The sequence below is a fragment of the Cetorhinus maximus genome, chromosome 14 (genome assembly GCF_964194155.1).
Source record: "Cetorhinus maximus chromosome 14, sCetMax3.hap1.1, whole genome shotgun sequence".
NCBI lineage: Eukaryota > Metazoa > Chordata > Chondrichthyes > Lamniformes > Cetorhinidae > Cetorhinus > Cetorhinus maximus.
The window spans coordinates 48,404,970-49,292,734 of record NC_135892.1 but is presented as its reverse complement, the minus strand read 5'-3'; the positions used below and the strand labels follow the sequence as shown (position 1 = coordinate 49,292,734).

The following is an 887,765-nucleotide window of genomic DNA, read 5'->3' as shown; positions in this document are numbered from 1 at the left end:
TGAGAGGTGGATGGGGGAGCCGGAAGGGGCGGATGCAGGGGGCAAGGGGGTGGGGGTGGTGGGTGAAATGGGGTGGAGGGGGCGTAAGAGGGAGTTTGTGGGGGAAGAGGGAGTTGGGGGTATGGGGGAAGAGGGTGTGGGTGAGTGGGTGGAGGGGAGAGGATGAGGGGGGCAAGAGTGGGAGTGGGGTGGGCAGGAAGGAGTGAGGGAGAAGGAAGGAATGAAAGGAGAATAGGGTGGAACGGGGTATGCGGGAAGGTGTGAGGGGGATGGGGAATAAGGACTGAGTGGAGGAAGAAGGCGTGAGGGGAGCAAGGAGTGAGGGGAGGAGGGGGAGGAGAAAGGAGCGAGGGGGAGGAGAAAGGAGCGAGGGGGAGGAGGGGGAATGGGGGAGGATGAGGGATACGGGGGAAGGAGTGAGGGGAGAACGGAGAAGGAGTGAGGAGGAGGGGAGGTTGGAGTGAGTGGAGGAAGGTCTGAGGGGAGGAGTGGGGAGAAGGAGTTGGGGAGTGGGGAAGGAGTGGGGGAGTGAGGATGAATGTGGGGAGGAGTGGGGTGGGGGACGGGGAGAGGGGGGTTGGGAAACGGGGAGAGGTGGCAGGGCAGAGGGAGGAATGGGGTAAGGGGAGAAGGGGGAAGGGAGAGAGGGAGGAATGGGGGAAGGGGAGATGGGGAAGGGAGAGAGAGGTGGGAGGGGAGAGGGGGAACGGGAGGAATGGGGAGGGGGAATGTGGGAATAGGGAGAGGGAGGAATGGGGTAAGGGGGAGGGGGAGAGGGAGAGAGGAAGAATGGGGAAGAAGGAGATGGGGGAGATAGGGCAAGGGGGGAGGCGGGGAAGGGTAGGTCAGGCAGGCAAGGTTGGGGGGGGGTGCTAGCGTGGGCAGGTTTCGATTTGGGGGAGCGGCGCAATACTACCAGCAACCCCATCCCTCCAGCCTCCAGTCTCGCCAGCACCTTCCCACCACTGGTCACCAGCACTCCTTCCCCTTCCCTGAATTGTCCTATAGAGTTAAAGTTGGTCACCCTAGTCTCCTGTAATAATACATAATGAAGGGAGTGCGTCTCTTGCTCTAAATTTGCTCAATTGTATTTTGACTTGCAGTAATCATGACACCCCACTGTCAAAGCCAATTATTGAATCATCAAACCGTGACCAACCATCCCATATCTTAAAAGATCGTCTCATAATTTAGCTAATAGTCCTGCACTACTTTCTCCTGAGACACTATTTGTCCCATATTTCTAGGGCAATAGCTGGGAGACTGCTGGGGTGTTTCTTCTTGTCGCTGTCCATGCATGTGCTGCCCACAGCCACAACTCAGGAGGAAGTCTACCTGGAGTTGGACTGGAGCCAAGGGGCCTGGGTGGAGGAACGGAGGACTTATTAAAAGTTAACCTGGGGGTTGACGGGGCGGGTGCGCGAGGGTCTGGGTCCAGCAACCTCAAGCTGTGGGTGGTGGTGGCGGGGGTGGGAGGGGGGAGCGGGGTTGGGTGGGTGTGCTTAGAAGTTGTGGTAGGGGGAAATCGCTGGATTAACAGAGCAACCTGAGACCGGAGGGTGTCAGGCTCGAGTCTCGGGCAGGGGCTGGTTGTTGAACAAAAGGAGGCTATTTAGCCCATCGTATGTCATGCAACTCAGCTGGTCTCACTCTTCTGTTTTTTCACAAGTGTGTATTACAGTAAGACCAGCACTTGCCATTATTTAACAAACTTTAATTACATTTCTCCAACAGAGCAGGCAGCAGAGAGAACATAAAATGCTCAGATCTTGCGATATATACAGATAGCCCCGCAATATTTTTCTCTTCAGATAATTATCCAACTCCCTTCTGAATAATTCAGTTGAATCAGTCTCCATCACACTCTCAGGCAGCCAGATCCTAACTACCTGCTGAGTAAAAAAAAGTATTTCCTTGTGTCGCCATCGTTTCTTTTGCATTCACATTAAATCTGTGTCCTCCAGTTCTTCAGCATGCCACCAACAAACAGTTTCTCCCCATCTACTCTGACCAGCCCCTCGTGATTTTGAACACCTCTATCAAATCTCTTCTCAACCTTCTCTTCTCCAACAAAACCAGTGCCAACTTATCCAATCTATCCACGTAATTGAAGTTTCTCACCCTGGAACCATTGTCGTAAATCTTTTCTGTACCCTCTCTAACGCTTTCATATCCTTCCTAAAAATGGCCCTGTTTTTGTAATCTACGTCTCTATAATCCCATATGCCTTTTAACCAACCTGCCCTGCTACCATGAAATGATTTTTGCACATATGCCCCCAGGTTCCTATGTTCCTGCAACCACTTTAGAATTGCACCATTTATTTTGTTTTGTCTCTCCTTGTTCTTCCAACCTAAATGTATCGCTTCACACCACAGCATCAAATTTCATCTCATGTTACATGATGTACATGCACCTTCAAGCGAGCGTCAATCTGCTGTCAATCACAACCACCTCAACAGGATTCGATGGATCAGTCCAAAGACTTGTATCAGTTTGCAGCAGCAGATGGGAGAAGTAAGATGTATATATTTAGCCACCTAGTTAAAACTATAATTGAAGATCACATTATTTGTATAAAGAACCCAGAAGATTGGTTTACCAATCCTTGTCATATGATTGTTACATTCTATTCGATGTAAATGTACCATCGTGGCAGTGGTGTTTTTGAAGATCTGACTAGGTATATAAGCCTCAACCCTTTCACATGCAGCAAGAACTGGTGTGGAAGTGAAACAACCATCAAGTATCAACTCATCATGTGTAAGTAATTCTGCATGGAATCCTACACACTGCCTTCGTTCTGGGATTACACCTTGCTCCAGGCACTTGTTTCTCAGTAAGACTGTTTGAATTTAGTAGTATCATAGGAATTCATTTGGGAGTATATATTAAATGATATTAAGTATACCTGCTGTGTAGGAACAGAGATTTAGCTTACTCCCAAGGGTCTAACTTTAAGCAGAATTTCACAGAGGAATCCATTACTAGTTCTGTTGAAGGGTCGTGAGGACTCGAAACGTCGACTCTTTTCTTCTCCACCGATGCTGCCAGACCTGCTGAGTTTTTCCAGGTAATTCTGTTTTTGTTATCCATTACTAGAAGCTCAACAGCACCACCATTGCTGTAAGCAACAACCCATGACAAGGCAAGGCAGTGGCCACTAAAGGAAATGCAACTCAGGGAGCCCAAAAGCCTGAATAGTTGTAAGTTCCAGATAGCATTAAAAATTCTGCAAAAAGCTAAAAGATGACCACCGCGATTCCAACACTCAATTGGAAGGCAGCACACCAGCATCTGCAGTAGTTTTTTGTTTTCACCTCCTATCTGAGTTTACTTTGCTCTGACAACGCATAGAGCTATGTTTTCTGGACCTTAATATTTCTGACCCAGATAAACAAGCCATTAAAATTAAAATTGCTGTAAGCAATGACTGCCGCCACATACTGGACACGTCAGCTCTGTCTGACAACCATCTTAAAAATCCAGAGAAAATATAGTCAACCCTCAGAGATCAATTGAGTGAAGCTCAACTTCCCAATACACTGTCTCCAATTCATGTCTTTTAGACAACAATCAACAGAGACCACTAACTAATTCATCAGTAGATGAAGAGACAAGGGGTATGATTGCAACTTCATGGCAGCAGAGCTAGCTGGCAGAATAATTAAGTCTATGATAGCATCTACCCCAGTAGAAGTGTTCCAAAAAGACCTCTTGGACCAACCCAAAGATTAGAGTTTGGAAGCACTACTGCAAAACAGACTGAAGTACACAGCCATACTAGTGGGTAGACAGAGTCTACAGGCCATGTGCAATTCAGCCACCCTTGGCACGATAACTAGGCAAGCCTAGTAAGCAATGCAGGTGATGTAGCCTCATGCATTCACCCAGAAATTATCCAGCTTTCAACAATATATGCAAGGCATGAGGCACCAGAGGACATTGCTTTCTGCATTGGCACTTCCAAAGGCCAGAACAACTGGCTTGACATTATGAGAAGACACAACCAAAAGTCACATAGTTACAGCATTCCAACCAAAAGCGTATACCAAACAGTGTCAAGACAAAATTCACAAAATATCCAGCCAAGCTATATGGCCATTGATGATGACTAGAACATTGACACTCAAAATGAGCAGACATTCAGTGCGGTTAAGAAAGAATTTATTGGCACAGTGGTACCAACAGAAGCCTTTGTCACCATCCAGATCATATGCCCACAAATGCAAGGGTCAGCATAACCTATATGCAAAACTGGATACTGGTTCAAGTGCAAACATCCTTCCACTTTGCACACTGAAATGTATATACCTACAAAAGTGGCAAGTGATGACTCAACCAGCCACTACCAAACTCACCGTATACAATGGCTCAGAGATTCCGTCCCCAGGATCCATTACACTCGAGTGCTGCCACAACAACTCACCCTGGTCACCCCAGATAATTGATGTTGTGGACACCATGAGTCCAGTGATCGTAGGCCTACTGGTGTGCAAGGACCTATCCTCGGTCACCATTCATGGTATCACCAAGACAATGGCACAGACCACAAGGAGTGCCATTGGAACCTCCATGCTTACACTGGGAGAACAAAACCTAACTCTGCAACACAGATTATCAGCCAACGGGCTGAGGGGCACAATTTGAACCAAATACGTACACCCATTCCAAATGTGCACACTTCATCGTATTGCGGAACCACTATTTGGCAGACAAATGCAGGCAACAATCCTTCATCATCACTGTACATAATGCATTAATTGAAGAACAGGGGAAGATGAAAGATGCCATGACTGGCATGTGGATAACAAATTACCCAACCTGAACATTGGACAGAAAGTTTGAGTACAACACCCAATTGATGATTTCTGCTGGATTCCATGTACCATCATGATATGCCCAGAACTAAGATCCTATCAAGTATGAACACCAAATGGCATGACAGCACCAGATCACAACAATATCACAACCAGAAACACTGAGTAATCCTATTGCGATTGGAACATGGTCTAAGATGCAACACAAACACACCACCCCTAACTAGTATTCTGAAAACATACAGCACCCTCCAGCCAAGATCACTGTAATTCTGGATGGATTAGCGAACTGCCGATACATTTTAGAGACATATGGGCCTGAATTTTTCCCAAGTTGGGCGAGCTCCGACCGCCACCAATGATTGACTCTGCACCGCCATTTACGTGGGCTGGCCAATTAAGGCCCACTCAGCATAATATGCGAGCAGTAGCGCTCAGCGCTGCCTGTGCAGGCGGGGGGGAAGGAGGGAGAGCCGAGGCCAGTGCTTCAATTTCCCTGAGGCAGCTCCGTGCCTCAGGGAGATCGAAGCAGTTTTTAAAATTTTTTTTTACAAGCATTAAAAATTTAATGAAACACGTCCCCTCATGTGACTGTGTGACATGAGATGAGACGTTTTTATTTTTTGTATAAACTTTTTATTTAAATAGTAAAAGCTTTAGGAAACCTTATCCCGCTCATGGATGAGCTTTCCTAAAAAACGTAAAGGCCGCTTAGCCTTTTCGCCTCCCTGCCAACTGTAAGGTTGGACAGGCAGCGTAAACTTTACATTAATTACTTTGTTAATGGCCTTAATAGGCCTATCAATTATCAACGTGTGCCCGCCGAACGAAACACTGCGAGACAGCGCATTGATGTTGGGATGCATGCCAGACGTCATCGCGCGTCATTTTACACACTGGCTTGTCAGGCCCACCCCCACACACCGACTGAAAAATCCTGCCCATATAAATTTATTATTTTGTATAATGGTTTATTCAGATAGTTATTTTCTTTTTCTGACATATAAATAGTTTCATTTGCTAAGGGTAAACCTCTGGATGTTATATGAGGTACATGTATCTTTAAGGGACGTATCTCAAACTGCTGTCAATCACTATCAACTCAACAGGATGTGATGTATTAGTCCCATTTGTATTCAGTCTAAGCAGCAGATGGAAGTGAGGCATGTATACTCAACTTCCTAGTTAATATTATTTGTATATAGTCTTATCTTCAAATAAAGAACCCAGATTAAGGCTTTACCAATCCTTGTTGTATGTTTGGTGTTTATATCAAATAGAAGAACATAGCATCTCCCACATACATGCCTAGTCCACCAGCCCATATCCTCTTGAAGTCTATCACTAAGCTCCAATTCACAATACTTCCAAGTTTTGTGTCATCTGAAAATTTTGAAAATGTGCCCTCTAACCCAAGTAAAGGTCATTAATATACATCAAGAAAAACAGTGTTATATGTCATACCCTGTTAAGATATCATATTCCTAACGCAAGAAACACACTCCATCCAATGTGGACTTTTTGAAAGTGACTTTAAAAAAAAGTTAGCATTGTGCCCTCTCAAAATGGTTGCCAGTCAGGTGACCTTCTCTGATTTCTGCACAAAGATTAACTCATGTCTGAACATGCTTCCAGAAAGTTCTTAAAATGTAAATTACCATGGATGGTTTGCCCTCCCTTGAATAGGCATGCTGGAGATGGGAATTTACAGCCCCATTGTCTGTGTATTTACTAAAACTCAAAATCAATGCACCCCCACCCCCTAGATGCAGTGTCTGCAAGCTTAACCCTTAAAGATAGGTTCAGAGAAACCAGTTTATCAGAGACAGGTATGAACAGCCACCATAAAACCTCCATTGTGTAGCAATTGCTTCTAACTTCAAATCATTTATGTGGACAATAGAAGTTTTGATCATGTGGTCACATGATAGAAACTGACTTCAGATAACAAGACTTCATACTCCAAGAAACAGGTCAGTTAGAAACCATCAGGACAAGGGGAACCCTTCCTCCAGCCAAACAGAACCCTGCCTAACAACTAGTCAACCCAAGCAGTGCAAGGGGGGCCAATTCATTTTCGCTTCTACAGAATCTCACCATAACCTTGTGCAAAAATCCAAAAACTTCCATTCATCTCCAGGGAACCATGACAGAGATCCAGGCCTGCAACGTGTGAAACTTAAAAGGACAATTCAATCAGATGATTTACTTCTTATTATTCTGTTAACAATCTAGCTGCATGCTTCATTCTCTAGAATCACTCTCTACTTGCATGTGTGTATCTGTGTGCATGAGGGAGTGAGTGTTTCTCGTAAACGTCATATTTTCTTCTGACTTAAACTTACCTGAAAGCCCCCTTAGTGTCTAGTACTCAATGTCACAACACTCAAAATATTTAAAACACTCCCTCTGGAACACATCTTGTGAACCGAGAGGTGAAGAGAAAGGGTAAAAGTTCTCTCACCATCCCTACCCCATCCATAACAGATAGTATCGATCTCTGAGGAACCCCAATTGAAAGCATTTTAACAGGTGGCTACAGAGATGGTTGTCCAAATCAGTAACTTAAGGAACAACAAGGGATGAGCCTGGATAATTACATTTACCTGTGGAAAGGAGGAGTGCCCTACTATTCCGTAATTTATGCAAGGTGAAGACACCTAGTAAAATCTCTGGATTTCATCGCTTGATGTATTTTTTTTCTTTTAAAATATCATTATTTTGCCATAATTGGTCACGTGTAATTTTACATTCAAGTCACATTCTACACTTACGCAAACAAGGTTCGGAAACTGCAAAACAATTGTGCAGGTCAGTAACCATTTTCATCAACATTTGAATTACTTCATAGTCTTACACTCTCCTCTTAGGCTTTAAAAACATTTCCACATGTTGCCAGTTTCAAAACCATGTGCTTATTTTCAGACTTTCATATCTGCAAAGTTGACTCTTCTATAGGTGAGTTCACTTGATTCTAAGGAAACCACAACTGCTGTCTCTGAAGAGCAGGGGAAGAACAACACTGCAACTATGAGCTGCCACCATCATCTGATGAGCTTAACAGAGCTGAAATACGCGTCATTCAATGAATACCTTGTAAAAGAGGTTGTTCCTTGGTTCACTCATAAAATAGAGGTGCATACCAACCAAAAAGGGTCAGAAGTTCGTCTCCAAAAAATTAATGCACCTTCAAAATAATTTGCTGCATGTAAAGTGCTTTAAAATGTTTTAATCTGATTAAGTGCTAAATAAATTCAAATGTTATTTAAGTCATCACCACCACATTTCATTACTTTAGCTACTAAAAGTAGTATAATTGGCAATCAAGCATTGTTTCCATCTACTCTGGAAACAATTTTAGACAATACCAAATTGGCCCCAGTATACTGCAAAACTGAAAGAATGAGTGAACACAACTGAATAGCAAGTCCAAAGTGTGCTATGTCCAGTTATGCCCCAAGTTCTATAAACACGATATCACAGCAGAATTTTAAAAAATTATTATTCATTTAGGGGATGTGGGCGTCACTGGCTTGGCCTGCATTTATTGCCCATCCCTCATTGCCCTTGAGAAGGTGGTGGTGAGCCAATGGTTTGTCACAGTTAGCAATTTGCTCTGAGATGGACAGCACATTTTGGGGTTTTGAAGGAACTATATTATAACCTTAACTTTTTACTTGGGAATCAAAACCACTGGCTTTCAGGGGAGATCAGGGAGTTGAGAAAAGTTTAGCCATAGGCAGCCACATCCAAATTTGAATTGAAATAGTTGTACCTATAACTTTAAGTTAGAAACACTACACAGGATTCCAAGATTATCTACAATAATTCAATGAAGCATATATGGGGTTGTTCTTTATTGCCTTTTGTTATAGGTGGCAAAACAAAACTTCCTCCACTCCACCCTCACAATAAATGAAGTAATTTTTCTCTCTATGTGCTGGAGTGCTGCCTCAAGTAATTTTAATTGTCCTTTTTCATTTACTTCTCCAATTCCCATCAGTTTTGGATACTCTCCGTGGCTTTTTCTTTCCCCTCAAATCCTATTGTTGTGCACCTTATTCCGCACCTACAGCTCCCAAGGCCCTGAGCTCCAGAATTCTCTCACTAAACCTATTTTCCCCCTCCTCTTTTAAGACATCCCTTAAAACCTACCACTTTGACCAAGCTTCTGATTATCTGTCCTAATAGCATCTTAAATAAAAAAGAGAAACAAAATTAAGAGGTCAGTGACCCGAAAAGTTATGTGGCTCAGTGTCAAATTTGTTGATAATGCTGAGTGCCTTGGGATTTTTTTTTTAACTACTTTAAAGCTGTTGTTGTATTTCTCATTTCCCTCATCCCCACCCCTTCCTAGGCCACTGGGACTCCTGGATATTTTTATTGTAGCCAACTAATGCAACCGTTGATTTTGACTAGTCTGTAGAAAAAGTTCAAGGCCAGATCTGTGACCAACACTGGGAAAAAGCTACAATTAAGAAAATTAGCAAGATTTTAGCAGCCATTTCAGTTATATATTTCTTCATTTCAGCTATCAAATTTCCTTCCCTTTTGTTAATCCTGCCTCAGAACTGAAAGGAATAGTTGTTTATTTAATTCAGGTTCAAGAAGTCAGAATCAAAACCATTTACACAGAAAGGTCAAAGTAAAAGCTTAATAAAAGGTCTACACAGGTAGGCTAAAGGAAAAATCAAATACAGTTTAAGTTAAAGATAATTATAATTATTACATTAATTATAATGTATAATTATACTCACAAATTATCTTCTCAAATATTGGAGACTTTACAGTGAATAATTTTGCAACAAGATAGTTTTCTAGTTTAATATTCCTTCTGTATAGGTTTCCGGTTACTTTTCACAAATAGGTACTCTAAAATAACATTATAATTTCAAAGCAGGCTAAAAAAAATACCCGTGTAAATAATTTTAAAGTAATTTAGACAGATAAGCAGTCAATGTATTTAACGTCTTTATTACTAGCCCTTGCATTTATATAAAAGACATTTGATGGAATGATAAATTAAAGAGGAACATAATGTTAATAGAAAACAGAAAGTTTCTCTAAGAATGCAGTGATTTTGGGAATGAGTCAGATCAAATAATTAAACACAATCAAGTACCAAGCAAACCAAACATAAGCAAGATGAGACATAAATGTAACTAGGCTGTTATAAACCAGAATAAAGAATCTATGTAACATTCAATATTTTCCAGCAATTTTTTTGTGGTCTTCCATTGTTAGATGGATTCATGATGCACTCGACACCGCTAGCTTTTTTAGATGGTCCATGAAAACTTGAAGACTGACATCATCAGTCAAGATAGGTGCTCCAGATTCCTAAAGAATATAAAAAGCATCACATGAGAAGCTGGCCAAATAACAATGTAATCATGACTTATTAAAATGGAATTAGTTCTGTAAATCAAAATAATATCAAACCATTTTACATAATTTGCTGTTCTTTGGCAGAAACTGTTTCTGCCTACAAAATTATATTACCAAATCGATTTTCACACAGATGATTTTACCTAATTATGACAGTACTTAACATTTGATTCAGTTTAAAAAAAAAGCATTTTCTGCTTTCACCTCCTCTTATTATAGATTTAAGTACACTTCTCTAAAACAATGCAATCAAAATGTAAAATATTAAGGGACAAAGATTACCATGTCATCCCCAGAATTAATAGGGTTTTTGATGACGATCTCTGTCAGTGTTCACCATCATTACCCCTCTGAATCTGACCCCAATTTCAGGATTAAGGACAAGTGGAGATTAATGTGGAAATCCTAAAGTTGCAGTCTGTCATTCACTACTCCGCCACAGGCTGCACGTGGACCTTCTTCCAGAGCCAACAATCAGTGAAATCAATTGGTCTGGAGGGAACATCCCCTTTTCCATTCTCAAATCGCTGTTAAAAATCCCATGAAAAGCTAAGCCTTGTTCAGTGAGGTGAAGCTGGATTTTTTAATGATGATCTGAGTAATAACTATTGCTGAACAACTGACCTGGCCCTGAAAAAAATAATTTTATAATTGTGATTTTTTGTTAAATATTTCCATGATGATTAATTACTAGATAGCTTAAATCATAATTTAAAAAAAAATTAAGTTGGTTCATGATATTCTTATTCTACCAGATCGTTGATTTAGAGATAATTTCGGCCAGGACACCATGAATAACTTCCCGACTCTTGTTCTAAATGGTATCATGGGATGTTTTACCATGACTTGAGAAGGCAGACAGGTTTAACATTTCATCCAAATGACGGCACCTCCAACAATACAGCACTCAGTACTACACTGGAGTCTCAGCCTTGATTTTTGTGCTCAAATTCAAGAGTAGGACTTGAATCCATAACTCAGAGGTGAGAGTGCTACCAACTGAGCCACAGTTGACACTTTTGGTTGGTTATCTGTGAGAATTCCTTAATGTGATTGGCTGGTTGGGTAGTGTGACGACATCATTGCAGTTTGACTCTGAATCACTGTTAAACTCTACTACAATTAATTGCACTTCAAGAGAGTTAACATTCTTGCCACAGAGATCGCTAGGTCTCCCAGTGCAGCTTTCTTCACCGTCTGTGTCGAGCGCCTTTGCTTCACTGCTGATTGCAAAGTCTGGGCTAATATCTACAAATTGTTAGATAACACTGCTTTACATTTATTCTAATACTGTGTTTGGTAAATTGGGCTTTATGTTCCCTAAATGGGTGAAATACCAATTATAAAATTTTAGCACGTAATTCAATGTGCCTCTTGCTAAGGAGACATCTTAGTGGCTCCAATATTTGTAATATCAACAATATCAAATATTGGGTTTTAGGTTTCTTTTTAATTTAGCACAAGTTAGCATCTTGAAGCAAGTGTACAAATTCACAGTTTCCCAGTAATTCACTCAAATGGTCATTCTTCATATGCAAATCCGGGACAGCAAAGACTGGCAGGATATTCACCCATGGGTAGCATACAAATGAGCCCAACCCTCTCTTCACGAGATACCTACACATATGCACTTTTCAGCAGAACTCAGTAGATTCAAGAGGAATTCTGCCTTTTTTCCTTCTCTCTAGAACAGGGTCAGAGGCCTGCTGCAGAAAATCTACTGCAATCCCAACTGAGATCAGACCAAGGTACCAACCTATATCCTTCCTTTCTGTACTGCTCAGTACCAAAGGGGCAGTATATTACCCAATGATGCCAACATGAAAGAGGTGGGGCCTGTGCAAAGACGGAGGCAGGACTTCTGGGTAAAAACCGTTTCTAGGTAGATATTTATCATTAAAACCCGACATATTTAACAAGACCATCCGAGAGGATACCAACCTGTCCCCATGCATACAAGTTATTATAAGTTTGTGATGGGTTCACTTTTGATAGAAGGAATCGAGCCTAAAAGAAAGAAAAGAGCCAATATGGGTTAACTTCAAAAAACATTTTAAAAATATTTTCTCTTTTTCACTCGATAATTCTTGGATTGAGCCAGGGACATCTCCAAAGCCTCTGCCATAATATCCAGTGGTTAGTCAAGGGTGATATTTTTTGTAAACACAGATGGAAGGTGAAAACAAAAGTATTTACAATCTTGGCTACTCTAATAAACTCACCGTCAGCTTGCCACGTCTTAGCACCAGGTTTGACCAAATGGGCAAAATCAGCACACATCAGTTTGAGACACTGCTAATAATTTTTTTTAACTGCCTGAAGTATAGTTACATGAATAATCTACAGTGGGGGAAAAACTCTTCTTAATAGGTTACAATACTAGAATAGTGGAAACAAGAGCTTTACTGTTAGAAGTTACACTTGGAAACATTAAAAGCAGCTTTTACACATTTGATCTTTTTAAATGAGCATGACTAGACCTCATTTTATCAGCTAGAAGAGAACGGAGGACAATCAAATTGTTTCTCCTTTCCCAAAGTTTTGTTTCAGCATTTCTTCAAAGATGTGTCCCTTAGATGGGTAATTAAATACAATTCATGTACCTGACTTCGACCATGTTCTGTGTCAACATAACGAGGCATTGGAAAACGAGTCTGAAGGATTTCCTGTGCGTCATCCAGGGGAGCTTGCAGAAGCTGTTTGAAGTTCTCATATTCCTGCATATCTTGATATCCAGCCTGCCGCCACTGAGCTATAGTCTAAAGAAAAAGCAAAGGTTTTATACAACATACACAGTGAATTTCTCTTTTGAGCACACTTGGCTATTTTTTCCTAATAATTATTTCAAAAAAATGGAAAAATAATTGATTTGTGCAAGTTTGGCATTTATAAACAAACTAAAAAATAGTACAACCAAATACTAATAGCGGTTCAATAATTACACGTTATTAGAGATACTATGGGTAGATGCATTAACAAAACATTTTACTGGGTTTTCAAACTGTATTTCATTACAACTCATTACTACACAAATGTTCAGTCTGCATCAGTTTGAGAGAACAATGTAAATTAACATTACTTTTGATCAATCTTTATTACTTTGCACACACTGAAAATTTTTGTGCTAAGTATAGATCAATCATTAGAGACGGTTACTCTCCTCTGGACCAGAGGCAGTATTCTTATCCAGCCAGTTTGGAATTGCATGAACAAGATGCAGATATGAATCAAGTCTGAAAGATTTCCTGTGTACCATCCAGGGGAACTTGAAAAAGTGCCAATTTATGTTGTCTCAGGTGTCATTAAAATCCCAAAGAACTTCAGCAAATTATCAATACCTATCCTAAATGCTGGATCTTGTTGAACATATTACTACCCAAGATACTCCATTAATAAAAATAAAACTCCTGAGAGATAACATTTGCTAAACTGATTAGTTATTATACAGAGAATAAGGATTACAAGGCAATACTCTAATACTTGAGCTCAGCTGAAATCATACAAAGTGTTTTCCCATATAACCATTATCTTAAACTTTCAGTAAGATCATTGCCCTTCAAATACGTAAAGTGTCCTTTCTTCCAAATATAATTCATTAAGTGATGAGCAGTTTTATTCTATTTACGCCCTTCAGTTTTTGTTATATAATTTCTTGACCAAATACAGCTTGTGTAAATCTCCAGTCCTGCATTCCCAGTTTTCTCTGTTGCAGATTCAGCTCCAATTTTATTTGAGGATTGTAGAGGAAAATTGTTGGCTGAACATTTAAGAAGCCTAGGTCAAATTCTGGGACTATTTACTGGCCACTCACGTGGATTGAATGACCTACAGAATGGCATATGAACCTACTGAACCACTTGTCGCTGGGGACATGCAGTTGAGGCACAGTTGAGTCAGGTTGCTAATCCTTTGTCTTGGTACTTAGTTGGCGAAGGTGCATGGCATCAGACTTGTAATACTGGCTATGTCTGATCTACAATCAAAATTTAAATGACTAACTCATGAAAACAATGTTGACTTTCCAAGTTCAGGGGGAAAAAAAAAGTAGTTAAATACTGCACTAGAGGAATATTAAAAAATGTGCAGGTGAGATTAAAAAATTAGGAAAGCAAAGAGAGGGCATGAAAGAATATTGGCAGACAAAGGAAACCCCAAAGTTTTTTTAAAAATAAGTTCATAAGGAGCAGGGGGATAACTTAAAAAAAGAGTATGGCTGTATGGCTTATTAGGGACTATAAAGGTAACCTGGATGAGTGCAGATCCAACAACACTCAAGAAGCTTGACACCATCCAGGACCAAGTAGCCCACTTGATTGGCACCCCATCTACAAACATTCACCCATTCCACCACCAACGCACAGTGGCAGCAGTGTGTACCATCTACAAGGTGCACTGCCCGGAATTCACCAAGTCTCCTTAGATAGCACCTTCCAAACTCACGATCGCTACCATCTAGAAGGACAAAGGCAACAGGCACATGGGAACATCACCACTTGGAAGTTCCCCTCCAAGCCACTCATCATTCGGAATTGGAAATATATCGCCGTTCCTTCACTGTCTCTGGGTCAAAACGCTGGAACTCCCTAAGAGCACTGTGGGTATACTTACACCACATGGACTGCAGCAGTTCAAGAAGGCAGCTCACCACCTTCTCAAGGGCAATTAGGGATGGGCAATAAATGCTGGCCTAGCCAGTGATGCTCAAATCCCATGAATGAATAAATAAAAACCTGTGTGGAGGTGAAGGATGTCTATATGGCCCTTAAAAAGAATACCTTGCATATATGTTCGTAAAAAGATATTGCAATCAGAAAGGAGGAGTGTGGAACGTTACATGAAATTAACATAGTAAAAATTATTATTAAGGGGTTTAACATCTTTGAAAGTGGATAAATCCCCAGGCCCAAACTAAATTTGAGGGAGGCAATGGCATAGTGGTATTGTCGCTTGACTAGTAACCCAGGGTAATGCTCTGGGGACCCGGGTTCAAATCCCACCATGGCAGATAGTGCAATTTGAATTCAATAAAAATCTGGATTTAAAAGTCTCATGGAACCATTGTCAATTGTTGTAAAAACTCATCTGGTTTACTAATGCCCTTAAGGAAATCTGCTGTGCTTACTTCAGATGAGCAAGGCCAATTAGGGATGGGTAATAAATGCTGGCCCACATTTCATGAATGAATAAAAAATTAAATAAATGTATCCTAGATTGCTTAAAAAGATTACTGGAAGAAAATTCTGAGGTAAAGGTTATTTATTTACAAAGATATGAATTAAAAGGTCTTGGCTGACTAAAATTACTGATTTTTTTGAGGAGGTAACAAGGAGGGACAATGAAGTGCATTTGATGTAGTTTATATGGATTTTAGCAAGGCTTTTGATGAGGTCCCAGATGGCAGGCTGGTCACAACAGTAAAAGTTCAAAGGTTCCAAGGTAAAGTGGCAAATTGAATCCAAATTTGGCTCAGACAAGAAGCAAGGAGTAAAGGTAGAGAGGTGTTTATGTGACTGGAAGCCTGTTTCCAGTGGGCTTCCTCAGGGCATGGTACTGAACGCTTGCTTTTTGTGGTATATAATCAATGATTTGGATCTGAATACAAGGAATGTGATTAAGAAATTTGCAGGCATTACAAAAATTGGCCATGTGGCTGATAATGAAGAAAGCTGTAGAGTGCAGCAAGTTATCAATGGACTAGTCCGGTGGGTGGAACATTGGCAAATGGAATTCAATCTGGAGAAGTATGAGGTAATGCATTTGGAAAAGGCTAACAAAGCAAAGGAATACACAATAAATGGTAGGATACTGAGAAGTGTAGAGGAACAGAAGGAGCTTGGAGTGTATGTCCCTGAATGAAGGTGGCTGGACAGGTAGATAAGGTGGTTGGGAAAACATTTAGGATACTTGCCATAAGACGTAGGAGCAGAAGTAGGCCATTTGGCCCATCGAGTCTGCTCCTCCATTCAATATGATCATGGCTGATCTGATAATGCTCAATTCCACTTTCCTGCTTTTTCCCCATAACCCTTGATTCCCTTACTGATTAAAAATTTGTCTATCTCAGCCTTGAATATAATTAATGACACAGCCTCTACAGCCCTCTGTGGTAAAGAATTCCACAGATTCACTAGCCTCAGAAGAAATTCCTCATCTCGGTCTTAAATGGGTGACCCCTTACTCTGAGATTATGCCCTCTGGCCCTAGACTCTCCCACAAGGGAAAACAACCTCTCAGCATCTACCCTGTCAAGCCCCCTAAGAACCTTATACGTTTCAATAAGGTCGCCTCTCATTCTTCTAAACTCCAATGAGTACAGGCTCAACCTACTCAACATCTCCTCATAAGAAAATCCCTCCATACCCAGGATCAACCTAGTGAACCTTCTCTGGACTGCCTCCAATGCCAGTATATCTTACCTTAGATAAGGGGACCAAAACTATTCACAGTATTCTAGATGTGGTCTAAATAGTGCCTTGTATAGTCTTAGCAAGATCTCTCTATTTTTATACTCCATTCCCGTTGAAATTAAAGGCCAACATTCCATTTGCCTTCCCGATTACCTTCTGAACTTGTATGCTAGCCTTTTGTGATTCATGCACAAAGGCCCCTAAATCCCTCTGCGCTGCAGCTTTCTGCAGTCTTTCTCCATTTAAGTAATATTCAGCTCCTCTATTCTTCCTGTCAAAGTGCACAAGCCCACATTTTCCCACATTATATTCCATCTGCCAAGTTTTTTGCCCACTCACTTAACTGTCTATATCCCTCTGTAGACTCCTTGTGTCATCCTCACCACTTGCCTTTCCACCTATTTTTGTGTCATCTGCAAACTTGGCTTCCCTCATCTAAGTCATTAATAGATATTATAAATAATTGTGGCCCCAGCACTGATCCCTATGGCACTCCACTAGTTCCAGGTTGCCATCCTGAAAATGCCCCCCTAATCCCAACTCTGTCTTCTATTAGTTAGCCAATCCTCTATCCATGCTAATATACTACCCCCAACACCATGGGCTCTTATCTTATTAAGTGGCCTAATGTCTAACGTGCGGTACCTTATCCAATGCCTTTTGGAAATCCAAATATATTACATCCGCTGGTTCCCCTTTATCTATCCTACTTCTTACCTCCTCAAAGAATTCTAATAAATTTGGCAGGCATGATTTCCCCTTCATGAAGCCATGCTGACTCTGCTTGATTATATTATGTCTTTCTAAATGCTCTGCTATTACATTTTTTATAATAGACTTTAACATTTTCCCAATTACAGATGTTAAGCCAACTGGTTTTTTCTCTCTCCCTTTTTGAATAAGGGTATTACATTGGCAGTTTTCCAATCCTCTGGGACTTTTCCAGAATTTAAGGATTCTTGGAAGATTACCAGTGCATCCACTATCTTTGTAGCTACTCCCTTTAATATCCTAGGATGCAACCCTTCAGGTCCAGGGGACTTATCGGCCTTTAGCCCCATTAATTTCCCTAGTACTTTTTCCCTAGCGATAGTTGTGTATTTATTTCCACCCCCTCTTATGCCCCTTGAATATTTAGTATTTTTGGAATGTTATTTGTGTCTTCTACCATGAAGACTGATACAAAGTATTTATTCAACTCCTCTGCCATTTCCTGGTTCCCCATTATTATTCCCACATCCTCATTCTCTAAGGGGCCTATGTTCACTTTGGCCTCTCTCTTCCTTTTTATATAGTTAAAAGAAGCTCTTACTGTCCGTTTTTATATTACTTGCTAGTTTATCCTCAAAGGTTTAGTTTCTCCCTGTTTATTTTTTTGGTCATCTTTTGTTAGTTTTTATAACTTTTCCCAATCCTGTGGCTTACCACTAATCTTTGCCACATTGTATGTTTTTTCTTTCAACTTGATACTGTCCTTAACTTAGTCGAGGCATATAAGAGCTGAAAGGTTATCCTAGAACTGTATAAAACACCAGTTAAGGCATAGCTACATACTACATGCAGTTCTGGTCACTGCACTATAGGAAAGCTGTGACAGCACTTGAGGGGGTAAAGAGGAGATTTACAAAGATGTTGCCTGGACTGGAGAATTTTAGCTATGAGGAAAGGTTGGATAGGTTGTTTTCTTTGAAACAGAGGAGGCTGAGGGAAGATGTAATTGAGATGCATAAGATTATGAGGGATCTAGATAGAGTGGATAAGCTGGCCTTATTCTCCTTGATTGAGGGGTCCATAGCCAGGGGCATAGATTTAGAGTTAGGATCTAGGAGGTTTAGAGCAAAAGTTTTACCCTCATTAAGAAGGTGTTGGGGATCTGGAACCCATAGCCTGAAAAAGATGGTAGAGGCAAAAAAACCCTCAACATTTAAGTTTTTCTTATATATTGTTTCATGGAATGTGAGCATGGCTGGCAAGGCCAGCATTTGTTGCCTATCCCTAATTGCTCTCGAAGTGGTGGTGATAAACCATCTTCTTGAACGACAGCAGCTCATCTGGTGTGGATACGACTACAGTGCCGTTAGGGAGTTCCAGGATTTTGACCCAGTGACAGTAATGGCAATATAGTTGCAATTCAGGATGCTTGGAGCTTGGAGAGGAAACTTGTAGGTGGTGCTGTTCCAATGCGTTTGCTGCCCTTGCCCTTCTAGATGGTAGAGGTTGCGTGATTGTTGCAGTGCATCTTGTAGATGCTGCCACTGTGTGTCAATGGCGGTGGGAGTGAATGTTTAAGATAGTGGATGGGGTGCCAATCAAGCAGGCTGCTTTGTCCTGGATGGTGTTGAACTTCGAGTGTTGTTGGAGCTGTACTAATTCAGAAAGAGTGTATTTCATCACACTCCTGACTTGTGCCTTGTAGATGGTGGACAGGCTTTGAGGAGTCAGGAGATGGGTTACTTGCCACAGAATTCCCAATCTCTGACCTGCTCTTGTAGCCACAGTATCAATATGGCTGGTCAATGGCAACCCCCAGGATGTTAATGGTCAGGGATTCGGTGATGGTAATGCCACTGAGTGTCATGGGGAGATGGTTTGATTTTTTTTCTTGTTGGAGATGATCATTGCCTGGAACTTGTGTGAAATGAATGTTAGTTGCTGCTTATCAGCCCAAGGCTGAATGTTGTGCAGGTCTTACTGCATACAGACATGGACCGTTTCATTAATACTTGGTTGCACCAAGAGTGCTGTTCCAAAAGTACTTGGATATGCATTTGAAGCGCCATAACCTAGAAGGTCACGGACCAAGATTTGCAAGGTAGGATTAGGCTGTATGGCTCCTTGCCAGCTGGCGAGGACACAATGGATTGAATAGGTTCCTTCCATGCTGCAAATTTCAATGATTACATAAATATATTTAGTTTCCTGCATCCAATGATAAATAAAAAGATTTGTTCATGATTTGATGCTTTTGTATTTCTATCATTTTATGTATAAAGCAATTCCATATACTTTATTTTAATTATATTTCCAACAACACATAGCACTGTTTAAAAATAAATACCTGGAGCTTTCTTAAGGTAGATCTGTGAAATTAGTCCTCCAGCTGATTACTGTTTGGAAATAAGACCCTTACCAAAAATTAGTGAAACTTGGCCTATCAAGCTGGATGCAGACTTTAGAGGGATTGACTGAGTTTTCAGAAAAACAAACACCAGAAACCCAGTGTAGACATTTTCTAAAATTATTTCATTGAATACTAACCTCTCCATGATAGATAACAATCTGGAAGAAAGTGTCCATGAGGAGTATTCGGTCTGGTAAGATGCTGCTACTGTCTAAAAGCACTGGCTGAAGACAAGAATGAATGAATGATTACCATCATTACTTAAGATAAACAAGACCTCTGTTACGCAAATACTTATATATATATTTTGTTCTGCAGAAAAAGTAAGCTCTCAAGCATGCTCCAACAGAGATGGAGGATGCAAGGATTAGGGTGGGTACCTCAATTATTTCCTTTGGAACACCGCTGGCAGGATGGTGTGCACCCTTGCCATCAACTAATTTACTTAATTCTTCAAGCAGACACCTGGGACACTAGGATCTTAAACCTAAACAAAGGAAACTACAGTATGAGGGTCAAATTGGCTGTGGTAGATTGGGAAACTACATTAAGAGGTATCATGATAGACAGGCAATGGCTTGCATTTAAAGAATTCATAAATGGTTTACAACAAATTGATATTCCTTCAAGGCACAAAAATCCAACAGGAAAGATGATCCAACCATGGTTATCAAGAGAAGTTAAAATTCGTATTAGATCAAAGGAAGAAGCTTATAAAGTTGTCAAAAAAAGTAGTATGCTTGAGGATTAGGTACATTTTAGAATTCAGCAAAGGAGAACTGATAAAGAAAACAGAATATGAAAATAAACTATCCAGAAATGTAAAACAGACTGTAAAAGCTTCTGTAGATACGTAAAAAGGAAAAGATTACCAAAGACAATATGGGCCCACTACAGGTAGAGATAGAATTTTTAATGGGGAATAAGGAAATGACAGAGAAACTAAACAAATGCTGTGTGTCTGTCTTCATGGAGGAAAAGACAAAAAATTCCCAGGAACATTAGAGAATCAAGGGACTAGTGACAATGAGGAACTGAAAGAAATTAGTATTAAAAGTAATATTTGGAGAAGTAAAAGGGACTGAAAGTCGATGAATCTCATGGATCGGATGATCTACATCCTAAATTATTGAACGAGGTTGTTGTAGAGAAAGCAGATGCATTGGAGGTCATCTTCCAAAATTCTATAGATTCTGGAACAGTTCCTGCAGATTGGGAGGTAGCAAATGTAACCCTACTATTTAAGAAAGGAGGGACAGAGAAAATGGGGAACTACAGACCTGTTAGCCTGGCATCAGTAGTAGGGAAAATGCTAGAATCTATTATAAGGGATGTGATAACGGGACATTTAGAAAATAATGGTAAGATTGGACAGAGTCAACATGGGTTTATGAAAGGGAAATTATGTTTGACAAAACCATTAAAAAAGTTTTTTGAGGATGTAACTAGCAGGATAAGGGGGAAACCAGTGGATTTGATGTATATGGATTTTCGGAAGTTTATCAGGTCCCACACAGAAGCTGAGTAAGCAAAATTAGAGCACATGATGTTGGGGGATAATATACTGGCATAGATTGAGTATTGGTTAATGGACAGAAAACAGAATAGGAATAAATGGGTCATTCTCAGGTTGACAGGCTGTGACTAGTGGGGTTCTGTAAGGATCAGTGCTTGGGCCTCAGCTATTCACAATCTATATCAATGATTTTGATGTGGGGACCAAATGTAATATTTTCAAGTTTGCTGATGACACAAAACTAGGCGGAAATGCGAGTTGTGAGGAGGATGCAAAGAGGCTTCAAGGGGATTTAGACAGGCTAAGTGAGTGGGCAAGAACATGGCAAATGGGATATAATGTGGAAAAATGTGAAGTTATCCACTTTGGTAGGAAATGCAGAGTATTTCTGAAACGGTGCGAAATTGGGAAGTGTTGATGCACAAAGGGACCTGGGTGTCCTTGTTCATAAGTCACTAAAAGCTAAATTGCAGGTGCAGTAAGCAATTAGGAAGGCCAGTGGTATACTGGCCTTTATTGCAACAGGATTTGTGTAAAGAAATCTTGCTGCAATTATATAGCCAAAAACAAAAAGTGTAAAATCTTCTGTAGGTATGTAAAATGGAAAAGATTAGTGAAGACAAATGTGAGCCCGTTACAGGTAGAGACAGCAGAATTTACAATGGGGAATAATGAAATTCCAGAGAAACTAAACAAATACCGTGTGTCTGTCTTCACGGAGGAAGGCACAAAAACCTCCCAGGAACACTAGAGAACCAAGGAACTGGTGAGAATGAGAGACTGAAAGAAATTGGTATTAGTAAAAATGTGGTACTGGAGAAATTAATGGGACTGAAAGTTGATAAATCCCATGGAACTGATGAGGCCATACCTGGCATATTGGGTACAGTTTTGATCGCCTTAGGATATACTTGCCATAAGAGGGAGTGCAATGAAGGCTCACCAGACTGATCTCTGGGATGCTGGTATTGTCTAATGAGGAGAGATTGAGGGGACGGGGCCTTATTATCGAGAGCTGAGAAGAATGAGAGATGATCTCACTGAAGCATACAGAATTCTTACAGGTTACAATGGGGTGGATGCAGGAAGGACATTTACCTGGCTAGCGGGGGGGCATCTAGAACCAGGGGAAAATGTCTCAGAATAAGAGGTAGACCATTCAGGACAGAGATGAGGAGTATATTCACTGAGTATATTCAAGACAGATATCAATAGATTTCTAGATAGTAAAGATATCAAGGGACGTGAGGATAGTATGGGAAAATGGCATTGTGGTAGAAAATCAGCCATAATCTAGATGAATGGCAGAGCCGGCTCAAAGGGCCGAATGGCCTATTCCTGCTCTTATTTTCTATGTTTCTGTCTACAAGACACAAATCAGGAGTTGGATGGAATACTCTCCACTTGCCTGGATGAGTGCATCCAGGACAAAGCAGCCCACTTGATTGGCACCCCATCCACCACCTTAAAATATTCACCCCTCTACCACTGATGCACAGTGGCAACAGTGTGTACTATCTACAGGAAATACTGCAACAACTCACCAAGGCTCCTACAACAGCACCTTCTAAACTCATGATCTCTACCACCTAGGACAAGGGCAGCGGATGCATCGGAACACCGCCACCCGCAACTTTCCCTCCAAGCCACAAACCATTCTGATTTAGAATTATATCACCGTTCCTTCACTGTCGCGGGGTCAAAATCCTGGAACTCCCTCCCTAACAGCACTGTGGGTGTACCTACACCACATGGCCTGCAGCGGTTCAAAGCAGCAACTCACTGCCACCTTCTCAAGGACAATTAGGGATGGGCAATAAATGCTGACCTAGCCAGTGATGCCCATATCCTGTGAATGAATAAAGAAGGGGCACAAATATAAACTGATGGAAAAAAAACAATAAGCTACTCAGAACATTTCCCTAGAATACAGTATGCAATATGCAACATGATATGTAACAACTTACATACATTCCAATTTTCCTTTCCGCAACGGTTTTTTTTCTGGACTACAGCTTTAAAGGCTCTAGTCCCCTCAGTTATCTTGTCTAAGTGGCCATTGTCATGTGTTCGCCTCAAAATGAATGACTACAGGGACAGGTATCACAATTAAGCTGCAACCCATCAATGCATATGCAGTTCTACCATGAGCTGATGATAACAATCAGGATCAACAACCCCAACTCTTTCCCTTTTAATAACCCTGGTGCAGAGGCCTACGATATGTCGTACTGTCATTCTGGCTGAGATCAGGTAAAACCGACAAACCAAGGATCTTCCAGGCTTCCAAGAGCAAAATACTGCGGATGGTGGAAATCTGAAATAGGTTTCAAAGTCTCCTATCTTCCGTCCTATTACAGACCTTCCCTTTTGTTATTTTTCCCCACCCTCCTCTTCTTTGATTGACTTAACATGTTACATTTCTAACTTTTCCCAGTTCGGATGAAAGGTCATGAACCTGAAACATTAACTCTATTTCTCTTACCACAAACACTGCCAGACCTAATTAGAGTGTTCCCTGCATTTTCTGTTTTTATCTTACAGGCTTCAATTGTTTTAAACTGTGCCACATAAAAGTTGTTCATGTAAGACATATGTAGGATAAGCCTTTTAAGCATAAAGCTTCAGGACTCAGTTATATAAAATCTTTCACTTATGGAATAAACTTGGTATTAACAACTTTTTATGCATTACTTATGCACTAAATCTCACCTCGGGCGGTCCATAGAAAGAGTAAGAATAGAGAATAGGCTGAATCATGATGAGAGACTGTGTTAGATCTTGTCGCATGAAATGATGGCGGTAGTAGGACGACTCATCAGGGCTATTATTGAAAACTTGAAGAAAAGGGGACCTTCTCAGGTGGAACATAAACTAAAGTGACAAACAAAAAAAAAGTTAGTTAAGGCATCACAGGATAAGTCATAATACATTTGTACCCCTATGAAATACCTCACAAGAAAGGGGTCTAGGATGAGCTTTAGTTTGACAGAATTAGAGTCTAAAAGAAGGAAAGATCCCTATCCCAGCTGTTTGGCTGAGCAGATCTTTCTGTTGAGGAGCCATGGTGTGATGGGTATCCTCAAGGCAGAGAGTCTGAACTGAAATAAAAGAAACCTCGCAAGAGTGATTTCTAGTTATCAAGTGTCTTCCTGGGTGGAGCTTATTTTCTAAAGGACCATCCCTCATTCAAAGAGACTCTCCTATTCAGAATACCTTTCTTGAGATCTATTTGTCATTGAGTGTTTCTGAATTAAGGAGGAAGTAGAGGGTTGGATAAGCACCTCACATTGACATTCAAAGTTTTTAATAAGTTCTATAGGCGACTGCTGAGCTATTCCTTCAATACTAGAATTGACCCTGTTACATAGACACAGTAGACAGAGCTTGCTATTTATCCCCCATTTTTCCTGACCCATATGGTGTTACAGTCCCTTTCCCAAATAGTTATTCATGGAAGAATATTTTGATAGACCATTCACCCACATTGAAAGGGGATGAAATCACACCACAACCATTCTTTTACCCACCAGATGTTCAAGTTCAAGTTCTTAAGCTTTGCGGGAGAGCCACTAGTTAAATAAAAGTTGGATCTCTGATTTAGCCCCTTCCTTAGGATAACTAACATTCCACTGCAGCTATGACTGAGATCAGCTAACTCAGCACAGCCCAGTGACTGAGTCTGGGATAGCTCGAGTCTGTAGTGCTCAGTATTACATCATAGAATGGTTACAGCGCAGGAGGCCATTTAGTCCATGAAGTCCATGCTGGCTCTCTGCAAAAACAACTTCCCCTGCCACTTCCCCGCAAGCCTTCCAATTTATTTTCTTTCCAGAAAGAGGTCCAGTTCCCTTTTGAATGCCAGGATTGAATTTACCTCCAACACACTCTCAGGCAGTGTATTCCAGATCCTAGCCATCAGCTGTGTAAAAAGATTTTCCTCATGTCACCATTGCTTCTTTTGCCAATTTCCTTAAATCTGTGCCCTCTGGTTCTCGGATCTTCCACCAATGGGAACGGTTTCTCGCTATCTACTCTGTCCAGTCTCCTCATGAGTTTGCATACCTCTATCAAATCTCCTCTCAATCTTACCTTCTCCAGTCCCAGCTTCTCCCATAGAATACAATTACCACCTGATTCAACAGAGAGCTTTCATGTTTAAAAAGCATTATTAGAAGTAATTAATTGTGCTCTCAAAAAAGTTCTCTTCACCTATCTGAAGGTGGCCACAACTGAATCTTTAAGAATTGGCTTTGTGAAAGAACTACAGTGTTTCACAAATATCTCCTCGTTTAAGGACATTTTCTCAGATTATCCCATCAGTCTGAAGAACGCTTCTCTTTGCATTTTAGGATTATCGTTTTATATAACTGCCAAACTAATCATTTTAATATCGTATTTACCTGTGGATAAAGGGAGAATGTTTCTGAAAGTCTGAAGGAGTTAGGATCATCTTTGTGGAACTGGCCAAACTTTTGACACTGATGGAAAAAGAGACAGAAAATAATTAACAGGGTTAAAGTTGGTGCAGTCTTGATTTAAAATGAGTCAACTGCCTTTTTAGATTCAATACAGGTACTTGATGTCCTTACCAGTCGGATTAGTTGCCTGTCCAACCAACGAAGTACGTCAGGGCCTTCCTCGGACTCAGCCCTAAAAACTCCCAGTCTTGCCATCAGCACAGCTGATGCTTCCTGGTCAAATGCAGCTTCTATCTGCTGAAGTTGACTTTGTGCATCTGCCCAGCTAAAAATCAAAGCAAATATTAACAGCAGGCTAAATTTCACTCTGACCCCTCTGTTTCCAATCATTGGACTGAACTTCTACAAGGGGCATTGGGGCCCCAGCGTTAGAGTAAAAAGTGGGTCCCGAGCCGCACTTGCCGGCAGCAGGAGCTTCTGGGCAATTTTACCACAGGCAGCCTCCTAATTGGCCACCTGTGGGTCCCACTTCCAATTAAGGAGTAGGCAGGCTCCTGATGCTGCCAAGAGAGGCTCCCTGGGATTTTACCAGCCTCCCAGGAGCTGATAAATCCTGGCCATTGTTTTAGTCGTGAAGTTAGTTCATAACGTAATTACTATGAATCCAGCCCTTTATTTTCCAATTTAAAAGCGGAGTCAAGTAGCTTAAAAATGACCATTCTTTCTCCATTCTCCCTTGCGATGCCAGAACCAACCCTGTTGCATAGATACAGTTGAATAGCCAGATGGATTATATTAATGTAAGTTTACGGCAATGACAGGGAGGGAACTTTTTGGTGAGTTCTCGAAGTCTAGTTTTGATCTCTCTTCTATCAACACTAATCACAAATTATATGGAGGAGGGCACTGGTTTTCCTTTTGGGCACCCACGTGGGAACGAAGTTGGATTACTTAGCTAAGGCAATCCCATCGGTCTAGGGGTCCAGTCTTCTGTTTTATGGCAGGCCTGTTTAGACTGCGAGTATTATGAGGGCAGACCCACATAGGAACAGAACAAGGGGAACAAGGAGGTCAACACTCACATGCATGGGAAGCAAACCCGTGCTACTGGCATTATTCTGAACCACAACCCAGCCATCTAACTAGCTGAGCTAACTGGCCCGACCCCCACAAAAATATAGATTTGTGGGTTCCTTGGCATTAATCCTATGTTTTTCTTCTACCAAGCTCTTGCTGAATCTAATGATGCTATGCTTCTCTACCTGCTTAACGCCCAGCTCATTAAATTATTCACATTCGCATTGTCTCGCAGATGTCTTATTTATTTGATTTTGCTTATTATGCATATTATCTCACATTAAGATCATCTCTACCATTTAAACATCTCCTTTTCTCCATTTAAGTGATATTAAAAAAGAAAAAGACTTGCATTTAAATAGCACTTATCACAGCCACCAGATGTCACAAAGTGCTTTACAGTCAATGAGGTACTTATTTTGAAATATAGTCACTGTTGTAATGTAGGAGACACAGCAGCCAATTTTGCACAAAACAAGCTCTCACAAACAGCAATATAATAATGACCAAATAATCTGTTTTTGTAATGTTGAGTGAGGGATAATTATTGGCCTTGACACTGGGGATAACTCCCCTGAGCTTCTCGAAGAAACAGTGTCATGGGATCTACCAAAGCAAGCAGGTGGGGCCTTGGTTTAGTCTTTCATCTGAAAGATGGCACCTCTGGCAGTGCAGCACTCCATCAATACCGCACTGGAGTGTCAGCCTCAATTTTAGTGCTCAATTCCTGAAATAAGACTTGAACCTAGAACCTTGTGACTCAGAGTGCTATCAACTGAGCCACAACTGACATTACTGAATTCTATTTGTATATCTAAGTGTGCATGTGTATGTGAGTGCTTTCCCCTCCCTGTTCTGTTTGTTATGTTCCTTTTAAAATGATTTAATCTGTAAAATGCTGCAGTTCTGATTAGAGTCCTGCTTTATGGGCACTCTCTGGCCCACCCATGGGCTCCCCAGGAGTAATAGCAGCCCTCATCGTAATGGCACTGCCTCCTGCTTTCAGTGGGTGACGGGACTTCTGCCCCTTCCTCAACATTCAGCCAAAATTTAAATTATATTAATTTGCTATTATCGATCCAGGTGACAAACATAAGGGGGACTAACACAATACAGAACTGTATAAGCTATTTAAGTACTGGTACATATTTTTAGTGTAGAATTATTTGTACTAATACTAGAAACAGCCGCCATGTCTACAACAGAGATAGTTTAGGATTAACGTATCAAATCTGTGTAAAAAGTTAGAAAAGCAAAATATTGGACTAGATCTCAAGAAATTTAATTACAAGTTGAAACTGGTCACACTCAGAAAATGGCCCATAATTTTGGCTAGAATGTGTTACAGCCTATCCAAACAAAGCAGGTGGGATGATTTTGAGATTTAATGCTACAATTTAGAAAGACTGATTCACAGAACGGAACAGACTTTCGCTGCAAAACTTATACAGAGAGAACTTTAAAATGTCAAGAAACAGATACGCTGTAACCCCTCAAATCTGGAACTCTGAAATCAGGAAATAACACTTGTCTGGGATTTTCTTTTGAGCGTGCATGCAATTCCAAGGCTGGCTACTTGTACCATTGCAACAATGTTAACATAATGGCCAGAATAGCTGTAAATAGTACCTCCGGAGCTTTTCCGTGCACTACTCTAATGGCCTTTGTCAAGGACAAGTGCCTCTAACATATCCAAGCAGTGGAGTAGTGGAGACAGAAGAGGATGCAGTCAAAGAATTATGTTTCAAGGACGTTTTTGAGATGGGCAGGGATATATTTCAAGCACGGTAATCAGTTCATGTTGTCTTTCACTGACCCCCCCCCGCCAGTTGCCAGTCCTTGGCCCATTTACATATTTCTGTGGTTCAGAGTTGCTAACATCACACATCTTCCTGGCTCAGTGGCCTGCCCTCCCGGTTTTTCACGCAGTCAGTCTGCCAGTGTCAAGTTGTGCCACAAATATCCAGGGCCTGCTCAGCACTCACCGATAAATGTGTTTTCTAATGTTAAAGAGCCAGTACTTTGGAAACATGGAAAGCACAGTATTTGGATAAATAAAACAATTTTTATTACTGCTTTATAATATTTTGTCAGTTTTATATCTCAGGACATATTTATATCCAGTTCACATACTTATGGTTAGGTACTCTAACATCATTTCAAAATCCAGAAATACTTGGTTCAAAGCATTCCAATTAGAGAGGTTACAGCGTAATGATGTTTGGAGATTATTGGAGTGTCAGACACCTACAAAATTAACACATCTGAGTGCAACTTAAGTTAAAGAATTACTATTGAGAAGTAAAGTAAATTTTAAAGCATAATCCAAGCATTATAAGACAGAAATTAAAGATGCTACATTATATACTTATGCATTAGAGGACCTGCAGCAAACTTACTTTCTGGCTACTGTAGTAACTCGGATGCGTCTCTGACCGCTGGAATGCTGGTAATGGGTGACAAACTGAATAGCACCACGTCCACCCTGAGGAATTGGTGCATTATGCTGCAAAATAACATAAGCAGAACAGAAAGTTATATCACGGTAAATCAAACAGCACTTTTAAATTTAAGTGTGTCTGTTAGAATCGACAGAACTCATTAGTTTTCTGGGCTTAGTTAGCATACTGATGCACACAATCAATGGAGCCATTACATAACATGGTACATTTGAATGTTGAATAATATTCTTAATTCTTCACTTCTTAAGCACTACTGACAACCATGAAACCACCAGCATTCCAACCTGCACCATAGCTAAACCTGTTTTCTTTAGACACATCCACATCTGAAAGGGCAAATTCTTGGGAATGTAATCGAAAGTTAGTAAATTTATATCAGCTGAAAGCTACCCATGGAAATTTGAGAACTTTGCGGCTGTCATTACTAACCTTAAACACTGAAGTGGGGTAATGAAATAATTAGATATTAAAACTGTTATTAAGATGTTCATTAACAACTTTAAAAGTAGACAAATGTAGTTATTAGCATTAATAGCTTTAAGTGTAGTTGTGAGAGCTCTTACTAAGCATGATGGTAAATATAGCCAACATATAGGCATGAAGACCATAAGACATAGGAGCAGAAATCAGGCCATTCGGCCCATCAAGTCTGCTCCGCCATTCAATCATGGCTGATAAGTTTCTCAACCCCATTCTCCTGCCTTCTCCCCGTAACCTTTGATTCCCTTACCAATCAAGAACCTATCTATCTCGGTCTTAAATACACTCAATGACCTGGCCTCCACAGCCGTCTGTGGCAATGAATTCCATAGATTCACCACTCTCTGGCTAAAGAAGTTTCTCCTCATCTCTGTTCTAAAAGGTCTTCCCTTTACTCTGAGGCTGTGCCCTCGGGTCCTAGTCTCTCCTACTAATGGAAACATCTTCCCCACGTCCACTCTATCCAGGCCCCTCAGTATTATGTAAGTTTCAATCAGATCCCCCCCTCAGCCTTCTAAACTCCATTGAGTATAGACCCAGAGTCCTCAAACGTTCCTCATATGTTAAGATTTTCATTCCTGGGATCAATCTCGTGAACCTCCTCTTGACCCTCTCCAGGGCCAGCACATCCTTCCTGAGATTCGGGGCCCAAAATTGCTCACAATATTCTACATGTGATCTGACCAGAGCCTTATAAAGCCTCAGCAGCACATCCCTGATTTTATATTCTAGTCCTCTTAAAATAAATGCCAACATTGCATTTGTCTTCCTAACTACCAACTCAACCTGCAAGTTAACCTTAAGAGAATCCTGGACTAGGACTCCCAGGTCCCTTTGCGCTCCAGATTTCTGAATTCTCTCCCCATTTAGAAAATAGTCTATGCCTCTATTCTTCCTACCAAAGTGCATGACTCCACACTTCCCCACGTTGTATTCCATCTGCCACTTCTTTGCCCATTCTCCTAACCTGTCCAAATCCTTCTGCAGCCTCCCCGCCTCCTCAATACTACCTGTCCCTCCACCTATCTTTGTATCATCCGCAAACTTAGCCAGGATGCCCTCAGTTCCTTCATCTAGATCATCAATGTATAAACTGAAAAGTTGTGGTCCCAACACTGACCCCTGCGGAACTCCACTAGTCACCAGCCGCCATCCTGAGAAGGACCCCCTTATCCCCACTCTCTGCCTCCTGCCAGACAGCCAATCTTCTATCCATGCTAGTAACTTGCCTCTAACACCATGGGCTCTTATCTTACTGAGCAGCCTCCTGTGCGACACCTTGTCAAAGGCCTTCTGGAAGTCCAAGTAGATAACATCCATTGGCTCTCCTTTATCTAATATACTCGTTACCTCCTCAAAGAATTCTAACAGATTTGTCAGGCATGACCTACCTTGATGAAACCATGCTGACTTTGCCCGATTTTACCATGCACTTCCAAGTATTCTGAAATCTCATCCTTAATAATGGACTCTAAAATCTTACCGACGACCGAGGTCAGGCTAATCGGCCTGTAATTTCCCGTCTTTTGCCTCACTCCCTTCTTAAACATGGGGGTTACATTAGCGATTTTCCAGTCCTCTGGGACTCTCCCTGACTCCAGTGATTTCTGAAAGATCACCACTAACGCCTCCACTATCTCTTCAGCTATCTCCTTCAGAGCTCTGAGGTGTAATCCATCTGGTCCAGGTGATTTATCCACCTACAGACCTTTCAGTTTTCCTAGCACCTTCTCCTTGGTAATGGCCACCATACTTACCTCTGCCCCCCCAACTCTCTCGAACTTTGGGGATGTTACTCGTGTCTTCCACTGTGAAGACTGATGCAAAGTACCTATTCAGTTCCTCCACCATTTCTTTGTTCCCCACTACTACTTCTCCAGCGTCATTTTCCAGCGGCCCAATGTCCACTTTTGCCTTTCTCTTACTCTTTATATATCTAAAAAAACTCTTGCAATCTTCTTTTGTATTACTGTCTAGTTTACCCTCATATTTAATCTTCTCCCTCCTCATGTCTTTTTAAGTTGTCCTCTGTTGGTCTTTGTAGGCTTCCCAATCCCCTGGTTTCCCACTGCTCTTCGCCGCATGAAGGGTACTGTGGGAACCCAACTAACAACCACAAGTCATATAACTTAATGACCTTCACAGGGTGGGTAAACAAACGTTAGAGTGATAAGAGCACAGACTGGGTGGCATTAGAACCGAGGCATTTCTCAGCCTCCCAGTGAGATAATGAGACATCTCCTGCTCATTACGTATGTAACTGGAGATTGTACTAGGCAGTATAGTGAAATGTGATAACCGAAATATTTAAATATGCTACGCAGCCTTTGAATCGAGGAGTCAAACTGTAGAACCAGGCTGTCCTCCCAGCAATTGCTTGAATAAAACCTTTGCTTGCTAGAAGCTCAGAGACTCAAGTGGTCTCATTTTTATGCCACAACACACACAGTGAAATCAATCAAACTGGAACAAAGGTCTGTGATCTGGTGGAAGGCAGAAAACTAAATAACAAAAGGAATGATGGTGCAAGGCAAAAGGAGACAGTAATGGGTCAAGAAACAAAAGATGGGTTTAGAGGCTCTGTAAATAGGAATAGCAGAATCATCAACAGCCGCTGTCAAAAAAAAAGGTGGAAGAGATTATGATCTGAAATTGTTGAACTCAATGTTGAGTACTCAAGGCATAGGTGCTGTTCTTCAAGCATACCTTGAGCTTCAATGGGACAGTAGAGAAGGTCAAGGACAGAGAGGTCAGAGTGGGAGTGGGGTGGAAAATTAAAACAACAGGCAACCAGAAGTTCAGGGTCACCGAAGCAAACAGAACGGAGGCGTTCCATAAAGCAGTCACTTGCTCTGAGCAGCAAATACAGGGAATGATCAGTCTTCAGCAAAGGGTTCAGATTCATGCCCTTACACCCCCATTTCAATGACCTCAACATGACGCTGAGGTCTTCTTCCATCATCTTTGCACCCACTTCTTTGGCCAAGAGTCTTCCCCTTGCACAGCAGCCCCTTTTGTCCATCTTCAGAATTCTCATCCCACCTGGACCCCTCCCACTGGCCTCTTACCCCCTCTTGATCTTTTCATTGAGAACTGTCAGCTGCTTCAATTTCTCTGATCCCCACACTCACTCTAACCTATCTTCCACTGAACTTTTGGAACTTTGTTCTTTCAGGTCCACCCCTTACATTGCCATTAAAGGTGCTGACAAATGTGATGCTGTTGTTTGGCAAACCAACCTCTACCTAGCAGAGGTTTAACAGCAACTCTGAACTTTCTCCTACCTCCCCCAGACCATGATTCACCATCAAACATCAAGCCATCACTTTCAAGATTGTCACTGACCTCATCTCTGGAAACTTTCCCTCCATGGCCTCCAATCTAATAGTTCCTCAACGCCATTCAGCATGTCTCAATCTCCTTCCCACGATCCACTGGACTGTCCATTATTTCAGCCTGCTCTTGTCCAAATAACTTACTTCTTTCTACCTCGACTATATTTTCTCCCCTGGAACAGTCTCTTCCTACCTTCATCCAGGAGTCTTCCAACGGCTTCCGTCACTTCAACAGTTTCCAGGCCCTGTCTCCTTTTCATCATGGACCAATTTCTCTACACCTCCATCCCTCACCAGGACAGCCTGAGGGCACTCCCTTCGTTGAACAGAGGCCAAAACAGGATTCATCCACCACCACCACTCTCCTCCACCCAGCTGAACTCGTTCTCACATTGAAAAACTTCTCCTTCAACTCCACTCACTTCACTAAATAAAAGGTATGGCTATGGGAACTTGTCTAGACATGTGGAATATTCTTTGTTCCACTCATACTTGGGTTCAATATTTCCTATGTTTTCTCCCCCCTCGGAGTGCACAGGCTTTGTTTAAGTGAGTGGCCCTTTTGAATACTTTTGTGCGGTCACTCACGCATGGTAACTGATAGGAGCTGACTTGCGGGTTACTGCATGGCCATGCAGCTTTGAGGGAACATTGCTCTCATCCAGTATTGGAAAATTTTGCTTCCAGTTTCCACCCTTCCCTTGCCTTCACATGGTCCAGCTCTTCCTTTCCTCAACATCTGTCTCCATTTCTGGGGATAGACTATCGACCAAGATTCACTATTAGCTCAGTGAATTCCACAGCTACTTTGACTACACTTCCTCCCAGGACTCTGCTCCAGTGTCTCAGTTTCTCCACCTGCTTCGCATCTGTTCTGACGATGCCACCTCCCATGCCAGTGCTTTCATTCTGTCTTCCTTTTTATTCGTCCAAGCATTCCCACACACCATGGTTGTGTCCGGTCCATTTCCTCCACTTCTGCCCTCATTTCGCCCCTTCCTCCCAGAACCACAACAAGGTTCCCCTTGTTCTCTACTTCCATTCCATCAGCCTACATGTTCAACAGATTTACACCATGTTAGTCACATCCAGTGTGATGGCACCATCACCTTTCAGATTCCAAAGGGGTCATTTCTTTTGTAACACCCTAGTCCATTCCCCAATCACCCCTAACACCTACTCCCTTTACCATCGGACCTTCCTATGCAATCGCAAAATGTGCAATGCCTGCCCTTTTACTTCCTACCTTCCCATCATCCAAGGTCCCACAAACTCCTTCCAGGTGAAACAGTGACTTAACTTGCACCTCTTTCAACTTAGTATACTGTATTTGCTGCTCACATTGCAGCCTCCTCTTTATTGGGGAGGCCAAACTGTTTGGGCAAATTTTTTGCACAATACCTCCGTTTAGTCCAGAAGAGTGATCCCAAGCTTTCAGCTGCCAGTCATTTTGATTCTCCGTCCTACTCCCAGTCTGACCTCAGCCTCCTATGCTTTTGCAACAAAGCTCAACATTAGCTTCAGATGAGGAGAAAAACCTCATCTTTCAATTAGAAACTCTATGGCCTTCTGGACTCAACATTGTGTTCAACAGTTTCAGATCGCAACCTCTATTCTCACTTTTCAGATGGCAGCCATTGGTGATAAGACTGTCATTCCCATTTACAGCTCCTCTAGATCCATCTTTTGTTTCTTTACTTGTCCTGTTATCATCTCCCTTTGACTTGCACCATCATCCCTTTTGTCATTTAATCTATTCTGTCTTCCACCCTATCACAGACCTTCTCTTTTGTTCTCCCCAACTACCCCACGCTGCACCACCACCCCCACCCCGCCTCCCATCAAAAAACCCTTTACCCTGCCTTTGTACTCATTTAAAACTATACATCTATCCTTTTTCAGTCAGGACAAAAGGTCATTGATCTGAAATGTCAATTGTTTCTCTTTGCAGATGTTGCCTGACCTGCTGAGCATTTCCAGCATTTGTTTTCATTTCAAATTTCCAGCATCTGAAATATTTTGCTTTTGTCACAAGTTGGTGCAGTTTTTGAGACAGCTCAAACCAAATCAATACCTTGCATCCATCGTACTATAATAAGAGAACTTGCATTTATTGTGCATCTTTCATGACATCCCAAACTGCTTCACAATGCTTTTTTTGACAATGTTGTCACTGTTGTTGTTCTTCTTATGTAGGTATATGCAGCAACCATCTGAACACCCCAAAGGTCCCACAAACTGCATTGAGATAAAAGCAAAATACTGCGGATGCTGGAAATTTGAAATGAAAACAAATGCTGGAAATGCTCAGCATTTACCACCATCAACACCCCTTTGTCCTGTTGTCTGTGACATCTTTGGAAATCTCTTCTTTGCCTCCACCTATCACTGGCCCTCTATCCAGCTCTACCTGTCCCACCCCACTCTATCAGCTGATATTTCACCTCATTTATCTATTTCCTTTGTCCTGATGAAGAGTCATATGGACTCGAAACGTCAACTGTGTTCCTCTCTGCAGATGCTGTCAGACCTGCTGAGTTTTTCCAGTTATTTTTGTTTTTGCATTGAGATAAACTTGTTTTTGGGAATGTTGGCCAGGCACAGAAGTGCCAAATATTATTATAGGCCTTTTACATCCACCAATCAAAGGACCTCAATTTAAAGTCTCAGCCAAAAGATAGCACCTCCAACAGTGCAGCCCTCCTTCAGTACTACACTGATGTCAGCCCAGAATTGTCTTCCATGTCCAAGCATTGAGCATGCAACCCTCTTACTCAGCCCAGAGTGCTACCATTAAACGAAGCAGACAATGATCCAAAACAACATCATGCAGTAATAAAGCACCTTTTATTCAGTAAAATGTCCCACCCCAAGGCACTTTATAGAAGTTTAATCTAATACCAAAGCAAAGAAGAAAACATTAGGTCAGGTGACCAAACCCTTGTCTAAAGAGGTAGGTTTTAAGCAGACTCAAAAGGAGGAGGGAGAGGTGGAGTGACTTAGGGTGGAAATCACAGAACATCAAGCATGGACAGCTGAAGGCACAACTGCCAATGGTGGGACGAAGCATGCGGTTGGAGTTGAAGAAACATTAACTTCTGCAGACCTACAAACCCGAGATAGGGAGGGGCAAAACAATGGAGGGATTTGAAGATAAGAGCAAAAATTTTAAAAATTGGGGTAAGGCAAGGAGGAAGCACTCCATGAACTATCACAGCCAGTACATGGACTGAACCCATGCAATTGGCATCATTCTGCACCACAGACTGGCCAGCTAGCCAACTGAGCTAACTGACCCCACAATCGCAGAGAATGGTTTCGATCCATTGACCTCTAGGTTATGGGCCCAGCACGCATCCGCTGTGCCACTCTGTTCTGTGATTGAAAGTTGCCATAGTCCCAGAGGACCATTAGAGAGAGACGGCTAGTGGTGAGTTTAACCTGAGGGTCACCACACCTCAGGCGAGGGGTGAGGTTGAGAAGGCGGGGCCTTCATGGATGACTTCAGCTGGTACAGGAATTAAACCCACGCCATTGATGTCACTCTGCGTCACAAACCAGCCGTCCAGCCAACTGAGCTAACCAATCCCCTTTAATGTGTTTTTTTTTTAATTTGAGGGGTTAAACAGAATGGCTCCAGTCCAGGAGGGGCAAGCTTGGGAACCAAATCCGGGCAGGGTGGATGTGGGCTGAAACCTGGTTCCAGCCCCTGGCTTGGTCACGACCCGGGCTGTAATTTCTATTAGTATCACACTGGAGTACCAGCCTGGGTTTTGTGCTTAAATCTCAATTCAGGTCAAAAAGCACACAGGTGATGGGAGAACCAAACTTGGTGCGAGTTAGGATATGGGCACAACTTTTGGATGAGCTTAAGTTTATGGAAGGCGAAAGATAGGAGGCCAGCCAGGAGAGCACTGAAATACAGCACAACACTTATTCGCATAGTTCAAACATACTACTTTAAAACTCTACAATCCTAAGCTAGTGCCATCTTACATGGGTTAGAACTCAGTTTGAGAGCAAAGTTTCCCAGTGTATTCGACCTGAATGTGGCACATTGGTATCACAGAATAGCTGATATCACAGGATAACAAAGTGTACATTCGTATCCAAGACTCCCTTCCGAAAAGTTCCCATTTCCGATACTTCCATAGCTGAAACTGGGTACTTTTCCCACAGGAAGCAAGGAAATGTACTCTTGTTCACCACTTCCTTTTGACGAGTTAATTGGCAGAAGCTCACAAACTTGTCACCTTCACTTATTCTTTACCAGAAAACAGTATATGGAAAGCTAATAGTGGGAAGGCAGAAAATGCAATGCAACATACTAGATTTTTTCTGTTTATAATTTTGCACTTGAATCTTAGCCAAAATATTTGAAACATAAATAACCTACCACTGTTTTTGCAAATCATGGGAACAAAAAGGAAGGTTGCAAATAGTAGCAAAACAACACAGTCCATTGAAGCAGTAATGCATGGCTCCATACCAGTGGTTACATGCTTCCCTCAACATCTTAATTGCAAATGCTTTCCTTTGGAAAGGAGCTCACCCTACGCCGAATGTATTCGCCTCCCAAAACTGAACTTGGCAGAAAACATTAGCCTAGCTGGTGCATCACCAGAGAAAAAAGCTAATAGTTAATGGGAAACACATGCAGTTAGCAAATGCTGTTACCGAGTACCAAGAAAATTATTTCAAATGATCAGAATACTTTAAAATAACCAATAAATTGATTCACAGCAATTAGAACTTGTGAAAATCTGATCAATAGCCAGCTATAATAACCAATACTAAACACAACTTAACCTCTTGTGATCACAAGAAATATATCTATGAGAATGGTGAGGGGGATGAATTTCGCCCATTGTAGATTTATTTTTTATTTATTTGTAATGTGAGCTTCACTGACAAGGCCAGTACTTATTGCTTTTGAGAAGGTGGTGGCAAGCCACCTTCTCCAATCGCTGTAGACCTTCTGCTGTAGGTAAACCCAAAGTGCTTTTAAGTAAAGAGATCCAGAGTTTTGACTCAGCAACCGTGAAGGAACAGCGATATATTTCCAAATCAGAATGGTGCAAGACCCAGAGGGATATTACCTTGTGCCTGCTGTTCTTGTTCTTCTAGGTTATAGAGGTCATAGGCTTGGAAGCTGCTCTTGAAGGAGCCTCAGCAAGTTTCTGCAATGCATCTTGTAAATGGTACACACTGTAACTACAGTTCCAGTCATGGAGGAATTGAATATTTAAGGTGGCGAATGGGGTGCCAATCAAGCGGGCTGTTTTGTCCTGGATGGTGTCTAGCTTCTCAAATGTTGTTGGAGCTGCACTCACCCAGGCAAGCAGAGAGTATTCCATCACACTCCGGACTTGTGCCTTGTAAATGGTGGACAGGTTTTGGGGGGCCAGGACAGGAGTTACCTGCTGCAGAATTCCCAGTGTCTGACCTGCACTTTTGTTCAGAGTATTTATGTTGCTGGTCCAGTTTAGTTTTTGGTCAATGGTGACCCCAGTTGTTGGTCAGGATTTCAGTGATGGTAATACCATTGAATGTCAAGGGGAGATGGTTAGATTCTCTTATAACACTTAAGTGATAAGTAAGAGTCATACAACACATCAGCCCAAGCCTCAATGTTGTCCAGATCTTGCTGTTAACGGGAATGGACTGCTTCAGTAACTGAGTAGCTGCAAATGGAACTGAATACGGTGCAATCATCAGTGAATATCCCCACTTCTGACATCGCGATGGAGGGAAGGTCATTGATGAAGCAGCCGAAGATGGTTGAGCATGGCCACTATCCTGAGGAACTCCAGCAGCAATGTTTCGGGGCTGAGGCGATTGTGGTTGTTGGAGGCCAATCATCTTCCTTTGTGCTAGGTATGACATCAGCCAGTGGAGAGTTTTCCCCAAATCCCACTAACTTCAATTTTACAAGGGCTCCATGATATTGACTTGGTCAAACGCTACCTCCTCAATGTCGAGGGAAATTACTCATCTCACCATGGGAATTCAGCTCTTTTGCTCACATTTGGATTAAACTTATAATGAGATTTGGAACCAATTGGTCCTGGAGGAACTTGAACTGAGCATCAGTGAGTAAGTTATTGATGAATAAGTGCCACTTGATAGCCTGGTCAATGACAACTTCTATCACTTTTCTGATGATTGAGAGTAGATTGATGGGATGGTAATTGGCCGGATTGGATTTGTCCTGCTTTTTGTGGAAAGGGCATACTCGGGCCGTTTTTCCACGTTGCTGGGTAGATGCTGGTATTGTATCCATACTGGAACAGCTTAGCTAGGGGCGCAGCTAGTTATGTAGCACTAGTCTTCAGCACTACAGCTGGGCCCACAGACCATCCAAGAAAACCTTGATTCTCTGCATTACAACATCCAAAACAAGACAATTTGATTCTACTGGGAGATTTTAATGCCACAGTTGGATGCAACTACACTGTCTGGAAGGGCACCATTGGGAAAAAAAGCCTGGGGAAATCAAAAACCAACAGTCTCCTTCTCCTCACCAAGTGCATTGAATATGGGTTCACCATCACCACCACACTCTTCCACCAGAAAGATAAATATAAAACAATGTGGAAACATCTCTGATCCAAGCAGCTGCATCTTCTGAATTATATCATTCTCCAAGCCTGGGATAGGAAGGATGCGTACATCATCCGAGCCATTCAGAGTGCAAACGACTGCTGGACAGGCCATAGACCTGTACGTTCCACCAGGAGCATACACCTAGCACCCAAACACAGAAGATATCCAGGAGAAGATTTAACATTCACATTATCCAGGATATAAAAACAACAGAACGATTCCAGGTATAAAACTTTCTTCCCATCTTGCTCTCTCAGGCTCCAGTGATGTCAATACGGAAGGGCTTTGGGGCAAGATCAAATCTGTGATCTAAGACACATGCACCCAGATCGTGGGCTTGAATCTTGTGGGCACCAAGACTGGTTCAACAAGAATGCGAAATAAATATGCAAATATATGATCAGAAATGCCAAGCCTTTATCATGTCAAAATTACCCTACAACACATCAGAAACAAGAATACTTATTACTCATATCTGAAGCATAGAGAATGGAGAAGCAACGAAAGTGGAAGGAGAGCAAAACCCTGGCTCAAGAACTTCCCCTTCCTCAGGGTAACTCTTGTTTTAGGCTCAAGGTTTCTACCGAGTAGTGCCATCCCACTGATACTGATCCTTACATCCCAAGGAAACGGACAGGTTGTAGCTCTGCTCGCAGCTTGTCATTCCACCAAGATCGTTCCGGTTAAAACCTGCACAAAAGTGAGCCTGCTACACTGATCTGGGCAGATCTGGAGGGGCGAAGCTCTATTAAAATACACGCTTCAAGTCCTCAAAAGCCGGATGAATCAAGCACATATACACATCAATAGCTGTGAAGGTGGATGAAAGCTGTAGTGGAATTTATGCTCTCCAGTAGTCATAACTTGCCATGCCTTTAGATAAAGATTGCCAACCCAACAAGTTTGTGCGGTTGTCGACTGCCTCATTGATTTCTTCATGTTAAAAGATGACCCTGCAAAGGACACCAAAAAGCCCTACAGCGATGGACAAGTGGCGTCGGAGGCAGGACTGTGTATGTGGAGATCTCTAGTCACAAGTCTACATGTAGGTGGATGCCTGATGGTCGCTGAACTCTTGGATTTAGGGCAGAAATAGCTACCCAGCAGCAGCATCCACAACTGAGCAGTCCTTTTTAGGGTCCCCTCTGCTCACCTCACTTGAGGAAGGGGCTAGAAAAGGTGCCCCAAACATTGGCAGTCCCAAACTGTCCCGACAGGGGACAAACAAACCATGAAGCCTGGTAGATATCATCCTGATTTCCAGGGTCTGACAACGACAATGGTTCAGTTAAGATATAATTAGGTGATGTCAATGGATTTACCACCACTGCCATACTTTGAAGACCTCTCCAAAAGTTGATCACTTTTTGCATTCATCTTAATTTGCTACTTGACCGATTGCACACACTCCCTTAATCTAATCTCTTGGTTTACCTCAAAGCAGTGCTCCAGGTTTACCTCATTTATACTGTTTCCGTATTTTGTACACTTCTACAAGATCAGTCGCCTCCTTTCAAGACCCAAAAATCAGATTATTGCTAGTCTTTCCTGCTAACTCAACCCTTGGACACATGTGATCACCATGGACACAAGGGAACCTCTTCGCTGCACTGCCTTCCAGGCTTAAATGTTTTATGTTGTGAGTAAAACTGAGCATAATACTCAAGCTATAGTTTAACTAGTTACTTATTTGATGTTTGTGGACTCTTGCTACATGCAAACTGATTACCACATTTATCTCAGAACAACAGGGACAATGAATAGATCTCATTTTTAAAAAAAAATGAACAACAGGCTTTAAACTAAAAGGGAATCCATTCATAGTGAAGTGCTTTAGAATCCCCTGAGGATGAAAAAGATGCAAGCCCTTTTCTTTCACATGCCGCCACTCTGGTGATATTATCCAACTCCTTCTATAGCTCCCTGGCTCCTTCCTCCAACTCAGCGGATACTAATTTAGGATCGACAAATTCAACCAGTTGGCATTGGTTTTCTGAATCAAAATTTTATGTATAGAAACATAAGAACAGGAGGCCATTCAGCCCTTGAGCTATTCCACCATTCAATGAGATCATGGCTGATCTACAACCTGGCTTTGCCCCATGCCCTTTAATACCTTTAATTATCAAAAGTATCCATCAATCTGTTTTAAAATTAACAATTAATTTAGCATTAATTGCCATTTGAGGGAGAGTTACAAATTCCACCCCTTTGTTTTATTTTCCTAATTTCACTCCTGAAAGGCCGAGCTCTAATTTTTTAAAACTATGCCCCTTAGTCCTAGACTCCCCAACCAGAGAAAGTAGTTTCTAACTACCCTTATCTATTCCCCATAATATCTTGAATATATTAGAATCAGACACGTGAGATATTTCACACATTATTTCTTAGATTCTCTTATTACAGAAGTGAAATTGTGTTCTTTTCTTTAGCCAATTTCTTACCACATCAGGCTTTTGCCTTGGATTCTCAGTCCTTTCAGTTTAGTAGTAGACTTTCATGAGAAACTTCAGCAAGGCTTGTAAATGGAAGAAATTTCCATCCTGAGATTTTTGCATGAAAGAGAGAAAGAGAGAGGGAGAGAGCTCACCAAGGCTCACCTGATTTACTACTTCAAGGTAGATTCCCAGTGTAGTGCAGGGATCCAAACTGCAAACTTTCCACTGGCATGTACCACCTATACCCAGCTCCTAAAAGAACAAAAGACTGTGAAACTTATTCAAATACATGTCTGTTCCAATCATCCATATACTCTTCAAACTCAGTAAAAAGAAATCCTGGGCACACAAACCTGCTGCAAAAAAAAAGATTAGTTACTTCAAATAATCTTCAAGTACAGCAACATTTGCATTGATTAGAAAATTTAGAAAAAATGTAAAGTACTCTTAAATGGTTTATAATTTTAACCTGCTTTCACACTCTATGTAGAGAATCTAAACATTTATTTCCCCTTTCTACTCAGTGATCAGCTGGTCATTTAAAAACAAAATATTAGCTCCATTTTAACTAATGATGCCAGATAGTTATGTATTCCATGTACCTATATAAAATAAGCTCAAAACTTACATTTTCAGACACAGAAGGGCCTTTGGAGTTCAGAGACACACAGGTCCCAATTGCACCAGCAATCTTCAGTTCTCTAGTTGTCTAAAGGAAATAAATTATTTTAGAGGCGGAAGTCAGTGTCAGTGAATCTACATAATCCTCCCCCACAGATATGTTCCTGAAAGAACATTAATAAAATGTAAAGATTTGGAATATAAATAGTGTCATTATGCCCAAATGTATTAGGTCAGGCAATTCTTTAATTGATTGACAGATAAAACTTCAGGAGTACCAACCTAGTTGTCACCCAAGCCAAACGTCTTTATAAGTCCTTTAAGGAGTAGCACTGTCCGTTATCAATATATAGAATAACCTTGTATCTAGAATAGGAGACAACATTGGCACTGTATTTATACTTCACTCTGGGATGGAACAATCTACCAATAAATAGAATCCCCATCACGATGGATCCAAATTCATCTGTGGGCTTGCTGATTCAAATCAGCAATGACTAAATTACTGGTTACTGTATTACTAAAAAAAAATCTTCAGCAGAAACAAAATGAAGTAAATAAGACACCTGACAAAATTATTCACCAACTTTAAAACTCATAAGACAGAAAAGCAGTAGAACCGCACTGCAATTCTGAAGAGCCTGTATATGTAGTTTTTCTTCCAGCTTCCTCAGTGGTCTGGTGTCCTAAAGGTAATACTCCCTACTGGGTTCCACAGTGGTGTAAATCATCCATGATTTCAGCCAATTATTAAGTGTAAGCAAACTATGTTTCACGGGTGCAAATCAAGCCGGGCCCTGGCATCAGATATCCAGAAAGCTTGTTGCTTATATCACTGGACAGCAATGAGGAGGAGGAGGAACTCTGCTCGAATTTCCCTCCCCTCTAACCCAGAGATAATGAGGTCAGTTGTCATTCTCCCACCACTACTGTGCTGGTGTACAGCTTTTAAATCAAATCATGAATTATTTTGCATTGAACAAAAAGCACCAACCTCATTGACAGGATCTCACAACATCACAAACTGTAAGATTATTTGCAAATATTTATAGCTGCATTCTGAACCAGAACAAGATTACAGCCTTACGATCACTCCTGGCACACTGCATTTTACAGAGACTGTTTTTAAATTTTGTTTTGAGCATTTTAATGCTAGGAAAGGATTGTCATATGCACGTCACATCGAAGAACAAGCAGACTTGTATTAAAGGATTAATGTCTCTGACTTAAGAATTTGAGATTTTGATTGCTTTCTACTAAAAAGCATAATTTGACCACATTGATTTTCAGGTACATTTTAATTGTTCTCATCTGCAGAATAAAGCTACTTTATACCACAATTAACACCTTAAAAAAAAATTCATTCATGGGATGTGGGCTTTGCTGGCTAAGCCAGCATTCAGTGCCCAACCCTAATCACCCTTGAGAAGGTGATGGTCAACAGCCTTCTTGAATAGCTGCAGTCCATGTGGCGTAGATACACCCAGAGTGCTGTTAGGAGGGAGTTCCAGAATTTTGACCCAGCAACTGGAAAGGAATGGCGATATATTTCCAAGTCGGGATGGTGAGTGGCTTGGAGGGGAACTTCCAGGTGGTGGTGTTCCCACGAGTCTGTTGCCTTTGTCCTTTTAGATGGTAGTGGTCGTGGGTTTGGAAGGTGCGGTTTGGTGAGTTCCTGCAGTGTATCTTGTAGATGGTACACACTGCTGCTACTGTGCATCAGCAGTGGAGAGAGTGAATGTGTGTGGATGGGGTGTCAACAGAGTGGGCTTCTTTGTCCTATATGGTGTCAAGCTTCTTGAGTGTTGTTGGAACTGCACTCATCCAGGCAAGTGGAGAGTATTCCATCACACTCCTGACTTGTGCCTTGTAGATGGTGGGCAGATCTTGGAGAGTCAGGGGGTGAGTTGCTTGCCGCAGGATTCCTAGCCTCTGACCTGCTCTTGTATCCACAGTATTTATATGGCTAGTCCAGTTTAGTTTCTGATCACTGGTAATCCCAGGATGTTGATAGTGGAGGATTCAATGATGGTAATGTCATTGAATGTCATGGGGTAATGGTCATTGTTGAAGATGGTCATTGCCTGCTACTTGAGTGGCACAAATGTTACTTGCCACTTGTAAGCCCGAGCCTGAATATTATCCAGGTCTTGCTGCATTTGGACATGGACTGCTTCAGTATCTGAAGAGTTGGTAATGTGCAAATATCAGCACTAATCATCAGCAAAAATCCCCACTTCTGACCTTATGATGGAAGGAAGATTGTTGATGAAACAGCTGAAAATGGTTGCACCGAAGACACTACCCTGAGGAATTCCTGCAGTGATGTCCTGGAACTGAGATGACTGACCTCCAACAACCACAACCATCTTCCTTTGTTCTAGGTAAAACCCAAACCAGCAGAGAGTTTTCCCTGATTCCCATTGATTCCAGTTTTGGCTTCTTGGTGCCACACTAGGTCAAATACTGCCTTGATGTCAAAGGCAGTCACTTTTACCTCACCTCTGGAGTTCAGCTCTTTTGTCCATGTTTGATCCAAGGCTGTAATGAGGTCAGGAGCTGAGTGGCCCTGGATGGACGCAAATTGAGCATCAGTGAGCAGGTTATTACTAAGTGCCGCTTGATAGCACTGTTGATAACCCATTCCATCGCTTTAAAGATGATCGAGAGTGGGCTGATAGGGTGGTAATTGACTGGCTTGGATTTGACCTTTGTGTGTACAGGACATACTTGGGCAATTTTCCACATTGCTGGGTAGATGCCAGTGTTGTAGCTGTGCTGGAACAGCTTGACTAAGGGTGCGGCAAGTTCTGGAGCACAAGTCTTCAGTACTTTTGCTGGAATATTGTCAGGGCCCATAGCCTTTGCAGTATCCAGTACCTTCAGCTGCTTCTTGATATCACGTGGAGTAAATCAAATCGGCTGAAGACTGGACCTGTGATGATGGGGACCTCCGGAGGACGCCGAGATGGACCATCCACTCAGCACTTCTGGCTGAAGACTTGCAAATGCTTCAGCGTTACCATTTGCACTGATGTGCTGGGGTCCCCCATCATTGAAGATGGGTATAGTTGTGGAGCCTCCTCCTCCGGTGAGTTGTTTAATTGTTCACCACCATTCACAACTGAATGTGGCAGGACCGCAGAGCTTAGATCAGATCTGTTGGTTGTGGAATCGCTTAGCTCTATCACTTACTGCTTATGCTGTTTGGCATGCAAGTAGTCCTGTGTTGCAGCTTCACCAGATTGAAACCTCACTTTTAGGTATGCCTGGTGCTGCTCCTGGCATGCCCTCCTGCACGCTTCATTGAACCAGGCTTGATCCCCTGGCTTGGTGGTAATGGTAGGGTGGAGTATATGCCAGGCCATGAGGTTATATATTGTGGTTGAGTACAATTCTACTGCTGCTGATGGCCCACAGCACCTCATGGATGTCCAGTCTTTAGTTGCTGGATCTGTTCAAAATGTATCCCATTTAGCACGGTGGTGGTGCCACACAACACAATGGTGGGTATCCTCAATGTGAAGATGGGGCTTCATCTCCACAAGGGCTATGTGGTGATCACTCCTTTCAATACTGTCATGGACAGATGTATCTGCAACAGACAGGTTGGTGAGGAAGAGGTCCAGTTTGTTTTTCCCTCTTGTTGGTTCCTTCACCACCTTCCACAGACAGAGTCCAGCAGATATGTCCTTTAGGGCTCAACCAATACGGTCGGTACTGTTGCTACTGAGCCACCGTCGGTGATGGACGTTGAAGTCCCCCACCCAGAGTATATTCTGAGCCCCTGCCACCCTCGGTTCTTCCTCCATGTGGTGTTCAACATGGAGGAGTACTGATTCATTAGCTGGGCAGGGGGAAGAGGAATGGTGGCAGTACGTGGTAATCAGCAGGAGGTTTCTTGCCCATGTTTAGCCTGGTGCCATGGGACTGCTGACCAAAATAAAATTTTGCAAAGGCGACACATAACCACAATCATAGTGAAGGCCGGCAAGATATAGGGTTTATTAAAGATAACCACAGTCAGCATAAAAATATAACCTAGTTGTCACGAGGCTCCAAAGGATGTCAGATTCAACAAGGTACATTCAACACCAGATATAGCCCAATAGTGATGCAGGATGTTAGTTGTTGCTTTCTTGCCATCAGTTGAAAGAGTCAATTTCACATTAATAGAGTCAGAACAAGATTGCACTATGATAATAGGGTAGTTCTATTTTCACGAAGGAAGATGGATGAGCTCTGTCTCCATTGAAGGAGATAGAAGAGGCAGATAATGATTGTAATTAAGAGGAAGAAAATCAAAGCAACTATTTCACATGCCAGAGAGTGATACCAAAATCTTAATGATAACCTAGTCAACCATTTGAGAAAAAGTTAACTCTGCAAGTTTAAACATTATATTTAAATTAAAGGTATCTGCTTACCTTAATCTCTAAAGTGGCACCAAATGCCATTCTGAAATCCCCCTGCAAGCCTTTACTGAAAACCCTTTGGAATGTTTGCTTGAAGAGGGAAGTGTTGAAGGAGTCCCCCATCACAATGTAACCTCTAGATTTATAAAGGTGGACATTTAGTGATGCACTACATGACATTCATCAGTACAATGCTTAAAATATTCAGTCAAGAAGCACATCTGTTAGTCCCTTTACAAGGCTGATAATCAGCTGCAGGTGGAAGGGAGCAATTAAATCTGCCTATTAAGCATCTCAACCAGGCATCCTATTTTAGTGAGTCAGGAGGTGAATTATTCGCTGTGGAATTGCCAGTCTCTGATCTACTCTTGTCATCACAGTATTTATGTGGCAGACCCAGTTAGGTTCCTGGTCAATGGTAACCCCCAGGATGTCGATGGGCAATTCAGCAATGTTAATGCCATTGACTGACAAGGGGAGACAATTAGATTTCTCTTGTTGGAGATGGTCCCTGCCCAGCACTTGTGTGGCACAACTGTGACTTGCCACTTATCAGGCCAAGCCAAGCCTGAATATGTCCAGGTCCAGGTCATGGATATGGGTGACTTCAGCAGGGAACAGTGGCGTAATGTCATTGGACTACTAATCCCAGCTAACATTCTGGGGACACGAGATCAAATCCCAGCATGGCAGCTGGTGGAATTCAAATTCAATTAATAAATCTGGAATTAAAAGCTAGTCTCAGTAATGGTGACCACGGGGTTGTCATAAAAAGCCACCTAGTTCACTAATGCCCTTTAGGGAAGGAAATCTGTCATCCTTCCCCTGTCTGGCCTACATGTGACTCCAGACCCACAACAAGGTGGCAGAGTCAAAACTGCCCTCTGAAATGGCTGAGCAAGCCACTCAGTTGTACCAAACCACTACTATTTCCACCTGTTTCACACGCACTGTGGCCATCCAAGGAGGCCATGAAAATTGAGCTTATTTTCTAAGGCACATAGGTACAAACAGGCATGCTTTAAAATATTTACATATTTAAACAATTAATTTGCTCAGAAACTGACTTGGGCATACCAATGAAAGTAATAAGTGTGTGTCATTTTTAGTGATTTAAAATCAGACAACCACAGATGCAAGGCTGGATGCTCTTAATAAAAAGGCTTCTTTTGTGATAAGCCCATATTTAGCTGTTGTAATAAAACAGCACTAGGTTACCACTTTAAAATACATTAAAAATATTTCACAATGCAAAGAAAAACATAAACAATTGCATTCTAACATTCTGGCAGATTGCCATCGCTCATGGAAAATTTTGCATTTTTAATTATACAGATATCTTTCAGTAGAAACTTGGGGCAAAAGATTTTCCAGCCAGATGGAGGCAAATCTGGAGAGCGTGGGGTGGGAAAGTCCCGTAAATTGACATCATATTAAGATCTTGGCATGATCCCACATCTTCCAGGTTTCTCTAGTATAAGTTGAGAGTTAAGTGGGGGGCCCTATGGGTCTGGCAGGAAAGCAATTGAGGGAATTAAAATAGGTAATTAAGAGCCTTTTTTAAACCATGGAACCCTTCTTTCCCCATGCTGAGTCTGCACCTCATCTGGATTTCTGAGGTGAGTGCATAGCAGAACAGCTTCTGCAGTGGAACTGACAAACTGGGAAGCTGAAGAGCTCCAGTCATGCTTTGTTGTTCAAAGCACTCCATCACCAGAGTGCAATCACTGCTTAACAGTGAACGTCAACTTCCTGGAGGCACTTCACCAGTCTAGCACTTTGTTCACCTTCAGCTAAACTTCCCTACTGGCAACCCTCACCACAGTACAGGAGCAGCTTATGCAATTCCATCTTCTACTCTGCTGAGGAAGGGGAACAGAGATCATACCATCGCTGCCTGCTCCAACAGTAGGAACACCACCACAGCAGCACCAGTTACCTCTATGCAGCCACATGCACCTCCACAGGGCAGAGAGGGCAGTAACCAAGATCCAGCTGGAAGGAGGTGAAACCCCCATCATATGGGTTACATGTAGAGGATCAGATCTCTCTCAACGTGTCTAAGAATCAGTGGGTCACTGCTGACATCTGCAGCTTCCTGAAACAAGACCTCCCTCTCTGTGGGACAGGTGGTCATGCATTACAAGTGGCTGTAAAGGTGCCCGTCACTGGAGGCCCACCATTGCACACACGCGCGCGCGCACGCACGCACGCACGCACAGACACACACACACACACACACCCCCGCCCCCCCAGCTCTCTGGCTCCCACCAACTTGTGTGCTCACTTCTCCTTTAAGGAGACAGCCAAAAGGTGCAAGTGCTCATAATAATGTGTAGAAAGGAGAGAAGGAGATGCTTTGCTGAGGGTCACTTAAAGGCATGGGTTTAAGGAGCAATAGGCTGAGGCTGCTTGAGAACGCTGGTTGTGTAGATTGGGATATAAAGGTGCCCTCAGAGGGAGGTATGAGTGCATCTGCAAGGTGTGTTGTCCTGAGTGCTGTGCAGGAGAATGCCTGGGCAAGACACTTGAAAATGTTATGCCACACACGTCATGCCCTCCTGAGGTTGTGGATCCTTTTGGGGCACTGACTCCAGGTTTGAGGAACCATACTACTTCTGCTGGCTTCCTCAGCCATTTGTAGCCCTTCAGATCTTACATCAGGACCTCCAGGTGTGAGAGATAAAGACCCAAGAAGCAGCCTTCCCAGGTTTTCTCTCCATTCCTGTAGTTGCTGCAGCCTCAAAAATCCAAGCGCTGCTGCTGACCCATTCTAACCCATGTCATGGTTCTTTTATTTAGAAATCCTTCCTTAGACAGAATGGATGTGTCACAAGAACATAAGAAATAGGAGCACAAGTAGAGCATACAGCCCTTCAAATCAGCTCCACCATTCAATTATTGCTGATCTTCAGCTTCAATTCCACTTTCCCACCCACTCCCCAAAACCCTTGATTCCTCAGGAGACAAAAAAATCTATGTCTTGGCCTTCAATTTATTCAATGACCGAGCATCCACGACCTCTGGGGGTAGAGAATTCCAAAGATTCACAATTCTCAGTGAAGAAGTTTCTCCTAACCTCAATTCTAAATGATCAGTCCCTTATCCTGAGGCTGTGCCCCCTGTTTTCTAGATTCCCCAGCCACAGGAAACAACCTTTCAGTGTCTACCCTGTCAAACCCCTTCAGAATGTTGAATATTTCAAAGAGATCACCTCTTATTCTTCTAAACTCCAGGGAATATAGACCCAATTTACTTAGCTTATCATAGGACAACTCTCACATTGTAGGAACCAATCTAGTGAACCTTTGATATACTGCCTCCAATGCAAATATATCTATCCTTCCTTAAATATGGAGACCAAAACTGCACACAGTATTCCAGGTGTGGTCTCGTCAAAGCTCAGTACAATTGTAGCAAGACTTCTTCATTCTTATACTCCGATCTCCTTGCAATGAAGGCCAACATGCTATTTGCGTTCCTAAATGCTTGCTGTACCTCCATGCTAACTTTCTGTTCCTTGTGCAAGTACACCCAAGTTCCTTTGGACATCAACATTTACAAGTTAGGCAACTTTAAAAAAAATCCTGCTTTTCCATTCTTACAACCAAAGTAAATAACCTCACACAAAAACAAAAAATGCTGGAAAAACTCAGCGGGTCTGACAGCATCTTTGGAGAGAGAGATAGAGATAACATTTCGAGTCTGTATGACTCTTCTTCAGATCTAAAGGGAGGTAGAGATATGATGAAATATATACTGATAAGGGGCGTGGAACCGGTGAAGCTGGATAGAAGGCCATCGATAGGTGGAGGCAAAGGAGAGATGGCAAAAGATGTCATAAACAAAAGGTCAAAGAGTTTAATGGTGGTGGTGCTGGCTAAATGAGGTGCTAATGGTGACATTAAGAAAGCAAAACGTGACAATGGCCAGAAGAGGGTAAGCACTCTGGAAAGTGACAGATGGCCCTAGTGGGGAGAGGGGAAGGTATCAGTAAGTTGTTGGAGCTTGTGTTCCTTAGCACCTGAAAGAAAGACCTTCCTGTCACTTGCCATTTCAACACCCCACCCTGTTCTCATGCCCGCATATCTGTCCTTGGCCTACTGCAATGTTCCAGTGAAGCCCAATGCGAACTGGAGGAACAACATCTTATCTTCCGATTGGGCACTTTACAGCCTTCTGGACTTAATATAGAGTTCAACAACTTCAGACCATGAACTCTCTCCTCCCTCTTAACCCCTTTTTAATTCAATTTTTTCCCCCTAATACCATCCCCCCCTGACCCCCATAGGGCCATCTGTCACTTGTTCTTATGTTTTTCTTTCAAAGCGCTGACCCTTGTTCTGCTATTAACACATTCTGCTATCTTATCTTAATGCCACCATCAGCACATCCTTTAGTCTTTTACACTACCATTAACACTCCCTTTGTCTTGTCTCCATGACATCTTTGTCAAATCTCTCCTGAGCTCCCACCTATCCCTGACCTATTTAGCTCCACCTGCTCCACTCCCCTCTTAAACAGTATAAAATCCATCACATTTCTACCTCTCTTTAGCTTTGAAGGAGTCATACGAACTCAAAATGTTAACTGTTTCTCTCTCCACAGATCCTGCCAGACCTGTGTTTTTCCAGCATTTTCTGTTTTTATTTGCTACTTCTACTGGTTCCCCTTCATCTACCCTACTAGCTACATCCTCAAAAGAGACAATTAATTTGTCAAACACGATTTCCCTTTGTAAAACCATGTTAACTTTGTCTGATCATACTATGATTTTCTAACTGTATTGTGAAGACTTCCTTAATAATAGATTCCAGCACTTTCCTGACAGCTGATGTCTGTAGTTCCCAGTTTTCTCCATCCCTCCTTTCTTGAATAGCGGTGTTACATTTGCTAACTTCCAATCTGTTGGGAACATTCCAGAATCTAGAGAATTTTAAAAAATCATAGCCAGCATATCAACTACCTCTGCAGCTATCTCTTTTAGAACCCTACATAAGGCCTTGTGGATTTGTTAGATTTTTGCCCCTCAAGCTCCTCCAATACTTTTTCTCCGCTGATATTAACTATCTTCATTTCCAGATTTGTTTTAGCCCCTAGGTTACTCTCTATTTCTGGGATGCAACTTGTGTTTTCTACTGACAAAATATTTGTTCAATGTCTCTTCCATTTCCTCATCCCCCATGATAATTTCTCCTGTCTCTCCTTCTAAGGGACCAACATTTACTTCAGCTACTCTTCCTTTTTACATACTTGCCAAAAGATCTATTTACTCTCATATTCCAATTTTTTTCCCTTTTTTAATCAACTTTCTGGTGGACCTTTGCTGGTTTCTAAAACACTCCCAATCTTCGGATTTGCTACTATTCTTTGCAAGATCATAAGCCTCTTCTTTTAACCTAACACTATCTTTAACCATCTTAGTAAACCACGGATGGATCTTTCTTGCTGAGTTTTTGTATTTCAATGGAATAAATTTTCATTGCATCATCCTGCTCACCCTCCCTAAATGGTTGGGAAGTCAGGAGGCAGCTTGTTAATGCCATGGTTATAGGAAAAGAGCCTTGGCAGAGTCTGCCCATTAGAAAATGGAGTTTGTAACCTCAAAATGGTTCCGCCATTGCGGCAGGGACCAAGTGGACAAGATTCCACCCTTGAACTGTAACCAAACCAAAGCATTTTGCACCCAAATGCCCAATTGTGCCAAAGCAGAAACTCTATCCCCCTGGGTGCTTTACTGAGCTTGTAATTATTGCATTTCTTCCTGCTACAGATTGCTGAGTTGTATGCTTGTTGAGACTACCTGCTGTTTACAATCAGGGAGTGTATCATTTTTCAGTGCAATATCTGTCACCTTGATGAGAACATCATTTTAAACAAACTTCAGAGGTCTTAGAATCTAAAATTTAAGGAGATTAAAATAGGTAAAAATTGCTTGTATTTCATCCCATCACTTTCTGAATGTTCGTCAAGCGAGTGCCTGAATATTTAGATGAAGACTCACTGAATTTTGCTTCATCAGGAACCCTGATTGGCTTCTCTTAATAGGAAAAAAGATACACATCTCATTAGGTTAGGGGAATTATAAATCAGTTGCTTTTTTTTTTAAGTTATACAACTACAACCTTTGCTGGATAAAACATGTTTCATTTAAAAAGAGATATCCTTCGAGTTAGTTAGACCTTATACTATTTGATTTCTTTAATAATCACTTGCCCAGTCAGGTTGCAGCAACACTTCAATTCCAAAAGACCAGTCTGATCCAGGGCGCAAGCATAGATGTCAATGCAATGTCCATTTACTGCTGCACGGTTCGCCAGAGCCTCGTAGTGCTACAGGAAAAAAATAGTTGAAAATTACAAAAACATATATGACCAGGCATTATCCTAACCTATCTGAAAAAGCCATCAACAAGGCCAGCAATGGAGTGGTCACGTTTGGAGGTGAAAAAGGTCATGCATAAGGGTTTTGATGGAGAGATTGTGGCAGTGAAAGCAAGTGATCTTCCAAAGAAGGAAGAAATTAAATAATGAAGAAGAGAGCATTTACGTAACCAATCACACCTCAGGGTATCAGCGAATGGTTGTTTTTAAAGGTGCAGTCACTGTTATGCAGTTTAACATGACAGCCAATTTGTGTACTGCAAGGTCCCAAATACAGCAAATTAATGAACAAATGATCAAATAATCTGTTTTTAGTGGTGTTGATTTAAGAAAGAACATTTGGCCAAGACGTTAGAGATTCCTGCTGCTCAATTTGCACCATGAGATCTTGTATGTCCATTTCCGAGCAGCCAGGTGTGGTCTTGGTTTAATGTCCCATCTGAAAGATGGCATCACTCACAATGTAGCAATCACTCAGCACCGTGCTGATGTCAATTCAGATTATATGCTCAAATACTGGAGTTTGATATGAGAACAGAACCTTTTGAGTCAGTAGCATTGTACCAGCTGAGCTACTCGAATCAATGATTTAGGACTGCAATGATAATTCACTATCACAATTTCATTACATCTATTTTATTTAAATCACAAAACTTCCCAACTACTGAATTTCCTATCTCAATCACATGTCTGAAATGAATTATCAAACAGTAATTAGACACTGCTGGAGAGAAGAAAATCAGCAAGTAACTTCATTGGGATGCTACTGGACTTGTCTCAATACCCATCCAAGAAAGGAACTGGCTGAGGGCGTGGAACAAGTTGGCCCCTTACAGCCAGTTTGCAACATGCACTAAGTGAAGAAGCTGGTGAGGGAGTTGAGAATTTAACATACAGTAGTAACCAAATCATCAAAGGGGGTTTTGACAAGAGTAAGTAGGGAGAAACCATTTCTAAGGGCAGGAGGGTCGGTAACCAAGAGACAAAGATTTAATATAATCGGCAAAAAAGAATGCCGGAAGAGACAAGGAAACCATTCTTTTAATTCAGCAAGCTTTAATCTGGAATGCACAGCATTAAAATAACGGCAGAAGGAGATTCAAAGTAACTCCTTTATAAACAGGTTCACAATTTTGTTTCATATAATGGACAAAGATAATCTTCATTCACAATGTGTTTTTTTGCAGCTTAACAGAGCAAAATAGAAATATTTATAATCCAAAATGACTGGACTGCCATTCAAAATAAAAGACATTTGGCAAATACGAATAGATTATTTACTCCTCTAAATCTCATACCTTACATGTCAGAAGCTATTCAAATAATTAAATTTTATTCCATGCAATGATGGAAAACTAAAATAAAAAACATGGACTGACCTTGGTTGCTTTCTTCAGGAATCGGGCATTGTCCTTTTCTATATCATGCCAGGAGCGAATGGGCGTTTTAAGCTCATCCCCCACCACCATGCCAGGCCCCTGGGTAGGTGGTCCTCCAGTGAACAACATTATTCTAGCTCCAGTGTTAGGAAAACTACCCTGAAGGAAGGCATTCAAACATTAGTAACTCACTTCATCCAACAAGAGATCAAGATAAACCAATGCACGGTCTGAACTAAAGCCAATACATCTTCAACACCATCACTAAATTCACACGACAAATTTTAGCAACAGAATTGCATCAGCAATAAGCATAGCAAACAAAAAGATTCTTGTACATAAATAGTTTCAATGTTCTCCGCTCACCCACCCCCCAAATTCTGTTATACTGAAAAATATCAGCTACAACTCTAGCCGGAATCTTCTTTTCTCAAGATGAATAGCTCCACTGGATATCCCATCGATTAGCACCTAGCCAGAATTGAACATTGCTAACAAGCACACCTGTTTATTCCTAACCTAGATGTTGATCAGCAAGATTTCCATTAGCTGACAGAGAAGAAAAATCCAGGGTGGCAAAGGTTTAGGAACAAGTTGCCACCTTTCCCTCTATCATAGAGTGAGAGGTGAAAAATAGAGCACAAGGTATCCATAAAAAATACTGTATTAGATACAACGAATGCTTTCTTTTCTAATTGCTGCCTGCACTCAAGGACTTCTACATGTGAACCAGTGTGATGACCTGCTTCCAAGCCTCTCTCAATCTGCTTCCATCAACAATCACCAGTTATTGAATGAGAGCAGCACAGAAAAAGTGTGTTCAGTTTTCCCTTCATGTGGAAGAAGATCTAGAGAGATTGTCTGACGGTCTTATGCAACAACCACACCTCCCGAACAGTATATTTTACAGTTTCAGAAAGTTTTACATAACACATATACAACTTCTTATTTAGGTACCAACAGAAAGCTGTCCAACATGAGTGCTGTCTTAAGGAAATTAATTCACAAAATCCTCAAAAAAATGACCCACTAGGGAAAGGGAGGAGCTTCTGTTTGTTCAGTTTGTTTTGATAGTTTAATATCCCAAAAATAATCACAGAACCATGCAGCTGCAGCTTATTACCTCCAGCAAGCCAACAGCTATGGATAGGGCCACACCACTAGAACGCAAAGGTCTTTTTCCCTGAGATACAGGCCATGGGTCCCTCTGAAGTTCTCCAAGCAGGTCTGTCAAATTCATGTCAATCTTGTGAACAGGCTGTAAGAATCTTAAAAAAAGCAGCACATCAGCTGTGTTAACTGGAGTATTCGAAGATAAGTAAAAGGTTAACATAACACTGCCAGGCAGCCAGCTATTCTATTTTGTAAACAGTGTGAGGAATTGATAGCTAAAGGATTCAACTGGGATATGTTTTATCTTAAATCTTACCATCTGAAATGAACTGAATTTGGAAAAAGAGCCTGGGGACTTGATTTCTTAGTTGTTTTTTTAAAAATCAGGGATCTATTCAAGAAGAGCGTCTGAGACGATTGAAAAACCCTTACTACCAAGACTGAATAAACTGATACTGAAAATGAAGGAAGGGATCAGAAGAAACTCAATGATGTGCTATGTTTAATTAATAAAAGACACAAGTGGCAGAGAATGACTGTTACTACTGCGTTTTGGAATAAACATGCTGTATTTTCCACTAAAATCTAGTCAGGAACAAAAGGAGTGAATCTTTGAGAAGAAGCTCTGAGAATTATGTGTGCTACTGTGATGCTATTTTAAATGGGATGTAATAGCCAATCTCTTTGGAATACTAATTCCAAATGTCAGATTGATAAAAGACTGCTCATGGAGGAACAAACATTAAATAATTGAGATTATCATGAGCTGTAACAAACAACTATTTAATTTTTGAACCTGCATTTAACATGGAACAGAAGCTTTATCACAGAATCTTTACAGTGCAGGAGGCAATTCAGCCCATCAAATCTCCACTGGCTCTCTGAAAGAGCATTCTACCTAGTCCCACTTCCCCACCTTATCCCTGTAACATTGCACATTCCATCTTTTCAGATAGCAATCCAATTCCCTTTTGAATACCTCGATCGAACCTGCCTCCACCACACTCTCAGGAAGTTTGTTCCAGACTCCAACTACCCTCTGGGTGAAAAAAAAATTCCTCACATCACCTTTACTCCTTTTGCCTATTATTTTGCATCTGTGCCCTCTAGTTCTTTATGCTTTCGAGTGGGAACAGTTTCTCACTATTTACCCTGCCCATATTCCTCAGAATCTTGAATCTTCTGTCAAGTCTCCTCTCAGCCTTCTTTTCCCGAAGGAGAATAGTCCCAACTTCTCTAATCTATCCCCATAGCTACAGTTCTTTATCCCTGGAATCACTTATGAATCTCCTCTGTACTCGCTCCAATGCCTTCACATCCTTCCTCAAGTATGGTGCCCAGAACTGGACACGCTACTCCAGATGAGGCCTAACTAGTGTCTTATACAAATTCAACATGACCTCCTTACTCTTGTACTCGATGCCCCTCTTAACAAAGCCTAAGATGATATCTGTTTTCTTAACTGTTCTCTCAACATGCCCTGCCATCATCATTGACTTATGGACATATACACTGAGGTCCCTCTGTTCCTGAACCTCCTTTGGAGGCTGTCCCTTTATTTTATACTGTCTCTCCATCTTATTCCCGCCAAAGTGAATCACTTCACACTTCTCTGCATTGAGCCTCATTTACCATTTGTCTGCCCAATCCACTAACATGTCTATGTCCTTTTTGAAGTTCAAGACTATCCTCATTACAGCTGACAACATTTCCAATCTTCGTTTCATCTGCAAATTTTGAAATCATGCCCTGAACATGACAGTCTAGGTCATTAATATATATAAGAGCAAGGGTCCCGACACTGATCCCTGGGGAACTCCATTACAAACCTTCCTCCAATCTGAAAAACACCCATAAACCACTACTCTACACCCCTTCCACTAGTTGGTGGTCTACATACTACACCAATCAATATTATTGCACCTTTTTCATTCCTTACCTCTAGCCAGAGATTCTGTCCTTGAGCCCTCTGGGGCATCCTTTCTCTCCAGTACTGTAATGCGATCTTTAAATCAATACTGCCACTCCCCCCACCCCTTTTCTTCTTTTCCTCCCCTTCTAAACACCTTGTACCCAGGAATATTCAATGCCCAGACCTGCCCTTCTTGTTATAACAATATCATTTTAAAAAAATTTATTCATGGAATGTAGGTGTCACTGGCTCGGCCAGCATTAATTGCCCATCCCTAACTGACCTTCAGAAGGTGGTGGTGAGCTGCCTTCTTGAACTGCTACAGTCCATGTGGTATAGGTACACCCACAGTGCTGTTAGGGAGCAAATTCCTGGATTTTGCCCAGTGACAGTGAAGGAACGGCAATATATTTCCAATTCAGGATGGTGACTGGCTTGGAGGGGAACTTCCAGGTGGTGATGTTCCCATCTGTCTATTGCCCTTGTCCTTCTAGATGATAGTGGTTGTGGGTTTGGAAGGTGCTGTCGAAGGAGGCTTGGTGAGTTCCTGCAGTGCATCTTGTAAATGGTACACACTGCTTCCACTGTATGTCGGTGGTGGAGGAAGTGAATGTTTGTGGATGGGGTGCCAATCAAGCAGGCTGCTTTGTCGTGGATTTTGTCATAATTCTTGATCATAATTCTATTTGTCAACCTGTGCCTGTAGCTCACCAATCTTATTAATCACACTTCGTGCATTTACATACATGCACATTAACCCTGATTTAGGCTTTTTTACTTTCCCCCTCACTCACTGAAATTACTTAATTTTGACAAACATTTAGAAACTGAGGGAGGTATATGAGAAAAAAAATTATCCAAAATTTATCTAGAAATATATTTTCCTTTAAATTCTAAATATATTGCTAAAAGTTGCTTTAAAAAAGTAATAACTGGTTACAGTCATTATACCTGCTGGATATGCCAGGATGCTCCTGTGGTTGAGGGTTCCTTCCTTGAACTGTTGCAGATGGCTTTGTGAGCCCCAACATATCCTGTTTGAAGTGGGAAAAATTAAAAACTAAACACTAAGATAAAAGCAAAAAAACTGCAGATGCTGGAAATCCAAAACAAAAACAAAAATACCTGGAAAAACTAAGCAGGTCTGACAGCATCTGTGGAGAGGAATGTTCTGATGAAGAGTCATTCGGACTCGAAACGTTAACTGTATTCCTCTCCGCAGATGCTGTCAGACCTGCTGAGTTTTTCCAGGTATTTTTGATTTTGTTTTAAAAACTAAACACTTCTATTTCAAAACAAGAAATTAATCTAGCCACTTTTAAAGTTGTTTGGCAGCGTGGAGATAGTGGAGATTCAACAATTCTCTCCCAAAGCTTGTGTATCATAACAAAAGTTACATTAGTTGGAAAACTGTGAACACTGTATTAGCAGTAACTTATTCCTCATCATCAAGGAAAAACCTCACTAGGGACAACTTTATAAAATTTGAATGATTAAAAGTAGTAATTTTTTTCAATCTTATATGAAAATAATTTAAGATGAAAGCTGATCACAACTCAAGTTTCTGGACCCAAAGTGTGAGGAAGCTTAATTAACGTTTTTAGACAAAGTATTAACACAGTGCTCCAGATTACTTTACTAAATTATATATAAACACTACATTTTCACATAGCTGAACTCAATAAACAAGTTGTTTAAAGAAAAATACGAAGCTAAAATTTGTTGCAATCTTAAAAACTGCATTGCCCCATCTTATATTGCTTAGTTTACATTTTAAGATGCAAACACCTACCGTATCAAAATATTTGTGTTTAGGAGAATCTATGGAAGCACAAGATGATAATAAGTGCTGATTCTGCAAATGATAGCTATAGCTAAAGAATTGTGCATCATTATAGAATCTACGTAGCATAATTACATTAACTATGCACTTTGATGGGGAGTAGGGGAGAATGACAAAAATATAACTGGCAAGAAATTTGATTTTTGATTCAGAAGCTTTGTAAAATAAGAAAAAAGCCTGAAAGCTGAAATGTCCACATCACTTGGTGAAGAGATTTATTTCAAATAATATGAATGGCATCTTTGAACTTTCAAACAACCACCCACGCACACCTGAATTTGATTTGCCGTCAGATCCTTTGTGCCTCTGAAGACGTAGCTTTTGGAAATCCCCTCACAGTTCAGTTCATGGACCTGCACCATTCGACCAAATGTAATCAAACCAACTAGCGCATTAGGTGGGAGCAGACTCAGGGACATCTGTAGGGATTCCTTGAGCGCCTGAAGATCATCTTCCTCCAGACAAGTGTCCACCACATACAGGAAGATGAGTGGGACAGGCGTACCTCGCTGTTCAACACACAATTAGAAGATCATTAATTTCACTAATGCACTTAGACATAAATATTAGCAGTTATCAATAAGACTCAAACCACCCAGTAAATTCAACTTATACAAAATAAGTTATAACTTAATGTAATATAGAGAATAATTTTGCAAATGTAATACTAAGACAATGAGAAGATACATTCCTGACATTACCTGGACAACATATTCAATAGTTGAAAACTGCGGCAATAGTTCAGCTGGCTGATTTACTTCAGAAATGCCCGAGTAAGATGGTGAAAACTGCAGAACAGATAATTTGTAAAATTAACACAATAACTTTGTCAGTAGGCATGCAGGAAACTCTCACTTAATTTAATATATCCTAAGGTTGTGCTAGTACACTTGTACAATAGTCAACAGTACAAAATTCCTTCACCACACAATGTTTGGAAGGACAAAATCTACTATTTCACCGATGGGTATTTTCCATAATTCATAGGGGCATAGCAAGAAAATTCCATTGTTGCACTTTACTTAAGTCTTTTTGGGAAAAAAAACAAAAAAAAAGTTGTGTTGATATTTCACATAACAGACATATACCTTTTGTAAATTCTCGTCTTAATGGCTGCTGACTGTACTGATAATAGGATCACATGCAACTTGTTACACATAATTGTTGAATATTAGTTTCAATTACAGAGATGAACAAAATTGGTAAAGAACTATTTCTGTTCAAATCAATATTCAAAAAAAACTCCCATTCACTTGTTATATTTTTGAAATAATCCAATCACAAGCTTCAGAAGATTAAAGAAACACACAGCTTAATAATTGGGAGATTATCCACTGTAACTTGCACACACTTGGTACAAGGGTACTTTAATTGAGAGTTGTTCCATCCAGAGTCTGCTGGAATACTGGAGATTTTCCATGGTTTGCTTCTTAAACATTACTTCATCTCAGAGATCCAATACAAAATGGATGCACTTCCAGTCTTTAGAACTATGGTTTCTTGAGTATATCAGTGCACTTCCAGCTTCCTGAGTGAAATGCTGGAAGTCAAAAGAGCATAGTGACAGATATGTGCACCAACCTGCACGCCAGCCAGGATATCAACTATACGTCATGTAAGTAAGTTGATTTAAAGTGATGAGGCATTATGTCCTTGGAAAATGTGAATTTGGCATGGCTCTCGTTTCTACACTGCACCTTGAAGATGCATCCAAAGGTACATTTATTCATGAAATGCACTGAAAGAATTGGATGTTTGCATTAGAGCTTAACATAGACGAGGGGTAAATGTGGGATAGATTAGAAGGCAATGCTTTGTGGCATATAATCTTGGCCATTTGTCCAACCTGTATTGTACTTCTGGGTTGTCTTATCATTACAAATCTTCTCCATGGGTTGCCACCTCGATTTGGTGGAGAAGCTTGTGTGCTCTGATGATCCCTTCAGTAATGCAGTCAGAAGCTCATTGCTTGTGGTAGGGCCACCCATGGTGACAAGATTAGGGGGAGGTGACAGACAAAGCAAGGTCAAAAAAGTCCTCAATGGCAGAAGAGACAAAGGGAGACTGTGCATCTCACCGGTTGCAAAGGCGGAAGAAGGCTGCAGCAGCAACAGCTAGGTGGTCCCCGGTCATCATGGTTTGATACACCAAAATCCGAACACCAACTCGTCATGATCATGTGGGCAATGACAGTACCCCAGGATCCCACGTTAAACAAAGTCATACACAGACTTCTACTATTTGCCAAGTTTTGTGGCAATGGAGAATCGGTGACTAGGACAGAGTTGTGATTCTGGGAGCCCCTAGTTAAGAATCTGCACACAAGCGACAGATGGCACAAAGGTTGTTGGACATTTATAATGGGACAGAGATGCCTTTGGGCAGCAGCATCTATGACTAAGCAGCCCTCATCAATATACCCCTCTGCTCACCCCAAACAAGGAGGGGGCTAGAAAAGGTGCCCTGAAAATAAGCTGTCGCACTTTCTCCTGGCCGGGGAACCACACCCTGCAAAATCACCACCTTTTTGGTCAAATAAAGAAAACTTTAAACTTTGTAACTTGGAATTTTAGAACACTCATGGATAATCTCAAGAGTGGCAGTCTAGAAAGAAGAATTGCAATTATAATACAAGCTAAAAAGACTCCAAATTGACATTGCCACCCTCAGTAAGGCACACCTTCCTGGGGAGAGGCAGCTGAAGGAACAAACAGGGAGGTACACCTCCTACTGGAAAGGCTGACAACAATTCTCATCTCCATGGAGTTGATTTTTCCATCAAGAATAGAATCTTGGATGAACTGCCAGAACTCTCCAATTGCATTAAGTGAAAGACTCATGACACTTCATGTACAACATAGCCGTAACCAACATCCCTCCATCAGTGCTTATGCCCTGATCCTTGACTCCAATAAAGAGTCATAGAGGTCTACAGCACCGAAAAAGGCCCATCGAGTCTGCTCTGGTCAAACAAGTACCTAACTATTCTAATCCCATTTTCCAGCACCAGGCCCATAGCCTTGTATGCCATGGCATCGCAAGTGCACATCCAAATACTTTTTAAATGTAATGAGGGTTTCTACCTCTACCATCCTTTCAGGCAATGAGGTCTAGATTCCCACCACCCTCTGGGTGAAAAAATTCTTCCTCACATCCCCTTTAAACCTCCTGCCCCTTACCTTAAATCTATGCCCCCGGTTATTGATTCCTCCACCAAGGGGGAAAGTTCCTTCCTGTCTACCCTATCTATCCCCCTCATCATTTTATACACCTCAATCATGTCCCCCCTCAATCATCTCTGCTCCAGGGAAAATAACCCCAGTCTATCCAATCTCTCCTCATAACTAAAACTCTCCAGCCCAGGCATCATCCTGGTAAATCTCCTCTGCACTCTCTCTAGTGCAATCACATCTTTCCTATAATGCGGATTCCAGAAGTGCACGCAATACTCTTGCTGTGGCCTAACCAACGTTTTATACAGTTCCAGCATAACCTCCCTGCTCTTATATTCCATGCCTCAGCTAATAAAGGCAAATATTCCATAGGCCTTCTTAACCACCTTATCTACCTGTCCCGCTACCTTAAGGGACCAGTGGACATGCACACCAAGGTTCCTCTGATCCTCGGTACTTCCCAGGGTCCTACCATTCATCGTGTATTCCCATGCCTTGTTTGTCCTGCCCAAGTGCATCACCTCACACTTATCCGGATTAAATTCCATTTGCCACTGATCAGCCCATCTATATCCTTCTGTAATCCAAGGCTATCCTCCTCACTATTTACCACCCCACCAATTTTCATGTTAAGGACATTAAGGAAAAGTTCTATTCTGACCTGATGAAGTCATCACGGCCATCCCAAAGAAAGAAATGATCATTCTTCTGGGGAACTTCAATGCCATGTTGGCTGTGACCCCCAATGTCTGGAACAATTGGGATAAAAGAAGTGGGAAAAGCCAATGTAATGGCGTCCTCCTGCTGACAAAAGTGTGCTCAGCATGGCTTCATTATAATAATCACCTTCTTCTGCCAGAAGGTCAAATACAAAATCACATGGAGGCATCCTCAGTCAAAGCATTGGCACCTCCTGGATTATGTCATTATTTGGATCAAAGATCTAAGTGATGTCCATATCACTTGATCCACGAGGGGAACTGATGCCTGCTGGACAGATCATAGAATTGTTCGATCGGTGATGAACATCCACCTAGCAACAAGTCACTGCAAGACCCAAAAGTCAAGAGAAGAAGATCATGTCTCAGCCCTAAAGCAGCCTGGCTGAAGAAAGGAGTTCCAAATGCAGCTCACAACTAATCTGGAAAATCTTTACACATCCAACTCAATTCCAGAACAGTGGGATCAAATAAAGTCAGCTGTACTAGGTTCCTGTGCTAGACTACTGGGTTTAAGGATTGCTGTCACCAGGACTCAGTCTTCTACAAACCATGGCAGCGAATATTTGACAACAAAGACCTCCGCAAGTCAATTCAAGTTCCATGATTTCCTGTTGCCTGGCATTTCTTTATCTTACTCTACACCCAGCAAAGGCTGACATAATCTTGGCCAAATATGCAGCCAATAAGTGTGCACATCCCTTTAAATTTAGGCTACTGATTAGAATTTCCATCTTTCCCATTAGGTAGCTCCTTGTATAAGGCCAAAGCTGCACAGGACAAATAAATAAATCAAACATATTTTTCACCACAGCTCCACAACCAATTAACATAGTATTTCTTGTATAGACGCAAGTCTCAAGGGAGTTGAGTGATATGAAACAATAAGTAAAGGACATTTGGGGAGGCATGCAAAGACTGTAGGTACATCAGAATAGGTGCATTTTGAAAATGAGGTGATGCACAGCAAAACAAAACTATGTAGGAAGGGAATTACAAAGGGCAAGAGCATACTGATTGAAAGAGAAAGCTTTGATAGGAGAAGTAGAGGGAATGAGGACCAAGCAGAGGTCCAGAATCAAAGAAAAGGGAAGAAATGGGCTGTGACGTACAACTAGAAACTGAAGATTTTGTTCAGAATTTGAAGCATCTGAAGACTTCAGGTTTTAAACCAATGCACAAGGACATAGTAGCAGATGGATAATGGGTGTGCAGGAAAGGATTTGGATTATAGAGTTCTAGATTAGCTAAAGTTTATGAATGATGGATGTAAATTATGCTAGCAAGGAGAGCACTTGAGAATTTGATTGCTGAGTTAACAAGCGATTCAGCAGCAGAAGGGCTAAGGTATAAGTGAAGAATGTTCCATTGGTAGAAGACAGTAGCGATTAACTGTATTTATAGTTAATAGCTCAGTTCTGGATGAAAGAGGTGCATTGTCAGATGTAGCCTAAATGGGACACCAGGAAGATTAATGACAGAACTAGATGCATGTTACATGCCTATCCTACATAATATCTGATTGTTCAACACTAAGTCCTTAAGTATAATTCAACAATGTTAGCAGTAAGTGATAAACTGACCCCGTAAACTTGCAGAAGGCAAAGGTGAGTAAGGGGTGACCAGAAGAGAGTCCTGGGCACACTGTAGTACAAAGTACTAAAGGGAGGTGTCATAATTTGGAACAGGCAGTTGTAGAACCACGAGATTGCAGTAGCAGGGATATTGCTGATTACAAATGAAGAACCATCCTGAGTAAAACAGTATGTAGAAGCTTTTAAACACAGAGAATGCATTTGACCTTATCCATGGTGTGTTTTTTAAAAAAATAATTCCATAACTGGTTTCAAAGAGTCATTTATGGCAAAGAAAGAGGCCATACAGCCCATCAAGTCCATGCTTTCTCCCCGCAGAGCAATTGAGTCAGTATCACTTCCCTGCTCTGGTCCCCGTAGCCCTGCAAATTTATTTCCTTCAAGAGTCCAAACAAATTCCTTTTGAAATCATTGACCATTGGTTTACTGCCACAGTTAGCAAACAAGTGGGATACGCAGGAATTCTCATTCAAAAAGACAGCCAACAAAGCAGCAATATAAGCTTTCATTAGGTAAAATCCTTGAAATTTGCAACAGAATTATTCTAATATTTTTCCACTGAATTAAAAATTCTTCTGTAAAACTCTGCTATAATGCTCCAACCTTGAAATATCCACTGCATTCTGTAGATTATAAGTGTGGAACATTTCAATGAGGAGCACAACAATGGAAAGAGAGAACAAGAGTTCAACTTTTATGCTTTCTTTCTAGTCAGCTCTTACTTTTCCTTTTATTAGTTCACATATTACAAGATGCATTATACAATGTTAAAATTCCTCAAGCCTTACCTGGTTCCTCTGGAAACAAAAATTGCACGCCCATAGTTTTGCTCTGTAGTCCACTTGACTGTTTTAAAATGAGACAAAAATCAATAATTCATTTTTATTACTTCTGGAAAACAACTTTATTTTTTTCATTATGTTCATTTTGTTCTAACTATTCCTAAAATAGGTACATTATCTTTTGTCATGCAGTTGTCCTATCTACACACAAAACTCACCGGACAGGTGAAACTTGCAAATCATCATCATGCCTTCTACTAATCTGGTAAAGTACTCCAGACTATGCCACTTGGAAATTGTTTTGTGCTTAATGATATGATTTAAAATAAACAGAATATTTAACATGTTTTGTCTTTCCCTTGTCAACCGAGTCTAGTTTGAACAGTCACCGAATACCTATAAGGGATAACTCTCAATTTTCACTCGTGCTTCAAGGACAGTGCTGGTCTAACTCAGCATCTCAGCCGAAATTTGGGATTCACTGGAGTGACACACTGAACTTGTGCATCATTCCTGTCATCATGCGCTATATTGGTGCACTAATGAGATATACCAGTACATTATTTTTAATGGTAAGACTCACTTATCCTTATTATGAATGAGGTTTATGGAGGGTTTTTAATTTCTATTCTGCATTCTTTCTACCTGATGCTTTTACAGCAAGCACAAGATCAAACAGCTGATGATATAATACTCCAAAAGTCATCTTCAGAATTGTATAGCAGCAGGCATCACAGTAAGCCTACTATATTGGCGCTAAGTAGAAATATAGTGGGTCAATATCTCTACAGTTATGTAGAGACTGTAGTAACAGGAGTAAAAGAGCAATTAAATCTTTATTAAAATCTCCATAAAAAGTATTCTATATTCATTGCATTTCAAAAAACTTTCCATGGATTATTAATTTTTCAAGACAGTTAAAATATTTTCACCTATTCTTACTCAATGTATATAATGTTAAATCAGTACCACACGGTCCTCCAATCAGAACACATGTAAAGATATCCTTTATCTCTCCATTAAAGTTTACCTGACTAAATCATCAGGGAAATTGACAGAGGAGTTACTGCATTTGACAGTGCAAGTAAGCTGAATATAATCAACTCACATTGCTTCAAGGACCCTGACATTGCAAGCTGCATGTTTTCATTCAGTTTCCAATAAGACAGCACCACAATCATATCAACACTCATGCTTTAAGTGTAGAATAAATGATAGGCTATCAACAGCCTCTATTTTAAAATGAAAGCCTGTGATGTAAATTGAGATTCCCCTCAATTAGTCTGAAGATCATATCAAGATGGGATTTATGCACTAGCGATCACATTAAACTCTTGTACAAAAGAGAAATTGCCCCATATTCCTGTGCTATTAACCAAAATGGAACCCATATTGGATAATGCTACAATATGCACTTTTATGTGAATTTTCTGCCAACAGGTCAATCAAACAAACCAGCCTAAGATAACACTGTAGGCACAAGCACCTTGCAATAAGTAAAATTGCAAATCCAGGATAAAAAAAATGTCAATATATGATCAGATGAAATGGAAAAACTGGCCGAAGGACTGTAATCTAATCAAAGGAGTTCAGATGTCTATTACTATACATTGAAAATATAGCGCTTTCATAGTGGGAGTTGGGTTGTCAGTGTGTGTGTGTGGTGGGGGGGTGGGGGTCAGGTCAGTGGATCGGATGGGGGCAGTTTGGGAGAATGAATCAGTGCTATAGTTACCTGGGAGTTAGAAGTAGTTTTAATTCTTTTAACTTTTCCTGGATAACCTATTCTGGTTACACAGTTGGAACCATCCAAAGTTAGAAATTTAAATTGTACTTTCAGATGGTTCCAATTGCAGGGCTATTGCCCAATGGAAGCATGAACTTCCCAGGTAATTGCTGTGCAATCCTTACCTTGGGACTTCTGGTGGGGGCGGGGTGGGGGTGGGGTTCCCCAGCGCACCTTTGGGTTAACCCCCAGTTACAACGCCCTGGAGCCCAGAAGTTACAGGCCATAATGTACAAAGAACTAAAAGGGTTTTATAATTAATCAGTTCTTATCTTATGAAACAAAATATCAACAGTGAAATTCCAGATACAGTACCATAACGGATTAAGGACAGCCCTGCAGGTAGCTCTGCTGCACAGCACAGGTTCATACTGTATTGGTGGCAGATCTGGACGTTCTTTTAAAGGAGTAAAGAGACAAGCCAAAGGAACCACCATGCGCGTAGCTTCGAGTCGACTGGATGGCCACACATTCCAGCTGAACCGAACACCATCACGCTCTTCATTCTGTTGAATGAATTCCTGGTACGTTGTCATGACCACGGAGGTGTTCTATAAGAAAAAAAAAGAATCTCAGAATTGTTACAGCACAGAAGGAGGCCATTCAACGTGTTGTGTGTCTGTGCCAGTTCTCCGAATGAGCAAATCACTTAGTGCCACTTCCCCGCCTTTTTCCCGTAACCCTGCATATTCTTCCTTTTCAAATAACATTTAAGGACAGTGAGTTGCTGTGAATGAATCACATATACATTGAAAATATTATGTTAGCACAGTTTAAGTCTCATAGTTACATTTTTATATTTAAAAATATTATCACCCTCTTATGTAAGTCCCTGGAGGGGGAGATTTTTATAAAAATAACATATACAAGGTCACATCCTCCTACCTTATTTCTGGGGCCAGAATTTAGTGCCCTCATCTGTGGCAAGTTTGGCGGTTTTGGGGGGGAGGGTGCATTTAAATCGGGCAGGTGACTGACCCAATGAAGTTCATAGCAGGAAGGCCCATGGATGGCCTTCCTGCCCAACCGCCATTTGAGGATCTTAAGTAGGCATAACAAGCAAATCCGTATGGGATTGCTAATGGGCTTTCACGGGGTTTTGCCCGCTCAAGGCACGCAGAGTGCCTGATTGAAGGACTGGGCACCTAAACTAGGGGTCAGGGTATGTGTGTGAGACCTAAATTGGGGAGGGTCAGGGCCTTGGGTGGGTGTCGTACCAGCAGCAGCCACTGCCTCCCTGGTGGCGCCTCTGTTCAATAGAGTTGCCAGCCTCTGATTGGCCAGCAGCTCTCGGTGGGCAGAAATTCCACCCCCGGGGTCCGTGATCCCATGAAAGACCTGCTGTCCAGTTATGTGCCTGTGTGGCACTTAATATGTCAGGTCTTCCCTAAAAAGGACAACACAGGGTTTTGCCAGTTCTCCAGCTGGCAGGCCAGACACCTGTCACCCTCATTAAATTTGACCCATGCCTTCCAGGTTTTTTTTAAACGATATTACAACAGCCTTATATATTTCTTTATGTACACATACAATATTAGGCTAGAGTAGGATACAAGGCAATTTTAAAAAGTCTCTAGGAATTACTTCAATTTCTGACATGCTTGTCACACAAACATTGCAGTTCCTTATATCAAACAAAGGATATCTTGAAACACTTAAATTCCACAATACATACTAAGTTAAGTTATTCAAAGCGCTGGGTCAGACAGCACAACATTCACTGCATTTGTAGAAGTAAGGTCTTGCTGCCTCAATAGAAAAATGAAAACAATCTAAATAATTCAAACTGTGTGGCACTGGATCTGCTCAATCCCAACATTGCACAATTCACAAATCAAAAGTTCAACATCTGGACAGCAAATTGTACTGTATTATTTGATTGAGTATTATACTGTGAATGTCAAAAGTTACCTTAATCAGTGCAAATTCTCAAGTTTAGAGAGCATTAAACATAGTTCTAATAACACAGGGATATCATAAGTATATATACTTATGGCTGTTTGAGGGAAATTTTCTTCAGAAGAAAATAAAAATTGCAGTCATGTTACACACTTTTTGACCTAGCATCAGATATTTAGAACCACCTACCAGACTGAAAATTTCCCTCAAACAGCCATTAAACCTCAAGCCGAATTTACTTCTTGCAACATTAAACATAACTCCATCTTTCATTATAAAACATCATACCACTGAACTTTTGTAAACAACACTACAAATATCATCCAATGTGCTTGAAACAGAACTAAATAACTGATTCAATTTTATAACGGAAACTTTCTGGGGCGGTCCCGGCACCTTCCCCGGAGTGGACCAGTTCCAAGAACAGCTCCCAGGTCAAACACTGAAATTGTGTTATACCAGCACCAAGTACACCTCAAAGCAACCAGCTTCCTTGCATAAAAATTACAAATCAGGAATCAAATGTACTCATAAAGGCTTTGCCATTACATGAATGGATATGGAGAAACAGCTTCAACTTGTGCATGAGTCACAGTGTAAGGAGGCAGATAACTACTAATAGATCAAGTAAAGAATTTAGAAAGAATTTCTTTACACAGAGACTAGCGAGAATGTCATATGGAGTGGCTAAAGCAGGTAACATTGGTGCATTGAAGGACAGGATTGATGCCTACTTGAGGGAGAAGGGAATAGAGGGCTCTGGGCACAGGGGGAAAAGAGGTAATTAGAGGGGGAGGTGATTGAATGTAAACATTTTTGAGCTGAAAGGCCTATTTCTGTGTAGCAGATTATATGTAATACTTATTTGGGTGTCGTTGATTGACCTCCAAGTTATCATGGCCCATTTCTCAGACCATAGAATGATTATAGCACAGGAGGCCATCGGCCCATCATGCCTGTGCTGGCTCTTGGAAAGAGCTACCATTTAGTCCACACTTCGGCTCTTTCCCCACTGCCCTGTAAAGATTTTCCCTTAAAATATTTATTCAATTCTCTTTTGAATGTTGCTAATGAATCTGCATCCGCCACCCTTTCGGCTTTCCAGGTCACAATAACTGGCTGTGCAAAAAAACGTTTCTTCAGGTTGTCTCTAGTTTTTTTTATTGTCAATCCATGTTCTCTGGTTACTAGCCCTTCTGCCAACTCTATTTACTGTATCAAAACCATTCATGTTTTGAACATCTTTATCAAATCTCCTCTTAATAATTTCTGTTCCAAGGAGAAAAACCCCAGTGTCTCCAGTCTCTCCCCATAACTGAAGTCCCTCAACCCTACAACCATTCTAGCAAATCTATTCTGCACCTTCTCTAAGGCCTTAATATCCTTCCCAAGGTGTAGCTCCAAGAATTGTACACAATACTGCAGGTGAAGCCTAACCAGTATTCTCTAAAGGTTTAGCATAACTTATGCTCTATTATTCTATCAAAATAATCCATATGATCTTTGAAATAGCCTTCTCAACTTGACCAGCCACCTTCAAAGATTTCTGCTCGTCTGTTCCTGCAGCGCCTTTAAAATGGTACCATTTAATTTATATTGCTTTTCATCAATTCTTTCAACCAAAATGTATCACTTTCACTTCATACTTCTCTGCATTAAATTTTATCTACCATGGTCTATTTCACCAGTCTGTCTATATCATCGTGAAGTCTGTTTTTATCCACTTCATTGTTTGTGTGTTTAAGTTTCATATCATCTGCAAACTTAGAAGTTAGGCCCCTACCCAAGTTAGATCATTTATATCAAAAAGGGCATTGGTCCTAATGTCAACTCCTGGATAACACCACTGTAGGTTCCCTCTAGCCTGAAAAACCACAATCACCACTACTCTTGGCTTTCTGCTCCTTCATCAATTTTGTACCACGCTGCAACTGTCCTTTATTTCCATGGGCTTTACATTTTGCTAACAAGCCTATTACATGGTACTTTGTCAAATACCTTTTGAAAGTCCAAATACACAACACCATACAAACACATGAATTAAGAGTAGGCCATTCAGCCCCTTGAGCCTGCTCCGCCATTCAATAAGATAAAGGCTGATCTCATTGTGGCCTCAACTCCACATTTCACTTATCCCTGACAGATTTTTGACTAACAAGGCACTCAAAGGTTATCTACCCCTGCCTTAAAAATATTTAATGACCCTGCCTCCACCACTCTCTGAGGAAGAGAGTTCCAAAGATTCACAACTCTTAGAGAAGACATTTCTTCTTATCTCCATCCCTTATTTTAAATTGTGTCCCCTAGTTCTAGTCTCTCCCACAAGGGGAAATATCTTTTCAGCATCCATCCTGTCAAGTCCCAACAGGATCTTATTTGTTTCAAATCACCTCTCATTCTTCTAAACTCCAATGGATACAAGCCTAGCCTGTTCAACCTTTCCTCATAAGATAACCCAGCCCATCCCAGGTATCAGTCGAGTGAACCTTCTCTGAACTGCTTCTAACACATTTATATCCTTTTTAAATAAGGAGATGAAAACTGTACAGAGTACTCTAGATGTGGTCTCACCAACACCCTGTACATTGTAGCAAAACATTCCTACTTTTATATTCCATTCCCCTTACAATAAATGACAAAATTCCATTCGCCTTCCTAATCACTTGTTGTACCTGCATACTAATTTTTCCTGACTCATGTACCAAGACACCTAGACCCCACTGTGCCTCAGTTCTGCGATCTCTCTCCATTTAAATAAATAATGTGCTGCTTTTCTATTCTTCCTGCCCAAGTGGACAAGTTCACATTCACCAACAATTCTTACCTCATCAATTCAAAGATGCTTGTAAGAATTGAGCCAGATTTGTATACTGCCCTGCACCTGGACACCAAGGATGCCATCCAATATCGCCAAAGGGCACACCTTGCTTGCAGTATATAAGTTCACCTGACTAAGGAGTATCATGAGATATGCTGAGCTCCTAAATGCTGAGATGAACTGAATTGTTTAAAATCCATAACACTTCTGGAAGGTTCCATGAGAGATTATGGGATAACAGGGGCATTAAACTGGCAACAAAACTTAAGGTCTACAAACATTAGTTTTACATCCTTACTATAGGTGTGTGATAGCTGCAACACTTAGGAGTTACCATATCGGAAACATCAACTAACTCCATCAAGGTTGCCTCAGAAAGACTCATGAAAATTCTGTGGCAGCACAAGTCAGAGACTGTTGTGAGAAAAGCAAAAATGCGAAGCATAGAGGCAATGATAATACAGACACAATTAAATTGGGTTGGCCACTTAATCTGTTACTGGACTACTTAAGAAGGTATTCCATGTTGAGCAAAAGCTTGGTGCGCTTGTGGTGGTTTGTTCAAAAGATACACAAGAGTCTAAGAAATAGAAGCAGGATTGGGTTACTTGGCTCCTTGAGCCTGCTCCGCTGTTCGATAATATTACAGCTGATCTGATTGTGGCTTTAAGTCCACTTTCCTGCCCCCCCTCCCCTCCCCTTATAATTCTAAACTCCCTCGTAGATCAAAAATCTAACTCAGTTTTGAATATAATCAATTATCAAGCCTGCACTGTTATCTGGGGTAGAGAATTCTAAAGACTAACCACCCTCAGAAAATAAATTCCTCCTCATCTCCATCTTAAATGGGAGACCCCTTGTTTTTAAACTGTGCCCCCCCAAGTTCTAGATTCCCCCATAAGAGGAAACATCCTCCCACCATCCATCCTGTCAAGCCCCCTCAGAATCTCATATGTTTGAGCAAGATCACCCCTCATTCTTCTAAATTCCACTGAGTGTAGCCCAACCTGCTGAACTTTACCTCATAAGACAACTCTTTCCTCCTAGGAATCAACCTAGCGAACCTTCTCTGAACAACCTCCAATGCAAGTATATCCCTCCTTAAATAAGGAGAACAAATACCCCCTGTGACTCACCTTTGAGTTGTTTTACTATGTTTAAGGCAGTATATAAATTGTTGTTGTTAATTGGAGATGACTCTTAACAATGAGTCCACAACTTTGGAGAAAGTATAGTCATCGCTGGTGTGAGGAACAAGAAATGAAAAGGTAATTATTCTTTGAGCGGAGAGCGATTTGAGTGTTTGAGGTCCATCACCCGGTTTATTACTTTCAAAAGAATGTTCAAATAGAAAATGATCAACAAACGAGAAGCCCAATCTTCTGCCAGAGAACAATCCCAGTCCTACCCGGTTCCTCAATCTAACACTCAACTCGGCCTCTGAATCGGTTTGCAGCTCCTTATGGATCCAAACCAATGTTACCCAGCAGCTCCATCCTTCACATTTCAGACTATTACACCTCAGAGACCGACTGGCCAGTGTTAACCAGCAGAGCACTGAGACTGCTGAGGGTCACGGTCATCAACCACCTCACACCCATCCGGGGGAGGCCGAGGCTCAACTGGACCGCGGCGAGTTGAGGGACTTGGAGTGAGCGGCTCACGTACCTGAGGGAATCCCAGTTCCGATCCTGATCTTGGTCCCGATGCCGACCCACGGTTCTCGCTCCAGCAGGATCCGGCTCCCGAGCCCACAAGTCACTTCCTCTCTTAACGTCACTGACAGGAAGTACAGCTCAGCACGGGCCAGGCAGCGCCACGTCACTGAAGGCCCAGGGAGCGTCTGCAAATAGAAACTGCGGGGTTGCCATAAAGTGAAGAAACAACAGGGGAGCGTCTGTAAGTAATTTTCATCCTTCGAGGCGAAGATGGCCACGTTCATCATCTGGGGTGTTTGGTAGAGTTCCGGTGGCTACGTAAATGGTTAAAGACGATCTGCGCCCAGAAGGTTCTGCTGCAAATAGAAGATACTGCAGATGATTGAGTTTTAGATGAATCACAGAACCACAGAATTTTTTACAGCGCAAAAGAAGGCCATTCTGCCTATCGTGTCTGTACTGGCTCTCGGAACGAGCAATTCACTTAATGACGTTCTCCCGCTCTCTCCCCACAACTCTGCACATTGTTCCTTTTCAAAGAACAGTCTAATTCCCCTTTGAATGCCTCAATTAAACCTGCCTCCACCACATTCTCCGGTATTGCATTCCAGACCTTAACCAGTCACTGCATGAAAAAGTTATTTCTCATATCGCTTATGCTTCTTTTGCAAATTACTTTAAATCTGTGCCTCCTCGTTCTTTACCATTTTTCAAGTGGGAACAGTTTCTCCCTATGTACTCTGTCCAGACCCCTCATGATTTTGAATACCTCTATCAAATCTCCTCTCAACCTTCTCTTCTCCAAGGAAAACAGTCCCAACTTCTTCAATCTATCTTCATAACTGAAGTTCTTCATCCCTGGAACCATTTTCCTGAATCTTTTCTGTACTGTCTCCGATGCCTTCACATCCTTCCTGAAGTGCAGCACCCAGAACTGGACATAATACTCCAGCTGAGGTCGAACTATACAAGTTCAATAAAACCTCCTTGCACTTGTACTCTATGCTGCTATTAATAAAGCCTAGTGTACTGTATACTTTATTAACCACTCTTGCCACCTGTCCTGCCACCTTCAATGCCTTATGCACATATACAGCCAGGTTCCTCTGCTCCTGCACCCACTTTAGAGTTGTACCCTTTATTTTACATTGTCTCTCCATGTTCTTCCTACCAAAATGAATCACTTCACATTTCTTCGCATTGAACTTCATCTGCCACCTGTCTGCCCATTCCATCAACTTGTCTATGTCCTTTCGAAGTTCTGTGCTATTCTCCTCACAGTTCACAATGCTTCCAAGTTTCGTATCATCCACAAATTTTGAAATTCTACCCTGTACACTAAGGTCTGGGTCATTAACATATACCAGGAGAAGCAAGGGTCCCAATACTGACCCTTGGGAACTCCACTACAAACCTTCCTCCAGCCCAAAGAACGCCCATTAACTACTAATCTCTGTTTACTATCACTCAGCCAATTTTGTATCCATGTTGCTACTTTCCCTTTCACTCCACAAGTCTGTTTGCCGGCACTGTCTCAAATACCTTTTGGAAGTCCGTGTACTGCACATCAACAGAACTGTCCTCATCAACCCTTTTTATTACCTCTTAAAAAAACTCCAGCAAGTTAGTTAAAATTGATTTTCCCTTAAGAAATCCATGCTGACTTTCCTTAATTAACCCCCATTTATCCATGTAACTATTAATTTTGTCCTGAATTATTGTTTCTCAAAGTTTCCTACCACCAAGGTTAAACTGACTGGCCTGCAGTTGCTGGGTTTATCTTTACACCCTTTTTTGAACAAGGGTGTAATGTTTGCAATTCTACAGACCTCTGGCACCACCCAAAGTCTAAGGAAGACTGAAAAATTACAACCAATGCCTGTGCAATTTCCATCTTACTTCCCTCAGTATCCTTGGATGCATCTCATTTGGTCCTGGTGTCTTGTCAACTTTAAGTGCAGATAGCTTATCCTATACATCCTCCTTATCAATTTTAAACTTTTCTTGTGCCCGAATTACCTTCTTCTTCACCATGGCCTGGGTAGTATCTTCTTCCTTGGTAAAGACAGGTGCAAAACATTTGTCTAATACCTCGGCCATGCCCTCTGCCTCCATGCGTAAATCACCTTTTTGGTCCATAATTGGCCGCACTCCTCCTTTTACCATCCTTTTACTATTTATTTGCCAATAGTGGGATTCCGAGCTGCTGGTCTGGGATTTCCTCTCCTTCTGTTTTCTCTCTGCCTCTGAAATGCATTTGTATTCAAAGGAGGCCACACCCCTTTTTTTATTTGGTTGTGGCAGGAGCAATGATCCTGGGTGAGCTTCTCCCAGAACTTTGGGTCGATATCAAAACCCCTAAAGGCCTATGTGAAGCCTTCTGAGTATCCTTGTAGCGATTGCTTTGACAGCCACGAGAGAGCACCCCAGGCTTAAGCTCTCCATAGAAGATTTACTTTGGTAAGCGAGTGTCAGGCTTTCCAGCTACATGACCAGCTCAACTCAGTTATGACTGTCTCATTATGGTTTGGATGCTTGGCATACCAGCTTAGGTGAGCACCTCAGTGTCTGGTATTTTGTCCTGCCCCCTGATCTTCAGAAGCATCTGAAGGCAGCTCAAGTGGAAGTGTAAGTGTAGAAACAGCAGGGAGCATCTCTAACAGGAGTAAGCTTCAATGACCTAACCATCACTCTGTTCCCCATCATCGATACCCTGGGAACCATTGACTTGTAGAAACTCAACTGGAATAGTAACATAAAGGGGCAGGTCAGAAGCTGGGAGGATGATGGAATATTCTCTACTTGCCTGGGTGGTGCAACTGTAACAGCACTTAAGCAGCTCTACATCACCCAGGATAAAGCAACCTGGATGATCATCAATCCATCCACTAGTTTAAACCTCGACTGGCTCCACCAGCAGTGTACTGTGACTGGTGTATGTAATATCCACAGGATGCACTGCAGCAAGTGACCACAGCCTCTTTGCCAGCACCTTCCAAACCTACAGCTTCCAAAACTGAGAAGGACAAGGGCACATGGGAACACCATCATTTCCAGGTTTCCTTGGATCAAGATACAAAAGCCTGAATTGGACGTATATTGGTGTTCCTTCATTGTTATTGTCAAATTCCTTGAAATCCCTTCCTAATTCTATTTTAGGGCCTGACTTTTACCTTTGGCGGGCGCGCGTGATTAGCAGGCCCAGGAGCGGTTGGGAAACAGACTGCCAACCGCGATCGTCCCCATACCACGATTTCAAGCTGTCTGGCTAATTAATGGCCAGCCAGCGTGAAATGCGCACTGAAAAGCTCAGCATTGCCAGGGTGGGGGCGGGAAGAGGGCAGGCAATGACGTCACTGCAGGCACCGTGCTGCGAGAGAGCTCCCTGAAGACAGACAGCTGCCTCAGGGAGCTGCAGACATTCAAATGATGAAATAAAGGTTTGAAAAGCTGCAAAAAAAATCCATGCAATTAAGCACCTGAAAATATACCTCATAAAAATGCTGTACACAGATATTAATTTTTATTTTATTTCATAATGGAGACTTCATTCTGCCTTTGGATGAGGTTTGATGAAAAATGTAAAGGCCACCTGGCCGATTCACCTGTCCGCTAACTGTAAGGTTGGACGGGCCACAAGAAATAGGAGACAATTGCTCCGTTAATGGGCTTAATTGCCCTCTTAATTGTCAGCAGGTGCGCTTCCGACTTTTGCGCACACCTGCCGTGCGAAATATCGCACGAGTGCGCGACGACATCGGGACGCTCACCTGAGAGCTGGGAAGAAGGTTGGCAACAGTGCTGCTGAGGAGCTGAAACTGTGCTTTAGTGTAGACTCTGTAGTGCAGCCTGGCAAATACTGCGGGACACAGCCTCGGACAAAGTGATTGAGCAGCCAGGAGGTGAACAGTTGTTGCGGCAGTCTGATAGGAGTTTGGTTGCCTGATTGCAGGCAGAAGAAGCAAGAGGGCTTCCAGATTGATTTGAAGCTGCTGTTGAGGGAAATCAGAGGCTATATCCTTGAAGGAGAAGAGCTGAAATCCCCTGTGAGGACGACAGAGATTAAAAGATTTTATGATTCACAGTGATCACTGATGCCTGGGTGGGTTGCTGATAATTTTGTGGCATCTATCTTGGTTGTGTCTGCCATTTAATGTGCAGTTTGTTGACTCTTGTATAGTTAAAATTCTTCTGCTTGTTTAAAACCGTGGAATCTCCTGGCTTTATTCTATTAGGCCAGGATCTTCGGGTCGCGAGTGGGAGTGGGCCCCCTCGCCGACATGTAAAATGACGCGCTGTGATGTTGGGCGAGTGTCCCGACGTCACCGTGCATCATTCTGATCCTCAGCTCGGCGGGCACGCAGCGGAGTTGGCTGTGCACCCGCCGAACTGTCAAAGGCCTATTAAGGCCATTTAAAAACTATTTAAAGTTATTAACTGAGCTGCCCGTCCAACCTTAAGGTTGGTGGGCAGGCACAGAGCCCAGGCGGCCTTCGCATTTATCATGAAACCTCATCCACGGGCGGGATGAGGTTTCATGAAGGGTTTATACATTAAATAAATTTTTAAATTAAAATTCATTGACATGTCCCAACTCATGTGACACAGTCTTAAAAAATTTTTTTCTTTATTAAAATTTTAAAAATTCAAACTAATCTCCCTGAGGCACGGAGCTGCCTCAAGGAGATTTCTGTGCTCTTTTGTGCACATGTGTGGAAGAGCGCAGGCCCCGACTCAGCCTACTCCCCACACCCGCACAGGGAGTGCTCAGCGTTTCCAGGTGCGCGTCACGCTGGGTGGGCCTTTATTGGCCCACCCACGCAAAATGGTACTGCCCAGCTGATCGCGGGTGGCAATCGGTTGCACGCCCGCTCCCTCCCAACTCCCATGATGGGGACAAAATTCTCCCCTTAGTAAATACCTGAGATTTCAAATTTTGTCAGCTTTACAACAAATGTCACTGTTCCCTAACTGAATCATAACACCCTTCATATGCCCCAATCCCCCTTGATATCCTGCATGCCCCCTCCAGATCCTCCTATGCCCAGTCATCCAGTATCCACTATGGACAGAATTCATCAGCCCTATGATAACATTGGGAAGTTTTTTAGATGCTCATGAAACTGTCAAAATAAACAAACAGCCATTCAAACTCTACTTGAAAAAAACCTTAATTCTATTAAGTTGCTCTAAAACTGTCAAAATAAATATACAACTCAAAGAACACTTCAAAAACATAATTCTCTTAGCAGTTCATAAGATTGTCAATCTAAACAAAGCTCAGTCTCCTTGATAGCTGTATCAATAACCCCTCCTGAACTGACTCCATTAGCACAGTTGGAGCTCAGCCAAGCATTCATAATGAGATTCCATTACACAACTGTGTCAACAAAGCCTCCAGAGTTGAACGCATTAAAACCTTTGAAGTATGAAACAGAAGGCCATCTGTTGTACTGCTTCAAAGACTGAACAGGTGGATGACCTGTTAATCAATTAAAAGATTAAAGCATAGGGTGCAATTGGCAGTATAAAATCTAAATCTCAATACTTTTCAATACAGAGGAGCACTTTATCCACTGGATAAATTAATCTAATGCATCTGAAGGCTTTTCCACTTTCACAATGCTGGACGATTTAATGTTCACCTACCTTTTAAGAACAAACCCGTATCAACAATCACTGCATTAAAAACATACTTAACTTACCATACAACATTATATTATGACATGTAAAGTTATCTGTTGAAATGTTCCTGAATCCAGAACAGGCTTTCCCTTTGTTTCATAACACCCCTGACCTGGCATGAACCATGGGTGGAATTTTGCAGTCCTGCCGAAGTCAATGGACTTTCGAACAGCTTGCCACATTTTATGGGTCCGGCCCAATGTGATGGAGCCGTAAAATTCCACCGCATGTTTTCTCCAGAAGCTGGCCCGATTCCACGAAAATTGCGGGCATTCTGAAATCACTATCTCTGCAAAGGAGCCACCAGAGTTGGGGTTGCTGCATTCAGGCTCGCGATGCTGTACCCTTATCCTGTGCCCTTATGAATATCACATGATGGGAATGGAGGTGGGAATCTCAAAATCAGATCCCACCCAACCTCCTCTTCCCCTGCACGACGAAAGTATGCCCTACCTCGGGATAGCAAAATCTGGCCACATGATCTGCTTATAGAATGCTCATTGGGAATAATTAGTTATTCTCCCTCCAATCTCCCTCTAATTTTCTGCCCTTGCTCCTCTTTCAAAAGTGATTGCTCCATGAGACTTTGCTTTACTGTGGCAACAGCTGTCTGGTAACAAACCTGAGCCTCCATTCTTCTTGTGTGAGTCCAGCAGGAAGCGCTCACCATACTCACAGGACTACCTGGAAATTTTACAGCAAATTATATATTTTTGACCTGAAAGTGACAATTAATAGGCCTTAGAATTATTATGAATGAATTAAGGTGATTTACTCCATATATTTTTTCTTCATCTATTTAAAATTCTGAAGGGAACAAAAGAGCATCCCTACAAATGCTCATTTTTTACAAAGGGCCCAAATAGCATGTGGCCATTGTTCATGGAGACAGATATGGTTGAATGGAAGCACATTTTGAATGTATAGTTTTATTAATGTTTAATATGTCCATAAATATCTTTTAGTACATTTTTTAGATGCACAGCATTTGTAATTTACAGCTGTTAGCTAACAAAGCATTAGTTGATATAAAATATTTAAGGGGGCAACTGGAATGAAAATACCTTGTATCTTTATTAATGTTTTGAACTTATTTTGTAAATTTTGCTTTAATAGTACTTTACCTGAACTACAGAAAAATTAAATCAAAACTCAAAGTCGTCATCACTGGGTGGCATAGCAGATTGTCAAGCTGGCCACTCTTCTCTGGGGCCTGATTTTGATGCTAGGCCAGCGAGAATGTCTCCCTTCTCTGCTGGTTGTAATGATCCTACGTGAAATGAGTTTTGTCAGTCTCAGTGCAGATTTTAGTGGATGTTTTACAAGAACAGGACATGCTTGAAAACCTGTCACTGTGATTAATATAGGTTCCTGCAAAAAGGGAGCTGATTGGACACATACGTTAAATTCCCTGGGGCAGAATTTTTCGCTCGGTGTGCGGGTATACCCTCCGACAATTAAGCAGTCTATTAAGCCCCTTAATCAATTAATTGAGTAGAATGTTTCACTGCCCGCCATCCGTTCAGTTGGTGGGCGGGTGAAAAAGGCAAGCAGCCTTTGCATTTTTGGTGAAACCTTATCCACGGGCGGGATGAGATTTCAATCAAAGATTTTTAAAAATAATAACTTTTTACACTCCTATTTAACATGTCCCTGCTCATGTGACAGAGTCACATGAGGGGACATGTTTCCATGATTTTAAATATCTTTATTTTTATGGTTAAAAATCGTCGGCACCCAGGCAGCTGTGTGCACCCGCGTGCATGTGTGAACTTCTGCGCTCGTGCTCCTCCCGCCCCCACCCCAGCAGCGCTGAGTGCTGCAGCACGCAATACACACTGGCTGGCCGTTAATTGGCCAGCCAGCATGAAATAGCAGTCGGGGCCTGATTGCGGGCGGCGTTCGACTTCGCGACTGCTCCTGGGCTCGCCAACCACACCTGCCCGACAAGGGCAAAATTCTGTCCCTGGAGTCAGTAGATCCAGCTGGCAATTTAAAGGCAGCCTTCGCCTCTTAAAGGGAAGGCATCCATATTGAATTGTGGATGACAGAACTGCTGCTGTAAGCAACATGTCTGCTGCTGTGTCCAGTTTCTTGGACAGTACCGTGGAGGTGCTGGTGGAAGAAGTGTCCAGAAGGAAGCTGGTGTCATTCTCCATGGAAGGTTATTGATGCAGAGATAGCAGAGCACACAAATGTCTGGGCTGGACCATGAACCGGCAGCAATGTAGGATGAAATTCAATAATCTGACCAGAGCTAAGGTAAGCATCCCATTCACAGCTTTCTGACAGTCTGTAGAGCCAGGCACTAGTCTAGCATAGCCTCACCGCTTGCTACCCCTGTTTTCCTTCTCTCTTCAACCATGGCAACATTTTTAACATATCTCCTTCTGCTTCCACTTCCACATTCTGCATCTGCTAGCAAGCCGGTTAGAGCGGGGAGGGGGTACATGCACTGCCCTAATTCTGGTGCTGTTGACCCCTGGACAACTGGAGAACTTCTCCGAACACAATCTGCGAACCTGTCATGCCCTACACGTGCAAAAAAAAAGGGTAACCAAGACCCAGAAATCTAACACTGATCACGTCCGGGAAGGACATGGGATGAAAGGCCAAATTATGGGATGGTCCCAAAAAATCCTGAACAATTGGACAAAAGGTGTCCTGGGAAGATGCAGGGAAAGCAGTAAAAATACGGTACAATCCCGTAAAATACGGGATAGTTGGTCACCCTGGCAAAATTGCCATACACATTTTCAACAGGTCACGCACACTAACATTCTCCCACTTTTCTTGCAGCTAGGACTTGGTGTGCAAAGAGAGAACAGACCAAATCTAAATGAAAGCCATCATCTATCCAGGAACTTATGGCATTGAGGAGCTAGCAATCAAGGTGAAAAAGCCTCAAAGTGTGGCAGATGGTGAGACTGGGAGAAGCATCCTGAAGGGTGTTTGGCCATTGTCCTCTTTTCTTTTGAGAGTGAAATCTCACCTTCACATACTTTAAGTGATAACCTGGTGATCCATAGAGCAGCCGCTAATTTTCTGCCTTCGATTGTCATTAAGCTCTAACTCTTGTCTATCCTCCCTCTTTCAAGGTCCTTCGTGAGGCCCAGGACCATCTACAACAGAAAAAGCTCTTCTGAAGAAGCACTATTACTCACCCTAAGTCTAACAAGCACAAACTCAGAAATTGGCATTCTGCATACTTTAGGCAGTTAGTTTCAGGGATCAGGTGATTCCTACTGCACAGGTGGGTTTGTCTTGGGATTCATTGGCTTCTTACTCTAGATGAGATCTTGCTGGAGGCAATGGTCTTTTGTTCAAATCTTTATTCACATCTCTAACTATTTACAAGGTTGTAGAATATCAAGGCATAGCTAGAGCTAATCTCCAAGGTGTTTCTCACTCATCTTCTCTCAGTGAGTGACAATCCCTGACTTGGCTCCTTATGCACATGCTCAGTAGCTATCATTAGAGTTAACCCTTTTCTTTACATCTCCCCCTGAGTCCTTATGTCCTTATTATTATACACATATCCTTCTAAACCTCTCCACAAAGTCTCTGCTTTTGAAAGGATAGTCCCTTTGGCGGTTTCAGCAGTCTTCTTAACCGAGTGTGGAAAGCGTTCTCAGGTAGTTGGGAATCCGTTTGCACTGAGGTCAGTTCCTGAGGGTTGTCACGCCTGGTTTATCTGATTTGTGGTGCTGTAGATGTGACGTGCTCTTGAGATTCAGGATACTCTACCCATGCTGTTATTAGTGTTCTGTCCATTGAAATTAGGGCATGTTACTTTAAATGATGCCTGATTGTGTATTGTCCAAACATTATCTTGGTTGCTGCAACTTCTCTATTACAGTACTTTCTCTCTGCTGGTCTCTGATCCATACCCTCTCTCCCTTTCTGAGAGCTGGAAGGTCATGAGACCTGGGTCTCTGGTTAAAAGTACGGGCTTGACTTGCTCAGTAGGTTTCTTCCTTTTTTCTAGCTTGATCATGGTCTTCCACTGTGACATTTAGTAGCAATGGGTGGGGAAGGAAAGGAAGTTGGGTACTTAACCTGTGGCCCATCAAAAACTTGCATGGGGCAAACCCATTGTGCAATGGTGTGGAGCAATAAGTAACCAGAACAGGCTCAAAACCATCATTCTTCTTCAGTAGGTCTTTTGTAGTGAGTACTCCTTGCTCAGCTTCTCCGTTAGACTGAGGGTGCTTCAGCTAACTTGTGATGTGCACAAATCCATACAATGCTGCGAAGGATTGGAAACATTTGTTGGTGAATTGTGGCCCATTATCAGAGATGACGATGTCTGGAATGCATGTGTAGAGAACATTTTCTTCAAGGAGGTAATAATGGCTTCAGAGGTGAGGCCATGTAGCTTTTGCAACTCTATCCAGTGGAAATAATAGCATACTACTATAAGAAACATTTTCTCTTCATAGTCAAATCAATCCATGCCAGAGGATTCCCAAGGCCTTGATGGGAAGGAGGAGGGCAGAAGTGGCTCTTTCTGGTCCTGTCTGTGAATGGCACATTGTTATGACACAGCAGTTGGTTTATTTAATAAATAACAAGGGTGTTATTTAAAATCCCAGAGGGAAACTTTAAACAACTGTCATAACCTATATTTTCAACTGGTATGTTTGAGATGCAACTCTAAATTCAGGAATAAGACCAACAGTTCTGGAGAGGTTTTTATATCAAACTAAATGAGACATTTATTAATTTACAACAAATTAAACATATACACATGGCTACAAATTACTACTATGATAATTTTTAACAAATGCCCAAATTAATCTCTACTAAGGAAACAATAACCCATAGACTTTAAGCAGACACCAGACAAAGCATTTTCACCTTACAAATTCAAAATGAGGTTCCTTTCAATTTGGTTCCTTTGCAGACAGTTGTAGGCTTACAGCTGCTTTGATGTTACATGTCTCTGCCCTGCACACACAAATTCCTCTCAGTTTATACCCAGTTTGCTCTTTGAATACAAATTCTCATTGTATCACCAGGCCCTTTGAACTCCACCTCTTCTAACAATAAAACCCCTTTCATAGTACCAATTGTATTAGTAATATAAACATTGCTTGGTGTCTCCTATCTAGGTGCAAGATTTCATTCCCCTTCTTGAATGCTCTAATCAACAAAATGCAAATGTACTCTTTACTCTCTGTTTACATTGCAAAACTACTATACATCAAAGCACTCAGACTAGCTGGCTTTAATCCAATTAAGACACACACAGACTAAACTTCTATTTAAAAAAAAATTCTAATAATATATATATTAATAGCTTCATGACACACAGGTGACACAGCTAGAAACCATGTCTTCAATGGAGTGTGAAATACCTGGCCACCATACGAATTCCTGCGCCCTGGCTTGACACTTGGTAATACCAAAATGTCCTGGGCGAATTTCTGGAGGACTTGCAAGCGGAGATTGTTGTACCACCAATCTTTCATCGTATAGCAGGAGGTCATCTATGATGTTAATATGGTGACATTGTTCAAAACATTGCATCAAAACGGGGTTTCTTGGAATGCACTGTGGCCATCCAACCAGGCAGTATGTGTAAATCTGGATGCACTCTTCATCTTGCCTTTGAGCCGAACAAAATTCGTACAACTTCTGGCCTGTTGCCAGCAAGTATTGGGTAGTTAAGGCTGTGAAGGCTTCAACTTCTTCAATGAAGGATTTATCTTTCTGTACTGGATAATTAGCAGGTATCCTTTGCAGAGTGTCAGCCGTAGTCTGATAGTTACTGTGTAGGTACTCTGTAGTAGCATCATATCACATGAATCTAAGTCCAAATTGCTGAATCCTAGGTGACATCTTCGTGATATCTTTTGTGTTCAACAAGGTTACTGGTGGCTTATGGTTGATCTCAATCTTAAACGGCATGCCCAGGACATAATCAGAGAGTTTCTCATACGCCCAAATTCCTGCAAGGGTTTCCTTTTCTATGACAGCATAGCACTGTTCAGTCTCAATGAATGACCTGGATGCATATTAGACAGGTCTTCTTTTGCCTTCACTTTGGACCTGGAAGAGCACTGCTCCCAGTCCTGTTGCAGACACATCAGCTGCTACAATTATGGGAAGTTCAGGGTCATAGTGGGTTAGGACCTTGGAGGTTGTTACCATTGCTTTAATTTGTTCAAATGACTGCTCCTGATGCTCAGTCCAGCACCATGCCTAGTCCTGTTATAAAAGGTGCCTGAAGGGTTTATTTATCTGGGCTAAATGAGGTAGGAATTTACCTAGTTGGTTGACCATGGTCATAAACATTTGTAGCTCTGTTATATTCTTAGGTGGCAGGAATTCCTTTATTGCCTTTGTTTTCAGTGGGTCTGCAGTAATCCCAGCTGCTTGTGTAATACACCCTAGGAACTTTATCGCGGGCCGAGAAAATTCACATTTGTCATTGAGTGTTAAACCAGCCTCTTGCAGTGTTAGTAAGACTTCTCTGAGCCATTTGTTGTGTTCCTCTTCATTGAGCTGTGGATCAAATTGTCGTCCATGTGCCACATGATGCTTTCCATACCCTAGAGTATATTGGATATTGCCCTTTGGAATAATTCTGGGGCAGATATGATACCAAATGGCAGACGGTTAAAACAATACCATCCAATGGGCGTAATGAAAGTTGGTAGGAGTTTTGACTCCTTATCCAATGGCAACTGCCAGAATCTGCTATTGGCATTAAGTTTGGTGAAGATTGTAATTTTTCCTAGTTTGACCAAGTTCTCATCTAGCGATGCCATTGGATGTATTTCTCTTTCCACCGCTTGTTGAGGTGTGTCAGATCAACACAGATTCAATTGGAGTCATACTAGAGCACCACCTGGTTGGTTTTGTGAATGCTGGAATGACCCCTTGTTGAAGCATTGCCTATATCTCACTCCTGACTCTTTTCAGAAGTGGGTGTAGGACCTTCCTTGGCGTGAATGGACAAATAGGTTCACATCTGTCTTGAGTGTAATGTGATACATGGTCTTCAGTTTACCTAAACCTTTGAAGAGTGGGAATTCATGATCTTGTGTTTGTGCGTTGACTTCCCCACTTTTATGAGCAGGTTCAGAGCTATGCAGGCTTTTCTGCTCAACAAAGAGTGTTCTTGATTCTGGATAACGTATAATGTTTCAGAAATTTCTGTGTCTTTGTATTTTAGTGTTGTATAAATTGTCCTTTAACATTTAGCTTGATTCCTCTTGGACCTTGGAGTTGAATAGAGGATGGTTCCAGAGTTGATTTTAAACCATTAAACTCTGTCAGATAAAATTGAGACACCAGCTCCTGTGTCCAGCTTGAATTCAATCAGATGCCCATTCACTTCAATGTCAGCATTCCAATATTGGCTTTTATTTTCCTTTATTTCTCCTAGGAAGGTGATTTCCCATTTTGTCAAGGTCTTGGATTTCTTGAATAGATGTTATTTTAACAGATTTCTCCTGTCTGGTAAACACTGATTTCCCGGGATGGCAGACCTTTGAAATGGCCTAACTTTCCACACCCATGGCACTGTACAGTTCAGGCGGGACATTCTTCCCATCTGTGGACCTTCTTTCTGTCACAGTGGGGACATTGGAAAATGGTGGTTGGTGCCTTTTCAGGGTTGCTGCCTTGCTATACTTTGGGTTTTACAACCCACAAATTGAAAGACTTCATTGGACTGTTCTTGGGGGATTTCCGTCACATCTCTACAGGCCTAAACTTCTGCGGAGTGGCAATTAGAGTTGGATTGCTACCCGCTCCTACTTCCATACCTTGAAAGTTTTTTGATCCTGTCTTGCCTGACCTTCCAACTCAGGCCAGGCAAGAACTGTGCAGGGCAGTGTGCTCCTGAGGCTTTCAGTCGAGCGCTGCAGAATCAGAACAAAGGAGAGCGCGCTCCTTTTTTTAATGACATTGGCTGCTGTAAATCAGGTGAAGATAAAGGTCCAGCACTTTCAAGCCAGGGAGAAGGTAGGGTTGTCAGGTAACTGATTAGAATTTGGGGTGGGGGTTCGGCCAGTTGTTGGGGGTGGGGGTGGGTTGGGGGTGTCGGAAAGTCAGGGGTGGTGTTGGTCAGTTGGAGGGTGGGTTGGGTGTCAGCCAGTAGGGAGGTGGGGGGAGGTTGTCGGTCAGTTGGGGGGCTGGGGGGGTGGGGTGGGGGGTGGAGTGGTGGCCTGTTGTAGGGTGGGGGCAGTGTCAGTCAGTCGGGGGAGTGGGGTGGGAGCGGCATTGGCCAGCTGGTGGTGTGGGGGAGCACAGCGTCAGCAGGGCCGGGTCGGGTAGTTGTCGGGGGCAGGCGGGCAGGTTCAGGTCAGGTTGGGCCGAGCCTGGGGGTGTTGTCGGGGGTTGGGGGAGTCCCCTGGGGATTTGGGATGGTGGTGGGGGTGGGGGTGGGTGCTGTTGTTGTCCCTTGGGAATTTGGTCTGGGTCTGTACAATTGTTATTCAGAAGCTAGAAGTGGCCTTACTACTTATAACTTTTTCTGGGTAACTATTGGTGTAACACAGTTGGAACCATCCGAAGTTTGAGATTTAAATCACAATTTTCGGATGATTCTCAGTGCAGGGCAATTTCCTAAAGGAAATTTTAACTCCCTGGGCAATTGCCATGCAATCTTTACCTGGGAACTTCCGGAGAGCTTCCCCAGCGCATCTTTCCCCAGATACAACACCCCGGAGCTCGGGAGTTACAGCTCTACATATCTGCCCGATTCTTTATCTCCATATTGTTATATACACATCCTCCTCACAGCAGGAGCGAGAGCATGACAAAATGATGGCACAGGATATACTTCTCCAGAGGGTGAGCTTGTGCCCTAGCTCTGTTATAGAGGGTGCAGGTGAGAACCTCCAGGGCCCAAGTTTAAATTAAGACTGGCAGATTGCAATTAATCAGCACACCATGTCAGGCAATGTGGAAGAACTCACTTCCAACTTGTGTGAGTTCATTGCACATAGCATCAAGACAATGCCGTTATCAATGGAGTGTGTGGTTATTTCTATGAATGCTGTGATGGAACCCTCAGTAACAGATGGAAGCTCAGACAGCGGCCATTCAAGTTCAGGGTTCCATCATCTACACAGGCTTATAGAGTTTGAAAGAAAGCATCGATAGGTTCTTTGGTTCTGTCACAGCTCTTCACCCATCTGCTCTCCCACAGATCAGTACAAGTGCTGAAACAATGGTTCACATGATTTGAAGTGGGAGAGGCTCTTGTTGCCCTCTTTCAAAATTACAGCTCAACATGTTCCCCCACCAACTCCTCCACAAGGCCCAACCTGGGGCCAGAAAGTCAGCTAGACCAGATAGCCTTGGCAGTAGCCAAGTTGCTGCAGTCTGGAAAAAGCCCTCTCAGGTCTGAAATTCTTGGCAAAAACAGAAATACCTGGAAAAACTCAGCAGGTCTGGCAGCATCAGCGGAGAATAACAAAGTTGACGTTTCGAGTCGTCATGACCCTTCAACAGAACTAAGTAAAAATAGGAGAGAAATGGAAAGCAATGAAGGTGAACAAGGCAAGAGAGAGATTCTAAAATCCTGACGGAGAGTAGAACAAAACTTCTTCAAGGTAGGCATTTCTTGAAGAGAAGTGGCAGTCAATTAAACACAGAGATAAAAACAAAAAACTGCGGATGCTGGAAATCCAAAACAAAAAGAGAAATACCTGGAAAAACTCAGCAGGTCTGGCAGCATCAGCGGAGAAGAACAAAGTTGACGTTTCGAGTCCTCATGACCCTTCAACAGAACTAGTAAAAACCCTATTTTTACTTAGTTCTGTTGAAGGGTCATGAGGACTCGAAATGTCAACTTTATTCTTCTCCGCCGATGCTGCCAGACCTGCTGAGTTTTTCTAGGTATTTCTGTTTTTGTTTTGGATTTCCAGCATCCGCAGTTTTTTGTTTTTATCTCTGAGATTCTTGGGGTTGCTGACAATGGATATCTCAAGTGCCCTCATCAGACATTCCGCCATATTTAACCTCCTATGTTGAACCAACTAAGGTAGCATTTCAAAGGAACATCGGAATAGGTAGGACAGCACTAACACCAAGCACAGGAGACTTGCAGCTGGGTGATTATTAGCCTATGGAAATGTTATTGGTTATTATAAATTACAGGCTTTACAGACTTCTTCATGTACAGTTTGCTTGGTGAATATTTGTTGAACAGGCACTCTGATTTGACTGAAAGTCCTATGTTGGTTTTTGGGTTTAGCGCAATCCTATTCATGATTGAAGGACTAGTTCTGATGTTGGAAGGGATTGTAGATGCAGAGGAATCTGAATATTAATGAAAGCTTTCCTCAATGAACTTCAGTCAAAGGTCTCATGCAGATGGCAGGATTGAGAGGACTTTCTCTTCCTTATCATACGCTGCTTCACCCTGGACTATATGATCCCCTTATGTGGAACATTCCTTGTTCCAGTCCTACTCAGGCCCCCTCCCACAACTCTTTCTCCAGTACATCGATGATTGCTTCGGTGCCGCTTCATGCTCTCATCTGGACCTGGAAAAAATTATTAATTTTGTTTCCAATTTCCACCCCTCCATCATTTTCACATGGTCCATCACTGACACTTCCCTTCCCTTCCTTGACCTTTCTGGTGATAGACTATCCACCAATATTCATTACAAGCCCACCGACTCCCACAGCTACCTCGACTACAGCTCCTCACACCCTGCTTCCTGTAAGGACTCCATCCCATTCTCTCCGTCGAATCCGTTCTGATGATGCCACTTTCCAAAACAGTTCTTCTGACATGTCTTCCTTCTTCCTTAACCAACGTTTTCCACCCACGGTGGTTGACAGGGCCCTCAACCATGTCCAGCCCATCTCCCACGCATCCACCTTCACACCTTCCTCTCCCTCCCAGAACCATGATAGGGTCCCCCTTGTCCTCACTTATCACCCCACCAGCCTCCGCATTCAAAGGATCATCCTCCGCCATTTCCGCCAACTCCAGCACAATGCCACCACCAAACACATCTTCCCTTCACACCCCCTGTCGGCATTCCGTAGGGACTGTTCCCTCGGGGACACCCTGGTCCACTCCTCCATCACCCCCTACACCTCAGCCCCCTCCCAAGGCACCTTCTCATGCAACCGCAGAAGGTGCAATACCTGCCCCATTACTTCCCCTCTCTTCACCGCCCAAGGCAGCACTTCACTCGCACTTCCCTCAATTTAGTCTACTGCATTCGCTGCTCCCAATGTGGACTCCTCTACATTGGAGAGACCAAACGCAGACTGGGTAACTGCTTTGTGGAACACCTTCAGTCTGTCCACAAGCATGACCCAGACTTCCTGTCGCTTGCCATTTCAACACACCACCCTGCTCTCATGCCCACATATCAGTCCTTGGCCTGCTGCAATGTTCCAGTGAAGCTCAACTCAAACTGGAGGAACAGCATCTCATCTTCCGATTAGGCACTTTACAGCTTCCGGACTTAACATTGAGTTCAACAACTTCAGATCATGAACCCTCTCTTCCATCCTCACCCCCTGATTGATCCCCTTTTTCCTAATAATTATTATATATTTTTTATTTATATATTTTTCTTTTCCCACCTATTTCTATTATTATTTTTAAAATTTATTTCCATCCATTGTTTTATCTCCACCTTTTAGCCTATTTCGATCCCCTCCCTCCACCCACCTCACTCCACTCCCACTAGGGCCATCTGTCACTTGCTCATCCTGCTTTCTACCCTTAATGTCACCATTAGCACATCCCTTAACTAATATCACCACTGTCAACACCCCTTTGTCCTTTTGTCTATGACATCTTTGGCAATCTCTCCTTTGCCTCCACCTATCACTGGCCCTCTATCCAGCTCCACCTGTCCCACCCCTTTAAACAGCTTATATATCACCACATTTCTATTTTTTAGTTCTGATGAAGAGTCACACGGGCTCGAAACGTTAACTCTGTCTTCCACTCCACAGATGATGTCAGACCTGCTGAGTTTTTCCAGCAATTTTTGTTTTTGCTTCAGATTTCCAGCATCTACAGTATTTTGCTTTTATTTTTGATCCCCTTCCTCCATGGTTTCATTGCATGTGGCTCAGTGGGTTGGCCCCTTTGCTTGGAAAGCTGTGGAACATGCAGAATGTGAGGAACAGGACAAGTGGACTAAATGGCCTCCTTCAGTGCCATAATGACTCTGACAGGGACACTGGCGATTTTCTGGGTCTGCTCTGCAGGATGCCTCCAAACCTATCTCAATAATAGAGCTTTGCATGAGGATGCCAATGGTTTGCTCTATCAGGGCTTTGGAGCATTGGTTTTGATTGTATCTCATCTCTGCATCTGTACATGGATTCCTAACAGGTATCATAAACACATATGCAAGAGATAGCATTTCCTCACAGGTAGCAAGCCTCTGACTTTATGCATTGCGTGAAAGAGGGTGAATTGAGAACTGGTGAAGGATGAAGGCATCATGGCAGTTGCCAGCATATATGCTACAGAGCTGCATGATGCACTACTTGTTGTCACACGACCAGTTGTTCATTCAGCAAGTGGAAGCCCTTCTTGTTCATATGTACTGCAGGGCCTTCTGTTAGAGCACACATAGCATTTTGTGCGTAGTCAATGATCTCTGCACCTGGGGGAGGCCTGCAATCCTGGCGAAACTTAAGGCTCTATCTTTCTGCTTTGTGGCCCTTATAGGAAAGGAGATATAATCATCGGGTCTGGCAAACAGCAACAACTGATATTTATATAACGTTTTTAACATAAAAATACCAAGGCAATTCATGGCAGCATTATCAAATAAAATTTGACACCAAACCACATATTAGGACAGGTGACCAAAAGTTGGATCAAAGAGGTAGGTATTAAGCAAAGTCCTAAAGGAGGAGGGAAAAGTGAAGAGGCAGAGATGTTTAGGGGGGAATTCCAAAGCGTAACACAACTGAAGGCATGGCTGTCAATGGTGGATCAAGTTCTTGGGACATAAGGGAACAGAGATGAGGGCCATACCAGGGAGAACAATCAAGTCAAGAGAGAATTGGGGTCAAGGGCATCAAAGGGGAGGTGATTCACCTAAGATGGTAATGATGCATCCATCACTTGCTTGAGGCAGGCATGGATAGCTGTATGTTATCTGCTACAGCCAGGAGTTACTTCAAGGCACACAAATTTAGGGTCACAGTGACTTTCAGAGCCATGGGCAAGGATTATTGTGGGCTGCAGAAGGTGATGTATCTCGGAGACATGTCTTTGGTGAAGCAGAGCTATCTCAGACATTGCTCCTCACTAAACTACAGGTATGAAGTTCTAGGCCTATGCACTCTAATGGGATAAGCTTCCTTCCTTCTGTCTGCTCTAGCTGCAGGATCTTGCCTTCCCCTCCTCCAGCTAATTTGGCACCTCAGTCACCAAAACCATAAAGCTGAAGTCTGCCAGAAGCTACTAGTTGAATGTAGACTCAGCCAGATAACTTGTGGGAAAGGTTGAGGTCAGCTACAGCAGCTGAAAAAGCAACAATTGCACAGTAACACTCATATTGAACAAATTGAGTTTACCAAGATCAGCTGAGGGTTTCTTTAATAATGTTGGAATTGTCCCACCCATGAGTTATGGGTCTAATTGTAGAACTGATGAATATCATGAAGTTGCTGAAAATTACATTTAGGTTTTTATTCTCATACGCCGAATAGGTGCCTGCTGATTTCAGGCAGGCATGGAAGACACTTAAACAGAGGCCTGATTCAAAGTATGCAGGTGACTTCTGGCATAGAATAAATGGATGAGACGTTGGCTGGGATTTTTTGGCCCCACCCACGGTCAGAATTTTCCAGTGCAGCCGAAAGTCAATGGAATTTTGGATGGCTCTCTAAATTTTCCGTTCCCACCTGCCACAGGTTCCACTATGGGCAGGGCTGGAAAATTCCATCCCATGACTTGATTTTCAGAGTCCCAGTGCTGTTAAGACCATCGTTAAATGAGCAAACACCATTTAAAATTTCCTCCATAACTTCCAATTTAACCACAGCAGGTTCCCAAAATCAGCAAATTGACCAGTTGACCTGCTTTTGGTGATATAATTCTGAGAAAAATGTTGGTCAGGACATGAGTATAACTCTGCTCTTCTTTGAATAGTTGCATGGGATTTTTAAAGTCTACTTGAAAAAGCAACTCAGGCCTCACTTTAATAAATGACCCAATATCTGGGCCTTCCAGCAATAAAGGACTCCCTTATTTACATTTAGAAAACAGAGTGGGCATAAACAGGACTTTTTCAAGTTGGCAGGCAGTGAATAGTGGAGTGCTGCAAGGATCAGTGCTGGGGCCTCAGATATTTAAAATCTATGTTAATGACTTCGATGGAGAGCCAGAGGGTAATGTTCCTAATGCTGATGATACCAAACTAGATGGAAGCTGTGGGGAGGACAGAGAGGCTGCAAAGTTTAGACAGGTTAGTTGAGTGGGCAACGAGATGGCAATGGAATATAATATACAGAAGTGTGAAGTTATTCACTTTGTCCATAAGAATAAAAAAGCAGAATTTTTTTTAAAGGTGAGGAACTTGTAAGAGTTGATGTGTAAAGAGACTTGGGTGTGCTGTACAAGGAATGCAGAAAGTTAGCATTCAGGTGCAGGAGGGAATTAGGAAGGCAAATGGCGTGCTGGCCTTTATTGCATGGGTACTGAAAAACAGGAATAAAGAAGTCCTGCTACAGCTGTACAGGGTTTTGATGAAACCGCCGGAGTACTGTGTGCAGTTTTGATCTCCACATTTAAGAAAGGATATACTTGCACTAGAGGTGGTACAGCGGAGATTCAGTAAATTGGCCCCTAGGATGAGGGGGTTGTCTTAGGATGAAAGCCTGAGTAAAGTGGGATTATATTCTCCGGAATTTAGAAGAATGAAAGGTGATCTCATTGAAACCTACAGAACTCTGAAGCGGCTCGATAAGTTGGACACTAAGAGATTGTTTCCACTGGTCGGGGATTCTAAAACACAGGGGCATAGTCTCAGGATAAGGGGCCAATTATTTAGGACTGTCATGGACACGAGGGCGAGGCGGATTGCCTTATTACTGTTCCCCTCTTCTGCCCGTGACAGCGATAGTTTTAATTTCGAATCTAATTTGTTTCCCTCAGTATCCTTTCCCTTGTTGAAATGGGCTGTGGTGTGTTTCCCAAACCTCAGTTTCTGAGGTCCAATGTAAAAAATAACCCCACAGCAAATTCTTTAAGGTGAAACAAAACTAGGATTTATTAACACATTCAAACCTGAGGGATGGATCAGGACACACATTCACACTCAAGAATAAAAGGAAAAGAAGTTACAAATTGCGAGTTACTTAAAAAACAACCAGAAAGGTATTGGCATTAGTTCACATGAATAGAGTCAGTGTCCAATGAAGGTTTGTTCAGGTGGCTTTGTCTGGCAGAATTCCTGGTCTTTGTCCTAGGAACTCGGCTGAGGTAGTTGAAGATGCAGCAAAGTATTCTTATACTCTGGGAATTAGTTTACTCTGTAGGTGAAATACAGGATTCTTTCTGGAGATCCAACTTTGAGAGAGATGGTGGTCAGAAGCAGGCTTCTAGCCTGGAGTCCGGTTTTCTCTTCTGAGGTTAAACCTCAACTGAAGGCAGGATCCAAAAGCTGTATTATTAAAGCAATTCAAACACCTCAAGCCTCAGTCATGTGACAGGGTGGTTTCAGTTCAAGCCATTCAGCTAACTATGTACTTTAAGGACCCTCGTTAAAACCCATTGTATTTTGAGCAGATAACTTGTGAAACCATTAGCACGTTGGGGATGAGGAGTCACAAATAGCTCTGTCTTTGTCCAGAGCTGGCTGTTTCGGATGTCTACGATGAGAGAGGGTAAGTAAATTGGCCTTTTATTCTCAAGAGTTTAGAAGAATGAGAGGTGATCTCATCGTAACCTACAAAATCCTGAAGGGGCTTGATACAGTGGATGCTGAGAGATTGTTTCTGCTGATCAGGGAATCTAAAACATGGGGGCATGGTCTCAGGATAAGGGGACAATCATTTAGGACTGAGATGAGGAGAAGTTTCTTCACTCAAAGAGTTGTGAATCTTTGGAATTCTCTACTCCAGAGGATTGTGGATGCTCCACAATTGAATACATTTAAGGTTTGGATGGACAGATCTTTGGTCTCTCAGGGAATGTGGGGAGCAGAGCAGGCTCGAAGCTCCATGTGGTCTAGCCCTGTTCCTATTTCTTTTATTCTAATGTACAGTGTTCTGTGGTTACCTTTTGTATTGGCTTGTGAGTTGAGATCAAATCTGCATCTTCAAGACATAACCTTTTACAGTATTTGTCTACAAATGTTAATACTGTGTCCTCTATATCCAAATGCACTATTTTTTATTCTTTCATGTGGGCATCACTGACAAGGCCAGCATTTGTTACCCATCCCTAGTTGCCTTTGTTAGGCCATTTCAAAGGCCAGAGTGCAGAGTCAATCACATTGCTGTGGGTCTGGAGTCACATGTAAGCCAGACGTTTGTGAATCAGATAGGTTTTTACAACAATTGATCATAGTTTCATGGTCACCAATACTAATACTAGCTTTCAATTCCAAATTTTATTAATTGAATTTAAATTCCATCAGCTGCCGTGGTGGGATTTGAACCCGCACCCCCAAGCATTGGCCCGGGCTTCTGGACTATTAGTCCAGTGACATTACCACTACACCACCATTTTGTCATTAGAAATTTATTATCTTGTGTAGAATTTTAAACAATGGTGGGGTGGGGGGGGGTAATTTTATGGAGCCCACAAGAATGGGAAATGTGGCATGTAGGATGACTTAATTGGGCAGGTGTGAAATTTTTATTTCCTACGGCAGGTTGAGATGCAGAGATAAAGTCAACAGCTTGATTGCAATGTGTCAAAAATTACTGTGGCAGTTTCGTACTTGTAATATATTTGCATGCCATGAATACTCATTAACAGGAAACAGTTTTCAATAAAGTCCTATTTTCAAGATGAAGTCAGTGGCGCATGAGAATCTCATGGCACCCATTTCACGATCATTTGAAGGTAGCATGCACCAATCGGCTTTGTGCAGTTGTGTGTAATGTCAGCAGTTTTCCTTGTTTAACTCAACAGCACAAGGGCGGGGAGCAGGAGAATGGATGCTTGCATGGAGGCTTGGGATTGGCAAGGGTGAATCAGTGGTGAGGGGGGTTGTGGAGTGAGGTCAGGGACATGAAGGAGAAATGCAGAAAGGGCCTAGTGTCCTGGATGTGGTGGGGACACTCAGTCAAGGTAAGAAAATGAGGGGTCTAAAGGTTGGTATCAGTACTGTCCATGTGTGGATCCACCTTGGGGTGCTGGTTGGCAGAGTTCTTACAGGGCTTTGAGTTCACCTACAACATTTCAATTATCCCCCACTGAGATTGCTCTCAGACAATGTCCTTTCCATGGCATAGAAGGGAGGGCCAACTGAGCCTGCAAGTCCAGCCATGCCCCACAGAGTGGTGAGTACAACACTAGACACTAGCATGAACATCCAATAAAAAGAGTGAATGGAAAAACACAACATAATTTCTTCAACAGTAAAGGAAATGTCCCTAACACCCATTTTAACTATCAATGCGTGCCAACCATGAGGCATGCCAGTACATTTACCTCTTCTGACTAAGCTAGCCTCAACAAATAATGATTATGCACACATGAACAAAGTGAAACCAATGTAATGTGAAATATTTACAAGTGAAATTTTGAAAAACACCCATGCCATCTTTGTGCTCAAGCCTTATGTTAATGGTAATGTAATTGGGCAGGAAAGTTGTGGCTATCATGCAGAGCCTCCTTGTTTCACCAGGAGGTTTTTTAATAGGCCACCTGTAGATGGAGCATGGTCAGCTGATGGCAGGTTTCACCAATGAAAAACTTCCCCAGCCGCTAAATCGAATGTGCTTTGCATACATACCGCTGGCACTTGGAATTTTAATTATAATCACGTGCAAAGGGGCAAAAAGAGAGAAAGCAGAAGTATCACACAGTTCCGATTATGACGTCAGGAATGATACGCTGTTGACAAAATCCCAGCCAATGTCCCTGGGATTAAGAGTCTGACTATCATGCAACTGAACTAGCTGGGTTCTATATTGGGAAAATCAATTATATCAAAGCTGACCCATGGAGGACATCAATTTTACAGTCCAAAATTCACTCTGTTTTCTGTTCTTTAGCCAACTCCCTAACCAACAACGGGTTGAGTTTTTATGGTATCTTCCATGTAGAAAAACATCCCAAAGATATAACAACATAGAAATGGATGCTGAGACAAGAAATGAGAAATTAGATAGTGGTGGGGGTCAAGGAGGTGAATTGTAGGAGAGCCTTACAGGAGAAAGGAAAGATGGAAAAGCTTAGGGAGGGAATTCCAGATTATGGGACTCTCACTGTTGAAGGTTAAACTGCCAATGGTTGAATGAAGGATTAGGAAATGTACAAGGGAACTGAGACAAATGAATGGATAGTTTGAGCAGGAAATTGTAAGGCTGGCACATTCTGTTTAACATTGCATGTATTAATTTGTTCATTAGACTCTCATGTAACCTCTCATTAAATGCCCCTTGAAAATCAATATAAGCATCAACTGCAATTCCTTTATCAATACGCTTCATTATTTCCCCCAAAGATTTGTCGGACACGGCTTAGGTTTTACAAGTCCATGTTGGCAGTCCTTAATTAGCCTTCATCTTTCTCGAAGAGTATTAATTTTATCCTTTGTCATGGTATTTAGAAGCAGACACAAGACCAATTGTTTTAAAGTTACCTGGCTTATTCTGTAACGGAGGTGTTTGATTAGCAACCCTTAAATTTTCTGGCACAACTCCCAATTTTATGGGTGTTTGAAAGATTGTTTCCTCTCTGACCTCCCTCATTATTTTAGGAAGCATTCCATCATGGTCAAGTGCGTTAACAGTTTTGAGTTTCACCAATTTTCCTCACCAGTTGTTAGCTCAACTAATTGTTCCACCTCATCCTCTCTCACCCTTTAATTCTCACTATCACACGCTTCTGTGAAAAGAAAAGCAAACTCAATAACGCCACCGGCTTCATCGGCCCTACCCTTTCTTCAACTAATATTTTATTTTGTTTTAATAAAACCTTTTTTTATTTTCTTTTATATTACTGGCCATACTTCCTCAGACATCTATTATTCTAACCATTTTTGCAACCTCCTCTATATTTTCTATATTCAGCTTATATTTCCCCATTTCATTTTATATTCCCCATTATTGGCCCTGGATTTGTCATGCGTCTCTTTTTGAGTTTCATTTTATTTTGTTCATTCATCCAGTGAACTTCAGCTTTTGCCTCAGCATCTTTACTTCTTTTGAGAATATGTTTAGTCTATACCTTTATTGTCTCCTATTTGAACAAATTGTTTATGCACTGATTTATTTGCCAATTTTTCTTTATAGTTAATCTGGGCTAGTTTCCTTTTTAACTTACTGGAATTTACTTTTTTCAAGTCAATTACTTTTACCTTTGATTGTTTCCACCCCTGTTCAATTTCATATCAGATCTAATATGCCCTGTTTGTTGTTTCCTAGTTGTTTCCTTACCCTTACAATTCTTTTCCCACTTCATTTCTTAGAACGAGATCCTACACTGCAGATTTTCTTTTTAAACTAAAACATACTAATCTAGATAACAGTTTTTATTACAACTCCTTTTCCTTCTTTGCAACTTACATTACTCTTAAATCTGTATGTCTCTGGCTAGCTCAAATATTGATGTTAGCTCAGTGGCAGCATTCTTGCCTTTGAGTCAGAAAGTCATGAGTTCAAACAGCACTACAAAACTCATGGTGCTGTAACTTCTAAACTCCTGAGTGTCAGATTGGGGCTAGGGGTGTACCCCAAAGATGAACTGAGGAATCCCCGTTGGAAGTTCCCATGTAAGGGTTTGCACGGCGATTGCCTAGAAGCGAAGAACCATTGGAAAAAGCGATTTAAATTGCAAACTTCAGACAGTTCCCACTGGGTTACACCAATAGTTACCCAGAAAGAGGTAAAGAATTAAAACCTCTTCTAACTTCTGGGTAACTACTATAAAGATGCAGACTGACCCCCCACCCCCCACACCAACGGGACTTTCCCTACACCTACGACCTCCCCAGGGGACTCCCCCCAACCCCCGACTAACCACCCCCACAGTATTCCCCACACCCCAGAACCTCCATGGGATTCCCACCCCCCACAGGCCTGCCCCCCCCCCCCCCCCCCGCCCCACCAACCTGTCCCGATACCACTCCACTGCAGGTCTGATCCCCCACAAAACCAAACCCAACCCCTACACTCGGCCCGACCAACCCCCCAGTGACCCAACATGACCCGACCCCCTCCACTGCAGGCCCTACCTGGCCCGCCACCGACCTGACCCAAGCCCCCCATGCAGGACCGGCCCAACCTGACACTCCTCACGCAGGCCAGACCAACTCCCAATGTCCCCCCCTGCCCGAGGCTCAACCCACACACTCCACAAGGTCAGACTTCCCACCTTTAAATTTCATGGGACCTTTAAACCTACCTGGTTTATGGCAGCTAGTGCCGTAAAAAAGGGGTGCGTCCTCCTTCAATTTGACGGAGCTGGAATTCGACACTTGGCTTCGGGGACGAGCTGCACTGCCTGGATCTTGCCTGGCCTGAGTCAGAAGGTTGGGTGAGACAGGCTCGGAAAAAAATCCACGTAGGTAATTGGGCACGGAGTGGCAACCTGATGCTGATTACCACTCCTAGGAAGTTACAGCCCATTATCTATGTGAACATTTATGTACGGTACTGAGGAAAATGTCATCTTTTGGATAAGATATTTAACTGAGGCCCTGTCTTGCTTTGGCGGATGTAAAAGATCCCATAGCACTATTTGAAAAGTAGAAGTATTCTCCCAATGTTCTGGTGAACATTTATCCCTCAGCTAACGTCACCAAAGCAGGTTATGTTGCCATTTATATGTTTTTATCCACATTACAACAATGACCACACTTCTATGCCAAATTAATGCCAGCTCATGACCCCACCCATCCCCATGGCCCCTTATAGTCCCAATGCCAACTCAGGCCAACCCATGACCTGCCAAGCATCACCTTTTGCCCTTATACCCTTCATGCCAACCTAGTTCCAACTCATGATGCCCACCATCCCATAGCCCCTTAGAGCTCCTATGCCAGCTCAGGCCAACCCTTGCCCCCCACACCACCCTTTGCCCTTACACCATGCCAATTCACCCAGGGTCCACCAGGAGCAGGCCTCATGAGCAGAGCTATGCTGAGGTGAAATAAAATAAAGTTCTAAATATCTATTACAGACTTCACTAAATGAAAACACTCTCATTCATGAAAGCCCAATCAATACATTTAAATCCCGTCAAGTACTTAATCTCTTATAAAAGACAAACATTTGCATACATAACCCCACATCAAAGGCAGCTAATCCTTTAATAACTTCTTTAAGCTGTCAATCAAACTGTGAACTTGCAGCCCTCAAAGTAAGATAATGATAGATTATGGAAAGCAGTCAAGCATTAATAATGCTATAAGGACAGCACAGTTTGTCAACAAACAGCTATTGTAATTGCTGTAACGCATTTTTTCAACTCTCAGACATAAGCAGGCAGTTTTTCTTCAATTTGTAAAGGGCTGTTCATTTAAATAACTTGACAGTTCTACAGACTTTATCCGCCCATCATGGGAACTTCCAACTTTCTAAAGATTCGTAACTCCCACACGTTAGTATAAGGCCCTTGTGCAGTGAAAATGGAGTCTGTTTGAAATCAGCATTGAGTTCAAATGGCCCTGCTGAGGTTGAGTTTCCCTTATGTGGGAGTTACTTCTGGCCCCCGTTCACCCACACCCACCTAACAAAAAGGTTTCTTCCAGATATGGAGGCGGGACTTCTGGATATGTGGTTTGTCCACCGTTTTAGGTATGCCGCAAATCCAGGCCGTACTGTTTAAATTTACTGTAGATACGCAACAAATTAAATAAATGCACAATGTGCACTTTTAGATTTAGTTGCTACTGTACTCTAATTTTTCCAGATCTCCAATTCTTTTAAATTGAGTTAACACTGCAATGAGGCACTAGAATCACTTATAGTAATCACAATCACACCAATGGCAAGTAAAAATAAACGGTATTGCAAAATATATTTTAAAAATTAAACAAATTATAACACAAGGGATGTAGTTAAACATTTACTGGATCAATCAATACCCAACAAGTTACCTCTCCCCCATCACTAATGCACAAGCGAAGAAACATTCAAACTGCAATTTATATTCACCTCTGCCATGGATGTACAAATAATTATCATTATCAGTGACTAATTCCTAATTGAAAATTCCTTTTCATGTATTTCACAGACACTTCTGGGTGGAAAACTGACACTATACATTCAATCTTAACTATGTGGAATGAACGTGGAAGTTCAGCGGACTCCTGATTTACTGGATCAGTTGCACTTCCTGCACTAGGTATTCCCTTCATACTGGTATATCTCAAAACTCTATGCTTGTAGCCAATGACGATATATCAAATGAGGAAAAACATTTTCCCAATTTGCTCTCAATTATTAGGAGTTATCTTAACTTTGGGCAATAGTGGAAAATGAAGGTGTCTTATAGCTCACTTAGGGAGTCCAAGTTGCTGTGACAACATGCATTCTTACTTGCATGTTGTATTCCAGAGGTATGGATAGTGATCGTAGAAACTCCAACAATCTTTCTATCAAATGGCCAACTAATAATTTCTCCGCTCTTACCACCTGCCATTGGTATGTGTTGGAAGGACTTGCATGTAGATACTCAACCTGTTTGGCTGTGTTATAAACGCACCTTCTTTGACCATCAAGTCCTGGGGTGAGACTTAAACCTGGAACTTCTTGGCTTGGAGGTAGAGACCCTACCAACTGCACCACAAGACCTCCCAGTGTAAAATGAGCCATTTCCAATTGGCTGCTCAATGTCTGATGTTCCCTTCTACTGACTTTAGTGGAAAGGAAAATCGGACTTGAGGCATGATAGATGAACAAAACAATATCAATCCTTTTACACCATAGCCAAAAGTTAATATTACCCTAATTAGGTTTACCACAGAGGCCCAGATCTTCCAAAGCAACAGAGGTGAATGTTGAGATGTAAATATTTACCCAGGACGTTTAAATTTCTGATGGGTAGAATTACCTTACCCGGCCCCTCCAAGAACGACTCTGACATTGACTTAAGAGTCGGAGACTTGGTTTTGATGCTCAATACTTACCCAAATATTTACCCCACCCTTCTCCTGCTGTTAATCTCAGGTGTAGTAATTTACAGAAGGAGCTGTATAGGAAAGACCTAAAAAACATCCCCCCTCCAGACCCCTGACAATGCTCACTTCCCCCCCGCCCCGACAATGCTCACCCCTCTGCACCCTGATAATGCTCAGTACCCTCACACCCCGACAATGTTCAACACCCCCCTGCACTTCTGACAATGTCACCACCCTTTACCTACCCTCCTGAGAAAGGCTCAATTCCTGTCCTGACAGTGCTCACACTCCCCTCCACCCTACACCCCCAACAATGATCTCCCCCACCGTGCGCCCCGACAATGTTCACCCTCCCAACTCCCTCTTGGTAATGTTCACCCCATCTGCCTCTCTGACAGTGTTAACACCCGTCCTGACAATGCTCACCCACCCCATACCCCTATTCCCCCAAACAAACTCAAAACAATTAAATATCTTAAACATAGAAATAGTTTTTAAAAAAAACTTAAGAACCTTAAAAACTTACAATAACACTGTGTGGGGGAATGGGTTAAAGTCCTCTCAGCATCTAGTCGATAAGACTTCATTCAGGGTAATCATTTTAACCTTGGGAAATTGTATAAAATGGGTCATATCAAATTAGCCACACATGATACGCTGCACCTGATTATCATTTCCACTAAAGTCAATGAAGGGAAAACCCATGTTTGACATATAAGAGGAAAACAATTGGATATCACTTAATCCACTTTACATCATTAATCAAAGATAACAGCATTTTAATTTGTGTACATTCTGAAACTTGTAGAACCTGTACATAATATATATGTGAGCAATAATCATCTGTTCAAGGTTAGGAATACAGCAGCTATAGTCAGCACTCCTGCACCACTTGCCCTTTTCAACATAGAAAAGGAGCCTGTTGCTCCAAGACACAAGGAAATTTGATTGCTAACCCTTTATTTACTAAGATGTTAAATGTACAACTCTCTAGAATGTATAACATATTGATTTGCGTTCTTATTAAAGGCAATGGAAAGGCAAATTGGGAGAGATCAAATGGGCTGCTGGTGAGTTATCCATTTTACACTCGTGCAAAGTCAAAATGCTCACCTAGGACTTGAGTACAAAATCTAGTCTAAAATGCCAATACAGTAGAGAAAGTGCTGCATTGTCAGAGGTGACATCTTACAAGTGAAACATTGAGGTAATTTTAACCTGGTCTGTTGGGCAGAAAAAACCATGGGATTAAGGTGGATAACCAGTTTTACACCCTGTGCAACATTTGATGGAGAGTAAAATTGCCAAACGAGCCTGGTATCCAAACAGAGAGGTTGGATTAAAATCAGTTCCATTGCCTCTGTTTTGTCTCTCCTCCCTTTCTTCAAAGTCCTCACTTATCCATCTCAACAACACAAGGGGATTCACTGCACATAACGAAACACCATTATTCCACATTAGTGAGTCATCTTACTTGGCATACACAAATACCTTTTTAACAATTCTTCTGGCAGATCTGAATTTCTGGGCTTCTCTAAAGTTTTATCAGCTCTCTTGAAGTTATGGAGCATGCAGCAGACAATGACTGGATCAGTGAGATAAATATTGTGGCTATAAGAGGAGGTCAGACACTGGCCAAGTAACTCATCCCCTGATTTCTCAAAGCCTGTCCACCATCTACAAGGCACAAGTCAGGAGTGTGATGGAATACTCCCCACTTGCCTAGATGAGTGCAGCTCCAACAACACACAAGAAACTTGACACCATCCAGGACAAAGCAATGCACTAGATCGGCACTGTGGCTGCACCTACACCACATGCACTGCAATGGCTCAAGAACAAGGCTCATGAACATTACCTTCCCAAAAGTAATTCTCTATCTCCATGTACTATCCTCATTGTCCAATGGTTCAAAATCATGGCTTATGCTATGGTATCACTAAGGGTCAAGACAAGAAGGCAGGCCCCAAGAACAACCTCAACTGGTATAGGGATTGAACCTGTGCTGTTGCCATTATTTTGCACCACACTCTAGTTATTTGAGCTAACAAACACCCTTCATCAAGGATAATTAGGGATGGGTGATAAATGCTGGCCTTGCTAGCAACACTCACATTCCATAAACCAATAAAAATGGTAGTCTGGATACCTGCTCAGGTATGTTATGCAAAGCTCCTCCGGAACTGTCCAGGTAGCAAACACTTTGCTTGTTTGCTGATTGTTTGCTTGACGATATTGTTTGTGGCATCATGGTTCTCATAGTAGGCCAATAGAGTAATCATGGCATAGAAAGAGGTCCTTCAGCCCATCGAGTCTCTGCTGGCTCTCCGTAGAGCAATCTAGATCCCCACACCCAAAAATCGGGCACACCAATTTCTAGCCCTTTGTCTTTTAATTATTAGTGGTGGGGTGATTGGGATGTCTGCAGTTGACACCTGCCCCTTATCCACTGTTAGGAATCCCAAGGCCTCCCTCTCATTTACTGTTAAATTTGAGCTGCGGTGCTGAAAATGATGCTGCCAGACCTGCTGAGTTTTTCCAGGTAATTCTGTTTTTGTTTTGGATTTCCAGCATCCGCAGTAGTTTTTTGTTTTTATCTCTGCGATTTTTGAAGATTGATTGGACCACCCACCCTCTGCCTTTTGCAGAAGCCTCACCAATGGCTCGATTTGTGTTTGTTAAATTTTTAACTGTTGGATTGGATTTGTGTTGCTCAATCTCGATATTTTTAAGCCCTTGCACCACCCACCCACCCGACAATTCTCTCACCCATTTAAAATTAAACAAATACGAACCAACCCTTTGAGGTTTCCTGTTTACGACATTAACCTAGGACATCAAATTGATGTCAGAAATAACATTTCTAATCAGAAAGTGTCAGATAGTTTGCAAACTCACTTAAGTAAACAGGTCGGTGTTTATTTTTTGAATGAGGTGCGCTGATTTGACTTGTTAAGAAGTGTCAATATCCCAGAGAACGAAACTTGCCAAGTTTGATTCAAGTATCTGGAGTTTCTTTAAAAAAAATCAAAACATGATATTTTTAATACACGGGTATTTATACTCCCTAAAGAGTGCGATTTCCCTTCAGGTGTGTGGTACAACACGCACTGAAGCAAAGTTTTGTGTGATAAGAACAAAAAGCGCTGGGATTTTAGCGCTGGGATAAGGTTTAGTGTGGCTGATCGCAGCCAGTCAGCAGTGTCTGGCTGGGAGGTGGGTCCCGCCTCTGTAATGGCTCCGAGCGATGGCCAACACCTCTGCAGAGCAGTGATCGTACCCGGCAATGGGGTGGGGGACGTGGTGGACAGTAACTGGTACAAATGGGTGAAGGATCAACTGAAGCAGGTCGGTAATAGCAATAGTTTATTGCAGGTGAGAAGTGCCGGCTCCTGGCTGCAAGTATTGCGGGAGGGAGGGAGAGAGAGAGAGGGAGCTCCTGGAGCCTGCAGGCGGACTCGGCCCTCTCCTGAAATAACAGACAACTTGCTTCCGCTTCCCCTGCCGGTGTGTTTTTTTTACATAAATGTGTTCCTTTAGTCATAGGCTGAGGTTCTGTTCTGATTTATTCATTCTCTCGCTCTTTAACCTGGACTCACAGAGGTCAAACTTGCCTCTGATGTGACTGGTAGATACTACACATCAGAGTGATCCATAGTAACCGAAAGCGATTTTAGTGCAGACCACGGCCAAATTTCCTTAAGGGCCTATTTCCATGGCTGAACCACTGTAAGAAGCCTTCTTACAATTATGCACAAGGATGCCATTGTTTTGGAATTCATCTCGCTTATAATTTTTTTCATTAAAAATTAATAAATTGGTTTTATTGCATGCTAGTGTTGTCACCTCTTCCTGTAAAGGTGTCATGTAGCAGATGGCAACTCCAGGGTGAAAGGGTGTGATAAAGGTCAGCACCTGGAAATATCGTTTAATTTCCAGTCTTCCCAGTGGTTGTCTGACATTAAGTGGTTGGTAGGATGCAACTTGTGTATTTCCCCTTGAAGTGAATCCTACATCTAAGTGTGACAGAGGTACTAATCAGGGAAGGGATCTGATGTTAAATGGAACAGGAAGCAAAAAAACTGAACACAGGAACTGGCATATAGTGTTTCCTGCTCTGTCTTGTGTGTGATGACAGGTTTCTTGAATCTTGGTAGATGCAATCATATTGCAGGGGAATATACTGTTTCAGTAACATTACAGAAATCACAATGAGGAGTTTTGATGTAGTAAATAAGGAGAGATTGTTTCCATTGGCAAGAGGGATTAAGAGCCCTCTTAAGAACCAGAAGGGAATTGAGAATTGTTTAATGCAGTGAGTTATTATGAACTGGAATGCAGAGCCTGAAAAGGTAGGTGGAAGCAAATTCAATAGTTAACTTTCAAAAGGGAATTAGAGATATACTTGGGAAATATGGGAAATGGATATATACTTTATATAGAAAAGAATTGCATGGCTATGGGGAAATAGAAGGGGGTGATTCTAATTGGATAGCTCATTCAAAGAGCTAGTACAAACAGGGTGGGTCAAATGGCCTCCTATGACTCTGCGCCTTCAAAGTCCAATTCATTACTCATCAGGACAAACTATTAGGGGCACACTGTTGCATGGACTATTTGATGCAGTACTAGCACCGTTACACTTACTGAAAATATCCTGTCCTAACAATCACCCATGAAAGTAACGCATTTGAAAAACCTGCTCGAGGTACAAAGAAGAAAGTACATTTCTCCTGCATTAATCATAGCTTAAATCACCTTAAAATTTTAATCTTTCACAAGTATCTTTACAATTTTTAAATGCCCTTTCATTATTCAATTATGATTTTTTTTAATCTATATGCTCTGTACTAGTCAGTACAATGGATTTCTATGCCTTAATGCACATGAAAGAGACATTATTGTTTAATCGGATTGTATTCCATATCTCCTTAATTTTTAAAAATATCTTGCAGATCCCAGATTTTCAGTGTTTGCTTCAAAACATGCCTGACCCATGTAAGTGATTTTTGAAAACTGACATTCCAGTTACCGATAAAACTATTTTTTTATTGAAAGATATAGTCTGTTTTATTTAATCTATGTCTGTTGTCCAGTGACAGCTAGAAAAACAATATGGCTTCCTTTTATGGAGAAAACACTGCAGTGCGATGAACAGACCGTTATCATTGGACACAGTTCTGGGGCTGTTGCAGCTATGAGGTATGAGTTTCTGAAAGGATGATAAATAGGATTTGAGTTCACAAAACAGTGATGTGTTTAGCACAAGTTATTTTTACACCCAAAAGATATATCAATTTTTCATAGGAAAACAGGGAGTAACAACCAGCAGCAATACTCTATAGTGTCTTGTTGTTAGAAGCCACATGGAAAACATATTAGTTTTGTTATACACAGGCTTTTTAGTTTAGAGATGGCTGAACAATATAGTTGAATTCAATATGTATATATTCTTTATTAATTAGAGTTGTGATGTTCACATCCTGAACCCTAAGTTATTGTACCGAATGAGGCTGGGGCAAATTAGGTGGAGTGAAAAGCTTTTAACCTTTTAAGCTTTTGTTTGTCTGACCTAATATCTCTTCATGAGGCTCGGTGTTTCATAATTGTTCCTGTGAAGTGCCTTGGATGTTTCAATATGTGAAAGGCACGATATAAATATAAGTTGTTATATTAGAGAACAAGTAATGCTGACAAGTATAACATGCTCCTGACATATTGGGATATTTGAATTAAAAACCAGAGAACTACGTGGATTACTTGTGCATTCTAAGAATGCCTCCCTTTTTAAACATAACCCAAAATAGAAAACCCCAATACCTTTAAGCTGCTGAGCTAAGGGAATGTAGTAGGAAACTTGTAATGTAATTTCCCACAAAGTATTGAGTATGGTTTACTAATTACGTATGTTTGTTTTAGATATGCTGAAACGCACAGGGTATATGGTATTATATTGGTATCTGCATATACATCTGACCTTGGGAATGCCACTGAACGAAAAAGTGGTAAGGTATTTCCCCTGCTTTCAATCTTCCTTTCATTCACTCCTCTTCATAACAATATCAGTCTATCAATCGTAACCTTGAAAATTTCAATTGACCTAGCATCCACATGAGAGTTTAATTGTTTGTTGTTGTTCTGAATCTTTTGGGGGATGAGAGTTCCACGTGAAGTGATACAAATAAATGGTAAACGATATGTTACTGTCTCAATGATCACAAGTGGTTAAGCTAGTGAGTGGCTGAGACATACAGACCAGGAAGCTCCCAGGTTAGGTCTCAGGTCTGTGTTGTGCTAAGTTAACTGAACTCAGCTGGCACTAGGAGCCTACAATTTGACAACCCTATAGGCAGTATGGATATTGGATGAGAAAAGGATTGTAATTGGTTGTGATACTTGATGGCCTAAAGGCCTGCTGAAACTCGCTGTCATGGCCACTGCACAAAACGAAGAAGAATAAATAATTGGCAAATATGAACACTGAATCTATACAATGGAAAGACTGCACCTCACCCATGTCTGTTACACCATGCTTTTGATAGCTACTACACCTGAAACTCATATTCATTGTAATCGGCGGTCCCTCGGAATTGAGGATGATGTCCGTCAGTCTTAGTGAGACTTCAGATAACTGAGGAGTCCAATTCTGGATCCACAAGTTCTGCCGCAGTGGGCGTACATTGTTGCGGAGAGGGGTGGAAATCACAGCCCCGGGTTGGCTTCCTTCTCTTTCCTCTGGCACCGCCATTCCACCTTGTTGTCAAGTCGCTGAGCCTCGAAGCCGCTTGCATCTTGATGGACCAGGTGGTGCCATGCTGAGCGCTCAGTGGCATTCTCCTCCCAGTCAGTGGTGTTATGCCTCTGTGCTTTAGGGTGATCTTGAGCGTATCCTTATAGCTTTTCCTTTGGCTGCCCTTTGAGTGTTGGCCAACAGAGAAGTGTGAGAAGAGAACCTGCCGAGGGAGGCAGTTTTTGGGCACCAAATGCAATGGCCTGTCCATTGGAGTTGGTTCCACAGGAGCAGAGCTTCAATGCTGGGTAGATGCAGCTTCATAGAGGACACTCACATTAGTCCAGCGGTTCTCCCATTTGATCCCCAGGATTCGATGCAAGCGCCACTGTTGGAAACTGTCAAGGATCTTAATGTGGCGTCGGTAGACAGTCCATGTTTCACTGCAGTAGAGGAGGGTTGTCAACACAACGGCCTTATAAACCAGAACCTTTGTTAGTGCAGCTTGAAGAAGGCAGCACTGGCACAGTTGTCTCGGTGCTGGATTTCCTCATCGATGGTCCCTTGAGAGAGGTGGCTGCTGAGATAAGGGAAGTGCTAAAACTACATTCTGCCCATCAAACATCCATAAGGTAAACAATAGTGATTGGTGATTTAAGAAGAATGAGAGGAGATCTCATTGAAACTTATAAAATTCTGACCGGGATGGACAGACTGAATGCAGGAATGATGTTTCCCTGGCTAGGTGGTCTAGAACATGGGGTCAGAGTCTCAGGGTACGGGGTAGACCATTTAGGACTGAGATGAGGAGAAACTTCTTCACTCAGAGGGTGGTGAACTCATTGAGCCAATCAAATGATTAAATATGTAAATGCAAACAATTCAAAAGTGGTTCAGTTCAGTTGCTACATATTTATAATGAGCAAAGAAATGAACAGCAGAAAACTGATCAATCAAATTGCTCAATCTTTTTGAAAGCTATCAATGCCAAGTTGTCAAATAGTAGGAAGTGACCAAATTAGAATTTTCACAAAATCTTTGTAAAATTGGTTTGAATTGCCACTGTGAATTTTTCCCTCCGTTGCTAAAGTAATACTTGTTACATAAGAAACAGAATCCAGTGCTGCTACTTACCCAGAATTATCTGTGTGGTGAATCTGGTCCCAGGAAAATGTTTTCTTGGAAAAGGCTACTCCTGGGTCAGGAGCTTGGAGTATAGAAACATAGAAAATAAGAGCAGGAGTAGGTCACTCGGCCCTTCGAGCCTGCTCCACTATTCAATATGATCATCTATTCCAACGCCATACTCCCGCTCTCCCCCCGTAACCCTTGATGCTGACTCCAGAAATCTATCTATTTCCTTAAATATATTCAGTGACTTGGCCTCCACAGCCTCTTGTGGTAGAGAATTCAATGAGTTCACCACCCTCTGAGTGAAGAAGTTTCTCCTCATCTCAGTCCTAAATGGTCTACCCCGTACCCTGAGACTGTGACCCCATGTTCTAGACCACCTAGCCAGGGAAACATCATTCCTGCATTCAGTCTGTCCATCCCGGTCAGAATTTTATAAGTTTCAATGAGATCTCCTCTCATTCTTCTAACCTCCAGTGAATACAGGCCTAATCGGCCCAATCTCTTCTCATACAACAATCCTGCCATCCCGAGAATCAGTCTGGTGAACCTTTGCTGTACTCCCTCTATGGCAAGTATATCCTTTCTTAGGTAAGACGACCAAAGCTGCACACAATACTCCAGGTGTGGTCTCAACATGGCCCTGTATAGTTGTAGTAAGATATCCTTGCTTCTGTATTCAAGTCCTCTCGCAATGAAGGCCAGCATACCATTTGCCTTAACTGCTTGCTGCACCTGCATGCTTGCTTTCAGTGATTGGTGTACAAGGACACCCAGGTCCCTTTGTACTTCAACATTTCCCAATCTATCACCATTTAAATAGTACTCTGCCATTCTGTTTTTCCCATTAACTTCACACTTATCCACGTTATACTGCATCTGCCATGTATTTGCCCACTCTCGGCCTGTCTAAATCACCTTGAAACCTCAGAACGCCCTCCTCATCGCTCACATTCCCACCTAGTTTTGTGTTGTCAGCAAACTTGGAAATATTACATTTGGTTCCCTCATCCAAATCATTGATAAATATTGTGAATAGCTGGGGCTCAAGTGCTGATCCCTGTGGCAATCCAATAGTCACCACCTGCCACTCTGAAAAATACCCATTTATTCCTACTTTCTGTTTCCTGTCTGCTAACCGATTCTCAATCCATGCCAATATATTACCCCCAATCCCATGTGCTTTAATTTTACACACTAACCTCTTATGTGGGGCTTTATCAAAAGCTTTCCAAAAATCCAAATACACCACATTCACTGGTTCTCCCTTATCTATTCTGCTGGTTACGTCCTCAAAGAACTCCAGTAGGTTTGTCAAACATGATTTCCCTTTCATAAATCCATGTTGACTTTGTCTAATCCCATTGATATTTTCTAAGTGTCCTGTTATCACATCCTTTATAATGGACTCTAGCATTTTCCCTATTACCTAGGTTAGGCTAAATGGTCCGTAATTCGCCGTTTTCTCCATCCCTCCTTTTTTAAATAGTGGGGTTACATTTGCCACCCTCCAATCTGCTGGGAATGTTCCAGAATCTTCAGAACTTTGGAAAATGACAACCATTGCATCCACTATTTCCATGCACGCAATCTTTAGTACCCTGGGACATAGATTATCGGGCCTGGGGATTTATCGGCTTTCAGTCCCATTAATTTCTCCAGCACTATTGCTTTAGTAATGCTAATTTCCTTCAATTCCCCCTTCTCACTAGACCCTTGGTTTCCTAGTATTTCTGGGAAGTTATTTGTGTCTTCTCCCGTGAAGGCAGAACTAAAGCAGTTGTTCAATTGCTCTGCCATTTCCTTGTTTTCTATTATGAATTCTCCCATTTCAGACTGTAAGGGACCTACATTTGTCTCCACTAATCTTTTTCTTTTTACATACTTATAGAAGCTTTTACAGTCCACTTTTATGTTCCGTGCAAGTTTACTCTCATACTCTATTTTTCCCCTCTTAATCAATCTCTTGGTTCTCCTTTGTTGAATTCTAAACTGCTCCCAATCCTCCAGCATGCTAATTTTTCTAGCAACTTTATATGACTGCTCTTTGGATCTAATACTATCCTTAATTTATTGTGTTATCTATGGCTGGGCTGCTTTTCCTGTTGTGTTTTTGTGCCAGAAAAGAATATATAATTGTTGCAATGCACTCATTCATTCCTTAAATATTAGCCATTGTCTATCCACCGTCATGCCTTTGAATGAAGTTCCCCAATTTATCTTAGCCAACTCATGCCTCATACCTTCATAGTTTCCTTTGTTAAGATTTAGTGTTTAAGTTGAAGTACTTTGCTAGAGCCTCAGTTATTGAGTAGGAAATTTTGGAATATTTTTTCTTTACATAAACTTGGTTCTTCCCAGTTGACTGTAGTCCACACTAAGCATGGCAAGCCCCTCCTCTCTAAATTATGTGTCCACTCACTGCTGGGTTTCCTGAGGCTCAATTTTCTGCTGTGGACACCTGACCGACTGTGAGTTGTTCCTAGGAGCCAACCCAACTGATCTGGGCTGACTTCTCCTGATCTGCCGGAAGCCAATTCCCAGTCTATTATTGGATTCTTTTGCAGTTTGGACCGTCTAGATGCAGTCATGGTGCTTATTTCCTGGGCCTGATTTCCGCATATCCTTTTGCCCATCTTACTGCAGTGCTTTGCTTTTCAACCCAGGGACTCCTATAGAAATAATGTTAGAATGTTGTCTGCAGTACACCTTCACATGTCACTCATTGGAAGCCCTGATTTTGGCTTTCTGCTTGAGTGTATCTTTGTGTGAGTGAGTGATTAAGGAGAGAATAAAAATGGTATTAGCCTATGATTAAGGGAGCTTCCAGCTTCACCAGTCCCACACCTTGGGCTGGATTTTAAGGCCTTCAGAGGTAGGAAGGAAGGGAAATTCATTCAGGGGTGCCCAGTGCATGTCAGGGGCAGCCCCCCTCTCAAAAATATCACCCCCCACCACCCCCCAATTTCCTCCTGCATTGCCTGCCCTACAAAACCCAACCCCTGCCTCCTTCTTCCCCATCCCTGGGTTCTAGGATCTCCCCCGCTGCACTAAAATCCTAGGACTTGCCTTTTTTGGGGCAGCCATGATCATCTTCACCCTCCTTCCTGCAGTCCCAGCAGCACCCACTACTGAGCTCTGGTGCTGCCAGGACTGTGGGGCTGCCAGCCAGTCCGGTCCTGAGGGCGGGTCACACTCCCGCTGAGGGGTGGAATTCCCACTGTTAACCAATTTAGCCTGCCCGCCATGTGTTATAGCTGCAGGGCGGGCTTTCTCAGAGCGTGATGTCTCACAGCCGACTTTTCTTTCAGGGGAGTGAGGGGGGGGTAGGGATGGGCGGCGAGCAGTCCGCCACCAAGTAAAATGCAGCCCCTTATGCTTTCTTCAACCACTGCAATTCCAGAGTGACATCCTCAGACATACTAAATGCAGAAAGTTCCAGGAACCTTGTCTTGGCAGCAATTGCTCCCCCTTATTGTATACTGCTTTGAACTTTAAGGAAAATGGTAGTTTTCTGAAAATGCGAAGCTTGGAGCACATTCAGAATGACACCCAAACGAGGCTCCCCCTCATTTCCCTTCGCTGCGTATCCTCGACCCCAGATGGACAGAAATTTGATGGCCTCATGGCCTCCTGCTTGAAAAGCTATGCATCTGTCTGTTCCCCATCACCCTTCTGACCTGAACACTGCTCTCTAGTGACAGAATTTGAGAGTTCTGTCAAGCAATGTTCAGTTTATCTGGAAGTCTCTACAAGGTAATCCCTGAATTTCTTCTGCAGTGAAAGATTTTCTAGCTTCCATAGTCTCTCTTCATAGCCCAGTTGCCTAACAGAAGCTTCTCCAAAGCCAGGATGTCTTCAGGGTAGTATGATGACCAGATCTGAATACATTGCAGTTGGCTGAGCCAGAGCTGGACACAGGTGTCAGCCGTGGCTCAGTGATAGCATTCATTGCCTCCTGCCAAAAGGTTGTAGATTCAGGCCCCAGGGACATAAGAGCACAGAATCAAGGCTGACATGCCCGTGCTGTATTGAGGGAGTGCTGCACCATTGGAAGTGCTGTATTACATATGGTCATTATAATGTTGCTCTTTTTGTGAGATTTTGCTGTGCAATGTGCAAATTGCTGCCACACTTCCTACATTACAACAGTGATTACACTTTAAAGAGTCTGTAAAGCGCTTTGGAACATCCTGAGATTGTGAAAGGTGCTATAAAATTCAAGTCTTTCTTTTCATAAACTCATGATTGCCCTGAGACTTAAGACAGTCAATCTTCCTGGGCCCAGCCTGCAAATAGCACATGAGGAATGAGCATAATGCCAAATTACAGGAAAGCATCTGACTTTCATTTACAGCTATTTACATGATTGTGATCCATTCAGATGGTCAGGTGCAGCCAGCTGAAAAGTCATACAGGCAGCTTATGAATGGCTCAGGTAAAGAACAGAGCATGGTTGAAGTTGAGCATGTCAAATTAACATGTTCCCATCAGAAAATCAAAAGGCTCTTTTATTCATTAATTATAAAGTGCAAACAATTCGAAAGATTAAATCACACAATCTGCTTTTCAGCAAAATGCATGGAGGTTTTCAGCTTTAATTGAATAATTATTACAAGCATTGACATGTACAGAAATCAGACTTTGATTTTGATGTGACATTGTCCTTGTTTTTTTTTTAAAGGATATTTCAACAGTCCATGGCAATGGGAGAAGATCAAATGCAATTGTACCCATATCGTTCAGTTTGGTTCAACTGATGACCCTTTTCTCCCGTGGTCTGAACAGCAGGAAGTAGCAGATGGTCTTCAGGCAGAACTCCACAAATTCACAAACCGAGGGCATTTTCAGGATGAAAAATTTCCTGAATTAGTAACTGTTGTTTTCAAGATGAGGAAAGCACCTTGATAATCAGTAACCTTTTCATTCATGGGTTGATTAGATTCTTTTCTTTGATTTAGATTTCTTTTTCATAAACTTTTATTCTTAAACTGATGTGTTAAACTTAAAATTATGAGGAAGCTATTGGCTTTGTTACATGAAGTATATAAACAGGATTTCAGAATGACAGTTTACACTGCTGATAGTGACTGGAAGAGTTGAACAGATTTACTACATCTTCTGCAGCTTAATGGTAATAAGTGATGATTGCCATTTTGTCACATCAGAGCAAATAAACAAACCTTAACTTGTACAAGAGAAAGTACTGTGGATGCTGGAAATCTGAAATAAAAAACAGAAAATGTTGGAAATACGCAGGTCTGGCAGCATCTGTGGAGAGAGAAACCGTGTGTTTCAGGTCAATGACTCTTCGCAGAGCTGGGAGTGATTAGAGATGTAACAGTTTTTAAACCAGACAGGAAAAGCAGGGAGGGAAGAAGGTGGAAGGCAGAAGAGATTAAATGATAGAAGGGGTGATGGTGAAAATGAAAAGGGACATTAAAGGGATAAGTAAAAGATGTGTCTAGAGGAACTGTAAGTGGGAATAGCTGAATCACAAGCAGCTGCAACCAAAAATAAACACAGGTTATGATCTAAAATTGCTGAATGCTGAGTACAGAAGGCTGTAAAGTTTTCTGTTTAAAGATGAAGGGCTGTTCCTTGAGCTTGCATTGAGTTTCATTGGAACAGTATAGGAGGCCTTAGCTTGTGTCCTACCCAACAGGATATCCAATAAACTCTACTTTATAAACTTTTTCACTAACATACTAATTTAAATTTAGTTTTCTTACCTCAGGAAAATTGCTGGGCAGTTACTTTGGTTATTTAAAAAAAAAGAATTATATCCATTTTATGAACTTACTCCAGTTTTGTCACATGATTCAGAAGGTACAGTAGTACATTCATGATGAGAATACTGTTGGCCATATCGTTGAGTCATCTGCTGTTGTGAAGGTGAGGGATTTCAAGATAATTTAGCAGTGGTCTCTGGGGTATATCATGGGTTGTGCTACATTGAAAGCGGTCTTCCAAGGTTAGACTGCTACAGTTTTTCAGGCTTTAGGGGGAATTTGTTATCTTATGGACCCATTCCATTCTACTCTGGATGATCTATATTAGGTATGTGTCTCAGCCTTCCTGGTGGTCTGGCACCACCCAAAATGCAGGAGGAATCTTGAAGTTAACTGGTAGTCATATGCCACATGCATTTGTTATAGTTAGATTTGAACTTTGCCTGGATGCAGGACGCATATATTTGTGATAAGCAGTCACTGCTGTGCTATTCTGTATCTTAGTGACTGGAAAGGGGGAAAGAGCCTCCAGCTCTCAGCATGATCTGTTTCGTAGTGCTCTTGCTTTTGACAGAGGTTGCAGATCCAGGGTCTGCTCTATGATCGAGTACATAATCTAGTTTGATAACTCAGCAGTTTTTTAAGCCTGCCCGCCTGTCAGAAACTGGGTGAGCTTAACTTAACTGTGAAATGTTCTTGCTCGTCCCACCTATTCTGAGCCATGGGCAAGGACCTGTGATGGAGACCAACCGGGTTCTTCTTTACACATGACACTCAGCTGCAATGACATAATCATCATGATGGTTTTCCTGATTGGCCAAACCAAGTGGGAAGAGGAGTTGGGGCCAGAAGTGGCCCAAAGCATTTTACTGTTTTGAGTTCTAGTTGAGCCCAGAGCAGCAGGAACATGCCATCCTGCCCCTCCCACTGCCTTACACTCCCACCCCACCCGCAACCAACTGATGCGACCCACCCAAATCTTCTTCCTGTGATTTAAGTGAAGGCCAAACTCCTATCCTTTCTGTGCGCTCGGTTTCTGGCGGGAGACTGACTGCAACAAGTTTCTTGGGCCTGATGCTATGGAGGTTGATTTGGTTTGTTACCCTGATTCTCATCCCAATCGGGGCTTTCAGTGCAGTGCTGAAGAGTGCTGCATTATCAGAGGTGCCGTCGTTCAGGCCCTTTTCAGCCTGGTCAGATGTATGTGAAAGATCCCACAGTGTTTTTTCAAAGAACAGTCCTGTCCAATATTTATCTCTCAGCCAACACCACCTAAAACCTTAGTTGGTCATTTAGATCAGCTGCTGGTTTTGGGACCTTACTTTGTGCCGCCTATGTGACTGCTGTGTTTGGCTACATAATAGTGACTACACATTAATTTATTGGATGTGAAGTACTTTGGAACATATAGCAGATGTAAAACCTGGCTGTATGAATGCAAATTCTTGCATTCTTCCAGTTGACTGGCAGTTCCTATTGTTAATATTAGCCATATCAGCAACTGAAGGAGCTTACCTTGGATATAAAATGTGTAGATCAAAATTGAAATATTTGAATTTCTGCTAATGTCACACTCCTTATTAATGAAGTTTTAGCACCCCATTTACAAAGAGCCTTCTAAGCAGGAGACACGCACCATTTCCTTGAGTTTTTAAATTCTTGTATTTGGTGAGCATAAACTAAAATTCTACTGTATAGATGGTAACTAATTTCTAATGATGATTTTTGCTCAATGTGCTGTCAAATGAACTGAGGAACAACAATTTCCTGACATAAATGAAACTCCAAAATTATCATGGAAAGGATTCCTAAATATAAGCTTACACCAAATCAAATACAGTTGAGTGGCAACCAAAGCTTGCAGAATTCTATGGGCTGCAACTAACTAGTGTGTTTTTTTTAGCATATAGGAAGTGGTTCAAGCAATTAATCCCTGAAGATCCAATTTGGATTCTGGTGTAATTTCCAGGTAGCGTTATGCCCACAGCCGATATTAATAGCTGCACAAACCAAATCCAAGGGGGAAACTTGGCTTACGGGCTATAGCCTTTTTTTTGTATTCTGAAAATGAGAAGATGATGTACTAATCTCATCAGCAAGAAGTTCAGTATCACTTTTGGGATTTTAAAAATTAAAAGTAAAAGTTTAATTAACAAAACTAAAAGAAAACTTAAGCACACAATATTACAGTTACACAGTTAAACTTAGTCTTAGAAAATATTCCCTCTAAAAAACACCCCACTTGGTCAGACTCACAAGTAAACACCTTCCAGGCAACAATCCCTTATAGATGCTTAACTATCAAAATCTAGTAATATAACTCAAGGCAAACTGCTGTAGCTTTGATAAAGGCGTATCACATGATCTCTAACTCTCTTCCATTCTGCTGTGGAAATCCAAGACTTCGGAACAAAACTGCTTGTTACAGCCCAAGACTTCTATGGCTTGCCTGGATAGCTGGTCTAAATTGCATCATCTTCCAGCCTAGAGCTGTTTCCAGGAGATCTTCCTCATGCAGCCAATAGCCCACAGCTACAGCTAACACCTCCAGCTCCCAACAACTACAGTAACTCTAAAATACTTGTTTTTTCCATTCTATCTCATGTTCCATTGTTCTCACACCTCTTTGAAACTCAAGTCCTTCCAAATATAAAGTCTTTCATGTTTCTATTTTTTCCTCTGCTTTTGGGTCAATACAATGTAATATACTCACTTCTGTTTACCTATGGAACTCCTGCAAGATGCAAACATGTTTCTTGATACCTGACTTCCCACTGATATTCAACCAAACTCAACTTATCTAAAAATGCAAATGTTAGATCCAATCTATTGTCGCTCAAATCTTTCATGTTTGAAATCCCCTAGACCGCCTGTCTTCTAGTAATCACTATCCAGCTTAATTACATTATTTATACACATGTGCGTGCACACAGCCTCCTTTACAGAATAACACAATATTCCCCAAAAATATTATAAAGAATAACCTCCTTTCCTCACAGGCTGAGAAATGGTAAATATGTTGCTTAATTTATTTATGAAGATATTCTGATTAGTATGTTGTTTGTATTATTTATGGAGAAGTTCTGAATTGTAATTGTTTTTGATTGCACTGTTTGCAGCTATGAAGAAGCTAAAGAGTTAATAATTTTTTTTAAAAAGCATGCTTACCACAAAAAGCTGCTGCTTGTTGTTTTGGGGCCAAACACAGACCTTGGTGTCATATGGATGGCAAACAGTGCAAAAAGGTCACCAGTGAGTCTGGGGTTGGATGGCCAGGACTCTCATAATCAAGGGGTTAGGTAGCCAGGTCACATGTAGACAGGGAGCGATGTGCAAAACTGCATGTAGGCAGACCTGGGGAAGGTATAAAAGTTGGGAAGACATTGGAGAGAACTAAAGACAACATCATCTGTGCCCAAGTAGTTTTGAGGAGCAAGGATCAAAAGCAGCTTTCTTGTATCGCCTATTAAGTATTTTTGTTTATTTGTTTACTTAACAAATTCTGCTAACTTGTTGCACCAAAATCATGGTCTGCTGCTTTTTTGCCTTGTTCCAAGAACTTATTTAAGGTCAGGGGACCTTCCAGCTGCAAACCAGGCCAGTTCTCTACGGATCCTGACGTTACTGGATAGTGAAAATTCACAAAACCAACATGCAGACAGCTGGATCTGGGCAATTTAGCCTAGTCTGAAGAATATTTTCTAAAATGTACTGTGTCTAACTAACCAACACCATTGACAAAACTATTCCATTTGGTATTGTAAAGCCTGTGGGACCAGTGTTCTGACTAATCGTGTAGGGCAGGTTTTTGAGTTTGGTGTACGGGCGTGGTCAGCAGGTCCAGGAGTGGCCAGGAAATGGGCCACCGCCTGCAATCAGCCCCTGACCGCAATTTCATGCTGGTGGGTCAATTAAGACCCACCGAGTGTGAACGGAGGCTCCCCAATGGTCAGGAAGGCAGGGGCAGGGGCCTGTCGGGCGCTGGGACCAATGGTGACCCGGCAGCTGTTTAAAACCGGCACAGTCAGGCCCAGGAAGGCTGCTGGCAACGAAGACGTCTTCGGTCTTGTCAGCAGGAGATGAAAAATTATGGATTCGAATGCGGCTGTAGATGCCAGGCAGGAGGGCAGGTCGGAGGCACTTGGCCCCCCAGGATTTCTGAGTGCCTCATGGTGGTCCTCCTGGAGGAGGTGACTGCCAGGAGGGACACCCTTGCCCCCAGGAATGGAAGGAGGAGGCCACCGCGCCTTACAAAAAGAGCTTGGGAGGAGGTGGCAGTGCTGGTCAGCAGCCATGATGTTGTGCGGCGCGCCTGAGTCCAGTGCCGCAAGAGGTTTAACGACCTACTGCGCTCAGGAAGGGTGAGTACCGCGTTGTCATGGATCAACACTGTTGAAGTGTTAAGCTCTGGCCATCCCCCGTGGAGCTGAGCGTGTTAGAGTCTGAGTGCCAACTGTCAATGACACCGGAGCTGGCCAAGGGGCTGAGCCCTGGTTGCTTAGACTGAGTGAGTGCCTTGTGGCTTGAGGGCCACGACTTGGATGTGCCCTGCCAGGTGCTCGTCAGGTGGGGTTGGCCAGGCTGCAATGGTGCTGCAGGTAGAGAGTGAACTAATCAAGCTCCTCTGTCCTTTCGGTAAAAAACGGCCCATAACAACAATGAAAGGTCGTGAACTGGCGGAGGCCCCACTAACCTGATCCTAACCAGATACGAGCAGGACGACTTGGAGCTGGAGAGGTCCCATGCACCTCAGTCAACCGGCAGCAGAGATGTTGGGGTGAAGGTATGAGTGCAGTGCACAGAGGTGAGAGTTTTGGATGGTGCAAACATTCTTGTGTAGTCTCATCACTGATGGGAGCCTCAAAACTGTATTCCCCACTGATCATTGAAAGATGATGGCACCATGATGCAGATCTCCATGGTCTCACCAGGGAACCTGGCATGCACAGTGACAGTGTGATGACTTAAACTAATGACATCATGTTGTTCTCCCTTAGGTTTGCCACCACACACCCAGTCGCTAGACCCCGAAGACCCACCCCTGATGCCAGAGGACCGCCAGGCTCCTCATGCACTTGCGTCCCACCTGCTTTCTGAACCAGGCACCAGCGCAGATACCAGTATCTCGGTGGGCATTAGATCTTCGGCTAGAATGTCAGTGCACAGCGGAGAGGGCACTTCACACTCACTTGAGGTGCAGGCGGAGGCACAGGGCGCCGGCACTGCTGCAGACCAGCACGATGCTCAGTCGAAGGCTGATGATGAGCCTCTGGAGTTGTCCATTGGGCGGCAGATGCTGGACGTCCAGCGAGATGTGCGGTAGGACCTGGCAGAGATCCATGAGGGTATATGTGCCATGGTCTCCGTTATGAAGGAGTGAATGCAGAGCATCAGCACTCTGTTGACCCTCATGGCCGAGCGCACTGAGGTGACTCTCATGGAGAGGCAGCTCCAGGAACAGAATCGGGGGTTCCTGGGGTTGTGCTCGGACCTGCAAGCCTCACACAGGCAATGACCTCAGGTGGTCAGTGTCCGTGTGGGAGATAGATGAGGCACCCAGTATCCCAGCTAAGTGCCTGTCCATCAATGGTGAACAGAGAGGTCCAGAGTGACCTCATGTTGGTGCACGAGCTGCCTGTCGTCTCTGCGGGCTCCTCAGGGCGCTCTGGAAAGCAGCAGCAGCTTCTCCACCCCTCTGCCAGTGACCGTGGCATCTGATGAGGCTGAGGCAACTGGGGAGATGCCAGCCGTGGCACTGGCTGCTCCCTCCCAGGCGGGGCCAGCACAGGCCCCACTGGCCAGAGGACGACCGCCAAGGTCATCAAGACCAACAAAACAGCAGTCAGCAGGCTGTCTCCAATGCTGGTGCCAGTGAGGGGGAAAACCAAGATGTAGCACCCGCAAACGTAAATTTAAGGCACCATGAACACAAGAGGGACAGTTCACAGGTGATCTTCTGTTGTGCAATGTTTTGTTTATTTTAGCTGGTCTGGAGTTGAAGACCAGAGAAGGCTCTGTTAATTTGACTGTCAACATGAGATAAATTTTCTTTTGTCGTAATGGCCTGAGTATGCTTCACCGTTTTTATTTAATGTGGTGCAGGGTATGTCAATATCTAATGCTGGGTGTTGGTGGCTCGAAATGTTATTGCACAGACACTGAGTGGACTTTGGGGTCAAGGGAAAGGGTCATTTCAGACATCCGGGATAGAGCGGCAGCCCTGGAATGAGGTAGTAGTGCTTATTTAGCAGACTAGCTGAAGCAACGTTGGATCAAGGTGTTCCTGGTGTCCCTGCCTCCCTGGAGGTTACAGAGGTCTGCCTCCACACCCTCAGCGTTCTCCTCACCATGCTCCTCTTCTGACTCACTACTGGGCTCATCATCTGTGGCCTGTGGAGCTGCGTCAACATCCTCTTCCTCCAGTGGGTCCCCCTTGCCAGTGTCAGATTGTGGAGAACGCAGGATACAACCATGATCAGTGACACCCTCTCTGGGGGGTATTGTAATTCCCCCCCACTGAACGGCCCAGGCATCGGAAGCGAATCTTCAGAATCTTCAATCTATTGTCCTTTCTATCACTTCACTTGTGGAGACATGGCTCCTGTTATACTGCTGCTCTGCCTCTGTTCTTGGGTGGTGGAGAGGCGTCATAAGCTACCTTGTCACCCAGCAGCCATCCATCCAGTCAGCTGAAGCACTGAAGAGCACTTGGGAGTGTCTCAGGATGTAGGCATTATGGAAGCTGCCTGGATACCTTGCTGTTGATGAAGACCTTCCTGTTGATGAAGGCACTGGGCTCACCTGCTGACACCTTGATGGCTACATGTGTACAGTCTATTGCACCCTGGATGCAGGGGAACCCAGCAACGGCTGCGAAGCCTCTGGCTCGCTCAGCCTGGCTGCCTCATCCGTTTGGAAATGAATGAAAGTCAATACCCGCCTGAACGGAGCTTCTGTCACCAGCTTGACATAACTGTGCACAGCTGATTGGGAGACTCCACACAGATCCCCCACTGACCCCTGGAAAGAGCCGTATACCCTGGCATAGAAGTTGAGGGCCACTGTGACCTTCAGAGCCATGGGCATGGGGTATCCACCCACACAGTTGGAGGTAATCTCAGGGCCAATCATATGACACCTTGAGAGGTGGAGCCTCCTTCGGCATTGCACCTCGGACATATTGAGGTAGCTGCATCGCCACCTGTAAACTCTGACAGCAGGATAGTGCCATCTTCTGTGGCCCCTAATGCCTTGGACTGTCAGCCGGCCCTGTGCCCCCTGTGTCTGCCTCCTCCCACAGGTCCCTCCCCTGGAAGCTGCATTGGGACACCTGGCCTCCTCTCCCTTCTGCCCCTCTCTTCCTCCTCAGAGGAGATGCCACCAGTGGAAACCACAATCCCCATTACCAGGGTGAGGAAGGCTGTCTGATACCTGGAAAGGTCCACATGGTCTGAATTCTATGGGGTCCTTGGACACACCAAGGAGTCCTGAAATGACGCCTGGAATGCTAGCAATGAAGCCCCGAATAGAGATGAAGTTGCCATATACCAATAAGTCACCAGCAGCAAACTATCTACCAAACTCCTCACTACTCACACTGGCAATGCTGCTGACCTTTTTTACCCCGCCCATGGATGAGGTTTTTGAAATTGTCGGCTGGCCGCCTGCCCATTTTGCACATGCGACGAGCACGAAATCGCACGGGCAACAAAAAATCAGCGTCAATTGACTTTTTAATGGCCTTAACTGGCTTTTTAATTAATGGCAGGTGTGGCTCCGGCACCCGCCTGTGCCCGCCGACTGAAATATTGCATTGATGATGTCGGGACGCTTGCCCGATGTCATTGCGCGCTATTTTATGCTTGGGTGTGTCGGGCACGCGCCCGCATGCAGAGCGAAAATTTCTGCCCATAATTAGGGGTGTGGACAGGGCTTTAAACTAAGAGTTGGGGTGGGGGGAGAGTTCGGGTGAAGGGAGACTTAGAAATTCAAAGGGAAAGGTTGAGGTATTGGAACAGTATAGCGATGTGGATAAAGACAACCAGGGTGCGACAGAGAGTTGAACAAAAAAATGTACATCAGTGAATAAGATCATTGCAGTGAATAAAAGTAAAAAAATTAAATTAAAGCGTCATTATCTGAATGCATGAAACATCTTCAATAATATAGATGGACCGGTGGCAAAAATAGAGGTAAATGATTCAGATGTAATCGTTATTACATAAACATGGTTACAAGGTGATTAATGTTAGCAAATAAATATTCCAAGGTACACAATATTTCAAAATGACAGATAGAATAGCAAAGGTGATAGAGTAGCCCTGATAGTAGAGGATGTCATAAGGACATTAGTGAGAAAGGATCTGGCCTCTGAAGATCATGAAGTAGAATCAGAATGGGTGGAAATTAGGAATAGCAAGAGTCAGAAAACACAGGTGGGAGTAGTTTATAGGCACCCTAACAGTAGTTATACTGTTGGGCAGAGCATTAAACAAGAAATTATTGGAGCCTGTAACAAAGGAAATGTAATAATTGTGGGGAAGTTTAACTTCATATAGATTGGGATAATCAAATTGGCAAGAATGGTCTAGAAGATGAGTTTGTAGAATATTTGTGGACAGTTTCTTGAAGCAGTATGTGGTGAAACTGACTAGGGATAAAGCTATCTTAGGTGTAGTATTGTGTAATGAAGCAGAGTTGATTAGTAATGTCAAAGTAAAAGATCCACTGGGAAATACTGATCATAATACCATTCAATTGTATGTTAAATTTGAAAGTGATGTATTCCAATCGCAATCAAAAATCTTAAAGCCAATTACATAGATATGAGGAGAGAACTGACTAAGGCTAATTGGGTAAATAGACTGAAAGGTATGGAGGTAAGTGAACAATGGGAAACATTTAAAGAAACAATTCAAAATGTTCAACAAAAATACATTTCACTGAAGAACAAAACTCAGCAAGAAGGACTTGTCTGTGGCTTACTCAGGAAGTGAAGGATAGTATTCGATTAAAAGAGGAGGCTTAAAATTTTGCAAAAAACAGTAGCAAGTTTGAGGATTGGGAGTGTTTTAGAAACCAGCAAAGGGCTGCCAAAGAGTTGATTAAAAAGGGAAAAAAATAGAATATGAGCATAAACTAGCCAGGAATATAAAAACAGATTGTAAGAGCTTTTATAAGTATATTAAAAGGAAGAGAGTAGCTAAAGTAAACATTGGTCCCTCAGAAGAAGAGACAGGAGAAATTATCATGGGGAATGAAGAAATGGGAAAGGCATTGAATAAATATTGTGTCTGTCTTCACAGTAAAAGACACAAGTTTCGTACCAGAAATAGCTGATAACCTAGGGGCTAAAAAGAGCAAGGAAATTAATATCAGCAGAGATAAAGTATTGGAGAAACTTAAGGGGCTAAAATCTGACAAATCCCTGGATGGCCTGCACCCCAGAGTTCTAAAAGAGATAGCTACAGAGATAGTGGACACGCTAGCTATGTTTTTCCAAAATTCCTTAGATTTGGGAATGATCCCGTGAGATTGGAACTTGGCAAATGTTACACCGCTTTTCAAGAAAGGAGGGAGAGAGAAAACATTGAACTGCATTTAGCCTAGCATCAGTTGTTGGGAAAATGTTGGAATCTATTACTAAGGAAGTCTTAACAAATGCACTTAGAAAAGCATAGTATGCGTAGAACAAGTCAATATGGTTTTACTAAAGAGAAATCCTGATTGGCAAATTTATTAGAATTTTTTGAGGATGTAACTAGTAAGGTAGATAAAGGGGAACTAGTAGATGTAGTATATCTGGATTTCCAAAAGACATTCAACAGGGTGCTGCACAAAACTTTAATAGGCAAGTTGAGGGTAATATATTAGCATGGATAGAGGATTAGCAAACGGATAGAAAACAGAGTGGGCATAATTGGGGCTGTTTCAAGTTGGCAGGCAGTGACTAGTGGGAATGCCGCAAGGATCAGTGCTAGGGCCTCAGCTATTTACAATCTATACTAAGGGCTTGGATGAAGAGACAGAGAGTAATGTATTTAAGTTTGCTGTTGATACCATATGGATAAGTAAGCTGTGGGGAGGGCACAGACTGCAGAGAGGTACAGGGTGGAATTGCACTAAGTGCAGTAGCAGGCGTGAAAAAGACATTTTATACGCTGGCCATAATGGCGGGTTTTCGTGCCATGCCATCTGCTTCCGACCTCTTTAATTATGCAGCCACAGGAAACATGCCATCTGGCTGGCAGGCAGCCTCTGAATCACTGTCACTGCTTCTTGCTCCAGGTGCCATGTCTAAACTGCAGCCGCGCACACAGTTCTCAGCCCAGGACTGCTGCAGTGAAGACATGGCCCTGAAAGTCAAGAAGAGTTCAGTGACCTGTCACAGGAATGCCTTTTAGAGGCCCTCCGTGATGTCCTCCACACCCACTCTGGCCACAGGAGATCCAGCAATCTCAGCACTCTGGCTTGGGATGCAGTGGCAGTTGGTCAGTGCCAGTGCCGCACAGAAGTGGTTGGCCATCCGGAGCAGAAACAGGATGATCTCATCTGTGCCGCCAGGGTAAGGCAACCATCTCATCACTCTAAACTCTCAACTCACGAGCCCATCACACATTCACTGGCATCTCACTCACTGCCAGTTCAAGGGGCATCACTACTCACTCTCTCTCACACACCCTCACATCTCCATCTGGCTTCATCTCTTTGGAGACTGCCTCCTCATCCCTCACCCTCTTGAGGCCACTTGCACAGATCAACATGTGCCCCCCCACACACACACCCTGGGATACCCCCCTTTCCCAGTACGACCCTCACCCTGCAGCCTCCTCCCTTGCCGGAGGCTATTTCTCCCCCTCTCCCAAGCAGGCCCTAGTCCTGCAGCTATTGAAAAGCCACCCCGCCTTACGGCTGGTCTGGTGGGTAGAGACCTGCCCCTGAGCCCCCCTAATAGTGATGTGGTGCTGTCTGTGAAGCCTGGTGCTGATGACGGTGAGTGCTGCCTGAAGAAAGGTAGGCAAACAAACCTCAAAGTCCCGAGCGAATTGCTGCTCACCAGGCGCACGTCATTTATGTACAGCTGTGAATTCCATGCCTATGTGCCTGGATGATCCAGCGTGGGGGGATGATTCTGATCAGCAGGGCTTATAGTGCAATGCTAAAGTGTTGAAATGAGGTTCCCGACGTGTGGTGGTGAGAAACGTGGACCACTGTTGATGTTGGTGGAGCAGGTGATCGCAAACTGGTTTCACGATGGTGTAAAACCGATTTTTGGCCTTCTTGCCACGTTGTCCATTCACGCCTGCCGCCAACTGAAAATTCCGGCCATAGACATGTTAGGAGAGTGGGCAACAAGTTGGCAGATGGAGTAAGGAAGTGAGAGATTATTCATTTTGGTTAGAAGATTAAAAATGCAGAATATTTTTTAAAAGGTGAGAAATTGTAAGTGTTGATGTTAAAAGACACTTGGGTGCACTTGTACAAAGAATGCAGAAAGTTAGCATGCAGGTGCAGCAAGCAATTAGGAAGGTAAGTGGTGTGTTGGCCTTTATTGCAAGGGGTTTGGAGTACAGGAATAAAGAAGTCTTGCTACAGTTGTACAGGGTTTTGGTGAGACCACATCTGGAGTACTGTGTGCAGTTTTGGTCTCCACATTTAATAAAGGATATACTTGCATTGGAGGCGGTACAGCAAAGGTTCACTAAATTGGTTCCTGGATGAGGTGCTTGTCCTATGATGAGAGAGTGAATAAATTGGGCTAATATTCTCAAGAGCTCAGAAGAATGAGAGGTGATCTCATTGTAACCGACAAAATTCTGAAGGGGCTTGATAGGGTGGACGCTGAGAGAGTGTTCCCGCTGATCAGGGAATCTAAAACATGGGGGCACGGTCTCAGGATAAGGGAGCAATCATTTAAGACTGAGATGAGAAGTTTCTTCACTCCAAAGAGTTGTGAATCTTTGGAATTCTCTACTCCAGAGGATTGTGGATGCTCCATAATTGAATACAATGAAGGCTGGGATAGACAGATTTTTGGGGTCTCAGGGAATTAAAGGTGGGAAGCAGATGGGAAAATGGAGTTGAAGCCCAAGGTCAGCCATGATGTTATTGAATGGCAGAGCAGGCCCGTTGGGCCATGTGATCTACTCCTCTTATTTCTTGTGTTCTTGTGGATATTTTGTGATAATAACTAAGAGAATTGTTGTTGTTATTAGTCATTATTATTCAACAACTATAGACATCCAATAGAAAGTACTCAAATTCTAAATGGAGTATCTGGTCCTGCAGCTGCAAGACCAAATTAATTCTTGCTTTGTCTTTAACCACTCTTCTCAGACAGTTCCTCAGGATCGAGGCTGACGTGCTTCCACTCTGGTTCGATGGGTTCCGAGCTGGCTGATAAGTCCAGTGTCCGATCTGCAGACTCTGCCACGTGCAGGGCAGTTGATGCTTGAAGGGTTGGGCAGATAAGATGTTTTGAGCCTTGTGCGCTCTCAGCTTCACCTCCTGGATGTTCCCGAAGTCTCTTGATGTGTTCGGTGCCTTCTTGAATGAACCTTCTCTATTTTGGTCAGTCACAGACCAGAGACTCCCATAAGTCGATGGGGATGTTTGACATCTGCAAGGATGTTTTGAGGACATTGTTAAAGCATTTCCGCTGTCTTCCTAGGAATCTCCTAGGCACAACTGAGTTCTGAGTAGAACACTTGCCTCAGGAGTCTGGTATCAGGCATACAAACAACATGTCCCGCCCAGTGGAGCTGGGTTTTTGAGTGATTAGCTAATTAGTGATGCTTGGCAAGCTGGCTTAGGAGAGGACTGTGCTGTTGGATGGCCTTTTTTGTCACCGGATTTGGAGGATCTTGCAAAGGCATCACTGTTGGTACTTTGCCAGTCCTCCAAATAATGGAGGTTGTGAAGGCTAAAATTACCTTTAGTGGCTTTGAGAATTCCTAACATGAGAGAGATGGAGTAATGTATAGGACATGATCGAACACAAAGAAATTGTGCAGTGTGCTGTGGAGTTAATATCAGTAGAGTTCATATCAAACCTTCCACAGCCTACAAATATTGCAAAAGAGTTCCATAAAAAAGCCTAGGTTGGACACTTCAGGTGTAACAAAACAGTTAGGGAAAAAAAGTTTATAAGAACAGTAAAAGTTAAAATTGCTGTGGAAAGAAATAGGATAAATGTTTTGAGCATGTTCTGTTTTTATTTTGAAAAGGATGAAGTGGCTGGATTTTGTTTTCAGTTTTTGTGTGTGCTTGTGAATGTGTGAAAGTTTCCTGACCTGTGAATGAAGAACTATCTTAAAAGAAAGTGTCAATTGTGTTTGCTTTTGGTGTCTGCACTACCCACTGTTCTGTTCACAGAAGTTCAAAACAGTGTAGTTCTTTATAGTCTTCCCTTTCACGCTGTTAGTATTCAACGTTTTAACCAATATCTTTTCTACAATCGTGTGTTTTAAGTTTGTTAATTATCCTTTCTAAGGTCCTTCATACATTTATTATTTTTGAGATTTTTAAGCCATGCACCAGGGTTTTCTGGGCCATTTAAGGACAGGGTCAAAGGCAACAAGGGGGTGCTGGGAGCAGGATCCATATTCTCCAAGGGGTGGACAGCCTGGTAAGAAGGCAGTGTACTTCACCGCTTCAAACAGGTAATGGAGGTTAATAATTTACCAACTGACAGCGTTATAAGTGTTTCTTTTTTAAAATTTTGCCTAAAGTGCATGGGATCCATGAGCTGCACCAGGTATATGAAGATGGCAGACAAGCAGGAGGTGAGGGCTGGCTTCACTCAGCAGCCATTGAGCCAGTGTAACTTGGGAGCGGGTACAGCAGTGTGGGCATCATGTATCGCTGCCAGGAGTGGGGGCATGCTGCCAGGAGTGCTATCTGAGAATTGGCACTTGTGTTGATTAAATGGGGGGAGGGGTGGGTGGAAGATGTGCCTGGGTAATAGGCCCTGTCAACTGAGGATGCCCACCTGCTGTGGGCATCATGCACTCTGAAGGTGGGTCCTCCACTGAGGAAGATCAGCAGAGAGGGAGAGAGCTGCAGCCACAGGCAGCAAACTCAGGGCCAACTGGAGCAACAGCCTTGGCAAGGGGAGGAAAGAGAAGGATGCAAAGGGGATTGGGTGCAGCCTCCTGTATTCAGAAGAAGGTAATCAGCAGGAAGATGAGCTACCTTCAGGTAGATATCTCAGTAGCATAGTCACCGAAGATTGTGCCTCTCCAGGGAGGCCATCAGAGATCTATGTGCCATGATGGAGGAGGAACAAAACCCCAATGGTGGTGGTAGCCACCTAATGCCATTCTATGCATCTGGTTCAAATTTATGGCTAGAAAAGGGGCCGACTGGAGGCATGTATGGGATCTCTCAGTCTGCAGCACATTGATCCATCAAGGTGGTGACTAATGCCCTCTTCAAGGATGGCCAATACTGCCATTTTCACACCATTCCGGACAGTCAGGCTTAGAGAGCCTTTGGGTTTGGGGCCATCACTGGATGCTCCAGGTGCAGAGTTTGATCAACTGCATGCATGTGGCCATCCAGGCTCCCATGGGCCAGCCAGCAATCTTAAACAACAGAAAAGGATTCCACTCACGATATAAAACTAGTCCACAACCACCGAAGATGGATCCTTCAGTAGTGTGCATGGTACTGTGGAAGTAGCCAGAACACCTACATATTTTGGCAGTCCCAGGTACCAGAGTTTTTCACTCACCCAACGCAACTTTAAGGATTGATTCTGGGAGACAAAGGCTATCCAGTAAAGAGAGAGCTGCTTACTCCTGTCAGAATCCAAGTGCAGATCCAGAGGAGAGGTGCACACGTGCCATGGTGCAATCCGAGTGACCATTGACCAAGCCATTGGTCGACTGAACTTGTGATTCAGGTGCCTGCTTTGATTGGATGGAGCCCTTCAGTACACCCCTGCTTGGGTCCCGTATATTGTGGAAGGCTGCTGTGCATTGCACAACCTGGCACTGAAGGGGGGAGATGTTGAACAGTGAGGAGTTAGTGGAGCGCAATTCCTTCTTAGACAATGAGGATGTGGAGGAGACTGCTGAACATATGATGCTTCATGAAGGAACCCAGAGACCACCGGAAAGGCGCCATGAGATGGGCACAAGGGAGGCTCAGCTGTACTAATACAGGAAGGTTTCAAATGACCCTTGTTACCTGACCCTTCCATTCCAATAAAGCTTTATCTTTCTGCTGCACTGTTGCTGTTCCCTTCATTTAACACCCCATTGCACCGTGCCCAGTGACACTGCAATCCCTAGCATGGGGAAGTCAACCATGCGGTCTGGTCCATCCTAACCACTTGGGATGAGTCAGGGTACTGCTGAAGTCCCAGAGGGTAGCAAGTAATGGAAAGGATATATAGGCAGAATGTAGTACACAATTATTGCACATAAAAACAGACAAAAGCAGTGAACCTTTAACTGTACTCTCACCAGAGAATTCCAAGTGCAGCTAATGGCTTTTTAAAATTCTTTTAATCATGCTGCTAGGTGGCCCTTCCCCACCACCCCCATTTCATGCTGTCAGCCAAGGTGAAGGTTGCCTGCTGACCTTGCTGTCTTGTGGCTTGGGTGACCCTGGCTGCAGTGCCCTTGCTGCCTGAGACCTGGAAGTCTCTGGGATGTTGAGGGCCCCCTGCACAGGTGCAGGAGTGTTCTCTTGTTGTTGTGGCTTCTTGAGGTGCTGGAGTCATTGGCAGAGGAACTGAGGAGCCTCTGTCCACAGCTGAGGGTCCTGAGAGGAGACCTCGATATGAAAAGCAGCCGCTCCTCTTCCCTTACTTGCTGACCTGCTAACCTGCGCAGCCTGAGGACCTTTGGGGTGAGTCCAGATGTCTCATATTCTTGTCCAGCCATTGATATATAAGACTCATGGCAATGTTGTGCAGGTCTGTGCACCTCACCAGTATCCACTGAATGCTGTGCTGCATCTGACTCTCAATGAAGGTCACCAATCTCCAGATGGAGGAGGCCATGAGCGTAGACAAGAAAAAAACTGCAGGATTCAGGATGGGCTCCTGTACTGTCCAAAACAGGGTCCACATAACCCCTGGAATCTCAGCCTGGTCTTCATGGCAGAGTTCAGTCCAGATGAGTTTTTGTTTGGAGACAACAACATGAAATCCTCGAAACAAATGATGCTGCAGCACGATGGGCTTTCTGTGCTTAGACCCCTTGTCAGGTGATGATCAGACCTTTAAAATAAAACAGGCTTTGAGGAGTTGAGAGGTGGGGGCCGGCTGCTTGGTCAGCCAGGAGATCTGCTGGAGTTCTTTCCGGTTGGTGTTAAATCAGCAGATGAGGGTTTCTCAGTTTCAGTTCTCAAAGAAATATAGAGATTTCAAAATGGCCACTCGTGTCATGTGACATTCTTTCTCCACAATGATGTCAAAAGGAATGTTTACCTATTGTTTGGAACTGGCTTTTGTTTTCAGGACTGATGACGTCCCAGCCATTAGCTTTTGAAAGAGTTACCATCCATATTGAGGTTTTTGTGTCGGGAAGCCATTGTCTAGGCAGACCCTCTGACTCCACTAGAGGGGTAAGCTTATTAAGATGCAAATGATGTCCATTATCCCTCAGTGGTCCCCTTTTGAAATGGACCTGGATAGTCCTAGGTGTGAGATGGATCTGTTAACAACTGTGCAGGGATAACAAATTTTAATCTGCGAGTCCCTTGGTTTAGTGATTATAATGACCTTACAATTGGATGTGAGATTCTATGATGATGAGAGAAGAATTCTTTTGTTTTTGTAACTCCTGTTGGTAACTTCCAGAACAAAGGGCCATTCCTGTGATCATGTGACTTGTAGCAACCATCTTTTTGGTTCAGTACAAAGTCTATTTTAAAAATAGCAAAAAATGATAAAGTTCTGATACATACAGATTTGGATTTCTTTTCATGTCAGTCCTTTCACCCTCTGGGAAAAAATGAATTCTATTTTTTTTTCATGTGGTCTTGCAAAAGGAAACAAGTAAAGAGGTATGTATTCATTTTCTTTCTCATATTGGTAAGTCAAATACACTGCTAGCAGTTGCATTGTCAGTTCCCTGCTGCATTTCTGAGGTTAAAACTTGGGATAGGACGTTAGCAATGACATTATCCTTTCCTGCGATGTGGGAAACATTCAAAACTTGTCTTTGTTGGGGAAAGACCATTTGGGTATTAGACTTCTGATTTTTTTTTCTCTTTTGGGGTCAGGTGTGAGCAAAGATATTGAGTTCAGAAGTCAGGGCCTCTTCAAATCCTGATTAATTATTTCCTAACGGGTCTTTAGGTTTTTACATGACAGTTAGCAGCCAGGTTGTTAGTCCCAGTCAAGCTGCTCTCGGTTATTTGTAGGGGCATTCTGTGCTTCTCACTATGTACCTTCAAATTCTTTTGACTGTAGGGCTGAGCTGCTCTTGTCAAGCTTAACTCTTCCCTTCTACCTTTTATAACCTGTGAGTTTATCTGCTGGAATCCAGGCACTTTTACCAACCTGATTGCCAGGAGATTGGTGGGCTGTAATTTGATTTTTGCCTCCAGTAGGGATCCTGGTTTAGCATCCAGCTTGGATACAAGCACAACAGGGGTAGGGGGGTTCCAGTCCCAAGGCTTTATTAGTTGGTGCTGCAACGTCTAGTTAATCTCCTCCCAAAACTAGGCAAGCTTTTCTGGACCTAGATGATGGGGATGCTGCCTTATGAAAGGGGTCTCTCCCACATCCACATCATATAGAGCTACAATGTGCAGCCTGACTGGTCTCTACGAGTGCTTTTAAATGTAGTGAGCAGCCCTGTCAGGTGTCCTTATTGTTCTGCATTTAGGTGGGGGAATATGTTTGTTAGCTGAATAGTAGAGGGTTCAATGTGGGTTTCACCTACATCTCCTCCGTGCAATTCATTCTCACTGCTCCTCTTGTCCTCTTTTGTTTTGGGAATGGGTTTTCCCTAAGCTGCTCCATATCCTTTGGAACGCTACTGCCCTCAGGTGGATGTTTAAGCTCCTGCTGCACTCCTCTGTTGCTCTTCAGCTAAATGGGGCATCACTTTCACTCTTTCTTGGTCTATTTGGGAACTTCCCTGGTCCCCATTTAAATCTGCCATGAAGCTATTGGCTAAACGATTATTATCTCATAACTCGTGCCTTTGGCTTGGGAATGGGCATTCCCCTAACTTGTTCCATCTCTCCTGGAACACCTCTGCCCCCAAATGGACATTCAGCTCCGGCTGTACTCCCTTTTGGCCCTTCAACTGGGTGGGGCATCTCACTCGCTATGTACTTATCTGTTTAGGAACTCCCCTTTTCCCTATTTAAATCTGGAAAGAAGGTTTCTACAAGCCATACTTCATGCATCTTCAACCTTTACCTTTCCTGTTTTACCAATGTGCCTTCCCTCAGGTTCTTCAGCTCCGTTCACTGTCTCTTTTCCTGACCTGGGACTTCTCTGGTCCCTGTTTAATTCTGGGAAGAATGTATCTGCCAACTCGATTTCTGGGTCATTCTTTGGTCTGTTTACATTTTACTGGTCCTACTTGGACGTCTTTTAATTCCACTGCATAACTTCAGCCTGGTTAAATTCAAGCAGCTCTTGCTTAGCTACTTCAGCTGTTACAGATTCTATTTCAACATTTAGGGCCTCCTGAACAGCTCCCTGTACTCCTGCAAAATTTGGCTGGTCGGTTTGGCCTTTTTAAATGCAGGTAGCTTTTTAGCTACTCCCACCGCTACAGATTCTATCGCCCCCTATAGGACTCCTGAACTTCTGGTTTCCTGCTGTTCGACTGATTCCTGCTGGCTTTCTCCAGCTTTCTCAGCTTCTTTTCCTTCGCTAGCTAACACTTTACTGCCACCCAAATTGTTTCTGAGTAGGAAGTCTATTCCTGCTACTGGCAACTCAGGGACAATTCCTACCATCACTGGGCCTGAGACTAGGTCACACTGCAGGTAGACCCTATGGAGGAGGACAGGCATCTATCTCGCTCCTACTCCACTGTCAGCGCATTGCCTTTCGGGGTGGACTCATCTAGAGGTGTCGTCTTATGTCTCCCTCCAACGTTAAGGACTGAGTGTCCCATGTCCCGGAGCAGCACAATGGACTTGCTCACATCCTGGGACAGGCGCAGGGACACTATTCCTGAAAGAACAAAACTCAAAAGCTCTCTGGGAGTTTGTCCGCTTGGCCACACATAGGGCCATGCCCTCAGAGGGACAAGTTTCTGCAGCAAGGGTCTCTGCCTGCTCTGTTGCACTACCCATTGGCACGTCCTTCTAGGGACTAATCTTATGGAACCCTATCAGACCCACAGGCTTCCCTTTCAACCTCCAGCATTCAGGTCTAGAGTGTCCTATTTTATTAGAATGGGAACATACCAATCGCCGGGTGTTCTCTTTTCAGGCTTGAGGAAGACTCCTCGCACCCTCATTTGTACTTTCCTTTCTGGGTGGAGGGCAGTTACTTTCTTTGTCACCCTTATCTTTCCAATGGTCGTGGGAATGAGTTGGAAAGGGTCTGCCTGAGTTTTCAAACCTATGGATAAGGTCGTAACTGTCTGCTGTGACAACTGCATCCCTAACTGAGAGGATTCTCTGCTCCTCCAAGTGCATCCATAGGTTGGATAAGCAGTTTTTAAATTCCTCCAAGACTATTAAGTCGCGCAATGCCTCGTAGGTGCGCTAGATTTTTAAAGAGCGGGCCTACCGGTCGAACACGATTTGCTTCAGCCATTCAAATTCTAAGTAGGCCTGCTTGGGTTTCTTACGAGTATTCCGGAATTGCTGGCGACATGACTCCGGGACCAACTCAGTAAGGATGGTAGCCTTGGTCTGTTCATAATTAGTGGACACATCAGGAATCAGCACGGAGTAGCCCCCTTGGGCTCTCCCTGACAGCTGCCCTTGAATTAAAAAGGTCCTGATATCTGTTGGCCATTTTAGTTGCCCTGCTACTCTCTCAAAAGTGGCGAGAAAGGATTGCATGTCACTCTCTTCAAATTTGGGATTAAATCTAATGTACTGAAGGGCTTCAGAGATTGGTTCTGGGTAGAGAGGTTTGGACTGTTATCAGATAGAGAGAGGTTTTCCCCAGCAGCTTCCACCTGTCTAATCTCTCTTTCCCTTTGCGCTGCTTTTTAATTTTTAAAAGATTCATTCATGGGCTGTGGGTTTCGCTGGCTAAGCCAGCATTTATTGCCCATCCCTATTTGCCCTTGAGAAAGTGGTGGTGAGCTGCCTTCTTGAACCATTGCAGTCCATGTGGTGTAGGTACATCCACAGTGCTGTTAGGGAGGGAGCTCCAGAATTTTACTCAGCGACAGTGAAGGAACGGCAATGTATTTCCAAGTCAGGATGGTATGTGGCTTGGAGGGGAATTTCCAGGTGATGGTGTTCCCATGTATCTGCTGCCCTTGTCCTTCCAGATGGTAGTGGTCGTGGGTTTGGAAGGTGCTGCTGAAGGAGGCTTGGTGAGTTCCTGCAGTGCATCTTGTAGATGGTACACACTGTTGCTACTGTGCGTCAGTGGTGGAGGGAGTGAATGTTTGTGGATGGGGTGCCAATCAAGGAGGTTGCTTTGTCCTGGATGGTGTCAAGCTTCTTGAGTGTTGTTGGAGCTGCACTCAGCCAGGCAAGTGGAGAGTATTCCATCACACTCCTGACTTGTGCCTTGTAGATGGTGGACAGGCTTTGAGGAGCCGGGAGGTGAGTTACTCACTGCAGGATTTCTAGCCTCTGACCTGCGCTTGTAGCCACAGTATTGACATGGCTAGTCCAGTTTAGTTTCTGGTCAATGGAAACTCCTAGGATATTGATAGTAGAGGATTCAGTGATTGTAATGCCATTGAATGTCAAGGGGCAATGGTTAGATTCTATCTTGTTGGAGATGGCCATTGCCTGGCACTTGTGTGATGCGAATGTTACTCGCCACGTCAGCTGAAGCCTTGATATTGTTCAGGTCTTGCTGCATTTGGCCATGGACTGCTTCAGTATCTGAGGAGTCGCGAATGGTGCTGAACATTGTGCAATCATCAGCGAAAATCCCCACTTCTGACCTTACGATGGAAGGAAGGTCATTGATGAAGCAGTTGAAGATGGTTAGGCCGAGGACACTACCCTGAAGAACTCCTGTAGTGATGTTCTGGGACTAAGATGATTGACCTCCAACAACCACAACCATCTTCCTTTGTGCTAGATATGACTCCAACCAGTGGAGAGTTTCCCCCCTGGTTCTCATTGACTTCAGTTTTGCCAGGACTCCTTGATGCCACACTTGGTCAAATGAGGCCTTAATGTCAAGGGCAGTCATTCTCGCCTCACCTCGGGAGTTCAGCTCTTTTGTCCATGTTTGCTAACTCCATTTCCAATTTCTCGCTCTCATGCTCTCTTGTACCCTCCCTCTTCTTAGCTTCTCTTTCTCTCTGCTGCAACTCTACCTCAATTCTGAGCTTTTCCAGCTTGAATTTGGCTAGTGGAAGGGGTTCTGGGTTAGGGTTGAACTCCTCCTTGTTCTGGTTGATAAGTGGGGTCCAAATGCTCAGCCAGCAACTGGAGCATATCGCTTTTAATCTTATTGGGTAGTTTTACTTGCATTTTACTAGCTACAGCTATCAATTATTCTGTGTTTAGGGATGGAAATCTCCTTGTTTTAGCAACATCTGGGCATCGAAATTTGCCATTTTTCTAGTGTTGAGGAAAGGAATTTGCTGTGGAAATGATCTTGATTTTTAAGGCCCTTTCAGCCACTCAATTTTACCTCATGGCTTCCAGTTGGTTTCTTTTATATCAGATTTGGCTCGTACTTTAAATTTGGACTCAAGTCCATTTTAAAAATGGCAAAAAAACTATAACGTTTTGATACATACAGTTTTGGATTTTTTTTCTTTTCTTCCTGACATAACACCACTTTCTGTTTCCTGTACATTAGCCAATCCTTCATTCATACCCTCAACTCCATGAGCCCTTATCTTGTGTCTTAAACCTGTTATGTGGCATCTTATCAAATATCTTTTGGAAATCTAAGTATATTACACCTACTGGCTTCCCTTTATCTACCCTACCAGTTACATCCTCAAAGTATCATCTACTGGAGAGAGACATGAAAAGTAACAAATTGTAACCTCTGCTATGTTTTGCAAGTTCTCTGGAGTTTAATCTGCAGTGTCCTTTAATGGCCCAAAATTGTCTTTTATTGCATCTTAAGTCTAAACAAAGTTATATTTTTTTAAAAATTGGTGTTGCTGCTTTCTTTCCACTGATGGTTTGACTGTTCTAGTGTAGTATTGTCCAATCGGATTGTGATGCTTGTGGCAATCCGATCACGATATTCACCATCTGATACAAAATATATGCAAAGGATTGGGTAAATCTTGTAACCATCTTCCAGAGATGATGTATCAAAGTAATGCCAATGTACAGAAACATACGAGCATACATACGAACCTATGAATTAGAAGCAGGAGTAGACCATTCGGCCTCTCGAGCCTGCTCCACCATTCATTGAGATCATGGCTGATCTGATTGTGGCCTCAACTCCACATCTCAGCCTACCCCGGTAACCTTTGACTCCCTTGTTAGTCATGAATCTGTCTACCTCTGTCTGAAAAATATTCAATGACCCCGCCTCCACTGCTCTCTGGGTAAGAGGGTTCCAAAGACTCGTGACCCTCAGAAAAAAATTCTCCTCATCTCCGTTTTAAACTTTGTCCCCAAGTTCTAGTCCCTCCCAAAAGGGGAAACATCCTTTCAGAATCTACCCTGTTAAGTCCTCTCAGAATCCTATACGTTTCAATAAGATCACCTCTCAATCTTCTAAACTCCAATTGATATAGATCCAGCTTGTCCAAACTTTCCTTATAAAATAACCAACCCCATCCCAGGTATCAGTTGAGTTAACCTTCTCTGAACTGCTTCTAACACATTTATACCCTTTCTTAAATGAGACCAAAACTGTACCCAGTGCTCCAGATGTGGTCTCACCAACACTCTGTACAACTGTTGCAAAACATCCCTACTTTTATATTCCATTCCCCAACATTCCACTTGTCTTCCTAATCACTTGCTGTACCTGGATACTAATTTCTTGTGATGCATGTACCAGGACACCTAGATCCCTCTGTATCTCAAGAGTTCTGCAATCTCTCTCCATTTAAATAATATGCTGCTTTTCTATTCTTCCTGCCAAAGTGGACAAGTTCACAATAAAGATTTGGAAATGAAGAAAGGATCAAGAGAAAGATAAAAGATAGGCAGAAAAAGGAGATTTTAAAAATATCTCCAACACAAATGAAATTCTTAAGGGTTGAGACTCCCAGTTTGTAAAATTAAATGTTCAAGGACAGAGAGGTTGTTGGATGGTAATTATCACACCATTAAAAATTCACTTACTCCTGAATGCAGCAATCTTAAGTTTTTCTGGTGTATTTAATGTCATTACTTTGGTTTCATTGCTGAGCCTAAAAGTACATCTTGTGGAGGCAAGTGAACTCTGAAAGCAACTCCTGGTTTCCTATGTTTAAATGAACACCTGGAGGGGCTGCAAGTTATTGTCCAATTTACTCCATAATACTCCACGATGCTGTTAGTGTCACTGTTATTCTTATAGTGAAATCTAGCGCAACAGTTTATTGGAAGAAATTTCTGCTCACCCACCACTGGATGCCTAACCAGTAGCAAAGAGGTAACGGGGACAAGAGAAGAGGTGGCAAGGTAGAGTTGGGTACTGTCGGTACACATGAGAAATTAACTGGGATTCAGGGACAGGACTAAAGGTGAGCAATTGTACACTGCACTGTGATAGAAACTCTGTCAAAGAATAGTTTTAATAACAGCAGTATTCACTACACAGCATCCAGTTTTGGTGTAGCAACTGAAATAATTCAACATGTTTTCATCCCCTTTAATGGGGGTCTCTTTTTAATGCTTTAATTGAACTAGGCTACAGTTTTCTTGTTAAGGATTGTGTTTCCTGCAGGATTTTCTGCTTACTTTTGACATGGCCATGGATTGTGTCAGACAGTGTTTGGAATCATGTCCTCAGTCGAATGGGCTGACACAGGGTCCTAATGTCCTCCTGATTAAAATCTTTCAGCTGATGAAGAGCTTCATTTTGCCATGTGTGTGGTGAGCATATTGGACAAGACTATTCTAGCATTAGCTTTTGTTACCTTAAAGTGAGCCCAGTTGTTATGGACAAGGGAGAGAGGCAAACTGAACTCCTTTATTTTTCTCACCATCTGTTTTAATTTTTGAAATGGGTTGTGGCATGTTTCCCAAACCCTCTGTTTGTGAAATCAATTTTAAAGTGACTTGCAGCAAACTCTCTTTAGGATTAAATTAGAAATATTGTTTATTCATAAATTCAAACGATGGTTGTCACAACTACATACGCACAATCAACTACGAAATGGGAAAGAAAAGAGTTTTACAACTAGGAATAATTTTTTTAAAAAGAACCAAACATATGGATATTAATTCATGTGAATGTCAGAGTCCAGTGGGAGTTCCTTCATGTAGGAGTTAAAGTTCAGGCGGGTTCAGCAAGCTGAAAGCAGGAGCTGCAGAATTCCTTTAAAGTTGGTGATGATGCAGCAAGATGAGGTAGGTATACAGAGACTGTGTCCGCTCTGCAGGCAATGGCAGGAATCTTCCAGAGAACCAGGCTTCGAGGAGGTTTACACTTGAGGCAGGTTTTATTGTCAGCCTGGAGTCTTGCTTTGGTGTTGACAGGCTGGATGTTAACAGCAGACTGCCCCGGGAGTCCCGGAATGTAATATTAAAGCTTTCCGAGAGCCAAAAGGGCTTAGTTCATGTGGAGTTGCCCATTGATAAGTCAGTATCAGGGTAACAATCAGCTTTTATGCCTCTGGTCAAAATGCATTTTTCACCTTAGGAGATAGATGGTGGTTATTAGCACCTCTGCAGGTATAACGAGTTTTGATGGCTCTCTGTTATAGGTCCAGGCTGAGGAGACAGACAGTCTGCTGCTCCCTTGTTTTGTTGATTGTAATGGGTCCAAACAATGATTGGTGTGAGATTCCACAAGGATGAGGGTTGAGCTTTGCCCTGTAATTACTGTTGGAAGTTTCCAGAACTGTAGCCAACTTGAAAATCCATGTGACCTGTAGCAGCTATGTTTTTGGTCCAGCAAAGTCCATTTTTAAATGAGCAGAAAGTAAGGTTGGATTTAAACACTTTGATCTCTTTCATGTCTTATGGACATGACACCAGTATATATCACTGATACCCTGGGAGTTATTTTCTTTAAACTTGCAGAAGTATTTTTGCTTGTCTAATTATTGTTTGCAAATAACCAGTTTTGTTTAACCAAGCACTTCAGAAATAGGTGAAGTATTTGTACAGCATAAGTTAAGTAAGAAATTTCCAGCCTGGATTTATAAGGGAAAGATTGTTTAAGAACATAAGAAATAGGAGTAGGCCAGTTGGTCTCTTGAGCCTGTTCATTTAATAGATCATTGTTGATCTTCGACCTCAACCCCACTTGGCCACCCAATTCCTATATCCTTCGGATTCCACAGAGTTCAAAAATCTATGGATCTCAGCCTTGAATATACTCAATAACTGACCACCTACAGCTCTCCGGGGTGAATTCCAAAGATTCACAACCCTCTGAGTGAAGAGATTTCTCATCTCAGTTCAAAATGGCCATCTATAGTGAGCCTATGACCCCTTGTTCTATTCCCTCCAGCCAGGAGAAATAGCCTCTCAATATTTGGCTCTATCAAGTCCTCTCAGAGTCTGAGACGTTTCAATGAGATCACCTCTCATTCTTCTAAACTCTAGAGTATAAGTTAATTTTACTCAATTTCTCCTCATAAGGCAACTCTCTCATCCCAAGAATCAATCTAGTGAACCGTCATTGCACTGCCTCTAAGGTAAATATACCCTTCTTTAGGCACAGTGACCAAAACTGTACACAGTTGGTTTCATTAAAACCCTGTATAATTGCAACAAGACCTCCTCACTCTTGTATTCCAATCCCCTTGCACTGAAAGCCAACATACTATTTGCCTTCCCAATTGCATGATATACCTGCAAGTTAACATTGTGTTTCTTGTATCAAACTCCTTTGAACATCAACATTTAATAAACTCTCATCATTTAAAAAAAGTTTTTTTCTAATCCATTCTACCAAAGTAAATAACCTCACATTTTACCACATTGCACACCACTGGTCATCTTATTGCCCACTCATTTAACCTATCAGTATCGCTTTGCAGACTCTTATGGGATGAATTTGCACTTTAGGAGTGAGAAACAGGATCCAAACTATTCCAGGTCCCAAACCCACCCTGGAGGAAACCGGCATTTGGGATTTGGACCCGAGTGCCCTTTAATTGCTATGGAAACAGGTTCTCTATCCAATTAAGGACAGCAGGTGGGCTCTTGAAGCTGGAGGGCCAATCAGAGGCCTTCCAGATTGAGAGGAGCAGCAGGCTGCATAAAGTGTAAGTAAATAAGAGAGCACTTCAACATGGAGACACAAACAATTTAAAAAATTCAAATAAAAGATAGAAAAAGCAGCCAAGCTACCACTATGGCGGGGCGAGGGTGGAATCCCTCTACAGGGTATCCTTTGGCTGTACCTGCACCCAGGCAGATGGGGAGGACCTGCAGAGAGCACCCCAGCCCTTCCACTGGGTGCCCACCTCCAGGCAATTGATTTGTTCCTTTTTGCGTCCACAAACTGGAGGCTGACTGGAAAATCCCAGTCAGAGGCCAATTCTAAAAGGGTGTAAAATCTTTAGATGACATTTAAAAAGGAGCTCAGAAGAAGCATACTTTACAGTGAATGACTTTTCAGTGAATGACAACAGAAAGATTTTGCATATTGAGTACAAAATAGCTGATCAATGGAGAGAATAGAATTAACAGACAATATATAAAAAAAAGTCAGACCTTAGGCTATCCCAAAGTGCTTTACAGCAAGTTAAGTACTTTTGAAGTGTACTCACTGTTGTAATGTAGGAAACACGGCAGCCAATTTGCACATAGCAAGCTCTCACAAACAGCAATGTGATAATGACCACGTAATCTACCTTTTTTAGTAATGTTGGTTAAGGCAAGGACACCAGGGATAACACCTCAACTCTTGTTCAAATTAGGGCAATAGGATCTTTTACATCCACATTAGATACAGCCAGGGCCTTGGTAAAACATCTCATCCGAAAGATAGCACCTCCAACACTATAGCATTCCCTCAGTTCAGTCTAGATTTTTATGCCCAAGGGAGAAATTTTTAGGTCGGTGAGTGGGGGTGGGGCCCACTCGACAATGCGCAAAATGACGCGGGGTGAAATCAGGCGTGCGTCCAGACGTCACCCCGTGTCATTTAGATTTTCCGGTCAGCGGGCATGCAGCAGAGTCAGCTGCGCATCTGCCGACCTGTCAACAGCCACTTAAGGCCATTAATAGAAACATAGAAACTAGGAACAGGAGTAGGCCATTCGGCCCTTTGAGCCTGCTCCGCTATTCATTATGATCATGGCTGTTCATCCAACACTATAGCCTGCTCCCGCTTTCCCCCCATATCCTTTGATCCCTTTCGCCCCAAGAGCTATATCTTACTCCTTCTTGAAAGCACACAATGTTTTGGTCTCAACTACTTTCTGTGGTAATGGATTCCACAGGCTCACCACTCTCTGGGTGAAGAAATTTCTCCTCATCTCATTCCTAAAAGGCTTACCCCATATCCTCAGACTGTGACCCCTGGTTCTGGACTCCCCCACCAATGGGAACATCACTTCTGCATCTATCCTGTCTAGTCCTGTTAGAATTTTATAGGTTTCTATGAGATCCCCCCTTCATTCTTCTGAACTCCAGTGAATATAATCCTAATTGACTCAATCTCTCTTCATATGTCAGTCCTGCCATCCCAGGAATCAGTCTGGTAAACCTTCGCTGCACTCCCTCTATAGCAAGAACATCCTTCCTCCGATAAGGAGACCAAAACTGCACACAATATTCCAGGTGTGGTCTAACCAAGGCTCTGTACAATTGCAGCAAGACATCCCTATTCCTGTACTTGAATCCTCTGGCTATGAAGGCTAACATACCATTTGCCTTCTTTACCGCCTGCTACACCTGCATGCTTACCTTCAGTGACTGGTGTACAAAGACGCCCAGGTCTCGTTGCACATTTAATTAAAACCCTTAATGGACCTGCCCGTCCAACCTTAAGGTTGGCGGGCAGGCCGGGAACCCAGGCGGCTTTCCGAAAAAACATGAAACCCCATTCACGGGCAGGATGAGGTTTCATGAGGGATTTAAAATGTTCCAGAAATTTTTAAATAAAAATAATGGACATGTCCCAGCTCATGTGACAATGTCACATGAGTGGACATGTCAATAATTTTTTTTCTCATCTTTATTCAATGTTTGAAACCTGAGCTGATCTCCCTGAGGCAGCACTTTGCCTCAGGGAGACCTGTGCACTCTTTCACACACATGCGCGAAAGCACATACTCCCGGCTCAGGGAATTTCCCCCCGCCCGCACAGGGAGCACATAGAGCTTCTTAGGTGCACGTCACGCTGGGTGGGCCTTATTTGGCCTGCCCACGTAAAATAGCGGCTCCCGCGCAGCCCCCCCCCGACGGGGGAAGATCCTGCCCCAAGCCTTTGGAGTAGGACATGAACCCACAACCTCTGACTCAGAGATGACAGTGCTCTAATTGAGCCATAGTTGACACTAACTTGGGAGTAATTGTAGATGTATCACATTCAATGTTGAAATACTACAGGAAAGCAATTCAAAAAATGAGGAATGTTGGGATACATTGCCAGAGCATTGGTGTATAAATCTGGAGGGTTATGGTATGATTTTAAAACGCACTGTTCTGACCCTGGAGCACTGGGCTGAATTGTATTTGGATGCCATGGGTCACAGAGGTGGCCTGGAAACCGGTGCTGCTTCCATATGAGCAATGTGTGGCTGAACAAATGCAATCGCAGGACAGCTGGCCAGCCAATTAACTGCCTGGAGACGTGGGGGCCGTCCAATTGACAAGTGGGATTCAAGTCTCCTGCATCCTGTTGCTGACCCGAAGACCCCCGCATCTCTGTAACTGACCAAAAGACCCATGCATCTCTGTAACTGACCCAGAGACTCTCGCATCTCTGTAACTGATCTGAAGACCCCGGCATCCTTTGTCAGATCTGAAGGCCCAAGGATCGAGCTTGGAGCCTGTTGCGATATGGTAGAGGGCAGACACCAATTGGTCCCTTGGCTGAGTGATTCCTCCCTGCAGGTTCTCCTCCAGGCTGCAAGGGAAAGGCGGGAGGTTCTCTTCCCAAGGGACACCTAGAGACCGAGCCGCCTGACCACACAAGCCTGGACCGAGATTGCGGAGGAGGTCAGCAGCTGTGGGGTCACTCCCTGATCTTGGATGCAGTGCTGCAAATTGGTCAATGACCTCCTTTGTCCTGCCAAGGTGAGTTCTCTTCATTGTTGTTTGCATGTGGTAATGTGAGACAGTGCACCACATGGGGAGATGATTGAGCATCCAAGTGGTGACAAGGGGGTGTAGCAGCATATACATTCTGAGGAATGGCAGCAACTTGGCAAGAAGCCAGCCGTCTGTTTTTGCTGAGCCCCACCAAGTCCCTTGAGAGCAGACAGATGGAGGAGACATTCATGAGCCCCATCATGGACCAAAGGGCTACCACCTGCATAAGTACTAATACTAATCTTTGTGGGAAAACTAACAGCGTTCCTCCTTCTGCCTGCAGGAGAAATAGATCTAAAATAACAAAGAGGGGGCCAAGATTGGTGGAGGCATCCCACGCATTCGTGCTTTGATCCTAGCATAGGAGGATGCTCTGAAATTGGCTGGGTCCCTGTCTGATTCTGATGGTGAAACAGGATTGTCAATGCAAGAGAGTGGGTGCATAGGTTCAATGGCACAAGGGTTCATCTGGGTTACATATGAAGCATAGTGTTCATATGTCCACCACTGAACATGTGGATCTCTACATCAGACAAGGTTAGCTCGAGGCAATGTGAAGCCCTTAACCCCTAAAAGTTTGCGCTCTCTCATGCAGGTTTCAGTGTTCCTGAAGGACATTCAGCTGCAGAGGAGGAGGAGGGATCCTCAGGGGGTGCACTGTCTCATCATTTCACCAAACTTTCCACCAGTGCATACTGTCACGTCGGTGGGTACACTCTCGCGAGTAGATTCAGGGTCACAAGCCGGTGAGCTCATGACCAATGCACTCGAGCAGCTGACAGGGACTGAGGCCACTGACAGTGGGTGGCCATGCCCATGCTGAGCCTCAGGCTGATGACATGCTCTGAAGCCATTGGCAACACAACACATGCCATAGGTACAGCGTGAGATGAGGGAACATTTGGCCAGAGGTTATTTGCACCCATGTGCGGATGATGCAGGAGTCCATCCAGGCCATGAGTTCTGCAATGTCTCATGTGTACGTACACTTCTTCCATCGAGAGGTTGATCTAGCAGACCAACTGATCCAGTTTCTACAAGTATATAAATAGGGAGAGAGTGACTAAAACTACTGTCGGTCCTCTAGAGAGTGAGTCTGGAGATTTGATAATGGAAAACAAGGAAATGGCACAGGTGTTGAATACGGACACAAAATACCATTTCACTGTAGAAGACTTAGAAAACTTTCCAAATATACTCAAAAATCAAAGGATGAACATGAGAGAGGAACTTAAAACAATCATCATCACTAGGGAAAAGGTGCTGAGAAAACTTCCCTAACTCCTCTATTCAAAAAAGGAGGGGGACAGAAAGCAGGTAACTACAGGCCAGTTAGCCTAACACCTGTCATAGGGAAATTGCTAGAATCCATTATTAAGTAAGTTATAGCATGATACTTAGAAAATCATAATTTGATCAGGCAGAGTGCGCATGACTTTGTGAAAGGGAAATCATGTTTAACTAATTTATTAGAATTTTTTGAAGAAGTAACAAGAAGGTGGATAAAGGGGAACCTGTAGATGTGGTGTACCTGGATTTCCAGAAGGCATTTGATAATCAAAGGTTACTACACAAGATAAGAGAACATGGTGTAGTGGAGAAACATATCAGCATGGATAAAGGATTGGTTAGCTAACAGGAAGCAGAGATTAGGGATAAATGAATCTTTTTGGGTTGGCAGGCTGTAACAAGTAGAGACAGGAATGAGTGCTGGGGCCTCAACTATTTACAATCTATATCAATGATTTGGATGAAGGGACTGAATGTATGGTAGCTAAATTTGCCGATGACACAAAGATAGGTAGGAATGTAAGTTGTCAAGAGGAGATGGAGAGACTGCAAAGAGATATAAACAGGTTAAGTTAGTGGGCAAAAATTTGGCAGGCAGAGTATAATGTGGCAAAATGTGAACTTGTCAGCTTTGGCAGGAAGGATGGAAAAACAGTATATTATTTAAATGGAAAGAGATTGCAGAACTTGGTGGGACAGAGGAACCTGGGTGTCCTGGTACATGAATCACAAACAGTTAGTATGCAGATACAACAAGTGATTAGGAAGGTGAATGGGATGTTGGTGTTTATTGCAATGGGAATGGAACATAAAAGTAGGGAAATTTTACTGCAGCTGCAAAGGGCGAGACCACATCTGGGATACTTTGCAGAGATTTGGTCTCCTCATTAGGGAAAAGATACAGGGCGGAATCGTCCGAGATTTGCACTAAGTGCAAATGTTTTATCTGCTGGCCACAATGACAGATTTTTGTGTCATATTGTCCCAAACCCACCACACTAATTATGCATCCCTGGGAAACCCGCCGTTTCCACGGTGGGCGGGCTCTCATTCACCCACCATGCCATCATCATGCTGCTTCATCACACCGGGCACCATATTTAAAGTCCAGCTGCGTGTGCACATCTCAGTGCTTCCAGCTCACGACTGTTGCAAAGAAGACATGGCCCTGAAAGGCAAAAAGACTGCAGCCCCCAGGTTCAAAGACATGTCCCTTGAGTGCCTTTTGGATGCGGTGGAGGCCCGCCTTGATGTCTTCTACCCCCACTCTGGCACTAGGATGGGCAGCAACATCACTAATCCAGTTTGGGAGGCGGTGGCAGCGGTGGTCAGTGACAATGCCCTGCAAAAGAGGACAGCCACTCAGTGCCGCAAGAGGATGAACGATATCCTCTGTTCCACCAGGGTAACTCACTCTTCTCACTCTCAACTCACACACTCACAAACCCATCACACATCTACAGGGATCTCACACCTCAAGGGACAACACCACTAACTCTCACATACAACCTCACATCTCCAACAGGCTGATATCCTCTGGAGCTCATGTCCTCATCCTGTCCATGTCTCCGCTCACCACACAAACATCCCATGCAGTGCCATGTGTCCTGCTCACACTCTCTCCATCTGTTCCCATGCAGGAGAAGCCTGCTCACATCAGCAGGAAGAGGTCCCAGACCGGAGGCGGAGTGCCCCACATTAGGCCCCTCACTCACTTTGAGGAGTGTGCCATTGCACTGACAGGTGAGGACATGGACCCTTCCTGCGATTACAGTGAGGTCGGTGGCGAACACCCTCGTAAAGAGGAAAAAAAACAGAGTTAATGTTTCAAATCCTTATGACTCTTCTTCAGAGCTGAAGAGTCATAAGGACTCGAAATGTTAACTCTTTTTTTTCACCACAGATGCTGTTAGACCTGCTGAGTTTTTCAGGCATTTTCTGTTTTTGTTTCAGATTTCCAGCATCTGCAGTATTTTGCTTTTACCCTCGTAAGGATCCTGCACCACACCATCCCTTTCTCAACACAACTGTGAGTGCTCTTTCTCCTGCTTTTGACTCTGCTGCCAAGCACTAATTATCTCTACTTTGGTTCACAGGGAGCTCTGCCAAGCGACCGATACCCTCAGCCAGCCAGTCCCTCAGCTCCATCCAGGTCCTCACCTTCAGCCAAGAGGACACCTCCTCCATTGAAGAGCTGAAAATAAGCAGCCTGGAAGACCCATCACAGCGCTTACCCGCACCCTCTACCAGTGCAGACTCACACACCTCAATGGGACCTAGAAATAGGGTAGGCTCAGGTTCACAATCTGGTGGTCATCACACGGACACATGTCCACAGCAGGAGTCAGGTTCATGCGAGCTCCCCAGCACGTGGAGGACTGCTGGGGATCAGGCATCTGTGAGGTCTGAGCCAGATAATGAGCCTCTGGGTTCGGCCTTCCAATTCATCCTGGAGAGCTAGCAGAAGGTGGGGGAACATCACACAGAGCTGTTGGAAGCCCTCAACAGAGTGGCACATGAGTCAGATGAGTGCGTTCGCCTGCTCTCTGATGAAGTGGTGTCCACATGTATGAGTATGGATGACAGATGCCATGGAGACCCTGGTCCAGCAGGATGTGGAGATGTGTGCAGACTTGAACTCCATTACGGGAGCCATGAGTGACTTCCTGCAGTGGCAATGTGAGGGGGAACTGGGGCACCTGGATGTCCCTCCAGGTGCTCCTTCTCCTCAAGGAGTCAGGCTGGGCCCCTGGGCACCTGAAGGGAGGAGGAACAGCAGCTGGGCACCCCGGGCAACCCACTCAGGAATTTCAGACGCTGTCCTCTCCCTCCGAGTCCCGGTTGCCCGTGAGCCCCTCAACCTTGTCCTGTGTCACCGGAGAGGGAGCAGCTGGCCCATGAGTGATTCTGGAGGGAGAGGGACAGCATGCAAGTATTCTCCCACGCATGTGGATCCTTCACGTTTTACTCTCGCTTCACTGTCCTGAGCATTTTCAATGCTGCCTGCTGGGGTTCTCTTTCAGTTGTCCATCTGAGCTGACCTGCATCTCCACCCACCCACTGACCACACTCCCATGCAGCACCTGTTCTCGCCCACCACGACTGTCATTTCACTTTCGATTCGGACGGCATGGTCTGGATTTGCTCCTTCATGTGCTCCCCCGTCTTTTCCCCTCCCAAGTCACCCATTTCCTTTCCCCCATCATGTTGACCCCCCCCCGCCTAGGCATCACCTTCCACCTCCCCTCCGTGACCTACCAACCACAACCCTTTTCTTTTGGGGATGTCCAGGTGAACATGCACGTTCCTATTCCTTCCCAAAAATCCCACCCCCATCCACATTCACATTCCTGACCTCCTCCTTCCCACCCCCAGGATCCATGTTTGCGTCCGAGCCCCCACCAACGACCCTCGCCATTCCTTCTACCGCTACCATCACACCCTTACCCTCCCACCCTACTGTCTCACTCTGCCCTTGGTCATTCTCACCATTCCCTCATACTTTGTCCGCCCTCAGTTTGCTCTCCATCAGACCCCTCCCTTGTTCGTTCACCTGGACATCCTCCCTCCGGACCCCTTCCCCCCCTAATCTTAGTCCTCCCACATCCCTGGACTCCCCCTCGCTTAGTCCCACCCGCTTCCTAACTCCCTCAGACATCCTTACTTCGTCCGCCACCTTTAGTCCATCCCCCCTCCTGATTCCTTCCTCTAGCCTTACCTCTTCTTCCAGTCTTACTCCTGCCCCCTTCCTGACTCCATCAGATACCCTCACTTCTTCCTCCAGCTTTATTCTTTTCCCTTCCCCACTCTTCCTCCACCCTTACTCCCTCCCCTTTCCACACTCCTTCCACCCCTGGACCACCTCCCTTCTCCGCACTCCTTCTCCCCTCCGAACTCCTTCCCTTACACCTTCCACCCCCCCTTACAACTTCCTCCCAGGTGCTATCTCACCGTTACCCCCTCCTCCCCCACACTCCCCCCACCTAACCTCACCCCCTTGACACCTTCCTTTCCCAGTCGATCCCAGACCTTCCTCTCCCACCCCCTTGACCATCATCCATTGTGAGCATCAACAGTGACTTTCCAACTTCCGTGAGCTGCTTCGCTGCAGAGCCATGTCCATGAGAATCCACCCAGCAAGCCATGGACATTCTTTCAACTGCAGTGTGAGGATTTCTCATAGGCCTAAGTGGCACATCTTCAATGGGCAGCCCTTGTCCCTGAGAATCCATCCATGAAGGCATGCAGTGAGCTGGAAAAGCTGTGGCAACTGGGACTGCCAAAGTATGTCTGTGCCATGGCTGCTTCCCAGAAATGGGGCTTACACCTGAAGTATCCACTTTTGGTGATTGCAGACCAGTTTGTCATTGATGGAATGGAAGCCCTTCCTGTTGATGAAGGCTGATGGCTGGAACATGGGAGCCAGGTATTCAACTGATAAGACCTTGCACCAAGTAGAATCCAGCAATGGCCCTGAAGGTGATGGACCTTTCCTCCTGTCTGTTCAGTACCTCACATAGTCACCAGCCCTCTTGAACATGGTATTAGTTACCTTCTCAAAGCACCAATGGACCATAGCCTGGTCGATCCTGCAAATGTGCTCAGTGGACTCCTGGAAAGAATTAGAGGTTTAGAAGTTGAGGGCCACGGTGATCTTCAGGGCGATTGGCATTGGGTGTCCACCAAGCCTCCATGGATCTCAACTCCTGCAGCAGCATGGCCCCTAAATCGGTGACCACTTCCCTGGAGAGCCCCAATCTGCGTTGATGCTGATGCTTTGACCTCTGCAGATATTTGAGACTTGTATGGTAGACTCTTTCCTGAGGATAAGCCCTTCTTTGTGTGGAAGGCTGTTATTGCTCCCCTCTGTGTCCTTCTCTGGGAAGAGTGTCCTGCAGTCAGCATTGCTGTGAAGCAGTCTGGGAAGAGCGTCCTGCAGTCAGCATCGCTGTGAAGCAGTCTGGGAAGAGTGTCCTGCAGTCAGCATCACTGTGAAGCAGTCTGGAAAGAGTGTCCTGCAGTCAGCATCACAGTCTGCACTGGAGTGCTGCTTTGGGAGTTCGGTGAGGAGGGAACAAAGTGATCCTTTGAGCACTGTGAGTACAGTCAGGTAAGTATTTACTACTTTTATCGCTTATAGTTTTTAAGGTCTAATTTTGTGGTTCATCGTTTGTAAGGGCTATATTCTGTAACAATGAGGAGCAGGGAAGAAGAGCCCTAGAGTAGTTGATATTATTTGATATTAAGTATCTTCTAAAAGGTTTAATTTAATTTAAAGGGGTAGGTCATGGCAGGAAAGCTCAAAGCTGTGCTCCTCCTGCTCTACGTGGGAAGCCGGGAACATTTCCAGTGCCCGGGGCCAGCATGTCTCCAGCTGAAGCTCCTGGAAGCCCGGGTTTTGGATCTGGAGCAGCGGCTGGGGACACTGTGGAGCAGCTGCGAGGCAGAGAGTTATCGTGGATAGCACATATAGACAGGTGGTCACATCGCAGGCTAAGAGTCCACAGGCAGAAAAGGAATGGGTGACCACCAGGCAGAGCAAGAGGACTAGGCAGGCAGTGCAGGAATTTCCTGTGGCTATTCCCCTGCAGATATACCACTTTGGATACTGTTGAGGGGATTGGCCTCTCAGGGGAAAGCAGCAACAACCAAATTTGTTGCACCATGGTTGGTTCTGCTGCACAGGGGAGGAGTAAAAAGTGTGGGAATGCAATAGTTATAGGGGATTCAATTGTAAGGGGAATAGATAGGCGTTTCTGTAGCCGCAAATGAGACTCCAGGATGGTATAAAACAAAAACAGAAATACCTGGAAAAACTCAGCAGGTCTGGCAGCATCGGTGGAGAAGAACAAAGTTGACGTTTCGAGTCCTCATGACCCTTCAACAGAACTAAGTAAAAATAGGAGAGGGGTGAAATATAAGCTGGTTTAAGGTGGTGGGGGTGGGGGGAGAAGTGGGGGGCTGGTGTGGTTGTAGGGACAAGCAAGCAGTGATAGGAGCAGATAACCAAAAGATGTCACATACAAAAGAACAAAGAGGTGTTGAAGCTGGTGATATTATCTAAAAGAATGTGCTAATTAAGAATGGATGGCAGGACACGCAAGGTACAGATAGCTCTAGTGGGGGTGGGGTGAAATAAGACTAAAAGGGCATAAAAGGTATGGATTTAAAATAATGGAAATAGGTGGGAAAAGAAAAATCTATATAAATTATTGGAAAAAAACAAAAGGGAGGGGGAAGAAACGGAAAAGGGGTGGGGGTGGAGGAGGGAGTTCAAGATCTAAAGTTGTTGAACTCAATATTCAGTCCGTAAGGCTGTAAAGTGCCTAGTCGGAAGACTGAGGATTGGGAGCAGTTTAGGATTCAGCAAAGGAGGACCAAGGGATTGATTAAGAAGGGGAAAATAGAGTACGAGAGTAAGCTTTTGGGGAACATAAAAACTGACTGTACAAGTTTCTATAGGTATGTGAAGAGATAAAGATTGGTGAAGACAAATGTAGGTCCCTTACGATCAGAAACAGGGGAATTTATAATGGGGAACAAAGAAGTGGCTGACCAACTAAATACATACTTTGGTTCTGTCTTCACAAAGGAGGACACTAATAACATACCAGAAATGTTGGGGAACACAGGGTTTAGTGAGAGGAAGGAACTGAAAGAAATCAGTATTAGTAGGGAAATGGTGTTGGGGAAATTGATGGGATTGAAGGCCGATAAATCCCCAGGGCCTGATAATCTACATCCCATAGTATTTAAGGAAGTGGCCCGAGAAATAGTGGATGCATCGGTGGTCACCTTCGGAGATTCTATAGACTCTGGAACAGTTCCTACAGACTGGAGGGTAGCTAATGTAACCCCACTATTTAAAAAGGGAGGTAGAGAGAAAACAGGGAATTATAGACCAGTCAGCCTGACGTCAGTAGTGGGGAAAATTCTAGAGTCCATTATAAAAGATTTAATAGCTGAGCACTTGGAAAACAGTGGCAGAATCGGACAGAATCAGCATGGATTTACGAAAGGGAAATCATCCTTGACAAATCTACTGGAATTTTTCGAAAATGTAACTGGTAGAATTGATGAGGGGGAGCCAGTGGATGTGGTTTATTTGGATTTTCAGAAGGCTTTCGACAAAGTCCCACATAAGAGATTAGCGTGTAAAATTAAAGCGCATGGGATTGGGGGCAATGTATTGAGATGGATAGAAAACTGGTTGGCAGACAGGAAACAAAGAGTAGGAATAAATGGGTCTTTTTCCGAATGACAGGCAGTGACTAGTGGGGTATCGCAGGGATTGGTGCTGGGACCCCAGCTATTCACAATATATATTAATGATTTAGATGAGGGAACTAAATGTAATATCTCCAAATTTGCAGATGACACAAAGCTGGGTGGGAGGGTGAGCTGTGAGGAGGATGCAGAGATGCTTCAGTGTGATTTGAACAAGTTGAGTGAGTGGGCAAATGCATGGCAGTTGCAGTATAATGTGGATAGATGTGAGGTCATCCACTTTGGTAGCAAATACAGGTAGGCAGATTATTATCTGAATGGCTATAAATTGAGAGAGGGGGATGTGCAATGAGACCTGAGTGTCTTTGTACACCAGTCGCTGAAGGTAAGCATGCAGGTGCAGCAGGCAGTAAAGAAGGCAAATGGTGGCCTTCATAGCGAGAGGATTCGAGTACACGAGCAGGGATGTCTTGCTGCAATTATACAGGGCCTTGGTGAGACCACACCTGGAATATTGTGTGCAGTTTTGGTCTCCTTATCTGAGGAAGGATGTTCTTGATATAGAGGGTGTGCAGCAAAGGTTTACCAGACTGATTCCTGGGATGACATATGAGGAGAGATTGAGTTGGTTAAGATTATATTCACTGGAGTTCAGAAGAATGAGGGGGGGGAATCTCATAGAAACCTATAAAATTCTAAAGATGCAGGAAGGATGTTCCCGATGGTGGGGAAGTCCAGAACCAGGGGTCACAGTCTGAGGATATGAGGTAGCCCATTTAGGACTGAGATGAGAAGAAATTTCTTCACTTAGAGAGTGGTGAACCTGTGGAATTCATTACCACAGAAAGTAGTTGAGACCAAAACATTGTATGCTTTCAAGAAGGAGTTAGATATAGCTCTTGAGGCGAAAGGGATCAAAGGATACGGGGAGAAAGCAGGAGCAGGCTATTGAGATGGATGATCAGCCATGATCATGATGAATGTCGGAGCAGGCTTGAAGGGCCGAATGGCCTCCTCCTGCTCCTATTTTCTATGTTTCTACATCTAACCAGAGGCTGCACCCTTTGTTGCTACTAATATTGATGGAGTAGAGCTGCCAGTGCCTGGTCCCAAATCTCTCTGCATCACTCCTCCTCCTCCTCACAGGAAGCCACAAAGACTGGGTGGATCAGTCCCATGTCTGGTGGTCCCTTTGCAGTCCCAATCCCCAAAACATTCCTCTTGGGAGGAAGTGCTACTGCCCCTCTGTGTCCCTTGGAGAAAGCACCCCCAAACATTGGTGCTGGGACCCTCAGAATCCCCCACCCAATAGTGCTGGCACCCTTAGAGACCCTTTGCAACCAGCCTCTAACCGCTTCCATTCTCCACATTTCCCCTTTGAGCAAAGGCAGCACTGAAGCTTTGTCTTGTTGCCACCAAATTTAACTGATGGGGACTCTGAAGGCCCGTGAATCCTGTGCACCATTCAGAAAATAGAAAATGCAGTGTAAAATTCCAGTCCATCATCTTTACGTTCCAGTTAATTGCCTTCTATAGAAGAAAAGGGTGCTGATTGGTTAGCAAGTATAATTGAAGATAATCAGTCAAGCTTGTAACGTGGCTCATTTACGCTTGCTAGGAGTGACATATGTTCTCTGCAAATACAAGGAATATGTTCAAGCCTTTTTTGAAAAAACTGGGAGTTTGGGGAGCCTATAGTTTCCTCCATGGCAACGACTCCTCCAATCAGTATGAATTGTTGTGATCGTTTGAAATTTGGTATTCTTGTGTTTGTCCTGATGAGTGCAATATTGAAAGCTTTGGCAACATGTCTCTCTTTTCATCAATATTCAAACTCTGTACTACCAACCTTCTAACTTCATACACTTGAAGCAATGATGCCACAGTGAAGCACCAAAGCATTTTGGAGCCAGAATACATGATTCTGCTGGGTGGAAAAGAAACAGACATTTTATCCCCCCATTGTGGAAGGAACTTGACTTGAACAAAATGCAAACTTCCTCTCAGTAGTTGTCACAGAGACTATTTAGAATGTGCAATGTGTTACTACAAGGAGTAGTTGAGGCATTTCAGGGGAAACTAGATAAACACTGCTTAAAACTGGAGGGATATGTTGGTGGGGTTAGATGAAGAGGGATGGGAGGAGGCTTGTGTGGAGCATAAACTCCAGCAGAGTATAGTTGGCCTGTTTCTGTGCTCTGTATTCTATATAATACACACACACATTATATATTTATTTATATATATATATATAATATAGTGTGTGTATATATTATTTATATATATATATATATATAAAGGCACAACATACAGAATCGCTGGATGATGCCAGGTAACAGAACACATTAGCAGCATCTCAAATCACATAGCCTGCTCTAAAGTCAAACCAGTAAAACTACAATTAAAGCCTCAGAGGTATCCCTTCCTTACTGATGTAAATAACTTGACAATAACTGTGAGGATAAAAGCAAAATACTGCGGATGCTAGAAATCTGAAACAAAAACAGAAAATGCTGGAAAAACTCAGCAGGTCTAACAGCATCTGTGGAGAGAGAAAAAAAGTTAAAAAGAGTTTTGAGTCCTTATACTTATTAAACCTATTATACTTATTTATACTGAAACAGTATAAATTTCATTACATTTTTATTTTCTTTAGCTCTGAAGAGTCATAAGGACTCGAAATGTTAACTTTTTTCTCTCTCCACAGATGCTGTTAGAATAACTGAGAGGATTTTTTTTAAAGAGGATTGTTTCTGAAGATCAGCTGGTTTCCTCATGGTAATGAGGACCCTGGGGTTGGAATACTTCCGGAAAGTACAAACAACTCCTGTTAGGGAGAGCAAATTGCTGACAGGTTCACTTAGAGGAACAAGAGCACAGGACAATGAACGTCATGAGTAGTGTATTTGGATTTCCAAAAGGTATTTGATAAGGTTCCACACAAGATAAGAGCACATAGTGTAGGGGGTGATAGATTAGCATGGATAGAGGACTGGCTAACTAACAGGAAACAGAGAGTCGAGATAAATGGGCCATTTTCAGGTTGGCAAACTGTAACTAGTGCACAGGGATCAGTGCTGGGCCTGAACTATTTACGATCTATATTAATGACTTGGATGAAGGGACCAAGCATATAGCAGTCCTGGGATGAAGGGGTTGTCTTATGAGGAAAAGTTGAGCAGGTTGGGTCTATCCTCATTGGAGTTTACAAAAATGAGAGGTAACCTTATTGAGTCATATAGGCTTCTGAAGGCACTTGACAGGGTAGATGCTGAGAGGATACTCCCCTTGTGGGTGAATCTAGAACTCAGGGACACAGTTCCAAAATAAGGTGACCCCCATTTAAGAGGGAGATGAGGAATTACTTCTCTCAGAGGGTCGTTAGTGTTTGGAATTCTCTCCCCCACAAGCAGTGGAGACTGGGTCATTGAATATTCAAGACTGAGTTAAGACAGATTTTTTGATAATTAAGTCAAGGGTTAGGGGGGACAGGCAAGAAAGTGGAGTTAAGGCCACATCCGATCAGCCATGATCTTATTTACTGGCGGAACAGGCTCGAGAGTCTGAATGGCCAACTCCTATTTCTTATGTTCTTAAGTAATTTGAGTACTAAAGTACCTCAACTGATATCCTGCCTTGTATTAGTGGGAAGTCCACCCTCCCTCTTTCCCACTGGTCGTAAAATTTGGAAGCAATGTTACAACATCGGGTTTCTGTATGTGTGCATCCCGACTGCATTTCTAGGCTCCCCGCCACCTATTTTGCTCTTAAAGGCCCAGTAATATTGTAGCCACTGTGTATAAATTTGGTTACTACGCTTCATTGGAGATATTGCATCAAAATGCAATGAGAATGAACCCAAGTTTAATGGGAATGAGTTAATCGAAAAAGATAGATTATTAAAAGGTTATGTGGATTTCACTGAGTTGTGTATTGTGTTAAATGGTATAAGTTGAATGAATCCAGTTTACAATTAAGGCAAATCAAGCAGTAGGACCAGATGATGTAAATTTAAATTAAATATAGATTTACAGCAGATGCCAGATTTGGAATAATCTGTCATATAAAGTAGTAGATGTAAAGGTCTTAGTCTTCAAAATGCACCTGGGTGTTAGGCTGGTTGGAGTGCTAGAGAGCTCTGGTTTTATGAGCTGCATGGCGTTTTCACACCTTTGACTTTTCTTTATGGGAATGTTAGAATACTACTAGCTTTGATAGCATCCATGGCATTTATAAGGTTACATGAAACTCTGATATTGGTGTATTCTGGTTGGTTGGTTTGAGCATTTATTTATAAATAATAATGTAATAAATGGTTTTAAATGCTCTATAGTACAAACAGAAAGGACATAGTATTTTTAATACAAAGACTGCAAATGAATAGATGAAAAAAACTTATGGAACATATACAATATTTATAATTTATAAACCGGAAGTTAAGACAGCTCAAAATTATTGCACTTGCATTCTTTTTCATTTTTTTCCTTACAATGTCTCATTACTACTTGACATGTATCTACTCTGGAATTACTTCTCTTGTAACAGAAAAGCCCATCCAAAACTTAGGACTTTTTTTAAAACAGATGCACTATATATACTCATTGTAAAAATTAATTTACAGTAATATCTTGTTACATTTGTGAATGTACACAACCAAGATCACTTGCAGTACAGTTGTTTAAATATTAACATTTGTTACATTGAAACATTGCATTTTATAATAAAACTGAAGTAGACAGTCAGCATTTTTTGTATTTACAGGTGAGGTTGAAGCTGCTTAGGCAGCAGGCGTGATTGGTAATATGCTACAAGGTTCCAGTTTGTTTGTACATATTACATGCACACAAAGCATTCCATTATAATAAGCACACTGAAAGGGTGCAAAAAATCCTCTACAACTTCCAGAAGTAACTAAAGCTAATAATATTGATCGAATCTTGAATAGACTAGTGTAACATACTGCAAAATTTGCAGTACTTTCAAAGGTCCATCACATATTTTACAGTTCTGTGGTATGATTTTCCACAATGGATATTAGGGATGCAAATAAAGTTCAAATAATTCAATGCATTGGCAACTTGAAGGATTTCCTTATTTTGCAATATTAAACATTCATGATGGAATGATCAATGTGTAGATACAAATAATCATAAGCTGCTTATGCAAGGGATTTCCTTGTTGTCTGTGTGGTGTGTGATTTAGTTTCCATTTTTTTCTCTTCTCTAGCTATTATCTTTTCCTTGTCTAGCTAAGATGAGGACCCTAGATCATATTGCCAATACTCCTTTTGCAACCCTTGAGAGTTTGCTGGGAATCATGTATTCAGGAGGACTAGACGACATATGACTGGAACCTCTATATGACCCAAGTCGTGCCTACCATGTTTCTATCGCCACTTATTTCTTACTCCAACAGGTTCACTTAGCCAACTAGTTGTCTGTAATTTAGCTTATACCAAATGTATTTAGTATCTCTAACTTAACAAAATTAATTTTTAATTGCAGTGGTGGTTGGTGAGAAGCTGTTGGCTTGTTATTTATAAGCAGCCCATGGCAATGAATGATATGCAGGTAAATGAATCATGAAGACACAAAAGTTAGACACTCCTGGAATAAGTCTTCTGCACAGGCACTGTCACAATGATTCTAACCTTAACCTAATAGCAGGGAAGTTCACTTCCAGTATAACCAGTCAGGCGGTTTCACGTTTGCCTTTCCTAAAGGCAATGCCTTTCACTTCAGTATGTTACCATGGTCTAGCATTGGCTGAAACATACTCAGATATTGGACTTTCTGGCTGAGATTCAATAATTCAACTACTTTAGCTACCAATAACATTGTGGTGGATCAGTTAACTGGTGTGGTGTTTATTGAAGAGCAGTCCTGTGAGACACCCCATGTACTGCAGTATGGTGCATCAACAATCTGAAAACTCAAGTATGGCACTTAGTGAGTGAATGGGTAAATTCTAATCTTCCATCTCTCAATTGCTTCACCCATTTAAAAGAGGGAAGAAAAAACATTCATGAATTTGCATTCCAAGTGTCACTAATGCAGACAGTAGATCTTGAAAAACTCTTTACTGCATTGCTATTGTTCTGTTTTTTCTGCTCAGTATCACATTCTTGGAGACAGGTAAATAAATAAATTACTGTCTAAATGTATGGAAGATGATTACTTCTGTATTTTTGTAAATTATTTACCAAACTGAAACTATTTTTAATGCAGGCTAGAGAAGCCTCACCCTACTGCTGTTCATCACAACCACTGCTCAAATTCATGATGGAAAAAGAAGTGCCTTAATCAGCATATTGAAGGACTGGAGAAGCACATTGCTTCCCCTTGCCTTTCAAAGGAGTTTTGCATCCCATAACTTTCCTTCATTTACATACCCAATAAAGACCTAACTATGAATTTCTTCAGCCACTTTGCGATTCCCATTGAAATAGCAAATGCCCGAGGACGGCTGAAAAGTTTTAGTCATTTTTTGCAATTTGCATCGATGATGGATGCTGTCTTCAGTTAAGTAATATTTCAACAACTAATATTTGTCACTCTCAGACTATAACTACTACAATGCAGTCTCATTCTATCTTCTAGTGATATTCATACTAATATGTAAACCATCTGCTCAAAATAATGATTTCAAATCCAGACAGAATATTTGAGTGTAAAATTGCATGGAAAGTACCTGCCTGTCTCAGAGTAAATATTAAGGCCACACCAATACAGCATACAGGAAAGGGCCAATGTTTTCTTTTAAAAAAAGTCATTTTTAAACACAACAGATTCACTAAGGCAGTTAGATCTGATGTTTTAACAAATATTAAACCTCCAAATGACTTGTGTTATTAGCTAGTGTGGGAGCCATGTTGTCATGGACTCATTAGGTAATGTTATTGTATTATCTACAGTAACAGGTCTCACTTCCCAATTCAAAGTCAAACACTTAACAGTGGAGCATTCAGTATAGAGCACCAGTTCCATCAATTCTCAACTGTTACAGGAACGTTCTTTGAGGGAGCTGCCTGATCTGAGGTTTCATTTGTTCGTGATATCTTCTCCCACTGAGCGAGATTTTCCCTAAAAAGCAGAAATGGGCACAAATTTTAAAACATATCTTTCGTCAGCATTTTAAAGCTATTTATGTTCATTAGTAGAAATGGCAGTGCTCAAGAACGAGCTCTCCCTGCTTCCCTTGCAACCAGTAGTGGGATAAAAAATATGTCCTTGGGATGAGATGAGGTACAGAACTACATTACAAGAATATTCGCAAATCCTAACATCACAAAACTGAAGCTTTCTGCACCAATGTATTTTGCTATATCCTTAACTGTGACTTATCCAAGTTGCTGTGGCCTTATGTCCATTAGAACTGAACTGAGGTTATTAAAATTAATTCCACAAAGTAATTTGGATGCAAACTATCTCTAGTTCCTGGTTTTGGATTCAGATACTCTTCCTTTTGCATTTGGTGAAAGCTTCTCTTTCACCAGTATTTTACGTAATCAAAATACTCAAGTACTTAGTATCACAGAACAATACATCACAGAAAGTCATTAGGCCCATCATGCCAGCTTTTTCAAAGAGATATCCATTAGTCCCACTTGTTTGCCACTTCCCTATAGTCCTACAATTTACTTTCGTTAAAGTATTTTCCAAAAATTATTATTGAATCCGGTCACACCACCCTTCAGGTAATGCATTCCAAAACAGCTCACTGTGTAAATATTTTCCCTTTATGTCACCTCTGATTCTTTCGCCAATTTCTTTAAATTGGTGTCCTCTGATTACTGACTCTTCTGCCACGAGAAATAACTTCTCCTTATTTTCTCTATGAGAATCTTTTGTGATTTTGAATACCTCTATTAAAGCAAAGCTCCAGTTTCTCCATGTAACTGCAGTTTTTCATCCCTTGTAGCATTCTAACAAATCTCTTCTGGACCATATCCAAGGCTCAACATCCTTCCTAAAGTGTGGTGCCCAGAATTGGCTGCAATACTACGGCTGAGGCTTTATCGATGTTTTATAAAGGTTTAACATGACTCTTTTGTTTTTGTACTCTATGCCTTTATTTATAAAACCAAAGATCTTGTATGCTTTTTAACACCATTCTCAAGTTGTTCTGCCACCTTCAAAGACTTGTGTATGCACACCCGTAGGTCCTTCTCACTCATACTTCTAAAATGGCGTTAAATTTCATGGGCAGAATTTTGTCCTTGGTGGGCATGCGGGCCCCACCAGCTCGGTGGCGGGTGGACAGCCAACCCCTGCCGCTGAAATGGGGCCCGCCGCCATTTTGAGTGGGCAGGCCAATTAAGGCCCGCCCAGCGGTCTGCCCAACAGGAAACGCTATACGCTTCCTGTGCAGGGTGGTGGGGGGAGGGAATCCCCAGCTGTCAAAGTGCGCTCTTTCGCGCATGTGCGCGAAAGAGCGCACTGCTCTCTGAGACTAAGTGCTGTCTCAGGGAGATTAGTGACAATGCACAAAAGTTAAAAAATAGAAAAATAAAAATATTATTAACGTGTCCCCCTCATATGACAATGTCACATGAGATGGGACATGTTAATAAAAACGGCATAAACTTTATTAAACTTTTTAAAAACAGACATGAGACCTCATCCCGCCAGTGGATGAGGTTTCATGTATTATCAAGAGCCCGCTGGAGCTCCTGGCTGCCCGCCTTCCTAAAAATTTAAAGGGACCAGGATGACGTCAGGGGTTCCTCCTGACGTCATTCTGTGTCATTTTCCTGTCGGCAAGCGGGCACCGCCCCCAAATCGCTGACAGAAAAATTCTGGCACATGTCACATGTCTGCCCACTTCATAAGTCTATGTTCTCCTGAAATCTGTTGTTACCATCCTCACTCTTACCTACGCTTGTCCAGTTTTGTCTAATCTGCAAACTTTGAAATAATGCCCTGGAGACCCATGTCCAGGTCATTAATACATAACAATTTATGTCCACACTGTTGCTACCCCTTCAATCCCATGGGCTTCAATTTTGCTAATAAGTCTATTATGTGGTACATAATCAAATAATCTGTTGAAAGTCCATATACACAACATAAACCACACTATCTTTGCCAAACCTCTCTGTTGCTTCACTGACGAACTTCATCAATTTATCGAATACAATTTGCTGTTAACAAATCTTCGTTGGCTTTCATTTATTAACCTAAAATTTTCCAAGAGCCAATTAATATTGTTCCAGATTATTGTGTCTAAAACCTTCATTAGCAACAATGTTAAGTTGACTCACTAGTATTTGCTAGGTTTATCCCTCACGCTTTTTTTTTAAACAGTGGTGTAACACTTCCAATCCGCCAGCCCTCTGGCACTACTGCCATATCTAAGGATTGGAAGATTTTAGATGGAGCCTCTGCAAATTCCACCCTTACTTCATTCAGCAAACTAGGATGGATCCCATAATAAAAACAGAAAATGCTGGAAAAACTCGGAAACAGAGTTAACGTTTTGAGTCCGTATGACTTGAAACATTAACTCTGTTTCTCTCTCCACAGATGATGTCAGACCTGCTGAATTTTTCCAGCATTTTCTGTTTTTATTTTAGATTTCCAGCATCCGCAGTATTTTGCCTTTACCTTAGGATGAATCCCAATTGGATCAGGTGACTCTTTATTTTGAGAGCTTCCAATCTTTACATACCTCCTTTTTATCTACTTTTATCCTATTCAATTCCTCTACTACATCCTCCTTTACTGTGACATTGGGAGCATCCTCTTCTATAGTGAAAACAAATGCAAAGTAATAATTTAGTACTTCAGCCATGCCCTCTGCTGCCGCAAGATGTCCTCCTTTTTGGTCTCTAATCAGCCTCATCATTCCTTTCACTACTGTTTTACTATGTATATGTTTCTACAAATTACTTTTGGGTTCCCTTATATGTTACCTGCTAACCCATTCTCATATCATGCTTTGCCTCTCCTATTTCCTTTTTTAATTCTTAGTACTTTTCGTATACAGCTTGGTTGTCCACTGAATTATGATCCTGATTTTTATCATAAGCCTCCTTTTTCTGTTTCAGTTTAATCTCTATATATTTAGTCATTCATAGAGCTCTAGCTTTGGATACCCTTCCTTTATGCCTAGTGGGAATAGGTACAGTCTGTACTGTTACGGACAGGAGAGGGGAAAACTGAACTTCTCTATCCGCTCCCCGTCTGACCATAAGCAGAGGTGGTTTTGAGATTTTTTTAAGCAGGCTGTGGCATGTTTCCCCAATCCCTCAATTTGTATGATCCAATATAATAATCGTTCGCAGCAAATTTACGTTATGATTAACTTTAGAAAGTTAGCTTATTCACATTCAAACCCGGTCCAGGGGTGGAGGGGTGGGAGGAAGTCATCGCAACCCCTCACACGCATGTATTTATACAGTAAGGGAGGGTAGAAGAGAGGATCATTTACAACTATGGGCAACAATAATAAAAGAACCACAGAAATGAATATTCGTTCACGTGATTTCCAAAGGCTGAAAAGTCCAGATGAGTTTCTGGTTGGAGACAACAACACGAGGGCCCTTGAAACGAATGATGATGTGCCACAATGGAGTTTCGCTGCTTAGACCGCTTGGCAGGCGATGATTAGAGACTTTTAAAATCAAACATGCTTGGAGGAGTTGAGAGATAGTAATCAGCTGCTTGCTCAGCCGGTCTGCTGGGGTCCTTTCCAGTTGATGTTAAAACAGCAGACTGAGGATTTCTCAGTTCTCAAAGGAATATAGAGATTTCAAAATGGTCACTTGAGTCATGTGACCTTCTTTCTCCACAGAGAGGTCAAAAGAGATGTTAATGTATTGTCTGGTACTGATTTTTGGTTTCAGGACCGATAATGTCCCAGCCATTAGCTTCTGAGAGAGTTACCATCCATATTGAGGTTCTTGTGTCAGGAGTCCATTGCCAAGGCTGACCCTCTGACTCCACTAGAGGGGTAAGCTTGATCAAGATTCAAATGGCATCCATTGTACCCTCAATGGTCCCCTTTTGAAATGGACCTGGATAGTCCCAGTTGTGAGATGTATCTGTTAACAACTCTGCAGGTATAACAAATTTTGATCTGTTTTCATGATTATAATATCCTTATAACTGGGTGTGAGTTGCTACAATGATGAAAGGAGGATTCTTATAACTTTCAGAACAAAGGGCCAATCCTCTGGTCATGTGACCTGTAGCAGCCATCTTTTTGGTTCAACAGAAAGTCCATTTTAAAAATAGCAAAAAATAATAAAGTTCTGATACATACAGTTTGGATTTCTTTCATGTCTTATTGACATTGTACCAAACAAACTTCTCTTTGAAGGGTTTCAGCTAGAGCAAGGGAAAAGAAGACCCAGAGGCAGTAACCACCGCCTGGAAGAATGGGTAAACAGAGGACCTGGAGGTAGTAATCACCACTTAGACCCAGAGGTAGTAAGCAGCACCTAGAGAAATGGGCAGAAGGAGGACCTGGAGGCAGTAACCATCACCTAGAAGAGTTATCCAATCCAGATCAGTCTGTGACTCCTGAGAAAAATCAAAGTGTGGCACCACAGGAAAACAGATAAATGAGTGGTTGGTGAATATTTTGCTCATTTATCTTCAAACCCATGTAATTTATTGGTAATTGTCAGGTTTTATTAGTTGTAATAAGGTTTACTAGCAGTACTAAAGGTTATTGAGAGTAGCAGTGTTTATTATAAATTAATTAAGAATAAATTAATTAGCACATAATAAAGATGGCAGGGTAGGTGATGTGTTGCAACTGCATGAGGGTGATCCAGGGCAAACACTTGGCTTGAGAAGCTTTGGCTCGGAGTCATTGAGCTGGAGGCCGAGCTGCAGAAACTGAGATGCATCAGGGAAGGTGAAAGTTACCTGGACACTTTGTACCAGGAGGCAGTCACAACCCTCAGGATACGGTTTTTAAAAACTCATTTTTATGGGACCTTGCGAAGGTGGTGAGCTGCCTTCTTAAACTGCTACAGTCCCTGTGGTGAAGATACATTCACAATGCTGTTAGGGAGGGAGTTCCAGGATTTTGATCCAGCGACAATGAAGGAATGGCCATATATTTCCAAGTCAGAATGGTGAGCGGGTTGGAGGGAAACTTCCAGGTGGTGGTGTTCCCATCTATCTGCTACCCTTGTCTTTCTAGATGGTAGTGGTTGTGGGTTTGGAAGGTGCTGCCTAAGGAGCCTTGGCGAGTTTCTTCAGTGCATCTTGTAGATGGTACACACTGCTGCCACTGTTCATTGGTGGTGAAAGGAGTGAATGTTTGTGGAAGGGGTGCCAGTCAAGCTGTGTGCTTTGTCCTGGATGGTGTCAAGCTTCTTGAATGTTGTTGGAGCTGCATTCATCCAGGTAAGTGGAGAATATTCCATCACAATCCTGACTTGTGCCTTGTAGATGGTGGACAGGCTTTGGGGAGTCAGATGAGTTACTCATCGCAGGATTCCTAGCCTCTGACCTGCTCTTGCAGCCACAGTATTTATTTGGCTAGTCCAGTTCAGTTTCTGGTCAAGGGTAACCCGCAGGCTGTTAATAGTTGGGGGATTTAGCGATGGTAATGCCATTGTATGTCAAGGAGTGATGGTTAGATTCTCTCTTGTTGGAGGTAGTCATTCCCTGGCACTTGTGTGGTGCAAATGTTACTTGCCACTTATCAGCCCAAGCCTAGATATTGTCCAGGTCTTGCTGCATTTGGACATAGACTGTTTCAGTATCTGAGGAGTCGTGAATAGTGAACATTGTGCAATCATCAGCGAACATCCCCACTTCTGACCTTACGATGGAAGAAAGGTCATTGATGAAGCAGCTGAAGATGGTTGGGCCAAGGACACTACCCTGAGGAACTCCTGCAGTGATGTCCAGGAACTGAGATGATTGACCACCAACAACCACAACCATCTTCCTTTGTGCTTGGTATGACTCCAGCCAGCGGGGTGCTTTACCCCTAATTTCCATTGACTCCAGTTTTGTTAGGGCTCCTTGATGCCACACTCGGTCAAATGCTGCCTTGATACCAAGGGCAGTCACTCTCATCCCACCTCTGGAGTTCAGCTCTTTTGTCCACATTTGAACCCTGGCGGAACCCAAAATGAGCATCAGTGAGCAGGTTATTGCTAAGCAAGTGCTGCTTGATAGCACTGTTGATGACCCCTTCGATCACTTTACTGATGATCAAGAGTAGACTGATGGGGTGGTAATTGGGCAGGTTGGATTTGTCCTGCTTTTTGTGTACAGGACATACCTGGGCAATTGCTGGATAAATGCATGTGTTGTAGCTGTACTGGAAAAACTTGGCTAGGGGTGCGGCAAGTTTTGGAGCACAAGTCTTCAGTACTATTCCCGGAATATTGTCAGGGCCCATAGCCTTTGCAGTATCAAGTGCCTTCAGCTGTTTCTTGATATCGCGTGGAGTGAATCAAATTGGTTGAAGACTGGCATCTGTGATGCTGGGGACTATTGGAGGAGGCCGAGATGGATCATCCACTCAGCACTTCTGGCTGAAGATCGTTGTGAATGCTTCAGCCTCATCTTTTGCACTGGTGTGCTGGGCTCCTCCATCATAGAGGATGGGAATTTTTGTGGAGCCTCCTCCTCCAATGAGTTGTTTAATTGTCCATCACCATTCACGACTGGTTGTGGCAGGACTGCAGAGCTTAGATCTGATCCATTGGTTGTGGAATTGCTTAGCTCTGTCTATCACTTGCTGCTTATGCTGTTTGGTACACAAGTAATCCTGTGTTGTAGCTTCACCAGGTTGACATCTCATTTTTAGGTCTGCCTGGTGCTGCTCCTGACATGCCCTCCTGCAATCTCATTGAACCAGGGTCGATCCCCTAGCTTGGTGGTAATGTTAGAGTGGGGGATGTGCCGGGTAATGAAGTTACACATTATGGTTGAGTACAATTCTGCTGCTGTTGATGGCCCACAGTGCCTCATGGATGTCCAGTCTTGAGTTGCTGGATCTGTTCGAAATCTATCCCATTAGTAAGGAGGACTTTACAGGTTTGACAGGGCTGGGTTTGCCGTTGTCATTTTCGGTACCTAGGTTGATGCCAGGTGGTCCGCCTGGTTTCATTCCTTTTTATTGGCTTTTTAGCAGTTTGACACAACTGAGTGGCTTGCTAGGCCATTTCAGAGGGTATTTAAGACAGGAAGGTGTGACTACGAGTGAGGCAGGTATGGGGACCCAGGAGACAGAACTCAAGGAGCCTCAGCCTTTGCAATTGATTCACAGGTTTGAGGTTCTTGCAGTCTACATGAATGAAAGTGGTTGCTGCAGGCTCAATGAGCAAACTGGCCATGGCACCATTGTACAGGAAGTCATCCAAGCGGGGAGAGTTAATAGGAATGTAGTGATCATTGGGGACAGCATAGTCAGGGGGATAGACACAGTTCTCTGTAGCTGAGAGCGTGACTCCAGATGGCTGTATTGTTTGCCCAGTGCCTAGGTTCAGGACATCTGCTCTGGCTGGAGAGGAACTTGCAGTGGGAAGGGGAGGATCCAGTGGTCATGGTCCAAGTAGGTACCAATGACATAGCTAGAACTAGGAAAGAGATTCTGCTGAAGGAGTATGAGCTGCTAGGGGCTAAATTTAAAAAACAGAGCCTCAAAAGGTAATAATCTCTCGATTACTGCCTGAGCCATGAGCAAATTGGTGTAGGGCAAATGAGATTAGAGAGTTAAACACATGGCTCAAAGAATGGTGCATAAGAAATGGGTTTCAATTCATGAGGCTTTGGCACAAGTACTGGGGAAAGTGGGAGCTGTACCATTGGGATGATCTTCACCTGAACCGTGCTGGCACAAGTGTTCAGGCTAGTTGTATAACTAGGGTGGTAGAGGGGCCTTTAAATTAAATAGTGGGGGGCAAGGGATCAAGTTTGCGAAAATGTGATAAATTAAATAAAGAAGGCAAGGCAAAACAGCAAGGTTGGAATGAAAGAAATGATGATCAGAATGAGGCGGGAAGGGACAGAGTGTACAAACCTAAGAGTGCACCAGCAGATAAGCCTAGAGGTTACAAAAATAGTAAAAAGACAGAACTAAAAGCTCTTTATCTGAATGCACGTAGCATGCATAACAAAACAGATGAACTGACAGCACAAATAGGAATAAATAGGTATGTTCTGATAACCATTACAGAGACATGGCTGCAGGATGACAAAGACCGGGACATGAATATTCTAGGGTACATGACATTTAGGAAAGTCAAGCAGCTAGGAAAAGGTGGAGGGGTAGCTCTGTTCATTAAGGGTGACATTGGTACATTAGAGAAAGATGACCTTAATTCTGAAGATCAAAATGTAGAATCAGTTTGGGTAAAGATGAAAAATAGTAAAGGTAAGAAGTCACTTGGGGGAGCGGTTAACAGGTCCCCTAATAGTAACCACGCTGTATGATCATGTATACAGAAAGAAATAATGGGGGCTTGTAAGAAAGGTACAGAGTAGTCTACATTTTAATTTTAATCTACATATAGATTGGACAAATCAGATTGGCAAAGGTAGCCTGGCTGATGAGGGACAGTTGGGACAGTTCCTTTGCACAGCACATTTTAGCACCAACCATATGAGATCTGGTAATGTGCAATGAGGCAGGTTTAATTAATGACCTCATGGTGAAGGCACCCTTAGGTAGCAGTGATCATAATATGATTGAATTACACATTCAATTTGAGGGAGAGAAGAGGGCATCTAAGACTAGGATTTTAAACTTAAATAAGGGCAATTATGAGGGCATGAAGACAGAGCTGGATAAAGTGAACTTGGAAATTAGGTTCAGGGATAGGAGAAGCAGTGGCAGAAATTTAAGGAGGTATTTCAGAATACTCAGCAAAGGTACATTCCAGTGAGAAAGAAAGACTCTAAGGGAAGGACACACCATCCGTGGCTAACTGAAGTTAAAGATACTATCAGATTGAAAGAAAAAGCATATAATTCCACAAGGATGAATGGCTGGTCAAAAGATTGGACAACATATAAAGAACAGCAAAGAATGACTAAAAGATTAATAAGGAGGGAGAAATTAGGGTATGAGAGAAAGCCAGCTAGAAATATAAAAACAGATAGAGTTTCTAGAGAAATTTAAAAAGAAAAAAGGCCCGGTAAAGTGAGCATTGGTCCTTTAGAGAGTGAGAATGGGGAATTAATAATGGAAAATAAGGAAATGGTGGGTGAATTGAACAGATATTTTGCGTCCATCTAGAGGATACAAATAACATTCCAGAAGTAATTGTGAATCAGTTGGTGAAAAGGAGAGGAACTTAAAATAATTACAATCACCAGGAAAAGGGTACTGAGAAAATTATTAGAAATAAAAGCTGACAAGTCCCCAGGTCCTGATGAACTTCATCCTCGGGTCTTAAAAGAAGTGGCTGCTGAGATATTTATGTTTTCATTTTCAAAAATTCCCTAGATTCTTAAAAGGTCCAATCAGATTGGAAAATAGCGAATGTGACTCTATTCAAGAAAGGAAGGAGACAGAAAGCAAGAAACTATAGGCCAGTTAGCTTAACATCTGTGGTGAGGAAATTGCTGGAATCTAATCATTAAGGAGGTTATAGCAGGGAACCTAGAAAATCACAATGCAATCAAGCAAAGTCAACATGGTTTTGTGAAAGGGAAATCATGTTTGACTAATGTCTTGGAGTTGTTTGAGGAAATAACGAGCAACGTAGATAAAGGGTAACCTGTGGATGTGCTGTACTTAGATTTCCAGAAGCCATCTGACAAGGTGCCGCATCAAAGATTACTATGCAAAATAAGAGCTCACGGTGTAATATGTTACCCTTTAACATATTAGCATGGATACAGGATTGGTTAGCTGACAGGAAGCAGAGAATAGGGATAAATGGGTCATTTTCGAGTTGGCAAGATGTGACTTGTGGAGGGCCACAGGGATCAGTGCTGGGGCCTCAAATATTTACAATTTATATCCATGATTTGGATGAAGGGACTGAATGTATAGTTGCTAAATTTGCTGATGACACAAAGATAGGTAGGAAAGTAAGTTGTGAAGATGACATAAGGAGTCTGCAAAAGGACATAGATAGGTTCAGTGAGTGGGAAGAAAATTGTCAGATGGAGTATAATGTGGGAAAATGTGAATTTATCCACTTTGTCAAGAAGAATAGAAAATAATTTATGCACGTATCCATTCAGGTCCCTCTGCTCCTGCACCCCTTTGGAATTGTAGCCTTTATTTTATATTGTCTCTCTGCATTCTTCCTACCAAAATGAATCACTTCACAATTCTCTGCATTAAATTTCATGTCAGCTGTCCATCAATCCACCAACCTGTCTATGTCCTTTTGAAGATCTACACTATCCTCCTCATAATTCACAATACTTCCAAGTTTTATATAATCCACAGATTTTGAAATTGTATCCTGTACACCAAGATCAAGGTCATTAATACAAAATAAGAGCAAGGGTCCCAACATCGATCCCTGGGGAACTCCACTATAAACCTTCCACCAGTCTGAAACCGTTCACCACTTACTCTTTGTTTCCGTCACTCAGCCAATTTTGTATCCATTTTGCTACTGTCCATTTTATTCCATGAGCTCTAAGTTTGTTCACAAGTCTGTTGTGTGGCACTTTATTAAATGCCGTTTAGAAGTCCGGGTACACCACATCAAAAGTATTACCTCATCAACCCTCTCGGTTACCTCTTCAAAAAGCTCAAGCAAGTTAATTAAACACGATTTGCACTTAACAAATCCATGCTAACTTTCCTTAATTAACCCATATTTGTCCAAGTGACTTTTTGTCTCAAATTATTGTTTCTAAAAGCTTCCCACCATCGAGGTAAACTGGCTGGCCCATAGTTGCTGGGCTTATCTTTTGCTTTTTTGAACAAGGGTATAACATTTACAATTCTCCAATCCTCTAGCACCACTAAAGGAAACAATTCAAAGTGTTCAATAAAAATACATTCCATTGAAAAAATAAAACTGAGAAAGAAAGATCCATCCATGACTTACTAAAGACCTTAAATACAGTATTAAATTAAAAGAAGAGGCTTATAATAGTGCAATGAATAGTAGTAAGTTTGAGGATTGGTAGTGTTTTAGAAATCAGCAAAGGATCACCAAAAATTTGATAAAAAGGGGAAAAAATAGAATATGACAGCAAAATGTAAAAACCAGTTGTAAGAGCTTTTACATGTATATAAAAAGGAAGGGTGTAGCTAAAGTGAACATTGGTGCCTTAGAAACAGAGACAGAAGAAATTATCAACGGAAATGAGGAAACGGCAGAGACATTGAACACGTATTTTGTGTCTGTCTTCATAGTACAAGATGCAAGTTACGTACCAGAAATAAAGAGTAACCTACTGGTCAGTAAGAGTGAGGAAATTAAGGTATTTCATGGAAAAAATTTTCCTCCCGTTGGGGAGGAAGTGCAGGAGCGGGTCCAGGCAGGTGCGGGTCCAGGCAGGTGCACCTCCAATCGGCGCCCCCAATCAGGGGCATGCCCCTATTTTACATGGGTAAGCCAATTAAGGCCCGCCCCGTGTGACATCCGGAGGGAAGCGCCGTGTGCTCCCTGTGTGGGCGGGGGGATTCCCTCAGCTGGGAGTGTGCTCTTTCGTGCATGTGCGCGAAAGAGCGCACTGATCTCCCTGAGGCTGTGTTGCCTCAGGGGGATCGCCTCGGAATTAAAACTTTTAAGACAAATGTTTGAAAAATTTCCCTGACATGTCTCCTCATGTGACACTGTCGCATGAGTTGGGACATGTCCATCACTTTTACTGAAATGTTTATTAAATATTTAAAAACCCTCATGAAACCTCATCCCGCCCGTGGATGAGGTTTCATGCTTTTTCTTAAGCTCACTAGGGCTCCCGGCCTACACCACCAACCCTAAGGTTGGACGGGCAACCCTGCCAATTACCTAACTTGGTTTATTAATGGCCTCAATAGGCCGTTGACAGGTCGGTGGGCACACAGCTGACTCGGCTGCGCCCCTGCCGACCTGAAAATGGAAATGACGTGGGGTGACATCGGGAGTTCTGCCTGACGTCATCCTGCTTCATTTTACACGTTGGCGAGTGGGCCCCGCCCCTGCTTGTCAACCAGAAGATATCAGCAGAGAAAATATGCTGGAGAAATTCAAAGAACTAAAATTCAGCAAATCCTCAGCACCTGATGGCCTATGTCCTAGGGTTCTAAAAGAGATAGCTGCAGAGAGAGTTGATATGCTGACTATGATTTTCCAAGATTCCCTACATTCTGAAATGTTCTCAGCAGATTGGAAGTTAGCAAATACAACACTGCTATTCAAGAGAGGGAGAGAGAAAACAGGGAACTACTTGCCAGTTAGCTTGACATCACTCATCAGGGGAGTATTTATATCTATTACTAAGGAAACCTTAACAATGCACTTAGAAAAGCATAGCATGATTAGAACAAGTCAACATGGTTTCTCGAAAGGGAAATCCTATTTGACAAATATATAAGAGATTTTTGAGGATATAGGGTACATAAAGGGGAACCAGTAGGTGTAATACATTTGGATTTCCACAAGGTATTCGATAAGGTGCCACGCAAAAGGTTAATATACAAGATAAGGGTTCATGGAGCTAGGGTGATATATTAAAGTGGATAGAGGACTCGTTTACAGACAGGAAGCAGAAAGTAGGGATAAATGGGGCATGTTCAAGTTGGCAAGCTGTGATCAGTGGAGTGGTACAACGATCAGTGCTGGGGCTTGGGCTATTTACAATCCATATTAATGACTAAGATGGAGAGACATAGACCAGAATTTTACATGCTGCAACTGGATGCATGGCCAACCTGACCTAGCGCGAAATTGCACGAGAAAATGTCAGGCAGGCGTCCCGACGTCATAGCGATGTTGCGCCACATCATAGTCGGGGGACATGCGTAGCATTCGGAAGCATGCCAGCTGATAATCAACGTTCCACTTAAGCCAATTAAAGCCCCAGTTGACTGGGATTTTTAGTGGCCAGTGTGCCTTCCTGGCTTAAGTGGAGCTTTCATTATCAGTAGTCGCACTTCTGACTCCCATACGTGCCTGCCGACTGTGATATGACATGATGTTGCTATGACATCAGGACATCCGCCCGATGTTTTCTTGCGCAGTTTCATACTGGGTCAGGTTGGCCGCTCATCCGATTGCAGCAGGTAAAATTCCGGCCTATGTCTCTCCATCTAAGACATTAATATGGATTGTGGCCAGGTGGCCTTCACGTTTTTGCATCATTCTTGTTCTAGGGCGGGATGAAATGCCCAGAAGATGTTTGAAGGTTGGGGAGTTTGGAGTTTGCTGTCAGTTATTTGTATTTGCATTAGAGATAGTTGGTGGCATTTTTTGTGTGCAAATATCCTTTGAACAATACTGCAGCTCCCTGAGGCAGCTCCCCAGCAGTTGTCAGCCTTCAGGGAGCTCATTGTAAACCCCCCACCTGCACCCTCAGTTGTCTCAGTGCCCGCCCTCTTCCTGCACCCCCTGCTGAGCCTCTCTGTGCGCGTTTCACACTGCACCAGTTAATTGGCAAGTCAGCGTGAAATCGTGAATCAGTTGCAACTGCGGCCGAAGGCACATATCACATCCGCTTCCAGGCCTGCCGATCGTGCATGCACGACAAGCGTGAAATTCAGGCCATAGAGTAATGCATCTCAGCTTGGTGATGATACAAAGTTAGATGGGAATGCAAGCTGTAAGGAGGACAGAAAGAAGCTGCAAAGAAATACAGATTCTTTGGGCGGAATTTTCCTGTCATGCCTGTGGGAGCAGAAAATTCGGAGAGAGGCCAAAAGTTTGAATCACGCCCACGGGAATTCAATTCAGAACTTTCCCCTCACCACTTTCATGGCAGGCTGATGGAGGGTCGGGTTTCCTGCTGATTTATGTCGGGAATGCCATTTGCATGCATTGCCATGTCATGAATACTCGTTAAAAACGCTACTTGCTGGAATCATGTTCTGCCTCTCAAATATGTGCCACGCCAGTGGGAAATTAGACCGGTCTAAATCACAACCAGATATAAGTGGCATGCAGCTGTCCGCCTTCACTTCGCTCATGAGTTTGAGGTGAGTGCAACATTCAAAACCGACCTGCAAAAGTGCTGCTCTGATTTTTCAGCAGTGCCAGTGAGTCGCTACAATGGTGAGGGTGTAGGGCTGGTATGCTCATGGTGGATACCTCCATACTCTGGAAGGACAGCATTCAGTGTGTGCTGTGGGTCTCAGGCAAGGCTGCACTCTGAAACAGAGACCAGCATCGTGTGTGGGGAAGGATGACAGAGACATGGGGGCCAATAGGGTATGGTGAGGTGAGGCGGGGGGAGCGATGACAAAGGGGAGACTGAGGATGGGAAGCTGGAGTCTGACTAGAACTAAGACACAGAAGGGGTTGGGTGGGAATCAAACTGTATGAATGGGAGAGGATGCACGCAGACTACTGAATAGGAGCGGATGTTGTGTTAGTGTGGCACATGAGGGACGGGTTACACAGAGACTCTTGGAGGTGGGAGAGGGGAAAGGCTTGCACATAAGGAACGGGTTGCAAAGAGATTCATGGTGGGGGTGCAGAAGAGAGGCTGTGTTGTGTTCAGACTTGAAGGAACGGGAGAGCTCATTGAAAGACAGTCATAACCCCTGGTCTGATGCCAAGAGGTCGGAGTGAGAGATTAAAGGCAGTCCTGGGGTTTTGCAGGCCATTCTACAGGGCTACTCATGGCACACACGTCGTAGACCCACTCAAGGGAGTAGCAAGGCCTGCATGCTCAACTGGGATAAGGCACAGCTTGGTGTGCAGGGTATGTTCATTGTCTTACAGTCGGTGGTGATGGGGTTGTCTGGCTTTGTATTGGGCTGCAGATGGGATAGTCATGTTAGGGGAGGCATCTGCAGCCTGTAAATGGGGAAAAGGTAATAAAGTTGGGAGGGTACTTGAAGCTCTCCTGGTGGAGTGGGGGGTTCTCCTCTGCCCCTCGAGATGCGGAGGGCTGAGGTTTACATGGGGCATGGGGACGTCAGTAATCGGTTCAGGGGGAGGGCTGAAATGTCCACCACAATGACAATGGGATCCAGGGTTACTGGGGGAGGCTGGAGAATAACCAGAGGGAGGTCTACCTGCACATTGTGAGGTTCCAGGAAGATTGGAGGGATCTGAACACTGACAGAGGGAGGGTCGAAGCTGGTCTCGAAATAGAAATACAGCGCCACCATCTTGAAACCCTGAACCATCTGGCGCAGCTTAAAATTGAAACTGGAAAAGAATCTGCATGGAAGGGATCTGAGGCAGTGTGGGCGGAGCCCTTGGCTGGACTAAGCGCCCTTTCAGGCGGCACCCTCAAACTGCTTAGAGCCACAACACTGAATTAGAATCAGAGCTGAGAGAAAAGAGGAAGGCTTCCTTGAGAAAGTACAATTGGAGCCAGTGCCTTTTGGTGCACTTTTATGAGAGACTGCAGGAGTCATTGGCTTCACAATACAGTTGCTCCATTTGAGATTTAACAGAGAGGTATGTGAGAATGGAAAATGTAAGCAACTGTTAAGGAAGCACAGCTGCTGCATATCTGTCAGATCATCAATGAAAGCCTCTAATGTACTTTCTCCAATTGGCATGGATAATAGGCCAAAGGGCATCCAGTCATTGCTGAAGTGCAAGTTGAGCTTGATCAGCACACCAGATCACAGATTGCAGGAGTGCCTTTGGTAAGGTGGCACATTTAATGAATGCATCCAGACCTCTTCCAGTCTCTGTAGTATTGAGATGTCAAGGATCAGGGTTGGCATTTTGGTCACCTAGATCTGTGAGTTTGTGCCTCAGCTACAAGACTGTATCAGCGAAAAGCTTGTAGCACGGACGCAGCTCTAGGGGACGACAGTGGCTTTCTGTTTGCAAGTGGGAGGTCTACTATATTTGCCCAGTGTTCATTAATCTGTTGCATCTATCAGTCCACAGGGAGGAGGAGGATTGAATAATGGAATGATGTGCTCAATGCTGCCTTTTTGATGACAGTGATCCGATTGAGGAGGAGAAGGTCCTGGTGCCGCCTAGCGCAGCTTCGAGAGGAACCCTGGCCTGAGGTTCATGGTCCAGGCGAGCCCCAGCAAGACTCAGAGGATGAGGAGGTTAGACCCATCCCACAGAGGCGACTCGCAGGACCAAGGGTCCACTGAAAAGAGTTTCCTATCTGAGATGAGCGAAAGACAATGCCGCGCACGTTTGCGCTTGTCAAGAGATGTGGTGGATCATATCTGCCACATTCTGCAGAAGGATCTAATACCCCATGGACTGGGAGAACATCCCTCTGAAGGTCATCATCACGCTCAATTTTTTTGAATGTGGATTGTTGCAGGGATCCACAAGGGACCTATGTGACATCTCAGAGTTCTCAGCAAATAAAGGAGGTGATAGATGCCCTCTAAAGTAAGGCTCATCATTATATGAAGTTCACACTTGATGAAGCTAGCCAGGCTGCTAGATTTATGGGTTTGCAGCTATCTTAGGCTTCCCTAGAGTACAGGGTGCAACCGATGGCACACATGTCACTTTGAAGGCTCCGTGGCAGCAGCTCCTGATGTACAATAATAGGAAAGGGCCTCCCTGAACGTTCAACTGGTGTGCGATCATCAGAAGCACATCATGCATGTCTGCCAAGTGCCCTGGGAGTTCCATGACTGATACATCCTGAGTCACTCCCAGGTGCCTCACATATTTGAAGGGCCTCAGCAATTACAGGGCTGACTGCTTGGGGATAAGGGGTACCCACTCAAACGATGGCTCATGACACCAAAGCGTTGTCCTCGGAGTCGCTTGAAGGAGAGATACAATGAGGTGCAAAAGGCAAAATGATCCATCATCGAGCAAGCCATTGGCATCCTGAAAATGTGCTTCTGATGTTTGGACCATTCAAGTGGGGCGCTTCAGTACTCTCCACAGAGGGTGTATGACGTAATCGTGGTCTCCACAACCTGGTGCTTCAAAGGGGGAATCCCTTGCCAGAAGGAGACATGGAGGAGGCTGAGAGCTCCTTGGATGTTGAAGAGCAGGAGCCTGAAGAGAGAGATGAGGGTCAGCTTCCACGTGAGGTTGCCATCGAAGAAGCGCAACGTGCAAGACGTGCTTGTGCCACACTGATAGCCACAAGATTCCAAGAAGAGTAAGGTGCAAGCAACGGGACACGGCCACATTCCTTCTGTCCCTTATTGCCTTGCCCATGCACTGAAAGGCCTTTACAACCAGTAACACCGAGACCTGGAGGGCCCTAGCCTGCTTTTGGTCTCCTGCTGTGGGGCAGGTGCACCCTCCTCAGCCTGTACAGCTGGAGATGAGGTGATGGTGATGGGGTCACAGGCAGAGGGTATTGAGATTGGCCAGACACTCTCAGAGTCTCCTAGGCGGATGGTCCTGGAGTCTCCAGCTGCTGGTCCTCCTCCGTATAGTGCCTAAAGGCCCCTGTCTGACTCCCTGAGGAGAAGGGGCTCCTGAAGAGGGGTCAAGGTGCCCCGTCTCCCTCTTGCCTATCCACTGATGGATCCCACCAATGCCTATGGCAATGGAGTGCAGGTCGGAGTGCGTCCATCAGGATCTGCTGGACGGAGGTCTCTAAGGTGGACGCCACCCTTCCCATGGAGACCTCGAGGCACTCGCATGTCGGGGCCACGACAATAGCCAGGTGGACAGACTCCACCGTCCTTTGCTCTAGTCTGTTGACTGCTTCTCGCAACTCTTCCAGATTTTCCGCTGCCTGTCATGCCATCTCCAGCATGTTAGAGATGGCCACTTGCAGAGGCTCATCACCTGATCTCCACCAGTCCTCCGAGTGCCAGAGACCTGGGCTGTCACTGCCTCCGACTGCTGTGGAGATGTGTCAGTGAGGTGTTCTCCAGAATGTGACCCCGAGCTAGATACATGACCCACTGAGGTGTGTGTCTCTGGTATGGCACTGGTGGATGCAATGACGGTTCTTCATCTGATGCATCCTCAGCATCCTCCTGAAGTGCCCTGGGGGCTGGGGCTTATGGTTGGTCTGGAGCTCTGTCTGGGCCTGCTGGTGGCTATGAGAGAGAAGATAGAATTAGTTCATAAGCAGCAGGAATACAACATTGCATGTCACTTATTGTGGCTATCAGGATGTGATCAACTCATGGAGGGCTCATCCGTACTGGTTTGCTGGGAGAGGCCGATTTCGCCTTCCCTACTGGAGCGATCTTTGTCTTCACCAGCCAGTTCGGCAGCATCCTCCTCAAACTGAGACAGCTCCGGGACATCTGCCGTTCCTCCTCCTGTCTGTGATATCACCCTCTGGATATGGGCGAGTTTGGCTTGCATGAAGATGAATGAAATGGAACATCATGAGAAGAGATGGAGGAGAGGTTGGGAAGCATGCATGCCGGTTGTGTGTGCTGAGCCCTCCCCAGTAAGGGCTGAGGATGGACCTTGTGCAGCATGATAGATGAAATGCTGGTGATGTTAAAGTGTCCATGAGGCAATCAGTGCTGATGTGCCCCCGCTAATATTGCGTGAGATCCCTGAGCAGTGACCTTGAGTGCATGATGCCATGTTGAGGGTGTGAGATTGGAGTGAGCTGATAGTTGACTTACCCCAGTGGAGTGGATGAGATCATTCATCCTCTTCCTGCACTGGATAGCGTTACGGGGGCGGGTGCCCAAAGAGCTGACCTCCCTTGCAACCATCTCCCAGGCTGACGAGGTGAGGCTGTTGGCCCTCCTGGGATCATCTCTTGGACAGAAGACATCCTGATGCTCGCAGACTCCATGGATGAGGACATCAAAGCTGACACCGCTGAACCTGGGAGCAGTTCTTTTCGTTGGTGGAGCCACATGAGGAAGTTTCCTGTACACAGCTGGCCTTGGAGTAATGTGTGTGTTTGGGTGGTGTTTAAATATGGCGCCTGGACCTTCAACCCTATTAAGTAATGGTGGGGCGGACGAATCAGTGCCTGCCCCACCATGTGAATTGGAGAGTTACTTGCTGATGCATAACTAATGAGCTTCCGAGCATGACATCAGGTGCGATTTCCCACCCCACCGCCAGCAGGAAACATGCCACGGAACCTGCCTGCCGCTGCACTTAGTCTCCGGAACAGAAAATTTCACCCTTTAATTGAGTGGGCAAGAAGATGGCAGATGAAGTATAATGTGAGGAAGTGTAAGGTTGTTCATTCTGGTCGTAAGAATAGTAAAACAGAATATTTTTTAAAAGGTGTGAAATTTGTGAATGTTGATGTTCAGAGAGCACTTGGCATACTTTGTACAAGGGACACAAAAATTTGAATGCAGGTACGGCAAGCAATTAGGAAGGCAAATGACATGTTGGCCTTTATTGCAAGGGTTTTGGAGTACAAGAATAAGTAAATCTTGCTACAATTATATGGGGCATTGGTGAGACCACATCTGGGATACTATGTGTGCAGTTTTGGTCTCCATTTTTAAGGAAGGATATACTTGCATTGGAGGCAGTACAGTGAAGGTTCACTAGATTGGCCCCTGGGAAGACAGGGTTGTCCTATGATGAGACGCTGAGTAAATTAGGTCATATTCTTTGGAGTTTAGAAGAATGGGAGGTGATCTCATTCAACATTCTGAAGTCAGTCGACAGGGTAGATATTAAGAGGTTTATCCCCCTTGGCTGTGGCGCACAGTTTCAGGATCAGGGGCTGATCATTTAGGACTGAGATGAGGATAAATTTAATCACTCAAAGGGTTGTGAATCTTTGGAATTCGCTATCTCAGAGGGCTGTGGATGCACCATCATTGACTTTTTGGACTCTCACAAAATCAAAGGATATAGGGAGTGGATGAAAAAGTGGAGAAGCCGAAGATCAGCCATGATCATATTGAATGGCAGAACAGGCTCGATGGGCCATCTGGTCTTCTGGTCATATTTTTTATGTTCCTTTAATTGCAATTGAACAGTTTCATACCAGTGTGAGAGCTCCACTGAGTTTTCCACAGTTAATACTGATCGGCATGTTGGACAAAGGATAAAGATTGGTGGTCCCAAGACTATTTTGTATGTTTCTTAATATCCAATGTCTATTCAACAATTGGATAAATTCTTATTAAAGTCGATTTAAGTGAGCCACTCTCTACTGGGACCATTAAGCTGAAAGACAAAAGCTTTACAAAACATTTTTACAGTTTTAATTTTCTTCTGTATTTAGATATGCTCGTTTCAAATACACGATAGGGTGAAATGCAATATCTAATGTAATGACGCATTCTAAGGTGGGCAATGTTGGAAACGCCTACCTGCAAGATTTTAGCAGTTGACTGGTTATTGGGAGGATTTCTGTAAGTGTACGATAACAAGGCAAGGCTACGCTGTTGAAGAAAACAATCTGTGTAAAATAAAAACAGAGTTAGTTCTTTAAACTACCATAAAAAGGCAACTATAATAAGAGTAGGCCTTTCAGCCCCACAACACTGTCTGGCCATTCAATTAATTCCATCTATCCACCTTGATTCAAAAACCTTGAAAAATCTTGCCAAACAAAAAATGGTCAACCTCAATTTTGAAATGTGCTGTTAACCTAGCCTCAACAGCCATTATTAAGGGGTTGGAAAAGAGTTCCAGATTTCCACTGCCCCTGGTCAGAAGAAGTGCTTTCTGATATTGCCCTTGAACAGTCTAGCTCAGATTTTGAGGTTACACCCCTTGTTCTGGACCCTTCCACCAGAAGAACTAGTTTTTCTTTACCAAATCTATCAATTTCTTTGATCGTTTTAAAATATTTCAATTAGAGTACCCATTGATCTTCTTTATTCAAGGAGATAGTTTAGTCCACAGAATCTGTCTATTTAACCCTTTTAGCCCTAATCCGGGCCACTAATCCAGAGATATGGATTCAAATTGAATTCAGTTAATTAAATAAATCTGGGATTAAAAATTTAGTATCAGAAATGGTGACCATGAAACTACTGAATTGTTGTAAAAACCCATGTGGTACACTAATGTGCTTTAGGGAAGCAACCTGCCATCCTTAACTGGTCTGGTCTTCATGTGATTCCAGATACACAGCAATGTAGTTGGCTCTTAACTGCCTTCTGAACTAATCTAGCAAGGCACTGAGTTCTATTAAACCACTACAAAAATTATTAATAAGAATAAAACCAAACAGACAACCCAGCATGGACCTAGGCATTGGACATAACAAAGGCACATCCAGCTCAGCTGGCCCTGCAAATTCCTCCTCACCCTAACATATGATGTCCTGTGCTAAAATAGGAGAGTTGTCCCACAGATTGGTCAAACAACAGCCTGACATAGTCATGCTCACAAAATTATACCTTTCACCCAATGTCCCAGATTCCTCCATCACCATCCTAGATTATGTCTTGTCCCACCAGCTGAACAGAGCCCCCAGAGGTGACTGCACATTGGTATACAGTCAGAAAGGAGTAGCTCTGAGAATCCTCACCATTGACTCTTGACCCCATGGGAAGGGCAAACATCCTTCTGATTACCACCTACTACCCTGCATCAGCTGATGAATCAGAACTCCTTGATGTTGAACGCCACTTGGAAGATGCAATGAGGATAGCAACAACACAGAATAAACACTAGGTAGGGGTCCTAAATTCCTTAATTGTTCATCACCAAGAGTGGCTCTGTAGCACAACTATGTACCGAGCGGGCTGAGTCCTGAAGGACATAGCTGCCAGACCTGGCCTGCAGAAGGTGCTGAGAGAACGAACATGAGTGAGAAAAATACCTATTTGACCTCATCCTCAGCAACCTACCTGTCACAGATGCATCTGTCCATGACGGTATTGGTAGGAGTCATCACTGCACAGACCTCGTGGAGGAAACTGAAGTCCCATGTTGTGTGGCACCACCACCATGCCAAATGGGATAGTTTCAGAACATATCTAATAGCTCAAATCCCCCTCCAAATCACAAAACTTGACTTTGAAATGTATTGTCATTCCTTCATTATCCTTGGGTCAAATACCTGGAACACCCTACCTAACAGCACTGTAGGTGCACCTACACCACACGGCCTGCTGTTGGCTCACCACCAACCTTTCAGGGTAAATAAGAATGGGAAATAAATGCTGCCCTTGCCAATAACACCCACATCCCATGAACTAACAAAAAAAAATTCTACTGCATCCGCACAGCACCCACTCCAAAGTCAAAACATCCTTCCCGAGATACAGGATGAATTGAACTGAATGCAGTACTCCAGATGAAGTCTAATAACGGCTCTGTACTATAATTTCCACTCCTTTGTATTTCAGAAGCAGTGCTAATTAGCATCAATTTTAGAGCTAGTATTAGTTGTTTTCAAATTTCAAGGGTAGTACTGGCTGACTTCACAATTTCAAGAAGCGGCACTGTATAGTGGTCCAAATGATCAGGGGTATGACCAAACCACATCACACTGGGAATAGCAAAAAGTTAGTATCATACTTAGTTCCCTGCATTATTCTGTGTCTACCATCCAGAGGATGTTTTATAATGCAGATTCTTCCTTTTCCTGGTTTACCAACTCTTTTTAAGTAAAATGTTTGGCTTCAAAGGGAAGAAATGCTCAGGTGGGAAATAGTATTTTGCATTCCTCACTGTTACAAATACAAAGTTTATAAGTTTGTTATATTTTGAGACTGTCTGTTTAATTTATGGTAAAATGGAGTCATGAAGGTGACGTGCTCTGAATCCTGCTCGACAACAAGCCTGGGTGGCTTGGTTGTTATGGGGACATTAAGGCCTGGATTGATTTGCTGGGAAGAAGGTGCAAGATGTTCACAACTGTGGATAATGGCAAAGGAATCTGTGATGACTCTGGGGAGACTGTTAGTCTCTAAGTCTCACATGGGGATATTAGGAATGTCAGATTTTGTAATGACCATACTTTAAGCTGTATTTAATTTCAAGATAGAATGGAGTTGGGGCTCTAAAGGATAACTAATTAGCATTTGTACCTGGATACAAGACCCATATGCTTCAAGGTGCCATAGAAATGGGCTTTGGGAGGGCAAGAGCCTGTAGCAAGTCATTGTACAATCAGGTTACGGAATTTTTCTTCAGCTATTCCTCACAGACAACTTAGTATGTAAGAATCTGGGTGAGAGAGCAGACATAGAGGCAGCCAGTCTCCATTGTTCACCACCCAGAATGCAGGTGGGAGCTTGTGCTTAGATTGAAGGGACCAAGTTTGTGAGGATTTAAGTGAAGTTAAAAAATTAACCTAGCTCTGGCTAGAGGGAGCAATCTCCCTCACCGTGAAAGTCAATTTGGTGACTAGAAGTTACCCAGATGGAAAAGGAAAAAGGAAGCAAGCTATTGGGAGGTGAGAATAGCTTTGGACTGGTCCCTGGAGAAGGAAATGTCCACTTAAGGGACAGAGTAAAGTATAACCACAGGATAGGATTTTTGGTCATTTTTAAAAGTTAAATGGGGTATCTTTCCTGTCATATAAGTTGCTTACTAAATGTGTTTTGATACTGTTGCTTTTAGTTTGTTTACTACAGTAAAAGTCTTGAAATTTGAAATCTTATCATGTGATCCTTCCAGTCAGTTGCTGGGAAGTAAAATTTCTAAAAAAATATTGGGCTCTACAGGACTCATAATGAAACTTGCTCTTGCAGGAGCAGTGAATAAAGTTTTCTTAGGTGCATTGGCAAATCGGTGAAATAGTAAAGTTTCAAGATTTCACACAAGCCAGAAAGTGCATGAGTGAACAACAAAAAGGTTTGGATGACAGCAGAACTTTTCAGAGTGGACCTAAGAATTGGACTGGACCACAGCAAGACTGAACAGAAAGGCTATCCTAACTGTAGATAATTTCACCACTCACTAGAATTTGAAGACTGAAAATATGAGCCACATTCAGCTATTAAGTCAAGTCATAATTAAAAGCTTCAAGACTAATAAACAAAATGATTGAATGAAGAGAAAAAAAGGCAAATGGGCAACACAGACATTGTGCAGGCCATGCAGATTACTCACTGTGCATAGAATAAGGTGACTGATTTGACCATCGTAAACTTGTTATCACACTTAGGTATCGTAAGTAAAGCAACTATAAAAGAGCTTTTAGAAGATTAGATGAAAATGAGGACAGTTTTAAATATAGACATGGATTTTTAAATCTATGTACAATGGATAGTGAAATTGAAATCTGCACGGAGTTCGCACAGGCAGGAATAACACCTGCTGTCGCTAAAAATGTCAATTGAAGAGTAAGGCGTCAACAGTTACGGTATGTATCAATTAGTCAACCATTCAAATGAAGTGCTTGCCATAGTGAACAAGACAAGAAGGTGAGAAGCTGTCGAATTTGTCCGATAACGTTCCTATATAGCATCTTGGGATACTTATATAATTTAAAGGCACCATATCTATAAAGGCTAGAGTTGTTATTGTTGAGTTCATAGATTTCTTTGTTACAAAGATTAGATCGTGCATTAATCTGCTCCTACAAACCAAATTACTCTCAACATGTAAAATTAGAATGCTGCGCAGTTCCCATTGCTGAGAGCTTGAAAGGAGATCAGAGAATAGTGACAGTTATGATTCCTAGGGTGGAATTTAATTCCCTCCCCTGAAGAGAGTTTAGTAGCGGGAGGGCACTCAATTGGGCAGGAGTGTGGTGCTTGGGGACTTCACCCCACCACCGGTGGTATTCACCCAGCAGCGGGAGGGACTCGTCATGCAGAATGCCTGCAAAGCAAATCCTGTCGGGGTTGCAAGTGGGCTTCTGGGAAGCAATACACAGCTGCCGGCCTCTGATTGGCCAGCAGCTTTCGGGGGCGGGGCGGGATTTCCGTCCCCAGGTCTCCAGCCGGTGGGGGAGATCCCCCGTTGCCTACATTAAACTCTGCGCCTAGATTTTATGGAAATTATGAATAAAGACACTCTGCACTTCTTTTCTCTAAAGAGACTAAAACACAATCTATTTCTGAACATGCTGAAGGCATGCACATACAAGCAATTCACTTGGATCATGAGTATTAGCATAAAATTAAACCTTAAGCAAGGATGATCAGATTCTGTGCCAATGTGCGTTAATGAAGTGCTGGTTCCTTAGAATTCCCACATCAAGGAGAATCCACAACACACTTACTACTGATCAGTCATGATTTTCTGAAGGTCAGTTGCAATCTCAAATTCAAGCCATTTACCTGGCCACTGGGGATTTCCTCATTTTTCTCCCTGTCCATCATAGGAATGGGTTGCATTCCCATTTTTTTCATGTCGTCACCCTGCATAAGAACATGATTCGATTAAATTAACAGAAATTGAATTTTACAGCTTATTATAACGGTCCTACTTTTCAATCAGTGCAAGAATACATGTTGGCATAAAAACTGAAATTCTGAAAAGAATTCCTGACAGAACTGCCATATCAAACTTACGCCAGCAAAACATTATTCCAGCTGTCTCTTTCCACCCAACAAAAATGCTGATGCTTGCTAGGGTTTGGTTCCAACTCTCTATTGAATTGCTGTAGTTGGCCATTCCTCCTGTGTGACCACATATAGAAAGGGTTGAACTGGGTTGGGTAGGCAGGAGGGGTTGAAATTTGTCTGGAAACTGGATTTCCCTGCATGCTGTGGCATTTTAACTCATATTTACCTTTGGCTTGGCCAAATGTCAGACTGAAAGATAGGCTTGGCTTCCATGCAAGTGGGGAGCACACTCTGGAGCAGACTAAGCTAAGTGGCACGTTGCTGCTAATTGAAGCATGGGGGTCTGACCCCTGACGCCAGGAAAAGGTGGTGGTGGAGAGGTATGGATCCAATCTCCAATTCTGTAGGAGGAGTGGGAGTAGACCTAATGAAGCATGTGGAGAGAGCTTGGGGGCAGGGGGGGGTGGGTTGGGGAGGGAGCTGGAAACAATTAACTTCCTGAAGCTGTCCTCACCCCCCTTCAAGTACCAGGTTTTTTGACACCTGGGAAACAAGGCTGTCCATGGCTAAAATTGCAAGGTGGGTTAGGTATGAGGCACATAGTCTCATTAAGATAATTAATTAACCAACCCACCTCTTGGGAGTGGATTGGTTGCCTACCCATCATACGAACAACGAATTAAGAGCAGGAGTAGGCCACTTGGCCCTTCGAGCCTGCTCCGCCATTCAACAAGATCATGGCTGATCAAATTCCTGCCTATCCCAATAACCTTTCACCCACTTACTTATCAAGAATCCATCTACCTCCGCCTTAAAGATATTCAAAGATTCTGCCTCAAACATCTTTTGAGGAAGAGAATTCCAAAGTCTTACAACCCTCTAAGATCATTTTTTTCCCTCATCTCTGTCTTAAATGTGCAACCCCTTATTTTTAAACAGTGATCCCTATTCGAGAGGAAACATTCTTTCCACATCCACCCTGTCAAGTCCCCACAAGATCTTATGCTTCAATCAAGTCACCACTTATTCTTCTAAACTCCAGCAGATACAAGCCTAGCCTGTCCAGCCTTTCCTCATAAGACAACCCACCCATTCCAGGTATTAATCTAGTAAACCTCCGAACTGCTTCCAACACATTTACATCTTTCCTTAAGTAAGGAGACCAATATTGTACACAACACTCCAGATGTGGCCTCACCAATGCCCTGTATAACTGAAGCATAACCTCCCTACTCTTGTATTCTCTTCCTCTTGCAATAAATGATAACATTCTATTAGCTTTGCTAATTACTTGCTGCACCTGCATACTCACCTTTTGCAATTCATGCACTAGGACACCCATATGCATCTCAGGGCTCTGCAATCTCTCACCATTTAGATGATATGCTTCTTTTTTATGTCCTCCCAAAATGGACAACCTCACATTTTCCCACATTATACTCCATTTGCCAGATCTTTGCCCACTCACCTAACCTATCTATATCCTTATGTCCTCTTCACATACTTTCCTATCTATCTTTGTGTCATCAGCAAATTTAACAACTCTACCATCAGCCCCTAAATCTATGTAGATTGCAAAGAGTTGAGGCCCCAGCACTGATCCCTGTGGCACACCACAAAGTCACATCCTGCCAACCTGAAAATAACCCATTTTGCCTACTCTGTTTCCTGTTAGCTAGCCAATCTTCTATCCATGCCAATATATTACCCCCTAAACCATGAGCTTTTATTTTCCACAATAACCTTTGATGTGGCACCTTATCAAATGCTTCCTGAAAATCTAAGTACAGTACATCTGCCGGTTCCCCTTTATCCACAGCACATGTTACTTCTTCAAAGAACTCCGATAGGAACATAAAAACATAGAAAGTAGGAGCAGGAGTTAGTCATTCAGCCCCGCAAGCCTGCTCCGCCATTCAGTATGATCATGGCTAATCTTCTATCTCAACGCTATACTCCCACTATCTCCCCATACCCCTTGACGCCTTTAGATTCCAGAAATCTATTTCCTTCTTAAATATATTCAGAGAGTTGGCCTCCACAGCCTTCTGATGTAGATAATTCCATAGGTTCACCACCCTCTGAGTGAAGAAGATTTTCCTCATCTCAGTCCTAAATGGTCTACCCCGTATTCTGAGACTGTGAATCCTTGTTCTAGACACCCCAGCCTAAGGAAATATCATTCCTGCATCCAGCCTGTCCATCCCGGTCAGAATTTTATATGTTTCAATGAGATCTCCTCTCATTCTTCTAAATTCCAGTGAATATAGGCCTAGTCAGCTCAATATCTTCTCATGTGACAATCCTGCTATCCCAGGAATCAGTCTGGTGAACCTTCGCTGCACTCCCTTTATGGCAATATATATATTTTCTTAGGTAAGGAGACTAAAACTGCACACAACACTCTAGGTGTGGTCTCACCAAGGCCCTGTACAGCTGCAGTAAGACATCCTTGCTCCTGTACTCAAGTCCTCTCGCAATGAAGGCCAACATAATATTTGTCTTCTTAACTGCTTGCTGCACCTGCATGCTTGCTTTCAGCGATCCAGGTCCCTTTGTACATCAACATTTCCCAATCTATCACCATTTAAATAATATTCTGCCATTCTGTTTTTCCTACTGAAGTGGATAACTTCACACTTATCCACGTTATACAGCACCTGCCATGTATTTTCCCATCCACTCAACCTGTCTAAATCATCTTGAAGCCTCAGAACACTCTCTTCATCGCTCACATTCCCACCAAGTTTCATGTTGTCAGCAAACTTGGAAATATTACATTTGGTTCCCTCAGCCAAATAATTGATATATATTGTGAATAGCTGGGGCCCAAGCGCTGATCCCTGTGGTACCCCACTAGTCACTGCCTGCTACTCTGAAAAAGACCCATTTATTCCTACTCTGTTTCCTGTCTGCTAATCAATTCTCAATCCATGCCAACATATTACCCCCAATCCCATGTGCTTTAATTTTACACACTAACCTCTTAGGTGGGACTTTATCAAAAGCTTTCTGAAAATCCAAATACACCACGCTTCCTTGTTCTCCCTTATCTATTCTGCTAGTTACGTCCTCAAAACACTTCATTAGGTTTGTCAAACATGATTTCCCTTTCATAAATCCATGTTGACTTTGTCTAATCCTGTCGATATTTTCTGTGTCCTGTTATCACATCCTTTATAATAGACTCTAGCATTTTCCCTTCTACTGATGTTAGGCTAACTGGTTTGCAATTCACTGTTTACCCTCCCCTTCTTTTTTTAAATAGTGGGGTTATATTTGCCACCCTCCAATCTGCTAGGATTGTTCCAAAATCTACAGAATTTTGGAAGATGACAACCAATGCATCCACTATTTCCATAGCCACCTCCTTTAGTACCCTGGGATGTAGATTATCGGGCTCTGGGGATTTATCAGCTTTCAGTCCCATTAATTGCTCCAGCACTATTGTTTTAGTAATACTAATTTCATTCAATTCCTCCTTCTCACTAGAGCCTTGGTTCCATAGTATTTCTGGGAGGTTATTTCTGTCTTCCTCCATGAAGACAGAACTAAAGTAGTTGTTCAATTGCTCTGCCATGTCCTTGTTCTCTATTATAAATTTTCTGGTTTCAGACTGTAAGGGACCTACATTTGTCTTCACTAATCTTTTTCTTTTTACATACTTATAGAAGCTTTAATGCTCCACTTTTATGTTCCTTGCAAGTTTATTGTCATATTTTTCCCCTCTCAATCATTCTCTTGATCCTCCTTTGCTGAATTCTAAACTGCTCCCAATCCTCTGGCTTGCTACTTTTTCTAGCAACTTTATATGACTCCTCTTTGGATCTAATACTATCCTTAATTTCTTTTGTTAGCCATGGTTGGGCTGCTTTTCCTGTTGTGTTTTTGTGCCAGAAAGGAATGTATAACTGTTGCAAAGCATATATACATTGCTTAAATATTAGCCATTGTCTATCCACAGTCACTCCTTTTAATAAAGCTCCCCAATCCAATTTAGCCAACTACCACCACGTGTTTCTTCTTAGCTCCACCCAAAATGAGGTTACATCTAGATTTTCTGAGCCAATATCCTCTCTCCCTATTGCACTGATTTCATCCTTAACTAATAACTCCACGCCAACTCCTTTTCCTTTTTGCCTGTCCGTCCTAAGGATCGAATACCCTTGGATATTCAGTTCCCAGTCTTGGTCACCCTGCAGCCATGTCTCCCTAATCGCAATCATACCTGCATAGTTTCCCTTGTTAAGATTTAGGACCCTGGTTTCAGATCGGACTACTTCACTTTCCATCCTAATGAAGAATTCTATCATGCTATGGCCACTGTTCCCCAAAGGGCTCCGTACAACAAGATTATTAATTAACCCCTTTCATTGCGCAATATCAAATCCAAGATAGCCTATTCCCCAGTTGGTTTCTCGACGTATTGGTTTAAAAGACCATCTTATACACACTCCAGGAATTCATCCGCCACGGTATTATTGCTAATTTGGTTTGCTCAGTCTATATGTCAATTAAAGTCACCCATGATCACTGTAGCACCCTTGTTACATTCATCTCTAATTGCCTGTTTACTGCCTTCCCCTACCTTATCGCTACTGTTTGGAGGCATATAGACAACTCCCACTGATGTTTTCCACCATGTGTTGCTTCTTGACTCCACCCAAACTGATGCTACACCTAGATTTTCTGAGCCAATATCCTCTCTCCCTATTGCACTGATTTCATCCTTAACTAATAACTCTATGCCAACTCCTTTTCCTTTTTGCCTGTCCGTCCTAAGGATCGAATACCCTTGGATATTCAGTTCCCAGTCTTGGTCACCCTGCAGCCATGTCTCCCTAATCGCAATCATACCTGCATAGTTTCCCTTGTTAAGATTTAGGACCCTGGTTTCAGATCGGACTACTTCACTTTCCATCCTAATGAAGAATTCTATCATGCTATGGCCACTGTTCCCCAAAGGGCTCCGTACAACAAGATTATTAATTAACCCCTTTCATTGCGCAATATCAAATCCAAGATAGCCTATTCCCCAGTTGGTTTCTCGACGTATTGGTTTAAAAGACCATCTTATACACACTCCAGGAATTCATCCGCCACGGTATTATTGCTAATTTGGTTTGCTCAGTCTATATGTCAATTAAAGTCACCCATGATCACTGTAGCACCCTTGTTACATTCATCTCTAATTGCCTGTTTACTGCCTTCCCCTACCTTATCGCTACTGTTTGGAGGCATATAGACAACTCCCACTGATGTTTTCCACCATGTGTTGCTTCTTGACTCCACCCAAACTGATGCTACACCTAGATTTTCTGAGCCAATATCCTCTCTCCCTATTGCACTGATTTCATCCTTAACTAATAACTCTATGCCAACTCCTTTTCCTTTTTGCCTGTCCGTCCTAAGTATCGAATACCCTTGGATGTTCAGTTCCCAGTCTTGGTCACCCTGCAGCCATGTCTCCATAATCGCAATCATATCATACCCGTTTACATCTATTTGTGCTGTTAATTTGTCTACCTTATTCCGAATGATCCATGCATTCAGATACAGTGCCTTTAGACTTGTATTTTTACACATCTTTTTTTGTAGTATGGCCCTATTTGCTGCTAGCCCTCGTTTCCCCTGCCTTCCACTTTTGATTTCTACTTTTCTGTCTTTTATTCCTATCTTTACTTCCCTCTCCTGTGTCTCCCTGATCAGGTTCCCATCCTCCTGCCAATCTAGTTTAAACCCTCCCCCACAGTACTAGCAAATACCCCTGCGAGGGTATTGGTCCCAGTCCTGTGGGGCGCAACCCGTCGAGCTTGTACAGGTCCCAGCTTCCACAGAATCGGTTCCAATGCCTCAGGAATCTAAATCTTTCCCTCCTACACCATCTCTCCAGCCACGCATTCATCTGGTCTATTCTCCTATTCCTGATCCCGCTAGCACATGACACTGAGAATAATCCTGAGATTACTACCTTAGAGGTCCTACTATTTAATTTATTTCTTATCTCCCTATATTCTGCTTTCAGGACCTCATCCCTCTTTTTACCTGTGTTGTTGGTACCAATATGGACCACAACCTTTGGTTGTTCACCCTCCCCTTTAGAATGTCCTGTAGCCGCTCAGTGACATCCTTGACCCTTGCACCAAGGAGGCAACATATCATCCTGGTGTCACATCTGCAGCTGCAGAAACGTCTATCTGTTCCCCTTATAATAGAATCCATTATCACTATTGCTCTACCACTGCCAGCCACCGCCACCCCCCCTCCGCCCCACCCAGCAGCTGAGCCACTCATGGTCCACAGACTTGGCTCTTTCTGCATTCCCCTGAGAAATCATCTCCCTCACTGGCAGTATCCAAAATGCAAAATCTATTGGAGAGGGAGATGGACCAAGGAGACTCCTGCACAACCTGCCTTGTGCTTTTACTCTGTCAGGCGGTCACCCGTTCCCTTTCTGCCTTATACTCTTTACCTGCGGTGTGACCACCCCATTGTACGTGCTATCCACGAAGATCTCATCTTTGCGGATGCTCCACAGCGACTCCAAGTGCAGCTCCAGCTACGAAACACAAATTTCGAGTAGCTGCAGCTGGGGACACTTCTTCCACACATGGTTGCCCTGGACACTGGAAGTGTCCCTGACTTCCCACATTGCACAGGAAGAGCATTCAACTTGGTCGAGCTGCCCTGCCATGACTTACCCTTAAAGTACTCCCTTTACCTTTACTTCCTCTAGTTTAGAGAATATTAAGCACAAAAGAAATATTTACCAGCTCCTACTTACCAAGGTTACGACTCTTCTTACTGAGAAAAGGTAGAAAATGAAAGGATCACCTCCTTCCCTCTTCAGTGAACTCTCTCTCTCACCAAACACCAACTGAAGCACTCTAATGCAGCCCAAAGCAGCACTCCACTGCAGACAAAAGCAGCACTGTAGATGGCTTGCTTTTGTGCTGTCTGAATCCTACTTTTGAAAACCGGTTTAAACCAGTTAACTAATTTACTAGCTGCAGCTACAAGCAGAGCCTGTATAACCCTTGTTTTAAAGCTGGACTAAAACTCTCCTTCTCCCAACCCAAACAGCAGCTTTTAGTTCTGTTGAAGGGTTGTGAGGACTCGAAACGTCGACTCTTTTCTTCTCCACCGATGCTGCCTGCTGAGTTTTTCCAGGTAATTCTGTTTTTGTTTTGCAACTTTTAGTTAGTTACTAAATTAAAGAAAGATTAGATTTTAGATAGAAATTAATCCTTAAAAGACCGTCTCCACCAAGCTCCAACTGAAGCACTCTAATGCAGCTCAAAGCAGCCTTTCACAAAACCATGTTCACTCTGCCTAATTGCCTTCAATTTATCTAAGTGCCCTGCTATAATATCTTTAATAATAATTTCTAACATTTTCCCTATGACAGATGCAAACTAACTGGCCTATAGTTTCCTGCTTTCTGTCTCCCTCCCTTTTTGAACAAAGGAGTTACATTAGCTATTTTCCAATCTAATGGAACCTTCCCCAAATCTAGTGAATTTTGGAAAATTAAAACCAATGCATCAGCAATCTCACTAGCCACTTCTTTTAAGACCCTAGGGTGAAATCCATCAGGACCTAGGGACATGTCAACTTGCAGTTCCAACAATTTACTAAGTACCATTTCCCAGGTGATTGTAATTTTCTCAAGTTCCTTCCTCCCTTCCAATTCCCGAGTTACAGGTATTTCTGGAATATTACTTGTATCCTCTATAGTAGAGGCTGATGCACAATACCGGTTCAATTTATCTGCCATCTTCTTACTTATCGTTATCAATTCCCCAGACTAACTTTCTAAGGACCAATGCTCACCTTGTTGACTCTTATCTCTTTTAAATAGCTACAGAAACTCATACTATCTGTCTTTATATTTCTAGTTAGCTTTCTCTTGTCCTCTAATTTTTCCCTCCTTATTAATCTTTTAGTCATTCTTTGCTGTTTTTTATATTCTGCCCAATCTTTTGACCTGCCACCCATCTTTGCGCAATTATATGCTTTTTCTTTAAGTTTGATACTATCTTTAACTTTTTTAGTTAACCACGGATGGTGGGTTCTCCCTTGGAATTTTTCTTTCCCATTGAAATGTATCTATTCTGTGTATTCTGAAATATTTCCTTCAATGTCTGCCACTGCCGCTCTACTGACCTATCCCTTAACCTAAATTGCTGGTTCACTTTCGCTAGCTCATGCCCTCATAATTGCCCTTATTTAACTTTAAAATACTAGTCTTAGACCCACTCTTCTCTCCCTCAAACTGAATGTAAAACTCAATCATATTATGATCACTGCTATCTAGGGGCGCCTTCACTATGCGGTCATGAATTAATGCTATCTCATTGCACAATACATCCGTCTTCACCCAAGAGAATGAAGATAAAGGTATGGAACTCGGGGAGAGAGACTGCGAGGTTCTTGAGCAAATAGGGAGTGCCAAGGTGTTGGAAGGCTTAAAAGTGGACAAATATCCAGGTCCGGATGATTTGTGTCCCAGACTACTGAGGGAGGCAAGGAAGGAGATCGCAGGGGCTCTGACCCAAATTTTTAATTCCTCTCTGGCCACGGGGGACGTGCCAGAGGACTTGAGAACAGCTAATGTGGTTCCGCTATTTAAGAAGGGTTGTAGAGATAAGCCAGGGAACTATAGGCCAGTGAGTCTCATGTCAGTGGTAGGGAAACTATTGGAGAAAACTCTGAAGGAGGGAATCTATCTCCACTTGGAGAAGCAAGGTTTAATCAGGGATAGTCAGCATGGCTTTGTCAGAGGGAGGTCATGCCTAACAAATTTGACTCAATTTTTTGAAGAAGTGACCAGGTGTGTAGATAAGGGTAGTGCACTTGATGTAGTTTATATGGATTTCAGCAAAGCCTTTGACAAGGTCCCACATGGGAGACTTATAAAGAAGGCAAATGCACATGGGATACAGGGTAATTTAATAAGGTGGATTCAAAATTGGCTTAGTTGTAGCAGGCAGAGGGTGATGACAGAAGGATGCTTTAGTGACTGGAAGCCAGTGTCCAGTGGCGTACCACAGGGATCTGTGCTGGGTCCTCTATTATTCGTCATTTATATAAATGACATAGATGACTATGTGGGGGGTAGGATTAGTAAGTTTGCAAATGACACAAAGATTGGCCGGGTGGTTAACAGTGAGGTTGAGTGTCTTGGGCTACAGGAAGATATAGCGGGCATGGTCAAATGGGCAGATAAGTGGCAGATGGAATTTAACCCTGAAAAGTGTGAGGTGATACACTTTGGAAGGAGTAATTTGACAAGGAAGTATTTAATGAATGGCATGACACTAGGAAATTCTGAGGAACAAAGGGACCTTGGCATGTGTGTCCATAGATCTCTGAAGGTGGAGGGGCATGTTAGTGGGGTGGTGAAAAAGGCATATGGGACACTTGCCTTTATCAATTGAGGCATAGGTTACAAAAGTAGGGAGGTCATGTTGGAGTTGTATAGAACCTTGGTGAGGCCACAGCTGGAGTACTGTGTGCAGTTCTGGTCACCACATTATAGGAAGGATGTGATTGCACTGGAGGGGGTGCAGAGGATATTCACCAGGATGTTGCCTGGGATGAAACATTTAAGTTATGAAGAGAGATTGGATAGACTTGGGTTGTTTTTGTTGGAGCAGAGAAGACTGAGGAGTGACCTGATCGAGGTGTACAAGATTATGAGGGGCATGGACAGGGTGGATAGGGAGCAGCTGTTATCCTTAGCTGAAGGGTCAGTCACGAGAGTACACAAGTTCAAGCTGAGGGGCAGGCGGTTTAGGGGGGATGTGAGGAAAATCTTTTTTACCCAGAGGGTGGTGACGGTCTGGAATGCGCTGCCTGGGAGGGTGGTGGAGGCGGGTTGCCTCACATCCTTTAAAAAGTACCTGGATGAGCACTTGGCACGTCATAACATGCAAGGCTATGGGCCAAGTGCTGGTAAATGGGATTAGCTAGGTAGGTCAGGTGTTTCTCAAGTGTCGGTGCAGACTTGATGGGCCGAAGGGCCTCTTCTGCACTGTGTGATTCTGTGAATACCAGGACTAGTATAGCCTGTCCCCTGGTTGGCTCCAGAACACGCTGATCCAAGAAATTATCTTAAAAACATTCTATGAATTCGTCATCTGTGCTACCTTTGCCAATCTGATTTTTCTAGTCTATGGCGAAAAATTTCCCCATATCGGGCAGGGAGTGTGGGTGCAGGCGATTGGGACTGTGCCGCTATTTTGTGCGGGCAGGCCAATTAAGGCCTGCCCAGCGTGTTTGGCGACTCCCGGGGACGGCGGGAGTGGGCGGCCGCAGGATGAACGGCAACCACCACTGGGTCTAATGGCGACCCGGCGGCCTGTTTAAAGGCCAAACTGCAGCCGCACCAAGGTTGCCGTACATGGCCAGAGGTTGGGGGCAAGGCAAATCAGAAAGAGCCATGCAGGAGGGTAGGCCAGGTGGCCAGTGTGTGTCCAGGTTCTCCGATGAATGCCTTGCTGCCCTCCTTGAGGAGGTGGCAGCATGGCGGGATGTGCTTGTCCCCGAGGACAGGAGGAGGCGGCCAACCCACTTGACAAAGTGTGTGTTGGAGGAGGTTGCGGAGATTGTGAGCTCCCATGACGTGGTGCGGCACTCATGGACCCAGTGCCACAAGCACTTCAATGACCTGCTGCGCACCGGAAGGGTGAGTAGCATGTTGGCATCATTCACTGCACCCATCATGTAACCTTCTCCCCCGCTGGCGGACGACTCATGTCAAAGTGGCCTGAGTGCAATGAGTTAGTGACGGCATGTGTCCTTAGCTGGGCGGCCCACCAGAGATTGCCTATGCGTTCATGAGAGGGTTGAGATAAGATGGGTTCTGCACCCACAGCATGTGGTGCAGTGACACCCACATGACTGGTGGGTTCAACCTGGGGGAGCTACACCCAGGTGCACTGGTCAAACTCCAAGAAATGTGGGAGTCAGGGTGATGACATGGTGTGAGGGGATCTTCAAGGTCCTGTGGCATATATGGATTTGCTGCCCTCTGCGCTCCACGTCATTGTGCCTCCTTGCGAAAGGACCAGGCATAGTAGTGTGAGTGCCAGTCACCAGTGGGGGAAGGATGCACTGCAGACCTGCAGTGGCCAACTGGGCGTGGGGTGGGCTGGCTGCGCGAAGATTGACGGTACAAGTATCACTTATCAATGCAATTTTTTCATTTGCAGTAGAAGAATTCTCATAACAGCGCCAAGCAGGTGAGAACTGGCGGTGGGCACAGCCCAGATATTGATGCTCAGCTGCTATGAGCAGGAGGCACTGGACCTGGAGAGGCGGCATGCACCCAGGTCCACTGGAGCCGGAGAGGTTGGGGTTCCACAGGCAGATATGTATGGCCAGCACTCACGTCACCAGTAGTCTCCCAACATCCATGCCATTGCTGAAGTGTCGTTACCAACAAGGTTTGCCCAGTGCGTGTGGAATGATGAGTGTTTGATGAGCCGGGGGACAGGCATGTACATTGACATTGCCCGCAGGCTAACTGATCCAATGTCCTTACTCTTCCTTTCAGCATCATCAACGCATGGCCGGGAGCAGGAGCAGCAGGGGCCCCCTCTGACACCTGAGGGCCATGAAGTTTCACCATTAGAAGCATCACACCATCTCTGCCAGGCAGGCACCAGCGCAGATACTGGCACCTCAGTGGGCATCATATCTTCGGCTAGTGTTCCGGGTCACAGCGGTGGGGGCACTTCACAGTCGCTGGAGCAGCTGGCAGAGACAGAGAATGTCGATGGCGCCTGCAGCCAGAGGTTGAAGGGGCCCAGGCACATGCTCAGTCCGTGGCAGATGATGAGCTTCTGAAGTCATGGGCGATGCAGCCAAGTGCTGACATGCGGCCGAGTGTTGGGGAACCTCTGGCGGAGATACATGAGGCTCTGCTTGGCTTGGTGTCAGTAGTGGAGGAGTCTACGCAGACCGTGGCCGATGCATTGAGCATCATGGCTGAGTGCCAAGCTTCCTCCATGGAGAGAGTGGTGACTCTCATGGAGAGGCAGCTCCAGGGACAGGGTCAGGAGTTCCTGGGGTTGTGCTCGGGCCTGCGCGCCCTCACAGGGGCATTGGTCTCGTCTGGTCAGTGCCCGTGTGGGCAGTGGTTTGGCCACCAGGTATCCCACCTCGGTGCTCATCCATCTATGGTGAGCAGGGAGGGCCAAATGGACCTCACATCGGTGGAGCAGCTGCCTCTCGTCTCAGCTGGTGCCTCTCAGGGAGCTGCGGATGAGGGCAACAGCTCCTCCGCCCCTCTGCCAGTGACCAAGGCACCCAATGAGGCTGCGACGAGTGGGGAGATGCCAGCGGCGGTGCTGGCAGCTCCCTCCCAGGTGGGTCCATCACAGGCTCGACGGGCCAGAGGATGTCCGCCAAGGTCATCGAGGCCAACAGGACATCAGAGAGAGCAGGCTGTCTCAGATGCCACTGCCAGCGACGGGGCACCACAAAGACGTAGCACTCGCAAACAAAGGATGAAGGTACCTTAGGCACACCCCAGGTTCATCACTGGTGGTTTTCTGTTGCCCCCCCATCCCCCAAGAGTCGATTAGAACTTTGTGTGAAGTCTAATGCATTTTGATTTCTGAAATTTGATGAGACTTTGGTAACAATATTAAATTAATGTTGTCTCAAATGGCTGCGGGCTCCTCTTTATTCGGAATGGTGCATGGATTCCTGAGATTGGATGAATGATTTGTGTGTCTTTCAGATTTATTGATGGCGACAGACAGATGAGGTCTCCAGGATGGAGGATGCATGCCAGGCTTGTGTTGCACATCCATATGTGCTGTGCTAGCTAAAGGTTCCTTGGATTAGAGCGTCCCGGGTATCCTTGCCTCCCTGGAGCATGCCCGGGTCAGCCTGTTGTCCCCTCATCATTTCACTGTGTGTGCTCATCCTCGGACTCACTGCTGGACTCATCGTGCTCAGCCCCAGCCACTCCGACTACATCTTCTTTGTCCATAGCGTACCCCTTTGCAGAGCTAGATTGTGGAGAGCGCTGCATGCAACCATTATAAGCGACACTTGATCTGGGGGGTACTGGAGTAAGTCCCCGGAACGGTCCAGGCATCTGAAGCGCATTTTGAGAGGATCGATGGCTCTCTCCACCTCAGCCCTTATGGAAGCGTGACTTCTATTATACCACGGCTCAGCTTCTGTTCTTGGATGGTGGGAGAGGCCTCATGAGCCACCTTCTGAGGAGATAGCCCTTGTCACCCAGCAGCCATCCATCCAGCCGGGCTGGAGCACTGAAGAGCCCCGGCACCTGGGAGTGTCTGAAGATGTAGGTGTCGTGGGAGCTGCCTGGGTACCTTGCGCATACATGCAGGATCTGCATCCTGTGATCACACACTATCTGCATGTTCATGGAGTGGAAGCCCTTCCTGTTGACGAAGGCACCGGGCTCAACTGCCGGCGCCTTGATGGCCACATGTGTGCAGTCTGTAGCACCCTGGACACGGGGGAAGCCAGCAGTCGCTGCGAAACCTCTGGCTCACTCTGTCTGGCTGGCCCTGTCCCAGCAGTAGTGGATGAAGGTCAGAGCACCCCTGAACAGAGCGTTTGTCACCTGCTTGACACAAGTGTGGACAGCCAATTGGGAGACACCGCAGAGATCACCCACTGAGCCCTGGAAAGAGCCAGAGGCATAGAAGTTGAGGGCAGTTGTGACCTTTAGACAGACGGTCATGGGGTGTCCACCCACACAGTTAGCTGATATCTCTGGACCAATCATCTGACAGATAGTGTTGACTCTCTCCCTTGACAGATGGAGCCTCCTTCGGCACTGCACCTCAGACGTATTGAGATAGCTGCTTCACTGCCTGTAAACCCTGGCAGCAGGATAGTGGCGTCTTCTATGGCCTCTTGTGCCTTGGATTACCTTTTGGCCTTGTGGCCCTTGTGCCTGTGCCTGTCCTCCCAAAGGCAGCTCCCCTGGAGGCTGAATGTTCACTCCTGGACTCCTCCCTCTTCTAGCCCTCCCTTACTCCTCAGATGAGGTGCCTCCAGTGGAGAGATCACCTCCCATTCCCAGGCTCAGGGAGGCTTGCTGAAACCTACAGGCCCCAAAACAAATCTTCACTGAAGAGTGCTGACCTGAAGGTAATGAGTGCAGTCCAAGCAGCTGCTATGCGTTTGAGACTTCTCCACCTCACACAGGCAACTTTCAATAACTTCAGAGCACTAACTGTTAAATGTCTGGATTCGCAAAAACAATGATCCCTCTTTCCCGCCCGTGGATGAGGATCATTAAAGTTTCGGATAGCCGCAAGCCCATTGCGCCCATGCGACGAGCCGAATATCGCACGGGCGCCTTAAAATCCAGGACATTTGGAGCCATAACTACCTTAATTGGCCAAGTAATGACTGGCAGCCGTGCAATGGACATTGTCATGCGCCCGCCCAGCGAAACATCGCAATGGCGCATGGTGACGTCGGGACGTGCGCCCGATGTCACCGTGCGTCATTTTATGTGTCAGTGTGCGGGTCCCGCCCCCTGCACGCCAACGGAATAATTCTGCCCTATATGTAGATTAAAATCCCCCATGATAATCGCCGTACCTTTCTGTCAAGCTCCCACTATTTTTTCTTTGATACCCCATCCTACCATGTGATTACCTATACACGACACCGACAAGAGACTTTCCTTTATCATTCCTCATCTCTACCAAAACTGTTTCTATACCCTGGTTTTCTGAACTTAGGTCATCCCTCATATTGTGCTAACGTCGTCTTTAATTAACAGAGCCATCCGTCCACCTTTTTGCTAATTTCCTATCCTTCCTAAATATCACATACCCTTCAATATTCAGGTCCCAATCTATGCCATCCTGCAGCCATGTCTCTGTATTGGCTATTCGACTGTACTTATGTATCTCTATTTGCTTTCTATCTGCACTATCAGTTCATCTGTTTTGTTTCGAATGCTACGTATATTCAGAGTCTTAAGTTTTGTCCTTTTATTATTTTTGTAACCTCTAGCCTTATCTGTTGATTTACTGTTAGATTTGTACTCTCTGTACCTTCCTGTCATGGTGTTTATCATTTCCCATATTAATACCTTTCTCTCTTACCTTGTCTCTACTCTTTGATATACCACATCTTCCCACATTTGATCTCTTGCTCCACTATTTAGTTTAAAACCCTCTCTACTTCCCTAGTTATGCAATTTGCATGGTCCCAGCATGGTTCAGGTGCAGACTGTCCCAGGGGTACAGCTCCCACTTACCCCAGTACTGATGCCAGTGCCCCACAAACCGGAACCCACTTCTCCCATACCAGTCTTTGAGACACGCATTCAACTCGCTAGTCTTATTTGTCTTATTCCAATTTGTACACAGCTCAGGTAATAATCCAGGCATTATTACCCTTGAGGTTCTGCTCCTTAATTTGGTGCCCAGCTCCTCATTCTGACTATGCAGAACTTCTTTCCTTGTCCTGCTTATGTCATTAGTACCTATATGGACCATGACTGCTGGATCCTCTCCCTCCCATTGTAAGTTCCTCTCCAGTCCTGAACAGATATCCCAAACCCTGGCACCGTGCAGGCAACACAGCCTTCTAGACTCACACTCTTTGCTGCAAAGAACAGATCAATCCCACTCACTATACGGTCCCCTACTACCACTACATTCCTTTTTACTCCCTCCACTTGAATAGCTTCCTATACCATGGTGCCATGCCACTCTGCTCATCCCCCCTGCAGACTTCACTTTCATCCACAAAGGTTGCAAGCACCTGTTTGACAACTGCAAATTCTGGGTCTCCTCCACATCTGTCTGCTTGGTCCCTTTACGTGTCTCACTCATGGTCACATCCTCCTGTCCCTCACTGCTGGCCAAAACAGACCACCCTACTCTAAAAAGTGTGATTGTCTCCTGGAACAAAGTGTGCAGGTATTTCTCCCCCTCCCTTATGTTGCACAGTGTCTGCAGTTCAGCTTCCAGATCAATAATCCCTTTCCGGAATTCCTCTAACTGCTTACACTTTCTGCAGACGTGTTTGTCCTGGATCACCTTGGCGTCCAAAAGCTGCCACATTCCACAACTGCAACATAACACCTGTCCTGCCATTAGTAATTATGTTATTTAGTTAATTAAATTACTTTCTTAATTAAATTAGAATAATTCCTAAGTATATTACAATTTACTGTGCTTATTAGTGGGGCATTCTAGAACGAGAGGCCATAGTTTTAGGCTAAGGGGTGGTAGATTTAAATCAGAGATGAGGAGGAATTACTTTTCTCAAAGGGTCGTGAATCTGTGGAATTCACTACCTCAGTGGATGCCGGGACGCTGAATAAATTTAAGGAGGAGATACCCAGATTTTTAATTAGTAACGGGTTGAATGGTTATGGGGAGAGGGCGGGAAATTGGAGTTGAGGCTGATATGAGATCAGCCATGATTGTATTGAATGGCGAGGCAGACTGGATTGCCTACTCCTGCTCCTAGTTCTTAAGTTCTTATTAAGTGCCTGTACCACTTACTACTAAAGGTTATACGTTTCTTAATTACATAGGTATTTATTTTAATCATTTTATTTTTATTTATTTTGTTTTAAAGTTTTAGTTCTTTTTATTTATAGATATACCTTAACTCTGGTGTCTTAAGCTAGCTATTAATACACTGTCCCTTACACCAAGCACTTACCAGCCAATCATCTTATTAGTTTCCTGTTTCTGTTATGCCTGCAAGTGGGTGGGTTTGAGATAGGTTTGGGATTTTTAAGGGTTTAACATTTCACCCAACCACAGCCCACCCTTTTTTGGGAGTTAAAATTCAGCCATAAGTGTCAGCAGGATATCAACAGTGGAAGGCATCAGAAATTACCTCAATTCTGTTTTAACCAAATGGTTGCACATTTTCTTTGTAGCAAGGGTCACTGGATAGAAATCAGAAAAGAAACTCTAGTTGAGTTTTTTTTAGATAAAACTGGTAAACGCTTTGAAGCTTTTTATCAGCCTGAGGATAGGGAGGCCAAACATGGCACCTCAAAAATCTTACAAGACAACTCATAACGTTTCCTTTCAGCACCACAGTAGATTTTAAATATGATTCTTCAGACTCAATAATCTGCTAATCATAATTGTTCAGTGGTTCATTCTGGTTTCTAAAAACGAACACGACTGAACATGCCCAGCTATTTTATTTGAAAAAAACAATTGCAAGAATAGTTATAGATATCGTAATTCTGTACAACAATGGTTTATCTTATTTGATTTATCTTTTACTACTTGGTTCATTACTCTCTGCTGCTATATACCTGAGCAAACTTAAGATTTAATGGAATATATCGAATAAATGAAATATAAATATTATGAAATATAAAAATAAATATATAAATATTATAAACTTTTGTTGCAGTATTTAATTAAGGTAAATATTAAATAGAAAAAAGTGTCACCCATTAGATTTTCAGATTTGTTCATGATCTGTAATTTTTCAGATTTATTTTACAATCAGAATTATTGTACCAATAAATTTAAGAATCAGCCAATGTTGTAGTCTGAACTGAGAGACTAAAGTCTGGGTTACTTCAGCGTTATTAGATAAAAGCTGATGCAAAAGGTTGCACTGCCAGATGGCACTGCTCAAGCATATCTGTGTATATGTGCATGTGAAAAATCCATTTGCCAATCTAGTTTGTGTAGCTCCATACACAATGAAAGACAATACAGTTTGGATCAAGTATTTTCCCCATTCCAATCCAACACTTCCCTAACATTGCCACCTCCTTTCCTCAAGCCCTGATTCATGCCCAGTGCATAATTCTGCTAAAAAGCCTTGACCAAAGGTTACTCCTTTTTCAATTCTTATGTGTATTTTAGTGTCAGATTTAGTAGCATTTTCTTCCTCTAATCCCCCCTCCCAGTCTCTCTCACTACCTGAACCCACATATTCTAGTCTCCACATCACTCCAAGCCCTAGACCCCTGTGTCTATCTCTCCCCATGACTTTCCCCTTTCCCCAGTGTTCGAACCAGTGCCCTTGGTTAGCTGGGGCTAAAGGATCCAGGTTGCATGCATGTTTCGGGGTGACTGAATTGGTACAGAGACAGAGAACATCAGTAGGTCGCTGTTAGAATAAACACTTGCTGTTTATTTACAAACAAAACTCAGCAGCTACACTTGTGTACTTATAACTCAAAAGTCTGTCTTCACTTTTCAGTGTCTAACTCAAGACTCCCCCACAGAGGTAGCCTACAGTACTCTGCTATTGGGGAATAAGTTCATGTGATCTAACATTACAACACTTGTCTTAAAGGTATATTACACATTAGATTACTACACCCAGCCTCTATCTTTCCCCACACCTCCTTCCCCAGTTTCCCTCTCTTCTCATACGATTCTCGAGATCCCTTGCCCTCCCCTGCCTGCTGATTACAGATCCAATCGCTACCACACACCCTGCCTCCTGGCTGCATTCCAGCTGGTCGTGGCTGTTTGTGGGTGACGGCACTGAGAATCAGCCAGTGACAAGCTTCATGGTAAAGACTGGGAAATTATTCCAGGCTAACAGTTTGCAATATTTATAATGGACTGCAGTGGGAAATTTATATTGCTGACCTCATGGGGGTACTGGAGGCAGTGCTTGGGGCAAGAACCCCAGTATTAAGAAATCCCTGGTCTTTCCAGGGTTGTTGGGAACCCTAGTTTAGACAGCAAGTGGCTGATATCAAAATGTTATTTCTTTCATGTGTCTCCATACTGAATTAAATGTAAAAGTGATTGTATCAGCTCCTCTCAGAAGGCACTATTCAATGGGAGACAAAGCCAGATAGATCAAAAATATCCCAGCTTCATCTTGCAGTCTGTGCTGATCAGTTATCTCTGCCTTTCGCTCCACAGATGCTGTCAGACCTGCTGAGTTTTTCCGGCAATTTTTGTTTTTGTTTACTGGTTTCATATTTGCCGTTGGAAACCTCATCTCGCCCGTGGATGAGGTTTTGTTAAAATTGCAAAGGCCGCCTGACCTATTCGTCTGCCCGCCAACCGAACAGTTGAGTGGGCAGCGAAAAATACAAATTAATTACTTGCTTAAGGGCTTTAATAGGCTTCTTAATTGTCGGCGGGCGCACTGACTCTCGAGCATGCCTGCTGGCTGAAAGATTGCGAGATCGTGCGATGCCTGACGTCATCGCGCATAATTTTAGGCCCAATCGGGTCGGACGCACGCCCGCCTGACGAACATAAAATCCTGCCCCTAGACATTGATCTTTTGGGTTTGGCACTAGAGAACTGGTAGCATGTGTGGGGAATTATATTTCTGAGAATAAAAAAGTCTCAAAATCTGAAATTAAAATTCACATTGGCATTGAAAAAGGAATAACATTTGGTACAGATTTTTAAAAAATCAGATTTATGCTCTTGCATGAATCAGGCCTTCAGGAATGGAGGGGGATTATGGTGGAGCTTGAAGGAGTTGTTAAATTAGAAGGGGGATAAACTAAACTGGATCCAAACTGCTTAAGCAGTACTATCTTGCAGTGCAGCCTTTCACATCAGTTTTTATCTTATAGCATCTCTCTTATAACACCCACAATGTCTTGCCCCTGTCTGTGTCAAAATGGAGGGCAGCCAGTATAAAATGTGCCAGACAAGGCCACATTACATGAATCCCGTCCCCATTCCTCTCGCTGCCAATTTTTAGTGACTTAGAATGAGGGCGCAAGTAGCGAGCCTCTACGCAGAACACCCAACCTTGCTGGCACCGTTGGGGTGGCCATTTCTGAACCCCCATAATTTGATGGAGTTATGCAGGCTTCTGAAGGTGACGTGGTTCACAACAGCTCAGCAGTATCATGAACCATGGGGAAACCCTAGTCTGGAGTCAGGAACCATTTCGACAGGTACATTCAAAAGCTGTTGACAAATTCACATGTCATAATAAAATATTATATGTTAAGTACGTTTTCAATGCAGTGAGTGATTATAGGGCTTTGTTCTTAAAAGACAGGTGACAATTAAAATTGAACAGCATTATGAAAATGTAGAAGTCTTCAAATGCATTAGAGTACATTACCCACTGGATAAAGTGTTCTTATGCATTGAACAATATTGATATTTAGATTTGACTGTGTCAGTTATCCCCTGTTATTTACTCTTTTCATTCAATGACAGTGAAGATATCTATTTCCCTGCTCCAAAGCCTGAAGAGATGTCTGAACGCTTTCAATGACTTCAAATGCTTTAATGTATTCATCTCTGGAGATTTTGTTAACTCAGTTGCACAATGGAACTTTCTTCTGAATGCTTGGCTGAGTTCCAACTGCCACAAATGGATTCAACTCAGCAGGGGTTATTGATACAGCTATCAAGAGGTATGTTTATCTTAACAGTTTTATCACCTCTTAAGAGGACAATCTTTTTGAAGTGGTTTTGAATAATTGTTTGCTTATCTTGATATTTTAAGACCACTTAATAGGATAATGGCTGTTTGAAGTGGGTTTTGAATGACTGTTTGTTTGTCTTGACAGTTTTATTAGCATCTCAAAGACTTCCCAGTGTTATTATAGGGCTCAGGAGTTCTATACATAGTGGATAAAGGGTGAGGGGCCATTGGGTGGTGAGGGGGGGATATGGGGACATGGGGAATGAAGGGGGTGAGGGAGGCTATGGGGGCATGGGGAATGAAAGAGATATTGGAGCATGGGGGTATGAGGAGGCATGGGAGGTGAAGGGGGCATGGGAGGGTGGGGATGAGGAGGTTGAGGATTAGGGGACCTCATACTCATATCTAGAACTGGGCTGCCATCCCAGCGAATGGAGTAACCTGCCCCCCTTGGCAAGTGTCCAGCTTTGCTTTTCACTTGGGCCTGCTTCCAGAGTCGGTGGCTCTGACTTCAGCTCTGTCTGCCCCTGCCACCCCACTATGAAAATGACATGTGTGGGCACTGCCGGGCAGGTGGTGGAATTGTGACGTCACTAAAATGACCTGACTCCAGATTCCCACCCGCAAATGAAAATCCAGCCCTATTAGTCCATGAGGTACTTCACCACATATGGCTACTGAGATAGACGCTAAAAGCTAATTTAAAAGGGAGAGACACAAATATTGAAAAATGAATATGAGAGGATCTGCAGGGAATGGGGTGACAGGAGAGATAGCACCAGCACTAGGATCTGAATAGCCTCCTCTTGAGCAGTAGTTTCTACAACTTGATGTAAACTTTCCTTTACTGAGACTGATCTCAGGCAGTGGTTTGGAAATGTTGGTCTTGAGCTGAGTTTAAGGGTGGAATCTTCTGCCCTCCCCCACAGTGAGTTATCTGGTGGGATGGCATTGAATCAGGCGGGAGGGGACCCCCCACCTTCCCGCCTCTACCTGGATTAATTCCATGGCAGAAAGACTCATGGGTGGCCTTCCTGCCCTGCCATTTTAGGCCTTTAAGTGGGCAATTAATACCAATTAGGGCCTTATCCCGCTGCTGCTGGTATTAATCCAGTGGCGGCAGGGGGCTTGCCATGCAGGGAGCACAACAAGCAAAGTCTGGCATGTTTGCTTGTGGGGTCCCAGGGTGGAGTTGGGTGGGTGGGAGGTTTCTTCTTCAAAGGCATTCAGTGGCTGAGTGAGGGATCTGGCATTGAGAAGGGGATGCTGCTGAAAGCCGCTCCCTGCCGTTGCCTATTAAAACTGTCATCAACTGGGTAGCCTGATCACAGCTTGTGTAGTGCAGGGGACTTCTGGTTATAGTTTTATGGTAAATATTTGTGGTTATAGGATTAGTATTAGCTACTGGTGGGATACCGGGACATTATGCCTCTGTCTGTTTCAGGAGATCTCTGCAATGACTTAGTTTGGATGTCTTCATCCTACTACCAAGTTTGTTGTTAAGTAAATTAGAACAGGGATATACCTCTCCCCAGAATTCAGAATAAATATCATTGGTTGTTGCCTTGCAAACTGGCCAAAACTTGGTGACGGAGCAGAGATCACAAGCTGTCATCATTAGACCAATCATCCTGTCTCTGTTGGAGGAAAGACAAAATAAAGCTGAAAGATAAATGACCTTGAAGATTCTGTTCAGTTCATTACTTGTTTGATACCACTAATTCAATGTATTTTGTCCATTAAGAACAATATTTGTTTTTTGCACATTCCTATTTACTCAGCAGAAAAAAACTTCCCACACTGCATACATTCTGGTACTTTTTAAATTCCCTCTCATGGGAAATGGAAGAAAGACAACACAGGTTCATTGGCCACATGTGCTTAAGTTTCTCTGAATCCTTGAACAGGGGCTCGCTCCAGGTGAATTAATGAGAACATAACCAGGTTTTCCTTATGAGGAAAGAGTAGAAAAATTAGAACAAAGAAGATTAGAAGATCTGATACAACTTTTGAAATTTATGATAGGTTTTTATAAAGTAAATTGGCAAAAAAGTGTCCAAAGTAGAGAGCATAAATTTGAGAACACCAGAAGAATGAAGAGTGGGATTAGAAACCTTTTTCTTTACGCAGACGGTTGTTAGGATATGACAAACTGTGCCAGAAACAGTGGTGGAAACATAATCCATAATAGAATAACAGATTTTTAAAAGGGAAATGGATTAAAAAGGGGGAGAAAAGGAACTACTTGATAGATCTTTGAGAGGCGAGACCAGGATAATGGGATGAAGACTTTTGTACTGTAAAATTCTGATCCAAGATGTTCCCTGGTCCTTGGAGATCGATTGCACAGTATCCTAGCCAGACACTGGCAATACTTAGATCCACTGCTTCAAGCACACCTGAGTGATGGGCAATTTTGCAACTTGAATGCCCAAGCGGCGTAGTTGTATTGGACTAGTATTCCGGAAACCCAGGATAATGCCCTGGGGACCCAGGTTCAAATCCCACCATGGCAGATGGTGAAATTTGAATTCAATAAAAAAAAACTCTGGAATTAATAGTCTGATGATGACCATGAAACCGTTGTTTCATTGATAACCCATTTGGTTCACTAATGTCCTTTAGGGAAGGAAAGCTGCCATCCTTACCTAGTCTGGCCTGCATGTGACTCCAGACCCACGGAAATGTGGTTGACTCTTAAATCCTTCTGAACAAGGGTAATTAGGGATGGGCAATAAATGCTGGCCCAGCCAAAGACGCCGTGGGAATTAAGCTCTTTATTGCTAGGTTACAAGGGGGAGTACAAATAGAAACTGGAAATGATCAGCAGGTCAGGTAGCACTTGTGAAGAGAGAAACAGAGTTAACATTTCAGAGCTGTAACCTTTCATCAGAACTTAGAAAAGTTAGAAATGTAATAGGTTTGTTTTTTTTTCCTCTCATTTTTACCTCTTATTTCATTGGACGGCAGCTATTCAATTCAGGATCTACCATTCATACCTCCCATTGACATACCCTGTGATCCCTTACTTGTCCCATTACTTTGGCCTTTTACATTGGACCTCTAGCATTTAAATTCTGACGTGCTCCACCCTATTGATTTCCTTCCTACCCTCCCGCCCTTTCACTCAAAATCTATTACATTTCTAACTTATCCCAGTTCTGATGAAAGGTCACAGACTGAAATGTTAATTCTGCTTCTCTCTCTACAAATATTGCCAGATTTGTTGAGTTTTTCAGAATTTTCTGTTTATATTTCAGATTTCCAGAAGCTGCAGTATTTTGCTTTTGTAAGGGAGAGTTCAAACTGTTTCATAAATCTTTTACAATTTCTACAATGGTTTCCTTAGCGTGTAGCTATCATAATAATTCAATAATTTATAACTTCAGTTTAAATACATAAGACATTTACCTGTGTGTTTGATTGTTGATGTCCAACGCTCCTGCCTCTAGCAGGTCAGCTAATTGTTTCCTGTTTCCAAAATATAGTGCCAGATCAGTGGCAATGATGGCTTTCCGAATGATCTCTAACAACTGTTCATAATCATCAGAGCTCAGGTTGGAGAAAATATTATGCCCTTCCAACTGGTGGAAAGAAAAATTTAATAAACAGTACAGAAGCTAGTTTTAACCTTCACCATTTTACTGAAAACTACTTACATTTACCTTGTGATTCATGTCTCACCTCTGATAGGTTGCTTTGGCTCAAATGTACCTGGAAGGAACAATTGATTTAAATGCAGGAGGAATGTATAGATACAAATAAAAAAATAAGGGCAAGAATTATTCTTCGACTTTTTGCACTCAGCATCAAACTCTCCTATGTCATGTATAAAAATGTTAAATTCAGATTTCCATTAGATCTGGTTCTACCATTCTTCCGTCAATCACATTTGTTACACAAACTTACATATGGACATATGGGAGAGAACTTTCCCCCCATCGGGGGGGGTTGTGTGGTGACGGGTGCGGACCCGATTAGTGTCCCCGATTGGGTCCGCGCTGCCGTTTTACATGAGCAGGCTAATTAAGGCCCGCCCAGCGTGACGTGCACCCGGAAGCGCTGTGCGCTCCCTGTGTGGGCAGGAGAGGTTTCCCTGAGTTGGGAGTGTGCTCTTTCGCGTATGCGCTGAAATCTCCCTGAGGCACATCAGGGAGATAAGTAAGTTTTAAAAATATTAATAAAGAAAAAAAAAATTTAAGACATGTCCCCTCATGTGACAGTGTCACATGAGCTGGGACATGTCAATGAACTTTAATAGAAAAATTTATTTAATTTATAAACCTTTCATGAGACCTCATCTCGCCCGTGGATGAGGTTCCATGGAAAATATGAAGGCTGCCTGGGCTCTTCGCCTGCCCGCCCACCTTAAGATTGGACGGGCAGCTTTCTCAATCGGGTTAATTAGTTAATTAATGGCCTAACAGGCCTTTGATAGTTGGGCAGGCGCGCAGCCGAGTTGGCTGCACGCCCGGCAAACTGAAAATCTAAATGACGCGCAGTGACATCGGGACGCATGCTCGACGTCACCCCGTGTCATTTTACGCCTTGGCGAGCAGGCTCCGCCCTCACTTGCGGAGCTGAAAATTCTCCCCATGAATTAAGAGCAGGATTAGGCCATTAGGCCATTCGCTCCTCGAACCTGCTCCGCCATCTGAACCACAATGTCTAAGAGAGGACGTGGTGGTTCGTCCAGAGTGAAATTTTGCATCTCCCTTGGTCTCCCCGTGGGGGCTGTGATCGACTGTGCCAATAACACAGGTGCCAAGAACCTGTACATTGTCTCTGTCAAAGGGATCAAGGGACGTTTGAACAGATTACCAGCTGCTGGTGTTGATGACATGGTCATGGCAATTGTAAAGAAAGGCAAACCAGAGCACAGGGGAAAGACACGCCCAGCAGTAGTGATACAGCAGCGGAAAGCATACTGGAGAAAAGACGGAGTCTTCCTCTACTTTGAAGACAATGCAGGGGTGATAGTAAATAACAAAGAAGAAATGAAAGGCTCTGCAATCACAGGCCCTGTTGCCAAGGAATGTGCAGATCTGTGGCCCAGGATTGCTTCTAATGCTGGGAGCATTGCATAACAATTGTAAAGGTTTCCTGCAAAGATATCCGTGCAATTCAATAAATATTTTTACTCCAAAAAAAAAATCATGCCTGATCTGATTGTGGCCTCAACTCCACATTCTGCCTACCCCTGATAACCTTTGACTCCCTTGTTAGTCAACTGCCTTAAAAATAATCATTGACCCTCCTCCACCGCTCCCTGGGGAAGAGAGTTCCAAAGATTCACATCCCTCAGAGAAAACATTTCTTCTCATCTCCGTCTTAAATGGGAGACTCCTTATTTTTAAGCTTGTCCCCGATTTCTAGTCTCTCTCACATGGGGAAACATCCTTTCAGCATCCACCCTCTCATGTCCTCTTCGGATCTTATACTATTCAATAAGATTACCTCTCAATCTTTTAAACTCTAACAGATATGGCCCTAGCCTGCCTAACCTTTCCTTGCAAGATAAGCCCCCTCATCTCAAGTAGCAGTTGAGTGAACCTTCTCTGAGCTGCTTCTAATGCATTTATATCCTTTCTTAAATAAGGAGACTAAAACTGTACACCGTTCCCTAGATGTGGTCTCACCAATGCCATGTACAACTGTATCAAAACAGTCCTGCTTTTATATTCCATTCCCCTTGCAATAAATGACATTATTCCATTTACCTTCCTAATCTCTTGCTGTAACTGCATACTAACTTTTCCTGATTCATTTACCAGGGCACCCAGATCGCTCTGTACTTCAGAGTTCTGCAATATCTCTCTGTTTAAGTAATATGCTGTTTTTCTATTCTTCCTGCCAAAGTAGACAAGTTCATATCTTCTCACTTTATACTCCATATGCCAAATTTTATCCCATTTACTCAAGCTATGTTCCTTTGTGGACTCCTTATGTCCTCTTCACAACTTACTTTCCTACCTATCTTTGTGTTATCAGCAAATTTAGCAACCATACATTCACTCCCTTCACCCAAGTCATTGATATAAATTGTAAATAGTTGAGGCCCGAGACCTGATCCCTGTGGCACTTCACTGCTCACATTCTGTCAACCTGAAAGAGACCCATTTATCCTTACTCTCTACTCCGTTAGGTAACCAATCATCTCATAACCTCTGAATTTTGCTTTTCACCTATCTTATGCCCTGATAGTATAGTAGTTACTGCTACTAAAGAGAAAGCAATCTATTTGATTCACTTTTCTTTTTCAACTCTAAATTCAAGAAACAAAAAAGTCACTGTAGTCCCAGAGGACTGTTCTCTCATTAGAGAGAGATGACTGGTGGTGAGTCTAACCTGAGGGTCACCACACCTCAGGCAAGGTTGAGAAGGCCTTCATGGATGACCTCAGCAGGTATGGGAATGGAACCTGTGCTATTAGTATCACTCACCAGCCATCCAGCCAACTGAGCTAACCAAGCTCCTAAATTCACTAATCTTATTAAAGAGCTTCCCTTCATTGTATTTCTGTTTTATTATTATGATTAATGCTTTATCTCACCAAGTCTGTTGGATCCTTTGCTCCTGGATCTCAATAAGAACTATGGTTGCAAAGGACATTAAAATGTGTGCCTCTGAATTGCCTCCAACCTATGTCATCTTTTGAATTTATCTCATTTTCATGCAGTCTACTTTTCCTTTTCTTCGGAAATCTGCTCATTTTCACACTATCCTTGCAAAAGGTGATCAAACTCAATCTTCAAGCCTCCAGGCCTTCTGAACTTCCAGTTGTTCTCTCTGAAGTTATAAATTTGCTGTTAAACCAAACAATCCATCACTTTGAGAAGTTTGGGTTAATTCATTTCTGCCAGTATAGCAGAACTGTTCAGCTTTGGAATCTTGGTCTTGAACACCTTTGATGAATTTAGGTCATTGCCTAGGATAATTTCAAAATTAACAGGATCCAACACTGTGCACTTCTATATAAGGTTCCTTCAAAACATGACGTGAAGTTCAAGCTATATTCATTGGTATCCAGTTTTTTCTCAAATCACTCTGATGGAGTTGAAACTTATTCTCTGTCTCTACTTTCATTAATTCTGGATGCTGTTTCTCCTCCAATCTATTCTTTCTTCATAACAATGACCTCCTTGATCCATCCACTAACCCTATTCCATTATAAATTCAGCTTCTGTGAGATAACAGGCTCTCAGTGCAGACAATCTCCATGCCCCAATGCACACAAAAATTGCTCAACTGAGTTGACTGACATCAGTGATGCTACACTTAATGCACTCATAGCCATTACTTATCAGCTATACACAGCTAAATAATATAAAAGGGAATTGAATTTAAACAAAAGAATTATGAAAGGCATCTTCTAAGCAAATTTAAATTTCAAAATGATTTTCTGTTCAAGAATGCTTTATTCTTTATTTTTACTGCAATTGGCAATCCATCAGTTATAAATGCTTTAATTCCAAGACATATTGTCTACCAACTTTAGCACTCAAGAAGTGCAGGGATGCAGAATATTTAATGGCTGGAATTCTCCCATCTCGACTGCGGTGGGTTCCATGGCGGGCGGGAACGGAGAATCCAGCGGGAGGCAAAAAATCGGAAACCCACTGTTGTAAAATCAGGTTGCAATTCTCCTGATGGTGTTTTCATGGCAGCTCGGTTATCCCGCCGACCAGTGGCACGAACCGCCATTTGCATCCATTAGCATGTCATGAATGCTCATTAAAACAGTTACACGCTGGAATCACGCCACACCTTCCAATCTTCTGTCACACCAGTGAGAAATTACGTCAGCATCAAACCCTCTGAAAAGGGGTGGCGTGCACATGTCGGACTTCGGTTCGCTGGTAACTTCGAGGTGAGTAGAACATATCTGCCATAGCGCTGCCCACTGGTCTTGTAACGATGAACGCCACTCTGCTGGGGTTGTAGGGTTGGACTGTTCCTTCTCTTTGCTTTCATTGTTCTGAGGAACACCACTGTGCTGTGGTACTCATGCAGGCCTCCACTTTCAGAGATTAGCATTTGAACCGGGGGTGGGCTGTGAGGTGAGGGTCAGGCTGACAAACATGAGGGGGGCAATGGGAAGGGAAGGCTGTGGAATGGCAGTCAGGGGGAAGGGCAAACACAAGAGGGGCCTTTCTGGGGTGGCTCTCTAACCTCTCTTTGCCATTGGAATGAGCAGGAGTCTGCTTAGAAAGGAAGAAGGCCTCCTTGCGATGAAAGCCACTTAAAGCCAATGGCTTCATTAGCACTGTTAAAAGGCTACTCAGAACTCAGTGGCCACACATCACAGTTGCTGCATCTCAATTGTAACACATAGGAATGTAGAATTTGGGAATGCAGGCAATAGTGAAGGAGGCGCAGCTGTATCATATATGCCATTCCATCAATGAAGGCCCGTTGCATGTTCACGAGATGTGACACTCCTAATGGGACAAAGGGCATCCATGAGCAACTGACTGGTCATTAATATGCCACATCAGAGATTGGAGCACAGAGCTAGGTTGGGTCAATCATCTCACTTAAACTTTAGCATCCCACGCAGGGCTCAAGATGTTACATATCTGCGATGCCGTCTTGGTCACCTCGATGTGTGCTGGTGTCTCAGGGATAAGGCGGCATCAGCCACCATGCAAATAGGGCAGGAAAAACTATGGACATTTACAGTCTCCAGACGTGTCATCCTCTGAGCTTCGCTTTCTTGCCCCTTGAATCATTAATGTCTTTAATTTTTCCTTTCAGAGAAAAGGCAAAAGCAGATCTGGATCGAGGACTCAATGCTGCCTTTGTCAGTGTCGTAATGCAATGGAGGAGGTGAAGGAGAGAGAGGCGACTCTGCGTACAGCTCCAGCAGGAGGGACATAGTCAAGGGAGCTGCAGCATGAACAGGAGGGTCAGGAGGAGAGACCCAGACAATGGGGGCAACTTGCCAGATGTAGGGTTTAATTGTCCAAGAGTCTCTTAATTAAAAGTGAGCAAGAGGCAATGCTGTGCACGTCTGCGTTTGTCCCGAGATCTGGTACATTACATATGTCACATTCTTTGTGAAGACCTGATGTTACGTGGAGTTGGGGGGGTATCCCTTGCCAGTGGCTTTGAAGGTGACTGCTGCCCTCGATGTCTTGGCCTCTGGTTCTTTCCAAGGATCAACAGGCGATCTGTGTGGCATCTCTCAGTCTGCAACTACATCGATGCATAAAGGACACAGATGCCCTTTACAGGAAGGCCCATCATTATGTCAGGTTTGCTTTTGACAAAGATAGCCAGGCTGCAAGATTCACCAGCTTCGCCGCCATCTCAGGCCTCCCTAGAGTGCAGGGTGCAATAGACTGCACTCGTGTGGCTATACGGGCTCCATGGCAGCAGGCCCCATTGTTTATAAACTGCAATGGCTATTATTCCATCAACGTGCAACTGGTGTGTGATCACCGGAAGTACATACTGCACGTTTGTGCACAGTACCATGGGAATTGCCATTATGCCTACATCCTGAGTCACTCTAGGCGCCTGAGATTTTCGAGGGGCCATTACATCTGCAGGGTTGGCTGCTTGGGGATAAGGGGTACCCACTGAAGCGCTGGATGATGATAGTGGTGTGTCACCCTTAGAGTTGTTCCAAGGAGAGGTACAGTGCTGCTCAAAGGTCCAATCCCTCCCTTATAGAGCAGACCATAGGGCTTCTGAAGATGTTTCAGATGCTTGGACTGCTCAGATGGCTCACTCCAATACACTCCCGACAGGATTTTCCACATTATCGCAGTGTGTTGCGCCCTTCACAATCTGGCAGTGCAAAGAGAAGAGCCCCTGCCAGAGGATGACCTGGAGGGGGATGAGAGCCCATCAGAGGACGAAGATCCGGAAGCCCAGGAACTTCAGGAGGCTGCTGAGGGTCAATATGGGCGTGATCACGCCATGGAGGTAGGAAGATGTGGGAGCTGTGCTCCATGTTACGTTAATCGCTGACAGGTTCCAGGAACAGTAAAGCCAAGTGAAGGAATATGGCCACATCTCTCCTAGCCCTCAATACCATCTTCTTTCAACTCAGGGGATGTCTACCCACTTGCAGTGGGAACGAGTACCGCATTCGCACTTGCCTCATGAATTGCCAGGCCATGCTCTTTGCTTTGGTCCACGGGGCCCTGTGAGGAATGAGAGCCCACTTAGGAACAAGATTGATGCAAGAGAAGACTTGAAGCCTTCGTCACCATCTAATAATGCAAACACTGCTGCGACTGAGATGTGGACATGCCTAGGGATTTCCTCCTCCTGTGCATGTCTTTTCTTCTGCTACAACCACTGAGGAGACATACATGCTGTGAGAATATCAATGCTGATGAGCTGCCCTCGCTCAATGATGTTCTTTGAGGAAGAAGGGTGAGAAACACTTACATCACACACTTCCAATAAAGATTTAAACACATCTCCCTGACATCACACAAGGGGTGTAGATACTAGTTCAACTGAGGTTGACATCACAGGAATGTTAATCTCACAGTGGGACACTATCACTGAGTGGGAGGAAGGTTAAACCTTGAAATAAGAGGACTCCAAAGTACAAAATCACAATGCCTTCAGTTGACAGGAACATTCACATATCCATCACATGTATTAACAAAAGTGCAATAGTTACAAGTCTAACACACCCGTGACCCAAAAGTGACATCAATTTTTCTTAACTTGCCTAACTCTAGCCTGATTGAAGCCGCGACATCTGCAGCAGAGGTGGAGGCAGCCTGTTGACTGCTATATCCTGATGCCTGTGAAGACTTTGACGGACGTCCTTTGGTAGCCCGAGGCCCGGGCCTGATAAGATCATCTGCTCAGGGGCAAAAGCACCCTTAGCGACCTGAGAAGCTGGAGTGGATGGGGTCGCAGGCTGAGGGGCTGTGAATGGCTGCATAGCCTTGGAGTATCCTGAGAAGAGGCCTGCGGGGTGTCCGGTTGATGCCCATTCTCCCTGTGAGTGCTTGAGGACCCCGTCCTCCTGGAATCCTGCCAGAGATGGTGCACCCAGAGGGATGTCAAGGTGCCTCGTCGTCATGTCACCTACATCCTGATGGTGCCCACCAAGGTGTGTGGCCATGGAGTGCAGGCCGAGTACAAATCCAGGAAGATCCACTGGACCAAGGTCTCCATGGTGGTCACCAGCCTTCCCATGGTGACCTCAAGGCGTTCACATGTCAGAGCCACAACATCAGACAGAACGCAGACAGACTCCTCCATCGTTCGCTCTAGTCTGCTGAGTGACTGCCGAGTCTCTGCCAGATGTTCCGCAGCCTGTCATTGCACCTCCAGCATAGATTTGGCATCTGCTTTCAGAGGCTCCTCATCTGACTTGGACTGAGTGGGTGGCTGGTCTCCAGCAGCCCTCCGAGTGCCAGAGACCTGGGCTGTCCCTGCCTCTGACTGCTGCGGTGATGTGTCAGTGAGGTGTTCCCCAGCAAGTGAGCCCGAGTCTAACCAACATCTGTGCCCCACTGACGTGTGTCTCTGAGCTGGTGAAGGGTGTGTTAGAGTGCTGTGACGTTTCTTCTGGAGCTTTGTCCTCGGATGAGGTCCAGGGGCTCGCATTGGTGTTACTGGATTAGCTTGAGGTCCTCGATGTGCTTGTGCCTAGAAAATAGAAAAGAGAGTTTCAGTTAATGAGCATGAGCTAGATAAGACTGTAGGTGACTCACTGTAAATGTCAGGATTTGGTGAGGTGATGCAGCTATGATCTGAACTAGGTTGGTTGGAGATGCCGATCACCCCTTCCCCACAGAAGTGATCCCTGTTGTCTGCAATCAGCTCGGCTGTAGCCTCCTCGAATTCACTGAGGTTGAGGATGCCAGGCACGAGAGGTGAGGCTGCTGTGCTCCCTGCAGCCATCCATGGGGTAGAGCACGTGCCGTTGTTCCTGCACCCGTCTGATCAAGGCCTGGAAGGCCTGGTGGGTGAAGTGGGGTGCAGACTTCACCCTGAAGCTCTTGACCTTTCTCTTATGAGTTGCAGACATCTCTGGCTGCAGAGATTGAGATTGTGTGTTGGACTGGCACCTAAACATGGCACCTGGACCTTCCAACCCGCCAGCTGACAGCTGCAGACGATTCAGCTCCCAACCTGCCAGGTAATTTGGAGTGAAATGCGTCACTGCATAATTAATAAGGCTCCAAGTGCAGAATCAGGTGCTAGTTGCTGCCATTATGGACGGTGGGCTGGGCGCTACCAAAATCGCCCGCCACCACACTTAGTTTCCTTTTGGGAGAATTCCACTTAATATCTTCATTCCATATCCGATGCCCATCAGCATTCCATAGTTATTTGATTAAAACTGCTTTAAAAATGATCTGCCAGACTTTTTGTCTGAATATATTCCTCATATTCCAGTCTTTAAAATATGTGTAAATACTGAAAATTGCTTGACTTCTTAATTGTTTATGCACAACATGTTACTAGATCCCCATGTTTTTTTTAAAGTTGTTACGATCCCCATAGAGTGATACCTTTTAAAAAACAGAAATTCAATCTTCCAGTGAATGAATGAAAAGGTCACAATACAAGATTTCAAGTTTTAAGACTTTCACTGTTTTACTGCAGTAAGCAATTTATACTCTAAACTATAAAAAAGATCCCCCTTTTAACTTATACAATGACCAAACTTCCCTGTCACATTTATACTTCATTCTGTCCCCTAAGTGGACACTTCATTCTCTAGGAGCCAGCCCAAAACTATTCTCAGCTCCTTTTTCCTTTTCCAGCCTGTTAACTTCTACTCCCCAAACTGACTTTCATGGTGAGAGATGAATTAGAGTTCCCTCCCTCTAGATAAGCTAGGTGAATCTTCCAGCTTTGCTCAAACCCTGACAAACTTGGTCTCTTGAATCCAAGCATGAACTCCCACTCGTATCCTATCCGGTGAACAACAGAGACTTGCTGACTCTTTCCCTCTGTTCTCTCTTTCTCAGATTCTTGCAGATTGACATTGTCTATGATATTCAGTGATATTTAGGTAAACCTCTGATCCTACAATAGCTTCCTATGGACTTTTCCCCTCTCAAAGCCCATCTCCATGTCAACACGAATCACACAGGCCTTATATCTAGGTAGAAATGCTAATTATCTATCCTCTAGACTCCCAACTTCATTTTATCTGGCAATTAACTAGACTTAGAGAAGAACAGTCTATCCATCCTAAGCACAACTTCTCTGGTCATTGATTACAGGTGTGACTATCTTGTACCTTCTACCCAGTAAGACAACCTAGGCCCCTCTTTAACGACCAAGTTACCTATGCTTGTTGTCAGCAAAATTTAGAGTTTACAAGACCCCCTTCATCTTACCCTAAATTAAAGAGACAGTCCTGAAACACAACAGTCTTATACGCTACGTTTTTGGCACAAAGTTATAACTTTTCCATAAGAATGCTATCAATTGTTTAATCCAAAGGAAGTCTAGCATACTTGGGGACTGAATGATATACATAATTATGCTTTTTTATCCCATAACAGGAATTGCGACTCTGCAGGGCTTAATTGTTTGTTCAAGTTTCAGTACAATCTGATTATCAATTAAAAGATTGTTTACTTAGAATTAGTTTATTTACTTTTGATGGTTACAAATGCTGAAAATTATTCATTTCCAAAGAGAGTGCACTATTTTAGAGGTGTCAGCTGTGGCTCAGTTCATAGCACCCTCGCCTTTGAATCAGAGGGTTGAGGGTTCATGTCCCACTCCTGGAAACCAAGAACTGTGATTGTACTCAAAAGAGTTGCAATCTGTGACTGTTGATAACTCGAAAGAGTATCCTCTAATTTACTTAGCACCTGCTCCTTTTTACGGCACTAGCTGCTGTATTGTGGTAAGTAAAGAAAAGCTATGGAGAGAAGGTAAGTGGGTAAGGGGGTAGGATGGGTGAGGGGGTAGGGTCGATAAGTTGTGGGTAAGAGCATAAATGGCTAAGGGGATAGGGTGAAGTAAGGGAGTAAGGGGCCGGAGGGGGGATAAGGTAAGTGGCTAAAGGTGTAAGGTGGGTGAGCTAAGTGGGTAAAGAGGTACAGTGGGTAAGGTGGTAGCTGGGTAGGGTGGTGAGGTCGGGTCATGTTGGGTCAGGGGGAGTCAGGGCATCAAGGGGTGGGTTGTCAGGAATTCGGGGCGAATTGGGTGGTGAGGTCTTGTCAGGCCGGGTTGGGGGGAGTTGGGGGGCTTCGCTTGGGGGTGGAGTTTGTGGGAGGAAGTTGGGGATGGAATTGTCCCAGATTTGCACTAAGTGCAGTAGCGGGCAGGAAAAAGGACGCTTTACCCGCAATGGCTGCTTTTCATTCCGTATCGTCCCAATCCCGCCTCATTAATCGTGCATTCCTGGGAAACACGCCTGGAGATTTGATAGACGTTTACAAAATTATGAGGGGTATAGACAGAGTAAATGCGAGTAGGCTCTTTCCACTTAGATTAGGAGAGATAAACACGAGAGGACATGGCTTTAGGGTGAAAGGGGAAAGGTTTAGGGGGAACAATAGGGGGAACTTCTTCACTCAGAGAGTGGTGGGAGTGTGGAACGAGCTGCCATCTGACATGGTAAATGCGAGCTCACTCTTAAGTTTTAAGAATAAATTGGATAGATACATGGAAGGGAGAGGTCTGGAGGGTTATGGACTGGGTGCAGGTCAATGGGACTAGCGGAATAATATTTCGGCACAGACTAGAAGGGCCGAATGGCCTGTTTTTTTGTGCTGTAGTGTTCTGTGGTTCTATGGTTGCCGGCGAGGCTTCCTCTCACTCACCCACACCACTGTCACATCAGGCCCTCAGTAAACCGGGCACCATATTTAAAGGTTGCCCCTGCAAAGGGCGAGCACTCTTCAGGGATAGGAAGCTGCTGCAAACTAATGGCTGCCAAAGGGAGGAAACATGCTGCCCCCAGATTTAGCGACACTTCCCTCAAGCGCCTACTGGACACAGTGGAGGCCCACCACTATGTTCTCTAGCCCCGCTCTGGGGGATGACCAGCAAGCAAGGTCACCAATCCTGCATGGGATGAGGTGGCAGCAGTGGTCGGTGCCAATGCCCTGCGAAAGAGGACAGCCACCCACTCAGTCTCCTCAATCTCAACTCACACACTCATAAACCCATCATACATCCATAGGGATCTCAAGGGATAACAGCACGAGTTGTCACACACACACTCACATTTCCATCAGGTTCATATCCTCTGGAGCTCGCGTCCTGTCCTCATCCTGCCATGGCTCCGCTCACCACACAAACATTCCACGCAGCGCCATATGTCCTGCTCACACGATCTCCATCTGTTTTCATGCAGGAGAAGCTGGCTCACAGCAGCAGGGAGAGGTCCCAGACTTGGGTGGAGTGGCTCACATTAGGCCCCTCACTTTGAGAAGGGTGCCATCACGCTGACTCATGAGGATGTAGTCTGCGGCGATAGTGAGGTCGACGGTGAACACCCACATGAGGATCCTGCACCAAATCATCCCACTCTCAATGCAACTGTGAGTGCCCTAGCATTTGACTCTGGCACCATGCACTAATCACCAAGTGACCGACACCCTCAGCCAGTCAGTCCCTCAGTTCCATCCACGTCCTCCCTCCATTGAAGAGCTGGAAATAAGTAGCCTGGAAGACCTGTCACAGCACTTACCCACACCCTCCACCAGCGCAAAGACACACACCTCAGTGGAACCTAGATCTAGAGGAGGCTTGGGTTCAAAATCTGGTGGTGGCCGTATGGACACATGTCCGCAGCAGGAGGAGGCTGAGCTCCCCGGAACTCGGAGGGCTGCTGGGAAAGAGGCATCTGTGAGGTCCGAATCAGATGATGAGCCTCTGGATTCGGCCTTCTAACTCATCGTGGAGAGTCAGCAGAAGACGGGGTAACATCACACAGAGCTGTTGGAAGCCCTCAACACAGTGTGACGCGAGATGGAGGAGTGAGTCTGTCTGCTCTCTGATGAAGTGGTGCCCACATGTGCGCTTATGGAGGCCTCCATGGGAAGGATATCAGATGCCATGAAGAGCCCTGGTCCAGCAGAACGTGAAGGTATGTGCAGACCTGCACGCCATCGTGGTAGCCATGGTTGAGTTCCTGCATTGGCAATGTGAAAGGGAAACAGGGCACTTCAACATTCCTCTAGGTGCTTCTTCCTCTCAAGGGGTCAGGCAGGAGCCCTCAGGCAACCGAAGGGAGGAGGAGCAGCAGCTGGACACCCCTGGGTCATCCACTCAGGAATCTCAGAGACTGTCCTCTTCCTCTGAGTCCCCTTTGCCTGTGACTCCCTCAACCTTGGCTTCTGTCATCGCAGAGGGAGCAGCTAGCTCATAGGAGGACAGCCAAAGCAAACTGGAGCTCCCAAGGCCTTGGCTCTCCAGAGGACCCATGCCAAAGTCATCAGAGGCAACAGGGCCAACAACTGCACAGGCTGTCTCCACCCCAGCTGCAGATGTCAGGGCAGCACCTAGAAGTTTTAGGCCCAGAAAATTTAAGAAATTCTGATCACAATTGGTTGCATTTGTGAATACATTTTGTCACTTTTTAATCTGAAAATATATTATCTTTCACTGAATAATGTGTAATGGTGTCTTTTAGCTTCATTGACAGGCTTTGCGAGTCCTTCCATTGCATCCCCCCCACTAGCAGTTCAGCTGCACACAGCCAGCCCACAAATGATTCTGGAGGGAGAAATGTGTGTGTGGCAGGGCATTTTGGAGCCTTGTGCAAGCACTCTCCCACGCACACAGATCCTTCCTCCATCACACCCATCTCAATGTCCCAAGCATTTTCAATGCTGCCTGGTGGGGTTCTCTTTCAGTTGACCAGCTGAGCTGACCTACATCTCCACCCACCCAGTGATCGCACCCCCCTGCAACACCTGTTCCCGCCCAACATATGGCTCATTTCACTTTTGATTTTGCAAGATGGTACTGTTGAAGTATGTCTTTAGCTCCCCCGTCCTTTCCCCTCCCCCAGTTACCCATGTCCTTTCCCCCATCACTGTTGACCCCCCGGCATCATCTTCCACCTCCCCATCATCAGCTACCAGCCAGAACCCTCCTCTTTCTGGGATGTCCAGGTGAACGTGCACATTCCCTACCTTCCTGAGAATCTCGCCCCCATCCATATTGACATCCCTGACCCCCTCCTTTCCACCGCCAGGGTCCATATCTGACCCCGTGACCCCACCAAGCACCTTCGCCATCCCTTCTACTGCTACCGTCGCACCCTCACCCTCTCACCCTACCGGCTCCCCAGGAGGCAGTCACTCCCCAGGAGGTAGTCATCGGCTCCACTGACCCCTCCCTTGAACGTTCACCTAGACATCCCCCCCTTAATCCTTCCACCCCTTGCTCGGACTCCTTCCTCCCCTGGACTCCTTCTTCCACCTGGACTCCTTCCCCCTGAGAACTCCTTCCTCCCCCAGGGCTCCTTCCCCGCTCCGAACACCTTCCTCCTCCCCTGGACTCTTTCCCCCCTCCAAATTCCTCCCTCCACCCGAAGTCTGTCCCCCCTCCGAACTCCCTCCCTTACATCTTCCTCCCCCTTACACATATCTCCCCACTTGCCGCACTCTCCCCGTTACACCCTCCTCGCCCATACTCACTCCCCCCAACCTCACCATACCAACATCATCGTTCCCCTCCTCCCAACGTCACCCCCCACGACACCATCATTCACCCCTCCCAACCTCAGCCCTGCGACACCATTGTTTCCTCCCTCCCAACCTCACCCCCTCAACACCATTGATACCTCCCTTTCCCCCCTCATCCGCCCCGATATACCTTCCTCTCCCAGTCAAACCTAGACCTTCCTCTCCCACCCCCTGGTACACCTTCCTCTCCAGCCCCCGGTACACCTTCCTCTCCCACTCACAATTGGAGCTTCCTTTCCATCCCCTTGATGATAAGCCATAGTAGACCAAGGCCAAGACACTTGTCCCAAAGCAGACTCTCAACAATGAACTTTTGTGCTGTAAATAGCTCGATGACTCTACTGACGGAATTTTTCTGTCCTGCCAGTGTCGAGAATAATGGCTGCCACAACTGGAAAATTTGGAGCAAGGCCAAAAGTTGAAATCTGCCAGCAGGAAAACAAGTTGCAATCTTCTCTTTAGCACTTTCATGGCGGTCACCTTTCCTGTTGGTGAACCTTGGGCCGTAATTTGCAAGTCATAGGCAAGACTGCCTATTAATGGGGCTATAGACTATTTTTGCGTCTGTGACATCTTGCACCCCATCGGCGGGAAATCAGACCATTCTGTTTCCCGATCTGCAAACGTGGCATGCACACAGTGCACAAGATCTCTTTCAGTTAGCTGCCACTAGACGCTGCCTTCGCCATTTGCATCACTCTTCTCTCAGGTGCTAGCAGTATATCGGCAGCAGATGGCACACACATGAAGGAAAGGGGCGGAGATTGAAATTCATGAAGGAAGGGGAGAGGGGAAGTGAGGTCCGGGAAGTGGGTTCCGGGAAGGGAAAATCTGTAAGAGTGGGGTGAGTTGGTGAAGGGGAGTTACGGTGGTTTATAGGTTGGGTTGGGTGGAATCGACATCAGTGTCCTCGGGGGAAAACTGAGCTTGCTGAGATTCAGAGGGGATCATCACAGTTACAGGGGGATGTGGGTGGCAGGGTGAAGTTTCGGGTTTCTTGGGTATACTGTGATGAGGGTCACTGAGGGGGACAAGAAATGTCCCACAGATAAGGGGAGTGGGCAGGGTCAGGTGGGCATGGGAATGGTGATGGGTAAGGGCTCCGTGGGAGGGGGATGGCATTTGTGGTGCTATTATAATAGGGTCCACTCCTGCTCCTAGTTTGTATGTATATATGTCCAGGGTGATGGGGGGAAGCTCAAGGGTAACAGAAGGGAGGTTAAACATAACGTTGTATGGGGTTGATGGTAACAGGGGAAAGTTGATGGGTGACAGGGGAAGGGTGAAAGGTAGTTGAACAGGTGCGAAACCTGATGTGTACCATCCTGACCAAGACAGCTCAGTAAAACGGTGACGCCCTCAATGTTCAAATATAGAAAAGTCAATTGGGAGGAGGGTCCTCTCAGGTTGGTGGAGCTCAAGGTAAGCACAACTGGACAATTAAAGGAGCACCCTGATAATAATGAGAACAATGATTACTGCGGTCATTTGAAATCCTAACAATATGGTGAATCCAACAAGGCAGGGAGCCTGGCCCAGAGGGTTCTCAAAGATACAAGATCCCAGCAAGGTGTTCAGCTGTCACTTATGTTCTGAGCCATAAGCCCTTGGCTGTTGTCAGCCTGAGAGATGAAGGGTGGGATGGAGATGTATTGCCACGAGGGCCATGACAGGGAATGGCTGCCAGCTTGTGAATACAAACCTCCATCCTCCCAGGTTCATGGTCATGCATGACAAGGCCGCACTTGGAAAGACTTTGCACTATGACAAGGGAATGGGCAGTCTGTAGACGCACCAGGGTTGTGGAGGCAATCGGACTTGCATGAGAGGGTGGCTTCTCAAACAAGGCTCTCATCAGCCTTGCCAAAGAGCCATGGATCCATGCGCTGGCATGTATAAGGGGGAGGGAGATACATCCTTGGTCCCCCAGAGTGTCGTTCGCCAGGAAGGGATGAATGTATGCTTACCTTAAAGCATCTACCAGCAACACAAATTCCAGGAAACTTCCAAGCAGTGCAAGTGCCAAAACTATATACAATGATTGTACACCTGTGCCACCAGTGTGTATTCAGAACTTCCTAACTTATCTAACCCTATCACTTCATCTTAGTGCATTCCCAACATCTACAGCAGAGGTGAAGGCAGCCTACTGACTACTATGCCCTTTTGTCTGTGATGACAATGGCAGGTGTCCTCTGGAGGTCCCCGGCCCTTTTTGGGTCTCCTGCTCAGGAGCAGGTGCACCTTCCTCTGCCTGACCAGCTGGAGTCACAAGCAGAGCAGATTTGGAGCACCTGGACAACCTTGGAGTGCCCTGGGTGGATGCCCCTGGGGTGTCTGGCTCTTCCTCCCTTTGGTGCCTGAGGGCCCCTTCCTGACTCCTTGGGGAGAAGGGGCTCCTGAGGGAGGTCGAGGTGCGCTGCCCTCCTCTCGCCTAGGCACCGCTGGAACTCAGCCAGGGCCTCTGTGATGTTGTGCGGGTCCGAGTGCCGATACTCCAAAAACTGTGCATTCTATTGGACCTGGGTCTCCATGGTGACCACCATCATCCACATGGAGACTTTGATGCTCTCAGATGCCAGGGCCACTACTTCAGAGGGCACGTGGATGGGCTTCTCAAACTCTCGTGTCACTCTGTTGAGGGCTTCTGGCACCCCTGACGGGTGTTCCCCTGCTTCTCTTTGAATCTCCAGCAATTTGTCTTTGGCCATTTCCAGAGGCTCGTCATCTGACTAGGACTTAGTAGGTGCCTCTTCTCCAGCAGTCCTCGGAGTGCCAGAGACCTTGGACAGAATTTTCCCTTCCGGGACTAAGTACCGTGGCGGGGGCAGGGATGTGGATGGGGAGTGTTTCCTGCTGCAGAGGCCGCTGGGAATTCTTACCATATCTTGTGACACCAGTGTCATTAATTATGAAGTTGGGAGTTTCCCTACATTCTGTGTGGTGGGGCGGGCTGGATGGCGTATGCCCCGTTGTCATATCTGGGCACCATATTTAAAAGGCTTCCAGACAGCAACTTACCCACCAAGCTGATTGAGGAGATGGCCAGAAGAGGACCGAGGGACCTCTGGCGCCCAAGTTCAGCGACACCTCCCTGAGCGTCCTGCTCGGCCAAGTGAAGGCCAGGAGGGACGTTCTCTATCCACTGGATGGGAAGAAGAGGCCGAGCAGGGATATGAACCCTGCATGGGAGCAAGTCTCCAGGGGAGTCAGTATCCAGGGCCTCCAGCAGAGGACTGCCCTGCAGTGCCGATAAAGAATAAATGACCTCATCCGCGCTGCCAGGGTAAGTGAACCCTCAACTGCTCACACTCATCTCAATGAAAGGTACAGGGACATGGGCCTCAGTGGCAACGTGATAAGGTCATGCCTCATAGCCCCACTACTCTGCAGGTGGAGGAGCCACTGTGAATCCCTCTCCCTTCCACACAGAGGGCTTACATGCTGTCTGGGAGGTGCGGGGAGGGGTGTAAGGGGCTCGGGCATTGAGGGCACTAAAAGCATCGCTAACAGCATGCCTCTCTGATCCTTATCCTTATATCTGCATGGGCTCACTGCTCTGGAGGGCGCTGGTACGGAACACTTCTGGACAACCTGCAGTGCATCAATCCCATGGCTCACAATCCAGTGGGTTATTTGAAAGATATACGAAACCCAAATGCTCTCAACCCCAACTTCTTTCTTCCCACAGGAAAAGTTAAGCCATAATCGGACAGAGAGAGAGAAGACAGGAGACGATTTCAAGGAGTGGGCAGCCTAGCTGGCAGGCGTGGAGTGGGACAGATCCGTCGGAGATGGAGAGATTGGCTTGTGGCCTCCATCCATTAAGGATCCATGCATGTCATAGAAACCTCAAGGTCAAGGGTGCCTCCATGCTAGAGGCAGATCATGCAGTCACTCACGCGCTCCTCTCTCACCTACAGGTGCCACCAGGGAGAGGTCAAGACCTGAAACTGAGGGAGCCTGGTCCAACATGTACACAAGCCCAGAGAGGAGCGAGGACATCACTGATGAAGGAAGTGCATCTGTAGATGCGTCACAGCAGACACCTAATTCTTCCACCAGCCCAGAGACATACATCTCGGTGGGTATTAATTCTAGTTTAGGAAGGGTCTCACATTCTGGTGGTCACTGCATGGACATATATCTGAAGCAGGAGGAGACAGGGTCAGCCAAGCTCACCAACACTTGCACTGGGAATGAGGTATCTGCAAGGTTCACGCCCATCGGGATGACAGGCCGCTGGAATCGACCATTTCAGAGATGCTGGAGAGGCACCAAGAGGCGGGGGAACATCAGGCAGAGGCGGTTGGAGATCCTCAACAGGGTGGCACGTGAGTCGGAGGAGTCCGTCCGCCTTCTGGCCGATGAAGGTGCCGACCTATGCATGCATGGAGGTCTCCATGGGGAGGGCAGAGTCCATGGAGAGGATGGTGGACTCCACGGAGAACCTGATCGAGCAGATTCTGCCAGAGATGTGAGCAGACCTGCACACCATCACGGTGGTCAAGGGTGAGCTTCTGCAGTGGCTATGCAAGAGGGGGATGGGGCACCTCAACCTCCCTGAAATGCCCCTCCCCATCAAGGAGTCAGGCAGGGGCCTTTGGGCTCTCAAAGGGAGGAGGAGCAGCAGTTGGGCACTTCGGCACCTCCATTCAGGGCTCTCTGAGGGTGTCCGTCTCTTCTGAATCCCCCTTGCCTGTGACCCCTTCAGTCTTGTTCTCTTTGACTGTAGGGGAAGCAGTTGCCCCTACAGTCAAAGTAAGCCAGTGCCCTCCAGGTGTTGGGTCTCCAAAGGACAGCTGCCAAAGTCATCTAAGACAACATGGCAAACTGGTCAGCAGGCTGCCTCCACCCCTGCTGCGGATGTCAGGAGAGCACCTAGAAGAAGTGATAGGGAAGGAAAAATTAACAAGTTTTGAATTGACTAATGGTTTCATGGGTGCACTGATTGTTACACATATCACACTTTTGTAAGTATAGTTCATGTGCAATTTAATCATGTCTGATGTGGTTTATTTGTGATATGTCCTTAAGCCTGTGTGTACCACCGTTGCCCCGACCCCCCACCATGCACCCTGGAATCATGTATGCTAAGGGAGGCAAAGTTCTTTGCCAGGGCCCTTGAGAGCCATGTGCAAGAAGGCTCCTACGCACGTTGAGCCTTTGCCCTTCTCACTCTCATCTGTCCCAATGCCCTAGCATTGTAAGTAACACATGCTGGGATTCCCCTTCAGTTGTCCAGTTGAGCTGACCGGCATCTCCGTCCACCCCTGATGCCAACTCCTATGAAGCATCTCGAGATCCTCACCACGAGGCTCTGTATGGTTGCGAGCAGCCATGGTGTGAGTAATATTTGAAGTAGAGTCTAATACCTTTTCCCTTGCCCGCATTACCCACACAAGCCCCCAACACATCCATAGAGCCCCCAAGGAATCACTTTCCTGGGAGTCTGGGAAGGGTGTCCTGCAGTCAGCATCGCAGTGAAGCAATCTGGGAAGAGTGTCCTGCAGTCAGCATCACAGTGAAGCAGTCTGGGAAGAGTGTCCTGCAGTCAGTTCTTGTTAAAAATAACAAGAGTGACATGCCCCTCGGGCTGTACAGATCAAAATGAAAGGCTGTAAATGATTGTAATATTGTTTGTACTGATGCACCTGGTGATACATTTTGTAAAAGTTTAACCTGGATTGTACCCTTGTAATGTTGTTTTTGAAATGGTTTTGAATGTGATTGAAGATTTTTTATGAATAAAGTATATTTTTACAAAAAAAAAAGCTTGGGGCAGCTGCCGCCAAGGCGCAATGGGGAAGGGTCGCTGTCTAAGACCTTTCTACCACAGCGCACCGAGAGACTGGGAACTGTTTAGAGCCCCTCGGGCTGTACAGATCAAAATGAAAGGCTGTAAATGATTGTAATATTGTTTGTACTGATGCACCTGGTGATACATTTTGTAAAAGTTTAACCTGGATTGTACCCTTGTAATGTTGTTTTTGAAATGGTTTTGAATGTGATTGAAGATTTTTTATGAATAAAGTATATTTTTACAAAAAAAAACAAGAGTGACATCACAAGACAGCGTGAGAGAGTGGCAGAGAGATCAGAACCAGCGCGAGTGTGGGGAAGCTTCAAAAAGTGACGTCAGCATAAAAGTGAGAGCTGCAAGGTGAGCAGTGGGTAAGTGTTTTTCTCCAGTTTTTTCTCCAGCTGAAAATAGATTAAGCCAAGGAAAGGTAAGAGTTCTAGTTTTTATTTAAAGTACATAAATAATTTAACTTTTTTACTGTATTTAACTTAAAGGGTTTTTTTCAACTAGAGGCATGGCAGGGCAGCTCAGTCCTGTGTTATGTACTGCATACAACATGTGGGAAGTCCTAAACGTTCCTTGCGCTCTGACCAACCACGTGTGCAGGAACTGCCACCAGCTGCAGCTACTTGAGCTCCGAGTTTTGGAGCTTGAGCGGCAGCTGGAGGCACTGGGGTGCATCCGCGGGGCTGAGAGCTTCATGGATAGCACGTTTTTAGACATGGTCACCCCACAGCTTACAGAAGTCAGACTGAGAGGGACTGGGTGGCCATCAGTTAGAAGAAAGGTGTCAGGAAATCTTCAGGGTGCATCTCGCTCGAGAACCGTTTTTCTGTGTTGGAAAACAGTGAGAGTGACGGTTCCTCTGGGGAGTGCAGCCACGCTCATGACACTGTGAGTGACTCAGCTGCACAGGAGGGGAAGAAAAAGAGGGGAAGAACAATAGTGGTAGGAGACTTGATAGTAAGGGGAGCAGACAGGCGTTTCTGCGGCCATAGACGTGACTCCAGGATGGTATGTTGCCTCCCTGGTGCCAGGGTCAAGAATGTCACTGAATAGCTGCAGAGCATTCTAAAGGGGGAGGGCAAACAGACAGAGACCATGGTACATATTGGTACCAACGCCATAGGTAGAAAGAGGGATGAGGTCCTGCAAGCAGAATTTAGGGAGCTAGGAAGCAGATTAAAAAACAGGACCTCGAAGGTAGGATTCTCTGGATACTACGTGCTAGTGAGTATAGAAATAGGAGGTTAGTCCAGATGAATGCGTAGCTGGAGAGATGGTGCAGGAGGAAGGGCTTTAGATTTCTGGGACTTTGAGACTGTTTCTGGGGGCGGTGGGACCTGTACAAGGCGGACGGGTTGCACCTGAACTGGAATGGGACCAACATCCTTGCGGGAAGGTTTGCTGGTGCTGTTACGGAGGGTTTAAACTAACTTGGCAGGGGGATGGGATCCTGAGAGGAGGTTCAGCAGGGGGAGATGCACAGCCAAAATTAGAAGAGAGAGCAAGTGAGTCCGGAAGGCATAGAAATGAAAGGCCAGTTAAGGCACAAGGGAGTTTGGCAAGGTTGGAAGGTATTTATTTTAATGCAAGAAGTCTGACGAATAAGGCGGATGAGTTGAGGGCACAAATTAACACATGCAAGTGTGATGTCATTGTTGTCACAGAGACATGTTGAGAGAGGGGCAGCAGTGGCAGCTCAATATTCCAGGATATAGGGTCTTCAGGCGAGACAGGGAAGGAGGGAAAAGAGGGGTACCACAATATTGATCAAGGAATCAACTACAGCAGTAAGGAGGGATGACATCTTAGAAGGCTCCTCAAATGAAGCCATATAGGTAGAACTGAAAAACAAAAAAGGAGCAATCACATTGCTGGGAGTGTACTTTAGGCCCCCAAACAGTCAAAGAGAAATAGAAGAGCAGATATGTAGGCACATTTCAGAGAAGTGTAAACATAATAGGATAGTAATAGTGGAGGATTTCAACTTCCCCAACATTAACTGGGTTAGTAATAGTGTGATGGGCTTAAAGGGAGCAGAATTCTTAAAATGCATCCAGGAGAGCTTTTTAAGCCAGTATGTAGAAGGCCCTACAAGAGAGGGGGCGGTTTTGGACTTAATTTTAGGGAATGAAGCCGGGCAAGTGGTAGAGGTATTGCTGGGAGAACATTTTGCAGATAGTGATCATAACTCCGTTAGATTCAAGGTTGTTATGGAAAAGGACAAGGATGGGCCAGAAATCAGAGTTCTAAGTTGGGGGAAGGCTGATTTTAATAAGTTCAGATATGATTTAGCCAGAGTGGACTGGGAGCAGCTACTTTTAGGTAAATCTGCATCAGGGCAGTGGGACTCATTCAAGAAGGAAATAGGGAGAGTAAAGGGCCAACATATTCCAGTAAAGATAAAGGGTGGGACCAACAAATCCAGGGAACCCTGGATGTCGAGGGATATACAGGATTGGATAAAGAGAAAAAGAAAGGCTTATGGCAGATACTGAGGGCTCAAAACAGCGGAAACCCTAGAGAAGTATAGAATGTGTAGGGGGGAGCTTAAAAAGGAAATTAGGAGAGCAAAAAGGGGGCATGAAAAATCATTGGCAGGTTAAAATAAAGGAAAGTCCAAAGTTATTTTACAAGTACTTGAAGAGTAAGAGGATAACTAGGGAAAGAGTAGGGCCCATTAAGGGCTATAGTGGTAATTTGTGTGTGGAGCCGGAAGAAGTAGGTAGGGTTCTAAATGAATACTTTGTGTCGTTGTTCATAAGTGAGAGGGACGACGTGGGTATGGAAATCAGCAGAAGGACTGTGATATGATTAAAGAAATTAGCATAGAAAGGGAGGAGGTTCTAAGTGGTCTGGCAGGCTTAAAAGTAGATAAATCTCCAGGCCCAGATGAAATGTATCCCAGGCTGTTGAGTGAGGCAAGGGAGGAGATAGCAGGGGCGCTGGCAATAATTTTCAATACCTCTCTGGCCACAGGAGAGGTGCCAGAGGACTGGAGGACAGCCAATGTGGTACCGTTATTCAAGAAGGGAGGAAGGGATAAACCAGGGAACTACAGGCCAGTCAGTCTAACCTCAGTGGTGGGGAAACTAGTGGAAGCAATTCTGAGGAACAGGATTAATGTACACTTGGAGAGGCAGGGATTAATCAAGGATAGTCAACATGGTTTTGATAAGGGGAGGTCATGTCTGACCAATTTGATTGAATTTTTCGAAGAGGTGACCAGGTGTGTAGATGAGGGCAATGCATTTGACGTAGTCTACTTGGACTTCAGCAAGGCTTTTGATAAGGTCCCGCATGGGAGACTGATAATGAAGGTAAGAGCCCATGGGATCCAAGGCAATTTGGCAAATTGGATCCAGAATTGGCTGAGTGGCAGGAAGCAGAGGGTGATGGTCGAGGTGTGTTTTTGTGACTGAATGCCTGTGTCCAGTGGGGTTCCACAGGGATCGGTGTTGGGTCCCTTGCTGTTCGTGGTATATATAAACGATTTAGACTTGAATGTAGGAGGGTTGATCAGTAAGTTCGCGGATAACACGAAAATTGGTGGGGTGGTAAATAGTGAGGAGGGTACCCTTAGATTACAGGAGGGTATAGACGGGCTGGTCAGATGGGCTGATCAGTGGCAAATGGAATTTAATCCGGATAAGTGTGAGGTGATGTAGGACAACCAAGGCATGGGAATACACGATGAATGGTAGGACCCTGGGAAGTACCGAGGATCAGAGGGACTTTGGTGTGCATGTCCACCGGTCCCTTAAGGTAGTGGGTAGGTAGATAAGGTGGTTAAGAAGGCATATGCAATACTTGCCTTTATTAGCCGAGGCATAGAATATAAGAGCAGGGAGGTTATGCTGGAACTGTGTAAAATGCTGGTTAGGCCACAGCTAGAGTATTGCGTGCAGTTCTGGAATTTGCATTATAGGAAGGATGTGATTGCACTAGAGGGAGTGCAGAGGACATTTACCAAGTTGTTGCCTGGGCTGGGGAGTTTTAGGTATGAGGAGAGATTGGATAGACTGGGGTTATTTTCCCTGGAGCAGAGGAGATTGCGGGGGGCCATGATTGGGATGTATAAAATGATGAGGGGCATAGATAGGATAGATAAGAAGGAACTTTCCCCCTTGGTGGATGGATCAACAACCAGGGGGGCATAGATTTAAGGTAAGGGGCAGGAGGTTTAGAGGGGATGTGAGGAAGAATTCTGTCACTCAGAGGGTGGTGGGAATCTGGAACTCACTGCTGAAAGGATGGTAGAGGCAGAAACCTTCATAACATTTAAGAAGTATTAGGATGTGGACTTGTGATACCATGGCATACAAGGCTATGGGCCTAGTGTTGGAAAATGGGATTAGAATAGTTAGGTCCTTGTTTGACTGGCGCAGACTCGATGGGCCGAAGGATCTATTTCTATGCTGTAGGCATGTATGACTCTATGACTTTCGACCTCCCCACAGTCACCCTTCAACCCTCCCCCATGACCTTCAGGTAAATGCAGAAGCTCCCCACCTTCCCGAACATAACATCCCCACAATGAACATAAAATCCCCTGTCATTCTGTCGATCCCCTGAATCCGCGTCACCTTCCACAACCTCTCCAACAACCCTCAGCACCCCTTTACTCGACATTGCCGCACCCTCATCCTCCCATCCTACCGACTCCCAGTGCCCCCTTTAACCGTCACTAGTGGGGGAGTCTCGAACTAGAGGACATAGTTACAGAATAAGGCATCACTCATTTAAAACTGAGATGCGAAGGAATTTCTTCTCTCAGTGGATAGTGAATGTCTGGAATTCTGTACCCCAGAGAGTTGTGGAGGCTAGATCACTGAAAATATTTAAAGAGGAGGTATATAGATTTTTGAAATATCTATTTCTTATGTTACCATCTTGTCCTACCACTGGTACCCTCAGTATGCCCCCCCAGGAATCCACCATTGACTCCACTGATCCCCCCTACACTCTCCATGCCCATCCACACCTCTACAACTCCCTATGCCCCTTCATACCTCAACACGCCCCATGCCCCCTCAAACCTCTGCATCGCCTCCCCATCCACACTCCAACATGGCCCATTCCACCCTCCCACTCCATACCAGCTCACCCATTTCACAACTTCCGCAGCATCTCCCTCTTTCCCTTACCACCCCCACCCTCCCCTGCCCCTCTCTAGGCATCCACACCCGCCCCACCTCTTCATTCCTCTCCTCCCTGTCTATTTCCATTCTCCAGCACAGATCCTCATCGCCCACCAGTATCGCTTACAGCCTTCCGTCTGCTGGTTGAAGACCTGAGCCCTGGAAGAAGTTGCTGGCTGAAGACTCTGAACCCTGGAAGAAGTTGCTGGCTGAAGACTCTGAACCCTGGAAGAAGTTGCTGGCTGAAGACCTGAACCCTTGGGGTCTCCATCTTCTCCTCATCTCTCTGAGCAGCCCCAAGGGTTCAGGTCTTCAGCCAGCAACTTATTCCAGGGTTCAGAGTCTTCAGCCAGCAACTTCTTCCAGGGCTCAACTTTTACATGCCATGCTGGCGTGATTTCCCTTTGGTGGCTCAGACGATTGAGCGGGGGGGTGGTGGGTGGCAATTCCGGTTGGGTCTTCATCTGCATCCCATTAACAGGATGCAAATTGGTTTCACACCGCCCTCCGGCAGCAATTACAACCTGCCATGGCAGATGGGAGCTGAAGATCTCTTTGCATTTTATGTGGCAGGAATCCGATTTTTGAGCTCCCACCGCATAGTTCCCCCCGCCCGCCATTAAACCCGCCACGAGGGGCACCAAAAAATTCCACCCCTTGGCTTTCACCGCCTCTGCCTGCTGTGGACACACATATGTGAGGTGTCCACCAGATTGTGAGCCTGAGCCTATACAGGAACTATAACCTGCCGAGGTGTGTGTCTCTGCTGTTGGAGGGTGGAGGTGAACGCTGTGATGACTCTACAGATGAGAATTGTTCCTTGTTGCCCTCTTCTTCTGAGGTGGGCTGGGGATGGGGCTTTCTTCTGAGGGGGACCTTGGCCTCCACCTCTTACAGCTGGCCCCTGGAATGGAGAAAAGGGGATGAGTGACTGCCTGGTCTGTCTCAAGCATTGCACGCATCAACCACCTTCTGAAGTTTTAGCATTAATTCATGCTTCCTCACTAAATTGTTAGGAGAGGCCAACCTCACCCTCGGCACAGGCACGTTTCTGTCCTCCTCTGTGAGTTCCACCACCTGCTGTTCAAATTGAGCGAGGGGTTGAAGCTCTGACGTCTTCTCTCTCTTCTTTCTGTTGTGGGCTGTCTTTTCCTCCATAAAGGCAGATGGGTTGTGAGCAAGTTTGATGAGCAGGCCCCTAATGCTGTGGCTACTAACTGCCTTCCTGACTCCATATAGCCTGCCGGGCTTGTGAGTGTGTGAGTTTAGAGTGATGAGATGGTTGCTTTACCCTGGTGGCACGGATGAGATCATTCATCCTCTTTCTGTACTGAATGGTGAACCTTTTCTGTGCAGCATTGACACTGACCACCACTACCACTGCCACTGCCTCCCAAGCTGGAGTGGTGACACTAATGGGCCTGCTACGGCCAGTGTGGGGGTAGAGGACATCGCGGCGGGCTCCAACTGTGTCCAGAAGATGTCCCAGGAATGTGTCACTGAATCGGGAGGGCTGAAGTCTTCTTGCCTTTCAGGGTCATGTCTTCTGTGGAACAGTCCTGGGCTGGACGCACTGAGAGGTGTGCGCACGTCTGCACTTTAAACATAGCTCCTGGCGTGAGGAAGTGGCAAGGTGACAGTGTGGCGAGCAAATTGGAGGCTGCCTGCCAGCGAAATGGCATGTTTCCCGGGAATGCATGATTAATGAGGTGGGATTGGGATGATACAGTGCGAAAACCTGCCATTGCAGCCAGCGGGCAAAATGTCCTTTTTCCCGCCCACTGGCGCATTTACTGCAAATCTGGGATGATTCCGCCCAAAAAGACTGAACCATCTTGACAGCATCCAGGACAAAGCAGCCCGTTTGACTGGCACCCCACCCACCACCTTCAACATTCAGTCCCTCCAGCACCGACACAGAGTGGCAGCAACTCACCAAGGCTTCTTTGATATCGCCTTCCAAACCCCTGAGCTCTACCAGCTAAATGGGCAAGGGCAGCAGGCGCATGGGAACAGCAGCATTTCCAAGTTGCCCTCTACTCCACAATCCTTAGCTGTCTCTTGACTGTGGCTGGGTGAGAATCCTGCAGTTGCCTCCCTTACAGCACAGCACATGGACTGCAGGGGTTCAAAACGGTAGCACCTCACCACCTTCTCAAGACATTTAGGGATGGGCAACAAAAGTGCTGGCCTAGACAGTAACATCCACGTCCTATGACAGAATTACAAAATGAGTGGTGTTATTTTGGGGTATTAGGCATTCCAAAATAAGGGAAAGTAAAGTTGAAAGTATCCACACCCCAATGTCAGAGGGAGAAAATAGAAGTGCAGAGGAGAAGTGGCAGAGTATACAGGGCTATATTCTTTTCACATTCCTAGCAGCTGAAAGATACATAAGGGAAAAAGACTAATGTAAATGTAAGCCCAGTCAGTGGAAGTTTCACTTACCCTAGCAGAGTGGATGAGATCATTGACCTATTTCTACACTGCAGCGTAGCCTTCCTCTGGACCCCACCAGCACTGACCACTCTGGCAACCTCCACCAAGGTCCCATGGTCAGATTAGACGGTCCCATGCGGCCATCCCTGGGGAAGAGGATGTTCCTCCTTTCCTGCATGGACTTGAGGAGATGCTCCAGGGAGGCATCGTTGAAGAGGGAGCCGGAGGGTGCTGCCTTCACCTGCTCATCCTTCCTCCAGGGTTCTGGTCTCGTTAACGAAGGCCTTTCCGGATGCCTTTTAAATACGGTGCCTGATCATTCACAAGATTCAAAGTGAACCTTGCAGTTGCATAATTAATGAGCCAACATGGCATGATTTGGCAGGTTTTCCTGCTACAGTCCCTCTGACTTCCTGACCTTGCCATGGGATTTAGTCCCGGAGCGGAAGATTCAGCCCCATGGCTCTAACTTCCATCTTCCAGTACTTGAAACCTCCAAACCCAGTGCACACAACATTCAGTCTCCAATTGGTTCAATAGTTAAATCACTACATATTTTTCTTTTGGGTGCCATTCAGTAGTGCAATGAAATTATTGTTCCTATCAATTCTTCTAAAATAGAGTTGCTTTAGGTCTCTTGAAGAACCAATAATTAGCTGCAACTTTGTACTTTTGAGGGTATCACCCTTGGTTCCTCTTGATTTATTATCTGACCTCTAATGAAATCCTTCCACTGCTGAAGCTGCCTCAGGTGAAACTTAGGCATGGATTTTTCTAGGTCTTTATGGATGGGCTAAGAGGCGGGAGAGGCTGTAAAATGATCCAAGAAGATGGTGGGTGGAGTGTCCATCATGTATTGTGCCTGTGGCAGACTTGTGTTGGGGATGGCTTTCTGCTTGGAGCCCAATTGAGCAACATATTGGCTAATTAATGGCCTCTTCCTGCCTCCGCTGGTACTTAACCAGCAGCAGAGGCTCTTAGAAGTGTGTGGAGATTGCCAGGTCGTTGCTGGTGGCCTCCCAGCAGGCTCTGGCAGGTGAGGTGGTCTTTTTCAGGCACTCTTTGAATCACAGAGGGGTCCCCCGGCAGCAATGGATGCCCCCATGTCAATGGCACTGCCTGTGCTCCCCTACTTACTCGTCTAGCCTGCCTGACTGGCCCCGGTGGCCCCAGACTCCGCTTACCTGGTTGCAAGGGTGCATATCCATTGATGTGCGCTCTTCCCCCAGGTGCAGACCAACAGTGGCCACCACTCCCAGTGGCTCTGCTGAGTGGCTGGCCTTTTGATTGGCCAGCAGCTCTTGGGAGCAAATGGCAATCCCTGATTTTGTCCACAAAAAGGAAGACAAATTTAATCTGGTCAGATACTGTCCCAACAGTCTACCCTCAATCATCAGCAAAGTAATGGAAGGTGTCATCGACGGTGCTATCAAGTGGCAATTACTCAGCAATAATCTGCATATTGACACTAAGTTTGGGTTCCACCAGAGCCACTCAGCCCCGGACCTCATTACAGCCTTGGTTCAAATATGGACAAAGGAGCTGAACTCAAGAGGTGAGGTGAGAATGACTGCCCTTGATATTTGGCTGAGTTTGACACCACGGAGTCCTAGCAAAACTGAAGTAAATGGGAATCAGGGGAAAAACTCTCCACTGGTTGGTGTTATATCCAGCAGAAAGGAAGATGGTTGTGGTTATTGGAGGTCGATCATCTCAGTCCTGGGACATCACTGCAGGAATTCCTCAGGGTAGTGTACGAGGCCCAACCATCTTCAGCTGCTTCATCAATGACCTTCCCTCCATCATAAGGTCAGAAGTGGGGATGTTTGCTAATGATTGTGCAATGTTCAACATCATTCGTGACTCCTCAGATAATGAAGTAGTCCATGTCCATATGCAGCAAGACCTGGACACATTGAGGCTTGGGCTGACAAGTGGTAAGTAACATTCATGCCCTGCAAGTGCCAGGCAGTGACTATCTCCAACAAGAGAGAATATAACCATCGCCCCTTGATATTCAATGGCAATTTCATCACTGAATTCCCTACTATCAACATCCTGGGGGTTACCATGCACCAGAAACTATACTGGACCTGCCATATAAATACTGTGGCTACAAGACCAGGTTAGAGACTGGGGATTCTGCAGAGAGTAACTCACCTCTTGACTCCCAAAGCCTGTCCACCATCTACAAGGCACAAGTCAGGAGTGTGATGGAATACTCTCCACTTGCCTGGATGAGTGCAGCTTCAAAAACACTCAAGAAGCTCGATACCATCCAGGACAAAGCAGCCCACTAGACTGGCACTTCATCCACCACCTTAAACAGTCACTCCTTCCACCACCAATGCACAGTGGCAGCATATGCCCCGTCTTCAAAATGCACTGCAGAAACTCACCAAGGCTCCTTCGATAGCATTTTCCACTCCCACAATCTCTACCATTTAGGACATGGGCAGCAGACACATGGGAACACCACCACCTGAAAGCTCCCCTTCAAGCCAAACAGCATTCTGACTTGGAACTACGTCGCCGTTCCTTCACTCTCTTCCTAGCAGCGTTGTGGGTGTACCTACATCAGATAGTTCAAGAAGGTGGCTCACGACCACCTTCTCAAGGGCAATTAGGGAATGGGCAATAAATGCTGGCCCAGCCAGCGAAGCCCACATCCCGTGAAAGAAAAAAGAAAAGAGAAGGTCCAGTAGTAAAAACAATGAATTTCTAGAATGTACTTGGAACAATTTTCCAGAAACAATTTGTCTTAGACAGGCAAGTGAACATGCCATATTAAATTTAGCGATGAGTAATGGATCAGAATTAGTTACTGATTCAACAGCAAGGGAATAGTGACTGTATTGAATTTGGTTTTCGGCTTGAGGGGAAGAAGGGGGTGTTACAACCAAGGTTTTAATTTTAAGTCAAGCTTCGAAGAGATGAGAAATGGACTCACCACAATAAACCGGGCTGGACAAACCTACAGATAAATAGTGGGAGTTATTCAAAGAAATATTTAGAATGATGCAAAGCACGTAGATGTTCCTAAACATCAAAGGTTCCACTTGTGTTGTTGAGTAACCATGGTGATTACATGGGTTAGTGGCCTGTTTACAAACTAAAAGAAAAGGCTCATACAAATGTAAATAAAAGTGGAAAAGCAGCAGGCTAGGAGAGGTATAAAAAGCAACAAAGCGATAAACAGAAAAAGGGAACATGAAGAGAACTTGCGAGGTATATTAAAGCTGACAAAAAAAGTATTTAATATTAAGGGAAAGATAATGGTAAAGGGTATGTTAGTCCTTTAAACACAATTAGAAACAAGACTATACTGGACAATCAAGAAATGGCAGAAAATACATACTACATATACATTTTCACAGTGGAGAAAGGGGACAAAATACTAACAGTACAAAGGATCCTAAAAATAAGTCGAGAGGATGAACTTAGTGCCTTTAAGTAAATGTGGCAGTGGAAAAAATAGTCGGACTTAAGATAGAAAATCTCTACAACCTGATGGTTTCTACTTCAGAGTATTAAAATAAGTAGGTGAGGAAATTCCAATTTGAGGAATTTTTATACCAGTACAATATCAGCTCAGGTGCATAATAGATATTCTCTTGATGGAGTCTATAGCTAGATTTATTTTGGTATTAATAAAGCACTTTTGTAGAGTGTGGATTTACTGCTAATATGTCAGTGAGTGTAATGATAGGTGTGCAAAATATCTTTATGTACAAGATGAGTTGAACTGTGAAAACCACTTAACAGTATAATTAGATTAAAGATTCTGTCTTCTCAAACTTGGGTTTTGTTTGAAGAGAGGTTTTTGAGATACATAATATTAGAGTATTGTGTTGATTACACATATGGCACTTTTTGACCAATTTAAGATGCTTAATTCATTATAATCATAAAAGAAACATTTCAGCACAATATTAAAATGTATCACTTCAAGTGTGATTATTTATATTGATTAAATTGAGAAACCTAGATAAAAGTTAGAACCTATGGCCAAAGCCCATGCTAAAGGATAACATCAACATTGGGAAAAGTCAATCTATTTTGGTAACTGGTGGTTTGGCAATTCCCAGTTTGGATTTTGAAAACTTGTTGATTGTAGGAGTGAGGTAAATCGTCCCACATTTTGAAGTTCTGGGAAAGAATAAGTTAATTAAAGAAGGATCTATTGCTATCAAGGTTAATACACATATATAGATTCTTAACGTCACATATCACACACAATTGACTTATTCCAAAACAGTTTTTCTACTATGTGCAGTTTAATGGTATTTCTAAAAATCATGTCTGTGATAATCCTACCTGTAAAATAGCAACTGTCTGGGAGAAGTGATGCTGCTCCATTGTGGAGGTGGAGTACAAGGCAGCCAGTGGGTGGTCAAACTTATGTAGATAGCTGTTAGTGTAACCTCTGTGATCTAGGTCATGACACAAGCAAGCCACCAGAAGACCTTTCCGCTTTTCATAGAAAAATATATGGGAAACAAGAAAAAAAAGGTTTAAAGTTCCACTCTTACCCAATAATAGCCTTTCCAATATACTGTGAAATCTTAGTTCGTAACAGAGCAACTTAAGAGCTGCTAACAATATTTTTAATAATTCAAAGAACTATCATTAGCCCCAAAACTTGGCTCATGTGGGCCACCACAACTGTGATGGATCTGTTGTGTTAAATGGGCTGTTTTCTGTGCCATTATACCTTTTAAGACTGATATTGATATCTTAAATATTTTTGTTTGAATAACTGGCGAACTTGAGTGCTGTTTGGGAGGAAGATGACAGCAGGGCATAGCTACAGATACTGATAAATTTAGCTGCAACTGTACATGGTATACTCAATCTACTTGCTTTTGTCAAACTGAGCAACTCCTAGTTCCTCAGTCTGAAATAAAAATAAAATGTACTGGAAATACATAGTACAACTGCCAATATCTCAAAAGGGAAAATCCAGATTAATACATTCATTAATAAGCCTTCATCAGAAAATTCTGACAAAGGGTTTCTACTGAAACATTTTTTTGAGATATTGAAGAACCTGCTGTGTAGTTCAAGTACTTGCTGCTTTATTTCTGATTTTTACCATTTGTAGTGTTTTTTTCCACATTCCCTGAATTTATTTTCAGCACCTACCATTTCAAGAAAATTAGGATTGAAAGACAAAATTACATTAAGTTAAATAATGATTTTTCATGAAAGCTGCAAAGAAAATTGTAATCCTCATTTTTATAGCACTTTTTCCATGTATATAGTCAATTTTAATCTGAGTCACTTCCATTTACTGTGCCAACTAAAAGACTGTATTGCCTGGAACTGCTAACTTGTAAGATGACAATTAATGTTAGAAAAGGCTTTTAGATAGCTGCTCAGTGAGGTGGAGTAAGCGTTTGCGCTGTGTTCTGCTATTTAGAAAGACAGCATTTATCTTCACTTATCCATTCATGGTGATTGTGCAACATAGAATAGTGCTTACCAGGGCCAACGCTATTCCTACTGCCTTTTTAGTAATAACTGTATTCCCTGTAGAATTAAAACAGAGCACTTTCCTCAAAATGGTATGCTGGCACATCACCACTCCTTGTTAGATAATTAACATTGTGACAAAGGGAGCAGGTGAACCACATATGCAGTATTTGCAATCGGCTATGCAGATTGAGATTTGGTCTAACATCATGAGGGACAATATCAAAGTAGTCCGTAAACTGTTTTTATTTGCTGAACACTCATCCGTCGAAGTGACAGGAAAATCCATCAGTAACAGAACAAATGAGTAGATTTGCACCCACTCCATAAAGCAATGTGCTGGGGCTCCAATATACTTTGTTGTCCCACAAGAGCACTTTTTCAGCATGCAAATAGATCCTGCAGTTAGACACATGAACCATGGACCAAGATTTTATGGGATCTGGTGGGGAACCAGAAGCGAATAGCCATGCCCCTCTCGCATCAACTCCATTTCCCTTAGTAATCCAGCATCGGCTGGCCAATTAACGGCTGGCAGGTAGGATGGCTGCCCACTTAGCAGGCATGTCGTCACCTGACATGGAAGGAAGTGCTGGCTCCATCTTTAAAGGGCCATCAGAACGCGAGCCTTGATTCAAACATCCTTTGCTCCAGCACTCATCCCTGCAAGAAGTCTGTGAGCAAGCAGGCCTGCAAGCATCCTCGGTACTCACACCTCCAACCTCGGAACGGTCATTCCTCCAGCAGCCTTGGAGCAGCTAACCCACCAGCATCATTGGAAGAAATCCAAAGGGGAAATGTACTTGTTGGCATGATAGAAGGAAGATCCCAAGTAGCCCCACAGTTCAGTGATGACTCCTTGCATGTTCTTCTCCAGGCTATTCAGGCAAGGTGGGGAGGGGGAGTCCTCTTGCTCAGGGACAGAAGGAGGACACGTTCTTGCCTAACCAAGCAAGCCTGCAAGGAGATTGCAGAGGAGCCATGAAGTTGTCCAGAAAATCTGGCTGTTCTAGGAACAACCTTCTCCATTCCGCCAGGGTGAGTACCCAACACCCTGGTTCCCTTAGGGATCAACAACTGGATAAGTGTGAGGGTGCAGTTCTTGGGGATGGAGTGCCTACCATGTCCCAGACAAAGGATTAAGACTGCAGCATTCGCTTGGAAAGGAATGGCTGCAACTATACAAGGGGCATGAGCTTGGCACTGCCAACCCTTGTAAGAGAGCTCCAGAATTCACATGAATGCCATTGACCACAGAAGCAGCAGCTGGCTTGCAAGGTGAATAGATGTTGTGTCTTCCCTAGTGGGGTGATATCATAAAGCTACTAATGTATATAATATTGTTGGGAATTTTTTTAAAAATAGAGATTTAGTCTATGGGTGTGTCTTAATTGGATTAAAGCCAGCTAGTCTGGATGCTTTGATATATCCTAGTTTTGAGATGAAGAGATGTAGGGAGCATTTGCATTTTGTTGGATAGAGCATTCAAGAAGGGGAGTGAAATCTGGCACCGAGCTAGCAGAGACCAAGCAATGTTTATATTACTAATAACATTGGTACTATGAAAGGGGTTTTATTGTTAGAAGAGGTAGAGTTCAAAGGGGCTGGTGATACAATGAGAATTTATATTCAAAGAGATGTACTGGGTATAACAGAGCGGTTTTGTGTTTGCAGGGCAGAGGCATGTAACATCAAAGCAGCTGTAAGCCTACAACTGGCTGCACAGGAACCAGAGTAAAAGGAATCTCATTTTGAATTTGTAAGGTGAAAATGCTTTGCCTGGTGTCTGCTTAAAGTCTATGGGTTGCTGTTGCCTTAGTGGAGATTAGTTTGCGAATTTGGTAAAAGTTATGATAGTAGTAATTTGTAGCCACGTGTATACGTTTAACTTGTGTAAATTAATAAATGTCTCATGTAGTTTGATAGAAAAACCTCTCAAGAACTGGCGGTTTTATGCCTGAATTCAGAGTTGCATCTCAAACATACCAAATGAAAATATAGGTTATGACAGTTGTTTAAAGTTTCCCTCTGGGATTTTTAAATAACTCAGTTTTACCAACTGTTGTGTCTTAACAGGTGACTAGCATTATTCTTCCATGTACTCGCAGGAGAAGAGGGCCCAGAAAACTAAGATTGGTGACAGTGTCCAAATCATCACCATCATGACGTCCATAGAGGAGGGCGCTCTTGGGTTGGCAGGGCATCATGGCGGCTGCTCCATCATGGACGGTGAGGCTGGAGTTCAGCCACAAGAGGGTGAGTGGCCACATGAATGAGCATGAAGGAGCCTCAGGTGAACATGAGAGATAGTGGTCATATGTCCTCCAATGTCCAGATATCAATGTGAGATGCAGCCAGCTATATGGATTCCTGACTGGACGGGCAAGAAGCACTTATCATTCTATTCTCTCTCACAGGTAAACCATAGGAATAGAGAGTTGATATTATTGGCAGACATTCCTCTACCTCTGACAAAGAGGAGGGGACATCAGAGGGCGCAGCGTAACATCATTTTTTCACACCGTCTACCAGTGCAGACACTGTCACCTTGAAAAGTATGCATCTGCGAGTAGATTTGAGCTCACACCTTGCACAAGCACCAATACGTGGCTGACCAGCTGTCTGAGGCTGAGACAGCCAAGGCCACTGTCACTTGATGTTGTGTGGGGGCCAGGCCCATGCTGAGACCCCGGCTGATAACATGCCTCTGGAGTCATCAGTAAGATGGCAAGAGCTAGAGGTCTGGTGGAGCTTCCTGAAGGTATGTGCATCCTGGCTCAGACAGTAGATGAATCCATCCTGCCACGAGTACTGGATCTCTCTCCCTCCCTCCTCCATTGAGAGACTGGTGAATCACCAGAAGATCAGTCAGTGGATGCCAGAAATGAGCATAGACCAGCATGTCATTGCCTAGTTGTTGAGCTCCATGCAGCAGTGGCAAGGTGAGGGGATGGAGGGTGGTGGGGCCAAAATATTTGGAGTCTCCACCAGGTTCTCATCCTTCTCAAGTCAGCAGGGAGGTACAAGTGTGCCTTCAGAGGGAGTGACTGTTTTTGAGTGTCTGAGTGTGGACAGTGGTTGCTTAACCCTTCTGCCAGTGACATCAGTGCCTCAAGTTGCCACAACAACAGAGGACAGCCCAGGCCACGGGGCAGCAAGTTCAGCAGCCTGCCTCCACTGCAGCAAAGGAGGAGCACCACATAGGAGAAGACTTAAAAAAATTAAGAAAACACTAGCTCCATTTGGGCCACACACATGTATAGGTGGTTAACGCTTCTTTGCTTGCGTGTGATGATTTATGTAATAATATCTTCTTTGGTCTTTGTAAGTGTCCATCCAATGATTCTGGCCCTCTGGCAGTGCAAGAGTGGAACAAGCTGACCCAAGGGCTGGGGGGAAAGGGGGGCGGCCACCATGGCAGTGTGGTCATCTTTTGTACATTACAGAAGCACCAGGTGCCAGCGCGCAAGTGGGTCTGGGCTTAGAGCAGAGGTGAATGGCATTAGCATTGGTTGAATGTGGACCTTTATTTGGTTGGATGGTTGCAGTGGGAAATGTCATCTGAAGTGTCTATATAAGCACCTCCTGAGCCGCCCTTGCACCTACATCATGGTGACCTCCATGTGGCCCTTCATGTTGATCTGGATGTTACGGCTGGTCATCAGCTTCTTCGTCTTCAGCCTCATCTGAAGATGCCTAGTGCTCCACTAATTCTTCAGCAGCCAGGGTTTCCTCCCTCTGCAATGCCAAGTTGTGTCACGTGCAGCAGACCACTCCTATCTGGGAGACCCTCAATGGGGCATATTGCAGTGCCCCACCCAAATGATTTAGGCATCTGAATCGCGTGGATTGCATTGTACCGTTCCTTCTCCTCCGTCCTATGGTTTCTCACTGGTGTCAACAGCCATATCTTGAGTGGGTATCGCTTTTCAGCAAGAATCTATCCTTGAAGGTGCAAGGGGGTAAGAAAGGCTCTTCTCCCTGAGGGTGCCAGAGAATGTAAGCATCCTGGCTGTACCAGGGTAACGTGCACATAGCAACAGGTTCTGTTGATGGTGGGAGATTAGTTGGGAATCTCATTAGAGGGAATGAAAACCCTTCCGGTTAATGAAGGCCACTGGTTACCCTGTGGGAGGCTTGTTGACCACATGCATGCAGTCTATGAGACCTCTCACCTGGGTGAATCCAACGATGGCACCGCATCTTATGACTTTCTCAGGCTGATTGTCTGGATCAGTTCAATAGTATTTGTATTGGCTGGCCAGCCTGAAGAGGGCATTGGTCTCCACCTTGATGCAGTTATGTGAGGCTGATTGGGAGATGTCACATGTTTTTGATGGGCCCCAGAATGAACTGGAGGCATCGGAATTTAGGGCCACAATGACCTTGACTTCAAATGGCATCAGGTGACCACCAATAGAACCAGAGCTCACCTCCTCCACCAGCATGGCACAAAATCGGTCACGCCTCTTGGGAGCAATGTTTGGCCCCACTGTCTCTCCGACACCTAGAGGTAGCTCATCCCCTCCCAGTAGATCCTTGCTACTGGATATTTTCTTCTCCACATTGGCACCTACTCCCTCTATGGCCTTCTGCTGCTTCTTGATTAGGTTTCCCCTGCAGGTGGCCATGAGGTTGCTGCTGTCCAGATTCTTGTGCCCTACCTCCCTCCCTCTCAAGTTCTCCTCCTTGCTGGAGGACCCTTCTCCACTCGGGCATTACTGGTTTCAATGGACCACGCCATCAGTAGCTGCAATAACAATGCCAACCCCAGCCACCTCCCATCACAATTGATTCCCCTGTCCTGACCTCAGTGGTATCAAGGGAAGCTAGACCTCAGATCAATGGCTTCCCACCTCCCTCACCTGGACAAGAAGTGCTGTGCCCAGGATGAACGCTGGCACCTATGAAGAAAAATGCCTGATGCCATGGCTGCGGAATGCAGCAATGATATTAGTTACCACTCTGTAAATTGTTTACTTTGAAAACACGAACAGTGTCCCCATGCGGCTTCCCATCTGCTACTGGAAAAATGTGGCCCTAGCGTTATGACATTGGAGGCCCGACGTGACGCTACACAATTTTGTCTCCTGTCGCCATTGCCATCCATTTCAGAGACATAAAATCCCAGTCATGATTCCAGTTACAGCAGCACTTGCTGCTAACCTCTATGGATGCATATGCTAGATATATGATAATGCACCAGTAAGATTCTGGGCCTAGCAGGTATCCCCTACCACGATGGTTCTATCTCATTTTCCCATCAACCTATAAAAGCTGCAAACTCTGGTGGCTGCTGTTATTCGGGAAGGAAGGATGTCTACTTTTCTAATCTGGACCACTCCCAGCCTCTTCTCTCAGTGAGTCTCAAATGTGCCTTTTTGCAGGCCATTAGGCCTGATCTCATTGAGCATACTAGCCTCCAATCTAGCACGGATTCCACTAAGGCCAGGGAAGTGGGAACTCCCAGAGCAGTGAATTATTGGCCCTGCTCATGTGAGGGACATGTTGTGGGATGGACAGAGGCTCCACCCGAGACAAGACCCCACTCCCCGAAATTCCCACTGAGTGCCTGGACCTACTGTATCGTAATCTTCTGCTGCATTCACACTTATAGTAAGAGTACAGTACAAGGCCCATGGGCTCAGATTCAATAAAAATTTAGTCAACATAGTTTATTACATAGGTTCTATTAATTCAGTGTATTGCGCTGCCTCATAGATCTAACAAGTTGTACTGAAAATGGTTCATCAGATGTTGCACGGAATTTATGCTGTTCCTCGTTAATTCCCAACGTTGGGCAGTTTTCAAACTCATAAAGAATGATTTTCTGATTTTGTTGGACAGCACATAGAAGAAATCTTCCCCATCAAGGAGTTTATCAACAATCTACAATTGTCTTGACACTTGACTAAAACAACGGTACACCTACATGGAAGAAGTAATTCCGAAATAGAAAAAACTAGTAATATCCAGTAATGAAATCAAGCCAGATACAAATAAAGGCCTTCAAACATGTGTTATTCATTACCCTATATGATACACTTATTTTAGCAATCTTGTTTCTAAGAACATGGGATTAATAAGAAGTATTTTTTTTTGGAAAGATTAAAGTGAACAGTAATGTTTTGATATACCCTAACTTTATGCAATGGTATCTGCAGAAAACAGCATGGCATATTTTCAGTTTCTATCTATCTGATTATCAATGTAATTTTTTTATAACTGATGTGCAATCGTGAATTTATCTAAAGTGGAAAGTCAACCTAAACTTGTGCATCACCTGCAATGCAATAAAATGAATTCTTGGTCCCACTCATATGATGGACCATGTTTGGGGTGGACAGAGTACCTCACAAAAGAAAGATGATAAATTTGGAGAAATTAGGTAAGGTCTAAGAGATCAATTTTCAGGAGGGTTTGCAGTTGGAGAAAGATGAAAAACGGTAGAGGGATTCAAGAAGAGAATCCCAGGAAAGGGGTATGATTTTGAAGGTCCTGTTACCGATGGTGCATTTTGGCAGGGGGAAGGGCAATGCATAGTAGTCTAAACTCAGAAGAGTAGATAATGCCTGCTGGAAAGTTGGGCAGGGAGAATCTGCAAATAGGGAGTAGTGAGTCTGTGATGGATTTATAAACATATATAATATTTATATAGGTACATATACATGAGGATGTGTTGTGGGTGAACAGACGATGTCTGAGGCAGAATTGATGGTGATCTGGATTTAGTACACCTGAATGTGCAGGTGTTAGGAATCTGGATGAGTGTGAGTCTGTGTTGAATAGAGCTTATAAGGTCAGAATGCAGAATGATGAAAAGTTGAACCTTACAGTGGTGATGGTGTGGATAAGAGCTTCAGTGATGTTGGGGTGAAGCAGATATGGAGTCCAACAGGAATAGAAGTAGATGTTCAGTTCAATTTTATTGTCTCCTTTCTTAAAATATGAAGTGACGTTAGATCATATCAAAGTGGTGGGTACATGCATATAGGAAATAGCATTTTAAGGGACTATCCATAAAATATGTATAGCTAAAGCCCTGATTTTTTTGCCCACCCAATACTTTGCCACTCATAAGCTTCAGCAACTCACCCTTTCCTTTTGACCTCTCAAAAGTAATTAACTTGGACATTAAATATGTCCATTTTTATTTCAGTTCAGAGATTTACTAAAGCACAATAAATAGATGAATAGAGATAGCTGCCAGGTGTCGTGTTATTATAATATCATATTTTGGGCTTATTTACTCTATAAGTCACAAGCACCATTTGTTGATAAGGCATTGGGTAAAAAACACATTGTGGGTTCATTTATTAAGACGAGGCACATGAGAACAATTATACTTAGGTATAAATCTTGAAGACATCAGAACTGTGTCTGTGCCCTACTCAAGGCAAAAGTGAAACTATGACTGAATCACATGGCACAATTCCCTTCTAGTGATGTCACGCTGATATCCCTTAAAGGCATATTACAACACCTCCTTTCTTTTTAAAGATACTTTCTCCATTTCCAAAGAAGTACAACTACTTACAATACATGTTCATGTTTAGTTACCATTACATAAGTGCATAGATCTGATGAATCTATGAGTCTATAAAGCGTAAAGATAATCTGCTGGTATGTCTAGATCTTGTGATGGCAACCTTGACTGGAGGTTTTATTAATTGCTCATAATGAGTTGTGGAATTGTCATCCTTGGAAGTTGTTCCTGGTTGAAATCTTGTCCTCGATGCAATAGACTGTACGATGGTTGAGGAGCTGGAATGGATCTGATTTCTCCTTGGTTGTATCTCACCATTATGCCTTTGTGGGTAATGATTTCATAGGGCCTTGATTCTGAACAAATTTTTGTCACCTTGGCTAGTTGCCACATACCTTCTTCAGGATCCTGGCTGCGAACGTGTCCCGACTGTAAACTTGGAAATTCTGTAACTTGGCAATTCTGTACCTGCATTTTTATCGTGCCTGTTGGTCATCTTCTCTTGTAGTTTTGAAAGTTACTCTCTAGTTTTGGAGAGAGTAAATTGGTTAAAGGTAGGTATGCGCTGTCTGCCAAACATGAGCTCTGCCGCTGTTGGAATAATTGCTCTTAAAGGTGTCACTCTCAGATGTGACATGTAATGTGCATACCTTGCATGGCTTGATTACATTTGAGAGTTAGGGATTTCACTATGCAAATCATTTGTTCAGCTAAGCCTTTAGATCTAGGGTAATGAGAAGAAGTAGTGTTATTGGTATTCCACTTGTCACACATATCCTAAAATGGCTTACAAATAAATTGCAGAGCGTTATCTATAATGATCACTCTAGGCATGCCAAATAAATTGAAAATAGCACTTAGAGTACGCCCGATAGTTGTACTTAACATATTGTGCAATTGTTGCATAATGGGGTACTTGGTCAAGTAGTCAATGATGACAAGAAGGTCAGTGCCATGGACATGAAAGAGGTCAGAAGCGATTTTGGACCAAAGATGGATAGAAACTTAGTGTGGAATCTCTGGTACTTTGTGCTGACTTGGCAGCTCTTGACTTGCCTCGTACTTTTTGACAATGACTTCAATGCCATTGTTCATACCTGGCCATAGACTATCTCTCTTGCGAGTCTTCTCGTCTGATCTATGCCTATGTGTGAGTGATGAAGTTGCTGAAGAATATCAGGTTGCAAAGATTCCAGTATGATGACCTTTCTGCCTATCAAAATGACTCACTGGGAGATGCCTAACTCGTCCTAATAAGGTAAAAATTGTCTTACGCGTTCATAGGCATGCTGAATTGAATTAAGTTATCCTTTGATGATGGTTTTCCATAGTTTCTGTAGTGTAGAATCTTGCGCCATTTCTTCTTGTAGCTGCTGGTATTTGCATTGCGCAAAATGTACCAGATCAATTTGAAGAACATCTTCAAGTTCAGTGTCAAGAAGTTACTTTGGAGATCTAAGGATATATCTTCTGTTTTCGCTGGGTTGGGCAATCTGTGACCATCAAGTTACCTGGTTTGTCAATCACCTCATCTATATGTTTCTGATGGGTACCGGATGGTCATTCTTATTGCTTGAAGATACTCGTTGTGTACAGTCTGTTTGGATCAGTGTACGGCTCTTTGTAGCTGCAGCAGCCTTTGCTCTAGCCCACTGCCAATGGCCCTTTCTGTCACATGCCTTACGGAATTGGTGAAAAGCTGGGAATTCTCTTGGTGCATGCAGAAGGCCACACCTCCCATACGTCTTGCTAAGTTTGGGTCCTAGTAAGTGCATCAACAATTGAGGTTGTACTTAGGACCTGTAAGCTTTGTCAACGCCTGTTTCTGCTGATTAAACATTTTGAATTCGGACAATAGATCAGCTGCATCCCAATTCAAACTGAGGAATTTAGCAGATGTTCTGACAATATCCCTTCGACATTCTTTCTTCTGTAGTACCCGGCATGAGTGTCACTGTAGCTGCTTTCAGGTGCTTTGCTGAAGCTCCCACAAATACGAGTTGTGGCGGGAATGCAACATTGGGTAAAGGCGTCTTTGCTTTTTAAATTATTGTTCAGCAACTCCAAAAACCACTCATTATAATTACAACTGTCTCTGGCCCGATTTTTATAACTTTTTTTTGTTTGACTCTACCATGCTCGCTATCGATCCGGCCCACACCCTGGTGACTTGGCTTTCCTAACTAAGCTAACCACGTGCTGGTCCTCTTGATTAGCTGTCCCACTCATGGGGCAGAAATTTTAGATTGGCGTGCAGGCATGCACCCGACCCAATCAGACGCAAAATTGCGCGAGATAACGTCGGGTGAGCGTCCAGATGTCATCCCACGCTTGCGCGATATTTCGGTCAACAGGTGCGCGCTAAAGTCGGAAACGCGCTTGCCAACAATTAAGAAGCCAGTTAGTGCAATTAAAGTTGTAATTGTCTCCTATTTTTCGTGGTCCGTCCAACCTTATGGTTGGCAGACGGGTGAATCGGCCAGGCGGACTTTGCATTTTTCATGAAACTTCATCCAAGGGCAGCACTTGCTTAGCAATAACCTGCTCACTGACACTCAGTTTGGGTTCCGTCAGGGTCACATAGCTTCTGATCTTGTTACAGGCTTGGTTCAAACATGGACAAAAGAGCTGAACTCCAGAGGTGAGTTGAGAGTGACTGTCCTTGACATCAAGGCAGCATTTGACCAAATGTGGCATCAAGGAGCCCTAGCAAACCTGGAGTCAATGGGAATCAGGGGAAAACTCTCTGCTGCTTGGAGTCATACCTAGCACAAAGAAAGATGGCTGTGGTTGTTGGTGGTCAATCATCTCAGTTCCTCAGGGTAGTATTCTAGGCCCAACCATCTTCAGCTGCTTCATCAATGATCTCCTTCCATCATAATGTCAGAATTGGGGATGTTCACTGATGATTGCACAATGTTCAGCAACATTCGTGACTCCTCAGATACTGAAACAGTCCATGTCCAAATGCACAACAAAAACAAAAATAGCTGGATAAACTCAGCAGGTCTGACAGCATCCCCGGAAAGGAACACAGTTAACGTTTCGAGTCCGTATGACTCTTCATCAGAACTAAGAAATATAGAAATTAGGTGAAATATAAGCTGGTTGAAGGGGGTGGGACAGGTAGAGCTGGATAGAGGACCAGTGATCGGTGGAGGCAAAGAAGAGATTGCCAAAGATGTCATAGACAAAAGAATAAAGAGGTGTGGACGGTGATGATATTAGCTGAGGAATGTGCTAATGATGAATGTGCTAATGATGACATTTAGGGTAGAAAGCAGGACGAGCAAGTGACAGATAGCCCTAGTGTCCAAATGCAGCTAGGCCTGGACAATATCCAGGCTTGGGCTGACAAGTGGCAAGTAACATTCACGGCATACAAATGCCAGGCAATGACCATCTACAACAAGAGAGAATTTAGCTATTGCCTCTTGACATTCAATAGCATTACCATCACTGAATCCCTTGCTATCAACGTTCTAGGAGTTACCATTGACCAGAAATTGAACTGAACTAGCCATATAAATACTGTGGCTACAAGAGCAGGTCAGAGGCTAGGCGAGTGACTCACCTCCTGACTTGCCAAAGCCTGTCTGCCATCAACAAAGCACAAGTCAGGAGTGTGATGGAATACTCCCCACTTATCTGGATCAGTGCAACTCCAACAATACTCAAGAAGCTTGACACCATCCTGGACAAAGCAGTGCACTTGATTGGCACTCCTTCCACAAACATTCACTCCGTCCACCACCGATGAACAGTAGCAGCAGTGTGTACCATCTACAAGATGTACTGCAGAAACTCACCAAGGCTCCTTAGGCAGCACCTTCCAAACCCACGACTGCTACCATCTAGAAGGACAAGGGCAGCAGATGCATGGGAACACCACCACCTGGAAGTTCCCCTCCAAACCACTCACCATCCTGACTTGGAAATATATCGCTGTTCCTTCACTGTCTCTGGGTCAAAATCCTGGAATTTCCTCCCTACAGCACTGTGGGTGTACCTAGACCACAGGGACTACAGCAGTTCAAGAAGGCGGCTCACCACCACCTTCTAAAGGACAATTAGGGATGGGCAATAAATGCTGGCCCAGCCAGCGACACCCACATCCTGTAAATGAATTAAAAAAAGGAGACCAATACTATACACAGTATTCCAGATGTGGTCACATCAATGTCCTGGACAACTGAAGCCATAACCTCCCTACTTATGAGTTCAATTCCCCTTGTAATAAACAAAAACATTCTATTAGCTTTCCTAATTACTTGCTCTATCTGCATACTAGCTTTTTGTGATTTATGCACTAGGTCACCCAGATCCCTCGAACATCAGAACTCTGCAATTTCTCACCGTTTAGATAATATGCTTCTTTTTTATTCTTCTTGCCATAATGGACATTTTCACATTTGCCCACATTATACTCCATTTGCCAGATCTTTGCCCACTTACTTAACCTATATATCTTTGTAGTATCCTTATGTGCTCTTCACAAATTACTTTCCTACCTATCTTTGTATCGTCAGCAAATTTAGCAACCATACCTTCGATCCCTTTACCCAGCTCATTTATATAAATTGTAAAAAGTTTAGGGCCCAGCACTGATCCCTGAGGCACACCACTAGATATATCCCGCCAACCAGAAAAAGACCTATTTATGGCTACCCTCTGTTTCCTGTTAGCTAGCCAATCTTCTATCCATGCCAATATGTTACCTCCTAAACCATAAGCTTTTATTTTATGCAAGAATCTTTGATGCGGCACCTTATCAAATGCCTTTTGGAAATCCAAGTACAGTACATCCAATAGTTCCACTTTATCCAAAACGCATGTGGCTCCTTCAAAGAACCGGAGGAACATGCTGTTTGATTCAATCAGCCAATCGTTGGGATGTACGGCTTATGTAGCTGGCACCGCACTGGCACTGAAATTCATACACAACATTGCTGAATTATGTGGTAGGAGTACGTATTTTTGAACTTATGTCAGCATCTCGGGAGTGGGAAATACTACTCGCACAGCCAATGCACAGTAACAGTGTGAAATGGTTTGCTTAACCTGTCATTCAAATTTTTGAGATACTTTGTCTCTTCAAGGTAATTTGAGGTAGACTGGGCACATTTCAGGTCTGAAAATGACAGCATCTGTTCCATTTTCAAGTGCGTGCGATACACTGCGAACAATGATCTGATCAGGATAGCGACAGCTTTGACCTGCTCTATTTCTGTCTCAGCTTGCAAGGTAAAAAAATGGCTAGGGTCCTATTTACAAGATTGGTGATTAGGCCAATCCTATAGTGCATGGAGCTATACGAATTCCAATGTGTATATTGACCAGTGAAGGTATGCTTGTGGTAGACAACAGAGGAGAACCCATAAGGGGATTTCTCAACTAGCATGTCGAGGAAAGGGTGTGAGTAAGACTGCTCCATCTCAAAAATGAATTTGAGTGTGGATGGAGTGTATTAAGCTGTGTAAGGAAATCCTTACACATGGCTACAGGTGCAAAGGCTGTATCACCTACGTATTGGAAATACGCACAGGCAGGAGATTAGGATTCATTCCATCAAAAATGTGCTTCTCATGGAAAACGACAGAAATGTTAGTGAGCGCTGGACCTAGAGGGGATCCCATGGCTACACCATCTATTTGGGTTTATATGGTGTCATTAAAACAGCAACTCGCTGTTTTGACTTGAACTTGAACCAGTGGGGTTCAAAGTTCTGAGGTTCAATGAGAACAGATTTAGAAAATGGTGGCGTGTCTATATTGCTGTGATATAGAGATGCAGCACAAAACCTTTCCTCATAAGACAACCCCTTAATCCCAGGAATCAGCCAAGTGAATCTTATCTGAACTGCCTCCAATGCAATTATTTCCTTCCTTAAGTAAGGTGACCAAAACTATAAATACTACTCCAGGTGCGGTAGCAAAGCTTCCCTACTTTTATATTCTATTCCCGTCGCCATAAAGGCCAACAGTCCATTTGCCTTCCCAATCACTTGTTGTACCTGCTAGTTTTTTGTGATTCACATGCCAGGACACCCATATCCCTTTGTACCATACATTTCAGCAGTCTCTCTGCACTTAAGTAATATTCTGCTTTTCTATTCATCCTGCCAAAGTAGACAAACCCACATTTTCCCACATTATACTCCATCTGCCAAATTTTTTCCCACTCACTTAACCTATCTATATCCTTTTGCAGACTTTTTGGCCTGAATTTTTGCAATGGCAGAGAGCCTCTCTGTCATTGCGAAATTAGAGGAAGAGGCTGAAATACAGAAGTCCAAACACCATTTTTCCAAGGAAAGGGCCCAGTTGGAATTTGTGCATATGCATTTTGGGGAGGCAGCTGTCAATATGAAACAGCAGGGGCCTCCAGTCATGTCTGATTTCATTAGCCAGGAGTGGGAAACAGGATATGTGCAGATTAGACCTGGTAGGTCATCATCTAAACTTTGCAGAATCCTTTGGAGAGGTGGGGTAGCATTTGGAGAGATAGGGTACCACTTTGGATATGTTCCCAAGACATCTTTGGGAGAGGAAAGGTGCTATCTGAGAGAGGTAAGATGCTCTTTGGGATTGCTAAAGTGGACATGAATGTATGTAAAAAATGCATAATCTCATTGGAACTGTCAAGAATGCTGTCAAGGCATGGATGAGTTGTGGGGAGTGTGTGGAGGGGTTAGGAGGGTATGAGCGTTGAGGGCTTTTTTTTAATGCTTTTAAAAAAATCTTTGACAAAGTGATGGTGCACCGATAGAGGCCTCCCACCCAGTCTGCCTCAGCTCCTGGCAGCCTCCCTAGTCTTTCCGTGGTCGCCTGGCCCGGTTCCCAGAGAACCCCGACACCCTGGAATGAAAATCCCAACTTCTGGAGCACTTTCGCCTGGGTTGCGGATCCGGGAAATGTCCTGACTCTGCACTCTCTCTTGGAAGTGAAAATTCAGGCCTTTTTATCTCTTGACAACTTGCTTTCCTACCTATCTTTGTGCCATCAGCAAATTTAGCTACCATACACTTGGTCCTTTCATCCAAGTCATTAATATAGATGGTAAATAGTTGAGGCCCCATCATCGATCTCTGTGGCACTCTACTAGTTACAGTTTGCCAAACTGAAAACCACCCATTTATCCCGACTCTTTGCTTCCTGTTAGCTAACCAATCCTCTATCCATACTAATACAAAACCAAAATACTGTGGATGCTGCAAATTTGGAATAAGCACAAAAAATGCTGGGAAAACTCAGCAGGTTGGCCAGCATCTGGTAGCACACTGCCTGTGCTAACAAAATCTTCCTCTCTTTGGTGCTGCCATATGCCACAATCACTCCCCAATGTTTTCAAAGCCTCTCATTTCTTTGTAAACATAGTGCCCACCTTTCTAACTAATAATAAACTCCATAAGGTTACTTTCAATATGTTACACATTGACTACCCGCATTCATGTTAAAAACAAAGGTAAAAGATAAAAATTAAATATGCAGATAAGGGACCGTTGGCCCCTGGTGTTGGCAGACTTGAGCGTCTCTTCTCAACACTCCTATTAAGGTCACTAACCTACAGCTTTCACAAGATATCAGAGTTGCACAATCTGACTCTATGACATTAGCAATAAGCCTGCTGTGCTGAATGACGAAATTGGAATCCGACATATTCAGTCACCTGATATCAGTGACCCCGGATTGCCAAGTCTGTTCTTGCTTTTAATTTTGAGTTCTAATTCTTCCTAATAATATCTTGTGGTAAACAAAATGTTCTGCAGTGAGATGTAAGTCACTTTTACATACAAACACAAAAAGCAGGCTTTTCCAATCAATGTTATTGTAACACTGGCAACAGCACACACATTACTGCAAGAATTAAAATACGCCCTGGTTAAGAGGCATGGAAAACTACATCATTGACTATATTCAACTTATTTCCTTTGAGGAAAAGTTTGTGAACTTTATCCCCGAGACACAAAGCTAATTTACATTAAACTCCTGATTATTAACTAATCTTGCAAAATCCATTATTAAATCCTGAACAATTATATTCGCAAATCTTATTTCTGTGATTTTAGCTAAGAAATACTTGTGTTCCACAGAATTTTAGATCCACATACTGTATAATGATTCTTGTTATTTTCAATCTTCTCCATAACTAGATGTCCAGCCATTTTAAAAGAACTAATCAAAAATTGCTTTATCTGAGTTTGTTTCAAATTTCCATAACTTCTGCTGACGGGAGGGAAAGGAAAGACATTTTTTTCTAACCTTCAATCTTCCTTGAGGATTGTTAATTTCATAATCATGTCCTCTTCATTCATTAAATTATTCATGTCTCCCAGTGTTTCAAAGTCATGGAAGGACATGCATAAAAAATACTGGGCTAAAATAAAATTATGCTGCTTGAATCTTTAAAAAAGGGGCTTAAACTTCTGTGGAGTGGCTTTCAGATTTGGATTACCACACTGCTCCTAGTTTTTAATCTTAAAATTCTTACAATCTTTTCTCGCCCAACCTTCCAACTCAAGCCAGGCGAGAACTATGCAGGGCAGCATGTTCCCGAGACCTTCTGCTGGGGGCTCTAGAGTTGGATGCTACACCTACATTTTTACAGCACCGGCTGCCATAAATCAGGTGAGTTTAAAGGTGCAGCCACTTTCAAGCCTGGAAAAAGGCAGGTTTCTAAGGTAAGTAGTTATAGCTTGGGGGAGGCATGGGGACGGGTGGAGAGGAGGTTGGGCAGGGCACTCAGGAGTGGTCAGGCACTTGGGGTGGTGGGCACAAGGTGGGGGGGTGGGGGGTCAGTCACTCAGGGGAAGGCAAGGGGACTCGGGCACTCAGGGGCACTCTGGTACTCTGTCGGGGTGAGACAGTCCAAGGGTGTTGGGCATTTGGGGAGGGCTGGGCACTCAGGGGTGGTGTTGGACACTTGGGGGAAGGTGAGGGGGGGTGGTTGAGCAGGCGCTTGGAGTGTGGCGGGCATTCGGTGGGGGGTGGTGGGTTGGGCACTCAGGGGTGAGGGGTGGTTGGGCACTTGGTGGGGGGGGACGTTCCAACAGTCAGCGGGGAGGGGAGGTCAGGTCGGGCCTTGTGGGGCAGTGGTGGTTAGGGTTGGGGTGGGGAGCGGGATGTCCTGGTGGGGACAGGGCGCGTTGGACAGCCAGTGGGGAGATGTCAGGTCGGGTCAGGCCTAAGGGGGTTAGTCAAGGGTTGGTGGAAGACCCCCTGGGATTTCAAGGCTTGGGGGGAGTCCTGTGGGATTCCGGGGGGCGGGGGGCAGGCGGGGATTCCTCATGGGAAGGCTAGTTGGGGGGTGGGTGGAGAAGTTCCCTGGGGGATTTGAGGGAGTTGGGGGAGTCCCGTAAGGGGTCAATGTGGACCTGTACAACAGTTACCTAGAGGCTAGAAATGGCTATAACTCTTCTAACTTTTTCTGGGTAACTACTGATGTAAGACAGTCAGAACGATCCGAAGTTTGCAATTTAAATTGCATTTTCATATGGTTCCTAGTGCAGGGCAGTTGCCAAATGAAGCTTGCACTTCCTGGGCAATTGCCATGCAATCCTTACCTGGAACTTCCGGGATTAGGGGTGTTCCCCAGTGCATCTTTGGGGTACCCCCAGTTACACTGACCTTGAGCTCAGAAATGATGGCCCAAGATGTTCCTCCATTATCGTATTTTGTTTGACATTATAGTAAACAGAATATAGTCATGAACGCCTGAACATTATAAAATTCAAAAACAAGAACAGGCTGTTCATTAATGTTCATCTCTCAGAATTTATTCCATGGAACACAGGTCCCTCCCTCCCCCCACCCGCCCCGAGTACCCAGCCCCTCTGGACTCTTCCTAACCCCGCCGGCAACCCACCAGGCCTGACCCAGCCAAGTGGCCGACCTGATACTCCCCACTGAGTTCCTGACCCCACCTCCAAGTGCCCAACCCCCCCCCTCAAATGCCTGACACCCTTCCAGTGCCTGACTTACCCCCCCCAAACAAGTGTCTGAGTATCCCTCTGGACTGCCTACCCGCTCCCGAGTGCCAGACCACACAAGTGCCCCTAACCCCACCCCCCCCACCACTCAAATTGTTCACATAGGACATACATGGTTCACTTGTATCTGTGGTGATTTGCTGTTATCCACTCTCTCACTATTATTATTCAATGGTTTGTGATCAAGTACCCCTAGTTGTAGGCAGGTTTGTATATACAATTACAATATTAATCAAATAGTTTATACTGCATTGACCTTGAGTTACAGCAAACTGTGCATTATGGATCGTGATGCGATAGAAGGCTAACAGATTCATCGTGCACACAACTCCTATCTACTGCTAATCCAAAAAATGCCACTTCATGAGTTTTTCAGCTCAGGGTGTTATTTGGCTGGGACTATAATTTGTCTTTAAGATGAATATATGTTAATAAATGTCCTGGGTGGGTGCATGTCTAAGACAATGACAGAGAACTTTCATTCACCTACCTCCAGCTGTGAGAATGTTCCCTGAACTTTTTGCAGAATATTATACATGCAATGTGCCACAGTGACCGCATGTTTCCAGTTGTGGTAGGGCACACGACGGTAGTTTTTCTTTACTGACATAGTGAAGCGACACAGTTTCTCCAGATCAAAGCTAGGTAGAGAAGAAAATAGAGAAAATACATCAATTAAATAAAGACCGGAAGTGCCAATGGTCCCAGGTACCAAAGTGCTAACATTATCCTTATTGTAATGTGTCAGGATTCTGAAGCACATATAGCTTTTAAAGGTGACATATCTATTAAGGAACCAATTTTCTACAAAACTTAAAGAATCCTTTGCAGGGGAAATTCTGATAGCTCATTAACATGCAACTTATTGCAAATATCTTGTTTGTGGTTCATGATAATATTTTAGAGATAATTTATAGTTCTGGGCAGATTAAAGTTATAAAGGAAGGTGATTAAAGTGCTGGGCTTTAGAGATTGCCAGGGCACCTCAAGAAATGGCAGTTCCAAAGGTCATCCATGTTTATTTAATAAAGTCAGGATAGAAGAGATAGAGCTATAAAACTGCAAATGGGCTTACTTAGCCAAAGAGCTGAAGATGTGCCATCTTCAATTTTTGCAGTAATGGCAGTCCAGAGAGGTGTTCTGTTTTGGGAGTTAGAGCTAAATTAGTTTTAAATCATTTCGTAAATCCTGAAAGGTCATAAAACCCATTTACTTCAACAGATCAAAAAATAAATTTTAAATGAGGAATAATTAACTTAAAGATCGGTTTGAAGACATCCCAGAGCCTGCAATATCATCGTGGAGATGGATAGAGCTTAGGATGGTTCTCTTGTTTCAATTTAACTGGGTGCTTGCTGAGAAAATCAGTTGCAGTATTGATGTTGCATTTTTTTCTTCTTTATTCTTTCATTGGACATGAGCATCACTGGCAAGGCCAGAATTTGTTGCCGATCCCTAATTGCCCTTGAACTGAGAGGCTTACTAGGCCATTTCAGAGGAGCAGCTAAGAGTCAACCACATTGCTATGGGTCTGGAGTCACATGTAAGCCAGACCAGGTAAGGATAGGCAGATTTCCTTCCCTAAAGGGGGGAGGGGGACATTAGTGAACCAGATGGGTTTTTACAACAATCAAGTCCAGATTTATTAATTGCATTTAAATTCTACCAGCTGCCTTGGTGGGATTTGAACCCACACCCCCAGAGTATTAGCCTGGGTTAGAGATTACCTCTGAATTACCAGTCCAGTGACATTACCACTACACCACCATCTCCAGTGGTTTGCAGCTCACTAAGAGATAGCCATAGTAAATGGTAGCGAGCTAAGCCTGCGCTGTAAGCAGAATAAAATAAAAACTAACTTAATCATTCGCTCTGTGGAATGACACTTAACATCAGTTTGAATTTTGTGAAGGAACAGAAGCTGGAAGATTGCCTAGTTTGAAAGTAGTGGAAGGAATGGAAAAGTAACCAGAAGAAAGGGCTGAGGTATCCACAGTCAACAGATGATAAATGAAAGTTTTATCTCTGAGAATGGCTGAGTGGCAGAGAATTTTCGAGAGCACTGTGGCATACTCATGGGTGGTCCCTACAGGGTAAATAACTTTAAGATTGATGTATCTTATAAGGGAATTCTTGGGGGAAGTAAGAAGTAAACCTGAGTGCAAAACATACAAAGTTATAAACAATATTGTGAAGTTAATGTGCTTGTGTTGTTTAATTCTTTCATATACAATAAAGTTTGTTTTGTTAAAATAGCGAAATCTTGTGACATTGTTCTATTAGTTAAAACGAGGTGTTCGGATTTCTTTTTAAATGTTAATGGTCCATAGCCGGATTGTAACAAACTTCACAGACATCTAAGAATGTTACCAACTGCAATGCCTCGGGAGCGAACAACAGCAGCTTGATGATGTAACTGTGATCTGTAATGAGAATCAGAGAGCCTTCAAAGTGCAGCACCATTTCCGTAACTGTTACACTTGAGAACCCATATTGGTGAATAATATCTGGCGACACTATCCAGCACTCCTACCAAAAGTAACACAACTTTAAAGCATAAGATGATTATTAATAAAATGGAATACAGATTTCATCTCCACTGTGACTTGTCAAGACATCCTGTTAAAAAAAAAATTGAATTATTTTATGGTCTGTACCTGGTCTTTCCGCAGCTGTTGTGAACCATATAGACAAAAAAAGTTGGCCAGTGGTCTTCATAGGGACTGATATCAAACTGGAACCTGAGATAAAATTATATAAAAAGGAATGCCAGTACAATAGATAGACATTTCCATAACAATCACTGCTATTTACACATATTTGTTATATATTTGCTCCAATTTGTATTACACTACAAGAAAAGTTGTTGTATAGGGAGAGGTTGAAAAATTAAACATTGTAATTAGCTATACTGGCGATTCACTATTTTTCTTAGGAGGGCAGCTTCCCTCCACCACCCGTCCCCAAACTCCCCACCCCACCAAGAGACCTCACCACATGTTTCTTAAAAAGAAGTTAGAAAATAATAACAGCAGTAATTATACTCTGAAAGAAAGTTGGCTAGATATTGTGGAAGAGCTGAGTGAATTGGTTAACAGAACATTAAAAACAAGAGCAGAAACAGGCCATTCAGCCCTTTGAGTTTGCCCCACCATTCAATACAATCATGGCTGACCTTCTACCTCAATTTCATCATATCCCTTTCACTTCCTTGGTATCCAAATCTATCAACCTCTCTCCTGAATTTATTCAACAACTGAGCACCCACCACCCTGATGGGTAGAGAATTCCAAAGATTCAAATCTTCGAGAGAAAAAATTTCTCCTCATCTCCTAAATGACAGGCCCTTATTCTGAGACTGTGATCCCTAGTTCTAGACTCCCCTGCCAGGAAGCCACCCTTCCAGCTTCAGCCATAAGTCCCTTAAGAATTTTATATAGTTCAATGAAATCACCTCTTTCTTCTAAATTGCAGAGAATAAAGGCTCAGTTTACTAAATCTCTCCTCTTAGGATAATCCCCTCATCCTAGGAATCAGATTAGTAAACCGAGGCTAGTGTATCCTTTCCTAGATAAGGAAACCTAAACTGCACACTGTGCTCTAAGTGTGGTCTCACCAAGGCTTCATGCATTTCAGTAAGACTTCTTCACTCTTATATTTCAGTCACTTTGAAATAAAGGCTAACATACCGTTTGCTTTCCCAATTGCTTGCTGTACCTGTATGGTAACTTTCTGTGATTCACGTACAAGGACATCCAGGTCACTCTGAATACCAATGTTTTCTAATTACTCACCATTTAAAATAAAATCTGCTTTTCTATTTTGCCTTCCAAAGTTCACACTCCTCCAAATTATATTCCAACCGCCATGTTCTTGCCCACTAACTTAATCTGTCCATATCCCTTTGGAGTCTTTTGTGCCCTCCTCACAGGTTGCTTCCCACCTAACTTTGTATTGTTAGCAAACTTGAATACATTAAACTCTGTCCTCTCATCTAAACTATTGATATAGATAGAAAATAGAATACACCCAAGCACTTATCCTTCTGGTACCCCACTAGTTATAGCCTGCCAACATGGAAATGTCTCATTCATTCCTGATCTCTGTCAAATACTTTCTTGGCTTTGCAACATGGATGATGGTTCACAATTACTGCTCATCTGCTGTGAGTCTGCAAGTGGGAATATAGTCTAATTTGAGCAAAACATTGTTGGTTGCAATGGGGGCATCGTTGGTCGTCATTTGCTGATGCAGGGACCACTGCTGGGTGCTCCTTCCTGCAATGATGCTTTTCTGTGGGAATCTGAAGATGCAGATCTTCAGATTGCCATGCTCCAGGGTGGAGACTTCGGCACAAAGTGCTTTGGACATCTGCAATGCTCCTAGTTGAAGCCAACTTGGCATAGAATGAAGTCTTGCTTGCTTGTACCTTAATTTTAGCCATCCAACGGGCCTACAGGCGCCATTAAGCTCTCCGTACAGTACATCTATCAGTAGGTGACCATCATCCATTCTAACAACATGGGCTAGCCATTGTAGTCAACTTTGCTTGAGCATTGCCATGATACACTGAGTTAGAAAGCTACAGTACTTGTGTCAGGGACTCATATGTTGCCAATGGATCCCAAGGATTTTTCTCAAGCAATGCATATGAAATTAATTCCATATGCGCTCCTGCTTCTGATATGTTGTCCAGTTTCACACTATTCAGCAGTGCACATAGTTCCATGCATAACATATTCTTAGTCGTGTGGCAGTTGTGATTTGAGACTTTTCCAGGCTCCTGCCTGAAGCTTTCTAAATGCAGCAGCAGCACTACAAATATGAGCTGATATCTCTTCAACAAGCTTCATTTCACTTGAGACCATTGACCCCAGGTAGCAGAACTTGTCTACATTTTTCAATTCAGTGTTGTTTAGTTGTAGTACTTCATTGGGCTGACCGCCTTAAGTTATTGTCACTGGGAGGAATCTCCCGTTCTGGAGTTGAAGTCCGGTGGCATCCGTCAGGAGCTTGTTGAATCTCGGGACAGGTCGGACAGGAAGTCACACGCCCCGCCGTCACCTCATAGGTTCCAATGTCCAGGCTCCATCTTTAAATGGCACCCAGACAGACATTCACCCAGGGCCTCCAAGTCTCCTAAAAACAATGTCCAGGAAAAGACAGAAACCTTTGGCCCTACAGTTCAGCAATGACTCCCTGGAGATTCTCCTCCAGACCATCGAGGAAAGGGAGCAGAAGGCCCTCCCACCTGACCACACAGCCTAGGAGGAGGTCACCAGAGAGGTGAGCACCCATGAGGTTCAAAGGAGGACCGCCTGCTGTGCAGGAAACAGATGAGTGATCTGCTGTGCTCACCAGGGTAAGTAAACTTTTACTCACTGCAAACTCACACTCTCATAAGGTCATTAGGCGGTCTAAATATTATAGTCTACAGTGATGTCACACATGATCAGCAAATGGCTCATCAGCATTCAATGTGTCGCAGCTGCTTAAAGATCACCATCTCATGTAATCCCTTCACAAACAGTGTCTTAATCCCTTACTGGAGAGGGTTCAGCACACACAACAGGCATGCAAGCTTCTGAACTGCTCTTTCATCCATAGCACTCACACTCAATCCATCTGTCTTAATGCAGGAGAAGAATGCCTACTACAAATTCATGAGACAGCTAGGACTGGAGGGGCTGCTGGGAGCTCAGGACCTTCATTCCTTTCAAGGAGCAGGCTGCGGAGCTGGCACGGGAGGACACTGACTGTGACTGCGCGCAAGGTGAGATTGGCCTCCCCAAATAACCAAGAGAGGGAGCATCCATTATATAGTGACAACATGCCGACAATGGCTGTGAGTGATCTGTAACGCATGAGCCTACCTAGTCAATCACTAATTCTCTCTTCTCTCCAAGAAGGGGAGAACATCATCCTCCAAAAGAGGAAGCCCCAAACCCCAGGCCATCTCGGAGGAGGAAGAAGAGGGTTCCGCACCTGTACAACCGTCACTGCGTTCACCTGCACCCTCCACCAGTGCAGATACACACAACTCAGTGGGACCTAGATCTAGAGTAGGCTCAGGTTCACAATCTGGTGATCAACTCACAGACATAGGTCCACAGCAGGTGGAGGCAGTAACAGTCGAGGTCTCTGATACTTGGTGGACTGCTGGAGACCAGGCCCCTGCTAAGTCTGAGTCCGCTGACGAGCCTCTGGAATCAGCCCTAGGACAAATATTGAAGATGCATAGAAAGGCAGGAGAACAACAGGCAGCGTTGTCAGAGGCCATCAGCAGAATGGGACGAAGGATGGAGGAATCTGTCCGTGTTCTCTCTGGTGTCATGGCTCCTGCATGCGAGCATACCAAGTTCTCTATGGGAAGGCGGGCAGCTGCCTTGGAGACCAAGGTCCAGCAAAATGTAGTTTCTGTCAGATTTGCGCTCGGACCTGCACTCCATTGCTTTAGCCATGGGTGCTTTCCAGCACTGGCTCGGCAAGAGGGGTTGGGGCACCTTGACCTTCCTCCAGGTGCCTCTTCTCAAGGACTCAGGGATGGGCCATTAGGCACCCACAGGGAGGAGGAGGAGTGCCAGCAAGGCAGTGTGGGGGCATCCACCCAGGATACTCCAAGGCTGCCTTGCTGCTCCAACATCTCTCTGCCAGTGACCCTACCACCTCCAGCAGGTCAGGCCAAGGGGGGCGCACCTGCCCTAGAGCAGGAGACCTTTAGCAGGCCAGGGCCCTCATGGCCGGGGCCTCCAGAGGATGCCTGCTGAAATCATCTCAGACAACAAGGTATAGCAGTCAGCAGGCTGCCTCCAGCTCTACTGAGAATGTCGAGGCTGCACCTAGACGTGGTGGTAGGGTTAGAAAAATTAAAACACATGGAATGCACACTGGTGGCACAGGTGTTCATTCATTGTATATACTCTGCACTTTTGTAAATATATTCTGCTTTATTCCTTCTCCAAGTCTCATGGATTCAATGGAAATTCAAGTGATGCAATGCTTCACGTGCATTCAGAGAAATTCTCAAGGACCAGAGATGGGTGTTCCTCCTGTTCATATATGAAAACAAATGGAGGCATTGCTGTTTGACCAGGGTGTTGAAAGCCATGTGCAAGAAGCCTCATGTGGAAACTGCCCTGATATGAGGGAAAAGTTGGCTGAGGTTGATTGGGTAAATGGACTAAAAGTTTTGGCAGCAAACAAACAGTGGGAAACATTTAAAGAAACAAAATGTTTCCATCTGTGGCTTATGAGGGAGGTTAAAGATAGTATCAGGATTAAAAGAAAGGGATGAAAATGTTGCAAAGAATCATAGTAAGTATGAAGATTGGAAATGTTTTAGAAACCAGCAAAGGGCCACCATAACATTGATAAAAAGTAAATCAAAAGAATATGAGAACAAATTTGCCAGGATGATAAAAACAGATTGCAAAAGCTTTTGCAAGTTTATAAAAAGGAAGAGTGTAGCTAAAGTAAATGTTGGTCCCTCAGAAGCAGAGGCAGGAGAAATTATCACGGGGAATGAGGAAATGGCAGAGACATTGAATACGTATTTTTTTTGCTTGATTTCATAGTAAAAGACACACGTTATATACCAGAAGTAGAGAGTAACCTAGGGGCTAATAGGACTGAGGAAATTAAGGTAATTAATAGCAGCAGAGAAAAAGTACTGAAGAAACTCAAGGAACTAAAATCTGACAAATCCCCAGAGCCTGATGGCCTAGATTCCAGGGTTCTAAAATAGATAGCCACAGAGATAGTGGATGCACTGGTTATGATTCTCCAAAATTCTCTAGCTTCTGGCCCTAGCAGATTGGAAGTTAGCAAATGTAACATCACTATTTAAGAGGGGGAAAGAAAAAACAGGGAAATACAGCCCAGTTAGCCTGACATAAGACATCGGATAAGTGCTAGAATCTAAGTCTTAATACATTTAGAAAAGAATAGCATGATTGGAACAATTAAATATGGTTTTACAAAAGGGAAATCTTATTTGACAAGTTAGAGGTTTTTGAGGATGTAGCTAGTAGGGTAGATAAAGGGGAACCAATTGATGTAGTATACTTGGATTTCCAAAAGACATTCAATAAGGTGCCACACAAAAGGTTAATACACAAGATAAGGGCTCATAGAGTTGGGGGTAATATATTAGCATGAATAGAGGATTCGTTAATGGACAGGAAGCAGAGAGCAGGAACAAATGGGGCATTTTCAAGTTGGGAGGCTGTGACTCGTGGAGTACTACGAAGATCAGTGCTAGAGTCTCAGCTATTTATAATCTATATCAATGACTTTGATGAAGAGACATAGAGTAATATATCTACGTTTGCTGATGATACAAAGAGAGGTGATATTGCAAGTTGTGCGGAAGCCAGAAAGAGGCTGCAAAGAGATATAGACAAGTTAAGTGAGTGAGCAACAAGGTAGCAGATGGAGTACAATGTGGGGAAATGTGAAGTTATTCACTTTGGTCATAAGGATAGAAAAGCAGAATTTTTTTTAAAGTTGTGAAACTTGTTGATGTTCAGAGAGACTTAGTTGTACAGTCTAGATTCTTTGGTGTTTAGAAGAATGAGAGGTTATCCCATTGAAACATTCAAGATTATGAAGGGGGTTGACAGGATAGACACTGAAAGGTTGTTTGCCTTGGCTGTGGAACATAAAGCAAGGGGCCACAGTTTCTGGATCGGGGGCGATCATTTAGGACTGAGATGAGGAGAAATCTCCTCACTCAAAGGGTTGTGAACCCTTGGAATTCTCAAATTCAGAAGTTTGGATAGATAGGTTTTTGGTCTCTCAGGGAGAGGGAGCAGGCAGCAAAATGGAGCTAAAGACCAATATTAACCATGATAATATTAAATGATGGAGCAGCCTTGATGGGTTGTATGGCCTTCTCCTGCTCCTATTTTTATGTTCTTTTGCAGGCTGATCATGATCCCAAATTTCGCTGTAGCAGTTGGGAAGGCACTTCACTGACTGCAGGTCTATAGCTGAATATGCCACAAAAGCTACATCATCAGCAAACAGAAGTTCATGTTTCAGAACAGGTTTCACTTTGGACCTTGCTCTCAATCTGGACAGGTTGAACAATCTTCCATCTGGTCTTCTGCGTAATAATACTTCTCCTTCTCTGCAATGTTTGTCCCAGAAAGCATACAAGAGGAGTCAGGAGAGAAGGTGCGAAACAGCACTGGTGTATGGCCACGAGACTGCTTTACTCCACTCAGGAAATGAGTCAGATGTCATTCCATTATAGATTGATTCTTCCTTTTATTTCACAGTGGAAAGGTTTCATGATCTGGGGTAGTCTTAGTGGGCAACCAATATTTTGAAGAAGGGAGAATCGAGTATCTTTGATAACCAGGAAATAGGTTTTGGTTGGGTCTACAAAAGCAACATGTAGTGGCTTCTGCTGTCCTCTGCACTTTTCCCTGTCAATTCACCAATTCTCCATCCATACTAATATATTATCCCCAATCCCATGAGCCCTATTTTGTATAATAAACTCTTGTGTGGCTCCTTGCAAAAACTTTTTGAAAGTACAAATTCTCTGGTTCCCTGCTATCCACCCTGCTAGTTAAAGCATCCCAAATAATATCCTACCTGAAAAGTTTCACATCATTTACGTTCAACAATGTTCATATGCACTCATTTGATATAAATTGTGCTCAAAAGCAATCATTTAGCTATCATTTGACATCAATTGCGCTCAATTCCAGCAGTAGTACTGAAGACTTGTGCTTCAGAACTTGCTGCGCCCCTAGATAAGCTGTTCCAGTATAGCTACAACACTGGCATCTACCGGACAATGTGGAAAATTACCCACATATGCCCTGTACACAAAAAGCAGGACAAATCCAACCTGGCCAATTACAACCCCATCAGTCTACTTTCTATCATCATTAAAGTGAGGGAAGGGGTCATCAACAGTGCTATCAAGCAGCACTTGCTTAGCAATAACCTGCTCACTGATGTTCGGTTTGGGTTCTGCCAGGATCACTCAGCTCCTGACCTCATTACAGCCTTGGTTTGAACATGGATAAAAGGGCTGAACTCCAGAGGTGACGTTAGAGTGACTGCCGTTCACATTAAGGTAACATTTGATCGAGTGTGGCATCAAAGAGCCCTAGCAAAACTGGAGTTAACGGGAATCGGGGGGCAAATTCTCCGCTGCTTGGAGTCATACCTAGCACAAAGAAAGATGGTTGTGGTTGTTGGAGGTCAATCACCTCAGTTCCAGGACATCACTGCAGGAGTTCCTCAGGATAATGTCACAGGACCAGCCATCTTCAGCTGCTTCATCATTGATCTTCCTTCCATCACAAGGTAAGAAGTGAGATGTTCATTGATGATTGCACAATATCGGCCCCATTCTCAATTCCTCAGATACTGAAGAGATTCATGTCCAAATGCAGCAAGACCTGAACAACATGCAGGGTCGGGCTGACAAGTGGCAAGTAACATTCGTGCCATACAAGTGCCAGATAATGATCATCTCCAACAAGAGAGAGTCTAACCAACACACCTTGACATTCAATGGAATTACCATCACTGAATGCCCCACTATCAACATCCTGGGAGTTACCATTGGCCAGAAACTGAACTGGAATAGCTATTTAAATACTGTAGCTACAATCGTAGATCAGAGGTTAGGAATCCTGCAGTGAGTAGTGCATCCCTGACTCCCCAAAGCCTGTCCACCATCTACAAGGCACAAGTCGGGAGTGTGATGAAATACTCTCCACTTGCGTGGATGAATACAGTTCCAACAACACTCAAGAAGCTTGACATCATCCTAAACAAAGCAGCCCACTTGCCTGGCACTCCCTCAACCACCAATCCACAGAGGCATTAGTGTGTACCATCTACAAGATGCACTGCAGGAGTTCACCAAGGCTCCTTAGACAGCACCATCCAAACCTACGACCACTACCATCTAGAAGGACAAAAGCAACAGACACATGGGAACACCACCACCTGGAATTTCCCCTCCAAGCCACTCACCATCCTGACTTGATAATATATCACCGTTCTTTCACTGTCGCTGGATCAAAATCTTGGAACTCCCTCCCTAACAGCACTGTGGGTGTAGCTACACTACATGGACTGCAGTGGTTCAAGAGGGCAGCTCACTGCCACCTTCTCAAGGGCAATTAGGGATGGGCGATAAATGCTGGCCTAGCCAGCAATGCCCAAATCCCATGAATGAATAAATAAAAAAAGACAATCACTTACCTATCATTTGACATCAATTGCACTCAAAACCACTGTAACTGACATCAATGTCATCAATTGCTCCAAGCCACAGCGCTCAAACATTTGCAATTCACTAAAGCATTCGGACACCAAAGTGATCATCGAATTTAATTTCCATATTTTTGAATTTTGATAGCTTCAAAGATCCTAAAACTGAGCTAACTTTAGAAAAAGCAGACTCTGTTTTGATGGGGTACTTATATTTTTCTCTTTATAAGCTATAACCCATGCAGCATAACACTGTCCACCACGCCCACCCAGGTTGCAGCAGTTCTCTCCCCATCAACCCCTCACCCCAAGCAATTTTCTCCCTCACCAGTCCCTCGAGCAATTTTCTCCCTCAACAGTCCCTCGAGCAATTTTCTCTCCCACCAGTCCCTCGAGCAATTTTCTCCCTCACCAGTCCCTCGAGCAATTTTCTCCCTCACCAGTCCCTCGAGCAATTTTCTCTCCCACCAGTCCCTCGAGCAATTTTCTTCCACCAACTGTCCCCAACCCACCCCAGAGCAATTTTCTCCAGCACCTGCCCCACCCCCCCACCTCAAACTTTCAAAAGTCAAACTTTTCAGGTAGGGTGAGCCAACATAAGTCATAAGACCAAAAGTAAGGTCAAAGAGATTAAATGGGTTTTAAAGATTCAAGGAAAATCATGGATCACTTTCCCCACAGTGTGGGCTTCTGACTCCTATTTAACACTAACGTTGGGATCCTGAAGCCTGTGGGAAAAATCCTGGCCTGGTTGTCTCATATGGAGGGCGGGATTTTCTGGTGCTGCCAGCGGCGGAACAACGGGACTGGAAAATCCTGAAAGGTCTTTCAGCCCTTTGCATTTACCTTGATAAGTGTAAAAATCCAATCAGACAAAAACACCCCATTTTGCCCCCACACCTCCCAGATTTCAGCAGCTCTCTCCTTCACTTCTCCACCCTCTCTATCTCTCCCCTCATCTCTCACCCCCCACATCTCGCCTCTTTCTCATCCTCCTCCCCTTCCCCTCCTTCTCCTGCTTTCCCCTTCCTCTCCTCCCCCTCCTTTCCCCTTCTCCTCACCTTCCCCTCCTCCCCTCATTTCCCCTCCTCCTCCCCCCTTTTTCCCTCCTTTCCCCCTCCCCTCCTTCTCGCACCCTTCCCATCCTCCTCCCCACCTTCAGCACCCCGTGGCCCCAATTGGAGATCTCAGCTTACAGGGCTGGCTGTAAACTGGAAGTGACATATTCTGGCCAGTCCTGCTGCAATTTTGAAGCTGGTGCGGGAGCAGTGAAGACCGTTGGAAAGAGGTGAGCACTGGGGAGCTCGGCAGTGCTGGGGGGTGGGGGTGGTGTGTGGTGAAGGTTCGTGGGGGTATTGTGAGAGTTCAGGGGAGGGGGGGTCAACAAAGAAGGCAAAAAACAGTTTGGGCCAGTACTCTTATTTCTCAGTTTTACTACTTTTTCCTTCTGGGAAGAAGTTCTGGGGAGGTTGAGAGAGTTTGTGCAGGGGAATTGGGGGGTCAAAAGAGTTTGGGGAGAGAAATTCGGAAGGGCCTGTAGTTGGACACCATGGGTGGGCCCGAGAGCATTAACGAGGCCTGCAGGATCTATAAGGCCTGCAGTATCGGCAAGGCCTAGAATTCGGTGGCCTTAGCAGGGCCCCAGGCCCAGAGGCTAGAAGGAGGAGGGTGGAGTATGGAGACTGGAGGGAGAAGGGGGAATTTGGAGACTAGAGGGAGAGGCGGTAGTTTGTAGATTGGATGAGGAATTTGGAGACTGGAGGGAGGGAGAGGTAGTTTGGAGACTGGAGGGAAAGTGGAGGGAGTTTGGAGACTGGAGGGAGAGAGGGGGGAGAGAGGGGTAGTTTGTAGACTGGGTGAGGAATTTGGAGACTGGAGGAAGAGAGGAGTTTGGAGACTAGAGGGAGAGTGGGGGGAGTTTGGAGATTGGAAGGAGAGAGGGGGAGTTCGGAGAGTGGAGGGAGAGAGGTGGAGTTCAGAGAGTGGAGGGAGAGAAGTGGGAGTTCGGAGAGTGGAGGGAGGCGGCACAGGTTATAGCTTATAAAGAGAAAGTATAGACCCTGAGACTAAAATGAAATAAGAACTGATGGGTGGTGGTGCTCTAAAGCATATAATGTATAGCGGAACAACTTTTTGGATTAATTGAAAAACTGAATAAATTTAGATATTATTTAAGCGATTAATTTCATTGTATTTTTCAATGCAATGTTGCTGAGTGCACTGGATAGCTTTAAGCGTGCTGGATCATTTTGAGTGCACTGGATTGAGCACACTATCAAATTTGATGTCAAATTCATTCCAAATTAGAACTTTTGATATCAAATCGTAATTGAGCGCATTGAGCACATACGAATGCAAAAATGTCAATACTTTGTGTAGGGTGGATTTATCAGCCACATTTCTCTTTCATAAATCCCTGTTGACTCTGCATAATCATGTTATGATTCTCTAAATGCCCTATTATTAGATCCCTAATAATAGATTTTCCCTGATACTGATGTCAGGCTAACTGGCCTATAGTTCCCTGTTTTTTCTCTCACTCTTTTCTTGAATAGTGGGATTACATTTGTTAGCTTCCAATCCATGGGGACTATGCTTGCTTGGAGCATAAACAGTGGCCCAGACTGAAGGGGTCAAAACATCTGTTTCTGTGTAACTTCTATGTATGCAAGTTCACTGGTTCACCTAAGGTATACAAAAGTTGAGCTCACTTTCAATAGCACTGACACTGTGGAATTCATTTTCTTCAATGAAAATGTGTCAGTCCTCAAATCTATATAGAGCATCGCTGCTTTCTACAGTCCTTTTTTATGGATGAACTTAATGTTATAGCTACAGTTATTGGGATAAATGCTTTGTTGATTGCTGTGTTTTTCTCTAGTTTTCACAGTGAACCATGTTCCTCCAAACTCATACACATATACTACCGTTTAAACTGATAAGAATATTATCACTGTGCGAAGGGTACTTGGCCATTAAAAAGTATCTATTGTCCAAGTGGCCTTTTAATATATAAATGCATCATACCCACTGTAGCAGGAATTAGCATATTGCAGCATATTATCCTCAGAAATCCTCAGTAAAAGCAAAGTCAGGGGTGCAGATTCAAATGGTACCTAAGGTTGAATCATACTTCCACATCTTCCAGAGCAACCAATTATACAGTAACATTGGATAAAATGCAGAAGCAGGACCTTCCAGTAATTTTAGCTAATTGAATGCTATTTGGCGAGAAGGGCTCTACAGAGGGATTCTGACAAAGACTCTGCAATTTTGTGTTCTGGTCCCAGTAACTGTTGGGAATCTTGATATAGCTTCTCACAATTCTGAAGTCTAGGTTGTGGTTTTCCTTCATGTGTTTCTTTTCAGCATTTGACCTCTGATTTTACATTACTCCCTGAATTGTGTTTTGGGAAGTCTGCCAAATTGTAAGCAGGGCTCCATGACAAACAGTGGAGGATGCAAGTGACTTAAACAAGTTCTGGTAGTTTTAAAAAAGAAACTTCATTTTTATTATAAAACATCCACCCTCATGCCTCTACTATCCAATTTACCAGCTTCCTTCTACAGAAGACAACACCTCCCCCACAAACTGGTAGCAAAGGAACTCGTGTCCCATTCTCAACATATTGAAGATCTTTACATGTTAATGAAATAACCTAAGACCTTTTTAAAAATTACATGTTAATGAAATAACCTAAGACCTTTTTAAAAATTACACAAATAAGTAGTTCCAAAAGCAAATACCTTTCCTTTACAATGCCCCCTTTCTACATTATTAGTGGTATGTTAATTATATTAAGATACACAGGTGACGGCCATTGTTTAATTAAGTACTTATTGCCATTAGGAAGAGAGATTCTATCATCTGATTTGTTAATTTGTTAATTCGTCTGTTTTGTATTTTATGGTACCAAAAGAGTATAAAGAGATATTGCTAGGTCACTGGGTTGAGAGGGAGGAAGCAGATATGAGTAATGCTTCTAATTCTGTAAATAAATCTATTATCAAGAAAAGCGTTAGTGCCTAGTTTCATACTTCACCAATTGGCTTTGGATTGATTTAACAAACATTACTGTATTGCTGAAAAAAGAAACATGCTGTTGAAGCTTTTTGTCTTGCATGCACCAGGATAGATGCAAGAATGCCAAATTTCAAAGAGAGCAACAATTTATACTGCATGAGAAAAGGTTGGTTGGTAAGTGGACTCTAATTGGTTAAGGCCCTGCTATGGAGAATGCACCAAGGAACAATTGTCTTGCATGCTTTTCTAAATTAATAAAAGGCACAATGCCTGGCCATGTTCCTTTTTCCTATAGAGGCCAGGTTCCTCTGTATGAATATATAAAGCTTCTAGCAAGAGTAAGTGAGCCAAGTTGTGAGTCTGACTGCAAATCTTAATTTGATTGTTAGTGCAATTCTTAGCAAGAGCTGTCCAATCATGGAATTACATCTAACATTAGATGTTATGTTCTAATTTTTTGCAAGCATGAGATGGTTGAGTATGGTCATTACTCTGCCTTTTGCAAACAGCTGAAAGGACGAGCTGTTTGATACCATCCGCCAATCTTTTGAACGTAGGGCCTACATTCTTGGCATTGCAACGGCACTGAAATTCATATACACATTACTGATTTGTGTGGTAGACAGTGAACATTACTGTCACTATATAGAAGGCATAATCTGCTATCCCAGGTGCTGAATTAAAGTTCACTTACTGTTCAAGTTCTTTGCAAAGGGATTTGGGAAGTGTAGATCTCATAAGGCCCTGCCATTCGTCAGTCGTGCAAATGCTATGATAAGCCAGCTTCTCCATTGTGACCCGATAAATACACTCTGACTGTTGTATTCTGTGGTACATCTGATAAACAAATGAAGCAGGGAGAATGAAAAAAATATCACACACACATGTATTTCATAATGTACCAATTATATCAGTCAAGTCACAGACGAAGCACATTACTTCTCAAGCAACTGGTGATTCTTCCACCTCATTTTGCTAAAGTAATCAAAATGTGCAAACTTAGTTAATATAATTATGAACATTATCTGTGGTTTTATTCAGATTAGCAAGAATTCTTCTATATCTCAACCTGGCATGGTGTTACATTCAGTGACCTACTGCTATTACTTAACATATCTGCTGACTAATATCACGAAATTAAATTTAGATTAGGGAAAAAAATCCAACTGATCACTTTCCATTTATGAACTAATCAATAAACATACACGATTGTGCAATAAGAAAATGCCTACCTATATGGATGAGAAGATACCATGTTGATATAGGGAATCTACATTATACAGGAACTTTTAAAACCTGCTATCTTCTGCAAATTCTGCCAAAATTTTCAATTACGAATCAATTTTACAGATAAAATGGACAAAAAAAAGGTAAATACATTTTGAGATAGTTGGCTAGCATGTTAGAATATAAGTCTAGAACAAGGTTTTATAATGCTCTGTTCAGGTCACATTTGGAGCACTAGGTGAAATTTAAAAAGGGACACTTCAAAAGGGATATGTGACACTGAAGAAGATAACCAAGAGAAAAGATTAGAGAAGCTAAAGGTCTACAAGGAAAGCTTCACAGCGGCCTAGAGAAAGGGTTACAGACGGGCAGAGAGAGAGAAAGAGACAGACAGAGAGAGAGAGAGACAGACAGAGCCATACACTGGTGGTGGGGGGAAGGGGAAGCAAGAGAGAGTGGGAGAGAGAATACTCATAGAGAGAGCGCACGCTACAAGCTGAGTGACAGAGAGAGAGAGAGAGAGAGAGAGGGAGATGCGCTGAATGAGCAAGCAGGGGGTGCAATGTGCCAAGCGAGCGGGGGAGTGACCATGCTCAATGAGTGGTGGGGGAACGTCACGGCAAGCAAGTGAGCAGGTGGGAGCAATGCACCAAGCAAGTGAGTGGCGGGGGGGGGGCAAACACATTGAGTGAGTGAGTAGGGGGCACAGATGCCAAGCAAGTGAGCAGGGGGAGCATACGTGCCGAGTGAGTGATGGGGGGAGATGTGCCAAGCACAGGGGGGGGGGGAGGGGCGACACGCTAGTGAGCAAGCGGGGGAGAAGTAGTGCCAAACGAGCAGCGGGGGAGTTGCACCAATCGCGACAGGGGACAAAGCTCTGAGCACAAGAGGGAGCGCCACACTGAGCACAAGGAGAGAGAGCCACACACTGAGCGAGGGGGAGTGGGTGAGCTACACAATGAGCGAGAGAGAGATATACACTGACCAAGAGAGCTACCACTGAGCAGGAGAAAGCTACATACCAACAGGGAAAAAGAGCACTACATATCAACTGGAAGAAAGAGCTACGTAGCAACTGAGAGAGAGTTACGCCCCTAGCAAAGAAAGAACTACACACACTGACTAGAGAGGGAGTTACACACTGACTGAAAGGGAGACAGTGCTACACAGTGACTGGGAAGGAGGGTGACACAAGGTTGGTAATGAGGAGAGTGCAGTGTGACTAGAGTGTAAAAGTTAGGAATTTGATAAGAGTGGGAATTCAGTGCATAGTGGAGTAGGAAGTGCTGTTTTTGCCTCCAATATTTGTACTACTTTGTGTGAGTTTGAGGCTGTAAGTATTTTCAATTTTTTTTTCCAGGTTTTAGAGCTTAATGTTAGAATCCAGAAAAAGACAAAAATCCTTACAACGAACTAAAAAGTAGATACGAAAAACAAGAATAATCTAGGCAAAGATTTGGCAGAGCAGTTTGTGTGTCTGGATTGCAGTATGTGGAAATTTGTGGGCCACGAGGCTTTCCCAAGTGCACCTGCAGTTAATGCCTTGAATCTTCCCAGTTCAGTCAATGAGCTGGAGTGTGAACTGGGGACACACCGACACATAAGTGAGGGTGTAGTATGTGGACAGTTTGCTCCAGACTTTGGTCACACCTCATAGAGAAATGCAGATTCAGACTGAAAACGTGCAGAGTTAGAACCCAGATTTAGATAAGAGAATGGGAACCACAGAAACTGATCCTACCCAACAGATACAACATACTTGCTACAGTGTACTTGTTATTGTGAGTATAAGTATAAAAACTATCAGAGACTACCAAAATGCAGACCATGCCACCTTGGAGCGGGATGCTGTCCAAAAGGTGGTGGAGGATGAAGGGTAAAATAACGTGGATGTTTTGTTGGGTTGGGGGTGGGGGGGGGGGCGCGGGGAGGGGAGTTCAGTAATTAGGGAGAAACTAGTAGCATCCTTCATAAGCAGCATTGAGAGTTCCACATGACATGCTGCCTTACTGGATCCAGGATGAGGGGCATCTCGAATCGGCTTCAAACAATACTAGAGAGGGGGGGAGCGAGGATCAGGTCAATATGATCAATTTTGGGAACAACAACATAAGGAAGAGCAGACAAGAGCTCCTGCCTCCATTACTGAGATATGACTACAAGATGGTCAGGATTGGGAACTAAATACAACCGGCTTTAAGATATAAGGAAAGATAGGGAAAACAATAGGGTGGGAGGAATAGCCTTAAGGATGTTAAGGATGGGATCACTTCCATGATGACAGGATATAATGAGAGATAAGGGGGTAGTGGAGCCATTTTAGGTAGGATTAAGAAATAGAAAATGAATACCCTGGGAGTAATTGTGAAGTGATAGATGTATAAATGTAGAGATTAAACATGCATGCAGCAAAAGGCAGAGCAGTTTTAATGGGGGATCTCAAACTCCACATAGGAGGTCTTGTGGCTCAATAGGTAGCACCCATGCCGCTAAGGTAGAAACTCTGGGCTCAAGGCCCATTCCAGGACTTGTTGGCTACAGAAGGAGCATTCATGATGCAGTTCAAGCAATTTGATAGTCAGCCTGTTAATCCTTTGAATACTTTCCCACTATTTGCTAAAGGGGGAAAAGTATTTGCAAAGATAACAAACAATTTCATATTGTTTTAGATAAACAGATGTTCACATAATCAGAGAAGTAATTAATTTCTTGCATTTACCCAGGATAGCTTTCTACATTGTGCCAGCTGTGGCTCAGTTGGTAGAACTTTCACTTCTGAATCAAAAGGTTGTGGGTCCAAGTCCCACTCTGGGATTTGAGAACAGCTGTTATGATCAGGATAGGAGCGTTGCACTGTAAGTGTAAATGTTTAATTCACTCACCAAAATGGCCATTGTTTACTTCCGCTATTGCTAGACCCAGAATAAAAGAGACTTTAACCAGACTTCTTTCAATAAACTCAAGAATAGTTGATTTTTGTTTCATACTAACTTTCTTTTAAAAACAGGTTGCAAAGCCTGTTAACATACAATTTGTAATCCAGAAGTGTAACGATTTGCCCCTTTTAAAATCCCAACACACAAATTCACACACACAAACAAAGAACAAAATAAATAAGGTCTCTGCAGTGGTTGGTGTAAGGGAGCACTATGAAAAAGGATAAAGTTCAAAAAGGTCTTGATGCTGTCGATTTGGTGCTCTTGCGTGTGAAGATGGGGCGCTGGTCACAGTAGTTGTCTGGAAATCCTTTCCAAAGGATCTTCGGTGAAACATTGTCTTTGTTAACTCTTGCTTGCTGCAGCTTGGCAGACTTTCAAATACCGATGAGTTATCCAAGATGAGAATTTTCTGGCTGAAGGTGAACACCCACTCTGGACTGCAGGTAATACAGAGTGAGAGAGAGGAGCAATCTTCCTCCGCAGTTTGCTCCAAGGCACACACTGCATCGTGTAGGATTATTTGAGCCCCAACTGCACAGGGTTACCAAATGTCTCCCAGGGCTTCACTGAGCCCCCAACCCAGCTCCTCAGAGCTAACAGCGGCACTTTCCTTAACTTAACTGGGACTTCTGCCTGTGCTTCTATCTGTGACATTTGCAGACTGGCTCTCTGAAGCTGACTGCCTCAAACTGATCACCTCCTGGTAGTTTAATCTCTTTTCCCAAAACCACATTGCTCAGGATTTCGGAGACTGCTTGCAAGCATCTAACTGTCAGCATACTTTCAGCTTTTCACTAAGCTGCTAGCTTCACCAAGCTGGCGCTGCCCCTGAATTTCTCTGAGCTCTAATCTTAACATATGAATTCGGAGCAGGAGAAGGCCACTTGGCCCCTCAAGCCTGCTCCGCCATTCAATAAGATCATGGCTGATCTGACTGTAACCTCAACCCCACATTCCTGCCTCCCCCGATTACTTTTCACTCCCTTGTTATTCAAGAATCTATCTAGTTCTGCCTTAAAAATACTCAAAGACTCTGCTTACACTGCCTTTTGAGGAAGAGAGTTCCAAAGACTCATGACCCTCTGAGAGAAAAAAATTCTCCTCATCTCTGTCTTAAATGAGCCACCCCTTATTTTTAAGCAGTGACCCCCAGTTCTAGATTCTCCCACAAGAGGAAACATCCTCTCCACATCCACCCTGTCAAGACCCCTCAGTATCTTAAAGGTTTCAATCAAGTCGCCTCTAACTCTTCTAAACTCCAGCGGATACAAGCCTAGTCTGTCCAACCTTTCCTCATAAGACAACCCACCCATTCCAGGTATTACTCTGGTAAACCTTCTCTGAACTGCTTCCAATGCATTTACATCCTTCCTCAAATAAGGTGACCAATACAGTACACAGTACTCCAAATGTGGTCTCACTAGTGCCCTGTACAACTGAAGCATAACCCCCCTACTTATGTATTCAATTCCCCTCGCAATAAATGATAACATTCAATTAGCTTTTCTAATTACTTGCCGTACCTGCATAATAGCCTTTTGTGATTATGCAATAGGACACCCAGATCTCTCTGCACCTCAAGAGCTTGGCAAGCTCTCACCATTAAGATAGCTCCTCTTTTATACTTCCTGCAAAAGGGCAATTTCACATTTTCCAATGTTATACTCCATTTGCCATATCTTTGCCCACTCACTTAACCTTTCTATATCTTTTTGCAGCCTCCTTATATCTCTTCACAACTTATTTTCCTACCTATCTTTGTGTCATCAGCAAATGTGACAACCATCCCTTCATCCAAATCATTTATATAAATTGTAAAAGGTTGAGGCTCCAGCACTGATCTGTGGAGCACTGATCTCTATGGCACAGCACTTGTCACATTCTGCCAACCGGAAAATGACCCATTTACGCCAATTCTCTGCTTTCTGTTAGCTAGCCAATCTTCTATCCATGCCAATATGTTACCACCTACACTATGAGCTTTTATTTTCCGCAATAACCTTTGATGTGACACTTTATATTTCTCAGCTGCACCAAGTAAACATTGCTTGTAGGCTTCCTTGACGCCACTCGCAGCTGTATTGAACTATCAGTGGCTCCCTGGGTTTCTTTTAGCCCTAACCTTTCCATAGCATGGAGCCACCAAACAACTCTTGAGCCTTCTCCTGAGCACCACTTGCATAGCCAGCTCACAGCATTGTTGTTGCCTGGATGCTTCTCTGACCAACTAAAATGACTGACCTTTGAACAGCTCTTCACTGATCCTTGAACTGATCTGGGGAACCAATCAACACATTCACAGAGGATCCCACCCTTGTTACTAGGCAGGAACCAATGTAACATCATTGGAACATCTTGTACCTTAAAAGTTACAATCTACAATCTTCAAAGACTGTGAACTTACATAGCTCACACTGATATGATGAATTGAATTTATAACACAGCAACCTAGGCTCCAATACTCTAACACTCCAGGACAGTACTGAGAGAGTGCTACACGGTCAGAGTGCTGTCTTCCAGATGAGATGTCAAGTCAAGGGCTGGCCCCATCTTCTTTCTCTGGATGTAAAAGATCCCATAGCATTATTTTGAAGGAGAGCAGGAGAATTATCCCCTGGCTAATATTTATTCCTCGATCAAGTGACAAAAACAGATTATCTGTTCATTATCACATAGCTGTTTTTGGAAATCTACCTTGCGTAAATTGGTTGCCAACATTACAACAGTGACTGTGCTTCAAAAATACATCTGTGGCTGTAATGTGCTTTGAGATGTCTGATGATCCTGAAAGCTGCTATATAAACGCAAGCTTTTTCCTTCCTTTGAAATATGTCCTACAGACAACAAGATGGCAAGCCATATTCGACTTAGTGATGAATCAGACATAGTTAACAGCCGAACAATGCGTGGACACTTATCTAACAACAACTGTAATATAATTGAGTTTAACATAGGGCGGAATAGTTCCAGATTTGTACATTTTACCCACCAGCCGCAATGGCGGCTTCTCACGCCATATTGTCCCAAGCCCGACGCATTAATTATGCATTCCCGGGAAACAAGGCATTTCCATGGCATGCGGGCTCTCATTCACCCGTCACGCAATCACCTCATTGCTTCATCATGCCAGGCGCCATATTTAAAGAGCAGCCGGCGGCACACCTCTCAGTGCTTCCAGCCCACAACTGCTGCACGGAAGACATGGCCCCGAATGGCAAGAAGACTGCAGGTTCCAGGTTCAATGACGTATCCCTCAAGCGCCTTTTGGACGCAGTGGAGGCCCACCGTGATGTCCTCTACCCTCCCTTTGGCTGCAGGATGGGCAGCAACATCACCAGTCCAGCATGGAGGCAGTGGCAGCGATGGTCAGCGCCAACACCGCGCAAAAGAGGACAGCCACCCAATGCCGAAAAAGGATGAATGATCTCCTCCGTTCTGCCAGGGTAAGTCACTCTTCTCAATTCAGACATTCACAAAACCCATCACACATTCACAGGGCCCTCACTCACTACCAGTTCCAGTTCAAAGGACATCACCTTTCAGTCTCTCACACATACCTTCATTGGCCTCATCCGATCCACGGGATCACTCACCACGCATGCATGCCAGGCATACTTATCATCTGATGAAGAGTCATACGGACTTGAAACGTTAACTCTGTCTTCCTCTCCACAGATGCTGTCAGACCTGCTGAGTTTTTCCAGCTATTTTTGTTTTTGTTTTTGTTACAGATTTCCAGCATCTGCAGTATTTTGCTTTTATACTTATCATCTGGCCTGGCAGGCATCCTGCTTACACACTCTCCATCTTTGTTCACGTAGGGCAAGCTGGTACACAAGAGGGAGAGGTCGCAGGCTGGAGAAGGAATGCCTGAAATCAAGGTCCTCACGGACTTTGAAAATAGAGCCGTCTGACTGGCCAGCGAGGATCTGGACCATTCCTGTGCTGACGGTGAGGTCGGTGGTGCTCAACCAAGTGAGGATGCAGCAGTGCAATATACATCAGACAACCATGCTGTGAGTGCTATGTCCTGTTTCACAGGTCACTGCCATGCACTAATGATCTCTCCTTGATTTCACAGGCACATCTGAGAAACTGCCAAGGGAGTCCATGACCCAGGACCTCCAATCAAGCCCCAAAAAAACCTCTGAAGGGGAATCTGAAGGCACCCTCCTTGAAGTCCCGTCACAGCACCCACCCACCCACACCCTCCAACAGCGCAGAGACACACACCTCAGTGGGACATAGCTTTACAGTAGCCTCGGGATCACAATCTGGTGAGCATATCACACTTTTTGATCCACAGCAGGCAGCAGCAGCTCTTTGCAGGTGTACGGCACTCGGAAGGCTGCTGGAGGCCAGAAATTTGCTGAGTCTGAGTCAGATGACGAGCATCTGGACTCCGTCATGTCACAGTTGCTGGAGCTTCAAAGGCAAGCTCAGGAAGGGATGTCCGCTGCACTCCTCAGATTGCAAGGCATGATGGAGGAGTCAGTCCGTCTTCAGGCTGAGGTGATAGCGCCGGCATGCCAACACACCGAGGTCAACACTGGTAGGATGGCGGCTGCCATGGGAGACCTTGGTCCAGGATGTTGCTTCTGCAATTCTGCGCAGGCTGAACTCCATCACTGGCACCATAGTTGGCTTCCAACAGTGTATATGTGAGAGGGATGTGGGGTAGCCTGATGTCACTCCAACTACCCCTTCTCCTCAAGGAGTCAGCCAGAGGCCCTTGGACACCCATAGGGAGGAGGATCAGCAGGTGCACACCCCTGGAGCTATCCATCCAGGTGACTTGGGAGTGCCCGGTCCATCCGAATCCCCGCTTCCTGTGACCTCAGCAGCCCCAGCTCCACAGGCCGAGGAGGGTGCACTGCCACACAGCAGGACCCCGAAAGCAGGCCAGGGCCCTCCAGGTCTCAGCCCTCCAGAAGACGCCCGCCAGGGTCATCACAGACAGGGCGTAGCAGTCAGCAGGTTGTCTCATCCTCCACTGTGGATGTCCAAGAAGAACCAAGACGTAGCGGCATGGTTAGGAAAGTTAAGAAGATGCAGTTGCACAGCTTGGGCACGGTGTTAATCGCTTGTACATAATGTTCACTACTGTCAATAAGCTCCCAAGAATGTCTCCCTGCCTATGGCTCCTTGTTCTGATGAGCAGTGTCCATGTCACACAGATATGAAAAGTTTCTGCACAAGATAAGGCAGGTGTCTCAGTCCGGGGCCTCTGCCCAGTGCTTTGTGCAGCCTTCAGGCCAAAGTGATGGTCCAGCCTCATACCCCCGGACATATTAGTGATGCCTGCACCTCAATGGTGCTTGTCATTGTTGCCAGAATGTCGTGGGCAGACGTCATAGAGTTCTGTCATTCTCTCTCTGTGCTCTCAGCACTTTTAAGGTGGGGCTGGCCCCCATCTCTTCAGCATCTGTGACCAGTGACATTGTGTTCCTGAAGGGTTCAGGTGGTGAAGACAGACAAAGGATCAGATACTTCTAAAGTTTCATGGCTGCGTCTTTATGTGACTCTGATCACAGAGAGCAAGCGAACTGCCCTCAGCCAGACAGGAGTCACACATTCTCAGAGGCTAGGTGAAGATCTATAGAGTGTCCTCTCTACATGTCATCATCAACCTCCTGCCATTGAACATTACCCTTGATGTTCAGTGGCATTACCATCACTGAATCCCCTACTATCAATAACCTTGGTGTTACCATTGAACTGAACTGGACTAGCCATATAAATACTGTGGCTATAAGAGCAGGTCAGAGGCTAGGAATCGTGCAACAAGTAACTCACCTCCCGACTCCCCAAAGCCTGTCCACCATCTACAAGGCACAAGTCAGGAGCGTGATGGAATACTCCCCACTTGCCTGGATGAGTGCAGCTCCCACAACACTCAAGAAGCTGGACACCGTCCAGGACAAAGCAGTCCGCTTGATTGGCACCACATCCACAAACATTCACCCCCTCCACCACACAGTGTGTACCACCTGCAAGATACACTGCAGGAATTCACCAAGGCTCCTTAGGCAGCACCTTCCAAAACCACAACCACTATCACCTAGAAGGACAAGGACAGCAGATAGATTTGAACACCATCACCTGGATGTTCCCCTCCAAGTCACTCACCATCCTGACTTGGAAATATATCGCCGTTCCTTCACTGTCGCTGGGTCAAAATCCTGGAACTCCCTTCCTAACAAAACTGTGGGTGTAGCTACACCACATGGCCTGCAGCGGTTCAAGAAGGCAGCTTACCACCACCTTCTCAAGGGCAACTAGGGATGGGCAATAAATGCTGGCCTAGCCAGCGACACCCACAACCTGTGAATGAATTTTCAAAAAATTGAGCGACTAATAGGGCCTCCACTGACAGGAGCATTATCACAGAGGGTGTGTGTGCTGCCATAAGTCAGACTGGAGTCAAACAATCATAGATGGAATGTAAGGATCTATGTTGTCTCCTCGCTGCATGTCCTCAATATCCTCCACAAATCTAGCAGCTATGAGGGCCTCCTGAGTGCGCCTGCCTCATCTGGCCAATGCTAGGGCCTCATTGCCGTCATCGTCACCTTCGAGGACCTCCTCACCCTCATCACTGTCAACGTCCTCCTCATCGGAGGAGACCTCCAGCTCCTGCATCTCCTCCTCAGCTACTCCTCTCCCTGTTGCAGCACCAGGTTGTAAAGTGCGTGCAAGACAACCTCTATGGACTATATTGCAGGCTCCACCAGAGCCGTCCAGGCATCGGAGCCACCTCTTCAGCATCCCAATGTTCTGCTCTGCCAAGTTGTGTGTTGCAACATGAGCCTTGTTATACCTTTGCTCTGCTGCAGTCTGAGGCCGCCACATGGGTGTCATTAGCCACGTCCTCCGCTTGTCTCCTAAGAGCCAACCCTGCAGCCTCTGTGGACCTTGGAAGGCATCTGGGAACTATGACCGACTGAGAATGCAGGAGGCGTGGACGCTCCCTGGAAACCGTGCACAGATCTGCAGGATGTGTTTGTGGTAGTCACACCAGTTGCACTTTCAGCGAATGGAAGCCCTTGCGGTTGACATAGTTGACCACTTGTTGCGATGGAGATCTGAGCGCCATTTAAGTGCAGTCGATTGCACCCTGAACCTGTGGGAAACCTGAGATCTAGGGAAATCCAATCACTCTTAAATCCTGACTCTCTTGGTCCTGGGCAAAATGCACAAAGTTGTGTGCCCTTACAAAGATGGCATCTGTGACCTCATGGGTGCATTTGTGGGTGGAGGCTTGAGAGATCCTACAGAGGTCACTTGTGATGTCCTGAAACGAGCCACTGGTGTAAAAATTGAGCCCCATGGTCACTTTCACGGCCACTGGCAGTGGATGCCCTCCAAATCCTGTAGTAGCTGGTAGATGTGACTGACCAATTCCCTAGACATGCAGTCTTCGGCGACAGTGGTTCTTGGTCATCTGTAGGAATGAAAGGCGGCGTCTATTGATTCTGGGTCTAGCTAGGAGCCTACTAACAACAGCTTGCTGTGGCTTTTCAGCAGCATGTGTAGGAGCCCCAGCCACTCCTTCTTCCAGAGGCTGCTGCTCCTCCGTCTCTGCAGCCAGGCACCTCCGTCACTCTCTTCGCCGCCCTCTGTACGGCACAAGGCATACGGCTAGTTCACCAGGCTCCACGCTCCTGGTGTGCACCTCCTGCATGATGAAAGAGAGATGCGTGGGTTAGCTTGGGTATACTAAGAACCACGCTGAAACCTAAAGGCCCCCTAATGCATCCTGGAGGGTGCTGGCCATCACTTGGATGGCCAGAGTTTATTGCTCTGCATGGCTGCCCGAAACCCCAACCACCTTTGCCCCATTCCACCTGAACGATTGGCGGCAGCCTTGTCCATTGGACTGCATGCTGTGCTCTCAGCTCAGGCGCAGGCATTCTCCTAACCCACACTGCATGGCTACAGTGTAAGCTTGAAACATGGGGGAGACTGGTCCAAACCGGAATGATGACATTGCAAGGGGTTATGAGCACCTCCACCAGTGACTGCTCCACAGCCAGCTTGAGCAAGGAGATTGTACAATGTGCTCAATCATCCAACTGTTCTGCAGTCCACTAAAACACTCATTAGTTTGCAATTTGTGCCTGAGGCGTGAAAAGCTCTGGATTACTTGGTGGCACTTGCATGCCTCTGTGTTGCTTGAGTGGGCAGATAGGCTAGAGGCCCGACTCCACGCATATCAATGTGGCTGCGTCTGAACAGTCTCAGCTGCAGAGGAATGGTCACTTTATACAAGGTTTCCCTAATGCATGGCCGCTTCCCTCACCCACCCCCCACCGCGCACGTGCTTGTGCACTGCCTTCAACAGCAGGGCAGCTCTTGCACCCCCCCCACCCCGCCCATGCGTGTCAACCACAGGACAGCCCTTGCCCACACCCCTAAGTCGCCTCAATCGCAGGGCAGCCTTTGCCCCCACACTTCCAACCTGCCTCAACTTTGAAGTCCAACAGGTGACCCGGGTGAGTGCTTACAATGCTACTGTGTACTCACCTCTGAGCTCCCTCAAAGTGCAGCCCGCCAAGTGCACCCCTTACATATGCTGGTGTGAGTGGGCGGATGATCCAGTGGAGCGAGGAGGGTGATTCCAGTGGGCTGGCCTTATAATGTTGTGCAGATGTATTACAATGAGGTTTCTGATGTTCCATGGCGGGAAATGCGGCCTGCCATCAATGGGCTGAGCGGACAATTGTAAACTGGTTTCACAACATCGTGATACCGATTTTTCGCCATACCGTCCACTCATGCTGCCGAGCACGCCCAATGCCAGCGAGCACGGACAATTCCGCCCAGTGTTTAAAATGGACAGATGTGAAACAGCTACTAAAGTTCTAGATTTAGGTAAGGTTGGCTTCAGTAGGATGAGACAGAGACTGCCCACAGCAAATTGGGCAATTCTGTTGGGTAAGATTGGATAAACTGGGTAGAATGAAAAACAATCAGTGGAGCTGTTCAAAAATAATTTAATATGATACAGAACCAGTTTATGCCCCTAAGGGAAAAGAGCTCTACTTGCAAAAACAGGCAGCCACGGATAACTAAGTAAGAAACAGCATATAACAAAGGAAAAGTATTCACCAAAGGAGCTCTGGCCCATGTTGAACACCTGGCCCCATCTACCTTGCTTCTGCTGGAAGTTCTGTGCCATCACCTACAAGGCTGATTATCTCTGTGTGCCTATCGTATCACGTGAAGTCAACACCAAGGGAAAAGTGAATTGTACAACATTGGATTTCAGCCTGCCGATCTTCGCGAAGGAAAACTTCATTGGACTTTGATTCTGGACTCTGGAACCCACGAGAAACAACATTTATTTTCTCTGTGCTCTCTGCACTGCAAAACCTCCTTCTCTCTATCCATCTTTTTACTGTAGGAATGCGAGTGGGTGATGTTGTGACCCTTCTTTCCGCGTTTTGAGTATGTGCAAATAAACTAACTTTTTGAGTTCATCCTATCTTAAGTTTGCTGTGCGGTTATTAATAGCAAATTGGATAACACCAAAAACGAGGGGTTGGGAAATACGCCACTGCTTATAAAGAGGGAAACAAATCAAAAACACCTTTCTGTTTACGGACGGGTGGTGAGAGGAGAAATCAGTGCTGTTTACATTAATCCTGTAACACTTGCAAGAGATACCAAATAGATGCGTGCCTTGAATTCTGTAGTAATAAGAACACCAAATCTTATAGGTTTCTTACAAAACTAAATTAAACTTTTATTAACAGAAGAAATGATTTTAAATACATACATAAATCTACAAATTACTACTATGATAACTTATAAATCCCCTAGTTAATCTAACTCTCAGTTACATTTTTGTTAAGGCAACAGTAAAAGGAACATAGATTTTAAAATATCCAGGCAAAATGACACAATACCCTGAACCAGTCAAATTCAAAGTGAGTTTTCTTAACTTCAGTTGTTTGTAGACAGCAGCTTGAGGCTTAGATGCTTGGAGGTTTTCACAGTTGTTAGATCTTAGAGTGCCTACCCTTATACATAGCCTTCGCTCCTTTATACATATTTTCCCCTTTGAAAGCAAATTACCAATGTTTCACTATGTCTTTGAACTTTACATCTCTGATAATAAAAATCTCTCATAGTATCAATCTTACCAGTAATCTTTGGGAAAAATAAACACACTTTTTCTGAACTTCTCCTGGCTAGGTGAAACATTTCACCCCTCCTTTGAATTCAACTAGTTTATTTAAAAATGCAAATATTCCCTTTACACCTATGTCAAGCTACTCAACATTTCAAATCTAGCTTATCTTCTAATACATCAAAGCCTTCAGACCAGCTATCTTTAATTCAATTAAGTCACACACACACACACACACACACACACAGACCCCACTATTACTCTACTTTATAATAAATTCCAATAACATTAGGATAATTATTATATCTTCCTGGCAAAATAAAGAAATGGTGAACATGCTGAATAATTACTTCATATCAATATTTACAACAGAGAAACAAGTTAGCAAGTCAGACATCCAAAGGAAACTTATATTAAAGTAGGGTATGGGACTTATCCAAATAAATGCAAGCAAAATAACATTAATGAAGGAAATAATGGCACTTAAGAGTGACAAATCTTAGGATCAGATGGTGTCCAACATAGAGCTTTAAAGAAAGTAAGTGAGAACATTACAGATGCCTGAACTATAATCTTCCCATAGTTCTCTTGTTTTGGGAACTGTTCCTTTAGATTGGAAAATTCTGCACACCACTCCGCTATTTAGGAAAAGTGAGAGAGGGGAATTATAGATCAGTTAGAATTACATCTGTGGTTGGGAAATGCTAAGAATCTATAATAAATGATTGGATCACCGAACATCTTGAAAATTTTCAGCTGACCAGAGAGGGTAAACATGGATTTGTAAAGGATATGTCGTAACTGACAAATCTGATTGAATTTTTTGAAGAGATAACCAAAGTTGTAGACAGGGGAATGTCTAGGGATGTTATTTAAATGGACTTCCAGAAAGCATTTGATAAAATTCCTCAAAAGATACCTTTAGATAAAGCTGAAGCTCGTGAAATTGGTAGTCAAATATAGACCTGCTAGGAAATTTACTGAGTAAGAGACGGAGAGTAGGGATAGTCAGCAGGTACTCTAATTGGCTGAACATGACCAGTGGTGTTGTAAAAAGATCTTGCGTAGCTGTGTCTCTCTTTTAATCTGTGTATAGGTCTCTCTCTCTCTCAGGGCATCAACTATTTACTGTATTTATTGAGGGCTGAAATGATGAGATGGCAAGCCACATATCCAAACTTGCCAACAATACAAAGATAGCCGCAGATGCAGATTGACTGATGACAGATTGATACACATCGGCTAAGAGAGAATGGGAGCTACCCACTGATCAAGAGAGAGCAATACGTCGTTCGACACCGAGAGCGCCAGGTGTTGTTTGGGAGAAAGACAGCTGTACGTCTACTGAGAGAGACAAGGCTGCATGATGAGTGAGAGAGACAGAGTGTTACGCCGACTGAGAGAAAGAGAGAGAGAGAGAAAGAGAGCGTGCCATGCCAAGTTCACGCGAGACAGAGAGCGATGCACCAAGTGCATGCGTGAGAGAAAGAGAGATAGAGAGCTACCCGCCGAGAGCATGTGAGAAGCAGAGAGAGCGACCTGCCAAGAGCATCTGAGAGAGAGAGTGAGAACAAGACATTGAGCGCGGGAAAGAGAGAGACCCGCTGAGCGTGCAAAAGAGAAAGAGTGCGAACAGTCAGCGTACGCAAGAATGAGTGAGAGAGAGCAACCCACTGAGCATATGTGTCATAGAGAGAGTGAGAGCGCGCGACCTGCCAAGCATGAGAGAGAGTGCGACCCGCTTAATGCACAAGGGAGAGTGACCCGCCGAGCACATGCACAAGAGAGTGTGACCCGCTGAGCTCATGCGTGAGAGAGGGTCATCCACCGAGCACACGCAAGAGAGTGACCCACTGAGCACTCACACAAGAGAGAATGACTCTCTCAGTACATGCGCGAGAGTGACCCGCCGAGCGCGCGCGCGAGAGAGAGACCAGCCCAACAATCGCACGAGAGAGAATGACTCACCCAGTACACGCGCGAGAGTGAGCCGCCGAGCATGCGCGTGACAGAGAGTGACCCACCGAGGAGCACACGCGCGAGAGAGAGTGACCCACCCAGCACACGCGCGAGTGACTCGCCGAGCACACGCACGAGAGAGAGTGGCCCACCGAGGAGCACATACGCGAGAAAGAATGACCTGCCCAGCACATGCACAAGAGTGACCCGGCCAGCACACGCACGAGAGAGAGAGAGTGACCCGCCGAGTGCACATGCAAGCGTGACCTGCCGAGTACACGAGCGAGTGTGACCCACCCAGTACACGTGCATGAGAGAGTGGCCTACCCAGCACACGCGCGAGAGAGTGACCCACTCAGCACACACGGGAGTGACTCAACGAGCATGCTCAAGAGAGGGTGACCCACCGAGCACATGCACGAGACAGGGTGATCTGCCAAGCACACGCATGAGAGCGAGAGACCTGCTGTGCACGAGCGTGAGAGAGTGACCCGCCGAGCACACACACGAGAGACAGTGACCCGCCGAGCACATGCATGAGAGTGGCCCACCGACCACATGCACGAGTGAGAGTGACCCACCGAGCACACGCGCGAGAGTGACCTACCGAGCACATGCGTGAGAGAGATTGACCCGCTGAACACACACATGAGAGTGACCCGCCGAGCACATGCGTGAGAGAGATTGACCCTCTGAACACATACATGAGAAAGAGTGACCCGCCGAGCACAGGCACAAGAGAGGGTGACCCGCCGAGCACAGGCACAAGAGCGAGTGACCTGCTGAACAGACGCACGAGAGAGAGTGACCCGCCGAGCACAGGCACAAGAAAGAGTGACCCATCGAGCAGATGCGTGAGAGAGATTGACCTGCTGAACACACACATGAGAGTGACCTGCCGAGCACAGGCACAAGAAAGAGTGACCCGCCGAGCAAATGCACGAGAGAGAGAGTTACCCGCCCAGCAGATGCAAGAGAGAGTGTGACCAACTGAGCACAAGCGCAATGGAGAGAGTGACCTGCCCAGCACACGCATGAGAGTCATTCGCCGAGCACACGCACGAGAGAGAGTGACCCGCTGAGCACGAGTGTGGGAGAGTGACCCACTGAGCACACGCACGAGAGAATGACCCACCGAGCACACGCATGAGAGTGGCCCAGCGACCACATGCACAAGTGAGAGTGACCCGCCGAGCTCACGCGCGAGAGTGACCTGCCGAGCACATGCGTGACAGTGACCCACCGAGCACATGCGTGAGAGATTGACCCGCTGAACACAGGCACATGAGTGACCCGGCAAGCAGATGCATGAGAGAGAGTGACCCGCCGAGCACAGGCACAAGAGAGAGTGACCCGCCGAGCAGATGCATGAGAGAGAGTGACCCGCCAAGCAGATGCACAAGAGAGAGTGACCCGCCGAGCACAGGCACAAGAGAGAGTGACCCGCCGAGCACAGGCACAAGAGAGAGTGACCCGCCGAGCAGATGCACGAGAGAGAAAGAGCTGCCGAGCACATGCACGAGAGTCATTTGCCGAGCACACGCACAAGAGTCACTCGCCGAGCACATGCATGAGAGTCACTCGCCGAGCACATGCACGAGAGAGAGTGACCCGCTGAGCATAAGCGTGGGACAGAGTGACCTGCCCAGCATGTGCGTGAGAGAGTGACCTGGCCAGCACACGCACGAGAGAGAGAGTTACCCACCGAGCAGATGCAAGAGAGAGTGTGACCCATTGAGCACAAGTGCAAGGGAGAGAGTGACCTGCCCAGCACACGTGTGAGAAAGTGAGACCCGCTGAGCACACACAGAGAGTGAGACCCACTGAGCACACTCACGAGTGTGTGACCAGCCGAGCACACGCAAGCGAGAGACTGATCTGCCGAGAACACGCAAGAGAGAGACTGACCCGCTGAGCACACGCAGGAGAGAGAGTGACCGGCCGAGGACATGCGCGAGAGAGTGTGACCCGCCGAGCACATGTGTGAGAGAGAGTGACCCACTGAGCACGCGCATGAGAGTGACCAGACCAGAACGCTCGCGAGAGTGACCCGCTGAGCACATGCACGAGAGAGCGTGACCCGCCGAGTACATGTGCAAGAGAGTGTGACCCACCGAGCACACGCAAGAGAGAGACCTGCCGAGCACATGCATGAGAGAGAGTGACCCACCGAGCACGCGCCTGAAAGTGACCAGCCCAGAACGCGCACGAGAGTGACCCGCTGAGCACACGTGCGAGACAGAATGACCCACTGAGGAGCACATGCGCAAGAGAGAGTGACCCACTGAGGAGCATAATTGTGAGAGAGAGTGACCCACTGAGGAGCACACGCACGAGAGAGAGACACACCGAGGAGCACACGTGCGAGAGAGTGTGACGTGCCGAGCACAAGCACGAGAGAGTATGACCCACTGAGTACATGCGCGAGAGAGTGTGACCCACCGAGCACACGCAAGACAGAGATTGACTCGCCAAGCACATGCAAGAGAGCAACTGACCAACCGAGCACATGCAAGATAGAGACCCGCCGAGCACATGCGTGAGAGTGACCAGCCGAGCACATGCGCGAGAGAGACTGATCCGCCAAGCACAAGCAAAAGAGCGACTGACCCACCGAGCATACGCAAGAGAGAGACACGCCGAGCACATGCGTGAGAGTGACCCACCGAGCACGTGCATGAGAGTGACCAGCCCAGAACGCGCACGAGAGTGACCCGCCGAGGAGCACATGCACGAGAGAGTGACCCATTGAGCAGCACACGCGCGAGAGTGACCCACCGAGCAGCACACGTGCGAGAGAGTGACCAGCCCTGCACACGCATGAGAGAATGTGACCCGCCGAGTACATGCGCGAGAGTGTGACATGCCGAGCACATGCGCGAAAGAGAGTGACCCACCAAGTACTTGCGCAAGAGAGTGTGACCCGCCGAGCACAGGCAAGAGAGAGACTGACCCGCCAAGCACACGCAAGAGAGAGACCCGCCGAGCACATGCAAGAGAGCAACTGACCCACCGAGCATAAGCAAGAGACTCGCTGAGCACATGCGTGAGAGTCGAGCACACGTGCGAGAGGGAGTGACCCACCAAGAGAGTGACCAGACGAGCACAAGCACAAGAGTGACCCACCGAGCACGCGCATGAGAGTGACCTGCCCAGAATGCGCGCGAGAGTGACCCGCCGAGTACACGTGCGAGAATGTGACCTGCCGAGCACACGCAAGAGAGAGACTGACCCACCAAGCACATGCAAGAGAGTCGTGCCGAGCACATGCGCGAGAGAGAGTGACCCACCGAGCATGCGCATGAGAGTGACCTGCCCAGAATGCGCGCGAGAGTGACCTACCGAGCACATGCGCGAGAGACCCGCCGTTCACACATACGAGAGTGACCAGCTGAGGACATGCACAAGAGAGAGCGACCCGCCGAGCACATGCGTGAGAGAGAATGACCTGCTGAGCACACGCACGAGAGAGTGACCCGCCGAGCACACGCAAGAGTGTCCTGCCGAGCACACATACGAGAGAGTGACCTGCCGAGCACATGCGTGAGTGACCCAACAAGCATGCGAGAGATTGACCCATTGAGCACATGTGTGAGAATGACCCGAGCACATGCGTGAGAGAGAGTGACCCGCCGAGCACACGCAAGAGAGACTGTGACCCACCGAGTACACGCGCGAGAGAGTGACCCGCCGAGCACATGCAAGAGAGAGTCGCGCCGAGCACATGCGCGAGAGTGACCTGCCGAGCACACGCATGAGAGTGACCTGCACAGCACACGTGTGAGAGCGTGAGACTCGCTGAGCACACACACGAGAGTGTGACCCGCTGAGTACATGCGCGAGAGAGTGTGACCTGCCGAGCACACGCAAGAGAGAGACTGACCCGCCAAGCATAAGCAAGAGACACGCCGAGCACATGCGTGAGAGAGTCGAGCACACGTGTGAGAGGGAGTGACCCACCAAGAGAGTGACCAGCCGAGCACAAGCACAAGAGAGTGACCCACCGAGCACGCGCATAAAAGTGACCTGCCCAGAATGCGCGCGAGAGTGACCCGCTGAGTACACGTGCGAGAATGTGACCCGCCGAGCACACGCACGAGAGTGACCCGCTGAGCACACGCACGAGAGTGACGTGCCGAGCACATGCGAGTGACCCAACGAGCATGCGCTAGAGTGACCCGTCAAGCACATGCGTGATAATAACACGAGCACATGCGTGAGAGAGTGACTCGCCGAGCACATGCGTGAGAGTGACCCGCCGAGCACACACACACGAGAGTGAGATCAGCCGAGCACACCCACAAGAGAGAGTGACCCACTGAGCACACGCACGAGAGTGACCCGCCGAGCGCGCGCATGAGAGAGTGACCTGTTGAGCACACGCACGAGAGTGACCTGCCGAACACACCCACAAGAGAGAGTGACCCACTGAGCACATGCACAAGAGAGAGTGACCCGCCGGATACACGCACGAGAGAGAGTGACCCGCTGAACACACCCACAAGAGAGAGTGACCTGCTGAACACACACATGAGAGTGACCTGCTGAGCATGCGCACGAGAGAGGGTGACCCGCCGAGCACACCCACAAGAGTGTCCCGCCGAGCACACCCGCAAGAGTGACCCGCCGAACACACCCGCAAGAGAGAGTGACCCACCGAACACACCCCCAAGAGAGAGTGACCCTCTGAGCACACGCACGAGAGAGGGTGACCTGCTGAGCACGCGCACGAGAGAGGGTGACCTGCCGAGCACATGCACGAGAGAGAGTGACCCGCTGAACATGCGCACGAGAGAGAGCGACCCACTGAGCACACGCAGAGAGAGTGACCCGCCGAACACACCCGTAAGAGAGTGACCCACTGAGCACACGCACAGGGGAGAGTGACCCGCCGAACACACGTACGAGAGTGACCTGCCCAGCATACGCATGAGAGTGACTTGCCGAGCACACGCGTGAGTGACCCAACGAGCATGCGCGAGAGTGACCTACTGAGGAGCACATGCGTGAGAGAGAGTGACCCACTGAGGAGCACACACGTGAGAGAGTGACCCACTGAGCACACGCGAGAGAGAGTGACCCACTGAGGAGCACATGCGTGAGAGAGATTGACCCACCGAGGAGCACACGCGCGAGAGTGACCTGCCTAGCACACGCGCGAGAGAGTATGACCTGCCCAGCACACGCGCGAGAGAGAGTGACCTGCCCAGCACACGCGCGAAAGAGAGTGACCCGCCATGCACATGCACTGGAGAGACCCGGCAAGCACAGGCACGAGAGTGACCCGCCGAGCAGATGCGTGAGAGATAGAGTGACTTGCCGAGCATGCGCAAGAAAAAGTGTGACACACCGAGCACATGCGCAAGGGAGAGAGTGACCCGCCGAGCACACGCACAAGAGTGACCCGTCGAACACACCCACAAGAGAGAGTGACCCACCGAGCACTCACACACGAGAGTGACCTGCTGAGCACACATACGAGAGTGACCAGCTGAGCACACCCACAAGAGAGAGTGACCCGCTGAGCACACAAATGAGAGAATGACCCGCCGAGCACACATACGAGAGTGACCAGCCGAGCACACCCACATGAGTGACCCGCCAAGCACGCGCATGAGAGTGACCTACCGAGCACACGCACAAGAGAGTGACCCGCCAAACACACCCACAAGAGAGAGTGACCCGCCAAGCACATGCTTGAGGGAGAGTGACACACCAAGCATACGCACGAGAGAGAGTGACCTGCTGAGCACACGCGCGAGAGAGAGTGGACTGGCCAGCACACGCGCGAGAGAGAGTGACCCACCGAGCACATGCGCAAGAGAGTGACCCGCCGAGCACATGCGCAAGAGAGTGACCCACCGAGCACATGCGCAAGAGAGTGACCCGCCGAGCAAACGCACGAGAGTGACCCGTCGAACACACCCACAAGAGAGAGTGACCCACCGAGCACACACACGAGAGAGTGACCCGCCGAGCACACATATGAGAGTGACCAGCTGAGCACAGCCACAAGAGAGAGTGACCCGCCGAGCACACATACGAGAGTGACCAGCCGAGCACACCCGCATGAGAGAGTGACCCGCTGTGCACGCGCATGAGAGTGAGTTACCGAGCACACGCACAAGAGAGAGTGACCCGCCGAGCACATGCTTGAGAGAGAGTGACCTACCAAGCATACGCACGAGAGAGTGACCTGCCGAGCACACGCACGAGAGAGTCCTGCTGAGCACACGCACGAGAGAGAGAGACCCGCCGAGCACATGCACAAGAGAGAGTGACCTGCCCAGCATACGCACGAGAGTGACCTGCCGAGCACATGCTAGTGACCCAACGAGCATGTGCTAGAGTGACCCATCAAGCACACGCGCGAGAATAACACGGGCACATGCGTGAGAGAGAGTGACTCGCCGAGCACATGCGTGAGAAAGAGTGACCCGCCGAGCACACACACGAGAGAGTGATCAGCCGAGCACACGCACAAGAGAGTATGATCTGCCGAACACACCCACGAGTGACCCACTGAGCACACGCACAAGAGTGACCCGCCGAGCACGCGCATGAGAGAGTGACCCGCCGAGCACACGCATGAGAGAGAGTGACCTGCCGAACACACCCACAAGAGAGAGTGACCCTCTGAGCACACGCACGAGAGAGAGTGACCTGCCGAGCACACGCACGAGAGTGACCCGCCGAACACACCCACAAGAGAGTGACCCGCCGAACACACCCACGAGTGAGTGACCCGTCGAGTACACATGTGAGAGAGAGTGACCCACTGAGGAGCACACGCGTGAGCAAGAGTGACCCACTAAGGAGCACACGCACGAGAGAGTGACCCACTGAGCACATGCGAGAGAGAGAGTGACCCACTGAGGAGCACATGCGCAAGAGAGATTGACCCACTGAGGGGCACACGCGCGAGGTTGAGTGACCTGCCCAGCATGTGCACGAGACTGGTCCACCGAGCACACGTGCGAGAGAGAGTGACCTGCCCAGCACACGCGCGAGAGAGTGTGACCTGCCCAGCACACGCGCGAGAGAGAGTGACCTGCCCAGCACACGTGCGAGAGAGTGTGACCTGCCCAGCACACGCGCGAGAGAGAGTGACCTGCCCAGCACACGTGCGAGTGACCCACCGAGCATGCGCGAGAGAGTGACCTGCCCAGTACACGTGCGAGAGAATGAGACCTGCCCAGCACACGCGCGAGAGAGAGTGACCTGCCCAGTATACGCGCGAGATAGAGTGACCTGCCCAGCACACGCACGAGAGAGTGTGACCTGCCCAGTACACGCTCGAGAGAGAGTGATCTGCCCAGCACATGCACGAGAGAATGAGACCTGTCCAGTACACGCGCGAGAGAGTGTGACCTGCCCAGCACAAGCGCAAGACAGTGAGACCTGCCCAGCACACACACGAGAGAGTGACCTGCTGAGCACACGCACGAGAGTGACCTGCCGAGCACATGTGAGTGACCCAATGAGCATGTGCTAGAGTGACCCGTCAAGCACATGCGCGATAATAACACGAGCACATGCGTGAGAGAGAGTGACCCGCCGAGCACACACACGAGAGTGACCAGCCGAGCACACGCACGAGAGAGTGACCAGCCGAGCACACGCACGAGAGAGAGTGACCAGCCGAGCACACGCACGAGAGAGTGACAAGCCGAGCACAAGCACGAGAGAGAGTGACACGCCATGCACATGCACTAGAGAGTCCCGGTGAGCACACGCACGAGAGTGACCCGCCGAGCAGATGCATGAGAGATAGAGTGACTCGCTGAGCAAGCGCGAGAGAGTGTGACCCACCGAGCATATGCACAAGAGAGTGACCCGCCGAGCACACGCATGAGAGTGACCAGCCGAGCACACCCACAAGAGAGAGTGACCCGCCGAGCACACCCACAAGACAGAGTGACCCACCGAGCACATGCACGAGAGAGTGACCCGCCGAGCACACATACGAGAGTGACCAGCCGAGCACACCCACAAGAGAGAGTGACCCGCCGAGCACACATACGAGAGTGACCAGCCGAGCACACCCACAAGAGAGAGTGACCCGCCGAGCACACATACGAGAGTGACCAGCCGAGCAGGCCCGCATGAGAGAGTGACCCGCCGAGCACATGCTTGAGAGAGAGTGACCCGCCAAGCATACGCACGAGAGTGACCTGCCGAGCACACGCACAAGAGAGACCTGCCGAGCACACGCACGAGAGAGTCCTGCCGAGCAGACGCACGAGAGAGACCCGCCGAGCCCGTGCACGAGAGAGAGTGGCCTGCCCAGCATACGCACGAGAGTGACCTGCCGAGCACATGCGAGTGACCCAACGAGCATGCGCTAGAGTGACCCGTCAAGCACACGCGCGAGAATAACACGAGCACATGCGTGAGAGAGAGTGACCCGCCGAGCACATACGTGAGAAAGTGACCCGCCGAGCACACACACGAGAGAGTGACCAGCCGAGCGCACGCACAAGAGAGAGTGACCCACTGAGCACATGCACAAGAGACAGTGAACCGCCGAACACACGCACGAGAGTGACCCGCCGAACACACCCACAAGAGAGAGTGACCCGCCGAACACAACCACGAGTGAGTGACCCGCCGAACGCACCCACAAGAGTGACCCGCTCAACACACCCATGAGAGAGAGTGACCCTCCGAACACACCCGCAAGAGAGAGTGACCCGCTGAACACAACCACAAGAGAGAGTGACCCGCCGAACACACCCGCAAGAGAGAGTGACTCGCCAAGCACATGCACGAGAATGACCCACCGAGCATGTGCATGAGTGACCAGCCCAGAACGCGCGCGAGAGTGACACGCCGAGCACACATGTGAGAGAGAGTGACCCACTGAAGAGCACACACACGAGAGTGACCCACTGAGGAGCACACATGTGAGAGAGAGTGACCCACTGAAGAGCACACACACGAGAGAGAGTGACCCACTGAGGAGCACATGCGCGAGAGAGAGTGACCCACTGAGGAGCACCCGACGTGCGAGAGTGACCCACCGAGGAGCACACGTGCGGGAGAGTGACCAGCCCAGCACTCGCGCGAGAGAGAGCGACTCTCCCAGTACACATGCGAGAGAGAGTGACCCGCCGAGCACACGCGCCAGAGAGAGTGACCTACTGAGGAGCACACACGCGAGAGAGAGCAACACACTGAGGAGCACACGCGCGAGAGAGAGAGACCCACTGAGGAGCACATGCGCGAGAGAGTGACCCATTGAGCACACGTGAGAGAGGGAGTGACCCATTGAGGAGCACACGCGCGAGAGAGATTGACCCACCGAGGGGCGCACGCGCGAGGGTGAGTGACCCGCCCAGCACGTGCACGAGACTGGCCCACCGAGCACACGTGTGACAGAGAGTAACCCACCGAGGAGCTCATGCACGAGAGAGAGTGACCTGCCCAGCACACACGTGAGAGAGAAGACCTGCCCAGCACACGCATGAGAGAGTGTGACCCACCCAACACACGCGCGAGAGAGAGTGACCTGCCCAGCACACGCGCGAGAGAGAGTGGACCGGCCAGCACACGTGCAAGAGAGAGTGACCCGCCCAGCACACGTGCGAGTGACCCACCAAGCATGCGTGAGAAAGAGTGACCCGACGAGCACATGTACGAGAGAGTGACCCGCCCAACACACCCACAAGAGAGAGTGACCCGCCGAGCACACATACGAGAGTGACCCGCCGAGCACACATACGAGAGTGACCCACCGAGCACACACACGAGTGACCCGCCAAGCACGCATACGAGAGTGACCAGCCGAGCACACACACGAGTGACCCGCCAAGCACACATACGAGAGTGACCAGCCGAGCACACTCGCATGAGAGAGTGACCCGCCGAGCACGCGCATGAGAGTGACTACCGAGCACACGCACAAGAGAGTGACCCGCCAAACACACCCACAAGAGAGAGTGACCCGCCGAGCACATGCTTGAGAGAGAGTGACCCGCCAAGCATACGCACGATAGAGAGTGACCTGCCGAGCACACGCACAAGAGAGTGTGACCCGCCGAGCACACGCACGAGAGTGACCCGCCGAGCACACCCGCAAGAGAGTGACCTATTGAGCACATGCACAAGAGAAAGTGACCCGCCGAACACACGCACGAGAGAGAGTGACCCGCCGAACACACCCACAAGAGTGACCCGCCGAACACACCCACGAGTGAGTGACCCGCCGAACGCACCCACAAGAGAGAGTGACCCGCTGAACACACCCATGAGAGAGAGTGACCCGCCGAACACACCCACAAGAGAGAGTGACCCTCCGAACACAACCACAAGAGAGAGTGACCCGCCGAACACAACCACAAGAGAGAGTGACCCGCCAAGCACACGCACGAGAATGACCCACCGAGCATGTGCATGAGTGACCAGCCCAGAACGCGCGCGAGAGTGACCCGCCGAGCACACATGTGAGAGAGTGACCCACTGAAGAGCACACACACACGAGAGAGAGTGACCCACTGAGGAGCACATGCGCGAGAGAGAGTGACCCACTGAGGAGCACCCGACGTGCGAGAGTGACCCACCGAGGAGCACACGTGCGGGAGAGTGACCTGCCCAGCACACGCGCGAGAGAGAGTGGACCGGCCAGCACACGTGCAAGAGAGAGTGACCCGCCCAGCACACGTGCGAGTGACCCACCGAGCATGCGTGAGAAAGAGTGACCTGATGAGCACATGTACGATAGAGAGTGACCCGCCCAACACACCCACAAGAGAGAGTGACCCGCCGAACACGCCCACGAGAGTGACCCGACGAGCACATGCACGAGAGAGTCACCCGTTGAGCACATGCAAGAGAGAGAGTGACCCACCGAGCACATGTGCAAGAGGGAGAGTGACCTGTCGAGCACACGCACGAGTGACCTGCACAGCACACGTGCGAGAGTGTGTGACCCGCCGAGCACACGCAAGAGAGAGACTGACCCACCGAGCACACGCAAGAGAGAGACTCGCTGAGCACATGCGTGAGAGAGAGTGACCGGCCGAGCACATGCACGAGAGACAGTGACCCACTAAGGAGCACACGCGCGAGTGAGAGTGACCTACCGAGGAGCACACACGCGAGAGAGAGTGACCCACTGAGGAGCACACGCGTGAGATTGAGTGACCCACCGAGGGGTACACACGCGAGGGGGAGTGACCCGCCCAGCACGTGCGCGAGACTGACCCACCGAGCACACACGCCAGAGAGACTGATCCACTGAGCATATGCATGAGAGAGAGTGACCCGCCAGGCTGACGGACGAGAGAGAGTGACCCGCTGATCACACGCATAAGAGAGGGAGTCACCCGCCAAGCACACGCAAGAGAGAGTGACCTGCCCCGCACATGCACGAGAGAGTGTGACCCGCTGAATACATGTGCGAGAGTGTGACCCGCCAAGCACACGCAAGAGAGCGACTGACCCGCCAAACGCACCCACGAGAGAGAGTGACCCGCCGAGCACACGCACAAGAGAGAGTGACCCGCCGAACACACCCACAAGAGAGAGTGACTCGCCGAGCACATCCACAAGAGAGAGTGACCCGCCGAACACATCCACAAGAGAGAGTGACCTGCCGAGCACACCCACGAGTGACCCGCTGAACACACCCACAAGAGAGAGTGACCTGCCGAACACACGCACGGGAGAGAATGACCCTCCGAGCACACGCACGAGAGAGTGACCCGCCGAGCACACCCACAAGAAAGAGGGACCCGCCAAGCACATGCACGAAAGAGAGTGATCCGCTGAGCGGACACACGAGTGACCTGCACAGAACACGTGCGAGTGCGTGAGGCCCGTTGAGTACACGCACAAGCGAGCGTGACCCGCCGAGTACATGCGCGAGAGGGTGTGACCCACCGAGCACACGCGCGAGAGAGAGTGACCCACCGAGGAGCACATGCGCGCGAGAGAGAGTGACCTGCCCAGCACACACGCGAGAGGGAGTGACCTGCCCAGCACACCCGTGAGAGACTGTGACCTGCCCAGCACACGCGCGAGTGACCGACCGAGCATGCGCAAGAGAGAGTGACCGGCCGAGCACATGCGCAAGAGAGTGACCCGCCGAGCACACGCATAAGAGAGGGAGTCACCCGCCAAGCACACGCACGAGAGAGTGACCTGCCCAGCACACGTGCGAGAGAGTGAGACCCGCTGAACACACGCACGAGAGAGTGTGACCTGCTGAATACATGTGCGAGAGTGTGACCCGCCAAGCACACGCAAGAGTGACTGACCCGCCAAACACACCCACGAGAGAGAGTGACCCGCCGAGCACATCCACAAGAGAGAATGACCCGCCGAGCACACCCACAAGAGTGACCCGCCGAGCACATCCACAAGAGAGAGTGACCTGCCGAGCACACCCACAAGAGAGAGTGATCCGCCGAACACATCCACAAGAGAGAGTGACCCACTGAACATACCCACAAGAGAGAGTGACCCGCCGAACACAGGTACGGGAGAGAGTGACCCTCCGAGCACACCCACGAGAGGGACCCGCCAAGCACATGCACGAAAGAGAGTGACCCGCCGAGCACACGCACAAGAGAGAGAGTCACCCGTTGAGCACACGTAAGGGAGAGTGTGATCCAACGAGCACATGTGCAAGAGAGAGAGTGACCCACCGAGCGGACACACGAGTGACCTGCACAGAACATGTACGAGAGCGTGAGGCCCGTTGAGTACACGCACGAGAGAGTGTGACCCACCGAGTACATGCGCAAGAGAGTGACCCGCCGAGCACACGCATAAGAGAGGGAGTCACCCGCCAAGCACACGCACGAGAGAGTGACCTGCCCAGCACACGTGCGAGAGAGTGAGACCCGCTGAACACACGCACGAGAGAGTGTGACCTGCTGAATACATGTGCGAGAGTGTGACCCGCCAAGCACACGCAAGAGAGCGACTGACCCGCCAAACACACCCACGAGAGAGAGTGACCCGCCGAGCACACACCCACAAGAGAGAGTGACCCGCCGAGCACACCCACAAGAGTGACCCGCCGAGCACACCCACAAGAGAGAGTGATCCACCGAACACATCCACAAGAGAGAGTGACCTGCCGAGCACACCCACAAGAGAGAGTGATCCACCGAACACATCCACAAGAGAGAGTGACCTGCTGAACACACCCACAAGAGAGTGACCTGCTGAACATACCCACAAGAGAGAGTGACCCGCCGAACACAGGCACGGGAGTGACCCTCCGAGCACACCCACAAGAGAGGGACCCGCCAAGCACATGCACGAAAGAGAGTGACCCGCCGAGCACACGCACAAGAGAGAGAGTCACCCGTTGAGCACACGCAAGAGAGAGTGTGATCCACCGAGCACACGTGCAAGAGAGAGAGTGACCCGCTGAGCGGACACACGAGTGACCTGCACAGAACATGTACGAGAGCATGAGGCCCATTGAGTACACGCACGAGAGAGTGTGACCCACCGAGGAGCACATGCGCGAGAGAGAGTGACCCGCCGAGGAGCACATGCGCGAGAGAGAGTGACCTGCCAAGCACACGCGCGAGAGTGTGTGACCCGCCTAGCACACGCGCGAGTGACCGAACAAGCATGCGCGAGAGAGAGAATGACCCTCCGAGCACACATACGAGAGTGACCCGCCAAGCACACGCACGAGAGTGACCTGCCGAGCACGCGCGCGAGTGACCCACCGAGCATGCATGAGAGAGTGTGACCCACTGAGCAGATGCACAAGAGAGAGTGACCCGCTGAGCACACCCACAAGAGAGAGTGACCCGCCGAACACACCCACAAGAGAGAGTGACCCGCCGAACACACCCACGAGAGTGACCGCCAAACACACCCATGAGAGTGACCCACCGAGCACACCCACGAGTGACCCGCTGAACACACCCACAAGAGAGAGTGACCCGCTGAACATACCCACAAGAGAGAGTGACCTGCCGAACACACGCACGGGAGAGAATGACCCTCCGAACACACGCACGGGAGAGAGTGACCCTCCAAGCACAGCCACAAGAGAGAGGGACCCACCGAGCGCATGCACGAAAGAGAATGACCCGCCGAGCACACGCACAAGAGAGAGAGTCACCCGTTGAGCATACGCAAGAGATAGTGTGACCTGCCAAGCACAAGCAAAAGAACGACTGACCCACTGAGCACACGCAAGAGAGAGACCCGCCGAGCACATGCGTAAGAGAGAGTGACCGGCCGAGCACATGTGCAAGAGAGAGTGACCCACCGAGCACGCGCATGAGAGTGATCTGCCCAGAATGCGCGCAAGAGTGACCTGCCGAGCACACGCGCGAGTGACCTGCCGAGCACATGCGCGAGAGTGTGACCCGCCGAGCACACGTGTGAGAGTGACCCACTGAGGAGCACACGCGCGAGAGAGAGTGACCCACTGAGGAGCATACGCACAAGAGAGAGTAACCCGCCCGGTACTCGCGTGAGAAAGAGTGAACCGCCGAGCACATGCGTGAGAGAGTGACCTGCCGAGCACATGGGTGACAGAGTGACCCGCCCAGCACACGCGAGTGACCCACCGAGCATGCGCGAGAGGCAGTGACCCGCCGAGCACATGCACGAGAGAGTGACCCATCGAGCATGCGGGAGGGTGACCTGCCGAGCCAGCGTAAAAGAGAGTGGGAAAGCAACCAGCCGTGCATGTGAGAGAGAGAGAGAGAGAGAGAGAGAAACCTGCCGAGTGCACGAGACAGAGAGAGCGCCAGAGAGCCAAGCGCAAGAAAGTGCGAAAGAGACACAGAGCGATCCGCCGAGCACCTGAGAGAGTGAGCAAGGTGAGAGAGAATGAATGACCTGCCAAGCACGCAAGAGAGAGAGCGACTCACCAAATGCGCAACAGAGAGAGCAGCCTGCTGTGCGTTCGATAGAGGGCGAGAAAGAGAGAGAGAGCGGGACTCACCAAGTATGTGAGAGAAATAGAGCACGACCTGTCAAATATTCGTGAGAGAGAGATAAATTACCGATTGACCAAGAGCGAGTGCTAAACACTGACAGTGAGAGCTGTGCACTGACTGACAGTGAGGGAGACTTCTGCCATGTTGATTGAATGGAGAAGCTGTTTTTGTTCTCTTTCAAGAAGAGAAGTTTGTGAGGGGATTTGATAGAGGTGTTCAAAACCTAGAGGGGCCTAGACTGAGTGGACAGAGAGAAACTGTTCCCGTTGTCAGAAGGGTTGAGATCCAGAAACATTGATTTATGACGAATGGTAAAAGAACCAACTTTCCCTACCTTTTCCCCTTGTATGTGCCTCCATGTACACAAATATCTGCTTTGTAAAGATAGCCCATTGTTTCCTTACAGTTCCCTTACCTGCCAATCTTTGATTTCAATTTATCTGGAATCCATTCTCATCCCACTGAAATTGGTCCTCCTCCAAATTAGTATTTTTACTTTAGATTGCTCCTTGCAGTAGCTAATCAAATCTATGATACTATGATCACCATTCTCTAAAAGATTCTCCACTGACATTTGACCTAGTTGACCCAGCTCTTCCCCAGAACCAGATCCAGCAATGCTTCCTTCCTAGCTGGGCAAGAAACATATTGATCAAGAAAATTATCCTGAACCCACTTCAGAAACTCTTCCCCTTTTCTGCCTATTACTCTCCCAGTCGATATTAGGACAATTAAAGACCCCCAATATCACTATGCTATAGGTTTTGCGCCTCTCTATAATTTCCATGCAAATCTGCTCTTTTATATCCTTCCCATTAGTTGCTGGTTGATAAAGGGTCACCCACTTAAGATCAAGATGAGGAGGAATTTTTTCTCTCAGGAAGTTGTGAATCTTTGGAATTCTCTACCCTAGAGAGCTGTGAAGGCTCAATCAGGAGTCAAGGGTCATGGATTCAGGCAGGAAAGTGGAGTTGAGGCCAAGATTAGCTCAGCCATGATTTAACCGAATAGCGGAGCAGGCTCAACAGGCCAAGTGGCCTACTCCTTCTATTTCTTACGTTGTTATAGACTACTCACATTAGTTGAAAGATACCTCAACTGTTCCTTAATTCTAATTGAATAAATTCTGCCCTTAACTCTACACATTATCCTTTCTCCAGCACTGTCATTAATGTCCTTAATCATGGCAGCTGCCCCTTCTCCTTTCTTTCCTCCCTTTTCCCGAATACCTTATTAAGGTCACATGAAATATATAAAAACTAAAATGCACTAATAAATATGTAGCTATCTTAGTTTATAGCACTGATGATGAGAAAACTCAATGATTTGGAGTAAAAACAGCAAACGCTGCAAACACTCAGCAGGTTAGGCAGCATGTGTGGAGAATGGAACATGGTTAGGATAAGTTTTCAGGCTGTGCATCCCTTTATCAGAACTAGAGAAAGGATCATAAAATCTGGAAACTGAATCTATCCTTACTCTTCCCGTGGATGCTGGTTGACCTGCTCAGTGTTTCCAACGTTTTTAGTTTTTATTTCAGATTCCAATATCTTTTTTTTTGTTTTATCGAACAATTTGAATCATTGTACAAATCTACAAAATTTTCCATCCATTAAAGTCATGATGAATGGACTGAAAACTATGAGAAGCCGGTGCCTAAATTAGCAGTACATGTTCTCAGCAGGTGAGGCTGTGCGTGGCATATTGACTTGTAAACTTATTTCTACAACATCTAAAATAAATCAGTCGCTGTGACTCAAAGTGGTTAAATTTTCCATGAGTAACCTGAATAGTTTACTCATATAAATGAGGGTTTCCAAGTGCAAGTTTAAATTAGAAACTTTATAAGATAGATATTGGGTTAAGATCATAGCTTTCAGGCATTAATGCAGATATTATTTAAATCACTTACATTTGCACAGTGTAAGGCCAAAGCACAGAAAACAGCAAACATTTTAAAGTTGTTCTCGTCAGCTTCAGTAAAGGCATTTCCGCTCATTTTGTTCACCATTTGCACAACACCAATGACCACTCCTCGGCTGACAATAGGCATGCACAGGATGTTTCGTGTAGTGTACCCCGTGTACAGGTCTACTTCTCTATTAAACAAAACATACAACTATTAGTTTAAAAGTGATTGAGGCTAAATCTTTGAAACTATCCACAAGAATGGTAATGAGAATCTACACACGAAGTGATTAAGAAAATGCAGCAGATTTTTCCTTGTCTTGTCAAGGCAATTTAAATGGATAGTCTAAATTATCAACAAAACTTCTAAAGAATAACAAGTATCATGAATTATGCAATCTGGAAATCTTCCAGTACCCAAATCCTTAATGAGTTTTGAATTCGGCTCAGCTATACCTATGTTGAACAAAACAGCATTTCACCATTTGAAACCTTTGTCATGTTTTCATTTTCATGAATGTCAATCACATGTAAACAGAAAAGAACATGACTATTCTGGTTCTTGCTCTGTCACCAAGAAACACTGATCATTTGAGCTCTTATAAATATTGGCCAAGAGTTTCCACTTTGGGCACAATAAGTGATCTGGGTGCAAATTGTGCTCAAAATTGCACTCATATCTCTATTTATTTTTGCTCATGTTTCTGCCAAAACCTTTTTGCATTTCGTTGAACATAAAATCTGCTTTGAACCAGCACAATTCAGCAGTGTTTCAGAATGTAATTTTTAAAAACTCCATTAAACGATATTTCTTGATATATTTAAGAATGCTAAGCTGCTGAAAATAGGTTTATACTCCCACAAATTGATGATATTGGGAAACGAAATGGCCTATTTTTACTGTGATAATAATATCAAGGCTATCAGCATTTTCCATCATTGCACTGGTGAGAGGTCCAGCAATCTCTGGGCTCTGCCCGCACTGTGCGTGGATAAATCTGGGAATTGCACTGGACCATTCTGTGCTGCTCTGGAGGCTTTGCTATTGCACTCGCTAAACTCAAGGTTAAAACGGAAGAAATGACACAGACGACAATTTGGGTTGATTGCCATTAACAACACTATCACATTTTATGGCTGGTGTTTTCCAGGCGGAAACAGCCTCTATTATCAGTTCGCCAATACTTAATGAGGAATTTCAACTTTAAAAATGGCTGTGGGGCAAATTTTTCAACTCCCTTCAAATTTATCCGAATTTGTATCATGATCTAACTTTTTAAATGTTCCAAAGTACATGACTTTTTGAACAAGTTTTATCTGACTTTTAATGGCAGCTTTTTGTTCTTGGATATTATTCTAAAACTTTGAGTTACTTACTGGTAAATTTTACAATGCATATAAAAATTCTTCAATACTTAATTACTACTACTTTTATAAATGTTTAGATGTATATTGATTTTTAACCAGATTATCTGTCTTTTTAAAAGCTTGCCTCATGACTTTTTATAATGGTTCTGATCAAATTTATCTGACTAAATCTTTTGCTCCAATAACTTATTAACGTTAGAGATACTGCAACAGCTTAGTCTCGAGAGATACTGTGGGCGCCGTTTCTGTTCACTACAATACGTGGTCTGCCCTTTCTGTCCACGTTTGAGAACACTGCTGTCATGCTGAAGGAATCCTCCCTCTTTGCAAGTGAATTTCGCCACCATGTTCACACCTTTCAAGGCCAATGATACGTTATCACTGACTAATCCAGGCCAATTTCACCTTATTTCACAGCATAGCATACACACATTTCTAGTTTATGCTGTGTCCACCCTAATCTTGCCAAAGCAAATATTTTACGACTGTTGGACTTGATTTCAGCCACTGGGTGCTGCTCTAGATCAATTTGTTGCAGGTTTTTTGCATGTTAGCCGTATCATGATTATATTCATTTGCCACAACCAGGGAGCCGCAGCCAGTTGTGGATCTCCCTCTTTTTCAGCAGCCACAGCCTGTAGAATGCGACACGTCAAAGAAGGAGAATCCTTCTAACTAAGCACTGATACGTGCTGCATCATTCCCGATTACCAGCAGCTTCATTACGGCTGGGTTTAATTGGACGCTAGAGAGCTTTGCACAATGTGAGGTGAGCAGTAGCAGGTACTAGCTGGAGAGACAACTCACTAGAACAGGCTTGCCCAATCTTTTTGTCCAGGGGGCGGGGCACATTTCCATTTTTTTCTCACTCAGCAAATTTTGGAAAGATACATGAATTTCAAAAAAAAGTTGAGTTTGAAGAAAAGAAACAACTTGCTGAACAAAATTAAAGCAATGTCAAAGCAAGAAATTGATAATTAAAAAAAAGAGCAATTAATAAAGATGACCATTGGAGTTTGAGAGGGTCAGTGTGTGTGTGTCCGGCACACTCCCAGTCTCAGGGTGCTCACTCCTCTCACCCTCACCCACTGTGCGACTGGGTGTGAATATCTGTTGGTGTGTGGGGATGAGGGCGAGCGAGAATTCTGAGTCTGGGGGTGGGCCACACACACACACTCTCTCTCTCACACACAGTCTCACTCACTTTCACACACACTTCACTCTTGCTCTCTCACACTTTGTCTCTCACACTCTGTCACACACATTTACACTATCTCACACACCTTCTCACATTCTCTCTCTTTCACACACACACTCACATGCACACTCTCACATTCTCTCTCACTCTTGCTCTCTCACACACACACACACACTCTCTCTCACACACTCTCACTTTCTCTCACACTCATTGTCTCTCCCACACTCTTTCTCACACTCTCTCTCTCTCATACTCTCTCCTCTCTCACTCACTCTCTCACACTCACTCTCTTCCACATGCACGGTATTTTATGGCCACGTTGTGGCGGGGGCAGGATTGTAAAATGCCATGAGCCATTCAAAATCCATTGACTTCACTGGGACCAGAAAATCCTGCCGGCATGAAAAAGCAGTGGCATAATGGTATTGTTACTTGACTAGTTATCCAGAGGCCTCGAGTAATACTCTGGGGGCCCGAGTTTAAATTCCACCATGGCAGGTGGTGGAATTTGCATTCAGTAACAGAATGGAATTAAGAGTCTAATGATGACCATGAAACCCTTGTCGATTGTTGTACAAACCCATCTGGTTCACTAATGTCGTTTAGGGAAGGAAATCTGCTGTTCTTGCTTGGTCTGGCCTACATGTGACTCCGGACCAACAGCAATGTGGTTGACTCCTAAATGCCCTCTGAAATGACTGAGCAAGCCATTCGGTTGAAGAAAACTGCTACGACGTCTATAAGGAATGAAACTGGATGGACCACTCGGCATCGACTTAGGCACCGGAAACGACAACGGCAAACTCAGCGCTGTCGATCCTGCAAAGTCCTCCTTACTAACATCTGGGGGACTTGTGCCAAAATTGGGAGGGTTGTCTCACACACCAGTCAAACAACAGCCTGACATACTCATATTCACGGAATCATACCTTACAGATAATGTCCCAGATGCCACCATCACCATCACTAGATATGTCTTGTCCCAGGACAAACCCAGCAGATGTAGTGACACAGTGGTATACAGTCGGGAGGGAATTGCCCTGGGAGTCCTCAACATCGACTCTGGATCCCATGAAGTCTCATGGCATTAGGTCAAACATGGGCAAGGAAACCTCCTGCTGATTAGCATGTATTGCCTCCCCTCAGCTGATGGGTAAGTACTCCTCCATGTTGAACACCACTTGGAGGAAGCACTGAGGGTGGCAAGGTCGCAGAGTATACTCCGGGTGGGGGACTTCAATGTCCATCACCAAGAGTGGCTTGGGAGCACCACTATTGACCGACCTGGCTGGGTCTGCAGCAGGTGGCGAGGGAACCAACAAAATGGAAAAACATACTTGATCTTATCCTCACCAATCTGCCTGCCGCAGATGCATCTGTCCATGACCGTATTGGTAGGAGTGACCAGAGCACAGTCCTTGTGGAGACGAAGTCCCGTCTTCACATTGAGGATACCCTCCAATGTGTTGTGTGGCACTACCATCATGCTAAATGGGATAGATTTCAAACAGATCTAGCAACTTAAGACTGGGCATCCATGAGGCGCTGTGGGCCATCAGCAGCAGCAGAATTGTACTCAACCACAATCTGTAACCTCATGGCTTGGCATATCCCCACTCTACCATTACCACCAAGCCAGGAAGTCAACCCTGGTTCAATGAAAAGTGCCAGGTGGCATGCCAGGACCAGCACCAGGCACACCTAAAATGAGGTGTCAATCTGGTGAAGCTACAAGTGAGGACTACTTGCATGCCAAACAGCGTAAGCAGCACGCAATAGACAGAGCTAAGCGATCCCACAATCAACGGATCATATCTAAGCTCTGCATCCTGCCACGTCCAGTCATGAATGATGGTGCACAATTAAACAACTCACTGGAGGAGGAGGGTCCACAAATATCCCCATCCTCATTGATGGGGGAGCCCAGCACATCTATGCAAAAGATAAGGCTAAGGCACTTGCAACAATCTTCAGACAGAAGTGATGAGTGGATGATCTATCTCGGCCTCCTCCAGAGGTCCCCAGCATCACAGTTGCCAGTCTTCAGCCAATTTGATCCACAACACATGATATAAGGAAATGGCTGAAGGCACTGGATCTTGTAAAGACCATGACCCCTGACAATATTCCAGCAATTGTACTGAAGACTTGCGCTCCAGAACTTGTCACCTAGCCAAGTTGTTCTGTACTGCTACAACACACTGGCATCTACCCAGCAATGTGGAAAATTGCCCAGGTATGTGCTATCTACAAAAAGCAGGACAAATCCAACAGGCCAATTACCGTCCCATCAGTCTCCTCTCGATCATCATTAAAGTGATGGAAGGGGTCATTGATGGTGCTATCAAGCAGCACTTGCTTAGAAATAACCTGCTCACTGTCGCTCAGTTTGGGTTCCGCCAGGATCACTCAGCTCCTGACCTCATTACAGCCCTGGTTCAAAGATGGACAAAAGAGAATGACTGCCCTTGACATCAAGGCAGCATTTGACCGAGTATGGCATCAAGGAGCCCTAGCAAAACTGGAGTCAATGGGAATTGGAGGAAAACTCTCAGTTGGTTGGAGTCATACCTCGAACAAAGGAAGATGGTTGTGGTTATTGGAGGTCAATCATCTCAGTTCAAGGACAGCACTGCAGGAGTTCCTTAGGGTAGTGTCCTAGGCCCAACCATCTTCACTTGCTTCATTAATGTCCTTCCTTCAATCTTAAGGTGAGAAGTGGGGATGTTCGCTGATGATTGCACAATGTTCAGCATCATCCGCGACTCCTCAGATACTGAAGCAGTCCATGGCCAAATGCAGCAAGACCTGGACAATATCCAGGCCTGGGCTGATAAGTGGCAAGTAACACACAAGTGCCAGGTAAGACCATTTCCAACAAGAGAGAATCTAACCATCACCCATCGACATTCAATGTCATTAATTCTCCACTATCAACATCTTGGGGATTACCATTGACCAGAAATGGGACTGTTCCCCTTCAAGCTACTCAACATCCTGACTTGGAAATAAATCGCTGTTCCTTCACTGTTGCTGGGTCAAAATCCTGGAACTCTCTCCCTAACACTACATGAATTGCAGTGGTTCAAGATGGCAGCTCACCACCACTTTCTCAAAGTCAATTAGGGATGGGCAATATATGCTGGCCTAGGCAGCGACACCCACATCCCATGAATGAATAAAAAAATATAAATACTGTGGCTACAAGAGCAGGTCAGAGGCTAGGAATCCTGCAATAACTCATTTCCTGACACCCAAAGCCTGTCCACCATCTACAAGGCATAAGTCAGGAGTGTGAGGGAATACTCTCCACTTGCCTGGATGAGCTCCAAGAATACTCAAGAAGCTCGACAGCATCTAGGACAAAGTAGCCCGTTTGATTGGCACCCCATCCACAAACATTCACTCCCTCCACCACCGATGCACAGTGGCAGCAGTGTGTACCATTTACACGATGCACTGCAGTAACTCACCCAGGCTCCTAAGACAGCACCTTCCAAACCCTCGACCACTACCATCTAGAATGACAAGAACAGCAAATACATGGGAACACCAGTACCTGGAAGTTCCCCTCAAGCCACACACCATCCTGCCTTGGAAATATATCGCTGTTCCTTCACTGTCGCTGGATCAAAATCTTGAAACTCCCTAACAGCACTGTGGGTGTACCTACACCACGTGGACTGCAGCAGTTCAAGACAGCAGCTCATCTCCACCTTCTCAAGGGCAATTAGGGATGGGTAATAAATGCTGGCCTAGCCAGCAACACCCACATCCCATGAATGAATAAAAAAAACACACTCTCTCTCGCATACACTCTCTCTCTCACACTCAATCTCTCTCTCTCTGTCTCACACTCATTCTCTCTCTCTCACACACAATCATTCTCTCTCTCATATTCTCATTCTCTCTCACTCTCTTGCACACTCACTCTCTCACACACAGGAAGGTATTTTACAGCCCCGGTGCGGTAGAGTGGGACTGTAAAATGCGTTGAGCCATTCAAAGGTCCATTGACTTCGGCGGGAAGTAAAATCCTGCCGGCGTAAAACTCTGCCCACTCACACACGCACTGGGCAGAAATTTGCACTGAGTGTGCCGACACGTGCCCAACCTGCTCGAGTGTAAAATGACGCACAGGCGTCCCAACGTCGGTGGGCGCACGCGGGAATCAGCAGCGTGCCCGCTGACAATTGACAGGCCTATTAAGGCCATTAAAGTTGTAATTGAATGAAAATTTTCGCTGCCCTTCCAACCTTACGGTTGGCGGGCAGGCGCAAAGGCCAAGCAGCCTTTGGATTTTTTAGGAAACCTCATCCTCGGGTGGGATAGGGTTTCCAACTGCAATTAAAAATTAAATAAAAATTTTTAAATTTCATTTATAACATGTCCCTGCTCGTGTGACAGAATTACATGAGGGGACATGTTTTTAACATTGCTAAGTATTTTATTTCTGATTTTTTAAATCTTCAGGCAGCTCTGTGCCTCAGGGAGCTTTCATTGCGCGCACTCGCGCACATGCGTGAACCTCCGTGCTCGCCCTCCTCCTGTTCCCACCCCAGCAGCGCTGCAGAGCGCGTTAATTGGCCAGCCAGCGTGAAATCAATTTCAGGGCCCGATCGCAGGCATTGGTCGGTTTCACGGCCGCTCCCAGGCCCGTCCGCCATGCCCGCCCAACGAAGGGAAAATTCTGCTCTCTCTCTCTCTTCCTCTCACACACATTCACTTTCTCCCTCCCACTCTATCTCTCACACACACACCCTCTCCCTCTCACACTCACTCTCTCACACACGCTCTCTCTCTCACACACTCTCATACACACACTCACTCTCTCTCACTCTCTCTCACTTATCATGTATTCACTCTCTCTCTCTTACACCAGCTAGCCTCTTCCCCCACTCCCAACCGTGGGCTCCGCAGCATTTCTCTGCCAGGTCTTGCAGTCAGTAACTCAGCACCGGGCTCTCACAGTCTCTCCTTCCCCCGTGGTCCCCGGCAGCCTCTCCAGCAATCAGAAGAAAACTCCTTGTTTCACACTGGCAGATATGCCAAATGCTTGCAAGTAGCTTCAGAATCCTGACTGAAGGTATCAAGGGCTCCCTTCCATGGCATCTCTCTGCAGTATACTTGAGAGATTGTGGCACTTCTAGTGTTGCTGCAGCCGGGTCCTCACAACAGTCAATATTCACAGCCTTTTAAAGCTTTAGGGGTAAGTGCAAACAGCTGCCATAGGGGCTCTGGGCTCCATTTTAGAGGCACTGGTGGACGTCATGGATAAGAGCTTTCAAGGAGTCACTAATCTTTTGTTGTCCGATCTGCAAATCAATGAAAACAATGAGTGTAATGACAGTGGCACTGGGTGATATGAATTTCTCTGTATGTCAGAATGCCTGTTCCTAATGCTTAATCAAAAAGCCAGCAGTGCCAGTGCCAGGCTATACTGGCAGCAGCCCAAGTACTGCAATTTGTAGCTGTTCCTTCTCTGGCTCCAGCTCCCAGAATTCAGTGGACATGAGCACCTCAAGGATCCTCAGTTGAGTAACACCAAATTTTCAGCAGCTCTGCTGAAGCCTGTAGAAGTGGTTGAGTTAGTAAATTTTCTTTTATGAAAAGCATTATGGGTTGAACACTATCGTGAAAAAAAATCACCATACGATGTATATTAATCACCTTTATAACATTTGGCACTTAGGTCTACAGGTCTTTATTGCAGCTTACTGCTCTGAATTGTCAGAATGTCATTGGTTTAGGTTGGAATGAGTTTGATGTTCTTCAATCAGAATCAAGGGAGTGATGGAGGGGTAGCAAAATTTGCACTGAGCGGGTGATGGAGAGGTAACAAAAATTGTTAACATGGATGGGCTTTTCATTACTTTTTATGTGGGAGATTAAAGTCAACCAAAGCACTGTTTTATCAACTCTTGTTGGGCTCTCTAGCTGCAATATGTTGTACTTCCTTCTTGTGGTTATCCCTTGCCTTCATCCAATTGTTTTTTCCTGTTGTTGTTGTGCTTCCTCAAACTCCAAACCGTTCTGCATTGCCAGGCTGTGCAGAATACAGTGAATTACAATGATATCCCACTTTGTCTGGGCTAGATTGTTGGGAGCTCCTTTGCTTCAATATATATTCCTGGGAGTTGCATAGCTCTGAAGATTTTACTTTTGTTCAGGCTTGGTGGGGTTGCAGAGGGGTGTCATCAGCCACATTTCCTTCGCAGGAAAGTGACACTAGACTGCGAAAGCGAAATGGTCCCCTTGATGGAAATGGAACAGCTGGAGACCATCTGCTCACTGGTTGACTTTGTGCTTGAGCCAAACTAAACGTTGTTTTTGAAAAACTGTAAGGTTCTTCCTGGTTTTTGACTGAGAATTATGAAATATGGCAGGGTGGAGAAGGGCAGCACATTGTATGACACAACATTTTAACATCAAGATAATAAATTCCAAGGTAGCATAGTAGGATAAGTAGCTGAGCACATGACCCTGAACATTTCTGACCCGATCACTGACTGTTTTGGTGGAAGACGTTTTTGTTTGTTCTAACTGTGTGCCGAGCATGGTATAAAACTACAAGTGGGAGGGAGTGGGAAATGATTAACATTAAACTTGGGTTGAAAAGCAAAATACTGTGGATGCTGGAAATCTGAAATAAAGACAGAAAATGTTGCAGATTCTCAGCAAGCCTGGCAGCATCTGCAGAGAGAGAAACAGAGTTAACATTTCAGGTTGTGACCTTTCATCGGAAAGTTTCCGATTTAGGGTTCTGATAAAAGGTCATGACTTGAAAAGTTAACTCTGTTTTTCTCTCCACAGATGCTGCCAGACTTGCTCAGTATTTCTCAGCATGTTCTGTTTTTATTTACATTAAACTTGACATGCTCACATGTCAAGTTTAACACTACTTGTGAATCATGGGATGGAAATTTACACTGGTGGGATTTTACAATCCCCTCAAAGTCAATGAACTTTTGAATGGCTGGCTGCATTTTATCACTCTGTCCCCGCTGCGATGAGGCTGTAAAATTCCGCCCATAGAATTTTGCAGCAGAGAGAAAACCATTTGATCCATTGTGCCTGTGCTGGATGGAGTTGCTAGCAAGCTGGAGAGATGAAAAAGTCCTAAAAGAATCCATTCATTGCAGGATGTGGTGAAAACATGTTTCATGCCAGCACCTCTTTGTTGCTTGTGGCAAATCTATTTTGTGGCTATATGGCGGAAAATTATTTGAAGTTTGATTATTTTGCATTTACCTAAAATAGCCAATCAATTTCAAGCTAGTATTAACAGGGTCTTTCCTGTTATACTTAAAAGATGTATAGGCCAAAAACAAGTTTCTCTAATTTTGATTTTAATTTTAATCTTAGCTGAGACCACATTTTTTGATACACTACCCTCAAAGAGGCATTGATACCCAAATAAATAGATGATTATCTATTTAGAAATGAGATTGACGATTACAAGGATAAATACAGGCAGTGATGATTGAGTGCTGAGTTGAACTTGATAGTGCAAAATCAAAATACTGCAAATGCTGGAAATCTGAAATAAAGACAGAGAATGTTGAAAATGTTCAAAGGGCCAGGCAGCACCTAGAGAGAGGGAAACAGTTTATGTTTTAGGCATTGGGCTTTTTACTTTTTCTTCATGTGTGCTGCCTCATCAGAGTATTTCCAGTATTTTCTGTAGAACATGATAGTTCCTGATTTCTTGGCATTAGATCAAGGAAGGTTTTGGGTTGGTCAAGGTTAAATAGTATAAGATGTAAGACTGGATTCTCTGGAATATTACTTGATTTACCTTTCAGAGACTGGGTAATACTTTACAGAAATCTTCCCAGGGGAGATTAAATCTGTGGGGTAGGGTCCATGATTCATTCCCTACATTACAATAATGACCACATTTTTGAAAAAAGGGCTTCATTGGCTGTTGAGCTCAGGAATGTCCTGGGATTGTAGAATGTGGTATTAAATGCAAATCTTTATTCTTGTAGGATAAATTGTCCATTATCCATGTAGGGAATAGGCTCAACAGACTTTTAGTTGTCTGTGTTTTGTGTTCTAATAACCCCCAGCTACTCATTGCTATCGATGAATTTCAGGAGGAGATGCTGTGGGGTCCAGGTGCTCAGAGACCTATCCTGCTTTCATTTCCATTTGGTGTTGGTGAGTTGTTTGAATATGAGCAATATTGTTCAGATAAGTGCATGAGGCACAGTGTGCTGCAGGCCCTATTCCTGAAATATTTCTTTCTAGCACGTAAACTTGAATGTATAACTTTTTTATTAAAACTGCTGTGTAATTCCTGTTTCAAAAAATAAGATACCCTCCCATGTGAGATACTAAATTACTATTATAAATGTATGTGGAACTTGAAGGCAGCAGCAAAACTACGACTGTGGAAAACTTTGCTGGGTGAGGCCTTCTAAAAGCAACTCAAACTTGCCTGCTGCCTTCTAACAGGCCTACCTGCTGCTTGACCTGATAACTGAGCCTGCTGCTGCTCCATTTCCTTTAATGGTTCCACCTTCCAAAGAAATGGAGCAAAAGTAGTACCCATGATAAGCAGTGAATGCTTAATCAGGGTAGGTAAGACAAAAAACATCAGAATGATGCATATTCCAACTCAAAAGCATTTTATGAATCCACTAAACACAATAGAACATAGATTCTCTAAAAGCAAAATACCACAAATGCTGGAAATCTGAAATAAAAATAAAAATTGCGGGAAACACTCAGCAGGTCTGACAGCATCTGTGGAGAGAGAAACGGAGTTAATGTTTCAAGTCAGTGATCTTCCATCAGAGCTGGGAAAGGTGGCAGGTTTTACGTAGATCAAATGGGGGAGGGTGGATTTCCTCATTGCTACTGGGCCCAAAATCTGAGAAACCTCCTTCCATTGCCAGCTGCTGCCTTCTTTCTGGTCAGGTGGGCCCCCAAGAACAAAAGGGAAGTCTGTGCTAGGGTGGAAGACAAGTGACATCAAATGACAAAAGAGTTGGTGGAGCAGAGCCAAAGGGAGAGGTAATGAAACAAGAAACAAATGATATGTCCAGAGGAGGTGTGAATGGCAGAATAATGAATAGCTGCTGTCCGAAAACAAAAACATGAGAAAAACAAGATTTAGAATAAAACCTGCAAAGAAAAAGAGATAAAATGGAGGGCAGAGATTACAGTCTGAAATTGTTGAACTTGATGTTGAGTCCAGAAGGTTGTAAAGTGCCCAACTGAAAGATGAAGTGTGGTTCCTTGAGCTTGTGTTGAACTTCATCAAAACACTGCTGTTGGCCCAAGGACAGAGATATCAGTCTGAGAGCAAAGTGGAGAGTTAAACTGGTAGGCCATCAGAAGCTCGGAGTCATGTTTGTGGACTGAAAGGAAGGTGTTCTGCAAAGTGGCCACCCAATCTGCATTTGGTCTCCCCCATGCAGAGGAGACCACATTGTGAACAGCAAATATAGTATATAAATTGAAAGAAGGATATGTAAATTGCTGGTTTACCTGAAAGGAACGCTTAGTGTCTTGGACGGTGAGAAGAGAAGAGGTAAAAGGGCAGGCGTTGCATCTTCCACACTTGCATGGAAAGGTGCAATGGGAAGGGGACAGGGGGTTGGGGATGATTGAGGAATGGGCCAGGGTGTCAGGGAGGAAATGGTCCTTTTGGAATGCTGAAAGGGGAGGAGATTGTGTGTTTGGTGGTGACATCGTGCTGGAGGTGATAGAAATGGCAGAGGATGATCTGTTGACTACGGGGGCTGATGGGATGGAAGGTGTGGATAAGGAGAAGCCTATCGTGGTTTTGGGAGGGAGGGGAAGGAGTGAGTGCAGAAGTACAGGTTATGGGTCAGACATGGTCAAAGGCCCCATCAACCACAGTTTGGGGGCTGGGGATGGTGAGGGAATCCTCAGTTGAGGAAAAAGAAGACATATCAGAAGCTCTGGCGCATCATCAGAGCACAGGAACAGATGGAGAAACTGGGAGAATGGAATGGAGTGTGGCCAGTTTCACTAGAATCATGATCCTGTCTGATTCCTGATTAAGGCCAATTAAGGTGCTTGGAAATAAAAACAGAAAATGCTGGAAAAACTCAGCAAGTCTGGCAGCATTTGTGGAGAGAGAAATAGCGTTAACATTTCGTGTCCGTAAGACTTCTTCAGAGCTAAAGAGAAGTAGAAATGTGTTGGATTCTATACTGTTTAAGAGGGAGTGGAGCAGGTGGACCAAAATAGAAGGTCAGGGATTGGTGGGAGCTAAGGAGAGATTGACAAAGATGTCATGGACACAAGACAAAGGGAGTGTTTATGGTAGTGGTAAAGACCAAAGAAGGTGCTGATAGTGGCATAAAGGTAAGATAGTAGAATGTGTGAATAGCAGAACAAGGGTCAGCGCTCTGTGAAAGCGTAGCTTAGAAACAAGTGACAGATGGCCCTGTGGGGGGCGGGGGAAGTGGTGTTGGGGATAAAGGATAAAAAAATGAATAAATGGATAATAAAAATAAAAATAAATTTAAAAATGGATTAAAAAAGGGGTAAAGATGGAAGAGAGAGTTCATGGTCTGAAGTTGTTCAACTCAATGTTAAGTCCGGAAGGCTGTGAAGTGCCTAATCGGAAGATGAGATGCTGTTCCTCCAGTTTGCGTTGGGCTTCACTGGAACATTGCAGCAGGCCAAGGCCAGATATGTGGGCATGAGTGCAAGATGGTGTGTTGAAATGGCAAGCGACAGGAAGATCTGGATGATGCTTGCGGATTGAGTGAAGGTGTTCTACAAAGCGGTCACCCAGTCTGCGTTTGGTCTCCCTAATGTAGAGGAGACTGCATTGGGATCAGTGAATACAGTAGACCAAATTGAAGGAGGTGCAAGTGAAACACTGTTTCACCTGAAAGGAGTGTTGGGGGTCTTGGATGGTAAGGAGGGAGGAGGTATTGGGGCAGATGCTTGGAAATCTCTTTAAGAGATCGTTAATGGGGGCTGAGATTTTCACGGTGGGAGGGTCACACACTGACTGTGTGGGCAGCCTGAAGGGCGCTGGGTACACGGTGGGAAGCCAGTCATGCCCACCCCAGGGAATTTTCTCGGCTCCATAAAAGGGTGAATTATACAGAAGGGAACTTGGCCGTTGGGAGTGTGCATGTGGTGGGGGAATGAACAGTAAGCAGTTGGGCAGTGCAGGGTGCCGCTACACTCCCGGCATTAAAGGGGCATGAAGACAGGGGACAAGACGGCCAAGGACAATTGGGGGCCCACCTGACCAGAAAGAAGGCAGCAGCTGGCAATGGAAGAGGGTTTCTCAGATTTTGGGCCCAGTAGTAACAAGGACATATGCCTTCTGCAGGAAGGGCAGAGCCTGGGCATTAGGAGACCAGAGGAAGGAAACAGGACAGGAAAGGCATGGAGGCAATACTCTCAGCATAGAATCCACCACTGAGATGGAGCTACCTGGAGACGACTGAGAACCAGTGCCATAGGATTCTGTGACTCTCTAGGCAGATGGTTACAGACATCTGTGACCTCATCACCCAAGTTCCTACACCTTGCCTATACCCTGTTAATGGTCAAGTTATGCCCAGAAGGCATGAAGGGAAAATATGCCTACATCATCCTAGCTATTTTATAAAATTATTATTTTTAAAAAATGGACAAAGGCTTTACACTGACTGAAGCTTGACTAGCTATGGCTCATGCAAAAGGAATTTATAGCCTTCAGAAAACAACATGGATCTCATTATCTCTAGAGAGGTGCTAATGCCCCCTGTGACTGCAGAAATCAAATTCCAGGGAAATGCACAAAGACCCTTTACATTTCTAAAGCAGAGCCCTGGCCAACAGAGGTGATATGTCTGTGAGGACAAAGGGACTCTGAAACCACTGAAACTTATTAATGGATGCAACATTAACCACCCCAAGAATCCAGACCAGGAATATACATCCTTTGTCCAAACCAAGGGGAAGAAGTGGAGTTATATCACATGATCCCCCCCCCCCCCCCCCCCGCAACCCCCATCCCATCAGCAAGCTGCTAGAACCTGTAATATTGCCTTGTGGGGCTGAATCCAGGCATTCTACCGTCATCCATCAACACAGCAGCAATGGAACCAGAGCGCTGTCCAGGTTTTAAATTTCCTGGCCCTCATCTACATTGTTTTTGATTGGAACGTCCGAACTTCTGTGTCAATGCCCACTGCGAAACTCATTCATCTCTACGTGTTTCTCCCATCGTGGAAGTCAATGCTCCTGGAAAAGTGGATCACCCCACATCAGTTTCAGCCAGCTAATCTTTCCGAAGGAATACACCATTGGACTTTTGATTCTGGACTCATGTGAAACAATAATTCTTATTTTGTCTGCGGTCTTGGCTCTGTACCTCTTTCTTTCTCTTATCCCTCTTTTATTGTTTGAATGTACCGAGGGCTACATTGCTGAATCCCCTTCCCGCATTTTTGAGTGTGTGTAAAATAAACTAACCCTCTGATTTTATCCTATCTTGAGTTTGCTGTGTGGTTATTAATAGAGAATTGGATCACCCCAAAAACTGAAGGATTGAGGAAAATATGCCACCACTTTTAAAGGGGGAAATCAAAAGTGAAAAGCACCTTTCTGTTTATGGATGGGTGGTGAGAGGAGAAATCAGGTCTGTTTTAAATTAAGCCCCTCCTGTCTGTAACAGCTGTCAGTCACCACAACCTTGCACTTTTTCACCTCTGACTTCTTCCAAAGATCAGCTGTGAACCTTAGAGGTGTCATACAAATAGCAGTACACCACTTCATCTCAAAGTTTACGGATGCCCTATTTGCCAGAGCTGGATGTGGCAGTGGATTCCCCTAGGTGCAGGGCATCATTGATTGCACCTATGTTGCCTTCAAGGCACCCAGTGTCCAACTAGTGAGATTCATGAACAGGAAGAGCTTTGATTCCATCAATCTGCAACCACAACAAGAGCTTCCTTGAATTGCTTGCTTTCATCAACTGCCATGTCTTCTTCATCCTCTGCCAATCCAGGCTGCTGGAGCTCTTCACTGCACCCTTCCAAAGTCCATGGATAGATCCTAGGGGGTAAGGGATATCTTTAGAAGAGATGGCTACTCACCCCTCTAAGAGAGGCCCAGACAGAGGCACAGAGGATGACAACCAATGCCACCTGCTCACATGGACAGCCACTGGAGCAGGCCAACGGTCTTCTGAAGATGTGGCTCTGGTGCCAGACATGTCAGGTCGCACCCAATACACTCCTGCAAGGGTATCACTCATTATGATGACTTGATGTGTTCCCCATAACATGACCTTCCAAAGAGGTGTGGGCCATGAGGCCCTGGAAGGAAAAGCCCATCTGAGGAGGAGGAGAAGCAGGAGGTGAGAGAGAAGGAGGAAGAAGAGTTTGAGCAGGGGAATACAGAATGCTGACAAGCTCCGTCTGCACAGAGAAATGGCTGGACATGGTTTGGCGTGTTAAGGTCTGCCAAAAATGTCAGGGATCATTTAATTCAGGAACTATTCAGTTGAGTTCCTTTGACCTAGGAAGGAGGCCAAGGAACTCACTCTGAGGTGCTGGTGCTAATACATCCATTAAAAACACAGTCTAGAACATCTAAATTCTCACCAACAATGAAGAAAGCACTTCTGGTCAGAGGCTCCACTGTCACCATTGATGAACCCTTGCTTTCCCACAGTTCATACCTCATTTCTTGTCCCATCATCAATGAAAGGAGTCTTACATGAGTGCCTTCAGGTATTATTATTTACATAGTGTTCAGAAAAGAAAACAATGAGCAGTTACAGCAAGAAGACACCCAGTGACCCACCTGTACATGGTGTTGCTCACTAGTCTCAGCTTGCGGACAAAATGGAAGTGCCAGTCGTTCTTATCATGGACATGCCCTTGGGGCACCTCCGGAGGCTGCTGCACCTAGATTAGTGCAGGTGTAACCTCCATCACTTGGCCCTGCTGCACAGATGCTCCCACTGTCAGAGAAGCCAAGGAGGAAAAGGATGATGAAGGCACCCCACGACATCTTCAGCCTTGGCAGGCATTCTGGATAGTTGGAGAGGAGCACTAGCTGGGTCACAACTGGCATCCTCTCCAAACATCTCAGCCACCCACAGGTCCAGGCTACATAGTGTGTAATGCATCCGGTGGATGTCATTGTGCAATTCCTCCTTGAACTTCAATTGCTGCTGCATATAGTTATCTATGAGGTTGGAGGAGCTCAGTGTTCAAAGCCCTAAGCCATTGTGGTGCACAAGAGCTCGATTAACTCCTCCATTCTCTGCCCATATCTCTGAACTGCCTCAGGGAATGCGGAAATGTAAGAGCACTAGTCTAGGTTCAGTGTCTTGTGGCTCCTGAAACCCTGCATCTGTTCTCAGCTTAGCAGGGCTATTTCTACCCTTGTGCCTCTGAGGCAAACTGACCACAGCTGCCTCTGTCTCTGGCACCTCCTCCTGCACACTGGTACCTTTCTCCTCACCCAATGCCACCCTATCTAAACATGTGTGAGGGCCTACCAAGCTGAGAGTATCTGTGCTGATGGATGGTGCGCTTATAAAGCGTGACATTGCTTCTTCGGTTCCTTTGTAGTCATCTTGGTGGTCAACTAGCTGATGGAGAGGCAGAAGGTCATGTGTGTTGGATATCTGCCCTTTAGGTGGGAGACACAAGAAATTTTGAGAGATACCCTTGAAGGGCAGAGGTCTCTGCAGTTATGAAGTTTCCCAATGCAAATCAGTGTTTGGTCGGTTGGTGGATAGGGTGAAGTGCAATGCACCCCCTTGATGAATGCTTTGCCCTCTATAATTGCCATCTTCATCATGTGTGCATTTTGCCATGGCTGACTTCCTCCTCGTCCGTCATCCTGCTATTTTCAACACCTGCCCCTCCAGGAAGGTTACCCCTCCACGTATCATGGCCCTTTCTTGGGCATTATGTGCCTGTTTCACCTGCAAGGACAAAAGAGAGTGTGATAAGGTGCTGTTGTCCTCTGTAGCCATTGGTATCTGCTCCTATTCATTAGAATCTGTGCGTTTCAGTGTTGGTAGGTCTTCAGCAGCACTATGGCTCTGAACCCTTCTGAGAGACCAGTAGTGCCCTGGTCACATACTAATCCCATATTCTGGAGCAGCATGCACCCTGAGGCTCTTCAGCTGGTGTGACTGGAAGTTGGAAGGTGAATATCCAGAGATCTGTCCTGAAGTTGGGATAGAAATCAGCTTGCCAGAGCTTATGAGGTCATTGAATCTTTTCCTACACTGTATCCAGCTCCTTCTCACAATGCTCCTGCCACTCATAATGGCAGTGATTTCTATACAGGGCTGGTTGGTTTGTCTAGGTGGCCTCCACCTGCCTCCCTCTGGGAAGAGGATCTCCCTCACGGCCTCCAACGTGAACTCACGGCTGGTGTCTGTAAAAGTGGGGCTGCCCTGCCCCAGAATTCAGGCCTCTGGCTTTCCTGCGATTGCCATTGCCATGAGAAATGCAGCTCCAGCTTCTCTGTCTTTTTTCACTATGCACTGTCACTACACAAACCGCAGCCACAGTAATGGCTATTGTGTTGTGTTTAAAAGGGCCTCAGTTCAGTTGGTCTGCCTCCGTTCCCACCTCTGTTGCCCCTAATTAGTCACTGAACCTATCTCCACAACAATTAAGAGATCACCCTCATGAAACTTAGGGCACTTTTCCATTTCCCACCGGGGATGGGTTTGCGACCCAGAAATGGTCCCAATTTCTGCTTCCTGCCTCTGACGTGAAAATCCAACTGTATTTCTCTCTTCACAGATCTGCCTGACTTGCTGAGCATTTCCAACATTTTCTGTTTTTATTTTGGTTCAGCCACAGGCAGTTGCCAGTGGCACAGGAGTCAGTGGCTAGGGAATAGGATTTCTGGTGGGGGCCCAAGGTAATGGCTTCAGTCTTCCCCAATATTTAGTTTAGGTTTATCCACCTTGTTTACTTTGAAGACCAATACAAAGTAACTATTTGGTACATAGAATTATTTAAATACACAGCACAGAAATAGGCCATCGACCCAACTAGTCTGTGCTTGTATTTATACTCCACGAGTCTCCTCCTATTTCCTTTCCACTTCATCTCAATCTTTCAGTATATCTTTCTATTCTTGTTTCTCTCATGTGTATGTCTAGCTTTCTTTTGAAAGCACCTAAGCTATTTGTCTCAACCACTTCCTAGTGGGTTCAAAACTTTAACCACTGTCAGAGAACAGAAATTTCTCCTTATTTCCCTATTGGATTTATTAATAACTAACTTGTACTTGTGGCCTGAAATCGGCAGCCTGTTTGCCATTTTGAAATCATTAGTTAACAAGATAGTAAGCTTGTTAACAATCCAATTGTCTACAATTTTTCAGATGTTGGACATAAAAACGTTTGGGAGTATTACGTCCTAATGAGGCAGCAAAGGGTGGTAAAAAGACCACGGTTTAATGTACCAGCAGATTCTGCTGGGAAGGTGGCAGTGTTTGTATGTTTTTAATGACATTTAAAAAAAAATTTTTTGTGCCTTCAATGAATAATGAAAACTGTTCTGAGAACAGGGAACCTTTACAATTCTAGCTGTGACTGTGGCTTTACCCCTCTGCCTCATGATGTCCTGGCCTAGAGTGTCAATTGGGCTTGGAGCCCCCTTTGCACCACAGTTTCTCAGAACCCACAAATTATGTATTCACACCAAGCCGTGATTCATATTCCTCTGTGAATGTAGCTGCACCAAAAATTGAACGCCATGGCCTGAATTTTCAGCTTGGCGGGCAGGGGCGATCGGTGGGCCTGGGAGCGGTCGGGAAACCGACTGCGATTTCATACTGGCTGGTCAATTAATGGCCAGCCAACGTGAAGCATACACTGAAAAACTCAACGCTGCTGGGGTGGGGGGTGGGAAGAAGGTGGGTGATGATGTTGATGCCGGCGCGGGTGGGTGTTGACAGAAAACTCCCTGCAGGCAGAGAGCTGCCTCAGGGAGCTGAAGACCCGTAACCCAGAAAATAAAGTTTTTAAAATCAGGAAAGAAATGTCCAAGCATCACAATCAGGCACCTGAACATATAGAGTATAAAAATGGTGTCCACAGATTTCTATTTTTATTTTATTTAATAATGAAAACCTCATGCTGCCCTTGGATGAAGTTTGCTGAAAAACGTAAAGGCTGCCTGGCCGATTCGCCTGTCTGCCAACTGTAAGGTTGGAAGGGCTATGTAAAATGACAGACAATTGTGCCATTAATGGGCTTAATTGCCCTCTTAATTGTTGGCGGGCACGCCTCCAACTTTTGCGTGTGCCCACTAACCGAAATATCATGCGAGCGCAGGGTGACGTCGGGATGCTCGCCCGATGTCACTTCCTGCGATTTCACGCCCGATCAGGTTGGATGCGCACCTGCCCGATCAGCGTAAAATTCAGCCCCATATTATTTTTTATAGTAACTCAAAGTCACAGAAATTGTTGAAAAACATTGACCCTGATAACAACTGCAAGCTTGGAAGGGAGCAGGGGGAAGAGTTTGTAGTCGGGAAGCAAGCTTCCTTTGCACCTATAATTGGCCTCCTTCCCACTAGACAGCTACTACGCCAGACACGTAGACACTGGTGGTGGGAGTGAGAGGACTCCCTCACCCCACTGAGAAACATAAAATTCAGCCCATTATCTCAATATCTACCGTCCAACTCATTCATAATTTAAAAAACCCTTGATCAGGTTTCCTCTAAGTCTTCTCCTTTCTGAAGCAAAGGGTTTCAACCTGTTCAATCCTGATAGTTGTAATCTTTCAGTTCTGACACATCCTTGAAAATCTATTTTGCACTTCCTCCACTGCTTCTATGTGCGTTTTATAGTATGGAGACCTGAACTGTGCACAGTACTCTAGGTGCAGCCTAACCAGAGTCCTGCCGTAACTTCACCACTTTTGAATTCTATTCCACTAGAAATAAATCCCAGTGCTTTATTAGCACTTTTAATTGTTTTGCTGACCTGCAATGCTGCTTTTAATGATTTGTTCACCTGATTTGTTTCACCTAGATCCCTTTGTTCTTCAACCTCACTCGGTTTCTTATTTCCAAAGCTACGTAAGTGCACATTTATCAATGTTAATTTGCCATTTAATTGCCCAGTCTACACACTTTCTAATATCTTCTTGTATCCTGTTGCATTTTTCTTCAGTTTTAGTTACATCCCCAGCTTGGTATCAGTTGCAAATTTTGATAGTGAATTTGATATCAAGTTACTTGTTGTCAGTTCCAAATCATTAATAGAAATTATGGTCTCAGCAATCTTGTGGAACACCACTTATCACCTTCTTCCAATCTGAAGAACTTCACTTTACCCCTACTCTCTGCTTTCTCTTATTTAGTCAGTTTGCTATCTATTCATCTATTTGTTTCCTGACTCCATATGCCTTAACTTTGGGCATGAGTTTACCATGTGGTACCTTACTGAAGACCTTTTGACAATCCATGTACATGGCATCCACCGTAATACCCTGTCTACTCCTGCAGTTACCCCTTTAATGGCTTAATCTTTCAGGACAAATACCATCTTTTTTATCATATTGTCTATCTCTAGATGGACTTGCGTCTTTTCTTTTGTATTGTTACAAAGATGTGCCATAATATGAACATTTTGTGCTAAACAAAGGACACAAGCCTACAGCAGTTACTAAGTTGCATTTTTGAAGGGCACGTGCCACTTTATGGAGCTACAGGCTGGGATTTTCCATGCCCACCTGCGTCGTGAGTGTTTTGTGGCGTGAGTGGACAATATGGCATGATCAGTTTCGCGACAGCATGAAACCAGTTTGCAATCGTCCGCTCAGCCTGCCGATAGCGGGCCGTGTTTCCTGCCATTGGACGTTGGGAACCTCATTGTAATACATCAGCATATCATTATAAAGCCAGGCCGCTGGACTCATCCTCCTCCTCCCCTTCCCCCCCTCCTTGCTGGATTGTCTGCCCACATTGGTGGGAAAACATGCTGATATGTTTCACAACAGCACATAAGCTGTTGGGCTGCAGTTCACTCGGGACTTGAAGGTTTGTTTGCCTACCTTGCTTTGGTCAGCACTCGCAGTCATCAGCGTTAGACTTCACAGACAGCTTTACATCACTTTTAGGAGGGGCTCATGGGTAAGTCTCTACCTACCAGATCAGCCACATGTAGTTGGCTTTTCAATGGTTGCAGGGAAAGGTCTTGCTTGAGGAAGGGGGAGAAGTGGCCTCAGGCAAGGGAAGAGGCTGCAGGATAAGAGCGGTACCTGGTCTGTGGAAATGGCCTCAAGATGGTGAGGGCTGAGGAGGCAGTCTCCAAAGGAGAAGAGGCCAGATGGACATGTGAGGGTATGTGTGTGAGAATGGGTGGTGATGTCCCTTGAATTGGCAGTGAGTGAGATGCCAGTGAATGTGCCACAGGGATAGTAGGATCAACAGTCTTAATCCCTCTCTCTCACTGAAACCTCTCTCAATAAAGCTGAACCCTGTTTGTGACATGAAAACCCACCAGAAGACTTCATTCAGCACAAATCTCAGTGGCCAGAGGGCGGTGTATTCACATGTTTTGATTGAGAGTTTTAAGAGGTTATTAAAGGATTAGCTGTCTTTGATGTGGTTATTGAATAGACATTTATTTGATTTTATAACAGATTGACCACTTGAGAGGATTGCAAGGATTTAAAATCTTTGAATGGGTTCATGAATGAGAATTGTTTTCTGTATCAAGTGTGTATGAGTGACAGCTCTATTAGACTGTAAGAAGTTTAATTTTTTCATCATCACATGGCTCTTGAGGTCTGCCCATCGTGGATACTGGGTGAGTGGCTATGGAGGTGGCTTTGGGAGTATGAGGTGGCATGGTGGGGTTGTTAGGCAGCATGGAGGAGACATTCGGTGGGGGGGCGGAGGGGGGGGGTCTGGAGTGAGGGCTAGAGGGCTTAACTGCCTTTTATGAAACTTGGCCTAAGTCTCAAAGAACTAAGGTGAGCCTTCTGAGCAGCCTGTCTTGGCACTCAACCACCTTCGTGGCCAACTCCAAACTGCCTCCACAGGTAGCAGGTCCAACTCGATCACACCCCCTGCCTCCCTGGAATGAAAATTACATGTGGCAGAGGCTCTTTTTTTTCAGGCGGGTTGGCTAATTTGGGAAATTTTTCGACTTGAATTTATCGTACCTTTTTAATGACTTCAGTTATATTTTTGTGAGTTATTTATGTAATCATATTCCAAAATATTTATATTGCCTTTAACTACATTAATGACCAGGACTTTGCTGTCATTCCATTTTTAATCTTTCAGCTATTTTTATTTTTGTCTCAGGCATGCATCCCTGTGGCCTCCCCCTCCTCCTGCTCTTAATTTGTTTAATGTCCTTTCTACAGCTTTGTTTGTCCTTCAACTAGGAACTTGGTCCCATACTGGCCCAGGTGAAGTTCCTTCCTGTGCCAGTATGCTATGACACCCTTGTTCTCACAACAATCCTTTAACCATGTGGTAACTTTCATCATTTGCCAGTTTGCAGGTAGCTTGGGTAATTATCCTGAGATTATTACCATCAAGGACCCTCAAACTCCTATCTCTTGGTACTTCCTCAGCAGGACATCCTCCTTGTTCTTTCACATATTGTTCGTTCAACATCCTAATCCCTCTCCAAATACTTTTTCAAGTGCATCAAGATACCTTTACTCTGACACCAGGTAGGCAACACTCTTTTTGGGCCTCTTGCTTGTGGCTGAAGAGGATGCTATCAATACCGCTAATGAATCTCCTACAACCACCATGTTCCTAGTTTGCTCCTTCCCTTTTGGATATCCTTCTGCTCTAGGGGTACCTGGATCAGCATTGTGGTTGACCTCCCACAGGCTTTCTCCTTATCCTTATCTTCGAAAGGTGGCAAGTACACTGTACTTGTTGAACAGGGCTGCTGTCTGAATGACCACCTCTTCCATCTCCCCTCGGTTACTCCTATCCTGTTGACTGATAGTCACTTCCTCACCTTGCTGTACCTGTGGTTTCCTCTAGGGTGTGGTCATACTGTGGAATAAACTATTCAGAAGTTCCTTCCCATCCATTCTGTGCCTGAGTGTCCATCCATATGTTTTCTATTGCCAAGATCACCTACTTTCATCTCCATAATTTTGCCTTTCTCCCCCCACCTCCTGCTGCACATCTGCTGCTGAAATGAAAGTTATTCTTGGGTAAAAACCACAGAACAATAACTTAGTGCCCTATACTGAACTGTCAGACACACTTTTACAAATCAAACTTTAAAAATAGAACAGGAATTCCCAATGGCACTCATTTCATATTGGCGAGCAGCCCTGGAAGAGTGAATAGATGAAAGAAGATTCTTAATTTCTGAGTAGGAACAATTTAAATACAGCTGCCTAAAATTAAGAGGTGTAATGAGGTTCACATATTCACTGTTCAAGGCTTTCAAAAGGTTAAAGAAAATCACTTCATGTCTTTACAAATCTGGTGGTCAAGTCTAATCACCAGATTCAGTGAGCTAAGCTCCCAGAATGTAGGCATATGCTCTGTGGGTGACCCTGTAAAACATAGTTGAAAAGATGGAAATAAAGTTCAAGAGATAGTCCTGGACAGAGATTTGATCGCGACCAATGACATTTTGAAGGTGCTATACTTCTAGCAAAATGTGTTAGTGGTAACTCATAATTTGGTTCACTGTGCTATCAAAATACTCTGCATATGGTCTCAAACATCAGGCCACACATTAAAGTAATGATGCAAAGTGCTTTGCACATGGGTTACCTGTTGAAACGTGGATCTGCATAGGCATCAGGAATATTAAGAACTTCTCCTGTTCGTGCTACCTGCCCAGCAATTCCTTTGTCAATAGAAAACCTAAGCAGCAGAAAAGAGATGTTGAGTTTTGGATTTTTCTTCTGTATTTCAAAGACAAGCTAACATAGCAATGAATCAGCAAATATCAAATGTTCTAATAGCTCTTAAAATTTTTGAGCAATAGGAAGTATTTAGTTTAGTATACCAAGCTACATTACAAAGGATAAGAACATTCATAACCTGCCTCACAAATGCTTCAGGATATTTTGGAAGCTTTGGCATCTGTTCCTGCCTACTGAACAGAAAGAAAGACATCTTGTCCAATGTCCTCTGGTAGTTAAAATATAGACCATGCAATTGTTATGCGTGATACTAATATGCAAATATTTAGCATCTTAACTTAAAATTCCTTTCACTGCTGCATCAACGGTTAATTGATTAAATAAATGTGTGAATACTCTTAAAATAGAAGATAAAGGAATTTTAGACACACATTCAGCATTCATATGTTACTATCACACAGCAAAATACAAAGCAGTACTCCTGTTATTACAGAACTGCAACAAAGTCAACTTTAAGTTAGATGACAGATATGAATTAGTACAAAGCTTAAAATTAACTTAATTTTTACTATTACGTTTAACTTTTTTCCTTATTTTTCTAATTTTCCAATGGAAAGTCTAGGTTACGTTCAGTGCTGATAATGCAGCAACTTGGTACCTAATCTCTTTGGTTTTCTTAAAGACTGGTTTTCCTTCCTTCTCTTCACCGATGTCAAACAAGTCTGAATACAACTCCTGTTTGGTGTGGTCAACCTGAAAGAATGCACAGCGATCTGCATTCACCAAATTTTTTGCATTTATCTGGGAAAAGAATTTAAAAAGATAATCAATGGTAGGTGAAGACATAGGGCCGAATTTTTTCATAGTCGGGACAATTCCGAAGAAGTTTAAAAATGTTCGGCCATCCCAGACGCGGAAGTCTTGCTCCCATTTCTTGCCAATACAATTTTCGCCAGGAGGGAAAAGGGAGCAGTGAATTGCATAGATACAAACCATAAATCTATTGGTCCATTTGAAAATAGTTTAAACAATCCCCATGTTCGCTGTTTCAAAGGCCTCAACCTGCAGTGTGGCAGTCACGTATTTATAGAGGAGACATAAACGCACTTGAAAGGTGGATAAGGCCTGTTTAAGTATCATGATCTGAAGTTATTTAAATCCCCAGCCCTTTAAAATGAAAAAAAAAGCTAGGTTACAGCTGTCAGAGTAAAAAAAGCAAACACTGCTGGAGTGTATTGATTGACAAGCCATCTGGTGTAACAGAGAATAAACATTTACCATCTATTCCCGCAGTTTCAATAGACTTCACTGATGAAATTTCCCAAGGGCTGTCATTACACAACTGAGCCCATTGTGAAAGCTTGGCTGATTTTTGAACAGTCCAAAACCACTTATCTCAGCAGGGGTTGGGTTGGTGAGTTCACATTTTGATTGACAGTTTTAAGATGACCTTAAAGGATTAGCTGTCCTTGATATGGTTACTAAACAGAAGGTTTTTAATAACAGGTTGAATACTTGAATATATTTAATGGCCTGAATTTTCCCCTTGCTGGGCGCGTGCGATCAGAAGGCCCAGGACCGGTCAGGAAACAAGCCCCCAACCGCAATCGGCCCACAACCTAGATTTCACGTTGGCCGCCCGATTAAGGCCCGCCTAGCATGAAACACGGCTTCCCAATGGTCGGTAGGGGCCAGGTAGGGGGCGAGGGCCTGTTGGCCACCGGCTCCACTGATGGGTGGTTTAAAAATGGCAGAGGCAGCTCCTTGAAGGCTGGCAGGGAAGATTCATATATTCTGCATTCTCGAGACTGAAGCTAGGACCTCAACAACGGCTGGAGACACCAGGCGGGAGGTCAGGTCAGGTGGGCACTCGGCCCCCCGTTTCTTGGACGAGTGCCTTGTAGTGCTCTTGGAGGAGGTGGCTGCCAGGAGGGACACCATCATTCCCAGAGTTGGAAGGAGGCCATCGCACCAAACAAAAAAAGCTTGGGAGGAGGTGGCAGCCAAGGTCAGCAGCCACGACGTTGTGTGGCGCACATGGTTCTGTGGGTGCAGTGTCACAAAAGGTTCAATGACCTGCTACTCTAGGGGTGAGTGCCCTGTTGGCATGGATCAGTGTGGAGAAGTGTTAAGGGCTGGCCATCCCCCCATGGAGCTCAGAGATGTTCGAGTCTGGGTGCCAACTGTCAATCATGCTGGAGCTGGCCAAGGGGTTGAGCCCTGGCCGCTTGGACTGAGTGCCTTGCGGCTGGAGGGCCACGACTCAGATGTGCCCAGCAGGTGTTCCTCAGGTGGGGTTGGCAAGGCTGCAATGGCACTGCGATAAAGAGTGGACTAATCAATGCTCCTCTGTCCTTTCAGGAGAAGACAAGCCATACCAAATTGAGAGGTCATGGACAGTCGGAGGCTCCCCAAACCTCCTAATATTAACTAGATTTGAGCAGGACGCCTTGGGGCTGGAGACCCGCCACGCACCTCATTCAGCCGGTCGTGGAGAGGCTGGCGTGTCCGGCGAAGGTAAGAGTGCAGTACACAGAGGTGAGAGTTTCGGATTGTGCAAATATTCTTGTGTAGTTTCTTAATTGATGGGAGCCTCAAAATTGGAGTCACCATTGATCATTAAAAGACGATTGCACCATGATGCAGATTTCCATTGTCTCACCAGGGTACCTGGCATGCACAGTCACAGTGTGATGACTTTAACTAATGACATGTCTTTGTTCTCCCTTTGATTCACCAGCACACACTCGTTCGCAGGACCCCGAAGAGCCACCCCTGACGCCAGATGACTGCAGGGCTTCAGCTGCACCTGTGTCATACCCAGTCTCTGAACCAGGCACCAACGCAGATACCAGCACCTCGGTGGGTGTCAGATCCTCGGCTAGAATGTCGGAGCACAGCGGTGAGGGAACCTCACACTCACTTGAGGAGCAGGCGGAGGCAGAGAGTGCCCAGGGCGCTGGCAGTCAGAGGACTCCTGGAGACCAGGATGATGCTGAGTCGAAGGCAGATGACGAGCCTCTGGAGTCGTCCATTAGGCGGCAGATGCTGGATGTCTAGTGGGATTTGCAGGAGGATCTGGCGGAGATCCATGAGGGTATGCGTGCCATGGTCTCTGTTGTAGAGGGGTTCATGCGGAGCATAAGCACGACGTTGACCCTCATGGCCGAGCGCACTGCCTCCTCCATTGAGAGGGTGGCGACTCTCATGGAGAGGCAGCTCCAAGGACAGAATCAGAGGTTCCTGGTGGTCAGCGCCAGTGTGGGAGATGGATGAGGCCCCCAGTATCCCAGCTAGGTGCCCATCCATCAATGGCGAGCAGGGAGGTCTAGAGCAACCTCATGTTGGCTTAGAGGCTGCTTGTATTTTCTGCGGACTCCTCTCAGGGTGCTCTGGATGATGGCAGCAGCTCCTCTGCCCCTCTGCCAGTGACCATGGCATCTGATGAGGCTGCGATGACTGGGGAGACGCCATCTGTGGCACTGGCCGCTCCCTCCCAAGTAGGGCCAGCACAGGCTCCACTGGCCAGAGGACGACCGCCAAGGTCACCAAGGCCAACAAGACAGCAGAGTCAGCAGGCTGTCTCCAATGACACTGCCAGCTAGGGGATGGGGGACCGGGGGGGGGAGGGTGGGGGGGTTGGTGGGGGGACAATGGGCACCAAGACATAGCACTCGTAAATGTAAGTTTAAGGCACCATGAGTACAAGAGGGACTGTTCACGGGTGGTCTTCTGTTCTGTAATGTTCTTTTTATATATTTACTGGTGTGGAAGTGAACGCCAGCGATGGTAATGCTAATTTGTTTTGAGTGTGAAAATTACATAAATTTTGCTTTTGTCATAATGGCCTGAGTATGCTTCACCTTTTTTTGGGGGCAGGGTACGCCAGTGTGTAATGCTGGACGTGAGTGGCTCTAAAATTATTGCACAGGCACGAGTGGACTTTGGGTTCAAATGAAAGAGTCATTTCAGACATCCTGGGTGGAGGTGGCACCCCTGGCATGAGGGAGAAGCAGATCTTTGGCAGTCTAGCTGAAGGGGTGTTGGATCAAGGTGTCCCTGCCTCCCTGAAGGATACAGAGGTCTGCCTCCATTCCCTCAGCGTTCTCCTCACCATGCTCCTCTTCTGACTCACTATTGGATTCATCCTCTGTGGCCTGTGGAGCTGCCTCAAGATCCTCTTCCTCCAGCAGGTCCCCCCTTGCCAATGCCAAATTGTGGACAGCGCAGCAAGCAACCACTATCAGTGACACCTGCTCTGGAGGGTATTGTATTGCTCCCCCGAACGGTCCAGGCATTGGAAGCGCATCTTCAGAAGACCTATGATCCTCTCTATCACTGCCCTTGTGGAGGCATGTCTCCTATTATAACGCTGCTCTGCCTCCGTTCTTGGGTGGCAGAAAGGTGTCATAAGCCACCTTTTCAACGGATAGCCCTTGTCACCCAGCAGCCATCCATCCAGTCGGGCTGGAGCATTGAATAACCTTGGCACCTGGAAGTGTCTGAGAATATAAGCATCATGGGAGCTGCCAGGGAGCCTTGCATAGACTTGCAGAATCTGTGTCTTGTGGTCACAAACTATCTGGACATTCCTTGGGCGGAATTTTCCCAGAATTGCACTAACTGCCGTAGCGGGCAGGTAAAATGGAATCCTACCCGTCGAGGAAAATGGCGGGTTTTCACGCTGTATCTTCCCAAGCCCACATCATTATTTATTCATTCCCGGCAAACATGCAGTTTCCATGGCGAGCGGGCTCTCACCCGCTCGCCATCAGCCCGCTGTTGCATCACGCCAGCCGCCATCTTTAAAAGGCAGCTGCCAGCAAAGCGCTGATCGCCACCAGCTCACCACCACTGCACGGGAGACATGGCCAGCAAAGGGAAAAAGACTGCAGTCCCTGCTTCAACGACGAGTCCCTCGAGCGACTGCTGGATGCCGTGGAGGCCTGACTGGATTTGCTCTACCTTCGTTCTGGCCGCACGATGGCCAGCAAATTCACCAACCCGGCTTGGGAGGCGGTGGCAGTGGTGGTCAGCGCAAATGCCCTGCAGAGGAGGACAGCCATCCAGTGCCGCAAAAGGATGAATGATCTCCTCCGTTCCGCCAGGGTAAGTCACTCTTCTCATCACTCTCAACTCACACACTCACAAACCCATCACACATCCTCACTCACTGCCAGTGCAAGGGGCATCACCATTCATTCTTTAACACACACCGTCATTGTCCTCATCCCGTCCATGGGACCACTCACCACCCACACAGGCCAGGCATACTTATCATCTGGCCCAGCAGGCGCCCTGATTCACTCTTCTCATCTCTATCCATACAGGACAAATTGGCACACAACAAGGGGGAAAGGTCGCAGACAGGTGGAGGGATGCTGAAGATCAAAGCTCTGACACAATTCGAAAACAGGGCCATCCAGCTGGCTGGCGATGACTGGTCCTATGCTGATGGTGAGGTGCTGCTCTACCAAGTGAGGATCCAGCAATGCAACATCCATCAGACAACCATGTCAAGAGTGATGTGTCCTCTTTCACAGGCCACTGTCATGCACTAATTATCTCCCCACGGTTTCGCAGGCACATCTGCCAAACAGCCGGCAGAGTCCTTGACCCAGGGCCTCCAATCAAGCCCTGAAGAAACCTCTGAAGAGGAATCTGAAGGCACCCTCCCTGAAGCTCCATCACAGCGCTCACCCACACCCTCCACCAGCACAGCCACACACACCTCGGTGGGACCTAGCTTTAGAATAACCTCGGGATCACAATCTGGTGAGCACATTGCACTTTCTGATCCACAGCAGGCGGTGACTTCCCAGGTCCCCGGCACTCGGAGGACTGCTGGAGGCCAGAACGTTGCGGAGTCCGAGTCAGATGACAAGCCTCTGGACTCGGTCATGTCACAATTGCTGCAGCTGTAAAGGCAAGTTAGGGATGTCCGCTGCACTCCTCAGATTGCAAGGCCGATGGAGGCTTCTGTTCTTCTTCAGGCTGAGGTGATAGTGCCAGCATTGCAATGCACCGAGGTCAACACTGGTAGGATGGCGGCTGCCATGGAGACCTTGGTCCAGGATGTCATTCCTTCACTGCTATGTGGACTTAACTCCTTCGCTGATGACATAGTTGGTTTCCAACAGTGTGTATGCAAGATGGGTGCTGGGAAGCTCGATCTCACTCCAGCTACCCTTTCTGCTCACAGAGTCAGCCACGGGTCCTTGGGCACCCAAAGGGAGGAGGATCAGCTGGTGCATACTCTGGGACCATCCATCCAGGTGACTCTGGGAGTGACTGGCCCATCCGAATTCCATCTTCCTGTGACCTCTGCAGCTCCAGCTTCACAGGCCAAATAGGGTGCCACTGCCACCCAGCAGGTCCCCGAAAGCAGGCCTGGGCCCTCCAAGTCTTGGCCCTCCAGAGGAAGCCCGCCAAAGGCATCACAGACAGGGCATCACAGTCAGCAGGCTGCCCCCACCTCTACTGTGGATGTCTGGGGAGCACCAAGACGTAGTGGCAGGGTTAGGAAAGTTAGGTAAAAGTAGTTGCACAGCTTGGGCACGGGTGTTGATCACTTGTACATACTGTTTACTATCGTCAATAAACTCTAAGAATGTCTCCCTGCCTGTGGCTCCTTGTTCTGATGAGCAGTGCTCTTGTTACTTAGATGTGAAACCTTTCTGCACAAGATAAAGGCAGGTGTCTCAGTACAGGGCATCTTCTCTGTGCTCTGTGCGGCCTTCAGACCACAGTGATGGTCCAGCCTCACACTGCCTGGAAACATTACTGATATCTGCACCTCGGCGGTGCTGTTGCTAGAATGTAGTGGGCAGGCGCCACAGAGTTCTCTCATACGCTCTATGTGCTCTCAACACCTTTAAGGTGGGGCTGGCCCCCATCACACCAGCATCTGTGACCAGTGATGCTGTGCACCAGCTCCTGAAGGGCTGAGGTGCTGAAGGTGGACACGGCATCAGATGCATCTAAAGTTTCATGGCTGCATCTCTGAGATGGTCCTGATCATGGAGCGCAAGTGAGCTGCCCTCGGCCAGACAGGAACCAGACATTCTCAGAGGCTATGTGAAGATCTATGGAGTGTCCTCACTGCATGTTGTCATCATTCTTCTGCGACCGAGCGACTATTAGATTAGGGCCTCTACTGCATCTCCATGACAGGAGCATTCTCACAGAGACGCTGCCATAATCCAGACTGGAGTCAAACATTCATAACTACGATGTGAGGATCGATGGGGACACCTCACTGTAAGTTGTCATCCTCCACAAATCTGGCAGCTATGAGGGCCTCCCAAGCTCGCTTGCCTCATCTAGCCAGTGCAGGAGCCTCATCCCCGTCATCATCACCACTGAGGACCACCTCATCCTCATCCCCGTTGGCATCCTCATCGGAGGAGATTTGCAGCTCTTCCATCTCATCCTCAGCCAGCTACTCTACCCATTGCAGTGCCAGGTTGTAAAGGACGCAGCAGACAATGACGATGCATGACACCCTCTGCGGACTGTATTGCAGGGCTCCACCAGATCTGTCCAGGAACCGCATCGTCAGCATCCCGATGGTCTGCTCCACCAAGCTGCATACTGCTGCAAGAGCATCATTATAGTGTTCCTCTGCTGCAGTCTGAGGCTGCCACACGGGTGTAATCAGCCACGGCTTCTGCGGGTAGCCCTTGTCCCCAAGGGGCCAACCCTGCAGCCTCTGTGGACCCTGGAAGACTGCAGGGATCTGTGATGTAGGAGTCATGCACTCTCCCTGGAAACCGTGCGCACACCTGCAGGATGTATTTCTGGTGGTCGCATACCAGTTGCATGTTCAGTGAGTGGAAGCCCTTGCGGTTGATGAAGTCCACCGAGTGCAGCGACGGAGACCTGAGCGCCACATGAGCGCAGCCAATCACACCCTGCACCTGTGAAAATCCCGAGATCAGGGCAAATCCAATGGCTCTTGCAACCTGGCTGGCCCGGTCCCAGGCGAAATGCACAAAGTTGTGTGCCATGGAGAAGATGGCATCCGTGATCTCATGGGTACGTTTGTGGGTGGCGGATTGTGAAATCCCACAGATTTCACCCGTGGAGCCCTGAAAGGAGCCACTGGCATAGAAATTGAGCGCTGTGGTCACTTTCACAGTAAGTGGCAGATGTGAGCCACCAGGTCCCTAGACATGCAGTTGTTGGAAACACTGGTTCTCAGTTATCTGCAGGAATGGCAGGCAGTGTCTATAGACCCTGGGTGGCGCTAGGTGCCGACCAGCCACGGCTCACTGTCACTTCTAGGCAACATGCGCAGGAGCCCCTGCTGCCCCTTCTTCATGAGGTTGCTGCTCTTGCCTTTGCGCAGCCAGGAGCCTCAGTTGCTCTCTTCTCCATCTTCTACGGTCTCTGTAGGCCATCAGGCATACAGCTAGGTCACCAGGATCCATGATCCTGACATGGTCCTCCTGCAGCATGAAAGAGAGGGAGACATGGTTATCATGGCTGTACTTAGCATCTTTCCTGGCCCTGTGTGGCCGCCCCTTAATGCTTCCTGCAGAGTGCAGGTCACCCCTCGGATGGCCAGAGATGAGTGCGCTGCATGGCTGCCCTGTCAGCCTGCGACATGGGGGACACTGGTCCAAATCAGGATGCTGAGATTGCAAGGGGCTGTGAGCACCTCCGGCAGTGACTGTGACATGGTCAGCGTTGGTGAGGAGATTGTACAACGTGTGAAGTCCAACTGCTCTGCGGTCTAATAAAGTGGTGGCGGACTCAAACTCTGTGCCGGGGGGGGTGTGGATTGGTGGGGCTGACGTGGATAGACGATATGGCAGGGTTCCAAGACTCTGCCGGGATGGCATTTTAATTATATGCTGATCTATTACAATTAGCTCCCTGACGACTGATGTGGGAGACGTGGCCCGCTGTTCGCGGGCTGAGCAGATGATTGCGACCTGCCTTCACGCAGTTGTGAAGCAGGTCACGCCATATTTTCCACACAGGCCGCCTATCATGCCAGCCACCAGCGGGCTTAGAAAATTCCGCCCATGGAGTGGAATCGCTTCCTGTTGACGAAGGCACCCGGCTGACCCGCTGGCGCCTTGATGGCCACATGTGCAGTCGATTGCACTCTGGATGCGGGGGAACCCAGCAATCGCTGCAAATCCTCTGGCTCACTCAGCCTGGCTGGCCTCGTCCATACGGAAGTGAATAAATGTCATTACCCGCCTGAACAGAGCATCAGTCACCAGCTTGAAGCTGATTGGGAAATTCTGCAAAGATCCCCCAGTGACCCCTGAAAAGAGCCGGAGACATAGAAATTGAGGGCCACTGTGATCTTCAGGGCCACTGGAATGGGGTTTCTACCAACACAGTTAAAGGCAACCTCAGGCCCAATCAGTTGACAAATGGAGGTCACAGTCTCCCTGGAGAGGCAAAGCCTTCTTCAGCATTGTGCCTCGAATATATTGAGGTAGTTGCATCGCTGCCTGTAAACCCTGGTAGCAGGATAGTGGTGTCTTCTGTGGCCCCTTCTGCTTTGGACTAACTGCTGGCCCTGCACCCCTTGTGTCTGCGCCTCTCCTCCCACAGGTCCCCCCACTGGAAGCTGCATTGGGACACCTGGCCTCCTCTCCCTTCTGCCCCTCTCTTCCTCCTCAGAGGAGATGCCTCCTGCGGAGAGCACAATCCCATTACCAGGGTTACAGACGGCTGTCTGATACCTGGATGGGTCCACATGGTCAAAATCCTCTGAGGACCTTGAAGACACCAATGAGTCCTGAAATGAAGACTGGAAACGCTAAGAATGAAGCTCAGAACTGAGATGAAGCTGTCAAGTTCCAATACGCAACCAGCAGCAAACTGTCTCCTAAACGCCTCACTACTCACAATGGCAATGCTGCTGACATTTTTATCCCGTCCTTGGATGTGGTTTTGCAAAATGTGGGCTGCCTGCCTGCCCATGTGATAAGCACAAAATTGCGCAGGCAACGTAAAATCTGGATCAATTGGGTTTTTAAGTGGCCATTTAATTGATGCTGGGCATGGCTCCAGCACCCGCACGTGCCCACTGACCTGAAGATTGTGCACATGTGGGATAACATTGGGATACATGCCCAATATCATCTCGCGTGATTTTCTCTCCGATCAGGTCGACTGCGCGCTCACCCGCGAGGCCTAAAATACTGCCCAATGAGTTTCATAAATGAGGGTTTTTTGCTGTATCAAGTGTATGTAAATGAGAGCTCTATTAGATTGTTAGTTTACTTTATTTTCATCTCCACGTGTCTCCTGCTTGGAGGCTTGAAGTATGAGGTGACATGGAAGGCGCATGGGGGTGAGGTGACATGGATGAATCATAGGGGTATGAGATAGCATGGAGGTGGCATGGGGGTGTGAGGTGGCATGGAGGGAGCATTGGACTGGGAGGGTGGTGAAGGGGTCGGGGTGAGGGCTAAAGGGCCTAACAGCCTTTTATAAAACTGGGTTAAAGTAATTGAGGTGGGCTTTCTAATCAGCTTGCCTCAGTATTTGCCTGCCTCAGTGGTCGTCTCTGAAATGCCTCCAGAGGTGCCTGACTCACACCTCTTCCTCGGAGTGAAAAGTGCATGTCGCGGGGCCCTTTTTATTGAAGCAGGTCTGCTGAGTTTGGAAATTTCCCGACTTGAGCCACCCACCTGCATAACGAAAATCTGGCCTTTAGTGACAAATAAAATTATCCAACGGATGTTTTGATGTTGGGAATATTGCAATATCACTTTAAGAGAATATGCAAATAATGTACACGTCATCGCAGAATTCGGATGTAAAGCAGCATGTGACCAGCAAGCTGTGTTGCTGTTGCTGTTAATATTGGCGGTCGTTGCTGCTGTGTACGTTGAATCCCTATAGTAGACCTGTTTGTTGAGCTCTCCTATAATGTGAATATGCATTCGCTCTAGTCTTCAAATAAATACAACCTCCTTATTGTTTACCAATTCTGTGTGTGTAGTTGGTGAGTTTGAATAAAGAAGTCAGAAACACAACAGGGAATGGCTGAGATGTCAATACAGTGGGAATCAAATTGGAGGAATAATTGGGACTTCTGTGATTTCACAGCATAGAAAGTTGGAACCCTGTGCCAAACGTTTTAAATGTAAAGAAGTCTTGAAAAGGATGTCCATATTCCATAATTATCATGTTTCTCAGCATCATCAAACCTCTATACAATGTAACCTGTTAGCATCAATATTTTATGCAATTCTCCATCCTTTGGGTGAGATTCTGTTGGCTGTAATTATAACTTTTGTAAACTGGCCCAGGTCCAACTAAAATAAACTAATATAATGCAGTAACATATGATTAGCAATACCAGCAATCAATAAACTGAAGTAACGTGTCTTCAATTCATTATATATTTAAAAAATTATGCTTATGCACTCTTCCCATCAACTTTTTCCATTATAAATTCATATGTTAAGATTTATGATGGAAAGAGTCACATAATGGTAAAAGGAGCTGAGGAAGATTAAGAGTTTCTTGGACAAACACCATCAAAGAATGGGTAAAGATGAGCTATCATGAGGCAGTGCGGACAGCTTACAGTAGAAGCGACTGGCCCAACACTGCCTTCCAACCCTCGGCTAACGGAGACAGTGATGTGGCAATGACTGTATTGCAGCATACATCTGATCATGCTGATCTTAACAAACTCCAAAAAATTACTGTAGCCAAATATGAGAAGCTTATTGCCAATAATGAGCAGTTGAAGGAAAATCCAATTCTTGTAGAGAAGCAACTTTCACACGTGAGTTTCCAATGAAAGACGAGAATTGATGAGAGCAATTGAGCATCAGTCACAGGAAGCAGAATACTTGACTGAGGACTTGAAAGAAGCAAATTTAACAAAGGTAGATCTCTAGTTAAAACTTGATGAACTTCAAGTAATCAAAATCTCTATGAAGTATCATGGAAAACGTCTTGAACAGGAAAAGGAATTGTTGGTGAATCAGAACAGTTGATTGAATGCAGAATTAAAAACTTAAGACTGATGAATTGTTAGAACTTCGTTGTGAAAAGAGCGATGAGATTCTTGAACCAGAGGGGCAGGCCAGGCCAGAGGGCAGGGCAATGTGCCCCTCATTTCTCAGATGAGTGCCTAGCTGCCCTCCTGGAGGAGGTGGCAGTGTGGCGGGAGGTCCTGATTCCCAGGGACAGGAGGCGGAGGCATCCCCACCTGACCAAACGTGCTTGGGAGGAGGTGGCCGAGAGCTCTCAAGATGTGGTGTGGTGCACATGGGTCCAGTGCTGTAAAAGATTCAACAACCTCCTGCACTTGGGCAGGGTGAGTACCATTTTGGCTGTGGTCACTTAATGTAGCTGTCACCCTTTCCCCCTCCCCCGCAACTCTGAGTGCGGTAATGGCATTGAATCCTTCATGGCATGTATCCCTCACTGCTAGCCGACATTGCCCATGCCTAGTTCACCCTGAGAGGATTAAGCTAGGATGGGTTCTGCACCTGCAGCATGTGTAACACTGACACCCAGAGTATAGAATGGGGGTAAAACTCAAGGATCTGCACCTAGGCATAGTACTGGAACTGGGAAGCATGTCAAAGTCAGGGTGCTAACATGCTGGGAGGTGAGCTTCCAGGTGGCTGGGCACCAATCCATCTGCTGGTCTTTGCGCTCCACGTGCTTGGGTCTCCTTGCTTAGCCTTCTTTGCATGAGTGTGCGGCAGCTGCGGGGGTAACGAAGAACTAGAGCCCGGCAATGTCCCATTCTGGCTGGGTTGACAGGGATGCGATGGGAAGCCAGGTACAGGCTGGACTAATCAATGCTCTTCTCTCCTTTTCAGGAGAAGATTGGGCACAATTCCACAGAGCGGATGCGGACTGGCAGAGGCCAGGCCCAGTTGGTGATCCTGACACCTTTTAAGCAGCAGGCCATGGATCTGGAGAGACGCCATGCGTCCAGGTCCACTAGTGGCGGTGAGGCTGGGGTGCCAGGGGGAGGTATGTTTGCGGAGCACTCAGGTCACCATGTGTGTCCCAGAAGCCATGGCACTACTGAATGCTCAGTGATTGAAGTTTGCAACATGGGTTGACCGTTGATTATGGAAGGATGAGAACATAATGATCGGGGGACCGGCAAGCAAATTGACATTGTCCGCACTGTAACTAATCAAATGTACTTGTTCTTCCTTTCAGCATCACCATAGCAGGGCCAGGAGGAGGAAGCAGAGGGGCCACCTCTCACACTTGAGGACCCATAGGAAATCGACTCACCAGCGTCACACCATCTCTGCCAGGCAGGCATCAGCGCAGATACTAGCACCTCGGTGGGAATTAGATCTTTGACGAGTGTCCCGGGGCACGGCGGTGAGGGCACTTCACACTCGCTTGAAGTGCGGGCAGAGACACAGAGTGCCTAGGGCGCCGGCAGTCGGAGGACTGCTGGGGACCAGGCACATGCTCGGTCGGTGGCTGATAATGTGCCTCTGGAGTCGTCCCTGAGGCAGCAAGTGCTGGAAGTGCAGCAAGGCATGTGGGAGGATCTGTCGAAGATACATGAGGCAATGCATAGCATGGTGCCCGTGCTTGAGGAGTTCAAGCAAAGCATCACCGATGCAATGAGCCTCAGAGCCGAGCGCCATGCTTCTTCCATGGAGAGACTGGTGACTCTCATGGAGAGGCTCCTCTAGGAGAACAATCAGGGCCTCCTGGGGTTCCACTCAGACATAAAAGCCCTCACAACGACATTGACCTCAGCTGATCATTGCTGTGTGGGAGATGGTTTGGGCACCAAGTAACCCAGTTCAGTGCCCATCCATCTACGGTGAGCAGGGAGGTCCGAAGCGACTTCACGTCGGCACAGCAGCTGCCTGTCATTTCTGCGGGCTCCTCTCAGAGTGCTCCGTATAGGGCAGCAGCTCCTCTGCCCCTCTGTCAGTGACAGTGGCACCCAATGAGGCTGCGGTGACTGAGGAGAAGTCAGCTGTGGAACTGGCCGTTCCCTCTCAGGCAGGGCCGTCAAAGGCTCCAAAGGCCAGAGGACGGCTGCCAAGGTCATCGAGGCCAACAGGGCAGCACGGTGAGCAGGCTGTCTCAGATGCCAGTGCCAGCAAGGGGACAGTACCCAGCACCCGTAAGCATAAATTTAAGGCACCTTAGGCACACTACGGTTTTCTCACTGGTGCTTTTATATTGGCCTATAGTAGCTCAATGAAGACTTGTGTGATGTGCAACACCTTTTTTTTTGGTTTATAAAGATACATTTGTTATCTCAATAAATTTTGATATGCTGCCATGCCTCAGGGTGATTACTTACTTCTGCAGGTAGACGGGAACGCATGATGTTATGAGTGAGTTGTTTGATATTGAGCTTTATTGACAAGGGTTTTAGTTGGTGCTACTATCCAGGCAGAGTTAGCACTCAGGTGTCGAGTATGGAGCCTGCAACCCTGGCGTGTGTTGAAGGTCCATCTGTGGTGGGCTAGCTGAAGGATTAAATCCTCCCAGGTGTCCCTGCTCCCTGGAGTATGCCCGGGTCAGTGTCTAGCCCCTCACCATTCTCCTGTGTGTGCTCATCCTCGGACTCGCTGCTGGACTCATCGTGTGCATCCGGAGCAACTGCATCCGCGTTTTCCTCATCTACTGCGTCATCCCTTTCCAGCGCCAAATTGTGGAGAGTGCAGCACGTAACCACTATCAGCGACACACGATCTGAGGGGTATTGCAGTGCGCCCCGTGAGCGGTCCAGGTATCGGAAGCGCATCTTGAGAAGATTGATGGTTCTCTCCACCACAGCCCTTGTGGAGGCGTGGCTCCTATTGTAGCGCTCTTCAGCCTCTGTCTTGGATGGCGGAGAGGCGTCATGAGCCACCTTTTGAGGGGATAGCCCTTGTCACCCAGCAGCCATCCATCCAGCTGGGCTGGAGCCCTGAACAGCCTCGGCACCTGGGAGTGTCTGAGGATGTAGGCGTCGTGGGAGCTGCCTGGGTACCTTGCACAGACTTGTAGAATCAGCATCCTGTGATCACTCACTATCTGCACATTCATGGAGTGGAAGCCCTTCCTGTTGACAAAGGCACTGGGCTCACCTGCTGGCGCCTTGATGGCCACATGTGTGCAGTCTATAGCACCCTGGACACGGGGGAAGCCAGCAATCGCCACAAAGCCTCTGGCTCGCTATGTCTGGCTTGCCTGGTCCCAGTGGTAGTGGATGAAAGTCAATGCACGCTTGAACAGAGCGTCTGTCACCTGCTTGTCACAAGTGTGGACAGCTGATTGGGAAACTCCGCAAAGATCACCCACCGACCCCTGGAAAGAGCCGCAGGCATAGGAGTTGAGGGCGGCCGTGACCTTTAGCACCTCTGGCATGGGGTGTCCACCCACAGAGTTTGCGCAGATCTCAGGGCCTATCATCTAACAGATGGAGTCTCCCTTGAGAGACAAAGCCTCCTTCGGCACTGCACCTCAGACATATTGAGGTAGCTGCTTCGCCGCCTGTAAACCCTGGCAGCAGGATAGTGGCATCTTCTGCGGCCCCTTCTGCCTTGGACTTCCTGTTGGCCCTGTGCCCCTGGTGCCTCCGCCTCTCCTCCCAAAGGTGGCTACCCTGGAGGCTGAATGTGGACTCCTGGCCTCCACCCCCTTCTGGCCCTCCCTTTCTCCACAACTCCCATTCCCAGGCTAAGGGAAGGCTTCCTGAAAGCTGCAGGCCGCAAAAATGATCTTTACTGTAGATTGCTGATCTGAAGGCTTTTACTCCTGTCCAAGCATCTGGTATGAGTTTTGAAGTATTCCTGCTCACACAGGCAAGTATCAGTAACTTTCACAATTAAATATCTGACAGATAACATTCGCGACCCCACTCAGCCCTCTTAATCCGCCCGTGGATGAGGCTTATACAAATGACTCCTTCCTGCCTGCCTGTTGCGCCTGTGTGATGTCCTAAAGATTGCATGGGCCCCGAAAAATTGCAGTCAATTGCTGCCTCAATGGCCTTAACTACATGAATAATTAATGGTGGGTGCGCATCCAAGAACATCGCGTGCCCGCCCACCTAAATATCGCGATGGTGCGCGGTGGCGTCGGGACGCTTGCCCACCGTCACCATACGTCATTTTATACATTGGTGTGCGGGGCCCACCCCCTCACACCAACGGGAAAATTCTGGCCCAAGTAACGTTACTGATGTATCAGCCTCAGTAATGGACAGTATATAAGTAACTGAAGTGCCTGCAGAATTGGAAATTAAGAATTGTCAACGAAAAGGACTGAAACTCAAAATGATCTGGAAGGCTCAATGACCAGAGACACTGAATTACAAGTGTTTGCCAGTGTTGACACACAGGGTACAGCAGCAGGAATCCATGCAAGCACAGAGTTTGCAAAAGACCATTTAAAACCTGCAGAGGAGTAGAATGATATGCTGTGCGAATTATGTAAAAGAGTAGAAGTATCAGAACAAAACATAAAATTCCAGAGGGAGGAAATGGTTGACATTGCTCGAAGAGAATTAAATAAGACCTGTTTGAGCTGGGATCAGGAGAAACTACAAGATCTTAAAATATTCAAAGATCAAACCAAGCAGGAGTACAAAACCCTTTTGTGTGAACATAAAAAGCGCCTCAATACCATCCTTGAAACGGCTAAAAAAGATTTTGATCAGAGGAGAAATAAGTTATTAATGCACAAAGGTGCCATTTTGATCTTACTGTCTCAAAATGAGAATTTATCAAGTTTCAGTTCAGAAAATAAGCTTCATGAGGGAATTATGACTAGTGAAAAGGGCAACGATTGGTCCGTGGACTTAAATGAGAGATTCTTTGCCGAGTTAAAAAGCAGGAATAAGAGGAAAAAGAAATGCAAGTGTTGAGTTATGATAATTCTATGAAGTGTAAACTCTACTAATCCTACTTTATACATATACTGTTTTTTTTTAGTTAAACCTTTGTAGTTGTGAAAGAAAATGAAGAAATTATCTGTATGATATGTAATAAGCCATGTGTTAGAAGATTATGATGGTAAGTTCTTGTAAAGGAAGTGTAAAGCCAAAGGAAAGAAGCCTTCACTGAAGTGAAACCTTCTTTCTTTCAAGGGAAAAAAATGTGATGAAATCCGATACTTAACTTGGTTTTGAATCGGTAATCTCAGTTCATGAACTGCAGTTCCCAGTGGGCATCAGGACTTCTGCGCATGCGCTGGCCGGGAAATGGCCACACTTGCGCAGTTGGCATCTTATGTGTTCTTCAGGCCGGGAACCAGCCCTGCGCAACTGCATAGAAGAAAATGAAGCAAAGAAGTGAAATGGCACGAAACCGCAGGTCAGGTGATCTGAACCAGAGTGCCATTAGAAGGAAAGCGTCCCAGGGTGCAGGATACAGGGAGAGGTCCTAGAACACAGTTCCAGGCAAGAGACAAAGACAGAGATCAGAAACAGATCCTGATAGGTAAAGTTGAAAGAAAGGAGCAAGGAAATAGACTCCAAGTTAAAGACAGAGCTGCAGGGAGCAGACTTGAAGCAAAGTGGGCTTGAGAGAAGCTGTGAAGATCTGAGGAGGCAGCCGAAGGTTGGTGATTCCTTACTGCGGGCATTTTGGAGCAGTGGTGTTCTGCTTGGCACAGCCAAAGATCTGAAAGTGGGCTTGGAAGGTAAAGCTTGAGTGTACTTGGAAATCCAGGGGAAAGGAATCTCGGAAGGTGAGATTGAAACTCTGGAGGGGTTGTTGAGAAATCCATGGAATCTGCTTGAGTTGCATCTGTCATTTACTTTGGAGTGTGGTGTGTCTGACCGCAGTTGGCCTGTTAATTCGCATGTACCTCATACTTACCTTGAATATTAGAGTATAAGATAGATATTGTAAATTGATTTATCTTTCTGAGTTTGTATGTGCCTGTAAAGGTATTGCTGGGGTAAAAGGAATAGTGTGATTTGAATCAGTTTCTTGTATTTGTATTGAGATCTCTGCAACCTTTTTGTCTGGTTTAATATCGTTTATTCTTTTGTTTAATAAATGTTTTATTTTTTGTGTTAAAAGTTCATCAGCGGACTGCTGTGAATTTGTTCAATAACTTTCTTCCTTGGTTTCAAAAAATATGTAAAAGTTAGGATCTATTGAGCCAGTTTCACTCTGGGATCTGACTTGTCCAGTACTAACATCAGCTGGGATCATAACAGCTGACACCGTATTATACCATTGAGGGAGTGCTGCATTCTTGGAGATGCCATCTTTCGGATGAGATGTCCTTTTCTGCCTTCTCAGGTGAATGTTAAAGATCCCATGTCAGTATTTTAAAGAGCAAAGAAGTTATCCCCAGTGTCCAGAGAATATTTACCCCTCAACCAACATCTACAAAAGATGATTGATCATTATCACACTGCTGTTTCAGGGATATGCTGTGAGCAAATTAACTGCTACATATCCTAAGCCACAGCAATGATTATACTTCATTGGTTGTAAAGCGCTTTAGGGCCTCACAAGGAAGTGAAAGATGCTACAGAAGTGCAATTTTTTTCTCAACATACTTCATGTGGTAACAGGTTCCACGTTCTAATCACTCTGAATAAAATAAAAATCTCTTGAATTCCTTTTTGGATTCATTAAGAGTCTACCTTACATCTTTGGCCCCCAGTTTTGACATTCCCACAAGACGAAAAATCTTCTCTAACTTTAGCCTATTGAACAGCTTCATCATTTTAAAGACTTCTATCCAGTCATTTTCCGTCTTCTGTTTTCTGGAGAAAAGAACCACAGCCTGTTCATGTTTTCCTGACAGTCATAACCTCAATTCTGGTATCTTTGTAAATCTTTTTTGCATTTTACCAGATTTTCTATATTCTTTTTGTAACATGAGGATCAGAACATGTTAGTCTCCTTGGTAAATACTTGAAGCGAAGTAATTATTCAGCATTGCTGCCATTTCAGTCATTATCACATAATTTATCTTGGATATGCCTATCTTAGTTTTCCCTTTGTAATTTGTGTGTCTGTAGAATAATTTGCTATTTTTTTTATATTCTTTGGTAACTTAATTCCATACTTCCTCTCAGTGTTCCTAATTGTTATTTTTCATTTCTTTCTTAACCTCTTCATATTCCCTATTGACATCCTCTTTCTTGCCCTTTTTTGTGTCAGTTTTGTCCTAATCTTTATTTTCATCAGTGCTGTTTTATTATTGCTAGTTTATCTTGATTTGCTGACATTTATGTCTCAAGTCTAAATGTAAAGTCAACTGGATACACCAGTAACCAGTAAGGGTAAGATAAAGCAGAAAAAGGGGGCATATGACAGAAGTCAGGTTGATAATGCAATTGAGAACCAGGCTGAATATAGAAAATTCAGAAAGGAAGTAAAAAGGGAAATAAGAGAGGCAAAGAGATAAAGAGGTTAGCATTAAAGGAAATCCATAAGTCTTCTGAAGGCATATAAATAGCAGAATCGTATTAAAATGAGGAGTGGGGGGCTGATTAGGGACCAAAAGAGAGACCTATGTATGCAAGCAAAGGACATGATTGAGGTACTGAATGAGCACTTTGCATGTATAATTAGCAAGGGAGAAGATACTGCCAAAACTGAAGTAAGAAAAGATGTGGTTGAGATACTGGATGGTCTAAAAATTATTAAACGGCGACACTGGAAAGGCTGACTGTACTTAGAGTAGATAAATATCCAAACTGGATGGGATGCATCCTAGGCAGCTGAGGGAAGTAAGGACAGAAATTGCAGAGGTACTGGCCATAATCTTCCAGTCCTCCTTAGGTATGGGAGTGATGCCAGGGAACTGGAGAACTGCAAATGCTGCATCCTTACACCCAAAAAAGGGTGTAAGGGTGAACATTGCAACTACAGACCAGTTGGTTTAACCTTTGTAGTGGGAAATGATAATCCAAGACAAAATTAACAGTCACCTTGAGAAGTCTAGATTAACAAGGAAATTCAACATGGATTTGTTAAAGCTAGGCAAATCCAAGTTAGCCAAAATTAGCCAAATTAGGCGGAGATGGTGGCATTGTGGTAATGTCACTGCAATAGTAATTTAGAGGGCCAGGCAAGTGCCCTGGGGACATGGATTCAAATCTCACCATGGCAGTTGATGGAATTTGAATTCATTTAATAAACATAGAATTAAAAGCTAGAATCAGTAATGGTGACCATGAAACCATTGTCGACTGTAGTTAAAACCCATCTGGTTCACTAATGCCCTTTAGGGAAGGAAATCTGCCATCCCTATCTGGCCTGCATGCAACTCCCAACCCACTGAAAAGTGGTTGATTCTTAAATATCCTCTTAAATATCCTCTGAAATGGCCTAGCAAGTCACTCAGTTGTATTAAACTGCTAATCAGATCAATCCTAAAAATAATTAATCTGTATGGACCACCCAGCATTGACCAAGGCACTGAAAACGACAATGGTAAACCCAGGACTGTCGATCATGCAAAGTTCTCCTTACTAATATCTGGCAGCTTGTGCCAAAATTGGGACAGTTGTTCCACAGACTGGTCAAGCAACAGCCTGACATAGTCATATTCACCAAATCATACCTTACATGTAATATCCCAGGCACAACAATCACCATCCCTGGGCATGTGCTATCAAAACACCAGGACAGGCTCACAGTGCTATACAGTCGGGAGGGAGTTGCCCTAGGAGTCCTCAACATTGACTCCGGACCCCATGGCATCAGGTTAAACATGGGCAAGGAAACCTCCTGCTGATTACCACCTACTGGCCCCACCCAGATGATGAATCAGTACTCCTCCATGTTGAACACCAATTGGAAGAAGCACCTATTGTGACAAGCGCACAGAATGTACTCTGGGTACGGGACATCAACGTCCATAACCAAGACTGGCTTGGTAGCATCAGTACTGATTGAGCTGGCCAAGTCCTAAAGGATATTGCTGCCATACTGGGTCTGTGAGAGGTGGTGAGGGAACCACCAAGAGGAAAAGCATACTTGGCCTCATCCTCACCAATCTACCTGTCACACATGCAGGTGTCCATGACAGTATTGGTAGGAGTGACCAACACATAATCTTTGCGGAGACAAAGTCCTGTCTTCACAATTAGGATACCCTCCATCGTGTTGTGTGGCACTACCACTGTGCTAAATGGGATAGATTTCAAGCAGATCTAGCAACTCAAAACTGGGCACCCATGAGGCGCTGTGGGCCATCTGCAACAGCAGAATTGTACTCAACCACAACCTGTAACTTCATGGCCCAGCATATTCCTCACTCTACCATTACCATCAAGCTGGGGGATCAACCCTTGTTCAGTGAAGAGTGCAGGAGGGCATACCAGGAGCAACACCAGGCATACTAAAAAAAAAATGAGGCGTCAGCCTGGTGAAGCTACAACACAGGCCAAACAACGCAGCAACTGATAGACAGAGCTAAGCGATCCCACAACCAAATGATTAGGTCAAAGCTCTACAGTCTTGCCACAATCATTCGTGAATGGTGATGGACAATTGAACAACTAACTGGAAGAGGAGGCTCCACAAATATTCCAATCCTCATGATGGGGGAGCCCAGCACATTAGTGCAAAAGACGAGGCTTAAGCATTTGCAACCAGCTTCAGCCAGAAGTGCCAGGTGGATGATCAATCACGCACCCTGCTCCTGAGGTCCCGAGGCTGACCTCTGTGTTGGTTTCCAGCCATAATCCCGACCCCAAGCCATTTTCAATGGGGGCAACTCAGGGTCAAGTTGCTGCCCACCAGAAAGCAGTGGGCAGTCGATTATGGCCAATTGTAGGTAATTATAAATCCTATTAAGGCCCCGTTGTTGCGCTGGAATTTCCAGTCAATATTGCGGGCAGCCTGGGCATGGTGGGCTCAGTGTGGGAGTGGGAGTGGAGGGGAAGAGGCGATAGATTATGGCAGACAAACCCCGCCCCCCCCAAACTGACAATGGTAAACAGCCTACAGCTGTGCATGGCCAGGCAGCTGTGGCATTTCAAAAAACAAAAATGAGCTTACCTAGCCTTGTCCCTCTCTCTCCTTATGGACACAGTGGGCGAAATCATCCCAGATTTGCACTAAGTGCAGTAGCGGGCAGGTAAATGACATTTTACCCGCTGGCTGCAATGGTGGCTTTTCATGCTGTATCATCCAAAACCTGCCACATTAATTATGCATTCTTGGGAAACACGCTGTTTCCATGATGGGTGGGCTCTCATTCACCCGCCACTCAATTATCTCGCTGCTTCATCATGCCAGACGCCATAATTAAAGTACAGCTATGCACACACCTCTCAGTGCTTCCAGCCCACAACTGCTGCAAAGAAGGCATGGCTCTGAAAAGCAAGAAGACTGAAGCCCCCAGATTCAATGATGTGTCCCTTGAACACCTTTTCGTTGCAGTGGAGGCTTGCCATGATATCCTCTACCCCAGTTCTAGCTGAGGGTGAGCAGCAACCTCAGTAATCCAGCTTGGAAGGCGGTGGCAGCAGTGGTCAGCACCAACACTGTGCAAAAGAGGACAGCCACCTAGTGATGTAAGAGGATGAATGATCTCCTTCGTTCCGTCAGGGTAAGTCACTCTTCTCACGTCAGGAAGATATAATAATTTTCATAACGTTATTGGAATTTATTGTAGAGTAATAGTGGGATCTGTGTCTATGTCTGTGTGTGTGTGTGACTTAATTGAATTAAAGGCAGCTGGTCTGAAGGCTTTGATCTATCAGAAGGTTAGCTAGGTTTGAAATGTTAAGTAGGTAAACATGGAGGAAGTTTTAGGATGTAAGAGTTAAAGGGAACATTTGCATTTAAATAAACCCGACTAGCTTGAATTCAAAGGAGGAGTGAAATGTTTCACCTAGCCAGGAGAAGTTGCAGAAATGTTTTCAAGTTTTTGTATGTGAAGGGAAAGGCTTTCCATGTGTACAGGGTGGCGTAGGTAAAGGTGTTAACATTTTAAGAGACACAGGAGCTAGTCAATCCTTAATGTTGTGGGAAATGATATTTGTTGTTTAGAGGGAGTATTGCAGGAACAGGTGATAATAAGTAGGGTTCATGGAGATGCTAATCCTATTCCATTGTGGAAGGTAAATTTAAGGAGTAAGTGGAAAACAGGTGAGGTGATTGTTGGAATAATTGAAAAATCGCCCATTGCATGGGTTCAATTTATTCTGGGCAATGATATAGCTGGGTCACAGATGTTGATGATGCCTATGGTAGTTGAGCAGTTTATAGAAGTGTTTTCAACAGTAGTGTTGCAGAGAGAGCATCCTGTATTGTTTCCAGATTGTGTGATAATGAAATCACAGGCTCATAGGTTGAAACAGGAAGGACAGCAAGTTCAAAGGTAGGGAGAAGTTGTGGAAGTCCAATCAGCTGACACTGGTTTGATAAGATTGTTCAGAAGAAAGACTGGAAGACAATGCAGCTGAGGCGTTTAACGCAAGGCAGTTGGTAGAGTTGCAGAAAAAGGATTCCCAAATAAAATAGTTATATCAGACAGCTTACTCAGAAACACAGGCAAAATATATTCCAGAGTGTTATTACCTTCGGGGTAATGTTTTAATGAGAAAACGGAGGCCTTATCATGCTTCAGCAAAGGAAAGCTGGAGCGAGGTGCATCAGATTGTAATACCATTTGGATATGAAATGAGATCCTGAGGATAACTCATGAAATTCCAATGGGAGTACATTTAGGAATTAGAAAGACACAGGCAAAAATACAAAATCATTTTTTTGGGTCTGGATTGCATGGGGATGTAGTCAAATGCTGTAGAACATGTCAAACATGTCAGGTGATAGGGAAACCAAAAGCAGTGATTAAGCTGGCACCTTTAATTCCAATTCCAGCATTTGAAGAACCTTTTACTAGGATCATGATTGATTGTGTAGGACCCCTCCCTAAGACTAAAAATGGAAATCAGTATTTATTGACAATAATGGATGTGTCTACCAGGTTTCCTGAAGCAATACCTTTGAGAAATATTATAATAAAGAAAAGTGTGCAGGAGTTAACTAAATTTTTTTTACACTATATCGTTTACCTAAAGAAATACAATCAGGTCAGGGTTCAAATTTCATGTCACAGCTGTTTAAGGAAGTAATAAACAGTTTGGGGATAAAACAGCTTACCATCCTGAGTCACAAGGGGCTTTGGAAAGATGGCATCAAAACTCTAAAAACTATGACGAGGGCATGTAGTCAGGATTATTCACAGGATTGGGATAGGGAAATTCCATTCTTGTTATTTGCTATTAGGGATGCTCCAAATGCATCAACTGGTTTTAGTCCCTTTGAACTAGTTCATGGTCATGAGATAAGGGGACCACTAAAATTGATTCATGAGAAATTTGTGGGTCAAAATTCAGAAACTACTCTCCTGGATTATGTATCAAATTTCAGAGAGAGATTGGATAGAGCATGTGAGTTGGCTAGCAAACATTTAAAGATATCACAGCAAGTGATGAAAGTGAAGACAGACAGGCAAGCTACAGCTCATGGTTTTGTTGCTGGGGAGAAAGTGTTAGTTCTATTACCAGTACTGGGTGACTCATTAAAGGCAAGGATTAGTGGGCCTTACAGCATTGAAAAGAAACTGACTGAAGTAATTTATTTAGTAAATATTCCAGATAGAAGAAAGAAGCAGAGGGCGTGTTATGTAAATATTGCTTAAAAAGTACTTTGACAGGGAAAAGGACCAAAAGGTGGTGTTAGTGGTGGTAGAAAATGAGAAAGAAGTAGAAATGTAGGATTCTGAAATTAATTTTCCTCTAATCAAATAAGATAATGAGGGGGTACTTGAAAATTTAAATGTAATATTGAGTTACCTTCCAGACAAATGTCAAAGTGATTTGGAGAATCTATTATGGTCACACAAAGATATTTGTGGAAATAAGTTGGGAAGGACAAATTTAGCTATACATGATATATGTGCAGAAGTTTCATCTTCGCTAAAACAACATCCTCATAGATTAAATCCAGCAAAGTTATCACAAGTACAGAGAGGAATCGAATTCATACTTCAAAATGATATCATTGAGTCTAGTTGCAGTAACTGCAGTTCGCCTATTGTGCTGGTACCAAAACCGGATGGAACACAAAGACTGTGTGTGGACTATCGAAAGGTGAATGCAATGACAAAAGCGGATTCATATCCTATACACGCTTCGAAGATTGTATTGAGAAAGTGGGACAATCAAAATTTATCACAAAGATTGGCTTGCTAAGAGGATATTGGCAAGTGCCGTTATCGGAGAGAGCAAAGGAGATATTGATTTTTGTGACACCAGATGGACAATATCAGTTTAAAGTCATGCCATTTGATTTGAAAAATGCACCTGCAACAATTTAAAGACTGACAAACAAAGTAATTGCAGGTCTGAGCAACTGTGCTGTTTATATTGACGACTTGATAATTTTCAGTCAGACGCGGGAGGTGCATTTCCAACATCTGGAAGAATTATTTACTCGATTACAGGATGCTAATTTAGTGGTGAAATTGGCTAAAAGTGAATTTGTAAAAGCGCAAGTTACGTATCTATGCCATACCATTGGACATTGTAAGGTGGCTCCAAGAGATGTGAAAGTCAAAGCTATCACGGATTTCCCCGTGCTTACAACAAAACAAGAAGTTTTGAGATTTCTGGACATGAGTGGATTTTATCAGAAATTTGAACCAAATTTTAGCAGTGTGGTTGCTCCATTGACTTAACTATTAAAAAAGAACAAGAGGTTTAAATGGACACAGGAGTGTCAGAAGGCATTTGACAGTTTGAAAACTGTATTAACTATGACACCAGTTTTGGCAGTACCCAATTATGCCAAGCAATTTAAGTTGGCCATTGATGTCAGCGATATAGGCATTGGAGCCGCACTGTTACAAAAAGATGACACTGGAATTGAAAAACCAATAGGGTATTTCTCACGGAGAAGATATTCAATGATCAAAATTGAGACTTTGGGTTTGGTGTTAGCGTTGCAGCATTTTGAAATTTACGTTGCAAACAGTTTGTCAGAAACAATTGTTTATACAGGCCACAATCCTTTAAAGTTTCAGGACAAAATTTGAGGCAGAAGTGCAAGGCTATTCAGTTGGAGTTTATTACTGTAACCGTTTAATCTACAGGTTATATATGTGACAGGATGGGAAAATCTAATTGCAGATGCGTTGTCAAGAGTTTGAAGCTTAAAGGGAAAATCAGACATTTAAAAACCTAGACACAGGACTAGAATGATTTCTGTTGACACCAAGGATTTGTGTATATATTGTTATGTTAATGCATGCATCTGGTAATGTACCAGTGTAATAAATATAGGAGGTAATGTAAGATGGGTTCAGACAATGAAGCCACCCTTTTAAATTATCATGGTTCATTTTTAATAAGGAGGGGAATGTCAAGAAGATGTAATAATTTTCATAATGTTATTGGAATTTATTATAGAGTAATAGTGGGGTCTGTGTCTATGTCTGTGTGTGTGTGTGTGTGACTTAATTGAATTAAAGGCAGCTGGTCTGAAGACATTGATGTATCAGAAGATAAGCTAGGTTTGAAATGTTAAAAAGGTAAACCTGGGGGAAGTTTTAGAATGTTTGAGGTAAAGGGCACATTTGCATTTTAAATAAACCTGACTAGCTTGAATTCAAAGGAGGGGTGAAATGTTTCACCTAGCCAGGAGGAGTTAAGAAAAAGTGTGTTTATTTTTCCTAAAGATTTCTGGTAAAATTGAAATATGAGAGATTTTTATTATTCAAGAGGTAAAGTCCAAAGACATAGTGAAACAATGGGAATTTGCATTCAAAGGGGAAAATGCCTGCCCTGTGTAAGGGCAGGCATTCTAAGATCACAAACAAGTGTGAAAAGCCTCCAGTATCCAAGCCTCAAGCTGCTGTCTACAAAGAACTGAAGTTAAGAAAACTCACTTTGAATTGGATTGTGTTTCTTTGCCTGGGTCTTTTAAAATCTATGTGTCTTACTGTTGCCTTAATAAAAATGTAACTGGGAGTTAGATTAACTAGGGGATTTAGAAATTATCATAGTAGTAATTTGTAGATCTATGTATGTACTTAAAATCATTTCTTCTACTAATAAAGGTTTAATTTAGTTTTGTAAGAAACCTATAAGACTCGATGGTCTTACTACTGAATTCAAGGCATGCATCTCGAAATTTATACAAATTGCAAAACAGTTGTGGCAGCTGTTTCAAGTTTCCCTTTGGGATTTGAATAGCTCAGCATTTACCATTGGCTGTGCCATAACACTCATCACTCTCAACTCACACACTCACAAGCCCATTACACATCCACAGGGCCCTCACTCACTGCCAGTTCAAGGGACATCACCATTCAGTCTCTCACACATACCGTCATTGTCCTCATCTCATCCATGGGACCACTCACCACCCACACATGCCGGGCAAACTTATCATCTGGCTTGGCAGGCATCCCGCTTACTCTTTCCATCTCTATTTATGGAGGACAAGTTGGTACACAACAAGAGGGAGAGGTTGCTTACCGGTGGAGGAATGCCTGAAATCAAGGTCCTCACAGACTTTGAAAACAGAGCCAGCCAGCTGGCCGGCGAGGATCTGGACCATTCCTGTGCTGACGGTGAGGTCGGTGGTGCTCTACCAAGTGAGGATCCAGCAGTGCAACATCCATCAGGCAGCTGCGAGTGATGTGTCCTGTTTCACAAGCTGCTGCTGTGCACTAATTATCGCTTCTTGCTTCCGTGGGCACATCTGGGAGACAGCCGTCAGACTATGACCCAGGGCCGCCAATCGAGCCCCGAAGAAACCTCTGAAGAGGAATCTGAAGGTACCCTCCTAGACGTTCCATCATAGCGCTCACCCACACCCTCCACCAGCGCAGAGACACACACTGCGATGGGACCTAGCTTTACAGTAGCTTCGGGATCACAATCTGGTGAGCACATCACACTTTCTTATCCATAGCAGGCAGCGACAGGGACTTCCCAGGCGTCCAGCCCTGGGAGGACTGCTGGAGGCCAGAAATTTGCTGAGTCCGAGTCAGATGACGAGCCTCTGGACTAGGTTATGTCACAGTAGCTGGAGCTGCAAAAGGAAGCTTGGGAACATCAGGAAGGGATGTCCGCTCCACTCCTCAGATTGCAAGGCATGATGGAGAAGTCCAGCTGTCTTCTGGCTGAGGTGATAGCGCTGACATGCCAATGCACCGAGGTCAACACTGGTAGGACGGCAGCTGCCATGGAGACCTTGGTCCAGGTCATCGCTCCTGTGCTGCTGCCTGGGCTGAACTCCATTGCTGACGCCATTGTTGACCACCAGCAGTGTGTATGTGAGAGGGGTGTGGGGCAGCTTGACCTCACTCCAGCTACCCTTTCTCCTCAAGGAGTCAGCCAGGGGCCCTTGGCAACCCATAGGGAGGAGGATCAGCAGGTACACACCCCGGGGTTATCCCCCTAGGTGATTTTGGGAGTGTCCAGCCATCTGAATCCCCTCTTCCTGTGGCCCCAGCAGCTCCAGCTCCATAGCTCAAGGAGGGTGCCACTGCCACACAGCAGGTCCCTGAAAGTAGGCCAGGTCCCTTTAGGTCTCAGCCCTCCAGAAGACTCCCTTCAAGGTCATCACAGACAGGGCATAGCAGTCAACAGGCTGCCTCCACCTACGCTGTGAATGAACAAGGAGCACCAAGACGTAGCGGCAAGGTTAGGAAAGTTAAGAAGATGTAGTTGCACAGACCAGGCATGGGTGTTTATCACTTGTACATAATGTTCACTTTTGCCAATAAACTCCCAAGAATGTCTCCCTGCCTATGGCTCCTTGTTTTGATGAGCAGCGTCCATGTCACTCTCATGTGAAAAATTTCTGCACAAGATAAAGGCAGATGTCTCAGTCCAGGGCCTCTTCCCTGTGCTTTGTACAGCCTTCAGACCAAAGTGATGATCTGGCCTCACACTCACTAGGCACATTACTGATGCCTGCACCTCAATGATGCTTGTCATTGCTGCCAGAATGTAGTAGGCAGGTGCCACAGAGTTTCATCATTCTCTCTGCATGCTCTCAGAACTTTGGGTGGGGCTGGCCCCCATCTTGTCAGCATCTGTGACTAGTGATGCTGTGTTCCTGAAGGGCTCAAGTGCTAAAGGTGGACAAAGGGTCAGATGCTTTTAAAGTTTCATGGCTGCGTCTCTATGATATGACCCTGATCACAGAATACAAGCAAGCTGCCCTCGACCACACAGGAGTCAGACATTCTCAGAGGAGGTGTAGATCTGCGGGGTGTCCTCACTGCATGTCGTCATCATCCTCCTGCAATCGAGCAACTATTAGGGCCTCCACTGCATCTCCATGACAGGAGTATTATCAGAGGGTATGTGCGCTGCCATAAGCCAGACTGGAGTTTAATGTTCATAAATGTAATGTGAGGGTTTTATGGTGTCGCCTCACAGCATTTTGTCATCATCCTCCACAAATCTACCAGTTCTGAAGGCCTCCCAAGTGCGCCTGCCTCGTCTGGCCAGCGCGAAGGCCTCATCACCGTCTTTGAGGACCTCCTCATCCTCATCACCATGGACAACCTCCTCATCGGAGGAGACCTCCAGCTCCTCTGTGGAAACCGTGTGCAGACATGCAGGACGTGTTTATGGTGGTCGCACACCAGCTGCCCATTCAGTGAATGGAAGCCCTTGCGTTTGACATAGTTGACTGCATGTTGCAAGGGAGATCTGAGTGACACTTGAGTGCAGTCAATGGCACCCTGCACCTGTGGGAAACCTGAGGTCTGGGAAAATCTAATCGCACTTGCATCCTGGCTCTCCTGGTCCTGGGCAAAATGCACAAAGTTATGTGCCCTCACAAAGATGGCATCTGTGACCTCATGGATGCATTTGTACGTGGAGGCTGGTGATATCTCACAGAGGTCACTTGTGGAGCTCTGAGAGGAGCCACTGGTGAAGAAATTGAGCACTGCTGTCACTTTCACAGCCACTGGCAGTGGATGCCCTCCAGGTCCATGTGGCGCCAAATCCTACAGTAGTTGGCAGGTGTGACCGACCAGTTCCCTGGACACATGCAGTCTTCGTCGACAATGGTTCTCACTCATCTGCAGCTAGGCGTTGACCAGCGATGGCTCGCTGTGGTTCTTTGGTGTTGTGTGTGGAAGCCCCAGCCGCCCCTTCTTTCAAAGGGTGCTGCTCCTCCCTCCGTATAGCAAGGCGCCTCAGTCACTCTTCTCTGTCATCATTGATCTCTGTACGCCACAAGGCATACAGCTGGTTCACCAGACTCCATGATCCTGATGTACTCCTCCTGCAGGATGATAGAGAGAGACGTGTGGGTTAGCATGGGTGTACTAAGAACCTCTCTTGGTTAAGTCTGAAGTCCCCCTAACACATCCCGAGAATGCTGGCCACCACTTGAATGGCCAGAGTTTAGTGCGCTGCATGGCTGCCCAAAACCTCACCTTCCTCCACCCCACTCCACCTGCCCATTTGCTGGCAGCTTCGCCCACTGGACTGCATGTTGTGCTCTCAGCTCAGGAGCAGTCATTCTCCTCACCCGCGCTACAAGCTGCACTGTTAGCTTGAACCATAGGGGAGACTGGTCCAAACCGGGATGATGACATTGCAAGGGGCTGTGAGTGCCTCCACTAGTGACTGCCCCATGGCCAGCTTTAGCAAGGAGGTTGTACAGCGTGTCCAGCCATCCAACTATTTTGCAGTCCACTAAAATGCTCATTCATTTGCAGTCTGTGCCTGATGGATGAAACACTCTGGAGCATTTGGTGGCACTTTGATGCCTCTGCATTGCTTGAGTGGGCGGGTAAGCTAGAGGCCTGACTACAATCAAATCAATGTGGTTGGGCCTGAACTGTCTCAGCTGCAGAGGAATGGTCACTTTATACAAGGTGCCTCTAATGCGTGGCCGCTGCCCTTGTCCATCCAGCCCCCAACCCCGCACGTGCTTGTGTGCTGCCTTCAACCGCAGGACAGCCTTTGCCCCCCTGCCCCAACGTGCCTCGACCTTGAAATCCAACAGGCGTCCATCGCGAGCGCTCCGCAATGTTACTGTGCACTCACTTCCGAGTTCCCCTCAAAGTGCAGCCCGCCAAGTGTTGCACTATATATATGCTGTTGTGAAACACGTTGGTGTGCAATCATGCCGACGTCAGTGGACGATCCAGCGGGGGCATTGAGTCCAGCGGGCTAGCCTTATAATGATATGCTGATGCATTACAATGAGGTTCCCGACGTCTGACGGCTGAGCAGACAATCGCAAACTGGTGTCATGATGTCATGAAACCAATTTTTGGCCTTCTCGCCATATTGTCCGCTCATGCCACTGAACACGCCACGCCCAATGCCAGAGGGCATGGATGATTCCACCCATTGGCAGCTCTCACCTTGGCACCTTGGCCTGTAGGGCTGCCGATCACTGAATGCTGGAGGATCTCCCATTGGCCCTTCAGCGCCGGGAGCCTGCCCGCTGTCCCTGATTGGACGGTGAGTTTGCTCCCTACCATTAATTGACCTGGTTTTTTCAAAATCCACTTGGGCATGTGGGTTGGGGCACGGAACTGAACCGGCGGCTGGGTTCCCAACACTGAAAAGAAAATCCCAGCCAACGTCACAATTGGATAGAAAGGGTTTCACTCTGAATCCATGAAATGCCTGATTCAAAAGTGTTTCATGTTGACACTGATTACAGAATATTAAATCAACATCATGTTCTCTAATGATATTCTATGGGTGGATTTTCACTAAGTGCGGTAGTGGGTGGGAAAATGGACGCTTTACCTGCCGGCCGCATTGGCGGACTCTCGCGCCATATCATCCCATTCCTGGGGTATCCCGTCTCATTAATAATGCATTCCCGGGAAACATGCCAGGTCGCTGGTGGGGTGGCCTCTGATTCGCCTGCCCCACCGTCACCTCAGGCCTTCGGTAATCCGGGTGCCATATTTAAAGGGCGCCCTTGCACAGAGCTAGCGCTCCCTAAGGCATTAGAAGCTGCTGAAAGCACAAGGCTGCCAAAGGGAGGAAACATGCTGCACCCAAATTTAGCGACACCTCCCTTGAGCGCCTGCTGGACGCAGTGGAGGCCCACCTCCAAGTCCTCTACTTCCGGTCCAGGAGAAGGCCAGCAAGCAAGGTGACAAATCCAGCATGGGAGGTGGTGGCAGCAATGGTCAGGGCCACTGCACTGCAAAGGAGGACAGCCAATCAGTGCCAAAAAGGGATGAATGATCTCCTCCATTCTGCCAGGGTAAGTCACTCTTCTCATCATTTTCAACTCAAACACTCACAAGCCCATCACACATCCACAGGGACCTCACTCACTGTCAGTTTAAGGGACATCACCATTAACTCTCTCACAAACACCTTCATCTGTCCTGCGGATCGTGTCCTCAACTCATCCATGGCAACACTCACCACGCACACATGCTAGGCATCCTTATCATCTGGACTGGCAGGCATCTTGCTTACACTCTTGCCATCTGTATTCATGTCGGATAAGCTGGCACACAAAAAAAGAGATATCACAGACTGTTGCAGGAATGCCTGACATCAAGACCCTAACAGGCTTTGAAAATTGAGTCATCCAGCTGGCCGGCCACGATCTGGACCATTCCTGTGCTGATGGTGAGGTCGGCGGTACGCAACCATGTAAGGATCCAGCAGTGCAACATCCATATGCTGTGAATAAGATCCCCTGTTCCACAGTCCCCTGCCATGCACTAATTATCTCTCCCTCCTTTCGCAGGCACATCTGGGAAGCAGCTGAGGGAGTCAACGACTCAGGTCCTCGACTCAAGTCCCGAAGATACCTCGGGAGAAGAATTTGATGACATCCTCATTGAAGATCTGTCACGGTGCTCACCCACGCCCTCCGCCAGTGCAGAGACACAAACCTTGATGGGACCTAGCTCTAGAGTAGCCTCGGGGTCACAATCTGGTGAGCACATCTGGTCTGATCGACAACAGGCAGCGCCAGGAATTTCCCAGGTTTCTGGGACTCGGAAGACTGCTGAAGGCCAGAAATCTGCTGAGTCTGAGTTAGATGAGGAGCCTCTAGACTTGGTCATACCTCAGTTGTCGGAGCTGCAAAGGCAAACTTGAGAATATCAGGAAGGGATGTCTGCTGTACTCCTCAGATTGCAAGGCACGATGGAAGAGTCCATTTACCTTAGGCTGAGGTGATAGCGCTGGCATGCCATTGCACCAAGGTCAACACTGGTAGGATGACAGCCGCCATGGAGACCTTGGTCCAGGACATTCGTCCTGCATTGCTGCACAGGCTGAACTCCATTGCTGATGCCATAGTTGGCCTCCAATAGTGTCAATGCAAGAAGGAAGCACTGACCTCACTCCAGCTTCCACTTCCCCTCAAGGCGTTAGCCAGGGGCCCTCAGGCACCCATAGGGCAGAGGATCAGTAGGTGCACAGCCTGGGCCAACCACCCAGCTGACTCTGGGAGTATCCGGTCTATCCGAATCCTCTCTTCCTGTGACCCCAGCAGCTCCAGCTCCACAGGACGAGGAGGTTGCCACTGCCACACAGCAGGACACCGAAAGCAGGCCAGGGCCCTCCAGAGAACGTCCGCCAAGATCATCACTGACAGGGCAAAGAAGTCAGCAGGTTGCCTCCACCTCCACTATGGATGTCAGGGGAGCACCAAGATGTAATGGCAGGATTAGGAAGGTTAAGATAATTTAACAGTTTTGTTAAAAACCAATTAAACTAAATTAACAAAACCAGGAGTAAAGTAAAAGGCAGCCCCTTGAAGGGATACTGCAAAAACAAAAGACAAAATTTAAAGGAAAATTACAAACCTTAAATCAAAATATGATTAAAGAGGTCAATAAAGCACCCCAGTCCCCGCAGTGCCCGCCGAGAACAGAAAGCCTTGGAGATGCCAGTGGACACTGCGTGCTCCCTCTTCAGGCACACCCGGCCGCAAGCATAGCCGGGAAGAGGGGCAGACAGTCAGGTCGGACGACCCCCTCGATCACCCACTGTCTGGACCTGTTGATGGCCAACTTGGCGAGGCCCAGGAGCATGTTCATGAGGGGGTCCTCCTCCTTCCCTGCCCTCCTTCACACTGGGTGCCTGCAGATCAGGAGCGTGCAGCTGAAGTGCAAACAGAACAAAAGCAAAAGGCTTCTCAAGTAACTGAAATGGGAGTGCAGCCTACAACGACTTACAGATGTGTGGCCCATGGACTCCACAAGGCTGCAAAAAATGCAGACTTTTTGGGAGTCCGTGAACCGACACATCCTACGGTTGTATGGGACTGCCACGGGCAACACCCTCCACCCCAGGTCCCTGATGGTAAGGGGGAGAACTCCTGTGTAGAGAGCCCTCCTCCACTGGGGACTTCTACCGCCGGATGGCAACAAGGCACGCAGGAACATGTCCAGGCAGCAGGCGAGGGCAAGGAAGTGAAGGGTGTGCAGCAGCAGCCCATACAGGAAACCCCTCCGCACTGTGCTAAAGGGCACAGAGGGTATTTCCATGAGGCGACTCAAGTTGCGGGGCTCTTGCTCCTGAGGGAGAGTTCAGGGCTTCGGGCCAGTGTGGAAGAAAAAGTAGTTTCACCACGTGGGCATGGGGGTTAATCACTTGTACACAATGTTGACTATTGTAAATAAACTCCCAATAATGTCACCCTGTCTACAGCTCCTTGTTCTGATGAGCAGTGTTCGTGGCGGTCTGAAGTGAAAGCTTGGTTTCTGCACAAGATAAAGGTAGGTGTCTCAGTCCAGGGTCTTCTCCGTGTGCTATGTGCAACCTTCCCATCACACTGATGGTGTGCCTTCACAGTCACTGGACACGTCAGTCATACCTGCACTTTGATGGGGCTTATCATTGCTGCCAGAATGACCTAGGCAGGCGGCACAGAGTTCCATCATTCTCTGTGTGCTCTCAGCAACTTTGAAGTGCGGCTGGCACCCCGTCTTATCAGCATCTGTATATGGTGACAGTGTGGCCCTGAAGGGTTCAGCTCACGAAGGATGCCACAGGATCAGGAGAAGTTAAAGTTTCTTTGCTGCATCTCCATGATATGACCCTTGTCACAGAGAGCAAGTGAGGTGCCATCACATAAGCTATGTGATGTACAATGGAGTGTCCCCACTCCATGTTGTCATCATCCTCCTGGAATGTAAGGACTATGGGCTTCCATTGCAACTCCATGACAAGAGCCTTATCACAGAGGGTATGTGCATGGCCATCAGCCAGTTCACAGATGCAATGTGAGTAGCTATTGAGTCTCCTCACTGCACGTCATCATCATCCTCCATGAATCTCGCAGCTATGGGAGCTTCCTGACAGAGCCTGCCTCATCTGGACAATGCGCTGGCCTCATCGCCATCATCCTCACTTTCAAGGACCTCATCACCCTCATCCCCGTTGATTTCCTCCTCATCGGAAGAGACGTGCAGCTCCCTCATCTCCTCTTCAGGCAACTCCTCCCCCTGTTGTAATGCCAGATCACAAAGGGCGCAGAAAGTGACGACGATGTGTGACACCCTCTGTGGTTTGTATTTCAGGGCTCCACCAGACCAGTCCAGGCACCGGAACCTCATTTTCAACGTCCCAATGGTTTGCTCCACTAAAATGCAAGTTGCAGCATGAGCCTCATTGTATCTTCTCTCTGCTGCACTCTGAGGCCACCGCATGGGCGTTACCAGCCATGTCCTCTGCGGGTAGCCCTTGTCCCTGAGCGGCCAACCCTGCAGCCTCTGTGGACCCTGGAAAGACATCAGGGATCTGAGACCTACTGAGAATGTAGGAGTCATGGACGCTCCCTGGGAATTGTGTGCAGATCTGTAGGGTTTGTTTGTGGTAGTCACACACCAGCTGAACATTCAGCAAGTGGAAGCCCTTGCAGTTGACGTAGTTGACTGCTTGTTGCCATGGCGATCTAAGCACCACGTGTGTGCAGTGGATGGCGCCATGCACCTGTGGAGGCTTTGAGATTTGGGCAAATCTGGACTTTCCTGATCCAACGCTAAATGCACAAAGTTGTGTGGCCTTTGCAAATATGGCATCCGTAACCTCCTGGATGCACTTGTGCGTGGAGGCTTGTGGGATCTCACAAAGGTCACCTGTGGAGCCATGGATGGAACCATTGGTGTTAAAATTGAGTGCCCAGGTAACTTTCACGGCCACTGCAGTGGATGCCCTCCAAGTCCTCGTGGCGCCAAATCCTCCAGCAGGTGGCATATGTGACCAGCCATTTCCGTAGGACATGCACAGTCTTCGGTGCCACTGGTTCTGAGTCATCTGCATGAATGACAAGCGCCATCTGTAGATCCTGGGTCCAGCTAGACGCTGACCCACGACGGCTCTCTTTGGCTCTTCAGCAGCGTATTCAGGAGCGTCTCTTCTTGAGGCTGTTGCTCCTCCCTCTGCGCAGCCAGGCAACTCTGTCACTCTCTTCTCCTTCATCTCTGCTCCCTGTAAGCCATGAGGCATACAACTAGGTCATCAGGCTCCATGCTCCTATTGTACTCCTCCTGCAGGATGAAAGAGAGAGACGCGTGGGTTAGCACTGGTCTCGTAGGGATCTCTCATGGCTACATGTGTGACTCCAGCTCCATTTCAAGGTACCTTAATGCATGCCGGAGAGTGCTGGCCACCACTTGGATGGCCAGAGTTTGGTGTGTTGCATGGTTGCCCGAAACCCCACCCACCTCTGCCTCACTCCACCTGATCGCTTAGTGGCAGCTTTGCCCACTGGACTGCTGTGCTCTCAGCTCAGGCGCAGGCATTTTCTAATGTGTGGTTTCCATGATGTGTGGCTGCTTCCCTTCCCTACCCTGGCATGTTTGTGCGCTACCATTAGACCATGCTGCTTTTCCCCCACCCCCACCAACTTGCCCCAACTGCAGTGCAGCTCTTGCCTCGGCACCGCACTGTCAGCCAGTCGGGAAAAAGCCACTTGCCTGTGCCCTCGCCTGAATGCACAGTGCCTCATCCTTGAAGTCGAACGAGAGACCCTTGCGAGTTCTATGCAACATTAGTGTGCACTCACCTCCGAGTCCCCCTTGAAGTTCAGCACACTTTTTAAATGTTGTTGTGAAACATGTTGACGTGATGCCAGATGATGCAGCGTAGAGGGGGATGATTCCAGCGAGCAGGGCTTATAATGAGATGTTAATGTATTGAAATTAGGTTCCCAACGTGAGGCGGCGGGAAAGGCGGCCCGCCATTGATGGGCGGAGTGAATGATCGCAAACTGGTTTCATGACTGTGTAAAACAGATTTCTAGCTTCCCCACCATATTGTTGCCCCCCCCCACACACCATGATGCCCACAGCCAAAAGGGGCAGTAAATTCCAGCCTATGTCTTGATGAGCATTGAAATTTATCAAAATGTTTTCTTAAAACATAACCTTCATTATCTGCTTTTAGAAACTAAGCATGACTGACACTGATTTCCACATCCACAATTATTTTTCAAGGACATCTCCAATTGTAATCACATATAAAAAAAAAACACTTGTGTAAATATGTAGATATTGATCCCTGTGCAATGCATCTCATGAAGAGATAACATTAACAGGAGCAACAAGAGCAGAGTGCCAGAGTAATAATCATCTGTCATCCTGATAGCAAAATGCAAAATACTGCGGATGCTGGAAATCTGGTGTAAAAAACAGTAATACACAGCAGGTTTGGCAGCATCTGTGGAGAGAAAAATAGTTAACATTTCGAGTTGAATGTGACTTCTTTGAGCTCAATATGAGTCTTTTTCAGAAGAAGAAATGTACTCGAAATATTAACTCTGGTCTGGATTTTCGCTCCTGGTTCAGATGCACAATAATGGGAAAATTCCCATTTCTGCAAACCTACCCTTTAGAAATGGTTGCCCGGATGTTGGATTTTCAGTCCAGGATGGGGGTTAGAAGGCTGGGTTAGAAGTTGGGACAAGCGGCCCTAGAAGAACTGAGGGGGCTGCCAGGTGCAGAGGCGCACTGGGTGGAAGGCCTGCCTTGGGGGTCTGGCACTGTGTCCACAATTTTAAAATAAAGAATAAAACATGAAACATCCCTCCAGCCCTCATGTCACTCACCATCCCCCACACACTCTCCATGCTTCATCCATGCCAACTGATGCCACCTCATGCCCTTGACTTACCCACATAAACCCTTATATCCTCCATACCAACCTATGCCATTCCACCCACGCACCCATGCTCCTCATACACTCCCTGACAACCTATGCCCCTTCAGCACCCCATGGCCCTTTATAGTCCCTATGCCAACTTAGTGCCAACTCATGCCAACCCATACCCATCACCCTTTGCCCTTACATCTATCATGCTAGGTCACCCAGTATCCACCATGGCAGACCTCAGGAACCATGCAGACATGAGGTAAAATAAAATGCTATAAAGTAAATTTTTAAGTGTCTACTGCAGACTTCGCCGCATTGAAAAAAACACTCATTCATAAAAAATACTATATTTATATTCATTCAACTAAATAAAGTCTTCTAACAACAAACATTTAATTCAAGTGCTGTCCCTTATAAGAACAAGTTGGAATTCATAGTCCCACTTCAAAGAGTGTATAACCACTTGTAGCTGTCAATCAAACTGCAAAATGGCAGGCATCTTATTGTGATAATGGATGATTGTGAAATTAGTCATGCAGCAGTAATCCAGTAATGGAAGCCCTTAGGTTTATACTAACAGACAGTGAAATAGCAAACCTTTTTTTCCCTACAGACATGTTTTTCAAAGAATTAAAGGGCAAAACTTTTAAATGCCTTGCCAGCTCCCTTTGACAGGTGCTTTTGATTGTTCCAGTTGACACTTTTGACAGCTCCCTTTTGACAGGTCCTCTTGACACTTTTGACAGTTGATTTTGACAGGTCTGTTTTCAGTTTCAATGAGTCTGACAGTAATGAGTTTACGAACTTCTCACACACAGTTATATCTACTTTTAACAATTCTAAAGGGCACCTGACCTGTAGCAAAGGGCACCTTATCTCTCCCAAGTGTGTCTTGGGATCAGATCCAAAGGGGTACCTTATCTCTCCAAAGGCTAACATGGCTATCAAAATGAATCCGCAAAGTTCAGACTTGCTCTTACCAGGTCTAATCTACACACTTTGGGTTTCACACTCCAAGGCCACCAAAATCCCACTTGAGTGGAGGCAGCTGATAACATAAATGGCTAACTGCCTCTGTAAAATGTGTGAAATGAGCCCCACCCCCATTTCTGTCCCCCCCGAAAATGGGAATTGCCGTGTTTGGGGCAGGACTTACAATTTTCGGCCACTTCCACTATTCTTGCCATGCTAGAGAGACTCTCCGTCGTGGCGAGGATCTGGGCATCTGTTGCCCTCTCCACAAATGTTGCCAGACTGTTTTCATGCCAAATTCGTATGCTTGACTCAAGGAATTACAAACAGAAGCAGTGAACCATACTTTCATTCCATCAATTCTCACTGAAATCAAATATCCCTTTCTAATATCTGGATTCTTTTGGGAGACTCTGGATAAAATATTGCCAGGTACTCACCATAATGTGTTCAAGTAGGGAATCTATTGCCAGAATATTATCAAAATAGGTTCTGTAAGAAAAGAAGAATGGATTGAAGTAGGACGTCTACGCCATTTAGATTGCTTTCTATGTTCTCTGTACTAACCTTTGTTCTTTTGATGGAAAAGGTCTGCTCTGCATGGAGTGAACCAACTGCAACTAGAATTACAACCTCATATGCAATCTAAATTTTAGAAAGTACAGTTTTAACATGTTAGGGGGGGTCACTCTTGTCATATCTAATCCTACTTGAAATAATCTTTCTAGATTGTCCAACATTTAAAGTATCATGTGAGATAAAGTATCAAGTGGTTCCATCCACTACAGTGCAGGACATCCATGATCAACTATTCCTGATTCCTTTGACTTACTCTCCTTATCAATTCATTAGCATGGACAGCAGATGTAAATCACTATATCATTTCTGACCCAACAGACCGTCAAACAGGATTATTGTGGCCATGTGGCAGTTTGCATTTCTCAAGCATTTTTAAACTAGGCAGGGGCAGTGCTCCTCAAATCTTAAATGACAGGGCTTTCGATACGACCACAAGTTTCCTTGCAGCACATACAATTGTTTTTAAAAGCAATCCGGGAGATTTTAAAAGACAAAGGGTTCACTTTTACCCTTCCTTGCACCTGTCGCCCAGGAAAGAACGAACAAATTGATGACATAAACATGAATTCAGGTTGCGAGATTAAAACAGTTAAATATCGACATTTCAAACATCTCTCAGTTCTAGAAGATCGGAGGTGAGGCAGACGGAGCTCTCTGCATCCATGCTAAGATCTGACTGCCAGTTAAAGGTGCTGGTTTAATTATTCATATCACTGAATTAGGAGGGTAATCCGAGGACTTCTATAAAGTTTAGCATCAGATCAGTTGCAGTTGTTGCGAAATTTGATGCACTATTAACTTAGTGCAGTGTAAGTGCTGTTTTATTAGTTATGTTCAAATCTTGGGACATTGAACACAACTCATATTGAAAGCCACAATTAAGCATTTAAAAGTCTCCGAGGTGGTTGCTGCAGGGGAGAGAAAGGAGAAATCAAAAAGAGAAATAAATGTCAAAAATCTGAATCTGGGAGAGCAACCAAGGGAAGCAACTCCAGCTCAGATGTAAAACTTTCATTTACCATCTCTTGTGAATGCCTCAGTTCCTTGTTCTGGTTACTTTTTCAATACTTACAAGCTAATGTGCATGTTGTTTTCTTTGGCACAGGACTCTGTGGAGGGCCAGGATCAGGGAGAGAAATCATGGGCCCCCGTGTTTTTCTTGTTTTCCACCGTTTATTCCCCCTCCCACCCCCTTTAATCCTCCCTCTCAATCATGCATGATATTTTTTGCCCCTTTCAAGATTCACCAATCAATTCATCAAACAATCACAGACAGGTCCTAGTAAAATGATAATGGCCGTTTTTGCCATCTGGTTACAAATATCGTCCGATATATACGCAGCCTGGGTCATTAATATTAAGAGAAGCAATGATATAATGCAGTGTTAGTTTGTGTGCACCCTATAGGTGATCCCACCGCGACTATTAAACAAACCAGAGACTACAAATTTTACTTTAACAGCATCATGCAATATTGTTAATTTGACAGGAAAATATCTCATTAGTTATTTATGACACTGTGCAGATGATAACACTGATTTCGGTGGCTGCCTTAGCCCTCATTAACATGTTCTGCACACTGCACCATATGGATACGGGGACTGTAAATTCATATTTGGGGGAAAGATGCAATACCTGCAACCCAGATAAACTGCACAGGATCTTTTCCATTCTGTAGGACAAGTAGAAGACTTTCTCCTGCCTGGATGCATGATATTATTCAATACAATTATTTCATAGAAGGGGTGTAATTGGATTCTATTTTATCAGTAACCTCACAGGGAAGAAAGATCAAATGACACCTGGGCAACAAAGTGGAATGATCAAACACACAGGTCTTTGCTGTCAGTGAGAAGCTTTGGAGCCCTCATGTGTCTCTGTGCAACACAACTTTTAAGAAACCAGAGGACAAAGATTGAATGGTTCACAATTGTATCTGCATTTTTTTGATCAGCAAGTGTGAAGGTTCTGCCGATTGCTGCTTCTCACTACAATATATTTTCAATACTATGCAACATAACTTTATCACGATATTTCAATACCTCAAAAAACTTATAAAAGTGCCATGGTAGAGTGAAATAATAGGTAAGTAGATAAAAGGACAAGACTGGAGTCAATGGAAAAGACTTTTGTACAGTGTAAAGCAGATTACTGATTCACTATGAGCCCATTGCACACGCCCATCCTGGTAATTTCACCCCACAATGCTTACTCAGAGTAAATTTCCATTGGCAATAAAAAAAGCAGAGGTCCAGCCATGATTCCTCCCTGTTTGCAAGGTTATTATGGATGGCAAAGGCTATCTAGCCCAGTTTATCTCATCCATCCAGAATGACATATGAACAAATGTATTAAAGGCAGGAGTAAGCCATTTGGCCCCTCAAATCTGATCTGCCATTTGATAACATTGCCTACATTATATCAGTGATTACAACTCAAAAGCACTTAATTGGCTGTAAAGTGATTTGGGACATTGTGAAAGGTGCAGTATAAATGTAGGTTTTGTATTTCTTTTATTACACCTGCATGCAATAGGCAGAGTGACTGTAGCAATGATGAAATTGGAAGCCCAAGATTGATTCTCTAAAGTTAATTAATCATAGAGCAATCAACTGATGTTAGGAAAGTGGCTACAAAGATATCACTGCATTTGCAAAACAATTCAACACTGTAGCTCATACAGCGTTACCATTCTGACTTCTTTGGTGCCAATCCACAATATACCATAAGTGGCATTTTCCCCTCTTATGCTAATGACACTATCCCCAGGATTTGTCAATCAGACATATATCAACAGCTCAGGAAAAATGTAGAATGAATTGTTATCTGAATTTTTCAGAGAAGAATGATACATGGTACAAAAAAATCAGTACAGCCTTAACTTGAGAACAGTTTTCTGTACAGTTCTGGTTACATTACAGGAAGGACATAATTACTCTGGAGAGAGTACAGAGGAGATTTACAAGAATGTTGCCAGGGCTGTAAAATTGCAGCTATGAGGAAAGATTGGATAGCTAGGGATGTTTTCCTTAGAACAGAGGATACTGAGGGGTGACCTAATTGAGGTGTGCAAAATTATGAGAGGCCTAGATGGGGTGGACAGAAAATACTTGTTTCCCTCTAGCTGAGGGGTCAATTACCAGGGGGCATAGATTTCAGGTGATTGGTAGAAATTTAGAGGGGACATGAGGAAAAATTTTTTCACCCAGAGGGTGGTGGGTGTCTGGAATTCACTGCCTAAATTGGGGTTGAGGCTGAAACACTCAACTCATTTGAAAGGTACCTGGGTCTGCACCTGAAGTGCTGCAAGGCTATGCACTGGGTGCTGGAAATTGGGATTAAAAATGAGCCGCTAGTTTCTTTTTTCCTCTTTTTGGCTGACACAGACACAATGGGCTGAATGGCCTCTTTCTGCGCTGTAACTTTTGTGGTTCCATGGATTGTTGCCCCTCCCTCAGAAGCTGTCATACAAATTGTGTTGTACATTGTGAGTTTACAGCCTATCCACAGGTGCCATATGACGTTGCATTAATAAATAAATGTGCAAAAAGTATTTTTTAAAATTCTAATAGATGTTTGAGGCGTGAGAGAAACAGGCAAACTAAGTGGAAAAATGTAATTAATAAATAAGAAACTCCAATATCAAAAAAAGTGTGACAGCAATATCCAAAAAAAGTGTGACAGCAATATCCTGAGGGAAGTCATTTCCAGAAGCACTTAAGTCAAAGGACTGGGTTTCTATAAAGGCCCTTTATAGTAAAAGCCCTTTATGCTCTTTTTCTGGGATTTCAATGGATTTTTCTGCCAAAGTTATAATGGATGATTGGGAATTCTCCCCCCGACCCCCCCCCCCGCCAAGAAACTTTAGTCCAATGTGACCACCTTCTGCTAGATTTTAACCAGGATGATGCAGGGTGGGGTGAACCTAGGATGGGGTAGAGATTTGTAAAATCTTTCTTTAAGCAACCTCCTAGTGAAGAATAGAGATTTCATTCCCAGGCTTTGTTAAAAGTGATAAAACGGGTGCTCATGAGACAACATCCTGTTTTACATCACTCCCGGATTTTAGTTTCTTACTTTTATTTTGATAAGGTCCAAGATTCTCAAGCTTCTGGTACATGAACACAGCATGTTAAATGTCTACCTTAGGGCAGAATGAAAATTTAGACTGCTATTTATATACTGGTTTAAATTCAAAAGAGAATTTTGAGAAGTGCACAGTATTTAATTTTGTGGTATTAAACTTTAAAAATGACACTGCCACCCCACCCATCCAGCCCCACAGGCCCCCTCAAGCCTCTCAGCCCCGACCTACCCCCAATGCCCCCACAAACCCAATTCCTCTCCCCAACCCGCCAACTACCCCTCACAAAACTAACTCCCCTCCACCCCCAGCACCCCCCACAAGCCCAACTCCCTCCAAATCCCAATCCCTCACCACGCAACCCCCCCAACTCCGCCACACATAGCATCCAATTGATTCTAAAGTTATTACAGGGATTTTACTGAACATTTTTAAACTAGGTTTACAACCGAGAACACTCTCATGACAGTTGCTGAGCTGCTGCTGCTGACCTTTGGGCAGCTTTGTGGTTTTCCGGTGGGCTCTTCAAAAAAACCAGAACCATGAAGCTGCTTCAAAGTCGGAAGCAGCAGCGCTGCAGCTGTCAATGAAACTGACCTGAAAGAGGGCTTTGAAAAAAATCAGAACAGCCAGGCTGACAGTTCTGATGTTTTATTTAAAGCTGGCTTTCCGGTCTAAAGTTCTGCTGCCCAGTCTGGATGAGGAGAAACTCTATGTACAACACTGAGCCCGGGACCCCCTTAGCCCCGGTGTTTGGCACCGTGTGCTACCCCACTCTACCGGGCCCTGTGGAGGACCACTTTAAATGCTTCCGAGGGTGGAATTTTTCTGCGCCCACTGTGGCAGGTTTAATGGTGGGCAGGGGGAAGGGACAATGCGGCGGGCGCTGAAATATCGGTTTCCCAGCAGTGTGAATTGACGGTGGGAATGTGCTCTCCCACCCGTTGTGGCGGGTCCCCCGTCTCGCCAGAGGATGGCGTCAAGCTGTTTTGCGTCCCATTATTGGGACGAAGACGAAGGCCCGTCCAGGATTTCCGCCCCCCTGTGCAGTCATCCGCACCACCAGCTGGATTTTACACTGGTCCAGACACATCCGGACCAACGTGTCGTGGACATATCTGGACTCACCTAGAAGAAGGTCTGAGTCAGCTTGCGGCGATCAGAAGATGGAGGCCTCCAGTGACCGTGGATCCTGGAACACCACGTGCAGCAGTGGGTAAGTGGAGCATCAACCACATGAATCTTCTCACTACAGCAGCTTACAGGAGGTGGACAGTATAGCTGAAGCAGCTTCCAAGAGGCGGAGCTTCAAGCTGCAGGAGGTGGATCTCTGAGCTGCAGATGGACGGCTGCATGAAGTACTGTTGGGCGGTGATGGTCTGTGCTTGAGTGGGTGGGGCGGGGGTAATTAGATAGGGAGGAGAGGAATAAAGAGGTGGGGCGGGTGTGAAAGCCTAGAGGGTGGCGGGAGATGTTGGGGGTGGTAGGGGAAAGAGAGAGAGATGCTGCTGTGATTGTGGAATGGGTGAGGTGTTTTATGGAGCGGGATGGTGGGAAGGGCCATGGTGGAGTGTGGGCGAAGGGAAGAAGGGTGGTTTGTGCAGGTATGAACAGGCATGGGGGGATGTACGGGTGTGAAAGAGCATGGGGGGGGGTTGTGCAGGTATGAAAGGGCATGAGGGGGTATGCAAGTGTGAACGGCATGGCGGGGTGTACAGGTATGAAAGTACATGGAGGGGTTGTGCAGGTATGAAAGGGCATGAGGTGGTATGCAGATGTGAATGGCACTGGGGGGGGGGAAGAGGGGAAACGGGTTCAGAAGGAAGGGCCTGTGCTATCAAATGATGCGTCATGGGGGGCATACTGAGGGAATTGGTGAAAAAAAGGGATGATGAGCTTTAAAGGGGGCAGTGGGAGCTGGGAGGGTGGGAGGATGAGGATTCGGTAGGTGAAGGGGTGCTGAGAGTTGGTGGGGACATGGAAGGGGAAGCAGATTCTGGGGTTGGCAGAATGAAGGGGGCAGATACACTCTCATGGGGGTGGGCACCTCAGGAAGATAGGAGATATGGACATTTGCCTGCACAGGACGGAGGGTGATGGGGGCGGGTTGAAGGGTAAACGTGGTAAGGTCAAATGTTACACGTGAGGGGGGGTGCAGTCAATGGTTATGGGGGGGTAGGGTGTGGGTCATGGGAGGAGTTGTAATGGTATTGGACTGGACATGGAAGGTTACATGAACCATGAATACTCACAATGATCAAGAGCCTGGTTGTGGAAATCTTGAGATGCTACATGGGAGTTGGGACAGCGGGGATGGGCAGAGCGGCAGGTCAGCTCAACTGGACAACTGAAGGAGAGCCCCAGCATGTAGTACTTACTATGCTAGGGCACTGGAGCAAATTAGCATGTGAAGGGCAAAGGCTCAGTGTGCGCAGGAGACTTCTTGCAGATGGCTTGCAAGGACCCTGCCAAATATCTTTGCCTCCCTGTACATGCATGATTCAGGGGGGCATAGACCCAGCCTGGGGTGTCCCTCTGAAGATGTTGGGGGCTAGGATGGGGGCGCACAAGCTTAAGGACTACAAATCATAAATTAACTACACCAGACCTCATTAAAGTGCAAATGTACTTTACTTACAAAAATGTCATACCATTAACAATCATAATTCAACTGTGCAACCACATGTGAAATCAAAATTTCTTAATTTTGTGTTCCCTATCACTTCTTCTAGGTGCTCCCCTGACATCCGCAGCAGGGCTAGAGGTAGCCTGCTGACTAGTTTACCCTGTTGTCTTAGATGACCTTGGTGGCCATCCTCTGGAGAACCGGGACCTGGAGGGCCCCAGCTTACTTTGGCTGTCCTGCTGGGGCGTGGCTGTTCCCTTGGTGGTCACAGAGGATGAAGCTGAAGGGGTCATAAGCAAGGAAGATCCTGAAGGGCCAGACACCTTCAGAGAGTCCTGAGTGGGGGTCCCAGAGGTGTTTAACAGCCTTTCTTCCTCCCTTTGGGTGCCCGAGGGCCCCTGCCTGACTCCTTGAGGGAATGGGGCACCGGGAGGGAGGTTGAGGAGCCCCATCCCCCTCTCACATAGCTACTGCTAAAGCTCACACATCGCTATATAAAAAGGAATGCAGGTCTGTGCGCATCTGCAGCAGAAACTGGGTGTTCTGTTGGACCAGGTTCTCCATGGCATCTGCCACCCTCCCCATGGAGACCTCGATGCGCGCACGTGTCTTTCTGTTGAGGGCCTCCGACACCTCAGCCTGAAGGCTCTTGCACCTTCCCCAGCATCTCGTGCAAGGCCCATTCCAGAGGGTCATCATCCGAATTGGACGTCACAGATGCCTCTTCCCCAGCAGTCCTCCGATTGCTGGTGAACTTGGCTGACCCTGCCTCCTCCTGCTGCGGACATGTGTCCACGCGAAGACCACCAGAATGAGACCCGGCATGAGCTAGATCCAGTACTCACATCTACATCTAGTGATGGATCTACAGGTGCACTTTCTTTCTCCTCCCCAATATCCTCGGTTCTCTGTGGGCTGGAGAAACTGCTGGACAGGGCTTCCTCTTCTTCCCCCTTTCCCTCTTCCACTGGCCCCTGTAAGTGAGAGAGGAGAGAGCGAGTGATGGCATGAGCCTCCAACATAGAGGAATGCATGACCCTTAGGTTTTTATGTGACATGCATGGATCCTTATTGGGTGGAAGCTGCCCGCCAACCTCTTTCTCTGCAGGCTCAGTCCAGTTCCTCCCCTCCGAGCTGGGCTGCCCGCTCCTTGAAATCAGTGAGGTTCTTCAGGTCAGGCCAGCTGCCTCCTGTCTTCTCTCTCTCTCTCCTGTTGTGCCTCAACTTTTCCTGCGCAAAGAAAGAAGATGGGGTTGACAGCAATTGGGTTACATCTATCTTTCCAGTCTTACAAAATAACCCATTGGATTGTGTGTCATCTGATTGATGTACTGAAGGTTGTCCAGAAGGGCTCTGGGGCAGCACCCTCCAGAGCGGTGAGCCCACACACAAAGAAGGATAAGACTCACAGAGTCATGTAATTAGCAGCGCTTGCTGATACCCTCAATGCCTAATCCTTTCCCCCTCCTATACACCCCCCATCCCCACAGACAGCATCTGAGCTTTCTGTGTGGAAGGGTCATGGACCCAAAGTGGCCTCTTCTCCTGCAGGCTAGATGGGCTGCAGTGGGGCTATGAGGCATCACCTTATCATGTTGAGTAGCTCTTTTATGCATGGGCTGCACAGATGGGTACTCTTGCCACCAAGGCCCATGTCCACTGTACCATTCAGTGAAGTAAGTGTGAGCAGCTGAGAGTTCACTTACCCTGTTGGAGTAGAAGAGGGCATTCATCAGTTTCCTGAATTGCAGGGCAGTCGTTTGGTAGAGGCCCTGGGCACTGACCACCCTGGAGACTTCCTACCATGCAGTGCTGGCCTGACGGTTCAGCCTCCTCCTTCCATCCTCTGGCTAGAGGATGCTACTCCTGGCCTCTACTGCATTGAGCAGCACTTTGAGGGATGCATCACTGAATCTGGCTCCCTGGGGTCAGCGGGCCATCTCCTCAATCAGCAGTGGGTAAGTTGATGTCTGGGCAACTCTTAAATATGCCACCCAGATATGATGACAGGACCTGTGTCATCCAGTCCACCCAGAAAACATCGGGAAATACTCAACTGCATAATTAATTAGGCCAGTATCGCATGATATGGCACAAATTTCCACCGGACTACGCGGCGGGAAACACTCCCAGTTTCTGCCCTCACCACAGAACTTAGTTTTGGAATAGAAAATTCCACTCCTAGTTTCAAACGAGGCAAGCTTCCAAATTCTGTTCCCTCACAAAATTCAAAATGAGATTAAGCCTCACCCTCATTCCACATGGTGAATGAAGAAGTTACAGTTTTTTTGCTCCGCTTACAGCTCAGGCCTAGCTAACTATCATTTACTTCCGTTATTTCTTAGTGTGCTGCAAACCACACAAGGTCCAAACTGCAACAAACTCTCTCATCAAAGGACCAGATAAACTGAAACCAGAGAACCTCCCTAAGCTCCTCCCATCTCCTTGAGGATGTAGGATGTCCTCAAACTGACCTTTAGGTTAATTATCCCTCATTTACAATTTTGTTTTTGATCTGATGAAGTAAATAGGTTTTGCAACCTTTCAGGGTTCACTGAATGCTCTTAAGACTAATTTAGTTCTAACTCTCAAAACAAAAATATCTCTCTGGACTCCTTGCAAGGTTTGGAGGTGTCACATCTCCTATTCTTTAGCTAAGTATGCCCACTTGCTATTTTATAGCTCTATCTGTTCTATTTTGACCTCATTAATAAACATAGGTCACCTTTTGAACTGCCATTTCTTCTGGCAATCTCTAAAGCCTAGCATTTCAATTACCTTACCTTTAACTTTAATCTTCCCAAAACTAAAAATTACCTCTAAAGTATTAACATGAACCATGACTTTTATCCCAGGGTCTCTGTTTTGAGCCCTTTTTCTTTCTTGAATATTTTATTCAATATACTTATATTCATTAGAATTATAAAATATTCATTTTATATCAATGGTGAAACTCCATAATTAAGTGCATATAATTTTGGTTCCCAAGACTGGCAATCACCCAAACTAATTGGTTGCTGGGGCAAATAAATCTATTTTTGCCATTATAAGAAGCTGACTGGTAAAATAATTCATCTCTGAGCAGTTGCAATTTTTTTCCACAAGTTCATTTTGTTGTGAAGGAGACAGTTATAAGGCACCAGCTTGCAAAGGAATGTATAATTCATTGACAGAAAGTAGAGCTGCAATTAAAAGCATCTCTTGCTTTAAGCAGTCTGACACTGACACTGCATCTGCCTTTGTGTAGGAAATGCTCGCCCTAGGGCTGAATTTTCCCTTTGGCGTTCGGGGGTGGGCCCCACAAGTCCGCACGTAAAATGATGGGAGGTGACATCGGGACGCATGCCATCACGATATTTCGCTGGGCAGGCGTGCAATGATGTCCGGGGCCAGTTGAGGCGCCAATCGACGCTGATCTTTTAGCGCACGTGCAATCTTCGGCTTGGCGCACAGGTGCAACGGGCAGGTGGGTAGTACACATTTGTATTAACCTTATCCATGGACAGGATAAGAGGGGTCACTGGGCTTGCGAGTGTGCACAGTCAAGCATTTATTTCTGAAAGTTATTGAAACTTGCCTGTGTGATCTACAGCACTTCAAAACGCATGCCAGCTGCTTTTTCTGGACTCTTAACCTTCAGGTCAGCACTCTGCAGTGAAGAATCTTTTCCGGGCCTGCAGGTTTCAGGAAGCTTTCCCTTAGCCTGGGAATGGGAGCTGAACTGTCCACTGGAGGCACCTCCTCTGAGGAGGAAGGGAGGGCTAGAAGGGGGAGGAGGCCAGGAGTGCACATTCAGCCTCCAGGGGAGCCATTTTTGGGAGGACAGGCACAGACACAAGGGGCGCAGGGCCAAGAGGTAGTCCAAAGCAGAAGGGCCGCAGAAGATGCCATTATATTGCTACCAGGGTATACAGGCAGCGAAACAGCTACCTCAATATGTCTGAGGTGCAGGGCCAAAGGAGGCTTTGTCTCTCAAGGAAGGCAATCAACTATATCTGTCAGGTGATAGGGCCTGATATCTCCGCGAACTATGTGGGTGGACACCCCATGCCACTGTGGGTGGCATTTAGAGTGAAGGTCACAGCTGCCCTCGACTTCTATGCCTCTGGCTCCTCCCAGGGATTGGTGGGTGATCTTTGCGGTGTCTCCCAATCAGCTGTCCACACTTGTGTCAAGCAGGTTACAGACGCTCTGTTCAGGTGTGCACTGACCTTCATCCACTACCGTTGGGACCAGGCAAGCCAGACACAGCGAGCCAGAGGCTTCACAGCCATTGCTGGCTTCCCCCGTGTCCAGGGTGCAATAGACTGCACACATGTGGCCATCAAGGCACCAGCGGGTGAGCCCGGTGCCTTCGTCAACAGGAAGGGCTTCCACTCCGTGAACGTGCAGATGGTGTGTGATCACAGGATGCTGATTCTACAAGCCTGTACAAGGTACCCAGGCAGCTCCCACGACACCTACATCCTCAGACACTCCCAGGAGCCTGGACTCTTCAGTACTCCAGCCCGGCTTGAAGGATGGCTGCTGGGTGACAAGGGCTATCCCCTCAGAAGGTGGCTCATGACGCCTCTCCACCATCCAAGAACAGAAGCTGAGCACTTGCACAATAGGAGCCACGCCTCCACAAGGGCTGTGGTGGAGAGAACATCGGTCTTCTCAAGATGCTCTTCCGATACCTGGACCGTTCAGGGGGCGCACTCCAGTAACCCCCAGATCGTGTCTTGGTGATAGTGGTTGCATGCTGCGCTCTCCACAATCTTTCGCTGGAAAGGGGGGACGCAGCAGACGATGAAGATGTCGACGCAGTGGCTGCGGCTGCATACGATGAGTCCAGCAGTGAGTCCAAGGATGAGCATGCACAAGGAAATGCTGAGGGGGGTAGGCGCTGACCCGGGCATACTCCATGGAGGCAGGGTCAACCGGGAGGCTTTAATCTAACAAACCTTCAGCCAGCACACCACAGATGGACCACCAGGACAAGCCTGGTCTGTAGGCTCGATACTCGTCACCTAAGTGCAAAATCTGCTAGTCACTGAGGGCCTTGTTAATAAAGCCGAGAGTCCAACCAAGCACTCATTACAGGTTTGGAAATCATACACATACAGAAGGAAAAAGGCACCCTCAGCCATGGTCACATGTCTGAATTTATTCTGTCAAGCAAACCAACTTATTCCAAAAAAAAGAGAATAGTGTTGCCAAAGAAAACAAATCATAAGGACCTCACCTCGGGCCAACACAAAAGCACCAGAGAAAAACTTGTGGTGTGCCTAAGGTGCCTTATGTTTTTGTTTCCGGGTGCTACATCTTGCTGCTGCCCCATCGCTCGGAGTGGATTCTGAGACAGCCTGCTGACTCTGCTGTCCTGTTGGCCTTGATGACCTTGGCGGTTTCCCTCTGGCCCATGGAGCCTGTGCTGGCCCTACCTGGGAGGGAGCTGCCAGTTCCAAACCTGGCATCTCCCCAATCGTCGCAGCCTCACTGGATGCAGTGGTCACTGGGAGAGGGGTGGAGGAGCTGCCGCCCTTATCCAGAGCGCTGAAGGTTGCCCGCAGAAATGACAGGCGGCTGCTGCGCCGACGTGAGGTCGCTTTGGACCTCCCTGCTCACCGTGGATGGATGGGCACTGAGTTGGGAAAGTTGATGCCCAAACCATCTCCCACACTGGCACTAACTAGCTGAGGTCAATGCCAATGTGAGGGCTTGCTGGTCAGAGCACATCCCCAGGAAACTCTGATGGGGCTCCTGGAGGAGCCTCTCCACGAGAGTCGCCACTCTCTCCATGAAGGATGCATGGTGCTCGAACATGTGGCTCATTGCTTCGGTGATCGTCCGCGTAGACTCCTCCACCATGGAGACCAAGCCAAGCATAGCCTCATGTGTCTCCCCCAGATGCTCCCGCACATCCGGCCGCATTTCCTGCCCCTGCTGCGTCGCGGACGACTCCAGAAGCACATCATCAGGCACCGACTGAGCATGTGCCTGGTGCCCTGCTGTCCTCTGACTGCTGGCGCCATGGGCACTCTCTGTCTCTGCCAGGTTTTCCAGCGACTGTGAAGTGCCCTCACCGCTGTGCCCCGGGACACTAGCCGATACTCGAATTCCCACCGAGGTGCTAGTATCTGCCTCGCAGAAATGGTGTGATGTCAGTGAGACTTCAGGCCCCTCAGGTGTGAGAGGGGGCCTCTGTTGCTCCTCCATCGGCCCTGCTCTGATGATGCTGAGAGGAAGAACAAGGGCATTGGATCAGTTAACATGGAGACAATGTCAAAGTGTATCCCTGTTCCCCGGATCATTATGCGCTCATCCTTCCATAACCAATGGTCAAGCCATATTGCAAAATTAAATCAATTAACACTCAGCTCTGCTGTGGCCGTTGGGAGGACAATGCTGACCTCACTGTTGGGCATAAATACCTGGCCGTGGCACCCCAGCCTCACCGACACCAGTGGGCCTTGGCGCATGGCACCTCTCCAGATCCAGGGCCTCCAGGTTGAAGTGGCTAAGAATGGCGATCTGCGCCTGGACGCCCCGAGTCCTCACCTGCTCTGCAACGATCTGAGCATTCTTCTCCTGAAAATGAGAAAGGGGCATTGATTTGTGCAAATTGTACATGGACTCTCTTCGCGCACGGTCCACCCCAACCAGAGTGGGACATATCAGGGCTCCAGAGCCTCTTCACTCCGTTGCCGCCGAACACTCACACAAAGATGCTAGGCCTGCTCCACACCCTAGCCAGCCCCCAAGCCCCCACTCCCACCTTGGACACATGCTGCCTACATCACATTAGGCACCACATGGTATATCCTTCTATAGCAAGGAGGTACAAGCACGTGGAGCGCAGTGCGCAGCAGATAGTTCGTTGCCACGCCACCTTGAAGCTCCCCTCCCAGCATGTCATCACCCTGACTTGGACATGTCCTGGAGTTCAAACACAGCGTCTAGGTGCAGCTCCTCCAGGTTGCCTCCAAACCTGTCATGTGGGACTCAGTGCAACACATACTGCAGGGGCAATACACATCTCTTCATCACCCTCTCAGGCTGACCCCAGCATGGGCAGATTTTTGCCCACCCAGCAAAGGAGACAAATGCCGTCAATGATTCAATGCAGTCCCTACACTCAGACTTGGGGGGGGGGGGGTGGTGGGCAGCAGGGGGCGTAAGCCCTGTAAGCTGGGTTACATGACCAATGCCAACTTGGTACTCACCCTGCCAGAGCACAAGAAGTTGTTGAAGCGCTTGCGACACTGGACCCAGGTGCGCCACACACATCGCGGAAGCTCACCACCTCCGCCACCTCCTCCCAGGCACATTTCATCCCATCCTGGGGAACCAGCACTCCCCGCTGTGCTGCCACCTTTGAGGAGGGCAGCAAGGCAGTCATCCGAGAAATGAGGGGCACACTGGCCCCCCCTGCCCTACCCTCCGGCCTGGCCTGTTCCACTGCCCTACCCTCCAGCCTCACCTGCTCCACTGGCCTACCCTCTGGACTGGCCTGCTCACCAGATGCCCTCTGGTGAGCCCCTCCACTTGACATTGTGAGCAGCCTTGCAAAGGCTGCCAGCGCTTCTGATAAACAGGCTGCCGGGTCGCCATTGGACCCGGCAGACAATGCACTCCTGCCGCCATCTGCCCACTCCCACTATCCTAGGGAGTTGGGCATTACGCTGGGCGGGCCTTAATTAGCTTGCCCACGTAAAATGCCAGCGTGGACCCGATCGTGGGTGGTGATCGGGTCTGCGCCCGCCCACTCCCATTCCGCACCCCTCCCCCACCAAACAGAAAATTCGCCCTTAATATTGCAGCACAAATAAACGCAGACTAATAAAAATATTATAAGAAAATGGGAGCTAAAAGAGAATGGTGGTTTTAATAATACACTCTGTAATAAAGAGTAGTTTTGAAAATAATATAGAAAGTTATGGAAACAATAATTTTCAAAGAAATGCTAGGACGGTGGTTTCTTAGCAATACGGTTTCCCTCTCTGTCCCAAGTTTTGGAGGTAACAAAGACATAACTCAATCAATTGTTTTCAAGAAGGATGTTCTCTAGATCACATAGCTCCTTCAGGCACAGGCCTTCAGGTAGAGATTCCTGGGCCTGATAAGATGGGGCCTTGCGACCCCTAAATTGGTGAGCTGTTCTTACAAAAGATAAGCAACAAGATGATGTCAGGGGCAAGAGGAAGCTGTATATTTTGTGTATCTGTCCCTCAGTAGTTGGACATTTGAATGGGAAGATGCAATAGAATAAGTGATTGACATAAGATACTCACTAACCTTCTAGAAATAAAGTCGATAAATGGGCAGTGAAGTGAAAAAATCACTTCAGACAACATGAAATACATGCATGCTGGTTTTGGCCTAACATTTCGAGTAGCTTAGCAAGACTGAGAAGAGAAGAGACTGACAATACCACGCTGCTTCATCTGCCTTTTGGTCCAATTCAAGACTGGTAAACCTTTTCATCTGTTACGAATCTTTCCTGTCTATTTAACTTATGTCTCAGATCTAAGTGGTCACTTCTTAATAAACTGCTTTAAATTACTACTTGTGATGCAACCCATTTTTGGGTCATGTGTGGCTCCAGAACCAATCTTACAATTTGAATAACAGTGCTCGCAACAATGATACTTGTGGGACCCCAGTTTCCATCTTCCGCTACTCTGCATTGCTATCCCATGGGCCCGCTCTCTGCTTGCTGTCCTGCAGCCAGCTAGTTATCCATTTTTAAAAGGTCTGATATTACCCCATAAACTTCTGTCTATACTAGTTTTTGTCCTTGGAGTAGCTTTAATTTGATTAAAATCTTGTTTTGTGATGCTTTCAGATGGAACTGTATATTTTTAATTTGATGATTACATTAAGTTTTAATTGCAATTCTTGGTCTGTCTGGTCAAAGTCAAATGTCCCTTTTAAAAATTACCAGTGAATCCTTCACAAGAACAAAAGACTGGGACAAGAAAAGACCATTCAGCCCACATAACCCTTAACATCTCGTACCATAACTCTTCCAACCTATCATCCAAGTGCATTTTCAACATCTATAATTTAGCAGCTTTGTCTGCTTTCAGAGATTTATTTTCGTGTCATCAACAAATTTGACAAATATGAGAAACAACTGCTCAAGTTGACCACACTCAGCAATATATCCCAGTCTGATATTATGAGGGGCATTTTAATCCCTCATGATGGGCAGGAGAGAGTTAGGGTTGGTAAAAATTTAAAATGGTGCAATCTGCAGGCTGCCATTTTTACTGCTGGTTTGCATGGCATGTTTGAATGCTGCCTTGGAGCGGCCAAACAACTATTAATATTTAAATCAGGCTCCCACAATGCAATTGGGAGCTCATAGATAGGTCAATGTATCTAGTTGCCATGGGCAAAGAAACTCCAACAGAAACCTATTGAAATATCAAATGATAGTTTTCACACCTGGGACAGGTACTTTTTAGACAAGGGGAAAGAGAGAGAGGGAGAGAGAATGCAGATACTGCTGTGTGCAGCAGCAAAGCTGCTACAGTTATGTGAAGCGGAGAATGACTTTTGTGTTAACAACCAATCAGGATGTTTGTGAGAGTTGGTTTTCTGTTCTAAAGGAAGGAGATGGAACCAACGGCACTTTTAGAGGTTTAAGAGCTAAGGAATTGTCGAGGTGGGCCCTGGTGGGAAAAGTCAGATTTAGAAGACTCAGGCTGAGTGCAACAACTTGTGAAGGACACTGGAAGCTTCAACCTAGCACGGTAGGGAGAAGTCAGCCTGCTGGAGAACCGGGAGTAATTTTAAACTTGTTCTTGTAATGCTACATATCTGCAAGATGTGCGATGCACAGTGCAAGTGGTTGTAAGACGTTTCACGGTTGCATTCGTTAGTTAATGCAAATGTACCTTTTCTTTAGTTTGGTGAATTAGATACCTGTTAATTAATGTTTAATCTATGTTGATTTTTCTTTGTTACAGTGAAAGTCTTAAAACAGGGAATCTTGTTCTTCAGTCCTTTCCATTGGTCGTTTGGGAAACTAATCTATTTTTAGAAGTTATCGATTTCTACAGGAATCGTAACAAATTGTGAGCTGTTACAGAATCAAAACCCAAAGGCTGTAAACAGGTACACTGGAATTATCCATAGTTTAAACAAACAAGATTTTATGAATTGAAAAGCAATGTACTGAGGATGCTTGAAATCTGAAATAAAACAGAAAATACTTGACATACACATCAGATTGTGGCAGCACCTGTGGAGAGAAACAGAGTTAGCGTTTCAGGTCTGTGACCTTTCATCAGCACTGGGAAAAGTTGGAGATGTAATAGGTTTTGTGCAAGGGATAGGTGGGGCAAGGACCTGTGTTAGGGTGGAAGACTGGGGAGATTAAATGACAAAAGAGTTAGTCTTACAGGACCAAAGGGATTGGAGATGGGGCTAAACAAGAAACAGATTTGCTCAAAGCAGGTATGCTGCTGATTGAAAAAAAAATACAAAATGCGCAAATGATAGGAAACAAAATGGAATACAGATTATGTTCTGAAATTGTTGAACTCAACATTGAATCCAGAAGGCTGTAAAGTGCCTAATCAAAGGATGAAAGGTGCTGCTCCTCAAGCTTACATTGAGCCCCACTGGAACAGTACAGTAGTCCAAGGACAGAAATGCCAGCGTGAGAGTAAGGTAGAGAATCAAAATGACAGGCCACCAGAAGTTCAGGATCATGCTTGCGGATTGCATGGAGATGTCCTGCAAAGCAATCACCCAATCCGTGTTTGGTCTCCCCAATGTAGCGGGGGATACATTTTGAGCAGCGAATATAGTATGCTAGATTGAAATAAGTACAGGTAAAACAACACTTTACGTGGAAGGCGTGTTTGGGGCCTTGGATGGTGAGGAAAGAGGAAGTAAAAGGAAAGATGCTACATCTCATACGTTTGCATGAAAAGGTGCTGTGGGAAAGGGACTGGTATTGGGGTGACTGAGGAATGGACCAGGGTATCACGGAAAGAACGATCCCTTCAGAATGCTGAAAGGAGAAGGGAAGATGTGTTTGGTGGTGGTAACATGCGTGAGGCAGCAGAAATGGTGGAAAATGATCTGTTGAATACAGAATTTGATGGGGTGGAAGGTGAGAACAACCCTATCATGGTTATGGAAAGGGGTGACAACAGAAGTGTGGGAAATGTGGCGGACACGGTCGAAGGCCCTATCAACCACGGTGCGGAGGAATCCTCAGTTGAGGAAAAAAAGATGTCTCAGAAGCACTGTTGTGGAAATTTATGTCATCAGAATAGATATGACGGAGACGGAAGAACTGGGAGAAAATTTCACTTATACTTTTGCTGTGTTCTGTGATAAATCAACATGGATACTTGCAATGTTCAGGCATTTCTGTGGAGAGAACACCTGTATGTTTGTGCCTTGCAATAATTAACAAACTTAATTTGAAGACTGTGGCAGAGAAATTAGGGGTCAACTTAAAAGTAGGAGTTAAAAAGGCAGAAATTGTTGAAGTATTAGCACAGCACCTGAACTTGAGGAGGAAAAGGTTGATCCCAATAGTACTCGAGTTGAGTCAGCTAGAATTCAATTGCAAATGAAACAACTTGAATTGGAGTCAGCACAATGAAAAAAACTTGAATTCTATAGAGAAAGAGAGGGAAAGAGAAAAACTAGAAGAAGAAAAAATACAAAGAGAGGAAAGGAATAGGGAAAAATTGAGTTTCAAAGAGGAAAGGAAGCAGGCAAATTTGAATCAGATTGAGAAAAGCTTTAAGTATTTGAATAGGGGGGCGGTTCATAATTTTGCCATTAATGGCATGGATTTTTTATTGGAATTTGGAAGACTCAGGCTGAGTGTAATGACTTTTGAAAGACACTGGAATTTCTGACCTAGTATGGCAGGGAGAAGTGAGCCTGATGCAGAGCTGGGAGTAACTTTGGACTTGTTCTTGTATTGCTGCATATCTGCCAGAAGGGGTTCTAAGACGTTCTCCGACTGAGTTAGTTAATACAAAAGTACTTTTTCTTTAGTTTGGTGTATTAGCTGCCTGTTAATTAATGTTTAATCTACATGGATTTTTGTTTGCTTGTTAGAATAAAAGTTTTAAAATGTGAAATCTCATTCTTTGGTTATTTCCGTTGTTCATTTGGGAAATTCATCTCTTATTAAAAGTTATCGGTTTCTAAGTGGATTGTAACAATATATCACTTTTGTAAAGGAATTATCATATTTTTCCTGATATTACTGTGGGATACTTTAAAGCAGGCTTATGTTTGTGTGTGTGTGCATGTTTCCGTGTGTGTGAATAATTTAAGTAAACTGCAGGCTGTAAGACTGCAAGGTTTGAATCATCAAAGGGGTTAAGTGTAAAAAAACAGGTATTTGAAATGCTAATGGATGAGCTAAGTAGAGTGGAATATGCAGTTTTAGGGTAAGGGGAGCGATTGTTGACTTTTCAAAGGGACATGGTAAGATATTTACAACTGGCAAGATAAATAAGGCAAAATTATTACATTTATTTTTCCCAAAAGTGCTGGCCATAATGACAACATGAAAGGTTTTATATTCTGGGAAAATAACTTCCAAAGACAGGTTGAAACAATGGAATTTACAGATCAAAAAGGAGGAAATATGTGTAAAGAAGGATGGAAGACTGTATGGGTGTGGCCATGTGAGATCTTGAAAGGAGCACTGTGTGAAATAGACTTATGGAAAAGCCTCTAGCCACCCTGGAGAAGTCTGCTGTTCCAGGAACCAAGGTTATGTTAAAAGCCTTGGAATTCCATTGTCAAGTGAGGGGAGGAAAGAAGCTGTGAAATATCTCCCTTATCGAAACAGTGGGTGCTTGTGGTAATCTTGCTGGATGTTTTATAGCTTAAAAATCTATTTTGGACTGTTACCTGAAAGGGGTGTGTAGTTGGAAGTCTAGTTAAGCAGAAATTTTGGGAACTGTTATAAGACTAAGGCCAGAATTTTGACCTTGATGGGCGGGCAGGCCCCACTGGCTCGGCGGCGGGCAGGCAGCCAAACTCCGTCGCCAAAACGGGGCCGGCTGCCATTTTACGTGGGCGGGCCAATTATGGCCTGCCCAGTGGGAAGCGATATGCGCTTCCTGTGTGGGGGGGGGGGTGGAGGGATTCCTCATCTGTCAAAGTGCGCTCTTTCGCGCATGCGCACGAAAGAGCACACTGCTCCCTGAGACTAAGTGCTGTCTCAGGGAGAGCGCTGAATGTTTATAAAAAACTTTAAAAATAGAGAAAGAAAAACATTGTTAACTTGTCCCCCTCATGTGACACTGTCACACGAGATGGGACATGTTAATAAATATGAGTGAAACTTTAATAAACTTTTTAAAAACTGAGATGAAACCTCATCCTGCCAGTGGATGAGGTTTTATCTTTTTTCAGAAGCCCGCTGGGGCTCCTGGCCTGCCCGCCAGCCTTAAGGTTGGACGGGCAGGTCTTTCAATGAGCTTAATGATCCTGTCAATGGCCTCAATTTCGCTGATTTCCACCTTCCTAAAAATTTAAATGGACTGGGATGACGTCAGGGGTTCCTCCCGACGTCATCCCGTGTCATTTTCCTGTCGGCGAGTGGGCCCCGCCCCCAAATCGCCAACGGGAAAATTCTGGCCTAAGTAACTGTGTAACTGTAATCCTGTGTGTGTTTAACTTTTTCTTTTCTTTTGTTAATTAATGTTTTAATTTAATCTTTAAAATCGCTAAAAGTGGTAGTGGACTCATTACTTCTGACTTCAGTGCACAAACCTTCTCGTAAGAGATACAAATTGCAAAATCATTGTGATAGCGTGACAAAGTTTCCTTCTGGGATTTGGTCAGCCTGGCACATACCACTTGCCATATCATAACATTTTGTATAAATGATCATCTCAACCAATGTATTTATCAAATAAAAAATACAAATCACTTACTTGGATACATCCAGCAGAAAATCATTCATTTCACTCTGCTTGGTGAGACCTTTGGAAATCTGAAAGAGGAGTTTTCATATCAGGGCAATATATCGAAAGGACTTTTGCCCCCATTGAGTTCAATTAAGCATGTGTGCATGATTGTGCGTGAGTGGATGTTTAAGCTAGCGGATGAACGGTTTTGATAAGAGTAAAGAGGGAGAAACAATTTCTACTGGCAGGTGGGTCAGTAACTAGAGGACACAGATTTAAAATAATTTGCAAAAGAACTAGAGGGGAGATGAGGAGACACAGCATGTTATGATTGGGAATACACTGCTTGAAAAGGTGGAGGAAGCAAATTCAATAGTAACTTCCAAAAGGGAATTAGATACAGACTATAACTGGAAAAAAATTGCAGGTCAATGGGGAAAAAGCATGTGAGTGAGAATATTCAGCAAGCTTTTTGAAAGAACCAGAAGAGATATGATGGATTGAATGATCTCCTTCTGTGCTCTATGCTCCTATAATGAGGCAACAATGAAGCAGATTGCTTTGTGCTGAATGGTACCAAATGTTTTAGAGTTTTGGCCTGTCCAGGCAAGTGGAATGTATTCAATCAACAGCTTGACTTGTGCCTTTTAGGTGGTGGACAGGCTTTAAGGAGTTTGGGCTAAACTACTCCTCACAGAATACCCAGTCTCTGACCTAGACACTCTAATTGCCACAACATTTATGTGACTACTCATTTCTAGGCAATGACAAGCCCAAGATGTTGATAATGGGGCACTCAGCGATGGTAATACTATTAAATATCAAAAGAAGATGGTTGAACTTAATTATCCCCATCATCCATGGCCAGATGTGGCAGGGCTGAAGAGCTTTGACCTGATCTGTTGAACAAGGTATAACTTAGCTCTGTCTATAGCATGCCGCTTATGTTGTTTAGCATGCATGTAATCCTGTGCTTTAGCTTCACCAGGTTGACACTTCATTTTCAGTCTGGTGCTGGACTTGGCATGTTCTTCTATACCCCTCATTGAATCAGGGTTGGTTCCCTGCCTTGATGATCATGTATAATAAAGGGTAGGCTGGACCTTGAGGCTATAGATAGTGGCAGTGTACAATTCTGTTGCCGTTGATGGCTCATAGCACCTCAAGAATGTCCCATTTTAAGCTGCTTGATCTCACAGATATGGGAGGCATCGAGGGGCTTGGGACATATGAAGGGGCTGTGGGTCTGTGAAAAGTGAGGGCTTGAGGGCCTGACAGTCATGATTACAACTGGACTGACACACCATTAAACAAAGGATGGCCTTCTAGCCTGCCAGTATTGCCATCCTCCAGCCTGCCTCTGTTGCCGCCACGGGTCTGCCTCTGGAGGCAGTGGGCCTGAATCCAACATGCCCCATCTCCCCAGAATGAAAATATGACAGGCAGGGTCTCCTTAATGGAGACGGGATTGCGGAGCCAGGAACATTCCTGACTCATGCTTCCTGTCTCCTTCACAAAAATTCAGCCTTGACTTTGTTATTCTTTCTCTTGATCTCCATTGACCTGTTCCTGGCACTCTCCTGTGTATTTCTGTGTTACTCTATCTTGTGACTCCATTAATTCTCCTCTTTCCTCATTGTTATTCTTTCTTTGTCTGTTACTGCCCCTTTTTCTCTCTTTCCTTTTTCTTCAGTGATCTGCAACAACACCTTTTTCTTTAGTAATTTCTCACATCTGGAAAATTGTGAAAGATGTGTGAGAAAGTGAGAAGTGCCCAAGGATGGCATGCAAGATAAAGAGCACAGAGTAGTACAGGGTGAAAAAGAACAAAGTTGCCAGCACATGCATATGTCAGGAGATCTGAAACAAAATCAGAAAATGCTGGAATCCTACCTGAACTTGATGTAATGCCACCAATGCCCATGCTAAATTTGCAGTGGCAATCTAGAACAAAGAACACAAAATATGCGTTTAACATATAATCTGACCAAACTCGGATAATTTTATCCAATACCTTCTCCAATTTTTGCCCTTCTTGTTCTGAAAGCACCAACTTGTTTTGGTATGGGTCAAGCCTGTCCCCCCCATTCAATAAGATCATGGCTAATCTGCTCCAGGTCTCAACTCCTCTTTAGTGCCAGCTCCTCATAGCCCTCAACTCCCCGATATTTCAAAAAATCTATCTATCTCCTCTTTAAATACTTTCAGTGATCTAGCCTCCACAACCCTCTGGGGTAGAGAATTCCAGACATTCACGACCCTCCGAGAGAAGAAATTCCTTCGCATCTCAGTTTTAAATGCGTGTCCCCTTATTCTGTAACTATGTCCCCTATTTCGAGATTCCACCACTAGTGGAAATATCTTCTCAACATCTACCCTGTCAAGCCCCTTCAGAATCTTGTACGTTTCAATAAGATCACCCTTCATTCTGCTCAACTCTAATGAATAAAGGCTTAACCTGTTTAGCCGTTCTTGATAAGTCAACCCCTTCATCCCAGGAATCAGCCTAGTGAGTCTCTTTTGAACTGCCTCCAATGCTACTATATCCTTACTTAAATAAGGGGACCAAAACTGTATACTGTGGTCCAGGTGTGGCCTCACCAACACCCTGTACAGTTGTAACAAACTTCCCTATTTTTAAACTCCAACCCCCTAGCAATACAGGCCAAAATTCCATTTGCCTTCTTAATTACTTGCTGCACCTGCATGCTAACTTTTTGAAATTCATGCACAAGAACACCCAGGTCCCTCTGTGCTGCACTTGTTTGGAGTCTCTCTCCATTTAAATAATAGTCTGCCTTTTGATTCTTCCTACCAAAGTGCATGACCTCACACTTTCCAACATTAAACTCCATCTGCCAAGTTTTTGCCCACTCACTCAGCCTGCCTATATCCCCTTGCAGATTTCTTATGTCCTCATCACAACATGCCCTCCCACCTATTTTTGTACTGTCAGCAAATTTGGATGCATTACACTCTGCCCCCTCCTCCAAGTCATTAATATAGATAGTAAATAATTGAGGCCCTAGGACTGATCCTTGTGGCACTCCACAAGTTACATCTTTCTATTGAAGCTCCAATGCAGATGGCACCATGCAGCAGGTCTTCACTGTCTCCTCAGTCCGCCTAGCATGCATAGTGACTTTGATGATTGAGTGTACTGAACTTATGCCTTCCTCCCGCAGGTGCGCAGGAGCTGCCAGCGACTCCAAGGATCCCATATTGAGCTCAGAGGAAGACATCACACCTGCACCAGCATCACACTGTCTCTCTGAACCAGGCACCAGCGCAGATACTCACATGTTGGTGGGTATTAGTTATTTGGCTCCGCGAGCAATGCACAGTGGCGAGGGCACTTCACACTCGCATGAGGAGCTGGCAGAGGCAGAGAGGTCCCAGGGAGCCGACAGTGGGAGCACAGCTGGAGACCAGGACCATGCTGCATCCGAGGCAGATGATGAGCCTCTGGAGTTATCCTACAGGAGGCAGAGCCTGGATGTCCATTGGGATGCGCGGGGAGAACTGGCGGAGATCCATGAGAGTCTGCAAGCCACGGTTTCCGTCATGGAGGAGTCCATGCAGAGCAGGGATTCTGCTTTGACCCTTAACACCGAGCGCATAGCCTCCTCCATTGTGAGAGTGGCGGCTCTTGTGGAGAGGCAGCTTCAGGAGCAGACTCAGGGGTTCCTGGGGTTGCACTCGGACCTGCAAGCCCTCACACAGGCAGTGACCTCAGGAGAACACTGCCAGCGTGAGAGATGGATGAGGCACCTAGTCTCCCTGCTAGGTCTCTGTTCATCAATGGTGAGCAGGGAGGTGCAAACACACCTCACGCTGGCAGAGGAGCTGCCTGTCATCTCTGTAGGCTTCTTCCAGGGCGTTCTGGACAAGGACACCAGCTCCTCCACCCCTCTGCCAGTGGTCACTACATCTGAAGATGCCGCAACGACCCAGGAGTGCCCAGCCATGGGGCTGGATGCACCCTGCCAGGCAGAGACTGCTCAGGCTAGGCGGCTACAGGGCAACTGCCAAGGTCATCAGGACCATCAGGACTACAGAGTCAGCAGGCTGCCTCCAACACCACTGACAGTGAGGAGCAACCCCCAGAATTAAGTTGAAGGCACCTTGAGCACAACAGGGGCATGTCACAGGTGACATTTTTTGCATTAATTATTTTGATGCTTGGGTTAGGAACGGACACTTTGTTCTTTGTTTGTTCATGTGAAGTAACATAAACATTTATTTTATCTTAAACTCCCTCCTCCATCCCCACCCCCTTTCCATTTCTTCCCCCTCCTCCCTGTTTTTTCCAATAATTTGTACAGATTTTTCTTTTCCCACCTATTTCCGTTATTTTTAATGTATTCCACCGAACATTTATCTATACCTTTTATGCCCTTTTAGTCTTATTTCACCCCACCCCCACTAGAGCTACCTTGCTTGTCCTGCTATCCATTCTTAATTAGCATATTCTTTTAGATAATATCACCACCTTCAACACCTCTTTGTTCTTTTGTCTGTGACATCTTTTGGTTATCTCCTTCTACCACTGCTTGCTTGTCCCAACAACCACCCCCCCACCTCAACCCACCACCTTAAACCAGCTTATATTTCACCCCTCTCCTATTTTTACTTAGTTCTGTTGAAGGGTCATGAGGACTCGAAACGTCAACTGTACTCTTTTCCGCCGATGCTGCCAGACCTGCTGAGTTTTTCCAGGTATTTTTTATTTTTTGTTTTGGATTTCCAGCATCCGCAGTTTTTTTGTTTTTAAACATTTATTTGCTGAATTGGCTGGTTGGTATGAATAGGTGCCAGATGCAGCACAGGCTTATAAACATATGGCATTGTGTGGTGCTGGCGTGCTGGGTTGGGTTCTCATTTATCAATTGTTAGCAAAGGAGACAGTGCCATTGGCTTGACGAGGCATCAATGCGCCTTGGATGCCTAACAGAAAGTTCACTGGAAGCTTCCCTCATGTCCCTGCCTCCATGAAGGTTCCAGTCCTCTGCCTCGAGGTCCCCACCCTGCGCCTTCCCAGGCTCTTCCTTTGAGCCATCACTTGAGTCATCCCCCATGGCCTATGGAGCTGCCTCACTTTCCTCAGCCTCCAATGGGTCCCCCCTTGCCAGAGCCAGGTTGTGCAGGGCGCAGCATGCGACAACTATGAGGGGGGACACGCTTTGGAGGATACTGCCATGCTCCCCCCCTGACTGGTCCAGGCATCTGAAGAGCATCTTCAGCAGCCTGATGGTGCTCTCCACCACTGCCCTTGTGGAAGCATGAGTCCTGTTTACCTCTCCTTGGCCTCAGTTCTTGGGTAACGGAGTGGGGTCATCAGCCAGCTCTTCAAGGGATAGCCCTTGTCACCCAGGAGCCATCCATCCACTCATGCACGAGCCAAAAACAGCCTGGGTACCTGTGAGTGCCGCAAGATGTAAGCATCATTTGAGCTCCCAGGGTAATGGCTACAAACTTGGAGAATCTGTGTCCTGTGGTCACCGATAATCTGAACATTCATTGAGCGGATCCCCTTTCTGTTTACGAAAGCTCCAGGCTCACCTGCTGGCACCTTGATGGCCACGTGAGTGACATCTATTACACCCTGGATGTGGGGGAGCCCAGCCATCGCAATGGAGCCTCGTGCTCTCTCCGCCTGGCTCGCCTCATCTGTCTGAAATGGATGAACGTACGGAAGTGTCTAAAGATAGCATCAGTCATGAGCTTGACGCAACTGTGTGCCGCTGATTGAGAAATGCCTCACAGATCCCCCACTGAGCCCTGAAAAGAACCGGAGGCATAAAAGTTGAGGGCCACTGTGATCTTCAAAGCCACCGGCATGAGGTGTCCGCCCACACAGTTGGAGGTGATTTCCGGATCTATCATGTTACATATTGCTGTCACTGTGTCCCTGGACAGGCTGAATCTCCTGCGGCACTGGACCTCGGACACCTGGAAGTAGTTGCAGCGCTGTCTGAATCCTCTACACGCTGGGTAGTGGCGCCTTTGGTGTGCCCTCCCACCTTGGCCTCTCTGCAGGCCCTGAACCCACTGAACTCATGCCTCTCCTCTTAAAGGTCTGTCCCTGGGACACTGCCTGCGCCCACCTGGCCTCCTCTCCCTCCTGCCCTTCTCTTCCTCTTCAGAGGAAGTTCCACCAGCAGAATACACTACCCCCAATAGATGGGATGCAGAGGACCAGTGCCTTGAAAATGACGGAGCACTATGCTGCAATACTCGGGGGAACCTTCCAGGGAAGATGAGGACCTGAGGTGTTGAAAGGCAGGCTTGACAATCAAACGAGATGCCAAGAAACTCTGGGACAACTCTGTACTCACACAGCAAAGAACTGACAATGACAGAGAAAGTGCAGCTGCTCTAGGGGCCTTTTATCCTGCCCGTGGATGAGGAAACGAATTAAAACATGAATTGTGCCCACCCATTTTGCCTGTGCGTTGAGCTAAAAGTCATTGCATGGGCAACGTAAAATCGCAGGCTTTTTTAATGACCTTAATTGGACCTTTAATTGTTGGTGGACGCTGCTCCGACTCTCATGCCCACTTGCTGACCTCAATATTGCACACATGCGCAATGATGTCAGGACGCATGCCCGGTGTCTTTTTCCGCAATTTTACGTGCGTGACCGACCTTGGAACGCAAGATTCAGGCCAGTATAAATCTGTCAGCTTCCTGGTACACATGGCTCATTAGCATACTGAGCCACTCAGTCATTGGTGGAACTCCATATTACTTGAAACTTTATCTCACAGACATGGCAATAATTTTACGTTCGTAATCAGTAGTTTACAGGTAGTATAATAAATCACCAAAGTTTGGAATCATGCTGATTTTCTGGACTGGCCATGCCTAAATATTTTAGGGCTGTTGAATGTCATAGAAATATTAGTTAATAGCTGCATCTTTGCCTTATGTGCAAGTCTCAGGGTTAACGAGACTTCTGCTCAACAGCAAGAGTAGAAACTCACCTGCTGTTGCTCACTGTCAAAAGGATTTCTGCCACGTTGTCGACGCAACTCCAAAACACCTATCAATTCGTTACTGGCGGTGACCATTGGTAAGCAGAGGACAGATTGAATAGAAGTCGCTGAGTCCAACCATGTTCCTTTGGGGAATCGATTATCCTAAAAGGAAGAGAAAGAGAATATGAGTGTGCAAAAGATACATCTTGGGCGGAATTTCATGGCAGTGGAGTTTTACGTTCCCGCCGAACTCGATGGAGTTTAGAATGGCTCGCCACATTTTACGTCCCTGCCGTGACAGGGCTGTAAAATTCTGGCCCATGAGTAGAGGCATTGACAATTCTTCTCTAACACAAGAACGTTACTGCTGTTTGTTTGCAATCTCTGTCACATTAAGTAGTGAATGTGCTGTTCTTTAGTAATATACAGAATGGCAAGAACATGCTGCTACTTGTGAATTTTCCCTACATGTAACATATTTTTAATAATCTTTCAAGCTTTAACTAGTTAACTCTTTTATTATTTAATTTTTATGGAAGCTTCAAAAGGATAACAGCAAAGGTTTTAGACAGACATTTTATTCTATATTCTTCCAGTACACTGGCTGTTTCCTGACAATAGTTACAAACCCCTCCAATATAATAAACGCTGCATGATGTGTTTTATATATAGTACAAAAATAAAAGCATAAGAGTTTACCACACTTAATTCTCAATTTTATTTTATATTTTTGTTTAAAAAATAAAATTCCTCCATATTATGGAACCCTATATTGCATAATTAAATTGTGCAGGAAACAATGCTAAAATTAAGGCACAAAAAATTAGAAATTGACTAACAACACGAAACAGTGACAGTCAATGGGCGTTTCTGGGATTAGATGGATGTAACTAGTTGTACCATCCGGTCAGGGTTGGATCCATTGTGCTTCATGGTTAAGGGACTCAATATCGCAATTGTCAGATGACACAAAAAAGAGGGTGCATAGTTAACAGTGAAGGATCTTAACTGGCTTCAGTTGGTCATTGTGACCAGGACCAGGGAGTGAAATCATGGGCCCTAGTGCTTCTCCTGTGTCCAGGGCCTTTATTTTCACCTGCCTCCCCATCTTCCTCACCCTCCCCACGTTAATTTAACCCCCAACCCCTCACATCCTTCGGGTGCTAGAATTGGGAACCATTGTCACTGTGGGGTCGAACTGTTTTATATAGGTTTAGCAAAACTTCTTGACTTCTGTACTCTATTCCTCTATTTATAAAGCCCATCAAAAGCTCAGGTTTTAGTATGATACAATTTACAACTACGGCTTTGTCAGGCAATTACAAACAACTTGGTCATCCATATTACGCAACCAGCACTGCTTCTTTGAGCCTGGCCCTATGTAATAGCCGGACAGCAACATCCAAAAGACTTGAACCTGAAGAGGCATATCAGGATGCGTCATGGGATTACCCAGGCTTGGCCAAGTTGAGGATATAAGTTTTAAAAAGCGCTTGCAGTTAAAAAAAAACTAGAACAAATATGACCTTTTGGCCAGGCCCAGAAGTTAATGACTAGCCTATGGGTCAGTCCATGATAAAGCTAAAGGAATGTGACCTTTGGGTCAGGATAAAATAAATTGATGAATGGTCTATGAGTTACACTGGAATAAACTGATAGCTTGACCTCAGGGTCAAGATATGCAGATGACTAGGCACAGCAGCAAAATATCAGAATAGATAAGCAAAGGTTTTATTTTACAATGAACTGTGAACATCGTTTGTGCTAAAGGTCAGGTCATTCCATGACTGTTTCACAAATTCCTCCGGAACTGTGGAAGTGATGAACAGGTCATTCTGTGTTTATGTGGTAAATGCACTTGTAATTAAGGGTGTAACAATTAGACATACAAGATAAGAACATTGTAAATTAAAGAGGAGTTATTCTAAATATGACATATATAACCAACAGAAACTGTGTAATTTCAAATAGTCTTTTAGAGCATTCTGAAAGAGCATTTCCCATGTGTGTACACTTGTACTGAATAAAAATCTACTGCTTGAATTTACCTACAGCCAGCTCTGTGTCGAGTGTCTTTTAGATACTCCACAACAAACCTCACAAGCACTGCAAACATAAATCCCATGTACAAATGAGAATATCTTGAACTAACAGTGACATTTTGTACTGGTGCATGACTCCTGGTTTCACTTCAAAGTTTAAAAATGGCAAAACCAATTCGCACCAACCAATTCACCTGCAATAATATGTTATTTCTATTGTCATGGCCGAGAAGGCATGAGGGAAAAAAAATCCAAAATAAATTTGTTTCTCTTCCACATTCAATTGTTTAAATTCTTTTTTTTTAATGGATAGTTGCTGGGTTGATAAAATGGCTGCAGCTAGTCACATGTTGGTAGTTCTGTAAAATTCTGAGCAGTTTCAATGGACAAAAGCGAATTCATCATTCATCAACCGCCTGGAATGTGACTTGCATTGTTTGAACATTCCAGCCAAGCCTGTGCAAAGAACTAGTAGATGAGACGTCTGCACTAGCCAGCTTTGGACAAAGGCAGAGCTATTTGTGACTCCTCATCTCTAATGTTGTGCTAATGGTTCCACAGTTGCCTGGTCAAAATATAATGGGGTTTTAACAAGGGGACTCGTTAGCTCAATCCACCCGAAACCACTCTGTCACATGACTGAGATTTAACTGTTTGAATTGCTTTAATTATACAGCTTTCGGATTCCATATTCAATTACTGTTTAGCTTTGGAAGTGATAAAAGGAGTCCAGACTATAGACTGCAGAGTCCAGACTATAGTCAAGACTATAGCAGCCTGCCTCTGACCTCTGTCCCTCTCAAAGCCTGGTCTCCCGAAAGAACCCCGTATTTCACCTACAAAGTGAACTAATTCTCAGGATACAAGAATACTTTGTGCATCTTCACCTGCCTCAGCCTTCAACTGAGTTCCTAGGAAAAGACCAGGGCTTCCGCCAGACAAAGCTAACTGAAAGAACCTTCCTTGGACAGTGACTTACTGGACTCTGGACTCACATGAAACAATAATTCTTATTTATTTTTATCGTGGTCTTTGCCCTGAACCTCTTTCTTTCCCTTTCTCCCTTTTATTGTATGAATGTAAAAAAGGGGTGGATGTTGCAAAACCCCTTCCAATGTTTTGTGTGTGTGTGTAAAATAAACTATCCCTCTTATTTTACCTTACCTCAAGTTTGCTGTGGGTTTATTAATAGAGGATTATATCACTCCAAAACTGAAGGGTTGGGGAAAATAAGCCACCACTTATAAAGGGGGAATCAAAAACCAAAAACACTTTTCTGTTTACTGATGGGTAGTGAGTGGAGAAATCAGGGCTGTTCTAAATTAAACCCCTTTCTGTCCGTAACACTATCCACACAAGTATGCTTTAAGGGAAAAAATATGCTTTACATTGAGTGATAAATGATTTCTTATGCTAAATTGAAACTAACCACACTTACAAATGCTCAGCATGGCATATATAGTAGGAGAGCAAGGTATGCAGATGCTGCAAATTTGAAATATAAACAGAAAATGCTGCAAAGACTCAGCAGGCCAGGCAGCATCTGTGGAGAGAGAAGCAGATTCAACACTTCAGGTCCATGATCTGATGAAGAGTCACTGACCTCCGTTTCTCTCTGCACAGATGCCATCAGACATGCTGAGCAGTTCCAAAACTTCCCATTTCTATTGGAGTAAAACTAACCCCCTTTTCCAGCCTTTCAAAAAACCATCTGACTTCTTGTGAGCCTTTCATTCCCCTTAAGCAAGGAACCCATCATAGCTGCCTGAGATCTAGTTTGGCACAAAATAAAACATGAATTTCACAAAAAACCTAAGGTATGAAGAAAAAATAAACAATTTGGTGAGCAAAAAAAAATCACGTCAAAGCAATAAATTAATAATTTAAAAATGAATAATTAATAAAAATGACCATTAAAAAGTGCCATGCAGCAGAGCTAACTAATAAAACCTTTTTTGCCTTTTTGTTCAAGAAGCAGACTAGAGAGGGGCAGACTAGCCCCCAAGTCCTGGGCTGGGACTTTCCGGCCCTATCGCAGACCTGCTGTGAGCGAAGCGGTGCCCCAGCCAGAAGTCCACGGGACCGGAAGATCCCAGCGGCGGGTGGGTGCGGAAAATCCTGCCCCTGGTAACCAGGTTCAGGGAGGTGACTGGAGCCAAGCTAAGGAGTTGGGTTTAACTAACACCAACCTTGTGTTTGTCCCTGACGGTGCACAATATGAGCAGGCCTTGGCAGAATTCATACAAAAGTGGGAATCAGGAGTGGGTGCTTTTCAGCCTGGGTTTTCCTCCTCTCTCAGCCCGGTGTGTGGATAGTTTTGTTTTTGTGTGTGTGTGTGTCCCTGCAACAAGCATCCTGTGTGTGTGTGTATCTGGCTCACTCCCAGTCTCAGGGTTCATACACTCTCTCACTCACTCACTCACTCACACTCGCTCATACTCTCTCTCACTCACTTTTACTCATGCCACGCCATCGAGTGGCAGTTTAGGTTGGGAAAGGCCCGGCCCAGAGCCACAGACCATCAAAAGACAATTTATTTTTGAGTTTGGTTTTATTTTGCTTCATAATAGTGTGCATATAGCCAGTTCAAATGAAAAAAGAATTTTTAAAGAATTTAGATAATTGAAGTGGAAATTTATTTCCTAAGAGCATTCCATGTATATCACACATATGTAACAGTGGTATTGGACTTTAGTAGTCAAAACAGAGAAAATTTTATAAATTATATAAAAAGCTAGAAATTAAGAAACATAGGGCAGAATTTTCCTGTTGGCGTGCGGGGGCGGGATGACACGCCGATACATAAAATGACGCGCGGTGACTTCAGGCGAGCATCCTGACGTTACCGCGATATTTCGTTGGGCGGGTGCGCTATGATCTCTGATGCACGCCCGCCATTAATTAACGGGCTACTTAAGCCCTTGAGGCGCCAATTGACGCCGATTTTTTGGCACCAGTGCGATCGTCAGGTCGGCGCACGGACGCAACGGGCAGGCAGGTAGGACACATTTCTATAAACCTCATCCACGGGCAGGATAAGAGGGCTCAGTGGGGTCGTGATTGATTTTTCAAAGTTACTGATACTTGCCTGTGTGATCTGCAATACTTCAAAACGCATACCAGCTGCTTGGTCTGGACTCACAACCTTCAGGTCAGCACTCTGCAGTGAAGAATCTTTTTTAGGCCTGCAGGTTTCAGGAAGCCTTCTCTTAGCCTGGGAATGGGAATTGAACTCTCCAATGGAGGCATATCCTCTGAGGAGGGAGGGCGAGAAGGGGAGGAGGCCAGGAGTGCACATTCAGCCTCCAGGGGAGCCACCTTTGGGAGGATAGGCACAGGCACAAGGGGTGCAGGGCCAAGAGGTAGTCCAAGGCAATCTCTTCCACCTCCTCCCAGGCATGTTTGGTCATGTGTTGGGGCCTCCTCCTCCCGTCCTGGGGAACCAGCACCTCCTGTCGTGCTGCCACCTCCTCGAGGAGGGCAGCAAGGCAATCGTCAGAAAAACAAGGGGCACGGTGACCCCCTGCCCTACCCTCCTGCCTGGCTTGCTCACCAGCAGCGCTCTGGGGAGTCCTTCCACTGGCCGTGAATCACAGCCTTTGAAAAGCTGCAGGAACTTTTTAAAACAGGCCATGGGGTCGCCATTGGACCCGGTGGTCATTGCAGTCCCGCCGCCGCCCGCCCACTCCCACTGACCTCGGGAGCCGCTATTCACGCTGGGCAGGCCTTAAATGAGCAACCCCTTATTTTTAAACAGTGACCCCTAGTCCTAGATTCTCCCACAAGAGGAAACATCCTGTCCACATCCACCCTGTCAAGACCCCTCAGGATCTTAAAGGTTTCAATTAAGTCGCCTCTTACCCTTATAAATTCCAGTGGATACAAACCTAATCTGTCCAGCCTTTCCTCATAAGATAACCCACCCATTCCTGGTGATAGTCCAGTAAGCCTTCTCTGAACTGCTTCTAACACATTTACATTTTTCTTTAAATAAGGAGACCAGTACTGTACACAATATTCCATACGTGTTCTCACCAATACAACTGAAGCATAACCTTCCTACTTATGGGTAGAATTTTCTGCCTGTCGGGCGGGCCGGTCAGGAGCGGGCTCAGGTGGGCACAGAGCCGATTGCGGGCAGAGCCGCCATTTTTCGTGGGCGGGCCAATAAAGGCTCGCCCAGCGCGATGCACGGCCGGTAGCGTTCAGCGCTACCTGTGCGGACAGGGGCAAGAGGGAGGGTCGGAGCCTGCGCACATGGCTGCCTCAGGGAGATTAAGTTCAGATTGAAATTTTTAAATAAGTAAAGATAAAAATTATTTAGACATGTCCCCTCATGAATTGTGAAAAAAAAATGTATTTAATAAAACCTTCAGGAAACCTCATCCTGCCCATGGATGAGGTTTCCTGATAAATGCGAAGCCGCTTGGGCTCTTTGCCTGCCCGCCAACCTTAAGGTTGGACGGGTAGCCCTGTTAATTATCTAAATTAGTTTCCTAATGGCCTTAACAGGCCTTTGACAATTCGGCAGTTGGCAACTGCCTCCAGTGCGCGCCCGCCGAACGGAAGATCGGAATGACGCGCGGTGACATTGGGACACACGCCCAATGACACATCGTGTCATTTTACGCGTCGGGTGTGCCTGGCTCGCCCCCGCATGCCGACATGAAAATTCTGGCCTATGTAATCAATTCCCCTCACAATAAATGACAACATTCTATTAGCTTTCCTAATTACCTGCTTTACTGGCATACTAACTTTTTGTGATTCATGTATGAAGACACTCAGATCCCTCCGAATCTGAGCTCTGCAATCTCTCAACATTTAAATAAGCTTCTTTTTATTCTTCCTGCCAAAATGAACAATTTCACATTTGCCCACATTATACCCTATTTGCCAGATCTTTGCCCACTCACTTAACCTATCTATGTCACTTTGTAGCCTCCTTACATCCTCTTCACAATTTATTTTCCTACCTATCTTTGTGTCATCAGCAAATTTAGCAACCATTCCTTCGGTCTCTTATATGAATTGTAAAAAGTTGAGGCCCCAGCACTGATCTCTGTGGCACACCACTCATCACATCCTGCCAACTAGAAAAAGACCCACTTATGCCAACTCTCTGCTTCCTGTTAACTAGCCAATCTTCTATCTCCATGCCAGTATGTTACCCCTGACACCATGAGCTTTTATTTTCTGCAATAACCTTTTATTTGACACTTTATCAAATGCCTTCTGGAAATCTAAGTACAGTACATCCACCGGTTCCCCTTTATCCACAGCACATATGACTCCTTCAAAGAACTCCAATAGATTGGTAAAACATGATTTCCCTTTTACAAAACTATGTTGACTCTGCCTGACTGCCTTGAATTTTTCTAAATGCCCTGCTATAACATCTTTAACAATGGCTTCTAACATTTCCCCTGTGACAGATGTTAGGCTAACTGGCCTATAGTTTCATGCTTTCTGTCTCCCTCCCTTTTGGAATATAGGAGTTATTTTTGCTTTTTTTCAATCTAATGGAACCTTCCCCAAATCTAGGAAATTTTGGAAAATTATCTCATTGGCCACTTCTTTCAAGATCTTAGGGTGAAGTCCATCTGGACTGGGAATTTGTCAGCCCGCAGCCCCAACAATTTGCTTAATACCACATCCCTGGTGACTATAATTTTCCCAAATTCCTCCCTCCCTTCCATTTCCTGGTTTACAGCTATTTTCGGGATGTTACTTGTGTCCTCTATAGTGAAGACCGATGCAAAATACCTGTTCAATTCATCTGCCATCTCCCTGCATTCCATTATCAATTCCCCAGGTGCACTCTCTGCAGGACCAACACTCACTTTGTTAACTCTTTTCTTATTTAAATATTTATAGAAACTCTCATTATCCATCTTTTTATTACTAGCTCGCTTTCTCTCATATTCTAATTTTTCCTTCTTATTTTCTTTTATTCATTCTTTGTTGCTCTTTATACTCTTTCCAATCTTCTGACCTGCCCGTCTTTGTGTAATTGTATGCTTTTTCTTTAAGTTTGATACTGTCTTTAACTTTTTTAGTTAACCACTGATGGTGGGCCCACATCTTGGAATTTTTCTTTCTCATAGGAATGTAAATATTCTGTGTATTCGGAAATGTCCCTTTAAATGTCTACCACTGAACTTCTATTGGCATATCCCTTAACCTCATTTGCCAGTTCACTTTAGCTAGCTCTGTTTTCATGCCCTCATAATTGCTCTTATTTCAGTTTAAAATACTAGTCTTGGATGCACTCGTTTCTACCTCATAATGAACGTAAAATTCAATCATATTATGATCACTGACACCTCGGGGTGCCTTTGCTATGAGATTATCAATTAATCCTATCTCATTGCTCAAAAACAGGTCTAGTATAGCCCGCTCTCTGGTTGGCTCCAGAACGTGCTGTTCTAAGAAACTATCCCGAAAACATTCTATGAACTCCTCATCTATGTTACCTTTACCAACTGATTTTTCTAGTCTATATGTAGATTAAAATCCCCCATGATTATTGCTATACCTTTCTGGAAAGCTCCCATTATCTCTTCTTTTATACTTTGTCCTACTGTGTAGTTACAATTAGGGGGCCTGTATATCACTCCCACAAGTGACTTCTTGCCTTTATCATTCCTCATCTCAACCCAAACCACTTCTACATCCTGGGGCAAAATTTTCTCTTTGGCGTGCTGGGCGGGGGGCCATGCACGCCAACACGTAAAATGATGTGTGGTTATGTCGGGCGCACATCATTCTGATCTTCCGTACAGTGGGCGTGCGCCAGAGGCGGCTGTCGAAGGCCTGTTAAGGCCATTAGGAGAGTAATTGAAATAATTGACAGGGCTGCCCGTCCAATTTTAAGATTGGCGGGCTAGCGAAGAGCCCGTGCGGCCTTTGTATTTCTCGTGAAACCTCATCCACGGGCGGGATGAGATTTCATGAAGGTTTTATTAAATTAATAAATATTTTTCACACATTTCATAAACATATCCCAGCTCATGTGACACTGTCACATAAGGGGACATGTCTAAATAATTTTAATCTGTCTTTATTTTAAACTTACAATTTGAACTTAATCTCCCTGAGGCAGTTCTGTGCCTTAGGGAGGTTTCTGCACTCTTTCACGTGCATACGCCCCAACTCTCCTTCCTCCCCCCTCCCACACAGGTAGCACTAAGCGCTACCGGGCGCACGTCATGCTGGGCGGACCTTAATTGGCCTGCCCATGTAAACTGGTAGCACGCAGCTGATTGCAGGCGGTGATCGGCTCCGCGCCCACCCATACCCGCTCCTGACCGGCCCACCCGACAGGCAGAAGATTCTGCCCCTGGTTTCCGGAACTTAATGTGCTAATGCCATCATTAATTAACAGAACCACCCCTCCACCTTTTCCTAACTTCTTGTCCTTCCTAAATGTCACATAACCATCAATATTCAGGTCGCAATCTATGTCATCCTGTAGCCATGGCTCTGTAATGGCTATCAAATTGTACGTATTTATTTCTATTTGCGCTATCAGTTCATCTGTTTTGTTTTGAATACTACGTGCGTTTAGATACAGAGCCCTTAGTTTTGTCCTTCTATTATTTTTGTAGCATCTAGCCTTATCTGCTGATTTACTCTTATATTTGCACTCTCTGTGCCTTCCTGTCACAGTCAGTTTATCATTTCTCATATTAATACCAGTCTCTCTTGCCTTGTCTCCACTCTTGGGTTTACCACATCTTCCCAAATTTGACACCTTGCGCCCACTATTCAGTTCAAAACCTTCTCTACTTCCCTCGTCAGGCAGCTTGCCAGGGCACCAGCCCCAGCACAGTTTAGATATAGATTGTCCCAACGGTACAGATCCCACTTTCCCCAATACCAGAGCCGGTGCCCCACAAACCGGGACCCGCTTCTCCCGCACCCGTCTTTGAGCCACGCATTCATCTCTCTAATCTTATTTGTCCTATGCCAATTTGTACATGGCTCAGGTAATAATCAAGAAATTATTACCTTTGAGGTTCTACTTCTTAATTTGGTGCCTAGCTCGTCATACTGACTATGCAGAGCCTTTCTCCTCATCCTGCCTATGTCATTGGTACATACATGGACCACAACCACTGGATCCTTCCCCTCCCACCGCAAGTTCTTCTGCAGCCCTGAGCAGATGTCCTGAACTCTGGCACCAGGCAGACAACAAAGCTGCCTGGATTCTCGCTCCTTGCTACAGAGAACAGTGTCATTCCCCCTTACTATATGTCCCCTGCTAACACTACATTCCTTTTTGCTCCCCCCAAATTGGATGGCTTCCTGCACCATGGCACCATGGTCAGTTTTCTCATCCACCCTGCAGCCCCCACTCTCATCCAAACAAGCTCAAACCTGTTGGACAATTGCAGAGGCACACACTCCTGCACTTCTGCCTCACTCGCAGTCACACCCTCCTGTCTCTAGAGGTTGACCAAATCAGAAGACATTATCCTAAGTGGCGTGGCTGTCTCCTGTTATAAAGCATAGTTGTAACTTTCCCCGTCCCTGATGTGTCACAGAATCTGCAGGTCAGCCTCCAGCTCAATGACTCTGAGCTGAAGTTCCTCAAGCCACAAACACTTACTGCAGACGTGTTTGCCCTGGATCACATTGTATCCAGGAGCTCCCACATGCTGCAGCCTTGACATATAATTTGTCCTGCCATCCTTAATGTGTTTTAAATAATTACTTAATTATATTAATCACTTATTTATGTTGCTTTCTTATATATTTTATTAACTTTACCACCAAATTATGTACTATTTTAAACCTTAGGGATAGAATAGAACTTACCCACTTAACAGATACTCACCAAATAGCTAGCTCCTTTCCCTGTATTCGAGCAAGAATATGAGGTCCTCAAGTGGCCATCCATGCCCCCACTATCCCCTGTAAAATTACATTCAGGTCAGTGGCAAGCAGGTAGGCTGCAGAGGCCACGTGCTATGTTTTATGAGGCAGCCCAGTCTTCATACGCGCTGGCAGGTCAGCATAAAATCCAACCCAATATATATCTTTGGTTAGATCACAGTTAGACTTTTGTATCAAAGGGTTGGGCACTCTACTATAGAAAGATAGCAAAGGCAATAGAGTGGTGCAGAAGCAATTGACTGAAATGATAACAGGGTTGAGAAATTTTGGTTGTAGGAAGAGACTAGAGGAAGTGATACAATTTTCATAAGAACAGAGAATATAAAGAGATCTGATAGAAGTGTTCAAAATTGTAAAGGTATAAATTTATGAGCATCACCAAAAGAATAAGAGAGGTTAGGGGAATATATTCTTCATAACAGCTTGGAACGGAGTTAAATTCCCTATTGGGTACAACACAGTTCATAATTTTTAACTTATGACTAAATACAGACATGAAAAAGATTTTTTTAAAATGTGTTAAGGGCGGAGAAATGACACGAGACAATCTTTTCAGAGAGGCTGCCTTCTGTGTCGTAAAATTCTAAGCATTGACACACATGGTTCAATGTTTTTATTGCTTCTCATTATGTCTGATGCTACAGATTTGGTGAAATTGGCACAATCCTGATCTGAGCATAAACGCAGACTGACTTATTGGGGTTTAATGAGGTGGAAATGTATGTACATGCAAAAAAGAACCAAGGGCAGGATTTTTCGGATGGCAGTGTTTTCCACCCCGCCATCCAACAAGTCAATGGAGAACACATTCCTGCTGATCACAGCACCCCCACAGCCATTTGGGAGCGTTAATTGGGTGAAGATGCAACTTCTACCCCTCACTCGGTCAGAAGTCCCGCCTCATAGAGCTGCTTTCCAATCCGATTGGTTGGAAACTCTGCAGTCCCAGCAGCGGCAGTGGCAGCAGTTGTCAAGGCTGGGACTACACGCAGTCACCAGATTCCAAGTTCTGGAGTCCAGGACCAGGTAGGTGCAGGGGTCTCATGCTGTGAGGTCCAAGGGTGGGTGCGGTCTTGAAAGAGAGGTCGTTCAGGGGGAAAGTGTACCCACAGCGACAGGCCTTGAAGGGGTGTGGTTGATGTGGAAAGGTGGCCTTTGAGGGAGGTGCTCTTCCTTCATGTCCAAGGCCCAAGCAGGGTGACCTCCTGGGTTTCCTCATACCACTGAACACCTCCCACCAGCCTCAAAAGTGAGGCTAGGGTGGGAAGGAACCCATGCCCACTTAAGGGCCTCAATTGAGGTGAGGCTGAGTGGGCCACTCTCAGCCTCACTCGCCCCACATAAAATGGAAGACTGGTTGGGGAAAGGCAGCAGGGTGGTGGGACAGTTAATTCGCCGGCTGGGGACTGATAAATTCTACCCAAAGTCTGCACTGTTCTGAAGAATGGTTGAAATTTAATTGCGATTATATTAGTTAGTCGTTTTGTGGTTCTTCACTATCTTGCGATATCAACCGTAGCAAGAGGTTTCTACGCTGCAAGTCCATTACATTTCATTGTAAAATATACATCATTTCAAAATAAAACTTCTATAGTGCATTCCGTTCATCCATACCATTGAGACCCCAATCTCAGGCACATCACTGATGGACAATATCAGGCTTATCCTACAAAAGGGAAATGAAATGAGCAGAGGTATATCATTATAAGCTACGTTTTTTGCACCTCCAAATGTCTGGTATAATGTCGCACTGACGGTGGCTGGGAGTAATTTTTTTTGTTGAATTTCATGTGAGAAAATGAAGAATGAGAAGAAAAAAACAATTTATCCTTATGCTTCAGCTTCTCCCATTCCCAATCTTACAAACTGCGTTCCCTTCTATCCTTAAGGCATCATCTAGTCAACAGTTTCTTGGGTGGCAGGATCCCTGCGGTAACTCATCCAATTAATAATCATCAATTTGCAAATGTGAGAGTGCTGGATGACTGTTTAATTAAAAGCCTTGCTGGACATTGAGTCGGATTTTTGCGAAGTAGCTTCAAAAATAGCGGGCATGACCCTGATGCGGAAGTTGGGCCCCATTTCCAACACATCCAATTTTTGCCAGCTTGGGGAAGGGGACAGGGCGTGAATCACACAGAAGGGAAACTCAGACAGCAGGGTCATTTGAACTTATAAGTTCAAACAAACCCCACTTCCAAGGGCCTTAGCACATAGGGCGGAATCGTCACAGATTTGCACTAAGTGTGGAAGTGGGCGGGTCATGAGGACTCGAAACGTCAACTGTTTTCTTCTCCACCGATGCTGCCAGACCTGCTGAGTTTTTCCAGGTAATTCTGTTTTTGTTTTGGATTTCCAGCATCCGCAGTAGCTTTTAGCTTTTTGTTTTTATCTCTGTGTTTAATTGACTGCCACCTCTCTTCAAGAAATGCCCTCCCTGAAGAAGTACTGCTCTGTTCTCCGACAGGATTTCCGCCTGTCTCTTCTACCCTGTTCACCTTCATTGCTTTCCATTTCTCTCCTGTTCTGCCGAAGGGTCATGAGGACTCGAAACATCAACTGTTTTCTTCTCCACCGATGCTGCCAGACCTGCTGAGTTTTTCCAGGTAATTCTGTTTTTGTTTTGGGTAAAATGAAGTTTTTCCTGCCAGCCGCGATAGCGGGTTTTTATGCTGTATTGTCCCAAACCTGCCACATTATTTATGCACCTGGGAAACATGCCGTTTCGATGGCGGGCAGGCTCTCATTCACCTGCCTGCCATCATCTCGCTGCTTCATCACGCCAAGTGCTATATTTAAAGTCTAGCTGCGAGCACACATCTCAGTGCTTCCAGACCACGACTGCTGCATGGAAGATAGGGTGGCCCCGAAAGGCAAAAAGATTTCAGCTCCCTGCTTCAGTGACGCATCTCTGGAATTCTTTTGGGTGCAGTGGAGTTCGGCCAGAATGTCCTATACTCCCGCTCTGGCCACAGGATGAACAGCGGCATCACCAACCAGGCTTGGGAGGCAGTGGCAGCAGTGATCAGTGCCAACGCCCTTCAAAAGAGGACAGCCACCCAGTGCCGCAAGAGGATGAATGGTCTCCTTCATTCCGCCAGGGTAAGTCACTCTTCTCATCACTCTCAACTCACAAACCCATCACACATCCACAGGGCCCTCGCTCATTGCCAGTTCAAGGGACATCGCCATTCACTCTCTCACATTCACCTTCTTTGTCCTCATCCAATCCATGGGGCCACTCACCACCCACACACGCTAGGCATACTTATTATCTGGACTGGTAGGTATCCTGCGCACACTCTCGCTATCTCTATTCATGCAGGACAAGCTGGCACCCAAGGGGGAGAGATCGCAGACCGGTGGAGGAATGCCTGAGATCAAGGTCTTCACTGACTGAAAAGAGACCCATCCGACGATCTGGACTGGGCCTGTGCTGACAGTGAGGTTGGCAGTGCTCTACCAAGTGAGGGTCCAGCAGTGCAACATACATCAGACAACCGTGCTGTGAGTAATGTGTCCTGTTTCAAAGGCCACTGACATGCACTAATTATCTTCCCTTGCTTCTGCAGGCACATCTGGGAAACAGCCAAGAGAGTCCGTGGCCCAGGGCCTCCATTCAAGCCCGAAGACACCTTGGAAGAGTAATCGGAAGGCACCCTCCTTGAAGTACTGTCACAGCGCTCACCCACACCCTCCACCTGTGCAGAGACAGCTAGGTGGGGACCTAGCTTTAGAATACCCTCGGCATCACAATCAGGTGAGTACATCGCACTGTCTGATCCACTGCAGGCAGCAGCAGGAACCTCCCAGGTGTCCGGCAGTCAGAGGACTGCTGAAGGCCAGACATTTGCTGAGTCTGAGTCAGATGATGAGCCTCTGGGCTCGGTCATGTCACAGTTGCTGGAGCTGCAAAGGCAAGCTCGGGAACATCAGGAAGGACTGTCCACTGCCTCCTCAGATTGCAAGGCACGATGGAGGAGTCTGTCCGCCTTCAGACTGAGGTGACAGCACCAGTATGCCAATGCACTGAGGTCAACACTGGTAGGTCTATGGAGATCTAGGTCCAGGATGTAGCTCCTGCACTGCTGCACGGGCTGAACGCCATAGTTGGCCTCCAACAGTGTGTACACGAGAGGGGTCCAGGGTAGCCCGATCTCACTCCAGCTACACCTTCTCCTCAAGGGGTCAACCTGGGGCCCTTAAACACCCATAGTGAGGCGGATAAGCAGGTGTACACTCCATGGCCAAGCACCCAGATGACTCCAAGAGTGTCCGGTCCATCTGAATCCCCTCTTCCTGTGACCTCAGCAGCTCCAACTCCGCAGGTCGAGGAGGGTGCCACTGCCACGTAGCAGGACCCCAAAAGCAGGCCGCTGGCTTCCAAGTCTCGGCCCTCCAGAGGATGCCGCCAAGGTCATCACAAACAGGGCGTTGCAGTCAGCAGGCTGCCTCCAGCTCTGCTGTGGATGTCCTGGGTGCACCAAGGTGCTGCAGCAGGGTTAGGAAAGCTAAGAAGAATTAGTTGCACAGCCTGGGCACGGGTGCTAATCATATGTACATACTGTTCACCATTATCAATAAACTCCCAAGAATGTCTCCCTGCTTTTTGCTCCTTGTTCTGATGAGCAGTGTTCTTGTCACTCAGATCTGAAACCTTTCTGCACAAGGTAAAGGCAGGTGTCTCAGTCCAGGGCCTCTTCCCTGTGCTCTGTGCAGCTTCTGGACCAAAGTGATGGTCTGGCCTCATGCTCACTGGAAACATTACTATTTCTGCACCTCGGTAGTGCTTGTCATTGCAGCCAGAATGTAGTGGGCAAGCGCCACAGAGTTCCCTCATTCTCTCGGTGTGCTCTCAGCCCCCATCTCTTCAGCATCTGTGACCACTGATGCTGTGTTCCTGAAGGGCTCAGGTGCTGAAACACACAAAGGATCAGATGCTTCTAAAGTTTCATGGCTGTATCTCTATGATATGTTCCTGATCACGGAGCACAAGCAAGCTGCCCTCGGCCAGACAGGAGTCAGACATTCTCAGAGGCAATGTGAGGTTCTATGGAGTTTCCTCACTGCATGTCGCCATCATTCTCCTGGAGCACAGCTTTGGGAGCTCGGTGAGGAAGGAACGAGGTGATCCTTTGAGTACCGTGAGTATGGTCGGGGTAAGTATTTACTACTTTTATCGCTTATACTTTTTAAGGTCTTATTTTGTGGTTCATTGTTTGTAACGGTTATATTCTGTAACAATGAGGAGCAGGGAAGAAGGGCCCTAGAATAATTGATATTATTTGATACTAAGTATCTTCCAAAAGGTTTAATTTAATTTAAAGAGGTAAGTCATGGCAGGAGAGCACAAAGCCGTGGTGTGCTCATCCTGCCCTATGTGGGAAGCCAGGCACATTTCCAGTGCCCGGGGCCAGCATGTGTGCGGGAAGTGTCTCCAGCTGCAGCTCCTGGAAACCCGGGTTTTGGATCTGGAGCAGCGACTGGGGACACTGTGGAGCATCCGCTAGGCAGAGAGTATCGTGGATAGCATGTATAGAGAGGTGCTCACACAGCAGGCTAAGAGTCCACAGGCAGGAAGGGAGTGGGTGACCATCAGGCAGAGCAAGAGGACTAGGCAGGCAGTGCAGGAATCTCCTGTGGCTATTCCTCTGCAAAACAGATATACTGCTTTGGATACTGTTGAGGAGAATGGCCTCTCAGGGGAAAGCAGCAAAAGCCAAATTCGTTGCACCATGGTCGGCTCTGCTGCACGGGGGAGGAGTAAAAAGTATGGGAATGCAATAGTCATAAGAGATTCAATTATAAGGGGAATAGATAGGCATTTCTGTGGCTGCAAACGAGGCTCCAGGGTGGTACGTTGCCTCCATGGTGCTACGGTCAAGGTTGCCTTAGAGTGGCTACAGGACATTCTGAAGGGGGAGGGTGAACAGCCAGTGGTTGTGGTACACATTGGTACAAACGACATAGGTAAAAAAAGGAATGGGGTCCTAAAAGCAGAATATAGGGAGTTAGGAAATAAGTTGAAAAGTAGAACCTTAAAGGTAGTGATCTCAGGATTATTACCAGTGCCATGTGCTAGTCAGAGTAGAAATAGCAGGATATATCGGATGAATACGTGGCTGAAGAGATGGTGTGAGGGGAAGGGTTTCAGATTGCTGGGACTTTGGGACCGGTTCTGGCGGAGGTGGGACCAATACAAACTGGACGGGTTACACCTGGGCAGGACCGGGACTGATGTCCCAGGGGGAATATTTACTAGAATGATTGGGAAGGGTTTAAACTAAAATGGCAGGGGGATAGGAACCTATGCAAAATCGGAGGAGGGGGAATCAAGGACAAGGACAAAAGACAGAAAGGAGAATAAGAAAAGTGATAGGCAGAGAAATCAAGGGCAAAAATCAAACAGGGCCTCAGTGAAAAATAGTGGGAACAGGACAAGTAATGTTAAAAAGACAAGCCTTAAGGCTTTGTGCCTTAATGCAAGGAGCATTCGCAATAAAGTGCATGAATTAACCGCACAAATAGATGTAAACAGGTATGATATAGTCGGGATTACGGAGACATGGCTGCAGGGTGATCAGGGATGGGAACTGAACATCCAGGGGTATTCAGTATTTAGGAAGGACAGACAAAAAGGAAAAGGTGGTGGAGTTGCATTGCTGTTTAAAGAGGAAATTAACGCAATCGTGAGGAAAGATATTAGCTCCAATAATGTGGAGTCTGTATGGGTAGAGCTGAGAAACACTAAGGGGCAAAAAACGTTAGTGGGGGTTGTACATAGACCCCCAAACTGTAGTGGTGATGTTGGGAATGGCATTAAACAGGAAATTATTGACACATGCAATAAAGGAACATGTGTAATTATGGGTGACTTTAATCTGCATATAGATTGGGCAAATCAAATTAGTAACAATACCATATAGGAGGAATTCCTGGAGTATATACAGGATGGTTTTCGGGACCAATACTTTGAGGAACCAACTAAAGAACAGGCCATCCTAGACTGGGTATTGTGTAATGAGAAAGGAATAATTTGGCAATCTAGTTGTGTGAGGCCCCTTGGGGATGAGCGACCATAATATGATAGAATTCTTCATCAAGATGGAGAGTGATGTAGTTGATTCTGAGACTAGGGTCCTGGATCTTAATAAAGGAAACTACGATGGTATGAGGTGCGAGTTGGCTATGATGGATTGGGAAACATTACTTAAAGGGATGATGGTGGATAGGCAATGGCAAACATTCAAAGAGCGCATGGGTGAACTGCAACAATTGTTTATTCCTGTCTGGCGCAAAAGTGAAACAGGAAAGGTGGCCAAACCATGGCTTACAAGGGAAATTAGAGATAGTATTAGATCCAAGGAAGAGGCATACAAATTGGCTAAAAAAAACAATAGACTTGAGGATTGGGAGCAGTTTAGAATTCAGCAAAGGAGGACCAAGGGATTGATTAAGAAGGGGAAAATAGAGTACGAGAGTAAGCTTGCGGGGAACTTAAAAATTAACTGTAAAAGTTTCTATAGATATGTGAAGAGAAAAAGATAGGTGAAGACAAATGTAGGTCCCTTACGGTCAGAAACAGGGGAATTTATAATGGGGAACAAAGAAATGGCTGACCAACTAAATACATACTTTGGTTCTGTCTTCACAAAGGAGGACATAAATAACATACCAGAAATGTTGGGGAACACAGGGTTTAGTGAGAGGGAGGAACTGAAAGAAATCAGTATTAGTAGGGTAATGGTGTTAGGAAAATTGATGGGATTGAAGACCGATAAATCCTCAGAGCCTGATAATCTACATTCCAGAGTACTTAAGGAAGTGGCCCTAGAATTAGTGGATGCATTGGTGGTCATCTTCGGAGATTCTATAGACTCTGGAACAGTTCCTACAGATTGGAGGGTAGCTAATGTAACCCCACTATTTAAAAAGGGAGGTAGGGAGAAAACGGAATTATAGACCAGTCAGCCTGATGTCGGTGGTGGGGAAAATTCTAGAGTCCATTATAAAAGATTTAATAGTTGAGCACTTGGAAAACAGTGGCAGAATCGGACAAAGTCAGCATGGATTTACGAAAGGGAAATCATGCTTGACAAATCTACTGGAATTTTTTGAGAATGTACCTAGTAGAGTTGATGAGGGGGAGCCAGTGGATGTGGCTTATTTGGACTTTCAGAAGGCGTTTGACAAAGTCCCACTTAAGAGATTAGCATGTAAAATTAAAGCGCATGGGATTGGGGGTAGTATACTGAGATGGATAGAAAACTGGTTGGCAGACAGGGAACAAAGAGTAGAAATAAACGGGACTTTTTCCGAATGGCAGGCAGTGACTAGTGGGGTACCACAGAGATCGGTGCTGGGACCCCAGCTATTCACAATATATATTAATGATTTAGATGGGGGAACTAAATGTAATATCTCCAAATTTGCAGATGACACAAAGCTGGGTGGGAGGACGAGCTGTGAGGAGGATGCAGAGATGCTTCAGTGTGATTTGGAAAAGCTGAGTGAGTGGGGAAATGCACGGCAGATGCAGTATAATGTGGATAAATGTGAGGTTATCCACTTTGGTAGCAAAAACAGGAAGGCAGGTTATTATCTGAATGGCTATAAATTGAGAGAGGGGAATGTACAACGAGACCTGGGAGCCCTCGTACACCAGTCGCTGAAGGTAAGCATGCAGATGCAGCAGGTGGTAAAGAAGGCAAATGGTGTGTTGGCCTTCATAGCGAGAGAATTCGGGTACAGGAGCAGGGATGTCTTGCTGCAATTATACAGGGCCTTGGTGAGATCACACCTGGAATATTGTTTGCAGTTTTGGTCTCCTAATCTGAGGAAGGATGTTCTTGCTAGATAGGGAGTGCAGCGAAGGTTTACCAGACTGATTCATGGGATGGCAGGACTGACATATGAAGAGAGATTGAGTCAGTTAGGATTATATTCGCTGGAGTTCAGAAGAATGAGGGGGGATCTCATAGAAACCTATAAAATTCTAACAGGACTAGACATGGTAGATGCAGGAAGGATGTTCCCGATGATGGGGGAGTCTAGAACCAGGGGTCACAGTCTGAGGATACGGGTAGACCATTTAGAACTGAGATGAGGAGAAATTTCTTCACTCAGAGAGTGGTGAGCCTGTGGAATTCGCTACCACAGAAAGTACTTGAGCCCAAAACATTGTATGTTTTCAAGGAGGAGTTAGATGTAGCTCTTGGGGCGAAAGGGATCAAAAGATATGGGGAGAAAGTGGGAGCAGGCTATTGAGTTGGATGATCAGCCATGATCATGATGAATTGCGGAGCAGGCTCGAAGGGCCGAATGGCCTAGTCTTGCTCCTATTTTCTATGTTTCTATGAATCGGGTGGCTATTAGGGCCTACACTGTGTCTCCATGACAGGAGCATTCTCACAGGGTATTCGTGCTGCCATAATCCATACTGGAGTCAAACATTCACAAATGCAACGCGAGGATCTATGGGGTCACCTCACTGCATGTCGGCATCATCCTCCACAAATCTAGCAGCTATGAAGGCCTCTTGAGCACGCCCGCCTCGCTTAGCCAGTGTGAGGGCCTCACCCCATCACCATTGCCTCCGAGGATCTCTCTACCCCCATCCCCATCAGTCTCCTCATTGGAGGAGACCTCCAGCTGTTCCATCTCCTCCTCAGCCAGCTCATCTCCCTGTTGCAGCACCAGGTTATAAAGGGTGCAGCAGACAATGATTTTCCATGACACCCTCTGCGGACTGTACTGCAGGGCTCCACCAGACTTGTCCAGGCACTGGAACCTCATTTTCAGCATCCCGATGGTCTGCTCCACCACGTTGTGAGCTGCAGCATGATACCATCGCTCTGCTGAAGTCTGAGGCCGCCGCACGGGTGTCATCAGCCACGGCCTCTGTGGGTAGCCCTTGTCCCCGAGAAGCCACCCCTGCAGCTTCTGTGGATCCTGGAAGACTTCAGATATCTGTGACCGACTGAGGATATAGGAGTCATGCACACTCCCTGGAAACCGTGCACATACCTGCAGGATGCGTTTCTGGTGGTCACACACCAGCTGCACATTCAGCAAATGGAATCCCTTGTGGTTGATGTAGTTCACCGTGTATTGTGATGGAGATCTGAGCACCACATGAGTGTAGTCGATTGCACCCTGAACCTGTGGGAAATTCGAGATCTGACCGAATCTAATCATTCTTGCTGTCCTCATCCCGGGCTAAATGCACAAAGTTGTGTGCCCTCACAAAGATGGCATCCATGATCTCATGGATGCATTTGTGGGTGGAGGCTTGAGAGATCCCACAGAGGTCACCTGTGGAGCCCTGAAAGGAGCCACCGGCATAGAAATTGAGCGCCATGGTCACTTTCACATCCGCTGGCAGTGGGTGCCCTCCATGTCCTGAGCACCAAATCCTGCAGTAAATGGCAGATTTGAGCGACCAGTTCCCCAGACATGTACGGTCTTCGGCGACACTGGTTCCTGGTCATCTGCAGGAATGATAGGCGGCATCTATAGATGCTGGGTGTCGCTAGACACCGACCAGCGATGGCTCGCTGTGGCTCTTGGGTGTCGTGTGCGGGAGCCCCAGCCGCCATTTCTTCCTGAGGTTGCTGCTCCTGCTTCTGCGCGGCCAAGAGCCTCAGTCACTCTCTCCTCCGTCGTCTTTGCTCTCTGTAGGCCATCAGGCATACAGCTAGTTCATTAGGCTCCATGATCCTGATGTAGTCCTCCTGCTGGATGGAAGAGAGAGACACATGTTTAGCATGGGTGTACTAAGAAGCTGTCCTAGTTGAGTGTGAAGGCCCCTTAATGATTCCTGGAGAGTGCTGGCCACCACTTGGGTGGCCAGAGATTAGTGTGCTGCATGGGCGCCCGAAACCTCACCACCTCCACCCCAGCCCACCTGACTGATTGGCGGCAGATTTGCTCATTGGACTGCATGCTGGGCTCTCAGCTCAGGCGCAGGCATTCTCCTAACCTGCACTGCAAGGCTGCACTGTTAGCTTGAACCATGGGGGGTACTGGTCCAAACCAGGATGCTGACATCGCAAGGGGCTGTGAGCACCTCCAGCAGTGACTGCTCCATGGCCAGCTTTAGCAAGGAGATTGTACAACGTGTGCAGTCATTCCAATTGTTCTGCAGTCCACTAAAACGCTCATGAATTTGCAGTATGAGCCAGTTAGGGCAGGTGAAAAGCTTTGGAGCACTTGGTGGCACTTTGATGCCTCTGCATTGCTTGAGTGGGCAGATAAGCTCGAAGCCTGACTCTGCGCCTGAACTGTCTGAGTTGCAGAGGAATAGTCACTTTATACTCGCCCGTCCTATCCCCCGCCCCGAATGCTTGTGCGTTATATTCAACAGCAGGCCCTTTCCCCCCAAGTCGCCTCAACGGCAGGGCTGCCCTGGCTACTGTTCCCCCGCCCCCCAACAAGTTGTCTCAATGGCAGGGCTGCCCCTGCCCCCCCTGCCACCGCATCCCCCCCTCACAAGTTGCCTCAACAGCAGAGCTGCTCTTGCCTCCTCCCACCCGTCACAAGTCACCCCCATGGCAGGGCTTTGCTCGCCCCCACCCCTCCCACCCCACCTCACATGTTGCTTTCACTCCGTATCGTCCCAAACCCCCCTCATTACATATGCATTCTCAGGAAACACGCCATTTCCATGGTGGGTGGGCTCTCATTCACCTGCCACGCCATCACCGCCGTAGAGGCCCCCTGTGATGCTCCCTATCCCCGCTCTGGCCACAGGAGGGGCAACAACATTACCATTCCGGTTTGACAGGCGATGGCAGCGGTGCCAATGCTGCACAGAAGAGGTTGGACATCCAATACAGATAGATGATGAATGATCTTATCCGTGCAGCCAGGGTATGGCAACCATCTTATCACCCTATACTCACACACTCAATGGCATCTCACTCGCCGCCAGCTCAAGGGACATCACCACCCAGTCTCACACACATACCCTCACATGTTAATCTGGCCTCATCTCCTCCGGAGACCGCCTCCTCAGCCCTCACCATCTTGTGGCCATTTGCACAGATCAACATGTGCCCCCATACATACCCTGAGATACCCTCCTTCCCCAGCACAGCTCTCATCCTGCAGCCTCTTCCCTTGCCTGAGGCCACTTCTCCCCGTTCCCCAAGCAATACCTTGCCCTGCAGCCATTGAAAATTCACCCACATATGGCTCACCTGGTAGATAGAGAACTATCCATGAGCCTCCTAAAAGTGATGGTGGTGCTGTCTGTGAAGCCTGGCGCTGATGACTGCGAGTGCTGATCGAAGCAAGGTAGTGACACAACTCACTGGGGGTATTGCGCTTTAATATCAAGCCCCACTGCTCCCTGGGCCGCGACAAATGTGATAAGTTTGACCAAATCACCAGATTGCTGCAATTTTACCTAACTGTTTAATTTGGGCTAACAGAATATGAGCACCAGATTTGAAAACTTAATAAGTAAATAATTGTTTATTGAACAAATTGTCTTTAACTAGCGGCAAAAGAGAGAAATATGAACTGCTAACTTCTAACACTATAACTTAAACTCTACCCCCTTCTTAAATCCCAATACACACACACACTCACAAGACACACAAAAACATGAATTTTAAGGGTGAGGTAAAAGAGTTCAAAAGCACCAATTCCAGACTACAGGATTCGATGGGTCGATTTTGATCAAAGTCTTCCAAATTCCTTTCAGTTCTTGTTGATGACACGAGGTGGTCTTCCAGCACTTTCAGTATTTAGTTCACTGGTTGAGCACTTGCCTTTCAATGTCTCTAGCAGTTATTTTTCCCCTTTGCCTCTTGACAAGGGTTTTCAGAGAGCGCAGGTTATAGAGATATGAGGAGAGAAAGCCAGCTAGCTATTATTGTAGAATTACTGGAATCTTCCACACATAGGAGAGAAAGGTTTTAGGTCTTTTTCCTTTAAGGCTAGGAGCTATTCAGCACTGCTCTCATATAAAACCCTGTCATCCGGTCAGGAGCCAATCAAAATGCTGTTGCCAGGCAACTCCCTTGATCCAGGACTCCTTTCCAGCACCATTTTGTCCAACCTGGCACACTCTGTTCTGGGACATAGCAACATTGTATATTCCTCATCCTGTTCCAGTGAACATGTCTTTCAACTGCAGCCCTGGTAGTTTTTAAAGCCACAGTCCATTTCTTAAAACCACAGTCCCAGAGAAATAAAGAAAAATAAGATATGTTTCTTACATGCCTCCACTCCTAGGAAGGATGAAATGTCATTTCAAAAATGCGTTTTATCACAAGGTATGTGACACATGGACAAAACACGAGACTTACATTCATCCATTCTTCTTCTCCCTTATACAATCTTAAGCATTTCTTACCCCTTATGTGCTATTGTGAAACACATCAGCGTGTTTTCCCACCAACGTGGGCAGGCAATCTAATGGGTGTGGAATGAGTCAGGCAGGCTGGCCTTATAATGGTATGTTGATGTATTACAAAGAGGTTCCTGACATCTGATAGTGGGAAACACGGCCCACCATTGGCAGGCTGAGCAGACAATCAAAAACTGGTTTCACGCCGTTGTAAAACCGATCGCACCATATTGTCCGCTCATGCCACCGAACATGCCCGATGCCGACGGGCATGGAAAATCCTGGCCAGTAAGTTTAAAAAAAGCCCTCTGCTGGACTGCTTTGATTGACAGGCCATCTGGTGAATGTTAAAAAACCCATCTGGTTGTGCAGTTTCAATAATGTTATTTGTTGATATTTTCCCAAGGGCTATTATTATGCTATTATGAATGTTTGACTGATTTTCAAAAACTACAAATCTCTCAGCAGGGGTTTCTGAATTTACAAGTTGGTTGACGGTTTAAATAGGGTATTAAAGGATTAGCTGTCTTTGATGTGAGGTCTGAATAGAATTTTGTTTGTTTTTATAAGCAATTAGACATTATGGTATGGGGGGTGAGGCATTGTGAGGGGTGATGACCGGAGGGCCTAACACCTTCTAAAACAACTGAGGTGGGCCTTCTAACCAGCCCATCTTTGCACTCGCCTGCCCCCATGGGCACCTAGGATCTGCATCCAGGGTTGGCAGGCCCAACTCGTTCACCACCAACCTCTAAACCGCCTCCCTCCTCTGCCTCCATGGAGTGAAAATTGGATCTAACAGGACCCTTTAAACTGAAGCAAGTGTGCTGAGTCAGGAAATTTCCTGACTCAAACTACCCAGCTCGATAGCGAAAATCTGGCCAATTATGTCCCATTGACATGCATATGCCAGCAGGGGTCACTGATGAGTGATTATTCATAGATTCTTGGTTGATTACTAGCAACTGTAATGCCATCACCATTGCTTCTGCTGAGGTGAACTGATTCAGCAAACTTGGGATCAAACCTGGGACTTGTGTGGTCTGAATGGCTCAGTTCTACATACGACACGGCACATTTGCCCAGTGTGCATTTGGAAGCTGGAAGAAACAGTAAATTTAACAAACTTTGACTAGACAAGAAGATTATTGAACACATTTTGATGAAATTCAAAAAAAGGAAAATGGGATGCGCCTGTGTCTTACACAAGAAACAAATGGTAAAAGTTATGTTGCATTCATTTGTTTCCAAGTTTGAAGTAATTAAAGCTAAGATTTTAATGAAAATCCTTTTATAATGCAAATGATAACCAAGTAATTTAAAGTAGGGTTGGTGCCTTTCAGTTGCAAAGTCAAATGTAATGTGGTGTTCACAGGGCTTACACCTTTCAGGCCAGCTGAAGACCTAATCACCACTCTTTTCCATGGTGCTGCTCTTGAATGACTTAACAGGGCGAGGGGCCAACTTCATGTCAGTAATAAAACTTATGAGTACATATTTTCCTCCATTAGATGGGATAGAGGAATAAATTAAAATGTTGTCCTAGAGATTCCTTTCCCTTTAACAGTACATTATTTCTAATAGCGCAAAACTCAAATTAACATCAATGTGAAATAGAAAATACAAGAGCTATCTTGTCATTTTCATTCTTACCTCATAAAGGTCTGGTACTAACAGCGTTTTCCTGAACTTAGCTACATATGATGCTATCGTAAGGCCATATGGTTCAGCAGGAACAGGACTCTGTTGTTGGTCTTTAAATCCCATTGGTGTAAACAAGCACAATGACTGGTGGAATAAAACAAAACAAATCAGACACTACCGATTATACCTGTTTAATCAAGCAATAATGCATGAATGGTATGCTGAAATCAGCAAATTTTTTATTGCATTTTTCACCACCAGTGTTTTATTGTGGAATGTGAGTTTATTTTCAATCATAAAGTCAAAGGAGCATTCCATGGCAATTCTGAGTGCCAAGGTTCTGTGAAATAAATTTACACTTCAATGGAATACAATGGTTCAATATCACTACAGTTTAAATGATGATAAATATTATTTAATAATTAATTTAATTATTAATTTAATTCACCATATTGAACAGTACCAGTGGTTAGAATTTTATCAGCCCATTGGAAATTCGTTGGGAGGAAGAAGTGGCAGGAAAATTGTGGCAAAACAAGTCGGGAAGGAAACCAGGTGTTTTTAAGTCGCAAGGGGATATTCCCAGCAACTCTGCCATCCACCGACTGCAGTGAAAACCATTTTACCATGCTGTAATTTTTTCCACCTTCTGTGTAGGGTGTCTGCCAGCTGCATCGAGGTGCCCTCCAAGTGGCTTCCAAAGATGGGGGAAGTTGGGAGTTGAGGGAGGTGGTTTGGCCTTGGTTTTCTAAGTCTCAATATCCTGAAGAAGGGGTCACTGGTAGCAATGGCCACTCCCACAGCCCTGATGCTACTGCTTGAGGGGGTTACAGCTCCAAACACAGGAACCTACCTGGCCCCAGTACAGAAATGTTTTTCCATTTACCTGCAAGGGCGCCTCAATATGAAGGCGTCTTCTATTCTCATTGCAGCCTCAGCAGAGACCACCTCTATCGGTGACATTGCCAAAGCTGCAGGGCTGTTAGCCCTGTGATTGGACCAGCAACTTGGAGAGGCAGGCGTCCCCCTGTCCACCTTACAGTGGTGGCCACTTAAGAAGTTTCCACCAAGAAGGTTGCCATCACAGCCCCTCTGCCCTCCCACATTGGCACAGGACACATATTGGGTGGAATTTTCCATGCCTGCTGGCGGCGGGTGTGGTAGGTGACATGAGCAGACAATATGGTGCAATCAGTTTCATGACAATGGGAAGGAAGGTCGCGATTGTCCACTCAGCCTGCCAAAGGCGAGCCACATTTCCTGCCATCAGTCACCTCATTGTAATACATCAGCATATCATTATCAGGCCATCCCACCAGGCTCTTGCACCCCCGTTGGATCGTCCATCCACGTTGGTGGGAAAGCACGCTGATGTGTTTCACAACAGCACAGAGGCAATGTGCACTTGGAGGCCTGCACTTTGGGTGAACTGGAGGTGAGTTCACAGCAACAAGTTTGCCAGGGTCGCCTGTTGCTTTGCAGGCTTCAGGGGTGCCAGAGGGTCGGGGTTAAGTGCTAAACCTGCTGAACTGGTGGTGGGAGGTTGGGGGGGCGGGGGGGGGGGGGGGGGGGGGGTGGTCCGGTCAGGGGGCAAATGCAGCTCTGCCTCTGAGGCGACTTTTGAGGGTGAGGTGGAGCGGGGGGCAAGTGCAGCCTTGCCGTTGAGGCGACTGGTGGCGGGGGTGGTGGTGGTTAAGCGGAGCCCTGCCATTGAACCTTGAACAAGCATTCAGGGTTGGGAGGTGTAGGGTGTGCGGGGGAAGTGGCCACGCATTCGGGAAACATGTATAAAGTGACCATTCCTCTGCAGCTGACAGTTCAGGCACAGCCACATTGATATGATTGGGTCGGACTCCTAGCTTATCAGCCCACTCAAGCAATGTAGAGGCATCAAAGTGCCACCAAGTTCTGCAGAGCTCCCCCATCCCCGACACAGACTGCAAATTCATGAGCACTTTAGTGGACTGCAGAGCAGTTGGGCTGCACACATTGTACAATCTCCTTGCTAAAGCTGATTATATAGCAGTCACTGCTGGAGGCGCTCACAGCCTCTTGCAATGTCAACATCCCGGTTTGGACCAGTCTCTCCCATGGTTCAAACTAACAGGGCAGCCATGCAGCGCACTAATCTCTGGCCATCCAAGTGGTGACCAGCACTATCCAGGAAATGTTAAGGGGTCGTCACACTTGACCAGGACAGGTTCTTAGTACACCCATGTTAACCACCTGTCTCTCTCATCCTGCAGGAGGAGTACATCAGGATCATGGAGCCTGGTGAACTAGCTATACGCCTGATGGTCTACAGAGTGTGAAGAACACGGAGGAGAGAGCGACTGAGGCTCCTGGCTGCGCAGAGGCAGGAGCAGCAACCTCAGGAAGAAGGGGCAGCTGGGGCTCCAGCACATGCTGCCCAAGAGCCACAGCGAGCCGTCGCTCGTCGGCACCTAGTGACACCCAGCATCTATAGACACCACCTTTCATTCCTGCAGATGACCGAGAAGTAGTGTCGCCAAAGACTGCGCATGTCTAGGGAACTGGTCGCTCACATCTACTGAAGGATTTGGCGCCACGGGGACATGGAGGGCATTCACTGCCAGTGGATGTGAAAGCGACCACAGCGGTCAATTTCTATGCCAGTGGCTCCTTTCAGGGCTCCACAGGTAACTTCTGTGGGATCTCTCAAGCCTCCACCCACGAATGCACCCATGAGGTCATGGATGTCATTTTCACAAGGGGACCAAACTTTGTGCATTTTGCCCGGGACCACTACAGCCAGGATACAAGAGCAATTGGATTTGCCCAGATCCCAGGTTTCCCACAGGTGCAGGGTGTGATTGACTGCACTCATGTGGCGCTCAGGTCTCCATTGCTACACTCGTGGACTACATCAACTGCAGGGGATTCCATTTGCTGAATGTGCATCTGGTGTGCAACCACCACAAACGCATCCTGCAGGTGTGCACACAATTTCCAGGGAGTGTGCACAACGCCTACATCCTCAGTCGGTCACAGATCCCTGGAGTCTTCCAAGGTCCACAGAGGCTGCAGGGATGGCTCCTTGGGGACAAGGGCAACCCGCAGAGGCCGTGGCTGATGACAACCGTGCAGTGGCATCAGACTACAGCAAAGCGACGGTATAATGAGGCTCATGATGCAACTCACAACTTGGTGGAGTAGAACATTGGGATGCTGAAGGTGAGGTTCCAGTGCCTGGACCAGTCTGGTGGAGCCTTGCAATGCAGCCAACAGAGGGTGTCACGCAAGGTTGTTGTCTGCTGTGCCCTTTACAACCTGGCGCTCCAACGGGGAGACGAGCTGGCTGGGGAGGAGATGGAGGAGCTGGAGGCCTCCTCCGATGAGGACGACGCTGAAAAATATGACGCTGAGGAGGTCCTTAAGGGCGACAATGACGGGGATGAGGCTCTCGGACTGGCTAGACACGGCAGGGGCGCTCGGGAGGCCCTCAAAGCTGCTAGATTTGTGGAGGATGATGACGACATGCAGTGAGGTGACCTCATAGTTACTCACATCGCATTTGTGAACGTTTTGACTCATCTGGCTTATGGCATCCGAATACCCTCTGTGAGAATGCTCCTGTCATGGAGGCATGGTGGAGGCCCTAATAATCACTTGATTGCAGGAGGATAATGACAATATGCATTGAGGACACTCCATAAATCTTCACACAGCCTCTGAGAATGTCTGACTCCTGGCTGGCTGAGGGCAGCTCGCTTGCGCTCCATGGTCAGGGTCATATCATAGAGACGCAGCCATGAAACTTTAGAAGCATCTGAGGCTTTGTCTGCCTTCAGTGCCTGAGCCCTTCAGGAGCTGGAGCACAGCATCAAGGGTCACAGCTGTTGAAGAGATGGGGCCAGCCCCTCCATAAAGGTGCTGAGAGCACACCGAGATAATAAGAGAACTCTTTGGCGCCTGCCCACAACATTCTGGCAGCAATGACAAGCACCACCGAGATTCAGGTATCAGTAACGTCTTCAGGGAGTGTGAGGCCGGACCATCACTTTGGTCTGAAGGCTGCACAAAGCGCAGGGAAGAGGCCTTGGACTGAGGAACCTGCCTTTATCTTGTGCAGAAAGGTTTCACATCTGAGTGACAAGAACACTGCTCATTAGAACAAGGAGTTATAGGCAGGGAGATGTTCTTGGGAGTTATTGACAATAGCGTACTAATGTGCACCTAATTCTCCTTAACTGTCCCAACCCTGCCGCATGGTCTTGGTGCTCACCGAACATCCACAGTGGAAGTGGAGGCAGCTTGCTGACTGCGACGCCCTGTCTGTGATGACTTTGGCGGGCGTCCTCTGGAGGGCTGAGGCTTGGAAGGCTCCAACCTGCTTTCAGGGTCCTGCTGTGTGGCAGTGGCACCCTCCTCGGCCTGTGGAGCTAGATCTGTTGAGGTCACAGGAAGAGGGGAGACGGATGGGCCGGGTAACTGGAGGGAGATCAAGCTGCCCTGCACCCCTCTTACGTATACACTGTTGAAGGCCAACTATGGCATCAGCGATGGAGTTCAGCCCATGGAGCAGTGCAGGAATGACATCCTGGATCAAGGTCTCCATGGTAGCCGCCATCCTACCAGTGTTGACCTCGGTGCGTTGGCATGCCAGCGCTATCACCTCAGACTGAAGGCAGGCAGACTCCTCCATCGTGCCTTGTCATCTGATGAGTGCAGTGGACATCCCTTCCTGATGTTCCCAAGCTTGCCTTTGCAGCTCCAGCAACTGTGATATGACCAAGTCCAGAGGTTCGTCATTTGACTCGGACTCAGCAATGTTCTGGCCTCCAGCAGTCCTCTGAGTGCCAGACACTTGGGAAGTCCCTGCTGTGGATCAGACATTGCGATGTACTCACCAGATTATGATCCCGGGGCTACTCTAAAGTTAGGTCCCACTGAGATGCATGTCTCTGCGCTGGTGGAAGATGTGGATGAGTGCTGTGATGAAACTTTAGGGAGGGACCCTCCAGATTCCTCTTCAGAGGTTTCTTCAGGGCTTGATTGGAGGCCCTGGATCATGGACTCTGCCGGCTGTTTGGCAGATGTGCCTGCGAAAGCAAGGGGAGATAACTAGTGCATGGCAGTGGCCTGTGAAAGAGGGCACACCACTCACAGCATGGTTGTCTGTTGGATGTTGCACTGCTGGATCCTCACTTGGTGGAGCAGTCAGCACCTCACCGTCAGCACAGGACTGGTCCGGATCCTCGAAGGTCAGCTGGATGGCTCTGTTTTCAAAGTCCATGAGGACCTTGATTTTGGGCATTCTGCCACCGGTCTGCAATCTCACTCTCTTGTCTGCCAGCTTGTCCTGCATGGATAGAGATGGAGAAAATGTAAGCAGAACGCCTGCCAGGCCAGATGACAAGTATGCCTGGCCTGTGTGAGTGTTGAGTGGTCCCATGGACAGGATGAGGACAATGACAGTGAGCATGAGAGAGTGAATGATGATGTCCCTTGAACTGGCAGTGAGTGCGGGCCCTGTGGTTGTGTGATGGGTTTGTGAGTGTGAGAGTTGAGTGATGAGTTGAGTGAAGTACCCTGGTGGAATGGGGGAGATAATTCATCCTCTTGTGGCAATGGGTGGCTGTCCTTTTATGCAGGGCGTTGGCACTGACCACCACTGCCACCACCTCCCAAGCCAGGTTAGTGCTGTTGTTGCCCATCCTGCTGCCAGAGCGGGGGTAGAGGACATCCCGGCAGGCCTCCACGGCATCCAAAAGTCACTTGAGAGACGTGTTGCTGAATCTGGCGGCTGCCGTCTTCCTCAGGTTCAGGGCCATGTCTTCTGTTCAGCAGTGGTGAGCTGGAAGCACTGAGATGTGTGCTTGTGGCTGGATTTTAAACAGGGGGCTCGGTGTGATGCAGCAGCAGGGTGATGGTGGGTGGGCGAATGAGAGTCCGCCCGCCATGGAAATGGCGTGTTTCCTGGGAGTGCATAAATAATGAGGTAGGTTCGGGATGGTACGGCGTGAAAACCTGCCATCACGGCCGGTGAGTAAAATGTCGTTTTACCCGCCCACTAATGCACTTAGTGCAAATTTGGGAAAATTCCGTCCATTGAGTCCGGGTGTCTGAATTTACATTGTAGCGGCAAAATCCCCATCAATGTTTTTATGATTTAAGATTATTTGTTCTCAACATATTAGAAAAATAATACAAGTAGAAGAGAGTTTCAAAGAAGTGATATCTGAAAGATTAGGTAGGAACACAGGAAGGGACATAAGGAACAGTAATGGGCCATTCAGGCCCTCATGTTGTTTCTGTTATCCAGTTGGATTATGGCTTCGCATTAAGAGCTCATGAAGTAATTACATCATTTCAATCCCTCATTAATGTCCTGTAACAGATGATGGATTATGTTTTATGTTATGTGTAACAGCATCATTGTCGTAATAGCAATGACAGTATAAATAAATTATGGTCAAAGAAAAAAACCTGAAAGTTGAAAACATACTCCCCACTTGGTAGAGTTTACTAGCATATCCATTTTGTAACATAATATATTCTCAAGTTAAGCAGCAAATATTGATATGCATGTGCAAATTGCAGTTCAGCATTTCTATAACTCTGTTGTACTTTTATTAAAAAGAAATAGATCATTCATTAATAATGGAGCAAATTGGACAGTGACTTTGGCAGTCTGTACATGTACAGTTAAACACAGAAATCTGGAAGTTGTCTGAATTACCCAGCTCCTCCACTGGGTTTGGTATACTAGTACTTCAACAATAAACTTGGCATTGTAATCCATGCAAGGCTGTGAAGTTACCCACTAGTTACCCACTAAATGCGCCTGAGTGAGAGTTGGTGCATTCATGCGGAAGTGCATTTTTAATGATCTGATCAGTCTTAAGAACCTCTCCGGCACTGAAAATTGAATTTTACAGGTGTGGTCCTCATTCTCTCAACTTATTATCAGTGTTGGAAATTTAAAAGATTAAAATTATGATATTTAACATTTTTATTCTGTCTTCTTTATGCCTCCTTCCCGCTCTTCAATTTCCATACATGATTTAGATCTAATTTACACTTCCTGCATATCTCAGTGAAGGTTCTTCAATCTGTTTGGATGAAGAGACACGCTGTTGCTTGCCCTGCTCAAACAAGCTACAGATTCCTTGTGAAGAGTGCCATGCTGGATCAGATGCCTGATGACAGTAAGTTTCCACTCAAAAGATTGCAAAAAGTCTGTCCGCGTATGAATGGCAAGTTCTGTCCTTTGCCACTAACCACAAAATCTGGGCAACTGTCATTTTAACTACCAACTATGGGGTGTATCCACTGTAGACACTCTATTCAGTAAAACCTGGATCAACACCAGGAGACACTCTTTCTGTTAACTGCTAAAGTTATTTTTGTGAACCCAGCTCAATCCTGTGGTTCCCTAACTTCCACCCTCATCCCATTCCCAGAGATATTGTTTCTCTGGCTGGTCGGTCTCCAGGACATTTAATATTAAGTCAGCCTAAAATCTGCCATGGGACACATGTTTTCCACCCATCAGGGTATGACTTCAAGGCCTGGACTCAGAACGGAGTAAACTTCCCATCAACACTTCTGGGCAGTTCAATGATGTACTCTACCAGTCAATTGTCCAAAAGTCACAAGTTAGCCCTGATCTCATTTCTACAGGCCAAAGAAAAAAATATAAAAACTTACTGATTTTCTTAATGCATAACAAATGAGCATATGAGCATAGTGGTTTAATATAAATTTTATTTGAAATTTTAGTTCTGCATAAATTTCCCATCTACAATGTCTGATTTTCTGTTGTCAACCTTATTAGCATACTTCTCTGTCAACTCGAAGTATGCCCATATTTATAATGGAAATAACCTACATAAACGCTCTGAGGGAGTCTTACGGACTTGAAACGTTAACTGTTTCTCTCTCCACAGATGCTGCCAGACCTGCTGAGTTTTTCCAGCAGTTTCTGTTTTATATGACATAAACACATCATCTTTCAGAGGCTGCTAGATGGCTTTCCTCACTAATAACAAAATGCTTTCTGAACATTTTTTTCCATTATCTTGTTAGTAGTTGTCAAAGGGCTAAGACTTCACTCTATATTTTTAGCAAATATATAAATATCAGCATGGTTAATTTATAAAATCTTTAAAACTGGGCAAAGGCCTTTAAAATGACTGAAGCTATGATTGGCTATGACTCAAGCAAAAGGAATTACTGGCCTTCAGAATAGCAGTAACCTCATTGCTAAAGAGGTGCTAATGCCCCTGCAGAGATAGAATCCCAAGGAATTGTACAAAGACCCTTTACATTTCTAAGGCCAGGCCCTGGCGAATGGAGATGATCCGTCTGCAAGGTCAAAAGGACCCTGAAAGTTCTGTTGGACTTATTAATGGTTGATACATTAAGCATCTCAAAAATCCAGGTATGGAATAGACAACCTTTATCCAAACCAAGTTGGAGAAGTGGGAGTCATGTCACAAGATAACACTCCCCTGTCCCGCCCTGTCAGCTGCTAGAACCTGTAATATTGCCTTGTGGAGCTGAAAAAAACTCAGACTGCCATTTTCCATCTAGCAGGCAGCAGCGGGAAAAGGGCACTGTCCAGGTTTTTGAATATCTAAATTCGCACCCACGCTGTTTTCTACTGGAACTTTTGTACCAGCGCCTACAATACTAATTCATCCCTTTGGGCCCATCTCATCGTGAAAATCATCTCTACTGAAAAGGTGAATTATCCAGCATCAGTTTTCAACTCTGAAAGAATACACCATTGGACTTTGATTCTGGATCCTGGACTCACATGAAACAATAATTCTTATCTCTCTGTGGTCTTTGCCCTGTACCTCTTTCTTCCCCTTATCCCCCTTTTGTTGTACGAATGTACCGGGAGCTACCTAGCAACACTGCGTCCCATGTTTTGAATGTGTGTAAAATAAACTAATTCTTTTAGTTCATCCTAGCTCAACTTTGCTGTGGGATTATTAATAAAGAATTGGATCACACCAAAACTGAGGGGTTGGGAAAACACACCACCACTTATAAAGGGGGGAAATAAAAATCAAAAACCGCCTTTCTGTTTGGGGACGGGAAAGGGAAATTAAAAGTCAAAAAACACCTGAAAATGACTGGTGGGATTTAATGGTCGTGGGCCTGTCCACTGGTTGGTGGGAGGGTAGCAATCCTGCTGTGGCCATTTCCAGGCACTCTGATGGGATTAAGTCTCAATTAGACAGTCTACTGCCTGTCAACGGGGTTCCTGTGGCCTACAGAGCGCATGTCCCACCTCCAAGAGCAGTTGGCCAGACATAGGCCATCAGTGCCACTGGGAGTCGCTGGCCACTGCCGGTACTGCAGTAGGCCCTAGGCGAAGGATTGTCATTGTAACCCTGGAAGACAGCTAAGTGGGGCAGGCTCTCATGGGGGCAGTCAGGCAGGTCCTGGCAAAGGGGTGGGGGGGTGGTCATTGTAAATGGCGGGGGGGGTTCATCCTGCAGTCTTCGCTGTTTGCGGGTCCCTCTGATGGGCACAGGATGTCAGAACAGGAGGCACACTCACCAGGCCTGTGCTCCAGGGTATGCCTGCATGGTGTGGCCCCTCTCCTGCCGCTTAAGGGCCACATTTGGCTTTTATCTTTGAGTGGCTATAGAACAGACAAGTAGAGACCTGGTATCAGGCTATCCACCTGGTGTATGGAGAAAGCCATGCACAAGAAAAAGAATAGAAAATTAAGAATTTGAAAGAAAATAGAGCTGTGCCATTATATGGGGCACACTTTCCCAAATAATTGGACAGCTTTACTATTGCACAAATTTAGTCAATCTGCTGTTTGTGACACACTTCACATGTGCTACTCCAAAATTAAATTGCTCCCACCACCACTACCAGCAGTAATGCACAACACCCAGTACTTCATCCTGGTGTTACTTAGGTCAAAGTGTACTCTCCAAAAAAACTTACAATTTTAAAAGGAGGATAGCCTACAATGTATTGACTCGGAGGACCGTTGTCACGCAGAACATCAATACTGAACATGGTAGGCAGGAGGGCAGGTCGGCGGGGCAGTCGGCCCTGCGGTTTTCCGACGAGTAACTTGCTGCCCTCCTGGAGGAAGTGGCAGCATGCCGTGATATTCTTGTCCCCAGGGACTGGAGGAGGAGGCCCCCCACCTCACCAAAAATGCCTGGGAGGATGTGGCATCCAGGGTCAGCTTCCATGATGTGGTGAGGTGCAGTGCCGCAAGCACTTCAATGACCTCCTGCGATCGGGAAGGGCGAGTACCGGGTTGGCATGGGTCATTTAGCACAGCAGTTAGGACCTGACGTTGGCGCACGAGCTGCTTGTCGTCTCTGCAGGCTCCTCTCAGGGTACTCTGGATGAGGGCAGCAGCTCCTCTGCCCCTCTGCCAGTGACTGTGGCATCCAATGAGGCTGCAGCGACTGGGGAGATGCCAGCCGTGCCATTGGCTGCTCCCTCCCAAGCAAGGCCAGCACAGGCTCCATGGGTCAAAGGACACCCACCAAGGTCATCAAGGCCTACAGGACAGCAGAGTGAGCAGGCTGTCTCCAATGCCAGTGACAGCGAAGGGGGAGCACCCAGACATAAGCACCCGTAAATGCAAACTTAGAGCACCTTAGGCACAACACGGGCTTATCACTGGTGATTTTTTTTTGCCCCATTTTTAAGTTAGTTATTAGTAGGTGTGATGGAGAACACCTTGCCATTTAATTTGTTTTATGTATGCCAGACACCACACTATTAAATGTGTTTGTCTCAGGATGTAAGCGTCTTGGGAGCTGCCTGGATACCTTGCACAGACTTGCAGAATCTGTGTCCTACGGTCACACATCACTTGCACTTTGATGGAGTGGAATCCCTTCCTGTTGACTGAGGCACCCGGCTCACCCGCTAAGGTCTTGATGACCACATGTGTGCAGTCGATAGCACCCTGGATGCAAGGGAACCCAGCAATCGCTGTAAAGCCTCTGGCTCGCTCTGTCTGCCTGGCCTTGTCCCTGCGGTAGTGAATCAAAGTCAGTGCACGCCTGAACAGACCATCTGTCACCAGCTTGACACAACTGTGGACAGCTGATTGGGAGACTCCACAAAAATCACCCACCAGCCCCTGGAAAGAGCTGGAGGCATAGAAGTTGAGGGCCACCATGACCTTCAGCGCCACTGGCATGGGGTGTCCACCCACACAGTTGGAGCTGATCTCAGGGCCAATCATCTGACAGATGGAGGTCACTGTCTCCCTTGAAAGGCAGAGCCTCCTTCGGCATTGCACCTCAGACACATTGATGTAGCTGCATCGCCGCCTGTAAACCCTGGCAGCAGGATAGTGGTGTCTTCTGCAGCCCCTTCTGCCTTGGACTTCCTGTTGGCCCTGCGCCCCTTGTGCCTGCACCTGTCCTCCCACAGGTCGCTTCCCTGGAGACTGAATAGGGACACCTGGCCTCTTCCCACTTCTGGCCCTCTCTTCTTCCTCAGAGGAGATGCCTCCAGCGGTGACCACAATCCCCATTCCCAGGGTAAGGGAATGCTGTCTGATACCTGGAAGGCCCCAAGTGTTATGACTCTTCCAGAGTCCTGAAGTAAAGCATGTTATTTCTGTCAAAGCAGCTCTGAAGCAAATTGAAGTTGTCCTGTTCATACAAGCAAGCAGCAGTAAGTTATAATCTAAATACAAACAACACACATTAGCGAGCCCACTCACCACTCTTATCCCGCCCGTGGATGAGGTTTTTGAAAATGTGGCCTACCCACCTGCCCGTTACGCCCGTGCGACGCTCTGAAAATCGCATGGGCTGCATAAAATCAAATACAATTGGTGCATCATGGGCCTCAACTGGCCCGTTAATTAATGGCGGGTGCGCCTCCATCCTCATAGCGTACGCCTTCCGACATATCGCAATGGCGCATGGTGACGTCAGGATGCATGCCCAATGTCATCGCGCATCATTTTACATTCTGGCGTGTCGGGCCCACGCCCGCACGCTGAATGTAAAATTCTGGCCATTGAAATCTCCGTTCACATCAGCAGGACTGGAAGATCCAACTGGTGTGAGGGGCTGGAAAATACTGGCCTCAAAGTTTTCTCTAGTTGGGGTGTGGGGTGTGTTGGTAAAAATGTTATAACAGAATCCCATAGAGATCATGGATTTTTCCTTAATGAAAGGAGAGCCAACAACTATGTTCAGCTTTGGAAGCTGTAGTGGTGTAGTTTTATATGTGACACAGTTATCACAGTCAATAGTGCAGTACATGCTTGTGAATGTAGCTGGGATGCTGCTGGTTCTCCTTTTCACACACACGTTCAGGGGCCCAGCCATCAGAGGAAACTTGTATAAAAATGTTATGGAGGGTCCACACGGTGTGATTTGCCCTGGGTCCCACACCCCGCGAGGGATGGCCCTGGTGACTAATGTTAGGGGACCTAAAACTACTCCCACAAGTGATTTCTTACCTTTGTTATTTCTTATCTCTATCCAAACTAACTCCACATCTTGATTTTATGAACTAAGGTAATTTCTCACTACTCCACTAATGTAATTCTGAATTAACAGAGCTACCCACCACCTTTTCCTAGCTGTCTTTGAATATTTAGCTCCCAGCCTTGGTCATCTGGCAACCACGTCTCTGAAATAGCTATCAGGTCGTATATATTTATTTCCATTTGTGCTATTAATTCATACATTTTGTTATGAAAGCTGTGCACATTCAGATACAGAGCCTTTAATTCTGTCTTTTTACCATTCTTGAAAACTCTGGCCTTATCTTTTGGTGGAGTCTTAAGTTTGTAGGCTCTGTCACTTCCTGCCATACTCTGGTTATCATTACCCATATGACATGTCAATAGACATGAAAAAAAATCAAAAATCAAACTTTTTTTTTTGCTATTTTAAAATGGACTTTTGCTGAACCAAAGGATGGCTGCTACAGGTCACATGGCTCACAGGATTGGCCATCTGTCCTGGAAGTTTCCAACAGGAGTTACAAGAACAAAAGCATTCCCCTCTCACCCTTGTGGACTCTCACACCCCACTCTAAGGATGTTATAATCACGAAACCAGGGTACCAGCAAAGATTGAAACTTGTTATTTCTGCAGAGTTGTTAACAGGCCCATCACATACCTGGGGCTGTCCAGGTCCATTTCACAAGGGAAACATTGAGGGGAAAATAGACACCATTTGCATCTTGGTCAGCTTACCCCTCTAGCAGAGTCACAGGGTCTGATTCCTGGGATATCTTATGAGGAAAGGTTGGGTCTATATCAATTGAAGCTTACAAGAACGAGAGATGATCATATTGAAACATGTAACATACGAGGGGGTTTGACAGAGTGGTTTCTGAAAGGATGCTTCCCCTTGTGGGAAAGACTAGAACCAGGGGACACAGTTTAAAATAAGGGACATCCTATTTAAAATGGAGATGAGGAAAATTTTTTTCTCACAGAGGGTCGTGAGTCTGTGGGACTCTCTTCCCCAGAGAGTGGTAGAGGCAGGATCATTGAATATTTTTAAGGCAGAGGTAGACAGATTCTTGACTAACAAGGGATTCAAAGGGTATTGGGGATAGGCAGGAAAGTGGCGTTGAGGCCACAATCAGATCAGCCATAGTTTTATTGAATGGCAGAGCAGGCTTGAAGGGCTGAATGGCCTACGCCTGCTCCTAATTCATATGCTCGTATGTTCAAAGTCTGACATGCTCCTCACTACACTGCATCTCCTTCAATTACCTACTAACAATCTCAATCAATAATGCCCCCTACCTAACATACATAGTTTCACCTCACCCTCACACATTTAGCACTGCTGCAAGATTCAACCACACATCTCACAACTTGTACGTATTGCCAGCGATTCAACCACAAGAGACACACCACCCAAACGCTTTGCACCACACGTACAGACACACTTCCCTCTCTCTTCCAGCACAAGGTGGCACCAACAAGAGGCAGCAGCACCTAACTGGTGGGGACAGGAATGCTGCATATCCTTACTCCCAAGAAGGAGACAGTGCTCGCCATTACTGGAGCAGCCATGACTGAGGCTGCAGTCACTGGCAGGGCTGAAGCCAACGAAGATGACAGTATGCACATTCCCAATTCTCATTCTTAAATTCCAATTCCACCTCATCCCACAATCTTTTCTGATTTACAAGCTGCATGATGTAAAAGCTTCTCTTGATCCCCCGCAACCATTTTCCCTACTCCTACTAACTACAACTCGACCCTTGTGCCTTACTTTTTTCAGATACCTGGTAAAGCAGTGGTGGAAGAGAGAGATGGAAGAGAAAGAAAGCAGTGATGAAGAAACACCATCACTCATTCTCACACTCACAGCGGATCAGCTCAGATAACTGACACTGTCAATAGCTCCAAGGTGGGATCTGCACATTGTAAGTCACAGGATACAAGTGTGTTGTAGTTTGCGAAGGAGACAAGGGCAGTATAGGTGCCAGCTCACCAAAGGGTTAGGTTGCATGAGTCTATTTGAGAGGACTCAGATGAGGACTTCGATGGGACAGCCTACAGAAGAAGACTGATGGGTAGGCTTACTGAATGCTTGATGCATTGCTATCTGGTAGAAAGCTTGCAGTCAATGTCAAGGAGCTTGGAGGAGTTTAGCACAGGGCTTTGTGCAGAGCTTGGCGGCCATTCTCTCCAGTGTGGAATTGGTGACCAACTCCATGTGAACATTTGTGAACCCATTCATGATGCAGAGGCTGATGGCTGGAGTCTTAGCTTCCATTGCAGCACAAGCAGAAGCCACCAATCTTCTGGATGTTAAGGTGGAATCTCAGCTTGAAGACATGCAAGCTCAGCTTGCTGCCACTGTAGCTGCAAATACCAGTGTTCAAAGGGGTTTGCAGTCTGTCACAGCAGCCCAGCAATCTATCCCTCAATACAATGCTCAGATTCCTGAGATACTACCCGAGGGCTGTGGCAATGGCACCGTGGAAAGTATCTGCTGTCCTCTCTCAGGATGACAGTGTTTGTCCACCCACCACTGCGCGATGGCTATCACCCAAGCCATCTTTCGCTTTATCTGGAGGTCGAAAATGGATCGTGTCCGCAGGGACGCGATGTACAAGCATCTAGATAAGGGGGGAAAAAACGTGCCCAACATCACCCTTATACTGATGGCCACCTTTGTGTGCCGGCTGCATCAAGCTGTGCGTAGACTCTCGGTACGCAAACACCAAGTGTCACTACGTGCTGAGGTTCTACCTGTCCCCGGTGTTGCGAAGGATGGATCTGGCCACTCTGCCATGAAACGCTCCAAGTAGTTGGACCATGCTGTACCACCTGTCCCTCATGGAAAAATTTATGCAGACAAACACCTTTGACCACAAGTCCATCAGGCAGTGGTCGACACGTAACGTCTTAGAGGCCCTGCAGGAAATGGAGATGGTGGGTCCCATCGGATGGTTCCCCAAGCAGACTGTCAAAGTCATTTGGCAGAATGCCTCATCGCCAGAACTTTCCAACAAGCACCAAGATGTAGCTTGGCTGGTGGTGAGAAAGGCCCTCCCCGTCAGATCCTTCCAACACACCAGGAGTCTCACCCCCTCTGCACGTTGCCCTCAAGGTGGCTGCGGTGGGGACAAGACTGTTGTTCACCTCCTTGGGGACTGTGCCTTTGCAAAGAAGGTCTGGAGAGAGATGCAGTGGTTTCTGTCAAGATTCATCCCGAGCAGTTCTGTGACACAGGACTCTGTGCTCTATGGGCTGTTCCCAGGGACACACACCGAGACAAACATCAACTGCAGCTGGAGGATCATCAACTTGGTGAAAGACACTCTTTGGTATGCCCGAAACTTGTTGGTCTTCCAGCGCAGAGTTGTCCCCGACCAAGTGTTGCAGACTGGCATATACCAAGGTCCAGCACTACGTGCTGAGGGACGCACTAAAGCTTGGGGCAGCCGCTGCAAAGGCACAATGGGGAAAGGTCGCTGTCTAAGACCTTTCTGCCATAGTGCACCGAGGGGCTGGGAATTATGATAGACCCCTTAGGCTGTACGGCTCACAATGACTGTATGCATTGAATACTAATTGTATTATAATTGTAATGAAGCACCTCAGAGTGCAACATGATATATGCTGATGACTCCAATACCATTGCACTGTCTGATTGTCTGGAATGATCATATTGAAATGATTGTATTGAAGCACCTCGTGATCCATGTGTAAAAGTTGAATTGGATTGCACTTTTTGTGATGGCGATTTAGAAATATTTTGTCATGTTCTTCCAGGTATTTTATGAATAAAGTATATTTTTCAAAAAAAAAAATCACTCTGGAAGGAGAGAATGAGGTATACTCAGTTCTCTTTGAATAAAGAGTCTCAAGGACCACCCTAAAGCAACAGTGGACGGCAACTGGGAGATATTGCAAGTATCGCCTGCTCTAGACTGGGAGGAACTAGACGCATAAAAGTTCATGCCCATGGTCACATTTACAACCACTAGCAATGCTGCCCTGCTCTGAGGCTTCAGCAGGTGGCAGATTTCAGTGAGTACTGAAGACTTGTGCTTCAAAACTTGCCACGCCCCTAGCAAGCTGTTCCAGTACAGCTACAACACTGACATCTACCCAGCTATGTGGAAAATTGCCCAGGTATGTCCTGTACACAAAAAGCAGAACAAATCCAACTCGGCCAATTACCGCCCCATCAGTCTACTCTCCATCATCAGTAATGTAATAGAAGGGGTCATCAACAGTGCCATCAAGCGGCACTTGCTTAGCAATAACCTGCTCACTGACACCCAGTTTGGGTTCCACCAGGGCCATTCAGCTCCTGACCTCATTACAGCCTTGGTTCAAACATGGACAAAAGAGCTGAATTCCTGAGGTGAGGTGAGAGTGAATCCCTTGATATCAAGGCCACATTTGACAGAGTGTGGCATCAAGCAGCCCTAACAAAACTGGAGTCAATGGGAATCAGGGGAAAACTCTCCGCTGGTTGGAGTCATACCTAGCACAAAGGAAGATGGTTGTGGTTGTTGGAGGTCAGTAATCTCAGCTCCAGGACATCACTGTAGGAGTTCCTCAGGGTAGTGGCCTCAGCCCAACCATCTTCAGCTACTTCATCAATGACCTTCCTTCCATCATAAGGTCAGAGGTGGGGATGTTCACTGATGATTGCATGATGTTCAGCACCATTCTCGATTCCTCAGATGCTGAAGCAGTCCATGTCCAAATGCAGCAAGACCTGGACAATATCCAGGCTTGGGCTGACAAGTGACAAGTAGCATCTGTGCCACACAAGTGGCAATGACCATGTCCAACAAGAGAGAATCCAAACATTACCCTTTGATGTTTAATAGCACTACCATCAATGAATCCGCCACTATCAAAATTTGGGGGTTACCATTGACCGGAAACTGAACTGGACTAGCCATGTAAATACTGTGGCCACAAGAGCAGGTCAGAGGCTAGGAAGCCAGCGATGGGTAACCCGCCTCCTGACTCCTCAACGCCTGTCCACCATCTACAAGGCACAAGTCAGGAGTGTGATGGAATACTCCCCACTTGCCTGGATGAGTACAGTCCCACAACACTCAAGAAGATTGACACCGTCCAGGACGAAGCAGTCCGCTTGATTGGCACCACATTCACAAACATACACTTCCTCTACCACCGACGCACCATCTACACCACCGTAGCAGCAGTGTGTACCATCTACAAGATGCACTGCAGGAATTCACCAAGGCTCCTTCAACAGCACCATCCAAACCCACGACCGCTACCATCTAGAAGGACAAGGGCAGCAGATAGATGGGAACACCACCACCTGGAAGTTCCCCTCCAAGTCACTCACCATCCTGACTTGGAAATATATTGCCGTTCCTTCACTGTCACTGGGTCAAAGTCCTGAAACTCCCTTCCTAACAGCACTGTGGGTATATCTACACCACATGGTCTGCAGCAGTTCAAGAAGGCAGCTTACCACCACCTTCTCAAGGGCAATCAGGGATGGGCAATAAATGCTGGCCCGGCCAGCGAAGCCCACATCCCATATATGAATAAAAAAAAGGATCTCCTTAGTAAAAAAGAGATGTCTGATACACTGTTCCTCACTGAGATTCAATTAGGAGAATTACTACCTGAAGACTATGGATTGACATAGCCTCCATCTGAGAGCCCTTCTCCCCCTCCTCCCTCTTCCAGCAGCTTGTCCTGTTCTGTGTCACCTCTGCCCATTTTTCCTCTCATTCTATAGGCCAAGGGGGATGCAAATTACTGCATCCATGACTGGGAAACAAGTGGTTTCTGCAGAATCCTTGAAGTCAAACTAAATCCTTCAGCATGTGCCATGCCACGTCCTGTGGGCTTCAGCAACTTTAAATACCTCTGGCAACTGTAAAGCACTTCTACAATTGCAGCAAGAGGCAGTCAGAATCCATTAGCAACTAACCTGAAAGTAGTTATTGATCCCTTTAAAAGCTGCTTGTGGGCAGGGTTGGTGGAAGTGGGGGTGTCCTTCCTGTTGTTGAACACATGTTCAGTGGTGCAAGGTTAAGAGAGGGCATTAGCTGGAGTATTGAGCTCTAAAATGGCGGAGCATCAAATCAGCATTACAATGTACCTAGTCCACATACTTCTGGCGGATGAACACTGTGCGTGTGCTAAAGCCCTCAAATAAATGGTGTCCAGTATGGCTAGCACCAGAAGTTTGAGCAGGCACTGCTTGTATCCTAACTCGCACAAAATCCTGTTCATCTATCACCTGTGCTTACTAACCTACTTTGGCTCCCATTCCAGCAATGCCTTGATTTTAAAATTGTCATCTTTCTTTTCAAATCTCTCCAAAGTCTTAACCCTTCCTGCATCTGTAATCTCCTCCAGTCCTATAACCCTCTGATATATCTACTTTCCTCCAATTCTGGCCTCTTGCACATCTTCAATTTTCTTTGCTCCAACACTGATGCAACATTCAGCTGCATTTGTCATAAGGTCTGGAAATCTCTGCCTAAAACTTTCTGCTCCTCTCTCCCCCGTTAAGACGTTCCTTAAAACCTACTTTTTTGATTGAGCTTTTGGTTCCTGGAGTTGGGGTCAAATTTTGTTTGATAATCACTGTTGCGTTCAATTGCTCAGTGTTTGAATGTGCATGCCTATTGACTGCTCACCAGAACAGTGTGCTGTTATTCAAACCTGTGGGTGCGGTTACAGAGAAACTGAAACCTAGCTGTAAGCGTATGGCTGCAGACATCTTAAAAATATTTGTAATAAAGCTTCTATTCACCTGGTGTATTATCTCTGCATATCTCTGAGGCACAAAACACAGCGTCTGACGACAAAAATGGAGAATAGCTTAAACTTAAAGATACCAGCTCCTTTCCTTTCTTCACTGGGAGATCCACCCCTGTCATGGAAATGATGGATTCTGGGGTTTGAGACCTACTTGGTCACGATGGGTATGGATGGTCCACAGGTAGCAGTGGCCTGCAGAAAGGTCATAATCTTCCATTGTATTATGCCAAGTACACAGATGTATATTATGAACTTTCAGTCAATACTTTTAAAAACTGGACCCAAACAAAGACTGCAGCAAATCAAGTGATCTTTGATACTGGAGCTACGGAGAGTACCCAGTCTCAAACGAGTACCTAATTAAATATGGACATTTATAGCCATTCAGAGAATGTCTCTTTAAGGGTAAACCAACACAAAAGTACCTTCCAGACTGATGCGATTCAATGTTTTCCCTGAAACTAATAAAATATGTTATTATTAGAACCAACAGGGTCTTTCTGAAACAAAGGGCAGAATCTTCCACTTTGACCTCGGTGGCAGGCATGGAAGGGAGAGTGATTCCCGCTGGGGTTGAGATGGCTGAACACATGTGATCTTGCGCTGTTCAGCTCATTACTTATTCAGCTATGTGTAGCATGGTGAATCTCGTGGTGGGGATGGGCAAGGAGTTGCCTGCCCCGCAGTTACCTCCATTGGGTCAAAGGTCCAGGCGCCATATGTAAAGGGTAACTGGACAGCCATTCACCCACTACAGGCCAGGTGCTCCAGGATCTGCATTCACTAAAAATGTTCAGCGATGCCTCCCTGGAGACACTTCGCTGGCCATCCTGGAAAGGCAAGAGGTGCTGTTTCCAGGGATGGAAGCAGCAGGTCCTTCCATCTGACCATGACGGCCTGGGAGAAGGTTGCAGTGGTGGTTAGTGCTGCTGGAGTCCAAAAAGAACCAGCCAGCAGTGTAGGAAGAGGATGAATGATCTGTTGCACTCTGCAGATGGTACGTGTACCATCTACTCACTGAAAACTAACACTCTCATAAGGACATCAGGGATGTCACACAAGACCAGCAGATGGGACATCTGCAATGAATGAGTGCCAACTACTTCATACTCTCAATCAGTTGTAGGACAAGCGGCTTCTTAATCACTTACTGGGGAGGAGTCAGCAACTGCCATAATCAAGCCATGCTTCTGAACTGCTCATGCAACCACAGGGATCACAATCAATCCTTCTGTCTTTCTACAGAAGAATACCCATAACAAGTGGGACCGGCCAAGACTGGAGAGGGAATGGCTGAGATCAGTGTCCTCATCCCTTACGAGGAGCAGGCCGCAAAGATAGCCAGGGAGGAGCAGGACCATGCCTGTGCTGAAGGCAAGATAGGACACCCTCAGGAAGCCAGTGACAATGCATCCTGTCTGCAGCTGTTAGCTGGATTCACTGACCATGAGATGTCTTTAATTTACAAGCCTGTTTAGTGAATCAATAAATCTTACTTTTCTCTATTCCAGGTACCAGCAAGAAATGAGGAAGGAGTGCAACCCGGACCAGACACAGACGGAGCCCCAAACCCACCTCTGGGGGGAATGCCTCAGAATCCTCAGAGGATGCATCATCACAGCATTCACCTGCATCCTCCACCAGCACAGACATACGCACCTTGGCGGGACCTAGTTCGAGAGTAGGCTCGGAGCCACAACCTGGTGAGCGTATCACTGACACAGGTCCACAGCTGATGGAAGCTGTGACACCCGAGGTTTTTGGCACTCGAAGGGCTGCTCAGCCTCAAGAAGATGATGAGTTTCTGGATTTAGCCTGAAGAGAACTGTTGGGAGATGAAGAGACAGGCAGGGGAACATCACGTAGAGTTGCCAGAGGCCACACACAGACTGGGCCAAAGGCTGGACAGGTCCATCCATGTTCTGTCTGCTGTAGTGGTTCCAGCATGCGAGTGCTTGACCATCTCCATGGAAAGGATGGTGGCTGCTTTGGAGACCCAGGTCCAGCAGAACCCACAGTGACTGCTAGATATGCACTTAGGCCTGCAATCCATTGCTCTAGGCATTAGTGCAGTGCAGCTGTGGCTAGGCGAGAGGGGCATGAGGCACCTCGACTTCCCTCCAGGTGCCCCTTCTCCTCAAGATGTCAGGGAAGTGCCATCGGGCACCCACAGGGATGAGAGTGCTAGCCAGGCACCCCTGGGGCTTATTTCAGGACACTCCAAGGCTGCCTTGCTGTTCCACCCCCCCTTTGCCAGTGACCCATCAACTCCAGCAGGTCTGGCGGAGGAGGGTGCACCTGTGCCTGAGCAGCAGACCCATAGCAGCCTGGGGTCCTTTAGGCCTCGGGCCTCCAAAGGACGCCCAGTAAAGTCCTCACAGTCAATAGGCTACCTCCACCTCAGCTATAGATGTCGGGGCTGCACCTAGATGTAGCAGTAGAATAAGAAAAATTAAGAAGTATTGAAGGCATACAGGTGGCATGAGTGTACACTCATTGTAAATAGTTTGGACACTTGTAAACAAATGTTCACTTTCACTGTTTAGAAGTCTCATGGATTCCATCTTGCTACTTGTTGCTTCAATATCCGCAGGCATTTAAGGCTCTTGAATGTGGACCCCCCCATCAGAGTCCAAAAAGGAACTCCCATGGATTCAGTGCTCACACATTATCTGCATAGTGATTACTAAATCATCCCACGTGTATGATTGAGCACAGCCATCAGTTGTGAGTGTGCTGCCTGGCCACTACTCATGCAAGTCATTACTTGCAGCTAACCATATTCTGACCTCTGAAAATGTGCTCATCGAGGTCATTGCATCTCCTGCTGCTGCAGTCCTGATGTAAGATGTGGGTGGATGGCACAAGTACTTGAGGGAAGTTAAATCTGCTAGTTGAGTGGCAAGGTACAATGTAGATGCAGCTTCAGGGCTGAAATACTGAAACTGTACACTGTCTTTTTAACAGTATAAAACCAGAGGATGCTGTCAATGTCTGGAGAAGGCTGTGGTGGGCACGTTCAATCATGAATGGCCTTTCTGTTGATTTGTCATTTTGAGCTAACATGCAGGTGAAGGCAGCAAGTAAGGAGGCAAAGGGCACATTAGTCTTGACTGCAAGAAGGATATGAATGGAGGATTTAAGAGGTGTGTGTGCATTTGGCTGAAACTTTTATCAGATCTCACATGGAGATTTGTGTGGCTTACTCGCCTCCTTATCGAGGGTGGCAATGGATCTCGCATAAAGGGTTAGCAATCAAAGTGCATTGGACATCATTGAAGGACAGGGATTTTAGTGAATGATTAGGGAGAGGGAGAGTAGAATGGGCCTGTGTGCTGGACCGTGCTGAGGACTGTGAGGCTTTCCATGTGAAGCATCACCAGCTCTAACAGGCCACTACAGGGTCCATGTAGGAAAGAATTCTACTTTGGCTGGGGTATTCACAATGATGGATCACGGTCTTGCACTCATGCTAAGACCATTTAGAATTGAGACTTGTAGTGGTCTATGCAATTAAAGGGTCTGGAGTGTGTGCACCTCAGCAACCCAAGTACAGTGAGCACTCTCAGTGAGTGGGCTACAAAGTTACCTCGAAACTTATTGGCATGATAAAGATATCAAGGGATATGGATTTAAGGTGTGTGAGTGGTGATTGGGGGGACATAAACATGATTATTGCTCATCAATCTGCATGGAAGAGCAAGTTCAAGGGGACAAATGCTGCTCTCATGCTGTTCCTCCCTGTGGACCCTGGTTCTGCCTGAAAGAGCTCTATGCAAGGTCGGCCCCCATTTGGGATCAGGTGTCATGGTGATGTGAGTGCATCCCTGGTGACTTTAGATTTGATATTGCTTCCAAGTTGCCATGCGCATGGACTTTGAAAGTGCATAGGTGAAATCACAATTCTTCTTACAGGTTCCTGAAATTGCAGGAAAATGGGCTGCTGGACAGGTTCTAATGCACGCAATTAGTGCCAGGGCTCTGCATTTTAGCATAGTTTTGCACATGCAAAGGATCAAGCCAACAGCAGGGTAGCTGGTAAGTAATGCAATTTATTACTGCTCTTATAAATTAAGGTACATTAGATAAAAAGAATGTCTGTAAACAAAAAGGTGCTGGGGCCTTCCAGCCAGCAAAGGATAGTTCAATAAATGTGTCGACAGCTTACTCTCCTTGGAATCTGGCAGCTATGAGATTGGCACAGGAACGTCTGCTATGCTGGACCCCTGTTATGCCCTCTGCATGTGGCTCGGTGACATTTTGGCTCTCATCAGCTCCATCCCCTTCATAGTCCTCCTCATCCGAGGAGGCATCTCACTCCTCCAGGTCTCCCTCAGGCAAAATATCCCGCCTTTGTAGTGCTAGATTGTGCAAGGCTCAGAAGACAATGATGATCTGGGACACTCCCTGTTGGGAGTATTGGAGTGCCCTGCTTGAGCCGTGCAAACTTCTGAACCTCATCTTAAGGAGGCCTATTGTCTGCTCAATCAGAGACCTGGTGGAGGCATGTGTGGCATTGTGCTGCTCCTCAGCACTACTCTGTGGATGACAAACTGGCGTCAGTCGTCACATCTTCTGGGAGTATCCCTTGTCCCTGAGAAGCCAGCCCTGCAATCACTAAGGTCCTTCAAAAACCAGTGGCTCAGAATGTATGCGCCATGAGAGCTCCCTGGCAAGCGAGTATAACATGCAGGATTTGTCTTCTGTGTCATATGAGTTCAAAGAGGGGTATCCTTTTCTATTTATGAATGCGACAGGCTGTTGCCAGGGAGCTCTCAAGGCCACATGTGTACAGTCAATTGCACCCTGCACTAGTGGGAAACCTGAGATTGCTGCAAATCCCAACAATCTTCCAGTATGGCTTTCAGGATCCAGGCGGAATTGTACAAATTGGTACGCTTTTCTGAACAGGATATCTGTGGCCTCCCGTATGCACTTGTCTGTCGCTGACTGGGAGGTGCTGCATAGGAACCCAGTGGAGCCCTGGAAAGATCCACTGGCAAAGAAGTTCAAGGCAGAAGCGACCTTCGATACCACTAGCATAGGGTTCTCTCCAAGTCTTTGTGGCTGCAGCTTGTCTTGGAGAAGCTGGCAGATGCGAGTAACCACATCCTGGTGCATATGAAAGCGCCTCTGCCATTGCCTTTTGCTCACTTCTAGATAAGAACACTGCTTGCGATGCACTGTGATCGGCCAGTGACCGCTGTTGCAGGGGACCCTGTTCGCCAGCATCTCGACCTTCGAGGTCGCACTGTCTCTTGCCGCTCAGGTTGTTCCTCCCTCTTCCCCCTACCCTGGGCTCTATTATGATTTATGCTGACATTCCTACTCTTCCCCCGGTTTCTTTCACTGTCTACATGCCAAAGCCTCTACTGACTCCTCCTGACCCTGTGCCAATCTGTGACGGGCCCTTCTTCTCCTCATCTGGATGAGAGCCAGTATCAAGGCAGGGTTGTCTGCAGCCTACATCATCAATGTCTCAGTGGATCTGTGAACACAAGTTAGCATATGCTTTACAGGTTTCTCTCCATCTCAAAGCCAGCAGGCCTGTACTAAGCCCTTTGCCTGGTGTCCATCTAGACATGGCATCCACACCCTACCCTTCCAGCTGAAGGACATCCTGGAGGACCAGAGATGGTTGTTCCTCATGTTCATACATGACTGTGCATGGAGACATTGTGCATTGATTGGGGTGATGAAAGCCATGTGTGAGAACCCTCCCTCAGACACTATTCTGCTTGCCTCTATTACCCTTGAGAATTTAGAGAGAGGCCAATGCCTTAGCATCATAGAAAGACTTACCACATGAGCCCTTGTCAGCCATGTTTACCACATAGGATGGAGGTTGGAGTTGGGAGCTTGCTGTTGTCCACCACCTGTGTGCTTGGAGGCATTCACTTCCCTCCTTTCATCCCTATCTCTGACAGCAGCAGATGGCAAATTGGACAGAATAAACAGCAGCTCCAGATCATGATTGATCCTTGCTGGAATGCAATTTATTAGTCATGGAGCTGGTTTATCGAGCGTTGGAACCAGAAGAGCATAATTCAGCTGAGCCTGGTTCTCCATGGAGTGAAATAATAATTAATAGGATGAGCCATTAACTCCTCCCATCCTCCTCCATAATCACTTCCTTCTCATTCCTTTTCCTCCTGTAACCATTCAGCCTCCCTCCTCCCCCCTACCCTGGACTCTATTATGATTTATGTTGACATTCCTACTCTTCCCCCAGTTTCTTTCACTGTCTACATGCCCAAGCCTCTACTGACTCCTCCAGTTCTCGAGGCCAGCTGTACCTGACTTTCCGAGACCCTCCCTCCAATTAAGTTCATCTGCTACCCCACCCTCTTTAAGCCTAACACTTCCACCCTACCGAATCCAATCCCTCCTCTGACTGTGACTGTATTCTCCGAGTCCCAGTGCCTTCCTTCAAACCTGTAGGACCAGATTCAAGAACTCATGGACCATGCTCTTTAGTCACATCTCTCCACAATGCTTACTTCCCAGAGAGGCCTCCCCCCGCCCTCCAACAGGACCAAGACATGTGCGACATGCTTACCCTTCTAACATGCCTGGAACAGTCTAGCTTACTTCCCCAGACACCCTTCTAAATATGCCTGGGACAGTCTGTCATCCTTCCCAGGACAGCCTCCCCCTGTGCCCCTTAGTCCTCCCCCTCCTGTCCTGCCTCCGCTCCACCCTTCCCCTCTTTACCACTAGTCCTCCATCCCCTGCCCAGCCTTTGCTCCACCCTTCCCCTACCTCCCCGTTGGTCCTCGTCCCTCTGTCTAGCCTTCACTTACCCTTCCCAGCTGATCCTGCATACCCTGTCCAGCATTTGTTCCACCCTTCCCCCCTTCCCCATTGGTCCTGTCTCCCGTGTCCAGACTTAGCGCTGCTTTTGCTACCAGCACCTGATATGAGTGAAGTTATGAGCGGTCTACAAGAAGGCAAAGGAAGCTTCTACTGACCACAAAGTCCTGAAAGAAGTGAAACTCACCATTTATATACAGTTGTAAAACTGAATGTTCTAAAATCTCGCTGGCGGGGAACTTAATTTGGAGAGGGAACTTAAAAGGTGGCCTTTTAATGAGCAGGCATGAGATGCTAATGCATGAAAAGGACTTCCCAACATTGTTCGTCGGGAAGCTTGACCACCTTTACCCCACCTTGAAAGTCTGTTTTTAAAAAATCAGTTCAGCCAGTCTGTCAGTCAGACTCAGAAAAAGCTGTTCTAGTTTACAGTTCACCTGAGAACCAACCTCCGAGTTAGTCGACTACAGGAAACCTCAAAACCTGCTATGAATGCTTCACTTTACATGATCTTTACTTCACCTTTAATGTATCAATTCCATTCGAGAAACCAGGCCTGCCACGTGAGAGTCTGGAGTTCGTAAATCAGAGACTGAGATATCTATAATCTGTATAGGTGCATTACCGTATCCGTATCTTATATTTTTGTGTGTAAGAGGCTGCATGAAAACAAGTGTGTGAGATGTTGTGTTTAATTCGGTGTGAGTATGTGAGAATAAATAATGTATAGTTTAAAACTCACAAAAGTTTGCTGCTTAAGTTATTTAATTGACCTACACACTCCGAGAAGTAAGAAAACACACGCAACCTTCATACAAAACATACTGATCATGGACAATAATAGAACACATACAGTCTGTCCATGACTGAATTGGGGGCTGCAATCTGGATCTAAATCCATAGCAAATGAGCCAAATCTGACCTTAAAGGAAATTTGGAAGTAGAAGGGCAAAGTGACATAGCCACATATTTTGAAACAAAACAAAAGGGATTACAGCAATAAGCTTTGTGAATACTAACAATAGAAAGTAAGATAGCTGACTTCAACATTAAAGCATTTATGAAACAGGAGAAATTAACATGGCCAAAATTAGTATCCCTAAATATAGAACTGCTAAAAGCCATAGCTAAACAGGTAGAATTGAACATACATAATAAAGCATGAAGCCGGAGGTACTAAAGATGCTGGCTGTGCATCCTTGTCTCACTCCGGATTTGGAACAGGTGGAAGAAACAGAATTTGAAATATACAAGGTTACCCTCACCAAAATTAGCCTAGAAGAACGGAGGCTAGAATTAGAGTTTCAGGCACAGAAAGAAAGGAAGGGGAGAGAATCCCAGGAGAGAAGGAAAGTGAGAGAATCCCAGGAGAGAAGGGTTTAGAGAGCCTTCCAGCTAGAAAAGCTTGGGAAAGAGTTACAGGCTCAGAAGGATAGGGAATTAAGATAGATGGGAGCTGCTAGGGTGCACTTGATTTTGCCTAGTGGTAATTTGAATACCCTTACTCCAGAGAGAAGCTTCGATTTCTAAAGTATTCCCAATTCATCCCCAGATTTGAAAAAGAGGATGTGGAAAACTTCTTCACAGCCTTTGAGAAGCTAAGGAGACCAAAACCAGGCCAGCAGATTAAGCAATTTAGAATTTAAAAGAAAGGAAGGGGCTGAACCAGTGTTCTGGTTCGCAGATATCTTCCCAGATTTAAATGGGGACTGAGAAAGTTCCCAAACCAGCAGACAGAGTAAGGGTGGTGCCTCACCCTGTCAACTACCACAGTGGAGTGCAGCAGAAGCTAGCCAGCCACCTGTGGGCAGTAGTGTCCCAGAGGAAATGGGCAGATTGGAGACAAGCCCGTCCACAAGATAGCAGAAAAAAAGAACTCAATAAACCCTAAGATGAACCACATTTGCGAAAGCTACAAGGGAAGTATCAGTGCAGCTAACATAGAACTGTTCACTAAGCTATCACAGGATCAAGTTCAAACCTAAATCCACCTAAACCCAGCTGATCAACTTCCAAGCCCACTGAGGATAAGGTGTAAGGGCATCAGACACCTCACTGGAATTTAAAAACAATATACCACACACCATCACCCTAGAAATAAGAATTATCAATAGGCCAGAACCTAAATTACCAGACTCATGGATTGTGAAAGCAGCCAGGAAAGGGTTAAGAGCCCTACAGGCAACCCAATAAAACAATCAGAGCAATTTACATGCTGCAAGTTTTGGGGCAGACATTAAGCCTTCGAAATCTGACTTCTCCCAAGGAATCAGCATGCAATTTGAACTTCCACCAACCGCTAAATGCATTGAGGATCATATATCTTTTGATGTTAAAGTCTCTGAAACCTTACATACCGATATTAATGAACATTCATCAGATAACACAAAACTGGGAATTTTTAAAAGGGGAGAAAACTATAGCAGTCCTGAATTACTGTGTGAGTGTGCAAATGTGTGAAGAGTAGATGTGAATATTTTATTTTATGTCGCAGGAAGCGATGTAAAAAAAAGGAAATCAAAATTCCATTTTTTCCCCATGCGGCAGAGGTGTGTCATGCCAAGTACACAGATGTAATATTAAGAACATACAATACTTTTAAAAACTTGCTACAAACAAGCTGTTAAAATGGCTGCTGCAAATCATGTGACCTTTAGCATTGGAGCTACAGGCAGTACTCAGTCTCAAGTGAATACATAGGGCTGAATTTTTCACTTGGCATGCGGGCGCGCACCCAACATACTTGTGTGTAAAATAGCGTGCAAATACATCAGGGAGCGGCCCAACATCATTACGCACTCGCGCAACATTTCGGTTGGCAGGCACGTGCTAAACTCGGAAGCACACCCACCGACAATTAAGAGGGCTATTAAGCTCATTAACGATGTAATTAACTGGAATTTTCCACTGCCGTCCCACGTTATGGTTGACAGGTGGGCGATTGGCCAGGCAGCCTTTGCATTTTTCATCCAAGGGCGGAAAAAAAATGTTTGGATATAATTTTCATGTTGTATATGTTCAGGCAATTGTTTCTGATGCGTGGGCATTTTTTTTTACGGATTTTAAAATCTTTATTTTTTGTATTTAAATTCTTCAGCTCCCTGAGGCAGCTCTCTGCCTTCAGGGAGCTTTCACGCAACCCTCCCCTGCGCCCGCGCTGACTTCACACTCACCCACCTCCCGCCCCTAACCCAGGCAACACTGATCATATCAGCACACACCAATGGCCAGCCAGCGTGAAATCGTGGTCGAGGGCCAATCATGGTCAGTGGCCCCTTTCCCAACTGCTCCAGGACCCGTCGATCGCGCCCACCTGCTGAGCTGAAAATTCAGGCCCTAATCTCCCTAAACACCGACTGGGTGACCACTTTGCGGAACACCTTTGCTCAGTCCGTAAGCATGATCCAGATCTTCCTGTCACTTGCCATTTAACACACCATCTTGTTCTCATGCCCACATATCTGCCCTTGTCCCGCTGCAATGTTCCAGTGAAGCCCAACACGAAATTGAGGAACAGCGCCTCATCTTCTGATTAGGCATTTTACAGCCTTTCGGACTTTACATTGAGTTCAACAACTCCAGGCCATGAACCCTCTCCTCCAACTTTCCCCCTTTTTAATCCAATTTTTAATTTTAAAATTTATTTTATTTATTTTTATTTATTTATTCATTTTTAATTTATTTAAAAAAACATATATCTCTTCTTTTATCCTTTTTCCCCCAACTCACCCTTGCCACCAACCCCTACCTCTCCCCACAGGGCCATCTGTCACTTGTTTCTATATTGTGCTTTCACAGAGCGCTGACCCTTGTTCTGTTACTAACACATTCTGCTATCTTACCTTTATGCTACTATCAGCACTTTCTTTAGTCATTAACACTCCTTTTGTCTTGTGTCCATGACATCTTTGTCAATCTCTCCTGAGCTCCCACCTATCCCTGACCTTCTATTTGCTCCACCTGCTCCAGCCCCTCTTAAACAATATAAAATCCATCATGTTTCTACTTTAGCTTTGAAGAAGTCATATGGACTTGAAACTTTAACTCTGCTTCTCTCTCCACGATGCTGCCAGACCTGATAACATTTTCCAGCATTATCTGTTTTTATTTCAGATTTCCAGCATCTGCAGTATTTTGCTTTATGCTCCCATCATTTTTGTAGTTGATTGTTGGGAGGGGTGGGGGCTGCAGTGGGGGTGGGAATGGGGGGTGGGTCAGACTTTGGACATCTGTGGGACAAGGAGGCAGCTGCACATGTTAAAGTGCAGCTGCCTTCAGTCTGACCTGATTTTCTTAAGGAGAGAGTGGGAAATGTGGCATGTGCATATTTGATCTGGCAGGAGAAGGCATAAATTTATCAGAGTTCTTTGGAGAGGTAGGGTACCCTTTGGGATTTTAAAAAGTGGACATGAATACATGTAAAGAGTCGATTAACTCATCAGAACTATCCAAAGGAACTGTCAATGGAGCTATCAAAGGGCCCTGACAAGCTGTTAAGGCATTTAAGTCTCCTGTCCTTTAAATATTTAAACAAGCTGACTGACATGTTGAAAACAATCAGTGCTTGCTATTTCACTCTGTCTGTTGACAAAACCCTGAGGGCTAACATTACAAGATTAGTGCTGCATGACTGATTTCACAACCTATCAATATCACAGTGGGATGCCTGGCAGTTCATATTTTGGTTAACGGCTGCAAGTGCTTACAAAATCTTTGAAATGGACCTTGAATATAAATACTTGTTGTTACAAGGAATTGAAGGAAGTGAAATGTAGTGAATGGATTATCAATGAGAGATTTTTTTTAAAATAGCGAATTATCAATAGACATGGAAGAACTTTATTTAATCTCAGCATGTGCCCTGAAGTCTGCCCATGCTGGATACTGGGTGAGTTGGCATGGAAGGTGTAAGGGCAAAGGCTGATAGGTAGGAGGCATATGATGGCACTAAGTTGTCATTGGGGTGGGTGGAGGGGCACAGGCACTATAAAAGGCCAAGGCTGGTTGGAGGGGCACATGTTGGCATGGAGGGCCATGGGGGCGAATAGAGGGGAAAAGGTTGGCGTAAGGGCTATAAAAACCCATGGGGGTGGAAAGAGGGGCATAGGTTGTCATGGAGGGTATGAGGTATGAGGTGGGTGTGGGTCATGAGGTGACATGATTTGACATAGATGTGACACATGGGGAGTGTGAGGGTGTGAGGGAGTGTGTGGGATGAGATGTGGAGGGCTGTTTTTCGTTTTATTCTTTTTTCACAATGCCTGAGCACCAAGGTGGAACTTTTTAGCCAGCTTGCCTCTGCACCTCGCAGCTGCTGTGCTGACTCTGAACTGTTTCCAGGGACGGTGTTTCCTATTCACATTTCATCCCTCCCCTGTGAAATGAAAATCCGACTATCCAGGTCACTTTTTCCCAGGTCAGGTTTGCAGAATTGGGAATTATCCCAACTTTGTATTCCTGACCTGGGAGTGAAATTTCAGTCCTTCCTATCTATTTTCTTTTTATAAGATACAAAAATATACTAGAAATATGAGGAACAAAAGGACTAGTGGAAATAAGGAACTTAAGAGATGCTATTATTAAAGGGAGTAGTGCTGGAGGATTTAGTGCAACTTAAAATGAACAAAGCCCCCTGGGCCAGATGACCTGCATCCTACGGTTTAAAAATGGTTCTTGCAGAAATTGTGGCTGCATTGATTTTGATCTTCTAAAACAATCCCCACAGATTGGAAGGTTGCAAAGCAACCTGACCATTTAAGAAAAGAGTAAGAGAGAAAACAGACAACTATAGACTAGTTAACCTGACATTAGTGGTAGGGAAAATCTATTACTAAGGATATGGAAACACAACACTTAGAGAATCATAATATGTCAAACACATGTTACTTTTAAAATGTATCCAGCAGGAGAACACTTGGATCAGCCTTGACATTCTGTAGCATGTCAAGACAGAGGAGGGAATGGGTACCATTCGTATGTGTGTATTAGATTCTTGATAAGCAAGGGGGAGGTTATCGGGAGTAGGTGAGAATGTAGAGTTGAGGATATGATCAGTTCAGCCATGATCTTATTGAATGGTGGATCAGGCTCAAGGGGCCTAGTGTCCTACTCCTGCACCTAATTCATATGTTCCTATGTGGTGCATTTGGATTTTCTAAAAGCATTCGATAAGATACCACAAAAGAGGTTATTTCACAAAACTTGGACTCATGAGATTGGGGTTAATATATTAGGAGTGAACATTGGTTACTGGACAGAGAACAGAGAGTCGGAATAACCAGTCATTTTCAGGATGGCAAGCTGTAGCTAGCAGGATACCTAGCTTCGAGATTAGTTCTAGTGGATTGGACCACTCTTCAAGAGAGGAGGGAGAGAGAAAACAGGGAAATACAGGCCAGTTAGCCTGACATCAATCACCGGGAAAATGCTGGAATCTGTTACTAAAGAAGTCTTAACAATGCCTTAGAAAATCATAGTATGATCAGAGTCAACATAGTTTTATGAAAGGGAAGTTGTTTTTTTCAGGTTTTTTTTGAGTATGTAACTTGTAGGGTAGATAAAGGGAGCCGGTATATGTAATATGCTTGGATTTCCAAAAGGCAGGTGTCACACGAAAGGTTCATTTGCAAAAAAGGATTCATGGAGTTGGGGGTAATATATTAACATGTATGGAGGATTGTTTAATTGTCAGGAAGCAGAGAGTAGGGATAAACAGAGCAATTTCAAGTTGGCAGGCTGTAACTATTGGAATGTTGCTAGGATCAGTGCTGAGACCTCAGCTATTTATAATATACAATATATATATAAATGACCTGGACAAAGAGACTGAGAATACAAAATCCATGTTTGCTGATGATACAAAACTAGTTAGAAATGTAAGCTGTGAGGAGGATGCAAGAAGCTACAAAAAAATATAGACAGGTTAAATGAGGGGGCAACAAGGTGGCAGTTGGATTATAATGTGAAGTGTGAGGTTATTCACTTTGGTAGTTAGAATAGAAAAACAATATTTTTTCAAAGGTATGAAGCTTGTAAACATTGATATGCAGAGAGACTTGGGTGTACTCGTAAAAGGAACACAGAAAATTAACATGCAGGTACCGCAGGTAATTAGGAAGGCAAATGGCATGTCCACCTTTATTGCAATGCACCTGAGTACAAGAGTAAGGAAAATTTGCTACAATTGTAAAAGGCTTTGGTGAAACTACAACTGGGGTAGGATTTTTCTGGTACCCGAAGAATCAGCGAGGAATGCATCCCCGCTAATCACAGTTGGCCTTTCTAGAATGCCCCACAAGGGGAAACATCCGCTCCACGTCTATTATGTCTATCCCCTTTAGCACCTTATATACCTCAATTAGATCTCCTTTCATCCTTCTAAACTCTAGCGAGTATAGGGCTAAACTGTTCAATCTCTCCTCATAAGACAAGCCCCGCATCTCTGGAATCAATCTAGTGAACCTCCTCTGAACCGCCTCCAATGCAACCACATCCTTCCTCAAGGGAACCAAAACTGTGCACAGTACTCCAGGTGTGGTCTCACCAATGCCTTGTACAGTTGCAACAGCACTTCCCTATTTTTATACTCTATTCCTTTAGCAATAAATGCCAAAATTCCATTTGCCTTCCTTATTACCTGCTTAATCTGTATACTAGCTTTCAGCGATTCATTCATGAGGACACCCAGATCCCTCTGCACTGAAGCATTCTGAAGTTTCTCTCCATTTAAATAATAAGTTGCCTTTTTATTCTTCTGACCAAAATGGATAACCTTACACTTATCCACGTTAAACTTCATCTGCCAAATTTTGACCCATTCACCTAATCTGTCCACGTCCATTTGTAAATTTCTTATTTCTTCATTGCAACTTACTTTCCCATCTATTTTGGTGTCATCTGCAAATTTAGCTATAGTACCTTCTATCCCTGAATCCAAGTCATTAATATAGATTGTAAATAGTTGCAGCCCAAGGACAGAACCCTGTGGCACCCCACTAGTTACAGCTTGCCATCCAGAAAAAGACCCATTTATCCCGACTCTCTGCTTTCTGTTGGTTAGCCAATCCTTTATTCAAGCTAATATATTACCCCTAATTCCGTGTGATCTTATCTTGAGTATTAATCTTTTGTGCGGCACCTTATCAAAGGCCTTCTGGAAAGCCAGATATACTACATCTACAGGATCCCCATCATCCACTTTGCTTGTCACATCTTCAAAGAACTCTAGCAAATTAGTCAAACACGATTTACCCTTCATAGAACCATGCTGACTCTGATGGATTGCATTTTGACTTTCCAAATGCCACATTACTACTTCCTTAATAATGGATTCCAACAATTTCCCATTGACAGACGTTAAACTAACTGGTCTATAGTTTCCTACTTTCTGCCTCCCCCGTCTTTTTGAAGGGCAATTCACCAGAATTATGCCCCCACTCCAGATCATAGGGCCATGCCAGTGGCTAATTAGGTTGGTGTGATTCACGACTGGATATAAGTGACATGTACCTGGTGAGCACCACTTCACTTGTGACCTTGAGGTATGTTTGCCTACCTTTCATTGGGCTACACTCGTGGCTGCTCCAACTCTGTGCCAAGGCTGCGCAGGCAGAACTAGTGGGAACTCAAGGGGGGGGTAAGAGGCAGAGCCAAGGCTTACCATGTGAGACCAGTGGGAAGGCAGGGGATTGGAACGGGCTGGAGAGCAAAGGCTTGACTGGAGAGGGTGGGGGGGGGGCGCTCAGGCAAGATGGAAGTCAGGGAAGGGGCTGGAGGGTAAAGGCCTGATTGGGGGCAGCAGGCTCAGATGAGACAGAGGCAAGAGAAGAGGCTGGAGGGCAAAGGCTTGACTGGGGTGGGGAATGACTGGGGAAGAGAGGACAGACAGATGACTAGAGGGAAGGAGGGGCAAAATTAGTCAGAGCCAGAAAGATTAGACAGTCCTGGGCAATAGAGCCGCAGGTAGCAGGGGCCAGAAAGCATAGTCAGTCCTGCAGATATGCGCCAAAATTAAGAGGGCTGTGCTTGGCACGTTTGTCCTGGTCTCAGTCCAGGGAGGGGGAGGGCCGGTCTGTCCTGTGTCAGTCATGCCCAGCATGGTATGCAAGGTGGTCAGCCCCTCAGACATGTTGATCCTGGGGATTGGTGGCTTGATATTGGGCTGCATATGGCACAGTTACAGTCAGGGGAGGCATCTGCAAACTGTAGATGGAGAACAGGTAATGCAGGGGCGGGCACCCAATGGTCTCATGATGTGGGGGTCTCTGTAAGTCACAGTACAATAGGCTTCAAGATGGGGAGAGGGTCACTTCTGCATAAGACATCGGGAGATCAACATCAAATGTTTTGGGGGGAAGACAGGGATATCAACGGCGATAACGATGGGATTAAGGATTAGAGGGGGGGAAAGGAGAGTGTTTGGAGGGAGGGAAATCTGCACATGATGCTCCTCCAACATGATCGGAGGGATTTCAACGGTCATGGGGGCGGCTGGAAGGTGGTCTGGTAGTAAAACTTCAGCACCACCATTTTTTAAAGCTGATCCAATGACGCAGTTGAAAACCAAGATATGAAAAAAATTGCCAGGGGTGGGTTCTCAGGGCTTATGGGAGGAATCGAGCACTGCACAAGTGGGCTGATTGAAGGGGTACCCTACTAATCTCCGATTTTCCAAATAGAGAGGAAGGTACAGCTGACACATGTTAAGAACTATCAAATGTCAAATTAGGGAATGTGGTGCCTTAACTCATGTTGAGCATTCTTGCAAGGGTGTAAACCCGATTGGGGCTATTTTAGTTTTGGCTTCCAACGACCCTTTGTCCCTCTCGTTGGAAATCCCGAATGTCAGAAGAAACCAACTGAAAAGGGTCAACAGGCCAAAACACATATGCCTCATAGCCCAAAGACCTCCAAACCTTGCAGCTGGCAGGTTCAGGATTTGAAGCACCCCCCCCCCCAGCCATCCCCAATACTCTCATAACATGAGTGCAAGTTAGGGCTACTGTGTATTCCAAAGGATACAGTCTGACAGTGCCCTGACTGAGGCTTCTCTGGCTTACCAGAACTCAGTCAGATCCAAGTCCCTGTGTCAAAACCCTGTCTTGCCTGTGCCCTTTGGGATTTGGGGGGGTTGGTTGTGTGGGGGCGTGGGCAACCTACCGGTGATCCAGAGGCAGTAATAGTGCTCTAAGGAACTGAGTGGGGATGTAATGACTGCAATGAAAGTAACCAATGGGCTCCACAATGACTCCCCAGTTCGCGACTGGAAGGTGACCTCTGCAGGCTTATGTTCATTCGTGTTTCTGTTCATGTTTCTAGTGAAAGAAGCACGAGTGCCTCATGGGTAGAGCAGTTCATTCTGACAATGAGGCAACTAAGAAGGAGGAGGCAAAGGGTCCATTGTTGCCAAGCTGGGCTAAGGAAAGAGCCTCACCCTGATGAACAAGGGCCAGTGGGGCCCCCTCAACACCCAGAATCTGACGCTCACAGAGCCATTGAGCGGAAGAATCTGGCAAGAGCAAGGGTGTACAGAAGTCGCCTCTCATACTTCCAGATGAGTGAGAGACAGTGCCGTAGATACCTTTGCATGTCTAGCAATGTGGTCGCTCACACCTGCCTCATTATCCAGGAGGTGTTGATGCCGTAGAGACTGGGAGGTCATCCATTGACAATGGCTCCCAAAGTGACCACTACTCTGAACTTCTTCACCAGAGAATGCATCCAAGAGGTTTCTGGTGCCCTATTTAGCAAGGCACACAATTACATCTAGTTCTCCTTGGATGAAGACAGCCAGGCTGCCAGAGCAGTGGGATTTGCTGTGATCTCCGGATTTCCACAGGCGCAGCATACCAACGACTGCACTCATGTGGCTTTATGAGCTCCGTGGTAGCAGCCACTGCAGTTAATCTGCAAACACCAGAGACAGATTGTGCAGGTATGTGGGAGATACCTTGGAAGCTCCCACGACTCGTACATCTTGAGTCACTCGCAGGTGCCAAGATCTTTCATGGCCCTCAGCACATCCAGGGTTGGCTCCTCAATAACAAAGGCTACCTGCAAAAAGTTGATGACACCCATTTGGCGGCCACAAGTGCCTCAATAACCATTCTACAGCATGGTTATTGATTGAGCAGACCATAGGCCTTCTGGAGGTGCGTTTTCGATATCTGAACAGGTCAAGCAGCAATCTGCAGTAGTCTCCCCAGAGGGTCTCCTGCATCATTGTGGCTTGCTGTGCTCTACAGGACCTGGCACTCCAAAGAGGGGATGTCTTGCCAGAACAAGAGATGGCAGAGCTGCACATTAACTCTGATGATGAGGATGTCAAGAGGGCTGAGCTTGATGAAAGCGAGGAAGCAGAGGCACCAGAGGAAGAAACCATAGCATGGACCAGATGAGGTAGCCATGCATGTTGACATGCTTATAGCCATCAGGTTTCAGGAGAATGATAATGGTTAGCTAATTGGAGCCTCTTTGACCAGTGTTCTCAATGCTGAGTCCATGTTACCACCTTCAATAATATTCTAATCACCTCAAAGCAGCACATCAATCTCTGAATGAGTACTTACACTCTGCTGTCACAATGTCCTCATCCTTGGAAGGCGAGGAAGCCTTGGGGCATGTGGCCTTTTTGTAATTGGATAATAACTGCAACAGGATGTTTTGCGAGCAGGTGCAGTATCTTCAAGCACCTCATCAACATTTCACTGCCTCCAGCCACCCTCAAGAGGCAGGTGCAGCACTGCAATCCTCAGTGCTCTTGTGGCAGTATGCCTTCAGTCTGGCAAGGTGCCTCAAGGAGGACAATCATCACTTAGTGGTTATCACCTTCATGTGTGAGGTTGATTCTGAATCTGCATTGCGGTTTGTTCGCACAGGCAATTATTCATGCAAGACAAATGTTCAGGCCTCATCATCATATTCAGTTCCCAGGGTTAAATGCATCTTCAGGATGCAGTTATCTGTAAATCTCAGTATTAGATGCGAGGTTGGCCTTCAGCTCACTTTTTAGTGGACTGGGAAAACTTCAGGAACAACGTAGTCTGATATCTGTCATGCACTCATGACCATGCCACCGTTTGGAGTCTCCCAAATTCCCATCCTTCCTACTGTGGCATTTGTGGGCCCAAGAGTGCTGACACGCCATCTAGGTATTAAGGACCCAAATCATTGAAAACAATGAGCACACATCAGATATATTAAAACCTTCCTAGGATCCCATTTGAGGTCTCCATATGTTCATTCCAACAGTCTGACATACGCACATGGAAACTAGGCACACCAATGCCATTTTAAAGTGCACATAACCATTTTGATTGTCCATCTGGGAGCTGGCAGAGGGTTAATGTCACGACATGTTAGTCAGACCTTTTGGCCCACCGCAGCATTATTCCATGTCCAAGTCAGGCATCTGGGGCTTCCGCACAGAACAGTTCTAACCATCTAGGAGGAACCGCAAGGCTCAACATGTGTCAGCGAGGTCCATAGCTCTAAATCATGGATGTGGGAAGGTGAGGACTAATATTGGGGTGATGTTCAGGTGTACACGCTGACGTGAGATAATGCTGCAGACAGACAGGAGAGCCTAAGAGCTCTGAGTTTTGGTTAATTTCTAAAGCATGCTCAAGGCTGATGGAAAGTACATGGAGGTAAATGAAAGATGCACCGAATTCATGCGCGTCGTCATTCAATCCTTTAAGACCCACAGTGAGCACTCTTCAATACAGAAGCATCGGGGGAATAAAGCAGCCTCCAGTTTCAAAACTCATGAGGCAACCATCTCCACCAACATGTCCAGCATCTACAAGGCACAAGTCAGGAGTATGATAGAATACTCTCCACTTGCCTGGATGAGTGCAGCTCCAACAACACTCAAGGAGCTTGACACCAATCAGGACAAAGCAGCCTGCTTGATTGGCACCTCATCCACAAACATTCACACCCTCCACCACTGTCGCACAGTAGCAGCGGTGTGTACCATCTACAAGATGCACTGCAGGAACTCACCCACGCTCCTTAGACAGCATCTTCCAAACCCACGACCACTACCATCTAGAAGGACAACGGCAGCAGATACATGGGACCACCACCACCTTCAAGTTCCCCTCCAAGCTACTCAGCACCGTGACTTGGAAATGTTTCGCTGATCCTTCACTGTTGCTAGGTCAAAATCCTGGAACTCCCTCCCTAACAGCACTGTGTGTGTACCTACACCACATGGACTGCAGAAGTTCAAGACACAGCTCACCACCAACTTCTCAAGGGCAAATAGGGGTGGGCAATAAATGCTGGCCTAACCAGTGAAACCACATTCCATGAATGAATAAAAAAAAATGAACCTCTGATACAGGTCTCAGAGATGCCTTGGCCAAGCACCAAGATCTTAGAGGCAGAGGCTTCACTCATGTCGATACTGCACTGAGAACGGTCAAGCACTGGTAATGAGATGGTTCGAGACACCATAGAGCTGAGGCAGGTGATGGGACATCTGGGAGGAGGGAGGGAACATCTGTGACACTTGGCTGACTACGGAGCGTATTGACAGGTAAAAGAGACGTACACTACATGATATGTGGAATGAGTCCAAATCATTTACATTTGTGCAAATTATATGCAGACTGTGGACACCCATGTTACCTTTGTGCTCCTAGTATAGATTTTCTTCCCCTACCACTACATCTTGGTGCATCCACAACATCCGCAGCACAGGTGGAGGTAGCCTGCTGACTGCTACCCCCTGTTGTCTGTGATGACCTTGTCGAGCAGCCTCTGGAGGGCCGAGACCTGGTGGGACCAGGCCTGCTTTGGGTCTTCTGCTGCGGGGCAGGTGCACCCTCCTCGGCCTGTGGAGCTGCAGGTGATGGAGTCATAGGCAGAGGGGATTGGGATCAGCTGGGCACTCTTGGAGTCACCTGGGTGGATGGCCCCAGTGTGTCCAGCTGATGGTTCTCCTCCCTATGGGTGCCCGAGGGCTCTGACTGACTCCTTGCCAAGAAGGGCCACATGGAGTGAGGTCGAGTTGCTCTGTCCCCCTTTCGCCTACCCACTGATGGATTCCATGCCTAGGGCAATGAAGTGCAGGTCCTGATGCATATCAGGCGCAATGTCCTGAACAAATGTCTCCATGGTGATCGCCATCCTACTAGTGTTGACCTTGGTGCACTGGCATGTCGGCACAGTGACATCAGACTGAACACAGACGGACTCCTCCATCCTGTCTTGGAATCTGGTGATGGCATCTGACAATCCTGCCTGATATTCCTGTGTCTGTGTTTGCAGCTCTGTGTTAGGGCCGATTCCAAAGGCTGGTCATCCGACTCGGACTCTTCAGGAGCCTGGCCTCCAGCAGTCCTTCAAGTGCCAGTGACCTTGGATGTCCCTGCCTCTGTCTGCTGTGGACCCGAATCTGTGCTGTGCTCACTAGATTGTGACCCCGAGCCTGCTCTACAAATAGGTTCCACTAGGGTGTGTGTCCCTGTGCTGTTGGCGGATCTAGGTGAACGCTGTGACAGGTCTTCATCCAGTGTTCCCTCAGGATCCTCATCCGAGGTGGTGTGGAGGCTGGAGCTGATGGGTTGGCTGCCGGTGAGCCTCTTCCTTTTCTGCTGGTGCCCATAAAGAGAGAAGAGATAATAAGTGATTGGCTGCACTGTCCCTAACATTACAAAGCACTCAGTTTTGTTGGGTGAACGATGAGCTGGTGATGGGTCCTTGCTGGTTTGGGAAACGCTCTCACTCTCAGTGCAGACAATGTCATGGTCCTTGCTGGCCAGCTGTGCCACAGGCTCTTCAAACTGTGTGAGGGGCCTGAGCTCTAGCATCCTCCCTCCATTCTGGGATCTCTCCCTCTTGCTGTGGGCGATCTTCTCCTGCATAAAGACAAACGGGTAGACTGTGAGCAGGAGGAATGCCAAGGCAGACAATAAGGATGTATGCCTTCTGTACTTGCTGAGTGGACCTGTGTAAAGGCTGAGGATGCGAGCTGCACAGGAGGTGAGATGAGATTAAGATGTCAAATGTGTTGGATAGTCAGTGATGATGTCCCTTGTGATGGAAGTGTGTGAGATCTCTGAGAAATGTAGCCCTGCGAATGCCTGATGGGCTTGTGAGAGTGCAAGTTTTGAGTGAGGAGAAGGTTGACTTACCCTGGTGAGTGGATGAGATCATTCATCCTCTTCCTGCACTGGATGGCAATCGTCTTCAGAGGAGCATTAACACTGGCTGCCCTGGCAACCTGCTGCCAAGCTGTGTCATGAGGTTGGTGGAACTCCTCCTTACATCACGGGGGTAAAGGATGTCCTGGCATGCCTCAACCACATCCAGAAGTGCCTCCAGCGCATTGTTGCTGAACTTAGAGGCAGTGGGCTTCATTCCTTTCAGGGCCATCACTCACCATGACCGTCCTGGGGTGCAGACAATGAATGATGCACGCTGGTGTGGGTTAAATATGGTGCCTGTAAAAATGATCTGATGAGTGCACAGTAGGACAGATGAATCCCAGCCCACCCCGCCATGAGTTACCAAGTGCTTCACGTTCATGCATATATAAGCTGAAAAGCAGGTGATCTGGCACGGAAATCCGCCATGATGGCTGGTGGGAAACATGCTGTTTTTCCCACCCACCACTGCATTTAATCTCTGGAGTGAAAAATTCTGTCCTTTAATGCAAGAAATCTAGTGAATAAGGTAGATGAGCAGAGGGCACAGATAGACGCTTGTCTTTTTATCCTCACTGCTGCAAAGAATTTTAATTTATGTAAATTTTGCACTTTACTTTAACATTGCAGTTCCAATTGTACAATGAAACAGAGCAGAAGCGGACAAGAAAGTGTGCTCTGTAGTTTCAAGGAAGAGTAGAAGCACTTTTCTTTAATTCTACTTGCTATTATTGAGGTCACTAAGAAAAATCCAGCTCCTGGTAAATATGATTGTCCTTCATAAAACTGAGACAGAATCTGCAGGAATAGACAGAAAAGTAGTTTTGAGACCACAGTCAGATCAGCCATGATCTTATCAAATGCTCAAGGGGCCAAATAGCCTACTCCTGTTCCTAATTCGTATGTGCAGATGCTCCCATGTGTGGCTTAGTGAGTTACTGAACCATGCTGAAGGTCCAATTTTATACTCCATGATGCCACATAACTAAACTTATGCATCTAATAAAAATAAATTAAATTTAAAGACATTTTATAAGTGTTTTTTAAATGGCCTATTTCTGTGACTGCAGTGTTAAGGTTTCCACTCAGCCACTAAGGGTACAAAGGGTCCAGGCAAATTAGGAGATGGCCAGATGCCACCACCAGAGTTGCTCTTTGTAATCATGCTTTTGTGACAATGCATCAGTGTCCATAGTTACCTGAAATGTTAAGTCCTTGAACACATACAATCATTTAAAATAAGCACAGTTCAGAATGCAGAATTCAGGATCTAGAATTTAAGAATTGTTCAGCAATGGCTATCAGCAATGCTTCACTGCAAACAAGGAATGTGAATTCAAATAACTGGACAGCCACTCATGAGCTGCCCAATCCAATTAAACTACATTCTCAGCTTGGTGCTTTGCATATCTGACCCACATTATGGTTTCGTGGGGACAGACATTTTCAGATCAAATTGCAGTATGGTCTGATTTGCTACTGTACTCAATAGGACCAGATCAGGACACAGTGGAACATTCTTTATCAGAGACATCACAGAGCAGCCTGACAAGCCCAAGCTTGTTTGTCTCAATACAGCTTACTATGCAGATACTTTCCTTTCAAAAAGACAAGTTTTTTAAAAATCTAAAGTACATTGTATAAAATTATACATTTTTGTGTAAAATGATAAACTTTGAATAAGATGTCCCCACTGCCGCAGTCTTACATCTCCAGTGTTAATCTTGGTTCCCACTTTTTCATTAAGCCCCCGTTTTTTATTACAGAGTGGTGTTTATTACAGAGTACTGTGACATAATAATTCTGAACTATCTCTGAGGTACTGAATCAATATTAAAGAAAAAAATTCTATTTTCTTGAATGTGTTTCGTCAATTGGACACACATACACACCTGCATAATTGTCCTCGAAATGGGCCATATGCTTCAGCTTCATTGGACTAATTTATCTAAGTTACATAAAGCCATTATGTACTATGGGGCAATTTTATGTTGACTATTTTTGTTTCTTAAAGTAGTTCACTGGACTATGTGATGCAATATCATTGGGCGGTTCTACTCACCACTTATTGGCACTTTTGCAATAATGGCCGGGGTTTTTCGGCCCCGTCGTGGGTGGCAGTGCCCCAGCCAGAAGTCCTTTGACTTGTGGCGGGACCAGAAGATCACGGCGGTGGGCGGGTGCGGAAAATCCCGCTGAATGTATCAACACATTTTGAAAATATATTGTTCAGTAAGGCTGACAAATAGAATTAATAATACAAAAAGAACAGAATTAATTAACCTTGTACATTTCCTTGGTGCCTGTCTTGCAACTGACCTTGCCTGTCCTTGCGCTCCTTCACAGTGGCTGCAGTATGGCTAGTGGAAGGCTGCAGGCTTTCACTGTTGGACACTGCAGATGGCCTTGGAGGACATCCTTGAAAAGCTCTATGCCTTGAAGGTCTGGTGACAGCACTTAGGCATGGATGGCAGCTTTCTGGATCAGCTTGCTGAGAGGCAACAGCAAGAGCACTGATGAAGATGCAGTGCTGGCAGCACAAATGCTGTCATCCTGAGTGGACAGCTGGTTTATGTTCCACGGTGCCACTGCCACTCCCCCTGGGTGGCACCTCAGTGCTCCTCATTATGTGCTGGAGAAGTTTGTTGAGCAATGAGATCTGCACCCATGGTGGCAGCTGTCTGTGTCTGGATGGAGCAGTCTGAATGGCAGCAGCCTGAGCCTCATGAACTCTGAGCTTCTACTTCAGCACTGTTATTTTGGTAGGACTCTGCCTGTGCTGCATTGGAAGCTGAGACAGTCTGCATCATGCCCTGTGCCACCAAGTCAGTAAATGAAGGCTAGCTGGCAGACCTGCAAATGCACTAAGCATCTCATGGGTGTTAATCAGTATTCTCCAGGAGTTCACCTCAATATAATCCTCATCTGAATCCCCTGCAGCAGGGAGATCACACATGAGCTGACCTATCCCTCTAGCTTGGCTGCAGCCCACTTGTGCCTGGTGATTCACCATGTACAGATTCTGACTCTATACTCACCTCTAAGGTTTGAGCAGTATCAGTATCTGAGCTGGTGGTTGTGAGTATTGTGTCAAGTGATAGCGTTTTCTCATCTCCTCTCATCCATACACTTGATTCTGCAACCAACAGTTCCTGGCTATCTGAAAGCACAAAAGCATAAGGGAAGGGTAGGGGGAAGAATATGAAACCAGCAGCCCACAGTCACATTATCTGCAGTTTCCATTTCAGGATAAAGGTTAGGAGTTAATGGGAAAGATACATAAGGCAGCAACTCACCTGTACCCAGAATGGTCTCCCCTGCACCAGATGCCACTAGCTCTGTAAAACCTTTGCCCATGATCTCTTCCAGGGAGCTGTTGGCACGTAGCCATCCTGGTCCTCCTCCCATCTTCAGGCTTTTCTGCCTCTTGTGTGTCACCTTCTCCTGCAAGAGGGAGTACACAATGTCACTGATTGTGTGTCAGTGTGTTTGGGTGTTGCCTGCCATAGCTGAACAGCTGGAGGTATACGTGCAGCTTGTATGGTTCAAAGTATGTCTGAGTGAAGTGTAATGTCAGGTTGTTTGGTCTGCGTCCTGAGTGTCAAGTGCAGTGATGAGTATGTGGTTGGTGCATTGAGCATTGTGAGACATTGGTGGAGTGGTGGATGTGAAATCTAATGTGCTTATGTATTCACTCACTTTGACCACCTGAGTGAGGTTATTAAACCCTTTCTGACACTGTTGCCAGTGCCACTACTTTGGACATATGCTCTCTCACTCTGGAGGCCTTCTTGTCCCCACCAACCCTCCCCCAACACCGGAAACATGGCATCCCTCCTGGTTTCAACCTCCTAGCAGAGTTCAGGGTGCCATTGCTAAACCTGGGAACCCGTTCTTACAGACTGTAATATGGTTTCTTTGTCTGCAGACAAAAGCAATTTTTGAGTAGCCTGCAGTGTTTTGCTGCAACTTGTCAACAAATGCCAATTAATGCCTCCCCACCCATATTATGCACCCCACCCGTATTCTACCAACCACAAGCCTTGTAAATAATTAATGAATTATTCACAAACAGGCTAGAGTAATAAATTGACCCATCTTATTTTGGGGGCTCATAAATTGAAATTTGTTATTTTTTTTTGTGAGCTGTCTCACAATGGGTGGGAAATTGTCTCTGTGCCCTGTGTATCAAAGTCCTTTGAATGTCAATACATTTGTAATTTTGCTTTATGTATCGCACTGAGGACAAAAGAGTTCCACCCTCATTCTTGTGGAATCTCACACCTTGTTATAAAACCCAATATAATCCACGAAACCAGAGCACTATAACAAAGAGAGAGACATTGAAATTTGTTATACCTGCCGAGACACTAACAGCTAACATCTCACACCTGGGACTGTCAAGGTCTATTTCAGAAAGGAACTATGGAAAGGAAATGAACGATTATGAATGCATCTTTATAAGCTTTCCCCTCTTGCAGAGGCCAAGGGTCTACCAAGACAATAGCCACCTGGAAAAGGGTCATTATTATGGATAATGACTCTTTTAGAGGCTAATGTCTGGGACATTATAAACCATAAAACAAAAGCCAGTTCCAGATACCAGATAAACATCCCTTTATAAATCATTGTGGAGGAAGAAGGTCACATGACTCGAGTGACCATTCTGAAATCTTTATATTCAGTTGAGAACTCGGAAACAAGCAGTCTGCTGATTTACCTCCAACCTGCAAGACCAACAATAGAGCTCCAGGGTGACCAAGCAACTTGCAATGAGTCTCAGCCCCTCAAAGCCTGTTTATCTGGAAGCCTCTGATCGCCACCTACTTAGCAGACCAATGTACAGCAATCTCATCTTGCTGCATTTCCAACCATTTTAAAAGGATTCTGTGCTGCTGTCTTCTGCCAGGAACCAGAGTGCTGGAACTTCTCCATGAAGAAACCACCACCCCGACCCCACTCTCTGGACTTTGACCTTCTGGACTCTGGTAATCACGTGAACTAATATCCATTTCTGTGGTTCTTTTGCTGTTAAGTTATTCATAGTTGTAAAACTCCTCTTTTCTATCCCCTTACTGTATATTTGTGTGTGTGTGTATGTGTCTGTGTGTGAAGTTGCAATCAACTCCTGCCCCCGGGTTTGAATGTGTGAGTAAACTAACCTTCTGATTTAATCATAAAGAGAGTTTGCTGCAACTTACTTTAAAAATTGAACATAATAAACTGAGAGTTTGGGGAAACATGCCACAGCCTAAATTTAAACATTTAAAAACACCTCTGCTTATGGACAGATGGTGAGAGGATAAAGGAGTTGCTTTGCCTCTTTCCCCTGTCTGTAACATCATTGTGCAACACAATACACAATATGTAGAGGTTTATGATCACAGCTTATGTGTGAAGTCAAAATTGGAGCATAATTAACTCATTTCACATCTTCTACATGGAACGTTTTTTGTAAAAATTCAATTTGCTAAGAATATTAAAATCAAGGAAAAGCACTGGGACTAAATCTCTCCATTCCAGCAAAAAGGTCAGCTTTCATTTCTGTGCCAGTGACAAGTACACTAGCTTGTTAGTAGCCCTTTCTAGTTTTGAGGCCTAAAAGGTATAATTTCCAGTCATTTGTGCTACTATCAGTGCAATCCGAGAAAAATTGGCTCAAAAAGCACAAAAATCGAGGAACTCTAAAAGCAAGTAAATTCTGTGGTCTTTAGTGCTGGGTTCATACTGTTCAGATCCTGCTCAAAAAACTGGCCACCTTATGACCTACCGCTGGTCATACTGGAAGACTTTGAAAATTGGACTAATTTCTCAGGTGCATAGGTACCAGTAGGCACGCCATGAAAGTTTTCTCATATCAACAAATGTTTAATTTACTAAGAAACTAATTAGTGGACACCAATGAAACTTGTAAATGTTGTAAATGGTTCGGTATATTTTTCTTTCAAGTTGTTTTCAGTGATTTTAAATCAGGCAGTGGATTAGACACTTATTAAAATTGCTTATTTTTGGTGATAAATCCCTTTTCAGCTATAGCAAAAAAATTGAATCAAGTTACCACTTGAGAGTGCTTTCTAATGGTAAGCGAACAGAAGAAAGTATTACGTTCTATTCTTATTCTATTCACTGGTGCATTGAAGACCTGGGACCGAATTCTTGTAGCATGATGGAGGCATGGACGAAGGCGTGTATGCCCACGAAATTGCACTGCTGAGTGGCATGCTAGATTCCCGACACAGTTCCAATGAGCTGTCATTTTTTAAAAGCAGTCAGGAAGTGGGAAGTAACAAGCTGCCAGAAAATGGCGAGTCTGTAATTGAGCATGGAAATTAGCTAACTGTCAGCTTGCTGAAGGGCAGTTTGCAATTTTTGAGAGGAGGCATGGGAAACATATAGGGCAGAATTTTGCTGTTGTTGGGTGGGCGCGGTGGGCAGGCCCGGGAGCCGTCGCGAAGCTGACCGCGGTCAGGTCCCAAATGCGATTTTATGCTGGCTGATCAATTAATGGCCAGCCAGTGTGAAACACACGCTGCCAGGGTGAGGGCGGGAGGAGTGTGAGTGGTGAAGTTCACGCATGCACGTGAGTGTGTGCAGTAAAAGCTCCCTGAGGCACAGAGCTGCCTGAGAGAGCAGAAGGTTTTTAACCATAAAAATAAAGATATTTAAAATTATGAAAACATGTCCCCTTATGTGACTCTGTCACATGAGCAGGGACATGTTAAATAGGAGTGTAGAAAGTTTTTTTTAATCACTGGTCGAAACTTCATCCCGCCCATGGATGAGGTTTCGCCAAAAATGGAAAAGCCGCTTGTCCTTTTCACCCACCTGCCAACCGAATGGTTGGACAAACAGCGAAAAATTCTACTCAATTAATTGATTAAGGGCCTTAATAGGCTGCTTAATTGTCGCTGGGTGTGTTGCTGATTCCTGTGCGCGCCCGCTGATCAAAATATCGCGTGTCATTTTACGCTTGTTCGGGTTGGGCACGTGCCCGCCCGACGAGAGAAAAATTCATGCCCATAGGGTCTCAAGTACATCCCTGAGAAGGTGGCGGCATCACAGCGGGGAGCCAGTCCTGAATGTGGGTGCTATCCAGAACAATGTATAAGAGGGGGACGGCTCAGAAATCACCATGCATTAGCACACAGTGGCCATTGCATGATCAGTTCTGCCTGAGAGTTTTATCAATGAACACTGGGGCATTTGGAGGGGAAGGACCTACAGGCATCACAGGAGCACAACTAAGAGGTCCAGGGAGCCATGACAGTGCAGCTGGAGGCAAGCAAGCCCATTACTGAAAATGGGAATTAGCTACTTTGAATTAGAGATGAGCAGCAATGAGAGCAGTCTCAGCAGCAGCAGATGTGGACCCTTGGCCATGAGAGATGCTGAGGTGAAGAACAAAGTGCTGGAAGGCAACAAAGGCAATACCTTCACCAGAGGGTGCACCAATGAAGAATAAGTTTCCTAGAGATGTCAAAACATCTATGCTGCAGGAGGCGCTTATCCATGCAATGATTTCTAACCTCTGTGTCCTTATTGAGGATCATCTTAGGCCTAGTAGTTTTCGTGAGCCAGTAGTCATAAAAATCACAGAGGATCTGAACTTCTTGGTATTTGGGTTGTATTAAAGGTTGGCTGCTGACCAAGTTGATATCTGTCAAGTGGCTGCCCATCATTGCATAAGGCACTTTACAAATGTGCTGCATAAGAGGGCTGCCTATTATAGAGTTCCAAACAAATTCAGAAATGCAGGCTGAGAGGATTTTGGGATTGGCCTCCATTGATGGATTTCTCCAGATGCAGGGGTCATCGACTGCATCCATGTGGCCATCAGGACACCAACTGAGCAGCCAGGGACATTCCTCAATGGGAAAGGATTTCACTTCCTAAATGTCCAGCTGGTTTGCGACCACAACAATTGTTTCATGCAGGTAGTGCACGATACCCTGACAGCTGCCATAACTTCTTCATCTTCAGGCAAACACAGGTGCTGCTGCTTTTCATAGTGCCTAAGAGACTCCCTGGATGGCTATTACAGTACACGAGATGTCACCTGAAGAGATGGTTACTGAAAATATACGCAGCCCTGCAACAGAGGCTACAACCTATGCCATCTCATCATAGGGACCACCATCGAGCAGGCCATCAGACTTATGAAGATGTGGTTCCAGTCTTGATTGGTCAGGTGGTGCCCTTCAGTGCTCTCTCTCAAGGGTCCCTTGCATTGTGATGGTCTACTGTGCTCTCCATCACATGACCCTCTGTAGAGGTGTGGACTTTGAAGGAGAAATGGTGGAGCAACTCATTTCTTCTTCAGAGGAGGAAGAAATAGTGGAGAATGGCGCTCATGCAGTATAAGTCAGGTCCAGATCAGCAGTCAAGGTATTGATCAGGGAACCTCAGGCAGCTCTAATTCAGGCACGTTTCTCCTGAGAGTACCTCATCCTAGAATGTGCTTTGCTCTGTTATTCACCTTCGACTGATTGAGAGAGCTCATCCATCACATACAGACACAGAATACTTCAATTGTTTTTCATATTTAATGAAACACAAGTCTCCATCGGCCACATATACCCCCCATTGCATCGCACTCCCATTTCTTCCTTCTTTTCCCACGATGTCACCAAAGATTGGAAACACACAAGTCTGGTTTCAAATAACAACATTTCCAATGTATTGAGTCCTTGTTACTTGACACAAACATAACATGTTACCCGTATGAAAAGTGAAATTGCTAACATGGGGCCCTGTGTGCTAGGGATGAGGTTGAGTCAGCCTACTCGCTGTGTTTGCAGCTGAGGTGCCTGTGACCGTCATCTTCCTCTTGGAGGTGCCAGTGGGGAGCCTTCATAGTCTGCTGTATTGGCATCAATACAGGGGCAGCCTCTGTCACAGGGCCTTGTTGCACAACTGGCTCCTCAATCAGAGGGACTAAGGTGACAGGTGACTGGATGATGATAAGAGTGCCCCATGAGAAGTGGCCCCCACACCATCATCTCTGACTCCCTCAGCTCTTTTATGGAGCACTTGATCATCAGAGGGAACCGCTAACTGGGATGTAACTGGCATCCACGACATCTTTTGGCCATTGAAGCCACTGATAAGTAAATGTTACAGAATGTGCCTTATGTTCTGTTCCTGCATCCACTTAAGAATGCTGCGCAAATGCTCTCCGCGAGGTTGATCACTCACTTACTGGAAGAGAGCCCATGTACTCAAAAGCCTTTGAGATGGTAATGCACAGGTGTTGAATGGATCCTCCATTCTCTGTCCAAGACTCAACACCACCTTAGGGAGCTCCAACATGTGGGCACACATCTCTAGCTGCTGGTCCAGAAATACCCCCTAGCATATTTCTCCTGAAGCTGTGCATCTGCGACCAACTAAGCATGGCTGTGTCTATCCTTCATACTCCAATAGGGACTGCCCACAATTGCCTCTGGCTCTGGCATGGGTTGCTCCATGATCATGGGCATCCAGTGGTTGTATTCCCCACTGCAGAAAAGAGTTTCTGCCTCTGATTGGGCAACAACTCTCAGTGGGTGAGACTTCCTGCTCCCAGACTCCTGATCCTGTGGAAGGATGGCCTGTTAATTGCCTGATTGGCTTGTAATTCGGAAGGTCTCCCCAAAGAAAGCAACGTGGGTCTCTCGCCAGCTCTCCAACCGGTGCCTGAGACCCCTGTTGTCTCCATAAAATTTCCCTGTTATGCAAAATTGCCTCTTTCAACAGCTGCATCTGCAGAACTGGAGCAGGCCATTAGAGCTTATCCTTTGGCATGCAAGGAACTGGGGAGTAGGGAGCTCCATCCACATCATGTGAAGATGTTCAGATTATTTCACCCTGTCTTGGACAGACTTCCAGCTCACCATTGCCAATACCTGATGTGCTTTCACCCAGGCCATGTCGATGGCCACCTCCTACAGGGACATCAAAATCGCTAGATGGGACTCTCCACCACCTGAATGAGACCTTTCTCTGTTATTGTGTTCTCTTTCCTCCTGCAAGTCAAGAATGAGAGAGTTAGGACCATAGTGCCCTCCTTCACCTACTTCCAGCACTTCCAACATGTAACTTTTACTGTCTCCACTGTTGCCTCCTCTCCACTATTGCTGTGGAGCTTTGCCCACGGCTCTGTAATATGCCCTCAGGCTGCTCAGCTTATGGGTATGCTTGTGACTACAGGCCTGTCATCTGGCTGTAGCGTTGGACTCAACTTGCCAGACCTCAGGTAATTGAAGTGCTACCTGCACTGTGCCCACATCCTCCCTATAAAGGTGCGGCTACTCACATCCTGAGCCACCTGCAGCCATACTTACTTGGTCTGGCTGGCTGGCATTCTCCTGCCCTTCTCCAGCGATAGAACACTCCACCCTGATTCCATCCTAAAAGGGTCTTGAAAGGAGACATCGGTGAATTGTAGGTGCACAGGTGTCCGTCATGCTGCTGGGCTGTTGATTTTCTCTTTCTTCATTTGCAAAATAAATCAGCAACCTCAATACTGGCTGCTGGTTCCTCTTTAAATTGACCCCGCCACGTTCCTTTCCTGCCTGCTCCCCACCTCCGCTGTTCCCAATTGGATGGTGAACGTGCCACATACCCACAAATTGGTCTCTCTTTGAAAATGGCATTGGGCATTAGGCATCAACACAATGCAGGGTCAGGACCCAGAAATGCTCCCAACTTTGGGGTCCCAACCCAGAAATGAAAATCTATCCCTTTGCATTTATGATTATGCAAATAAATTTTATCAGAAATTTGAACTGTACCCTAACCAGCCCAATTTCAAATGGATTTTGGGCACAAACTCTGCCATAAAATGTATGACCTGGCCAGCAATCATTACCAATCTGATGTTTAATTGACTACAAAGCATCAGTTTTCAGCTCAACAAAATACGCTTTCTTTAAAAAAAAATGTTGCTCTCACCTCCAAAATGGAAAGCATTTAAAATTTAGCTTTTTTAAAAAACGTAAATGGTACAGGACAGATAATATTACAACAGGTAGCAAAAATAAAAAAAACTAAAATAGAAAAAGGCAGATAAGGCACCAGAATTCACATGTTTTGCTTAAGTGAAAAGTAATGCCAAGTTTATTTTAGTAGTACGACATTGTTGACATCTGAGGAGCTTTATTCCCTCACTTTCAATGTATTTACCCTTATGGTCCAAACATGTTTGCTCATTTGGGGAATTTCAGAAGCTTCATTACTCTATTCCTTTGCATCACAGTTCATGAACAGGAAGTTTTCCATAACTGTCTAGTCAGAGAGGAAGTGTCAGTCGTATGAGGGTCAAATATATTGAAAGTGAAGCATTACACTTGATGAAGTGGACTTTCAAAGTTAACTGGAACTTCATTTCCTAAATATCATGTTTGGTTGTGGTGACACCAGAACCACTATTGTACTACCTTTTGACGATGTTTAAAGTATAGTTGTGACTCTAAAGTCGTGCGGTACAGAGGTATCTGGTTGTCCTGGTACATGAATCACAAAAGGTTAGTATGCAGGTACACCAAGTAATTAGAAAGGCAGATCGAATGTTGTCGTTTATTGCAAGGTGAATACCATATGGAAATAGCTGTTTTGCTACAGCTGTACAGAGCCTTAGTAAGACCACCTATTGAATACTGTGTACAGTTTAGGTTTCCTTACTTAAGAAAAGGTCAAATTGCATTAGAAGCAGATGAGAAAATCTTTGCTTGACTGGTTCTTGGGATGAAGGGGTTATCTTATCAGGAAAGGTTGAACAGGTTGGGCTCATACCACTGGAATTTAGAAGAATGAGGGGTGATCTTATTGAAACATATAAGATTCTGAGGGGACTTGATAGGGTGGATGCTGAAACAATGTTTCCACATGGGCGAGATGAATACTAGAGGAAAAATAAGGGGTTGCCCATTTAAGACAGAGATGAAGAGAACTTTTTTGCTCTCAGAGGATCGTTAGTCGGTGGAATTCGCTTCCTCATTGAACATATTCAAGGATGTGTCAGATAGATTCTTGATATGCAAGGGAGTCAAGTATTATATGGGGCAGACAGGAAAATGGAGTTGAGGCTACATACAGATCAGCCTTGATATTATCAAATGGTGGAGCAAGCACGAGGGGCCGAAAGGCCTCCTCCTGCCTTCTAATTCACATGTTCGTATTTATGTTATACCGTTGACAAGTACCATGCAGGTACCATTCCAGCTATGCTGTTTATTGGATGGAGTCACCAAGTGGAGGCCAGATAGCTATGCTTGACTGCTTTGGTTCACCACTTCGTGACTGGGTTTGGTATGGCATTTAGTATGAAGGCATGGGTGCAAACTGCTCAACTGCTCTTTTGTCTAATGAGATCATGAAAATGTAAAGGAGCAGAAGAATGAAACAACTTCTAATTTTGATGCACAAGAGTCTTAGTTTTCACATAGGAAAATACTTTAAAACTATTCCTTAAACCCATGGGAGCTTTGCCAGAATATAATTGTAAAACATTCTCTTTGTACATCTGTAACAATTTCTTTTTAGTAGCACTTTACTGATTTTCTTGAAAAATCAATTTCTACAAGCAAAAAAAAACTGAAAAACCTCAATGAGGAATTATAAAGGAACTTGTATTTCAACATCTGCAGATACAAGTGTCATGTTGCAATGTTATATATAAGTGCAATATATATATTAGCCTATGCTTTGCAATTGTAATGATTGTGAAACTCAGCATTCGCGGTCATTGCCCTGTGAAACTGACAGCAACCTCTGGTGTCTGCACGCGTGCCGTTAAATGCAGAAATCCAGACGTTGCTGTATATAGACTACTCAAATCCTGTTGCAATGAAGGCCAGCGTACCATACCTTCCTAACTGTTTACTGCACCTGCATGCTAGCTTTTAGTGACTCATGAACAAGGACTCCCAGGTCCCTTTGGACTCCTTCACTTCCCAACCTCTCACCATTTAAGAAATACCCTGTTTTTCAATTTTTTTCTGCCAAAGTGAATAACTTCAGACTTACTCACATTATGACCAGAATTTTCCAGCTCCTCGTGCTGGCAGGATCTCCCGGTCCTGCAGGTGTGAATCAAGATTTCAATGGCTCGCCGGCCCCACTGTGGGGGAACCCACCACGGGGCGGGGGGCTGGAAAACTCCAGTCTATATTCCATCTGCCATTGTTCTAGCCTATTAACTTAGCCTTTCCAAGGCTCTTGGAAGCCTTCTTGCATTCTCCTCACCAATTACATTCCTACCCAATTTGGTGTCATCAGCAAATTTGAAAATATTGTAATTGGTCGCCACATCCAAATCATTTATATAGCTTGCGAACAGCTGTGGACCTAGCACTGATCCTTGCAGTACCCCATTAGCACCAGCCTGCCATCCTGAGAATGATCTGTTTATTCCTACTCTCTGCTTCTGTCTGATAACCAATTCTCAATCCATGCTAGTGTATTTCCCCGAATCCCATGCACTCTAATTTTATTTACTAACCTCCTGGGTGGAAACTTATCAAAAGTCCTCTAAAAATCCAAATTCTCTTTTATCAATTCTACAAGTAACATCCTCAAAAACTCTAACAAGTTTGTCAAACATGATTTTCCTTTCAGACAAATACACATTAAGGTGACATCTGACATCAGGAAATAATCTCACGAAACCCAAGTGCAGGAATGGTGACTTTTTCATGCGCATGCAGATGCTCCTAAGCAGCCAGGTTGCGCACCTTTCTGTTTTGTGGCCTTCAATGACCATGAGTTTATCCTTTAGTTAACTGAGGCCTCGAGGACCCTGGAATATTGCGAGCCTCCTCCACAGGTGCAGGAGCCCCTCTGTCTCCGTGGCTTTGTGAGGTGCTGGTGTCACTGTCAGAGGGGCTGAGGAGTTACTGCCCACAGTAGGAGCTCCCTATGAAGAGCCCACCAATCCTGCAGGCAGCCACTCCTCCACTCTTTTAGGGCACACTTGTCCGTTGCTTTCGCCTGAGGAATCCGAGGACCTGGCGATGGATCTATGTTTCTCATCCCCCTCTCATCCAGCCATTGCTCCACAGAGCTCATGGAGAAGGCAAAGCCATGCTGGTGAGTGCACGTCTCTGGCATTGACTGGGTGATCTGCAGGAAACGATTCTCCATCATGGGTGCCAATTTCGAGGAAGGCATGTGTGCACACAAAAGTCATGATGGCCTGGCCCCTTCCGTCCATGCATGTGTGCACATAGCTTCCGGAAACTCTGCCAGATGTTCATGCATCTCACAATATCTGCCTCCTTGTTGATTTTGAAAGAGGCATGTCATCAGCCTGAAATTGAGCATTTCCAGGCCCTCCCACACTCTACCAAGTGAGAGTGATTTGGGCTGTCACTACCTCCATCAGCTGCTCGGCTGTGTCTGTGCTGTGTTCACCAGAACGTGACCCTATTACTAACCATGTGTAAATACCGACAGGCTGCATTGTATCTGCACATAAGATGATATGACAGTGTACTCCCTGGGGTCTTCACTCCTCCTCATAGGTGGGGGCTGACTCTCATGATTGATGGTTAGCTGCTCGTCTTTGACCTGCAAGAGAGATTATTTTTTATTCACTCATGGAATGTGGGCATCGCTGGCTAGGCCAGCGTTTACTGCCCATCCCTAATGGCACTTGAGAAGGTGGTGGTGAGCTGCCTTCTCAAACCGCTGCAGTCCATGTGGTATAGGTACATCCACAGTGCTGTTAGGGAGGGAGTTCCAAGATTTTGACCCAGCGACAGTGAAGGAATGGCAATAATATTTCCAAGTCAGGATGGGGAGTTGCTTGGAGAGGAACATGCAGGTGGTGGCGTTCCCATGCATCTGCTGCTCCTGTCCTTCTAGGTGGTAGTGGTTGTGGGTTTGGAAGCTGCTGTCTAAGGAGCCTTGGTGAGTTCCTGCAGTGCATCTTGTAGATGGTACACAATGCTGCCACTGTGCATCGGTGGTGGAGGGAGTGAATGTTTGTGGAAGTGGTGCCAATCAAGTAGGCTGCTTTGTCCTGGATGATGTCAAGCTTTTTGAGTGTTGTTGGAGCTGCACTCATCCAGGCAAGTGGAGAGTATTCCATCACACTCCTGACTTGTGTCTTGTAGATGGTGGACAGGCTTTGAGGAGTCAGGAAGTGACTTACTCACCGCAGGATTCCTAGCCTCTGACCTGCTCTTGTAACCACAGTGCTTATATGGATAGTCCAGTTCAGTTTCTGAACAATGGTAACACCCAGAATGTTGATAGTGGGGGATTCAGTGATCGTAATGCCATTGACTGTCAAGAGGCAATGTGTCACCTACACTTGTGTGGCGCGAATGCTACTTGTCACTTTGTGAGCCCAAACCTGGATATTGTCCAGGTCTTGCTGCATTTGAACATGGACTGCTTCAGTATCTGAGGAGTCGCAAATGGTGCTGAACATTGTGTAATCATCTGCAAATATCCCCATTCTTGACCTTATGATGGAAGGAAGGTCATTGATTAAGCAGCTGAAGATGGTTGGGCCTAGGACACAACCCTGAGGAACTCCTGCATTGATGTCCTCAAACCGCGATGATTGACCTTCAACAACCACAACCATCTTCCTTTGTGATAGGTATGACTCCAACCAGCGGAGAGCTTTCTCCTTGATTCCCATTGACTCCTGTTTTGTTAGGGCTCCTTGATGCCACACTCAGTCAAATGCTGCCTTGATGCCAAGGGCAGTCACTCTAGCCTCACCTCTGGTATTCAGCTCTTTTGTCCATGTTTGAACCAAGACTGTAATGAAGTCAGGAGTTGAGTGACCCTGGCGAAACCCAAACTTAGCATCAGCAAGCAGGTGCCACTTGATAGCACTGTTGAGGACCTCTTCCATCACTTTACTGATGATCGGGAGTAGACTGATGGGGCGTAATTGGCTGGGTTGGATTTGTCTTGCTTTTGTGTACAGGACATACCTGGGCAATTTTCCACTTTGCCAGGTAGGTGCCAGTGTTTTAGCTGTACTGGAACAGCTAGGGGCGAGGCAAGTTCTGAAGTACAAGTCTTCAGTACTATTGCTGGAATATTGTCTGGGCGCATAGCCTTTGCACTATCCAGTGCCTTCAGCTGTCTCTTGATATCACGATGAGGGTGAAGACTGGGGTCGTACTTAGGCCAGACCAGGTAAGTACAGATTTTCTTCCCTAAAGGGCATTACTGAACCAGATGGGCTTTACAACAATCAATTATCATTGTCATGGTCACCATTATTGTGACTAGCTTTATATTCCAGGTTTATTAATTGAATTTAATTTCACCAGCTGCCATGGTGGAATTTGAACCTGTGTCCCCAGAGCATTTGCCTGGGCCTCTGGATTACTTGTTCAGTGACATTACCACTATGCTATTGTCTTCCCAGCAAATTACTGTTATTATTAATAAATTATTTATCCTTACTCACACTTAAGGCTGCAACCTTAACGCTATGTGCTGCACTCAACTTACCAGAACACATGAGGTCATTGACCCTTTTTTTGAACTGCAGCCAGGTACAAGGAACAGGCCATGGCTGCTGACCACCTCTGCAACCTCCATCCATGGCTGCTTGATCAGCCGTGCCAGTCTCCTCCTGCCATTCTGGGGTAACAGGGCATCCCTTCACCCCTTTGCAGCCCGGAGGAATCACTGAGTCTTGGGAATACCCTTCATTGAGTTTCGGCCATTTCCCCCACTTGTACTGCTGCAAGGTTTTTAAGAAATAGGAACAGGAGTAGACCATTCAGCCCCCGAGCCTGCTCTGCCATTCAATAAGATCCTGGCTGATCGTCTTGTGCTTCAGTTTCTACATTCCCACCTAAGCCTGGTAACTTTTGATTCCCTTGCCTAACAAGAATCTGTCTACCTCTGCCTTAAAAATATTTTCTCACCAATTCCGTCAGGGCTAGAGCATTATACTGTACTACTGTCTGGCTTTTAGAGATGGTGCCAGTGATTAACTTTTCAGAACTTCCTCTCTGTCTACCCACGACACCTTCCCCACCTGCCGGCTCAGGAAAAGTCCCTTGTGAAGCTCCATACCTCCCCCGCCACCCAGCTGCCCGATCTCACCACAAGCTTCCAGCACCGGTGGTGGGAGTTGCTACCTACACCTCAAACTCAGCCCATTAATTTTCTCTCCACAAATCTTACCTTACTTGCTGAATATTTCCAGCATTTCCTGTTTTTGTTTCAGAGTCATATTTCAGATGAATCACAAAGTTAGTATGCAGGTACAGCAAGTGATTAGAAGGCAAATTGGATGTTGTCATTTATTGGAAGGGGAATGGAAAAAAAAGTGGGGATGTTTGCTACAGTTGTATTGTGCATTGTGTATAGTTTTGGTTTCCTTATTTAAAAAAAAACAGTGCAGAGAAGGTTCACTCGACTGATTCCTGGGATGAGGAGGTTATCTTATGAGGAAAGGTTGGGCAGGTTAGTCCTGTATCCACTTCCCAATACTGCCAATGGGAGGAGAATACAGCCCTTGTTGTCTGAAATATTACAATTTCTTGGTTAATCCACCAATTTTGGTCACCTGTCATGCTGTACTCACGTTGCTGCAGTCTCCCACAAAATATAATGAAAATTCGTCAGCAGTGGTAGCTGCAAAAATAGTAATAGAAAGAGCAAGTTATTGCAGTGAAAAAAGGTGTAAATAATTAGGACACACAGTTACAACCCATCATTTATAATGACATAGATACAAAAGTGAATAATGCGCCTTGAGTTTCTACTCGGCACAATTTTTAAAAGAAAAATCATAAAGGTGGAGAAATAAAATTAAAATCTGCTGCGAGTTACAGATTTTCACGTTGCTTATTTAAAAATAGATGGATGCATGGCATAAAATTGCTATGGATCATTCCGTGTTAAAACAAATTTCAATCAAATAAAATATCAACAGTGTTATAAGCTACAAAAATATCTCAACAGGTCTTCAACCATGTATTGCAAAAGGTTAATAAAGTCAGAAATCAGAATTAAAATAAAAGGAAAATACCCATTATATATTTATAGAATGGCCATTCAGCCCATTATTTCTGTGATGGCTCTCTGTAGGAACAACTCACCTCGAGCCACCCCCCCCACCTTCTCCCTGTAGCCGTGTATGTTCTTCCTTGTCAGATGGTAGTCCAATTCCCTTATGAATGCCTTGACTGAACCTGCCCCCACCACATATTTGGACAGTGCATTCCAGATCCTAACCCCTTTGCTGTGTGAAAAACTTTTTCCTATGTCGTCATTGTTTCTTTTGCCCATCATCTTAAATCTGTATGCTCTGGTTCTCCACCAATGGGAACAGTTCTCCCTATCTACTCTGTCCAGACCCTTCATAATTTTGAATACTTCTATCAAATACTTCCTCTCAACCTTCTCTTTCCAAGGAAAACAGTGTCAACTTCTCCAATCTATCTACATATTTGAAGTTCCTCATCCCTGGAACCATTCTCTTGAATCTTTGGTGGTTACACAATGTTGCACTCTATTTCAGTAGCAACGCCAGGGTGGAATTATCCATTGATATTGAAATGACACAACATTTCTATTTCTAATATTTTTGATGATATGATACCCTTTGTTACCAAATCAAGTCTGTGCTAGCAATGCTCTGCACAGTGAGCTGCAGACTTCCTCCCTGGTATTGTGGGCAGGCATCATGGAGAATCCAGACATTTTTCCACAAAAAAAATGGATTAAAAGGCAACTTGTTCTGAGTAATCTTTAGCTGAGAAATTTAATGTAATGGATTTGTAATATTCAGGTCTGTAATGGAGATGTGATGAATCCCAGGGCAGAATTTTTAGGCACTACTGGAAGCAGGTGCTAAAAATAGCACTGTCAGCTGGTTTGCTGGTTCCCCAGTTCGATCCCACCCCAGGCCATTTTCCTGGAGGTGTAAGGGGTAGAGTCGGGGGGGGCAGCATAACCAATTGCCTCTATAAATGGCCACTTAAGGTCAATTGCCAGAGGCTAACTGGGATTTTCCAGCCTGCCTCCAGGTCCCACAGGCACTAGGGGACAGTGGAGCTGCCTGCAGGTAGCCTCCCAACTCAATTCATCTCATTTGATCAATATATTTTTCTATTCCTATCTCCCTCATGCATTTATCTAGCTTCCCCTTAAATGCACCTTACATGCATCTATGGGAGCAGGCTTGATAATCTCACCACTTTCTGAGCAAATAAGTTTCTCTAGAATTCCTTATTGGATTTATTTGAGACTATCCTATATTGATGGCCCCTTTTAGATTCCCAACAAGTGGAAATATCCTGTCCACGTCTACCTTATCAAATTATTTCAAATTTTAAAGACCTCTATCGGGTCCATTCTCAGTCCTAGCATGTTCACGCTTTCCTGACAGTTATAACCTTGCAGTGTCGTCCTTGTAAATCTTTTTTAGGCCTTCTATATCCTCTTTGTAATATAAAAACAAAAAACAGAATGGCCAGGATTTTATGGCCCCTCCCATCCAACAGGATAGTACTGTCCCGCCGAACTGAATGGAGATTTAAACGGCTCCCCATAATGTCACCACCAGACACCTTTGGTCCCCCCTCCCAACCTCATTCGCTCTGACACCTTCATTCCCTCCCACCCAACCTCAACCCCCGACATCTTCGTTCCCCCCTCCCAACCTCACCACCCCCGACTCACCTTCCTCTCCCAGTCAAACCTACATCTTCCTCTCCACCCCCTCAACAATCATCCGTAGCAGACCATGGCGAAAACACTGATGTCCCAAAGCGCACCCCAGACATCAATAGTGACCTTCCACCTTCCTTGAGCTGCTTCGTGGCAGAGTCGTGTCCATCAGAATCCATCTAGCATACGATGCATGTGTTCCTCCAGGGTCCAGTAGCTGTAGCGCTCTAGCATCTTCTACACCTCGGATGTCCGCGATGTAGAAGGTCCTAACGTTAAGTCCCGACTTCTGCATGTCACACTTGTCAAGACATGTTCTGGGCTGGCATGCTTTCCCACCGACATGGGCAGTAAATTTGACATCGGGGGATGATTCCGGCGAGCAGGGCTGATAATTAGATGCAGATGTGTTAAAATGACATTCCCAATGTGAGGCGGCAGGAAAAGCGGCCTGCCATTGACAAGCGGAGCAGACGATTGCAAACTGGTTTCATGATGACATAAAACCGATTTTTGGCATTTCCGCCATATTGTCCACACACGCCCGCCATGACAACTGACGGCAACAGGGATGGAAAATTCTGGCCATTGTCTCGGCAGACCCACTGACTCTGCTAGCAAGATTGGCTTCTCAAATGCAAATGGTATTCCTGTAGCTCCCTTTGAAATTGGTCTGAATAGTCCCAGGTTGTCTGTTCATTGCTCCTTAGGCATAACAAGGTGTGACATTCTTGAAATTGAGCGGAGAATTCTTTTGTTCTGGAACAAAAACAAAATTACCTGGAAAGACTCAGCAGATCTGGCAGCATCTGTGGAAGGGAGCACAGACTGCTGGGGATAACTCCCAGACCGTGAATCAACCAACTTAATTGTCTGTGTTCAGCAGAAAAGTCTGCTTTAAAAATAAGGAATAGCAATATGGATTAAGTTTTACATATGTAGAGTGTTGGGTTTCTTTCCCATGTCTTCCCCCTCGAAGGATAAAAAATTAATAGCATTTATTTTTTTCCCATGTGGTCTTGTGAAAGAAAACCAGGAAGTAAAGAGGTATGCTGTCATTCTCTCATTCACAGTGGGAAGTCAAGCACACAACTAGCAGGGGCAATGTCAGTTCCCTGGTGCATTTCTGGAGTTAAACCTGAAATAGGGCGTCAGCAAGGACATTGTCCTTTCCTGTGATTGGAGTAGTGTTTAGGTTGACCTGGGGCATTCTAAATCTGTCTTTATTGGGCAAGCCTATTCCGGGTTTAGAGTCCTGAATTTTTCTCTGTGGGGGTTCAGGCATAAGCAAAGCCATTGTTTTCAGAGCAAAAACAGAATTACCTGGAAAAACTCAGTAGGTCTGGCAGCATCGGCGGAGAAGAGTTGACGTTTCAAGTCCTCATGACCCTTCAACAGAACTGAGTAATATTAGGAGAGGGGTGAAATATAAGCTGGTTTAAGGTGGGCGGGGGGGGAGAGAAGTTGAGGGGGGTGGTTGTAGGGACAAGCAAGCAGTGATAGGAGCAGATAATCAAAAGATGTCACAGACAAAGGAACAAAGAGGTGTTGAAGGTGGTGATATTATCTAAACGAATGTGCTAATTAAGAATGGATGGCAGGACACTCAAGATACAGCTCTAGTGGGGGTGGGGTGGAAAGACTAACAGGGCATTAGAGGTATAGATTTAAAAATAATGGAAATAGGTGGGAAAAGAAAAATCTATATAAATTATTGGAAAAAACAAAAGGGAGGGGGAAGAAACGGAAAGGGGGTGGGGATGGAGGAGGAGGGAGTTCAAGATCTAAAGTTGTTGAATTCAATATTCAGTCTGGAAATGCCTAGTCGGAAGGTGAGGTGCTGTTCCTCCAGTTTGCATTGGGCTTCACTGGAACAATGCAGCAAGCCAAGGACAGACATGTGGGCAAGAGAGCAGGGTGGAGTGTTAAAATGGCAAGCGACAGGGAGGTTTGGGTCTTTCTTGCGGACAGACCGCAGGTGTTCTGCAAAGCGGTCGCCCAATATACGCTTGGTCTCTCCAATGTAGAGGAGACCGCATTGGGAGCAATGAATGCAGTAGCATTGTTTTCAAATTATTCTGATTATTAATCTTCTAAAGCATCTGGGGGTTTTACATGGTGGTTAGCATCCAGATGGTTAGTAATGGTCAAGCTTTTCTGGGCTAATTGTAGGGGAATTCTGGGTTTCTCATGCAGTGAGTGCAAGTGCTTTAGCCCTTGTCCAGCTTAACTCTTCCCCATCCATCTTGGCAACTTGTGGATTCAATTGTTCAAACCCAGGCACTGTGGTCAAGTTGACTGCCAGGAAATTGGGGTTTTTTAATGGGATTTTGTCCTCTTTTCAGGCTTTCCGGTTCAGTGATCAGCTTGAACGTGAGCACAACTGGGATGTTCCAGTTACTGTTGCTAGGTGCTATGGATTGGCACTGCAACAGGCGGGTAGTCCTCTCCTGAATCTGGCCCAGCCTTTCTGGGCCTGGATGATATGGAGATTGTCTTATGGAAGGGGACTCTCCCACACCCATACCAGATAGAGCTGCAGTAATGTAACCTGGTGTGTTTTTACAGGTCGTTATAAATGCAGTGGGCAGCCCTGTAAGGTTGCCTCATGATTCTGCATTAAAGTGGGTGAGTATGGGGTCCAATCTTGTTGGAATTTTTCTGTTGGTCAGTTGAATAGTATGGCATTTGCTGTGGGCTTTACCTATGTCTCCCCTGTAATCCATTGTTACTGTTCCTCGCTTTCTCTTATGATTTGGGAATGGGTTTTCTTCTAAGCTGTTCTACGCCTTCTGGAACATTAGTGCCCTCTGGTGGATGGTCAGCTCCCGCTGTACTTCCCTGTTGCTTTCCAACTAAGTGAGGCATCACCTTCACTCTTTCTGGGTATATTTAGGAACCTTCCTGGTCCCTATCTAAATTTGCAATAAAGCTATTGGCTAGACCAATCATTGGCTCCTTAGCCCGTGCCTTTGGCTTGGGAGTGGGCACTCTTCTAATGTGTTCCTTATCCCCTGGGACACTTGGGCCCTCAAGGGGAGGTTCAGCTCCTGCTATACTCTCTTGTGGCTCTTCAACTGGGTGAGGCATCACATTCACTATTAGTTAGTCTGTTTGGGAAATCCCTTTGTCCCTTTTAAATTTGGAAAGAAGGCTTCTACCAACCATACTTCAGGCAATTCCTTAAGCTTTACCGTTCCCATTTCCATAACTTGCCTTCCCTCAAGCTTTTCAACAGTGTGGGGCATCTCCCTCGCTATTTCTTTTCCTGATCCGGGACTTCTCTGGTCTGTGTTTAATTGTGGGTTATTCTGTCGGTCTGTTTTAAACTCTAGTGGCCCTTCCTGGACCTCTTTTAACTCTACTGGCCAAATTTTGGCTTTGTTAAATTCAAACAGCTCTTGCTCAATTGCTATGGGTTCTACTTCACCCTTTAGGGCCTCAGAACTTTCACAGCTCTCTTCACTTCTGCAGATTTCTGCTGGCCATTATTGGCCTCTTTTCCTTCGGTAGCTAACACTTCATTGCCGGCCAAATAATTTCCGAGGAGGAAATCGATTCCTGCTACTGGTTATTCGGGGACAATTCCTACCGTTACGAAACTAGGTCACACTCTAGATGGACCGTATGGAGGGGGATAAACACAGATCCTCCTCCCACTTCACTGATCAGTGCCTTGGCCTTCAGGGAGGACTCGCAGTAGGCTTATGTTTCCTTCCAACATTAAGGACAGAGTGACCCCTGTGTCCTGGAGCAGTACCACGGACTTGCTCACATCCTGGAACAGATATGGGGGCACTGTTCCTGAACGGACAAAACTCCAAAAGCTCTCTGGGAGTTTGTCCAGCTCGGACATACAGAGCATGATTCAGAAAGGGTCTGCCTGAGTGTCCAAGCCTATGGGTGAGATTGTAGCTGTCTGCTGTGACGGCTACACCCCTGGTTGTGAGGATTCTCTGCTCCTTTAAGTGTATCCGTCATTTGGAGGGTAAGCAATTTTTGAATTCGTCCAACAATATGAAATCACGCAATCCTTCATATGTGTGCGGCATTTTTAAAGAACGGGCCCAATGGTCAGCCGTTCGAACTTGATGTAGGTCTGGGTGGGTTTCTTATGAGTGTTCTGGAATTGCTGGTGATATGCCTCTGGGACTAACTTGTAGGCACTTAGGATGACAGCCTTGGTCTGTTCATAATTAATGAACACATCAGGAGTCAACATGAAGTAGACCTCTTAGGCTCTCTCCGAGAGCTGCCCTTGAATTAAATATGTAGATATCTGATGGCCATTTTAGCTGTCCTGCCACTTTTTCAAAAGTGATGAAAAATGACTACACATCACTCTCTTCAAATTTGGGAATGAATCCAGCATCCTTGAGAGCCTCAGAGAGTGGTTCTGGGATGGGGAGATGGGGAGTGCTATTGGGTACAGACAGGTTTTCCCTCGCAGCTTTCAGCTCTCTGGTCTCTCTCACCCTTTGAGCTGCTAGCTCCATTTCCAATTGTGGGAGCTGGAATTCATCCCTCTCCCTTTCTCTCTCTCTCTCTTTCTCTTTGGTGACATTCTAGCTGCATCCTGAGCTTTGTTAGGAAATAGAGATAGTTTAAGTAAGTTATATTTGTAATTGTGGGTGTTAATGATAAGGTATATCTTTAATGTTTAAGTTTGATTTGTATTTCTGTATTTGTGTGTTAAGAAAAGGTGAAGTTGAATTTTATTTTCACTTTAAAAGGTGCATACATTTCTAATAAGTTTTATGACTCTAAGAGAAGTTAAGCAAACACAAGTGTAGAAAAAACTGTGTGTTGCCTAGCAACAGGGGTCCAGAGAGGCAGCACCCCCCCACCCCACACACAAGCTGCCAGAGAGAGGGTGGAGCAAAGGGACAGATAGTAAGTCCCAAGCTAAAGATGAAAGTATCCAAATCCAGGGGAGTGGAACAGGAGAAAGTCCTAAGCAGACCTTTTAGTCAAAGGAAAGACAGGAACCTGGAAAAGTTCCTGTTAAGTGAAGTTAAGAGTGAGGAGCAGATAAAGACTCCAAGCTTCATGCGTAAAGAGACGGACGCTGCAGGAAGCAGGTTGGAAGCGTGAATGGCTTGTGAGAAGTCAGAAGATCCAAAGCGACATTTGATGGTCTGTAACTCTTTACTATGGGCATGTACTGTTGATGGCTGAGTCTGTGATAGAGATTATGTGGAAGAAAGCTTGAATGCATGTGGTGACCTGGGGAGAAGAATATTGGAAGGAGAGTCGAAACCGTGGATGTGGATCCTTGTGGAAGGTGTCTGAGAGAAAACGTCAGTTTGGGAGAAGATTCCAAAGCGAGTTCTTGGAGAGTGGAGATTGGGAACCCTCGTGTGAAAGACGGAGTTCAGTGACACCTGTTGGCTCAGGGTGTAACCAGCATCTGGGGGGAGTTTATGAGAGATCCATAGTGTCTGGTTGAGGTGGCATCTGTCACTTGGTTTCAGAATGTGGTATGCCTGACCACAGGTCGCTAAATAGTTTTATCAGGAAGACATAATAATTGTCATCATGTTATTTGAATTTATTGTAGAGTTTATAGTGGAGTCTGGATCTATGGGTCTATGTCTGTGTGCGTGACTTAATTGAATTGAAGGCAGCTGGTCTGAAGGCTTTGATGTGTTAGAAGATAAGCTAGGTTTGAAATGTTAAGTAGGTAGACACAGGTGTAAAGGGGGCATTTGCATTTTTAAATAAACCAGACTACCCTGAATTCAAAAGAGGGTGTGAAATGTTTCACCTAGCCAGACGTTCAGAAATAGTATGTTTAGTTTTCTCAAAGGTTACTGGTAAAATTGGCACTATGAGAGATTTTTATTATCAGAGAGGTAAAGTCCAAAGACATAGTGAAACAGTGGGAATTTGCATTCAAAGGGGAAATATGTATAAAGGAGCGAAGCTTGTGTGTAAGGGCAGGCATTCTAAGATCTAACAAGTGTGAAAAGCCTCCAGCATCTAAGCCTCAGGCTACTGTCTGCAAAGAACCAAAGTTAAGAAAACTCACTTTGAATTGAATTGTTCAGAGTATTATGTTTCTTTGCCTGGTCTTTTAAAATCTGTATGTCTTACTGTTGCCTTAACGAAAGTGTAACTGGGGCTTTAGATTAACTAGGGGATTTAGAAGTTATCATACTAGTAATTTGTAGATTTATGTATGTACTCAAAATCATTTCTTCCATTAATAAAGGTTTGATTTAGTTTTGTAAGAAATCTATAAGACTTGGTGGTCTTATTACTACTGTTTTCATCTCGAGATTTATACACATTGCAAAGCAGTTGTGGCAGTTGTTTCAAGTCTCCCTCTGGGATTTGAGCAGCTCAGCATTTACCATTGGCTGTGCCATAACAATTTACATGGACTGCGTACTTACTGTGAACATTGAAGTATAAGATATTTTTTTGTAACTTGTATTGTCCTTACAAATCTGTATATATCTGTAAATGTATAGTTGTGGATGAAGAAGTATTGTAATATAGTTCATATTTTCTTGTTAAATAAATGTTATATTCTTTTGTTAAAAGTGCATTAGCAGACTCCGGTGACTTTGTTCAGTAACTGCTCTAACAAGCTGGGTTTCGCCCTGGGATCAGGCTTATCAAGTGGTAACATCAGCTGGGATCATAACAGCTAGGGGAAGGGACTCAGAGTCAGGGTTGAGCATCGGATGCGTGAGCTCTAAATGCTCTACCAGCAACTGGATCAGTTCACTTCTTTTCACCTTGCTGGGTAATTTTAATTGTAACTCCCTAGCTATAGATTTCAGTTGCTCTATGCTTAGGGATGCTAATGTCTCACCATTTACCCACATCTATGCATCATAAGTTACCATTTTCTTAGTGTTAAGGAAAAGGAATTTTCTGTGCTAATTTCCTGTGTTTAAAAAAAAACTGTTCCAGCCACTGACTTTTTTCTCTTGGCTTCCAATTGATTCTTTTATATCAGATTCGGCTCGTGTCTTAAGATTTAGACTCTGGTCAAATTCGAATAGGTCTTCTTGGACCTGAGCTCTGGACCTGTTACAGACAGGAGGGAGTCAGTTCAAATAGCACTGATTTTCCTCTTATCAGCTGTCCATTAATAGAAGGTGTTTTGAATTAGTTTTTTTATGAAAATAAGCAGTGGCGTATTTTCCAACCCCTCAGTTTTTGTGTGATCCAATTTTACCAATAACCCACAGCAAACTCGAGTTAGGATTAACTCAGAAGGTTAGTTTATTGTACACATTCAAAACCTGTGACAAGGAGTGTTAGCAACATCCCACTCCACATTCACACAGTAAAAGGAGGAAGTTTACAGTACAAGAATCACCGAAAAAACTGAATATTGATTCACGAGTTCCAGAGTACCGAAGTCAGAATCCAATGAGAAATTCTTTCACATAGTGTTATGACCACAGCAGATGTTATTTGTTGAGAAAGCCAGATCCCAGATGGAAACTTGTCTTGCTGATCATAAACCCTTTTTTTGTATTTAGAAAATGAAGAGGAAAAGCTACTGACCCCAAAAGCATAGAATTCCAGTAACACCTTTAGGATTTTAAACATTAAAAGATTTATTAAAAAGAAAAATAACTTAAGCACATAAAATTAAAGTTACACAGTTAAATCAGTCTTACAGAACAACCCCCAAAAAATTCCCACAAAACATACAAATAAACTGCCTTCTTGGTGACAACTCCCTTATTGATTTTAAGATTAAAAATGCAGTACCCAAGGCAAATAATTGTTGCACTTTAACAAAGGTATACTACACAACTCCTCAAACACTTCTACTCACATGTGGAAATCCAAAAGAAAGGTTCATAAACAGGCTGCTTTCTGAAAACAAAGACTTTTCTGGCTTGAAACTGGATAGCTGCTTCTAAATTCACAACTTTTGCACCTCCTCAGCACACAGGTCTGGTCTCAGGACATTTCCCTCACATAGCCATCCACTCCATCACTCCTTTGATATCTTTTCCCCCTTTCATCTCAAATTCCATTGCCCTCAACTCCTCCTTGAACTCAACTTCTTCGAATATAAAAATGTGTTATATTCTCCTACTGCCTCTACATTCGGGTCAATAAAATTCAATATACCTTCCCCTTTGACATTGGTATTCTTGCGATTGTCCTGATGAGTACCAGACAAAAAGCTTCAACAAAATGTCTTTTTTCAGCAATACGCAAGTTCTGTACTACAAAACGACTAATTGTATACCTTCCCCTGTTTACCTATGAAACCTTTGTAAGTTGTAAAAGCTCCTTGACACTTCTAACCTTCCCTTTGAAATTCAACAGCTGAAAAGCCAAGTCTCCACTTATCTCACAATGCAAATTTTAAATCCAACCTATTTCCTTGTAAATCCAATCTCACTATAACCTCTCATTACAAATGCATGGATTGAACCGTAGGCATTCGACTTTGACTGGCTGGAGACTGGCATTGTAAGATTTGCTTTTCAGGTGATGTTGATGTTGCAAGATGAAGTGGGCATGCAGACATTGTGTCAGTTCTGTAGGTGATGGTACAAAATCTTCCAGCAGAGTCAGGTTAGATGTGCCAGTTGTCCTGCCTGAACAAAGCTGGCTTCTTTGTGGCTTGCCAGGTAGATAATAAAACTGAAAACCGCCTATGCAGCCCAGAAATGTGATATTAAATTGTCCATAAGGCCAGAGTCTTGGGTCATATGATCTTTCTTCTCCACAATGACTGCGACAAGGGATGTTTATCCAGTACCTGTAATTTGGCTTTGTTTTCAGGACTGATAATGTCTCAGCCATTATGGGTTGAAAATGTACCATTTTTGTTGAGGGTCTGGTGTTTGGGAAGCCGTTGTCTTGGCAGACCTGCTGACTCCTCTAGCAAGACTGGCTTATCAAATGCAAATGGACTTCCTGTAACTCCCTTTGAAATTGGTCTGAACAGTCCCGGGTTGTTTGTTAATAGCTCCTTAGGCATAACAAGGTGTGACATTCTTGTAATTGAGGAGAGAATTCTTTTGTTCTGGAGATTGCTGGGGATAACTCCCAGACAGAAGGTCAAGCATCTTAATTGTCTTTGTTCAGCAGAAAAGTCCAGTTTATAAATAAGAAATATCAATAAGGATAATGTTTTTAAATATATACCGTGTTGGGTTTCTTATCCATATCAGAGGAACCCAACAACAATCCCTCCATTGCAGGAATTAGTTTGGTGAACCTTAGTTGTATTCCCTCTGTGGCAAGTATACCTTTCCTTAGGTAAGGAGACCAAAACTGTACACAATACTCCAGGTGTGGTCTCACCTCTGTACAATTGCAGTAAGAAATCTTCACTCCTATACTAAAGGCCAAAATACCATTTGCTTTATTAGTTGCTTGCTGTACCTGCATGTTAGCTTTCATTTACTCTAGAACAAGGACATCCAAGTCCCTTTGAAGTTCAACAATTCCCAGCCTCTCCTCATTATGACACAGAAGGAGGCCATTCAACCCCTCAAGTCTATGCCAGCTCTCTGCGCAGCAATCCAGTCAATTCTACTTCCTCTCTGATCCCTAGCACCTGTAAGTTTATTTCCTTCAAGTGCCCATCCAATTTCCTTTTGAAATCATTGATTGTTTCCGCACACCATCTCCATGGGCAGTGAGTTACAGGTCATTGTCATCCAGCGAATAAAAAACATTCTTCTTAATTTTCCCCATACATCTCTTGCCCAAGACATTGGCCTGAATTTTACCCTTGGCGGGCGGGCGTGATTGGCGGGCCTGTGACCAGTTGGGAAATGGCCCGCTGCCAGCGATCAGCCCCCGGCAGCAATTTCACGCAGGCTGGCCAATTAAGGCTTGCCCAGCGTGAAACGTGACCTGCCAATGGTCAGAAAGGGGTGGGCGGTGCTGGGGGCCTGTCGGTCGCCGGGTCCAATGGTGGCCATGTGGCCGATTTAAAAAGGGCACAAGCACCTCCTTGAAGGTTGCCAGAGAAGAACATATCTTCTGCGTTGTGAACACTGAAGTTATGGCATCAAGTGTAGCTGGAGACGCCAGGCAGGAGGGCAGGTTAGGTGGGCACCTGGCCCCCCCAGTTTTCAGATGAGTGCCTCAAGGTCCTCCTGGAGGAGGTGGCTGCCAGGAGGGATACCCTTGTCCCCAGAGATGGAAGGAGGAGGGTCACAGAAGGCTGTCTGATACCTGGAAGGATCGACACAGTCAAATTCCTCCGGGGGCCTTCGAGACACCAATGAGTCCTGAAATGAAGCCTAGAAATGCTAAGAATGAAGCTCAGAACGGAGATGAAGTTGTCAAGTTCAAATAAGCAACCAGCAGCAAACTATCTCCTAAACTCCTCGCTACTCACACAGGCAATGCTGCTGGCCCTTTTTATCCCACACTTGGATGAGGTTTTGCAAAACATGGGCTGCCCGCCTGCCCGTTTTGCCCATGAAACGAGTACGAAATCGCACGGGCAATGTAAAATCGGGTTCAATTGGGTTTTTAATGGCCTTAAGTGGCCTCTTAATTGATGGTGGACACACCCGTTGACCTGAATATTGCGCGTGTGCAGGATGACATCAGGATGCTAGCCCAATATTTTCTTATTTTACGCCCGATCAGGTCGGGCGCGTACCTGTCCGCGAGGCGCAAAATTCTTCCCATTAATCTGTTATTCCTAGTTCTTGTACCATCGGCTAATGGGAACAGTTTTTCCTTGTGTACCTCATCTAAGCCTATCATAATATTCTAAACTTCTAGCAAATCTCCCTCAATCTCCATTGCTCCATGGAGAACATAAGAAATAGGAGCAGGGGTAGGCCATTCAGCCCTTTGAGCCTGCTCTGCCTTTCAATTAAATCATGAGAGACCTTTTACTTCAACACCATTTTCCTGCACTATCCCCGTATCCCTTTATGTGTTTAATATGTAGAAATCTATCAATCTCAGTCTTGAAAATAATGACTAAGCCTCCATAGCTCTCTGGGCAGGGAATTGCTTCTAATGCAATTATATCCTTTCTTAAATAAGGAAATAGAAACTGTACACAGTGCTCCAGATGTGATCTCACCAACACCCTGTACAACTGTAGCAAAGCATCCCTACTTTTATATTCCATTCCCTTGTAATAAATGATAACATTCCATTTGCCTTCCTAATCACTTGCTGGACCTGCATATTAACTTATTGTGATGCATGTACCACAACAGAAATTGAGAACAACGCCAGCTTTTCCAACCTAACCTTTTAACTAAAATCCCCAGCCCTGGAACTATTCTGGTAAATCTCCTCTGCACCCTCTCAAGGACCTGCACATCCTTCCCAAAGTGTGGTGACAGAACTGGACTAATTAGGGCCTAACCAGAGCTTTATAAAGGTTCAGCATAACTTCCCCACTTCTGTACTCAATATCTCTATTTATTAAACTCAAAATCCCATATGCTTTGCTAACCAGTCTCTCAACTCAGCATTCTCTGTTTTTATTATGTGGAATGTGTTATGGAATAGAGGGGGATTAATTTAAACAGCCTTGATTTCTCCCCTCACTTCCCATCCTTAAACAGAAAGGCGTTTTTGATTATTGATTTCTCCCCTTTATAAGTGGTGGCATGGTTTCTCCAACCCTTCAGTTTCAAGTGATCCAACCCTCCATTAATAACCCTACAGCAAACTTGAGATAAGGTAAAATAAGAGGGTTAGTTTATTTTTACACACAAGCAAAATGAGGGAAGGGGTTTCACAATGTCCATCCATTAGCACTCATACTATAAAAGAGGGATAAAGGAAAGGAAAGGGTACTGGGCAAGACTACTATAAAAATAAGAGTTAGGGTTTCACTTGAGTCTAGAGTCCAGAATCAAAAGTTCAATGGGGTATTCCTCTGGAGGTTAGCAGGTGGAAACTGTTGCAGGGTACTCCATCTTCCCAGATGCGATGACTTCCCCAATGGAAGAAGGCACGTAGAGATGAATTAGTCTTATAGGCACAGATATAGGAGTTTCGATGTTCCAATAGTTCACAGTGTAGATTAGGGCCAGGCACTTTACCTGGACAGAGCTTTTTCTGCTGCTACCTGTTAGATGATAAAATGGTAGGCTGCCTGGGTTCAGTTCCACACGGCAATATTACAGGTTCTAGCGGCTTGGGGGAGGTCATGTGACATATCTCCCACTTCTTCTCCTAGGTGTTGGACAAAGAATGTATTTTCCCAGGTCTGGAATCTTGAGGTGTTTAATAGAGGAGTCAGGGTTTCTTTCGTCCTTGTACGCATGCTGTCTCCGTTGACCAGCTCTGCCTTAGAAATGTAAAAGGGGTTGGTGCATTTCTTTGGAATTTGATTTTCTGCAGTCATAGGGGGATTAGCGCCTCTTTAGAGGTAACAAGGTCCCTGTTGGTTTCTGCAGGTTAGAAATTTCTCTGGTACGAGTCAAGGCTTGTCAGGGAAAAGCCTTAGTCCATTTAAATAATAATAATAATTTTATAGAGTAGCCAAGTTGATATAGATATATATATATATATATTATATATTCCTTCCTGTCTTCTGGATGGGACATGCCTCCCCCATTGGAGAAAAATGAAATGAATTCCATTTCATTTCATTTTTTTCAATGTGGTCTGAGGGAAGGAAGATTAGGAAGTGCAGAAGTTTACAGGCATTCTCTCATTCATGCTGGCACATAGGCACATAGTTTTCAGGGGAAATGGCAGTTCCCTGCTCCATGGGCAAGTCTATTCAGTGTTCTGCCTTCCCTCTTTTAGGGGTCAAGCATTCCAACTTCCTGATTAAGAATCCTCAAAAGCGGTCTGGGGGTTTTACAGGGTGGTTAGCACTCAGAGGGGACGAGTGATGGTCAAGCTGCTCTGGGCGATCTGCAGGGGTCTGCTGGACATCTCACTCTGTGGGTGCCACTCATAGGGTTGAGCTGCCCTTGGCCAGCCTAGCTCCTGCCTGTCCACTTTGGCAATCTGTGGGCTCTGATGTTCGGTCCCAGAGACTGGGGTTCAACTGAATGTCAGGAGAGTGAGGTCTTTTAAAGGAAACTTGGCCTCTTTAGGAGATTCTGGTTCAGGCACTAGCACATCGGAGAGTTCCAGCTTCTGGTGCTAGGTGCTTTTGGTTGGCACAGGAACAAGGGGGCAGTTGGCTCCTGAACTTGGGCTAGACTTTCTGGGTCGGGATGACAGGGAAATGGCCTTCTGGCAGGTGCCAGATATGGCTACAGGGCTGTAGTCTTGTGGGGGGGTTATAGATCATTTTAAGGAAGTGGTTAACTCTGTCTAGTCCTCTTGCAATTCCGCATGATGCTGGGTGAGCATGGGGTCCAATTTGGTTGGGGTCCCTCTGCTGGTCAGTTGTGTGATAGGTTGTTTCTTTTGAGACATGACTGTGCTCTGGGGGGGCGGTCAGATCTTGCTGTAGCTTTAGGTGGCTTACCAACCACATGAGGTATCACCCGCACTCTTTCTGGGCCAATTTGGGAACTTTTCTGCTCCACATTTAAATTCCCCCTAAAGTGGTCAGCGAAATCAATCACTGGCTTCCTGGCCGGGGCTTTTGGCCTGGAACACCACTGCCCTTGAGTGTAGGTACAGCACCAGGTACCCTCCCTGGTGGCTTTTCAACTGAGGGAGGCATCTCCTTCCCTACCTGCTTTTTGGTTTGGGAGCTCCCTTTGTCCCTATTTAATGCCGGAAAGAAACTTTCCGCCGGCGCACCTCAGGCAAGTTCTTAACCTTTTCCTTTCTGGGCTTAATGACCTGTCTTCTTTCTTGCTCTTCAGCTACGTGGGGCATCTCCCTCACTATTTCTTTCACTGCTTTAGGACTTCTCTTTAGGACTTCTATATAATTTGTGGACATTTGGGCAATCTATTTCAGATTCTAGGTGCCTTCTCTGGACCCTCTTTAATTTTGCTGGCCTGGCTTCGGCCTTGCTACCTTTGACCAGCTCTCGCTTGAGGTCTATGGGGGCTATCTGACCGTTTTGGTCCTCTGGGACTTCTCCAGATTTCTGCCCTTCTGAAGATTTCTGCTGCTTGGTCTTGGCCTTTTTTCTTTCGCTGGCTAGCACCTAGCTGCCAGCCAAATTGTTCCCAAGGAGGAAATCGATTCCTGCTACTGGTAGCTTGCAGACAATTTCTACTGTAACAGGGCCTGAAACAAGGTCACAATCTAAGTGGACCTTTTGAAGGGGTGCAAACACAGATCCTCCTCCCACTCCACTGATCAGTGCTTTGGCCTTCAGGGAGGACTTGACAGGTAGGTTTAAGTTTCCCTCCAACATTAAGGACTGGAGCAGGACCACAGACTTGCTCACATTTTGGGCTGGGTAAGGGGACACCGTTCCTGAACGGACAAAACTCTGGAAGTTCTCTGGGAGTTTGTCCAGCTCAGACACACATGGTGCCATGCCCTCCAATGGGTAAGTTTCTGTAGCGACAGGCTCTGCTGCGCTACCCATTGCGGCGTCCTTCAGGGGACTACTCATGTGAAGCCCGACTAGGCCAGCTGGCTTGCCCCCACAATCTCCAGCATTTGGGTCTGGAATGGCCCATTTTGTTGCAATGAGAACACACCGGCCTCCGGGAATTCTTTCGGGCTGTAGGGGGGGCTTCTTGCACCCTTTTTGTGGCTACCTTTCTGGGTGGGGGCCCTGTCCTATCTAGATTGACCTGTTTCTCTTTGCAATGCTCATAGGTGTAGTTTGGAAAGGTCTGCCTGAATGTCCAGGCCTATGGGTGAGGTCATAGCTGTCTGCTATGACTGCTGCACCGTTGGCTGTGAGGATTCTCTGCTCCTCCAAGTGTATTCGCAGGTTGAAGGGTAGGCAATTCTTGAATTCCTCCAACAGTGCTAGCTCACGCAACCCTCATAGGAATTTTTAGGGACCTTTCCATCGGTTGAATGCGATTTGTTTCAGCCGTTCAAATTCGATGTAGGTTTGGGTTGGCTTCTTACTAGTGTTCCGGAATTGCTGGTGGTATGCCTCTGGGACTAACTCATAGGCACTTAGGATGGCAGCCTTGGTCTGATCATAATTTAGGGACACCTCAGAAGGCAGCACGGAGTAGACCTTTTGGGCTCTCCCTGACAGCTGCCTTTGAGTTAAAAATGTCCAGATCGTCGAGGGCCATTTTAGCTGCCCTACTATTTTCTCGAAGTTGGTAAAAAATGACTCCACATCACTCTCTTCAAATTTGGGAAGGAGTCTTATGTACCTGAAGGCCTCAGAGAGTGGTTCCAGGTTAGGGAGATAGAGGATGCTGCTGGGTAGAGAGAGATCTTCCCTTGCAGCAGCTAGCTGTCTGTCCTCTTTCTCCCTTTGAGCTGCTAGCTCCATTTCCAACTTTTGGAGCAGTAATTCATTTTCCTTTTTTTGTTCCCTTGTTCTCACTCTTCCCTCTCTTTCTGTCTTTCCCTCTCCTTAAATTCTAGCTTCAATTTAAGCTTTTCCAGCTCAGAATTGGATAGGGGAGAGGTTTAGGAGTCATGATTGAGCTCTTCATCTGACTGCTCTCCTGGTCAGATCCAGACGCTCCACCAACGCCAGCATTAGCTCCTTTTTTTTGGTATTGCTGGCGAATTTGAACTGTACCTCCCTAGCTACAGCTTTCAATTGATCTGTGCTAAGGGTCTCCAAACTTTCCTCGCTTAAATTCTCTTGCTGAACAAACATTTGGGTGTCAAATGTTGCTTTTTTTTAGTGTTAGGACAAGGAATTTGCTATGGGTAAGTTACTTGTCTTAAAATTAGTTCTTAGCTACCAAAATTTCCCTCTTTTTGCTTTCAATTGACTCTTTTATCTCTCATTTGGCTTATCTCTTAACTTGGACTCTGGTCAAATTCAAATTGGATCTAAACCTGGAGGTGAGAGGGATTAATTTAAACAGCTCTGAGTTCTCCCCTCACTGCCCATCTGTAAACAGAAAGGTGTTTTTTGATTTCTGATTTCCTCCCTTTATAAGTGATGGCGTGTTCTCCCCAACCCTTCAGTTTGGAGCAATCCAACCCTCTATTAATAACCCCATAGCAAACTCGAGATAAGGTTGGTTTATTTTTACACACACACAAAATGCAGGAAGGGGTTTTGCAGTGTTTGCACACATACAATAAAAGAGGGATAGGGAAAGAAAGGGGTACAGGGCAAAAACCACTATAAAATTAAGAGTTATGGTTTCACGTGAGTCTAGAGTCCAGAATCAGAAGTCCAATGGGGTATTCCTCCAGAGGTTAACAGGCTGAAACTGTTGCAGGGTGATCTGTCTTCCCAGAAACTATGACTTTCCCAATGGAAGAAGGCACGTAGAGGTGAATGAGTCTTATAGGCACAGATACAGGAGTCCCAATGTTCCAGTTGTTCACAATGTAGATTAGGGCCAGGCACTTTACCTGGACAGAGCTCTTTCTGCTGCTACCTGTTAGATGGTAAAATGGTAGACTGCCTGGGTTCAGTTCCACACGGCAATATTACAGGTTCTAGCGACATGGGGGAGGTCATGTCATAAATCTCCCACTCCACTTGGGTGTTGGGCAAAGGATGTATTTTCCCAGGCCTGAAATCCTGAAGTGTTTAATGGGGGAGTCAGGGTCCCTTTCGTCCTTCTAGACATGCTGTCTCCATTAGCCAGCTCTGCCTTAGAAGTGTAAACGGGGTTGGTGCATTTCTTTGGAATTTGATTTTCTGCAGTCACAGGGGCATTAGTGCCTCTTTAAAGGTAACGAGGTCCCTGACAGTTTCTGAAGGTTAGAAATTCCTCTGATATGAGTCATGGCTAGTCAGAGAAAAGCCTTTGTCCACTTTAAAAAAAATAACTTTATAGAGTAGCTAGGTTGACATGATTATGCTATTTCATAGATCCAGGTATCACAACTTTAATTTTCCAATTGCTATTGGAACTAATGGAACTGGGGTTCCTTTGGGTACCTTGTAATGGCACTTCCAAACAGCATTGATGGGGGCCTAGGCATTGATCTCTAACACATCATCTTGGCTGGAGAAAGTACATGACAAGTAGTGGACAAGAAAAAAGGGAAATGAAAACAAAATATACAGTCTTAGTTTCACAAAAGAATAATCAAGCAATTAGATATTTTCTATATGCAGGATTTTACAAATGTAACACCCTACCTGTTCTTATGATGTTACACAATTCAAACAAGAGTAGTCTGTTGTCACTGCCAGGGTCCAGCCGCTGTTCTACATGGGAGTTTAATTCATAGACCACTGCTTGCATGTTAGAGTTCAGGTACTAAGTAAATTAGAGGAATAGCGTATTATCCATAAAAATCAATATACTTTCAGCATTTGTAACAATTAAAAGTAACTGAACTATTGCAAAGGAATCATTAGTTGTACTGAAACTTGAACAAACAATTAAGCCCTGTAGCATAGCAATTACTGCTATGGCCAAAAAACACATACTTATGTATATCAATCAGTCCCCAAGTGTGTTGGGCTTCCTTTGGACTAAACCATTTATAGCCATTTTATGGAAAAAGTTATAAATTTGTTACAGGCACAAGGTTTATAAGATTGTTGTGTTTCAGCACAATCCTTTAATTTAAGGTAAGATGGAGGAATGAAAAGGGTCATGTGACCTGCTCTAATTCTGCTGACAAACAGCCTGGGTGGCTTGGTTGTTAAAGGTTGAAGACGGGCTCAGGTTGTCTTACTGGGAAGAAGGTGCGAGACATCCACACCTGCAAATAATGGCCAGAATACCTGTGCTGATGGTGGATCGACTGCTAGTCTCCAAATCCATGGGAGGCATTAGGAATGTCAGATTTTATAAATGGTTATACTTTAAAATGTTTATTTAATTCCTAGATAGAATGAAGTTGGGGGTCTAGAGGATAACTAATTACCATTTCTATGTGGATACAAGGCCCATGTGATTCATGTTACCATGGAGGTAACATGAGAGGGGATGAGTCCATAGGAAGCCACTGTAGGATTAGGTTGTAGGATTTTCCTAAATATTACTGAACCTCACACACAATGTCAGTCTGTAAAAATCGGAGAGAGAGAGACAGAGAGAAAGAGCAGAGAGATAGAGGCAACAAGTCTCTATTATTCACCAGGCAGGATATGGGTTAGAGTTCACACTAGGATTGAAGAGACTAAGTACTTCCTTTTTATTTATTCATGGATGTGGGCATCACTAGCCAGACCAGCATTTATTGCTCGTCCCTAATTGTCTTGAGAAGGTGGTGGTGAGCTGCTTTCTTGAACACCCACAGGTATACCCACAGTGCTTTTAGGAAGGGAGTTCAAAGATTTTGACCCAGCGACGGTGCAGGAACGGCGATATATTTCCAAGTCAGGATGGTGTGTGGCTTGGAGAGGAACTTCCAGATGGTGGCGTTCCCATGTGTCTGCTGTCCTTGTCCTTCTAGATGGTAGAGGTCGCGAGTTTGGAAGGTGCTGTCTCAGGAGCCTTGGTGAGTTCCTGCAGTACATCTCGTAGATGGTACATACTGCTGCCACTGTTCGTTGGTGGTGGAGGGAGTGAATGTTTGTGGAAGGGGTGCCAAATCAAGCAGGCCCCTTTGTCCTGGATGGTGTCAAGCTTCTTGAGTGTTGCTGAAGCTGCACTCATCCAGGTAAGTGAAGAGTATTCCATCACACTCCTGACTTGTGCCTTGTAAATTGCAGACAGGCTTTGGGGAGTCAGGAGGTGAGTTACTTGCTGCAGGATTCCTAGCCTCTGACCTGCTCTTGTAGCCACAGTGTTTATATGGATAATGCAGTTCAGTTTCTGGTCAACAGTCACCCCCAGGATGTTGACAGTGAGGGATTCAGCGATGGTAATGCCATTGAACGTCAAGGGGCGACAGTTAGATTCTCTCTTGTTGGAGATGGTCATTGACTGGAGCTTGTGTAGCACAAATGTTACTTGCCACTTGTCAGCATAAACCTGGACATCATCCAGGTCTTGCTGCATTTGAACATGGACTGCTTTAGTATCTGAGGAGTTGCAAGTAGTGCTGAACATTGTGCAATCATCAGCGAACATCTCCACTTCTGAAGTTATGATGGAAGGAAGGTCATTGACGAAGCAGCTGAAGATGGTTGGGCTGAGGACACTACCCTGAGGAACTCCTGCAGTGATATCCTGCAACTGAGATGATTGACCTCCAACAAGCACAACCATCTTCCTTTGTGCTAGGGATGACTCCAACCATTGGAGATTTTCCCCCCAATTTCCATTGGCTCCAGTTTTGCTATGGCTCCTTGATGCCACACTCAGTTAAATGCTGCCTTGATGTCAGGGCAGTCACTCTCACCTCACCTCTGGATTTCAACTCTTTTGTACATGTTTGAACCAAGGCTGTAATGAAGTGAGGAGCTAAGTGACCCTGGCGGAACCCAAATTGACCGTCTGAAAGCAGGTGCCACTTGATAGCACTGTTGATGACCCCTTCTATCACTTTACTGATGATCAAGGGTAGACTGATCAGGCGGTAATTGGCCAGGTTGTAAATGTCCTGCTTTTTGTGTACAGGACATATCTGGGCAATGTTCCCACTTCTGGGCAGATGTCAGTGTTGCAGTTGTTCTGGAACAGCTTGGCTAGGGGCCTGACTAGTTCTGGATCACAAGTCTTCAGTACTATCGCTGGAATATTGTCAGAGGCTCACAGCTTTTGTAATATCCAGTGCCTTCAGCCGTTTCTTGACATCGAATTGGCTGAAGACACCTGATGAAGACATCAGGCATCTGTGATGCTGGGGACCTCTCGAGGAGACTGAGATGGATCGTCCACTTGGCACTTCTGAAGATTGTTGCAAATGCTTCAGCCTTATCTTTTGCATTGATGTGCTGGACTCCCCCATCACTGAGGGTCGGATATTTGTGGAGCCTCCTCCCCTAGTGAGTTGTTTAATTGTCCACCACCATTCACAACTGGGTGTGGCAGGACTGCAGAGTTTAGATCTGATCTGTTAGTTGTGGTATCGCTTCACTCTGTTTATCGCTTGCTGCTTAGGTTGTTTGGCAGGCAAGTAGTCCTCTGTTGTAGCTTCACCGGGTTGACACCTCATTTTTAGGTGTGCCTGGCGCTGCTTTTGGCATGCACTCTTCATTGAACCAGGGTTGATCCCCCAGCTTGATGGTAATGGTTGAGTGAGGGATATGCCAGGCTATGAGGTTACAGATTGTGGTTGTATACAATTCTGCTGCTGTTGATGGCCCACAGCGCTGCAATGGTTGCCCAGTCTTGGGTTGCTAGATCTGTTCAAAATCTATCCCATTTGGCACAGTGGTAGTGCCACACAACACAATGGAGATTACCCTCAATGTGAAGTCAGGGTTGTGTGGTGGTCACTCCTACCGATATTGTCATGGTCAGGTGCATCTGCGACAGGCAGGTTGATGAGGATGAGGTCAAGTATGTTTTTCCCTCTCGTTGGTCCCCTCACCACCTGCCACAGACCCAGTATTACAGCTATGTCATTTAGTACTCGGCCAGTTTTGTCTATAGTGATGCTACCGAGCCACTCTTGGTGATGGACATTGAAGCCCTCCATCTAGAGTACATTCTGCGCCCTTGCCACCCTCACTGCTTCCTCTAAGTGGTGTTCAACAGTGAGGAGTACTGATTCTTCAGCTGAGGTGGGAGGGGTGCTGGGGGGTTGGGAGGGGGGGGGGCTGGGAGTGGTGGTGGTGGGTGCGGGGGTGTGGTACGTGATAATCAGCAGGAGGTTTCCTTGCCAACATTTGACCTGATGCCATGAGACTTCATGGATTCCAGAGTCGATGATGAGGACTCCCAGGGCAACTCCTTCCTGACTGTGTACCAGCCACCTCTGCTGGGTCTGTACTGCCAATGGGTCAGTTTATACCCAATGATGGTGATGGTGGTGCCTGGGACATTATCTGTAAGGCATAATTTTGTGAGTAAGACTATGTCAGGTTGTTGCTTGACTAGTCTGTGAGATAGCTCTCCCAATTTTGGCACAAGCCGCCAGATGTTACTAAGGAGGACTTCGCAGGGTCAACAGGGTTGAGTTTGGAATTGTCATTTCCACTGCCTTGGCTGATGTCGGTGGTCCATCTGGATTCATTCTTATAGGCTTTCTAGTGGTTTGATACATCTGAGTGGCTTGCTAGGCCATTTCAGAGGGCAGTTAGGAGTGAACCACATTGCTGTGGGTCTGGAGTCACATGACGGCTAGACCAGGTAAGGACAACAGATTTCCTTCCCTTAAGGGCATTAATGAACCAGATGGGTTTTTACAACAATGGTTTCATGGTCATCATTAGACTTTTAATTCCAGATTTTTACTCGTAGGCTCATAGACGTTTACAGCACAGAAGGAAGCCATTCGGCCCAATGTGTCCACACCAGTTAACAAAGATCTGACTACACTAATCCCATTTTCCAGCGCTTGGCCCATAGCCCTGGAGGCTATGGCAATGCAAGTGGACATCTAAATACTTCTTAGATGTTACAAAAGTTTTATTGATTGAATTCAAATGCCAGCATCTGCCATGGTGGGATTCAAACCCGGATACTTAGGGCATTACCCTGGGTCTCTGGATTACTAGCCCAGTGACAATACCACTATGCCTCCTCCTTGCTTTAAAGTTTGTGCCAACTTAAATTAAGCTAGACGATTTGCTGGAGGGAGGGATCTCCAAATCATTCTTCACTTTGAAAGTCAGTTCGGGGTGTAGAAGTTATCCAGCTAGAAAAGGAAAAAGGAACCAACAATAATTTTGGACCGGTTCCTGGAGAATGAAGTGTCCACTTAAGGAACAAAATCTGTTGGGGTGGTGGGTGGTGCGGTTGGTCATTGTAGAGGTTAAATGGGAGATCTTTTCCATAATTTAGAGTATAAATTGCCCACTGAAATAATGTTTAGTCACTGTCCCTTCTACTTTTCTTGTTACAGTAAAAGTCTTAAAATTTGAAATCTTATTGTGTGCTCCTTTCAGTCACTCAATGGAAGTTTGAAATTTTTTTCTAAAGGTATCGTTCTCTTAAGGGGATTGCAACAACTTAAAAAATGCGGAATCTAGTAACACGTTGTGCAAATACAATCAAAAAGTCAAGTGATTTTCAATATTTACACAAATTCTAAAGATCAGAATATAAGTGATTTATGCAGACAAAATTCAGGCAGATAATTTTTAAAACAGTTTTAATTAAATAACTAAGAAATGCTGATGGGCATCAGATATGGGGTGTAGATATTAAATATTCTGCATCCCTGCACTTCATGAGTGCTAAAGTTGGTAGACAATATGCCTTGGGATTAAAACATTTATAATTGCTGGAATGCCAATTGTGTTAACAGTAAAGAATAAAGCATCTTTGAACCATAATCAACAGAAAATCATTTTGAAATTTAGATTTGCTTAGAAAATGCTTTTCATAATTCTTTTGTTTTCAAATTCAATTCTCTTACAATACTCAGCTGTGTGTAGCTGATAGGTAATGACTATGAGTGCATTAGGTGTAGCATCACTGATATCGGTCAACTCAACTGAGCAACTTCTTAAAAAGTATGGACTGCAAAGCTTGAGCAGTTTTAGTTAGCAGAATCCTGAGATTGAATTACTGTCTTACGTTCATTGATAGATCTATAATCCAAAAATTTCCTTTTGAAAAAATAATTATGCAGGGGATATGTTGCATGGGATGGGCGCATCATGATTTAAGTAGCTGGTGAAGTAAAAGGAAACAAGCCTGAAAGCATTTGGCATAATTTGTAATTGCAGATCACAGTAATTGGAAATAACAAAAATATTAAAAGGCTATTGTTATGTTGTATTTTCCCTTTCTGAGACCTAGGTAAAGGGGTAAGATAACAGTGCAGGAGAGATTAGGAGGGAACAAATTTGATGTCAATTTTGAATTTTAAAAGTTCCACTTTGTACATTATTTGATATGGCATGCATTATAGATTGCGTTTCATGTAGTCGTCTCAAATGTATATTTTACATGCAGAATGCTGTACTGAATTCATTTTGCATTTTTAAAGAAGTTAAAAATGGTTATCAGTCATGTGATATAGCTTTTTTTACACCAACTGATTTAAGTTCAGATTGTTGTCCCCGGGTCAGGTTCGCTGAGTCGGGAGATTTCCTGCTTTGGTGAACCCAACCTTTAAAAATGTTCACCCACAGGTCAGATTTTCGATCAGGGGTGGGGCGGGCTGAAATAGAAGTTGGGCGGGTGACCCCAGAACGAATGTTCAGGCTACCAGGTGTGGAGGCAGGCTGGGCACAAGGCCTGCCTCTGTGCCCAAGCGCCGTGTTTAAATAAATAAAAGATGATAATAAAACTAATAACATTCCTCCAGCTGTCACCCCTCACCCTCTCAAGCCCCACACACTCTATGTGCCCCATCCATTCCAACCTATGCCAACACATCCCCCCAACCAACCCCCATGGTCCCATACCCCCATGCCAACTTAGTGCCTCTGTACCCACCCAATGTCCCTATTCTGCCTATGTCAACCTAGTGCCACTCCACCCACTACAATGGCCCCCATACTGTCTATGCCAATTTACTGCGCTTTTAGCCACCCCATGACACCCATAGTATCCCCTATGCCAACTCATGCCCCACACCCACCACCCTTTGCCCATACCCCCTCCATGCCAACTCACCTAGTCACCTGGGACAGTTCCTTGACAGCTTTGACACTTCCTGGATAGCTCTGACAGCTCCTTAACAGTTCCCTGGCAGCTGGACTGCTTCATGACAGCTGGAAATTTCCTCGAGAGTTTTTTGACAACTGGACAATTCCTTGCCAGCTAGAAAGTTCCTTAATAGTTCCCTAACAGCTGGGCAGTTCCTTGACAGCTGGGCAGCTCTTTGAGAGTTCCAATGATTTTGTGCATAAAATGTGCATAATCATATTCATTTTTAACAATCCCAAAGGGTGCCTTACTTTCCTAAAGGTGTCCCAGGACCCTATCCAAAGGGGTACCTTACCTCTCCAAAGGAATACCCTGACTATCCAAACTCACCCATCAAGTTCAGGCCTCCTCTTACCTGTTCTATTTTGTACATTCTGGATTCCACACCCCTGTTCTTCCAAAATCCCATTTTTGTGGAGGTAGCTGGTGATTTAAATGGCCGGCTGCCTCTGTGAATTGCGCATGTGCATGTGCAAACCCCAGTCCAACTCCAATCCCACTCCTGTGAAGATGGGAAATGCCGGATTTGGGGGCAGGACTTACAAATTTTGGCCTTTTCCGGGCCTTTTGCCACATAGAGAGTCTCTCCGTTGTGGTGAAAATACAGGCCTAATTTTCATGTGGCAGATGCTTATTTTTGTACATGAGAATACTTCAGTCCTTAAAGAATGTTTTTGATGCTTTTGGTCCAACACCTGGGAAGTCGTAGATCAAGCAGTTTAACGTAACATTGAATAAGAATATGTCATACATTTCTAATCAATTTTCAAAGTTGGATTAAGGAAAAATGCACAGCCAGTTTGAAAAGAAATATTGCAACCAGTGGATCCCTATCAGTTGACATTACATAGGAATAGAAACTTCCCTCGTGTCTTGCAGTTACTCTGGATAATTAGGAATTTCAAGAGTTATCACTTGGGGCTGATGAATGATTTAAACATTTTACTTCTGTTCTTTTAAAATACAACAAGGCCATAAGCTTGACATAAATTGTCTTCAGATAGCTTGTATTGTTTCCAATCAGATCTCTGCAGTGCTCTCAGGTGTGGTTACTGCAAAACTTCACAAAATATTCCTCCTGTGGCATTGCTTTTTTAATTTTCTCAAACACACTGTCACATTGTCAAGTAATTACAACTTATCCCAGTGGTAAAGTATTGGAACATTATTGTTGTGCTTACCCTATTAATGTTCTGAAAATTGGCTTTACCTATGAAAAAAACAAAACAAATAATTAGATATGAAAGGAAATTGAGTTAAAAAAGTAGGAAAAAAATGTTAGTAGCTATTTCTGAGGAAATTTGTTACCGTCTCCTCGAATCATAGAGTAGTTACAGCACAGAAGTAGGTCGCTCTTCATGTCTGTGCTGGCCCTCTGCTGTCTGTGGGAGCTTGATGTGCATAAATTAGCGGACACCTTTCCTACCTTACAACAGTGATTGCAATTCAAAAAGTACTTCATTGGCTGTAAAGTGCTTGGGAACGTCCGGTGATCCTGAAAAATGCTAACAAAAGGCAAGTTGTTCTTTTTAATTGGCTTTCTGTAAAATTCAATTTTATTGTGACGAAAGAAATAATGTGGAGTGAATTGGGTCTCATCTAATTTTTCCTCCAGTTGAACATTTCAACAGTTAAAAGCAAAATAAGGAATATGCCAAAGAAAGTTGAATTATTGTGATCATTTAAAAAAATTATTTCAATCTTATGTCCCTATTCACTCTGAAACTTACACTTGTACTTTGATTGAGTTCTCCAAACTCCATCTCAGTGTTAGATGGAGCTGTCCTTCATAATGCAGGCTGTGCCAAGACCTGTAAAAATAATTTCTTTCATCCAACACTTCTGCCTGCTGCCTTTCCAGCTCCATAGCCCATAGGTGGTTTTACCTCTTTCTGCTTCCTCTCATTGTTCCTGTCCCTGCCGCACCACCCTCGCACACACACCCCTCCAACCATTGCCAAGTCCTGGGGTGGGGGGGGGGGGGGTGGAGTGTGGGAGTGGGCGTGCCTCCAATCGGCGTCCATGATTGGGGGCGCACTGACATTTTAGGTGGGCGGGCCAATTAAGACCCGCCCAGCATGACGTCCGCCAGGAAGCGCTATGCGCTCCCTGTGCAGGGGGGGTGGTGGGGGAATTCCCTCAGCTGGGAGTGCGCTCTTTCACACATGCACGCAAAAGAGTGCACTGATCTCCCTGAGGCTAAGTGCTGCCTCTGGGAGATTGGTGCAGAATTAAAATTTGTAATACAAATGATTAAAAAATTTCCTTGACATGTCCCCTCATGTGACACTGTCACATGAGTTGGGACATGACCATAACTTTTATTGAAACCTTTAATAAAAATTTAAATACCCTCATAGAACCTCATCCCGCCCATAGATGAGGTTTCATGCTTTTTCCAAAGCCTGCCAGGGCTCTCGGCCTGCCCGCCAACCTTAAGGTTGGACGGGCAGGTCCATTAATGACTTTAATTAGTTTTTCAATGGCCTCAATAGGCCGTTGACAGGTCGGTAGGCGCGCAGCTGACTCAGCTGCGCCCCCACCAACCTGAAAATGGAAATGACGCGGGGTGACGTCGGGAGTTCCACCCGACATCCTCCCACATCATTTTACACATCAGTGAGAGGGCCCCGCCCCCGTTCGCCGACCAGAAGGTCTTGCCCCTGGTGTTTTTCTTGCCCCTCTTTGCCACCCAGGGAGATCAATGCTATAGCCTGAAATTACCTGGAACCATCTTTAAAAAATCTTTAAAGCACAAACTGTACTTTTAACGAAAGCACAGTTAACAATTAAAGGGTTTAAAGTCATTATCCAGGTCAAAGCCAAAAAACATACACGTTATGCAATTCTGAAGGAGAACATTGGGTGTCCACAACAACTTTCTTGGCACTAAGCATGGAACCATGTTTAAGTTATTTAAAGGTAAATTGCATATCAGATGACGGGTTTACTAAGTTGGGTTTAATTTCTGCTGACCTGCCCCCAGCTATATCCACAGATCTAAGGTCATCCAGTAAAATAAAACAACCGCAATTCCTTAAACTCAAAAGCCTCTCTCAACTGTCCCAGAACCTCACATCCACTCTCCAGTGCTCAGTAACCTCTCCACTTGACATTCTGTAATGGCCCCACAGGTGTTTGTGCGCCAAGGCATCCCTTTTCTTGTGGCCCTGAAGCTCAGCACCTTATCCGTTCTTTACAAATCCCATCAGCCATCTTTCATTGCTTCCAGCCCCCTCCTTCCACCATAAAAACGTTCGCAGGCTCCTCAATACCTTTTCCTGTGGGTACTCCTCTTTGTGTTTAGACATCTAGTAATCCCTTCTATCCTGACACCATTCCAGTGCTTGTACACAAGATCACCCTCCCACCATTGCCATTCTTCAGCATCCTCCTGCCACGACATCTATGCCAGCAACACACCACTAACAGAGGGCTCATGACTCAGATTCATGACCCTCTTCCCCAATACATCCAGATCCCAACTGCCACTGTTTTCCCCAAAGTCCACCTGCTTCTTTTCTGTGATCCTTAGGGCTGAATTTTCCCCCCATCGGGGGCGAAGTTGAAGGGTGAACGCGTACAGGTGCGCTTCCGATCAGTGCCCCCGATCGGGGGCGCGGCGCCATTTTACGTGGGTGGGCCAGAAGCGCTATGTGCTCCCTGTGCGGGCAAGGGGGAATCCCAAAATCGAAAAAATTGAGAAATCCAGGAAAGTTTTACTTTAGTTTAGAGCTTACCCTATAAAGTAACACTTGCTAATCATTAGAGGCCAGATAGCCTAGTACATGATTAAAGAGATAAAAAGCACTCCCATATCAGATGCAACGTTTTTGCCTCTAATGGTGTATAACATTTCAAAATACATCTTATTGTGTGGAAAGTATCTTGGAGACATGGCTAATTTGGATTTTCCATTCTCCATCTTTCAAGAAGCATTTATCTATCCTTGTAATAATCAGAGAAGAAAATGAAGCAAGAAACTGAATATAAAGACTTGCACTTTACCTGGTACATAAGCTATGATTTAATTTGAAGCTGACATAATTTGCCTAAAGAACACTTGAAACAGTGCATCAAAACCAATACTAGATCAACTATTTATCAAAATGAGAAGGCGCAAGAACCCAACCTAAATTAGAACAATATTGACAAGCCCTAGCCAGAAATCCCAAATCTCTTTCCTACTATTTACTGGTGTAGCTAATAAACAGTGAACATTTTAAATTAGGATTGAGAGCACTTGTTATGAAATCATACAAAATCACAGTATAGGAAAATCAGATGGTAACTGAATTTTATTATGCACTTCTTTAACCCATGCTTGTTTTACCGATTTCTAATGACAGAACTAAAAAGTATACAACAGCATTGCTTGTGTTATGAAAGGCTAGATAATTATTATAACCTCATTGGTGCTTCAGGAAATGACATATTTTGTTCACAACATTTTTATTTTCCTCAGTTGCTCCCAGAACTTTGCATTTTGATTATTCATCTAGAGCCTTGTTTGTTAACAAACAGTTCTGTGGTTTCAGAAACTGATACTGCAGCCTTCTAACCTACTTTATTTCATAAACATGCAGCAGTATTGTAATATGCATGGATATCTCTTGACCACTATGAATACAGTACAATGGTCGTATTTCAATCTAGAAACAACTGTACAGCTAATGAAGGATTGTCACTGTGCAAAAGGTTTTGTTACAAAAGGAACTTATGCATGTGAGAATAAAAATACTAAAAAAAACCCTTTCCATTTCCATGTGGTATTCTTTCCTTCACCCACCAAAAAGCATTGGCAACATGCTTGCTTACTTTCTGGATTATGGATTGGTGTGTTCACAATGCCAGTGTCTGTTGGCTCTGGTAAGCTATTCATGATCAGAATGGTGATTCGTCAAGTTCCTTTCACACTTTCATATCTCATTGAGGATGGCCAGTTTATACTGTACAATTGAGTTGTACTGATTTCTTGCCACTGTTCAAATATGATAAAGTTATATTTTTGGAGGAAGGGATCTTGTCATCTCAATATTATTGCCTCTGATTTGAACTGGTTTGCTTTGTAGTCTAATTGTGTCAAGATTAATTGCTATTGGCCAGAATCTGATCCTGAATTTAAATGTTACTTTTTTCACATTATAAACAATTTATTTTTGTCTTTGTCAAATTGTGTTTTTTTCATGTCATTTGTATCAAAGTTGATGATGCTGCTCTAAACATTTGCCTTCGATTTGTGGTTGTTAATTTTTTTCAGGTAATTTATTCTCTAATATTAATTCTCATATTACACCACTATTTTACTTAGAAACTTCTCTCTCCATTTATAATGCTTGTTCTATGCGTCTCTGAATGTTTCTCTCTTCTTAACTGTCCTAAATGCTCACTTCACCTCCTGTACTAAACTCAAGGCTCATTACACAGGCTCCTATTCTTATTCTGTATATGAAATTCAAAAATGGAACTCCTCAACTCCTTAGTCTTTCCTTCCTCTTATGTTCATAAGGCTTTCAAGATTCAATCTTGTTGCCATCTAATTATTTCTTGATTAACCAAGTCTTTATTCTTTTTAACCTTAATATCCTGGAATGTAGGTCTTGGTTTCACAACTTTAAAACAAAATCACAAGAAAGCCCTCTTTTCGTTGTTTGGATATCAGTTTAATGGGTGAAACTTTCTATGATTACAATGAGGCCTTACTGTTGCACAGCTATTTGATTTTTTTTCAGCTGGTACTCAGAGAAAAGTTTCTGTGATTTAGTTGTTATCTCTGACACATTCACAAGGTAACAATCATTAATCACTTTGTAATTTTGGTCACATATGTGTAAATATTGATTGAATAGCTATTCTAAATGATATTATGAAAATATAATCATCAGAGTGAAAAAAGCTGATCACATTTACAACTTCCACACATGAAGAACCTTTCCATCAGGCACTTTGCTACTGGAAAGAAAGTAAAATCTGTATAATTTATTAAAAATATTTAAATGGCTAGTTAAGATTTTAATGAGCTCCTTGTCAGTGTATAATGGCTAGTTTGGAAGTTTCTTATTAAGGCATGGGATTCGGGATTCACACAGGGCCTCAACCATGACAAGGAGGAGACACTAACACAGCAGGGAACGAGTCAAGACAGCCGGACAGCAGCAAAAGGCAGCATTAAAGAGGAAAGGCACAGAGAAGGCCCTCATTCAGAGGCAACCAGTTCTACAGCGTCAGAATTATCTGTAATATTTCTTCGCTCTGGCCTTCTCATGGCAGTAAAAGTCACAGTTGCCTTGCATTGTTTTTGCAACCAGTCCCTTCTAAGAAGCAGTAGCAAACATTAGTGGCATCTTGCAGGCAGCAGCACATTATTGAATGGCAGAGGTAATGTATACTCTGTTCAAGAGTACATGGGATTATATTGAATTCCAGGTGTATAGTGGCACTCAAACTCTAAAGGCAGTGGGATTTACCTCCTTCGCTGTATTTCCTCAGGCGCAGGCGATCAGTGATGTGGCCATCAAGGCACCAACTGACCGGCCTGGGAGATTCCTTAATAGGAATGGATTCCATTCACTAAACAATTAACTGGTATACAATCACACCAAGCGTTTTATGCAGGTATGTGCACACTATGTTGGAAGCTGCCATGATGGCTTCATCCTTTAGCTATACCAGGTGCTGCAGCTCTTCATGGAGCCATCAGAAATCGTGGATGGCTTATAATGGATAAAGTTTAGTCCATGAAGAGATGGCTGATGACACCGGTGCATCGCCCTGCCACGGAGGCTGAAAGGCACTACAACCAATGCCACCTGAGAACAAGGGCCATCAATGAGCAGGCCATTGGCCTCTTGATGATGAGGTTTAGGTATCATGATGGGTTAGGTGGTGCCCTCTTATACACTCCCTCGAGAGTCTCGTGCATTGTGCTGGTCTGCAGTGCTCTCCATAATATAGCCCTCCAGAGTGGTTTGGGCCTTTAAGAGGGTAGCATTGGATTGACAATGAGGAGGAGAAGGAGGAAGAGGAAGCCAAGGGCAAGGAAAACCCACGTGATCCAAAAGGTGACATCACCGACACAGAAGGCTCTGACCATGGTCACTCCTACGAGTTGCTCACCCTGTGGCTAGGAATGAGTTGGAGGAAATATGCTTGCTAGTGCCTGTCTGGGACAAACTCAGATACTCATAGCAGTTGGCCTCAAACTGCTAGTTCTGGAAAGGAGGTGGGCAACACTTCCACAGTCTGCTGCACTGGCGTCATTGCAGGGGCAGCCTCTGTCACAGGGTGTAACTCTACAAATGCTTCCATCTTCAGAGATGTCACGGGCAAATAAGGATGGTGGTGCTCCATGAGAGGTGGCCCCTTCATCACCATCTGTTGCCTCCTTAGCACTTTCATGGGACCGTTGATCACTTGAGAGAACCACCAGCATGGGCACAGCTGTCATCCGATCTGTGTCTTTGTGCCATTTGCACCGCTGACATGCCACTGCTACAGACTGTAGCAAGCATTCTGTGCATGTCAGTGCACTGTTTCTGCATTCGATCATAGTGAAGCTACATACGAGCTTGGCCATTCTCTCAATGGAAGAGCGCATGTGCTCCAAGCAGTGTATTACTATAGGGCACATGAGCTTAATGGACTCCTCCATTCTCATCCCATGACTCCACAGTGCCCAGGTTACTCTGATATGTGGGCACACACCTCATGCTGATTCTCCAGGCAAGCCACCTGTTTTGTGACTCCTGAGACTCTGGGTCTCCATCCTGCTGAGGGAGGGAGGAAGAGGGAGGGAGGGCGGAAGAAGATGAGGGTGGAAGAGGGAGGGTAAGAGGAAGGGGGAGGAACTGGGGTGGGGAAGAGGTTGGAAGTGGGGAGGAAGGGTAGGGGGGGAAAGACTCCGGCCCACATGAAGTTTCATGGCATTAGGTCAAACATGGGCAAGGAAACCTCCTGCTGATTACCATGTGCCGCACCCCCCTCACCTGATGAATCAGTACTCCTCCATATTGAACACCACTTGGAGGAAGCACTGAGGGTGACAAGGGCGCAGAATGTACTCTGGGTGGGGGACTTCAATGTCAATCACCAAGTGTGGCTTGGTAGCACCACCACAGACTGAGCTGGCCGAGTCCTAACGGACATGGTTGCTAGACTGGGTCTGTGGCAGGTGGCGAGGGAACCAATAAGAGGGAAAAACAAACTTTACCTCATCCTCACCAACCTGCCTGCCACAGACGTATCTGTCCATGACAGGATGGTTAGAAGCGACCACCGCACAGTCCTTGTGGAGACAAAGTCCCATCTTCACATTCAGGATACCCTCCATTGCGTTGTGTGTCAACACCACCGTGCCAAATGGGATAGACTTCGAATAGATCTCACAACTCAAGACTGGGCAACCATTGAGGCGCTGTGGGCCATCATCAGCAGTAGAATTGTATACAGTCACAATCTGTAACCTCATGGCCTGACATATCCCCACTCTATCATTGCCAGCAAGCCAGGGGATCAGCCCTGGTTCAATGAAGAGGACATGCCAGGAGTAGCACAAGGTATACCTAAAAATGAGGTGTCAACCTGGTGAAGCTATAACACAGGACTACTTGTAAGCCAAACAGCATAAGCAGCAAGCGATAGAGCTAAGCGATTCCATAACCAACAGATCAGATCTAAGCTCTGCAGTCCTGCCACATCCCGTCATGAATAGTGGTGCACAATTAAACAATTCATTGGAGGAGGAGGCTCTACAAATAACCCTATCCTCAATGATGGAGGAACCCAGCATATCAATGCAAAAGATAACGTTGAAATATTCGTAACAATCTTCAGTCAGAAGTGCCGAGTGGATGATCCATCTCGGGCTCCTCCAGAGGTTCCCAGCATCACACTTGCCAGTCTTCAGCCAATTCGATTTGCTCCACGTGATATCAAGAAATCGCTAAAGGTACTGGACACTGCAAAGGCTATGGGCTCTGACGATATTCCGGCAATAGTACTGAAGACTTGTGCTCCAGAACTTGCCGCGCCCCTAGCCAGGTTGTTCCAGTACAGCTACAACACTGGTATCCACCCGGATATGTGGAAAATTGGCCAGGCATGTCCTGTACACAAAAAGCAGGACAAATCTAACCCGGCCAATTACCGCCCCTTCAGTCTACTCTTGATCATCAGTAAAGTGATGGTAGGGATCATCAACTGTGCCATCAAGCAGCACTTGATTAGCAATTACCTGCTCACTGATGCTCAATTTGGTTTCCGCCAGGGTCACTCAAATTCTGACCTCATTACAGCCATAGTTCAAACACAGACAAAAGAGCTGAATTTCAGAGGTGAGATGAGAGTGATTACCCTTAACATCAAGGCTGTGCAGGATCAGAATCCCCTCCAACTGGGAAATTTATGGAACATAATTTCAAACCCAAGGACATGTTTTGACATCATGACTGGAACTATAAATCACAAAAGAAAAGCTGCAGTCAGCAGTACAGGGCTGGGCAGCAAGGGGTTAATTTGGACATTTAGTGAAAAAAAAATGACTCATCAAAGGGTTTGGACATCGATTAATGCAATCAAGAAATCTGATTACCCTAATACAATGACACAAAGGACATATCATCAATACAATACACTCAAGGAACTATGCAACTAAGGTCTGCACCACAGACAATAGTACTGGAATAGAGTCATTCAAATCCTCATTAACTTTAGAGCCAAGTGTTGTTACTGTGTCACCTCAAACAGCAGGAAAATAACTCATACAATGAGAACTGATAATATTCGTCTGGATACATCTTCCATGGAAAACCCCGTATTGTTTCAACCAGCAGGAGCTGATGGCATTTGTCTGGACTTTGCATAGACATTGGAACAACAGGAAATACGTTAAATTATTATAAAAAAAACAGCAGATCTGAGTATCTGGGCTGCAGTTAGAAGGAGGGTCAAGGCTGTTCACCTTGACTCAGGCCTACATTCTACACAGGACAGGCCAGCTGTGATGAGGATTAAGTGTTTTCAGCCATATTGTGGTGATATTGGCCTGAAAGTTTTGGGCTGCAGTTGGAAGAAGAGTTGAGTTTGGTCACCTCGACTCAGACCTACAGTCAACACCGGACAGACCAGCTGTGGGATTGTAAGTGTTTCCAGCCACATTGTGGTGATATTGGGACTGGGAGCAGCTACTTGCAGATAAAACTGTGTCAAAGCAGTGGGAGGCATTCGAGGAGGAAATAGTGAGAGTACAAGGCAAATATGTTCCCGTTAAGACGGAGGGGGGGGACCAAGACCGGAGAACCCTGGATGTCATGGGACATAAAGATTAGGATTAAGGAAAAAAGAGAAGCCTATGGCAGATACTGAGGGGTCAATACAGCACAGTTCCTAGAGGGGTATAAAAATGCAGGGGGAACTTAAAAAGGAAATTAGGAAAGCTAAGAATGTACATGAGAAAGCATTGGTGGGTAGAATAAAGGAAAACCCAAAGGGGTTTTTTAAATATATAAAGAGCAAGAGAGTAACTAGGGAAAGAGTAGGGCCAATTCAGGACAGGTAATCAGTGTGTGGATCCGGAAGACAATCCTCAATGAATACTTTGCGTCTGTCTTCATAATGGAAAAGGACGACACAGGTATAGACATCAGTGTGGAGGACTGTGAAATATTAGAGGAAATTGAAATAGAGAGAGAGGAGGTACGAGCAGGTTTAGCGGCCTTAAAAGTGGATAAATCTGAAGGCCCAGATGAGATGTATCCCAGGCTGTTGAGGGCGACAACAGAAGAGATATCAGGGACCCCGGCAGTAATTTTCAAATCCTCTCTGGCCACAGGTGAGGTGCCAGAGGACTGGAAGACTGCTAACATTGTCCCATTATTTAAAAAGGGAGGAAGGGATAGACCAGGAAATTACGGGCCAGTCAGTCTAACCTCGGCGGCGGGGAAGTTACAGGAAAGAATTCTGAGGGACAGAATATATCTGCACTTGGAGAGACACGGATTTATCATGGATAGTCAGTATGGATTTGTTGAGGGAAGGTCATGCTTGACAAATTTGATCGAATTTTTTGAGGAAGTAACCAAGAGTGTTAATGAGGGTAATGCATTTGATGTGGTCTACATGGACTTTAGCAAGGCTTTTGATAAGGTCCCTCATGGCAGACTGGTCAAGAAAGTAAGAGCCCTTGGGATCCAAGGCAAAGTGGCACGTTAGATCCAAAATTGGCTGAGAGGCAGGAAACAGAGAGTGATGGTACAGGGGTGTTTCTGTGATTGAAAGTCTGTTTCCAGTGGGGTTCCACTGGTCTCGGTGCCCTTGCTGTTTGTGGTGCACATAAATTATTTGAACTTAACTGTAGGGGGTATGATCAAGAAGTTCGCGGATGACATGAAAATTGGTAAGGTGGTAAATAGTGAGGAGGATAGCCGTAAACTGCAGAAGGATATCGATGGACTGGTCAGGTGGGCAGAGCAGTGGTAAATGGAATTCAACCTGGAAAAGTGTGAGGTAATGCACTTGGGGAGGGCTAACAAGGCAAGGGATTACACTATGAATGGTAGGACCCTGGAAAGTACTGTAGATTAGAGGGACCTTGGTGTGCATCTCCATAGATCCCTGAAGGTAGCAGGGCAGGTAGATAAGGTGGTTAAGAAGACAAACGGGATACTTGCCTTTATTAGCCAAGGCATAGAATACAAGAACAGGGAGGTTATGCTGGAACTGTAGAAAACACTGGTTAGGCCACAACTGAGTAATGCGTGCAGTTCTGGTCACCACGTTATAGGAAGGACGTTATTGCACTGGAGAGGGTGCAGAGGAGATTTACCTGGGTGCTAACTGGGCTGGAGGGTCTGAGCTATAGAGGAAAGATTGCATAGGTTTGGGTTGTTTTCCTTGGAGAAGCAAAGGTTGAGAGGGGACCTGATAGACATATTTAAGATTATGAGGGACATAGGGTGGATAGAAAGGCACTTTTTCCATTAGTAAAGGGGTCAATAAGCAGGGGAAATAGATTTAAGGTAAGAGGTAGAAGGCTAAGAGGGGAGTTGAGGACAAATATTTCACCCAGAGAGTGGTGAGAGTCTGGAACTCACTGCCTGAAAGGGTGGCTGAGTCAGAAACTCTCGTAACGTTTAAGAAGTATTTAGATGTTCGCTTGTGTTGCCATAACCTCCAGGGCTATGGGCCAAGCACTGGAAAATGGGATTAGTGTAGTCAGGTCTTTGTTGACCAGCATGGACACAATGGGCCTAATGGCCTCCTTCTGTGCTGTAAACATCTATGTGTCTATTGGCCTGAAGGTTTTGGGCTGCAGTCAGAAGAAAGGCCAAGTTTGGTCACCTTGACTCAGGCCTACATTCAACACAGGATAGACTAGCCATGATGGGGATTGTAAGTTTCAGCAAAACTGTAGCGATATTGGTCTGAAGTTTTTGTGAAGGTTTGGGGCGAAAACTTGAGGCAGGGTTTTCAGCTTGGCGTGCGGGCATGCGCCCGACATGCCTGAGCGTAAAATAGCACACGATGATGTCAGGCGAGCGTCCCAACGTCATTGCGCACTCGGACAATATTTCAGTTGGCGGGCATGTGCGACAGTCGGCAGTGCACCCACTGACAATTAAGAGGCCTATTAAGGCCCTAAAGCTGGTAATTAAGTTGAATTTTTTGTTTCCCGTCCAATCTTACAGATGGCGGGCAGGCGAATAGGCCAGGCGGCCTTTGCATTTGTTGCGAATCCTCATCCATGGGCGGGATGAGGTTTCCAACAGTGAATAAAAAAGCAGTAAAAAATGTTTTAATTAATTTTTAACATGCCCCTGTTCATGTGACAGAGTCACATGTGGGGACATGTTTCCATTATTTTTCAAATCTTTATTTTTAATTTTTAAATCCTTCAGCTTCCTGGGGCAGCTCTGTGCCTTCAGCGAGCTTTCAATGAGCGCACCCCCGCGCATGCGCAAACTTCAGCGCTCGCACTCTTCCTGCCCCCACCCCGTCAGCTTTGAGGCACTTAGCGTACGTTGGCTGGCTGGCCGTTAATTGGCCATCCAGTGTGAAATCGCAGTTGGGGCCCGATCGCAGGTGGTGGACTGTTTCTTGGCCACTCCCGGGCCTATCCGCTGCACCAGCCCAAAGAGTGGAAAATCCTTCCCTTGGTGTTTTTTGCCGGTACCTTTTAAATTGGCCTTGGTGATATTGGTCTAAGGGATTTTTCTTAAGGCTTCAGGACAAGATGTTTTGCCTCTGTTTTTGTAAATTTAAAACGAATTATGGGGACTTTGTGTGGAGTTAGCATTTTTGTAAGTTTAAGCCCGAGTCGTGGTAACTTCATGTTAGGTACTGCGAATGGGCTGTTTTAAAATTTTGGGGTTTTGTACTGTGGGGTTGTGGGTGATTCAAAAAAGCAATTGTGAATTATCAGAAGAAATTTGTCTTGTTGGTCATTCTGTTCAAGCCATATACTTCTGAATCTGGTGTCACAAACTTAAGTGTGGGGAGGGTCTCTGAGGGAAAAGGGGAACACCTACAGCTGCATTTGACTGAGTGTGGCATCAAGGAGCCCTAGTAAAACTAGAGTCAATGCGAATCAGGGGGAAAACTCTCCGCTGATTGCACAAAGGAAAATGGTTGTGGTTGTTGGAGGTCAATCATCTCAGTTCCAGACACTGCAGGAGTTCCTCAGAGTAGTGTCCTAGGCCCAACCATCTTCAGCTGCTTCATCAATGAACTTCCTTACATCTAAGGTCAGAAATGGGGATGTGCGCTGATGATTGCACAATGTTCAGCACCATTCACAACTCCTCAGATACTGAAGCAGTCCATAGCCAAATGCAGCAAGACCTGGACAATATGGGCTGACAAGTGGAGAGTAACATTCACACCACACAAGTGCTGGGCAATGATGATCTCCAACAAGAGAGAATCTAACCATTGCCCCTTGACATTCAGTGGCATTACCATCCTGAATCCCCCAGTGTCAACATCCTGGAGGTTACCATTGACCATTGACCAGAAACTGAGCTGGACTAGCCATATAAATACTGTGGCTACAAGAGCAGGTCAGATGCTAGGAAGCCTGCGGCAAGTAACTCACCTCCTGATTCCCCAGAGCATGTCTGTCATGAGCGTGATGGAATACTTTACACTTGCCTTCCAGGATAAAGCTGCCCACTTGATTGGCACCCCATCCACAAGCATTCACTCCCTACACCACCGACGAATGGTGGCAGCAGTGTGTACCATCCACAAGATGCACTTCAGAACCTCACCAAGACTCCTTAGGTAGCACCTTCCAAACCCACGACTGCTACCAACTAGAAGGACAAGGGCAGCAGATACATGGGTACGCTATCATTGGAAGTTCCCATTCAAGCTACTCATCATCCTGACTTGGAAATATATCGCCGTTCCTTCACTGTCGCTGGGTCAAAATCCTGGAACTCCCTCCCTAACAGCACTGTGGGTGTACCTACACCACAGGAATTGCAGTGGTTCAAGAACGCAGCTCACCACCACTTTCTCTAGGGCAATTGGGGATGGACAATAAATGCTGGCCTCGCCAGCGTTGCCCACATCCCGTAAATGAATTTAAAAAAGAGGGATGAAGGAAGAAGAAACAAGAGTGGGAGAGGGGGGGAAGAGGGATGGAGGAAAGGGAGGGAGAAAGTGGGAGTGAAGAACAGGGTGGGAAAAAATGGAGGAAGAGAGAAGGAGAGGAAGAGGGTGATGAAGGAGGAGAAATGAAGAGGGAGAGAGAAAGAAGGAGGGAGGAAAAGGGAGAGAGGAAGAGGGAGGGAGGAAATGGGAGGAAGAGGGAGGGGATGGAAAAGGGGGAGGGAGGGAAAGGGAGGGGGGAAGAGGGAGGAAATTACAATGAACCTTTAAGAAACACTGGTTTGGCATCAGCTGGAGCACTGTGTCCAATTCTGAGCACCACACTTTGGGAAGGATGTAAAGGTTTTAGAGAGGATTCAGAAAAGTTTTATGTCAAGGGTTCCAGTAATGAGGCTCTTCAGTCCTGAGGATGGATTGGAGCCATTCCTGCACTGTTGCTGTGCCAAAATCCCGAAACTCCCTTCCTAACAGCACCATGGGTGTACCTACACCACAGGGACTGCAGTGGTTCAAGAAGGCTGCTCACCACCACCTTCACAAGGACAATTAGGGATGGGCAATAAATGCTGGCCTAGCCAGCAACACCCACATCCCATGAATGAATAAATAAAAATTAAGGTGACTGGCAAAAGAAGCAACAACGACATGAGGAAAAACCTTTGATCTGGAATGCACAATCTGAGAATGTGGTGGAGAGGGAGTGGAGGAGAAAGGAGAGGGAGGGATGGGGAAGAAGAAGTAGAGAAGAAGGAAAAAGATGGAGAATGGAAGCAGAGGGAGGGAGAAAGAAGAGGGGGATTGGAGCAAAGAACAAAAAAACATGAAAGGAAGGAAAGGGAGAAAGGCGGGAAGGAATGTTGGGGAAAGAAAGAGAAGATGAGAGGAAAGATAATTTGATAAACACCTGAAGAGAAGAAAATCACTGGAATACGAGGAGAGGGTTGTGGAGTTGGGCTAGCAGAGTTGCTCTTGCAGAGAACAGGCATGTACATGACAGGCCGAATGGTTACAGCACAGAATGAGCCCATTGTACAATTCTATGAAGAGGGAGGAAGGGAGAAGGAGGAAGAAATGAAAGGGAGGCAGAAGGAAGCAGAGGGAGAATGGAAACAATCAGGGGGTGGAGAAATAAGCAGGTGGGAATGGAGCAAACAAAGGAAAAGCATGAAGGAAAGGAGAGGAAGGAAGGGGCAGAAAGGAAGGCAGGAGAAAGAAAGAGAAGAGAAGAAGAAAAGAGAGTGAGGAAGGAGTGAAGAAAGCTAGTAAGAAAGAGGAAGAAAAGAGAACAGGATTTGTGACCGTTAAAGTCAATTAATGACAATTAATAAAAAATTGAGGTAATTCACGATCACTAATTTAATCTGAAACCATTAAATGAGAAAAACGTGAAAATCATTTGTCTTGCAAGACAGTATCATTCATATTTTTGTATTTTCTCATTTTCTGTAAGGTCAGGTCTAATTCTTAATGCACTATTATAAATGCTATCTTTACTATGAAGCAATTACTACTAAATGCTTCCTCATTCAATGGACTCACCCCCAGAATGGTCTGCTGCCATTGCATCTGAAGTGGAGGCTGCTAACAACTGGAATGTTTCACCTACATGAACAAAATTTCAAGAACTGTTAAAACTATACAGTTAAGATGTCCCATTTGACTTACAGATAATTGTAATTTCAGGATGTGTTAAATCATTCAAAACTTAACATTGCTTATATAACCAATTTACTGGAAATCACCTTCCCCTAGAAGCTGTGCTTGTAAAGGAGGAGCTAAGAGACAGGCAAGAAGCCATCACAAATTGGTTTAGGCTGACAAATAAAATCCTGGCAAAAAAAAAAGATGCCGATGGTGCTCTGAAGCATGGTAATACAGGTGATGCACATTTACCCCCACCTTCCCACCATAGCGAATTTATTAGAAAACAATGTTTTCCTCTGTGAAGTGTCTCTGGCTCCTTTGTTTCCTTCTCTGGTTGAACGACCCCCACCAATTCTCCTACCACTAGCAATTCCAATCCGTTTGCAAACATTAGTTGAGCAACTAGTGATTATTTTTATTGGGCAGGCCAGGATAGAAGCTAAGTGAGTCTGAAGTGGTTCCACATCTGCCAACAAAAAGTTGGAAATGTCAAATCTCCCTTAATTTAGTATCCAATTTAGGTAGATTTTCCAGTATTCCAGGGCATTGTTGAGTGCAAGTGGTTCTGCAAGAGAAATTGCATTACATTGGGAACCATAGTAACAAACACAGAAGCGTTGTCTTAGGCTGCTCCTCATGACTGGTGACCCATGAAAAAGCAGCATTTTAATAGAGCCATTACAAGTTACAGCATTGATAAAATTTATAATGCAGAGTAAGCAAATGTATGTGGATTAAACATGTTGCTGGACTACACCTCAACAATCTAATAAAATCAGTTTATAGGGTATGCAAACAGCAGCAGCTGGATGTATATTTTCATGGAAAATTTTAAGCGCTGGCATGTTTATTGCAAGAACTATATTATACGGTTTATAAAATGAGCTAGCCAATATAGTTTCTGTACTAAAAATTGCACCTTTAAATTTCCTACTGTCTGCTGCAAATCAATGAATGCACAATACATTTTGGCCCAGATTTTTTTTGAGCCTGGCAAATTTAGAAGTCCTTTAAAAATGGCAGGCAGGACCTGACTTTATGATTCCCTCCTCCCATTCCTGTTTCTGACAACTTTGGCTGGCATGGGATTAGGGTGCAGGTAGTCATCCTGCACGCAGCACTCCCATCCTTGCTAGCTTCACTGTGGAGTTGAGCAGTTCAACCACTCCACCCCCATTCCCCTTCAGTTTTTTGTGGAGTTGGGCCTCTTCTATAAGTATACATGGTTCACAGCACTTCAGAGGAGTCATGATTAACTCGGGAACCCCCGTTCCTAGTGGGGGAGCAAAAGGGAACAGTTACCTGCTCCGGGAATTCTTTGATTGACAGACTAAGTACCAAAAAAATCTGTTCTTTCATTTGGAAAGGTTAGATGCTGTATTATGAGTTATGTGTGTTTTTCTGCAGTGATTGATCAAAGAGCCCTGTCCTGCAAGGGTAAGTTGACCATTATATTGATTAGCGTTGTGTAAATGTTGAGATGCATTAGAGTGCTTCTCCCTACAGGATAAAGTGTTATTATCATTCAAAATGAAGAAAACAGTGCATAGGAACACTAAGTGTCATAATCTGAAATGATTTAAACCTCCCCAGTGCTTTAAATTGGAAAAAAAAGAGCTGGTCTGCAATGTTCACTTAGAGAGAAAAAAAAGACACCGGCTCTTGGACTGCAGCGGGTAGGGGCCATCTGACGTAGCTTAGAAAAAAAAATTAACATTCTGTTTCTCAGTTTCAATAGGCTCCATGGTTTGCATTTCCAAACATTTTTTTGGCAGCTGTGGCCCTTATGAATGCTTGGCTGAGTTTCAAAAGCTCCTGAACTACTTATCTCAACAGGGGTTGTGTAGTCAGTTTGCCAGTTTTAAGCGGTCTTTAAAGGATTATTTGTCTTTTATGTGGTTAGTGAATTGATATTTGTTTTTACAACAGATTGACCACTTAACGGGATTTAACTTTTTTGGAATGGCTCTGAAGTCTTTTTCAGTATGTAGTGTGGTTGATTGACAGCTCTGGATTGTTAGAAGTTTAAGTCTTTTTTTCATGTCCATTTCAAAGATATGGCTCCAGAGATCTGTGCATCGTGGATACTGGGTGAGTGGCTATGGAGATACATGGGGTGTATGGAAGGGGCATGGGAGGCATGAGGGGGAATGGAGATGGGTGGGGGGGATGAGAGGTGAGAATTTGAGGGCTTGACATTCATCATCACAACTGGGCCAATGACCCAGTAAATGAAGATGGGTGTTCTAGCCTGTCAGCCTCCCCACCTGCCCGCCTCCGTTGCTACCTCTGGCCTGCCTCCAGAGGCAGCGGGCTCAGTTCCACCCCACCTCTGCCTCCCTGGATTGCAAATATGGTGGGTGGGGACCTTTTTCAAAGAGATGGATCTGCCAAGTCAGGAAGTTTCCATCTCACACTTCCAACCTCCAAAACAAAAATCCAGCCCTTTGTTCATTTATTTATGGGATCTGGGTGTCACTAGTGAGGATTGCATTTATTCCCTAGCCCTAATTGCTCTTGAGAAGGTGGTTGGCGTGCTGTTCTTTAAAACTGCTGCAGTCCTTGTGGTGTAGGCACACTAACAATGCTGATACGTAGGGCGTTCCAGAATTTTGACTTAGTGACGATGAAGGAGCGGAAAAATATTTGCATGTTAGGATAATGTGTGACCTGAACGGGAACTTGCATGGAACTGAACAATATGCAATCATCGGCAAACATCCTCATTTCTGACTTTATGATAGAAGAAAGGTCATTGCTGGAGCACCTGTAGATGTTTAAGCCAAAGACACTACCCTGAGGAACACCTGCAGCAATATCCTGGGGCTAAGATGATTGACTTCCAACAACCACAACCATCTTCCTTTGAGGCAGGTATGACTCCAGCCAGTGGTGGGTTTATCTCCCTAATTCCCAGTGACTTCAATTTTACTAGGGTTCCTTGATGCCACAAACAATCAAATGCTGATTGATGATCAAGACAGTCACTCACCTCAGGAACTTAGCTCTTTTGTCCATGCTTGGATCAAGGCTGTAATGAGGTGTGGAGCTGAGTGGTCTCGGTGGACCCCAAACTGAGTATCGTTGAGTAAAATATTGTTAAGTGTTGCTTGATACTATTATCAATGACAACTTTGCTGACATTTGGGAATAGATTTATGAGCGGTAAAATTGACTAAGGTTCAATTTGTTCCTACTTTTTGTGCGGGCAGCATATACCTGGGCAATTTTCCACTTTGTCAGGTAGATGTCAGTGTTGTAGCAGTACTGGAACAACTTGGCTGGGGCACTGCTAGTTCTGCAGCACAGATCTTCAGCGTTACATCTGAAATATTGTGAGGGTCCATACCCTTCGCCGTATCAGTGCAGCCAACTGTTCCTTCATATCGTGAGTAGTGGCTGAAGACTGGCATCTGTAATGCTGGGGACCTCAAGAAGAGACCAAGATTCATTTAGAAATTCTGGCTGAAGATGGTTGCAAACTCTTCAGCCTTACATTTTGCATGGACTTGCTGGGCTCTGTCATCATTCAGCATGGGAATGTTCATGGAGTTTCCTCCTTTCTTTAGTCGTTTGATTGTCCACCACCATTCATGAATAGATGTGGCACGACTGCATAGGTTGTGGGATCAATCAACTCTTTATATAGCATACTGCTTCCATGTTTAACATGCATGTAGTCCAGTTTTGCAGCTTCACCAGGTCGGCGCCTCATTTTTAAATACACCTAGGGCTGCACCAGGCATGCTCTCCTGCACTCCTCATTGAACCAGGCTTTGATCCTCATGCTTGATGGTAATGGTAGAGTGGCATGAGGTTAGGGAATCTGGTGGAATACAACTCTGCTGTTGATAATGACCCACTGCATCTCATGGATGCCCAGTTTTGAGCTGCTGATACATTGTGGGGAGACAGCGGTAGAGTGGTAATGTCACTTGACTAGTAATCCAGAGGCCCAAGCAAATGCTTTGGGGACATGTGTTCAAATTCCACCAAGGCAGCTGGTGGAATTTAAATTCAATTAATAAACCTGGAATTCAAAGCTTGTCTTAGTAATGGTGACCATGATAACTACTATCAATTGTTGTAAAAACCCCTCTGGTTTACTAATGTCCTTTAGGGAAGAAAATCTGCCATTCTTATCTGGTCTTGCCTACATGTGATTCCAGACCCACAGCTATGTGGTTGACTCTTAACTACCCTCTGAAATGACCTAGCAAGTCACTCAGTTCAAAGGCAATTTGAGATGGGAAGCAAATGGTGGCCTTATCAGTGACATTCACGTCCCACAAAAGAATAAAGAAAAAATTCTGTGCCCTTGTTACCCTCAGTGCTTCTGCTAAGTGCTTCCAATATTCAAAGTGGTGCTGTACTGATTCATCAGCTGGAGGAAGATAGTTGGTAATCAGCAGGTTTCCTTGCCCATGTTTAATACCATGAGACCTCATGGGGTCTGTTGTGAGGGTGTTGGTTACAGATATCTTAAAGAAGTCTCCATAGCCTTCTGTAAGTTAACTGTAAGTCTTTATTAACTACTAGAACTATTAACACATGTACAGTAAAGGGTACAAGCTAGAAGCTGACTCCATTATTAGGTCTGTATATGACTGCTCAATACCACACTGATCCTGGATCAGGGTCATGTGCCTTCTTACATCACTGTGTCGGCGGTAATGTACTTAGTCCCACATTAACCTTATATGACTCTTATATGACAGGGTCCACAGTCAATGTTGAGAACTCCCAGAACCACTCCCTCCCGACTGTACACCACTGTCCCACCACATCCGGTGGGCATCTCCTAATGCTGAGACAGGAAATACCCAGAGATGGTGATGGGGAGTCTGGGACATAGGCTGTAAGGTATGATTTTGTGAATATGACGATGTCAGACTATTACTTGACTAGTCTGTGGGACAGCTCTCCTAATTTTGGCACAAAATTTTGCAGTGTTGACTGGGCTGAATGCGACTGGGCTGGGTATGCCATGGTCGATGCTAGGCAATCTGTCAGGTTATATTCTTATTCAAATTTTCATAGTGGTTTCATATAACTTGCTAGGCCAATTCAGAGGGCAGTTACAAGACAACCACATTTTTGTGGGGTTGGAATTAAAAGTAGGCCAGACCAGGTAAGGACAGCAGACATTCTTCCCTAAAGGAAAATCAGGTGCTTTTTCGCAACACTACGGTAGTTTCATGATCATCATTACTGAGACTAGTCTTTTAATTCCAGATTTATTTATTTAATTAAATTTAAAATCAGGCTGCCATGGTGGGATTTGAATCTATGTCTCCAGAGTAGTAATCCAGCCCTCTGGATTACTAGTCTAGTAACATAACCAATGTGCTACTGTTCCTGATGAAAGTGGCCAGTTCTAAGAGTAGCCCCTTGACTAATGCAGAAGAACTTCCTAACCTTGTTAAAAATCAAAAAAAATATACGTCTTTGACTTACAAACAAACGAATTAGGAGCAGGAGTACGCCACTTGGCCCCTCGAGCCTGCTCTGCTATTCAATAAAATCATTGCAACCTCAACCCCACATTCCTCCCTACCCTCGATATCCTTTCACCCCCTTGCTTATCAAGAATCTACCTAGCTCTACCTTAGAAATATCCAAACACACTGCTTCCATCATCTTTTGAAGAAGAGAGTTCCAAAGGCTCACAACTCTGAGAGAAAAAAAATTCTCCTCATCTCTGTTTTAAATGAGTGACCCCTTATTTTTAAACAGTGACCCCTAGTTCTAGATTCTCCAACAAGAGGAAACATCCTCTCCACATCCACCCTGTCAAGACCCCTCAGGATCTTAAAGATTTCAATTAAGTTGCCTCTTACTCTTCTAAATTCCATTGGATACAAGCCTAACTTGTCCAGACTTTCCTCATAAGACAACCCACCCATTCCTGGTATTAGTCTAGTAAACCTTCTCTGAACTGCTTCTACACATTTACATCTCTCTTTAAATAAGAAGAGCAATAGTAAGAGTACACAATACTCCAGATGTGGTCTCACCAATGCCCTGTACAATTGAAGCATAACCTCCCTACTTTTGTAATCAATTCCCATTCTATTAGCTTTCCTAATTACCTGCTGTACCTGCATACTAATCTTTTGTGATTCATGCACTAGGACACCCTGATCCCTCTGCATCTCAGAGTTCTGCAGTATCTCACCATTTAGATAATAAGCTTCTCTTTTATTCTTCCTGCCAAAATGAACGATTCCACATTTGCACATTACATTCCATTTGCCAGATCTTTGCCCACTCACTTAATCTATCTACGTCACTTTGTCACTATGTCACTCCTTACATCCTCATCAAAACTTACTTTCCTACCTACCTTTGTGTCATCAGCAAATTTAGCATTCATTCCTTCGGTGCCTTTGTCCAAGTTGAGGCCCTAGCACTGATCCCTGTGGCACACCACTTGTCACATCCCGCCAACCAGAAACTAACCCATTTATGTTTACTCTCTGTTTCCTGCTAGCTAGCTAATCTTCTATCCATGCCAATATGTTACCTTCTACACCATGTGCTGAATTTTCACCTCAGCATGCGGGCGCATGCCCGACACGCATGAGCGTGAAATAATGCATGATGATATCAGGCAAGCGTCCCAATGTCATCACGCATTTGGGTGATATTTCGGTTGGCGGGTCCCCGCACGGGAGTCAGCACTGACAATTAAGAGGGATGTTAGGTCCATTGATCGTTTAATTAAATAGAACTTTTCCCTGCCCGTCCAACCTTGCGGTTGGCGGGCGGGTGAATAAGCCATGAGATGGCTCACATCTGCCACGTGATTTTTGAGGAAACCTCATCCACGGGCAGGATGAGGTTTCCGATGTTAATTAAAATTAAAATAAAACTTTTCAGAACTCATTTGCAACACGTCCCTGCTCATGTGACAGGGTCACATGAGGGGACATGTATTCCTTTTTTTTAAAACTTTATTTTTTATGTAGAAAATCTTCAGCTCCCTAAGGCAGCTCTGTGCTTTCACATGCGCTGACTTTCGCACTCGCTTTCCTCCCCCACCCCCCACCACCCAGGCAGTACTGAATGTTTCAGCGTGCAATTCATGCTGGCTGGACATTAAATGGCCAGTCAGCATGAAATCGCGGTCAGGGCCGGATTGCAGGCAGTAAACCGTCACGGGGCCACTCCCGGGTCCGCCCACCGCACCCAATGAGGGGAAAATGCTCCCCCATGAGCTTTTATTTTCCGCAATAACCTTTGATGTGGCACATTATCAAACGCCTTCTGGAAATTGTATTAAGGTCAGCATGGAGTTTACAGTACATGATGCTCCTCCAGCACAATGGGAGGGACTTTGACAGTCAGCGGGGGTGGCTGGAAGCTGGTCTTGTAGTAAAACCTCAGCACCACCATTTTTCAAGCTGATCCGATGGCGCAGTTCAAAATCAAGCTATGAAAATTATTGCCAGGAGAGGGCTCACAGGGCTTGTGGCAGGAGTTCACCACTGCACTTTTGGGTCGATTGAAGGGGTACCCTACTAATTTCCACTTTGCCAAATGGGGAGGGAGGCACAGCTGGGACATGTTAGGAACATTCGAATGCCAATTTAGGAATTGTGACACCTTAACTCATGTTATGCATTCTTGTGTGAGTCTATTTCCAATTGGGGCTATTTTTGGATTGGCTTCCAGAGACTCTTTGTCCCTCCCGTACAAAATCGGGAGTGTCAGAAGGATCCAACTGTAAAGATGCAACGGGCCAATGGAGCAGCCATCGTTGCATTTATCCGAACAATCAGGCAACTAAGAAGGAGAGGAAGGGTCCGTCGCTGCCAGGCTGGGCAAAGGGAAGTGCCTCACCCTGACAAACAAGCACTAGCAAGCCCCCTCAAGATCCTGAAGCCGAGGCATTTGGCATAACCAAGGGTGTCCAGAAGACACTTAGCATAGCTCCAGATGAGTGAGGAAACAGTGCTGTAGGCACCTTGGCATGTCTAAGGACTTGGTGGCTCACATCTGCCACATTCTCTGGGAGGACTGGGAGGCCACCCATTGCTAGTAGCTCTTAAAGTGACTGCCGCTCTGAACTTCTTTGTGAGTGGCTCATTTAATGGCTCATCCAATGGGGAGCTCTGCATGATTTCTCAATGCTCACAAATGCATCCGAGAGGTTACCGACACCTTATTTAGCAAGGCGTACAATTACGTCCAGTTCTCCTGAGATGAACCCAGCCAGGCTGCCAGGGCAGTGGGATTTGCAGCGACCTCTGGATTCCCACAGGTGACTTTAAGAGCCTCCTGGCAGCAGTCACTACAATTCATCAACAGGAAAGGGTTCTGTTCTCTCAGTGTGTAGCTAGTCTGCAACAACCAGAGACAGATTATGCAGGTATGTGCAAGATGCCCTGGAAGTTCCCACAACTCCTACACCTTGAGTCACTCACAGATGCCATATCCAGCATATCCAGAGTTGGCTCCTTGGTGACAACGGCTACCCGCAAAAGATGTGACTGATGACATCCACTCGGCGGCCACAGAGGAGAGGTACAACGCTACTCATTCTGCAACATGCTCATTGATTGAGTAGACCATTGACATTTTGACGATGTGTTTTCAATGTCTGGACAGTTAAGGCAGTGGTAATCAATGTACTATCCGCAGAGGGTCTCCTGCATCATCTGGACTTGCTGTGTTCTATACAACCTGGTGCTCCAAAGCGGGGATGACTTGGCAGTACGAGAAATGGAGGAACTGCACATTTCCTCCAATGATGAGGGCGTTGAGATGGCCGAGTTCCATTGAGGACGAGGAAGCTGAGATGTGATGAAGCTATTAATGTATATAATATTATTGGAAAATATTTTTCTTTTAAAATAGAGGTTTAGCCCGTGGGTGTGCCTTAATTGTATTATCCAGAGGGAAACTTTAAACAACCATCATAACCTATTTTGAAATTGTGTCCCCTGGTTCTAGACTCCCCAACCATAGGAAATATCTTACCTGCATCTACCCTGTCTATCCCTTTAAGTATTTTATAGGTTTCAATGAGATCACCTCTCATTCTTTGAAACTCTAGAGAATACAGGCCCAGTTTCCCCATCTCTCAGACAGTCCCGCCATTCCGGGAACAGGTCTGATGAACCTTCAGTGCACTCCCTCTACGGCAACAATATCCTTCCTAAGGTAAGGGGAGCAAAACTGCACACAATACTCCAGCTGCAGTCTAACCAAGGTTCTATATAATTGAAGCAAGACTTCACTACTCTTGTACTCAAATCCTCCTACAATAAAAGCTAACATACCATCCGCCTTCCTAATTGCTCGCTGCACCTGCATGTTAGCCTTCAGTGACTTATTGATAAGGACATCCAGGTCCCTTTGTACTTGCTAATTTCCTACCATTTAAGAAATACTCTACGTATCTGTCCCTCCTACCAAAGTGGATAACCTCACATTTTTTCACATTATATTCTATCTGCCAAGTTCTTGCCCACTCATTAAGTCTGTCCAAATCCTCGTGAAACTGCTTTGTATCTTCCTCACAACAAACAGTCCCACCTAGCTTTGTGTCATCTGTGAACTTGAAATATTACATTTGGTCCCCTCATCCAAATCATTGATATATATTATGAACAACTGGGGCCCAAGTACTGATCCCTGAGGTATACTACTTCACAGCGTGACTCATTTATTCCTCCTCTCTGTTTTCTGCCCGTTAGCCAATCTGTAATCCATGCTAGTATATTACCTCCTATCCCATGTTCTTTAACTTTGCTAACCAATGTCCTCTGGGACTTTATCTAAAGCCTTCTGAAAATAGTATATTATGTCCAATGACTCCCCTTCATGAATTCTGTTAGTAACATCTCAAAAAACTCCAACAGGTTTGTCAAACATGATTTAACATTCATAAATCCATGTTGACTGTGCCCAATCATTATTATTATCCAAGTGTCCATTTATCACATCCATTATGATAGATTCTAGCATTTTCCCTACTACTGACGTAAGGCTAACATGTCTGTAGTTCCCCGTTTTCTCTTTCTCTCCCTTCTTAAACAGTGGGCTGACATTTGCTCTACATCTAATGGGTCCTCAGGGAGTGTGGGAGCTGGGGCTGATGGGCTGTCTGTCGATGGGCCTCTTTTCCTGCTGGTGCCTGTTAAAGAGAGAAGAGGTAATGCGTGATTGGCTGTATAGTCATCAACATTACTAGGCACTCACATTTTCGATGGGTGTCCCATGAGCTGTCATTGGGTCCTCACTGGCTTGGGAGACACTCAGCACAGGCATGGTTCTGGTCCTCGCTGGTCAGCTCTGCCGCTCGCTCTTGATATACAGTGAATGGCCTGAGCTCAGGCATCCCCCCACCAATCTGGGATCTCTCCCTGTTGTTGTGGGCGATCTTCTCCTGCATAAAGAGGTATGGACAGGTGTGAATAGGACGGATGCCAACACATTTGATAAGGATGCCTGCCTTCTTTGGTTACTGAGTGGACCTCAGTAAGGGCTGAGGACGCAAGTTGTACAGAATATGAGAAAAGATGAAGATATCAAAGTGTGTTTGAGAGAGTCAGTGGTGATGTCCCTTGTGACTGTAGTGTGTGAGATCCCTGCGGATTGTAACCCTGTGGGAGCCTGATGGGCTTGTGAAAGTGTGAGCTGAGAGTGAGGAAAAGGTTGACTTACCCTGGCAGAGCGGTTGAGATCATTCATCCTCTTCCTGCACTAGATGGCGGTCCTCTTCTGTGGAGCATTGGCGCTGTCCACCCCAGCGACCTGTTCCCAAGCTGACGTTGTGAGGTTGGTGGACCTCTGGCTCCCATCACGAGGGAAAAGTAGGTTCTGCAGTTCCTACGCTGCATTGAGAAGTGCCCCCAGTGCATTGTCGCTGAGCTTCGGGCCAGTCAGCTTCTTTCCTTTGGAGGCCACTTGCCAAAACCAGTCCTGGGCTGCAGACAGTGAGTGTGTGCACAGGTGAGGTTAAATATGGCTCCCGGAAAGATGAGCCGATGAAGGAACAGAAGGGCGAGCGAATCCCAGTCCGCCCTGCTATGAGATATGACGTGCTTCACATTCGTGCATATATAATGAGCTGAAAAGTGAACGATTTGGCGCAGGAACCCCCCCAGGCTAGCTGGTGGAAAATGCGCTGCTTTTCCCGCCTAACACGGCACTTAGTCGCTGAAGTGGAAAACTCCCCTCTTGATCTACAGTTCAATATACTCAAACACAAATGCTGGTCCCTGCAGTGAGCCACAAGAAATCTCAAATTAACATTTTGAGATGGGCATCTCAGTGATTAATTTGTTTATGCACTTCTGAAGAAAAATTAATAAAGCATCTGTTCTTGCCAGAGGCACAGCAAAGGTTTAGATTTTTAGAAGGATAATAATGAATATAATTGAAAATGAACAGCGCATGGTTTTATTTAAGGTTTCGTATTTTGAGAAATTTGAAAATTAGGAACATGTTTCCTAACAAGTGTGGAACAGATTACAGATGCACTTAGTAGCAACTCTTTTGAAATGTGCCGTGAGGTTATTAAATCCCAGCTCCAGGGATAAGATGTAGAGAGAAGATACAGATCGCTGTAATCCCCACAAGATGCGGTGACTGCTGCTGAGGTGCCTTTTAGTCTCTCTACAATTTACTTCTCTTTACTGTTTTTCCCTGGGTGGTTCTTTCAGCACCATGTTGTAGATCACAGTAAAGCAGCATTTATATTGGCAAGACAAAAGCAAAACAGTACAGATACTGGAAATCAGAAATAAAAATAGAAAATGCTGGAAGTGCTCAGCAGGTCAGGCAACATCTGTGGAGAAAGAATAGAGTGACATCAGACTTTGATGCCATTGTTAAGATGGATGATCAACTGCATTATTCGCGTTAAGCTAAGATGTGGTGAAAAAAGAGGTAGGTTTGGTTTCATTATTGTATGTAATGCATCATTATGATGATATAATTATTATGATAAAGGTTTCATGTTTATTTATACAAACATTTATCTCTATTATAGCTGTTCGCTTCTTAAGTGTTTATAGCCAGCCCTCCCATACAATGTACATACCCAGAAGTGGCCCTCCGGCCACTCCTGTTCTATTCAACTCCACATTCCCATCCTTTCCCATATTCCTTGTGCCCAAGAATCTATCGATCTAAGTCTTGAATATATTCAACAACTGAATATTCAAAGTCCAGTCTTGTACATCTGGGTCTGTTGTAACCAAATAGCTAACAATCTTCAGTCAATGTCCATTCCAAGACACAAGTCAAATGTTGAATGTCTCAGATTTTTCCCAGTGATGTTGTGGTGGGGGCGGGGCCTTAAAATGTGGCCAGGCATTCAAAAGTTGATTGACTTTGGTGGGACCTTAAAATCCCGCCAGCGCAAAATTCTGCCCAAAATGTCTAAATGCAATTCTTGCAATGCAAAAACTTCATGCTCTTCTTATTTAAAAGCGAACACAGCTGCAACTACAAATGGTTGACAGAAGGGCTGCTCTTAGAAGTATCTGAAGGGCTGTACCATATTATGTTTTCTGTCATAGCAAACTATGCAACAATTGGCAAACGTTTGTTTCGATAGCTATTTTAACTCTTCCTCTAGTCTGATACTTCAAATGAAACTAGTACTGATAGGATCACAGTTTTGAATTGATCCTGTCCAAAGTTGCTGAGGCTGTGTCCTAATTGCCTTCCTCGAAGCCAGTCGATTTTAAAGAAGATTTTTCATGTCCACTAGATGTCTCAAAGCATTTTACAATCAATGAAGCAATTTTGAAGTGTAGTCACTATTGCAATGTAGGAAACACGACAGTCGATTTGCACACAACAAGCTCGCACACATGCCAGATCATCTGTTTTAGGAATGTTGATTGATAAAGACACCGGGGATAACTCCTTGTTCATCTGTGAAATTGTGCCATGTGATCTTTTTAAGTCCATCTTAGAGGACAGGCATGGCCTTGGTTTAATGTCTTATCAGCAAGTCAACACCTCTGACAATACAGCACTCCCTTAGAACTGCGCTGGAGTGCCAGCCTTGATTTTTGTGCTCAAGTCCTGGAGTGGGACTTAAACCCACAATTTTCTGACTCAGAGACTGAATCATGGCTGATGCTATTTATCCCGAAGGAAAATCACATCTTTAGTAAGGACCATACCATCAATAAGCATCAGTGGGAAGAGGAAGAGGAAACCATTCTTGACCATTGTTTTAGTGAAGAACTGAGTCACTTTCTTTTAAAGGGTATAAAGCTCCCATGCAACCTCAAAGCTGGGCCTTCAAAAATTACAGAACTAATGTGCTCACAACAACTCTATTTTAGATGAGCTATATGTCAGCCTATCCATTTTCCAATTACTTTCTCTTAAGTGATCTACACTAAAATAATGCAAAGAATCTTGAGCGATTTACAATCATTGGTTCCACATCCAGAAAACGTCCAGTGTGTGGCAAGGTGGGTGTCCTTTCAGAATGGAATTGAAAGCACAGGTCACAAAAAAAAGACTGCATTCTCAGGATACCATGCAAATGAGAATGCATTTTGTGTCAGGCTTAACTTGCTGGTACTGGTGCAGGTGCCTCTGCGGCAATAGAGGACAATGGCAATTCAAGCTGACAGGCAGTGAATAGTGGAGCGCCGCAAGGATCAGTGCTGGGGCCTCAGCTATTTGCAAGCTACATTAATGACTTAGATGAAGAGACAGACAGTAATGTATCAAGGTTTTTCTAATGATACCAAGCTAGGTGGGAAGGCAAGCTGTGTGGAGGACACAGAGAGGTTGCAAAGAGATATAGAGGTTAAGTGAACGGGCAACAATATGGCGGATGCAATAAAATGAAGGGAAGTGTGAAGTTATTCACTTTGGTTTTAAGAATAGAAAATAATATTTTTTTAAGGGTGTGAAATTTGTGTGTGCTCATATAAGAAACTCAAAGAGTTAGCATGCAGGTGTAGCAAAAGACATGTTGGCCTTTGCTGCAAGTGGATTGGAGCAGAAGGATAAATAAATCTTATTACAATTCTACACATCTGGAGTATTGTGTGTCATTTTGGCCTCCACATTTACGAAAGTATATACTTACATCGGAGGTGGTACAGCAAAGGTTCACTGAATTGGTCCTTAGGATGACAGGGTTGTCTTCTGATGAGAGGCTAAGTAAATTGGGCTCATATTCTCTGGAGTTTAGAATATTGAGAAGTGATCTCATTGAAACCCACAAAATTCTGAAGGGGCTTGATAAGGTAGACACTGAGAGATTGTTACCACTTATCGGGGAGTCTAAAACACAGGAACACAGTAGATAAAGGGGAACCAGTTTATGTAGTATACCTGGATTTCCAAAAGGCATTCAATAAAGTGCCACACAATAGGGTCATAGGCAATATAAGGGCTCATGGAGTTGGGGGTAACATTTTAGCATCACAATAAGGGGCCAATAATTTAGGATTGAAATGAAGAGAAATTACTTCACACAAAGGGTTGTGAATCTTTGAAATGCTCTACACCAGAGGGTTGTGGATACTCTATCATTGAATTTAAGACTGGGATAGACGGACTTTTGGTCTCTCAGGGAATTAAGGGGTATCGGGAGCAGGTGAAAAAATTGAGTTGAAGCCTAAGATCAGCCATGATCATGTTGAATAACGGAGCAGGCTCAACAGGCCATACGGTCTATCCCTGCTCCTACTTCATGTTCTTGTATCAATAACAAAGGCTCCATACACTTCACACCTCTTAAACTTGTCCAAGTAAACATTGAAACATTGACATAAGAGATCACAGAAAATTTATTATAACCACTTAAAGATTTCAATCAAGAAACGTCAGAAATTCATTTCAGTTGTCGAGTCAGAACCTCCTGGTGAGCTAATGTTTAACATAAGGACTAAGATAATGGGCTGAATTAATCACAATGGCGCGGCTCATGGAAATGACACTGGAAGCGGATGTCATTTCCATTTGTGTGTTAGGCTAATTAAGGAATGCATGGGGGACCAAGAGATTGCAGAGAGGACAATGTCAGAAGCTGGAACCAGTATCAAAAGCCTAGTACCTTCTCCCACTTTGTACCGCCATTTGGCAGAAATTCCTTTTCTACACCACCCTTCCTGCCACTGTAAACTGGTTATCCTGATGGCTTTGTCAGAGAGCCAGCACTTACCCCAACCTCCTTGTCATCCCCCATTTTGCTGCCACCTCATTTCACCAGGCAGGGCTTCAAAGTTCTGTAGTTCACATGCTCCCTTGATAAAATCAGGTTCTAAACAGTTGTGCTATAAATTATCCATTTACTTCTAAGGTGAAAGGGAGTTGGGATCAAAGGCAGCTAATTAGCAACTCTACTGAGTAACAAGGCTAGTGTAAGAGTTGGCAGAAAATTGGGAATGAGCTGAACAGAAATCCTGAATTACAACAACAAATCGAGACTGTGCCTTTTGAAAACATCCACGGTGTATTATTATACATAGTGGCTGAAGGGATATTAGTTGCTGATGGTTTGAATTGGGCACAAATTGTAACCCTCCCCTATTTGGGAGGCAGGCTTGCTTCTAAGGCTCTGAAAAAACTGAGAGTAATGATTCAATCTATAATCAATTGATTTCAAGTTGCCAGGGAGAAGCAGGCAGAGGAAGCCATTTTTGAGATTAGGTTACAGGTTTCCCTACAATCTTGCACCTAAAGGAAAGACAATGCTGATTATATTATTGACCACACAGAAGGTGGGTGGGTGCTCATGCTCAGATTGACTGAGTTCATGAGGATTTAAAGGAGGCTGAAAGTTTTGCCTAGCTTGAGCTAGAGCAAAAGAATCTATAGTGTAACTCTCACAGTGCAAGTCAGTCAGGAATCAGAAGTTGCCCAACTGGAAAAGTAAAAAGGAAGCAAGCCATCGGGAGTCGAGAATTATTTTAGACTGGTACCTGGAGGATGAACTGTCCACTTACAGGACAGTGTAACATATAACTGTAGCAGGTGATTTGTGGTTGTGCTAACTCTTTTTTTGTAGTTCAAAGTATATAAGTTGCTTATGAAAAGAAAATAGTGTTTAGTCAATAGTGTTTTTTAGTCATAGTGTTTTTTAGTCATTTGATACCGTAGAAGCTTTTAAAACATGAAATCTTGAAGTATTATTCTTGAGCTGTTAACTGGAAGTTCGAATTTCTCTTTAAAAGTTATCAGTCTGTATAACAAGATCATAACAACATGAAAACATAAGCTGGACAGGATGAATGCACTACATCTAGTGGACTTTATCATCGCTGTATGGGCCTAAACCATTCAACCAATGTGGCACAGACTTCAAATAAATCTTTTGTGTGAAAAGTACAATTTTTACATATTCAACTTTTAACCCAAAGACGTAACACAAAACAAAACCAGCGAAAAACTCTCTTGTAGATGTTGTAATGTTTAAAGAGGGAGCTACCGTTTTAATGCCACTAGGACAGATTAAAAAAGCATGAGAATCTTTAAGGTATGAAAATACATACGTACAAATATAAGAATTAGGAGAGGGAGTAGGCCATTTTGCCCCTTGAGTCTGATCCACAATTCAGTAAGATCATGGCTGATCTGATTGCAGCCCCAAAGCCACTTTCCTACCTAACCCTGATGCCCTTCACTCCCTTGTTAGTCAAGAATCTATCTACCTCTGCCTTAAAAATATTCAATGACCCTGTGATTCCACAGACTCATGGCCCTTTGAGAGAAAATTTCTCCTCATCTCCATCTTAAATGGGAGACCCCTTATTTTTAAACTGTATCCCCTAGTTCTGGCCTCTCCCACAGAGGGAAACATCCTCTCAGCACCCACTCTGTCAAGTTCCTTCAGGATCTTATATGTTTCAATAAGATTACTTCTCATTTTTCTAAACTCAAATAGATATTAACACAACCTGTCCAACCTTTCTTCATAAGATAACCCTTTCATTCCAGGAATCAGTCGAATGAATCTTCTCTGAACTGTTTCTAATGCAATATGTCCTTTCTTAAATAAAGAGACAAAAACTGTACAGAGTACTGTAGATGTGTCTCACCAATGCACCGTACAACTGTAGCAATACATCCCTACTTGCATATTCCATTCCCCTTGCCATAGACGACAATATTCTATTTGCCTTCTTGACCACGTACTCTACCTGTATACTAACTTTTTGTGATTCATGCACCAAGACACCTAGATTCCTCTCTATCTCAGAGTTCTGAAATCTCTCTCCATTTAGATAATCTGCTGTTTTTCTATTCTTCCTGCCAAAGTGGACAAGTTCACATTTTCCCACATTTTACTCCATCTACCAAATGTTTGCCCACTCACTTAACCTATCTATACCCCTTTGCAGACTCCTTTCGTCCTCTTTACAACTTAATTTCCAACCTAGCTTTGTGTCATCTTCAAAATTTCCAACTATAATTATTAAGCTATAATTAATTACCTCATGTAAATGTCAACTTTGAAGTTATAGTTTCCTTTATCATAAATATGTGTCATCCCAAGCCAATGTGCATATTGTGTTAATTGTCCAATAGGTGGATATCCATTTACCAAATTAGGCAGCAGAAGACATTCTGTAAATCACAACTGTTTTATTGTTAAACACGAGTTCAATACAAATACCAGTTTTCACTCTTCCTTTCTGGATCCTTACCTTGTCCGAAAGAAAAATTCCCTCAAATGGGGAAAAACCTAGCTCTTAAGCACAGGCTTCAATGGGCATCACCTGCTCTCAATTTACTCTGAAGCTTGTCCTGGTTTACTCTTAAAAGGGACCTGCATTTCTAATATTGTCATTAATAACAAATCTATAGTGATGCAGGAAAAAAGTAATGTTTTGGGAAGGTCAGGAATGGTACAGAATTAGTGCTGGTGTGCAAGGTGAACCTCTGCATTGGTACTTGAAAGAAAAATTCAAGGATTATTATTCATTTCCAACACCAGTTGGTAGTCAATAGACATTATTGCAAATCAAAAGGTCACAAGTTCAAAATGCAACATTAGCTGGCACTCAAACATATCAGTCTTAAAAGCAGCTTGCATTTCACTATTGCCAATGCTTATTCCTCGAGTGATAAAATACAGTGGGGAGAAGTAGCAATGAAAAATCAAAATGGGCAGGATGCAAATAAAATCCGCACAATGCCCAACTGAGATGTATCACACATCTGTAATTCAGTAGCCATCCAAAAACAAAATGATTTTTGTAATATTATCAAGGAACAAACATAAATATGCACACTCCTATCAGATATAGTTAGTTATATGATGAAGCAATCAGCAAAATGTAGATCGTGGTGATTTGCCGAGGGTTTCTTGCAATCGCCACTTTGACTTTGGTAGTAAATACTATCCAATTTTTCTGGAGTTTCCATGTGACTATAAATTCTATCCCAGATAATTATTTCTAGAAGTTTCCTGACCACTGAAGTCAAACTAACTGGTCTGTAAGCTGGGCTTACCCTTACAATAAGCTTTTTTGGACAAGGGTGTAATGTTTGCTATTCTCCAGTCCTCTGGCACCTCCCCTGAGCATAGGGAAGACTGAAATATTATGGCCAGTGCCCCTGTAATTTCCACTCTCACTTCCTTCAACATTCCTGGATGCATCTCATCCAGTCCTTGTCAACTTTAAGTATCGACAGTTTATCCAATACCTCCTCATCAATTTTGAACCCTTCTAGTGACAGTGTTTCCTCCTCTGTCACCATGGCCTGGGTAGCATCTGCTTTTTTGGTAAAGACAGATGCAAAGTATTCATTTAACACCTCAGCCATGCCCCATTCCTCCAAGTGTAAATCCCGTTTTTGATCCCTAATCACCCCTACTCATCCTTTTACCTCCCTTTTACTATTTATGTGCCTACAGAAGACTTTGGGATTCCCCTTTATGTTAGCTGCCAGTCTTTTCTCATAATCTCTCTTTACTTCTCTTATTTGCTTCTTTACCTCTCATCTGAATTTTCTGAATTCAGCTTGGTTCTTAATTGTATTTTCTACCTGACACCTGTCATAAGCACACTTTTTCTTCTTTATCTTAATTTCTATCTCCTTTTTCATCCAAGGAGCCTCTAGGTTTGTCTATGCTACCTTTCCCTTTTGAGGGAATATACCTTGACTGTGCCCAAACCATTTCTTTTTTGAATGTAGACCATTGTTCAGCTAATTTTCCCACCAGCCTTTGGTCCGTTGTCCAGCCCTGCTCCGTTCTCGCCCCATTGAGGTCTGCTCCACATGTCATGAAAGTATAATAATTTTCATCATATTTTTCTGGTTCATTGTGAAGTAGGTTTATGGGGATAAGTATAGTTGGGTCTGTCTGTGTGTGATTTAATTACATTTGGAGTCAAGTAGACAGCAAGCTTTAACTCATCAAAAGAAGCCAGGTGCTTGGCATGCTAATGAATAAACATGGATGCTGTTTTAACATGTAAGGTGTGAAGGGAATTTTCATTTTTAGATAGATGAAGGGAAATTTGGATTTCAAAGAGATTTTAGTCTGTTTACAACTAGCCAGATAAGCAAGGCTAAGGAATGTTTATTTTTCCCAAAGGTTACTGACAATGAATAGTAGCAACATAAAAATTTTTATATTGTGAGGAAGATGCAGTTTCAAAGATATATGAAACAATAAAATTTACATCTTAAAAAGCGAGAAACATATATAAAGGAGAATGAGGCTATGTGCCAAGAGAAGGCCCTGTGAGGTCTAACAGAAGTGTGTGAAATAGCCTTAATGAAGCCTCCATTTGTGCTTAAACCTGCTGTCTACCGAAACTGAAGCTGGAGAAAGTCATTTGAAATTCCACTGTCCAAATTATTGTGTTAATTTGCTGGATCAGTTTAAAATTTAAAACTTATTTTTAGACCGGTGCCTTAAAGGGGATATAACTGGGAGTTAGGTTAATTAGGAACTCTAGGAGTTATTATAGTAGAAATATGTAGTCTTATGTGTGTGCTTGAAATCTTTTCTGTTGTTAATAAATATTTTAATTTAACTTTTTAAAAAATCTCTAAAAGTCTTGGTGGACTTATTACTTCTCAATTCAGTGCATGCATTTCGAAATAAATACAAATTGAAAAACCTTTGTGACAGCGCAACCAAGTTTCCCTAGTGGATTTGGTCCACCTGGCACACATCATCTGCCGCATCATAACACCCAGTTAATTATTCTTACACTGGACTGCCCCTTGTCCTTTTCTACCATCTTCCTGAACCTTATGATACAATGATCACTGTCTCCTAAATGTTCTCTCACTGACACTTGACCCACTTGGCCTAACTCATTTCCAAGAATCTGGTCTAACAGTGCCTCTTTTCTTGTTGGATTGGACACACACTCCTGTAGAAAATTTGCCTGGACACACTCCAGGAATTCTTACCCCTCTCTGCCCTTTACACTAATGCTATCCCAGTCTATATTCGGGTAATTAAAGGCCCCCATTATAACTAATCGATAATGTTTGCACCTCTCTGTAATTTCACTGCAGATTTGTTCTTCTACATCCTTCCCACTAATTGGCGGCCTATAGACTACACCAAGCAATATAATTGCACCCTTTTTGATCCTTAGCTCTAGCCAAATTGATTCTATCCTTGAACCCTCTCGGACAATACTCTTTCTCCAGCACTGCAAGGTTCTCCTTAACCAATACAGCCACCCCTCCTCCTTTTCTTCCTGCCCTATCTTTCCGAACACCTTGCACCCAGGAATATTTAACACCCAGTCCTGTCCTTCCTTGGGTCAGGTCTCTGTTATCGCCACAACATCATAATTCTGCATGGCAATCTGTGCCTGTAACTCACCAATCTTATTTACTATACTCAGTGCATTCACATACATGTATTATAACCCTGATTTAGACTTCATTACTTTCTCCCTCATCTAACTCTGCCTATTAACTTACTATTCTCTGCTCTAGTGCTATCCGTCTCTCCCAGTATTTTGTGCACCTTGGTATTACTCTCTAATATTCTCTCCTGGTTCCCATGCCCCTGCTGAATTAGTTTAAAGCCACCCCAACAGCACTAGGAAAATGCCCCGCAAGGAACTCAGTCCCGGCTCTATTCAGGTGCAACCTATCCAGCTTGTACAGGTGCCATCTCCCCCACAGTCAGTCCTAGTGACCCAAGAGTCCAAAGCCCTCCCTCCTGCAGCATCTTTCCAGCCACGCATTCATCTGCCCTGTCCTCCTATTTCTGTACTCACTTGCACGTGGCACTGGGAGTAATCCAGAGATTAATACTTTTGAGGTCCTGCTAGCTAATTTTCTACCTAGCTCCTTAAATGCCGCCTGCATGACTACATCCCCCTTCCTACCTAAGTCATTGGTACCAACGTGGACCATGGCCTCTGGCTGTTCACGCTCCCCCAGAACAATGTCCTGCAGCTGCTCAGTGACATCATTGACCCTGACACCAGGGACACAACATACCACCCTGGAGTCACGTCTATGGCCGCAGAAATGCCTGTTTGTTCCCTAATTAATGAATCTCCTATCACTATTGCTCTTCCTTTCTTCTTTCTCCCTACTGTACAGCCGAGCCACTTGTGGTGCCACAAACTTGGCTCTGACTTCACTCCTCAGAGGAAACACGTCCTCACCAGTGTCCAAGGCAGTAAACCGATTAGCGAGTGGGACCCCAGGGGTCTCCTGCACTACCTGCCTGGTTGGGCTGCCTGGGGGTCACCTATTCCCTTTCTCCCTCCATGCTCCTATTATGCGGTGTGACTGCCTCTTTCAACGTGCTATCCACGTAGCTCTCAGCCTCCTGGATGCATCACAGTGCCTCCAGCCACCGTTCGAGCTTTGAAACCCACAGCTCAAGTTTCTGCAGCCAGCAGCAATTCCTGCACATGTGGTTGTCTAGCTCACCAGTAGTATCCACAACTCCCCACACATTACAAAACATGCATTCCACATGACCGAGCTGCCCTGCCATGTCTTATCTTTACTTCCTTTATGGTAACTTCATTTTACTTTGGTTTACTTATATTACTGGCCCTGACTTCACCTTATTCCTGGTGTTTCTTACTCAAATCCAAGTAGCACCTTCTTTAAAAATTATATACTTTTCTAATTTGCAGCTATTTAAAGACACTCCCTAACAGCAGTTTCTTACCAACCAATGAACTTATGGTTTTCCTGTGATGTCACTGCTTGATTTTTTTTTTCAAACTCAGCTCCGAAGTTTACACCCAGATATGTTTCTGCTCAGCTGCTCCTGTCCCTACTTAGAATAATTCCTATGTATAACACAACTCTTTCCCTCATGCACCAAATTCCCACGTGAGCCTAATTCGCCACTCACTGGGTTCTCACTCCAGCGTAGTTGCCTGTTTCTTCACACACCCCTTACTGATTTATTGAATTCAGGCCAATTGAAAATGAATATTCTTCTTTGAAGGCTAAATTACTTCAAATTTCGAGCATTTTGACAAACTAAAACAGTATTGTTCTGCCAACCACTGTAATGTTATAATAGTGTTCTATTCTAGATCGCCAGGTGGTGAAGGGTAGAACTGGAGCCTGATTTTTACACACCTATAAGCTTTTATTTAAAGAGTTACACTTTACAAAAATGCACCTCCAAACTCAGCAACTGCAGTTTCACTGTGCTCAAGTGACTTCCAGCTAATACCTGAATACAATTAAAACGCTCAATATACAATTAACAAGTTGCATATAAAATCATTTGCACTATCAAGAAAATAATCAGAAATGGGATGGCAGAAAATTCCCATGTTGAATTAACTTCTGAAAATACATAAGAACAACTAAATAAATGCAAAATGCATGCTTTAGAAAATTGTAGAAAATACTGTACCACAAAGAATAGAAATGCTCCCATTCAATGGGATTCCAAAACAAATTCTGATTGTGTTTCTCTAGGATTTCTACACAATTGGGAAGCTTCCAAAGTGGTCACTAAAATTCCCAAATTGCTTGGTGGTTATTTTGTTGCTGCTTAATGTCTCAAGCCAAAAGAAAGCTACAGAAGTAGTGAGATCAAATAAGGAAATTAGAACAGCAAGGAAAATAAAATAATAAAGCAATTAAGGGGAAAAACAGGTAAGAAGCAAAGTGAAAGGAAATAGTAAGAGATTTGAAAATATAGTCTGCAAAATTGCATGGAGAAAATTCATTTATTCATATTTTGCTTGGTGTATTCACATTTCATGCATACTGAGTAAACAGGCGTGGAGAAAATAGAGGAAAATGGTGCACAGCAAAAGTCTTCATCACAAGGGTGCACTGTAACACATAGATTGTTTGTTTGCATACCAATATAAATAATTGTTTCCATGACTCAAAAACACACATTTTAAGGTTTGAGTGGCTTTCCATTGCAGTATTTAAAATGTAATTTATATTTATTTGTTAACTACTTTCTACTATTTTGAAAATATTGGCTTTAGTTGAATCAATATCAACCAAGACTGATTGTGTTGGTGCAAGGACCCAGATAGCACAGGTTTGCATGTGGAAATACACCCATTACCCAGTCTACATTTTCCAGTACTATCAACACTATCAATAACTATGCAGGGATATATTGTGCAGAATGCTTTTGCTGCAGATGTTAATTAAAACATTGCACTGCATGAACTGTAGATTATGCCAAATATATAGCTCCTCAATAACGAGCATAGAGCAGTAAGCTTACCGTCTCGTCTGCTCTGTTTTTTCAGCAGCCATCTCTCCACTGTTTCAATATTAACATTTTCTGCCACAAATTCATCGAGAACATTTGAATGAAGGGATAAGTACGACTTTACTTTTTCATCTGTCAGACCTGCAAAGGTAAAAGACAATAAGAGTAAGAGAGTGCAAGCACTCCCTGCAGCTGTGCATAAAATCTGGAATAGATGCCCTCGAGATCATTTCTGCAGGAAAGGCATCCTGACCATACCAATTCCTGGTTGGTCAATAGAAATCCAAAGAACGTTGCAGGCAACGAAAAGAGAGGGTGAAACTCCAACTAGTCACATGAAAGCTTGTAAGTACATTGCATGACAAGAATATTATTTACAGAGCTACAGCCTTGCACCATTATCAAAAATTGTGTACAGGTCATTCTAAAATGGAAAAGTCTAGAGCCATTTTGAAAGTTATAAGGGTGATTTTTTTCCTCTTTGGCATTCCCAAAGCACCATGAAGAAAACAAAAGAAATGGAGACCAATCGTCATTGAACTAACTCATGATTTCCTGGGCTTCCCAAATTGACAACATGGGACCAGTGCCTAGAGTTTGGTGTCCCTTAAGAAATCTAGCTCTAGAACTTGTATCAGGAAGCTTGTACCTGTGAAGTGGTGGTTGTGCAGTGATCCTGGCTAAAACACAAAAACTTTATCAGCAAGCATTTTAACCTCTTCTCAGATAATCTTAAGGTCAGTGTCCAGGGATGCAGCTGCAGATCTCTTAGGCCAGCAGTTATGCTTCACATTCCTGTTCTGCTTTCCACTGCAAAGCCCAATCAATGGTTGGGCCTGCCCCAGGAGTGCACCAAGCCTTGCAAATAGCCCAGGAAATGTAAAGTCACATGATCTACTTTCTTCTTCCTTTGAGAACACAGCATTACTGAGGTATGCTGTGCCTGTCAGTCATCCATATAGGGAAATCTATCCTATAGGCCCTGCAACAGGGTGGGACTGAGTTTGGTTCTCAAATTGGCTTGTACTGCTTATCCAGCTTGACAGAACACAGTAACTCTAAATATGAATCAATTTCAAATATGCAACTGCCTAAATGAATACAATGGCTTCATTTCCTGGAATTTAAAAGGTTAACAGCTGATTCCATCAAAGTTTTCAAGATATTAAGGGGAACTGATTGGATAGATAGAAAGTATTTCTTCTGGTATAGGAATCTAGGATTAGGGGACATTGCCTAAAAATTAGTCAGACCTTTCAGGAGTGAAGTTAGGAAACACTTCTACACACAAAGGGTGGTAGAAGTTTCTAACACATTTCTGCAAATGGCAGTTAATGCTTGATCAATTATAAATTTTAGATAGATAGATTTCTGTTAGCCAAAGGTATTAAGGGATAAGGAGCAAAGGTGGTTATATGAAGCTAGCTCACAGATAAGCTACAGATAGCAGAACACGATTGAGGGGCTAAGTGGCCCAGTACTGCTCCCATATTCCAGTCCCAACGATCAACAGATCTGATGGCAGGATCTGGCTAATGGTGTTCCTCACTGACCTGTATCTAGGACCTCAATTTTTCACCATATCTGGTCTTTCTCAAGTTTGTACTATGTTAGCAGGAGGTTGCAGAAACATACACAAGTGAAACATGAATTTGTAAAACTACAGTAGATTGGAGTTCATAATGGGCAAGTGTGAGGTCATCCATTTTGGACCCAAGAAAGATAAATCAAGTTTTTTTTTAAATGGTGAGGAATTAGGAAGTGTAGGTGCACAAAGATATTTAGGAATACCGATATACAAATCATTAAAGACTGGCAGATATGAAACACAATTAAAATGCTACTGTAATATTAGCCTTTACCTCAAGGGGGTTGGAATACAAAGGGGAGGAAGTTATACTTCAGTCATACACAGCCTCAGTCAGACCCTATCTGGAGTAATTTGTTGAGTTTTGGGCTCTGCACAAAGCAAGGACAAGGCCTCAGAGAATGTATCATGCAGACTCAACAGAATGATACTGGAGCTTGAAGCTGGGACAGCAAAGGTTCATTAGATTAGTTCCAGGGATGAGAGGGTTGTCCTATGATGAAAGGTTAATTAAATTGGGCCTATACTCTTTGGAGCTTAGAAGAATGAGAGATGAGGTCATTGAAACACACAAGAATCTGAAGGGGGTTGACAGGGTTGACACCAAGAGCAGAATTTTCCATTCTTGAAACTAAGTGGGCGGGTTCCGTAGCAAGTTTCCCGCTGGGCAGTGTGGAGGGAAATTGCACCCGATTTCACGCTCGGAAGCTAATTAATTATGTACAGGTTAGTTTCTCTCCAAATTACGTGCCAGGCTGGGAGCTGATTCGTCCACCCCACCGTCACCTAACAGGGTCAAATATCCGGGCGCCATATTTAAACTCCACCCTCACTCTCTCCAGCCCAGCTATGTGAAGATGTTGTTTCCAGATGGCTGCTCCGAAGAAAAGAGCTGCCCTGAAGTTCAATAATGACTCCCTGGAGGCCCTCATCAATGGTGTGTGGTAATACCAGGGTGTCCTCTATCCCAGGGATGGCTCCAGGAGGGTAAATCAACCTCCAGCTCACTCCAATCTCACCCTCTCATAATGGCATCATGCACTGAAAGGGTTAAACTGCTCAGGGATCTCACCCAATATGAGCGGGGGACAAATCACCATTGATTGTCTCACAGGCATGTTAACATCACAAGCATCTCATCTATCATGTTGCACAAACTCCATCCACAGCCCTTACTGGGGAAGATTCAGCACACACAGTAGGCATGCGTGCTTCCCAACCTCTGCTCCATTCTTCTCATCATATTCCATCTATTTGTCTTTATGCAGGCCAAGCTTTTACATAACAAGAGGGAGAGATCCCAGACTGGAGGAAGGATGGCTGACATCCTGGACTGAACCAAATTTGAGGTGGATGCCGCTGAGTTGGCAGGTGAGGGCAGAGCCCGCTCCTGTGGGGAAGGTGAGGCCAGCCTCTCCCAGCAAGCCAGTACAGATGAGCCCTCCATGGGTTGATCACATCCTGACATTCTCAGTGAGTGACATGAAATGTTGTATTCAGCTTGTTCATGAACTAATTCTATCTGCTCTCTCCTACAGGCACCAGCAGGTCCAGACACACCACCAGACCCCACATAAGCCCGAGCCCCCAGGCCACCTCAAATGAGGAAGCTGAGGAGCCATTAGAAGACCCATCACTGCAATCAACTGCACCCTCAAACAGCGCAGAGACATACGACCTGGTGGGTCCTAGTTATAGAGTAGGCTCAGGGTCACATTCTGGGGAACACCTCACAGGCATATCTACGCAGCAGTCGGAGGCAGTCATAGTTCAGGTCTCTGGCACTCGAAGGACTGCTGGAGATCAGGCACCCGCTGAGTCTGAGTCTGATGATGAGCTTCTGGAAACAGCCGTGTCACACATGCTGGAGATGCATGGACAGGTGGGAAGAAAATCAGGTAGAGTTGCGAGAGGCAGTCAACAGACTAGAGTGAAGGATGGATAAATTCCGTCTGTTCTCTCTGATGCTCCAACATGTGAGCGTCTTGAGGTCTCCATGGGAAGGGTGGCAACTGCCTTGGAAGCCTGGGTCCAGCAGATCCTGCCGTATTTGCGCTTGGACCTGCACTCTATCAATATAGGCATTGGTGGGATCCATCAGTGGCTAGGCAAGAGTGGGGTGGGCACCTTGATCTCCCTCCAGGAGCCCCTTCACCTCAGGGAATCAGGTAGGAGCCCACAGGCATCCATAGGGAGGAGGACCAGCAGCTGGAGACTCCAGGGCCATCCACGCAGGTGACTCCGAGAGAGTCCAGCCGATCACAATCCCTCTGCCTGTGACCCCATCACCTTCAGCTGTACAGGTGAGGAGGGTGCACCTGCCATACAGCAGGAGGCCCAAACCAGGCCAGGGCCCAGCAGCTCTCGGCCCTCTAGAAGATGCCCGCCAAAGCAGGCTGCCACCACCTCTGCTGCAGATGTCGAGGATATACCTTGACGTAGCAGTAGAATTAGAAAAATTAAGAAGCTTTTAAATCACTTCTGGGTCATGGGTGTTCACTGTTAATATAATGTACCTTTGTAAATACATTTGCTGTTTAAGAGAATGGTCTTGTTATTTGAAAGCGTTGTGCATATGCATCTATGTGCCCTCTTATTGCGAGGGTGATCCATGCTCCAATCTGTGATCGCTTCCCTTTGTGAGCCTCACATTCATGTGATGTGTAGCTGAGCCATGATAACTACTTTACTCTTATGTTTTATCAGGGAGATGTGTCAAACTCTTCACTGAAGTTTCAGCAAAATGCGTTAGCAATCATACTCCTTACAAGACAGCATGGAGCTAGGCATCTTCACTGGCCTTGGAGGGGTAACTGTTAATGTCCCTCCAATTGCCTGTACCATAATCATCCTGAAATCGTGTGGCTATCAGTGTGGCACAGACACGTCTTCGACATTGTGCTTCTTTGAGGGCATCCTCACATGGAAGCAGACTCTCATTTCCCCAATTCAGGTTCCTGCCCTTCCTGCTCTTCATCGTCCGAGGACCTCTACTCCAGGTTTCCCTCTGGCAAGGGAACCCCCTTTGAAGCACCAGGTTGTGAAGAACGCAACAGTCCACAATGATGTGGCGCACTCTCTATGGAGAGTACTGCAGAACCCCACCTGAGTAGTCCAAACATCAGAAGCGCATCTTCAGGATGCCAACAGTCTGCTCGATGATGGATCGTGTTGCCTTATGCGCTTCGTTGTATCTCTCCTCCAAGTGACTCAGAGGACAATGCTCTGCTGTGATGAGCCATCCTTTGAGTGGGTATCCCTTATCCCCAAGTAGCCATCCCTGTATTCCCTGAGGGCCTTCTAATATGTGAGGCACCTGGGAATGACTCAGGATGTATGTGTCATGGCAACTCACAGGGTACCTGGCACAAACATGCATGATGTGCTTCTGATGATCGCACAGCAGTTGAACGTTCAGGGAGTGGTACCCTTTCCTGTTAATAAACATTAGGGGCTCGTGTCATGGAGCCCATAAAGCCACATCTGTGCAATCGATTGCACCCTGTACTCTAAAGAAGGCTGGCATAGCTACAAATCCCAGAAATCTAGCAGCCCGGCTAGCTTCATCGTGTGTGAAATTCATATAATGATGAGCCTTACTGTAGAGGGCACCTGTCACCTCCTTGATACATTTATGTGCTGAGGACTGCAAGGTGCCCCATAGGTCCCATGTGGATCCCTGGAACGATCCTCGGCACAAAAATGAGTACGGTGCTGGCCTTCAGGGCTACTAGCAAGAGATGCCCTCCCAGTCCATGGGGCTTTAGATCCTCCCACAGAATGTGGCAGATATGATCCACCACCACTCTTGACAAGCAAGATGTGCGCAGCGTTGTCTGTCACCCATTTCCAGATATTGGTCATGCGAGTCACCTATGTGGGGTGGGTCTAACCTCCTCATCCTCTGGGTGTTGCTGGGGCTCCCCTGGACCATGTACCTTAGGCCGAGACTCCTCTCGAAGCTGTGCTAGACTGCGCCGGGCCCTTCTTCTCCTCCTTAATTCAATCACTGCCATCAAGAAGGCAGCATTGAGGACAGGCCCCATTATTCAATCCTCCTTCTCCCTGTGGACTGATAGATGCAACAGATTAATGAATACTGGGCAAATATAGTAGACGTTCCACTCGCATATAAAAAGCCAATGTCATGCCCTAGAGCTGCATCTGTGCTACCAGATTTTTGCTAATACAGACTTGCAGCTGAGGTGCACACTCACAGGTCTAGGTGACCAAGATGCCAACCCTGATTCTTGACATCTCAATCCCACAGAGGTAGGAAGAGGTTTAGCACATTCATGAAATATGTCATGTTCACAAAGGTACTCCTGCAATCTGTGATCTGGTATGCTGATCAAGCTCACCTTGCACTTCAGCAATGACTGGATGCACTTTGGCCCATCATCCATACCAGTTGGAGAAAGCACATTATAGGCTTTCATTGATGATCTAGCAGATATGCAGCAGCTGTGCTTACTTCATGGTTGCCTGCATTTTCTATTCTCACATACCTCTCTGTTAAAGGTCAATGGAATGACTGTATTTGAAGCCAATGACTCCTGCAGTCTCTCATTAAAGTGCAACAAAAGGCAATGGCTCCAAATGCACCTTCTCTTTTCTCTCAGCTCTGGCTCCATTTAGTGTCTTTGCCCCTTTTTTATTTCTGAGCTCAATCCATATGGCCCCATTTGGTGATTAATTTAGTATATCATCCTTCCTCACAGCTACAATTGATTCTTTAACCAATAATGCTACACCCCCAACTTTTTCAGCCCCCTCTCTATCCTGTCTGAACACCCTATATCCAGGGATGTTGAGCTGCCAATTTTGCCCCTCTTTAAACCAAATTTCCATTCTAGCAATGATATCATGCTGCCATGTGTCTACCTGTGCCCTCAGCTCATCGGCTTTGTTTGCTATACTCCTTGCATTTAAATAAATACTTTTTAACACTGCCAAAGGACATATGGACTCTTATGTTACAAAGTGTCCTGAGGGGTAATGCTATTGTTAGGAAATAGAGACAGTTTAAGTAAGTTATATTTGTATTTGTGGGTGTTAAGAATGAGTTTTAGCTTAAGTTTGATATGTATTTCTGTATTTGTGTGTTAAGAAAAGATCAAGTTGAGTTTTAGTTTTACTTTAAAAGGTGAAACCTGGGACTTCGTTTCATTTTTGAGGGAGACAGCAGGTCTAAAGCTGTTTGTATACCTGTATTTTTAATGAGTTTTACGACTGTTGAAGAGAAGTTAAAGCAAACACAAGAGTAGAAAAACTGTGCTGTTGCCTAGCAACAAGGGTCCAGAAAGGCAGGCCCCACCCACACACACAAATACACAGGTAGAGCAGTTGAAAGTAGTTTGAGTTCAGTTGGATGCAGGTGCCAGAACAGGCAGGACATGAAATGGGACAGATAGCAAGTTCCAATCTAAAGAAGAAAGGTCCCAAGGCCAAGGAGTGAGACAGGAACAGAAAAAAGTCCCAAAAAGACCTTCTAGTCAAAGGAAGGACAGGAACCTGGAAAGGATCCTGTTAAGTGAAGTTAAGAGTGAGGAGCAGAGGCTCCAAGCTTCAAGCTTAAAGAACAAAAGCTACAGGAAGCAGATTTGAGGCAAGAGACCAGAAGGTCCAAAGAGATGGCTAAAGGTCTGTACCTCTTTGCTATGGGTATGTGAAGCAGTGGTGCACAGTTGAGGCCGGGTTGGTGAGAGAGATTGCGTGGAAGAAAGCTTGAATGCATGTAGTGAACCAGGGGAGAGGAACATCAGAAGGAGAGTTCAAAACCCTGGAGGTGGACCCTCGTGGAAGGTGTCTGGGAGAAAGCATCAGTTTGAGAGAAGATTCCAAAGCGAGTTCTTGGAGAGTGGAGATTGGAAACCCTTGTGTGAAAGACGGAGTTCAGTGAGACTAGTTGGCTCATGGTTTGACAAGTGTCTGAGGAGAGTTGAGGAGAGATCCATAGCATCTGTTTGGGGTGGCATCTGTCACTTGGTTTCAGAATGTGGTGTCTGACCACAGGTTGCCTATTGGTTTAAATGGACTTGTACTTACTGTGAACATTAAAGTATAAGATAGCTTTTGTAACTTGTGTTATCCTTATAAATCTGTATATATCTGTAAAGGTATAGTTGTGGGTGAAGGAGTAATGTAGTATAGTTCATCTTTTCTTGTTTAATACATGTTTTAATCTTTTGTTAACAGTTCATCAGCTGACTACTGTGACTCTGTTCAGTAGCTACTCTCCACACAGCTAAACAAAAAAAAGTTAAGATCTATCAAGCCAGGTTCCGCCCTGGGATCAGGCTTGTCCAGTTGTAACATCAGCTGGGATCATAACACTATGGACGTTTACGTGAGGCTTTTAGAAGACGAGTCTTCGGATTATGAAACAGTTAATGCTTATGAGCTTGTCTCACATTGACTTATCAATTAAAGGTTAGGACAGGACAGAAGAAACCCAGTCAGACATTTACTGAATGCACTAGGTAAAAATAAATGGTATGGGATCAATAGTTTTTCTCATTGAAGTTGGAGCAAACTTTTGATAATGTGAGGGAAATCATGATTATGGAGGAATTCTGGAATAGCATTCCAAAAGCATTTTTTTTTCATTCACAGGATGTGGGCTTTGCATTTATTACCCATCTCTAGTTGTCCTTAAGAAGATCATGGTGAGCTGTCTTCTTGAACCACTGCAGTCCATGTGGTGTAGGTATACACAAGGTGCTGTTAGGAAAGGTGTTCCAGGATTTTGACCCAGTGACACCGAAGGAACGGCGATATTTTTCCAAGTCAGGGTGGTGAGTGATTTGCAGAGGAACTTCCAGGTGGTGGTGTTCCCATCTATCTCATGCCCTTGTCCTTCTCAATGGTAGTCATTGTGGGTTTGGAAGGTGCTGTCGAAGGAGCCTTGGTGAATTCCTGCAGTGCATGTTGTAGACGGTACATACTGCTGCTACTGTGCACCAGTGGTGGAGGGAGTGAATGTTTGTGGATGTGGTGCCAATGAAGCAGGCTGCTTTGTCCTGGACAGTGTCAAGCATTTTCAGTGTTGTGGTAGCTGCACTCATCCAGGCAAGTGGGGAGTATTCCATCACACTCCTGGCTTGTGCCTGAGTCGTGAATTGCACTGAACATCGTGTAATCATCAGTGAACATCCCCACTCTGACCTTATGATGGAAGGAAGACCTTATAATGGATGAAGCAGCTGAAGGCAGTTGGGCCAAGGACACTACCCTGAAGAACTCCTGCAGTAATGTCCTGGAGCTAAGATGACTGACCTCCAACAACCACAACCATCTTCCTTTGTGCTAAGTATGACTCCAACCAGCGGAGAGTTTTCCCCCTGATTCCCATTGACTCCTAGGGCTCCTTGATGCCACACTCAGTTAAATGCGGCCTTGAAGTCAAGGGCGGTCACTCTCACCTCACCTTGGGAGTTCAGCTCTTTTGTCCATGTTTGAACCAAGGCTGTAATGAGATCTGGAGCTGGGTGGCCTTGGCGGAAGTCAAACTGAGCGTGAGTGAGCAGGTTATTACTAAGCAAGTGCCGCTTGATAGCACTGTTGATGACCCCTTCCATTACTTTACTGATGATCGAGAGTAGATTGATGGGCCGGTAATTGGCTGGGTTGGATTTATCCAGCTTTTTGGCACAGGTACCTGAGCAATTTTCCACATAGCTGGTGTTGTAGCTGTACTGGATCAGCCTGGCTAGGGGTGTGGTGGCTAGCGGTGTGGCAAATTCTGGAGCACAAGTCTTCAGTACTACTGCCGGAATATTGTCAGGGGCCATAGCCTTTGCACTATCCAGTTGTTTCTTGATATCACATGGAGTGAATCGAATTGCCTGAAGACTGGCATCTGTGATGCTGGGGACGCCGGAAGAAGCCAAGATGGATCATCCACTCGGCACTTCTGGCTGAAGATGGTAGCCTTATCTTTTGCACTAATATGCTGGGCTCCTCCATCATTGAGGATGGGGATATTTGTGGAGCCTCCTCCTCCAGTGAGTTGTTTAATTGTCCACCACCATTCACAAATGGATGTGGCAGGATTGCAGAGTTTAGATCTGATCCGTTGGTTGTGGGATTGCTTAGCTTCGTCTTTCTGCTGCTTATGCTGTTTAGCACGCAAGTAGTCCTGTTGTAGCTTCACCAGGTTGACACCCCATTTTTAGGTATACCTGGTGCTGCTCCTAGCATGCCCTCCTGTACTCTTCATTGAACCAGGGTTGATTCCCTGGTTTGATGGCAATGGTAGAGTGGGGGATCTCCAGGCCGAGGTTACAGATTGTGTTCGAGTACAATTCTGCTGCTGCTGATGGTCCACAGCGCCTCATGGATGCCCAGTCTTGAGCTGCTACATCTGTTCGAAATCTATCCCACTTAGCACGGTAGTAGTGCCACACAACACGGTGGAGGGTATTCTCAACGTGAAGGCAGGACTTCGTCTCCACAACGACTGTGTGGTGGTCACTCCTACTGATACTGCATCTGTGGCAGGCAGGTTGGTGAGGATGAGGTCAAGTATGTTTTTCCCTCTTATTGGTTCACTCACCACCTGCTGCAGACCCAGTCTCTCTCTCTCTCCCCCACCGCTGTTCTTGCCAATTCTCAGAGTGAACTCCCACTCTCTCTCCGTGCTTTCAGGCCCCGCTATTCTCGCTGGCTCTCCCAGTCTAGCACTTGGCCAGCTCAGTCAGTAGTGGTGCTACCAGGCCATTGGTACCATATGGACATTGAAGTACCCCAATGCATTCTGCGCCCTTGCCACCCTCACTGCTTCCTCTAAGTGGCGTTCAACATGGAGGAACACTGATTCATCAGCTGAGGGAGAGTGGTACGTGCCCCTTGCCCATGTTTGACCTGATGCCTTGAGACTTCATGAGGTCCAGAGTCGATATTGAGGACTCCCAGGGCAACTCCCTCGCAACCACTGTGCCGCCACCTCTGCTGGCTGGTGTCTGGCTATGTCTTAGGCTGTTGCTTGACTAGTCTGTGAGACCGCTCTTCCAATCTTTGTAAGCCTCCAGATCTTAGTAAGGAGGGCTTTGCAAGGTCAACAGGGCTGAGATTGCCGTTGTTGATGCCGGGTTGTCTGTCCGGTTTCATTCCTGTTTTTGTGACTTTGTAGTCACAAACTTTGTAATTTGATACAACTGAGTGGCCTCCTCAGCCATTTCAGAGGACAGTTAAGAGTGGGTCTGGAGTCACATGTAGGCCAGGCAAGGACACAGATTTCCTTCCCAAAGGGCATTAGTGAACCAGATGGGTTTTTACAACAATCGACAATGCTGTCATGGCCATCTTTCGACTTTAATTCCAGATTTTTATTGAATTCAAATTCCACCATCTGCCATGGTGGGATTCAAACTCGGGTCCCCAGAGCATTACCCTGGGTCTCTGGATTACTAGTCCAGTGACAATACCACTACACCAAATGAGCAACAGGTATCTAAAATCAAAGAGGCTGCAGCTCAGGCAGATATGCATTTGATATTTCTCACATTCAATTGTGTGTTAGTAAGTTGTCATATGGAACACAACAGGGAAACTGGAGAAAATTTTGGTCATGGGTAAAGTGCTGACATTAGAGAAAACATAGCTGTGGGTCAAGTTTGCAAAAGTAATAACTCAGAACCTAGAAGTGAAGCAAAGAAGTTAGTATGTCCCGATTGTAATAAATCCGGACATGTCAAAACAACTTGTTGTAAGCTCAGTTGCAGTAGTAGGGATGCCTGAGGAGTCTTCAGAAAAGGCTGGTTTAGAGAAGGGATTGAGTGATAAAACAGTGACAATAGAACAAGTGCAAAGTGAGTTCTCAGGACCTACCAAAGCAGCGGGGGCGGTTCCTCAAGATAGTCAGGTGGATTCTTCACCAAGCAAGAATGCTGAGAAACAATTTACAGAAGGTTATAAAGGTTTTGTTTCTAGGGGAGAGGTATTCCCTTATTCTTCCAATAAAGTAGGTAAGCAAATTATATATTAAGGGATACTGGAGCACTTCAGTCATTGATAGCGGCTGATGATACAAATTGTCTTCCAGGTGAGTTGATAAAAGAGAAAATATTAATTGGGGGTATTCATGGGAGTTACAAATCAGTTCCATTGTAATGAGTTAAGCTAAAGAATGATATAGTGAATGGGGATGTTACTGTTGGAGTGGTTCCTAGTTTGTCTATTGAAGGAATAGATTTTGTACTGGGAAATAATCTGGCAGGTTTGAGAACCATGGCTTCTCCAGGAGTATTGGAAGAACCGGTGGAGGTGGAAGAAGCTGAGCTGTTGCAGGAGGAACATCCCGGATTGTTTCCAGACTGTGTGAAAACCAGGTCTCAGGCTCATGAGATTAGACAGGAGGAAGAGGAATCCTTGGAGATGGAGGATGGTTTAGAGGTTCAGTTATCTGGGACTATCCTTCAGAAGTTAAGCGAGGAGGAAGACTTTGAAAGTGATGGTGCAAACATGTTTTGTCCATCTTCTCCAAAAACACTAAAGGATTATGATCTGTGTAAACTACTATGTCTATTACTTGAAACATATATTTCAAATTGTTAAAGAGCCAAGGCCAGACTTAGTGTTTCCTTTTCAATTGTGCAGTATTTCCATTGGTAAGAGTTAAGTTTTTTCAAAAAATAACTGATTGGATGCTCAATTCCACCATCACCCTCTTGTAACAACACCATTGCTAAGCCCATATCACTGGTTTCAATAGCTATTTTGAACAACTTATTGTAGTTTGGCGCTGCCAAGGTCCAATCATTAATGCGGCTTTCACGCCTTCAAAAGCAGTTTGACAAGTCTCCGTCCAGTGAACGTAACTGTCTTTTTTAACAAGGTTGTCAGAGGAGTAACTACAGTGCCTAAATTTGGAACAAATTTCCAGTAAACTCCACTCCATAGAATTTCCTGTTTTGTTCTGGGAACAGGAAAGTCCAGAATCACTCATAGTTTTGCTTGCATCTGTGAAAATTTGACTCTTGTATTGCTGATGACAGCACAGATACCCTCAGAGAGGGCACGGGAGTTCACTCTGAGTCAGCGAGAATAGCGGGGGCTGAAAGCACGGAGAGAGAGCGGGAGTTCACTCCGAAAGTCAGTGAGAACAGCGGAGACTAAAAGTGCGGAGAGAAAGAGAGAGAGTGGGAGTTCAGCTTGAGAGTCAGTGAGAACAGCGGGAGCTAAAAGTGTGGAAAGAGAGAGAGCAGGAGTTCACTCCGAAAGTCGGTGAGAACAGCAGGGGCTAAAATTGTGGAGAGAGAGAGAGAGCGAGTGAGTGGGAGTTCACTCTGAAAGTCACTGAGAGCAGCAGGGGCTAAAAGTGCGAAGAGAGAGAGAGCCGGAGTTCACTCCGAAAATCAGTGAGAACAGCGAAGGCTAAAAATGTGGAGAGAGAGAGCAGGAGTTCACTCTGAGAGTCAGTGAGAACAGCGGGGGCTAAAATTGCGGAGAGAGAGAACGGGAGTTCACTCCTAAAGTCATTGAGAACAGCAGGGGCTGACCTCTAACCAGTTTCTGCATTCTGAAACAAAAATCAAGGTGTGACATCACAGGGGAGCAGGTAGGTGATTGGTTGGTGAGTGTCCAATGGCTTTGCTTGATGGTCTTTCAAATTGGTCATTTATTTATAATTGTAAGGTTTTATTAGCATCAGTGCAGTTTATAAATAGTAGTAAGGTTATCCTGGACAATAGGATTTGTTGATTATAAATAAATTAAGAAAAATAATTAAATTAATTAACACATAATAAAAGTGCGCAAGAGGAGCCGGGAGTTCAAAAGGAGCACGAGAGAAGCCGGGAGTTCAAAAGGAGCAAGAAAGGACCTGGGAGTTCAAAAGGAGCTTGCTGTGGTACTGGTGGTGGGTCTTAGTGGACCGACCAGATTTGGAGAAAATCAAGTGTGATGTCATAGGGAACTAGAGAGGAGCCCAGGAGATAAAAGAGCACGAGGAGAGAGCAGCGGGGCTTCATAAAGAGACGCGAGAGGGAAAGGAAGAGATGATTGGTGAGTGACAGGTGAGTAAACACTTTATATAAGGCTAAGGTATGTCAGCAACTCGGCAATGTGGAATGTACATCCTGCGGGATGTGGGAAATCGTGCAAGCACCAAGTGCCCTCGATGACTACATCTGCAGGAACTGTCATCAGCTACAGGAACTTGAGCTCTAGGTTATGGAACTCAAGCGGTGGCTGGAGTCACTGTGGTGCAAGGCTGAGGATTATGTGGATAGCATGTTCAGAGAGGTGGTCACACCGCAGCTAAGGAGCACACAGGCAGAGAAGAAATGGGTGACTGCCAGAGTATCTAAGAGAAACAGGCAGGTAGTGCAGGAATCCCCCGAGGCTATCTCACTCCCTATCCTCTTTTCCATTTTGGATAATGGTGAGCGAGATGGTTCCTCAAAGGGCTGTAGCAAGAGCCAATTTTGTGGCACCACAGGTGGCTCAGCTGCACAGGAGGAGAGGAGGAAGAGTGTAAGTGCTATAGTGGTACGGGATTCTATAGTTACAGGAAGAGACATCTGTTTTTGCGGCCGTAGACATGACTCCAGGATTGTCTGTTTCTCCCTGGTGCCAGGTTCAAGGATGTCACAGAGTGGCTGCAGGACATTCTTTTGGGGGAGGGCAAGCAGCCAAAGGTTGTGGTCCACATTGGGACCAATGACAGAGATACGAAAAGGGATGAGGTCTTGAAAGCAGATTTTAGGGAGTTAGGAAGGCAATTAAAAAACAGGACCTCAAGAGTAGTAACCTCAGGATTACTCACAGTACCACGTGCTAGTGAGCATAAGAATAGGAAGATTGAGCAGTTCAAAACGTGGCTGGAGAAATGGACTAAGAGGGAGGGCTCTAGATTTCTGAGGCATTGGGATTGGTTCTGAGATAGGCGGGACCTGTACAAGAAGGACGGGTTATGCCTTAACAGGACTGGAACTAATGTCCTCGCGGGGAAGTTTTCTAGTGCCGTTGGGGAGGGTTTAAACTAGATTGACAGGGGGTGGGAAACTGAAGGGAAATTCAGAATACAGAGGAGAAAAACTGGCAGTGGGAAGTAGTGAAGCATCAACTGATAATGAGGATATATCAGAGAGTAGAATCAAGGTAGATAGAATACTTGAAGAGTTTGACAAAATTAGAGTAGACAATAGTAAATCATTAGATGGGGTCAGAATAAGGGGGAAAATAGAAAAGCCTAAATCAGGGCTAATGTGCATGTATATGAATGCACGAGTGTGGTTAATAAGATTGGTGAACTGCAGGCACAGGTTGACAAATGGAATTATGATATTATTGCTATAACAGAGACCTAGCTCAAAGAAGGGCAGGACTAGGATTTAAATATTCCTGGGTACAAGGTGTTTATGAGAGACAGGAAAAGAAGAAAAGGTTGGGGGGGGCGGGGGGGGGGAGGTGGGAAGAGTGGCAATATTGATTAAAGATGGCATTACAGTATTGGAGAGAGGATGTTCCAGAGGGGTCAAGGACAGAATCTCTCTGGCTAGAGGTAAAGAATGATAAAGGTGCAGTAACATTGATTGGTGTAGTATATAGATCACCAACTAGTGGAAGTGATGTGGAGAAATAAATCTGCAAAGAAATTACGGAGAGGTGCAAGAGTTATAGAGTAATCATAGTGGGGGACTTCAATTATCCAAATATAGACCAGGATGGGAATAGTACAAAGGGACGAGGGGCGAGAGTTCCTGGAGTGTGTTCAAGATAATTTCTGAAGCAGTATGTTTCGAGTCCAGCTAGAGGACATGCGCTTTTGGACCTGGTTCTGAGGAATTAATTGGCCCAAGTGGATCAAATATCAGTGGGAGGGCCTCTAGGGGACAGTGACCATTGTATCATAAGGTTTAGATTAATCATAGGAAAAGACAGGGAACAATCCAGAGCAGGGATAAATAATTAGGGGAAAGCCAATTTCAATGGGATGAGAATGCATCTGAGTCAAGTGAGTTAAAATCAAATGTTGGGAGAAAAGACAATGGCTGATCAATGGGCCACCTTCAAAGAAGAAGTACTGCAGGCAATGTCAAGGATTATTCTCTTGAAGAGGAAAGGCAGAACAAATAAATCCAAAGCACCCTGGATGACGAGAGAGATAGAGGTAAAGATGAAAAGAAAGAAGTGCACATATGATGGATGTCAGATAGAAAATGCATTGGAGAATCAGGCCGAATATAGAAGGACCAGAAGGGAAGTGAAGAAACTAATAGGAAAAACAAGGAGAGAGCATGAAAAGAGGCTGGCAATGATCATAAAAGGGAATCCCATGGTCTTCTATAAGCATGTAAATAATAAAAGGGTAGTAAAAGAAAGACTAGGGCAGATTAGGAACAAAAAAGGGGACTTGCATGTGGAGGCTGGAGAAATAGCAGAGGTGTTGAACGAATACTTTGCATCCGTCTTTACAAAGGAAGTAGATGCTACCCAGGCCGTGAAGAGAGAGGAGGTACTGATACATTAGAAGAACTTACAATCAAGAGGAAGGAGGTGTTGGAAAGCTTATCTTTACTTAAAATAGATAAAGTACCAGGACTGGATGAGATGCATCCAAGGATACTGAAGGAAATGAGAGTAGAAATTTCAGAGGCAATAGTGACAATTTTCCAGTCTTCCTTAGACACAGAGGAGGTGCCAGAGGGCTGGACAATTGCGAATGTTACACCCTTATTCAAAAAGGGATGCAAGGATAAAGCTGGCAACTACAGACCAGCCAGTTTGACCTCAGAGATAGAGAAACTTCTGGAAATTATGGGCAGATTTTTCACCTCAGTGGGCGAGCGCATGGCTGACCCGTTCGAGCATGAAATGTCGCGCATTGATGCCGAGCGAGGGTTACGCAATAGTTTGGTCGGCGGACATGCGTGGGAATCGACAGCGCACCCACCTACAATTAAAAGGCCTATTAAGGCCATTAAAGGATCAATTAACTGAAATTTTTTGTTGCCCGTTCAACCTTTCGGGCAGACGAAAAAGCCCAAGTGACCTTTGCACTTTTTTGGAAACCTCATCCATGGGCAGAATGAGGTTTCCAACATCAAATAAAAATGAAATAAAATTTTTCAAAAACTTTTTCAAATTTCACTTGTAACATATCCCTACGCATGTGACAGAGTCACACGAGTTGACATGTTTTACAACATTTTTCTAGTCTTTATTTTTATTTAAAAACTCTCCATCTCCCTGAGGCAGCTCTGTGCCACAGGGAGATTCTCAAACGCATATTTGCGCATTTGCCCCACTCAGCCTCCTCCCCCCCCCCGCCCCACCCCACACCCCAACATAGACAGTGCTGACGCTTGCGTTTCACGCTGGGCAGGCCTTAATTGGCCCGCCAGTGTGAAACCGCCTTCCGGCATCGATCGCGGGCGGTGAAGTGCAGGATAATTAAAGAAAGCCAGCATGGATTCATTAAGGGAAAATCATGTTTAGCTAACTTGCTGGAACCTTTTGAGGAGGTAACAGAGAAGGCTGATAAGAGAAACACTGTTGATGTGGTGTATATGGATTTTCAAAAGGCATTTGATACAGTGCCACACAACAGACTTGTGAGCAAAATTCTAGGTTATAGGGCAAAATTTAGCCCTTGGGCGGGCCCAGCAGCGGTGGGCAGGAAGCCAACCATCACCCACGATCAAGGCTGGAAGGTAATTTCATGCTGGCGGGCCAATTAAGGCCCGCCCAGTGTGAAACACAAGCGGCAGCGCTCATTGCTGCCTGTGTGGGGGGCGGGGAGGAGGTCGAGGGGGGCAAGCACGAACTTCGCGCATGCGTGCGAGTGCACACTTGAGAGTCTCCCTGAGGCACAGAGCTGTCTCAGGGAGATGAAGAGTTTTCAAAAAAAATTTTTTAAATGTTATGAAACATGTCCCCTGATGTGACTCTGTCATATGAGCAGGGACATGTTATTAATTAAATTTTAAAATTTTTATTTGTTTTTGGAAACGTCATCCCGCCCGTGGATAAGATCACTTCGTATTGATGATCAGAGCATGGCAGGAAAGGACAGAGTGTACAACCCTAAGAGTGCACCAGCAGATAAGGCTGGAGCTTACAAAAATAGTGAAAAGATCAAACTAAAGGCTCTGTATCTGAATGCACGTAGCTTTTGTAACAAAACAGGTGAACTTACATCACAAATGGAATTAAATATGTATGATCTGATAGCCATGACATGGACACGACTGCAGGATGGTAAAGCCTGGGACCTGAATATTCAAGGGTACATGACATTTAGGACAGGAAGCTAGGAAAAGGTGGAGGGGTAGCCCTGTTAGTTAAGGATGACAGTGGTACATGAGAGAAAGATGACCTTAGTTCTGGAGATCAAGATGTGGAATCAATTTGGGTAGAGATGAGAAATAGTAAAGGTAAGAAGTCACTCGTGGGAATGGTTTATAGGCTGCCTAACAGTAACCACATCGTAGAACAGGCACACAGGAAGAAATAATGAGGGCTTGTGAGAAAGGTACAGCGATAATCATGGGTGATTTTAATCTACACATAGATAGGACAAATCAGATTGGCAAAGGTAGCCTGGATGATGAGCTCATTGAGCATTTTCAGGACAGCTTCTTAGAGCAGCGTGTTTTAGCACCAACCAAGGAGCAGGCTATACTAGATCTGGTAATGTGCAATGAAGTAGGATTAGTTAATGACCTCATAGTAAAGGCATCCCTAGGTAGCAGTGATCATAATATGATTGAATTTCACATTCAGTTTGAGGGAGAGAGGAGTAGATCTAAGACTAGTGTTTTAAACTTAATTAAAGGCAATTATGAGGGCATGACGACAGAGCTAAAGTGAACTGGGAAATTAGGTTAAAGGATAAGTCAGCAGAGATGCAGTGGCAGACCATTTACGCAGATATTTCAGAATACTCAGAAAAGATATATTGCAGTGAGTAAGAAAGACTCTAAGGGAAGGACACAACATCTGTGGTTATCTAAAGAAGTTAAAGATAGTATCAAATTGAAAGAAAAAGTGTATAATTCCCCAAAGATAAGTGGCAGGTCAGAAGATTGGACAGAGTATAAAGAACAGCAAAGAATGACTAAAAGATTAATAAGGAGGGAAAAATTAGGGTATGAGAGAAAGCTAGCTAGAAATATAAAAACAGATAGCAAAAGTTTCTACAGAAATTTTAAAAGAAAAAGAGTAAGTTAAGTGAGCATTAGTCCTCTAGAGAATGAGAATGGGGAATTAATAATGAAAATAAGGAAGTGTTGAATGAAGTGAACAGATATTTTGTATCTGTCTTCACTGTAGAGGATACAAATAATATCCCAGAAATAACTGTGAATCAGGAGGTGAAAGGGCAGGAGGAACTTAAAACAATTACAACCACCAGGAAAAGGGTACTGAGAAAACTATTGGAACTAAAAGCTGACCAATCCCCAGGTCCTGATGGACTTCATCCTAGGGTCTTAAAAGAAGTGGCTGCTAAGATAGTAATACATTGGTTTAAATTTTTCAAAATTCCCTAGATTCTAGAAAGGTCCCATCAGATTGGAAAATAGCAAATGTGACTCCTCTATTCAAGAAAGGGAGAACACAGGAAGCAGGAACTACAGGCCAGTTAGCTTAACATCTGTTATAAGGAAAATGTTAGAAGCTATTATTAAAGATATTAAAGCAGGGCACTTGGAAAAATTCAAGGCAATCAGGCACAGTCAACATGGTTTTGTGAAAGGGAAATCATGCTTAACCAATTTATTGGAGTTATTTGTTGCTGTGGATAAAGGGGTGGATGTACTGTATTTAAATTTCCAGAAGGCATCAGATAAAGTGTCACATCGAAGGTTATTGCGGAAAATAAAAGCTCATGGTGTAGGGGTAACATATTGGCATGGATAGAAGATTGGCTAGCTAACAGGAAGTAGACAGTTGTCATAAATGGGTCCTTTTCTGGTTGGCAGGATGTGACAAGTGATGTGTCACAGGAATCAGTGCTGGGGCCTCAACTTTTTACAATTTACATAGAAGACTTGGATGAAGGGTCCGAAGGAATGGTTGCTAAATTTGCTGACAACACATAGACAGGTAGGAAGGTAAATTGTGAAGAGGACATAAGGAGGCTGCAAGGGGACATAGACAGATTAAGTGAGTAAGCAAAGATCTGGCAGATGCAGTATAATGTGAGAAAATGTGAAATTGTTCATTTTGGCAGGAAGATTAAAAAAGAAGCATCTAAATGGTGAGATATTGCAGAGCTCTGAGTTTCAGAGGGATCTGGGTGTCACAAAAGGCTAATATGCAGGTACAGCACATAATTAGGAGGCAAATTGATTGAAACCTTTAAGATCCTGAAGGGTCTTGACAGGGTGGATGTAGAGAGGATGTTTCCTCTTGTGGGAGAATCTAGAACTAGGGGTCACTGTTTAAAAATAAGGGGTGGCTCATTTAAGACCGAGATGAGGAGAAATTTTTTTCTCTCAGAGGCTAGTGAGCCTTTGGAGCTCTCTTCCTCAAAAGGTGGAGGAAGCATACGGCGGAATTTTCCCATCCCGCCCCTGGCGGGTTTCGTGGTGGGCGGGAGCGGAGAATCTAACGGCAGGCAAAAAGTTGGAAATCCACCGGTGTAAAAATAGTTCGCAATTCTCCAGTTGGCGGGTTTATGGAGGGTCGGTTATCCCGCCGACTAGTGGCATGAACGCAATTTGCATTTGACATCTCATGAATGCTCATTAAAACAGCTGCTCACTGGAATCTTGTCATGCCAGTGAGAAATTACGTCAGCCTCAAACCTATTTAAAAAGGGGGGCCGTGCACAAGTGAGACCTCAGTTCGCCCGTAACTTCGAGGTGAGTGCAACATACATAGCTTACCTGCCTAGCGCTGTGCCGGTCTTGTTGCGATGAATGAAACACAGCTGGGGCTAAAGGGTTGGTCTGCTCCTGCTCTTTGCCTATGTTGTCCCGATTAACACCACTGTGCTGTGGTACTCATGCAGACCTCCATTTTCACACAGTGACCAGTACTGCGGCCGTTGTTGGGGAGTGCGGCAGTCTTCTACTCCCGGTGGCCGAAGCCGTTATCCATGAAGACACCACTGTGCAGTAGTAGTTAGGCAGAACTCCACTTTCAGAAACGTCAACCAGGGGTGGGCTATGAGACCAGTGTGAGGTTGATGAACACAAGGGGAAGGAAGGCTGTGGAATGGCAGTGAGGAGGAAGGACAAGCACAAGGGGGGCAAAGGGGAGGGAAGGTTGTGGAATGGCACTGAGGGGGAAGGGCGAACACGAGTAAGCCTTTCTGGGGTCAACCTCTAACTTCTTGTTGCCGCAGGAGTGAACAGGAGTCTACTTAGAAAGAAAGGAGGAAGACCTCCTTGTGATGAAAACCACTGAAAGCCAATGGCTTCATTAGCACTGTCAAGGGGCTACTCAGAGGCTTCACATCACAGTCACTGCAGTAACACACAGGAATGTAACTCTTTCGAGTTATCAACAGTCACAGAATATAACTCTTTTCGAGTACATTCACAGTTCTTGTTTTTCCGGGAGTGGGACATGAACCCACAACCTTCTGATTCAAAGGCAAGGGTGCTATGAACTGAGCCACAGCTGACACCTCCACACAGGAATGTAGAATTTGGGAATGTAGGCAATAGTGAAGGAGTCTCAGCTGTTTCATATATGGCATTCCATTAATGAAGGCATGTCACGTGTTCACCAGATTTGACCCTAACGGGCCAAAGGGCATCCACTCATTGACCATGAGCAACTGATTGGTCATTAAAAAGCCAATCAGAGATTGGAGCTCCGAGCTAGGTTGGGCCACTCATCTCAATTAAACTTTAGCACCCAACGCAGGTCTCAAGGCGTTACATATCTGTGATGCCATCTTGGTCACCTCAATGTGCGTATTAGTGTCTCAGGGTCAAGGCGGCATCAACCACCATGCAAGTAGGGCAGGAAAAACTATGGACCCTTAGAATCTTCAAACGTGTCATCCTCTGAGCTTTGCTTTCTTGCCCCTTGAATCATTAATGTCTTCAATGTTTTCTCTCAGAGAGAAGGCAAAAGAAGATATGGATCCAGAGCTCAATGCTGCCTTTGTCAGGGTCCTAATACAATGGAGCAGGCGAAGGAGGCAAAGGTGATGCCACACCGCAGCTGCAGCAGGAGGGACATGGTCAAGTGGAGCCAGAGCATGAACAGGAGGGTCAGGTGAGACCCAAACAATGGAGGCGAATCGCCAGATCTAGAGTTTATCATAGAAGACCCTCCTATTTACAAATAAGTGCGAGGCAATGCCATGCACGTTTGCACTTGTCCCAAGCTCTGGTACATCATGTATGCCACATTCTTCGTGAAGACCTGATGCCACGTGGAGTTGCCACTGGCTTTGAAGGTGACCACAGCACTCAATTTCTTGGCCTTTGGTTTTTTTCCAAGGATCAACAAGGGACCTGTGTGGCATCTCTCAGTCCACAATACATCAATGCCTAAAGGTCACAGATGCCCTTTACAGGAAGGCCCATCATTATGTCAGGTTTGCTCTGGACGAAGATAGCCAGGCTGCAAGATTCACCAGCTTCACTGCCATTTCAGGCTACCCAAGAGTGCAGAGTGCAATAGACTGTACCCATGTGACTACACGGGCTTCACGGCAGAGCCACTAATGTTTATAAACCGCAAGGACTACCATTCCATCAAAGTACAACTGGTGTGTGATCACCGGAAGCACACACTGCACGTTTGTACATGGTACCCTGGGAATTGCCACGACTCCTAAATCCTGAGTCACTCCCAGGTGCCTGAGATTTTCGAGGGGCCATTACATCTGCAGGGGTGGCTGCTTGGGGATAAGGGGTACCCACTGAAACGCTGGCTGACGACACCGGTGTGTCGACCTCAGAGTCGTTCCGAGGAGAATTACAACGCTGCTCACAGCTTCGCTCGCTCCCTTATAGAGCAGACTATATAACTTCTGAAGATGCGCTTCAGATGCTTGGACCGCTCAGGTGGCTCACTATAAGACACTCCTGACAGGTTTTCCTGCATCACTGCAGTGTGTTGTGCCCTTCACAATCTGGCAATGCAAAGAAGTGAGCTCCTGCCAGAGGATGAACTAGAGGAGCATGAGAGCTCATCGAAGGATGACGATCTAGAGGCCCAGGAACCTCAGGAGGCTGCTAAGGGTCAGTATGAGCGCGATCACGGAGGATCATGGAGGAAGGAAGATGTGGGAGACATGCCCGTGATAATGTTAATTGCTGACAGGTTCCAGGAAGAGTAAAGTTAAGTGAGGGCATATGGCCACATCTCTCCTAGCCCTCAATGCAATTTACTTTCATCTTGGGATGTCCAACCACTTGCCGCGAAAACGAGCCCTGCATTCACACTTGCACATTCTGGCCTCATGAATTGCAAGGCCATGATCCTTTGATCCGTGGTGCCCTATAACTGAGCTCAATCTGAGAACTGAGAGCCCACTCAGGAACAAGAGTGAGAAGACTTGAAGCTTTCACCACCACCTAGTGACGCAAACACTGCTGCGACTGAGATGTAGGCATACCTACCCAGAAGGAAAAAACAGCTCGGACCAGGACTCTTATTTCCCAGTTTTTACTGGTGATCCATTTTAAGGTATACAAAACCCGTTTGGACCAGTATTCTTATTTACCAGTTTTTACTGTTTTTTTCCTTCTGGGTAGGGATCTTCTCCTCCCATGCAAGGCTTTTCTTCTGCCGCTACCACTGAGGAGACACAAATGCCACTAGAATATCAATGCTGATGAGTTGCCCTCATTCTATGGTGTTCCTTGAGGAAGAAGGGTTAGAAATGCTTACATCGCACACTTCAAATAAAGGTCTAAATGCATCTCCCTGACATCACACAAGGGCAAGGAGACTAGTTCAACTGAGGTTGACATCACAAGCATGTTAATCTCACAGTGAGACACTATCACTGTGTGGGAGGAAGGCTAAACCTCCACATAAGAGGATTCCAATATACAAAATCACAATGCCTTCTGTTGCCCAAAATATTCACATAACCACCAAATGTATTCACAAATGTGCATTGCTTTACATGTATAGCACCCGTGACCCAAAAGTGACATCAATTTTTCTTAACTTTCCTAACTCTACCACTATGCCTGGGTGCAGCCCTGACATCCGCAGCAGAGGTGTCTGAATGATGCTCATCCTCCCTGTGGGTGCCTGAGGGTCCCGTCATGACTCCTGCAGGAGATGGTCCACCTGGAGGGAGATCAAGGTGCCTTGACCCCATGTCGCCTACATCCTGATTGTGCCCACCAGGGTGTGTGGCCATGGAGTGCAGGGCTGAATACAAACCCAGCAAGACCTGCTGGACCAAGGTCTCCTGGTGGTCGCCAGCCTTCCGATTGCGGCCTCAAGACGCTCGCATGTCAGAGCCACAACATCGGATAGAACACGGATGGACTTCTCCATCATTCACTCTAGTCTGCTGAGTGGCTGCCGAATCTCCGTCTGATGTTCCGTGGCCTATCGTTGCATCTCTAGCATTGAGGTGGCGGCTCAGAGGCTCATCATCTGACTTGGACTGAGCAGGTGGCTGGTCTCCAGCAGCCCTCCAAGTGCCGGAGACCTGGGCTGTCCCTACCTCCGCCTGCTGCAGGGACATGTCAGCGAGATGTTCTCCAGAAATGAGCCCGAGCCGAATCTACAGCTACGACGTGTATCTCTGAGCTGGTGAGGGTGTGTGTGAGCACCGTGACGGATTTCCCAGAGCTTCCTCTTTGGACGTGGTCTGGGGGCTTGGCCTGGCGCTTGACTGGCTTGGGGGCCTCGATCTGCTGGTGCCTAGAAAATAGAGTTCCAGTTAAGGTGCCTGCTTAGCCTGTATGAAGAAGAAAGAAAGGCATGTGATGAGAAGGGATGGAGCAGAGGTTGGGTGAGAGGCATGTCTCCTGTGTGTGGTCAGCCCTCCCCAGAAGGGGCAGAAGATGGAGTGTGAGCAACATGATAGATGGGCTGGTGGTGATGTGAAAGTTTCGTTGAGAGAATGTGTTGATATGTGTCCCCGCTAATGGTTGTCCGAGATCCCTGAAGAGGGTAGCCGTTTGAGTGCATGATGCCGTGATGAGAGTTTGATCTTGGTGGGAGTTGATCATTCATCCTCTTCCTGCGTTGAATGGCATTTCGGCCCCGGTTGCCAGTTGCGCTGACCTGCTTTGCGACGGCCTCCGAGGCCAGAGACGTGAGGCTGCTGTGCTTCCTGTAGCCATTCCTGGGGCACAGGACTTGCCTGCGCGCCTGCACTCTTCTGATGAAGGCCTGGAGGGCCTGACGGGTGTTGCCTCCTCCTTAAGGCTTTCAGCCTTCACCTTGTGGCTGCAAGGCATTTTTGCAGGTGCCGGAAAATAGGTGCGCTGGAGAGAGAGATTATGCATTACACTGGTGTTTAAATTTGGCATCTGGACCTTCGATCCTGACAGCTGACAGCGGGCGGACAAATCAGCTCCCAACCCGCCAGGTGATTTGGACCGATACTCACCTGTGCATAATTAATTAGCTTCCAAGCACGGAATCAGGCACAAGTTCCCACCATTCTGCCCCGTGGGCTGGGCGCCGCTGAAACTGTCCACCACTCCGCTTAGTCTCATTAATGGAAATTTACACCCAAAGTCTTTGAATATTTTTAAGGCAGAGCTAGATAGAGTCTTGATTAACAAGGTGGTGAAAGGTTATCGGGGGTAGGCAGGAATGTGGGGTTGAGGTTACAATCAGATCAGCCATGGTCTTATTGAATGGTGGAGCAGGCTTCTAATTCATATGTTTGTATGTAAGAGAAGGACCAAATGCTTGAGAAGGAAGAAAGCAGCCTTTGTGTAGTCCAGAGCCAGTTCACAGCCGGACATAAATATAAGCTGCTCCGATGTTGTTACACGCTAAGGTAGAGTACCTGCTAGTGTTTCTTGAGCCCACCTGAAAAGCAGTGCCAGAGTCACTGATTGTTTCGTAGATCAGTGCTAGGGACCAACCGTATAGCCCGGACGCCACTTCAAGACTCCACCATCTATCCTTTGCCTTTGAACCATTGACTTTTAACCTTTGGCAGAATTCCTCCATTTCTATTTTTATTGCATTCTTTGCGTGTGTGTGCGCGTGTATGTGTGTGTGCTCGCGCAACTTAAGGTATCTCAAAGTTATTTAGTATAATTTCATATTCCATACTATATGTTGATAAGCTTTGCCTTTCTACTCAACAAGACTGGTTTGGTTTTATAATAAACTAATAAGTTTGTTGCATTTTGAAAAAAGCCTGGTTAAAGTCTCTTCTATTCTGGGTAACAGTGGTGAAGGTAAATAATTGGCCATTTTGGTGAGTGAATTGAACATTTAAACTAATGTTGCGACCAGTGGAGTGGTGGGGCTAGATCAACTGCACACTCCTCCCATCTCAGTTGTAACATAGATTGGGGGCTCTTGCGGGGTTTGAAACGTGGACAGCAGGTTACTGGACATGGAATTACAATAATTGATAACGAATAAGAGGTCGGATACCAGGTTTCTTATACACTGGTAAACCAAAATTGCATTGGAAGCTGCTAAGATTTTTCTAAAGATGGAAGACTTAAACCTGACTGATTTACAAAAAGTAACCAAGACTAAGCTAATGGAATTGGCAGATAAATTGGAGTCAGAATTAACTGTAAGGGCGAGGATAGTTGTAGCACAGCATTTGAAACTGGAAGGGGTACCAGAGAGACCATGTTCTCCAGGGGGTGAGTCAATCAAATTGGCTAAGATTCAGCTGCAAATGAAAAAACTTGAATTGGAGGCAAACAAAAAAGAGAAAGAGAGAGGGAAGAAAAGGAAAAAGGAAGAGCATTTAAGAAGCTCGAACTGGAATTTCAGGCAAGAGAGAAGGAATGAGAAAGGGAATACTGGCTTAAAAGCTGGAATTTATAAAAGAGACCTCAGATATTCAAGAAGGTTCTAATGGTGAAAAAGCCACCTCCAACCCAAAGCCCAGTGAAGAGATGTTTAAATTTGTACAAGCCCTCCCAAAGTTTGAGGAAGAGTATGTAGAGGCATTCTTCATTTTGTTTGAGAAGGTAACTAAGCAAATGATGTGACCGAAAGAAATCTGGACATTGCTCCTACAGAGTAGGTTGGTGGGTAGAGCTCATGAGGTTTATGCTTCACTTTCAGAAGAGCTTTTTGTGGATTATGGTGCAGTAAAAAAGGCTATTCTTAGTGCGTATGAGTTGGTTCCTGAGGCATACAGGCAGGTATTTTGTAACATAAGGTAACAGCCTGGGCAGACCCATATTGAATTTGAGAAGGTAAAGCAAAGTAATTTTGACCGTTGGATACCAGCATTAAAAGTAGAGACAACATATGAGGCTCTTAGGGAAATAATTCTCCTGCAAGAATTTAAAAATTCACTTCCTCCAGTAGTTAGAACCTATGTTGAAGACCAGAGGGTTGCAACAGCTAGACAGGCAGCGGAGGTGGCTGATGATTATGAGCTGGTCCATAAATCCAAACCCTTTTCCTGTCACCCCCACAAACCCAAGAAGGATAGAAGATGGGAAGCTGAAAGGAAAGCAAGTAGCTAGGGAAGAGAAGGGGCAACTGGGAATGCCCCTGGAATTTCTCCTCAGACCGGAAAGGAAGATGCTGAAGGCGGAAGTGATTTTCGGAGGCCGAAGTGTTTTCACTGTAATGAGGTAGGACACATTCATGCAGATTGGTAGAAGTTAAGCAGGAAATCCATGGGACTTACTGGGGTACATAAGGACGATTCAGGAAAAGGAACCCTGGCTGAAAATACAACGGATCGAGTTGTAGCGCTAACTGCAGCTGTGAAACCGACTGTGAACACTGTTGAAAGTTCAAGAGAAGTGAATGAGATACATGAGTTATAAAGAATTTTTGTCAAGGAGAAAAGTAACCCCTTTTCCCTCAAATGAGACAGCTAAAGCTATAATCATATTAAGAAACACGGGTGCCATTCAAGCACTTATGCTGGGGAAAGGCATAAATTTTCCCACAGAAAGTGCATGAAAAGCCAAAGTTTTAATAAATGGCTTTGGCTAGGAATATATACCTGTACCTTTGTACTGGGTGCACTTGGAGTGTGACCTAATGTCTGGGACAGTGACGGTAGGGGTTGTTCAGAAGTTACCCGTAGATGGAGTTGAGTTAGCCGGAGCGAAGTAATAGCTTCTCCCATAATTATGGAAAGCCCAAGTGAGGTTAAAGAGATGGAGCAGTTACAGGAAAAGGTTCCGGGAACTTTTCCTTCATGTGTGATGACCCGAGCAATGGTTAAACAAAGTCCATCATCGGAAGTCAAAGTGATACCACAGATGAATATTTGGCTAGCTGAAACTTTTTTTTAAAGATTTAGATAATCCAAAAGAGATGTTTAATAAATCTTCTCTAGTTGAGGCTCAAGAAGCCGATCAGGAGCTAAGTAAGGTAGCACAATCAGCCCAAACTGTAGCTGAGGCTGAGGAAGTTCCAGAATGTTATTATAATAAAAATGGGATATTAATGAGGAAGTGGCAACCTCCTCACAGACCTGCAGATGAAGAGTGGATAGTTGTTCATCAGGTAGTGGTATCGTCCAAATATTGCAGAGAGAAATTATGGAAAGCACATGAAATTCCTACGGTAGGACATGTAGGGATAGGGAAAACTCAAGAGTAGATCAACCTGCAGCTTTACTAGCCAGGTCTTCAGAAGAATGTGGTGCAGTTTTATAAAACATGGTATTCATGCCAGATGGTGGGAAAACCACAACATGCAATCAAACTGGCACCCTTAATTCCCTTATCAGTTTTTGAGGAAGAATTATTAGGGTATTAGTAGATTGTGTGGGGCCGTTACCAAAAACGAAAGCCAGACACCAATATATCCTTACTATTATGAATATGACAACTCAATTTCCTTTAAGAACAATTACAGCTAAAGTAGTGATAGAGAAGTTAACCAAATTTTTTACTTGTTATGGGTTACCTAAAGAGATCCAGTCAGATCAAGGTTCCAATTTTATGTATAAAATTTTTCAAAATATAATGGGCAGAATTTTTAGCTCTGCACCTGACCTGATCGGACGCGAAATTGCACGAGATGACGTCGGGCGAGCATCCTGACGTCATCCTGGGCTCGCGCGATATTTCAGTCGGCAGGCGCGCGCAAAAGTCAAAGCGCGCCTGCTGACAAGAGGCCAATTAAGGTAATTAAAGGTGCAATTGTCTCAGATTTTTTGTGGTCCATCCAACCTTATGGTTGGCGGACGAGCAAATCAGCCAGGCGGACTTTGCATTTTTCATGAATCACCATCCAAGGGCAGGGTGAGGTTTCTTTTATTAAATGAAAGAAAAATAAAAATCTATGGACAGCATTTTTATCGTGTATATGCTCAGGTGACTGACTGTGACGCTAGCACATTTTTTTCCCGATTTTAAAAACTTTATTTAATACTTTTCAGGTCTTCAGCTCCCTGAGGCAGCTATCTGCCTTCAGCGAGCTTTCTGTCAGCGCTCACCTACGCCTACACTGAAGCCAGTGCCCGCTCTCTTCCCGCCCCTACCCCGGCAGCGCTGAGCTTCTCATCGCACATTTCATGCTGGCTGACCGTTAATTGGCCAGCCAATGTGAAATCGCGGTCGGGGGCCGATTGCGGACGGTGGTCCATTCCCTGGCCAATCCCAGGCCCGCCGATCCCGCACGCTGCCGACCTAAAAATTCTGCCCAATGAGGACTTTGGGTATAAAACAGTTAAAGTCCACAGCATATCATCCACAGATGCAGGGAGCTTTAGAGACGTATGATCAAACACTCAAAACAATGAATTAGGAAATTGCCATGAATATCCCCCGATTGGGACAAAGATCTAGATTTTCTTTTATTTACTATCCGAATTCACCAAATGAATCTACTGGTTTTAGTTCTTTTGAATTAATTTATGGACATGAGGTAAGAGGTCCTCTGAAATCAATCAAAGAAAAGTTTCTCGGACAGAGGGACAAATCCTGTATGTCAGATTATGTGTCCGTGTTCCAGAGACAGCTCAAGAACACCTTAAAGTTGCTCAAACAAAGATGAAGGAATGGGCAGATAAGGAAGCTATGACCTGAACATTACAACCAGGGGATGAAGTGTTAGTGTTATTACCTTTCCGGGGGAACCTCTGAATGCACGGTTCAGTGGTCCATACAAGGTATTGAAGAGGGTTGGCGAAGCAAATTATTTGATAGGCACCCCAGATCGCAGGAAAAAGAATCAGCTGTATCATATCAATATGTTAAAACAATACCATCCTAGGGAGGAAGATAAGAAGGAGCAGGTATGTCAGGTGGTAAGCACAGTAGAGGAAGAGAGAGACAGTGAGAGTGAGCCGTATGGAGACTTAGACAGTTCACAAATTGAACCTCCTACTATCCAGTGAGCTAACACTGAAATATTAGGGCACAGTTAGATACCATATTTTCATACCTAGAGGCAGGACAATGAGAAGGTCTAGTGAGATTACTTACAAAATTTAAAGGGATCAGTAGGGACAAACCAGGATACACAATCTTAGCCACACATGATGTGTATGTAGGAGAATCCTCTCCTATAAAACAGCTTCCTTATTGCTTAGGGACAGAGAAACAGGCTCAGGTGAAAGCAGAGATCCAGTACATGTTCGAAAATCACCTCACTGAACCCAGCCAAAGCAGCTGCAGTTCCTCTGTTGTGTTAAGTGCCTAAACCATACAGTTCGACCAGATTCTCTATAGACTACAGAAAGGTCAATGCAGTAACAAAAGCAGATTCCTACCCAATTCCTCACATGGAAGACTGTATTGACAGATTTGGCAGTGCTATGTTTCTTACCAAAAGGAATATTGGCAGGTTCCTTTAACGCCCCAAGCTAAAGAAGTATCAACCTTTGTCACGCCAGACGGTCTTTTCCAATGCCGAGTGATGTCATTCAGGCTAAAAAAGGCCCAGCAACTTTTCAGAGCTAATGAACCAAATGGTGGCCGGTGCTCCTAACTGCATGGTTTATCTTGATGGCATACTGATATATAGTGATACTTGGAAATTCCATCTGAAACAGCTAGCAGTCCTGTTTAAAAAAACTAGAGTTAGCAGATTTGGTAATAAACCTTGCCAAAAGTGAAATCGTGAAAGCGCAAGTAACTTATCTAGGGCATATCATAGGGCAAGGACAAGCCAAGAGGAGCAGAAGTACAGGCATCGGTGGAGATCCCTGCCCCTAAAACTAAGCGGGAGATCATGAGGTTTTTGGGGATGTGTGAGTTTTACTGTAAATTTGTACCAAATTTCAGTGCTATAGCTGCTCCACTGACGGACTTGTTACAAAAGAAAGCCAAGGGACTATGGACAGGAGAGTGCCAAAGACCTTCTGAAAGGCTGAAAGCGGTTTTGATCAATGAACCAGTATTGCCTGACTGCTCCAAATTTTACTAAACCTTTCAAAGTAGCAAATTATGCTAGCGGCCTGGTTATGGTTGCAGTCCCGTTACAAGAAGATGAATTGGGCATAGAAAGGCCAGTGGGATACTTTTCCAAAAAGCTGAATCGACACCAAAAGAGATACTCTACAGTAGAAAAGGAAACTCAGGCTTGCTAATAGCTCTGAAACATTTTGATGTGTATGTCCACCATGGATACAGGGAGACACTGGTGTATACTGATCACAACCCATTGGCCTTTGTGGACAAATTTAAAAGGCGGAATGTCAGATTATTTCAATGGAGTTTATTATTACAGCATTATCACTTAAAGATTGTTTTTCCCCACAATGTGGACAACGTAATTGCTGATGCTTTGTCTTGAAATTCATTTTGCCTTAAATTTGCTAAAGGCCAAAATGATAGAGTAACTGTATTCGTTTTGTATAAAAAGTGAATGAATGAGTGTGTAGGTGTGTTTTAGTATTTTTGTTTTTATTACACGTTGTAATGAAATGCATATAAATATGGTGGGAAGTGTCATGAACACTTGAACCACAGAAGATGGTTCGTCTTCAAGGACTAAGAACATTCTGGAAGAATTTGTGTTTTAAAAGTCACTGTCCCTTAAAGGTTTAATGCAGGACTCTGATTTTTATTCCTGGTAAAACTATCCTTTTATAAGAAAGGGTAATTAGCAGTTGTTTAAAAAAAACGGTAAACCTCTTGTGCTCATGGACTGTGTATAAAGGGGGGGGGTCACATGGGTTTTATAGCTCTGAAAAAGAACCATGGGCGGAATCATCCCAGATTTGCACTAAGTGCAGTAGCGGGAGGGAAGAAGGACGTTTTACCTGCCGATCGCAATGATGGCTTTTCAAGCCGTATCATCCCATTCCTGTCTCATCCTGCCTCATTAATTATGCATTCACGGGGAGCACGCCGGCTCACTGGAGGGTGGGCTCAGATTTGCCCATCGCTCCGTGACCTAGGCACTTCTCGCTCCGGGTGCCATATTTAAAGTGCACCAGAGCGCATGCTTAATTCATGTCTTCAGACCCGAGCTGCTCCAGGCTACAGCTGGCTCCAAAAACAAAGAAGACGGCAGCCCCCAAATTTAGTGACAACTCTCTGGGTCACCTTCTGGATGCAGTGGAAGGCCACCACAATGACCTCTGGCCACAGGAGGTCCACCAGAGTCACCAATCTGGCCTGGGAGGCAGTGGCAGCTGCGGTCAGCGCCACCAGAGCACAGAGGAGGTCACCTAGTGCAGGAAGAACATGAATGCTCTCATCCGTTCTACCAGGACAAGTCAACCACCTCATCGTTCTCAATTCACACACTCACAAACCCATCACACATTAACAGGGATCTCACACATCAAGGGACAACACCACTACTTCTCACACAAACCCTCACATCTCCATCAGGCTCATATCCTCTGGAGCTCACGACCTCATCCCATTCATGGCTCCGCTCACCGCATAAACATTCCATGCAGTGCCATGCGTCCTGCTCACACTTTCTCCACCTGTTTTCATGCAGGAGAAGCTGGCTCACAACAGCAGGAAGAGGTCCCAGAATGGGGGTGGAGTGGCCCACATTAGACCCCTCACTCACTTGAGGAGCATGCCATTGCGCTGACTGGTGAGGACGTGGATTGTGCCTGCGGCAACGGTGAGGTCGGCAGCGAACACCCACATGAGCATCCTGCACCATATCATCCCTCCCTCAACACAACTGTGAATGCTCTCCCCCCTGCTTTTGATTCTACTGCCATGCACTAATTATCTCTACTTTGGTGCACAGAGAGCTCTGCCAAGCGAATGATACCCTCAGCCAATCAGTCCCTCAGCTCCATCCAGGTCCTCACCTCCAGCCAAGATGACACCTCCTCCATTGAAGAGTTGGAAATAAGCAGCCTAGAAGATCCGTCACAGCGCTTACCCACACCCTCCTCCAGCGCAGAGACACACACCTTGGTGGGACCTAGATCTAGAGCAGGCCTGGGTTCACAATCTGGTGGTCACCACATGGACATGTGTCCACAGCAAGAGGAGGCAGGTTCAGCTGAGCTCCCCGGAACTCAGAGGACTGCTGGGGAGGAGGCATCTGTGAGGTCCAAGTCAGATGACGAACCTCTGGATTCGACCTTCCAACTCATCGTGGAGAGTCAGCAGAAGGCGTGGGAACATCACACAGAGCTGTTGGAATCCCTCAACAGAGTGGCACATGAGACGGAGGAGTGCGTCCGCCTGCTCTCTGATGAAGTGTATGGAGGTCTCCATGTGAAGGATGGCTCATGCCATGGAGACCTTGGTCCGGCAGAATGCGGAGACGTGCGCAGGCCTGCACTCCATTACAGTAGCCACAGGCGAATTCCTTCCTCCCACCTGCCTCACCGATCATCTGTAGCAGCCCATGGCCAAGACCGTGATGTCTTGAAGCAGACCCCAGACATCAATGGAGACCTCTCACCTTCCATGAGATGCTTCATGGCAGATCCATGTCCATGAGAATCCACCCAGCCTGCGATGCACCTGTTCCTCCAGGGTCCGGTAGCTGTTCCAGCATATTGTGCTCCTTGGATGTCTGTGATGTGAGCAAGGCCCTAACGGTAAGTCCTGACTTCTGTACGTCATACTTGTCCAGACATGTTCTGGGTCGGCGTGTTTTCCTGCTGACGTGGGCAGTAAATTTGACGTGGGGGGGGATGATTTCAGCGAGCAGGCATGATGATGAGATGTAAATGCATTGAAATTAGGTTCCTGTCATTGGACGGCAGCAAAGGTGGCCCGCCACTGACAAGCGGAGCGGACAATTGCAAACTGGTTTCACGATGGCTTAAAACCGATTTTTGGCCTTCTTGCCATATTATCCACTCATGCCTGCCATGACACCCAATGCTAACGGGGGTGGAAAATTCTGGCCCATGCAAGGAACTGTGTTTTAAAAAGTACGTTTTAATTTTGCTTTAAGAGAAAGACCAACTGCTTGAGAAGGAAAACAGCAGCCTTTTTGCAGTTCACAGCTGGACATGAATATAAGCTGCTCCGAAGTTGCTACGTGCTGGGATAGATTACCTGCGAGTGTTCCTCAAGTAGTGAAAAGCAGTGCCAGAGTCATCGATTGTTTCATGGGTCAGTGCTGAGAGACCAGCCGTATAACCCGGACACCATTTCAAGGACTCCACCATCTATCCTTTGCCTTTGAACTATTGACTTTTAACCTTTGGCGGAATTCCTCCATTTCTATTTTCATTTCAGTGTGCGACTTAGGGTATTACGAAAGAATAATTAACATAATTTCATATTCCATATTTTATGTTGATAAGACTGGTTTTATAATAAACTAATAAGTTTGTTGTTAATTGAAAGAAGCCTGGTCAAAGTCTCTTCTATTCTGGGTAACAGTAGTGAAGGTAGATAATTGGCCATTTTGGTGAGTGAATTAACATTTAAAATAATGTTGCAACCCGTGCAGTGGTGGGGCTAAATCAATTGCACCCTCCTCCCATCCCAGTCATAACAAAAGCAGTACATTATTTAAATGGAGAGAGATTGCGGAACTCTTAGGTACAGAGGAATCTGATTGTCCTGGTACATGAATCAGGATAAGTTAGTATGCAGGTACAGCAAGTGATTAGGAAAGCAAATAGAATGTTGTTGTTTATTGAAAGGGGAATGGAATATAAAGGTAGGGATGTTTTGCTACAGTAGTACAGGGTGTTGGTGAGATCACATCTAGAGTAGTGTGTACAGTTTTGGTCTCCTTAATTAAAGAAGGATATAAATGCATTAGAAGCAGTTCAGGGAAAGTTCACCTGGGATGGGGGAGTGATCTTATGGGGAAAGGTTGGACAGGCTGGGTTTGTATCCATTGGAGTTTAGAAGATTAAGAGGTGATCTTATTGAAACATATAAGCTCCTGAGGGGACTTGACAGGGTAGATGCTGAAAGGATGTGTCCCCTTGTGGGAGAGACTAGAACTTGGGTACACAGTTTAAAAATAAAGGGTCTCCTATTTAAGACGGAGATAAGAAGAAATTCTTTCTCTCAGAAGGTCGTGAATCTTTGGAACTCTCTCCTCAGAGAGTGGTGGAGGCAAGGCCAATGAATATTTTTAAGGCACAGGTAGATAGATTCTTGATTGACAAGGGAGTCAAAGGTTATCGGGGGTAGGTGAAGTGTGGAGTTGAGGCCACAATCAGATCAGCCATGATCTTAATGAATGGCAGAACAGGCTTGAGGGGCCAAATGGCTTACTCCTGCTCCTAATTCGTATGTTCGTATGTATGTTTGGATTTCTTGGTGACTATCCTATATTGATGGCCTGTAGTTATGCTCTTCCCCATAAGAAAATCATTCTCTCCACATCGACTTTATCAAAACTGTTCATAATTTTAAAAACCTTTATGAGGTCATCCTTCAGCCTTCTTTTTTCAAGAGAGATATTCAGCCTGTCAATCCTTTTCCTCATATATATACCCACACGTTTCAGGTATTATTCTTGTAAATCTTCTCTGTACCCTCTTCAGTGCCTCTATCTCCTTTTACAATATGATGACCAGAACTGCACATAGTACTCTATGACTGTGGTATAATCAAGGTTGGATAAAGGTTGAGTATAACTTCCTTACTTTTGCATTCTATCCTTCTAGCCATAAAGACTATTGCTTGATTTACTTTTTTTTAATGACCTTGCTATCCTGTGGCATTACTTATAGCGATATTAGAGCATTAAATATTACCAATTATTCAAGAAGATCTTGCCAGAATTTGGTACAGATAATACAATGGGAGTTAAATTTACACAAGTATGATTTTGATACAGCATTTGTAGTATTACAATTAATCACAGAACTGTTACGGTGCAGGAGGAGGCCATTCGGCTCATCGTGTCTGTGCCTGCTCTGTGAATGAGCATTATGAGTCAATGTCATTCTCCTGCCTTTTCCCTGTAACCCTGCACATTCTTTCTATTGAAATAATCATCTAATGCCCTCTTGAATGCCTCGATTGAACTTGCCTCCACCTCACTTCCAGGCAGTGCATTCCAGACCCGAACCACTCGCTGTGTGAAAAAGTTTTTTCTCCCATCTCATTTGCTTCTTTTGCAAACCACTTTAAATCTGTGCCCTCTCATTCTTAATCATTTTACGAGTAAGAACAGTTTCTCCCTATCCACACAGTCCAGTCCCCTCATGACTTTGAACATCTCTATCAAATTTCCTCTTAGCCTTCTCCTCTCCAAGGAGACCAGTCCCAACTTCTCCAATCTACCTTCATAACTGAAGTTTCTCATCTTTGGAAACATTTTTGTATACATCTTCTGCACTGTCTCCAATGTATTCACATTCTTCCTAAAGTGTGGCACCCAGTACTGTACACAATACTCCAGGTCTAATTAGTATCCTATACAAGTTTAGCATAACCTCCTTGCTCTTGTACTCTATGCCCCTATTAATAAAGCCTAGGATATTGTATGCTTTATTAATTCCTCTCTCCACCTATCCTGCCACCTTTAATGACTTATATACAAATACACCCAGGTCTCTCAACTCCTACACACCCTTTAGAGTTGTACCCCTTACATTGTCTCTCCATGTTCTTCCTACCAAAATGAAATCACCTCACACTTCTCTGCATTGAACTTAATTTGCCATCCATTTTCCCACTCTACCAACTGGTCTATGTCCCTCTGAAGTTCTACACTGTCCTCCTCACAGTTTACAATGTTTTCAAGTTTTATATCATCCGCCATCTTTGAAATTGTCCCCATTCATACCAAGATCTAGATCATTAATACATATCAGGAAAAGCAAGGGTCTCAATACCAACCTCTAGGGAACTCCACTAGAAACCTTCCTCCAGCCAGAAAAATATCCATTAACCATTACTCGCTGTTTCCTACTACTCAGTCAATATTGTTGCTACTATCCCTTTTATTCCAAGAGCTATAACTTTTCTCACAAGTCTGTGTGCGGCACTGTATCAAATGCCTTTTGGAAGTCCATCTATACCACATCAACAGCATTACCCTCATCAACCCTCTCTATTACCTCTTCAAGAAACTCCATCAAGTCAGTTAAATATGATTTTCCCTTAAGAAATCCATGTTGGCTCTTCCTAATCAACCCACATTTTTCCATGTGACTATTAATTCTATCCCGAACAAATGTTCTTGGAAGCTTCCCCACCACCAAAGTTAAACTGACTGGTCTGTAATTGCTGGGCTTATCCTTACAATCTTTTTTGAACAAGGGCATAATGTTTACAATTCTCCAGTCCTCTGGCACCTCCCCTGAGCATAGGGAAGACTGAAAGATTGTGGCCAGTACCCCTGACCTTTCCATTCACACCTCTTTCAATATCCTTGGATGCATCTTATCCGTTCTCATCCGGTCCCAATGCCTTGTCAACTTTAAGTACCGACAGTTTATCCAATACCTCTTCCTTATCAATTTTGAAACCTTCTAGTGACAGGGTTTCCTTCTCTGTCACCATAGCCTGGGTAGCTTCCTCAGTAAAGACAGATGTAAAGTATTCATTTCACACCTCAGCCATGTTCCCTGCCTCCATGTGTAGATCCTCTTTTTGGTCCCTAATCAGCCCTACTCCTCCTTTTACCACCCTTTTACTATTTATGTGCCTTTAAAAGGCTTTGGGATACCCCTTTATGTTAACTGCCAGTTTTTTCTCATAATCCCTCTTCACTTCTCTTATTTGCTTCTTCGCCTCTCCTCTGAACCTTCTGTATTCAGCTTGGTTCTCAATTGTGTTTTCTACCTAACACCTGTCAAAAGCATACTTTTTCTTCTTTATCTTAATTTCTATCTCCTTTTTCATCCAGGAAGCTCTGGATTTATTTGCCCTACCTTTCCCTTTTGAGGGAATATACCTTGACTGTGCCCGAACCATTTCTTCTTTGAAGGTAGCCCATTGTTCAGCTACAGTTTTTCCTGCCAACCTTTGGCACCAGTCTATCTGGCCCAGCTCCATTCTTGCCCCATTGAAATCGGATCTCCCCCAGTTAATTATTCTTACTTTGGATTGGCCATTATCCTTTTCTACCGTCATCCTAGACCTTATTATACAATGATCACTGTCTCCTAAATGTTCCCCCACTGACACTTGATCCACTTGGCCCAACAAATTTCCAAGAACTAGGTCTAACAGTGCCTCTTTTCTTGTTGGACTGGTCACACACTCCTGTAAAAAATTCTCCTGAACACGCTCTAAGAACTCTTGCTGCTCTCTACTCTTTACACTACCACTATCCCAGTCTATATTTGGGCAATTAAAGTCCCCCATTATAACTACTCTATAATGTTTGCACTTCTCTGTAATTTCTCTGTAGATTTGTTCCTCTACATCCTTCCCACTAGTTGGTGGCCTATAGACTACACCAAGCAATGTAATTGCACCCTTTTTGTTACTTTGCTTTAGCCAAATTGATTCTGTCCTTGAACCCTCTGGGACATCCTCTTTCTCCAGCACTGCAATGCTTTCCTTAGCCAATACAGCTATCCCTCCTCCTTTTCTTTCTTTCTGCCCTATCGTTCCTGAACACTTTGTACCCAGGAATATTTAACACCCAGTCCTGCCCTTCCTTGAGCCACGTCTCTGTTATCGCCACTATATCATAATTCCGCATGGCAATCTGCGCCTGTAACTCACCAATATTATTTACTATACTATACTCATTGCCTTCACATACATGCACGGTAACCCTAATTCATTACTTTCTCCTTTACTCTAACTCCAACTATTAACTTGCTATTCTCTATTCCAGTGTTATCTGTCTCTCCCAGTATTTTGTGCACCTTGGTATTACTATCTAATATTCTCCCCTGGTTCCCACATCCCAGCCGAGTCAGTTTAAAGGCCCCTAACAGCAGTAGCAAAATATCCCGCAAGAAACTCAGTCCTGGCTCTATTCAGGTGCAATACTTCCAGCTTGTACAGGTGCCATCTCCCCCAGACCCAGTCCCCGTGTCCCAGGAATCTAAAGCCCTCCCTCCTGCAGCATCTTTCTAGCCACGCATTCATCTGCCCTGTCCTCCTATTTCTGTACTCACTTGCACATGGCACTGGGAGTAATCCAGAGATTACTACTTTTGAGGTCCTGCTTGCTAATTTTCTACCTAGCTCCTTAAATGCTGTCTGCATGACCACATCCCCCTTCCTATCTAAGTCATTGACACGAATGTGGACCATAAGCTCTGGCTGTTCACCCTTCCCCCAGAAGAATATCCTGCAGCCACACATTCATCTGCCCTATCTTCATATTTCTGTACTCAGTTGCATGTGGCATTGGGATTAATTCGGAGATTACTACCTTTGAGGTCCTGCTTACTAATTTTCGACCTAGCTCCCTAAATTCTGTCTGCAGGACCACATCTCCCTTCCTACCTACGTCATTGGTACAAATATGGACCACAACCACTGGCTGTTCGCCTTCCCCTAGAAGAACATCCTGTAGCTGCTCGGTAACATCCTTGGTCCTGGCACCAGGGAGGCAATATACCATCCTGGAGTCAAATCCACGGCCACAGAAATGCCTCTCTGTTCCCCTAATTAACGAATCCCCTATCACTATTGCTCTTGCTTTCTTCTTCCTCTCCTCCTGTACAGCCGAGCCACTCGTGGTGCCACAAACTTAGCTCTGATTGCATTGCTCTGTGGAACCAATGCCTTCACCAATATGCAAAACTGAAAATAGCGACGGGATCCCAGAAGACTCCTGCACTACCTGCATGGTTCTCTTGGACTTACTGGCAGTCACCCATTTCCTTTCTGCCTACATGCTCCTAACCTGCAGTGTGACCAACATGCTATCCACGTAGTTCTCAACCTTGCAGATGCACCACAGTGACTCCAGCCGCCGCTTGAGCGCTGAAACCCAGACTCAAATTTCTGCAGCTGACGGCAATTCCTGCACGTGGTCGACTAGGTCACCAGTAGTGTCCACGACTTCCCACATATTGGGGGTCATGCATTCTAAATGACTGAGCCGCCCTGCCATGTCTTAACTTTATTTCCTTTACACTAACTTTATTTTACTTTGGATTACTTATATTACTTTACGTTACTGGCCCTGACTTCCCCTTATTCCTATTGTTCCTTACTCAAATCTAAGTAGCTACTTCTTTAAAAATAATACGCTTTTCTAATTAACAGCTATTTAAAGACACTCCCTAACAGCAGTTTCTTACCGATCAATGAATTTACGGTTTTTCTGTGATGTCACTCTTCTGCCAATTCTCTCTCTTCCACTTCTCTCCTCCTCTGCTCAAAGCAGTAACATCTTGGCAGGGACAGTTTGCTCAGCGCAGGCACCCTTCCAGTTTCGTGCAAATGATCAATCCCAATGAATAAGTATCAGCATGCTAATTTTTTGTGGAGGACATCAACAGCTGGATTATATCTTCTCCACATGTTGTCATGAGACCAATTGCAATGCACTACATCCATCAACTAACTCAGCAATGATCAGAGATCAAGCCTGGCATCTTCCTAGATTGTATAGCTGAGTTACTTACTGGGTCCTAAGCCCAATCATCTTCAGCTGCTTCATCTATGACCTTCCTTCCATCATAAGGTCAGAAGTGGGGATGTTCACTGATGATTGCACAATGTTCAGCACCACTTGCGATTCCTCCGATACTGAAGCAATCCATGTCCAAATGCAGCAAGACCTGGGCAATATCCAGGCTAGGGCTGACAAGTGGCAAGTAACACTCGCACTACACAAGGGCCAGGCAATGACCATCTCCAACAAGAGAAAATCTAAGCATCACCCCTTCACATTCAATGACATTACCATCGCTGAATTCACCACTGTCAATATCCTGGGGGTTACCATTGACCAGAAACTGAACTGGGCCAGTCATATAAATACTGTGGCTACAGCAGCAGGTCAGCGGCTAGGAATCCTGTGGTAAATAACTCCTCCTGACTCCCCAAAGCCTGACAACAAGGCACAAGTCAGGAGTGTGATGGAATACTCTCTATTTGCCAGAAGCATGACACCATCCAGGACAAAGCAGTCTGCTTGATTGGCACCCCTTCTACAAACATTCACTCCCTCCACCACTGCCAAACAGTGGCAGTAGTGTGCACTATCTACAAAATGCACAACAGAAAGTCACCAAGGCTCCTTAGGGGCAACACCTTTCAAACCCATGACCGCTACCATCTAGAAGGACAAGGGCAGCAGGCACGTGGGAGCACCACCACCTGGAAATTCCCGTCCAAACCACTCAAATCCTGATTTGGAAATATTTTGCCATTCCTTCTCTGTCGCTGGGCCAAAATCCAGGAACTCCCTCCCTAACAGCACTGTGGGTGTACCTACAGCAAAGGGACTGCAGCAGTTCAAGAAGGTAGCTCACCACCTTCTCAAGGGCAATTAGAGATGGGCAATAAATGCTGGCTGAGTTAGTGACACCCACATCCTGTAAATGCATTTTTAAAAAAATATGAACAAGAGTAGGCCATTTAGTCCCTCAAGCCTCTTCCAACTGTCATCAGGGAACTCAGCTTAAAGGAGTTATATCAATACAGTATCAACTATCTTTAAACCAACATCCCAAGGAACATTAGTGTGTGAAACTTCTTTAAGATTGTAGATTATTTTCCTAACAAGGTAATATTCTGATAAACTTCACAGCAGTGAGACACCACTGGATGTCAGGCTAGAATTCCAGAAAGCTAAATAAGTTAAACAGTGAACGTATTGGAAGAGATTTATATAAACTGCCTTGATCAAAAATATTGATTGAGTGCTCTTTAACATTGGTCCAGACTGGAAATTTCAGAATGTGAGCCAGGTACAGCTCTACACCACCTCTATAGCTCAAAAATGAAAACTGAAAAGCATGAAATTAATTAATTACAAACAAGGCAACGTGTAATTCTATAACATCTTTCATTTTTGTTTGCTGGTCAGTTTCTTCCAGCGAGAGCTGTAGAAATAATCAATTTCAGGTTTAAAAAGCCACAAATACTTTTGTGTCTGCCTTTTCTTAGGAATATCCATTTAAGTTTCCAGAACAGTATTACAAGTAAGAAACGTACAGAAGCATAGTGAGGACATTCCAGAACTTGTGGCTAGACAAAACTCATTCTAAAGCTTTTTTCTTACAAAATTGCTTGAAAAAATGAAAACTAAAAGCTGCTTTTGACATATTTAGATGGGGAGAATCTGAGGTATACATTCTGGGATATTCTTCCGAATGTGCATGTTCAGACTGCAGAATCCTGTGAATTTTGGGCACAAGTTAGTTGATAACAGAATGAAAGAGCTAGAAAAAAAATATGCAACAGCAACTCCAATTCTTTTTTTAAAGAATGAGTGAAGCTTACAAGTTAAAACCTTAATGAAGGGTACTCAAAGACAAAATGCAATATGCACTCTTAAGAGCAGAATTTTTACCCCATTGGGCGGGCACGGCGGGCGGGCCTGGGTGAGGCGGCGCAACAGGCCGCCGTCCGCGATCGGGCCCCAACGGCGATTGCATGCTGGCAGGGCCAATCAACAGCCAGCCAGCATGAAACGCGCGCTGATAACCTCAGTGCTGCCGGGGTGGGGGCAGAAGGAGCGCGAGTGTTGAAGTTTGTGCATGCGCGGCGGGTGCGCTCAGTGAAAGCTCCCTGAAGGCACAGAGCTGCCCCAGGGAGCTGAAGATTTCTAACAATAAAAATAAAGAATTCAAAAATAAGGAAAACATGTCCCCTTATGTGACTCTGCCATATGGGCAGGGACATGTTAAAAATGAGTTTTAAAAATTTTTATTCTTTTTTTAAATCACTGTTCGAAACCTCCTCCTGCCCGTGGATGAGGTTTCGTTAAAAATACAAAGGCCACCTGGCCTATTCGCACACCCGCCAACCATACGATTGGACAGGCAGCGAAAAATTCAATTTAGTTAATTGATTAAGGTACTTAATAGGCCTCTTAATTGTCCACAGGCGCACTGCCACCTCTCACACACACCCACCGAACGAAATATCGCGAGAGTGCGCAATGACGTTCGGAAGCTCACCCGACGTCATCGCACACTATTTTACTCCAGTTTGAGTCGGGTGCACATCCGCCTGATGAGGAAAAAATTCTGCCCTTAATATTTTTAAGTTAAAACTTTTTTAATGCCAGAGTCAGAGGAAAAAAAATGGGGGAAATATTCAAAAGGTTCCCTTTTTCCTTCCTCTAACTTCAGCTATTCCTGGTATCCTAGTTTCAATTTGTGGCTTTTTAAAAAAAATCACATTTGGTTGATTTCAAATCTGCTTGTCAATTAATACTCTCTACTTATTCAGTAGTGATTTGCCAGTTTTAAAAAAGCCAAAATTTAAGCTAATGCCAGGGTTTAAGAGGTTGGTGTAGCATGAAGTGTGAAACTGGAAGCATGTTAGACAACAGGAAATTTTAATGCATGCCCATCTACAACCTATATTTACATAGCACCTTTGATATAGGAAAATGTCCTGAGGCGCCTCTACAGAGGAACAATGAAAAAAAAGACACAAAGTCAAAGGAGGTAGTATTAGGAATTGTCACTAAAAGTTTGGTTAAAGAAGTGGGTTTTGAGGGGTTCTAAAGGAGGAGAGCAAAAGAGAGAGGCAGATGGATTTTGGAAGCAAATTTTGGAATGTGGGTAAAATGGTCGTAGGCACAAATATCAATAGTGGGGCAAAGGGAGGGAGGAAGCAGAGGAGGCCAGAGACAGAGGAATGGTGAGTTCAGGGATTGTTACAGAGATAGAAAGGAATATAAACACAAGGATAATAGTTTTTAAATTGGAGAGGTTTACGCAGGTCAGCAAGGATGACGGATGGGTGAGCAGGACAGCTGAAAGTGCTGTTGCCAATGGTAGAGCGATTAAATCAAGAATGCTGAAGATGCAAAAGTTGGAGGAACGCAGATAAATCGGATGGCTATAGAGCTGGAGGAGCTGAGGCATAGGGAGCAGTGAGCAACAAAATAATACATCAGCGTTCAAAATAAATGGGGGCGGCAAGTGAATCCACCCCGAAATGCCTCCAATAACCTGCGAAAATTTAAAGATGGGGGCGACCTTTCTTGACCTTGTCGCCCCATTCCAAATATCCATGGAATACAGCTCCTCCAAATTGAACTGAATGAATGAAGCTGAAGCAGTGCAGGCACAGAAAAGCAACATTCGGTTTAAATGCAGCAGTTCCATACTGACATACAATATTGCTCCTCTGGCAACTCCGTGATAATTTGAAGGCACACATGTAGAGAGCCAGAAAACCATGTTCATTTAAATGGAGGAACAGCAGCGAGAAAGGCCTGGTGGCAGAATCTGTGAGGTGCTGCAGCTCTAATCAAGGATTCTGGCCAGGATTTTCCCCTTGGCTATTTGGGGGCGGGGCCCGCTCGCCAAGGAGAAAATGACATGGGATGACATCGGGGGGAATCTAAGGCTGGCGGGCAGGCCAGGAGCCCCAGCGGCCTGAGGATTATTAATGAAACTTCATCCACTGGCGGGATGAAGTTTCATTACCGTTTTGTAAAAATTTAATAAATTTTATGAGTTAGTTATCAACATGTCCCATCTCATGTGACATTGTCACATGAGGGGGACATGTTAATAATTTTAAAATGTCTCTATATTTTGACTTTACTTACCTTTCATTAAACTCCCTGAGACAGGACTTTGCCTCAGGGAGCAGTGCGCTCTTTCACGCGTATGCGTGAAAGAGCGCACTTTGACAGTTGGGGATTCCCTCCCCCCCCGGAACAGGAAGCGCTGTCGGGCAGGCCTTAATTGGCCCACCCACTCAAAATGGCGGCGGGCCCCGTTTCGGCAGCGGGTGGGCAGCCGAACCCCGCTACCAAGCCGGTGGGGCCTGCCCGTCAGCCAAGGGCTAAATTCTGCCCTCTGTCTCTAATGCTGCTGCTCCAGCTCCTGAAATGACAGGCTCCTTCCCTCCCTCTCTTGCTACTCCTCTACACTCAAAAGCTATGATTGGAGAAGCAGCAAGAGCAGGTGGTAGGGAACCTGTCATTGGGGGAATTGGACGAGCAGCATTCGACGACGACCTGTTTCACTGGAACATTCTAAACCCTTTGGGACCAGGGCCACCACTTTCAGTCGAAATTTCGACATCCTTCGGGACCGGGACAGGGCCCAGGAAAAAAAAGAGAAAAAGGATGGAAGCAGCCGGAAAAGAAGGCCGGGAGCCAGGCCCAAAGGACCTCCTATCAAAAACAGGAGCAGCAGCCAGGAGAGAGAAGGTCAGTCATATTCGTGGTGGTGGGTGAATATGGGGACTGGGTGGGAGAGTCATTAGGCAATGAGAAATGAAAAAGAGAACCATGCAGGTTCATTTGGTCTTGTAGCAAAACACTTTCATTAACTTACGTGAACTACTTATGCCTATCTGATTTCTGTTACATTTCAAAAATTTTAGATGAATTTGATCTTAGTTTATTATTGCAAATTGGACATTGTATTTAGGTAATGAAACCATGTTTATTTTATCTTACAAACTGTTTGCACTTTACACAATTATTGTGGGCAACTTGAAACTTTCTTGAGGAGCAGAAGATTTAATTTACACATATATATAATATATATATATACATACACATGCACAGACATATATATGTAGTAACCGTAGCTTTAAGGAATGCAGTGACCATAGCTTTAAGACTTAATGTACTGTGTAGTATCATGTGACAGTGTGAACGAATCAGCCCTAAGTCTGGGCAACCTTAGGGATGGAGTTTGTGTATAGTTGAGGATCTTGATGGAAGCATGTAATGGCTGCTGAAGCCCTGTAAATAAAGTTCACTGTTTCTTATGAGAAACCTGTCTGGAAAATCAAGTGCCTAACAACTAGCGACAAGGATAAATTGGTTCCAGCCCAGTGAATATCAGGATCTTGTTTTAAACAGAAGAAAGGGAAAATATACTCACCAGGTATGCCATATTTGGACAGGATCGACCCCTTCAACTCATCCACAGAGGATTGGAATCAATATATAGAAAGACTCCATTTCTTTTTCCAAGCAAACGAAATAACAGTAGAGGGAAAAAGGAAAATAATTCTCCTAAGCATCTGTAGGAGTAAAACTTATAATTTAATCCGTAGTTTGAAGGCCCAGAATGCTCCCAATTTGAAAACCTTCAGCAAATTGATAGACTTCGTAAAGTGTCATTTTCAATCCAAACCCTCCATAATCAAGCAGGGGTTCAAATTTAATTTGAGAGTAAGAGCCCTGGGAGAGACCATAGCAACATACGTAGCAGAGTTAAAACAGCTAACTAAACATTGTGACTTCAGGGAGACCCTAAGTGATATGTTAAGGGTTGTTTGGTCTGCGGTGTGCACGATGATGCCGTTCAACGATGGTTATTAGCTGAAGTAAATATCGGTTTTAAAAGAGCATTGGAAATAGCGCTTGCGATGGAAAGCATCAAGAGGGATTCATAGGCCTTACAGGGTGTACAAAATGGCGCCATTTTTCAGTCGGGGCGGGAACAGACCGCCGGGCGTGGCACGAAAACCAAGGAGTCAGCCGTGAAGTGAGAGACAGTGCCTGCTACCTGAAAATTTAAAAAATATACAGGAGACAGCTCAGCAGCAAATCTGAAAATGAATTGTTACCAATGTACAAGTAACCAAATCCCTGAAATTGCCGTTTTAAAGAGGTGGAGTGTCATTATTGTCATAAAAGAAGTCACATACTGAAGCAACGTAAAGCAAGATTGAGATAGACTCCCAGGCAGCAAACTAAACTGACCGAAGTACATAATATGGAAGGACCACTAATTCTAATGTTTATTCTCTATTTAATGTGAAAGTAGGGAAAACAGAGCCAATCACTGTTACTCTGCAGGTCAATGGAAAACCTTTAAGGAAGCGGATACCGATGCAACAACCATTGTAGTGGGGGAGCACACATTCAAATATGCAAACAAGGGTATCCAACAATTGAATATGGAGCAGACTTCAGCCAAATTGAAAGTGTATACTGATGAAGCCATACAAGTGAAAGGTATTACCACTGTACCTGTTTATTACCAGCACCAGACAGCACAGCTCCCTGTAATTGTAGTGGAAGGTGAAGGACAAAGCCTTCTAGGTCATGATTGGTTAAAAGAACTTAAACTAAATTGGTCTGAAATTTTCCAGCTGAGAGTTGGAGGACTGCCAAAGCTGCTAAAGAAATATGACAAGGTATTTCGCGAGGAACGGAGGAAAATCAAGGGCCTGCAGGCTAAGATCTATGTTGACTCTGAAGCAACTCCTCTTTTTTTTTAAAGCCAGGCCTGTGCCTTATGCCCTGAGGGAGAAGGTTTGCACTGAATTAATCCATTTAGAGAAACTGGGTATCATTCAGCCAGTTCAATTTTCGGAATGGGCAGTACCCATAGTCCCTGTCTTGAAACCGGATCAGACCATCTGTATCTGTGGGGATTACAAGTTAACAGTAAACGAAGCTGCCAAGTTGGGCAAGTACCCTATCCCAGGATCAAAGATCTGTATGCCAAATTAGCGGGAGGGAGAACTTACACTAAATTAGATATGAGTCACGCATATCAGCAGTTGGAACTGGATGATATATCCAGAGGATTTTTAACCATAAACACACACGAAGGCTTGTATCAATACACGCGCCTGCCTTTCGGTGTTTCTTCAGCCTATGCAATTTTCCAGAGGATGATGGAGAGCTTGCGGCAAGGACTACCTCAAGTCGTGGTCTACCTGGCTGATGTCCTAATAACTGGGTTAATGAAAGCGGAACACTCGGCTAACATGTAGGAAGTCTTTAAGCGATTCTTAGAAGCAGGGGGGTGCTTGAAAAAGGAAAAGGCAGGTGAAGTCGTTTACTTGGGCCATCGACCAAAGGTTACACTCGGTAGAAGAAAAAGTTGAAGCTATTAAGGAGGCACCCTCGCCTACAAGTGTCTCAGAGCTCAAGTCATTCTTGAGTATGGTAAATTACTACGGTCAATTCCAACCCAACTTAGCAACGATCCTAGCTCCTCTACATTCATTATTAAAGAAAAACTAACATTGGTCTTGGAAGTCACCTCAAGAAGGTGCCTTCACCAAAGTTAAACAGCTCTTGCACTCTTCAAACTTGTTAGTACACTACGACCTGACAAAAGAATTGGTGCGAACTTGTGTGGGAGCGGTACAATCTCACAAGATGGACAACGGTTCAGAAAGACCAATAGGCTATGTATCCAAACCCTCACTAAGGCCGAGAAGGGTTATTCACAAATCGAGAAAGAAGGGTTATCGATTATTTTTGGAGTTAAAAAATTCCATCAGTATGTACATGGCCAACACTTTACTACAGTATCTGATCACAAACCACTCTTAGGTCTGTTTAGCGAAGAAAAAGCTATCCCTCCCATAGCTGCTGCAAGAATTCAAACTTGGGCTTTAATTTTCTCAACATTTAAATATATTTTTATGCAAAAACCAGGGGTGCATATAACCAATGTAGATTCCCCAAGTCGCCTTCCTTTGCAGGAGAGCATTGAATATGCTCCAACTCCCCAAGAGATATATTAGCGATGAATTTCCTGGATTCTTCGCCAGTCTGCTCAAGACAAATAAGAAACTGGACGAACCTTGATCCAGTCTTACTGATCCAGTCTTGTCTAGACTACGAAACTAAGTATTGAAAGGATGGTCCCAGGAACCAGTCCCCGAAGAATTGAAGCAATTCTTCACTCGAAGGAATGAATTGAGTAGTCAGGATGGTGTCCTATTATGGGGTGCATGAGTCGTCGTTCCCTCACAAGAAGGCAACTGCTCTTAACTGAGTTGCATAGCGCCCATCCTGGAATTTCCAAAATGAAAATGCTTGCAAGAAGCTATATCTGGTGGCCAAGTATAGACAGTGATATAGAAGAAATGGTTAAACACTGTCTCCAGCGCCAGCAACTACAGGAGTTGCCTGTTACAACCCCACCAGTGGGAATGGCCTGGTCGACCCTGGGTGAGAGTGCATATAGATTATGTAGGTCCGTTTCTAGGCACCATGTTTCTACAAACAAATCCAGACACCCAGGGTAATGTTCTGGGGACCCGGGTTCGAATCCTGCCACGGCAGATGGTGGAATTTGAATTCAATAAAAATCTGGAATTAAAAGTCTAATGATGACCATGAAACCACTGTCAATTGTTGTAAAAACCTTTAGGGAAGGAAATCTGTTGTCCTTACCTGGTCTGACCTACATGTGGCTCCAGACGCACAGCAATGAGGTTGACTCTTACATGCCCTCTGAAATAGCCTAGCAAGCCACTCAGTTGTAACAAACCACTACAAAGTCACAAAAAAGGAATGAAACCAGACGGATCACCCGACATCGACCTAGGCACTGGAAACATCAATGGCAATCGCAGCCCTGTTGACCCCGCTAAGTCCTCCTTACGAACATCTGGGGGCTATTACTCTGGGTGGGAGTCTTCAATGTCCATCAGCAAAATTGGCTTGGTAGCACCACTACTGACCGAGCTGGCCAAGTCCTAAATGAAATATCAGCAGTGGTGAGGGAACCAACAGGAGGGAAAAATACACTTAAGCTCATCCTCACCAACCTGCCTGCCGCAGATGCCTCTGTCCATGACAGTATCGGCAAGAGTAATCACTGCACAGTCATTGCAGAGACAAAGCCCCACCTGCACATTATGGATACCCTCCATCGTGTTGTTTGGCACTACCACCCATGCTAAATGGAATAGATTTCGAACAGATCTAGCAACTCAAGTCTGGGCATCCATGAGGCGCTTTGGGCCATCAGCAGAATTGTACTCAAACATAATCTGTAACCTCATGGCCTGGCTTATCCCCCACTCTACCACTGACATCAAGCCAGGGGATCAACCCTGGTTCAATGAAGAGTGCAGGAGGGCATGCCAGGAGCAGCACCAGGCATACCTAAAAATGAGGTGTCAACCTGCTGAAGCTATAAAACAAGACTACTTGCATGTCAAACAGCATAAGCAGCAAGTGAGAGACGGTGCTAAGCGATTCCACAATCAATGGATCAGATATAAGCTCTGCAGTCCTGCCATATCCAGCTGTGAATGGTAGTGGACAATTAAACAACTCACTGGAGGAGGAGGAGGCTCCACAACTATCCCCATCCTCAATGGTGGGGGTGCCTAGCACATTAGTGCAAAAGATAAGGCTGAAGCATTTGCTACAATCTTCAGCCAGAAGTACCGAGTGGGTGATCCATCTCAGCCTCCTCCAGAGGTCCCCAGCATCACAGGTGCCAGTCTTCAGCCAATTCAATTCACTCCACGTGATACCAAGAAATGGCTGAAGGCACTGGATACTGCAAAGGCTATGGGCCCTGACAATATTCCAGCAATTGTACTGAAGACTTGTGCTCCAGAACTTGCCGTGCCCTTAGCCAAGCTGTTCCAGTACAGCTACAACACTATAGCATCTACCCAGCTATGTGGGAAATTGCCCAGGTATGTCCTGTACACAAAAAGCAGGACAAATCCAACCTGGCCAATTACCGCCCCATCAGCCTACTCTCCATCAGCAGTAAATTATTGGAAGGGGTCATCAACAGTGCCATCAAGTGGCACATGCTCAGCAATAACCTGCTCATTGATGCCCAGTTTGGGTTCCGTCAGGGCCACTCAGCTCCTGACCTCATTACAGCCTTGGTTCAAACATGGACAAAAGAGCTGAACTCCCGAGGTGAGGTGAGAGTGACTGCCCTTGCCATCAAGGCCGCATTTTACTGAGTGTGGCATAAAGGAGCCATCAAACTATGGATTAAATTATAAGTTTTACTGCAGTCAATGGGAATCAGGTGGAAAACTCTCCACTGGTTGGAGTCACACCTAGCACAAAGGAAGATGGTTGTGGTTGTTTTAAGTCAGTCATCTCAGCTCCAGGACATCACTGCAGGAGTTCCTCATGGTAGGGTCCTCGGCCCAACCACCTTCAGCTACTTCATCAATGACCTTCCTTCAATCATAAGGTCAGAAGTGGGGATGTTCGCTGATGATTGCACAATGTTCAACATTCGCGGCTCCTCAGATACTGAAGCAGTCCATGTTCAAATGCAGCAAGATCTGGACAAGATCCAGGCTTGGGCTGACAAGTGGCAAGTAACATTCACACTACACAAGTGCCAGGCAATGACCATCTCCAACAAGTGAGAATCTAACCATCGCCCCTTGATGTTCAATGGTATTACCATCACTGAATCGCCCACTATCAACATCCTGGGGATTACCACTGACCAGAAACTGAACTGGACTAGCCATATAAATACTGTGGCTACAAGAGCAGGTCAGAAGCTAGGAATCGTGCAACGAGTAACTCACCTCCTGTCTCCCCAAAGCCTGTACACCATCTACAAGACACAAGTCAGGAGTGTGATGGAATACTCCCCGTTTGCCTGGATGAGTGCAGCTCCCACAACACTCAAGAAGCTTGTCACAGTCCAGGACAAAGCAGTCCACTTGATTGACACCACATCCACAAAGATTCACTCCCTCTACTGCCGACAAACAGTGGCAGCAGTGTGTACCACCTAGAAGATGCACTGCAGAAACTCACCAAGGCTCTTTAAGCAGCACCTTCCAAACCCATGACCGTTACTATCTAGAAGAACAAGGGAATACCACCACCTGGAAGTTCCCCTCCAACCCACTCACCATCCTGACTTGGAAATACATCACCATTCCTTCACTGTCTCTGTGTCAAAATCCTGGAACTCTCTCCCTCATAGCACTGTGGGTGTTCTTACACCACAGGGACTGCAGCGGTTCAAGAAGGCAGCTCACCACCTTCTCAAGGGCAACTAGGGATGGGCAATAATGCTGGCCCAACCAGCAAGGCCCACATCCCGTGAATGAATTTTTAAAAAAGTCACTCTCACCTCACCTCTGGAATTCAGCTCTTTTGTCCATGTTTGAATCAAGGCGTTAATGAGGTCAGAAGCTGTGTGACCCTGGCAGGACCCAAGTTAAGCATCAGTGAGCAGGTGATTGCTAAACAAGTGTCGCTTGATAGCACTGTTGATGACCCCTTCCATCACTTTACTGATGATTTTCCACATTGCTGGGTAAATTCCTGTGTTGTACCTGTACTGGAACAGTTTAGCTATGGATGAGACAATTGGCCTCCAACAGGTATGACCCCAACCAGTGGGGAACTTTTCCCTGATTCCCACTGACTTTAATTTTGCTAGGGCTCCTTGGTACCGCACACAGTCAAATGTTGACAATGTCAGGGGCAGTCACTCTCACCTCACTTCTGGAATTCAGTTCTTTGGTCCATATTTGGACCAAGGCTGCAACGAGGTCAGGAGTCGTATTGCCCTGGCGGAACCCAAACTGAGCACTGATGAACAGGTCATTGCTGAGCAAGTTCCACATGATATCACTGTTGATGACCTTTTCCATCAATTTACTGATGATGGAGAGTAGACTGGTGGAGCGGGTTGGATTTATTCCATAGTTTCAAGCACCAGCTAATCCATCTCGATACTGGGAAACAAAAAAACGACATGAACAACACTCTCAAGTATGGCTTCAGCAGAAGCCCAAGTGCAAATCTCCTGCCTGCTCTCTGTGTTAGAATCTAGCATGTGCTGATGGACTAGACAGGAATGAAGAAAATACATTTTAAAATAAACAAGAAAGTTAAAAAGCTTTTCAAAAACCAATTCACTATTCAAAATGAAGCAGTATACACATGACCAGGTATATCCATGTATTTCTTTCACAATTCCTTCTACACCTAAAAAAAAGTGTACGTTCAGGATGCCATGCTTCTCCCACCTGACAGCAAAATCACAAGGTCAGATGCATGCTAGACACAAAACACGAGGCCCATTGCAAGAATCATTTTAAACTGCCCGGGTAGGTAAAGGTTACTTTTCACATGTCTTCGCTATTTACTTGACTGGGGAGTGAATAGCATCTCTCAATTGCTATCCAACAACTTCAGCTGGATAGTGCATGTAACAGGTAGGAACAAATCTGGCTCAATTGCAGCAACCTTTTAGTTTCACCTATGAAGAATGAAATAAAAACAGAAAATGCTGGAAAATCTCAGCAGGGCTGGCAGCATCTGTGGAGAGAGAAACAGAGATATAGATTCAAGCCCAGTGTGACTCTTTGGAACTGCAGAATGGGCTTTTGGGCAAGATGATAGAGGGCTGTTTGGCCCTGGAACTCTACCACAGTAAGAATCAAATCTTCCAGAGGAGGGTAGCAAAGTAGGGGGGAAAACAGCACTTATATTTTTAGAAAACCACTAATAATTATGATTATATAATTATATCTTGCACAGGAAATGATCAGGTGCCATGCAAAATACAAAAACCTTCACCATATACATAGTTAAACAGGTTAGAAGATTTGGCACTATAATGCAGGCATAAAGCCAGAGTACAATTTATTAGTTGGCTGACAAAAAGAGTGCTTTGTGTCAGCAGACATGGTAGGGACCCCCAACTAACTGTTCTGAGGCATGGGTTCATTGTACTATCTTATATGAGGATCAGGGCTGATCTACTGTCACTATTTGGTTCATTTCAATCAAAAATCCAAAAAGCAGGGAGAAGGGAAGAGGGGTAAGGAAAAGACGCTGCATTTCAGGCCACTGAACCAACAGGAAATTACTGTAATCACAAATAATCGTAAATGATTATTTTTGATCACAAATAATTCATTTATCCATGCAAGCCATTATGTTCAACCTGGGAAGAAACTCAGCCAAAATTATGCACTACTGTTTAAACTACATTAACTTAAACTCTCCTTTGAAAATAAATATAGTGAAATTGGCTGATGTAAAAATCCAAAATCATCTTGTAGCGTAGTTCCCCAACAATACACAATCTTGCCAGTCATTATGTCAACATCATATGTGACATCAGAGACATCCTTGACCTGGGCGCCAGAGAGGCAACGTACCATCCTGGAGTCACATCAACGGCTGCAGAAATGCCTCTCTGTTCCCCTAATTAACGAATCCCCTATCACTATTGCTCTTGCTTTCTTCTTCCTCCCCTTCTGTACAGCCGAGCCACTCGTGGTGCCACAAAGTTGGCTCTGACTGCACTCCTCTGAGGAACCAATGGCCTCACCAGTATCCAAAAGGGAAATTAGCGAGCGGTTTCCCAGAGGACGCCTGCACTACCTGCATCGTTCTCTTGGATTTCCTGGCAGTCACCCATTTCCTTTCTGCCTCCATGCTCCTAACCTGCAGTGTGACTACCTCTCTCAACATGCTATCCATGTACCTCTCAGCCTTGCGGATACACCACGGTGACTCCAGCCGCCGCTCAAGCGGTGAAACCCAGAGCTCAAATTTCTGCAGCTGGCAGCAATTCTTGAACATATGGTCATCTAGGTCACCAGTAGTGTCCACAACTTCCCACATATTACAGGACATGCATTCCACATGACCAAGCTGCTCTGCTATGTCTTAACTTTATTTCCTTTACGTTAACTTCATTTTACTTTGGATTACTTATATTACTTTACGTTACTGGCCCTGACTTCCCCTTATTCCTATTGTTCCTTACTCAAATCTAAGTAGCTACTTCCATAAAAATAATACGCTTTTCTAATTAACAGCTATTTAAAGACACTCCCTAACAGCAGTTTCTTACCAATCAATGAATTTACGGTTTTTCTGTGATGTCACTCTTCTGCCAATTCTCTCTCTTCCACTTCTCTCCTCCTCTGCTCAAAGCAGTAACATCTTGGCAGGGTACAGTTTGCTCAGCGCTGGCACCCTTCCAGTTTCGTGCAAATGATCAATCCCAATGAATAAGTATCAGCATGCTAATTTTTTGTGGAGGGCATCAACAGCTGGATTATATCTTCTCCACATGTTGTCATGAGACCAATTGCAGTGCACTACATCCATCAACTAACTCAGCAATGATCAGAGATCAAGCTTGGCATCTTCCTAGATCATATAGCTGAGTTACTTACTGGAGTCCTAAGTCCAGTCATCTTCAGTTGCTTCATCAATGACTGTCCTTCCATCATAAGGTCAGAAGTGGGGATGTTTGCTGATGATTGCACAATGTTCAGCACAATTTGCAATTCCTCCGATACTGAAGAAGTCCATGTCCAAATACAGCAAGGCCTGGACAATATCCAGGCTTGGGCTGACAAGTGGCAAGTAACATTCACGCTACACAAGTGCCAGGCAATGACCATCTCCAACAAGAGAGAATCTAAGCATCGCCCCTTCGCATTCAATGACATTACCATCGCTGATTCCCCCATTATCAATATCCTGGGAGTTACCATTGACCAGAAACTGAACTGGGCCAGTCACATAAATACTGTGGCTACAACAACAGGTCAGAGGCTAGGAATCCTGTGGTGAGCAACTCCTCCTGACTCCCCAAAGCCTGACAACAAGGCACAAGTCAGGAGTGTGATGGAATACTTTGCACTTGCCAGAAGCTTGACACCATCCATGACAAAGCAGTCTGCTTCATTGGCACTCCTTCTACAAGCATTCACTCCCTCCACCACTGACAAACAGTGACAGCAGTGTGCACCATCTGTAGCCATGCGGTGACAGTGATGGATAATGGCGGAGGCAGCGGCATCCATGGGGACGACAACGGTGGCAGCAGGTGCAGGAGGACACAGCGGCTGTGGTGTTGTTGGCTGGACTAAACAGGTCACTTGCAGGTACTTCATGCATGGCGTTTGCAAAGAAGGAAATAATTGCTGTATTCCCACGATCTTACAACCAGCAAGCCTTCGCTGATTTGCAAGTACTTCCAGAAGGGATGCTGCACCTATGAAGACCATTGCAGGTATGACCATGTGAAGCTGTCAAACCAAGGATTGTCAGAGGTTTAGAGTGGTCATATGCCATCGATCCCAAAGGATTCTCCCACCACAGCAGCTACTAAACTTACTCCACTTACCAAATTAAATGGTGAAATGAGCACAAAAACAGTGATTGAGGAATCCAACCCTGCAACAAGCTCAAACCTGGAGGACTGGGCTAATGCAGCAGAGTTTATACCTGGACAGCCATACTGTGGACAAAGTAAGCTGATTAGACATGTTTAAGTGCTTGTTACTTAACAAAATAAACAAAAAAAATGACAAAACAAAAAAAAGTCTACAAGATGCACAGCAGAAAGTCACCAAGGCTCCTTAGGGGCAACATCTTCTAAACCCATGACCACTACCACCTAGAAGGACAAGGGCAGCATGCACGTGGGAGCACCACCACCTGGAAGTTCCCCTCCAATTCTGACCATCCTGATTTGGAAATATATTGCCATTCCTTCACTGTTGCTGGATCAAAATTCAAGAACTCCCTCCCTAACAGCACTGTGGGTGTACCTATGGCAAAGGGACTGCAGCAATTCAAGAAGGCAGCTCACCACCATCTTCTCAAGGGCAATTAGAGATGGGCGATAAATGCTGGCTGAGTTAGTGACACCCATAAATGAATCCCGTAAATGAATTTTTAAAATTGGGAACAAGAGTAGACCATTTAGTCCCTCAAGCCTCTTCCAACTGTCATCAGGGAACTCAGCTTAAAGGAGTTATATCAATACAGTATCAACTATCTTTAAAACAACATCCCAAGGAACATGAGTGTGTGAAACTTCTTTAAGATTGTAGATTATTTTCCTAACAAGTTAATATTCTGATAAGCTGCACAGCAGTGAGATACCACTAGGTGACAGGCTAGAATTCCAGAAAGCTAAATAAGTTAAACTGTGACCGTATTGGAAGAGATTTATATAAACTGCCTTGATCAAAAATATTGACTGAGTGCTCTTTAACATTGGTCCAGACTGGAAATTTCAGAATGTGGGCCAGGTGCAGCTCTACACCACCTCTATAGCTCAAAAGTGAAAGCTGAAAAGCATGAAATTAATTAATTACAAACAGCACTTTGGGTGTACCTACACCACAGGGACTGCAGCAGTTCAAGAAGGCAGCTCATCACCACCTTCTCAAAGGCAATTAGGGATGGGCAATAGATGTTGGCCTAGCCAGCGATGTGCACATCCCATGAATGAATTTTTTAAAAAGGCAGCATTGAGCACAGGGTCCATTATTCAATCCTCCTCCCACCCCCACGGGCTGATAGATGCAACAGGTTAATGAATACTGGGCAAATGTAGTAGACCTCCCACTTGCAAACAGAAAGCCACTGTCATGCCCTGGAGCTGCCTCTGTGCCACTGTCTTATCACTGATACAGCCTTGTAGCTAAGGCGCTAACTCTCATATCTAGGTGCCTAAGGTATCAACCTTTATACTTTGACATCTCAATTCTAGAGGATAGATGAGGTTTGGACACATTCATGAAAAGTGCCACTGATCTGATATAATGATTAAGCTCAACTTGCATTTCAGCAATGACTGGATGCCCTTTGGCCTGTTATCCATGCAATTGGGGAAAGCACATTAGAGACTTACATTGATGATCCAGCAGATATGCAGCAGCTGTTCTTAATGGTTGCCTACATTTTCCATTCTCACATACCTCTCTGTTAATGCTCAAATGGAGCATTATGAAGCCAATGACTCCTGCAGTCTCTAGTTAAAGTGCACCAAAAGGCATGGGTTCCAATTGCACCTTCTCAGCTCTGACTCCATATCAATGTTGTGACTCTAAGCAGTTTGAGGGTGCTCCCTGAAAAGGCCACTTAATCCAGCTGTGGGCTCCTTCCACACCACCTCAGACCCCTCCTGTGCAGATTCTTTCCCAGTTTCAATTTTAAACTTTGCAATAGGTTCAGGGTTTCAATATGGTGGTGCTGCATTTGTATTTTGAGACCAGCTTCGATCCTCCCTGTCATTGTTCGGGTCCCTCCAATCTCCCTGGAATTTCACTATGTGCAGGTAGACCACCCTCTGGTTATTCTCCAGCCTCCCACAGTAACCCTGGATCCCATTGTCGTTGTTGATGTCTGCATGCCCAATTTGGACTTTTATCTCAAGGCTGTGTGCACGGTCACATACAATGTAGAACCCTCCAGGAGAGCTTTAAGTACCCCCTCTTTTATTACGTTTTCTCCATATACAGATTGCAGATGCCTCCTCTAACTGTGATCATCCCATCTGCAACCCAGTACCAAGCCAGATAAGCTCATTGCCACCAAATGTAAGACAATGAACATGTCCTGTACACCAAGCTATGCCTTATCCCAATTGAGCGCACAGGCCTTGCCCCTCCCTTGAGCAGGACTACGACATGCATGCCACGCATGGACCTATAGCATAGTCCACTAAACCCCAGGACTGCCTTCAATCTCTCACCCTAACTATGAGGTGCACAAAGACCCAGGACTGCCTTTAATCTCTCACTCAGACCTCTTGGCTCCAGACCAGGGACTATGACTGTCTTTCAATGAGTTTTCCTAATCCCTCATGACTGGTCACAACACAGTATCCCTTCCCACCCATGCAACCCCACCCGCACCCACCCCCCAGCATATTTCTCTGTATATCCCATCCCTCTTGTGCCACATTAACACAACAGCGCCCCCCACTCCTATTCCAGAGCCTGTGTGCATCCCCTCCCATTCATACATTTCAATTCCCATCTACCCCCTTCTGCGTCTGCGTCTGCGTTCTAGTCTTCCACGTCGGGCTCCGGCTTCCCATCCTTGGTTTCCCCTTTGCCTGTTATTGTTCCCACTCCCAACTCATCATATCCCATTTACCCCCATGTCTCTGCCATCCTCTCCCCCACCATACCCCATTGACCCCTATGCCTCTGCTATCCTTCCCCGCCTCAGCCCAACCCCACCATACCCCATTGAGCCCATATCTCCGTCATCCTCCACCACTCCCCGCCCCCCGCCCCCCCAACCATCCCACCACTCCAGGTCACAATGCTGGTCTCTGTTTCAGAGTGCAGCCCTGCTTGACAGCCACAGCACACAATGAGCACTGTCCTTCCAGAGTACGGAGGCACCCACCAAGAGCAATCCAACTGTACACCTTCACCAGTGTGGCGTTTGCCATTGCTGAGAAACTGGAGCAGCGCTGTTGCAGGTAGATTTTGAATGTTGCTCTCACCTCAAAGTCACGAGCGAAGTGAGGGTGGGCAGCTGCACCCCATTTCCCCACATGATTTAGACCGGTCTAATTTCCCACTGCTGTGGCGCAAAATTGGGAGGCGGAACATGATTCCAGTGAGTAGCGTTTCTAATGAGCATTCAAGACATGGTAATGTATGCAAATGCTGTTCCCGACATGGATCAGCGAGAAACCCAACCCATCAGCTCACCATGAAAGTGGTGAGGAGAAAATTCCGAACTGGTTTCCTGCTGGCGGAAATCCGTCTGCCACAAAACCCATCACTAGCAGCACCTGAAAATTCTACTCTTTGGGTTTGATTTTGCAAGAAATATTCACCTAGTGCCTTAATTTACAGAGGAAGGAATTGAAATGTATTTTGTCTCGATTGAGAAAAATGCTATGAAGTTAAATTGGCCAAAAGAAATTTGGACAATCCTTTTGTAAAGTGTTTTAGTAGGAAAAACATTGGTGGTTTATTCGACTGAAGAGTATGCAGAATGGAGAATGTGATACATGCTTCATGTGTGTTAGTTAGATTCAGAAACTTCTAGGCAAAAGTTTAGAAATCTTATGAACAGACAGAATCAGACTTTTATGTAACAAGGTAGAGAAGAAAAATGGTGTTTGATATAGGGCAATGAAGCTAGATAAGATTTTGAAAACCTTAGGAGAAGAGTGGTTACTGGAACAATTTAAAATCAGTATTCTTAGGAATCAGGTCCCACCTAGAAGAGTGTAAAGTCCCTCAAATAAGGGAAGAAGCTGTTTTGACTGATGGTTACAAACTATCCCACAAACAGATAGGTGGCAGCAAACCTTAGTTTGCAAACCCACAGAGAAGCTGGAGAGACAAGAGCAGTGTTGGTGAACAGAATTAATTGCCATGAATGGGATGGCAGAACTTAAAACACAGAGTCAACAGTCTCTAGGGAGATTGTAACACAATCCAAATAATTAAAGCTCCATTTTCTTTGTATTTTTAACATGACGTGGGCATCGCTAGCTAGACCAGTATTTGTTGTCATATGAACGTTTGAAATAGAAGAAGTAGGCCATTCGACTCCCTGAGCTTGCTCCACGATTCAATAAAGTCAAGGGTGATCTGTTTGTGTTTTGAATTTCACATTCCCATCCATCCCTGATAACCTTTGATTACCTTGCCTGACAAGAATCTTTCTAACTCTGCCTTAAAAATATTCAATGACCCTGTCTCCGCCGCCTTCGGAGGCAGAGAGTTCCAAAGTATCACTAATTACCCTTGAGAAGGCGGTGGTGAGCCACCTTCTTGAACCACTGTAGTCCATGTGATGTAGGTTTAGCCACAATGCTGTTAGGGAGGAAATTCAGGATTTTGACAGTGAAGGAACGGCAATATCGTTCCAAGTCAGGATGGTGTGCAGCTTGTGGGGGGACTTGCAGGTGATGGTGTTCCCATGTATTTGCTGCCCTTGTCCTTCTAGGTGGTAGAGGTTGTAGGTTTGGAAGGTACTGTCAAAGGAGCCTCGGTGAGTTGCCGCTGTGCACCTTGTATATGGCACACACTGCTGCCACTGTGTGTTGGTTGTGTAGTGAGTGAATTTTCAGGTGGTAGATGGGGTACCAATCAAGCAAGCTGCTTTGTCCTGATGTTGAGCTTCTTGAGTGTTGTTGGAGCTGTCCTCATCCAGGCAAATGGAGAGTATTCCATTACACACCTGACTTCTGCCTTGTAGATGGTGGACTGGCTTTGGGAAGTCAGGAGGTGAGTTACTCTCCGCAGGATTCCTAGCCACTGACCTGTTCTTGTAGCCATAGTGTTTATATGGCTGGTCCAGTTCAGTTTCTGGTCAATGGTAACCCCTAGGATGTTGATAGCAGGGGATTCAGTGATGGTAGTGCCACTGAATGTCATGGGGAAATGGTTAGATTCTCACTTGTTAGAGATGGTCATTCCCTGACACCTGTGCAGTGTGAATGTTACTTGCTACTTTCGTCAGTCCACGCCTTAATATTGTCCAAATATTAGACTAAAAAGTTTCCCTCTTTCCCTTCAAAAACCATTTTCTCCATTGCTTTACATCTTCCACCTCTGTCTCTAGAGACAGGGTTCAGGCGAGAACCCTGCCTAAACGTTCTCGTTCTTGCAATGTCTACTTTTCTACCTTGTTAATTACTTAAATTTTATTTTGTGACGAATAACACATACATGCTGTTTATTTCTTTGGGGAACTGCTCCCTCAAGTGGCTTTTTTTGTTTCTGGAGGGTTTATAGTATATATCTGAATCCAGCTCGCACCAGTTGCTTAATAGAGATGCCTCCAGTCGCCTCATCCTTTAAACTGAAGGACCCTTTGGACCTTATCTAATGGTCAGTACATTCCAACAGGGATGTAAAGTAGAGGAACCAGAGCTATGGCAAGGGAGATGGAGGATGATGGAACAAAAAAAAGATGGTGCATGATGCATGTTGAGTGAATTTTTCAATTGTGAACCAGGCCAAATACAATAAGATGAGAGGCGAAGTGAAGAGGGAAATAAAACTGGAAAGGAGAGAATAATAGAATGGCAGCTAACAAAAAAGGAACCCAAAATTCTTCTACTGGCATGCATGTCGATAGTAAGAGGTGGGGTGGGGCCTATCAGGGACAAAGAGCTTGATATATCCTTAGAGGTGCAGGGAAAGGCTAGAATACTTTATCAGTACTTTGTATCGGTTTACTAAGGAAGAGGATGCTGACAAAATATCGGTAGAAGTGGAGATGGTAGTGGTAATGAATGGGGAAAACTGATTGGCAGGATATACTGGAAAGGCAGGCTATGGTTAGAATGGATAAGTTACCTGGTCCTGGATAGCTTGCGTCCCAGGTCGCTAAGGGAAGTAAGTGGGTGTGGAGACCGCAGGCAGGTTTGCCATAATTTTCCAATGTTTTCTAGATACATGGGAGGTTCCAAACATGACACCCTTGTTCAAAAAAGCATGTAAGGACATTCTTCGTAACTATAGGACAGCCATCAATGGTGGGTAAGGTTTTAGAAAAAATTAACAGGCACTTGGACAGGTTTGAGTTAATTAAGGAGAGCCAACAGAGGTTTACAAAAGGCAGATTGTGTTTGATGAATCTAATTGAATTTTTTGATGAAGTAATAGAGAAGGTTGAATGCAGTGGATGTTGTCTGTATGGATTTCAAGAAAGTGTTTGACAAAGTACCATATAAAAGACTAGACAATAAAACTGAAACTCGTGGAAAGGAGGGTCAGTGTCAGCTTGGATTTTAAAAATTGGCTGAAGGATAGAAAACAGTGAGTTGTAGAAATTGGTTGTTTTTTCAGGCTGGAGGATGGTAGATTGTGCTGTTTTCCAAAGGTCAGTGCTTGGACCATTGACATTTTTGGATACACATGAGATGTGGTGAGCAATTGCAATGATACCAATCAACTGCAATAGGGCATTGACAGGCTAGCAGAATGGGTAGACAAGTGGCAGATGAAATTTAATACAGAGAGGTGTGAGGTGATGCATTTTGGCATATGAGATAGGAAGAGGCAATACTGACTCAATGGTACAGTTCTAAAGAATGTACAGCGACAGAGGAAACTGGGGATTCACATGAATTGATCTTTGAAGGCAGCAGGACATATTGAGAGAGTAGTTAGCAAAGCATATGGGATCTTGGGCTTCATAAATAGAGATATTGAGTACAAAAGTAGGGAAGCTATGCTGAACCTTGATCAAGCTCTGGTTAAGCCACAATTGATCACCACACTTTTAAGAAAGATGCGAGGGTCCTTAAGAAGGAGCTAAGGAGATTTACCAGAATGGTTCAAGGGATGGGAGAATTTAGCTACGAGATTAGGTTGGAGAAGCTAGGGTTCTTCTCCTTGAGCAAAGGAGGTTGAGGAGAGACTTGATAGAGGTATCCAAGATTATGGCAGATTCAGATAAGGTAGGCAAAAAAAATGGTTCCCACTAGTTTAGGAGACACAAATTGAAAGATGTGGGGCGGGCGTTGAAATGGGGGATGTGAGAAAGAGCTTTTTTTAAGCAGCAAGTGGTAATGATCTGAAAATTGCTGCCTACGTAGATGATGGAAGCACAGATGATCAATGATTTCAAAAGGAAATTGAGGGAAATAAATTTTCAGGTTTATGGGACTAGAGCAGGAAATTGGGACTGACTAGATTGCGCTTCAGAGAACCAGTATGGATCCAATGAGCCTTCTGTGCTGTAATGACACTGCGACCCACCCTCACCCCATTAGGTCAACAAAGTAGAAGTGATTGATATACTAACAATTTTTAGTCTTTTAAGGATTCAGCTCTTTCCTGGCCAGTGCCATCTTCAGTGGATTAACTGTCTGCCTATTCTTTGGGCAGCCTGTAAGGACATAACCCTATGGGTAGAATTTTACACCAGTGGGATTTTACGGTCCCACCAAAGCCAATGGAGTTTAGATTGGCTCGCTGCATTTTGCGACCTCGTCCCTGCTGTGATGGAGCCGTAAAATTCCAGCCTATGTCTGTAATTCCCTCCTCCTTTGGTTGATCATTCTAAAACTTATAAGTCATTATAGTTCAAGGTCCCACACTAACTTTTATTGCAATTATATTGGTCTCTAAATCAGTTTAAAAATATAGACTTTAGCTGAAGATGAAGTGAAAAAGCACCAAAGAAAACATTAAAATGGAACCACTGTTTTTCTCATGTAATCATCTCAGGAGTGTGGATTCATGTGCATATCCATTTCTAGTTATTTTGTGGCCATCTGAATTTACTGAGCTCTTTCTGGATCCTATAAAATGTCTGAAATAAGATTTCAGAAGCATACCCGAGGAAGATATAGCAGTAGCATCAGTGTTGAGGCAGATACAGCAGTAACATCTTAAAATATTCTCATGGGAGATTAAACATCACACCAAGCATACCAAAAGTCGATGAATGCTGATCAGACTTTGAATATCTTGTAACCAACTTTGAGAATATTCATACATTTCCTGCATACGCACTTAAACAAAATTAGCAAATAAACTGTTGGGGGATAAAGCTTGCATTATAGTATCCAATCTCATTGTGTGATTGTGTCAACAATTAATTATATTTCTATTATTTCAGAGATATAGCCATCCTGTAGCTTAAGGATATGCAGGCAGAGCGGGAATGGGTGACCACGTCAAGGAGGACAGGCAGGTACTGAGTGCATCTCGCACTCCCAACCAGTATTCATTTCTGAATACTGGTGAGAGTGATGGTTCATCTGGAGTGTGCAGCCAGAGCGAGGTCCACACCTCAGCTGTACAGAGGTGCATCAGGAAGGATGCCAATGCCATAGCGATAGGGGATTCTATAGTTAGGGGAACAAACTTGTGTTTCTGTGGCCAGAGTTGTAAATCCAGGTGGTATGTTGCCTTCCTGGTGTCAGGGTCAAGGATTTCACCAAGTGCCTGTAGAACACCCTGAGGAGAGGGCAGGGTAAACAGCCAGAGGTTATGGTCCATGTCAACACCAATGAGATAGGTACAAAGTGGAATGAGATCATGCAGGCAAATTTTATGGAACTAGGAAGGAGACTAGCAAGCAGGACTCCAAAAGCAGTAATCTCTGGATTACTCATGGTGCCACACGCTAGTGAATGTAGAAATGGAAGAATGGAGCAGATGAATACATGGTTGTAGAGCTAGTGCAGGAAGGACTGCTTTAGATTCCTAATGCATTGAGACCGGTTTTGGGGTAGATGGGACCACACAAGCTGGTCATTGAGGTGCAAGCCATCCAATGTCTTTACGTGCCTGTTTGCTAGTGCTGTAGGGAGGGTTTAAAATAACTTGGCGGGGGATGGGAACCATTAGGTAACATTAGGAAGGAGAAACAAGGTGCGCAAAGCATCAAAGAGACAGACAGCACCAGAGTAAGAAATTGTAAGGAATTAGCTGGGGTCAGAGTAAGAGGGAAAGCAATACAGTCTAAATTGTGTTGACCGTGCATTTGGGTAAACCACAAAGCGTAGTAAATAGGACTGTTGAACTGCAGGTGCAGAAAACTACATGGGAATATGCTATTATGGAAATAACAAAAACCTGGCTCAAAACGAGGGTAGTACTGGGTACTAAATATTCCTGGATACAAAGTGTTCAGGAAAGATGGGGAAGAATGAGGAGGGGTGGCAGTATTGATTATGAAGAATATTACAGTGCTGGAGAGAGAGGATGTCACAGAGGTGTCAAGGGCAGAATCAAATGGGTTACAGTTAAGAAACAATAGAAGTGCCACTGGGTATATTCTATTGGACACCAATGAGTGGGAAAGATATTGAGGAGCAATTAATAAGGAAATTGCAAAGGGGTTCAAAAACTATAGTGTAGCTACATTGGGGGACTTTAATTATCCTAATATAGACTATGTCATGAAACTGTCATATATTTCATAATATTACTGTGGTTTAATGTAAAGTAGGCTTGTGTGTGTGTGTGTTTCTGTGTGTGCTGATTTAATTAAATTAAGGACAGGTACACTGCAAGGTTTAAAAATGATCAAAAAAGAGTTAACTGTAAAAAGGCACTTGAAATGCTAATGGTGAGATGAAGAAAGGGGAATTTGCATTTTTAGATAAGGGCAAAAGTTGTTGGATTTTCAAAGACAATGATAAAGCTTTTATGACTGGCAAGAAAAATAGTGCAAGGTTATTACATTGATTTTTCACAAAAGTGCCGACCATAATGACAACGTAAAAAAATTTTATTTAATGGGAAAAGTAACTTCCAAAGACATGGGGGAACAATGGAATTTACAGATTAAAAGGGAAGAAATATATTTAAAGAAAGATGGAAGGCTGTATGAGGTGTGGCCATGGGAGATCTGAAAGATACATCATGTGAAACAGACTTGGGGAAAAGTCTCTAACTTTTGCAGAAGTCTGCTATTCCCATAACCAAAGTTGTGTTAAAAGCCTTTGAAATTCCACTCTCGAGTGGGTGCTTGTGGTAACCTTGCTGAATTGTCTCTATAAATTTAAAATCTAATTTTGGACTGTTGCCTTAAAGGGGGTGTGTAGTTGGGAGGCTGGTTAAGCAAGAATTTTGGTATTTGTTACAACATTAAGTAACTGTGTAACTGTAATCTTGTGTATATGTTTTAGTCTTTTCTTTTGATAATAAATGTTTTAATTTAATTTTTAAACTCTAAAGGTGTTAGTGGACTCATTACTTCTGAATTCAGTGCATAAATCTTCTCGTAATAAATACAAATTGCAAAACCATTGTGATAGCATGGCCAAGTTTCCCTTGTGGATTTGGTCAACCTGGCAAGTACTACCTGCCGTATCATAACAACTAGGATACTACTGGTTTAAAGGGCAGAGAGGAGAAAAGGGTTTTTCAAGTATGTACAGGAGAATTTTTTTGATGGTATATTTCTGGCCCAATGAAGGATGCTTGCTGAGTTGGTTCTGGGGAATGAGATGGCTCTAGTGGATCAAGTGTCAGTACAGGAACATTTAGGGAACACTGATCACAGTATCATGGGGATTGGGTTAGCTATGCAGAAGGATAAGGAGAAATATAGAGTAAAAAAATAATTGGAGGAGGGCCAATTTCAATGCAGTGCGAACTGATCTGTTCCAGGAATCAAAGATTGCCAGGTAAAACTGTCATGGATCAATGAGCTGCCTTTAAAGAGATGGTCCAGGTACAATCAAGGTACATTCCTACAAAGGGGAAAGGTAGGACAAACAAAAGTAGAACTCCCTGGATGAAGAGAGATAGAGAGTAAGATGAAGCAGAGAAAAGGTGGGTATTACAGGTGTCAAGTTTATAATACAAGTGAGAACCAGGCTGAATATAGGAGGTTTAGAGGGCAAGTGAAAAAGGAAATAAGAGCAGACAGAGATCATTAGAAGAGGCATGCAGCTAGCAAAAAGAGAATCTAAAATGTTCCTTTGGGTATATCAATAGTTTAAAAAAAAGGAAGAGGACGCTAGGGTTGATTAGGGACCAAAAAGCAGTCTATGCATGGAAGCAGAAGGCACGGCTGAGGTACTAAATGAGAACTTTGCATCTGTCTTTACCAAGATGATGCAGCTAGTCATAGTGAAAGATGAGGTAGTCAAAAAATTGGATGGGCCAAAAATTGATAAAGTTGAGGCTAGAAAGGCTGGCTGTACTTAAATAGGTAAGTCACAAGTGAAACCTAAACTCACCTTCTACAGTTCTTAGGTCGGAAACTCCGGTTCCCGACAAACCTCGGGCCTCCAATGCACTTGCCGGCCGGGAACTAGCTGCACATAAGCAGTCTGGTTATTTTTACATTCTTCAGGCCAGGGATCGGCCCCGCACCTGCGCAGAAGGGAAAAGAGAAAGCGGCGTGAAGAGGCAGGTCAGATGACCTGGAAGGGAACACCCCTATAAGAGTGTGTCCCAGGGAGCAGGACATGGGAGGGGACAGGGAGAAGGTCCCAAACCAGGGAGATAACAGGGGGAGGTCCCAAAAAGGTAGTCTCAGGTAATGGATGAAGACAGAGGACAGGAATAGGTTCCATTAAGTAAAGTTACAAGGAAGGAGCAAGGTAATAGGCTCTGAATTCAAGAAGGAGCAGACTGTAGGCGAAACGGGCATGAGAGGAGCTCTGAAGACCCAAGAAGACAGCCCAAGGTTGGTGACTCCGTGCTGCGGGCCATTGGGCAAAGGTGCCCCTTTGGAGAAATGGTGTTCTGCTTGGCATAGCCAAAGATCTGAAACTGTGCTTGGAATGTGCAACTGGAGTGTACTCAGAGATCCGGGGAAAGGAATCTCGGAAAGTGAGATTGAAACTCTGCGAGGTGGATCTTCGTTGAAGCCGTCCAAGTGGGAGTGCCTTTTGGACAGAATTCCAAGGTGAGATCGCCAAAGTTGGAGATTGGAAACCCTCGTGAGAAAGACGAAATTTCAGTGAGATTGGTTGGCTCACAATGTGACAAAGTCTGGGTGGGTTGTTGAGAAATCCCTGGAATCTGTTTTGGTTGCAACTGTCGTCTATTGCGCAGTGCGCTATGTCTGACCACACTTTGCCTGTTAATTCACATATGCCTCATACTTACCCTGAATATTAGCGTATAAGATAGATATGGTAAATTGTTTTATCTTTTTGAACTTGTATAATAAAGTTTATTTTTGTTTGTTCAAAACCAATGGAATCGTATGGCTTTATTCACTAGTCTCAAACTTCATCTACTTTAAACAAACCAAGGATCAGAACAGTCACCAGAACCAATCAGATGCATCCAAGGATACAGAGGGAAGTAAGGGAGGAAATTGCAGAGGCACTGGCCATAATCTTCCAACTGTCCTCATATACAGAGTTGGTGGCAAAGTCACTGGTGGGAGTGGTTTCTAGGTCCCCTGACAGTAGCTATTGTCAGATAGAGCATAAATCAAGAAATAATGGGAGCTTGTAAAAAAGGTACTGTAATAATCGTGAGAGATTTTAATCTTCATATAGATTGGAAGAATCAAATTAGCAAACGTAGCCTGGAGGATGAGTTCATAGAGTGTATTCAGGACAGTTTCTTAGAACAATATGTTCTGGAACCAATCATGGAACAGGCTATTTTAGACCTGGTAAGGTGTAATGAGATCGGATTAATAAATAACTCAATAGTAAAGGGTCCTCTAGGCAAGCGTGATCATAACATGATTGACTTTCACATTCAGTTTGAGGGTGAGAAATTTGGATCTAAAGCTATCATCTAAAACTTAAATAAAGGGAATCACGAGTATATGAAGACAGAAATATTAACAGAAAGTGCTGGAAAAACCCATCATACATCCACAGGGCTTTCACTCACTGCCAGTGCAAGGGGCATCACCATTCACTCTTTCACACACACTTGCATAGTCCTCATCCTGGCCATGGGACCACTCACCACCCACACAGGCCAGACATACTTATCATCTGGCCTGGCAGGCGTCCTGATACACTCTCCCCATCTCTATCCATGCAGGACAAACTGGCTCACAACGGGAGGGAAAGGTCACAGACAGGTTGAGGGATGCCGGAGATCCAAGTTCTGACGGAATTTGAAAACAGAGCCATGCAGCTGGCCGACGATGACCGGAACCGGTCCTGTTCTGACAGTGAGGTCGGCATTGCTCTACCAAGCGAGGGTCCAGCAGTGCAACATCCATCAGACAACCATGCCATGAGTGATGGGTCCTCTTTCACAGGCCACTGCCATGCACTAATTATCTCCCCTTGCTTCCATAGGCACATCTGCCAAATAGCCGACAGAATCCATGACCCAGGGCCTCTAATCAAGCTCTGAAGAAACCTCTGAAGAGGAATCTGAAGGCACCCTCCCTGAACTCCCATTACAGTGCTCACCCACACCCTCCATCAGCTCAGAGACACATACCTCGGTGCGACTTAGCTTTAGAGTAGCCTTAGGATCACAATCCGGCAAGCACATCGCACTTTCTGATCCACAGCAGGCGGAGGCAGGGACTTCCCAGGTCCCTAGCGCTCGGAGGACTGCTGGAGGCTGGTTGCTGAGTCTGAGTCAGATGACGAGCCTCTGGACTCAGTCATGTCACAGTTGCTGGAGCTGTAAAAGCAAGCTAGGGAACATTAGGAAGGGATGTCCGCTACACTCCTCAGATCGCAAGGCTCGATGGAGGAGTCCGTCTGTCTTCAGGCTGAGGTGATAGTGCTGGCATGGCAACGCACCGAGGTCAACACTGGTAGGATGGCAGCCACCATGGAGGCCTTGGTCCAGGACGTCACTCCTACACTGCAGCGTGGGCTTAATTCCATCACTGATGTCATAGTTGTCTTCCAACAGTGTGTACCCGAGGTGCTAGGCAGCTCAAACTCACTCAGGAACCAACTCTATGCACTCAAAGTAGCATTTTTTATCACATCATAGTTCACCAACATTGCTTCTGACAGTGAAGCTAAGCCTCATGTGCTCTACCCACCAACCTGGATTGTAACAACAATGTCCAGTTTTCTTGCGGCCATTTCATTTCTTCTCAAATGAAATAAAGAATGCTTCCACATCTCTTTCCTCAAACTTTGGAAGAGCTTGTACAAATTTAAACATCTCCCCACTGGGTTTTAGGTTAAAGGTGTTTTCATCATCAGAACTTTCCTCAGCATCTGATATTTCCTTTTTAAAATCCAGCTTTTTAAGCCAAAATTCTCTGTCTCTTTCCTTCATTCTCTCTTCCATTGTTAACTTTTCCCTATGGAGAGCAAATTTTCGCATTTCCATTTCTTTCTGAAACAATCTCTCTTTTTCTGCTGCTTCTACTTCCAGTTTTATCATTTCCAATTCTTTTTCCTTTTTTGGTTGCCTCCAATTCAAGTTTTCTCAGTTCCTTTGCTTGTTCAAATTCAAGCCTCTTCATTTCTAACTGAAGTCTCACTACCTCCAGCTGTGATTCACTAGTGTCAGGGATCACTTCCGACTTTAAATGCTGTGCTATACCTTCAATTACATCTGCTTTCTTAGCCCCTCCCAATTGTAACCGATCCACCAATTCCATTAACTTAACTATGGCTGGTTTACAAAAGCTAACTAAGGTTATAACTTCAACTCCCAAACAAGTTTTAACAACTGCCAAAGCTATATTGCAGTCTCACAACTTCAAAAAAATCTCACACCAACTCCTGAATTCAAAGTGCTTCTCGTACTTGTAACCTTAAGATTCATCAACTCCAACCCAATCAAGGAATTTCAAATATATCCCACAAAGATCCCCCATCTATGTTATGGCACAGCCGATGGTAAATGCTGAGCTGCTCAAATCCCAAAGGGAAAATTGAAACAACTGCCACAACTGATTTGAAATTTGTATGAATTTCAAGATGCGTGCCTTGAATTAGACCACCAAGTCTTAAAGGTTTCTTACAAAGCTAAATTAAACTTTTATTAACAGAAGGAATGATTTTAAATACATACATAGATCTACAAATTACTGTTATAACTTCTAATCCCCTAATTAATTTTACTCCCAGTTACACTTTTGTTAAGGCAACAGTGAGACACGTAGATTTTAAAAGACCTAGGCAACACTCCAATTCAAAATGAGTTTTCTTAACTTCAGTACTTTGTAGACAGCAGCTTGAGGCATAGATGCTGAAGGCGTTTCACAGTTGTTGGATCTTAAAATGCCTGCCTTTACAAACAACCTTCTCCCCTTTATATATATTTTCCCTTCTGAATGCAAATCCCCATTGTTTCACTATATCTTTGGACTTTACCTTCCTGATCATAAAAATGTATCATAGTACCAATTTTACAGTAATATTTTGGAAAAACACACTGTTTCTGAACTTCACCTGGCCAGGTGACACATTTCACCCCTCCTTTGAAAACAATCTGGTCTAGTTTATTTAAAAATGCAAATGTCCTTTTACACCTTACATTCTAAACTTCCCCCACGTTTACCTACTTAACATTTCAAACCTAGCTTATCTTTTGTTACATCAAAGCCTCCAGACCAGCTGCCTTTAATCTAATTAAGTCACACACACACACACACACACACACACACACACACACACAGACACAGGGTAGAATTTTCCTATGGTGGGTGGGCTCTCCGGGAGCGGGTGCAGGCGGGTGCACGGCCAATCGCCGCTCGCGATCGGCTCTGCACTGCCATTTTACGCGGGCGGGCCAATTAAGGCCCGCCCAGGGTGAACCGCGGCTCCCGAGAATAGCGGGGAGGGATGGGCGGCGGCAGGAGTCCAGTAGCTGCCAGGTCCAATGGTGGCCCAGCAGCCTGTTTAAAAATGGGGCAGGTAGCCTTTCAAAGGCTGCCAACGATGGTGCACAGGAGGATGTCCGAGAGTACTCTCGGAGAGCAGGCCAGGCAGGAGGGCAGGTCAGCGGGGCAGTGTGCCCTGAGATTTTCAGATGAGTGCCTCACTGCTCTCCTCGAGGAGGTGGCAGCATGGCGCAACTTCATAGTGCCAAGGGACGGCAGGAGGAGCCCCCCCCCTACATGACGAAATGTGCCTGGGAGGTGGCAGAAAGGGTCAGCTCCCACGATGTGGTAAGTCGCACCTGGGTGCAGTGCCACAAGCGGTTCAATGACCTCTTGCATTCGGGAAAAGTGATTACCGTGTTGGCATGGGTCACTTAGCACAGCAGTTAGGTACACCCCCCTGCCCCACCATCACCCCCCCCAAACTCTGAATTTTGTTATGGCATTCATTAATTTGCAGCATGTGGCCAGCATTAATTGCCTATGCCTAGTTGCCCCTGAGATGGCGGTGGTGAGCTGCCTTCTGTATCTGCTGCATGTGGTGCAGGTACACCCACAGTACTGTTTTGGGGGCGAGCTCCAGGATCTGGACTTAGGCACAGTGGTGGAACGCCGAAACATTTCAAAGTCAGGATGCTGACCTACTTGGAGGGGAACTTCCAGGTGGTGGGGCAGCCATCCATCTGCTGCCCTTGTCTTTCTAGGTAGTAGTGCTCCTTGGTTTGGAAGATCTTACAGTGTGAATGGCAAATGTGATGGAGGCAGCATCTGGGCAAGGGGGTCAGCCTTGGCTGCTTGGAGTGAGTGCATGGAAGCTCCAGGGTCACGAATCGGATGAGCCCTGCAATGTTTCACTCAGGTGGGGGTGGCAGGGCTGCAATGGCAATGCAGGTACAGGGTGGACTAATCAATGCTCCCCTCTCCTTTTCAGGAGAAGACCGCACAAAATAATGCTGAACGGATGCATACTGGAGGAGGGCAGGCCCACCTACTCATATTGACCAGATACAAGCAGGAGGCTCTCGAGCTGGAGCGACGCCATGCGCCCAGGTCTACCGGCCATGGTGAGGTCGGGGTGCCAGTGGAAGATAAGAGTGCCGTGCCCTGAAGTCACAACGTCTGTCATTGAAACTATTCCACTGTCGACTGCATATTGATTTCAGCACCCAACATGGGTTGACCATTGATAATGGAAGGAGGAGCGTATCCTGATAAGGGTGACAGGCATGCACATTAACAGTGTAATGGCTTTAACTAATCAAATGTCCCCGTTCTTCCTTTCAGCCTCTCTGGAGCATGCCCACACTCAGGAGGCAGAGGGGTCGCCACTGACACCTGAGGGCCCTGAAGATATACACACACCAGCATCACACCATCTCAGCCAGCCAGGCACCAGCGCAGATACCAGCACCTCGATGAATATGAGTGTCCCGATGCACAGCGGTGAGGGCACTTCACACTCGCTTGAGATGCAGGTGGAGGCAGAGAGTGCCCAGGGCGCCAGCAGTTGGAGGACAGTTGGGGACCAGGAACATGCTCAGTCAGTGGCTGATGATGTGCCTCTGGAGTCGTCTCTGAGGCAGCAGGTGCTGGAAGTCCAGCAGGGTGTGCGGGAGGATCTGGCGGAGATACATGAGGGAACGCATGCCATGGTCTCCGTGATGGAGGAGTCCATGCGGAGCATAAGCAATGCAATGACTCTCACGACCGAGCGCAATGCCTCCTCCACGGAGAGAGTGGCGACTCTCATGGAGAGGCTCCTCCAGGAGAACAATCAGGCTTCCCGGGGATGCGCTTGGACCTGCGAGCCCTCACAGCAGCATTGATCTCAGATTGTCAGTGTCAGCGTGCGAGATAGATTGGGCTCCCAGTATCCCAACTCGGTGCCCATCCATCTACGGTGAGCAGGGAGGTCCAAAGCGACCTCACGTTGGCGCACGAGCCACCTGTGGTCTCTGCGGGCTCCTCTCAGGGCGTTCCGGATGAGGGCTGCAGCTCCTCTGCCAGTGAACGTGGCATCTGAGGAGGCTGCGGTGACTGGAGAGATGCCCTCCCAGTCAAGGCCGGCACAGGCTTCACGGGCCAGAGGATGTCCGCCAAGGTAATCAAGGCCAACAGGACAGCAGAGTGAGCAGGCTGTCTCCAATGCCAGTGCCAGCAAGGGGGGAGCACCTAGACGTAGCACCCGCAAACGTAAATGTATATCAACTTAGGCACACAACAGGCTTATCACTGGTGGTTTTCTTTTGCCCCCGTATTAGTTGCTTTTCATTAGGTGTGGTGTTCAACACCTTTTTATGTACTTTCATTTCTGTATTGTAGTATGCAATCATTAAATGTTTTAGTTCTCAACAAGCCTCTGGGTGCGTCATTACTTCTGCAGGTGAAGGGGAACCCATGATGTTATGAGTGACTTGTTTGTCATTGAGCTTTATTGACAATATTTATTGTTCCTAACCAGGCAAATGTTGCTGTCAGCTTTCGAGTATGGAGCCTGCAGCCCTGGCATGTGTTGGAGGTCCATCTGTGGTAGGCTAGCTGAAGGATCGTTGGATCAAAGCCTCACAGGTATCTCTGCCTCCCTGGAGGTTGCCTGGGTCAGCGTCTATCCACTCGGCATTCTCCTGAGCGTGTTCATCCTCGGACTCACTACTGGACTCATCGTCTGCTGCCAGAGCATCTGCGTCTACATCTTCTTGCTCCACTGTGTTCCCCCCTTTCCAGCGCCAGATTGTGGAGAGTGCAGCATGCAACCACTATCAGTGTCACATGACCTGGGGAGTATTGCAGTGCGCCCCCTGAACGGTCCAGGCTTTGGAAGCGCATCTTGAGAAGACCGATGGTTCTCTCTATCACCACCCTTGTGGAGGCGTGGTTCCTATTGTACCACTGCTCAGCTTCTGTTCTTGGATGGCGGAGAGGCGTCATGAGCCACCTTCTGAGGGAAAGCCCTTGTCACCCAGCAGCCATCCATCCAGCCGTGCTGGAGCACTGAAGAGCCCCGGCACCTGGGAGTGTCTCAGTATGCAGGTGTCATAGGAGCTGCCTGGGAATCTGGCACAAACTTGTAGAATCAGCATCCTGTGATCACACACTATCTGCATCTTCATGGAGTGGAAGCCCTTCCTGTTGACGAAGGCACTGGGCTCAACTGCTGGCGCCTTGATGGCCACGTGTGTGCAGTCTATAGCACCCTGGATACGGGAAGCCAGCAATGGCCACGAAGCCTCTGGCTCGCTGTGTCTGGCTGGCCTCGTCCAAGCAGTAGTGAATGAAAGTCAATGCACACCTGAACAGACTGTCTGTCACCAGCTTGACACAACTATGGACGGCTGATTGGGAGACTCCGCAAAGACCACCCACCGACCCCTGGAAAGAGCTGGAGGCATAGAAGTTGAGGGCAGCCGTGACCTTCAACGTCACTGGCATGGGGTATCCACCTACAGTTGGAGCTGATCTCAGGGCCTATCATCTGACAGATGGAGGTCACTGTCTCCCTTGAGAAACGGAGTCTCCTTCTGCACTGTACCTCAGATGTATTGAGGTAGCTGCATCGCCGCCTGTAAACCCTGGCAGCAGGATAGTGGTGTCTTCTGCAGCCCCTTCTGCCTTGCACTTCCTGTTGGCCCTGCACCCCTTGTGCCTGCGCCTCCCCTCCCAAAGGTGGCTCCCCTGGACTCCTGGCCTCCTCGCCCTTCTGGCCCTCTCTTCCTCCTCAGAGGAGGTGCCTCCAGTGGACAGCACAATCCCCATTCCCAGGGTAAGGGAAGGCTGCCTGAAACCTGCAAGGACCCAAGAATTATGTTTCCTCCAGAGTCCTGACCTGAAGCCTGTTATTACTGTCAAAACAGCTCTGAAGAGATTTGAAGTTCTCCTGTTCACACAAGCAAGTAGCAGTAAGTTTTTAAAGCAAATGATTAACAACTCGCATTCGAGAGTCCACTCACCCCTCTTATCCTGCCTGTGGATGAGGTTTTTAAAAATGTGGCCTACCTGTTGTGCTCATGCGGCGCTCTGAGAATTGCACGGGCTGAGAAAAATCACTGTGTATTACTGCCTCAAGGGCCTTAAGTGACCCATTAATTAATGGCGAGCGAGCCTTGGAGCTCATAGCGCCCAGCCTCCGAAATATCGTCGCGTCGGTGTGTCAGGCCCACCCCCGCACGCCAACCAGAAGATTCTGCCCATAGACACGGATACCACTATTTTCCAATAAATTTAGGTTGAAGCTTCGTTATGATACTGAGAGCAGTATATTCTTAGAAGTACCGTCCTTCAAATAAGCTGTTAAAATTAAGGCCCCACCTCCCTTTTCCAGAGTTGCATATGGAGGTTAAAGATGGCTCAGAAAAGGGCAAGGACTGGGTACTAAATATTCCTGATTACAGGGGGTTCAAGAAAGATAGTGAAGGAAGGAGGTATGGCAGTATCAATCATTGAGAATGCTACAGTGCTGGAGAAAGAGTGTCCTAGAGGAATATTTGGTCAGTGCTAAGAATCAAGAGATGTCATTACATTACTGGTGGGGAAAGATATATAGAGAAACAAATTTGCAAGGAAATTACAGAGTGATGGAATAATTATAAAGTAATTATAATGCGTGTCTTCAATTAACTTAATATAGATTGGGATAGTCATAGTGTAAAGGACAGAGAGGAGGAAGAGGTTCTGAAGTGTGTTCAGGAGAATTTTCTAGAATGTATGGCTACTAAATTTGCCGGTGATACAAAGATAGGTAGGAAAGTAAGTTGTTGAAAGGACATAAGGAGTCTGCAAAAAGACAAGGACAAGTTAAGTCAGTGAGCAAAAATTTGGCAGATGGTGAATAACATGGGAAAATGTGAATGTATCCACTTTGGATGGAAGAATAGAAAAGCAGTATATTATTTAAATAAAGAGAGCTTGCAGAACTTTGAGCTACAGAGAGGTACACGAATCAAGAAAGGTTAGTACGCAGGTACACTAAGCGATTAGGAAGGCAAATGGAATGTTGTTGTTTTTGCAAGGGAATATACAAGTACTGTAGAGATGTTTTGTTATAGTTATACAAGGTATTGGTGAGACCACATCTAGAGTACTGTGTATAGCTTTGGTCTCATTTAAGAAAGGATAGAAATGGGTTAGAAGCAGCTAAGAAAAGGTTCGCTCGATGGATATCTGGAATAGGGAGGTTATGTTAAGAGGAAAGGTTGGCAAAGCTGGGACTGTATCCATCAAGGTTTGGAATAATGAGGGGACTTGACAGGGTGGATGCTGAAAGGATGTTTCCCCTTGTGGGAGAGACTAGAACATTTTATTATTCATATATGGGATGTGGGTGTCGCTGGCTAGACCAGGATATATTGTCCATCCATAATTGCCCTTTAGAAGGTGGTGGTGTGCTGCCTTCTTGAATCGCTGCAGTCTCTGTCATGTAGGTACACCCACAGTGCTGTTAGGGAGGAAGTTCCAGGATTTTCACCCAGCGTCAGTGAAGGAACGGTGATATATTTCCAAGCCAGGATGGTGAGTAGTTTGGAGGGAAACTTCCAGGTGTGTGGTGTTCCCATATGTCTGTGGCCCTTGTCCTTCTAGATGTTAGCAGTTGTGGGTTTGGAAGGTGCTGTCGTTTCTGCAGTGCATCTTATAAGTGGTACACATTGCTGCCACTATTTGTGGGTGGTGGAGGGACTGAATGTTTGTGGATGGGGCACCAATCAAGTGGGCTTCTTTGTCCTGGATAGTGTCAGCTTCTTGAGTGCTGTGGGAGCTGCACTCATCCAGGCAAGTGGGGAGTATCCCATCACATTCCTGACTTGTGCCTTGTAGATGGTGGACTGGCTTCAGGGAGTCAGGCGGTGAGTTACTCGCATCTGACCTGCTCTTGTAACCACAGTATTTATACGGCTAGTCCAGTTCAATTTCTGGTCAATGGTAACCCCCCCAGGATGTTGATAGTAGGGGATTCAGCGATGGTAATGCCATGGAATGTCAGAGGGCGATGGTTAGATTCTTTCTTGTTGGAGATGGTCACTGCCTGACACTTGTGTGGCGCGAATGTTACTTGCCACTTGACAGCCCAAGCCTGGATATTGTACAGGTCTTGCTGTATTTGGACATGGACTGCTTCAGTTTCTGAGGAGTCACGAATGGTGCTGAACATAGTCAATTATCAGCGAACATCCCCACTTCTTACCTTATAATGGAAGGAAGGTCATTGATGAAGCAGCTAAAGATGGTTGGGCTTAGGACACTACCCTGAGGAACTCCTGCAGTGATGTCCTGGAACTGAGATGACTCACCCCCAACAACCATCTCCTTTGTGCTAGGTATGACTCCAACCAGTGGAGAGGTTTCCCCCAATTCCCATTGACTCCAGTTTTGCTAGAGGACACAGTTTAAAAATAAGGGGTCTCCTATTTGAGACAGAAACGAGAAGAAGTTTTTTTTTCTCAGAGGGTCATGGATTTTTGGAACTCTCTTCCTCAGACAGCGGTGGAGGCAAGGTCGTTGAATATTTTTAAGGCAGAGGTAGGTAGATTCTTGACTAATAAAGGAGTCAAAGGTTATCGGGGGTAGGCAGAATGTGGAGTTGAGGCCACAATCAGATCAGCCATGGTCTTATTGAATGGTGGAGTAGGCACGAGGGGCAGAATAGCCTACTCTCGCTCCTAATTCATATGTTCGTATGTATGCTCATTTGTTAGTATGTTTCCAGCCCAACGAGAAAGGAGGCCTTCCTGGACCTGATTCTGGGCAATGAGGTGGATCAAACGTCAGTGGAGAATCATTTGCAGAACAGTGATCATTATATCATAAGCATTAGGTTGGTTATAGAAAAGGACAAGGAGCAATCCAGACTGAAAACTAACTGGGGTAGGGCAAAATTAAATAGGGCGAGAACAGATCTGGCCCAGGTAAATTGGAATCAAAGATTGGCAGTGAAAACAGTAATGAAACAAGGACTACCTCTAAAGAGGGCATAGTTCAGGTACAGTCGAGGTACATTCCCATGGAGGGGGGAGAGGTAAAACAAACAAAACCAGGCCCGCCTGGAAGACAAAAGAGAAAGTAAAATGAAGCAGGAAAAGGGTGTATTTGACAGATGTCAGGCTGATAAAACAACTGAGGACCAGGCTGAATATAGAAAGTTGAGAAAAAGGAAATGCAGTAAACGCTTGATTAATGCTGTTTCACTTTAATGTCGTTAATAAAGTAATGTCAGTATATCTGTTTAATGTTGCGTGAAGAACCTATAAGTAATAAAGTCTAAAAGGAAACACCAGTTTTGTAGTACCAAAAATAAGATGGCCCTGGAAACTGCTAAAACCTTCCTGCAAGTGGAAGAGATGTCCCTGACAATTTTACAAGGGATCCCAAAAGCCAGGCTAATCGAAATGGCAAGTAAATTAAGAGTAGGGTTGCCTGCCAAAGCCAGGAAGGCAGAGGTAATCAAAGGTATAGCACAGCATTTGAAATTGGAAGTGATACCCGACAGTAGTGAGTCACAGCTGGGGGTAGTGAGACTTCAGTTAGAAGTGAAGAAGCTTGAACTTGAACAAGCAAAGGAAATGAAAAAACTTGAGTTAGAGGCAGCAGAAAAGGAAAGAGAAAGGACATTCCAAAGGGAACAGGCAGAAAGTGCAGAGAAAGAAAAAGAAGAGAGCATTTCAAAGGGAGTTAGAAATGGCAAGGTTAGAAAAGGAGGAAAGAGAAAAAGAGAGAGACAGAGAATTCCAGCTTAAAATGCTGGCAGTTAAAAAAGAGACACCAGGAGATGAGGTAGGACTTATGTCCAGATCAGAACTCAGTGGAGAGATGTTTAAATTTGCACAAGGTCTTCCAAAATTTGAAGAGATGTTGAAGCATTCTTTATTTCATTTGAGAAGATAGCTAAACAGATGAATTGGCCAAAGGAAAATTGGACATTGCCCGTGTAGAGCAAATTGACAGGTAGAGCACAGGAAATTTATGCTTCACTGTCCGAGGACGTTTCTAGGGATTATGTAGTGAAAAAGGCCATTTTGAGTGCATATGAGTTGGTCCCTGAAGCATATAGACAAAAGTTTCGAAATTTAAGGAAACAGCCTGGGCAAACTTACATTGAATTTGAAAGGATTAAGCAAAGTAGTTTTGACAGGCAGATACAAGCATTAGGGGTTGAAACTACCTATGAAGTTCTGAGAGAGACCATTCTCTTGGAAGAATTTAAAAACTCCCTACCTTCTGTAATAAGAACCCATGTGGAAGACCAAAGGGTTGCAACTGCAAGACAGGCAGCAGTAATGGCTGACTATTATGAGCTGATCCATCAAACTAAACCTTTTTTCCATCACCTCCATAAATTTGAAAAGGATAAAAAGTGAAAGGGTGAAAGGAAGGCAAGTAGCCAGGGTATAGAATGGATAGCTGGGAATACTTTGAGATCTCCTCCCCAGATCAGGAACAAGGTACTGAGGGTGGAGGTGAAGCTCAAAGGCCTAAGTGTTTCCACTGTTATGAAGTGGGACACATTCATTCAGAATACTGGAAGTTGCGAGGGAAGCCAATGGGACTTATTGAAGTTTGTAAGAGTGAGTCCAAAAAGGGAACTCAAAAAGAAAATGACACAGACCAAATTGTAGCTTTAACTACAAGGAGATAAACACTGCTGTGAATGCAGGTGAAGTGAATAAGGTAGATGAGAGATATAAAGGGTTTTTGTCTAAAGGAAAGATAACCCCTTTTTCATCAAATGATGCAGCTAAACCCATAACTATATTAAGGGAGACTGGAGAGACTCAAACTCTTTTGCTGGAGAAGGACCTAGTTTTCCCTCCAGAGAGTTCAATGAAAGCTAAAGTATTGGTAAACGGGATAAGTGGAGAGAATATCCTGGTTCCATTGTACAAAGTGCAATTGGAATGTGATTTGTTGCCTGGATCGGTGGTTGTCGGAGTGATTAAGAAATTACCTGTGGATGGAGTTGATTTATTCCTGGGAAATGATTTGGCAGGAGTGAAGGTTATAGCTTCACCCATAATTACGGAAAGTCTGAAAGAGGCAAAAGAGACAGAGCAGTTACAAGAACAAGTTCCTGGTATTTTTCCATCGTGTGTGGTGGCCAGAGCAATGGCTAAACAAATTCCATCACCAGAGGTCAAAGTAATACCATGATCAGATGTTAGAGTAGCCGAAACTTTCTTTAAGGGTGAGGATAATTCAAAGGAAGTGTTTGGCAGGTCTTCACTAATTGAGGCTCAGAAAGCAGATCCAGAGTTAAACAAGTTAGCACAATCAGCTCATACTGAAGCTGAGGCTGAAGGAATTCCGGAGTACTATTACCTTAAGAGCAGAGTTCTGATGAGGAAGTGGAGACACCCTCACAGACCTGTGTATGAAGAATGGACGTTGTTCATCAGATAGTGATATCGCCCAAATATAGTAAGGAGATATTGTGAGTAGCACATAAAATCCCTATGGCAGGGCATGTAGGAATACGGAAAACCCAAGCATTTTCCCTGGCCAAGACTTCATAAGGACATAGTGCAATTTTGTAAATGTGTCATACATGTCAAGTAGTAGGTAAACCCCAACATGTAATCAAACCAGCACCTTTATACCCGTACCAGTTTTTGAAGAACCATTTAGTCGGGTATTATGTGTAGGACTATTACCCAAAATGAAAACAAGAGCATGTAAAGTAGCACGAGAGCTGAAAAAGTAAAGAAAGAGAAAAACATGCGAACTCAAGAAGCAGTGGCAGGGAACAAAAATACAAAGAAAACTGGGTTAAATCCAGTAGTAATTATGTGGAACAGGGCAAGAGTAATGATCAAGAAATAAAGAGCAAAATCCAAAAGCAAGGAAAGGGATAGAGAAACTGATGGGGGTACTTTTCCAAGAAACTAAATCAATATCAGAGAAAGTACTCTACAGTAGAAAAAGAAACCCTCGCATCCTTGTTGTCTCTTCAACACTTTGAAATTTATGTACGACACAATAACAAAGAAACACTAATCTATACCATATTCCGCTGCGAGACTGTTTAGATGGAGTCTATTGTTTCAATCATTCAAAGTAAAGATTGTTCACAATGCCAGTAAAGATAATGTGATCGCAGATGCATTGTCCTGGGTGTAAATTACTAAAATAAGTACAAAGGGGAAGAATGGATGAATAAATGTAAGTCTTGTTTTGTTGCGCATGTGTCACATGCCTTGTGATGAAACACATTTTTGAAATGGCGTTTCATTTCTTTTAAGGGTGGAGGTATGTAAAGAACCTATTTTTTTATTTTTCTTGCGCTGTGGCTTTAAAAATTAGGCTGTAGCTTTAAAAAACTACCATGGCTACAGTTGAAGGACAGGTTCACTGGAGCAGGATAAGGAATATCTACAATGTTGCTTTCCTGGAACATAGGGTGCCGTAAGAGAACAGGATGGTGTTGGAAAAGGGTTCTGGACTCAGGAGAACTGCCTGACGACAGGATTTTAATTGGCTCCTGATCAGGTGACCAGGGTTTTGTGTGGGAACAGTATAGGCAGAACAGCTCCTAGCCTGTAAAGAGACAAGACCTGAAACCTTCCTCTCCTGTGTTTGCAAGATTCCAGCAATTCTGCCATAATAGCTAGCTGGCTATCCCTCACATCTCTGTAACCAGCTTTCTCTGAAAACTCTTATCAAGAGGAAAAGGGGAAAAATCACCAGTAGAGACATTGAAAAGCAAGTTTTTCAACCAGTGAATCAAAGACTGAAAGTGCTGGGAGACAACCTCATGTCATCAGCAACAAACTGCAAGGAATTTGGAAGACATCAATCAAAATCAACTATCTAATCCTGTACTTCAGATTGGTGTTATTGAACTGTTCTATCTCACCCTTAAAATCCATGTTTTGTGTGTGTGTGTATTTGTGTATATGGATTTAAGAAGGGGTAGAGTTTAAGCTATAGAGTTAGAAGTTAGTAGTTCATATTTCTTTCTTTTGCCACTAAAGACAATTTGTTCAATAAACAGTTATTTACTTAGTAAGTTTACAAACCTGGTGGTATATTCTGTTAACTTAAATTAAATAGTTAGGTAGAATTGGGGCAATCTGGTGGTTTGGTCAAACTTTTCACATTTGTCATGGCTCGGGGAACAGTGGGGTTTGATATTACAGCCCACTATCCTCAGTGTCAGTTTCGCTTTACCGTTGTTTATCAGGCTTCCTCTTTTGTGGCTTGTCTGCTCACAAAAGCTTTACTCTTGCTTTTCGCTCTCACCCTCAGTTCCTCTCCCACCGCCATCGCCCCCAACCCTTGCTGCACTTGGCTCCCAATGTTTTTCCTGCCCAGGCTCTCGGGCCTTGCCTCCCGCCCTTGCTCCCCAGCCTTGTTTCCACTCCTGGGCCCTGCCTCCCGGGCCTTGCCTCCGCCTCTTAGTCTCCAGCCTCACCTACCCTCCCGGGTCTCGCTTCCTGCCCTCTGCTCTTACCTTAGGCCCCAGGGTCCGTACATCTCCTCGCTGCTGGCTTCACCCGTGATGAACACCTGGGTTCCATCGAGTGGCAGAAGTTGGTTGGCGAAGTTATCTGTGCAGGTGGTCAGTGCAGGTAGTTCTCGGACTTCAGCTGATAACTGCACCAACCAACTTCTGCCACTAGACAGAGCCTGGTCAATCTAAAATAGGGGTTCCCAAACTGGTTTTTGCAAGAAGTTTCGGGGGTTCCCTGGAAAAATCCTGTAATGGCAAAAGCAGAAGTGTTTTTGTGCCATAATTACAGGAAAATGACAGCTGTCAGTTTGTTGACCATCTAATGACCGGGGCGTGGGCTCTCAGGTGGTGGTGGGGAGATGGGGGGGCGCTCATTGGCCGAGTAACCTGTCATTCAGGATGGTCAATGTCCAAAGGTATGTAGACCATCCCAATTGACAGGCTACTTGGCCAAAGATTGTTGTTGTTCTGATAACAGCAATCATTAGCCCAATAAAATGCACCTTGTCTCACACCTCGTGACTGGACCTGAAGTTGGACAGTCATCGATGGTTGGGTGTGTTGTGTCTTCTGCTTGGACTTCGGAGTCATCTGCTGCCTGTGCCTGTAGAAGTGGAGCTTTCAGGTAAGTACAGTAAAGTCCCGCCATTTGCAAATTCCTTGTTCACGTTTTCACTTACCCACACTTTGTGCATCTAATTTGTATTATATAGCTTTCCTTCACTTATTGCATTTTGCTAAAGAATGATAAATAATATTGTAATTATTAATAGTGTGAAATAAAGTATCATTAGAAAAGCAAATGTTATATTTCCAAGATCACTGCTTTTATAATTTATACTCAGATAAGGGAAAAAATCCCTGGAAAATATTTATTTTTAGGAATGGGTTCGCGAAATTTGGTATTTTCATGAAAGGGATTCGTGGAACATTGTCACTGATCTAAAAGTATAGTGAGTTTTTTTTTATCGTGTGCTGTATCTCACAGTATTTCTTATATTTAGTGACATTTTATTTTTTAAGTTATTTAAGCTAGGAATGCACAGTGCTGCACATGTATGGTACTTGTACATTGCTTCTTCCAGGGAAGAAATGTCCAAAGGAACCTAACTCCGGCTTTAATTGATTCCTATGGGAGCCTATGATTCCCTTAAAGTTATTTCACTTAAAGTCGCGATTTTCAGGAACGTAACTACAACTTTAAGTGAGGACTTGCTCTATATCTGCTACTTTTACAGTATGAGAAGAGACTGGCAGCTAACATAAAAGTGAATGTAAAAGTGTTCTGTAGGCATATAAATAGTATAAGGGTGGTAAAAGGAGGAGTGGAGTTGATTAGGGGCCTAAAAGGAGATTTACACATGGAGGCAGAGAGTATGGCTGAGGTACTAAATGAGCACATTGCTTTGGTCTTTATCAAGGAAGAAGATGCTACCCTAGTCATAGTGAAAGAGGAGGTTGAGCAACTGGATGATTTAAAAATTGATGCTGAAGTGAGAGGGGAAATTGCAGAGGCACTGACCATAACTGTCCAATCCTCCTCAGATACAGGGGTGATGACAGAGGACTGGACTGGAGAGTTGCAAATGTTATACCCTTGTTCAAAAAAAAGGTGTAAGGATAAGCCCAGCAATTGCAGACCAGTTAGTTTACCCTCAGGAAAACTTTTAGATTATTCGGGACAAAATCAACAGTTACTGGGCCAAATTAAGGGAAGTCGGCAGGAATCTGTTAATGGAGAATTGTGTTTTTTTGATGAGGTAACAGGAGGTTGATGAGGGTAATGCAGTTGATAATGGTGTACATCGGCTTCCAAAAGACGCTTGATAAATTCCCACACAAAAGGCTTTTCAGCAATGCTAAAGTCCAAGGAATCGAGGGGCAGTGGCAGCATGGATACAAATTTGGCTGAGTGACAAGAAGACTGGAGGAAAGTAAACAGTCCCCAAGGATCAGTATTACTACTTTTCTGGATCAGGATTAATGACATAGACTTGGGTGTACAGGGCTCAATTTCAAAATTTGCAGATGACATAAACCTTGGAAGTATGTAAATTGTGAAGAGGCCAGTGATAGGCTTCAAGAGGATGTAGTCAGGCTGGCGGAAGGCTGGACATGTGGCAGATAAAATTTAATGCAAGAAGTGTGAAGTGATATATTTTGACATGATAAATGAGGGGCAATATAAAATAAAGGAACAAAGAGAATACAGAAGCAGAGGGACCTGGGAGTATATGTGCACAAAGGTGGCAGGCCAGATGGAGAAAGCAGTTAATAAAGCATACGAGATTCTGAGCTTTAAAAATAGAGGCATAGAGTACAATAGCAAGGAAGTTATCATGAACCTTTATAAAACTTTGGTTCAGCCTCAACTGGTGTATTGTGTACAATTCTGGGCACCACACTTTTGGAAGGATATGAAGGCATTAGAGAGGTTGAAAAAAAAATTTGAGAATAGTTCAGGGCTGAGGGATTTGAGTTAAATGTATAGACTAGAGAAGTTGGAACTGTTCTCCTTAGAGAAGGGAAAACTGAGAAGAGATCTGATATGCATTCAAAATCACGAGGGGTCTCGAAAGAGCAGAGAGAAAATGTTCCTGTTGGCAAAAGGTTCGAGAGCCAGGGGACACTGATTTGAGATGATTGGCATAAGAAGCAACCACGAAATGGGGAAAAGCCTTGTGCAGCAAGTGGTTAGGATCTGAAGTGCACTGGGTGGTGGAGGCAGTTTCAATCATGGTTTTCAAAGGATATTTTGGATAATTATCTGAAACTAAAACACTGCAAGGCTATGGGGAAAAGGTGGGGTAGTGGCACTAGGTAAGCTGGTCTTACAGAGCTGGCATAGACACAACAGGCCAAATGGCCTCCTTCTGTGTTGCAACCATTCTATGATTCCATGGCAATAATTGAGGAAGAGGAGTAGGTGCTGTCTCAGTGCCTTAGAATCATAGGACGGGATTTTCCGGCCCCATCACACGCGAGGCGGGCCCCAGCCAGAAGTCTATTGACTTGCGGCGGAAGTGGAAGATCCCGGCGGTGGGCAGGTGTGGAAAATTATCTGCCCATAGAATTAAAGGGTTGTTATGGCGCAGAAGGAGGCCATTTGGTCCATCGTGTCTACATTCACCTAGTACTATTTCCCTACCTTCTCCCCATAACCCTGCATATTCTTCCTTTTCAGACAACAGTCTAATTCCCTTTTGAATGCTTCAATTGAACCTGCCTCCACCATACCCTCAGGCATTGTATTCCATGTCCTAACCATTCAGTGTGTGAAGAAGTTCTTTTTCATTTCACTATTGCTTCTTTTGCCAATTACTTTAAATCTGTGCCCCCTCATTCTTGATCTGTTCATGAGTGGGAAGTTTCTCCGTATCTACTCTGTCCAACATTCCTCCCTCAATCAACTGTAATATGAACTGCTCATCTTATTGTATATCATGAAGCTATTAATGTGTATAATATTTTGGAAAATATTTTTCTTTTAAAATACAGGTTTAGTCTGCGGGTGTGTCTTAATTGGATTAAAGCCAGCTAGTCTGGGTGCTTTGATATGTACTAGTTTTGATATGGAAGAGAGATAGCGTGCATTTGCATTTTTTGAATAGAGCATTCAAGAAGTGGGGTGAAAACTTGACGCCTTTCTAGCAGCTACCAAGCAATATGTTTTATTACTAATAAAATTGGTACAATGAATGGGGTTTCATTTTTAAAAGGTAAAGTTGGAAGAGACTGGTGAGACAATGAGAATTTGAATTCAATCAGCGGTAGTAGGTATAACTTCAGCAGTCTTTGGGTATACAGAGCAGAGGCAATGTAAGATCAAAAGGCAGCTGCAAGCCTCCAACTGGCTCCACAGTGAAAAGAACCTCATTTTGAATTCGCAAGGTGAAAATGCTTTGCCTGGTGTTTGGTTAAGTGTATGGTTCCTGTTGCCTTAATGGAGATTAGTTTGGGAATTTGTGAAAAGTTATGATATTAGTAATTTGTCGCCATGTATACATATATTTTAACCTGCGTAAATTAATAAAATGTTTCCTTTAGTTTCATGTAAAACCTCGAGAACTGGGGGTCTGATTCCTAAATTTAGAATCGCATCTCAAACATAACACTTAAAATTATAGGTTATGACAGTTGTTTGAAGTTTCCCTCTGGGATTTTTAAATAATTCCGCTTTACCAACTGCATCGGTCATAACATTGTAGTACTCAAAATGGCTGAAACACTGCCCTACATGAGAATAGTCATTGTACTTCAAAGTAATTCATTGTGCGTTAGCATGTCTCCCACATAAGCTGCAAACTACATTAAACAATTCAATGCCTACCTACCTGAATATAGGCAGAACATATCAAACAATTACTTCATTGCTCCCTTACACCATATCTCTAAGATTTATCTTCAGTCCCCTCATCTTCATCCACATGCTTTCCTCTGGCAATGTCATAAATTCTAATGATACAGCTCTACTTCATAACCTTTCTTGACACCTCAACTTCCATTACACTTACAGAATCAAATCCAATATTTGGTCTTGGGTAAGTTATAGAACCATAGGATAGAACCATCAAAAAGTTACAGCACAGAAATAGGGCATTCAGCCCATCGTGTCCGTGTTAGCCAAAAAAAAAGAGAAAAATTTAGCCTCTATTGCAATTTCCAGCACCTGGTCTGTAGCTTTGCAGGTTACAGCACTTCAGGTGCAGATCCAGGTACCCTTTAAATGAATTGAGCATCTCAGCCTCAACCACCGATTCAGGCAGTGAATTCCAGACGTCCACCACCCTCTGGGTGAAAAAGTTCTTCCTCATGTCCCCTCTAATCCTTCTTTCAATCACCTTAAATCTATGCCCCCTGGTAATTGACCACTCAGCTATGGGAAACAGGTCTTTCCTGTCCACCCAATCAAGGCCCCTCATAATTATAGGTCACCCCTTAGCCTCTGTTTGAAGGAAAACAACCCTAGGCTATCCAATCTTTCTTTATAGCTGCAATCTTCAAGCCCTGGCAACATTCTTATAAAACTCCTCTATACTCTCTCCAGAGCAATTATGTCCTTCTTGTAATGTGATGACCAAAACTGTACACAAAATTCCAGCAGTGGTCTAAGCAGCATTTTATACAGTTCCAGCATTACATCCCTGCTTTTGTATTAAATTTCTCATCCAATAAAGGGAAGCATTCCATACGCTTTCTTTACCGCCTTATCCACCTGTCCTTCAGGGACCTGTAGACATGCATTCCAAGGTCTCTCACTTCCTCTCAATATTCTCTGTTTATCGAGTATTCCCTTGCTTTGTTTGCTCTCCCCAAATGAATTACCTCACACTTCTCCAGATTGAACTCCATTTGCCACTTTTCCACTCACTCAACCAAACCAATGATATCATTCTGGAGACAACAGCTATCCTCTTCACTATCAACGACACACTCAATTTTTGCGTCACCTGCAAATTTCTCAATCATGCCTCCCACATTTAAGCCCAAATCATTAATATATACAACAAACAGCAAGGCCCCAACACTGAGCCCTGTGGAATGCCACTGGAAACCGCTTTCCATTCGCAAAAACATCCATTGATCATTGCCCTTCACTTCCTGTTACTGAGCCAATTTTGGATCTGACTCAGCAGCTTCCTCTGTATCCCATGGGATTTCACTTTTCTGACCAGTCTGCCATGTGGAACATTGTCAAACGCCTTACTAAAGTCCATGTAGACAACATCCACTGCACTCCCCTCATCAATCCTTCTTGTTACTTCCTCAAAAAATTTGATCAAGTTAGTAAGACATGATCTTCCCCTAGCGAAACCATGGTGACTATCCTTGATCAGTCCATGCCTTTCAAAGTGACAGTTTATCCTGTCTCACAGAATTGATTCCAGCAAGGTGTCAGATAGAATACAACATGGAAATGTGAAGGTTATTTACTTTGGTGTTAAGAATATAAAAGTAGAATTTTTTTTAGAAGGTGTGAAACTAGTAAGTGTTCATGTTCAGACAGACTTGGATGTACTCATACAAGGCACACAGAATTAGCATGCAGGTCCAGCAAACAATTAAGAAGGCAAATGGCATGTTGGCCTTTACTGCAAGGGGATTAGAGTACAGGAATATGGAAATCTTACTACAATTGTATAGGGCTTTGGTGAAACCACACCAGGAATACTGTGTGCAGTTTTGGCCTCCACATTTAAAGAAGGACAATACCTACATTGGAGACATTACAGTGAAGGTTCACTAAATTGGTTCCTGAAATGATAAGATTGTTCTTTGATGAGACATTGAGTAAATTGGCCCTAATCTTTCTGGAGTTTAGAAGAATGACAGATAATCTCAGTGAAACATACAAGATTCTGAACAGGCTTGACAGGGTTAACAGGTTAACAGGTTGGGGAACCTGGTTGGGGCAGAGGCAGTCTCAGGATAAGAGGTTAATCATTTAGGACTCAGACGAGGAAAGATTTCTGCACTCAGAGGGTTATGAATCTTTGAAATTTTCTACCCCATAGGGTTGTGGATACTTCACTGTTAAGTTTATTTAAGACTGAGATAGACAGATTTTTGGTCTCTCAAGGAATCAAGGGATGTTTGTGAGTGGGCAGGAAAGTGGAGTTGAGGCAGAAGTTCAACCCTGATCGTATTGAATGGCAGAGCAAATTCAAGCGGCCGTGTGGATTATTACTACTCCTACTCATATTTCTTATATTATGTTTTTCCCTTCCCTCCAAACAGCCTGTTCCTCTGATCCTGGCATCACTCCCTCCCCTTGGCATCATTGCATCATTGGCAAAGAGACTTCTACTGGCAGGCCCGCTATATTTCTCTTCAGCTCATTTCTCCAAATCCCTGCTTTCCTGATTTAACAATAGTTTTCCTGTACGCTACATTGGATTTTCCTTTTTATATTAAATACAAGTTATTGAAGTAAATGGTCCTGTCCAAATCTAAAACTTCACTGTGTCACAATAAGTACGGGTGTACTGTCAATTATCTACCAATTTCCTTTACCTGCAGCAGGAATGAAGATGAGCTTCCCCTTTGCAGTAGATGATCAAGGTTCCAATGTATCTGCCTTCTGAATCTCTCTTCCCAGATGCAGTATTGCAAGCATTTCTGTTCCCATCCATTATAATTTCCCACTGGAAAATTCTATAAAGTTCCTCCTCAACACTGAGGCAAAGCTCCAGGCACGTATTTTTCATTACACCTCACTATTCTGACTTGAATGGTTGCTTTCCAGAGATTATATTTTTTTGATCCATATCACTACGGTGTTCTATTTGATCATTTCTGCCCAAACTTATCCTTATAACCTTCATCCCATTTATAATCAGATGCCTTTCCGGTTCTTTTCAAGTATTCAATTATACTGTGTTAATGGTTAAGCTAAAGAAGACAAAGATCAGGTAGCAGTGGGTACATCTTGGGATCCTAAGGCAAGGAGAGGGAAAATTGTCAAGGCCCTAAAAATTACTTATATCCACACGCAAGAGTCCTGAAATATCAGATGACTGGAAAGTGGCGAATGTAGTATCCATTTTAAAAGAGGATGCGGCTCTAATTAGCTTAATAGCTGAAGTAGAGAAAATTTAATTAAGGAAGGAATTGTCACAAATTGAAATAAAGAATAAAGTAAGAACTAGTCAGCATTGGATAACAATGGGAACAATTGTGCTTGACAAATATAGGATTCTTTAACATAACACATAGCGTAAATGGAAGAAATGCAATGGACGTAATGTTCATGGGGGACATTAGTATAGTGGTAATATTACTAGGCTAGTAATCCAGAGCATCAAATAATTCGCTAGGACATGAGTTCAAAGCCCACCATGGCAGCTGGTGGAATTTAAAATTAATTAAGAAATCTCAAATTAAAAACTGGTCTCAGTAATAGTGACCATGTTAGAAAAATTCAACTGGTCACTAATGCCATTTAAGGAAGGAAATCTGCCCCCCTATAGGTGGAAAGTAACATTCACACCACACAAGTGTAAGGCAACAATCATTTCCAATAAGAAGGAATTTAACCACTTCCTCTTGGTATTCAACAGCATTACTGTCGCTGAATTCCCCACCATCGACATCCTGGGGGGGTTTCCATCGACATCCTGGGGGGTTAACATTGACCAGAAGCTTAACTGGGTCAGCCATATAAATACACTGACGACAAGAGCAGGATAGGACAGCACCGAATGACACACCTCCTGACTCCCCAAATCCTGTCCATCATCTACAAGGCACGTCAGGAGTATGACGGAATACTCTCGATTTGCCTGGATGAGTGCAGCTCCAACAACACTCAAGCTCAACACCATCCAGGACAAAGCAGCCCATCCATCATCTTAAATATTCAATCCCCCCACCACACATGCACAATGGCAGCAATGTGTACAATCTACAGGATGCACAGTAGCAACACATCAAGCCTTCTTTGACAATACCTTCCAAATCCATGACCACTACCACCTAAAAGGACTAGAGCAGCAGATTATTGAGAACACCAGCGCCTGAAAGTTCCCCTCAAGCCACACAGCAGCCTGACTTGGAACTATAATCACCATTCCTTCATTGCTGCTGTCCCAAAATCTTGAACATTCTTCCTAACAGCACTGTGGGTATACCAACATCAGACAGACTGCGGCGGTTCAAGGTAGTTCACTACCACCTTCTCAAAAGCAATTATGGGTGAGCAATAAATGCTGGCCCTGCCAGTGATGCTCACATTCCATGAGTGAATAACAAAAGGTTTGGGCACTATATGCTAAATAATAATCTTTAGTTTCTTGTAAGGAAACAGTATTTTTGATTGCAGTTCACTTGATAATTATGTTCGATTTACATTCTGAAAACAAATTTTCAACTTCTCGTTCATTAGATGTTACACTTTCCTTGAGTTCGTTGAGACTCAATGGGGCTCAAAATGGTCTGAATGACTACAGTTTAACAAAAAAACTAAGTTTTAATAAGGCAAGTTAATAATGAAAGATAATGCAGTATAGTTGCAGAAGTTAGCCATGAGCCACAGGGGTTTTTTAACTACTCTATTCAGAAAACACTATATCGGTGAAGAACTTGCAATAAATAAAGAAGCAGTATCCTTCAGTACAGACTAACATAAAACCACTCTTCTCAAGCAAAACCAAATCAAAAATTTTGCAAAATTTAATACTGATTTTTTTTTGAACAGATTCCCACAGAAGTATTAAGGGGAATTGTGGGAAACCTAACAATTACAAGAGCTTGGCTGAAATCACTCTTAAGTAACCAATTAGCTGGAGATTTTGTCTTCATGTTTCAACGAAGTAGCTACAGTATACTCATAGTAAAGGAGTCTCTAGGCAACAGTGATCATAACATGATAGAATTTTACATTCAGTTTGAGTTTGAGAAGCATGGGTCTAGGACTAGTGCCTTAAAGATAGATAAAGGCAATTACAAGGGTATAAGGACAGAGTGGCTAATGTGAACTGGGAAAATAAGTTAAAAGTTAGGACAGTAGAGAAACAGTGGCAGGCACTTAAGGAGACATTTCATAACTCTCAGCAAAGATATATTCCATTGAGAAAGAAAAGGATGCCCCATAGAATGGCTAAGGGCGTTAAGGATAACATCAAATTGAAAGATAAAGTGTACAAAATTGTGAAGATTAATGGCAGGTCAGAGGATTAGACAGGCTTTAGAAACCAGCAAAAAAAAAACTTTAAAAATAAGGATGGAGAAATTAGTGTATGAGAGAAAGCTATCTAGAAATATGAAAACAGGCAGCAAGAGCTTCTACAAGTATTTAAAAAAAGGAAAGAGTAATGAAAGTGAGCATTGGTCCCTTAAAGGGCGATACGGGGAAATTAACAATGGGAAACAAGGAAATGCCAGAAATGCTGAACAAGTATGTTGAGCCTGTCTTAACTGTAGAAGACACAAAAACATCCCAAGAATACTGAAAAATCAAGAGGAAAAGGGGAGGAACTGAAAACAATCACAAGGGAAAAGGTATTGGGAAACCTATTAGAACTAAAGGTTGACAAGTCCCCCAGACTTAATGTCTTTCATCCGAGGCTCTTAAAAGAAGTGGTTGTAAAATAGTAGATACATTGGTTGTAATCTTCCAAAATTCCCTAGATTCTGGAAAGGTCCCAGCCGACTGGAATATCCCCAAAGTAATACCTCTATTCAAGAAAGGAGTGAGACAGAAAGCAGGAAACTATCGGCCAGTTAGCCTAACATCTATCATAGGGAAAATGCTAGAATCCATTATTAAGGAGGTAAAGGCAGGACATTTAGAAAATCATAATATAATCAGGCAGAGTCGACATGATTTTGTGAAGGGGAAATCATGTTTTACTTATTAGAGTTCTTTGGAGGATGTAACAAGCAAGGTGGATAAAGGGGAATTTGAGTATTTCAAAAAGAAGAGACATGCTATCGAAGCTTTTCATCTTGCACTCATCAGGACAGCTATGCAAGATAAAACAACATTAAAGGGAAGAACAATTAATGCTGCATGAGAAGAGAGTGCTGATTGGTAGAGATGTTGCCATGGGGAATGCAGCAGAGAACAGTTAACTGCCAAGCTTTTGTTTCAAATTCAAACCAGGCAGATCGACTCTGATTGGTCAAGGCATCGCCATTGGGAATTAACCAGGGGATGGCTGTCCCCCAAGCTTTTGTTTAGCTGGAAAAGGCATAATGCATGGACATAATGCTGTTTGGAAAGGACAGGGCCCTGTGTGTGAATATATGTGGCTTCTAGCATGTGTAAGTGAACTACACCGCAAGCTTGACTGATAATCTTAAATTGGTTTTCTGTGTAATTCTTAGCACAATCAGGATTGTTTAGCAAGTGCTGTGCAATCACTGAATCACATCTAATGTTGGACCTATATTGGAGTATTGCAAGCACGGGCAGCTCTTTGCCTGTTGTGAACAGCTGAAGGGACATGCTATTTGATACAATCCGCTGCCAGTCATTGGGACGTATGGCCTATGCACCTGGCATGACAGTGGCACTGAAATTAATATGCCACATTACTCATTTGTGTGATGGCAGAATGTCTTTCTGGCTTGATGGCAGCATACTGTTAGTTGAGAGTAACACTCATGTTGCGACTGCATCATAACAGCACGCAATGGCTAGCTTTACCAGTTGCTCAAATTTTCGAGACAGCTTACCTTTCCAGGATAATCCGAGGCAGACTGGGCACTTTTCAGGGCCGAAAGCGGCGGCCTTAGACCCATTCATGAGTTTGCACGATATACAGCGAGCAATGATGTGATCAGGATAACCAGTATCTCTCAGGGTGGCAACGCCTCTACCAATCAGAGTCCACTTGCCAACCAATCAGCACTCTCTTCTCATTGAGTATAAATTATTGTTCCCTTTACTGTTGGTTTATCTTGTGTAGCTGTCCTGATGTGTACAAGACAAAAAGCTGCAAAAAATGTCTCTTTCTCAGCAATGCTTAAATTCTGTACTATCAAATGACTTTAAGAGAAACTTATAAATCCGGTGTACTTGGATGGATAGAGGGTTGGTTAGTTAATAGGAAGCAGAAAGTAGGGATAGCTGGCTTATTTTTGGGTTGGCCAGCAGTTACTAATGGAGTGTTACAGGGATCAGTGCTACAGCCTTAACTATTTACAATCTATATCAATAACTTGGATGAAGGGACCAAAATTTGATGATGACACAAAGATAAGTAGGAAAGAAAGTTGTTAAGAGGACATTAAGAGTCTGCAAAAGGATTTAGATTGGTTAAGTGATTGGGGAATAATGTGGGAGATGGAGTATAATTTGGGAAAATGTGAACTTGTCCACTTTGGCAGGAAGAATAGAAAAACAGTAATTTATTTGAATGGAGAGAGACTGCAGAGCTCTATAGTACAAAGGGATCTGGGTGTCCTGGTACATAAATCACAAAAAGTTCGTATGCAGGTGCAGCAATCAATTAGCAAGGCAAATGGAATGTTGGCAAGGGGAAACGAGTATAAAGGTAGGGAGGTGTTGCTGCAGCTGCATTAAGGGCCTTAGTGAGACTGCACCTTGAGTAGTGTGAATAGTTTTGGTTTCCTTGCTTAGGTAAGGATAAAATTACTTTAGAAGCAGTTTGGAGAAGGTTCACTCGAGTGATTCCTGGGATGGAGGGGTTATCTTATGAGGAAAGATTGAGCAGGTTGGGCATATACCCATTGGAGTTTAGAAGAACAAGAGAAGTGATATTACTGAGACATATAAAATCCTGAGAGAACTTGACAGGATGGATGCTGAGAGGATGTTTCCCCTGGTGGGGAGTCTAGAACTAGGAGACACAATTTAAAAATTAGGGATTTCCCATTTAAGACTAAGACAAGGAGAACCTTTTTTCCTCTCAGAGGGGTGTTTTAGTCTTGAATTCTCTTCCCAGAGAGCAGTGGAGGCTGGACCATTGGGTATATTCAAGGCTGAGTTACATAGATTTTTGATCAACAAGGGAGATAAGGGAGTCAAGGATTATGGGGGATTGACAGGAAAGTGGAGTTCTGGCCATAATCAGATCAGCAATGATCTTATCCAATGGCGAAGCAGGCTCGAGGGGCTGAATTGCCTATTCCTGCTCCTAATTCATGTGTTTGTGAGAACGTATGTTGGATTGCTATAAAAGTGGACTGTTAGGAAAATAATCTAATACTTGTTGGAAAAGACAGAATTCCTTTTAATGCAATTTTAGGTTTTTTTTTAAAGCTTAGGACTGGGAAGGGAGGGAAACTATAATGTTAACCTCTTTAAATTTTAGTGTTATTAATTCATTGAGCTTGATGTTACAACAGTGTGTTCAGAACTACAGTTTAATGAAAATTATCTCATGGGACATCATGTTTGGGGCATTAAACCTTATGCCGGTGATGTTGTAAACTGTTGGGAGACATTCATTGTAGCTTAGTTTTTTCTAGTTTAGTTCTAGTACAAAATTGATTCCTAGGACATTGGAAACACTTTAGGGATATCCTCAAAGCATTTCTGAAGAGGTCAAACATGCCCCCTGACTCATGAGAGACCCTAGCTTGTGACCAATCAAGGTGGAGAGGGCTCATTTGGGAAAGCACCAAACACATTGAGAGACTTCATCGGGAACGGGAAGAGGCAAAGTCGAGATGTCGGTGGGAGGCACAAACCTCCAAATAACCTGCCCAATACGTGGCAGAATCTGCAGATTGTGCATTGGGTTTATCAGCCAATTTAGCACCAATCGAACTAGAATGGAAGCAAGTTATCCTCAATCCCAAGGGACTGCCTAAGAGGAAGGGAATACAGAATTATTTCATAGTATCACTAATAACTATTAGCATAAACCACATGATTCAAAGAGGCACCACGATCTTTGTAAGTAAGCAGTAACGTGCATGGATGTGGCCTCTGCTTTACAGGATTATATTGAATCATGATACTGTGGCCAATACTGAATTTGAAATTTGGGAGTGAGCTTAACTTCTACCCCAATCTGCAAAAAGTTCTTAATTATTTTCTTGTGACTTGATTCATGAATTTAAATTATATTTTTTGCACTTGTGTTTACTGAAGAATTTAAGTCACCTAAATAGCTTTCCAAAATTCAGTGAAACAAGTTATATGATTGCTACTCCCACCATGGCAACATGATTAAAATGTGAACTAAGCAGAGATCCTCTATCAACAGGTCAGATTTTCAAATCTGTACAATCTGGTTGAATTTTTTTTACTATGATATTAAGAATTAGTCCCACCATCCTTGTAAACTACCATCCCATCTCCAACCTCCCTTTCCTCTTCAAAATCCTTAAAAGAGTTGTTGTGTTCCAAATCCATTCCCAGAATTGCATTTTTGAATCAGATTTCCATAAACTGGTCAAGGCGACATACAGGATACTTCCTTATAAGAGCAGGGAGATTATGCGAGAACTGTATGAAGCACTAGTTTGACCACAGCTAGAGTACTGCACACAGTTTTGGTCACTGCATTATGAGAAGGATATGATCACACCAGAAAGGGTAAAATAGAGATTTTTGTTGCCAGGAACGCAATAAGAAAAGATTGTATACGCTGGGTGTAGGTTTGTTTTCTTTGGAACAGAGGAAGCTAGGGGAAGATTTAATTGAAATTTATAAAATTATGAGGTCTAGACAGAGTGAACAAGAAGGGCCTATTTCCATTAGCAAAGAGACCATAGCTTTAAAGTAAATGATGGAAGGGTTAGAGGGGAGTTGAGGAAACATTGTTTCACTGAGAGGGTGGTAGGGATCTGGAACTCACTGCCTGAAGGGTGGTACAGGCAGAAACCCTAAGTGCATTTTGAAACACTTGGGGCAGAATTTTCCATTCCCAGACATGGCAGGGGCTGGAACAGGGAGTGTTTCCTGCCACAGAGGCCGCTGGGAATTCAGGCCTTATTACATGATGCTGGCCTAATTAATTATGTAGTCGGGGGTTTCCCAATGTTTTGCATTGCAGAGCGGGCTGTATGGCGTGCCCACTGTCATATCTGGACGCCATATTTAAAAGGGGCCCAGACATCAACTTACCAACCACTGAAAGAGCAGATGGCCTGCCGATCCCAGGGAGCTCTGGTTCCCCAGATTCAGTGACGCCTCCTTCAAGCTGCTGCAGTGGAAGCCAGGAGTGTTGTCCTCTACCCAGAGGATGGAAGGAGGCGGCCGAGCCATGAAACCAACCCTGCACGGGAGAAAGTCTCCCTCGAGGTCAGTGTCCAGGGCCTTCACCAGAGGACTGCCCTGCAGTGCAGGAAATGGATGAATGACCTCATCCATTCCGCCAAGGAAGAGTGACCTGCCATGATGGGCGGGAGTGCACGTTCTCTCTGTCATTTCACACCAGCGGGAAACTGATTTTTCAGCTCCTGCCACATTGTCTCCCCCACCCACACCTCACTGAACCCCGGGCCATTATACCTGCCACCTTCCACCTTTGGATACATAATTGAGGTGCCATAACACAAAGGCTAAGGACCAAGAGCTGGAAGGTGGGATTACACTAGATAACTTATTTTCAGCTGGCATGGACATGATGAGCCAAATAGTCTCCCTCTGTGCCATATATCTTTCTATGTCTATGTTACTATGAGTCTTAGCTGGGGGAAGACTCTCCCAAGAAATGCCACTGCATCAAAATTCATAGAAGTTACAACATGGATACGGCTCCTGGGAGTGAATTCCAAAGCCTCAACTCTTTTGAGTTAACAAAAAGTTTTTTTTTATTCTTTGTTCTAAATTGACTAGATTTAATCTTGTATCTATGGTCCTATATTCCTGAACTTGCAATTACCATAATCAGTCATTTCTACCTACACTGTTGTATCCTTTCATAATTTCAATTCCCATCATTTTGCCCCGTAATCTGCCTTGCTCAAAACAAAAAAATACATTACTTTCCTGAGTCTTTCTTTCTAACATATATTTCCTCTTACCAGGCATCATCTGAGTGAATTTTGCATCGTAGCCTCTCTAATGGTTCAACATCCTTAATATAGTGTGGAACCCAATACAGCACATAATACTCCAACTGATCTCTTAAGGTTTTATATGAATTCATTACCTCTTCAATTTTCCATCACTTTTGTAATCAAGTGCAGAAATATAAATGCCTTATCAACTTCAGGTAATGCCTTTAAATGTCCTGCGAACCTGTACTTGCAAATCCCTCTGCTCACAAAACAATGACAAATGAGCCTATTTCCATTCAAGTACAAGTGCCACTATTTTTAAAATCAAACAGTTTCATTGACTTAATAATGTGCTGCATTTTCCACTTGCAGGTGGTAGTGTTCCATGCACCTGCTGTCCTTGTCTTTCTCGGTGGTAGAAGTCACAGGTTTGGAAGGTGCTGTTGAAGGAGGTTCGGCGAGTTGCTGCAGCACACCCTGCTGCCACTGTGCGCTGATGGTGGAGGCATTGAATATTTAAAATGGTGGATGGGTTGCCAATCAAGCAAGCTGTTTTGTCCTGGATGACATCAAGCTTCTTGAATACTGTTGGAGCCGCACTCATCCAGGCAAGTGCAGAATATTCCAATACATTGAGGCTTGTACTTTGCAGATGGTGGATGGGCTTTGGGGAGTCAGAAGATGAATTATTCAACTGCAGAATTTCCAGCCTCTGAACATTTCTTGTAGCCACAATATTTATATGGCTTGTCCAATTAGATTTCTGGTCAATGGTGGGAAACTCAGGATGGTAATGCCATTGAATATCAAGGGAGATAGGATAAATTCCTTTTGGAGATAGTAATTGCCTGGCACTTGTGTGGCACGTATATTACTTGCCACTTATCAGCCAAGCGTGAACATTGTCTATGCATGTGAACACGATCTGCTCCAGTAGCAGAGGAGTCACAAATGGTACCAAACACTGTGCAATCATCAGTAACATCCCCCACTTCTGACCTTATTATGGAGCGAGAGTCATTAATGAAGCAACTGAAGATGGTTGGGTCAAGGACACTACCTTGAGGAATTCATGCAGCGATGTTCTGGGGCTGAGATGTTTAGCCTCCCTCCAACCAGTGAAGTGTTTTGCCTCCAAATCCCATTGGCCTAAATTTTGCTAGGGCCTTTTGATGCCATGCTCGGTTAAATGCTGCCTTGATGTCAAAGGAGTCACTCTCACCTTATCTTTTGAATTCTGCTCTTTTGTCCATGTTTGGACCAAGGATGTAATGAGGTCTGGAGCTGAGTGGTCCTGGCAGAAACCAAACTGAGCATCAATGAGCAGCTTATTGCTGGCTAGGTGCCACTTGATGGTACTGTCAATCATACCTTCCATCACTTTGCTGATGATTGAGGGTGGACTGATGAGGCAGTAATTTGCCGAATTAGCCTGCTTTTTGTGGGCAGGTTTTCTACATTATTGGGCAGATGCTAGTGTTGTAGCTATACTGGAACAAATGAAGTGAGGGTAGTTCTGGAGCATAAGTCTTCAGTGCTACAGCGGGATGATGTCAGGACCCATGGCCTTTGCTGTATTCAGTGCTTTAGGCTGTTTCTTGATATCACATGGAGTGAATGGAATCGGCTGGAGACTGACATCTGAGATACTGGGGACCTCCAGAAAAGGTAAAGAGCATCCACTTAGCACTTCTAGTTGAAGATGGCTGTAAATGTTTCAACCCTGTCTTTTGCACTGATGTGCTGGGTTCCTATATCTTGAGGATGGGAATGTTTGTGGAGGTTCTTCCTCCAGTTAGTGGTTTAATTGTCTGCCACCATTCATGATTGGATGTAACAGGACTGTAGAGCTTTGACCTGATCAGTTGGATGTGGAGTCACTTAGCTCTGTCTATTGCATGCTGCCCTTCAGTTTAGCATGCATGTAGCCCCGTGCTGTAATTTTACTAGGTTGGCATTTCACGCTCTCCTGCACATCTGGTTGAACCAGGGTTAAACCTCTAGTTTGATGATAATGCCAAGCCATGAGATTACAGATTGTGGTTGAATACAATTCTGCTGCTACTGATGGCCCAAAGCACCTCACGGATGCACAATTTTGAGCTGCTGGATCTGTTTTCAATGTATCCCATTTATCATGGAGATAGTGCCACACATCATGATACAAGGTGTTCTCAATGCAAAGATAGGATTTCATCTCCACAAGGATTGTGCAGTGATCACTCCTACCAATACTGTCATGGACAGATGCATCTGCGACAACTAGATTGGTGAGTGCAAAGTCAAGTAGGTTTTTCCCTCTTGTTGGTTTTCTCACCACCTGCCACAGGCTCAGCCTGGCAGCTATGTCCTTCATGACTTGGCCAGCTCAATGAGTAGTGGTGCTACCACTCGGTGATACACATTGAGGTCCCCAGCTACAGTACATTGTCTGCTACTTTCCATGTTGAACACCACTTGGAAGAAGCATTGAGGAGAACTAAATCAACAGTTGAGGGAGAATTTTTAAAATCCTGCCTGCATCACAGATTAACAAATACAACTTGGGATGACCTCAAAAAAAAGGATATGTTTTGTAAAACTCCATAGGCTCATAAACAGTGGACTATGCAATGATGTTATCTGTGTTACAATACCACATTATCAATCATTCCTTGGTAGACTTCCTTAGAAGTGACACTGCTTACTTCTCCACACACACAATGGTCAATTCCCATCAAAAAGGTGAAGCGTCAATGAGTGACTTAAGTAGATGTTGACAGAATTGCACAATATGCAGACAAAGTGATCAGGCTTTGGGGCAAAAAAGGCCAAATCAATTAAGTCTGTCTAAGATGGAAGACTTTGAAGTTGCTCACTCATCTCCTTCCTTAGACAATTGCAAACTAATTTCAGTTACAGTTATTTCTTGGATTCAGAGAGAAGGAACCTTTGCTAAAAATAGATGATATTGGTACAAAACATCTTAATATATTTTATTGATGATATGTAGTAGGTAACCGATTTACTAATGCCATGTACTTCTAAACTTCAGGAGACAAGACTTATACCGAAGCCTGTGAACTACTAAGGAATTTTCACTCTTCCTACTTTAAAGGACAGGAATCTTATACCGCAGTACAACTCCTGAATTGTACTGCCATAAATTAACCACAGAGAATAGGGTAACAGGATATTTTTGTCTTTTAGCACGCACTTTCTCCCTGCAACTAGGGTGAATTTACCATTTTATCACCACTTGCATCATGCTGTTATATCATTTAAATGGGTGTAAGTTATCACTAGAGACGAAATAAGGCAATGTAACATTTGATTCAAACTTAGTTTGTTCTGAGGAAGCTACCGACTTAGACATGCATACAAGCTCTCCAACTGTGTAATACTGCTACCAGCTTCTCAAATCTTTAATAAATGAACCTATGTATTTTTATGTTAACCAATCCTTCATGTGTGGCTGGTGCTTTGATGTTTATCTACTAAGTATGCAACAAGGTGAAGTAAAACACAATATGATCCCAGCTGTGGAGAATTTTTCGTTTTCAAGTACACCATACACAATGTTGTGATAGTGCTGATAGTAGAAACTTGTAAGCAAAAAATAACAAAGTTTAAAACTGTTCAGTCAATGCAATGCAATGTTTGTAGTCTCTAACCAGAGACAGGAGCGCACAGTCTGTGAGTTCAACAGACAGTGACAGCACGTCATGAGGTTCAGCACCAGGAGGTGCTGAGTCAGGAAAAGCAAGCAGCTGGCACACGAGCTGGATCAATTGCAGGCAAGGGAGAAATGAGAACCATAACTGATATTGGGCCGAGTAAGGCTGTGAAGGCAACAAGCGAAATCAAGAGCTGATAAAAGCTGGAAAAGTCTTTGGGGCCATTATTTGTTCTGTGGAGCACCGTACTGCGTTCCTGCCACATCTCAGCTTCATGGACTGAGCTTCAGAAACGTGCACACAAGCAACAGCCCCATTCATCCCAAGTTCTGCGGCAAGGCGGCTTGACCTACTCTTTGAGTTTCGACTATTTAAACAATGCACAGAATTATGGTTTGTCAACTCAGGTGCATCTGAGCCAGAAAAGTAGGCCATAAAGATTTCTTTAGCAATTTGGATATGGTAGGGGTCTGGAACTCACTGCCTGAAAGGGTAGTACAGGCAGAAACCCTCAACTCATTTAAAAGTTGTCTAGATATCACCTCAAGTGCTATAGCCTGCAGGGCTACAGACTAAATGCTGGAAAGTGGGATTGGGCTAGGTAGCTCATTTTTCAGCCAGCACAAACACAATGGGCCAGGTGGCCTCTTTCTGTCCCATGAACTTTCTATGGTTCTGTTCTATGAAATGGCTCAACACATCCCAGGGTCACGAAAGATGACCAAAAGGATCTGAGCAACCTTGGAAGAGCAGTACAGAATCAATTGACCTTCCATATTCATCGCCAAGGGCTTGTGTTATACTGTCAACAACTCAAAGAATCCATCAATCATTTTATCAGTCAATTCAGAGGAAAGGGTGCCTACCGCAATTTTTCAGAAGCACAGCCTGCAAAAAGAATTGCCAAAATAGTGTTGGAACTATTCCAATAGACACATTTCAAAAAGATCTGCTGGACAAATCAAAAAGCTACAGCAATGAATTACTCAAAGATGGATGAAAATGAGGCAATTATTGCAGGCCATCAAAGCTTACAGGTCTTATGAGCAATCCCAACCATCAACACAGTGACTAGAATAGCCAAACGTAGGAAGACGTGTGGGAGATGTGGACGCGTACATGCAAAGAGATGCCCATCATTTCCTGATTTCTGCAAAGTATGTGGCAAAAAGGGCCATGCAATGACAATGCAGAAGAGCACAGGCTGAAGGAGCTACAAGAAGTCATGCAAAGGCTCAAACAGACCGCAAATAGGCAATGCTTTTGAGCAGCAACAACTACCATACCAGATCCCACAGGTAAAGCATACATGAGACAGCAGACAAAATAGACAACAATGATCATGGTGCTGCGAGGTGTAGTAAGCACACATTCCACACCACCCACAAAGCAGAATACATAAATGCCATTCCATCATCAGAAAAATTTGTCACAATTCAGATCATTTGTCCTCAAAGTCGGTAAACATTTGCTATTGGCATATATCAGCACAGGAGGTAAAACAATACAATTAAATTTATGATTGAATCAATCTCTTTCGTGACAGGCATACAGCTTCTTAGATAAGCTGACGTTTTAGTTGAAATGAAGGTCTTGTAAAGCAGGGGAGTCTCAGTGAGCTGTGAGGCTCCTTGTGGTCAAATTTCCAGGAGATTAGTTCTCAGGCAACTCAAAGTTATTCAGAGGGAGTCCTTGTCCCACATCAAGGTATTGCTGTTTCTCACCTTGGCTGTTTAGATGACTTGCAGCTGGTTCAATGGTTGTCTGATGGAATTGACTGCAGAACAGCTTCCTGCTGTTATGTTAAAAGCAGACAACAAAATGGCTTCCTTACCATGTGACTTGTACAAGTTCAAAGTCCTTTTTCCAAAAAGAGGTCATGTGTGGATTACATATCCTGTGTTGACATCTGAGACCTTGAAATTCACCCAGTCTAGCTTAGACCATCAAAATACAATGGATAGTCGATGGAATCCATTCACATTCATCTAAAACACATTGAGCTTCAATGTTTCTTTTGTCCATGGTAAAACAGAAAGATCAGCCATCTGGAATGCGATAGTTCTTTTGTTGATGGTCCATCCTTAAACAAAGAGACGCATGAATTCCCCATATGATGTGAATGGCCATATTTAATTAGGTATTTCCTTGAGATTCAGGATTGTCTGGAGTGTGAAATGCCAATGGTCACATGATTTTCACTGGCCATTTTGATTGAAAGTTCATGATATACTGGAACAGGACAGTAGTAGAAACCAAAGGTACAGCGATTGCAGGTCTATTAGCATGTCGAGATTTCACATTGGTAACCATCCAAGGGATAAGCCAGATACTGCAAAGCAGATCAGCATCAGAAGAACCATCACTTCAGTTAGCAATCTGCCATTGCAAAGGCTACCTGCAGAGGATGTGGCTGATGACACCTGTGCGGTGGCCTCAGACTGCAGCAGAGCAAAAGAATAATGAGGCTCATGCTGCAACTCGCAGCTTGGTGGAGCAGACCATCAGGGTGCTGAAAATAAAGTTCCGGTGCCTGGACCGGTCTGGTGGAGCCCTGAAATATAGTCCAGAGATGGTTTCATGCATCGTCGTTGACTGTTACACCCTTTACAACCTGGTGCTACAACAGGGAGAGGAGCTGGCTGAGGAGGAGCTGGAGGTCTCCTCTGATGAGGAGGAGGCCGACGGAGATGAGGGTGAGGAGGTCCTTGAAGGCGATGACGGGGTGAGGCCCTCACACTGATCAGATGAGGCAGGCGCGCTCAGGAGGCCTTCATAGCTGCTAGATTTGTGGAGGATGATGACAACATGCAGTGAGGAGCCACCATAGATCCTCACATTGCATCTATGAATGGTTGACTCCAGTCTGGCTTCTGGCAGTGCACATACCCTCTGTGATAATGCTCCTGTCATGGAGACACAGTGGAGGCCCTAATAGTCGCTCAATTGCAGGAGGATGACGGCGACAACATGCAGTAAGGACACTCCATAGATCTACACCTAGCCTCCGAGAATGTTTGACTCCTGTCTGACAGAGGGCAGTTCACTTGCGCTCTGTGGTCGGGGTCATCTCATAGAGACGCAGCCAAGAAACTTTCAATGATTCTTTGTTCGCCTTCAGCACCTGACCCCTTCAGGAGCACAGTGTCACTGGTCACACATGCTGAAGAGATGGGGGCCAGCCCCACCTTAAAGGTGCTGAGAGTGCACAGAGAGAATGATGGTGCTATGTGACGCCTGCCCACAACATTCTGGTAGCAATGACAAGCACAGTCAAGGTGCACTCATCAGTAATGTGTCCAGGGAGTGTAATACTGTACCATCACTTTGGTCTGAAGGCTGCAAAAAGCACAGGGAAGAGACTCTGGACTGAGACACCTGCCTTTATCTTGTGCAGAAAAGTTTCAGGTCTGAGTGACACGAACACTGCTCATCAGAACAATAGGCAGGGAGACATTCTTGAGAGTTTATTGGCAATAGTGAACAGTATGTACAAGTGCTTAACACCTGTGCCAAGGCTGTGCAACTGCATCTTCTTAACTTTCCTAACCCTGCTACATCTTGGTGCTCCCTGGCAATCCACAGTGGAGGTGGAGGCAGCCTGCTGGCCGCAACGCCTTGGCGGACGTCCTCTGGAGGGCCCAGACCTGGAGACTGCTTTTGGGGTCCTGCTGTGCACCAGTGGCGCTCTCTTGGCCTGTGGAGCTGGAGCTGCCCGAGGTCACAGGAACAGGGGATCTGGATGAGCCAGACACTCCAGATGTCACCTGGATAGATGGCACGGGGCGGGGGGGGGGCTAGACCTTCTGATCCTCCTCTCTATCAGTAACCAAGGACCCTGGCTGACTCAATGAGCAGGGGTAGCTGGAATGAGATTGAGTTGCCCTGCACCCAGCTCACATACACACTGTTAGAAGTCAACTATGGCATCAGCGATGGAGTTGAGCCCGCGCAGCAGTGCAGGAGCAATGTCCTGGATCAATGTCTCCATGGCGGCCACCATCTTACCAGTGTTGACCTCGGTGTATTGGCATGCCGGCGCAATCAGCTCAGCCCGATGACAGACGGACTCCTCCATCGTGTCTTGCAATCTGAGGAGTGCAGCGGACATCCCTTCCCGATGTTCCCGAACTTGCCCTTGCAGCTCCAGCAACTGTGACATGAGCCAGTCCAGAGGCTCGTCATCTGACTCAGGCTAAGCAAATTTCTGGCCTCCAGCAGTCCTCCGAATGCTGGACACCTCGGAAGTCCCTGCCTCCGCCTGCTGTGAATCAGACAGGGCAATGTGTTCACCAGATTGTGATCCCCAGGCTACTGTAAAGCTAGGTCCCACCAAGGTGTGTGTCTCTGCACTAGTGGGGAGTGTGGTGAGCACTGTGATGGCACTTCAAGGTGGGTTCCTCCATATTCCTTTACAGAGGTTTCTACAGGGCTTGATTGGAGGCCCTGGGTCATGGACTCTGTCCAGCTCTGTCGACTATTTCCCAGATGTGCCTGTTGAAGCAAGGGGAGACAATTATTGCATGGCTGTGGGCTATGAAACAGGACACATCACTCACAGCATGGTTGTTTGATGGATGTTGCAAGGCTCGATCCTCACTTGGTAGAGCACCGCTGACCCACAAACGGTCCAAATCCTCACCAGCCAGCTGGGTGGTTTTGTTTTCAAAGTTTTCAGGCACTCCTCCACCGGTCTGCGACCTCTCCCTCTTGTGTGCCAGTTTGCCCTGCATGAATAGAGATGGAAGGAGTGTAAGCAGGACGCCTGCCAGGCCAGATGATAAGTATGCCTGGCATATGTGGGTGGTGAATGGTCCCATGGACGGGATGAGGACAATGAAGATGTGTGTGAGAGAGTGAGTCATGATGTCCCTTGAACCAGCAGTGAGTGAGGGCCCTGTGGATATGTGATGGGTTTGTAAGTGTGTGAGTTCAGAGTGATGAGAAGAGTGGCTTACCATGGCAGAACGGTGGAGATCATTTATCTTCTTGTGGCACTGGGTGGCTGTCTGCTTGTGAAGGGCATTGGCGCTGACCACCACTTCCCAAGCCGAATTAGTGATGTTGCTGCCCATCCTGCAGCTAGAGTTGGGGTACAGAACATCCCGACGGGCCTCCACTGCGTCCAAAAGGTGCTCGAGGGACGCGTCATTGAACCTGGGGGCTGCAGTCTTTTTGCCTTTCAAGGCCATGTCTTCTTTGCAGCAGTTGGGGGCTGGAAGCACTGAGATGTGCACACGCAGCTGGATTTTAAATCATAGAGTCACAGAGTCATAGAGGTCTACAGCACAGAAAAAGGCCCTTCAGCCCATCGAGTCTGCGCCGATCAAACAAGTACCTAACTATTCCAATCCCATTTTCCAGCACTAGGCCCATAACCTTGTATGCCATGGTATCACAAGTGCACATCCAAATGCTTCTTGAATGTTATGAGGGTTTCTGCCTCTACCACCCTTTCAGGCAGTGAGTTCCAGATTCCCACCGCCCTCTGGGTGAAAAATGTTTCCTCACATCCCCTCTAAACCACCTGCCCTTTACCCTAAATCTATGCCCCCTGGTTATTGATCACTCCACCAAGGGGAAAAGTTCCTTCCTATCTATGCTATCTATGCCCCTCATAATTTTATACACCTCAATCATGCCCCCCCTCAATCTCCTCTGCTCCAGGGAAAATAACCCCAGTCTTTCCAATCTCTCATAACTAAAACTCTCCAGTCCAGGCAACATACTGGTAAATCTCCTCTGCACTCTCTCTAGTGCAATCACGTCCTTCCTATAATGCAGATTCCAGAACTGCACGCAATACTCTAGCTGTGGCCTAACCAGCATTTTATACAGTTCCAGCATAACCTCCTTGCTCTTATGTTCTATGCCTCGGCTAATAAAGGCAAGTATCCCATATGCCTTCTTAACCACCTTATCTACCTGTCCCACTACCTTAAGGGACCGGTGGACATGTACACCAAGGTCCCTCTGATCCTCAGTACTTCCCAGGGTCCTACCATTCATCGTGTATTCCCATGCCTTGTTTGTCCTGCCCAAGTGCATCACTTCACGCTTGTCTGGATTAAATTCCATTTGCCACTGATCAGCCCATCTGACCAGCCCTTCTATACCCTCCTGTAATCTGAGGCTATCCTCCTCACTATTTATCACCCCACCAATTTTCGTGTCATCCGCAAACTTACTGATCAACCCTCCTACATTCAAGTCTAAATCATTTATATATACCACAAAACAGCAACGGACCCAACACCAATCCCTGTGGAACCCCACTGGACACAGGCATCCGGTCACAAAAACACCCCTCGAACATCACCCTCTGCTTCCTGCCACTCAGCCAATTCTGGATCCAATTTGCCAAATTGCCTTGGATCCCACGGGCTCTTATCTTCGTTATCAGTATCCCATGTGGGACCTTATCAAAAGCCTTGCTGAAGTCCAAATAGACTACGTTAAATGCATTGCCCTCATCTACACACCTGGTCACCTCTTCGAAAAATTCAATCAAATTGGTCAGACAAGACCTCCCCTTAACAAAACCATGCTGACTATCCTTGATTAATCCCTGCCTCTCCAAGTATAGATTAATTCTGTCCCTCAGAATTGCTTCCAATAGTTTCCCCACCACTGAGGTTAGGCTGACCCTTGTGGTTCCCTTGTTTATCCCTTCCTCCCTTCTTGAAAAACGTACCACATTGGCTGTCCTCCAGTCCTCTGGCACCTCCCCTGTGGCCAGAGAGGTATTGAAAATTATTGCCAGCGCCCCTGCTATCTCCTCCCTTGCCTCACTCAACAGCCTGCGGTACATTTCATCCGGGCCTGTAGATTTATCTACTTTTAAGCCTGCCAGACCACTTAGAACCTCCTCCCTTTCTATGCTAATTTCTTTAATTATATCAGAGTCCTTCTGCCTGATTTCCGTACCTACGTTGTCCCTCTCACTTGTGAACACCGACACAAAGTATTCATTTAGAACCCTATCTACGTCTTCCGGCTCCACACATAAATTACCACTATGGTCCTTAATAGGCCCTACTCTTTCCCTAGTTATTCTCTTACTCTTCATGTACTTGTAAAATAACTTTGGACTTTCCTTTATTTTAACCTGCCAATGTTTTTTCATGCCCCCTTTTTGCTCTCCTAATTTCCTTTTTAAGTTCCCTTCTACACATTCTATACTCCTCTAGGGTTTCCGCTGTTTTGAGCCTGCAGTATCTGCCATAAGCCTCCCTTTTTCTCTTTATCCAAACCTGTATATCTCTCGACATCCAGGGTTCCCTGGATTTGTTGGTCCCACCCTTTGTCTTTACTGGAATATGTTGGCCCTGTACTCTCCCTATTTCCTTCTTGGATGAGTCCCACTACTCTGTCGCAGATTTACCTAAAAGTAGCTGCTCCCAGTCCACTCTGGCCAAATCATATCTGATCTTATTAAAATCGGCCTTCCCCCAATTTAGAACTCTGATTTCTGGCCCATCTATGTCCTTTTCCATAACAACCTTGAATCTAACGGAGTTATGACCACTATCTGCAAAATGCTCCCCCACCGATACCTCTACCACTTGCCCGGCTTCATTCCCTAAAATTAAGTCCAGGACCGCCCCCTCTCTTGTAGGACCTTCTACGTACTGGCTTAAAAAGTTCTCCTGGATGCATCTTAAGAATTCCGCTCCCTTTAAGCCTATCACACTATGACTAACCCAGTTAATGTTGGGGAAGTTGAAATCCTCCACTATTACTACCCTATTCTTTTTACACATCTGAAATTTGTCTACATATCTGCTCTTCTATTTCTCTCTGACTTTTTGGGGGCCTATAGTACACTCCCAGCAATGTGATTGCCCCTTTTTTGTTTTTAAACTCTACCCATATGGCTTAATTTGAGGAGCCTTCTAAGATGTAATCCCTCCTTACTGCTGTAATTGATTCCTTGTTCAATATTGGGATATTGGGATACTCCCTCCTCTTTTATCTCCTTCCCTGTCTCACCTGAAGACCCTATATCCTGCAATATTGAGCTGCCAATCCTGCCCCTCTCTCAACCATAGTCTCTGTGACAGCAATGATATCATACTTCCATGTGTCAATTTGTGCCCTCAACTCATCTGCCTTATTCATCAGACTCCTTGCATTAAAATAAATACCATCCAACCTTCCCTTGTGCCTTAACCAGCCTATAATTTCTATGCCTTCCAGACTCAATTGCTCTCTCTTCTAATTTTAGCTTTGCATCTTCCCCCTGCTGAACCTCCTCTCAGGATCCCATCCCCCTGCCAAGTTAGTTTAGACCCTCCCCAACAGCACTAGCAACCTCCCCGCAAGGATGTTGGTCCCATTCCGGTTCAGGTGCAACCCGTCCACCTTGTACAGGTCCCACTGACCCCAAAAATGGTCTCAATGTCCCAGAAATCTAAAGCCTTCCCTCCTGCACCAACTCTCCAGCCACACATTCATCTGGGCTAACCTATTTCTATACTCATTAGCGCGTGGCACCGGAAGTAATCCAGGGATTACAACCTTTGAGGTCCTGTTTTTTAATCTGCTTCCTAGCTTCTTAAATTCTACTTGCAGGACCTCATCCCTCTTTCTACCTAAATACGGTACCTGACGTGATGAAGCGGCGAGGTGATGGCGTGGCGGGCGAATAAGAGCCTGCCTGCTGTGGAAACAGCATGTTTCTTGGGAATGCATAATTAATGCAGCGGGCTTGGGACAATACGGAGTGAAATGCCGCCATTGTGGCCGGCGGGTAAAACGTCGTATTACCCGCCCTCTACTGCACTTAGTGCAAATCTGGGATAATTCCGCCCTTAGTCTTAGTTTATTTCGAGCTCTCCAACTGTGTCATACTGCTACCAGCTTCTCAAATCCTTAATAAATGAATCTACATATTTTTGTGTTGACCAATCTCTTATGTGTGGTTGGTGCCTTTTGTTTATCTACTAAGTAAGCACAAGGAGAAGAAAAACACAACTATGACTTGATATCCGGTGGTTGGGTTATGGTCTGGGGGAGGTGTCAGAGAATTGCCATTCAGCTTTTGATGTCAGTTCACCAAAGAGCACCACTTTGTCAGCAGGTTTAATTACAATATCAGGGTTGGACCCGAGAGAATGGAGTGATAATGGGCAGTAGATTAGATGAGTGAGGAGAGCAGAGAAATTGAGACAGTCAATGTTATGCCGGCAATTCTCAATGAAAAGATCTAGCGAGGGTAAGAGGCTGGAAGGAGAGGTGCAGGAATAACTAGAATTCTGAAGATGGGAGAAAGGATCCACTTTGTCTGTGAGTGGAGGGGTTGGAAGTTTCCTGGCCAAAGTGGACATGGCGATGAAGGCAACAGTAAAAAAAAAGTGCTCAGCATTATGCCAAGCTCAGAATTCATTGAGGTGGGGTCACAAGGGAATGAAGCAAAGGTCTTTGCTAAGCACTGACCCTTCATGGATCAAGAAGGGAAAAAGATATGGGATCAAATGAAAGTAAAGGGGAAGAAGGGTCTGGAGGGCCATTGGTACCCAAGAGTTGTTGAAGTTTACGATCCTTGACACCTGAACGAAAAATTTTTTTAAAGCGCCGGATATGTTGAATAATAAACTGGAACTGCTTTGTGATAGTGAGCCAGTGCTAATGAAGACAAAGGTCGAGACCATAAATGTGGTGGTGCATGGTGCTGAGTCTGGGTCTCAGGATGTGGTGAGGGCAGGAGTTTGAGAAATGTTGAATGTCTTGGGGATATCTGTGTCATAGGTGGACCTGAAACACAAGGAGTGGAATTTTAGTATGAAGTCATAACTAGAGTCAGTTGCTGAGGAAAGAGATATGACTGTGAAAGAGATTTGATACCTGATCAAACATGAGAAGGGAAACAGAAAGCAATGAATTTGAACAAGATAAAAGAGACAAATGGAAGTTCCACATGAGACAAGGGCAGAACCTCTTCAGAAGGGCATTCGCGGAAGAGAAAGGATTTTAAACACTAAAATAAAAACAAAATACTGCAAATGTTGAAAATATGAAATAGAAACATAAAGTGCTGGACATACACAGCAGGTCAGGCAGCATTTATGGATAGAAACAGTTTTAATGTTTCAGGTCGATGACCTTTCATCAGAGCTAGAAAAATTTAGAGATGTAACAGATATTAAGCAAGTAAAGAGGCAGGGAAATGAGGGGAACCAATGATTGATCAACCAGTCTTTCACAGACCTTTGGTGAGCTACACTACCATGCATTACAAATGCCATTAAAATAATCATTTATCACAAATGTGGTTGTTTTGCATTAACCACAAGACAAAGGGCATTTCACATTTGGAAGAGGATGTTTGGCTAATAGTAAATCAAGAAAAAGTGTGGCCTTCTTGTCATTCATGTGTTTCTTGGCATAAATGGGTCTTTTTCTGGTTGGCAAGATGTAATGAGTGTGTGCCACAGGGATTAGTGCTGGGGCTTCAACTTTTTACTATTTATACAAATGACTTAGATGAAGGGACCAAAGGTATGGTTGCTAAATTTGTTGATGAGACAAAGATAGGTGGGAAAGTAAGTTGTGAAGAGGACATAAGGGGCCTACAAAGAGATATAGATAGGTTGAATGAGTGGACAAAGACCTGGCAAATGAGAATAATGTGGGCAAATGCAAAATTGTCTATTTTGGCAGGAAGAATAAGCATATTATCTAAATGGTGAGAGGTTGCAGAGCTCTGAGATTCAGAGGGACCTGAGTGTCCTAGCGCATGAAACACAAAAGACTAGTATGCAGGTACAGGAAATAATTAGGAAAGCTAATAGAATGTTATCAATTATTGTGAGGGGAACTGATTACAAAAGTAGGGAGATTATGCTTCAGTTGTATCGGGTACTGGTGAGACCATGTCTGGAGTGCTGTATACAGTAGGGGTGGGGAACCTTTTTCTTATCACGAGCCATTCGCACATAGACAAAATCAGTCGCAGGCCAAACACACATTAAAAAAAACTAAATTAAGTTGATTTTTGAGAGAGAATACAGAAATGTTCAACTCACCCACTGTTTTAATGCGATGGCTGAATTTAAATATTATATTGTTAAATATTATTGTAGTAACTTAGCTGACGCTTTTAGCCAAAGAAAATTTGTAACAGTGGTGATAAATGCTATTTTGAAAGCGCTACTGTCCTAAGTCTATATTTTTAGAAATCTTGCTGCGGGCCAGATGAAATTAAGCAATGGGCTTGATTCGGATCCCCTTGTGTATAGTATTGGTCTCCTTAAGATGTAAATGCGTTAGAAACAGTTCAGAGAACGTTTAAAAGGCTAATACCAGGAATGGGCAGGTTGTCTCATGAGGAAAGGTTGGACAGGTTAGGCTTGTATCCACTGGAGTTTAGAAGGTAAAGAGGCAACTTGATTGAAACCTTTAAGATCCTGAGGGATCTTGACAGGGTGGATGTAGAGAGGATGCTTCCTCTTGTGGGAGAATCTAGAACTAGGGGTCACTATGTAAAAATAAAGGGTTGCTCATTTAAGACAGAGATAAGGAGAATTTTTTTCTCTCAAAGGGTCGTGAGTCTTTGGAACTCTCTTCCTCAAAAGGCGGTGGAAACAGTCGTTCAATATTTTTAAGGCAGAGCAGGATAGATTCTTGATTAACAAGGAGGTTAAATGTTATCATGGGTAGGCAGGGGTGTGGGGTTGAGGTCACAATCAGATCAGCCACAATCTTATTGAATGGCAGAGCAGGCTCAAAGGGCAGAGTGGCCTACTCCTGCTCCTAATTTGTATGTTCGTACGTACTTGCTCAGACTCCATCTGTATACTCTCCCTAATCACACCCATCCCGAATTAATCTACATAAAATAACTCAATGCAACAGGATACAGAGAAAAACACGTATTTTTGGAACATCAATATTTCAAAGAGAAATTATATTGCGCTTCTCAAAGGGGAAGTTATGCTAATTGTGATATAAATCGAGACATAAAACCAAAGTGATAGCAAAGGATAATCAGAAAATATTTTGTAATTCAGGACTTTCAGTTGTACAAACTTTGTCAAGAATTGCCCTGAAGGCTCAGTGGGTGAATGCAAAATGCAGTGTGATGTTTTACCCAACAGACTAGTAAGGTGTCACATGCAATCTTTATTCTACATAAACTAGGCTAACTGTAGACGATACTTCAATTCATTTCACTTTTTTCAGGTCTGGGAGAAAATTGTCCACAACTTATGTTTCTCATTGCTATCCAATGACCATAGCAGAAAAGTGCACTTGTGAGTTAGGGGAGGGCACAGGGTGGGCACAGTTATGATATCTCTAAAATAAATTCGCTGCCAGCATTCACTATCTAGGCTCCAATAAAGTCAGGAGACTAAAAGGCAGATGGCATCCAAGGAGCTATTTCCTATCACTGGTCAAACCTTTTAGCAGAGAAAAGTATATAATTTTTTCTTAAGAGGCTATAACTACCAGGCAAGTCAATTTCTAGGAAACTGTCCAGGGATTTGCTATTATATTGAAATGATGAGAAACTTGTTTTTGAATTAGACAGAATCACTAAAACCAATGTGTGCATTTACACTACGAGTTTAATATTAATGCAAAACAGATTTAGCTTTGCACTGGCACTAGATTTTGGTAACATAACCAGGGTTTATGTCCAGACAAGAAAAGTGAAATGAGACTCCATCTCCACAATACATTTACACAATTGCAGCAAAACCATTTGGCATCGAAACAACAGCAGTAATGCAAATACAACCTAAAACATCTGCAGAAATCCTGAATTTCAATTATGGTTGAATTCCTGTACTCCCAAACTGTGTCATTTCCCGCAGCAATCACCAAAATCTCTTCACAAAATGCATCTGAAAAACTGTAAAACATGTTATGTAGATTATATTAGGACAACAAAAAAAGCTCCAGTACCTTTATTCAACCACTGCTTTAGTCACAAATTCTCATCAGCAAAGTAGCTCCCTACTTCTCAAAATTTGCAGTACACACACAACAAATATTCCCAGCCGTACTCAAAAGAGTTACGTGCAAAAACTTAACCAAGTACCTTTGGTTAACAGGGACCAAGCAGACTTTTTAAAAGCTGAAACAATCAGTCAAAAACTTAACTTTACAAGTTAGAGTAGGAAGTATACATCCAGGTCTTTTCTGAAGATAGAAGTAAATCCAGATTCTCGGGTTTTTTTTGTTTCTCTACAGATATGGAACAAATGGAATACATGTCAATTATTTTCACACATAAAGGCATCCAGTAAAATAGACCAGGTTGGAGATAACAATATTAACAGTCACTTGATGTAACTGTTACTAAGTGAATATTTAGATTTTATTACTATTTCACCTGAATTACAACATAATACTTCACCTGATTTATAGCAACACAGCTTTTAACTAGCAGTCTCATAAGCTCTGGAACTTATATTCACATTCTCATAATGTTAAACTAAACCAAATTACAAACTTAGAAATCACTGGATTCAAACTGCCCTGTACTCAGCTAAGCACACCACCACAAATCTATACATATGTACAAATAAAGCTGAACATAAAGCTCCACTTAGGTGCCAATTACATTTAAGTCCTGTCAGTTCTTTGCTGATGTGAAAGATGCACCATCATCTCATGTTAAATATATAAAAGCATCCAATGGATAATCTTCAAATAGCTTCAAACCAATTGCAGCCCAATCTCACTATTACCCCATCATATTGCAGTTTTACAATGTTGCAATGCCAAGCCATAAAGAAGCTGTATATAATTTTGTGATCTTAGAATGCAAGATTTTTAAGAAGGCATACCTTAATACGCAATATTGGTGGTCCAATCATTTTATATTCCAAACAGAATTCTTCAAGCAACCTATCAATTTATATTTCTTTATTTTAAGTATAAAGAATGGAAACAACAGTTTCAATCATGCTATCTAATCCAGTTTTAATTTTGACTAAGATAGTCAAATTGACATTAGTAATGTATCCTTGCACACCTGCACCCAAAACCAATTCCCAGGCAGCACATGAAGACGAACCTTTCACATTCACTCAACTAGATTTAATCGGGTGACAGATTGAAGAGCAATGGAACAAACTAGCTTAGGGTTTGTTAAATAATCTACATCAAAGAAAAGGTTTGGAGATAGTCTTGGACAGAAGAAATATAGAAAAGTAGAAACAAGAGTAAGTCATTCAGCCCTTCGAGCCTGCTCCGCCATTCAATATGATCATGGCTGATCCTCTATCTCAACGCCATGCTCCCATACTCCTGTGCTCTCCCCATACCCCTTGATGCCTTTAGAGTCTAGAAATCTATTTCCTTCTTAAATATATTCAGTGACTTTGTATCCACAGCCCTCTGTGATAGAGAATTCCACAGGTTCATCACCCTCTGAGTGAAGAAGTTTCTCCTCATTTCAGTCCTAAATGGTCTACCCCATATCCTGAGATTGTGACCCCATCTTCTAGACCCCCAAGCCAGAGGAAACATCATCCCTGCATCCACTCTGTCCAGCCCAGTCAAAATTTTATACGTTTCAATGAGATCCCCTCTCATTCTTCTAAACTCCAGTGTATACAGGCCTAGTCAGCCCAATCTCTCCTCATAAGACAATACTGCCATTCCAGGAATCAGTCTGGTGAGCCTTTGCTGTACTCCCTCTATGGTAAGTATATCCTTTCTTAGGTAAGACGACCAAAGCTGCACACAATACTCCAGGTGTAGTCTCAACATGGCCCTGTATAGTTGTAGTAAGATATCCTTGCTTCTGTACTCAAGCCCTCTCGCAATGAAGGCCAGCATACCATTTGCTTTAACTGCTTGCTGCACCTGCATGCTTGCTTTCAGTGATTGGTGTACAAGGACACCAAGTCCCTCTGTACATCAATATTTTCCAATCTATCACCATTTAAATAGTACTCTGCCAATCTGTTTTTCCTACCAAAGTGGATAACTTCACCTTATCCACGTTATACTGCATCTGCCATGTATTTGCCCACTCACTCAACTTGTCTAAATTGCCTTGAAGCCTCTTAACATCCTCCTCACCACTCACATTCCCACCTAGTTTTGTGCTGGCAGCAAACTTAGAAATATTACATTTGGTTTCCTTATCCAAGTCATTGATACATATTGTGAATAGCTGGGGCCCAAGCACTGATCCCTGTGGTACCCACTAGTCACTGCCTGTCATTCCGAAAAAGACCCATTTATTCCTACTGTTTCCTGTCTGCTAACCAATTCTCAATCCATGCCAATATATTACCCCCAATCTCATGTGCTTTAATTTTGCACACTAACCTCTTATGTGGGACTTTATCAAAAGCTTTCCAGAAATCCAAATACACCACATCCACTGGTTCTCCTTTATCTATAAGAGGTATTATCGTCAAGACCGTGTAACATAGCCAGTTTTCATTTGCAAATACACATTCAAACTCAAAAGCTTATTTACATATTGTGACAAAAATTATAGTTATTCTCCCATACAAAACAGCTTTTATTTGCAAATGCACAAGACAATCACAAATGTAAACATGTCAAAACATCAATGTCAATGTCAAAAAACTAGCTCACGGTGTTAATGTTGCAAATGCTGTAACAATTGAGTGCATGCTCTAGTTATTATTAAGAGCAGCTGATACTAATTGGGAAAAGATTAGGGCACATATATAAGAACCAGTTTACACCTGCGTGGGGAGAAATTGCGCAGAAGGGAAAAGTAGTTTGCACTTGTGTAATAAGAGTTACACAGGCTTGAAATATTAACTCTGTTTCTCTCTCCACAGATGCTGCCCAACCTGCTGAGTTCTCCAGCATTTTCTGTTTTTATTACATATTTCCAGCACCCACAGTATTTTGCTTTTATTTTATTATAGTAGTCTGTACTTGGGTCTATTCTCAAAAGCCAGTATAATGTATTCTGAAGACAGACTGACTCCGGCTTCTTCCTTTACCAGGTGTCTGCTCAGCAGGTTAACATACAGCAATTCTCTCTCTCTCAAGATGTAATAAGTTTGCCACTTATACATGAAGGTAGTTAAATGTTTAAACCACAATTTTGCACATTAAGTGCCATTGCTAATGCTGAAAGGTTGAACAAAAAAGCTTTGGGGAATCATCCTAAATTGTGTTGAAATTTAATGTCGCTGATATGCCTATGACAATGATGATAAAAATGACAGTATGCTCTTCATGGCTTTTTCCTTCTCATAGCCTTCACTGTAATTTCAAGTTTATTTGAATGAAATAATGAACTAATTTATTTTAAAACAACTAGCCTTTAGCAAAATTACATATAGGAACTTTAAGGCAACTAGTAGTATTTGCCCACTAGCATCCCATTGCATAATGTCAGGGTCTAGAACAATTTGTAAGTAGATTGAATTTTTAAACCTCAAACATTCAAGGTCAACTAGATGAGTCTTGCTGGCTCGGGTAACTTTTCTCATGTGCTTTGGAGGAGTCATCGACAATGACCTGGGTGCATGTTGTGGCAGGAGACTCCCAGAAGACAACAGAAACACGTTAGGTGTGTCCTTCAAAGCCTTCCTGAAGAGGTCAAACATCCCACTGATTCGTGGGAGTTCCTGGCTCATGACTGACCAAATTGGAAAAGGTTCATTCAGGAAGGCACCAAACACAGATGTCACTGGGAACACACAGGAGGTAAAGCTGGGCATTAGAGAGAGCACACAAACCTCCCAACAACTCATCCACCCAACCTATTAAGCACCACCTGCCCTGCATGTGGCAAAGTCTGCAGACTGCGCAGTGGACAAATCAGCCATTTCAGAACCCATCAAACCGGAGTGGACGCAAGTCATCCTCGAGCCTGAGGGACTACCTAAAGGGGAAGGCCCCAGTGCCACCACCACCACCCCCATACAAGTTTAATCACCAACATTTTTGGTGCAGGAAGAAGGTCATCTGGCCAAGGTACTAATCTCTGTTTCTTCAGGTATCATGCCCTAAGATGGCGTTGGCAACCATGGATCTCCATGTTAATCTTGTTCTAGAAGCATAGACCATCTTCATTGGGAGTACATTCATCTAGTTTGTGAGGCTCTTTATCTTTCCCATCAGTTGAAATACCAATAGATATTGTGAAATTGTATCTTAGCAAAGAACTAACGCTTTCAACTCTAGAAAAATTCCCATGTATATACTGATACATACAAAAACTTGAAATATTACTCCCTGGTAGATGAGGAATTTTAGTACTACCTTGTTGCAAAATGCTACCAGTGCAAAGAAATGCAAACCCAATGAATCTTTAATCTGTTAAAAATAAATTATATGTTGATGTAATTGTTAATCTCCAAGCAGTCTGTTGTGACTTTTTTTGCACAAGCAAATTATTGCAAATATAAAACCCATAAGAACACTGACAATATATAAAAAAAAACAATGTTCCTGGACTACAGACCCTCTGAAAGACGTCCATAAAAACATGCAACACTGAAGACTGGTGCCAAATTGAGAAAGACTATTTAAAAACTGAGATCTCCGCATTAAATATTGTAATGTCAACATTTCAGTTCACTCGTGTTAAAGACAACACTTACACACTCCTAAACTTTTTCTTTGAAAAATTAACTTATTCGTTCACAAGAATCAAGCTCAGTCAACTTATCACAACCCAAAACTAAAAACGATCCCTTCGAATCGTCAGCAAATTCAGCTACATCTGTTGCCTTTGTATGAAGCCTGTAAACAAAATTCCTGCATTTTATAAGGTGTGAAACTTATTATTTAATTCAACATCGTTGTCGTTATTATGTTCCGTCCCATAAAGACTAAAACAGACCATGTGAAGAGAGCTGGCATTTCCTATTCTTCCCCATTTCTCTAGGGCCTAACAGAGCGAGAGGTATTGAGGTGGGAGGGTGGAGCCGCGGCGGGAACCTGCCACCTCCCCGCCCCCACCGCCATTCCTCTCACGTGGATCTTTTTCCAGTTCCTCTCCCAGATTACTGCCCTTCTCTCAATATCAAGGTATTGCTTATTAATGGATATTATTGTGATTAAAAGCGGTTCCTCACACCTGGTCGCGCTTTGTTGCGACGCGCCGATTTCAAACGTCGTTTTCTCTGGTTAAAAGACAGGGAGGAAATCATGGCAGCGAGACGCTTAACGGACTCGACTCGCGGCTCCAAATAACAGAAAGACATTCACAGGCCGACCCGACCCAGAGACACGGAAACCAGGGCGGCCCGTCCAGATATCGCCACAACCCGGAACCCACTGAGGGCGGCTCCCCCATCACAAACACAACATCATCACCCACACAAAGCACCCCCCCACCCCCCCCGGACCATCACAATCCCCACCCTCACCCACCCCCCCCCGGCCCCCGGAGCGGGCCCCCACAAACCACCCCCCCCCCCCGGACCATCACAATCCCCACCCTCACCCACCCCCCCCCCCCCGGCCCCCGGAGCGGGCCCCCACAAACCACCCCCCCCCCCCCCACCCCGGACCATCACAATCCCCACCCTCACCCACCCCCCCCGGCCCCCGGAGCGGGCCCCCACAAACCCCCCCCCCCCCACCCCGGACCATCACAATCCCCACCCTCACCCCCCCCCCCCCCCGGAGCGGGCCCCCACAAAACCCCCCCCCCCCCGGACCATCACAATCCCCACCCTCACCGCCCCCCCCACTCCACACCCCGGACCATCACAACCCCCGCACCACCCCTCCCCCGTGGACCATCTCACCCCCACCCCCCTGGACCATCTCACCCTCTCCTCCCCACCCCAGACCATCTCACCCCCCCACCCCCAGACCGTCTCACCACCCCACCCCCCTAGACTGCACCACCCCCAACCAACACCAACCCCCCGGGTCACTTCCGGGACCAGGACACTCCACCCCAGACCAGGTCCCCCACCCCGGGTCACCCTCACCCTAACCCCACACACCAGGTCTCCCCCACCATCCCCCCCCTCCCCCCCCCCGGGTAGCTCCACCCCCCTGACTTTCTAGCCCCAACCCCCAGACTGGGTCTCACCCCCCCCCCCCCCCCAGAACGAGTCTTCCCCCCTCCCCCACGGACCGGGTCTCACCACCCCCCACTCCACGGACCGGGTCTCACCACCCCCCACTCCACGGACCAGGTCTCACCCCCCCCTCCCCACGGACCCGGTCTCACCACCCCCCCTGGACCCCATCCCTCCCTCCCCCGGACCAGGTCATCCTCACCCCCATCCCCTGGACTAGATCATCTCCACCTTGAACCCCACAACTTGGACCCCTCCCTTTCCCCCCTTAATCCACTCCTTCTCCACCGTCTCCCCCTCGCTCATTTCACCCCGCCTCCCTCGAGCCCGAGGACAAGACCAGCCTAAACCACAGGCCACTCCCAACCCCACCGCCACGACCAGCTTACTGCCAAACCCACCCCAGGGACAGGGTCACCACCACCCCTCCCGTCCCCACCCCCAGGACAGGGTCACCCCAGCCATCTCTACTCCCATGCTCCTTCTCACCAACCACTACCTCACATTTCCAGCCTCCCTTGCCCTCCCCCTCCTCCCCCACAGGCCTCCAGCTCTTCCCCTCCCTCCATCCCTCCTCTGCTCCCTCGCCGCCCCTCCCCTCTGCCCCTCCCCCTCCCTCTCTTCTCCTCCCTCCTCCCTCTCTTTCCCTCCCTCCTCCCTCTCTTCCCCTCCTCCTCCCTTTCCCTCCCCCTCCCTCCTCCCCTTCCCTCCCCCTCCCCCTCCCTCCCTCTTCCCCCTCCCCCTCCCTCCCTCTTCCCCCTCCCCCTCCCTCCCTCTTCCCCCTCCCCCTCCCTCCCTCTTCCCCCTCCCCCTCCCTCCCTCTTCCCCCTCCCCCTCCCCCTCCCTCCCTCTTCCCCCTCCCCCTCCCTCCCTCTTCCCCCTCCCCCCCTCCCTCCCCTCCCCCTCCCTCCCTCCCTCTTCCCCCTCCCTCCCTCTTCCCCCCTCCCTCCCTCTTCCCCCTCCCTCCCTTTCCCCCTCCCTCCCTCTTCCCCTCCCCCTCCCTCCCTCCCTCTTCCCCCTCCCTCCCTCTTCCCCCTCCCCCTCCCTCCCTCTCCCCTCCCCCTCCCTCCCTCTTCCCCCTCCCCCCTCCCTCCCTTCCCCCCTCCCCCCCTCTTCCCCCTCCCTCCCTCTTCCCCCTCCCTCCCTCTTCCCCTCCCTCCCTCTCCCTCCTTCCCCTCCCCTCCCTCCCTCTTTCCCCTCCCCTCCCTCCCTCTTCCCCTCCCCCTCCCTCCCTCTTTCCCCTCCCCCTCCCTCCCTCTTTCCCCTCCCCTCCCTCCCTCTTTCCCCTCCCCCTCCCTCCCTCTTTCCCCTCCCCCTCCCTCCCTCCTTCCCCCTCCCTCCCTCCCTCCCTCTTTCCCTCCCTCCCTCTTTCCCCTCCCTCCCTCTTTCCCCTCCCTCCCTCCCTCCCTCTTTCCCCTCCCTCCTCTCTCTTCCCCTCCCTCCCTCTCTCTTTCCCCTCCCTCCCTCCCTCTCTCTTTCCCCTCCCTCCCTCCCACTCCTCCCTCTTCCCCTCCCTCCCTCTTCCCCCTCCCTCCCTCTTCCCCCTCCCTCCTTCTTCCCCTCCCTCCCTCTCCCCCTCCCCCTCCCTCCCCCTCCCTCCCTCTTCCCCCTCCCCCTCCCTCCCTCCCCCTCCCTCTTCCCCCTCCCTCCCTCTTCCCCCTCCCCCTCCCCCCTCTTCCCCCTCCCTCCCTCTTCCCCCTCCCCCTCCCCCCTCTTCCCCCTCCCTCCCTCTTCCCCCTCCCCCCCTCTTCCCCCTCCCTCCCTCTTCCCCTCCCCCTCCCTCCCTTCCCCTCCCCTCCCTCCCCCTCCCCCTCCCTCTTCCCCCTCCCCCCCTCTCCCCCTCCCCTCCCTCCCTCTTCCCCTCCCCCTCCCTCCCTCTTTCCCCCTCCCCCTCCCTCCCTCTTTCCCCCTCCCCCTCCCTCCCTCTTTCCCCTCCCCCTCCCTCCCTCTTTCCCCTCCCCCTCCCTCCCTCTTTCCCCTCCCTCCCTCTTTCCCCTCCCTCCCTCTTTCCCCTCTCCCGCTCCCACTTTCCCTCTCCCACCCTCCTCCCCCATCCCTATCCTCCACCCCCTTTCCTCCTCCAAGCCCTCCCTCTTTCCTCCTCCACCCCTCCCTCTTTCCTCCCCACCTCCCTCCCCCCACTTCTCCCTCCCCCCTCTTCTCCCTCTCCCTCCCCTCCTCATTCCCCCCACCCATCTTCCACCCCTCATTCCCCCCTCCCTCCCTCATTCCCCCCTCCCTCCCTCATTCCCTCCTCCCTCCCTCATTCCCATTCCCCCTCCCCCATTCACTCCCCATCCCTCCCTCTCTCCCCCTCTCACTCCCCTCTCCCCCACTTGATGCCCTCTTCATCACCCCCTTTACAATCCTTTACCCCCTCCCCTTCACCCTTTTCCTCCCCCTTTACCCCCATCCACTTCACCCCCTCCCTGACTTAATGCCCTCTTCATCACCCCCAGCCCCCCTTCATCACCCCCTACCCCTTTCATCTCTCCCTCCCCCTCACTCCCCTCCCCTCTACTCCCCTCCCCTCTTCCCTCACCACCTCTACTCCCTCCCCACCCCCCTCTCCTCTTCCCTCCCCCCACCCTCCCCTCCCCCCACCCCTCACCCTGCCCTCACCCCTCTCCCCCTCCCCTCACCCCTCTCCCCCTCCCCTCACCCCTCTCCCCCTCCCCTCACCCTGCCCTCACCCCTCCCCTCAGCCCCCTCACCCCACTTCGTGCCCTCTTCATTTCCCCCTCCCCTCCCCCTTCCTCACCCCTTTGACCCCTGCCCCCCATTTGCCCCCGTCCCCTTCACCCCCTCCCCCACTTAATGCCCTCTTTATCACTCTCACCCCCCCCCCTTCATCACCCCCTCCCCCTCTCATCTCCCCCCTCCCCCCCCCTTCATCACCTCCTCCCCCTCCCCCTTTCATCACCCCTCCCCCCGACATTCCCCTCCCCCGGCCCTCCCTCCCACAGAGCCCTACTCCTCCACAAGAAGCACCCACACTTGGGCGGGGGATGTTACTCCCCAAATTAGCGGGCAAACATTGCGATAAACCGGCGGGAGGCGGCTGAGGAAACCTACCGCTGCGTAGGAGGCAGTTGGCAAATCTCCGCAAGCAGCTCGGGGAGGTCTCCTCTGTCTGTTCCATGTCTGCCCGGTGGCCGCCGTTCCGGGAGGGGGGCCCCCGGCTCCGCCGATCGCTCCGTTTCCCGCTCGTTTTAATCCTGAGGAGGCAGTTGATGCGAGATTGATCCGAACTGCCGGCTCCGGGAGTGGGGAGGAGGAGAGTGCTGCTCCCGGTAGTGAGGATGCTGCTCGGGGAGGAGGAAGGTGCTGGAAGGGCGGATCTGTTGCTGAGAGGCGGACAACATCCAGAGCCCGGACTGGGGGTGGGGGGGGGGGGAGGGGCGGGGGATGGCGCTAAGCAAAATCACAGGGTTCACTCCCCCTGTGCAGAACCTCACTTTGCTGGCAAATCCCTTCAAGTTTTAACTTTGTGTGCCCTTCTCCCCCGATTTATTTGGATAGCTGCCGTTCCTAGTTTGTTGTTTTTCTTCTAAATTTTCTCACAAAAGTTCCTTAACGCAGGTTAGAGCACCGCAGCGGGTGTTTTCGCTCTCCACATCAACTCGAAAGGAAGACGCCCGCTGGCGGGATCAGAATCGCATCGGGCGCTTCTTTTTGCAATAAATCATTGTATTTCGAAAACCTGCAAACACGAAACGAAGCAGCGGTCCACTTTTTTATTCATAATTACCTTTTTTAAACTCATACATGGGCAATTTATTAATGACTGGCTAGGAATGAGGCATTTCTTCAATAAATGCCAAGCTTCAAAAAAGAGGGACTCAGTGAGATCGTGGCATCTAACCTTGCAAAAATTACTCTTCGCCTCTTTTTCAGTCTTTTTGCGAGACACGTTTTGTCCTGAATATGCTGCAGTGTGATCAGATCGTGCATAGTACAGAATGCGACAAATACATATGTTAGGATATGAGATAGCTACATAAACTGCTCACTTCATTATAAAAGATGAAGGAGAAAAAAGAAAACAGGTGTGTCTAGGGATACATTATGAGTCATCAATTTACACACAGCATACATTAGCACAGTGCAGGCAGCCTGGCAGCCAACCTTAAGCTTCGTGCCTGTCTGTTGAATAAGCTCTCAAAGCTCTGCTGTGACAGGCACGAAGCTTTTGTGTTCACATAAACACGCAAAATGCCATTTTGAGTTTCGGTGTACTGAGGATTTAAAGTTAATTATCCCATTTGATTCAAAATGTTACAAAGTTCAACACCTTAATTTCATTTTTTTTCAATATGCACTCTCGTAATTTCATTTGACGTACAGACCCAATAGAGGCAAGAATAATAGCGTTCGATTTAAATACAGTGAAAAGTCATATTCTTCTTCGAAAAGTTGCACCTTAATCATGTCCTTTAATTCAACATTGGTATGCGTTTTCGATTTTTGTATCAATTTAAAAAGAATCCCAAGGGATAACATGCTGTCATACTATCCTTTAATCTTGATAAAAGATAATTGACATTAGGAAATTGCATTATTAACACGGGTCCGTTTCTGATGCTTAGCTTGTGTCTACATAAAGCAATAAACCGCGTTGTAATTCATTTTAATGTGACAGAAGAAACGCGAAGTCTCGCTGTGTATTGTGTTGTGGGAGAAGCTATGCAAGGGATTTCCTGCAGATGTGCCATTTACGTCTTGCTGACGTCTATTGGGCCCCACACAGTCTCTGACGGCTTTAACTGCCTTTGGAGTCTATACCTTATCCTGTGGAAAAATAATAGACAAAGAGCCTCCGGCTTTTACCAAAAGATGTGAAAGTAAGCACATGCTGTCCTATAACACTTAAATTTTAAATAGTTAAAGACAATAATTAATCATGCAAAAAAAACATAAAATATAGTTGACATAGGATATAAGGCGCGGAAACAAGCCTTTTAGTCCATGCCAGCGCTGATGCTCCACTCGAGCCTACTCCCAACTTTTCAGGTCTAAATCTACCATCCTAACCCTCTATTCCCCTCTCCCCCATGTGCTTGTCTAGCTTTCCCCTTGATACTTTCCGCTTCAATCACTGCCTGTGGTAGCGAGTTCTACATTCTCAACACTCTTCGGGTAAAGAAGTTTCTTCTGAATTCTCTATTGGATTTCGTAGTGAGTGTCATATTGATGGTCAATATATGATGCCACACAATTTGCTAATTCTGATTTATTCTCGAAGTCATGACGTGCAATATTGTAACGTGAACTCCAAATCATGCAAAATTAACCTTTTATAGTGATGAACCCCGATTTTAGCTCCAATTTCCTAAAATTCTAACCACGTACATGTCAGAAAAAATGTATTCGTGCATTTTGACAATTCAGCAGCTATGGTTTACCCGAGTTTTGATAATGTTAGATGGGAGGGACTACCAGAGAGAGTGTGGGAGAGATTAGGTCAAACCATTCATTTATTCAACTGGTAATTTTAAACCTCAACGTATTACATCCTCTTACAATTAGCACAACGTGAACTAAACTGCCGCTTTAAATGGAAATGAAATATGTATTTAACTTATTATATTGCCATAGAGCTGTTGAAGCTGTCCAAAGTGACAAATGAATGTGTACCTATAAACATCACACATTTAGTGTTAAAGTGGAATTCAATATTAAGACATTTAGTTATGAATACAGAATGTATATCTAATGCATGGCTCTTCTCCCTCACCCAACTATTTAAACTGAAAGCCATCTTTCAACCACTGCACAACTGGAAGACTAATTCAAACCGGGAAACTGAGTGATTCCTAACGTTATTTCACAGTATGTAAAACATCTTAAGAAAACAATATAAATTTATGACTGAAATAAATGCTTGAGAACGGAGTTTATACACAGGTACAGTCGAGTTACCAAACAAACATACAGCAATTGACTTGTTAAAGCGAATTAAACATGTCTAGAGGTGGATCCGCTCAATATTTAACTGCCAGTTTGGATTAGCGAGTTCAGGTGCAACAAGTAAATATCCCCATTTTGCATTTCTCTACAAAATGACTGTGCCGATCAGTTTTGCCATGCCGATGGCGTTCTTGACAGGGCTGGAAATTTAAAACGGATTCTAGATGTGTCACATACAACTGAAAAAAGTTAAAACATCTTCCAGTGTTTGGGCATTTTCCCTCCAAATTATTTCAACATACAAGTGCCTCTCATTCACTGGTCTCTCTGATGTTTGTTTCAGATGTTAAAGAAAGAACAGCAAAGCCAAAACAAACTTTTTAGAACTAGATTCTAACCATCATTTTGAGGCAGTATTTTAAATTTTGATCTGGAATAAAAAATCATTTTTGTAAACACAATCAGGCTAATATTTTATAACGCAATAATGTGACAAAACTGTAAAATATCCGTGGATGAATGGTGTCCTATAGTTAGTTTCAAAGCAATGAAGTTTGAATTGCAACATCCCGCCCGCTTCCCACACACCCAAATTGCAAAGAATAAAACTCAGTTAAGATATTTCGTTTTACTTATTTTCACCCTTCTTATGTGTTATTAAGTGCAAGCACATCTAACCTGTAGTTCAGTTTTGGTTTTGGGCTCTTTTTCGGAGCCGAATGAAACACAGGCTCTGGGTGACCATTATCTGCATACGGGATCAGATCTCCACTACAGTTTTGTAAGGAGGCAAAGGAATGATATCCAATACAGATGGCCCCTCATGTCTGATTGCAGTAATGTATCTCTTCATATGAAAGCTTAGTGACACAATATCCAAAAGGATTATTTGAAATAAAACATATTTCTAATCATAAGAAATAATGAATTAGCGAGGAAACGAAAATATCCATATGATCAGTAGCATATTTTGAAAAAAATGTTACGATAGACATGGTATTTTCGTTCCATCTCAACGGCATCCTACGCTTTTCATCACAATCACAGAGTTCGTACTGTAAAAAAAAATCACATCTAGCTAATTCTTCAAGTCTAAACATTCTGAACTTAGTTCTCGAGCCAACCAGTCTTTCAGACAAATCTCCAGTTCGTTATTATGACAAATTCAAAATGTTGGATTTAAGTCATCATCTGAACTGGCTTTCATATATCAAAATTTAATATAGCAAGGTCGTTTATATTTTTTAAAAATCAAGTGAACAAAGTCGAGACAGACGGAATGAGTTAGATCTACAACTTTAATCTTAGATCTAAATCGCGAAAAGAAATCCCACAAGCAGCTAGACAGACTTTTAAATTGGCACAGTTCCATGTCATCAAATGAACTTCTCTAAACCTCTCCCTAACCACAACCGCTCTTTTCCTGGAAATCATATTGGTATTCAAAGAACCTGAGATACAAATTGAAAAGATCTGTTTTATTTCGCAAAGATGTTTAAAATTGCAAACAAGTAGATTAATCTCGTTAATCGAACAAATACCTCATAAACCTAAAATCAAAAACCATTTTCTATAGTGTCTTTTGAAAAATTGCGTGCGAGATCAAAAATCCTTAACGTGATAGCAAATGTATCACACAGCCTGATAAACATTATAACAAGCACTACTTTCTACTATGGCTTTTGCCATAAATTTGCCAGATCCGGCATTATTACAGCAGCAATTAGATATGGGGGAAGTGGGGGGAAAATCCTCTGCATCTGGAAAATATGAAGTGTAACACTTTTTTAATTGTTGATCATGTGAACAGACAGGAATCCGACAGGAATACATTATTTGTGATTCTTGTCAGACTTGAGAGGAAATGTATGCATGGCCAGAACACATCTGTAGCTGTAGTGCTGGGGCACTTAGTTTAACATTAGAGGAACCAATTAATCTGTATCAAATGTGTACCATATTAGCAGTGGTTTAGCTGGCAGAACTCCTGCACTCCAGGAGATGCTTTTTTTCGGATGAGACCTTAAACCGAGGTTTGTCAGCTCTTTTAAATGCATGTAAAAGAAATCCAATGGCATTATTTCGAAGAAAAGCAGTAGAGTTACCCCTTGTGTCATGAACAATATTTGTCCCTCAATTGCCATCACTAAAAACAGATTAATCTGATCATTGTGACATTACTGTTCATGGGAACTGTGTGCAAATTGGCTACCACGTTTCCTACAACAGTGATTACAATTCAAAACAAGTACATCGTGGGCTGAAAAGCATGTGGGACATCTGGAAGTTGTGAAAGGTGCTAAAGAAATGTGTCTTTATTTCTACTATCATATGCACTAATAGAATGGAAGAGGATGGAATAAATTAACACTTTAGCAAAGAGATTCTTTAGGTTACTATGGATGATATGATTGAGCTAGAGTTTATGCTCAGAGTAGTACATAATAAATCCAATGTCAAATATCAAATAGACCTAGCAATTAATAGTTCCTGACCTTAAAAAAAAGAAAGGTTAATTCATGCACATTAATGAGAAGAATCAAAAAAGCCCAGGTAGAAGGAATTGGGAGGTCACCTATTACCTGGAAGGTGCAGATGTATGTGGGGTAGAAGAACAAAGGGACCTCAGGGTACAAATATATCAATCACTAAAATTTGCACCACAAGTTAGCAGTCATAGAAAAAAGCTAACCAGGTACTGGCTTTATTTCTAGAGGGGTCAAATTGAAAAGTAGGGAAGTTATGCTAAATATGTATTGAACCTTGGTTAGACTGCACTTTAGAGTACTGTGTGTCAAATTATAAAAAGGTTATAGAGGCACTGGAGAGGGTGCAGAGAGGATTTACAAGAAATGGTTGCATATACATATCAAGAAAGGATGAACAGGCTGGATCTCTCTTGAAAAAAGAAAGAGAGATGACCCAATAGAAGTCTTTGAGTTTATGGAAGGTTTTGATAGAGCAGATACAGAGACAATTGGATTTTTTGCCATATTCCCCGCCTTGCCCCCTCCCTACTAAAAAGTCAAAAGGGAGCCCACCCACCAAAAAGCCAGTTGCCCTGCACCCATTTTACGCTGGAATCGACCAGTCTGATTGACTGACAGTTCTGTGGTCCCAGCAGCACCAAGTTCGACTGCAGGCAGTCCCTGGACAAGAGGTGGTTATGGAGCCAGACGTCAAGGCAAGTCTGGAGTATTGGTGGGGGCTGGCTGGCAGACTCCAGCGAGGGTGATGAGGGGGTTAGGGGCTAGGTTTGAGAGACTAGGCGGGGAGGGTTAGATGGAGTATGATCTTGTGGAGGGTGCCTCCAATGGGCACATGGGACCCTCAAAGGAGGACCCCTCATCTTGCCTGACATCAACCCAAGCAGCGAAAGCTACTGGACTACCTGCCTAGTGTGAGCCTCCCCCTACCATGGATAAAATAGCAGTGCAGGGAGAAGGGGGCACTTAAGTTGGTGTTAATGCCCACTGTAAAATGAGAACAGGTCAGGAGCGGGCAGGAAGGTGGTGGGAAGGGCACGCAATGCATTTTATGAGGCCCCTGCCTTCAAACATGCCGCCCAAGGCACGTAAAATCCAGCCCAATGGTTCCACCTGTGGGGAAGAGCATAACTAAAGGTGATCAATATTAGAAAGTCAAGAAATCCAACAGGGAGTTCAGAAGAAACTTCTTTACCCAAAGAGTGGACTCGCGAGCACATGGAATGGTTGAAGCAAATTGCATGGATGTATTTAAGGGAAGCTAAACAATCAAATGATGGAGAAGGGAATAGAGGGTTGCAATAATAGCTTTAGATGAGGAGAGATGGGAGGCGCTTTAAGTGGAGCATAAATGCCAGCACGGACTAGTTGGGCCAAGTGGCCTGTTTCTGTGCCATATATTTTATGTAATCCTGTGTATTGTAATCCTTCATAAAAGTATGTAATCAAAACATGGACAAGGCAGGATGTAAGCAATGGGGGTTAATATGCATTAGTTAAACAGGGCTTATAGGAAATTGCAATCTACAAAGATTATAGCTGAATAGCTTTATGATGAGAAGTTATCAAGATTTTATCAAGAATTATGGTTCAAATACAGTGCAAAAATAAATTATGAACACATGCAAAGTGTCAAGATGAGCCATTTAATGATGTGCTTATCTAACACTCAGTACTTGATGAGCAGAAATTTGCTTCAATTAAATATTAGGAAGACTGAAGTTATTGTTTTCGGTCCCCACCCCAAACTCTATTCCCTAACTACCAACTCCAACCCTCTTCCACATTTGATCCTGCAATGATTTCAGACCTCATGGACCTCATCTCTAAGACTGCTATTTTCACCTGCATAACATTGTTCAACTTCACTCTTGTCTCAGCTGACCAGCTGCTAAAACCCTCATTCATGCCTTTGTTACCGCTATTCTTGGCTATTTCAATGCATTCCTTGGTGATCTCCTGCATTCTGCCCTCTGTAAACTTGGGGTGATCCAAAATTCTGTTGCCCCTGTCTTAACTCACATATCCTCCTGTTCACCCTATTGGCCCTGTACTTGCTGACCTACACTGGCTTCTGATCAAGCAACATCTTGATTTTAAAATTCTCATCCTTGTTTTCAAATCCCTCCATACACCTCACCCTTTCTCTGTGATCTCCTTCAGCCCCACAACCCTCCGAGATATCTGTGCTCTAATATTGGCCACTTGAGCATCCTCAATTTTAATTGTTCTGCCATTGGTGGCCAGGCCTTCAGCTGCTTGGTGCTGAGCTTTGGAATTCCCTCCCTAAACTTCTCCACCTATCTGCATTGTTTTCTTCCTTTAAAATGCTCCTTAAAACCTACCTCTTTGACCAAGCTTTTAGTCATCTGACCTAATATCTCCTTATGTGGGTCGGTGTCATATTTTGTTTTACAATGCTCCTGTGAAGCTCCTTGGGTGTTTTATTATATTAAGTGCTCTATATAAATATAAGTTGTTGTTGTAAACCTTTCTGCCTCTCCCTCTCTTTGTCAATCCTTAAAAAAACCTCTTTGACCAAGCTTTCTTTATTTCTTTATTTTTAATGTTTCCCATTACTTTTCTGCCATCATAACTTTTAACCTAAATCCTTCCTCAGTCAACTTGCCCCTCCCATCTCTTATAGTTCCAAGTCAGGGTGGTGTGTGGCTTGGAGGGGAACTTGCATGTAGTGGTGTTCCCATTTATTTGTTGCCCTTGTCCTTCTAGGTGGTAAAGGTCGTGGGTTTGGAAGGTGCTATCGAAAGAACCTTGGTGAGTTGCCACTAGTTCAGACCTATTTTCTTTATTTGTGGCATTTATTTTAACTATCTTGTTATGAATGCTTTGTTCATTTAGATATCACAACTTTAATTTTAACATTTTACTATTTTCCCCTTATAAAACTTTACTTGCTAATGCTTTATTTCTGTTATTAAACTCTCTGCCCTTCTTTACTCAGTGGGCTGAATTTTGCGATCGGTGAGCAGGGGGTGGGGCCCGCTCGCCAACGCGGAATGACGTTGGGGGGATCCCCTGACGTCATCCCGGCCTATTTAAATTTTCTGGAAGGCGGGAGCACAGCAAAATCAGCTGCGGGCCCGCCGACCTGTCAATGGCCAATTGAGGCCATTGACAGGTTCATTGAAACAGTTAAAGGACCTGCCCGTCCAACCTTAAGGTTGGTGGGCAGGTCAGGAGCCCCGGCGGGAATTAGAAAAAACATGAAAACTCATCCACCGGCAGGATGAGGTTTCATGTCAGCATTTAACAAGTTTAATAAAATTTTACTGTAATTTATGAACATGTCCCACCTCATGTGACACTGTTTTTTCTCTATTTTTAACGTTTTTAAAAGTATCAGCGATCTCCCTGAGGCAGCATTTATTCTCAGGGAGATGTGCGCTCTTTCATGCGCATGCGTGAAAGAGCGCACTCTTGCTTTTGGGGAATCCCCCCCGCCCGCACAGGGAACACATATCGCTTCCCGCCGGATGTCACGCTGGGCGGGCCTTAATTGGCCCGGCCACGTAAAATGGCGGCGGGGCCCTCTTCTCTGGTGGGGATTGGCTCCCCGCCCACCAGAGATTGGGTCGGGCCCACCTGCCCGGCAGGCAGAAAATTCTGCCCAGTGTGTATGATTTTACCAAAACTGCAACTCTGCCTTACAGCCATGACTTTTCTCTTCAGTCATGAATTTACCCTCCTTTGAACTTTCCATATTTGTTATTAGTTTAAATTTCATCGAAAGCTCTAGTTAATCAATCTGCATGCAACTGTTCTCAGTCCCATTTAAATGGAATCTGCCTCAATGGAACAGCTACCTCTTTCCCTAAAACTAGTGCCAGTGCCCCTTTCAGCCATGCGTTTAAATCTCTAATTTGTTTGTTCCAATGGCAATTTACACATGGATCAGGTAGGAATCCGGAGATATTATTTTTAAGGTTCTGCTTTGTAATTTGTACCCCAGATTGGTGACAGCCTCCGTCTTAAGCTAGAGCAAAATCTGGCACTGATCTTCTTCAAAGGACCAAGAGCTAATTCTGTTATCATGAACCAGCTGCCATTTTCTGATGCTCCAGATTTCCCTCCTCTGATCTCTGTGCTCTTCATCTTCTCCCTCCAATACTTCTTCCAATGTTGCATTAGCAGCTGTGTGGCTGCTCTTTTGCCTGGTGCAACTTGGTCAGCTCCATCCTCTGCTCTAGCACCAGCTTTTATTGTGCGTTCGTGCGCACTTTACACGGGATGCCCAAAGCTGCAGTATTTTGCACAAGGTGCCTTTAAGTGCACTTTAACAAAACTTCAACAAGGTAAACCTGAATTTTCCTGGAAATGTCTTTAACTGCTAGTTATACTGGATTAAGCAAAGGAGGAAATGCTTGAAATGGAGAAATACTTAGTAAGAAGAAACTCTACAATTCATCTATTTCAACATTCGACATTCAATTTTTATGCAACAACTGAATACATTTCTCCCTCTTACTCTCCATATACTTAAAAACCTTCTGTTTGCGGTTGTAGTACTGCATGTTTCTACATTGCTGTCAACAGGAAATTTAGCAACAAATTCTAAATGAAATAAAAACAAAAAATTTTGCAAATACACTTCAGGTCAGTGTGTCTAAAAGAGAAAAATAGGTTAACAAGTAAAATGTAATTTCATGAAAGTTAATGTTAATCTATATTTCTCGTACAAGTCTCTTTATTGCTGCATATTCCCATTGTCTTTGTGTGGTGTCATGGAATTCAATATTCACACTAAACCTGCAACTCATTCAAGAGAATGACTAATTGGGATTGTAATGGTCTTGTTCATTCAAAGCTGTACTCTGCTAATAACATTATCAAGGTCACAAGATATATGCTCATGGAAAAGGCCATTCAACCCATTTTAGCTTATTCAACAACAACAATAAGTGGCTTTAACATAGAAAACTGTCCAAAAATGTTTTTGCAAGAAGATTATCGATGATCAGACAAAATTTAAAACTGAGACACAAATAGGGCAGAATTTAACACCTCATGGGCGGGCGCACACCTAACCTGATCAGATATAAAATAGCATGAGAAGACGTCAAGCAAGCATCCCAACGTCATCCTGCACGCGCGCAATATTCAGGTTGGTAGGCGCTTGCGGGTGTTGGAGCCGCACCAGTTATCAATTAAAAGGCCACACTTTTAAGGTCAGTAAAAACCCAATTGAACCCAATTTCATGTTGCCCATGCAATTTCACGCTTGTCACTTGGGCAAAAGGGGCAGGTGGGCAGCCCACATTTTGCAAAACCTCATCCAAGGGCAGGATAAAAAGGGTCAGCAGCTTTGCCATTGTGAGTAGTGAGGAGTTTAGGAGATAGTTTGCTGCTGCTTGCTTATTTGAACTTGACAACTTCATCTCTGTTCTGAGCTTCATTTCAGGACTCATTGGTGCCTTCAAGGGCCCCGGAGGGTTTTGACCATGTGGACCATTTCAGGTATCTGACAGCCATCTGTAACCCTGATAATGGGATTGTGCTCTCCGCTGGAGGCACCTCCTCTGAGGAGGAAGAGAGGGGCAGAAGGGAGAGGAGGTCAGGTGTCCCAATGCAACTTCCTGGGGAGTGACCTGTGGGAGGAGAGGCACAGGCACAGGTAGTCAAAGGCATAAGGGGCAGCAGAAGACACCACTATCCTGCTGCCAAGGTTTACAGGTGGCAATGCAGTTACCTCAATATGCTGAGGTTCAATGCTGAAGGAGGGGAGACTCTCCAGGGAGCCCGTGACCTCCATCTGTCAGATGATTGGGCCTGAGATCACCTCCAATTGTGTGGGTGGAAACCCCATGCTAATGGCTTTGAAAGTCACAGTGGCCCTCAGCTTCTATGCCTGTGGCTCTTTCCAGGGGTCAGTGGGAGATCTGTGTGGAGTGTCCCAATCAGCTGTCCACAGTTGAGTCAAGCTGGTGACAAAAGCTTTGTTCAGACGAGTAATGACATTTATTCATTTCCATACGGACAAGGCCAGCCATGCTTAACGAGCCAGAGAACATAAGAACATAAGAAATAGAAGCAGGAGTAGGCCATTCAGCCCCTCAAGCCTGCTCTGCTATTCAATAAGATCATGGCTGATCTGCCCCAGGCCTCAACTCCTCTTTTGTGCCAGCTCCTCATAGCCCTCAACTCCCTGATATTTAAAAAATCTATCTACCTCCTCTTTAAATACTTTCAAGTGAGCTAGCCTCCACAACTCTCTGAGCTAGAGAACTCCAGACATTCCCTACGCTCTGAGAGAAGAAATTCCTTTGCATCTCAGTTTTAAATGATTGTCCCCTTATTCTGTAACTTTGTCCCCTAGTTTGAGATTGCCCACTAGTGGAAATATCTTCTCAACATCTACCCTGACAAGTCCCCTCAGAACCTTGTACATTTCAATAAGATCACCCCTCATTCTTCTAAACTCTAATTAATAAAGGCCTAATCTGTTTAGCCGTTCTTGATAAGTCAACCCCTTCATCCCAGGAATCAGCCTAGTGAATCTCTTCTGAACTGCCTCCAATGCCAGTATATCCTTTCTTAAATACGGGGAACAAAACTGTACACAGTATTCCAGGTGCGGCCTCACCAACACTCTGTACAGTTGTAACAAGACTTCCCTGTTTTTAAACTCCAACCCCCTAGCAATACAGGCCAAAATTCCATTTGCCTTCTTAATTACTTGCTGCACCTACATGCTAACATTTTGTGTTTCATGCAGAAGAACACCCAGATCCCTCTGTGCTGCACTTTTTTGGAGTCTCTATCCATTTAAATAATAGTCTGCCTTTTGATTTTTCCTACCAAAGTGCATGACCTCACACTTTCCTACATTAAACTCCATTGGCCAAGTTTTTGCCCACTCACTCAGCCTGCCTATATCCCCTTGCAGATTCCTTATGTCCTCATCACAACATGCCCTTCCATCTATTTTTGTATCATCAACAAATTTGGATACATTACACTCTGCCCCCTCCTCCAAGTCATTAATATAGATAGTAAATAATTGAGGCCCTAGGACTGATCCTTGTGGCACTCCGCTAGTTACATATTTCCAACCTGAAAAAGACCCATTAATCCCAACTCTCTGTCTTCTGTGTGTTAACCAATCCTCAATCCATGCATTACTCCCAATACTGTGAGCTCTTATCTTGTGCAATAACCTTTTATGTGGTACCTTATTAAATGCCTTCTGGAAATCCAAATACACTACATCTGCCTTTATCAACTCCGCTTGTTATATCCTCGAAGAACTCTAGCAAATTTGTCAAACATGATTTCTCTTTCACAAAACCATGTTGACTTTGTTTGATTGCGTTAAACCTTTCGATATATCCTGCTATTTCTTCCTTAATAATGGACTCTAGCATTTTCCCAATGACAGGTGTTCGGCTGGCCTATCATTTCCTGCTATTTGTCTCCCTCCCTTCCTGAACAGGGGCGTCACATTAGCGGTTTTCCAATCCTCTGGGACCCTCCCAGAATCCAGTAAGTTCTGGAATATTTTGACCAATGCCTCCATTATTTTTGCAGCCACTTCCTTTAAAACCCTTGGATGCAGGCCATCAGGTCCTAGCGACTTGTCTGCCTTTAATCCCACTAGCTTCTCAAATACCTTGTCCCTCATGATAGAGACTGTTGCAAGATCTTTCCTCCCATTAGCTCCTTGCTTTTCTGATATCTTTGGAATGTTTATAGTGTCCTCCACCATGGAGACCGATGCAAAATATTATCTGCCATTTCCCTGTTCCTCGTTATCAATTCTCCAGTAGCATTCTCCAAGTATCCCACGCTTGCTTTAGCTACTCTCTTTTTATAAACCCGTAGAAGCTCTTGCTGTTTGTTTTTATGTTTCTTGCCAAATTACTTTCATAATCAATTTTCTCCGTTTTTATTAGCTTTTTAGTCATCCGCTGCTGAGTCCTAAAACATTCCCAATCCTCCGGCCTACCACTAGTTTTTGCTGCTTTCTATGCTTTATACTCTACTTGACCAGCTTTGTTAACCACGGGTGGTTCATCCTTCTCATCAAGCCCTTCTTTTTGACCAGATAAAAATTTACTGAGCATTATGAAATATCTGCTTAAATGTCTCCAATGCTCATCCACTGACCTTCCCCTTAGTCTATTTTCCCAGCCTGCTTTAGACAACTCTTTCTTCATACCTCTGTAATCGCCGATATTTAAGTAGAGGACACTGGTTTGAGGTCCGAGTTGCTCGCCCTCAAACTGAATTTGAAATTCCACCATGTTGTGATCTCTACGCCCTAGAGGACCCTTAACTATGAGATATCTTATTAATCCTGCCTCACTACACATTACTAGATCTAAAATAGCCTGTTCCCAAGTAGGCTCTGCAATGCATTGCTCTCGGAAACAATCCCTGATGCACTTTATAAATTTGTCTTCCATGTTATCCCTGCCAATCTGATTTGTCCAGTCAATATGCAAATTAAAATCACCCATAACTATTGTAGCGCCCTTCTTACACACCTCCATTATTTCCTGATTTATACTTCGTCCTACAGTGAGGCAACTCTTCGGGGGCCTGTAGACGACTCCCATCCATGACTTCTTCCCCTTGCTATTCCTTATTTCCACCCAAATTAATGCACCTATATCACTACTCACCACTGCAGTGGTACCTTCCTTTATTAACAAAGCTATGCTACCTCCTTTTTTATTTTGCCTATTGTTCTGGAACGTCGAATACCCTTGAATATTGAGTTCCCAGTCTTGGTCACCCTGCAACCACATCACGGTAATAGCTATCAAGGCATATCCATTTAGTTTTATTTGTGCCGTCAACTCTTCTATCTTGTTACAAGTACTGCGTGCATTCAGATAAAGAGCCTTAAGCTTTGACTTTTTACCATTATTACTCATTCTGGTTCTAATTTCTGCTGCAGTCTTCTGTTTCCATTTTCTGCCCCTTCCTGTCATGCCTTGATTATCTTTTGCCTCTTCACTACCCTGCACCTCTGCTCTCTCAATTGAACCCTCCCCCCAACTAATTAGTTTAAAGCCCTATCTACAACTCTAGTGAGATGATTCACAAGGACACTGGTCCCAGTGTGGTTCAAAGTAAGCCTGTCCCAACAGAACAGCTCTCTCCTTCCCCAGTATTGATGCCAGTGCCCGATGAATTGGAACCCATTTCTCCCACATCAATCTTTGAGCCACGCGTTTACCTCTAATCTTATTTACCTTACATCAATTTTCATGTGGCTCAGGTAGTAATCTGGAGTCTATTACCTTTGTGGTTCTGCTTTTTAAGTTAGCCCTGAGCTGCTCGTTGTCCCTCAGCAGAACGTCTTTCCTAGTCCTACCTATGTCATTGGTCCCTACGTGGACCATGACAACTGGATGCTTCCCCTCCCACTCCATGTTCCTTCCAGCCCAGAAGAGATGTCTTAACCTTGGCACCAAGTCGGCAACACAGCCATCGGGACTCTCTGCCTTTGCTGCAGAGAACAATATCTATTCCGTCAACTATGCTATCCCCTATTGCTACTACATTTTTCTTTTCTCCCCCGACTTGAATGGCGCTCTGTACCATGGTGCTCTGGTCAGTTCGCTCATCCTCCCTGCAGTCTGTGTCCTGGCCCACACCGGGAGCAAGAACCTCGTACCTATTGGACAAGGGCGCCACCTGAGGCTCCTCCAAAGTTAAATTCTCGATCCCCATACCTGCCTCATTCACAGTCACCTGCCTCCTGTCCCTGACCATGGACCAAATTTGATGTCATTAATCTAAGGGGTGCGACTGCCCCCTGAAACACAGTGTCCAGGTAACTCTCCCCCTCCCTGATGCGTTGCAGTGTCCGCAGTTCGGTCTCCAGCTCATCAACTCTGAGCCGAAGTTCCTCAAGCAGCCAACACTTGTTGCAGATGTGGTCAATGTGGATCACACCGGCGTCCAGCAGCTCCCACGTGCTAAAGCTGCAACACATCGCTTGCCCAGCCATCTCTATTCTATTTAATTAATTAATTTGGATGTTAAATATTTTAAAAGTGAATTTCTTAACTGTACTCTTCAGCTGTAAATAACGTCTCCTGATTTAAATCACTTGGCCAATCAAAAGAGACACGGAAGAGATGGCCACCAATCATCTACCTGTTTTCCAGTGAGGTCATACTTTGGCTCTGACAGGTAGAAACAGGTTGAAGGGGCATTCGTCTCTGCCGCCGGTTTTTATCTCCAGCCGCTGCCACCCTTCTCACGCAGGTCCATTCTCTGCGTGCTCCCGGCTCTCCTCTTGCTGTTTTAAACTGTGAAAATCCCAGCTCCCCTCTTGTTTTAAACTGGGTTTGCAGCGATTTCAGGGTTCCCCTGCATCCAGGGTGCAATTGACTGCCCACATGTGGCCATCAAGGCACCAGCGGATCAGCCAGATGCCTTCGTCAACAGGAAGGGCTTCCACCGGATGAACGCCCAGGTAGTGTGTGGCCGCAGGATGCAGATTCTGTAAGTCTGTGCAAGGTACCCTGGCAGCAACCATGATGCTTATATCCTGAGACACTCCCAGGTGCCGAGGCCATTCAGTGCTCCAGCCCAACTGGATGGACAGCTGCTGGGTAACAAGGGCTATCCGTTGAAAAAGTGGCTTATGATGCCTCTCTGCCACCCAAGAACAGAGGCAGAGCAGCATTATAATAGGTGCCTTCCTCCACAAGGGCAGAGATGGAGAGGACCATAGGTCTTCTGAAGATGTACTTCCGATGTCTGGACCATTCAGGGGGAGCACTACAATACACCCCAGAGTGGGTGTCACTGATAGTGGTTGCATGCTGCACTCTCCACAATCTGGCACTGGCAACGGGGGACCCACTGGAGGAAGGGGATCTTGACATAGCTCCACAGGCCACAGAGGATGAATCCAGAAGTGAGTCTGGTGAGGATGTGGATGCAGACCTCTGGATCCTTCAGGGAGGCAGGGACACCAGGGATGCCTTGATCCAACGCTCCTTCAGCTAGGCTGCCAAAGATCTGCTTCCACCTCATGCCAGGGCTGCTGCCTCCATCCCGGATGTCTGAAATGACCCTTTCCTTTGAACACAAAGTCCACTCAGCACCTGGGCAATAAAGTTTAGAGCCACTCATGTCCAGCATTACATACTGGCATACCCTGGACCAAAAAAATAAAAAAGTGAAGCATACTCAGGCCATTATGACAAAAACAAAATTTATCTCATTTTCACAATCCAAACAAATTAACATAACATAACCTTCTCTGGTCTTCATTCCCAGACCAGTAAACATAAATAAAACATTACAGAACAAAAGATCACTCGTGAACAGTCCCTCTTGTGCTCATGGTGCCTTACGCTTCCGTTTGCGTGTGCTATATCTAGGTGCTCCCCCGTCGTTGGCAGCAGCATTGGAGGCAGCCTGCTGACTCTGCTGTCTTGTTGGCCTTCATGACCTTGGCAGTCGTCCTCTGGCCAGTGGAACCTGTGCTGGCCCCAACTGGCAGGGAGTGGCTAGTGCCATGGCTGGCATTTCCCCAGTCATTGTCGGCTCATCAGATGTCACGGTTACTGGCAGAGGGGCAGAGGAGCTGCTGCCATCATCCAGAGCACCCTGAGAGGAGCCCACAGGGACGACAGGCAGCTCATGCGCCAACATTAGGTTGCTCTGGACCTCCCTGCTCTCCAATGATGGACGGGCACCAATCATCCATCTCCCACACTAGCACTGACCACCTGATCTCATTGCCTGTGTGAGGGCTTTCAGATCCGAGCGTAACCGCAGGGACCCCTGATTCTGTCCCTGGAGCTGCCTCTCAATGAGAGTAGCCACTCTCTCTTTGGAGGAGGCAGTGCGCTCGGCTATGCGGGTTAACGCAGTGCTTATGCTCCGCATGGCTCCTCCACAAGAGAGACTATGGCACGCATACCCTCATGGGTCTCCGCCAGATCCTCCTGCACATTCCACTGGGCATTCAACATCTGCCGCCTAATGGATGACTCCAGAGGCTCATTTCAACTCAGCATCATCCTGATCCCCAGCAGTCCTCCGACTGCTGGCGCCCTGGGCACTCTCTGCCTCCGCCTGCTCCTCAAGCGAGTGTGAGGTTCTCTCGCCGCTGTGCTCCAACATTAGAGCTGAAGATCTAACACCCACCAAGCTGCTGGTTTCTGCGCTTGTGTCTGGTTCAGAGAGCGGGTGTGATGCAGGTGCAGCTGAAACCCAGCAGTCCTCTAGCATCAGGCATGGCTCTCCAGGGTCCTGAGAATGAATGCGTGCTGGCGAATCTAAGGGAGAACAACGACATGTCATTAGTTTAAGTCATCACACTGTCGCTTTGCGTTCCAGACACCCTGGTGAGACAGTGGAGATGTGCATCATGGTGCCCTCGTTTTTCATATAATCAATGGAGACTCCAGTTTTGAGGCTCCCATTAATGATGAGACTACACAAGAATGTTTGCACCATCTAAAACTCTCACCTCTGTGCACTGCAGTCTTACCTTCATCTGACACCCCCGCCTCTCTGCAACCGGCTGACCAAGGTGCGAGGCATCTCTCCAGCTCCAAGGCGTCTTGCTCAAACCTCATAAGGATTAGGAGGTTTGGGGGGCCTCCGCCTGTCCATGGCCTCTCTATGTTGTTACGGGTTGTCTTCTCCTGAAAGTACAGAGGAGCATTGATTAGCCCACCCTCTACCTGCAGCGCCATTGCAGCCTGGCCAACTCCACCTGAGGAACACCTTGCAGGGCACATCCAAGTAGTGGCCCTTGAGCCACAAGGCACTCAGTCCAAGCAGCCAGGGCTCACCCCCTTGGCCAGCTTTGGCATCATTGACAGTTGTCACTCGGGCTCTAACACCCCTCAGCTCTACGGGGAGGGGGGTGGAATCGGCTAGCCCTTAACACTTCAACACGCTGATCCATGCCAACACGGTACTCACCCTTGCCAAGCGCAGCATGTCATTAAACCTTTTGTGGCACTGCACCCATGCACACCGCACATGTTGTGGCTGCTGACCTGGGCTTCCATCTCTGGAGACGAGGGTGTCCCTTCTGGCAGCCACTTCCTCCAGGAGGACCGCGAGGCACTCATCCGAAAACCCGGGGTCGGGGGGGGAGTGCTCACCTGACCTGCCCTCCCGCCTGGCCTCTCCAGCTGCACTTGAGGCCATAGCTTCGGTCTTCAGCATGCAGCAAATATGTTCTTCCCTGGCAGCCTTCAAGGAGCTGCCTGGGGCGTTTTTAAACTGCCCGCCAGGTCGCCATTGGACCCGACAGGCTTCCGCCACCGCCCAGCCCTTCCTGACCATTGGGAAGATGCGTTTCACACTGATTGGCCAATTAACAGTCGGGGAGGGGGTGGCGATCATGGGCAGCAGCCTGTTTCCTGACCGGTCACTGGCATGCCAATTGCGCGCACCATCAAGGGTAAAATTCAGGCCATAGAGTTATTAGGATAGATGACCAAAAGCTTGGTTAAAGTGGTAGGTTTTAAGGAGTGACTCAAAGGAGGAGAGAGGAGCTGAAAGGCATTAGGATTTAGGAAAGGAATTCATCCAAAAAAATAACCTAAGTTCTCCAATAACAGAATCTAACTTTTTCCTACATAATTTTCACTACACCATGTGCAAATTGACTCCACATGTTGCTCACTCTTTTGAGTAAATTAGAACTTGTGATAGCAATTCTGAAGTTTAATCTTGCTGGTTTAAACTTGTCCATTGTTATGATTTCCATGGAGGCTGATAGCTTTTAAAAATAAATTCAAACTTCCTGTTAATAGCTGAAAGGGTGACATGACAGAATTTTCCTTTTTAAGGTTTTTACTGTAACAAAAAGAATAAATGCATTTATGACTAAACACTATTTTTGTAGGCAACTTATACTTTAAACCACAAAACAGAACATTCCCCTTTTTCTTTTTGGAAAATGAAAAATACAATCCACAGATATGCTTTACACTGTCCTTTAAGTAGTCATTTAATTCTCCTGGAATCAGAAATGCTGATTAGCTATCCTTGAGACCTCAACTCTGGTTTATCTTGTATATAAATGGACAGTTTAAAACACAGCTGTTTACAATCTTACATTCTCAACACTTTTCTAGGACTTTGGAGAGCCTCAGTCTATCCACTGTTAGCAGGTGCCATTGTCTCCAGGTGTAAACACCTTGTAAACAATTTGGGCCCCTTTAATCTCTAACAATAAAACCACAAGGCTTGCTGTCAGGCAGACTTTTGAACAGATCAAATGACCCCCTTTCCTTTTATCTTGAATTAACGTCTCACAGCGGAATTGTCCCAGATTTGCACTAAGTGCGGTAGCAGCCCAACCGTAATGGTGGCTTTTCATGCTGTATTGTCCCAGACCCACCATTAATTATGCATTACTGGGAAACACACCATTTCCATGGTGGGCAGGCTCTCATTTGCCCACCATGCCAAAATCTTGCCGCTTCAGCAAGCTGGGCGCCATATTTAAAGTCTAGCGTGTACACACATCTCAGTGCTTCCAGTCCATGACTTCTGCAAAGCAGATATGGCCCTGAAAGGCAATAAAACTGCAGCCCCCAGGTTCAATGATGTGTCCCTCGAGTGCCTTTTGGATGCAGGGGAGATTTGCCGTGAAACCCTCTACCACTGCTCTGTCCGCAGGGTTGGTAGCAACCTCACTAATCCAGTTTGGGAAGGGGTGACAGCGGTGATCAGCGCCAATGCTCTTCAAAAGTGGACAGCCACCCAGTGCTGCAAGAGGATGAATGATCTTCGCCATTTCGCCAGGGTAAGTCACTCTTCTCATCACTCTCAACTCATACACTCACAAACCCGTCACACATCCACAGGGATCTCACTCACTGCCAGTTCAAGGGACATCACCATTCACTGTCTCACACACACCTTCATTGTCCTCAACCCGTCCATGGGACCATTCACCACCTGCATTTGCCAGGCATACTTATCATCTGGCCTGGCAGGCATCCTGCTTATACTCTCTCCATCTCTATTCATTCAGGACAAGCTGGCACACAACAAGAGGGAGAGGTTGCAGACTGGTGGAGGAATGCCTGAAATCAAGGACCTCATGGACTTTGAAAACAGACAAATCCAGCTGGATAGCAAGGATCTGGACCGTTCCTGTGCTGATGATGAGGTCGGCGGTGCTCTACCCAGTGAGGTTCCAGCAGTGCAACATCCATCCGACAACCATGCCATGAGTGATGTGTCCTGTTTCACAGGCCACTGCCATCCACTAATGACCTCTCCTTCCTTCCGCAGGCACACCTGGGAAACAGCCAACAGAGTCCACGACCCAGGGCCTCCAATCAAGCCCTGAGGGAAGCTCAGAAAATGAATCCACTGAAACCCTCCCTGAAAACCGTTCACAGCATTCACCCACACCTTTCACCTGCGCAGACTCACACACCTTGGTGGGACCTAGCTTTAGAGTAGCCTCGGGATCACAATCTGGTGAGCACATCACACTGTCTGATCCACAGCAGGCGGCAGCAGGGACTTTTCAGGTGTCCAGCACTTGGAGGACAGCTGGAGGCCAGACATTTCCTGAGTCTGAGTCAGATGATGAGTCTCTGGACTCCGTCATGTCACAGCAAGGAGCTTCAAAGACAAGCACAGGAACATCAGGAAGGAATGTCTGCTGCACTCCTTATATTGCAAGGCACGATGGAGGAGTCTCTCCATCTTCAGGCTGAGGTGATGGTGCTGGCATGCCAATGCATCGAGGTCAACATTGGTAGGATGGTGGCTGCCATGGAGACCTTGGTCCTGGCCATCACTCCTGCACAGCTGCGTGGGCTCAACTCCATCACCAATGTCATAGTTGGCTTCCAACAGTGTGTATGCAAGAGGGGTGTGGGGCAGCTCAATCTCACTCCAGCTACCCCTTCTCCTTGGGCACCAATAGAGAGGAGGATCAGCAGGTGTACTGCCTGGGGCCATCCATCCAGGTGACTCCGGGAGTGTCCAGCCCATCCAAATCCCCTCTCCTGTGGCCACAGCAGCTCCAGCTCCACAGGCCGAAGAGGGTGCCACTGCCACATAGGACCCCAAAAGCAGGCCGGGGTCCTTCAGGTCTCTGCCCTCCAGAGGACGCTCGCCAAGGTGATCACAAACAGGGCATAGCAGTCAACAGGCTGCCTCTACCTCTGCTGTAGATGGCCGGGGAGCACCAACATGTAGCAGCAGGGTTAGGAAAGTTAAGAAGATGTAGCTGCACAGCCTGGGCATGGGTGTTGATCACTTGTACAAACTGTTCACTAATGTCAATAAACTCACAAGAATGTTTCCCTGCCTATGGTTCCTTGTTCTGATGAGCAGCGTTCATGTTACTCAGATATGAAACCTTTCTGCACAAGATGAAGGCAGATGTATCAGTCTAGGGCCTCTTCCCTGTTCTTTGTGCAGCTTTCAGACCAAAGTGATGGTCCAGCATCACACGCCCTGGACACATTACTGATGCCTGCACCTCGAAGGCATTGCTGCCAGAATGTTGCAGGCAGGTGTCATGGAGTACCGTCATTCTCTCTGAGTGCTCTGAGCACCTTTAAGTGGAGCTGGCCCCCATCTCTTCAGCATCTGTGACCAGTGATGCTGTGGTCCTGAAGGGGTCAGGTGCCGAAGGCGAACAAAGGATCAGATGCTTTTAAAGCTTCATGGCTGTGTTTCTATGATATGACTCTGATCACAGAGCTCAAGCCAGAGGAGTCAGACATTCTCAGAGGCCATGTGAAGATTTCTGGAGTGTCCTCACTGTGTGTTGTCACCATCCTCCTGCATTCAAGCCTCTGTTAGAGCCTTTACTGCATCTCCATGACAGGAGCAATATCACAGAGGGTATGTGCGTTGCCGTAAGCCAAATTGGAGTCAAACGTTCACAGATGCAATGTGAGGATCTATGGTGTCTCCTCACTGCATGTTGTCATCATCTTCCATAAATCTAGCAGCCATGAGGGCCTCCCGAACACGCCTGCCTCATCTGGCCAGTGCGAGGGCCTCATCCCTGTCATTGTTGCCTTTGAGGACCTCCTCACCCTCATCCCTGTTGGTGTTGTCCTCGTCCTCATCGGAGGAGACATCCAGCTCCTCCATCTGCTCCTCAGACAGCTCCTCTCCCCATTGCAGCGTCAGGTTGTAAAGGGTGCAGCAGACGACTACACCACGTGACCCCCTCTGTGGACTGTATTGCTGGGCTCCACCAGACTTGTCCAGGCACCAAAACCTCATTTTCAGCATCCCGATGGTTTGCTCCACCAAGTTGCAAGTTGCTGCATGAACTTCATTAGACCATCGCTCTGCTGCAGTCTGAGGCTGCCGCACGGGTGTCATCAGCCACATCCTCTGCGGGTAGCCCTTGTCCCCGAGGAGCCATCCCTGCAGCTTCTGTGGCCCCTGGAAGACTTCGGGGATCTGTGATCGACTGAGAATGTAGCAGTCGTGCACACTCCCTGGAAACCGTGCGTAGACCTGCAGGATGTGTTTCTGCTGGTCGCACACCAGCTGCACATTCAGTGAATGGAATCCCTTCCAATTGATATAGTTGAGCATGTGTTGCGACAGAGATCTGAGTGCCACATGAGTGCAGTCGATAACACCCTGTACCTGTGGGAAACCCGAGATCTGGGTGAATCCAATCGCCCTTGCATCCTGGCTCTCCTGGACCTGGGTGAAATGCACAAGGCTGTGCGCATCCCAAAGATGGCATCCGTGACCACATGGATGCATTTGTGGGTGGCGGTCAACTGTGGAGCCCTGAAAGGAGCCACTGGTGTAGAAATTGAGTGCCGCAGTCACTTTCACGGTCACTGGCAGTAGATGCCCTCCATGTCCCCCATGACACCAAATCCTGCAGTAGCTGGCAGATGTGACTGACTAGTTCCCTAGACTTGCACAGTCTTCAGTGACATTGGTTCCCGGTCATCTTCAGGCAGCGTTTATAGACCCTGGCTCTAGTTAGGCACCGACCTGTGGCTCTTCAGCGGCGTGTGCAGGAGCCCCAGTCGCCACTTCTTCCAGAGGGTGCTGCTCCTCCCTCTGTGCAGCCAGGCACCTAAGTTGATCTCCTCTCCATCATTATTGCACCCTGTACGCCATGAGGCATACAGCTAGTTCACCAAGCTTCATGATCCTGATGTACTCCTCCTGCAGGATGAAAGAGAGTGACGCATGGATGGCCAGAGATTAGTGCGCCGCTCCCCAGAATCCCACCCAGCTACACCCCACTCCACCTGACCGATTGCCGGCAGCTTTCCCCATTAGACTGCATGCTGTGCTCTCAGCTCAGGCACAGGCATTCTCCTAACTCACGCTGCAAGGCTGCACTGTTAACTTGAACCATGGAGGAGACTGGTCCAAACTGGGATAATGACATCACAAGTGGCTGTGAGCACCTCCACCAGTGACTGCTCCACAACCAGCTTTAGCAAGGAGATTGTACAACGTTCCCAGTTGTCCAACAGTTCTGCAGTCCACAATAACACTCATAACTTTGCAGTCTATGCCTCAGGGGGTGAAAAGCTCTGGAGGACTTGGTGGCACTTTGATGTCTTTGTGTTGTTGAGTGGGCAGAGAAGCTAGAGGCCCATCTCCAATCATGTCAATGTGGCTGCGCCTGAATTGTCTCAGCAGCAGAGGAATGGTCATTTTATACAAGGTTCCTCTAATGCGCGGCTGCTTCCCTCACTCACCCCCACCACCCTGCACGTGCTTGTGTGCTATCTTCAATCGTAGGGCAGCCCTTGCCCCGCCCACGCCCCCAACCTAAGTCGCCTCAACCGCAGGGCAGCCTTTGGTCCCCCCGTCAATGCACCTCAACCGCAGGGAAAACCTTGCCCCCCCATCCCCCAACATGCCTCAACCTTGAAGTTCAACAGGCAAGTGCTCCACAACGTTACTGTGTACTCACCTGAGTTCCCCTCAAAGTGCAGCCCGCCAAGTGCATGCCTTTTATATGCTGTTGTGAAACACATTGGCATGATGAGGAAGAAGATCTCGTCGGTTGGGGGGGGGAGGGGGGGGAACGATTCCGGCAGGCTGGGCTTATAATAATATGCAGATATGTTACAATCAGGTTCCTGACGTCCGATGGCGGGAAGCGTTGCCTGGCATCAGTGGGCGGAATGGACGATCACAAACTGATTTTTGGCCTTCTTGCCATATTGTCCACTCTCGCCTAATGTGTCCAATGCCAGCGGGCACGGAAAATCCTGGGCACAGTCCCAAAACCTAACAATCTCATAAACCTCATAATCATAACACTATCCTTTTGCTATTGTCATACTGAATTTGATATAGTGTTCCAGATTTGTCCTTCATATACAGGTATGTTATTTGATATGAGATCTTCTCTCAATATCTTAAATTTGTGTAATCTTTCTTCACAACTCAGTTCTCTAGAATTAGGGTTTAACCTTGTTGGTTTTCTCTATACCCTATCCCTTTGCAGCTTGCTGATCAGAAATAAATGCAAACACCATCATGATAAAAAATGGCTCACTGTATCATCACCAGACACAATCAATATATAGCAGTGAAAAATTTGTCTCCAAGCGCATGACAGAAGCCAACAGACCCTCCAAGTCAGACTTCCAGTGCGTCTTGCATGCCACCCCATGCTGGGAAAGGCACTCCTTTAGGCATCCCCTACAAGTGTCCGAAGCCTTCGAACTTGTGTATTCAAGACGTCAAACAGCTCTACTGGGTGATTTGATGCTTCACGTACAAACTTGGACCTTGCTGATCCATTCAACTTATTCACTTGCCATTCACCAAAAGACATGTGGTAAGCTGCAAGAGAGGGCCACCAGTAGTGATATTTAAATGGCCAGACATCCAACTTATAGGTAAGATCATTTAGAATAATGTCTGCTAATGCAAAGGCTCTGGAAGTACTGTGGAGTGTTTTTGGAGGTGTTGTGAGTTCCTGGATTTGGCAGGGAGTGTTGCTGTATCCTTACAGGGAGGGCAGAGGATTTGTTACCTGGTGCAACAGACATGGGGGCTGCAGTTGCAGTGCCTCTAGGTCAGTTCACGACATGGAGATAGGCCTGAGGATTTGCAGAGTGTAAGCTCTACACAGTCTCCTCTGCCAAGTTGGAGCTGGATTCCTCTGTGCTCCTTGACAGTGACAGGTGGCTGTCTGACAGGCCAGCCAACACATCAGCATTTCAATGTACATCTTTATCAGCGCTATTCTGTATCTCACCCCAGCTATGTCCTCATCTGAGTTCCTTGTATTAGAACTCACCTATGTCGTTGCTCTCCAGTGAGCTGACACACAAACTATCCTTTCCTCTGGCCTGGCTGCAGCTCATTTGTATCTGGTGGCTCACCATGTGCAGATCCCAATCCTATACTTGCCCCTAAGATAAATGTAATGCCAGGATCTGAATTGATGGCTGCGAGTGTCAGATTAAGTGAAGGGGCATGCTTTGCATAGCACATAAGCATATAAAAAAAAGGAACAGAAGTAAATCATTCAGCCCCTTCGGCCTGTTCCGCCTTTCAGTGGTGGCAATTGTCACTGGACTAGTCATCCAGAGACTCAGGATAATGCTCTGGGGACCTGAGTTTGAACCCCACCATGGCAGATGGTGGAATTTGAATTCAATAAAAATCTGGAATTAAGCCTATGACCATGAAACCATTGTTGATTATCAAAAAAACCCATCTGGTTCACTAATGTCCCTTATAGAAGGAAATCTGCTGTCCTTAACTGGTCTGGCCTACATGTGACTCCAGGTCCACAATAATGTGGTTGACTCTTAAATGCCCTCTGAACAAGGGATGAGCGATAAACGCTAGTCTTGCCAGTGATGTCCACATCCCGTGAACGAATGATTTTTAAAAATTCAACACAATCAAGGTTTATCTTTTACCTCAGATCCACTTTCCTGCCCACTCTCCATATCTCTTGATTCCCTGAGAGATCAAAAATCTATCAATCTCAGTTTTGAATATACTCAATGATGGATTCCAATGATTCACAACCCCCATGAGTGATGAAATCTCTCTTGATTTCAGCCTAAATGCTTGATCCCTGATCCTGAGGCTGTGCTCCTGTGTTCTAGATTCCCCAATCAGGGGAAACAACTCCTCAGTGTCTACCCTGTCAAGCCTGTTCAAAGTCTTGTATGTTTCAATTAGATCACTTTTGATTTTTCTAAACTCCAGAAAGTATGGGCCCAACTTATTCAGCCTCTCATCATAGGACAATCCTCTCACCCCAGGAACCAGTCTAGTGAACCTTGGTAGTGAACCTCCAAGGCAAATATACCCATCCTTAAATATGGAGACCAAAACTGAATATAGTATTTCAAGTGTGGTCTCACCAAAGCCTTATACAATTTTAGCAAGATTTCCTTATTTTTGTACTCCAATCCCCTTGTAATGAAGGCAAATATGCCATTTGCCTTCCCCATTGCTTATTATACCTGCATGCCTCTGTTCCTTGCACTAGTACACCAAAGTCTCTCTGAACATCAATGTTGAAAGGTTTCACACCTTTCAAAAATATTCTGCTTTTCTGTTCTTACCACCAAAGTGAATAACTTCACAGCTTACATACCTACCTAACTTTGTATCATCAGCAAACTTAGATATATTACCTTTGGTCTCTTCATCTAAGTCATTAATATAGATTGTGAAAAGCTGAAGCTCCACCACTGATCCTTGCGGCACTCTACTTGTTACAGCCTGCCAACTTGAAAATGCCCTCCATGGATTCTAATACATTACCCCCAACTCTTATCTTACACATTAACCTTTCATGTGGCACTTTATCAAATGCCTGTTGGAAATCCAAATATTCTGCATCTACTGGTTCCCCTTTATCTACCCTGCTGTTGCTCTCTCTCTCTCTTCCTTCTTGGTATATTGTGGCTGGGCAGGTGACAGTTCTTGGGTATCTGAGAATGGAAGATCAGAAGGGGAATGCAAGAGGTTCATGGTCACATCATATGCAGCCTGCTCATCTGGCCAGGTAGCAAGATGAGGGTGAGCTGAGAGTTGATAAGGGCATAAAGCAGTAATAGACCATCATCCTGAATATTTTCAGTGATGTCAGATGTTATGGCTGTCGTAGCTGGCTCTATGATATGGTGAACCATCTCCTCCGAAGGACTAAGGAGATTCAGGCATCCTTGATCCCCCACTGGTTCTGCCCTGTCCCTCCTGTTATGGACCACCTTGTCCTGCAAGAGAGAGGGAAGAATGTCAGTAGTTGTGTTGCATTGTGTTTGGGTGATGTGCTTGCCACAGCTGAATACCTGGAGATATCAGGAAGCAGCAGTAGCTGGATGTGAAGTTGGCATGATTGGAAAGTGTATGAGGGTATGGTGGAGTTCTGGATAGTAGGCCTGTGTCTTGACTGCCAGGGAGTGCTGCTGAGTGAGTGATAAGTGTCTGGCGCATTAAGCAGCATGAGACGTTGGTGGAGCGATAGGTAGGAGATATCAAGTGAAGATGCGTTCACTCATCTTGACCACCGACATGAGGTCATTAGACTTCTTATGACACTATCTGTCAGGTCCTCGGGGCCAGATTTTGAGAATTGACTGCCCTGGCCACCTGCTCCCATTCCTTTCTATGGGTGGTCCTTGAAGGCCTCCTGCCCCTTTATAGACCAATGGCATTTCCTTTTCTGTCTATCTTCACCACTAAGGCCTCCAGCCCTGCACCTGCAAACCTGAGAGCATTCTCTCTGCCCTGTTCCATTTTCCTTGTTTAGAATTGCAGCAATAGCATTCAGCAGTCGCCTTTTGTGATTCAGTGAGCTTTCCTTTAAAAGGGGCAAACTGTCTTTAGGAGGAACAGGCTGGCTGAATCCTGTGTACACTGCTCAGACCTGTGCTGAGTGCTCAGGATGCCAGCAGCATTGGCTCTGCAACTAATGCAACTAAAGGTAAATGAGGAGGCAGCGCCAAGTTTGCTTGCTGCCTGTCTCATGGCAACGGGAATTAGCAAGTTGTGAAGCAAGAACCCACACCCAAAAAATGTTGCTATCCAACTTTTAGCCTTATATATTTTTGACTTATATCATTTTAATTATTTAGCTAGCATGCAGTAGACAGAATACATGGCAATGCTTTAATATTCAATTATATATGACTCACATACTGGCTATAGGAGGCCTTGTGGTGCAGTGGGTGGTGTCCCTGCCTTTGCGTCAGAAGCTTCAGGTTCGAGTCCCACCCCAGGACTTGATGGGCAACGAAGGTACATTCATAACATGGCTAAACAGGTTGAGTATCAACCTGTAAATCCTTCCAACGCATGCCAGTGGCAGGCAGTAAGAGTGGGAAAGATGGTCAGCCATGTGCTGGAAAGAATGTTGGAGCCTCTACCATCACTATCCATAGCTCCAGACTACAACGTGCATGTATAAGCACATGCTGCCAAAGCACCCCGGACTCACTGAGTGAACTGTAATACAGCACCACCACGTACTGACTAGAGCCCAGCCACAATTACATTAACCCTTCAGAAAGTCACACCTGAGATCGGTAACTGTACAGTATAAGTAATTAAAACTCCATTCCACCAACACATTGTAGTTTGATGATTCCATATAACCTTCTATGAGATAAGAAGGCAAGATCTCCCAGGCCGTGGATTTCTTGACTGTGGGCAATACCACCTTGTGTTGATGAAACAGCAATGTAAACAGAATGTGTTTTCTAGTTTGTTCATCATCCTCCTTAGAACCATATGCTATTCTGTTGCTTGCATAAGAATGAATGGAAATGATCTGACTATGGCAAACAGAATTATTTAATTATTGGCAAAGAGGTACCAGAATTTAAGTTATCAAGTTGAATAAGAATAAAACTAAACAGACCACTTGGCATTGACCTCAGCACCAGAAATGACAATAGCACACAATGCCAGGTTGACCCTGCAAAGTCCTCCTTACTAACATCTGAAAACTTGTGCCAATATTGGGAGAGCTGTCCCACGACCTAGTCAAGAAACAGCCTGGTATAGTCATAGTCACCGAATAACACCTTACAGCCAATGTCCCCGACTTCTCCATCAGCAGCTCTGGGAATGTCCTGTCCTACCGGCAGGACACACCCACCTGAGGTAGAGGCAGAGTGGTGTACAGTCAGGATGGAGTTGCCCTGCGAGTCTTGAACACTGACTCCAGGCCTCATGAATTCTCATGGCATTAGGAAATCTCTGCTGATTACCACATACTGCCCTCTCTTTGCTGATGAACTAGTTGTCCTCCATGTTGAACACCATTTGGAAGAAGCACTGAGGGTAGCAAGGGCACAGAATGTACTCTGGGTGAGGGACTTCAATTCCATCACCACAAGAGTGGCTTGAGAACACCATTACTGACCAAGCTGGCTGAGTCCTAAAGGACATAGCTGTCAGACTGGGCCTGCGGAAGGTGGTGAGAGGACCAACAAGAGGGAAAACCTATTTGAACTTGTCCTCACCAATCTGTCCATGACAGTATTCGTAGGTGTAACAACTACATAATCCTTGTGGAGTCAAGTCCCATCTTTGGAAGACACCCTCCATTATGCTGTGTGGCACTACCACTGTGCTAAATGGGAGACTTAGAACAGATCTAACAACTCAACATGTGACATCCATGAGGAACTTTGGGCAACAATAACAAAAAATGCTGGAAAAGTTCAGGTGGTCTGACAGCATCTCTGGAGGGAGAAACAAAGTTAACATTTTGAGTCCATATGATTCTTCTTCAGGAACTTTGGGCTGTCAGCAGCAGCAGAATTGTATTCAACTACAATCTGTAGTCTCATGGCCAGACACATCTCTCACTCTACCATCAAGCCAGGGGATCAATTCTTGTTCAATGAGGAGTGTAGGAGAACATGCCAAGGGTAGTATCAATGCATATCTAAAATGAAACACCAACCTAATGAATCTATAAGAAAGAACTAAATGCATGCTAAAATGCAGAAGCAGCATGTTTTAGACAGAGCTAAGCAATCTCACAATCAACAGATCAGATAAAAGGTCTACAGCCTTGCCAAATCCAGTCATGAATTATGGTGGACAAGTAAACAATTAAAGAAGGAGGAGGTTTCACAAACACCCCCATCCTCAATGATAGGGGAGCCCAGCATGTTACTGCAAAAGACAAGGCTGAAGCATTTGCAACCATCTTCAGCCAGAAATGTCGAATGAATGATCCATCTTGGCCTCCTACTGAGGTCCTCACAAATGTAGATCCCAGTCTTCAGTCAATTTGATTCACTTGAAGTGATATCAAAATATGGCTGAACACACTGGACACAGCAAAGGCTATGCTCCTTAACAACATCCTGGTGGTAGTACTGAAGTGTGCTTCAGAACTAGCTGCACCCTTAGCCAAGCTGTTCCAGTACAGCTACAACACTGGCATTGTCTACCTGACAATATGCAAAACTGCCCAGGTATGTCCTGTCCACATAAGGAAGGACAAATCAAATACAGCCAATTATCAGTCTACTCTTGATCATCAGCAAGGTGATGGAAGGTGTCATCGACAGTATTATCAAATGGCAATGACACAGCAATAACCTGCTCACTGATGCTCAGTTTGGGTTCTGGCAGAGCCAATCGACTCCAGACCTCATTGTAACCTTGGTACAAATATGAACAAAAGAGCTGAATTCCAGAGATGATGTAAGAATGACTGCCATTGACATCAAGGCAGCATTTAACTGAATGTGGCACCAAGGAGCCCTAGAAAAACTGAGGTCAACTGAAATTAGGAGGTAAGCGCTCCACTTTTTGGAATCATATCTAGCACAAAGGAAGATGACTGTGATTGTTGGAGGCCAATCATCTCAACCCCAGAACATTGCTGCAAAAGTTCCTCAGGATAGTATTCTGGACCCAACCACCTTCAGCTGCTTCATCAATGACCTCCCCTCCATCATAAGGTCAGAAGCAGGGATGTTCACTGATGATTGCACAATGTTTAGCATCATTCACAACTCCTGAGATCCAGAAGCAGTTTGTGTCCATATTCAATAAGTCCTCGACAGCATTCAGGCTTGAGTTGATAAGTGATAATAACATTTGCGCCACACAAGTGCCAGGTAACGACCATCTCCAGAAAAAGAAAATCTAAACACCTTTCCTTGTTGTAGCTGGAGTTCTGGAAATATTCAGCTTGATTGCAGTTCAAAACCACAGCAACAGGCATTGGAAACCAAGAGTGTTTTCTGATGTTTTAAGCCACTGCGGAAGAGTCACAGGGAGGCCCATGCTTGAGCTGTGGAATCCAGAGTTGTGAGGTCAATAAAGAAGTTGGAGGGTTGCTTAGCTAAAAGCTAATAGAAGGACCCCCATGAAACCTTGGAGAATAGCTGGAACACTGAAGAGAAATCAGAATGAATTGCGGAGACTGTGAGATACCTTTTGTGTTGGTCCCAGGAAAAGTGAATGGACCTTAAAGGTTTCATAAAATATGGGAGCTTTTGGAGAGAAATAGAAAGAAGAACTGTGTTTATAGCATTAGTCTATAGTGTTAAGTTAATAAATCTTACTTTGTTTAATTCTTTTTGACATACAATAGACGGACTGGGTGTACCCTGCCTAGCATCCATTCTCTGTCGGGATAGGCTCCAACTCCCCGTGATCCTGAATTGGATGAAACGGTTCTGGAAAAGCGAATGAGTGAGAGTGAGTGATATACAGTAAAGTTGATTTTTGCTTAAAAATGCTAAATCTTGTGGTGTAGTTTTGTCAGTTAATTGCTGGATGATCAGATTTCTTCTGTAAATGTTAACGGTCCCAACAGGATGTAAGACCACGCAATCTAAATCCAGAAGACATGGTATTGTTAATTCTGTTTACAGAGGGAAAAGAATGTATCATGTAACCCCAACTGTAAAATCTTTTATCTATGGAAATAAATTGATATGCCCAGTCATACAACTAATCTTTTGTATCGAATCTGCTCGTGTGATATCCATAGGACATAGGATCCTTACACCTAGGAAAGGAAACTCATATCAATGTATCAGATCCCCTGTCTCATTTGAACATGGAAGAATTTGTTAGTAAATTTGGCTATGATATAGATTGACTTGAACCTGAAGTTCAGGTTAAGATAACTAAATATACTGAGTGATCTTGAGGTAAACCAGCATATATTTTGGGAATTAAAACAAAGAGAAAGTGAGGCAGGTAAAGATATACAAAACATTAAAATTATCCTATGGTGGCAGCAATTGTGGAGTTGGGGGACTACAGTTGAGATAAATCCTTGGATAAGAATTGTGCCACATGCGTTGGTCATAATCCAACTGGTCATTGTGATTTATTTGCTATGCCTAGTGATGGCAGAAAAAAAGAAGAGACAGTGAAAGTTAATGCGAGAGATCTTGGCTCAGCAAGAACAGGAGAAGTTGATTTGGAAGTGACTGATACTCTTAGGAGCCAGAACATCAGTCATTTGGGGGTTGAGTCCTGTAGCCAGTCCTTCAGTAAGAACACATTCAACTTAAAAGAAGCCAACATTTAAAAGCCCCCAAAAAGTACAGCAAAAAGCCGTTTGCAATGGAACAATTTTCAGAAATTGGCCAAACTTTGTCTCCCAGCGTGCCGTGGAACCTTGGAACTGGACCTAAACAACCTTGAAAGCCTCAACAATGGATGACTTTTTCAATATACAAGTCAACAGATGACAGAGGCAATTAAGCCACAATGAAATGCATCTTTCCAAGATTTGAAGAATATGCCTCAACCATTGAATTGCTATGAACTGCTACAGAACTGTAAATAATACTTGCAGGCTAACAAACTATGGAACTACTGTGTGTGGGTGTGCCTCTACAATGCTTGGAAATGCTAATCCCAAAGAACTGTTTCATTAAAGCAAAGCTTGATGATGTGATAAACCAGAATCTTCCCCAATGAAACACCTTCATATGTTAATGGACTATTTAAGGATCCAGGATGTGAGATTGTCGCAATATGTAAGAAGGTACAATCAAAAGCAGGAGGGATTTGTGGCATCATTGACATGGGTATGATTTTTGTTGTTTTAAAGGAACATGTATTTAGCAGTAGCAGCGCTGCACAGTGTGGAGTTTCGCAGAAAATAAATTTAATAAAGGGATTGGATGAACTAATACGGGACGACTAAGCTAAAGAAATCGAAAAAAAAGAGCAGCACCTCTTCGAGGCTTAACGGCATGAGTGTAACTCAGAGGTTACGTGAACAGTGTTTGTAAGTACAGTACTGATCTAACTTAAGGGGAGCAAGATACTAAAGTTTGTAAGTTTATCAATTGTACAATAAACTATCCAAAAGAAGAATCATGAACCTTGACCATTTTCTCCTCATGGACAGGTTCAAGTTGAACTTTAGAGTTAGGTGTATAAGAGAAGAGGTGCAGGTTCACCTACCTATAGGCACAAATCAGGAGTGTGATGGAATACTCCCCACTTGCCTGGATGAGTGCAGCTCCAAGAACACGTAAGACGCTCAACGCCATCCAAGACAAAACAGCCTTCTTCAACAGCACCCAATCTAATGCCTTAAATATTCTCTCCCTTCGCCAAAAGTGCACAGTGGAAGCAATGTGTACTATGAAGAGTCATACGGACTCGAAACGTTAACTGTATCCCTCTCCGCAGATGCTGTCAGACCTGCTGAGTTTTTCCAGGTATTTTTGTTTTTGTACTATATACAAGGTGTACTGCAGAAAATCGCTTTCCAAACTCACGACCTCTATTACCTAGAAGGGCAGGGGCAGCAAACGCATGGGAACACCACCATGTGCAAGTTTTCCTCCAAGTCATTCACCATCCGGACTTGGAAATATATCACTGTGTTTTTAATGTGACTGGGCAAAATCCTGAAAACTCTCCCCTTAACAGCACTGAGATTATATTTATGCCAGATGGACTGCTGTGGTTTAAGAAGGTGGCTCATCACCACCTTCTCAAGGGTAATTAAGGATAGGCAATAAATGTTGGCCTTGCCAGTGATGCTCACATGTCAAGAACAAATAAAGAAAACTGCTAGATTTATTTTGCTCTGAATAATCTAATGTAATCCCATTGGCAGATTAAAATTAAAATGATTGACTTCCTTTTACCAATTTATGAATATAATACAACATTGCTGAACTGCCAATATACATTTATCTAGACAAGTACAATTACATGTTTTAAAGAATACTTTTTAATTTAATTTAATAAGCAAGGTAACATTGTCATCAATATGACCATTACACTACAAATTCTGTTTAAGTTTACCATACAATAACTCTATGTTCAACTCAACATAATATGTGTTACGTTCCCCGTAAAGACCCATAACTTTTAAAAGAAAAGTATCCCCATGAAGCCAACGGAAAGAAAACCAATGGACAAGATTTTCCTTTTTAAACTTTTACTGTAACAAGCCAACCAAAATCAACAAAATTCAAACATTAATTAACAGGTGAAGGCTATGAAGAGGTAAATTTCACTTTAAATAGTTGATATAATAAAGATACACCTCACACAGTTACAAGCCCATTACTTTCTGCAGTAATGTGGGACCACTTGCAATCCCAGAGACTTTCTAATTTGGACTCCGATATTAGGATCTCTCACTTCCTACTCAATTGATTCGGCTTTGAATCGCATTCATTGACATCCACAGACCTGGTTACCACTGACGAGGCACACATCTCCAAACTCTCAGTCACTCCAGTCACAACAGTCCTATTGGCACAGAATTCAGAGACTCCCTTCTCCAACCCCTTTAAATGGTCTTGTGGGCTCTAGCAACACTGTAACAGTCTTGTTCAATCCATAACCCCTTGTCCTTCCCGTCTTCAGCTTGTCAGTCTTTCCAACTGGATAGCACACACAATAACATTGTCTCTGCTCTATTCTCAGTGACCTGCTTCAAAACAGGATCTGTTCAAAGACTACCAAACAAAAAATCATTCCATTCAGGGAGAACCTGACTTGTTTCCACTTTGCATGAATCCTCAGAGTGTTCTGAACTGCCAAATAGAAAACACAGGCTAACCCAACACCACTGAAATTAGCTTTTTATTTACCCTATGCTTCTTAGTTGCTCATCTCAAGGCAGCCTCAGGTTACAGGGGCATTTCTAGGAACCTAATGATGTCATAAGCAGAAAGCCAATTAATCCTCTTTCAGACTACTCCCCAGTTCACCCTGGTTTTAAAGGACACATTACACAAAAGAAAATATATGCTTTTCCTAAAGCACGAGTCATCACATATGTCATTACATTAAAGTTCCACAACATTTTTAATGTTTGAAGTTACTTTGATTAAAGATAAGATTACTGAGTTTACTAATGGGTAGAAAATTTCAGGTGATATATCTGTGGCTTTTTAATATCTATATTTAATGGGAGAGGTAGTATGGTAGCACAGATTTATAAAATTAAATGTTATCACCTTCCTAATCCAGTGGTAGTTCACAGCATTCAAACTTCTATGCTATTATTTTCATTTTTGATCTATGTCCTGGCACTCTGTCTTCAATTCTCTTCCCTTCAGCTTGTCAACAGGTTTACAATGGACAGGAAAGGGTCAGGTGACAATATGAAATTTGTGCAACTGGACCACTTTGCTAGGCTTGTAGTCACCATGGAGCTATGGAGAGGTGGAACACTTATTAGCTTCCTGAGGTGCATGTTATAGGGTGTTAGTTACAGTTCTACAGGTCTGAAGAAGTCTTTGTAGTCATAAGTAGACTAACTGTAAGTCTTTTTTGAGTCTTCGAACTATTTACAAATATATAGTAAAGTGTACAAGCTAGGAGCTGTCTCAATGCCTGCTGGTACACACGGCTTTGTCCAACACTCAACTGACCCTGGGTCTAGGTCTTATACTCTCTTACATCATTGTGTGGATGGTACTCTGCTCAGTCCCACATCAACCTTATATGTGCCAGACCCTTCTACTACACTTCCCCCAAGCCTTTATCCAATGTATTTTAAGTGATTATAGTTTACCTTACGTCTTTCATTGTTATTACTATCATAAATTTACATTGTCATTACTACATTATCACTGCATCATCTTCCCCCTTTAATTCAAAGGTTCAGGCAGTCTGGAGGCCTTATAACCCTTACATATCTTGTTTGCACTACTGTTGGAGGAGTGGTAGGCTCTGTCGCTGCTGTTTCTTCTGCAGGTTTGGAGATTGTTGTCACATCTGGGTATGTTTTCATCCTTTTCCATTCTTTTGTGTTGAACCACACTTGGTCAGCTTGGCTGTTGCACTGATCAATGGTTGCTACTCTAACATGTTTCTTGCAGGGTGGATGACCATTGTGCTCATCTCCTTGCTTTTTTCACTTATTCCATTGTTGTATGGGTTGTCATGATGCATATGGAAGCTCACGTTTCAACAGTGGAACATTTATTCCCACTTATTTCACAATTTTACTTAAATTTTTAAGTGCTCTCTTCTTTCCCATTTGTCCTTCAAGTTTATGAGTCTTTTCATTCAACTAAGCAACTACTCTAGTAAGTTGAGTTATCTTTGTTTCCAAGCTATGTGCAGAACTCTTACATAAGATTAGCAACCACGCCTGGGCATTCAGTTCTGTCCAGAATCTTTCTTCCATGGTTACTGACTGCTCCTTGGACTCTTTCAATTCACACATTAGATCATCAACCTGCTCGTAGAATTTCCCTTTTCTGCTTTCAAAGTCTGGATTTGCTCTTCAATACTGCATATCTCAACCTTCATGTTGTTCATATTGGACCGAAGCTCAAGAATTTAATCAGTTTTACCTGTTAATTCTGCTTCCAAACAACTATTCTGATTCATCAGCAATTCCTTCTCCTGTTCAAGACATTTCCTGCGATATTTAATAGAGACCTGATGCTTGAAGTTCATCAAGTTTTAATTAAACATCTATCCTTGTTGAATTTGATTTTACAAATTCATCATTTAAACATTTCAAGTCCTCTTTCAAGTGTTCTACTTCCTGTGAACAACATTCCAATGTTCTCATCAGTTCTTGTTTTTCCTTTGCAAACTCATCTTTCATATGTGAAAGTTGGTTCTTTACATTGATCAGTTTTTGTCTAGCAAATTCCTCTGCACTATTCTTCAATTGGCTCTTCTGCCAATTGTTTCTGAGACTCTTCATGCTCTTTTGTGAGAAGTTCTACTTGCTCTTGTTATTCTAGGTTCTTAATTTTCATCTCTTCTTATGGCAATATAATGTTTTCCCAGTTTTTTTTCCAAATGTCTTCAGCTCCATTGTCTCTGCCTTGTACCTCTTGGCTTCCTTCTGGAATATAAGACATTACTGAGTCTTCTCTGCCAAGTCAGTTCCTTCAGAGTGACATTAAACTCATTTTGCTTCACTTCATAATTTTCCAAAGGAACAAACTTTGACCTGAGAGATCCTTATAGCATGTGAAGGTCCTTTAGCAGATTTTCCTTTTCTTTGCAAAGTGCAATTACTTCATCTTGAGTTTTCTTGTAATTTAACAGAGTCTCATTGAGTTTGTTCTGCTGTTCCTCCATTCTGCTGTTCAAGGTATTCTTTATTCCTTCATGCTGCTGAAGGGTTATGTGCTGTTTTTGAATTTGATCTTGAAGGAGTGTTAGCTGTTCTTTCAACTGTTTATTTTCCTGTTCAGCCCCTGCCTTCTCACCCTGCATTTCAGTGTAGTGCTTTGTTATTGCTGATTGTTCGAATTCAGCTTTTTTTGAAATAGTAATCAACTTCCCTTTTAACTCCTCATGTTTCCCAGGGGCATGTATTAGTTCCTCAAAGAGTCTTAGACTGCAAACTTCTTTATGCCTGGCTGTATTTCTAGTTGAGTTTTCCCAACTCCCACTTCGATTTGCCAACAATGGAATTCAGAATTGTTATTTCCACCTGGTACCTTTGTGACACCTTCTTCAACCTTCTTCAACCATTGCAGTCCATGTGGTGTAGGTACACCCACAGCGTTGTTAGGAAGGGGGTCCCAGAATTTTGACCCAGCAACAGTGAAGGAACGATGATATAATTCCAGGTCAGGATGATGTGTAGCTTGGAGGGAAACTTGCACGTGGTGTTGTTCCCATGCATCTGCTGCCCTTGTCCTTCTAGGTGATAGAGGTTGCTGGTTTGGAAGGTGCTGTTGAAGGTGCCTTGGAACTTTTTTTTCATTCATTTGAGCTTGGACACCACGTGTTATGGTACCAGCTGTGGAAACGTTGCTGCAGCTTTCTGAATTTCAAGATGGCATCACCATTCAATTGTAAACAAAGGGATTTCACGTGCTTGCCAGTTTTGGCAGGCTCCGCAAAAATGGCGGTCACACTCAGCTTGAAAAAATTTCAACAATGGCTGCCTGCAGAGTTCTCTTGTTCAGCATTTATGTTTAGAGTTGCAAATTCATCAAATCCTGGCTTTTGCTTGCCTTCAGCTGGGTTTAAAAAGATGCAATTCTCCCAGATCATTTAATGAATTATTTTTTTCAATTTTGGAATGAGCTCAGATATTGGGTTTTAGCGACAGGTTTTTTCAAACTACCTTCAGACTCTCAAATTTTTAAAGATTTCTCAGGACTTGCTGTAGCCTGGGATTTTTAAAAGATTTAGTTCACTCTTGCTAGGTCTGCTGACTCTGTGCTCCAGGATTTGAAGCTGGTCTTCCAAAGGAATGCAATGGAGCCTTATGCTGCTGTAAGGAATTTTAAATCTCTGCCATCAGCTCCGAAGCCTTTCTTTAGAGTTTTTTCTTGGCGATTTTTCCTCTGCGCCTGTGCTTCTGGAGCTTCTTTCAGCTCAGACTGCTTTGCTGCTTTTTTTCTAAGTCTTCTAGCATTTTAGTTTTTCTCTGCATTTTCTGTGAGGTTTTGGGTTGTTCCACAAGCTGCCACCATGTTGTAGGGTGTTGGTTACTGTTAGGTAGGTCTGAAGAAGTTTTAGTAGTCAAATGTAGGTTAACTTTGCTGTCTCTTTATTGACTCTTAGAACTATTTACAAATATACAGTCAAGGGTACAAGCCAGGAGCTGTCTCCATGCTTGCTGGTACACACGGCTTTGTCCAACACTCAACTGGCCCTGGGTGCTTGCCGTGTGTTCTCTTACATCATTATGTGGGCGATACTGTACTCAGTCCCACATTGACCCTATATGTCAGACCCTTATACTACTGTGCAGAGTTTCCTCAATTGGATATACATGGCATTTAAGGCCCCCCAGAGATCTTTGTCTACAGTTGCTGTGTCCTTGATGGTGTCAGTTGATGAGATCATCAACTGCAAAGACTTCCACTGTAACAATGTGCAGCTGATGTGGAACAGCAAAAAGACCTTTATGCATGTGTGTGCAAGATTTTCAGGAGCTGACATGATGCATACATCCTGTGACAGTCCATGCTCCATCGTAGTGGTTGCAGGAATGTGGGTTCACGTTACCCATGTACCCAGTTGCTTGGGGGAAGAGTGATGCTTTGTGAAACAGATGTAGTTGAAGGGAAGTCATTCATCCATATTTTGAGGGCCTGGAAGATAGTGTTTGCCCACTGCTTATGATAATAAAGTGATTGAAAAGCTTAAGTGGATCATATAACCATGGTAATAGAATCATTGGGAGAGAGTGAGATGAACGTGAATGTATCTTCCTAGCTCCGTGTTATCTGATTTCTGCATTGCCTGTCTTTTTTTTATTCTTTCATGGGATGTGGGTATTGCTGGCCAGGCCAGTATTTATTGCCCATCCTTAATTGCCCTTGGGAAGGTGGTGGTGAGCCGTCTTCTTAACTGCTGCAGTCCATGTGGTGTAGATACACCTGCAGCGCTGATAGTAAGGGAGTCCCAGATTTTGACCCAGCGATAGTGAAGGAACAGTGATATAATTCCAGGTCAGGATGATGTGTGGCTTGAAGGGAAACTTGCAGGTGATGGTGTTCCCATGCATCTGCTGCCCTTGTCCTTCTAGGTGCTTAGAGATTGCTGGTGTGGAAGGTGCTGTTGAAGGTGCCTTGATGAGTTGCTGCAGTGCATCTTGTAGATGGTATACATTGCGGCCACAGTACATCGGTATTGAAGGGAGTGATTGTTTAAGGTGGTGGATGGGGTGCCAATCAAGTGGGCTGCTTTGTCCTGGATGGCGTCAAGCTTCTTGAATGTTGTTGGAGCTGTACTTATACAGGCAAGTCAAGAGTATTCCATCACACTCCTGACTTGTGCCTTGTGGATGGTAGGCAGGCTTTGGGGGTCAGGGGTAGAGTTAGTCATCACAGAATTCCCAGCCTCTGACCTGCTCTTGTAGCCACAGTATTTATATGGCTGGTCCAGTTCAGTTTCTGATTAATGGTAACCCCCAGGATCTTGATAGCAGGGGATTCAGCTGTGCTAATGCCATTGAATGTCATGGGGAGATGGTTAGATTCACTCTTGTTGGAGATGCTCATTGCCTGGCATTTGTGTGGCACAAATGTTACTTGCCACTTAACAGCCCAGGCCTGAATGTTGTCCATGCCTTGCTACATATGGACATGGACTGCTTCAGTGTCTGTAGAGTCACGAATTGTCCTGAACATTGTGCAATCATCAGTGAACATCCCCACTTCTGACTTTATGATGGAAGGAAGGTCATAGATGAATCAACTGAAGAAACTTGGGCACCTACATCCAGCTCAGTGAAGCATGGAGCATCCTGCGGCCTTCAACACAAACCCTTTATTGCTGTCCCAGTTTTCACCATCTGCTTTGTGAGTCATCAGGTGAAAATCCAGCCTAGGTCTTTTGATGTATTGTAGTTTAATGTTGGTACGCATGGATTGTAGAGATCAAGGGTAGAACTGGTACAAGTGTTTTGAGCAAACCCTCTCTTTGCTGTAATCAGGTTGGAATTGTGAAGCATGGCACCTAAATTCTCAGATTGAATCATGAATCAATACTGAAGAATCTTATGGAATCATATTGTATGATTTGACTGGGCATTCATGTTGGATTGTGTAACATGAGGTCATAAAAGATAAAGAGCTGATTTTGTGGTTGCTATGACTGATACCTATGTTTAAAGTAATGAAAGAAAATTGAACAGGAAAGCAGTCCAAAAGTGGTCACTCCTTCCATGGATGAAGACATAATTGAAAGCACACATCATGCTACTCAGCCAAACTCTCTGCAAGCAGCACAGTAAGGCTGGAGCAGCTGCAGTACATCACCCATTCTTTGCTGTTGTTGCAGAAATATACTGTTGTTGATGCAACCTAAGGTTCAACACATACATCCAGCTGAGTGAAGCGCGGAGCATCCTGCGGCCTTTAACACAAAAGGCAGAATTTCCCCAAATTTGCACTAAGTGCGGTAGCGGGTGGGCAAAATGGCGTCCTACCTGCCGGCCACGATGGCGGGTTGTCATGCTGTATCATCCCAAACCTGCTTCATTATTTATGCATTCCCAGGAAGCACACAGTTTCCATGGCGGGCAGGCTCTCATTCGCCCTCCCGCCATCACCATGCCGTTGCATCATGGTGGACACCATGTTTAAAAGGCAGCCTCCAACACACTGCTCATCACTACCAGCTCACCACCGCTGCCCAGGAGACATGGCCAGCAAAGGAAAAAAGACTGCAGCCCCCCCGGTTTAATGACAGGACCCTCGCGCGACTGCTGGATGCCGTGGAGGCCCAACGGGATGTCCTGTACCCCCGCTCTGGCCGCAGGATGGGCAGCAAAGTGACCAATCCGGCTTGGGAGGCGGTGGCAGCGGTGGTCAGTGCCAGCGCCTTACAGTTGCTGAGTGCCGCAAGAGGATGATTGATCTCCTCCGTTCCACCAGGGTAAGTCACTCTTTTCGTCTCTCTCAACTCACTCACAAACCCGTCACACATCCACAGTGCCCTCACTTACTGCCAGCTCAAGGGACATCACCATTCACTCTTTCACATACATCTTCATTGTCCTTAGCCTGTCCCTGGGACCACTCACCTTGCTTATAGACCAGGCAATTTTATCATCTGGCCCTGCAGGCATCCTGACACACTTTCTCCATCTCTATCTATGCAGGACAAGCTGGCACACAACAAGAGGGAGAGGTCACACACAGGTGGCAGAATACCCGAAATCAAGGTCCTCACGGACTTTGAAAACAGAGCCATCCAGCTGGTCAACGACGACTGGGACCGATCCTGTGCTGGTGGTGAGGTCAGCGCTGCCCTACCAAGTGAAGATCCAGCAGTGCAACATCCATCATGCCGTGAGTGATGTGTTCTCTTTCACAGGCCACTGCCTTGCATTAATTATCTCCCCTTGCTTTCACTGGCACATCTGCCAAACAGCCGACAGAGACCATGACCCAGGGCTTCCAATCAAGCCCCGAAGAAACCTCTGAAGGGGAATCTGAAGGCACCCTCTTCGAAGTTCCATCACAGCGCTCACCCACACCCCCCACCAGCGCACAGACACACACCTCGGTGGGACCTGGCTTTAGAATAGACATGGGATCACAATCGGGAGAGCACATCACACTGTCTGATCCACAGCAGGCGGAGGCAGGGACTTCCCACATCCCTGGCATTCGGAGGATTGCCGGAGGCCAGAAATTTGCTGAGTCCAAATCAGATGATGAACCTCTGGACTTGGTCGTGTAACAGGTGCTGGCGCTGCAAAGGCAAATTTGGTAACACCAGGAAGGGATGTCCGCTGCACTTTTCAGATTGCAAGGCATGATGGAGGAGTCTGTCTACCTTCAGGCTGAGGTAATAGCACCGGCATGCCATTGCACCGAGGTCAACACTGGTAGGATGGTGGCCGCCATGGAGACCTTGGTCTAGGACATCGCTCTTGCATTGCTGCATGGGTTCAACTCCATTGCTGACACCATAGTTGACCTATAGCAGCGTGTACGTGAGAGGGGTGTGGGGCAGCTCGGTCTCACTCCAGCTACCCTTTCCCCTCATGGAGTCAGCCGGGTGCCTGCAGGCACCCATAGGGAGGAGGACCAGCAGGTGCACACTCCGGGCCCATCGACCCAGGTGACTCCAGGGGTGACCTGCCCATCTGAATCCAACTTCCTGTGACTTCAGCAGCTCCAGCTCCACAAGCTGAGGAGGGAGCCACTGCCACACAGCAGGACCCGAAAGCAGTCCGGGGCCCTCCAAGTTACGGCCCTCCAGAGTACTCCCGCCAAAGTCATCGCAGAAAGGGCGTCACAGTTAGCAGGCTGCCTCCACCTCCATTGTGGATATCCGGGGAGCACCAAAAGGCAGGGTTAGGAAAGTTAAGGAGAATTAACTCTTTTGGAGTCAACCAATTAAACTAAATGAATAAAACGAGGGACAAAATAAACACAGTCCCTAAATTAGAGGACTGCAAAACCAAAGGCAAAATTTAAAGGAAACTTACAAACATCAAATAAAAATATGATTAAAGGGGTCAATAAAACACCCCAGTTAAGGAGAATTAGTTGCACAGCCTGTGCACAGATGTTAATCATTTGTACATACTGTTCACTATTGTCAATAAACTATCAAGAATGTCTCCCTGCCAAAGGCTCCTTGTTCTGATGAGCAGTGTTCTTGTCACTCAGATGTGAAACCTTTCTGCACAAGATAAAGGCAGGTGTTTCAGTCCAGGGCCTCTTTCCTGTGCTCTGTGCAGCCTTCAGACCACAGTGATGGTCCAGCCTCACACTCTCTGGACACATTACTGATGCCTGCACCTCAGCAGTGCTGGTCATTGCTGCCAGAATGTAGTGGGCAGGTGCCACAGAGTTCTCTCATTCTCTCGATGTGCTCTCAGCAATTTAAGGAGGGGCTGGTCCCCATCTCTTCAGCATCTGTGACCACTGATGCTGTGCTCCAGGTCCTGAAGGGCTAAGGTGCTGAAGGCAGACAAAGCATCAGATGCTTCAAAAGTTTCATGGCGTCTCTGAGATGACCCTGATCATGGAGTGCATGCGAGCTGCCCTCGGCCAGACAGGCGTCAGACATTCTCAGAGGCTATGTGAAGATCTATGGAGTGTCCTCACTGTATGTTGTCATCATCCTCTTGCGATTATGTGACTATTAGGGCTTCCACTGCATCTCCATGACAGGAGCATTCTCACAGAGGGTATTGGTGCTGCGATAAGCCAGACTGGAGTCAAACGTTCACAACTGTGATGTGAGGATCTATGGGGTCACCTCACTGCATGCCGTTATCATCCTCCACCAATCTAGCAGCTATGAGGGCCTCTCGAGTGCGCCTGCCTCATCTAACCAGTGCGAGGGCCTCATCGCCATCATCATCACCTCCCAGGACCTCCTCACCCTCATCCCCATTGGCATCCTCCTCATCAGAGGAGACCTCCAGCTCCTCTATCTCCTCCTCAGCCAGCTCCTCTCCCCATTGCAGCGTCAGATTGTAAAGAGCGCAGCAGACGACGATGATGTGTGATACCCTCTGCAGACTGTATTGCAGGGCTCTACCAGACATGTCCAGATACCGGAACCGCATCTTCAGCATCCCAATGGTTTGCTCCACCAAGTTGCGAGCTGCAGCATGAGCCACATTATACCGTCGCTCTGCTGCAGTCTGAGGCCGCCGCACGGTTGTCATCAGCCATGGCCTCTACGGGTAGCCCTTGTCCTCGAGGAGCCATCCCTGCAGCTTCTGTGGACCCTGGGAGACTCCAGGAATCTATGACCAACTGAGGATGTAGGCGTTGTGGACACTCCCTGGAAACCGTGCGCGTACCTGCAGGATGTGCTTCTGGTGGTCGCACACCAGCTGTACACTCAGTGAGTGAATCCCTTGCGGTTGGTGAACTCCACCGAGTGGAGCAATGGAGACCTGAGCGCCACATGAGTGCAGTCAATCGCACCCTGCACTTGTGGGAATCCTGAGATCAGGGCGAATCCAATGGCCTTGCATCCTGGCTGTTCCGGTCCCGGGCGAAATGCACAAAGTTGTGTGCCATGGAGAAGATGGCATCCGTGACCTCATGGATGTATTAGTGGATGGTGGCTTGTGATATGCCACAGAAGTCATCTGTGGAGCCTGAAAGGAGCCACTGGCATAGAAATTGAGCGCCACAGTCACTTTCACAGTCACTGAGACTGGATGCCCTCCATGTCCCCTTGGCGCCAAGTCCTGCAGTAAGTGGCAGATGTGAGCAACCAGGTCCCTAGACATGCGCAGTCATTGGTGACACTGGTTCTCAGTCATCTGCAGGAGTAACAGGCGGCGTCTATAGACCCTGGGTGTGGCTAGGCGCTGACCAGCCACGGCTCACTGTTGCTCCTGGGTAGCGTGTGCGGGAGCCCCAGCAGCCCCTTCTTCATGAGGTTTCTGCACCTGCCTTTGTGCGGCCAGGGGCCTCAGCCGTTCCCTCCTTCGTCTTCTTTGTTCTCTGTAGGCCATCAGGTATACAGCTAGGTCACCAGGCTCCATGCTCCTGATGTGATCCTCCTGCAGCATGAAAGAGAGAGAGGTGTGGTTATCATGGCTGTACTTAGCACCTTTCCTGGCCCTGTGTGACCACCCCTGAATGCTTCCCGGAGAGTGCTGGTCACCCCTTGGAAGGCCACAGATGAGTGCACTGCATGGCTGCCCTGTCAGCCTGAGACATAGGGGAGACAGCTCCTAACTGGGTTGCTGAGATTGCAAGGGACTGTGAGCACCTCCAGCAGTGACTGCTACATGGCCAGCATTGATGAGAAGATTGTACAACGTGTGCAGTCCAACTGTTCCGCGATCTAGTAAAGTGGTTGCGGAATTGCAGTCTGTGCCGGGGTGGGGGAGATGGGTAGGGGAGTGGTGGGGGTGAGGTCTGGAGTGCTTGGTGGCATTTTGGTGCCTCCGACTTGCTTGCATGGGCGGGCAGGCTAGGAGCCAGCCCCAATCATATCACTGTGGCTGCGCCTGATCTGTTTCAGTTGCAGAGGCATGGTCAGTTTCTACATGTGTCCGTACTGCGCAGCTACTTCCCTCACCTACCCTGCCCCCACCTCGATTCCTTGTGCACGGATCCCAACGCCAGGGCAGCAGTTGCCACCCCCCACCACCGACAACAGCAACAGTCATCTCCAAGGCTGGGCAGCAGTTACCCCTGGACACCACACCCCCCCACCCCACCCCACCCACCAACAACCTCCCCCCCCCCACCCACCCCCACCCCCACCCCCCGAAAACTGTCACCTCTGTGGCCCCCTGGCTCCCCGGCAGCCTGCAAAGCAACAGGCGACCCTGGCGAGCTGTGGAAAACGATGCTCTTCACTCATCTCAGATCCCCAAAGTGAAGCCAAGTGCATGTCACCTGTGTGTTGTTGTGAAACATGTTGACGTGCTTTCCTGCCAACGTGGACGGACGATCCGGCAGGGTTCAAGAGCCTGGCAGGATGGCCTTTTAATGATATGCTGATGGATTACAATGGATTCCCCGACGACCGTTGGCGGGAAATGTGGCTTGCCGTTGGCGGGCTGAGTGGACAATCGAAACCTGCCTTCCCGCCGTCATGAACTCGCCATATTGTCTGCGCACGCAACCTGTCACTCTCGCTGCAAGCGGGCATGGAAATTCCGCCCCAACTCTCTATTGCTGTCCCAGTTTTCACCATCTGCTTTTGCCCATTTGTGTTGTGTGAGTCATCAGGTGAAAATCCAGCTGTCCACCTTATTGGTCCCACTGAAATGTGTGTATTTTAGCAAATGCATGGTCTGCATGAGTCCTGTGACAATGCACCCTCAGAGGGTGTGATCTCTTCCAAGGACTCATTATCACACTCCTGGACTCCCTCCTGTGGGGTGCCTTAAAGCCCTGTGAGGGTTAAAGATGTGAGTTTGATCTATCACAGTAAAATTGATTTAAGGGATCATTATGCACATGATCATATTTCATTATCCAGTCAACATGAGTGAGTGCTGTACGCCATGTGACTGTCTGATGCCCCCATCTCTCCATCTCTGAAGGTCAAGCACAGTAAGACTCCACTGATGTCCAGCACCTCCTCCTTTGCAGCTGTCAATTGAGAGATGGCTGGAGAGTGACTTCCAATTCTCTACTTCTCTCTCGTCTTCTGCGATCTCTTCAATGGCAAGGAGGAAAAGAAGAGATCTATGAGTAATAGTAATGGCATGTGTTGAATAAATGGACAGAGACCAAATGTTGGATATGGCTATGAGGGAAGGACATGATATTGCATAAAGATGATGAGTGTCAGCATTGGATGGGCAGATGGGGATGTGAGTGGACATAGGACGAAAGGGATGACTGTACCTACAAGATAAATTGGTATGAAGAGTGATGTGTTGGAGTAGGCTTGAGAAGGTAGAGAGAGGGGCCTAGAGTGATATGCACACCAGGATGTAGGTGAATATATCACTGTACTCAACATTCCCAACCTACTTAGGTGATTAATGGTTTTTGGCATTGAATCCATGATGATGGCACGACGCTCCTGCTGCTGACCTCATGGGAAACCTCCAGCCACACCTTGGTTTCACCTGCAATTTTCATCTTCCTATTAATAAGAAAGAGTATCTCTCTACAGACACTTAGAGCCCACTGCAGAACATCCAGGGAGACATCACTGAAACAAGTTGCTGCTTTTGAACTTCTGGATTGCATTCTTTCACTTCCTTCTAATGTGCTCCCAACTCCAAATTGCATCAAATTGCATGCTTGGAGTATCCCTTTAATTATTGGATTTGAAGTCATTGCACTGCTCACACTAATTGGTAACTGATATGGTAATACAGTGGTTAGGTTAAAAAAATCACTGGCTGATTCGTTCCACTTAGTTCCAGGTTTCCCACTTGCTACCTGACAGCCACGATCCCAATGCTTCAAGAACTTAAAATCCAGACCACAGTTTTTAATGCCCTTTGTTTCCATACATTTCCAAAGGATTTTGAATGGTATATCTGAGGCTTACTTTCTCCCAGTCAGCAGTCAGGATGAAGGCAGCAGTGATTCAGGACTATCAAAGGTTACAGTGTAGTATTTTGTCATGTAAGAAGTGAACAACTTCAAGGGTCAATTTTATGTTGAGAGGTAGCAGTGGAGCAGCATTTTTGTTGATTTTACATTTTGAGAACAGTAATTGAAGAATTACTGCAAAAACACTGTCTAATTTCTTGTTAAATATATTTGCCTGTTTCTTAAGCATCAGCCTGATAGGATCTACATTGTTTCGTCTTTCAAAGTTGACAATATGACGAGCTGCATTTTTTCATGGGCTTTGGAATCCAAATGGCAGGACCAAATAGGGGTCCCAAGGTCACACTTAATAGGCAGCACACCCTATAAAGCATGGTAGGCAGGCGCTCAATGCTGCTGGCCCAATCAGAGATCCAGCAGCTCTCAAGCTCGGCAGCCCCAATAGGAGAGGCAGGCGCTGCTGAGGCAGGTAGGAGGTCGCACAGGAGCCTCTGCGTAGAGGAGCCCTCAGAGGTGCGCAGTTAAATTACAAACTCTGAGGGGGGAAGCCATTCGGCCTCTTGGAGTGCAGAGGAAACCCCTCCAAGTGAATAGTTTGGGCTGCAGCTGCCTCCGCCATTCCCGTAAACTCCTGGTCAAAACTTTTGTAATGTTGCCGTTAAAGACAGCTATAGACTTGATAACCACACCTTGAGTTGCTACACATCATCAGACATTGACCACAGAACCTGTCCATAGTTACAATGTTCCTTAAACATCCTTTTTTTCAGGTGAGTATCCATGTATTATGGGAGGTTTTGTGACAGTGGGTGGCGTCCCTGCCTCTGAGCCAGCGCTCTGGGTTTGAGTCCCACGCCAAGACTTGATGGCCATGAAAGGTGAGTTCATAATGTGGCTAAACAGATTGATTATCAGCCTGTAAATCCTACCTATATGCCTATGACAGGTGGTAAAGAGCAGGAGAGTCTCCTGGTCAGGCATGCTTGTTGGGGAGCGGCACCCTCAAGCTTTAGCCTTTGGTGACAGGCTAGTGACCTGTTCAAGGAAAAAACTAGCAATGGAAACAAACATAAGCATGTGTTTTGTCTGCCTCACATGTCATTAGACATGGGAAAGACTCTAAGTCTATTCATGTGCTCAGTGTTAACACAGCTTGAAAGGTACTAGCAACCTACTCTTCAGGCTGGGAGGGCAGTACATCCACTCCTCTTGGTTCCATCATGCTATGTGAATAATCTTCTCATACAGCCTTTAGGATTGTTAGTCACATCAGCCTCCACCAATGCCTCTCCTCTGTTGTCCAATTGGTTGGAACTGCTTTAACCCGGTTCCATTCCTGTCTATCCACTGTGGGGAAGTGTGTATCATTGGCAAGGACAGCATTTGTTACCTATCCCTGATTGCCCCTGAGAATATGATGGTGAGTTACCTTTCTGAATCGCTGGAGGCCATATGGTAAGGGTACTCCCATGGTGCCGTTAGGCAGGGAGTTCCAGGATTTTGACCCTACGATGATGGAGTGGTCATATATTTGCAAGCCAGAATGAAAGAGACTTGAAGGGGAATTTGAAGGGATTCACCTATGAGATTGGTTGTATAACCTGTAATTACTTAGCAGAATATGTGTCATTTTGTTTCCTAAAATGCCTGTTCCCCAACAAGGAACAGGTACAGATCCTCCCTAAATCATCAGCAGATTGAATTGGTACTATTGAGGAACATACCGCTTATGTTAACCATTGCTGATCCATTGCGTGCAGTTAACTGTAGTTGGTTGTACCATTGCCTTCCAGAAGGGGAAGGGGTTCAGAGCTTGCATTCTGCTGGATGGAAAATGCATTTCGGTCAGATCAAAGAACTTGTCTCCAGCACAAGCGAAATATTCTAATATAGAATGGGAGATGCTAGCTCTAGAATTTGGTATAACACAATTTCATACATATCTGTTTGGAAAGAGATTCATTGTGAAAACAGACCACAAACCCATTGAAATGATATGATGAAAACCATTGGCAAGTGCACCTCCTAGTTTGCAACAAATGTTGATCAAAATTCAAGGAAACAATGACAATGTTCTCTACAAACCAGGCAACTTAGGAAGGCAAATGGAATTTTGGCATTTAATGCAAAGGGAATGGAATATAAAAGTAGGGAAGTTTAATTGCAGCTGTACAGGGCCTTAGTAAGACCACATCTGGAGTGCTGTGTACAGTTTTGGTCTCCTTATCATTGAATTTATTCAAGGCAGAGTTAGACAGATTTTTGATAGATGAGGGAATCAAGGGTTATGGGGGGGCAGACAACAAAGTGGAGTTGAGACCGCAACTAGATCAGCCATGATCTTATTGAATGATGGAGCAGACTCGAAGGACTGAATGGCCTACTCCACCTCTTAAGTCCTACGTTCCTATGGCAATAAAACTCGAATCACCATTTTTATCTCTCAGGTAAAGCGTAGCCTTGCAGCAAAAAAATCAATGGGAAAAGTTTATAACAGTAAGTAATCCATGCTAGAAAGATCCAAAATACAATTATAGACTGCCTTGTGTGATCAGTTGACTTTAAGATTTATGTAATAATGTATCTACCATATTATATATAAATTAAACCTTGCAGTAAAGATATTGGCAGTATGCAGAAAGCTAGGCTAAATTACCACGTTTTTTTTCCCTTTAAGTCACATTGCTTTATGTTAAACATTGCTGTCTGAGTGATGACCAAGATAGCAGTGGTAATACAGTAAGGCATCTCAGAATCTTTACATAGGTCAGATCATGATAGCAACTAGTTTGTTCCACACAATCTTGAAAAACTTGTAACCTGATCATACAATGGCTTGCTATGGGCTCTTCCCCTCTCAAAGCTCATCTCCAAGGTAACGTGAATCATGTGGGCTTTGCATCCAGGTAGTAATGTTAATTACCTATTCCCTAGACCCCAACTCTATTCTATCTTTGAATCAAATGGACAGTTTTAAGTATAACTGCTTATAAAACTGACACTCTTAACACTTCCCTGGGACTGGGAGTCTAACAGACCATTAGTACAGCTGCCTTGGTAATTACATTTATCGAGTCATCAGCAGGAATAAATTATAAACTTTTTGGAATATGAATTATTCAAGGTGTCTAATTCATGTTTATTAAGTTAAAAAGCTATTTTACAGAAATATATCAATTTGGAGACCAAATATGAATTGTTTACTTGGTACAATTGTAAGATTTTATAAGGTTATTGTGTTTCAGGTCTGTCTCTTTAATTTAGGGGGAAAGGGAGGACTGAAGGGGCTCATATGACCTCTTCTGAATTCTATCTGTCTAACAACAAGCCTGGGTTGCTTGGTTGTTAAAGATTAAGTGGGGGGGGCATACTGGGTGGAAGGTACAAGATACTCACATCTGTAAACAATGACCAAGGCAGCTGTACTGATGGTGAAGAGGCTGTTAGTCACCAAGTCCCAGGGAAGTGTTAAGAGTGTCAGGTTTTATAAGCAGTTATACTTAAAACTGTCCATTTGATTCCAAGATAGAATAGAGTTGGGGTCTGGGGAATAAGTAATTAATATTTCTACCTAGATGCAAGGCCCATATGATTCACGTCACCTTGGAGATGAGCTTTGAGAGGGGAAGAGTCTATAACAAGCCACTGTAGGATCAGGTTACAAATTTTTCCAAAAAAATATCACTGAATCTTACAGAATTCGTCTGCAAGGATCCGAGAAAGAGAGGGCAGAGTGATAGAGACAGCAAATCTCTATGGTTCACCACTTAAGAATGCGGGTGCGAGCTCATGCTGGGATCAAAGAGACTGAGTTCATGGAGATTTTAACGAGATTAGAAGATTCACCTAGCTTTGGCTAGAGGGAGGAATTCTCCAGGGTAACCCTCACCATGAAAGTCAGTTTGGGGATTAGAAGTTATCTGGCTGGAAAAGGAAAAGAAAGGAAGCAAGCCCTCAGGAGCTAAGAATCACTTTGGAGTGGTTCCAGAGGAGTATAGTTTCTGCTTAAGGGACAGAGTAAAGTATAACTATAGATGGAGATTTTCAGACGTTTTAAATGTTAAATGGGGGTTCTTTTCTGTAGTTTAGGGTATAAGTTACCTACTGTTTTTAGTTTTTAGTCAGTGTTTTTAGTTTGTGTGTTACAGTGAAAGTCTTAAAACTTGAAATCTTGTCATGTGATCCTATCAGCCATTCACTGGAAGTTCGAATTTCTTTTTAAATGTTTTGGGTCTCTGCGAGATGTAACATGATGTAAATATTTTCCAATCATATCAATTAAAAATGGAGATAGAAGAGAGCATTATAGACAACCAATACATTAAAATGTTGAAAATAATTGTCTTCGCCGTGGTTTCCGTAGTGGGGGGAAGAGCCCATGTCGGGGTGGGGAGTCCTGTGGGTTGGGGAACTCCTGGTGGGAGATGTAGTCCCTTGGGAGTGGGGGGGAGAGTCCCATGGATGGGGGAGTACTCTGGGGTGGGAGAATCCCATCGGGGGAGACAGTCTGGGAGTGTGGGAGTCCCGTGTGGGGGATGTGTATTTGGGGGGTGGGGAGGGTCCCTTGGGGGCTCAGGAGTGTGGGGGGAGTTCCATGGAGGATTGGTGTGGGACTTTACAATAGTTACCCAGAAGCTAGAATTGGTTTTTATTCTCTAACTTTTTCTCGGCTACGACTGATGTGAGACAGGCAGAACTGTCCGAATTTGTGATTTAAATTGCACTTTCGCATGGTTCCCAGTGCAGGACAGCTGCCCATGGGAAGTTTACACTTTTTTATTCATTTAGGGGATGTGAACATCACTGGCTGGGCCAGCATTTATTGCCCATCCCTAATTGCCCTTGAGAAGATGATGGTGAGCTGCAAACCTTACCTGGGAACTTCCAGGGGGTGGTGGTGGGGTTCCCCAGCGCATCTTCGTGGTACCCCCCCAAATATGACACCCTGGAACTTGGAGGTACAGCCCAAAAAACCTGTGGCTTATGCCGCTGACTGCATTTTAAATAATGTTTTTAGCTTTTCTGTCAGCTGCAGCAGGAGCTTCCTTTGTCACCTGCAGTGTGGATCGATTGTCCAGGAGAAATGCAAATCCTAGTGGCACCCCTTGAGGTCTGCCTTCAGTCAGTTTTTACAATTGTTTTCAAGGTAATTCTTCATTCTATGCTCCAGTCTCCCCACCATCCCCAGTGCCACTCACCGCCCCCCATCCCAAGTGCTGCTGACCAAACCATAACATCCCCCATTCCGGTCACCCCCGAACCCCGGTGTCACTCACCCACCATCCCTGATGCCGCTAAAACCTTCATAGTATCCTCAGTCCCACTCCACCCCACTCCCGTCACCTCCTCTCCCCACACATGGGTCACCCCCACCTCCCCCCCCACATCCCCCCTCCTAACTGGGGCCATTGGCTATGGCGTGACATTGTCACAGCTAAGGGACCGAGGATGCTGAAAGGAGGGATGGGTGACGTGTGATGGGGGATGGGAGGTGAGCTAGAGATGATGGGAGGGGGATTGACAGGAGGAGGCTTGATTTGAGGCAGAAGCGATGAGAGTGAGCGGTGACAGGAGGTGGGTGGGCCAGAAGTGCAGGAGTGCGAGTGAGCTGGGGGGTGTAAGAAGGGGGTGAACCAGGGGTGACGTGTGAAGAGGGTGAGCCAGGGGTGCTAGTGGGGGAGATGGGAGGGGGGTTGATCGAAGGGTGTGGAGTTGACGAGAGTGCGGGTGGGGAGTTAGCACACTGGGGGCGATGGCAATGGGAAGACACTCCTCCTGATTTAAAGGGCTGCTAGGAACAACTCTGAATAAATCAGGACAAGGCAAGTAGCAGGCATACAGCCCACCTAAGTTTACTGACAGGTTTTGGTGGGGCCATTAGTGAATTGCAAGTTCAGGGTTGCAGCATAAGTTGGCTCCACAGATGTTCCATTTCCACTGCGACCCTCAACCATGGCGGACGTCTCAGTGTTAACCACAATTGGGATCGAAAGATCTGGTCATTATTTTCAGAAAGGCAAGTTTCTGGGAAACTTTATTTTGGTGTGTTAGAAGAATCAGAAGAGCCTCACGGCTTTTGTTATGGTGACTTTATTCACAAGAAGAACAAAGGACATGGTATTCCCTGCTGGTTTCTGAATCCTATTGTCAGGCTCTAATGCAGGTCAGAAGCCTACATTGTGTGGGGAACAGTCATTCAACGTGATTTTCCCTGGAGCGACCAATTAATGGCAGAGGGAGGGCTCACTATCCACTTAAAGACAGTGGGCTGGCTCTCCAAGGCAGTGGTCCAATCAGAGGTCTTCCAGCCTGAAAGCAACAGCAGGATGCGATTTCAGGTAAGTGAGGGAGAGGGTACTTCGCTCCAACTTTTTCACAGTTTGCATGTTTAAATTAAGAACGGCCTTTGAGACCAGGCCACCAGTGCTGGGAGGTGGGGGAAAGGGAGTGGACACTCCTCTACTGAGTGGCCTGCGGCTGCTACTGCACCCAGTAAGGCAGAGAGGGCCTTTATGTCTGCCTGGAGTGCTGGCCTCCTGGTCTGTCGCTGGGAGGCTGCCTCGAGGCAGCTAAATGGCCCCACTGCCTGTGGGAACGTGGAGGCTGACTGGAAAGTCCCAGTTGGCCTCCTTCAATTGGCCTTAAGTTGCTCTTGATTAGTTAAACTAGGTAGCTGCCATGTGTGGGTGGGTAGTCCTGCCACCCCCCAATTCCTGGAAAATGGCCTGGGTGGACAGAGCTGGAGAACCAGCACACTGGTAGGCGGCACTATTTTTAGTGCCTACTTGCCTCCTCTCCGCTCACAATCCAACCCAAAATAGATTTTTCATCATTTCGTTCAATAATAACAAATAAATGTGAAGTTTACCAAAGATTTTTGTTCATTAAGGTGATGTAGTTTTGAATTTAAATATACAAAGTCAAAGACAATCTATGCTGTTTTTAAATTATTTTAGCTGGATTTTGTAACTCTGAACTGGACTGTAAATTCTTTAAAGAAGTAAATATCTAATTAAAAATACTACATCTAGAATAAAGGTTTACTTGCTTGTCCAAGATGTTGAAACATCTTGAAATTACTGGAACTCAGATGATATCATAGATTGTAATATTGACATTTCAGTAGTTATTTGAAAACCTTGATTAGTTCACAGCCTTGAAACCACTCAGAAGTGTGTGTTATTTCATAATTTAATACACTGAAATTTATTGATGTGTGTTTTTTTGGCCAGTAGTGGTTTTTAGTGCTGGTTCTGACAGCTAATGTACTCAGTGTTCCTGATATGTGGTATCATTCATCCTCATGGATTAATGATTTATCATATCATTACTACAAGTTTATTGAAGAGTACAAAAATGATTACTGAGAAGACCAATGAACCTTGTACATTATATTCACTTAAAATACCTTCAAGCCTGACAGATTTAGCTAGATGAAGGAGTGCTTGTGGACTTTGATTAAAAATAATATTAATAGCAGTAATGATTGTCCTACTTTCAATTGTGACAGATTTGGGCAAAATCATGCTTGACCTGCATTACAGTTCAAAGACACATCTATTTGGGTTAAAGCTGCAAACTGTATGAATGCATCTTAATGCTCATCAGCTGGAACATGAAGTCCCAGGATAGTCACATCCATATGTGATTGAGGACATTGTTAAACAGTGCCCCTCAGGTAATTTTAAATGGCAGAAAGCAGTATAAAGGCAACAGGAGCTAGTTCAATAACATTTCGAAATGGAGAAAACCGTGAAACATGGAAGAATAAAATTAACATTGAAACACAGAAGTTTTATAGCACAGAAGGAGGCTATTTGGTGCATTGTGTCGGTGCCAGCCAAAAATAGCATGATCCAGCCTAATTCCACTTTCCACTTCGTGGTCCACAGCCCTGTAGGTTACAGCACATAAAGTGCATACCCAAGTGTTTTTTAAATTCAGTGAAGGTTTCTGCCTCTACCACCTTTTCAGCCAATGAGTTCCTGATCTCCACCACCCTTTGGGTGAAAAGATTTCTCCTCAACTCCCCTTTAATCCTTCTGCCAATTACTTCAAATCTATGTCCATTGGCTATTGACCTCTCTGCTAAGAGAAATAAGCCTTTCCTAACACTCTAGATGCCTGATAATTTTGTACACCTCAATTAAATCTCTCCTCAGCCTCCTCTTTTCCAAAGAAAACAACCCCAGCCTATTCAATCTTTCCTCATAACTAAAATTCTGCATTCCTGGCAACATCCTCATAAACCTCCTCTGTACCCTCTCTAATGCGATCACATCCTTCCTGTAAGATGGTGACTAGAACTTTATGCAGTACTCTAGCTGTGGCCTAACTAGTGTTTTATATAGTTCTAGCATAACCTCTCTGCTCTTATACTTCAGGCCTTGGCCAATAAAGGAAAATAGACTGTATGCAACTTTAACCATCCTATCTAACTGTCCTGGGATCTGTGGACTTGCATTCCAAGGTCCCTTGATTCCTCTACACTTTTTATTGCTTATTCCCTTGCCTTATTTGCTTCTTCCAAATGCATTACCTCATACTTCTCTGGATTGAATTCCATTTGCTATTTTTCTGCCCACCTGACCAGTCCATTGATAACCTCCCGCAGTCATGCTTTCTTCCTTACTCTCAAGCAAGCGATCATCTCGTAGCACCTGCAAACTTATTGATCACGCCCCCTACACTTAACACTACATCATTGGCATACACTACAAAAAGCAAGGCTCCTGGAGCTGAGACCTGCAGATCTCCACTGAAAACAACCTTCCAGTCACAAAAACATCCATTGGGTCATTACCCTTTGCTTCCTGCCACTGAATTAATTTTGGATCCAATTTGCTACTTTCCCTTGGATTCTATGGGCTCTTTCTTTTCTGACCAGTCTTCCATGTGGGACCTTGTCAAAAGCCTTGCCAAGGTCCATGTAGACTACATCAAATGTGCTACGCTCATCCACCCTCCTTGTTCTCACCTCTAAATGTTAAATCAAGCTAGATAGACAGGACCTTCCCTTAACTAATCCATGCTGCCCATCCTTGATTAATTTGTGCTTCTCTAAATGACAATTTATACTGTCCCTCCGAACGTTTTCTAATAATTTCCCCACCATGGATGCTAAACTAACTGGCCCATAAATACTCACCTATTCCTTCCTCCCTTTTTAATAATGTTACAACATTAGTGGTACTGCTGGCCTGAGATACATTTCATCTGGGCTTGCCAATTTATTCACTTTTAAAGATGCTAAACCCTTTAGTATTTCCTCATGCTAAACCGTCCAATATTTCACACTTCTTCCTTAATCATAATGTTTGCATTGTCCTGGATTTTTGTAAAGACAGAGGCAAAGTACTCACTAAGAATAATGTTGATGGCTTCCATCTCCACACACAAGTTACCTTTTTGGTCTCTTATTGGCCCGTTCTTTAATTATCCTCTTGCTCTTTATGTATTTACATAACAAGGGTATTCCTTGATTTTACTTGCCAATATTTTTTCATGCCCTCTCTTTATTTTTCTAATTTCAGTTTTAACTTCACCCTTCTTCTAGAAGTAGAATACACTTCTAGGCTTTCTGCAGTATTGAGCTCTTGGCATTGAACATAAGCTTTCCTTTTTTTACCTTACCCGACTCTGGTGCTCTTTGGCATCTGGGGGGTCTAGAGTTGGGAGTCCCACCCTTTTTCTTCATGGGAACATATTTGTTTGGAGGCCCCGTTTTCCTCCTTGAATGTCTCCCACTGTTCTGACACTGATTTACCTTCAATTAACTGTTTTCAACCCTTTTTGGCCAAATCACATCTCAGCTTTGTAAAATTGGCCTTCCCTCAATTTAAAGCTTTTGCACTAGGTCTATCTTTGTCCTTTTACATAACCACTCTAAATCCAATTGTATTATAATCACTGCCACCAAAATATCCTCCCATTGATACCCCTTCCACCTGCACAGCAGTATTTCATAACATGAGATCTTTACCTACCCCATTTCACATTGGGCTTGTTGCATAGTGTCAAAAAAAATCCCCTGAAAGTGTTTTAGGAATTTTGTGCTCTCTACACTCTTAACATGGATTTTCTCCCAGTTAATATTAGAGTAATTGAAATCCCCCTACTATTACTGCTCCATCATTTGCTTTTCTATCTTCCTCTGGCTGTTTGGGAGTCTAGTTTACTCCCAGCAGTGTGATTGCCTCTTTTTGCTCCACAGTTCAACCTAGATGGTCTAATTTGAAGCTTCTTCTAGCTTATTATGCCTCGTCACAGATGTGATTGTTTCTATAACCAATATTGCAACCCCCCACCATTTCTAGCCCCCTCTCTATCCCATCGGAAAATCCTGTAAACAGGAATGCTGAGCTGCCATTCCTACCCTTCATTAAGCCACATTTCAGAAATAGCTGTGATGTAATAATTCCAGATGTTTATCTGTACCCTCAGCTCATTTACCTGGCACTGAAGCAGTTTGAAAAGGGCACGGAAAGCGGAGGGGACTTCAGTTTGAAAAGGGAGCAGAGAGCAGCAGGGACTTCAGTTTGAAAAGGACACGGAGATCAAGAGATACTTCAGTCTAAGAAGGACGCGGAGAGCGGTGGGGACTTCAGTTTGAAAAGGGTGTGGAGAGCAGTGGGGACTTAGGTTTGAAAAGGACATGAGAGCAGGAGATACTTCAGTCTAAAAAGGACGCGGAGAGCGGTGGGGACTTCAGTTTGAAAAGGGTGCGGAGAGCGGTGAGGACTTCAGTTTGAAAAGGGTGCGGAGAGTGGTGGAGACTTCAGTTTGAAAAGGACGCGGAGAGCAGGAGATACTTCAGTCTAAAAAGGACGCGGAGAGCGGTGGGGACTTCAGTTTGAAAAGGGTGCGGAGAGCGGTGAGGACTTCAGTTTGAAAAGGGTGCGGAGAGCGGTGAGGACTTCAGTTTGAAAAGGGTGCGGAGAGTGGTGGAGACTTCAGTTTGAAAAGGACGCGGAGAGCAGGAGATACTTCAGTCTAAAAAGGACGTGGAGAGCGGTGGGGACTTCAGTTTGAAAAGGGTGCGGAGAGCGGTGAGGACTTCAGTTTGAAAAGGGTGCGGAGAGTGGTGGAGACTTCAGTTTGAAAAGGACGCGGAGAGCAGGAGATACTTCAGTCTAAAAAGGACGCGGAGAGCGGTGGGGACTTCAGTTTGAAAAGGGTGCGGAGTGCGGTGAGGACTTCAGTTTGAAAAGGGTGCGGAGAGTGGTGGAGACTTCAGTTTGCAAAGGACGCGGAGAGCAGGAGATACTTCAGTCTAAAAAGGACGCGGAGAGCGGTGGGGACTTCAGTTTGAAAAGGGTGCGGAGAGCGGTGAGGACTTCAGTTTGAAAAGGGTGCGGAGAGCGGTGGGGACTTCAGTTTGAAAAGGGTGCGGAGAGTGGTGGAGACTTCAGTTTGAAAAGGACGCGGAGAGCAGGAGATACTTCAGTCTAAAAAGGACGCGGAGAGCGGTGGGGACTTCAGTTTGAAAAGGGTGCGGAGAGCGGTGGGGACTTAGGTTTGAAAAGGGTGCGGAGAGCAGTGGGGACTTCGGTTTAGGTACCTCGCTGGGAGTCAGAGCACAGCGGAGCAGACCTGCGGGAGACAGTCGGGAGCTGAGCAGCGCTTTGTTTCACTGTTTCAGCTGCTGTCAGGCTGCAGTCCAGGGAAAAGAAAAGAAGTAGCTGTGATGTCACAGGAGGCCAGTAAGTTGATTGGCCGGTAAGTGCTCAGTTTAAGGGACTGTGTGAGAAACCAGCTTAGGACAGGCGAGTTAATGTAGATCTATAAATAAAAAGGACTAAAACTTTAAAATAATAAACCAAAATTTGAAAACTCTAAAATTAAAATAGAATAATAAAGATAAAATTAAGCAATAAAAACAAAGTAATTTAAACAAACATTTAAAACACATACTTTGTAGCTAAGAAGCACATAACCTTTAATTGCCAGTGGTACTAGCATTCAATAAACACAGTAAATTGTAGCATACATAGGAAGAAAGTAATTAAAGAAAGTTAACTAAATAACACAAGTTAGAATGGCGGGACAGGTGTTTTGCAGCTGGGAGATGTGGGGGCTTTCGGACGCCAAGGTAATCCATGACAAACACATCTGCAGGAAGTGTAAGCAGCTTGAGGAATTCCGGATCAGGATTATTGATCTGGAAGCCTAAATGCCGACACTGCGCAACATAAGGGAGGGGGGAAAATACCTGGATACTTTGTTGCAGAAGACAGTTAAACCTCTTAGAAGAGGGTCACCTGTTCTGGTCAGCAGTGAGGGACAGGAGGATGTGACTGTCAGTGAGGCAGGTAATGGGACCGAGCAGACAGTAGGGGAGGAGCCTCAGGCTTTGTAATTGTCAAACAGGTTTGAGGTGCTCACAAACTGTGTGGATGAAAGTGAAGTCTGCAAGGTGGATGAGCTGGCTGGCCATGGCACTGTGGTACAGGAAGCCATTCAAGCTGGCGGGGGCAAAAAGGAATATAATGGTATAGGGGGTAGTATGGTGAGGGGGATTGACACTGTTCTCTGAAGCAAAAAGCGAGAGTCTAGACGGCTATTTTGCCTATCTGGTGCCAGGGTTTGGGACATCTGCTCAGCGCTGAAGAGGAACTTGCAGTGGGAAGGGGAGGATCCAGTTGTCATGGTCCATGTAGATACCAATGACATAGGTAGAACTAGGAAAGAGGTTCTGAAAAGTCAGTTTAAGGAGCTAGGAACCAAATTAAGAAACAGAGCCTCAAAGGTAATAATCTCTGGATTATTACCTGAGCCATGTACAAATTGGCACAGGGCAAATAAGATTATAGAGACGAATGTGTGGCTGAAAGACTGGTGTAGGAGAAGTATGTTCCAGTTTGTGAGACACTGGCATCAGTACTGAGGAAAGTGGGGGCTGTACCGTTGGGATGGTTTACACCTGAACCATGCTGGGACGAGTATCCTTGCAAATCGCATAACTACGGAAGTAGAGAGGGCTTTAAACTAAACAAGAGTGGTGAGGGATCAAGCTTGGGTAGAGGTAGCAATTCAAGGTGTAGAGTCAAGACAAGAGAGCAAAATAGTAATATGAGAAATGAGGATCAGAGAATGGCAGGAAGGGACAGAGAGAAAAAAACCTAAGAATACATCAACAGTCAAGACTAGATGTTACAAAGGTAACAAAAAGACAAAACTGAAGGCTTTCTATCTGAATGCATGTAGCTTCCATAACAAAGTAAATTAATTGATGGCCCACATTGAAGTAAATAAATATGATCTGATAGCAATTACGGAGATGTGCCTGCAGGACAACAACGGTTGGGTTCTTAATATTGAGGGGTACATGACATTCAAGAAGAATAGGAAACTAGTTAAAGATGGAGGGGTAGCACTGTTAAATAAACAGGGCATTGGTGCAGTAGTTAGAGATGGCCTTGGTTCAGGAGATCAGAATGTTTTGGTGGAGATGAGGAATAGTTGGGGAACAAAGTCATTAGTGGGAGTGGTCTGCAGGTCCCCTAACAGTAGCCACAGTGTAGGACAAAGTATTCAAGAGAAAATATTGTAATAAAGAGACAGCAATAATCATGGGTGATTTTAATCTATACATAAACTGGAAAAATCAGATTGGCAGTAGTAGCCTGGATGAGGAGTTCTTAGAATGCTTTTGAAATAGTTTCTTAGAGCAACATGTTCTGGAACCAACCAGAGAGCAGGTTATATTAGAGTTGGTATTTTGTGACATGACATGATTAATTAATGACCTCAGCGTAAAGGTACCCTTAGGTAGCAGCCACCACAATATGATTGAATTTTACATCCAGTTTGAAAGGGGGAAGAGCGGGTCTAAGACTAGTATCTTAAACTTACATAACGGCAACTACGTGGGGATGAAAGCTGAGCTAGCTGAAGTGAACTGGGAAACTAGGCTAGAGGATAGATCAATAGAGAACCAGTGGCAGACATTTAAGGGGACATTTCAGAGTATTCAGAATAAGTACATTCCTAATATAAATAAAAATTCTAAGAAGAGGACCCACCATCCATGGTTAACGAGAGATATTAAAGAAAGCATCAAACTTAAGGAAAAAGCACACAACTCCACAATGATGAGTGGCAGGACAGATGATAGGACAGAATATGAAGAATGGCAGAGAATGACTAAAAGGTTAATCAGGAGAAAGAAATTGGAGTATGAGAGGAAGCTTGCTAGAAACGTAAAAATAGCATGAGTTTCTACAGGTATTTACAAAGGAATAGAGTAAGTAAAGTGAGTGTTGGTCTTCTAGAGAGTGACAGTAGGGAGTTAATAGTAGATAATAAGGAAATGGCGGAAGAAATGAATAAATATTTTGCGTCTGTGTTCACTATAGAGGATACAAAAAACATTCCAGTAATAGCAGCAAATCAGGAGGTGAACGAGAGAAAGGAACTTGGTGAAATTGATATCACTAGGGAAACAGTAATGAACAAATTGATGGAGCTGCAGGCTGGCAAGTCTCCGAGTCCCAATGGACTACATCCTAGGGTCTTAAAAGAGGTGGCTAAAGAGGTAATCGATGCGCTGGTGTTAATTTTCCAATATTCGCTAGATTCTGATTCCATCAGATTGGAAAATAGCAAATATAACCCCTCTATTTAAGAAGGGAGGGAGGCAGCAAACAGGAAACTATAGGCCAGTTAGTTTGATGTCTGTCGTGGGGAAGTTATTAGAATCGATTATTAAAGAGGTTATAGCTGGGCACTTAGAAGAGCTCAAGGCAATTGGGAAGAGTCAGCATGGTTTTATGAAAGGAAAATAATATTTTACCAATTTATTGGAGTTTTTTGAAGGAGTAACCTGTGCAGTGGATAAAGGGGAGCCTGTAGATGTCCTGTACTTGGACTTCCAGAAGGCATTTGATAAGGTGTCATATCAAAGATTATTACAGAAAATTAAAGCGCATGGTGTAGTGGTTAACATATTAGCATGGATAGAAGATTGGCTGGCTGGCAGGAAGCAGAGAGTATGCATAAATGGGTCTTTTTTCTGATAGACAGGATGTGATGAGTGGCATCCTACAGGGGTCTGTACTGGGGCCTCAACTTTTTATGATTTACATCAATGACTTAGATGAGGGGAGTGAAGACAGGGAGCTAAATTTGCAGGTGACACAAAGATAGGTAGGAAAGTATGTTGTGAAGAGGACATGAGGAGGTTACAGCTGGATATAGATAGGTTGAGTGAATGGACAAAGATCTGGCAAATGGAGTTTAATGTGGAAAAATGTGAAGCTGTTCACTTTGGCAGGAAGACCAAAAAAGCAGAGCACTACTTAAATGGAGAATAGCTGCATAATTCTGAGGTGCAGAGGGATCTAAGCGTTCTAGTACATGAGTCACAAAAAGTTAGTATGCAGGTACAACAAGTAATTAAGAAGGCTAATGGAATGCTATCCTTTATTAGGAGAGGGATCGAACATAAAAGTAAGGATGTTATGGCTCAGTTATACAGGGTGTGAGACCGCACCTCGAATACTGTGTGCAGTTTTGGTCTCCTTATTTAAGGAAGGATGTAAATGCATTGGAGGCAGTTCAAAGGAGGTTTACTAGATTGATACCTGGGAATGAGTGGGTTGTCTTATGAGGAAAGGTTGGACAGTCTGGGCTTGTTTCCACTGGAGTTTATAAGAGTGAGGGGTGATTTGATTGAAGTATACAGGATCCTGAACGGCCTTGACAAGTTGGACGTCGAAAGGATGTGTGATTCTTGTGGGTGAGTCCAGAACTAGGGGGCAATGTTTTAAAATTAGGGATTGCCCTTTTAGGACAGAGATGAGGAGAATTTTTTTCTCTTAGAGGGTTGTGTGACTTTGGAACTCTCTGCCTCAGAAGGTGGTGGAGGCAGGGTCATTGAACACTTTTAAGGCAGTGGTAGATAGATTCTTGTTAGACAAGGGAATCAAAGGTTATTGGGGTTAAATGGGAATGTGGAAATCGAAACACAAGAAGATCAGCCATGATCTTATTGAATGGTGGAGCAGGCTTGAGGGACCGAATGGTATACTCCTGTTCCTATTTCTTATGCTCTTATGTTCTTATACTAATAATCAATGAACAACTTTTTTTTGTTGTCTATTTTCTAGCCTTTATTTTCCCTGCCTTATATACTTGTTCATTAATGTTCTGACTTCCATTTCCAGCTTTGCTTCTCTCCTTTCTGAATATATGCTTAGGTTCCCAGCACATCCAAGCTAGATTAAACCTTCTCCAACAGCACTAGCAAACCTCCCTGACACGATATTGGTCCTAGCCTCTGTGAGTTGCAATCCATCCAGCATGTGCACGTCCCATCTCCTCTGGAACTGGTCCCAATGCCAAAGAAATCTAAAGCCTTCTCTCCTGCACCATCTCTCCAGCAATGCATTCATCTGCTTGATCTGCATATTTCTGTACTCACTAGAGCATCCTTAGTGCTACAAACTGGCCCAAAGGCTATATGGGAGAGGAAATTGTTAAGAAAATAAATGAAACCTCCTGTATCACAAGAACAGAGATGGACTTGTGGAAATTTAATATTGCCTGGAGGACAGCCAAGATAATGTTAGTCGAAATTAAAGAGGCTTTTGAGCATGCATGGTGGTCTAGTCTTATTTGATGGATCTGTCCTGATGCAGGAGACAGAATATCTCACTGTGAGGAGTTTTGGTCTTATTGAAACAGATGTCAGGAGCTTCTGACTCAGATACAGGAGATTATGATGCTAAACCTATTTGAAACATTTTCTATGATGATGCAACAATCAATATTTTTCACACACCAGGGGATTGACTGTTGCATTGTTCAGAAGAAGACTAAGGACACACACTATTCCAAAAGGAAAGGAGTATTTTATCTTTTAGAAGACAAGGGGCTTGACCTGTAACCTGCTGTACCAAGTCAATTCTAAATGCAAATGTCACCAAAACAGCATTCAAGTTTTGGAGACAAAATGATTTGCATAATTACTCACAAGTCTAAGCGCAACATGCATACAAGTGAAATATGAAGGAAAGGGAATAATTGAAGTGGAAGACAAATTCTGAAAGCTTTTGGAGAAATTTAGAAGCATCTTAACCCATTAGCAGCCTTTGCCAAGGCCGAGGAACAGTCACAGGCAAAAATAAAGTAAACGGAAACCCAAAGTTCTGGCATAAATCTGCTTACAGCAAAATAACCCAGTTCAATGATTGCTGAGGTGGGATTCCTGCTTCATGAGGTGGTTGCATGATGGTTGGTCCTTGCGACGCCATATCCATTGGTCAGCATTGCAGCATTCCCAAAGGAGTAGAACCTAGTTTTAGACCACAACAGACAGTTTATATCATTGAACCTCCCAGTTTTATGTTGTGTGGTGACTGTGGATATTCTTGCAGCCAATGTCACAGCTCTGGCTCTGGCTTGCTGGTGACCCAACCCCTGTGAAAACAGTTCCATTACTAAAAGGGTCTCCAGGGTCTTCAAAAATGGATGGTGGAAAGTTGGCATGTTCATGAAAGTCTCACTGCAAAGGAGAAATAGCCATACAAAAAAACCAAGAAGCATCTTTAAAAAGCATAATGCACTTAACTTTAACAAATGTTGACCTTTTAAAAACTATTGAAGGTACAGCATATTTAGAAAAGATAAGAGGAAAAAGAGGAGTAGTGCAGCTGTACAGAATGATAGTAAGGCAGAGGTACAGTCCATATGGATAGAGATAAGACCATATGAACATAAGAAATAGGAGCAAGAGCAGGCCAGAAGGCTCCCTTGAGCCTGTTCCACCAATCAGTATATTCATGGGTGATTTTCTGCTGCGACTATAATTTCCCACCTGCTCCCCATGTTCGTTGATTCCCTTAGAGACCAAAAACTTATTTCAGTCTTAAATATATTCAACAATGGAGCATCCATGACTATCTAGGGTTGAGAATTCCAAAGATGTACAACTCTCTGACTGAAGAAATTTCTTCTCCTCTCTGTCCTAAATGATCGACCCCTTATCTTGAGACTTACCTCCATGTTCTAGATTTCCCAGTCAGCGGAAACAACCTCTCAGTATCTAACCTGTCAAATCGCTTCACAATCTTGTACGATTCAATGAGATCACCTTTCACTTTTCTATCCAAAGAATATAGACCCAATTTACTCAGCTTCTCATCATAGGATAATATTATCATCCCAGGAACCAATCTAGTGAACCTTCTAATTGAACTCCAAGGCAAGTATCTCTTTCCTTAGATATGAAGACCAAAACTGCACACAGTACTCCAGATGTGGTCCCAACAAAGTCCTATACAATTATAGAAAGACTTCCTTATTCTTGTACTCCAGTCCCCTTGCAAGAAGGTGCAACATACCATTTGTTTCCTAATTGCTTGCTGTTACCTGCATGCTAACTTTCTGAGTTTCTTGTATGAGTACACCCACGTGTCTCTAAACATCAACATTTAAAAAAATTATGCTTTTTAATTCCTATGATCAAAGTGAATAAACCCCACACTTCCCCACATTATACTGCATCTGTCACCTTGTTGTCCACCTTCTTAACCTGACTATTTCACTTTGCAGCTTCTTTGTGCCCCCCTCACTGCTTACATTTCCACCTACACAAAAGCAAAATACTGCAGATGCTGGAAATCTGAAATTAAATGCTGGAAGTACTCAGCAAGTCAGGCAGCAACTGTTGAAAGAAGCAGAACTAATGTTTCAGATTAATGACCCATCAGCAGACTACTAATCTTTTGTGTGGCAGCTTATCAAATACCTTTTAGAAATCCAAGTATATTACATCTACAGGCTCCCGGTTATCTAGTTAGTTAAGTCCTTAAAAAACTTAAATAAATTTGTCAAACACAATTTCCCTTTTGTAAAGCTGTGTTGACTTTGTCTATGATTTTCTAAATGCATTGTTAAGACTTCCCTAATAACAGATTCCAGAGTTTTCCCAACAACTGATGTCAAACTTAACTGGCCTGCAGTTCCCTTTTTCCACACTCCCACCTTTCCTGAACAGTGTATTATATTTGCTAATTTACAATCCAACGGGGCTATTCTAGAATCTAGAGAATTCTGGAAAATTACTACCTATGCATTAACAATGTAATCCATCTCTTTTAGAACCTTAGGATGCAGGCCATCAAATCCTGAGGATTTCTTGTCTCCTAGTCCCTGAAGTTTGTTTAATGCTTTGTCTCTGATGATATTTAATTAATTTAAGTTCCTCACTCCTATTTGTCCTTCGGTTAGCCTTTATTTCTATTATGTAATTTGTGCCTTCCACTGTGCAGACTGACACAAAATATTTGTTCAAGTATGCCATTTCTCTATTTCCCATGATAATTTCTCCTCTCCCTGTCTCTGAGGGACTAACATTTATGTTAGCTACTCTGCTCATCTTTGTATACCTGTAAAGGCTCTTACAACATGTTTTTATATTGCTGGCTACTTAGCTCTCACACTCCCTTTTTTTCAAGTTTTTGATTGCTCTTTGCTGGTTTCTAAGGGCAGAATTTTGCCAGAATTGCACTAAGTGCGGTAGCGGGCGGGTAAAATGGAGTCCTACCCGCTGATGAAAATGGCAGGTTTTGACGCTATATCTTCCTGAGCACGCCTCATTATTTATGCATTCCCGGGAAACATGCCGTTTCCATGGTGGGCAGGCTCTCATTCGCCCGCTCGCCATCACCCTGCTGTTGCATCACACCTGCCGCCATCTTTAAAAGGCAGCCAGAGCCAGCAAAGCACTCATCACTACCAGCTCACCACCACTATCTGGGAGACATGGCCAGCAAAGGAAAAAAGACTGCAGCCCCCCCCACTTCAATGACGGGTTCCTCTAGCGACTGCTGGATGCTGTGGAGGCCCAACGGGATTTGCTCGACCCTGCTCTGGCCGCAGGATGGGTAACACTGTCACCAGCCCAGCTTGGGAGGCGGTGGCAGTGGTGGTCAGTGCGAACACCCTGCAAAGGAGGACAGCCACGCAGTGCCGCAAAAGGATGAATGATCTCCTCCGTTCCGCCAGGGTAAGTCATTCTTTTCATCACTCCCAACTCACACACTCACAACCCCATCACACATCCACAGGGCCCTCACTCACTGCCAGTGCAAGGGACATCACCATTCATTCTTTCACACACACCGTCATTTTCCTCAGCCTGTCTATGGGACCACTCACCACCCACACAGGCCAGGCACACTCATCATCTAGCTTGGCAGGCATCCTGATACACTCTTCCCATCTCTATCCATGCAGGACAAACTGGCTCACAACAGGAGGGAAAGGTTGCAGACAGGTGAAGGGATGCCGGAAATCAAAATTCTGACAGAAGTGGAAAACAGAGCCATCCAGCTAGCCAGTGATGGTCTGGACAGTTCCTGTGCTGATGGTGAGGTTGGCGCTGCTCTACCAAGTGAGGATCCAGCAGTGCAACATCCATCAGACAACCATGCTATGAGTATGTGTCTTCTTTCACAGGCCACAGCCTTGCACTAATTATCTCCTTCTTGCTTTTGCAGGCACATCTGCCAAACAGCCGACAGAGTCCATGGCCCAGGGCTTCCAATCAAGCTCCGATGAAACTTCTGAAGAGGAATCTGAATTCACCCCCCCTGAAATCCCGTCACAGCGCTCACCCACACCTTCCACCAGCGCAGAGACACACACCTCGGTGGGACCTGGCTTTAGAGTAGCCTCGGGATCACAATCTGGTGAGCACATCGCACTTTCTGATCCACAGCAGGCGGAGGCAGGGACTTCCTAGGTCCCTGGCACTCAGAGGACAGCTGGAGGCCAGAACGTTGCTGAGTCCAAGTCAGATGATGAGCCTCTGGACTCGGTCATGTCACAGTTGCTGGAGCTGCAAAGGCAAACTAGGGGACAACAGGAAGGGATGTCCGCTGCACTCCTCAGATTGCAAGGCATGATGGAGGAGTCCGTCCGTCTTCAGGCTGTGGTTATAGTGCCGGCATTTCAACGCACCGAGGTTAACGCTGGCAGGATGGCGGCCGCCATGGTGATCTTGGTCCAGGACATCGCTCCTGCACTGCTGCGTAGGCTTAATTCCATCGCTGATGCCATAAGCTGGCCTCCAACAGTGTGTATGTGAGCGGGGTGCTTGATCTCACTCCAGCTACCCCTTCCACTCACGGAGTCAGCCAGGGGTCCTTGGGCACCCATAGGGAGGAGGATCAGCAGGTGCACCCCCTGGGGCCATCTATCCGCGTGACTCTGGGTGTGCCCGGCCCATCCCAATCCCCTCTTCCTTTGAGCTCTGTAGCTCCAGCTCCACAGGCCGAGGAGGGTGGTATTGCCACACAACATGACCCCGAAAGCAGGCTGGGGCCCTCCAAGTCTCGGCCCTCCAGAGGACGCCCGCCAAAGTCATCACAGACGGGGCATCACAGTCAGCAGGCTGCCTCCACCTCTACTGTGGATGTCCAGGAAGCACCAAGACGTAGCGGCAGGGTTAGGAAAGTTAGGTAAAAGTAGTTGCACAGCCTGGGCATGGGTGTTAATCACTTGTACATACTGTTTACTATCGTCAATAAATGCCTAAGAATGTCCCCCTGCCTGTGGCTCCTTGTTCTGATGAGCAGTGTTCTTGTCACTCAGATGTGAAACCTTTCTGCACAAGATAAAAGGCAGGTGTCTCAGTCCAGGGCCTCTTCCCTGTGCTTTGTGCAGCCTTCAGACCACAGTGATGGTCCAGCCTCACATTCCCTGGACACATTACTGAAGCCCGCATTTCGGCGGTGCTGGTCATTGCTGCCAGAATGTAGTGGGCAGGCCCCACAGAGTTCTCTCATTCTCTCTATGTGCTCTCATCACCTTTAAGGTGGGGCTGGCCCCCATCACACCAGCATCTGCGACCAGTGATGCGTTTAAAGTTTCATGGCTGCGTCTCTGAGATGACCCTGATCATGGAGCGCAAGTGAGCTGCCCTCGGCCAGACAGGAGTCAGACATTCTCAGAGGCTATGTGAAGATCTATGGAGTGTCCTCACTGTATATTGTCATCATTGTCCTGCGGTCGAGCAATTATTAGGGTCTCCACTGCATCTCCATGGCAGGAGCATTCTCACAGAGGGTATTGGCGCTGCCATAAGCTAGACTGGAGTCAACCGTTCACAACTGCGATGTGAGGATCTATGGGGACACCTCACTGCATGTCGTCATCATCCTCTACAAATCTGGCAGCTATGAGGGCCTCCTGAGTGCGCCTGCCTCGTCTATCCTGTACAAGGGCCTCATTCCCGTCATTGTCACCGACGAGGACCCCCTCACCCTCATCCTCGTCGGTGTCCTCCTCATTGGAGGAGATGTACACCTCCTCCTCAGCCAGCTCTTCTCCTCATTGCAGCGCCAGGTTGTAAAGGGCTCAGCAGATGACGACAATGTGTGACACCCTCTGTGGTCTATATTTCAGGGCTCCACCAGACTGGTCCAAGCACTGGAACCATATCTTCAGTATCCTGCTAGTTTGCTCCACCAAGTTGGGAGTTGCAGCATGAGCCTCGTTATACCTTCTCTCTGCTGCAGTTTGAGGCCGCACGGGTGTCATCAGCCACGGCCTCTGCAGGTAGCCTTTGTCCACAAGGAGTCATACCTGCAGCCTCTGTGGACCCTGGAAGACTGCAGGGATCTGTAAGCAACTCAGAATGTAGGCATCGTGGATACTCCCTGGAAACCGTGTGCACACCTGCAGGATGCGTTTCTGGTGGTTGGGTACCAGCTGCAGGTTCAGTGAGTGGAAGTCCTTGCAGTTGATGAAGTCACTGAGTGTAGCGATGGAGACCTGAGCGCCACATGAGCGCAGCCAATCACACCCTGCACCTGTGGGAATCCTGAGATCAGGGTGAATCCAATGGCCCTTGCATCCTGGCTTTCCCAGTCCTGGGCAAAATGCACAAAGTTGTGTGCCATGGAGAAGGTGGCATCCGTAAACTCATAGATGCATTTGTGGGTGGCGGATTGTGACATCCCACAGAGGTCACCTGTGGAGCCCTGAATGGAGCCACTGGCATCGAAATTGAGCGTCGCTGTTACTTTCACAGCCACAGGTAGTGGATGCCCGCCCTTGGCACCAAGTCCTGCAGTAAGTGGCAGATGTGAGCCACCAGGTCCTGGACTTGCGCAGTCATCTGGTTCTGAGTCATCTGCAGGAATGGCAGGCGGCATCTATGGACTCTGGGTGTGGCTAGGCGCTGACCAACCACAGCTCACTGTCGCTCCTGGGCAGCATGTGCGGGAGCCCCTGCTGCCCCCTCTTCATGAGGTTGCTGCTCCTGCCTTTGCGCGGCCAGGAGCCTCAGTTGCTCTCTCCTCCGTCTTCTACGGTCTCTGTATCAGGCATACAGCTAGGTCACCAGGATTCATGATCCTGACATGGTCCTCCTGCTGCATGAAAGAGAGAGAGATGTGGTTATCATGGCTGTACTTAGCACCTTTCCTGGCCCTGTGTAACCACTCCTTAATGCTTCCCGGAGAGTGCTGGTCACCCCTTGGATGCCCAGAGATGAGTGCACTGCATGGCCGCCCTGTCAACCTGCTACATGGGGGACATTGCTCCAAACCAGGATGCTGAGATTGCAAAGGGCTGTGAGCACCTCCAGCAGTGACTGTGACATGATCAGTTTTGGCGAGTAGATTGTACAACGTGTGCAGTCAAATGCTCTGCAGTCCAATAAAGTAGTGGCGGACTCGAAGTCTGTGCCACTGGGTTGGGGAGACAGGCAGGGGGTTGGGTGGGGTAAGGTATGGAGCGCTTGGTGGCCCTTTGATGCCTCCACGTGGCATTGTGTTGCTTGCATGGGCGGGCAGGCTAGGAGCCTGACCCCAATCATATCACTGTGGCTGCACCTGATCTGTCTTAGTTGCAGAGGGATGGTCAGTTTATACGGGTGTCCCTAATGCGTGGCCACTCCCTTCGCTTACCCTGTCCCCCACTCGATTGCCTGTTCGCGGGATGCAGCGCCAGGGCAGCACTTGGCCAAACCCCCTCCCTGCTCAGCAGTCACCTCTGAGGCTAGCCAGCATGTGTCCCCGGACACCCCCTCTCTCAGCAGTAGCCTCCAAGGCTGGCCAGCACTTGCCCCGGATCACCATCCCCCCCCTCAGCAGTCGCCTCCAGGGCCAGGCATCAGTTGCCCCTGCCCTCCGGTGCCCCTGAGGCCTGTAAATACAGGTGAGCTGTGGAGAACGCTGCTGTTCATTCACCTCAGTTCCCTCAAAGTGAAGGCCGCCAAGTGCACATCGCCTGCGTGCGGTTGTGAAACATGTCGGTGGCTTTCCCGCCGATGTGGACGGACGATACGGCGAGGTTCCAAGAGCCTTGCGGGATGGCCTTTTAATTATGTGCTGATGTATTACAGTTAGCTCCCCACCGACTGATGGTGGGAAACATGGCCCGACGTTGGTGGGCTGAGTGGACGATCGCGTCCTGCCTTCACACTGTCGTGAAGCAGGTCACACCATATTTTCTGCGCGCACCACCTATCATGCCCACCGTCAGTGGGCTCGGAAAATTCCGCCCTAAAACTCTCCCAACTCTCTGGCTTATTACTATCCTTTGCAAAGTTATAAGCCTCTTCTTTTAATCTTATACCATCTTATACCTAGTCAGCCACAGATGGATCTTTCTCTCTGAGTTTTTGATTTTTAACGGAACTTATTTTTGTTAAAAATTTTGAATCATTTCTTAAATGTTTTGCACTGTTTATTTATTATCTTCAGTCTATTTACTGAAACAACCATTGCCAGCTCTGCACTCATAACTGGCTTTCTTTAAGTTAAAGATTCTTGCTTTGGTCCTAAATATGTTACTCTCAAAACTTATGAAATTCAATTGTATTCGGATCACTTTTTCTCTGAGAATCTTTTACTATGAGATTACTAATTAACCCTGCCTCGTTAGATAATGCTAGATCTAAAATAGTTTGTTTCGAGTTGGTTTCACAACAATCTACAAGTTCATTTTTCAGGCTTTTTTTTGCCAATTTGATTGGCCCAGTCTACATGAAGGCTAAAGTCTCCCACAATTATTACATTGCCTTTGTTACAAGCTCTAATTATTTCTTGCTTAATGCCCTGTTCAAAGATATAACTATTGTCAGGGGGCCTATAAACTACTCCAACCACCATTTTCTGATAAAACATAATGAAACATCAATTTAAGAAAGAGTCTACAGATCACCTAACAGTGGAAGGGAGGTGTAGGAAAAATATGCAACAAATTGGGGAAATGAGTAAAAAACAAATAATAATAATCATGGAGATTTCAATGACCCTGAAATTAATTGGCCAGAAGAACTAGGTGAAAAGGGTAAGCAACTGAGTTCCTACAATGCTTCCAGGAATTCTTTCTAACTCAGTATAGAAGAAGTTTAACAATGGAAGATTTGCTAATGGATCTCATAATGGGTAATGTAGATAAGACCAGATAAGAGAATTAAGCGCTGACAAACATCCAGGCAAAAGTGAGCATAATATAAAATGCTTTAAATAATAATTGAGAAGGACAAATGACAAAGACCAGGTTAATAGAATAGACCATGTACCCCCAGTAAAATTTAAAAAGCACATCAAATACCAAACAATTGGCTTCTTAACAGGCTCAGTTGTCTGCCCTGTACCACTACATGCGCTCTTGACACCGCTACTGAACCAGCTCTGGGGAAATTGTCTGGCATTGGGAACATGTTGGGGTTCCAATCTAAAGGGCACTTCTGCCACTTTCCTGGGTCCCCACCATCTGCCTCCAAGCCTGTTGCCCTGGAGCCGATAAAATTCTGCCCATTACATGTAGATAAGAATATAAATGGGGCAGAGGAATACAAATCACTAAAAGTAGCAATGCAGGTCAATAAGGCCATAAAAAAAATCTAGAGAGATAGAAATGAAAAGTAAAGGAGCTGCATAAGGCTGCATTGAAACTTGGTTAGACCATACTTTGGGCAGAATTGCCCCAGATTTGCGCTAAGTGCGGTGGCGGGCAGGTAAAACGATGCGGGTAAACCGATTTTAAACAAATGTGAGTGCTCACTCTACTGCTTTTGACTCTGTTGCCAGCACTAATTATCTCTACTTTGGTTCACAGGGAGCTCTGCCAAACAACCAACACCCTCAGTCAGCCAGTCCCTCAGCTCCATCCATGTCCTCATCTCCAGCCAAGAGGACTCCTCCGTTAAAGAGCTGGAAATAAGCAGCCTGGAAGACCCGTCACAGCGCTTACCCACACCCTGCACCAGTGCAGAGACACACACTTCAGTGGAACCTAGATCTAGAGCAGGCTTGGGTTCACAATCTGGTGGTCACCACACGGACACATGTCCGCAGCTGGAGGAGGCAGGTTCAGCCCAGCACGGAGGACTGCTGGGGAAGAGGTATCCGTGGGGTCCGAGTCAGGTCACGAGCCTCTGGATTTGGCATTCCTACTCATCCTGGAGAGTCAGCAGAAGGCATGGGAACATCACGCAGAGCTGCTGGAAGTCCTCAACAGAATGGCACGCAAGTCAGAGGAGTGCGTCTGCCTGCTCTCTGATGAAGTGGTGCCCACATGTGCGCATATGGGGGCCTCCATGGGGAGGATGCCAGACACCATGGAGACCCTGGCCCAGCAGAACACGGAGATGTGTGCAGACCTGCACTCCATAGCGGGGGCCATGGGTGAGTTCCTACAGTGGCAATGCGAGAGGGAAACGTGGCAACCTGACGTTCAGGTGCTCCTTCCCCCAAGGAGTCAGGCCGGGGCCCCCAGGCACCTGAAGGGAGGAGGAGCTGCAGCTGGTCACCCCTGGTTCATCCACTCAGGAATCTCAGAGCCTGTCCTCCCCCTCCAAGTCCTCTTTGCCTGTGACCCCCTCAACCTCACCCTCTGTCACCGCAGAGGGAGCAGCCGGCCCATGAGTGATTCTGGAGAGAGAAGTGTGTGTGTGTGTGTGTGTGGGGCAGAGCCTTTCGGAGCCTCGTGCAAGCACTCTCCCACACACGCAGCTCCTTCATGTATCACACTCACTTCACTGTCCTGAGCATTCTGAATGCTGCCTGCTGGGGTTCCCTTTCAGTTGTCCATTTGAGCTGACCTGTATCTCCACCCACCCACTGATCACACTCCCATGCAGCACCTTATCTCGCCCACCACGACTGTCGTTTCATTTTTGATTTAGACCACATGGTCTGGATTCACTCTCTCGTGTGCTCCCCTGTCCTTTCCCTTCCTCCAGTCACCCATTTCCTCTCCCCCATCACTGTTGACCCCCCGGCTTCACTTCCACCTCCCCTCCGTGACCTACCAGCCACAACCCTTTTCCTTCAGGGATGTCCTGGTGAATGTGCATGTTCCCTTCCTTCCCACCCCCAGGGTCCGTGTCTGCCTCCGGGTCCCCACCAACAACACTCGCTGTCCTTTCTACTGCTACCGTCGAACCCTCACCCTCCCACCCTGCCCTCGGTCATTTTCGCCATTCCCTCGTTCTGCGCCCACCCTCAGTTCAAACCCCAGGAGGCAGTCATGGACTCATCAGGGTCCTCCCTTGCATGCTCACTTGGACATCTCCCCCCACGGACCCCACCCCCTTCCAGACCCCCTGCTCCCTTGAAACCCCTTCTCCCCCGGACCCCTCCCTCCTTGGTCCTCCTCTCCCAGACTCCACCCCTGCTTAGTCTGTCCCCCTCCCCGGCTCCTTCAGACACCCTTACTTCTTCTGTCACCCTTAGTCTTTGCCCCCTGATGGTTTCCTCCAGCCTTACTTCTTCCTCTACCCTTACTCCTTCACCCTTCCTGACTCCTTCCTCCACCCTTATTTCTTCCTCCAGGCTTACTCTCTCCCCTCTCTGCACTCCTTCCTCCCCACCGGACTACCTCCCCTCTCCGCACTCCTTCCCCCTTCCGAACTGCCTCCCTTACACCTTCCACCCCACCCCCCTTACACCTACCTCCCCAGTTGCCATCTCTTCCCCTGTTATCCCCTCCTCCCCCGTACTCCCTGCCCCCTCACAACCTCCCCCAACACACCTCCATTCGCCCCTCTGAACCTCACCCCACCCTGACAAGTTCAATCCCCCCTCCGAACCTCACCCCATCTTGACAGCTCCATTTCCTTCCCAAACTCACCCCATCTTGACACCTCTTCCTCTTCCAGTCGATCCTAAACCTTCCTCTCCCACCCTCACTACATCTTCCTCTCCACCCCCTCGACCATCATCTGTTTTCTGCATCAACGGTGACTTTCCAACATCCGTGAACCCCTTCGCAGCAGAGCAATGTCCATGAGAATCCACCCAGCGTGCCGTGGACATTCCTCCAGTGTGCCGTTGCTGTCGGGCTCCAGCATCTCCTGCTTCTCAGATGTCCGCGATGTGATCAAGGCCCTGGCAGTAAGTCCTGACTTCTGCACGTCACACTTGTCAAGACGTGTTCTGCATTGGCAGGCAATCACGCCAATGCGAACAGGCAATCCAGTGGAGGGGGGTGGGTGGGGTGGGGGGGATGATTCCAGCAGGCTGGCCTTACAATGATATGCTGATGTATTACAATGAGGTTCCCAATGTCCGATGGCGGGGAACACGGCCTGCCATTGATGGGCTGAGCAGACGATCGCAAACTGGTTTCACGACGAATTGAGACTGATTTCTGGCCTTCTCGCCATATTGTCTGCTCAGGCCACCGAACATGTCCGAAGCCAGCGGGCATGAAAAATTGCTCCCTTTGAGTACTCTGTACAATTCTGGTAACCATATTAAAACAAGGATATAGGGCGGAATTTTATGGCCCTGGCGGGCTGGGGGTGGGCCGGAAAATGCGGTGAGCCATTCAAAAGTCCATTGAATTTGGCGGGATCAGAAAGTCCATTGAATTTGGCGGGTGGGTCCGTGAAATTCCACCAATAGAGGCACTGGAACGGGTGCAAATAAAAAGATTTACAAGGATGATACCAGAAATGCAAGGTTATCCTATCAGGAAGGATGAACAGGATGGGTTACTATTCTCTTGAAAAAAGAAGGCTGAGGGGCAACCTAATTGGGGTCTTTAAAATTATGAAGTGGATAAAGAGAAAATGTTTCCGCTTCTGGGGAAAAGCAAAACTAGAGACCATCAATACAAATAATCACCAAGAAATCAAATAGGGAATTCAGAAGAAAGCTCCTTACCCAGAGAGTAGTTATTATGTGGAATTGACTCCACAGGAAGTGGTTGTGGCAATTAATATAGATGCATTTAAGGGGAAGCTAGTTAAGCATATGAGGGAAAAGGGAATAGAGGGCCTAGCTGATGAACCTAGATGAAGAATGGGAAAAGATTGAAGTGGAGCATAAATGCCACATGGTCAGGTTGGGCCGAATGACCTGCTTTTTTATGTTGTATATCCTATGCAAATTATGCAAGCTGGCCCAGCCCTTCTTCCTGTCAAGTTTTCATGAGTTCGCTGGAGACGTGGAATCAAGCATGCTTGGGAGCAAGGAAATGGTACAAAGCTCTTTTATGTACACAACGACAGGATTTCATTATAACTCTTTCTTCTGTTTTGGCTGGCAGTCAGCCAAATCGGAGGTTGGCTAGCTTCCTGCTGAAAAGACGTTGGGAATGGTCCCCAGCAATTGGGAAGTGGATGAGGACTGAAAGATTGGGACTTGGGAAGGGTGGGACAGTGATGAACAGGAAGGGAAAGAGCTAGATAGAGGCTGCGATTGACAGAGGGGAGGCCAAAGGCATACTTGAGGGGCTGACAGGGCACTGAGGTGGAGGGGGGCGTGGTGGCGGGGGAGAAACCACTCCTGCTCCTTCTGATGCATAAAGAATGTTATAAAAGGCACTTACCTTCTTGAGCCGGCAGTTTCCTCATCCCTTTTGTGCCGGGTTTCCTGGGTTCTGGGAGACAAATGGGCTAATTGTTCAATTTAAATCAGGCCTCCAATTTCACCGTGAGAGCTGGATTTATTGAATTGTTTTGCCTTTTGAGGATGGGGCACTTGCACAACACAAAATCTGCCACCATAAAAATGGCAATAACTGCAGCATGCCACATATCTTCCATATTCACAGTCTTCCAAGCCATTGTATTTAAAAGGGAGAAAAAGCACCAGATATTCAGAGAAAAGAAAGAATGTTTTCTAAAGAAATGCTGCAAGTTTAGAGGAGGGAGTTGCCTCTAATAACCCTCATTTGGCAACATGGTACCAGAAGATGTTCAATGATCTCACCAGGGCAGCCAAAGTATTGGAGGGAAAAGGACCATGTAGCAATGCACCATAATAAGCAAGTTTACCATTTTCACCCATCTTTCCCTCACTGTGAACCTACAACTTAGTAGCATTGTACTTGAGCTGCCACAATTCACTTAACACCCACTTCCTTCCCTTGTAAGTGAGCCTTTAAATATAGTCTTAGATGGAGTAACTAATAGAATATACATGTGATATTGCTCCTTGTCCTTGACCAATTATTACCCTCATCAAGAAATGCTTGTTGGCATGGGTTAGATTCTGTACAATCGCAAAGGATCTTCACACTGTCTAAGTAGCCCATAACAACACCAAGAAGAGCCACAGGTGGTGGCGCTCTAGTTCTCCTCCCATATGGGGAGGAAAGCTTGGGACTCTTGGGCAGGCATACAAGAGAAACAATGGAAGATGGGCAAGTAGGATGAGGAGAATGCAGTTACGTGTTGGCCACATAATTCATCTTCTCACGCCTTTTTAACTCCTGCAACGTTCATATAATCTATCAACGTACACTATATGAAAAATGTTTGTCTCCCGATTGGAGCAAACCTGAGTTGGAAGGGCCAAAGTAGAGGCATGTGGGGCTACAAATTTGAATTTCCCTAATGATTCCTGTTGCCTGCCATTTTCTTCACATTTGGAATAATTGCAGGTTGTGTCCTGATGCTCACTTAAAGTGATATTTCGTTTGCAATTTAAATCCCTGTTGGAAATACAAATTTCCATGTGTCCATGGCCCCTCATAGCTCCCATGCCCCCTTCATCCTCCCTCATAATCCGCATTGCCCCTCTACCCCATGCCCATTCCATACCACTTCCAACATCCCCATGCCCAACATGTGTTCTCCTTACCCTCTCTCCCACTATGCACAGAACCAATGAGGCATTCGAAAGTCTGGCAAGTCTTTGAAATGCTCCTAAAACTGATAATATAAGCAGAGGCTTTGAAAATCTCCTTTGAAAAAAGCTGCTCAGCTTACAACCTTGAAAAACCTCAACCCAGCATTCATAATAAGGCCATCCGGCAGCTGTATCCACAGAAGCAGTTAAAACAATTGACCAGACAACTGCTTTTCCAGATGGCCTCATTGCAAATGCTTGGCTAAGTTCCAAGAATGACTAATGCATTCAGCTCAGCAGGCAATGTTGACCCAGTGGCGAGGAGTGCAAACTTTGTTCATTACCTTGTAATAAGCAATTCGTTCTTTGTGGTTTTTCAATGCCTGTGGTGTTTGTTTACACAGATTAAGAGGTGTGAAGTGGATGAAAGCTTTTGACACAGATAATATTTTTGATTTATTCATTCATAGGATCTGGGCATCGCTGGCTATTCCCCATCTATAACTGCCCTTGAGAAAGTGATGGTGCGCCACCTTATTGAACCACTGCAGTCCATGTGGTGTAGGTACACCCACAGTGCTGTTAGAGAGGGAGTCCCAGGATTTTGACACAGCAACAGTGAAAGAACGGTGAGAGAATTCAATGTGAGGACAGTGTGTGCTTTAGAGGGGAACTTGCAGGTGGTGGTGTTCCCATGCATCTGCTGCCCATGTCCTTCTAGATGGCAGATATCATGGGTTTGGAAGGTGCTGTCGAAGGAGCCTTGGTTAGTTGCTGCAGTGCATTTTGTAGATGGTAAGCACTGCTGCCACTGTGCGTTGGTGGTGGAGGGAGTGAATGTTTAAGATTGTGGATCAAACAGGCTGCTTTGTTCTGGATGGTTTTGAGCTTCTTGAGTGTTATTGCAGCTGCACTCATTCAGGCAAGTGGAGAGTATTTCATCATGCTGCTAACTTGCGCGTTGTAGATGCGTGTATGCCTTGTAGATTATAGACAGACATTGGAGAGTCAGGAGGTGAGATACACTTGGCAGAATCCCCAGCCTCTGACCTGCTCTTGTAGACACAGTATTTATATGGCTGGTCAAGTTCAGTTTCTGGTCAATGATAATGGAATCAGTTTGGGTGGAAATAAGGAATAGCAAGGGGAAGAAGTCATAGGTGGGAGTTGTCTATAGGCCCCCGAAGAGTTGCCTCATTGTAGGACAAAGAATAAATTGGAAATAATGGAGGCGTGTAAGAAGGGTGCTACAATTGTCATGGATGATTTTAATCTGCATAGTGACTGGACAAATCAGATTGGCAGGGGTAACATGAAAGACAAATTTGTAAAGTGCATCAGGGATTGTTTCTTAGAGCAATACATTGCAGAACCTACCCGGGAACAAGCTATTTCAGATCTAGTAATGTGTAATGAGGTAGGATTAATAAGAGATCGCAACATGGTAGAATTTCAAATTCAGTTTGAGGGCGAGCAACTCGGACCTCAAACCAGTGTCCTTAACTTAAATAAGGGCAATTACAGAGGTGTGAAAGGGTTGTCTAAAGCAGGCTGGCAAAATAGACTAAGGGGAAGGTCAGTGGATGAGCAGTGGCAGACATTTAAGCAGATATTTCATAACACTCAGCAAAAATTTATTCCGGTCAAAAAGAAGGACTCAATGAGAAGGATAAACCACCTGTGGTTAACAAAGATGGTGAAGGAGAGTATCCAATCAAAAACAAAGGCATACAAAGCAGTGAAAACTGGTGGTAGGCCAGAGGATTGGGAATTTTTTATGAACCAGCAGCAAATGACAAAAAACCTAAAAGAGGGAGAAAATTGATTATGAAAGTAAATTGGTAAGAAATATAAAAACAAACAGCAAGAGCTTCTACGGGTATATAAAAAGAGTATAGCTAAAGCGAGCGTGGGATACTTGGAGGTTGCGACTGGAGAATTGACAATGGGGAACAGGGAAATGGCAGATAATTTAAACCAATATTTTGCATTGGGCTTCACAGTGGAGGACACTATAAACATTCCAAAGATATCAGATAAGCAAGGAGCTAATGGGAGGAAAGATCTTGTAACAGTCTCTTTCACGAGGACAAAGTATGTGAGAAACTAATGGGTCTAAAGGCAGATAAGTCGCTAGGACCTGATGGCCTGCATCCAAGAGTTTTAAAGAAAGTGGCTGCAGATATAGTGGAGGCATTGGTTGAAATATTCCATAACTCACTGGATTCCGGGAGGGTCCCAGCAGATTGGAAAACCACTGTTCAAGAAGGAAGGGAGGCAAAAAGCAGGAAACTATAGGCCAGTCAGCCTAACATCTGTCGTTGGGAAAATGCTAGAGTCCATTATTAAGGAAGAAATAGCAAGACATTTAGAAAAGCTTAACGCAATCAAACAGAGTCAACTTGGTTTTGTGAAAGGGAGATCATGTTTGACAAATTTGCTAGAGTTCTTTGAGGATATAACAAGCAGAGTTGATAAAGGGGAACTGGTAGATGTAGTGTCTTTGGATTTCCAGAAGGCATTTGTAAGGTGCCACATAAAAGGTGGCTAGATAAGAGCTCACGGTATTGGGAGTAATGTATTAGCATGGATTGAGGATTGGCTAACACACAGAAGACAGAGGGTTGGGATTAATGGGTCATTTTCAGGTTGGAAAGATGTAACTAGTGGAGTGCCACAAGGATCAGTCCTAGGGCCTCAATTATTTACTATCTATATTAATGACTGGGAGGAGGGGACAGAGTGTAATGCATCCAAATTTGCTGACGATACAAAAATAGGTGGGAGGGCATGTTGTGATGAGGGCATAAGGAATCTGCAATGGAAAATAGACAGGTTGAGTGAGTGGGCAAAAACTTGGCAGATGGAGTTTAATGTAGGAAAGTATGAGGTCATGCACTTTGGTAGGAAAAATCAAAAGGCAGACTATTATTTAAATGGAGAGAGACTCCAAAAAAGTGCAGCACAGAGGGATCTGGGTGTTCTTGTGCATGAAACACAAAAGGTTAGCATGCAAGTGCAGCAAGTAATTAAGAAGGCAAATGGAATTTTGCCTGTATTGCTAGGGGGTTGGAGTTTAAAAATAGGTAAGTTTTGTTACAACTGTACAGGTGTTGGTGAGGCCACACCTGGAGTACTGTGCACAGTTTTGGTCCCCATATTTAAGAAAGGATATACTAGCATTGGAGGCAGTTCAAAAGAAATTCACCAGGCTGATTCCTGGGATGAAGGGGTTGACTTATCAAGAACGGCTAAATAGGTTAGAGTTTAGGAGAATGAGGGGTAATCTTATTGAAACTTACAAGATTCTGAGAGGGCTTGACAGGGTAGAAGTTGAGAAGATGTTTCCACTAGTGAGTGAATCTCGAACTAGGGGATATAATTACAGAATAAGGGGACACTCATTTAAAACTGAGATGCGAAGTAATTTCTTCTCTCAGAGGGTAGTGAATGTCTGGAATTCTCTACCTCAGAGAGTTGTGGAGGCTAGATCACTGAAAAAATTTAAAAAGGAGATAGATAGATTTTTGAAATATTGGGGAGTTGAGGGCTCTGAGATGTTGGCATGAAAGAGGAGTTGAGGCCTGGGGCAGATCAGCCATGATCTTATTGAATGGCAGGGCAGGCTTGAGGGGCCAAATGGCCTATTCCTGCTCCTATTTCTTAAGTTGTTATGTTCTAATAATCCCAGGATGTTGATATTGGTGGATTCAACAATGGTCATGCCATGGAATGTCAAAGGGCAATGGGTAGATTCTCTTTTGTGGAGATGGTCATTGTCTGGCACTTGTGTGGCACAAATGTTACTTGCCACTTATCAGCCCAAGCCTAGATATTGTCCAGGTCTTGCTGCATATGGACACAAACTGCTTCAGTGTCTAAAGAGTCGCAGATGGTGCTGAACATTGTGCAATCATCAGCGAACATCGCCACTTCCGACTTTATGATGGAGAGGAGGTTATTGATGAAGCAGCTGAAGATGGCTGGGCCTAGGATACTATCCTGAGGAACTCCTGCAGTGAAGTCCTGGGACTGAGATGATTGACATCCATCAACCAGAAACCATCTTCCTTTATGCGAGATATGACTCCAATCAGTGGAGAGCTTTCCCCCAATACCTATTGACTTCAGTTTTGCTAGAGCTCCGTGATGCCACACTTGGTCAAATGCTGCCTTGATATCAAGGACTGTCACTCTCATCTCACCTCTTGAGGTAAGATCTTTTGTCCATGTTTGGACCCAGGAGCTGGGTCACCCTGGCAGAACCCAAACTGAGTGTCAGTGAGCAGATTATTGCTGAGTAAGTGTTGCTTCATAGCAGTGTCGATGACAACTTCCATCACTTTTCTGATGATTGAGAGTAGACTGATGGGGCATAATTGGCCATGTTGGCTTTGTCCTGCTTTTTGTGGACATACTATGACTAGCGGTGGCTGATTGACACTTTTAAGAGGTTGTTAGCTGAGCAGCTTTTCTCAAAGGGGATTTTCAAAGCCTCTGCTTATATTGTCAGTTTCAAAAGAATTTCAAAGACTTATCAAATTTGCCAATGGCTCATTAGTTCTGTACATTGTGGCATCATGGATACTGGGAGATTGGGTATGGAGGATACATGGGGGCGGGGTGCATGGAAAGGGCATGAGATAATGGAAAGGGGCTCAGGGAATATGAGAGGGCATGGAGGGAGCATTTGGATATGAGGGGGAGTGGAAGGAGCATGAAGATATGAGGGGGCATGAAGGGAGCATGAAGGGGTGAGAGGGGAGGTGAAGGGTGAGAGCTAGAGGGCGTAACAGCCATATAGAGGACTATGTCCCAGAGAACCGAGGTGGCCTTCTAACCAGCTCGCCTTGGCGCCGACCTGCCCTCTCACCTACCTGCCTGCCCCTTTTGCTGCCTCAGGAGGAGGCAGGCTGAACCTGTCCTGCCCACGACTCACAGAGACAAAAATCTGTGCGAGTGGAAGAAGGTGATGAGGTCGTGATCACAATGTTTGGAAACAGCCCAATTTGTGTTTCCTGAAGCAGAGGGGAAGATCTGGACCCATGAGGTCATAACTTATACTGAAAGTGTAATGCCCATCGTACACACACCCACCTCTCTACTTTTTATACCCTCTTAGCTACATCAAAAATCATGCAGAAGGGGAGCCTCAAGAAGAACCTAACTCCTTCGCTTCAGTCCCAGCATGACTTTCTCTGATCAGGTAGAACTGAGGAGACACATTAATTGAGTGGAACCTTATTTTGATTGGATAGTTGATCAATCTGTGAAAAGGGCCATGTATGCCAAATGAACACAATCTAACACACCATTTATTTTGTGCTATGCAATATAAGTGCAGGATCCTGTCATACTTGATGATGAATGTCCATACAAAACAAGACTTACTGGATAGTGGTAGATGCAAACAGTGCATCTGTTATTTGCTGGAAACATTGACACATAGCCAATTAACTGATGTTGCAAAGGTCCTCGTGACCAACCTGAAATGACCAAGTAGCAAAGAGATTGAGGATGGCAGTTGTTAAACTTGTGACAACCAGTTGGTGAAGGAGGAGACCAGAAGTCAGTCTTTACTCAGTTTTAGATTAATTCACAAAGTGAAACATTTAAAATGCATAGCTCCTAACCACAACCCAACACTATTGTCCCTAAATGTGTCTTTATATCTGTTTCAGTAAATATCCAATGATTGCACCTCACCTGTACACACTTAATCTTAATTCATACAATTCACAGATTCCCTTTCGCCTTCTTAAGAAGAAACTGTGGACTTAAAAAACTTAAGTAATATTTACAAACAATATTTTAAAACAAATCGAAGAAGAAAAAAATGATTTTCCATATTCCCTACAAAGCATTACATTATAAGATACCCCTCTTCTAGGACCATCAATAATCCTTTGGTACAATCACTTCTTTTCGCAAAACAGTCAGATAATTGATGACTTGCATTTGATCTTGAGAGATTTCCTTTTTCTCTAGCATTTATTTCACACTAGCAAGGTCAATCCTTAATCTTTTTTCACTTATACATTTTGTAGACTGTACATTATCCCATAAGGAAGGATTATTTATGTAATGTTCAATGGGAAACACCCCTTATATAGAATTTCCCTGAAAATATTTGTCAAATAGAATCCCATGTCCACTGCTTCCACAAGAACCAGTGTTTCCACAGCTAAAGTACTTTTAACAACACTTTTTATTTTCTTAGCTTCCCAGGCTAAAGGGCAACATTTCCCATTTTCACCCACCAAAAATATTATGAAACCAGCTATCCTTGAATATTCAACAGGATGATTGGCATGAGAAGCATTACAAAAAATGACTAATTTAATATTATTTGGGTCACCCAAGGATGGAAACTTAGGTAGCATTTCTCTATATTTATATTTTTTAAATGTTTTATTTGTTCTTAAAACTTTCACGACTTTAGGGTGCTCCATCGTAGTAGTTAGTTCCAATAAATCAAAACTAGCCTCTGGTCTTGTCTGAGTGCATAACCAACTTTTTTTAATATTCGTTCATGGGATCTGGGTGTTGCTGGCTAGGCCAGCAATTATTGCCCATCCCTAATTATCCTTGAGAAAATGGTGGTGAGCTGCCTTCTTGAACCGCTACAGTCCATGTGGTATAGGTACACCCTCAGTGCTGTTAGGGAGGGAGTTCCAGGATCTTGACTCAGTGACAGCGATACAGTTCCAAGTCAGGGTGGTGAGTGGTTTGGCGGGGAGCTTCTAGGTGGTGGTGTTCCCGTGTATCTGCTGCCCTTGTCCTTCTAGATGGTATCGGTCATGGGTTTTGAAGGTCCTGTCTAAGAAGGCTTGGTGAGTTCCTGCAGTGCATCTTGTAGATGGTACACACTGCTGCCACTGTACATTGGTGGTGGAGGGAGTGAATGTTTGTGGGTGGGGTACCAACCAAGCAAGCTGCTTTGTCCTGGATGGTGTCAAGCTTCTTCAGTGTTGTTGAAGTTGCACTCATCCAGGCAAGTGGAGAGTATTCCATCACGCTCCTGACTTGTGCCTTGTAGATGGTGGACAGACTTTGGGGATTCGGGAGGTGGGTTATTCACCTCAGGATTCCTAGCCTCTGACCTGCTCTTGAAGCCACAGTATTTATATGGCTAGTTCAGTTCAGTTTCTGGTCAATGGTAACACCCAGGATGTTGTTAGTGGGGGATTCAGCGATGGTAATGCCATTGAATGTCAAGGGTGATGGTTAGATTCTATCTTCTTGGAGATGGTCATTGCCTGGCACTTGTGGTGGCATGAGTGTTCCTTGCCACATGTCAGCCCAAATCTGGATATTGTCCAGGTCTTGCTGCATTTGGAAATGGACTGCTGCCCAATCAAGCTTTGCAACTGAGCTGTTTCTTCTTTATATGTGTCATCATCTTTCTGCGATGGCCTAGCACAATTAACTGGGATAGAAGTAACACTCTAAGTAGGATTGCTGCTTGAAAGTGACTCCAGAGTTCTTCTACTGCTTAATGTCTAAATCAATATATTTAAAAACCTTTGAAGCTTGACTTCCAATCTTAAATTCCATTTTAATCTTATTAATAACACATTTCTCAGATTCCACAGTTCCACCCATTAGAAATCATCAACATGCATCATAAAGATGCCTATAACTTTCCCTTTCTGATACCAATAAAACATTACATGATCTACTTTTATTGAATGCAGCCTACTTTCAGCAAAACAGATCTCATCAAAATATATCACATTCTCGAGGCTTCATTCAGGCCGTAAATGCATTTGTTGATTTTCTATAGTTTCACTTCTGTATCGCTTATCTCTTTAGATGGTTTCAGAAACACTTTCTCTCTGAAAGTTATCACCCTGCAGAACCACGACTTTTATGTCAATTAATGTACACTCCCACAAACATGTGGCCAAGATAGTTAAAAAGACTTTCAGGATTACCTTCCCCGTTACCGTCCATGCTAATATCTGTATTGCCCAGTCACTTTTCAAAACCCTTAGCAACTAACCTCACTTTAGCCTTCTACGTTCAATCTGCAAGGACCTTTTCTGTAAAAATCCATTTATGTGACAAGGCTGGTTGTCCCCTACCTGGTACTTCAGAATAAACTCCAAGGCCTGAATTTTTCCCACATCGGGCGGATTCAGTGGGAGCAGGCGGGGGCAGTCGTGGAGCCAACTGCCGCCCGTGATTGGCTTGGCATCATGATTTCATGTGGGCATGCTTCAATCTCCCTGATGCACGGAGCAGCCTCAGGGACACTTAAGCATTTTTAAAATAAATTATTAAAAACATTAAAAATTTGAGAAACATGTTCCCTCATGTGACTGTGTCACATGAGATGGGACATGTTTTTATTTCTCAAAAATAGTTTTTATTCTATTCGTAAAAGCTTTAGCTCATGGATGAGGTTTCCTAAGAAATGTAAAGGCCACTTGGCCTTTTCGCCTGTCCACCAACCATTAGGTTGGATGGGCAGTGTAAATTGTAAGTTAATGAGGTTGCTCATGGCCTTAATAGGCCTTTTAATTATCGGGAATTGCGCACCCAATTCCAGCGCACGCCCGCCGAATGAAACATTGCAAGACTGCGCGATGACATCGGGTCGCACGCCCAACGTCATCACGCATCATTTTATGTTCCAGTGTGTTGGGCCCACCCCTGCACGCCGAATGTAAAATCCTGGCCCAAATTCCTTCCAACTGTTTAATTCCTTTAGTTTTGCCTTTCTAATTAATTTATCCACTGGTTTATTGGCAGCCACCAAAACTTCACAGTCATGAGGACTTCTGCTTCTAGTCATATTTAGAGATAGGATTGTTCTGTAGCTGTCATTGTACCCTGTCCTCTAATCAAGATGTGGCCTCTACTTGCACTTTGGTGTCTTTTGGGACTATTAATGTAAGATATCTCTCTCGCACAATTGGTGACTCTTTCCCTGGTACGTGATCGTTTTCTAACACAAGAGTCAATCTAAGGCCCACAATTAGAACACACACTGCACTTTCTTACTTTTCATTCTTCTACCCAAAACTGCCAGCCCATGGACTTCACTTCTTGGCCTAAATCTTGAACGTTTAACCAATATTTAAACTTACCGGTAGCTTTTCCTGCGTGTCCTACAATGGTCATATCCCTGCATTCACTGGACCCTTCTAAGTACCCACTTTAGAAAACATAGAAACATAGAAAGGAGCAGGAGTAGGCTATTTGGCCCCTCGAGCCTGCTCCACCATTCAATATGATCATGGCTGATCCTCTATCTCAACATCATACCCCCGCTCTCTCCCCATCCTTTGACGCCTTTAGTGTCTAGAAATTTATTTACTTCCTTCTTAAATATATCTAGGGACTTGGCCTCCACAGCCTTTTATGATAGAGAATTCCACAGGTTCACCACCCTCTGAGTGAAGAAGTTTCTCCTTATCTCAGTCCTAAATGGTCTACCCCATACCCTGAGACTGTGACTCCATGTTCTAGATCCTCCCAGCCAGGGGAAACATCATCCCTGCATCCAGTCTGTCCATCCCTGTCAGACTTTTATATGTTTCAATGAGATCCCCTCTCATTCTTCTAAACTCTAGTGAATATAGGCCTAGTCAACCCAATTTCTCCTCATACGACAATCCTACCATCCCAGAAATCAGTCTGGTGAACCTTCACTGCACTCCCTCTATGGCAAGCATATCCTTTCTTACATAAGGAAACCAAAACTGCACACAATACTCCAGGTGTGGTTTCACCAAGGCCCTGTACAGCTGCAGTAAGACATCCTTGCTCCTGTACTCAAGTCCCCTCGCAATGAAGGCCAACATACCATTTGCCTTCCTAACTGCTTGCTGCACCTGCGTGCTTAATTTCAGTGACTGGTGTGTAAAGACACCCAGGTCCCTTTGTACATCAACATTTCCCAATCTATCAACATTTAAATAATACTCTGCCATTCTGTTTTACCTACCGACATGGATAACGTCACACTTATCCAAGTTACACTGCATCTGCCATATATTTGCTCACTCACTCACCTTGTCTTAATCGCCTTGAAGACTCTTTACATCCTTTTCACCACTCACATGCCCACCTAGTTTTGTGTTGTCAGCAAACTTGGAAATATTACATTTGGTTCCCTAATCCAAATCATTGATATATTTTGTGAATAGCTGGGGCCCAAGCACTGATCCCTGTGGTCACTGCCTCCCACTGCAAAAAAAGACCCATTTATTTGTGCTCTCTGTTTTCCATCTGCTAACTAATTCTCAATCCATGCCAATATATTACCCCCAATTCCATGTGCTTTAATTTTGCACACTAACCTCTTACGTGGGACTTTATGAAAAGCTTTCTGAAAATCCCAATATACCACATCCACTGGTTCTGCCTTATCTATTCTGCTAGTTATGTCCTCAAAAAACTCTCGTAGGTTTGTCAAATACGATTTCCCTTTCATAAATCCATGTTGACTTTGTCTAACCCCATTGATATTTTCTAAGTGCCCTGTTATCACATTCTTTACAACAGACTCTAGCACTTCCTCTACTATTGCTGTTAGGCTAACTGGCCTGTAATTCCCCGATTTCTCCCTCCCTCCTTTTTTAAATAGTGGGGTTACATTTGCCACTCTCCGATCTGCTAGGATTGTTCCAGAATCTACATGAATTTGGTAGCCCTGTCCTGTGCATCATGATCACTCAGCCTAGCACCATCCAGCTCCTGGTTCAATTCTGTTCCTCAGCACTGTCATCGCAAAAGATGTGAGGTACAGGGTGCATCATCACCTTCTATTAGCTGCTCAGATTGTGGAATTTGTAATCAATCCTGATTTTAAAAAAAATTTGTTCATGGGATGTGGGCATCGCTGGCTAGGCCAGCATTTATTACCTATTCCTAATTGCCCTTGTACAGAAGGCATTTAAGAGTCAACCACATTGCTGTGAGTCTGGAGTCACATGTTGGCCAGACCAGGTAAGGACAGCAGATTTCCTTCCCTAAAGGACATTAGTGAATCAGATGGGTTTTTATGACAATCGGCAATGGTTTCATGGTCATCATCAGACTTTTAATTTCAGATTTTTTTTGACTGAATTCAAATTTCACCATCTGCCATGGTGGGATTCAGACCTGGGTCCCCAGAGCATTACCCTGAGTTTCTGGAATACTAGCCCAGTGACAATACCACCTCCCCCAAATTAACTGTGAGAAATGAACTTTCATCATTTGATTAACGTATTGGGTAACCGCTGTCTTACCATTACACGTGATTACCTTATCAAGAACTTTCCATTCCTTATGGCATCCTATCAACGTCCTGGCAGTTACCATTGACCAAAAACTGAACTGGACTACTCATATAAATACTGTGGCTACAAGGGCAGGTCAGAGGCTAGAAATCCTCACCCCCTGACTCTCCAAAGCCTACAAGGCACAAGTCAGGAGTGTGATGGAATACTCTCCACTTGCCTGGATGAGTGCAGCTCCAACAACATTCAAGAAGCTGGACACCATCCAGGACAAAGCAACCCACTTGATTGGCACCTCATCCACAAACGTTCACTCCTTCCACCACCAACGCACAGTAGCAGCAGTGTGTACCATCTACAAGATGCACTGCAGGAACTTACCAAGCCTCCTTAGACAGCACCTTCCAAACCCACAACCACTACCATCTAGAAGAACAAAGGCAGCAGATACACAGGAACATCACCACGTGGAAGATCCGCTGCAAGTCACTCACCATCCTGACTTGGAAATATATTGTAGTTCCTTCACTGACGCTGTCAAAGTCCTGGAACTCCCTTCCTAACAGCACTGTGGGTGTACCTAACCAACATGGACTGCAGTCGTTCAAGAAGGCAGTTCACCACCACCTTCTCAAGGGCAATTAGGGATGGACAATAAATGCTGGCCTAGCCGACACCCACATCCTATGAATGGATTAAAAAAATTATTTATGGCCCTCTCTTTTGTAAGGCACCATATTCCCAGAATCAATGTCCATCATGTACGGCCTTATACGATGCCTTACAGCTTTCCAAATTTTCTCCGAGACCTCAGCCTTGATGAAAGCTCTTCTCCGTGCATGTAAAGAATTCAAATGCGCAGCAAAAATGGAACTAATCATAGTTCCCTCTAGAGCCAGGGGACTGTCGCCCAGCACAGAAGATAGTTTGGGAACCCTCCCATAGACCAATTGAGAGGGACTATACCCTCCAACCATCTGAAACAAATTATTTGTATGAACTGCCCATACCAGTGCAGTTGTCAACTTGCAGTTTAGTTGATCTGCTAAGATTTTATGCAGCATTTCATCGATCACTGTGTAAAAGCTTTCACAGTGTCCATTGCTGAAAGGACTTTCAGCTGCGGTATTCATGACCATAATGTTCATGTTTTCACACATGTCTCTAAACTCATCATTAGCAAATTCCCCTCCATTATCAGTCAGAAATTTAGCAGGTGCTCCAAGTCCAGTCCCTATCCATTTCTCCATGACTTAATCTACAATCACCCTTTTGTCCTTGCCATGTATTACTATAGAAAAGCGAAGTCTGGTTGGCATGTCAAAGTGTAGAGTGAAAATATTTATTTTTTGTCCTATACCTTTAGATCCATGGCAACTGCCTCATTAAAGTCAGATGCCAATGAAAGGCTGGCAATGCCAGCATCCTCCATTTTTTTTTACATATTTCACATTTTGCACTAATCTCTTTGATGAGCCTTGCGTACTTCCCATCAACTGCACCTGCATCTTTTACCAAGACTTTTAATTTTTGCCAAGAAGGGTGAGCAAATTGTCTGTACAGCTTTAAGACAATTTGCTTTTTATCTTTCGATTCTTATTACCAGGTGCCATTAATACTTTTCCAAAATTCTGATTAGAAACATTAGGTTTTGTTAAGGGGATACAATAATGCCATGATTGGGTAAATTGCAGATCTATTGACTTTACAAAAACAATTTCCTTAACATGCTCCACGTCCAGTTTAATTTGTGTCTTTTTCATGGAAGGCTTACTCTTTTTAGTAACCTCAATGTTTTGTCATACCTAAACCTAAAACAAGTAGAATGTTCATACTCCCTGACTCCCTGACCTTGTATCAATTTTCATTACTGAGTGAATATTAGCCAATATCGTTCCACACTCTGTTGAGGTGCAACCACTATCTAAACACCACACAGTTTAATGAATCTGCGACTAATACACTCATCACCAGAATAAAGCTTTTAGTGACTAGTACAATTCTTTCAACTGATCATGATTATTATCTTCAGCCTCTGAAATCTGTGTCATACGCCAGTTCAAGAATCCTGCTGTTCTGTTTTGGGAAGTTCATCACATAATGATATTTTGAGTCATACCTAAAGCACCTGTTAACTGTCCCTCAGGCATTCCTAGGGTTCATTTTCATGCTATTGTTGCTCCAATCCTGTCGTCTGTGCGGTTCAAGATCTGTCAAAAGTGCTTTCATCCTGATTCCTTCAGTCAGTAACTCTTCCTTTTTACTGGTACCTGCTGGAAATGACTATTTTCCCAGGAATTTTCTCAAGGCAGCAGACATCTGCTCCAAAGGTAAGTGCCTTTTCGAGAGTCTAACACCAGTTAAGATCAGGAGCCTGTCCATATGAGACACCCGAGCACAATCCAACACAAGCACTGAACAAGAAATCGTCAAAATAAATTTCTTCAATCTTTTATACAGTCTGTTAAAGTCCATAATGTATTCCTCCATGGAATAACCATCCATTTTTTAAATCTATCAAAGACGGATCATGCCTCCTAGGCAGCCGATAAATCATCTTTCACGTAAACTTCATCCACTCCAAGCCACAAAACACCTTAACTTGGAAATATATCGCTGTTCCTTCACTGTCACTGGGTCAAAATCCTGGAACTCCCTTCCAACAATACTGTGGGTATACCTACACCGCATGGACTGCAGCAGCTCAAGAAGGCAGCTCACCATCAACTTCCCACAGGTAATTAGAGATGGGCAACAAATGCTGGCCTTGCATCCAATTAAAGAATTAAAAAAAAGAAACATTAGGAAGCAAAAGCCTGGGCAAAGAGGTTAGTGGAGAAATTGAGCTCCATAGCATCTGCTTAAATGCTATGTGGCCTCCTAATATTTGAAAGAGGCATTCAAAATGCTTGCGCACAGTTTTTGTTATTTGTTCATAGGATGTGGGCATCACTGGCTAGGCCAGCATTTATTGCCCATCCCTAATTGCCGTTGAGAAGGTGATGGTGAGCTGAACCACTGCAGTCCATATAGCACCCACAGTGCTGTTAGGAAGGAGGCTCCAGGATTTTGACCCAGCGACAGTGAAGGAATGACGATATATTTCCAAGTCAGGATGGTGTGTGGCTTGGAGGGGAACTTCCAAGTGGTGGTGTTCCCTTGTGTCTGCAGCCCTTGTCCTTCTAGATGGTAGTGGTCATGGGTTTGGAAGGTGCTATCAAAGGAGCCTTGGTGAATTCCTGCAGTGCATCTTGTAGATGGCAAACATTGCCACTCTGCATTGGTGGTGAAGGGAGTGAATGTTTGTGGATGTGGTGTGAATCAAATGGGCTGCTTTGTCCTGGATGGTGTCAAGCTTCTTGAGTGTTGTTGGAGCTGCACTCATCCAGGCAAGTGGAGAGTATTTTATCACACTCCTGACTTGTTTCCTGTAGATCGTGGACAGGCTTTGGGGAGTCAGGAGATGCGTTACTCGCTGCAGGATCCCTAGCCTTTTACCTGCTCTTGTAGGCACAGTATTTATATGGCTAGTCCAGATCAGTTTCCGGTCAATGGTAACCCCCAGGATGTTGATAGAGGGGGATTCAGTGATGTAAATGCCATTGAATGTCAAGGGCGATGATTCAATTCTCTTGTTGGAGATGGTCATTGTCTGGCACTCGTGCGGCATGAATATTACTTGCCACTTGACAATTACTTGATATTGTCCAGGTCTTGCTGCATTTGGACATGGACTGCTTCGGTATCTGAGGAGTCGCAAATGGTGCTGGCCATTTTGCAATCATCAGCGAACATCCCCACTTCTGACCTTATGATGGAAGGAAGGTCATTGATGAAGCAGCTGAGTATGGTTGGGCCTAGGACACTACCCTGAGGAACATTTCGATGGGAAATGTGCTGGACACCATCTAGATAAAGTGATGATGCACATGGACCCATCAGCAGCATGCAGAGCAGGAAGATTACGATGTCAATCAACACTGATGCTTTTATTTTTGAATATCATGCTTCAGCTATGCTGAACACAATATTAAATGGCAGGAAGGACCCCTCCCCCAACTCTCACAGTGTTACTTAAAAGAATCATGATCTTCTTAATGGTTAGCTGCTGAATATGCACATAGGAACGGAAGTAGGTCATTTAGCCCCTGGAGCTTGTTCTGCCATTCAATGAGATCATGACTGAACTGTAACCTAACTCCATAAATGTTAATACCTTTGGTTAACAGAAATCTATTAATCTCAGATTTAAAATTTATATTTGACCAAGCATCAACAGCTGTTTGTGATAGAGAGTTTCAAACTCCTACCATGCTTTGTGTGTAGAAGGGTTTGCTCATTTTACCCCTTAAAGGCCTGGCTCTAATTTTTATCTCGAGTCTCAGATTCACCAAACAGTGGGAGGAGTTTCTAAATACTCAATCAGTTCCTTTTAATATTTGAAAATCACCCCATGATCTTCTAAACTCCAGGGAATACAGCCCTAGTTTTGGTAATTTTGTCTCATAATTTCTGGAGTTCAGGTATTATTCTAGTAAATCTACGCTGCGTATATTTAAGATGTCTTCACTTCACAAAAGAGGTTGTGACTAAAATCTACTAACTGTTGCAGCCACAACTGCAGCGTTAAAGCAGGGCAAGGGCAGCAATGCCTGTGGCAGGCAAGGTGCCCTTAGAACTTAATTTTAAAATCACCTGGCTCCTTACAGGCTGCTACTGAAAATAAGTGCTACATCTCACAGCTCACAGTCAATTGCTACATAAGGGAGGTCACTGAGGCTCTCTATCCAGGAGAGGGAGAGCTTCACCTCATTCCCCCTTTCCAAAGACAAGGCAATGGAGCGAGCAGGAGAGTTTTCTCAGATTAGGCACTTCCCCATGATGTAGGGTGTCAGGGACAGCATGCATGTTGCCTTGTGCTATCCTTCCATCCGTCCTGACTCCCGTTACATGATTCCTCCTCTAACCTAACCTTTAAAATATATATGTCAGCTTCCGAGCAGATTGCTGCAACTGTAAGATTGAATGACAATGCCGCATTTTTGCTGTCTTCTTTTTCTTCTTTACTGACTAGAAAGGTTTTAGTTCTTGGGTATCTGAAATGAAAAGGGCCAAGGACTGGGTTGTGGTGAACAGAAAGGAGAAAGTGAGAAACGTGTGCTTACTCCATCTTCAGTTTCTAAGTCAGAAGAGGTTGATGGATAAGGGGGAAGTGAGGTGAGAGAAGCTATGCAGGCCTCAGTGATGCTTGTACCATGATAGCCAGTTTTGTCTCCTCCATGTGGGTTAAAATACATTGTTGTGCTTGTTCTTTTCCAGTACTTAGCTACAGTTTGCTGTTATGTGCCACCTTCTCCTGCAAGGAAGGAAAGTGTGTCAGTGAGTGTCCTATAAAACATTAGGGTGATGTGTCCGTCATAGCTGAACAGCTGCCTTTTGCATGAACCGTGAGTTGTGTGTGTGAGGCTTGCAACAGTGCTAAGTGTGTGAGGGTAAAGTAAGGCATACGAATGTTAGTGTTTAGTACTGATTGATAGGGATTGTTAGTGGATAAGTGATAGGGTTTAGTGAACTGAACAGTGGATGAGGCTGGTGGTGCAGCTAGTAGGATATGCCAGTTGAGGATGAACTCACTCATCTTGACAAATCATGCAAGAGTATTAAACTTCATTCCACACTGCATCCATATCTTGAAGCAACACTGTGGGCATTGACATCTGCCTCTACTTGTTGCCACTGACTTCTGAGCATGTATCTAGGAGACCTTCTGCCCCCCCACTGCCCACACCCCACCCCTATTCCTGTGGATAAAGGACTTCTCTCCTTTCCACCACTTCAACCAAGTTCACTAGTGTGATGTCTGGAAACCTTGGTCAACACTCTTTTGCGTGTTTAATCATTACTCAAAGTATTGCAGCATTAATTCAGTTTGCAAACCACTTCTTGTAGCCACAATGCACCGAAAGATGCAGGCTGCCTTTAAGAAGTGCTAGCCACTTGTGATTATGTACTCTTGTTAATGTATGCAGCCAATGAACAGTTGTTGCAGCAAACATATCAAACAGCACCCAACATGAATTTACTGTACTACCTGCAACACATGCATGTATTAATTGCATACCACCATCGCCTCACCCATTTTTGGAGGGAAGCCAATTTCTCCACTGTAGGTTTTAAGAAGTGCCTTAAAGGAGGAGAGGTCAAGACATGGGCCAGGATTTCATGGCCCTCCCGCCCGGCAGGATGTTACAGTCCTGCCAAATTGAATGGAGATTTTGCCGGTGGGGGAGACACGCTGCGGTGGGGCCGTAACACCCTGGCCATGGAGAAATTTAGAGAGGGAATTTAGGAGCTTATGGTCTGGCTGTCAATGGTGGGATAAAGGAAGCCAGCAATCTCAACAAGGCCAGAATTGATGAAACGCAGAGTTCTCAGAGGAATGTAGAAGGTTACAAGGATAGAGAGGGTCAGGAGAATGGAGGTTTTGAATGCGAGGATGAGATGATTTTAAGTTTGAGGCGCTGGTGGAACAGGAGCCAATGTAGGTCAATATGGTGAAGGTATGGATAAACAGGATTTGGTGTCAGATCGTGTGCATTTGTGGGTTTGTTTGTTTGGAATCTTTTTCATACAATTTTTCCTTTTGGGGAATAGTGGTGAAGTGTTGCAAGGATCAGCAGGCTGATTATCAGCCTATTGGACAACATCCAAAATGCTCCTGTGGCCAATAAGATGTGGATTGTGACTTGAATCCGAAGCTTAGAGACACTACTGACTAAGCCACACGACCTCTATCTAAGGGAGCGAGCTGGAGTTACCAATATTCTCAGATTGTCCTGTAGTCTCCACAGATTAAACATCAATCTGCCAGACACTGCTGTAAACAACCTGGGAATAAAATCTCACATCGGAGCTGGAAAAAAGACTGCTTAACTGACACTCAAAAATCATATTATTGGTAATGATGGGGGTAATTTTAACCCAAAGGAAAGTAACAAAATTGTGTTGGTTGCCAACTTGAAACCCCATCCAATTTTATTTTCTATTGAAGTGAATGGAATTCAGGTGTGGCAGGATTAAAACTGGATGGTCAATCTGATCCTTTGAATTTCCCACAACACCAGTTCCGTTAAAATTACCTCAAAAGAATCTGTTTGCTTTCTTATTGGCATGGGAGGGCAGTGAGCTGCAAGGATGCGCGTGTCGGTTGACAAATGGCAGGAGCATGACAGTAAGGTGGTCAGAGAATAAAGGTCATGTGAAGTAACATTGCAGAATATGTTCAAAAAAGAGTCGGCAGCTTGAATGGGAGTCAAATGTTTATTGTCCTGCATAATGAGCATGAGCATGTCCTCCCTCCAATTGTGCTTCTCATCCGTATTGTCTACCTCCACCTACAGTTATCTGGGAGAAAGCAGAGTAAGCGGACCTACTAGGAACACACTGCAGAGGGAGAAGATATAAAAACAGAGTGAGGCTCGGGGCTGTAGCAGCTGCTGGAGAACACTGGTTTGAAACACATATCAAATTGAGACATCACAGGAAAGCCGTAAGGTGATTGGCTGGTGAGTACTTGCTCTTAGGGAGAGTGTGTAAATAGCTGGAAATTAGAATAAAACGTACATTTTTAAATGCTTTTTTTAAGTGGTAAAGGTCTATTCTATTACCAAGGTTTAAATTAATGCAGTTAGTGGTGGTAAGGAGAGGGACCATACAAAATATATATTTAAAAAAGGAAAATAAAGAACTAAATCATTAGTTTATTAGTTGACTAAAACATATGAAGGATGGCAGGGCACGTGATGTGTTGCAATTGCAGAATGTGACATGTACTAAAGACTTGTCATCCAGAACTTGCTGCACCCCTAACCAAGTTGTTCCAGTGCAGCTACAACGCTGGAATCTACCCGGCAATGTAGAAAATTGCCCACGTACGTCCTGTTAACAAAAAGCAGGACAAATCCAACCCTGCCAATTACCGTCCCATCAGTCTACTCTCGATCATCAGTAAAGTGATGGAAGGGGTCATCAACAATGGCATTGAGCAGCCCTTGTTTAGCAATAACTGGCTCACTGACGTTCAGTTTGGGTCCCACCAGGGTCACTTGGCTCCTGACCTCATTGCAGCCTTGGTTCAAGCATGGACAAAAGAGCTGAACTCCCAAAGTGAGGTGAGAGTGTCTGCCCTTGACATCAAGGCAGCATTTGACCGAGTGTTGCATCAAGGAGCCCTAGCAAAACTGGAGTCAATGGGAATCAGGGGAAAACTCTCCGCTGCTTGGAGTCATACCTAGCACAAAGGAAGATGGTTGTGGTTCAGTTCCACGACATCACTGCAGGAGTCCCTCAGGGTAGTGTCCTAGGCCCAGCCATCTCCAACTGCTTCATCAGTGACCTTCCCTCCATCATAAGGTCAGAAGTGGGGATGTTTGCTGATGATTGCACAATGTTCAGTACCATTCGCAATTCCTCAGATACTGAAACAGTCCATGCCCAAATGCAGCAAGACCTGAACAATATCCAGGCTTGGGCTGACAAGTGGCAAGTAACATTTGCGCCACACAAGTGCCAGGCAATGACCATCTCCAACGAGAGAGAATCTAACCCTTTACATTCAATGGCATTGCCATCGCTGAATCCCCCACTATCAACATCCTGGGGGTTACCGTTGACTAGAAACTGAACTGGAATAGCCATATAAATACTGTAGCGACATGAGCAAGTCAAAGGCTAGGCATCCTGCAGTGAGTAACTCACCTCTTGACTCCCCAAAGCCTGTCCACCATCTACAAGGCACAAGTCAGGAGTGTGATGGAATAATCTCCACTTGCCTGGATAAGTGCTGCTCCCACAACACTCAAGAAACTTGATGCCGTCCAGGACAAAGCAGCCCGCTTGATTGGCACCACATCCACAAACATTCACTCCCTCCACTACCAGCGCACAGTAGCAGCAGTGTGTGCCAGCTACAAGATGCACTGCACGAACTCACCAAGGCTCCTCAGACAGTACCTTCCAAACCCATGACACCACCTGGAAGTTCCCTCCAAGCCACTCACCAGCCTGACTTGGAAATATATTGCTGTTCCTTCACAGCTGCTAGGTCAAAATCCTAGAAATGCTTTGCTAACAGCACTGTGGGTGTACCTAAACCACATGCACTGCAGCAGTTCAAGAAAGCAGCTCACCACCACCTTCTCAAGGGCAATTAGTGATTGGCAATAAATGCTGGCCTAGCCAGCAATGCCCACATCCCATAAAAATGAATTTAAAAAAAGCTTCTGGATGCCAGTGTGATCCTGGGGAAGCACGTCTGCTGTAAGTATCTGTGGCTTGAGGAGCTTCGGCTCAGAGTCACTGAGCTGGAGGTTGAGTTGCAGACACTGCGACGCATCAGGGAGCGGAAAATTACCTGGATACTTTATTCCAGAAGGCAATCATACCCCTTAGGATAGAGATTTCTGATCTGGTCAGTGATCAGGGACAGGAGGGTGTGACTGTGAGTGAGGCAGGTATGGGGACCCAGAAGGCAGGAATGCAGGAGCCTCAGCCCTTGCAATTGTCGAACAGGTTCCTTCAGCTAGTTTGGATGAGATTGGGGCTGCAGGGCGGATGAGCCAAATGTCACCATGGTACAGGAAGACATTCAAGCGAGGGAGTAAATAGGAATGTGATGGTAGTAGGGGATAGTATAGTCAGAGAGATAGACATAGTTCTCTGCAGCCAAGAGTATGAGTCCAGATGGCTATGTTGCCTGCCCAGTGCCAGGGTTCGGGACGTCTGCTCAGGGCTGGAGAGGAACTTGCAGTGGGAGGGGGAAGATCCAGTTGTAGATACAATGACATAGCTAGAACTAGGAAAGAGATTCTGCTGAGGGAGTATGAGCAGCTAGGGGGTAAATTAAAAAGCAGAACCTAAAGGGTAAATAATCTCTGGATTGTTACATAAACCACGAGCATATTGGCATAGGGTAAATAGGATTAAAGAGATGAATGCATGGCTCAAAGACTGCTGTGGGAGAAATAGGTTTCGATTCATGGGGCACTGGCACCAGTACTGGGGAAAATGGGAGCTGTACCATTGGGATGGTTTACACCTGAACCATACTGGGACCGGTGTTCTGGTGAATTGTATAATTAGGGCAGTAGAGAGAGCTTTAATTTAAATAGGTGGGGGAAAGGATCATGTGAGAGGATAGTAAAGTAAAGGGAGGCAACAAAGTAGTAGAGCAGGGCAACAATTTGGGTAATGAGTACCAGAGTGTGTCAGCAAGGGGCAAAGCATACAATCGTAAGAATACACCAGCAAGTAAGGCCAGGGATCATGAAAATAGTTTAAAAAAAGAGTTTAAGATCCTGTAACTGAGTGAAAGTAGAATTTGTAACAAAAAGGATGAATTGTTAGCACAGATAGAGATAAATACATATGCCCTGATAATTATTACAGAGACATGGTTAAAAGGTGACCAAGGCTGGGACCTGAATGTTGATGGGTATTTGTCATTTCAGAATGACAGAAGCTAGAAAAAGGTGATGGGGTAGCTCTGTTAATTAAAGATTACATTAGTTTAGTACTGAGAGATGACATTTACTTGAAAAAGCAAGATGTAAAGTCAGTTTGAGTAGAGGTAAGAGATAGTAAATGTAAGAGGTCGCATCTAGGAATAGTTTATAGGCCCCCTAACAATAGTTACATTGTAGGACAGAGCATACAGTGAGAAATAGATGGGGTGTGTAAGAAAGGTACAGCAATAATCATGGGTGGTTTAATCTACATAATGATTGGGTAAATCAAATTGGCAAAGGGAGCCTGGAAAATGAGTTCATAGAGTGTCCTTGGGACAATTTCTTCGAACAGCACATTCTAGAGCCTATCAGGGAACAGGCTATCCTAGATCTAGTATCACAGAATCACAAAATTGTTACAGTATAGAAAGAGGCCATTCAGCCCATCATGTCTGCACCAGCTCTCTGAGCATTTTAACTTAGCGCCAATCTTCTGCCTTTTCCCCGTAACCCTGCACATTGTTTCTATTTAGATAATCATCCAATGCCCTCTTGAATGCCTCAATTAAACCCGCCTCCACCACACTTCCAGGCAGTGCATTCCAAACCCTAACTACTCGCTGTGTGCAAAAGTTTTTTCTCACCTCATATTTGAAATGTAGTAGTGTGCAATGAGACAAGATTAATCAATAACCTCATCGCAAAGGAGCCTCTAGGTGATAGCAATCTCAACATGATAGAATTTCCTGTCCAGTTAGAAAGGCAGAAGTGTGGGTATATGACTAATGTTTTAAATCTAAATAAAGGTAACTATGAAGACATGAAGGCAGAACTTGCTAAGGTGAACTGGGAAGCTAGGTTAAAAGGTAGGATAGTAGAGTTGCAGTGGCAGACTTTTAAGGAGATATTTAATAACACTCAGCAAAGATTTATCCCAGTGAGGGAAAAAGACACCTTGAGAAAGATACGTTATCCGTAGCTAAATAAGGAAGTCAAGGCTAGTATTAAATTAAAAGAAACACTGTATAAATCTGCAGAGATTAGTGGTAGGTCAGAGGATTGGACAGATTTAAGAACCAGCAAAGAATGACTAAAAAGGTATTAAACTGGCAGAAAGAAGGGTATGAGAGAAAGCTAACTAGCAATATAAAAACAGATAGTAAGAGTTTCTACAAGTATTTAAATAGGAAAAGAGAAACTAAAGCTAATGTTGGTCCTATAGAGAGTGAGTTTGGGGAATTGATAATGGAAGACAAAGAAATGGCAGAGGCATTGACCACATATTTTGTGTCTGTCTTCAAAGTAGAGGACTTAGAAAACCTCCCAACGATACTTGATAATCAAGAGGTGATAGGGAGAGATGGACTTAAAACAATCATGATCACAAGGGAAAAGATGCTGGGAAAATTATTGGACCTAAAGACTGACAAGTCTCTGGGACCGGATGGCCTACACCTTAGGGTCTTGAATGAAGTGACAGTGCAGATTGCAGATGCATTGATTATAATCTTCCAAGATTCCTTAGATTCTGGAACAGTCCCAGTGGATTGGAACACAGCTGATGTAATACCTTTATTCAAGAAAGGAGGGAGGCAGAAAGCAGGAAATTATACACCAGTTAGCCTAACATCTGTCATAGGGAAAGTGCTAGAATCCATTATTGAGGAAGTTATAGCAGGATACTTAAAAAATCACAATGTGATCAGGCACAGCCAACATGGCTTTATGAAAAGGAAATTGTGTTTAACTAATCTATTAAAGTTTTTTGACAGAGTAACATTCAAGGTGGATAAAGGGGAACTGGTAGATGTATGGTACTTAGATTTTCAAAAGGCATTTGATACAGTACTACGTCAAAAGCTACTACACAAGATAAGAGCACATGGTGTAGGGGGTAACATATTAGCATTGATAAAAGATTGATTAGTTAACAGGAAGCAGAGGGTAGGGATAAAAGGGTCTTTTTTGGATTGGCAAGCTGTAACTAGTGGAGTGCCACAGGGATCAGTGCTGGGCCCTCAACTTTTTTACAATCTACATAAATGACTTGGATGAAGGGACCGAATGTATGGTAGCTAAATTTGCCGATGACACCAAGGAGGTTAAGAAAATAAGTTGTCAAGAGGAGGTATAGAATCTTCAAAAGGATATAGGCAAGTTAATTGAGTGGGCAAATATTTGGCAGAGCGAGTATAATGTGGGTAAATGTTAACTTCTTCACTTTGGCAGGAAGAATAGAAAAGGAGAAATTAAATGAAAGAATTTAAATGGAGAAAGATTACAGAACTCGGTGGTACAGAAGGATCAGGGTGTCCTGGTATATGAATTACAACAAGTTAGTATGCAGGTACAACAAGTGATTAGGAAGGCAAATGGAATGTTGGCATTTATTGCAAGAGGAATGGAATATAAAAGTAGGGAAGTTTGACTGCAGCTGCATACAGGGCCTTGGTGAGACCACATATAGAGTACAGTGTATATTTTTGATCTCCTTATTTGAAAAAAAGATATGACTGCTTTGGAAGCAGTTCAGAGAAGGTTTACTTGACATATTCCTGGATTGAAGAGCTTATCCTATGAAGAAAGGCTGAACAGGCTGGGCCTATACCCATTGGAGTTTAGAAGAATGAGAGATGATCTTATTGAAACATATAAGATCTTGAGGGGACCTGATAGAGTGGATACCTGGAGGATGGGGAAATTAAAACTAGGGGACATAGTTTAAGAAGAGGTCTACCTTTTAAGACAGGATAAGGAGAATTTTTTTTTCTCAGAGGGTTATTGGTCCATGGAATTCTCTTCCCGAGAAAGTCGTGGAGGTGGGTCTTTGAATTTATTCAAGGCTGAGTTAGATAGATTTTTGATAGACATGGGAGTCAAGGGTTATGGGGGGCAGACAGGAAGGTGGAGTTGAGACCACAACCAGATCAGCCATGGTCATATTGAATGGCAGAGCAGGCTTACACTGGTCTGCACTGGAGTGCTGCTTTAAGTTGCATCAGAGTTTAAGTTGGAGTTTGGTGAGTTCGGGAGTTTAGTGAAGAGGAAAGGAGGTGATCCTTTCATTTTCCACCTTTGCTCAGCCTCCAGCAGCTGGCTTTTACTTTGCTACAGAAGCAGCCCGTAAGGCAGCAGGAGTTCAAAGAGAGAGAGAGAGCCGGGAGTTTATAGATCAAATCAAAAAGTGACATTGATAGGTTGGTTGATTCTACTGTTGTGCTTGCTTAATTTCTTGTAATCTCTTTTCCATGGCTGGCAAGTGTTTGGTAATGAGCAAAGTATACGGTTCCACTTCTTCAATAAAATTTAAATCTTCCAGTTTAACTGCTTCCGCTGGAATTCTTAGCATTCATTGTAGTCTGATACTTTCCTTGAACATATTCAGTAACTGCATCATATCTCATAAGTCTCAGTCTAAAACATTAAATTACAGGTGGCATTGTTGCAATTTCCTTTAGCTTAAGAGTAACCAAAGGTTTGTAGTCAGTTTCAATTTTAAAATTTAATCCCATGACATAATCAGAGCACTTCTTGCAGACCCATGTGGCTGCTAATGCTTCTTTCGCAATGGTTACATACCTTCTCTGTGTCCATGAGAGATCTTGAGGCACAATAAATTTGTCTTTTGTCCATCTTTTTGAACTTGAAACAGCACTCTGCCTAAACCTGTAGATTGTGTGTTCGCTGCTACAATTGTTGGCAACTCTGGATCATAGTGAGCTAGAATTTCTGGTGAAATTAGATTTTTTATCTTGTCAAAAGCATTTTGCTGGTCTACATTCCAGCACCACTGTTGACCTTGTCCATCAGCTGTCGTAATGGCTCATTGATTTTCACCAAGTTTGGTAGGAATTTGCCCGCTTGATTGACTATCCCAAGGAATCTTTGTAATTCTGCGATGTTTTTAAGCTGTGGGAACTTTCTAATGACCTTGGCTTTTTGCAGGTCAGCTGTAATTCTTGAAGCTTACACAATGTGGCCTAAGACGTTTATCATGGGCTTTGCAAATTCATGTTTGTCGTTTAATGTCAAACCTGCTTCTTGTAGAACTTTGAGGACTTTTCTTACACAACGGTCACGTTCTTCCCTCGATGAACTGTGTATGAGAATGTCATCCAGGGTCTGAGACATTGTTCTTTGGAATATCTCAGGTGCAGAAGCAATTCTGAATGGTAACAATTAAAACAATAATGACCAAATGGGGTGGTAAAAGAAATGAACAATCTTGATTCTTTGTCCAGAGGCAATTGCCAAAAGCCACTGTTAGCATCTAATTTTGTGAAGAGGGTGCTTTTGCTAATTTGGCGAGCCTTTCATCCACTGAAGCCATCGAGTGGATCTTGCGCTCTATTAACTTGTTTAATTGAGTCAAGTCCGTGTAGATTCTAATTGAACCATTAGACTTTAGTACTGTGACCATTCCAGAACATCACTTTGTTGGTATGGTTACTGGAGTTGTTGTTGTAAACATGTATTTAGCCTTGCTCTTGACTTTGTCTAAGAGTGGACGAGGGACCTTCCTCACTTTGAACAGACATATAAGCTTAGCATTCACCCTTAGGGTTATGTGATATTATGTTTTCAGCTTTCTTAATCCTGAATATAGGGGTGGAAATTCATTTCTGAATACATTACTGGACTGCTCATCAGCAATTTCATCAACCTTGTAAATCAGCCTCAACTGCAAACATGCTTTTCTGCTGTATAATGATGACTCCTGGTTCTGTATAATGTACAGGGTTCAATACTTTCTTTATCCTTGCATCTTTATCTTGCCAAGTGTTTGCCTTTTACTGTTACTGTAGTCCCTCCTGGACCTTGCAACTGGAAGGAGGATGGATGTAACATGATATTTTTTAAGCCATTTTACTTTATCAGAATACTGAAACACCTGCCCCAGTATCTAGTTTGAATGCTGTGGGGTGACCATCAGATTCAAATTTAATGTTCCAATAATTATTTTCTATTTTGTTAACCTATCCTAAGAAGGTCTTTTTTTCTTTAGCTCTCCCACTTCTTGGATTTTATTTGGTTTCGTTGTCACCTCTTTATTCCTATGAACTGACGGAACTTTGGATCTGCAGACTATTTTAAAATGTCCTAACTTCCAACATTTGTGGCACTTAGCTCCCCCTGCTGGGCATTCTTCCCATGTGTGTAGGGTTTCTCCGCCATGCTGCGAGCATCTCAAGATGGCAGTTGCCATACGTTTTCCCGATTTCGTGGGCTTTTGCTTCACTGCCTTTTTTTGCCTGACATATTGATTGGCTTCACTCATTTTTTCCAAGAGACATCACTTTCCCCACAAATCATTGCTTTGTTTTGTTACCTAAGCTCGGTCTGTCATGCTATTTATACTGCCTTTGTGAATGTTAAATCTTCCCTCGTTTGCAAAAGATCTGATAGGGCTTCATATAATACCCAACTACTATACAATCATTTATTAATTCTTCTCTGAGGATCTCATAGCTGCAATTCTCCGCAAGTCTGTACAGGTCATTTGTAAGTGAATCCATGGGTTCACCTGGTTTTTTGCCTCCTCTTGTTAAATTTCGCTTGCTCATTGACCAAATTTTTTCAAACACTGAAGTACAAATCGAAAGCCTGGAGGACTTCCTCATATGAGCTTGAAGCCTCCTCGATACCCTGTCTTTCAATAACATAATCTGCTATGGTCCCGACTGCATAGAGTAAAGTACTGACCTGATCCTTCTACTCCTTCTTAATGAAAACCTGAAGGTGTTCTGTATCAGGAGAATCTCTTCTTCCAATTGTCCCAGTGTCAAGCCTGTTATGAGCCTTCAGTGCTTGTTTATCCTAAGCTGTGGATCTGTTGCTGCTTCAATAGTTTGGCTTATAGATTGTGATCTGTACTCTGTACTCACTGCTGTCTGAACTCCAGTTCTGTGTGTCTGCTTGCATCTACAGCACCCACAATGCTCTATTCTCAGGTGATTCCTCATTTTTTTTTCTTCCTGCCCTTTTTCCAAGGATTCGTAGGTCTTTCAGGTCTGCAGTTTTCTGGGTCTCTGTCTGCTGCCACCATGTTTCGTCTTGAGTTTGGGGTTTAGATGGGGTATCTTTAGAGTTTTCATGTTACCCTAAGAATGCTACCAAAGATTGTTATTTGTAAAAAGCATTCTTATTTATTTACAAATCTATATACATCTCAGCATTCTACACAAGGTTGTACTTCTGCTTCCCACCAAATTGCAGTCTCTTAGTCATGTGACATTGCATCAAAGTTACATCAGTAGTTACATCAGTATCAGGTGCTTCTGATGTTAACCCTTTACATCACTGATTATCACAGACAGGTTGGTCCAGGAAAGAGAGAGAGAGAAGTTAGAGGCAGAAAGTCTCTATGGTCACTGCATCAGAATGCAGGTAGAAGCTCGCGCTTGGATTGAAAAAAAACAAACTTGTGAGGAGTTAAAGTGAAGCTGGAAGATTTGCCTAGCTTTAGCTAGTGGGAGAAATCCAGGAAATTTCACATCTCAAATATCAGTTCTGGAGTTAAACATTTCCAGGCTGGGAAAGGAAACAATTGGAAGTACAGTCTTGGGAGCTTCTTGAAGTGCAGTTTTAAGTGAATTGAGAGAGAGGTTTTTCTATGGGTGGATACAGAAGGAAGGAAGATTGGGAGGGGGAGGGGGGAGGGGATCGTGGGGGAGAGCAATACAGGGAGGTGATTAATTGTGATTACTATTATTGGAGTAGCAAGACCACCAGAGATGATAAGATCAAGGGGGTGGCCATGAATATGGGTTGGGGATTTTATATGGAGGATGAGATAAATGAAGTTTAAGAGGGTAGTGAATTGAGCTGCAGGTTGAAATGGCTGTGGATGAGAGAGGCTGTAGTGGTGAGGAAATTTTTATGGTGCTTGGGTGGGTGGTAGAGAACAAGGATTTTAAATGAGGTAAGAGAAGTGGGACAAGATGAGGTGCTGAAAGAAAGAGAAAGTGTCAGAGGAGGAAGGCGACAGACCAAGGTGTGATTTGGTGATAAGAGTCACATCTCTACTGCGACAGTCTGGGCGAGGCAAGTGGCGGAAGGTATAGCTAGCCAGGGAGGCTCCATTTCAGTGGAAGCTGTTATCATCTATCAGTTAGGTTCTGTCAAGACCGCAATGTTGATGTAGTAATCCACAATAAGCTTATTGATGGCAAGGGCTTTGTTCACAGAGAATGGACATTTTGGAGGGAGATGCATTGAGGTGAGAGCTGATCTGGTGGCAGAGTCCAGCATTGGGAGGGGCGTGTTGGACATGGGCAAGATTGGCAACAATAGATCCGAGTGGGTGCGGTAAGGCTGGCAAAAGAGTAGACAGGGGACAGCTAAGTGCTATTCACCTGGAGATAGTGTCGAGGATGCCAGGGGATGACACCTGCTGAATGACCGTTTACTGACAGCCACCTAGCAACACTGCCTGTCTCTCATATATCATTGTTTTTTACATTGGGCATCCTAGAGCTACAAATATCAGGAAACCCCAAATTTGACATCAGGAAAACAGCTAAATATAGGAACCAATGGTAATTAACCATAATCCACGGAGGACCATAGGCCTCTCTCTCAATTAGAGGTAATTGGTTATATAGACCGAGAGGCACCATTCCGCATCAAGATTGGGGCAAGGCAAGGACATGGACTACCACAGCCAGTATGGGGATCAATATTTTGGTGCATTATTCTGTTGCTAACTTCACTTATGGTGGCAAATCATAAATTATAGTTTAGGGGTGGGATACAGCGCAACATTGCACTGACCCATTTTCCAGTCTATCTTCCCTGAACCTACCAGAAACTGGAGGATAAAAGAAGTCTTTTTTTTAAAAATACAAATCAATTTTTCCATATGCTTCTGTGGAACCTGTTGATGATTTGGCAGTAAAAAAAGTAAATATTGTTTCAAGCCCACTTGCTTGGCTAAGTGAAATTCTACACTTTTTCTTTATAGATAGTTTATGATTTATTTTCACTTTACAGGGGAAATCTCTCCCATTGTATCTATGACCCCAAATCATTTAGTTGAACGGTTGACTTGATAATTAAGCTTTTCCCATTCTTTATGCACCTTTTGATTGATTGCTGTAAATTTAAAATTCATAGGGCGGAATTTTTTGTGCCTGTCGGTGGCGGGCGTGTTTAGTGTCGAGAGCGGACAATATGGTGAGAAGGCCAAAAATCAGTGTCACGATGTCGTGAAACCAGTTGGCAATCGTCCGCTCTGCCCATCAATGGCGGGCCGCATTTCCCACCATTGGACTTCGGGAACTTCATTCTAATACATCTGTACATCATTATAAGTCCAGCTCGTCAGAATCGTTCCCCCATGCTGGATCATCTGAGCACATCACACCAAAGTGTTTCACAACTGTACATAAGTGATGTGCATCTGGCGAGCTTCACATGCTCAGGACTTCGAGGTTTGTCTGTCTACCTTGCTTCGAGCAGCACTCACAGTCATCAGGGCCAGCGCAGACAGCACCACATTACTTTTAAGGGGGCTCACGGGCAGGTCTCTACCCACTAGACCAGCCTTAAGGCAGGGGTGGCTTTTCAATGGCTGGAGGGTGAGGCCTGTACTGGGGAAGTGGGGTATCCCAGAGTGTGGGTGGAGGCACAAGTTGAACTGTGCAACTGGCCTCAAGATGGTGAGGGCTGAGGAGGCAGCCTCCAGAGGAGATGAGGCCAGATGGAGATGTAAGGGTGTGTGTGAGAGAGTGAATGGTGATATCCCTTGAGCTGGCAGTGAGTGAGATGCCAGTGAATGTGTGATGGGCTTGAGTGTGTGAGCTTAAAGTGATGAGATGGTTGCCTAGCACTGGCGGCACGAATTGGATTGGCCACCCTCTTCTGTGCAGCATTGGCACTGATCACCACTGCCATTGCCTACCAAGCTGGAGTGATGAGATTGCTGGACCTCCTGCGGCCAGAGTAGGGGTGGAGGACATCACGGCGGGCCTCCATGGCATCCAAAAGGCATTCCAGGGATGTGTCACTGAATCGGGGGTTGCTGTAGTCTTGTTGCCTTTCAGGGTCATGTCTTCTGTGCAGCAGTCCTGGGCTGGAAGCACTGAGAGGTGTGTGTGGCTGCACTTTAAATATGACACCCGGCGTGAGGAAAGCGTGAGGTAATGGTGTGAAGGGCAAATGAGAGTCTGCCCACCATCAAAATAGCATGTTTCCTGGGAATGCATGATTAATGAGGCGGGATTGGGATGATACGCGGTGAAAAGCCCCCATTGCGGCCAGCAGGTAATAAGCTCTTTTTCCCACCCGCTACCGCACTTGATCAAAGCCTATGATTCCAGCATAGGCTTTGTTTCTTTTTCTATCATTCCAGTGAGCGGTTAATGCAAAGATTTAATTCCAAATGATTGGAGGGCAAAGTCCCCAACAATTAGTCTAGGGGCCAATTCCCAAATTACTTTCTGTGCTATGTGATAGTCTTTCTGCTCTAGAAGGTATTACACTTGGTTCAATTTTTTTCTGAATATTTGAACACTTTACATTCAGGCTTTCATCAAGCTGAGTTCCTGGAGAAAATTCGGTGGGCTCTGAGGCATATAAGACTATCCAATATAGAATTTAATTCAGGAAAAAGAGGGTCAGAGGGAATGGAACAATCCTGGTAAGTTAATAGGCTGTCATGGGTGATGGTAAGGCAGGACTTGTCAAACATGGTAATCTGTTGACCACACTCAACTAACCCCTGCTTGCAAAACTCAGAAAATAATGTCTAATGTTTGATGTGATCCACGATTGGACAGCATTTGCTGGACAATCCTGAATGCACTAAGAATTACAGTAACAACCAATTTAAGATTATCAGTCGGGCTTGCAATGTAGCTCACTTACACTTGCTAGAAGCGACATATATTCAAATGTAAGGACCTGTCCTCTGCAGGCTGAAGGAATATGTCCAAACATTGCACCTTTTTGGAATAAACAATAGCTCCCTGGTGCATTCACCATGGCAATGTCTCGACGAATCAGAGCTGACTTGCCACCCAATCAACATCCTTTTCTCATGTGGTATAGATTGTTGTTCCCTTTCAAATTTGGCAGTCTTGCATTTATCCTGACGAGTGCAAAATGAAAAGCTTCAAAGCATGTCTCTTTTTTTCAGCAATACTCAAGTTCTGTACTACCAAGTGACAGTTAGTTCAATTTTTTCTGCACATTCAAATACTTTGCATTCAGGGAGATGGACTTTCATCAAGGCTGAATTCCTGGAGAAAGTTTGGGAGAGCTCTGACACATCTTATAAAACCATTCAAGACAGAATTTAATTTATGAGATCTAGTGTATAATGAAAAAGAGGATCATAGGGAATGGAAGCCTTGGAAAGGTAATAAGCTATTATGCTAAAACAGTATTTAATAATTGTGGGTAATCAACCACACACAGAGTTCCTGGTGTTCAGGAGAAACAAGCAGAAGTCTCTAAGAAAAACATCAATTTTCTGTTCAATGGAAAAAGAGGACAGACAGCGGCTCTTGATGAAGAAATGTGTGAGAAGCTAAAAAGGATCTAAAAGCTGTGTGAATACCTCAGGTGTGAACAGGGCTGTTATTTGTTGGTGAGTTGGAAAAGAACTCTGGAAACCTATGATATCAGGACTTCTGTGATCCGAGGAGAGAGGGTTCATAGAAGTGCACTTTGCTGGTGATGATATTATCTAGGGAACTCGGATGCAATAGAACTGTAACTGCAAGTGACTTGAAGAGCAAATCAGGTGAGTGGGAAAAGTGAGCGCTCTTGCATAAGGACAGTAGAGTTTTAAAGGACTTTAAGATTGCACATGGTGCCACATTGTGCTGTGAGTGATACTGAGAAATCTAGGAGAATTATCTTTCTAGTACCGATGATTTAAACTGAAATTCATTGTTTCTATTGAAATACAATTTGCCTATTAATGCACGCTTAATATAAATTGGTTTTGGGTTTGATTGTTACAATAAAAGATCTTGTCCATCAATTGCTTCCACTGGGGTCATTTGCAGATTCTTTCCTTTTAAGGTTATTTCTCTTTATGGGGATTGTAACAAAATTGGGAACTTGTCCAGGATCCTGAAACATTAGACTGTTAAGCAGATTCACTGAAGTTTTCCTGGATTTAAACAAACAAGATTTCACATTTAAATACTAAGATAAAAGCAAAATACAGCGGATGCAATATTGAAAAACTCAGCAGGTCTGACAGCATCTGCGGCAAGGAATACAGTTGATGTTTCGAGTCTGTATGACTCTTCATCAAACTGAGTGTTAAAATCTATCATGTTATGATCACTTTTACCTAGAGGATCCATTACTATGAGATCATTAATTAATTCTGTCTCATTACACATTACCAGTTTTAAAATAACCACTTAGGTTAAATAGCCTCGTTCTGTGTTGTAACATCCAAGATTCTATTTATAATTGCAGTGTGGATGGTAATTACAGACTTTAGGGGGATGTAGGCAGATTGGTGAAACAGGCAGATACATGAAAGAAACAACTTAACACAGACCAATGCAAAGTAATTCATTTTGGTAGGAACATTGAAGGGAGCTACTATAAAATGGTACAATTTTAAATGGAATGCAGGAACAAAGAGAACTAGGGGTGTACGTACACAAATAGTTGAAGTTTGTTAAAAAGGCTTACAGGATCCTTGGCTTTAGAGATAGAGTCACTGGCTGGAATTTTCCGGCCCCATTAGCATCGGATATCTTGGCGGGCGGGGGAGGGTGGGAGCAATTTGGTGGCAAGGCAAAAATCAGTTTCACACCGTCGTGAAACCAGTTTGTGATCGTCTGCTCCACCTGTCAATAGCGGGACGTGTTTCCCACTGCTGCACATCGAGAACCTAGGGCAGGATGTTCGGGTGGTCAGGCAGGCTGCCCAGGAACAGCCAGGAAACGGGCCGCCGCCCATGATCGGGGGGCGGATCGGGGGACAATTAACGGCCAGCCAGCATGAAAGGTGTGCTGAAAGGCTCAGCGCTGCTGGGGTGGGGTCGGCAGGAGGGCGAGTGTTGAAGTCAGCGCAGGCGCAGGGGAACGCGCAATGAAAGCTCCCTGAGGCAGTGAGCTGCCTCAGGAAGCTGAAGAATTTTAAAATCAAAATAAAGATGATGAAGTTCTGAAAAAAATGTCCCCACCTAGGACTTACCTGAACATGTAGATAATAAAAATTCTGTCAAAACATTTTAAAAAAAAATTAATATCGGAATCCTCATTCTGCCTGTGGATGAGGTTTCCTCAAAAATCCAAAGGCTGCCTGGCCAATTCGTCTGCCCGCCAACTGTAAGGTTGGATGGGCGGTGAAAAATTGCTCTTAATTAATACATTAATGGGCTTAATAGACCTCTCTCTTGTTGGCAGGCGCTCTGCCGACTCTTGTGCGCGCTCACTGACTGAAATATCGCGCAAGTACACGATGATGTCGGGATGCTCACCTAACGTCATCGCACGCTGTTTTATGCCCGATTGGGTCAGGCGTGTACCCACCCATGGGATGTAAAATTCTGCCCCTAATTTCAATACTTTAGCATCCTGTTATAAGGCCTGCTTGCCAGAATCACCTCCCCCAGGCTGGATCATCCGGGTACGTCAGTGTGATTGCACGTCGACGTGTTTCACAAATGTACATAAGTGAAGTACTCCTGGCGAGCGGCACTTCACTCGGGATTTTGAGGTTTGTTTGTCTACCTTGCTTCGGGTAGCACTCGCGGTCATTAACACCAGGTTTCGCAGGCAAGACCACATCACTTTTAGGGGGGCTCATGGCCAGGTCTCTACCTACCAGACCAGTTGCAAGGTGAGAGTGGCTTTTCAACAACTGCAGGGCTAGGGCTTGCTTGGGGAAGGGGGAGAAGTGGCCTCAACCAAGGGAAGAGGCTGCAGGGCTAGGGCTGCATTGGGGAAGGGGGGGGTATCGCAGGGTGAGTGTAGGGGCATATGTTGATCTGTGCGAGTGGTCTCAAGATGGTGAGGGCTGAGGAGGCAGTCTCCAGAGGAGATTAGACCAGTTGGAGATGTGAGGGTGTGTGTGAGAGAGTGAGTGGTGATGTCCCTTGAGCTGGCAGTGAGTGAGATCCAGTGAATGTGTGATGGGCTTGAGTGTGTGAGCTTAGAGTGATGAGATGGTTGCCTGACCCTAGAGGCACGGATGAGATCATTCATCTGTTTTCTGCACTGGATGGCTGACCTCTTGTGTGCAGCATTGGCCACCTCTGCCGCCACCTCTCAAGCCGGAGTGGTGAAACTGATGGGCCTCCTGCAGTCAGAAGGGGGATAGAGGACATCGCAATGGCCTCCACGGCATTCAGAAGGCATCCCAGGGATGTGTCACTGAATCGAGGAGCTGCACTCTTCTTGGCTTTTGGGGCCATGTCTTCACCGGAGCAGTCCTGGGCTGCAAGCATTGAGAAGTGTGCATGTGGCTGCAGTACAAATATGGCGCCCTGCGTGAGGGTGCAGCAAGGTAATGGCATTACAGGCAAATCGGAGGCTGCTTGCCAGTGTGTTTCCTGTGGCTGCATAATTAATGAGGTGGGAATGAGACGATACAGTGCGAAAACCCACCATTGCGGCCGTTACCTGCTACCGCACTTCGTGCAAATCTGGGACGATTCTGTCCACTGAGTACAAAAGTAAGGAAGTTTTGCGCAGCCTTTATGAAAGACTGGTTAGGCTTCAACTGGATTATTGAGATCAATTCTGAGCAGCACACTTTAGAAAAAATGTCAAGGTTTTGGAGAGGATTCAGAGGAGATTTACCGGAATGGGTCTCGGGATGTGCAGAATCTGGAATCTCCTTTGAGCTGAGAAGATTAATGTGAGATTTGATTGAGCTGTTCAAAGTCATGAGGTTTTTGTTTAAAAAAAAAGGAAAAACTGTTTCCAGTGGCAGGAGGATTTGTAAGCAAAGGATGCAAATTTAAGAGAATTAGTAAAAGCTGACAGCCGGATAAAAAAATGATACGGATTGCTGTGATCTAGAATGAACTGCCTAAGAGGGTTGAAGAAGCTGATTAAGAACTTTCAAACGGGAATTAGATAAATACTTGAATTGGGAAATTTTGAAGGACTATGGGGAAAGAGCAGCAGAGTGGGATGATAGGATTGCTCTTTCAAAGAAGGGACATGGGCATAATGGGCTGAATGGCCTCCTTCTGTGCCAAATCATTATATAGTTTTATGGTGCAAAATTCTCAGGCTTCATAGATAGGTGGGGGAAGGGGTGAGTGTACTGTGTGCCTCAGACATTTTCTCACCCACTTCAGGATCAGCCAACAGAACTTGAATAATGTTGTAGTTGGTCAGCAAAACATGGCCAGTTTTACTAAATGATAAACTGCAATAGGAATGAAAACTTTGCTTAACTCTATCCTTGGCAGAAAAATTAGCAAAAATTGGCAATTACATCAGCAGAGCAGATCGCTCTCACAAAATGTTGTTCTGCTGCTGACTGCTGAGCAGATGTGCAACAGATTATTAGTCATGTTGTGAACAGATCTAACGTTCATGTCAGATATTCATCATCTGGAAAATTGTGGGTGTGAAATACACACTGGTACAAGTTTTATCCAAGATTACCTACAGTAAAAAAAAAGGCTGTGGGGTGATTTTTGGCGATACATCCAGTCACTAATGATGGCCACTAGTGGTGGCCAAGATAGAGTCTTGAGCTGAAACCCCTGATTATCTTATGTTTAGTGCAAGATACCATCTTGGTAAAGTTGTGGAAGCCTACAATTGGGTGGCCAATCAGAGGCTCATTAAGGACTTGGTTGTCACTTTAGTTGCCTGCTAGCGCTCATTAAATAGGCTGCACAGCATTTTGGTGCCAAGTGGGTGTCCTAACTAACTAGCAGTTTAACAGTAACTACATTGCATAAGTATTTCATCAGCTGTGAAGCACATGGAATGTATTGAGGGCATGAAAGATTCTATATAAAGACAAGTTCATTCTTTCACATACATTTAATGAAGCATTTCATATTTGCCAATCTTTTTATTTTCATTTAATAGGTCCTTTTGTTTCTTTTTCCTAAAATTTGAATAGAAATGGATGACTGCAGCACTATGATATTGGGTCATGTTACGTGGTTGTTGCTCCATGGGGAAGTGTCACACACTCACTACATAAGAAAAATTACAGGTTCCAGGTTTCATTTAATGCCCTGGACTCTTGGGAGGTAGCTGAAGTTAATCGGATAGAATGTAAAACAGGTTGTTGATTTGCTAGAACTTATTTTGTGTTACCATCTAGAGCCAATTTGACCCACTACAAGTCTGCCCCACTAAGACTAGAATTTTACACAACACCTCTCTCAGGTTCAAAAATCTTTATAGAAAGAACTATAAACAGTACTTTGAATGCTTAAGGTTTCTGAAGCCACTTACTCAGTGTTTCTGTGTTTTATCACGTGCAAATACATTAAAGATTTAACTATGTTAATATTCCGAGTTTGGCTTTTTAAAATAGCTGAAATGAATCCTTGTAATTTTCTTTAAACCATTAAAAATCCAGACTTGTTAATGGAGTGCAAGAGCCATTGGAAAGCAAAGGAAACAGCATAATTAGAGAATTAACTTTTTTAGGGAAAATAAGTGAAGAAAGACTAGATGGGTTGAAAAAGAATATTATTTGTTATGATAGTGCATTTGTTAGTATGTTAAATATAATCATTTAAATATACGTTTATGCTAATATTATGTCATCACTAGGAAGTGATGCAATATCACATGATACAGTTTTCTTGCACGGTCAGTTAGCACGTGTAAGTTGAAGCAACAACAAGTCTCCATTAAAGCTCTGTGTTCCATCTCTATGTCTCCCCTTCATTGTATTATTCTAGAAAGAGCTAATGGCCCAAATCTTCCAGTCTTCAGATCGTCAGAGACCGTATGCATGACCCAAGATGTGCGTATGGACCCTGCAGAAGTCCCAGCACATTGGCCCCTTTGGGAATTGCCTGGAAGCTTGAACTCTGACAGACAATTCCCCTGCTCCCTGAGACCTCTGAGTGAGAGTCGGAGACTTCGGCCAATTCCAATTTACTTACCTGAATAGTTACCCAGGAAATGTTAGACAGAAAAATCTTAGTCTAATCCTGGGTAAGTACAGGACTGATTGCCCCAATCACACAGAAACTGACCACTTCCCTGCCCCCCCGCCAACTAATCCGCAGGCACCTGAACTATGCTCCTTAACCCCCAACTAAACCCCTAACCAGACCTGACAACGCCCCACCACTCGACTACACACCCAACCCAGCCTGACCAGCCCCCGACCTGACTACTCCTCCCAATTCCATCTGACTACCCCAACCCACCTTACCTACCTCACCATCTATCCACCTCACCTACCTGCCACTCTACCCACCTGACACCCAGCCATCTACCACCTCACCCACCTGGTACCCTACCCACCTGCCATGTTACCAACCTGTCATGCTGCCCACCTGCCAACCCATGCAACTGACATCCTACCCATCTACCATCTCACCTGCATGTTACCCTACCCACCTGCCACCTCACCCACCTGCCACCTCACCCACCTGCCACCTCACCCACATGCCACCTCACCCACCTGCCACCTCACCCACCTGCTACCCTACCCACCTGTCATCTCACCCACCTGCCACCCTATCCACCTGCCACCCTATCTGCCTGCCACCTCACCCACCTGCCACCCTATCCGCCTGCCACCTCACCCACCTGCCACCCTACCCACCTGGCACCCTACCTACCTGCTACCTTGTTCAACTGTCACCTCATCCACCTGCCACCCTACCCATCTTCCACCCCGCATCTGCTACACTACCCACTTACCTCACCCACCTACTCATCCTACCACCCTACCCATTCACTCATTCATCCACTCATCCATTCACTACCATTCACACTGGGCTTTTAAACTTAGCTTACAGCAGCTCGTGCTGTAAAAAGGGCATGCCTTCTGCGCTGATTCTCTTCACTGCTCTCTGTGTATATTCCTGCACTGACTGGGTTCTTCTGGGTCCTGGATTTGAAGTGACATTTTAAACGTAACCAGGTAAGTCCGCAGTTTTCTGACTGATCAGCGTCAGATGCAGTGGTTCTGACTCTGATCGGAAGATTTGAACCATTACAACATTATTAGGTTATAATAAGTAAAAACAGGGCAAAGTGAATAAGGAAGGAGGGGGAATTGGAAAAGAAGGCACGACAGGGTAAAAACAGGTGATGTTTTTCATTTTTTTAATTGTCGTTGGTTTTTCATTATAGTAAATAATATTAGTAAATAGCGCCGTGATGATGTAATCAGGTCCTAACATTTGAGTTGGTTTTTTTCTGTCACTGTATTATTTAAGTTTTACAGTGTAGGATTTGGAAGAGGCAGAGGTTTTCCTTGACCTCAGAACATAAATAGAAACAGGAGTAGCCCTCATGATCCTGCAAGCTTGCTTTGCCATTCATTAAGAGCATGACTGATCCTGGACCTCAATTCCATTTTTCTGCCCGTCTTCATATCCCTTGATTTCCCCGGAATCCAAAATCTATTTATTTCAGTCGAGAGTATACTCATCAATTGAGCATGCACACTCCTCTGGGATAGAGAATTCCAAAGATTAACAACATACCTCTTCATTTCAACCTTAAATGATCAGTCCCTTATTCTGAGATTATGGGCCCTAGTTCTAGACTCTAAAGCCGCGGGAAACAGCCTCTCAGCATCTAACCTGGGAAGCCCCCTGAAAATCTTACATTTATCAACGAGATCACCTCGCATCCTTCAAAACTCCAAAAAGTATTGGTCCATACTACTCACCTCTCATCACAGGACAACTGTCTCATTCCAGAACTAAACCTCATGGATCTTCCCTGTGCCACCTCAAGGGCAAGTACATCCATCCTTAGATAAGGAAAACAGAACTGCGCACCGTACTCCAGGCATGGTCTCAGCAAAGCCCTGTATAATTGTAGCACGATTTTGCTACAATTCGCACAGAACCTGCAGTTAGGGCACAGAAAATTAGCTTCAGTGGATCTGGTCTAAGGAGGATAATTATGAGTCATGGGGAAAGTTTCCCCCCCACCGTTGGGGGGCAAGTGCAGGAGCAGGCGCAGGCAGGCGCACCTCCAATCGGCGCCCCCAATCGGGGCGTGCCGCTATTTTATGTGAGTGGACCAATTAAGGCCCAGTGTAACATCCGCCAGGAAGTGCTATGTGCTCCCTGTGCAGACGGGGGGATTCCCTCAGCCGGGAGTGCGCTTTTTCGCGCATGCACGTGAAAGAACGCACTCATCTTCCTGAGGCTAAGTGCTGCCACGGGGAGATCGGCTCCAAGTTTAAAAATGTTAAAGAAATGATATCAAAATTTCATGTGTCACATGAGTTGGGACATGTCCATCACTTTTACTGAAATCTTTATTAAATATTTAAAAACCCTCATGAAACCTCATCCCGCCCATGGATGAGGTTTCATACTTTTTCTTAAGCCTGCCAGGGCTCCCGCCCTGCCCACCAACCCTAAGGTTGGACGGGCAGGTCCATTAATGATATTAAGTAATTCTTAAATGGCCTCAATTGGCTGTTGACAGGTCGGCGGGTGCACAGCTGATTCGGCTGCGCCCCCGCCGACCCGAAAATGGAAATGACCTAGGGTGATGTCAGGAGTTCCGCCCGATGTCATCCCGCATCATTTTACACGTCAGCGAACGGGCCCCGCCCTCCCTTGTCGACTGGAAGATCCTCCCCATGTTTACTGCTCATGATCACTATCCAATGACTCATTCTGAAAAGTATGCATTTGGATTTTTAGTGAGAAGAGGGTACATTTCAGTGTCTTCAGGAAAAGAAGGCAGAAATATAGCTGGGCATGTTTGTTTATTCTTTCAGTGTGAAGGCCAGCATTTGTTGTCCATCCCTAATTGCCCTTGTAAAGGTGATGATGAGTTACCTTTTTGAACCACTATAGTCCATGTGGTTCAGGTACACTCACAGTGCTAAGGAAGTTCCAGGATTTGGATCCAGCAACAGTGAAGAAATGCTGATATTATTCCAAGTCAGGATAGTGTGTGGTTTGGAGGGGAAGTTGTAGGTGGTGGTGTTCCCATGTATCTGCTGCCCTCATGCTTCTGGGGGTAGAGTTTGTGGGTTTGGAATGTTCTATTTAAGGGGCCTTGATATGTTGCTGCAGTGCACTTTGTAACTTGTACACACTGCTGCCACTATGCCACTATATGTCAGTGGTGAAGGAAGTGAAAGTTTAGATTGGTGGATGGGGTGCCAGTCAAACAGACTGCTTGAAAATATCAGTCCTGAATTTGTCATTCACTTGTTGAACCTGGGCCTTCTTGCTTACTTAGACTTAACTAATTTTTATGAAAACTGATTTAAAAAATGCACAACTAGAGAAAAGTTCGGGATTCTGCAGACTAATGTCCTAGACTTAGGAATCAAGGGCACATTTTCAAAATTCATAGATGACTCAAAACTTGGGATTATTGTGATCTGCAAGAAGAATAATGATAGACTTGAAGAGGAAATAGACTGGATGGTGGAATAGATAGGCATGTGACAGATGAAATGTAATGCAGTGAAGTGTGAAGTGATGCTGGTAGGAAGTGTTGCGATATGATGCACATGTACCTTTAAGGAGCGTATCTTAAACTGCTGTCAATCACTACCACTGACGCAGGTTGTAATTTATTAGTCCCATGACTCTGAGCTCAGAATAGGACAGCAGATGTAGAAGTCAGACATGCAGAAGTAGCCTCCTAGTTAACATTGTATGTTAATAATCTCATCTTCAAATAAAGAGCCCACATTGTTGGTTTCCAATCCTTGCCATATGATTGGTATGTTTATGTCAAATTGAAGAATGTAACAGGAAGTATGAGGAGAGGCAATATGAAATAAAGGGTACATTTTTAAAGGGGCTGCAGGAGCAGAGGGACATCGAGCCAGATGTGTACAAAACTGCTTCTGGGGTGAGGAACTTCAGTTACATGGATAGCCTGATGAAGCAAAGGATAAGGTTGAGAGGAATTTTGATAGAGGTGTTCAAAATCAGGAGGGTTCTAGGCAGAGTAGATAGGGAGAAACTGTTCCCATTGGTGGATGGGTAGAGAACCAGAGGACACTGATTTAAGGTGTTTGGGAAAAGAACCAGAGACAACAGAGGAAAATCTTTTTATGCAGCAAGTGGTTGGGATCTGGAATGGACTGCCTGGGAGTGTGGTGGAGGCAGATTTAATTGTGGCTTTCAAAAGGAATTGGATAAGCACTGAAGAGAAAAAAAATTGCAGAAGGCTACAGGGAAAAGACGGGGGAGTGGGACTAGCTGAATTGCTCTTACAAAGAGCTGGCATGGACATAAGTGGCTGAATAGCCTCCTTCTATGCTGCAATCATCCTATGCATCAATGCACTGTGATCTCTGAGTTGGTCAATACAACTGCGTAATAGCAACATTTTTGGAACAGACTGTTCCAGGAACTCCGCCAGTTTAAAAGCTCCTCACTGAGGTGATAATGCTTCCTTTAAATGTGCATCACTTTTTAATCTAGAAAATTAATCCTAGAGATCCCTCGAGCATGAAGGCAACAACTAACGACCATCTGTGACACAGCCAGAAGAATCCTGTGGGAACAGAAGCTGATGATCCTCACAGAGGATACTGTGGCAGGCACTTCATAAATTAATTCATGTAAATCAGGAAAAATGAAATAATGAATGGAACACTAAGTTCTAAAGAAAGAAATCTAGGGGGAAAATGCTTTACTGTGGTAAGCTTTTTGTGACCTTCATGTTGCAAATCTACTAACACACAATGAATACTCTGATCATAAAGCAAATTATACGACTGATTGCAACTGTGAAATCAAACTAAAATGGAGGAGATCAGGGATAACGATTCTTCCCTTATTTTACTCTTCAAATGTAGAGGACAATCCTGCTGATGAGGAGTAGCTGAGTGAGAGCTGGGAATGGTCTGGTGTAAAATGCTTTCACACGGAATATGCAAGAGGTTGTCAATAAATGCAGCTCAATTCAAATAGTGGTAATATCACTGGACTAGTAATCCAGAGGTCCAGGCTAATGATCTGAGGACACTATTCAAATCCCACCATGCCAGTTGGTGTAATTTAAATTCAGTTAATAAATCTGGAATTAAAAAGCTAGCCTTGGCAATAGTGACCATGAAACTATTGTTTAAAAACCCATCTGGTTCACTAATGTCCTTTAGGGAAGGAAATCTGTCGTCTTGTCTGGTCACAGCAATGTGTTTGAAACTTAACGGCCCTCTGAAATGGACCAGCAAGCCATTCAGTTGTATCAAAACCGCTACAAAGCCTACTAAAAGGAAAGAAGCCAGACAGACAACCCAGCATTGACCTAGGCAACGGAAATGACAATGGCAAACCCAGCCCTGTCAATCCTGCAAAGTCCTCCTTACTAACATCTGGGGGCTAGTGCCAAAATTGAACTCAAGCTGAGACACACACTAATCAAGCAACGGCCTGACACAGTCATGCTCACAGAATCAAACTTTACAGACAATATTCCAGACACCACCATCACCATCCCAGACGGACCCACCAGAGGTGCCAGCACAGTCATATACAGTCAGGAGGGAGTTGCCCTGGGAGTCCTCAACATCGACTCTGGACCCCAAGAAGTCTCATGGCATCAGGTCAAACATGGGCAAAGAAACCCGCTCATTAAAACAGTCTACTCTCCATCATCAGTAAAGTAATGGAAAGTGTCATTGACATCACATACACAGCAATAACCTGTTCACTGACACTCAGCTCCTGACTTCATGACAGCCTTGGTCCAAACATGGACAAAAGAGCTGAACTCAAGAGGTGAGGTGAGAGTGACTGCCCTTGACATCAAGGCACCATTGACCGAGTGTGGCATCAAGGAGCCCTAGCAAAACTGGAGTCAATGGGAATCAGGGGGAAACTCTCCGCTGGTTGGAGTCATACCTAGCACAAAGGAAGATGGTTGCGGCTGTTGGAGATCAATCATCTCAGTTCATTACTGCAGAGTTTCTCAGGATAGTGTCCTAGGCCCAAACACCTTCAGCTGCTTCATCAATTACCTTCCCTCCCCCATAAGGTCAGAAATGGGGATGTTCACTGATGATTGCACAATGTTCATTACCATTCACGATCCCTCAGACACTGGAGCAGTCTGTGTCCAAATGCAGCAAGACCTGGACAATATCCAGCCTTGGGCTGATAAGTGGTAAGCAACATTTGTGCCACACAAGTGCCAGACAATGACCATCTCCAACAAGAGACAATCCAGCTATCTCCCCTTGACGTTCAATGGCATTACTATTGTTGAATTCCCCCACCATCAACATCCTGGGGGTTACTATTGACTAGAAACTGAACTGGACTAGCCATATAAATATTGTGGCTACAAGTGCAGGTCAGAAGCTGGGAATTCTGCAGACAGTAACTCACCTCCTGACTCCCCAAAGCCTGTCCACCATCTACAAGGCACCTGTCAGAAGTGTGATGGAATACTCTCCACTTGCTTGGATCAGTGCAGCTCCAACAGCACTCAAGATGCTGACACCATCCAGGACATAGCAGCCCGCTTGATTGGCACCCCATCCACCACCTCCAACATTCACTGCCTCCACCATCGATGCACAATGGCAGCAGTGTGTACCATTTACAAGATGCACTGCAGGAATTCACCAAGGCTCCTTAGACAGCACCTTCCAAACCTGCGCCCTCTACCACCTAGAAAGATAAGGGCAGCAAATGCATGGGAACACCACCACTTCCAAGTTCCCCTCCAAGTCACACACTATCCTGACTTGCAACTATATCACCGTTCCTTCACTGTTGATGGGTCAAAATCCTGGAACTCCCTCCCTAACAGGGTGTTCCTACAACACATAGACTGCAATGGTTCAAAAAGGTAGCTCACCACCACCTTTTCAAGGGCAATTTTGGATGAGCAATAAAAATGCTGGCCTAGCTAGCGACACCCGTGTCCCTCTGAACTGTTTCCAATGCAAGTACATCCCTCCTTAAGTAAGCAGCCAAAATCTTTGCACAGTATTCTAGGTGTGTTCTCCACAGTGCCCTGTACAACTGTAGCAAGACTTCCCTACTTTTAGACCCCATCCTCCTGGCAATGAAGGCTAATATTCCAGATTGGCAAACTGATTTAAAATTTAAGATAGAATTTGCTTTTAAAGCTCAGTATTTAGTAGCAGAAATGGAAGAAAATGGAAAAAGGCTAGGGAAGTCAGATAGCAACTTGAATTAGACTATTCACACCCATCATTGTGCCAATACAATCTGCAGACTTGGCATTCCCACCAGGCAATCACTGAGTCCAATTGCAGAACCATGCAAGCAATTGACATTTACATAGGGATGGCACCGTCAGAGCAAATCAATGTGACCGCCATTCTTAGCTTTACTGCTTTAACACCTCCACGATAGCATAGGGATCATCTGCAGTATTTGACCATCACTGGTTCCCACTTAGGCCTCCAACTGAAACAGCAGATTGGGACCCAATGATGCAGCTGTTCAGCTACAAAGCTTTTATTTGTAACTCCACTTCTTCAGCCTTAGCTGAATAGTCTGCTAGCTTTCATTATCCAGGCTAGCATATCTTAATTTTCTTTGCAGAAGAAAGAAGTTTGATATAACACGTAAACTATGGGCAGGATTTTCCCCCGTTGGGGAGGAAGTTGCAGTGTGGGCGCGTGCGGGCGCGCCTCCGATCACTGCCCCCGATTGGGGGCGCGCTACCATTTTATGTGGGCAGGTCAATTAAGGCCCACCCAGCGTGACGTCCGCCAGGAAGCGCTGTGCACTCCCTGTGCAGGCGGGGGGAAAATCCTGAAACCCGAGAGTGTGTCTTTTGCGCATGCACACGAAAGAGCGCACTCATCTCCCTGAGGCTAAGTGCTGCCTCAGGGAGATCGGCTCTACAATAAAAAATATTAAAACTAGAAAAAAAAATTCCCTGACATGTCCCATCATGTGATACTGTCACATGAGTTGGGACATGTCCATAACTTTTTAAAAAACTTTAATTAATTTTTTTAAAACCTACATGAAACCTCATCCCGCCCATGGATGAGGTTTCATGCTTCTTCTAGTTCGTGCAGGCTCCTGGCCTACCCACCAACCTTAAGGTTGGATGGGCAGGTCCATTAATTACTCCAATGGCTCTGTAAACGGCCTCAATTGGCTATTGACAGGTCGGCGGGCGCACAGCTGATTTTGCTGCGCCCCGCCTACCTGAAAATTTAAATGGGGCGCGGTGACGTTGGGAGTTCCGCCCGATGTCACCGTGCGTTATTTTACGCGTCGGCAAGCGGGCCCCGCCCCCCCCCCACTCACCGACGGAAAAATCCTGCCCTATGAAAACAAAGGGTGGAATCATCCCGGATTTGCACTAAGTGCAGTAGCGGGCGGGAAAAACGACGTTTTACCCGCCGGCTGCAATGGCAGCTTTTCACACTGTATCGTCCCAAACCCGCTGCATTAATTATGCATTTCCGGGAAACACACCATTTTCCTGGCGGGCGGGCGGGCTCCAATTCGCCTGCCACGCCGTCACCTTGCCGTTTCATCATGCCATTTAAAGTACTGCTGTGCTTAGTGATTCCAGCCCAGGACTGCAGCAAAGAAGACATGGCCTCGAAAGGCAAGAAGACTGCAGCCCTTGAGCGCCTATTGGATGCCGTGGAAGCCCACTGTGATGCCCTCTACCCCTGCACTGGCCGCAGGAGGGACAGCAACATTACCACTCCGGCTTGGTAGGCGATGGCAGCGGTGATCAATGCCAATGCTGCACAGAAGAGTTGGCCATCCAATGTACATAGAGGATGAATGATCTCATCCATGCTGCCAGGGTAAGGCAACCATCTCATCACTCTAAACTCACACGCTGAAGCCCATCACACATTCACTGGCGTCTCACTCACTGCCAACTCAAGGGACATCACCACCCATTCTCACACATACCCTCCCATCTCCATTTGGCCTCATCTCTGGAGACTGTCTCCTCAGCCCTCACCATCTTGAGGCCACTTGCACAGATCAACATGTGCCCCCCCACCACTGCCCCTTCCACAGACACACCCGGGATACCTTCCTTTCCCAGTACAGCTCTCATCCTGCAGCCTCTTCCCTTGTCTGAGGCCACTTCTCCCCCTTCCCCAAGCAAGTCCTAGCCCTGCAACTATTGAAAAGCCACCCACATACGGCTGATCTGGTAGGTAGAGACTTACCCGTGAGCCCCCCTAAAAGTGATGTGGTGCTGTCTGTGAAGCCTGGCGCTGATGACTGCGAGTGTTGACCGAAGCAAGATAGGCAAACAAACCTTGAAGTCCTGAGTGAAGTGCAGCCCACCAAATGCAAGCATTATACATGCTGTTGTGAAACAGACTGGCATGTTTTTCCACTGACATGGGCGGACGATCCAGCTGGGGGAGGGGTGGAGGTGAGTTGAGTCCAGCGGGCTGCCTTGTAATGATATGCAGATGTATTACTATGAGATTGCTGACAACCAATAGCGGGAAATGCAGCCCGCCATCGATCGGCTGAGCAGACATTCGCAAACTAGTTTCATGATGTCGTGAAACCGATTTTTGACCTTCTTGCCATATTGTCTACTCACGTCACTGAACACACCAGACACCAGCGGGCACGGAAAATCCCGGCCAAAGAGACAATTCATAATTAAAATGGAAAACTGGCAACGATAAGTTTGGTAGAAGAGAGTGGAATTCTTCACTGGCACTGTGCTGTATTTAATGAGCAAACAATTCAAACTCCTGTGCTAGCTGGGAGTCCCATGATTCCAAGGCAAATTTCCCTGAGCTAGTAGTGATGTACAAGACAGACCAATTTTCCTCACTGAGTGGGAGTATTAGAAATATTTCTACTGTTATAAAGTATGTTCAGCGTTATACCTATATATATGAAACTTGTCTGACAGTCAGGGTTTAAATCCCTGTGGGCACCATCACTTAGGTTACACTGCCTGTCTGGGTACTGACTCTAATGTAAAGATCAAATATAGAAAGTACAATTCCAAGTGGCTGATAAAAGCGGCCATAATAAAGATCATGTAGCTGACTGATTTATGGAGAACATTTTGATGCTGCCTTCAATGTCAAGCAATTCAAGTCAGATAAAGTGATCACAATGAAATAGCAACTGAATTGTGGGAAAATTGCTTAAATATTTACAATCCGAACTGAACATGTGTTGCAGTTGCAATTCACCCATAACCGATGACTGCAGTAAAGTCGAAATTACATGTGAAGTTACAACTCTTTGGAAAACTGATCTAACTTCCTACTAGCAAAAGTCCATCCTTAAAGTACAAACAAACATCTGGATATCAATAAACAATACATGAAGCATATGCCAAATACTAAACTGAAAACAGCACAGACTACTTCTGAGCTCATAAACTGTATTAACTTTGTAAGCCAATGCAATGTTTTGAAGATTCAGACACATTTAGTAAGTTAAAATAGGCATCAATAACAGCAAGAGAGCACAACCAAACTCTGAGCCAGCATAATGTTCATTTGGCAGTGCGTGAGGGAGAGAAACAGCATTGTGGCTCTTGCCAGGTTCAACAACCAGCAAATACTAGGACAATGATGCTGTAGTTCAGTCTTGGAAAGGACAATATAACCTAATGGGTCTGCCAGGCTGAACCCAAACAAAGGCCTTGTAACTTATATAATTGTATACTGTGATTATCCATCTCTCAGAATTATGCAAGATACTGTAAATATAAGTGAAAAGAATGAAAACTGCTATAACTTTTTAATTAAATAAAGGCACCACATGGCACTGAAACAACCAGTCTTCTCAATATTAAGTCTAGAAACATCAAAAACTTGTGAAAAGTTGCTGAAAACTTATAGATGACAATCCTATTTTACAAGTGCCAACCAGAAACAATAGAGAAAACAGAGCTCACCAGGAATTCATACAATGCAAAGCTAGCCAAGAATTTGGAGAACACAATGTGTGACAGAAATCTGCACTCGAAGGGGTCGGTCGCCCTTTTAGGACAGAGACGACGAGAATTTTTTTTCTCTCAGAGGGTTGTGTGACTTTGGAGCTCTCTGCCTCAGAAGGTGGTGGAGGCGGGGTCATTGAATATTTTTAAGGCAGATTCTTGTTAGGCAAGGGAATCAAAGTTAGATAAAAGGGGTTAGATGGGAATGTGGAAATCGAAACACAAGAAGATGAGCCATGATCTTATTGAATAGCGGAGCAGGCTCGAGAGGCCAAATAGTCTACTCCTGTTCCTATTTCTTATGTTATGTTGTTATGTTCTTATATAAAGTACGTCCATATTTTAGGAGGACTAATGTAGGTAGAGTTGTACCTGTCCAAAGTTAGCAAAGTCTGCCTCAACCTGTTTTTAACAGCTGCTCATTTCTAATTTAAATGGAATAAAGATTAGGTTTGTTAATGTTGTTATCAGCTGTCCCTCGATTCGAGGATGACCCCTACTCAGGGTCGTGAGCTTCTGCCATGGGTCTTCATGTGATTGAGCAGGCCGATTCTCAACCTGCATATCTTTGGGCACATGTGGCAGGACGTCCCATGAGGTAGTGGGATCTGGAGTGCAGGACTTGCTTGCTTTTCTTTCCTTCTCTGCTGCTGCTCTGCCTCATCATTAAGGCATTTGGACTTAAGAAGAGGGACACCATCCTGTGAGTGAAGGGGATTTTGTCTTTTTGACCTTGGTCTATAGATGGCCTTGGTGGCTTATTAAAAGCTTTGCATGTCATGATAGTCAGCATATTGTTGGATCTTTCAGGCTTTCTGTTCTCACCACACGTACTTTATCTTCCAGATTTGTCTTTGAGCATCGACCTTGAACTGTGGAATGCTGTTTTCTTGTTTTGCGACTTTGAGTTGTTCTGCCAGGTACTGAAGACTGCTCATTTATGTTCTAGGAGGTCACATAATTCAGCATCGTTTTCATATAATCAGTCCTGGTGATGACAATGCAGGAACCCAATGGTCTTGGCACAGGAGTCGGGTACAGCTGACTTTATTTGCTGCCACTGTTCTAGAATTGAGTTGGATTTGTGAAGATTTTCCAGATTAGTCGTGAGCTGCACATGCAATTCCTTTCTTTAGTCAGGCTGCTTTAGGGCTGAGACATTGATCTTCTTCCTCTTGGAATTTTGGGTCTTGCGATGTCTTGCTGCTAAGTGGATATTCATCACAGTTTGAACTAGGCATCAGCCCCTCGCATGGATTGAGTGCTGCAGACATAGCTTAGATTTTTGACACAGACAATGACATAATTCCGGAGGTGCCAATGCTTCGATCTAGGAGGCATCCCTGTGGTTTTATATTTGTCCTGGCGGAAGAGAGTGTTTTTTATAATCATGCCTGTCAGCAGGAGGGTGCCATTTTCATTGGCTGTTCCCACCATGTTTCTCCCAATGGTCCCATTCCAGACATTGGAGTCATGGCCAACCCTAGCATTAAATTCCCCCAGAAGGATGATCTTTTCTACTTTTTGGATGGCAGTGAGGAGTTCATCAATGTCAGAAAAGAAGTATTCCTCAACATCTTCATCGGAGTCAAGGGTCGGAGCACGAGCTCCAATGACGTTAGCATATTGGTTACAACTGAGATGTAGGTGAAGTGTTATGAGTCTTCCATTTGTACAATTGGGGAGTTCGGACACTGTAGCACCAGATGTAAGCTATCAGGTCCTGGGAATTTGTCAGATTTTAGTCCCTTAAGCTTCTCCAATAATTTTTTCTGTTGATATTAATTACCTTAAGCTCCTCACTCTCATTATCCCCTTGGTTACCCTCTATCTCTGGTGTGTAATTTGTGTATTTTACAGAGAAGGCAGACACAAAATATTTGTTTAATGTTTCATTCTCGATGATTATTTTCTCCTGCCTCTGCCTCTAATGGACCAATGCTTACTTTAGTTTCTCTCCTCCTTTTTATATACTTGCAAAAGCTCTTACAATCTGTTTTTATATTACTGGCTAGTTTACTCTCGTATTATATTATTTTCCCTTTTTATCAACTTTTGGTGGCCCTTTACTAGTTTCAAAAACATTCTCAATCCTCAGGTTTACTATTACTCTTTGCTACATTAAAAATCTAATCTAAAACTATCCTTAACTGCCTTAGTAAGACATATATGGATATTTCTTGCTGAGTTCTTGTTTTTTAAAGAATATATTTTTGTGAACATTTTGAATCACTTCTTTAGCTGTTTCCCACTGTTTATTTACGCCATACCTTTTAGGCTATTTACTCAATCAACCTTAGCAGCTCTCCCCTCATATCTTTTGATTCAGAGTTTGATTCATGGTAGTTGATACTTACTACATCATTAAAAAGGTACTTAGACTGAAATGGACAAGACTTAACTTTCTGTCATGAGTTTAGTTTTACCTTCCACACAAAAACAGCAACACCATGCCATTCAATGTGTTTCAATGAGTGAGATTCCAATTACATAAGGCAAATGGTGGAATGGTACAAATTGGTTAGCAATCTTCGAATATTCAAGCATAACCACACATCTACCCTCACTTGAAGTTGCTATGTTATTTGTGCATAAAAATAAGAGAGTGGCATTAGCTTCAATGTTATTTTGATAGCAAATTAGGGTATTAATGTATTACATTATTGATTTTCTTCATAACCCAATGACAAAATAGATACCAAAATTGGAGGGCTAGTCATCCCATGCAAAGACAAAATTATAAAGTCTATGGAGACCAGTATTGTGTTAACCAGAGATTCTGACTCTCATATAAGCCATTGTCAGTCAATGAAAGAGCAGAGAGCTGAATTGGAGTGGTGGCCTCCAGTTTTTAGGAGCTTTGCCATCATGTAATTACTGTAGTACCCAGATTATTTTTTAAATGTATTTTCATTTGTCACTGCCTATGTGACTTTATTCAATATGTTAAAAATGTGTAATGCTCTCCCTCACCTTATCCATGCCCCATCCATCTCTTAAATAACTTAGGTATTTTATTAATGGAGACCTACATTTGTTAGTAAAATTGTTAACCTGCTATTTTATAGGCAACACATTTTTGTTTGGTGGCATGTTACATTGGACTGTGATCTGTCATTAAGGTTACAGCTGAAAACACAGGGAGTGACAAAGTGTTTTGCTTTGTTCAAGTCCTGAAGTACAAGCATGTAATAATTCACACTTATTAATAAAATAAGTACAAATTCATTATGTGAATTATGCTATTATAGTTTTCAAAATATTCAAAATGTAAAATCACTAATTTATGAGAAAAGGCAGAACACTGTGCATGAGCTTCCTTTAAAAGGTGAAATATGTGTGGAAGAAATTCTTCTGGTTAAGCTAAAAGTCCTATGTTGGAATTGTCAAACACCTCAAAATATTCATGATACTGCTTTTGTAAAAGTGAGTGGTGACAGTTCTGCTGCGCCTAGGAGCAGTTCTACTGCTGAAAAGATTTGATACGATTGGAATTCCCTCCATTTTATACATAATCAAAATAATGGTATCACCTTGAGTAGAAAGCAAGGAATCAGTCTGAAGGAAGGAGATAGTCCTTGTTATCATGCTGCATACAAGGACAGCAAGAACTCTGCTCAGTGTGGGAGCAATGACGCACTTCTTTAACTGACATGAATAGTAGATACTTGCACAGAAGCCAGCAGGCTGCAGCTTTGACAGTGTTGTTGAACTATATCCACACCAACCACATGGGATTCATTCAAATCATTCTGTTCCTTGGAGTTTCTGATAGTCTTAAATTTTTGGGTCACATAGCATTAACATTTCTACTCATTTTGAACAATTGAACACAAATGTATGAATGCACCAAATGGATAAAGAGCATGGATTTTTTCCAAGAGGGTAAACAATGTTAAAAAACTGATTTTAAATATTAAAAAAGTCTTACTATGGATAAAGATTTCTGTGGCCAACAAACTTCTAAAGATAGTTGTCTGGAGCGTTCAGACAGAAGGTGATCTTGAACTGTGGGTTTTAAATTGTGTAAATCGGCTTTTAAATTCTAAAGGCCTCACACTGCATTTGTAAACAATTTTTCTCCTCGCTTCACCCAATTAAACACAAAACAGATGCAAGTAAATCCGTATCCACTTCAATCCATTTTAATTGGATTTCCATTTAACTGGCAATTTTTCTACCCACATGCAGATCCTTTGTAGGATTAGAAGGTGTTTATTGCTGTTGAGGAAAATATTAATAGATATTCTGGTTTTAAAAAAAAACCATTGCCTTTTGTTACAGAATGTTCCATTTAACTGGAGCTTTGAGTACCCTTAGTTCAAACTATAACATTTTAATGCTTTAAAGTTTTAAATGGCATCCATTGTTGTTTCCTTTTCCCACATAAACATAACCAGTTTACATTGGGTTTGAATTTGGTTGTTTTGCTCCACAGTTTTCCCTGTACCAGAGCTCCCAGTATGGACTAAAGTCCATGGTCTACAGATCAGGATAGAAATGGTGTATGGTAATCTTGGCTGTAAGTACTGCAGTACTGCTGCTCTCTCTTTCTGACCAAAGTCACCCTTTGCTCCAGGCTCCTCTTGCAGAACAAGAGCAAACCTACCCTCCTCTTCTCCACCACAAACCAACCTCTTCAACTTCACTCTCTCGCAGTTTCCATTCTCATCTATGATGATAACCACAAAGAGCTCATGAACATCTTTGTTTCCAAAATCAAGACCATCCACTTGGTCACCTCTGCCTATACATTGCTCCTCCTGTCAGGTGTCACTCCCTTACCATTGCCCCATACAACTTAAATTTTTCTTTTACATGTATTTATCTAGTTCCATCTTAAAGCTGTGATAAATTCTGCATTCATGGTTGTTTCCATGTCTTAACAACCTTCTGCATAAGAAATATTTATTTTAACCCCTATTTTTATTCTTTTGGTGTTGACCTTTATGCTCTCTAGTTATTAACTCATCAACTAGTGGAAATAGTTTTCCTTATTTATCTGATCAAAAGCCATCATAATTTTGAACAGCACTCTCAGATGTGCTCTTTACCTCCTTTGTTGAAGAGAGAAGTATTCCTGTTTCTCTAGTCATTGCACATAACAAAGGTCTCTCACCCCAGTATCAGTTTAGTGAATCTCTTCCTTAAATGGCCACTTAAGGGCTTCAAATATGGGTCTCCCTATGACCTTGACTATCTTGCTAAAATAACACAAAACTATAGGCAATAGTCAACTGTGGTCTAACAACAAATTGCATTCATATAGCATTTTTAATGAAATAAAATATCCAATGGCTCTTCACAGGAGCATTACCAGACAAAGTCTGACACCAAGCCACATACGGAGATATTAGAACATATGACCAAAAGCTTAGTCAAAGAGATAGATTTTAAGGACCATCTTAAAGGAGAAGAGAGAGGTGGAGAGACGGGAAGGTTTAAGGAAGGAATGATCAACTTTAGGGCTTAGACAGCTGAAGGCACAGCCATCAATGGTGGGACAAAAGAAATCAGGGATACACAAGAGTCTAAAATTGGAGGAATGCAGAGTTCTCAGAGGGTTGGGAGGATGGAAGAGGTTACAGAAATAGGGAGGGTTGAGGACGTGAGGGGATTTGTGCACAAGAATAATTTCCCTCACACATGCACAAACCATCTGTCACATACTTTCTCACAAACTCTTTCACTCACAACATACTATCCAACATGCTCATGACCCACCTCTCTCATTCACAATCCATCTGCCACTTAATCTTTCACATACACTTGAAATCCTTCTCTGACATATTGGGTGGAATTTAAAGCCACCCCTGGAGACAGATTCACAGATGAGGCAGAGGGGCTGTGATTGGGCAGGAAGGTGAGGGATGGAGATCCCGCTGCCTTCCCACTTTCCTCTGATTAAATCTGTGGCAGGAAGGCTCAGGAACAGCCTTCCTGCCTGAAGCCAATTAACCAGCACTGAGTGGGGACCAAGACATGTGGTCCTACCATCAGGAATACCCTGTTGGGTAGACCCAGGGCCTGGTTGGCGGGGGGGGGAACCCTCCTTGCCAGGCATTCGATGCCCAATGGAGGCTCCCGCTGGCAGGAAAGGAATAACCCAGAACAAGGATTCCCTCTGACCTTCAAATCAACACCCATCCCACCACTTTGCCAGGAACCCCCACATCTGGCCCCATTGGCCCCAGTGAACCTGTCACACTCACTTTTCTCCTGGGGCTCCATCATTCATCCCTGGTACAGACCATGCTGCAGTACCAGCAGTAGCCACCCTCCCGGTGGTGCTGCCGGTACTGGAGAGCTGCCAGCCTCTGATTGTAAGTAAAGAATACATAGTACATATATAACAGATTAGTTTTCCAAGAGACTTTCTCTGCTGTAGTAACTGAAGGAAGAGCCTTGTCTATCAGGGGTCGCGTGATCGTTCTTGGAAGCTCTGACCAATGAACTCTAAGTGCAGGTAATCCGGTGGGTGGAGAGGTGGGGGTGGGTGGGTGGTGTCGAGGGCCTGGGTCAGGCATGTGGCATCTGAAAAGCTCTCTGTAATAAAGTTTATCTCTTTCTTGTTGAAACCTGTCCAGTACTTCAAGTCATGGCATTGTGGTGACAAGGATAAAATAGCTCTCATGCTGCGTCTCGCCTTGTTAACATAAGTACATCAAATCTTAAGAAAAAAGAGAAGTATACTCACCAGTCATGCCACTTTTCAGCAGAATCGATCCTTACGATGTGACTATGGAAGACTGGAGCCAGTATGTAGAGCACCTTGGTTTTTATTTTGTAGCGAACGAAATTACCGCAGAGTAAAGCAGAAAGCCTCCTTTTGAGTGTATGTGGTAGCAAGACATACAACCTCATCCGCAGCCTGCTGGCCCTTAACGCGCCCCATTCCAAGTCCTTTAATGAATTAGTGGACCTTGTGAAAACGCATTTCCAACGCATTTCCAGAATAATAGAGGTTTAAGTTTGATTCCAGAGTAAGGGCCCCGGGAGAGTCCATCGCAACCTATATAGCGAAGTTAAAGCAGTTGACAGAACGCTGTGACTTTGGAGACACACTCAATGATATGCTGCAGGATCGATTAGTTTGTGGAGTTCACAACGACGCCATACAGCACCATTTATTCACAGAGGTCGACATTGATTTGAAGCACTAGCCATGGAAAGTGCTGTGAGACACTCACAGGCTTTACAACATGTACAACATGGTGCTGTTCATGTGGGGTGGGAACCTACAGCCGGGTGTGGTGCGAAAACCAGAGACACAGCAGTGAAGTGAGAGGCAATGTCCGCTGTTAGAAAAATGAAAAAGCCTAGTAGAAACATTTCAGCAGCGATTCCAAGGTTAATCTGTTATAGATGTGGGGGTGACCATGTAACGGACACCTGCAGATCCAAGGAGGCAAAATGCCATTATTGCCATAAGAAAGGTTACATAATAAAAGCAATGCAGGGTGAAATCGAAATAGTCCATAAGGCAGTAGACCAAAATGATTGAAGTGAATAATATAACAGAACCTGAAGCTGCCGATACCGACACCTATTCCCTGTGCAATGTCACCGCTGTAAAAACTGAACCTATTACCGTCACGATCCAAGTGAATTGGAAGCCACTAATAGTGGAGGTTGATACAGGAGCCTCAACCACAGTGGTGGGAAAGCACACATTTAAATACCTAAATGAAGGCACCCAGCCACTGAATCCAGAGCGGACAACTGCTCAGTTGAAGACATACACTGAAGAATCCTTACAGGTAAAGGGCATCGCTATAGTACCTGTGTCCTAAAGGCAACAGACAGCCCAACTTCCAGTGATCATAGTGACAGGTGAAGGACCTAGTCTTCTGGGCCAAGACTGGTTACAAAAAAATCAAGCTTAACTGGTCTGAAATATTTCATTTGAGAACAGGAGTTGTTCCTGAGCTGCTAAGGAAGTACAATAATGTATTTTGTGACATATTAGGGGAAGTTAAAAGGCTTGCAAGCAAAAATATATGTTGATTCTCGGTCGACATCCCATTTCTTTAAGGCCAGACCTGTGCTTATGCCTTAAAGGAGAAGGTGGATGCAGAATTGTGCCAGTTAGATAAGCTGGGCATCATCCAACCTGTCCAATTTTTGGAATGGGCAGTGCCCATAGTCCCAGTGGTGAAGCCTGACCAAAATATACGCATTTGTGGGGACTATAAATTGACCATGAACAAGGCAGCTAAACTAGATAAATATCCTATCCCAAGCATAGATGACTTATATGCAAAGCTAACTGGAGGCAAATCCTATACAAAACTGGACATGAGCCATGGTTACCAACAATTAGAGCTGGATAGCACGCCTAGGGGATACGTGACTATCAACACATACAAGGGTCTTTATTAATATACTCACCTCCCCTTTAGAGTTTCGTCTGCATGTGCAATCTTCCAAAGGACAATGGAGAGTCTTTTGCAAGGATTTCCCGAGTAGTAGTATACCTGAATGATGTTCTGATCACAGGGTCAACTGAGGCTGAACACTTGGCCAACCTGGAAGAGGTGCTAAGAAGATTCTTGGAAGCCAGCGTATGTTTAAAGAAAGAGAAATGAACATTCCAAGCGCCAGAAGTTAGTTACCTGGGTCACCGGGTGGATGCCATGGATTTGCATCTGGTAGAAGAGAAAATTATGGCGATCAAAGATGTGCCCTCTCTGTCCAGTGTAACCGAACTCAAGTCTTTCCTGGGTACGATCAACTGTTATAACCGTAACAGTGTTAGTATAATTACACTTGTTAAAAAAGAATCATTGTTGGTTGTGGAATTTACAACAGGAAGAAGCCTTAGTGACAGTTAAGAAGCTATTACATTCATCGTATTTATTGGTACACTGCGACCCATCAAAAGAATTGGTATTAACATGATGCGTCTCCTTATGGTGTAGGAGCTGTATTATCACATAGAACGGAAGATGGATCAGAAAGGCCAATTGGCTATGTCTCCATAACTCTGTCCACAGCCGAGAAGGGTTATTCCCAGCTAGAAAAGGAAGGTTTATCAGTGATATTCGGAGTGAAGAAGTTTCACCAATATGTGCATGGACGATATTTCACATTGTGTCGGAGCATAAGCCATTAATGGGTTTATTCAGTGAGGCTAAAGCCATTCCATCAATAGCATCAGCAAGAATTCAATGCTAGTCTTTGATATTATCTGCATATGAGTATAGATTTATGCACCGTCCTGCCTTGCATATTGCAAATGCGGATGCACTCGTCGTCTCCCGTTACCAGTTGGCATTGTACATGTTCCAGTGCCACAAGAAGTTGTGCTTGTACTGAATTTCTTGGATTCTTCACCTGTGTGCGCGAAGCAAATTAGAAATTGGGCGAACAGAGATCCAATTTTGTCGTAAGTCTGAGACCTTGTATTTCAAGGGTGGTCAAATTCACTAGCGGCTGAAGAGACCATTCCATGCCCGAAAAACAGAGTTAAGTTGTCAAGATGGAATCTTGTTGTGGGGGTCAAGAGTTGTCAGCCCTTCGCAAGGAAGGAAACCACTCTTGACAGAGCTTCACAGTGTGTGTCCAGGCATATCGAAGATGAAGATGCTTGCGCGAAGTTATGTCTGGTGGCCAGACATTGACAGTGACATTGAAAGTATGGTCGAGCACTGTCTCCAGTGTCAGTAACAACAGAAGTTGCCTGTTTCAGCTCCACTGCATCCGTGGGAGTGGCCTGGTCGACCCTGGGTTAGACTATATATTGATTATATAGGACCATTCTTAAGTACCATGTTATTGATCGTAGATGCACTTTCTAAATGGATGGATGTATATGAAGTCAGATCACTGACATCGAGCCAACTATTGAAAAGCTGTATCATTGTTTTAATATACATGGCCTACCGGAAATCATTGTTTCTGATAACAGTACAGTCTTTACCAGTACAGAGTTTTAGAGATTCATGAGTTTAAATGGAATCAGGCATATTAACACAGCACTATATCATCCCTCATTAAATGGTTTAGCTGAAAGAGCTGTGCAAACTTTCAAATCGGGAATGAAGAGGTTATCTGAAGGTTCTCTAGAAACTCAACTTTTTTGCTTTCTTCTCAATTATCGTACACTGCCTTATTCAACAATGGGTTCAATGCCATCTGAATTATTGATGAATCACTGCCCATGTACAATATTCACAGCAAAGTTCGCAGATTCACTGTAGGAGACACAGTTTTCGTGCGGAATTTTGGGAGTGGACCTTGTTGAGTTCCTGGTACAATTGTCTCAGAAACTTGTCCCTTGTCCTTCCAGGTGGAAGTGGAAGACCGAATTGTTCAAAAACATGTGGAGCATCTTCAGAATAGAGGGACGTTCCAACAACCAGCTATTCCGCCTGTAATTAACATCAAACCATTAATCCCTGAGGTGACAGATCGACCTAGAATAGACATGCCTGATGTCTCTGTAGAGTTACCAAACCCTGAAGTGCCACTATCTAATGATATAGCTAGTGCTGCAATTCCTGATCATGTCGATCCTGTGGAAGAACCTCAAGTGGTAGAGCTATGCCACTCTAACCAAAACACACCTCAGAAACTTAATCTTTAATCACCTGAGTTGTATATATGTATATGTTGTTGGATACGCAAATGTCCTTTGTGAATAAAAACTGTAAAAAAAACTAAAGGGGAAGGAAAAGTAGTAACTGAAGATATAGCCTCTCCTACTGTCCATCAGGGATCATGTGATTGTTCTTGGAGGCTCTGAACAATGAGCCCTAAGCATGGATAATCCAGGGGGGACGGGGTTTCTTGACGAGGACCTGGTTCAAGCATGCAGCATCTGAAAAGCCCTCTGTAATAAAGTTGATCTGTTTCTTGTTGAAACCTGTGCGGTACGGTACGTCAAGTCGTTACATCTGCTGACAGAAACTATAGTCTGACTGCAAACATGGGAAGAAGTATTAGGAAGAAGACAGAACTTTTAGATGGAAAATTGATTTTACTCTGACAATACATGCCATATTTGAATTTGCCCACTGTCTAGTGAAAGTGATACCAGAAATTTGGAAGAAGTGCAGAAATAAGAGGGGCAAAATGGGCCCCTGCCTGAGAAATGCTGGAAATCTGGCATAACTCAAGTGAAAATTTTGGCCTAAAAAGTGTCCATTCCTCCACTACTGAACTATCTGCAGGCCTATCAGACAAGATTTTCTGCTTTGTTTTTGTATATGGTCCGACTTGGCGCCACTAATTTTGATGGATTTTCCCAGGTTGACCTAATTACAATAATTTCAGTGGGTTCCCACTGAGAAGGAAAGTAATTGTTGCAGGCTGCTGGTACCTGTAGCTGTGTACCAGGATGGCTGCCTCCAGATCAGTGGAAGAAGATCATTAAATTCCTCCAAAATTATTTTTAAAATCTTGGGATATAAACAATTGTACTTCTTTATGATGCCTTTGAAAATTTAATTCCTCTCCTACTCTATACGGCAATAATGACAAAAATATGATGTATCATGACATTATTTAATAACATGAATTTGCCCACCCATATTTGACAGGTTCAATGGTTGATATCGAAGCAGAATATCTCAGAAATAACAACAAGCCAATAAACGGCTGTAAGAACAAGTTTGCGCTCCAAGCTTGCTTGAAATTGAATAGGCAACAAGCAAGCCAAAGAATGAAATGTGCTCATGTTGGTTTGAAAATGATCCATGTCATCCCCCACTGCTGGTATCCAACTAGGTGGGGGACTCACTAAGCAGAAGGACCACCCAGCAAACGCTGTCAAGTTTGCTTGCAGCCTAGTGGAGGTTGCAGGGGACCCTTCATTCAAAGGCACTCAATGCCTGATCGAGGGACCTGGCATTGGGAAGGGAGAGGCCTGCTGAGAGCCACCCCTGCCCTTTCCTCTGACCCCTCAACCCTCATCGCCAGTGTCCCCCTTAGGATTGAATTTCCTCGGGACTCCCGGAGATTGGGTCGGCAGGTGTGCTGCCAGCTTTGGTGATGGATGTTAGACTTCCCCACCACTCCCATTAAATTCCATGTCACTGTGTCAGATACTGTGTCTATCTATCTGAAAGTGTGCAATGAACGGCAGGTTTGCCTCAGGGCACTCTGCCAGGGCCAGTTCTTTTCCTCAAATACTAGAAATACGTGTATGGTAGAACAGTCGCAGAATCTAGGCTGCAGGGTGCAGTCTGTGAGGTTCATGAAACTCTTAACACCCTCCATGAGTTATGGAAAATAGTAAGCAGTTAAATGTAATACCATGCGAACAGGCTTCGGTAGACATGAACACAGTGACATAAAGTTAGGCAATTACCTGCTGCTAGAGATGAAAGCCTTGAAAATCCTGGGTATACTTATTCAAGCGGACTTGAAGTGGGATGGCCAAGTGGACAGAATACTAAAAAAAAACTAAATGGATGTTCATCCTCAGATCCCACATCCCTTTCAGGCTCCCTGTCCATGACCTGTTGTTGATCTACACTGGCTACACCCATCCCTTGATCAGATATGCTGTGCCTGTGTGGTACCCTAGCCTCACCCACGTGTAAACTGCCTAGATTGAAAGGATACAGAAGCACACACTGAGATTGATCTTAGGCTGTAGTAACTGAAGGTATAGCCTCTCCTGCTGTCTATCAGGGGTCACGTGATGTTCTGGGAGGTTCTGACCAATGATCCCTATACACACCCAATTCTAAGTCCTTTAATGAATTAGTGGACCTCGTGAAAACGCACTTCCAGCCCAAGCCATCTGTAATAATGCAGAGGTTTACGTTTAATTCCAGAGTTAGGGTCCCAGGGGAGCCCATCGCAACCTATGCAGCGAACCTTAAGCAGTTGACAAAACACTGCGATTTTGGGGACACATTAAATGCTGTGGGACCGATTAGTTTGCGGAGTTAAGGATGACGCCATACAGCGCCATTTACTCGTTGAGGTCGACATCGACTTTAAGTGCGCCCTAGAAATCTCACTCGCCATGGAAAGTGCTGTGTGGAGACTCACAGGCTTTGCAACACATATAACATGGCGCTGTTCTTCATGTGGGGCGAGAGCCTACCGCCAGGCGTGACACGAAAACCAGAGACACAGCATTGAAGCGAGAGGCAATGTCAGCTGTTAGAAACTTGAAAAGGTCTAGTAGAAACACATCAGCAACAGCCCCATGGAGGTAACCACGAACCAGACACCTGTAAATTCAAGGAAGTAGAATGCCATCACTGCCATAAGAAAGGTCACGTAGTAAGGCAAAGCAGGGCAAAGTTGAAACAGTCCATAAAGCATCAAACCAATATGATTGAATTAAAAAATAAAGCAGAACCTGAGGCTGCCGACACCGACATCTATTCCCTGTATAACGTAACCGCTGTAAAAACTGAACTTATCACTGTCACAATCCAAGTTAATGAGAAGCCACTAATAATGGAGCTGGTTACAGGAGCCTCAACTACAGTGATGAGAGGGCACATTTTCAAATACCTTAATGAAGGTAGACAGCCAATAAACCTGGAGCGGACAACTGCTAAATTAAAGACATACGCTGGAGAATCTATTCAGGTAAAGGGCATTGCCACAGTACCAGTGTCTTACAGGCAACAGACAGCCTGTGATAGTAGTGAATGGAGAATGACCCAGTCTTTTAGGCTAAGACTGGTTACAGAAGAACAAGCTTGACTGGTTTGAGATATTTCACCTGAAAACAGGAGGAGTTCCTGAACTGCTAAGGAGATACGACATGGTATTTCAGGATGAATTAAGTAAGTTAAAAGGCGTGAAGGAAAATGGCAGTTAGCAAGCTGAGGGAGTATGAAAGGAGACCCATAACATAAATAGAAACATGAAGAAAATTAAAAGACCTTTTATAAGCAGTAAAAGGACAAAGAAGAGCCGGTATACTAAGAGATGAAGTGAGACATTTTGTACCTGAGATTGGGGGATTGGTTGCAACGCTTACCAAGTATGTGAAAGTAGAACAGAAGGAGTCCCTGAGAGGGAGGTGAAAGACACAACTGGAGATGAATATTCAAAAGAACAATATATTAATAAAATTACTGGCAGTAGAAGTAAAAAAAAAATTAGCAGATCCTGAGGTATGTATCCAGAATACTGAAGGAGCCTGGGAAAGGCAAAAACCCTGACCATAACTTTCCAAACATTCTTGGAATCAAGAGTTTTGTCAAAGAATTGGAGAGTGGCAAATGTCAAACCCTATTCAAAAAAAGAGATTTTTAGATTGGCTATATAGCTCAGTTGTGAATAAACATCGGACTGCATAATAAAGGAATGAAGTGGTCAACATTGGAAGTTGTGGGCTAACTGGGGTATTAAACTTATATTTGACTAATTTTATTGAAATTTTTGAGGAGATACCTGGTTGTAGAGAGGCAGGGAATGCACTGGATTTTGCATATATGAATTTTCAGATAGCATTTTGTTACGGACAGGAGAGAGATAGGCAAACTGCACAGATTTCTTCTCAACACCTATCTTAAGCAGAAGGTGCTTTGAATTACTTTTCAAGTATGTGGTGACGTGGTTGTCCAAACCCTCAGTTTGTGTGTCCAATTTACTAATAATCTGGAGCAAAACTGAGGGGGAGTGTCTGCAACTTCCCACTCCACACACACACACACACACACACATAGTACAGTGGGGTGATAGAAAAATGAGCGTTACAGTACAAGAGGCACAGAAACGAATATTAGTTCACGTGAATTCCAGAGTCCGAGAAGTCAAATTCCAGATGGAGTTTCCTTCATTGGAGGGGTTCAGTTCTGATGAGGTTCTGGTTGGAGATAACAATACAAAAATCCTTGAAATAAACAATGCTGCAGCACGATGGGATTTCTGTGCTTAGACCACTTGGCATTGATCAGAGGCTTTTAAAATCAAGCAGGCTTCGAGGAGTTGAGAGACGGTAACTGGTTGCTTGCTCAGCCAGGCGGCTGGAATCCTTTCCAGTTGATGTTAAAACTGCTGACTGGGGATTTCTCAGTTCTCAAAGGCTTATAGAGATTTCAATACGGTCACTCAAGTCAGGTGACTTTTTTCTCCATGATGACTTCCAAAAGGGTTGTTCATCCAGTGTCTGGAACTGGCTTTGATTCTAGGACTGATAATGTCCCAGTTGTTAGTTGTTGAAAGAGTTACTCTCTATATTGAGGGTGTGGTCTCGGGAAGCACTGGCTAGGCTAATCCACTGACTCCGCTAGCAAGGTGAGCTTATGAAATGCAAAAGACGTCCCTTTGGCTCCCTTTTGAAATGGGCCTGGACAGTCCCAGGTGTGATAAGAGTTGGTTAGCAGCTCTGAAAGCATAACGAGTTTTGGTGCGCAAGTCTCCTGCTTTTCGTGATTACAAGGGGCATGTACAATGAGGTGTGAGATACCATTGGATGAGAAAAGAATTTCCAACGGTCCAGCAGCTCAAGACTGGGCATCCATGAGGCGCTGTGGGCCATCAGCAGCAGCAGAATTGTATTCAAACACAATCTGTAACTTCATGGCCCAGCATATCCCCCATTCTACCATTACCAGCAAGCCAGGGGATCAACCCTGGTTCAATGAAGAGTGCAGGAGGGCATGCCAGGAGCAGCATCAAGCATATCTAAAAATGAGGTGTCAACCTGGTGAAGCTATAACATAGGACTACTGGCATGCCAAACAGCATAAGCAGCAAGTGATAGACAGAGCTAAGCGATCCCACAACCAACGGATCAGATATAAGCTCTGCAGTCCTGCCACATCCAGTCGTGAATGGTGGTGGACAATTAAACAACTCACTGGAGGAGAAGGCTCCACAAATATCCCCATCCTCAATGATGGAGGAGCCCAGCACAGCAGTGCAAAAGATAAGGCTGAAGCATTCACAACAATCTTCAGCCAGAAGTGCCGAGTGAATGATCCATTTTGGCCTCCTCCGGGGGTCCCCAACATCACAGATGCCAGTCTTCAGCCAATTCAATTCACTCCACGTGATATCAATAAACAGCTGAAGGCACTGGATACTGCAAAGGCTATGGGCTCTGACGATATTCCAGCAATAGTACTGAAGACTTGTGCTCCAGAACTTGCCACGCACTTAGCCAACCTGTTCCAGTACAGCTACAACACTGGCATCTATCTGGCAATGTGGAAAATTACCCAGGTATGTCTTGTACACAAAAAGCAGAACAAATCCAACCCGGCCAATTACCGCCCCATCAGTCTACTCTCCATCATCAGTAAAGTAATGGAAGGAGTCGTCAACAGTGCTATCAGGCGGCACTTGCTTAGCAATAACCTGATCACTGATGCCCAGTTTGGATTCCGCCAGGGCCACTCAGCTCCTGACCTCATTGCAGCCTTGGTTCAAACATGGACAAAAGAGCTGAACTCCCGAAGTGAGGTGAGAGTGACTGCCCTTGACATCATGGCAGCATTTGACAGAGTGTGTCATCAAGGAGCCCTAGCAAAACTGGAGTCAATGGGAATCAGGGGGAAAACTCTCCACAGGTTATAGTCATACCTAGCACAAAGGAATATGGTTGTGGTTGTTGGAGGTCAGTCATCTCAGCTCCAGGACATCACTGCAGTTCCAGGAGTTCCTCAGGGTAGTGTCCTAGGCCCAACCATCTTCAACTGCTTCATCAATGACCTTCCTTCTATGATAAGGTCAAAAGTGGGGATGTTCACTGATGATTGCACAATGTTCAGCACCATTCATGACTCCTCAGATATTGAAGCAGTCCATGTTCAAATGCAGCAAGACCTGGACAATATTCAGGCTTGGGCTGAAAAGTGGCAAGCAACATTCGCGCCATACAAGTGTCAGGCAATGACGATCTCTAACAAGAGAGAATCCAACCATCACCCCTTGATGTTCAATGGCATTACCATCACTGAATCCCCCACTATCAATATCCTGGGGGTTACCATTGACCAGAAACTGAACTGGACTAGCCATATAAATACTGTGGCTACAAGAGCAGGTCAGGGGCTAGGAATCGTGTGACATGTAACTCACCTCCTGACTCCCCAAAGCCTGTCCGCCATCTACAAGGCACAAGTCTGGAATGTGATGGAATACTCCCCAATGGCCTGGATGAGTGCAGCTTCCACAGCACTGAAGAAGCTGGACACTGTCCAGGACAAAGCAGTCCGCTTGATTGGCACCATGTCCACAAACACTCACTCCCTCCACCACCGACGCACAGTAGCAACAGTGTGTACCACCTACAAGATGCACTGCAGGAATTCACCAAGGCTCCTTAGATAGCACCTTCCAAACCCACGACCACTACCATCTAGAAGGGTAAGGGCAGCAAATAGATGGGAACACCACCACCTGGAGGTTCCGCTCCAAGTCACTCACCATCCTGACTTGGAAATATATCACCGTTCCTTCACTCTCACTGGGACAAAATCCTGGAACTCCCTTCCTAACAGCGCTGTGGGTGTACCTACACCACATGGACCACAGCGGTTCAAGAAGCTCACCCCCATCTTCTCAAGGGCAACTAGGGATGGAAATAAATGCTGGCCCAGCCAGTGAAGCACACACCCCATGAATGAATAAAGAAAAACACTGGCATCTACTTGGCAATTTGGAAAATTGCCCAGACATGTCCTGTACACAAAAAGCAGGCCAACTCCAACCCGGCCAATTACCGCTCCATTGGTCTACTCTCTATCATCAGTAAAGTAATGGAAAGTGTCATTGACATGGCACTTACACAGCAATAACCTGCTCACTGACACTCAGCTCCTGACCTCATTACAGCCTTGGTCCAAACATGGATAAAAGAGCAGAACTCAAGAGGTGAGGTGAGAGTGACTGCCCTTGACATCAAGGCACCATTGACTCAGTGTGGTATCAAGGAGCCCTAGCAAAACTGGAGTCAATGGAAATTGGGGGAAAACTCTCCGCTGGTTGGAATCATACCTAGCGCAAAGGAAGATGGATGTGGCTGTTGGAGGTCAATCATCTCAACCCCAGGACATCATTGCAGGAGTTCCTCAGGGTAGTGTCCTAGGCCCAAACATCTTCAACTGCTTCATCAATGACCTTCTTTCCATCAGAAGTGGGGATGTTCATTAATGATTGCACAATGTTCAGCACCATTTGCGACTCCTCAGATACTGAAGCAGTCCATGTCCATATTCAGCAAGACCCAGACAATAATCAGGCTTGGTCTGACAAGTGGCAGGTAACATTTGCGCCACATAAGTGCCAGGCAATGAGCAACCCAAACAAGAGAAAATCTAACTATCTCCCCTTAACATTCAATGGCATTACCATTGCTGAATCCTCCACTATCAACATCCTGCAAGTTACTATTGACCAGAAACTGAACTCGACCTGTCATATAAGTACTGTGGCTACAAGAGCAGGTCAGAGGCTGGGAATTCTGTGATGAGAAACTCACTTCCTGGCTCCCTAAATCCTGTCCACCATCTACAAGGCACAAGTTAGGGGTCTGATGGAATACTCTCCACTTGCCTGGATTAGTGCAGCTTTAACGACACTCAAGAAGCTCAATACCATCCAGGACAAAGCAGCCCATTTGGTTGCCAACCCAGCCACCACTTTCAACATTCACTCCCTCCACCACCGACGCAAGGTGGCAGCAGTATGTACCATTACACGATACACTGCAACGACTCGCTAAGGCTCCTTCGACAGCACCTTCCAAACGCGTGACCTCTACCACCTAGAACAAGGACAGCAGGTGCACGGGAACACCACTGCCTGGAAGTTCCCCTCCAAGCCACACAACATCCTGACTTGGAAATATATCGCCGTGCCTTCACTGTCGCTGGGTCAAAATCCTGGAACTCCCTCCCTAACAGCACTGTGGGTGTACCTACACAATATGTACTGCAGCAGCTCAAGAAGGCAGCTCACCACCACCTTCTCAAGGGCAATTAGGGATGGGCAATAAACGCTGGCCTAGCCAGCGACGCCCACATCCCATGAGTGAATAAATTTTTTAAAATGTAAAAAATTAGGAGTATGAGCATTGATAGGAACTATACGTTAAATTGTAAAATTGTTAGAAGATTGTGGGAACAGAGAGATCTGGGGATGTACATATATTGATGTTTATTGCTGCGAGTGCAGATATTTATAAAGAGAACAAATGAGATTCTGGGTTTTGCATATTGACAATAAGAGCAAGGGTGTAATTTTGAAGAAATCAGTTGGATAAAGGTGAGATACTTTGTGAAATTCTGGATCCCCATTTGTAAGGGTATAAAAGCCTTAGAAAGGGTCTCATTAGATTGACTAGGATTATTTCAGAAAGAAGAGGTTAAAGTTATGAAGAGAAGTGCTAAAAATTCACTGGAAGAGGAAAGGTTATGAAATAATCTGTTTGAAGTTTTCAAAATGCTGAAAGCTTTTGAGAGGATAAACACTGAAAGATTGTTTCCACCAATTGGTGAATTAGTAAGAAAACTGCATTATCCCAAAATCATCATGAAAAGAATGAAGCAAAAAGCTAAACAAAAATGTTTACACATCAAAGGTTATGATATGGAATGAATGACTAATAATTCATAGAGTACAACATCATTTAAATAGAAACTATATAAGCACCTGGAAATTAATATAAAAGGATAAGGAAAAGGCAGCAAAATTATAGAATCATAAAAACTTAGAAACAGAAGGAGACCATTCAGCCCGTCATGCTTCTGCTGGCTTTTTGTCTGTAATACAATAAGTTCTTCAAGTAACTGTTCAACTCATTTCTAAAATTATTCATGGAATCAGCTTCCACCAGCTTTTCAGGTTGTGCATTCCAGATCCTGACAGATCAGAGTGGAAAAAGGCCTCAACTCCCTTCTAGAACTTTTGCCAATGATTTTAAATCTATGACTTCTGATCATTGATCCATTTGCCAGAGGGAATAACTCTTCCCTATTGAAGTTATCAAAAATTTTTAAAATTGAAAAGAGTAAATGGGCCCAAAAGGTAAGGCTGGGAGAGGAGAGGAGCAACATAAAAGGCAAGGCTAGGAGTAGAGTAGTATAAAAGGAGAGGAGGGGAGCAGAGCAGGACTGTGGTGTGATCAGATTGAATCTGAAATGAATGGGAGGGGAAAAAAAGTCACAAAGTGACATCCTAGGGCAAAGGGTCAGGTGAGGTAAGTGTGCTGGTAAGCTTTTAACTTAATTTAAATTTATTGTCTATAAAGTAAGACTACATACATTGATTAATATAAAACCTAAAGCTAATTTGGTAATTTATCATAAAGTCACAATCAGTTTTCAACAAATTCATCAGATCCCATCATCAGACCAGATCATCATTGAAAGGTGGTAAAAGGGGCTGAGGGGTTGATTAGGCAGAGGACATAGCTAAAGTACTAAATGAATACTTTGCATCTGTCTTTACCAAGGAAGAAGATGCTGCCAAAGTCGTCATCAAAGAGGAAGTAGTTGAGACACTTGAATGGGCTAAAAATTGAGGGCCGGATGAGATACATCCGAGAATCTGAGGAAAGTAAGGATGGAAGTTATGGAAGCACTAACCATATTCTCTCAAACCTCTTTAGGTAAAAGGGTGGTGCCAGAGGACTGGAGAATTACAAATGTCATATACTTGTTCAAAAAGGGTATAAGGATAAGCCCAGCATCTACAGGCCTTTCAGTTTAACCTCAGTGTGGGAAAGCTTTTAGAAACGGGACAAAATTAACTGTCACTTGGACAAATGAAGATTAATTGAGAAAAGCCAGCATGAGGAGGAGTAATAAGCACCGTTATAAATACCTAGCTCATGGTTCATAGTAAATTTTTAGTTTTGGGAAGATTAAAGTTGCTGGATAGAGACAGCCAGAAGTAATTTTGTGAAGATGAAGGATTTGTTGACGATGAGAAAACTCAACTTGTAACAAGGAAAAAACTCATAAGGTGTTACGTTCTATCCACTTTCCGGTATGCCTCAGAAACCTGGACAATAAATAAAGATCTGCGGAAGAAAATAAAGGCCTTTGAAACGTGGATGCTCAGGCATATGCTCAGGCAGGGGAGTGACACTAGGTAGAATGCGCTTTTAGAGAGCAAGTGCAGACTGAATGGGCTGAATTGCCTCCTTCTGCACTGTAAAGATTCTGTGCTTCTGTGCAAGTTAACTGTAGAAAATGGAATAAATGCAACTAAAGCAGTTTGAAGACTGTTGCACCTAAAAGTTTGTGACTATGTTGACTTAAGGGGTTAATAGCTAGACAGGTAACATCATAAAACAGCAAGTGGGCTTGCTTCACTGGAGAATTGGAAAGGAGGTGCCTACACTGCATGCAAAGAAATGCAACCTGGAAAGTTGTCTTGTTTTGGGAGTTAAAGCTACAATTAATTTAAAAGCATTCAGTGAGCCCTGGAAGGTTACGTTGTCGTGGAGATGGGTCCAGCAAGTTCTAGGGTTTCAATTTGTCCATAATTTTGCTGGGGGAGTGTGTTCTGCTGCAAGGGGAAAGGCCATACTGGAAAGGTGCTGCTGTTAGCAGGCTCCAGGCAGCTGAACTGTTGCTGTTAGCTGGCTCTGTGTAGATGGGGCTCAGGAGGAGTCCCAGGAGCCGTTTGATAACTCTGTTCAGTTAGGGCTCAGGAGAAGCTGGGGAGCTGAGAAGGTGGCAGAAGGTCACTGGCTCCATGCTGGAAAGGATTGGAGCTCAGAAGAAGACCTGGGAGCCTATCTCGGTGCAGCTGGGGAGATTGGAGCTTGGTGAAATGCAGGGACAGTGCCAGCTAGCTGGCTCTTAACGAGCTGAAATTGCACAAGTAATTAGAGGCTGGAGTGCAGACTTCGAACTCCAGGGAAACAGAGTCTCCAGGAGACGAGATTGAAACCCTGGAAGGTGTGCAGTTGTTGAGGCAGTCTGAGTTGGAGCGGTTTGAAAGGAATTCAGAGGCTTGATCTTTGAAAGTGAAAAGTTTGGAATCTTTCGTGAGAGGACAGAGTTTCAATGAGATTGATGGACTCATGTGCGGGAATTATCCAGCCCCCTGCAGTGTGTTCCCCCGCGGTGGGGCCGGCGAGCCCATTGAAATCTCCACGGATTTCTCAACAACCCACCCAGACATCAGTAAACACTGTGGCCAGAATTTTGCTGCCCCTCACGCTGGCAGGACCAGAAGGTCCCGTAAGGGGCATAAGGGGCTGGAAAATTCTGGCCACGGTGCTTACTGATGTCTGGGTGGGTTATTGAGAAATCCATGGACTCTGTCTTGGTCACATTAGCTGATTATTGATGGTGTGTTCGGCCACAGTTTGCCTGTCAATTCACATTTACCTCATATTAACCCTGAATGTTAGAGTATAAGATAGATATTGTAAATTGTTTTATCTTTTTTACCTTGTATAGCAAAGTTTATTTTTGTTTGTTCCAAACAGTGGAATCTTGCTGCTTTATTCACTTGGCAAATGTCTTGAATCTCAGATTTTCTCTACTTTAAACAAAATGTCATTGGTCCCTAACCGGATCTTACCAAAAACTTGTGGCCTGGTCTAGGGACATAGCAGGATACAATTCAAAAGAGGATGCAGGGGCAGAGGCTCCTAGGGGCACACAAAACGTTGAAGGTGGCAGGGCAAGTTGAGAAAATGGTTAATAAGACATACATAATCCTGGGCTGTATAATAAGAGCCATAGGGCTCAATTTCCTGCCCTGTAGTAGAGGGCTTGGAGGCAGGAGTTGGGCTGGGAAAATAGGGAGGTGTAGCATTGAGGCAGATCCCTGACACATTTGCGCCGCCAGGGAACCTCCATGGCGGAGGTAGAGTTATTCAGAGGCAGGTAGTGAATTAACATTGTTAAGGCCACTGGTTGGGGCTGTTTTGCGGACTTGCTGGTAATTTGCTGCCAGTAGAATGCTTCCCTTGCTGCCGTGTGCGTAGGTCATCTACTGAATGGAGGTTACCTCCCTGCAGCAGGCTGGGGTCCCTTTGGAGCTAGAGGCTCTATGCCCCAATGACAGGGCAATGACATGAAAAGCTGCACTTGTGGCCCAAATGATTCCTCCAGGGTGGGGGGTGGGTACACCTCTGCTCTGAGGGACCTTATGGCTTTGACGCTCATAATCTTTCATTCTTTCCATGCATCCAAGGGTGCCTTCAGGTTGAGGCACCCTCATAGTCCCTGGCCTGCTGCGGCAGTACTTGCCTCTCCTGGTGGGGCTGCTGAGGTTACAGAACTGCCAGCTCTCTGATTGGGCCACCAGCTTGCAGAACCTGTTTGCTGCCCTTAAAAAGATGGTGAATGCAGAGGCGGCCAGTGAGGAGGCAGCCTCCAGGAAGATTGTGCCTTTGGGCACTGCTGCCGGTAAATGCTGGCTTGAGACCTCCATTTGGTCCTGACATCAGGCAACTGAAGTCCACAGGAAAATGTAGCCCATAGGGTACAATTCAAGGAAGTTATGGTGAACATTTATAAAACACTGGTTCAGTCTCCACTGGAGTTATGAAGGATGTGAATGCAGTAGAGGGGTGTGGAAAAGATTTACCAGAATGGTTCCAGGAATGAGGGATGTCAGTTACTAGGATAAATTGGAGAAGCTGGGCTGTTCCCCTGAGAGAAGATTGAAAGAAAATTATGTAGAGGTGTTTAAAATCATGGGGTGTGTCTGGACAGAGGGAGAAACTGTTCCCATTGGCCGAAGAGTTGAGAACCAGAGGACACTGATTTAAGGTGAATGGCAAAAGGAGCAATTGCAACATGAGAAAAAACTTTTATTATGCAACGAGTCATTAGGACCTGGAATGCACTGCCTGACAGTGTGGTGGAGGCAGGTTCAATCATGACTTTCAAAAGGGAATTCAATAATTATCCAAAGAGATAAGATGTTCAGGGGAAAGGCAGGAGAGTGGAACTAGCCGTGCTGCTTTTATAAAGAGCCAGCATGGACACAAAGGGCCAAATGGGCTCCTTCTATGCTGTACCCATTCAATGATTCTATAAAAACTGTCCCTTAGGGAACATCACTGCGAGCCGCCTCCCAGTCTGAACAATATCCATCCACCACCACCCTTTACTTCCTATCACTGAGCCAATTTTTTTATCTATACCGCCACTATCCCCTTAATTCCTTGGGCTTCCTTCTTAATAAGCCTCCTGTGCAGTATTGCATCAAATGCCTTCCAAATGTTCATGTATACAACATCGACTGCACTACATTGATTAGCCTTCTCTGTTCCTCATTGAAGAATTCAATCAAGCTAGTTAAGACATAAGTTGCTTTTAAAATAACCATCCTGGCTCTCCTTGAATAACATATGAAGGAAAAATGCGTTTGCTTAGTGCCACTTCAAGAGGTGCAATGCAGATTTATGTAAATTCCCTGGTGGCAGACACAGCCACAACCCATGGGTTTCCTCATTGGTATCATTGACCAATACTGTGCAAACCATGCAAGGAGGGGCTCAAGACACTGCTGGTCCCTCGGGGAATTGGTGTAGTCTGTGTAGTATGAACCAATTACTCCCTATCCACAGCCTTTCCAAATTAAAGTTTCTTTTTTCCCCCAATAACGGTTTCCAGTAACTTTTGCACCACCGGAGTCAGGCTGAGTGGCCTGTAGTTTCCTGGTTTATCCCTCTCCCCCTGCTCTCCCCCGGCAACCCAGCAGTCCTCCAGCACTACTGTATCCAATGAGGATTGAAAGATTGTCACCAATGCCTCTGCCATTTCTATCTTTGTTTCTTTAATCAGCCTAGAATGTTTTATATCTGGACCAGGTGACTTATCAAGTTTAAGTAATGTTAATCATTTTAATACATCTCTATTACTGTCCTGTCCATAATTTCTTTCCTCTTTTAGTGCAATCTTCACATCATGTGCTTCCTTTGTGAAGAGAAATACAAAGTATTCATTTAATGCTGTGTCCTCAGCTTGTACATGGGTCCTTAAAAGGCTCAATTTTTTTCCCTAGCTAAACTCTTACACTTTATTTATGTTTGTAAAATGTTTTAGGGCTTAATTTGATGTTGTCTGCTAATCTTTTCTCCTAACTTTTCTTCCCTCTTGTATTAAACCTTTCAAATCTCTCCTGCATTTCAATAAGCTTTTTGGTTATTAACTGAATCTTGCTCCTGACATTTGTCATAACCATCAGTTTTCTATTTGATTTTAACTTATATTTCCTTTTTCACTCAGGTTGCATTCCTTTTGGATTCTCTACCTTTTTCCTTCAATGGGTTATGCCTGGTTTGTACCTGATCTATCTCTTCCCTTGCTGCATTACTGTTTTACATTTTCCAATCTACTGTATTAGGTCACTTCCTAAATTATTAAAATTCGCTAGGCATTTTTTCTTTCAATGTTTTCTGGCCTCATTCCAGAATTACTTTAAACTGAATTATGTTGTGGTCACCATTAGCTACATGATTCCAGACTATTACACATTCCACTTGCCTTAGTTCATTTCCCAGAACCAGATCCAACACTGCTTCCTTGCTTGTTGGACCAGAGGCATTTTGATCAAGAAAACTCTCCTGTGCACATATCAGAAATTCCTCTCCTTCCCAACCCTTAGCACTATGTTTTTCCTGGTCCAATAGGAAGATGAAAGTCTCCAAATATTACTAATCTATTTTTGTTACACACCTTTGAAATTTGCCAACAAATTTGCTCATGTACCTCTTTCCCACTGTTTGGAGCTCCCTTATTGAATAAAAATAAATAAAAATGTATGGACAGAATTTTCATCATGTATATGTTCAGGTGACTGATTCTGATGCATGGACATTTTTTTCTGGATTTTAAAATCTTTATTTATTGGTTTTAAAATCTTCAGCTCCCTGAGGCAGCTCTCTGCCTTCAGGGAACTTTCATTCAGCGCTCGCCCATGCCCGGGCTTCCCGGGTGATCAGCACCCTCCCTCCTCCCGCCCCCTCACCCCGGCAGTGCTGAGCATTTCAGCACGTGCTTCACGTTGGCTGGTTGTTAATTGGCCGGCCAGTGTGAAATCGCGGTTGGAAGCTGATCCCAGTTGGCGGTCTGTTCCCTGGCCGCTCCCGGGCCTGCCAATCGAGCCAGCACGCTGACCTAAAAATCCTGCCCTAACATGCGCATACTCTTTATCCTTCTCTATCATTCCTGAATACTTGGTAAGCAAAAACATTAAGGGCAGGATTTTAGAGTCATCAGGCGGGCCCAGGAGCAGCCAGGAAATGGTCTGCTGCCCACGATTGGCCCCCAAACACGGTTTCAGGCTGGCCGGCCAATTAACAGCCCAGCCAGCGTGACACGCACGCTGAAAGCTCAGCGCTGCTGGGCGGGGGCAGGAGGAGGGCTAGTGCTGAAGTCTGTGCGGGTATGGGGGGAGCAGGCAAAGAAACCTCCCTGAAGGCAGAGAGCTGCCTCAGGAAGGTGAAGAACTTTAAAATCAAAATAAAGACGTAGAAAATCTGAAAAAAAAAGTCCCTACATAGGACTTACTCACATGAACATAAAGATAATAAAAGTTCTGTCAAAACATTTAAAAAAAAATTAATGTCGGAAATCTCATCCTGCCTGTGGATGTGGTTTCCTCAAAAGTGCAAAAGCTGCCTGGCCGAATCGCCCACCTGCCAACCGTAAGGATGGACAGGCAGCGAAAAATCTGTCGTAATTGCTATTTTAATGGCTTTAATAGGCCTCTTAATTGTTGGCTGCCAACTCTCGTGATGCCCGCCGGCCGAAATATCGCGCAAGTGTGTAATGACGTCGGGACGCTCGCCCGATGTCATCGTGCGCTGTTTTATGCCCGATCGGATTGGGCTCACACCTGCCCGCGGGATGTAAAATTCTGCCCTAAGTGTCCATTCCTGCTCTTATTTGAGCTATGTCTCTGTTGGTGCAGTCGCATTGTGATCCCATGTGGTACTTTGTACCTGCAGTTCACAAACCTTATCAGTTACATTACAGACATTGATGTACATATATTTAATAACCCCTTCATCACTGCTGTTTTCCTCAATCGGATCCATGCAATTTTCGGAATATTTCTCATTTTAATTTCTAATTTTACTGTTATTTAATTCTCCCTGTCCTCTGTTACCATTTCTGTTCCTTCCTGTTAGTTTCTAGGTCCTGGGATACGTGCCAATGGGACAGGGACAATGGACTTCTTGCATTCATGTAAGATGTGTGATTGCAAGTTGAAGTGAATTAAAATTACAATCAGAGAGATGTAAAATAGGTTGCCAATTGATTGTCAGTTGTTTTACACTATCATATAAAGAGAAAATGAAACTCTTCCTTTGCCGTAATTTTCATGATTTGTGATTCTATGGCTTTTTCCCATTCCCTAAAAGTTGGCCAAAGGCTTCTTTCACAAAGCACAGAATCACAGAATTGTTACAGCATAGAAGGAGACCATTTGCCCATCGTATCTGCACCAGCTCTCCGCAGGGGCAAGTTACCTAATGTTACTCCACTGCCTTCTCCTCGTTTTAGATAACAATCCAATTCCCTCTTGAATGTCTCGATTGAACCTACCTCCACCACACTCTCAGACGGTGTAATCGAGATCCTAACAACTTGCTACATGAAAAGGTTTTTCCTCATGTCGCAATTGCTTATTAGCCAATTACCTTAAATCTGTGCTCACTTGTTCTCGATCCTCCCACCAATAGTAACAGTTTTCCCTATTTATCCTGTCCAGACCCCTCATGATTTTGAATACCTCTATCAAATCTCCTCTCAATCTTCTCTCCTCCAAGGAAAGCAGTCCCAACTTCTCCAATTTATCTACATAACTGAAGTTCCTCATCCCTGAGACCATTCCTGTGAATCTTTTCTGCACCCTCACTAATAACTTCACATCTTTCCTAAAGTGCAGCACCCAGAATTGGATGCAATACTCCAGTTGAGGCAGAACCAATGTTCTATACAAGTTTAATATAACTTCCTTGCTTTTATACTCTATGTCCCATGAGTGAAGCTTAAGATGCTGTTTGCTTTATTAACCACGCTCTCAACCTCTCCTGTCACTTTCAATGATTTACACACACATACACCCCTGCTTTGCGCCTTCCTTGGAATTGTATCCTTTACTTTATATTGTCTCTCTGTGTTCTTCCTACCAATTTGAATCACTTCACACTCTCTGCATTAAATTTCATCTGCCACTTGTCAGCTCAATCCACCAACCTACCTGTGTCCTGTCCTCCTCAAAGTTCACAAAGCTTCCAAGTTTCGTATCATCCACAAATCTTGAAATTGTGCCCTGTACACTAAGGTCTAGGTCATTACTGAGCACCTTTGAAGATTTTTAAAAAAAAGTTAGAGTCATGTATTTGACTTTGGCTGTTATTTTAATGGCAACCAAAAGCTTTTAGATTCTGTGGTTTATCCAGGAAGGTAAATGCTGCAGATTTTTTTTTAAATGACCATTATACAGCCTAGGAAGATCCCTGCTTTGATTGCTGGGCATGAATTTTCAATTCTGGGTCAGGAACCCAGCTGCCAATTTAGTTCCGGGTCCCAACCCTGCACAGCATATTCCAGACATGCCCACCGGGCTTTTTAAAGGGCCAGGCCAATTAATCGCAGGGAGTGGGCTCGCTATCCAATTCAGGACAGTATGTGGGCTCCCAATGCTGGAGGGTTAACAGGACCCCCTCCAGTACTCACACATCAATAGTCTCACAGGCCAAGGTGGGAGCTGCAGATTCGTTATGGAGAGAACAAGGGTGCTGCAACATAGAGGTGCCCTCTGAAGAAGAGGTCCCTGTTTTGTAATTTAAAATGGCTGCAACTGCCTGGCCATGATCCCCTTCAGGGGACAGCCAGCGATCACAGCTTTGGCCCAGCAGCCATTAAGGGTTGGAAGGGTTCCTCATGTGATCCATCAACCGCCCCTCATATCTCACCTGAGCCCACCACATTGGCCTGGTCGTGGTCCAGGCTGATATGGGCCACCTGCATTGCTGACTGAAAATCTTAGTTGGTGCATGAACCTGAATTAATAGATCCTGTAATAAATGTTAATTACTCTGAATCCCAGCAGGCAGCTGAGCCGACCCTGAGCTGCCCTCAATGAAAATGGCTCAGGGTCGGGATGGTGGCGGGTGTTGTGCATTCCACTGCCTAAGACCAACACACGTTCAACTGCGGGTAGCCATTATTGAACTAACTTCTACACTTCCCCAACAGAGAGAGCAGCAGAGAGGGAAGTATAACAAAATGCTCAGATCTTGTAATATACTACGCTCCCTCCCCAGTTGAAAAAAAGACTTATACATTAAAATGTAAAACGGTACGTATGTAAGTTCCCAGAATACAATATGACCAAACCAAGATCAACAATACCTGAAAATGTAATAGGTTGGGTTGCATACTTGTTTTTACTGTGACCACAAAACGACCAATATTGCCAAAGTAATTTACATGTAAAAAAACTGTTTTTCCTTAACACCACTATGTGTTTAACAAAAATATAATCATTTCACAAGAAGAAATGAAAAGAACAACTAATTTCTTCTTTGTTCCTATTAATTATATTAATTAATAATTAATAATTGTTCAATTAACCGAACTGGCTTCTTTTTCCTTCTGTCCTTCCATTTCCGTTAGCTTGACTGTACTCTCTCATCATCTCTGACTATGTCAAACTTGAACTTTGACTTTGACTACCAGCTCTACTTAATGATTGGGAATGTGACATTGATTGATTTGTCTTAATCAAAGACCCGGACTCACTTTGCTCTACCGGTGGATTCTATGATACCAGCAAACTTTCAGTTTCTTTGTGACTTTCACTTCCTTTCTGACTTTCACTTTGGGCTACTGGAGAAATTTGGACTATAGGAGGTTTCTCATGCTCCCTCTTTGTCAGATTTCCTCTTTCAAATAAATGAGCTACATGACACTGAAGGAGCCTCTCTCTCTCCAATCTTCACTAGATATGTGTCTAGTCTCTTTATAACAACTCCGATCACATATTTCTCCTTATCACCTCGGTGATTCTTCATTGTGACCTTCTGACAAGCATTGAACTCTCCAAGCCTGGTGTATCATGACTCATCTTTATTTTGTCTTGCTTTTCTCTCACTTCGCTATTGATGTCAGGCTTAAGCAAGCTAAACCTTGTCTTAGGAGCGTGTTTAAACACTAACTCATAAGGTAAGCAGCCTGCTGTAAGCTGTGGGGTTATTCTGTAAGAGGACAGAAAATTGTCTAGCCTGTGTTGAAGAGAAACATAGAAATTACTGACTAGCTTATCACCGAGCAAATACTGCTGCAAAAAAACTTCTTCACAATCTATATAGTTCCTTGTTGAACAATACTGGGCGCCATGGTGGTATTAGAGTGTGTTTGAATCCATTCTTACTCAGAAATATTTCAAACACTTCTGATGTAAACTGTGGACCACTATCTGACACCAACACATCAGGCAACCCATAAAATGTAAACCAACTTCTCAAAACCTCATTGATTTTGGCACATGTGGTATTGGGCATAGACACAACATTTATCCACTTGCTACAGCTATCAACCAAAACAAAGTACTCTTCCCCTTCCACTTCAAGGAAATTAATATGTACTTGCTCCCACGGTTTTCTTGTGTTTGACATTGGAATGAAAGGAACTTTGGTTGGGTCATTTCTTATTCTGAGACACACTTCACAGCTTTTCAGCAATTCTTTAAGATCTCTATGAATGTTCTAAGTTCTTCTTTGTTTTCAAAATCTCCTTAGCCTTCTCCTTCATTGTGTAGATACCTTCGCCATCTATTTGGCGACCCAGGTATGTTACACTTGACACCATGAAACAACACTTGGGCTTTTTAGCTGTGATTCCATACTCTTGAAGTCAACTAGGACTCTATTCAACCTTACAATGGGCTCTTTCTCTGTCTTGCTGCTAATTAGAATGACATCAAAGAAACAGCACACTCCTTTCATCCGGCTTAGCACGTGATCCATGATGCTCTGGGACGCTATAGGATCAGTAGACACCCCAAATGGTGACTTTTCATACTGGTACAACCCTTTGTGTGTATGAATGATAAGCAGTTCTTTGTTCTTGTTAGTTAATTTTAAAAGCAAATATGCATTTGACAAATCTCTTACTGAACACCTTTCCAGTGGCTAAATTAGAAAAAAAATCTTCACAGGTAGGCAGTGGGTAAGTATTCTCAATCACCACCAGTCCGTATGGATTGGCTTAAGAAAATCTCCACCAATCCAAATGGACCTGTGTGCTTTTTGAACTATCACAATGGGTGCAGACCATTCACTGTTCTTTACCTTCTTAATTGCCTTTTTATTCTAATTTATCTAGTTCTTTACTTCTTGCTTCCAATTGTGCATAAGGCACTGGTCTAGCCTTGCAAAAAGTCGGCTGTACATTGTCCTTTATCTTGACTTCGGTCTTGTGATGCCTAATTTTATAATTATTCAAAGATTACTTTGTGCTCTCTTAGCATTTTCTCAATGTACATTTACTGATTCCTACTACAAATAACTCGGCCCAGTTCAACCACATTTTCTTAAGCCAATTCCTTCCCATCAGGGAGACTTTGTTCCCTTGCACTATTACCAATGGCAAGTAATTGGATGTTTCATCATAATCCACCCTAACATTAACTTCACTAACACTGGAATGCTGTTATTGGAATAACTAGCCTGTTTCACACCAATTTTGTGTAAGGGAATATGATTTAGGGATTTTTTTGTACTCTCTTTCAGAGATAATAGACAATGCTGCAGCTGTATCAATGATGAAAGTAATTTGTGAATCTCTGACTTTTATTTCTACTGTAGGTGCTGGAATTTTATCTTCAACCCTATTACTCTCATCTTCCATGTACTGTTTTTCTTGATCCAGAGATGAGTACAATGATGAGACTGAGTACAACTCTTGATCTTCCTGCTTGATAACAGCAACATCTGTTTCCATATCTATCATAAATGCATTTGTGGATTTCTAGACTCCTGAACTAGCTTTAGATCTACTATGACCTTGGTCTGGTGTACAGATGCAATGTGAAGCTTTACCATGACCTGGAATATTACTGATTCCTCTGCTCCTGCATGCCGTCTGGATATGACTGACTTTCCCACAGGCATAGCACTTTGGCTGGAAATGAAGACATTTAAATGGTTGGTGGCTACCATGGCAATGGTAGCATCTGAATTTCTGACTCTGAGGCTGTGAACTTGGCTGCCGTGGCCTGGATCCCACTGAATTCCAGTTGACCTCCCCTGCCAGCTCAGGAAAATAACTCCTTTGCAATTTGCAACTATGTCTTCCTGCCATTTCCATGCCTGTGGCCTCATTGCAGGCTTTCTTCCATGTGAACTTGTTGCCTTTGCTGAAAAACTTGGCCTAGATTTAGTTGTTCTTTAAGCCTCCTACGAACGTGCCTCTGGGATCAACTTCTATGTTCGCACCATACCCACAGTGATGAGAGAGTTCCTTTAATTTCAGAATGTAATCTGCAACAGTGTCACTTTGCAACTGTTTCCTTTCACAAAATGCAACTCTCAGCATAATCTCATTCTTAGTTGTAGCCATTGCATGAATCCAGGATCTTATTAATTTCCGAATAGTCTCAGAGTCTCGCAGAAAACATTGGTTGGACACCACCTCAAAAGCATGCGGCCCCATCATGATGAGGAAAACATTTACTTTATCCTCAACTCCTATTTTATTCGTTTTCGTGTAACCATTGCTCATAACTACACCAGTCCTCTTTGTTAGGGTTGAATTCCTAAATTGTCCCTAAATATTTCTTCAGTGCCATTTTTCAATTACGGGTGTGCTGACTCACTGTGTACCTGAACACGATGTGCACGTGGAGTAATCTTTCAAACTGCTCAAAATCAACTTTAGGAGTTCTAGAAATGTGACACAATGCTCTTCAGTCCTTAATTTCTTAAATGGAACATAAAAAGAATTATCTCCCAGCCAAGTTGTCCTCTTCCTGTTGTGTGTAACATTGAATAAGGCTAACATATGCTCAACCGCAGGCAGCCATTATTAAACTAACTTTATTTACACCTCCCCAACAAAGAGGGCAGCAAAGAGGGCAGTACAACAAAATGCTCAGATCTTGCAATATACTACTATGGGAAACTGCAGAGGCTGGCAGTGCGAAATTGCACACTTGCCTGCCTCTGATCATGGCTGCCACCTATTTAAAAATCTGTTGCTGATCTTCGATGACATTGTTGATGGTAGTATTTGAGATGTTACAGTTAGTCCTTGGGCTAGGAGAGAGGAAAAAATATCAACCTTTCTCCTGCTTCTGATTGTTATCAGGTGAAAATGGAATCAGGTTTTTTTTCAATGGTCCACACCAATAAAAATGCCTTCCAGCAGTTATTGTGTAGGCTCAAATGAGAGAATGGTGGTGCCTCTGGACCCATATCTTAGCAAACATCAGTACCATCAGAAGAGATTGATAAAAAAATATTGCTAGAGGGAAAATAAACAAGGGGAAAAAAACAAGCTCTGGAAGCAAATTCTCTTAAGTGTATTACGTATTCTGATTCTCACCTGTGGAATAGCAGCAATATCTGTCCTGTGTGTTAGATGTCATGCAGCACAGTTACAGATTTGAGTACTAACTGCATCAAAGTGCCAGTCTGTTTTGATAAGGCTCTGCAGCCCTCCACACAAATGCCTTTGTTTCTCAGCAGCATTACAGCTACTGTTTTAAATGGCACCATTCCAACACTTTTGTGACGCACAATCTGAGACTGATGCAGTGATCAGTTGCAAGAAAGCAGGATGAATATAATAACAATATGTTCTGTGGCCAGATTTGCTGAGCATGGAAACTTTAAGAAATTTGAAATATAAAAGAACTCATTGTTCACAAGGCAGTTTTACAGAAACCTTACTGAGCAGGTCTGTGACCTTGGTAAAATTTGTGAAAATGCATTGCTTTTGATAATATTTTAGAATTGAGGTCTTGAGTTCTAATTTACAGAGAAAAATGATGCACGACTCAATGATAAGGCAGAAAGGAGTTTGAAGAATTTCCTGTCCTAGCAATTGACTTCCACCATTAATGCAATCTGCAGCCTTGTCCCTGCAATTCATGATAGCATACTGTGAAGCCTGATGAAGTGCCCTGCCCAGCAATTCATCCCTGCTCTAATAATGTGCATGAAGTTGAGAAAGCTCTCGATCTTCATGTGGATGTTTTGGTAAAATGCCATTGTTGGAGAAAAATTGCCCCGGTGGCAACATCATAATTCCATAAGTAAAATTAAACACAATTGAAACATCTTTCACAAAGTGTTTACATGTTGCTACACTTAATGCCTAGAGCAATTATCTCACCCTAACCATCCTGTAAGCCCTTAATATGGCAATTTTACACCAAACAATACAATTCTGCTGTTTGGAACCGAAATTCAGTGTCTCCCCACATCTTTAGATCACTGCTGATTCAATACTCTAGTCTGTGAGGTAGATTGGAATTTATACCATGTCGGTGATACTCATAGTAATATGGTCTCCTGGAACAAAGGTGGTCATTGTATAGGATAAGACATTTGTGCATGTGTACCTGTCATTCTATTATTACCAAATTACACCACAGACTACATTGGGTCAAAATAAGCACATAGAATTCATAGCAACGTGTAAACCTGAAACGTTAACTCTGTTTTTCTCTCTCCATAAATGCTACCAGACCCGCTGAGCATTTCCAGCATCTTCTGTTTTTATTTCAGATTTCCAGAATTTGCAGTATTTTGTTGTTGCATATAATTTTCATGTTTAACCTGACATTGATATCAATATACAGGTATAACATAACATAATATGAAAATCAATAATGAAATCCAAGATATGCACTGTTGTATCTGAGATCTATGCTGAGATTACACTAGTTTCTGTGTGTGTAACAGGTTTTATTCACAGTGCTTTAAAATGTCTACTCCATGCTACAGCTCTGGCTTCCAGTGCTTTCTACAGCTTTGTTTACTTTCCTCTGAATCCAAATCCAGGCTTAACCAATCAATCACAGTGAGCATCAATAGTAAACAAACTCACATAATCAGAAACAGAATAATTGAACACTAGGGTGGAATTTTCCCATAATGAAACTAAGTGCAGTGGCAGGCGGTTTTGGCAGCGCCCAACCTGCAGCCCGTAATGGCAGCAACTTGCACTCAATTCTGCACTTGGAGCCTCATTAATTATGCAGAGGCGTGTATCAGTCTGAATGACCTGGTGGGTCTGGAGCTGATTCATCCACCCGCTGTCAGCTGGCAGGTTTGAAGGTCCGGGCGCCAGTCCAACGCACAATCTCACTCTCTTCAGTCCGCCAGAGATGTCTGGCAGCTAGAAGAGGAAGGCTGAGGGCCTGAACAGGAAGGCAGCACTCCACTTACCCACCAGGCCCCCCAGGCCTTGATCAGAAGGGTGCAGGTGCACAGGCTAGTGCTTTATCCCAGGAATGGCTGCAGGAAGCACAGTAGCCTCACCTCTCTGGCCTGGGAGACCAACACGGAGCAGGTCAGCACGGCTGGCACCCACGTCCAAAGTGCCACCTAGTGCAGGAAGAGGACGAATGATCTCATTCGTTCCGCCAGGGTAAGTCATCCTTCAACACCCACCAATAGCAAACTCTCATCATAGCATCATGCACTCAAATGGCTACTCTCTTCAGGGCTCTCATGTAACCATTAGCAGTGCACACATATCAACACTCGTTCTCTCACCGAGACTTTCAATCACTATCATCCCATCTAGCATATTGCTTATACTCCATCCTCCGGCCCTTTTGGGGAGGGCTCACCACACACAGGGGACATGCATCTCACCCAACATCTGCTCCATCCCTTCTCATCACATGCCTTTCTTTCTTCTTTATACAGGCCTGCTGGCACACAACAGGCGCAAGAGATCATGGACCAGGAGAGGGACGGCCGACATCGTTTCCCTCACTGAGTTTGAGGAGGCTGCAGCTGAGCTGGCTGGGGAAGGCAGGGACCATTCCTTTGGGGAAGGGGAAATCAGCTTCTCCAATCAACCTAGTATGGATCACAGCTCCTTCACTTAATCAAATCCTGACATTTACAGTGAGTTACGTGCAGTCTTATCTAGTTCATGCTCATTAACTGAAACTCTATTTTCTATTTTCTAGGCACCAGCAGATCGAGGCCCCCAAGCCAGTCCAGCACCAGTGCGAGCCCCCAGACCTCATCCAAGGAAGAAGCTCCAGAAGTACTGTCACGGCACTCACACACACCCTCCACTAGCTCAGAGACACACATCAGTGGGACATAGCTGTAGATTAGGCTCGGGCTCACTTTCTGGCGAACACCTCATTGACATCCCTGCTGCAGTTGGAGGCAGGGCTAGCCCAGCAGAGTGGCATTCATCGCAATACGACCAAGCGCAGCGCTATGGCAGGTATGTTCCACTCACCTTGAAGTTACCAGCAAACTGAGGTCCAACTTGTGTATGCCACCCTTTTTTCAAACGGATTTGAGGCTGACGTAATTTCCTGCAGGAAGATTGGAAGGCGTGGCACGATTCCAGCAAGCAGCTGTTTTAATGAGCATTCATGACACGCTAGTGAATGCAGATGCCACTTGTTGGCGGGAAACTGACCTGCCATGAACACACCACCGGGAGAATTGCGACTTGTTTTTACAACAGCGAATTTACGACTTTTTGCCTGTCACTGGATTCTCCGCGTCCCCCTGCTGCGAAACCCGCCTGGGCGGGATGGGAAAATTCCGGCCTACATCTTTTCCCCTTTGTAAAACTAAAGACCTTATTTTAAATTAAACCAACCTAAACAACAAATGTATGTATATCGAAGCATTTCTTAAAACAACCCAGTGCTTTACCGTTCGTGATGGTATATATATATGCTCACTCTCAGGAAGACACTCCTCCACGTGTTGAACCAATGAAGTCCTCTTCTTTAACAACCTGCACATCTTTGCAAAATGAGTCCACTTTAAGCTTGAATTACATTTTTTCCCTCGAGCTGGACATGGCGCTGTGAATTGGTGAGCAATTCCACAATTTGGGCATGGTTTTAAGTGTGTCTGACCATGATGGGCACATGTTGATGAGACTACTGAGGTCTCTTAGTCTGTAACCCTTGCACTTGAGCTGGTTGGGCAAGGTATGCCTGCAACCCTGGGCAGAATTTTGCCCTTGGTGGGTGTGTGGGCCCCACTGGCTCGGCGGCAGGCGGACAGCCGGCCCCCGCCGCCGAAACGGGGCCCACCGCCATTTTGAGTGGGCGGGCCAATTAAGCTATGTGCTTCCTGTGCGGGGGGGGCGGAGGTTGGGAGGGAATCCCCAGCTGTCAATTGGACAATGTCACACGAGATGGGACATGTTAATAAAAATGACATAAACTTTGTTACACTTTTTAAAAACGGACATGAAACCTCATCCCGCCAGTGGATGAGGTTTAATGTATAATCAGGAGCCCGCTGGGGCTCCTGGCCTGCCCACCAGCCTTAAGGTTGGACGAGCAGGTGTTTAATGATCTTAATTAGCCTGTCAATGGCCTTAATTGGCCATTGACAGGTCGGCGGGCGGACAACTGATTTCGCTGTCCGCCTGCCTTCCTAAAAATTTAAAGGGACTGGGATGACGTCAGGGGTTCTTCCCGATGTCATTCCGCGTCATTTTCCCATCAGCGAGTGGGCCCCGCCCCCAAATCGCCAATGGGAAAATTCTGGCCCCTGAGTCTGAGGGTGCATTTCTGTGTAACTTCTTCGAATCAAACATGGCAAAATTCGATTTGGACTATCAAGGTCGTGGCTTTTTTCCAAGGTTAAATCACCATCCTCCATGAGGAGACGTTCCCTAATTCATGGAACTATAAGTTGTTTCAATTAATTGGTCACAAATTAGTTAGTTGGTTAGTGCGCCAAATTTACATGTAGAAACCAGTTACTGCAATGCTGCCATGTGTTGTTTAACGGGCTCATCTCTGGCAGAATGTGTATCATTCCATCATCAGGCTTTTCTTTCGCCCAAAGAATTTTTCGAGAGCACTTACTGTCGTATCAAACATAGACGTATCTTCTGTGAGCTGCTCGAATGTTAGTGGCCTTCTGCTCCAAGATAATGTATGAGTATCACATGCTCATGGATCACCGCTAAATCCAGACTGTCCAGCCCTGTAGCGAGCAAGCAGGTCTGAAATCCATTGATCCCACAGCATAATGCAGGAGTCGGTAGATTTAAACGTTTCTCCATCATCCTTGTTGCCACTTTGCTGCACATTTTGTTCAACAAAGGGTGTAAAGATAAGACCAGCAATTACAGGCCAATCAGTTTAACTTCAGTGGTGGAGGGAAACTTCTAGAAACAATAATATGGGACAAAATTATTAGTCACATGGACAAATGAAGGTTAATTACGGAAAGCCAGCATGGATCTGTTAAAGGAAAATCGTGTTTAACTAACTTACTGGAGTTTTTTGAAGAGGTAACAAGAGAGGGTTGATGTGGGTAATGCTATTGACGTGGTGTACACGGACTTTCAGAAGGCATTTGACACAGTGCCGCACAACAGACTTGTGAGCAAAGTTATAGCTCATGGAATAAAAGAGACAGTAGTTACATGGATTTAAAATTAGCTGAATGACAGGAAACAGAGAGTAATGGTTAATGGGTGTTTTTCGGGCTGGAGGAAGGTTTGTGGTGGTCGGTGTTGGGACCTCTGCTCTTCCTGATATATATTTATGACCTAAACCTTGGTGTACAGGGCACAATCTCAAAATTTTGTCGATGATACAAAACTTGGAAGCATTGTGAATTGTGAGGAAAATAGTATAGAACTTCAAGATGACATAGACAAATTGGTGAATTGAATGGACAAGCGGCAGATGAAGTTCAATGCAGAGAAATATAAAGTGTTTCATTTTGGTAGGAAGAACATGGAGTGCAATATAAAATAAAGGATACAACTCTAAGGTGGATGCAGGAGAAAGGGACCTTGGTATAGACTCTTTTTAGAGAACAAAATCCATAAACTAAATTGAAATCAATAAATCAAAAGGGGAAAACAGCCCCTGGGGCATAGTAATTAAAATAAAACATCAAAGGAAACTTACAAAATCTAATCAAAATATCATTATCGGGGTGATGATGTAGCCCAGCCCCCGCAGTGCCCACTGATCATGGACGGCCTCTAGCACACAGGTGGACACCGCGTGCTCCCTCTCCAGGGACATGCGGCCATGAACATAGCTATGGTAGAGGGGCAGACAGTTGACCGCCCGCTACCTGGACCTGGGGACCTTGATATATATGTACATAAGTCATTGATGGTGGCAGGACAGGTTGAGAGAATGGTTAATAAAGCATACAGTATCTTAGGTCTAAACGAGTGCTGCTTTGAGTGTGCAGAACGTAAAGTGAGAGTCTGGTGGGTGAGGGAGTTTTAAGGGTTAGTTTCCATATAAAGTGTAGTTTTTTTAATTTTGTTTTCTTTAATTTTGAAATTAACTAAAAATTACTCCTTTAATTTAAGAGAAATTAAGTTTTATTTTAGCCTTAGAACAGGGGTATACAAGCTCTCTGAAAACAGCTGCGGTTTGGTTAATTAGGCAGCTAGCTTAAACTGGTTTTCAGATGCTTGAATCAGTTATTTTTCAGAAAGTATAAAAAAGGCTCCTCAGTGCTGCTTTGAGCGCACAGAGTGTAAAGTGGGAGTTTGGTGAATGAGAGAGTTTGGTGAATGAGGGAGTTCAATGAGGGAGGTGCTCATTTCTTTTTCTACCTTTTTTCAACCTCCAGTAGCTGGTTCTTACTTCAGTACAGGGGGAGAAGCTGATTGGTGAGTAACTGGTAAATTATTATACTTATTCTAATTGTAATAAATATCTTTTAATGTTATGGTATGGCAGGTCAGCTTGGTCCAGTGAAATGTACATCCTGCGGTATGTAGAAAGTCATGGACACACTGTATGTCCTGGACGAACACATCTGCAGGAAGTGTCACCAGCTGCAGAAGCTTGAGTTCTGGGTTTAGGAACTCGAGTGGTAGCTGGAGTCACTGTTGTGCATCTGTGAATCTGCAAACTACATGGGTAGCATGTTTAGGGAGATGGTCACACCGTAAGTTAGGAGTATGCAGGCAGAGAGGGAATGGATGACCACCATGCAGCCTAAGAGAACCAGGCAGGTAGTACAGCAGTCCCCTGAGTCTATCTTGCTTGCTAATTGGTTTTCTATTTTGAATACTGGTGAGTGCGATGGTTCCTCAGGGGAGTGCAGCCAGAGCAAGGTCCATGGTATTATGGGTGGCTCAGCTGCACTGGAGGGGAGGAAAAAGAGTGGAAGAGCAATAGCAATAGGGTATTCAATAGTTAGGAGATTAGATGGGAGTTTATGTGGCTGTAAATGTGACTCCAGGATGCTGTGTTGCCTTTCTGGTGTCAAGGATGTCATGGAGTGGCTGCAGGATATTCTTCTTGAGAAGGGTGAACAGCAGAGGCCACGATCCACATTGGTACCAATGACATAAGTAAGAAGAGGGATGAGGTCCTGAAAGCAGATTTTAGGGAGTTAGGAAGGAAATTAAAAAGCACGACCTCAAGAGCAGTAATCTCATGATTACTCCAAGTGCCACATGCTAGTGAGCACATGACTAGGAGGATTGATCGATTGAACATGTGGCTGGAGAATTTGAACATGTGGCTGGAGAATTGGTGTAGGAGGGAGGACATCAGATTTCTGAAGCATTGGCACCAGTTCTGGGGCCGATGGGACCTATACAGGATGGATGGGTTACACCTTAACAAGACCCGGGCTAATATCCTCACAGGGAGATTTGCTAGTGCTGTTGGGGAGCGTTTAAACGAACTTGTTGGGGGGATAGGAACCTGAGGGGTAGCTCAAATTGAAAGGAAGTAAAGCTGGGAACAGGAAGTAGAAAGGTAGCAAGTGAAATTAGAAGGCAGCTGAAACAGAGACAAGCATCAACTAGGCCTAGAATGCAGAATAATGTTAAAAAGACAAAGTTAAAGGCACTCTACCTGAATGCATGCAGCATTCGCAACAAGGTAGATGATTTAAAGGCGTAAATGGGTATGATCTAATTACCATTACAGAAACGTGACTATAGGGCGACCAAGGCTGGGAACTGAATATTCAAAAATATTTGACATTTAGGAAGGGCAGGTAAAAAGGAAAACGAAGTGGTGTTGCACTGATAATAAGGGATGGGATCTGTACATTAGTAAGGGAGGATCTCAGATCGGAAGAACAAAATATGGAATCTGTTTTGATGGAGCGAAGGAACAGCGAGCAGCAGCAAACATTGGTAGGTATTCTGAGGCCACCAAACAGTCATGGCAGTGTGGGGTATGGTATTATTCAGGGGATTAGAGAAGCTTGTAGCATGAGTAATGCAGTAATCATGGGGGACTTTCAATCTGCATATACACTGGGTAAATCTAATGAGCACAAATCCTGTAGATGATGAGTTTCTGGAATGTGTTAGAGATGGTTTTCTAGAGCAGTATGTTGAGGAACCAACTAGAGATTATGTAACGAGAAAGGGTTAATTAATAATCTTGTTGTAAAAGAACCTTTAGGGATGAGTGACCGCAATATGATAGAATTTTACATTATGTTTGAAAATGAGGTAGTTCACTCTGAAGCCAGGGTATTAAATTTGAACAAATGAAATTCTGAAGGTATAAGGGGCAAATTGGGCTGAGGTGGATTGGGAAACTACATTAAAAGGTATGATGGTACGCAGGCAATGGATAGTATTTGAAGAATTATTACATAGTTCACAGCAATTATAATTCCTTCAAGACACAAAAACCCAAAAAGAGAAAAACCCGTAGCTAACAAAAAAAGTTAAGGATTTATAAGATTAAAAGAAAAGACCTATAAAGTTGCCAGAAATAGTAGTAAACCTGAGGATTGGGAGCATTTTAGAATACAGAAGCTGTTAAAGAAAGGGAGAATAGAAAATGAATGTAAACTAGCAAAAAAACATAATATCAGACTATAAAAACTTCTATAGGTACGTAAAAAGGAAGCATTTGGCCAAGACAAATGTGGGTCCATTACAAGTAGAGTCGAGAAAATTTATAATGGAGAATAGAGAAATGGCAGAGAAGCTAAATGATTACTTTGTGTCTGTTTTCACTGAGGAAGATGCAAGCAATCTCCCAGAATTAGAGATCCAAGGGACTAGAGAGAATGGGGAATTGAAGGAAATTAATATAAGTAAGAAGGTTGTATTGGAGAAATTAATGGGACTGAAGGTTCATAATTCCCCGGGACCTGATATTCTGTATCCCAGAGTGTTGAAAGATGTAGCTATGGAGATGGTGGATGTATTGGTGATCACCTTCCAAAATTCTATAGATTCTGGAATACTTCCTGCAGATTGGAAGGTAGCAAATGTCACCCTAGTATTTAGGAAGGGAAGGAGAGAGAAAGCAGGGAACTACAGAGCCTTATATCAGTAGTGGGGGAAATGTTAGAATCTATCCTAAAGGATATGATAAATGAACACTTGGATAATAAGGGTCTGATTGGGCATTGTCAACATGAATTTATGAACAGGAAATCACATTTGATGAATCCGTTGGAGCTTTTTGAGGATGTTACTAACAGAATTAATAAAGGGGAGTCAGTGGATGTAGTATACTTGGACTTTCATAAGGCTTTTGATAAAGTCCCCCACAGGAGTTTGTTTAGCAAAATTAAAGCACATGGGATAGGAGGTGATATACTGGCACAGATTAAGGATTGGTTAACAGGCAGAAAACAGAGAGTAGGAGTAAGCAGGTCATTCTCGCATTGGCAGGCTGCGACTAGTGGGGTCCCACAAGGATCAGTACTCGGGGCGCCAGCTGTTCACAATATATATCAATGATTTGGATGTGGAGACCAAATGTAATATTTCCAAGTTTGCAGATGACACAAAGCTAGGTGGGAAAGTGTGTTGAGGAAGATTCAAAGTGGCTTCAAGGGGATTTGGACAGTCTTAGTGAATGGGCAAGAACATGGCAGATGGAATATAATGTGGAAAAATGTGAGGTTATCCACTTGGTAGGAGGAACAGATGTGCAGAGTATTTCCTAAATGGTAAGAGACTAGAAAGTTTAGATGTACAAAAGGGACCTGGGTATCCTCGTCAATAGTCACTGAGGGCTAACAAGCAGGTGAAGCAGGCAATTAGGAAGGCTAATGGTATGTTGGCCCTTATTGCAAGAGGATTTGAGTACAGGAATAGTGCTTCAATTATATGGAACCTTGGTTAGACTGCACCTGGAGCACTGTGTGCAGTTTTGGTCCCCTTACCTTAGGAAGGATATTGTTATTGTTACCATAGAGGGAGTGCAATGAAGGTTCACCATACTTGTTCCCAGGATGGCAGGACTCAGAGATTGGGGAAACTGGGCCTGTATTCTCTAGAGTTTTGAAGAATGAGAGGTGATCTCATTGAAACCTATAAAATGCTTAAAGTGATAGACTTGGTAGAGTTTCCCCTGGCTGGAGAGTCTAGAACCAGGGGACACAATTTCAAAATAAGGGGCAAGCCACTTAGGACCGAGATGAGGAGAATTATTTTTACTCAGAGAGTTGTGGAACCTTCGTTATTGAGTATGGTTAAAGCAGAGGTTGACAGATTTCTAAATATCAATGACATAAAGGGATACAGGGATCATGTGGGAATAAGTCACTGAAGTGGATGATCAGCCATAATCATATTGAATGAGCAAGCTTGATGTGCTGAATGGCCTACTCCTGCTCCTATTTCCTATATCCTATGTTCTAGGCTTTATTAATAGGGGCAGGAAGTACAAGAGCAAGGAGGTTATGTTGAACTTGTGTAAGATACTAGTTTGGTCTCAGCTGGAGTATTGCGTCCAGTTCTGGGCTCCGCACTTTAGAAATGATGTGAAGGCATTGGAGAGAGTGCAGAAAAGATTCACGAGGATAGTTCCAGGGATGAGGAATTTAAATTACAAATATAGATTAGCGAAGTTGGGACTGTTTTCCTTGGAGAAGAGAAAGCTGAGAGGAGGTTTGATAGAGGTATTCAAAATCATGAGGGGTCTGGACAGAGTAAATAGAGAGAAACTGTTCCCACTCATCAGAGGATTGAGAACGAAAGGGCACAGATTTAATGTAATTGGTAAAAGCAGCAAAGGCAACATGAGAAAAAATTTTTCACACAGTGGTTAAGGTCTGGAATGCACTATCAGAGATTGGGTGGAGACAGGTTCAATCGAGGCATTCAGAAGGGAAGTAATTGTTATCTGAGATGGTTATGGGGAGAAGATGGGAGAATGGCACTAGGTAAATTGCTCATTTGGAGAACCGGTGTAGATATGAGGGGCCAAATGATCTCCTTCAGCGCTGTAACAATCCTGTGATTCTGTGATTTATACCTTGGATCTGTGCAGAAACAGCACTAGTTTCTGTGAGTGTAACACATTTTATTCCATGTTTTAAAATATCTATTCCATGCTACAGTTCTGGCTTCCAGTTCTTTCCACTGCTTTCTGTACTTTTCTGAGTCCACACCCAGGCTTAACTAATCAAGTGCAGTGAGCATCAATAGTTAACAAACTCACAGAACAATTGAACACTACAGGCACCACATCACAACAATCCTTCAAGTCAACTACCATTGCGGCAAACACATGACAGATTCCCACAGAAACATTTTTTTTGTTTTTGCCTATATATAAACTGGGCCATAAATTGCATTTAATTCTGTGTTAAAACTAATATGCTTTTAAGTTGAGATGTCTAAGTGAAAATCTGAATGTAGGGCACTGCCAAAGTTAAAAGTCGAAAGAGGGACCAAACACTTATTACTTGAGAAAGGGTAGGCTGAAGAAACTCAGCACTGCTACAGTTTTGAAGCCTTGACAAAGAAGACAGACCTGATTTCCACATGAAAATGATGTGGAGGGGAAAATTGCAGGATAGTATATATTTGCACCTTTAAGATGAATAAGACAGTTAAGTTCAGATGAGCACTGCCAACTGCAATTTTGAGAAGATAGACAAGAAATATTGTGAAAGGGATACTGGGCCATAACTTCCAAGCTCCCCATCGTCACATTGGAGGTTACCCCAAAGGTGCGCTGGGGAATCACCTTCGGATGTTCACAGGTAAGGTTTGCAGGGCAATTGCCCAGAAGTGCAAACTTCCCATGGGCAATTGCCCTGCACTGGGAATCATCTGAAAATGTGGCCTGAGTTTGAAGGACAGGCGAGATGGCATCGAAAAAAAAATTGAAAAAAAAGTGGCAATCCGGCGCTGACTGCCACACCGAGGGAGTTCAGGCCCATTCCATAAAGCGAGAAGCAAAAGAAGGATTATCTATCAGATGGCAAATTTTGTGTTGTATCATTTGCTTATTCAAACTCCTAGAAATCATATAACATTATTATGCTGACATCACTATAATTCTGAAGGCTTTAATCAATGTAATTCAAGTTTCTTCAATTACCATTGCAAAGCCTTTGTTCTAGTGAGGCTGCCAGGTATGTTATAAGAAAAACAGAAATTGCTGGAAGAACTCAGCAGGTCTGGCAGCATCTATGGAGAGAAAGACAGAGTTAACGTTTCAAGTCTGTATGACTCTTCTTCAGAACTTCATGCCTTTCTTCAGCTCTGAAGAAGTCATATTGGACTAGAAATGTTAACTCTGTTTCTTTCTCTAAAGATGCTGTCAGACCTGCTGAGCTATTCTAGCACCTCCTGTTTTTATTTCAGATCTCCAGCATACACAGTATTTTGCTTTTATCTTACTGACATCTATATTGCAAGAAATATTATATTTATAAAAGGAGAGCTTAAATCCTGGAACTCTGAAGATATCTACAAATTGCTGAAGGTTCACTCTTATGGTTTATGACATCTGATCCCTTTTGTAAATTAGAGTTTAACTACTTACTCGCAACCATCTGTAATTCTAGGTGGAATTGCCAAAACCAATCAATGCTTTGGCATACAAGCTGCTGCAATGACATTGAAATATACTGATCTCAACCATAAAGGAAATGAAGTCAAAGATTAGTAAAGTTTAGGTTGTACAGTTTAGAAAAAGATGCTTAAGGAAATACATATCACGTTGAGGTATAAAAATGGCTAAAGGTATAGATAAGGAACTCAGATATTGCAAGGTGAGTCTGGGCAGATGGACAAGAGCCCATGCATCCAATTAGTGAAAATTAAATTTAAAACATAAATTAGAAAATAATTCTTACCCAAAGGCTGCTATAATCTGCCAGTTACAACAGTGGGAGTCAAAGATCTTAGTGTTGTTCAAAATACAGTTGAAGTCTCAGCTAGGGAAGTCAGTAGGAGGATTTCTAAGGGTCAAACAGCTATTCTTTTGTACTTGATTTTTCTTTCAGTCTTGTATGGTTAACAGTTCACCTAAAATATATATTTCAAAACTCCACCTGATCATTTGTGGTGTTGCTCAAAGGTAATCTAGGGCCTGGAACATGTTTGTGATGTCAAGCTGCTAGGATGAAATGTTGTTGCTATAAGGGAATTGCCTGTTGTAGAGAGGTGACATATTAATAGACCCTGATGCCAATTAGAGGGTAATTGTTGAAGTAAGCTTCTGTAGCCGACCAAACCCTGCCCTTGGGAGTGAGATCGGAAAAACCAGTACTTACGAAACGCTGAGTTTTATTTATTCTTTTTAAACACTTATAACGTTTCTAAAGTGAGATGAACCTAAGATTTAAAAATGTATCTGGGAGTTCTTGACCTTGTGTGATTATATAAAAGAGCTGAGAACAAGTTGGCAGTCTATTTAATATTGTTTCTGATTTTTATTTCCATTAAAATCAATTGGGAGAGATGTAAAACCGGCAGCTGATTTGCTCTCACCCATTTTACACTATTATATAAAGTCAAGATCTACCCCTATGTACGTTGATAACAGTGTTGCTGGGACTGCTGCTTCTCAGGCATCGTGTGTGCCTATGCATCATATAGCTGACGTCGTGCTACAATGCAAGGACATCCATTTTAAATTTTAGCGTGCACTCATAGCACACAGGAGATAGTCTCCTGCAAGTGTACACAATCCAAGGACTCCTGCTCAGTCTTAAAGCTGTACTACTATTGAACAGGTAGAAAATGGCTGAAAAAGTCAAATATTTCTGTTTAATGAAGCAGCTTTAAACGCTCATAGAATCATAAAACAAAACAACACAGGAGGTCATTCGATCCATCATGCCTGTGCTGGTCCTTTGGCAGAGATATCCAATTAATTCCACTTCCCTGCTCCCTTCACATAGGCCTGAATTTCACAGTCCCCCATCGGTGGGTATTTAGGCGGAGGGGGGAGTGTGCAATTGGAGGAACGGGATTTGCTCTGGGTTCCCGCCTGCCCTGACCTTGCAGTGATTTTACACTGGGGTGGGCAAGGCCTCAGCCCGTCCTTGCCCCAATTGTCCCGCCCAGCCTCAATTTTTAAGTAGGCGGGAGGATTTACCCGACATGCGGGAAGCCCGAAAATGAATGGGGTTAGATCTCAGGTGGGAAAGGCGGGTTGGTGGGAGGGGAGCCGGGGGGGGGGAGGGGGCACTCCATCAGAAGCCCCCTTATGACTTTGGGCACCCCCCCTTAAGGTCTGGTGACCGCTGGACCCCCTTCCCCACCCCCACATGGCCTTTCCCCCCGACACCCCAATTGCCCACCTTCCACAAGTCCCCATCCCAGGCCTTCCCTACCCTCCCCACCCTGGTACCGCCAAGACTTACCTTGCCATTTGGTCCCAGGACTTAGGCTCTGGTATGTTGAAACACTTGCTCTCCTGTCCATGCAGCTCCTTTCACTGCAGGGACGAGAGAGCTGCCGGCCAATCAGATTGGGTGGCAACTCTCTAAGGCGGGACTTCCTCCTGAGAGAGGGGTGTAAGTCCCGCCTGCAGCCAACTGACGCTTATTCGATGTGTGGATGTGTTCCCTGCCGACTCTTCGGATGGTGAGAAGGGAAACCACGCCATCCAAAATATTCAGGCCATAACCTTGTAATTTTTTCCTTCAAGTACTTATCCAATTCTCTTTTGAATGTTATTATTGAATCTGCTTTGATCCCCTTTTCAGGCAGTGCATTCCAGATTACAACTAGCTTGTAAAAATGAAAAGTTCCCTAATGCACCACTGCGGCCCTTTTGCCAATCACCTTAGATCTGTAACTGACCTTCTGCCACTGGAAACAGTTTCTCCTTATTTTATACACAATTCGTGATTTTGAACACTGCTCTCTAATCTCCTCTCAACCTTCCCTGCTGTAAGGAGAATATAACTGAAGTCCCTCATTTCTGGTAAATTTCTAGTAAATCTGCTCTGCATCCTCCCCATGGCCTTGACATCTTTTCTAAACTACAGGACTGGATTTAACAGAGCACCATGATCCCTGCCGCCCCCAGCTAAAAGGACAGGAGGGAGACAGCCCCTGCTCTGGGTAATTGTCCCACAGCCATTTAATAGCCAATTCGCTGACAGTTAGCTTGAGGCAGGACTTCCACTCTTTATCAACAAGAAGTCCTGCCTCAGAGATGAAAGCCAAACAGAGGCCTGTCGATACTGCAGTGAGGCCTGTATGAAGGTGAGCAGTGCTGGAGCTGAGACGTGAGGAAAGTCTGGGTGTTTCATGGGGCCAGCTAGTAGGCCCCATCAAGTGCCCTAGGGGCCCATTAAGAGGGACCCTGGCCCAGTTCACAGAGAGAGAGCTGCTGGGCTGGACCCTTGGCATGGACCTCTCCAAGCATTGGTTAATTCCCAGCAGTGGTGGGATGAGGCCTTTAAGTAGGCATTAATTGGCCATTTAAAGGCCTCAGTTAGCCCATGGGCAAGTGGGCTGTCCAGTGCCTCCCTGACACTGGCGTGGCTGAGGCACAGGTGGGCAGGTAGTTGGCAGGCATGGCGCCAACTGGATTTTACATGTCCCCTCACCTTCAAACCTGCTCGCGTTGGAGAGTTAAATCCAGCCCATGGTATGCAGAATTGGACAGAGTACTCCAGATGAGAACAAGCAAGTTATTTATTAAGGTTTAACATTAACAACCACAATCAAAAACCTGCATTTACATTGTGCCTTTAATGTAATTAAACAACCCAAGGCACTTTACAGGAGCATCATCAAACAAAATTTGATACTGAGTCACATAAGGAGATATCAGGCCAAATGACCAAAAGCTTGGTCAAAGAGCTAGGTCTTAAGGATGGTTTTGAAAGGAGGAAAGAGACATAGAGAGGTGGGGAGATTTAGGGAGGGAAATACAGAGCACAGGGCCTAGGCAGCCTAAGGCACAGCCGCCAATAATGCAGTGATTAAAATCTGGAATGTTCAAGAGCCCAGCACTGATGGAGTGCAGAGATCTAGGGGAGTTGTAGGGCTGGCAGAGATAACAAAGGTAGGAAAAGGTGAGGCTAAGGAGAGATTTGGAAAAAACAATGAGAATTTTAAAATCAAGGTGTTTCTTGACTGGGAGCCACTGCAGCTCAGCGAGCACAGGGGTGATAGGGAAATGGGACTTGGTGTGAGTTAGGACAAGGGCAGCAGAGTTTTGGATAATGTCAAGTTCATGGGCGATAGAACATGACTGACCATGTGAACATGTGTTGAAATAGTCAATCTAGAACTAAACAAGGCATGGATAAGGGTTTCAACAGCAAATAAGCTGAAGCAAGGACAGGGTTGGACTATGTTACAAAGGTGTAAAAAGACAGTCTTAATGATTGTGTAGATGTGTGGTAGGAAGCTTACGTTGGGTTCAAATATGACACCAAGGTTGCGTACAGGCTGATTCAGCCTCAGGCAGTTGTCAAGGAGAGGGATGGAGTCAATGGCTAGGGAAGAAAGTTTGTGACTGAAGACAATTTGGCTTCTGTCTTTCCGAAATTTGGTTGGAGGAGATTTCTGTTCATTCAGGACTGAGTGTCAGACAAGCAGTCTGGCAGTTCAAAGACAGTGGAGCAATCAAGGAAGATGGTGGTGAGGTAGAGCTGGGAATATTCAACATCCATGTATAAACTAATGGTCTGCTTTTGGATGAGGTCACCTGGGGGAGCATGTAGGTGATAAATAGTAAGGAGCCAAGGATAAATGGGGAGAAGCTAGAGCTCACAGAATTGTTACAGCGCAGAAGGAGGCCATTCAGCCCATTGTGTCTGTGCCACTTCCTTAGGAGCAATTTAGCATTCACAGAGGAGCACTCACCCGCCTTCTCCCTGAAGCCCTGCACATTCTTCCTTTTCAGGTAACAATCCAATTTCCTCTTGAAAGCCTCAATTGAACCTGCCTCCACCACCTTCTCAGGCAATGCACCCCACTAACAACTCTTCATTCTCCATTGCTTCTTATGCCAATTACCTTAAATCTGTGCCCTTGTTCTTGATCTTTCCACCAATGGGACATTTTTTCCCTATCTACTCTGTCTAGACTCCTCCAAGATTTTGAAAACCTATAATCAAATCTCCTCTCAATATTCTCTTCTCCAAGGAAAACCATCCCAATTTCTCCAATCTATCTAAATAACTGAAGTTCTTCATCCCTATGATCATTCTCCTGAATCTGTTCTGCACCCCAATGTCTACACATCCTTCTCAAAGTGCATCTCCCAAACTGACGCAATTCTTCAGTTGAGGCAGAACCAGTGTTCTATATATGTTTAACGTAAATTCCTTGCTTTTATACTCTATGCCCCTATTAATGAAGCTTCAGGTGCTGGTAGCTTTATTAACCGCGCTCTCAACCTTTCCTGCCACCTTCACTGATTTATGCACTCATACACCTAGGTTCATCTGCTCCTGCATCCCTTTAGAATTGTATCCTTTATTTTATATTGTCTCTCTGCGTTCCTCCTACCAAAATGAATCACTCGCACTACCCTGCATTAAATTTTAGCTGCTTCTTTTCTGTCCATCCCATCAACCTGTCTATGCCCTTTTGAAGTTCTACACTACCCTCCTCACAGTTCACAATGTTTCCAAGTTTTGTATCATGCAAAAAATTTTGAAATTTGTATACTAGTGCTCAAATGTTCCTATGATATACCCCTTTGTGATTTGGCATGGGCGCTGGTATCAGCTCTTGGCTGCTGTCTGGGTTTGATGTCAGGACTAAGTCTGGTTTTCCACAGGCAGCTGGATATGCTGTCGCCTCTTTCAAACATGGCAGGTGCTGTGAATTTGCAGGCGAATGTGCACCCTAGATATCAGGTATTTATGTGCAGGATGATAGCAGTTGAGGTCAAACACAATTTGCACATTAATGCCCTTCCTGATCATGTAGTGGTGGCCACACTGCGGGGGTGATAATTGGTGGGATTGGCTTTGTCCTGCTTTTTGTGAACAGCTTATACCTGGGCAATTTTCCAACTGACAATGTGGAAAACATGGAAACAGGCCATTCTGCCAACTAGTCTGTGTTTGTCTTTATCCTTTAAACAAGCAAATAATCCTAATTAAATGTACCCACTCTATTTCCATATCCCCTCATTCCCTTCATCTTCCTGTGCATCTCTGATCTAATCTTGAAGGTTGCCATGGTTTCTGCCTCAACCATTAACCTTGTAAGAGAATTTCACAGCCTCACAGTGCCATGTGTAATGAAGTTTCTTCTGCCCTCTGTTCTAAATTTCTTACTTATCATATTATATCTATGGCCCTAACTTCTAACATCCATTCAGGGTAAATTCCTCTGGTTAAAGTTTGAGGAATAATTTCCTAGTGCTTTGACTTACCATCTGAATCCATATGATCATCCACCTCTCCCACAGAATTCACCTGAGTCCTTATGTAAATAATTGTACTGAATTTATACAATTACGCACAAAGTATTGCTGGATGGACACTCTATTGTCAAAATATGATCGTTGAGAAGTACATGCCTATTTGTATGAGATTCACCCTACAACCAACTTCTTGTAAAATGCAATATAACATGCAAAAGTAAGTAGACCCTATAACCTAAGAACTTAAAACTCTTAACAACTGAGAAGGATGTTATGTGGCTTTAAAGGTAATTAATTGGTACACTTTACTGTATAGAAATAAAATTCCTAATGAAATTGAACTCCATGAGTTACGACCTGAATTAGATTCATACGTAACAGAATATTCCCAGAGCCAGCCACCTATAAATAAATGGATGAAAGTTTTCCACATACATTTAAGACATTCTCTGTCCATTACAATTCCACCAGACAACCTCAGCAAAAGAAGCAAAGTAGAAACTGATCCTATACAAATGGTCAGGCTGTATAACAAACCTGCAGATACCTGCACCTGCATATCGCACAAATAATCCTACAATGTATGCTATTCACAAAAATCAGAAAAATTCCAACATGGAAAATACAGTCCAATCAGCCGATGCCTAATCAATCAAAGTGATGGAAGGAGTCATCAATAGTGCTACAAAGTGGCACTTATAACCTGCTCACCAATGCTCAGTTTGAATTCTGCCAGAACAACTCAGCACTAGACTTTATTACAGCCTTGGTCAAAACATGGACACAAGATAAGAATTCCAGTAAAACTGAAATCAGTGGTTATCAGGGACAAAACTCTCCAGTTACAGGAATCACACCCAGAATGAAAAAAGGTTGTTGTGATTGTTGGAGGCCAATCCTCTAAGAGCTAGGACATCACTACATGAATGCATTGGAGCAGCATCCTAGAACCCAATTTCATCTTCAGATAATTCATCAGTAACCTTCCCTCCACCATAAAGTAATGGAGTAGGGTTGCCAGCCATCCAGGATTGCCCTGGAGTCTCCAGGAATTTAAGATTAGTCCCCGAGACACAGCTGTGAGCAACCCCAGCAGAAAAATCCTACAGGAATTAAAAAAAAACTGTTTTATTTCTTTGAAATTTATTCATTTAAAAAAATGAAGATGGGTCAAAAGCAAAATTGGGAGATCATGTGGTCAAACCTCTCTAAATAGGTTCCAGCAGTGTTGGCAATGGAGTGGGGCTGTTCGCTGAGCACCGCAGAGTTCAGCTCCATTCACAATTCCGCAGATAATGAAACAATCTATGTCCATGTGCAGCAAGACCTGGACTGGGCTCATAAGCGGCAAGTAACAGTTGTGCCACATAAGAACTGGGCAAAGATCATCTCCAGCAAAAGAGAGCCCTAACCACCTCTCTCTGACAGTCAGTAGTATGACTATTGTCCAGAACCTGACAATTGACATCCTGGGAGTGATCACTGACCAAAAATTCAATTTGATCAGCCACATAAATGATGTGGCTACTGGAGCAGGTCAAAGACTGGGTATCCAGCAGAGACTGGTTCCCTAAAATCTCTCCACTATTTACAAGGCACAAGTCAGGAGTGTAATGAAATATTCTCCATTGCTTGGGTTGGTTTGCAGTTTTGATAACACACAAGAAACTCAACACTATCCAGGAAAAGCACTCTGATTGTCGCTTCATCCACTATTCCACATTCACGCTCTCCACCACTAGTGTTCGGTGGCTACAGAATGAACCATCAATAGGATGCACTGCAACAACATGCTGCTTATCTTTCCAGCTACATCCCCCAGAACAGTGATAAAAACAAAAAAACTACTGCGGATGCTGGAAATCCAAAACAAAAACAGAATTACCTGGAAAAACTCAGCAGGTCTGGCAGCATCGGCGGAAAAGAAAAGAGTTGACGTTTCGAGTCCTCATGACCCTTCAGCAGAACTGAGTGAAGTTAGGAGAGGGGTGAAATATAAGCTGGTTTAAGGCGGGGGGGTGGGGGGGGGGGTTGGCGGTGGGGGGAGAGAAGTTGGGGGGGGTTGGTTGTAGGGACAAGCAAGCAGTGATAGGAGCAGATAATCAAAAGTTGTTACAGACAAAGGAACAGAGAGGTGTTAAAGGTGGTGATATTATCTAAGGGAATGTGCTAATTAAGAATGGATGGCAGGACACTCGAAGTACAGCTCTAGTGGGGGTGGGGTGGAAAGACTGACAGGGTATTATAGTTATAGATTTAAAAATAATGGAAATAGGTGAGAAAAGAAAAATCTATATAAATTATTGGAAAAAACAAAAGGGAGGGGGAAGAAAGGGAAATGGGGGTGGGGATGGGGGAGGGAGTTTAAGATCTAAAGTTGTTGAATTCAATATTCAGCCCGGAAAGCTGTAAAGTGCCTAGTCGGAAGATGAGGTGCTGTTCCTCCAGTTTGCGTTGGGCTTCACTGGAACAATGCAGCAAGCCAAGGACAGACATGTGGGCAAGAGAACAGGGTGGAGTGTTAAAATGGCAAGCGACAGGGAGGTTTGGGTCTTTCTTGCGGACAGACTGCAGGTGTTCTGCAAAGCGGTCGCCCAGTTTGCGTTTGGTCTCTCCAATGTAGAGGACATTAATCTGGGGTGTGTCAAAATCCTGGAAAATTCTAATCACAGCATTGTGGGAGTAAATTCGTGACATGGACTGCAGTAATTCAGGAGGGTGGCTCTCACCTTTTCAGGGCAGCTAACGCTGGATACAAAATGATGCCCAAGAATGAATAAAAACTCAAAGGGAAAAGATTGAGATAATTTGCATTTATAGCTTTGTCAGGAATTTGCTTCTTTCAGTATTTTATAAAGAGGGATGCGAATGAATCTTGTCTTAAAGACCCACAAAGCCGCTATTTAGTCTCAGAGTACGGGGTTGTGAACAAGGTCAAGGAAAAAGTAAGTTTTCAACCATGAAAGGAGGTGGAAGGAAGTCAGCCCGACAGAGATATAAAATATTAAATAGTATAGAAAAGGTGAAGTCATAATGCTAGTTAAAGTTTAATGGTGACTATAAATCAAGTGTGCACAAAATCAAATGAGCGAAGATTGAAACTCTTCTTTACAGAAAGAGTGATCAGTACCTGGTTAGACTTCTGGATGGCGTAGTTAATGCTAAAACCCAGTGATCACTTCAGGGACATGATCATAGGATCTGTCTGGGTTGATAAGCTAGGAAAGGCTGAATGATTTTTTTCACCTATGTTCTGTGAACAATTCATGGTAAAACAATAATGGGCTGGATTTTTGTTTTGGTGTCAGGACACCAACGTTGGGTGAAGCTCCGGATATCAACCCCATGTCACATCGGTGTCAAATGCCTGACATGGGCTGAATTTGCCAGCCCCCCCACCGTGGGGGAATGTGCAGCGGGGCCAGCGAGCCATTGAAATCTCCATTCACATTAACAGGACAGAAAGATCTGCCGGTGTGAGGGGCTGGAAAATTCTGGCCGGGATTTCTGTAGGGATGGCTAATTAGTGGCCAAGGAGCAATTAGACTGGAGGGCCAATCGGAAACACTTCAACAACGACACATTGGAATCCAATGTAGCTCAGTGAGAACAGGGGTGACGAATGAGTGGAATTTGGTGTGTGAGAGAATATGGGGATATAGGATTGGATGAGCTGAAGTTTACAGAGGGTGCAAGATGGGAGGCCAGCCAGGGGTGCATTGGAATGATCAAGTCTGGAGCTGACAAAGGCAAGGTTGAGAATATCAGCAGCAGCTGGGTTGAGATAGGGGTGAAGGCAGTTTTGGAGGTGGAGGTAGACAGTCTTTGTGTTGGAGAGCATATGGGGTCAGAAATTTCAGATTCGGGTTAAATCAGTCCCTGAGGTTGTGAACAGCCTGGTTCTATCTGAGGCAATGGCTGCAGAGGGGGAAAGGGAATAAGTGACAAGGGAACAGAGTTTCTGATTGGGGCTTAAGACAATGGCTTTGGTGTTACCAATGCTTAGCTGTAGGAAATTTTAGTTCAACTAAGACTGGATGTGGGACAAGTGATTTGTGGTGGATTGTTAGAGCTAGCTGAGGTGATGGGTACTTTGAGCAATCTGGGGATAACAGTTCAGGGCAGAAAGAGAAACCATTGGTGGGCATATTCTAAGTAGATAAGAGTGGAATCAAGTGTGGGCAATCCTACTTAATTGGGCGACAAAGGAGAGATGTTTGAAGAGTATGGTGTAATCGAAGTCAGTGGAGGATAAGGTGAAATAATGCTCCATGATCAGAATTACTGAAGACGTTGTTACAGTAATGTGACAGAGGTATAAACCTAATTGGAGAGAGTCAAACAGGGAGTTGTGGGAAGGATGGATATACATTGAGAGCTGACAGTACATTCAAGGACTTTGAAAAGGATAGGGAGGTTGAAGTTGAGATGGTAGATAACGGATGGTTTGAAGGTAAATTTTTTTGAGGAGTAGGGTGATGACACTGGTTTGAATGTGATCAGGGAAGCCTCTGAGAAGGGAAATTATTTGCAACATCAACCAGCATGGGGGTCAGGAAAATAAATGTAGTGGTTTAGTGAAAACTATATCAAAGCAGTAAGAAGTGGGTCTCCAGAATAAGGAAATGTCAGAGGGCATGAGGGGAGATGGGAACGAAACTGGAGGAAGGTGTGGGTTCATGGATAAGACTAGTGGGGCTAGTGGGAGTCTGTCTTTGTGGGAAAGGGGGAAACAGCAGAGGCAGCTGAATGAATGATTTCAACCTGAATGGCCAAATTGTCCATAAGATCATCACACTTGTTGGATGTGAACATGAAGGAGACAGAGGAGAGGAGATTAAGGAGACATTTGGTAGTGGAAGAAAGGAGCTGGAGGCTATTGTTTCTCTTTAGTGGGCGGTTTTGGGCATAGGAGAGGGTAGCCTGATGGTGCTTGAACAGTTCCAGCCAGATCTGGTGATGGATGATTGAGCCTGTTGTGTGCCATACAAACTTGCGTCCCTTGGACTTAAAAAAACAAAGATAACAGAGAGAATGACCAAGGTCTGAGAAAGTGAAAGTTTTGTTGGGGAGAGGAGCATCAAAGGTGGAGGTGAGCAGACTGAGAGTTGCAGAAATATTGTGGTAAATAGAAGCCTAAAGGCTAGACAGTTTAGAATTTGAGGATGGATTTGTAAATGATTTGGTGGAGAGTTTTTTTGAAGGATCAATGCAGGGAAAGGAGGTTGAAGATACAAGGCAGTGCTCAAAGATAGCCTTGCCAGTAATTAAAACAACAGACGTAGAGAGGAAACAAGGGATGGATGGGTTGAAGGAGAGGTGAAGCACTATCTACAGGCAGTACTCTGTTGTGAACAGTAACTGTACAAAGGGGCCCCCAGATTGGCAGGAAATGGGTGTAATCAGTTAATTTGGATCAGACCAGTGCAGCTCGATTCAAAGGCAGGCTTAAAAAACATGAGGAAAAGCCATTGCAGCCATTACAGCTATATGTGCCAAAATACCAGGGCCTGAAAAAGCACACAGAGGAGCAACAGTTCCACAGACCCACCGTGTCATAGAGTCCAGGAACAAGGGGCGGAATCATCCCAGATTTGCACTAAGTGCAGTAGCTGGCGGGTAAAAGGATATTTTACCTGATGGCCGCGATGGTGGGTTGTCACGCTGTATCGTCCCAAACCTGCCTCATTATTTATGCACTCCTGGGAAACACGCCATTTCCATGGTGGGTGGGCTCTCATTCGCCTGCCCGCCATCACCCCGCCGATGCATCACACTGGGTGCCATATTTAAATTCCAGCCACAGGACACATCTTGGTGCTTCCAAACCACCACTGCTGTACGGAAGACATGGCCCTGAAACTGAAGAAGACTGCAGCCCCCAGGTTCAGTGACACGTGTCTCGAGCACCTTTTGGATGCTGTGGAGGCCCACCAGGATGTCCTCTATCCCCACTCTGGCCACAAGATGGGCAACAACAGCACCAACCTGGCTTGGGAGGCAGTGGCAGCGGTGGTCAGCGCCAACAACCTTCAAAAGAGGACAGCCACCCAGTGCTGCAAGAGGGTGAATGATCTCCTCCAATCTGCCAGGGTAAGTCACTCTTCTCATCACTCTCAACTCTCACACTCATAAACCCATCACACATCCACAGGGCCCTCACTCACTGTCAGTTCAAGGGACATCACCATTCACTCTCTCACACTCACCGTCATTGACCTCATCCCGTCTATGGGACCACTCGCCACCCACACATGCCAGGCATACTTATCATCTGGCTGGACAGGCGTCCTGCTTACACTCTCTCCATCTCTATTCATGCAGGACAAGCTGGCACACAACAAGAGAGGTTGCAGACCTCTCCTTTGGGCAGAATGCCCAAAATCAAGGTCCTCATGGACTTTGAAAACAGAGCCATCCAGCTGGCCAGTGAGGATCTGGACCTATCCTGTGCTGACGGTGAGGTCGTTGGTGCTCTGCCAAGTGAGGATCCAGCAGTACAACATCCATCAGACAATCATCCGTGAGTGATGTGTCGTGCTTTACAGGCCACTGCCATGCACTAATAATTTCCCCTTGCTTCTGCAGGCACATCTGCTAAACAGCCGACCGAGTCCATGACCCAGGGCCTCCAATCAAGCTCTGAGGAAACCTCTGAAGGGGAATCTGAAGGCACCCTCCCTGAAGTCCCATCACAGTGCTCACCCACACCCTCCACCAGTGGCAGTTTGCTCATCCTCTCTGCAGTCCCCACTCTAGTTCACACAGCTTGCAAGAACCTTGTAACTGTTGGACATTTTCACGGGCTGAAGCTCCTTAAACGCTACCCCCTGGGTCCCCATATCTGCCTCTTCTGCAGTCACACCACCCTGATCACAGTCCAAGTTTGAATTACCTAATCTGAGGAGTGTGACCGCCTCCTGGAGCAAAGTGTCCAGGTAATGTTCCCCCTCCCTGATGTGACACAATGTCTGCAGCTCGGACTCCAGCTCCTTAACTCGGATCAGAAGTTCCTCAAGCTGCAAACATTTACTACAAGTGTGTTCGCTCTGGATCACCTTGGTGTCCAGCAGCTCCCACATGCTGCAGTAGCAACACGTCACCAGTGCTTCCATCACTATTGTATTTTATTTAATTTATTAATTGATTACTCCACTATCCCTGCTCTTTACACTTAAAGAGTCCCCCGCTCTTTACAATTTATTGTAATTAGTTTTTATACCAGTATCAATCTTATACTTAACAAGCTATTTTTAGGAAAGAAAAAATAAAGACTGGAGATCTAAACACAAAACTAAAGACCTTAATTTTACTTTAACGACTAGAAGTACTCAGCATTCCTACTCACCAATCTGCTCTCCATACTCTTTTTAAAATGAATTCTCTGCGCTCTTTTTAAAATGAACTCCCCTCCCTCTCCGCGCTCTTTTTAAAATGAACTCCCCTCGCTCCCCGCGCTCTTTTTAAAATGAACTCCCCTCACTCTCCGTGCTCTTTTTAAAACGAACTCCTCTCGCTCTCCGTGCTCTTTTTAAAATGAATTCCCCTCGCTCTCCGTGCTCTTTTTAAAATGAACTCCCCTCCCTCTCCGCGCTCTTTTTAAAATGAACTCCTCTCGCTCTCCACGCTCTTTTTAAAATGAACTCCCCTCACTCTCCGCGCTCTTTTTAAAACGAACTCCTCTCGCTCTCCGTGCTCTTTTTAAAATGAATTCCCCTCGCTCTCCGTGCTCTTTTTAAAATGAACTCCCCTCCCTCTCCGCGCTCTTTTTAAAATGAACTCCCCCTCGCTCTCTGTGCTCTTTTTAAAATGAACTCCCCTCCCTCTCCGCATTCTTTTTAAAACGAACTCCCCATGGTCTCTGCGCTCTTTTTAAAATGAACTCCCCTCGGTCTCTGCACTCTTTTTAAAATGGGACAAAGGCACAAGGACTGCGGCTTTTCTAAAGCCGAGTTATCTGAAAGAATTACAGAGTTGGTAATAGCATTGACATTGATCAAAGTTTTTCAGAAGGAGCTTCTAGAAAAGGCAAAAGGTCTTTAACATTGAAGCTTTATGAAAAGATGGGTGTAAATGTGAAGCTATCCTTGAAGGCTGACTGAGTTTGCAAGCACTAGGTGCAGCTTCGACTATTGGCACAGTAGCCATGATGGTGAAGCTGAACAAGCCATGTGGAAGATGTGGACTTCTTCATCCATTGAGAAGCTGTCCATCACAATCACTGTAAGGCCCCTGTATGGTATTAAAGGGAATTGGGCATGCTAATGTCAGAACCAGTTCAGAAGATGTGGCAAGAAGTCACAGCAAGCCACAGCCAAAATATATGCAACACACTGGCAGCAGCAGAGAGTGGGCCAGGCATAGCAGCAAGTACATACACAAAGTCGTCAACAAAAGCAGACAGAATGGAAAACGATGATGGCTAAGTCCTTACAAAGAAGACTAAGGAAGCATTCCACATTGTAAACATTGTCAGGCCCATAGATGCAATCATGTCACTGGAAGCATTTGCAAATATCAATATCATGTGTCCTAGAAAGATTGGGCAGCACACCTTGAAGGCCAGAGTTGATACTGGGGTGAGTGCTAATATCCTTCCCTTAAGGATACTGAAGGATACGTACCCCCCAACAGCCAACTACAGCTAACTGAATATAATGGATCAGCAATTCATTGCATTGGTATAAGAACACTGAAATGCAGCTACAATCACTTGGCTTGGTCGCATGGTCGTCACTGGTCTTTTATCTCGTTGATACACAAGGTCCAGCTCTAGCAGGCCTACCAGCATGCGGAGGCCTTAAACTCGTTACTATTCATGGGATCAGCAAGGTACCAGCAGGGAGGGATACAAGATATCAAGAATAACCCCATTGAGTGCAGCCATTGCCAGTATGCTGAGTGCCACAAGAAATTGTCTCAGACAGTCCTCAGTACACGGCACGTCATTTTGTGAAATGTGTGCAAAGTGGGGCATTGATCACATGATGTCATCACTACAGTATCCTCGATCAAACGGCCAGCTGAACAAATTGTTCATACTGTTAAGTCCTTGATTATTAAATCTGGGATTTCCAGGTCGCAAAGCTAAGGACAACAGCATTGAGTGCAAGTTTCCCCTCACCAGCTGCACTTATATTTTGGAGACAAGTCTGAATGACTCTTCCAAGCCAATACTACGCAAGTTTCCAGTTGTATGAGAAAAGCTACTGGAAAAACTACTGAAAAAGAGGGGGATGAAGGATATGCATGGCTGACATGCACGCAAAGAATTGCCAAGTTTGACCATAGGACAAAAAGTTCAGGTTCTACATCTGACCGAGGGAACCTGATTTCCAGCTGAAATAGCTAAGGTTTGTTGAGTGTCGAGTTCAAATGAAGCAGTGACACCAAATGGAACGACATTACTCAGAACTGGATGTCAACTCTGGGAGATGTCCAATTGTGCAACAACCAGCAATCCTATCACAAATGCAACATGTTCAAAGGTGAGATCTGAACATAGCACTGTGGAAGATCATGGTGAAGCCAACTAGTGCGTTGTTATGCAGGAAAGCAACATACCTACAAATCAAGAACACTGTGATTACAGTCAGCGATCTCAAAGAAGTTTTGTGACCAGATCAGGTTGCATTAGCAAACCAGCTTTATGTTTCAGAGACCTGTAAACTGATTAAGTTAAATTAACTCACTAAACACAAGTCTTGCTGTGATGTAAATAGTTTTATGACATCCTTGTTTTTATATTTATGTTTATTTATTTATTATAACTATAATCCGAACCTTTTCTAAGGTTCGTCCATTATCTGTATACATCATCAGACAGGATATGATGTCATTGGTCATGTAACACAGTAGTTGTAATGTATTAGTTGACCAAGCAAGATGTACTATTAAGAGCTCTCCATTAACGTGTATATACTACTGTAATCTTTGAATAAAGAACTCACAATATAGTTTACCAGTCCTACTTGAGTGATTGGTGAGTTTGTTTGTGTTTGAAGGGCAGAAGGAAACACAATACTATTGTCAACAGAGGACCTCCCCACTCCTCCAGGTGCCTATAATGATCTGATGTTGCAAATGTTGTTTCACTCAGTACATTAAGGTATCTCAATATTGCAATAAAATGTTACTGTATCTATTTAGCCAACTGTCATCCACAGGTGCAAAGTTTCACTAGATCAAGATTCTCAGCCAGCATTAAAGCATTCCACAAAGCAAGGCTCACAAATTCAACTGAAATTTCCTATTTTGAGTTTCCCTGCTCCATTGTGAATCTCAGATTACTGAGTAAAGGCATTGACTCCTGCTGTGTGTATAGCACAGAACCATAGACACAAGCTATTCAGCCCATCAAATTTGTACCTCTCTTCATTTAATCTCATCCAAGCGAATCTATGTTGAAATGGTTTTAGGTAAGATTCACCTCCTTAAGCCTGTTAGGACTGTGGGAGCCTATCCCTTTACTTCTGAGTGCTCAGGGAAATAAGTCATATGCGAGCCATTTGTTCATACATACAAACTACATCAAGGTCCAGGTTGGTCCCAGTGGTTTGGAGGGTAGTTCATTACATAGAAATTGCAACATGGAAACAGGCCATTCAGCCCATCCAGTCAGTACTGGTGTGTATTCTCCATGTGAGTGGCAGTTTCAACCCCATGTATTTATCCTGTTCCCATCTCCTGTTCCTGAAACCGCTGTAGAATTACATGCTGTGTATATAAGTCTGTAATCATTTTCTTTGCTTTATTAAAACATGCCTATGATTGCAATGGAAATAGCCAACTGAGGAAGCTGCAGTTGGCACTTTTAACCCTGCAGTGACCAGACAAACTCTTATTCTTGAGGGAGTACTTTTATTAATGAAGGAATTGAGAAGTTGGTAACAGCATTACAAAGTTGGAGAACTTAGTCATACGTCTGTTTGTTTCCTCACAGTAGACTGAGACTAAGTCTGAATGACAATTTGCATTGCAGCATTTCCCCTCTAGTAATGTATACAGAAAATATAACCACACTCGCTTAAAGGTGTACCAGAACAATAGTAATTTCTATGAAAATTTGACAAATTTATGAATGAAGAGGACATTTTTGGCCCTAGTGACCAAGTTTCTAGTTAGCTGTAGTTAGGATATGCAGGGGCTAATGCGATCTCCAGAAATTTGCTTGATTTCCTATAAGTTAGGGAAGAATTTCCCAGAACTTTCTTCAATTGGCCAGTTCTCTGTTTTTCATGCTCTCCCAGGAGATCTTAAAGTTAGGCATCAGGTGAACAGGCTGCACTGGTGACTTGGTAGAGTAGCATGATTTTTTTTAATGCACCTTCCTTTTCCTACATTTGTTTATTCTTCCTTTAATGTCATGGCTTGAAACTCCACATAACACTCCGACTATGCCCAATTGAAATCTTACATTTAGCTCATTACTAAGTTCCTTGTTTTTATATTCTACAACTCTAGATACAAAACCCATATATTCAACCTGCTGAGTATTTCCAGCTTTTCCTTCTTTTATTCCATTTTTTCAATGTCAGGTTAATTTGGTGGTAACACTCTTGCCTCTAGGCCAGAAGGTCATGAGTTCAAGCCTCACTCCAGGTACTTCAGTACAAAATCTAAGTTGACACTTCAGTGCAGTACTGAGTTGTTATGAAAAGTTCAGGTAAACATACAAAAAAATCCCTTGACAATGTTTGAAAAAGAGCAGGTTGATTTTTCTAGTGTCCTCACTCAACAACACCATCAAAAACAGATTCACTGGTCATTTATCTCATTGATGTATGTAATCCCTTGCTGTGTGCAAATGCACTGTTGTGTTTATCTACAGAACATCAGTAGCTGCACATCAAAAGTAATTCATTGACTGTAAAGTGTCTTGGGACATCCCAATGATTTGCAATGCACTATATAAATGCAAATTCTTTCTTTCAACTTTGTCACTGGTCAACGATCACTGACTGGTCAACTGTCAACTTTCTTGAACATGATAACAATCCTTGACCATAAGTGAGCAGTAATACAGCTCTTTATCACTGCTGATATATCAAGAATAATCAAGCCAGGCAAAATACATTTACAAAGAAAATAAACAGTTGGTAATAGGAATGGAAAATATTACAATAACTAATGAGAAGAAATTGAGTTGGCAATACAGGCCAAGTCACAAGTAAAATATTCATTTATCTTATAATCAAATGAGGAGTTTGTAGAATGCTTTCGTGAAAGTTTCCTGGAACAATACATTGCAGAACTATCAAGGGATAAAGTTATTTCAGATTTAGTTTTGCGCAATAAGTCAGGGTTAATTCGTAACCTCATTGTTAAAGAACCCCTAAGGAAAAGTGATCATAATACAATTGAATTCCATATTAAGTTTGAAAGTGACATACTCCAGACCCAAACAAGAATCTTAAGCTTAAACAAAGCCAATCAAATGGGTATGTGGGGAGACTGGAAAAGGTCGATCGGGTAAATAGAGTAAAAGATATGGTGGTAAATAAACGGCAGGAATCACTTAAAGAAATAATTCAAAATGTTCAACAAAAATATATTCCGTTAAAAAACAAAATCTCAGCAAGAAAGACCATGGGCTGAATCTTCTGGCTGATGTGCGGGTGGCGGAGCCCGCACGTCAGCACTTAAAATGTCACGCCTTGACATCGCGCGAGCGTCCCGACGTCAGCACGTGGCATCGCGATATTTTGGTCGGTGGGTGCGCTATGCAGCGCGTTGCGCGCCCGCCATTAATTAAAGGCCTTGTTAAGGCCATTAAGTTACCAATCGACGAGGATTTTGAGGAGCCCGTGAGAACTTCGGCTCGGCGCACGGGCCTAATGGACAGGCGGGTAAGTGATTTTTTTAACAAACCTCATCCAATGGCGGGATGAGGTTTGATATCGGAATTAAAAAATAAATAAAGTTAAATTAATAAAGTTTTTGTGTACCTCATTAACATGTCCCATCTCATGTGACATTTTCACATAAGGGGGACATGTTAATGATTTTTAAAATTTTTCTATTTTTAATGTTTTACTGCCTTTCAGCGATCTCCCTGAGGCGGCACTTAGCCTCAAGGAGATATGCGCTCTTTCACGTGCATGTGTGAAAGAGCGCACTCTCGCAGTTGGGGAATCCCCCCCCCCCGCCTGCATAGGGACTGCATAGCACTCCCCGTTGGGTGGCACGCTGGGCGGGCCTTAATTGGCCCGCCCATGCAAAATGGCGGCAGGGCCCGTTTCAGTGGCGGCGATCTGCTGCCTGCCCGCCGCTGAGTTGGTTGGGCCCGCCCGCCCATCAAGGCAAAATCCTGCCCCATATGTGGCTCACTAAGAAAGTTAAGGGTAGTTATAGATAACATTATTTAGTTTACCAAACTGCTACAGAAAAGTTAAAAAACAATAAAACTGGATGAGCTTGGCACCAAAAATGACAACTGCACCAGTTGTGTCCAGTTGACCCTGCAGAGTCCTCTGTACTAACATCTAGGGGCTTGTACCAAAACTGGGAGAGCTGCCCCAGACTAGTCAAGCAACAGCCTGACATAGTAATACTCACAGAACCATACCTTACAATCAATGTCCCAGACACCTCCATCACTATCCCTGGTTATGTGCTGTCTTACTGGCAGGACAGACCCAGCAGAGGTGGCAACACAGTTGGGTATAGTCAGGAGAGAGTTGCCCTGGGAATCTTTAGCATTGACTCTGGACTCCATGAAGTCCCATGGCATCAGATCAAACATGGGCAAGGAAACCTCCTGCTGATTACCACCTATCGCCCTCTGTCAGCTGACGAATCAGTGTTCCTCCACCTTGAATACAACTTGAAAGAAGCACCGAGTGTAGCAAGGACACAGAATATGCTCTGGCTGGGGGACTTCAATGTCCATCACCAAGAGTGGCAATAAGGTAGCGCCAGTACTGAGTGAGCTGGCCAAGCCCTGAAGGACAAATCTGTTAGGCAGGGATTTTGGCAAGTGGTGAGAAAACCAACAAGAGGGAAAAACCTACTCGACCTCGTCCTCACCATTCCACATATCACAGATACAAGACAGTATTGATAGGAGAGACCATGACACAGTCCTTGTGGAGAAGAAGTCCCACCTTCACATTGAGGATACTTTCCATCGTGTTGTATGACACTCCCACTGTGCTAAATTGGATAGATTCAGAACAGATCTGGCAACACAAAACTGTGAATCCATGAGGTGCTGTGGGTCATCAGTTGTAGCAGAATTATATTCAACTACAATTTGATCTTTTGATAAAGTCATGGAGAAATGGGGAGGAACAGGATTAGGAACACCAGTGAAGTTCCTGATAGATAATGGGTAATTCACCAACGAGGAATTTTGAGATTTTTGTGAAACTTTAAACATCATAGCTATGCACACTGCAGTTGAGGGCCCATTTAGTAATGGTCTTTGCGAAAGAAACCATGTGGTAATAGATGACATGTTACATAAAATATTGGCTGATCAACCAGATAGTAAATTGCAAATGGCACCAGCATGGGAGGTGCATGCAAAGAACTCTTTGCAAATGGTTGGGGGGTATAGTCCATACCAGTTGGCGTATGGAAAAATCCGAAGTTGGCTTCGGTGTTATCAGATGCTCCCATTGCTCTAGAAGGGACTAGCATTAGCTGCAGTTTTTCATGCGGCCAGAAAAGCTTTCATTAAAGCTGAGGTTTCGGAGAAAATGCGGTGAGCCCTACAGCACCGCATAAGACCATCATGAATACAGTTTTACAAGGGGACATGGTGTCTTATAAAAGGGAAGGACGGAAAGAGTGGAAAGGACCTGGCAAGGCAATAGGGAGTGATGGGAAAGTAGTAATTGTGTGACATGGCAATCAAACTGTTAAGGTACATTCTTCGCAGTTAATTGGCAACGTCTATACCTTTACAGGTTCTGAACAGGACATAGTGAGGGAGGCACCATGCACTGCACATACACACACTGGGTAGTTATGAAGGGCAGGTGATGGCCGATACAGGGTTGCCTGACTATGAACAAAGTAACACTGAGGTACAGGATAACACTATTCATCCAAAAGGGCAAATGCCCAAAGTAGGAACAAAGGTAACATACAAGCTACAAGGGACCAATGTGTGGAGGGATGCCACCATCATAGGGAGAGCAGGAAAGGCCACTGATAAATACAAACATTGGCTAAATGTGCAGGATGAAGGACAGGAGACAAGACCTATCGATTGGCAAACTGAGGTAAAAATGTGGAAACCCAGAAAGCGCAGTGAGTTCTGACAGTGGATCAGAAAGTGGTCGTGACCCCAGCAATAAATCACGGACTTGCAAATGGGGTTCTGCATCATATAGCAGTAGTCCAGAAAGAGGCAAGTCAGTAGAGGCCGTTAACAAGACGAGGAATAGAAAGCAAGCTAGCAATCTCAATAGAAGTAGAAGTCCTTATGACTGAGATTTTAGTAGCTGCCAATAAATTGGAAAATAAGCTGACAAAGGAATCCAAATGGAAAGAGTTAGAAAGTTGGAAGGAATTTGGGGTATATTCTGAAACACTTGACAGAACAGCCAACTTTATATCACAGATGGATCTGTACAGAAAAGGTACTCCCAGACAGCACATATAAGGCTAAAGCAAGATTAGTAGCCCGAGGCTTTGAAGAGAAACTCTGATCAGGATGTCAGAATGGACTCACCTACTGCGGAGAAAGTGAGTTGAAGTTTTTTTTAAGCTATTTTGGCATACTGTCCCTGGGAGTGCAAAACAATTGGTATAAAGGCTGTGGTTTTACAGGGAGAGAAGTTTCAAAGGGAAGTTTTTTGAAACCACCCTAAGAAGCTGGTGATGTAGAAGGAAAGTTATGGAAATTGAACAAATGTGTTTATGGATTGAATGATGCATCAAGAGTGTGTTTTTTTCTTCTGTGAGGTCCGTCCTGTTGGACACAGGTTGCATTCAGTTAAAGACAGACCCTGCGATGTTCTATTGGTATCATAAGGAGAAACTAGCTGGAGTCTTTATCATGCATGTTGATTTCCTGCGGAGCCGCTCTGTAGAATTTGAGCAATGGGTAATTTAAAATAAAGAAGGAATTCAAGGTCGGAAGTCAGGCTTCAGGGGCCTTTAAATACATAAGCATTGAGCAGAGCAAGTTCGGATTGACACCAAAGCAATAATCTTATCTAGAAAGTGTTAACCATATTACAATAACTCGGGTTAGATCTTCACAAAGAGGATCCTGCTACAAAGGAAGAAACAGGACAGTTGAGAAGTTTGATTGGGCAGTTGAACTAGTTGTGCACTCAGACTAGACCTGACACTAGTTATGATGTGTTGGAGCTGAGTACCATGATGAAACATGCTACAGTTGAGGAAGTTCTAAGAGCAAATAAAACACTCAAAATTAAATTCGGAGACATGTGTGCTCAAGTTTCCAGCCTTGGGTGAACCAGAAGATGAGGTTGGTCATTTTTAGTGATGCTTCACATGCCATTTTCCAGATGGGTACCTATCATAGCAGGGTTTATCATATTCTTGGTGGGAAAGAATGATAAATGTTGTCCACTGGCTTGGGAGGCCAAGAAAATAAAAGGGGAGTAAAAAGCATCTTAGCTGCTAAAACACTGGCATTAATAAGAAGCATTAGATATGGGGGTTTACTTAGACAATATACTGACATAAATATTATATAAAGGGCAATGTGGGAAAAGTTTGCCATAGAAAGTTATGTTGATAACCGGTCTCTTTGGGATAACATTCATTCAACGAAAAGTCTGAAAAAAGGCTAAGAATAGACCTAGCCAGCATAAAAGAAATGTTAGAGAAGGGAGATCTCTGAGATAGTTGGTGACTTGTGTCAACCCATCGTATCAGACTATTTTACGAAAAGATGTGTCTGCTCTAAGAAATTACTAAATGTATTGGAAGATGGGTGTCTTGTGTTATAATGATGAAATGGGGGAAAAAACCACCTTTTTGTTTAATAATTGTTTATATATATTTGGTAAAGCAAATATGGGATTATAGCTGTGGAAATGCATGACATTATTTCCTTCTGTTTGTTTCAAAAAGAATGTTCTTTAATTTTTTTTCAAAGCTTTGATTTATAAAAGAAAAGAGGGGAAAGCCATCAATGCCATGCAACCTGACTACTTATACAATCACCTTGTTAAAGACAATTGCTAATTAAATAGGTGATGGGCATTGATGATCCCATCCAAACAGAATAAAAAGATACAGCCGGAACACTTTATGTGGAAGCTACTTGGAAGTCAGTAGCACTAAGGACTTGTCTTGAAAATTTAAACCAGTTTGAACCAAAACACCAGCCTGGATTAATTATTCCACTACAACCGCTTATTGTGAGTAACATCCTTTACACGTCATTCCAACTTGTTGTGAAGTTACTGCTGCCAGCCTGCTCTATATGGCAAATGGAGCGGTATCATGATGGGCAGAGGAAAATTCAGCCTAACGTCTAATTTCTTTGCAACAATAAACAAAAGCTTAATTAAGACCCACAATCTGACTGGCACAAAATCGCTTATTTTTAATACAGATTTTACTACTCAACCATAAAGATAAAAATCAATGCTTGATGATAAATGCAAACAGAAGAAAAGAAGAAATACAGAGGTCTGTTATTTACTTTCAGCATTTTCTGTTTTTATTACAAATTTTAGCAGGGAATTTTTATTTTAGCAGCTATAAACTTGAAAGATTAGGTCTTCATATTTTGGTATCACCTTTGGTGTATAGTTCATGATGTGATGTTAGCTCTGTGTCAAGTCACTGAAGGAACTCAAAGCAGATGAGAGAAGGCTTCTGAAGGAGTATAGAAACAGGGAAGGAGGGGACCGGTCCTCTCATTACCATGCAAATGGGAGAGTTTTATATAGGGCCATTACAACAACATGGGGAACAAAAACTGACACAGTACCCAGACCTAAAAGAAACCAATGTTTTCATGTTTGAGTGGGAGGGACATCCATGGTCGATTCAAATGGCAAGAACACAGGCAGCTCTCCCCCCATGTTCAGCTGCTTGTTTTTAAAGTGTAATGATTATAGTGCAAATTTGCATTTTAAAAGACTTTTAGACTTGAGATTGCCAGTTGAGGCCAATTAAGCATGTTGGGCAGAGCTAGGTTAGCTCTTCTCCACAGCATCCTGAGAGTCCAGGGTCACACATGAAGAATGGCCGCTTAGGCAAGGTGCCAACAAATGGCTGGCATCTGCGGAACCATGAAAGGGAGAAAACTGGGAGGTAGTAAAACACCTTCACAAAACAAACACTATGTGCCTGATCATAAATTTTAACAGCAGTGGCCTTGCAATGATGACCCCCAGGAGGGCAGAAGAAACACTTTAAGGACACACCCTTAAAGCCTCCTTGAAAAAGTGCAACATCTGCACCGGCATCTGGGAGTCCCTGGCCCAAGACCACCCGAAGTGGAGGGAAAGCATCCGGGAAGGAGCTGAACACCTCGAGTCTCATCGCCAAGGGCTAGGTGAAGCGACAGTGAAAGGAGCGCGTGGACAACCTGGGCACCCCAGCCACCCATTCCGCCTACCACTGTCTGCCCACCTGTGACAGAGACTGTAGGTCGTGCTTTGGACTCTCCAGTCACCTGAGAACTCACTTTTAGTGTGGAAGCAAGTCATCCTCGACCCCGAGGGACTGCCTAAGAGGGAAGAAGATAACAGTAGTAAAATGCTGATGAGCAGCATAGACACATCACTGGATCTTTTCCGATTTCAGAACTGCGAACATTGGCTCCCTGTTCACATGGGGAAATACTCCCAGGCACCTCCAATTTTAAGATAATGACTATTACAACTGTCGCATAACCAATAATAAAAGTCCCATATTTAGTTGAACAGGATGCCAACACTCATGAAGAATGACTATTTGTGCTGAAGACTCCCAGTACCTTGGAGAACTATATGCTGGCAAAGCCTTCAGGAGAGGTGAAGACCTTGGATTTGTTTTCTGCAGGATTAAAAAGATGAAGCTAATTGATGTCAGCTGTTGATAGTTTTTGTTTTATGTCAACTTATAGCAGCTTAATACATTATTACAAATCTTATCCTACTTCTTAAACTATCCATAAACAATGCCATTGCATGCGAGTCTTTGTTCAGTACTCAGAATCATGAAGAACTGTAATGGTGTACTTGTAAAATGTGGTGTTGTCAGCTTATCACTTGCAGGAAGAAAATAGCTACCCTGCTGAACTGATGTTGTGCAGCACCCTCTGCTGGGCGATTTTTTACTGGCATACTTGAATCTCCCTCTCCCTCTCTTTCTTCTCTCCTTCTCTCCTGCTTCTTCTCACCCCTTCTTCTTCCCCCACTTCGTCTCCCCGTCTTCGTCTTCTTCCCCCTTCTTCCTCTTCCTTCCTTCTTCTTCCTCCCCCTTCTTCTCCTTCTCCCCCTTCTTCTTCTCCCCCTTTCTTCTTCTTCTCCCCCCGTCTTCTTCTTCTTCCCCGCTTCTTCTTCTTCTTCTCCCCCTTTCTTCTTCTTCTCCCCCCGTCTTCTTCTTCTTCCCCGCTTCTTCTTCTTCTTCTCCCCTCTTCTTCTTCTTCCCCCCCTACCCCAACTTTTTTTTCTTCTCCCGTCAGTGTCAATGATGCCATGATATCACAATGGGGCAAGTAGAAGAGGCAGTCCCCAAGAACTACCTCAGCCGATAAGGGTTCTGAACTGGTGCTGTCGGTGCCATTAAGCACCACACTCTAACCAACTTAAGTACAGTCTACAGCTGCTAATTCAAAACTGCTTTTCTTGGAACTTATAAACCTCAACTTATCCAATGTTTTGAAATAAGCAATTATGTAACATGTAGCAATGTTAGAATTCTGCTCCTAACAAATATGAATTATCATTAAAATTGACTCCAGCAGCTTTGAATTAAAATGAGTTGATTATTCCTGCTGAAATTTTGCAGAACATTTATTTTGATTATAGCTCTTTCAAAAGCTTTTTGTTCCCAGGACTGTATATTGGGAGCTTGTGTGCAGGGCCATTTTTTTTGTTATGCATTCTCACTAATATGGATGTGCATCCCCAAAACTCCAGGCATGCAATCCTAAATCATAAATCTTTGCTGGAATAGCTGAAGTCAAAATGTATGCCTCTGTCTACAGTTGTGCCTGTTCCTAATTGTTACTTTCACAAAGTTGTCTCTGGTCTGCAGCGTCCATATTTCACTGTCTCAACTGACAACTAAAACAAACTAACATGTGTGATAACCTTACTAACAATTTTAGTGAAAAAGTTAGTGTGAGTATACAGAATGGAAAAAATGAAAAATGACCTGCAGGACTGTATAAGGTCCAAAGCAAACAAAAACTGTTCTTTTTTAATTCATTCTTGGGGTATTGGTGTCTCTGACAGGGCCAGCATTTATTGCTGTAATGAACCGAGGTACGGGATAGGTTTCTTACTTGACACAGATAACTTTATTACAGAGCTCGTTTAGAAGCTACATGCTTGAACCATGACTAGAAAGCTCTGCTCCTAAGATTACCTGCACTTAAGGCTCATTCGTCAGTACAATTATGTGACCCCCAAAGGCAGTAGGAAAGGTTATACCTTCAATCACTACATTTCCTCCCCCTTTAGATTTTTTTACAATTCTTATTTACAAAAAATATTTTAATCCTCAACATATACATATATACACAGGCCATGATTAAAGATTAGGTTTCTGAGGTAGTTTTCTAATTCGGTTAGAGCAGCATGTCTCTACCTCTTGAAATTTTCCTACTGGATCGACATGATCAGGAATTGCAGCATCAGTTACATCCTTAGACAGTGGCAGTTCAGGATTAGGTAATTCAACAGAGACTTTGGGTATATTTATTCTAGGTTGATCTGTCGCCTCAGAGATTAAAGGTTTGATATCAATTACAGGTGAAATAACTGGTTGTTGGAATGTTTCTCTACTCCTTAGATGATCCACATGTTTTTGCACAATCTGGTCTTCCATTTCCATGACCAACAATGTTTCTTTTTCAATAATAAGTGTAACGATGATAACACTTGACAAGTTTGGCAAGAAGCGACTGTAATAATTTATCATGCCCAAAAAAGACTTGAGTTCAGTGACATGGTAGGAGAGGGTCTTTGATTGTCTCGATTTGCTCCTCTACTGGATGCAAGCCCTGGGCATTCATTCAGCGACCCAAGTAAGTGACTTTTGGTGCTTGGAATGTACACTTATCTTCTCTTCCTTCAATCATACACCAGCTTCCAAAAAATCTTCTTAAAACCTCTTCTAGGTTAGCCAAATATTCGGCTTCCAGTGACTCTCTGTTCAGGACGTCATCCAGGTACACTACTACTCGGGGAAGTCCTTTCAATAGGTTTTCCATGGTACTTTGGAGAATCGCACAGGCAGATGATACACCAAAGGGTAGGCGTGTATATTGGTACAGACCCTTATACGTGTTGATGGTTACATACCCTCTAGACATGCTGTCCAGCTCCAGCTGTTGGTATGCATGGCTCATGTCCAGTTTGGTGTAGGATTTTCCTCCATCTAGCTTAGCGTGCAAATCTTCAATTCCCAGGATAGCATGTATATCTAATTTAATTTGTAGTCTCTGCAAATGCGAATAGTTTGATCTAGTTTCGTCACAGGGACCTTGGGCATTGCCCATTCTGAAAATTGCCTGTGAGTCCCTCTCAGCACGCTCCATTGCTAGTGCTATTTCCATGGCATGTTTCAAATCGATGTTAACTTCTGCAAGTAAACAGTACCAAATGGTGTCATCGTGAACACCACAAACCAACCGGTTCTGCAACATGTCATTGAGTGTGTCTCCGAAGTCGCACTGTTTCAATTTCGCTATATGAGTTGCGATGGACTCTCCTGGGGCCCTTACTCTGGAGTTGAAATTAAACCTCTACATAATTACCGATGGCTTCAGCTGAAAATGCGTCTTCACTAGGTCTACCAGCTCGAAGATTTAGAATTGGACACAATTGGGGCCGTCAGACGACGGATGAGGTTATATGTCTTGCTACCACAGACACTTAACATTGGAGGAGAAACCGAAAGCAATTCTTCTATTTCATTCACCACAAAATAAAAACCTAGGCGCTCTATGTACTGGCTCCAGTCTTCCATGGATGAGTTGCGCAGGTTGATTCTGCTAAAAAAATGGTATTCTTTTCTTTCTTTCCTTAAGAATTGATGTACTCTCATTCACAAAGGTGTGGTGCAGCCTCAGAGCTATTTACCCTCGTTGCCAATTGTAATAAACTTGATGTACCGGACAGGTTTCTTACTTGAAACAGAACTTTATTACAAAGCTCTTTTAGAAGCTACACGCTTGATCCGAGGTGCACGACTAGATAACTTCCACCCCTAAGATTCCCCGCACTTAGAGCTTATTTGTCAGTACAATCACGTGATCCCTAAAGGCAGTAGGAAAGGTTATACCGACAACCACTACAATTGCCCATCCCTCATTGCCCTTGCGAAGGTGGTGGTGAGCTGCCTTCTTACACTGCTGTAGTCCATGTGGCTTAGGTACAACCACAGTGCTGTTAGGAAGGAAGTTCCTGGACTTTGACCCAGTGATAGTGAAGGAATGGCAATACAGTTTCAAGTCAGTAGTGTGTGACTTGGTGGTGGTGTTCCCATATGTCTGCTGCCCTTGTCCTTTTGGGTGCTAGAGGTCATGGGTTTGACTGTAGAAGTAGCTCAATCTGAAAAAGCTTTAATCTTCTCTCATTATGGGAGTGGAACTTTCTTTTTGTCTCCTCTGTTAATGATATGCAGGCTGTCACCTGTCTTTTCAGATAAAAGTCATCCAACCATCCACTCGTGCAGCTGCACATCCTCAGACTCCTCCATCCAGTAACAATGCTGTATTTGGTCCAGTTCTACCTATTCTTGTTGAAGAAGCCTTGGTGAATTGCTGCATCTTGTAGATGGCACACTTTTCTGGATTGAATTCCATTTGATACTTTTCTACCTATTTGACCTGTCCATTGATATCTTCCTGAAGTCTACAGCTTTCTTCCTCACTATCAACCATACGGCTGTTGCGAGGGTGTTGGTTATAGAACGGTTTCTCTTAACAAAGTCTTTGTAGCCTTCAGTAGGTTAACTATAACTTTAACTTTATTAACAAGTAGAACTATTTACACATGTACAGTAAAGGGTACAGACTAGGACAGGCTTATCCAAGGTACGGCCCACAGGCCAGATGCAGCCCCGAGGCATTTTCATCTGGCCCGCCATGTCATCGAAACTCAACCATCTGAGACACCCTGGACAGAATTTTGAAAAATGCTGAGAGCCTGTTCATCCAATCACAGGCTTATTCCTCCCTGGATAGGCTCACCAGTGGCTGCCTATCAGCAGCCAATGCAGGGAGGAATCAGCCTGTGATTGTGCGAGTTTCACAATCAGTTGCCAGGTAAGTTTTAATATCTCAGTTTCCGGCTGGGGAGGACGGTGCGACAGGTAGGTTCCGCAGGGAGCAGCTGCAGAGGGCCTGCGGGTGCTTAGAGCTGGTGGGCCCGGGTATGGGAGGAGTTTAGGAGTTGGCGGGACTGGCAGTGGGTGGAGGGGGGCGGTTTGGAGCTGGCAGGTCTGGATGTCGGGAGAGATTAGGCGGCCTCCATTTTATTTTTCACTCTATTCTTGGAGCACGCAGCCCCGGACATTGGGTGGCCTCTAATTTAATTCACTCTGGGGGGTGCTCAGGGTGGCAACTTTGCGCTGAAGGGGCATAATGCACGGAGGGGGCATTAGGCTGGACTTTGGGTGGGCAGCCTCACTGCGAATTTGAGCCGGGGCACTGTGTGGGAGGGTGTCTGGCTCACTCCAGTCTCAGAGTTCTCATTCTCCCTCACCTCCACACATCAACAGTCACTCTCACCCACTCTCAAAGTGGGTGAGGGTGAGTGAGAGAGCACCCTGAGACTGGGAGTGAGCTGGGCATGCACACTCTCGCCCTTTCACACTCTAATGGTTGTCTTTATTTATTACTATTTTTAAATGATCAATTTATTGCTGTGACTTTTTTGTGTTCAGCAAGTTGTTGTTTTCATACATCAGCTCTTTTTTTTGAAATTCATGTTTAATGTTGTGTCAAACCTTATCTTTCTGAAATTTTCTCATCCCCCCCCTCCCCCCGCCCAATGTGAAAAGGTTGGATGAGCCTGTACTAGGAGCCATCTCCATGCTTAGGACTTTAGCAGTCCCTGCTCAACACCACCCTGACCCCTGGACCTAGGTTATGTGCCTTCTTACATTACTGTGTGGGTGGTTCTGTACACAGTCCCACATTGACCCTGTATGTGCCAAACCCTTATACTACGCCTCCCCCTGAAGTGTTCGTCCAGTGTATATGGAGTTAGACTAGTTTACTTCATGTCTTACATTGTTATCAGTCTCATGCATTTACGTTGTTGTTACCAAATTATTGCTATTGCTACATTATTGCTATTACTGTATGAGCATTATTACAACATTCTCACTGCCCCACCTCCCCCCTTCAAGTCCTTGAATTACAGGTTTAGGAGGTCTGGAGGCCTTATAGCCCTTTCAGATCTCTATTGCTATTCTTTCGGAGGAGTGGCAGGCTCTGTTGGTTCTGGTTCTTGCTTGGAGGTTGGACTGATATTTGGTATTCCTTCATTCTTTTCATCCATTCCTTCTTGTTGAACTGTACCTGGTTGGTTTGGCTGTTGTGTTGATCAATGGTTGCTGCTGCGTTAATTATTCTTGCCGGGTGGAAGAATATTGAATTTGCCTCCTCTGCATTTCTTTTGTATCCTCTTTCATCATGTGGGCTGTCTCCATGTATATGGACATCCATGTTTCATGGAACCTTCATTCGCACCTGTTCCACAATTTTTTAGCCAAACTTCTGATTACGTTCATCTTTTGCAGTTGTTTTTCGAGCTTCCAAGTCCTTTCATTCGCTCAGTAACTACTCTGGTAAGTTGAATTGTCTTTGTCTCAGAGTTATTTGTGGTTATCTGAAGTTTGACAGCTTCACCTGAGCATTCGCTTCTTCTGTTCAGAATGTTTCTTGCCTGGTCACTGACTGCTATTTAGACTCTTTCAGTTCATTCGTTAGATCTTCAATGTGTTTCACAGAATTCTCCTTTTATCTGTTTTCAAAGGCTGGATCTGCTCTTCCATACTCTACATCTCGTCCATCATGTTATTCAGATTGGATCACAATTCAACAACTTCGTCAGTTTTGGTTATTAATTGTGCATTCAAGCAACTGTTCTATGTCTTCAGCAATTCCTTCTCCTGTTCCAGGCATTTCTCACTATGTTGAATAGAGATGTCTAATGCTTGAAGCTCATTAAGTTTTAATTGAAGGTCTATCTTTGTTGAATTTGTTTGTACAAATTCAGCATTTAAGCGTTTCAAGTGTTCCACTTTCTATGAGCAATACCCCAGTGTTCTCGTCAGTTCTTGTTTTTCCATAACAAACTCATCTTTTTGTTCATGAAAGTTGCTTCTCTACACTGATCAGTTTTTCCTTGGCAGAGTGTAGTATAATTTCTCTGTGCTATCTTTCAAGCTCTCCTACTTGCACTTCTGCCAATTGTTTCTGAGACACTTCATGCTCTTTTGTGAGAACTTCTACTTTTGCTTGCCATTCTGTTTTCATCTCTTCATACATCTCTTTGGAAATGTAATGCTTTTTCAAAGTTCCTTCCAGATATGTTTTCTTAAGTTCTGTGATCTTTTTCTTGTATCTTGCGGCTTCCTCCAGGAATATGGAACATTCCTGAGTCTTCTCTACCAACTGGTCCTTCAGTTCTTTTAGAGTGGCATTAAATTCATTTGTTTCACCTTGTAATGTTCCTGAGGAACAAACTTCGACCTGAGGGATCCTTGTAGTGCGTGAAGGCCCTTCAACAGGAATTCCTTTTCGTTGCGAAGTTCAATACATTGTCTTGAGTTTTCTTGTAACTTATCAGAATCTGAGTTTGTTCTGCTGTTCTGCCATTCTACTGCTCAAGGTATTCTTTATTTCATATTTGTGAAGGGTTATATACTGTTTTTGAATTTGATCTTGAAGGATAATCAGCTATTCTTTCAACTGTTTATTTTCTTGTTCAGCTCTTGTCTTCTTGTCTACATTTCAATGTATTGCTTTGTCACTACTGATAGCTCCAATGAAGCTTTTTCTGAAGTAGCATTCAATGTCTTTTTTAACTCCTCGTGTTTTTCCAGTGGAACATATTGGCTTTTCGAATAGTCTTTCAAGGCCACAACTTAATTTTGTAATTTTTCTGCCTGGATGTACAGCTGATTGAGCTTTCCCAACTCCCGCTTCGATTTGCCAACCGTGGAATTGAGGGTCGTTATTTCCTCTTTTGTGATACCTTTGTGTACCTTTGTGACATCTCTGAAATCTGTTTGTTTGTTCAGATCTCGAACAGTTTGGTTCATTGAAGACTTTAGCTTATTGTGTTTTTTCAAAGATATATACTTAGCTTGAATCTTGCACATCAAATCTTCCGGTTCTGCTTTGATACTAACATTTTCTGATTTTACTTCAGCTTTATCTTGCTCCACCTGCCACAGGGTTTTTTCCTTGTCATTCACTACCAGCTGCTGGTACAGCTCTGGAAACATGTCAGGGCATTCAAAAAGGTATGCCTTTGGGACTTCTGGTAAGTTCCCTGCCTCTCTGGTGCCCTTGTGTAGTTTGTTCGGGCACTGTCTTTTTCTCTTTTTGTCTCTTTGGGGGTTTTCCATGCCTCTTCAAGCTCCACACCCTCAACTATAAGATTAAAATATTTGTCAAAGGCTGTTAATAGATCCCTGAGGTTCATTGCAGATTCATCAATGTTTTGCATTAGGATGACATGATTCACAAGATCACCAAACCAATATAATAAGGCAGTTACTTGGGTTTCCTCTGTTTTTTTTTTACTGAGACCTGATGTACCCCAGTAATGTAAAAAGTTGCTTCTCAAGGATGCCATTTTTCCCATTGGTTTGGCCCTTGGATAAGTCTAAACTGATCTGGTAAATTGGGTTTTTAATCCATGGTAATTTAATATTTTTATGTAATTACAGCTTGAAATGTCATTTCCCTTTTAAGAATGGCTATACAGTAACCATTTCTTTTTCAAACTTTTAACTCTGCATGAAAGCTTCAAAACAAGAAATTTTTCACAGGCTGCTAAGGGTAGCAAGGGATGCAATAGCGGGGTGGGGGTGCAGGGGGTTTAAATCAGAGAATTGCACTGGAAGGCATTTTTTTCTCTATCTTCAGTCTTTTAAACTTTCTCTGAAGCTTTTCCCAGTTTTTAAGGGTCGCCCTTGACTCTAAGACCATGGGATTTCCTGTGCTTGCCAGTTTTTGCAGGGTCTACAAAATGGCAATGGTGTGTTTCTTGAAGAAGACTCTTAAAAATGGCTGCTTGGATCAGCTGTGTGCTGACTTCCTTCACTGCCATTTGCTATGCCAAGTAGCAAGCCATTTGAATTTAAAGTTATGTTTTCTGTTTTCTGAGCTGGACAGTTGTGACATTTCTGAGAGATTTAAATAATTCATTCTTTTTCTTATCTTACAAATTTGGAGGCCACATATCAGGGCTCTGACTGGGGAATCAGGTTTTACTGATGGGCTTTCCTTCAACTGCATCTCTGACTAGCCATAGCCTGGAACTTTAAAAGATTTAGCTCATCCTTGCAGGCTCTATGCACTCTGTATCCTGAAGCTAGACTTCCAAGGGAGATTCAGTGGAGTCTTCTGCTGCAGTAAAAATCTCTGCCTTAAGCTCCTGGGCCTTTTCTCTGAAGTGTTTCTCTCTGCATCTTCTGCTTCTGTTGGGAGCTTCTCTCAGGCCAGAGTTTTTAAAGTTTTTTTGTCTTAGTCTTCCAGCATCTTGGCTTGTTTCAACATTTTAGCGAGGTTGAGGGCTTTTGATCCCCAGCTTTCACCATGTTGAGAGGGTGTTGGTTACAGAACGCTGTCTCTTAAAGAAGTCCTTGTAGTTTTCAGCAATTAACTGTAAGTCTTTATTAATAAGTAGAACTATTTACACAGGCACAGAAAAGGGTACAGGCTAAGAGCTATCTCCATGCTTAGGTTTTTACCAGTCTCTGCTTGACACCATACTTACCCCTGGGTCTGGGTCATGTGCCTTACATCACTGTGTGGGCGGTTCTGTATTCAGTCCCACATTAACCCTATATGTACCTAACCCTTATACTATGGGGTAATTTTCTTCTCATCTGCAAACTTTTTGATCATGCATACTAAATTTAAGTTTCAAGGTAGTTACCACAACAGCAAAGGACCCAATTCTGAGCCCTGCAGACCCTTTACTGGAAACAGCCTTCCAGTCATAATAACATCCGCCAACCATTACCCTTTGCTTCCTGCCACTTAACCAATTTTGGATCCAACTTACCACTTTTCCTTGGATTCCAAGAACTTTAAACTTACTGATCAGTCTGCTATGTGGGACTTTGACAAAACCCATACAATCCATGTAGAATACATCAACCATGCTACCCTTATCGACCCTACTTGTTACCTCCTCAAAAAATCAAGTTAGTCAGTCATGACTTTCCCTTAACAAGTCCATGCTGACTATTCTTGATCAATCCATTTACTTCTTAATAATGCAATGTTACATCTTTCTGAACTTTTTCAATAATTTTCACACTACCTAGGTTAGGCTGGCTAATTACTTGGGCTATCCCTTCCTCCTTTTGTAAACAATGGTACAACATTGGCAGTCCTCTAGTCCTCTAATACCACACCTGTAGCCAGAATGGATTGAAAAATGATGGTCAGAGCTTCTGCTATTTCATCCCTTGCTACTCTTAGCAACCTGTGAAACATTTCATCTGAGCCTGGTGATTTATCCACTTTCATGCATGTGAAGCACCTTAATATTTCCTCCCTATGTTTATCCTATTCAATATTTTATACTCCTTCTTAATTACAATATTTGCTTCGCAAACAGGCACAAATTATTCATTAAGAATCATGCCACGCTTTGCACCTCCTCACTTGTTTTTTTTTAGTCTCTTATTCGCCCTACTCTTTTTCTTCTCAGTTGTCCGTGAATATAAAACATCTTTGGGTTTTCTTTGATTTAACTGCTTCCTTAATTTCCTTTTTTAATTTCATCCTTGCACTTTGTACAACTCCCTTGGCTTTCTGCAGTATGAGCTTTTGGCTTCTGACATGAGCTTTCCTTTTTTGCTTTATCCTACTCTGTATGCTTTTTGGCGTCCAGGACGTGGGGCTCTAGCTTTGGCCTAGCACTGGCGGTGGAGGCTGTAAGAAGTGAATATTTAAAGTGGCGAGTGGGGTGCCATTCTGTTTGGTCCTAGATGGTGTCAATTTTCTTGTGTTGGAGCTGCACTCATCCAGACAACTGGAGAGTACTTCATTACACTTCTAACTGTGCCTTGTAATGGTGGAAAGGATTTTGGGAGCCAGGAGGTGAGTCACACACTACAGAATTCCCAGCTTCTGGATTGACTTGCAGCTTCGTTGCTGTGGCTGGTTCAATGGAGTTTCTGGTCAATTCCCTATTATGTTGATGATGTGGGATTCATCTAGGGTAATGACCTTGAAAGTCAAGGGAAGATATTTAGACTCACTTTTAGTGCAGATGTTCTTTACCTGCCAGTGCCATTAAGTGGCAATTAATAAGAAATGACCTGCTTGTTTGGGTTCCACAGGGGCCACTAAGTTCCTGACCTCATTACAGTCTTGGTTCAAACATGGACAAAAGAGGTGAGGTGAAAGTGACTGCCCTTGACATCAAGGCAACACTTGACCAAGTGTGGTAACTAGGAGCCTAGAAAAACTGGAAGTCAATGGGAATCAGGGGGAAAACTCTCCACTGGAGTCATACTGAGAACAAAGGAAGATGATTGTGGTTGTTGGAGGTCAATCATCTCAGTTCCAGGACATCACAGCAGAAGTCCTTCAGGGTAATGTCCTAGGCTCAACCATCGTCAACTGCTTCATTTAATGCCCTTCCTTCCATCATAAGGTCAAAATTGGGGATATTCGCTGATGATTGCATGATGTTCAGTGCCATTCGCGACTCCTCAGATACTGAAACAGTCCATATCCAAATACAGGCTTGGCTGACCAGTGGCAAGTAACATTCATGCCACACAAGTAGTGCCAGACAATGACCATCTCCAACAAGAGAGAATCTAACCATCGCCCTCTGACATTCAATGGCATTATCATCGTGGAATTCCCCACTATCAACATCTTGGGGGTTACCATTGACCAGAAACTGAACTGGGCTAACCAGATAAATACTGTGGCTATAAGAGCAGGTCGGAGGCTAGGAATCCTGCAGTGAGTAGTTTCCCTCCTGACTCTGCAAAGCCTGTCCACCATCTACAAGGTGCAGATCAGGAGTGTGATGGGATATTTCCCACTTGCCTGGATGAGTGTAGCTCCCACGACACTCAAGAAGCTTGACACCATCCAGGACAAAGCAACCCACTTGATTGGCATTGATTCATTTCCTCCACCAACGACACACAGTGATATCAGTGTGTACCATCTACAAGATGCACTGCAGGAATTCACCAAGCCTCCTTCGACAGCACCTTCCAAGCCCATGACCATTACCAGCTAGAAGGACAAGGGCAGCAGGCACATGGGAACACCACCACCTGCATATCCCCACTGAGCCTCTCATCATCTTGACTTGGAAATATATCACCGTTCTTTCACTGTCGCTGGGTCAAAATCCTGGAACTCCCTCCCTAACAGCAGTGTGGGTGTACCAACACCACATGGACTGCAGCGGTTCAAGAAGGCAGCTCACCACCACCTTCTCAAGGGCAATTAGGGATGGACAATAAATGCTGGTATAGCCAGCAATGCCCATATCACATGAATGAATAAAAAAAAACCATTTCTGAATCCTCCACTATAACCATGGGCTACCATTGACCAAAAACTGAACTGGAACAGACATATAAATACTGTGGCTACAAGAGCAGATCAGGGGCTGGGAATTCTGAGGTGAGTAACTCACTTCACCTCACCCCACTTACCTACATCATTTACCTACCCACCCTACCCATCTACCCATTCACTCACTCACCCGTTCACTTATCCATTCATTAACATTAAGAATGGACCTTTAAACTTGCCATATGGCAGCTAGTGCCTTAACTGGGTGACATGTTCAATCTTCCCCCGACTCTACTCCGCTCTGACAGACTTCCCCAGGGGTGTGTGCTGTACATTTCTGTGAAAACTGGGATCGGAAGGCCCTGCAAGAAATGTGCAGCAGTATTGAGTTGTGATTGTTGAGTGCAGCGGCAATCTGACCATCATTGCCGCTGCTCAGAAGATCTGAGACAAGGTCTGTTTCTGTAATGTATAATGTGCTTGCCTGATTGCACTCAGCTTGCAGCCAGAAAAAAGGCAGCCTGCAACCTGCTTCCATTTATCACAATTGGTGTGGCATCTCGGGTAGTGCTGGCGAACCCATTTCCTGAGGTGGTAACTCTGTGCTGGGAGGTACTTTATTTATATTACAGAATGTCACTAAAGCAAGGCAAGCTGTTAGTAACAGGACTACATTATCAAGTGGGCATTTGCTTATCTCCTGAAAAATTTGAGATGTTGTACAGTTGTATTTGGAGCTATCAAAGGAACAATGGGTTATAAAAGATATCCAGTGATACATCCTCTAAGGAATTTGAAACATTACAGTTTTAATCATAATTTGGAACTTCCCTTGGGTAAGTTGGCATCTTTAGATGAGACAGCGATGTGAATGAACTGTCTCTTTGTATACATGTCTTCAAGGTTTCGAACCCACAACGCCCATCCAACTAATTTTGGGCAAAGCTTACCACAAGCAAGGCTGGTGCAATTGAAATGATCAGGAACCCCAAGAATCAAACTCAGACTGAGAACATATGGCTGTTGAGAAGCAAGCAGAGAGTACACTGACTGGTGGGATACTAAACCCAATATGAGTTTTGTTTGTCAAATTTGAAAAATTAACCTCTGAAACAAACAAAAGTTGTTCTAAGATTACTAATGCTTTTTAAGTTGTCAGCC

General features: G+C 44.8%; 3 protein-coding genes, 1 long non-coding RNA gene and 1 pseudogene across 5 annotated transcripts; 2 read left to right on the top strand and 3 right to left on the bottom strand.

Annotated features, from left to right (window-relative positions):
• Window positions 1-9,778: 9,778 nt before the first annotated feature.
• On the bottom strand, window positions 9,779-74,281 carry LOC144689638 (protein transport protein Sec23B). Its single transcript, XM_078556880.1, has 20 exons — window positions 74,178-74,281; window positions 68,108-68,343; window positions 66,013-66,070; window positions 60,439-60,525; window positions 60,010-60,246; window positions 58,846-58,928; window positions 55,993-56,137; window positions 54,870-55,028; window positions 53,324-53,439; window positions 47,120-47,243; window positions 42,700-42,780; window positions 42,234-42,323; window positions 29,150-29,256; window positions 25,845-25,998; window positions 25,656-25,733; window positions 23,965-24,126; window positions 19,874-19,960; window positions 12,812-12,967; window positions 12,150-12,215; window positions 9,779-10,160 (listed from the first exon to the last, which is right to left on the bottom strand). Exons 2-20 carry the CDS (start codon window positions 68,326-68,328, stop codon window positions 10,071-10,073), a joined length of 2,301 nt encoding a protein of 766 aa, XP_078413006.1. The 5' UTR covers window positions 68,329-68,343; window positions 74,178-74,281; the 3' UTR covers window positions 9,779-10,070.
• Window positions 74,282-95,072: 20,791 nt separating this feature from the next.
• Window positions 95,073-106,258, bottom strand: LOC144689637 (uncharacterized). The gene is made up of 4 exons (XR_013578675.1): window positions 106,011-106,258; window positions 103,639-103,718; window positions 98,807-98,875; window positions 95,073-95,474 (listed from the first exon to the last, which is right to left on the bottom strand). It is a non-coding gene; the product is annotated as an uncharacterized LOC144689637 (long non-coding RNA).
• A 34-nt stretch (window positions 106,259-106,292) lies between these two features.
• rbbp9 (retinoblastoma binding protein 9) lies at window positions 106,293-116,179 on the top strand. 2 transcript variants are annotated; one of them, XM_078556879.1, is made up of 5 exons: window positions 106,293-106,460; window positions 108,068-108,110; window positions 108,209-108,314; window positions 109,032-109,122; window positions 115,658-116,179. In XM_078556879.1, the coding sequence occupies exons 1-5, from the start codon at window positions 106,347-106,349 to the stop codon at window positions 115,769-115,771; spliced, it is 468 nt and encodes a 155-aa protein (XP_078413005.1). In that variant the 5' UTR covers window positions 106,293-106,346; the 3' UTR covers window positions 115,772-116,179. The 2 variants fall into 2 exon arrangements, with proteins under 2 accessions (XP_078413005.1, XP_078413004.1); XM_078556878.1 differs by having other exon boundaries at window positions 106,297-106,460; window positions 109,032-109,117.
• A 45,476-nt stretch (window positions 116,180-161,655) lies between these two features.
• Window positions 161,656-646,192, bottom strand: pde10a (phosphodiesterase 10A). The gene is made up of 22 exons (XM_078557603.1): window positions 646,114-646,192; window positions 551,711-551,839; window positions 512,982-513,010; window positions 505,275-505,395; window positions 486,081-486,130; window positions 427,330-427,464; window positions 401,383-401,538; window positions 396,290-396,340; window positions 394,424-394,482; window positions 373,656-373,707; window positions 334,864-335,006; window positions 334,111-334,203; window positions 309,794-309,980; window positions 277,392-277,534; window positions 264,087-264,170; window positions 261,920-262,070; window positions 242,798-242,953; window positions 210,855-211,027; window positions 208,969-209,080; window positions 186,843-186,923; window positions 181,965-182,053; window positions 161,656-161,782 (listed from the first exon to the last, which is right to left on the bottom strand). Exons 1-22 carry the CDS (start codon window positions 646,181-646,183, stop codon window positions 161,686-161,688), a joined length of 2,361 nt encoding a protein of 786 aa, XP_078413729.1. The 5' UTR covers window positions 646,184-646,192; the 3' UTR covers window positions 161,656-161,685.
• LOC144690127 (large ribosomal subunit protein uL14 pseudogene) lies at window positions 212,108-212,586 on the top strand (annotated as a pseudogene).
• Window positions 646,193-887,765: the final 241,573 nt, after the last annotated feature.

Bases quoted from the DNA above. Each gene is read 5' to 3' on its own strand.
- LOC144689638 (XM_078556880.1), bottom strand. From the start codon at position 68,328: ATGACAACGTACCAGGAATTCATTCAACAGAATGAAGAGCGTGATGGT. The intron at 55,029-55,992 runs GTAATAAGCTGC...GCCTTCCTTCAG, and splicing joins TAGCTGTTGGCTTGCTGGAG to GGTAGTTTTCCTAACACTGG. The intron at 10,161-12,149 runs GTTGGTATCCTC...TATATTCTTTAG, and splicing joins ACTTGTATGCATGGGGACAG to GAATCTGGAGCACCTATCTT.
- rbbp9 (XM_078556878.1), top strand. From the start codon at position 106,347: ATGGCTCCGAGCGATGGCCAACACCTCTGCAGAGCAGTGATCGTACCC. The intron at 106,461-108,067 runs GTCGGTAATAGC...AATATCTTGCAG, and splicing joins TGAAGGATCAACTGAAGCAG to ATCCCAGATTTTCAGTGTTT. The intron at 109,118-115,657 runs GTAAGGTATTTC...TTTTTTTTAAAG, and splicing joins TGCCACTGAACGAAAAAGTG to GATATTTCAACAGTCCATGG.
- pde10a (XM_078557603.1), bottom strand. From the start codon at position 646,183: ATGAATGGGTCTAAGGCCGCCGCTTTCGGCCCTGAAAAGTGCCCAGTC. The intron at 186,924-208,968 runs GTATATCCCTGT...GTTCTTATGCAG, and splicing joins ATTCTGAATTCTGGGGAGAG to GGTGACGACATGAAAAAAAT. The intron at 161,783-181,964 runs GTAGGCGTTTCC...TCTGCTTTTTAG, and splicing joins CAACTGCTAAAATCTTGCAG to GGAAAATCTCGCTCAGTGGG.